The 1,153,433-nt window shown below is 44.5% G+C and overlaps 1 protein-coding gene and 2 pseudogenes across 3 annotated transcripts in view; all 3 read right to left on the bottom strand.

Annotated features, from left to right (window-relative positions):
* The window catches only part of LOC146798600 (solute carrier family 22 member 6-A-like), a 540,325-nt pseudogene extending 125,991 nt beyond the window's left edge, over positions 1–414,334 (bottom strand). Inside the window, exons 1-7 of the transcript XR_014969190.1 lie at positions 413,642–414,334; positions 348,505–348,608; positions 281,369–281,523; positions 136,210–136,378; positions 134,788–134,911; positions 100,329–100,444; positions 1,536–1,750 (exon numbers count right to left, since the gene is read on the bottom strand). The product of XR_014969190.1 is annotated as a solute carrier family 22 member 6-A-like (transcript). The remainder of the gene's footprint in view (positions 1–1,535; positions 1,751–100,328; positions 100,445–134,787; positions 134,912–136,209; positions 136,379–281,368; positions 281,524–348,504; positions 348,609–413,641) is intronic.
* Positions 414,335–554,083: 139,749 nt separating this feature from the next.
* Positions 554,084–1,090,946, bottom strand: LOC146798598 (solute carrier family 22 member 6-A-like). Of its 2 annotated transcripts, XM_085625904.1 has the most exons (10): positions 1,090,120–1,090,946; positions 992,721–992,824; positions 882,801–882,955; positions 831,723–831,891; positions 831,142–831,265; positions 780,404–780,519; positions 662,778–662,992; positions 661,548–661,656; positions 578,178–578,378; positions 554,084–554,980 (listed from the first exon to the last, which is right to left on the bottom strand). In XM_085625904.1, the coding sequence occupies exons 1-10, from the start codon at positions 1,090,519–1,090,521 to the stop codon at positions 554,896–554,898; spliced, it is 1,680 nt and encodes a 559-aa protein (XP_085482030.1). In that variant the 5' UTR covers positions 1,090,522–1,090,946; the 3' UTR covers positions 554,084–554,895. The 2 variants fall into 2 exon arrangements, with proteins under 2 accessions (XP_085482030.1, XP_085482031.1); XM_085625905.1 differs by lacking the exons at positions 661,548–661,656; positions 662,778–662,992.
* Positions 1,031,153–1,033,399, bottom strand: LOC146798599 (mini-chromosome maintenance complex-binding protein-like; annotated as a pseudogene).
* Positions 1,090,947–1,153,433: the final 62,487 nt, after the last annotated feature.

Genomic DNA, 1,153,433 nt, shown 5'->3' with positions numbered 1-1,153,433 from the left:
CCGCCATTTTGTGTTGCCCTCACTCAGGCAGCACGACAAACAAAGTCTTTTCTGCTTTTTCCTGTAATATTGTGTCAAAATAGCCTTGTGCCTCTGTTTACAAAGCTGGTGTTAGAAGACTGGCCGAGTACCCTAATCCCTGTCTGGTTCTTCTAATCCCTGTCTTAACTATCTGTTGGTTCACACTATTCTCTTCTGACTTTATCTCATCTTCTGGCCTTCGCTGTCCTCCGCTCGTATTCTCTCATTTCACAACTGTCCTCCAAAACACACGAACGTATCTCGCCACCTGCAAGCCAGTTACAGACATGTTAATACCTTAAACTGTGGGAGGGATGGCAAACAACGTTGGAGGAGAGGCTTCTTCGAGTTACTCGATATCTTTGTTTTTCAACCTTTTCTATTGGACATGATTTGTCTATAACCTTGCCTTATTGGTCCTCTATGTATGTTTTAGGTGTGTTCTTAGTTAATGTATATGTCACCAATGTACTATATAAGATTGTGCGCCACGGAGTGAAGTGGCAGTCTCCCGAGAACATACCGTGTGTACTTCTAGTACAACTGTACTAGCTGCAGCTAATAAAATCTGACCTTTTACGCCGACAGAGTGTCCCTGTGTCTCTGTTAGCTGAAGCAGGAGAACCTAGGAGATTAAGGCGTACCCTGCACCGCCAGGCCCAATTGGTTCTGGTTGTTCAACATTGCACAGACACAATCATACGTGTGCAAATCAGTGTATAGAAAACCTTACATCAGACAGGACTACAAGGTTTAGTGTAGGAGTGACATTTCATCGATACTGGTAGGCAATATAGTTTGAGTCCTTATTCTGGAAAAGCACAAATTCAAAATGTAAAACATACCACCATTGTTACGCCCCCACCCCAAGTCAGCGTCTGGGGCGGTGGCACCGATCGCACAGGCCCTATAGCCAGCCCTGATTATGTATACTTTTATATGTGTGCTTATTTAACAAGTGATGTGTCCATGGGAACACTGCAAGCTGTGCTGAAAACTCTCCGTTCAGAAGTCCTAAAATGTGTGGGAGATCAGAAATTCGACTGAGGAATTAATGGTTAAGGATATTGGGGAACAGATGGCAACAGTTTACAAGGATCTTTACCCATGCGGGGATTTTATGAAGATTTACCAGACGGAAGTAAAGCTGGTGTTGAGGTGAATTCTGACCTATAGAAAGAGGAAGACAGCCCTAAAGAAGTTGTAGGGAACTCCCTAGTCAGCGAAAAATGTGCTGGCTGGGCAAACAAAAGAAAATAAAGAATATGGAAGAGAAGACTTGTACATGTTATTATATTGAAAATGTAATAGTATTAAATATGTGCTCAGGGTTTTGTTTACCCTACTAGTGGTGCTGCAGTGATCGCGAAAGCGGAATTACTCCCTGAAAAATGAAGCAAGAATGATAATTTCTCTAAAGTATGCCTACTCTATCCAGTGTTGTAGTTAATAGTAAATCATGTACTGTGGAGGAGGTTTACTCGAGACAGATATGTACCAAAAATAAGACTCACCTGTAGGGACAAAGATGCTAGCCATAATGATTATCCCAGCCAAGGAAAGGCTGCATGCCTGGGCGGCGCGTCGACCAATAAAACTCATTGTAAGTACAGAGATGGCCTTACAAGGGATGTCAACAGATCCAAAGGTGACTTGGACTAGATAAATGCTGATTCCAAAGCTTTGAAGGTCAGTGGCCAGACCATAATAGGCGAAGGTGGTGGAGAACCTGGGATGGAAAAGCACACAGATGGTCACATGACCTGGATGCCCCATGATTTCCACTACAGACATTCCTGTGGACACAGTAGGGCAGTCATGAAAAGAGGATAGAGACAGTCATCATGAGTCCAGGGCACAATTTTGAATGAAATTAAGTTTGTAAAGCCTTGTAACTACTATATATGTATATATATATATATATATATTTATATATATATATGAAGTTGAGGTATATCAGTTTTCTGATGCTGCTTTCTCTTATATCATTGTTTATATATTTTTTTGTCACTGAATAATATCTTTGCACCATTTTGCACTTAGCACTTTTCACCTTCACGCTGTCAGTTTTATGCATTTTTCGAGTAACACCCACTAAAATGTTTTACATTGGTGTAGTTTAATTGAAATGCATTTTAGCATCGGTATGCTGCTCATCTATAGGAAGTATTTGCACTGATATTATTGTGTTACATTTATTTTCATTTGGGGGATCGTTGGGGACTCCCTCGACATGGCTAGGTGCTTGAGAGCTGTCTAAACAGCCCCTTTACATGTTTTTGCACTTTGTTTTTCAACCCCCTGTCAGAGTGCGAGAGAGAAAATGGCGGCCGCCGCTTCCTGGTTTCGACCGATTCGAATGTTTACTAAGATCTAACGGCCAATCAGAATTGCGCTCGCGCACGTCACCGTACGCGTACGGTAAGCGCACCGTAAGCGCACCGTAAGCTGGCTCAGATATATATATTGATTTAAAGGCTATTTTCTCAGAATCTACTGAAGAGATTTACACCAAACCTACAAAAGCCACTTCCTTGACCTGTAGACTACCTCTCTGCCAAATTTCAAGGAACTCTGTTCAGCCGTTCGGGCTGTAGCTGTGTCTAAAGGTCCTATGGAAAAATGCATGGGAAAAACGCGTTTTGGGACCCCCCTTTTATCTCAGCCCCCGCTTGAGCAATCCCCCCGAGACATTCAGGATAGGAGCGGAGCATAGCGCCCCACCTATTTTGAAAATTTCGCGAGGATTCGTAGACCGGCGCCAAAGTTATTCCAAATAGAATGTTGCGGATTTCCTATGGAAACGTGGTCCTAACTATAACTATCTACTGGCGACCGCCAGTAGATAATATATATATATATATATATATATATATATATATATATATATATATATATTACCTACTGGCGGTCACCAGTAGGTAGTTATAGTTAGGACCTATTATCCATAGGAAATCCGCAACATTCTTTTTGGAATAACTTTGGCGCCGGTTGATGAATCTTTGCGAACTTTTACGAACTGGTGGGGCGCTCCAGTCCGCTCCTATCCTGAAAGTCTCGGGGTGAGTCATCAAGCGGGGGCTGAGAAAAAAGAGGGGTCCCAAAACGTGTTTTCCCCATGCATTTTTCCATAGGAACCTTTAATCGCAGCTACAGCTCGAACTGCTGAACGGAATTACACCAAATTTGGCAAAGAGGTAGCCCTTGGTTCAGAGTCATGCCTTTTGGTTAAATGGTGTAAATCCGTTCAGTAGTTCCTGAGAAAATCAAAAGTAAAATCACATATATATCTGGGCGGAGCCTAACCACACATCTCATCGTGAGATCTGATTGGCTGTCAGCACTTCATCCAAGAAGTGTTGGAAGCCATCTTGGGACCAATATACATGATAGCACCTCATTAAAAAGCATTGCAGTTAATAGAAGGTTTTAAGACTTTAGTTACATTATAAATCATTTGTTGATGGTACATACTCATTTTAGGAATTGTGGTGTGTTCTAAGGTGATTTTACCATGTGAAAAAGCCTTCTGCTGGGATATCATGAATCATGTTTGAGAGAACTATTTTCTCATGCTTTTCCCACTGAGGTTTGGAAGGTGATCTATAAGCTAAACTGAGAGCATAGTTTCTGTAAATTCACATTATCTTTCTCAGTCATGTGAGAATGAAGTCTGACATTCTCAGTAAAACATGTACATCCAACAAAAGCAGAGACTGTCAGTTGATTCCTTTGTGTTCTACTGCAGCTTCCCAAAGTGTTCCAAAGAACAACGAGAGCGCTAACAGTCCTACTTATGACAAACGTATTGCACACCTGAAGCCATCTTGATTGGAATAAAGTGGTAACTCTTAAAACATTTCATTTAAAAAGGAACAAAATGAGGGGGTTCATTTTGCCATAGAAAGTATGAATGTTGCTGCAGAAAGAAAAATTAGGGCACATTTTGAGTGACTTCCCAAATCCTCTTCTATTTCATTAAAAAATTCTGACATGCAGACTGAAACATGCACTTTCAATACCAGCAGCAGACTTCCCTGGTGAGCAGTAGCTTTACTACAGTGATCTAATGAGCAACTAGAGTGCTAACATTCAGAATCTATGGCAAATGTGTGACATATCGGAATACCTTCTTGATGGAATCAAAGTAAAAAACTGAAAGCATTTCCTACTGAGGAGACTGCAGTAAATGAGGAAATTAGGAGACTTCATAACAAATAAGTCTCCCAAGATGGTCACCAGAAACAAAAGAGCCCAAATGTAGCACAAATTTCACCCAGATGTAGCCCAATTATAGCCCAATGACAGAATGTCCCAGAGTGTTCTAAAGAACAACTAGAGCGCTAACAGTTTTACTTATGACAAAAGTATGCACACCTGAAGCCATCTTGATTGGAATAAAGTGGTAACACTTAAAACATTTAATTTAAAAAGGAACACAATGAGGGTGTTTATTATGCCATAGAAATTATGATTAGTGCTGAAGAAAGAAAAATTAGGGCACATTTTGAGTGACTTCTCAAATCCTCTTCTATTTCATTAAAAATTCTGACATGCAGACTGAAACATGCACTTTTAATACCAGCAGCAGACTTCCGTGGTGAGCAGTAGCTTTACTACAGTGATCTAATGAGCAACTAGAGTGCTAACATTCAGAATCTATGGCAAATGTGTGACATATCGGAATACCTTCTTGATGGAATCAAAGTAAAAAACTGAAAGCATTTGCTACTGAGGAGACTGCAGTAAATGAGGAAATTAGGAAACTTCATAACAAATAAATCTCCCAAGATGGCCACCAGAGACAAAAGAGCCCAAATGCAGCACAAATATCACCCAGATGTAGCCCACATGTAGCCCAATGACAGAAGTGTGGAAAACAATTTTTATTTTTTGTAGTTTTGCAGTTTTATATAGTGCAGACTTGTCAGGTATTGGAGTGCTTTACATGAACATTGGTTACATCACACAAGAACAAATTCATTTTGGTTGTAGACATGGGGAGATTAAGTGATTTTACCAGAATCACAGAATGTCGATCTGAAGCAGAAACTCCAACCTGGTTCCCCATTTGCAAAGTTTGCAGCTCTGGAAGTGACACCACATCCTCTCCCCTAAGTGCAACATTTAATCAAGTAGTCAACTGGATAAAAAAACATAAAGATAACAAATAATGTAAAAGTGCTTTGTCACTATTTGAAAACTCAGAGAACATGTCCTCATTTTAGTTTTTTAGAGCACTAACCATAATTTTGATGCAAATAAGACCCTCTCATATATGTAATTTCTAAAGGAAATGCTCTAGGTATTACAGTTTTGATTACATCAAGGTGACGTCAGGCGTTCCACACTTTTGTAATAAATATAGAATGTTAGCAATCTAGTTGTTCATTAGGATACTGCTGAGAGGCAGAGGCCAGGGGCACGGACTCTGAAAATTGAAGGCAGGTAGGAGGGTGCAGAGGCAACAATTTGACCACACTGGGCATGCAGGCAGGGCAGTGGCAGCACAACAGACTATGGAGGGCAGTGGAAAGGGGGGCAGGGGCAACAAACCAACAATACAGGACTGGCAAGAGAGGCTGTGGCAATATAATAGACCATTGTGGGCAGAAGGAAGAGGCAGTGGTAGTACAACCATACATGCCAACAGACCCGATTCAGCCAGGAAACGTCCAATGTTTTTCAGCTAAAATGGGCTTTATTTGATCTGTCTCCTGTCTACAATCTCCTCTTTTTCAATGTAACTCAAAGGGGAAAATCAATACCCCAGTTTTTTTCAAAATCTCCCTCCTATCAAGTTCAAAATATTCGCAAGTATGGTACATTGGATCATGGAAGGCAGGAGGAATTGGGGTAGGGACATGGACTTGGATAACAGAGGACAGGAGGGACATGAAGAGGTGCCCCAAACTGACCCTACAGGGCAGGCATCAGGGTTTGCAGCAGTACAATACACCACACAGGGCATGCGGGATGGGAGTGCAGCACAACAATCCATACAAAGCAATAGGGAGGGGACAGAACCATGCACATGGATAACAGAGAACAGAGGGGAAAGAGGCAATGGTAGCTAGCTGACCATAATAGACAGACAGGAGAGAAAGCTGCAACATAACAGACCATAAAGGGCAGGAGGGACGGATCAGGGGAATTACAATGGAATAGACAAGCCAGGAGGGAGGGAATGGGGGTCTGCACATGGAAACAGAGGGCTGGGGGCAAGGGGGCAGGGCAGGAGCAGCAAGATGACCATGGAGGTCAGGCAGAATGGGCACTAGAAGCAAGACACACCATGGAGAGCAACAGTGAGACTATGATGGCATACACATACCATGGAGGGAAGGTGGGAGGGGGTCAAGGGCAACTAGCTGACCACACAGGGAAGGTGGGAGGGGCTGTGGCAGCACAGAAGACCATGCATGGCAAGCGGGAGGGTTAGTGGCAGCGCAATGGCTATGATGGGCAAGAAGGAGGGTGCAGGGGCATGCGCAAAGGACCATGGAGGATAGAAGGGAGGGTCAGGACCTGGGCACAGACAAGAGAGTTCAGGGGAAGGGGCATCACAACAGACCACGTGGGGCAAGCAGGAGAAGCAGTTGCAGCACAACAGACCAGGGAGAGCAGAAGGGTGTGGCAGCAAAATGGACCATGGAGGACAGGAGGAAGTGGTTAGGGGCATGGATTGTGGACAGGCAGGGTGAAGGTGCCAGGGACAGGTTACAGTCATCTGACAATGCTAGGCAGGTGAGAGGGGAGTGGCAGCTCAACAGAACACTCGGAGTAGATAGGAGTGGCAGGTCCATGGAACATGGTGGGCAAAAAGGATGGAGAAGGGGCTTGCTCAAAGACATCGGAGGACAGGGGGAAGGAGAATAGGGGCAGCAAGCTAAGCACAGAGGCTAAGCAGGAGGTCAATGATGGGGCATAGAATTTGGCAATGGAGGGCAGGAGGAGTGGACTGGTATATCATGCTAAATGGAGGGCAGTGGCAGCACATCAAACCATGCATGGCAGGAGGGAGGAGGCTAGTCCATGGATTCAGACAACAGAGGATAGGGAGGCGGTGAATGGGGCAGCAAGCTAACTGTTCAGAGAATGCGGGAAGGCCAGTGGCAGAACAACGGCCATACAGGGCTGTACTAAGGAAACAGGGACATGGACTTGGACAATGGATGGCTAGGAGTAGGGAAGGCAGGAGCAGCAAGCTTGGCTGGGGGCAGCACAATGCCAGGCCCTGCTTCCAACCCCCTACCATCCATTGTGATATGCATCTTACTTAACGTTAAAAAAAACCTAGAAATTTGCTGAAAAAAACAAAGATTACAGGGATGGTATAGTTAGACTCAGATTTCACTCATACACTACCAGTGAAATTCAGCAGTTATAGTTACCTGAGCTAACTATAACTTACGCCCCCGCAATGTACTGCTAATGACCTCAGACATTACATCATTCATGACATGGTCAGGTACATCACTCATGACATCACTCATGACATCTCTAATGAGCTGCGAATGGAATGGAACTATAATCGCTAGAACTTTATTTAGGGATAGTGTGTATATATTAACACCCCTTTTTTCCTTTTCTTTCGTGTAAGAATCATTATAATACGCAACGTGCCCAGATTAATATGGCCGATAGCCTTTCACTTTAAAGTAATGTGTAGTCCATTGTTTATGTTGATGTTTGCAATTCTAAGTATGTTTATTATGAATAAGTCACGTTGACGAACAGACAGGTATGGCGGTCACGGGGCAAGATATGTTGAAATGACATTGTGTGCATATTAACACTTGTTTTCTTTTCTTTATTGTATCAATTCCTGAATTTTCACATCGTGACCAGGCCAATATGGCCGCCAGCTTTTTGGATTTAAGTAATGCACTGCTGATTTCGTCACATATTACATCACTCATGACATGGTCAGTGAGATCACTGATGACATCACTGATGACACCTCAAATGATATCACTGATGACATCATCTACGTGATCATCTGATGCACCTCCTCACACCCTAAAATACAGACTACCATTCTCGAAACCATAGACACACCAATACTAGTACAGCTACAATATTCTGTGCACTGTGCATGCAGACCTCTAATTAGCTACATAGCTTTGATACAGTCTTTTAAATACTCAGTTAGTACCTATGCATTCTAGGAATCCTTCTGTGTGTCCCATGCACTTCTCCATTCAACTATCCAGCACTATCTACGTATCCTATCACTCTGCCAATACCTAAGCACTAATACATTTAGCATGCACTCTCTTTGCAGCACTGAAATTACTCCAGTTATTAGTCATATACTTAAGGAATGGCCTAGCCACTAACACAAGTGCAGGTACAATATTTTGTACACTATGCATGCAGACCTCTAACCAACTACATACTATTGATACGCTCTTCTAAATACCCAGTTAGTACCTATGCAGTCTAGGAATCCATCTGACTGTCCCATGCACTTCTCCATTCACCCATCCAGTACTATCTGCGTATCCTATCACTCCACCAATACCTAAGCACTTATAAATTCAGCACACACTTTATTTGCAACACTGAAATTACTCCAGTTATTAGTCGTATACTTAAGGAATAGCGTAGTCAAAAAGTTCAGGTACAATATTTTGTACACTATGCATGCACACCTCTAACCGGCTACAAACTATTGATACGCTCTTCTAAATACCCAGTTGGTACCTATGCAGTGTAGGAATCCTCCCGTCTGTCCCAGGCATTTCTCCAATCACCCATCCAGCACTATCTACTTATCCTATTACTCCACCAATACCTAAGCACTTATAAATTCACTATACACTCTGTTTGTTATACTGTAATTATTCTAGTTACTAGTCATGAACTTATGGAATGGCCTAGCTACTAACACAAGTACATCTATAATATTTTTTGCACTATCCAACCTCTAACTAGTAGCTACATACTATTGATACACTCTTCTAAATACCCAGTTAGTACTCATGCATTGTAGAAATTGTCCAGTCTGTCCCATGCACTTCTTTAATCACTTACCTACCACTATCTACTTATCCTATCACTCCACCAATACGTAAGCACTTATAAATTAAGTGTTCACTCTGTTTGCAGCACTGTCATCATTCCAGTTACCAGTGGTATTCTGATAAAATGACCTAGGCACCAAGACAAGTACACATAAAATAGTCTGCGCATAATCCCTACAAATCTCTAAGCTGATACATACTATTGGTCTACTCCATTAAATACTGAAGTAGTACCTAAGGGTGGGTGGAATTTGCGGAATCGCGTTACGCAAATCTCCGCGAAACGGTAAAAAATCTCCGCGAACATGCAGAAATTCCGCGAACACGCGGAATTGCTTGTTCGCGATACTTTTTTCCTGTTCACGATCGCTGCTTGCGTGCTCGGGGTGAAATATCTCGCGAACACGCATATTGAGAACGCGAACAAGCAAAAAATTTCGCGAAGTTGCGGAACGCAGATTTTTGGGCAATTTTGCATTCTACGCGGAACGCGAAATTACCCAAATTCCGCAAATTCCGCGAACGGAACGGAATTTACCGCCCAGGCCTAGTAGTACCCATGCAGCGTAGGATACCTCCTGTCAGTCTGATGCAATTCTTCAATCACCCATCCAGCACTATGTTCTTATTGTATCAGTCTGCTAATACCTAAGCACTTATGGGGCAGATTTATAAGCACCCTGCGCCACCAGTACTTCACTTTTTGTAACACAGTGATGGCGCCAGGCACTCCTTCATATTTACAAGGAGAGGAAAAGCCACCCTGCATGGTTTTTCCTCTCCTTGTATATACGACCCCTTCATACACAGAACTTTGCGTTGAAGGAGCGTCCCATAGGTGTTGCGGTGGGTGTTCCCACGCAACATCCATAGAACAAGATACATCTCCAGATTTATGAGAAATCGTAAATCTGGAGATGTGTGTGAATGCTGCACCATCCTAGAGTTGGTGTAGCAAGGCGCAACAAGGAGAATTGTTTTCATTTCTCCTAATCTTTTCCTCTTTCAATGCATGCTGCATTCCACAGCATACATTGAAAGAGGAAAATGCCTTTACTGATTGTTTTTGTGCAGGAAGGTGTCCCTTCCTGCACAAAAACAATCTCCACACGACACAGACATCCTTGCACCATGGTGCAAGGGTGCATGTGTCACCGCATGGCTGCAGTTTGTGCAGCAGTGCAGAGAGCAGCACAGAGTTGCAACATATTCATGTACATATGTCACATCACTGTGCTTCGGAAGTGCCACAGTGCAGTGCAGCTAAAGAGCTTGCTGTGTCACGCTGCAGCACTTCCTCATAAATCTTCACCTATGAATTCACCATACACTACTAATGCATTTTTTCAGTCAATCATGCTATATACATATATTCAACCAAACTTTCACACATTACCTTGCAATTATAGTTCTTTCTTTAACCAGATAAGGTAGTTCTGATAAGAACTTTTTTTTTCTTTTGTATTTTTTTGAACAATTTTGTATTTTGTTAGTTTTTTAAAAAAAATGAACAAAAAAAGAACGAATTAAACAGGAATCATTTGGAATTACTTATCATTCCAATAACAAAAAAAAACCAAAATTAACAACGATGGTTGCGTTGCGCAGCACAAACTTCATCCACCGACTGCTCACCGAAGCATATAAGTTTCTTACACTTCACGCAGTGTTCCTCGAGAAAGGCGAATTCTGGCCTAATGTCCATTGCAGGTGTTCCTGAGGACGCTCCAGATGTACTTGCCACAGCAGGTGAGGGGTTCAAAGCAGCTCGCCTCATTTCCTCCCGAACAAGATTGAGAGGATGTGTGGCCGGAGATGCTTGTACATAGAAGCAGTGCCACAAGGGTATTTTTTTCACTGCCTCTGGACAGGACTTGGTCACAAATTTTGCACGTCACCTTTCTCGCATTTACTTTCTTCTCTCCAGGTTGAAAAGTGAAGAATTTCCAAACTACAGATTCCGGCCTCTGTGGACGTGGTGCCTCCTGCAAGAATTCTTCTTCAGAAGATACTTCCTCCTGCTGCTGCTGCTGTCCAGATGCCATTTTGTTTGATATTTTTTGAAAAACACCCAAAAAAACAAGCAAAAAGGGTTCTTGTAGGAAAAGAGATGTCTCTCTAAAGATGCTCCAACAAGAATGATTAAAATGGGTGGGGTCCTTCAATAGTTACAGTGGGAAATGTTATGAACCAATGTAATCTTTTGTTTTGAGGTCACATGGGATCCCCGCACTCTGCGCTCACGAAGCACGCACCCGACGCGACTTCGCAAAAATATATTTAAAAATAATATAAGTTTATTATAGGTAAAGATATATTATTTTTATGAATATCTTAGATAGTCTCTTGCCGTAATATGTATATTAAACACACATACATTTAATTTTAGAACATAAAAAAATTTTGCGGGAGTCGCGCACCCAGCGCACCACAGCACGTATATGATGTCACGCGGGACCCGCCACCATGCATCGAATACCGTAATGCGCATGTGTCGCGAATGCGGGGAAGCAGGAGTCACTGACTGGTCGCATTCCAATCGCGCACATCACGTAATATTAAATGTATATGATGTAACTGAAAAACATGCAGCCGTCGCACACCATATGCGGATCCTTCATGACGTTTCTAAAATGGCAGCTAGAATCCACGCACCCACCGTGATGTGTACGTTTTGGGTGCGCGACTCCAAAAAGAAATTGGGAAAAAAAATTGACAAAACAAAATAATATTAATATATTAAAATAAAAAAAATAAAAACAAAATTAAACAATATTTCAGTTTTCATTTTTTGTGTGCAATTTTCATAAAAATATATAATGTTATTTAATGAATCAAATATTTATAATTAAACAGTTAAAAAACTGTAGAAAATCAGTGCAAAAAATAGGTATAACTACTATTACACTTAAAAATTAGCATTTAAAAAACCTGTGAAATTCACAGTAAAAACCATAGGTTTCAGGGGTGTTATAGTTAGCTGGACATTTCACTCATACAAAACCATAGAAATTCCTCCGTTATAGTTAGTTCTGCTAACTATAACTGGCGCGCCCACAATGTACTGCTGATGATGTCACATATTACATCATTCATGACATGGTCAGTGACATCACTGATGACATCACTGATGATATCTCAAATGACATCACTGATGACATCATCCATGTGACAATCTGGTACACCTCATGATACACTAGTATAACCTTTCATCACTCACTGCAAAATACAGAGTACCATATTTGAAACCATTGACACACCAATACCAGTTACTATGTACCCACTCACTGATTCCTAAGTATACACACACAACTACCCATTCAACAACAGATTCACTTATACATCCAGTCACTAATTAATAGAACACTATCAATTTGATAACTCCCTCTCCTTTCTTCCCCATACCAAAGCGGTCGCAGGAATGTGTTTTGGTTTAATTAAAACCCTAAAAAAATTCTTTAGGTTTCTTCCTTTGCCTGCTAGAAAGTCTGTAGCAGTGGCCCTGATACTCTCTCGTATTGACTATTGTAATGGGCTACTGGCTGGAGTTAATAGGTCAGTCTTAAAGAAGTTTCAGGTGGTACAACATGCTGCAGCCCGCCTGGTACCTAAACTCCCCAGAAAGTCCTCCGCTTCCGCCGCCTTGAGTAAACTCCATAGGCTCCCGGTACCCGAAAGAATTCTTTTTAAGATACTTCTTGTTACGTTTAGGGCAAAGATGAAGGTTGGTCCCAAATTTTTGTCGGCACGCTTTACTCCATATACCACTACTAGGCCGCTCAGATCTTCTTCGGCAAATCTTCTTAAACTGCCCAACTTTAGATATAAACTAAAAGGCGCAAGAACCCTAGCCTTCTAAGCTGCCAGCCCAGATCAAACTCTGCAATACTGAACCCTCATTCAGGAAAGATCTCAAAACCTGGATCTTTGGTATCTCGGATGACTTTTGTCTTGCCCTGATCTAATTACTTTCAGTAAGTCAATACCTTGTTTTCCTACTACTGTATGACGTTAGCGCCAAGATACTCCTCGCGGAATGATAGCTGCGCTTTATAAATACAATCTCAATTCAATTCAAATGCACTTATACACATATATGGACATTGACACATCAGCAGTCATCTTAGTCGGTTATACAGTCATCCTACTCACTCATGAAAAAAATTAATCACACTTACATTTACTCACTTACACAATTATACACACACCTCATTTATTCAAACACATAGTAACTCATAGTTATTATGTTAAAAAATCACCATTACAATTATACACTCATTCATATAGTTACTCTCACATTCATTGACTCTTATATATACTTATTTATATACACCGACACTCACATACAATGCCTTTTATTTTTTTACTTTGTTGAAGATGTACAACTAAAACATATATTCGCTCACCAACACACAAATAAATACGCTCAGAGACCCAACCAACTGTTCCAACATGCACTCTTAAACCTATACACCTAGTCAATCAACCATTCACACATCTATGCATAGAGTTACACACACCCCATCCAACCACACACAAACTCAGTGTCCCATACAAATACTCACCCAACTAATCAATAACTAATATATATACTCATGTAGTTAGTGACCAACTGATGCAGCATGTTATACAACAACAGAGACAGTGATGCACACATTCACATAGTTTAGTTACTAATCCATGTATTAAGTGAGACACTTTTAATTACTCACTTAAACAGACAGTCAGACAGCTACTAAATTCTCCATCCAGACAATTATATCCACTCAATCTTAAATACAGATTGGTATATATATAATACATATTTAAATTTCAAACTAAACCACATTCACTGGATGATGTCATCAGTGATGTCATTAGTGATGTTATTTGAGATGTCATCAGTGATGTCATCAGTGATGTCACTGACCATGTCATGAATTATGTAATATGTGACATGATCGGCAGTGCATTGTGGGCGCGCGAGTTATAGTTAGCAGAACTAACTATAACGGAGGATTTTCTATGGTTTTGTAAAAGTGAAATGTCCAGCTAACTATAACACCCCTGAAACCTTTTCTGTGAATTTCTAAGGTTTTTTAAATGCTAATTTCTAACTTTAATGTCTCTGAAACCTATGTTTTATTCAGTGAATTTCAAAGGTGTTTCAAATGCTAATTTTTAAGTGAATACACATATATATATATATATATATTACCTACTGGCGGTTGCCAGTAGGTAGTTATAGTTAGGACCTATTTTCCATAGGAAATCCGCAACATTCTATTCCCAATAAGTCTGGCGCCGGTTGACGAATCCTCGCAAAATTTTCCAAACTTTTGGCCAGCTCCGCTCCGCTCCTACCCTTAAAGTTTTGCGGTGATCTGTCAAGCGGGGGCCAAGAAAAAAGGGGGGTCCCAAAACGCGTTTTCCCCATGCAATTTCCCATAGGATCTGTTGTCGCAGCTACAGCCCGAACCGCTGAACGGACTGACACCAAATTTGGCAAAGAGGTAGTCCTCAGTTCGGACTCGTGCCTTTTGCATATATGGTGTGAATCTGTTCAGTAGTTCCTGAGAAAATTAGGGTAAAAAAGTTAGTGATATCTATGGCTGGGGAGGATCCGCGCACCCAACCCGCACCGTAAGCGCACCCTCCCCGAACCGAGCGCGCACCCTCCCGATTGTGCGCTGAATGCTAATTGGCTGTCGAGTGTCTCTCTACATTCGAAACCAGGAACTGTTGGCGGCCATTTTCTGCCTCGGTAGAAGCGAGGCTGAAGAAGCAAGGGGAAAAAGTGTGTAAAACATATAAAGGGGGCAGAGTGGAAATACTCTGACCCTCTAGAGGTGCTTAGGGGGTCCCAGAAGGACCCTCTGGGGCCCCCTTTTTAAAAAAAAAAAAAACCGCGACATGCAAGCACGGTGAACGCATCCTATCGCATTGGATGCACGGATCCTCTCGCGGTGGGTTCATGGATCCAAGGAAAAAAAAAATGAAATTGTTGGGAGATAAAGATTAACCTTGAGTGTTTTGTTCTTGAGTGACTCTAAAAAGAGCCGTTGTGTTGATTGAGAGTTTTTGGTACTTATAAGTAAGTACTTATACAGAGTCTAAAGTTGTTGAGGAAGACTCTGTTTCCTTCATCAGTAAAGTGTACTCCATCTCTCCTATACATCTCTTGCATATGAAAGCGCAGATTGTTATTGTAAATGGACCCCATTCTATAGTCTCTGAGAAAAGCAGAAACAGATTTAATCACATGTTTCCTAGCTTTCTCAATCTGTGGACAAAAATGATCGGACCAGTTCCATTTCTGCCTTTGGCATATGTTCGAGTACACAAAGGCAGTTTTAGGGAAAAGTGAAATCAATTCTGCAAAGGTGTCCTTCATAAGCATTTCCAGACGTACCCCAGTCAAAGTGCCTAGGTCATTGCCGCCACAGTGCACTATTATGAGGTCAGGGTGTTGGATTTGCATGAAGGATTTCACCAATGGCATCAATTGGTGCCACTTTAACCCTCTCTGTCCAATCCATTTAATGTCTACATTTGGCAAACCTAGGTCTTTGTGAATGCCTTTGTTTTCTGCATACCTTTGGCTCCAGAAAATGTAGCTGTGTCCCACAATCCACACTGTCAGCATCTTGTAATGAGGTCTGGATGCACTCAGATGGTCTCTCTAAATGAAATGGCAGTTTGGAAAGTAAGATGTTTCTAAAATGGTGGCTAAGATGCAATTTTGAAAAAAGACAAGAAATCATTGGTTGTTTGACAACCTTCTACACTGAAAGGTAGGGTGCATTTTTCTGTTTTTTAAACGCATGATTCTTATTGGTTAACAAAAACTGATTGTAAGGAACATTATATATGATAAGCTGATATGTTGAGAAGTCAAGCACACTTGCTGTCTTGATTAGCAACATTGTGTGTGCTGAACTTCTGACCTGTGTCCTCAGTACAGTGTTCCATGACCTGTTTCTATGGTAACGGGCAGAAGGCAGATTGGGGGAAGAGTTGAAGTTTATGTCATTTGGAAAGGGTTGAAATGTTTAACCAATAGAAATGTGTGTTTGCTTTTGAATTTATGTGGGAAGGAGTGTGATTTGATGTTTCCATGTATATGTGTGGAAAAAGAGAGGGAAACTTTGCCATTCTTTGGTTCTGCTGACAGGTGCACCGTGCAGAGATTCTGTATAAGAAAATCTGATGTGTGACTGATATCTGGTGTGTGACTGATATCCTTCTTAATCTACAAAACATCTTGAAAGGTGAGTTATTTAATTGTGAGGGGATGTATGTAGACTATTTTGATTTTAATCAGACTAATGTATTTGTCCTGCTAAAGTGTTGGGAGTACCTTTTTTTCTCTACAATCTTATTGACAGTGTGTGTGCATGTAGAAACCATTCTGTGATAAGCATTTGTGTTTTTCATGTGTTTGCAGACAGATAACAGTGCTGTTTTTATATTTTGGTAGAATTAGAAAGCAGACATTGTTTATGAATTTGTGAAAGGAGTTATGTTATGTTTCTATACTAAAATGTAGTACTTCTTCTAGATGAAGAAATGTGTTTTGGTATAGTGCAAGGGATAGTGTTGTTTGTGTAGAATCACACAGAGAGCCTGTGTGCATTTGGGAACCACTGTGAGAGAAGCATTTAGTAATATATTGTATTTTGTGACAGATAACTGTTTTAAAACCTGTGATGTTGTCAAGTTTTAGTAGCATTAGAAGGCAGTCTTTGCTTATGCGTTGATTAAATGAGTCAGGCATTGACACTAAAGTGCAGTTGTGAAATATGTAGATTGTGTGCAGTTCCCTTACCTCTTCCACTGTAGTGAATGAGTTTTGGTAAACTCCTAGGGATAGTGGTGCTTGTGCTTGCTAGAATCACACTGTGAGTCTGTGTACATTTGGGAATCACTGTGAGAGAAGTGTTTGGTAACATCGTGTATTTGCTGACAGATAAGTGTTTTAAAACATGTCATGTTGTCAAGTTTTAGTAGCATTAGAAGCCAGTCTTTGCTTATGCGTTGATTAAATTAGTCAGGCATTAGATGACAGTTATGGCTTATGCTTTCATTAAATGAGTTAGGTATTGACAGTAAAGTGTAGTCGAGAAATATGTAGATTGTGTGCAGTTCCTTTACCACTTACACTGTAGTGAATGAGTTTTGGTATATTCCTAGGGATAGTGGTGCTTGTCTAGAATCACACTGTGAGTCTGTGTGCATTTGGGAACCACTGTGAGAGAAGCGTTTGGTAACATCATGTATTTGCTGACAGATAAGTGGTTTAAAACATGTCATGTTGTGAAGTTTTAGTAGCATTAGAAGCCAGTCTTTGCTTATGCGTTGATTAAATTAGTCAGGCATTGACATTAAAGTGCAGTCGTGAAATATGTAGATTGCGTGCAGGACCTTTACCATTTCCAGTGTAGTGAATGAGTTTTGGTAAACTCCTAGGGATAGTGGTGCTTGTCTAGAATCACACGGTGAGTCTGTGTGCATTTAGGAACCACTGTGAGAGAAGCGTTTGGTAACATTGTGTATTTGCTGTCAGATAAATGTTTTAAAACCTGTCATGTTGTGAAATTTTAGTAGCATTAGAAGCCAGTCTTTGCTTATGCGTTGATTAAATTAGTCAGGCATTGACATTAAAGTGCAGACGTGAAATATGTAGATTGTGTGCAGCACGTTTACCACTTCCACTGTAGTGAATGAGTTTTGGTAAACTCATAGGGATGGTGGTGCTTGTCTAGAATCACACTGTGAGTCTGTGTGCATTTGGGAACCACTGTGAGAGAAGCGTTTGGTAACATTGTGTATTTGCTGACAGATAACTTTTTTTAAACTTGTCATGTTGTCAGGTTTTAGTAGCATTAGAAGCCAGTCTTTGCTTATGCGTTGATTAAATGAGTCAGGTATTGTCACTAAAGTGCAGTCGAGGAATATGTAGATTGTGTGCAGTTCCCTTACCACTTCCACTGTAGCGAATGAGGTTTGGTAAACTCCTAGGGATAGTGGTTGTTGTCTTGAATCACACTGTGAGTTTGTGTGCATTTGGCAACCACTGTGAGAGAAGCATTTGGTAACACTGTGTATTTGGTGGCAGATAAGTGTTTTTAAACCTGTCATGTTGTCAAGTTTTAGTAGCATTAGAAGCCAGTGTTTGCTTATGCATTGAAAAAATGAATCATGCTTTGACACTAAAGTGCAGTACCATGTAGTATTGTCTTCACTGCACCAGAACTGAAAATTTAAAATTTTTACCCAGGCACTGTCCTAGAAGTAGTCTGATGATTTAGTTAGTTTCTAAGTACTTATGTTGTGAACCATTCATTACCAAATAGACTGCTTCAAATGTCTATGCAGTATGCATGTAGTTCTCTAACCACCTATACAGTTGTTTTTCACACCTTCAATTCCCTAGTCAGTATGCATACACTTACAGGAAACACCCTGTCACTCCCTTTGCAGTCTTCTAGTGACCCATTCAGCACCATGTAGTAATCCATTCACTGTGCCAAAACCCAAACACTTATACATTCACCAAGACACTCTCTTTCCAGTACTCTAATGATTCAGTCACTGCCTAAGTATTCATGCACTGAGCCAGGCCTTAGCACATGGACTGCTTCAAACCCCTATCTACTATGCATGCAGTCTTCTAACCACCTAGACACTTGTCTTTCACACTTTCAATTCCCTAGTCAGTATCCATACAGACCAGCAAACATCCTGTCACTGCCTTTGCACTCCTCTAGTGACCCATTCAGCACCAAGTACTAATCCATTCCCTGTGCGAAAAGCCTACCACTTATACATTCATCCAGGCAGTCTCCTTGCTGTAGTCTAATCATTCAGTCAGTACCCAAGTACTCATGCAGTGAGCTAGGGCTTAGCACATGGACTGCTTTAAATGCCTATCCAGTATGCATTCAGTTCTCTTATCAGCTACACAGTTGTCTTTGGCACCTTCAATTCCCCAGTTGGTATTCATACACTACTAGGAAACACCCTGTTACTCACCCAGTGTGTCTCGTTTTAGTACTGTAATCATTCAGTCAGTTAGCATGTAGTCTTTTAGTGGGGTAGGCTTTAGGGCATGAACTGCTTCAAAGTAGTATGCACTATGTATGTAGTGTTTTAATCATCGTCACACTTGTGGTTCAGGGCTATAGTTTCTTAGTCAGTTTTTATATAAAATGTGTTTGTACAGTAATGGAATACTGTAAATTTGAAAGTTATTCATATACATTTATTTGTGATTCTTTTTTGCAGATACTGTTTTTCAACGTTAAAATTGAGAAATTATGCCAGAAAGAAAAAGAAAAAGAAAAGAGCAGAGACAGGAGGATTATTTGAACAAACATCAACCACAAGTATTGAATGTACAAGATAATGTGGCTAAAAGGAAAAAAATCTTCTGGTAAGATCACAAAGCAATTTATTAAAAATGTTTGTAGGAGCAAACAGAATGTAGAGAATGCTGCAGTTTCAGAGATTTTTTTAAGTAAGAAAAAAAATCAAATTAGGAGGAAAAGTAAAAAAGCAAATGTTCAGTCAAAGGAGATAAAGTATGGTAAAAGAAGACAAAATTAGTATAAGGAATTACGCAAAAAAATATTTTACAAGAGAGTAGTGCATAATTTGCTGAAAGATGTGAAGAAATATCAAAAGAGAGCTTTATTTTATAAAAAGAAGAAGCATATTGAAAGCATTGTGGAAAAGGCTTTTGAAGTAAAAAGGAAACTGTTTATTTTATTGTTAAACAGAATTCGATCACTAGATAAACCAATATATGTAATGAAGGCCAAAAGTAGGAGGAAAAGAGTTATTAATAAAAAAAAATTGTGATTTTTTTGGGGAGAATGGAAACACAGTTCTAGTTCAGAGCCTTTTTTTAATGAAGAGAGTTATTCACTAAGTGAAAAATTATTGTATGCAGTTGACACCAGTGGTAGAGGTTATGAAGTTAGTGATGGTTGTCCAATGGAGAAAGAGAAAATGGTTGAAAGAAATGCAGAAGAAGTGATAGCTGACGAAGTTTTAGGGAGACGTGCTAAAAAGCCTGTGTACACTTGGGATTGCAGTAGTGTTTGCAGTGTATGACAGGAATCTATTGAAAAATTATGTCGTTTTTTACGAACCTATACTAAAAAAAGTGTAAAACACAAGATTAAGCTGTTGCAAGGACTAGACCCTTGCAGAGTGAGAAAACATACTGGTTTGCAAGGTCATTCTCTGGCTTGTCTTTCTAGGAAAGTTTGTGAAAGTGTTTTTCACCATTTCAGAATGCTGGCAGTACATCATACTCAAATGCGGAAGTTAGTGAGAAGGTTGTATTATGCAAAAAGTCCAGCACTAAAGTTAAGTGAGTTGAACAGTGCTCTTTTGCGTGGGTCAGTATCAGATGTGAAGCAGGTCTGTGAGGATATTGAGTTTTGTTACTTTGGCCTCAGCAAGAGAGTGAAGAAACTGACACATTAGTAGAACAAAATGTTGAAGACAATGTACAACCCGTAATTACAGAAAAATATGCGGATTAAATCACAAAGTTTAAGGTAATTTCAGGTGAAAGACCAAATGTTTCTTGTATTTGTTATCGGCGAAGTCACTATAATAATCAGACTAGGGGTGTCAATCTGTATTTAAAAAGTGAAATAGAAGATAATGATAAGTGGATGGAATTTGCAACTTATTTGTTGGTAGAGGATTGTTTTGATTTGGGATGTGAGCAGCGTATTTGCAAATATTGTTATAATAAATTAGATGAGAATAAAATGCCTGCTAGAGCTGTTCATAATAATCTAGAGTTGGTTGCTATTCCTCCAGAGCTGATAGATTTAAATACGTATGAGTCTATTCTGATACAATGTGTTCACCCATTTCAGGCTATTGTTCGTATGGAGCCCAAATCAAGTAAATTACCTCCATCAGAGTTGCAAAGAGGATTGAAAGGAAGAGTTGTGTATTTACCATTAGATTTAAGGAAAAATGTTGAAACTATTGGTGTAGATCATGCAGAAAATGAGCCACTAGTCATTCTAGTTAATGGTGTTCCTACTAAGAATAAGAAAATCTGGCAAGAGTTAGTGGATGTTAGAAAAGTGCAAAAGGCATCATTGTATCTGTTACAAAATAATGAGTACTATAGAAAGGTGTTTGTTGGAGAAGAAGAAATAGATTTAGCAGAAGATAGTGAAACATTAAGTGGACAAATTGAAAAAGTGGACATGTCCAGATGTGAAGAGATCTATGAACATTACAGTGTACATCCACTTCATTCCAAAGAGGTGATGGGAAATACAATTGAGTTGTTTCAAATGAAAAAAGCAACTGGAAGTCCCATGAGTGTATGGGAAGAGAGCTTGGAAGCTCGTTGTTTCCCGCAGTTGTTTGCAACAGGAAAAGGTGGACGATATGATGAATGTCCTGTGCAGATTCCTGCATCTGAATATCGGACAACAAGATTATATGCAGAAGATCCAAGATTTCGACAATGTATCCCTTATATGTTTCATCTTCTGTTTGAAAGTGACTTGTCTGGACTTTCATATGCAGTAAATCACATTTTAAAAACTGGAATGCATCTTCAAAATGTAACTGCAAAGGATTTTATGGATAAAGTGCATCAGAGAGATGATCATTTAGAATCTCAGTTGATTAATCTGATGGCATGACAGCGTGGGACTAATGAATATTGGTACCATCGACATGGAGAACTGAAATGTATGTTACGGAACTTGGGAACTCCTACATGGTTTGTTACACTAAGCTGTGCTGGGTATGCTTGGGATGATTTACTTGAATTTCTTCGAGACGCAAATTGCAATATAAAAAATATTGAATACAAGACACCTGGAGAATTGTGCTCTTTGGATCCTGTCAATGTATGCAGATATTTCAATCATAGATTTGAAGCTATGATGTCTTTCATCAGCAATAAAAAGAATCCTCCTCTTGGAGAAGTTGTGGATTTCTTTTCGAGAAAGGAGTATCAAGCAAGAGGTGCTCCTCACATACATATGTTGTTATGGATCAAGGACGCCCCCAAATTTGGAACAGATTCAGATGAAACTGTTTTGTCTTTTATTGAAAATTATGCTACATGTGCTCTTCCAAATAGTAGAGAAGAGAAAAACTTAAAACAACAAGACTTACGATTTCAAAGCCATAGGTGTGGAAAATACTGTCGACGAAAGTACAAGTCAAAGGATAAGTTCTACACCAAATGTCGTTTTGAATTTCCACGTGCTGTATTAGCCAAAGGAAGAGTGAACAGTTTTATGTCAGCTGTACGACATACCATCACAAGAAAGTCTCCGAAAAACACCTACAACTTAAGAAGAAGCGAAGAATCAAAATACATAAATGACTACAATCCAGTTATTTTATCCATGTGGAACGCTAACATGGATATTCAGTATGTTGCGGACAATTCAATTGCTGTTGCTCGATATGTAACGTCTTACATTACTAAATCAGAAAAGACTGAATTGAAAGAAATGTGGGAGGAGATTTCTCACGAGAAGACTCTAAGTAAGAAATTATACAGTTTCAGTTTGAAGATGTTATCGCATCGTGAAATTGGAGCATATGAATGTTCAGATCGGTTATCATCTGCAAGTCTATATTCCAAAAGTAGAAGAATCATTTGGGTGAGTCTAGGTCTTACAGGAATGCGAAATTGGGTACTGAAATCTGTTCAAGAAATTGAATATTTAGCAGAAAATGACCCTGAAAGTACAGATATTTCGAAAACCAATATGTTGGACACATACAATCCAAAGAGAAGTCATCATCTTGAGAACATGTGTCTCTATGAAGTGCTGCAAAACTACACTTTTAAACGGAATATTACACAGAGAACATCAACGATGGAAAATATGGAGTGATTGGTTCCGAAGGATGTCTGGTGAAACAAAGGAAAGGAAATTTAATTAATCACAGAAAACTGAGTTGCGACACTGCTGACAAAAGGGAATTTTATTAGTTAGCCCTTTTGCAAATGTTCAAACCATGGCTTTCTGAACTGGAATTACTTGGAGATTTTCCCAGCTATGAAGATTCATTTAATGCTTGTAAAGATAGCATACAATGCAGTGCTTTTGCAAATTATGTGAAAATGTTGAATGATGAAATTGATCAAGAAGCTACAATTGCAGCTGAGATTGCTAGAGACAGTTCTCAAGACAGTCAAAGTTCTGCTGTACTGAGTCAAGATCCACTAGGACAACCAATTGTTGAAAATGAAGCAGCAATTGCAATGAATGAGGTGGAAACAGCAATGTATCAAGCACAAGAAGATGCAATACAGTTAGGAAATTTGGAAGAGCAACTACATGTTGAACAGAAAGAAATATATCAGCAAGTGAAAGAGCATATTGACCATGGGTTACTTAATGAAAAGAAAGGGTGCTCATGTACATCATTTCAACCTATCCGAATGTATGTGAGTGGTCAAGCTGGAACAGGAAAGAGTTTCTTAATTAAAGTAATTACAAGTTATCTGCAAAAAACAACTGAGTCACATTTGTCTAGTGTTGTCACTGCTCCAACTGGGTTGGCAGCACATAACATTAAAGGAATTACGTTACATCGTTTACTAATGCTGCCAGTAGAGCATGAGAACAAATTGGAATACCACAAGCTATCTGGAGAAGCTTGTTGTGAAATTTCAAGAGTGCTGAAGAAAATGAAACTTCTCATTATTGATGAGGTGAGCATGGTTTCAAACTTGATGCTTGCCTTTGTGCATTTAAGAATGCAGCAAATTCTTAAAACAGAGTATGACGTGTTATTTGGAGGAAAACACGTCATAGTTTTTGGAGATCTACTGCAACTGACACCGGTAAAAGGACAATCGGTATTTAAAACACTTGCCCATGAAGATACCAGAAAGTCTCTTGGCAGTGTTGGTAATGTGAACATTTGGAGTAATTTTGAATACAAAGAACTGACAACAAATATGTGACAGGCAAATGATGCTGAATATGGAACTATTCTTCAAGACATAAGAATTGGAATTCTATCAAAAAAATGGAAAGAAGCTTTGGAGAGTCGATTACTTTGCAATGTCTTTCCAAATGAAAATGCAGTTGCTGCAAAAGTGTACGTGGAAATTGCTAAAAATAAGTCAGTGATTTGCTTAATGCCGACATGAAGGAATCACTATTATTTTGACGGGTAAGTTGAAATCAAAAGTAGATTGTTTCGAAAAAAAAATATCTAAAACTGCTGGTTTGGAAAAGACACTGTATGTGTGTGTAAACTGTCGGGTAATTTTAAGGCGTAATTTGGATGTAGAGAAAGGTTTAGTTAATGGTGCAATGGGCAAAGTGGTGGATTTTGTGAATTATCAGAAAAAAGAAGGAATTGAATTTTTAAAAATTAAATTTGATCAGATTGATGAAGTTAAAGAAATTGGTCGTTGTTCAGTTCGTTTTTTGCTTGTTAAAGATTTATATGTCCGTAGAAACAATTTCAATTTTCTTTGGCATATGCAGTGACTATTCATAAATCTCAAGGATTAAGTGGAGACAGTGCATTGGGGAACATTGGATCTACTGTATTTAAAGAGGGTATGGCATATGTTGCTTTGTCGCGAGTCAGAACATTATCTGGTTTGTTTTTGATGAGACAAAGGTTACTGCAGATGCAAATTGTCTATAAGAGTATAATAGGTTAAGAAAGGTGTATGCTCCAAATTTAGGTCAATATCCTGTATTTGAAAAGCATATGGTTGGTCGAAAAAGAAGGTTAGAGAATATCTGTTCTGAAGGTCTCAAGAAAAGAAAAGAAGAAGATAATGTTGTGATTGCAGGTAAAAAGAAATTGGACACTGTTGAAGAGATTGTTGGTTATCAGTTTGAAAATAGTTCTGGTGTCAACTGCTATGCTAATGTAGTGGTCAATGTTGTTTTTTATCTGGAAGGTTTGCAAGCACAAATTATGCAGAATCGGGAAAAAAGATTTTGTTCTCTGTTGCATTCTGTTTATGAAAAATTGACAACAGATAGAAGTAAAATACAATCTGTTTCAGATGTTCGTAATCTTTTGGATGTGTGTTCTGGTTCTACACAATTTACACAAAATATCCATTAAGATGCTCATGAATTTTTAATGTATAAGCTTACAATTTTTGAAAATGAAGGTGTAGAAATAGAAAATATTTTTGGCCTTTCTTACAAATGGGAACATTATTGTGAAAATTGCATGTATACATGTAGCACCAATGTAGACACAGAGATTTCTGTATTTAACATTACCAGACTGTAAATCAGTGTCTTTCAATAAATTAGTCAAAGGTGCAATTCAAAACATGGAGTGTAGCCAATGTAAATCAGAAATGTTATCCACATTATTTTTAAGAAAATATGGAGAATACATAATTTTAATGATGCAACGTTGTACAGCTGACGGAAGAAAATTGGATACTTTAATAAAACAATTTGTAGCAGCACAACTATCAATATCAGGAAGGACTTTTGTAGCAATTGCAATAATTTTCCATGATGGTCCTTCCACCACATCTGGACATTTCACTGCCTATCTAAAATGTGACAAAGGCTGGACACTTTGTAATGATGCCCAGTTGGTTTTCAAACAACGTTTGCCTAGGGAATTACAAAATTCCTACCTAATATTTTTAAAGCCAAAGTTTTAGGAAGATAATTCACTCTCTGAGGAATTTATTATTATAATTTAATAGGACTACCATTGGACAATTTACATAAAGAAGAAGTGCTAAAATACCATTTGGCCTCAAGGAAAGGTATATTTTTGAATGAAGGACTTTTTGGTGGTCATTTGTTCGGTGATTATTTTAATGCGGCAACATTTACAGTTTTATAAGTTAAAGTTATAAAATGTTGTAATCTGTAAGCATTTCATATATGTATGATTTGTATTTTCTGGTATTTTACTGAGAATAGTATGTTGTTTTTTTTTTTAACAATCTTTTCGATTGTTTTTTTTTGCCCGCTGTTAAGTGATGGGTACTATTGAAATCACTATTTCTAGTGAAATTCAATATATTCTGAAAACAGCAAAAAAGGCAAATGAATTACTTTGTGGACATAATGGTGTCGATTCTGATCCGTTAAAACCCGGGTACGAACCGTCGGACGGAGCGTTTTCTCCGTCCGACCCGTACCCGGGAAAAACACCTTACAAACCCGCAAGTACGATTCGTACAGAAACACCATTTCCGTACGAATCGTAAAAAACACCGACCGGCAAAAAATTACATACAAATCGGATCTGGGACACCGCGGACGTGACGTCCGGACGGAGTCAGGCAGCGTTTCACGAACCAGCAAATACGATCCGTGCCCACGTCACTCCGCACGGATTATATTTTACGGCAGCCAAAAACTGCCGGGAAATCAGGACGACGCGCAGAAGGAGCACCTGTACGCGATGGACAGCCATGGACCACAACTTACGTGTCATCCTGGCCCTCATAGCAGTCCACCTGGTGTACAGGAACCGACGCAGACGCCGCAGAAGGTCAGAACAACATCCAGGGGCAAAGGGTGGGGCAGGGGCAGGAAACATAACCCCCACCCAAGTTGAAAATCATACATGCCCTGTACATACCTGACCCCCAGGGCATGGTCACTTCGGGGGGCGGGGGCGTCTCCACCAAGGCCTGCGTCCGCCACAGCGCAAGTCGACATGGCCGCGAACCGGCAACACAACAATTGTGGTACGCACTGTACCCACGCCTTAAGAGCGTGGGTACGGGTCATACCAAGCCCACCCCTACGTCACCCCAACAATGGCGGTATGGCCCGTACCCATGCCTTTGGGACGTGGGTACGGGCCGTACCGCCATTGTTGGGGTGACTTAGGGGTGGGTGTGGTACGACCCGTACCCACGCTCTTAAGGCGTGGGTACGGGCCGTACCCCTACGGCACCCCAACAATGGCAGTACGGCCCATACCCACGTCCCAAAGGCATGGGTACGGGTCGTACCACGCCCACCCCTACGTCACCCCAACAATGGCGGTACGGCCCCTACCCATGCCTTTGGGACGTGGGTACGGGCCGTACCGCCGTTGTTGGGGTGACGTAGGGGTGGGCGTGGTACGACCCGTACCCACGCTCTTAAGGCGTGGGTATGGGCCGTACCCCTACGGCACCCCAACAATGGCGGTACGGCCCGTACCCACGTCCCAAAGGCATGGGTACGGGTCGTACCACGCCCACCCCTACGTCACCCCAACAATGGTGGTACGGCCCGTACCCATGCCTTTGGGACGTGGGTATGGGCTGTACCGCCATTGTTGGGGTGACGTAGGGGTGGGCGTGGTACGACCCGTACCCACGCTCTTAAGGCGTGGGTACGGGCCATACCCCTACAGCACCCCAACAATGGCGGTACGGCCAGTACCCACGTCCCAAAGGCATGGGTACAGGTCGTACCATGCCCACCCCTACGTCACCCCAACAATGGCGGTACGGCCTGTACCCATGCCTTTGGGACGTGGGTACGGGCCGTACCGCCAGTGTTGGGGTGCCATAGGGGTACGGCCCATACCCACGCCTTAAGAGCGTGGGTACGGGTCGTACCATGCCAGTGGACAGACACATAGGGGTGTGTGGCCATCAGCCCCAGCAGTGCCCAGACATAGGAGGGGTGGGTGCCTATCACTCCCAGCAGTGCCCAGACACAGGAGGGGTGGGTGCAGAGTGCTCCCAGCAGTGCCCAGACATAGGAGGGGTGGGTGCCTATCACTCCCAGCAGTGCCCAGACATAGGAGGGGTGGGTGCAGAGTCCTCCCAGCAGTGCCCAGACATAGGAGGGGTGGGTGTTGAGTCCTCCCAGCAGTGCCCAGACATAGGAGGGGTGGGTGCCTATCACTCCCAGCAGTGCCCATACATAGGAGGGGTGGGTGCAGAGTCCTCCCAGCAGTGCCCAGACACAGGAGGGGTGGGTGCAGAGTCATCCCAGCAGTGCCCAGACACAGGAGGGGTGGGTGCAGAGTCCTCCCAGCAGTGCCCAGACACAGGAGGGGTGGGTGCAGAGTCCTCCCAGCAGTGCCCAGACACTGCCCAGACACAGGAGGGGTGGGTGCAGAGTCCTCCCAGCAGTGCCCAGACATAGGAGGGGTGGGTGCCTATCACTCCCAGCAGTGCCCAGACATAGGAGGGGTGGGTGCAGAGTCCTCACAGCAGTGCCCAGACACAGGAGGGGTGGGTGCAGAGTCCTCCCAGCAGTGCCCAGACACAGGAGGGGTGGGTGCCTATCACTCCCAGCAGTGCCCAGACACAGGAGGGGTGGGTGCAGAGTCCTCCCAGCAGTGCCCAGACACAGGGGGGGTGGGTGCAGAGTCCTCCCAGCAGTGCCCAGACACAGGAGGGGTGGGTGCTGAGTCCTCCCAGCAGTGCACAGACACAGGAGGGGTGGGTGCAGAGTCCTCCCAGCAGTGCACAGACACAGGAGGGGTGGGTGCAGAGTCCTCCCAGCAGTGCCCAGACATAGGAGGGGTGGGTGCAGAGTCCTCCCAGCAGTGCCCAGACACAGGAGGGGTGGGTGCGGAGTCCTCCCAGCAGTGCCCAGACACAGGAGGGGTGGGTGCAGAGTCCTCCCAGCAGTGCCCAGACACAGGAGGGGTGGGTGCAGAGTCCTCCCAGCAGTGCCCAGACACAGGAGGGGTGGGTGCAGAGTCCACCCAGCAGTGCCCAAACACAGGAGGGTTGGTGCAGAGTCCTCCAAGCAGTGCCCAGACACAGGAGGGGGGGTGGGTGCAGAGTCCTCCCAGCAGTGCCCAGACACAGGAGGGGTGGGTGCAGAGTCCTCCCAGCAGTGCTCAGAAACAGGAGGGGTGGGTGCAGAGTCCTCCCAGCAGTGCCCAGACATAGGAGAGGTGGGTGCCTATCACTCCCAGCAGTGCCCAGACACAGGAGGGGTGGGTGCAGAGTCCTCCCAGCAGTGCACAGACACAGGAGGGGTGGGTGCAGAGTCCTCACAGCAGTGCCCAGACATAGGAGGGGTAGGTGCAGAGTCCTCCCAGCAGTGCCCAGACACAGGAGGGGTGGGTGCGGAGTCCTCCCAGCAGTGCCCAGACACAGGAGGGGTGGGTGCAGAGTCCTCCCAGCAGTGCCCAGACACAGGAGGGGTGGGTGCAGAGTCCTCCCAGCAGTGCCCAGACACAGGAGGGGTGGGTGCAGAGTCCACCCAGCAGTGCCCAAACACAGGAGGGTTGGTGCAGAGTCCTCTAAGCAGTGCCCAGACACAGGAGGGGGGGGTGCAGAGTCCTCCCAGCAGTGCCCAGAAACAGGAGGGGTGGGTGCAGAGTCCTCCCAGCAGTGCCCAGACATAGGAGAGGTGGGTGCCTATCACTCCCAGCAGTGCCCAGACACAGGAGGGGTGGGTGCAGAGTCTTCCCAGCAGTGCCCAGACAAAGGAGGGGTGGGTGCAGAGTCCTCCCAGCAGTGCCCAGACACAGGAGGGGTGGGTGCAGAGTCCTCCCAGCAGTGCCCAGACACAGGAGGGGTGGGTGCAGAGTCCTCCCAGCAGTGCCCAGACACAGGAGGGGTGGGTGCAGAGTCCTCCCAGCAGTGTCCAGACACAGGAGGGGTGGGTGCAGAGTCCTCCCAGCAGTGCCCAGACATAGGAGGGGTGGGTGCCTATCACCCCCAGCAGTGCCCAGACACAGGAGGGGTGGGTGCAGAGTCATCCCAGCAGTGCCCAGACATAGGAGGGGTGGGTGCCTATCACTCCCAGCAGTGCCCAGACACAGGAGGGGTGGGTGCAGAGTCCTCCCAGCAGTGCCCAGACATAGGAGGGGTGGGTGCAGAGTCCTCCCAGCAGTGCCCAGACATAGGAGGGGTGGGTGCATATCACTCCCAGCAGTGCCCAGACACAGGAGGGGTGGGTGCAGAGTCCTCCCAGCAGTGGACAGACACAGTAGGGGTGGGTGCAGAGTCCTCCCAGCAGTGCACAGACACAGGAGGGGTGGGTGCAGACTCCTCCCAGCAGTGCACAGACACAGGAGGGGTGGGTGCAGAGTCCTCCCAGCAGTGCCCAGACATAGGAGGGGTGGGTGCAGAGTCCTCCCAGCAGTGCCCAGACACAGGAGGGGTGGGTGCAGAGTCCTCCCAGCAGTGCCCAGACATAGGAGGGGTGGGTGCCTATCACTCCCAGCAGTGCCCAGACACAGGAGGGGTGGGTGCAGACTCCTCCCAGCAGTGCACAGACACAGGAGGGGTGGGTGCAGAGTCCTCCCAGCAGTGCCCAGACATAGGAGGGGTGGGTGCAGAGTCCTCCCAGCAGTGCCCAGACACAGGAGGGGTGGGTGCAGAGTCCTCCCAGCAGTCCCCAGACATAGGAGGGATGGGTGCCTATCACTCCCAGCAGTGCCCAGACACAGGAGGGGTGGGTGCAGAGTCCTCCAAGCAGTGCCCAGACACAGGAGGGGTGGGTGCAGAGTCCTCCCAGCAGTGCCCAGACATAGGAGGGGTGGGTGCCTATCACTCCCAGCAGTGCCTAGACACAGGAGGGGTGGGTGCAGAGTCCTCCCAGCAGTGCCCAGACACAGGAGGGGTGGGTGCAGAGTCCTCTCAGCAGTGCCCAGACTCAGGAGGGGTGGGTGCAGACTCCTCCCAGCAGTGCCCAGACATAGGAGGGGGGTGCCTATCACTCCCAGCAGTGCCCAGACACAGGAGGGGTGGGTGCAGAGACCTCCCAGCAGTGCCCAGACACATGAGGGGTGGGTGCAGAGTCCTCCCAGCAGTGGACAGAGACATGGTGGTGTGTACACCATCCTACAATTAGCAAAACTCCATGGGTGCATGAAGGCATACACAAAGTGCAACTATATTCAGAGTGGCATGCCAACACATCACTGACAGCAGTGTCCTACTCCCATGAGGGTGGATGTCCATCCCCCACTGCATGACACACCACATGTGGGTGTGATGACAAATGACACATGCTTACCCACCCCTGGCGCTGGCAGCACAATACACACACTGAGAGCATGTAACAAGACTGTATATTCATGTGCCACCCTACTAAACTAAGAGACCCAAAGGGAACACAAACTGTCACGCACATTCCAGGACTGATAGGAATGTACAGGTGCTGGGGCAGCCAACAATTTGTTGCCTCCCATGGAAGGAAAAGGGTGGAGTACCCACAGATACAATGCCCACAATTGTCAGACAGGTGCCCAAAGACCCTGCAGAACAAGTAACACATGTGTGCGAGGCTGGGAGTACACACATGCATAGTGCGTACAAGGGAACATGTCCACATGAAGTCATGTCAATATACTCCACACACAAGTACAGTGACCACCAAGGATGCCACAAATGATGCAGGTGGAGACATTGCTGAGCATGCATGGCCAAAGTTGAAGGGATCCGTCACACACCCAGGAAATGTAGACAGAGCTCAGCACAACAATTGGGAAACACCCTGCAAGGAAGATGTCAGGGTCCATAGAGGAAGAAACACACCTTGGGACAATGTCACCATACAGTAAGAGCTTACATGACCAAAGATTATTTGCAGATACCTTGTTATGGCACACAGATATCAGGGTCCACCCCATGAGCAGCACACTACAACATTTCCCAGACACCTAACACATTATCACCACCCCAAATCATGGAGCAGCACCACCAATAGAAAGACCAGAAAAGCATTTGTGTGCAAATGAAAACCAAAATGCTTTATTCAGCATAAAAAATTATAGCAAAAGAAATGTCCACTATATACAGGGCCCATAGGCCAGGCCATGTGCGAAGTCCTGGTGGGGGACACTTTGGGACGCGTCTCCCCTAGCTTGCCTGCACAGTTCACTCTTCCATATCATCCACAGAAGGGGGGGCATCATGTGGGGGGAAAGGACCAGGCACCGCAGGGACAGGAGGGGCAAGGGTAGGTGTTGTGGGTGCAGGGATGGACGATTCCACCACAGGGGGTGGGGCAGCGCCAAAGGTGGTGGTTAGCAGGGTGCTGCACACGGTTGCATCTCCCCTGCACCCGAATGAACCACAGGCCCCAAGGAGGGGGGGGGTCGGAGGGATGGGTTGCAGCGCTACTGGGGGAGGGTGTGGACAGGGGGGACTCAACTCCCCTGCCTGGGGACTTCCTCGACCGCTTGCGGGTTGGTGTCACACTGGGGCTGAGGGACAGCCTGGCCATGAAGGACTCTTTGTCCGACTGTTGGACTTGGGAGCTAAGGGGAGTGGTTTTGGAGGAAGTGGGTCGTGCGGACTGCGGACTCCCACTGTGGCTGCGTGGCTGCCGTTTGCCCCCCGACCCAGTGGATGTGCCTATTTCCCCCTGTGTGTGCGTGACAGGAGGTGTGCGCTTGGCCTTTCCTGGTGGTGTGCTGCCTGTGTCTGGTGGGGTGCGTGCATGGGGATGTCTGGGTGTGCGTGGGACAGGCATGGGAGTGGGAAGTGTGGATGGTTCAGTGGTAGGGTGGGGACGGAGCGCTGCTGGAGATCCACTGCTGCAGTCAGTGACGAGTCTATGGACTTCAGCAACATCCGTTGGTCAGACATCGCTGCTGACATGCCCTCCATGTACGACACCATCTGTGTCAGCAGTCTGGTGTGGCCATGGAGGACAGTAAGCAGCGATGTCTGACCAACCTGCAACAGCCGCAGAATGTCCACAGACTCGGCATTGATGGCAGCAGGGGAGACAGGGGCAGGGGGTGCGGTGCCTGGCACGAAGTAGACATGTTGTCGCCTAGCACGGAGGGAAGGGACCCGAGCAAGTGGGAGGCCGGTGATGGGAATGGAGGGGGCGGCGAGAGATGGAGTGCTGCTTTCAGCTCTGGGAGCAGCCTCCACCCCCTCTGGGAGCTCAGCCTCGGACCCGTCAGCGTCATAGTCGGTGGTGGGACTGGGCAGGTCCTCCGCCTCACTCCCCTCGGCCTCCGTGCCACTCGCTGCACCAGACTCCCCAGCACTGGTGGCACCGGTGCTGGATCCCTCCTCAAGGTCCGTGCCAGTGTCTCCCTCGGTTTCCCCCGACGATGCTGTGGGCAAGGTGAAGAGACAGGAAAAATCAGACACCTGTATACATATGACACATGATTCAAAACTACATAGGTCACAGTGCATTGCATGAAAAACAACATGAGTAACATCTACAATACTACGCACATATGTAGGCCCTGCACCACACAGTTGGTTGACCCACCATGCCACTGAGAAAAAATGGAGAGCATGACACAACAGCAAATAACTTGATATCAAATGAGACAGTGGAGCTAGTGTCTGGGGACAGTCGAGCACAGCATCTGGACCACACACCGTTGCCAAAAAAGGGATGAGCAGGAACCATGTCTGTTAACTTTTGGCACATGCTTGCTTAGCAAATACATTAAACCATGCCCAACATGACTGGGTCACTCACTGCATGTTGAGTGTATGTCCAGACATTCATCACACACAGGCCAGACCTGGCAAGGAGACATACGGTTAGGACATGTAGGCCTTGCCCGCACAAACACCCCCCCTACCTGAGACAATGTGATTGAGACAGAGGAAGTACTTACACCTCGTACTCGGGGATTAAAAAAATGCCCTACAATAAATCCTGATTGTACACAAACTACCCCTTGTGTGCCTGACCACACATATAATTGACAAACAACCATTATCAGATAGTTGTACCAAGACACACAGGCACTGGCCACTGTGAGTATGCACAAGCCAAATTGGGTCACCCTGTCAAGTGGACACATGTAGCACACTTAACGTAAATACAAATGAGGCCAGGGTACAATGCCACAGAGCCCAACCTATGCTGAAGACACAGAGAATGTCCACATTGTTGGCTGACACACATGATACCTAGGAAAAGGTGCCCCAGGGGACTGTAGTGGACACACTCCTCCATGGTCCTGTATGGATATGACTGCAACAGAAGCGACCGTCCCTGCACTATGCATATCTCATACTCATGCACATCATGTCTGAGGGCACAACATTGGTCATGCATGCTGTAAGGCAGTACACTTTTAAGACACACTCCTATATTGGGACTCAGCAGCAGTGCCAACTAACATGGACCCCACAATGACTGAACTGGCCAGGGCACAGGCAAGCTCACAACACATGTAACACACTAACCCCACACATGATGTTGCAAGCATTGGGCACTTGGATTAACTGCCAGCCTAGATAACCTTGTGCAAGAGTGACTACCCACAGACCCGGGAACACATGTCAAGGAGGGGAAGGGAGGAAGAACAGCACGGGTTGACTTTGTGGAACAGGATATGCACTGCACATATAAACCCTGGCAGTGTATCCATGCGACTGCGCACCTCCAAAAGCTGGTGACACACAACAAACACACATGTACCTACCCCCTTCCTGCTGCTGCTTCTCCAGTAAGCGCCTATCCAAGTCAGGGAAGACCACCGCCAGCACACGGTTCTTCTTCCCTTCTGGTGAGTCCCCCAGCAGGACCTGGGCGATCCTCCTGGTCCAGCACCGGATATCCTGCCAGCGTTTCCTCACCTGGGCCAGGCGCCGCTTCCGACCCTCCACCGACCTCACGGCAATGACGGCTTGCCTCCAAATCTACCCCTTGGCATAGGCGCCTACCTGTGAGGATGACAAAGTGAGACTACTTAAATATACATGCTACATGTCACAGAGACACACATTAGAACAATTTGGCTTGTTTGAACAGGGCAAAGTATGCAGCAGACTCATTGCACCTTTGTCATAGGGACATTATCCTCTGGGGAAGGCAAAATGCACTATGTGGCATTGAAAGTACACCTGTGGAATGAGGGGTGCGACACAATCAATGATCATGGCTCACACTGTGCATCACAATCTACACCAGGATTATGTACAGCACCTCACAGCAGTCACATGCCCCCGGCCACTGACGAAACCTCAGAAGAGTACACAGACACACACAGGCACAGGACAATCACTTGCCATTGGCAACTGCGGGTACAAACCTCACTCTGCACATGTGCCACTTGACTGGGGGGTGTCACAGGTGTTGGGCTAGGCCAGCACGTCAGACACACAGCACTGCTCCCTGCTCACATCAGATGGGTAGGGTATATGCATCCCTCATGCATCTGGGCTGCAACACTCCACATAGACACTCACCCACTTGACAGGGGACTTACACACACACCAATGTCCAGGGGACGAACACATCATTTGGACACTCTCACCACAGGTACACTCAACTCACACACATCTGTGGGTACAGTCACCTGTCACACTGGGGGGGACACAGAATCACATCAGGGCTGTAGAAACAACATTCCCAAGAGGATTAGCCAGGCTGAATGTGGCATGCACCATGCAGTGATTGTCACAGTAAGCACTATGCAAGTGAGGAGTGCAGACATGCACTACAGCATGCTCTGCATGGGAGACATGAGGCATTCCCCCCCCGTCTGTCACACCTGGACACAATGCCAGAAGTGACAGTCACAAAAAAGGGGCACAGTCTAAGCTAGTGGAGTCAGCACTCACCTGCTCCCCTGGTCTCCCATACAGGCTGGGGTACTGTGGGAGGATGACATCCAGCAATGCCACATTCTCCTCCAGGGTGAATGGCTGGGCCCTCTCCACAGACCTGGACATGGTGCCAGAGGAATCACGAGCAGCAGCAGTGGTGTGGAATGAAAGGTTGTGCAGGCAAGTGCTCTCTCATGGGACCTGGCTGCCTTATATTTGCCTTGCTGGCCTGTTTCATCATACGCGTGTACGGACCGTATCCCTATGGCGTACGCCTACGGCAACACAACCATAGTGATACGGACCCTACACACGCGTGTACGGACCGTATCCCTATGGCATACGCCTACGGCAACACAACCATAGTGATACGACCCTACACACGCGTGTACGGACCGTATCCCTATGGCGTACGCCTACGGCAACACAACCATAGTGATACGGACCCTACACACGCGTGTACGGACCGTATCCCTATGGCGTACGCCTACGGCAACACAACCATAGGGATACGGACCCTACACAAGCGTGTACGGACCGTATCCCTATGGCGTACGCCTACGGCAACACAACCATAGTGATACGGACCCTACACACGCCCTCAGAGCGTGTGTACGGTGCGTTTCACACTTTACACTGGTGACAGGCGGCACACAGAAAGGAATTGAGCTGTCATACTTGGCCAAGTCTGGACATCAAGTCATTGTCAGTGCAGTCCTACATGTCTCGGGCCTAGGTGTGTCAGGCTGTGATGTGGCACAAATGTCCTCATGTTTGAACCCAATAGATGTGTGATGAGCTGTGTACACATGTCATGTGTGATGGTGCACTATGTGCCACACATCCCCTTCACACCTTTGACATGTGTGCATGTAGTACAGACTTGTTGAGCAATGCGTCACTGGCATGGCACAGTCGCCAACACCCGCAACTGTCCCCTGATGCCAGGTACACGGACAATTACACCTGACATGTGACTACCGGCGTTGCACGATGTGAGTATGTCATGTGTGTGTCATGTGTTCCCATAAGCTTGCTGTTGGTGTTCCGTCAAATGCATCTGCAGTTGCTGCATCCAACATGTGCATGTGTGTGGATGGGCATGGCACACTATTATGCACACCAGGACACATGTGGAATCAGACGTAACGTGTGTATGTATGCATCGAACATGGACTTGCGAGACAAGGACATATCTGCGTAGTATCAATGTATGTGTGATCAGTCTTGACATGTACCCCTTCATAGCAAGGTGTGTGGTCTGTCCTTTTTTCAGGGACATGTGACCTGTGCCTCTAGTATTCCGCAACCTGTCTGTATGATAAACATCCTTCTTCTGCACATATGTGGATGTCTGTCACTCCTGTAATGCGTCTGCCTGTTCACTTACACTGGCCCACAGCTAGTTTCATGCCATGTCATGTTGAGCTTGAGAATCCACGTTTGTAGCTGGCTCTTGGTAGGAGTGTCACCTGCCTGGCATACGTGTCCAGGATATATTGCACAGACCTGACTCTGTATGTAGCATATGTGTATTGGCTGTTTAACATGTGCTCATTACATTGACATTGTTGTTGTACTGTACTCACTCTTCGTTGTCCCTTCCAAATCACTGCAGGGCTCCGCCTTTCCCCCGACCAATGCCAGACTTGGCTGCCCTGAGGGAACGTGACTGTATACGCCGCTACCGCTTCACCCAACGGTTGATTGTGAACTTGACAGCAAGGCTGGCACCACACCTCCAACCACTACACAGGTATCCTACTACACTGACACTCATGATGAAGGTGATGGCAGCCCTACATTTCTTTGCCATGGGTACGTTTCAAGATACCATAGCTCATGTTGGTGGCATGTCCCAGACCATGTTCAGCCGTGTCCTGCATGATTTTTTAGAGGCCATGTTGGTTCACCTGGATGAGTTTATTCATTTCCCAACTCCTGAGCAGTTGACAGGTGTCAAGGGTGACTTCCATGCCCTGGGAGGGATGCCCCATGTCATTGGGTCTATTGATGGGACACATGTGGCTTTGGTACCACCACAGGCACAGGAGGTAGCCTTTCGCAACCGTAAACACTACCACTCCATTAATGCCCTTGTGGGGTGTCTTGCTAACATGGTGATTTCCCATGTCTGTGCTCGTTTTCCAGGATCAGCACACGATGCCTACATCATGAGGCGTAGCAGGGTGCCTGAAATGATGCTGTAGCTGCGCAACGAACGAGCATGTCTTGTTGGTGGGTATACTCTGTTACTCCTGTATTTAGCGTCATCTTTCTGTCTTACTGCTTCTCCTGACCCACTTCTGTCCATAATGTTTCCATGTAGGGGACTCTGGCTATCCCAACATGCCATGGCTGATCACGCCTCTCCGCAACCCCAGAACGGCTGGCGATCACCGGTACAACAACGCCCATGGGCAGACCAGGCGAGTGATAGAGAGGACCTTTGGCCTCCTGAAGAGCCAATTCCGGTGCCTCCACAAGACCGGCGGCGCACTCCCATATGCACCGGTGAAGGTCTGCAAAATCTTCCTTGTGTGCTGCATGCTGCACAACATGGCAGTGGAGAAAGCTGTGCCACTCATCATGGATCCGGATGAGCAGGAACATCCACCCGTGGAGGATGAGGGGCTTGGTGACGAGGCAAGTGATGTTGAGGAGGAGGAGGAAGAGGACATCCGGAGTCGGCTCATACGCAACTTCTTTGCTTAGTGGTGAGTTGCAGTGTCTGAGTGTGCACGCATTGAGCCTTGTGTGGCATGTGTTACAATGTGTGGGTCCATCTGCATGTATGGCAAGTGAGTCAGAGGTGTGTTTGGATGTGTCACTCGAGTGATTGTGTAATAAAAGAATGTCTTTCCTGAGACACTATTTTCACCTAGCATGTTGACAACCTTATACGTGTCGAGTACATGCCCATGCATGCGGATGTGCTTCTTGTGTCTCTCATCCCCAGGTATTTGTGCATGCTGTCTGCTGGTGGCATTGTTGTGCTCCTGCTATTCCTCATGAATACAGCAATGTGCTGAATCAGCGTAACATGCACGGACATGTCAAAAATTCTCCTTAGGGTAAGGGATGCAGCACGGCTTTTTGGGTGTGCTATTGGTTTGGAATGTGTGTGCACTGCTCCTGTTCATGTTTGGTTACTTTGCATACATGTAGAATCACCATGGGGCACATGACATGGATCTGGATTCACCTGAATTGATAGTCACTTGGTGACAGTCATCTGTAATGTGATTGTGGATTGGGATGAAGGCATCAATGTGTGTAACACTGCCCTCGGAAACATACAGGATGCACCGGGTTGACATAGTGTGGGACATCCCCATTAGAGGCTCAATGGTGAATAGCAGCCTCTCCGTGAGCAGCACGGGGTGTTTGCCTCAAACCCGTCACTTGTGTGCCAGTTCTATGGATTTCCTGCATCTGTGGTGCAAAGGGGGGTGCCAGTGTAGGTCCCACATGTTCATCCACATGACCTGTGCATCTGTTAATATAGATGCATTTGCCTTCCGGCAAACATGACTAATAAAGGTGTCCATCAGCCTCCAAGGTGCCTCATCTCTGTCAATGCAGGTCTCTTGCCGCTGTGCATGCGGCATGTCTGGCATAGTTATCACAGATTGTGCATATGAGTCTATGTGTAGAGTAGCAAGATGCAAGCTGTTTGTCAGGGATTATGATATGTATTGTGCATGATGTACATGGCTGTGTAGGTATTTTGGCATCTCAGTCCCCACAACGGCCACTTTGCTGCATGTGCATCCATTGTCTGTGTGTGTGCCATGTTGAACCAGATACTCCTTCCTTATTATACACCTTTTGCAGTAGTCCTTTCTGACATGCTTGTGTTTGTGTGCAACTTGTGGCATGGTTTTCAGGACATGGCGCCTGCTGCTGCTGGCCCTGCAGCTAGGGCACACAGAGTTTCTATATTTGCCCTCACACACACGCCGCTAAGACGCACCCCCCTTCCTCCCTCCACCCATTCATTTTGGTGTAATCTGCTTGTGTGTGACACAGTTGCGGTGGCAAAGGCTGGACCGTCTGCACATGCTACGTGCACATTGCACGTGCCTCATGTCCTTGCATGTGCCACATCATGCTACACCATGATGGTGAGGCCACCCACCAAGCAATGTCCATCCAATACATCTGTTGCATGCACTCAGGCATTCACTCATCGCCTACACAACACCTTTGCATAATGAGTGTGCAACTCCAACTGCCTACACAGCGCTGGCATGCCTTCCAGGCCCTGTCACACCAACCAGGTCATGTCCCTCCTACTCCCCACCGGCTCTGTACCCCACCAAGGCCATGGGAGTGGTACTTCAGGCCTCTGCATGTAGTATGGTGTCGTTGTGGGACACATGGCACAGGTATCATGTCTCAGCGCGTCAGTCTACAATGTGTCCAGGATCCCCCTCTACACCATGACATGCGCACTGCATCTCATCATCATCTGGTGTCCCATTGCCAGCCAGGTGCTCCTCACCCTCCCCAAAGACGCAGTCCTTGCCAGTTCTCATATAGAATAATGCATGGTATCCATTGGCAGATGGCTGAACATCGGCCACCTGATGCTGGACTTGTACACGACTAAGGTGTTCATCTGCGGATTGTCCCCTTACAGCTGGGTCAACTGCTTGTGTCCCACCCGCAAGGGCCCTGCACAGGCACACAGTATCCACGCACACGAGCTGGTGTGCATCATGGATTGCTTGCTCACATGTGCTATGCTGATCACCAGCATCTGTACCTCAGGCTTCAGCACACTCTGCATTATGCACAAGATCCACAGTTCGATCCACCTCAAGGCAAGACAGACCATCCCCCAGGTCAACTACAACATCCGTGTCTAATCCTACCCTGCGCTCTACGGAGAAGTACGTTACAACTCCCATGATACTTGTCCACATCCAGGGTGTATCTGCACAGCTCTGCTTCAACATCCGGCAACCCAGCCACATCACCGTCCAACAGAGATAGCTGCAATGGATCACTGTCAGCTGCAGGAGGACCTTCACAATCCACGCCCACACTCAGGATGCAGCCCACGATCATGACCCCAACACAACCTTGTGGCACTGTCATCCAAGACCCCATTGTGCCATCTCCATGCATCCAACCTTGGCCTGGCCACCATTCTCCACATCCACCTGACTCCAGCATGCAGGACATAGTTCCCCCACCTGGCTACACATACCTGGGACTCCCACCCCAGGACACTCCAGATGATCCCTGACCTCTGCGCATGACTGTTGCTCTCCGAAATAGGTCTGTCCGCACAGTTGTGCAGGCACCCCCTCAGCTGGTTGGGCCCATCACGGGTGAGTATGGTGCTCCATGTCTGTATTGGATGATACATTGTGACCCATGTGTGTCCTGTGCCAGACTCAGACCCCAGGGTATGCATGGTTGGAGTTACTTCAAAACTCAGGCATGGTTTGACTTTCCAAGACACACATGTTATGGAATAATGCAAAATGACGGCATCATCTCGTGATTTTTATGATTTTTATTAGTGGTGGGGTACGTGTTTGGGGGGATGTAAAGAGGTGCTCGCCGGGTGTCTGTAATCCAAAGTTCACAGGGGGAGTTGGGATCCTTGCCATTGGAAGTCATCAGAGTCCATGCCACAGTCTTTGTCAACATTGGTCAGACAGTGACCTGCAAGTCCATGTGGCAGAGAATGTCATTTGATGAGGTGCTGCTGTTGCGCCAGAGGGACAGGTGCCAGGCCAGGTAACCTGGGAGATGGTGATGGTCCGCTGACTCTCACGATCTTTTGCGTGGACGACCCACCTTCCTCCGGGGACCCTCAGAAGCAGGCCGTGACGATGTCTGTGATGCTCCGTCGGATGAATCCTCCTCCTCCTGATCCCTCCCTGTGGCTGGTGGTGATCTTCGCCTGGTGGCCCATGTTTTCGCCAATCCTACGGCTCATGTCTGTTAGCACCGCCTCGAGCTCAGCCTGTCTTGCCTCCATCCGTCCTTGGTGTTGCTGTTGACTGGCATATTGCTCGGCCTGCAGGTTCTTAATCTCATTGAGGGTCTCCACTACCTGGCTGATGCCCCTGGATGTTGTGGACGTATGACATAACGGGTTCCTCAGCTGTCTGGTCAGGTTCGCGCCTCCGCCATCCTCCACTCCCACCACTCCTGCCCACTTGAGCCTGGCCTGCCGTTGTGGGCACATCGGGTCTCCGGGACCCCTGAGGGATGGCATTTGCGGGGTCGCCTGCCTCCTCCTGGGTGCCCGGAGTACCTTGTCCCTCCTGGTCAGACTGGCTGCGTTGTTGTGTGCGAGCAGGGCTCCTGTGTGTATCCTGGGATGTGGCAGGAATGGGGGTGGTGGTTGGCACAGTTGTACCTGACGCAGGTGCTGCAGGTGCTTGGGCACCAGAGGGGCCAGGTTGGTCGGGGTCATCCACGCTGTGGTGAGAGTCGTCGCTGCCGGTGAGATCATCGTCACGCTGAGCCTGGTCCTGTGATTCTTCCCCCCCCAGTGTTGGGGGGAGATCGACGACGTTGCCCTGTGTGTGAGAGAGAGACAATGTTAATGGTGTTTCATGGGTCATCCATGTTTCATACATATTCAAGTTGGCACAGTTCCTCTGGGTAGTTGGATATGTCTAGCATTCCTCTTACAGTGCACTTGTGGATGGGTATGTTGCGGGGGACAGATTGATGTGTACTCCTGGTTATTTGGCCTGTCTAATGAGTGTTGGGATGCTTATTTGGCTATGGATTGGTCTTGTTGTGTCACATATCCATTGTGGGAGTGCCAATTTGCTTTGGCTGCCACGGGGGTGTGTGCTTGTGTAAGGGGGGGGTGTGTGACCGGGCATGCTGTTAGGTGTGGTGTGATTTGTCATTGGGTCTACCAGGTGATGTGTCTATCCCCTCATGGTGCATGCTGGCATGATAGTGAATGTGAGTTCCTGTGGTAGGTAGGTGGCATGTGGAGTTGGTGTTTGAGTGTACAGTGGTCACAGGATTGCCTTGTGCTGTCTACAGCAGGGCCAAGTGTCATCTACCTTGTCTGTACTTGGCAAGTCCCTGTGCATTCTGCATGGTGCATGGCCACAGCTTTCAACACTTTTCCTATGTGTGACACAGTCTTTGTTGTTGCATCATTTTTGAACGCAGTGAGCAGTGTAGCGAGCGTGCGTAGCGAGCGATGCAGAACCGGCTTACGTGTTGCACTGTACGTGGGCAAATGGTGCTTTTTCATAGCTTTTGGAGAATGCAGGTAGGTAACTTATGCATTTGTGACTGGGTTTTAACAAGCACAGTGAGTGGGTATACTGGGTGTAAGGTTAGGTTTGTGCCTGCAGCAAGGATCTACTTGTGCACAGTTTGACACATGGCCCAGTGATTTCCAAACGAAAAAGGGGTGTTTCATGCACTGCCAGACCTTGTCAACATGCACACAGTCCACCTGCTGACGAGCGGACATGCCCACACCACCCAAGGGTGATTTTGTCTCCCTCTGTCTCCCTCTCTCCCTCCCTCTGTCACCCTCCTCCCTCTGTCTGTCTCCCTCTGTCGCCCTCTGTCTCCATCCCTCTCTCTCCCTCTCCCTCCCTCTGTCTGTCTCCCTCTGTCGCCCCCTGTCGCCCTCCCTCTCTCTCCCTCTCCCTCCCTCTCCCTCTGTCTGTCTGTCACCCTCTGTCACCTCAGCCCAGCTTCCTGGGTACACACACTTTGCAGGTCTTTCAAAGGCCATTGGCTTGTTCATGTGGCTTTGTTTAGAATCTCCCGGCCCCCATTGGGCAGAGTGTCTCTGAGTCTGCGCTGCTGCGGCGGTGTGTGCTGACACTCTTTCACAGTGATGCCTCTTCATTAGCTGCTGTTATGTGCAAATTGGGCCTTCATACCCATGTCATCCTGCGACGCGGCCACCATTTGCAGGTGACACAGTACAGTGTCGGGGCACACTGTTTGTATAGCACTGCCCTAGGCCATATGGGATGAGGGCATTGGTGTCTGCTTCTGAGTTGCACAATGTTTTTTTGGAGGCCCACCCTCCCGGCATCACGGACATCCTATCTTGTGTTGGTGTTTTGTGTGGCCTGTGACTTGGCATGGCCTTGCTTGGTGCATGGGGCATGGAGCCGCTAGTGGCATGTGCGTGTTTTTGGAGTGTGGTTGTGTCCGGTGATGGCTTTGGGTTAGTTGCGTGCATTATTGTGAGTTGGGTTGTTGATGCGGTTCCCCCCATGTGAGGTGAGTTGTTTGTGTACTCACCAGGCTCGGCGACTCCTTCTACTCCGTGTACTCCCACCGGCGGCAGCTTGCGCATCACCTTCTCCTCCCAGGGATGGTAGTGTACCGGTCTGCGGGGCGGGTCACCTCCAGTGATGTTCCCCTGGTTATATTCGTCAGTCATTTTGCGGCGGACCGTCCTCCGCAGATCGTACCACCTGGCTTGGCATTCATGCCTGGTCCTTCTGATGGGCGCAACAGCATTCACCCTCTCGACGATCCTCTGCCACATGGCTGATTTTGCTGCTACGCTGGTCTGTCTGACCAATGTTCCAAAGAGCTGTGGCTCGACTCTGATGATTTCATTGACAAGGATCTCCAGCTCCGCTGTTGTGAACTTTGGATTCCTGTCTGTGGGCATGGTGTGGGTGTGGATGGTTGTGGGTGTGTGTGTGTAGTTGTGAAGGTGTGTGTGTGAATGTGATGAGGGGGTGTTTGTGAAGGTGGTTGTGTGAAGGTGTGCAAGTGTAAGGTGTAGTCAAGGTTCAAGTATGGTGCTGTGGGTTGTCTGTGGGGTCTGGCAGCAGTGGGTCTGTTGCAAAGGCTCATGGTTTGTGTGTGTGGGCCCTTTTTATTGGTCCATTTGTGGGTGTGGCTGTGTTTGAACTTTGGGTGGGTGTGTTATAAGGAGTGGTTGTGTTTTGGGCCTCTGTTTACCTGTTTGGCTGTTGCAGGTCAGTTTATTGGATGTATTTGGGCTTGTTGGACGTGTTTTGTGCGATTCAAATTTACTCTCCTTGTGGTGTTTTGCAGTGTCCTGGTTCAGTACGTGTGTTTTTCGCGTCTGTGAGGTGCGTACATCGGCCATGTTGTTGTACAGTGCTCACATTTGCTATGGCTTGGTACGACTCGTATATGCGCAAGGCTGGGTGAGGGTGCTGGTGTAGGGGCCTGGGGTAGGGTGCATACATACGTGAACCGAGGGTACGGCGCACACATACAGGGGGGGCTGGGGGTACGGCGCGTACATACGGGGTGCTGGGGGTATGGTGTGTACCCCCACCCCCGTATGGACGGTGCATACCCCCACCTCCGTATGGACGGTGCGTACTCCCAGCCCCGAATGTAAGCACCGTCCCCCAGCACATACCCTCTGCCCCCCATATGTACGCGCAGTACCCCCAGCCCCCATATGTACTTGCCGTACACCCAGCCCCACGTATGTACGCACCGTGGGGCTGGGGGTACGGCGCATACATGGGGGGGCTGGGGGTACGGCGCGTACTGGGGGGGTGGGCTGGGGGGGTGTTCGGCACGTATGCGGGCACATGTTTGGACGTCTCCATGCTTGCCATGGGAGTTTGCTCCGTACAGTGTTTTTTACATACGGTTGTGCATTCGGACGGATGGGAAGGATCGTACTTGCGCGCTCGGACTTCAGTTTCCCGATTCGTACGTAAAACTGTCCGGGGACGTGTCGGACACTTTTTCCGACCCGAGGACGTGTCGGGGAATTTTCCCAATGCGATTCGTATGGATTTTTTAACATACGGATCGTACTTGCCAGTTTGTACGGGACTTGTACGATTCGTACGTTAAAAAATCCGGATACGATTCGTACGGGGAATATTTTTAATGGATCGGAATCGGCACCTAAGTTGTGTTGTAAAAAATGTATTATTATATGTTATAATTTTTTTTTCTTTTCTCTTACAGATCCAAAATTTAAAATAAGCAATTTTTAACAATTTATATTAGATTGAAAAACAGCAAAAAATGAATACCATTTTTTATTCGTATTACTGTGAAGGTAAGTTTAACTAAGTCTCAATATGCAGAATGAAGAGGCCTGCAAGAAGCTACAAAGTTGAAACACGTTTCTAAAAACACTCTGTTTATGTATTTTTGAAATCTGACCATAATCTGATATCATGTGACCTGTAAAAAAAGAGATTTGAGGGGTTCATAATATTTCACCTTTTTAGCTATTGAAGCACTGCAATCATTTCAATCATTCTTCTTTGAACATCTTTGCAGACAAAACTATGTGCTTACTTTTATCATTCGCTAGGAATTTTAAAAACGGAAATATGACAGTTTTTGTAAAATAGTTATTGTGTAAGATACTGTTTCATATTTAGAAAGAGAGGAAAAGGCACTCTGTGCACTTTTTATACTCCATGTAAATACAACCTCATCATGCAGACCACTTTGCGTTGATAGGGTGTTCTATAAGTGTTGTTGTGCATGATTGCACTGAATCCTCATAGAACAAGACATATGTTTAGATTTATCAGAAATCATGAATCTCGATGTGTGTGTGAATGCTGTACCATTCTAAAATTGGTGTAGGAAAGTACAAAAAGAAGAATTGTTTTCATTTCTCCACATTTTTATATCTTCAATGCATGCTGAAATGTTCAGCATACATTGAAGGAGAAAAATGCATTTTCTCATTGTTTTTGTGCAGGAAGGTGTGTCTTCCTGCAGAAAAACAAACAGCACATGACACAGATATCCTTGCACTATGGTGCAAGGGTGCCTGTGTCACTACGTGGCTGCAGTTTAAGCAGCCGTGCAGAGAGAAGCATAGACTTGAAACATATTTATGTACAAATGTTGCATCCCTGTGCTTCGGAAGTACTACGTGTTATAGAGAACAGTGGTCCCAATTCAGAGGAATACAGTGTGATAGATAACCATACACTTAGAATAGAATGTATGTCTTTTGTCCAGCCGGACAAGAATTTATTTTCATAGTATTTTTCAAAAGTAGTATCAAATAAAACATTCAAATGACAAGTGGGCACAGCCGTGACCAACAGAACACAAGACAGAACAATGAACACAGAATTGGCCAAAAGGCAAGCCAAAATGGGTCTGTACAGTTGTTCTCAGTATAGACAGACACAAATTAATAATTTAACACCATTGCACAATGTGTTATAGCTTGAGTCTAGTGCATAGGGTGTTTGGGTGTCGACGACGTTTCGATGCAACATTAAATATAGGGCATCATCTTCAGGACAAACAAATAATGCACTGCTGTCTTGATAATATATCACACCTTTTTTACAATTCTTTACATACAAAAAAGGAGCAAGGGGAGAAAAAGGGGGATAAAAAATGGAAAGGAAGAATTTTAACCACATTTGACACAATACTAGGCATGTTTTCAGCATAACGTTTGTGACTTAAGTGCTTGGAGTTGCGTGAACAATGTGGATTGAATTTCATGCAGAGATGGTGACATTTCTCTAGTTTATGCTGAGTGAGGATTGAAATTCGTGTCGCAGTGACGACGTTAAAAAGGAGTTGGCTGAATTGATGCTGATTTATGGTGCCTAGTACAGCTTCGTCATGAAATGGTGAGTTATTGCAGTGATTCAACGGAGAAGAGACAAGTGAGTGTGATAAAAACCAGTCTGCATATTAAAGAACGACGAACCGGCACAGTGCCTGATCATGAGCAAGGTGTTTCCAGTGATTCAGGAGGAACAAAAAAACGGCGCGGTGCGAAGGTGAATGAAATATTTTTATGGGTGAACCCAGAAGGCAGTGGGGACTTTACCTAAGGTGGCAGAGAGTCGACGGTTCATTATAGGCGCAAAAGCGCTCAACATCTGGACTTTGGGGGTTGCTGACACCAGCGCGATCTAAATGAACAAAAGGCAGAGGTGAAGGTGTCTAAGTTTAAGAAGGGGTGGAGTTGGCGCGGAAATTGAGTGTAAAACAGAATAATTTAATTATCAATTCTGTTTGCTTTATGGCAGAAAGTCCTGTTGGGTGCTGTGTGCCAGCTGTTGGAGAATGTACTACAGCACACTGCAGTTAAAGAGGTTACTGTGTGATGCTGCAGCACTTCCTCATAGTTCTGCACTTATACATTCACCATATGCAACTAACGCATTCATTCAGTCAATTACGTACTACCCATACATTCATCTAAACTTTCACACACTAACAAAGAAATTAAGCTCTTTTTTTAAACCAGGAGAGTTAGTTCTTACAAGAACTTTTTTTTTCTTCTTTCTTCTTTTATATATTTTTTTGGGTTTTTCTACCAATTTTGTGATTTTTGTTTTTTTTTTTTCAAAAAAACAAAAAAAAACAGGAGAAACCAAACAATTAACTTCAGGGAACAATAAAAAAAAAAAAAAAAAAAAAACCTAGCAAATGTGACTTTCATGGCGGAGGCAGATCAGATCGATCGACTGCTCACCATAGCACAAAGTCGCATTGCACTTAGTGCAGAGCACTTTTAAAAATTGAAAATGAGGACGGATGTCCAAGGTTTGGGCTGATGGATGCACTCCTGATGTGCTCGGCTGCGATGAGGTGGATGGCGCAGGAGCAGGAGTGTTTCTCATCCGTCGGCACTCTTCTCGTGCAAGATTATTTGGATGAAGGGTTCCCATGTGCTTCATCATACTTGCCGTGCCGCAAGAGTATTTCTTGTTAGGATCTCCTCTTGATAGGACCCTTTTGCTGATCTTGCACGTGACCAAGGTGGCATTGGTCTTATTCTGGCCCTCGGGAAAAGTAAAAAATTTCCACACCACTGAAGAAAATCATTTTTTCAGTGGTTCCTCCGGCAAAAATTCATCCTCAGAAGTATGAGGTGATGCAGGTGAGGCCTGCTACCCTGAAGCCATTTTTGGTTGAAAAAACTTAGAGCTAAGTGTATAGTTAGTCTAAAAAATCTTCTTCTCTCCAAAGAGATGGTTCTCCAAAGAAGCTCAAAGAAGAATGATTGAAATGGGTGGGGTCTTTCAGTAGTTAGAACAGGAAGTGTAATGAACCAATCAAATCTCTTTTTTTGCAGGTCACATGGGATCCGCGCACCATGCGCTTACGCAGCACGCACCCAGCGTGCATCCGGGAAATTGATTTTAAAAGGAATATAGGCTAGATGTATAAATATATTACTTTTAAGAGTAGTTTAGAGTTTCTCTTCAATTAATATTCACATGAAATACATATATATGTTTTTTTAAATGTTAAATACTTTGCGGGATCCGTGCACCTACCGCGTCATAGACGCAGATGACGCATCGCGGAAGCGCGTAAATGTCGCGTTACGTACATCGAACGTGTCTCGTATAGGTTGGGAGTCGCGTACCGGTCGCATTGCTATCGCGCACTAAACACGTACCCAACGCATACCATGCCCGGATGCTATCGCGTAGGAATCGGGAATGGTGCGCTTAGGGTGCGCGGATCCAAAAACATTAAAAAAATATATATATAAAATAAAGTTTTGCACATATAGTTCAAAAAATATTTTGAAAAATATAAAAATATATGTATGAAAAAGCTATTAAGTTCAAATAATATTTAATTTTTAAAAGAATTAATTGAAAAAATAAGTAAAAATGTAATTAATGAAATTGACACAATGATTTTGAAAAATATAGAAATCCAATCAAAATCATTAAATATGATATCTTCAGAGATAAGTTATAGATAGGAATTAGCATTTAAAAAACCTTTGAAATTCACCGAAAAAAATCATAGGTTTAATGCACGTTATAATTTGAAATTGGCATTTAAAAAACCTTTGAAATTCACTGAAAAAAACAAAGGTTTCAGCTGCGTTATAGTTAGGAATTGGCATTTAAAAAACCTGAGAAATTCACTGAAAAAACCATAGGTTTCAGGGTGTTATAGTTAGCTGGACATTTCCCTCGTAAAAAACCCTAGAAATTCCCCTGTTGTAGTTAGTTCAGCTAACTATAACTCGCGCCCCCGCAATGCGCTGCTGATGACATCACATATTACATCACTCATGACATGGTCAGTGACATCACTGATGACATCACTGATATATATATATTATCTACTGGCGGTCGCCAGTAGATAGTTATAGTTAGGACGCGTCTGTCGGGTGTTTGTTTTGTTTGTGGCTAATAAATTAAGAAAATTACAATCCCCCAGTGTGCACCTCAATTGTGGTACGAGAGAAGGACTATCGAATGGGAATATATATACATATATATATCTATATATATATATATATTATCTACTGGCGGTCGCCAGTAGATAGTTATAGTTAGGACCGTGTTTTCATAGGAAATCTCAAAATTCTATTTTGAAACCCTTTGGCGCCGGTTGACGAATCTTCGCAAAATTTTCAAAACTAATGGGGCGCTCCTCTCAGCTCCTACCCTGAAAGTCTCGGGGGGATTCGTCAAGCGGGGGCCGAGAAAAAAGGGGGGTCCGAAAAGGCGTTTTCCCCATGCATTTTCCCATAGGACCTTTAGTCGAAGGTACAACCGGAACGGCTGAACAGAATTACTTGAAATTTGGCAGAGAGGTAGTCCTCAGGTCAGGGATGTGCCTTTTGCATATATGGAGTCAATCTGTTCAGTAGTTCCTGAGAAAATTGCAGTTAAAAGCACATACATATCTATAGCCGCGCACCGTGCGCGCACCGTGCGCGCACTTTAACGTGCGCGCACCCTAACGTGCGCGAGCGTAATTCTGATTGGTTGTTACATGTCAGTCAACGTTCGAATCGGTCGAAATCAGGAAGTGTCAGCCGCCATTTTGTTTGTTTTCAGTGCGAGAGTGGCAAAGGAAGGTGGCGAACGTGAAAAGGGGGCAGGGTAGAGAGTTCCTGACCCCCTAGCCTTTGTCAGGAAGTCCCTGAAGGACACCGAAGGCAGAATTTTTTTAAATTGCGGGGGTGTTCGCACGGTGAAAAACCATAAAAAAAATTAAAAAAATGTTTAATACGTAGTTTATTGAAAAACAATTATATAAAAGAAATAATAATACATACATAACTTAGCATTTAAAAAACCGTACAAATTCACTGAAAAAACCATAGGTTTCACACACGTTATAGTTAGGATTTAGCATTTAAAAAACCTTGCAAATTCACTTAAAAAACCATAGGTTTCACACATGTTATAGTTAGGTGGATATTTCACTCGTAAAAAACCAATGAAATTCCCCCGTTATAGTTAGTTCAGATAACTATAACTCGCGGGACCGCCACTCTATCACAAGGATGATGTCATCAGTGATGTCAAGAGTGATGCCACTGACCATGTCATGAGTGATGTAATATGTGACGTCATGAGCAGAGGATTGCGGGCGCGCGAGTTATAGTTATCTGAACTAACTATAACGGGGGAATTTCATTGTTTTTTTACGAGTGAAATATCCACCTAACTATAACATGTGTGAAACCTATGTTTTTTTAAGTGAAGCCGAAACGCGTTATGGCGACAGAGAAATAAAAACTATATGCACTACAAGTTGGGTCCGTGCCTCTCTCTTGTGGAGAATCGTAAGCGGGGAAAAGCTACGGAGGATTAAGCGTGATATATATATATATATATATATATATATTTGGCAGCTGGCCACCAAAATTGTTACATTGTGGACTTGAAAGCTTTAAAGACATTGCACAGGGACATAGCACCTGTCACCTTTGGGACTTCTTGGGTCAGAGAATGGTTATGTATGTGTATATATATATAGACCTGGAGCTTGAATATAATGTTATAGTTAGGTGTATGAAAAAATATTTGATTAAAAAAAACAGTGCTGCTAACTATATCTGGTGAATTTCTGTGTTTTTTAGTTCAAAACGTTAACGTGTTACTGAGAAACTCATCTAACTATAAATGAATATATATACATATGCACATAAATACACACCTAACTATAAGCGAATATATATATGTGCAATATGAAAATGGCGATAAATAAAGCTGCTGATCGAGTGCTACTCACCTGGTGGACAACCTTTGGAGCAGAATGTAATACGCGGCCGTCCTGCCGCGGATTGTGCCCCACCCCGTAATGTTATGGGGGCCACCCAACATGGTAACTATCATGTCGGCAATGTGGGCCAGCAGCGGCAAACAGGATTGAGTACGAGTCCTCTTGCAGGGTCTATACAGGACTAGATTTGTGTGCTTTCCGAACCATATTTCCCGCAATGCACAGTCTCATTTGAGCTTCCCATTGGTGGGTGTGCAATATGAAGATGGCGAAGTGGGTTCAGCATTTGCACACACCGTCTCCATTCAAGCGTCTGAAGAGAAGCATATGGAGCTTCAAAACGCGTCAGGCATATCCATTACGGAGCGGCTTCTACAAGCGGATCCTCGTCCCTGCCTATCATAAATAAAGCTGCTGATCGAATGCTACTCACCTGGTGGACAACCTTTGGAGCAGAATATAATACGCGGCCATCCTGCCGCAGAGTGTGCACCACCCCGTAATGTTATGGGGCCACCAGACATGGTAACTATCATGTCAGCAATGTGGGACAGCAGCGGCAAACAGGATTGAGGACAAGTCCTCATGCAGGGTCCATACAGGACCAGATTTGTGTGCTTTCTGGACCACATTTCCCACAATGCACAGTCTCATTTGAGCTTCCCATTTGTGGGTCTGCAATATGAAAATGGCGAAGTAGGTTCAGCATTTGCACACACCGTCTCCGTTCAAGCCTCTGAAGAGAAGCATATGGAGCTTCGAAACGCGTCAGGCAATTCCATTACGGAGCGGCTTCTACAAGCGGATCCTCGTCCCTGCCTATCATAAATAAAGCTGCTGATCGAGTGCTACTCACCTGGTGGACAACCTTTGGAGCAGAATATATATATATATATATATATATTCTTCAAAAAGCCTCCGAGCTTTAGAGATGCACTCCGCAAAGGTTTGTTCAGCTGAACTTTTATTCAATGGAAGCGGTTGCACAACCCAATCAATCACGTCCCTGACGCGTTTTAGTGCCTCCGGCACCTTAATCATAGGGTGGGCAAGTGGGAAACACAGTACTGGACTGCCACATATTTTACCGTTCAGGCACGTGTTCTCCAGTGAGCAGCATGCCGGGAGTAGCAGTCCCAATTCTTCCCCTCTGGTGTGGTCCGTTTTCCCACAACAATTCTTTTGCCAATGTTCAATTGTTTTCGCCCTCCAGTGGGCCTCAGGTCCGTGCCGCCGCTCCCCAATAGTGAGAACCCTTGCGCTGGAACAGGCCGTAACGAATTTACAGCCACACAGACCTTGCCTCCCACTAATTGTTGTGGGAAAACGGACCACACCAGAGGGGAAGAATTGGGACTGCTACTCCCGGCATGCTGCTCACTGGAGAACACGTGCCTGAACGGTAAAATATGTGGCAGTCCAGTACTGTGTTTCCCACTTGCCCACCCTATGATTAAGGTGCCGGAGGCACTGAAACGCGTCAGGGACTTGATTGATTGGGTTGTGCAACCGCTTCCATTTAATAAAAGTTCAGCTGAACAAACCTTTGCGGAGTGCATCTCTAAAGCTCGGAGGCTTTTTGAAGAATGTTGACGCACGGCGGCTCCGGCCGTGGGAGGTTGCACCGCTGCTGACACCGGAGGCAAGGTCTGTGTGGCTGTAAATTCGTTACGGCCTGTTCCAGCGCAAGGGTTCTCACTATTGGGGAGCGGCGGCACGGACCTGAGGCCCACTGGAGGGCGAAAACAATTGAACATTGGCAAAAGAATTGTTGTGGGAAAACGGACCACACCAGAGGGGAAGAATTGGGACTGCTACTCCCGGCATGCTGCTCACTGGAGAACACGTGCCTGAACGGTAAAATATGTGGCAGTCCAGTACTGTGTTTCCCACTTGCCCACCCTATGATTAAGGTGCCGGAGGCACTGAAACGCGTCAGGGACTTGATTGATTGGGTTGTGCAACCGCTTCCATTTAATAAAAGTTCAGCTGAACAAACCTTTGCGGAGTGCATCTCTAAAGCTCGGAGGCTTTTTGAAGAATGTGAGCCTCCGGTCCGTGCCGCCGCTCCCCAATAGTGAGAACCCTTGCGCTGGAACAGACCGTAACGAATTTACAGCCACACAGACCTTGCCTCCGGTGTCAGCAGCGGTGCAACCTCCCACGGCCGGAGCCGCCGTGCGTCAACATTCTTCAAAAAGCCTCCGAGCTTTAGAGATGCACTCCGCAAAGGTTTGTTCAGCTGAACTTTTATTAAATGGAAGCGGTTGCACAACCCAATCAATCAAGTCCCTGACGCGTTTCAGTGCCTCCGGCACCTTAATCATAGGGTGGGCAAGTGGGAAACACAGTACTGGACTGCCACATATTTTACCGTGCCTTGGTCACGTGGTCGGGATTGGTATCTATGTATATTTATATATGCAACAATAATTTTGTAATCATTATTTTATATTGTTAACACAAATGTGAAAATTAAAGCTAAACAATTGCTACAATTGTTATTCAAAATTGCTGGATGAATGCATTTTTGCTTGTGTGGTCAAACATGAATTTCATATTAAAAAAAGCCCTCACTTTCTTTGCTCAACTCTAGATACAATCTTTCAATCTCATTTAAAAATTCTGCCCATAGTGGGCTTATTTTGCAAAATCATACACATCAAGCTACCCATAGCACCATATCAAAAATCTTATATGCACCTTAAATATGAAAAGTTACTTCATCACATCACTTTGCTAATTCGAGCAATCATATCAAATCCCAAACAGGTATCTTCAGAGAAATGTAAACAAGTTGGTCCCAAATCTGTGACTGGGGGTAAGTGTCTGAAAGGTTTCAGCGCTCCGTCCATCATCTCCTTGTGTTTGCTTTGTTCGCTCTATGTTGGCAGGGTATGCCCAGAAGTGGGTCCCTGGCTCACTTTGCCACTGGATTCAAGCTAGCCTGGCTGATGAGGGCTGTTAGCACGAAAACGGTCCCAGGATGCTTGTTTCTGGTCCAGGGTTTGACATGGCGTGGCAGTTTGGGCTGGACTGTTCCCATGAGGCACATGGTCAAGACTGATTTGCATATAGCTGTGTCTGAACTGGGGTGGCGAAGTGAGCTAAAGAGCGATGATGTATTCAACCCAGATCTGTGACTGGGGGTGAGTGTCTGAAAAGTTTCAGTGCTCCGTCCATCATTTCCTTGTGTTTGCTTTGTTCGCCCTAAGTTGGCAGGGTATGACCAGCCTTGGGTCCCTTGCTCACTTTGCCACTGTATTCAAGCTAGCCTGGCTGATGAGGGCTGTTAGCCTGAAACCGGTCCCAGGATGCTTGTTTCTGGTCCAGGGTTAGGCATGGCTTGGCAGTTCGAGCTGGACTGTTCCCATGAGGCACAGGGTCAAGACTGATTTGCATATAGCTGTGTCTGAACTGGGGTGGCAAAGTGAGCTAAAGAACGATGATGGATTCAACCCAGATCTGAGACTGGGGGTGAGTATCTGAAAAGTTTCAGCGCTCCTTCCATTATTTCCTTATGTTTGCCCAGACCCTCTCCCACTACTGATATATAAAATCATAATGAACAAAAAAGGAGACATCAGCGCAACGAAAATGAACCATTTTCATTGTGTCTCAAAAATATTACCCTAATTATAACTAAATCATGAGATCATAAATATGTGTACAAGTCTTCTTTGAAATCTAACCATTAAGTGATTTAGAATCTATATTCAATATATAACATGTCTCCAATTGCGTAAGCACCCGTTTCCTGTTGCCCTTGTGTCAGCTTAGAAACTGCATCAATCACAAAATACTTAGGGCATTTGGGGTTGTTATTGTAGCAGTCAGTAAAATGCCTTGCAACTGGGTAGGATGAATCTATGTTGGTGAGTGCTCTTAAATGCTGCAATATTCTCTTGTGAACTTGCAGTTTAGTGCTGGCAACGTATCTTAATTTGCACTCACACTACAAGACATAAAATGCATATTCAGGTTTGCATTTGAATGAGCCAGCTATACTTTGTGGTCTGTCATGGAATGGCATTATTTTGGAGAGGATGTGGCCTAATGGCTAGGGCGGTCGATCTCGAAGATGGGGAACTGGGTTTGAGTCTCGGCAGGGATGCTCAACATCCTGTGATTCTGGATAAATCACTTAATATCCCTGTGCCTAACAAAAATGAATGTGTCCTTCTGTGACACAACTGACGCTCATTTAAGTGCTCTGATTCCTTTGGGTCTAGTTTGCGCTATATAACAAAAATGTGAAATGAAAAATAAAAAAATATAATTGATCCCAAATTTACAAGCAATACATAGTTGGAGCCAACTTTGCTTTTCAACTACTGCTGAGCTACTCTTAACCAAGCATCCCTCATTTAGAGAGCCTTTCTAAAGGTAATAGATGGTGATTTAGATATGGTAGGTCCTAGCACAGGACCCCCTGAATCAAAAACGAATGCTTCCTACGGCTGGACATTAACTGTTTTTCTTGTTTGCTATGTGTCAAAACTAATCTGACATTAAAATCTTTAACTTTGGGGCATTGACCAAATGAAACAATTTCTCTACTTTTCTGATTTGCCTTGGTTACCTCCTTATCTAGGGATCTCTTGTATATCCTCATTCTAGAAATCTAAATCTGATCTAGTTTTGGTCTAAAACTTAAGTTAAACTGAGACAAATCCTAACTTTACTACTCCTAAATGCCCTTTGTGAATACTAAAAGTCGTAAAGTTAAGATTTTGTCTCAGATTACTTTTGTGAATTGGGCCCCTAGCTTTTGCCTCCTCCTGACATTTCTCCAAATCATCAGTGCGACTACAATTTCTTCTTAGTCATATCATTTTCCCAAATGGGATTCTGGCCTTCAACTGCATGGCAAGAAAACTGCTTTCATGCAACATAGAGTTGCCTGCTGTTGCCTTTCTGAAAAGTCAAGTCTCAATTTTGTTATCTTAGATGAACACATGCAGGTCTAAAAATTCAACCTGTTTTTAACTCATATGTGCTGTAAAATGTAGATTGATCGAATTGTTGTTAATATTTTCAACAAATTACTCATCTGTGCCTGGTGTGCCCCTCCACACTAGGCCTGGGCTAAAATTCCGTTCCGCTCGTGGAAATTGCGATAATTTGACATTTTCGCGTTCCGCGGAGAGCGCGAAAATGTCAGAATTTCCGCATTACGCAGCTTAGCGATAATTTGTTTCTTGCTTGCGCTGTAAAATAATACATTCTTGCGCGCGCGCGATCGCCTTACCTGAATCCCCGAGTTCGCTGACAAGTTTTCCCGATCCGGTCGCGTTCTCCACGAGATGTTGGATTGTTGGTAGCCATTTGCGCTGTCTCGTGACAGATCGCGCCCGCAGTAATGTCATTGGTCGCGCGATCACGTCTTTCTTCTCGTGATCATGCACCGCGAGAAGAGTGAAAACAAGATGGGCGCGCCCGCGAGCATCCGCATGGGCAAGTTGGCGAGCCGCGACCACGCAGAAAATACCGCGAACAGGCGTGAAAAAAACGTCCGCATCTTTGCGATATTTCCACGTGTTTGCGGAGATTTTTAACATTTTCGCGATAATTCGCAAATTCCGCCCACCCCTACTCCACACTACAAATAAACCATCGATATATGGCAGCCAGCAAATTAAAAATTCCCCTCCCAAATTGCATCATGGTCTGTGATGAACACATGCTCCTCCCATCAGCCCATTTGAAGACATGCATAGTTGGGGGTGAAGCAGGTGCCCATTGCCGCTCCGTGCAACTAATGGAAGATTTCCTTTTTGAAATGGAAAAAATATATATTCTCAAGGCACCATTTAATCATAGATAGCAGCACCTTACAGTGATTATATAATTTCAATGGTCCACCCCTCAATTAATATTGTATGGCCCCTAGCCCATCCTGATTATTAATGCTTTTATATAGGGAAGTGACATCAAGTGTCATTAAAAAGTACCCATGATGCCAAGTGATATTGTTAGATTCTTTTGAGGAGTTATCCTGAACAAAAGATGGCAGATTGCGGACATGTTCATGTAAAAAGAAATCAATATAACGTGACGTATTTTCAAATACACCGTACCTTGCTGAGATTATTGGTCTCCCAGGTGGTTGTAATCTATTTTAATGGATCTTGTGTATCGGATACCTCATTGACATTTTCAGAAAATCATTTCTTAATAACAAATATTCCTCTTGACTGGACTATCTCTCATTCTTCCAAAATAGAAACTGAATTTTATACTGTGCATGGATATGTTTCCCATGCTCTGGACTACATCTCGCATGAGTGCCTCTCCCATGTAGTCGAGCAATGGCCACAGGACTATTTTCCACCTTTGTCAGAATTGCAGATAACAACTTGATTTTGCAATTGCTCTGGTAATTATATTTCCTTTGCATTGACAGCATGGTATAATTCAACTTTTTGACTTCCTCTATCAACTTTTCATTGAAAAGATCAATGGAATCATGTGGAGAACCCGGTATGAATGTAGATGTTGGTTTAAAAGAGATCTCAGTCCTATATGTACGTTCAGTGCAAACTTATCAATGATTTTTTGTGTGGATATTGGTTCTTGCGTTTCTGAAGCTTCATTTTGTAATTCATTTAGATCTTGCATGAGATGCAAATCAGCGATTTGTAATTGATCTTGACTAGAAGTTGCTTCTATTGAATTGTTTATTTTGCATTTCAGTTTCTGCAAGTGAAATGTCTTCAGCTTTAATTTGCAAATATATTTGAAAATGTCAGTTCTGGTTTGACAGTAACTAAATGAACTCTCAGGGAAGAATCTTAAACCTAAAGTCAATTGGGTTTCAGCTTTTTTCAATACTACTTCAGAAAGGTTGATAATCATGTTGCTATTATCTGGTCTCACTTGCATATCCATTTCATTTTTTGTTGCTGTTTTTTGTTGTTCCTCCTGGTGTGTATCCTGCATTCTCGCCATTTTTTGTTTCTCCTTTGTCTATTCTGAATTTTTGACCCCTCTGTATCAATGTTTGGTGGCGGTCTTCGCATAAAAAATCTGATTCCTCAATGAATGTCAGCTTAATTTCAATGCTGATGCTGTTCCACTCAACTTATTGTCCTGATTTGCCCTGTTACTATCCATCAGCATATGTCTTTTCATGGTATCAAACTGTCTTGCAAAAGTAAATATTTGACCCAGTTCATAGTCAGTCTTATTGCACTGATACTTCTGAGTCTTCTTTGCTGTAAGAATCTCTTCCTGTTTTCTCAAATGCTGTGTCATCACATCACAATATTTTTTTATCATATCTTGTTGATGTTCCATTGAATTCAAATCATTGTTGAGTGCTTCGATTTCACTCTGTAATGCCTCTCGATCAATTTCTGCGTATTTGACTAATGTTTAAATTAGGTGGGTTGACGCCCCAATGTTACTATCTGCCCATTCTTTGAGCATTGAGGGATTAGGATTTTCAAAGCTGGGGTCTATTAGAATCTGTAGCCCATGCGGAACTCGTCCTACCTCGAGGTATTTCTGTAATGACTTTCACTCCCACTATTTTGTCTGCTCACTTTTCATCCATTTTTCATGCATTAAAGAGTCCATAGTTTTACTTTCACAACAACAATACCCGAAGTGGCCTCCGCCATTCGAGATAGATTCATAAGCTCCTGATCAGGTAGGTTGTCAAACAATTCATCCGCTGCTGCTGTTATCTGCCTGGGTTAGGCCCATGTAGCAACGCTGCACATTTTTTTTAGGGGTGGGCGGAATTTGTTCAGTCGCCCTACGCAAATCTCCGCTAAATGGTAAAAAATCTCCGCGAGCACGCAGAGTTCCACGAACACGCGGAATTGCTTGTTCCGCCTCTAAGTGATGCTTTTTTCCTGTTCACGAATGCTGTTTGCGTGCTCGGGAGGAAATATCTTGCAAACACGCATTTTGAAAGTGCAAACAAGCAAAAGATTCCGCGAAGCCGCGGATTGTGGAATTTTTGGCAATTCTGCGTTCTCCGCGGAATGCGAAATTATGCAAATTCTGCAAATTCCACTAGCGGAACGGAATTTACCACCCAGGCCTAATTGTCTTCCATTATCCTGTTTCTGCACAATAACATTTTACTGTGACCTTTCGCACATATTTGGTTGCATGCGAGTGTTGGATACTTTCTCTGAAACCGCTTTGCTTACACATCTGGCTTTGCACAACAGTATCATGATGCCTCGAACACTGACTACAAGGCCTTTGCGCACATTGTGCAAATGTCATTCTATCTTCAGCCAAGGAGCGACAGGGCGATCTACATACTCATAACAACACTAATCTGAATATACATTGCAAGGAATTAGTTTTATTATAAATAAAGAAGCATTTCGGGGGTTAGTGGAGGAGACACTTCTGCTGACGCCGAGGGGTCCCTGTACGCTGAGGCTTCCCAAGCAGCTGCCTAACATCTACATGAGAGGTGTCCCGTTCGTGACAAAGACGGGGTCCTACATTCTTTCCTGCCAGGTCATGTGGTTGGATCATCCCCGTGGGGGGATTCTTGACTCTATACCTACATATACTCTAGACAGACATGGAGTAGGGGTTGCAGTAGGAATATGCCTGATTAACAATTTGTCTTATATGCCTGTATATATACACTGTTTTAGCACCATGGTGGAACTAAAACTGCTATTTACTGTTTTGGTGCTCATAATCACTTTCATATGGTTCTGTTAACTGATTATCACAGCTCATGTATTCTATACAAGAATAAAATTGGTTCAATAAATATATTGAAACCATCCCAATGTGTATTCTCTGTATATTTGCCATACAGGCACTCATACACCCACGGATTCACCAATACATCTTGGTATAAATATTAAACACTCATTAACTTTTACAAAAACACTCACAGTCACTGGATGATGTCATCAGTGAAGCCATCAGTGATGTCATTTGAGATATCATCAGTGATGTCATGAGTGATATCACTGACAATGTCATGAGTGATGTAATACGTGAGGTCATAAGTATGCATTTCGGGGGGTCGAGTTATAGTTAATCCAGCTAATGTTAACTGCTGAATCTCACTGGTTTTGTTCTCGTGAAACCTGAACCTAACTATAACATCCCTGTAACCTTTATTTTTTTAAGTGGATAAAGGGGGCATAATCTCCAACCACAGCTCAGCAATCCTGCTGTGCCAAACCTACTGGAGGAAACAGGAGGTCTTGTTGGTGCCACAGGACCATCAGCAGTCAAAGGGACTTCATTCCCCAACCAGCAGCACACCAGGAGGCGCGAGTGCAGAGTGGTGTAGGAAGGAGGTGGGGCCTCCGGCACTCTGCTGGTAGCATTTTCTTTTTTGTTTATTATACAGGAAGGGGGGCGTCCCCCTTCCTGGGCTGATTATGGCCCCGGGGACCCCATCCACCAGAGCCCAGCCCTTTCCTTTTTAAAATATTTCTTTTAGTAAAGGAAGCAGGCTGTGTGACCCCCCTTCCGGGCTGATTTTAGCCCCAATGACCCATTCCCCAGAGGCCTGCCCTTTCTTTCTTTATTTTAAAAAACATGGGAGGAGAGTGCGCGGCCCCACTCACAGGCTGATTTCAGCTCTAGGAACCCCATCCCCTGGGGCCAGGCCTCTACTGTGGGAGCTCTGGTCCCACCCACTCTCATCTGTTGGGAACTGCAGGGGAGCCTTGAGGCCCCTGCAATCTCTATCAGGTCCCCACCTCCTGCAGGAGGCAGCACTGCTCTTGGCCAGAGGGTGCTGCAAAACATGCAGCTCCTTCTGTCCAAAAGCAATTCTGCTCTCTTTTGAGTAAGCGAGAGTATTTTACATGCTCTCGCTTACACCAAGCAGAGCAGACTATATGGCTTGGTCGGAGCGGTGCACCCCGGGACATTACAGGAACCGGCCTGGGGTTGGCATTTCCAGGGCCATTATTCACTCCAGGAGAGGGGACATCTGGCCCCCCTCAAATTGATCAATTTGCCTTTTGTAGGTAGTGTTCCCAGGGGTCCGAAATGGCCCCTCTGCATTGTATCATTTGATTCCTGGGGAGTTGGCGGTCCCTAGGGATGTAGGGGCCACGCAGCCCCCCATTTATAAAAATATGAGCCTCGGAGGAGGTGGTCCCCAGGGCACCGGGGAAGACAATACGGGCCTCCACTGCATTCATCGTTAAAAAAAGCCCCAGGGAGGTGATGGTCTCCAGGGCAATATTAAGGCCTATGAGGCGGGGGCTGTGTACCTCCCTTCCTTATTGAAAGAATGAGTCAACCCAGGTGCCAATAATAAACGAAGTGCAGTAGCCTGCACTTAGTTTTATTTGATTTTATTTAACCGATCCGTGGATCCCGTATAAATTTATTTTCAAAAATACTTTTTTGGGCCATGTAGGATCCCAGTGGTACCCTCCTCAACAGGCCTAGGGGTCAGGGTGTTTCTACTGTGCATCCTTTTCTTTTCTATTTGCATGTTTTTGTGGGACTCAGTTCAACCAAGTCCCAAGATGGCTGCCAACATTTCCTGGTTGAAGTGATGTCAGCCAATCAAATTTCAGTGGGGCTTCGGTAGGATTTTGGCCTCCCAGATATCTATATTTTTAAAACTTTAATAACTCTGAAACTACTAAACCAAATCACAGAATCATGTGGTCTGGACCAACCTCTAGCTTTCTGCCAAATATGGTGTAATTCTGTTCAGCAGTTCTGGCTGTAGTTGTGTTCAAACAAATGTATTTGGCCCCTGCTTGACGTATCACCCCAAAACTTTCAACACAGCAGCTGAACAAAAAGGAGACGTATTTTGAACATTTTGGGAAGATTTATCAAGCTGCGTTATTAGCAAAACAAAAAAAAATGTGGTCCTAATTATAACTACCTAATGGCAACTGGCAGTAGGTTATATATATCATTTAAATACAACTTGGAAAGTGCTGATTCCTTTGCTTATTAGAGAGCTAAGCTTCCACATACTTAGCCACTCCACAAAGCATCCATAGCCTCCGTAGTCAAACGTGAAATCAAAGTCCTTGGTTTCACTCCCTTGCCCGCTATCACCGCCAAATTAAGCAGGTTGGAGCATTTCGGTACCTTTCATTTCTGGTGTAATGCGGGCGGGTCAAGCTCACTCCAATTACATCCATCACCTCTTGTCTCCGCAGGGAGCCTCGACCTCAGCAGGGTTGCCTCGGCATTTGGGACCAGAGCATCCTGACTTTATCCAAACAACCCTCCTTCCCAATTGACAGAAGAACGCTGCACACCAACTTCAGAGGGATTGGGGCTTTTTATTGAATGTGCAATGTGGTTGTTGCTTAAAATAATTGTTCTGACGCGTTTCAGCTCCTTGATAGCCTTGTTCACTGGTAAGCAAAAACAGTCCCATGATTGCAGCCAAATCACATCCTTTATATACACCAATCATGGACTACTAGGTGTCGCTGTAGTCCATGAACACTACAATATATATATATTAGGCCTGGGAGGGGAGCTCCGCTCCGTTTGTGGACTTTTCTGCACTTCGCACAGCTCATGGAGTTCAGAAAACTCCACTCCGCATAGTGCAGCACGCGCGTGGTGGAATTTCAGTAAGTTCATGAGCGTGAGGTGCTGCTCGAGTGGAATTTCTACCTGAGCAACAGGAAGACCAGCGTGAATGGCAGTTCGCACTGCCCTCCACCATTTGCGGAACTCCGTGGAGTTTTTTTGTCACTTTGCGGAGTTCCGTGCATCAAAACTCTGCGAACTAAGCCCAGGCCTGATATATATATATATATATATATATATATCCTTGAACTCGCTCACCACATCCACCTTTCCAGGAAAAACGAGCGTGGACCCGGGATTCTGTGCAAAATTTATTTATTTAATTGCCAGCTCTGCCATAACGCGTTTCGGGCGATCCAGCCCTTGATCACATGACCATATATATATATATACACTGAAAAAAACATAGGTTTCAGGGGCGTTATAGTTAGTTGGACATTTCACTCGTACAAATCCATAGAAATTCTCCCGTTATAGTTAGTTCAGCTAACTATAACTCGCGCGCCCGCAATGCACTTCTGATGACGTCACATATTACATCACTCATGACATGGTCAGTGACATCACCCATGACATCACTGATGACATCTGAAATTACATCACTCATGACATCATTAAGTGAATGTGCGTTTTTCTGAAAATTAAATATTTCTATGGTTTTGTACGAGTGAAATGTCCAACTAAGTATAACGCCCCTGAAACCTATGGTTTTTTCTGTGAATTTCTAAGGTTTTTTAAATGCTAATTTCTAAATATAACGTGCCTGAAACCTATGGTTTTTTCAGTGAATATATATATATTTATTATACTATGTATACATGTGAAAATGTCTCGGTCCGCCTGTTTGCCTCGGTAGCACAGAAAAAATGGGTGGAACTGACGTCAGCACGCCGACGAGGTCCTCTTATTGCTCCGATGACATCATACGATGTCGCGAGCGGAGCCGTGCTATTATGACGTCCTCGTCAACGTGGGAGAGCTAAGAAAGAATTTCCGTGGAATGCTGGTGCTGGGGATATTCACCTAAGTGTTCAGGCTAGTCCTTTGGGAGCAACTGTTTATATTGCCACTCCAGAAACCGAAACCAGTGATCCGAGCGAGGGCAGAGGCCCTGCAGATGGCACACGAGGTGGGGTGCCCAGTCGTGTGCACCGGCGGGGCAGCGAAGTGACAAGCACCACAACCCACAAAAAAGGTAGCGAGGGCACTGAATAACCCAGGATTTTCTCTTTGTATCTGGCAGGAACAACAAAGTTAAAATGCCCTAGTACCAAAATGTAGAATTAGTGCTACAACGGTCTTCAAGAGGCCCTGCGATGCCGCTTCTGCCTCCCGCACCCTGGAGGCGGCACATGGGTCACGCAGTACGGTCATACTGCGGTGGGACGCACACTCGTTGACCTCTCAAGGCACTGCTCCACACTTCAGGGAGGACGCTTTCCATTAGCTATATTTTCTGATGACGTGTCGCGCTGGCCCCGTCCAACAACAGAACTCCTTTAGATCCAAACAGACTCTTCCACTTTCTCACCGGAAGTGAAACCAGGCCACGCGGACACTTTCACAATACAACAGCTGGGAATGCACTTTTCGGTAAAAAAACAAATTTCTTCCTCCTAATTAATCAAATAAACGTCTCACTGAAGAACAGGGGCCAACTTCGATCGGTAAACAGCCATTACAATGACTTTTTTACTTCGCAATACCATTACAACGCATGCATTACCACGCATGCGTTGTACATCGCGAAGTCATTACTACACATTGTTTTAAGACGCATGGTCATTTACCATGAATGCCTTTATGTATGGTAAAAGACCATGCATTCTAAAAAACATGTAGACGATCGACGTTGTTGAAAGGAAACAGTGGCTCACAACGACGTGCACCGCCCCTCAGAGACGACATGAAGCAGGAACCATGAGGAGAGACGAACCACGAGGAGTGAGAGGTAAAGGGAATTGGGCATGGGGTGTTTTTTTCTCTAGGGTTTTGGGTAGTGCAATGGTGTTTGGGTAGTGTAGGGGGGCGTGCTGGGGTAGTGTTTTAGGGTTTAACCCCTTCAGTACCACGCCCTTTCCCCCTCCTGTGCCGGGCGTTGCACTAGTGGGTGGGGTTCATGACGAGATAGTCTCGTCATGGGCACAGCGCAACCGTGCTCCATGACGAGACTATCTCGTCATGGGCACTGAAGAGGTTAAGTTAGTGCAGTGGTTTTTGGGTAGTGTAGGGGGTTGTGCTGGGGTAGTGTTTTAGGGTTTAGGGTAGTGCAGTAGTGTAGGGGGTCGTGCTGGGGTAGTGTTTTAGGGTTTAGGGTAGTACAGTGGTGTATGGGTAGTGTATGGGGTCATGCTGGGGTAGTGTTTTAAGGTTTAGGGTAGTGCAGTGGTGTTTGAGTAGTGTAGGGCTTCATGCTGGTAGTAGGGTTTTAGGGTAGTGCAGTGGTGTTTGTGTAGTGTAGAGGGTCATGCTGGGGGTAGTGTTTTATGGTTTAGGATAGTGCAGTGGTGTTTGGGTAGTGTAGGGGGTCGTGCTGGGGTAGCGTTATAGGGTTTAGGGTAGTGCAGTGGTGATTGTGTAGTGTAGGGGGTTGTGCTGGGGGTAGTGTTTTTGGGTTTATGGTAGTGCAGTAGTGTTTGGGTAGTGTAGGGGGTAGTGCTGGGGTAGTGTTTTAGGGTTTAGGGTAGTGCAGTGGTGTTTGTGTAGTGTAGGGGGTAGTGCTGGGGGTAGTGTTTTAGGGTTTAGGGTAGTGCAGTGGTGTTTGTGTAGTGTAGGGGTAGTGTTTTAGGGTTTAGGGTAGTGCAGTATTGTTTGTGTACTGTAGGGGGTCATGCTGGGTTCAAGTGTTTTAGGGTTTAGGGTAGTGCAGTGGTGTTTGTGTAGTGTATGGGGTCATGTTTTAGGGTTTAGGGCCATGCAGTAGTGTTTGGGTTGTGAAGGGTGTTGGACAGGCCTCACAGACGGCTTGCTCCCTCCCCGCACGACAGGGCCCGAACTCCGGCCCACCTGGCATATCCCCGCGACAAGCACCCGTACTCCGTCTCCCGACGGACCCTCTGCCCTCGGACCCCTACTCATCACGGGGTCCAGCCCCACCGGCTTCCCCGGCCCGGTCAAGCCGCCCTCTTGGGCCCTGCACCACGCGGCCGCATGGCCTCACCTCGACCCTAACCCCGGGCCTGGCCGGCCCCGACATCCCGGCACCACCATCCACCCAGGAGGTGAGCGGACCACTTGGCAGGTCAATGGGAGAACGAAGTGTCAAGGGCTCTCCCCCGCCAGGTGCCGATCGCCCCCAGCTCCCCCAGGCACTGGCTCCACCCTCTGCTGGGTGTCTGGACACCTTCATCCCGGACCCTCCGACCTCCAAGTGCGAGGGTCCAGACATCAAAGGGCACCAGCCCTATAACTGAGGCAGCTCCGGAGCAGGAAGGCAGTTGTATCCTGGAGTCGAGAGACACCGAGTGAACTCAACCTTGACGGTCTACTGGCGCTGCCGTAGCCGCTCTTGTGAACCATCGTCCTGCCTGCTGGCGCTGCCGCGGCCTTCTGCAACATTCATCTTCCTGGGACCTGCTGGCGCTGCCGCGGCCCGTTGTAACGACCATCCTCGCCGGGACCTGCTGGCGCTGCCGCGGCCTTCTGCAACAGTCATCTTCCTGGGACCTGCTGGCGCTGCCGCGGCCCGTTGTAACGACCATCCTCACCGGGACCTGCTGGCGCTGCCGCGGACCGTACATCTTCCGGGGACCTGCTGGCGCTGCCGCGGCCCGTTGTATCGACCACCCGCACCGGGACCTGCTGGCGCTGCCGCGGCCCGTTGTATCGACCACCCGCACCGGGACCTGCTGGCGCTGCCGCGGTCCGTACCACCTAACCACCAAGCTCGAGGATTGTGAGCTCATCATCATCTCATCCGAACTACCTGATTGGTAAATAGACTGTCCCGCTACCCCCTTCCCTACCTTGCGAGACTCTAATCGAGGGGACCCCTGAGTCCAGACCTCCTTGTACCATTCAACCGTATCTTAAATAAGTGCTTATAAAGAACACTGAACCTTATCCGTGTGTGGTGTCTGTCTGTGGGGGGGAAGTTACTCGTCTGTACGATCGCTGGAGACGGCTCTCCCCGGAGACCTCTCCCCCTGACCCCGGCCGGCCCTCCCGGTCCGTCTACCTTTTCTAACATTGGTGGCCAGCGGCGCGATCCGAATCAACGCGTAATCGTACAGAGAGTAGCTCACCCCACGACATAAACACGATGTCGACCAAAGATAGCAGCTCCACCGAGAAATTCCAAATGGAAAAATTAGAAGAATACAACCACCGCGAACTGAGACAATTTTGCATAGAACTTGGCATTGCTACCACCGGCCTGAGTACCAAGGATGATCTAAAGCGCGCTCTTGAGTCATGGACAGAAACTGGGGTCACAGGACCCCCCGACCAAAGCAGCGTCACACCAGACCAAAACAGCACCACACCAGAGGGGAACGCCACGGCTCCCGAGGAGCGGGGAACGGGCCTCTCGCAAGAGGAGATCCGAGAAAGAGACAGAGTCAGATTACACGAGTTGGAGATGGCACGACTCAAGATGGATGGGGAACTCAAGTTAGCTGAACAGAAACTCAACCTCGAGCATATGCGGCTTCGAGAGGAACGAGAAGAAAAGCAGAGACAGAGAGAGCTGGAAGAGAAAAAAATAACGCTCGAGCACGAGCGCCGACTAGCGGAAATCGAACTGCGCAAACAGAATAAGGAACTGGGGGTGCCTGAGCGACCACACAACCCGGGGCCAAGTGAGAAAAAAGTTCACATCCCCAAGGATGTTGTCCGCGAATATGTCCGAGAAGACGACATACAACAGTGGTTTAAAGCCTATGAGATCGCAATGACCTCCCACCGGATCGACCGGAGTGATTGGGGAGCCGGACTTTGGGGGAGATTTATCAACGAGGGTCGCGATGCCCTGCTGCAGCTCCCCGATCACCAAATGTCGTCCTACGACCACATGAAGGCTGCCCTCCTCACCCGCTACGGCCTCACGCCCGAGATGTACCGCCAGAGGTTCAGAGATTGCACCCGGATCCCAGGTACAACTTGGGTAGAATACGTGAACTATTTCAGCCGGGCCTTCGAGGGTTGGATCAAGGGAAGTCAGGTCACCACCTACGAACAACTCTTCAACCTTATGGTATGGGAGCACCTGTCAAACAACTGTTTCGTCGAGCTCAGGCAGCACCTACTCGACAGTAAGCTGACTGACCCCCGGCAGCTCGCCGCCGAAGCTGACCGGTGGGAAAGCACCCGAGTGGGCCGGAGAGGGCCACACGACCAGAACAGAAGCAACCAAGGCCAGCACCGTCCTCGGGGAGGAGGATGGGGCCAGGGGCGAGGGAGAGACGCCTTACCAGCAACACCCGTGGCCAGCACCCCGCCTCCGGCCGGCCGGGGCAACCCCCCGTTGCGGCCTGGGTACCGAGCCAACGTCACGTGCCACCGGTGCCAGCGACTAGGCCACTACGCCAATGACCCGAACTGCCCGCTAAATCAAACACCCAAACCCCGCCAGGTAGCTGCCGCTGCCCTAGGGGAAGAGCAATCATCGGAGGGACCCGAAGAGTACGAGCCGGCCCAGCAAGGGTGGGAACCGGCCGCCATGGTCCTGGCGTGCTTAGGGGGAAGAGACATGGTTCCGCGGGCTCCCCTACCCGCCAACACCAGAAAATACGGTCAGTGGGTGACCATTAATGGACAGAGAGCCGAGGCCTTGCGTGACACCGGCGCCAGCGTGACGGCCGTCCGCTGTCATCTGGTGAAGCCCGAGCAGATCCTGCCGAACATTCTCTGCCCCGTCCGCTCGGCAGATAACTCTGAGAGTATGTGTAAGATGGCCTGCGTCCCGTTTGAATGGGGAGGGGTCTCCGGCCTACTGAAGGTGACGGTCCGGGACGATGCCCCCGTGGACTGCCTCCTGGGGAATGACCTCGAGAGTTCCCCGTGGGCCACCGTCGAGAAAAGAGAGCACCTGGGGATGCTGGGCCTCCCGGACTGGGCCTGCATAACCACCCGATCCATGGCCGCCCGTGCCGCCCCCCGATCAGAAGAAACCGAATGGCCAGCACCTCCGCCCCCGGTTGCCCCCGTAGAGGACAACGGCGAGTCCGACCTCCCGGACCCGACTACCGAAGAAGACGTGCAACACCAGGACCTTCCGGATCTGGCGCAGTGGCGTCAAGAAGGAGGGCCCACCCAAGAACAGTTCCGCCAGGAACAAAAGACCTGTCCCTCCCTCGAGGGACTCCGCCAACAAGCCAGTACCCAAAACGCCGGGGACACCACCGGAACCCACTGGGTCTACTGGGATAACGACCTGCTCTACAGCGAGCAAAGAATCGCCGAGCTGGGGGCCGGTCGAGTTCTGGTGGTACCGCTCCGCTTCCGAGACTTTCTGCTCAACCTGGCCCACGATGTCCCCCTGGCTGGACACCTGGGCCAGGACAAAACGTACAGTCGCCTGGTGACCCACTTTTTCTGGCCGAAAATGAGGAATGACGTCCTGAACCACTGCCGATCTTGCCCCACATGCCAAGCCAGCGGGAAGAGTGGTCGGAAGCTGAAGGCCCCTCTGCAACCCTTCCCTGTGGTCACCACCCCGTTCGAGAGGGTGGGGATAGACATTGTGGGGCCTCTGGACCCCCGCACGGCACAAGGACACAGGTTCATCTTGGTACTAGTGGACCATGCCACCCGCTACCCCGAGGCGGTGCCCCTACGGACAGTGACAGCTCCGGTGGTTGGCCGGGCCCTGATGGGGATCTTCTCCCGGGTAGGCTTCCCCCGAGAAGTCGTCAGCGACCGAGGTACGAATTTCATATCTAAATACATGAAGTCCCTCTGGCAACAATGCGGGGTCACCTACAGATTCACGACCCCCTATCACCCCCAAGGGAACGGACTAGTGGAGCGTTTTAACCGCACTCTCAAGGGGATGATTGGGGGATTGGAAGAGCCTCTCCGTCGCCAGTGGGATGTACTGCTCCCGTGCCTCCTCTTCGCCTACCGGGAAGTTCCCCAGAAGTCCCTCGGTTTTAGCCCCTTCGAACTCCTGTACGGGCACCCTGTGCGAGGGCCCCTCAGCCTAGTCAAGGAAGGTTGGGAGATGGCCCCCTTAACGACCCCTCCAGACGTCTTCAAATACATCCTGGCCTTACGAAACCAGACCCGGCGCTTCAGGGAAATGGCCAAGGCGAACCTCGAGGCCAGCCAGGAGGACATGAAGAGGTGGTATGATCACAATGCCTCCTCCGTTGAATTCGAGCCTGGGCAGCAAGTATGGGTGATGTCCCCCACCGAACCATGTGCCCTGCAAGATAAGTGGACGGGGCCCTTCAAAGTGGTCGAGCGTAAAAGCCCCGTCACTTACCTCATCGACATGGGGTCCTCCCGGAACCCCCTTCGGGTCCTCCACACCAACCGGCTCAAACCACACTTTGTGCGCTCCGAACTAAGCCTCTTGATGGCTACAGACAGTGGTACAGAAGAAGACTCCGAGCCCCTCCCGGATCTCCTGGAGACTCAGGAGAAGGACGGCTCCGTGGACGGGGTCCGGCTCTCTGACGCCCTCACTTCAGAGCAACGCCACGACTGCCGGGACCTCCTGCTGCAGTTCGCTGCCCTGTTCTCCCTCACCCCCGGGGTCACCCCTTGGTGTTTGCACGACGTAGACACCGGGGACAGTCCCCCTGTCCGGCACCGGGCCTACCGCGTACCAGATCGGGTACGGGCCTGCATACAGGAGGAAGTGGCCAAGATGCTCACGATCGGGGTCATCGAGCCCTCGGACAGTCCCTGGGCCAGTCCGGTTGTATTAGTTCCCAAGGCCGCCGCCCCCGGCACCGCACCTGAACTGAGATTCTGCGTCGACTACCGGGGCTTGAACGCTGTCACCCGGACCGACGCTCATCCCATCCCCCGAGCAGACGAGCTGATCGACCGGCTGGGGGCCGCCCGCTACCTTAGTATCTTCGACCTAACGGCGGGCTACTGGCAGATCGGCCTCACACCCAGGGCTCAGGAACGGTCAGCCTTCTCCACCCCCGATGGCCACTATCAATTTAAGGTCATGCCCTTTGGCATGAAGAATGCCCCCGCCACGTTCCAACGCCTTGTGAACCAGGTCTTGGCGGGGCTCGAAGAATTCAGCGCTGCCTACCTGGACGATATCGCTGTATACAGCCGCCACTGGTCCGACCACCTCCGTCACCTCCAAGAGGTCCTACAAGCCCTCCAGCGGGCCGGCCTCACCATTAAGGCCGGCAAGTGCCAAATTGGCCAAGGGTCTGTGACCTACCTTGGGCACCAAGTGGGAAGCGGGCTGGTGGCCCCACTACAACTTAAGATTGCGGCCATCCAGTCCGGGCAGCCCCCCGTCACCCAGACCGAGGTCCGAGCCTTCTTGGGGCTCACCGGCTACTACCGGCGGTTCGTGAAGGACTACGGCAGCATCGTGGGGCCCCTCACGGGTCTCACATCCAAGAACCAACCGAAGCGGGTCAACTGGACTCCTGATTGTCAAGCGGCCTTCGAGGAGCTGAAGGCCGCCCTGTGCACCGCCCCTGTGCTCCAGGCCCCCGATTACAGTCGGGAATTTGTGGTGCAGACCGACGCCTCCGACCACGGCATCGGAGCCGTCCTCTCTCAGTTGAACCCCGAAGGTCATGACCAGCCGGTGGCCTTCATCAGTCGACGTCTCCTGGCCCGAGAACAGCGTTGGAGCACCATCGAGAGGGAGGCATTTGCAGTAGTGTGGGCCCTCAAAAAGCTCCGACCCTATCTCTTCGGTACCCACTTCCGGGTACAAACCGACCATCGACCCCTGCAATGGCTGATGCAGATGCGGGGGGAGAACCCAAAACTCTTGCGCTGGTCCATTTCCCTGCAGGGAATGGACTTCACCGTGGAGCACCGACCAGGCCAAGACCACGCCAACGCGGATGGCCTGTCCCGCTTTTTCCGCCTCGACGAAGAGAGTCCCCAAGGAGATGGGTGACTCTCCCCGCCTTCAGCTGGGGGGGACGCATGTTGGACAGGCCTCACAGACGGCTTGCTCCCTCCCCGCACGACAGGGCCCGAACTCCGGCCCACCTGGCATATCCCCGCGACAAGCACCCGTACTCCGTCTCCCGACGGACCCTCTGCCCTCGGACCCCTACTCATCACGGGGTCCAGCCCCACCGGCTTCCCCGGCCCGGTCAAGCCGCCCTCTTGGGCCCTGCACCACGCGGCCGCATGGCCTCACCTCGACCCTAACCCCGGGCCTGGCCGGCCCCGACATCCCGGCACCACCATCCACCCAGGAGGTGAGCGGACCACTTGGCAGGTCAATGGGAGAACGAAGTGTCAAGGGCTCTCCCCCGCCAGGTGCCGATCGCCCCCAGCTCCCCCAGGCACTGGCTCCACCCCCTGCTGGGTGTCTGGACACCTTCATCCCGGACCCTCCGACCTCCAAGTGCGAGGGTCCGGACATCAAAGGGCACCAGCCCTATAACTGAGGCAGCTCCGGAGCAGGAAGGCAGTTGTATCCTGGAGTCGAGAGACACCGAGTGAACTCAACCTTGACGGTCTACTGGCGCTGCCGTAGCCGCTCTTGTGAACCATCGCCGGGACCTGCTGGCGCTGCCGCGGCCTTCTGCAACAGTCATCTTCCTGGGACCTGCTGGCGCTGCTGCGGCCCGTTGTAACGACCATCCTCACCGGGACCTGCTGGCGCTGCCGCGGACCGTACATCTTCCGGGGACCTGCTGGCGCTGCCGCGGCCCGTTGTATCGACCACCCGCACCGGGACCTGCTGGCGCTGCCGCGGCCCGTTGTATCGACCACCCGCACCGGGACCTGCTGGCGCTGCCGCGGTCCGTACCACCTAACCACCAAGCTCGAGGATTGTGAGCTCATCATCATCTCATCCGAACTACCTGATTGGTAAATAGACTGTCCCGCTACCCCCTTCCCTACCTTGCGAGACTCTAATCGAGGGGACCCCTGAGTCCAGACCTCCTTGTACCATTCAACCGTATCTTAAATAAGTGCTTATAAAGAACACTGAACCTTATCCGTGTGTGGTATCTGTCTGTGGGGGGGAAGTTACTCGTCTGTACGATCGCTGGAGACGGCTCTCCCCGGAGACCTCTCCCCCTGACCCCGGCCGGCCCTCCCGGTCCGTCTACCTTTTCTAACAAAGGGGGTCATGCTGGGGGTAATGTTTTAGGGTTTAGGATAGTGCAGTTGTGTTTAGGTAGTGAAGGGGGTCGTGCTGGGGGTAGTGTTTTAGGGTTTAGGGTAGTGCAGTGGTGTTTGTGTAGTGTAGGGGGTAATGCTGTGGGTAGATTTAGTGTTTAGGTTAGTGCAGTGGTGTTTGTGTAGTGTAGGTGGTCGTACTGGGGTAGTGTTTTAGGGTTTAAGGCAGTGCAGTGGTGTTTGTGTAGGGAAGGGGTTTGTGCTGGGGTAGTGTTTTAAGGTTTAGGGTAGTGCAGTGGTGTTTGTGTAGTGTAGCGGGTTGTGCTGGGGGTAGATTTAGGGTTTAGGGTAGTGCCGTGGTGTTTGGGTAGTGTAGGGAGTTGTGCTGGAGGTAGTGTTTTAGGGTTTAGGGTAGCACCGTTATGTTTGGGTAGTGCAGGGTGTCGTGCTGGGGTAGTGTTTTAGGGTTTAGGGTAGTGCAGTGGTGTTTGGGTAGTGTAGGGGGTCATGCTGGGGGCAGACTTAGGGTTTAGGGTAGTGTAGTGGTGTTTGAGTAGTGTGGGGAGTCATGCTGGGGGTAGTGTTTTAGGGTTTATGGTGGTGCAGTGGTGTTTGTGTAATGTAGGGGTAGTGCTGGGGTAGTGTTTTAGGGTTTAGGGTAGTGCAGTGGTGTTTGTGTAGTGTAGGGGCTAGTGTTTTAGGGTTTATGGTAGTGCAGTGGTGTTTGTGTAGCGTAGGGGGTAGTGTTTTAGGGTTTAGGGTAGTGCAGTGGTGTTTGTGTACTGTAGGGGCCGTGCTGGTTTCTAGTGTTTTAGGGTTTAGGGTAGTGCAGTGGTGTTTGTGTAGTGTAGGGGGTCGTGTTTTAGGGTTTAGGGTCGTGTAGTGGTGTTTGGGTAGTGAAGGGGTCGTGCTTGGGGTAGTGTTTTAGGGTTTAGGGTAGTGCAGTTGTGTTTAGGTAGTGAAGGGGTCGTGCTGGGGGTAGTGTTTTAGGGTTTAGGGTAGTGCAGTGTTGTTTGTGTAGTGTAGGGTGTAATGCTGGGGTAGATTTAGTGTTTAGGTTAGTGCAGTGGTGTTTGTGTAGTGTAAGGTGTTGTGCTGGGGTAGTGTTTTATGGTTTAAGGCAGTGCAGTGGTGTTTGTGTAGTGAAGGGGGTCGAGCTGGGATAATGTTTTAGGGTTTAGATTAGTGCAGTGGTGTTTGTGCAGTGTAGTGGGTTGTGCTGGGGTAGATTTAGGGTTTAGGGTAGTGCAGTGGTGTTTGGGTAGTGTAGGCAGTCATGCTGGTGGTAGTGTTTTAGGGTTTAGGGTAGTGCAGTTATGTTTGGGTAGTGCAGGGTATCGTGCTGGGGTAGTGTTTTAGGGTTTAGGGTAGTGCAGTGGTGTTTGGGTAGTGTAGGGGTAGTGTTTTAGGGTTTAGGGTAGTGCGCCCAACTAGCCACAATATCCATGGACAAAGGGGATCCTGACTCTTTTGAATGCTCCGCCAATTGAATAATTTGGGTCAAGGGCCCTACTACGTCCAAGACCTATCAATTCCTTTCTTGGGTTCCCTCATATACTTGGAGAAAACGGTACATAGTTTCTCATCAATTTCAGGCGTGTGAGCCACCTTGCCCTTCAGTGAGGGCATGGGGCATTCTCCCCTCATCCTATTCCTGACCTCCCTTTCAAGGGGTTGATGGATTTTCCCCACCACATACTCTGCCACTTTGGTGTCAGAGGTCCACTCCGCCGACCTAGGATGGTAAATTTGGGTAGGCTCGAATATTTCCGAGTGGACCCCGTCCCCAACTTGGGACTGAGAGGAGTGGGACTCTGGATGCCAGGGATGCCCCGAGTCCTTATCCTCATCGGAGAAGAAATCGTCCTCCGATACACCCTCTGCCTCTAAGGGAAACACGCAGTCGGGGTCTACAATAGTGGTGACAGCGTCGCAATTTTCTCTGGACACTTCCTCCTCCCGGCAGGGTGCATGATTTAGCGTTCGCGCATTCTTGAGGAAGGTCTCCATAAGTTTATCAAATCCTTCCAAGTGCACCGCGTTATGCTTAACGGCCCTTTTATTCCCCATCTGGGAGCTACTGGGACCCACGACCACCAGATCTGGGTCACTGAACACCCCAGGGATGCTTTCCGCCAGCTTATCAACCTGATCCCTAAGAGGAGCCAGCGCCCTAGAAATAGCCAGAGAGAGGGCTTGGTCCACTGCTGGAGGGAGAAGTTGGGGGACCATTCCTCCTCCACTTCCTGGTAGAAGGAGTAAAAATGGTCACCTGGAGAAGACATGATAGCAGAGGGTGTGAGCAGTGAGCACAGAACAAATGCCCTTAAAATCCTTAAGGCAGCCCCCTCGCCAGTGCTCCAACAGCTGAGCTTTCCCCGAAGCTGTTATAAGAATAGACTGAGGCGCAATACCAATTACCACCAACATGTGGCGTTGGTCACTAACGTGGCCGTGTGGGGAAATCACCACGTAGCGGTGTCAAAATTAGGCAAGGGTTGGTCGGGAATCAAGCGGACACTAAAGGAGTGACCGGATTCTCAAACACACGTAAACAGCAGTGGGAGCTCTCGACGGAGCTGCCTCGCTCGGACCAGACGTGCCTGACAGGATCTTACTGCACGCAGAGCGCACAGTGTTAGAAAATGCGAGGGGAGAACGCTCTCGGGCAAGAGCCTGCTGCGCAGGGAATATGAAACAATACCAAGGCAATAATGCTAATAACGTGCACAAGAAACCGCTATACAAACAGCAACAATGTCAGATTAAGCTAAGAATGTAAGGAATGCACTTAACTGAGAAGCAGTGAAGAAAGAGGAAGCGGAAGGGACGTCACAATATTATATAAGTTGGACTCTGATATGATTGGACTATAGTGGCATTGGAGACTACCCCCCTAATGGTTCATGAGTTGTGAAGTCTTTTGTTTAATAATTGGTGTGTTACGTTTTCTTTGAACTGCTATGTAAATAAAGTGAGGAAAGATATGCATAATCCTCGCCTCCGTCCTGCCATAGAATTCATTAAACTTTATTCGATCTGATTTAGAAACATAGATTATAAAAGTGTGCATAAAAACAGTAAATCCTCTTTCCTAATACAATACAGTGAGAATTAATTAAAACCAGTAGGTAAAAACAGGTGTTACAAAGCCCAGTTCAGAGCAACTTCAGGTTAACAGAATTGTAAAGTTCAATGTTTCACAAGATCAATCTCATGTACTTCGTGCAAAATACGCAATAAGGGGTCCAAGTAAGATGTAACGCTCCAATACCTGACCAGTCTGCACTTTATAAAACTGCAGAAAAACAAAAAATAAAAAGTGTTTTGCACACTTCTGTCATTGGGCTATATGTGGGCTACATCTGGGTGATATTTGTGTTACATTTGGGCTCTTTTTGCTCTGGTGGCCATCTTGGGAGACCTATTTGTTATGAAGTTTCCTAATTTCTACATTTACTGCAGTCTCCTCAGTAGGAAATGCTTTCAGTTTTTTACTTTGATTCCATCAAGAAGGCATTCAGATGTGTCACACATTTTCCATAAATTCAGAATGTTAGCACTCTAGTTGCTCAATAGATCACTGTAGTAAAGCTACTGGTCACCAGGGAAGTCAGCTGCTGGTATTGAAAGGGCATAGAAGAGGATTTGAGAAGTCACTCAAAATGTGCCCTAATTTTTCTTTCTGCAGCACTAATCATATTTAATATGGCAAAATGAACCCCCTCATTGTGTTCCTTTTTAGATTAAATGTTTTAAGAGTTACCACTTTATTCCAATCAAGATGGCTTCAGGTGTGCAATACTTTTGTCATACGTAAGACTGTTAGCGCTCTAGTTGTTCTTTAGAACACTCTGAGAAGTTGCAGTAGAACACAAAGGAATCAACTGACAGTCTCTGCCCTTGTCGGATGTACACATTTTACTGAGAATGTCAGACTTCATTCTCACATGACTGAGAAAGATAATCTGAATTTAAAGAAAATATGCTCTCATTTTAGCTTCTAGATCACCTTCCAAACCTCTGTGGGAAAAGTATGAGAAAATAGTTTTCTCTCAAACATGATTCATGATATCCCAGCAAAAGCCTTTTTCACATGGTAAAATCACCTTAGGACACACCACAATTCCCAAAATTAGTATGGTACCATCAACAAATGATTTGTAATGTAACTAAAGTCTTATCACTCTTTATACGTTCTCCTTTTGGTGACCCTCAAAACCTTCCATTCATTGCAATGCTTTTTAATGAGGTGCTATCATGTATATTGGTCCCAAGATGGTTGCCAACACTTCTTGGATAAAGTGCTGACAGCCAATCAGATCTCACGATTAGATGTGTGGTTAGGCTCTGCCCAGATATATAAAGTTCTTTTTCTTTTAATATTTAAAAAAAAACCTACTGAACAGATTTACACTATTTAACAGAAAGGTCGCTTTCTGAACCAAGAGCTACCTTTCTGCCAAATTTGGTGTAATTCCGTTGAGCAGTTTGGGCTGTAGCTTTGTCTAAAGTTTTCTATGGAAATTTATATGGGGAAAATGCATTTTGGGACCCCCCTTTTTTCTCGGCCCTCGCTTGACAAATCATCCCAAAACTTTCAAGACAGGAGCTGACTGGAGTGCCCCACTAGTTTTGGAAATTTCGCGAAGATTCGTCAAACGACGCCAAAGTTTTTGGGAAAACAAAAAACACTTTTCCTATGGAAATTAGGTCCTAACTATAACTACCTACTGGCGAATGCCAGTAGGTAATATATATATATATGATCCCACAGAGGCCAACGAAAGTGAGCCCAGTATCCAAGATATAGCCAACTCAGAGGAAATTATGATTTCTGCACCAGGTCGCAGCCCATTAAAGACACTGTATCGGAAATCTGCCAAACAAAGAAAAAATCGCAATCCAAAAACAACGCAATATTTTCAATTAATCACAAAACTTCAATGATATCAACTGTTATAAACAATCTAATGCTTCAGTGGTCAGAAAAGTAAGTAGAGAATACAAAGATGTACTAAATTTGTGGAAAAGGGAAGGCCTTATAACGAAAGATGAGTACAATTGCCTGCAGAATGAATTTCCCATGTTACCCACGTTTTATCTCATCCCTATGGTTCATAAAGGTTTAGATCCTGTGCCAGGAAGACCTATTATTTCTGCGAACAACAGCATCTTTGAATGCACATCAAGCTACGTAGATTATTATTTACAAGAACATGTGGTCAACTTACTTACGTATTTACGTGACACAACTGATTTTCTATCCAAGCTTAATACACTACAGTGGTCTGAAGAATATTTGCTCTCGACTTTGGAAATAACCGCCTTTTATACTAGCATCAGACACAGCGATGGTTTGAATTCAGTGGAATATTATTTGAAGCAAGGATGTATTTCAGTGTACAAGCATAACATCATGTTGTTAAAAATGATTCACTGGAGTCTTTACAATAATATTTTTATGTTTGATGGAAAGATGTTCAGGCAAAAACAGGGAGTGGCTATGGGGGCGTGCTTCTCTCCCAGTTATGCGTGTTTACACGTAGGCTGGTGGGAGGAGCATGTCCTCCAGGTTGAACACCGAGCTAAGTTTGGGAGACATGTGGTGAAAATGTGGAGAATAATATGAAAGAAGAGAGGGGGCCCACTCGCCGAGGGACAGGGCACTGTTAAAGTGAAAGAAAACAACTCCCACGGAGGAAATTCTATTAAACACACCTCAAACAAACACTCACACGTACTTCAATATACATACGGAGAGCATATGTTAAAACTCAAAAGAAGAAAATAAGAGGGTTCCTCTAAAGTCGGAGCCCATAGGTCAATAAACGTCTTTGATGAAGTCACCCCAAAAATTTTTTTTGCAATGATAGTAAAATTTAAAACAGTTTATTTCGCACAATATCACGAGAACACAATACTTTAAATAAAATACATTGCCTACTAATAAAAATAAACACAAAAAAAAGATACACAGTAAAAAAGAGGGGGGAAAAAGGGATTTTAGTCCTATATGACTTAAAAATATGCACACTCACTAATGTGCAAACCTTGGACAAAATATGGCTATAAAAAACACACACTCTAGTCCTACTCACGGGGCTACTCTAGACAGATTTTACAGAAGTCAATGACCTAGCTGTATGTCGATCTCTATACAAAAAGTTTTCTAATTTGAAGCTAAACAGACAATCGGTATTGTTACACAGTTCTGTTAGTTTCAATTCGAGATTCGTGTATTCTTGCGTCGACGCGTTTCGGTGAATAAAGATTGGTCTACTTCTCCACCTTCTTCAGGACAATAATGTGCTAGAGTCTTCCTCCTTCTAACCAATAACTCACTAGTGTAGGAGATAAAATCTCTCTCTCGTTTAAGCTTCTGTTGTAGTCGATTAAAATCTTCACCGCATCAAGGCGTCGCTTATCTAATGTAGACGTCCTTGTATAAACTCTTTCTTATTATGTGGATGATTGTGTGTCGATTATTGGATGGTGGCCCCGCTTGATCATCAGGGGCATACACCCATCTTTCCTGCGAGAAATAATTGGCCGATGTTGCGAGAACAAAGCTCTTCTTGTGGATCTTTAATTGTGATAAAAGAGTGGATCCTATTTTCACTCGAGAAGTTTTCAATGTCAAGGCGTTCAGTTGAAAATCTTAGTTATGTACTGGCATTCTCCTCTGTACCTCCGCCTGTGTATCTTTTTTTTGTGTTTATTTTTATTAGTAGGCAATGTATTGTATTTGAAGTATTGTGTTCTCGTGATATTGTGCGAAATAAACTGTTTAAAATTTTACTATCATTGCAAAAAAAAATTTTTGGGTGACTTCATCAAAGACGTTTATTGACCTATGGGCGCCGACTTTAGAGGAACCCTCTTATTTTCTTCTTTTGAGTTTTAACATATGCCCTCCGTATGTATATTGAAGTACGTGTGAGTGTTTGTTTGAGGTGTGTTTAATAGAATTTCCTCCACGTAAATGTGGAGATACATTGATGATGTTTTCATCATTTGGAAGGGAACTCAGGTCCAAGCACGTAGCTTTATTGAAGAAATAAATTGTAACAACCTGAATCTAAATTTCACGGCACACATTGATCCCACTTCGATTAACTTTCTTGACATCACAGTGTATATTGAAAATGGAGCCATAGAAACTTGCTTATACAGGAAACCTACTGCAGGCAATACACTACTGCATGCTACAAATTTCCATCCTCACCACACTATTTCCAGTCTTCCCTGTGGGAAGTTTTTGCACATTCGCAGAGCGTGTAGCACCAGTGACGCATTAGCAACAGCACAAAACGCTGCTAAACAAAGATTTATGGAGAGAGGCTATAATTCCAAGAAATTGGATATAGCCATGAATAAAGCTAACAACAAGGATAGACAGTCACTACTGAAACCCATCTGTAGGTCGGCCATCTCCCCTACCTCTCCACAAGATACCGCAGTGGAAGCTGTGTCTTCTAATATAACAGGACATGTCCCCTGCAGGTTCATATCTACTTACAGCAAACAGGCCAATTCTATTAAAAGTATCATCAATACGCAGTGGCCTATCGTGCTCACTGATGCCACGCTACAGCAGATACTGCCCAGCAAACCTAACTTTACTTATCGCAAGGCCTATTCCATGCACAGCGATTTAGTCAAAACTAGTCCAGAGTTATACAATAAATGCAGTTGGCTGTCCCTGAAAAGAGGTTTCTTTAAATGCAGCACTTGCCGTGCTTGCAAATTCAGGATTAATATCACCTCTTATTGCACTGCCTTCTCAGATACCTCAATCAATCTTAAAGGACACTATACATGTTGCACAGAATTCGCTGTATATGTTCTGCAGTGTATCTGCGGCTTGCGCTATGTTGGTAGTACTAAGCTGCAGGTATTTGCACGAATATTGCAGCATTTACACGCAACTGTCAATTCTGATCCTACGTATCCTGTCGCGCGACACATAAAACTGAAGCACAAAATTAATCTTAATGTGCTCCAATATTTTGTCATAGATAGTGTCCCAATTAACAAACGAGGAGGCAATCGAGAAAAGAAGCTCAGACAGTTGGAAACCAAATACATTGTTGAACTCGACACTAAGGCCCCTCGGGGATTGAATATCTGTGAGGATTTACATTATTATCTGTAGCTGCACTGTAGTTTTTTTATCACATCATCTGTTCTATAGGCAAATCTGATTTGGGTTTTTAGTCATTTATATCATTGTACTGTCTGACAATTATTGTTTTAGGATTGTAGATTATAGATACACGTGATAATTATTTATCGACTCGTTATTTATCTTTACGTTTCTCCATCGGTACTCGAATCAGATGTAATGCTCCATAGTTAGATTGCTCACTGTTGATAGGTCTGAATGGGTTCTATCTATGATCAAATGTATTATACCTTGCACAAAGTTCTGAATTTATTCAGTTCATAACATCTGCATTGCTTTTTCATATTAATCTGTATCTTTTTTAGCTCTCACCTATTGCACTTTTGCACTTTATCCTTGGCGTATTTGCACAGTTTTTTTTATAACATTGTCTGCATACAGCATTTTAGATTGAATTTCTTCCTTTTTATCATCAATGCACTGTGCAGTATTTGTATGTTTAATAACTTTCTCATGTTTGCACTCAATACGTTCTATATGAATAACTCGGATATATACTTATATAATTGGATTTTAACTCTCGTTTGATACACTGCTCAGTTTTTAGCTTAAACATACGTTATATCTGCATTGAAGCACTTTATAGTGTATGTTTTTATGGCAGGTCTCTCCAATATGAGTATATCAAACGTGTCACAATTTCCAACACATTTTTATGAATTTTCATTATTGTATTCCTTGTTTAAATCCATTCATGAATATACATTTTTCCTGATTTCCAATTTGCATTTTGTAACAACATTGCGCATGAATGTCAGTGCATTTTTGAGTTTATAACCCAGCAAGTATTTTTTCTATGTCTATGCTGTACACAGATGCAATGTCACATGGTTTGAGGGTTTCCTATATACTCTTCACTCATTCGCTACGCGCTTATGTGATCCAAAACGCATCTGACCGAATTGCACCGCTATTTGAAAAATAAAACGCTATCACGGCATTACAAACCAGCTAATTGCAGTTGTCCGTTTCTCTTCCCAGTGCTGGAAGCACCTTGAGTGGTAACTGATATAGTTAGGAATTAGCATTTAAAAAACCTTAGAAATTCACTGAAAAAACCATAGGTTTAGGGGTGTTATAGTTAGCTGGACATTTCACTGGTACAAATCCATTGAAATTCCTCCGATATAGTTAGTTGTACAAACTACATCTCGCGTGCCCGCAATCCACTGCTGATGATGTCACATATTACATCATTCATGACATGGTCAGTGACATCACTGATGACATCTCAAATGACATCACTGATGACATCACTAATGACATCATCCAGTGAATGTGGTTTGGTTTGTTATTTAAATATGTATTATATATATAGCAATTTGTATTGAAGAATGAGTGGATATATAAATATAAATATCTGGATGGAGGATTTAGTAGCAGTGTGATTGACTGTTTACTTGACTAATTTATAGTGTCTCACCAAATATATTGGATAGTGACTAAACTGTGTGAATATCTGTATCACTTTGTCAGTTGTTGTGTAAACTGCTGCACCAGTTTGTTACTAGCTATGTGAAAGTCTATATTAGTTATTGATTAGTTAACTGAGTATTTGTATGGGAGAGTGAATGTGTGTGTGGTTCGGTGGGGGGTGTGAGACTGCCCAAAGATGTATGAATAGTTGATTCAGTAGGTATATGAAGTTAAAAATACATGTTATAACAGTTGTTTGGGTGGGTGAATATATTTATGGGAGTGGTGATGAGCAAATAAATGTCTCAATGGTACATGTCCAACAAACTAGAAAAATCAAATCCAGTGTATGCGTCAGTTGTTGTATATAAATAAGTATACATAAGGCTCAGTGATTGTTTGGATAACTTTATACTTGTAATAGTGATTTTATAACATACTAAGTATGAGTTACTATCTATATGAATAGATGAAGTGGTGTTTGTAAAAGTGTGTAGCTAAGTAAATGTAAGTATGATCCATTGTTTGCATAAGTGAGTAGGAAGACTTCATAAGTGATTAGGATGTGTGCTGGTGTGTAATGTCGATATAGGTGTATAACTATTTTTGATAGTGATCTATTTATCATTGACAGCATCTATGAGTGAATCTATAGGTAAGTGATTAGATGTGTGTATAGATCGAGGAATCACTGAGTGGGTGTTTAGAAACTTGTATTGGTGTGTCAATGGATTCAAATATGGCACTCTGTATTTTACAGTGAGTGATGAAAGGTTATACTAGTGTATGATGAGGTGTATCTGATTGTCATGTGGATGATGTCATCAGTGATGTCAATTGAGATGTCATCAGTGATGTCACTGACCATGTCATGAATGATGTAATGTATGACATCATCAGCAGTGGATTGCGGACGCACGAGATGTAGTTAGTACAACTAACTATATCAGAGGAAGTTCAATGGTTTTGTATGAGTGAAATGTCCAGCTAACTATAACACCCCTAAAACCTATGTTTTTTTCAGTGAATTTCTAAGGTTTTGTAAATGCTAATTCCTAACTATATCAGGCCTGAAACCTATGGTTTTTTTCAGTGAATTTCAAAGGTTTTGTAAATGACAATTTTTAAATGTCTTAATTGTTATATTGATTTTTTTTTATACTGATTTCCTACATTTTTTTCAACTATTTTTAGATATTTTATTTTTTAAATTACATTATAAATACATTATACATTACATTACAAAATATACTTTCTCAGAATGAATTACTTTAGTTTAAATACTTTACATATAGGCAATATACGTTTAAGTACAGTAGTTACAGTTGTTGCAATGGGCAACACAGTTTCAAACACAATGCAACATTGAGCTCAATGGGAATTTCTAATTAAATGCAAATAGTTACTTTATGGATTACTTTTCTAACCACAGGACTGGATCCTAGATTCAGTCCTGCGACATCTCCTGTAAACAGTAGCGTAAAAGCATTTTGGTTACAGTAGTGATTTTTAAGGAATATTATTGTATTTTAAAAGTTGACAGAATTTTTTTCACATAGAATCACCAATGTTATCCTATGGCAGAAAATTCACTTAGCAGGTAAGTAGTGTTATCGTTACTTTTCCTTACTCAGTGGTGGATCCTGGATCCAGCACTGGTGCATCTCCTGTAAACAGTTGAAAGAATGCGTTTAAGTCATACAGGCGATTTTTTAGGAGTATTTTTAGTTTGTGAAAATAGACACTTAGAAACTTTTCAGGTGAAAACCAGACAATGGATTCCTATCGAAGGAAATACAAGTTACTGGTAAGTACGGTTAGAATTCAGTCAGTCAGTCATAAAATGCTTTATTTGACAATTTGTCATAAAAGCAAAATCCATTACACAATAAATGACCAAATATATAAGATTATTAAAAAATGGGAAATTTTCCCTCAAATATAAAAACCATAAAAAGAATAAAAACAACAATGATAAAATTCATAAACTCCTCTCGTGACTGTATACCAATGTACAAATAATAAAAAATGTAGCAAACAATTTTCATTCGTTACAATGCCGCAGTTACTTCTCATCTTAAATATATACCAATGTGCAAAGATTGAAAGGGGAAAGTAAACAATGCAATATTCATAAATTATAATGCCGCAATCGTTTTTGATCTTATTATTCATACCCATCCTAAAAAATTAGCTATAGCTATAAGGAGTAGTAACCATGTTTCGGTACAAATTAATCTGAGTGCAACCTCACATTTTCAAGTGCCCAAGGCACGGCAAGTAGGAGCCAGCCATATGCGCCGTGGCATTATGTAGGCAGGACACACAAATAGCAAATGGGCCAAAGACTCCGAGGGTACGTGGCAAATGGGACATGACGTGTCAACTATTGTCCCCCAACTTGCTGTGAAAGACTTAACAGGTAGTGTGCCCACTCTCAGTTGGAACAAAAGCTTTCTATCAAGAGGCTTTGTGATAGTGTCTCAATAAGCTTCTAGCCTTTGTGTTGGTTTAGCCATAAGAAATTGGCCTGTCAATGTCGATGGGTCACTATTCCTGAAAGAGTTGGCTTCCACCCATCCCCAGTATCTTTCCTTCAGTTGCACTTTCGATGGAAACCGCATATTTTCTGGATTCTCCCAAAGTGCGACCATGCCAATATTTCCTAGCATCGATCTGACGTTCTGTAACCATTTGATTTTCTTAAATTGGTCAGCTCTTATTAGGTCTTTAAAACACTCAGCATACGAAGACAATTCTGGGTTTGACCAAATTCTCCGCCAGTACAATAAGGGGCGTAGTCTGGCAATGTCAGTCAATGCCTTCCTACCTAAATCACTAAGTAATGGCAGCACTGGTGTACTTTGGGGAAGATTAGTAATTTTTCGTAAAAAACTATTTTCAGCTACAGTCAATTTAGAGAGGTTTTTATAACCCCATAACTCTGCCCCATAAAGGACTGCACTGACAACTTTCATATTGTAAATAGTCAGGACTGGGCAGACTGGTTTTGTGAAAGATGTGTTGAACTCGGCTATTAAGGTACCAGCTAACTGACGATGTTTCAATGTGGCCATATCCAGTTGCTTACCCCATTTCATGTCCCCCTGTATGAGGACCCTAAGGTATGTGTATTCTTTTACATGCTCCAGCGGACGCTTATTCAGCAGCATCGTTCTACTGAATGATCTATGGGGGTTAAATGTCATATATTTTGTTTTAGAGACCTTTATCTCTGATTCCCCGCAGTTGGCAAAATTCCTCAAAAACAGTTAAGGCTCGCTGTAAGCCGCTCTGTGTTTTTGCAATTAGCAGCGTATCATCGGCGAACATAAGAATTGGAATTCTTACATACGCCAATTTAGGAGCGTCCGTTGGAGTATCTTCCAGGAATTTTGCAACCCCATTAATAAAGATGGAAAACAAAGTTGGGGCCATCACACAGCCTTGTCTCACCCCTCTTTCCACTCTTAATGGGGGGGGGGTAACCTGGCCCTGGCTTCCCCACCTGATTTTTGCATAAGTATCCTGGTGGAGTCTGGCTATGAGAGATAATAGTGTATGGGGCATCTTCAGGTCTTGCAATGCTCTCCACTGTCTATTGCGGGAGACGAGGTCAAAAGCTGACTTTAGGTCTACAAAGGCAGCATACAAGCTGCCTTTTTCCAAGACAACCGTTTTCCAGTAAAGTAGTGTAAAACGAAAGGGTTGATCAATAGTGCTTGTGCATGCCCGGAAACCAGCCTGGAAGGATGATAAAATATCTTGTTCACTAATCCAATCCTGATTTTATTTAACACCAGGCGTCCCATGATCTTCTGAGATGAGTCAATTAGACTTATGGGTCTATAGTTCCCAGGTAATGACTTATCACCCTTTTTATATATTGGGATTATCTCAGCTCCTTTCCATGACTCTGGTACCGACAGACCTATAGCAATTTCGTTCATTAAAATCAGGATATATCAGTTCCATTTAGTTTTATTGGAAAGGAATATATCAGCTGGAATTCCGTCAGGACCTGACGCTTTACCACCCGACAGAGTACCCAGAGCAGTATTGACATCATCTTTATTAAAAGCAGGTCCATAATAATAGGTATATGAGAGCTCAGACGTCTCCCTATCATCAATCAATCAATCAATCAAAGTCATTTATAAAGCGCACTACTCACCCGGAGGGTCTCAAGGCGCTTGGGGGGGGGGGTGCCGCTACTGCTCGAACAGCCAGGTCTTGAGCTTCGTCCTGAAGGAGAGGTGGTCTTGGGTCAGGCGCAGGTCGGTCGGGAGGGAGTTCCAGGACTTGGCGGCCAGGTAGGAGAAGGACCTTCCTCCTGTTGTCGCTCTTCGGATGCGGGGGACGGCGGCGAGGGCGTGGCTGGTTGATCGGAGATGGCGTTTGGGGGCGTAGAAGTTGAGGTGGTTGTTGAGGTAGCTCGGGCCTTGGTCGTGTAGGGCTTTGTGTGCGTGGGTGAGGAGATGGAAGGTGATTCTCTTGTTGACGGGGAGCCAGTGTAGGTCTCTCAGATGTCCGGAGATGTGGCTGCTTCGGGGGATGTCGAGGATGAGTCTGGCTGAGGCGTTCTGTATCCGCTGGAGTCTCTTCTGGAGCTTGGCGGTGATTCCGGCATAGAGGGCGTTGCCGTAGTCCAGTCGGCTGGTGACAAGGGCCTGGGTGACCGTCTTCCTGGTCTCGGTGGGGATCCACCGGAAGATCTTCCGTAGCATGCGCAGGATGTTGAAGCAGGACGAGGAGACTTGTCTGGTCATGGAGAGGGAGGAGTCCAGGATGAAGCCCAGGTTTCGTGCGTGGTCTGTCGGTTTGGGTGCGGTGCCCAGGGCGGGGGGCCACCAGGAGTCATCCCAGGCGGAGGGCGAGGAGCCCAGGATGAGGACTTCCGTCTTGTCTGAGTTCAGTTTCAGGCGGCTGGTCATCATCCACTCGGCTACGTCTTTCATCCCTTCGTGGAGGTTGGCTCTGGCGGCGGCGGGGTCGTTGGTCAGGGAGAGGATCAGCTGGGTGTCGTCTGCGTAGGAGATGATGTTGAGGTTGTGTTGGCGTGCAATGGCCGCAAGGGGGCTCATGTAGACGTTGAAGAGGGTGAGGCTCAGTGATGATCCTTGGGGGACGCCGCAGATGACTTTGGTGGCCTCTGACTTGTACGGTGGTAGGCGGACTCTCTGTGTTCTTCCGTCGAGGAAGGAGATGATCCATTCCAGTGCCTTCTCCTGGATTCCGACGTTGCTGAGGTGCTGCACTAGGTTGCGGTGGCAGACAGTGTCGAATGCCGCGGAGAGGTCTAGGAGGATGAGGGCCGCTGTTTCTCCGTTGTCCAGCAGGGCTCGGATGTCATCGGTAGCAGCGATGAGGGCGGTTTCGGTGCTGTGGTTGGCTCGGAAGCCAGACTGTGAGGGGTCGAGGGATCCATTCGTCTCGATGAAGGCGGCCAGCTGCTTGTTGACGGTCTTCTCGATGACTTTTGCAGGAAACGGGAGCAGCGAGATGGGGCGGTAATTCTTGAGTTCGGTGGGGTCCGCTGTTGGTTTCTTTAGTAGAGCGCTGAGTTCGACGTGCTTCCAGCTCTCGGGGAAGGTGGCGGCGTCGAAGGAGGTGTTGATGATGTCCCGCAGGTGGGGTGCGATGACAGCGTCGGCCTTGTTGAATACGTGGTGAGGGCAGGGGTCGGTCGGAGATCCGGAGTGGATAGAGTTCATCGTGCGGATGGTGTCTTCTGTGTTGATCGGGGTCCAGGCGCTGAGGGTGGTTGTGGGGGGCGTTGTTGCGGTCGTGGGGGGCGTTGTTTGTGGGATGAAGCTGTTGTGTATGTCCGCGATCTTGTTGTGGAAGTAGGAGGCGAGGGAGTTGCAGAGGTCTTGCGACGGGGTGATGTCGTTGTTTCCGGCGTTGGGGTTGGAGAGCTCTTTCACGATGTTGAAGAGTTCCTTGCAGTTGTGTGCGTTGTTATCCAGCTGGTCCTTGAATGCAGTTTTCTTGGTGGCGTGGATCAGTTGATGGTGCTTCCGGGTGGCGAGCTTGAGGTTGGTCATGTTGTCCGGTGTTGGCTCCCTTCTCCAGGCTTTCTCGAGGGCTCGGCAGTTCTTCTTGGAGCTCTTGAGTTCATCGGTGAACCATGGGGCCTTCTTGCTGCCGGGTCTGCCGGGCGGGGTTCTCAGTGGGGCGAGTTCGTCCGCGCAGGTGCTGATCCACTTCGTGAGGTTGTCGGCGGCCTGGCTAGGGTTCGCTGAGCTGGCTGGAGGGTGCTGGCTCAGGGAAGCGGCGAGCTGGTCGGCTGTGATATTGTTCCAGCTTCTTCGAGCATCCTGTTGCTGGTGGTGGTGGATCGTGGTTCTTCTGAAGGTGAAGTGGACGCAGCTGTGGTCCGTCCAGTGGAGTCCAGTGGCGTGGCTGAAGGCGATGTCTTTGCTGGATGAGAAGACGGCGTCGAGTGTGTGTCCGGCGAGGTGGGTGGGGGTGGACACCAGCTGCTTGAGTCCGAGGTTGGCGAGGTTGTCAAGCAGGGTGGTGGTGTTGCGGTCGTTGTTGTTCTCCAGGTGGAAGTTGATGTCCCCCAGGAGGATGTAGTCAGCGGAGGGGAGGGCGTGTGGGCTGATGAAGTCGGCGATGTCTTCGCTGAATGGTGTGCGTGGTCCCGGGGGTCGGTAGATCAGGGTGCCTCTGAGGGTGGTCTTGGGGTCGGTGTGGATCTGGAAGTGTAGGTGTTCGGCGGTAGTCAGGGTGTCGTCGGTGTTGGTCGTGATGCGGATGGTGTTCTTGTGGACGATGGCGATGCCTCCTCCAGTCTGGTTGTCGCGATCCCTCCGGGCGATCTTGTATCCCTCTGGGATGGCGATGGCGATGTCGGGCGCTGAGGAGTCGTTCATCCAGGTTTCCGTGAGGAAGGCAACGTCTGGAGATGTGGTGTCGAGGAGGTTCCAGAGTTCGATGGCGTGTCTGTGGACGGAGCGGGTGTTGAGCAGGATGCACTTGAGGTGGTTGCTGCTGGTGTTCGGCTTGGCGGGCGCTGGTGTGGGGCGGGTCCGGATGCAGGTGAACTTGCAGGTGAGGCAGCTGAAGGGTCCGTGGGTGCGTCTCGGGGTGGCTTGGTGGCATCCCGGGGTTCGGCCGGTGTTGAGTGCGTTGAGGGTGGCGGCGTCGTACGTCTGGCGGGTGGGCTGGGGTCCTCGGGGGCCAGGGGTTCGGGCGCTGGGCGCGGGCCAGGCACGGACGGGCGCAGACGGGCTTACCTTTGGCGCACCTTCGGCGCGCCTGCTGCGCGTCAACGCTGCGCGTATGCACGGTCGCCATTTATGGCGAAGTGGGAGGGAGGGCGGAGCAGCTGGGAGGTGGGAGCGGGGAGGGCACAGAAGGAAGGGGGCGTGGCCGCACGCAGGCGGCGCGAAGCGGGGAGTGGGAAGCGGGTGGGGGGGCACAGAGAGCGGCGCTAAAATAATGCAGGCACAGAAAAAGTAGGATAAACAATCAGGGCACAGAAACAGAGGGCAAAACGATACAGGCAGCACAGAATGGAGAAGCACACACCAAATGTGACGGCGGGGGGCGGGGTCGCCGGGGTGGGCTCAGCGAGGCTGAGGACAGTAGCGAGGGGACACACACGCTACAGCTGGTGGCCGTGCGGCGCGGGGGTGTCCTGAGGACAGGTCACACTCACCTGCGCTGCACGGTCGCCTTTTATGGCCAAGTGGGAGGGCTGGGAGCAGCTGGGAGGTCGGAGCGGGGAGGGCACAGAAGGTAAGGGGGCGTGGCCGCACGCAGGCGGCGGGAAGCAGGGAGCGGGAAGCGGGTGGGGGGCACAGAGAGCGGCGCTAAAACAATGCAGGCACAGAAAAAGTATGGAAAAAGAATGGAGAAGCACACACCAAGCGGGTGGGGGGCACAGAGAGCGGCGCTAAAACAATGCAGGCACAGAAAAAGTATGGAAAAAGAATGGAGAAGCACACACCAAATGTGACGGCGGGGGGCGGGGTCGCCGGGGTGGGCTCAGCGAGGCTGAGGACAGTAGCGAGGGGACACACACGCTACAGCTGGTGGCCGTGCGGCGCGGGGGTGTCCTGAGGACAGGTCACACTCACCTGCGCTGCACGGTCGCCTTTTATGGCCAAGTGGGAGGGCTGGGAGCAGCTGGGAGGTCGGAGCGGGGAGGGCACAGAAGGTAAGGGGGCGTGGCCGCACGCAGGCGGCGGGAAGCAGGGAGCGGGAAGCGGGTGGGGGGCACAGAGAGCGGCGCTAAAACAATGCAGGCACAGAAAAAGTAAGATAAACAATCAGGGCACAGAAACAGAGGGCAAAACGATACAGGCAGCACAGAATGGAGAAGCACACACCAGCATATTGGGATTGGAAATGCATTACCCATTGTTCTTGGCTTACATGGTTTATCGGCTCTAAAGGACGACTCTCTCTGCCCCATTTTACCACATCCCAAAATACTTTTTGATTTTGATTTTCACATGCCCTTTTTAAATCCTGCCATCTATTATCGTCCCAGTGTTTCTTTGCCAAGTCCTGGGCTTTCTTATATTTCTGCCTGGCAAGCCGTATCTTAGGCATGTCACCTTCCTTGATGGCTATCCCCAGAGAACTACGAGCCTCCTTAAAATCCTTATTAAACCATTTACTTCCCCTCTTTTGATGGGTACCCTTATTTTTAGTAGTTTTATAGAAATAGGAACGAAGATGGATAAAAAACTCAGCATGAAATTCAATAACCATTTCTGGAGGTGTCAAATTGGCTAAAAGATCCTCCAGGTCTACTACTGCTTTGTCTACATCTAATGAAATCCTATCTAGGACTTCTGGCTTTGCTAGTAGATTTGCCCATTTCAGTCGTCTCATATCATTTGTGGGAACTAGATCTAGGGTTATCAATTCCCTACTAGACTGGAGAGCGCCTTTTTCAACCACTATCTCAAAAACTATGGAAAACGGGTTGTGATCACTCTCAACCCGTTTGACTACCTTCATGTCCTTTAGCGCATACCAGAACTGGCAATTAATTAATATATAATCAATACGGCTATGTCTGAAGCCATTATTAAAAGTACATGCGCCAACTCTATCTGACTGAGTTCTACCATTTATGGCCCTTAGTCCTTTCTCCATACAGAGAGAGTTCATCTGCACTACTACATCCGTCCATTTCTTTACTGGATTTAGATCTAGTTTCAGAATTCTCCAAAGATCATCTTCAGTATCATAGAAATTAGAGTTACCATTTAGAAGGGGTTCAAAGGTCATATTAAAATCACCTTCTAGTATTACATCAGTGCCCCTAGAATGTTGATCGAGGAGTGTACCCAGAGCTACTAGCACCTCGGATCTCCTTCCCTTAGTCCCACTTCCATAGATGTTATAAACATCAATTTTTTCGCCCACTCCCTACATCAGCCTAGTCACTAATATGTCCTTATTATTGGACTCAAGGACCTGAACCTTCAAGCCAATCTAATGGTGCACCGAAGTTGTCATGCCTCCTGAAGGTCTGCCCTTTCCACCAGTAATTGCGGGAACATAATAATTCAGAAATCCTGTGCAATGAATTGAATCCGTTGCCCAGGTTTCCTGAAACAGGCAAACATCATGTTGGTCAACAAATGATTGCCACTCTGGCGATATAATCTTGGAACTTAGTCCAGCTATATTCCATGATATCACAGATAATCTGGTCATTAGAATTCTAGCTGGGCACAAAGGTCTCGCATTGGTCGATGGGCTACCATGGGAATTAGCTAACTCAATAGCTCTCTTCGTTATCAATATGCTATTAGCAGGAGAAACAGTACAGGGTGAAATACCATGATGATTAGCTACCTCTATAACTCCCTTAAAAGTTGGTACACTAATATCAAGGGATGGAGAGCTCATTATACATTCCTCCTCATTAGAATAGTGAATACTATCAGAAGGGACCCTATGGGGATATATGAACTTCTGCGACACATTTGGCAGTCAGTCATTAGAATCTAAATTTGAGGGTCCATCTAGTGGGTGATCACCTAGCCCCACGGGACAGCCCTGGCCAGTTACACATGGGAAACGTCTAAATTGTATTGAGGAATGGTCTGGGGAAGATGTGCGAAGCTCCAGGGCTAACAAAATCTCAACCAGGGCATGGTCCCTTAATATTAGCTCTATGGAATCCCAAGGGTTTGTCCTGGAAGAAAGTCTACGGGCTCTCGAAATATCTTCCCTAATAATAGAGCGACCACCCCTGACATGGCGAATCCAATGGATTGCTTTATTTGTGAGGGAATCTGTGCTTTCTCTATGATTCCCAATATCGTGTTTAGGAACATTAATCATATACATTTTTGGCACCTGGTGCAAATCAATACCCGGTGATATAAAACCTTGTTTTCTGTGTTTATTTAGTGGGAACCCCACACCTAGATTAGCAGGACATCTAGTTTTCAACTGTGAGATCTGTGGTTTTAAAACACTTGCATAAGAGGGGCCGCCCAGTTCTACAGTAGGGCTATTTTCTTCTCCCATAATCTGACAGTGTAGAGTATTGGGCTCACTCTGTGCACCCTTAGATGTTATATCTGGACAACTTTCCTGTCTAGATGTCAACTCAGATTGTTCAGGCTGTTTTACCCTACAATTTGGACTTTTTGCGAGATGATGAATCCTTTGTGTCAAAAAATCAACCTTCACGGTCAATTCTACCAACTTTGTACGCATTAATGCTACCTCTACTTTTATTTCACTAATAAGAGAAGGCAGTCCCTGGAGATCATTAATATTATCTGGGAGAGGTAAGAGAGGAGGGCTACATGGCGACAACAGAGAATTATTCAAGTGAACATCCACCCTTTCTTGTTCATGTAGATCTAAAAGGGGTGCAAACCTATTTGTGCAAACAACCAAAATTTCCCCTGCCACAGGGCTACTAGCCTTACTCCCTCCTAGAGCTGGACTCTTGGCTATAAGTCCCTCTTTTTGTTGCTCTATGGTGTCTCCCCTATTAGTTTTATGAAACATTGCGGGGATTATTATCTGCTGGCATGTGGTAGATTTAGGCAAATATGGCGGTTCAATGCTAGGGGCTTGAATAGATGTATCGCTACTTAAAATATCCTCACATTCGCTGATCAACAAGTCTATTCTATCCAAGGTACAATTGTTAGCAGTTGCCTTCTGCTTCAGAGATTTCTTGACCCTTTTCCCCTTTGATTCTCTACCACTGTCCCCCCCCCCAACTCCACTGTTACCGTCCATTGATTTCCTTTTCCCCATAGTCAGCCCTGTGGGATAGATATTATTCAAGGTCCCGTACTATTGTCAGTCTCTGCCCCTATACGAAATGGAGTAAAGTCTTCTCGGAAGGTTTTTCCAAGTCCACCAAAAAAATAACAACACGATAATACTTCCTTCACTACGACTCTTCAGATAGTACAGGAATGAGGAAAAATGTTCCAGCTTCAGATACTGATGCAAATACAGAATATGGGCAAGCATACAACTCACCCAACTGCTGAACCACTGCTACCAGACGAAGAAAAGAGCAAGAGCCCTGGCCCAGCCCAGCCTCTTCTGGGCAATGACGGGCTAGGACGGGCCTGCCCTTGTCCCGGGCACGGCCCGCGCCGTGCTGAACACCCGCGCTTATGAGCGCTGTGGGCAAACTCCTCCCTCCTAGGGGGAGCGCTGGAGAAACAGGTGGCTTGTGGGACAAGCAGTCCCTGATGAAAGGCAGTGAAATTGGCGTCCGGTTAGAATTATTTTTCAGTGTCAGTACTGGGCTCAAAGCTGCAGCACTGACATCTCTCCTGATAACAGGTGAGGAAATCGGAATTCGTAGTTCTGCAGATTTTATAGGAATATTTTAAAGTTCCAAAACTCCACACACAGAAGAATTTCCAAGTGAAACCAGTCAATTTTACCCTATGGAAGGAAATTCACTTAGCAGGTAAGTAGTGTTATCGTCACTTTTTCTTACTCAATGGTAGATCCTGGATCCAGTACTTATGCATCTCCTGTAAACAGTTGAAAGAATGCGTAAAAGTCATACAGGCGATTTTTTAGGAATATTTTTAGTTTGCGAAAATAGACACTTTGAAACTTTTCTGGTGAAAACCAGACAATGGATTCCTATGGAAGGAAATACAAGTTACTGGTAAGTACAGTTAGAATGACTTTTCAGGATCAGTACTGGGCTCAAAGATGCAGCACTGAGTTCTCTCTGATAACAGGTGAGTAAATCGGAATTCGTAGTACATCCAGTAAGCGCCCCAGAGCTGCGTAGCAGAGAGATGTAAAAAGGGGAACAGCCTGCACCACCTCTCTGCAACGCAGCGCAGTGGTGCTACCTGGAAGCACCTGGTGGGCTACTTGGCCCCCATGGTCCCTCAGGTTTGAAGTGCAATTTTTTCCCCAACTTAAAACTCGCCACAGGGCGTGTTTGCACAAATCACGTCAAGCCCTGTCCCCTCCCTTCACCACTATGTAAACGCTCCCTGTCACCGTTCTAAGTTGAGAGAATAAGTCCCCTTCAATCCTAAGGGTCTCTAGGGTCAAACTAGCCCACTAGGTATCTCCAGTAAGCGCCACAGAGCTGAGTTGCAGAGAGGTGTAAAAAGGGGTGTGGCCCCTGAACACAACGCAGCTCCCTGGCGCATACTGGAGATACCTGTTGGGCTATTTGGCCCTCAGGGCCCCCTAGTATTGAAAGAGAATTAATTCCCCAACTTAAATTGCGCCACAGGGTGCGTTTGCACAGTGGTGAAGGAAGGGGGCGTGGTCTGAGGTGATATGTCTGCAAACACACCCTGTGGCGCATTTTAAGTTAGAGAATTAATTCCTCCTCAATCCTATGGGTCGCTGGGGGCCAAGTAGCCCACCAGGTACCTCCAGTATGTGCCAGGAGGCTGCGTTGCAAAGAGGTGTTCAGAGGCCACGCCCCTTTTTACAACACTCTGCAACGCAGCTCCGTGGGGCTTACTGGAGGTACCTGGTGGGCTAGTTGGCCCCCAGGGACCCTCAGTATTGACAAGGAATTAATTCCCCAACGTAAACCGCACCACAGGGCCCCGCCCCCTCCCTTCACCACTGTGCAAACGCGCCCCGTGGTGCGTTTTAAGCTGGGGGATTAACTCCCCTTGAATACTGAGGGTCCCTGGGGTGCAAGTAGCCCACCAGCTACCTCCAGTAAGCGCCACAGAGCTGCATTGCAGAGAGGTGTAAAAAGGGGCGTGGCCTCAGAACACCTCTCTGCAATGCAGCTCCCTGGTGCATACTGGAGGTACCTGGTGGGCTAGTTGGCCCCCTGGGACCCCCAGTATTCAAGGTGAATTTTTTCCCCCTCTGCAAACGCGCCAGGGGGGCGCGTTTGCAGAGTGATGCTGGTAGGGGGTGTGACCTCCAGCGCAATGCCGGTCTTTTTCTTTTTTTTTGTTTAAGAAGGGGGGCTGTGTGACCCCCCTTCTTTTCCTAATATTTTGGCCCTGGGGACCCCATCCCCCAGGGCCTGGCCCCTATTTTTTTTTTTTTTTATTAAAAATTCTGGAAGGGGGCCGCGTGGCCCCCTCCACAGGTCATAATCGCCCCAGGGACCCCATCTGCCGGGGCATGGCCCTTTAAAAAAAAAAAAGTTTACTTCTAGGAGGGGGGCTGCCTTGCCCCCCTCCTTAGGCCATTAATGGCCCCGGAGACCCCATCCCCCGGGGCCGACAATTTTTTTTTTTAATAGCATTTTGGGGAGGGGGCGTGTGGCCCCGCTCCCGGGCCATTTCTAGCCCCGGGGACCCCATCCCCCGGGGCTGGTCCTCTTCGTTGGGGACCATGGGGGTCCCCAATCCCCCCACGGTCTCAGCCGGCTCCCCGCATCCTGCGGGAGCCGGCATTGCTTTTCCACATGGAGAGCAGCTAACATGCTGCTCCCTATCTGGAAAAGCAATCTACTTTGCTATTTGGAAGAGAGAGCAGGTTTCCTGCTCCCTCTTCCAAATAGCAAAGCAGTTTGCTATGGCAGGGTGGAGCCGCAAGGCTCCCGCCCTCCCATAGCACACTACAGTGTCCCGGGGGTGGGCACCCCGGGACACTGCAGGAGCCAGCCCTGGGGGGTGGCGGTCCCCAGGGCCATCATAAGGCTCCAGGAGGGGGGCCGCGGGGCCCCCCTCCTATCATCAGCAAAGCCCTGGGGGTGGAGGTCCCCGGGGCTGGGGGGTCCATCACGGACCCCACAATTTAAATATTTAGTGCCCCAGGGAGGTGGCGGTCCCCGGGGCATGTGGGGGGGCTTGAGTCCCCCCACACAGGGTGCAAATATTTACAAAAAAAAGCCCCGGGGGTGGCGGTCCCCGGGGTTGCGGGGGGTAGTGTGCCCCCCGCAAATCAAAGTGAAGTCGAGCCCCAGGTGGTGGCGGTCCTCGGGGGGCCTTAGAGGCCCCCCCTACATTAAAGTATAAGCCCCGGGGGTGGCAGTCCCCAGGGCTGTGCGGGGGCCGTGAGCCCCCCGCCTATAATATGTAGAAGCCCTGTGGGGGTGGTGGTCCCCAGGGCAGTGTGGGGGGGATTGGGACCCCCCAAACTTTTTTTGATAAAGCCCCCGGGATTTGGCCCCCCAGGGGCAAATTAGCATATTTAGCACCGGAGACCGCGCTTCAATTTATTTTTTTATCGGCAGGATGCGCGCACCCAGTGCGCATCCTCCCCCTTTTTGCGTTTTTCACGATTTTTCAGGTTTCTTGTGCCTCAGTTCTACCGAGGCACAAGATGGCTGCTAACACTTCCTGATTTGGAGTGTTGACAGCAAATTAAAATACAGCTCGTGCATGGCAGGGTGCGCTTAGGCTGCACTTAGGGTACGCGGACCCTCCGAGGCCATAGATATATATGTACTTTTAAATGTCATTTTCTCAGGAACAACTGAAAGGATTTACACCATTTAAGCAAAAGGCACGAGTCTGAACTAAGGACTACCTCTTTGCCATATTTGGTACAATTCTGTTCAGCAGTTCGGGCTGTAGCTGTGGCTAAAGGTCCTATTGGAAATTGCATGGGGAAAACATGTTTTGGGACCCCCTTTTTTTCTCGGCCCCTGCTTGACGAATCACCGTGAAACTTTCAAGATAGGAGCGGACCGGAGCTGGCCAAAAGTTTTGAAAATTTAGCGAAGATTCGTCAATCGGCGCCAAAGTTATTCCAAATAGAATGTTGCGGATTTCCTATGGAAAATAGGTCCTAACTATATCTACCTACTGGCGACCGCCAGTAGGATATATATATATATCACTTGGGCACTTGCTTTGAATAGCCACGTTTTATCTGCAACAATAAATGAAAAACTTTGTTTCTTAAAGTGTGGTCCGTACCTGTTTCTTGCGCCCGTGACTGGGTTGGCTCAGGATTGTGGATTTCATATATATATATATATATATATATATACATATAGCTTTAAGATTTGCTTCTTTTAGGATTTATACAGAGATACACCTATTGTGCCACCTCTGGTAATTTGCTAACGCTCCACATCTTGTATTGTATAACCATTTTTTCCTGTGCCCAGTAACAGCTTTGGCCAAAAGTAACTTGCGTATGTGTCACCTGGAGACCTGGATGGGCTCATGACTTTGACACAGGGCCATAAAGCCCCATCACTTCTAGACCGCAACGTACTCATGGGTTTCAGTGTAGGACTACCAAGGCTTTCACCTCTAGGTATGGATGGATTAGGATTTTGATGCAGATATTTTTGCCTTTAGGACTAAGGAAGCAGGGTATACAGAATCTTTCATCTCTAGGGCTAAATGGCTTCAATAGAATGATGCAGGAATGAACTCTAGGACTGAAAATGCTTAAGGGATTGTTCGAGAGTAGAAAATAATCGGCTCATTCTATTTGTATCAGGGAATATAGTCTGTCATCCATAAAACTGTGTGGGCTTAGAAGATTTGGAATGGTTGGCTAAAGGGACAGGCTCGGGGTTAAAGAGCATGACAGTATTACACATCTCACCCAAAGGGAAGACCCGTCCAGTCCATCAATCACAAAACTATGCAATGAAGCACAAGTACTGCTACATTTCTCTTTCTACCACCAAGGTGCACCGGGCATTCTGTGGCAGGGCCGGCTTTAGGGCGGTGCGACCGGTGCTCCGCACCGGGTGCTGGCTTCCTGGGGGCGCCGTGCTTGAAAGTTTATTATGCTTTCGAAGCACCTGCTGCAGCGTTTCTTTCCGCCGGCAATTACCAGGGCTCACATAAATGTCACAATAACTCCTGTGATTAATTATCGTCCTGGAGAGAGATCAGCATTTTGTATAGTTGAGGTTTTGACTTAGGTGAAGTTAGTGCAGAGGGTTAATATGCCAGCTGCAAAGAACGTGTACCCAGTAGATTACAGAGTGCGTATGATGTAAACAGATCAGCAGGTTACTGCTTTCAAAAGAGACATCCTTTTGTTACTTGCAATTTATAACTTAAAGTCCTAATATAGGATAGTGAGCTATTAACATTCATCCTAGAACTGCATACACACTGCAAAGTATACATTATTAGAACATTGATTAATGTTGCAAAAGGGTTAATTTGGCTAGAAATCGATTCTTATTAAAGAAAACTCCCAACTATGCGGTTTCTTTTTCGACTCTGAGTTTGTGCTTCTCCACACCAAGCACTCCTAAACTATACTGCCTACCAGTATGGATGACATGTGACTCCTACACTTTCAGTCCTTTGGCCTATGTAACATTTCCTATACAGTGATTTACACACTTATGATTGATTGTCTCTGTGTAATGTGTGTGTGATGCAAAGTGCTCGAACACCCTACACTGGTGAGTGGCGCTATATGACTAATTCAATGCATCTGAGAGAGTGTGGTTATGGAGACTTGGTCACTGTTAAAGGGTGCTAGTGAGAGAATCCGTGGTGGAGGTGGTCATTGGGGGGCGTCAACAAACATTGTCGCACAGGGCACCACCAGCGCTAAAGCCGGCCCTGTTCTGTGGCACTAACAATGGTGTAACACACATTCTGCTATTATACTTCAGCTGTAGCGAACACCTTTTGTCTAACAATAGAAAAAGCAAAGGATTACAAAAATGTTTTGTTTTTAGAAGCCTTAACATTTCATAATTCTCATTTTTTTTGCAGAGTTTTATATAGCGCGAACTTGACCCGAATCCAATCAGGTGTCAGAGCGCTTTACATAGCACCAGTTACATTGCGACACACATTCATTATTTGTTAGGCACGGGGAGATTAAGTGATTTGCCCACAATCACTGGACGTTCAGCGTCGTTACCGAGACTCGAACCCAGTTCTGAGGTCGCGCGCCCTGGCCGTTAGGCCAACTCTTCTCCCCAAATTTACGTTTGTAAATACAATAGAGCATACATTGTGCGTTCATATATTATTATTATTCTTAAATGTGCACCCCAGAAGAACGCACATTTACAATTCGAACCATGGTCCCAAATATGTAAGACTGAATTTATGATATTTTTCAAATTACAATGGCTTCTTTTACCTACCACACAAGCCCGAGGCAGAAGGAAATGCGGCGTAGCATGGGTGTACGGACTATGTCTAGCACACTGTAGGATGTCTTTTGAGCTGCCAGTTCTTTCTGCATGCTGGATTTTAGCATCTGGAGAAAGAACAGGGGAAGAAAGCTTTAGGAGTTGTTTTCTAAGGGTGATTTCTGCTTAGATTTGTCAAGGGAGTGGGAGTGGCTGTTGATGGTTTTGTCATTAGAAAGGAAAGTGTCTGAAAGCGTGTCATTCTTGGTCCTGTGGTTGTTTTTTGTCATTAGACACAAGGTGTTTGGAAGCTGTGCAATTCTTGGTTTGTGTGGGTGTTTTTTGTCATTAGACATGAGATGCCTAGAAGCTATGCCATTCTTTGTCGTATGGAGGGTGTTTGTCATTAGACAGGAGGTGTTTAAAAGCTTTGCCATTCTTGGCCGTGTGGGTGGTTTTTGTCATTAGACAGGAGGTGTCTGGAAGCTGTGCCATCTGTATGACGGTGTTTTTTATTAGCCAGAAATGCTTTTGGAAAGTTAGATTATTGTTCTGAGATTAATACTCTTTGTTATTAGACACAAACATAATCTCGAAGCTGAGACATGTTTGGCAGTGGGTGTGATGGGGTTTGTTGCCTCTATGGAAACTGTGCCATTGTTGACAATGGTTGTAAGATGTTTTTATTATCCAGAAGCATAACGGGAGACTGTGCTATTCTTGGCTGTAAGGTTGATGGTGGTTGACATTACAGTGGGAGGACTTCGAGGAGCTGTGCCATTCTTGGCAGTGGATGTGTTGCGGTATGTAATGAGTCAGAAAGAAGTCTGGAAGCAGTGCCATTCCAGAAAGTGGGAGAGATGTTGTTTGCCATTATGAAGGTAGGTATCCCGAAAGCTTAGAAGTGGGTGTGATGTGTTTGCCATGAGATGTGGTTGTTTTTGGGAAGCTTTGCAGTTCTCGGCAGTGTATGTGATGGTAATTGCCATCGGACAAGAATGGTACTACAAGCTGTGACAATTCATAAAGTGAGGGTTATGGTGTTTTTTAAAAAAATTATTAGGAGGGCAGCCTGTTGAAGAAACATTCAAAATTATTCAATAATGCAAACTAAAAAAATGTAAAAAGAAAATGCCCTTTAAATCACTTCAAACTATCTTTGGTTCAAAATATGAAAAATCTACTCATTAAACTCTTTCAGTGGGGTGCATATATCCTAAATGTACTTGAACTTACCACTTCGTTTATAGTAGATTCTTTCATTGTCCAGTACAAATTTCATTGTCGTCTACCATACTGCAAGTGCTGGAAATTCTTGGGAGTGCTATTTCTCTGCCAGCAGCACTCTTGTTATTAGTGCAGCGAAAAATATAAGATTACTGCAGAAACCCACAGCTAACATGGCCTCATGGAAGTGACCCAGTAGTTAGTCAGTCAACAAATCTATTTATTTAGATCTTAGTCTTTAAAACATATGGACAGTAAAACATTTTACATAAAATTACATAGGTCAATAAAACAATTCAGCCTAAAACCATGTCTATATCCACAGTAAAAATTAAAAATTCAATTAGATATATACTCCAGAAAATACTCAAACTTTAGCTAAAACTTTGTTCACAGACAATAAAAATCTCTCCAAGGCACAGGCTATATCTAAAAACCGCATGTCCAATGAAAAATGTGCTGCTTGTCGCCTTTCTTTGATATCATACTTTAACAAGCTTGGCCGCAGAAAAAGTTTTCTGTTTTTACGAACTACAGACAGTCCAATAAAATGTGCATTAGATCCCCTTTCATATTAATACCACATTTCCATAATCTGTCCATGATCAAAAAGGAGCCCTGAGCTTGAGAGGTTAAAACCTGATTGGCACTAAACCTGAATTTCTGAAACGTAATCTTAGGTGTGCAATTGGTAACCTATCAAGGTGGGTGAAAGTTTCCACCTCCAGCCAAAAGGTCATCAGAAGGGGTACTGATTTATAGCTCCTTAAATATCTCATATCATCCACCCTGGCCAATGCTTTTGTTAGCTTTCGAAACTTGGCTTTACTAACTTTGTTAGATTTATCATCCCACCTTTTGTGGTCAGTTTCTTACATATTTCATCAATTTTGTTTTTGCGTAGGGTCAATATTTTTGGGACCTCATTCCTATCTATTCTAGACCAGAGGCTAAATAGTTCCATGTGATAAGGACTATTTTTATCCTAATGGCCTGGACCATAGTAGAGGGCAGTAAGGACAATAATCTTTTTAAGCACCTAAACTCTTTGGGATCCCAGTTTATTTTCATACTAATGAAAAGTACCTCTACACCATATTGGAACTGTGAGCTGGGCGATCATTCCTCTGAAACACCACCAATACTGGCCTTTTGCCTGCAAGGAATCAAGGTGCTGTTTCCAGGACAGGTTCTTTGCAAACAACATCCCTAAATGCTTCCATCTGTTAACAGTCTGTATTTTAACATTGTTTAGGAACCAATTAAACTTTACTTTCTAATTCCCGAATGGAAGTACTTTGGTTTTCTCCACGTTTATTATTAATTTTTTCTTATTACAATAATCCGTAAATTCATCTAGCGTCCTTTGTAGGCCAATTTCTGTAAGATCCATGATCTCTAAATCATCTGCATAAAGAAGACAATTTACATGTACACCATTAATTTTGGGGCTAAAACTATTGAGCCTGAAATTTTTGGTAGAACAGCCAAAAAATAGAGAACAATATTGGCACCAGAACACAACCTTGTCTGACGCCATTCCTAGTATCTATTCTCTGTGAGAGAGACCCATCAACATCTAATTCCACTTAAGCCTAGTTGTGTCTCTGCAATTCCTGCAAGCTCATGAGTAAACCATATGAGATGTCATAGTTTCATAGAGCTTCCCATTACAGGGCCTGATCAACAGAATCGAATGCAGAACAGATGTCCACAAAACAACAGCAAAACCCTCCGCGTTGCACTAGAGATTTTTTTGCTATAGCCCATAAACTAAAACAGTGGTATGCTGTTGTGTGTCCCCTCGCTTTATGGGGGTTATCAACTTCATTTCAGTTAATACATTCCAAAACCCCAGAAGGATTTTAGAGAAGACTTTTCCACCCATAACCAACAAGTTTATTTGCCTATAGCTTCCTGGGGAGGCAACATCGCCTTTTGTGTACAGGGGTTTAATCACTGTCCCTTTCCAGCAATCCAGGAATATTCCTGTTGGAATATTTTCTTGGAATAATAAATGAAGCGGGTTAGACTAGCAATCTATATATATTTTTTTATTATTACCGCTGGCAGATTATCCCCACCAGCTGCTCTAGTAAGCTTTACCTGTGAGCAGTTTCCATATTAGTTTCTCCTGAGAATAATTCTTTCATTTCATTGTTTATATTTGGCATAGCAGGATGAGGGATAGCTGTCGCTCCTTTGTTATATATTTCCTCCCAGTACATAACCCATGCTCCCTCTCCCACCTGACATTTCAGCTTTCCCCCGCTCTTTGGTAGCCCATGTTGTACAAATGCCCAGAGCTTTTTGATGTTATTTGTTTCAATCGTTTCTTGCATAGTTTTCAAACATTTTTCCTTATGGGCCCATGTCTTGCTAGCTATCAGGCTTTTAAGCTTTTTTCTTAAATACATAAGGAGGGTTTTACCACCTTTATGCTGTGATAACCTTGTGAACCTTTCTAATTTCCTTATCCGCCTTTTTAAGTTTCTTCATTCCTCATCATACCAGTAATTCTTTATATGTTTTTTAGGCATAGCCGGTGCAGGTAAGTGCGGGGGTGGGGGCGATGTGGTGAGCGCAAGGTGAGTGTTTTTCTTTTTTTTTATGCTATTTTCCCTCGTTGCCATCTGTTGACTACCCCCCACCCCGCTACACTTACCTGCACTGGCCACTCCTGATGTTTTTCAGACTTATCTCTATCTATTTATTTGGTAAATACCTTGAGCTCAACCTTTAGACATGTTACTACTTAGGTATTTCCTCATAGCAAGTAATGCAGTCAGAAGATATCTCCTCTACTTTAAACACATAGGGGCAGATTTATGAGCCCCTTGCGCCACTTTTGCGTCACTTTTAACATGGGAAAAGTGACGCAAAAGTGGCGCAAGCGGCTCATAAATCTGCCCCATAATACTTATATTGAAAGGCCTTTGACAAATTTAAATGTTTTCCTTATGTTCTTGTGTTTAAATGTCTCGGGAAACCAATTTTCACACGGAGCAACTTTTTTCTTTCAAAAATAGTGTGCACAATTAACGTTGTACTCAAGGGAAAATGATTGTTCCCTTCCATGTAAATTGCCTCAAATTTCTCAACATCACTGTAGGCCCAAGCTTGAACAAACACATAATCAATTGGACAATTTCAACTAAAGAAGGCATTTGAAGTAAGAAAATTGAACAGGGATATATCAATTGCTGTTACAACATTTCATGGAAAATTGGTAATTTTTATCTCAGTGTGAAAAGGAGGTCTTCATAAATTTGATCACTTGTCTCAGGGAATAATTTATGATTAAAATCATCCAACAATACAAGCAAATGTTGTGGGTACAATGAACATCTTAAAATTACTTGAACTTGTCACGTTGTTCATAGTAGAATCTCTTATTGTCCATTACAAAATTGAGCATTGTCTACCATACTGCAAGTGCTGGAAATTCTTGGGAGTACAATATCTGAGCCAGCAGCACTTATTAGTGACCCACAACATATAAGATTACTGCATTAACCCACAACCAATATGGCCTCAAGGAAGTGACCCAGTAGAGCTAGGCACAGGTCTAGAAGGATACTCATTGCACATATACTCATTTCCAGAAAAAATGGTTCACCAGAATTTTCAAGTTGAGGGCAAGGCCATAGCATATGGATCTAACTGCCTGAGCACTGTGACATCTAGTATATCTGTGTGAATATTTATTGGAAAAATGTTCATAACTGATCTGGTGCATATTATAGCTGATATATTAAAAAGTCTTGAATTGTTATATGATCAGAATATACTGGGAGCAAAGTCATTTTCCTATTAATTTGTTGCCAACCTATTAAGTCCACCAAAATCCTGCATTTTGAATGATGAAGCATCAGATGACAATAATTCAGAACTGGAAGGATTTATTCATGTTAAACAGTTCACGCGCAGCTTCCCTATCCCAGCTGCTGCCAGCATCCCTGTCTGTTATACCTGCTGCACCTTGTCACGTTGAACCCTTGTAGAAGCCGGTTCATGAGCCCAAAGGTTCCATATGAGAAGGACCGACACATCAACAAAGAGACAGACATAACACCCCCTCCACAACATTACCTTAAGCAATAACAGAATTTGTACATAAGACCTTATATAAACAAAAAGGAAACATTTGATTACACCAACTGGTAAAAAAGTAATGCACAATAACTGGCTTACAGTATAATAAAACATCAAAGGTAAGTGTGCTAATTGCATGTGAATTCAACAATATAATTCTTTTTAAAAGGCATGTGGAAATATTCTGTTAAAGAAAAATTTACACAACCACATGGTCCTTAAACTTGACTGGAATAGCGCACATCATTTTGCAATGTGGGGTCAACATCATTGGTAAACAAATCTTCCAAACACTTGTTACAGCGATACACTAAGCAAAAGGTGTTGAGGTCTGCAGAACTCTCATTAGAACAACTTCCAATCGCAGGATGACCATCAGCCGATATCTGCGCTAAATTATTTGGAACAGCCAAAACCTGCGTACAATTCCACCATTGACCTTTTGACCATTTTACAGCATAACCATCCTAAGAAATCTCTTCAATATAAGGCAAGCTGTACTTATCTTTTCCTTTTAGCACTTTCACCTTAGGCAACCTGACACAAACCCAGTTCCCTTTTTGATAAATGATGCTTTTAGTACTTTTCATTACATCAAATCTGCTTCCCGGTTTCTGGTGTCTAAAATGAATATTCTTCTTAGTCTTTTGAACAAGATCCTCCTGAAAACGAAAAGGGTTGCCCATTGAACCATCTTTCCATAAATGACTCCACCAAGCTCCTTTGGCATACATACAACAAATCATGAGAAACTCTTCCGCTCAGGGCTTGAAATTAAGAAAGACCAGTCACACCTTTAGGTGTAATATGGTAAGACCCCAAAATGTCACGTATGGCATCCCCTACATCTGTTTGTTCAATAGCTGCCCTTCTGACACATTCAGTGATGTTAGAACTGGGATTCTTGGTTGGCCGGGGTTTGCACCTAGGCCAGACAGGAACCACCACTCTAGTCAGAGTAAGCTAAGCACACACTAAAAGATATTTTGAGCTCCCACTCTGGCAGCTTGGCACAGAGCAGTCATGTTTATCTAAAGAGGCAATGTGTAAAGTATTTGTGCGACACACAGACACACACACCATAACACAATGAATATACCACAAAAAGACTCCACACAGCATTAAAAAAAAAGATTATTATATTCTGAACAAAACAAGACCAAAGCTACAAAAATCCAATGTAGAGAAGTTGAGATACGAATTTTTAAGGCTTAATGAAAAATAGCACTTAGAAGCAAATAGCGCTTTAGGGGTCACTTGAAGCAGCGCCGGACCGGGGCAAAGTCAAAGTTTGGGTCAGCCACATTTGAGTTCTGACCGGCTATTGGACCCACGCAGGCCCCGGTAAACAAATTACCTTACCTGGTTGCAACTGCAATATATGTCGGGAGATTCGTCGATGTCGATCCTGCAGGTCAGGTATGCGTTGATTCTTCTCCTCGCAGTGATGGGGATGCCTTGATTCTCAAGGCCAGATGTTGGACTGAAATGCATTGGTTTCATAGAGCAATGTACCTGGTTTCTCCACGCAGTCAAGTGATGGGCCTATCTTTCCGAGCTGCTTCAGTAAAGAGATTAAATAAGGGTCAAACCCAATATACCCTTGAGGGCTTGGGCAAATAAATGTGGAAAGGTACATATGCCAACAAGGGGTTTTGTTTTAGAGTGATCTATTATTTATAAATTTCAATGATCTAAATCAATAAACATGTTAAGATGAAATAACACCACTGTGAAATCAATCCACTGATTTGAACATCAAAAATATATAATGACAACAACGCACACGGGGGTTCTTTTTGTGATTTAAGCACAATGATTTTTATATTTTCATCCAAAGTAAAAAGAGTACAAAAGAGACATAAATTGGAGCAATATATCATGAAAACAGGGGACGAGATTAAGTCCTCATTTCATCAAACAAACACATCTATTCCTGATTAGTTTGAACAGAGACAAAACTCTTTTTGAGCATATGATCTACTGTACATAGCAAATAAACTGGAACTAGATGGTAAAGTCGACGTTTCGGTCTTAGGTGGTGTCAATCCGTCAGACCATCTTCAGGACAATAATTGCATAAAAAGACTCCATGAAGTACTTGGCACCTGCAACTGCCAATTCGTATTTATGCGGGAGTCAATCCTGGGGGCGGTTTCGATTCAGGCGGACCCCCATCTGCATTCTGGAGACTAACGTCAGAAATCTATAAAACTACGGCAGGATTGACTCCCGCATAAATACGAATTGGCAGTTGCAGGTGCCAAGTACTTCATGGAGTCTTTTTATGCAATTATTGTCCTGAAGATGGTCTGACGGATTGACACCACCTAAGACCGAAACGTCGACTTTACCATCTAGTTCCAGTTTATTTGCTATGTACAGTAGATCATATGCTCAAAAAGAGTTTTGTCTCTGTTCAAACTAATCAGGAATAGATGTGTTTGTTTGATGAAATGAGGACTTAATCTCGTCCCCTGTTTTCATGATATATTGCTCCAATTTATGTCTCTTTTGTACTCTTTTTACTTTGGATGAAAATATAAAAATCATTGTGCTTAAATCACAAAAATAACCCCCGTGTGCGTTGTTGTCATTATATATTTTTGATGTTCAAATCAGTGGATTGATTTCACAGTGGTGTTATTTCATCTTAACATGTTTATTGATTTAGATCATTGAAATTTATAAATAATAGATCACTCTAAAACAAAACCCCTTGTTGGCATATTTACCTTTCCACGCTTCAGTAAAGAAGCACAGTTCAGATGCATTGGTCTCTCGGGCGCTACTGTGGTTCTGATAGCGAAGCACATATTTTACTCATGCAACTGGGTCAATGTGCCAGTTCTGCTACACAAAGGTAGGAGATGCATTCATGTCTGTATTGCGAGTGGCTGGGCCCACTTCTAGTGAACCAGGCACAAGAGCAATGGTAGAGACTAGGGGTGAGGGGTAAACTCTACTCCGATGGCAGAGTTTGTGGAGTTTTGCCACTCCGCACTCTGTTTGGTGCATGGAGTTCAGCAAAATCTCCACCAACCCAGTGTGGTGGAGTTTGCCAGAGCTGTGGCACCCCCCCAATTTTCAGTCAAAGCCAGCGTTTGTCTGTTAACCATTCGGTTTATTTAAAGGGACTGGTGCCTTGAGTATAGTGATTTGCTGGCTTGTTACTGTAACATTGGCCCCATTTAACCTCATTTCCTTTTCTTCTAATGTTGCATTTGCATTACTGGCTGAAGTGCAGTTTGATAACCAAACAGGACCTTGCTTTCCACTACCTGTGAAAGTTCCCATTTTCAACGCCTTTGAGCTAATCTGTGGTATAATATTCATTAACCACTCCTGCATAATTTGTTATTATGTGGCTGTACCACCTCTGCTATTGAAAGGAGGGTCACCTGTATGAATTGTAGTTCAGGCAAAAGGTTCCGTTCAAAGAAAATGCATGTTTTTGCATTTGTAACACACAGCACAGAGGAGGGCATGATACCAGTATGTCTGACGCTCCAGTAGTTGTAAACTTGAAGACACCGATGGTCAGGAATGATGCAACTGTACATTCACAGCATGATATACATATATATATATATATATACATATATATATATATATACACTTACCTTAATCACTTTTACCAAGTGTATGCCTTTACCGTGCATGCCTTTGTGCTGTAATGGCATGCGTGGCAAAGGCATATACGTGGTAAACGTTTGCGTTGTAATGTCAATGCATTGTAACAACACTTGCGTTGTAACAACTGTGTTGTATTGCCATGCAGTGTAATGGCATGCCATGTATCATCATACATTCTTCTGGGAAGTAAGCTCAATCAAGGGGGCAACCATGGTGCCATAGCCCTTGACAAACCTCAGATAGTACCCAGTGAGACCCAAGAATACTCTGGCATCAGTCTGGATTTTGGCGGGCAGCCAGGCCATGATGATTTCTATCTTGGCTTGAATGGATTGCACCTTCCCCCTAGTCACCAGGTGTCCAAAGTACACCACTGACCCCTGCCATATCTGGCACTTACTGGCCTTAATAGTCAGTCCTGCCTGTTGCAGAGCCTGAAGCACTTCCTGGAAGTGAAAAAGGTGATACTTCCAGCTACTACTGAAGACAGCTATGTCATCCAGATATGCAGCACAGAAGGTATCAATACCAGCAAGGCCCTGATTCACCAACCTCTGGAACGTGGCTGGAGCATTGTTTAATCTGAAGGGCATCACCCTAAACTGATAGTGGCCCTCTAGAGTGGAGAAAGGCTAATCTCTCCTTTGCTCCTTGTGTTGGGGTGGTCTGCAGTACCCTGATGTAAGATGAAAGGTACTTAAGTACTGGGCAGCCCGTAACCTGTCCATCAGCTCATCAGCCCATGGTATGGGGTGAGCATCTGTTTTGTCGGTGAGCAGCCAAAATATCGAAACTAAAATATCTACCTACACAAATATCGAGTTTTAAATATCGAAAGGACAGAATATCGATGTCAATAATATCTATGGACAGAATATCGATCCTAAGGTAAGTATTTTAATATCGATGTTAGTAATATCGAAGTTAGTAATATCGACATCAAATATATCGATTTTACTAATATTGATGTTACTAATATCGATATTTATATTATTGTTACGTATTTTATAATGTATTTAATATGTTTGTGTTATATGTTTTTAGTTAAGTGTTCTACTGGTTTTAACATATATGTATACAATTTTTATATGTTAACAATGGTTTTTTAAGTCAATTTTGTGTTTTAGTACCGTAGCGGGTTGTGGGTTTATAGGGGAATAGGGTGGGAAGTAATTTAATTATATGGAATTAATTATACATTTTTAGGAATTATAAATTAATTTTAATTATTTTTTGCGTTTAAGTTCTGTAGCGGGTTGTGGGTTTATAGGGGAATAGGGTGGGAAGTAATTTCATTATATGAAATTAATTATACATTTTTAGGAATTATAAATTGATTTTAATAAATTTTTGCGTTTAAGTTCCGTAGCGGGTTGTGGGTTTATAGGGGAATAGGGTGGGAAGTAATTTAATTGTAATTAATTAATAATTTATTTTCATTTATTGGTATTGATAATTATATTATTGTTAATTAAGTATTAATTGGTAATTAATTTTTATTAATTGGCAATTAGTTTTAATTAGTTGATTAATTGATAATTATGTATAGGTGCCGATTACGAACCGGTAAAAACCGGGTACGAACCGTCGGTCGGAGCGTTTTCCCCGTCCGACTCGTACCCGGTCGTAAAACTTTACAAACATGGAATTACGATTCGCACGGAAACACCATTTCCGTACGAATCGTAAAAAACACCGACCGACGAAAATATACATACGAATGTGATCCGGGAATGCTGCGACGTGACGTCGGGACGCTTTCAGGCAGCGTTTCACGACCCAGGAATTACGATTCGAACCGACAGCAGTCCGGACGGCAATATTTTCACGGCACCCAAAAAGTGCCGGAAAAGCGAAGTACGGCGCGAATCGACCAGAGTAGGTGGCCCGGTACGCACCGTACCCCCCCCAGCCCCCGTGAGTACGCGCCGAACCCCCCTGTATGTACACCCGTGTACGTTCGAGTCGAACCCCCACCCGTGTATGTACACCCGTGTACGTTCGAGTCGAACCCCCCCGTGTATGTACACCCGTGTACGTTCGAGTCGAACCCCCCTGTGTATGTACACCCGTGTACGTTCGAGTCGAACCCCCCCGTGTATGTACACCCGTGTACGTTCGAGTCGAACCCCCCGTGTATGTACACCCGTGTACGTTCGAGTCGAACCCCCCGTGTATGTACACCCGTGTACGTTCGAGTCGAACCCCCCCGTGTATGTACACCCGTGTACGTGTCGAACCCCCCCGTGTATGTACACCCGTGTACGTTCGAGTCGAACCCCCCGTGTGTGTACACCCGTGTACGTTCGAGTCGAACCCCCCGTGTATGTACACCCGTGTACGTTCGAGTCGAACCCCCCGTGTATGTACACCCGTGTACGTGTCGAACCCCCCCGTGTATGTACACCCATGTACGTTCGAGTCGGGGGTATGCCCCGTACATACACGGGTGGGGGTACGACTCGAACGTACACGGGTGTACATACACGGGGGGTTCGACACGTACACGGGTGTACATACACGGGGGGTTCGACTCGAACGTACACGGGTGTACATACACGGGGGGTTCGACTCGAACGTACACGGGTGTACATACACGGGGGGGTTCGACTCGAACGTATATGGGTGTACATACACGGGGGGTTCGACTCGAACGTACACGGGTGTACATACACGGGGGGGTTCGACTCGAACGTACACGGGTGTACATACACGGGGGTTCGGCGCGTACTCACGGGGGCTGGGGGGGATTCGGCGCGTATGTACGGGGGCTGGGGGGAGGGTCGGCGCGTACTCACGGGGGCTGGGGGGGTTCGGGGCGTACGTACGGGGGCTGGGGGGAGGGTCGGCGCGTACGTACGGGGGCTTGGGGGTGGTCGCCGTGTACGTACGGGGGCTGGGGGGGGTCGGCGCATACGTACGGGGGATGGGGGGGTCGGCGCGTATGTACGGGGGCTGGGGGGGGGTCGGCGCGTACGTACGGGGGCTGGGGGGGGGTCGGCGCGTATGCGGGCACGTCTCCATGGTTGCTATGGGAGTTTGGTGCGGACAGTGTTTTTTCCATACGGTTGTCACATCGGACGCACGGGATGGATCGTGATTCCGCGGTCGGACTTCACTTTTCACATTTGTACGGTAAATCGTCCGAGGACGTGTCGGACACATTTTCCGACCCGAGGACGTGTGGGGAATGATTCCCAATGCGATTCGTATGGACTTTTTACCATGCGAATCGTGATTGCCAGTTTGTACGGCACTTGTACGATTCGTACGGTAAAAAGACCGGATACGAGTCGTACGGGGAAATTTTTTACCGGATCGTAATTGCCACCTAAGTGTATTGTTTTATTAGTGGAGTGTGTCGTGCGTTTATAGGGGAATAGTGTTGGAAGTAATTGAAATCTAATTAAGTAATTATTAAATTAGTTGTTGGGTATTGATAATTAATTAATTGGACAATAATTATTAATTGGTAAATATTTTAAATTATAATATTTTGGTTATGAAAAATAATTAATTGTTGATTAATCATTAATTGTGAATTAAATATAATTAAATATTATGCATTGATATTTCTAATTAATATATTAATAAGTAATTATTAATTGGTAATTAGTGTGTAATATTTATTATTTTGGCGTATGAAAAATATTTAATAGTTCAATATTTTTTAATTGGTAATTAATGTTTCATAATTATTATTTTGCGGTATATATTTTTTTAAATGGTTAAATATATTTTAATTGGTATTTACTTTTTAATAATTCATATGTTTTTGGTTATGAAAAATATGTTATCGTTTAATTTTTATTATTTGGTAATTCATATTTATTAATTATTATTTATTGGTATTTATTATTAATGTATTGTTAATTAATTATTCTTTGGTAGTTATGTTTGTAATAATTATTTATTGGTATTTGTAAATAATCTTGAGTTATTTAATAATTAAATCACTAATTATTTTAAATAATTATTTTATTTATAACTATGTTATTTTTAACTTCTACGCTATCCAACACTTTCCCTACTGTTGCACCCTCTGAAGTTGGAATAGTAATTTTTACCCCTACGCTATCCAACACTTTCCCTACTGTTGCACTCTGTGGAGTTGGAATAGTAATTTTTACCCTTACGCTATCCAACACTTTCCCTACTGTTGCACTCTCTGGAGTTGGAATAGTAATTTGTACCCCTACGCTATCCAACACTTTCCCTACTGTTGCACTCTCTGGAGTTGGAATAGTAATTTGTACCCCTACGCTATCCAACACTTTCCCTACTGTTGCACTCTCTGGAGTGGGAATAGTAATTTTTTCCCCTTCGCTATCCAACATTTTCCCTACTGTTGCACTCTCTGGAGTTGGAATAGTAATTTTTACCCCTACACTATCCAACACTTTCCCTACTGTTGCACTCTCTGGAGTGGGAATAGTAATTTTTACCCCTACGCTATCCAACACTTTCCCTACTGTTGCACTCTGTGGAGTTGGAATAGTAATTTTTACCCCTACGCTATCCAACACTTTCCCTACTGTTGCACTCTCTGGAGTGGGAATAGTAATTTTTACCCCTATGCTATCCAACACTTTCCCTACTGTTCCACTCTGTGGAGTTGGAATAGTAATTTTTACCCCTACGCTATCCAACACTTTCCCTACTGTTGCACTCTCTGGAGTGGGAATAGTAATTTTTACCCCTACGCTATCCAACACTTTCCCTACTGTTGCACTCTCTGGAGTGGGAATAGTAATTTTTACCCCTACGCTATCCAACACTTTCCCTACTGTTGCACTCTCTGGAGTTGGAATAGTAATTTTCACCCCTCCGCTATTCAACACTTTCCCTACTGTTGCACTCTCTGGAGTGGGAATAGTAATTTTTACCCCTACGCTATCCAACACTTTCCCTATTGTTACACTCCCTGGAGTGGAAATAGTCATTTTTAGCTCTACGCTATCCAACATTTTCTTTACTGTTTTTTTTTTGGAGCTGGAGTAGTAGTTTTATTGTCGGTGCTATTTCATATTTTTTGTATTATTTTAGCTAATGTAATATATAATTAATTTTAACTATATTCAAATTAAATGTAATTTTTTAAATGTGTTATATATAATTATTTAATTTTTATTCATGTTATTGTTTTATGTGTATGATGTATTTGTAATTTATAATACTTTTTAACAAGTTATAAGTTGTTAAAACAATTATTAAAATGTATTATTAAGTAAGTATATATATTATACATTATATGAATATGTTTAATTAATGTTTTATTCCATTATATATATTAATTATTAATTTTAAACATTATAACATATATTTAATTATGTTTATTTTATTTATAAGTATTATTTGGTTTATTTTACATATTTTTTAACTAAAAAATACTTTACATTTTTAATAACGATATTTTTGACATTCTATATTTTATTTTCGATATTTTTGTACTTACCATGTTGTAGATAGGATCTCGATATTCTTGTCATCGATATTTTTGTGTCGATATTTTTGTAGGTCGATTTTCTGTCCGTCGATATTCTGTCAGACATTCCTTTTGTCACTGAATTTAACCCTCTATAGTCATCAGTTCAGGGGTAATGATCGCTGGGGCAGCTTTTGGTACCAGAACCACAGAACTGGACCATGGGCTACTTGAGGGTTCTATCATCCCCAACTACAGCATTTTGGGAACTTCTTCCTTAATGCTGGACCTTAACTTATCTGTTAACCTGAAAGACAAATTCTTAACACAGTGATTGTATCCTGTGTCCACATCATGGGTACACAGGTGCATAGTCTCATGGGTAAGGGAGAACAGAGAGGAGCACTGTCCAATAATTTGGTGGCCCATCTTTTTCCTTGCAGGCTAAGAGGTCAGAGAGAGGTTCAATCTCCTCTTCTTCATCACCATCTATCACCAGCAGCATGGTGACCTCAGACCCTTAAAGTGGGGTTTGAGATGATTGACATGTAGCACTCAGTGGAGTTGCCTAGAGGTCTTGAGATACACAAGGTAGGTGGTCTCACCTTTTTCTCAATCACATCATATGGCCCAGTCTAGCAGTCCTGGAGGGCCCTAGGCTCCAAAGTCTCCCCCACTCAAACTGTCTGACTAGGCTGCAAATCCACAGTGGTTGAATTTTTGTCACACCACTCTTTCATGACAGCCTGGCTGGCTTCTTAGTTACTAGAAGATTGCTTCCATAACTTAGACATTTGGCTCCTAAAGGCCAGCATGCAGCTCACTACATCCTGAGGATTATACCTGGGACGTTGCACTCACTCTTCCTTGATCAAACTCAGAGGTCCTCTACTGGGATGCACAAACAGATGCTTGAAGGGGCTGAATGACACTTCCTTCTGTGGTACGCCCCTCTAGGCACACAACAGGCATGGTAAGAAGATGTCCCACTTACTCCTCAAGACTTCAGATAGGCCTCCAATCATGCCCTTCAGGGTCTTGTTGAACATTTCAACAACCCCATTGGTTTGTGGATGATAAGGGGTGGAGAACTTGTAGGTTACCCCAAACTCCTTCCATATTGACTGCATGTATGCAGACATGAAGTTTGTGCCCCTGTCAGACACAAATTCCCGGGGGAACCACACTCAGGAAAAATTCCCCATTAGGGACTTTGCCACTTCAGGTGAAGTCATTGTTCTCAGAGGGATTACCTCTATTTACTTAGTGGCATGAACCATCACTGCAATCAGGATGTACCTGTTGCCTGAAGCAGTCTGGGGATCCATAGGCCCTATGATGTTGATATCTACCCTCTCAAAGGATGTGCCAATAACAGGCAGAGGGTTAAGGGGGGATTAAAGCCTCTGTCCTGTCTTCCCACTAGCCTGGCAGGTCACACAAGCCCTATAGAACATATCTGAGTAACTCTTGTTCCTGGGCAAATAAACATGTGGGGCCAGCCTTGCAAAGATCTTGTCTTGGCCCAGATGTCCTGCCAGGGGAATTTCATGAGCCAACTCCAGTAGGAAGGTCCTGTAGCATTGGGGGACCATCAGGGCCCTTGTTGTCCCAGTTACAAGAACCTTAGGCTCATTGCAAAGGAGGCTGTCCTCCCAATAAATGTGGTGAGTCCCAGAGGCATCGCCTGCTGCTTAAGCTTCAGCCTGTTACCTCATTGCATCTAGGGCTGGACACGCTCTCTGTGCTCTACAGAACTCCTCCTTGGTGGGTCCTCCTTCTATATGCCACTCAGCAATGACAGGTAGGTCATCAAGGAGGGCAATGCCCTCCTCAGGGGCTTCAGGGTGACCACTGCAGGTACCCTATCCACCTCAGATAACCCTAACATCTTCACATGAACCTTGAGCTCCACTTCCTTCCAGGTAGTGTATTCAAGGTCATTACCCAACAAACAGTCCACATGCATGGCAGAGCTCACAGCAACTTTCAGAAGACCAGAACCCCCCCACTCAAATGGAACACCGGCCCTGGGATAGTGACCCTCCCTGTTGTCAGTCACCACAACCTGGTGGAATGCAGTGAGAATTGCCTGCTCTAGGGAAAACCAGCTGACTCCTTACCATAGTGATACTGGCTCCTGTATTCCTCAGAGCCACCTCACTTTGCCCATTGATGGGCACCCATTGCCTATGCTTTGTAGTATTTGAGGGTACATTGATCTTAGGAATCTTCTCACTGTCACTCAGGGGCACTAGGTAACCCCACTAAACATACCCCTATTAACTGGGACAAACTCCTCCCCCAGCACTTCACAAGCCACCCCTGGATTTGTCCCTCCAGTGGGAGATGGTAGTCTTTTTGTATACTTGGGATCCCCTTTGCAGTGTCTTTACTCTTAGCACTCATAGCACTTAGTGGGCTTGGGCTGCTGAGTCTTGTCAGGGTAGTTTTACTTCTGGTGGCCAGATTGGAAATGAGAACCAGGCCCTTTCCTCTGTAAGGTGTTTTGGATGCCTTTAGAGAACTCTGTATTTTTATGTCTGCCCTCCTTCTTCTGGTGTTAACCATGACCACCCTTTTGGGAGTACCCCCAGATGGTTTCCTGGACACTCTGGTGCAGACCTAGATATCTGCCTCCTCAGCAAGCTTCCTGGGGTCAGAAAGCTTACTATCAACCAGGTGTTGGCAGAGCTTTGCAAAACAAAGATCAAGCATGTGCCTCTTCAAAAACAAGCTGTACAGCTCTGAAAAATCATCTACTTTGCTACCCCTCACTCAGCCCTTTAGTGCCTTGCTAGCATAATCTAAACAGTCCACCCAACTCTGTGAAGTGATCTTGTGACTGGTCCTGAACCTTTGTCAGTATTTTTCAGATGTCAGCCCATACTTACAAATCAATATAGCCTTCATTGCAGTGTAGCGTGTCTGGTCCTCTACCTCTAGTGTGAGAAGTGTATCCCTCTCTACTGTGAGCATGTACCTCCAAAGACTACCCATATTCCCATTCTGTAGGGTGTTTGGGGGGCAAATCTCCCTCACCTGAGAATCATGTGCCCATATATTAACATGTTATGAGACCAAGCAGGGGTGTGCTCCTGGAAAGGGGGGTGTGGATCTATCCACTTCCAGATCAAGTACCCTTCAGTACCATAGTGTAAGTATTGCTGGATCCAACAGTAGGGCGGTCGTCAGTGTCACATAAAAATCCTGTTGCCCTGCAGTCAGGGCATATATCACCACAAATATTAAAGGTGTCCCACGTACCACCACATAACGACCCTCAGAGTCAATTTATAATTTGGTATGTGTTACTGCAAAGGGCACATTCAAGCCACCCACATCAACACCCCTCGTGCAACTAGAATATGTAGTGCCATATATACTTACCCGATACCTCCTACTCAATCCAGCAAGTTCCAGTGATGTAAGGTGCGTTTCCTGAAGACAGGTAAAGTGAGTCCCTTGTCTCTTCAGGTTTGCATAGATTTTATGTCGTTTAACATAGGAACCCATACCTCTCACATTTCATGTGATAAAATTGTATAGTGGTATTGTTATATGGAAAATATGGAAGAAACGAACATCAGTATCCCATGACGGGGCCAGCTACATTTCCCCATCAACCAAAGTCATATATACACATTTCTATACCCTAGCGTGAACACTAACTCCCTTCCCCAGGCAGCTGCACAATGGTGCAGCAACAGGCCAGTAATCCCACAATATGTAAAATAAAACAGTCAAGTAGTCCAGTTGACCAAAGGGGGTAATACATGGTTACCACAATACATTGCATCATGTATATCACTTGGCCCATCCAGCTACACAATAATCTCAATATAGTGTCCCCTGTCCCGCCACCCCAGTGGTATCAGGGCAACTCGAGCAAACATAGAACTCCCTTGACATCTGAATACTGCTCAATCCGAAAAAAGGGTATCGTTAGGAGGGCATCAGCTACAAAAAGATCATCAGTCTTTGGGTAACCACCTTGCCCCATTGCAGTGCGTCCAGCACAGCCGGGGCCGTGCAGGTAAGAGCGGTGGGGCCAGTGGGGGGATTTCAATTGAAGATGATGAGGGAAAATTAAAAAAATAATTAATTTTCTCTCATCATCATCCATCGAAATCGCCCCCCCCCATCCAGCAGTTCATCCAGTATAGACCTGCCTAAGGACTGAGTATCTGAAATGTCCGGTAGTCAGGTGCTGGATCAGATGCTGGGAGACCCCCTCCCCGGATAAGTGCAGTCACAACTTGTGCCCTTTCCTGTGCTGCCTGATATTGAGAAGGGCGTGAGCAAGTTTTGCGGTGCTGTCAGTGTCGATTCTTCGCCAGCATCCAACCTTCTTTCGCTCCATGTTGATCCCCCGGTGGGTGTTTTCCCTGAACTTCAACCAATCCCAGGCCTTGTTGGCAGTTTCAAATAGGAGCACCTTGTTGCCAGTAGTAACCTGGAGTTGGCCGTTAAAATCAACGCATATTTCATCTCCATTTTCTGAAGTTTGAGCTTCACAGTGTAGCAGTGTAGTACGAGGCCCTATGTTTCTGAATGTATGCCGTGTAGTCTAGGAATATAGTCCCCCATTGGTTCTCTACTTCCCATGTGCCTTTTGTGCGAGCAATTTATACTATATTGTCTCTGTTTCAGTAGTTGAATAGATGCGCCACCACTGGACGTGGTGACACACCAGACAGCAGTGGACGGGTTGGCACCCGATGAGCTTACTGAACCAAAAAGCAAGTGAACATCTTGTCCCCTAATACTGTTTGTGCCAGCCACTACTCCAGATATAGATCCATGCTCGAGCCCTCAATTTTCCCGAGTCACCCCACCACTCGTATGTTGCTTCATCACAATCTCCCTTCTGCGTCATCAGCCCTGGACTACAGGATATCCACTTCCCACCATAAGTCAACCAATACTGCCTGGGCATCAGAGACTACCAACTGTATCTCTTGTATGTTTGCCTCCTGTGCGGACACTTGTGCTTTAAACTTGTTGTGTTCTTCACATATGTGACCCATGTCCATGATCAAGGTGTCTAATTTCGGCTCTAGTGTCACATGCAGACCCTGACCAGCTGCAAGGAGTTCGGCCAATTTTGCATTAGTATCTTATGGCACAAGGTCCCTGCTTGGAGTCAATCCTGTCACATGTGTCTCTGTCCCAGTACCAACAGGGGCATGTAGAGCGTCCCCCGACTTAGAACCATCATGAATTGTAGAATGTCGGGGGTTACAGAGGAGGCCAACACACTCAATACCTCCATCTTATTACCACAGCAGAGCAATGAGTTTTGGGTCTCACAAGCCCAGTACAACTGAGTGCATGAACATCTCTGTACTCAATCAATGTAATCTTTATTCAGCCATATGTTGCCATGAAAGACAAGAACAATACAGAACAGTTAAATGATCATAAAATAAATTTAAAATGACTCCATCGCCCATGCACAGTGGAGCCTGATCAAGGACAAAAAGTATCCAAAAACAGAGTAATGATACTTTGAGGCAGACATTATTCTTCAGCCATACATTTCCTCTTACACTCAATATCACTGGAGTAAAAAGGGGGGGTGTCTTCACCTCGTGCTCAGGGGTCAGCCAGGAAGTCTCTTACCCGACCTTGTGCTGGGGGGTGCGGTCTCAATAGGTGTTCAAAAATGAGGAAGAAGGGTGAAACAGCGATCAACAGGCTGGTATGATTCACAATCTCACAATGTGGGTTCAGCAATGCCGAAAGTCACCCCGTCATCGCCTGGAAGAAAGGGGGTTTAGCAGCAGTAAATATAAAGGTAACTGCTAATCACTGAAAAGGGTGCTCAAAAATGTAATGTATCTCCCCAAAGCACAGGGCATTACAAAGGTAGCAAATCAGTTCCAAATGCTCAAATAGCTCCAGTCGATCGGGGCGAATCGGTACAGAAATAGCGTGCACGCCCCAGGCTTGTACCTCTGTAGGTCCCTTTCAGTCATATGGGGAAGAAGGACCGCTCACCTATTCCAGGCACTCATTCGTTCTGTGAGCGTGTGTTATAATTCATGCAGGAAGGGCCCCAGAGTAGGCCTGGGCGTAGTTCGCGAAGTAGCACTTCGCGAAGCTACGCAAAGTGAAGTTCGCACTACGCGAGCTACGCGTAGCACTTCGCGAACTGCGTAGTACCTTGTTCGCACTGTGCCAGATGTCGTTTTCAATGATTGCACAGTGCGGACAAGCAACAGGCACTGTGCAATCATTGAAAATGGCATCTTGCACAGCGCGAGCTGTAGTTTTCTGCTGCTCGAGTAGATTTTTAGTCGAGCTTCAGCTTTCTCAACGCGAACTGGTAGTTTCTCATCGCGAGCATACGCGACCACTCGCAATGAGAAACCTGACCTCCTCGCGTTGGGAATCTCGCCGGGATGTCATTTTGCTTGCTCGCGGTCGCCAACTTGAAGTTGAGGACCGCGAGCAAGCAAAAAATGACCGCAGCACTATGCAACACTACGCTACGCGTGTTCGCACTGTGCTACGTGCAGTTCGCGTAGTGCGAAGTAGCGCGAACTTCGCAAACTACGCGAGCGTAGCGTAGTGCTTTGCCCAGGCTTACCCCAGAGGCATATTGAGGGCCCTTCCAGTATTCCGTGGATCACCTAAACCTTTTGTACCTCACATGCCGATGAATGGGAGGTTGAGTGGCGGCTCAACATCCACGAGCAAAGCACCCTCCCGTACCACCAACTCACTGTTGCAGAGATTGCTGGTAGCGTCACCTGTCTATGATCTCTCTTCTGCATGTCCGTCAGGTCGTGGGTACACAGCCACTGAGGTGCTGCAGCCTTCGGAGTCCAGGCAAGTTTCGGAGTCCGCTGGCTTCACCCTCGATGCTGGGGCAGAAACATCACCCCTGTTGGGGCATAGCTCTCAGTCATGCGACCACTCATGCCGCCATCTTGGCCACACACCCTTTTAAAACAGTAATGTTGAGTCCAACTTCACTAGTAAGGGGGATTTATCATTACTATTCCAAAGATATAAAACATGAATTGGCCACTCCTCTCTGATCAGGAATTATAGCTTAAAAGTGTATTAAGGAAATCCCAATGTTATCCTATGAGAGGGGTAGGCATAACAGTAGTGGACATTCTTTTTAGTTTGTTGTCACTAGCCGGACACACAAAACATAAAAGTACATGCCCTGCCTTTTACTTACACAGCACCATGCCCTTAGAGCTGCCTAGGACCTATGTTATTGGTGGCATATTTGTAAGAATTTAAGGTTTGATAAGTAGTCTTAAATGGCAAGTCAAAGTGGCAGTAAACTGCACAAACAGGCACTGTAGTGGCAGACCTGAGACAGATTTGAGAGGCTACTCCTGTGGATGGCAAAAACAGTGCTGCAATCCCCCTAGTAGCATTTAACTTACAGGCCCTGGGTACAGGTCATAACACTTTACAAGGGACTTACAGGTAAATTAAATATGCCAATAATGTATACACCAATTGCACTCTTGTTTAGAGAAGAAGAACATGCACTTTAGCACTGGTCAACAATGGTAAAGTGCTCAGAGTTCTAATGCCAACGAAAAGATTCAGCAAAATGTGGAGGAAAAAAACAAAAATACTGGGGGAAGACCACCCTAAAGATGACAGGTCTAAAAAATGACCGTCTGGCTCACTCTCTCAACCGGTCCATTTGCTTGTGGGTGATAAAAACTGCATCTCTTCTGTTTAATTCCCAGCCCCTCTAGAAGTTCTTTAATCTCCCTTGAGGTGGACTGAATCCCATTGTCTAATACTAGTTCAAAAGGAAAACCTTTGCTGGAAAACACAAGTGAGAAATATATTTACCCTCCTTGTGTCTGGCACACATATGAATTTCACTTACATGCCATTTTGACAAATTGTCAAATAACATAATCAGAAAACGTTGAGCACCAGTAAGTATGTGAAAAGGACTGAGAAAGCCAATAGTCACTCTTTCCACGCTCTTTTGGGATTTGACATTGATAAGCCACATTGGTTGTGTGGAGACTTAGAGACCCATACCATTTGGAGCACATGTGACACATTTCCAATTCCATTCCAGAAATGATTGCTATCTGTGACCCTGAATCAGCCAAAAGATGTAAAACAGCGTTCCTTACTTGGAACTTTTCAATTGGATCTTTAAATTTAGGAACATTATTTTGATGCACACAGTCATGGACAAATGATCTAAACTGCTTGTCAAATCTTGTACAGTCTCATCCATCACTGTATTCACATATTTTTTCTTCATATCTGTTTTGCATAATCTACTAAAACTCCCAGAAACACCACATTTAGGACACTGCTTCCCCAAAGCTGGACATTGTTTAAATTTGACAACATGGAATTTTGGCCCACAGCGGTAACAGAAACTACAAACATTTGGTTTACGCTTTCCCTGCAGCACTCTACTATTGAAAGACTTGCTTGCTTTAGCATTGCATGCAGATTCTTCCAACCCTTTATTGAAAACTTTAGCTGATTCTTTTGATTCCTGTATAATACTATTCACTATCTCCATACCTTCCTCCAGAGATGGATTTTTACATATCAATAACCTCTCTTGTATCTTCTTGTTATAACATCTAGTGAAAAATTGGTCTCTGATGAGTTTGTCCGTAACTTTCTCAATATTACACTTTGCTGCTAAAACTTGTAATGATGCATCAGACATATCAACAGTTTCTGTGGCACTCTGCTATCTCGAAAGAAAAATGTTTGGGTTGTTTATAAAAGTACCTTTCCAACCTTTTTAAAGCTCATCATATTCATCTAACTCTTAATCATCTTCCTCAGGTGTAAAAAGAGGCACATGTGCAAACATCTCTTGCCATTCCATGCCCAACAAATGCGCTAGCAACTATCTTTTTCTGTCCGGTTTAAACATAAAACCATCAATGGCTCCATGGTAAGCAGTGAATGCGCTGAACCCCTCCCTCCAAGCAATAGGTGGTTCTCCAGGTGATTGCAGAAAAGGAGGTGGTGGATTTATCGATTGCATGGTCACATCCACAGGGGAAAAACAGACTTCTATATGCTTAATGGAGATACTAAAAACCAAGAGGCGTATTTACAAGCCCCTAGCGCCATCAGTACGTCACTTTTTCCCATGTTAAAAATGACGCATCGTTTGCACAAGGGGCTCGTAATAAGCCCCCAAACGTCTGGAATTTGCAGCTGACGCCCTCCTTTGACATAACAACAAGAAAGTGAGATGGGTCCGGCAAATACTTTTATTCAAACTGAGGGGCAGATTTACAAGCCCCTTGCGCCTCTTTTGCGTCACTTTTCCCATGTTAAAAGTGACGCAAAAGTGGCACAAGGGGCTTGTAAATCTGCCCCTGAGTGTGGCTGAGTAGACAAGTTAGTACCCACATACTTTCATGCACACGCGCACTGCATGGAAACATGAACAGGCTGAAACAATGGCATGCCAGTACAGTAGCTGCCCCTGAACACACCACAAACAGAAAACAATGAAGGCAGAAACAGATGGCAACTCCAGTAGTGGAGAATTTCCTCAACTCCTCGTCGCCAATATTAAGTCCACCAAAACCCCACCACTTAGCTAGTGAAGCATCAGACAGCAAGCAGTTCTGAACTGGACGGATATATTGATGTTTAACAGTTCATAGGCAGCTGCTTCCAGCATCCTCATCCATTGTAACTGCTGCATCTCCCCATTGCGAACTCTGGGAGAAGCAGGCTCATGAGCCCAAAGGTTCCATATGGGGAGCAACGACACATCAACAAAAAGACTGGAATAACACAATCCTGTTCCGTAAGGTCTACTCCAATATTCTCCACCCATATGGCCCGCATTTTGTCAGTATCGAGTTGCATATGTGTATTCAATAACCCATATGCTCGTCTTTAAGAACACTACAGGCTCACTTCCAGAAGGCCATGTCATACACAACCAGGGTAGTACATTTATCTTTTCAAATTCAAGAACAGCAAACATTGAATGAAATTCCTACAGAAAGGAAGCCCAAATTCCTCTTTCAGTTCCGCAAATAATTTACTCCCAATCATTCCTGCAGAGCCTCAGTAAGGGCCATTGGAAAATCAGGATTGGTCCACAGGTGAAGACATCCCCAGTCCCCCATTGGTTTAAGCTTCTTGAACCCCTTATCACAATACTGACTTAACACCTGTAAAATGTAAAATACAATTTTGCACAAAAGTGCAATCAGTGCATTTTTGAGGCATAGTTTTGTAGCTCTAGCCTTTCTGTCATCTGTGACAGAATTAAAGTATTCGATTGAGGACTCATCTCCGGAATCAATATTTGTACTAAGAATTGGAAAATCAGTGCCAAATAATAATTATACAATTGGCCTATCCCTTATCTTCTAGCTTAGCGCAGACTTTTAATATAGCAACTTTAGATGTTTTACCAGCCCATGTAATAATGGAAATCAATTCAATATCTGAATAAAACCTTTATACAAAGAGCACAGTAGTGTTTGAAACCAAAAGAGGCATTGAGGGGGAAAATCATTTTCAATATAGATATTGCAGCAGCACACATAGAAGGAGTAAAAGACCATACAATACTGTTTTTGGGCAAGTAGGTGCCCCTTCCTGCACACTAACAATTATTCCTGCAATGCAGGCATTGACATTAGGCAACCAATAGGCCAATAGTGTGCCAGTACAGAGGAAAGCACTGGGATATTTCATATTACTGTAAATGAGATGCATCCCTGAACTTTCTTAATGACTTAGCTTGATGCAGCAAGATGGTGTGCAGCGCCGCACTGCGTCATTATCTTGTAAATATGTCCCCTGGTGTCTGATTATTTGGGCGTTAGATAGCTGAAGAGTTTTTTCTTGTGGAGGTACTACAATCACTTTGTTTTCCCACTCTCCCCAAAGTTTGGTTCCCTGTAGTGTCTTTGGAATTGGATCACAGATCAGTCTTGAATTATATGCAACTTGCTAAGTTCTTATATCTTTTTGTAATTGTTCTTCTAACTTATTGCAAAGAAAAAGAAATAACAATCAGCAAGAGAACCACTGGTCTTTGCAGATTTTCTCCTTAATAGCTCTTGTGGATGGTGTGGACTGAATAAGTTGTCCGTTTGGTGCCACAGTCCTGGAAAACGCTGGCATCTTTGCTGCAGAATCCTTGCTCACTCGAAAATAGGTGAGTGATGTAGGAAGCTCAGTCTGGATATACTATGCCAAAGTAAGGTATAGTGTGCACAGAGTCCAGTGGAACCCCAAAGGTAGGCATGGGTAAAAGTAGATAATACCTTACTCTCTATTTGTGGTAGTGTGGGCGAGGAGTAAGGCTTTATCAGAGGAGAGTGTTAAGCATTTATTGTACACACTCAGGCATGAAATGATGTCACACACTCAAAGACTGAACTCAGATCAATCTTTTTTTGTATGAAGATATTAGTTAGTTATTTTATTTCTTGAACCAAGCAAGGCCTGGTGCAGGTAAGTGAAATAATACTTTGAAAGATTTATGCACTTAGTTACAGTTAAATGCAGGTTAAAATGCAGTTGGTTGATTTACAAGTAAATCAACAGTCAAAATTACTTTTCAGTTATTTTGTAGATTACTGTGCCCGTTAATTCTTGGATTACTTTTTAAGTTACTTTTTCTAAACAATGTGATATGCCTATATATCACACTGGGACATTTCCTAGACAAAAGGTAAGTAATTCAGTTGAAGTACAATTGGAGTTTTTCAAGGTTTCATACAAACCAACTCCAAACAAAGAATGTTCAAAGAAAAGCAGTCAATGCAATACTATGGGTGAAAATGAAGTTAACTGTTTGCAGGTAAGTACTTGACTGTGGGAGTAGGGTTCCCGGGGTAGAACCAGGATTCCCACAGGGTAAAGGATGCACTCTCAAAGCACCCTCAGTGGCTCTAGAGTGGATGGGTGCAGAGTGCTGGGGCCCAATGTTATCCAAAGTGGGATAGGGGGCCTCTGGTTGGTGACTGCTCATGAGCAGGCCACAAGGTTGTGGGAGCAAAACTCCTGGTGTTAGGCTCAGGGCGAAGGGGGATCAGATTTAGCACACAAAGTGCACCCACAGCAGCACAGCGGTGGCCAGGTGCAAGGTCCTGGTTTGGCTTTGGGTGCCCTGTGGATTTCAATGGGGATCTCCGGTTGCAACAAACACTGCAGGCTCGGGGACGAATATCCTCTGGAAGCGAATACCAGTTGGAGAGGTAAGTTGGGATTCTTGGGGATGCTGGGACACTGTCGGTTGGGCCACCCAAGGCCGTGGGATGTCGGGTGCAAGGGTGTCTTTAGACGTCTCTTTTTTCTTATCGGCTCCGGTCGGGGGGTATCCTCCAGAAAGGGTATGCAGGAGTTGATTAGAGACTCGAGGCAGGTCATCGAGCACCAGATCCTAGGTCAGGATTGCTGGGGAGACCTCCTCATGGTGGATTGGGCCACTCGGACTCGGGCCGTGGGCGTCAGGTGCAGAGTGGTGCAGACTAGCGGATTTGGCCAGACCCAGAGTCTGTGGATGAGCAAATCTGGTGCTCACAGGAGACAAAGTCTGGTTTCAGAAGGCAGAGCAGGTCCTCTGGGTTCTTGCTGGCTGCTGGCTGCAGGACACACTGGGATTTGGCTGGAGCAGGTTTGAGGTTGGGACAGGCCGGTAGGGCTGCGGCCAAGTCAGTTGGTGCCCTCCTCTTCTTCTTTTAGCATGGCTTCTTCAGTCCTTCTTCTCTCTTCTTTCTGAGGAGGCACGGTTTGGGGTTTGTCCCTAAATACTAGATTTAGGGGCGTTACAGGTAGGTACAGGTCTGGAACAATGGGTCCCTTCCTTGGGGTGGGTAATCCCCCTATCATGCCACCCTCCAGTGGGACGGGGGCATAAGCCTCATTCAGGTTGGCTGGGTCCCCCATCTGCAAGATGGCGGGGACTGAGAGTTGTGTTTCATCTTGCCTCCCCCACCTGAGTGGTGTGGTTGGCAAAGGTGGGCACACCTCTCCTCCTAACTTGGTTTTCCCGTCGATTCTCCCATCTAAAGTGGGGGTCAGAGCTGTGGGGGCCAGTTACTGGGAGCAGCTAATGGCTGGGTAAGCTCACAAAGGCAGCAAGCCTTTGAAGCATCCCCTTCGTAGACCCTGCCCATCCTGGGGAGAAGGCTTGGCACCTTGTCCCAGGATGTGCATTATTTCAGGACCCCCAAGAGCGGCAGGCTCTCGACAAAGGGGTCCAGAAACATGTCTGGTGGTGTTAGCTGGCAAGCAGTTGCCCAGTTAGGACACTAGAGTTAGACCGTTTTTCAGGGGGCATCTCTAAGATACCTTCTGAGTGTATTTTAAATCCCACACTGGCATCAGTGTGGGTTTAATGTGCTGAGAAGTTTGATACCAAACTTCCAAGTTTTCAGTAAAGCTATTATGGTGCTGGGGAGTTTGTAATAACAAACTCCCATCACCATATACTCTTTATGGCATTACTGCACTTACAGGGGCAGATTTACAAGCCCCTTGCGCCAACTTTACACCGCTGCTGCATCACTTCTGTGACGCAGCGGCATCGTAAACAATGCGCCACGATGCAACATATTTACAATGTGACGAATCTAGGGAGATGCGTCATGTTGTAAAGCCCTGTGATACATTATACCTGCGTCAGGTATAATGTTTGCAGGGTGGGCGTTCCTACGCAAGGGAGCCTCGTATAAGTGACCTAGCGAAATCTACAAGATTTCACTGAGTGACTTTTATGACGCCACTGCATCAAAACCTTGTGCCTGCTTGAAGCAGGCATAAGAAGTGATGCAGCATGACAGGAATAGGCATTCCTGACCATTGCTGGAGTTGCGTCGTGCTTATGACACGACTTCAACAATGTATTGGCTTTCCGACAAAACATGCGTCACACATCTGTTTGTCCTTGCGCTACAGTGTGCGGCATTGTAAATGCGGCACATCCATGGTGGCACATGCCTATTTTTCCATCATGCAAATGAACTGGTGCATCTCTGCAAATATGCAGAGAAGTGTCAGTTCTTGTAAATCTGCTCCACAAAGAATTGACTTAGACACTGTAGGGGTACACCGCTCATGCACCTGTACCCTCACCTGGTATAGTGCACCCAGCTATAGGGGCGGCTTACCTATGCCCGGGCAGTGGATTGTAGGCATGGCACACAGGGCTGGGTGCCATGTCGACTCTTGACTTTGTTCTGCACCAAAACACGCAACCTGCAATGGCAGTTTGTGTTTGTGTGAAGGTACAGGGCCTCAAAGGGTGGCACAATAGGTGCTGCAGCCCTTAGAGGTCTTCCCTGGTCACAGTGCCCTTGATACCCATGGTACCTTTTACAAGGGACTTGCATGTGGCCAGAGAGTGACAATTGGTTTTGTATCAGCACAGATTAGGGAAAGAACATTGGCCCTTGGTATCTGGTTGACAGGAAACCAGGACACACACAGTCAAAGTACATCAACAGTTTGGCAAAAAGTGGGGGCAACCATGCAAAAAGGGGCACTTTCCTACAAGTGCTCCCTATCTCCAGAATCTAGATTACCTAACAAGGTATGGTTGCTGAGGGTGGGATATTAATACCCCATCATTATACATTGACTGATGAGACTTCAAGATCTTGCTTGATCTGCGCTTGAGATTTCCAGAATCTTTTCCAAGCACAAGCCATAATGCCGCTGTAATTAACTTTCATAATGCGCTATTGCGCTCCTTGATCAAACTCATCAGTCTGTTTTAGGCAGCAGCCGAGTGGTTCATAAGATTGATTATATGTTAGAAACAGTATATCCTGACTGGGTATACCAAAGTTGAATATTAAAACGCATTTTGGGAAAAGGATGGTCTGCAAGGGTTAACAACCTTTCATCAACTGGTTCCAGTTGGTTAACCTATTGGGCAATGTTACCTTTTGCTTCAGCACAGCTGTTTGTTGTGAGTTCACTCTTTATTCATTTTGGAAAATTTGCTAACCAAAGGTTTTAAAACCTTTACCCAAATGTGAGTCTGTCAACAGGGAAACAAGAATGCTTCATTCTACTGTTGTACCAATATTCACTTTAGCACCGGAGGTTAGCTTAACAGTGAAATAAATTGGGAAGTGATCTGAGAGAATAGGTGGTAATATAACCAGCTGCACAGATCTGAACTCGTAAGAAGTTGATTATAGCTGAACTCTGATGTTTCTTGCTACAGTGAGTAAATCATTCTGATGCATTTGGTCATTGCTCGTGCAAGAAATCAATCAACCCATAGCTATGTTGTAATAACTCAGTAGTCACTCTCATTGTTGCAAGTACTTTACTAAGATCTTTATCTTGGGTTACTATGGGTAATCTATCTGAGGACAGATGGTTTCACATTGAAATTGTCATGTAAACTGCTTACGCAATTCCTCTGGAAGATGGGGTTCAATTGTAACTGGCCTATAGTAGTGTATAAGCTGGTAGCCTCCATTTTGGATTGGGATATGCATAAGTCTGACCAATCTATGTCGTGTGATCTTCTTCCCCACACACCCCTATTTTTCCTTACTGTACAGGCAGATTCCTTGGACTGGGCAAATGCATTACATGTTCTATTATTTGAGATTTTGATTCCACCATGTGTTCTTGCCGTATGACTACTGCTGAATTTAATTCTTCATGTGCACTTATGCAGCCCATTTACATTCACTGTACCATGCCCATTTTATTTGATAAAATACCACCTCAGTCTTTCTTATCATTATTTTGAACCTTTTGCTACCCTTCAACTTTCTGTTGTTGCCCTTGCCCAAGCCGCTTCCTATCTCTTCTTTCTCTCATACCATGCCCTGCCTGCCTCCTTGTTTACCGTATGAGAGTCAAGGTTTTTCAGTCCTAGTGACCTCGGGAAACCTGTGAAGAGGTTATGCCATCAGCATTCCCCCATGCGGAAAATAGTCTAACAGTACAGCTGGCCAAAAGTGTTTGAAATACAGCAACATTGGTTTAAATATTTCTCCATTACCCCATTTCGATTTTTATGTCTTTCCCCCCCTTCACCCTATAGCACTATTATATTCGATCGTTGATCGGGGCTATCTAAACCCCTGCTGGTAGGGGCATGCATGACCAGCTACATAGTGAACTGTTTACAGCTATATATATTTTAGTGTTGCCAATTTAGATGATGAAAGCAAGCCACCTTAAAGACTTAAGCAAGCCTGCTTAAAGACATAAGCTGCACTATATCGACAGCACTGGAACCCATAAGAAGACAAAAATCTAGTATAACAGCAATGCTGGAAAGTGAGGCGTCATATATTGCTAAAGGATGCCTGTGTTTGAATAGCAATTAAATATGTTGTGCATGTTATTAAAATTATTAAACAGTTTTCTTATTTTGTTAAAAACTTTACCTGCAGGGTTAACATTAATATAAATCAATATTGTTACACCCTAGACCTACTGGCATTTTCATAGTTTTACATTTTTTTCTCAGAAATTAAATCCCATAGTGGCAAACACAAGGAAATGACGGACGGAGCGCTGAAACTTTTCAGACACTCACACCCAGTCACAGATGGGTTGAATTCATCATCGTTCTTTATCTCACTTCGACACCCCAATTCAGACCAAGCTATATGCAAATCAGTTGACCCTGTGCCTCATGGAAACAGTCCAGCCCGAACTGCCAAGCCAGGTCTGGACCGGAAACAAGCATCCTGGGACCGGTTTCAGGGTAAATCCCATAATCCCATGAACCCCCAGCAGGAAATTGGGCTGGTTGATTCACTCGCTTAACTCGGGACTAGTATTTATCCTGAGTACTTTTAAATATTACCTGCTACCACTATGCCTATTTGTTTGGAAACTTTAGGGAAACCATACAAAACAAGGGTGATTCGGCACATTCAGGTGATGGGATTATTTATAGGGTGATTATATAGCTACTGCATTAATAGGTAGACAGATATAGTTCATTAACATTGTCAATTTCCGAAGCTCTTTATTACAACACTAACTAAATAGATATTTAACTTTTCAGAATGGTTATCATTCAAATATTGCACTAATATGGAACATACTTGTAGGTTTTCTAATGCAATATTACTCCAATCTGCAGTCTGGAAGCATGTGAACACTGCAAGAATCTGGTGCCTCAGTATCAGCTTGCATACAGATAGCATTTTGCAAAGCAGGGGTTTGTACTACTAGCAAGACCTGGTACATGTATGCAAGGTCACCGGTAGAACTCTAACAAGAGTGCATAGTGCATTAATCCTAGGCATAGTGTTAGATGTGGCATTTTTGGGGTGGTTTCCCCTGACTTTTTGCCGGCTTAGATGCTTTGGGCACTTTTCCACCGTTGATCAGTGTCAAAGTGCAAGTGCTAACTATGTAAATTGTTATTACAATTGGTTCTCCCTGATTGGCTTATTTGATTTACTGGTAAGACCCTAGTAAAGTGCACTGAGTGTGCCAGGGCTTGTAAATCGAATGCTATGAGTGGGCCTGCAGCACTGATTGTGCCACCCACATGAGTAGCCCTGAAAAGGAATCTCACACCTGCCACTGTAGTGTCTTTGGGCAGTTTGAAACTGCCATGTCAACCTGGCAAGTGCACCCACGTGCCAGGCTCTAAACTTCCCTTTTCTTACATGTAAGGCACCCCTATGGTAGGCCCAAGGCACCCCATGGGCAGGGTGCAGATTATGTAAAAGGCAGGACATTCAGTGGTGTGTGTGACATGTCCTAATAGTGAAATACTACAAATTTCTTTTTTCACTATTGAAAGCCTATCTGTCCCATAGGATAGAATGGGAGATGCTCTGTAACATCTTACATTGAGACAAGATAGAGAAATAAAGTTTAAGCTCTCTGAACTCAGAATTTAATAACACATCTTTTAGTAAAGATGGTTTTTAAATTGTGTGTTTGAAAATGCCACTTTTACAAAGTAGGGATGTTCTTGTTTAATCATTCTGTGTGCCTGTTTGTGTTTTGAATATCTGGTTGCTTGGCATCTGCATTCACTGTAGACAGCTACTGGGGGGGGGGTTTGAGGTTGGCCTGACCCTTCCTGGATGACTCGGAGATGAAAAGAATGGGGCTTGGCAGCATTTAAAGTAGTGGGAGGAGTATTCCTTGCACCTGAATAGAGCCTGTCTCCCTTGCACAATGATGTCTCCACCCCCTGTGATCATACTGCACCAGTGAGGAAAGAACTGTTTTGAACTGGGCTTAGAGACCATTGCATAAAAAGAACAAAGACAAATGGGGTATAAGTAGTAGACCTTAAACCCCAGAATTTTAGATCACTTCTGGACTCTAGCGGGACCTTTTGCCAAGGAGAAAAGCTGGAGAGCTGTGATGAGGAGTACTGCCCCTTTGCTGTGTGCGCTTGTCCTGCAGTTGCTGCTTCTGCCAAGGAAAGGTCAAAGACTGGAACTTTGCTGTGAACCTGCTTGAAGAAGAATCTCCAAGGGCCTGTGTATGCTGGCCTCCTGTTCTGAAGTCTCAGGGACACAAAGACTTCACCCCCAACTCCCCTGAACTCTATTGCTGAGAGTTCTGCCGTGCCAGGAGGTGCCTATTCCAGTGCTCTCTATGCCACTGGAGTCAAGTTATCCTGGCTGATGAGTGATGAAACCCTGAAACTGGTCCTAGGATGCTTGTTTCCAGTCCAGGGAGGACCTGACCTGGAAGTTCGGGCTAGACTGTTCCCATTAGGCACAGGGTCAAGACTGATTTGCATAAGGCTGGGTTCAAACTGGAATGGCATGGGGAGCAAAAAAAGGATGGGTTTAGGCCCAGATCTCTGTACTGGGGTGAATGTATGACATTGTTTTGCATTCTGTCCATCAATTTTCTTTTTTGAATTTATTCCAGTTTTGGGTCCCTGGCGGTGGTTCCTGCTGTTGGGAGCTGGAAGAGACCTAAGAGAAGTGAGAAAACGTGTGTCCGTCGCCATCAGCGATGCCGCTGTGATGCCGCAACCTGCACCGATACCGGGGCAACTCTCGTGAACCTCACAGCGCACCGCCCGACCTGAACCGCAGCTCCGATGCCCTTTGATGCCTGCCGACACCTGTAGTTATCGGCATTTCCGATGTCAGCCCTCGCACCAACTCCGTCATCGCCAGACCCTGCAGCCTGGTTTTGCGGCACCAATGATCGCAAAGGTGACTCCACAAACTTTCCGACTTTTCACTGTCACCGGAATTGATGCCTCACCATCAATGCAACCAACTTCCCCTGTCCTGGACTCGAAACATCGCCTCCTCGCGTTCACGACGCCTCATCACCCCCTCCCCTTGGCAGCCAGGGAGCCGGCCTTGACCTTGAATTCAACTACACCGTGCATAGTCACAGACTTCTTTTCCAAGGTACTGTTTGTTTGGAGGTCCATGTGGGTCCATTCCCGACGCCCCGCTCCTCGATGTCAGTACCATACATTGGATTTATTGCTGTCATGATGCCGCAATAGCCCCTGGTGGAGCTATTTGTTTTCTACAAGCTAAAGTTTTGCAATAACTGTTATAAAGTCATATCTTATTACCTGTATGTTGGATTATTGTCATTGTGGTCGTGTTGAGTTTAGATAAAGATACTTTATTTTTCTAAACTGGTGTGGTGTCCATTTGTGGTGTTATTACTGTATTACTGTGTGTTTTGAGTACAAATACTTTGCACATTGCCTTTGGGATAAGACTGTCTGCTCATGCCAAGCTACTAAGGGGGTGAGCAGGGGTTATCTAAAGTGTGTATCCCCCTTACTCTGACTAGAAGCAAGGATCCCTATTTGGACAAAGGTACCTACCTCTGCCGACTAGAGACCCCATCTCTAACACATAGCAATAAAGTTTGGCCAGAAAATTGCACTAACTTGCAAGGCTACTGTATGAGGCACCATGGTGGGTCATCATAGCTAGGTGCCTTAAGAGTATTATGGTGACATAGGACACGTCCTTACGGTTTACCTTGACTGCTTCACTATTGGCCCGATACGGTTGCTTACCATAGACTTGCTAACTCATACCCAAGCAAGTACCATATCAACATTGCTCTAATGAATACATGTTAATGCTATATGAACGCTTCCCAAATCTACACCAAATGTGTCTTTACCTCAATGTTGAGTTTTTGACACTCCTCCAATTTCCCGTTGATTCTTGCCACCTTCCTTAGTTCCTTCACTGCGTGCTCTGGTTTCCCTGACATGATGAGTCAGCGAGCAGATTCTGCATACCACCTGTAGGAAGAAACACAAAAAGTTCTGTAATCAGTAATGCGGGTTAGGCCACCATGTCATTAAACCGTATTTATGGCCTCATTACGAGTCACTGAGTAATTTTGGTGGTGCCTGTATTTAAATTTACAGTACCTCATCAGAATTATGAGCTCTGTGGTAACACCTAGATCCTGTGTGTTTCAGGTGATGAAAGCAGCTGACATTTTAGGATGAAATTCCAAGGAGATATGAAGAATTAGCGGGGTAGTAGGATCCAAAATATTGATTCCCTTGGTAATTTCTGATTTTGCTAAAGACCTCTTGAAATCCTCCTGTATCGGAAACTCAAGGGATGGAGCAAATACGCTTCAAAGCGAGCATAAAGAGGCCATTAGTGCAGTGCTTAATTTGAGCTGGTGGTTTCCAGGACTCGGCACCGGCAATTAATTGGTTTCCAGCACTTAATTGTCATTTCTACACTCATGCCACTCTGCCACATGGTGACGCTGCTCATCTAATTTAGAGATGATTTTAGAGATGAGCAGAACAACGGTTGTTTATGAATACAAAATACACTAAAAAATACTGATACCTGCCTTCTGAATCCCAGCCTTTTTTTTTAGCTTAGGGGACCTGGAATAATCTAAACTGTTGCATTCGAAAGTGAGAAAGATGGTTAGTAGTTGTTTTGGTACCATCATTGGCAGCGATGACAGGGAAATGGGTGGCACAAGCTGTAGTGCCCTCCTGGTCAGGGCCCTGGCACTTACTATTTTACAAATTAAGCACTGTGTTAGTGTCCACCTTCTCCAGCTAGATCAGGAGTAGGGCTTATTTCAAGCAACACATTTTCATGCGGTATATCAAACTGTTTCTTCCTTCAGCTTGTGGCCCTTCTAGTTAAAATACAGGACATTTACTTTTGCTGGCACTGGTGAACAGGGCCCATTCACAAAAATGTAAACAGAATTATTCACCACTAAGGTGTTTACCCGCAGTCTGCAAATCCCCTATAATCAGGGCCTTTTTTGCCTCTCAAGGAATGGATAGATTGCAAGTCTGGCTTACGGATTCCCAATTAGGAACATCTAAGTCTAGGAGAGAGTATGCAGCCAACTCAGAGCACAGTGCCCTACTGGACTCGTTGGCCCTGGCCTGAAGGGTATTGCACAGCTTCCTGTGAAGCTAGCCAAATAGAATGAGAATCCTGCAAAGAACTTTCTCTGATTGTGAGCAGTTATTGAGATGAGGAATACCCTCATGAATTGCAGCAATCAAAAAATATATAGAAAACGTTACTGAAAAGGATATCCGCTTACCAGGAGTAAAGAAAGAAGATGAAAAAGGGAAGAGAGACCGCAAGCTGAAGCCAGCGCCAATCCCGAATGGCGTACGCCAAACCCGCCAGCAGTATCTGTCCAAGAGTGGCTAGGTATCCTGTAAATGTACCAGTCAGCGTGCGGACTCTGGTGGGAACCCACTCGAGAACTAAATGAAGAAAAAACACAGAGATCAAAGTTACTACTACTGTGCAACCAGTGTACTTTGGAAAGTTCATATTTATCGACAGTCAAGTTGCGGAGAACTGACCAAGTTACAAAACTTTAACCTTTCATCCTTTCTCATCCTAGACCAGGGTTCTCCAAAGTCAGTCCTGAAGGGCAGGATCCATGCCAGATTTTTAAGATAACTACATTTATCTAAATGGGGATATTTTAAAAATCTGGCATGGATCCAATCCTCCAGGACCGACATTGGAGAACTCTGGCCTAGACAACCGGAGTCAGTGACATGTCAGTAGGAGGACAGGGCACCTTATGATGTGTCAATATCAATACACCAGGGCCCCTGGGCATGAGGTGCATTCTGTAAACCAATTATGGCCATCTTTTCCTACCCAGCTGAGGGTTGAGGGGCCCATTTCAGCTTCTTCCATCGACGAGTTGGGCTGTGTATTATTTAAGGGAAAAATAACTAGAAAGTAAAGCGCAGGGCACAACTACATGTTGAGAAAAGCCAGCTTACCAGTACTGGCTGCTTCTCCTCTGTATAGTCGGTATATGGGCAATTAATCTATAGTAGGATTCTACAAAGTCGGTCCTAGAGGCATTGGCGTAGCTAGCACTATGGGCGCCCGTGGTGGACTCAGCGTTTGCCGTCCCACAGCGGTTACAGTGAAGACCCGGGGGGGAGTGCTGACAAGCATTTTCTGTATTTGCTGCCCTGTGGCAAACGCATTGAGGAGGGGGGGTGCGGGTTTCCTGTAGCCACCCCGAGACTGCAGGTGATAGCGGGAAAGGCTGCCGCCTCAAAAGCTCATGCCGCCTGGGGCAGACCATCTTCGCTCCCCCTAGCTACGCCACTGCCTGGAGGGCTGGATCCATGCCAGATTTTTAGCACATCCCCATTTAGATAAATGTAGTTATCTTAAAAATCTGGCATGAATCCAGCCATTTAGGACCTAATAGAGAACCCTGATCTTTAGCACAGGTAAGAAGCTGGAAAGTAGCTATTGTATAGAGTAACTTGGGCTAACTATTAGTTCTGTTGGTCTTCTTGCCAATGCCAGCAGGCGAATCTATTAGGCCTAATGCCATAGTACTTTTATGATGGAGGAGAGTCTCATTAAGCCCATTGGTTGTAAAACCCTTGGGGTGTGGAGTCTGTGTTCAGTGTATGTCCATAGTGGAAGGTGATGACGGCACCTTACTTGCAGCAGTCAGTGTTAGGGTTAAGGGAGCTTGGTGGAGCACAGTCGGTTGATTAAGCCGTGCTCAGCATTCGACTTATTATTAAAGTGAGAAGCTAAGTTTCCTCAAAGCAGTAAATGGTGGTGCACAACATCACTTGGAGGCGTCGGCAAATGAATCTTCTTGGGACGTATAGAGTGGTGCTGGGTGGGTAATAATGGGACACTTTGGGTTTCAGCAAGTGGCACATGACTTGGTTGCAGGATAGGAAAAGGCTTCATGGAGAATTATTTTTTGATACTACTGAGGACCCTTGAAGGCTGAATAGTCTCAGTGAGGGGTAGCAGTCTGAGTCTAAGCGTGCTATGTCGCTTGACGATGGTATTTTGTTTTTGGGGGGTGTTTGTTTTATATAGCACATGCACGAGCCAAAGGTATTAGAGTGCTTTACATGTGCACCAGCTGCATTACAGATGGACACATCATTTTGTGAGGCACGGGAAGATTAAGTTATTTGTCCAGAATCTCAGGAAGTTGAGCGTCCCTGCCCAAACTCGGACCCGGTTCTACAGCTTCGAGGTCAACCGCTCCAGCCAATAGGCCACATAGTTGATACCTAATAGAATCTGTCATTTATAGACATGAGGATAGGTGCCTGGGCCCAGGTTTGAAACAGTATTCCAAATGGTATAAGGGACACCTAGGGCTATGCAAAGTATGTTAGAAAAGACTGCTAATGAAGGAATTAATAAAACACTAAAAAGCCTTGAAGAGAATGCCTCACGGTATCTGGAAGATCAGGAAAAGCATATTCCAGATTTGCATGCCATCGCTATGGTTGTATGATGACAAACGATAGGCTTAGAGACATATAATTAATTCAATAGCATGCCACTGCTAGATCGTGTTTCCTGCTCTACCAAGTACCTCTCTTTATCTCTGGTCATTGAGGTGTGTTCAGTAACTACATATTTATTTTATCATTGCAACCTTGTATTCTTTTCAGCTATGCTATGCTATGCTATGTGATTAGAACTCTTTATCTGGTATTCCATGTTGCTGAATTCATGAAGACTTGTGTTGGACACCGTCATTAGGTCAGGTGCAGCTTACTGTAGTGCAGTGGTGGCTCCTCTGCTAAGGGGGAGGAGCGTCACTGACTTCTAGCAGTGTAAAAAAAGGAAAAATAAAATGATAATAACTCAAGGTTATTATCATTTTAGTTTTACCCATTACGGCACCTTTGTGGGGCGCGGCTGCTTTCAGAGCAGAGGGAGGAGTGGTTTGCACTCCCTTTGTGAGGATGAGTGCTTGGCTGACCCTCTTGGGCCACCCAAAACAGTCTTGCACACATACCGTGTTCTTCATGAAAGCTGCATTATAGCCTGTGTGGAGAACATGCCCACGTTTCCAGCCCCTGGCTGAGCGCTGTGTCACTGTGTTCAGACCAATCACAATGCTGCATTGCAGTGTTGTGATTGGCTGCTGGGAGTCCTTGTGCTTTTTGCTTCCTGTCTCCCCCAAGAAGCTAGGAAGAGAACATAGGAGAGGTGGCAGCCGGCCAGCCAGCCGGCCCGGGAGGTAAGTGATTTATTTTAAGCCATCCACCCCCAAACCTTGTCGCCAAGGGGTAACCATGGTGGGTGAGGGTTACTTGAAAGGAAAACCTTTTCCTTCCCACAACGAGGTTGTTCTTCAAGTCTATTCTCCTAGGAGTGACTCTTTTTGGTTATTTGCAAATAGTTTGGAGGATGAGTCTTCTCCTTTTTCCTCTATCTCCCCCATTGTTTTTCTGATCCCAATGGAATTAGCCAGTGCTTAATTTGTAAACAAATAAGCGCCAGTGCCTACGTCAGTAGACAGCTGCAGCTTGCACCACCTATTGCACCTGCCATCCCTGACAAAGACTGTACCAACAAAACTGATAACCATCACAATCTTACAATTGTGACAATCCAGGCTATTGCAGGCTCCAAAAGCTATAAGAATTGCTTGAATGGCAGGTATTAGTCATGGTTAATGTATATTGAATTAATAAACAACTTTTATTTTGCTCATCCCTAAATTAGACAGACAGCACCACCATGTGGCACACTGTCATAGCAACGGAAACCATTGGCTCAAATTAGGCTTTGGAATGAGGAATTTCGGGATTCCGAAAGCCCCTTGTCGTTCATCTAAATCGTTTCTTGTGCTTTCTTTGTCTCTTGTTGAGCCTTCACAGCTACCCTAGGTATTTTAAATTCAGATGGATAGGTGCTTAAAGGTTTTACCTATTTATTTCAGAATTTTGTAGACTGCTAAATATTTTGCCACATTGCCACTTCACAGTGCTAGTTTAGTTTAATGTTACAGATAGGTATTGGCATCAGTGGATGGACACACACCAAAGTCAATATTAATCTTGGGATTTGATTCCAGAGCTATTATCATCTGATAATAGCTTCTAGAGGAAGAGATCCAATTGATTGATCTAATTTAATGCCATGTTGTGCTCAGTGCAGATGGGCAAATAGGATAATGTCGCCCAGCTCCCACAGAAAGGGTGAGCAGACTTGGTACGGTTGTTGTGGTCTAACAGTCAAAGGACCTTTCAAATAGGGGCTAAAATGTCTTATGCGAACATCTGGAGGCCAGGTTTTACATATTCTGCTGCAATTTGCGCTAAAACATAGGTGCCAGCAGCAAGACAGCGCAGTTGTTTTCTTCTGCGTTCTTCCATTTAAACTGGTCTAGCAGATCATAGAGATGCACTTGTATCATTGATTTCTGATAAGAATATTGGGAGGAGAATATTTTCTGTAAGTAGTCAGTGCCCTAGTCAGCTGCTGGTCTGTGGCGTATACCACATCTTGATTAAATGTCCATTTACCCCGTGAAATACGTCTGGTGGTGGGACACAGTGCAACAAATAGATATTGTCCTACTGCCTATTTATTGTGTATTTTACACTACTACTGAGAGCAGAATTATAGGAGTAGAGTTCACTAGATGTTGTATGTTGTAGATATAATTGAATGGATTATATCATATCTGATATACAGATATGGTCTAAGTACAGTTCTCAAAATGAAGAATTCATTTACTCTAACATTTGTGGCAGTAGATAGATCTTGTGATAAGTATATATTATGACCAGACCATGTTAGCTTCTTTTTGTCCTTGGCAACCTTTAGTACACATGAACATAACTAATACATGAAATTCAAAGCAAATACTCCATAACAAGTTCATGAACTTTCCTTGCAAGTACTCCAAAGGAGTCATGGTCTACCACCCCCCAGGCATCAATTGATCCATTTGACTTGGACCCAAGATGAAACCCTTCTGGTCCTTCAATAGGTTGTTCTTTAGAAGGCAAACTCACCTGCCCCCTCAAGACAGAAAGAGCTTGGGCCAGCATGACAGCTGGTCCCCCAACCAACCATGCTAGAGCCAACCCGATACAGGGATTCCCCTGGCATCCATTGGGAGATGGGCCTTGACAACCAGGCCTTATCTTGGTCCCTTGGGGTAGCCACTATCCCCCAGTATCCCCAGGGCCATGTAATGAAGTACGCTGGCTGGCTGTGGACAATCACAGCATTGGACGTCTTCAGTCTTCCAATAAAGACCGTAGTACACCTGCCCCAAGCTTGAGCTAAAAGCTTAAAAATGATTCCATCCTGAATTCGCCTGCACTTATCAATTCAATTCAATAAGCTTTATTCGGTTAGTATAAAAAAACCATAAAAGCACATAAAAACATAATTAAAAACGGTATGATACATTAAATTGATACAATTCTGACAATTAAAATATCTTTAAAATATCATGCTTTTCCTTGCCTCAATTGATCTCAGAATATAGGTCGCAGCATAAAAACATATATCTGGTGCCCGCATTGTAAACAGTAAACTCATAGCAGCATTTGTGGTTAAAGTGCAGTATTTTTTAAACAAAGGTTTAAGAAAGGCAATACGAAAATTTAAAAACAATTCACATATAAGAAGAAAGTGCAGAGTACTTTGTTTGGTACGTCCAACGCATGGGCAAGGGGAATCAGGATACTTTTTAACACAGGGAAATGCTACCAAGTGATGGACGATGCCTAATCTCATTCTTGTAAGGACAAATCGATGTGAAGATCTAGTTACCTGACTCAAATATGCTTGAAAACCCTCTGTGTCTGAGAGTGAGTAGTAGAAATGGCTAGTTGTTAAGTGCCCACTGGTTTTTTGTCTTACAAACTTTCTCTCCCTCAGAAATGTATTTTTCAGTTCATTTTTAGACATTTTACTTAGTTCATTGGGGTTTTCTAGGACGTTTAAATTAAATACATCCTTGAAAGTTTGTACTATATAATTGAGCCAAGGGATCTTTAAGCAATTATCTAGTTGGAAACAGTCATTAATAATTTTCCTGTTAAATGCAGTTTCTTCTTTCAACCATATAGATCTCCAGGTTAATAATGGTCTAAGCCCAATAAGGTCAGTCAGGTAGCTAATCCCCACTTCGCTATGTATTAAATCAGAGGACGCTCAAGTGGGTAGACAGAGCAACCTTTTAAGATACGAATTTTCCTCTATTTGCAGATCACCATGGGGGTGATGGCCCCAGACCCCGGCAACATAAAGTGCAATTGAGGTACATCTTGATTGATAGATCTGCATCATATCTTTAATGCGACGGTCCCCTATTTTTGCGGCAAACCTGAAGACTCCATGTACACTTTTTGCCATCTTGGACCTAACATTCACCATTTCCTGCGACCATTTACCATTACTTAAAAAAGTTATCCCTAGATAACAAAACTTGTCTACTGTTTGTATTCTCTACCCTTCTATAAAGAAAGATTTAGATTTCACAGGCCGTGGGCCAGAGACCATGGCATATGTTTTAGTCCTATTGATCTGCAACCTTCTGCCCTTAATAAAATCAACAAACTTGTCTATTAACCTCTGTAAGCCAATTGCTGTTCTTGCTAAAAGTACTGCATCGTCTGCATACAGCAGGACAGGCACAGCTAGTCCTTCCGCCTGGGGTGCATCAGACTTTACAAGTTTGAGTGCTGCATCCACTTCATTAATAAAAAGGGTAAAAAGTAGCGGGGCAAGGACGCATCCCTGCCGAATACCTAATTTGACCTTAAATTTAGGAGTGCACTCGCCCCTTTGGCCGTACCGTACTGATGTTACTAATTTTTCATAAAGCCTGGCCAAAAAAATAATAATAGATTCTGGGGCACCAAGTTCTAGTAGAATCGGCCATAGCATGGCATGATCCACTAGATCAAATGCACTACTTAGGTCAGCAAAACAAAGGAAGAGGGACCCTTGCTGGGCACGTGTATATTTTCCTATTAGTGAATCCAAATGTATACACTGTTCAAGGGTCCGCCGTCCCTTCCTAAAACCATACTGTGATTGGGTTAAAATCCCGTTGTCCTCCACCCATTCCTCTAATCTGATTAATAAAACACTAATCATAATTTTAATAGATGAGTCTAGGAAAGAGGTCGGCCGATAGTTTTTTGCCTCAGATCTGTCCCCTTTCTTAAATATGGGGATAATAATGGATTCGCCCCATGTGGGAGGTGCACCTTCAACAACAGCAGCATTGAAAACTCTATTTAATATGGGGCCCCAGAGAGCAGGTGGGGCTTTATAGACATCTATTGGGACACAATCAGGGCCCAGGGCTTTCCCTCCCTTACTACTGCTAATTCCTTGATCTACCTCTGCTAATGTAATATTAAGTGGTAGAATCGGCCAAGGACTAAATTCACCAACATCCATCATGGTTACATTCCCTGGATTGAATATACTAGAGAAATGCTCAACCCATGCCTCACTGCTGACATATGATGTCATTTCGGGAACACCCTCGTTTTTTAAAAAGGGTAAATTAACTGTTTCCCAAAAAAGCTGGCTATTTGAGCTCTCTCTTTCTGCGTTTTAGATGTAGTTTATAGGCCTGTCTTAAGGTCTTGACAAGCACCAGATCCCTACTCTTACTAGACAGTGCTTGTTTGAGCTGGTTCAGAGAGTGAGTACATGCGTGATTAAACCATCCTCTATCTTGTTTAGAATTCTTATTAGATGTTGTGGTCATGATACTATTAATAGTTCCATTGATTTTACAGAAATTCATTAAGATCGAAAATGGTTCGACTTTATCATCCAAATTCTCAAGTATCTCAGAATAACATGTGGTGACAATGGTTTTAATTACCTTGTCCGGATTAACCCCTTTCCATTTTATTCTGGTGCCATTAGGTCTACACGGAGTTATGTTGCCAATTGTGATTGGTATTACCGGGCATCTATTGCCCCATACAGCAACTATCATACTAATACAATTATGATCACTTAACAATAGATCTTCTATCCTCAGAATGGTACAGAATGGGACAATATTAACAGAAACCAATACGTGATCTATAATAGTATTAGCATTTCTACCTGTGAAGGTAGGAATCAAGTTACCAGAACCATCTTTTGCACACTGCAGGAGGTCCAGATCAAATTTGGCCAAAAGTAAATTTAAGATTTCACCATATGAATTATGTGGAAAATGCACGCAATCGTCTCCTGAATCATTCCTGAAGCCACAGACCTTTGTCGCAGATAGGGAGCATGTTTGTACGTTGAAATCGCCCACCCAGATGATATCAAAGTTTACACCTATCTTTTTACCCAGGCAATCGATTTTGTTTTCCAGTTCTATGACTACCTTGTGTCGAGTACAATCGAACAAATGATTATAAAAATTGATTAACAAAACATCGCGTCCTGTTTTTTGATGTAGCCAAAGTACCTGTGAGTGACATCCAACATTTATAGATGTTTTAACTTCAATGGGCAGATTATTAGACATAAGTATTAACAACCCTCCCTTCGCTCTACCAGCTGTAGACCTCAGTGCGGGTAAATTAAAAGAAACAAACCCATCAAAATTAACATAGTCTTGGCACCAGGTTTCCTGGAGACATATGATATCATGTTTACCAAGGAAATCCATCCATTCTAGCATCTCTCTTTTCTTTATCAATCCGGCTATATTCCAGGAGACTATATATAGACCACATACTATAGTGCTCTTGTTAGCTTCGGCTACCTTGGTAGTTGGATATTGGACAGCCCTTGGCACATTAATCGTAGGAATCACATTCTGGGAGATAACTACTTCCATGGGTTCACTCATATTGCCATCAGGGGACTCTACCAACGCTTCGCTCAATTCCGACATTTCATAGTACCTTTATCCCCCGAGGTAATTATCTTCAGTCTTAAAGGTACTTTTCCTATCAATCCCTCATCCCCTTGTGTGTTACTACTCCTAAATCCCGCCATTCCTTTAACGTGGAGGGTAGGGCTTTGTCAATCATTCTGCTCGAGACTACTGAGTGGTTGAAATCTATTGTGGGTCGGAAGAGCAAAAGATAGTAAAGGGGGCGAGGTCCAGTTAGCTCTACGGTGTACCGGGTCTGTGACCATAGATGTAACTTGTTTTAGATGGCTATAAAAAAAAACAAGTGGAAGGGCTAAAATTCTACCTTCAATATCAGTCACAGTGGAGCCTCTTTCCAGGGTGATCCTGGAATAATCAGGATTTTTGAAATTTACACAATCACCCTTCGTTGATTTCCTTAAAGGACCGATCCAATTTACTCGTCTTGTCGTAAGGATCTGGTCCACATGATTAACAGGATAGCCACAGTTACGATGTAGCAAATCCACCACTTTATTTTTGAGGAAAGCATGAGTTTCTGTAATACTCGGACTAAGATGGGGGATATTCACCAATACTACCACATACGGGCAGCATTCCGGGGGTAGGTTAATAGATCTAACCCTTTTATCCTCCTCTTGGACTTTTTCTGTCTGGTTTAGTAATACCTGTGGGGTTCTCGTATTCCTAGTAGCTTGATCATCTACCTCCCGGGGATTGCTGTTCCACAATAATTCCTTCCTATATCCCAGGGGGACTGAGTTAGCCATTGAATTCAATTCTATGAGGTTAGGGTTAACCTGTTCTCCAACTCTTCCACTCCTGGTGATATCTGGTGCATCCCCTACAACAGGTATAGCTCCTGTTCCTTGTGGTCCTTCCTGTTGCCCAATTGTGGTCTTTTTAGCCATATCTTCGAATATGTTAAGTGCCCCATTGAGTCTCACTACCTCATCATTAAGATGATCTAATTTGTCATATAATTGTTTGAGGTGGGATTCTAATGTATGGGTTAGGGCAGCTATGATCTTATTAACCTGTGAATCGCATATAGATTCCAAGTTAGATGTATGCTCCACTATAGGATTAGGTGCCATGGCCTTTACACCTTTATTGGCTCCCCCCTGTTTTTGCTGTAATTTCTTACAGCTCCTTTTCCTTTTGGAGAGTGGTGAACCATTGGGTAAGCTATGGGCTTCTCTAAAATCCGTGGAGTCTGCAACAAAGTCAGGACATAAAGTATTCGAATGAGGGGCGATAAGTAGATCTTTAGGTGTGTTACACTCAGCTTGAGATTCGATCATATTGCTAGAACCAGGTCCATTACCTAGTCATAGCGAAAGGCGCCGTTCCGCCTTGTCTATCTCAAAGCTAATGGCGCTAACCGCCTTAACAAGGTAACAGTCAATAGTAGACCCTGGGGTCTCAGCAGAATTAATCGGTCCCTTTTGTAATTTGCATTTCGACATGATCTATATTTCGAATTTACAAGGAATACACCTCTATAAAGGGGGTAAGATACAGGGGGAAGAATAAAACCCGCACCTAGTTATAAAAATCTAAGCATGTGAGTAGAAATAGCAATAAAAAGCTTATTGATCGTCTTATTTACTAAAATGGCAATAACTACATTGAAATAAAAATGATACCGCTCGGTTTAACCGAGGAAACCAATGATGAACAAGTAAATACTTTAGGGAATCAAGGCGTACCGAATGGTCAATAACTCAATTTCATGCTTTCGTGATGAGGCCAAGGGAAATGGCCCAGCCCAGCCCAGTCCAGCCCCGGACGGCCACAGACGGCCCGCCCTTTGCCCGGGCTTCGCCCGGCTCGTCCCGCGCGCGTCCTCGCAGGACGTGGGACCGAGCCCAACTTTGAGTGCCTCCTGGCGCGTTGTTCTGAGGCGTCCTGCCCCTAGGGATGATGGGAGTTGTGGTCCGGCGGAGCCAAGCCCGGCCGACCAAGTCCGGTATCCTGTAGAGCCCCGGTGAGTACTGTACAGCGGGAGTGGGGGGCGGAGCCAAACCCGGCCCCAGAGGAGCAGGGGACGTCGACCTCACACCGCCGACAGGGAACAGCAGCACGCCAAAGGACTCTGCCCCGAGCCCAACTTTAAGCGCCTCCTGGCGCGTTGTTCTGAGGCGTCCTGCCCCTAGGGATGATGGGAGTTGTGGTCCGGCGAAGCCAAGCCCGGCCGACCAATTCCGGTATCCTGTAGAGCCCCGGTGAGTACTAGAAAGTGGGAGTGGGGGCGGAGCCAAGCCCGGCCCCAGAAGAGCAGGGGACTGCAACCTCACACCTCCGACAGGGAACAGCAGCACGCCTGCACTTATCTTCTTGATGCCAAGGTTGTCTACCTGTTTTCTGGCCAAACACGACTCCTCCTCCACCTAAACTGATGATTGAAAAAGGCACATCACCCAGTGGCCTCAATATAGGGACTGGAGGATGGGGAACAGAAGAACTCTGGTGCCAAAAGAGTAGGGTGTGCGTCAGCAGTCATCAGGGCTCAGCGAGCAGAGAGAAAGACATTCAGAGGGCTTAGCCCATTATTTAACTTGTGCTGCTGCCCATGATGCTCACACAAGAGCCCCCACCAAACCCATAGCAACCAATCACTGTTGACTGTGGAAGACCGTCAAAAATTCAAAACACGGCCACCTTTGGTCACTGCCCCTGAATGGTCTGTTCCAGTCTGCACCTGTCTACTGAGCCTGTGAGCTTGTGCCTTGGCTCCTTGTCCATCATAGAAAAAATTTAATTAAGCTAAAAAAATTTGATGTTAAAGAATTTGTGACTCTAGATCCATCTTTGAGATTTCAGAAGTAAAATCCTGAAGCTCACTCATTCCTTGTTTCATTTTAACCAGGCTGTTCTCCATAGCTAAACACATACCTATAATTTGTTGTAGTTTTGTATTGGTAGTGATCATTAAAGTCTGTGGAGCCCTCAGCTCATTCAGAATTTTATCAAGATTTGGATAACTAGAAGAGAAATTAGATGAGGGTGGGCCATTCTTAATTGTTTAAGGTTTAGCACCATAAGAGGCAGGTGGAGATTTGAGGATCTGAGTTACTTTTATTTACAGTGATCTTCAAAAGTAGTCTGGCTCTGCCCATACATTAATGCATTTAAAGAAAAACACCAAAAAAAGGCATAAAATCATGCAGGTCTAATTGAGTAGAGAAAGAAATAACACCAGACTCCAACTAGAGAGACATTCAATACTGATCAAAGATCAGCAGAAGTTAAAAATTCACTTCTACCACAGAAGAAGGGATGAGGAAATGCATCAGGAGTCTTTTACATCTCAAAATACAATACATAGTTTATTTATGCATGTTCACTTAAAGATCCGAAGGATAATAATTCATGTGAAACACAGTGGAATAGGAGCCCTTACTATACAGTCAAGTTTGTCAGGGTGCCACTATACTTTACAAACAGGAGCGGATCTGACCTAAAAAATTCAAAGATAACATTGAGGATGCTACCGTAGACTACTTCACAAATTACAGGAGTCCATTTATAGCTAAGTATAGAGTGCCTTCCCAGTTTAGCCCCTTCTAACATTTGCCAAATTGGTACAGCGCCAAACGCACAACATTGTAACCAAAGCACTTGAAATACAAAGTTCCACAGGCTAGTACAGCAAAAGTCAAAGAACAGGGTGTAAAAGTGACAGATGAGGCGAACAAGAATCATGACATGGTACACAACAAAGAAACACAAGAAGAGTGTATGAATTACATTAGTGAATTCAGAGTCTTTTGATGAACTCAGATGTAGTCTATTGATGTTCACATTTTGCAGGCAGCAATTATGCAAAAAGAAGTTGATCCTGTAGAATGTTCTAGAAGTCATGTACCCAAATGTCAAATCGTCCAATACTCAGATGTCATTAAACGGATCATCTAGCCAAGCCATATGGTCGATTCAGCCATTAGAGGATGCAGATGCTTTGCACGATGATGATGTTGACAATGATTAAGAAACATAGATTAAGGTTTCTATATGACTTAAGGAAACTGTATCACAGAGAGTAATCAGGTGTCTCAACTCAGATGAACATGCAGCAGACTTAGCATAGGCTTCATTGGAGATCAGAAGCATATCGTTGATGTTACTTCTAGATTAATTTCTTCATGTGTCACTGACAAAGGAATGCACAATTTCTGATTAAGTTGGTTCTTATATCAGGGTGATACTTAAGATAAGGCAGAATCTGGTTTGCAGAGTGCCAGCAAATATAGGACTTCACAAATGTCCTGATTTGCCACCAGTGGGTGACTTGATATGGCTGTTTGTATGTGGACAACTGGCACATTGAAATTAACAGGCAACTATATTTGTTCCAGACAATGTTTACCTGTAAATATTGGTTCGATGTAGGAGCTGGGAGATGTTTGCAAAACTATAACATATGAAAAAATAGGCTTCTTTTGCAAACGTTTTGCCCAAAAATCGAGCCAGCTGAAATCTGCAATAACAGTTTGAAATATAATAGGTTGTCATCTTTGAGAAAAGGAAGAATATTACCAAGCCAGAAACAGTCAGCACAGGGGACATTTGTGAGAATATGGCGGTCATCACTGAACCAATCACATAAGTTATACTACCACATACATTTTCAAGGGTGATGGTCAGAAGGGAAGGCAAATCTGTAAATGGTGTTGTGACTGTTTTCAAACTCTTGCTCTGAAAGCTAAATCCAGATTGTCTGCTGATATAAAGGGTGATATTTCAGATGATGTGTTTGCACACTGGAATTTAACAATCTGAGGTTTAAATCAAAACGTGATTTTTCATTGGTAAGCCTTTCAATAACTTTGCAAACCTGTAATATAGACGTCATCTTACATGTAGTGCCTTAGCATTAGGCAGTCTTACTGTGGTGGCATCTCTAGTAGGCACCCCAGCCTGGGTACATGCAAGGGATCACACCACACACGGAGCTTGGAATTACAAGTCTTTAATCTTCAGTGTGTAACCATTAACCGAAAATTCTACATCAAGAATTCTATCACCAACACACTGACTTACATCACTGTTCTACAGAGTCTGTCAGGAACCAAAAGGGTCCTGTCATCTCTAACTCACAAGACACTACATCTCAACCATTGCCAAATAAAATGTACAAATAATACATATATACATCGTAACTCTTCAAAAAGTCATTTTGGTGCTCACATCAATCTCCCAGATCTGGTCATGTAAGGTTGAGGAGACACTGGAGAAGTGTCCATGACCGAGACATTGGTACAATAGTTGGGCTCTCTTGATTCTCAGGTGAATCAGTCTCACTTCTGACATCTGGAGTTCGCAAATGTCGAGGCAGGTGCTCAAACAAAGAATCTTGTGTAATGGACTTTCAAGGACTGTGAGCAGTCACCATGTGTCCTCTACTAGTCACAACCCTCAGTGAGTCAGCATCAAAAAGAGCATCAGACTTGCATTTTCATTTCTACGTGACAATAACTTGGTTTCCTCTTTTGTACACACTGCTCTGAGCACAGCAAAGTCTGTCCGCATAGGTCTTTATTTTGTGTTTGTGACCCAAATCAGTGGTGCGAAGTTTGTCATTGTCAATAGATCTCTCAGGGTCCATTGTGGCAATTTGGTGCCTGTGGCTCTCACTCACACATTAAGGTGCAGGGCTTTCACGTGGTAGAATGTGGAGTTAACCTGTATGCACGATTATAAACTGAAGAACTATCTTGAGTTCAAGCTTTTCCAGTGCAGCATGCTGGGCTGTCTTCTTGAGGGTGCTCATAAATCTCTCAACCACACCATTCACCTGTGTCGAGAGAGTTGTGTCTTTCTGATGCTTGACATTTAGATGAGTAAGAAAATATTTCAATTTCGACTATTGAAAGGCAGGCCATTGCCAAATTTCAAAATCAGAAAAGAACCCCAGTTGCAAAAAACAATTTCAAATCTCTCAATGACTCTGTCATAAGTAGTTGATAACAGATCTTCCGTAAGGGGAAAATGGGAATATTTATCAACATTTACAAGTGGACGGTATTCAGACAAAATATCGAGAGAAAAAAATATTGTGCTGCCAAAATATCGTGTCCTAAATATCGTGATATGGAAATATAATTTGCAAGAATACCGTTATCAAGAATATTGATTTAAGGTAAGTATTATTGATTCTGAAAATATCTAAGACATTAATATCGTTTACAAAAATAGAGTTGTTAATAATATAGTTTTAAAATTATTGTTATGGGTTTTATTATAACATTTAAATGTATATGTTTTGCATTTTTTGTATAATTATTGTTCATGTTTCTTAAAATAGTTGTGGGTTGTGAGTTTATAGGGGTACAGGGTAGGACGTAATTAAATTAAAATTAATTTGTTTTTAATTAATATTAATTATTTACTTGAAAATTAATTATGTTAATTGTACAATATGTTTTTTTATTTAAAGTTAGATGTAGGTTGTGGGTTTTGGAGGGGTATAGGTTGGGAAGTAATTTAATTTTAATTAACTAATATGTTAAATTGCTATTGATTATTTAAATGACAATTATGTTAATTGTGTAAATATATATTTTTTGTTATGTTATATTTTATGAGCAGGTTGTGGGTTTTGTAGGGGTATAGGGTGGGACGTAACTAAATTAGAATTATTTAACAATACTTTTTTTGTAAATAATACATTTTAATTAATATGAATTCTTTGAATGAAAAATAATAATGTAAATTGTGTAATATATATGGGGCCAAATTACGATTTTGAGCAGAATGCCGCTGACCAGCTTTCGGAGGCTTTCCACCCAACATCTTTGTTTTCACTCTGACCGCCATATTATGATGACGGCGGTCAGATTGAAACCTGCAGGGGGATTCCGCTGAGCTATGGAGCACAAATAATCTTCATCATAAATACTTTATTTCAACTTTGAGTAATGAAAGTTCAGTTAGAGTACAGAGGTATTAAAATGGTACACTAAAGTGCAGATCTTAAACCAAGCCTAATTAGGACATACAAAGTGCAAAAGTGGTGGAAAGGATTCTGCCATTAATAAATTGTCTCTTAGCAGTCGTACGATTGATGGGGCTATGTACGTCAACCTTAGAAACACCAGGGAGATGAATGGTAGGATATTAGGTTAATGTCATTAAATAAATAGGCAATCATAAAAATTGTATAATTACAGTTAAATATAATTGATAATGTAATTTGAGGACCATAATTATCCACGTCAAATCCTTTGATCCTCTATTGTGCAGTGGTAAACTGCCCTAACAAATATTTAAAAAAAATTGTAAAACTATAATAATCAAAATATAAAATGCATCAAGTACAATAAAACAGTGATGGACCCATAATAATGTCAGAATACCAGTGTGCAGAATACAACATAATCAACCCCAGGAGGACGCCATCTGCAAAGAATTTAACAGTACTATGGCGAAAGAAGTATAGTTAAAACTTCACTAATAAATCATCCTCTGAGCCCTACACCTGATGCCCCACAATTGACCCAAAAATGTTGCTACTGCACAAGAAAATAGTTGCCTAGCTTCAGACTTCAGGTCCCTCAGTACGATCCGATAATTATCTGTTCCTAAAATCTTGCAAATTGGGATAAGCCAATTTTTCCTAGGCATTTTAAAGAGTGGACAGGCGAACATTACATGGGTTAGGGTTTTGTGATGATTTCTACACCCCAGGCAACTAGGGGTAGCTCAATTCCCCCGATTCCTATTACTAGTAAAAACATTTAGGGGCAAAGTACTAGGCCTGAACTGGGTACATAATTTCCTATCCCCGGTATTCTATGAAATTTATATATCCTTCCAGGGAATGATTTCATTTGTGAGCCAAAAATCTAGAATAAGCTTCCCCTTGGCCCTGCTCAGTTCCTCCTGAAGCACCCACTCCTAATAAGTTTTCTTCAAGTCAGATTTCCGGGGGAGCAAGGTGAAATCATTAATTTCCAATACCTCGCCCATCCAAATAGCTCTAAGCAAATTATTGAACCCTCTCAGGCAGCTGATGTTATTGGCTGTAACCCTCAGCAATCCAACACATTACTTATTGTTGTGCTTAGTTGAGTGGGAATAGTACATTTTACCACTCCGCAATCCAAACCTATCCTTACTGTTGCAGTGACTGGAGTGGGAATTGTACATTTTACTCCTTCCCAAGCCGACACTTTCCCTTCTGTTACACTGACTGGAGTGGATATAGTAAATATTACCCCTCCGCAATCCAACACTTTCCCTACTGTTACAGTGACTGTAGAGGAAATAATAAAATGCACCCCTCTACAATTTAAGAATGAACCTACTGTTACACTCAAGGGAGTGGGAATAGTAAATTGTACCCCTATGTAATGTAACAGTTTTCCTACAGCTGCACGGTGTGAAGTGGAAGTAGTACATTTTATACCTCCTAAGTCCAAAACTTTGCCCACTTTTGTTGATATTGTAGGGGGAATAGCATATGTATTAAATGTAAAATGTTATACTTTATTTTATATTGTTACAATTTATATTATTATGTTTTGGTTTATTTCATATTATAATATTTATAATTAATGAGAATTAATGTTTTTAATGTGTTAAATATTTTTTGTTAATTGTAATTTTTAATTTTTTATCTTTTTTGTGTGTAATTAGAATATTAGAATGGCTTGTTTTTTAAATTTTGTAAGTTATTGTATATGTATATATATATTGTTTAAGCGCTATCGCTACTTCTTACCCATACGCGACATGAGGCACTTTAGTGTGCTCACAGACTGACCTGGACATCCCGCAGACACTGTGGTGCGTATTTCCGTGGACCGTCGCAGGGGTTCTTAATTTTCCCCGAGATGGATGCATCTCCCAGAGAGAAGGTGTAGTTACCTCTATCTGGGATGCCTCGCACTTTTAAGGTTATGATTATTTTTGTCTGTCTCTCGTTAAGCATCACGCATTTAGAACACACATCGCGGTTCATTAATAGGGCTGCCAATATATTTTTGAGTACTTGAGTATTTAGTCTGTCCTCTATGTTGTTTCCATACCATGCCATGTCAGCAAATATTGCTTTTCTACCTGCAGTAAAACAACACGCATGATGAATGAAGTAAACTGTAGTAAAAATGCCTTCTCGCAATAATTGACACAGTAACAAGACTACCACACTCACCTGTATATATTTCACACATATTTCCACAGCGCGCTATGTGATCAAGGCTGCATGTCTGGCAGCCGAAACGCATCATTTGGACTTCTTTTGATGTGTGAATAAACTGTTGCATACCAGCTTTCAGAGTCTGTGCCCTGGTGTTGTGCCATTGCGGCTGCTTATGCTCTAGGATTTTGTCGATATATATATATATATCTTTGCCAAATTTGGTGTAATTCCGTTCAGCAGTTCGGGCTGCAGCTGCGATTAAAGGTTCCTATGGAAAATTGCATGGGGAAAACATGTTTTGGGACCCCCCTTTTTTCTCGCCCCCCCCTTGACGAATCACCCCGAGACTTTCAGGATAGGAGCAGACCGGAGCGCCCCACCAGTTTTGAAAATTTCACAAAGATTTGTCAACCGGCGCCAAAGTTATACCAAATAGAATGTTGCTGATTTCCTATGGATAATAGGTCCTAACTATAACTACCTACTGGCGACCGCCAGTAAGTAAGATATATATATATATATATATATATATATTCACTGAAAAAACCATAGGTTTCAGGGGCGTTATAGTTAGCTGGACTTTTCACTCTTCCAAAACCATTGAAATTCCCCCTTTTAGTTAGTTCAGCTTACTATAACTCGCGCGCCCGCAATGCACTGCTGATGACGTCACATATTACATCACTCATGACATGGTCAGTGACATCACTCATGACATCACTCATGACATCTCAAATGACATCACTGATGACATCATCCAGTGAATATTGTGTTTTTCTGAAAATTATATATGTTTTATATATGTATATCTGAAGGTCAATGGAAGAATAAATGGGTATATAAGTGTCTAAATGGATGATTTGTTTTTGAAAAATTGATTGTATAACTGACTGATTAAGTGTATCTTAGTGAATACATGGCTTAGTGAGTAATGTTTAAATATGTAAATATCTGTATCAGTCTCTCACTTTGTGTATAAGTGGCTGCATGGGTTGGTGAGTAGCTGCATGAGTGTCTATATAGGTTATTAGTTGGTTTTTGAGTATCCGTATGAGTGTCTGAGTGTCTGTATGGTTCGGTGGGGGTATTACGTAGTGCATAGGTGCATGAATGAGTGACTCACTGTTTATATGTGTTGAAGACAGCATGTGTGCAGGACTGTATGGGTGGATGAGTGTGTGCATGGGTGGGTTAGTGAGTGAATGACTGTCTCAATAGTGTCTTTATGAGTAACTACATATGTCTTAAACTAGTATATGTGACTATTGGTATATATAAGCGAGTATATGTGAGAGTGAGAGATTGAAAGAGTTCATGTATGAATAAGTATGTGTTTCTATAAGTGATTGTTTAAAAGACTAAGTATGTGTAAGTTTCTGTAGAAGTAAGTGTGGTGGTGTATGTATAACTGTATATGCAAGTAAATGGATATTTGATTCTTTATTAACATGAGTGACTATGTGTGTGAGTAACTCTATGGATGAGTGGTGTTGTGTAACAGGATGTATAGGTGTATGAGTACATATGATGAGTGAGTACATGTATGAGTGACTGTATAGGACTGTTGGTGAATGAGTGGATGTGTATGTGGATCTTAGAATTACTGAATAGGTTGTTGTAACTGGTATTGGTATGTCCATTGTTTTGAAAAATTTTGTTTCTATTTTTGAATGTGTGTATCAAAGGTTCTATTAGGGGGAGAGGAGGTCTGCCACTCTATCACAAGGATGATGTCATCAGTGATGTCATCAGTAATGTCATTTGAGATGTCATGAGTGATGTCATGAGTGATGTCACTGACCATGTCATGAGTGATGTAATATGTGACGTCATCAGCAGTGCATTTCGGGCGCGCGAGTTATAGTTAGCTGAACTAACTATAACGGGGGAATTTCAATGGTTTTGTAAGAGTGAAAAGTCCAGATAACTATAACGCCCCTGAAACCTATGGTTTTTCCAGTGAATTTCTAAGGTTTTTTAAATGCTAATTCCTAACTATAACGTGCCTGAAACCTATGGTTTTTTCAGTGAATTTCAAAGGTTTTTTAAATGCTAATTTCTAACTATGCCTACAGAGATAGGACATGTGAAGAAAGAAGAAAAAACGCACAGAAAGAAAAAAAAGAAATGCAGAAAGAAGCAACAGAAGTCCTCAAAGACGAAGAAAAGTGCAGGAAGAAGGATAACGTGCAGAAAGAACAAACAGAAGGGCAGAAAGAAGCCTTGTTGCAAAATCATCCTGTACCCTCAACTTTTTCAGACGGATACTGGTGGTAACTGAGTCTGACTAACCAGTCCTAGTGCCAGTGCTATGTTAAAAGACACTCAGAATACAGTGAAAACACCTATATACACTAGGGAACACTATGCGTTGGGGTCACCCCTGTGATTAGCATGACCTCCTCTGTAAGCCCCTAGTATATAGTAGGGCAGGGGATTAAAACTACCTCTTAAAACGCGCCACAGGGCGTGTTTGCACACGTCACCTCAGGTCCCGACCCCTCCCTTCCCCACTGTGTAAACACGCCCTGTGGCCGTTTTAAGTTGGGAGATTAAGTCCCTTTGAATCCTGAGGGTCCCTAGGGTCCAACTAGACCACTAGGTACCTCCAGTAAGCGCCACAGAGCTGCGTTGCAGAGAGATGTGAAAAGGGGCACGGCCTAGACCACCTCTCTGCAACGCAGCGCAGTGGCGCTTACTGGAAGCACCTGGTGGGCTAGTTAGCCCCCAGGGGCCCTCAGGATTGAAGGGGAATTATTTCCCCAACTTAAAACGCGCCATAGGGCGTGTTTGCACACGTCACCTCAGGCCCCTTCCCCTCCCTTCCCCACTGTGTAAACACGCCCTGTGGCCGTTTTTTAAGTTGGGAGATTAAGTCCCCTTGAATCCTGAGGGTCCCTAGGGGCAAGATAGCCCACTAGGTAAGTCCAGTACGCGCCATTGCAGAGAGGTGTAAAAAGGGGCACGGCCTGCACCACCTCTCTGCAACGCAGAGCAGTGGTGCTTATTGGAAGCACCTGGTGGGCTAGTTGACCCCCAGGGTCCCTCAGGATTGAAAGGGAATTATTTCCCCAACTTAAAACACGCCGCAGGGCGTGATTGCACACGTCACCTCAGGCGCCGTCCCCTCCCTTCACCACTGTGTAAACGCGCCCTGTGGCCGTTCTAAGTTGAGAGATTAAGTCCCCTTGAATCCTAAGGGTCCCTAGGGTCAAACTAGCCCACTAGTTACCTCCAGTAAGCGCCACAGAGCTGCGTTGCTTAGAGGTGTAAAAAGGGGTGTGGCCTCAGAACACCTGTCTAAAACGTAGCTCCCTGGCGCATACTGGAGATACCTGTTGGGCTAGTTGGCCCTCAGGGACCCTCAGTATTGAAGGGGAATTAATTCCTCAACTTACAACTGGCCAGGGGGCGCGTTTGCAGAGTGCTGCAACGAGGGGGCGTGGCCTCCGGCGCGATGCCGGTCTTTTATTTATTTTATTTTTTTAAGAAGGAGGGCTGTGGGGCCCCCCTTCTTTTTCTAATTTATTGGCCCTGGGGACCTCATCCCCCAGGGCCTCCACCCTACTTTTTTTTGTTGAAAAAAATTAATTTGGCCCTCCCAAGGCCTTAATCGGCCCCAGGGACTCCAACCCCCAGGGCATGGCTTTTTTTTTTTTTTTTAAATTCTTTAGGAGAGGGGCTGCGTTGCCCCCCTCCTCAGGCCACTTATGGCCCTGGGGACCCCATTCCCCGAGGCCGGCCTTTGTTTTTTATTATTTTTAAAAAATATATATTTATAGAAACACCTAGGACATGCTGGACAAACCATATGTACCTATCACCATGACGATTTGCGTGATATTCATTAAAAGGCGACTATGCATACAATGAATCCACGTGGAATGTATTTACACCGCTAGTGAAGCTCTGACATGTATGACGCCCTACCGTGCCTAATCCCGGTGCCCCCGCCGGTGGGTACTCTCCAAGTAGACACCCTTGTCGTTCATTTATACAAACATGGGTAGCTATTGACGGGCACATTTAACACACACGCACACCAAGCCATTCAAAGGGGATTCGACAAAAATTCGACCAAACTATGCAAGAAACCTCCTCACGGTTAATAAAACACACATCCACCGCCGGATGTGTAATACTTTTTGTTTTACTCTCTGGAAAGGAGACGAACCTCACTTGAGAGTCACAGCATGCTCCTGGCTGAGCCCAATGCTGTGTTACACCCACCATTGCTCGCCGAGTGCCACACACCTCTGTGTTGTATTCCACCAGCTAGTGCGTATGCTATGACACTCTCTAGCCCATGTGCACTGTAACACCACCCCGTGAATATGTCATGCCACACTTGCCTTCGCACGGGTTATATTGCCCCATCTAACGTGCCTTGTTCGATGCCTATGTTATAACGCACAGCGCTATGCCATACATATTACAATCTGGGATCCATATCTTTGTCACAGTGCATATGCAATGTTACACTCCCCAGCACATACTTTATATTACAACTTTAGAGACTAGTTAGGTTACACAACACTGCCCTGTGCATATTACACTCCAAGGCGCATATCGCATAGCACGCGCTAGTGCCTGTGCTATCCCGCGCTCTCCAATGAATCTGTCATTGCACACAATGTATTGCATATTATATTTCACGCCCCGGTTCATCTTATATCACACTTTTTGGTGCATAGTTTATACCATATACTTTATCTAGTTTTCATTTTCAAACGTGGTCTCAGGACTATGTTCTATATAACACTGCGTCCACCTACCCTTTTCACGGGCATTACATTTTGCGATGGGGGGTGGAGGGTCAGGGGGTGTTTCTGCCAAGTGCGCCCGGAGTCACAGTCACAAACGTCCTCTTCTTCCCGAATAAAAGTGAGATTATGCAGCATACTTGTTCATATTTTAAGTAGTTCGCACAGACACACATTTTAAAAACAATAAAGTTCCTAATACCCACCTTCTATGAACAGTTAGCTTGCTGCCCCATCCACCTCCTCCCTATCCTCTGTTGTCTGAATCCATGGACTAGCCTCCTCCCTCCTGCCATGCATGGTCTGATGTGCTGCCACTGCCCTCCATTTAGCATGATGTACCAGTCCACTCCTCCTGCCCTCCATTGCCCAATTCTATGGCCCATCATTGACCTCCTGCTTAGCCTCTGTGCTTAGCTTGCTGCCCCTATTCTCCTTCCCCCTGCCCTCCGATGTCTTTGTACATGCCAATGCTCCATCCTTTTTGCACACCATGTTCCATGGACCTGCCTCTCCTATCTACTCTGAGTGTTCTGTTGAGCTGCCACTCCCCTTCCACCTGCCTAGCATTGTCAGATGACTGTAACCTGTCCCTGCCACCTCCACCCTGCCTGTCCACATGCCATGCCCCTATCCCCTTCCTCCTGTCCTCCATGGTCCATTTTACTGCCACACCCTTCTGCCCTCCCTGGTCTGTTGTGCTGCAACTGCTCCTCCTGCCTGCCCCACGCGGTCTGTTGTGAGGCCCCTTCCCCTGAACTCTCTTGTCTGTGCCCAGGTCCTGACCCTCCCTTCTATCCTCCATGGTCCTTTGTGCATGCCCCTGCACCCTCCTTCTTGCCCATCATAGCCATTGTGCTGCCACTAACCCTCCCACTTGCCATGCATGGTCTTCTCTGCTGCCATGGCCCCTCCCACCTTCCCTGTGTGGTCACCTAGCTGCCCCTGACCCCCTCCCAGTAGTTACTCATAAAGACACTATTGAGACAGTCATTCACTCACTAACACACCCATGCACACACTCATCCACCCATACAGTCCTGCACACATGCTGTCTTCAACACATACAAACAGTGAGTCACTCATTCATGCACCTATGCACTACGTAATACCCCCCACCGAACCATACAGACACTCAGACACTCATACTGATACTCAAAAAACCAACTAATAACCTATATAGACACTCATGTAGCTACTCACCAAACCATGCAGCCACTTATACACAAAGTGAGAGACTGATACAGATATTTATATATTTAAACATTACTCAATAAGCCATGTATTCACTAAGATACACTTAATCAGTCAGTTATACAATCAATTCTTCAAAAACAAATCATCCATTTAGACACTTATATTCCCATTTATTCTTCCATCTACCTTGAGATATACATATATAAAACATATGTAATTTTCAGAAAAACACACATTCACTGGATGATGTCATCAGTGATGTAATTTGAGATGTCATGAGTGATGTCATGAGTGATGTCACTGACCATGTCATGAGTGATGTAATATGTGACGTCATCAGCAGTGCATTGCGGACGCGCGAGTTATAGTTAGCTGAATTAACTATAACGGGGGAATTTCAATGGTTTTGTACGAGTGAAAAGTCCAGCTAACTATAACGACCCTGAAACCTATGGTTTTTTCAGTGAATATATATATATATATTTTTTTTCAGCTCGGTGGGGCATGTCCATCAAACAACCGCACTCGGACGCGGGTTAGCCTCCCCCAAAAAAGCACTTTATTCGGTATGGAAAGCAACATTCTTCAGTTAATGCAGCATCTGACTGCATCCGCCCACGCTTTTCGGGACACTCCCTTTTTCTCCAGTCTATGCAGTCAACATGAGCACTTAGTCTTACACCCTCCTTTTTAAAGCGATATCACATGCCGTCAATCGGCTGCTCCGTATTAGTCTATGCATGGCTTATGGGAGATGTAGTACACAGGAACTCGCACGTCTTAAAAACAGACTTGATCATTGGAAGGGACATCCCACCAGTTCCACAGATAACTTTCAGGAAAGCAAGATCAATAAAGGACAGATTGGTCCACAGCCATTTAGATGTGATTCCAACTAAGCAAGGAACATTGAGTGAAATGAGAGGGTTTTCTCCATGCGGAAAGTGCAAGGCTTGCGCTTTTAGCAGAAGAGTGCTAACGTATGAGATAAAGGGATTAAAGAATCGTATAACTATTAGTAAATTTATGACGTATCAAACTAGTCATGCTGTCTATTGCTTAGTGTGCCCTTTCGGCCTAAGATACATTGGCAGCACCATACATAGCGTCAAAGTAAGAGTGTTGGAACACATGCGCGCCATAGCAAACAAGGATTTAAGTAATCCTGTTGCTAAACATTTTGCTGTAAAACACCAGAGCAACAGAGATCTGCTACAGTATTTCAGCTTGGACCATGTGCCCCTTAACATTAGAGGAGGAGACAAGGTAGCAAGACTAAGGAGATTGGAGTCACGTTATATTATTGATCTACAAACGAAGACTCCAAATGGACTTAATAGTGGGGAGGAATTAATCTCACACCTAGGGATCTAGGAAAGGTACATAATGTCCCTTGAGTAACACCCACACTAATCTTGTTTATATGAATAACTGTTTGCCTGTATGACAATTATTTTGTGTCCTTTCCTTTTCTGTTTTCTTTCTTTTTGTAACATGGAATGGTTAGTTTTAATTAGCCGATACACGGCTTGAATGAGATGAACAATGGAGACTTAGTATAAAGACTCTTGGCAGACCCGAACACAGGGCCTGCCATTTGCCGATACACGGCGTAATTAAGACAAAAGGAGTAATCTTGGCTCTTATTTCCCATCGAAAGAGTAGTGGTGAGGGGGAAAACATGGCGCCCGCGTGCTGAGCGGTAGCGCGTGTCCTCAGTGAAGCTCTCCTCTCCCTCTCCTCTCCCTCTCTCGTTATTGTTTTTGATGCACGGTGTGTTGTGGTGCCTTTGAGCCTTTGAGTAGGAAAATATCGCCTCTCCTAAACTGACCAGCGGATGTGTTTGGGAGTTTTGGACCGGGTCCTCGCCCCCGCCCCGTTCCTGTTCTCAGGCTCTCCCTGCCGCAGCACTGGGAGGCTGCAGCCGAGGAGCTTAGGCGTGGCCGCAGCACAGCGGCTCGAGGTCTCCTTCGGGGGAGTGCAGTGCAGGCAGGCAGCAGTTGTAAAGATTGCGGTAAGGTGACGGAGGGTAAAGGGATTGGTGCTTTTTTTCCCCATGTGACCTCCTTGTCGGAGCCTTCTGCCCCTGCTTTGGAGCCCCCAAGAACTACGGCGGTTTTCGAAGGTGAATTGGCTATTGCTGGTGCGGGAAACGGACAAAGTGTTTAAAGGGGAGGCTCAGGTGGGGCTGAGTTTGTAAGTTCTGAGAGTCCTAACTCCCGCAAAAAGAAGAAAGGTGCCAAATGTAAATCACGAAAAGGCAGGGGCAGGGGTAGGGGAAGGGGGTCAAGGGATAGGCACGGTACCCAGGCACCTTTGTCTGATTGTGGCAGTGAGAGTGAATTGCAGGAGGGGAATGCTGCTGAACTGAGAGGGCTCCAGAGAGGGCTCGAGAGAGCTGCTGCTAAAGGGAGACAAGGAGAGCTTAAACCCTCTCGCATTACCCCCTCCTTGCGCTCATTCTTTAAGGTTTTGCCGTAAGTCTTGACCATTCCGAAACCCCACCTACCTGAGCAAGATTGCTATTCTGTCCGTATAGGCTTCCAAGAGAAAATGGCCTCTCATGTGGCAGGCTTTCTTCCAGCAGACACAATCTTACCGGTGGATGGGTCAGGCAGCGATGACCAGACGGCAGAAGAAGTCAGGAGAGTGGCGACAATGGAGGCTAACGGGTTTGTTAGTTCACAACTTGTCCAAATCACTCAAGATGGTCTACTGCTAAATAAATTAGTATCCTCTGAAGTAGCCACGAAACAGACATTGATTTCCGACCAACCCCCTGTGCCATTAGAAAGGTGAGAGTTTGGTGGTGGTGGTACGGATACAGCCTGTTCCTCGATAGAGTCTCTGCTAAACTCTTTAAAAGCAGACATAAAACAGGGATTCGCGATCTGTGCTGAGAATCAAACAGAGATTAGGGCTGCTTGTGACGTTTTGGAGCGAAAAGTAGATCGGCTGAATGAGAGGACAGAAACCCTTGAAGGCTCAGTAGAAGAACTTAAAGCCAACCTAGGTTCTGCCCAAGCTAAAATCCATAACCTGCAAAGAGAGGGGGATGCGATTCGTGAGAGGGTTGAGTCTTTGGAGAACTTTTCAAGAAGAAATAATCTCCGGCTTCTGAAGATTCCTGAGGGGAAAGAGGGGAGCGACATAAAAACCTTTGTCGTAAACCTGCTTAAAGTCTCACTCAACTTAGAAGAGTCATTAAACATCTTGGAGAGAGATATCCAAAGGATTCATAGGGACCCCTTCCGTCTGAAACCTGGCAGAGAAAAGCCTAGGAGAATTTTGGTCAATTTTCTTACTTATTCGATTAAAGAAAAAATCCCAAATTTGGCCTTAAAAAACAAGACTTTAAATGGTCCTGACTTTCCTTTTGAGATTCGTTCTGACCTGTCAAAGACCACTCTAGATCGGCAGTGGGAACTAGGTCATAGGATGGAAAAATTTCGTGCCCTAGGTGCAACAGTGCAGATGAGATTCCCTGCTTTTTTGCGTGTTATGTTTAATAACAAAATGCACAATATAAGAACTCCTCTTGGGGCGGACGAAATGCTGGAGTCATTAAGGGATCTTTCCCGGGGAGAAGCAGGAATCTCTTAAAGGAAGAAAAAAAAAAAAGAGAGGGAAGTAAAAGCGAAAGGGAAAAAAAAAAAAAAAGGGGAAGAGGATGATAGTGGAAGGAAAAAAAAACACAAAAAAAAACGAGTAATCTTACATGTGCTGTAAATATATGGTTCAATAGGACTAGCAAATTATTGCGATAAACCCAATGTTTATCTTTGTAAATATTGTAAATATGTATTTATAATGGAAAACCATATGAATGGAACATTTTTCAAATTGGCGCCTTCAATATTATGGCGATCATTGGATATCTGTTTTCTTTGAACCAAGGTGGCATGGAGAATCTTGTAAATATTGTATTAACGATTTTTACGGATGAATTCTTGTAATCATGTACACTCCAAGATGGCGCCCTACAATTTTGTGACGTGAATGTCTGTTTTTTCCATATTCGAAACACCAAGGTATTTAAAAATGGCGCCTCTCAGTGTGAAACGCAAACACTGATGAAGGGAAACCCCGAAACGCGTTTGTTTTGGAAGCGCTGTAAATTGAATTAAAACGAGGTTGTGAAATGAAACCTAAGCCTGTGAGTGCTAGTACTTTTTACAGACGGGGAGAGTGTTGAAGCGGATATATATATATATATATATATATATATATATATATATATATATATATAATTCACTGAAAAAACCATAGGTTTCACACAAGTTATAGTTAGCTGTACATTTCACTCGTAAAAAACCAATGAAATTCCCCCGTTATAGTTAGTGCAGGCAACTATAACTCACGCGACCGCAATCCTCTGCTGATGCTAATACTGTATTTAGACACTTATTTGCCCATGTCTTCTTCCATTAAATTTTAGCTATACATATATTACAAATATTTTTTTTTCATAAAGACACATATGTCATCAGCAGAGGATTGCGGTCGCGTGAGTTATAGTTGCCTGCACTAACAATAACGGGGGAATTTCATTGGTTTTTTACGAGTGAAATGTACAGCTAACTATAACTTGTGTGAAACCTATGGTTTTTCCAGTGAATTTGCAAGGTTTTTTAAATGCTAATTCCTAACTATAACGTGTGTGAAACCTATGGTTTTTTCAGTGAATTTGTACGGTTTTTTAAATGCTAAGTTACTTTACGCCATTCGTGGCGTGCGCGCCCAGTTAACGCAGTTCGTTCCGTGCGCGCACGGTGCGCTTCACGCACCGTGCGCGCACAGTGAGCACGCGGTGCACACATGGGGGACATATTATGCGCTTCGTTGTGAAAGGTATTCATTTGTAGTTTTCATTAATTGATTTGCCATGCGTAAATGGTGCCATTCAGGCACCATTTGCACACGGGGTGGGGTAAGTGTGGATAATTTTTTTTTTTATAATAATTTTAACCGTACGCGTACGGTAAGCGTAATCGGCGATTTTTTCAAAAAAATTAAAATTGTTTTTTTGGCCTTGGGGGTTGTTGGGGAACACCTATATCGATGCTGGGTGGTTAAGAACTGAATATACTGCCCCTTTAGATGTTTTTTGACTTTGTTTATGCTGCCCCCCTCAGAGTGCGAGAGAGAAAATGGCGGCCGCCGCTTCCTGGTTTCGACCGATTCGAATGTTTACTTAGATCGAACAGCCAATCAGAATCGAGCTCGCGCACGTCACCGTACGCGTACGGTAAGCGCACCGTAAGCGCACCGTAAGCTGGCTCAGATATATATATTGATTTAAAGGCTATTTTCTCAGAATCTACTGAACAGCTTTACACCAAACCTACAAAAGGCACTTCCTTGACCTGTAGACTACCTCTCTGCCAAATTTCAAGGAACTCTGTTCAGCCGTTCGGGCTGTAGCTGTGTCTAAAGGTCCTATGGAAAAATGCATGGGAAAAACGCGTTTTGGGACCCCCCTTTTATCTCAGCCCCCGCTTGACGAATCCCCCCGAGACTTTCAGGGTAGTAAGCTTACCGTACGCGTACCCCGCAATTTTTTTTTAAAATTATTAAATTTATTTTTCGTACTTTTGGGTCCTTCTTGGACCCCCTGACAAACACTAGGGGGTCTGCAACTCTCTTCGTTGCCCCCGTTTCACGTTCCCCACCTTTGTTTCTCAGTGCGAGAGACAGAAAATGGCAGCCGACACTTCCTGATTTCGACCGATTCGAATGTTTACAGTCATGTAACCACCAATCAGAATTGAGCTCGCGCACGGCGCCGTACGCGTACGGTAAGCTTACGGTAAGCGCACGGAGCGCGCTTACAGATATATATATATATTGATTTAAATGCTATTTTCTCAGGACCTACTGAACAGATTTACACCAGACCTACAAAAGGCACATCCTTGACCTGAGGACTACCTCTCTGCCAAATTTCAAGTAATTCTGTTCAGCCATTCGGGCTGTAGCTGTGTCTAAAGGTCCTATGGAAAAATGCATGGGGAAAACGCGTTTTGGGACCCCCATTTTTTCTCAGCCCCCGCTTGACGAATCCCCCCGAGACTTTCAGGGTAGGAGAGGAGCGTAGCGCCCCATTAGTTTTGAAAATTTCGCGAGGATTCGTCGACCGGCGCCAAAGTTATTCCAAATAGAATGTTGCGGATTTCCTATGGAAACACGGTCCTAACTATAACTATCTACTGGCGACCGCCAGTAGATAATATATATATATATTCATCAAATTGTAGCCCCCATGAAAGGAAACACACAGGCATATAAATGTTCCAAATCTTTACTGGAAACAGCTTGCCAGCAGGATGCAGCGTGGAACAAGGCATCAGCATACTCTTTCGCCAGACGCGTTTCCGGAACTCCGGTTCCCTTCCTCAATGGCTTAAATAACTGCAATCAGCCAGACAGCAATCTCCGCTCTTCATAACTTCCAGGTTCCTACCTCAGTGGGCGTGGCCAACAAGGCCTTCTGGTACCTGTAGTGCGGAGACAATGACCTCCAGTGAGTCCATCTTGACTGGCAGAAACAATAAAGTTAATGATAAAACCCTTGTGGGTCTATGCAAAGTCCCGCTTTACAAAGTAGCCTTGCTTTATAGTTGATTCCTTGGAAACTGCCTCCCGTGTGTGATAGCACCCACCTGACGCCATCACAGGCCCGCTTCTCAGCGGTGGGTTTCCTTTCGCGGCTGGACTCAGCCGCTAATAATCATCAACTTGTAGCCCCCATGAAAGGAAACACACAGGCAGATAAATGTTCCAAATCTTTACTCGAAACAGCTTGCCAGCAGGATGCAGCGTGGAACAAGGCATCAGCATACTCTTTCGCCAGACGCGTTTCGGAAACTCTGGTTCCCTTCCTCAATGGCTTAAATAACTGCAATCAGCCAGACAGCAATCTCCGCTCTTCATAACTTCCAGGTTCCCTCCTCAGTGGGCGTAGCCAACAAGGCCTTCTGGTACCTGTAGTGCGGAGACAATGACCTCCAGTGAGTCCATCTTGACTGGCAGAAACAATGAAGTTAATGATAAAACCCTTGTGGGTCTATGCAAAGTCCCGCTTTACAAACTAGCCTTGCTTTATAGTTGATTCCTTGGAAACTGCCTCCCGTGCGTGATAGCACCCACCTGACGCCATCACAGGCCCGCTTCTCAGTGGTGGGTTTCCTTTCGCGGCTGGACTCAGCCGCTAATATTCATCAAATTGTAGCCCCCATTAAAGGAAACACACAGGCGGATAAATGTTCCAAATCTTTACTGGAAACAGCTTGCCAGCAGGATGCAGCGTGGAACAAGGCATCAGCATACTCTTTCGCCAGACGCGTTTCGGAAACTCCGGTTCCCTTCCTCAATGGCTTAAATAACTGCAATCAGCCAGACAGCAATCTCCGCTCTTCATAACTTCCAGGTTCCTGCCTCAGTGGGCGTGGCCAACAAGGCCTTCTGGTACCTGTAGTGCGGAGACTATGACCTCCAGTGAGTCCATCTTGACTGGCAGAAACAATAAAGTTAATGATAAAACCCTTGTGGGTCTATGCAAAGTCCCGCTTTACAAACTAGCCTTGCTTTAGAGTTGATTCCTTGGAAACTGCCTCCCGTGCGTGATAGCACCCACCTGACGCCATCACAGGCCCGCTTCTCAGCGGTGGGTTTCCTTTTGCGGCTGGACTCAGCCGCTAATGCCTTGTTCCACGCTGCATCCTGCTGGCAAGCTGTTTCCAGTAAAGATTTGGAACATTTATCTGCCTGTGTGTTTCCTTTCATGGGGGCTACAATTTGATGGCCGTATTATTTTCCTTTTTTGAAAATAATACGGCCAGCCTCGGTCGTGGAGTTTGCACCGCCATATACATAATGGATTGCAGCGAAATACTTGCATCTCGCTAAAGCAGATAAACAAAGTCATGCTTTAAACTTAAACCGGATTTCATTTTCAAACCTACTGGAGGATGAATACTAATTGAAACTTTGGTTTTTTGTCAGGAACGCTCATTATCCTACAAGTCCCAGGATACCTTCAAGACCGAATATTTGAATCAAACCCACCTGGGGGTAGTCAACTACTATCTAAATGAGGGGCTTGCCGAGATGACGTTACTACTGCCTGCAACCAGCCGGTCCGTGAACAAGAAGCAGGAGCTTTGAAACGCGTTGGACCTCTTTGAACTACATTGAAATGAAACCCGGTTGCAATGAATTAAAGGACCCTCTTTGAAACTTGGGGGCCCGCTTTGTTTTTTGAGTGCATCTCCGCAAGTGGCAACTTCCTTTTTTGAAAATAATACGGCCAGCCTCGGTCGTGGAGTTTGCACCGCCATATACATAATGGATTGCAGCGAAATACTTGCATCTCGCTAAAGCAGATAAACAAAGTCATGCTTTAAACTTGAACCGGATTTCATTTTCAAACCTACTGGAGGATGAATACTAATTGAAACTTTGTTTTTTTGGCAGGAACGCTCATTATCCTATAAGTCCCAGGATACCTTCAAGACTGAATATTTGAATCAAACCCACCTGGGGGTAGTCAACTACTATCTAAATGAGGGGCTTGCCGAGATGACATTACTACTGCCTGCAACCAGCCGCTCCGTGAACAAGAAGCAGGAGCTTTGAAACGCGTTGGACCTCTTTGAACTACATTGAAATGAAACCCGGTTGCAATGAATTAAAGGACCCTCTTTGAAACTTGAGGGCCCGCTTTGTTTTTTGAGTGCATCTCCGCAAGTGGCAACTTCCTTTTTTGAAAATAATACGGCCAGCCTCGGTCGTGGAGTTTGCACGGCCATATACATAATGGATTGCAGCGAAATACTTGCATCTCGCTAAAGCAGATAAACAAAGTCATGCTTTAAACTTAAACCGGATTTCATTTTCAAACCTACTGGAGGATGAATACTAATTGAAACTTTGGTTTTTTGGCAGGAACGCTCAATATCCTACAAGTCCCAGGATACCTTCAAGACTGAATATTTGAATCAAACCCACCTGGGGGTAGTCAACTACTTTCTAAATGAGGGGCTTGCCGAGATGACGTTACTACTGCCTGCAACCAGCCGGTCCGTGAACAAGAAGCAGGAGCTCTGAAACGCGTTGGACCTCTTTGAACTACATTGAAATGAAACCCGGTTGCAATGAATTAAAGGACCCTCTTTGAAACTTGGGGGCCCGCTTTGTTTTTTGAGTGCATCTCCGCAAGTGGCAACTTCCTTTTTTGAAAATAATACGGCCAGCCTCGGTCGTGGAGTTTGCACCGCCATATACATAATGGATTGCAGCGAAATACTTGCATCTCGCTAAAGCAGATAAACAAAGTCATGCTTTAAACTTAAACCGGATTTCATTTTCAAACCTACTGGAGGATGAATACTAATTGAAACTTTGGTTTTTTGGCAGGAACGCTCATTATCCTACAAGTCCCAGGATACCTTCAAGACTGAATATTTGAATCAAACCCACCTGGGGGTAGTCAACTACTATCTGAATGAGGGGCTTGCCGAGATGACGTTACTACTGCCTGCAACCAGCCGGTCCGTGAACAAGAAGCAGGAGCTTTGAAACGTGTTGGACCTCTTTGAACTACATTGAAATGAAACCCGGTTGCAATGAATTAAAGGACCCTCTTTGAAACTTGGGGGCCCGCTTTGTTTTTTGAGTGCATCTCCGCAAGTGGCAACTTCCTTTTTCGAAAATAATACGGCCAGCCTCTGTCGTGGAGTTTGCACGGCCATATACATAATGGATTGCAGCGAAATACTTGCATCTCGCTAAAGCAGATAAACAAAGTCATGCTTTAAACTTAAACCGGATTTCCTTTTCAAACCTACTGGAGGATGAATACTAATTGAAACTTTGTTTTTTTAGCAGGAACGCTCATTATCCTACAAGTCCCAGGATACCTTCAAGACTGAATATTTGATTCAAACCCACCTGGGGGTAGTCAACTACTATCTAAATGAGGGGCTTGCCGAGATGACGTTACTACTGCCTGCAACCAGCCGGTCCGTGAACAAGAACAGGAGCTTTGAAACGCGTTGGACCTCTTTGAACTACATTGAAATGAAACCCGGTTGCAATGAATTAAAGGACCCTCTTTGAAACTTGGGGGCCCGCTTTGTTTTTTGAGTGCATCTCCGCAAGTGGCAACTTCCTTTTTTGAAAATAATACGGCCAGCCTTGGTCGTGGAGTTTGCACCGCCATATACATAATGGATTGCAGCGAAATACTTGCATTTCGCTAAAGCAGATAAACAAAGTCATGCTTTAAACTTAAACCGGATTTCATTTTCAAACCTATTGGAGGATGAATACTAATTGAAACTTTGGTTTTTTGGCAGGAACTCTCATTATCCTACAAGTCCCAGGATACCTTCAAGACTGAATATTTGAATCAAACCCACCTGGGGGTAGTCAACTACTGTCTAAATGAGGGGCTTGCCGAGATGACGTTACTACTTCCTGCAACCAGCCGGTCCGTGAACAAGAAGCAGGAGCTTTGAAACGCGTTGGACCTCTTTGAACTACATTGAAATGAAACCCGGTTGCAATGAATTAAAGGACCCTCTTTGAAACTTGGGGGCCCGCTTTGTTTTTTGAGTGCATCTCCGCAAGTGGCAACTTCCTTTTTTGAAAATAATACGGCCAGCCTCGGTCGTGGAGTTTGCACGGCCATATACATAATGGATTGCAGCGAAATACTTGCATCTCGCTAAAGCATATAAACAAAGTCATGCTTTAAACTTAAACCGGATTTCATTTTCAAACCTACTGGAGGATGAATACTAATTGAAACTTTGGTTTTTTGGCAGGAACGCTCATTATCCTACAAGTCCCAGGATACCTTCAAGACTGAATATTTGAATCAAACCCACCTGGGGGTAGTCAACTACTATCTAAATGAGGGGCTTGCCGAGATGACGTTACTACTGCCTGCAACCAGCCGGTCCGTGAACAAGAAGCAGGAGCTTTGAAACGCGTTAGACCTCTTTGAACTACATTGAAATGAAACCCGGTTGCAATGAATTAAAGGACCCTCTTTGAAACTTGGGGGCCCGCTTTGTTTTTTGAGTGCATCTCCGCAAGTGGCAACTTCCTTTTTTGAAAATAATACGGCCAGCCTTGGTCGTGGAGTTTGCACCGCCATATACATAATGGATTGCAGCGAAATACTTGCATCTCGCTAAAGCAGATAAACAAAGTCATGCTTTAAACTTAAACCGGATTTCATTTTCAAACCTACTGGAGGATGAATACTAATTGAAACTTTGGTTTTTTGGCAGGAACTCTCATTATCCTACAAGTCCCAGGATACCTTCAAGACTGAATATTTGAATCAAACCCACCTGGGGGTAGTCAACTACTATCTAAATGAGGGGCTTGCCGAGATGACGTTACTACTTCCTGCAACCAGCCGGTCTGTGAACAAGAAGCAGGAGCTTTGAAACGCGTTGGACCTCTTTGAACTACATTGAAATGAAACCCGGTTGCAATGAATTAAAGGACCCTCTTTGAAACTTGGGGGCCCACTTTGTTTTTTGAGTGCATCTCCGCAAGTGGCAACTTTCTTTTTTGAAAATATTACGGCCAGCCTCGGTCGTGGAGTTTGCACCGCCATATACATAATGGATTGCAGCGAAATACTTGCATCTCGCTAAAGCATATAAACAAAGTCATGCTTTAAACTTAAACCGGATTTCATTTTCAAACCTACTGGAGGATGAATACTAATTGAAACTTTGGTTTTTTGGCAGGAACGCTCATTATCCTACAAGTCCCAGGATACCTTCAACACTGAATATTTGAATCAAACCCACCTGGGGGTAGTCAACAACTATCTAAATGAGGGGCTTGCCGAGATGACGTTACTACTGCCTGCAACCAGCCGGTCCGTGAACAAGAAGCAGGAGCTTTGAAACGCGTTGGACCTCTTTGAACTACATTGAAATGAAACACGGTTGCAATGAATTAAAGGACCCTCTTTGAAACTTGGGGGCCCACTTTGTTTTTTGAGTGCATCTCCGCAAGTGGCAACTTCCTTTTTTGAAAATAATACGGCCAGCCTCGGTCGTGGAGTTTGCACCGCCATATACATAATGGATTGCAGCGAAATACTGTCATCTCGCTAAAGCAGATAAACAAAGTCATGCTTTAAACTTAAACCGGATTTCATTTTCAAACCTACTGGAGGATGAATACTAATTGAAACTTTGTTTTTTTGGCAGGAACGCTCATTATCCTACAAGTCCCAGGATACCTTCAAGACTGAATATTTGAATCAAACCCACCTGGGGGTAGTCAACTACTATCTAAATGAGGGGCTTGCCGAGATGACGTTACTACTGCCTGCAACCAGCCGGTCCGTGAACAAGAAGCAGGAGCTTTGAAACGCGTTGGACCTCTTTGAACTACATTGAAATGAAACCCGGTTGCAATGAATTAAAGGACCCTCTTTGAAACTTGGGGGCCCGCTTTGTTTTTTGAGTGCATCTCCGCAAGTGGCAACTTCCTTTTTTGAAAATAATACGGCCAGCCTCGGTCGTGGAGTTTGCACCGCCATATACATAATGGATTGCAGCGAAATACTTGCATCTCGCTAAAGCATATAAACAAAGTCATGCTTTAAACTTAAACCGGATTTCATTTTCAAACCTACTGGAGGATGAATACTAATTGAAACTTTGGTTTTTTGGCAGGAACGCTCATTATCCTACAAGTCCCAGGATACCTTCAACACTGAATATTTGAATCAAACCCACCTGGGGGTAGTCAACAACTATCTAAATGAGGGGCTTGCCGAGATGACGTTACTACTGCCTGCAACCAGCCGGTCCGTGAACAAGAAGCAGGAGCTTTGAAACGCGTTGGACCTCTTTGAACTACATTGAAATGAAACACGGTTGCAATGAATTAAAGGACCCTCTTTGAAACTTGGGGGCCCGCTTTGTTTTTTGAGTGCATCTCCGCAAGTGGCAACTTCCTTTTTTGAAAATAATACGGCCAGCCTCGGTCGTGGAGTTTGCACCGCCATATACATAATGGATTGCAGCGAAATACTGTCATCTCGCTAAAGCAGATAAACAAAGTCATGCTTTAAACTTAAACCGGATTTCATTTTCAAACCTACTGGAGGATGAATACTAATTGAAACTTTGGTTTTTTGGCAGGAACGCTCATTATCCTACAAGTCCCAGGATACCTTCAAGACTGAATATTTGAATCAAACCCACCTGGGGGTAGTCAACTACTATCTAAATGAGGGGCTTGCCGAGATGACGTTACTACTGCCTGCAACCAGCCGGTCCGTGAACAAGAAGCAGGAGCTTTGAAACGCGTTGGACCTCTTTGAACTACATTGAAATGAAACCCGGTTGCAATGAATTAAAGGACCCTCTTTGAAACTTGGGGGCCCGCTTTGTTTTTTGAGTGCATCTCCGCAAGTGGCAACTTCCTTTTTTGAAAATAATACGGCCAGCCTCGGTCGTGGAGTTTGCACCGCCATATACATAATGGATTGCAGCGAAATACTTGCATCTCGCTAAAGCAGATAAACAAAGTCATGCTTTAAACTTAAACCGGATTTCATTTTCAAACCTACTGGAGGATGAATACTAATTGAAACTTTGGTTTTTTGGCAGGAACGCTCATTATCCTACAAGTTCCAGGATACCTTCAAGACTGAATATTTGAATCAAACCCACCTGGGGGTAGTCAACTACTATCTAAATGAGGGGCTTGCCGAGATGACGTTACTACTGCCTGCAACCAGCCGGTCCGTGAACAAGAAGCAGGAGCTTTGAAACGCGTTGGACCTCTTTGAACTACATTGAAATGAAACCCGGTTGCAATGAATTAAAGGACCCTCTTTGAAACTTGGGGGCCCGCTTTGTTTTTTGAGTGCATCTCCGCAAGTGGCAACTTCCTTTTTTGAAAATAATACGGCCAGCCTCGGTCGTGGAGTTTGCACCGCCATATACATAATGGATTGCAGCGAAATACTTGCATCTCGCTAAAGCAGATAAACAAAGTCATGCTTTAAACTTAAACCGGATTTCATTTTCAAACCTACTGGAGGATGAATACTAATTGAAACTTTGGTTTTTTGGCAGGAACGCTCATTATCCTACAAGTCCCAGGATACCTTCAAGACTGAATATTTGAATCAAACCCACCTGGGGTAGTCAACTACTATCTAAATGAGGGGCTTGCCGAGATGACGTTACTACTGCCTGCAACCAGCCGGTCCGTGAACAAGAAGCATGAGCTTTGAAACGCGTTGGACCTCTTTGAACTACATTGAAATGAAACCCGGTTGCAATGAATTAAAGGACCCTCTTTGAAACTTGGGGGCCCGCTTTGTTTTTTGAGTGCATCTCCGCAAGTGGCAACTTCCTTTTTTGAAAATGATACGGCCAGCCTCGGTCGTGGAGTTTGCACCGCCATATACATAATGGACTGCAGCGAAATGCTTGCATCTCGCTAAAGCAGATAAACAAAGTCATGCTTTAAACTTAAACCGGATTTCATTTTCAAACCTACTGGAGGATGAATACTAATTGAAACTTTGGTTTTTTGGCAGGAACGCTCATTATCCTACAAGTCCCAGGATACCTTCAAGACTGAATATTTGAATCAAACCCACCTGGGGGTAGTCAACTACTATCTAAATGAGGGGCTTGCCGAGATGACGTTACTACTGCCTGCAACCAGCCGGTCCGTGAACAAGAAGCAGGAGCTTTGAAACGCGTTGGACCTCTTTGAACTACATTAAAATGAAACCCGGTTGCAATGAATTAAAGGACCCTCTTTGAAACTTGGGGGCCCGCTTTGTTTTTTGAGTGCATATCCGCAAGTGGCAACTTCCTTTTTCGAAAATAATACGGCCAGCCTCGGTCGTGGAGTTTGCACCGCCATATACATAATGGATTGCAGCGAAATACTTGCATCTCGCTAAAGCAGATAAACAAAGTCATGCTTTAAACTTAAACCGGATTTCATTTTCAAACCTACTGGAGGATGAATACTAATTGAAACTTTGGTTTTTTGGCAGGAACGCTCATTATCCTACAAGTCCCAGGATACCTTCAAGACTGAATATTTGAATCAAACCCACCTGGGGGTAGTCAACTACTATCTAAATGAGGGGCTTGCCGAGATGACGTTACTACTGCCTGCAACCAGCGGGTCCGTGAACAAGAAGCATGAGCTTTGAAACGCGTTGGACCTCTTTGAACTACATTGAAATGAAACCCGGTTGCAATGAAATAAAGGACCCTCTTTGAAACTTGGGGGCCCGCTTTGTTTTTTGAGTGCATCTCCGCAAGTGGCAACTTCCTTTTTTGAAAATGATACGGCCAGCCTCGGTCGTGGAGTTTGCACCGCCATATACATAATGGATTGCAGCGAAATGCTTGCATCTCGCTAAAGCAGATAAACAAAGTCATGCTTTAAACTTAAACCGGATTTCATTTTCAAACCTACTGGAGGATGAATACTAATTGAAACTTTGGTTTTTTGGCAGGAACGCTCATTATCCTACAAGTCCCATGATACCTTCAAGACTGAATATTTGAATCAAACCCACCTGGGGGTAGTCAACTACTATCTAAATGAGGGGCTTGCCGAGATGACGTTACTACTGCCTGCAACCAGCCGGTCCGTGAACAAGAAGCAGGAGCTTTGAAACGCGTTGGACCTCTTTGAACTACATTGAAATGAAACCCGGTTGCAATGAATTAAAGGACCCTCTTTGAAACTTGGGGGCCCGCTTTGTTTTTTGAGTGCATCTCCGCAAGTGGCAACTTCCTTTTTTGAAAATAATACGGCCGGCCTCGGTCGTGGAGTTTGCACCGCCATATACATAATGGATTGCAGCGAAATACTTGCATCTCGCTAAAGCAGATAAACAAAGTCATGCTTTAAACTTAAACCGGGTTTCATTTTCAAACCCACTGGAGGATGAATACTAATTGAAACTTTGGTTTTTTGGCAGGAACGCTCATTATCCTACAAGTCCCAGGATACCTTCAAGACTGAATATTTGAATCAAACCCACCTGGGGGTAGTCAACTACTATCTAAATGAGGGGCTTGCCGAGATGACGTTACTACTGCCTGCAACCAGCCGGTCCGTGAACAAGAAGCAGGAGGTTTGAAACGCGTTGGACCTCTTTGAACTACATTGAAATGAAACCCGGTTGCAATGAATTAAAGGACCCTCTTTGAAACTTGGGGGCCTGCTTTGTTTTTTGAGTGCTTCTTCGCAAGTGGCAACTTCCTTTTTTGAAAATAATACGGCCAGCCTCGGTCGTGGAGTTTGCACCACCATATACATAATGGATTGCAGCGAAATACTTGCATCTCGCTAAAGCAGATAAACAAAGTCATGCTTTAAACTTAAACCGGATTTCATTTTCAAACCTACTGGAGGATGAATACTAATTGAAACTTTGGTTTTTTGGCAGGAACGCTCATTATCCTACAAGTCCCAGGATACCTTCAAGACTGAATATTTGAATCAAACCCACCTGGGGGTAGTCAACTACTATCTAAATGAGGGGCTTGCCGAGATGACGTTACTACTGCCTGCAACCAGCCGGTCCGTGAACAAGAAGCAGGAGCTTTGAAACGCGTTGGACCTCTTTGAACTACATTGAAATGAAACCCGGTTGCAATGAATTAAAGGACCCTCTTTGAAACTTGGGGGCCCGCTTTGTTTTTTGAGTGCATCTCCGCAAGTGGCAACTTCCTTTTTTGAAAATAATACGGCCAGCCTCGGTCGTGGAGATTGCACCGCCATATACATAATGGATTGCAGCGAAATACTTGCATCTCGCTAAAGCAGATAAACAAAGTCATGCTTTAAACTTAAACCGGATTTCATTTTCAAACCTACTGGAGGATGAATACTAATTGAAACTTTGGTTTTTTGGCAGGAACGCTCATTATCCTACAAGTCCCAGGATACCTTCAAGACTGAATATTTGAATCAAACCCACCTGGGGGTAGTCAACTACTATCTAAATGAGGGGCTTGCCGAGATGACGTTACTACTGCCTGCAACCAGCCGTTCCGTGAACAAGAAGCAGGAGCTTTGAAACGCGTTGGACCTCTTTGAACTACATTGAAATGAAACCCGGTTGCAATGAATTAAAGGACCCTCTTTGAAACTTGGGGGCCCGCTTTGTTTTTTGAGTGGATCTCCGCAAGTGGCAACTTCCTTTTTTGAAAATAATACGGCCAGCCTCGGTCGTGGAGTTTGCACCGCCATATACATAATGGATTGCAGCGAAATACTTGCATCTCGCTAAAGCAGATAAACAAAGTCATGCTTTAAACTTAAACCGGATTTCATTTTCAAACCTACTGGAGGATGAATACTAATTGAAACTTTGGTTTTTTGGCAGGAACGCTCATTATCCTACAAGTCCCAGGATACCTTCAAGACTGAATATTTGAATCAAACCCACCTGGGGGTAGTCAACTACTATCTAAATGAGGGGCTTGCCGAGATGACGTTACTACTGCCTGCAACCAGCCGGTCCGTGAACAAGAAGCAGGAGCTTTGAAACGCGTTGAACCTCTTTGAACTACATTGAAATGAAACCCGGTTGCAATGAATTAAAGTACCCTCTTTGAAACTTGGGGGCCCGCTTTGTTTTTTGAGTGCATCTCCGCAAGTGGCAACTTCCTTTTTGAAAATATATATATATAAGCGGATCCTCATCCATGCCTATCATAAACAAAGCTGCTGATCGAGTGCTGCTCACTTGGTGGACAACCTTTGGAGCAGAATGTAACACGCGGTCGTCCTGCCGCGGAGCTTGCACCACCCCGCAATGTTACAGGGCCACCTGACATGGTAACCATCATGCCAGTAATGTGGGCCGGCAGTGGCAAACAGGATTGAGGACGAGTCCACTTGCAGGGTCCATACAGGACAAGATTTGTGTGCTATCCGGGCCATATTTCCCACAATGCACAGTCTCATTCGAGCTTCCCATTGGTGGGAGTGCAATATGAAAATGGCGAAGTAGGTTCAGCGCTTGCACACACCGTCTCCGTTAAAGCCTCTGAAGAGAAGCATATGGAGCTTCGAAACGCGTCAGGCAATTCCACTACGGAGCGGCTTCTACAAGCGGATCCTCGTCCATGCCTATCATAAACAAAGCTGCTGATCGAGTGCTGCTCACCTGGTGGAAAACCTTTGGAGCAGAATGTAACACGCGGCCGTCCTGCCGCGGAGCTTTCACCACCCCGCAATGTTACGGGGGCCACCTGACATGGTAACCATCATGCCAGTAATGTGGGCCAGCAGTGGCAAACAGGATTGAGGACGAGTCCACTTGCAGGGTCCATACAGGACAAGATTTGTGTGCTATCCGGACCATATTTCCCACAATGCACAGTCTCATTCGAGCTTCCCATTGGTGGGAGTGCAATATGAAAATGGCGAAGTAGGTTCAGCGCTTGCACACACCGTCTCCGTTAAAACCTCTGAAGAGAAGCATATGGAGCTTCGAAACGCGTCAGGCAATTCCACTACGGAGCGGCTTCTACAAGCGGATCCTCGTCCATGCCTATCATAAACAAAGCTGCTGATCGAGTGCTGCTCACCTGGTGGACAACCTTTGGAGCAGAATGTAACACGCGGCCGTCCTGCCGCGGAGCTTGCACCACCCCGCAATGTTACGGGGGCCACCTGACATGGTAACCATCATGCCAGTCATGTGGGCCAGCAGTGGCAAACAGGATTGAGGACGAGTCCACTTGCAGGGTCCATACAGGACAAGATTTGTGTGCTATCCGGACCATATTTCCCACAATGCACAGTCTCATTCGAGCTTCCCATTGGTGGGAGTGCAATATGAAAATGGCGAAGTAGGTTCAGCGCTTTCACACACCGTCTCCGTTAAAGCCTCTGAAGAGAAGCATATGGAGCTTCGAAACGCGTCAGGCAATTCCACTACGGAGCGGCTTCTACAAGCGGATCCTCGTCCATGCCTATCATAAACAAAGCTGCTGATCGAGTGCTGCTCACCTGGTGGACAACCTTTGGAGCAGAATGTAACACGCGGCCGTCCTGCCGTGGAGCTTGCACCACCCCGCAATGTTACGGGGGCCACCTGACATGGTAACCATCATGCCAGTAATGTGGGCCAGCAGTGGCAAACAGGATTGAGGACGAGTCCACTTGCAGGGTCCATACAGGACAAGATTTGTGTGCTATCCGGACCATATTTCCCACAATGCACAGTCTCATTCGAGCTTCCCATTGGTGGGAGTGCAATATGAAAATGGCGAAGTAGGTTCAGCGCTTGCACACACCGTCTCCGTTAAAGCCTCTGAAGAGAAGCATATGGAGCTTCGAAACGCGTCAGGCAATTCCACTACGGAGCGGCTTCTACAAGCGGATCCTCGTCCATGCCTATTATAAACAAAGCTGCTGATCGAGTGCTGCTCACTTGGTGGACAACCTTTGGAGCAGAATGTAACACGCGGCCGTCCTGCCGCGGAGCTTGCACCACCCCGCAATGTTACGGGGGCCACCTGACATGGTAACCATCATGCCAGTAATGTGGGCCAGCAGTGGCAAACAGGATTGAGGACGAGTCCACTTGCAGGGTCCATACAGGACAAGATTTGTGTGCTATCCGGACCATATTTCCCACAATGCACAGTCTCATTCGAGCTTCCCATTGGTGGGAGTGCAATATGAAAATGGTGAAGTAGGTTCAGCGCTTTCACACACCGTCTCCGTTAAAGCATCTGAAGAGAAGCATATGGAGCTTCGAAACGCGTCAGGCAATTCCACTACGGAGCGGCTTCTACAAGCGGATCCTCGTCCATGCCTATCATAAACAAAGCTGCTGATCGAGTGCTGCTCACCTGGTGGACAACCTTTGGAGCAGAATGTAACACGCGGCCATCCTGCCGCGGAGCTTGCACCACCCCGCAATGTTACGGGGGCCACCTGACATGGTAACCATCATGCCAGTAATGTGGGCCAGCAGTGGCAAACAGGATTGAGGACGAGTCCACTTGCAGGGTCCATACAGGACAAGATTTGTGTGCTATCCGGACCATATTTCCCACAATGCACAGTCTCATTCGAGCTTCCCATTGGTGGGAGTTCAATATGAAAATGGCGAAGTAGGTTCAGCGCTTGCACACACCGTCTCCGTTAAAGCCTCTGAAGAGAAGCATATGGAGCTTCGAAATGCGTCACGCAAATTCCACTATGGAGCGGCTTCTACAAGCGGATCCTCGTCCATGCCTATCATAAACAAAGCTGCTGATCGAGTGCTGCTCACCTGGTGGACAACCTTTGGAGCAGAATGTAACACGCGGCCGTCCTGCCGCGGAGCTTGCACCACCCCGCAATGTTACGGGGGCCACCTGACATGGTAACCATCATGCCAGTAATGTGGGCCAGCAGTGGCAAACAGGATTGAGGACGAGTCCACTTGCAGGGTCCATACAGGACAAGATTTGTGTGCTATCCGGACCATATTTCCCACAATGCACAGTCTCATTCGAGCTTCCCATTGGTGGGAGTGCAATATGAAAATGGCGAAGTAGGTTCAGCGCTTGCACACACCGTCTCCGTTAAAGCCTCTGAAGAGAAGCATATGGAGCTTCGAAACGCGTCAGGCAATTCCACTACGGAAAGGCTTCTACAAGCGGATCCTCGTCCATGCCTATCATAAACAAAGCTGCTGATCGAGTGCTGCTCACCTGGTGGACAACCTTTGGAGCAATATATATATATATATACATATATATATATATATATATATATATATATATATATATATATATATATATATATATATATATATATATATATATATATATATATATATATATGAGTCCAACGCCTCCTCCAACTCAGGAAAAAGCACAGCACACTCCGGAATTCGAGGCAAGGACTTTATTGAATTAAAATGCGCGTAGTGCAGCAGTCCCAACAAACGCTAAGGCAGACGCGTTTCAAGCCTCCAATGGCTCTCATCAGTGCCTGTTCCTGGGTCTTCGCGCTGTCTGTGGTGTTCAACGAGGTGCAGGTGAGTTGAAAACCGCTCCCCTTTGTGATGTCATTACCATCTTCTCCAATGGGTGACTCGCGCTTTCAGCCTGCCTGACTGAAGCATGCTGGTACATGCAGTCCTGAGGGGTGTTTGTTCAGTAACAGAAACACTCCACCATCAAGTGATGTCCCAAAATACTGGATCAGGGCCACACTCCAGATCAAGAGCCCTGCAGGATGACCAAAAGCCTTACACCCAACTCCTTCTTCAAGCAAAAATATCACCTCCTCTCTCCCCAAATGCAGTGTATCACACCAAGTAGGCAGTCCAAACTGCTCGGGGGGGCTCCGTGTTTTTGCAGTTCATGCAATAATTCTAAGAGAGTTGCTGGTCTTAACACGGTGCACCAGACCGAGAGGGTGTGCTGTTAGTCAGCGACCTGCTGCTGACAAAACATGAGTCCAACGCCTCCTCCAACTCAGGAAAAAGCACAGCACACTCCGGAATTCGAGGCAAGGACTTTATTGAATTAAAATGCGCGTAGTGCAGCAGTCCCAACAAACGCTAAGGCAGACGCGTTTCAAGCCTCCAATGGCTCTCATCAGTGCCTGTTCCTGGGTCTTCGCACTCTCTGTGGTGTTCAACGAGGTGCAGGTAAGTTGAAAACCGCTCCCCTTTGTGATGTCATTACCTTCTTCTCCAATGGGTGACTCGCGCTTTCAGCCTGCCTGACTGAAGCATGCTGGTATATGCAGTCCTGAGGGGTGTTTGTTCAGTAACAGAAACACTCCACCATCAAGTGATGTCCCAAAATACTGGATCAGGGCCACACTCCAGATCAAGAGCCCTGCAGGATGACCAAAAGCCTTACACCCAACTCCTTATTCAGGCGAAAATATCACCTCCTCTCTCCCCAAATGCAGTGTATCACACCAAGTAGGCAGTCCAAACTGCTCGGGGGGGGCTCCGTGTTTTTGCAGTTCATGCAAAATTCCAAGAGAGTTGCTGGTCTTAACACGGTGCACCAGACCGAGAGGGTGTGCTGTTAGTCAGCGATCTGCTGCTGACAAAACATGAGTCCAACGCCTCCTCCAACTCAGGAAAAAGCACAGCACACTCCGGAATTCGAGGCAAGGACTTTATTGAATTAAAATGCGCGTAGTGCAGCAGTCCCAACAAACGCTAAGGCAGACGCGTTTCAAGCCTCCAATGGCTCTCATCAGTGCCTGTTCCTGGGTCTTCGCGCTCTCTGTGGTGTTCAACGAGGTGCAGGTGAGTTGAAAACCGCTCCCCTTTGTGATGTCATTACCTTCTTCTCCAATGGGTGACACGCGCTTTCAGCCTGCCTGACTGAAGCATGCTGGTACATGCTGTCCTGAGGGGTGTTTGTTCAGTAACAGAAACACTCCACCATCAAGTGATGTCCCAAAATACTGGATCAGGGCCACACTCCAGATCAAGAGCCCTGCAGGATGACCAAAAGCCTTACACCCAACTCCTTATTCAGGCGAAAATATCACCTCCTCTCTCCCCAAATGCAGTGTATCACACCAAGTAGGCAGTCCAAACTGCTCGGGGGGGCTCCGTGTTTTTGAAGTTCATGCAATAATTCCAAGAGAGTTGCTGGTCTTAACACGGTGCACCAGACCGAGAGGGTGTGCTGTTAGTCAGCGACCTGCTGCTGACAAAACATGAGTCCAACGCCTCCTCCAACTCAGGAAAAAGCACAGCACACTCCGGAATTCGAGGCAAGGACTTTATTGAATTAAAATGCGCGTAGTGCAGCAGTCCCAACAAACGCTAAGGCAGACGCGTTTCAAGCCTCCAATGGCTCTCATCAGTGCCTGTTCCTGGGTCTTCGCGCTGTCTGTGGTGTTCAACGAGGTGCAGGTGAGTTGAAAACCGCTCCCCTTTGTGATGTCATTACCATCTTCTCCAATGGGTGACTCGCGCTTTCAGCCTGCCTGACTAAAGCATGCTGGTACATGCAGTCCTGAGGGGTGTTTGTTCAGTAACAGAAACACTCCACCATCAAGTGATGTCCCAAAATACTGGATCAGGGCCACACTCCAGATCAAGAGCCCTGCAGGATGACCAAAAGCCTTACACCCAACTCCTTATTCAAGCAAAAATATCACCTCCTCTCTCCCCAAATGCAGTGTATCACACCAAGTAGGCAGTCCAAACTGCTCGGGGGGGCTCCGTGTTTTTGCAGTTCATGCAATAATTCTAAGAGAGTTGCTGGTCTTAACACGGTGCACCAGACCGAGAGGGTGTGCTGTTAGTCAGCGACCTGCTGCTGACAAAACATGAGTCCAACGCCTCCTCCAACTCAGGAAAAAGCACAGCACACTCCGGAATTCGAGGCAAGGACTTTATTGAATTAAAATGCGCGTAGTGCAGCAGTCCCAACAAACGCTAAGGCAGACGCGTTTCAAGCCTCCAATGGCTCTCATCAGTGCCTGTTCCTGGGTCTTCGCACTCTCTGTGGTGTTCAATGAGGTGCAGGTGAGTTGAAAACCGCTCCCCTTTGTGATGTCATTACCTTCTTCTCCAATGGGTGACTCGCGCTTTCAGCCTGCCTGACTGAAGCATGCTGGTATATGCAGTCCTGAGGGGTGTTTGTTCAGTAACAGAAACACTCCACCATCAAGTGATGTCCCAAAATACTGGATCAGGGCCACACTCCAGATCAAGAGCCCTGCAGGATGACCAAAAGCCTTACACCTAACTCCTTATTCAGGCAAAAATATCACCTCCTCTCTCCCCAAATGCAGTGTATCACACCAAGTAGGCAGTCCAAACTGCTCGGGGGGGCTCCGTGTTTTTGCAGTTCATGCAATAATTCCAAGAGAGTTGCTGGTCTTAACACGGTGCACCAGACCGAGAGGGTGTGCTGTTAGTCAGCGACCTGCTGCTGACAAAACATGAGTCCAACGCCTCCTCCAACTCAGGAAAAAGCACAGCACACTCCGGAATTCGAGGCAAGGACTTTATTGAATTAAAATGCGCGTAGTGCAGCAGTCCCAACAAACGCTAAGGCAGACGCGTTTCAAGCCTCCAATGGCTCTCATCAGTGCCTGTTCCTGGGTCTTCGCGCTCTCTGTGGTGTTCAACGAGGTACAGGTGAGTTGAAAACCGCTCCCCTTTGTGATGTCATTACCTTCTTCTCCAATGGGTGACTCGCGCTTTCAGCCTGCCTGACTGAAGCATGCTGGTACATGCAGTCCTGAGGGGTGTTTATTCAGTAACAGAAACACTCCACCATCAAGTGATGTCCCAAAATACTGGATCAGGGCCACACTCCAGATCAAGAGCCCTGCAGGATGACCAAAAGCCTTACACCCAACTCCTTATTCAGGCGAAAATATCACCTCCTCTCTCCCCAAATGCAGTGTATCACACCAAGTAGGCAGTCCAAACTGCTCGGGGGGGCTCCGTGTTTTTGCAGTTCATGCAATAATTCCTGACAAATTGCAGTTAAGGCCGCTTTCAGCCAGAATGCTGGTGGTGCACGTGAAAGCGCCACCACATGCACTTGTAAATTTTTACCACTAACTTTCCCACTTCAAGGAAGAAATGCCACTTTAAGATGGAAGAGTATCACCAATATTTAATTCATTAGAGTACTTCAGACAGGACACATTTCAGTTGTACAGCAACCTGTGTTGTACAACCAAAACACATCCTGTGTGTGAAACATGTTTTTTTCAGGGAATATATAGTTAGAAAGGAGCATTTAAAAAAAACATTGGAATTCACAGAAAAAAACATAGGTTTCAGGGACGTTATAGTTAGTTGGAGATTTCACTGGTAGAAAACCAGAGAAATTCAGCCGTTATAGTTAGTTGAGCTAACCATAACTTGTGCACCCACAATGCACTGCTGATGACACCACATATTATATCACTCATGACATGGTCAGTGACAACACTGATGACATTTCAAATGACATCACTAATGACATAAATGATTGACTATTTTCTTGTGACTCAGTTCTACCGAGTCACAAGATGGCTGCCAACCAATTTTGGTTTGGAGTGTTGGCTACCAATCAGAATGATGCTAGTGCTTGGGATGTTTCGCGAATCCTCCTCGGCCCTCAGATGTTTTTAATTTCTCAGGAACTACTAAACGGATTTACACCATATAATAAAAAGGTCGCTTTCTGAACCAAGAAATACCCATTTGCCAAATTTGGTGTAATTCCGTTCAGCAGTTCGGATTGTAGCCGTGTCTAAAGTTCCTATGGAAATTAACATGGAGAAAATGCATTTGGGACCCCCCATTTATCTTAACTTTCAAGACAGGAGTTGACCTGAGTGAACCATTAGTTTTGAAATTTTCGCGAAGATTTGTCAAATGGCACCAAAGTTATTGGCAAAAGATAAAATGCGTTTTGAATAGAAACCTAACTATAACTATCTACTGGCGACCGCCAAAAGGTAATGCATATGTATATATATATATATATATATTCACTCAAAAAACCATAGGTTTCAAAGACGTTATAGTTAGAAATTAGCATTTAAAAACCCTAAAAATTCAACGAAAAAAACATGTTTCAGGGGTGTTATAGTTAGCTGGACATTTCACTTGTACAAAACCATTGAAATTCCTCCGTTATAGTTAGTTCTGCTAACTATAACTCGCGTGCCCGCAATGCACTGCTGATGATGTCCCATATTACATCATTCATGACATGGTCAGTGACATCACTGATGACATCACTGATGACATCTCAAATGACATCACTGATGACATCATCCAGTGAAGGTGGTTTAGTTTGAAATTTAAATATGTATTATATATATACCAATCTGTATTGAAGATTGAGTGGATATATAACTGTGTGAATGGAGGATTTAGTAGCTGTCTGACTGTCTGTTTAAGTGAGTAATTAAAAGTGTCTCACTTAATACATGGATTAGTAACTAAACTATGTGAATGTGTGCATCACTGTCTCTGTTGTTGTATAACATGCTGCATCAGTTGGTCACTAACTACATGAGTGTGTATATTAGTTATTGATTAGTTGGGTGAGTATTTGTATGGGACACTGAGTTTGTGTGTGGTTGGATGGGGTGAGTGTAACTCTATGCATAGATGTGTGAATGGTTGATTGACTAGGTGTATAGGTTTAAGAGTGCATGTGGAAACAGTTGTTTGGGTGACTGAGTGTATTTATTTGTGTGTTGGTGAGCGAATATATGTTTTAGTTGTACATCTTCAACAAAGTAAAAAAGATAAAAGGCATTGTATGTGAGGATTGGTGTATATAAATAAGTATATATAAGAGTCAGTGATTGTGAGAGTAACTATATGAATGAGTGTATAATTGTAATGGTGATTTTTTACCATATTAACTATGAGTTACTATGTGTTTGAATAAATGAGGTGTTGTGTGTATAATTGTGTAAGTGAGTAAATGTAAGTGTGATTAATTTTTTTCATGATTGATTAGGATGACTGCATAACCGACTAAGATGACTGCTGATGTGTCAATGTCTATATATGTGTATAAGTGCATTTGATAGTGTTCTATTAATTAGTGAATGCATGTATAAGTGATTCTGTTGTTGAATGGGTAGTTGTGTGTGTGTAGACTTAGGAATCAGTGAGTGGGTATGTAGTAACTGGTATTGGTGTGTCAATGGTTTCAAATATGGTACTCTGTATTTTACAGTGAGTGATGAAAGGTAATACTAGTGTATGATGAGGTGTATCAGATTGTCACGTGGATGATGTCATCAGTGATATCATTTGAGATGTCATCAGTGATCTCATCAGTGATGTCACTGACCATGTCATGAATGATGTAATATGTGACATCATCAGCAGTGCATTGCGGTCCCGCGAGTTATAGTTAGCAGAACTAACTATAACGGAGGAATTTCTATGGTTTTGTACGAGCGAAATGTCCAGCTAACTATAACACCCCTGAAACCTATGTTTTTTCTGTGAATTTCTAAGGTTTTTTAAATGCTAATTTCTAACTATAACATCTCTGAAACCTATGGTTTTTCAGTGAATTTCAAAGGTTTTGTAAATGCTAATTTCTACCTATAACGTCTCTGAAACCTATGCTTTTTTCAGTGAATTTCAAAGGTTTTTTAAATGCAAATTTGTAAGTGTAATAGTAGTTATACTTATTTTTTGTACTGATTTTCTACAGTTTTTTAACTGTTTATTTATAAATATTTTATTCATTAAATAACATTATATATTTTTCTGAAAATTGCAAAAAAAAGTTACAAAATTAAAAATGAAATATTGTTTAATTTTTGTATTTTACTTTTTTATTTTAATATATTTATATTATTTTCTTTAAAAAAAAAATTCTCAAATTTTTTCGGAGTCGCGCACCCAAAGCGTACACATCACGGTGGGTGCGCGGATTCCAGCTGCCATTTTATAAACGTTGTGAAGGATCCGTGTACGGTGTGCGATGGCTGCGTGTTTTTCAGTTACATCATATACATTTAATATTACGTGATGTACGCGATTGGTATGTGACCAGTCCACGACTCCTGCTCCCGAGCATACGCGACGCTTGTGCAGTGGCGGGTCCAGCGTGACGTAATATATGTGCTGGGGCGCGCTGGGTGTGCGACTCCCTCGAAATGTTTTTATGTTCTAAAATGATATGTATGTGTGTTTAATATACATATTAGGCCAAGAGACTATCTAAGATATTCATAAAAATAATATATTTGTACTTATAATAAACGTATATTATTTTAAAATATATTTTCGCGAAGTCGTGTCGGGTGCGTGCTTCGTGAGCGCAGAGAGCGCGGATCCCATGTGACCTCAAGAAGAAGATTTCATTGGTTCATAACATTTCCTACTGTAACTATTGAAGGACCCCACCCATTTTAATCATTCTTGTTGGAGCATCTTTAGAGAGATATCTCTTTTCCTACAAGAACCCTTTTTGCTTGTTTTTTTTGGCGTTTTTCAAAAAATATCAAACAAAATAGCATCTGGACAGCAGGAGGAAGTATCTTCTGAAGAAGAATTCTTGCAGGTGGCACCACATCCACAGAGGCCGGAATCTGTCATGTTGAAATTCTTCACTTTTCCACCTGGAGAGAAGAAAGTAAATGTGAGAAAGGTGACGTGCAAAATTTGTGACCGAGTTCTGTCAAGAGGCAGTGAAAAAAAATACTCTTGTGGCACTGTTTCTATGTACAAACATCTCCAGACCACACATCCTCTCAATCTTGCTCGGGAGGAAATGGGGCAAGCTGCTTTGAACCCCTCACCTGCTGTGGCAAGTACATCTGGAGCATCCTCAGGAACACCTGCAATGGACATTGGGCCAGAATTCGCCATTCTCGAGCAACACTGCGTGAAGTGTAAGAAACTTATATGCTTCGGTGAGCAGTCGGTGGATGCAGTTTGTGCTGCGCAACGCAACCATCGTTGTAAATTTTTTGGGTTTTTTGTAATGATAAGTAATTCCAAATGTTTCCTATTTTATTCGTTCTTTTTTTTGTTCATTTTTTGAAAAAACACCAAAAAAATACAAAATTGTTAAAACAAATTAAAAAAAATACAAAAGAAAACAGAAGAAAAAAAAGTTCTTATCAGAACTACCTTATCTGGTTAAAGAAATAACTGTCATTGCAAGGTAATGTGTGAAAGTTTGGTTGAATAAATGTATACAGCATGATTGACTGAAAGAATGCATTAGTAGTGTATGGTGAATTTATAGGTGAAGATTTATGAGGAAGTACTGCAGCGTGACAATGCAAGCTCTTTAGCTGCACTGCACTGTGGCACTTCCGAAGCACAGGAATGTGACATATGTACACGAATATGTTGCAACTCTGTGCTTCCCTCTGCACTGCTGCAAAAACTGCAGCCATGCTGTGACACAAGCACCCTTGCACCATGGTGCAAGGATGTCTGTGTTGTATGGAGATTGTTTTTCTGCAAGAAGGGAAACCTTCCTGCACAAAAACAATCAGTAAACACATTTTCCTCTTTCAATGTATGCTGTGGAATGCAGCATTCATTGAAAGAGGAAAAAATGAGGAGAAATGAAAACAATTCTCCTCGTTGCGCCTTGCTACACCAACTCTAGGATGGCGCAGCATTCACACACATCTCCAGATTTACGATTTCTCATAAATCTGGAGATGTGTCTTGTCCTATGGGTGTTGCGTGGTAACACCCACAGCAACACCTATGGGACGCCCCTTCAACACATAGTTCTGTATATGAAGTGGTCGTATTTACAAGGAGAGGAAAAACCACGCAGGGTGGCTTTTACTCTCCTTGTGTAAATATGAAGGAGTGCCTGGTGCCATCACTACGTTACAAAAAGTGACGTACTGGTGGCACAGGGTGCTTGTAAATCTGCCCCATAAGTGCTTAGGTATTGGCAGACTGATATAATAAGAACATAGTGCTGGATGGGTGATTGAAGAATTGCATAAGACTGACAGGAGGTTTACTACGCTGCATGGGTACTACTTCAGTGTATATAATGGAATGGACCAATAGTATGTATCTGCTTAGAGATTTGTAGGGATTATGCACAGAATATTTTATGTGTACTTGTGTTGGTGCCTAGGTCATTTTATAAAAATACCACTAGTAACTGGAATGATGACAGTGCTGCAAACAGAGTGAACACTTAATTTATAAGTGCTTACATTTTGGTGGAGTGATAGGATAAGTAGATAGTGGTAGATAAGTGATTAAAGAAGTGCATGGGACAGGCTGGACGACTCCTACACTGCATGAGTACTAACTGGGCATTTAGAAGAGTGTATCAATAGTATGTAGCTAGTTAGAGGTCTGCTTGGATAGTGCACAAAATATTATAGATGTACTTGTGTTAGTAGCTAGGCCATTCCATAAGTTCATGACAAGTAACTAGAATAATTACGGTATTACAAACAGAGTGTATAGTAAATATATAAGTGCTTAGGTATTGGTGGAGTAATAGGATAAGTAGATAGTGCTGGATGGGTGATTGGAGAAATGCGTGGGACAGACAGGAGGCTTCCTACACTGAATAGGTACTAACTGGGTATTTAGAAGAGCGTATCAATAGTTTGTAGCTTGTTAGAGTTGTGCATGCATAGTGTACAAAATAATGTACCTGCACTTGTATTTTTGACTACGCCATTCCTTAAGTATACGACTAATAGCTGGAGTAATTTCAGTGTTGCAAAGAACGTGCGTGCTGAATTTATAAGTGCTTAGGCAATGGTGGAGTGATAGGATACGTAGATAGTGCTGGATAGGTGAATGAAGAAGTGCATGGGACAGACAGATGGATACCTAGACTGCATAGGCACTAACTGGGTATTTAGAAGAGCGTATCAATAGTATGTAGCTGGTTAGAGGTCTGCATGCATAGTGTACAAAATATTGTACCTGCACTTGTGTTAGTGGCTAGGCCATTCCTTAAGTATATGACTAATAACTGGAGTAATTTCAGTGCTGCAAAGAGAGTGCATGCTAAATTTATTAGTGCTGAGGTATTGGCAGAGTGATAGAATACGTAGATAGTGCTGGATGGCTGAATGGAGAAGTGTATGGGACAGACAGAAGGATTCCTAGACTGCATAGGTACTAACTGAGTATTTAAAAGACTGTATCAAAGCTATGTAGCTTATTAGAGGTCTGCATGCATAGTGCACAGAATTTTGTAGCTGTACTAGTATTGGTGTGTCTATGGTTTCGAGAATGGTAGTCTGTATTTTAGGGTGTGAGGAGGTGCATCAGATGATCACGTAGATGATGTCATCAGTGATGTCATTTCAGATGTCATCAGTTATGTCATCAGTGATGTCACTGGTCATGTCATGAGTGATGTAATATGTGACGTCATCAGCAGTGCATTACTTTAATCCAAAAAGCTGGCTGCCATATTGGCCTGGTCACGAATTCAGGAATTGATACAATAAAGAAAAGAAAACAAGTGTTCATATGCACACAATGTCATTTCAGCATATCTTGCCCCGTGACCGCCATACCTGTATGTTCGTCAACGTGACTTATTCATAACAAACAGAATTGCAAACATCAACATAAACAATGGACTACACATTACTTTAAATTGAAAGGCTATCGGCCTTATTAATCTGGGCACGTTGCATATTATAATGGTTCTTACACAAATGAAAAGGAAAAAAAGGGGTGTTAATATACACACACTATCCCTAAATAAAGTTCTAGCAATTATAGTTCCATTCCATTCACAGCTCATTTGAGACGTCATGAGTGATGTCATGAGTGATGTTACTGACCATGTCATGAATGATGTAATGTCTGAGGTCATTAGCAGCACATTGCAGGGGCATAAGTTATAGTTAGCTCAGGTAACTATAACTGCTGAATTTCACTGGTTGTGCATGAGTGAAATCTGAGTCTAACTATACCGTCCCTGTAATCTTATTTTTTTATAGCAAATTTCTAGTTTTTTTTTTAACGTTAAGTAAAATGCATATCACAATGGATGGTGGGGGGTTGGAAGCAGGGCCTGGCATTGTGCTGCCCCCACCCAAGCTTGCTGATCCTGCCCTCCCTCCTCCTAGCCATCCATTGTCCAAGTCCATGTCCCTGCTCCCTTATTACAGCCCTCTGTGGCTGTTGTTCTGCCACTGGCATTCCTGCCTTCTCTGAACAGCTAGCTTGCTGCCCCACCCACCTCCTCCCTATTGTCTGTTGTCTGAATCCATGAACTAGCCTCCTCCCTCCTGCCATGCAGGGTCTGATGTGCTGCCACTGCCCTCCATTTAGCATGATGTACCAGTCCACTCCTCCTGCTCTCCATTGCCCAATTCTATGCCCCATCATTGACCTCCTGCTTAGCCTCTGTGCTTAGCTTGCTGCCCCAATTCTCCTTCCCCCTGCCCTCCAATGTCTTTCTGCATGCCCCTGCTCCATCCTTTTTGCCCACCATCTTCCATGGACCTGCCACTCCTATCTACTCTGAGTGTTCTGTTGAGCTGTCACTCCCCTCCCACCTGCCTAGCATTGTCAGATGACTGTAACCTGTCCCTGCCACCTCCACGCTGCCTGTCCACATTCCATGCCACTATCCCCTTCATCCTGTCCTCCATGGTCCATTTTACTGCTACACCCTTCTGCCCTCCCTGGTCTGTTGTGCTGCAACTGCTCCTCCTGCCTGCCCCTGCGTGGTCTGTTGTGAGGCCCCTTCCCCTGAACTCTCTTGTCTTTGCCCAGGTCCTGACCCTCCCTTCTATCCTCCATGGTCCTTTGTGCATGCCCCTGCACCCTCTTTCTTGCCCATCATTGCCATTCTGCTGCCACTAACCCTCCCGCTTGCCAGGCATGGTCTTCTTTGCTGCAATGGCCCCTCCCACCTTCCCTGTGTGGTCACCTAGCTGCCCCTGACCCCCTCCTACCTTCCCTCCATGGTCTGTGTGTATGCCATCATAGTCTCACTGTTGCTCTCCATGGTGTGTCTTGCTTCTAGTGCCCTTCCTGCCTAACCTCCATGGTCATCTTGCTGCTCCTGCCCTGCCCCTTTGCCCCCAGACCTCTGGTTCCATGTGCAGACCCCTATTCCCTTCTCCTGGCTTGTCTGTTCCATTGTAATGCCCCTGATCCGTCTCTCCTGCCCTTTATGGTCTGTTATGCTGCAGCTTTCTCTCCTGTCTGTCCATTATGGTCAGCTAGCTACCATTGCCTCTTTCCCCTCTGTTCTCTGTTGTCCATGTGCATGGTGCTGTCCCCTCCCTATTGCTTTCTATGGATTGTTTTGCTGCACTCCCGTCCCGCATGCCCTGTGTGGTGTATTGTGCTGCTGCAAACCCTGATGCATGCCCTGTAAAGTCAGTTTAGTGCACCTCTCTATGTCCCTCCTGTCCTCTGTTATCCAAGTCCATGTCCCTACCCCAATTCCTCCTGCCTTCCATGATCCATTGTACCATACTTGTGAACATTTTGAACTTGGTAAGAGGGAGATTTTGGAAAAAAAACTGTGGTATTGATTTTCCCCTTTGACTTACATTGAAAAAGAGGAGATTGTAGACAGAAGACAGATCAAATAAAGCCCATTTGGGCTAAAAAACATTGGACTTTTCCTGGCTGAATAGGGTCTGTTTGCATGTATGGTTGTATTACCACTGCCTCTTCCTTCTGCCCACAATGGTCTATTATATTGCCACAGCCTCTCTTGCCAGTCCTGTATTGTTGGTTTGTTGCCCCTGCCCCCCTTTCCACTGCCCTTCATAGTCTGTTGTGCTGCCACTGCCCTTCCTGCCTGTCCAGTGTGGTCAAATTGTTGCCTCTGCACCCTCCTACCTGCCTTCAATTTTCAGAGTCCGTGCCCTTGGCCTCTGCCTCTCAACAGTATCCTAATGAACAACTAGATTGCTAACATTCTAAATTTATTACAAAAGTGTGGAACGCCCGACGTCATCTTGATGTAATCCAAACTGTAATACCTAGAGCATTTCCTTTAGAAATTATATATATGAGAGGGTCTTATTTGCATCAAAATTATGGTTAGTGCTCTAAATTTTCTGAGTTTTTAAATAGCGACAAAGCACTTTTAAATTATTTGTTATCTTTATGTTTTTTTATCCAGTTGAACACTTGATTAAATGTTGCACTTAGGGGAGAGGATGTGGTGTTACTTCCAGAGCTGCAGACTTTGCAACTGGGGAACCAGTTTGGAGTTTCTGCTTCAGCTTGACATTTTGTGATTCTGGTCAAATCACTTAATCTCCCCTTGTCTACAACCAAAATGAATTTGTCCTTTTGTGATGTAACAAATGCTCATGTAAAGCACTCCAATACCTGACCAGTCTGCACTATATAAAACTGCAAAAACACAAAAAATAAAAAGTGTTTTGCACACTTCTGTCATTGGGCTACATGTGGGCAACATCTGGGGGATATTTGTGCTACATTTGGGCTCTTTTGTTTCTGGTGGCCATCTTGTGAGATTTATTTGTTATGAAATTTCCTAATTTCCTCATTTTCTGCAGTCTCCTCAGTAGGAAATGCTTTCAGTTTTTTACTTTGATTCCATCAAGAAGGTATTCAGATATGTCAGACATTTGCCATAAATTCTGAATGTTAGCACTCTAGTTGCTCATTAGATCACTGTAGTAAAGCTACTGCTCACCAAAGAAGGCTGATGCTGGTATTAAGAGTGCATGTTTCAGTCTGCATGTCAGGTATTAAAAGTGCATGTTTCAGTCTGCATGTCAGAATTTTTTAATGAAATAGAAAAGGATTTGAGAAGTCACTCAAAATGTGCACTATTTTTTCTTTCTTCAGCACTAATCATAATTTATATGGCAAAATGAACCCCCTCATTGTGTCCCTTTTTAAAATAAATGTTTTAAGTATTACCAGTTTATTCCAATCACGATGGCTTCAGGTGTGCCATACTTTGGTCATATGTAAGACAGTAAGCGCTCTAGTTGTTCTTAAGAACACTCTGGGACATTCTGTCATTGGGCTATACTTGGGCAACACTTGGGTGATATTTGTGCTACATTTGGGCGCTTTTGTCTCTGGTGGCCATCTTGGGGGAATTATTTTTTATGAAGTTTCCTAATTTCCTCATTTACTGCAGTCTCCTCAGTAGGAAATACTTTCAGTTTTTTTCTTTGGTTCCATCAAGAAGGCATTCAGATGTGTCACACATTTGACATAAATTCTAAATGTTAGCACTCTAATTGCTCATTAGATCACTGTAGTAAAGCTACTGTTCACCAGGGAAGTCTGCTGCTGGTATTCAAAGTGCATGTTTCAGTCTGCATGTCAGAATTTTTTAATGAAATAGAAGAGGATTTGAGAAGTCAAAATGTGCCCTAATTTTTCTTTCTGCAGCACTAATCATAATTTATATGGCAATATTAAGCCCCTCATTTTGTTCCTTTGCAAATTAAATGTTTTAAGTGTTACCACTTTATTCCAATCAAGATGGCTTCAGGTGTGCCATACTGATTTCTCTGATTTATGATATCCCACGGAGTCAGTGCCTGCTTTGTATTGGCGAAACCAGGATTGGATAGAATGTAACAATGGACACAAGAATTTCATCAAAAATTGAAAATGTGGAATGAAATCGACCTAATTGACTTCAATGAATATATGTACCTAAAAATAAACCACCCTGTTGTACCTACAATATACTTTCTACCGAAGGTACATAAATCCACTAGTAAACCACCAGGGATACCAATCGTGAGCTCAATAGGGTCACTCCTGGAAAATACATCAAAGGTTATCGATACATTCCTCATCCAATATGTAACCTCACTCCCTTCCTACATAAAAGACACAACAGATTTTTTTAAGACAATCCAGCATGTGCAATGGAATGAAAAAATAATAATGGCAACTGTTGATGTCTACTCCTTATATACCTCAATTTTACATCAAGATGGTATAGCAGCTGTCAGGGAATTCTTAAATACAAGATCATTAAGCTACTTGGAACATTCGAATATGCTTATTGAGATGTTAACATACTGCTTGACACACAACATCTTCCTTTTTACAAATTATCTTTTCCTTCAATGACAAGGAACGGCAATGGGGACATCTTTTGCCCCAACATATGCTAACATTCTGATGGGCATATGGGAACAAGACGTCTTATCGAAAAATGACAACATGAATATCATTAAATGGTGTCGGTTCATAGACGACTTGTTCATAATTTGGAATGGAGAACAAGAAGATCTAGAAACATTCATTGCTTCATTAGAAGAGAACAAATTCAATCTAAATTTTACATCCACTGTTAGCAGAGAACAAATTCTAATTTTGGATGTGGAAATTTTTTATCAAAAATCAAAAAATATGCAGTAAAATACATCGCAAACCTACTGCTTGTAATAGCATCCTACATGCTAACAGTGGACATCCTCAACACCTAAAATGCAGCATACCCTACGGACAAATGTTAAGGGTAAAAAGGAACTGCTCAGAAATTGAAGATATGAACCAACAACTAAATGAAATGAGCGCCCGCTTTCTAGAAAGAGGTTACCCCATCGAAGTGATAAAAACAGCTAGATCCAAAGTCAATGGGAAGTCAAGAGAATCTTTACTTAGATTCAACTTGGAAGATAAAACTGAACACATCGATGAGCGAGACACAATCAGATTAATTGTGGAGTTCAACAATGAAAATATTGAAATCAAAAAGATGATCAAAAAGAATTGGAATATCTTAATATTGGATGAAACTCTCAAGAAGAAGCTCCCAACCCACCCAAGTATGACCTACAGAAGAACTGCAAGCCTGGGGGATATTTTTACCCAGAGCCACTATGAAGAAAAAAACTTAAAAAGGAACAATAGCTGGCTGAACACTCCAGGATTCTGGAAATGCCAGAAATGTTAGGCATGTGAATATGGGCAGAATAAACAAAATTTTAAATTACAAAATGGTGAATCGGAACAAATTCAAGATCACATCACCTGTGAACCAAATCACGTAATTTATATCTTGGAATGTCCATGTAAGAAACAATATGTTGGAAGCACTATAAATACATTGAAATTAAGAATATTGCAACATCTAAGAGCGATTAAAAATAAAGACTTCAGCTACCCAATTGCAAAACACTTTTTTGAACATCATGAGGGTAATGATCGAGAGTTGAAATATTTCGGAATCAAAATTGCCACCTATAAGAACAGAGGGGGGGACAGAACTCTAGATCTTAGAAAAATGGAGTCAAGATATATTCTAAAAATTGGCACAGAGACCCCCTTTGGTCATAACTTAGATGCTGAACTGTATATACACTTGCAATAATAATACTATGAAGAGAGACATTATATCCAATTTTAATTCCTTTTCTGAATCATGCCATAGATATGTAATACCAATGTGGATATTACTAGAAAAAATATTTTCCTTGTTTATGTTGGAATTGTTTGTATGCCTATCAGTGCTAGCTGAATCTTGAGAAATAGAATTGGTCAAGTGGTTTTAAAACAGAGACAATATACATAAGGCGAAAATTGTTTTTATGGCAAAACATGATTTCAATTTTATGATTGTACTTTGGATTTTAAAGCTGTGTACTTTACATTGAACTTTTTTCTTCTTCTTTTTCTTCCCTTTTTTTTTTTTTCTTCTTTCTTCTTTCTTCTTTCCTCTTTTTTCTTTTTCCTTCTTTTATTAATTGGGAGAGTTTCTTTATAAATTATATACATATTTATAATTGCAGAATTTGCACAAATTGTTAATAACCATTAGTGGACCATAATAATCAGACATAGAAAATATTGAAAAGTATAAACAATTTCGATAGAATTGTACTTTACATAGAAATTGTTGAAATATGTCAAATGTGTCCCTAAGTTTACTAAAACAAATTTTTTTTAACTTGCACAAATTTAGAAAACTCCAAACCAATGGTATATTGATTTACACTACATAGAAGAAGTTAGGAAATGATATAAGATCCAAAATGAAAATGTATTGCCACAAGACTATCAAACCAACAAGTTGAAATATGGAAAATACTCCACTTATAATATTGTCAATGTAACCTGTTTTATCACTCTCATCAATCTTCTTTTTCTTAAAACGAAGCTTGAAATGAAGTTTATATTGTGACTTTGCACTGACCAGCGCCTATTTTGCACAGACCTCTAGCACAATCTCTAAGACTATGCAAATTCTTGCACAGACACTTATGCACTTTATAAATTATATGCAGTCTTTACACATGAATTGTTTTGAGTACTTTACAATTATGAACTTTAAATTAGCCAGTAATGATAAAATCTCATGTAGATTGTGATAGCGATACGTCTAAAGACAATAGTGAATGTCAAATAAAGTTTTGTATGTAAAAAAATCCCAAAAAATTGTGTAAAAATAGTAAAAATAGAAAATGGACTTATAATTGCACTTACCCCTTTAAAAAAGACATTCTAGACGAAGAAAACTCTATGGTCCAGTTGAAGGCTTATCGCCGAAGCGCGTAGACCGTCTGTATCCCCTACCATGATGATGAAATAAAACGCACAAATAATTCAAAACCTGCCTCGAGTCCTGATTGGGGTGCTGTGGATACCTGTTGCTGCCGGATGGGAAGTTTGGTGATGTCTTCAAAATATATATGGCGACCTCTTACACCGATTAAATTCTTTTGCACCTACTTGTGGTCCGTATCCGTTTGTTTGCCTGAAGGAGTATGCAGTACGAACAGAGCATCTGAATATATATATATATATATATATATATATATATATATATATATATAGATTATCTACTGGCGGTCGCCAGTAGATAGTTATAGTTAGGACCGTGTTTCCATAGGAAATCCGCAACATTCTATTTGGAATAACTTTGGCGCCGGTTGACGAATCATCGCAACATTTTCAAAATAGGTGGGGCGCTCCGCTCCGCTCCTACCCTGAAAGTCTCGGGGGGATTCTTCAGGCGGGGGCTGAGAAAAAGGGGGGTCCCAAAATGCATTTTCCCCATGCAATTTTCCATAGGGACCTTTAGTCCAAGGTACAGCCCGAACGGCTGAACAGAATTACTTGAAATTTGGCAGAGAGGTAGTCCTCAGCTCAGGGAAGTGCCTTTTGCAGGTCTGGTGTCAATCTGTTCAGTAGTTCCTAAGAAAATCAAAAGTAAAATCATATATATATGTGGGCGGAGCCTAACCACACATCTCATCCTGAGATCTGATTGGCTGTCAGCACTTCATCCAAGAAGTGTTGGCAGCCATCTTGGGACCAATATACATGATAGCACCTCATTAAAAAGCATTGCAGTTAATAGGAGGTTTTAAGACTTTAGTTACATTATAAATCATTTGTTGATGGTACCATACTCATTTTAGGAACTGTGGTATGTTCTTAGGTGATTTCACCATGTGAAAAAGCCTTCTGCTGGGATATCATGATTAAGAGAAAAATATTTTTTCATGCTTTTCCCACAGAGGTTTGGAAGGTGATCTATAAGCTAAACTGAGAGCTTATTTTCTGTAAATTCACATTATCTTTCTCAGTCATGTGAGAATGAAGTCTGACATTCTCAGTAAAACATGTACATCCAAAGAGGGCAGAGACTGTCAGTTGATTCCTTTGTGTTCTACTGCAGCTTCCCAGAGTGTTCCAAAGAACAACTAGAGCGCTAACAGTCCTACTTATGATAAACGTATGGCACACCTGAAGCCATCTTGCTTGGATTAAAGTGGTAACTCTTAAAACATTTAATTTAAAAAGGAACAAAATGAGGGGGTTCATTTTTCCATAACAAGTATGATTAGTGCTGCAGAAAGAAAAACTAGGGCACATTTTGACTTCTGAAATCCTCTTTTATTTCATTAAAAAATTCTGACATGCAGACTGAAACATGCACTTTCAATACCAGCAGCAGTTTTCCCTGGTGAGCAGTAGCTTTACTACAGTGATCTAATGAGCAAAAAGAGTGCTAACATTCTGAATTTATGGCAAATGTGTGACACATCTGAATGCCTTCTTGATGGAATCAAAGTAAAAAACTGAAAGTATTTCCTACTGAGGAGACTGCAGTAAATGAGGAAATTAGGAAACTTCATAACAAATAAGTCTCCCAAGATGGCCACCAGAGACAAAAGAGCCCAAATGTAGCCCAAATATCACCCAGATGTAGCCCAAGTATAGCCCAATGACAGAATGTCCCAGAGTGTTCTTAAAAACAACTAGAGCGCTTACTGTCTTCATTATGACAAAAGTATGGCACACCTGAAGCCATCTTGATTGGAATAAACTGGTAACACTTAAAACATTTAATTTAAAAAGGAACACAATGAGGGGGTTCATTTTGCCATAGAAATTATGATTAATGCTGAAGAAAGAAAATGAGGGCACATTTTGAGTGACTTCTCAAATCATCTTCTATTTCATTAAAAAATTCTGACATGCAGACTGAAACATGCAATTTTAATACCAGGAGCAGACTTCCATGGTGAACAGTAGTTTTACTACAGTGATCTAATGAGCAACTAGAGTGCTAACTTTCAGAATTTATGGCAAATGTGTGACATATCTGAATACCTTTATGATGGAATCAAAGTAAAAAACTGAAAGCATTTCCTACTGAGGAGACTGCAGTACATGAGGAAATTAGGAAACTTCATAACAAATAAATCTCCCAAGATGGCCACCGGAGACAAAAGAGCCCAAATGTAGCCCAAAATCACCCAGATGTAGCCCAAATATAGCCCAATGACAGAAGTGTGCAAAACACTTATTATTTTGTGTTTTTGCAGTGTTATATAGTGCAGACTTGTCAGGTATTGGAGTGCTTTGCATGAGCATTGGTTACATCACACAAGAACAAATTCATTTTGGTTGTAGATATGAGGAGACTAAGTGATTTGACCAAAATCACAGAATGTCGAGCTGAAGCAGAAACTCCAACCTGGTTCCCCAGTTGCAAAGTCTGCAGTTCTGGAAGTAACACCACATCCTCTCCCCTAAGTGCAACATTTAATCAAGTGGCCAACTGGATAAAAAAACATAAAGATAACAAATAATTTAAAAGTGCTTTGTCGCTATTTGAAACCTCAGAAAATATGTCCTTATTTTAGTCTTTTAGAGTACTAACCATAATTTTGATGCCAATAAGACCCTCTCATATATGTAATTTCTAAAGGAAATGCTCTAGGTATTACAGTTCTGATTACATCAAGATGACGTCAGGCGTTCCACACTTTTGTAATAAATATAGAATGTTAGCAATCTAGTTAATCATTAGGATACTGTTGAGAGGCAGAGGCCAGGGGCACGGACTCTGAAAATTGAAGGCAGGTAGGAGGGTGCAAAGGCAACAATTTAACCACACTGAGCAGGCAGTAAGGGCCGTGGCAGCACAACAGACTATGGGGGGCAGTGGAAAGGGGGGCAGGGGCAACAAACGAACAATACAGGACTTGCAAGAGAGGCTGTGGCAATGTGATAGACCATTGTGGGCAGAAGGAAGAGGCAATGGTAGTACAACCATACATGCCAACAGACCCGATTCAGCCAGGAAACGTCCAATGTTTTTAAGCTCAAATGGGCTTTATTTGATCTGTCTCCTGTCTACAATCTCCTCTTTTTCAATGTAACTCAAAGGGGAAAATCAATACCACAGTTTTTTTTCAAAATCTCCCTCTTACCAAGTTCAAAATGTTCGCAAGTATGGTACATTGGATCATGGAAGGAAATGGGGTAGGGACATGGACTTGGATAACAGAGGACAGGAGGGACATGGAGAGGTGCACCAAACTGACCCTGCAGGGCAGGCATCAGGGTTTGCAGCAGCACAATACACCACACAGGGCATGCGGGATGGGAGTGCAGCACAACAATCCATAGAAAGCAAGAGGGAGGGGACAGGACCATGCACATGGACAACAGAGAACAGAGGGGCAAGAGGCAATGGTAGCTAGCTGACCATAATGGACAGACAGGAGAGAAAGCTGCAGCATAACAGACCATAAAGGGCAGGAGGGACGGATCAGGGGCATTACAATGGAACAGACAAGCCAGGAGGGAGAGAGTAGGGGTCTGCACATGTAAACAGAGGGCTGGGGGCAAGGGGGCAGGGCAGGAGCAGCAAGATAGCCATGGAGGTCAGGCAGGATGGGCACTAGAAGCAAGACACACCATGAAGAGCAACAGTGAGACTGTGATGGCATACACACAGACCATGGAGGGAAGGTGGGAGGGGGTCAGGGGCAGCTAACTGACCACACAGGGAAGGTGGGAGGTGCTGTGGCAGCACAGAAGACCATGCATGGCAAGTGGGAGGGTTAGTGGCAGCACAATGGCTATGATGGGCAAGAAGGAGGGTGCAGGGGCATGCACAAAGGACGATGGAGGATAGAAGGGAGGGTCAGGACCTGTGCACAGACAAGAAAGTTCAGGGGCAGGGGCCTCACAACAGACCGCACGGGGCAGGCAGGAGGAGCAGTTGCAGCACAAAAGACCAGGGAGGGTAGAAGGGTGTGGCAGTACAATGGACCATGTAGGACAGGAGGAAGAGGATAGGGGCATGGCATGTGGACAGGCAGAGTGGAGGTGGCAGGGACAGGTTACAGTCATCTGACAATGCTAGGCAGGTGGGAGGGGAGTGGCAGCTCAACAGAACACTCAGAGTAGATAGTAGTGGCAGGTCCATGGAACATGGTGGGCAAAAAGGATGGAGCAGGGGCATGCACAAAGACATCGGAGGGCAGGGGGAAGGAGAATAGGGGCAGCAAGCTAAGCACAGAGTTTAAGCAGGAGGTCAATGATGGGGCATAGAATTGGGCAATGGAGGGCAGGAGGAGGGGACTGGTACATCATACTAAATTGAGGGCAGTGGCAGCACATCAGACCATGCATGGCAGAAGGGAGGAGGCTAGTCCATGGATTTACACAACAGAGGATAGGGAGGAGGGGGATGGGGCATCAAGCTAACTGTTCAGAGAAGGCGGGTATTAGGAACTTTATTGTTTTTAAAACGTGTGTCTGTGCGAACTACTTAAAATATGAACAAGTATGCAGCATAATCTCACTTTTATTCAGGAAGAAGAGGACGTTTGTGACTGTGACTCCGGGCTCACTTGGCAGAAACACCCCCTGACCCTCCACCCCCTATCGCAAAATGTATTGCCCGTGAAAAGGGTAGGTGAACACAGTGTTATATAGAACATAGTCCTGAGAGCACGATTGAAAATGAAAACTAGATATAGTGTATGGTATAAACTATGCACCAAAAAGTGTGATATAAGATGAACCGGGCGTGAAATATAATATGCAATACATTGTGCGCAATGACAGATTCATTGGAGAGCGCGAGATAGCACAGGCACTAGCGCGTGCTATGCGATGTGTGCCTTGGAGTGTAATATGCACAGGGCAGTGTTGTGTAACCTAACTAGTCTCTAAAGTTGTAATATAAAATATGTGCTGGGGAGTGTAACGTTGCATATGCACTGTGACAAAGATATGGATCCCAGATTGTAATATGTATGGCATAGCACTGTGCGTTATAACATAGGCATCGAGGAAGGCACGTTAGATGGGGCAATATAACCCGTGCGAAGACAAGTGTGGCATGACATATTCACGGGGTGGTGTTACAGTGCACATGGGCTAGAGAGTGTCATAGCATATGCACTAGCTGGTGGAATACAACACAGAGGTGTGTGGCACTCGGCAGGCAATGGTGGGTGTAACACAGCATTGGGCTCTGCCAGGAGCGCGCTGTGACACTCAAGTGATGTTCGTCCCCTTTCCAGAGAGTAAAATAAAAAGTATTACACATCCGGCAGTGGATGTGTGTTTTATTAACCGTGACGGGGGTTTCTTACATAGTTTTGGTCGAATTTTTGTCGAATCCCCTTTGAATGGCTTGGTGTGCATGTGTATTAAATGTGCCCGTCAATAGCTACCCATGTTTGTATAAATAAACGACAAGGGTGTCTACTGGGATTAGGCACGGTAGGGCATCAGACATGTCAGAGCTTCACTAGTGGTGTAAATACATTCCACGTGGATTCATTGTATGCATAGTCGCCTTTTAATGAATATCACTCAAATCGTCATGGTGATAGGTACGTACAGTTTGTCCAGCATGTCCTAGGTGTGTCTATAAATATGTATTTTTTTAAAATATTAAAAAACAGTGGCCGGCCCTGGGGATTGGGGTCAAAAAAATATAATTAGGAGACAGGCCCTGGGGGATGGGGTCATCAGGGCCAATAAATTAGAATAAGAAGGGGAACCACACAGCCCCCCTTCTTAAAAAAATTAAAATAAATAAAAGACTGGCATCGTGCCGGAGGCCACGCCCCCTCCTTGCAGCACTCTGCAAACGCGCCCCCTGGTGAGTTGTAAGTTGGGGAATTAATTCCTCTTCAATACTGAGGGTCCCTGAGGGCCAACTAGCCCAACAGGCATCTCCAGTATGCGCCAGGGAGCTGCGCTGCAGACAGGTGTTCTGAGGCCAAGCCCCTTTTTACACCTCTCTGCAACGCAGCTCTGTGGCGCTTACTGGAGGTACCTAGTGGTCTAGTTTGACCCTAGGGACCCTTAGGATTCAAGGGGACTTAATCTCTCAACTCAGAACAGCCACAGGGCGCGTTTACACAGTGGTGAAGGGAGGGGACGGGGCCTGAGGTGACGTGTGCAAACACGCACTATGGCACGTTTTAAATTGGGGATATAATTTCTCTTCAATACTGAGGGCCCCTGGGGGCTAACTAGCCCACCAAGTGCTTCCAGTAAGCGCCACTGAGCTGCATTGCAGAGAGATGGTCCAGGCTGTGCCACTTTTTACACCTCTCTGCAACGCAGCTCTGTGGCACTTACTGGAGGTACCTAGTGGGCTAGTTGGACCCTAGGGACCCTCAGGATTCAAATGAACTTAATCTCCCAACTAAAAACGGACACAGGGCGTGTTTACACAGTGGTGAAGGGAGGGGACGGGGCCTAAGTGAACGTGTGCAAAAACGCCCTGTGGCCTGTTTTAAGAGGTAGTTTTAATCCCCCTGCCCTATTATATACTAGGGGCTTACAGAGGAGGTCATGCTAATCACAGGGGGACCCCAACGCATAATGTTCCCTAGTGTATGTAGGTGGTTTCACTGTATTCTAAGTGTCTTTTAACATAGCACTGGCTCTAGGACTGGTTAGTCAGACTCAGTTACCACCAGTATCCGTCTGAAAAAGTTGATGGTACAGGATGATTTTGCAACAAGGCTTCTTTCTGCTCTTCTTTTTGTTCTTTCTGCACGTTATCCTTCTTCCTGCACTTTTCTTCGTCTTTGAGGACTTCTGTTGCTTCTTTCTGCACTTCTTTTTTTTCTTTCTGTGCATTTTTTCTTCTTTCTTCACATGTCCTATCTCTGTAGGCATAGTTAGAAATTAGCATTTAAAAAAACCTTTGAAATTCACAGAAAAAACCATAGATTTCAGGCACGTTATAGTTAGGAATTAGCATTTAAAAAACCTCAGAAATTCACTGAAAAAACCATAGGTTTCAGGGGTGTTATAGTTAGCTGGACTTTTCACTTGTACAAAACCATTGAAATTCCACCGTTATAGTTAGTTCAGCTAACTATAACTCGCGCGCCCGCAATGCACTGCTGATGACGTCACATATTACATCACTCATGACATGGTCAGTGACATCACTCATGACATCACTCATGACATCTCAAATGACATCACTGATGACATCATCCTTGTGATAGAGTGGCAGACCTCCTCTCACCCTAATATAACTTTTGATACACACATTCAAAAATAGAGACTACAATTTTCAAAACAATGGACATACCAATACCAGTTACAACAACCTCTTCAGTTATTCTAAGATCCACATACACATCCACTCATTCACCAACTGTCCTATACAGTCACTCATACATGTACTCACTCATCATATGTACTCATACACCTATACATCCTGTTACACAATGCCACTCATCCATAGAGTTACTCACACACATAGTCACTCATGCTAATAAAGAATCAAACATACATTTACTTGCATATACAGTTATACACACAGCACCACACTTACTTCTACGGAAACTTACACATACTTAGTCTTTTAAACAATCACTTATAGAAACACATACTTATTCATACAGGAACTCTTTCAATCTCTCACTCTCACATATACTCACTTATATACACCAATAGTCACATATACTAGTTTAAAACATATGTAGTTACTCATAAATACACTATTGAGACAGTCATTCACTCACTAACACACCCATACACACACTCATCCACACATACAGTCCTGCACACATGCTGTCTTCAACACATACAAACAGTGAGTCACTCATTCATGCACCTATGCACTACGTAATACCCCCCACCGAACCATGCAGACACTCAGACTGATACTCAAAAAACCAACTAATAACCTATATAGACACCCATGTAGCTACTCACCAACCCATGCAGCCACTTATACACAAAGTGAGAGACTGATATAGATATTTACATATTTAAACATTACTCACTAAGCCATGTATTCACTATGAAACACTTAAACAGTCAGTTACACAATTAATTTTTCAAAAACAAATCATCCATTTAGACACTTATATACCCATTTATTCTTCCATCGACCTTGAGATATACATATATAAAACATATTTAATTTTCAGAAAAACACACATTCACTGGATGATGTCATCAGTGATGTCATCAGTGATGTCATTTGAGATGTCATGAGTGATGTCATGAGTGATGTCACTGACCATGTCATGAGTGATGTAATATGTGACGTTATCAGCAGTGCATTGCAGGCGCGCGAGTTATAGTTAGCTGAACTAACTATAACGGGGGAATTTCAATGGTTTTGTACAAGTGAAAAGTCCAGCTAACTATAACACCCCTGAAACCTATGGTTTTTTCAGTGAATTTATATATATATATAGATATATCCTCTGGAAAAACCATATGTTTCGTGCACGTTATAGTTAGGAATTGGCATTTAAAAAAACCTTAGAAATTCACAAAAAAAAACATAGGTTTTCGGGGGCGTTATAGTTAGCTGGACATTTCCCTCGTACAAAACCCTAGAAATTCCCCCGTTATAGTTAGTTCAGCTAACTATAACTCGCGCCCCCGCAATGCACTGCTGATGACATCACATATTACATCACTTATGACATGGTCAGTGACATCACTGATGACGTCACTGATGACGTCATCCAGTGAGTCTGTGTTTCTGTAAAGTTTAAATATGTTTAATATATATAGGGAAAAGCCTATGGAAGAATGAGTGGGTGTATAAGTGTGTGAATGGATGATTTTGTAGGTGCGTGACTAACTCTATAAGTGAGTCATTAAACGTATCTTACTGCAGACTAGTGACTAAACTATGTGAATGTCTGTATCTGTCTGTCTGTTGGTGTATAAGTGGCTGCATGGTTTTGTGAATAGCTATATGAGTGTATGTATGGGTTATTGATTGGTTGTCTGAGTATCTGTATGGGTGCCTGAGTGTTTGTGTGGGTACGTGTGTGTGACTCTGTGCATAGATGTGTGAGTGGGTGATTCTATGGGTGCATGGTTTTAAGAGTGCATCTGTAATGGACTGTATTGTTGGGTGAGTGTATGTATGGGTTTGTTAGTGATTGAATGTCTATCTCAGTGGTACATGTGTGAGTAACTACATATGTGAAAGGCAATATATATATGTGTAAGAGTATATAACTAGCTATATGTGAGAGTGTGTGATTGTGAGAGTGGCTGTATGGATGAGTGTGTGCTTGTATCAGTAATTATATAAGAGCGTAAGAATGTGGTACTATTTTTATGAGTAAGTGAACTTGTGTGTGTATAATTGTATAGGTGAGTAAATGGGAGTGTGATTAATTATTTGCATGACTGACTAGGTGTGTGAGTACCTCTAGGGATGATTGGTGGTGTGTGAGTGTCTATATAGGTGTATAAATGCATATGATAGCACTGTACTGAGTGACTGTAAGTTTGAGTGACTGTACAGGTGAATGAGTGGATGTGTGTGTAGACCTAAGAGTCAATAAATGGGTATGTAGTTATTGGTATTGGAGTATCTATGGTTTTGAGAATGGCCGTCTGAAATTTTGAGTCGGTGTATCAAAGGTTATATTAGGGTGTGAGAAGATGCACTAATTTATCACATGGATGATGTCATCAGTGATGTCATCAGTGATGTCATTTGAGATGTCATCAGTGATGTTATCAGTGATGTCACTGACCATGTCATGAGTGATGTAATATGTGACGTCATCAGCAGTGCATTGCGGGGGCGCGAGTTATAGTTAGCTGAACTAACTGTAACGGGGGAATTTCTAGGGTTTTGTACGAGGGAAATGTCCAGCTAACTATAACGCCCCTGAATAGTGAATTTCTAAGGTTTTTTAAATGCCAATTCCTAACTATAACGTGTATGAAACCTATGGTTTTTTCAGTGAATTTCAAAGGTTTTTTGAATGCTAATTCCTATCTATACCTTTTCTCTAAAGCTAAAGCTAATGATTATCATTGGATTTCTAAATTTTTCTATTTCAGTGTGTCAATTCCTTTAATTATGTTTTTTTAAATGCTTTTTTATCACCATTTTTTTACCTTTTTTTTCAATTAATTCTTTTAAAAATTAAAATATATATATATATATATTTTTTGTTTAAATTTTAAAATGTTTTACAATATTTTTCTATATTTTTTAAAATATTTTTTAAACTATATTTTCAAAACTTTATTTTTTATTTTTATTTTTCCATTTTTTGGGGGATTCGCGCACCTTATGCGCACCATTCTCGATCCCTGCGCAAAAGCATCCACGTACGGTATGCGTTGGGTACGTGTTTGGTGCACGATTGCAATGTGACCGGTACGCGAATCCAAGCCTATACGCGACACATACGATGCACGTTACGCGACGCTTGCATGCTTCCACGATACGTCATATGCGTATATGACGCGGTGGGTGCGCGAATCCCGCAAAATATTTTACATTTACAAAAACATATATTTATGTATTTCATGTGAATATTAATTGAAGACAAACTCTAAACTACTCATAAAAGTAATATATTTTTACTTCTAATCCTATATTTTTTTTAAATTCAATTTCTCGGATGCGCGCTGGGTGCGTGCTGCGTATGCGCACGGTGTGCGGATCCCATGTGACCTGAAAAAATTAGATTTGATTGGTTCACTAGACTTCCTATTCTAACTATTGTAAGACCCCACCCATTTCAATCATTCTTCTTTGACCTTCTTTGGAGGAGCATCTCTGCAGAGAAAAACTTTTGGGGGGAGATTTCCACAGCCGCCATTCTTTTCATTCTGGACAGCAAGCACCATCTGATTCAGAACATTCTTCAGATGATGGGTTTCCTCCAGAAGCTCCTCGGTCTCAACGATATAGTTCAGTGGTATGGAAATTTTTTACCTTTCCTGATTGAGAAACAAAGACAAATGCACCTAAGGTGACGTGCAAAATTTGCCAGAGAGTCCTATCAAGAGGAGATCCAACTAAAAAATACTCTTGCGGGACCGCAAGCATGATGAAACACCTGAGGACTCTCCACCCCATCAACCTGGCAAGGGAAGAATGCAGAAGAATGCTTCACAACCCTCCGCCAGCAGTGAGAAGTACATCTACAGCACCACCAACTGTTGTTCACCCGGACATACGTCCCGAATTTGGACAACTTAAAATTAGTTGCATTAAATGCAACAAACTGCTGTGTTACGGTGAGCAGTCCGTTGAGCTTAACTGCAGGGCGCAAAGAAACCATCACTGTTAATTTCTTTTATTTTTTTTCCTAAAGTTCACTTTTTTGTTCCTCACGTTCCCTTTTTTTGTTTAAAAAAAAAAATAATCACAAAATCGTTGAAAAAAACAAAAAAAAAATATGAAAGAAAAAAGAAGTTCTTCTAAGAACTAACTTTCCTGGTTTAAAAAAAGAGCTATATTTGTTTGTTAGTGTGTGAAAATATAGATGAATGTATGTGTGGTACATAATTGACTGAACGAATGCATTAGTAGCGTATGGTGAATGTATACGTGCAGAACTATGAGGAAGTGCTGCAGCATCACACAGTAAGCTCTTGAACTGCAGTGTGCTGTGGTACTTCCGAAGCACAGGGATGCAACATATGTACGTAAATATGTTGCAAATCTATGCTTCTCTCTGCACGGCTGCTTAAACTGCAGCCATGTGGTGACACAGGCACCCTTGCACCATGGTGCAAGGATATCTGTGTCATGTGCTGTTTGTTTTTGTGCAGGAAGACACACCTTCCTGCACAAAAACAATCAGGAAACGCATTTTTCTCCTTCAATGTATGCTGAACATTTTGGCATGCATTGAAGATTAAAAAATGAGTAGAAATGAAAACAATTCTCCTTGTTGTGCTTTCCTACACCAATTGGAGAATGGTGCAGCATTCGCACACATATCGAGATTTATGATTTCTGATAAATCTGGAGATGTGTCTTGTTCTATGAGTATTCAGTGCAATCACGCACAACAACACTTATAGAACACCCTTTCAACGCAAAGTGGTGTGTATGATGAGGTTGTATTTACAGGGAGTAGACAAAGTACAGAGAGTGCCTTTTCCTCTCTTTGTAAATATGAAAGTGTGTCTTGTGCAATAACTATGTTAAAAAAAGTGACATATTTCAGTTTTTAAAATTGCTTGTTAATGATAGAAGGTAAGCATAGAGTTTTGTCTACAATGATGCTCAAAGAAGAATGATTGGAATGATTGCGGTCCTTCAATAGGTACAATGGGAAATATTATGAACCACTCAAATCTGTTTTTTTGGACGTCACATGATATCCGATAACAGAAAGATTTCAAAAGTACATATGTATAAACAGAGTGTTTTTAAAAACGTGTTGAAACTTTGTAGCGTCTTGCAGATCTGCCCATTCTGCATAATAATACTTAGTTAAACTTACCTTCACAGTAATAGAAATTAAAAATGGTACACATTTTTTTCAGATGTTTTTTTGTAATGTAATTTGAGGTAAATTGCTTATTTTAGAATTAGGATCTGTGAAAGAAAAGAAAAAACTAGTTATAACATGCAATAATACATTTTTTACAACACATCAGAATTTCAACAAAGTAATTTGTTTGCCTTTTTTGCTGTTCTCAGAATATATTGAATTTCACTAGAAATAGTGATTTCAATCGTACTCATCACTTAACAGCGGGCAAAAAAAAAACAATCAAAAAGATTGTTTAAAAAACCCAACATGCTATTCTCAGTAAAATACCAGAAAATACAAATCAAAATCACACATATATGAAATGCTTATGGCTAACAACATTTTATAACTTTAACTTATAAAAACTGTAAATGTTGTCGCTTTAAAATATTCACCGAGTCAATGAGCACAAAAAAGTCCATAATTCAAACATATACCTTTCCTTGAGGCCAAATGGTATTTTTGCACTCCTTTTTATGTAAATTGTCCAATGGTAGTCCTATTAAATTATAATAATAAATTCCTCAGAGAGTGAATTATCTTCCTAAAACTTTGACATTAAAAATATTAGGTAGGAATATGGTAATTCCCTAGGCAAAAGTTGTGTGAAAACCAACTGGGAATCATTACAAAGTGTCCAGCCTTTGTCACATTTTAGATAGGCAGTGTAATGTCCAGATGTTGTGGAAGGACTATCATGGAAAATGATTGCAATTGCTACAAAAGTCCTTCCTGATATTGATAGTTGTGTTGCTACAAATTGCTTTATTAAAGTATCAAATTTTCTTCCATCACCAGTACAACGTTGCATCATTAAAATTATGTATTGTCCATATTTTCTTAAAAATAATGTGGATAACATTTCTGATTTACATTGGCTACACTCCATGTTTTGATTTGCACCTTTAACTAATTTATTGAAAGACACTGATTTACAGTCTGGTAATGTTAAACACAGAAATCTTTCAGTGTCTACATTAGTGATACATGCAATTTTCACAATGATGTTCCCATTTGTAAGAAAGGCCAAAAATATTTTCTATTTCTACACCTTTATTTTAAAAAATGGTAAGCATATACATTACAAATTCCTGAGCATCTTGTTGGATATTTTGTGTAAATTGTGTAGAACCAGAACACACATCCAAAAGATTTCGAACATCTGAAACAGATTGTATTTTACTTGTATCTGTTGTCAATTTTTCATAAACAGAATGCAACAGAGAACAAAATCTTTTTTGCCGATTCTGCATAATTTGTTCTTGCAAACCTTCACAATAAAAAACAACATTGACCACTACATTAGTTGACACCTGAACTATTTTCAAACTGATAACCAACAATCTCTTCAATAGTGTCCTTTTTCTTTTTACTTGCAATCACATTATCTTGTTCTTTTCCCTTCTCCACCTTCAGAACAGATATTCTCAAACCTTCTTTTTCGACCAACCACACGCTTTTCAAATACAGGATATTGACCTAAATTTGGAGCATACACCCTTCTTAACCTATGATACTCTTTTACACAGTTTGCATCTGCAGTAACCTTTGTCTCATCAAAATCAATCAAAAAGAAACCAGATAATGTTCTGACTCGCGACAAAGCAACATATGCCATACCCTCTTTAAATACGGTAGATCCAATGTTCACCAATGCACTGTCTACACTTAATCCTTGCGATTTATGAATAGTCACTGCATATGCCAGAGAAAATGGAAATTGTTTCCTACGGACATATAAATCTTTAACAAGCAAAAAAACGAACTGAACAACGACCAATCTCTTTAACTTCTTCAATCTGATCAAATTAAATTTTTAATTCAATTCCTTCTTTATGCTGATAATTAACAAAATTCACCACTTTACCCATTGCTCCATTAACTAAACCTTTTTCTACATCCAAATTACGACTTAAAATTACCCGACAGTTTACGCATGCATATAGTGTCTTTTCTAAACCAGCTGTTTTAGATATTTTTTTTTCTAAAGAATCCAGTTTTTTTTCGCAACTTTCCCGTCAAAATAATAGTGATTCCTTCAAGCTCTATTTTATCGATGACTTCCATTTTCCAGTTTCAATAGTTCTTCGTTGAATATGGAACACTCGCGCAGTGTTGGCATTAAGCAGATTGCTGATTTATTTTCTGCCATTTTCATGTACACTTTCTCAGGAACTACATTTTCATTTGGAAACAAATTGCAAAGTAATCGACTCTCCAAAGCTTGTTTGCCATGTTCTGTCAGAATTCCAATTGTTATATCTTGAAGAATACCAGAATCATTTGCCTTGCAAACCTTCACAATAAAAAACAACATTGACCACTACATTAGTTGACACCTGAACTATTTTCAAACTGATAACCAACAATCTCTTCAATGGTGTCCTTTTTCTTTTTACTTGCAATCACATTATCTTGTTCTTTTCCCTTCTCCACCTTCAGAACAGATATTCTCAAACCTTCTTTTTCGACCAACCACATGCTTTTCAACTACAGGATATTGACCTAAATTTGGAGCATACACCCTTCTTAACCTATGATACTCTTTTACACAGTTTGCATCTGCAGTAACTTTTGTCTCATCAAAATCAATCAAAAAGAAACCAGATAATGTTCTGACTCGCGACAAAGCAACATATGCCATATCCTCTTTAAATACGGTAGATCCAATGTTCACCAATGCACTGTCTACACTTAATCCTTGCGATTTATGAATAGTCACTGCATATGCCAGAGAAAATGGAAATTGTTTCCTACGGACATATAAATCTTTAACAAGCAAAAAAACGAACTGAACAACGACCAATCTCTTTAACTTCTTCAATCTGATCAAATTTAATTTTTAATTCAATTCCTTCTTTTTGCTGCTAATTAACAAAATTCACTACTTTACCCATTGCTCCATTAACTAAACCTTTTTCTACATCCAAATTACGACTTAAAATTACCCGACAGTTTACGCATGCATATAGTGTCTTTTCTAAACCAGCTGTTTTAGATATTTTTTTTCTAAAGAATCCAGTTTTTTTTCGCAACTTTCCCGTCAAAATAATAGTGATTCCTTCAAGCTCTATTTTATCGATGGCTTCCATTTTCCAGTTTCAATAGTTCTTCGTTGAATATGGAACACTCGCGCAGTGTTGGCATTAAGCAGATTGCTGATTTATTTTCTGCCATTTTCATGTACACTTTCTCAGGAACTACATTTTCATTTGGAAACAAATTGCAAAGTAATCGACTCTCCAAAGCTTGTTTGCCATGTTCTGTCAGAATTCCAATTGTTATATCTTGAAGAATACCAGCATCATTTGCCTGTCGCATATTTGTTGTCAGTTCTTTGTATTCAAAATATGTCCAAATGTTCACGTTACCAACACTACCGAGAGACTTTCTGGTATCTTCATGTGCAAGTGTTTTAAATACCGGTTGTCCTTTTACCGGAGTCAGTTGCAGTAGATCTCCAAAAACTATGACGTGTTTTCCTCCAATTAACACGTCATACTCTGTTTTAAGAATTTGCTGCATTCTTAAATGCACAAAGGCAAGCATCAAGTATGAGACCATGCTTACCTCATCAATAATGAGAAGTTTCATTTTCTTCAGGACTCTTGAAACTTCACAACAAGCTTCTCCAGATAGCTTGTGGTATTCCAATTTGTTCTCATGCTCTACTGGTAGCATTAGTAAACGATGTAAAGTAATTCCTTTAATATTATGTGCTGCCAACCCAGTTGGAGCAGTGACAACACAAGACAAATGCGACTCAGTTGTTTTCTGCAGATAACTTGTAATTACTGTAATTAAGAAACTTTTTCCTGTTCCAGCTTGACCACACACATTCATTCGGATAGGTTGAAATGATGTACATGAGCACCCTTTCTTTTCATGAAGTAATCCATGGTCAATCTGCTCTTTCACTTGTTGATATATTTGTTTCTGTTCAACATTTAGTTGTTCTTCCAAGTTTCCTAACTGTATTACATCTTCTTGAGCTTGATACATTGCTGTTTCCACCTCATTCATGGCAGTCGCTGCTTCATTTTCAAAAATTGGTTGTCCTAGTGGATCTTGACTCAGTGCAGCAGAACTTTGACTGTCTTGAGAACTGTCTCTAGCAATCTCAGCTGCAATTGTAGCTTCTTGATCAATTTCATCATTCAACATTTTCACATAATTTGCAAAAGCACTGCATTGTATGGTATCTTTACAAGCATTAAATGAATCTTCATAGCTCTGAAAATCTCCAAGTAATTCCAGTTCTGAACGCAGTGGTTTGAACATTTGCAAAAGGGCTAAATAGTAAAATTCTCTTTTGTCAGCAGTGTCGCAACTCAGTTTCCTGTGATTAATTAAATTTCCTTTCCTTTGTTTCACCAGACATCCTTCGGAACCAATCACTGCATATTTTCCATCATTGATGTTCTCTGTAGTATTCCGTTTAAAACTGTAGTTTTGCAGCACGTCATAGAGACACATGTTCTCAAGGTGATGACTTCTGTTTGGGTAATATGTGTCCAATATATTTGTTTTCAAAATATCTGTACTTTCTGGTTCTTTTTCTGCTAAATATTCAATTTCTTGAACAGATTTCAGTACCCGATTTCGCGTTCCTGCAAGACCTAGACTCACCCAAATGATTCTTCTACTTTTGGAATGTAGACTTGCAGATGATAACCGATCTGAACATTCATATGCTCCAATTTCATGATGCAATAACATCTTCAAACTGAAACTGTATAATTTCTTACTTATAGTCTTCTCGTGAGAAATCTCTTCCCACATTTCTTTCAATTCCGTCTTTTCTGATTTAGTAATGTAGGACGTTACATATCGAGCAACAGCATTGAATTGTCCGCAAATACCGAATATCCATGTTAGCGTTCCACATGGATAAAATAACTGGATTGTAGTCATTTATGCATTTTGATTCTTCGCTTCTTCTTAAGTTGTAGGTATTTTTCGGAGACTTTCTTGTGATGGTATGTCGCATAGCTGACATAAAACTGTTCATTCTTCCTTTGGATAATACAGGACGTGGATATCCAAAACGACATTTGGTATAAAACTTATCCTTTGAATTGTACTTTCGTCGACAGTATTTTCCACACCTCTGGCTTTGGAATCGTAAGACTTGTTGTTTTAAGTTTTTATCTTCTCTGCTATTGGGTACTGCACATGTGGCATAATCTTCAATGAAAGACAAAACAGTTTCATCTGAATCTGTTCCAAATTTGGGGGTGTCCTTGATCCATAACAACATATGTATATGAGGAGCACCTCTTGCTTGATACTCCTTTCTCCAAAAGAAATCCACAACTTCTCCAACAGGAGGATTCTTTTTATTGCAGATGAAAGACATCATAGCTTCAAATCTATGATTGAAATATCTGCATACATTAACAGGATCCAAAGAGCACAATTCTCCAGGTGTCTTGTATTCAATATTTTTTATATTCGAATTTGCCTCTCAAAGAAACTCAAGTAAATCATCCCAAGCATACTCAGCACAGCTTAGTGTAACAAACCATGTAGCAGTTCCCAAGTTCTGTAGCATACATTTCAGTTCTCCATGACGACGGTACCAAAATTCATTAGTCCCACGCTGACATGTCATCAGATTAATCAACTGAGATTCTAAATGATCATCTCTATGATGCACTTTATCCATAAAATCATTTGCAGTTACATTTTGCAGATGCATTCCAGTTTTTAAAATGTGATTTACTGCATATGAAAGTCCAGACAAGTCATTTTCAAACAGAAGATGAAACAACTCAATCGTATTCCCCATCACCTCTTTGGAATGAAGTGGATGTACACTGTAATGTTCATAGATTTCATCACATCTGGACATGTCCACTTTTTCAATTTGTCCACTTAATGTTTCAGTGTCTTCTGCTAAATCTATTTCTTCTTCTCCTACAAACACATTTCTATAGTACTCATTATTTTTCTATCAGATACAATGATGCCTTTTGCACTTTTCTAACATTCACTAACTCTTGCCAGATTTTCTTATTCTTAGTAGGAACACCATTAACTAGAATGACTAGTGGTTCATTTTCTGCATGGTCTACACCAATAGTTTCAATATTTTTCTTTAAATCTAACGGTAAATACACAACTCTTCCTTTCAATTCTCTTTGTAACTCTGATGGAGGTAATTTACCTGTTTTAGGCTCCATACGAACAATAGCCTGAAACGGGTGCACACATTGAATGAGAATAGACTCATACGTATTTAAATCTATCAGCACTGGAGGAATAACAACCAACTCTAGATTATTATGAACAGCTCTAGCAGGCATTTTATTCTCATCTAATTTGTTATAACAATATTTGCAAATACGCTGCTTAGATCCCAAATAAAAAAAAGCCTCTACCAAAAAATAAGTTGCAAATTCCATCCACTTATCATTATCTTCTATTTCACTTTTTAAATACAGATTGACACCCCTAGTCTGATTTTTATAGTGACTTCGCTGACAACAAATGCAAGAAACATTTGGTCTTTCACCTGAAATTACCTTAAACTTTGTGATTTCATCCTCAAAATTTTTTGTAATTACGGGTTCTACTTTGTCTTCAACATTTTGTTCTACTAATGTGTCAGTTTCTGCCCTCTCCTGCTGAGGACCAAAGTAACAAAACTCAATATCATCACAAACCTTCTTCACATCTGATACTGACCCACGCAAAAGAGCACTGTTCAACTCATTTAACTTTAGTGCTGGACTTTTTGCATAATACAATCTTCTCACTAACTTCCGCATTTGAGTATGATGTACTGCCAGCATCCTGAAATGATGAAAAACACTTTGACAAACTTTCCTAGAAAGACAAGCCAGAGAATGACCTTGCAAACCAGTATTTTTTCTCACTCTGCAAGGTTCTAGTCCTTGCAACACCTTAATCTTTTGTTTAACACTTTTTTTACTATATGCTCGTAAAAAACTACATAATTTATCAATAGATTCTTGTCGTACACTACAAATACTACTGCAATCCCAAGTGTACACAGGGTGTTTAGGATGCCTCCCTTTAACTTCATCAGCTATCACTTCTTCTGCATTTCTTTCAACCATTTTCTCTTTCTCAATTGGACAACCATCTCTAACCTCATAACCTCTACCACTGGTGTCAACTGCATTCAATAATTTTTTGCTCTGTAAATAACTCTCTTCATTAAAGAAAGGCTCTGAACTGGAACTGTGTTTCCATTCTCCCAAAAAAAATCGCAATTTTTTCTTCTACTAATTACTCTTTTCCTCCTACTTTTGGCCTTCATTAAATGGATTGGTTTATCTAGTGATCGAATTCTGTTTAATACTAAAATGAATAGTTTCCTTTTTACTTCAAAAGCCTTTTCAACAATGTTTTCAATATGCTTCTTCTTTTTATAAAATAGAGCTCTCTTTTTATATTTCTTCATATCTTTCAGCAAATGATGTACTACTCTCTTGTAAAATATTTTTTTGTGTGATTCCTTATACAGATTTTGCCTTCTTTTACCATACTTTGTCTCTTTTGACTGTCCATTTGCTTTTTTGCTTTTCCTCTTATTTTGGTTTTTTTTTTCTCAGAAGTTTCAGCATTCTGTACATTCTGTTTGGTCCTACACACATTTTTAATAAATTACTTTGTGATCTTACCGGAAGATTTTTTCTTTTTAGCCACATTATCTTGTTCATTCAATACTTGTGGTTGATGTTTCTTCAAGTAATTCTCCTGTCTCTGTTCTTTTCTTTTTCTTTTTTTTTCTGGCATGATTTCTCTATTTTAACATTGAAAAACAGTATTTGTAAAAAAGAATCACAAATAAATGTATATTAATAACTTTCAAATTTATACTATTCTATTACTGTAGAAACACATTTTATAAAAATACTGACTAAGAAACTATAGCCCTGAAGCACAAGTGTGACGAGGGTTAAAACACTACATGCATAGTGCATGCTACTTTGAAGAAGTTCATGCCCTAAAGCCTACCTCACTAAAAGACTACATGCTAGCTGACTGAATGATTACAGTACTATAATGAGACACACTGGGTGAGTGACAGGGTGTTTGCTAGAAGTGTATGAATACTGACATGGATATTGATGGTGTGAAAGACAAGTGTGTAGGTGATTAGAGACCTACATGCATAGTGGATACGTGTTTGAATCCATCCATATGTTAAGGCCTGTCTCAGTCCAATAGTACTTGGATACTGACTGAATGTTTTCAGTATTGCAAGGAGAGTGCCAGGATGAATTTATAAGTATTTGTATTTTGGTGCAATAAATATATTACTACATGATGCTGAATAAGTCACTGGAGAAGTATAAGGGGAGTGACAGGGTGTTTGCGGAAACGGTATGAATTCTGTCTGGGATATTGAAGGTGTGAAAAATAAGTGTGTAGCTGGCTACAGACCTACATGCATAGTGGATAGACGTTTGAATCAATCCATGTGCCAAGGCGTGCCTCACTCCATTAGTACTTAGGTACTGACTGAATGATTAGACTATTGCAAGAAGCGTACCTGAGTGAATTTATAAGTGTTTCAGTTGTGGCACAGTAAATGCATTACTACATGGTACTGAATAAGTCACTGGAACAGTGCAAGGGGAGTGACACGGTGTTTGCTGGAAGTACATGTATACTGACTGGGGAATTGAAGCTATTAAAGACAAGTGTATAGTATGTTAGAAGACTGCATGCATACTGCATAGACATTTGAAGCAGTCCATGTGGTAATGCATGGTTCACTACATGAGTACCTGGAAACTGACTGAATCATTAGACTACTGCTAGGAGAGTGCCTGGGTAAAACTTTTACGTTTTTCAGTTTTGGCGCAGTGAAGAGATTAGTACATGGTACTGGATCAGTCACTGGATGAGTGCAATATGAGTGACAGGGTGTTTATTGAAGTATATAGATACTGACTAGTTAATTAAAGAAGTGAAATACAAGTGTGTAGGTGACTAGAGGCCTGTATGCATAGTGCATAGACGTTTAAACAGTCCATGAGCTAAAACCTCAGACACTGCATGATTACTTCGGTACTGACTGAATCATTACACTACTGCAAGGAGAGTGCCTGGGTTAATCTTTTTAAGTTTGTGTGTTTTGGTACAGTGAATAGATTACTACATAGTGCCAGATGAGTCAGTAGAGGTGTGGAAGTGGACTGAAAGAGTGTTTACTGGACTTTATAGATACTGAGTAGTTAATTGAACAAGTGAAAGACAAGTGTGTAGGTGACTAGAGGCCTGCATGCATACTGGACAGACGTTTGAATCAATCCATGTGCTAAGGCCTACCTCACTCCATTAGCACTTAGGTACTGACTGAATGATTAGACTATTGCAAGAAGAGTGCCTGGGAGAATTTATAAATGTTTCAGTTTTGGCGCAGTGAATGCATTACTACATGGTGCTGAATATGTCACTGGAAGAGTGCTAGAAGAGTGACAGGGTATTTGCTGGAAGTACATGCATACTGACTGGAGAATTCAAGCTGTTAAAGACAAGTGTATAGTAGGTTAGAAGCCTGCATGCATACTTGATAGACCTTTGAAGCAGTCCATGTGGTAATGCACAGTTCACTGCATGAGTACCTGCGTACTGACTGAATCATTAAACTACTGCTAGGAGACTGCCAGGATGAAACTTTTAAGTTTTTCGGTTGTGGCGCAGTGAATAGATTAGTACATGGTACTGGATCAGTCACTGGAGGTGTGCAAGATGAGTGACAGAGTGTTTATTGAAGTATATAGATACAGACTAGTTAATTAAAGAAATCAAAGACAAGTGTGTAGGTGACTAGAGGCCTGCATGCAAAGTGGATAGACGTTTAAACAGTCCGTGAGCTAAGACCTCAGACACTGCATGATTACCTGGGTACTGACTGAATCAGTACACTACTGCAAGGAGAGTGCCTGGGTTAATCTTTTTAAGTTTTTGTGTTTTGGTGCAGTGAATAGATTATTACATAGTGCCAGGTGAGTCAGTAGAGGTGTGGAAGTGGACTGAAAGAGTGTTTACTGGAGTTTATAGATACTGACTAGTTAATTGAAAAAGCGAAAGACAAATGTGTAGGTGACTAGAGGCCTGCATGCATACTGGACAGACGTTTGAAGCACTCCATGGGCTAAGGCATGGGTCACTGCATGAGTACCTGGGTACTGACTGAATCATTAGAGTACTGCAAGGAGAGTGTCTGGCTAAATCTTTTAAGTTTTTGGGTTTTGGCGCAGTGAATAGATTAGTACATGCTGCTGAATGAGTCACTGGAGGTGTGCAAGGGGAGTGACAGGGTGTTTATTGGAGTATATAGATACTGACTGGGCAAATGAAGGTGTGAAAGACAATTGTGTAGGTGGTTAGAGGCCTGCATGCATAATGGATAGTCATTTGAAGTAGTCCATGTGCTAAAACCGGGCTCACTACATAAGTACCTGGATACTGACTGAATCATTAGAGAAGTACAGGAGAGTGTCTCAGCGAATTTATAAGTGTTTGGCTTTTGGCGCAGTAAATGGATTAGTACATGGTGCTGAATGGGTCACTGGAGAAGTGTAAGGGGAGTAACAGGGTGTTTGCAGAAACTGTATAAATACTGACTGGGATATTGAAGGTGTGAAAGACAAGTGTGTAGGTGGTTAGAGACCTGTATGCATACTAGACAGACATTTGAAGCAGTCCATTATCAAATGCCTGGGTAATTGCATGAGCACCTGAGTACTGACTGAATCATTAGAGTATTGCAAGGAGAGTGCCTGCATGAATCTTTTAAGTTTCTGGATTTTGGCTCAGTGAATAGATTAGTACATGGTGCTGGATGAATCACTGGAGGTATGCAAGGGGAGTGACAGGATGTTTATTAGAGTATATAGATAATGACTGGGCAATTGAAGGTGTGAAAGACAATTGTATAGGTGATTTGAGGCAAGCATGCATAGTGGATAGACGTTTCAAGTAGTCCATGTGATAAGTCCGGGTTCACTACATAAGTACCTGGGTACTAACTGAATCATTAGAGTACTACAAGGAGAGTGCCTCGGTGAGTTTATAAGTGTTTGGGTATTGGCGCAGTGAATGGATTAGTACATGGTGCTGAATGGGTCACTAGAGGAGTACAAGGGGAGTGACAGGGTGTTTGCTGGAAGTGTATGGATTCTGACTGTTGAATTAAAGGTATGAAAGAGAACTGTGTAGATGGTTAGAGGACTGCATGCATAGTGGATAAGCATTTGAATCAATCCATGTGCTAAAGCCTGCCTCACTCCGTTACTACTTGGATGTTAACTGAATGTTTACAGTATTGCAAGGACAGTTCCTGGGTGAATACATAAGCAATGACTGCCTTCTAATTCTACCAAAACTTTAGAACAGGAAAGGTTTTTAAGCAGATATGAAGTACCCAAATGCTGCTCTCACAGTGGTTCCCAAATGCACATAGACTCACAGTGCGATTCTAGACAAGCAACACGATCCCTAGGAGTTTAACAAAACTCATTCACTACTGTGGAAGGGGTAAGGGGACTGCACACAATCTACATATTTCAGTACTGCACTTTAGTGTCAAAGCCTGACTCATTTTATCAATGCATAAGCAAAGACTGGCTTGTAATGCTACTAAAACTTGACAACATGACAGGTTTTAAAACAGTTATCTGTCAGCAAATACATGATGTTACCAAATGCTTCTCTCACAATGGTTACCCAAATGCACAAAGATTCACAGTGTGATTCTAGACAAGCAACACTATCCTTAGGAGTTTATCAAACCTAATTCACTACTGTGAAAGAGGTAAGAGGACTGCACACAATCTATATAGTTCAGTACTGCACTTTAGTGTCAAACCATGACTCATTTTATCAATGCATAAGCAAAGACTGGCTTCTGATGCTACTAAAACTTGACAACATGACAGGTTTTAAAACAGTTATCTGTCAGAAAATACACGATGTTACCAAATGCTTCTCTCACAATCCTTATCCAAATGCACACAGACTCACATTGTTACTTTAGACAAGCAACACTATCCTAGGAGTTTACCAAAACTCATTCACTACTCTGGAAAGGGTAAGGATACTGCAAACAATCTACATATTTCAGTACTGCACTTTAGTGTCAAAGCCTGACTCATTTTATCAATGCATAAGCAAAGACTGGCTTCTAATGCTACTAAAACTTGACAACATGACCGGTTTTAAAACAGTTATCTGTCAGCAAATACACAATGTTACCAAATACTTCTCTCACAATCCTTACCCAAATGCACACAGACTTACAGTGAGATTTTAGACAAGCAACACTATCCTAGGAGTTTACCAAAACTCATTCACTAGTCTGGAAGGGGTAAGGGTACTGCACACAATCTACATATTTCAGTACTGCACTTTAGTGTCAAAGCCTGACTCATTTTATCAATGCATAAGCAAAGACTGGCTTTTGATGCTACTAAAACTTGACAAGATGACAGGTTTTAAAACAGTTATCTCTCAGCAAATACATGATGTTACCAAATGCTTCTCTCACAGTGGTTCCCAAATGCACACAGGCTCACAGTGTGATTCTAGACAAGCAACACTATCACTAGGAGTTTACCAAAACTCATTCACTACTGTGGAAGGGGTAAGGGGACTGCACACGATCTACATATTTAAGTACTGCACTTTAGTGTCAAAGCCTGACTCATTTTATCAATGCATAAGCAAAGACTGGCTTTTAATGCTACTAAAACTTGACAACATGACAGGTTTTAAAACAGTTATCTGTCAGCAAATACAGGATGTTACCAAATGCTTCTCTCACAATGGTTACCCAAATGCACACAAACTCACAGTGTGATTCTAGACAAGCAACACTATCCCTAGGACTTTACCAAAAGTCATTCACTACTCTGATTCGGGTAAGGGTACTGCACACAATCTACATATTTAAGTACTACACTTTAGTGTCAAAGCCTGACTCATTTTATCAATGCACAAGCAAAGACTGGCTTTTAATGCTACTAAAACTTGACAACATGACAGGTTTTAAAACAATTATCTGCAAGCAAATACATGATTTTACCAAATGCTTCTCTCACAATGCTTACCCAAATACACACAGACTCACAGTGTGATTGTAGATAGCCAACTATCCCTTGTACAAAATACATTTACTAGTCTACAAGACCTAAGGTGACTGCACACATTGAAGAAAATCTTCTACTACAGATTAGTACCAACATGTTTCTCTCAAAATGATTCCTAACTGCACACAGACTCACTGTGTGATTCTAGATAAACAACACTATCCCTTGCACTATACCAAAACATATTTCTTAATCTATGAATACTACATTTTAGTGTAGAAACATGACTCATTATCCAAATTCATAAACAATGACTGGTTTCTAATTCTACCAAAATATAAAAACAGCACAGTTATCTGTCTGCAAACACATCAAAAACACAAATGATTATCACAGAATGATTTCTAAATGCACACACACTGTCAATACGATTGTAGACAAAAAAAGTGCTCCCTGCACTTTAGCAGGAGAAACACATTAGTTTGATTAAAATCAAAATAGACCACATACATCCCCTCACAATTAAATAACTCACCTTTCAAGTTGTTTTGTAGATTAATAAGTATATCAGTCACACACCAGATTTTCTTATACAGAATCTCTGCACTGTGCACCTGTCAGCAAAACCAAAGAATGGCAAAGTTTCCCTCTCATTTTCCACACATATACATGTAAACATCAAATCATATTCCTTCCCACATAAATTCAAAAGCTAACACACATTTCTATTGGTTAAACATTTCAACCCTTTCAAAATGACATAAATTTGAACCCTACCTCCAATCTGCCTTCTGCCTGTTACCATAGAAACAGGTCATGCAACACTGAACTGAGCACACAGGTCACAAGTTCATCACACAATGTTGCTAATCAAAACAGCATGTGTGCTTGACTTTTCAACATATCAGCTTATCATATATAATGTTCCTTTCAATCAGTTTTTGTTAACCAATAAGAATCGTGCGTTTAAAAAACAGAAACATGCACCCTACCTTTCAGTGTCAAACAACCAATGATTTTATGTCTTTTTTCAAAACTGCATCTTAGCCACCATTTTAGAAAAATCTTACTTTTCAAACCATTTCATTTACAGAAACCATCTGAGTGCATCCAGACCTCCCTTCAAGATGCTTAGAGTGTAGATTGTGGGACACAGCTATATTTTCTGGAGCCAAAGGTATGCAGACAACAAAGGAATTCACAAAGACCTAGGTTTGCCAAATGTAGACATTAAATGGATTGGACAGAGAGGGTTAAAGTGGCACCAATTGATGCCATTGGTAAAATCCTTTATGCATATCCAACACCCTGACCTCATAATAGTGCTCTGTGACCTAGGCACTTTGACTGGGGTAGGTCTGGAAATGCTTATGAAGGACACCTTTGCAGAATTGATTTCACTTTTTCCCAAAACTGCCTTTGTATATTCTAACATATGCCAACAGCAGAAATGGAACTGGTCCAATCATTTTTGTCCACAAATTGAGAAAGCTAGGAAACATGTGAATAAATCTGTTTCTGCTTTTCTCCGAGACTATAGAATGGGGTCCATTTACAATAACAATCTGCGCTTTCATATGCAAGAGATGTATAGGAGAGATGGAGTACACTTTACTGATGAAGGAAACAGAGTCTTTCTCAACAACTTTAGGCTCTGTATAGGTACTTACTTATAAGTACAAAAAACTCTCAATGAACACAACGGCTCTTTTTAGAGCCACTCAAGAACAAAACACTTAAGCTTGATATTTATCTCCCGAAAATTTCAGGTTTTTTTCCTTGGATCTACGCACCCAACGTGTTAGGAACCGCGCACCCAACGCGAGAGAAACCGTGCACCCAACGCGCTAGGATGCGCAACTCCTAATTTTACCGTAAAAAAAAATAGCCCCTATCACTAATTTTTATTATCCCCGGGGACCCCATCCCCCGGGGTTTATTAAAAAACGTTGGGGACCATGGGGAGAGCCCCAACGCCCCCACGGTCCCAGCCGGCTCCCCGCGTCCTTCGGGAGCCAGCATTGCTTTTCCACATGGGGAGCTGCTAACATGCAGCTCCCCGTGTGGAAACGCAATATCGTTTGGATTTTAAAAGAGAGAGGAGGTTTTCCTGCTCTCTCTTTCAAAATCCAAACGAAGTTTGCTATGGGAGGGCGGGAGACTCCCGCCCTCTCATAGCAAACAACAGTGTCCTGGGGTGTGCACCCCAGGACACTGTAGGAGCCGGCCCTGGGGGTGGCGGTCCCCAGGGCCCTCAAGGGCTCCAGGAGGGGGGCCACGCAGCCCCCTCCCGCATTCATTTGTAAAGATTTTGCCCCCGGGGGCTAATTATTAACGAAACGCGGATGCCCATGCTTTGTTTTTTTTTTTTTTTCGGCCGGATCAGTGAACCCTGTGCGCATCTCGCCATTTAAAAAAAAAAAAGGGGGCCCCAGGGGGTCCTTCTGGGACCCCCTAAGCAACACTAGAGGGTCAGAGTATTTATATCCTGCCCCCTTTACATCTTTCACACACTTATTTCCCTTACTTAATTAGCCTCGCTTCTACCGAGGCACACAATGACTGCCAACAGTTCCTGGTTTTGAATGTAGACAAACACTTGACAGCCAATTAGCATTCAGAGTGTGATCGGGAGGGTGCGTGCACGGTTCGCAGAGGGTGCGCTTTGGGTGCGCATAGGGTGCGCGGATCCTCGGAGGCCATAGATATATCTATCTTTTTTTGTCTAATTTTCTCAGGAACTACTGAACGGATTAACACCATTTATGCAAAAGGCATGAGTCTGAACTGAGGACTACCTCTTTGCCAAATTTGGTGTAATTCCGTTCAGCAGTTCGGGCTGTAGCTGCGTCAACAGGTCCTATGGGAAATTGCATGAGGAAAATGCGTTTTGGGACCCCCCTTTTTTCTCAGCCCCCGCTTGATGAATCACCACGAATCTTTCAGGATAGGAGCAGACCAGAGCTGGCCAAAAGTTTGGAAAATTTCGCGAAGATTCGTCAACCAGCGCCAGACTTATTGAGATTAGAATGTTGCGGATTTCCTATGGAAAATAGGTCTTAACTATAACTACCTACTGGCGACCGCCAGTAGGTAATATATATATATATATATATATATATATATATATATATATATAATATATTTATTTATTTATATATGTGTGTATATTTCACGTTCAAAATCCTCTGTCTCCAGACAATAATGCAGCAATCCAAGGGGGTTCGTTCTTACTCTATTTTATTTAACTGGTAATGGCATCTATGCTTTTCAGAGCTGACGCTCCTTGTTCAAGATGCAGACAAGTCGTTTTACACATCTAAGCCAGCAAACTGTGTTAAATAAGATGCCATTTTGGAACATGTTTGATAACATTAGTCATTATATTCTTTAGATGCAAGTGCATATTATATGTATACATATATGTATATTTAAAAAAGTATTCAATTATACTATAAATTTAAATTATTAGTTTAATAATACTTTTTAAATTAGATATATGTAAATATATATATAGATATATTCACAGAAAAAAACATAGGTTTCAGGCAAGTTATAGTTAGAAATTAGAATTTTAAAAACCCTTAGAAATTCACTGAAAAAACATAGGTTTCAGGCACGTTATAGTTAGTTCGCATTTCTCTCGTACAAAACCAGAGAAATTCCCCATTATAGTTAGTTCAGCTAACTATAACTTGCGCATCAGCAATGCACTGCTTATGACGTGACATATTACATCATTCATGACACGATCAGTGACATCACCGATGACATCACTGATTACATCTCAAATGACATCACTGATGACATCACTGATGACATCATCCAATGACTGTGTTTTTCTTTAAAGTTTAAATATGTATTATATATATATATATATATATATATATGCCAAGGTGTATTGAAGAATGAGTGGGTGTATAAGTGTCTGAATGGAGGATTTAGTAGGTGCGTGACTGACTGTTTAAGTGAGTGATTACATGTGTCTTACTGAATGAATGGGTTAGTGACTAAATTGTGTGAATGTCTGTATCAGTCTGTCTGTTGTTGTATAAGATGCTGCATGGGTTGGTCAGTAGCTACATGAGTGTCTATATGGGTTATCAATAGGTTGCCTGAGTATTTGTATGGGTGCCTGAGTGTGTGTGTGGGTGGGTGGGAAATGTGTGACTCTGTGCATAGATGTGTGAGTGGTTGATACACTGTGTGTTTGGGTTCAAGAGTGCATGTGGAAACAGCTGCGTCGGTGTGTAGTGGAGACAGGGTTTTATCTGCACACATTGCTATGTTAGCATAAGCGCTTTAGAAGTAAAACGCCATCTTGCCACTTTGCTGCTTTTGCACATGACACTACAGGTAGCTGTTATTACAAGTAAAACTGCTTGCTTGCTTTTTCTTCACATGAGAATGGTCTGTTGTTCACATCCCTAGACGTGCACCGCGACCTTACTTTGAACACTGTGTGCAGAAGCCGTCAAGGTCAAATAACAATGTATTCTGTTGAATTCAGGTTGATCGGCCCACGCTCTAGACACAACATGCACACAGCTGCAAATATCTGAAACTCGGGTGCCTTTAATATTGCATTTGCATGCATGATTCAGACACTTGGAGAAAACCTTTCCAGACAAAGAGAGCAGTGCTGATCCTGTGATGTGATTCACCTAAGCTGATCTTTGAGGTATGGGTTTCCCCATTCAAACCTAGAGACCTTCTATTAGTTTATAAAACTAGCTTACTAGCCAAGGGAGGGTGGTTCACAAAGTATTATAGGACTTGTTTTCCACTATCATTTTTAATATGATTTCTCCCTTCATTTTCTATGGTATTGTAACAATGCTGATGGTTTTGTTTTTAATCATTTGCCTGCTTATATTAGCCAAAGTACTGCATCTTAGAGCATGAAGTTAAAAATAATTTTTTTTTAACTTTTCCGTGTCTCTGATTACTCTTGTTGTGGACTGATATGAGAATAATAATGAAAAGGTGTTTCTGATTCCCACCATTCCTGAGAGTACTCTAAGTCGCTTGTTCTGGGTTGTCTAATCATTGGTAGCTTCGAGATGATACGGAGAACGAATGAGACACTGATGCTAGTCGGATAGGGGTTCAGGGTGCTGAGGTGAGTTTTTTGGCACACCACAGTTCACTGAGGTCCTGGTTTCCTGTGCATAGTTCTGTGCATGAGCAGAATCCCCGCAACATGGCGCACCTAACATTTTGGTCTTATGATTGAGACGCCTTAGTAGTGCTTATATTTGTCCACAACACCCTCACTCTTCTTTCCAGTTGACGGGAGTGACGGTTTAAACCTACCTAAATAGTTAATATATATGTTCTCTCAAGCTTGACAATTAAAAAGGTTTCATTTTATCTTATACCTTTTTTGTGCTACGGTTTAAAATAGATTGTTTTTCCTCTCTGCGTCCTTATGACTGAGGTTGCTATTGCAGCGCATAGTCGGGCACCTCTCAGGCGTCACTTGACGCAGTTCGAGGTGTCTGACGATGGGATGTCTATTATCTTTGTAGTGAGTGCCGATGCGTCATTTCCCTATGAGCTGTTTTACTCTTGGGTTACTTTGCCGGAGGTGAATGCGGATGATAAGACGTTTTACACATACACTCCTACGGCAGTCCCTGCTAATTACACGCCAAATAGGACACAGGAATTTCCATTTCTGCTTGGCAGCATCGTATTTGGTTCAATAGCGCCCTCCCCCACACCGTTATCCCGGTTCGTTTGGGTCCCTTGTCTATTCCAGGGGCCACTTGGCCAGTCTTGGCCGGGTTTACACCACATCCACGTTATTTGCAGGCCCCGCTGGATGACTTACGTCAACCGCATACCGCTTTGATTACGGTACATAGGGCTTTAGTGCAATACGTCTCTCGCAATGTTCAGGTGGGGGCACCTGGAGTTGTGGCAAAACCAGCTGGCCCACTCGGGATTACTATTAGTCCCGTCATGGTTAATTCGGTAATGAGCAAGCGCCCCCAGAATAAGGATGATATGCCTTATTGGCTTGCTGAGAAATTTGACCAGCTGGAAGCAGTTTTTCCGAATTCTACTCCTGTGGAAAAACACAGGATCCTTACCATTAGTTTGCAGAAAGACTTGGTCCCTGAGGTTAATGATTGTCAAAACTGGGGTAAAGTATTTGCAGCAGTCTACTCGAAGTGCTTTGGCACACCGTCTATGAATGTACTGCCCTCCGTGATCAAACGTGTTCAAGATCAACACGGTCCGGAGGCGGTGGTCGAGTTAGGAATGAGGCTTGTCGTGTGTTCAACGTAGTTGCTGATCTCATCCTTGCTAACGTCAAGGGAGATGCGGTTAACTTTCAAGAGTTGCATAAACTGTGCCTCATCGCCGATGTCAATAAACCCCGACAGTTACCGAAAATTATTGCGGAGGCTTATAAGACCATTGGCTGCATAGATTAGGGCTTAAGCCTTTTGTTAAGACAACAGTGCAGCTGCAAACTCAGACGGTTACGTCAACTAAAGATGACCGTCCAGCTTTTTCTAAACAAAATTGGAAAACAAAGAAACAGGGGAAACAGCACCAGAAACAGGGGTCTCGGCTCGCGTCACCTGTACAAGTGACTACTGAACGCACTAGAATTAGGTCTCCTAATAGATTTCAGGTTCCTGAATAACGTTTTCCTCATTCTTCATAGGAAAAATCGGTCTCTCACAGTCCGGTGGAGGAGAACGTGGCAAAGGTTGGGGTGCCCAACAAGGACGTGAGCAGCCCCACCCGGCTGACGGTAAAGGCAAGCAGGAAGAGTTTGCACGTCAGCGAACCCCGTTTCAGAAAAAGAAGGTTGCTGCACTAACAGCGAGGTATGCCACAAATAGTGAGAACGCAGCTTCGGAACCTGACATGGGCACTAACGCTGCTAGACAGCGCGGCGGAGGTTACAGTAGTGCGACAAGCACTGCGTCCATATCTGAAGGTGACAGCAACTGATACATTCATTACTTTAGAAACTGCTGACACTAGAGTGGCTCTCCCTGACAGACTATATGACATAGTCCTTTTAATAGAAGGTGACATACAACATACCATAAAAGGGATATTTGGGGCAAATCTGACCTCTACATATGACATTCTGTTAGCTGAGGTGGACTGACCCCCAGTTTTCGTTTTGGCAGCTCCCAGAGGGGAGGAGGTAATCCTCCCATCTTTCGCGCACACTGTGCCGAAGGAGCAGGCTCAGAACTTTGCAGAAGAGTGGGCACAGGTGCTTGCACCGGCGTTGTACTGTACTCAGGTTGGATGGGATAAATTGTCACCTAGGCATAAGATTCCATTACGGTCTATGCCACAGCCAAACCCCAATATCCCATGTGCCGCAAAGCTAGACCTCACGTTGCAGCAATCCTTGAACAATTGGAATATCAAGGTGTAATTGAAACATGTGTGTCACCAATGAATAATCCTCTTTTCACTGTAAACAAACCTGATGGGTCGTACCGCCTAGTTTTGAATTACCGGCATTTGAACTCTCATTGTCGGACCTGTGCGGTCCAGAATACCCACAGTTCTGCCCTCGTTGATAGTCTCATGAGAAAAAGGTTTAAGACCACACTTGACATCTCCAATGATTTTTATAGCCATAACCTGTCCTCTATTAGTAGTCAATAGACAGCCTTTAGACGATTAGCCATGGGCTGCAAAAACAGTCCAGGTGTCTTTGCCGCACGTGTAGTCTCTCTGTTTGAGAGCATTGACCCTGATGCCTCCTCGTATGTTGATGATATCTATCTCAAAGATGACGAATTATGGCCGCATCTGTGCCGCAATGACCGCATCATTGTTATGTTTGCGGACTTCGGTTACAAATTCAACTTCAAAGTCACACATTGCAGAGTACACAGTGTTGTTTTTGGGCTATGAACTCATCAACGAAGGTCGAGGTATAGCACCTCACTTCCTGGAGAAATGCGCATGTTTGCGTGCTCCCGCAACCCTGAAAAAACTACAATCTTTACTGTTTTTTTTAAATTTTGGGCGTACTTACATTCCCGATTATGCCCAGCGTATCAAGCCGCTATATGCCTTGGTACAACCAACTTTTTTCAAATCGAGCTGGCTGCCAGAACATTCAACTATCCTGCAATCTTTGCAGGCTGATCTTCTTGCTTCTAAATACTTACTGACGCGTGATAACCACACTAACCTGGTAATAAGAATTATGCCTGGCGCAGTGGGTTTCACATACTTGACGTTCAATGAGGGTGACACAGTCCCTATTGCTTACAAGTCACACCCGTACACTTCGGTTGAAATGCACTTTTCCACTGTCGAAAAAGTTTTGACTGCAGTGCAGATGGCGATTCTGAAAGAGAGAGCGCTGTCGGAAGGGAAACGCATGTTGGTCGTCACACCGTATCCTGCCCTAGAGGCTGTGACGAGAGCCAGTGTACCGAATTCTAAAGCTTTACATCCACGTTGAATACAATGGGCCACTTCTTTGACGTCTCCGGATGTCACTTACATCTTTGATGCCTCATTACAGACTCAGGAGTATTTGCAGTATGAATTTGTTCATCCAGCTCCTCTGTCCTTGCTCCCGCTTGAGGATCTCCATTGTGTCATTTACACTGACGGTTCGGCGCAACTGGCGACGAATTCTAAGCATGCTTATTCGGCGCCCTACGCAATAGTGGCTGGTACTTTCGTGAATGGTGAATTCAAATCTGATGTCGTGCACACGCAGACATTAGGTGATTGTACCGCCCAGTTGGCTCTGGTGTTTGCACTCGAGTTTGCAGTTCCTCGTGTGACTACTCTTATAGTGAGTGACTCTTTTTACTGTGTTCAGTCTTACAACGACAATTTATTCTTTTGGTCTCAAAATGAGTATCGTGATTCCAAAGGTAGCACAATCAAGCATAAAATGCTTTGGGTTCGAGTCGCAGAACTTAACCAACGTCTGCCGCTCGTGAATGTAATTGATACTCTTGGGCACCAGCGTGTAGGTATCCATGCTGTTGGCAACAGTTTAGCTGACGAAGCAGCGAGAACGGCAGTGGCAACATATCTAGTAGCAGCAGTTACAAGATCCAAAAGTAAGATCGATGATGACATCTTGGCAGCAATTGCTGCAACAGAGAAGAGTGATAATTACCCTCTGGGTTTCCCTTCTAAATACTCTTATCATTTAAGTCCTGATAAAGTTCCATATGTGAGAATTACCAACGTTGGTGACAGATTGATTCCCAACACGGACTGCAGACTTTCCTTGATAACAGCCGCTCACGAAGGTATGGCTTCTGCCCATGCCGGCGTTTCTGCGACTGTTACTATCTTACAACAACGTTATTGGTGGCGCGAATTATATAAACAAACTCGTGCTTATGTCCTTAGTTGTGACATTTGCCAGCAGATTAAACCTTCGACGGCTGCACTTCCACCTCAAACACAGTTGTACATATCTAATAAACCACTTGGGTGTGTTTATTTGGATCACTGCGGTTCTTTCTCCTCTGATACTGCATATAATTACACTTAGTTGGAGTGTATTCGTGCACACGTTTTTTATGGGTCTGGCCACAACGGAGTGCTGATGCTCGAACTGTCATCAGGGATTTGCGTGTTTTTGTGGGAATTTATGCATGTGGCACCCTTCATTCAGACCAGGGTCCAGCATTTGCCTCTAAGGTGTACAAGGATGCCATGAGATCTTTGGGGGTCCAAGTCAAATTTTCATCTCCACACCGGCCTGAGGGCAACAGTGTTGTGGAGCGAATGAACCGTGATTTAAAGCAATCCCAGACAGCTAGGGTTTTAGGTACTGGCAGGAACTGGTTGGCCCATTTATATAGCATTCAACGTGCACTTAATAATCTCCCTAGAAGGTCTCTGGGTGGACGGACCCCATACGAAATGCTCTTTGGCATAAAGATGTTTGTCCCAGACCTTGATGAATCTACAAGAGACCCAAGACAGTCTTGCAAAGGAACACTTGCCCTCCACAACTGAGGCTGCACTTCAGATTCCGGTAGTCGGCTGGCTACCTCGAGTTGGTGACCTGGTCCGTGAGAAGGTAGAGAACAAGAAGGAGTTTGGCCGCTCTTACCGTGCGCCGGTTCCAGTGCTTGGCGTGCAGGGTACCAGAACAGTAATTTTACCTCCACTTCCTGGTCGCAAGGATAACAGGTACATCTCCATTGACAATGTCAAACTACAACGAGTGGCCGATTCTTCTTAGTATGACTCCAGCGGTCTCTTTTTCCAGAAATGCTGAGAAATTCTGTTTTGGCTCTGGCAAATATCATCCGGCCTGACGTTGCCATCGAGATGCATTCAGTTACTAATCCTTTATTGACTCCACCGGCTAGTGGTCCGGTTGAAGATACTGAGTATGCTTATCCCACAGACGTGTTGTTGCCTGGTTTACAATCAAGTGCAGTTGACCAGTCACGTTTTTCATTTGACACTAACTCTATAACTTCGAATGCCCCATCGAACATTTCTATTTTTGCTGTTTGGTTTAAAAAACATTTTTGAATTCCCTCTTGGACTTACATTTGGCTGGTGCTCATAACTATTTTTTTATTTATGTCAGTTGGATTTGTGGTCGTATTTTTTCGTCTAGTAAACGGACACTATCTCACTGAAAGATCTGCAATTAGATTAATTGATGGAACTTTGGCTCCCCACTCCTCATCACACATCATGAAGAGGGACCAGACTTTTGTGAATATTACTGCCTGGCCTGTGTTGGATGGGATTGGATGGGATGCTGTCAATTTTCAAATTCATGGTCCCACAGAGATGATAAATGTCCCCGATGTACTTCGCGTTTCTATGGGGGATGTTGTGAAACAAAACATATGCTCTGATGATTGGGATGTCCAAGCCGTAGAGGCTCTTTTTTCTGATTTGAAATATTATGCTGCTTTTGATGCTGAAGATTTGTATTTAGACACAGCAAATTATGGAGAGTTGTTTTGCTACCAACACTATGGGAATCATTTCCTGCATAAAGCAAATACATTTAGAAATATCGTCAATTACACACAATGGGAACATTGTCCAGCACCAATTGAGGGCAGCTCCAAAACTCTAGTGAAAAAATTGATATATTCGACTGATTTTAGTGTATCTGAACCTGAAGCCTTTTATTTTAAAATGGCTTCTGAGTCAGCATCCAAGGTTAGACTGACCCACACTAAATTATTGTATTCCAAGTCCTTTATGGATGAATTATCTGTGGGGGGCTATGAGCTGTGGAAAGATACCATTGATCTTAAATCAGTTTGGGGTTCTAAAGCTTGGCAGGTACAAAGTACAGAAGCTCTGCATCGTGCGTGCCTTATCCCAAACCACATGTTGTTTTTGAATTCTACCATTTTCAAACCACCTGCTTTGGATTGGCTACTTCTAAAAAAATGAATTCACCTACTATTCCTGATCTGGGCGCTAATCCTGAATGGGATAATCACACAGAGCTGTCCCTTGATGAATTACAGTCATTCATCACTAATAAATCCTTCAACATTTCCAACTTAGATCCTGAAGGATGGTTAATATGGCAGAAAAGTTCAGATTCCTGTCAACATTGTTTTCAGGGTCTGTACCCCGGCTATACACAGGTTAGGGTGGACCCCCGATTTGAATCTTCCCATTCTGTCACTACCTATTCTGTAGGAAAGGTATGTCAAACCTGGCTGCAACATTCCACCTTGACATCTGTTAAACTTCATTTATCCAAATTGAATGACAAGGTAGATTTCAATGATTTTGTTAAAGGCTACGTGGGTGGCAGGTCCAAAAGAAGGGTGTATGCTGTTTACACCGAAGTTTGGAAATTATCTCAAATTGAAGCTGCTTCTAGATTAAGGGCTATTGATCAAGCCAATTTAGAAAAAGTACTAGCTGTCATCGATAATAGCATTAACACCCTTTCTTTCAGAATTTGCACTTTAGATAATATCGTTTCATCTGTTGTGGATATTGTACAGGATGATATGTCTGTTTTATACCATGGTCAATATCAATTGCGTTCTATGATGCAGTTTGCATGGACTTTCCAAACATTGAAGGCTGGGAAAGTTCCCTGGGAAAACATGAACACTTCATCTTTATTCCTGCCGTTCAATTTGACTGATAAACATGTCCATGAAGGATGCGACATATTCACTATTGTATATTGAAAAGTTGGAACCTTTACCATTCTCTTTGGCCGAATCGAACTCGGCTGTGTGGCTTATCCATGGGTTGATTACTTTACCATTTCCATTGTTTAAGTTCAGCTCATGTATGAAACACTATACTTTAGGCAGGTACGAACTATTGGGTACCGCTTTCCTGTATGAAGTTTGGTCACTCCCATTTACATACAGGTGCCTGAGAGGGAGTAAAGAGGTTTATTTAAAAGGAGAGGAATGCACTTCCACACCTGATCACTAGGTAGTCTGAAAGAACATCCAATTGCATGGCGCATGCAACGTTCACACACCGAATTTAGCTTGCATTCTGAAGGGAAATCCTGTACCAGCGATTACACCCACTTTCACATTATTAACTAATGGTAGTTATTTGCTTTTAAATAATGAACCATGCTGCGGGATGCTAGTGGGGATTCCGCACATTGCAACTGTCTCACAACGAGTAGTCTGTTGTAAGAATGTCCTTTTCCCACCCCCGCATGGGAGACTAGATATATCCATCTGGCCTGCCATACCAACCTTGAAAGCAGAGTTCAACAAGATGAGCAGAATAAGGGCTCTATTGTCTCAAAAAGAAGTCGCCCTGACTTCCTCCCGTGAAACATTTGTCCTTCACGTAGCAAACACCCGCACCGAGGTGCATGCGCTTTTAAATACTGATCTCCCCCTTCATTTCGGTGCTCTGATTCATAATATATTCAATGCCTCGTCAACAACTGGCTTGGTGCATTTTTTCAAAGTTGTGGGCTCCTGCCTTGTGACCTCCTTCCAAACAATATTTGGTGTGATACCGGCATTTTTTCATTCTATTTTTTCCAGTATCTTCGGCAGGCTTCCGTTGATTCTCGCCTTGACTGCTGGTGTGCTCCTGTTGGATTGCTTGCTCCGCAATGGCTGCACGATCTGTTTCACACTACTGCCTGTCCCGGCTGCTTTAACTGCACAACCGAATGCTTGATTACTATGGAACATTACCACTGGCCACTTTGAGCATAGCCTATGGATTATCCTTCCGGTTCTCATAGTTTACTTGCGTGCAATCTGTTTTCCATTGCCTAGATTGTCCATTTGAATGGGCTCTGGATTTGTGCCTGTCGAACACGGCGTCTCCTGCCCCGGATTATGATCAACTAATAAGTCCCTTGGTAGGCTCATGAGTGGGACTGTTCTGGTATCGGGATTATGGCCTGTGGAGCGGCGCATGGAGTCCTAGGGAATTGGGATATATATGCGGCAGCATATGACTTCTTGGCGAGAAGTTATCTTGAAGTACACGCAAGTTGTCCTCTGATGGTGCTAGAGGCTCCGGTTATCGAAGAACATGTATGTTCCTTTACTTTACTTGACTGGATGGCTGACTCTTTTACAGAACATTATAATGACTTCCTCTTGGAGGCAGTTGCAACTTGTTGTGTCTACACGTTGATGGATTAAATTGGCAGTTGTCCATCTTCCGCACGTCCTAGTCCAGATTTTTGCTTTTTCTTTTTACTCTACATTGGGCTGTATACCGCCCCTGAGAGATGTTTTAATTTTTCTTTTCCCAACAAATTTTTCGAACTTTCACTACCAATTATATGGCTTGGCAATACATGAACTTGGTTCTGTCTCGCTCGAACTTGAACTCTGCATTCCTACATTGCTTCCCTATTCTGTTTGTGGTCCAATCAAGGGAGGGTGTAGTGGAGACGGGATTTTATGTGCACACATTACTATGTTAGCATAAGCGCTTTAGAAGTAAAATGCTATCTTGCCACTTTGCTGCTTTTGCACACGACATTACAGGTAGCTGTTATTACAAGTAAAACTGCTTGCTTGCTTTTTCTTTACATGAGAATGGTCTGTTGTTCACATCCCTAGACGTGCCCTGCGACCTTAGTCTGAACACTGTGTGCAGAAGCCATCAAGGTCAAATAACAATGTATGCATTTCAATTCAGGTTGATCGGCCCACGCTCTAGACACAACACGCACACAGCTGCAAATATCTGAAACTTGGGTGCCTTTAATACTGCATTTGCATGCATGATTCAGACCCTTGGAGAAAACCTTTTCAGACACAGAGAGCAATGCTGATCCTGTGATGTGATTCACCTATGCTGATCTTTGAGGTATGGGGTTACCCATTCAAACCTAGAGACCTTCTATTAAGTTATAAAACTAGCATACTAGCCAAGGGAGGGTGGTTCACAAAGTATTATAGGACTTGTTTTCCACTATCATTTTTAATATGAATTCTCCCTTCATTTTCTATGGTATTGTAACAATGCTGATGGTTTTGTTTTTAATCATTTGCCTGCTTATATTAGCCAAAGTACTGTATCTTAGAGCACGTAGTTAAAAATAAACATTTTTAAACTTTTCCATGTCTCTGATTACTCTTGTTGTGGACTGATATGAGAATAATAACGAAAAGGTGTTTCTGATTCCCACCATTCCTGAGAGTACTCTAAGCCGCTTGTTCTGGGTTGTCTAATCATTGGTAGCTTCGAGATGATACGGAGAATGAGTGAGACACTGATGCTAGTCGGATAGGGGTTCTGGGTGCTTAGGTGAGTTTTTTGGTACACGACAATTCACTGAGGTCCTGGTTTCCTGTGCATAGTTCTGTGCATGAGCAGAAGCCCCGCAACAGGTGGGTGAGTGTGTGTATGGATGTGTTGGTGAGTGAATGGATGTCTCAATGGTACATATCCAAGTAACTATATATGTGAAAGGCAGTGTATGTGAAAGTTGAAGTATATAAATGACTATATGTGAGAGTCAGTGATCGTGAGAGTAGCTATATGGATGAGTGTGTACTTGTATCAGTGATTGCATAAGAGAGTAATTATGCATTTGTTTCTGTTTGAATAAGTGATGTGGTGTGTGTATAAATGTACAGGTCAGTAAATGGAAGTGTGATTGATTCTTTGCATGACTGACTAGGTGTGTGAGTAACTCTAGATAAGTGGGAGTGTGTGAGTGTCTGTATAGGTGTATGACTGCTTATGATAGTGTTGTATTGATGAGTGACTGCATGTATGAGTGATTGTATGGGTGAATGAGTGGATGGGTGTGTAGACCTAGGAATCAGTGAGTGCGTATGTAGTAACTGGTATTGGTGTGTCGATGATTTCGAAAATGGTAGTCTGTATTTTACAGTGGGTGTATCAAAGGTTATATTAGAGTGTGAGGAGGTGCATCAGATTTTCACGTGGATGATGTCATCAGTGATGTCATTTGAGATGACATCAGTGATGTCACTGACCATGTCATGAATGATGTAATATGTCATGTCATCAGCAGTACATTGCGGGTGCGCGAGTTACAGTTAGCTGAACTAACTATAACGGGGAATTTCTATGGTTTTGTTTGAGAGAAATGTCCAACTAACTATAACGTGCCTGAAACCTATGGTTTTTTCAGTGAATTACTAAGGGTTTTTAAAATGCAAATATCTAACTATAACGTGCCTGAAACCTATGGTTTTTTCTGTGAATTTCAAAGGTTTTTTAAATGCTAATTTCGAATTGTAATGTTCATTAAACCTTTGGTTTTTTCAGTAATTTTGAAAAAAATGTTAGTGATATTTTGTAACTTTAACATATAAATTTTCTTTAGTTGAGAAAAAAGTGGAGTCGCGCACCCATCGTGCACCTATCTTGGTGGGTGTGCGGATTCAAACCGCCATATTGGTAAAGTTGTGACTGATGTGCGTTTCAGCCAGGCCACTCCGCTTACGCTTACAGGGAGAGAACTACAATGCTACATATCCCAGGTCTTCCCTGTAGTGATCTCCTGATCACAGGTCTATTTTTCAGCATGCCACAGCCACTTCCTCATGGCTGCTTTACACCAACACCACACCCATGCAGCACAGGCATCACAGGACATGTGACCCAGTCAATAAATAGGGCCGTGCGCACGTGCTCGACACCATTTCCACTCTCTATCTGGGTGCATCCGTGTGCTTATTATGTTGGTGGCAGCCGAGGCACTTTGACCGACATGGGCCTTCCGCAACGTCACGATGACTTGAGGTACACAGAGTTGGTGGCAGCTGAAGCACTTTGCCGGACACTGACCTCCTGCCACGTGATGATAACTTGAGGTGCACAGAGTTGGTGGCAGCCGAGGCATTTTGGCCGTCACGGGCTTTCCGCCACATGGCGATGACTTGAGCTGCACTGAGTTAGTGCCACCAGAGCGGAGCGGGTGTACAGCCTGCGATGATGCATGGCCTCGATACGCTATCCTGGCATTCAAGAGCTGATTTGAATAGTGAGCTCGGCTGGACTGCATATATGCCAATGGCAGCTGGCTGTACAGACATGACTCCTCGGTGCAGTGCAGCAGGATGAGCTGAGGGCATGTGCTGCGGAATCCAGCGACGGCTGAGGAGGTTGCTCCAGCACGTGGTGGGCCCTCTTGGAGACACGCCAGTGGCAGCAGGTGAGCATTGAGGTCTAGGTGCGCAGGGTCAGGCAGTCATCGCTGAGAAGCGGACTGGTCTGGGGACCAGGGCTGGTATGCTTCCAAACGATGTAGGAATCTTGCACACTAACTGAGAAGTTTGCAACAACATTAGTGTACAGGCCCCGGTGGTTCAGTTTTGCCTGCACATTGTTGGAATGCGTGTGGTTTCTGTTGTGGTGACTGTGTGCAGTGCCGTCAGGGGGCACAAGTAGTACATGTGCGCAGTCAGTTGCCCCCAACACATGCAGGAAGGCTGCTGTGGCGTGGTTCCCTTGCTTGGTCTCCAGCTAAAGTGAAGATGCAGGTGTATCAAGCTGAAATGAACCCTGGTGGTTACAGGTATGATAAATCCTGCATAATGAGACCATAACAGAAGTTCGTGTGGTTGTAACGTTCCTTTTCTTTCCTACGAATGTTACGACCACACAAACTTCTGTTACAGTCATTTTGTACAGGATTGATCATACCTGTAAGTATTCTGGTTTGTCCAAGCACAATACATTGTACCATATTACGTTTGTGACCATACTAATGCTTGACCATTGTCTTCATTTATCCAAAAGGTTTCTGAATACGGAGTTTTGGGATTTCCAGGACAATCTAAAGTTATTTTGATCCACAAGTTGATGTTCCCTTTGGCAATGTCACTCGGTGTTTGATGTTTTTGCGTTGTTAATTTATGTTTTGTTTTTCTAATAAAGTACTGTTTTTCCACTACTGTTGACTACTAGAATTCATGACCAGGCACACCCCCATTTCAGTGACTACAATCTTGGATCGGGAGCACAGAGGCGTCAAACAACGGCTGGGGTTGGGTTTGGTTGTGCAGGAATACTACGAATTGGGACGAGCGGGTGGTGCGAATGCAGGGGCCCTACGTTGCTTTTGCAGACATGCATCCAAGACGTGCGAGGAAGTTTAATAGGGCTGGCTGTGAGACTCCTCTGAACCTCGAAGTTGTTAGTTGGTAGATACCAGAGACCAACAAGTGCAGCACAGCCAGCAGCTTTGTCTGCGTAATGATGTTGATTGTCCCCTGTGTTGTTACTGTCAGCCTGTGGGCAATGTGGCAGTGTGCAACAACTTGAGAATGGGGCGAAAATTCTTTCGCCACTTTTGCTGTGTTAAACTGCAGATAACTTGGCGATAAGTCCCAATTGTTGGGTTATAGAGTGACTCTAAAACGAGCCCTTGTGTTTGTTACGACTCTTTTTGTAGCTACATGCGAATCACAAGAAAAAAGATGAAAAAACAAGAAAAGAAAGTGGGCAGGGTACAAACACCCTGACCCCCTAGACCTGCTCAGGGGATCCCACAAAAAGCCCAAGGGCAAAAAATTATTACTTTTTTTTAAAAAAAGCGGTTGGGTGCACAAATCTGGACAAAACCCCCCAAAAAAACAATGGGGTGTATTCTCAAGAACTTATCGCTGAGTTATCGGCACCTTACCGCAGCAAATGAACTACCATCCCATTCTCAACATGGTAAGAACTGCTGATATAGCTGGTTTTCCAGCGATAGCTCCTGCAAAAAAACATTGTCACCAATGAGAGCGACAACTAACGCTAATGATATGCAGAGTAGGCATTCCTGTGCAAAAAAAAACATGAAAACACCACTTCCCGATATTTTCAATGACCAGCAAAATCTGCGATGTGATCCAAAAACAGGCGATAAGCTGTGTTAGCAGTAGGAATTTAACATCTGCCTCTTACTGGGGTTAAGCAGAATGACTACCTACAGTAGGAAAGAGAGCCCAACCCAGAACCACATCTGAAGACCAACACATGTCATAGAGCTACTGATCATGCAGCTCCGACACCCAAGAAGGCCACAACACCCACCGCCACCTCCCCCTCGGACCCCCCTACTACCACCAAGGCAGTACAAAACAGAACAGCGGACCTTCCCAAAACGGCATGGCCCCTCAGTCACACAACAGTTGAATGTTGGGAGACGTGGGAACCAAGTATGTGTGAAGGAGGCAAGTCATCCATCAGTAACAATGCACACAATGCCAAGTGTAGCGGTAATCTGCCCGACGGACCTCACTATGCAGAGCACAGACCTCTCCATGTGTACATATACTGCTGGTGTTTGTACTGTTGTGGACAGTGGATGCAACCATGTTACCTCACGCAGTGGGGAAGATCTCAATTATGTAGCTGTGTCGTCCCCCACGGTAAGCTGAACCGGAAGCGGAGTGGGCTGGTCCAACGTACATCACTCCAGCGTAGGAGTGTGAATAAATAGGCCGTTGCTCTGGACAGGGTTCACTTCTGTGAAGGCCAATGCGTCTGCCAGACCGGTGGCCCTCACCCTGCCACGAGGCTACCGCCGTGACCGCTGCACTCCTCGACACAGGCCCCCTGCGAACCCCGTGGCACAGCAGTGCAGAGTTATGTTTGTACAGACTACTGCCTTCGATGTACACTGCGGACAGCAGGGCTCACAATTCAGATCGAGTCTCGATTGCAGATAACACAGTCCAGTAGGCAAGAGACATTGCTCCCAGTGTGGCCTGCCGGACCACGCATCATCGTAGGCTGCGCACACGCTGAGTGCTTCAGGTGCCACTAACTCAGTGCACCACAAGTCATTGCCACGCAGCCTTATTAAGGCAGAATTCATTAGACAAAAGACATTGCTATCAGTGCGGCCTGCCCGGACCACGCATCATCGCAGGCTGAGCACACGCTGAATGCTTCTGGTGCCACTAACAGTGCACCTGAACTCAACGCCAAGAGGCTGTGGACCCTTGCTGATCTCTGCCTCTGGCCTACACTACAGTTAGCAGGGCTGACAATTCAGATTGAGTAGCGATTGCAGATGACGCAGTCCAGTAGGCAGTTGACATTGCTAACAGTGCGGCTCGCCCGGACCACGCATCATTGCTGGCTGTGCACACGCTGAGTGCTTCCGATGCCACTAACTCAGTGCACCACAGGTCTCCGCCATGTGGCCTTATTAGTGCAGAATTCATTAGGCAAAAGACATTGCTCCCAGTGCGGCCCGGCCGGACCACGCATCATCGATGGCTATGTACACGCTGAGTGCTTAAGGTGCCACTAACTGCAGCTCAACTCTATGCCACGTGCCTGTGGGCTCTTGCTGATTACTGCCTCCAGCCTACACTGCGATCAGCATGGCTCACAATTCAAATTCAGTCGTGATTCATTCATTTCAGAGTCCAGTAGGCAACTAACTATAACGTTCCTGAAGCCTAAATATTTCGACAATGTATTCCATACATATTTCATCTTTTGTTCCATACGCCTACAGTGCAGTCAGCAGGGCTCACAATTTAAATTGAGTCTTGATTTATTAATTGCAGAGAGAATTGTACTCTATGTCCTCGGATTTTGTCAAGAGGAAGTGACAAAAAGCATTCCTGAATGTCTTCACTGACTACTGCCTTTCATCTACACTGCAGACAGCAGGGCTCAAAATTCAGATTGAGTCGCGATTGCAGATGACTCAGTCCAATAGGCAACAGATATTGCTCCCAGTGTGGCCCGGCTGGACCACGCATAATCACTGGCTGTGCACACGCTGAGTGCTTCAGGTACCACTAACTCAGTGCACCACAAGTCACCGCCACGTGGCCTTATTGATGCAGAATTCATTAGGCAAAAGACATTGCTCCCAGTGCGGCCCTCCCGCACCACGCATCATCGCTGGCTGCGCACAAGCTGAGTGCTTCAGGTGCCACTAACTCTGTGCACCACAAGTCAACGCCACGTGGCCTTATTGATGCAGAATTCAGTAGGCAAAAGACATTGCTCCCAATGCGGCCCGCCCGAACCACGTATCATCGCTGGCTGCGCTCATTCTAAGCGCCGCTGTTGCCACTAAATCAGTGCACCACAAGTCAACACCATGTGGTTGTGGGCCCTTGCTGACCACTGCCTCTGGCCTACACTGTGGTCAGCAGGTCTTACACATATCCAATCCAATCCTGTCCTGCAAGGACACGCCCTCATCACTGGCTTCGCACAAGCTGAGCTCTTCAGGTGCCACTTACTCTGTGCATCACAACTCATGGACCCTTTATGATTGACTTTCATACTGTGCACACCGGACGCAACAATGTCACCTCAGGCAGCATGAATATCCCGAAGGGACATTAACAATTTCTTCACATCAGCACGCTCATCTCTGGTACCCCTACCTCAGTGCACCACCAGTCATGGACCCTTTACGATACAATCTTTTGTGTGTGATTTAAGATCTGGTGCCCCTACTTTCGTGCACCACAAGTCATGGACCCTTTATGATTAAATCTCTGTGTGTAATCCGGTAATCACTGTTGTAGTTGTTGCCAGCACCAAGTATTCCCTGAGGGCTGGCTTACACTCACCCCACACGCATCCAGCACAGACGTCACTGGACATGTGACCCTGGTAATAAAAAGGTGCCGAGCACAGGTGCCCATAGCCAGTTCCACTATCTATCTAACTGTGTCCGTGTGTTCATTATATGTGCATTATGGCTCTGGCCCCTACCACATTACATTTTGCTGTTGACTGCACACACAACCATGTTACCTCTGGCAGTGGGGAAGACCTCGGTTATGTAACTTTGTCTGGGTCATTCTATGAGTACATGGGTAGAGACTGGATGATTAGAGTACTGCAAGGAGAGTGTATATTGAATTTATAAGTGCTTGGGGATTTGCAGAATGATTGGATAAGTACATATATTGTCGGAGACCATCCCCCGAGCATGAGCTTGCCTCTAATTGGCTGCCAACCAGTGGCAACCCCGGCGGAGCATCAGCATTGCAAACCATGCCTCGGGAAAGGCCCAGAATCCTGTCTGCAAGATATTCCCAGCCCCACAGCTGGATCATTGACATACGGCAGATAGAATCTACGGAATTCTGTAAGCGTAAGCGGAGTGGGCAGAGCCGACGAACACCAGTCAGAAGCGGAACTAGAGCCAAATTTTGGGGGAGGCTGATAAAAATTTCGGGGGGGGGGCTAATTCTTCCAGTCATAGGCAGAGTGGAGATGCAGGGGCTCTTAGAAGAGGTGAAATCACAACAAAACCTAATTTACAGGTAAATGGTCTTTTAAAGACCTGTGAATTACTCGGGTGCCGCACTGAGAGCCGCGCACCCAGCGCGTTCCCCTTAGGGGGCCGTGCTGAGAGCCACACAGCAAAAGAACTACCATCCCATTCTCAACATGGTAAGAACTGCTGATATAGCTGGTTTTCCAGCGATAGCTCCTGCAAAAAAAATCGTCACCAATGAGAGCGACAACTAACGCTAATGATATGCAGAGTAGGCATTCCTGTGCAAAAAAAAACATGAAAACACCACTTCCCGATATTTTCAATGACCAGCAAAATCTGCGATGTGATCCAAAAACAGGCGATAAGCTGTGTTAGCAGTAGGAATTTAACATCTGCCTCTTACTGGGGTTAAGCAGAATGACTACCTACAGTAGGAAAGAGAGCCCAACCCAGAACCACATCTGAAGACCAACACATGTCATAGAGCTACTGATCATGCAGCTCCGACACCCAAGAAGGCCACAACACCCACCGCCACCTCCCCCTCGGACCCCCCTACTACCACCAAGGCAGTACAAAACAGAACAGCGGACCTTCCCAAAACGGCATGGCCCCTCAGCCACACAACAGCTGAATGTTGGGAGATGTGGGAACCAAGTATGTGTGAAGGAGGCAAGTCATCCATCAGTAACAATGCACACAATGCCAAGTGTAGCGGTAATCTGCCCGACGGACCTCACTATGCAGAGCACAGACCTCTCCATGTGTACATATACTGCTGGTGTTTGTACTGTTGTGGACAGTGGATGCAACCATGTTACCTCACGCAGTGGGGAAGATCTCAATTATGTAGCTGTGTCGTCCCCCACGGTAAGCTGAACCGGAAGCGGAGTGGGCTGGTCCAACGTACATCACTCCAGCGTAGGAGTGTGAATAAATAGGCCGTTGCTCTGGACAGGGTTCACTTCTGTGAAGGCCAATGCGTCTGCCAGACCGGTGGCCCTCACCCTGCCACGAGGCTACCGCCGTGACCGCTGCACTCCTCGACACAGGCCCCCTGCGAACCCCGTGGCACAGCAGCGCAGAGTTATGTTTGTACAGACTACTGCCTTCGATGTACACTGCGGACAGCAGGGCTCACAATTCAGATCGAGTCTCGATTGCAGATAACACAGTCCAGTAGGCAAGAGACATTGCTCCCAGTGTGGCCTGCCGGACCACGCATCATCGTAGGCTGCGCACACGCTGAGTGCTTCAGGTGCCACTAACTCAGTGCACCACAAGTCATTGCCACGCAGCCTTATTAAGGCAGAATTCATTAGACAAAAGACATTGCTATCAGTGCGGCCTGCCCGGACCACGCATCATCGCAGGCTGAGCACACGCTGAATGCTTCTGGTGCCACTAACAGTGCACCTGAACTCAACGCCACGAGGCTGTGGACCCTTGCTGATCTCTGCCTCTGGCCTACACTACAGTTAGCAGGGCTGACAATTCAGATTGAGTAGCGATTGCAGATGACGCAGTCCAGTAGGCAGTTGACATTGCTAACAGTGCGGCTCGCCCGGACCACGCATCATTGCTGGCTGTGCACACGCTGAGTGCTTCCGATGCCACTAACTCAGTGCACCACAGGTCTCCGCCATGTGGCCTTATTAGTGCAGAATTCATTAGGCAAAAGACATTGCTCCCAGTGCGGCCCGGCCGGACCACGCATCATCGATGGCTATGTACACGCTGAGTGCTTAAGGTGCCACTAACTGCAGCTCAACTCTATGCCACGTGCCTGTGGGCTCTTGCTGATTACTGCCTCCAGCCTACACTGCGATCAGCATGGCTCACAATTCAAATTCAGTCGTGATTCATTCATTTCAGAGTCCAGTAGGCAACTAACTATAACGTTCCTGAAGCCTAAATATTTCGACAATGTATTCCATACATATTTCATCTTTTGTTCCATACGCCTACAGTGCAGTCAGCAGGGCTCACAATTTAAATTGAGTCTTGATTTATTAATTGCAGAGAGAATTGTACTCTATGTCCTCGGATTTTGTCAAGAGGAAGTGACAAAAAGCATTCCTGAATGTCTTCACTGACTACTGCCTTTCATCTACACTGCAGACAGCAGGGCTCAAAATTCAGATTGAGTCGCGATTGCAGATGACTCAGTCCAATAGGCAACAGATATTGCTCCCAGTGTGGCCCGGCCGGACCACGCATAATCACTGGCTGTGCACACGCTGAGTGCTTCAGGTACCACTAACTCAGTGCACCACAAGTCACCGCCACGTGGCCTTATTGATGCAGAATTCATTAGGCAAAAGACATTGCTCCCAGTGCGGCCCTCCCGCACCACGCATCATCGCTGGCTGAGCACAAGCTGAGTGCTTCAGGTGCCACTAACTCTGTGCACCACAAGTCAACACCACGTGGCCTTATTGATGCAGAATTCAGTAGGCAAAAGACATTGCTCCCAATGCGGCCCGCCCGAACCACGTATCATCGCTGGCTGCGCTCATTCTAAGCGCCGCTGTTGCCACTAAATCAGTGCACCACAAGTCAACACCATGTGGTTGTGGGCCCTTGCTGACCACTGCCTCTGGCCTACACTGTGGTCAGCAGGTCTTACACATATCCAATCCAATCCTGTCCTGCAAGGACACGCCCTCATCACTGGCTTCGCACAAGCTGAGCTCTTCAGGTGCCACTTACTCTGTGCATCACAACTCATGGACCCTTTATGATTGACTTTCATACTGTGCACACCGGACGCAACAATGTCACCTCAGGCAGCAGGAATATCCCGAAGGGACATTAACAATTTCTTCACATCAGCACGCTCATCTCTGGTACCCCTACCTCAGTGCACCACCAGTCATGGACCCTTTACGATACAATCTTTTGTGTGTGATTTAAGATCTGGTGCCCCTACTTTCGTGCACCACAAGTCATGGACCCTTTATGATTAAATCTCTGTGTGTAATCCGGTAATCACTGTTGTAGTTGTTGCCAGCACCAAGTATTCCCTGAGGGCTGGCTTACACTCACCCCACACGCATCCAGCACAGACGTCACTGGACATGTGACCCTGGTAATAAAAAGGTGCCGAGCACAGGTGCCCATAGCCAGTTCCACTATCTATCTAACTGTGTCCGTGTGTTCATTATATGTGCATTATGGCTCTGGCCCCTACCACATTACATTTTGCTGTTGACTGCACACACAACCATGTTACCTCTGGCAGTGGGGAAGACCTCGGTTATGTAACTTTGTCTGGGTCATTCTATGAGTACATGGGTAGAGACTGGATGATTAGAGTACTGCAAGGAGAGTGTATATTGAATTTATAAGTGCTTGGGGATTTGCAGAATGATTGGATAAGTACATATATTGTCGGAGACCATCCCCCGAGCATGAGCTTGCCTCTAATTGGCTGCCAACCAGTGGCAACCCCGGCGGAGCATCAGCATTGCAAACCATGCCTCGGGAAAGGCCCAGAATCCTGTCTGCAAGATATTCCCAGCCCCACAGCTGGATCATTGACATACGGCAGATAGAATCTACGGAATTCTGTAAGCGTAAGCGGAGTGGGCAGAGCCGACGAACACCAGTCAGAAGCGGAACTAGAGCCAAATTTTGGGGGAGGCTGATAAAAATTTCGGGGGGGGGGCTAATTCTTCCAGTCATAGGCAGAGTGGAGATGCAGGGGCTCTTAGAAGAGGTGAAATCACAACAAAACCTAATTTACAGGTAAATGGTCTTTTAAAGACCTGTGAATTACTCGGGTGCCGCACTGAGAGTCGCGCACCCAGCGCGTTCCCCTTAGGGGGCCGTGCTGAGAGCCACGCACCCAGCGCGTTCACACTAGGGGGTCGAGCTGAGAGCCGCGCACCCAAGGGCCCTGCTGAGCACCGCATTAGAATCGCCACTCCAAACTTTTCTAAAAAAAAACGGCCCACTTCCCTTAATGTATATTCACCCCGAGGACCCCATCCCTGGGGCATGCCCAATTCTTGAATGTTTTTATTAATCATTAGGAATGGGGGCCGCGTGGTCCCTCTTCCCTTGTCCACTACTGGCCCCAGGGATGCCATACCCCGGGACCTGGCCTCTTCGTTGGGGACCGTGGGGGGAGCCCCAATGCCCACATGCTCCTGCCGGCTCCCCGCCTCCTGCAGGAACCGGCATTGCTTTTGGGCAAGGGGAGCTGCTAACATACAGCTCCCCTTGCCCAAAAGCAATTCTGCTTTGCTTCATTGAAGTGAGCGCAGGTTATCCTCCTCTCGCTTCAACGAAGCAAACCAGGGTTTGCTATGACAGTGTGTGAGACGTTCTTCCACCCTGTCATAGTAAACAAAAATGTCACTGGGGTGGGCTCCCCTGGACATTGCAGGAGCCGGCCCTGGGGGGTGGTGGTCCCCAGGGACATCAAGGGCTCCAGGAGGGGTGCCACGTGGCCCCCCACACTCTATTTTCACAGCCCCAGGGAGGTGGTGGTCCCCGGGACTTCAGGGGGCCCGCAAGACCCCCCTGCATATTTAATTAAAGCCCCAGGGGTGGCGATCGCGGGCCTTGGGGGACCTCGGAAGCCCCCAATAATTACAAAACAAGCCCTGGGGAGGTGGCAGTTCCCTGGGATACAGGAGGGACGTGTGCCCTCCCGCACCTAATTTACATGGGAGGTAGCGGTCCCCGGGGCTGCTGAGACCCCACAGGCCCCCGCAATTTAATTCTTTTTTTTTCATCCAGACCACATGCATTTGGACGTTTTAAAAAAAAATAAGAAGAATGTTTGGGCCTGGGTGCTTGTGGGAACACCCTGAGCAGGACTAGGGGGTCAGGGTGTTTCTACCCTTCCAAACTGTTTTCTTGTGACTCGGTTCTACCGAGGCACAAGATGGCTGCCAACACTTCCTGGTTTGGAGTGTTGGCAGCCAATCACAGTGAAGCTTGTGGTTGTGGCAGCCAATCACAGTGAAGCGTGTGGTTGGGAGGGTGCGCAGACCCACCGTTGCCCCAGATATCTAAACTTTTATTTTTTTAATTTCTCAGCAACTACTGAACAGGTTTACACCATTTGAAAAAATACGCTTTCTGAATCAAGCACTATCTTTTTGCCAAATTTGGTGTAATTCCGTTCAGCAGTTTGGGCTGTAGCCTTGGCTAAAGTTTCCTATGGGAAATTGATATTTTCACTTTTATTTTTTTTTATTTCTCAGCAGCTACTGGAGAGATTTACACCATTTAAAAAAAAGGGTTGCTTTCTGAACCAAGCACTACCTTTTTGCCAAATTTGGTGTAATCCCTGTAATAAAATTTCCTATGGAAATTAACATGGAGAAAACACTTTATGGGACCCCCTTTTTTCTCAGCCCCCACTTCACAAATCACCCCCAAACTTTCAGGATAGAAGCTGACTTGGAAAGACCTTTTTTTGGAGAATTTCGCAAACATTCGTCAAACGACGCCAAAGTTATTAGCAAATCAAAAAAATATTTTCCTATGGAAACTAGTTCCTAACTATAACTACTAACTGGCAACCGCCAGTAGATTATATATATTTTCACTGACAAGACCATAGGTTTCAGGGACGTTATAGTTAGAAATTAACATTTAAAAAAACCTTTGAAATTCACTGAAAAAACCATAGGTTTCAGGGAGATTATAGTTAGTTGGTCATTTCACTCGTACAAAAACAGAGAAATTCGAATGTTATAGTTAGTAGAGCTAACTATAACTCGCGCTCCAGCAATGCACTTCTGATGATGTCATATATTACATCACTCATGACATGGTCAGTGACATCACTGATGATATCTCAAATGACATCACTGATGACATCATCCAGTGAATGTGTGTTTCTGTAAAGTTTAAATATATTTTATATATGTTAATGCCAAAGTGTATTGAAGAATAAGTTTGTGCATAAGTGTGTGGGTGCAGCATTTAATAGGTGTGTGACTGACTGTATAAGTTAGCGATTAAATGTGTCTTTCTGAATGCATGGGTCAGTGACTAAACTGTATTAATGTCTGTATCAGTCTCTCAGTTGTTGTGTAAGCTGCTGCATGGGTTGATTATTAGGCACATGACTGTCTATATGGGTTACTTATTAGTTGCATGAGTATCTGTATGGCTGCCTCAGTGTTTGTGTGTGTCGGTAGGTGGGCGGTGTGTGCCTTTCTGCCTGCATGTGAGAGTGGATAATTTACTGGGTGTATGGGTGCAATAGTCCGTGTGGAAATAGCTGTCTAGGTGAGTGAGTGTGTGTATCAGTGTTTTGGTGAGTGAATGTATGTCTCATTGGTATATGTGTTAGTAACTACACATGTGAAAGGCAGTATATGTGAGTGTTGGAGTATATAAATGACTATATCTGAGAGTGAGTAATTGTGAGAGTGGCTGTATAAATGAGTGTGTGCTTGTGTCTGTGATTGCATAACAGAGTAAGTATATGTTAGCATCTGTACGAATAGGTTAGATGGTGAATGTATAACTGTATAGATGAGTAAATGGCAGTGTTATTGATTCTTTAAGTAACTAGCTAGGTGTGTCAATAACTCTATGGATGAGTGACGGTGTATGAGTGTTTGTAAAGGTGTATGAGTACATATAATAGTGCTATATTGATGAGTGACTGCATGTATGAGTAACTGAATGGGTGAATGAATGAATGTGTGTGTGTTTAGCTAGGAATTAATCAGTGGGTATACAGTAACTGCTATTGATTTGTGTATGGTTTCGAAAATTGTAGTATGTATTTTTGACTGGGTATATTTCTCTGTTTTTGTATGAGTAAAATGACCAACTAACTATAACGTCCCTGAAACCTATGGTTTTTTCCAGTGAATTTCAAAGGTTTTTTAAATGCTAATTTCTAACTATAACGTCCCTGAAGCCTATGTTTTTTTCAGTAAATTTTAATGGTTTTGTAAATGCTAATTTCTAACTGTAACATCTGTAAAACCTATGTTTTTTTCTGTGAATTTCAAAGGTTTTTTAAATGTTCATTTCTAATTATAATGTTCATTAAACCTATAGTTTTTCAGTGATTTTAAATTATCACTCCATTCTCAACCTGGTTAAAACAGCCGATATCGCCAGTTTTCCAGCAATAGCTCACGCCCAAAAAAACTTGCCACAAATGAGAGCAACAACTAACGTAAATAATATGCAGAGTAGGCGTTCCTGTACAAAAATAACACAAAAACACCACTTCCCGATATTTTCAACGAGCAGCCAAATCTGCGGTGCGTTCCAAAAACAGGCGATAAGCTGCGTTAGCAGTAGGAATGTAACATCTGCCTTTTACTGGTGTAAATTAGGACGACTACCTACAGTGTGAAAGGGAGCCCAGCCCTGAATCACATCTGAAGACCAATACATGTAATAGAGCTACTGTTCATGCACCTCCGGCACCCAAGTAGGCCACATAACCCACTGCCACTCCCTCAGGACCTCCCCCAGACCCCCCTACTACCACTGAGGCAGCACACAACAGGACAGTGGATCTTCCAAAAACGGCATGGCCCCTCAGCCACACAATAGCTGAATGTAGCGGGATGTGGCAACCAAACATGTGTGAAGAATGCAAGTCACCCACCAATAATAATGCACACAATACCAAGAGTACAGGGTGACACATTGGCACTTGAGGCCGGGTGGCGGCACCACTACAACAGGGACACCCGCATCAATTGATTCCTCATATAGCCCAGGACAGAACCACGCCCAGAGCTCCAGAGTCATTGTTCATAGCCTCACGCAGAACTGGCATACGCCAGGCCAGCCCAATCCGTTTACACATACAGGGAGGGACAACAACGCTACATGGCCCAGCTTTTCATTGTAGTGATCTGCTGCTCACAGGTCTAGTTCTCAGTACGCCATAGCCACTCCCTGACGGCTGGTTTACACCCACACCACACCCATCAAGCACAGGCTTCACAGGACATGTGACCCTGCCAATAAAAATGACCGGACGCACGTGCTCCATGCTATTTCCATTTCAGACTTGGTGCACCGGATGCACTGAGGCCAGCACAGGCACACCACCACGGAACGGTGAATTTCGGCCCACTGAGGTAGTGCAGCCTGCAATGATCCCCCATCCCGGTGGTCCAGACAGCTCATGTTTTGTGTGCCATGCTGGACCACAGTGTAGGCCTTAGCCATCCAACAGTGGTGGCCTCACTGGTCACTGAGTTAGTGCAACCTGCGATTATGGTGGGTGCACTGGTATGTCCTCTGCCATGGTAAAATCAAGACGCAGCACCAAATGTGAGACCTGGTGGCCTGCAGAGCAGTGCTGCATGATGTGGAGGGTGCCCTGTCTGCGAAAAGGTGAGCAGTGAGGCCTGGGTGCGCAGGGGCGGGCAGACACCTCTGGACGGCAGGAGTGGATGGGGTGCAGCAGCCTGGGTGCGCAGCGTCGGGCAGACACCTGTGGGCAGTGGAAGTGGATGATGTGCAGCAGCCTGGATGCACAAAGACGGGACAGCGATTTAGGCATGTACAGTCGTGTATATACTCTGCCAATCCTGATTCTGTTCTATGTTTCAGATGTAGGAGCTTGAGGGCTCCACTAGGTCTCGGCACGTGGTTGGAGACACAGAGGTGGTGTAAAGGTGAGCTGTGTGGGTTTTGTCCACAGTGTGGGCACTCACTGTCCCTCCTCATCTCTTCTTTTCTCTCCCTCACACTCTTTCTCTCTCTCTTCCTCTCTCTCACACTGTTTCTCGTTCTCTCTCTTCCTCTCTCTCTCACTCTTTCTCTCTCTCTTTCTCTCTCTCTCTCTCTCACTCTTCCTCTGTTTCTCACTTCCTCTTTCTCACACTCTTTCTCTCTTTCTCTCTCGCACTGTTTATCTCTCTCTTCATCTCTCTCACTCTTTCTCTCTGTCTTTCTCTCACTCCTTCTTTCTTTCTCTCTCTTCCTCTCTCTCACCCTTTCTCTCTCTCTCTCTTTCTCCTTTGATGGATGCATGACACACAATCTTATCTTGCTTTTTGTCTAGCAGGCCGCAATGATGCATGGCCATCCTGCAATCAACACTCACCCTGAATTGTGATCTCGGCTTCATCGTGTGTACACAATGGGTGAGGAGGTTGCTTCAGCATGTGGTGGACCCTCTTCGATGCACACCGGTGGTTGAAGGTGTGCAGAGAGGCTTGTTTGCACAGAGGCTGACAGTCACCTCCAGGCAGTGGGAGTGGATGGGGTGCAGCAGCCTGGGTGCGCAGAAGACGGGCAGACACCTCTGGGCGGCAGGAGTCTATGGTGTGCAGCAGCCTGAGTGCTCAGGCCGAACAGACACCTCTGGGTGATGGGAGTCGATGTTGTGCAGCAGCCTGAGTGCGCAGGGGCACAACTGAGAATTACACATGTGCAGTTGTATGTACTCTGCCATTACTGTTTCTATACTATGTTTCAGATGACTAAACTTGAGGGCTGCATTATATCCCGGCATGTGGTTGGAGACACACTGGTGGCAGAAAGGTAAGCTGTGAAGATTTTCTCCACAGTGTCAACACTTACTCTCCCTCTCCATCTCTTTCTTTCTGTCACTCACATTCTTTCTCTCTATTATTCTCTATCTCTTCCTTTCTCTCTCTCACACTGTCTCTCTGTCTCTTCCTCTCTCTCTCATTCTTTCTTTCTCTCTCTACCTCTCTCACTCTTTCTCTCTCTCTTCTTCTCTCTCACACTGCTTCTCTCTTTCTCTCTTACTTGTATCTCACTCTTGCTCTCTTTCTCTCTCTCACTCTTTCTCTCTTTCTCTGTCTTCCTCTCTCTCTCACTCTTTCTTTCTTTCTCTCTCTCTTCCTCTCTCTGACTCTTTCTCTCTACTCTCTCTCTCTCCTTTGCTGGACGCATGATGCATCATCTTATCTTTCATTTTGTCTTGCAGGCTGTGATTCACAAATTATCGAGGGATGACACGCCATGCATGTACCTACTTTTATTTTGTTCATTTGTTTAAATAAAATGTTTTCTATGTAAATCCATACATGACTAAGATTCTTATTTGTCCAACCTCACAAGCATCTTCTTATTAATAATTGTACGACATTAGCCAATTTTTTATGTTCCAGATTCCCTAACGTGACTGTCACATTTGTTTGTGGTGGTTGGGGGTGAGGAGGGATGGCAGACAAGGAGCTGCTGCTGGGTGGTGTCGGAGCAGTGTTGGGCGTCCGACCTGCATGATCGTTGGCTCCATTGCATCTGTTCTCAGAGACTTGCGAGCCGGAGGGCTGGCTCGTAGATGAAGAGCAGCGAGACGACTGGCTGGCTCATAGAGGGAGACCAGACTGCAGTGGCTGGTGGGGTTTTAGGTGCACGGTGTTTCCCTAATTATGGAATCAACACTAAAAATTAGTGCTCTCTCACCCTGGCCTCGAATCCAGCACAACCCATGAGGGTTGTGTTCTTTTACCCACGGTACCACACATTTTTAGGGTGCTGTATGTGTGTCCAACAGTGATACCTCTTAGAGGTTGTGGCCACCACCAAAAAGGTGTAGGTAGCCGTATCTTTTCCCTGGTCCTGAAGAATTGCCATTTTAATACATTACAAGGCAAGAAACATGTTGACCCTTTGATCCCCTTAGCACATTTACTCACACACTTAAAGGTGAGAGATGTGCGGATTATTTTTGGTTTTAATCAGGATGGTGACCATGCTTTATTAAAATTGTTTGAAGTGGATCACCTACCCCTGTTTTAGTACACTTTCTTTCACCTCATTTGCACCTACACTCACTATTATAATTAACCCTTTTTTCCCCCACACACACCTCACTCATCGGCGTTGGAAATAAAGATCTCCGATAGGAAGGCCCCATTGGGTGCCTGATCGGGCATTGCACCTGCCGGCCCGATAAGGAGCAAAGACCCGGTGATGAAGCAAGACACCCGCTTGTTGGGTGTGTGAGGGTCTTCTTTTACAAAAAGGAGTAACCTTTACTCCTGTCCTTCACATCATTTTTTCACAGTATCTCCCTGGTACCCTGTAGTGATTCTAACACACCTTGCGTTAATTTCAGGAACTGCATACCTTTTGTTTTCACTCATAGAGGGAGAGCCATGGCCTGTCAGTTTGCAGAGGGAGAGCTGCGGGCCAGCTATCAGTGGAACAGCTGCGGGTCGATAGGTATAGGGAAAGGTGCGGGCCGTAGGCTTCCAAAGGGATAGCTGAGGAACAGTGATGTGGGGAGAGGGAGCGTGTAAGATCTTTATCAGTGTGTAGAACTGGCTAAAATTTGTTTAGACTTTTACGTACTTCCAGAGCGATAAACAGTACCCTATAGCTCGACACTTTTGTACCCATCATAGTCAGAATAGTGATCTGCTCAGTTTTTGTGTTCTTGATGCAGTTAAAAACAACGAAAGAGGTGTAAATAGGGTTAAAGATCTTAGACGTCTTGAGTCCAAACTCATAATCCAATATAGAACCCTAGCCCCAATAGGACATAACTGTGACGAAGAATTGACAGTGCATTTGGGGTAAAGTGCATGTATATATATTTGTCTCCGTTGTTTTAGGGCTTATCTGCATTACTTTGTCAGTTTGAGAGTAAGTAGCCACTGCCATATTTTAGATAAAATTAGTGCAACTTTTTTAAGGTTTTGTGTATTTTGTCAGGATTTTTTACTAAGATGTAGTATCCATAGGTCAGTGTATGATTTGTTGTTTTTCTCTTTCAGATGAAGGTGTTGGTTGACTGAGAAGAAATGCAGAAGAACTAGAGTATCTTTTTGGGCCCACTGGGGCTTTGATTATTTTGTGCATTTTAGGCTCATTCACACACGTTGATAATGATTAGCACTCCAACAGAATGCCCACACGGGCAGCACTGTCAATGCATATTGCATTGTTCAGGTTGAAGTGTAAATATCATACAGCTGTTTGCTGCACACATTGTCATTTCACCCAGATTATGTCACATCGGAATGTGTAGTGGGTAAAATGTTTCAAGCGCAAAAAACCGCAATGCGAAGAACATAAATTATTAAGTGCGCATAAGATCATCATGTCTAGTCCTTTCACAAGTCTGACCAATTGAATGTGTATGCAGACTAAGGAACATTTTCCATTGTGTAAATCTTTATTGATAGAACACAGCGGCTTTGTGAAGTAACGGAGAACCGCATAGTCTGTCTTTACTTTTCACTGTTTGTTATGGTCACATGATTATTTAAACGCTTCTTGGCAAAAAAACACTATACTCGTGAGAAAGGGAATCTATCCCGAAACGCGTCAAGTTGGTCGTTGTCTGTGTTCCGAATAAAAGATTGTCTGGGAAGCAGAAAGTTGTCCGCGGTCGCTGTTTTTTCAAGAAAGGAATGATACAGCGTTGTGTTTATATATATATATATATATATATATATATATATATATATATATATATATATTCCAAATGAAAGCACGTATACAGCAGGACACGTGCGACAGGCCACACCAACGCTGCTTAGTAAATTCTTTTATTGCAGGCAGAGAAAGTGACAGCAGGCCGATGTTAAAAGGCCCGCTTCTATTTAAAGGTGAACACTTTGAACAGCCAGGGTTTGCGAGGGATTTTCCTAAGCACTTCGTCTGCTGATATTAAAGACTGGAATGCAGGGCAAGTACTAAATCTTTTAAGTTTGAAAAGCGGAATGCTTGCTTTCTGCAGTGACCTTATGACTCTGCCATACGTGGAACTTTCCTTTGAAAGGCTGATTTGAGGTACTGGGTACACAACGATAGCAAGCCCAAAGATGATTACAAAAAAGGAACACTGAAAGACGGATGAAGATTGAGAGAGCAGCAGTGAGGCATTATGGATATTGTGGTCCTGGTGATTACACAAATGTACTGATGAAGTGCGAAGGTGAGAGGAATACAGTGGGAAATATTTTATTTCCGAAGGATTTATCCTTGTAAGAATGATGTACACTCACCAGCAAGCTCAGAAAATTGTCTTTGAACTTTAAAACAGCGTAATTCACTGCCTCCGTGAATGAATGTGGACAATGAGTCCTTTGTCAGTGTTCATGCCATGTCTGTTTTAATAGAGCTAAATGACTCCGCCCAAAAACTTTGCATTTGATAAAGAATCATTCAGATTCGAAACGCGTCATGCCCTTTCTCTGCCTGCAATAAAAGAATTTACTAAGCAGCGTTGGTGTGGCCTGTCGCACGTGTCCTGCTGTATACGTGCTTTCATTTGGAATATGACTTGATGACTGACGCATCATTGATGGCCCCGACCCGAGAGGCTGAGGCACTCCTCAACGTCAGAAGTCGTTTGGAATATATATATATATATATATATATATATATATATATATATATATATATATATATATATATATATATATATATATATATATATATATATATATATATATATATATATATATATATATATATATATATATATATATATATATATAGATATAGATATATATATATATATATATTATCTACTGGCGGTCGCCAATAGATAGTTATACTTAGGACCTATTTTCCATAGGAAATCCGCAACATTCTATTCCCAATAGGTCTGGCACTGGTTGATGAATCCTCGAGAAATTTTCCAAACTTTTGGCCAGCTCCGCTCCTACCCTGAAAGTTTCGCGGTGATCCGTCAAGCGGGGGCCGAGAAAAAAGGGGGGTCCCAAAACGCGTTTTCCCCATGCAATTTCCCATAGGATCTGTTGTCGCAGCTACAGGCCGAACCGCTGAACGGAATGACACCAAATTTGGCAAAGAGGTAGTCTTCAGTTCAGACTCGTGCTTTTTGCATAAATGGTGTGAATCTGTTCAGTAGTTCCTGAGAAAATTAGGGTAAAAAAGTTAGTGATATCTATGGCCAGGGAGGATCCGCGGACCCTACACGCACCGTAAGCGCACCCTCCCCGAATCGAGCGCGCACCCTCCCGATCACGCGCTGAATGCTAATTGGCTGTCGAGTGTCTGTCTACATTCGAAACCAGGAACTGTTGGTGGCCATTTTCTGCATCGGTAGAAGCGAGGCTGAAGAAGCAAGGGGTATAAGTGTGTAAAATATATATAGGGGGCAGAGTGGAAATACTCTGACCCTTTAGAGGTTCTTAGGGGTCCCAGAAGGACCCCCTGGGGACCCTTTTAAAAAAAAAAAAAACGGCGAAATGTGCGCACGGTGCGCCCATCCTATCGCGTTGGGTGCCCGGATTCTCTCGCGTTGGGTGCGCGGATCGAAGGAATTTTTTTTTGAAAAAAGACAAGAAATCATTGGTTGTATGACAACTTTCTACACTGAAAGGTAGGGTGTATATTTCTGTTTTTTAAAGGCATGATTCTTATTGGTTAACAAAAACTGATTGTAAGGAACATTATATATGATAAGCTGATATGTTGAAAAGTCAAGCACACTTGCTGTCTTGTTTAGCAACATTGTGTGCTGAACTTGTGACCTGTGTGCTCAGTGCAGTGTTCCATGTCCTGTTTCTATGGTAACAGGCAGAAGGCAGATTGGGGGAAGGGTTGAAATGTATTTCATTTGGAAAGGGTTGAAAAGTTTAACCAATAGAAATGTGTGTTTGCTTTTGAATTTATGTGTGAAGGATTGTGATTTGATGTTTACATGTATATGTGTGGAAAATGAAAGGGAAACTTTTCCATTCTTTGTTTTTGCTGAGAGGTGCACAGTGCAGAGATTCTGTAAAATAAAATCTGGTGTGTGACTGATATACTTCTTAATCTACAAAACAACTTGAAAGGTGAGTTATTTAATTGTGAGGGGATGTATGTAGACTATTTTGATTTTAATCAGACTAATGTATTTCTCCTGCTAAAGTGTAGGGATTACTTTTTTTCTCTACAATCTTAGTGACAGTGTGTGTGCATGTAGAAACCATTCTGTGATAAGCATTTGTGTTTTTCATGTGTTTGCAGACAGATAACTGTGCTGTTTTTATATTTTGGTAGAATTAGAAACCAGTCATTGTTTATGAATTTGTGAAATGAGTTATGTTTCTATACTAAAATGTAGTACTCCTTCTAGATGAAGAAATGTGTTTTGGTACAGTGCAAGTGATAGTGCTGTTTGTCTAGAATCACACAGTGAGTATATGTGCATTTGGGAACCACTGTGAGAGAAGCATTTGGGAACATCGTGTATTTGCTGACAGATAACTGTTTTAAAACCTGTCATGTTGTCAAGTTTTAGTAGCATTAGAAGCCAGTCTTTGCTAATGCATTGATAAAATGAGTCATGCTTTGACACTAATGTGCTGTACTTTAATATGCAGATTGTGTGTAGTCTCCTTACCCCTTGCACAGTAGTGAATGAGTTTTTGTAAGCTGCTAGGGATAGTGTTGCTTGTCTAGAATCCCACTGTGAGTCTGTGTGCATTTGGGAACCACTGTGAGAGAAGTATTTGGTAACATTGTGTATTTGCTGACAGATAACTGTTTTAAAACCTGTCTTGTTGTCAAGTTTTAGTAGCATTGGAAGGCAGTTTTTGCTTATGCTTTGATTAAATGAGTCAGGCTTTGACACAAAAGTGCAGTCCTGAAATATGTAGATTGTGTGCAGTTCCCTTACCACTTCCACTGTAGAGAATGAGTTTTGGTAAACTCCTATGGATAGTGGTGCTTGTCGAGAATCACACTGTGAGTCTATGTGTGCATTTGGGAACCACTGTGAGAGAAACATTTGGTAACATCGTGCATTTTCTGACAGATAACTTTTTTAAAACCTGTCATGTTGTCAAGTTTTAGTAGCATTAGCAGCCAGTCTTTGCTTATGTGTTGATTAAATGAGTTAGGCTTTGACACAAATGTGCAGTCCTGAAATATGTAGATTGTGTGCAATTCCCTTACCACTTCCACAGTAGTGAATAATTTTTGGTAAACTCCTAGGTATAGTGGTTGTTGTCTAGAATCACACTGTGAGTCTGTGTGCATTTGGGAACCACTGTGTGAGAAGCATTTGGTAACATTGTGTATTTGGTGACAGATAACTGTTTTAAAACCTGTCATGTTGTCAAGTTTTAGTAGCATTAGAAGCCATTCTTTGCTTATGCATTGATAAAAGGATTCATACTTTGGCACTAATGTGCTGTACTTTAATATGTAGATTGTGTGTAGTCTCCTTACCCCTTGCACAGTAGTAGACACTAATGTGCTGTACTTAAATATGTAGATTGTGTGCAGTACCCTTACCTCTTCTAGACTAGTGAATGAGTTTTAGTAAACTCCTAGGATAGTGTTGCTTGTCTAAAATCACACTGTGAGTCTGTGTGCATTTGGGTAAGGATTGTTGTGATAGAGGCATTTGGTAACATCGTGTATTTGCTGACAGATAACTGTTTTAAAACCGGTCATGTTGTCAAGTTTTAGTAGCTTTAGAAGCCAGTCTTTGCTTATGCATTAATAAAATGAGTCATGCTTTGACACTAATGTGCTGTACTTAAATATGTAGATTGTGTGCAATACCGTTATCTCTTCTAGACTAGTGAATGAGTTTTGGTAAACTCCTAGGATAGTGTTGCTTGTCTAAAATCACATTGTGAGTCTGTGTACATTTGGGTAAGGATTGTGATAGAAGCATTTGGTAACATCGTGTATTTGCTGACGGATAACTGTTTTAAAACCGGTCATGTTGTCAAGTTTAGGAGCTTTAGAAGCTATTCTTTGCTTATGCATTGATAAAATGAGTCAGGGTTTGACACTAAAGTGCAGTACCATGTACTATTCTTTTCACTGTGCCAGAACTGAAAATTTAAAAGTTTTACCCAGGCAGTGTCCTAGCAGTAGTCTGATGATTTAGTCAGTTTCCAAGTACTCATGTTGTGAACCATACATTACCACATAGACTGCTTCAAATGTCTATGCAGTATGCATGCAGTCTTCTAACATACTATACACTTGTCTTTCACATCTTCAATTCCCTAGTCAGTATCCATACAGTCCAGCAAACATCCTGTCACTCCCGTTGCACTCCTCTAGTGACCCATTCAGTACCAAGTACTAATCCATTCACTGTGTCAAAAGCCAACCACTTATAAACTCACCCAGGCACTCTCTTTGCTGTACTCTAATCATTCCGTCAGTTCCCAAGTACTCATGCAGTGAGCCAGGCCTTAGCACATAGACTGCTTCAAATGCCTATTCACTATGCATGCAGGCCTCTAACCACCTACACAGTTGTCTTTCACACCTTCAATTCCCCAGTCAGTATTCATACACTTCTAGCAAACACCCTGTTACTCACCCAGTGTGTCTCCTTATAGCACTGTAATCATTCAGTCAGTTAGCATGTATTCTTTTAGTGAGGGAGGCTTTTAGTGAGGGAGGCTTTAGGGCATGAACTGCTTCAAAGTAGTATCCACTATGCATGTAGTGGTTTAACCATCGTCACACTTGTGGTTCAGGGCTATAGTTTCATAGTCAGTTTTTATATAAAATGTGTTTGTACAGTAATGGAATAGTATAAATTTGAAAGTTATTAATATACATTTATTTGTGATTCTTTTTTACAGATACAGAACAGGAGTGTTTCTCATCCGTTTGCACTCTTCTCGTGCAAGATTGTTTGGATGAAGGGTACTTAGGTGTTTCATCATACTTGCCGTGGTGTAGGAGTATTTCTTGATAGGATCCCCTCGCAACAGAACTCTTTTGCAAATCTTGCACGTGACCAAGGTGGCATTGATCTTTGTTTGCCCCTCGGGAAAAGTAAAAAATTTCCACAGCACTGAAGAAAAACGTTGTGGGCGTGGTGCCTCCACCAAAAATTCATCCTTAGATTCGGTGAATATTTTAAAGCGACAACATTTACAGTTTTTGTCAGTTACACGTATAAAATTTTGTTAGCTGTAAGCATTTTATATATCTGTGATTTGTATCTTGTTGTATTTTGACGAGAATAGCATGTTGTTTTTTTTTTAACAATCTTTCTGATTGTTTGTTTTTTTGCCCGCTGTTAAGTGATGAGTACGATTGAAATAACTATTTTTAGTGAAATTCAATATATTCTGAGAACAGCAAAAATGGCAAACAAATTACTTTGTGGAAATTATGCTGTGTTGTAAAAAATGTATTATTACATGTTATAATTTTTTTTCCTTTTCTTTCACAGATCCAAATTTAAAAATAAGCAATTTATATGAATTTAGGTTGCAATGAAAATCTGAAAAAAATGTATACCATTTTTTATTGCTATTACTGTGAAGGTAAGTTTAACTAAGTCTCAATATGCAGAATGAGGAGGTCTGAAAGAAGCTACAAAGTTGAAACACGTTTCTAAAAACACTCTGTTTATACCTATGTAGTTTTGAAATCTGACCATAATCAGATATCATGTGACCTGCAAAAAAAGAGATTTGAGGGGTTCATAATATTTTCCATTGTAGCTATTGAAGGACCGCAATCATTTCAATCATTCTTCTTTGAACATCTTTGCAGACAAAGCTCTGTGCTTACCTTCTATCATTCACAAGGAATTTTAAAACTGGAAATATGTCACTTTTTGTAACATAGTTATTGCGCAAGACACTCTTTTATATTTACAAAGAGAGGAAAAGTGCACTTTTTATACTCCATGTAAATACAACCTCATTATGCACACCAGTTTGCGTTGAAAGAGTGTTCTATAAGTGTTGTTGTGCATGATTAGACTGAATACTCATAGAACAAGACACATGTCTAGATTTGTCAGAAATCATAAATCTCGATATGTGTGTGAATGCTGCACCATTCTAAAATTGGTGTAGGAAAGCACAACAAGGAGAATTGTTTTCATTTCTCCACATTTTTATATCTTCATTGCATGCTACAATGCTCAGCATACATTGAAGGAGAAAAATGCCTTTACTGATAGTTTTTGTGCAGGAAGATGTGTCTTGCTGCACAAAAACAAACAGCACATGACACAGATATCCTTGCACTATGGTGCAAGGGTGCCTGTGTCACCACATGGCTGCAGTTTAAGCAGCCGTGCAGAGAGAAGCATAGATTTGCAACATATTTAAGTACATATGTTGCATCCTTGTGCTTCGGAAGTACTACAGCACACTGCAGTTAAAGAGGTTACTGTGTGATGCTGCAGCACTTCCTCATAGTTCTGCACTTATACATTCACCATACGCTACTAATGCATTAATTCAGTCAATTACGTACTACACATACATTCATCTAAACTTTCACACACTAACAAAGAAATTTAGCTCTTTTTTTAAACCAGGAAAGTTAGTTCTTACAAGAACTTTTTTTTTCTTCTTTCTTCGTTTATATTTTTTGGGGGGTTTTCTGAACAATTTTAATTTTTTTTTGGTTTTTCTGCAAAAAAAAAACAAAACACAAAACAGGAGGAACCAAACAATGAACTTCAGGGACCAATAAAAAAAACTAGCAAATGTGATGTTCTTGCCGGCGGCAGATCAGATCGATCAACTGCTCATCGTAGCACAAAGTCGCATTGCACTTAGTGCAGAGCACTTTTAAATATTGAAATTGAGGACGGATGTCCACATTTTAGGCTGATGGATACACTCTTGAAGTGCTCGGCTGCGATGAGGTGGAAGGCGCAGGAGCAGGAGTGTTTCTCATCCGTCGGCATTCTTCTCGTGCAAGATTGTTTGGATGAAGGGTACTTAGATGCTTCATCATACTAGCCGTGCCGCACGAGTATTTCTTGTTAGGATCCCCTTGTGACAGCACTCTTTTGCAAATCTTGCATGTGACCAAGGTGGCATTGGTCTTATTCTGCCCCTCGGGAAAAGTAAAAAATGTCCACACCACTGAAGAAAAACGTTCTTTGCGTGGTGCCTCCTCCAAAAATTCATCCTCAGATGTATGAGGAGATGCAGGTGATGCCTGCTGCCCTGAAGCCATTTTTAGTTGAAAAAAGTTAGAGCTAAGTGTAAACTTAGTCTAAAAAAATCTTCTTCTCTGCAAAGAGATGCTCCTCCAAAGAAGGTCAAAGAAGAATGATTGAATTGGGTGGGGTCTTTCAATAAAATCTCCTTTTTTGGAGGTCACATGGGATCCGCGCACCCTGCGCATAGGCAGCACGCACCCAGCGCGCATCCGCGAAATTGAATTAAAAAAAATTATAGGATTAGATGTAAAAATATATTAGTTTTAAGACTTGTTTAGAGTTAGGCTTCAATTAATATTCACATGAAAATAGATATATATATGTTTTTTAAAATGTTAAATATTTTGCGGGATCCGCGCACCTACCGCGTCATAGACGCAGATGACGCATCGCAGAAGCGCGTAAACGTCGTGTTACGTACATCGAACGTGTCTCGTATGGACTGGGAGTCGCGTACCGGTCGCATTGTGATCGCGCACTAAACACGTACCCAACGCATACCATGTGCGGATGCTAACGCGTAGGGATCGAGAACGGTGCGCATAGGGTGTGCGGATCCAAAAACATTGCAAAAAAATATATAAAATAAAGTTTTGAACATATAGTTAAAAAACATTTTTTTAAATATAAAAAAATATGTTTGAAAAACCCAATAAAAACAAATAATATTTTTGAATTTTTAAAAGAATTAATTAAAAAAATTAATTAAAAAAATGGTGATAAAAAGAATTTAAAAAAAACATAATTAATGAAATTGACACACTGAATTTGAAAAATATAGAATTCCAATGAAAATCATTAAACATGATATCTTTAGAGATAAGTTATAGATAGGAATAAGCATTTAAAAAACCTTTTAAATTCACTGAAAAAACCATAGGTTTCATGCACGTTATAGTTAGGAATTGGCATTTAAAAAACCTTTGAAATACACTGAAAAAACCAAAGGTTTCAGGGGTGTTATAGTTAGGAATTGGCATTTAAAAAACCTTAGAAATTCACAAAAAAAACCATAGATTTCAGGGGCGTTATAGTTAGCTGGACATTTCCCTTGTACAAAACCCTAGAAATTCCCCTGTTATAGTTAGTTCAGCTAACTATAACTCGTACCCCCGCAATGCACTGCTGATGATGTCACATATTACATCACTCATGACATGGTCAGTGACATCACTGATGACATCACTGATCACATTCAAATTACATCACTGATGACATCACTGATGACGTCATCCATGTGATAAATTAGTGCACCCGAGACACTGCAGGAGCCAGCCCTGGGGGGTGGCGGTCCCTAGGGCCTATTCAAGGCTCCAGGAGGGGAGCCACGTGGCCCCCCTCCCACACGGACAAGTTGCCCCGGGGGGTGGCGTTCCCCGGGGCTGGGGGGGCCTGAGAGCCTGCCATCCCAAATAATTTTAAGCCCCGGGGGGTGGCGAACCTCGGGGTTGGGGGGGCTGTGAGCCCCCCCACCCATTTTCTATAACCCCTTGGGGGGTGGTGGTCCCCAGGGCTGCAGGGGGGCTGTGAGCCCCCCGCATATTGTACCTCTGAGCCCCGGGGGTGGCGGTCCCCGGGGCAGTGTGGGGGACCCCCCACAGTTTTTTTATTACTGCCCCCGGGATTTGGCCCCCCCGGGGGCCAATTATCAAAGAAGCGCAGGAGCCCCGCACTTCTTTTTTTTATTTTTGGGCAAAATTCGTGCTGGGTGCGCGAATCTCGCCAATTTCGTTTTTAAAAAACATGCTTTTTTTGGCCCTGGGGTTCCTTGTGGGACCCCCTGAGCAGGCCTAGGGGTCAGGGTGTTTCTACCCTGCCCCCTTGTCGCGTTTTTCGCGTATGTTTTATAGGTTTCTTGTGCCTCGGTTCTGACGAGGCACAAGATGGCTGCCAACACTTCCTGATCTGGAGTGTTGACAGCCAATTAGAATACAGCTCGTGCACAGCACGAGTCGGAACTGAGGACTAGCTCTTTGCCAAATTTGGTGTAATTCTGTTCAGCAGTTCGGGCTGTAGCTGCGTCAACAGGTCCTATGGAAAATGCATGGGGAAAATGGGTTTTGAGACCCCCCTTTTTCCTCGGCCCCCGCTTGACGAATCCCCGTGAAATTTTCAGGATATGAGCGGACCGGAGCTGGCCAAATATCTGGAAAATTTCGCGAAGATTCGTCAATCGGAGCCAACGTCATTCCAAATAGAATGTTGCGGATTTCCTATGGAAAATAGGTCCTAACTATATCTACCTACTGGCGAGTCCAGCTCGTCATGGGCACTGAAGAGGTTAAGGTAAGTGAAACACTAATGGTTGACTCACGTAAAAAACAGACATAAAATAAAAAATTAGATACACATTACTAACATGTGTTAAACACGGTCAACTGTGAATAATTGTTGCATTGTTTTCAAGAAAATAATTAAATTTGGTGTATTACCTTCAAAACATTTCTAACCGTTGAGCCCAAGTGGGCAGTGATCAATAGAATTAATTGGAACAAAATATTACCAGTAATAAAATGAGAACAGTTGGCCTGATTACGTGAATCTAACAAACGAAAAAATTACAGAAAACTGAAACTAGACTCAAAAGCTCTAGTCAGCGGAATAAAGAAAAAGGGGGGGAGGTTTGGAACAAATGAAACTCATTACATTTCCTGAGAATTCTCACAGGGGTTTCAAAGCGAACAGCAACTTTACATCATAAAGCGATTAATAAGACAAGTATATATTTGTGCTGCACTAGGGGATTACAAATGTGTACTCAATGCTTCATCTGCGTTCATGCCATTTGGAATTTTACAATCCAATGAAATTATGTATCTGGATTCTAATTTCCGCAACAACATCTGCCTGTTTCCTCCCCTGACGTTCTTTTTCACACTGTCAATGACAAAGTATTTAAGATCTTCTGATCTACCCCCGTGTATTGTATTTATATGTCGGGCCACTGGATATGACGGGTCATCGTTATTAATTGCCCTCAGGTGTTGTAGTATCCTTACATTCACGGGGTGAATTGTGCTACCCACGTACATTTTGTTGCATGTACATCGTAGCACATACACCGCAAACTCTGTCTTGCAAGTGTAGTGCTCACGAATTACAAACGGAGATTTCCTAAGGGGGGTGGGGACTGATGTAGTGTTTTCCCCGTGTTTACAGGCTTTGCATTTTGTACACTTAAAAAATCCCTTTTGTGCTTTTAGCCAACTGCTACCTTTGTCACTTACAGGGGCATTGACAACCAATTCACTTTTCATAGACTTAGCCCGCCTGAATGTTAATTGAGGGAGCTTGGTACATGAGGAGCCTATGACGGGGTCACATTGAACTAACGGCCAGTGTCTATACAAGATTCTTCTTAGATTGTTATGATACATGTTGTACCCTGTGACTAATCTAGGGGTTTGAACTTCCTGAACCATCTTTGCTTCTGACTTTTTGAAGATCAAATTTTCTCTAGTGGTATTTGTACACTTTTGTTTGGCTTTGTTCAAGGTTTGTGCTTTGTAGCCTCTCTTACTGAGTCGCGTGCATAAGTTATGTGTAGAAACGTGTAGGCTCTCTGTCGTACTACAATTTCGTTTCATTCGTAGACATTCAGCATATGGAATGCTTTCTATTAGTTTAGTTGGATGAAAACTCTGGGCGTGTAAAATCGCATTCCCCGAAGTAGCTTTTCTGAATGTGCGAGACTGAACTTTGTTTGCACTGATGTAGAGCTCTAGATCAAGGAATACTATGGATGTAGTACTAGTAGTACACGTAAATTTCAAGTTCAAATCATTTACATTAAGTCTAGTGGCAAAATCAATAGCTTCCTGTTCAGCACCTCTCCATAAAATAAAAATGTCATCTATGTAGCGCTGGTATAGCACTACATTTTGTGACATTACTGTAGAAAATTCTTGCATGAGTACTTGCTCCTCCCACCAGCCCATATGCAAATTAGCATAGCTGGGGGCGAAGCAAGTACCCATCGCAGTGCCTTGTAGTTGTTTGTACAGAAGTCTGTCAAACAAAAAAATGTTATTTTCTAGACACTATTCAATCATATTTAACAACATGTAAGTGTGTTGATGGAGACCGATGTTTCTCGTGCTAAGGTAGTATTTCACTGCATTCAAGCCGTCTCTGTGTCTAATGCTTGTATAAAGACTTTGAACGTCTAATGTCATGAACACAAACTCATTTTGCCAATTGCAATCGAAAATCTTCCTCAAAAAGTCCCCAGTGTCCTTTAAATATGCAGGTAATGTTTGCACAAACGGTTGAAGAAAATAATCTATGTATTTGCTGGTGTTTTCGAAAAGGCTTCCAATGGCAGAAATGATGGGCCTGCCCGGTGGGCATTCTGCATTCTTGTGGACTTTGGGAAGTAGGTAAAGTTGCGGAGTGATGGGATAATCATTCTTTAAGTAATCAAGTTCTGATTTTGAAATTAGACCTTTGCCTCTCCAGTCATATAAACAGCCATGGTATCTTTCCTTGATACTGATTATATTTGTGGCTGTTATTCGAGTATAACAATTTTTGTCCAAGAGTTGTGACAAAGCTTCTCGATTGTACATTTCAATGGGCCACAGCACCACGTTCCCTCCTTTGTCTGACCAACGTATGACAATGTCAGTCCGTTCTTTAATTTTTTGCATAACCGTTGTATATTGTATAGCCTGTTTGTTTAAGTTCTGTTGGAATTCATTACTACTACTGATTGCCAGTTTCTTTAAATCAGTAATCACTTTATCAGAGAAAATGTCAATATTGTCTCTTGGCATTATGGGGTTAAAAACCGATTTAGGTTTGAATGGCGTTCGGAGAGTTGTAGAAATGTCTAACTCCGCTCTGTCTGCCGCTTGGCTCACGCTCACTTGATCAATTCCTTCATTATATTCCAACTCTACCATATCTCTCAAGGTTGTCATGTCAGCCACGTCTAATGCCATTGGAAATAGATTGTCTTCTACTTGTGCATCCTTTTTGTTCTTCATAGTGAAGAAATGTTTCCGTAATTTCAAATTTCTCGTGAAATGGTAAAGGTCTATCCTGGTCTCTGTGTAGTCAAAGTTCGTGGGTTTGCAGAAAGATAGGCCAAGACTTAAAACTTTTTCTTCCGTTGTTGATAACGCCATCGTTGAAAGATTTATTACTGTGTTATCAGCCTCTGTAATATCGTTTATCTTCGTCTGTTCCGTCTGTATATCGGTTTTGCAAACTGTTGAGCGTTTTCGCCATCTCCTGTCTTTTCTCCGTCTGCTCTTTGATTTAAAGTTCTGTTTGTTGTGAATTCGCGTTGTTGTGGCCTTGGGCGTAGGCTCATTAAACGTTCTACACGTAAAAAACCCAACTCTTGTGCGGGTGTAGGTGCTTTGCTTGCTTGGGGTCCACTCCCGGTGCCTTCTGGATCAGACTCAATTTCTGAACTTAGTTCAGATTCACTGGGTACAGGGTGTCCACTAATGCCGCTACTTGTAGTTGTTGACAGTTGTTGGCGCCGAATATTATCAAATTTCCTCGAAAAGGTGTAAATGCGACCAAAAAGATAATCATTCCTGTCTCGCTGGAATTTGATGGCTTTTCTTTCCTTGATGGTTTGTTCATACTTTAGGACCCGATTCTTAATGTCCAACAGACCTTTACTCACTTCATCTTGGTTGGACGCTTTGTCTAGTTCTTTGCATATTTCATCAATACATAACAAGATCTTTTCTCTGTCCGTCGTAGCAAACTTTATTAGTATTTCCAACATATTTCTGGACGATTGGGCACTATTCTCAGCCCATTCCTGGAGCATAGCGGGATCTGGGTTTTCATAGGTCGGTGCGACTAAAATCCTCAGACCCCTCGGTATCCGCCCCACCTCAAGATATCTTTTAAGAGATGTGCACTCCCACCACTTGGCCACCTCATGTCTCCGTAATTTCTCCAATTCACCCAATAGCTGTTTCACGCTGTTTCCTGCTACTGTTGTTTGCGTGTTCCCTCTCGGGGTAGCTGTGCTTTCTTGCTGATCGCTAAATATGTCAATCGCTGCCGCTTCTCTCTCCCTGATCCAATCCTCTGCCATTGTTGTGGAATAACGTATATTTCAAACACCCACTGTCTGTAAGTGACGAACCTTACAGAACTCACTCTCCCATAAGCCACCTGGTCGGAAAACACAAATGATGGGTCACACTGTGAGCTTACCTGGATCCCGGTCTGCCCTCCGGCAATCACGAGAGACAGGATACTCACGTACGCGTAATCACATCCTGTGTACCACCGAAGTCACGGCTTGGGGGGCTCTCCGCTTTCCTTGTACGACAAAGACAGTCCACACGATTCACCGGCAGCGGAGTGCACCAGAACGAGGAGGGTCAGTGTCGGAGGCTCCGGAATGCCTCTAATATTAAGTCCAATCCCGCTTAACACATTACGAACAGGCACTGACACCGTGGGATGATTCCAAAGATGTTTATTCCATCAACAACGATCCAAAACCAAGACGCGTTTCGGCAGACGAGTCCGCCTTGCTCACTATCCCAATTTTTTCTCTCAATTACAGTCCTATCTCAGTTTTCAACATTTATATCAAACTCAAGTGGTTGCCTTGGTGACATAAGGTTAGTAAAGGACATAGAAGAGGTTTTAAGGTAAGTGAAACACTAATGGTTGACTCACGTAAAAAACAGACATAAAATAAAAAATTAGATACACATTACCAACATGTGTTAAACACGGTCAACTGTGAATAATTGTTGCATTGTTTTCAAGAAAATAATTAAATTTGGTGTATTACCTTCAAAACATTTCTAACATATATATATATATATATATATATATATATATATATATATATATATATATATATATATATATGTATATATATGTATATATATTCCCATTCGATAGTCCTTGTCTCGGACCACAATTGAGGTGCACACTGGAGGACTGCAATCGTCTTAATTTATTAGCCACGAACAAAACAAACACCCGACAGACGCGTTTCGGCTACACGCCTTTGTCAATGTCGGTAGAGTCAACGTTTACGCTAATTTTTAAACAAACAAATAATTCATCAACATAGAAAGGTGAAGGCAGTTCATTCTTGTTGTGTTATGGAAAGCAAGGAAGGATTAACAATGTTCAATGCTTTGACTCTTGATGGCAGCCATCTTACGATGTATTATTTAATCATACATTTCATTGCCACCTGCACATTATAGCCGCATGTGTACACATTTGACATCTTCCTCATTTTATATATGTACAACTATTTACATATTGTATCAACGATTGTCTTCTGTATAAATATACAAATATACAAATATACACACTGTCTCACCCTGTATAGGCAAAAGGTGACATTAGTTTGGAGCAAATTTATTCTGCCCTGAATGGGCTATTTTTAACATATTGGTTAAGGGAATCTCCTACCAACATTATATTCTACTCCCACCTATCATTCTTCTCTGTATATTGTAGATGGTACAATCGTTTAGAATGTCAAGCATACCCACTAATGTTATGCCTCGTTATCCTTCTTTCATTTTCTACAAGTCTAAATAATTACAAATTAACAAATTTCATTCTTCCACAGACATATTTTAGCCACCCCATTTGGTATTCTCATGGAATGTGTACCCAAAGTTCCTCCTCATTGTTCAGGCCAGAAGAGCTTTTAGTTTGCATCTCAATTATATATTTTGATTCTGACTTCCTCAGTTTTCTTACTCTGTCCCCACCCCTCTCATCTTTGGGGATCTGATCCATGCAAAAAAACTTAAGGAGGTTCTGGTTGGATTTATGATGCTCTTGGAAGTGGCGGGCCACAGGGTATGTCACATCTCGGTTCTTAATATCACGCATGTGCTCGAGAACTCTTTTTTTAGTGGGATGGATAGTGCTCCCTATATAGTTGAGTTCACATGGACAGGACAAGCAGTATACAGTGATATCTGTATTGCAATTCATCAGTTTGGTAATTTTTCTTTTTGTCGTTCTGCCCGGAATAGTGAATTCTTTTACCTTTTTGCAATTTTTGCATGCCTTGCAGTTCATGCATGGGTAAAATCCTGTTACAACTTCCTTCCTTTTCGGATTTTTGGATAAGTGACTCCTTATGAGTTGGTCTTTTAGGACCGGACCTCTCCTGTAAGTTATCAGGGGGTTCTTTGGCATGTGCGGTCCTATGACTAGGTCTGATTTGAGTATCTTCCAATTTCTTCAGAAGATTTGAACAATCTCGGTGGATTTGACTGAATAATCTGTTAAAATCCTTACTTCATTCTTGTTATCTGTTCTTTCTCTGAGGTTTCCCTATCTCCCAATATCAGGTTCTGTCTTAGCAGATTTTCTGCTTTTCTTTCTGCCCCTTTTAACACTCTTTCTTTGTATCCCCTCTCCCTGAGTCTGTTAAATGATTCATCTTTGGATTTACGAAATCCCTTGTCTGTTGTGCATTTTCTTTTAATTCTCACAAGTTCCCCATAAGAGACCCCCTTGATCACGCTATCGGATGGAAACTTCCAGCATGCAACGTACTGTTTCCAGCTGATGACTTCTGATGTAATGTTGTCTGTATGTTGTTATCTTCTAAATAGACAAGTAGGTCTAGATAGGGTACTTGTGTTTTGCTGATGCATTCGGTGAAAGTCAGATTGCAATCATTATTGTTAAGGGTGGCAACATAAATTTCCACCTCTTCTCATGTACCTTTCCAAATAATGAAGGGGTCGTCTATGTAGCGAGCCCACAACACAATTTTGTCTAACCACTTCTCGTTGTTCCCTGCCCAGGCCACGTGCTTCTCCCACCAGCCAACGAATACATTTGCGTAACTGGGGGCGAAGCACGTGCCCATAGTAGTTCCCTGCTCCTGATGTTACAGTTCCCCTGCGAAGAGAAAAATGTTATTCTTTATTCTTCAAACAGAAAGATGTCAATTCCATGATCATTAAATTGTGCTCATAAAATTTCGCATTTCATTTTTTCAAGAAGAACTCTATTGCTCTCAAACCCTTGTCATATGTATGCTTGTATAAAGACTTGTCACGTCTAAAGTTACAAGCAGCATGTTCGATTCCCATTGAATGTCTGAGATAATGCGCAAAATGTCCTTCGTATCTTTTATGTAGGAGCTCAGATCTCTAACTAGTGGGTTCAAAAAACAATCTATGTATATAGAAGCAGACTATTTAGTGAGGACACAATCGGTCTGCCTGGTGGATTTTTGTTGCATTTATGCACTTTTGGCAGGTGATAGAATGTAGGGTTTTCTGGTGCTTCACAATGAATACATCTGAAGTCCACATCTTTCAGTATTCCTTTATCACGCCATTTCACTAGAATTTCATAAAATTCACTTATGCTATTCTCATATGTAGATTGGGTGACTATCTTGTAACATTCTTTATCGGATAGTTGTCTCCACGCTTCTCTTTGATATTGTTTTCTGTCCATCAATATGACATTACCTCCCTTGTCCGAGGGTTTTATAAATAGGTCATCATAATTTTTTAGGTCCATAATTGGCTTCCACTTGTTTTTTTACATATTTTCTTTTCTCAAATCTGGGCCTCTGGCTTGTAATTTTTTCAGATTGCTTACGACCAGATTGTGGAACATATATATGTGTCTTTCACTTTTTAAAATAAGTTTCATTGTTAGATTTGTTTAAATAAACATTTAAGGCCTGATTATGATGTCGGTCGGAGTTGCCTCCGACCGACATCTCTGCAGTTTTGGAACCGACCAACCTCGGTTTGTTGGTCTGAAACCTCAATTACGATGCGACCGCACATGATGCAGTTGCAAACTCCCATTTCTCTATGGGAGCTTGTGGTGCTGGCGGAACTGTCTGCAGCACAAGCTCCCATAGAAAAATGGGAGTTTGTGTAAATTTCTGCCACGTGCTGTAAGGCTTCTGCCACACAGTGCAGGGATTTTCAGGGCCATCAACCGGAGGCGGTAGAGGGAAGGGGGCCCTGCTAGGGGCTTCCAATGTTGCTTTCCGACAGGCTTCCCATGTCAAAAAGCCCAGCATGTCTGAAACCAACATCAGAATCCTGACAGCGGAAAAGCAATCAGTTCAGGATTATGTGCGGCTTACGACTGGCTAACGGAATCCTTGAGCCCGTCGATTTTCCCAGCCGGGTAAACTCCGACCGCCTTCTTTGTAAGAAGGCGGTCGGAGTTTAAACCCTGGATGTTGGCCGGAAACCCTGTGACCTTTGGTCTGAGGCTTTCCGACTGACATCCAATTAAGGCCCTAAATATGTTTTATTTTTATTATATACATTTTATTATGTAATATATTTAAAAAGCAATATTTTATACATCAACAGTGACAATCATATCTTTTTTTTCAAATTTTGGCACTTACCATTATAAGTATAGGATGACGATATTTTTGACTTCGTTTTTTTTATGTCCCGATACTTTTGTGGCATGATATTTTAGGTGGCAGTATTTTGTCAGTGAACAATAGTAGATTATGTCTATTGTCAAGGGGTCCAGAGAAATCTATGGCAATCTTCTCTCATGCATGCTTTGGAAGATCAGACATGTTTAGCGGATGCAGGGTTGTTTTGAAAGACAAGCCGCTGCACAAGTGACATGCCCTTAATTCTTTTTCAACTCTTTCATCAAGATGAGGGAACAACATTTGGTCCTGTAGAACTCGTTTAGTAGCAACAATCCAAAATGTCCCTCATGGGCCAATTCAATAAATTGCTGTCTCAGACTCTCTGGTATGAAAATTCTCAACCCTCGTAAGATGATGCCTTCAGGAGTAACAGAAAGTTCTTTTTGCACATTTGTGAATTTCTGGTATTCCAGGTCATTATGAAGAGTTCAAGTATGCTTTTGCCTTGATTGATGTATAATCATGTCTTTGACTATGAGCAAGTCTCTATCATTGTTCGTGGCAGCAATGATTCGTTTCAACAATATGGTAGCAGGGATACTGGATTTCACAATGAAATTAACATAAGCATCAGCTGCTTTAAAAGAATTGCCATGACACTGTATTTGCACACTTGAGAAGTAGTCAGCAGAATTGTAATCTTTTCCTGGATGATGCACAATCGTATAATTATGGTCCTGCAATACACCCCCATTTCTAAATGCGATGGGGCTTCTTGGCTTTAGGATTAGCAAACATGGTGAGGAATGCTTGGTGGCAGTTGACAACTGTGAAATACTTTCCATATAGGAACACATGAAAATACTCACAAGCGCACACCACAGTGAGGCTTTTTTCCAGGTTGTGAATAGGCACGTTCCATCAATGACAAAGTTCAGCTAACATAAGCCACAATGTGTGTTGGGGCATTGGGATGTCCAGTGTGCTTGGAAAAGATGGCACCCAACCCCACTAGGCTTGCATCAGCAACAACATCCGTCTGCAATTCAATTTCAGATCAAAGTAAGCCATTTCAGTAGCATTCTCAATTGCATGCTTGATTTTCTTGAAGCTTTGTTTACATTCACATGTACATCGAATTGGAACATTCAGTTTTGGCAAACACAGGTCTATACATTGAACAGTAACTTGGCCATACCAAGGAAGGATCGCAGCATAGCTACATTTTGTAAGGGGAGAAATGAATAACAAGGCTTGTGCTTTATATGGATCAGTAGTCATTCCCCAATCAAAAAAGATATGACCAAAGAACTTGAGTTTGGTTTTAGGAAACTCACTCATTGCCGCATTTAAAGTGAGACCTGCATTGGCAAGTATACAACATACTTGTGCAAGTTCTTTATCATGTTCCTTCCATGTGGCCAAAAGAGCTAGTATGTCATCACTGTAATTCACAGCCTCTGTGACTGACTGTGTTATGCGATGAATGACATTCAAAAAGAGTTTTGCAGCTGACGACACTCTGAAACGTAGCCTTTTATATCTAAGAAAGTAGTCTATTCTTGATTCAAGGCTTATAACGGTTGAGCAGTGGGTTAGTGAAGCAAAAGATGCTGCTGCCCAAGTGAATTTTCTGACCAAGGGATTAACACAATTGAAAAAACTGTCTGAAGATTTAGAAAATCTCAACTGATGCAATAATTTTCATATTAATGGTATTTCAGAGGACTCCGAGGGGCAGGACATGATTAAATGCCTAAAGCTTCATCACCCAAAGAATGTTGGCTTAAAGTCTTTGGTCAAGTTGAATATCCAAAGAGCTCATCGGATGGGCCCCACACAGTCCTTAAATTCTAATAGACCTTAAGGGATTATTGCTTTATTTTTACAATACTCAGACCTAATGGATGTCTTCACAATGGCCAAACAACAGAAACAGATGCTCTGGTCAGGGCAGAAGGTTTTGTTTAGTCTAGATGGGTCTAGAGCCACCGCCAAGAGACAGAAAGATACCGGCTTATTCTAACCTGTTTTTAAGGTCACATACAAGGATAAAACAACCACATTCGAGGAGCTAAAGGACCTTAAGCTGTTCATACATTCACACAAGGGAGAAGAGATGGAACTTAGAAAAACCTGACTTGCTCTCTCCATAATTTTGTAACTCTTGTTTTATTGTTTCCCTAAAAGATCCCATACTACCCCCTAATCCAAAGTAATTTGTTGTAGTGCCTTTCGGGGCCTACCTGCTTTTGGTTTACATGGTATGTTGGAGATGTATTGTCATTTTTAGTATGGTAAGTTTGAGTGTATTTTCTAGTTCATCTGGATGTTGTATTGTATTCTTTTTTCTTTGTTCTAGTTACTTCATTTTTCATGACATTACTTGTTCTATATTAATCTTAATCCTTGATTTTTCCCTGTTCAGGCTGGGCATCTATTTGTCCTGTTTCCTGTTCCCCCTCTCACCATTAATAACCTATTTTTTCTTCATTGATAACCATGACTAAAGTCTTTTGTCATCTTTTATTTTTTTTTCTGCACTAGCTATTTTAACTCCCTCACACTATTTGTCTTTTTTCCCTTTTCTTTATCTCTTTTTCAATGTTCTTATCTCTCTCTACATTTATTTCCAGCTGCTTTATTTTTTCTCTATATGCAACCATGTTTACTTGTTATTCCACCATTCCACATCACGTCCTATTTATTTTGTTTTCTATTATTTGGTATTAAGTTTATATATGTCTTCTTGGTTAATCGTTATTGTTCATATTTTCAATGGCTAATTTACATATTAATTCTTGGAATTTAAAGGGTCTTCAAAACCCTGTTAAAAAGCAGAGGGTGCTTACTCACCTTTCAAAATTGAATTGCCAAATTGCTTTCCTACAGGAGACGCATCTTAAGGAACAATATACTGACTGTTTGCACAGACGAGGGTTAGGTATATTTTAGTTCTCCTGCTATTAATAACAAGAATGGTAATTTAACTTTGGTACATAAATCTTTGCTTGTTCAATTGTTAAATGAAACACAAGATGATGCTGGTAGATGGCTATTATTGAATATTAAGATGAATGATATCATTTTCTTGCTAGGCAATGTTTATGGCCCTAGCGGTGGATTCACAATTTTAAGATTGTTTTTCATCCCTTTTACCTGCTTGTCTCTTGGACAACTTTATAGTAGGGGACAATTACAATCAATTAATGGATCCCTTCTTAGATCGTCAATCTCAGCTTAGATATATTTCTAATAAAATGCAAAAAACTTTCCAGACGGGTATATCTTCCAAATGGTTAATTTACTTGTGAAGAACTTCTCATCCAGTTGTTTTAGAACTCCCCTATTTGCCCCTGTTCACTTTTCACGCTCCAGAATAGATCATTTATTTGTCACCAAAGAATTTCTTCAATCTGTACCAAATGTTGTGATAGGTTCTATTCTCATCTCTGACCCTGTATATTAGATTTGGATACTGCTAGCGACATCTCTCCTCCCCATAGGTGGACATTTAATAATGCCTTATTGCAATATAAAGAATTTATTGAGGAATTCACAGGCGTTTTGTTTAATGATTTCTTTGCAGTTAATTTAATTTCCGACTCTCAGATTAATTTTATACGTGTTCATTTTAAAGGGTTTTGTTATAGACTATGTTGCCACCAAAAAAAAAAAATACTTAAAGAATATTCACAATTATTATTAAAAAAATCACAATGTTAGAACATGAACATTTTTTCTCTATTAAAACAGATACTTTGTCCAGATTAATACAAGCTAAATTAAAATATAATGAACAAACAAACAATCTTAGGATAACGCTTACGGTTCTTTACTCAAAGTTAACGCTAAAATGTTTGGTGGTCGCAACAAGGCTGGAAAACTGCTGGAAAATTATTTAAAAGTGAAGAAGCAAAAGTCCAAAATACACGTTATGACAGATACTCTTAGGGTTAATCACACTAGTGATGTCAAAATATTAGGGTGTTTTACACAATACTGTACTAATCTAGTCCTTGTCTACTGACGAACAATTAGACAACTTCTTTCATTCTATCATCAAACCTTCAGATCTCAAAAAAGACCTTTTCATAATGGACACTGAGATAACTGAGCTGGAACTTAAAAATGCTGTACTTCAACTTCCTTAGGATAAAGCACTAGGTCCAAATGGTTTTTCGGTCCAGTTTTATTCTTAATTTGCACATCTTCTGATCCCAAAATTACTAAATATAATCATTCACTTTTTAACTAAAGAGCAAAGGCAATGCTCTACCTACTTCCTAAAAAAGGTAAAGATTTATCCAAATGTGGGAATTACAGATGTCTCCTTTATTAGTACGGATTGTAAGAGTCGCTAAAGTCCTTTTACGTATTAAACAAGTCAGTCCTGACTTAATTTGTATACACCAATCAGGATTTGTGAAGCTGAGTTTGATTTGGGATAATTCCAGGACTTTTCTCAATATCATTCACTATAATGCTTCAAATTAGAGAAAATAAGCATACATAGAACAGTGGAATTTTAATTTTATAAAACTAAAAGAACAAAAATTAAAGAGAAAAGAAGAAGATTAGTCAAAATGAATAACAGGAGCATGCCTTAACAGCCATCTCTAAATACCTATAGCATTCAAACAGACTTATAGTTACCTCATGGGGGATCAAACGTGTTATTAACAGGTCTAGAACGAGTAATAGTCCTGGATAAGTAGGAAGTGAGCAGAAGACATAGTAAATCTCTTCAAATCATTAGGGCATAAGCTCTATCTAATCCCTGATGATGGCAAAGTAAATTCCACCAACCAATGGCATCTAAATTTAATATCCCTTAAGCTGCAATAACCTTAGGAGCTGAAAAAGCTTGTGATCGAGTTCAATGGGATTTTATGTTTGGTGCTCACAAATGACATGGTTTTAGCCCGCATTTTCTCAGATACATTCATCTTCTGTACTCTCAACCCTCCGCTTCAATGTTTGTAAACGGCAAATAATCCTAATATTTTCCTGTCCTGTTTTTACCGACTACAGCGTATGCAATAGACATGCCCTGGGTATAGTGAGATTTAATTATCATGAGACCCCCACTAAGCATTAGGATCCTCATAATCTCTCAGTAGATTTCTTTTCCATAATTTTACTATAGCCACTCAGAAGGAAAAAGGAGGACTGCCTGGGCATAACATGAATTAACAATAAATTAACTAAACTATTTTTGCATACCCGTCACCACCCGTCATCAATTGCCGGTGCATTAATTAAGACATACAAAACAATCCAATATTATTCCACATTCACAATCATAAACTAATCTTTAGTAATCCTATGCAGTGGTATTTAGATTTCCACAGTTCTCTCTCTGGATAGCTCTTCCATACCCAGCGTGTCAATGTTTCAGCTCCTTAGGCTAAATTCTGCCCAGAGCCATTGTGAGAGCAACAGTGGCTGAAAGCCACTGTGATGATAGAAAACAAATTATCTCAAAGGGTGTAAACATATAACATCTTATTTATGCTACAGCTCACTTACTCCATGCATGTGGCAAGTGACATACATTTAGGCAGACACCTATCTTCTTAATGGGAGATACCTATGAGAAACGTATATTTACTGTATGCTGATTAAATAATTGGTGGTATTACTTAATTAAGATATACCAAATATATATACCAGTATATGTACCAAGTGACTAGTAGTTGGGTCATATATTTTTAAAATGTATAAAGAACATCCAGCAAAGAGTGGAGAGCAGTCTTCAAATGAATATATGTCATTGTTCCAGGGCATACCTATAAGCAACTGTTTGACCTGTAAAAGTGAATAAAGATTTCCAATTGGAATTCATTTTGTGTCATTCTCTCCAGTAACATGGCTATATGTTGTTGGCTGTAGAGTGTGACATCTGAAGAAGAACCACATTTCCAGAGGGCTAGAATGTCAATGCTAAGCAAGGGAGTTTTTGTCAAACATGCAAGCAGCTTGGAGAAGATCGGTAATGATATAAAAGGATACACTTCTTTTACCCAGTGACACTGTGTTCAGGACAATTCCTGAGTTGGCCATCCCAACCAGGAAGCGGAAAACACAAAATGAAATAAAGTTAGGTGAAAAAGCTGTACATGTCCCGGAGACTGCCAGTTGCAAGTAGGACCACATTATCAGCCGTCTTCGTCCAAATCTAAATAAGAAAGAGAACCAAGTTAAGTCATTTCTCCTATGATAAATCACAAGTGATCGAAGAAAAGTCAAATGTGATACCAATAATGTTTCCATAAACTAAGATTAGTTGTCAGTTATTGCTCAATCTGTTAAAGTAAACAAGCGAGGGAGACCCTGAATTTGAGTTAACCAGAATTGATTAAGCTTTCAAGAGAGATTAGGAAGTAGCAAAGCTTGAGGTGAATTCTAAAATGTGTTGTCTAACAATGTTAGTTTTCTTTTAAATGAACTGCAATTAGTGTGCCATCTTCCTTTTCTTTTTTTAAAGTATTTATTTGTCTAAATGTTTACATCTTGTGGGACAAATGGCGATACAACAAATCACAAAAGATATATTGAACCCTATCCTTTACTGATGCACACTGTTACTAGAAGCATTTAGAAGTCGAATAAGTTTTCCCGTTTTCTGTCTGTGTAAAAATGTGGCCTTATTATACTAAAGGGACAAGGTGACGGAGAACATGTACACAGGAAAGAGAGTTAATTGAGGGACAGGGCTAGGGAATGGAGATCAAAACATACAGGTATATTTCCTTTCAGTGACAGGGGCCAATCTGTGTCTCTATGGCACATTGTTCAGTATAGCGATGGCTTGTGCATCTTTTCTTTTGCCTTCCCTATGAGATTGTGTCAAATATGAGATTATGTGACTCACTCAGCACAGTGATAAAGGCATTAGACACAATACGGTTTTCATGATACATCACATCTGTCTTTTACCCTGTGGTGCAACAGAGGTAAAAATAACTAAAGGTCATTAGCTTGTCCACGTTACAGAGTAAGATAAAACAGAGCCAAAGTGTCCATAAAAACCAACATCCAACAGTTGACATAATAAAAAATCAGCTCATGAAATGAGTTAAAATCTACTTACAAGGATGCATCGTGGCTTTCTCCTCATTAATTCTGAATGACAGTCTTAACACATTGTGCATTATAAAACTCATTTGAATGACTACCTTTAGAAAATGTAGCATAACAATGGAAGCATTAAACATACCAAAGTTCCCATAATCCTTCATGTCTGTCCTTTAGCCCAGCGGTTTGTGACCTACTGACTTCTGTGGGACCCCACTTAATCATCACTGGAACACGGTGACCCCCCACTGAAATATTTTTGGAATCCGGGCCTCTCCCCTGGAGTCTTTACTAGAAGCCTGGGACCCCAGCCTAAGAATTTTAGATCATTTGAACCACAAAAAAATACTCAAAAATATAGATACAAACATTCATTCAACAAATTCACAAATCTTTAAATATTTTATTTAATTCACAAACAAATATAAAACAATTCTACATTTTAATCTTAATGTGAAGAATGGAGTATTACTTAAATTCAGTTGAGGCCATTCATTATCCAAGCTGTATTCTGTATGATGCATTTTCACTGCTCCAATGGATCTATCTGATGATACTAACTGGGAGGCGTGGTTTAGTAAAAGGATTGCATTGCATCATGCAAGATAATGCAAAGGCAACGCAATCCTTAAGTCAGAATTATCAAGCCATGCAAAGCCACCTTGCATTGCTTGGTATATTCAGAGTAACGCAAGGCAGCGCAGGTCGCTTCCTTTCATTACTCTGAGCCAGGAAGACGGTACATGTGTGGTGCGTGGTTGTTCCCACCACATCCATGTTTTTGGAGCATTCCTAGATTTACCAGAACACGTCAACCTGGGAATGCATCAAAATTGTACTCATTCCTAATAGAGACACAACTAGGAGAAATATCCTTATTTCTCTTTGTTGTTTCCTCTTTCTAAGTGTTCTGCATTCTGATACACACTTAGAAAGAGGAAACGCCTGTAAGGATTGCTTTTGTGCAGGAAGGTGTCCTTCGTGCGCAAAAACAATCCTGTCTGCAACCCAGGCACCCGTGCACAATCGGGCAAGGATCTCTGCATAGGCGTTCGTCGTCAGCACCTCCGGGTCACCAGGCGCTATACAGTGCACCAGTGCATGGAGAGAGAGCAAAAATATGATATATCTTGTTAGATATGGTGCATTTCTGCCCTCTCCATTTGACACAGCGGAGCAAGAAGTCTTGCTGCATTGCGCTGCATCAAATATTGATAAATATGCCCCTTCATTTTTAGTCTCCAATTTAAAATTCCTTCACATTTACAGACTTTAAAAATTTTCAATTTGTCTTCATTCATATACACTTTACTAATATGTTAAAAATATTTGCATTTCTAAGCAGTCAGGGCCTACTCTGTAGGCTTGAAGTAAACCCAGATGTCCCAGACCACATGTTAAGAACCGCTGCTTAAGCCCATCATGCAAAAGAGGCAAAAATAACTGTAGGTACAATGTGCCCACCTCACCAAGTAAGATAAAACAGAGTAGAAATATCCATGTAATCCAGTTTACAGAGCCAGTTTAAAAAGTGTCAAAATTTACTTCTGAGAAAGCATCGTGGTTACATCCTAATTATTTCTGGGGAACATTTTTAACATTTGGTACATATTAAAACACATTCGACAAGTAACATAAGTAGAAACTGTTAAGATTTAAAAATATTTCTACAGCAGATTTAAGGACTGTCCCCTTACTGCGTTTGGGAAAGTTAATATCAAATGGTGCATTTTAAAGCAGTTTAGGAGATTACAATTGATTAAACCCTGATACGATTTAAATGCATTTTGCAGTGAGGTTGAGATACTCTCACACAAAATGTTTGGTGAGTATGGTATACGAATGAAGTGTTTTAAACACATTGGAGCTATATCAGTGTTTAATTTGAAGCAGTGGATTCTGGTGCTTTGCACTGGCACTTAATTGTTAACACCGGCACTTATGACAGTCTGCTACAGGTTGGTGTTGTCTGTTTAATTTAGAAGTGAGCAGAACAACAATCATTTATTAATTCAATATACTTTAAAAAAGAACAATATCTGCTGCCACAGTCATTCTTATAGCATCGGGTGCCTTGAATAATCTGAATTTTCACACTTGTAGGAGTGTGATGGTTAGTAGTTGTGTTGATACTGTCATTAATATGGCTATTAGGGACAATGAGAGGTGCAAGACACAGTGGGCTCCCGACGGGGACCCTAGCACTTATTCTTTTTTATAAATTGAGCACTGGCCTCTATTCATATTGGTTAAAACCTAATCAAATTGAAATATAATTGTATAGGGAGCTATTAGGGTTTTTGAAAAGATTGTTTTGGGGAAAAAAAACGTATTGCAGTTTAAAATATTGTGTTGTAATAGAACCTGAATAATAATTTTCAGTGCTATTATTAAAAAATTGGCATCATTTGGAGACCAGTTTGCAAACGCGTTTGGGGCTCTAAACTTTGCTATAATTTTTGGGGGATAGATGCAATATGTTTTTAGACAGTTAAACAAAACACACAAAAGGTGACGGAGAAATGCTTGCAATAAGTGTAGCCACTTGCAATCACAAGGGGTCACATTCCAACGCATTGTTCTTTTACCCACCATGCCACCTCAGTTTGGACAAGTCATATGCAAATCATCCTCGACCCTTCTCCAGTAGCAACAGTCCAGCCAGCAAATGTCTGGTGAGGTCCTCCCTGAAATGGAACGTAAGCAAGCCAAGACTGGTTTTGCCCTGATTGGGGTTCTTCAGTTGGGTATTGGTAGCTTCTATTGGTATAGTGAGCACTGGACACACATCTGATCAGACCACTGGCCACTTGGTGTGAGACTTCAAATACACAAAAGGTGATGAGAGAAATTCTTGCAATAGGTCTAACCACTGGCAATTTCTCAGGTTAGCATTCAAACTCATTGTCCTTTTTCCCACCATGCCACCTCAGTTTGGACCTTGTCACTTGCAAGTCAGTGTTGACCCTGCTTCAATAGGAACACTCAGCCCAACTGCCATGATGGATCCTCCTTCAACCAGAACACAAGCAAACCAAGGCTGGTTTTGTGCTGATTGGGGCTTTTCAGTTGTGCGTAGCTTGGTTCCAGTGACACACCGAGCATGAGACCCATGTCTGTGCACACCATTGGCCCCTTTTTTCAAGACATCTAGTCACTAGCAATTGCAAGAGGTAGCATTCCAACCACTTGTTCTTTTGTCCATCATGCCACCTCCATTTGGAAACAGCCATATGCAGATCAGTCTCAATACTGTGCCAATAGGAACAGTGCAGCTCAAGCTGCCAGGCCAGGTCCTTCCGCAACTGAACACAAGCTACTCAAGACCTGTTTTGCTCTGATTGGGGATTTGTGGTCAGGTGTAGCTTGGTTCCAGTGCATAGTGAACACGGTATTCATATTTGGCATACCCTTGGCCACTTGGGGTGTGACATCAAACTCAAAAGAGGTGAAGAGAGGAAGGCTTACAATAAGTCCAACCACTGGCAATCACTCTGAGTAGCATTCCAGCCCATCGTTTTTTTGCCTATGATGCCACCTCAGTTTGGACACATCCATATGCAGATCAGTCTTGACCCTGCTTCAATGGGAACGTCTCGGTATACCCTTGGCCATTAGGAGCATGAAAACATTCACCCCATATTCCTTGCTACTGCATATGTTAAATCTCATTACTATTTCTGCCAGAACCTGGACTGTGGTTGTGAGCGAGAGCCCAACTATAATGTTTGGTAACAGGGTCTTAAAACAAGATTTTTTAGTATAAAGTTTGGAGCAAAGGGAAATTTCCATACAGTTCTGTATCTCAGCGAGTCTGGTAGAACTGAGACGGGGTGAGTAACATCAAGATTCTCTGAACCCAGTCTTCAGAGATGCTCAACTGTTCATAGCTACCAAATGCCATGATGTCATGTGCGACACCTTCATCAGTCTTTCTTTATACCCCAGACAATTTTTTATTGTGGAACGTCGGTTTTGATATAATTAGTTAGTATGGGCATAATGTACCAAGACCTAAAGGGTTGATTGTTGAAAGTGTAAATTGGCTAATGGTGACACACATGTCAAAGAGGCACTTGACAGATTTTCAGGACTCTCCTCTAGGCACAACAATCTGCTTGTTTGTCATGGATAGTCTGCCTTTCCAACAACAAGTTATACATTATTCATATATGATGAATGTGATGCATGCTGCAGGTACCAAATAGAAAGTTCACCTCTTCCATATACAAGCAAGAAAAATAAGAGTTAATATTATAATTGGAGTCCCTTCCACATTAGGGCTGATTGAAAGTGTCACACATGACTTGGGAGCCACTTTACACCCAGTCTATATATTTAAATGCATTTCTTTCAATGTTTAGCAAGACAATAGAAACCAAGGAGCAGTTTTGAAGTTGATTGTGGTACCTTTATGGACCAGACTCACTGTTATTTTCAAGGATTCCTAGAGAAATTTTAAACACAGACACTTCATTCTCTTACAGGTCAACGGTTGTAGCACATACACTAACTTGACTTTGGACACTAAAAGTATCTTTCTTAAATTAGGACTACAAATTTCAGTGGATATTTTAATGGAAAAAATGAGCAGTAGCTCCAGTGGGAGAATTTGAAGTTGCTGTCTGAAAACAACTCAAGGTTTGTTAGAGTCCTAGAAAAAACTAAAATGAAACATATCAATTAGGGGTTTATTTAGTGGTTAGAAAGCTGAGTGCGTCACCCAAATCAGCAGATCTCCTACTCTACCAAACTCACAATTCCCCTTCCTCATTTCGAGGTGGAGGAAGAGCTGATTTACTGCAGGTGGAGCCTTCGTTGGTAGAGTTGGCAATCAATTAATGGCAGCCACCTATCCACTACAGAGTCACTGTATTTCATAACATTGTTTAATAAAAGAATGAAACAAGTGAATGAGCCACGGATTATTTTTGGACACCCCCCACAGGTGCAGCGAATTGCTGTCATGCTATCTCCCAAGCCTTCCTAGTCTGATTCTACCTCATGGCTCTTTCTTCCACCATCTAAGCTTCCTGTTTCATTGGGTCACTCTAGGATATTACTTTTCATTCCTGTTTCCTCCCATTGTCAGTGTTTACCTATCCTTCTCTTCTGCCTTCTTTCTTGCTCTTGTGCCTTTATCTTGATTCTTGTCAAAAAATCATGATAACAAATGAGCCCCAGTCACTCAAAACAATTACCAGTGCCTTCCACCTGCAACCACCAGCACAAATTAAGGACTACCGTTATAAAGCAAGATATCTGCCCTATTAGAGTACTCATCCTGATGTTTATTTTCCCTGTCCAGTAACATCATTTGGGCCACAGTGGTCCCAGACAATGAAAACAAATTATTACTCCCACGTGCAAGGAAAACAACTGGTGGTCTAGGCCACTGTCTTTTTACACATTGAATGCAGAACAGTCATGTCAGAAATATGGCTCCTACTTTACATTAAACTCTAATGACAGTGTCCCTCCGTGTCAAAGGAACATTGTTTACATAAAAGTGCTGTCACACAGTGGTCAGCTTCAAATAGACCAGGTGTTCTGCCATGGAGTGTGAAGTAAAAAAGCCTCACCACCCATATTACCTTGCCAGATTACCCACCAAGACCTAAAAGACCACCTTAGTTCCGAGGTTGGTCAAGATATGAACAAGATTCTAGGCCTAAGAGTTCATCCACATTAAAAGAAACAACCAAAAAAGTGATCTTTAACTTAAAGGTTGAGAATGCTCTACAGGCAAAATAATTTTAGATCTGCAGCATTGAAAATCCTTGCATCATTCATACTTTCTCTGTTCCTGTTGAATAGTCAAACTCAAAGCAATCTATTTCCTTCATAAAACCAACGGTTACAGGGATGTTATAGTTATGCTGACATGTCACTTGGACAAAACCAGAGACATTATGCAGTTATAGTTAGCTGAGCTAACCATAACTCGCCCCCGCAATGCATTGCTTATTACATAACTCATGACATGGTCAGTGACATCACTGATAACATCACTCATGACATCTCAAATGACATCACTGATGACACTGTCCAGTGACTCTGGGTGGTTATAAAATATTTACGAGTGTACAATATATATGAAGATGTATTGGTAAATCAGTGGGTGTATAAGTGCCTGTATGGATGATTCAGTGGGCGTGTGACTGACTGTATAAGTGAGTGATTACGTATCTCAGTGAATGTATGGGTGAGTGACTAGATTGTGTGAATGTCTGTATCAGTCTGTCAGTTGGTTTCTAAGTGGCTGTATGAGTTGATGGGTGGGTATGTGAGTGGCTGTATGTGTGATTGATTGGCTGTCTAGGTACCTGTATGGGTGTATTAGTGTCTATGAGGGTGGGCAAGAGGGTGTGTAATTACCTACCTGCATGGATGAGTGAATGGGTGAGTCAGTGGCTGTATGGGTTAGTGAATATATCTGTGAGAGGTTGTATGTGTGACTAAGTCCATGTAAGGCTGTGTAAGTGAGTGGGTGGATGTGTCATTGGTATATGGGTAAGAAACTGCATATGTGAAAGGCAGTATAGGTGAGTATTGGAGTATTTGAGTGATTGTATGTATGAATGAGTGATTGTGAGTGACAGTATGGCTGAGCGTGTGCTTTTGTCAGACTGTATATGTGAGTGAGTACATTTTTATATCTGTATGAGTAAGTGAGTGGGTGTGTGTGTATCTGTATGGGTGAGTGAGTGGCTATATCTTTCACCTAATGGGTCTATGAGTAGGTGGTGAGTAACACTGTGGGTGACTGACAGAGCATGTGAGTGGCTGTATGGGTGTATGAGTGGATATCAGTGGCTCTATTAGTGAGTGAATTGGATTATGAGTGGTTGTATAGGTGACTGAGTGGATGTGTATGCAGACCTATGAATCAGAGAGTGGGTGTATAAGTACTGGTATGGGTGTGTGAATGGTTTTGAAATTGGTAGTATGGAAGTTGAAGTGGGTGTATGAAAGGTTATATTGGGTGTGAGTGGGTGCATCAGAGACTCTGGGGATGATGTCATCAGTGATATCATCAGTGATGTCATTTAAGATGCCATCAGTGATTTCACTGTCCATGTCATCAGTGATGTAATACGTGAGGTCATTCGCAGTGCAGTGTGGGGGTGCAAGTTATAGCCAGCTCTGCTAACTTTTTCCGCTGAATATCTCTGGTTTTATATGAGTGAAAGGTAAGCCTAACTATAACGTCCTTTTAATCTTTGTTTTCTGTCAGTAAATTTCTTAGTTTTTTTAAATTCTAATTCCTAACTATATTGTCCCTATAACCTATGGTTTTTTTCAGTGACTTTCTAAGGTTTTTTTGATCCTATTTCCTAACTATAATGTCCCTGTAACTTTTGTTTTTTAAAATCTGTTTCATAACTATAACGGCAGCTGTATTTTTTTCTATGATTAGATATTAAACATTACATCTTCTCGGTGAACCACTTACTGTTGTATTTGCCATCTGTGTATTCAAAAAGTTACCTAATCATCTTATTTCAAGATATTTTAGGTTTTTACAATAATGTTGTGATTGCCAAGGACATACTGCAAATACCGTGTTTTTGAGAAAGTGTAAAACGCATACATAGACGTATTTTAGATAAAGTTTCAGTGTAGCTGTTTAGTAAGATACTTATTTAACTTTTCCCTTTGTATTCATTTGGCAATGAACTACATAAAAAATGCATTTTCCTTCTTCACAACAACACCGGCGGTCACAATGACGTCAGTAGTCATGAATACAAATGTCAAAGAGTAAAACATATATGTAGACATTTTACACAAAGTCTGAGGCTGCCTGTTTTGTAACATGTTGGTTCAACTTTATTTTAACAACACATTTGTAAAAAACAACAGTTTCAAAAAATATATTTCAACATCGGAACTCCTGAATAGAACATAACTGCCAAGCACCCATCAAACTACCCATTCTCACCCAAACTCATTTCGAAAATGTTAATGGTTTTTAACTTTTATGACAAGAAAGCAAAAGACAGACAATTGATGGACAGAATGCAGAGCAAATCAACATATTCGCCCCCAGTCAAGAGATATGGGTTACATCCATCACTATTTTGCTCACCATGCCTTCCCAGTTGAGACCTGGCCATATGCAAATCAATCTTGACCCTGTGCATCATGGGAACAGTCCAGCTCGAACTGGCAAGCCAGTTCCTTCCAGGACCGGAAACAAGCATCCTAGGACCAGTTTTAGGTTTCACCCCTCATCTGCCAGGATAGCTTTAATCCAGTGGCACAGGGAGCCTGGGACCCACGTCTGGGCATACCCGGTGCACTTAGGGCAAGAAAGCAAAAGACACACAATTGATGAACGGAATGCAGAGAAAATCAACACATTGACCCCCAGTCAAGAGATCTGGATTAAATCCATCATTCTTTTTCTCACCATGCCACCCCAGTTTATACATGGCCATATGCAAATCAGTCTTGACCCAATGCTTCATGGGAACAGTCCAGCCCAAACTGCCAAGCCAGGTCCTCCCGCAACTCAAAACAAGCATCCTAAGACTGATTTCGGGGTTTCACCCCTCATCAGCCAGGATAACTTGAATCCAGTGGCACAGTGAGCCCGGGACCCACATCTGGACATACCCGGCGCACTTAGGGCGAGAAAGCAAAAGACACACAATTGATGGACGGAATGCAAGGCAAATCAACACATTTACCCCCAGTCAAGTGATCTGGGTTAAATCCATCATTCTTTTGCTCACCATTCCACCCCAGTTTAGACCTGGCCATATGCAAATCAGTCTTGACCGTGTGCCTTATGGGAGCAGTCCAGCTCGAACTGCCAAGCCAGGTCCTCTCTGGACCATGATCTCCATGCCACTGGAGACAAGCTATCCTGGCTGATGAGGGGTGAAACCCTGAATCTGGTCCTAGGATGCGTGTTTGTGGTCCAGGGAGAAACTGGCCTGGCATTTCAGGCTGGACTGTTCCCATTAGGCGCAGGGTCTAGAATGATGTGCATATGGCTTCGTTCAAACTGGAATGGCATGGTGAACAAACAAGCAATGGATTTAGGCCCAGATCTCTGTACTAGGGTGAATGTATGATATTGTTCTGCATTCTGTCCATCAATTGTTCTTTTTGCATTTCTCAACCCGAGTGGGACGTGAATGCCCAGACGTGAGTCCCGTGTTCTCCATGTTACTGGAGTCAAGCTATCCTAGGTGATGAGGTGTGAAACCCCCAAACCGGTCCTAGGATGCTTGTTTCTAGTCCAGGGAGGACCTGGCCTGGCAGTTCCGGCTGGACTGTTCCCTTTGGGTGAAGGGTCACAACTGATTTGCATATGGGTTTGTTAAAACTGGAATGGTATGCTGAGAAAAAAATCAATGGATTTAGGCCCAGATCTCTGTACTGGGGTAAATATATGATATAGTTCTGCATTCTGTCCATCAATTGTTCTTTTTGCATTTGTCACCCAGAGTGGGACGGGTATGCCTAGATGTGGGTCCCGTGCTCGCCATGCCACTGGAGTCAAGGTATCCTGGCTGATGAGGCGTGAAACCCCGAAACAGGTCCTAGGATGCTTGTTTCCAGTCCAGGGAGTACATGGCCTGGCAGTTCAGGCTGGACTGTTCCCATTGGGCGCAGGGTCAAGACTGATTTTCATATGGCTCGGTTCCAACTGGAATAGCATGGTGAGAAAAAAAAACGGTGGATTTAGGCCCAGATCTCTGTATTGGGGTGAATGTAAGATATTGTTCTGCATTCTGTCCATCAATTGTTCTTATTGGTTTTAAACCTTTATGCTGTTTTTCTTTTACTTTTTTCACTATTTCTACAAAAATAAAATGGAATTAGAAGAACCAAATGAAGACCTATAACTGGTTAAAGTTGTTGAATTGCAGCAGGACTCAGCTGCATGTGAACAGTCTTCTGATGAAGAACCAGCAATGAACAAACAAATTACATATTGGGATAGTAGGCCTGGGCAAAATTTCCGTTCCGCTCGCGGAAATTGCGATAATTTGACATTTTAGCGTTCCGCGGAGAGCGCGAAAATGTCAAAATTTCCGCATTCCGCAGCTTAGCGATAATTTGGTTCTTGCTCGCGCTGTAAAATAATACATTCTTGCGCGATCGCCTTACCTGAATCCCCGCGTTCGCCGACAACTTTTCCCGATCCGGTCGCGTTCTCCACGAGATGTTGGATTGTTGGTAGCCATTTGCGCTGTCTCGCGACAGTTCGCGCCCGCAGTAACGTCATGCGTCGCGCGATCACGTCTTTCTTCTCGCGATCATGCACCGCGAGAAGAGTGAAAACAAGATGGCCGCGCCCGCAAGCAACCGCATGGGTAAGTTGGCGAGCCGCGAACACGCAGAAAATACCGCGAACGGGCGGGAAAAAAACTTCTGCATCTTCGTGATATTTCCGCGTGTTTGCGGAGAATTTAAACATTTTCGCGATAATTTGCGAAAGTCGCTTTCGCAAATTCCGCCCACCCCTACGCAAGACGCCCCAAAACTTTTTTATACGACTACCGGCTCATGAAACGGAGCTGGCAGAAGACACGATCAGCAACCAAGGTGAACCACAATGAGAGTACCTCAACAGCGGGAGGAGGAAGAGGAAGAGGAAGAACAAGGGGTACCAGAGCAAGAGGCACAAGAGGTGCCGGCAGAGGAGAGAGAAAAGAGAAGGAAACAGAGCAAGTGGGATACAAACAAACATGCTCCAGGAAACAAAAATGATGGATGATGCCACGGTAAAGCAAACCATCATTAATCTCTCCCACAGACCCATAAGTACTAAAGACAAAAGAACACTATGCCTAGGGTTATCGTTCTGCCCCACAGTACCCATGAACAATGTAGATAGCAGAATAGATATTTTCAAATTCTGTAGAAAACTCAAATTAAAGAAGTGGCACAAGTTGAAACCCACCAAATGCAAAGATCACCACTATGTAGAACGCACTACATATGAATCGTTGACAATAGGAAATATTGACACTCTGGTGGCATTGCTTGAATTACAAGATCAAGAAGGGGCGAGGAGGGGCGAGGAGGAGCTCGGAGGTCCACAATACTCTAGATGAAATAGAAATTGGGCATGAAAAGCGTCCTGCACCGGTTTCAAACCCAAATCGGCATTTTTACCGACCATGAATCATGACAATATAGACACCTTCCAAAATCAGGTTGGCAGAGAACTACTCAACTACAGACAAAAGATATGGCCTAAGAAAATGAAGAAATTCAATAACAACCTAACATTAGGACAGAGAAAGGCTATGCAAGAACTGGCAGAGGACAATAGTATTATCATCAGGCCCGCAGAGAAAGGGGGAAATATTGTGATCCTCACCAGAGATATGTATATAAAGGAAGCCATGCGACAATTACACGACATAGGAACTTACACCATCACCACCAGGGCAGAGTACAATAACAGTATTACCTGCATTTGGGAGAAGCTGGGAAAATGGAAGGACAAGGAGCTCATTAAATGGGAAGAATTTTGCTTTCTCAAAAAGGATTACCCTGTCCTTCCAGTCCTGTACCTTCTGCCCAAAATACATAAAGACAGGGAGAACCCCCCAATATTATCATCACGGGGTAGCGCTACAGAGAATGTATCACATTACGTCAACCACTTCCTTAGGAAGTTTGTTAACACACTGCCCTCGTAAGTGAAGGACACCAAAGATTTTCTCCGTAAAATCAGAAATCTGACGTGGCAGGCAGATTATCTCCTGATAACCCTAGACATCAACTCATTGTACACAGTGATTGACCATGAGCAGGGTATGGAAGCATGTGCTAGATTCCTCAAACATAGACACATCAGATACAGGGAACACATACAAATGTTACTAGACATGATTAGATTTTGTTGATCGAACAACTATTTCATGTTTAATGAAGAGATCTTCGAACAGACCCACGGTACCACGATTGGGACATGTTTCGCACCCAGTTTTGCGAACCTGTTCATGGGGGCATGGGAGGGGGATATCAGACTAGACAGTAACCTCCACGCTGAGCTTTCCAGAGTGATCCGATGGCTTAGGTACATAGACGACCTGTTCATGGTATGGCAAAGTAGCGAACGAAAAGCCCAGAAGTTTGTCAAGAAACTAAATCACAACACCAGAAACCTTAGATTGACGAGTACCGATAGTGGAAAGGAGGTAGAGTACCTAGACACCAAAGTGCAGGTGAAATACAACTTTATACAAACCACTCTTTTCAGAAAATGCACGGCAGGGAATACCTTATTGCATGCCATGAGTAGCCAACCAGATAACCTCAAATGGAGCATCACCTATGGGAAAATGCTTGGGCCAAAATAAACTGCAGCTCGAAAGAGAGTAACCTGAGAGAACAAACTAACATGTTGAAAAGATTTCAGGAAAGGGGCTACCCAGCATGGGTCCTTAAGAAAGCGGTAGAGAAAACAGAAAAAGTAGAGAGAGATGCCATCCTGTGCGAGACCTTTAAGGTTACCGAGGACAACAAAGAAGACACTGACACACGCATTATCCTCACATACAGCGGGGATGCCAATCACATACGCAAGTCTATTGTACAAAAAAGGGATATCCTTAAAGGTGACCCCGTTATTGGAAGTACCATACCCGCACGACCCATGATTACGTACAGGAGGAGCCGTAACCTCAGGGATCTCTTGGTGCACAGTGACCTGAAAGACACATCCACAACCAGAGGCATAGATTTGCAGGGCTTCGTCCCATGCGGCCACTGCAAGGTGTACAGTAATAGCCATTTTAGAAAAAAGTTCTGGAATACTAGCACCAATAGCATGATTAGCATTAAACAATTCCTGACATGCAGCACCACCTTTGTGGTATATGTTTTGGAGTGTCCCTGCGGTTTAAGAGACGTAGGCAGTACCACACATATGGAAAGAAAAGAATCCTAGAGCATATGAGGGCAATAAATAACAGGGACAAACAGTACCCCATCGCACGACATTTCGAATCACATCACTTCTCAGGCAGTGCCAAACTCGCATACTGTGCAATAGAACTGGTAGCAGGTAACAAAAGAGGTGGCAACCACACACTCAAGCTGAGACAACGTGAATCCACACATATCATAGGGATGGCCACGCGCTACCCTTAACACAACCTTGATGAGGAAATGGCTATACACCTACAAGAACAGTAGATATTGACAGTACTCGTGACAATCAGTAACCCACATAACTGAGACAGCATTCTGCTGTGATCACGTCCACAGTTAAGACCTTTGCACTGTTATTTATTAATTATTTGTTTGTTTACTATTTTGTAGACTATGTGCACTATATAGGTGGCATACGCGGCACACATTGCAACATACAGCAGCAGTTTCATAAGTACACTAGCTGATACTTACATCACAGGTGGCAAAGATACGGCAACACACCCCCAGGGGAAAACATACACACATTTCTCACACTATGCAAGGAATTATACACTGGAACTGACACACGCACAGCTCATCCTTTGTGCGTTTCTAGCTTGTGAGCTCTTAAGATACGTTAGATGCGCTAAGTAATGACAAGGCCACGATCGGCAGCACCACCCTACCCAGATGTATTTTGTCTCTAACACCAGGCGTTTTTTGCCGTGTTTACTCCCACGGTGAAAAACACAGACATCGACACCCTCTTTGCATCCGAGCAAACACTGCACTGTGTGTTGTCACTGAGGAATTTATTGCTCACTACCTCGAATATGTAGACCTTTATGAGCTACGTTTCCAACGCCAATACAGCAACTTGATACTACATATACCAGCATGCACCACCACTGACCCCGCAGTGGATAGCATGCGCTACGCATACCAGCCAGTAATCGTGCAGAGTTTAAGTAGATAGTGGTTATCACACTATGTGGGGACAGCAATGTTTAGATATTCTTTAAGCACTTTGCTACAGAACTGCTCGTTAACCACTCTACGATGGCGGCCATGGCATTTCATGTACACTGTTTCAAACTGCAATGTGTCCATTTTCTATGTTAATTACTTACAGGAAGTGTATGGAAGTAACCACTTTTATGTTGTCCCATTGTGTGATCAAGACTTTGTGAAGTCGAAACGCGTCACGGCGGGTTTATGAAGCTAATAAACCCTCAACTCTAACTTTGGGGTTCTGTCTGGATTATTGTGACAACCTGAGAGGGCAATTGGTAACCCCGTGTTGGATGTATATATATATATATCTATATATATGTAACCAATATTGCCGAAGCAAAACGCCCAGAAGCTTGAGGCCGCACAACACTGCAGGTGAGTAAAAAACTCGATTTAAACCAAGCAGGCAGCTTAACATCCCTTTGAAGTCCACGCCCTGACGCGTTTCGATGCCGCTGTTTGCATCTCGTTAGAGGCTGTGTCAGCGGAGGTGATTTATGGATACCGCATTTCCCCTGCGTGTTTCCGTAATTGGTGGGCTTTCAGTGCTTTTCCCTTGGTATATATATACCAATATTACCCAGCAATGGACAACTCTGGGAGATGTAGTTCTCATCGGACTGCATCAGGTGTGCGAGCACATGACCTGGGGTGATGAGTGCCCCCACCAAAGGGAGAGTTGCAGGACAATTTTAAAGGCGGGATTGGGACCGCAACCTGGAAGCAGCGGCATCTGAGGAAGGCAGAGTATGCCGAAATGCATTATGCCAAGCTGTCCATTAAAGTGCTTCCTGACAGATTCCCCGTGTGGCCTTCTCTTCTTCCTGCATGGAGGGGTTTTTGGTGAATGTTCAGCGCATCTGCCAGACACGCGCAAGGAGGCCCAGTTCTGCAAGTTGGCCAGAGCGCACCTGGTGTCTGCATCTGCAGTTGTTTTCTTGTCCGAGGTATCGGTATCGCTCTGGCCCGCCCTACAGTGCAAGCCAAGCAGAGGCTGCTGCCAGCGGCAGCTCGTGACTTCACGAGAGGGGAGATTCACTATAATCAAACCTGCGGCCCGGCGGACACTTGAATTGGGGGCTGGAACATTGAGGGGACTCGAGGGGGCACCAGGACATTTTAACAACCGGGACTTGTGGTTACAGGTAACTCCGCACCTTGCTCTGCACAGCACCAATCCATTTTGGCGTTTACTATCTAATTTCCCCCACGCAACACTTACCCAGCAATGGAGAACTCTGGGAGATGTAGTTCTCATCGGACTGCATCAGGTGTGCGAGCATATGACCTGGGGTGATGAGTGCCCCCACCAATGGGAGAGTTGCAGGACAATTTTAAAGGCGGGATTGGGACCGCAACCTGGAAGCAGCGGCATCTGAGGAAGGCAGAGTATGCCGAAATGCATTATGCCAAGCTGTCCATTAAAGTGCTTCCTGACAGATTCCCCGTGTGGCCTTCTCTTCTTCCTGCATGGAGGGGTTTTGGTGAATGTTCAGCGCGTCTGCCAGACACGCGCAAGGAGGCCCAGTTCTGCAAGTTGGCCAGAGCGCACCTGGTGTCTGCATCTGCAGTTGTTTTCTTGTCCGAGGTATCGGTATCGCTCTGGCCCGCCCTACAGTGCAAGCCAAGCCACCATATATATATATATATTACCTACTGGCGGTCGCCAGTAGGTAGTTATAGTTAGGACTTATTATCCATAGGAAATCTGCAACATTCTATTTGGAATAACTTTGGCGCCGGTTGATGAATCTTCGCAAATTTTCAAAACTGGTGGGGCGCTCCAGTCCGCTCCTATCCTGAATGTCTCGGGGGGATTTGTCAAACGGGGACCAAGAAAAAAGGGGGGTCCAAAAACGTGTTTTCCCTATGCAATTTCCCATAGGAAACTTTAATCGCAGCTACAGCCCGAACTGCTGAATGGATTTACACCAAATTTGGCAAAGATGTAGCCCTTGGTTCAGACTCGTGCCTTTTTGTTAAATGGTGTAAATCCGTTCAGTAGTTCCTGAGAAAATCAAAATCACATATATATCTATGGCAGCGGTGGATCCACACACCCTGCCGAGCACGAGCTGTATGCTAATTGGCTGTCAACACTCCAAACCAGGAAGTGTTGGCAGCCATCTTGTGCCTCGGTAGAACCGAGACACAAGAAAGTAGAAACAAAACCTTGCAAAACTCAAAAAGGGGGCAGGCTAGAAACACCCTGACCCCCTAGGCCTGCTCAGGGGGTCCCACAAGGACCCCAGGGCAAAAAAAAACATGTTTTGTTTTTTATAAAATCGGCGAGATTTGCGCACACAGCGTGAATTTCGGCCGAAATTTTTAAAAAACGAAGCACAGGCTCCCACGCTTTGCTGTTAATTAGCCCCCAGGTGGGCCAAATCTCGGGGGCAATACTTATTATGTTTAGGAGGGCCCAGAGGGGACTACCACCCCCTGGGGCTTCTGTGAATTAGGTGCGGGGCTCTCAGGCCCCCACAGCCCCGGGGACCGCCAGCCCCTGGGGCTTCTTTAGTTTAGGTGGGGGATCTCTGGCTCCCCAGCCCTGGGGACCACCACCCCCGGGGCTTCTTTAAATTAGTTGTGGGGGGGCTCTCAGGCCCCCCCGTCCCAGGGATCGCTACCCAAAAAATACCCTGTGTGGGGGGGCTCAAGCCCCCCCACGTGCCCCGGGGACCACCACCTCCCTGGGGTTCTAAATATTTAGATAGGGGTCCGTGACAGACCCCCAGCCCCGGGGAACACCACCCCCGGGGCTTTGAAATTGTGAGGAGGGGGGCCGCGCGGCCCCCCTCCTGGAGCCATTGATGGCCCTGGGGACCGCTACCACCCAGGGCCGGCTCCTGCAGTGTCCCGTGGTGCCCACCCCGGGACACTGTAGTTTGCTATGGCAGGGGCGGGAGCCGTGCCATAGCAAACTTGGTTTGAATTTTGAAATAGAGAGCAGGAAACTTGCTCTCTCTTTCAATATTCAAACCAAATTGCTTTTGCACATGGGGAGCTGCATCTTAGCAGCTCCCCATGTGGAAAAGCAATGCCGGCTCCCGAAGGACGCGGGGAGCCGGCTGGGACCATGGGGGGATTGGGGACCCCCCCACGGTCCCAAACAGAGAGGGCCAGCCCCAGGGGATGGGGTCTCCAGGGCTACAAGTGGCCCCGGGAGAGGCGCCACGCGGCCCCCCTCCCCAAAATTTAAGTAAAAAATAAAAAAAAACAAAGGCCGGCCCCGGGCCTTAAGTGGCCTAAGGAGGGGGACAATGCAGCCCCCCTCCAAAAGAATTTTATTTTAAAAAAAAGTCCATGCCCTTGGGGATGAGGTCCCTGAGGCCGATTAAGGCCTCGGGAGGGGGCCACGCAACCCCCTTCCCAATTCTTGATTTAAAAGAAAAATTGGGGGGTAGGCCCTGGGGGATGGGGTCCCCAGGGCCAAAATATTAGGAAAAGAAGGGGGGCCACACAGCCCCCCTTCCTATAAAATAAAATAAAAAAGACCGGCATTGCGCCGGAGGCCACGCCCCCTTCTTGCAGCACTCTGCAAACGCACCCCTTAGCTCGTTTGTAGAGCTGCATTGCAGAGTGTTGTAAAAAGGGGCGTGGCCTCTGAACACCTCTCTGCAACACAGCCCCCTGGCGCATACTGGAGGTACCTGGTGGGCTAGTTAGCCCCCAGGGACCCACAGGATTGAGGAGGAATTAATTCTCTAACTTAAAACACGCCACAGGGTGTGTTTGCAGACATGTCACCTCAGGCCACGCCCCCTTCCTTCACCACTGTGCAAACGAGCCCCGTGGCGTGTTTTAAGTTGGGGAATTAATTCTCTTTCAATACTGAGGGTCCCTGAGGGCCAAATGGCCCAACAGGTATCTCCTGTATGTGCCAGGGAGCTGCGTTGCAGACAGGTGTTCAGAGGCCCCTCCCCTTCTTACACCTCTCTGCAACACAGCTCTGTGGCACTTATTGGAGGTACCTAGTGGGCTAGTTTGACCCTAGGGACCCTCGGGATTCAAGGTGACTTAATCTCCCAACTAGGAACAGCCACAGGGCGCGTTTACACAGTGGTGAAGGGAGGGGACGGGCCTGAGGTGACATGTGCAAACATGTCCTATGCGCATTTTAAGTTGGGGAAAAAATTCCCCTTCAATCCTGAGGGACCCTAGGTGCCAACTAGTCCACCAGGTGCTTCCAGTAAGCGCCACTGCGCTGCGTTGCAGAGAGGTGGTGCAGGCCGTGCCCCTTTTCACACCTCTCTGCAATGGCGCTTACTGGAGATACCTCGTGGGCTAATTTGCCCCTAAGGACCCTCAGGATTCAAGGGGACTTAATCTCCCTACTTAAAATGGCCACAGGGTGTGTTTACACAGTGGGGAAGGGAGAGGACGGGGCCTGAGGTGACATGTGCAAACACGCCCTATGGCGCGTTTTAAGTTGGGGAAATCATTCCCCTTCTATCCTGAGGGCCCCTGGGGGCTAACTAGCCCACCAGGTGCTTCCAGTAAGTGCCACTGTGCTGCGTTGCAGAGAGGTGGTCCAGGCCGTGCCACTTTTTACACCTCTCTGCAACGCAGCTCTGTGGTGCTTACTGGAGATACCTAGTGGACTAGTTGGACCCTTGGGACCCTCAGGATTCAAATGAACTTAATCTTCCAAATTAAAACGGCCACAGGGCGTGTTTACACAGTGGTGAAGGGACAGAACGGAGCTGAGGTGACGTGTGCAAACACACCCTGTGGCGCGTTTTAAGTTGGGGAAAAAATTCCCCTTCAATCCTGAGGGCCCCTGGGGGCTAACTAGCCCACACGGTGCTTCCAGTAAGCACCACTCCACTGCGTTGCAGAGAGGTGTTCTAGGCCGTGCCCCTTTTTACACGTCTCAGCAACACAGCAATGTGGCACTTCCTGGAGGTACCTGGTGGGCTAGTTGGACCCTAGGGATCCTCAGGATTCAAGGGGACTTAATCAGACAACTTAAAACGGCCACAGGGAGCGTTTACACAGTGGTGAAGGGAGGGGACGGGGCCTGATGTGATGTGTGCAAACACGCCCTGTGGCGCGTTTTAAGTTGGGGAAATAATTCCCCTTCAATCCTGAGGGACCCTGGGGGCCAACTAGCCCACCAGGTGCTTCCAGTAAGCGCCACTGCGCTGCGTTCCAGAGAGGTGGTCTAGGCCGTGCCCCTTTTTATATCTCTCTGCTACGCAGCTCTATAGCACGTACTGGAGGTACCTAGAGGGCTAGTTGGACCCTTGGGACCCTCAGGATTGAAGGGGAATTATTTCCCCAACGTAAAACACGCCACAGGGCATGTTTGCACAGTGGTGAATGGAGGGGATGGTGTAGGAAAGTGGCTCTATATATATTGGACCAAAGTAAAATCAGCCGAACTATGAATTCCGATTTACTCACCTGTTATCTGGAGAGACCTCAGTGCTGCATCTTTGAGCCCAGTACTGATCCTGAAAAGTAATTCTAACCGTACTTACCAGTAACTTGAATTTCCTTCTATAGGCTAACATTGACTGTTTTCACTTGGAAATTCTTCTAATTGTGGAGTTTTGGAACTTTAAACTATTCCTCCAAAATCAGCCGAACTACAAATTCCGATTTACTCACCTGTTATCAGGAGAGACCTCAGTGCTGCATCTTTGAGCCTAGTAGTGATCCTGAAAAGTAATTCTAACCGTACTTACCAGCAACTTGAATTTCCTTCCATAGGCTAACATTGACTGGTTTCACTTGGAAATTCTTCTAAGTGTGGAGTTTTGGAACTTTAAAATATTCCTCTAAAATCAGCCGAACTACGAATTCCGATTTACTCACCTGTTATCAGGAGAGACCTCAGTGCCGCATCTTTGAGCCCAGTACTGATTCTGAAAAGTAATTCTAACCATACTTACCAATAACTTGAATTTCCTTCCATAGGATATCACTGCCTGCTTTTTGCTGAAAAAGGTTCTAAGTGTCGATTTTTGAAACTTACAAATATTCTCTAAAAATCGTGCCAACGATAAAAACGTGATTACTTGCCTGTTTTAGATAGAGGTCCCAGTGCTGAACCTAGGAGTCCAGCACTGGATTCAAAAAGTAACGTGAACATACTTTACCTGCAAATTGAATTTCCTTCCATAGGTAATTCCAACTGAAAAAGTTTCGAAGTGTCATCTTTTAAAATACAATAATATTCCTTAAAAATCACTACTGTAACCAAAACGCTTTTACTTAACTGTTTACAGCTCATGTCCCAGGACTGAATCTAGGATCCAGTCCTTTGGTTAGAAAAATAATCTACAAAGTAACTAATTGCATTTAACCAGAAATTCCAATTGAGCTCAATGTTGCATTGTGCTTGAAATTGTGTTGCCTATTGAAACAAACTGTAACTATTGCATTCAAAAAGTCTATTGCCTATTTGAAAAGTATTTAACTAAAGTAACTCATCCTGAGAAAGTATATTTTGATACCTTGTTGGTTCTAAAATAATAAAACAACTATATATTTTGATACAAAACAATTGGCCTAGAGTTCAGTTCTTGAGAGTGTGAGACCATTTGCTGACTGAGTGTGTACAACAAATGCTTTACACTGTCCTCTGATACTGCCTTAATGCTCAACCAAGCTACCACTTTAGAGAGTAAGGTTATATCTAACTTTAACCTCTGCCAAACCTCTGGGGACTGGGGACTCTATACACACTGTACCTTACTTTGGTCCAGTATATATAGAGCCACTTTCCTACACCATCCCCTCCCTTCACCACTGTGTAAACGCACCCTGTGTCCGTTTTAATTTGAGAGATTAAGTCCCCTTGAATCCTAAGTGTCCCTAGGGTCCACGTAGCCCACTAGGTACCTCCAGTAAGCGCCACAGAGCTGCGTTGCACAGAGGTATAAAAAGGGGCACAGTCTGGGCCACCTGTCTGAAACACAGCGCAGTGGCACTTACTGGAAGCACCTGGTGGGCTAGTTAGCCCCCTGGGGCTCTCAGGATTGAAGGGGAATTATTTCCCCAATTTAAAACGCGCCACAGGACGTGTTTTCACACGTCACCTCAGTCCCCATCCCCTCCCTTCACCACTGTGTAACTATTCATGCAGTGAGCCAGGCCTTAGCACATGGACTGCTTCAAATGCCTAACCACTATGCATGCAGTCCTCTAACCACCTACACACTTGTCTGTCACACCTTCAATTCCCCAGTCAGTAATCATACACTTCCAGCAAACACCCTGTCACTCCCCTTGCACTCCTCTAGTGACCCATTCAGCATCATGTACTAATCCATTCAATGCACCAAAACCCAAACACTTATAAATTCATCCAGGCACTCTCCTTGCAGCACTCTAGTCATTCAATCAGTACCCAAGTATACATGTAGTGAGCCAGGCCTTAGCACATGGACTGCTTGAAACCCCTATCCACTATACATGCAGTCCTCTAACCACCTACACACTTGTCTTTCACACCTTCAATTCCCAAGTCAGTATCCATACACTTCCAGGAAACACCAAGTCACTCCCCTTGCACTCTTCTAGTGACCCATTCAGCACCATGTAGTAATCCATTCACTGCGCCAAAACCCAACCACTTATACATTCACCCAGGCACTCTCCTTGCAGTTCTCTAATCATTCAGTCAGTACCCAAGTACTCATGCACTGAGCCAGGCCTTAGCACATGGACTGCTTCAAACCCCCATACACTATGCATGCAGTCCCCTAACTAACCAACACACTTATAGTTCTGCACTTATACATTCAACCCCAAAATAATATTTCAGTTTCAATATTTTAAAAAACATTTTTATTTCCATTTATATTAAAAATATATAATGTAATTTAAAAAATAAAATATGTAAAAATAAACAGTTAAAAAACGGTAGAAAATCAGCACCAATCCATTTTGGCGTTTACTGTCTAATTTCCCCCACGCAACACTTACCCAGCAATGGAGAACTCTGGGAGATGTAGTTCTCATCGGACTGCATCAGGTGTGCGAGCATATGACCTGGGGTGATGAGTGCCCCCACCAATGGGAGAGTTGCAGGACAATTTTAAAGGCGGGATTGGGACCGCAACCTGGAAGCAGCGGCATCTGAGGAAGGCAGAGTATGCCGAAATGCATTATGCCAAGCTGTCCATTAAAGTGCTTCCTGACAGATTCCCCGTGTGGCCTTCTCTTCTTCCTGCATGGAGGGGTTTTGGTGAATGTTCAGCGCGTCTGCCAGACACGCGCAAGGAGGCCCAGTTCTGCAAGTTGGCCAGAGCGCACCTGGTGTCTGCATCTGCAGTTGTTTTCTTGTCCGAGGTATCGGTATCGCTCTGGCCCGCCCTACAGTGCAAGCCAAGCCACCATATATATATATATATTACCTACTGGCGGTCGCCAGTAGGTAGTTATAGTTAGGACTTATTATCCATAGGAAATCTGCAACATTCTATTTGGAATAACTTTGGCGCCGGTTGATGAATCTTCGCAAATTTTCAAAACTGGTGGGGCGCTCCAGTCCGCCCCTATCCTGAAAGTCTCGGGGGGATTTGTCAAACGGGGACCAAGAAAAAAGGGGGGTCCCAAAACGTGTTTTCCCTATGCAATTTCCCATAGGAAACTTTAATCGCAGCTACAGCCCGAACTGCTGAATGGATTTACACCAAATTTGGCAAAGATGTAGCCCTTGGTTCAGACTCGTGCCTTTTTGTTAAATGGTGTAAATCCGTTCAGTAGTTCCTGAGAAAATCAAAATCACATATATATCTATGGCAGCGGTGGATCCACACACCCTGCCGAGCACGAGCTGTATGCTAATTGGCTGTCAACACTCCAAACCAGGAAGTGTTGGCAGCCATCTTGTGCCTCGGTAGAACCGAGACACAAGAAAGTAGAAACAAAACCTTGCAAAACTCAAAAAGGGGGCAGGCTAGAAACACCCTGACCCCCTAGGCCTGCTCAGGGGGTCCCACAAGGACCCCAGGGCAAAAAAAAACATGTTTTGTTTTTTATAAAATCGGCGAGATTTGCGCACACAGCGTGAATTTCGGCCGAAATTTTTAAAAAACGAAGCACAGGCTCCCACGCTTTGCTGTTAATTAGCCCCCAGGTGGGCCAAATCTCGGGGGCAATACTTATTATGTTTAGGAGGGCCTAGAGGGAACTACGACCCCCTGGGGGTTCTTTGAATTAGGTGCGGGGCTCTCAGGCCCCCACAGCCCCGGGGACCGCCACCCCGGGGATTCTTTACATTAGGTGGGGGGCTCGCAGGCCCCCCCACTCCCAGGGACCGCCAGCCCCTGGGGCTTCTTTAGTTTAGGTGGGGGATCTCTGGCCCCCCAGCCCTGGGGACCACCACCCCCGGGGCTTCTTTAAATTAGTTGTGGGGGGGCTCTCAGGCCCCCCCGTCCCAGGGATCGCTACCCAAAAAATACCCTGTGTGGGGGGGCTCAAGCCCCCCCACGTGCCCCGGGGACCACCACCTCCCTGGGGTTCTAAATATTTAGATAGGGGTCCGTGACAGACCCCCAGCCCCGGGGACCACCACCCCCGGGGCTTTGAAATTGTGAGGAGGGGGGCCGCGCGGCCCCCCTCCTGGAGCCATTGATGGCCCTGGGGACCGCTACCACCCAGGGCCGGCTCCTGCAGTGTCCCGTGGTGCCCACCCCGGGACACTGTAGTTTGCTATGGCAGGGGCGGGAGCCGTGCCATAACAAACTTGGTTTGAATTTTGAAAGAGAGAGCAGGAAACTTGCTCTCTCTTTCAATATTCAAACCAAATTGCTTTTGCACATGGGGAGCTGCATCTTAGCAGCTCCCCATGTGGAAAAGCAATGCCGGCTCCCGAAGGACGCGGGGAGCCGGCTGGGACCATGGGGGGATTGGGGACCCCCCCACGGTCCCAAACAGAGAGGGCCAGCCCCAGGGGATGGGGTCTCCAGGGCTACAAGTGGCCCGGGAGAGGCGCCACGCGGCCCCCCTCCCCAAAATGTAAGTAAAAAATAAAAAAAAACAAAGGCCGGCCCGGGGGGATGTGGTCCCCGGGCCTTAAGTGGCCTAAGGAGGGGGACAATGCAGCCCCCCTCCAAAAGAATTTTATTTTTAAAAAAAGTCCATGCCCTTGGGGATGAGGTCCCTGAGGCCGATTAAGGCCTCGGGAGGGGGCCACGCAACCCCCTTCCCAATTCTTGATTTAAAAAAAAAATTGGGGGGTAGGCCCTGGGGGATGGGGTCCCCAGGGCCAAAATATTAGGAAAAGAAGGGGGGCCACACAGCCCCCCTTCCTATAAAATAAAATAAAAAAGACCGGCATTGCGCCGGAGGCCACGCCCCCTTCTTGCAGCACTCTGCAAACGCACCCCTTAGCTCGTTTGTAGAGCTGCATTGCAGAGTGTTGTAAAAAGGGGCGTGGCCTCTGAGCACCTCTCTGCAACACAGCCCCCTGGCGCATACTGGAGGTACCTGGTGGGCTAGTTAGCCCCCAGGGACCCACAGGATTGAGGAGGAATTAATTCTCTAACTTAAAACACGCCACAGGGTGTGTTTGCAGACATGTCACCTCAGGCCACGCCCCCTTCCTTCACCACTGTGCAAACGAGCCCCGTGGCGTGTTTTAAGTTGGGGAATTAATTCTCTTTCAATACTGAGGGTCCCTGAGGGCCAAATGGCCCAACAGGTATCTCCTGTATGTGCCAGGGAGCTGCGTTGCAGACAGGTGTTCAGAGGCCCCTCCCCTTCTTACACCTCTCTGCAACACAGCTCTGTGGCACTTATTGGAGGTACCTAGTGGGCTAGTTTGACCCTAGGGACCCTCGGGATTCAAGGTGACTTAATCTCCCAACTAGGAACAGCCACAGGGCGCGTTTACACAGTGGTGAAGGGAGGGGACGGGCCTGAGGTGACATGTGCAAACATGTCCTATGCGCATTTTAAGTTGGGGAAAAAATTCCCCTTCAATCCTGAGGGACCCTAGGTGCCAACTAGTCCACCAGGTGCTTCCAGTAAGCGCCACTGCGCTGCGTTGCAGAGAGGTGGTGCAGGCCGTGCCCCTTTTCACACCTCTCTGCAATGGCGCTTACTGGAGATACCTCGTGGGCTAATTTGCCCCTAAGGACCCTCAGGATTCAATGGGACTTAATCTCCCTACTTAAAATGGCCACAGGGTGTGTTTACACAGTGGGGAAGGGAGAGGACGGGGCCTGAGGTGACATGTGCAAACACGCCCTATGGCGCGTTTTAAGTTGGGGAAATCATTCCCCTTCTATCCTGAGGGCCCCTGGGGGCTAACTAGCCCACCAGGTGCTTCCAGTAAGTGCCACTGTGCTGCGTTGCAGAGAGGTGGTCCAGGCCGTGCCACTTTTTACACCTCTCTGCAACGCAGCTCTGTGGTGCTTACTGGAGATACCTAGTGGACTAGTTGGACCCTTGGGACCCTCAGGATTCAAATGAACTTAATCTTCCAAATTAAAACGGCCACAGGGCGTGTTTACACAGTGGTGAAGGGACGGAACGGAGCTGAGGTGACGTGTGCAAACACACCCTGTGGCGCGTTTTAAGTTGGGGAAAAAATTCCCCTTCAATCCTGAGGGCCCCTGGGGGCTAACTAGCCCACACGGTGCTTCCAGTAAGCACCACTCCACTGCGTTGCAGAGAGGTGTTCTAGGCCGTGCCCCTTTTTACACGTCTCTGCAACACAGCAATGTGGCACTTCCTGGAGGTACCTGGTGGGCTAGTTGGACCCTAGGGATCCTCAGGATTCAAGGGGACTTAATCAGACAACTTAAAACGGCCACAGGGAGCGTTTACACAGTGGTGAAGGGAGGGGACGGGGCCTGATGTGATGTGTGCAAACACGCCCTGTGGCGCGTTTTAAGTTGGGGAAATAATTCCCCTTCAATCCTGAGGGACCCTGGGGGCCAACTAGCCCACCAGGTGCTTCCAGTAAGCGCCACTGCGCTGCGTTCCAGAGAGGTGGTCTAGGCCGTGCCCCTTTTTATATCTCTCTGCTACGCAGCTCTATAGCACGTACTGGAGGTACCTAGAGGGCTAGTTGGACCCTTGGGACCCTCAGGATTGAAGGGGAATTATTTCCCCAACGTAAAACACGCCACAGGGCATGTTTGCACAGTGGTGAAGGGAGGGGATGGTGTAGGAAAGTGGCTCTATATATATTGGACCAAAGTAAAATCAGCCGAACTATGAATTCCGATTTACTCACCTGTTATCTGGAGAGACCTCAGTGCTGCATCTTTGAGCCCAGTACTGATCCTGAAAAGTAATTCTAACCGTACTTACCAGTAACTTGAATTTCCTTCTATAGGCTAACATTGACTGTTTTCACTTGGAAATTCTTCTAATTGTGGAGTTTTGGAACTTTAAACTATTCCTCCAAAATCAGCCGAACTACAAATTCCGATTTACTCACCTGTTATCAGGAGAGACCTCAGTGCTGCATCTTTGAGCCTAGTAGTGATCCTGAAAAGTAATTCTAACCGTACTTACCAGCAACTTGAATTTCCTTCCATAGGCTAACATTGACTGGTTTCACTTGGAAATTCTTCTAAGTGTGGAGTTTTGGAACTTTAAAATATTCCTCTAAAATCAGCCGAACTACGAATTCCGATTTACTCACCTGTTATCAGGAGAGACCTCAGTGCCGCATCTTTGAGCCCAGTACTGATTCTGAAAAGTAATTCTAACCATACTTACCAATAACTTGAATTTCCTTCCATAGGATATCACTGCCTGCTTTTTGCTGAAAAAGGTTCTAAGTGTCGATTTTTGAAACTTACAAATATTCTCTAAAAATCGTGCCAACGATAAAAACGTGATTACTTGCCTGTTTTAGATAGAGGTCCCAGTGCTGAACCTAGGAGTCCAGCACTGGATTCAAAAAGTAACGTGAACATACTTTACCTGCAAATTGAATTTCCTTCCATAGGTAATTCCAACTGAAAAAGTTTCGAAGTGTCATCTTTTAAAATACAATAATATTCCTTAAAAATCACTACTGTAACCAAAACGCTTTTACTTAACTGTTTACAGCTCATGTCCCAGGACTGAATCTAGGATCCAGTCCTTTGGTTAGAAAAATAATCTACAAAGTAACTAATTGCATTTAACCAGAAATTCCAATTGAGCTCAATGTTGCATTGTGCTTGAAATTGTGTTGCCTATTGAAACAAACTGTAACTATTGCATTCAAAAAGTCTATTGCCTATTTGAAAAGTATTTAACTAAAGTAACTCATCCTGAGAAAGTATATTTTGATACCTTGTTGGTTCTAAAATAATAAAACAACTATATATTTTGATACAAAACAATTGGCCTAGAGTTCAGTTCTTGAGAGTGTGAGACCATTTGCTGACTGAGTGTGTACAACAAATGCTTTACACTGTCCTCTGATACTGCCTTAATGCTCAACCAAGCTACCACTTTAGAGAGTAAGGTTATATCTAACTTTAACCTCTGCCAAACCTCTGGGGACTGGGGACTCTATACACACTGTACCTTACTTTGGTCCAGTATATATAGAGCCACTTTCCTACACCATCCCCTCCCTTCACCACTGTGTAAATGCACCCTGTGTCCGTTTTAATTTGAGAGATTAAGTCCCCTTGAATCCTAAGTGTCCCTAGGGTCCACGTAGCCCACTAGGTACCTCCAGTAAGCGCCACAGAGCTGCGTTGCACAGAGGTAATAAAAGGGGCACAGCCTGGGCCACCTGTCTGAAACACAGCGCAGTGGCACTTACTGGAAGCACCTGGTGGGCTAGTTAGCCCCCTGGGGCTCTCAGGATTGAAGGGGAATTATTTCCCCAATTTAAAACGCGCCACAGGACGTGTTTTCACACGTCACCTCAGTCCCCATCCCCTCCCTTCACCACTGTGTAACTATTCATGCAGTGAGCCAGGCCTTAGCACATGGACTGCTTCAAATGCCTAACCACTATGCATGCAGTCCTCTAACCACCTACACACTTGTCTGTCACACCTTCAATTCCCCAGTCAGTAATCATACACTTCCAGCAAACACCCTGTCACTCCCCTTGCACTCCTCTAGTGACCCATTCAGCATCATGTACTAATCCATTCAATGCACCAAAACCCAAACACTTATAAATTCATCCAGGCACTCTCCTTGCAGCACTCTAGTCATTCAATCAGTACCCAAGTATACATGTAGTGAGCCAGGCCTTAGCACATGGACTGCTTGAAACCCCTATCCACTATACATGCAGTCCTCTAACCACCTACACACTTGTCTTTCACACCTTCAATTCCCAAGTCAGTATCCATACACTTCCAGGAAACACCAAGTCACTCCCCTTGCACTCTTCTAGTGACCCATTCAGCACCATGTAGTAATCCATTCACTGCGCCAAAACCCAACCACTTATACATTCACCCAGGCACTCTCCTTGCAGTTCTCTAATCATTCAGTCAGTACCCAAGTACTCATGCACTGAGCCAGGCCTTAGCACATGGACTGCTTCAAACCCCTATACACTATGCATGCAGTCCCCTAACTAACCAACACACTTATAGTTCTGCACTTATACATTCAACCCCAAAATAATATTTCAGTTTCAATATTTTAAAAAACATTTGTATTTCCATTTATATTAAAAATATATAATGTAATTTAAAAAATAAAATATGTAAAAATAAACAGTTAAAAAACGGTAGAAAATCAGCATCAAAAAAATACATATAACTATTATTACATTTAAAAATTATCATTTAAAAAACCTTCGAAATTCACTGAAAAAACCATAGGTTTCAGACATGTTATAGTTAGGAATTAGCATTTAAAAAACCTTAGAAATTCACTGAAAAAACCATAGGTTTCAGGTCTGTTATAGTTAGCTGGACATTTCACTCGTATAAAACCATGGAAATTCCCCCGTTATAGTTAGTTCTGCTAACTACAACTCGCACGTCCGCAACCCACTGCTGATGATGTCACATATTACCTCATTCATGACATGGTCAGTGACATCACTGATGACATCTCAAATGACATCACTGATGACATCACTGATGACATCATACATGTGACAATCAGATACACCTCATCATACACTAGTATAACCTTTCATCACTCACTGTAAAATACAGAGTACCATATTTGAATCCATTGACACACCAATACAAGTTTCTAAAAACCCACTCAGTGATTCTACATACACATCTAATCACTTACCTATAGATTCACTCATACATGCTGTCAATGATCAATAGAACACTATCAAAAATAATTATACACCTATATCAACATTACACACCAGCACACATCCTATTCACTTATGCAGTCATCCTACTCACTTATCCAAACAATGGATCATACTTATTCAGCTACACACTTATACAAACACCACTTCATTTATTCATATAGATAGTTACTCATACTTAGTGTGTTATAAAATCACTATTACAAGTATACAGTTATCCATACAGTCACTCATACAATCACTGAGTCTTATGTATACTTACTTATATACAACTGTCACATACACTGCCTTTTATTTTTCTAGTTTTTTGGACATGTACCATTGAGAGATATATTTGATCATCACCACACTCATAAAGATATTCACTCACCCAAACAACTGTTATAACATGTAGTCTTAACCTCATATACCTACTGAATCAACTATTCACACATCTTTGGCCAGTCACACACCCCCCACCGAACCACACACATTCACTTTCCCCTACAAATACTCAGTTAACTAATCAATAACTAATGTAGACTTTCACAAAGCTAGTAACCAACTGGTGCTGCAGTTTACACAACAACTGACAAAGTGATACAGATATTCACACAGTTTATTCACTATCCAATATATTTAGTGAGACACTGTAAATTAGCCAAGTAAACAGTCAATCACACTGATACTAAAACCTCCATCCAGATATTTATATTTATATATCCACTCATTCTTCAATGCAGATTGCTATATATATAATACATATTTAAATATCGAACCAAACCACATTCACTGGATGATGTCATCAGTGATGTCATTTGAGATGTCATCAGTAATGTCATCAGTGATGTCACTGACCATGTCATGAATGATGTAATATGTGACATCATCAAAAGTGGATTGCGGGCACGTGAGTTATAGTTAGCACAACTAACTATAACGGAGGAATTTCAATGGTTGTGTACGAGTGAAATGTCCAGCTAACTATAACAGCCCTGAAACCTATGTTTTTTTCAGTGAAAAAAATAATAATATATATATATATATATATTCACTGAAAAAACCATAGGTTTCACACATGTTATAGTTAGTGGAAATTTTACTGATAAAAAACCAATGAAATTGCCCCGTTATAGTTAGCGCAGGCAACTATAACTCACGCGACCACAATCCTCTGCTGATGCTAATACTGTATTTAGACACTTATTTGCCCATGTCTTCTTCCATACATTTTTAGCTATACATATATTACAAATATTTTTTTTTCATAAAGACACATATGTCATCAGCAGAGGATTGCGGTCGCGTGAGTTATAGTTGCCTGCGCTAACTATAACGGGGCAATTTCATTGGTTTTTTATCAGTAAAATTTCCACTAACTATAACATGTGTGAAACCTATGGTTTTTTCAGTGAATTTGCAAGGTTTTTTAAATGCTAATTCCTAACTATAACGTGTGTGAAACCTATGGTTTTTTCAGTGAATTAGTACGGTTTTTTAAATGCTAAGTTTTTTTCCCTTATAATAAGCCCTGTACATTTGGTGGCCTACGGCCACCAAAAGCACAGGGGGTGGGGTAAGTGTGGATAGTGTTTTTTTCCATTGTAATAAGCCCAGCACATTTGGTGGCCTTCGGCCACCAAAAGCACAGGGGGTGGGGTAAGTGTGGATAGTGTTTTTTTTATTTTTATTTTTTTACCGTACGCTTACCGTAAGCGTACGGTAAGCGTACCCCGCGAAATTGCCGAAAAAAAAATAAAACCGTTTTTGCACTTGGGGGATGTTTGGGGACTCCCTCCACATGACTATGTGGGAGGGAGTTGTCAAAACAGCCCCTTTACATGTTTTTGGGCTTCCGATTTTAAAAATCTCTCTCAGTGCGAGAGACAAAATGGCGGCCGCCGCTTCCTGGTTTCGGCCGATTCGAATGTTTACTAAGATCTAAGAGCCAATCAGAATCGCGCTCGCGCACGCCACCGTACGCTTACCGTAAGCGTACGGTAAGCGTACCGTAAGCTGGCTCAGATATATATATTGATTTAAAGGCTATTTTCTCAGAATCTACTGAACAGATTTACACCAAACCTACAAAAGGCACTTCCTTGACCTAGGGACTACCTCTCTGCCAAATTTTGAGTAATTCTGTTCAGCCATTCGGGCTGTAGCTCGTTCTAAAGGTCCTATGGAAAAATGCATGGGAAAAACGCGTTTTGGGACCCCCCTTTTATCTCAGCCCCCGCTTGACGAATCCCCCCGAGACTTTCAGGGTAGGAGCGGAGCGTAGCGCCTCACCTATTTTGAGAAATTCGCGAGGATTCGTCGACCGGCGCCAAAGTTATTCAAAATAGAATGTTGAGGTTTTCCTATGGAAACGTGGTCCTAACTATAACTACCTACTGGCTATCGCCAGTAGGTAATATATATATATATATATATATATATATATATATATATATATATATATCACCATAATTCTCCTCCAAAAGAAAGAGCAGAGGCCGCACTGGGGAAACCAAGGAAACATCATTTATTCAGCAGTAACATCGGCGAATGCATTTCGGCTCCATCAGCCTTCATCAGCGCCAGGGGTGTTTGGGAGGCATTTTCAAAAAACATCACTGTATGAACGTCCCGCCTCATGCTGATTGGCTTGGCACCGCTCCACCCCAATTACGTTGGATCACCTGTTGCAGGTCGTGGGTTTCTTGTGGCCTGCAAGTCCCAGGATGCATTGCACAACCAGGTAGGTAGTGCGGGGGTGTTGATAAAACCTTGTGGCTATGCGGGCTTTAGCGGGACAGTCTGTGATGCTGAAAGTTGCTATACTCCTGCTTTTCTGTTGTTGAATGAATGCGCCTCCTCATCTCCCCAAACTGCACCAACCCACAGGTTCAAAAGTCCAATCGGCGGGGACAGAAATGGAAATCCACCTCGCCCAGCGTGAGGTTAATAACCTCAACACCGCCCCTTCTCCTTCCGAACACTGGGGTGGATTCAAGTCGCTCCAATACCTCGGAGAACACAGGGAACGCTGCCGTAGCAGCAACCAGTGAAGACAAGGACATCTTGTGATGCAGGGACCTCTGGAAAGCGTCTCTGGCTGACGCTTGAAAATCACCATAATTCTCCTCCAAAGGAAAGAGCAGAGGCCGCACTGGGGAAACCAAGGAAACATCATTTTTTCAGCAGTAACATCGGCGAATGCATTTCGGCTCCATCAGCCTTCATCAGCGCCAGGGGGTGTTTGGGAGGCATTTTCAAAAAACATCACTGTATGAACGTCCCGCCTCATGCTGATTGGCTTGGCACCGCTCCACCCCAATTACGTTGGATCACCTGTTGCAGGTCGCGGGTTTCTTGTGGCCTGCAAGTCCCAGGATGCATTGCACAACCAGGTAGGTAGTGCGGGGGTGTTGATAAAACCTTGTGGCTATGCGGGCTTTAGCGGGACAGTCTGTGATGCTGAAAGTTGCTATACTCCTGTTTTTCTGTTGTTGAATTAATGCGCCTCCTCATCTCCCCAAACTGCACCAACCCACGGGTTCAAAAGTCCAATCGCGGGGACAGAAATGGAAATCCACCTCGCCCAGCGTGAGGTTAATAACCTCAACACCGCCCCTTCTCCTTCCGAACACTGGGGTGGATTCAAGTCGCTCCAATACCTCGGAGAACACAGGGAACGCTGCCGTAGCAGCAGCCAGTGAAGACAAGGACATCTTGTGATGCAGGGACCTCTGGAAAGCGTCTCTGGCTGACGCTTGAAAATCACCATAATTCTCCTCCAAAAGAAAGAGCAGAGGCCGCACTGGGGAAACCAAGGAAACATCATTTATTCAGCAGTAACATCGGCGAATGCATTTCGGCTCCATCAGCCTTCATCAGCGCCAGGGGTGTTTGGGAGGCATTTTCAAAAAACATCACTGTATGAACGTCCCGCCTCATGCTGATTGGCTTGGCACCGCTCCACCCCAATTATGTTGGATCACCTGTTGCAGGTCGCGGGTTTCTTGTGGCCTGCAAGTCCCAGGATGCATTGCACAACCAGGTAGGTAGTGCGGGGGTGTTGATAAAACCTTGTGGCTATGCGGGCTTTAGCGGGACAGTCTGTGATGCTGAAAGTTGCTATACTCCTGTTTTTCTGTTGTTGAATGAATGCGCCTCCTCATCTCCCCAAACTGCACCAACCCACGGGTTCAAAAGTCCAATCGGCGGGGACAGAAATGGAAATCCACCTCGCCCAGCGTGAGGTTAATAACCTCAACACCGCCCCTTCTCCTTCCGAACACTGGGGTGGGTTCAAGTCGCTCCAATACCTCGGAGAACACAGGGAACGCTGCCGTAGCAGCAGCCAGTGAAGACAAGGACATCTTGTGATGCAGAGACCTCTGGAAAGCGTCTCTGGCTGACGCTTGAAAATCACCATAATTCTCCTCCAAAAGAAAGAGCAGAGGCCGCACTGGGGAAACCAAGGAAACATCATTTATTCAGCAGTAACATCGGCGAATGCATTTCGGCTCCATCAGCCTTCATCAGCGCCAGGGGTGTTTGGGAGGCATTTTCAAAAAACATCACTGTATGAACGTCCCGCCTCATGCTGATTGGCTTGGCACCGCTCCACCCCAATTACGTTGGATCACCTGTTGCAGGTCGCGGGTTTCTTGTGGCCTGCAAGTATATATATATATATATATATATATATATATATATATATATATATATATATATATATATATATATATATATTATCTACTGGCGGTCGCCAGTAGATAGTTATAGTTAGGACTGTGTTTCCATGGGAAATCAGAAAATTCTATTTTGAATAACTTTGGCGCCAGTTGACGAATCCTCGCGAAATTTTCAAAAGTAATGAGGCGCTCCGCTCAGCTCCTACCCTGAAAGTCTCGGGTGATTCGTCAAGCAGGGGCCGAGAAAAAAGGGGGGTCCCAAAACGCGTTTTCCCCATGCATTTTCCCATAGGACCTTTAGTCGAAGGTACAGCCCGAACGGCGGAACAGAATTACTTGAAATTTGGCAGAGAGGTAGTCCTCAGGTCAGGCATGTGCCTTTTGCATGTATGGAGTCAATCTGTTCAGTATTTCCTGAGAAAATTGCATTTAAAAGCATATAAATATCTATAGGCGCGCACGGTGGCGTGTGCGAGCGTAATTCTGATTGGTGTTTAGATGTCAGTCAACGTTCAAATCGGTCGAAATCAGGAAGTGTCGGCCACCATTTTGTTTGTTTTGGGTGCGAGAGTGAAAAAGAGAGGTGGCGAACGTGAAAAGGGGGCAGGGTAGAGAGTTCCTGACCCCCTAGCCTTTGTCAGGGGGTCCCTAAAGCACCCCGAAGGGTGAAAAAACCTTTTTTTTGTATTTATTTTTTTAATCGCGGGGTGCGCGCACGGTGCGCACACGGTAAAAAACCTTAAAATAATTAAAAAAATAATACATAACTTAGCATTTAAAAAAACGTACAAATTCACTGAAAAAACCATAGGTTTCACACGTTATAGTTAGGAATTAGCATTTAAAAAACCTTGCAAATTCACTTAAAAAACCATAGGTTTCACACATGTTATAGTTAGGTGGACATTTCACTCGTAAAAAACCAATGAAATTCCCCCGTTATAGTTAGTTCAGATAACTATAACTCGCGCGACCGCCACTCTATCACAAGGATGATGTCATCAGTGATGCCATGAGTGATGCCACTGACCATGTCATGAGTGATGTAATATGTGACGTCATCAGCAGTGGATTGCGGGTGCGCGAGTTATAGTTATCTGCACTAACTATAACGGGGGAATTTCATTGGTTTTTTACGAGCGAAATGTCCACCTAACTATAACATGTGTGAAACCTATGGTTTTTTAGGTGAATATATAAATATATATATATATATATATATATATATAAGCAAAACAAAGTCTCCAAGCCCAAGGAGCCCCCGACCCTTCAGGGTGGCCTCGCGGAACAGTGCGAGGCCCATCACGGAGATAAAAGCATTTATTTCGAAGACAGCAGCACTAATCTTCCATCACCTTACGCGTTTCGGCTGTCGCCTTGCTCACAGGTAAGAAGTTAACAAATGCAAAGTGCGTTGTGCTTGCTTTTTTTAAACAAAATGTCACATGACCAGGCATTCGAAATACTAGCCCCATAATGCATTGTACAGTTCGTAAGTTCATTGCACATGGAATCATGATTGATCCTCAAACAGCGTTATTTCAGCATTTTTTTCTTTGGTACCTGCATCATTTTAGTGGAAATAAAGTCTCGCAGCCATGTGTTTTTTCCGATTATATGCAAGTGCTCACATTCAGCATAGGTCTTCGAATTTGCATGTCTCTCCGAGCGGTCAGAGCACGGGATGTTCTCCCATCCGACTCCCTTCCACGCAGTCTGCTCTTTTTGCTTTTGTAGCGTTTCCTGATTAGGTAGGGCGACTGCAGTGGGTCATGCTCCCGATTTGAATGCAAAACAAAGTCTCCAAGCCCAAGGAGCCCCCGACCCTTCAGGGTGGCCTCGCGGAACAGTGAGCATGGAGCAGCTCACCAACACACGCCGTGACCAAACAAAGATGCGAGGCCCATCACGGAGATAAAAGCATTTATTTCGAAGACAGCAGCACTAATCTTCCATCACCTTACGCGTTTCGGCTGTCGCCTTGCTCACAGGTAAGAAGTTAACAAATGCAAAGTGCGTTGTGCTTGCTTTTTTTAAACAAAATGTCACATGACCAGGCATTCGAAATACTAGCCCCATAATGCATTGTACAGTTCGTAAGTTCATTGCACATGGAATCATGATTGATCCTCAAACAGCGTTATTTCAGCATTTTTTTCTTTGGTACCTGCATCATTTTAGTGGAAATAAAGTCTCGCAGCCATGTGTTTTTCCCGATTATATGCAAGTGCTCACATTCAGCATAGGTCTTCGAATTTGCATGTCTCTCCGAGCGGTCAGAGCACGGGATGTTCTCCCATCCGACTCCCTTCCACGCAGTCTGCTCTTTTTGCTTTTGTAGCGTTTCCTGATTAGGTAGGGCGACTGCAGTGGGTCATGCTCCCGATTTGAATGCAAAACAAAGTCTCCAAGCCCAAGGAGCCCCCGACCCTTCAGGGTGGCCTCGCGGAACAGTGAGCATGGAGCAGCTCACCAACACACGCCGTGACCAAACAAAGATGCGAGGCCCATCACGGAGATAAAAGCATTTATTTCGAAGACAGCAGCACTAATCTTCCATCACCTTACGCGTTTCGGCTGTCGCCTTGCTCACAGGTAAGAAGTTAACAAATGCAAAGTGCGTTGTGCTTGCTTTTTTTAAACAAAATGTCACATGACCAGGCATTCGAAATACTAGCCCCATAATGCATTGTACAGTTCGTAAGTTCATTGCACATGGAATCATGATTGATCCTCAAACAGCGTTATTTCAGCATTTTTTTCTTTGGTACCTGCATCATTTTAGTGGAAATAAAGTCTCGCAGCCATGTGTTTTTTCCGATTATATGCAAGTGCTCACATTCAGCATAGGTCTTCGAATTTGCATGTCTCTCCGAGCGGTCAGAGCACGGGATGTTCTCCCATCCGACTCCCTTCCACGCAGTCTGCTCTTTTTGCTTTTGTAGCGTTTCCTGATTAGGTAGGGCGACTGCAGTGGGTCATGCTCCCGATTTGAATGCAAAACAAAGTCTCCAAGCCCAAGGAGCCCCCGACCCTTCAGGGTGGCCTCGCGGAACAGTGAGCATGGAGCAGCTCACCAACACATGCCGTGACCAAACAAAGATGCGAGGCCCATCACGGAGATAAAAGCATTTATTTCGAAGACAGCAGCACTAATCTTCCATCACCTTACGCGTTTCGGCTGTCGCCTTGCTCACAGGTAAGAAGTTAACAAATGCAAAGTGCGTTGTGCTTGCTTTTTTTAAACAAAATGTCACATGACCAGGCATTCGAAATACTAGCCCCATAATGCATTGTACAGTTCGTAAGTTCATTGCACATGGAATCATGATTGATCCTCAAACAGCGTTATTTCAGCATTTTTTTCTTTGGTACCTGCATCATTTTAGTGGAAATAAAGTCTCGCAGCCATGTGTTTTTTCCGATTATATGCAAGTGCTCACATTCAGCATAGGTCTTCGAATTTGCATGTCTCTCCGAGCGGTCAGAGCACGGGATGTTCTCCCATCCGACTCCCTTCCACGCAGTCTGCTCTTTTTGCTTTTGTAGCGTTTCCTGATTAGGTAGGGCGACTGCAGTGGGTCATGCTCCCGATTTGAATGCAAAACAAAGTCTCCAAGCCCAAGGAGCCCCCGACCCTTCAGGGTGGCCTCGCGGAACAGTGAGCATGGAGCAGCTCACCAACACACGCCGTGACCAAACAAAGATGCGAGGCCCATCACGGAGATAAAAGCATTTATTTCGAAGACAGCAGCACTAATCTTCCATCACCTTACGCGTTTCGGCTGTCGCCTTGCTCACAGGTAAGAAGTTAACAAATGCAAAGTGCGTTGTGCTTGCTTTTTTTAAACAAAATGTCACATGACCAGGCATTCGAAATACTAGCCCCATAATGCATTGTACAGTTCGTAAGTTCATTGCACATGGAATCATGATTGATCCTCAAACAGCGTTATTTCAGCATTTTTTTCTTTGGTACCTGCATCATTTTAGTGGAAATAAAGTCTCGCAGCCATGTGTTTTTTCCGATTATATGCAAGTGCTCACATTCAGCATAGGTCTTCGAATTTGCATGTCTCTCCGAGCGGTCAGAGCACGGGATGTTCTCCCATCCGACTCCCTTCCACGCAGTCTGCTCTTTTTGCTTTTGTAGCGTTTCCTGATTAGGTAGGGCGACTGCAGTGGGTCATGCTCCCGATTTGAATGCAAAACAAAGTCTCCAAGCCCAAGGAGCCCCCGACCCTTCAGGGTGGCCTCGCGGAACAGTGAGCATGGAGCAGCTCACCAACACACGCCATGACCAAACAAAGATGCGAGGCCCATCACGGAGATAAAAGCATTTATTTCGAAGACAGCAGCACTAATCTTCCATCACCTTACGCGTTTCGGCTGTCGCCTTGCTCACAGGTAAGAAGTTAACAAATGCAAAGTGCGTTGTGCTTGCTTTTTTTAAACAAAATGTCACATGACCAGGCATTCGAAATACTAGCCCCATAATGCATTGTACAGTTCGTAAGTTCATTGCACATGGAATCATGATTGATCCTCAAACAGCGTTATTTCAGCATTTTTTTCTTTGGTACCTGCATCATTTTAGTGGAAATAAAGTCTCGCAGCCATGTGTTTTTTCCGATTATATGCAAGTGCTCACATTCAGCATAGGTCTTCGAATTTGCATGTCTCTCCGAGCGGTCAGAGCACGGGATGTTCTCCCATCCGACTCCCTTCCACGCAGTCTGCTCTTTTTGCTTTTGTAGCGTTTCCTGATTAGGTAGGGCGACTGCAGTGGGTCATGCTCCCGATTTGAATGCAAAACAAAGTCTCCAAGCCCAAGGAGCCCCCGACCCTTCAGGGTGGCCTCGCGGAACAGTGAGCATGGAGCAGCTCACCAACACACGCCGTGACCAAACAAAGATGCGAGGCCCATCACGGAGATAAAAGCATTTATTTCGAAGACAGCAGCACTAATCTTCCATCACCTTACGCGTTTCGGCTGTCGCCTTGCTCACAGGTAAGAAGTTAACAAATGCAAAGTGCGTTGTGCTTGCTTTTTTTAAACAAAATGTCACATGACCAGGCATTCGAAATACTAGCCCCATAATGCATTGTACAGTTCGTAAGTTCATTGCACATGGAATCATGATTGATCCTCAAACAGCGTTATTTCAGCATTTTTTTCTTTGGTACCTGCATCATTTTAGTGGAAATAAAGTCTCGCAGCCATGTGTTTTTTCCGATTATATGCAAGTGCTCACATTCAGCATAGGTCTTCGAATTTGCATGTCTCTCCGAGCGGTCAGAGCACGGGATGTTCTCCCATCCGACTCCCTTCCACGCAGTCTGCTCTTTTTGCTTTTGTAGCGTTTCCTGATTAGGTAGGGCGACTGCAGTGGGTCATGCTCCCGATTTGAATGCAAAACAAAGTCTCCAAGCCCAAGGAGCCCCCGACCCTTCAGGGTGGCCTCGCGGAACAGTGAGCATGGAGCAGCTCACCAACACACGCCGTGACCAAACAAAGATGCGAGGCCCATCACGGAGATAAAAGCATTTATTTCGAAGACAGCAGCACTAATCTTCCATCACCTTACGCGTTTCGGCTGTCGCCTTGCTCACAGGTAAGAAGTTAACAAATGCAAAGTGCGTTGTGCTTGCTTTTTTTAAACAAAATGTCACATGACCAGGCATTCGAAATACTAGCCCCATAATGCATTGTACAGCTCGTAAGTTCATTGCACATGGAATCATGATTGATCCTCAAACAGCGTTATTTCAGCATTTTTTTCTTTGGTACCTGCATCATTTTAGTGGAAATAAAGTCTCGCAGCCATGTGTTTTTTCCGATTATATGCAAGTGCTCACATTCAGCATAGGTCTTCGAATTTGCATGTCTCTCCGAGCGGTCAGAGCACGGGATGTTCTCCCATCCGACTCCCTTCCACGCAGTCTGCTCTTTTTGCTTTTGTAGCGTTTCCTGATTAGGTAGGGCGACTGCAGTGGGTCATGCTCCCGATTTGAATGCAAAACAAAGTCTCCAAGCCCAAGGAGCCCCCGACCCTTCAGGGTGGCCTCGCGGAACAGTGAGCATGGAGCAGCTCACCAACACACGCCGTGACCAAACAAAGATGCGAGGCCCATCACGGAGATAAAAGCATTTATTTCGAAGACAGCAGCACTAATCTTCCATCACCTTACGCGTTTCGGCTGTCGCCTTGCTCACAGGTAAGAAGTTAACAAATGCAAAGTGCGTTGTGCTTGCTTTTTTTAAACAAAATGTCACATGACCAGGCATTCGAAATACTAGCCCCATAATGCATTGTACAGTTCGTAAGTTCATTGCACATGGAATCATGATTGATCCTCAAACAGCGTTATTTCAGCATTTTTTTCTTTGGTACCTGCATCATTTTAGTGGAAATAAAGTCTCGCAGCCATGTGTTTTTTCCGATTATATGCAAGTGCTCACATTCAGCATAGGTCTTCGAATTTGCATGTCTCTCCGAGCGGTCAGAGCACGGGATGTTCTCCCATCCGACTCCCTTCCACGCAGTCTGCTCTTTTTGCTTTTGTAGCGTTTCCTGATTAGGTAGGGCGACTGCAGTGGGTCATGCTCCCGATTTGAATGCAAAACAAAGTCTCCAAGCCCAAGGAGCCCCCGACCCTTCAGGGTGGCCTCGCGGAACAGTGAGCATGGAGCAGCTCACCAACACACGCCGTGACCAAACAAAGATGCGAGGCCCATCACGGAGATAAAAGCATTTATTTCGAAGACAGCAGCACTAATCTTCCATCACCTTACGCGTTTCGGCTGTCGCCTTGCTCACAGGTAAGAAGTTAACAAATGCAAAGTGCGTTGTGCTTGCTTTTTTTAAACAAAATGTCACATGACCAGGCATTCGAAATACTAGCCCCATAATGCATTGTACAGTTCGTAAGTTCATTGCACATGGAATCATGATTGATCCTCAAACAGCGTTATTTCAGCATTTTTTTCTTTGGTACCTGCATCATTTTAGTGGAAATAAAGTCTCGCAGCCATGTGTTTTTTCCGATTATATGCAAGTGCTCACATTCAGCATAGGTCTTCGAATTTGCATGTCTCTCCGAGCGGTCAGAGCACGGGATGTTCTCCCATCCGACTCCCTTCCACGCAGTCTGCTCTTTTTGCTTTTGTAGCGTTTCCTGATTAGGTAGGGCGACTGCAGTGGGTCATGCTCCCGATTTGAATGCAAAACAAAGTCTCCAAGCCCAAGGAGCCCCCGACCCTTCAGGGTGGCCTCGCGGAACAGTGAGCATGGAGCAGCTCACCAACACACGCCGTGACCAAACAAAGATGCGAGGCCCATCACGGAGATAAAAGCATTTATTTCGAAGACAGCAGCACTAATCTTCCATCACCTTACGCGTTTCGGCTGTCGCCTTGCTCACAGGTAAGAAGTTAACAAATGCAAAGTGCGTTGTGCTTGCTTTTTTTAAACAAAATGTCACATGACCAGGCATTCGAAATACTAGCCCCATAATGCATTGTACAGTTCGTAAGTTCATTGCACATGGAATCATGATTGATCCTCAAACAGCGTTATTTCAGCATTTTTTTCTTTGGTACCTGCATCATTTTAGTGGAAATAAAGTCTCGCAGCCATGTGTTTTTCCCGATTATATGCAAGTGCTCACATTCAGCATAGGTCTTCGAATTTGCATGTCTCTCCGAGCGGTCAGAGCACGGGATGTTCTCCCATCCGACTCCCTTCCACGCAGTCTGCTCTGTTTGCTTTTGTAGCGTTTCCTGATTAGGTAGGGCGACTGCAGTGGGTCATGCTCCCGATTTGAATGCAAAACAAAGTCTCCAAGCCCAAGGAGCCCCCGACCCTTCAGGGTGGCCTCGCGGAACAGTGAGCATGGAGCAGCTCACCAACACACGCCGTGACCAAACAAAGATGCGAGGCCCATCACGGAGATAAAAGCATTTATTTCGAAGACAGCAGCACTAATCTTCCATCACCTTACGCGTTTCGGCTGTCGCCTTGCTCACAGGTAAGAAGTTAACAAATGCAAAGTGCGTTGTGCTTGCTTTTTTTAAACAAAATGTCACATGACCAGGCATTCGAAATACTAGCCCCATAATGCATTGTACAGTTCGTAAGTTCATTGCACATGGAATCATGATTGATCCTCAAACAGCGTTATTTCAGCATTTTTTTCTTTGGTACCTGCATCATTTTAGTGGAAATAAAGTCTCGCAGCCATGTGTTTTTTCCGATTATATGCAAGTGCTCACATTCAGCATAGGTCTTCGAATTTGCATGTCTCTCCGAGCGGTCAGAGCACGGGATGTTCTCCCATCCGACTCCCTTCCACGCAGTCTGCTCTTTTTGCTTTTGTAGCGTTTCCTGATTAGGTAGGGCGACTGCAGTGGGTCATGCTCCCGATTTGAATGCAAAACAAAGTCTCCAAGCCCAAGGAGCCCCCGACCCTTCAGGGTGGCCTCGCGGAACAGTGAGCATGGAGCAGCTCACCAACACATGCCGTGACCAAACAAAGATGCGAGGCCCATCACGGAGATAAAAGCATTTATTTCGAAGACAGCAGCACTAATCTTCCATCACCTTACGCGTTTCGGCTGTCGCCTTGCTCACAGGTAAGAAGTTAACAAATGCAAAGTGCGTTGTGCTTGCTTTTTTTAAACAAAATGTCACATGACCAGGCATTCGAAATACTAGCCCCATAATGCATTGTACAGTTCGTAAGTTCATTGCACATGGAATCATGATTGATCCTCAAACAGCGTTATTTCAGCATTTTTTTCTTTGGTACCTGCATCATTTTAGTGGAAATAAAGTCTCGCAGCCATGTGTTTTTTCCGATTATATGCAAGTGCTCACATTCAGCATAGGTCTTCGAATTTGCATGTCTCTCCGAGCGGTCAGAGCACGGGATGTTCTCCCATCCGACTCCCTTCCACGCAGTCTGCTCTTTTTGCTTTTGTAGCGTTTCCTGATTAGGTAGGGCGACTGCAGTGGGTCATGCTCCCGATTTGAATGCAAAACAAAGTCTCCAAGCCCAAGGAGCCCCCGACCCTTCAGGGTGGCCTCGCGGAACAGTGAGCATGGAGCAGCTCACCAACACACGCCGTGACCAAACAAAGATGCGAGGCCCATCACGGAGATGAAAGCATTTATTTCGAAGACAGCAGCACTAATCTTCCATCACCTTACGCGTTTCGGCTGTCGCCTTGCTCACAGGTAAGAAGTTAACAAATGCAAAGTGCGTTGTGCTTGCTTTTTTTAAACAAAATGTCACATGACCAGGCATTCGAAATACTAGCCCCATAATGCATTGTACAGTTCGTAAGTTCATTGCACATGGAATCATGATTGATCCTCAAACAGCGTTATTTCAGCATTTTTTTCTTTGGTACCTGCATCATTTTAGTGGAAATAAAGTCTCGCAGCCATGTGTTTTTTCCGATTATATGCAAGTGCTCACATTCAGCATAGGTCTTCGAATTTGCATGTCTCTCCGAGCGGTCAGAGCACGGGATGTTCTCCCATCCGACTCCCTTCCACGCAGTCTGCTCTTTTTGCTTTTGTAGCGTTTCCTGATTAGGTAGGGCGACTGCAGTGGGTCATGCTCCCGATTTGAATGCAAAACAAAGTCTCCAAGCCCAAGGAGCCCCCGACCCTTCAGGGTGGCCTCGCGGAACAGTGAGCATGGAGCAGCTCACCAACACACGCCATGACCAAACAAAGATGCGAGGCCCATCACGGAGATAAAAGCATTTATTTCGAAGACAGCAGCACTAATCTTCCATCACCTTACGCGTTTCGGCTGTCGCCTTGCTCACAGGTAAGAAGTTAACAAATGCAAAGTGCGTTGTGCTTGCTTTTTTTAAACAAAATGTCACATGACCAGGCATTCGAAATACTAGCCCCATAATGCATTGTACAGTTCGTAAGTTCATTGCACATGGAATCATGATTGATCCTCAAACAGCGTTATTTCAGCATTTTTTTCTTTGGTACCTGCATCATTTTAGTGGAAATAAAGTCTCGCAGCCATGTGTTTTTTCCGATTATATGCAAGTGCTCACATTCAGCATAGGTCTTCGAATTTGCATGTCTCTCCGAGCGGTCAGAGCACGGGATGTTCTCCCATCCGACTCCCTTCCACGCAGTCTGCTCTTTTTGCTTTTGTAGCGTTTCCTGATTAGGTAGGGCGACTGCAGTGGGTCATGCTCCCGATTTGAATGCAAAACAAAGTCTCCAAGCCCAAGGAGCCCCCGACCCTTCAGGGTGGCCTCGCGGAACAGTGAGCATGGAGCAGCTCACCAACACACGCCGTGACCAAACAAAGATGCGAGGCCCATCACGGAGATAAAAGCATTTATTTCGAAGACAGCAGCACTAATCTTCCATCACCTTACGCGTTTCGGCTGTCGCCTTGCTCACAGGTAAGAAGTTAACAAATGCAAAGTGCGTTGTGCTTGCTTTTTTTAAACAAAATGTCACATGACCAGGCATTCGAAATACTAGCCCCATAATGCATTGTACAGTTCGTAAGTTCATTGCACATGGAATCATGATTGATCCTCAAACAGCGTTATTTCAGCATTTTTTTCTTTGGTACCTGCATCATTTTAGTGGAAATAAAGTCTCGCAGCCATGTGTTTTTTCCGATTATATGCAAGTGCTCACATTCAGCATAGGTCTTCGAATTTGCATGTCTCTCCGAGCGGTCAGAGCACGGGATGTTCTCCCATCCGACTCCCTTCCACGCAGTCTGCTCTTTTTGCTTTTGTAGCGTTTCCTGATTAGGTAGGGCGACTGCAGTGGGTCATGCTCCCGATTTGAATGCAAAACAAAGTCTCCAAGCCCAAGGAGCCCCCGACCCTTCAGGGTGGCCTCGCGGAACAGTGAGCATGGAGCAGCTCACCAACACACGCCGTGACCAAACAAAGATGCGAGGCCCATCACGGAGATAAAAGCATTTATTTCGAAGACAGCAGCACTAATCTTCCATCACCTTACGCGTTTCGGCTGTCGCCTTGCTCACAGGTAAGAAGTTAACAAATGCAAAGTGCGTTGTGCTTGCTTTTTTTAAACAAAATGTCACATGACCAGGCATTCGAAATACTAGCCCCATAATGCATTGTACAGTTCGTAAGTTCATTGCACATGGAATCATGATTGATCCTCAAACAGCGTTATTTCAGCATTTTTTTCTTTGGTACCTGCATCATTTTAGTGGAAATAAAGTCTCGCAGCCATGTGTTTTTTCCGATTATATGCAAGTGCTCACATTCAGCATAGGTCTTCGAATTTGCATGTCTCTCCGAGCGGTCAGAGCACGGGATGTTCTCCCATCCGACTCCCTTCCACGCAGTCTGCTCTTTTTGCTTTTGTAGCGTTTCCTGATTAGGTAGGGCGACTGCAGTGGGTCATGCTCCCGATTTGAATGCAAAACAAAGTCTCCAAGCCCAAGGAGCCCCCGACCCTTCAGGGTGGCCTCGCGGAACAGTGAGCATGGAGCAGCTCACCAACACACGCCGTGACCAAACAAAGATGCGAGGCCCATCACGGAGATAAAAGCATTTATTTCGAAGACAGCAGCACTAATCTTCCATCACCTTACGCGTTTCGGCTGTCGCCTTGCCTGGTCATGTGACATTTTGTTTAAAAAAAGCAAGCACAACGCACTTTGCATTTGTTAACTTCTTACCTGTGAGCAAGGCGACAGCCGAAACGCGTAAGGTGATGGAAGATTAGTGCTGCTGTCTTCGAAATAAATGCTTTTATCTCCGTGATGGGCCATATATATATATATATATATATATATATACTGAACAAACCTAAGGTAACAGGGTTGTTATATTAAGGCTCAAATTTCACTCATACAAAACCACACAATTTCAGCAGTTACAGTTACATGGGCTAACTCTACCCTACGCAAGCACTGCTTATATCCTGACATTTTACATCACTCAGGACATGGTCAGGGATATCACTGATGATATCACTGATGACATATCTAATGACATCACTGATGATATCATCCAGTGAGTGTAATTATTTTTTAAGAGTTTATGATTGTTATACATAGATACTAAGCTACTGCAAAAGTCAAATTGGTAAACTAGGTGTACTACTAATGACTGATACTACTCACATATATTATGTGAGTGGCTGTGTGACTATGTGTATCTGTGTGTGAGTGGGTATCTGAATGGCTGCATAGGTGTGTGAGTGGCTGTATTGGTGAGTGAGTGGGTGTGTCAATGGCTCTGTCGGTGACTGAGTAGGAGTGTGAGTGGATGTATGGATAGGTGAGTTGGTTTGTTAATGGCGGTATGGGTTAGTGAGTGGGTGTCTGAGGGGCAATACGAATGAGTGACTGGGTGTGTGTTAGAACTGATCCTTTCCGTAGGGTCATTCCCAAACATTTTGCCTTTTGCCGCTTATTTTTCTAACCCTGTTTTTGTTTGCTATAGGATTCTGAGAACTATGCCACTGCTGATTAGTGCTAAAGTGCATATGCTCTCTGTATAAATTGTGACAATGACTGGCTATCCTTGATTGGCATATTTGGTTTACTGGTAAGCCCCTAGTAAAGTGCACATTGTGTGCCAGGGCCTGTACAACAAATGCTACTAGTGGGCTTGCAGCACTGGATTTGCCACCCACATGAGTAGCACTGTAAATGTGTCTCAGACCTACCTCTGTAGTGTCTGCGCAAGCAGTTGTAAACTGCCACGTTGTCCTGGCAAGTGCACCCACTTGCCAGGCCCAAACCTTTTCTTTCCTTACATGTAAGGCACCCCTAAGGTAGGCTCAAGGAAACTCCATGGGAAGGGTGAGTTTAGGCTCTCTGGATTCAGAATTTATTAACGCACCTTTTTGTGAAAGTGGTTTTTAAATTCTGTGTTTGAATATGTCACTTTTAGAAGGGGGGGATTTTCTTATTTTACCATTCTGTGTAATTTTGGCTGTTTGTATATTCAGCATCTGGTGTTTGAGTTACAAGAGCTGGAATGTGCCTTCACTCTAAACAGTCCCTGGGGGGGTGAGGTGTGTCCTGCCTTGCCAGGGTGACTCATCGCTGGACTGAATAGACCTGGTCTGCATTTAGAGTGGTGGGACTTGCACTTGAATAGGCTGTGTCTCCTTTTTCACAATGTTGTCTCTGCCCCCTGTGGTCATGCTGCCCCTGGGAGGACAGGACTGGTTTGGACTGGGTTCATAGACCCTTACAGCAAAGAGAGCAATGACAAAATGGGGTTTAAGTATTGCACCTAAAACCACAGGACTTTAGATTACTTCCAGGAATAAGAGGACCCTGAAAAGTAGAAGAGTGGAAGGACTGTGTGAGGAGCGCTGCCTTTTCTGAGTGAGGGTTGGTTGACCTGCAGTTGCTGCTTCTCTCTCTGATGGAGGAAAAGGACTGACTCTTTTTACCCAGTTGTGGCATTCTGCTTGGGAAGAATCTTCAAGGGCTTGTGTGTGCTAAACTCCTGTTGGAAGTCACAGGGATACAAAAAACTTCAGGAATGATCCCTGCTGAATCTAAAAATAACCTGCCTGGAAGGTTAAATAGAATCTCTGTGAGGAGCGCTGCCCTTGATTTGTGTGGGGTATGATTGCCTGCAGTTGCTGCTCCTGGCTGGGGCAGTGGACTGTTCTTCTGCATTTCAAGCACAGAAAGTACACACTGAGCGTTTTTTGTGCTCTCTCATAAAGCGCTGAGGAGTGCTTGATTTTACAGTCCAGTGTGTGGAGAGCGTTGATGGAGGGCCCCTTGTGTGTGGAGCTCAAGGAGGGGAGAGCTCGCTATTGAGGAAGTTTTCTCCCCTTCCCACCTGGCAGACAGTGTGTGAATCTGTGCAATATGAAGAAGTGGTGTGCCTACACAGCAAAAGCGTGTGGTGAGCGCTTTGAATTTTGCTGTCTGAGCCCAAAGTGTGGGCTCACTCTCCACATGCCATTATAGAAAAATGAGGTAACCCAATCGAAGTCCTTGGACCTGGGTATTGCTTAGTACAGAAAACAATTGGTCCTGGACATTTCTTTTTACAAAACAAACACTTTCCTGGAAAGGTTATTGCTTAGAAGGGACTTAATGCATGTATATAGTCTGCACAAGCTTTAGTAAATCCAAACAAATAATTTTTCTTTGATGTGCAACATGTGCAACATAGTAACTCAATCCCTACATACTGATGTACTATGGTTCCAAGAATAATTCTGTTCCAGAGCAGAATCCCTGCAACATGGTACCACCAACTTTTGGTATCGTACTTACTTATGGGAACGCCGAGTAGTGCTTGTGCTTGTCTGCAATACCCTAGCACCTTTTCCCGAATATGTTGGTGGTGTTAGGGATTTCTCCTCCACAGTTATTAGATGGTATCTAGTTCCCCTTGGTATTTGAAGCTTGAATATTGAATGGCTTATGCCTTGTTTTGCTACACTTTGAATTATGTTCTTGTTAGCTATGGCTCAGCCAGTAGGCATTGATGTTAATTGCTGCCCAGCAGTTACTCCACATTTTCTTCAACATGGAGTCCCTGTGATTTTTGTGTAGTTGAGGCAGATGCCGCAGTCTGCTTTGAGTTTTCTTATTCATGGGTCACCTTGCTGGCTGTGGATGCTAATTGTAATACTTTTCATGACTATAGAGTGTTGCAGGCACCTGCTGCATATCATACTTATGCACTTCTTGTGATTCAACTTACAGTTTGGGAACATCAAAGTTGTTTTAAAGGTGCCCTTCACCATGTCCTTGGAAATGTTCAAATGGGCTCCATAAGTAATGATGCGGTCACATGGCCTACATTAGCGGGCTATACCCCGTATTCAGATTTAAATGCACTCAATTTAGTTCAGACATGTGCTTTATATAATATTCTAGTCAGCCTTTATAGATGTCTTACAAAATTCATTAATTCTACTTTGTTAGCTGGTCCAGCCAGGATTGGCACGCAGGCACAGCAGCCTGCCGGGCCCATAATCAGTACTGTAGTTGTTAATTCAGTTATGGGCAAATGGCCCACAAATTGTGAAGAAATCCCCCTTTAGATTACCCCAAAAATAGATGAACTCGAAGCTGTGTTTCCCTTTACTGGACCACAAGACAAGCACATGATTCTTGCTATGTGCTTACCCAATGGTTTGGTTACCACTATGGCTGACCATGGGGTACCATTTTTGCCACTATTTACACTCTTTGTCATGGCACTTCCTCGGCAACCATTCTATAGAACGTCCTGAAAAAGATACAGAATGAGCAATGGGCAAGTCCTGCACGCAATTTGGTGATGGAACTTGTGGGAAATGTCCTTGTTGTCTCTGAAATTATTATTTCTAATATTAAAGGTGAAGCAGCATCTTTGGCCATATGCCAGCAACTTGCCCTGGGGGCAGTAGCTGACCGAGAATTGCCTCTCATTATTGCTAATGTGTATACGTCTTTAGGATGCAGTAGTTTGGGAACCAGAACTGCAGTTCCACCTCTTGGCAAGCCTAGTTCCGACAAGGATGACAGACCAGCTTGTGAGTTTCAAAAGAAACTATGAGATGAATCTAAACAACAACAGAGGTTCTCCTGCACCAGACTCATCTGAAAGACGATATCATTTTCATGATCACACAAAAATGATCCAGATAGGTATCAAATCCCCAACACATGTTCTTCTCGTTTGCTTCAGGAATCATCTACACATCAGTACAATAGAGGAGGGTGATCTGAACGCAGACAACCAGAGTACGTGCAACTGAGAAGGGAGACACCACGCTTGTCTGATGTGAAGATAAAATAGGAGGACAGACCTCCTCCATTTTAAAAGTTCTTTTCAAAAGAAAAAAGTTGCAGCATCAGCAGCTAAATATGCCACAGACGGTGAGACCCCGTCCCTTGGACACTAGTTTGACGGTGACTCTCCTCGACAACGGAGGTCACCATAGTGCACCAGACTCTCCACCAGTTTCTGGTGGTTAAAAGAACTGACACATTCATTACAGTAGAGATCGCGGACATCTGTGTGGCCCTTCTAGATAGATTATATCTCTTAGATGTTCAAATTGAAGGTGACATTAAACACAGCATGTAAGCCATCTTCTGCGACAATTTAACTATGTCTTATGACATTCTTTTGGCGTAGGTCAACTGGTCCCACCATTTCTTCTTGCATGCCCTCGGGATGAGGATATTATTCTCCCTTCTTTCTTGCACCATGTGCCTGATGAAGTCAAACAACGTTTTGCCTCTGAATGGGCCCTTGCATTGGCCCCTGCATAGTATTGTACCCATACAGGTGGGAATAGGGATTCCTCTAATCACGTTATTCTCATACGGTCCACCCCTCAGGTACAACTGCAGTATCCTAATAAACGAGATGCTAAAGCACCAAGCAAGGAAATTCTTTCCAAATAGAGTACCAGGAAGTTATTGAACCCTGTCTATCTCAAATGAATAACCCTCTTTTTCTTGTTCTGAGACCAGACCATTCTTATCACATTGTCTTGGATTACAGACACTTGAATAGCCATACACGCACCTTTGCGGTACAAAACACACACAGTACAGCACTCATTAACAGGTGGTAGGGTGGAGTGCCATAGAATGGAGTGAGGTTCAGTGTAATAGCATACAGTAGTTTGTCCTCCAGTGGAGTGGCATAGAGTGGAATAGCATAGAATGCAGTGTCGTAGAGTGGAGTTGTGTGTAATGGAATAGCGTACAGTGGAGTAGCATAGAGCGAAGGGGTGTACAGGGAAGTGGCGTACATTAGAGTGGCATAGAGTGGACTAGCGTAGATTGCAGTGTCAGAGAGTGGAGTTGTGAATAGTGGAAGAGCATACAGGTTGAGGAGCATAGAGTGGAAGTGCATACAGTGGATTGGCATATATGCTGGAGTGTCATAGAGTGGAGTGGCATACAGTCCATTAGCATGGAGTGGTGTGGCATATAGTACAGTGACAAAGAGTGGAGTGACGTATAATGTTTGTGAGAAATTGGCCTGGTATATGCTGTCCATTATTTAAAGTGGGCACCTTGTACCAGTCCAAACAACCCTTATGGTGATTTAAGAGGTCAAAGATAACCTTAGAAAGCTATCCAAGTGGTAGCTGTGGAAAGCAGCCTTCAGGCTAAGTCTTAAAGAATTTTAAGCAGCTTGTTGTACCAGAATGCAGCCTTATAGTATTGGTTAAATGAAAGGAGAACCACAAGTAGTTATACAAATATGTATTTATTAATATAACATTCTCTAGTACGACACAGTATCTGCTACATGCAGATACTCACAAAGCACACAATACTGTAGCACAGAAACAATTGTAAATATCACTACTACACAGTGGGCTCCAGGGGGAGACCAAAACATATACCAAAAACCATGACTCGAGTCAAGTGTCTAGAGGATGTAGATTCACTGGGACCCCAACGAACCACCCAAGGTAAGTAAGTAGGGACCCCATAGAGGACAGGTGCAGCGTGGGGACACAACTGCGTGCTCTGTACAATTCTATGGGGAAGTCGCGCTTGAAGTATTAAAGTTTAAGGACCCTTCCCAGTGGGCTTCAGAGAAACTCTGTGGAATGTAGGAGGTTGGAGAGCCACACCACCCATGGATACCGTAGTACCAGAGTTACCTATCCCAGGGAAGTCGGGTGCATAGGTCTGAAGTGGCGTCGGAAATTGTTGTTGAACCCAATGGAGGACTTCAAAGAAGAGCCGCTGCTGGAAGGAAGAAAAGTGTCAGTTGGAATCAAAAGGTGGATTATTATTGAAGAGTACCTAAAAGCAGAGGGGACAGAGTCTGGGTCACTCAGGAATGACCAGGGGCTCGGCAGAGGAATGCCCAACGATGTTGGGTGCTTCAGGTGCGTTCAGGGAGTTCTTGACTCTGCAGCCACAGGGACTAGGAGATGTTGAGGATGACCAGGAGCAGGATGCAAGCAATCCCACAAATGATGTCGACTGCTGAGGGGTCATGTCCAGTGGGAGCACCAACAAGCCTTGGCAACGGCAAACCATGGAGAAGGTCAAGGAAGATTACGGTTCGGACAAGCAAGGTCCAGGAGACTCACCAAACACAGGGGAGTCAGGGAAAGCCTAGAGCAACCAGGGGAGCCCAAGAAAAGCAAAGTTAATCCTCAAGTGGACTCACAGACCGGAGGCACAGGAGTCGCGAGAGGACCTCAAGTGATTTCACCAAACAGCATCCCACGGAGCATTCGGTGCAAGGAGGTGGGAGTTCTTGATAGGAAATGGTACCAGAGATTGGGGCTACTTGGAGCCCAGTGCCCTTGTTGGGAAATGCCAAGAAGCATATGCACTTGCAAATTAACGTGGTGCACAGGGGTATGGGTATTTCAGCCCCCACAAGAGATTCTAGCCTCAAACTTGGGAAGAGAGCAGCTCGGACCTTGAGGGATGTAGAAACCCACCCCCTGTGTTTCTGGGGTCTTCGGAGTCTATAGGAGCTAAGGAACAGCAGACCAGTCAGTCGTGATGTGGTGCCTGCGGTTGCAGGGGAGTGACTCCTTCACTCCAAGGGAGATATCTTCAGTTGTCCTTGATGCTCCACAGGTCTGAGAGGGAAACGAAGTTGGACCCAAATGAAGCCCAGCGAAGTCCTGAGTGTCCAGATGGTCGAAGCTCAGTGGTTTCTGATTCAGAATCTTGTCTATGTCAAATCTAGGGTCCTACAGCCAGGTAATCCCTTTTGTACCCACGGGAGAGGGTTGGACAGTTTCAGGGGACCCTCCCATGGTGGTTCTGAACAGTGGGGAGGTTACTCCCATGTTCTTTGTCCAGTTTCACTCCAGAACAGGAGCCAATGGCTCCCAGGACTGGTTTGAACTGGACTATGCACAGGGACACCTAATGTGCCACTCGTGCAGACTTTTGGTCACTCGCAAGCTCACCCACCCAGCCCTAATACACTAAATCCTGTCTGGGAGGTGGTCACACCTCTCTGTGACAGGATGCCTATTTTTCTGCCTTCCCCTGCTCAAGCTTGGCTCAGAAGCAGGAGGGTATACATGTGTCTCTGGTTGGCAGCAACCATTTTGTGCTACCCGGGACTAGAAGGCTGTTACACAGAACACCAGGGACTCAACGACGCTCGCTTCCGGGTTCCACACTGGTTACCCGTGTGGGCGTTTGATTCCGCAATGTTTGACACCAAACACTATAGGTTTACTCGGTCGCCTAATTCCACTCTATATGTCGTAAATGGCTACTGCACTAACAACCCTAGAGAATGTACTCCATAGGCTGCAGGGGTGTCCTGCTCATGCAGTGGCACCCTCTCACTTAGAACCAAGCACCCTTCCTTCAGGATTGTTAAGGCCTGCTATGGGGTGACTTATAGGTTGTAAGTGTGGTGACCCATAGATATAGTAAACCTATATCTGAAATAATAGTGCATGCACCAACTTACACAGACTGAAATGGTAGGCCTATATTCTATTTTGCATAGCCTCTCATGGGTGGCATAATACATGTTTAAGCCCATGGGAGACCTCTGGGGTACCTATGCCCTCGGTACATGGGTACCATATACTAGAGACTGACAAGGGTACCCCTGTATCCAATCTGGAGTGTACCTAGGTACATAACATAACAACTTAGAGGGAAAGACGATAGATTGGGGTCCTGATTAGCCGGATCCCAGTCAGACTAGTCATAAACAGTATCAAATTTGTCAAAAGGTGGGGATAACCATAAGAAGCAGGTTGTACATTCCTACAGTGTTGTAGTGTACAGTGAAGTTGTGTAGAGTAGAGTGCTATAGAGTGGAATAGCGTAGATTGGAATGTGGTAATTAAAACAGGCTTAGCATGAAAGTGTGTTATTGAATGTATATGTAATGTGGAAGGAAAATACAATATGTGCAAATGTTAATTTTTGTTAGTATGCATGAATAGTGTAAGTAGTGTTAAAGTTATAAGTTTTAAAATACTTATCTGTATATTGTGCAGTGTCATACCACAGGAAGTTTGCAGTATACCATGGTACATGCGCATGATAAGACAATATGGAATAAGCTAAAGGCAGTTTTTACCAAACCTAAAAGGCAGCCATGTCATTTTCAGCACAGTTTGGCTGCTCTTTGAATTTCGCTGTGTTCTTGTTTAAGATCCTAGATTTAGGTAACTAATAGGTTTTATTGTTGTTCCATAACTGTTACTACCTTTATTAAAGTGTTAATAGGTAGAGAAATGTATTAACAGTTTTCTATATATTTTCAGTGCAGTTTAGGGAGAATTGGGCTTTTAAAAAAAGATTAGAGCGCTAATTTTTTGGTATTCCAGCTGTACTCTGAAGACTTTTTTTGTGAAGATTTAAATATGCTAAAAATAGAAAATACACGGCAGTGCATTATAGTTGTATAATATAGGGTAGTAAAATTTATTTTCAAATTTTTAAACATATATATATATTTTTTATTTATTCACGGTACTGCCGTACTTTTGAGACAGTACCTCGGTACTCGTACATTTTTAAAACAATATATAGAAACATGTTAATATTTTTCCTTACCTATTGTCACTTTAATAGTTAATTGTTAGGGGAAATATATCAAACCTGATACTTACCTTATCTAAGGGCAAAACTCAGAAAACAGCCAAAGTGTACCTGAAAACAGCATGGCTGCTTTGAACTTCGTAACGGCCGTCATTAGCTAATGACAACATGTCTTATTGTTGCTATATACTAGTGCACTTTCATGAAATACCGTGAACATTTGCAAAAATACACCAGCAACTGATATGACCAAGTTAAAAAGCCTTATAACTTAAAAAAAACGTACCCTGCTTACTAGTACTCAAAAGGGTCATCTGTGTGTAATTCTGCCACATTTCATTTAAATTCATTCGCCCATTTTCTTGCTATGTGAGATGCAAAAGTTCATGGAAAATGCATTGGTGGAAAAACTCCTTTTTGGGACCCCCTTTTATGTTTGACCCCCTTGACCAATCATCGCAAAACTTTACATCCTCTGCTTATGTAGAGAATCTAATGGTCTGGAAAGTTTTGTGGGGATTCGTCAACTGGGTCTGATGGCTTAGTGGACTAATGTATCCACTGCAAGGGCCTGTGTTTGACCTCATGGTCACAGATTAAAATCCCGGTAGGTTAGCTCAGCCATTCATCTTTCTGAGCTTGATGAAATGAGTGCCACTGGTTTGGGTAACAATAAACATCTGTTATTCAGTGCAAAGATACTCTCCTGTTTGAATGTGTGCTTTTCTAAATAGACATGTTATGTCAAACGAGTTCAACGTTATTAGCAACCGACATTTTGAGGAATTCCTATACCTGAGAATCCAAACTATAGTAACTATAGAGTGGTTACCACCACCGATAAAAACACAGGTTCTAGTTAAGTGAAAATGCCAGTAAACCATAACATATTCAAATCAAAGCACACTAAAATTCACCAGTTATAGTTAACTGAAGTGACTATAAATTGCCCCATGAAGTATTTATAACTCACACCCATGTGGCACACTGCTTATACCCTCAAATATCAAATCACTCTTCACATGTTCAATGACAGCATTGATAATCTCACTAATGACATCTGAAATCACATAATTTATAGCAAAACTGTGCATGGTAGGACGCAAGTTATACTTACTTCTTGGGGAGATTTCTAATTACTTAAGTTGCTTTTTTGAGGTTAGTGAATTTCTGAGGTTTTTTTTAAAGTAAAGTAAGATATTATTACCAGACCTAACAGTAGCATCACTTTAACTTTTGTTGTTTTCAGTGAATTTCTTAGGTTTTTTTAACATGAATTTACAATATAAAGAGATGTCATATTAAGTAAGGCAGCCCTACTGGCTTTGTCAAAGAATCAGATCACCAAAATATAAATACTTGCCCATTTGCTTTAGTAAGGGGGCAGTATATCAACTTATATAAAACAGACCTAATGGCTCTGTCAAAAAATCACCAGAAGAATTTATCAAGAGCTATATTCCAAAGTAATCCTCATAAATACGCAGACTGAAAATGCACAATAATTATTTTCTCAAAAATATTTTAAAAAAGCAATTATATTCAAAACATATATAAAGGTGTGCATGTGTCTTTTCTTAAAACTCATCATGCCACAAAATGCAGCCATAAAACCAACCAACTGAAAAGCATTCAGCTACAGATTGGAATGCTTTAAAAAGACATGGTAAGCTCCCCTGGGGGTCATGCATTTAATATCCAAAGAAACTCATAGTTGCAGAGATGCTGTGCTTGTTGCAAACCCTGAAAATACTTTTGTAACATGTTGTCGGTGCCCCTGGGTGGATTGGGGCACCAGAAAATAGAGACAACTATATAAATAAGCCCTTAAATGGCATTATGGGGTGCTCTTGGCAGGGAACAGTAAATATTAAATGTGCAGCTCCTACTGCTCATTTATTATTCATTTTTTTTATTGTTTTGTACCTTTTTTTGGGTTTCAGTGTCACCCGGGACACCCACAGTTTATTTAATATTGAAGACCGCTGGTACAGAACCGAGCTCGCCACGGCCCTTGCCAGTTCCCCAGCCACCACTAATCCTGGGTGACAGTGGTAGTCAGCTTTTTGCTTTGTTTTTTTCCCAGTGATTTTTTTTTTTAAACAGATTTTATTGGTCAATTTGCATATATATCGCAGGGCTCTGCACTCCAGAGTAATCTGCCAAAGCAAACAAGAGACAAGCATTGCAGCAAACAACTTTTTTCCCCCTCCCCCAAGAAGAACGATGCAAAACATAGTAGCATTTGACGATATTGCCCTATCCCCCAAACTCCCTCCACCCACTCCCCCCCAAAGGTCACACTAGTCCATACCCCCCCCCTACTGCAGCATAAAAGGAATGCTCCACAGGTCCCAACCCAAGCCCGCCACCTCCCCTGCTCCTGCCCTCTCCTCCCCGTATGCCAACCTCCGGACTTAAACCGTTGGCGAAGGCTCCTCCATTACTGGAGGTTCCAGCTAGAGGCCCCGGTACTCCACCCATCTCTTCCATATTTTATAATGTTTGCGCGGGCAACCCCTGGCCACGAAGATGGGCTGTTCCAGACCCATGCAGAAGTCTGGACCATTTTTCCAGGCTGCCACAGAGGGAGCCCTCGTCGCCTTCCATGCCCTGGCAATATCTTGTTTCGCCAAGGTTAGGCCTAGGAGCAGGAGATGACGTTTATATATATTTCCCCCCACCCCCTCCATAACATGCAGCAGCGCCAGCTTTGGTGCTCGGATAAGCTCCCATCCCAGAACCTCTGAAAGACAGGTGAAGACTCCCCTCCAGAAGCGATCCAATGCCATGCAGTGCCAAACTGTGTGTTTAAATGTACCCTCCGCCCGCCCACAACGAAGACAGTCCGGAGAGGCGATCATCCCTGCCCGCCACAATCGTGTCCTGGTGAAATACCCCCTGTGTAGGTATTTGAATTGGACTAGGCGTAAGCAAATTGCTATGGCCGCCCCTAGTGGGGCTGCCAGGGCCTCCGTCCAATCCTCCTCCACCAGTCCATCTACATCTGCTTCCCAGTCCCCCCGAAGTTTCCGTAGTGTAGGGGAGCAGTGTATGACCAGGGACCTATAGATGCGCGAAATCTTTTTGTCATGCAGGTCCCCCATAAAAACTTTCGCCTCGACTGGACTAAATTCGGGTATGGACTCCAGGCCCTGCATGCTAAGGGATAGCGCATGGCGCAGCTGCAGATAACGATAAAATTGCGCCTGGGGCATATGGAACTCCTCCTGAAGGTCCCGAAAGGATTTCAGAGTCATGCCCCTCAGGACATCACCCAGGGTGGAAATGCCAATGGCGTCCCATCCCCGAAACCCCTGAAGGGCCGCCATTTGGGGCAACCACCCATTATCCCACAAAGGAGTCTCCTGGGTCAGGACGTTCCACCAGCTCATGTGCCGCAGCGCCTGCCTCCAAACTGTGAACACCACTCGAGTGGCCAGTGGCAGCTTGCACCCCAGCCTTACCGAGTATAATATTGTATGTAGGGTGTGGTTCCCCATGAGATAACGTTCCAGGGCGTAAGCCGGGTCCTCCCTTTCCCCATACCACCACTCGTTGAGGACCAGCAGGTGCGAGGCCTGATAATACGAGAGGAGGTCCGGGGAAGCCAGTCCCCCGCCATAAGTAGAAAAGAAGCATGTTCGTATAGCCACTCGCACCATCCCCCACCCACAGAAACGGTCCCAATACGGAATTTACCACCCGGAACCATTTAGGCGGAATCGGATAAGGGTGATTCTGTAGCTGATAAAGAAGCCGGGGAAGCGCGACCATCTTGAAGATGGCTGATCGACCAAATAGTGTCAGGGGCATGCGGGACCAGGTCTTAATGTCCGCCCGAACACGATCCCACACAGGTATCAAGTTACGCTCCCAGGCCACTGCCAGTACATCCGAGAGCACCACCCCCAGGTATTTCAAGCCACCTGCCGCCGACTGGACCTCGGTCGCCCACGAGCCCACCTCCGTCCGGCCTCCCAACACCCACAGTGTGGATTTGCAGGGATTCATATATAGACCCGACGATTCTCCAAAGATTCGCATTATCTGCAGAAGCCATGGACCCGTCCTGTCAAGTGCCGTCAGAAAAAAGATGACGTCGTCTGCGTATAATGCTATTCTATCAGAAAGGCCCGTGGCCCATTCGAATCCCCTCACCTGGGCGTCTACCCGCACCCAGGCCGCCAGAGGCTCCATGGCGAGAGCAAACAGATAGGGCAAAAGGGGGCACCCTTGCCGCGTTCCCCTCTGAATAGCAAAGGTAGAGGAGGTGGCACCCGCCACCCGCACCGACGCCGTTAACCCCGTATACAAAAGTTTCACGTGGGAAAGGAAGCTTGGCCCCAGATTGAGTCTAGGAAGCAGAGCAAATAGGTAGACCCAGCTCAGGGAGTCAAACGCCCTGTCCATGTCTGCCAAGAGTATTGCCGCCGGTTCCCCAAACCACTGGATCGCCGCAATAGCTGCCTGCGCCCTTCTAATATTATGCCGGGTGGCCCGCTGAGGCATGAACCCCGCCTGATCAGGATGCACGAGTGATGTGATATGGGGCAGTAAGGGATTGGCCAACGCTTTCGCCAGAACTTTGGCCTCCACATTTAAAAGAGATATGGGGTGGTATGAGGCATGATGCTCCGGGGGACGGCCAGGCTTATGGAATATCACCACCTCTGCATGTCTCCAATCCGGAGGGAGACAACTAGGCCTGGGCCAAAATTCCATTCCGTTCGTGGAAATGCCATAATTTGGCATTTTCGCGTTCCGCGGAAAGCGCGAAAATGTCAAACTTTCCGCATTCCGCAGCTTAGCGATAATTTGTTTCTTGCTCGCGCTGCAAAATAATACATTCTTGCGTGCGCGCGATCGCCTTACCTGAATCCCCGCGTTCGCCGACAAGTTTTCCCGATCCGGTCGCGTTCTCCACTAGATGTTGGATTGTGTTGGTAGCCATTTGCGCTGTCTCGCGACAGTTCGCGCCCGCAGTAACGTCATGCGTCGCGCGATCACGTCTTTCTTCTCGCGATCATGCACCGCGAGACAAGTGAAAACAAGATGGATGCGCCCGCAAGCAACCGCATGGGTTAGTTGGCAAGCCGCGACCAAGCAGAAAATACAGCGAGCGGGCGGGAAAAAAACTTCCATCTTCGCGATATTTCCGCGTGTTTGCGAAGATTTTTAACATTTTCGCGATGATTTGCGAAAGTGAATTTCGCAAATTCCGCCCACCCCTAGAGACAACCCCTGTCCCGAGCCTCCTCCACTACCGAGCGGTAATGTTGAGCCAACTGCACATGGTACCGACGGAAAAATTCACTCGGAAACCCGTTAGGTCCGGGAGCCTTCCCAGTGTTAAGTTCCCCCAGGGCCGTCCCCAGTTCTTCATCTGTCAAAGGGGCCTCCAACCCATCCCGCAACTCGTCGGATGTCGCCCTGGGGAGCAGATCTATAATAAATTTCTCCACCATATCTGCCGACAGACATTCCCTGGGGGCATAGAGGTCCGCAAAGTATATAGCAAAACTCTCTGCAATTGATGCAGGATCAGTAATCGGGTTCCCCTCAGTGTCTAAGATGCCCGGTAAGGCTTGAGCGTGAAAAGTGCCCTGGCACAAGTGATGCAACATCTTGCTCGATTTGTCCCCCCATTGGTACACTCTACTGCGTGTTGCCAGCCATACCTGCCATGCCTCATCCATCAGCAGGGCTGCACACTCCTATTGGGCCCACAATAACCGGCGCACTTCCAGTGCACTCCCGGATTCTCGGCTTCAACGCTCTAGGATCTCTATGTTCACCTCAGCACAGGTCAACTTCTCCCTATGCTGCCTGCGAGCCGCTGCGCACCACGAGATATCCACCCCTCTCAGCGTGGGCTTCAACGCCTCCCACAAAGTAGCCGCACTAGACACGGATCCCACATTTACCATCAAATACTGAGCTATGGCCTCTTCCATATGCGCTGCATATTCAGCTTTCTGAAGATTCCACACTGCCAGGCGCCAACGAAACGGCTGCCGTCCCCTGCCTGCCTCCAATTGTATGAGCACTGGGGAGTGATCTGAGAGCCCCCGTGGCAGAATCGTTGCCGCCGCCACCCTCCCAGCCATTGTCCGGGGAACAAAGATGTAATCCAATCTAGAGAAGGAATGGTGGACTGCCGATATATACGTATACACCCGAGCTGCGCCATGGGCCCGCCGCCATGTGTCCACCCAGTTCAGTCCTGTCACAAGAGAATGTAATTTGGTTGGGAGATCTCTACCACGACCCTCCACCCCCCTGTCCTGTCCACACTTGTGTTCATAAAGTCATTCCAGTCCCACCCACCACAGACATGACATCCGGCATATCGGCCCACAACGTTTGTAGCCGCTCAATTAAGTTCCACTGCAACGGGGGAGAGGCATATACACTACCTAAGATCAAAGGTTCCCCACCGACTGTACCCCGGAGAAATAGGTAACGACCCTGCCCATCAATCCACTGCTGTTCGTGTGTGTAAGTGACCCTGCAAAGTATTAGGATAGTCACACCACAAGACCCTCCCACAAAGCCTGCATGAAAGACCTGTTGGAACCCATACCGCTGCAAGCAGAGGGCCTTTGTGCCCAGGAGATGAGTCTCTTGCAAAAGCAGAATATCTGCCTTCGCCGCTTCGCATGACAGAGTATGGCCCCCCGCTTTACCTTACCCAAGACCCCTCGCACGTTCCAGCTCAGGTTACAGAGACCTCCCTGCGTCCCCAGCCCCCCACCAGACATGTCAGCCATGGGGGATTGTATCACTGTCCCTCAGTATAATGGAGCCTCGGGGCGTGTGTACAACCTGCATTGGACCTGTAGTGGACGTGCGACCTGAAACCAACAACAACCCTTCCCCAACAAACCCCCCACCCCATTTCCCAGTGATTTTTTAAGTTTTTTTATTACCTAACTATAACTGTCACTTTAACCTTTTTTCAGTAAATTTCTTATTATCAATATATAAAAGATAGGCCTATTGGTTTTGTCAAGAAGTCATTGCAATGTCTGTCAATAAACATTTACATAAAGCATTTATAATCAAAACACTATTAAACAAGTGTGTGACTCTTTCAGCAGTAAGAACAACCACAAGAAGTACCTTCATTCCCAAGCTAAAGAGCAAAAGCTCCAGCTTGAGAATGCTCAAACAATAATAAACTTGTGCTCATGTTATATGGACCCCAGGAAAAACTGGGTTGTTTTTTCAGTATTTCATGGGACTGCTGTACTCCCTGCAGCTCCCACAACACTTACAAAAATGCTGGTGGTACCCTTGCCCAGATAAGGGCACTACCAGGTATGAAACTATATTTTAAGTAGCCCACTAAGGTTATTATTGGGTGCTTCTTTGCGGAACAGAGAATAATGAAAGAGTGACTCTGGCCACTCATTTATTATTCTTTATCCTCTATTAAATATTTCTTTAATAATTTCTATAGGTATCCTGGTCCCAGCACAGCTTTTTTGGCGAAGCGGGCACAGGAAAAGCTTCAGGGCCCCTGCAGTTCCTCCATCTCTCCAGACAGCACCCATTGTTTGCTGGCCAGAGCAAGCAACATGTATGTTCAAATTGCAACTCCTTCAGAGAGGGCAAAAATATTTTCCTTGCAATACTCATAGGCAGGGAAAAAACATGTTCGCTCCCTCCAGAGGCAGGAGCCATTCATCGAGCCCCAGGGCTGAAATAGGAGAGGGATACCAAAAGAAAAACAAAAAATGAATACAGCCCCAGGAACCGGTATCCCCGGTGTCCTACCAAGGCATGGGAAATGGGGCCTCACATCCCTCGCTAATAATTTTGAATATGCCTCAGGGTTTGTGGCTCCTGGGGCCTGACCAAGGCTCATGGAAGGGGTAGCACACCTGCTTCCCCAAAAATAAATCATGGCCTAAGGGATTTTGGTCCCCATGGCCTTTCCAAGGCTCTGGAGGGCAACATGCCCTGCCCCCCAAAAATTAATATTTAATCAACCCCCCTGGCCCTCCTGGGGGATTACTACCTTAAGGGGAAGGACCACTCCCATTGTTTTTAGGGGATCACAGATTCTTTGTGGATCTGTGATCCCATAAAAAAAACATTTTGTGGCCCAGAGTAAGGGCCCCACAGGGATCTACCTTCATGGACCAAGGTGGCAGAGTATCCCTACCTTGGCCCCACTGTATATTTTTTATTACTTATTTTCCGGACAGGGGACTGAGTTCCCGAGTCCTAAAATGGCTGACATCACATCTTTGTTGATGTGGTGGTAGCCAATCAGATATTATCTCTAGATCTGATTGCTCTGTGGATCCTTTGCAACATGACATATACATACATTTTAAACTGTCATTTCTCAAAAACTATTGAATAGATTAACAGCAAATCACTGCAAGTATGGTTTTTGAACAAAAACCTAACTTTCTGCCAAATTTGGTGTAATTCCGTTCAGCTGTTTTGGCTGTGGCTGTGGCTGTGCCTAATTCTGATATGGAAAACTGTTTGAAGAAAACTTGTTTGGGACATCCCCCACTTTTCCTCAGCCGCTGCTTGATGGACCACCCCATACCTTTCCAGTAAGGAGCTGAGGTTGATAATCTTTTTTTGAAAGGTTTTGTGAAGATTTGTGAAATGGTGACAAAGGGCCTGATTGAGATTTCGGCGGACAGGTTACTCAGTCACAATGGTGATGGATATTCCATCCGCTGAAATATAAATCCCATAATATCATATAAGATTTATATTTCAGCGGATGGGAAAACAGTCACCACTGTGACGGAGTAATCCATCTACTGAAATTTAAATCAGGCCCAAAGGTATTTGCAAACAAAAAATTATTTTCCTATGGAACCATGGTCCTAACTATACTACCCGCTACTGGGTAATTAAATATATCTCTCTCTACATATAAAACCTATTTTACCCATGCAATTTCAAATAGGAAATTTAGACAGCGATATAGAAAAATATGGCTGAACAGAATTACACTAAATTTACTATTGACTGGCCACAACATGGACATGTTGTGGCATGCATTACAGAACTTTGGGACATGGTCCTCATTAAAATGCATTGTAGTCAAAGCCAATTTATGAGGATCTCAAAAAAGAGCATTTATAATGAGGTATAACAGGTTTTATTCAGAATATAAATCATTTGTTGGTAGTACAATACTAAGTTTAGGAATTGTGATATATTCTAAAGTAATTTTTACCCTGTGTAAAATGCTGATCGTCCTCTGGAATTTGATTTACCATGTTTGAGAGAAAACAGTTTTCTCTTACGAGTTTCTCATAGAGGATAAGGAAGGTCCCCTCTGAAGCTTAAATCAGACCATATTGTATGTAAATTCACACTATCTTCCTCAGCCATGTAAGAATCAAGTCGGACATACTGTGCACTTCCAACAGCAACAGCATGCCAGTTGATTCCCTAATGTTCCACTGCAGTGTCCCACAGTGTTTTAATAAATAAGTAGAGTAGTAACAATCCTATTTATGACAAACGTATGTGACATCTAATGCCATTTTGATTGAATTGAAGCTGTAAACATTAAAACATTTCCTTTAGAAATTAACAAAATCAGGGGGTTAATTTGTCATGGAAATTATGATTACTGCTGTAGAAAGCAAAATTAGGACATATTTTGTATGAAATCTCAAATATCTTCCTTATCTATTTCAGTACAACATTCAGACATGCAGACTTAAACATGTACTTTCAACAGCAGCAGACTACCACTTAACTCCCTTTTTATCAACTGCAAGATTACTATGGTGTTCTGATGATCAACTAGAATGCTAACATTCTATATTTATGACAAAAGTGTGACACGCTTGTTTCATAAAGACAGAATTTTAGCACTCTTGTTGTTTATTAGAAAGAGGCGACCGAGTCGAGGGGGCAGTGGCAGCAACAGAGGGCAGCGGCAAGACGGACAGTGTCAGCACAAGAGACCGAGGAGGGAGGGGGTAGGGGCACACACACAGAAAACAGGGGGCAAGGGCAGCAACAAAGGGCAGGTAAGAGAGGTGATAGTAAAATGTACCAGGAAAGGAGGGGACATGGGTACGGACTCTGCCAATCGAGGGCATGGGGAAGGAGCAGAGACAGAAAAGCAAGATTACCATGTGGGGTAGAAGAGAAAGGCGGTGGTAACATAACATACCACACAGGTCAGGCTGGAGGGAAGAGGAAGTACAATGGACCATAGTGGACAGGAGAAAAACATTTGATTTATCATCAGTAATGCCTTCAATGATGGCATTTAACATGTCTTAAGTGAAGTTATAAGGAGTGCATGTCTGGGGTGCAAGTTATAGTAGCTTCACTAAGCTATAACAGGTGATTTTCAGTGTTATTAGATAGCCTTACATTAAACTTTGGGTTTGAATTAATTTTTAGGCATGTAAGCTAAAGTCATTTACTATACTTAACTATAATGTCATATTAGCCATTGTTTTTTTTCAATGCATTTCTGGGGATTTTAATGTAAGGGAAGATGATATTACCATACCTAACTATAGCATCTCTGTAACCTTTGTTGTTTCAGTGAATTTCAGTTTTTTTAATCATTTTCAGCCAACACCCCTGCTGCAGCCAGAGGTTGGCCAAACCCGATCCCAAAAAGTGGCCATCCCACTGCATCCTTCCCACTGTGGTCAGATTGTTGCCACTGCCTCATTCCACCTGCCTTCCGTTCTTTGTCTGCATGCCCCTGCCTCCTTCCTCCTGCCCTTGGTTGTCAGTTTTCTACCCAGTTACCATTCATGCTGCCCTCTGTCTTCCATCTGCATGACTCTGCCCCCTCCAGCCTGAATTCTCTTGTCCGTTGTTCTGCCACTCTCCTCCATTCCTTAGCCCCACTGTTCTGCATGTGTATGGCCCTGCTCCCTCCATTTTTATGCTGCCACTGTCCCTATGCTGTCACAGTTTATAGAATAGCACTAAGTGCAGTTCAATTGTAAAATTCAAAATGTATGTTTTGAACCCAGCTTTGAGTAATATCCAGAAGTGAAATATGTGCACTGAAAGGGAAAAAAACGTACAGTTGTTAGGAGGCACCATTTCTCGGATGGAAAGGTCAGTCTGGAGGCTTAACGCACTGGTGTAATGAAATGTGAGGGGGCCTCCCTGCAAGGTACGTGGCGGGGCCCCCTCTGGGCTCAATAAGGAGCTCTCTGGCCAGAGTGCTGTGCTGACGGGGCCTCCTGGAGCTTGGGGGCCCCCGCAGCGCGGGGCTGCGGCGGCCTGTGTTACGCCCCTGGCTTAACGATATCTGTTGTCCCCGCACTGAAGCTTGGAGGCACCTTGCAGTCTTCTGCTTCCTATGGTACCTGTTATCTCTGCGAAGGACTGAGGCTGTGAGCACAAAAGGGGACCCACTGAGCCCTGCTTCCTTCTTCAGGTTCAGCTGAGCTTGGGCCCTGATTTCTTTGAATACACTATTTGCTGATCAGTATAAAATGATTAATTCTCAGTATGGTGTATGTTGCTGATCAATATGTGCTGACCCTTCCTTTTGGGTTGGGGTAAACAGGGATTATCACATGATCGGTCGACTTGCAGGGAACACATAATCATGAACACATACTAACAAAACAACAATGCTATGAAATGTAACTAAAGTAACTACATGTTGCTCAGATTATTTCAAGCATTTCCATCTGTCTCTATGTTGTTGTCTAAGCTTAAGCACATGCTGCATCAGAGAAACATTACATACAAGAAAGAGCATTAATTCAAAAAGAGGTCTACGAGAACTCACCTGTCTGAAAGAAGTCCCAGCACGGCACCTCCCACAAGCACGCCTGTCATGTATATTGACAGGGCTAGCTGCTTCAGTGGGTGCTTCTCACACACCAGATTCCACTGTGAAGGAGAAACACTTTGTTGAAATTATCCTCCAGAGGTCAGTTGTTCATCATCCTACTCGTGATACAAGTAAAAAACTTTTCTTTAATAGTTGATTAACCATTTTGCTGCATTTACTAATTGTATCTTAATATTTCATAATAATCATTATTACTTGACTGTACTTGTCTCAGCCTTTGAAGCAAAGGTGGAGTGAAACATGCTGCCATTTGAGCCTGCACTTGTACCCTACACATAGATTTCGACAATGAATTCTTGCCCTAATAATCATAGTTACCTTTTGACTTAGACTTCTGGTTTGATTGCATGTTGTGATCTATATGAAAACTTTGACTTGACATGCATATTACTATGTTATTAACTCACCTGCCAGTTATGGATTCATCTATATACTCCAGATTTTGTATACTGAAAGCTATTAGCAAATTCCCAGTATAGAGAAAATATTCCATCAGAATATTTGAAAAAACAGTCGCTGTGATGCTACCGGATAAAATAAATCTGCATAAGTTGTACTCCACATTTTAAATGCTCAAAACATCCAAGAAAATATATTTAAATGGGTTGGTTGATCAAACTACCTGTGCACAGTTCTGTCCCACTTGAAGAACTCCATAACATATTCCTCCATTCTCTTCTACACCATTTAGCATTAAAGAAAGAGCCCCTCAAGGCTTAATCATGTCACCCATGCTTTTTAAAATCTACATGAAATCATTAACAGATCTGATCAATGGTTTAGACTTCGCCTCCTATACCTACACAGATGACACACTGATACCTCTGAAATTGGAAGGCCCAAAGGACATTGAAACATCAACAATCTTCAGCTGTCTCAAAGCCATTGACCAATGGATGACAAAGAACCACTTCAAATTGAATGCCTCCAAAACCAAAATACTCACCTGGTGTGACTGGTAATCATATGACCCTCTCTGCGCCTGGCCTGATGATCTAGGACCACCACCAAAAATATCTAAGCTAGTAAGAAACCATGGAATTACCATGGATGCCAAGGTGCTACTGAATGCACAAGTGTGTAGTAAAATCAAACTTTCTTACAATGAAAACACTGCAACATACCTCTCTGCACCTAGAATTCCCCCTCAAGGTACAAGCTACCATCTCTCTAATGGTCTGTCTCACGGCTCAACTTTGTCAACTATAAGAAGAACAGACAATTGAGAACGGTGCCACTAGACTCCTACATGCAAAGTGACCAGCACACATCTCCCCAGCCTTAAAGATAACATAACAGGTGTATTTGTAAAGCGCACGATTACCCGTAGGTGTCCTGGCGCTGAAGAACAGATGTTTATTGTTACCCAACTCAATGGTTCTCATTTTATCGACCTCAGATGGATGAAAGGCTGAGTGGACCTGCCGGGATTTGAACCTGTGACCATGAGGTCGAACACAGGCCCCTGCAGTGGCTGCTTTAAGCCACCAGACCCGGCTTAAGGGCTCTATACTGGTTACCAGTTGCCATAGGATACACCTTCAAACTGCTTTGTATCACACACAAAGCGATACATGGCAAAGGACCACTCTACATTTGGAACAAAATCAATAAATACATAAACAAAGAAACCTACTCTCAAGAATGGCTCCCTGATTCAAAATTCCTCCATTCCTATTGCCTCGGTAAGAAGGAAGTCTGGGGAAAGCACCCTTCACAGGTACTGGCAGTCCTTGCACCCCTACTTTCTACCATTTCCTCTAATCCTCCCAATCCAGGAGGGCTCCCTGCCCTTGCTGCTGTTGCATATGGCTCGCTTCTCAATATGGCCAAGCCCTTGTCAATTGTGTCTTGGAATGTCAGTGGTATGTTGCATTATGTGAAGCAAAAACGGTTTTCCACTATCTTCACACAAAGTATGCAGAAATAAAGAAATCTTCAAGAAACACACCTCTCTCTGACTGAGTCTCTTAAACCTAAATGGGAGTGCGTGGGCATGGTGGTGAGAAGCAGTAGGAGGGTGAATAAGAATGGGGGCCTAACCCCAACCACTGTTGCCTCCAAGAAATGCAGAGTAGTCATACTTATAGAATGGAAATGTCATTGTTGGGTTCTCCAGACCTCATCTGATGAGAAGAGGAGATGGGTTTTTGCAAAGGTGCGAGTGATGGGCAAGTCAGTGATTCTGTTATCCATCTCTGTCCTGAACTTAGACAGGGCTCACTTCCTGGCCCAACTGCCCAGAGTGATTGCGGCCTTTGGGTGCACACCTCTGATCTTGGGAGGGGATTAGAATCTACCCCTGATCCTGTCTTAGATGGCTTTGTCCATCCCAACTGCCATAACCAATATGAGTGGGCACTCCTTTGTGACATTTTAGAGGATCATGCTCTTGTTGAGGTTTGTGCCTCCTCCACCCGACGGACTAGGAATATAATTTATTTTTGTGCCGGAATAGGACTCAGCAGTGTATTGGCTATTTCCTACCTTCAGGGTGCAATTTCCTAGCTGCTGGCCTCTCGGAACACAGCCCAATAGGGTTGGATCTACATATGGAATCTGTATCTCCCCATCAGCTTGCTGGTAGATGAAAGCCTTTGAGTAGACACAACGTAAGCAGAAGGTCCAACTCCGATCCCACGTTGGTTCATATCTTGCAGATAATGAGGGAACCGTGGGGTCATGCAGGATCATATGGCCTGCCAGGAAGGTGACTTTGCAGGGTAGCCTGATGCAAGATTCTGCTGTAAACCTCAAACTGCTATCCAACATGTGGAACAGGAGGTAAATGATTTCTGGTGTAAATATGCTCAGACAACCATGCTGCAGCTTCGGAGGGATCTTGAGGTTTCCAAGTCCCTCCTTAATAAATATTCTATGGTAGCAGTGGAAAAGGCACTGGTAAAGCTGCAGTGGTGAAGGTACGACCATGGTGAGAATGTGAGCAGCCTCTTGGTGGCCCAACTGCGGCAGTGTAAATGTCAACTGTCCACACCGGCTGTTTAGGACGCATCTTGGACAGTCCTAACCAACCTCCTTGCCATTACTGACTGCTTTGCATTCTTCTACGCTCCCCTCTACTCCTCTAAGTTCCAGTCTTCAACAGAGCAAGCCGATACCTTTCTTGTGCCCTTGCACCTGCACATCCTTAACAATGAGGAATGGGGGTATTTCGAGGGGATTTGACAGAAGAAAAAGTGGCTGAGGCCATATCAGCCTTGCTTACTTGCAAATCTCCTGAGAGGGTAGCTTCCAGAGAATTTAATAAAACTGGCAAGCTTCAACGGATACCTTTATTGAAAAAGATGTACCAGGTGGTTACGGTGATGGCTCCTTGGGGATGATCTCTAATAAAGCCCCCATTACCCTCCTTCTGAAGGAGGACAAGAACCCTTTGGACTACGCCAGCTACCGATCTATCTTGCCTATTAATGTTGACCTGAAAATTGTGCCTAAAATAATCTGAACTAGATTAAGTAAGGTGATTCTGAGGTTCATCTACAAATCCCAGGTGGTCTTTGTCCCTGATGGATGTTCATGTAATCATCTTAAGAGGCTAGCATATCTGCTCTGGCACACGAGGAATGGTGTTGACAGCTGATTGACACTCTCCTTGGACACCAAAAAGGCGTTCAACTGAGTGGAATGGCCTTATCTCTTCCAGAAATTGTCCAGCAAGGGGCTGGGTACAGGCTTTGTAGGCAAGGTTTGTCTTTATGATTCCTCCTCGGCGAAGGTCATCTGTGGATGTTTCCTGTCGTGCTTTATTTTGGTCTTCTGGGGAACCCAACAGAGTTGCCTCCTCTACACTTCTTACTGGACTTGAGCCACTCTCTATTGTCATCCAATGGGAGTTGTAAGTGGTAGAGGTGAATGGGTGACAGCTAAATCAATAGGTTACTTCATGCCGATGACATCCTCCTTCTTCTATCGCACCTGAGGCATCGTTCTGAGCTGCCATGTCCATTATTGACCAGTTACCTCATTTGTCTTGCTACAAGATAAATTGGGCGGTGTGAAACTCTCCCTATTCTTCATGGGGACTACCAAAACATGTATACAGGCATATGACATGCGGGGGTCCTCCAGGGCCTTAAATATCCAGTTGTTTGCATAAGCAGGGCAGTGGTAGGTATGGTTGAAGACAATCTCTTGCCCCTTATCAAAAAAACTAAACATGACTAACTAAGTGAACATACCTCAAACTCTTGCTTTGGGTGAGTGTACAGGTAATTACGGTGATGGCTGCACCCGATAACATTATATGCTCAGGATGCCACCTCTCCAAATACCTCCTGCTATGTTGTTGGGCAACAAGGAGGATATCCATTCATATATGTATGTATTTATATATATATATATATTACCTACTGGCGGTCGCCAGTAGGTAGTTATAGTTAGAACCTATTTTCCATAGGAAATCCGCAACATTCTATTCCCAATAAGTCTGGCACCGGTTGACGAATCTTCACAAAATGTTCAAAACTTTTGGCCAGCTCCGGTCCGCTCCTATCCTGAAAGTTTCGTGGTGATTCATCAAGCGGGGGCTGAGAAAAAAGGGGACTCCCAAAACGCTTTTTCCCCATGCAATTTCCCATAGGACCTGTTGACGCAGCTACAGCCCGAACTGCTGAACGTAATTACACCAAATTTGGCAGAAAGGTAGACCTTGGTTCACAGTCGTGCCTTTTGCTTAAATGGTGTAAATTCGTTCAGTAGTTCCTGAGAAAATCAAAAGTAAAATCACATATATATCTGGGCGGAGCCTAACCACAAATCTCATCGTGAGATCTGATTGGCTGTCAGCACTTCATCCAAGAAGTGTTGGCAGCCATCTTGGGACCAATATGCATGATAGCACCTCATTAAAAAGCATTGCAGTTAATAGAAGGTTTTAAGACTTTAGTTACATTATAAATCATTTGTTGATGGTACCATACTCATTTTAGGAATTGTGGTATGTTCTAAGGTGATTTTACCATGTGAAAAAGCCTTCTGCTGGGATATCATAATACATGTTTGAGAGAAAACTATTTTTACATGCTTTTCCCCAGAGGTTTGGAAGGTGATTTATAAGCTAAACTGAGAGCATATTTTCTGTATATTCACATTATCTTTCTTAGTCATGTGAGAATGAAGTCTGACATTCTCAGTAAAACATGTACATCCAACAAGGGCAGAGGCTGTCAGTTGATTCCTTTGTGTTCTACTGCAGCTTCCCAGAGTGTTCCAAAGAACAACTAGAGCGCTAACACTCCTACTTATGATAAACGCATGGCACACCTGAAGCCATCTTGATTGGAATAAAGTGGTAACTCTTAAAACATTTAATTTAAAAAAGAACAAAATGAGGGGGTTCATTTTGCCATAGAATGTATGATTAGTGCTGCAGAAAGAAAAATTAGGGCACATTTTGAGAGACTTCTCAAATCCTCTTCTATTTCATTAAAGAATTCTGACATGCAGACTGAAACATTCACTTTCAATACCAGCAGCAGACTTCCCTGGTGAGCAGTAGCTTTACTACAGTGATCTAATGAGCAACAAGAGTGCTAACATTCTGAATTCATGGCAAATGTGTGACACATCTGAATGCCTTCTTCATTGAATCAAAGTAAAAAACTGACAGTATGCCTACTGAGGAGACTGTAGTAAATGAGGAAATTAGGAAACTTCATAACAAGTCTCCCAAGATGGCCACCAGAGACAAAAGAGCCCAAACGTAGCACAATTATCACCGGGATGTAGCCCAAGTATTGCCCAATGACAGAAATCCCAGAGTGTTCTAAAGAACAACTAGAGCGCTAACAGTCTTACTTATGACACAAGTATGGCACACCTGAAGCCATCTTGATTGGAATAAAGTGGTAACACTTAAAACATTTAATTTGCAAAGGAACAAAATGAGGGGGTTCATTTGGCCATAGAAATTATGATTAGTGCTGCAGAAAGAAAAATTAGGGCACATTTTGACTTCTCAAATCCTCTTCTATTTCATTAAAAAGTTCTGACATGCAGACTGAAACATGCACTTTGAATACCAGCAGCAGACTTCCCTGGTGAGCAGTAGCTTTACTACAGTGATCTAATGAGGAACTAGAGTGATACCATTCAGAATTTATGGCACTTGTGTCACATCTGAATGCCTTCTTGATGGAACCAAAGTAAACAAGCATTGAAAATGCAATAGGTCTCGCCCTCGTTTAAGTTAAAGCAATTCTGTTTGTAATTAGGTGGCTTTTTAGCTTTGCTTTTATTGGTGTTTTTCAAAATTTCATGTACATAACATGCATATATGTATATGTATGCATGCATTTATATTTGTATTTATATAGATATACAGATTATATATATGTTTATATATGTATGTATATATATACACATACATATATATAAAAGTTCCACAAGTTGCCCAAAGACGAAGCGCACTCGCACCAGAACAAATAACTCTGCAGCACACCAACAGACAGCGTGTCAGTTCCTTTTGATAATATTGCCCAATGCGTTTCAGATTCATACATCCTTGTTCACGGGCAGCAGCATTAGAAACCACAATGATCTCAGGGGACTCTCAATAAATACCCATTTTAATGTTGATTCTCATCAGGTGAGTCCATGGTGAATACCAAGCATTGTGGGATAGGTAGTCCCGATTATGATAATACTTCACAATGCCGCTAAATACATCTTGCCATTTTAGTAAACCATGATAAGTTTGGAAAACACACGGTGCTGTGATGCGCTAAATACCGCAATCTGGTGCTCTGCCAGGCTCCACTGTAATGAGGCCCCAGATCCGCTTTTCAGATATCAACAGTGGTGCAGCTTCCACGGCAGGGCTGCCGTGCATATGAAAGTTCCACAAGTTGCCCAAAGACGAAGCGCACTCGCACCAGAACAAATAACTCTGCAGCACACCAACAGACAGCGTGTCAGTTCCTTTTGATAATATTGCCCAACGCGTTTCAGATTCATACATCCTTGTTCACGGGCAGCAGCATTAGAAACCACAATGATCTCAGGGGACTCTCAATAAATACCCATTTTAATGTTGATTCTCATCAGGTGAGTCCATGGTGAATACCAAGCATTGTGGGATAGGTAGTCCCGATTATGATAATACTTCACAATGCCGCTAAATACATCTTGCCATTTTAGTAAACCATGATAAGTTTGGAAAACACACGGTGCTGTGATGCGCTAAATACCGCAATCTGGTGCTCTGCCAGGCTCCACTGTAATGAGGCCCCAGATCCGCTTTTCAGATATCAACGGTGGTGCAGCTTCCACGGCAGGGCTGCCGTGCATATGAAAGTTCCACAAGTTGCCCAAAGACGAAGCGCACTCGCACCAGAACAAATAACTCTGCAGCACACCAACAGACAGCGTGTCAGTTCCTTTTGATAATATTGCCCAACGCGTTTCAGATTCATACATCCTTGTTCACGGGCAGCAGCATTAGAAACCACAATGATCTCAGGGGACTCTCAATAAATACCCATTTTAATGTTGATTCTCATCAGGTGAGTCTATGGTGAATACCAAGCATTGTGGGATAGGTAGTCCCGATTATGATAATACTTCACAATGCCGCTAAATACATCTTGCCATTTTAGTAAACCATGATAAGTTTGGAAAACACACGGTGCTGTGATGCGCTAAATACCGCAATCTGGTGCTCTGCCAGGCTCCACTGTAATGAGGCCCCAGATCCGCTTTTCAGATATCAACGGTGGTGCAGCTTCCACGGCAGGGCTGCCGTGCATATGAAAGTTCCACAAGTTGCCCAAAGACGAAGCGCACTCGCACCAGAACAAATAACTCTGCAGCACACCAACAGACAGCGTGTCAGTTCCTTTTGATAATATTGCCCAACGCGTTTCAGATTCATACATCCTTGTTCACGGGCAGCAGCATTAGAAACCACAATGATCTCAGGGGACTCTCAATAAATACCCATTTTAATGTTGATTCTAATCAGGTGAGTCCATGGTGAATACCAAGCATTGTGGGATAGGTAGTCCCGATTATGATAATACTTCACAATGCCGCTAAATACATCTTGCCATTTTAGTAAACCATGATAAGTTTGGAAAACACACGGTGCTGTGATGCGCTAAATACCGCAATCTGGTGCTCTGCCAGGCTCCACTGTAATGAGGCCCCAGATCCGCTTTTCAGATATCAACGGTGGTGCAGCTTCCACGGCAGGGCTGCCGTGCATATGAAAGTTCCACAAGTTGCCCAAAGACGAAGCGCACTCGCACCAGAACAAATAACTCTGCAGCACACCAACAGACAGCGTGTCAGTTCCTTTTGATAATATTGCCCAACGCGTTTCAGATTCATACATCCTTGTTCACGGGCAGCAGCATTAGAAACCACAATGATCTCAGGGGACTCTCAATAAATACCCATTTTAATGTTGATTCTCATCAGGTGAGTCCATGGTGAATACCAAGCATTGTGGGATAGGTAGTCCCGATTATGATAATACTTCACAATGCCGCTAAATACATCTTGCCATTTTAGTAAACCATGATAAGTTTGGAAAACACACGGTGCTGTGATGCGCTAAATACCGCAATCTGGTGCTCTGCCAGGCTCCACTGTAATGAGGCCCCAGATCCGCTTTTCAGATATCAACGGTGGTGCAGCTTCCACGGCAGGGCTGCCGTGCATATGAAAGTTCCACAAGTTGCCCAAAGACGAAGCACACTCGCACCAGAACAAATAACTCTGCAGCACACCAACAGACAGCGTGTCAGTTCCTTTTGATAATATTGCCCAACGCGTTTCAGATTCATACATCCTTGTTCACGGGCAGCAGCATTAGAAACCACAATGATCTCAGGGGACTCTCAATAAATACCCATTTTAATGTTGATTCTCATCAGGTGAGTCCATGGTGAATACCAAGCATTGTGGGATAGGTAGTCCCGATTATGATAATACTTCACAATGCCGCTAAATACATCTTGCCATTTTAGTAAACCATGATAAGTTTGGAAAACACACGGTGCTGTGATGCGCTAAATACCGCAATCTGGTGCTCTGCCAGGCTCCACTGTAATGAGGCCCCAGATCCGCTTTTCAGATATCAACGGTGGTGCAGCTTCCACGGCAGGGCTGCCGTGCATATGAAAGTTCCACAAGTTGCCCAAAGACGAAGCGCACTCGCACCAGAACAAATAACTCTGCAGCACACCAACAGACAGCGTGTCAGTTCCTTTTGATAATATTGCCCAACGCGTTTCAGATTCATACATCCTTGTTCACGGGCAGCAGCATTAGAAACCACAATGATCTCAGGGGACTCTCAATAAATACCCATTTTAATGTTGATTCTCATCAGGTGAGTCCATGGTGAATACCAAGCATTGTGGGATAGGTAGTCCCGATTATGATAATACTTCACAATGCCGCTAAATACATCTTGCCATTTTAGTAAACCATGATAAGTTTGGAAAACACACGGTGCTGTGATGCGCTAAATACCGCAATCTGGTGCTCTGCCAGGCTCCACTGTAATGAGGCCCCAGATCCGCTTTTCAGATATCAACGGTGGTGCAGCTTCCACGGCAGGGCTGCCATGCATATGAAAGTTCCACAAGTTGCCCAAAGACGAAGCGCACTCGCACCAGAACAAATAACTCTGCAGCACACCAACAGACAGCGTGTCAGTTCCTTTTGATAATATTGCCCAACGCGTTTCAGATTCATACATCCTTGTTCACGGGCAGCAGCATTAGAAACCACAATGATCTCAGGGGACTCTCAATAAATACCCATTTTAATGTTGATTCTCATCAGGTGAGTCCATGGTGAATACCAAGCATTGTGGGATAGGTAGTCCCGATTATGATAATACTTCACAATGCCGCTAAATACATCTTGCCATTTTAGTAAACCATGATAAGTTTGGAAAACACACGGTGCTGTGATGCGCTAAATACCGCAATCTGGTGCTCTGCCAGGCTCCACTGTAATGAGGCCCCAGATCCGCTTTTCAGATATCAACGGTGGTGCAGCTTCCACGGCAGGGCTGCCGTGCATATGAAAGTTCCACAAGTTGCCCAAAGACGAAGCGCACTCGCACCAGAACAAATAACTCTGCAGCACACCAACAGACAGCGTGTCAGTTCCTTTTGATAATATTGCCCAACGCGTTTCAGATTCATACATCCTTGTTCACGGGCAGCAGCATTAGAAACCACAATGATCTCAGGGGACTCTCAATAAATACCCATTTTAATGTTGATTCTCATCAGGTGAGTCCATGGTGAATACCAAGCATTGTGGGATAGGTAGTCCCATATATATAAATGCATATGCATATATGTGCATATGTGTGCGTGTAGAGAGAGGTAGAGGTGTAGAGGTAAAGACGTAGAGGTAGAGAGGTAGAGGTAGAGAGGTAGAGAGTAGTAGAGAGAGAGGTAGAGAGAGGTAGAGTGGTAGAGAGTAGAGGATGAGTAATAGAGAGTAGAGAGAGAGTAGTAGAGAGTAGTAGAGAGAGTAGCAGAGAGTGAGTAGGAGAGAGTAGTAGAGAGTGAGAAGTAGAGAGTAGTAGAGAGTAGTAAAGAGTGAGTAGTAGAGTAGTAGAGATTAGTAGAGAGTGAGTAGTAGAGAGTAGTAGAGAGTAAGTATTAGAGAGTGAGTAGTAGATAGTGAGTAGTGGAGACTGAGTAGCAGAGAATGAGTAGTAGAGAATGAGTAGTAGAGTGAGCAGTAGAGAGTAGTAGAGAGAGAGTAGTAGAGAGTGAGTAGTAGAGAGTAGTAGAGAGTAGTAGAGAGAGTAGTAGAAAGTGAGTAGCAGAGAGTAGTAGAGAGTGAGTAGTAGAGAGTGAGTAGTAGAGAGAGTAGTAGAGAGAGAGTAGTAGAGAGTGAGTAGTATAGAGTAGTAGAGAGTGAGTAGTAGAGAGTAGTACAGAGTGAGTAGTAGAGAGTGATTAGTAGAGAGTAGTGGAGTAGTAGAGAGTGAGTAGTAGAGAGTAGTAGAGAGTGAGTAGTAGGGAGTAGTAGAGAGTGAGTAGTAGAGTGAGTAGTAGAGTGAGTAGTAGAAAGCAAGTAGTAGAAAGTGTGTAGTAGAGAGAGAGTAGTAGAGAGTAGTAGAGAGTGAGTAGTAGAGAGTGAGTAGTAGAGAGAGTAGTAGAGAGTAGTAGAGTAGTAGAGAGTGAGTAGTAGAGAGTGAGTAGTAGAGAGTAGTAGAGAGTGAGTAGCAGAGAGAGTAGTAGAGAGTAGTAGAATAGTAGAGAGTGAGTAGTAGAGTGAGTAGTAGAGAGTAGTAGAGAGTGAGTAGTAGAGAGTGAGTAGTGGAGAGTGAGTAGTAGAGTAGTAGAGAGTGAGTAGTAGAGAGTGAGTAGTAGAGAGAGAGTAGTAGAGAGTAGTAGAGTGAGTAGTAGAGAGTGAGTAGTAGAGAGAGAGTAGTAGAGAGTGAGTAGTAGAGTAGTAGAGAGTGAGTGGTAGAGAGTAGTAGAGAGTAGTAGAGTGAGTAGTAGAGAGTAGTAGAGAGTGGGTAGTAGAGATAGTAGTAGAGAGTAGGTAGTTGAGAGTGAGTAGTAGAGAGTGAGTAGTAGAGAGTAGTAGAGAGTAGTAGAGTAGTAGAGAGTGAGTAGTAGAGAGTGAGTAGTAGAGATTAGTAGAGTGAGTAGTAAAGAGGGAGTATTAGAGAGAGAGTAGTTGAGAGTAGTAGAGAATGAGTAGTAGAGTAGTAGAGAGTGAGTGGTAGAGAGTAGTAGAGAGCAGTAGAGTGAGTAGTAGAGAGTAGTAGAGAGTGAGTAGTAGAGAGTGAGTAGTAGAGAGTAGTAGTAGAGAGTAGTAGAATAGTAGAGAGTGAGTAGTAGAGTGAGTAGTAGAGAGTAGTAGAGAGTGAGTAGTAGAGAGTGAGTAGTGGAGAGTGAGTAGTAGAGTAGTAGAGAGTGAGTAGTAGAGAGTGAGTAGTAGAGAGAGAGTAGTAGAGAGTAGTAGAGTGAGTAGTAGAGAGTGAGTAGTAGAGAGAGAGTAGTAGAGAGTGAGTAGTAGAGTAGTAGAGAGTGAGTGGTAGAGAGTAGTAGAGAGTAGTAGAGTGAGTAGTAGAGAGTAGTAGAGAGTGGGTAGTAGAGATAGTAGTAGAGAGTAGGTAGTTGAGAGTGAGTAGTAGAGAGTGAGTAGTAGAGAGTAGTAGAGAGTAGTAGAGTAGTAGAGAGTGAGTAGTAGAGAGTGAGTAGTAGAGATTAGTAGAGTGAGTAGTAAAGAGGGAGTATTAGAGAGAGAGTAGTTGAGAGTAGTAGAGAATGAGTAGTAGAGTAGTAGAGAGTGAGTGGTAGAGAGTAGTAGAGAGCAGTAGAGTGAGTAGTAGAGAGTAGTAGAGAGTGAGTAGTAGAGAGTGAGTAGTAGAGAGTAGTAGTAGAGAGTAGTAGAGAGAGAGTAGTAGAGAGTGAGTAGTAGAAAGTAGTATTGAGTGATTAGTAGAGAGTGAGTAGTTTAATTTCAAAGAAACACAATGAGGAGGTTCATTTTGCCATAGAAATTATGATTAGTGCGGAAAAAAGAAAATTAGGGCACATTTTGAGTGACTTCTCAAATCCTCTTCTATTTCATTAAAAAAATTTGACATGCAGACTGAAACAGAACAACTAGAGCGCTAACAGTCTTACTTATGACAAAAGTATGGCACACCTGAAGCCATCTTGATTGGAATAAAGTGGTAACACTTAAAACATTTAATTTGCAAAGGAACAAAATGAGGGGGTTCATTTTGCCATAGAAATTATGATTAGTGCTGCAGAAAGAAAGATTAGGGCACATTTTGACTTCTCAAATCCTCTTCCATTTCATTAAAAAATTCTGACATGCAGACTGAAACATGCACTTTGAATACCAGCAGCAGACTTTCCTGGTGAGCAGTAGCTTTACTACAGTGATCTAATGAGCAACTAGAGTGCTACCATTCAGAATTTATGGAAAATGTGTGACACATCTGAATGCCTTCTTGATGGAATCAAAGTAAATAAGCATTGAAAATGCAATAGGTCTCGCCCTCGTTTAAGTGAAAGCAATTCTGTTTGTAATTAGGTGGCTTTTTAGCTTTGCTTGTATTAGAGTTTTTCAAACTTTCATGTACATACCATGCATATGTATGCACATCTGTATATGTATATGTTTGCATGCATTTATATTTATATAGATATGCAGATTATATTTATATGTTTATATATGTATATATATACACATACATATATATAAATGCATATGCATATATATGCATATATATATGTGCATATGTGTGCATGTACAGAGAGGTAGAGGTGTATAGGTAGAGGTGTATAGGTAGAGAGGTAGAGGTAGAGAGGTAGAGAGTAGTATAGAGAGAGGTAGAGAGAGGTAGAGAGGTAGAGAGTAGAGAGCGAGTAATAGAGAGTAGAGAGTGAGTAGTAGAGAGTAGTAGAGAAAGTATCAGATAGTGAGTAGTAGAGAGTAGTAGAGTGAGTAGTAGAGAGTGAGTAGTAGAGAGTGAGTATTAGAGAGTGAGTAGTAGAGAGTAGTAGAGAGTGAGTAGTAGAGTGAGTAGTAGAGAGTAGTAGAGAGTGAGTAGTAGAGAGTAGTAGAGATTGAGTAGTAGAGAGTGAGTAGTAGAGAGTAGTAGAGAGTGAGTAGCAGAGAGAGAGTATTAGAGAGTAGTAGAGAGTGAGTAGCAGAGTGAGTAGTAGAGAGTAGTAGAGAGTAGCAGAGAGTGAGTAGTAGAGAGTAGTAGAGAGAGAGTAGTAGAGGGTGAGTAGTAGAGAGTAGTAGAGAGTAGTAGAGAGTGAGTAGTAGAGAGTGAGTATTAGAGAGAGAGTAGTAGAGTAGTAGAGAGTGAGTAGTAAAGAGTGAGTAGTAGAGAGTAGTGGAGTAGTATAGAATGAGTAGTAGAGAGTAGTAGAGTGAGTAGTAAAGTTAGTACTAGAGAGTAGTAGAGAGCGAGTAGCAGAGAGCAAGTAGTAGAGAGAGTGTAGTAGAGAGTGAGTAGTAGAGAGTAGTACAGAGTGAGTAGTAGAGAGAGAGTAGTAGAGAGTGAGAAGTAGAGAGAGTAGTAGAGTAGTAGAGAGTGATTAGTAGAGTGAGTAGTAGACAGTAGTTGAGAGCGAGTAGTAGAGAATGAGTAGTGGAGAGTGAGCAGTAGAGAGTAGTAGAGAGTGAAAAGTACAGAGTGAGTAGTACAGAGTGAGTAGTAGAGAGTGAGTAGTAGAGAGTAGTAGAGTGAGTAGTAGAGAGTGAGTAGTAGAGAGAGAGTAGTAGAGAGTGAGTAGTAGAGTAGTAGAGAGAGAGTAGTAGAGAGTGAGTAGTAGAGAGAGAGTAGTAGAGAGTGAGTGGTAGAGAGTAGGAGAGAGTAGTAGAGAGTGAGTAGTAGAGCGAGTAGTAGAGAGTAGTAGAGCAGTAGAGAGTGAGTAGCAGAGAGAGTAGTAGAGAGTAGTAGAGAGTGAGTAGTGGAGAGTGAGTAGTAGAGAGTAGTAGAGAGCGAGTAGTAGAGAGTGAGTAGTGGAGAGTGAGTAGTAGAGAGCGAGTAGTAGAGAGTGAGTAGTAGAGAGTGAATAGTAGAGAGTGAGAATAAAGAGAGAGTAGTTGAGAGTGAGTAGTAGAGAGTAGTAGAGTGAGTAGTAGAGAGTAGTAGAGAGAGAGTAGTAGAGAGTGAGTAGTAGAGAGAGAGTAATAGAGTAGTAGAGAGTGAGTGGTAGAGAGCAGCAGAGAGTAGTAGAGAGTAAGTGGTAGAGAGCAGCAGAGAGTAGTAGAGTGAGTAGTAGAGAGTAGTAGTGAGTAAGTAGTAGAAAGTGAATAGTAGAGAGTAATAGTAGTGAGTAGTAGAGAGAGAGTAGTAGAGAATGTAGTAGAGAGTGAGTAGTAGAGAGTAGTAGCGAGTGAGTAGTAGAGAGTAGTAGAGAGTGAGTAGTAGAGTAGTAGAGAGTGAGTGGTAGAGAGTAGTAGAAAGTAGTATAGTGAGTAGTAGAGAGTGAGTTGTAGAGAGTGAATAGTAGAGAGTAGTAGAGAGTGAGTAGTAGAGAGAGTAGTAGTAGACAGTGAGTAGTAGAAAGTAGTAGAGCGGGAGTAGTAGAGAGTGTGTAGTCGAGAGTGATTAGTAGAGAATAGTAGCGAGTGAGTAGTAGAGAGTGAGTAGTAGAGTAGTAGAGTGAGTAGTTGAGAGTGAGTAGTAGAGAGTGAGTAGTAGAGAGTAGTAGAGTAGTAGAGAGTGAGTAATAGAGAGTAGTAGAGAGTGAGTAGTAGAGAGTGAGTAGTAGAGAGAGAGTAGTAGAGAGTCAGTAGTAGAGTAGTAGAGAGTAGTCAGTCAGTGTCAGTCAGTGTCAGTCAGTCAGTGTCAGTCAGTCAGTCAGTGTCAGTCAATCAGTGTCAGTCAGTCAGTGTCAGTCAATCAGTGTCAGTCAGTGTCAATCAGTGTCAGTCAGTGTCAGTCAGTCAGTCAGTGTCAGTCAGTCAGTGTCAGTCAATCAGTGTCAGTCAGTGTCAGTCAATCTGTGTCAGTCAGTGTCAATCAGTCAGTGTCAGTCAGTCAGTGTCAGTCAGTCAGTGTCAGCTAGAGCAGCTCTGCTGACCTGGTTCTCTGTCTCTAAAGCAGCTCTGCTGACCTGGTTTCTCTGGCTCTACAGCAGGTCTGCTGACCTGGTTCTCTGGCTCTAGAGCAGCTCTGCTGACCTGGTTCTAATGCTACAGAGCAGCTCTGCTGATCTAGTTCTCTGGCTCTACAACAGCTCTGCTGACCTGGTTCTCTGGCTCTAAAGCAGCTCCGCTGACCCAGTTCTATGGCTCTGAAGCAGTTCTGCTGACATGGTTCTCTGGGTCTAGAGCAGCTCTACTGACCTGGTTCTCTCCCTCTAAAGCAGCTCTACTGACCTGGTTTCTCTGGCTCTGCGGCAGCTCTGCAGACCTGGTTCTCTGGCTCTAGAGCAGCTCTGTTGACCTGGTTCTTAGGCTCTAGAGCAGCTCTACTGACCTGGTTCTCTGGCTCTAAAGCAGCTCTGCTGACCTGGTTCTATGGCTCTAAAGCAGCTCTGCTGATTTGGTTCTCTGGCTCTAGAGTAGCTCTTCTGACCTGGTTCTCTGGCTCTAAAGCAGCTCTGCTAACCTGGTTCTCTGGCTCTAAAGTAGCTCTGCTGGCCTGGTTCTCTGGCTCTAAAGCAGCTCTGCTGACCTGGTTCTCTCCCTCTAAAGCAGCTCTGCTGACCTGGTTTCTCTGGCTCTACAGCAGCTCTGCTGACCTGGTTCTCTGGCTCTAGAGCAGCTCTGCTGACCTAGTTCTTAGGCTCTAGAGCAGCTCTGCTGACCTTGTTCTCTGGCTCTACAGCACCTCTGCTGACCTGGTTTTCTGCACTCACGATGCACGCACCCGACTTCGCGAAAATATATTTAAAAATAATATAAGTTTATCATAAGTACAAATATAATATTTTGATGAATATCTTACATAATCTCTTGCCTTAATATGTATTTTAAAGACACATACATATCATTTTGGAACATACATTTGTTTTGCGGGAGTCGCGCACCCAGCGCGCCCCAGCACGTATATGATGTCACGTGGGACCCGCAACTGCGCAAACATCTCGTACCGTATTGCACATGTGTCGCAAATACACGGGAGCAGGAGTCGCAGACTGGTCGCATACCAATCGCGCATATCACGTGATATTAAATGTATACGATGTAACTGAAAAACACGCAGCCATCGCACACCATACGCGGATCCTTCATGACTTTTCTAAAATGGCGGCTAGAATGCGCGCACCCACCGTGATGTGTACACTTTGAGTGCGCGACTCCGAAAAAAATTGGATTTTATTAAAGAAAATAATATAAATATATTAAAATAAAAAATGAAAACAAGAAAATTAATCAATATTTCAGTTTTAATTAAAAAAAAACAATTTTGTGCAATTTTCAGAAAAATATATAATGTTATTTAATGAATAAAATATTTATAAATAAACAGTTAAAAAACGGTAGAAAATCAGTACAAAAAAATAGATATAACAACTATCACACTTAAAAGTTAGCATTTAAAAAACCTTTGAAATTCACTGAAAAAAAACATAGGTTTCAGAGACGTTATAGTTAGAAATTAGCATTTAAAAAAACCTTACAAATTCACAGAAAAAACCATACGTTTCAGGGGTGTTATAGTTAGCTGCCCATTTCACTCATACAAAACAATAGAAATTCCTCCGTTATAGTTAGTTATGCTAACTATAACTCACGTGCCCGCAATGCACTGCTGATGATGTCACATATTGCATCATTCATGACATGGTCAGTGACATCACTGATGACATCACTGATGACATCTCAAATGACATCACTGATGACATCATCCACTTGACAATCTGATACACCTCATCATGCACTAGTATAACCTTTCAACACTCACTGTAAAATACAGAGTACCATATTTGAAACCATTAACACACCAATAGCAGTTACTACATACCCTCTCACTGATTCCTAAGACTACACACACAACTACCCAATCAACAACAGAATCATCTATACATGCAGTCATTAATTAATAGAACACTGTCAAATGCACTTATACACATATATAGACATTGAAACATCAGCAGTCATCTTAGTCGGTTATGCAGTCATCCTACTCACTCATGAAAAAAATGTATCGCACTTAAATTTACTCACTTACACAATTATCCAACAACACCTCATTTATTCAAACATATAGTAACTCATTGTTAATATGTTAAAAAAGCACCATTACAATTATACACTCATTCATATAGTTACTCTCACAATCACTGACTCTTATACATACTTATTTATATACACCAACTCTCACATACAATGCCTTTTATTTTCTTACTTTGTTGAAGATGTACAACTAAAACATATATTCGCTCACCAACACACAAATAAATACACTCAGTCACCCAAACAACTGTTTCCACATGCACTCTTAAACCCATACACCTAGTCAATCAACCATTCACACATCTATGCATAGAGTTACACACACCCCATCCAACCACACACAAACTCAGTGTCCCATACAAATACTCACCCAACGAATCAATAACTAATATACACACTCATGTAGTTAGTCACCAACTGATGCAGCATGTTATACAACAACAGAGACAGTGCTGCACACATTTACATAGTTTAGTTACTAATCCATGTATTAAGTGAGACACTTTTAATTACTCACTTAAAAAGACAGTCAGACAGCTACTAAATCCTCCATCTAGACAGTTATATATCCACTCAATCTTCAATACAGATTGGTATATATATAATACATATTTAAATTTCAAACTAAACCACATTCAGTGGATGATGTCATCAGTGGTGTCATTTGAGATGTCATCAGTGATGTCATCAGTGATGTCACTGACCATGTCAGGAATGATGCAATATGTGACATCATCAGCAGTGCATTGCGGGCGCGTGAGTTATAGTTAGCATAACTAACTATAACGGAGGAATTTCTATGGTTTTGTATGAGTAAAATGGGCAGCTACCTATAACACCCCTGAAACCTATGGTTTTTTCTGTGAATATATATATATTCACTTAAAAAACCATAGGTTTCACACACGTTATAGTTAGGAATTAGCATTTAAAAAACCTTGCAAATTCACTTAAAAAACCATAGGTTTCACACAGGTTATAGTTAGGTGGACATTTCCCTCGTAAAAAACCAATGAAATTCCCCCGTTATAGTTAGTTCAGCTAACTATAACTCGCACGCCCGCAATCCACTGCTCATGACGTCACATATTACATCACTCATGACATGGTCAGTGGCATCACTCATGACATCACTGATGACATCATCCTTGTGATAGAGTGGCGGTCGCGTGAGTTATAGTTATCTGAACTAACTATAACGGGGGAATTTCATTGGTTTTTTACGAGGGAAATGTCCACCTAACTATAACCTGTGTGAAACCTATGGTTTTTTAAGTGAATTTGCAAGGTTTTTTAAATGCTAATTCCTAACTATAACGTGTGTTAAACCTATGGTTTTTTAAGTGAATTTGTACGGTTTTTTAAATGCTAAATTATGTATTTATTAATATTTCTTTTTTTAAGGTTTTTTAAGGTTTTTCACCGTGCGTGCTCCTCCCAACACATAACTTTGTACAGTCTGGCATTCCATTTGTTGCAGCTAGCTTGCCACCTGCTAGAGCCCAAGGATGCCCCAACATTGGTTTACATGGAGAGTCATATTGTGGGATGCCCCGCCACGCTGCTGCCGGTATACCCTGGTTACCACACACTGCCTTATGGTGTAGAACCTGATATTCAATGCCATTCTTTTGGCACACACACTCTTGACAGTATCCCTCCACTTTGGAGCTATACTGTGATATGATGCAGGAATCTGCTTTGCCGGCAAGCCGTTTGACTGGCTGTCATGGTGTATTAAGGGGGTGAGAACAGTTGATCAACTACTCCATGAGGGATGTGAATTCCTTCGAGGTCAGATTGGCCTTTCAGGTAGTGACTGCTGGAAGTACAGACAACTGGCACACTTCCTCGGAAACTCTCTGGGGCCCTCACCAGTTGTTCTTCCTGTGTCCCACATCTGCCACTTTAAAGGAGTATTGTCAGGGCTATACGGGGTCTTGACCAAAGCCTTACACTCTAATCCCTCCCTCATGGTGACCAGGTTATGATTGCAGACGTTCGTGGCTAGGGAATACTCGCCTGATGATTGGGTAACTTTGCTACTTGATCATGACAGGGTATTGAGAATCTCACTGCTCAAATTTCATTATTTCAACGTTTGCTATGACTGGTATTGGTCCCCGTGTAAATTACATAGGGCACATTTGTTGCTACATGACAGGAGTTGGACCTGTGGAGAACCACGCTGTGACCTTTGCCATATTTTGTGGTCCTGCAGAGATATTAGCAGAAATCCTGAAAAACCCTGTGGACATTGTGGAGCACTTTTATCAAGCTTTCATGCGGCGCAATGCAGCAAGCCACCTTGCTGCGATATGCTGTGCTGCATGAAAAGGAAAGGCAGCAATGCGTTGTATTTAACATTATATGGCACACTCCTGTCCTTTCTTTGCACTGGTGCACAATCTGATGCCTAGCACAGGAACCTTTGAGCCATAGTGAAAGGGTGCCTGTGTTGCAGGCTGGATTGTTTTTGTGAGGAAGGGGCACCTGCACAATGCAGCACTCATGGAAAGATGAAAAAAGAGGAGAATAAAGATATTTATCTTGATAAATCTGATTTTGCTGTTGCATCGGCCTTGTGCCCCCTTGCATGGGCGATGCAAGTCAGTAATAAATATGCCCCTATGTGCTGAAACAGTGAGGTACCCACCATGTGGGTAGCTCAGGGACCCACAGATGCTCAAGTCATTAATCCTCAAACTATTAATTTGATAATGGGGAATTGCACAATGTAATGGAATGAAGCGCCAGATGTACAAAATCCCGTATTTGCGTTTTCCTAATAGTGAATTTTAGCAATTCGTTATCAGGATATCACAAACTGCGATGCACAACAGTGTGTTTGACAATGTTAGCGATTCGCAGTAGGTTGCAAATTCACCTGCCTTATCAATATTGATGAGGCAGGTCACATGAGCTGCAAATGTTTTGCAACCGCATTCCCGGTCGAGAAACATTCATACATACCTATGCTATTCGGTATTGGGATGGGATGCCCTAAACATACCCTTTCTAGTACCGAATCACAAATGCAAAATGCCATTCAGTAGCAAGTTACAAGTCGCATTTTGCCTTCTGTACATGGCAAAATGCATTTTTACTGGTTTGTGACCGGTAAAATGCTTCGTACATCTGGCCCGAAATACCACTTTGAATTGTAAGCAATATTTACCTGTCTGAGACAGTGTACTGTCATTCTACCAAACAAGAAAATAATCTTAGAAAAATGAATATGTGTTCCTAGGTGCATAATATCAAGCCTACCCCATATCCTGCTGCTCCCTACTGCACTTGTGCCCCAGACAGGAATGTGCACCTTCTCCCAGTTTCACTTTCCAGTAACACTCAAGATGCTGTACTGCTGATCTCGCTGCTTGTCCCAGCTGTTGGTACCTCCCTTTGCTACTTTCTGGTGGTTTGAGTCACACTCTCAGCCATTTTCATCGGATGCTGTCACTGATCAAGGGGCTACCCACCCGGTTCTATCTCCCACGTTCCAGCGCTGATGTGGGAAATTGCTGCCGCCACTTCACTCACCTCTCTCGGGGAGCCAGATGATGCAGAACGCAGGGCATTGCTCTCCTACTAGAGGTGTGCGAGCCAGTAAATTATCAGGGAGAGTGAGCTAGAGCCCAGAAACGTGTCTGGCTCGGATCTTAGAGCCTGTGCAGGAGCCAAGCCCTGAAAATAATTTACTATGTAAATCATACACAAACATCACATAAAATATGATAAAGTCTCTTCAAATTTTAAAAACGTGGATTTCTTTGACATATGTGTAGACTTGGCATCTGTTGGCGTGTTTCTCCTGACTATTTGCTGGCTGACCTTCCGGGTTTGACACTGTTTTTGCTGGTTTTTTGTCTCTGGTAACTTTTCCACTGCTGTTCAGTGTTAAAGTGCAAGTTCTCCTGTTGTAAATTGTTACTATGGTTTGGCGTTTCCATGATTGGCTGATTTGATTTACTACTCAGTCCCTAGTCCAGTGCACCGTGTGTGTCCCAGGCCTGTAAATCAAATGCTTCTAGTGGGCTTTCAGCACAGATTGTGCCACTAACCCAAGCAGCCTGTAAATGTAACTCTGACCTGCCATTGCAGAGCCTGTGTGCAGTCTGATACTGCCATGTCGACATGGCAAGTGCACCCACTTGCCAGGCCCCACCCTTCCCTTTTTTAATGTCAGTCATCCCTAAGGTAGGCCCAAGTTACCCCTGTTGGCAGGATTCAGTGTATGTGAAAGGTAGAACATGCCCTGGTGTGTGTGGCCGGTCCTGATAGTGAATTACTGCCAAGTTAGTTTTTCACTATTGCAAGGCTACCTGTTCCCATAGGACAACATTTTGAGTTTGTTTATCACATCTTATAAACGTAACTGGCCCTGGGAAAAAGGTAGAGAAATAAAGTTTAGTATGTCTGAACTCAGAATCTAAAAATTCATCTTTTAGTGAAGGTGATTTTTACATTCTGTGTTAGAAAATACCACTTTTAGTAAGTAGGCATTTTCTTACTCAGCCATCCAGTGTGCCTCTGTTTGGTTTGTGGATTGACTGTCTGGCTTTGGGATAACAGGGACTGGGGAGGAGCATTGGCTCCAGAGAGTCTAAGTGGGTCAGGGATGGGTTGAATAGACCTGGGCTGAATTTAGAGTAGGGGGAGGAGATTTCCTTTCACCTGAATGGGTCTGGTCTGCCACTGAAAATGCTGTCTCCACCTCCTTCCAGGAAGCTGCACCATAGAGGACAGAACTGGTTCTGGTTGGGCACAGACACTCTCTGACTGAGAGGACAAAGGATTTTGGGCTATAAACAGTGGAGCCCAAACCCCTAAACTTTAGAACACTTTTGGACTAAGAAGATTGCAAAGAAGAGGGCTGGAGAAGCTGTGAGGAGGAACTACCACTTTGCTGAGTGCTTTGCTGTGTTGGCCTGCAGTGGCTGCTTCTGTCTTGGGCTGTGAAAGGACTGGACTTGAACTTTCTACAACTTTTTTATTGAATTCTCCAAGGGCTTGAGGCAGAGTTTGCCCCCTGTTCAAGAAGTCTCAGGAACAGCAAGACTTCAAACTCTTCTGCCTTCAGCACTGGGGACTGTGTGTTTTTGTGCTGCAAGAGAAGAAAAGTAACTTGACGGCATCTATGACGCCACTGCTGACTCCGTGTCCTGAAGGCACCGCAGAGGGCACCGCCGCAACACCGCACCGCAACCCTGGTCTCACCGACAATACCACCTGACGCCGCTGCTTGCACCGGGATCTGTGGTCACGGCACTCTGCACCGCCTCACTTCACGCCGTGGCCCTGGTGTCCCTGACAACGACGCTTCATGCCGACATCTACACCACTGCTTGCACTGTGGTTCGAGGGCACCGCTCGTAAGTTACATGACGCACCATCCTCATCCCGCACCGCAGCCGTGGCCTACAGACGCCGGCGCCATCGACTCCAGTTCATCAGCCGATGACAGCGCTTCCGCAAGGACGAATCTGCTGTTTGCACCGTGACCTGCTAGCACGGCGACGAGCACCGCATCACTACGCACCGCAGCCCTGGTCTTACCGACGCTGTTGGACGACCGTCACTTAACTGCTGCCTGCACCGCGACCTGAGGGCACCGCACGCCACATTGCTGCAATTCAAACCGCAGCACCCGACGCATGCCACTGCCCCTCAATTCAACCGCGAGGAGTTCAATTTGCACCATGTGCGACTTCAAGGGCCCGTTGATTCCTGCACCGACCTCCGGAACGGACGCCTGCGGAGGATGTGCTTTCAGAGCTCAACAAGAGGTCACCAACGCCCTGCATTTCTAAAGGTACTGTTCTGCGGGTGTTCCCGACACCGTAGCTGATCCGGGACGTTTAATATTTGTTGTTCATGACGCCGGGATAGCCCCTGATGGAGCTATCAACTTCAAGGAACTTTATTTCAAGTTTGTTTTTATAACTGAAGATTTCTGAAGTACTGTAGTGGGGATTTTTTTTATCGTTTTTGGTATTGTGTTAGGTATATAAAAATATTGGATATTTTTCTAAACTGGTGTTGTGTCCTTTTGTAGTGCTTTCACGGTGTTACTGTTGGTTATGTGCAAATGCTTTACACACTGCTTCTAAGATGAGCCTGACTGCTCGTGCCAAGCTACCAAGGGGGTGAACAGAGGTTATCTTAAGAGTGTAACTCCCTTATCCTGACTAGAAGAAAGGGTCCCTACTTGGGCAAGGTGCAAACCATTGCCAACTAGAGACCCCATTTCTAACAATATGACACTGAGAAGTAGAGATAGTTTGTACAACTGGCAGTCTGAAATCACATATTTGGAAGTGCTTTCAGACGTGATAATGAAGAAAACAGAGTTTTAGTGAAATAAAATGTTTGCCTAAGATCCCACAATTTAGAAATGGAAGCAGGGTTTATCTAGGTTTTCCGGTTTCACTTTGTACAAATCAGCCAGTAAATGGCTATCTAATTTGTCTTTCGATAAGGTTTAGTTTTTACCTTTTAGTGTAGGTTTTAAATATAGCACAAACTCGACCCAAGGCCCACAGCTTTACAGGAGACCCAGTTGCATTACACAAGATCACATGCATTGTTTATAGGCACAGGCAGATTACATGATTTGTCCAAAATCACAGGATGTTGAGCCGATGCGAAGATCCCCAGTCTGTAGCGCAGACCGTAACGCCACATCCTGGATAGAGGGAGGGAAGCAGGCAACCAGCGATGGCCTTTTGCATGGGCAAGCTGGGCCCAGGCCCAGGGTGCCAATCTTCAGAGAGGCACAAGGAGCTGTGTATATTGAAGTCTTGCTGACAGCAGCATCCCTCTTGACACCAAAGATGCAGACTAAGCTGCTTTTAATCCTTTTTACTTTTCTCTGGTGCCGTTTACATCCAATAAACCCCCTTTCAACCTCTCCTATCTCCCTCTCACCACCCACTGCAACACAGCAGCACCGCCATTCACACCACCAACAACTTGGCCCTAGCGTGATCAAGCTACCACTGTGACTGAATCGGAATATTTGGGGGAGGTGCTGAGAAGTTTGTGTACAAAGGCCAGTCTCTGCTTTGATGTGTGACTGAATTGGAACACAAAATGGGCCTCATGCTGCCTCGTTTTATTCACAAGCCCCAGCCAGATGGCCACATTTCTTTCCTCCCAGGGCGCTATCTGAGCAAAGGCAGGTTCTTCAGGCAACCCGAGTCACAGTATATCCATGTATCTGTGCGTTGTACTACCCGTGAAATTTGCTCTGCATCACACTGCAAACTGAATTATTCTGAAAACTTCCAAGGTTCTACTTTGAGCTTTAGAAGCTACTAATGCTAAATTGTTTAATCATTCACTTCAAGGAGGAGCAAGTAGGGGCCAGTGTTAAGGTAGCACAACAAGTTTTTTCACAAGAAGCCTGTTTCTGTATGTTGTGTACATTAGTGTCAAGAGGAGGTTGCCTGGGTTGGGCCAGTACAATAGGATGGGTATGTGCTAACCACAGGCAACACTACCTTAATTACTGTCATTACTACCAAGAGTACTACCATCATATGTTTTTTGGAAAAGACTGTAGAGGGGATATCTTAGGAGAATGAATCAATAGTGTACTAGGGCTCTTTACCTGTCCACCCTGAACTCTGCTGTCCACCCTGAACTCTGCTTATCTACCGAACTCTGGGGCATATTATCAAAAAAGAGCGATAAACATCGCTAAGCGCACTTAGTGCTTTACTGTTGATCGCCGTCTATCGCTAAATTACATCGCCGTGTTAGCTGCGTATTATCAACGCTTTGCAAACAGGCGATGTAATTCCAGCGATAGACGGCGAGAAACAGAAATATCGCCTTAAATCCAGCGATGATTATGGAGATGCTTGCTGATAGGGGAGTGTGGTCATAACATTGCGATCCACCTCCCATTATCAGCATAGCTAAAAGAAAAAGCAGACGTTAACTTCATGCGATAACCGCGCTTAGCGCGTTTTTTTTATCGCTGGGGCCGCATTGTTAATAGTGCGAAGTTGTGTTTGCCACGTTAATCATGCAGACATTGTGAGGAACGCCCACTTTGTATGTCATTAGCAAAAATAATCGCTGACATGAAAAGTGGACCAAAAAGGTGGGCTATTGCCACTAAACTGTCGCTAACAGCGGTTAGCAACAGCTTGATAATAGGGCGATAAAAATATCGCTGCTTTAGCGGCAAAAAGTGCCGCTAAAGCGGCGATATTGCCCTAGATAATATGCCCCTCTGTCTCTACTTTTACTAGTCCTCCCATTGAGACAGGCCCTATTGCGCAGCATAAAAGAAAGGCAGCTATGCCTAGCTTTTCTGTCAAAAAGAACTTTTATTTAAACTTCAGTGCAATGGTGGTAAAGATTATTCCCCCCCTTGCTGAATGGCTTAAAAACATCGAGAAACGCCTTAACAAAGTTCTAAGTCTCGCAAGTTTGCATCCTCCCCATCATTTCATTGGTGTTTTTTCCTCTGAACACACGGAACAAGCAGTTGCCCAATGCATTCAGAGTCTCTTTACCACTCCTGGTTTTTCTGGTTCCAGCTTTTGTCCCTTATCGTTTCCCTCCTGACATGCAACTGAGTTGGGGACTCTTTCTACTGTCCCTGAGGCTGGACAGACCACTAACATTTCATCCTCAATTGCCCCTACACCCTCTGAGTCACGTCAGTCTCTTAACGCTGCCACTTCACCCACTCAACAGACTTGCCACAACCATAAGCCACCCAGGGGTTTAATATTGAATTTGGGCAAGAATACTTCATGGATCCTTAATTTGCCACCTAATGCTTGTCCCTTGTGGTTATTATAGCAAATGTGCCAACTCTTAGTTTTACGATGCCTGAGGATTCAGAGCAACTTAAGAAAAAGGTTGTTCATTGGCTATACACTCCTCTAAGTTGTTAATTTTGATCAAATTGGCTTGTGTGGAAGAGTGGCTCGGGTTAGCCCTTCCATCATGTTTTTACCTGGTGACTCTATCATTATCTATTTTAAGAAGAAGATTTATCCGAGGAATTCGTTGTCTCAATAGATGAATGTGGCAGGTGACTCTGACACAATAAAGTTATTGACATCTGGATTTTTTTTATCACCTTGCCATAATGTTCAGTGACCACCTGTAAGAAACTGGGTTTTTGGCTGTCTGGGTCAGAAGCCCCATTTAGGCATCAACCACAACAACCATGATCCCTATCAGGATTAACCACTAGTAGTCACTAAATTAACCTGTGCTAACCCTCTGTTAGCTTGGCAACAAACACAATCAGGCATAACTTAAAGGCAATGTGTAAAGTATTTATGTAGCACAGAAACAGTATTAAAGTAAAACCAAAACACAAGAAAAATCCCAAACAAATTTCGAAAAAGAAATTTCAATAAATAAAATATCAGAACAAAAAATAGGACTGAAGATATTAACTTTTAAAGTGTTTCGTTTAGATTGCACCAAAAAGCACTAAGCACCAACTGTGGTTATCTGGTTGCGCCGGATCAGGGTAAAGTCACAAGTTCAGCCCAACCGCAATGGAGCATGGGCTAGATACAGGGACAAGGTCTGTCCTGCTTGAGAGTTCTACCTTATGTCCTTGATGTGAGGCTTCATGTTGCTCAGCATTGGTTCCAAGCAGGAGCTGCACTGGGCTGCAATGCAAAGTCATTTGTAGAATTGCCCCACACTGCATCACTTCCAATAAGTCCTCCAACCAGGGGCTGCAATGTGAGGTTTTGCATTGAGCTATGTTGTGATGCTTCGTACTTGATGGAGCCCACAATTAGGCAATTAGTTCATTCTTAAGCTAGCCAAGAGGATCCAGGACCAGGTGGGGGCACCCCTTGGGAATCAGGACTCACTCCAGGTAGAGTCCAGCAGCGGTGCTCAGACTGCTGCAGCTGTAGGCCCAGGTAGGTCCAGCACAGCAGGTCAGCAGGGCAGTTGCTGGGACTACTCTGAAGCTTGTCATGTCCTTGTAGCTCACACAGGAGGTTAGCCAACTGAGTCACTCTGGTTAACTTGGGATACACCCAAGCAAGCTCATTCTCAGACAGCAATGCAGTCCTTCAAGCTGCAGGGTAGTCCTCTGGCAGCAGAGCGGTGATTCTTCTGTAAGTTCCACAGGTCCAGGAGTGTCCCAATGAGTGGCTCTGTAGGTCCAATATCCTACCTAGTTCTAGCTTGTATGTGGGGTTATTCCCTGGTCTATCCCCAAATCTGGTTCTGGAACATTCTTCCCTATCTCCTGTCAAGGCTCCAAACTGTCTAAGAGTGACAAAAAGCCAGCAGGTCTGGTGTCAGATTCCTTTGTGGGTGAGGGAGGCAAAGCCCCTTGAAGTGTAAGTGAGGCTAGATACAGCTCCTCCTGCAAGGTTGGCTTTTCCTGTCCACACCTAAGCCCCCTGTATGTCACTGTCTGTAAGGAATACACATTCCCCAACCACAGAACCATTCACAGTCATACGACCCTGTACACTGGCTGAAGGCACAAATGGTTGGGGCAAGCAAATGCCAACTTTCAAGTTGCATTTTCCGTACAATCCAACATCACCATTAAAGAGGATTTTATACTACAATTAATTTGAGTCTAAACAGCATATCTCTATATGCTCCCAATCTACTATTTATTAAATGTAATAGGGTCAACCAGTGTTAACCAATGGGACAGACAGGCCTTACAACAGTGAAAAAACATGACTTTAGGAGTTTTTCACTGCCATATGTGAAACTTAAGTACACGCATCCTACTTTTTAAATATAATGTCCGCTGCCTTATTAGCCTTTAGTGCCTATCTTAGGGGTGACTTAAAAGTATTAAAAAGGAAGATTTGGACATGGCAAAAGGTTTGTTTTGCAAGGTCGAAATGGCAGTTTAAAACTGCCCCACAAGGTTACAGTGTCAGGCCTGAGACATTTTTCTATAAGGCTGTTTTAGTGGGTGTCACAATGAGTGGTGGTGCCTACTAGCAGCATTTAATTTACTGGCCCTGTACTGTATGTACCATATACTAGGGACTTACAAGTGAATTAAATGTGCTAATCAGGTGTAGGCCTATTTTACTATGTTTTAGGGAGAGATCACAAGCACTAAAGAATTTATGAATCAATTTGATACTTTATTATTCCAGGAAACTTGAGCTGTTCAGGAGACGCTCTGCGACGGGTTTACATGTTACTCTAAACCTGCCACCCATTCTAACTCAGGTCCAGCAAAATTGACACTACTTTCACGTTTCTCAAATTAATGTTGACCATAGCAGAATGTGCAATTTAAATCTTATGGACATGTTTTTCAATTTGTTTTTATAATAATGATCTTAATCAGATAGATGTTTACAATTTCAACTATTTATTATCCCTTGGTGATAGCTTGTGCTCGCAGGTTTAGCCTGATTTCTCTGCTATCAATATACAGTTCTGTGGCGATTGTAATGCCAAATTACTCACCAGTATTATTAAGTGACAGTTCTAGCTGTAATTTTGTTTCTGAGCCATCATTTGACCCTCGGGGACAAACTCTTTCAACATATATTCTTGAGAGAGATAGTAATCGCTCTTGAATCTGAGGAATGTGCTGACTTTGCTGTTCCCACTTTCTTTGGCCAGGGCTGTAACACAGTCAGGGATTGCATATATGTGCTGCTTACCTTCTGGTCTGGGAGTTATTGTGGAATCATAAACATCTGGGTGCTTTAGTTTCAGTACCTTTGCCCTCAGTTACTGTGTCCTCTGGAGATATTGTTGGGCTTTCAGTAAAAAATAATGGTCTTAGATTGGCTTGGAAATCAGCCTAATCCAGCACATTGTTGGATAATTTGAAAGAAATCATCTTTCATTATTTTTATATTGTCTCTGTCTTGATGCAACTGTTTTCTTAGAATCCTCTAGAAAGCAACATTAAAACAGAGAACGGATGAACTGAAAAGGAGCACCTAGGAGTCTTAAATGAGAGCATGTGAGTTTAAAGACATTAAAGCTTTCTGGCAAACTATTAATATTTTCAGGCAAAAACAGGGTCATGTGGCAAGGATGGGTTCCCAGATATCTGCAGAATAGTGGCTCCAGTGCTGATCCCATCGTGTTTGAACTTCATGAGATAGAGATGGCTATTTTCCATAGCCCTTCTGGCAAAGCACCTGAGCTGGATGTACCAGTTGATCTTTATAAATCTAACACCGATCTCTGGGCTCTGCTTCTCACCGGGTGTTTTAAACCATGCCACGAGGTCCACAATACCAAGATCATGTGGTGCGTCTATCATAGTCCCTATTTTTTTTAAAAGACTAATAGTTTCTACTCCGAGTGCTAAAGGCCCATTTCTCTATGGTTTGGGGTGTAGGTAGGCTCGTTTACAAAAGGATTTCCGATTGGTTCACAGATAAAAGCATATTCAGCAAAGCACAGTATGGTGTCCATGAGTAACTAGGTATAATAGAGAAATGCCTCAATTTACATCTAATCATTAGCACGTACACCATTGGCAAGGGCTGCCCATTGTACGCGGAGTTCATTAATCTATCCAGTGCCTTTGACCTTGTTAATAGATTTAAATAGTACCGTGAACTAAGAAATATTAGGCTTGATGTAGCATTTGTAGATTTTGTAGTTACACTACACTCTGATCTCACAGCCAAGGTCAAATTTTGGCCCAACAGAGAATGCACAAAATTGTTTAAATTAGAATGGGGGTAAAGCAAGGCTGCATCTCGCCCCCATTTTTTTAATTTATACATTATCAATCTGATCTTCATTTTTGATCGAGTTTGTGCAGGACGTCCCGATATTGTGCTCAAGGCCAATCCCAGCCACCCCTTCTCGATGACCCATGCACCTAATGGGTTGAAAGAAATCAGTGAATGCATTCAAGAATATCATGGTTGACCTTGATCTCGTGACTTATTTGATTTAATTACAAGTAATGTCTTGTGGCCAGAAGAGCTCCAGGCCACAAACAATATCTGTGCAGGGCAAGATACTTGAGAAGGGGTTTTAGTACCCTTATTTAGGAGTTACATTTGACAGCTCAAACTCATAGTCTGCATGTTAGGCTGCTAGACACCTACCATTTTCATAGTCAGTAGGTACATTTTACAATGTGTCTAATCAGGGTGGCATTAAACCTATAGTTCTCTTAGTGGAGATTTGTAACAGCCAATGTATCCCTATGCCTACATATGGTGCCCAGATGTGGGGATTTGCTAATATTAAGACAGTGGAGCAACAAAAGCTCCTGCAGCCCCCGGCTGCTGGAGTTCTAGCGGGCCCCCTCAGAAAAAGTGATGGGTGGTGGGCTGGGGAGGGGGACCCCTCGTGTATTTTGCAAAGGGAGCCCCTCATGTTTCGTTACGGAATTGTATTAAGAGTGTGCAGTATGAGGAGAATCACTTCTGTGAGTGCCTCCTCTCCCTCCCGCCCAGTGCTCTGCACTATTTCGGCCATGAGGATCTGGAAATGATTTATGTTGAAGACGCTTTTAAGTTGGCACATTTACTCATATGAATCTCCATCTGGAATACCCTTCCCTCCTCATTAAATAACGGTGTTTATTATCAAATGTTTAAACTGTGATAATAGTTTTTTAATTCCCTGGAATTCCTATGTTAAATTTTTCCTGAGTGAGCTTGATAGACCACAGTCATTCCTAAACCTTGCATTCATTTATAAGGCTGATAAATTCTGGATCAAGCAACTTTTTATGTTCAGAAGATATGTTTTACATGAGGAATTAAAACTACAAAACTCTTTTCTTAGGAGCTATTGTAGGAGAGTAGGATCTGCTTCTTATGGTTACCCCCACTTGTTGCTAATGTTTCACTGTTTTTCGACTTTTGTCTGACTGGGGCCCTGTTATTCAGGACCCCAGCCTAGCTGGTTCCTCTCTAAATTGACTCCATGTACCTTAGGTACACCACAGATTGGATTCTGGGGTGCCCTTATAAGTCCCTAGTGTGCAAACAAAGAAATATAACTCATTCACCAACCAACTCATAGGCTCAAAAAATGAGGCACCTTGTATGAATACCTTTATCCATCATACAACATCATTGTATATACCCTAGTACTTCCAGTCCACCCTGGATAATGGCAGCAGTGATATCACGACTAATTACTTAACGTCTCTGGTAGTAGATCTACACTCCCGGTTCATCACGGTGAGTGTAAGCGTAGTTATTTTGACTACCCACGCAACGAAATATATACCCTGTCAATGTGTATCCGTTTTTTATCTATTTACACTTTTAATGAACCTCCACTCACGTAAATATTACTAATGGGAACTCAGCATAGATTTTCAATTTTTCGACCCACATCTCTAGACTTCCGGTTCCGGGTCACCGGAAGCAGAGTTAGCGCAAATCCCTTCGACTCAGGCGACGACATACACAGGTGCAGCCCCTTTCTTTTCGCGCCACCGCAATTAAGGCGGAAACTCTAATTGGGGACTATACTTAAACTGGACCTCATACCTGACTCAGTTAACCAGCGGAGCCGATCGGAGAGGTTGTACTAAGCGGGGCAGTGCACCTGGGAGTCGTAAGTACGGCATAGCCGATTGAAGTCTCACTTGTTACCAGGTTGATTGCATGGACTACCAATCAACCTTCTCTGGTAAAAACTTGTCTTTTCCTCCTCTAGATAGCCTATTAGGCACTCCCTCCACCCGTTCAAAGGCTCATGATGCTTTAACCTTACAAACTTCAAGTAGGTTGATTTCCGATGTCCTACCACAAACTAAACGCTACAATATAGATTCATGGATTCTATGGACTTACCAACTGAGGTCCGTTTTACATAGAGTGTGTGCTTTATGTTTTGTGTATGTTTTGTCTTTTTTTAGTGTCCTTAACTTACTTTCCTCACGCCAGGACACGTTATTGCATAAAATTAATGGTAATGGAACTTTATAGTATCACTTTTTTACAGGTCACCGTATGCTCACGATGGATTAAGCATCTAGCAACAAATATACGTTCTTTTTCTCCCCCCGTTTTTTACAGGTGTATTGACTACAAAGACCTATTGAGGCATTATAATTTCATGCAGCCATTTCTCCTGCATAACATTTTTTCTTCTACACCATAAATTTGTCACAATACAAACATATCACTGTGAGTATAGGAAGGGATCCTTAAGGTCCTGAAGAAGAAGCCTGGGGAGCTTCGAAACATGTCGGCAGACATAGGAGGCGCAGTTCATTGAGGCATACACACCCCCTCCCCCCACCTTTTACTAATACCAGCTCAAAGGTATATTAACATTTTTTAGACCAACGAGCCAGGTGTTTTTTATCTCACTCTCCCATTCACCCCTGACCCTTCCTCTTACACCCCTACACAACACATAGTTGTCTCACAACAATAGTGCTCCCTCGCAAACGTAGGTCGCAGCACGCCCTGTCCCGTAGAGGGGCGGGAAGACCCCTATGATGAAGGGCCCTTTTGGTGTGTGAGGGGTATTTAAACAACTAGTGTGTACTTTCCACCATTGTGGGGATACATAATTATTCTGGGAGGACCTGACATACATACATACTTGTGGGTGGATCACTATGTTTATTGACTTAATCTTGGGAGGATGTATCCACCTCCACTACTCATGTTGAGTGGTACCTCTCTACTCCCCATTTTGTCCCTTTTTTGTGTTTGTTAGACTGCAGCTTTTACGATTACATATTGTAATCAAATAAAGTATTTTGATTGACTGACTGACTGGATCAAGACCTCAAAAGTGCGAAACATGAGAAGGCAAATTTTGAGGCGGCATTTCTGCTGTCTTATATACATCTATGCATGATACCCTTTCAACAACAGTGTTGTCTAATATATTGAAACACATTTAAGAGGAATATGGATCATTACTAGTTGCAGTATTAATTGGCAATATTGATACTTTAGCAGAGTTTTACTTGGCAATACAGAGTGATGGGCTAACGTGCGTAAGATAAAAAAGAAATAGAACTAAATAAAAAAGTTCAGTTTTATGTTTCAATGTGAATAGATACTCTTAGGACTAGGCCACAAAGACCGCCATTAAAATCTTAACATAAAAATGATATAATTCTAGAGAGAAAAAACATACAGTCTAGAGCTATCAGTATTATTATATAGAGAAGTACTGGAGTTATGATCTGAAAGACGGGAAATATTTTAAAGCCCAGAAAGGTAACAATCCTCTGATAAGAGTTACTCTGATTATCCATAGAATCATGCAGATATGAGATTTAAGCCATACATGAAAGGCCAGTCAGTGTTTTGAAGGAAGCCCTTAGCACAATAAAAGCCTCTCGGGGTAAAGGCTGGTCCAGAAATCAAAAGCAGCCTTGGCAAAAAAGTTGAGACCAGACCCTCACTCTATCTGTCCCTCTTTCCATCCATCCATCCATCACGTCTCTGTCTCTTTACTAATTTCCCCCCTCTCTCCCTCTCCTTCTCCTGAAGCCCCTGCTCTAATTTACCTCAGGTAGCTTTAGAACGTGACTGAGACACCAGCAGCAGCTCCCTTAACCTTACAAAATTTTTAGACAATGACTTTAGCCCCCTGGAAAAATGCTTGATGGGAAAAACTGGCAGCATGGCTCTGCCTAGGCTAACCCATACTGACTAACCCAGAAATCGTTTTATTGGAGAGGAGCCTTTTCAGAGAACATTCACTTTCTAAAAATGTCATTGATAAAAGCAATTTAAAAAAAATGATAGAATGTTGATTGCAAATGTCCGTGGGCGGTTAAGGCACTATTGTCATCAACTTGAGAAAAGAAGATCCTCCAACTATGGCACAATGGTTCTTGAGAATGTGAGGAATATTGGCAACAGAAAGGTTGATTAATAACATGAGAAGAGAACCCCTGCTCCCTGAGGGCATTTGGAGACTTTCTTTAATTATTTCTTGGTAGGAGTCCCTGAATAGGCATGTGCCCCTTGGCTGGTCCTTAAATGTGTTTGGTTGGAAGGAAGGGACATGAATCTAGCTGCATGCTGAGAGTAGGGGCAGAGAAAGACTATTGTTTGAATACCAGCAGTTATTTGGATTGTTTTGCTTATCCCTTTAAGATACCGTTTCCCCTCTGGGAGTTCATTTTCTGTTGTGGGGATGTTTTTCTTTCGAGTGTTGTCTCAAGAGAAAATGTAATACTTGCGAGCACAATGTCGTATGATGATGACTCTGGGGCATATTCACAAGGAGCTATCGCCGGATTAACGGCACTTTATCGCAGCCAAAGTCATGATAAATGTACCTCTCCATTCACAAGCTGGTGCTACCAGCCCACAGCACCAGTAAATCCGCGATAGCAGTCACAAATAACATCGCCACAGACGACCCGCGCAACTATCGCTAATGAGATGCAGAGTGGGCGTTCCTGTGTCAAAAGCCGTGACAACATCACACCTCAACATTCACAACAACCAGCCAGATCTGTGATAAAAACACAAAACAGGTGATAAGGCATGTTAGCACCAGGAAATTTAAATCTGCTCTGACTTGGTGTAAAGTCGGACGGCAGCCTGCACCACAAAAGAGAGCACAGCCCAGGGCCACATCGGAAGGGCAACAGATGCCATGGAGCCACCCATCATGCGGCCCAGACACCTAAGAGGGCCACAACACCCACCAACACCAACCCAGTACCACAACCCACACCCGGAACCCCCCCCGGACCACCACAGACACAGCGCAGACAAAGACAGCGGATCCCCAGGAAGCGTACCAGCTGCACAGACCCAACCTCTGACAATGTCACCGTCCACCACAGGCTGAAAGGGACAACCATCCCACGCATCCCGACCATCATCGCCCAACAGGCCTATGGCACAAACACAGCGGACAATCAACATCCCAGCCCACACCAAGCTGCTGGCTTGGCTGCACCTGTTGGCCCCTGGCACCCCCCAACACACACCCGCCAGAGTCGGAGGAGTCCCACTGCCAGCCACATCCAAGTCCCTCACACCTGTCCTGGACAGCACCATCAGCCTGGTACCCCAGTCCCCATACGTCCAACACAATGCGCAGGTCATGCTGGAGACCAAGCAAGGACCAAACGCCATAGCAAGATGCACGCATGTTTTGGGGGCAACCCGCACCACACATGTCCTACCTGTGGCCCCTGGTGACACAGCACAAAATCACTGCAACAGAAAGAACACATCCCAACCCAATGTGCAGGCAACAACATAACACCGTGGAACCTCCAACAATGTCGCCTTCAAATACACAGCCTGTGTGCATGATTCCTTTATCCTCTGACTGTCCATCATCAACCAGCGTACACAGGATGGCAACAAGGGAAATGCACAGCCCCTTGGCAAGTTCCAAATGAACACCCCACTCACCTCAACTCCACATCCATGCAAATCACAACTCTGGCAATGCACATGTCGCAAAATCACAACCAACATGCACAACAACATGCCCACCCACCAGACACGACGTGAACATGAGCCATCAACGGCATGGCACCTCAGCCACACAACAGCCGAATGTGGGGAGAGGTGGCAAACAGGCATGTGTGAAGGATGCAGTAGTACCATGATTGGGAAAGTACACAATACCAAGAGTGGCGGAGATGTGCTGGACAGACCACAGTATGCAGCACACGCCCATATCCATGGCGACATACACCTCTGGTGTATGGAGTGTAGAGGACAGGGGATGCAACCATGTCACCACAGCCAGTGGGGGACCTTGCAGAAATCTTACCTGTTATGGCCCCCCTAAGCATGACCGGAGTGGGATTGCCCGGTGTATGCCACACAAGCATAGGGGTGTGAATAAGAAGCACGTGGCCCTGGGTGTGGTCCTCTTCCGTAAAGCCCAATGTCTCTGCTAGGGCAGCGCCTCTCACCCTGCCATGACGCCAACGCTGTCCTCTTGAGCAGAGTTGCCTGCAATGCTGTCCGTCTGCCGGACCCCCGCACCCTGGACCACGAACCCGTCAGGCCCGCCCCTGGGCAGCCAGGCCTCACTGATCACCTACCGACACCGGCGTGTGTCAAGGAGGGCCCACCACGTTGACATACTCTACTGCCACCTCAGGCCTACTCTTTGGCACAGTAGGTCCCATATGTGAAACTGTGTCCTGAGTCATGAATAGCAGTGACCCGAAATCCAGGCCAGTGGCAACAGCACCAGGCCCCACCCAATCATTGAGGCATAGTTCCATATGGGCTTCTTGTGACACATGGTGTCACTAATCCTGTTCAATGCCAGCCGGCGATACGTGGATGAGGGACCAGGACTACCCTGCGGACCAGTAGGTCCCACATCCAGCACCTGGGCGCAAATCACAAATGCCAAAGTCCACACCAGTGGTTGCACAGAGAGGTGTAAGAGGAAGATGCGGCTCAGCCTGGACGAAACCTGGGTCACATACACGGAGGTGTCCGAACACGTGGTGCCACTGAACCTGAACTACGCAGGCCGGTGGGGCCATCCAACCTATGCCGGCGATACTCGGCGAATGGTCCATGCTGACCGCTGCCTCAGGCCTACACCACGGTCAGGTAGGTCACACATTTGGAACTGAGTCTTGATTACACCATGGCAGTGAACACCACTTACGGCATAGGACAAGTCACTATACCCCCTTCGATGTGGTGCCAACAAGTTTGTGCATGGCATCACAACCACACGTGTCTGTGTGCCTACGTGGACTACTACCCTTGGCCTACGCTACGCACGAGTGAGTCACAGATTTGGAACTGAACATTGGTTATTTATTCAAAAGGCAGAATACCTGTTAACGCACGCACGGAGAGGCGTAAGAGGATGATGCGTTGCAGTCCGGAGGGAACAGGATCATCGTTATGGGGTGATCGAACACTACCAAAAACAGCCCTTGTGTCACTAACTCTGTGCCTCGCCAGCCAACGACAAGTGGCTGTGGGCCACTGCTGACCACTGCCTCCTGCCTACACTGCGGTCCAGTAGGTCACAGTCTTGATTTGGCAATGGCGGAGTTCATGTCAGTGTACCGGCATCATCGCAGACTGCATCCCCGCTCGGCACCTGTGCCACTAAGTCTGTTCCCCGACATTCATGGACACTCCCCGGTCGTACATTGGTTGCGTTTGAGTCTATGGACTAGGGGCTAGTTTTCATCCTCATGTAGCTGATACTGAATAGTGGGTGAAAATGAGGGTTGCACTTTCAACTCCCCCATTTGCTGCTTCCGGATAACATCAAAGCTCTGCATCATGCCCTGGAGTACACCTTCCACTGTCCCACGCAACCCTCTTCAACACACACCTGGAACATTGATGGGGACCTGCCAAGGTCGCATGGCCCATCTGACTGCACCGCAAGTCACCGTCCCATGGCTGGGTGCCTGTGCCGGCCGCAGTGCAACTGGGGCCACTAACTCTGTGCTGCTCAGGTCTGGGACCCCTGCTTCTGATATATTGGATGACCTCTGTGATGGTGGTCTTTGGGTCATCAACGCCATGTGTCTGTGGCCCTGCGCTGTCCGCAGCCTCCGGCCTCAACAGCGGGCCACCAGGGTCCACACATAGATTTGGGTCCTGCCCGGCCCAGACGTCGCATCACCGCAGGAGGCACACGCCACCACCGCAAGGACCACCTCCAACCGCCATCTGCCAGAGTTGATACAGTGGTCCTGACAGACCTACAGACTTGCTCAGTCCTGTCGTGGATGCCATCATCTGCCTGATACCCTGCTCAGCACTCCAGGTGCCTGTGACTCAGTGCACCGCAAGCCATTGTCCGTTAGTCATTGAGTTTTGTGCTGTGGAGATGTTGCGCAGCTATGTCACCAGTGGGAAGACCTGGGACTATGATGGGGAAGATGTGTCAAGTGTGCGTACAGGAGATGGCACAGACAATGGGAGGGCAGGAGGCAACATCCCCAAGGCAGGAATGCAGACTGGAGGTGGTAGTCAAGCTACACACCCAGAACCATTACTGGGTATTGCGCTGTGGACTGCGGATGCAACTGTCACCTCAGGCAGTGTGGGAGACCTGGGACGTTGATGAGGAAGTTGATGCAGGTGTAACACACCCCACTGCATCTGCATCAGGACTAACCAGAAGGGACACAATCCTAGCAATTCCTTTACATGAGCGCGCTCATCTCTAGTGCCCCTACCTTAGTGCACTGCAACTCCCAGTACCTCCTGACTGAATATTGGGTGACCTCTGTCCTTGCTCCGGGTCCATCCATGTTGCTGTGCAGTTGACTCTGTTATGCATGTGTTTTCTGTTTCCGTTGCACTGGAGTCCAATGTTCAAGTTGTTGCCAGCACCAAGCATTCCATGCGGACTGGCTTACACTCACCCCACACACATCCAGCACAGGCACCACTGTACATGTGGCCCTGCCAATAAAGGGTCCAGACGCACGTGCCCGTAGCCAGTTTGACATGATATCTATGTGGTCTTGTTGTATGCATGAGTGCCCTGGGCCCTAAGACATTACAGTGTGCTGTGTACATCGGATGCAAACATGCCACCGCAGGCAGCGGGTTGGAGCTTGGACATGTAGCTTTGTCGTCACCCACTCAATTCATAAGGGGAGTGGCCAGGGCCATCGTACGCCGTGCCAACGTGGGTGTGTGACTGCTATTTGCGTGCCCCTGGGCGTGGTTCTGTACTGTGAATGTGCATCTGCATGTGTCTCTATGGCAGTGTGGGTCTCCTTTGTGGGGTGTGGGTGGTCCCTTAGGGTGATAGACACCAACGTATGTGTTCTAGCTCGCCTTCCATGGGTTCGGCACCCACCCCCACTTGTTGGGCCACCTCCTTTTGGAGTGATGACACATGGCATTGGGGGGCCATGTGTGGGTGGGTGAAGTGTTGCGTGTCAGCTGTGCTTGCGTGTGCTTCCTTTGTGTGGTCTGTTGCAGGGGCTGTGTTCTCCTTTGAGTAGCTTGTCTGCCCTGGTCCTGGTGGTGGTTTGCGTCGGATATCCATGGGCTGTTTTAGGGCGTCGGTGTCGTTGGTGTGGTGGTCCTCTCCGGAATCACAGATGTGTTGTCTTCTGTGCTCTGCTGGAGGAGTTGTGTGCCCCTCTGCAATGTGAAGGGGAGATGCATGTTGACATTGTGTTGACATGTATGTTGACGCATTGTTCTAGTTTATATGCAGACTGTTTGGCAATGTACATTGTGACTGTTTGTGAGGTGCTGGATTCTCCTGCGGGACAGTGTAGATTTGGACTACATGACGCATGTGAGGTCGTACGCGTACATTTCCATTTCACAGTTTCCTGCTCTGTCAGATGTGGTAGGCATGTTTCTGTGCATGTGCGGAGCCAATTGTGTCCTCTTTTCTGCAGTGTGGGCTATTCGCATTGTACCGCGTTGTCGTCGATGTGGGTGTGCTGTTCTTGCTGTGTGTGTGTGCTGCAGTGTGCCTAGGGGATGAGGGACATGATCCTGGGTAATTGTGGGTGTGCAGTGTGCTACGCCTCGTTGTGCATGTGTGTAATGTGCCCATCTACCCCCGTCCACCCAGGCCCTGTCCGTTACTTTCCCTGTTGATGTTGTCAGGTCCTCTCGAGCTGTGTCCGTACTCCCTACTCCTTGCACCATCTCCACACTGATGAATGTGGCCTGGGTTTCCTCCAGCTCCTCCTGTGGCGCTGGACTGCCACCTCCTGTCGCTGTTGCTGCCTTCCTGTGGGCAGCGGGCTTGTACCTGGTTTAGGTTGTCACACCATGCCGGCGCCTCATCGCCTCCTCCGTTGGCCTCCTCGACACTCCGGCTGCATTCACAGTAGTCTGCTTGTGGGTCAGTTGCTGGTAGTGTTCTGTCACCTCTATAACGCTGGTTTTGTTTTCCTGCGGTCTGCACCACGTCTTCCTCTCCCTTTTCTCCTTGGCCTTCCCCGAGCCTGTTGCTCCTTGCTGGTGGTCTGTGGGGGTTGTGGGGTTCGCGTTGTACTCTGCGCTGGGTCAGGGTGCATCCATGTTGCTCCGTGCTCAGGCTTGTTTCTGGTGTGTTGTTTCTGTGGTTTTTATGGTGCATTTTCCCATAAGACGCGTGGGATTTGCAGGCCTGTGGCTGTTTTTCACAACTTTTTGTACCGCGATTGGCCTCATCTCATGAATTTTCGCGTTTCGCTGATTTTGACGCTGACATTTGACGTATTTTCTGGTGTCTATCGCATGCTACCATCTTGTTGTGAATTCCACGTTGACACAGGGTAATTTGCCCGTGATGGGCTGCGATATTGAAAGTTGCGTTACGCTACTCTTGCGGTAGTTATCACACGTTCTTGTGAATATACCCCTCTGTTTTATGTTTTGGTAAGAAAATGTCAAGGTAAATAAAAATTGCCTTAAAAAGCAAAAGGAACGGCACACTAAGTTTTTAATTTGGAAGTCTCAACCATCTTCCTACATTATCGAGTTTAAGATGACCAGATCTCATTTGCATTACTGATAGAGTCTGAAAAGCAATTACAGATTTCAACATAGTGACCCATATTCTCAAGCAGACAATAGAGTGTGAATAGTATTAATGCCACAGCTTTTAAATCCCCTTGTGTCAACTAAATTGTAATCAATTTTATCAATCTATTGATAGCAGATTTAAGCACAATGTCTCTATTTAATGTGAAATAGAGCAATATATTAAGCTTTAAATGTCTGTAATTATTTTATTTTGACCAAAAAAGAATAATCACAATTGGGGGTGAAGATTCAACTTGGATATTTCCTTGCCAATGAATCACCCATAGTTGTGGAGACTTTGCCCAATGTGATGCTAGGTTTAATTCCATTTTGAAGACCACAAAAAGTGTTCTTTGTTGCAGAAGTTGACACCACAGTGTCCCTTCTATCACATTTTATATTAGGAGAAGGAAATAAAACTTGATACATATAAATCCGACTCAGCAAGGTGGCCTAAAAACCCACCACCAAATTTGTTATTGAATTCTCATTAGCAAGCAAACCTAGTGATGAACTAATAGTGTTGGATACCTGCATAAGAGAGATTGGTAATCCAAGTGAAACCTAGGAACATAGGGGCTTATTTATGAGAGGCTTGCACCACTGGAGCGTTACTTTTTCTGATGCTCTCGTGGCCAAACCTTTCAACAATATCTATGAGGCCACGCAAAGCCACATTGAGTGGTTTTGTATGGCCTCATAGATATGGAGTAAGGCAAGGCAGCGCAAGTTGCTATGTTTCCTTACTCTGCGTCATGGAGACGTTCCATGGTCGTGTCAATGGGTTTTCCCATTCAAACACCCATGGATTTTGACCCTCCCCCCGATTTACTGAAACACGTAAATCTGGTGCTGCTGTAAACCCCTACACCTCCCCAGAGCAGGCATAATTAGGTTAAATATTTGTCTTTCTCCTCGTTTTTTCCTTTTTCAATGTGTGCTGCTGCAGCACACTTAGAGAGGAAAACACCTTTCTGGATTGTTTTTGTGCAAGAAGGTGCCCCTTCCTGTACAAAAACAATCATGCATGCAATGCAGAGAACCTTGCATGCGTTTCAGCGGAATGCCTTGGTCAGAATCAGTATTTAAACACCTGGATTTGACTGTGTTCTTACCTATTTGTGGACAAGGCATTCTGCCGAAATGCTCCAGTGTGAACAACAAGGACTGCAGCCTGTGTTAATTTACAGATAAATGGTGCTATCTCCGGATCTGGGAAGTGGCACTTTCTTTCTTTGGATTTTATTATAGGAATTTCTGTTTCCCACAACCACGGCTGCCCTGCAGGGTTTGAGGCCCCTGACAACAGAGGAGTTGTTGGAGTGTTTAATGAGGGGGCCTGATCCACTTGCCTCCTTGTGGACCTATGGATGATTGATTAGTTCCTCCTTGGAGGTGAGAAAGGGCATCAAGATAGGATATTTCCTTGGCTTGGTAGGATCTGCATTTAGAAACCTTTTGGTATCAGCAAAAAATTAATTTAAACATGCGAGTTCCTTTTTTTATGACATTATACAATAAATGCCTGTGTATGAATGAATGAATGAGGGGATTTAGTATAGCGCACAGCTACTCAGACTAGAGTGTCCTGTCGCTGAAAAATGGACAGTTAGCAGGTCATTAAAAGAGTTAGTTCTTAAAAAGCCATGTTTTAATGGGTTTCCTGAAGGCTGAAAGATCTGTAGTGTCTCTCGACGGAGCCGGTAGACTGTTCCATGCTTTTGCACTGAGGAACCCAAAAGATCTGCCCCCCCATACGAGCCAGGCAAATTTTGGGGTGTGAACAAAGTCAGCATTGGAGGATCCTAAGGTCCTTGTCGGTTTGTAGCGTTTAACACGCTTGCTTAGGTAGTTAGGTCTTTGTGGTCGGCGGTCGTCTTTTTAAAAAGAGGTAGGATTTTAGCCTGCTTACAGATATGCAGTATTTTACCGGATGAGAGGGATAGGTTAAGTACCTTGTTGACTGTAGAGTTGATGATAGATGCTAGAGGTGCTAATAGTTTAGCTAATAGTTTAGCAGGGCCAGAATCCACTGGGGATTCAGGCTTCAGGCCTTTAAGATAGTTGAGCGACTCATCAATTTGTAATTCAGGAAACAATAATAGTGTTGGGGGCTGTGGGGGGCAAAGTATTTCATTCTGAAATTGGTAAGAGATCAGATCCTCCACTGGTATTTTTTCAAAGGAATGTTGGATTACATTGATCTTATTGTGGAAAGATAGTGCTACCATCTTGGTCCTCTCAGCTGAAAGCGGGGCTTCTTTCTTAGCAGGCTTCGGGAAGTAAAGAATTTTACTTTATTAAAAATCTCTTTTCCCTTGTTTTGGTCTAGTTCAATCTTAACCTGGGGACATTTTTCCTGGCCTCTCTCACTTGCTTGTAGTGAGTTTTTAGAGCTGCTTTATAAATATTCTTGTCTTCAGGAGTGTAGTGTATCCGCCATTTCCCTTTGAGGTTTCTACAAGTATATTCTTGAGAGATTCATTAAACCAGGGTAAAGGGGTGTGAGACCTCCTTTAGGGACGGGAGATCATGGGAGCAACGGCATCAATGTCGGATCCAGGTCAGGATTCAAGAGAGAGGGCGTCTGCCTCAGGGTTGTCGGTTGATGTCGGGACAGATAGTTCGAGAGCCTCCGTCAGCGCCGGGATGGAAGTTTTGTGTAAGGCTATGTAACTGTGTTCCGTCCTTATCATTTTTAGTGGAGAGTCCTTGTTTAGTTTAGGGATGTTAAAGTTAATGAGAAAGTGGTCTGACCATGTTACAGGAAGTGGAGGGTTTGCCACGAGTTCTAAATTACAGATGCTCTCGTCAAGAGTATGTCCCCTGTTGTTTGTGGGAGCGGATATCAATGGGACCAGGCTACATGCCTGCATAATGTCTGGCAGAGTGATTGTTGAAAGGTCCTGAGTTTTGTCCATATGTATATTAAAGTCCCCCAAGAGGAGGAACTGGTTATATCTTAGGGCTAGCGGGGTAGCAACTACATTTAGTGATGGAATAAAGTTGCTAAGCACCCCGGGGCCCTATAAAACAAGATTCCAACTGTGCACTGGTGGGGGACTAACATGCAACGGGAGCCCAAACTTGCTGCCCCATTAATGTTATGTAACATGTTAGGTATGCAATCTAACTTTTGATTACAAATAACAGCAATACCACCTCCCTTTCTGAATGGCCGGTGTTTCCTGAGGATTTTGTAACCCATAGGGATGGCCGAGGCAATAGTGGGATTTGAGGCCTTGGACAACCAGGTCTCTGTGAGAAATAAGAGATTGCGTTGTTCATCTGACAAGAGGTCATAAATATGTTCTTCCTGCTTATGCAGAGAAAGTGTATTCAATAATGCAGCATTGAGGTTCCCTACTTTATTAGAATAATGTGTCCTATTGTTAGTGAGAGAGGTCTTAGATGGCTTCTCGGTGGACCGGGGAAAGATCCAGTTACAGCCCTGACATTGAAACTTATCTCTCGTCTTTAAGTTAGCAACTGAGCAGTGGCCCATTTAAGGACTTTTAGGTTGAGCAGATCAATGAACTTCAATGAAAGAGTATTGCAGTATGAAAAGACGCTATTATGCTATTGCAAATATTATACTACTATACGAACGGGATCATGGGAAGTGTAGTACATGAGCAAACACAAATGACTCAGTGATTTTTCAAGATTGCACCAATTGGGTCGGTTGCGCCTAGTGAACTTTGATTACCTTCTAATCACGATTGATACGGTGATTTGCTTAGGGCTTTCATCCCCTACTCCCCCACACTTGTCCTGATGAAGACCCGCCTTGACTTCTTAACTAAGCACTGATTGGGTTGAAATGTCAACGCTCCTATATGGTCCAGATGTATCAAGTGTCTGGGTGCAAATGATTGAATAATTTGTATAAGCTCCAGAGTCATTGTATCTGTCCCATTATTCTGGCCTTCATCATTTTCTTTTCCTTGTATATACTATATTTGTAATCACCTTGTACATATTATATGCACTATGTCCTACCACTGAGCACAAATGTCACTTTAGTACACATCACTGTTGACTTCACCTTGTTTTGACAGCCTTGTTTATAAACTTGCGAGTATATATAAATGCATTAATTTAGATAAAAATACCAGAATACTCACTAATTTGCGTCAGTGTTCCTTGCTATGTGTTCCATTGTTCCTAAACATTGCGGATAACATTAATGAAGTGTGCATAACAATACTCAAAGTAATAGTTCTTCTAAAAGAAATAGTACATACACCCGACAGAACCATTGTTTTTGTTTATATATCCACACCCCGGTTCTGAGGGACACAGGGTCACCCCATTGTTTCACTATACAAACACACCACCAAGATTTGGGACCTCATCTCCACCCTCACACCTCATGTCCTCTTCCTCACTTAAACCTGGCTCAACCCCACTTCGGCGCTCGACATCGCCAAGCAATAACCAAAGGATACAATATCACCCACATGACTGCATCAACAAACCTGGAAGAAGGAACACAATTATACATCCTATGTACCACCACAAATGATGACATCACCTAAGCCCTAGAACACCTCAACTTCCAACTACAAACAGACAGCAAAAACACTATCAAGGGCACACTCATCTAGCATCCTCTAGGACCATGTCCAGCCTTCCGCAAATTTATTGCTGACTCCATCACCCCCTTCACCATAATCTCCAACAGCTACATTTTCCTCTGCGACCTCAACTTTCATCTCGACAACCACAATTACATGAACACTACCATCCTCCGCAACAGCATGAACAACACTGGACTCACCCATCCCATCCACGACCCCTAGTCATTCTCCAGGCCATACAAGCATTGACCCTATCTTCACCTCTAGTAACCACATCAGGTACAGCCAAACCAACAAAGTCATTTGAACTGACCACTCCATCATCTACTTCAACATTACTAGCTCATGGACCAACATCCCCCATCTGCCCAACACCCTCCACTGCAGCTGGGGCATAGTCTTATAGGACACATGGATCAACGCCCTCAATATCACCAATCCCATCAACTCTAACAACCTAGACCAGAACTTAAGAAACTTCACAAAATTGGATCACCAACTGCAACAACAGCACTGCTCCCATTGGCAACAACACCTGCATAAGGTCCACCAAGCAGGCTAGCTAGTACACTGAAGACCTAAGACCTGCTAAATGACACTGTAACCAGCTGCAAAGGAGATGGTGCACCAGCAAGGAAACAACTGAGAAGACTACCTTCAAGACAGCCCTCAAATTCTACCACAGATAGTTGAGAGAATCAAATACATACATACAATACATTAAATCAATCTCCAATAACAGCATTGAACTCTTCAACATCGTCAGAGTGTTCTGCAACCCTCACAGGAACACTGAGACAACCTTGCAAACTTCTTCCACAACAAGATTGCCAACATCTACAGAAACTTCAAACCCCTACCCGAGTCCACTGACTTTTTCAAGCACCACAGACATCTCCACAGAAATCCGACTGAACAAATGGAGCTAGCGGGCCCCAGCGGAAACCACCTCCATCATGAACTAGGTTCACTCAAGGGCCCCAAATGACCCATGCACTCACCATATTTTCAACCTAGGAGAATCCAGAACCAGCAATGTACCCCATACCTTGTTCAATACCTCAATTGCCACAGCTACCTTCCTGAGGACTACAAACACGCAGCAGTCATCGCCCCACTAAAGAAACCATTGTCAGACCCCAGTGAACTCAACAACCACTGACCAATCTCCCTGCTTCTGCCCAAAGTATTTGAAAAAGCCATCAACCAACATCTCTTCACAAATCTGGAATGGAACTCCCTACTCGACTTCTTCCAATCTGAATTCCGCAGCAACCACAGCACCGAGACAGCGCTCATCGCAGCTATCGACGACATCCAAGTCCTACTCAACCGAGGAGAGACTGCCGCTCTGATCCTCCTAGATCTCTTGGCAGCCTTCAATACAGTCTCCCACCACAGACTCATAATGAGTCTGCACAACATAGGCATCCAAGGAGCCACCCTCAGATGGATCACCTCTTTCCTCTCTGGGAGAATGAAAAAAGCTCACCTTCTCCCTTCAGCTCAAAACCTAAGGAATCATCTGTGGAGTACCCCAATGATCCTCACTCAGCCTCACTCTCTTCAACACTTATATGACACCTCTGTCCAGCATAGCCAAAACCCACTGACTCAACATCACATCCTACGCTAACAACATACAGCTAATCCTCTCCGAAGCCACCACCAAGACCAAATTCCACAACTGCATGAAAGGCGTCGCCAACTGGATGAAGGACTACTGCCTGAAGATCTACTTGGACTAGAAAGAGGTACTGATTTTCAGAAACAAAAGCTCCTTGTGGGACATCCTGGTGGCCCAGTGAACTCAGACCTACTTCCACCCCCACTGACCACGCTAGGAACCTAGGCATAATTCTAGACAACAAGGTCAACTCCTTCTCCTCCTCCTGCTTCTTTTTCCTCCTCATGCTTTGAAATATATTTAAATGCCTACCTCAAAGCTCAAGACACACCATCACATCTCCAGCGACTGGACTGCGATAACGCTTTGTGCGCACGTATCGCAGCTCCCCTCCTCCGATGACTACAGGCTATACAGAACGCCGCAGCCAGCCTTGTCTTGGATCTCGCTGGATGAACTCACATCACCCCCTATCTCAGGGAACTTCAATGGCTCCCTGTACAGCAAAGATGCCAGTTGCAGCTCCTGACCCATACATACAAGGCCCTACACAATTGCGGACCTACCTACTTGCACCAATGCTTGAACTTACATCAGCCCACCACACACCTCTGCTCTGCATCCCTTTCTATAAACCCTCACCCTCAGCATCTGACGTAGCAGATGTCGAAGTTACTTCTTCTCCTACCTAGTAGTGAAGACAAAGAATAAGCTGCCATTTCATCTACAGACCTCCACATCTCATTCAGTGTTTTTGCCAGCTCCTGAATACCCTTATGGGGAACAAAAAGAGCTCTACAAATCTACTGCTTGAGTGACTGATTGATTTATACATAATAACAGTTTGAAAATATGAACATAAAATTTAAAAAAATCGATTCAAATGTTAAAATATACATATACTATATAAAGAGCCAAATATGATGCAAAATATAGACATAAAAATCAAATTGACAAACTCTTGTTACAAAATTATTAAAAAAATTAAGAATAAAATTATTAATTGAAAAAATCTGTAAAATATATGGAAAATTTCATCTATATATATAAACACATACATATCTTTAAAAATCTCCCTACCATGTTGCTCTATAAACCGTACACCGCACTACTAAAAAAAAAAATTTTTATTTATGAAAATATTTTATTTAAAATATATTAGTAAAATCCATAAAATACTAAAATTTAAACAACAATACAATGCAAATAAAATGACACTAAGACAAACACAAACGTTACAAAAAACCCCAAACACTATATTATGTCAGTTTTAACAAATATGTTTTTACAACGATATTAAAAACTACACTAAAAATTATACTCTTACCTATGATATTCTTGTTGACAATATTTTTCACACCATGGTATTCTTGTGACAATATTCTGGTATCACAATATTAAAAATGCTATATTTTGCCCAAACATCAACACATAGGGCTTGATTATTACTTTGATAGTCTTCCTGTAGGACCTTCGCCGCAGTGGTCCCAGGAAGACCTACAAGCAGTTGGCACTCCCGCCCATCAGATTACAATAGTAATCCAGGGCTGGAGGTGGGGGCGCAGCGGCAGTGGGAATGGTTGGCTCATAGGAGAGCCTAAACAGCACACTGTCGCTGTAACAGCACCTACAGTACATTTGTGCACAGTGTGGCATGCACCATGCCATGCATGCCACACAGTGCACACATGACTGTGTAACTTTGGGAAGCACATCATATGCCCCCGCATGCACTGCCATGTGCAGTTGTGACCAGGGGGCCCTGTTGTCTTGAATACAATTTATATCTTTACATGATCACATTTACCTTCTTGGAATATCGTTGATATAATTGTCTCACCCCATATTAAAACACATCACTCTGCCCCTGATTTTCAAGGGGTGGTGGATTTAAAAATGTCTTCAGACTAACACCACGTGCACAATGTTTAAGTAAAGATAATTTCCTTTATGGAGGACATTGTTCTCCTTACAAAACCTCTGTGTATGGAAAAGCACACCCAATTTTTTTTTTTTTGTCAAACCATTTTTATTGCAGGACCAAGTATATTGTACAGCAACCAGAACGCATGTCAGTGATGCGGGTTTCCCGTCCCCCCTTAACCATTTATCCGTGCAGCATACACAGCCGTACTGCCCACATCCCGGAGGCCGGGCGGCATCACTTATTCATATGGCATGGAAAAGCACACCCAATGCCAGAATTCCCAGGCCCAAGATGTTCTCCAACAACATGAAGTGAAGATGGTGAAGTAGCTCTACTTGCTATTATAACCCCCCCCCAAAAAAAAAAGTTATTCATAAATAATATTTTTCAGTGTGTTCCCAACAATACTAAGAATATGCCCAGAAAGACATGTCCCAATATATTTACTTCACACCATTCTTTCACAATGTCTGGATCTTCCAAAAACTGTATGCAAAACACGTATAATGTCCACCCAAAAAAAGTCAGAAATGAGGTAAGCTTGAGCTTTTCAAATTGCAAATATGTATCCACCATGTTTGTACCTGCTGCAATGCACTGGCAAAGTAAAACTGCTAAGAAATATACATCATGTCCTGTAGAAACGGATCAATATACATGTGTAGATGCTCACCACACAAGGAAGCTACCCACTAGACGATACATGGTATGATAAGCATACCAGCCAATTGCGGTCATGTTCTCTCACTTCCTTGCTTCTTGTCAGTTGGCTGCTCTTGCAAGACAACCCTTAATCAGCACCGCCACGTTCTCTTACACAATTCTGAATATAGAACAAATACTTGTGTTTACTTCTGCCCCTGCTCGACCTGCAGCTGCACCCAGGATTTGTCTCCTTTCTACAAAGTCTGTCCTCAATTGAGGCCAGGCTACTCCCAATGTCCTTGTTCGCAAACCAGCATCTGTACACTTTATGCGTGGGTCAGTCTACCCCTGCTCTACCACTTATTGCCAATGCTCCAGATAGAAAGATGAGTGACAGTCAACACCTTCAATTAAGCAGGAGCAGACAACGGTCTTCAAATAATGAAGAATGCTCATTACTAACAGATCCTACTGGAACACTCAGAAGTTTTGCATTCCATAGAACAAGATAATAGAATGCAACAAAAACCAAGAGTAGGGAGGGCATTTCCAGGTAAAACAAAGTTCAATTAAGGTGTTGTAGGTTCTCCTACCTGATCCTCATTAGTGTGCCTGAGAGCATCTTCCTAGTCTAAATCTTGAATTCTCTCTCCAGAGAAACACACTCTTCCTTAATATTGTTAATGCCTCACTTTCACAAGGTAGCTTTCCTGATACCAACAAAACAAGACTTACTATTTTGCGAATACGAAAAGCTAAGCTCCATCTTAACACCTTTTCATTTACGCTTGCATCACTAACGAAAAATTCTTTCACTGTCTTGCTACCAGAATAAATTAACATCAGCTCCATTCAACCTTTTTATCAACCAGGCTTGAGTCCCTCCCGCAACAGAGAGACAGCAGCAATTCACATTGTGTATGACACTCTGCTCACTATAGACAATGGTGACTTCTCTCACCTGGTCTTCATTGATTTACCAGCAACCTGTGATACACTGTACCTTCTAGGTGCATCATACATGCCTAAAGGAGAACAATGTGGTAAAGGAGAAAGGAAAGCAATTTTCAGATTTCTAAAACAGAGAGGTCAAAACCAGCCCCACACTCACACATAACTTTAGAGATGGCATCTCAGCAACAAGCCATGCTACCCAAGGGGGATTTCAAGTCCTCTTTGGCAGATATAAAAGTAGACATAGAGAGAATTAAAACGGGCAGCCTCTGTACTCTGAAAGACGAAGTGGAGAAGGACATTACTGAGATCACGTCAGGAATGCAATCTCTGAACCAAAGGTTGGAATCTGCAGAGTGTTAACAAGAAATGAATGAAGCAGTGGCCCGCCTCCTTCCTAGCAGATCTGGAAATGTAGAACCAAATAATAACTAGTCAAGAGCAAGGTCCATGTGAACAGATCATATAAAGGGAATGTATAATTTTGAACCTTAAAAGAAGGATATGAGGGAGAAAATATCTGCAAGTTCTTGCAGATATTTTTTTTAGTACATCCTCCAGAGCTCTCAAGAAGAGAAGGTAGATATTATCCGAGCTGAAAGAGCAGGAGGGAAAACTGACATTGCTGCAAACCACTCAAGGACCATTGTCACAAACGTAGCTGATTATAGTGTGAAGGAGGAACTTATCAAGAAAGCCTGGCAGATAGAACAATCCCAGTTCAAAAGGTCAAAAATGTTCATTACCAAGGCTTGTCCTTTACCACTCTCAAAAAAGAAAATAATTGAAAGAAATAATGCTACTTATTGAAAACAAAGTAAAGTACAGAGGGACCTTCCCAACTGCAGTTTACTTGGAAGGGTTCTGAATAACCATCGAAGATTTAGAGAAAATACTCAAATGTTTGAAACCTGTGAATTTATCAGCAGGAGAAAGAAAAAGTAGATCCCTGAGGTGGTGGGGAGGAAAGGACAACCCTAATGAAGAAGAAAATGACACATGCAAAAATTCAAATCTGCATAGATGAGAAATCTTTGTGGTTAAGAAAATGATGATTACTCTCTGACTATAAACTAAAATAGGGATGGGGAAGAGAGAATTTGTGTGTAACAAAAGAAACAGAAAAAAGAGTTGTGAAATGAAAAATATGTTGAAAAACTTAGATTGGATGAGTATTGCAAGAGAGGTGAAAAATATTTGGGGCGGGCAAACAAACCATACATTTGGACCCAGGATTCATTGAGACAGTTTGATGCTTTGATGAATTAATAGTTTTAGTTATTTCTTGTTTGTTACCTTGCTCTGGTTTCTTAAGGGCATACAAGGAACTCCTAATTTACGTAAGCAGCTTCTCAATACTAGACACTTCATGGAGATCATAGACAATGGTATATAATTAGTCAAGCACTTTAAAAATAATATCACTTCACATATTTTTTGAGGAGACCCACCTCACCATAATGGTCAATTTAGGATGAAGCATATGGCTTACCCAACGCAGAGCTAGGCAGTGGGATCCTCCATAATAGCGGGGGTTGGCAACACAATATGGGAGGAGAGAAGATAGAAGTAGCTAAGGATCCAGGGGGACTTTACTAAGAGTACACGGAGGGCCCACTTATCCATCACATACACAAACAGTTTACACCCCAAACACAGATCAAGACCGGTTTTTAAAGAGGACCATTAATAAACTCATGAAAAGACCACATATAAGGTGATCTGGGGACAAGACTTTAATCTAACCTGGGATCCCAATCTTAGCAAACTATGGGAGTAGCCTTGAAAAAGTTGAAAATGTCAATGGTGGAATGGGGCCTGGAAGATGCCTGGTGAACTTTGATAGCTGATGCAAATGTTTTTTTCTCCCATGTTCACAGGGCATATTCAAATGTTGACTTTAGTCCCTGAATAATATGTGCAGACTAATCTCTGCAAGTATCTCAGATACTTCCCTATCTTATCATGGGTATATAATAGCCATATTGGGCCACAGACCATATGGTCCAACAGTGAGTTATCAGCATATGCCCCCTGACTTACTTATGGTTTCAGTCTTGAGGCAGGAACTAACCCACAAAATAACAGAAGTTAATTGAAAGTGCTATGTCTCTGTAGGGACCAGATGGGATGCCTTCAAGCAACACAGAAATGGAAGCAAATGCAAAGATGGATTCTAAAAAAGGAATACAGACTGTTGGAGGGCAAACTGGTTGAAGAGTTAAAAATGTTAGAAACATAATATAAACGAAAGTCCTCCCTCTTCTGCTGTAGACAAATAACAATCTTACAAGGCCAATTTAATGTTTTAAGAACAGAAAGAACCCTATTAAAGCTACGACTTAATTTCTTTGACATAAGGTAATAAAACAGGCACTCTTTTGGCCAGACAGCTTGGTTCACAAAAGGCAAAAAGATACATGAAAATGAATCATATTATATGGAGATTATTTACCCAGGAAGAGGAAGAAGAGAGGGAAGCATTTAGGTAATTCTAACAACAGCTTTACTCACCATACTGACAAGAAGAATATCTTATAGAACATTATGTACAAAATTGTGGAATCATGAGGCTCCCTCCCTAATTAAAAGAGGAGTTAAACAATCCCATCAAAGCATTGTAAATTAAAAAAATCAGCAAAAGAGATGAGCTGGTCCGGATGGATTTACCGTTCTATTTTACTTCCTTCCTTGTTTGGCAAAACATATAGCCTCCCTTTTTAACTCCTATGACAGGGCATCTGAAGTTGCTCCTTCAATGTGAGAAGCAGATATTACCTTTATCCACAAACTTGATAAAGAAACTGAGCAGTGTTCAGCATACAGACCAGTTAAATGTAACTTTAGGATTTTTATTGAAGAGAAATCCATTTGTAAGAAAATACCTGCAGTCTTATAGAAATATATGGAAATGTTAAATGTACCTAATTTTGGTTCCTGGATGAAGGGGTGAATATGGTTCAATGCTGAAGGATGCCTGAATGGTTGAAATATTGCTAGTTGTCTCTCCAGAGGACAGTGAGGATCTTGATATACTGATCTCAATGAGCAAAATAGCAGATCATGTTTGACTGGTAATACCTATGGGACAGATGGCACCGTGTCTGAATTTTATAAGAATTATGAACAACTACAAGCTCCTGACCTTCTTGAGGTATGTACCTCTTAGCTTGAAAGGGGTCAATTCCCCCTAAATCCTCTAAGACTGTCCCTGCCTTGGTCCTGAATCCGGACAGGGCCTAACTGGATAGGACTTCATATTGACCTCTGTCACTGTTAGATGGCAATTATAAGATGCTGACTGAGATTATTGTGAACAGCATCCAGGTGGTTTTCAGAATCTTGTTTACGTAGATGAAGTGTATGTATTATTCCTGGAAGCAGTACTTCCCTAAATTTTAAATAAGCTGTTCTGCATCATTAGCAAGCTTCCACAGGACTGGCTGAATGCTGCAGTGGCCATGCTTGGAATCAATACGAACGCAGATATAATGGAGTAGAGTAACTTCCACTGTGTGTTACGAACCTTGTGTTTTGGCCAAATATATGAGGTGGATACATCTACTGTATACACACCAGATGACCAGGTACTCATTGGGAAGGTGATTTTGGGCAGCTGGAAAATACGAAGAAGCACCACAAGGATGCCCACTGTCACTGCTTCTTTAATGCCCTGGCATGGAGCGGTTGGATTGTCAGGTTAGATGGGAGAGAGCCTCAAGTTGGGTGCAGATATGTAGTACTTTCCACATTATATCTCTTTATGCTGATGATGTCCTACTCTATCTTGCTGACTTCTTTTGGGATGCACGCAAATTTGATGCCCTACTGCATACATTTACAAAGCTATCTGTGCTTACATCAAATTGGGGTAAATCATGCCTTTTCTCATTGCATAGAGATGGCCAATCACAGTCATGCATTCGACTGAATGTGTAATTAAGATGATCCCTGAACAAGTTGAGGTTTCTCTCCGTAAATATATACCATACTGATCAGGACATACATGAGGGGAACTTACCGAGAGTCACTGCAGCATTACTGGTTTGTGTAATGTTTTAGAGATGTCTCCTGTTATCCATTGTGAGTTGTATGGCTCTAACCAGGATGGTAATGTTCCCTGTTATTAAACAGCTTTGCATATTTGATCACAGTACCCCTGTGAGCAGCTTGTAGATTTCACATGTTGCAGTCCTTGCTGTTAGATCTATTGTGGAATAGGGAAGAAAACTAGTGGCCCTGAGCAAACACATAATTCCTATCGTGGAGGAGACTTGATAGACCCACACTTTGAATAATACTTCGTTCTAACCCATCTACAGTGGCTGGCATCCTTGCTAGTCCTGACACAACCAGAAGGGCTGAAATATCTGAACAAGAGCTGTGCAACCACTGTTCACAGATTCTATTCTTTAGGATAAGAGGTCCACCAAGAGATAACTCCAAAAACTGCTGCATTCTGTATGCACTTGGTAGCATTCAGGCCTGCAAAGCCCATTGGGCTCAAAGGGCTTCAGCCTCCCCCCCGTTGTTTGCGTTAGCCCAGGCTGAGACAGCTTCCTGGGCACTCACACAGCTGCGCCCGAGTACTTCACAGGTCTTTAAAAGACCATTTACTTGTAAATGAGGCTTTTGTTGTGTTTCACCCCTTCTTAGAGCCCCTACATCTCTAGTCTGCCTATTGCTGGAAGAATCAGCCCCCCCCCCAAAATATTTAGTAGCCCACCCCTAAATTTGTCTCTAGTTGCACCTCTGGTAGAATTGCAGCTTAGCCCTTATTGTGGGTTCCAAGTACTGATGTACCGGGCTCATAAACCATTGCAGCTGAGACAGAGATTCCTGTTGTTGGGAACCTGTTTCAGGGTGGAACTTTGCATAATACATGCTTTCAACTCGTTTAATTAATTCAATTACATCCACTAGATCAGCATAACGCCTAAGATAATTGGGAAAATATAAGACCCATCACACATGCACTGTTCCAGATGCAGCGAGGAGGATGCTGATTTTATCATGTTGTATTCACTAGTCTGGCTTGGAGAGAGCTAATTGCCTTTCTGCTAACAGTGACAAGTAGAATGAACCTTTAATATTTTTTTTTAGAGTTTTATATAGCGCGAACTAGACTCGAGACATTGGGTATCAGAGCGCTTTACATGAGCACCAGCTTCCTTACAGATGGACACATTCATTTTTGTTAGGCACGGGGAGATTAAGTGATTTGCCCAGAATCACAGGATGTTGAACGTCGTTGTAGAGACTCGAACCCAGTTCCCCAGCTTCGAGGTCGCCCACTCTAGCCTTAAGGCTACATACTCTCCCGAATTCACTTCGCATATGTCTCCTTGGTATTGTGTTGCGGCCTCAAAAGTGCAAGACATTAAACCGATTAATTTGGCCATAATACAAGCCAAGCACAAAATCACAATGTACTGGTAATCAAGTTCAGCTCCATCTGTGTCGTACTGGAAGCATGAGGTCAGTAGATGGGCTGAGGGTGAGGAGAACCACCCCCAGCCCTCACCCTGTGATAGATCCTGAACTCTGTGTGTTTGAACCTGGATTACCACTGGAGGAGTTTAAAACGCTGCTGGCATGTGGATTGAAAAATGATGTATGCAGTAATACCAAAAGGACACAGCAGGACCCTGATAGAGTTAGCAGTAGTTTTCTTTTTTGTACATATTAATGATATGTTTGTGTCCTGCATAGTCAGAGCCTGTACACTAGACCTACACATCTGTACTGGATGAGACTACAACACACCGCAACAATGGTTTTTTCCTTGTTCTAATGTCACAATGGGGCATATTTACAAGCCCCTTGCACCACCATAACATCACTTTTCTCGACGTTGTGGTGGCGATAAAGGCTTTGCTTTATTCACAAGGTGGCATTAAGTCACGTAATGTGGCTTAACACCGCCTTGTGATGGCTTAATGCCGCCTTGTGAATAAGGCACCCTTTCACGCTATCTTTAGTGTGAAAGGGGCGGGCAATGGGTGTTGTGGTGGGTGTTCCACTGCAAAACCGACTGATTTTAACACTGCCCCATATTTACAAGGGTGACATAAATACGGGCCAGCGCACAAATTAAGACCAGGGAAAACCTGGTCTTACCCTGGCGTGATGAGGAGTTATGTTTAATATCTCCTCGTTTTGCTGTTTCCATGGCTGGATTTGTTTGCCGAAATCCAATAAAAAATTTAAAGAAAGATGTAATTCTTTATGCATGACAAATGTAGTAAGCATTCCACTGAGAAAAGTATTGCCTGCATGCTTTATCAGGGCTACTTGGCGCTATATAAACAACATTCTATCCTCCAATATTGTGTAGTCGACCTATGGAGAATCTGTCCTCTCCCTCACCAAAGGCAAAGGGAGGAGATGTGGCCTAACTGAAGACTTTAGAACTGAGGAACCAGGTTCAAGCGCAAGATGGCTCAACATCCTGCGATTCTGGGGAAATCACTCAGGGCCAGATTTATTATTGAAAAGTCATGTAGCCCAACACAGCAAGACAACGTGCTGCTCAGCGTGGTGTGACAGAGAAAGGGGAGGAACATGCCATATCTACTTTGATATGACGCATTCCTGCTCTCGCCCTGTGCTGGCGTACTGAGTGCAGCCTCGCGGCAACATAGACCCGCTCGTGCTATGTTGTAAGGGTGCCTGTGTTACACCTAGGATTGTTTTTGTTCAAGAAGGGACACCTTTCTGCACAAAATGTGCTGCAGATTGCAGCACCCTTAGAAAGAAGAAAACACAATGAGAATTACTATTATTTCTCCTTGTAACGCCTCCCCTGGGAAGGAGTACCTATTTGACTCGTTCCCAGGTTCACTAGTGTTAGTGGATCTGAGAATGTGCTGAAAACCATGATCCACCCATTGATCATCGTCCCAGGGCAGAGTAACACAAGGCAGCGACTGGCACTGCCTTGCTTTACTTCAGATTTACTATGCAACGCAGAGCCACGCAAGGTGGTTCTGCAGGGCATAGTAAATCTCACTTAAGGGCTTGCGTTGACATTGCATCACCTTGTGTAGTGCAAGGTTAACACAAACCCTTGATAAAACTGGCCCTTAATTTTTATGTGCCTAAAATCAAAACAAAAAAAGTACCTGACCATGTGTAATGTAAACTGGTGCTCATGCAAAGTGCTCGAATGCCTTTGGGCAGAGTTTGCAGTATATAAAAACTTTTCAGAAAACATCATTACCCTCTCATCTAGTCCTCCTCATCCCAGTCCCTACCTTTTAGCGATATGGACTGGACTAGTAGGGCTAGGATTTGTGGTAATGAAGATTACTGGTAAATAACTGAAACCTTACCCCCTCATCTAGCCCTCCTAGTCCCAGCCCACATCCCCAAAAGGTAAGGGCCGGGACAAGGTTGGCTATGCAGCGGGGTAATGAAGATTACCAGTAAGTAATTGAAACATTCCCAACTGGCTTAAAACTGGAGGACTCTTAACATTCGAGAAGAAACCAAATATGGACCCTGATGACATCCCCACTCACAAAGCAAGCATGCATTCGCTAAGCACCAGACAGAAATTAGACAAAGATATCTCCCACAATCTGCACTCCTGAATCAATGGGAATCACTTCCTGAATGAATACAATTTCCATTTCAGTCATGATGCACCTTTATTTTATTTTTAGTAGAGTTTTATCTAGCGCGAACTTGACCCGAATCCAATCAGGTATCAGAGCGCTTTACATAGCACCAGTTGCATTACATGAGAACACGCATTCATGTTTTTGTTAGGCACGGGGAGATTAAGTTATTTGCCCAGAATCACAAGATGATCAGCGTCATTACCGAGACTCGAACCCAGTTCCCCAGGTCCGAGGTCGAGCGCTCTAGCCGTTAGGCCAACTCCTCTCCCTTTATGATCACAAACACCCAAGTGGTAGGTGAAACTTTTTACACCTCTTGATCAGGTCATCCATGCTTCTTGGCACTTCCAGGCCCTGGAACCCACAATGCAAAGTCACATGGGATTCGCAGATATGGTACTTCAATGGTGCACCTCATATCAATCAAACTGCCACCATTTTGTCCAGATGGTCATCCGCAAAGGTTCCAGTCATTCTCTAACTGGCACAAGATCTCACCTCAGTCTTTATATTAAGCCCATTTCGAATTGCTCCCACAGATTCAGATGCCACACAATGCACCTGAAAATTGTAAGGTCACAAGTTGATTTTATGTATTTATTTATTTAATAGTTTTATATAGCACGATGTCACCAACAGCTATTTAAGCACTTTACATAGAACAATGGGCTGAATGCAGCAAATACATTTTTTTTAAACAAGGGAACTTGCAGAGGGCTGAGAAGAAAAAGGGAAGCGAGGATAGAGTACTTTGAAGGAGAGAGAGAGAGAAAAAGAGAGACAGTAACCTCCTAACTCAGACTTCAAACTCTTAATCTCAAGGTCTGGTTTCAGCAATGGGCGTGGCATCTTCTTTAACGCTCATTAAGAGCTCGAGATCATAAGGTTGAAGGTCTCTGAAGTAGGTTCTGCAGAGGTGAGTTTTTAGATCTTTTCTGAACGATACCATGTCCTCAGTCACAGGGGCAGAGAGTTTCAAGCAATTAGAGCTGCAGCTGATAAGGATTGTTTTAGGGCTGCAGAGAATCAAACTTTTGGTGTATCCAAACTAGAGAGAATTTCTGCACCTGAATTGTCTTATTCCTCCTGAGACAAGCATTACATATGCTTGATTAATGGGTTTATATTGCTGGAGTGCTGTGTATGCGAGGTAGGATCTTTTGAAATTTACCCTGGCTTCAAGAGTGAGCCAGTGACGATCTCTTAGAATTAGGGACATGTGTTTGAATCTTTTTTTCCTCAGTGATGAGTGGCACTGTGGCACGAAGAACGGCATGGAAAAGGGATAGTTTGGATGCTGGCAACCAGTCACGTTTGAGTGAGTGAATTCTGGGTACAACCAGAGCGTGAACAGCAATTCTCAATTGTTTGTGAGACAGTAAGTGAGCTATTTACTTTGATTGGTGTAGATAGAAATGTGCATAGTTTGCCAATATGTTAACATTAGGATTCATAAGGAACAGTCATAACTGAAACCTAGTGTTGGGACAGTAGTGTTGATAGATAGAACGTATCCTAGATTTGTTAGTTGTGTAATTAATGATGGTTCCATGTTGTTGTCTTTTCTAGATATAAAAAAAATCCGGTTTGGGGGAATTAGTTAATAGCAGACTTACTCCATCCAATGGTGTATTTTTTAAGAGTGATCTGTAATTTGAGTAGATCATTGGTCTGTGTCACTTTTGGGTATGACTGCAAATCGTCTAAATATTGGTGGGGGCACATGGTGGCCGGCGACTGAGTGGGTTGGGAACTGTCCTACCTTTTCAGTGGTCCGGCAGTGGTGCGCAGCGATGCACAGAGCAGTGAGGGGATCCGTTTGGGTGGAGGGAGCGACAAGGGGCTGAAGATCTTTGCAGGTCCGGTTGAAAACCTCCTGTCCAATGCGCATGAAGCGTCCGGCACAGCGTGAAGAAATCTGGGCGGCTGCGGCTGTTTGTCTCCAACGCGGAGGTGAAGTGTGGGCGGAGGAAGCTGCACAGCTATCCTGTGATCGGCGTGCTTTGACCGGGATTTGCTACCGGGGGTTCCAGGCAGTGCCCTTCAACCAGAGGGTATATCAAGAGGTGGTAGGGAAAAACAGCTAAATAAAACAACTCTGGATGCACCAAAGGAAAGTCAGGAAGGTTCACATAAAGACTGAAACCTAGCGTTGTGACAGTAGTGTTGGGAGGTAGAACGTATCCCAGATGAATAGCACTCGTTACAATGCAGGCGTTTACAGCGCAAGCCATTACAACGCAAATCATTACAACGACGCGTTGTTACATCGCATGCCACTATAACACAAGATGTTACAACGGCTTGCTGTGGGGGGGCACAGGAGTTTGGAATAGTATAATAGTGTGTGCAACAGTAGGGAAGGTATTGGATTGAAAATCCAACACCTTCTGCCCCCTACAGTAAGTCATTGTAACGACTTGCGTAGTAATGGCATGCGATGTAACAGCGCGTTGTTGTAATGACTTGCATTGTAATGGCATGCGTTGTAAACGATGCGTTGTAAACGATGCGTTGTAAACGTTGTTTACTATCCTAGGTTTGTTAGTTGTGTAATTAATGATGGTTCGATGTTGTTGTCTTTTCTGGATATAAGATAATCTGGTTTGGGGGGTTTAGTTAAAAGCAGACTTACTCCATCCAATGGTGTATTTTTCTTAGAGTGATCTGTAATTTGAGCTGATCATTGGTCAATGTCACGTTTGGGTATAACTGCATATCATCTGCATATTGGTGGATCATAACACTAGTGTTGTTGAGCAATGCTCCTAAGGATTCGATATACAAATTGAATAAAAAGGGCATATTCCTGTTGAAATCCACATTTTATTTTGTTAGGAGCGAATGAATCGTTTCCTGGTTTTATTAATTGTGTTCTGCCTTTCAAGATAATGAACTGAATAGCTGTGTTGCTTTCCTTCATGGTGGGATGACAAGCACTTAACAAAAACTAATTTCTGGCCTGCACAAACAGCAACACACAAGCACAGATCCCATACTTGCTATTACGTATAATACTAGATTGGTTCGCTTTTTAGCGCTCCTCTACTGACAAATCATTTGGATTCAGAAAATGTACATATTTTGAGACGTACACTTATTTCAGACCCAAGACTGCACTGCACCAGCTTGCACCGTTGAAGACATTGAAGGACAAATTCAGAATACTAATTCAAGCCCAGGTTGTGACCCACCTGAATTTGGGATATGGCTTCCCACCTATATTCCTGTTTCGACGCTGACCCCACTGAAGAGGGAACTTACTACCTGCTGTCCTTATATCGGTGGGCTAACGGTATCTATTGGTCAAAATAATGCAACGAGCCATAACATTGTCTCAAAACCTAGAACATTTGAAGGTGCACTTTCTCCTTTTACAAATGAATGACCTGTGATAGCATTTCCCATCACCTCAGACGTGTACCCTCGCTCCTGCAAATCAAAAAGGATTTAAAGCCCACCTCTTTAAGAAGCACCACATTACTCTTGAGCATAACCCTCAGTTTTCCCTGGACTAGGACTTTTACTCCCCACTTTTCTCTCCTTCATTTTGAATGCAATACCGAGTTATTTCTCCTTTTGTTTTTTCCTTTCCTCCTACTCTTTTGTAGTACAGTCCTTTTTTGCTTTCTTGCTATCTTTGCACCATGTTAACCCCATTGCATTCGCTTATACATAAACCCATACATGCATTCCTCACTTCATGACCTCTGGGGAGAGGTGAGATGTCAAGAGCGACTGTATTGATATTCTGATTTTGTTTTATCTTAATAGATGTTCATTTCAGTTACCAGATCTTCAGTCTTGACTTCTTTTACTAGTAGAATCTGGAAAATAATGATCCAGTATCTTTCTGTTTAAAGGTCTATTTTTCTGGTTTGGCGAGTAAGCGAAGTAGAGTAAAGCTGAAGGTACTGAAACTGCCCTGGCTTGCCGGATGTAGAAATGGGTGAGGTATGGCATATAATAGTGGTGCGGTTGCTCAAGAGATTCCTGTTTGCAGTAGACACCCACTTCTGGATATTGAGACTGTTCAAGATCACACAGAGAGACGTCCTTTCGTGACTGGAAAGGGGGGTTGTAACTATAGGGACTTGCATTTGATGGGCAGATTTCTCTCTCCGTCCAATTTCAGGAATGGTTTTGTGTGGGTCCCGGGCAGGTCCTGCATTATACACCTATAGTACATACCGTAAAAGGTATTTGGCCTACCTTCCCTGAGGCTGCGTCAGAGCATTAGTTCATCAAACAGCGGTTAGGATTAGGGGAATGTAAAAGGTTGATCACACATACTAAGCCCCGGTGAAGGATAGAAAGGGAAATATGGGCAGGGCCTACCATAGATTGGCAGATGACTGCCCCAAGCCTCTGAGGGCCGGTGTCTGTAGAGGAGCTTGCATACAGGTAAAAGGTGTCTCCCCGAACACCAGATTTAAGCAAATCCACTTCCACTTCCTACATCAAACGTATCTCCAATCCCTCGCCCCCCCCCCCCCCCCCCAGATTGGTCCAGATGAATCCTCATGGATATGCTGTGTGTGGGAGATGCGGGGAACACAGGGCCTCTTTTTGGGATGTTGTCTGGAGCTTCCCGTGAATAGTGATTTTGGGACCAGATGGGATTTTGGTCGCACCGGGGGCACACGTCAAAAAATGTCTGTATTTCCTTTCAAGAAAGGATATAAACTGAGGGTTTGCACATGTTAGCGCTGGCAGCCCGTGCTGGCAAGACAAGACAAGACAAGACGTCACAGACCGATTCATTCGGTGGCGTGGCAGCCGACTGAGTTTGGGAAGTGGCACAGACATTTACAGAAGTAGGCGTTGGCAGACGAACAACATATTAAGTTGATAAAACGTGACGAGAAATTGACGGAAGGTCTGGTGGAATGGACTGAAATGGTGACTAAAAGACTGGGGACCAGATGTATCAAAGGGTTTTGCCATTTCTGTGTCTATGGGGAAATGTATTGATACATATGGCCCTAGATCTTCTGAATAACAGACCTCCTTGATCAAGGAGGAGAAGCCGATTGGTGTGTTGGCTACGGTGCCATCTTGTAATGCCCTAGGATCTGCTCAGTAGTATGCTGGGCTGCATACAAGCAGCATCCTGTTCTTTATTTGGGGGTGTTCATTTTGCGGACGCATCTCATTACTGTGCAATATATTTGATTGGGAGTCCTGGGAGGTGGGGGGGTTCACTGCCTTTGCTTGCATAAGAACTGTTACTGTCATTATAGAAATTAATAAAAATAGAATTAAAAAAGAAATATTTATTTTTGCGCCCTTCCCAAATCTCTGCAAGCCACTCGTGTACATTTCTTCTCTTACATTCTCCTGTTTGTCTCCATTTCCACCCTGATCCTCGAGATCCCCACACCTGTTGTCACGCTTTTTGATTCATGCAATTTTTGCTTATAACTAAGTTATGTGAAACAGCAGCTAAAGTTGGGGTTACCAATCGTCCCTATGGCCTGATAAACTGTGTCTTGCCAAAATGTTAATTCATTCTATTGGCCGCTCCTAATTGCATGTATACAGGAAAATCCCCCTACAGCGCTCTAAGGGAATATCAGGGCAGTGCTGAGGAGTGGGTTGTATGGGCTGCTAGGAGAACCAGGAGACCAAAAAAGAAATTATGAAAATATCGAAAAAGGGCGGAGAGCAAAACATAAAATGAGTGCAAGAGAGAAAAGAAAGGAAGATGAACGACAGAAACTGGAAAGAAGAACGTGGATAAAGAAAGTAGGAAGAAATGTTGGAAGGAAAGAAAGGTGGAAGGAAACATGGAAAAAAAGAAGGGTGGTAAAAAGGGAGGTTGAAAAGAACAAATGTAGGAATGAATGATGGCAAAAGAAAGCATGGATGGACGGAAGGGCCCAAGGATGCTTGAAAGGATGGATGGATAGGAGAAAGGAAATATGGATGAAAGAGTGAAAGGATGGATATGGGCGGATGAATGGAGTGATGTGTGAATAGAATGGTGAAAGATTGGATAAATGGAATAATGAAGCATTGAAGGATGCAAGCAAATGGTTGTGTGGGTGAAAACAGATGAATGCGTGAAAAGATGAATGGATGGATGGAATGGTGACTGAGGAATGAAAGAATGAGAATATAGATGAATGGATGGGTGTAGGTCATGGTGTGAGGGAGAATGGACAGATAGATGGACACAAGGGTGAACAAAGCTGTTTTTGGTGGGACTTACTTGTAGCACCCACTCAGGGTCATTAGAGGTTTGGTTCTAAGTTGTTGCCATTTTAATTTTCTGACTACTCATTTGATCTGAAACTTCGGAGGTCTGGAGCAACAGAACGCTTCATAAAACACTGAATATGTAAACAGAAATATCAAAGTGGTCTCTCGTCATCACTCTTCCGTTCCCTGTCTACTGTGATCCTATCACTTCCTGTCACAAGCTGTGTCCCGATCTGAGTGTGCCTGATCAAGACACTCGCATAAAACTTTCACAAGCCATAATCCTCACGCTGTGCAGCAGCTTGCAAATAGTGATTTTTTAAATTCCAATATATTTCAGCAAACACCACAGGCAACAACCAGGTAAGAGAGTTTTATGTGCACACGTGAGCATGAGCTGCTGCTGCGAGTATCTAGTTCCTTACCTGACTGACTATGGTGGAGCTAAACTCTGACGTGTCAAACGTCCACCCATCATTGCAGGGCTCCACACTCATCCCAGTCTTATTGGTGGTCGTGGCATTGGGGGCCAAGAGATCCCACTGCAGCAAACTGAACCGCAGGCACTGCTCTGGTGCACCATTGCTGTCCTGTGGGATGGACACCTTCAGAAGGTCCTCATTGCTCAGGCTCTGGGTGAAGTTGAGGTCCTGGGATGCATTATAAGCCTGGTAGATGTGGCAGTGGTGCTGAGGGACTGCAGCCAAGAAGTTCTGTATAAGGTTGTGGATTGGACTCAACATAATGGGAAAGGAAAGCAGTGCAACGTGGATGATCTGGAAACGTCCCATTCCGCCAATGTGGTCCAGAAGGTCCCCAAAAGCCATGGCTGCAAATTAAATGATTGGTGGCTCTTTGAGCAGGAAAACCTTGCTAGATGACTCAGATGAAAAAACCACGAAAACTCCAAAGACTGATGAGGAGTTGTGCAGCCCAATTACATCAAGGTATGATAGTAACTCAGGATGGCCTCAGGGCTCCAAGCAGGAGGTTTTGCACAGCACCATGCCAACTTACTACTCCATCTTCAAGTACACTTGTATCGGTAAGACTATAGGGGAAGTATTGTCTCATGGTTTTCAGTAGATTTGATGGTTCTCATGCAGCGCAACTGAAAGAGCTCTTGAACCCCTGGACACTGATTAGGGCTGAGACCGCGTCCTCTGCTAGAATCACTTGCCGCCCACAGCCAAATATCCTCTACTTCATCAGATCAAACCTCTTAGAGGAGGCAGAGCATCTACAGTGTGCATAACCCACTAGGCACAGGTTTCAGCAGTGAACCTAACTTTCTGTGTCACAAAGCATGCACCTTGACCACCACATCATAAAATCTGATTACAAGCTAACCCTTGCTCTCCATGGGCACTTAGAATGATCAGTGACGGTGTTATTAATTGTTATCACAGGTAAAGGTTATGTTGGACATTGCTAAACCACTAAATAACCACATTTTAACAGCCTCCCCCCAAGAGAGTCTGAAGGCTGAGTCACATCAGGAGTTAATGTTTTACTCCTCCCAAGGGCCCTGATGCTACTGCAGAGATTCGAGTTAGGCATTAGCTTTCTTAATATAGAGTAAAGTACAACAGGCAAAGGAGCATTTTCGTTTCCACAAACAGAGACAAAGACTGGGGAAGAGGTGAACTGAGTGGTAAACATCATGATGTTCAGAGTGATGAGTCGTTCACAGGTTAGTCTTGAAATATTTTGGGACCTTAGGCTTGGTACGTATTTTGAGATCTGCGTTCATTTGTGAATGCTGTTGACCGACAACAACATTAGCGGTAGGAAAAGCTTCTATTACACAGTGAAAATGAAATATCTCATTCCAATTAATAATTCGTTTATTAAGATTTAGATCTCCAATGAGGTCCACATAGAGAATAGGACGGAGTATATAGAAAATAATCACAATTATTACAAAATAGTCAGATTACAGTTGCATATTCAGTTCTTTATCGCAGTGAATAAGTTAAGTTAAATACATAGACAATTTGTCATTATAAAACTTCAATATAAAAGCAATTCATATAAGTTACGGTTTCGTTTAAGAACAAAAATCATAACTACATAGCAGGAGAGGTTTATATGCCAAATATTCTATAAAAGAGAGATCAATGTCCTTTATGACCAGTGCTTTAAATGGGCCGGTACTGTCCTGTATGGAGTACCAGCACTTTCTTATTTTGAGAGGGAGAGTACTGGCACTTCTCAAGAGAGGCGAAATACTTTTAATTGTAGAGTACCAGCACTTCTCAGAAACAAACAAATACTCTGGTACAGAGTACCTGCACTTCTATTTTTCCATTTCAAGCACTGTTTATGTCCAAGTATAGTTTTTCTCTTTAGCAGCAAAGAGTTATGTACAAGAATATACCGGAGGGAGTTAAGGACACTTGATAAAACAGGATATTAATAGGGATTATCACCATTATAACGGAATAGTCAAATTGCGATTACATAATTAAAACCTTTACCGCAAAATAAATTTTGTTGAGTACATATGCAATTTGGTAATATTAAGCTTCTATACAGTAACAACTTCACAGAAAATCCAATTTTGTGCCAAGAGCAGTCGTGTAGCAGCAGAGATTTATGTGCAAAATATTTTAAGAAAGAAAGATCGAAAGCATTTATAACAAAAAATTGACTTTGCCCTAGACGCAATGGTTGAGTGCAAAATGTATTCCAATTTGTGCAAAGAGCAACCAAGAAGTAGTAGTGATTTATGTGCACATTTTTAAAAGAGAAAGATCGGAGCATTTATAGCTAAAACCTCACTCCCCCCCCCCCTAGCAGCAATAGTTGAGTGCAAAATTTATCCCAGAGAGTATAAAACACCAGTAGCCTTTATAAGAATCTACAAAAGGCCCAGTACTTAAGTTCGTGGTCATGAGAGTTGCCATAGGTCCCAAGATGTAACAGTAGTTAAGTTTGAGTTTCCTAACTTCTGTAGCGGGGCCTCCTTTCTATCTATAAGCAAAAAGATATGGTATACACTACTGAAGGAAGGTCCTACAGAAATAAACTGCTTCCTCTCGAGTGGTAGTACAGTAAGGACTAAAATAGGTTCAAAAACTCCTTAAAAAATTGAATAATTTTGTACATACTATTTCATTCGTTGGATAGAAGAAAAACTCGTGAGCTGATGCTATGCTTTTGATGTTATTCTGTATAAATATCAGCCAAAGCCACCGAAGACGATACTGTAACAAGGCTTGGCAAACAGAGTATGATTACGGTTCTGAATGCCCAAGTTATACATATTACAGTATTTCCCTATTTTCATAGAAGGAGACCAATTTGCTGTTAAATCATTTAGGGCCCAATGTAGGTAAAACCGAAATACCGAGTCCTTAATAGCGATTTTAATCGAATCGCTATTAAGAACTAGGTATTTCAGATGTAGATTAAAAATCGCTAAAAGTTAGCGAATCGGTATAAATTGCTAATAAAAATACCGAATTCCCATTACCGAATCGGTATTACTGATTCCATAATACCGATTCGGTAATTAGCGAATTCGGTAATTAAACAAATCGTAAATTTGTGCTCCAGCCAATCCTGTGCTTCCTGATGACCTCACAACCAGGAAGTGGCCACACGCATGCAGCTGCACTGATTGTGAAGCTGTTGGAGAGGCAGGGAGCTGGAGCAAAAGCACAGGAGCTGCACAGCTACCACCCGGCTGATACACAACAACAGAACCATGGACTCACAGTAGAAGGGGAAGGATGCTGAAGAAAGAAAGCGCAAGCACAAGTTCAGTGAGAGGGAGTTGGAGGTCCTTATAGAGGAGGTGGTGAAGAATCACGACCAGCTCTTTGGCAAGAAATCACTGCTTGTCCCTGAGGCACAGAAAAGGAGGATTTGGCTGGTTATCCAGCAGAAAATCAATGCAATTGGTGTCACCCATTGCTCAACAGAGGACCTCAAGAAGCAATGGTATGATCTCCGGAAATGTGCCAAGGTGGCTGACCGGATGAAACAATCCACGAAGACAGGTGGGGGGACCTCAACAGGGCCTGCACCCACTGCATTAGAACAAATGGTGGAGTCCACCCTCCAGCCGGAGAGAGTCAGTGGCATCGGAGACGTGGACAGCTCAGCCACAGGGTCCAACAGACAAGGTAAGATGCATGCACAGCATGCTGTGCCCCCTCCCTAACCCCAATCCCTCGGCAAGAATCCCACTCCAGACCATGTTTTGCCTAAAATCAGCAATGCATCATGGGAAATGTAGTCCCTATAAACTAATAGCACATCAGTCAGCCCACAAAAAGCATATGCATGTCACACAAATCAAAAATTAGCAAGCGGGGGACAGACAGCTAGATTGGCAGTCATGAAATTTATTTGAAGGCAAATGCTGCCAGACAAGTGAGTAATAGTACATTCTGTATCAACAGGCAAAACATCGTGCAAGGCTGCAGAAGGGGAGACAGGAGAGGCTTCCAGGGTGCAAATCACAATGGAAGAGGATGTGCTATCACCTGCTGACGCCGCAACACCATCACCACCACCACCACCATCACCACCACCACGTGCAAGGAGGTATACTGTGGGTAGCCTCCAGGTGATGGAGGGCGCAGATGATGAGAGCCAGAGAGCACAACAGACCCCGCAGGATGATGGACAGGCATCTGTAACAAAGTCCCCCATGGAGGTTGGCAACACAGGTGCACGTAGACACCGACAAAGGGCATACAGTCCTGAGGCAGAGGAGTCCAGTGTCTTCTCCGGTCTGGAGGGGCAGATGTTTAAAGTGCAGGGCCTGCAAGGAAAAACAATGAGGGCAATGCAACGCCAGATGGTGGCAAACAATAGACACATCAATGACATGAAGGAGGCCATATACTGCCTCAACAACAGCGTGGCAGAGTGCATGAGGGAGGTGTCTGATGCCGTGAGGCTGTTATGCAGCAAGATTGATAGCGACCGTGGTGCAAGGCGCAGGGTCAGACAGAGACTGGAAGGGCACACTAAGGCGGTTAACAGGCTTTGCAATGCCACCCATGCCACCCATGTCCTCAGGAAGATGCTCAGTGGCCATGCAATTGGAGATGGCCAAGTGCAGCCGTGATATCACCCAGGGGTTGGTAACAGTCACCAGTGCTTTGGAGGTGATTCAGACCAACCAAATTGCTGCCACAGGGTCGGGGGATGGGGCTGAGAGTGACGAGGCAACAAGCCGTAGCAGCATCACCCCCCCCATTATAGGAGAACAGGAGGCGCAGTGGTAGGCACGGTTCAGCCAAAGGACACAGCACTGGCGACGACAGTGTGCCTGCTGAACGCAGCAGTGCTGCGCGTGGGCACAGGAGATGAGCACTGCCATCACATTCCATTGTGTGGTGGGTGACGTAACCCATTGGACACAATGATGGGACTAGGGATGTTGCATGGTGGAGTGACTATGCCATGTTTGGCTTGACCAGGCACTGTGAGGCCATCATAGTGTTGCGGTGTGCTATACAATTGCCTGACAGAAGGTCAATTAAACGCCGTCACACAATTGCAGTTAGTAGCTTTGTTTCATTACTTACTCAGAAATAGTTGTGTGTGATCTCTGCCCGTCTCTGTCTCCCATCTGGTGCAGCTGCGATGCCTGCAGCGCTGTGCTGTGGCTGGGGATATTCCCCATCCTCATCCTCTGAATCACTGATTTCCACGGGTGTCCCCCTCTTTGTGGCAAGGTTGTGCAGCATGGCACATGCAGCTATCATTTTGCAGCAGATCAGGGGCCGGTACTGCCGTGCACCTCCACTCTTGTGGAGACAGCGGAACCTGCTTTTGAGGAGTCCAAAAGTACGCTTCACCACATTGTGCGTAGATTTATGTGCCACATTATATCTCCTTTCACTTGGGGTGGATGGGTTGAGGTACGGCGTCAGGATGAAAGCACGCACCGCATATGCGCTATCACCTAAGTGTAAAAGAAAGGAAAATTATTCACAGTCAGAAATCGTTGCATCAAATGTATACTTCAGGGTGTGTCACATGGATTTACCTAGCAGGTAGCCTTCTCCAAATTCACCCGCAGCAAGACCGGTATAGATCCCACTATTCCTGAATGTGTAGGAATCATGCGTGCTCCCTGGGAATTTTGCAACTATGTCGGTGATGATGTGAGAAGCATCACATATAACCTGTACATTTATAGAATGTGTGGATTTGTGGTTGCAGTAGATGTACTCAGTCGCAGCGGGGGGGCAGATTGGTATATGTGTTCCGTCAATGCACCCTATGACGTGTGGGAACTGGGCCTTCTGATAAAAGTCCATCTTGGTCTTATGCAGTTCTGCCTGTGTGCTGGGGAATTGGATGAAGTGTGGCATCCTTTGCAACATGGCGTCCAGGAATTTTTTGAAGAAACGTTACAGGCAACTCTGTGAGACTCCACCTGCCACAGCTATTATCCCCTGGTAACTGCCGGATGCCAGTAGGTGCAGGCAACAGAGTACCTGTACATGTGGAGGTATTGCGTGCGCCCTTGGTGTTTGGTGCTCCAGGATTGGGTGCAGGTCCCGTATCAGGTCCAGGATGGTTTCTGGGTGAAGCCTGTACCTCTCATGGATTTCAGCCTCTGTGAGTTGGAATAAGGTGATGCGTAACCTGTATACGCGTTCCTGTCGCCTCCAGATCCTTTGTGCTGCAGCTCGTGTCCTTAACCGCCTTGCTATGACGTAGAGGGCCGCCATTGTGTTCAGGCTGATGCATTCTGGGGCTGTTTTTATGCTGTGCACCTGGTTACCACCTGCTTTGAATTCGTGGTAATTTGCGACTCTTAATTAGCGTTTTTTTAAGAATTCTGTAATTTTGCTAATCGCTAAATAGTGAGTCGGTGTGCCATTTTCAGTAAATAATGAATCGCTAGTTGTTTTCCATTGTTTTTAGCGATTCCTTATTTAGCGATTCAGTGTTTCTGCCTCTACATCTCACATGGGTTAATAGCGATCGTAACGCTGAAATTCTGCGATTTTCAGCGTTACCGATAGCTATTTGGCCACCTATATCTGGCCCTTAGTGGTAAAAGATTCTTGCGAAATAGAGTTAGCCAATGGCGGATACCATGGACTAAATTCCAGGATAAATATTTCTGAGTCACTCTCTGGGTACTTGACATGGCTAGTATCTCAAATATTTCCTTCAATCTACAATACTTGACATCTCTCTGAAAACTAACAATACAACTAGTGGGTTTTAAAAAAGATTTAAATTCCAAGAGTGGGAGGGGGATCACAGACTCCTCCTGTGTGTCAAAAGAATTCAGCGCCATAGTTAAGTCACGGGAGAAGGAAAATGTATCTGCTTTTTCTCCAAAGATTTTTTGACATAGGAAACCCCTTATGGTGTACAAACAACTATTCTTCAACTGTTATCCCCACCCAATTACCCTGGCTAAGCCTTGAACAAATGAGATTACCAGACCAAATACCAATCTAATAGCGGGTGTCTGAACCAGTGTATTAAAATTACAGAGTTTAGATAAAATCTGGCCTTCTATCTTATCCAGGAAACTCCAGTCTTCTGCTGGAAGGCTTTCAATAGCATATAATAGTGTTGGGGGATTTTTGCTTTAAAAACAGATAACAGGTGTAGGAGGTGTCTTCCACCCATTACGCTATAAAATATATGTAGGACCATTTGCATGTAAAACAGCTTTACAGGAGCTGTGTCAATGTTGGGCTTATTCTTTGTATTACCCGCTATTCATTTCCTCAAATTGAGATAAGAATCTACTGTCTCGAGGTTTTCGGAGCCAATTGCCCATTGAAATTAAAAAAAGTTTCAGCTCCTTCTACATTTCAAAATAAAGACTTTACTTTTAGAGACGTTTATCTTCAAATACTGCGCCATCGTATATTTCTGCAGTGACGTCAACTTCTTATTCAGCCCAATGGGAGTCAAATCCATAATTGCAATATCGTCTGCGTATATAAGACATAAAAAAGATGGCCGCCTATCTTCAGCGCATCTCCCTCTATGGGAGAGAAGCATTCAGGTAAATCTGCTACATACAAAGAGAATAGTGGTGAGTCTAACAGACAGCCTTGCTTCAGACTATTTTTGTGGGTATTACGGCCGATAGGCCTTGATCTCCCCCTAAAAGCACCTGGCACCACATGTGGGAGTGCAAGGCAATGATTAGTGATACCAGGGGGGGAAGGCACTGCCACTTTTTGTAGTTTTTTCCAAAGTATTGACTTGTCTACCTTATCAAAAGCCGTTGAAAAATCTATAAATGCCACGTGTACATTAGACACACAAGATAAAGTATACCACTCCTCTATTAATTTCAGCATACAAATATTATCCATGGTGGAATGTTCTTTCCTAAATCCTGCTTGTTCTATGGCGAGAATTTGCTCTTCCACCACCCCAGTCAGTGAGATGGTGCAAAATACTATGTGCAAATATTTCCCTACTGCATCTAGTAGAGCTGTTTGCCGGTAGTTACCTGGAAGTAGAATACTGCCAGACCAGGAAGGGGGAGTCTTCCCCTGCAGTTAACAGTAATTAAAAAGAGGAGTAAGAAATATAGGCCACAGCAGAGGCTCTTTTTTGATTATTGTCATAGGAATTTCGTCACGACCCATTGCTCCTGAAGCTCTCATTCTTTTAATGAGTCCTACAACCTTGCTCCTTGAAGGGGCATAGCTGGATTCAAAGATATTATGAGAATTAGTTAAAATAGTGGAAGACCGAGGCGGATTTGAATTAGCAGAATAAAGTTCTGTGAGATAGAGATTCCAGTCTTCTTCTTTTATAGGAATTAGGAGGGATTTTACTTTTGTGCCACAGCAATCTGAGATTATTTCCCAATACCTTTTGGCATCGTTTTTTTAAGCCGCCTCTTTTAGCAGGACTCACTCGTAGGCTTTCTTTCCTTGCCTTAGGGAGTGTTTTTTCCTGAGTCTTTTCCTCCTGAGCAGGTTAATTAATTTACTTCGTTCAAGGGAGAAGTTCATGAATTGGGCCCTCACTAATTTATTTATGTGCCTATTTCTATGTAGTTACAGATTAGAATGCGGACTCTGTTTATTTGGTAAATGATTTATTTTACATGTGGTAACCAGGGTGCTTATACTGTGAACATAAGATACCAGTTGATCTGGCTGAGGAGATTGTTGATCTCCTAATACTGTGTGCTGCTGATCTACTATCAAAATTGTTAGTGTCTCTTTTAGTTTAGAGGCAGCTTTGATATTCCAATATATTCTGCTATTTGTTTTTTAAAACCTACAGATTTCTCCTTAAAATTCCATGAGCCTATTTCAGATGGGGTCATCTCAAATTTACAGGAGATCACCATATGCTCACTATAAGAATTTCCCAGTACTTCCATTTAAGAGAGCTTACTGAAATTATCTGCTGAAACGATTAAGTAATCGATTATGGTCCCACCAGAACACACTTGGGGATCGATTACAATGTCGGTCGGAAAGCATTCCGACCGAATCGGTCTCGAATGGTTTCTGACCGAATCGGATCCAGGGAGTCCGACCAACTGATTACATTGCATCCGGATGCTTCCAGGTACAATCCGGTTGGAATCCCATTGACTTCAATGGGAGCCTGTGTTCAGATCTGAATGAACAGGCTCCCTTTGAAGATAGGGGTGGCTAGGAAAAATCATGCACCCTGTGGCGGGTACCCCTTGGTGCCTGCCACACTGTGCATGGTTGGAAAGGGGGGTTCTTTGGGTACTCCTATGGGACTGATTCAGAAGGCCCTGGGTGAAGTGGGCCTGCTACAGGCCCTCAAAGTAAGGTTCCAACTGCCAATGAGAAAGGGCTGTCCAAATCTGTCATCGTAATCGCTCGGTCAGAAAGCTTCTGAGTCGTTTGGAATCGCGGCCCATAGACACACACGATCTGGTTCCAAACGACTTTAACTTTCCGAATGTTGTTCGGTTCGGATTCTGAACCAATTCGGAACATCCAAACATCGTAATTGCTAATTTGGAAAGGTTTCCGATTTGGTCGGAAACAAGGCTTCCGAATCCGATTCGGAAGATCCGGATCCGATTCGAAGTATTTCCCAACGACATCGTAATCAACCCCTTTATGTGTAATTTTTGCTGAAATATAATTTCCTTATCTCCCATTGGCAATTAATAGGTCTAAATTTCTCTAGCCTTCCAGTAGAGTGATGCCGGGAGTGACTGCGACCTAATAACCCAAGTCCATCCCAAGAACTTGGCTAGTGCAATAACAATGGGGGTTAATGTCTCCATATGCAAAAGTCTTTGCGCGACACTGTTGCTTCTGGTGCCCAATGATCTACAAATAGGCGTCAGCCATGCTCGACGAAGGGCAGCATATGCAGGACCAAAAAACAACACGTGGGACAATGACTCCAGATGGGCCTGACAAGCGGGATAAGATTTGTCACCCAAGTTAACCCATCTTGTTGTGTAAGAACCTATTGGTAGTGAGCCCACCCTAAATTGGAAGTATAACTTCCAGTCTTGTGGCTTAGTTATTATGTCCCAATACTACTCCAGACTTGGTGTTTGTTTAGCTTCTAGGAAACCACCTGTAAGTGAGGACGAGTCACTATTTCTGTATGTGTTGTGTGTCAGCCAATCCCCGTATTTTGCTTTTAGGGTCTCCTTAGAGGGGAACGGATACATATTGGATTTTCCCACAATGTTGGCATGCCTATACTTATTAGGGAGGCTCTAACTTCCCGCAACCATTTAATTTTGTTAAAGCGATTTGTTCTAATTAGGTCCTTAAGGCCTGCAGCGTATGTTGCCAATTCTGGTGTACATCAGATTCTACGCCAATAAAGCAGAGGGCGTAATCTCGCTGTATCAGCCAGTGCTTTTCTCCCTAAGTCATAAAGCAGTGGACACACTGGGGTACTTTGCGGGAGGCTGATGATCTTACTTAGAAACCTGTTTTCTGCTACAGTTAATTTGGACAGATTCTCATACCCCCAAAGCTCTGAGCCGTATAGGGCAGAGCTGATTACTTTCATATTGTATATTTGAAGCACCCGTCTCACTGATTTTGCACGAGAGGTGTTGAACTCTGTTTGTAGAACACCAGATAGTTGTCTGTGCTTCAACGTGGCCATATCAAGGCATTAACTTGCTCTAAGAGACTGTTATTTAACAATATGCCTCCTTTGAATGCTCAATGGGGTTAAAAGACATACATTTTGTTTTTGACACGTTATTTTCCAGGCCCCTTACAAAACAGAACTCCTCAAAAAGTAGCAGTGCTCACTGGAGACCGCTGGGCGTTTTTGAGATAACTAACGTGTCATCCGCAAACATTAAAATAGGAGTTTTTATACCTGCTAGGACTGGGGCGTCCGTGGGAGTAAGCTCCAAGAGTTTTGCAATCCCATCAATAAACAGGGAAAACAGAGTGGGTGCCATCATGCACCCTTGGCGTACACCTTTCTCGATGGGAAAGGGATTTGCAATGTTACCCTGTGAACCCCAACTAATTTGTCCTCATGGAGTCTACTAATAAGAGTTATCAATTTCGAAGATCTCTTGCAATACTGCCCATAATGTGCTACGGGGAACGAGATCAATTGCTGACTTAAGGTCCACAAAGGCAGCGTACAAGCTGCCCTTGCCCAGGACCACCGTCTTCCAGTATAGTAAGATGAATCGAAACACCTGGTCAATAGTGCTGATGTGCGCCCGGAAGTCAGCCTGTAATGGGGATACAATACATCGCTCATCTATCCAATCTTGGACCTTATTTAGGACTAGCCGCCCCATTATCTTTTGCAGGGAATCTATTAGGCTAATGGGCCTGTAGTTGCCGGGGTGAGATTTATTCCCTTTATTAAAAACGGAGATAATCTCACATACTTTCCAGGAGTCAGGGACCAATGCACCCTGGGCAATTGCATTAGCCAGCAGAACTATATACCAGCACCATTTGGTTTTATCATAAAGAAATATATCAGCCGGGATGCCGTCTAGTCCCGGAGTTCTCCCACCAGATACCGCTCCCAGAGCGATGTTGACATCCGCCCTGTGAAAGACCGTGTCTTGGTAGAACGAATATGAAGGCTCAACCAATTCACCCTCGGATAGGCTACAGGCATATTGGGGTTTAAAGTGGTTGACCCATTGGTCCTGGGTAACATGATTTTGTGGTGGTAATGGCTGGCCACCCCTACCTCATTTTACTATGTTTCAAAACTGTTTGGAACTCTTGCTGGTACATGCCCGTTCTTTTGGTCTCACAATGCCTGATGAAGTGAGTACGAAGATGGGCAAATAATTTATTATGGATGGTAGTTATGTGCTCCGGAACCAGGGAAATGGCTGTACAAGGATCTAGCTCAACTATGGCACAATCAATATCCATAGTGATAGTGTCTAAAAGGTCAGACTTCTCTAATATCTTCACCCATTTTAATTGTCTCATGTTTGTGGGGATCACATCAAGAGTGAGCAGTTTGCTGCCTGGGTGTGTAAATACCGTCTGTGGCAATAGATGAAATGTAGCACACAGAGGATTATGACAGCTCTCTAGCCGGTCCCGCATGATCATATCCCCAAGGGCGTGCCATAGATGCAGATTAATTATTAGATAGTCAATGCGGTTAGCACTTAGACCGTTATTAAATGTGTTTGCCCCATGTCTGTCTGATGAACTTCTTCCATTTACTGCCCGTAAACATTTCTCTAGGACAAATGGAATTGATTTGGATTGCCACATCCGACAATTGTTTTTTTTTTAAATATGTTTATTGGCATTTTCTTAATTACAGTACAGAAACAATACTTCTCTTTGGAGCACATTAGCTCTTTCTTTAGTAAATCAACCACATATTCCATTAGCAGTGGTAAACGGGAAAAATAGCAGTCCCATGTTTCTAGAATTCACCATGCGCCTCTTACCCTCCCCCCACCCATTACCCCACCCTGGGAGATCATTGTGAGTCAGTGAGCGTGAGTCCATAGTGTGTGAGCCATGGCTTCCATATTCTCCAGAACTTTTTGGGACAGCCCCGTGCTCTATAGGTCATTTTCTCCCCAAGCATGTACATATCCATACTCTTTCTCCATTCGGCCAGTGATGGACTCGGTACAGCCCCCCACGCCTTAGCCAGGTCGCGCTTTGCCACCACCAATTCTACCAATCCTAGCTGAAGTAGGGTTAACTTTGTTCTGGGGAGGCAGATCTCCGTGGATTTTCCCAACAGAACAAACAAGGGACTCAAGGGACTCAAGGGAATCGTATCTTCTAAGATAGCTCCTAACTCTTCCAGCAGGGTTGCCCAGTACAGTTGAATCTGTGAACACTCCCAAACCGTGTGGAATAATGTACCCTCTGGCACGTGACATCACAGACAGTTGGGCGTTTCCGCCCTCCTTATGCGGTGCAGTCGAGCTCTGTCATAATATGGTCTATGTAGGTATTTGTATTGAATCAATCTAAGTTGTGACTTGATGGCCACCTCCCGGGGTTGCATCAGCATCATATCCCAATCCAGATCCTCTATCTCTCCTAGATCTAACTCCCATTTCGCCCTCAACTTCTGCAAGGAATCCGGCTTATTATTGATTATGGTTCTGTATGTCCATGAGACTACCTTTTCCCCGATCTCTCCCATCAGGAGTCGACCTTCTAAAGGTGCGTATTCCGGGATGTCACTGGTGTCTAAGTGTTGTGCCCGCCACACATGCACAAGCTGTAAGTATTTATAGCGTTGGGTCTGATTCATGTCATACTCAGTCTGGAGATACGAGAAGGTTAACAGCTCCTTACGATAGAGTATGTCCTTAAGTTGTGAAATGCCCAGCAAATCCCATTTCCGGAAACCTCTCAGTTTCACGATTTCTTTAACCAAAGCGGGGTTTCTATGGTCACCTGGCCATCCCCTTTCATCTGCCTTTCTGCCTTCTTCCATGCCGCTATAACCAATTTGCGTAGCTGTTAGGAGTTGTGCGGAGCCCCTCCCCCATAGATGTAGTGCGTGTATGAGCGCCCAACAAATTGTGTGCGTTCAAGTGCGTATGTGGGGTGGTCCCTCTCCACATGTTCCCATTCGTTCACCACAATTAGATGAGTCGCCCAATAGTATGCCCGAAGGTCGGGTAGGGAGATACCACCATTATATTGGTTGTGTTGCAGTGTCGCTAGCGCTATCGTCGGCGGTCTCCCGTCCCAAAGAAACGTCCGCAGTTTATCGTCAATTTTAGTGAATACTTCATCTGGTATCAGCTAATAAGTGTTTTGCAGAACATACAAGAATTTCGGGACCACTATCATTTTATGAAGCGCTGCCCTGCCTAGCAGTGTCAGCGGGGAGGACCTCTATCTCTCCACATCCGTGCGAAACTCCCCAAGCACCCTGTAAAGGTTGTGCTCCAGCTCCATTGCTGTGCTCGTTGTGACATAAATCCCTAAGTACCTTATACCCTCTGGGGCTAGCTGAAGGCAGCTTGGGCCGGCATTGTACCCACCTCTCATGCCAACCGGATAAAGACACAATTTTTCCCAATTAATTTTATATCCCACATGTGCACCTTAGGTTTCGCAACTTTCCATAATATTAGGGAGCGTTGTTTCCGTGTTTGTGACATACATCAGTATGTTGTCGGCATATAGAGAGATGCGTTCGTCCGAATCTTCCTTCCCCGGAATCATGCTATATCCGGGTGCTCACGGATGACACATGCGAGGGCTCCAGAACCAGAGTGAAGAGCAGAGGGGACAGGGGGCATCCCTTCTCAGTGCCCCTACCTATTGAGAATTCCCGCGACACCACACCGTTAACCCTGGTTCTGGCCAGGGGTTTCTCATAAAGAACCGCAATCCATCGCCTGAAAACTGGGCCAAATCCAAATTCCTCCCACGCGGACATAAGAAAGGGCCAATGAATAGTGTTGAATGTCTTTTTGGCATCAAGGGACAGGATAAGGTGTGGGTCTATCCATGTGGTCACAACCTCTAGCCAATTGTGTAGCTTCCGAAGGTTGAGCCTCGTCGACCTCTTTGGCATAAAGCCGGACTGGTCCCGATGGATGAGACCAGTAATTACCACGGTGAGCCTGTTGGCTAGTAATCTGGCCAGTATTTTGGTCTCCATGTTAATAAGAGAGATAGGTCAGTACGAGCTACACTTCTGTGGAGGTCTGTCCTTCTTGGGAATTACCACAATCATGGCCGTCTGCAAATCTCTGGGGAGACTACCCTTCTCATGCGCCTTTAAGTATAGTTGGAGGAGGTGGGGGCTAAATGATAGGCCTGGGCGAAAATTTCGTTCCGTTTGCGGAAATTGTGATAATTTGACATTTTCGCGTTCCGCGGAGAGCGCGAAAATGTCAAAATTTCCGCTTTCCGCAGCTTGGCGATAATTTGTTTCTTGCTTGCGCTGTAAAATAATACATTCTCGCGCGCGCGCGTTCGCCTTACCTGAATCCCTGCGTTCGCCGACAAGTTTTCTTGATCCAGTCGCGTTCTCCATGAGATGTTGGATTGTTTTTAGCCATTTGCGCTGTCTCGCGACAGTTCGCGCCCGCAGTGACGTCATGCGTTGCGCGATCACGTCTTTCTTCTCGTGATCATGCACCGCGAGACAACTCAAAACAAGATGGCCGCGCTCGCGAACAACCACATGGGTAAGTTGGCGACCCGCAACCATGCAGAAAATCTCGCGAACATGCGGCAAAAAAAATTCTGCATCTTCGCGATATTTCCGCTTGTTTGCGATCATTTTAAACATTTTCGCGATAATTTGCGAAAGTGGATTTCGCAAATTCCGCCCACCCATCACGTTCTCCTTAAAAAATTCAGGGGGGAGCCCATTAGGGCCCGCGACCTTTCCAGTTTTCAGCTGGCCGATGGCTGCTGTAATATCCTCCTTTGTATTCTTTTCGTCCAGCGTCTGCGACTCGCTAGCAGTTAACTTAGGGAACTCTATTGTCTGGAGATAAGCCTGAATTTGAGTCGGCTCTGCCAGAGCATGTTGCGTATAGAAGTTTTCGTAATACTACGCAAAAGCGATGGCTGTTGCAATGGGAGTTACATGAGTCTAGACGTCCTCTGTCTGTATCTGAGCCACCCACCTACTATCTAGTTCTTTTTTGCTAAGCCATGCAAGTAGTCTACCGGTCTTGTCGCCTGTGTCGTACAGACGTCGATGCATGGCTTGTATCGCATGTTGCGCGTCTTTCTTAGCTAACGCAAAGTATTCCCGTCGGAGAAGTTGTAATCTGCGCAACAAGGAGGGATCGTCATTTGTAATGGCGCGTGTTTCTATCTGCAATAGTCGGGATTCAATCCCCACAATCTCTTCATCTTCCTTTCGCTTTTTATGGGCTATAATATGGGCCCTATCCCGCAATACGGGTTTGTATGCCTCCCATTATGTGAAGGCAGAGTCCACTGACCCCACGTTCTCTTGAAAGTAGAGTTCTGTGTCCACCCTGATTTCCCTTTCGACTTGAGGTTCCCTTAACTCCCATGGATTCAGCTTCCATTCCCCGGCCGGACGTTGTGTACGGGCGCCCGCTGTAAGCCACAGGGTCCCTCGCCAGGTATTCTATCTTGAGTATCTCTCCTAGTTCTCCCACTGAGGCCAGTAGGTAGTCTAACCATGAAAAGGCTTTCTGGGCACTTGAATAAAAAGAATAGGCTCTGGTTTGGGAATTTTGCATACGCCATATGTCCGTAAGTGTCAATGTTTCTGCAAACCGCTTAAGTGGTGTCTCTTTGGGGCCTCACGTTGGGACAGTTGTATGGTCTAGTGTGGGGTCCATTACATCATTAAAGTTTCCCCAAATAATGTGCGTGTTGGATTCTGCTTTCGGCAGGACCACTGCGAGCTTCTCCAGCGTTTGTCTTTGTAATCTGGGGGTGCATAGACACTGATGAAGGTGATGTTTTTTCTGTCCCACACACCCTTAACCACGACATACGTACCATTGGGATCTGTCTATGTGTGTTCAAGTCTGAAGGGCGGGCTTTTCCTGATTAGTATTGCAACACCCCCCGCCCCGGTGGAGAACCCGTCGTGGGCCAGTGTCTTGTATACCCCTCGACCTAAGAACCCGTAATGTGTGCCATTTAAAAGTTACTCCTGCAGAAGGAGGACGTCTGGTTTTAGTCATTTGAAATATGCCGCCACCAGTCTTCTTTTAACCTAATTTCCCAACCTGTTCACATTGCAGGAGAGGACCGAGTACGTCCCTGGATTAGGTGCAGCCATCCCGGTGATGTGTTTTGGCCATCCCGCTGTCAGGACTGCCTCCCCGTCCCACTGCTGCTGTTTCTGTAGTCTCATAATGCCTATCTTCCTACCATTTTGCCACATAACCACGTAAGAACCGCAACCCCAACCTCCCCATCCCACCCCCCACGCTCCCCCATTATCCACCTGACTGTCCCTTGGGTCGATAGGACCAACTGTGTTGTGTTCGTACTGGAGAGGTCTATCGCCCACCCCCCAAAACCTGCCTCCTCAAGCAGCCCCCTTTCCCTCCAGGTCCCTCCCACTCAGATCTGCTGGCCTTAACTAGGCTGTCTGCGGGTTAGGCCCTCAAGCCGCTAATGTTTATTTATTTATTTATTTATATATTTATAGAGCGCGACAGCTACTTCCAACGGAAGTGTCCCGGCGCTAGCGTCCTACAGGTACAAGGGATAGAGCGAGGAGAGGATAGCAGCGGTCTCTAAGGCATTCTGAACAACCAAGTCTTGAGGGCCTTTCTGAATGGCAGTTCCCTATCCAGCTGTCTAAGATCATTGGGTAGGGTATTCCATAAGATTGCAGTTTTCACTGAGAACGCACGTCCTCCTGTCCTAGCCTTTCTAAACCGCGGAATGATTAAAAGATTTTGATTGCAGGATCTGAGAGTTCTTGGGGGAAGATATTTCTGAAGTCTCTGTCTCAGATAGCGGGGGCCAACCCCTCTCGTTGCTTTATGAGCCAAGGCAAGGGCCTTAAACTGCACTCTTTTCCTTACCGGTAACCAATGCAAGCTTTGCAGATGAGGCGAGATATGATACCGTAAAGGCACATTCCTCAACAGCCTGGCTGCAGCGTTTTGGATACGCTGCAGTCTACCCATCAAGTAATCCGGAAGGCCAATATACAAACTGTTGGCGTAGTCGAGTTGGGAAGTGATAAGGGCATGCACCATTGCCTTCCTACAGTTCATAGGAAGGAAGCGTAAGAATCTTCTAAGTGTCTTCAATCTCCAAAAGCATTGGGAGGAGATATGCATGACTTGAGCCTTGCCAGACAGTTGCGAGTCAAACCGGACCCCTAGGTTCCTAGCCGCTGTTACCGGTGTCGGTGTCGGGTTCAGTTCTGCTGGCCACCACAGCTCCGTCCGAGGAGGAGAAGGTTGATTAAAGAATAGGACCTCCGTCTTATCAGCATTTAACTTAAGACAATTTTCAGTCATCCAGGAGGAGATATTTAATAGGCATTGCTTAAAGTTGGTGAAAGCTGTGTCACTATTTTCCTTAAAGGAGAAAATCAGCTGCGTGTCGTCTGCATACGAGACAACTCGCACACCCCATTTCTCAATGATGGCAGCAAGGGGTGCGAGATAGACATTAAAGAGCGTCGGACTCAATGCCGAGCCCTGTGGCACCCCCTGCGCCAAGGATCTAGAACTAGAAACATGGGGGTGTAGAGTAACCTGTTGTGACCTCCCTTCCAAGAAAGACTGAAACCAATTCAACACGGTCCCCGTCACTCCTATCCGGAATAATCTGTATAGGAGGATCTCGTGGGAGACCGTGTCAAACGCTGCAGATAGATCCAACAATACCAGCATTGCACATCTGCCTTGATCCAGGGTTTCACGGATCAACTCATTGACTTCCAGTAGAGCAGTTTCCGTGCTATATCCAGCCCTAAATCCTGATTGTGAATCATGGAGGTGATTATTGGATTCAAGGAAGTCCGAGAGTTGTCTCTGGACTTCTTTTTCAAGGATTTTTGCAGGGGCTGGCAGTAATGATATAGGCCTGAAATGTTTAAGTTCCGAAGGGTCAGCACCTTTTTTTTAAGAATTGGTCGGACCAATGCCTTTTTCCATTCCGAGGAGGAGCTAGGGGTTTAAACACTCTGGCCACTCTGGCCAGGCAGGGGTCCAGAGGGGAGCCAGACTTAATTTCCAGAAGTTCCTTCAGAGAGGCTGCCTTCTCAAATCTGCGAAAGGATGTCCAGTTGACTGCGGTGCTGGTCAGAGGTAGATCACGAATACCGGTTGAAGGAAAGGTGGAATAGATAGTCAAAATTTTGTCCTGAAAAAAAGTGGCCAATTGCTCACATAGATCCAGGGAAGGTGCGATAGTACTCTTCATGGCTGTAGGTTTCAGAAAGCCCTCCACTATCCTGAAACTCTCTCTGGAAGGATTGTCTGTGTTCAGAATTTGTTTAGCCATGTAATCTCTCATCACCTTACGTTTTAGTGCATGGAATTTTTTTAGGGCTGTCTTATAAACTTCTTTTGCAGTGGATTCATAATTCTTTCTCCAGATACGCTCAAGTCTCTTACATTGGCTCTTTTCTCAACGAAGCTCCGTATTGAACCAGGGTGCAGATGGTTTATTCCTCACCACCTTGCAAGGTTTAATCGGAGCCGATATGTCTAAGGCTTCCCTAATCCATGTACTAACAAGGGAGGTATCCAAATTAGGATTCCCAGACAGAGTAGGGGAGGTCTTATCAAGTTCTTCTCTCATGGATTGCAGCGTAACTTTCTTCCAGTTCCTCCTGTTTTCTATCATAGGTTTGCTGAGATTGTTCTCACACTTATAACTCAGCCTAAACAGGACCATCATATGGTCAGACCATGTAACCGGAAACAACTCTTCCACTGTAAGAAGGGGATCATTGGTGAAGAGAAGGTCTAAGGTATGGCCAGCTGCGTGAGTAGGAGAAGATATTTTTTGCGCTAAGTTAAGACTACTTAGGGATTCTTCTAATTGGTTGGCTAGCGGGCAGCTAGCATTGTCCATATGGACATTAAAATCACCAAGAACGGTGAAGTTAGAATAGCGTAAAGACAGGTTGGCAATGCAGTCAAATAACACTGGCCAATAGGTGGCCAATGTATTAGGGGGTCTGTAAACCAGTAATCCCGCCATCGAGGATTTGTTGGAGAATTTAATGTGAAAGGCCATGGCTTCAATAGGTCCCAGGCCTTCAGTTTCCATGTAGTTCATATCCCAATCTTCCCTTAAGATTATAGCGAGCCCTCCTCCCAACCTATTGTCCCTCCTGTTTACATTGCACAGCTTATAGCCCGTAGGGACCGCTAAGCTAATATCAGGGTTGGAACACTCTCTCAGCCACGTTTCTGTCACAAACAGTATGTCCCAATCATGGGTCTTCAATAATAGCCAGATGTCTGCAGCGTGTTTAGGGAGGGATCTGCAGTTAATCAGACCGGCCCTAATCTGCTGATCGTCCTTCCGATTGTGTGGAAAAACAACACGAGGCAGTTCCATATCCCTTTCACGTGTCCTAGCCTCCTTCCTGACACATCTATCAAACTCGAAATTGCAAGACTCACAATGAAACTCTACATGTCCTCTGCCTGCAAATGATATGGTGTCTGGAGCGCAACGCATAGGCGCGGAACATTGAGGTAGTGACAAGGCGAGCAGCTGGTCTCGAGTCCAGGGCCTAATCGGTTGGGAGGGTTGTCGAGCAGCATGACTGGCACTGAGCACGGGTCGAGCGTGGACGGGCGCAGACGGGCTTGCCTTAGGCGCGCCTTCAGCGCGCCCGCTGCGCGCGTCCGCTGCGCGACCGCTTCAGTGCCATAGAAATAGTCTTCAGCCCAAATAGACCGCCCAACCGACTTCCCACCAGAAAATGGCCGCCGCGACCCAGAAAGCCCGGTCCACAGGAAAAACGCCTGTTCGGGACTGGGACGGCTGCAGGCAGGTTAGTAGGAGACTAAATTGTCTGTAAATGACCCAACGGCTAAAAAAATTGGCAGTCTTAAAACTGGTGTGCAAATACAGCAGGAGTGCAAAATACGCGTGTGAGCAGTTAAAAAGTTAAAATAGCACAGAAATGCAGACAGTCACCACATAACATGCAATTCAGTAATTAATAGAAAAGCGCTATCCTGCTCTCGGCTCAAGCCTCAAGAGCGAGCGGACGCTGCGCGACCGCTTCAGTGCCATAGAAATAGTCTTCAGCCCAAATAGACCGCCCAATGTTGAGAACTAGCTAGTGGGCAGGGTGTCCCCACACCAAAATAAACAATTCAAAAAGTCCAACCTGGAATAAAAAGAAGAAGAGGGTGGGCGAGGGGGGGTCAGGGAAGGAAATTCAAGGGAGATGGATGCAGGAAAGCCAAATACAACATGGGGAACACAACACGTGGGGTGGCGTGCAAGTTCCTCTGGCGGTCCACTGTCCTTGTGACTCTCCAGGCCAGTTATTGCTCATCATTCTTCTTTATCTGCGTGCTGGGTCCGAGTGTCCGTGTCATTCTCTGTGCCTGCCTCTTCCTGATTTTCCAGGAGATTGATATTTTGCAACAAGGGATAATCTTCCTCTGAGTCCGTTATGTCCTGATCAGTGCAGTCTGCCGAGCGCTGCATAGCAAGGTCCGTGCGGTGTATGCTTTCGGGGTCTGAGGCTCGTGGTGTGGATCCTGCCACCCTCCTAATCCGGTATGGCATCGCCCTAAGGTTCGCGCTCGGGGCAGCCTCAGTGGTCCTCCATTTGAGATGCTGTGATCTGGGTCTGTTACTGCATGTTGACGGAGCTCTCCCCGAGAGCGCTGTTATGCCTCTGATTGCTGTCATCAGAGGACGCTCCTCCAGCCAATGCCAGGCCTCTTCCGGGGTGCTGAAAAACAATGTCTTGGCTTGATAGATCACCTTGAGTTTGGCAGGGAAAAAGAGCATGTACGTGATTTGCAACTGTCGTAGTTTGTCTTTCACGGAATCAAACATTTTGCGTTACTTCTGTACCTCTCTGGAATTGTCCGGAAACACCATGATCTTTGTATTTTCCATCCGGATTTCCCGCTTTTGCCTGAATTCTCTAAGGATGAGGTCTCTGTCTTGATAGTTAAGGAACCTCATGATCAGCGGACGTGGCGTGGCTCCCATTGGGGGCCGGGTCCCCGGTATTCTATGTGCTCTCTCGAATATGAAGCATGGTGAAAAACTGGCATCCGGGAATGAGTCCAGCAGCCATTTGCACAGGTAGGCACCCACGTCTGTCCCTTCAATGGCCTCCGGAAAGCCAAGAAAGCAAAGATTATTCCTTCGGGCTCGATTTTCCTCATCATCAACCCTCCAGAGCACATCTTTCATGGCTGCGGTGAGGTCCATGACCTCATGCCAGAGCATATGAGTGGTGTCCTCAACCTCCGATATACGGTGTTCTGCTAGTGTGACTGGCGGAGCAGGTTAACATCAATTTTGATCTCATCAATTTTACCTTCCAACACCTCTCTGGAGGACTGGATCACTTGAAGGATGAGATCATTATCGGGTGCGTCTGCTGAGGTGGAGGCAGGGAGGTCTGTCATTGTCAATGTTTTAGTAAATTTGTCCATCTTCCCCTGTCTCTGTGGTTTGGGGTCTTTGTCCCGCGCCATCTGTGGCTGCCACCCGTGCGGGTAGCACGGATGTCGTAGCCAGAGCACCACGGGGCTCCCCGTGTCCGTAGGCTGTTCGCCCTCAGCGGCTGTCCCTCTGTGTGGCCAATTCAGTGACGGTATACCTCACGAGTCCCACCTATGTCTTTGGCGGCGGGGGGCTCCAACCACCGCTAGTCCATCGTGGAGCCTACACACCACTTTGTCGGATGTCGACCCCACATTGTGGTCACCTTTGTTGGGTCAGAGTTCTCCTTTCCATTCGCCGGTTCGCCTACCACTCCCCTGTGACACAGGTTTTGTGTGTCGTGCCCCGGTGTCTCAATGCTCCGCCTCGTGGTTTGACGGGGGTCTTCCCACAGTGTCCCCATCTGTGTTGACCCCCTCGAGAGCTTCCTTGTACCACACTTCTCTACACCACGGGTGTCCCCAGGCGCGTGTGCAGACCACAGCTCCAATCACTGAGTCTGCGGGCTAGCAGGGAGCATGGGGGGCGCTCCATCGCCTGCTCCCCGAACCCCACACCGGCTCACCTTACCATTCTTGTGGCCTCCAGTCTGCAGTCCCAAAGTGATCACTGATCCGTCTCTGCTCCACAGGGCTGTTCGGTGTCTCCTCTCTTTGCTCTGTCAGCTGCTGGGCTCAGCACAAGTCGAGGCCCCTTCCCACGGTCGCTCCAGACACGGTGTAGCCAGGCATCTCACCTTTTGCAGGCCAATCTACCGCCCCGAGGACAGTCAGAAGCTGCAGGTCCTCGCTGGTAATCCTATCGTTGGAGTCAGAGGCTCCCCCAGGTTATGGCCTCTACAACACTACAGCCGGGCCCTCGGGCACACAGGGGCGTACTGGCCACCGCTTCAGTTGTTCCTCTGTCACTCCCTCGCGCCGGCAGGCAGGAACACCACCACCGGTGCCAATGTCACACTGCAGGCCCCTTGCCGATCTCCGGCGCGCCGTCTCTCACTCCACCTCTGTTGTCATTTTTGCAGCTCGGCAGTCGAGCCACAGCAGTCTCCGGAGTTCATCGAAGTTGAAGGAAGGGGGCAGGAAGTGGAAGGAACCGACAGGGCCCCACCAACGCTCGCTCCTCACCACTCCTGTCCCTCCCGGCTCAAAGGCAATCCTCAGCCTCCCGGCGATGCCCTCTTCACCGCTCGGATCTCAGGCCGCCGCCATTTTGTCCGTGACCGGGTTTCCAATCTGTTCTGTGTTTCTTGCCGCTACACGTCAGTTTTCAGCATTACAGACCATTTTGGGCACAGGTACAGTCTTCTGGCGCTCAGCCTGTGAGTTTCGAAGCAGGATCAGACAGGTGAGCGAAGCATTAAGGCAGGATCAGTTGACGGTCATCGGAGCTCCGATTGGATACGTCTAGTCTGCCATGCCACTGGCCACGTGCCACATCTGTCCAATTTTTATGGGGCTAATTCTAGTTTAGGAATACCCCACTGGGCGTCTTCCTCACCTGCAAGATCATACTCCTTGTTTCCAAGGGGTTCAAAGGATGCATTAGAGTCTCCCACAATTAGGAATTGAGAATCCCGGGAATGCAGATCTAATAAATCATTGAAAGACACTAAAACTTCAGACTTCTCCCCCTTTGTTCCTCTCACGTAAATATTATAAATGTCAACAATACTTTGTGAACCCAACTTCAGCCTGATTACAAGGATGTCCTTACACTGAGTCTGGAGAGCTTGGATACTTAAGCCAATCCCTTGGCGAATCCAGATTGTCAAGCCCCCTGATGGTCGGTCTTTTCCCCCCGTTAATGGCCGGGATATGGTAATTTAAATATCCCAAACAATAGAGGGGATCCACCAACCAAGTTTCCTGAAAAAGACAAATGTGATAATGCTCAATGAAGGTGTGCCAGACCGGAGATGTGACCTTTTACCTCAGCCCTGTGATGTTCCAAGATAACACAGGTAGCCTTGATAAAGTATGGGAAGATATAATTTGCCCATTGGACGAGTTTGATGATATACCTCTAGTGTCCCGCAATCCCTCAGGTGAGCGAGGTGTTGTCGGTATATTCCTAAGCACCCTATCAGAAGGGATACGTGGGGTCTGAGTACCAGATGAAGTAAGCCTACAAGTAGGAGAGGTGGTATGAGATACTAAATACGATTGAGGCTCGCTTTGTAGTCAGTCGTTGGCCTCCAATAGGGAAAATCCTACTAGATGTGTAGGTATTTGCCTGATGGATTGCCTACCCGGACTACCAAGTAAGAATCGCCTAAACTGGATGGAAGAAGTTCCTGGAGGACAAGTGCAAAATTCTAAGGCAAGATGATTTTCTGCAAGATCACCGCCAGACAAGGTAAGTTCAATATAGTCTAACGGTTGAACCGGAGGTAAGCCTACGAGCTCTGACAATGTCTTCCCCTATAACTGAATGACAACCCCTAACATGGCGAAACCAATGGATGACTTTATTGGTCAGCGAGTCAGCGTTTTCAATACCATTTCTGGAGTCATAATTGGGTACGTTAGCCATGTACATTTTGGGGGCTTGGGTCAGGTTAGAAGTGTTCGAATCAGCCAGCCAATGTTGAATGCTATGCAGGGGGTGTTAAGCCAAGGATGAGGTAAAAGAGGTCTTGTGCAGGTTAGGTGGTCCTGTGTTATTGCTTTACTGCGGCAGTTATTTTGATGGCTAGTACTAGGATAGATTGGGCACTTAGCCATCGGAAGGACTGGCGCTGGCTTATCGATCGGGACAACATGGGTGAGCGGTGTGGTACCACTGGGGCAGAGGCCCTAAACTTGGGTAATTGTCTCACATGCAATATGATTAGTCTGGCTAGATTGAAGGAGGTACCCTATTTTAGGATTAAAGCTCCCTGTCCTGAAGGAATCCTTTTGCAGTAAAAGATTAACCATGAAAGTAAGGCCCTCAATCATTGTTCTCATGGTCCCTATTTCTAATCTAAGGGTGTTGATAAGTCAGTACGTTTCTTGGGTTTCTATATTGGGACTAGGGCCCATCCCTATGTCAGGGGTCAAAGAGGGCTGTGGTGACGGGGGCCTTGCTTCCCAATCCCCCTCAGATGGTTCCACCAAAAGAGAAAACCTGTTTGTACAAATGACAGCAGGACTCGGCTGTCCGCAACTAGTGTTAGGAGACTTGATGGGAAGTTTGCAGACCCTCCCTGTGTCTAGTTTTCCCTCTGTAATTTCATTTGGGGGAAGGGGCTTTCTAGGTGGTTTATGAAAAATTACTGGAATGACTGGGTGGTTGCTAGGGCTTAAATTGGTAGGTTGGGTGGATCTGTGAGGATATTTGTCAGTACTAGACAGCGTAACTGATTCACTCTCTAAGATGTCCTCACACTCGCTAATTCAATCTATAACACAGTTACTGCCTGCATGACTCTGTGACTTCCTGACCTTTTTTCCTTTAGCACCCCAACCACTACCACCTACTCCACCACCCCCACCTCCACTTCCCTGAATAGATTTTCTTTTACCCATCCTTCTGAGCTACAAACTATTCTCAAGAGGGGGCAGGAAGCAAGCCAGACCTTCCTTCCAAAATGTATTCTCAGGTCTAAGTTATAGCCAGATAACAATCAGGCTGCAAAGCACAAACTGGATACAAACAATATGGTTTGAATCAAGATTAAACTTGGGGGTACCAAATCACAGGGCAGCAGCAAGAATGCAGACTTAAACAGTACCTCAGCGGGAAGACTTTGGCGCTAAAGAGCGTGTTGGTAGCTCCTCCCTCCCCCCTGGAAGTCAGGTGTCTTGTGTGGGTTAGAGTCCCCTTGGTGTGATGGCAGGCACAGAGCGGCGTCCTGCGCTGCGGGAAGACTTTGGTGTTAAAGAGCAGGTTGTCATAACTGTTTTGAAAACAATCAAAAATGTTTCTCAAACCAAATGCGATAATGCACGGCTGGCTGTTGGCCAAGGATGAAAAAAAGCGGTGACCCTTATATAGAGCAATTATGCCGTGCCTAAGGACATGTCTATGTACGTCAGGTACAGGGATTCGGATAGAATACTAAGAGCCTGGTGTCGAAGAGAAAGGGGCAAGCTACTAGGTAAAAAGTACGCTGTTTCAGAACCGTTATTGTCGTTTGGGTGGGACAATGTATGTAAAAAGGGGTATACATGACAGGTCTAGCCTAAAGGACATGACAAGATCCTTACTAGGAATAATTCCCGTACCTTAGCCCTAAAAAGTTATTTGTATTAGAAGCCCCCACCACCCAACTCCATTTCTTATTTTCCTCATCAATGGTCAATATTTGATTATTCTCTCTCTCTCAGCAAGCAGGGACACTCTCCTTCCACCTTTTCTGAGGGAGACCGCATTGTACTTTCTCTCTGTAAATAAGGGACTTCTAGTGGAGAGAGATCTGAATGGGGGTTGAACTGGCCGTTATGTATAACTTTTTTAAAAGCCCTCTCCTTTTGTAGAACAAGAACATCAATAAAGCGGCATCCAATTTTTCGCTATTTAAGATAATTAGATTGGAAATCACCTTAGAGCAGAAGGTCACTCTAGCCTCCCCATAGTTGCCATGTTTTAGGACCTGAACCAAGGCAAGGTCACTGCTCTGAACCATTTGGAGGTCAGGAATATCAGCGAAACAGCTCAATAGGAAAGACCTATTCATACACAACTCATGATCAAAAATTAGATGAAATTCTAAAGAGAGAGGTGCTGACAGAAGGTGACTAGCCTGGCTGTCTCCAACAGGAGTATTCCCAATAGGATTGTAAATGACATTACTGCCTAAAGAAGAGGAAAATAATGCATCATTAGGGTTCAAATTGCTCTATGACACCGATGCTGGATTGGAATCTGATGGATTGTCTCCTTGTGTAATCGAAGTTGAATCATGTAAGTTCCTTTGTGACGACAAAGAACTTCTTGAGATGGCTTCAACTTGACCTTCTTCCCTCTTTGAAGCAGTCGAGAGGGAATTCCCGATCAAATTAGGGTCAAAGCGTAGTCATTTTGTTCTATTTGTCTTTAATTTTTCTTTTCTTGACACAGAGAGGCTGATGGTGTTAGTAAAGGTAAAGCGTCCTCAAGTCCAAAGAACTGCTGTAGCAAGAGGGGCTGGTTTTCTTTAAATAGGGCTGCAATTTTCTTGCTCTTGTTTTTCCTACTACTAAAGGGGGCACCTCCCTGAGTACCAAATTCCCTGCGACTATGGTGGGGTGTAGCATATGTTTCGGTGGATTTGGCTGGATTAGAGCTGTGACAAAGGTATATGGGAAGAAAATCCCCATTGGAAAGAATGTTCTTATATGAGGGAAGAGGGGTAGTTTTAACATGTAGAGGTCTTTGGTCTGAGATGACAGTTTTGGTCAAGGACAAAGGAGAATCCAAGATGTGATTTTAGTTAGTTACATATTTCTCCATTAGAGCCAGTATGGCTGACAGAACTCTTTCCAGGCAAAGCAATGATTCATACATCAGTATTTTATTCTCTGGGTGGCTGTTTAGGAGATGTGGATTCAGAGACAAATCAGGGGTGACTAACGCCCTTGAATTTATTAGAGATATTCTACTGGGTGTACTACTAAAAAGCTGCATCTTGATAGTAGGGCCAGAGGGAGGTTCCCTTGTACTGTCTCTTAGGTTTAAGAGAGAGGGAATATTAGTATGTGGTTTAGATGTCTGAGGGTCCTTTTGGACAAGATTCAGATGAAATCTGTAAGAGTAAAGTCTTCCAGTGGTAGGCCTTTTTCTCTGGATTTGGGGCTTGATACAGCCATGGACTGGGTCGCTCTCCTTCCTGGTGGATAAACGTTAAGATTTGGCTCGAGAAACTTTCTTTATTCCTGCCTCGATCTTTCCGGGGAGTGATTAATACTTATTCTCCTGAGCAGCCCCTTTGTTTAACCCTGTCTCTCTTTTAGAGAAGAAGGTGGAAATGGCATTAAAAATGTTTGGCGTATTTATCTGTATCGACATGTTCCTTAGAGGGTTGGCTTTGGGTTTTTTGCAAGCTCTTATGAAAACCAATTTTCCTGAACGCAGTTTTTTGGCAGTCATGTCTCCATCCTTGGCTGCCCTCTGTCACTAGTCCTTTGCTGTTTCTTTAATTTCCACCTAGAATAGGATAACAAGAATCCAATTTCAACAAGGCAATAGTACTCTATTGCCCGGGACAAGGAGAAATTGGTCTAGGGGATTGAATTCTAGTGCTCCCACTCAACTCTTCAGCTCTTCTTGATGATTAATGTTCAACTCTAGCAGATGGTCGCCTCCTAGTCCTGAAAGTCAGAGATAGGAACTAAGAGCAAGAGAAGGAGAACATGTCCACTGCTGGGGCAAGCCACACCAACCTAAACCCGGCAGCTTCTGCTCCTGCAGAAAAGGCAGAATTTTGATTATTTAGCCAATGGAAATTACATTTAGTAGTGAAGATTATTTTACAAAGTACACACTGCTCAGCTCTGCTCTGTAAATAGAAGTAAATAGAAATAATATATGTTGGAGGGCTGATCTTAATGGCAGTGGTTCTACTATTCCACTAGACAATCCAACCAACCAAATTGAACATGCTGTATGAAGGAAAAGAAGGGGAGCAAGCATAAAATAATGGACAGAGTGAGTGTGGACAGGGTTGTTAAACAGATTTTGTAGCTCTTACATTCCCAGGCTCCTTCCTTTTTGGTGCCTTGGTCAAATACTATTTGCCAATTTAAAGCTCAACTCAGTTTGGGGTCAGGTTTGACCTCAAGTTCTTATACTTTGCACTTTAATGTCCCTTCTCGCATTACCCCCATCCACCTCTCCTCTCTTCCCAAACCCCCCTCCACATTGCCCTCCTTAGCCTCAGACTTGCAGGTTCCTTCTTGACTGGGGGCCAGGGGAGCTAAGGGATTAGACCTTTCTTGGTCTTGAGAAGAGGTGAATGGACCCAGAGCGGGAGCACACCAGGCCAACTGCAAACCACGCCTAGACCTAGCTGTCCCACTTCTGTCACAGGCCCGGGCTCTCTCTCACCACTGGTAGCTACTACCACATCGCTCAGGGTTCACCTTACTTCTCGTTCACTAATATACAGGGGGAAACAGCCATTACATCATATGCGTTACTGGTTTCACTGTTCCCACTGGACTCCATCACCGAGCCGCTGCCTGCACCATGACCTGAGGGCACTGCACTCTGCACCGCTGCACTTTGCCCCACAGCACCGACACCAGCGCTCACGACTTCACCCCTACAGAGTTCGATCTGCAATGTGTGTGACTTCCAGGGCTCTACGACAACTTCACTGACCTCCGGAACTGATGCTGGCTCCTAGGAGTTCATTCCAAGGTCCCCGATGCCCCGCATTTTTTAAGGTACTGTTTACGGGTCTTCCCAACACCGTAGCTGGCCCGTGACACCACAGTCGGCCATAACTGTTGATTTGTTTGTTCATGATGTTGTGAACTGTTTCTAAAGTCTATTTTTGCTGTATTGGTATTTTGAATAACCATATGGCGGAGTCTTATTATTTTGGTCTTGTTTTGTACAGATACATATTGGCTATTTTTCTAAAACTGGTGGGATGTATTTTTGCAGTGTTTTCACTGTATTACTGTGTGTTATGCGCAAATGCTTTAGACATTGCTTCTGAGATAAGCTTGACTGCTCATGCCAAGCTACCAAGGGGGTGAGTAGTGGTTATTTTAGAAGTGTATCCCCCTGATTAGAAGGAAGGGTCCCTACTTGGTCAAGGTGCATACCTCTGCCAACTAGAAACCCCCATTTCTAACAGACTGTAAACAAAGTGGGCGGCTTTTTCTAAGTGAACTATGTCACAATCTTGCTGGGGTATGGAACATTTAAAAGCTAAGCTTGTAAAATGTGATTATTTTCGTAGCGCACAGCAAAATTTTAATACATGTAAATGAACTGCGCATTATATATGAACAGTCAGGAAAGCACAAATAAAGTGAATTTTTGTAATTGTGAAGTATGATGAAAACAAAGATTTAAATTTGATCAAAACCACATCAAGGCACTTTACTTGGTAACGCACAAATGATAAATATTGTGAAACCTGATTTCCAAACTCTTTAAATGTAGTGGCCATTTCAATAGAAAATGTGATGTACATAAACAACAGTGTGCTACCACACAATACATTCGGAATATATGTGCAATAGTTTGCTGCAAAATGCATCACTGGCAATATAACAACTCCTCACTACTCTTTTGCTGAAGGAGTGCAGCTCATTTGTTACACTTTTTCTCTTAGCATTAAGCTCGAATTTTTCACGGTTGCTATGACTTTAGTGATGTAAAACTGAAGTCAGCTTCCCTGCACTCTGAAAATTGCTCCACCACCGCTGCTTTAGTACAAATGAAGGGAATGAACCCAAGCATTTCCATAATTCACCAGGGTGTTGAATTACTGCCGTGGACTAGTTCAAGTGCTCACATATTTGATAAAGTAGAAAACATTTGAAATTAATTAGTAGCCTAGCATCACACAATTTTGTGAAGCAGGGAAATTGTGATTGATCTAAAGTTTTCTAGTTACATCCTGTGCTAAATAGGAACTAGATGGGTATCTCTTTATCATATTAAACATTAAAGCTTTGTTTTTAAATCTTGGCGTAAGATGTGACAGCATGCCACTTTTTTCCAGAAGTTTTTCATAGCACCAACTTGCTCCAAGGTCATAAAAGAGCTTCAGAGTAGTTGTACATTTAATTTTCAAAGGGCGTTAAGTGATTTCCCCTGGATTCCAAGGATGCGGAGCCACAACTGGGTTTTGAGCCTGGTTCCCAGGTTTTGGAGTTGGTAGCTCTAGCAACTAGGCCACATACCCTCATATGAAAGTTTACCTCACTGTGCAAAAGATCCCAAGACGAGGAACTTGAGATGAGCCAGTGGCTCTTGTCAGTGGTTCTATGGCTCAGGGGAAACTTAATAATTAGTCTGAGTTAGAAAGTAACAGAACAAATTTAGTCTGGACACATGCCTGGCACCACTTTTCTGCCAACTGGCAGCTTGATTTCATTGCAGTTTACAGACACTATACTAACGTACAGCAAGCCATAGAATCTTTGGCTCACAAAACAGGATGCCAGCACACCTAGTATATCAGGGCTAGTATTTTGTCATAGTTGCTTCTATCCGATATGCATATCTTAATCTCCCATATGCCAAGAAATACCTCTAATGTGCTATCACAAGCATTTTCCAACAGGTGCACTTTATACCAAGAATTCTGTCCGATAGGTCAGCGCAATCATTATTCCACAGGTGAAGCACATGCCAAGAAATACCTCTGCTTTGCCACTGTCAGTATTTTGCCATGGGTTTCAGTATTGTGCCAGTTATGCCATGCAACCGTTATGCTATGCTGCATCCCAAACTACATCTACTATGCCTGTGTCAGTTTATTGCTATGGGTGTCCCACAGGGAGTAGTCAGAAAATTAAAATGCCCCTACTTGGAACAAAAGCTCTGATGGCACCAAGCATACAAAGAAAGTAAGCTTGAATCTCCCCAGAACAGCTCCCTTTTGTCTTCCATGCAAACTCCTATCAACCCATACTGTCGATATCAACTATTTCACCTTTACATTCTGTCATCCATTCATTCTTTAATCCATGATTCAATCTTTCACCATTCCATCCATTCATTGGCCATTTCATCTATCCACCCTTTCTCACATTCATTACCTGTGCTTGCATACATCATCCATTCATCCACCCATACATCCATTATTCGACTTACCCATGCATTAATAGTGTTTCATTAATCAAGTGATCCTTTTGTCCATCCATTCATCCTCTCGGATTTCCATTTACTATGCAATCCATCCACCCATCCTCTTATATTTCCATTTACTCTGCCATCCTTTCACCCACGCACCCATCCTTTCAGATTTGTATTTGTTCTGCTATACTTTCAGTCTTCAATCCCTCCATCCATCCTTTTTTCCAATTTACTCTGCCCCACCCATTAAGCTATCCTCTCAGATGTCTATTTACTCTACCATCCTTTCACCAACCTATCCACCCTCTCAAATTTCCATTTACTCTGCTATCCTTTCACCCTCAGATCTATTCATCTATACACTTCAATTTCCTTTTACATTGCCATTATTTTACCCACTTAACTGGAATTTACTAAACCACACAAAGCCACGTGGTGTGGCTTTGTGTGGTTTAGTAAATCTAAAGTAACGTGAGGTAGCGCATAGCGCTGCTTTGAGTTACCTTGTGTTTAGAAGTCGTGCGGTGGGTAGAGCTAGGGCATTCCCACACATTCGTCCATGGAATTTGATGCATTCCCACAATTACTATGGCCAGTAAACCTAGGATTGTGTCCACGTGGTGCAACCCCCGGACCTAGGCATAATGAGGAGAAATATCTTTATTTATTCTTGTTAATTTATTTTTCCATGTGTGCTGCAATCAGATATCCCTTCCTTTCCCCAAACAAATCCTGCTCATAACGCAGGCACAGTTGCACTATGGTGTCTGCATTGGCACTATGCAGCACTCAGGGCGCCAGTTGAGGGATACAGCAGAAATGTGTCATATTTTTGTAAATATGGCACATTTCTGCTTCCGTTGTGGTGCAAAAACGTTTAGTAAATCTGGGTCTAAGTATTTTTGAGGCCAGTTTGTTCATTTAGTGATAGACATGCATATATTGAATTCCAAAGGGCAGAAGTCTTTGTGTCGAACATTGGAAACTCTAATCTTCTAATTATATACCCAGATGGTTTTGCATGATTGTTTGGGGCTGATTTGCATTGGACATTTTAATATTATAATAAATTCCTGCCATTTGCTTTAGATATCTGGAAAGTGTATGGCATGTTAATTGTATAGAAAATCAGGGTACTTCTAGCTTACTTCTTTAAATAGCTTTGGGTCATTTAGAGAGGTACTGGGTGTTTAACTTGTATTTCTAGGCTTTTTTTGTTGCTTTATTGGAGAAAAGTACAGTATTCTATTTTCCCCCCAATGTTTTTGTAATGATGGAGTAATTGACCTGATGACTTTTGTATTTTTTCGTAATAATCAATAATAATTTTATTTGATTCAGACCTCAACTGAGGTCAACAAATACGATTACATAAAAAAGAAGATGTTTGATAATATTTTTAAAAGCGATTTTAGAAAACTCATTATAAGTAAAACAGGTTCAAATAGTTAGTGGTCCGCACAAACTACATAAAATAGTTAACTATTAGATTTGTGCACCTTTTTTAAAATAGCTTTAAGAAACTCTTTAAAAACTCAAACAAGTTATAGCAAACAAATTAATTGGGGGAAGACTTACACACCGTGATTAGATCTTAAGCTAAAATAGCGTTGTGTCTTAAACGGATTGGCTTTATGAATCAGCGCTGAGCCTCTACCAATATCGGATTAGGACAAGTTAGTAATACGTGATAGAGATCTTGTGATCCGCCGTTGCACAAGTCAAATCTGCCTAAAGAATTTTTTGAGGGGTCCCATCTGGCAGAATATGCTTTTAAAGGAAGAATACCTAATTACAGAAGAAGGATACAGCGCCTTATACTGTGCTCTAACGGGAACTGTAGATAGAGTTCAGGGCCTTTATATTTGCGTCACTTTTAACATGGGAAAAGTGACGCAAAAGTGGCGCAAGGGGCTCATAAATCTGCCCCATAGTATATAAAGGCCCTGAACTCTATCTACAGTTCCCGTTAGAGCACAGTATAAGGCGCTGACATCTTCTGGCTATACTCCAGAAGAACATTTAGCATTGCTTGATTCTGGGTCTGTGGCACATACAACCAATGGCTTACCCACAGCTACTATTCCATGTTTGAACAGTCAGAGTTAATACAGCTTAGGTATAGGAGAAAATCTAGATGTCTCAAGACTTTTGTAAGATGTGTATACTCTTTATCCATAAAGAAGTGGGAAGAGGTTCTCATCAATCAATCAATCAATCAAATATAGCTGTATTAGATTTTAGTCATTTAAAATCACAAAAGCTTACATCTCCATAAAAACAAGGTAAGTAGTAAATATTTAATAAAAATACATTAAAATAGAAAAATATATCATAAAGTGCAAAAGTGCTTTCAAGTAGATTAACTAACTTTCAGTGCGCTACAGTCCTGCTATTAAACGTTTTTTATACTTTTCCTAGCTCTCAATGAATTTTTCAAAAAGCCAGTCATGACACATACAAGTAATGCACTATCTAAAAATTGTAAGAATAAAAAAGCTGGTTTACATTGTCGCCAGCCTGCTTGTTTTAATAAGGGGAGAATCCATCTTTTCCTTTCTAGTGCATAAAATTTACAGAACAGGGTCACATGAATTGTAGATTGTGGTGACACATTATCACAGGGACAGGGAGGAAGCTCTCTGCTCCAATCATTTATGCCTGGGTAGCTAACCAGATGATGAAAAATGTTAAACCTAAAACGAGTTAAAAGATATCTATCATATCCCCCAGTACAGCATGTGAGATATGGTTGAACATCAAATGTTGTCAAGGTCAAATGATGTTGTACTGCGAATAAAACACCCAGGTAGGAACAAGTATTTGTAGTAGCTACCCTTTTATCCCCCATTTGGAGGCTATTACATTTACTTCTCCATCTCCCACAGGTCATAATAAATTTTCACATTTAATTTCAGACCTAGCCTGTCCATAAAACCTGTATATAAAGTAAGTGCTTTCCGCAGGCCCAATTGCGTACGGGCCATAAATACTGCATCGTCTGCGTAAAGGAGGGAGACTATTGGCCTTTTGCTGACATACGGGGGATCCTGCGCCACTCCTTTAAGCTCTTGCTCAAGAGCGTTGGTATATAGAGGAAAAGGAACGGTGCAAGCACACAGCCTTGTCGCACTCCCCTATCCACAGTGAATGGTGCGGTACATTCTCCATTGGAACCGTAGCGTACCTTAGCGGTAGCCCCAGAGTATAGTTCTTTTAAAAACTGAATCAAAACCGGGTCTACCTTAAGATTTGATAAAATGCTCCACAGTTTATTATGTTCCACACAGTCAAATGCGGCAGTTAGATCTACAAACGCCACATAGTGTTTGCCGCCCTTTGCATGAGTATTTTTCCCAATTAAAATGTTTACATTTAAAACTTGTTCCATTGTCCCCAGTAGGGGTGGGCGGAATTTGCGAAATTAACGTTCGCAAATTATCGCGAAAATGTTTAAAATTATCGCAAACAAGCGGAAATATCGCGAAGATGCGGACGTTTTTTTCCGGCATGTTCGCGAGATTTTCTGCATGGTTGCAGGTCGCCAACTTACCCATGTGGTTGCTTGCGGGCGCGGCCATCTTGTTTTGAGTTGTCTCGCGGTGCATGATCGCGAGAAGAATGACGTGATCGCGCGACGCATGACGTCACTGCGGGCGCGAACTGTCGCGAGACTGCGCAAATGGCTAAAAACAATACAACATCTCATGGAGAACGGGACCGGATCAAGAAAACTTGTCGGCGAACGCAGGGATTCAGGTAAGGCGATCGCGCGCGCGCGAGAATGTATTATTTTACAGCGCAAGCAAGAAACAAATTATTGCCAAGCTGCGGAAACCGGAATTTTTGACATTTTCGCGCTCTCCGCGGAACGCGAAAATGTCAAATTATCGCAATTTCCGCGAACGGAACGAAATTTTCGCCCAGGCCTAGTCCCCAGTCCTTGTCTAAAACCGTATTGGACATCGCTAATTATATTATTTTCATCAGCCCAAGATTGTAGTTTATTCAGCGCGACTCTTCCCATAATCTTCATTAGGGAATCGAGAAGAGATATTGGGCGATAACTTGCCGGGTTTTCACGGTCTCCCTTTTTAAAAATTGGAACAATTGCCGACTCTGACCATGTTTTTAAAAAGCACCTTGCGCAACTTGCTTGCAAAATCCTAGTTATCAGGGGTATCCAGAGTAATGGGGTTGACTTAAATAAGTCAATGGGAAGCCCGTCAGGCCCAGGAGCCTTACCACCTCTACTTGCGTTTAATGCCTCCGTCACTTCGTCGAGGGAGATTTGCAGTTCGATTGGCAAAAAAGTGTTCAGGTTTTCTGGCAAGCGAGCTATGAAGCCAAGATTCGACTCCTCTTGTCCCACGGTGCTATAAACCTTAGAGAAAAAATCTATCCATGTTCTTTCATCTATTGCGACCGCTATTGTCGCAACATCCTTAGTTTTTAAAAATGGTGCGTTTACTGCCCGCCAGAACATGGAACAATCTTTACACAGTGAAGCGTCATGAAGTGCCCCCCAGGCTAGATTTTTTAGCTCCTTCTTGCGGGTTTTACGTGCCTTATTATACAACTTTCTACACTCCCTAATTTCATCTAAATCTCTCTCAATCCTATGTAGAGCCTCTTTTAAGCGAACCACTCATTTTTCCGATCTTGATTACACCTACGTTGGATTTTAAGCGTATTTTGAACAATTAAGATGATCTGGATGAAAGCATTCAAGATGGTATCATGCGAGGAATCTTCCTGCAGGCAGGCTAAAATTAAGTCATAGGCCTTAAAAATGATTTGCTTATTTAGCTCGACCTGGTTACAGCTCTCCCAGCGTAAAGTATATCCATTTTGAGTAGCAAGATGGATACCCTGGGTCCCAACCAAATTGTTGCTCAGTCGCCTACTTTGAGCATTTGGCAATACTAAGTCAATACTTAGAGGCAGATGGTCACTCAGGGCATTTAAGTGTATTTTAAAATTAGCTAACCAGTTTGCATAGCAGTTTGGGACAATGATAAAATCAATAGTAGATCTACTGCCTCTACATACGAAGGTATAATCAAAATCCACTCTAGGGGAGCACAGTCGGTTTGCGAAGCCGAAATCACGAGAAAACAAAAGTTCATTCATTTTTTCTCCACGCTCCGTATGTTCAAAATTTATTAATGGATCATCCTCCTCAATTATTAAACCACATGCCCCTGACTCTGATTTAGAGCATAGGTTAATATTAAAATCACCCCCCCAAATTGTGATCATATCTGTATCTTTAGGAGCTCTCAAATTACCAATATCGTCACTAAGCTGACTCAGAATATCCCCTAAATAATCCTTCTCTATAGTATTGTAAAAATTTATCAGAGTTAGGAGACAATTCGAGCCAACATGAATCAAGCCTATCAGATAATAATTAGTCGTGTTTATCATAGTAATTTTATGCACCTCCAATAAATTTGAGATGTAGATACAGAGCCCCCCCTTGTGCCTGCCATGATTTGATTGAATTGCTGGCGTATGGAATGTCCTATACCCCTCAATATGAAATTCCTCTGTTAGCCAAGCTTCTGGAAAACATAAGATGTCAAAGCGGTCAACAAATTCAAGCCAAGCTTGGTTATTCTCTTTACTCCGGAGGCCAGCCACATTCCAAAATAACACGCTAATAACCTTCTGGATATTTAATTCATTAATACAGATTTCTTCTATGACAGTTTCGATCTGGCATATTAATTCCGTCCCCCTGCGCTCACCACTGTTTAGTACATTGGGGTAGCCAGACTTTAATGGGCCACTAGAACTAGATCTTGGCCTGTCGTCCTTTTCCTTAGTGACCATACATTCCATGCTGCCAGAGTTCAAACTTGTGTTTATATATATATATATTTTTTTTTAATTACAATTTTTATTGAAATGAAAACAAAATTACATACCGTAATCAACAAAACAAGCCAGTTAGTGTTACAGCCTCTTTACAATTGTGGTGCATGCCAAATCATTCGTGTGCATACATCCTTATCTGTGGGGTTTCCTGTCACCATGATAGACACACACACATAATATACCCCTCTGTTTATGTTCAGGCCAGTCCGACTGATATGCCTACTTATTAACATATGTAATCATGACTGGGTCCTTCAGATACACCTGGAGTGACGACACAAAAAGTATCCGCCCATGCTCTCCCCCGGCTAACATTAATCAAACATACTAACCGCTCCTTCCCCCATGTCGCCAGAGCCCATATCTTTACCTTCCCAGCCTCACTCATCCAATACATCCCCCTCACCTTCCATCCCTCTTCTCTCTTGAGCCCATTGCACAAATGGTTCCCAGATGTCCCGCGGGCGAGAGGCCGGCGGCATCAATTCCCAAAATGTGTTCAGCTGCGCATGGCCATAAGTCACGTCTGCCAACCATCCCTTCACCGAGGGCACCCGGTTCCTACCCCAATATAGTGCCACCTGCCTTTTAGCAAAGAGAAGGAGTAAAGCATGTAGTTTTCGTGATTTAGGTGGAGTGTTCTTCACATAGCCCAATACTCCCAACTCAGGGGATGGGGCATCAGTTTGCCCTACTATCTGATTAACCAGAGTAAACACCTGGGACCAAAATTCCACAAGGCTGGGGCAAGACCACGCCACGTGCAAGAAAGAGGCAGGTTCACCCGCGCATCTCCAACACCCGGCATCCTCCCTGATTCTCATCCTGTGTAGAGTAATCGGTGTCCTGTACAGTCTATACAAATACTTAAAATGTATGAGCCGCAGTTTATAATTTGGAGAGAGCTCCGCTAGCTGTCCACAGCAAAAGGTCCACTGTTCTTCTGATAGTGGTGAGCCGAGCGCCTCATTCCAGTGTTGAAGGGATTGAGTTTGGACCGCCGGCGCCGCGTTTTGCATCGCTTTGTAAAGTCTAGTGACCAATTTCCGGGGAGATGGGGAACTCACCAAGCTTTCCAGTGCTGGGAGGATCGGGGGGGGGGGGCGCCGGGAAGTTCTCACTCAGCGCACGGCAGGTTTCCCGCAGCCTGTGGTATAAAAATAATTCAGAAAAATGCAGCGCCTGCCCCTCCGCTGCCACCGGCGGCTGCACGAAGGTATTGTCCGGAAATAGGTCTGCGAATGTATGGAGGTGCATCTTCTGCATCAAGGGCGGACTAATTCCGTCCCCGATGCAGGGCAACAGCGGGTTACGCGTCAGGGACAGAGACGGGCATACAAAAGCGGCACCCCTGCCCTTCGTCGCAGTTCCTCCCAGACCCAGCGTAGCATCTCAGCAGAGTCTACATCTCCTCGAGGGCGGTGCCCCTTCACACAAATGGCCACTCTTAGTGGAACTGGCACCACAATGTCCTGTTCAACAGCCACATGCGGTTGGAAGGGCATCGGATGCACCCAGAAGTGCACAAATTGGGCTTGTGCACACAGGGCATATAAGCACATGTCTGGCGCTCCCAACCCCCCTTGTTTTAAAGGCAAGGTCAGCATATCCCAGGATGCCCGTGCCTGACCGCCGGCCCATACCAGCGTGAGCAGATGCGACCGTAGTGTTGCAAAAAATTGTGATGTCAAAGGAACTGGGATATTCGCAAATAAATATACAAATTTAGGCAGAATAACCATTTTAACTAGTGCAATCCTGCCCGCTAGAGAAATAGGTAATCTCACCCATATCTTTACCTTCTCCTCCAGCCACACAACAGCCCTCCCGTAGTTCAGATTCCAAATTTCCTGGGGGACACAACTCAACCAGATTCCTAGATATTTAACAGCTTCTGTTTCCCACCTTAGGGGGTATTCTGACAGTATCCTCGGGGTACTCTCCGTCAACGGAAAGACCACCGATTTGGACCAATTCACCGATATCCCAGCCAGACCTTCAATTCGGATGAATTCGCGTAGGACTATGTCCAGGTTTTCTTCTGGTTTTGTGAGATAAAGTGTCACGTCATCTGCGTATAGTGATATCAGCAGACTTCGGGAGCTGAACCCTATTCCTCGCGCCGTGTGGTGCTGCCTAATGCGAGCTGCTAGCGGCTCCATCGCAATGGCGAACAATAGCGGGGATAGCGGGCATCCCTGACGCGTACCTCATGAGATAGGGAATGGGTCCGAAACCATATCGTTTACCCTGACCATGGCGCTTGGCATCGTATAAAACAGGCGGATCTTTTTAATTAATAGCTGGCTAAAGCTTATTCGACTCAGTATTGCAAATAAATATGGCCATTCAAGAGTGTCAAATGCTTTGGTAGCATCCAAGAATACCACCGCAGCATGCACGTCCGGATGTAAGTAGTGCAGGATAGAAAAAATCGTATGGAGATTGTGGGAAGTGGAACGCCCCGGAATAAACCCTGACTGGTCTATCAGGGGTAGCCTTGGTTGTATTCTAATGGCGAGCAGTTTGGCAAGTATTTTCATATCCATATTTATTAAAGAGAGAGGCCTGTATGAGTCCATCTCCTCCATTGGTTTGTCTGGTTTAAGCAGTGTAATAATCAATGCTTCGCGCATCGTTGCAGGAAGTATCCCCACCTCCAAAGCCTCCTCATACACTGCCAATAGACGGGGAGCTAGTTCCTCAGCGTACGCCTTATAGAAGGCAGTAGTCAGGCCATCCGGGCCAGGGGCTTTATCTAGGGGCAAACTCTTGATAACTTGGGCCACATCTTCCGCCGTTATTGGGAGATCCATATATTCCCTATGGGTGTTATTAAACCAGACCAGCGCTATAGATTCTAAGAATGAGTCCATCCCTTCCGGGCACACCTCCTGAGTGGCAGTGTACAGACCAGAGTAGAAGCCCGAGAAGGCATTCAGGATGTCATCTTGCCCCCTAGTTGTGACCCCCGATTTCAAGCATAGTTCATGGATGTATGTCGCGGATCTGGACGGTCTTATCATATTCGCCAATGTATGACCCGGTCTATCCCCTTCCCCATACCTCCTGGCCTCGGCATATTTGCCTAGAAACTTAACTTCGCGTTGTGCCTCTGCAGAATAATCTAAAAGCTTAGTTTTTAGTAGACCCATGGTGTCAGGAGTGCTGGTTTCATAAAAGCTTTTTTCCAGATCTTTTATGTTCGCTTCTAGGGATGCAAGTGTGCCTCGTATCGCTTTCAGCACCCCGGCCTGGCGAGCAATGCATTAGCCCCGTATAACCACTTTGAATGCTTCCCACGGGGAGGACTCAGTATCCACTGACCCTATGTTCAGCGCAAAGTATTCGGTAATGTCCCCCCTGATCTCTTCCTTAAATGCTTCGTCAAGCAAAGCATGCGGTGGGAGGCGCCAAGAGAAGGCAGACTGGGCAACGACAGTCGCAGCAGGGATGGTCAGATAGCGAGCGCGGCATATGCTCAACCTCTGCTGCCCACAGAGCCGCATCGAGAGAGAGTAACCAATAATCCAGGCGGGACCAAGCGCAGCGGTGATCAGAGATACAAGTACCCTCCCGCAGCCCACCATGCCTGACCCTCCACACATCAACCAGACCCTCCTCTGCAACAATCGCCCCCAGGGCAGCGCCAGCCAGTGGGTGCAGGCAACGGGCAGCACCTTGTCTGTCAAGAGTATCATCTAAAACGGCTTTAAAGTCACCACCCCAGAGAATGGTACTACACCCAGCTGCCCGTACCTTCGCGCAGATGCCATGAAAGATCTCAGGGGAGTCCACATTCGGGCCGTAAACAGCCACGATGGTCACCAATATGCCGCATAAAAGCCCCCGGACTAATACATATCGTCCCTCAGGATCACTTTGTGCCAGCTCTTCCTTCCAATCCAACCCACGCTTAAACAAAACAGCCACTCCCCGAGCGTAGGTTGAATACGTGGCAGAGTATACATGCCCCCACCTGGCATGACGAAGCCGGGGAGACGGGGAGGCACCCAGATGTGTTTCCTGAAGGAGACATATATCTATATTGTGGCGGACTAAGTAAGCGTGTACTAATCTAGCCTTTCTGTAGTCATTCAGACCCCGCACATTCCATGTTAAACAGTTTAAAACATTAGTTGATTTGTGTGTCATGTCTATAACAGAACGATATACCAATTAGCCTCCACATTTCCTAAGTTCGACTGCGACCACATAGAGGATTGCATTAATACTGGCAATAATTACCAAACCAAAACTTCCAACTACCTGCCCTCCACCCACTCCAACCCCCAATCAGGTTGTGAATTACCCATCCCAAAACAAACAACATCCAACAAGTTCGGTAACCTTCCCATGGGGACGTGCCTATGCCAGCGTCTACCCCGTATAGAACAGGGTGGCCAGAAGATCTGCAGACAGCATGGCTCGCCCAAGACCACATTAACAAAGGTAGGTACATGTCAGCGTGGCTAGGAGAAAGGGAGCAAACAGTTGCAAATGTTCGGCACAAATTTACCAAGTGGCAAAGGGCAGCCGAGGCAATGTACATTAATACGATACCCATGTTAGTCATTGTCACTCAAATTCCCGTCTGCCGCCGCTGCACCTTCAGTGGGTCTTTTGGGCTTCCTTCCACCTACGTGTTTAGCAAATTTCATCGCCGACATTGCATCCGTGAAGAAGTGTGTGGTGCCCTTAAATGCCACCTTTAGTTTCTCCGGATACAGCAATGAGTATGGGACTTGCGCTTGAAGGAGAAGTCTCTTGGCTGGTAGGATCTCCCTCCTCGCCTCCTGTACAGCCGGAGTAAAGTCCGGATAGAAAGAAATGGTGTTTCCCTGATGCGTGATCTTGCCCTTCTCTCTAGCGAGCCTGAGGATAACGTCTCTATCTTGGTAGTTGAGAAGCCTGGCAATGATAGGCCTCGGAGGCGCCCCGACCGGTGGTTTCTGGCCCAACGATCTATGCGCCCTTTCCACCACAAAGACCGCGGAGAGATGCAGGTCAAATAGTTCATGAAGCAACTCCGTAATGTAGGTCTCCATTTTGGATATAGCGGTTGTCTCCGGGATCCCCGTAACTCGGAGGTTGTTGCGCCGCGATCTGGCTTCCAAGTCATCATTCTTCGCTCTGATGACTCCTAGCAGTTTATCCATATGCAGGAGTTGCTCCTTAGCCTCAACCTGAAACTCATGAAAGTCCGTGGTGCGATTATCCAGCGAGTCTAGACGCGACTCATGCATGGTAACCTGCGACTTAACCGATTCGATCTGCGATGTGAGGGTGTCTAGTTTAGTGTCAATGTTACGGAGAATGGATCTCATCTCTAGCATGAGGGTCCTCAGATCCTCCCCTTGATCCTCCTTAGCATGCTCACGCCTGCTCTCTGTCAGCGCGTCGGCCTCGGACTCCGCTTGTCTCGTTGCACGCTTATTGTTGAAGGTGAGTTTCGGCTGCTTTGCGTCATGCTTCCCCATCTCAGCAGCCACAGAACCCTCCTCCGAGTCACGAGACAGAGAAAAGCCGTCATTTCCCAAAGAGCTCACCCTCCTTCACTCCGCCAATCAGCCGCAATGGTTCGTCTGGCAGATCCAGTGCGCAAAAAGGGTAAGGTGGTCTTCCAGCTGCGCGCCGGGACCGGGCCAGCAGCTTTCTCTCAGACACAGGCGCTCCACAGGCGCTGCACCGTGTCGGCACCCACACCCCGGGCATTCCGGTGTAGGCTCCTCAGCAGCGCAGCTTACCGTGGCCAGAGGAGTATCCACGGGTCACAACCACTGTAGCTGAAGGTCAGACGCGCCTCCTCACCTGCCCAATGTCGGTGCCTTCAGCGGCACAACGCTAGAAGCCGCGCGGGCAGACGGGTCCCCATTTACCTCCTGCCAGCACCATGGGCGTGCACTTCACTCACGGGGGGTCCGGCAACCCAGCAACACAGCCCAGCACCGCCTCAGCTCGTTACAGTTTCAAGCTCCTTATCAGTTTGTAGGTGACCGCACTTCAGGCATAACCACACAGTCCCGCTATTTGCCTCCGTCTTGCCACCTAATATGATGCACACAGTGGATTCCCCCGGTGTGACCAATAAATCAATAGTGCCTGAATGGCCTTACGTAGGCTCCGCAGCGCCACTGGATCAGCAGTTTGTATGAATGGGTCCGCATCAGGTTCGCGCCTCCGCCACAGCCGCTCCGCGGTCGGAGATCCGCCGCACGTTAAGGAAGCGCGGCTCTCACCTCGTAACTCCACCTGGGCTTCGATCGGCTCTCCAATCGTTCCCGTCAGTCATCTCAGCAGGCCCGTGGGGCAGCGGCAGTCACGGCAGCTGTGTTCTGCGGGTTCCACCTGAACCTCCAGCCAAGCCCACAATGAGTCGCGGGCGAAAGAGGCTCCCTCCAGCAGCTGGGCCCTCGGCCGGTGGGCGCCCCGGGCTCTGTTTTCGCAGTGCCGCGCACGGGTCAGTATGGCGTCCGGTCCACGTACCGCCCAACATTCCAGTGGGCTGTATCTCCGCTCCGCGGTAGTCTGTGTCTTCAGGATTGTACCATTCTGCGCAGCGCATCACACGCTATCTCCACAACGGGTCTGGGCGGGCTCAGCCAGTCCAAAAGTGCAGGATTTTATAAGGATATGATTCCGGCCGGCGGAGCTCGCTTAGATGGCGGCCATTTCGCTGCTTAGCAAGCCATGCCCCCCAAACTTGTATTCATATTTAGTCTTTCGTGCTCGCAGACCTTCGGGTTATCATTCTCATTATAACTGGTCCTCTGGCCTTTCTTAGCTGTCAGTCAATCATTCTCATCTAGTGTTTGCAAAATTTCAAATCTATTAGACAAATCCAGGTTATAATTCCTTTGATAGTTTGACAGTGATCTACGGAGGGATTCCGGTTGGATCTTGGGCCAACTGGGTCGGTAAAAGAAGCCTAATGGGAGGATATTTATGCCTACTTCTGAAGTATCTACTTCCATTGCTCGGTTCAGCACTTCCCTAACCAAGGAGGGTAATCCAAGGGAGAGAACAACACAATCATCTCTAGCGGCTTTATGACTTTTACCTACCCAAGGAACCCGCCTCAACATTTTAAATGCCCCAAACATTTCAGCAGTTAGTCCCACTCTCTTCCCCAAGCAGTAGATGGTTTTATTTCTCAATGTGTCCCATGTTTCAATTTCTCCTGGTTTAAGTACAGGAACATTTGCCAGTATTAATGTATATGGGGCCACTGCCGGCAAAAGATCGAGAATATGTACCTGACGTGGGCTTACTTGAGGCAAGAACAAAGATTGGCTTGATCCGGATTGTAGGTCATTTGGTATTATACCCCCTGTAGACTCACTGATGTTCTCTTCTCTACTGTGCGTAGGTCTCCATCGTTAATTATAATCCTTTTATCTGTAACTACCGCAATTTTCTTCTGTGCATTATCACTATCCACAGGTTTACTCACCTTTTCTAGGGGTTTGTTAAATAAATTTTGACTTTGGCAACCAGTTAAGGTGGCTGAGTAACTAGGGGTGCTCTGTCTAAATGGATTCTTGTTAGATATGATTAGATTCAGATTTATCGTAATTTTCTCTTGACCTTTTTCAACTTGCCCATATATGATATAACATAGCTTGTTAACTCTAGAAGTAACGTTTCTGATTTAGTACTGTCGCCTAGTAATTGTGGACTATTTCTAACTTTTGGGCCTGAGGTAATGGCTTTGTCCTTTTGTTTCAGCATATGACATTTTTTCCCTGTTTTTTAATCAAGGTACTCTTGGTGAGGCTGTTATCAGTCAAAGCCTTATGGGGATCTACCTGGGCATTAGCGGAAGGCTTTGGTAGCTTTGGATTACATTGCCTTTTTTTGGGGGGGGGGGAGGGGTAAGGGTCCAAATCCTTATCACTGACTGAAACCTCCTCAATGACATTACTTATTGTCTGGATGCAACCGTTTCCATTTAGTGTTATTCCCGAGGTTTCTAATGAGCGACTCTCCTTACCTCCTTACCTAATGTGTCCTTTTCCCGGCTATTCCCAGCTAATCCCTGCGCTTCTACACTTAGTGACTCCTCGACTGAGGAGATCTGTTTTTCTATAACACCTACAGCACCCGTAAGCTAATTTAGCAAAGTCATTTTCACATCCTTAGGATTGCTAGAAAGTTTGTCAGATTTGGCACAATGTAGTTTCCTTTTCCCCATTTCAAACTCCGAGTTTATAGAATATATATGTGCACCTCCACTAGTGGTGTTCCCCAAACCTCAGGGTACAAAATGAAATGTCATGGAACAAATCTTAAACAAAGACACAGTACCTTCTGATGGTAAGGTTGGATACCTCAGTGAATTCCGGAATTGAATAAAAAAAGGGGGGGTGGCCCAGCCCAGCCTCGCCCAGTCTTGGACGGGCGCAGACGGGCCCGCCCTTAGAGATGGAGCAGGAAAAGCCGTTCCCCTCACAGCTGAATCGTCAAAGTACAGAGCGCGTCTCATCAAGCTGTGGAGAAATTTGGGTGTTTTTCTTTTTTGTGAAGGGTTGAAACTCTAAGTGATTTTTATTCTCATGCTTCCTCCATGTATCACAAAGAGTATGACAGCAGCAGTTAACTTCTCATCTGATTTCGAAGGGAAGTCTGTTGCTGTTACAACTATGATCAAGAGCAACCGGAAGAAAACAATTTTGGAAAAGAGAAAACGACTTTTGCCAATAGTGGAATCAATGCTGCATTGTGCCAAACAAGGTATAGCGCTTTGGGGACTCTGAGACAGTGGACAACCCATTACATCAAAGGAACCTGAAGAGAATGGTGGCAATTTCCGTGCTGCTCTTCGTCTACGACTTCCAGCTGGTGATTAAGTTTTGGCAAAGCATCTGGCAACATTTTCTTCCAATTCAACCTACACAAGTTGGAAGATTCAGAATGATATTATCTCTTTTTGCAACATTCTTATGAGAAATAGAGTGGTGGAAGGCGCAAAAAAAATGCCAGATTTTTTGCCATTTTAGCAAACAGTGCCACTGTAGAGCTAATTGTTCTAGTAATTCTTTTTATAGAAGTTACATCTGTGTATGAAGAATTCTTTAGCTTTCAAGAGCTTCAGAATTGGAACAGGTGTTGGAATTGGAAAGAAAATTCACACTTCTTTAGAAACATATGGCCTGAATGTTGATCATATGTGTGAGCAAACATATAATGGCATATAATGTGCTGCTATGAAAAGTGCTCTTAAAGTTGCACAGGTACTAGTTTCAGGGCATGTGCCAAAGGCATTTTATGTACATTGTGTCAGTCATTTATTGAACCTTGTGATTGGACATTCATGTGATATATCTGAAATCCGTAATTGTACTTCAACACTTAAAGAAGTGTCAAATTTTGCAAGATGCTCTGCAAAAAGGATGGGCATCCTAAACGCAATATTTGCTACTTTGTCAGAGAGAAAAAAGAAACTGTTAAGTGTTTTATGTGAGACACAGTAGAGTTGAAAGGAATGCATCTTTTTTTTAAATTTTTTTATGTACCCATCTGTGGTTGACTCGTCGCTTGAGATCTCAGACTGGCAAGATCACAACACCTCTTACAAGGCTGAGCAGTTTCTTGCATCTGTTCAATGCCACAACTTCATTGTTGCTTTTGAGATCCTGGCATGATTTTCTGGGTTACTGCTTTCTGTTTCAGCTGCCCTCCAAAATCCCAATGCCGATATTTTGGAGTGCATAGGACAGAGTGAAAACGTTAAACAGGTGATTCAAGAAAGCAGAGACAAAGCTGAAGAAGCATTCCATAAAATTTTTGTGAAAACCCAGCCACTGCAGGAGAAAATCTGACCATGCCTCGCCTTACTATTTGGCAAACATAACAGACTAACTACAAGACTAGCTATCCTGAGGCTCACTGTAGGACTTCAATATTTTTACCATTTCTAGGCAATTTATTGAATGAATTGTGAGAGAGATCCAGCTTGCATGTGGAAAAAAGGCATACAGGATGCAATATCTGGTACCATGGTTTGTCAACCAGGAGTCTTTTAAAAACTTGAAGGATGCTCTCGACTTATAGGAGGACAGTTTACTTTGTACACGCAAGGATCTCAAAAATGAACATGAAATATTGGTAATGACATTTCTAAAGGTAACTATTGAAGAAAGGCCAGGTAATATAATGGATATATTTTTGACATCTATCTCAGCATATACTGCCTGCTAAAATTATTTGCCACTTTGCCTTTGCGAATACAACTAAAGCACCGTTCTGGGGATGCAGTTCTCAGACTGAAAACCTATTTTTGGTCAACAATGGGGCAAGAACGACTCTCTGGACTTGCAATTATTAACAAGTCACCAGCAAATTGTCCTCCTATAGAAGCAATTGTTAGTGAAATGGCAAAAAGGGGTTGTCACCTTGAAATGGCATTGTGAAAATTGGTTTCTTTGTGTTTCTAAAGTGCTTTGTAAAAAAATATATAGAAGTGGACTTTTTATCCAATTTTCTGTACACTCTGCTCCTTTTTTATTGAATAGCATATAAATGCGACAAATTACCAAAAATGTGTGCACTAATTGTTGTCCAGCTTCAAATGCAGAATCTGTCACAACTTTTTTTCAGCTTGGCCTGAGCATTACCCAATCTTCATTGTCTGCAATGTTAGCTCTGCATCCATTGATTAGCATTGATTAGCATGTTAGCCACACTCTTTCATTTACCATGTTAGCCCCAACCGACGCTAATGCCTAGTTTCACCTCTGATGCACACATATCTGATATATAGATATGTGTATATACAACCATACAAAAAAAACAGTCTGCAAATATTTAATTTTTTGTAATAGAAGGAATGATAATACTAGTACTGACAGACCTAATGTAAGGTTGTCAGGTCTTGTGGAAATAATTTTGGGCCTTATGTCCAAAGATTCAAAATAAGAAAAGTGGTTGCAATTTGTGCAACAACTTCTAACAAATGCATTGTTTTTTTGCTAACCAAACTATGTACTAATAGGTCAGTTCTCAAAATATTGAATCGTAATAGGTTGCACTTCAACTTACCTCATTAATATGCATGAGGAAGGACGTAAATTGCAACCCACTATGATTGGCCACAATCACAGGGATGGGGGCCTGCTGGGGTCAACAGATCTTCATATCTGTGATCGCTTTTAAATAAAACAATGTGTTTATTCAAAGCAGCCTGCTTTCCAAAAAAGAAAATGGGATGCGTTTAATCAAATAAATATGTTGCACTAAAAGATAATTGTGTCAACATTCACAAAGGCGAAGCAGTCCCCTGGAAACCCCCTGCCTTGTGTGAAAGGCTGGTGGTAAAATGTTACTGTTTTGTGACCAGATTTCAGTCATTTAACATTTATACATACCATAAGGATTCGGTATTTGGAAAGGACACCCTAAACATGCCTTTTCCAAATACCAGTTTCTTACTGTTTGCTTAACTCATTTAACATTTTGGAAAACTTTTTTAGGTATTCTTTTATTCGGGAGACTTAGGGGAATGCAGTGTGGTAGGACATTTGTGCCGGCATGGTGATCCCACACAGAAATATGCAGAAAATGCGATTGTTTTCAGCTAAATTTGAGGTTTGCAGTGGATTATGGTTAGGAAAACGTTGGGGGGGCACGCAAGCCATACCTCCCTGGACTCCCCGTGTGTCTAGTTTTCAGAAATGTGTGTGTTAGGTAGGTTTCCCTAGATGGCCGCCAAACCCGGGGGCAGAAACCCAGGGGACTCCCCTGCAAAACCAAGTTGTTTTGTGAGAGGTATTGTGATGTCTCCACAATACGTTTTGGGCCCTTGCCTGTCACAGGCACTTCATCCACCCACACAAGCGAGGTATCATTTTTATCGGGAGACTTTGGAGAATGCAGGGTGGGTGGAATTTTGTGGATCCACGCAGATTCCAGACTTTCTGTCACAGAAATGTGAGGAAAATGTGCTTTCTTTTAGAAAATGTGAGGTTTGCAAGGGATTCTAGGTAACAGAACCCAGTGAGAGCCACACATGTCACCCCATCCTGGGTTCCCCTGGGTGTCTAGTTTTCCAAAATGCATAGGTCTGCTAGGTTCCCCTGGGTGTCTAGTTTTCCAAAATGCATAGGTCTGCTAGGTTCCCTTGGGTGTCGGGTGAGCTATGGTTCAAAATCCACAACTAGACATTTTGCAAAAAAATGGTCAGTTTTCACTTAAAAATGTCATGTGTCCACGTTGCGTTGTGGGCTATTTTCTGTCACGGGCACTAGGTCTACCCACACAAGTCAGCTATCTTTTTACTGGGAGATTTTGGGGAATGCAGGGAGGGTGGAAGTTTGTGGATCCACGCAGATTCCGGAATTTTCCATCACAGAAATGTTAGGAAAATGTGTTTTTTTCTAGAAAGTTTGGGGTTTGCAAGGGATTCTGGGTAACATAACCTGGTGAGAGCCATACAAGTCACGCCATCCTGGATTCCCCTGGGTGTCTAGTTTTATAAAATGTATAGATTTGCTAGGTTTCCTTAGGTGCTGGCTGAGCTATGGTTCAAATTCCACAGCTAGATAATTTGCAAACAAAAATTAAGGTAAGTTTTGCCTGGAAAAATGTGGTGTGTCCACTTTGCGTTGTGGGCTGTGTCCTGTCATGGGCACTAGGCCTGCCCACACAAGTGAGGTACCATTTTCATTGGGAGACTTTGGGGAATGTGGAGTGGGTGGAAGTTTGTGGATCCACGCAGATTCCAGAACATTCCATCACAGAAATGTGAGGAAAATGTTTTTTTTAGAAAGTTTGAGGTTCGCAAGGGATTCTGGGTAACATATTCTGGTGAGAGCCACACAAGTCACCCTAATTGATTCCTCTGGGTGTCTAGTTTACATTTTTTTATAGGTTTGCTAGGTTTTCCTAGGCGCCAGCTGAGATAGAGTTCAAAATCCACAGCTAGACAATTTGAAAAAAACCGTCAGTTTTCACTGGACAAATGTGATGTGTCCATGTTGTGTTTTGGGCTGTGTCCCGTCACGGACACTATGCCTACCCACACAAGTGAGGTATCATTTTTATTGGGAGACTTAGGGGAATACAGAATAGTAGAACAAGTTTTAGTCCCAATTGACTTTCTATGCATTTATCCCTTGCAAATGTAAGATAGTGTGTAAAAATAATTCATTTTCAAAAATGCCCTCTAATTCACATGCTGGTATAGTTAACCACATATTAAGAGTTGTGCAAATAATCTCTGCTTCTAAACTCCATATGGTGTTTCCATTTCAGAAAAACATAGTTTTCCTTGATACATACCTTTCACTCTTTATATTTTACCAAGTGAATTGCTGTATACCCGATGCACAATAAAAAACCATAGCAAGGCGCAGCTCAGTTATTGGCTCTGGGTACCTCGGGTTCTAGGTGAAACTACAAGTCCTATATACCCCTGCAACCATAGGGCTCCAGTGGACATAACAGTATATTGCTTGTAAAAATCTGCCATACTTGGAAGAAGTTACTGGTGAAAATGCAGACCCAAATGGTTGTTCTTTTCGACTCCTTTTCAATATGTTTTAATTTGAACTGTTACTTTCTATAAGGAAACCTTGAAGGATCTACACAAATTCCCGCTTGCTGAATTCAGAATTCTGTCTACTTTTCAGAAATCTATAGTTTTCTGGGATCCATTATTGGTTTTAAATCAATTTATAGCACTAACTGAAAGGAGATTGGAAGCACAAAAATTAGAAAAAATAGTTTAAGCTATGTCCCATTAAAATGACAAAACTGTGTAAAAATGTTTGGTTTTCTAACAAAAGTCTGCCTTTTCCTGAAAGCTGGGAAAATGGTGATTTTATCACCACAAACACTTTATTGATACCATTTGCAGGGAAAAAAACAGACGCTTTCTTCTTCAGCACTTTTTTCTATTTTTTCACCAAAAGCCAATAATTTTGCTGTATTTTGGATAATTACTGGGTCCCCTCCATGTGAATCCACAAACCCTGGGTACCTTTAGAATTCTCAGGATGTTGTAAGAGAAGGACACAGATTTGACGTGGATACCTCATGTGGTCAAAAAGTTACGAGGTCCTAAGCACAAACTACCAAAATAGCCAAAAATATGCTCAGCACTGGGGTGGGGGGGAGGCCCAGCATTTAAGGGGTTAAGTCCAGCACCTACCCGTGCTGAATTACCATGAAGCGATGGCTCTCATTTCTTCCTTGATCAAATTGAGGCTGAACTCCTACCTAGTTATCTGCAACCAGTATGAACTGGGAGTGACTGGGAGTTGACCCTTTACAACAAAACTCTTCCTATTCTATAAAGTTGCTTGAGGAGTTTTACACTATTGTTGGCAATGCGATGCTGTTATTTTAAACTTCACCATCACTCTGCACATCACGCCTCTTTCACTTTGGAAATAAATGTTTCACATGAACTGACTTATGTCCCTATGTACATTATTAATTTTTTTGCTCCTTTAAAATAATTAATCAACAGTAGTGTAAAACGCCTCAAGCAACTTTATAGAATAAGAAGAGTTTTTTTGTAAAGGGTCAACGGCGTTTCGATCTCAACTGTTCGAGATCATCATCAGGACATATAATGGGTGAGCAAGCTGAATTGATGCAATTATTCGTAGCGCAAGGAAGAGCAATTGAGGGCTTCAGAAAACAGCTGAGGGTAGACGAGTTCACCCAGATTAATTCGCTGAAGGTACGAGCGTGAGAATATCACGTGTGTGTAAACTTGAAAGGCAGGGTCAGCTGTATAAATTGCGCTTAATGATTTGCTGCCAATAAGTTTAGTTAAAGTCACTCCCAGTTCATATTTGGAAAGTCTTGGGAGAGGAGCTCAGCGCGTCATGCTGCTTGGGCTGTTCACGTTTCCTCACTACATGTTTACATTCACGTGATATTCTCAAGCTCGTACCTTCAGCTCTGCACATCACGCCTCTTTAACTTATTGTGTGAGCACCTGAATTCTATTGTTGTGGAAATAAATGTTTCACATGAACTGACTTATGTCCCTATGTACATTATTAATCTTTTTGCTCCTTTAAAATAATTAATCTTCAACTCTCTAACCATAAGTGCTCTCCTTAGGATCACTTTATTATTGGACCTTTTGGCCACACCTGAACCATTGTGTTTTTTACCGCATGTGAGCCGACTGAAGTCATGTGTTGGTACCAGGAGTTATGTAAAAGGGCGCTATGTAGTGCATGCAGGATGCTAGTGTCCAGCTTAGTGTAATTATAGGTGACATTTGAAAGGTCCCGATGAGGGCGCTGCATTTTCCCATCAGTGGCTCTCTTAGGACTTGGCAATTCTTCACTGGTAAGTGTGGGATTAACCATAGCAGACAGAGGGTTCATATGCACAAAAATATATATATTCTTTTGTTGAGATATGGTTGTTCGAGAAGCCATGCTCTTCTGGTGGCTGTGTTTCTTCTGGCCAATTTGAAAATATTTGCTAAGTTTAGTTCATCATTGTCATTGTGTGGTCGAGCCCTTCCATGACAAAGGGCTGGTGCACCCACTTGGGTGTTAAGCAGGCTATGGGTTTTTCCTCCTTCCATTGGAGTAAGTGCAGAAACTGTCCTTCTTCTCTTTCTTGCTTAGAGAAAGTTGACGGCACATCACGTTGGTGCACTTTGTTGTCTTCTCTGTTATCTGGTCTTGAAAGAACTTTGTTGGTTGTTAACGTAGAAACATTGCATATGCTCTTTAATTAATAGTTTTCAGAATCCCCGTATTTTTACCCTAGGGGTAGGATTTCCACTTCACTGGTGATAATCTAGTGGTACACCGGAAGGTGACCCCCTGTTGGGTATAGTTTAGTCCTTTCAGAGAGTATGGGTGATTATTAGTTATTTATAAGGTTCATATCTTTTATAAGCCATTGAGCTCCCCTGCTCTGCCTCAAATACTAATTAGATGCTTAGATTTGTGCTAAATATGTTTGTGGGGTGGTCCCATGAACATAGAGACAGATAGAATTGTATTTTTGAGTCATAGTCCTATGGTGGTTGCTGTACCTTTCCTTTCAATAGTTATTTTCTTGCATGGGGCTACATCTTTTGAAGCTACCCTCAGTTGCGTTTGGTATGCCCTGAGTAACTTAGTATCAATATAGGTGAGTTAAACATGTGAGAAGAGGGCCTGCATTGCAGCTGGAGTTGCTAATGTCTGCCTCATACCGTGAGCATGTTTTGGTGTGTGTGCACCTCATAATTCCTGGCACATTGTGCCTAACGTGGCATGGCCCTCCGTCAGGTCTTCCAGGTACCTGGCTTTGTCTGATCTTGACACAGCCTATGTATATGGAACCTTCTTTTGAGCTAGCTAGGTGCGTTTTTTCTTTAGTCTTGGGAGTTTCCCTAAATGTCACGTGATCTATTACTTCACTAGTCATACGGGCGTGCGGGTCGCAGCCTATTACATGGCACAATTTTCTCCTATCCATGCCATCTTGTGATGTACGAAGTCGAGGCCACCTGTTTTCCCTGCATGGAACCTTCAAAGTTGGAGCCATGTTCCATATGCTTAGTAAGGAGGTGAGCACACCCGGTGCCCTACGCTCACCTGGAACCGGAGTGGAGATTTGGGATCCCTGCTCCTGGGCACCCCCTTCTAACTCCAAGCATACTTGTGGGCCCGCTTTCCCTAGCTTTTGGCTAGAGTCTCTACAGTTCTGTCTTGCCTAATGCACTGGTGCATCTCTTGTCGAATTTTTGAAGGGTGTGACAAGGTGGCTGGACTTCGGAAATCAAAGAATGGGACAGTTCACAGAACAAAGAAAAAAACTGGCACAGCTAGTTACCTTGTAACAACAAAAACGTAAACCCCAAGTCTTTTAACCCAAAAATTGCCAAAGGTCCGCCAGGTGAAGATGAATAACCGGGACTGCCTCCGTAAATCTTGGATGCCGGGTCACCCTGGTGAACATCCCCCAACTGGAGACTTGGGCTCAACATCATACTGAGGCCTCAAGCTTATTGGCTCCTTGTGTGTATGCTGTGGAGTCTGTTGGTGTTTTACTGTCCCAGGCGCACAAGAATCTTGGGTACCGCCACTGAGAACAGATTCATTTTAGAAATGAAAGGGGGTCTCAACTGGTGTGGGAGCTTCTAGCTTTTAGAGAAGCTGTTGGGATTACATGCCATAAAGGAAACATTGGCCCCAGACATGGTGGCTTAGAATGTGGACCTTTTGACTTGATCATCAGAAAGTGCCCCTTTCGACTTTGGATGCGAACCTGGGTGGCACTTTTTAAACAGTTCTTGGCCATTCCCCCTCATCAGTTCTTGGCCAGCCACCACCACCCTGGTGGAGCAGCAGCAGAGTGGGGCCCATTGAGACCACCCCCTGATGACGGACATGGTGCAGGCCCCCGGTTGACACAAACCTCAGCCACTCTGGATTTCTGGATGCAAGTAAAAAATGTTGAAATCCCATTGTTGTCTTATTGTCTTTTTTGATCTGGTAGTAGTTGGGGGAAGAGGGTGAGTCGCTGTCAGATATAACCCACTGGGTTTTGAGTTGTATGAGTAATTCCTACTTGTACTGGGGGATTTAAATTTTTACTGAAAAGTTTGGTTCTGTGTTTGAGTGAAGTCGCTACCTCCCCACAGTGTCACCCATCCCTGCAGGTGTTGTGGTTCCCGCCCCTGTTGCTTTGGATTTCCTGTCTGTGGCTGCTTTTACCACATGCTTGCCCAATGGCTGAGTGCCTGTTGTGGTGGTGCTTCGACCAGCAAGCCTCGCTGTGACTGGGCGTAGGGTACATTCTGATTCCCATGTGGTTGATGCTGAGAAGGAACATTCATGGGGTTTTGTGGTGGCTGGCCCTGGTTCATTGGTCTCTACTGCTGTTGCTGCTTGCAACATTCCTTTAACCAGCATCTCTCCGCCAGATGCCCGGCCTATGGCAATTGTAGCACTTTCTAGGCTCTGGTTGCTGCCAACCTCCCTGGTCTCTATAACCATAGCCTGTTTGGAACCATCTGGGGTTTTGCAGTGGAACCTCCTTTGAGACTGGTGCCATCTGCACTGTTGCAGCCATCATTGCCCCCTTGAGGGCAGTCTTTTTCAATTTGTGTTGAACCAGTTTTGCAGAGTCTCTTTAGGCCTGCTCCTGTTTTTCTCTATCCTTTTCTTGATTCTTTTTGTGCTGTGAACCTGTATATCCCACCAGGGTTTGGTATCTAAACCCACTATGTTGTCTAGCCCACTCTGTTTCTCGGTGGGAAGCCCCTTTTTAAGTAAGTTATATAGGAATGTGACTTGTGGGCCCGTATCGGTCCATGGCTGTCCTGTTTCTTGACCCCACTGTTCTCTCATTATAGTCAGAGACTAACTTATGCTTTCTTCCAACTTCATGGTCTCTGCTATTAGCTCCCCTACATCTGGGCGGTCAGGGAACAATTATCTTAGAGTCGTCCATATCCTGTGCTGGTATGAGTTAAATGCGGCCCATCATGCTGGGTATCTGCTACCGTTATTGCAGAAATGCGGGCTTGGGCGAACACCGTCTTTGTCAGTTTCCCAATTAGGCTGCTCAACAGACGTTTATTGACACCTATCGCTAGGTTAATACCTGCGGTGTTCTTCTCGAATCACGTAACACATTTCACTGCCCCATTCAGCAACGACAGTAACTTCGTTCTTTGTCCCTCTTTGTCCATCTAGACCCATTGCATGTATATGACTCCTGCCGTACCCTTCTTTAGAAGGATGCACATTCTCAACCTGGGTGGCCCTGCTGGTTTTTCTTCAGCATAATGTTCCCAACTTGGGAGGTATTGCTGCATGTAGGAGAAGTTCCAGTTAGGATTTCTCCCTCATGTCTGATGCAATCCTCCACTCTGTCATGTCCTCAGCCTCAAACGATCTTTCTCTAGGCTAGGGTCATACTGGTCCCTTTTCTCGAACTAGTTGGTTAAAAGGTCACAAAACAGGTCCACAAAATGTTTGCCTTCCTCTTTTGCTCTTTTTTCCTTGGGGGTAGGTCTATCTTTGCCAAGCACCCGTGTGTAGCAGCGCGTATCCTTGTCACTGCTCTCCTCATATGCACGTAAAGGTGTTTTTTCTGAGTCGTGGGTATGTGAGCACCAGATAGCCTTGATCCTTAATTTCTTGGTCAGCCCTTCTTCTTTGATGAGTAGAAAGTGCGACCTGGAGCTCTTCATCTACCTCCATTTCATCCCAACTCTGCCCTCTATACCTATCTCCGTTTCCCTTGTGAGGGGAGTGCGACATTCTGAGCTCTTGTTTTACTTACCGGTTTCATACCCTTTTTCTATCAAGCAGAAGCTTGCGCCTCTCTTCCTCATGCCATCTGGCCTGTCTCTTTTGCTCTGAACTATGTGCTGCTTTCGTTGACCTGGCATCGCTTTCGAGTTCAACTTCCATTTCCTCCTCAGCTACCTGGGCAAATCCTGTAGCTCCACCCTCTTCATCAGTTCCTGGTAGACTGGGATTCCCTCCCTCACCTGACCTTGCTGAATCACTGTCAAGAACCACCAGCAACTTCCCGGACACCCTGACCCAGTGGGAAAATATATCCTCCCTGCTCTTGAGGTGTCCCATGTCGTGAGTGGTGGACGGTGAGTTGAGCTTTTGAGGACCCTACCTTCGAACTTGAGATGTGCTGGAGGTGTCTGGGCATGCTTAGTTTTACTTGTTTCGGACTTAAAAGCCGGCAACCCCCCCACCAAAAGAAGGTCAGTCAGATCTCTCACTGATGGGTTTGAGTATCCTAATGCAGGAGGAGCGGGTGTGAGCACATCCATCCTTGCATATGGTGGGGGAGGTGCTGAAGGTTTATTTGCTAGCGGCATTGTATGTCTATCGCTCTTCGAGGATGGCTCATATTTCTAATAATGCCTCTCTCTTGTATCTCTCATTGACCTGCGTTTTGAAGTGTGTTTTAGTGTGCTCAATTAAGTTTGGGTCAAATGTACCTCCACCTCAAGCCAAGTGAAATAAGTGTGCACTTGTGTGTGTGTGTGCCACATTTGGCAAAACATGTTGAATCTTTTTATCTGCTTGAAGAACCTAGTTTCCATGTGTTTTAGTGGGGAATCCATTGCAATTTAGTATTTGGATAATAGAATTCAGATGACTTTTTCCTAGTTTGTTTTGTTGAATCAGAGGCATACTATTAACAAATGCATTACACAGTTTAACGCAAGCATTTAAAAAAACAAAAGATAATGCATATGAAGTTCTGAAACATAGAGCGAAGATGCAATTTTGGAACAGTATCAGTACGATATCAACTTTTGCACATAATACAGTTTGCAATAAATGACAGCAACAAAACATCAATTACACCCTATACCAACTCAACAAAGGTTGACAGAAATAAAGGTAATTGCTTTGACACTGGCGTGTCGAAGTGAGCTAAAGAACGATGATGGATTCACCCCAGATCTGGGACTAGAGATGAGTGTCGGAAGAGTTTCAGTGCCCCGTCTATCATCTCCTTGTGTTTGATTGTTTACCTTAAGTTGGCAGGGTATACCAAGGTGTGGGTTCCTTGCTCAGTTTGCCACTGGATTCAAGCTAGCCTGGCTGATAAGGGGTGTTATCCCCAAAAAGGTCCCAGGATGCTGGTTTCCGGTCCAAAGAAGACTTGGCTTGAGAGTTTGGGTTGGACTGTTCCCATGTGGAACAGGGTCAAGACTGATTTGCATATGGCTGGGTCTGAACTGAGGTGGTTAAGTGAGCTAAAGAATGATGATAGATTAGACCTAGATCTGTGACTGGAGATGAGTGTCTGGAAAGTTTCAGCCCTCCGTCAATCATCTCCTTGTGTTTGCTTTAATTGCCCTAAATTGGCAGCGTATGCTCAGATGTGGGTTTCTTGCTCAGTTTACCACTGGATTCAAGCTAGTCTGGCTGATGAGGGGTGTTACCCCAAAACAGGTGAAATGATCCAAATGGGATATGGACCATCCAATTCCTTGTTGAATTGTGGTAAAACAGTAAGCAGGTTCATCAATTTTGTTGGTGCCGATGTGTAAATACTCCTGAGTATGAGGATGTGGTACAATGAGAACAAGCGCTGTCCCCAGTTGGGGAGACGTCTCCCAATCACACTCAAATATAAAATGTTCAATGTTAGAGCTTTTTTTTAAAATGATTTCTTTATTTATATATTCATTTTGATTATACTGTTTTTGAATTCATTGGAATTTACTTTCCTCAGTAACATTCATTCAATACATGAATTTCTGCCCAATGCATTTCGTGCATTACCCTTCGTCAGGGTCCTTATTCTACAAACATAGAATTGACAGTGGCTTAGTACATATCTACTTCACTATGTCCAAAACATTGTAACATGCGAACGCTGTATCTGATTATTTTTCTTGTGATAAACGGTGGAATCTGGTTATCTATGGATAATAACATGCTAACCATGAACTCACTCAATGGAGCATGTGAGTTAATAAATAAGCGAGAAAAAAAACATGGAAAATAAAATAAAATGCGAGTGAATAAGATGGTGAGCAATCGAGTTATAAACGAGCTGATGTGAATTGGAACGACTTATAAAGGTGAATAGTTTTTGTGTCTAATGGTGAAAAAACGACAAGAAATTTCTCGTGGTCAAGCACCAAACATGCTTGCATGCTGTATGTGTATTAGTCGAGAAAAAAACATTCTCACAGTGAAAGAACACAACTTACGAGGTCTTCGAAAACATTCAATATTCCGGCCCCGTGTGACTCTTTTAAGTAAATAGTAACCTATTGGAATATACAAACGTTTAGTACAGAACCAATTTTTCTGTATGAACAATAGCTACGACTCTCGTATAGAGAGTTCCACTTACATTGACGATCAAAAAAAATGAAATAATAATGTTTTCCACGATTTTGTCCTGCGTGTTATTGGACGAGAATTTGAGCTCCATATTTGACCCTGATTTCCCGAAAGTTATTCGCCTCGTGTGTTTGTTGTGGTAATAGAAGTGAAAACCAGACTACATATGAGTGAACACGATTGTCATGGTGAAATGAAAAAAGACTGTTGGAATCTTTTTTAACGTAATGTGAAGAAATACGATGATTCTATATAAATTCAGAGTGACGAATGTGAATTTGACAGATGAACAAAATGTGTTAATAAAATCAAAGATTGTTCATCATGTGTATATGTAAAAAGAAAACAGACTGCATTAGAGTAAACTTGATCGCTGTGAGGATATAGAAAAAAGACTATTAAAGTTATTTTTAAACATGGTTTGTAAAGATACATTCATACGGTGTAAAATTGGAATGAGCAGTGTGAATGTAGAGGATAAACGAAGTGTGCTAATGAAATCCAAACTGAGTATTGATAGAAATCAAGTTTCTATACTAATGAGTTGGCCTGATCTCTCAATTCTACTATTGAAAACTTTAAACATTTGTTGGTAAACATAAATGGTACACTTGTGTGTATTGTATTATACATAAGTATTTGTTTGAGTGACCCATTGATGACATTTAATATACTAATGGAAAATTCAATAAAAAAATTGTAATAGAAAAAATATATGAATAAAACTCGAAAAAATATTATAACTGAAAAAATACATGAATAAAATTGTGATGATGACGTCGAATAAGGTTCATTTATAAAAAAAACAACTAAAGTCCAACCGTTCATTTAGTCCTTTTGGGTTGACTATGTTCAAATGATGAACCCAAAATGTCTCTCTTTGAAGTAAGAATTGTGTATTGTGTCCCGCTGGGAGAATCCGTACTTGTTCCAACACCAAAAATCTTAAATGACTTGTATTGTGCCTGGTTGACCTTTTTGGTGGTGAGTAATTTGTACCATGTCTCCTTGTGTACCTTGCTAATTGCTTCCTGTAAAAGCGTTTCTGGGTATCCTTGTTGTCGAAATTTCTTAACTGTTGTGTTCATGCTTTCAATGTATAGTTCCTCTGTTGATGAAATTCTCTTTAACCCCTTCGCTGCCAGGCCTTTTCCCCTCCTGTGCCACGCCCTTTTTTGGCTATCTGGGGTAGTGCGCGCTTAGACCCCTGTAACTTTTTGACCACAAAAGGTATCCACGCCAAATTTGCGCCCTTTTCTTCCAACATCATGGGGATTCTAAAGGTACTCGGCGTTTGTGGATTCTCCCAGAGGGGTCACAGAAATTAGCCAAAATACAGCAAAATTTTGGTTTTTTTCGGAAAAATTGGAAAAACGGGCTGCAAATGAAAGCATCTGGGTTTTTCCCTGCAAATGTTATCAAAAAAGGGTTTGTGGGGTTGGAATCACCATTTTCCCAGCTTTACGGGGATACCAGACTTTTGTCAGAAACCCAACATTTTTTACACAGTTTTGGCATTTTTCTGGGACATAGCCTAATTTTGCTATTTTTTGTGCTTTTGACCTCCTTCCAGTTAATGGCAGAAATGGGTACAAAAGCAATAATGTATCCTGGAAAGCTATACATTTGCGAGAAGAAGACAAAATTCTGAATTCAGCAAGGGGTCATTTGTGTAGATCCATCAAGGCTTTTTTATAGAAACTAACAGTTAAATATAGGATAAATTAAAAATTAGTTGAAAAAAAAAGCCTTTTGTGTCAACGTTTTCACCTGTAACTTCTTCTAATTATGACAGTTCTTTGAAAGCAATATACCATTACATCCGCTGGACATTACTGGTTGTGAGGCTATATAGGACTTGTAGGTTCACCAAGAACCCGACGAACCCAGAGCCAAAAACTGAGCAGCAACTTGCAACGGTTTTTTATTATGTACCGGGTATATAGTAATTATTCTGTAAAAATGTGTACATGGAAAAATCGGTATGAAAGACACCTATGTATTTCTGAAATGGGAACAAAATATAGAGTTTAGAAACAGTAGATATTTGCACATTTCTGAAATTGGGGATACTCATACTAGCATGAGAATTATCAGTCATTTTTTAGAATGACTTCTTTTTTACACAATATCTTTCATTTGGAAGGCAGAAATGCATCGAAAGTCAATAGATAATAACAGTTCCTTTACAAAACTGGATTACCCTAAGTCTCCCGATAAAATTGGTACCTCACTTGTGTGGGTAGGCATAGTGCCCGCGACAGGAAACGGCGCAAAACGCAACGTGGTCACAACTCAATATCGCAGTGAAAATTTACCCTTTTTTGGCAAAGTGCCTAGCTCTAGTTTTTGAACCCTAGCTCTGCGGGCACTATGGGAAACCTAGCAAACCTATACATTTGTGAAAACTAGACACCCAGGGGAATCCAGGATGGGGTGACTTGACTGCCTCCCACCAGGGTCTGTTACCCAGAATCCCTTGCAAACCTAAAACATTGTCAAAAAACCCACATTTTCCACATATTTCTGTGGTGGAAAGTTTCGGAATCTGCATGGATCCACAAATTTCCACCCACCCCGCGTTTCCCAAAGTCTTACGAGAAAAATGGTACCTCACTTGTGTGGGTCGGCCTAGTGCCCGTGACAGGAAACGGCGCAAAACGCAACGTGGTCACAACTCAATATCGCAGTGAAAATTTACCCTTTTTTGGCAAAGTGCCTAGCTCTAGTTTTTGAACCCTAGCTCTACGGGCACCTTGGGAAACCTAGCAAACCTATACATTTTTGAAAACTAGACACCCAGGGGAATCCAGGATGGGGTGACTTGACGGCCTCCCACCAGGGTCTGTTACCCAGAATCCCTTGCAAACCTAAACAATTGACAAAAAAAACACATTTTCCCCACATTTCTGTGGTGGAAAGTTCCGGAATCTGCGTGGATCCACAAATTTCCACCCACCCCACGTTCCCCAAAGTCTTACGAGAAAAACGGTACCTCACTTGTGTGGGTCGGCCTAGTGCCCGCGACAGGAAACGGCGCAAAACGCAACGTGGTCACACCTCAATTTCGCAGTGAAAAATGACCCTATTTTGGCAAAATGTCTAGCTGTAGTTTTTGATCCCTAGCTCTGCGGGCACCTTGGGAAACCTAGCAAACCTATACATTTTTGAAAACTAGACACCCAGGGGAATCCAGGATGGGGTGACTTGACTGCCTCCCACCAGGGTCTGTTACCCAGAATCCCTTGCAAACCTAAAAAATTGACAAAAAGAACACATTTTCCACACATTTCTGTGGTGGAAAGTTCCGGAATCTGCATGGATCCACAAATTTCCACCCCCCCGCGTTCCCCAAAGTCTTACGAGAAAAACAATACCTCACTTGTGTGGGTCGGCCTAGTGCCCGCGACAGGAAACGGTGCAAAACGCAACGTGGTCACACCTCAATTTCGCAGTGAAAAATGACCCTTTTTTGGCAAAATGTCTAGCTGTAGTTTTTGAACCCTAGCTCTGCGGGCACCTTGGGAAACCTAGCAAACCTATACATTTTTGAAAACTAGACACCCAGGGGAATCCAGGATGGGGTGACTTGACTGCCTCCCACCCGGGTCTGTTACCCAGAATCCCTTGCAAACCTAAAAAATTGACAAAAAAACCACATTTTCCACACATTTCTGTGGTGGAAGGTCCGGAATCTGCCTGGATCCACAAATTTCCACCCACCCCGCGTTCCCCAAAGTCTTACGAGAAAAACGGTACCTTACTTGTGTGGGTCAGCCTAGTGCCCGCGACAGGAAACGGCGCAAAACGCAACGTGGTCACACCTCAATTTCGCAGTGAAAAATGACCCTTTTTTGACAAAATGTCTAGCTGTAGTTTTTGAACCCTAGCTCTGCGGGCACCTTGGGAAACCTGGCAAACCTATACATTTTTGAAAACTAGACACCCAGGGGAATCCAGGATGGGGTGACTTGACTGCCTCCAACCAGGGTCTGTTACCCAGAATCCCTTGCAAACCAAAAAAATTGACAAAAAAAACACATTTTCCACACATTTCTGTGGTAGAAAGTTCCGGAATCTGCGTGGATCCTCAAATTTCCACCCACCCCGCGTTCCCCAAAGTCTTACAAGAAAAACGGTACCTCACTTGTGTGGGTCGGCCTAGTGCCCGTGACAGGAAACGGTGCAAAACGCAACGTGGTCACACCTCAATCTCGCAGTGAAAAATGACCTTTTTTGGCAAAATGTCTAGCTGTAGTTTTTGAACCCTAGCTCTGCGGGCACCTTGGGAAACCTAGCAAACCTATACATTTTTGAAAACTAGACACCCGTGTGCTTCCAGGGAGGCATGGCTTGCGTGGATCCCCCAACGTTTTCTTACCCAGAATCCCCTGCAAACCTCAATTTTAGCTGAAAAAATCAAATTTTTCACACATTTTTGTGTGGGAAAGTTGAGGCATCACCGGGCTGACACAAATTTCCTACCACCCAGCGTTCCCCCGGGTCTCCCGATAAAAACGGTGCATCACTCGTGTGGGAGGCCCAAGTACTCGCGACTGGCAAGGCCCCAAAAACGTATTGAGGCGACATGAAAATTGCCTACCTCAAAACGACCTGGTTTCGCAAGGGGGTCACCTGGGTTTTTGGCCCGGTGTTCGGCGGCCACCTAGGGGAACCTACCAAACCCACACATTTCTGAAAACTAGACACCCGGGGGATTCCAGGGAGGTATGGCTTGCGTGGATCCCCAAAAGTTTCCTTACCCAGAATGCCCTGCAAACCACAAATTTAGCTGAAAAAAATCACCTTTTTCACACATTTTTGTGTGGGAAAGTTGAGGCATCACCAGGCTGACACAAATTTCCTACCACCCAGCGTTCCCCCGGGTCTCCCGATAAAAACGGTGCCTCACTCGTGTGGGAGGCCCAAGTACCCGCGGCAGGCAAGGGCTCACAACGTATTGAGGCGACATGAAAATTGCATACCTCAAAACGACCTGGTTTTGCAAGGGGGGTCACCTGGGTTTTTGGCCCGGTGCTCAGCGGCCACCTAGGGGAACCTACCAAGCCCACACATTTCTGAAAACTAGACATCCGGGGGATTCCAGGGAGGTATGGTTTGCGTGGATCCCCCAACGTTTCCTTACCCAGAATGCCCAGCAAACCTCAAATTTAGCTGAAAAAATCACCTTTTTCACACATTTTTGTGTGGGAAAGTTGTGGCATCACCGGGCTGACACAAATTTCCTACCACCCAGTGTTTCCCCGGGTCTCCCGATAAAAACAGTGCCTCACTCGTGTGGGAGGCCCAAGTACCCGCGACAGGCAAGGCCCCAAAACGTATTGAGGCGACATGAAAATTGCCTACCTCAAAACGACCTGGTTTTGCAAGGGGGGTCACCTGGGTTTTTGGCCCCATGCTCGGCGGCGACCTAGGGGAACCTACCAAACCCACACATTTCTAAAAACTAGACACCCGGGGGATTCCAGGGAGGTATGGCTTGCGTGGATCCCCCAAAGTTTCCTTACCCAGAATGCCCTGCAAACCTCAAATTTAGCTGACAAAATCACCATTTTCACACATTTTTGTGTGGGAAAGTTGTGGCATCACCGGGCTGACACAAATTTCCTACCACCCAGCCTTCCCCCGGGTCTCCCGATAAAAACGGTGCCTCACTCGTGTGGGAGGCCCAAGTACCCGCGACAGGCAAGGCCCCAAAACGTATTGAGGCGACATGAAAATTGCCTACCTCAAAACGACCTGGTTTTGCGAGGGGGGTCACCTGGGTTTTTGGCCCCATGCTCGGCGGCTACCTAGGGGAACCAACCAAACCCACACATTTTTGAAAACTAGACACCCGGGGGATTCCAGGGAGGTATGGCTTGCGTGGATCCCCCCACGTTTCCTTACCCAGAATGCCCTGCAAACCTCAAATTTAGCTGAAAAAATCACCTATTTCACACATTTTTGTGTGGGAAAGTTGAGGCATCACCGGGCTGACACAAATTTCCTACCACCCAGTGTTCCCCCGGGTCTCCCGATAAAAACGGTGCCTCACTCGTGTGGGAGACCCAAGTACCCGCGACAGGCAAGGGCCCAAAACGTATTTAGGCGACATGAAAATTGCCTACCTCAAAACGACCTGGTTTTGCAAGGGGGGTCACCTGGGTTTTTGGCCCGTTGCTCAGCGGCCACCTAGGGGAACCTACCAAACCCACACATTTCTGAAAACTAGACACCCGGGGGATTCCAGGGAGGTATGGCTTGCGTGGATCCCCCCACGTTTCCTTACCCAGAACGCCCTGCAAACCTCAAATTTAGCTGAAAAAATCACCTTTTTCGCACATTTTTGTGTGGGAAAGTTGAGGCCTCACTGGGCTGACACAAATTTCCTACCACCCAGCGTTCCCCCGGGTCTCCTGATAAAAACGGTGCCTCACTCGTGTGGGAGGCCCAAGTACCCGCGACAGGCAAGGGCCCAAAACGTATTGAGGCGACATGAAAATTGCCTACCTCAAAACGACCTGGTTTTGCAAGGGGGGTCACCTGGGTTTTTGGCCCGGTGCTCGGCGGCCACCTAGGGGAACCTACCAAACCCACACATTTCTGAAAACTAGACACCCAGGGACACAAATTTCCTACCACCCAGCGTTCCCCCGGGTCTCCTGATAAAAACGGTGCCTCACTCGTGTGGGAGGCCCAAGTACCCGCAACAGGCAAGGGCCCAAAACGTAGTGAGGCGCACTACGTTTAGGACCCTTGCCTGTTGAGGCGCACTACGTTTTGGGGCCTTGCCTGTCCTGGGTACTTGGGCCTCCCACACGAGTGAGGCACCGTTTTTATCGGGAGACCCGGGGGAATGCTGGGTGGTAGGAAATTTGTGTCAGCCCGGTGATGCCTCAACTTTCCCACACAAAAATGTGTGAAAAAGGTGATTTTTTCAGCTAAATTTGAGGTTTGCAGGGCATTCTGGGTAAGGAAACGTTGGGGGATCCACGCAAGCCATACCTCCCTGGAATTCCCTGGGTGTCTAGTTTTCAGAAATGTGTGGATTTGGTAGGCTCCCCTAGGTGGCCGCCGAGCACCGGGCCAAAAACCCAGGTGACCCCCCTTGCAAAACCAGGTCGTTTTGAGGTAGGCAATTTTCATGTCGCCTCAATACGTTTTGGGGCCTTGCCTGTCGCGGGTACTTGAGCCTCCCACACGAGTGAGGCACCGTTTTTATCGGGAGACCCGGGGGAACGCTGGGTGGTAGGAAATTTGTGTCAGCCCGGTGATGCCTCAACTTTCCCACACAAAAATGTGTGAAAAGGGTGATTTTTTCAGCTAAATTTGAGGTTTGCAGGGCATTCTGGGTAAGGAAACGTGGGGGGATCCACGCAATCCTTACCTCCCTGGAATCCCCCGGGTGTCTAGTTTTCAGAAATCTGTGGGTTTGGTAGGTTCCCCTAGGTGGCCGCTGAGCACCGGGCCAAAAACCCAGGTGACCCCCCTTGCAAAACCAGGTCGTTTTGAGGTAGGCAATTTTCATGTTGCCTCAATACGTTTTGGGCCCTTGCCAGTCGCGGGTACTTGGGCCTCCCACACGAGTGAGGCACTGTTTTTATCGGGAGACCCGGGGGAACGCTGGGTGGTAGGAAATTTGTGTCAGCCCAGTGATGCCTCAACTTTCCCACACAAAAATGTGTGAAAAAGGTGATGTTTTCAGCTAAATATGAGGTTTGCAGGGCATTCTGGGTAAGGAAACGTTGGGGGATCCACGCAAGCCATACCTCCCTGGAATCCCCTGGGTGTCTAGTTTTCAGAAATGTGTGGGTTTGGTAGGTTCCCCTAGGTGGCTGCTGAGCACCAGGCCAAAAACCCAGGTGACCCCCCTTGCAAAACCAGGTCATTTTAAGGTAGGCAATTTTCATGTCGCCTCAATACGTTTTGGGGCCTTGCCTGTCGCGGGTTCTTGGGCCTCCCACACGAGTGAGGCACCGTTTTTATCAGGAGACCCAGGGGAACGCTGGGTGGTAGGAAATTTGTGTCAGCCCGGTGATACCTCAACTTTCCCACACAAAAATGTGTGAAAAAGGTGATTTTTTCAGCTAAATTTGAGGTTTGCAGGGCATTCTGGGTAAGGAAACGTGGGGGGATCCACGCAATCCTTACCTCCCTGGAATCCCCCGGGTGTCTAGTTTTCAGAAATGTGTGGGTTTGGTAGGTTTCCCTAGGTGGCCGCCAAGCCCGGGGCCAAAAACTCATAGGACCCCCTTTGCAAAACCAGGTTGTTTTGTGATAGGTAATTTTGATGTCTCCTCAATAGGTTTTGGGCCCTTGCCTGATGCGGGCACTATGCCTACCCACGCAGGTGAGGTACCATTTTTCTCTGAAGACTTTGGGGAACGCAGGGTGGGTGGAATTTTGCGGTCCCACGCAGATTCCAGAACTTTCCGACAAAGAAATGTGAGGAAAAAGTGTTATTTTGAACACATTTTTAGGTTTGCAATGGATTCTGGGTAACAGAACCTGGTGAGAGCCAGTGAAGTCACCCCATCCAGGATTCCCCTCGGTGTCTAGTTTTAAAGAATGTACAGTTTTGCAAGGTTTGCCTACGTGCCAACGGCGCTAGGGCCCAAAATCCACAGGTATGCACATTGCTAAAAAAAAAATCGGAGCCCAGTGGGCTTTCTGCCGCCCTGGGGGGGAATCAGGGAAGGGGGTTTCATCCTGATATGCCCCTAAAGGGGCAGAAAGACTGTGGCTATTTTTTGTGGGGGTGGGGGCATTGGTATAACCATTTTGGCTAGCCCCCACGCATAAAAAAAGCCTGCATACTCGCTGGTGCCTACTGGGCTTTCTGCCCCCCCAGGGGGCAGATCAGGGGCCACTGCCACCATCTGCCCTCCCAGGGGGGCAGAAAGACTGGAATTTCTCTGGGGGTGGGTTGGGGTATTGTCATGCCCATTTTGGGGAGCCCCTACCCCTACACTAATAAAACAAAAAAATCCATGGTTTCTAGTCGGCATTCTGCCTGCGCCTGGGGGCTACAGCTCCCATCTGCCTCCTGGGGGGCAGAAAGACTGACATTTTTTTGGGGGGGAGAGTGGGGGCATTGACGTGCCCGTTTCAGGCAGCCCACACCCTAAAAACAATTGCGCCAAAAAAATCCCTGGTGTTTAGTGGGCTTTCTGCCCCCCCCAAGGAGCAGATTAGGGGCCAATGCCCCATCTGCCACCCAGGGGTGGGGCAGAAAGACTGTAATAATTGGGGGGGGGGTGGGGTGGGGGTATGGGCCTGCCCGTTTTGGGCAGCCCCCACCCCATTTTTTTTTAACAATTCCCTGGTGTCTAGTGGGTTTTTTGCCCCCCCCGGGGGGGCAGATTGGGGGCTGATGCCCCATCTGCCCCCAGGGGGGGCAGAAAGGCTGTAATGGTGGCGGGTGGGTGGGGGCATTTGCATGCCCGTTGCGGGCAGCCCCCACCCTAAAAATAAAACTACAAACTAATCCCTGGTGTTTAGTGGGCTTTCTGCCCCCCCCGGAGGGGCAGATTAGGGGCCAATGCCCCATCTGCCCCCTGGGGGGGGCAGAAAGACTGTAGTAATTGGGGAGGGGGGTTGGGGGCATGGGCCTGCCCGTTTTGGGCAGTCCCCACCCCTATTTATTTATTTATGTAACTTCCCTGGTGTCTAGTGGGCTTTTTACCCCCCGGGGGGGCAGATGGGGGCTTATGCCCCCATCTGCCCCCCAGGGGGGGCAAAAAGACTAAAATGGCCAAAATATACAGGGGGGAGCAAAGGCCCTTGCCCAAGGGGCCGCTCCCCACTCCCTGGTGTCTAGTGGAGGGATCCCTGCTTGGGGATTGCCCTCCTGTGGCGATCCCCAAGCCGAGATCCACTGGGGAGGGGTACCATTGGAAAGGGGAGATTCTCCCCTTTCCAATGATACCTCTCCCGTGTTTGTATGTGCTCAGGGGGCTGAGATAGCCCCCTGAGCACGTACAAAGTGAAACCTGAAATGAGCCTCTTGGCTCATTTCAGTTTCACTTTCACTGTAATGACGTCGGCGCGACGTGCGCGACGATCGTCATTGCAGTGAAAGGTGGGGGGGGGGCCTCGGGTGCTGGGGAAGCTCTTCCCCAGCTCCCGAGGCTATTTTGCACGAAAGGGAATCCCTCTGGTGCCCGCACCAGAGGGATTCCCTAGGGTATGCCTCATGACGAGCTGGACTCGTCATGGGCACAGCGCGACTGTGCTCCATGACGAGTCCAGCTCGTCATGGGCATGCAAGGGGTTAATCTCGACAGTTGTGAAGAAGGTAAATGTTTCTTTAAAGATGGTTGATGAAAGCTTGTGAAATAAAAGATTGTTACGATCAGTGCGCGGCGTAGACAACAAAAATCAAATACTAGGAGGTTCACAGACACTGATGCATCTTCTTTGGATGATTCACAACATCAAAACAAATCACGAATGGCAAGGGAAGATAGGGATAAAGAAATTCCATCAACTTCAACAATGATTACGACATAAATTGACACACCAAAAACCGTTCCTTTTTTAGAGAAAGGCCAAGGACCGCAAGGAGAACCAGGAGGGGGAGGTCTAAAAACAAAAGGGCCAATCGACATAATAGCGAAAAATACCAGAAGCCAGAGGTCTTACTCATCAATATATCCAAAGAAAAATTGACGGAATTTCAAATTAATACATGCAAAAAGGAACATTCTTCGTTCCCACTTATAATCCCAACTATTTGGAGACCCAAATCAGTATTTACAAATTCACATGCACATTGAAACTCAGAAACGCTTTTGGCAACATAGTAGAAAAACAAGAAGAATCAATAACCGATACATTGTTGGGATTATGCAACAAGAGTAAGTTTCTAGCACCCACCAGTCACACGGTTTTGGATGCTTTTGAAGCAGTGATATTGAAGGACATGGACACCATTTTAAAACATTCAAGATCCAAATCATCGAATATCACACAAAAAGAAAGACAAGCATTAATACAAATAGCTTCAAATTCACGAATAACCATTCGTCAAGCAGACAAAGGTGGTCATGGACACAAGTTTTTACCTTGAAAATGTTAACGTTCATGTACATGATGACAACACATATACCCAAATATCATTGACCCAACCAAAGAATTTCAAAAAATTATTTCAGGCATTATCAATAAAGCCATGGAGAATGGCACCATCGGAAACAACGAAAAAACTTATCTAACCCAGCCTTATCGTATATATGCATGATCCCAAAAATTCACAAACATCCCACGATACCGCCATTCAGACTGATAGTATCTACTTTCAATTCTATCCATGAACCCATAGGAAAGTATTTGGACAAACATCTCCAGCCCATCGTTCTAAATATGTCTACACACGTAAAGGAAACAACTCATTTTCTAAACATATTGGAGAGAGTGAAATCAGATTGTACCGTTAATACAATTCTGTGTACCATAGATGTAAAATCACTTTACACCTCAATCCCACACAATTTGGGATTACAGTCAGTGGAATCTTTCCTAATGGAGACTGAGAAAGAAGAAGACCTGCAAATATTTCTTATGGAACTATTACATTTCACATTATTTCACAGTTACTTTGCATAGCAGGGACGTTTTTTTTATTCAATCATCAGGAACATCTATGGGAAACTTCACAACCCCAGTGATCTGTGACTGGTGATGAGTGTCTGAAAAGTTACAGCGCTCCGTCCATCATCTCCTTGTGTTTGCTTTGTTCGCCTTCACTTGGCAGGGTATGCCCAGACGTGAGTCCCTTGTTTACTGTGCCCCTAGATTCAAGGTAACCTGGCAGATGAGGGTTTTTATGCCAAACCAGTCCCAGGATGCTTGTTTCCGGTCGAGGGAACGCCTGGCTTGGCAGTTCAGCCTGGACTGTTCCCATCAGGGTCAAGACGAATTTGCATATGGCTGGGTCTAAACTGGGGTAGCGAAGTGAGCTAAAGAATGATGATAGATTTAACCCAGATCTGTGACTGGAGATGAGTGTCTGAAAAGTTTTAGTGCTCTGTCCAACATCTACTGGTGTAAGTTTTGCCCTTTCTCCTTGTTGATGAACCACCATTAAACCAGGACATTTATTATGTATTTTTGTTTACTTTGTTCATTAGCACCACTCTACCACAAAGGTCTTACTGTGCTTTACAATTTAACATACAGCGGCGACAGGAGTCTCGATATAAAGAAATCCAATAGAAGCAACAGTAAGACATGCAATGAATATATACTCGAAAGAGGCAGTGAGATATCCAAAACAAATGAGAAAATAGTTGGGCAAGATGGGAAACAGCAATGAGAAGGGAGAGGAGTTAAGAGACTGCAGCAAAGCATTTTTGGCACGCAGCAGAATAATATAGTTAAAATATATGCAAAATATCAACGTGCAGACTTAAATGAACAAAATGCAGTTAGAAATGTGCACAAATGTAGTAGGTAGCTATACTTACTGGTACTAAGCCCTAGAACTGTTTAAAGTAGCATTGCTCAGCAAGTAGTTTGACTAAAATGTGCTGAATCACACATAAAATGTTTCATTCTTCATTTTCTAATGATCATGTTTTATTAAATAAATGTTTTGCATAACTCTGCAAAATGTTTCTACTTATACAAAGATGGTTTGAATACTTGTGTGGAATTTATTGTTTAGTAGAATTTTGAAGAGTAATCACACAAAGAATGCAGCACATAAACTGAATTTGACCTCTTTTTAACATCATCGATTTATTTCCATAGGATGAGGTCAAGCAAATAATGTTCCCTCGTTACTGTAGATGTTTCAATTTCTACAGTCAATTGTCAAGCTAACATACCATTTGCTTTATAAGAAGGTTAGAGATGTAGTCTCATTTGTTGGAAAAGATGTCCTGATCATAAAAAGCCTCATATAGTTTAGACTAATATAACAAAGTTCCATACACAAAGATTACTGCCTGTGACCCATTATATTTGTGTGAAAAGAAGAGGAGTGAACCTGTTCCATGGAAGAGCCACGAAAGATGACTGGATGAGAGGAGGAGAAGATGCAACATGAACTGCAACCTAATTTTCAACTGTTTATAGTAGTATGTGATCTTATAGTATGTTACTGCCATTCTCCTACTATCCCACTACGACTTTATCCCACTACTCTCATTCCTTTTTGGGTTTCGCCTGCACAGAGCTTGGGCTGTGCTTGTTAAATCTCTTGTATTTAGTAATTCGGCAACAGGAACTGCTAGGAGCCCCCTTTTAAGATATATTGTGTCCATTCACTGTAATGTGGCTCTTTTTTTGGTTTACTTTCCTTGGCTGAATGAATTGAAACAGCTGTGTTACATTCTTGATCTTTTCATCGTGACGGCACCAGGGATGTGTTCATTTGATCTCACTCTACATTTTATCTGTGCTTAAGTGCTAGAATTCCATTTTATGACTTTGTTTTGGGCAGTTATATTACTGTGCCTGCACAAGCCCGTTTGACAATCTCACTTACTCTCTCCCCATATTGGTGTAACTGAACAACACTGCCATCTACTCTTTATTTTTTTTGATTGAATATAGAAAATTGCTCTGCATACATTTTCTCTTAAGTTTTTTTGTTGCTCGGGTACTGAACTGAGTACTGGTAGTCAACTCAGATATGAAGTCGGAAATCTTTGTTTTTAGGTTTCGCCTGCACAAACAGCTTATTATGAATCACATAGGCGAAACATAATACATTTATCAATGCTTATTCATTTTGGTGTGAACTGATCTCTGAAATCGGGTGGATGGTGCCTGTGCGGTTGGCTACGCATATAGGCCTAGCATTAGCTCTGACTCATGAAAAGATGGGTAAAGTTTGGAGCTGGTAAAACTTCCTTTATTAGTTGTAATCAGAAGATAGATATGTTGCATTTTTAAAAAGGCAGAAAAGGGCAAAGCCAGGCATTTGCTTCATTAGGCTCGCATCACGCCTGCTGCAGCAGGAGACAGGATGGAGTGGCTGGCCTGGCACTGGAACTTTAAACACCCAGTCTCCGTCAGTAGCAATCAATCCCTTGAATGTCCAGGTTCTGTATAGAAGATGACTGCAGGTAATTTGATACCCTGCTAAATGTGGATGGTGCCCCCATGGGGGGGCGTGGCCTGAGGGGGTAAGATGGTGGGCATCTTTTAGCTCCACACCGATACATATCCCTCTTATCCAGCCAATTATCAGACCACAGAGCGGCATCCTGTGACACATAGTGTGAGGGCGGCTTGCCTGTTCTCACTGTAGTGTATCAGTGTAAGAAAAACAGAAAATCGGCACCCAGATCAATGCAGATATAGATGGAGGACCTGGAGCTGGTGGGCTAGTGGAGTCCGGAACTGCGGACGAGAGGCCCGAACGGCACACCACATAACTGCTGTGGGATGCGGGGCTGAGGTGAGGTGCAGCCGCAGTGTGTACCAAGAGACTGTCTGAGCCTTAACTATGGAAAGAGACCCTGCAGGCCCCTGGGGGAGCGGGGACTAACACTTTCTGGAGGAGGCCGAAGCTGGGGCTTAGTGCAGTGGCATAACGAAACTTGATGGGGCCCCCCTGCAAAGTACATGGAGGGGGCCCCCCATTCTCCTTGCCAGTAAAAAGCTCTCAGGCCAGCGACCCACCATACTGCCGGGGCTCACCCCAGCCATAAAAAAAGGATTCTGGTTCCTCTATTGGTCACATCCGCCCTCTCATCGGGCAATTTACATACATCAATAAATACTGCTGCTGCGCCCTCCAACAAAGTTACATAACACTGTCTCCAGCCGGCCCACCAAAAACATCCTCCTACTTGATGACCCACCTTCAAGCGAAGCCCGCTCAGTTAACCACCTCCACACGCAGATCACTTCCATCGTGCCTGCTACTAACGCATCCATTACACTCTACCCTCACCCCTATGAAACCCGCAATTATGCTTTTCTGCCCGCCTTTAAAACCACCCCTCGGATGTCACTGCAAACCTGTGACCGCCGCCTACTGCTCCCCTGTCCATCACCCACAGAAAGACTGATGACCGGTCACCATCTAACCACTGCCTACCAGTAAAGACAGAGCCTTTCAGCTGCTGGCCTCCCCAATGCCACTATGGAAGTTTAAAAAATGTTAAACAATCTCTTCAACTGACCACCTCAACACACTTCTTCCTGCTAGCCTATACGGCATAAAAGCCGTTCCTGCTACTTTCCATCCTCTGCATGATGCACACAATAATATCAAATGTACAAAGGGTCCGATTTTTGTTTCCTCACGCCAACATTAATTTACACTATGTACCCCACTAAACCATACCTGCTGTCAAAGGCAAACCAGATCCCATATGTAGCACCAGTCAACAAGTACCCCAAGGACAAACACCAGAGAGAATATGCGTTTCATGAATTAAACCTACAATGACAACGTAGCATTTCCCCACCAACTGTCAGTCCAGCAAAGTCTGCAACCGCACAGTAGCCATCAATACCAGCAACGTCTAAAGCGCATTTCCACTTCCTTTCATTGGCAGCTCCTGATACATATACTTATGCCTTCTGGGCGCCATCTACCACAGACCACAGCATTCTTTGTCTCCCTAAGACTAACCGAATGCTGTCGGTGAATGCTTCTCTTCCCCCTTCCTTACTAATAACTAATGGAGGATAACGAAAAAAATATAAAGTATTTTCTTATGCAAATAGCATATCAAGCACTTGCTGCCCCCAGTCCTCACCAGATACACACAAATCAATATTCTGCTATCGCACCATCCTGTCACCCCTATTATTATCTGGAGGTATTTTTTATCCCTTTCTTGAACTGGGAAAAGCAATACTTTGCACAAAAACAAGTCCCTTTAAAAGCTTTGCTACTTACACAGGCTCGCAAAGCACTTACTTGTTTTACTAACTGTTGTTGTAAAGCAAATGGGTAACTCATTCTAGGATTGGGATTACTGCTTAGCGATGTGGAAGTTAATACTGAGTCATAGGATGATTTTTTGCATACACTCGTTCTTCCCTGCATGTGCACACAAAGCAACATTACAATTTAGCTTAACAAATTGTTCAGAAATGTACCGGAAGGTAAAGAAACAGCCCAAATTATTTTTACAAAGAAAAATAGACAATCGTCAACTTTATACCCCATGACATAAAAGCCTTAGTGTGCACAGCTTACTCAAATCCATGCTACCTAATTCTACCACACACAGCACATTTGAAGATCTCATAATTCCATGCCACACAATTCAACTATAAATAATTTAACCCTACATTCCATACCACATAATTACAATCCTAAAAACGAAAAAACACATATTTCTACTTCACTCCATACCACATAATTCCACATCACATAATAACATTCCACACAACTTAATAGCACTCCAAACCACATAATTACACTCCACATAACACAATTCAACTACACATAATTCCACTGCAACCTATATAATTATACGTCACACAACATATTTACACTCAACTCCAAAACACAGAAGTACCGTCCACAAAATATAACTCTGCAACATGCTGCATAATTCCACTCTGCACAATTATACACCACACCATGCCACATAATTCCACACGTCACACAATTCCACAATTCATCCCCACTCAATTCATCACACATAATTACTCCACATAATACCACTCAGGACCACATAATTAACCTCCACATAATTATGCTCTCATCCATTTTGCATAAATACACTCCACATAAGTCCAGTCTACGCCACGTAGCAACATTTCACATACACTTGTTCTTTCCTGCATGCGCAAACAAAGCAACATTACAATTTAGCTTCACAAATTGTTCAGAATTGTACCGGAAGGTAAAGAAACAGCCCAAATTATTTTTACAAAGAAAAATAGACAATTGTCAACTTTATACCCCATGACATAAAAGCCTTAGCGTGCACAGCTTGCTCAAATCCACGCTGCCTAATTCTACCAAACTCAGCACATTTGAACATCTCATAGTTCCATGTCACACTATTCAACTATAAATAATTTAACCCTACATTCCATACCACATAATTACAATCCTAAAAATGAAAAACATATATTTCTACTTCACTCCAAACCACATAATTACACTCCACACAACACAATTCAAGTACACATAATTCCACTTCAACCTATATAATTAAACGTCACACAACATATTTACACTCAACTCCAAAACACAGAATTACCCTCCACAAAATACAACTCTGCAACATGTTACCTAATTCCACTCCACACAATTATATACCGCACCATGCCACATAATTCCACACATCACACAATTCCACAATTCATCCCCACAATTCATCACACATAATTACTCCACATAATCCCACTCAGCACCACATAATTAACCTCCACATAATTATGCTCTCATTCATATTGCATAAATACACTCCACATAAATCCAGTCTATGCCACGTAGCAACATTCCACATAACTACACTTCACACCATGACTCAGAATACCACTCAACATAATTTTCACACAGCAGCGCACACTTCCACGTCACACATTTCAACGCTACACATTTCCATTCCACACCACATAATTCAACAACAAATTACATAATTCAAACCAACAACAGAATTACATAACACACCACATACATCCAATCTACATCACAAAATTCCACATCATGCTATAATATTTAACAGCACATCACATAAGTAAAATCCACTACATACCACTCCACAATGCAAAATACCATTCCAGATAATCTCACTCCAAGACACACAATCCCACTCCATGACACACAATCCCAGTCCACATAATTCCAGTACACTCAATACCACATAATTACTATCCACATAATTACATTATTTCGCTACACAGATCCAATCCACACAACACAATTCCACAACTAACAATTCCAATCCAAACCACATATCTCCACTTGACACCACACACATTCACTCCACTCCAAGCAGAAAACACATAGGTAAAATACACTGTCCTTTACAATGTCAATAGCTCTAACTCTCACAAATGCGAGACCAATTGCATTGCAAATGCTTGTTTACCTTCCAATGCGACCGAGCAGATCCTGTTCATTTTTAATTTTTTTATTTATTTTATGGAGTTTTATATAGCGCAAACTTGACCCGTATCGGGTATCATAGCGCTTTACATGAGCACCAGTTGCGTTACATGAGGACACATTCATATTTGTTAGGCACGGGGAGATTAAGTGGTTTGCCCAGAATCACGGGATGTTCAGCGTCATTGCTGAGACTCAAACCCAGTTCCCCAGATTCGAGGTCGACCGCCCTAGCCGCTAGGCCAACTCCTCTCCCAAGTATGAGTAAGAATAGGCATACGAAGGGCTAAGCAGAAGAGCTGAAGTATGTAGATGTAAAAGTAGTGGAAGGTAGGTTCAAGTAGGAGTTTGCAGGAGTAAGAGTGCAAGTAGGAGTAGGTAGGACTAAGTTAATGGTAATAAGGGCATTGGCAAATACGGTAGCAAAAGTAAGAATAGCAGTTAGAAGACGTAATAGGAGTAAGAGGAGAAATGAGTAGGAGCAGGAGGAAATAGGCATAATAAGTTGTAAGTGGAAGCAAGAGTATGTTGGAATAATAAAACGTAAGAATGGGAACAAATATGAGGTGTAAGAGAAAGGTAAAATTAAGAGGTTACGTAGCACAGTAAGAGGAAGTATGAAACCTATGAGTAGAAACAAAAATCAGCAGTAGGCATTAGTAGGAAAAGTTGGTGCTAGTAAATTAAGTGCAAGAGTAATGAAAGTAAGATTGAAAGAGACCAAGATGAGAAGAGAAAGACGAAGACAGCAAATCCTTCCATATTCTTCTACGACTCCAGTGCTAACAAAGCGTGGCATGCTTTTCATTTTATGCACACATCAGATGAAGAGCAAGGACCTTCCATTAAGCACTATTGTAACACGCTTCAGTTGGTAACTTGCGTGCAGCTGAAATAGGTACAATTTATGTGTTTTATAGCGCTCACAAACAGCATAAGTGTGTTTCTTGGCACTATTTCAACAAAAGTTATCGCTATGCCACTGGCAGAGGTACAATTTGTTTTATTAATGCGTTGCACACAGACCGGTCTGTGTGACGTGCTGTTCGACGAAAAGGTGCAAAAAAAGACTTCTTAATACCACGTGAGCAGCACTTCAGAACAGTTTGGATAAAGCTTAGCCGATTCCCGGGAGCCGAATAGTGATTTTTGTGTGTCTCTGGCACCCAGGACCAGTGCGTTTAGCCCGAAGTCCACATTTGGCATGTTCTGACTTGAACTCACCATTATAGAGAGAATGTAATACTAGGTAATTTATTGTCACATGCTCCCCTTTCTCTGTAGTCCCTGGCACATGTTTAGGGGTGGACAGGAAGGAGCCCTCTCTGCTTCCAGCACAGCAAGCAATACCACAGAAGAGCGCAAAACCAACACAAACGGCTCCCGGTAGCTCAGCTCATGTGCCCCTGTTGATGTGAGGCTGTGAGCTGATGAGTAAGAGGTTTAGGGGCAGAGTGAGGAGCTGGCAGCCTACACCAGGGTGGAGCAACAGCACCGAGGCGTCTACAGCAACAGGGGATGGGTCTCCTCAGCTCCGAAGTGCGAGGCCAGCACGTGGGAGCCATACAGTGGCAGCCAATGCTTGTGAAGCAAGTAATCAAGCACTGGCAAAGGTCAAATAAAACCAAGCTAGTGCCAACTAACACGAAGGGTGGGACGGGGAATGGTAAAATTGGGGGCAGGAGGTAAAATATCTTGCACTTGTTAGTGTTGTGAGACAGAGAAAAGGGTCAGCGACAGGAGGATATTTACAGCTGGGACTAATTAAAGTCCTAGATAACCTAACTATATGTAGAAATGTAAATGCTGTATTTTAAAACATATTAGGCATTTGTTATCAACCCACAACATAGCATGTTTTTTGAAGGCGCACACAATTAAAACTCACAATTAAAACTGCTAGACTTACCGACAAAGCTGCAGAATGTTATCTGTCCTGCTCTTTACATGTCTAACCTCTCTCCCTGAAAGCGTGTTTCTGAAGAGTACAGGGCCCCCATCCTTTTTCCGTCCGGGCTCTGACTGAAGAGAAACAATCTAACTTGTTACTTTGTTTCTCTTCAGTTCAGTCCTGCCCTGGTTCAGCACGAGGAGCTCAGAGCAGGCTGCAGACTGCACCTGCTTTCTAGAGCAAGCCTTTCACTCACATCTCTTTACTGAAGAGCTGAGGGGGCCCCCTTCACCTACCGAAGACTGGGCCCCCCCCACACCGCGGGGGCTGCGGGGGTGTTTGTTACGCCCCTGGCTTAGTGGTGGGGAACTGAGAAGCGGCGACCGATATTTTCCCCCTCCTGCTCACCACTCTGAAATCACAGGACTGGGAGTAGTACGCTTGCTGAAACTGAGCTTGGAAGGCACCATTGAAGCATCACAAGGGCTGGCTGAGGGGAAGCCGGCCGTGAGGTGCTGCTGAAACCCGTAGGCACGGCCTGAGGAAGGCTGATCGAGGGTACACAGCTGGAGAAGGGGCACCCATAGCCGACCACCGGGGGGGCTGCAGATCGTGTTGTTAATTACTGAAGGTGCTTGCTGCCACATGAGAAACACCCTGAGTGGTGTTAAATCAAAGAAGGCAGCCTCTCACTGGGAAATCGAGGCTTTGTGAGCAGAGGCCTTTGTGCTTATATCTATTGGGGGTAACATATGAAACTGCATTGAAGAAAGACAGCCTCCATCTGCGGTGAAGCAGCTCTCCTTTCCCTGCTGAGTTGCTGGGCCTTGCTTCCAGGGTGGTGCCAGGAGACACCTTGAGATATCACTCATAACTGGCACAGATTGCCCTAGAGGTAACTCAAGTTTACTAGGGCAAGATGGAAACCCTCCTTGGGGCACACTACGACGTTGTAGCACAATGGGCTGGCGCACGTCATCCTTCTATTCTCCTAACGGTCACTCGCTGGTTAACTTGGTCAGTCAACTGGAGCCGAAGAGACACCACTCATGGCAGCTGGCACACACCAGGAGTCACTGGAATGGGACGTACACACGGAGGTGGATCTAGAACCTCCTCACACTCCTTGTCCCCAATGGAGTCAGAACATCTGGACTCCCAAGATCCGCCCCTCTTCCTGGGGAGACTGGAAGCTATACTGATTGATATAGAGCAGTGTTTCCCAAACTGGGGTCCGAGGACCCCCAGGGGTCCGTGGCACATTCCCAGGGGGTCCGCAGGCAGCAGTTTTAAAAGCACTGCAAAGTTCCTTGTAAAATTAGCAGTTTTAGTGCAACTATAAAAGTGTCAAGAAAATGCCAGTGATTAATGTACCTGCTGGAGAGCGAGGAAAGTTTTGTCTAGTGGCAGCTTTGACTTATCTAATGTGACACAGAGGGTTAATATGCCTACTGCAAAGAACGTGTACAATGCATTTTAAAAACAGTATTTTATGTGCATAGGTCAGTGGGCTACTGATTTTGTCACAGATTCTTTTGTCACTGTGCAATTCATAAGGGAAAATCGTAATCTAGCACAGTGTCCTATAAACTGTCAAAGAGCTGCTTGCAAACTGCATGGTAAAAGTTAGCAACATATGTTAATTCCCAGTCTATCATTATCCTGATGCTGCTATGTTCCCACTTCCTGCACATGAACAATTTTGTAATGCCTTTTTGTCACTTCTATGTGTGCTGCCTAATGCAGCACACATGGAAGTTACAAAACGTCATTTTTATTTAAGATTGTTTATGTGCAGGAAGGGTCACCATCCTGAACACAAACAATCAAAGGTGTTTTGCTTTTTCTGTTGGAAAAAGCAAAAACGAGGAGAAATAAGGCACTTCTCCTCATTTCGCCAAATTAAGATCAGGTTTTTCATGGTCTTAATTTTGGTGCTGTCTCCTATTTAAGCTGACCTTGTAAATAGAGGGCAGCGTCAAAATCAATGGGTGTTGGAGTGAAACGCCCACTGCAACTCCCACTGCCCACCTTTTTCACGCTAAGCATTGCGTGAAAGGGGACCTTATTTACAAGGCAGCGTTAAGCCACAATAAGTGGCTTAACGCTGCCTTGTAAATAAGGCAAAGCCCCTATTTCCACAGGAACATCGCAAAAAGTGACGTTCCCATGGCGATAGGGACTTGTAAATATGCCCCTAAAATCCTTAGTAATTTGAGTATTTGTTTTGAGTGCACATGTTTGTTTATTTTTTTCGAATTACTGATTTAATGTTTGAAATTTAAATCCTACAAATTGCTTGGGGGTCCCCGGCTTCCAGTGGTGACTCAATAGGGGTCCTCAGGAGTCAAAAGTTTGGGAACCACTGATATAGAGCAATCCCGTGTCTTGATGGAATCTAAAATTGATAGAGTAGCAGCGGACCTCACACTACTTCGTGCAGAAAGCTGTCGGACCACTACAACCTGTATCATAGATGGTGGAAAAATAATGCAGAGATTGTGAGGCCAGAGTTCAACATCTGGAAGAAAGGATGGAAGACGTGGAGGGCCGCTCGAGGTGCCATACTGTTTGCCTAATTGGACTACCGGAGGGGCCAGAGGGGCAAGATGCAGTGTCCTTTGTGGAGAGGTGGATTATGGAGCTAATACCTGCTTCTTTCCTGTCTTCATACTTCACGATTGACTGAGCACACTGCATCCCTTCCAGGAGGCTGACACCTGGATCGGGACCCTGCCCATTCATTTTCAAGGTACTACGTTTTCAAGACAGGGACATACTATTATGAGAGATGCGGAAATTACAGGAGATACACCTAGAGAATGCCTGTGTGATGTTCCTTCCGGACTACACCCTAGGGGTACATTGCCAATGTGGCTCTTTCTTGCAAGTGAATCAGAACCTCTGGCAGTCGGACATTCAATACTCCCTGCTATTCCCTGTGCTGCTCCGTGTGGTGTCTGGCGGCAAGGCAAGATTCTTTGATGTGCTGCAGGATACATGGGACTGATTAGAAACCACCGGACAGTTCTCAGGTCCTCGCCCAGGTGGCAGAGGTGGAGTCGGGAACCCCACGAAGGGGGCCCCTGGACTGCGCCGGCAGCAGAGCAGAAGACGCTCACCCAAACTGACTGCAGTTGCAGACCTGGAACATTTATTAGAGAATGGCAGCAGGCAGTTCATGAGGCAGAATGCATAGTGAGCACTTCCAGTGGCTCTGAGAAGGACATAGCATCCGCCCGATCATCCAGAGATTAGGAGTCATCGCTGATTTGCCCGTCAGACACCAACTTGCTAAACCTATTAGACAGTACACCACAGACATCCAATGCTATTATTTGATGTGCAATCTGCTACAATATATTTTCTGCCCTCCTTCTTTGTCACTCCACTTTTTCCTCTACATGTATAATAAATCTAATATGTTGTCGCTACACTGAGTGGGGTGAATTAAGTCGGGAGCAGTTGTGTGCCACAATGGCCCTTGAACGGGGGTGAACTGGGGGGAGCCGCCTTTCTGCGATTTTGACTCAAAGATGCACTCTTCCCAAGGCCCTTTATCTGCTGGTAATGTTAGGGGATGTCACCCATGAGTCCTCTGCGAGGCTCCACATCCTCTCACCCACAATACTTGGGGGTTTAGTTGCCCTTACAAAGTTTGAGTAATAGTTAGGGCAGCCCCTACCATTTGTAAGGACCGCTCATTTGGTATTGCTGCATCAGCATGTTGGCACTTAGGTTTCAGACCCGGTTATATAGGTTACGCTGTAGATGTTCCTTGTGGGTTTTCACCATGGTTTACCTAGATATTCACGTATATGCCCTGACCCAGGGTGTGTTGCAATTCATTACGTAGTTGTATCATGACAAACCAATGAATCTTTACTTGGAATGTGTGGGCCTTACACACATCCTCCCGACGCAATTAGGTATACTACTACCTTAAAAGGCATATTGCCCAAATTGCCCTCCTACAAGAAATGCACTTGATGCACGCTGTAGTGTCCAAACTACAGAGTATGTGGAGGGGCCGAGTATTTGCCACAAATTTCTCTTCATATGCCTGAGGAGCATTGATTGGGATTTGCCCTGGCACTCCCTTTTCAGTGGAGGAGGTGGAGAAAGACACAGAGAGTAGATATATCTTCATAAAGGGAAGATCGGATGGCCGGCACCTCCTGTTGGGTAACATCTACATTCTGAATGTAGAGCAGGGCCCCTTTGTGCGATCTTTATCATCAGTGCTCTCTAGATGGTGTGGTTTGCCATTGCTGACCGGTGGGGATTTTAACAGTGTCATGGACAAGGGCTTGGATAGATCTTCCCCCTCTTCACTGCACAGCTGATTCCACCAATGGGTCCACACTAAGAGATTTTGCACAGCAGTGGGGACTTGTAGACATATGGAGACACTGCAACCCTGTGACGCAAATGTATTCCTTTTACTCATCACCCCATGCATTTCATGTCCGGTTAGATAGAATATTAGGCACATCCAACTTGCTTCCCTCTTTTTGGAAAGTGATTATTTAGGACGAACCCACTCCGATCACAATCCACAATATATAACAATTGCATGTGAGTGTTCCCCAATTCCCCACCCGGCATTCACAGCTGGCCATGCTGGAAGACGACCCCTTCCGGGAGTCCCTTAATACCACCCTCACACACTATTTTGTACATAACACAGCCACAGCTACGTCGACCTTGGTGGAATGGGATTCCTTACAGATTACACTGGGGGGGCACTGTCTGGGGACGGGGAGTGGTATGAGGAAGCAAGTGGAGGCAGACCTAATGGACATGGAGCGTACCCTAATAACAGTTGAGACATGCGCCGCCGCCAAGTATTCCTGTGCCCTGACACTAACAGATGCAAGTAAAACTCAAGCGACACTGACTGAACGATTGAGATGCTTGAATTATATGGCACACTCAGCAAGAACATACGTGACAGCCAATTGTTCAGGTACCCTTCTTGCCGGTCTGATCAGTCAGGAACAGCCAGCTGGACCCATCACAGCACTGTCATCTCCTGACGTTGCGATGTGATACATGCAGCATGAAAAACATGGAGAGATGATCCTCCTTTTTATGAAATTATATCAATTGACGCTAGAAGCGTTGGACTTGGACATAGGCTCTTTTCTAGACAATCTTACTTTCCCCATGCTAACTCTAGATCAGCGTATGGAATTAGAATTTAGAAACCCCCCTCACACTTACCAAGATACAAGGCAGGATGCACACTTTAGCTCCCAGGAAAGTACCCGCCCCGGATGGCTTACCATCTGAAGTCTGCAAAGCATACGCAGACATCTTAGCTCCCCAACTACATTTGGTGTATGAAGAGGCACTATAATCCATACATTTACACGACTCTCTCAATGAAGCTACACTGGTCACTTTACCGAAACCTGACTGAAATCCCACACAACTAGGATCATATAGCTCACTGGCGTTACTAAATACAAATGATAAGATATTGGATGGAGTACTAGCAGGGAGATTGGCTTTATTGACACCCCAACTGATACACTGGGATGAAAATGGGGTTGTTCCAGCACGCGACACCTGTCTTAATTTACGTAGGCTATTTTGCGCAATGAGATGCGGTCCTCATGCTTGGCCCAGATCGGCGTGCTTAGTACTTGACTTGGAAAAAGCTTTTGACACCCTTGAGTGGTCGTTCCTTTTCAAGGTATTGCTGAGATATGGGATTGACCCATACTTTCTCCAACTGGTTAAACTTTTATATGACGAACCAAGCATACAGGTTTGGACTGGAAAAATAATTTGGACGCACATAAGAGTGCGCAGGGGCACCAGATAAGACTGCCCCATCTCCACTTATCTTTTCATTGGCCATTGACCCATTAGGGATGGTTATACACTGGCCAGTGGGGTATTTCATTGAGAGCAGACCTAAACGCCTGTATGAGGATGTCATCTTATTATATATCACGGATATTGGATTGGTCCCAGATGACATACCCAACATTCTTAATATCTTCGCCAACCTGTCCGGGTTGTGTATTAATTGGTGAAAATCATGTTTGTTTCCACTTGCCTCCCATACACCAGACCCGGCCCTCACTATCTTCAATACATCAGTAACTTGGCAGACGATCATGTCCCAATACTTAAAAATTCAGATCTATCATACCATTCAAAATCTAATGGATGGCAATCTTACCAGAGTGCTCACCTCCTTGAGGTCACAGATAGCATTTTGTAAAATGCGTAATCTTTCAGTTGCAGGTAGAGTGGCACTTATTAAAATAGTGGTGCTCCCGCATCCTAACGAAACTCAAACCCTCCTCCCACACTAAAGACCCTCTCCCCTCCGCACTCATCCAAGATCTCAAACATGTCATCGTTCCCTACTGGACCAACATCATTAACACCTCCTTCTCTACAGGAAATGTCCCCATCTCCCTCCAACTCGGACAAATCACCCCATCCACAAAAATCCCAAAGCCGACCCCAATGACCCTACCAATCTCCGCCCCATCTCCAACCTACCCCTCCTCTCCAAAGCCCTCGAAAAATGGGCCCTCCGCCAACTGGACAAACACGTTGACACATTTAACCTGCTAGACCCCCTTCAATCAGGCTTCCGCAAAGGTTGCAGCACTGAAACCGCACTGCTCAACATAGTCGATGATATTCACGTAGCCCTGGACAAGGGCGAGAGCTACCTACTCATCCTCCTCAACCTCACAGCGGCATTCAACACAGTCTACCACCCAACCCTACTCAATATACTCAAAGTACGTTTTGGCATTAATGGCACGGTCCTTTCCTGGTTCACATCCTACTTCCAACATAGAACCCAAATTCAAAACAGCCTCTCTAGGCCAACCGCTGTCTCCCTCGGTGTTCCTCAAGGATCCATCCTCTCCCCCGCCCTTTTCAACCTCTTTATGGAACCCTTGACCCTCATACTCAAACAAGCACACATCAACTATCACCTCTACGCTGACGACACACAACTGTACTATAAAATAAAGTCTCATGCCGATATCCTACATCTTAACACTACACTTGCCAAGATCCAATCCTGGTTCCATAATAACCGTCTTAAACTAAATCCTAACAAAACTGAGATCATCCTCTTTTCTCCCAAAAACAACCCTCTCCCCATCCAAACTTGTATTGCTGACCTTAATGCCCTAAACTGTTCTCTCTCCCTCGCCGAATCTGTCAAATCACTCGGCATCACCATCACCAATAAACTCACGCTCAACTCCCATATAAAGAACTCAGCTAAAAGTTCACTTTTCACACTCTGACATCTCAAAAAAATCAAACCCTTCATACCAGCTGATGACTTCAAACTAATTATCCAATCTCTGGTCCTATCCAAAATTGATTACGGGAATGCCCTTCTCTCTGGTACTCCCAAAATCTACCTTGCCCCCATCAACCTTGCAGCAAGACTGACAACCAACTGCAACCGCCTCGACCGCATCTCCCCTGCCCTCAAGGCCCTCAAATGGCTCCCCATCGAAGGCAGATCCTCCTACAAAATTGCATGTATCATGCACAAAGCCCTCTATCAGAATGCTCCAACATACCTCTCAACCAAACTCAAAAGAGCTGGCAGTGTCCGTACGCTGAGAAGCTCCAACACTCTTCTTCTCATACCCCCTCTACTAAAATAAAAAGCCTCGAAATTCCGCTCCTTCTCCGGCAAGGCCCCAACCATCTGGAACGTCCTTCCCAAAGACCTACGCTGCAACCCCTCATACGACAGCTTCAAAAGAAACCTTAAAATTCACCTTCTCAATAAATTATTGGGATAATCACCCCCCTGATCTCCGCTCACCATTTCCTCCCCCCTTACTATGTCAATAAGTCCTCCCTGGCATACTGTTATATCACTACTTATAACTTCATTCTGGTCCTCTCATTTTGGTTTCTGTTTACATTTTACGCAATCTGCCAAATATGTAAACTTAATTTTTCCTTTTATTTTTATATAACCTTGTGTTTAATTTACTTTATCTATTGCTATTGTTGTGTCCAAGTTTATTTCTCATTGTCGTTGTAAAGCTCTCTGATACCCTCGGGTGTAGCTAGCGCTATATAAAACCTTTCAAATAAATAAAGTAAAATAAAAATCTACTGTATCACTTTGCCAACCAACCACTCTATCTACCTCCATCCTTTTTTCGTCCACTAGAACGTATGCACCGTGATCTAATATGGAACGCATCGTGCTGTAGAGTGGACCTAGCGAAATTATATTTACCCTCGGCTCAGGGTGGACTTTCGGTACCCAACCTAGAGCACTATTATTTAGAGACCCAGATATAGTGGGTGGCCAGATTGGTAGCGGAATTAAACCCGTCAGACATGGCAGAGGATGGTCCTCCATACACCTTAGACACAATACTTTAGCTTTTCCACCCATGCGTCAGTCCATCAAGTAGCTTCCGTTACTAGTACAGGTGTCACACCGCTCCTTCTGTCGCTGTCTGTTTCTTACCAAGCACATCACACCATATGCACCAGCACTTACATTACTGGGAATGCCTAAGGGTAGCAGGAGGCCGATGCCGGCCAAACACGTGAACTGGCACGAGCTGCGTATTTACAACAAAGGTGACCTCTACCCCAGCTGTATGCATATGACATACGATTCCTTAGTGGAGGAAGACAGAATATCTCTGGGCCTTTTTATTAGTCATGCATCCTGGATAAACACATTGCAACGGCACTGGGCAGACATTACATAAGAGTTACAAACACATCTCATAATGCAATATGTACATGTCTTGGGAGAAGGGAGACATCTTACTAGATGGTTCCCTGAAGCACCCCATACACAGGTGGCAGTAGACTTGGCACCCCCGCAGACCCGCTGGGAAACAGATTTGGCCCACCCAAGCACACCCTAGGAATGGGGCACAATACTAACGAGTCCCACATTCATCCCTCGCAACGCAAGGTTCTGGTTGATCCAGTATTACATATTGCACAGGGCATATCTCACACCAGACAGAATTATTCAGTATTTTCATAGACCAGATGCATGTTGTCCCCGATGCAGTCTTTGTGATGCTGATATCCTACATATGCTATGGTTGTGCCCGTACTGCACTGCACTGCTGCTGGGTGGGGGTGACATGGTACCTGTCCGAGTGCACTGATAGAGTACTCTCAAACTCATGGGAGGTCTGTGTACTGGAATCAAACAACAAGAGAGAGAGGGTCAAAACACACTCTTGGTCCCCCTAGGAGAATACTATTAAACAACAAAAGAGTATGGGAAAAATACTACAAAGAAGGGAGTGAAGCCAATACAAAAAAAACTATCAGATTTGTAAAAAGAGCTCTCACTCACCAACCTGGTTGGTGACATGCTTCATCATTGGGCTCCCACCAGGGAGATCTAATACCTCCCCAGTGTGCTACTACGCCTGTTTACAGCGGAGCTGGCGATTGAATGTGATGTGTGAGTGCAAAAGAATGTGCAAAGTGAGATAAAAAATGTCAAGGTTTTAAACCAAAATTCTTTATTGGGGTAAACACAGCATTAATTAAAAAAGGGGGTTGTAATAACTAAATACCAGATCTGGTTAGTTATCCCTTATAGTGAAAAAATATATAAAAAATGGTCAACATGTTTCTGCCTTTTTAGCGTGTTCACCAGGCATTCGTCAGGACCCTACTGCCCCGGTGGTATGCACACGCTAAGGTGCACCCAAACGTTGGCAGTAATACTTGAAAAACTCATGGTTTTTGTTACCGGAAAACTTCAGGATTTCTGAAGACAATGTAGCTGCAAAGATAAACAGAAACACAAAAAAAAAATATAGATATACTGTTTGTAAAAGACACAACACATAATTTCATGTAATTGAGATTGGCGAATAACTCCCTTCACCATTTCAAAAAATCAGGAGTTGATATTTGATGAAATTTGTTAAATTCCAACTATTGAATTCAGCAAAACCATGATACTTGAAAAGCCCGTTGGTCAAGTACCTAGCATCAGTGAGTGGCTACCAAACCTTTGTTGTGCCCAAAGTGCTTGAAACATAGAAAATTCTGAATCATAGACAGCATGCGTTTTATTAAATTGCGCAACTGCCTCACAACCTTCTATTCCAGGTTGCACTTTATGGTAATTATGCTATAAGTCAAGGAAAAAGAACTCAGTTTAAAAAGTCACATAACTTAAAAGTCCCCAAAGGTGCCGTCAGGAGAAATCAAAGACTCCAAAGTGATCGTTAGTGATAGATCATGGTGGGGAAATATAAGAACAACTTACTTAAAGCTATAATCAGCCTCACATCATAGATCCAGGAGGGGGTGCGCACTTGTAGTCACACTCTGAAAAAGTAAGTCTTGATCGTTACCTTCAGGTAACCGAAAAACGAAACAACGCTAGCTGTAGGATCGCGCAAATCCATTTACTTCATCAAAGCGCTGCACCCGCCGGAACACCTAGAGTTCCCTCTATCTTGGATCCCGTAGATGCCAGTATTGGTCAGTTTTTTGGTTTAAGTATCGGAAACAATCAATGGGTGCCCGCACAATCGCATATCACCTGTTTTATGTGAGGTGCGGAAGTAAGGATGTAACGGGTGACGTCATTCGTCACGTGACCTCTTAATAGCCAATCGGAAGGAATGGAAGAGAAAGACTGGCTTAGAAGTACTAGAGCGCTAACCCCACCTTTGTTGTCACAATCACTACGAGTTTTAAAATATATGCGAACAACAGAATAGCAAATAAAGGGGGAAAAGGGGAACTATTGGAATGGACAGAATTCGTGTTGAAAAAAATCAAAGTGTTAGTGATACGTCAGTATGACGACAACGTTATTATTGTGAAGAGGAAGAAAGAAGTCAGAGAGGAAATACTGGATCACTGACTTCTTTCTTGTAAATAGCACAAAAAACTTAATTAAGCCAAGCATGTACAAAGGCTAGCCATACTGATAAAGACGAGGCTGCCAGTAAAATAAAGCCTTTTTCACTCTCACAAAAGACCCCAACAGAGGGCTCCTATAAAAGATTATAAAACCCACAGGGAAATGCTGTTTCAGTGCTGCATTACACTATTCCAAGGTATATTATCGTTTAAACCAGAGATGTGAGTGGTTAACCGATAAACCCATCGTTGTTCCTTCTCAAAAAGTCTTTGGGCTATATTATTGTCTCCTTGTAGATGTTCAATGATTGTCCACGTCAGATCTTCAATCGAATGATTGAACCGGAGAAAGTGTTCGGTGAGTTTGGTGGTGTTACGCCTACATCTTATATTACTCCGGTGTTCACACATTCGTTGTTTGATTTTCCTGGTTGTCATCCCAATATACCGTAAGCCACATGGACAGGTAATAAGGTAGACAACGTTATTGGTGTTACAATTCGTGTGTTGCCTTTGTGTCCAGACTTTTTCTGTCTCTAAATTCAAGGTTTTGCTCGCTTTAGTTAAATGACATACACTGCATGAACCGCACGGGTAATGTCCTGTTATTTTGGGGAGACCCCATGCATTACAAAGGGTTTGTTCGCCCTGCGTTTTGATCTTCATTGGGCGTGTATGTACTAAAGCATATTTTATGCTTCTGGCTTTTTTAAAGAGAACAAAGGTTTTTCCCATTTCCTATTATTGCTCTCTAGGATGCGCCAATTCTTGCATATAGAGTTGGTGAATGCATTAGAGGCCGTACTATAGGTGGTTACACATGTAAGGGGAATACTCGTGTCAGTTTTTTCTATATCTTCTAAAAGAGCTTCCCTGGGTTGATTACGAGCTCTCTTACGACTCTTTGCAAGAATTCTTTTAGGATAACCTCGATTCTGTAGTTTCTCAGTCAGGTCCTCTGATTGTTTGCGAAAGACCGCAACCTCACTACAATTACGTCTCAGGTGTAAATACTGTCCATAAGGTAAATTTTCACGTAAAGTTTGAGGGTGAAAACTAGAGAAGGACAGTAGATTGTTCTTAGCTGTAGGTTTGTAGTGGGTGCGTGTTGTTAAAGTCCTATTGGTTTTGGTAATGAACAGATCAAGAAAAATCATCTCTTTGTGATGATAAGTGTGTGTAAACTTGAGATGTCTATCACAGGTATTAATCCAATTGAAGAAGTCTAATAATAGACTCTCAGGACCCTGCCAAATGATAAACACATCATCAATGTATCTGCGCCACAGAGACAGGTGTTTTCCATAGGGGTTATTGATGTTTAGAATGAATTTGCATTCGAAATCAAAGACATATAAACCCGCTACACTGGGGCAAAAACACTGCCCATAGATGTACCTGTGGTTTGCAGAAACAGGTCGCCTTGGTATTCCAAAAAAATATTTTTTAATGCCAATGTAGGACATTCAATCACAAAAGATCTGGGAGTGGTATAATCCCATTCTGCTGCATCAAGTACCTCAGTCAGGACCCTGATGGTTTCATCCTGAAGTATACTCGTGTAGAGGCTCTCAATGTCCAATGATACCAAAAAAGTGGTGTCATTGTCCACGTTCATTGTCTGTATAAGAGCCAAAAGGTTTTTAGTATCCTTCAGGTAAGTAGAAGTCTTTTGAACCAAAGGTTTCAAAAATTCATCACAATACCGGGACAGAGGCTCCAAAAGAGAGCCAATTCCGGAAACTATAGGACGCCCAGGGGGTGGGGTCCTATTTTTATGTGTTTTTGGAAGAGTGTAGAAATAAGGTATAATTCCTGCACTGGTAGTTAAAAATTGTGCCTCTTGTTTAGAAATGTGTTCATTCAATTCTGCCATATGGACCAAGGTGTATATCACTTCTCTTAGGTCCATCGAAGGGTCTTTAGACAAAGGGGTGTAACTCACAGGATCATTAAGGAGATGTCTGCATTCCTTGTCATAGTCACCAATATCCTGGATCACCACCCCACCGCCTTTATCTGCTGGTTTATCAACGACTCCAAAGTGATCGTTAGTGATAGATAATGGTGGGGAAACATAAGAACAACTTACTTAAAGCTATAATCAGTCTCACATCATAGATCCAGGAGTGGGGTGCGGACTTGTAGTCACACTCTGAAAAAGTAAGTCTTGATCGTTACCTTCAGGTAACCGAAAGACGAAACAAAGCTAGCTGTAGGATCGCGCAAATCCACTTACTTCATCAAAGCGCTGCACCCGCTGGAACACCTAGAGTTCCCTCTATCTTAGATCCCGTGGATGCCGGTATTGGTATTGGTATGTTCGCAAGAGACAAGAAACAGACAGCCACCACTAGATTTTTGGACCTTGGCCTAGTGGTAGCCAAGCATCTCAACCTAAGACGCTGAAAATCTGGTGAACACCCATCTCTACAGGCCGGCTCCTACTCAATACTCAACTGGGCTAGGGTGGAAGGAGTATCTCTACACAGGGAGGACACTTTGGGCTTGCGGAAATTCCCTACCTCATCCAACTGGGATGCAAAATTGATGGCCCTACAATAGGCATTGAGTTTTGAAGAAGATACTCATAATAGTGGGGAAATGTAATTTGCGAATAAATCGGAGCGCACCCACATTCCAGGGACCCTATAGGCATGTTGATCCTGAAGGTGTACAATACATTACAAAAGGAGAGGCACACTAGAAAAACAAGACAATACTAGTATTCATTATATAGCGACTGGGAACTGCATGGAGCAACAGTGAACCTTTCCCTCTTTCCTTTTTGTTGGTTGCCCTTTTGTTATTAACCTTGGACTACATTGTTTGATCTTGACTACATGATGTATAATCATTCGCTACTGTTTAATATGGAAACCCGTGGCTCCACAATTCACAAGTGGGCTGGAGGGTGTCTGTGTGGGGTGCGGCAAAATTATAGCGATTATCACGGTTTACCTTACATATATGTAGAATATCTATACTTGCTATGCGTTGCATACACCATTCAGAACATGTATCAAAGGGAAGAATAACTGATTAGTAAAAGTTAGCATTAACGGATGCTGATAATGTTCAACGATTCAAGAACACTCCTGTACTGAGCCAATGTGAACTTACTGAATGTAAATGTTTTATGAAAATCCACTAATAAACAGTTCAAACAATAAAAAGAGGGTGGTTCTCCCATGTATGGCCTTCAAGTGGTAAAAGTCTTAGCCTAAGACAGGTTGGCAGTCTTAGAATTCTGCTAAGGATCATATCTTAGTGGCCAGATCAAGGTGGGAACCTGTGACTGTCTCAGACCAAAGTAAGCATGGGAGGAAATTATTTGCATAGCAGTGCCCTCTTCTCAAGCCCACTATTATGCTGCAGTTGCCAAGTAGCACTAACAGAGGGAAGCAGTATGACCATAAGGGTAGAGGGAGGCTTTAAATCTGCTTGCTAACATACTTCTTGATCATGTTGGTTTTTGACAGGCCTATGGCGTGGAGGACTACAGTAAGCGAGTGAGTGAATAATGAGGAATGTTTAGCCTGAGTTTGTGGTGAAGGGGGGACATTGGGAAGGAAAACAGCAAGATTAAAGGGTCAAATCATAGATGTTTGCAGAACGATTGAATGAGTATGCCTTCTGTCTCTTTGAAGAGATATGTACGAGAGGAGCAGCATCTCCACTGATCTCAGATGGGAGAAGAAGCACAGAAGACTATTTACCCAAAATATAAACACTTACACCATCTCAAAGCTTCCAATGCATTATGATCCTTTGCAGGTTGAAGGATTTGCCATTTTTGGTGCATAAATATGCACAATTAGTGAGGCTCTTCCTAGAATATAAGTAGCACACTCTTTGGGAGTATTCTTAGGCCAGAAATGTCAGGGAATATTATGCCAAGAGAAACGTAGGGAAGCTTGCACTAATCATCTGAAGGATAGAAAGACACTGGAGAAATGAATACAGAGGGAACCAGGCTGCACAAAAAATGGTCATGGTGGTACATTAAACACTAGCCGGGATATCTGATCTCCCACACCTCTGTGCCTGTAACATAGTTTGTGACCTCTTTTTTGACCTCCTGATACCCCCTTCTCACAGCCCCTCATATCTTACACACTAGTATTCCACCTTTAGAAGAAGTGTCCCTACCCATTTTTCCAACCTTTGAATGACCATAAACATCCTTTCTCTTGGCATACCATTCACATTCTCCCAGTAACCAGGTGCTTTTGCCACTGTTCAGCCTCCATTGACCGGTTGGATGCACATTGCTTGGCCTGCCATATCCACTTACCACTCCGCAGTGCCCCTCTCCAGCACACCCAGACTGCACTTCTTTAAATCAAATATACATGATCTGCATCCATATAGCTTGACCTTCCCTCTGTGGATCATGTACCCAATATAAGGAGGACAAATTACTTGGCAAGCACCCCAAACTATCTGCAGACTCTGCAAATCCATACACTGCTGCCAATTTTACATGCCATAATTATTCTCTACCCCAATCCAACCAATTGTCACAGGGGCCGTCTCCTTGCCTACCCCCTATTCAGCAAATTTTAATGCTCTCAGATGTCATAGCACACATCTCTACTTGCTCTCCAAATACTTTTCCCTCTCATTGTGAGGAGCTAAATAATCTCAGATGGCCATTCCTCCAAGTGTCACTCTAGCTTATAGAGCCCCTTCCAGTACTAGCACACCAATTGTTACTTTCTGGGTGCCCGCTTGTGGTAGGCAGAAAAAGAAGAGGGTACCAAACAAGAAATTGGCCCCACGTGACCAGTCCTTTAAACAACCCTAGGGGCCCCTTTCAAAATCATAAGATTCCCTCGGCAGAGCGGGTGTACTTTGCCGCACGCTGAACTTACGGAAATCCTTTGTGAAACCTGTACCTGGGGCCGGTGGGCGCAGAGTGAGGGCTGCAGTACGCGCGCGGAGGGTGGACGCTCCCTACCGCGTCGCTGTCTCTGGTGACGGTCGCAGGAGGGCTAGAACTACAAAGCCCAGCATTCCCGCCAGTAGCTCCGCCCCCACCCACGACGACTTCCGCGCCTGGAGGCGCTAAATTGGAAAGATTCCCTCCGCGTCGCGGGACGCGCGCGGGCGGCGCCGGGCTGAGCCCGGGCAGAGGGCGGGCCATCTGTGGCTGTCCGGGGCAGGAGGAGGCAGGGCTGGGCCACATCTCTTTCATCCGGCTCTACACACTTCCAACAAGGGACTTAAGGTACTGTTGTGTTTTGATATTGTGCTGTACAAGCGAGCCGGGGGTTACTGATTTGATAAGTCTGCCATCAGGTTCACTATGCCTAAACCTACCCTTCCTAAGCGTATCCAAGGGGCTCGTGCTTGTGCAACCAAACAATAAGCGAAACCAAGACCATCGGAGGGCAAACTCCCGACTGCAATTGACTTAATGCTCCAAAAAGCTATTGGTGTGGTTACCTCGGAAATTGAACTGACTGAGCGCCGCCTTTCCATAACCCCTGATTTTCCATCCTTGGGGTCATCTGTCCTCCCTATCGAGTTAGATTCCAACGAAATGCATACTAGCCTGACTTGTTCTCCCCCGGTTGTAATCTCCCAAGATCCAATATCAGCACCCATGGTTATTTAGGGTTTTATTCCTATGGCCCTCAAAACTAAGGGAAAAAGGAAAGTTACAAGGGCTACTAAAAAGAGTAGGAAGACTAAGGGGAGTCCGGCAAAGGGAATTATACATTCTAGCACTCAAACATCAGACAGTACTCCAGCACCAACATTCTCCCAGGACACACCATACCCCGCTTGGGTGCATACAGCAGTGACTAATATTGTTGACCAATGTAGGTCGATTATAAAAGAGGAGGTAGCCCCTATTCTAAAATTAGTCCAAAGCTTCTTCAAAGCACCTACTGACCCTCCCTGTAATTTTATATCCAGTATATCTAATGCTCAAAACGATGGGTTGCTTACACCCCAGACCACATCGCTAGCCCCAGTGCCTGCCCAATGTAAAGCTGGGCAAACTAAACCAACCAAGCCCTGTACATCGACAGAGGGACCCCTTACAAATAATGGCACTAGAAGGTCCCCTTCCTATGTTCCCCATGCACAAGATCCATGTCCCAATAATCAAATGCCTTCAGCGCCGAATATTAACATCTGTGAGTCTTTAGCTACTTCTACTCTGGTTCGTAGATATCCCTTGGAAAACCCTACTGAGACAACTGTTACAAATTTACCAACGATCAATCTTCCCCCAGCTGTATCCCCGTATGTCACCATATTGACTGGTGTCCCTGAACTTAAGGAAGGTATTAAAGAAAATCACCTTGACCTGCGAAATAAAGTTCTTTTTTGGTTGGCAAGACACAAACAATTCCCTTATGAGATGGCCAATGAGATCCTCATGGTGAGAAGGGTTGCATGGATAGGACCAATGGGAAAAAGTTCTAGGGGGGACTGTGTGGTTATTAATTTTAGATACTCGCAGACTAATCAAAAAATCCTTGCTCATCCCACACTACCTTTAGGTCATCAAACTTCAATCAAAGCGTCCCCCCTCGAATTCTTTTATCCTCAGCCACCTTGGGTTCCTGTTCCCCATCGAACTGGTTATATCCCTACAGATATTGGTCTATTTAAAATATTCCACAGAGACCTAACTTGAACATCCCACCCTTCGGAATTCCCGTGTACAATCGATTTGCTCCGTTAGAGGACGTTGATTGACTGGAAGATTCGACCAACTTAATATTGGATAAAAGGGTTTTGACGTGCCCGCCGCTAATTGACGCCAACATATTGCCCACCCCCATCATTAATCCCATCCCCTCCCCTGTACACACCGTTCCCCAAAACATTTCTACCCCCATTGATCCCTTCCCTTCCAGACCCATACCCATTAAGGTAACTTGTTGTTCTTCTTCTCCCTCGCCTTCTGCCTTGCGATCAGTAAGAAAGGATATTCGCCCAAATAACCAATTAAAAATAGTATCCTGGAATGTCGCGGGCATTGCAAATAAATTTCTCTGCCCGGACTGGGATTTTTTCATTAATCAGCATGACATCTGTCTGCTTCAGGAGACTTGGGCAAAGGAAGAATACACAAAAAAGGGTTTCTTCATAGTTAATAGTTTAGCCCTTGTGGGTCCTAGGGGAAGGCCATTTGGTGGGCTGTCTATTTTCATAGGGTCACATTTGGGATGTGTAATTTCTGAAATTACCACGCAAAGTATTGATCTGCAATGTTTACAACTTACATTCTCCTCTGGGTCCACCCTTGTTTTGGTTAATGTTTATTCCCGTCCTACCAAGTCAGGTGGGATTCACCCACATTAGAAATTCTGGATAAACTTATACAAATTGTAGCAGACAAGGGTATTTTGATTGTTGCTGGTGATTTTAATTGCCAGTTTGAGCCCTTACCGGGGCTCACTGATCCCATTACCAGAGAGGAGGATGAACAGTGGTCCATACCGGCCCTTCAAATCCCACCCATCAAGGCCTGGACACCTCTAGCCTTGCAAATTAATTCCTTAACGCTCGCTAATTCACTTAGAGCCTGCAATGGGCGTTCTTTGTCGGATCTTGAGGGGAACCACACATTTAATCGACCTGGACAGACCTCACGTATTGATTATATCATGGTAGAGGCCAAAACATGGTCCAGGATTACGGATTTTGTGATTCACCCTCGACACGATAGCGACCAGAATGCCTTGATACTTGATCTGACTCTAGTGATGGAGAATGGTCTAACACAAAATAGTGGGAACCCTAGACCCTTATTCCTTTCTGGTGACAGAAGACGACTCAAGTGGCCAATGATCCTTAAATCACCAGAAAAAATGTGTTCCATCTACTCGGTCACATGTAAAGCCGTCGCACAAATGTGTTATATCTTAGACCAGGACAGTGATAACAGGGAAAATCATGTGCCACAAATCCATATAGAGTTAGTTACAACATTGGGTAATCTTTTAAACCCAATGGTATCTAGGAAAAAGAAAACCCTGAAAGTCCTTTCCTGGTTTAATACCGAATGTAGGAGGGCTAAACTAGCTTTACTGGCTTCAGGCGATAGGACAAGGGTGGCTACGAGGAGAACTGAATATAAGCAGGTTGTAAAAACGGCTAAGCAGAATTGGGAAAATGACAAATGGGACGATATTAAAAGAGCTCTTACCAAAAAAGATATGAGGGAATTTTGGGCAATAATTCGATCAGATACGAAGGAGGGCCTAGTGGCCGACGACCCTAATATCGCACCGTGCCAATGGATTGACCACTACCAGAGCTTATACGCTCCCTTGGCTTCGGTCACTGAGTCCTTATCTTTCCCTGATTTGAATGATGAAGCCATTGACATCATAACCCTCGAGGAAGTAGAAAAGGCGGTAAATAGACTCCCAGTAGGAAAGGCGCCAGGCCTGGACAAAATCCCTGGAGACCTATACAAACACAAACCTGAGGTGTGGATCCCCTATCTTTGTTTACTTTATAATGCTGTACTCCGTGGTGCCCCTATCCCCAACACCTGGGCAGGTGCCGAAATAGTCCCGGTCTTCAAGAAGGGCTCCCCACTCTTGCCAAATAACTACCGCCCGATTAGTCTAATCGATGTTAGTCAGAAGCTCTTTGCACGTATCATCCTAGATCGAGTGCAAGCCTGGATGGAGGAAAAAACCATACTAACCCCATACCAGGCTGGCTTTAGAGAGAAGACATCCACGGTAGACCAACTTTTTCGCTTACAACTTCTTTATTGGAAAACCGTGAGGGTAGAGGGTGGCAGCCTCTACCTAATCTTCGTCGATCTCAAAGCAGCTTTTGACTTAGTTCCACGGCAAACTCTTTGGGCGGTTTTGGCTGAGATGGGGATACCTGCCTGTCTACTCGGGATTATAAAACGGCTTCACAAAGATAATTTTGCCCAAGTTAGGTGTGGTAAGAGGGACAATTTGACATCAAAGTTCCCTGTTAATCGTGGAGTCAGACAGGGATGTGTTCTGGCCCCAACCCTATTCTCCCTTTACACCAATGCATTAGTGGCCCACCTGAGGGGGGTTAAGGACATCGATGCCCCCAAACTTAACAACGAGCAGGTGGTGGCACTAATGTTTGCTGATGACACTCTTTTGGTGTCAATATCCCCCATGGGGATACAGCGTGCCCTCGATAGTTTCTCCGAATTTTGTTCCCATAGAGGGCTCGAGGTCAATTCCTCGAAAACTAAATTTATGGTATGTAACCCACCCCAAAAAAATGGGCCTAACCCTTCTCTTAACGGTGTTACATTGGACAGGGTTACAGTGTTTGAATATCTAGGAGTCACACTTTCGGACAGGATGGAATGGGGTCCTCAGTTAGCAAAAGCCAAATTACGACTCACGCAGACCTGCGGCGGGATCTTCAAAATGCATAGAACATCTACCTCTAAACCTATAGCACCCATTATCGAGATATACAAAGCGCAAGCACGGGGTGCTACTTTTTACGGGGTTGAACTTTGGGGACACTGCCCAACCGGAGATATTGGCAGATTTGAGAACTCGTTTTTAAGGTCCTTATTGACCCTACCACCCAGTACACCCCTTAACCCACTCAGAATGGACTTGGGAGTTAGGTCTATACAAGAAGAAATTGCATTAAGGCCACTATTGTATTGGCGGAGGCTGTGGGCAACTCCGGAGCTAGTGAATTATCAAAACGATCTTAAGTCACTAATGACCCTTTCTGGTTTAGCCCATATACCGTGGTTAGTATACATTAAAAAGGAACTTACTAGATTGGGAATTTCTGCTCTATGGCACCACCCCGAGATAACTGTCCTTAAATTTTCTAGAGCTGAGTTGGTTAATGTTTTTTGGTTAAATAGCAAAAATATGATGCTAACCAATAACAAATTAGGCCCACTGACTACGGATTTTTTTTAAATCAAGGAGGAGTTTAAAATAGAACCCGTTTTAGATTTCATTGAGCCAAGTGTTTCTAGAAAGCTGTACATGCAATTCAGATATGGTACACTGCCCTTGAGAGCTTTCTCGGTAAAATGGTCGATAGATAACCCTTCTGATTGCCCAACTTGTGGATCTACAAGCGAAACTGATTTACATGTTCTTTTTTTCTGTCCCACATATAAATTAATCAGAAAACGTTGGCTCCTCCAACTCTGTAGGAATTTGGGGACTTCACAATGTAAGGTTGCCTACAGAATCCTGAAGACTGATACGTCATTACCTATAGTCTTCTCGGTATAACGCTATTGGCATGCCGTGTGGCGAAGGAGATATTCCCTTCTTTTGTCTAATTCCTAGGCTTATTTAAACAGTTACTGATTTTATGTGTCACTGTTTTTACGATTTTTTTAACCTTTTACTGTCTTATTGTTCTAATGAATTGCTTATGAACTCATGTAATCTTTATTGTACATACTTTTTAGCAATTGTAATATTTATTTTTAAATATGTATGTTTGTAAGGATTGATTATCTTTTATGGTCTATGACCGAAATAAAGATTACCTTGATTAAAAAAATCATAACCACAGTAGGTCTGCATGGCGCCCCCCTGTGGTTGGTAATAGGAACTGTCACAAATCAATTCCCCAAGTCCCTCTACCCTTTTGGGTCCCCCATGGAAGAAAGGGAGCATTATAAAAAACTATGGGCAGCCCCCCAAATGCCTCACAAGCCACATCATTCTGTGCCTCCTATCACCCTTTCATAGTGCAACACAACACCTCTTTTAATACTGCACCCCCAAATTTGCGCACCCCACAAATGTCAAAAGTGGGGTGGGACAGTAAAACAAAAATTGGGGTTCCTTACCATAATGCCCACCCTATTTGATCACCCCACCTGTGTGCTGAAGGGTGCAGGGAACTGCTTGTTTATCTGCAATCGGCATCACTCCCCTATACTCCCCCTCTGACCCGTAATCTCCACCCATGCTTGCTCTGTGTCGCAGACTCCGCCTAATCTATGACCCCTTCTTCCTCTCTGGTGCTGCCTTTCCTCAGTGATCCCACCCCCCCCAACTCCACCTACACCTATGCCCCCCTTTCTCCTCTAAGTTCCATGTCTCCCTTTGCCTCTGTGACACAACCCACTCACGCTCTTAGGCTCCTCCCATGGCTGTACCACCTCTCTTCCACTGCCCCACTCAGTTTGCTATTCTTACTGTACCCCCACTACTTGTGCCTCCTCCTCCTCATCACTATTCCTCGACACACCCTTGCTTTTGACACTCATACACACACACACTTGCACTGACGGATGCATTTCCTCTCACCGATACTGTTGAGACTGGACTATGCCTGATTGGCTTTACAAGTGTGCACCCTGCTCTGACTTTCTGAACTACAGAGTGCCCACAAAATGTATGATATTTACCTATGCAGAATGCATGACAATCATGCATGTGCACTGAGGTTTTATATACATTAAGACCCAGAAGATCCAGAGCGTGGCACTGTGGTCTGAAGGAATGTACCTAACATGATTTCCTTTCGATATAGCAAGATTGTTCATACATGGTTACTTAACACGTAGAGAAGTGGTGGCAGCATACGCTTTTTGAATCTCGAGTAGTAGTCCTATAGTTGGTCTATTTTAGTCCAATATGTATATTATAGAAATGTAAAACTCAATACATGATTATGCAGTTATACATAATACAATAATATATAAAATATTATATAAACAATATACAACCTAGACAATTGTCGGCACTTCCTGCTGGAGGTCCATCACCCAAAGGCAATGACTGTGTCTGCTCTGGACAGGAGGGAATACATGAACTGAGCAAACTGACTCAAATTGGTCCAGAACAGTGTTAGTGGAATCAACATTCCCTGTCTGGAAAAGAAGTATAAGACAAAGCCTGATACCTACTCAGGTGGTGCCAAGTGTTTTCAAGGTGAATGAAGCTCAACAGAGTGTCAAGGAATTTCTACAGGCACACAGTTGGTGCTGCTGAATGCCAGTCTCCTGGAGGCGAGGGGACACCACCTAAAAGTCTTCAACCACATTAACCCTGGGTGTAGTACTACGCTACGCTCGTGGAGCATGCGTAGTTTGCGCTGCTATGCACTAAGCGAATTGCACGTAGCACAGTGCAAAAACGTATTTTTTGCATGCTCACAGTCCTCAACATCAAGTTGGCGACCGCGAACGAGCAAAATCAACATCCCGGCGAGACTTTTTCCTCGTTCGCGATCAGCAACATCAAGTTGCCGATCGCGAGCGTGGAAATAAACTTCCCGGTGAGATTCTCAATGCGGGGAGGTCAGGTTCCTCATTGCGAGTGGTCGCTTATTTTTTTTTTTTTATTTAAACAAACTTTATTGGTGTCCACAAGATTACAACTTCCCTCATCATCAATACACTGCATAGCATAGTAATATCGACAGATGCTCCAAAGAGGCTTCGACATAGGAAGCCGTAAGACAGGTATCTACAGATTACCAATGGACCAATCTAGCACGCGGCACCTGGAAGTGGACCAATTGTTGCAACATCCACAATCCTGTTATGTGGTCTTCAGCAATCTTGCCACACCCCTCTCAGCCAGCAGTTCCTCAGTTAGTCCACCTCCGCGGAGGCGAGGAACCGCACCGTACTAGTCTCTAAGAGCCACAATGGAGCGTCCATTCTCTTCAGTATTTACAATCGATGTCTCAGTGAATTCGTTTTCTCCAAACCAATTTGAAAAACAATTCCCCCCTCCCACTTCCCAACCGCGTCCCCCAACCCAACCGCCCCCCCTATCCCTCCCTATCCCTCCCTATCCCCCCCCCCTCTGTCGGGTCACTGCAACTCAAGGTTCGCTTATCTACGCACTCACATGGGGTCATCTACAATCTCCCTCTCTCGACTTGGGGTCTCCCCCACTCCGATGGACATGCCAGCCGTACTGGATATAGTGATCTGGGAGGCCTGTCCCGCTATTTCCTGCATCATTACCCCCCACGCTAGTAGCACCTCAGGCAACTTGGGGTCTCTCCTGGTGCTCCGTATGTGCCCCTCCTCGGCTAGGGCCCATTCCCGTAAATCTGACCTCCACTTTGCCAATATAGGTCCCTGCTGCGTCAACCAGTGGATTGCTATATGCCTTTTGGCTATCACTAACCCCAGGACCAGGAACCGCCTGCTTATCTTGCGTTTCGGGTCTCGCGGAATCAGGCCCAGCAGACATACACGTGGATCCGATGCAATCGCCCAACCGGTTATACGGGTCAGCTCTGCAATAACCGCCCCCCAGTACGTCTGGATTGTTGGGCACGTCCATACCATATGCAGAAAATCTGCTGGGGCACCGCGACACCTTGGACAGTGGGGGTCTCTGGAGCCATCAATGGCGTGCAACCTTCTAGGGGATAAATATGTCATGTGTATTATGTTGTACTGGATTTGCTTAAAGCGATTGCTCACTGCCACCTTCCGCACACCTTCGTGGATTCGCACCCAGTCACGCGTTGCAAGCTCCTGCGGGTACACCTGCTGCCATTTGTCTTCTATTTTGAGGGGGCCGGTTTTTTTATCGTCCCGCAACGCCTTATAGAGGTGAGAAACACAGTTTCGCCCTCCCGCCATGGCTATCATAGTGACCAAAGTCTGAGTGTGCCCCGGGGCCTCCGGAAACGTAGGCCACAATTGTCGTGCTGTTGCTGCTATTTTTGCATAATGCAGAAACTGCCCTGCTCCCAACTCAAAGGCGGTCATTGCCTCCTGATACGTAATAAATTTATCATCTGGGTACAGGTCGGCCAACATCAGGCAGCCCCCTGACTTCCACGCCTCCGTTGACATTACGTGTTCAATCTGCGCAAAGGGTGGCATCTGCCAGAGATCCGCCTCCGGGGCAAAAGGTCTATCTTGAATAACTTTACGTATCACTCGGTTCCAAATTGCAGCCCCAAGCTGCACCAGAGGCGGGTCCAGCCCCCCAGCCCACCACAGCAAAGCCCAGAGCTGTCGGTCCCCATACGTACCCGCCAGCAGGGACCTCTCCCAAGAGGGATCCGCGTCCAACCAGGCTATGGCATGTTGCAATTGCGATGCAAAATAGTAAAGCTCTAGATCCGGAATCTCCAAACCCCCCCAACCCCAGCTACGTTTCAGGACCTCCAAGCTGACCCTGCATCGCTTCCCATTCCATAGCAGTTGGACCAGGAGCGAGTCGAGTTCCCGAAAAACCCGGTGTGGGATCTCGAAAAAAGACCCTTGCATGGTATAGAGGCACCGGGGCAGGACTACCATCTTTATGAGTGCGATCTTTCCCATCAGGGAAAGGTTAAGGGTGTTCCAAAAGGTAATACTACCCTGTAACCCCCGGACGATCCTCCCCATATTACGCTGATAGAACCCTTCCGCGGACCTATCAAGCCATATCCCTAAGTAGCGGATCGTGTCCTCCGCCCAAGGAAGTTCCAACTCTGGTCGCTGGTCCGCCTCCCAATCGATCTTAGATTCAATCGAGTAGAGCTGTGACTTTGCTCTCTTAATATAGAGTCCGGAGGCGTCAGCGAATTTGGCCAGCGCTGCTAACAATATCGGCAGTGATTGGGTCGGTCGACTTAGGTATATTAACGCATTGTCGGCGTACAGTGACACCACATGCTCTGTGTTCCCCACCCGTATGCCCTGTCCCTCGAGTATCCTGCGCAAATGGCATGCCAACGGCTCCATTGTCAGGGCAAACAGCAATGGGGAAAGCGGGCAGCCCTGCCGCGTTCCCCTCTCTATGGTAAATGCCTCCGACACGTATCGACCCATGCGGACCCGTGCCATCGGCCGAGCATACAATAACTTGATCCAGTTGACGAATCCTGCCCCCAGACCCATCTTGAGCAGAACCTGCCAAAGATAAATCCATCCGATTGAGTCGAACGCCTGTTCATTATCAAGGAACACTAAAGTGTTCTGCTGAGCTCGTCCCTCCACGGATTGCAAAATGTGCACCAGGCGTTGGATATTCCTCAGAGTATTTCTACCCGGTATAAAGCCGGACTGATCATCATGGATCAGCCGCCAAAGATATGGGAGGAGCCTGGACGCCAAAACCTGACTGATGATTTTAAGATCCACATTCAGCATGGAAATGGGCCTGTAAGAGCCGGGAAGGAGGGGATCCTTCCCCGGTTTGGGGATCATTACAATCAATGCTTCCCGCATGGAGTCCAGGAGCACACCGCGTGTCCCAGCCTCCAACGTGGTTTCCAGCAATTTTGGGGACCAGCAATCCACCGAACTCTTTATAAAGCTCGGCGGGTATGCCGTCCATTCCCGGGGATTTAGCAGTTTTTAGGCGTAGTTCTTCCCCCCTGAGGGGGCCTCCCAGTGCGTCCCGGTCTTCTACGTCTATGCTGGGCAGGTCCATCCCAACCAAAAAGGCCTCCACCGCCTCAGGGGCCGAGGGAGACTGCGTCTCGGAGTATACTTTACGTAGGTGGGCCACGAATACGCTATTTATTTCATGTTGGGTATTCACCATCCGTCCCTGATCGTTTTTAAGGGCCAAAATCGGGCGCGGCTGAGTCTCTGTTCGAATCAGGCGTGCCAGCAACCGCCCTGCCTTATCTCCTTCCGTGTACCAGCGACGCCTACTCTCCGTTCTAACATATTTGCCCAACGAGTCCTATAGGTCTCCTATCCGCCGCCGCACTTCGTCCCTTTCAGCTGACCTCTCCGCATGCATGGGGAGTTCCGTTTCCAACTCCTCCAACCGTACCTCCTGCCGCCGCAAGTCACGCTCCAGCACAGTTTTGACCCCTACCTCCGTGGACCGACATATCCCCCTAACCACCACTTTCATTGCGTCCCATTCAGTCGATCTGGTGCTGGCGGAGCCCCAGTTGATCTCCATATAGTCATTCAACCCCGTCCGAATAGCGTCGTTATAAATCGGGTCACCCAAGGCTTCAGTTTTGAGCCTCCAAAGTGGTATCTTCGATCGCGGTCGGGCCAGCGAGTAGGTGATCAGGAGCGGGGAGTGGTCCGACAAATATCGGGCTAGATATTGCATCTCCGTTACCCGGTAGATCGCCCTCTGTTGAAGTAAGAAGTAGTCCAATCTGCTAAAAGTGTTGGCAGCAGGTGTGTGGCACGAGTACACTCTGCGACTAGGGCTGCGGTGGCGCCACACATCCAGTAGGCCAAAATTAAGTAACATGCGGCTCATCGCCTCTCTGACATGGGGCTTGGCATCCAGCTTGGGGGGGAATCTGTCGAGCTCCCCATCTAGGGCACAATTGAAATCCCCCCCCACCACCAATTCCGTATCCGGGTCTAGATCCAGCACTCCCAATACACGGCCCAGAAACCCCCCGTCGTCGCTATTCGGGGAGTAAACGTTCACCAGGCAGATATTGCGTCCATCAAGGGTCCCCTTCACTGCCACAAATCTACCCTCTGGATCCTGTTTAACATGTAGAGCCTGGAAGGGGACTCCCGGTGCCACCCATATTAGCGCACCCCGGGCAAACCCTGAGTAAGATGTGGCAAAGAGCTGGCCCCTCCACCTGCGTTGGACAAATTTAAGACAGTCTCCCCATAAGTGGGTTTCCTGGAGCAGAGCTACACTGACCCCATATCGCCTCAGATAAGATGCCACCTGGATCCGTTTCACCCTATTATTGAGCCCCCGCACGTTCCACGTTATTAGTTTGTAACTCTGAGTACCCCCTGTCATAAGTAAACATTTGTCGGCATCCTAGCTCCCCGCCTGTGGTGCGTGGACCCCCCATCAATGCCGTACCTTGCCCCCGCCCGAGACCCAAAACTTCGATCCCCTATGTGCCAATATGAACCTGACCCGGCAGCAACCCCAACAAACTCCCAACTGTAAATCCCAACTCCCCCCACCCACAGGCGGTAGCCCGTCATTCTCACAACCCACCCCTCAAGATCCCTCTCTCAGTTTAACAAAACAAAAGCAGTTACAACTTCACGTGGTCAACCAAATCCTCTTGACCGTCTCACCCTTCAATAACTCCGTGAAACAGCCGACTGCCTGGCACCGAGCAACCCCGCCCGACCAAGGTCTAGCCAGGGCACCTCGGCACTCCACAGCCGGCACACCTAACCAGGTCAGGTCAAAAGCTTTTATTTCGGTAAAATACCATAAAAAGACATAAATAGTTATTTACCATAAAATTGATTAAAATTTAAAATGCATAGAGTACAATCCATCAAAAACATTATTTTAGAAATAAAATTACAGAACACAATTGAAGCATTATTAGTAGAGACGGAATAAAACAATATCCCTGTCCCTAAATAATCTCACATCTCAACTTGCTTTTACTATAGCGCTGAAATCATCTCTAGGGACAGAAAATTATCTGACAATTTGTATTTTTTTAGACCTCGAAAACCACATGGAAAGGAGGAATCTGGCCGTCGTAAACACTATCATTGGAGTAGTATCGTACTTGAGGATTCTAAACACCTCCTGGTAGTCCCTAAGGCCCCTGGACTTACAGAGTTGGATGATCCACTTCTTCCTTGCCTTAGTGTAGAGTGGGCAAAAAAGGACAACATGCAACTCTGACTCACAGGTATCAGTACATTCAGGACACGAGCTCGTAGAGTAGGACACATTAGACCACCTATGTGTAAAAGCCCTCAGTGGTAACGAGCCGTATCTAAACTGAATGTATAGTTTCTTTGCCAATGGGGGTTGGATAACATCCAGGAAAGCTTCAAAATGGGGACTGGTCTTAATGTCCATGAAGGTGTTGGTGAGCCTACCCAAGGTAGAATGTAATAGAATTTCCTTCTGGTACAACTGTAGAGCCTCAATCAATGATTTCTTAGTTAACGAACAGCTTGTCTCTTCCGGTACAGACCACAGGTCCCCCATTCCTATGAGATAACAGAGGTTCTTAACATATGTGAGCCATGGTATTTTCCCCAAATTCCCCCTTGACAAGAGATTACCGAGATCCTGCCTATAGCTCAAAAGCTTGGGTGTTGACCAGAGTCGTCTCCAATACAGGAGAGGGCGGTTCAGGGCGATCTCTTCATTAGGAACTAAGCCTAGATCCCATCTCAGGGGAATTAAGGGGGTACTCATAGGTAATTTCAGGAGTCGTCTAATAAAAGAATTCTCAGTTGAAGTTAAAGGGGCAATACTACAATGTCCCCAAAGCTCAGCGCCATAGAGCGCGCCCCCTCTAGCTTGGGATTTGTACATTTCCATAGGGGGGCCCAAGGGTTTAGAAGAGGTATTATTAAAGACCTTCAGGATACCCCCCACGGATTGTGTTAACTTCAAATTGGCCTTCGCCATATGGGACCCCCATTTCATTTTATCATTGAGAGTTACCCCCAAATAATCAAAAGTAGATACCCTATCCAGCTCTACGCCTTCCATCTGATGAGGACAGTTAGCTGAACTAGAGCTGAAAACCATGAATTTTGTTTTAGATAAATTCAATTCCAGACCCCTTTTTTTACAAAAGGAGCAAAAGGCCTCTAAGGAACGCTGGATGCCCATAAATGATTTAGACAACAGGAGCGTATCATCCGCGAACATTAGGGCAGGTATCTTATGCCCCGCTAACATTGGGGAATCCAGATTAGTGGCACACAAAAGGTGCTCAATCAGCCCGTTAATAAAAAGGGAAAAGAATGTTGGGGCCAAAACGCATCCCTGCCTCACACCCTTTTCAACCGGAAATGGACCTGAGATTTCCCCACATCTCCCATATCTCACCCTTGCATAAGTGCCTTCATGCATACGTTTAAATAGGTGGCAGAGATAAGGGGGAGCACCCATCTCCATTAATAAGACCCATAGTTTCTCCCTTTGGACCATGTCAAACGTTGAACACCTAACCAGCGTGTTGGCGGAATACTGTACCTCGCTCCAGCAAGTCTCAGACCCCCCCCCTCCCTCTAGTTCAGAGGGCTCAATGTTCGTGCTGCAATGTCTCCCAGGAAAGCCAAGTGCCCGGCGGGCCAAGCCCAGTCCTTACAGTGTCCATGTCGGTCTCTCAGAGTCCCAGCGTCCGGGCTCTCCCTCACCTGTGTTCGGAGCCTACCATGTCCGGGCCGGTGGCACCCTCCAGGTCCGACTGTGTTTCCTGAACCAGACAGAGTGGGGAGAACTGGTTCTGCGTCGGGATACCCACTCCCTCCGCGAGGAGCGTGCCATCCGGTCCCACCACAATACGCCCCTCATCCGCACAATCGTGGTCGCACCTCTGTCGTCCGTCCCCGCAACGTTGCCGGCTCCGCTGTCGATTACTCCGACGTCCCTGCTCCTGCCATCCCTGATTTTGGTCCGGACTGGCCAAACCCAGCGAATCCATCCAGTCGGCCGCTCCCGTCGGAGTACCAAAGAAGTGGACTTTATCAGCATGTTGTACTCGGAGCCTGGCTGGGAACATCAGGCTGTATTTGATACTATGGCTGCGAATCCGTCGCTTGACACTCATGAAATCGGTCCTTAAGTCTTGCACTTTTTTAGTGTAATCGGGATAGATGTGAATGTTGCGGCCTTCGAAACGAGGAGGGCCTTTAGCCCGAATATACTGTAAGATTATGTCCCGGTCCCTGAAGTTGAACAGCCGGGCGATCAGGGTTCTAGGCGGGGATCCCGGCTTTGGGGGCGGCCCCAGCGACCTATGCGCCCTCTCCACCGCAAACATTTTGGATAGTCTCAGCTGGGGGAACACTCTACCAATCCAGTCCTCCAGAAAGAGGTCCGCCGCCGGTCCCTCCGCCTTCTCAGGAAATCTAAAAAAAACGGAGATTGTTTCGTCGCGAGCGCCCTTCGGCATCGTCGGCCCTGTCCTCCAGCCGGGCAGTATGGTCCCGGAGGGCCGTTACCGTCTCCCGCAGCTGCCTGACTTCCGACTGCAGCGTGTTCAGGTCTCCCTCTGTAGTGGTAACCCTGTCCGCCACCTTCCTGAGGTCCAGGCGTAGATGATTGATATCCATGGCCATCCCATCCATTTTGGTTTCTAACGCCACCCTGGAGTCTCGGATGGCTGCCAGTATATCCGCTTTATCCTGTGCAGCTGCCTCCAGGTGGGCTCCCCGGTCCAGATCCGCCCGCGGGCGATCCGTCGCCGCCTGCCCCGGGACCCTGTATTGGTCAATATTGTTTGTCTGGGCGCCTCGCAAGGCCCGGTCCTTCCCCATCTTCCGCAGGGCCGTCCTCCGGGACACTGTCGCTGCCCCTCCGTCCAACCAATCTAGGGACAGGATTACCCGAAGCAGGTCACTTTCGCAGCGGGGGGTTCCGAGTCGTCTGTACCACCAACCCCCAGGCACTCTGGGCTGGTCCAGTGGGGGGTATCCCTGCGAGGTCGACCCCGTCACCCAACACTCGAAGGAGGGGGACCTCTCACCTCATCCCCCAGGGGCACCACCTCCGGGTGCACAGCGCACCGCCGCCCAGCCGTCATCAAGCCACGGTGCAGGGGCCCCCGCGGGCGTGGGGAGCGGCCGCACCACTCCTCCCGGCGTCTCCAGGAAGGCCCTGCCCCGCCGCCGTCTCAAGGAGCAAAGCTCCGGCTTCCCTGTAAGGGGGGCCCCCAGTGGGCAATCAGGCTTTACTGTGCCAGAGTCCGCCCTCGCGGGTCACGCCACGTTGTTCCCAGACCTCGCAGTAAGGAGTTCAGACTAGGCGGGCCTACCTCGGCCCTCCCCAAGCCCCGAGGCCGCGTAGAAAGCGCCCCCGGGCACACCAGTAAGCAGCGGCAGGCAGGCGTCCACTGAACCGCACCCCCGGGTCAGAGTCCACCCAGGGGCCCTTGTCAATGCGGCAGGAGTTCCGGACCCCCAGCGGTGGTCTCCGCAGCAGGGCCGACCTTGAACAGGCGTCCGGAGGCTGTCAATTAGGCAGTCGCGGTCCGCGCCGCCATTTTGCGCGTATGAAAGCTGCCGCCACTCCGGGGGAGAAAAGTGGGTTTCCTCATCCGCCGGCAAGCGGAACCGCACTTGGCCCGGATTCTCGGGACCAGGGGGGGTTCCGACCCCCGTTTGTAGGAGAATGGGCACGATTCCGCCAGGATACAGGTAGGATTCTTCCTTACGGGGCAGGAGCTGCATCGATCAGCGACTAGCCCGCCATGCGTCCAAGCCAAGTCCCCCGCGAGTGGTCGCTTATGCTCATGACCGCTCGCAATGAGAAACTACCAGTCCGCGTTGAAAAAGCTGCAGCTCGAGTACAAATCTACTCGAGCGGCAGAAAACGACCGCTTGCACTGTGCAAGATGCCGTTTGCAATGATTGCATAATGCGGACAAGCATCCGGCACTGTGCAATCAGTGCAAACAGCATTTCCCTACCGCACTACGCAGTTTGCTTAGCTACGCGTAGCGTGCATAGTGCGAGGTGCACTTCGCGTAGCTACGCATAGCGCTACTACGCAAACTACGCCCAGGGTTAAACCACATGCTGGAGACTAGCTGTGGTTACGTCTTGGAAAGGATTCTGCTTGGCCTGGTTACAGATGGGAATAGAGAGTACCTATGCAGGAGGACATCTGCCCAGAGAAACCCAGCTGCACAGACTTAGATGAGAAAACTGCTCAGAATAATAGGCTTGTCAGCAAGGATATTGCAGGAGGCAATCTGAGTGCTGGAGCGGTTCTCTCTTCATCCTCTAGTTCTAGCCTTTCATGCTATGCTGAAGATTCCAAGCATGATTATAGCCTGTAGTCATGCTCGAACTGAAGTGATCTTGCAGGAACTAACTTGAGTCCTGGAGTGTATCTCCCTGCATCCCACTTTTGAGTCTGGATCGGTGCACCAAGAATCCCATACATGACTATTGGCTTGCTCTGCCAGTAATCCTAAGCATTACTACTGCCCTTGGTCACCTTGACCCAGACGGGCATGGCATGAAATGACCCAAGTGCTGAATGTGGTCCTCCTTGCTTCCTCCTGCAAATCTGATGCTCTGCGCTGACAAAGTGAAGCACAACCGCTTCCTGCAATCTTCTTCAGGGCATGTTTCTGAGAAGTGTGACCTATGCCACCTTTATCATAACCCACTGTAGTAGGCATTCTCTAAGAAAGAAAGATGACAAACTTCTGTGTAGAATTAAACAGGTCTAGTTCATTTCAGTACCTGAATCCGCAACTGAATCCAGGAACACAGCAATCCAGAGTGAGCAAAACCGCCCTATGGAGAACTGAGTGGGGACTCTTGAATCCTTGATGTGCCTGGTGGTGCAATATTATGACATAGAGCAGACGTCTATTTATATAAAAGAACATAAAAAGTTACATACCAAATCCATCTGTGCCCCTAAATGACTCACCACAAACATGTGGGTGGGCTCTCATCATGCTTTGTGTGGTGGGTTTGTGTTTTGGATGGTATTGCACCACCAGAGATTGCAGCTGCCCTGCTGAATACCCATGGAATCTGCAGCTCCACCTGCAGTTCTGAGAGAAAGTGGGGTCCCAAACATTCAGCACACATAGTGAGGATGTTGCTTTGGGATCCTGCTGCACCAGTGACAGTAAAAGCTAAAAACATGAGAGAAAGGTGTGACTTAGAACTAAAAATGTGGGCCTAATTTCTAACAATTACGAAAAGGGGTACGATTAAGTGACTTATCTGTGTTTCATGGACAAAGGTACTGTTAGAACTGGGGGTTGGCAGAGGTAGGTACTTTTGACCAAATAGGGACCCTTGCTTCTAAGTCAGGGAAAGGGATTACACTACTGGATAACCCCTACTCTCCCCCTTGGTAGCTTGGCACGAGCAGACAGGCTTATCTCAGAGGCAGTGTGTTAAGCACTTGTGAACACATACAGTAATACAGTGAAAACACTACTGATGGACACCACACAGGTTTTATAAAAATAAGTATTCTTTATATAGACTTAACACAAGACCACAAATGACAAAAATCCACAAAACTGTACTCAAAATTGACTTAAAGATGGTAGAATTAGCTTAGTTCAAGTTGTTGGTAAATGCGACACAGTTCTCACAAAAGTACCTGGATGCGTAATGCAAAATAAACAAAAGGCGCGCAGCGTTGGAGATGTGTCGGTTCCTTGCTTCAGGGGAGACGATGCGTCGCGCCTCAATGCTTGCGCAGAGTAGGGGATGCGTCTTGATCTTTACCGTAGAGGAAGTGATGCGTAGATTCTCGTGCTGCAGCACGGTTGCGATGCGGCAAGATGGTGCCTCGATGCGATTCGACAATCTGGTGCGATGCGATAAGATGGCGCCGTAGATGTGACGACGTTGGGACGATGCGACACGCCCTGGCAGCCTTGCGGCGACTCTGTACTTTGGAGCCTCAACAAGCCCTGCGACACACTTTTCCGATGATGTGACGGTAACCCTCACGGTTGCGACGCTCTTCTCCGGTGATGCGACAGTAGACAGCTGCGACAAAGGCACGCTTCGGGGAGATGCAGCATGCTTCTCTGGCGATGCGATGACTGCAGCTACGGCGGCGACACGCTTCTTCTCGTTGCGTCGCGCTTCCAGCTCCCAGCGGCAAGCAGGCTTCTGCAGATAGAATTCTCAGCAAGGAAATTCAGAGGGGAGCTGGTGGTGAAGTCTGTTGTCCCTGAGACTTCAGCAGGAGGCAAGCACAAGTTCAAGCCCTTGGAGTAATATTCTGCAAGATGATGAAAGTTCTGTAAAAGTTCCTTCTCCACTCCTTGGCAATTAAGACACCACTGCAGGCCAACCCAACAACACAGCACACTGGCAGAGTGGCAGTCCAACTCATACAGCTTCCTTTGGTTCTTCTCCTTGGCAGAGGTTTCTTGTTGTTGTTCCAGAAGTGATCAAAAGTCTTGGGGTTTGGCTCCCCCTATTTATACTACTTTTCTCTTTGTTCTCTGAAGGCAGAGAGGCCTTTGCCTAGCCCAAACCAGTTCTGGTCAGTTCTGGAGCACTTTGTTTACCTGACTCCATCTTTCCTTTCAGAGTGCAGGGCAGGGACATCAGACCCACCACAGGCGGTGGAGCCAGCATTGTGGAGGGAAGGCACATCCCTATTCAGGTCCCAAGTGCAACTCCTCCCACCCATCTACATGCAGATCTTCCTATTCAGCCCTTTGCTGACTCACCCTCTCCCCTGCAATCCCCAGCCCCTGTCACTCACAGAACCAGACACACAATACACAACCTAGCAGAGGCAGGCTTGGACAGTTAAGCAAGAAAATACCAACTTTCTAAAAGTGGTATTTTCAAACATAGAATGTTAAAACCAACTTTACTAAAATATGTATTTTATCATTCTGAGTTCAGGCATACTAAATTCAAATTTCTACCATGTTGCCTGAGTCAGTTAGGATTATTAGATGTAATAATCAAACTGCCTAATATGGCCTACGGAGAACAGGGAGCCTTGCAACAGTGAAAAACGAAAATGGCTGTAATTCACTATTAGGACATGTCACACAAACCAGGGCATGTCCTACCTTATACTTACAATGCGCCCTGCCCTTGGGCCTACCATAGGGGTGTCTGATATGAAGATAAGGGAAGGTTTAGGGACTGGCAAGTGGGTGCACTTGGTCAGTCAGCATGGCAGTACTAGACTGCACATAGGCTCTGCAATGGCAGGCCTGAGACACACTTTACAAGATGCTTCTGTGGGTGGCACAACCAGTGTTGCACGCCCACCAGCAGCATTTGATTTACAAGCCCTGGGCACACATGATGCACTGTACTAGGGTCTGACAAGTAAATCAAATAACCCAATCATGGATTCACTAATTAATACATCAATTTAACATAGGGAGCACTTGCACTGTGGCACTGAATGGCGGTGGCACAGTGCCCAAAGCAACTAAACCAGCAAAACATATCAAAAACAGAGGAGGCAATCAGAAAAAAATAGAAGGGAGACTCACGCCAATGGTACCAGGTCTAACACGTGTCCCCTCCAGCTGAAATGTGGGGAGAACTACCCTTCCCCTTGGGAGTTCTCGACCATCAGCATTGGCGTGTTCTGTACCAGCCAGGGCGATGTTCCACCGTAAAGTCCATCCCCTGTAGGGAAATGGACCACCTCAACAACTTTGGGTTCTCCCCCTTCATCTGCATCAACCACATGAGGGGCCTGTGGTCTGTCTAAACCCGGAAGTGAGTCCCAAACAGGTATGGTCTTAACTTCTTCAGCTCTCAGACCACAGCAAATGCCTCGCGCTCAATTGCACTCCACCTCTGTTCTTGGGGAAGTAACCTCTTAATGATGAAGGCTACAGGTTGGTCCAGGCCCTCTTCATTAATCTGTGATAGAACAGCCCCCACACCATGCTCAGGAAGCATCTGTTTGAACAATGAATTATTTTGAGAAGTTGGGCGCCTGAAGCACGGGTGCTGTATACGTGGCAGTCTTCAGGGCATCAAAAGCCTTCTGACAGGTGTCAGTCCAGTTCACTCTCTTGGACTGCTTCCTGGAAGTCAGCTCAGTCAAGGGTGCAACAATGTTGCCATACCCCTTGAAAAACTCCTGTAGTACCCCGTGAGTCCTAAAAAGGCTCTCACCTGTGTCTGAGTCTTTGGGGGTTCCCATGCCAGGATGGTATCAATCTTGGGTTGCAGGGGCGCCACCTGGCCGCTCCCTACCCGGTGCCCCAAGTACACCATGGAACCCTGCCCGATCTGGCACTTACTCGCCTTGATCATGAGGCCTGTCTTGCGCAGTGCCATCAACACTTCCCAGAGGTGGTGCAGATGTTCTTCCCAACTGGCGCTGAACACTGCAATGTCATCCAGGTAGGCGGCACTGAAATCTCCCAGTCCAGCCAACACCTGGTTGACCAACCTCTGAACGGTGGCAGGGGCATTCTTCATCCCAAAGGGCATAACCCGGGTATTGGTAGCGCTCATCTGGTGTGGAGAATGCTGACCTCTCTTTGGCCCCATCAGTTAAGGCGATCTGCCAGTACCCAGACGTCAAATTAAACGTGCTGAGGTACCGGGCAGCCCCTAACCGATCAATGAGCTCATCAGCTCTGGGGATGGGGTGCGCGTCAGTCCTGGTGACTGAATTGAGTCCTCGGTAGTCCACACAGAACCTGAGTTCAGGTGTGGCACCTGGCAAGGCAGCCTTTGGGACCAAGACCACTGGGCTGGCCCAAGGACTGTAGGAGGACTCAATCACCCCTAAGGCAAAAATCTTGGAGACTTCCTCCTTGATGTAAGTCCTGACCTTGTCAGTCACTCTGTAAGCCTTGTGCTTCACAGGAGGACTGTCCCCAATGTCCACATCATGGACACACCACTCAGTGACACCAGGAACCAAGGAAAACAAATCAGAGAATTGTCCCAACAGTTGGCGACAATCTTGCTGCTGATCAGGGGTCAGTGTGGCATACAGGCTGACACCATCCACTGACCCATCTTGCTCTGTTGCAGACAGGAGGTCAGGAAGAGGCTCTGTCTCCTCCTCCATTCCATCATCCGTTTCTAGGTGCATGCCCACTTTGGACCTTTCTAAGTGGGGTTTCAGGTGGTTAACATGTAGACCCGCAAAGGGTTCCTTGGACACCGCAAATTCACCAAGTAGGTGACATCACTTTTGCGCTCCACCACCTCAAATGGACCTGTCCACCTGTCCTGGAGTGCACAAGGCTCTAAAGGGGCCATGACCCAAACTTTCTGTCCAGGTTGAAGCTCAATCAGAGTGGCATTCTGATCGTACCACCGCTTCATCTCTTCCTGGCTGGCTTCCAGATTTGCCTGAGCGTGCTGTCTGAATCGCCGAGTCTGGTTCCTGAAGGCCAGCATGTAACTATATACATCCTGGGGAGGTTTCCTGGGAGATTGCTCCCAGCCTTCCTTGACCAGACTCAAAGGTCCTCTTACTGGGTGTCCATACAACAATTCAAAGGGACTGAACCCTAGGGACCTTTGTGGCACCTCACGGTAAGCAAACAGAAGGCATGGCAAGAGGACGTCCCACTAATGCCTCATTGGTTCTTCAAGACCCATGATCATGCCTTTAAGGGTCCGGTTGAATCTTTCAACCAGCCCATTACCTTCGGGGTGGTAAGGAGTGGTAAACTTGTAGGTAACACCACACTCCTTCCACAGGGACTTCATATAAATAGATATGAAATTGGTATCACGGTCTGACACCACCTCTCTGGGGAACCCCACACGGGAGAAAATTCCCATCAGTGTACGTCCTACCACGGAGGCCGTCACTGTCCTGTACGGGATGGTGTGAGAAAGTGGCTCTGTATATACTGTTCCCAAATAGGTACAGTGTGTACAGAGTCCACAGACCCCAGAGGTTTGGCAGAGGCTAAAGTTAGATATAACCTTACTCTCTATAGTGGTAGCTTGGTCGAGCAGTAAGGCAGTATCAGAGGACAGTGTAAAGCATTTGTTGCACACACTCAGTCAGCAAATGGTCTCACACACTCAATAACTGAACTCTAGGCCAATTGTTTATATATAAAAAATATATGCTTGTTTTATTTTACAACCAACAATAGGTATCAAAATATACTTTCTCAGAATGAGATGCTAAAGATAAATACTTTTGCAATATGCAATTGACTTTTGTAGAAAGTTACAGATTGTTGCAATAGGCAACACAAGTTCAAACACAATAATGCATTGAGTTCAATGGAAGTTTTAAGTTATTTGCAATAGATTACTTTCGGGATTACTTTTCTAATTCCATGACTGGATCCTAGATTCAGTCCTGGTTCAGTTCCCAGAAACAAGTGATAAAAGTTGACTTAGTTGCTGTTATGATTTTTAGACAATATTTTACTATTTTAAAAGTTGAAACTTAGAAAATATTTCATAGAAGACAGTCAATGTTTGCCTATGGAAGAAAATTCAAGTTACAGGTATAGTATGTTCTTGTTACTTTTGTAATCCAGTACTGGGTGCCTAGACTCAGTACTGGGACCTGATTTTGATGAATATTTTAAGTTTTGAAAACTCCACACCTAGAAGAAATTTCAGAGGAAACCAGTCAATGTTACCCTATGGAGAAAATTGAGTTATCGGCTTTCAGGTAAGTAATCGACTGGCAAAGTTAAGGTTCTGGGCTCAGACTCAGGGGTCTCCCAGGGTCAGGTAGGTACAGTTGTTACACCCTCAGCGGCACAGGGGCAGCCGGGTACAGAGTGAGTTAGGCCCAATGTTATCCTATGGAAGGCAGGGGGGCCTTGGTTGGTGGCTGCTGACTAGCAGGCCACGCGGCTGTGGGAGCTGGGCTCCTGGTCACTTGCTCAGGGCAAATGGGGAAGTAGTTAGGTGCAAAGGTTACACTGCCAGGGCCACTCAGGCGGCTGGGTGCAGGGTGCTTTTGAGCCTTTGGGCGCTCAATTGGTTTCAATGGGAAAGCTCCGGTTTAGAAATAGACTGCAAGCTCGGGGACGAAGATTTTTCAGGTGTCACCACCAGTTCGAGAGGTAAGTTGGGTAGTTGGAGAATAGGTAGGTACCCAGGAGTTGGGCACAGGGGGCCGCAGGGCTCTGGGTGCAGGGCTGCCTTTTGGTGTTAGGAAATCTTACCCTCTGTTGATCGCGGTTGGGGGGGTACCTGGTTCTGAGGCTGCAGGCGTGGTCAGGAGCGTCGAGGGAAGTTCTTGGGTGCTGGACTCAGGGTCACAGTGGCCGGGGGGTCATCCTCATGGTCTTTGTTCACTCCGGCATAGGCCGGGCTTGACGGGTGCAGGGTTCGCGGTTCCGGGCTGATGCCAGGGATTAGAAACTGATTTTGAGTAGAGCCTCTACTCATGGGAGTCCCAGGTGCTTAGAGCCAAAAGGTAGCCAGGTCCTCCGGGGCTTGTGAGTTTGCTGGCCACAGGAGATGCCGGGTTGTAGCAGGAGCAGGTTCGAGGGTCGGCAGGCCGGTAGGGCTGGGGCCAAAGCAGTTGGTGTCTTCCTCTTCTTAGCAGCTGCAGGGCAGGTCTTCTTTCTTCTTGCTCTTCTTTGTATTTCGGAATCTGGAATCTGGGGAAGGAAGGTTCAGGGTGCCCCTAAATTCTAGATTTAGGGGTTACAGGTAGGTGAAGGGCAGGGACCAATGGGTCCCTGTCCTTGGGTGGGTACACCCCCTATCTTGCCTCTCTCCTGTGGGAGGGGGGCAGTAGCCTAGTCCTGATTGGGTAGGGCCTCCCGTCTTCAAGATGGCGAGTGCCCAGAGATGTGCTTCACCTCGCCACCCCCACCTGAGGGGTGGGGTTGGTAGGCTGGCACATCCCCTGTCCTTATTTGGGGTTTCCGGCCAGGTTTCCCACCAGAGTGGGGGCTGCCAGTGGCCTGGGAAGCTCACAGAGGTGACATGCCTTTGAAGCTTCCCCCTGCCCATCCTGGGGGAGGAGATCTAGAACCTTGCCCAGGATGTGCATTGTTGCAGGCCCAGGAGAGCAGGGGCTCTCCTACCCAGGGGTCCAGCAACATGTCTGCTGTGTGGCAGCCTAGGCAGCCTCTCAGACCAGACGTGGATTGTAGGTTAGGTTTCAGGGGGCATCTCTAAGATGCTGTCTGGGGTGCTTGGTACATTAAATCCCACACTGGCATCAGTCGGGTTTAATGTGCTGAGAAGTTTGATACCAAACGTTGCAGTCTTCAGTGTTGCCATTATTGTGCTGTGGAGTTTGGGATTGACGAGCTCTCAGCACCATGTACTCTTAAATGGCAGCACTGCACTTACAGTGCCCAGGAATGGACCTGGGTACTGTAGGGGCACAGGGCTCATTCTCCTGTGCTCACACCACTGGCATAGGGCACCCAGCTAGAGGGGTGGCTGATGTATGCCAGGTCAGTGTAGGTGGTGGGCATGGCACACAGGGATGTGTGCCATGTCGACTCTCTGTTTTGTCTTGTACCCAGACACTCAGCCTACAAGGGCAGTGTGTGTGTGTTAGGGTACAGGGCCTCTAAGGGTGGCACAAAAAGTGCTGCAGCCCTTAGAGGCCTTCCCTGGTCACAAGGCCCAGGGTACCTAGGGTACCATTTACCAGGGGCTGACATGTGGCCAGGATTTGCCAATTTGGGTTTTTAGGGTTTTAGGGAAGGACATAGGCCCTGGGCAACTGATTGGCAGGAGTCCATGGCACACTCAGTCAAAGTACATTCAGCAATTCAGCAAAAAGTGGGGGCATACCATGGAAGAAAGATGGCACTTTCTCACACAACACCCCCCCCCCCCACCCTAAATGAAAGGTGATGAGGCTAACCTTGCCCTATGGAGTCTTCATTGTCTAAGTGGAAGAACCTGGAAAGTCCATCTGCATTGGCATGGGCAGTCCCTGGTCTGTGTTCCACTTCAAAGTCCATTCCCTGTAGGGAGATGGACCACCTTAGTAGTTTTGGATTTTCCCCTTTCATATGCATTAGCCATCTGAGAGGTCTGTGGTCAGTTTGAACCAGGAAGTGAGTACCAAACAAGTATGGCCTCAACTTCTTCAGGGACCAAACCACAGCAAAGGCCTCCCTCTCAATAGCACTCCAACCCTGCTCTCTGGGGAGTAGCCTCCTGCTTATAAAAGCAACAGGTTGGTCTTGGCCTTCATCATTGGTCTGAGATAGGACCACTCCTATCCCTAGCTCAGAGGCATCAGTCTGCACTATGAACTGCTTGGCATAATCTGGAGCTTTTAGAATTGGTGCTGAGCACATTGCTTATTTCAGGGTGTCAAAAGCCTTTTGGTAACTAACTGTCCAGTTAACCTTCTTGGATATTTTCTTGGAGGTGAGTTCTGTGTGGGGGGTCACAATGGACCCATATCCCTTCACAAACCTCCTGTAGTACCCAGTCAAGCCAAGGAATGTCCTGACTTAAGTCTGGGTTGTTGGACCTACCCAGTCCAGGATGGCCTGGATCTTGGGTTGTAAGGGTTGTACCTGGCCTCCACCTACAAGGTGGACCAAGTACACCACAGTGCCCTGCCCTATATGGCATTTGGATGCCTTGATAGTGAGACCTGCATTTTGCAGAGCCTCTAAAACCTTCCCAAGGTGGATCAGGTGATCCTGCCAGGTGGAGCTAAAGACAGCAATATCATCAAGATAAGCTGCACTATAGGACTCCAGCCCAGCCAGGACATGGTTCACCAACCTCTGGAAGGTGGCAGGGGCATTCTTTAACCCAAAGGGCATCACAGTAAACTGATAATGCTCATCAGGGGTGGAGAATGCTGTCTTTTATTTTGCTCCTGGGACCATTCCAATCTGCCAGTACCCTGCAGTTAAGTCATAGGTATTGAGGAATTGGGCTGCCTCTAATTTATCTATCAGCTCATCCGCTCTTGGAATAGGGTGAGCATTTGTCTTGGTGACAGAGTTGGGCCCTCCATAGTCCACATAGAACCTCATCTCCCTCTTTTCACTTTGTTGATGAGGTTTGGGGACCAGAACCACTGGGCTAGTCCAGGGGCTCTCAGAGGGTTCAATGACCCCTAACTCCAGCATCTTGCTGACCTCAGCTTTGATGCTTTCCTTGACTTGGTCTGACTGGCGAAAGATTTTGTTCTTGACATGTGCACTGTCACCAGTGTCCACATCATGGGTACACCAGTGTGTCAGACCAGGGGTCAGGGAAAAGAGGCTAGCATACTGTTGCAAGACTTTCTTGCAGTCAGTCTGCTTTTGGGCAGAGAGGGTGTCTTAAAAGACCACACCATCTACTGACCCATCTTGTGGGCTGTAGGAAAGGAGGTCAGGGAGAGGTTCACTCTCTGGTTCCTGTTCCTCATCAGTCACCATCAGCATGGTGATGTCAGCCCTGTCATTGTAGAGCTTAAGGCGGTTCACATGGATAACCCTTTTGGGTGTCCTGCTAGTGCCCAGGTCAACCAGATAGGTGACCTCACTCTTTCTTTCTAGGATAGGGTAAGGGCCACTCCATTTATCTTGGAGGGCCCTTGGTGTCACTGGCTCCAAAACCCATACCTGTTACCCAGGTTGAAATTCAACCAGTGCAGCTTTTTGGTCATACCAGTGCATCTTGAGATCCTGGCTGGCCTCACGGTTCTTGGATGCTTTTTCCATGTACTCAGCCATTCTGGACCTTAGGCAAAGCACATTGTCCACTATGTCTTGTTTGGGCTCTTGAAGAGGCCTGTCCCAGCCCTCTTTTACAAGACAAAGTGGTCCCCTCACAGGATGACCAAACAGAAGTTCAAAGGGTGAGAACCCTACTCCCTTCTGTGGTACTTCCCTGTAAGCAAAGAGCACTCCACACTCCTTCCACATGTGTGTTAGGTAAGCAGACATGAAGTTGGAACCTCTGTCTGAAACCACCTCCTTAGGAAACCCTACCCTGGTGAAGACAACCAGGAGGGCCTCGGCTACTTCAGGAGCTGTAGTAGTCTTAAGTGGAATTGCTTCAGGGTACCTAGTAGCATGATCCACTTCTACTAGAATACATTTGTTCCCTGAGGCTGTGGGAGGTTCAAGTGGACCCACAATGTCCACTCCTACCCTTTCAAAGGGTACCCCCACCACTGGTAGTGGGATGAGGGGGGCCTTTGGGTGGCCACCTGTTTTGCCACTGGCTTGACAGGTAACACAGGAGCTGACAAACTCCTTCACCTTTTGGTGCATCTGGGGCCAGTAAAAGTGACTAACTAGCCTTTCCCAAGTTTTGAATTGACCCAGATTTCCAGCTAGGGGGATGTCACGAGCCAAAGTTAGGAGGAACTCCCTGTACTTCTGTGGCACTACCGCCCTCCTGGTAGTTCCAGGAGTGGGGTTTCTTGCCTCAGCATACAGTAATCCCTCTTCCCAATAAGCTCTGTGGGTACCACTGACATCTCCCTTTGCTTCTGAAACAGCTTTCTGCCTCAGGCTTTCAAGAGTGGGACAGTCTCGCTGACCCTGGCACAGCTCTTCCCTAGAGGGTCCCCCTGGGCCCAAGAGTTCAACCTGGTAAGGGTCGAGTTCCATGGGCTCAATTCCCTCAGGGGCATCCAAATCCTCTCCCTGTGGAGAGGGGTCCTGAATGTCCTGCTGTACAGAAGCTGGCTCTCCAGTCTTCTTACTTTTTCTCTTGGTTGGCTGGGCCATTATTTTAGGCTCCAGACCTACCTTTTCACCCTTCCTCTTGCTCTGTGCTCTGGTTTGCACACACACCAATTCAGGGATGCCCAGCATGGCTGCATGGGCTTTTAGCTCAACCTCAACCCAGGCTGAGGTTTCCAGATCATTCCCAAGCAGAGACGCAGCTGGCAACTTTGGAGACCACTACCTGTTTCAGGCCAGTAACCCCCACCCCCACAGCCTAATGTCACCATGGCCATGGGATGACTAGTAGTGACACTGCCAGCATTGGTGACTGGGTAAGACTTCCCAATCAAATATTGCTCAGTGGAAACCAGTGTGTCTTTCACGATAGTGAAACTGGCACCTGTATCCCTCAGAGCTTCTACCCTAGTCCCATTCACCCAGGGGTACTGCAAATATTTCTTCAAGTTGTGTGGCCACACAGCTACAGTGGCAAACTCCACTTCTCCCAGTGAGACCAGACTTGCCTCAGTGTGTCCCCAGATTTGCTCAGGGTACACTTCTGATCCCATCTGTATACTTGCTGCCCCAGGAGTAATTGTGCTGGGTGCCTTAGGGGCTTGGTTGTGGGGGCAAGATTTATCTACAGTCAGGTGTCCTGACTTCTTACAGTTGTTACACCAGGCCTTTAAGGGATCAACGTTCTTCCCCATAAAGGGTTGAGGCACATAGGAAGTAGGTTGGGTCCCACCCCCCTGAACAGGTTTTTGGGGCCCCTTGGAAGACTCAGACTTTTTGTCTTGGGGATTCTCACCACCTTTCCCCTGGGGAGGTTTTGTGACCACCTTCTTCTGGTCACCCCAGTGGTTGTCCTTGTCACCCTAGCCTTGACCCAGTAGTCTGCCTTCTTTCCCAATTCTTGGGGAGAAATCAGACCTAGGTCTACCAAATGCTGATGTAACTTTTCATTTGTGCAGTTACTCAATATAAGCTCCTTCATGAATAAATTGTACAATCCAGTAAAATCCTGCACACCATGTCCAGCTAACCAACCATCCAGTGTCTTCACTGAGAAGTCTACAAAGTCAATTCAGGACTGGGTCTGGGTTTTGTGAGCCCCCCTGAATCTAATTCTATACTCCTCAGTGGTGAATCTAAATCCCTCAATCAGAGTCTTCCTCGTGAGGTCATAAGATCCTGCCTCTGGCCCAGAGAGGGTCAGAAGCCTGTCTCTGCAGTTACCAGAGAACAGTTCCCACAGGAGTGCCCCCCAGAGAGGTTTCTTTACTCTTCTTATTTCACAAGCCCTCTCAAAGGCTGTGAACCATTTGGTGATGTCATCACCTTCCTCAAATTTAGGGACAATCCCTTTGGGGATTTTAGGATCAGAAGCTTCCTCCCTATCCTTGTTTTTATTATTGCTGCCACCATTGATGGGTGCGAAACCCATCTCTCTCCTTTCTTGTTCTAGAGCCAGGAGCCTGGACTCTAGCTCTAATCTTTTGGCCAACCTTTCTAAAAGGCTATCCTCTTCACTGGTGGGTCCCCCAGTGATCTCTCTGGTACCAGAGTCACCTGTGTGATCTCTAGGTCCCCAGATGCTAATTCTTGGATGTGAGGGTATGGGGGCCCTCACTTCCCTAGGAAATAGTGTGTGGGGGTCATTCTCCTCCTCCTCTTCTTCCCTTTCCTCATCTGACTGGCCATCACCATGTTCAGATGGGTGGTCCTCTAGCAAACTCAGCCAAGAGCTCCTGGAGCCCCAGTTTGGTTGGATGCAGGCCCATTGGTATATTTTTAAGTTTGCATAGGGACCTCAATTCCTTGAAAGACAAGTGTAAGTAAGGTGTGAGGTCGAACTCCTCCACCAGGTCCATGTTAATATTTTCACTAATGGCTGGGTTTGTTTGAGTCATTCTAACCTGACAGTTCTAATCCTCTACCCTTATTATAGTGACTTTTATTTTTCTACTGGGACTTAAGCAAGGCCCTGACAAGACTTTTAGTATTTTGGAAAAGACCAATCAGAATTCTAAAGACAATTTTAAGAGTTCTGTCGTGTGATCAGATGGTAACTAAGTAGTCCAACAAATGCAAGTTTGTATCCCACTGCTGATCCACCAATGTGAGAAAGTGGCTCTGTATATACTCTTCCCAAATAGGCACAGAGTGTACAGAGTCCACAGTCCCCAGAGGTTTGGCAGAGGCTAAAGTTAGATATAACCTTACTCTCTATTGGGGTTAGCTTGGTCGAACATAAGGCAGTATCAGAGGACAGTGTAAAGCATTTGTTGCACACACTCAGTCAGCAAATGGTCTCACACGCTCAATAACGGAACTCTAGGCCAATGGTTTATATATAAAAAATATATGCTTGTTTTATTTTAGAGCCAACAATAGGTATCAAAATATACTTTCTCAGAATGAGATGCTTTAGATAAATACTTTTGCAATATGCAATTGGCTTTTGTAGAAAGTTACAGATTGTTGCAATAGGCAACACAAGTTCAAACACAATAATGCATTGAGTTCAATGGAAGTTTTAAGTTATTTGCAATAGATTACTTTCAGGATTACTTTTGTAATTCCAGGACTGGATCCTAGATTCAGTCCTGGGTCAGTTCTCAGAAACAAGTGATAAAAGTCGACTTATTTGCTGTTATGATTTTTAGACAATATTTTGCTATTTTAAAAGTTGACACTTAGAAAATATTTCATAGAAAACAGTCAATGATTCCCTTTGGAAGAAAATTCAAGTTGCAGGTATAGCATGTTCTCGTTACTTTTGTAATCCAGTACTGGGTGCCTAGACTCAGTACTGGGACCTCTATGTAAAGGAGGTAAGTAATTACGTTTTCACAGTTTGTACGATTTTTAAAGAATATTTGAAGTTTGCAAAAATTGACACCAGAAATTTCACAGAAAAACAGATAATGATTCCCTATGGAAGAAAATTGGGTTACTGGTAAGTACGGTTGTGAATATTTTTCAGGGTCAGTGCCGGGCACCAAGATCCAGCACTGGGAGCTAACCTAATAGCAGGTGAGTATTTTCGTTTTCGTTACTCAGCTGATTTTTTGTGAATATTTTAAGTTTTGAAAACTCCACTCCTAGAAGAAATTTCAGAGGAAACCAGTCAATGTTAGCCTATGGAGAAAATTGAGTTATCGGCTTTCAGGTAAGTACTCGACTGGCAAATTTAAGGTTCTGGGCACAGACTCAGGGTCTCCCAGGGTCAGGTAGGTACAGTTGTTACACCCTCAGCGGCACAGGGGCAGCCGGGTGCAGAGTGAGTTAGGCCCAATGTTCTCCTAAGGGAGGCAGGGGGGCCTTGGTTGGTGGCTGCTGACTAGCAGGCCACACGGCTGTGGGAGCTGGGCTCCTTGTCACTTGCTCAGGGCAAATGGGGAAGTAGATAGGTGCAAAGGTTACACTGCCAGGGCCACTCGTGCAGCTGGGTGCAGGGTGCTTTTGAGCCTTCGGGCGCTCAATTGGTTTCAATGGGAAAGCTCCGGTTTAGAAAAAGACTGCAAGCTCGGGGACGAAGATTCTGCAGGTGCCACCACCACTTTGAGAGGTAAGTTGGGTAGTTGGAGGATAGGTAGGTACCCAGGAGTTGGGCACAGAGGGCCGCAGCGTGCCGGGTGCAGGGGTGCCTTTTGGTGTCCGTAAATCTTACCCTCTGTTGATCGCGGTTGGGGGGGTACCTGGTTCTCAGGCTGCAGGCGTCGTCAGGAGCATCGAGGGAAGTTATTGGGTGCCGGACTCGGGGTCACAGTCACCGGGGGATCGTCCTTGTGGTCTTTTTTCACTCCGGCACAGGCCAGGCTTGGTGGGTGCAGAGTGTGCAGGGTTCGCGGTTCCGGGCTGATGCCAGGGATTAGAAGCTGATTTTGAGTAGAGCCTCTACTCATGGGAGTCCCAGGGGCTTAGAGCCAAAAGGTAGCCAGGTCCTCCGGGGTTTGTGAGGTTGCTGGCCACAAGAGATGCCGGGTTGCAGCAGGAGCAGGTTCGAGGGTCGACAGGCTGGTAGGGCTGGGGACAAAGCAGTTGGTGTCTTCCTCTTCTTAGCAGCTGCAGGGCAGGTCTTCTTTCTTCTTGCTCTTCTTTGTATTTCGGAATCTGGAATCTGGGGAAGGAAGATTCAGGGTGACCCTAAATACTAGATTTAGGGGTGTTACAGGTAGGTGAAGGGCAGGACCAATGAGTCCCTGTCCTGGGGTGGGTACACCCCCATCCTACCTCTCTCCTGTGGGAGGGGGGCAGTAGCCTAGCCCTGATTGGGTAGGGCCTCCCATCTTCAAGATGGCGAGTGCCCGGAGATGTGCTTCACCTCGCCTCCCCCACCTGAGGGGTGGTGTTGGCAGGCTGGCACATCCCCTGTCCTTATTTGGGGTTTCCGTCCAGGCTTCCCACCAGAGTGGGGGCTGCCAGTGGCCTGGGGAAGCTCACAGAGGCGGCATGCCTTTGAAGCTTCCCCCTGCCCATCCTGGGGGAGGAGATCTAGCACCTCGCCCAGGATGTGCATTGTTGCAGGCCCAGGAGAGCAGGGGCTCTCCTACCCAGGGGTCCAGCAACATGTCTGCTGTGTGGCAGCCTAGGCAGCCTCCCAGACCAGACGTGGATTGTAGGTTAGGTTTCACGGGGCATCTCTAAGATGCTCTCTGGGGTGCTTGGTAGATTAAATCCCACACTGGCATCAGTGCGGGTCTAATGTGCTGAGAAGTTTGATACCAAACTTCTCAGTCTTCAGTGTTGCCATTATGGTGCTGTGGAGTTCGTGTTTGACGAGCTCTCAGCACCATGGACTCTTAAATGGCAGCACTGCACTTACAGTGCCCAGGAATGGACCTGGGTACTGTAGGGGCACAGGGCTCATGCTCCTGTGCCCACACCACTGGCATAGGGCACCCAGCTAGAGGGGTGGCTGATGTATGCCAGGGCAGTGTAGGTGGTGGGCATGGCACACAGGGATGTGTGCCATGTCGACTCTCTGTTTTGTTTTGTACCCAGACAATCAGCCTGCAAGGGCAGTGTGTGTGTGTTAGGGGTACAGGACCTCTAAGAGAGGCACAACAAGTGCTGCAGCCCTTAGAGGCCTTCCCTGGTCACAAGGCCCTGGGTACCTAGGATACCTTTTACCAGGGGCTGACATGTGGCCAGGGTTTGCCAATTTGGGTTTTTAGGGTTTTAGGGTAGGAACATAGGCCCTGGACACCTGATTGGCAGGAGTCCAGGGCACACTCAGTCAATGTACATTCAGCAATTCAGCAAAAAGTGGGGGCATACCATGTAAGAAGGATGGCACTTTCTCACAGATGGCTTCTGGTACCGGGTAGCATGGTCCACCAAGACCAGGTTAAACCTGTTGCCCATGGCTGTCTTGGGGTCCAGTGGCCCCACAATGTCAATTCCCACCCATTCAAAGGGGGTACTGACTACAGGGAAAGGTTAGAGAGGAGCCTCGTGCTTCCTTCCACTTTTCCCACTGGCCTGGCAAGTTTGACAGGTCCTACAATGAGTATCTGAACACTTCCGCATCTGGGGCCAATAAAAGTGGGTGACAAGCCTCTCAAAGGTCTGCTCTGAAGTGCTGGGGTACCACCAGCACACAGGCTGACCCAGGCTCAGCAACCTTAGGCTCTGTATACAGGAGATCGTTCTCCCAGTAGATCCAATGTGATCCAGACTGATCACCTGCTGCCTGGTCTGTGGCCTGTTGCCGCAAACCCACAAGAGAAGGGCACTTCTTCAGTTCTGCACAAAATTCCTCCCTGGAGGGTCCTCCTTTTTGCTGCCAATGGGCCAGGTCAGGCAAGCCCCCCAGTTCAGCAACCTGTTCCCCTGCAGGTTCCAGGGCATCCTCCTCAAAGTCTGTCTCCTCCTGGACCATGGGAACAATGGGGGCTGGTTTCCCATGCCCCCTACCTCTTCTCTTCAAGGCAGGTTCCTGGGCCATACTTTCAGGCTCCAGGACCTCTTCAACACCCTTACTGGCTGCCATAGACCGAGTGGTAACACATTCCCACTCAGGCAGACCCAACATCTCCAAATGAGCCTTCTTTTCCACCTTAGCCCAAGGGGAGCTCTCCAAATCAATACCCAACAGACAATCCACAGGCATGGCTGGCCTCACAGCTACCTGAAGAGTACCAGAGACCCCACCCCACTCAAAGGGAACCTGAGCCACCTTGCAGTGGCTCTCTGTGTTGTCAGCAGCAACAACTGGGTAAAAGGCATTGGGGACAACCTGCTCTTGAGACACCAGGTGACACTTGACAGCTGTCACACTGGCTTCTGCGTCTCTAAGAGCCTCCACTCTATGGCCATTGATGGTCACCCACTGCCTGTTTTTTTTAGTGTTATCAGACAGCGGAGCTTGAGGGACCATCTCAAAGTCTCCTAATTAGACAAGGGACATTTCTGCGGGACCCCACCCACCTTGGGCACACTTCTCCTCCACTCCCAGGGCTACACTGGCCATCTGACTGGGGGTGCATGGGATGACACATACTGACCCTTTTGGGGACACTGGGGATCATACTAATGGTGTCCCACTTGCTTACGCTGAAAGCAGGCAACTGGCCCCCTATTAACAGGTTTACCTGTCGGGGGCTCTGACTTCTTCTCACGGGAGGCGCTGGGAACCCTTCCCTTGGGAATTACTTTGGGGCCCTTTCTGGAACTCCCTCTGTTTACCCTTGCCCCCCCCCCACTCTTCTGCTGGGGACCCTGCCCACCTTTGGCTGAGTCTCCCACATGACCCTTGTGGACCCTGGTACTGACCCAGCTGTCCGCCTCCTCAGCAAGTTTCCTAGGGTTGGTTAACTTGCTATCCATAAGGTGATGGCGTAGCTCTGGAAAACAATTAGCAGACAAGTGCTCCCTTGCAAACAAATCATAGAGCGCTTCAAAAGTATCCACTTTGCTACCCTTTTCCCAACCATCCATTACTCTGCAAAAGAAAGACACACATTTTACCCAAGTGGTTCCCTCCAGTTTCTTGCAATTCCTCAATCTCTGTCTATAGAGTTCTGGGGTCAAACCATACCTTGTCATCAGGGCTTCCTTCATGTGGACATAAGACATCCTATGTTCACTGGGCAGGTCTAACATAGCATCCCTCCCCTTACTCACAAAGCGGCCCCACAACCCAGCTCCCCAATACTTCTCAGGGACCCGGTGGGCCAACATTGCTCTCTCATAGGCTGCAAACCACTGCCCAATATCCTCATGCTTGTGGAAATCTTTGATGACATCCTTAGGAATATACACTCTACTTTCTAAAGGCACAGATGGTGCGCTGCCACCAGAGGGATTGATCTCTAAGCCCTTTGCCTTGATCTCTAACTCCCTCAACATCCTCTCATGCTTCATTCTCATTCTCTCTCTCCTAGGACAACTTGTTATTCTCCATTTCCCTCTGACCCTCCATCTTAAGCTTAGCCATTTCCAACTTGTGTGCCCTATTTCTTTACCTGTCTTCCAACTCTCTGGGGGACAGGTCTTTGGAAGAGACACTACTGCCAGGTGGGGACGGCACCCCTCCCCTGGCTGGAAACATTGGCCTATCCAGTTGCCCAACTGCATCCCCAACTGGCTCCACCACTGACTCAGGGGCATTTCTTGCTTCAACCCAGGCCCTCAGCGCCTTTCGGTAGTCATCCTTTTTAGAAATGCATGGTGTAGCAACTTTCAATTTCTTGCAGAGATGCTTGAGCTGTTTCAAAGTACAGGTTTCCAATCTATCTTCCTCAAAATCTAGATCCATAGATGCAACATATGCTGGTCTACTCATGGCAATAAGAATTGGCAGTTCTCAGAAAAAAATGACAGTCCAAGGAAAACAAATTCTACCAGAAAAGTATGTGGTCGTGTTTGGTCTGCACTCACTATTAGTGTACACCAATCACTGTATATGAGTCACAAAGGCAGGTTCAAATCCTCCCCGCTGACCACCAATGTTAGAACTGGGGGTCTCTAGTTTGCAGAGGTAGGTACATTTGACCAAATAGGGACCCTTGCTTCTAAGTCAGGGAAAGGGGATTACACTACTGGATAACCCCTGCTCACCCCCTTGGTAGCTTTGCACGAGCAGACAGGCTTATCTCAGGGGCAGTTTGTTAAGTATTTGTGAACACATACAGTAATACAGTGAAAACACTACAGATGGACACCACAGAGGTTTTATAAAAATAAGTATTCTTTATATAGACTTAACACAAGACCACAAATGACAAAAATCCACAATACTGTACTCAAAATTGACTTAAAGATGGTAGAATTAGCTTAGTTCAAGTTGTTGGTAAATGCGACACAGTTCTCACAAAAGTACCTGGATGCGTAACGCAAAATAAACAAAAGGCTCGCAGTGTTGGAGATGCGTCGGTTCATTGCTTCGGGGGAGACGATGCGTCGCGCCTCAATGCTTGTGCAGAGTAGGGGATGCGTCTTGATCCTTACCGGAGAGGAGGTGATGCGTAGATTCTCGTGCTGCAGCCCGTTTGCGATGCAGCAAGTTGGCACCTCGATGCGATGCGACAATCCAGTGCGATGCGATAAGATGGTGCCCTTAATGCGACAACATTGGGACGATGTGACACAGCCTGGCAGCCTTGTGGCGACTCTTTACTTTGGAGCCACGACAGGCCCTGCGACACGCTTCTCCGATGATGCGACGACGACCCTCACGGTTGCGACGCGCTTTTCCGGTGATGCGACAGCAGACAGCTGCGACAAAGGCACGCTTCTGGGAGATGTGGCGGCGGCACGCTTCTCCGGCGATGCGATGACTACAGCTGCGGCGGTGACACACCTCTTCTCATTGCGTCATGCTTCCAGCTCCCAGCGACATGCAGGCTTCTGCAGATAGAATTCCCAGCAAGGAAATTCAGAGGGGAGCTGGTGGTGAAGTCTGTTGTCCCTGAAACTTCAGCAGGAGGCAAGCACAAGTTCAAGCCCTTGGAGTAATATTCTGCAAGATGATGAAAGTTCTGTAAAAGTTCCTTCTCTCCTTGGCAATGAAGACACCACTGCAGGCCAACCCAACAACACAGCCCACTAGCAGGGGGGCAGTCCAACTCCTACAGCTTCCTTTGGTTCTTTTCCTTGGCAGAGGTTTCTTCTTGTTGTTCCAGAAGTGATCTAAAGTCTTGGGGTTTGGGTCCCCATATTTATTCTCTTTGTTCTCTGAAGGCAGAGAGGCCTTTGCCTAGTCCAATCCAGTTCTGGTCAGTCCTGGAGCACTTTGTTTACCTGACACCTTCTTTCCTTTCAGAGTGCAGGGCAGGGACATCAGGCACACCACGGGAGGTGGAGCCAGCATTGTGGAGGGAAGGCGCAGCCCTATTCAGGTCCCAGGTGCAACTCCTCAAACCCATCAACATGCAGATCTTCCTATTCAGCCCTGTGCTGACTCACCCTCTCCCCTGGAATCCCCAGCCCCTGTCACTCACAGAACCAGACACACAATACACAACCTAGCAGAGGCAGGGTTGGACAGGTAAGCAAGAAAATACCTACTTTCTAAAAGTGGTATTTTCAAACACAGAATGTTAAAACCAACTTTACTAAAAGATATATTTTATCATTCTGAGTTCAGGCATACTAAATTCGAATTTCTACCATGTTCCCTGAGTCAGTTAGGATTATAAGATGTAATAATCAAACTGCCCATTCTGGCCTATGGAGAACAGGTAGCCTTGCAATAGTGAAAAACGAAAATGGCTATAATTCACTAATAGGACATGTGACACACACCAGGGCATGTCCTACCTTATACATAAAATGCACCCTGCCCTTGGGCCTACCATAGGGGTGTCTGATATGAAGATAAGTGAAGGTTTAGGGACTGGCAAGTGGGTGCACTTGGTCAGTAATCATGGCAGTACAAGACTGCACATAGGCTCTGCAATGGCAGGCCTGAGACACTCTTTACAAGGTGCTTCTGTGGTTGGCACAACCAGTGCTGCAAGCCCACCAGCAGCATTTGATTTACAAGCCCTGGGCACACATGGTGCACTGTACTAGGGTCTGACACGTAAATCAAATAACCCAATCATGGAGTCACTAATTAATACATCAATTTAACATAGGGAGCACTTGCACTGTGGCACTGAATGGCAATGGCACAGTGCCCAAAGCATCTAAACATACAAAACATATCAAAAACAGAGGAGGCAATCAGACAAAATGGAAGGGAGACTCACGCCCATGGTACCAGGTCTAACAGGTACCTTCATGCACTACCCACTGTGATCATGCTCATGCACTCTGCCTACATAGATCACTATTGCCTGAATAGGACACATTACAAGGCAAACATTCACAGCGCATGTTTTTTCAATGCAGTTTTAACATCGCAACATCCATTACAACGCATGATTTTACAACGCATGCCATCACAAAGCATTTTTAGAAACTACATTTACAACGCGTACCATTACAATGCATACTATTACTACGCATACCATTACAACGCATAACACTTTTAGAACAACAGTAGGGTAAGTGTTGGATAGTGTAGGGGTAAAAATTACTATTCCCACTCCAGTGAGTGCAACAGTAGGATAAGTGTGGGATAGTGTAGGGGTAAAACCTTTGATTTCCACTCCAGTGAGTGCAACAATAGGGTAAGTGTTGGATAGTGTATGGGTATTCCTCATTTCTTACCTTATAATACATTGTAATGTCATGCGTTGTAGTTACATGCATTGTAATGGCATGCGTTGTAGTGACATGCGTTGTAATGGCATGCGATGTAAAGGCAGTTGCGTTGTAATGACTGCATTGTAAATGTAGTGCGTTGTAATGAAGGCGTTGTAATGGTTATTCCCCTATTGCCTTACCTGTAGCACCTTGATAGAACCCAGTGCACAGTTGAATACAATATTTGTGATCTGTTGGGTACTAAGGGCCTGATTTATATTTCAGCGGATGGGTTACTCCCAACCGTAGAAATGTAAATCCCATAGGATTAATGGAATTTATATTTTGCCAAATGGGATATCCATCACGTTGTGAAGGAGGAACCAGTCAGGGACTGATTTATATTTTGGCTAAGTGTAATAAATAACTTCTCCTTTTTCATAAAGCTAAAATACTAAGCTGGAGAGTTACCATTGAGCTCTCCTATGGGATTGATAGGTTCTCAGTTTATACCCCCACAATACCGCTCTGAGAAGTGGTGCTTTCCTTGCCTCTCTATCAGTAGAGTCAAGAGGTGATGAAAGGCATGTTCTTGGTGCTCAGTTTTCCGTAACCAGAGTAGTTTACATCCCAGGACAATATTTGTAAAAGTCTCAACCACCTTGGTTGCAGGCTAATAACCCCTGCTTGCACCGAGGCCCACAGAACAGTTTTGACTGACTTGATGAGCCTCCAAAAGCTCAGTCGGGTGTCAGCAGCAATAAGCTTCACTGTCACACATCCATCTGTGATCAAGGATTTCAATCCTGTCTGCCCAGAAAGAGAAACGTCCTGATCTTAAATCTTACTCTTCTCTGTGTTGAGGCATCATCAAACTCACGCTCACACGGAGACGTGACTTGTTTCTGCCCGAGACGGGCTGCCTTCACCGGAGCTCCATGACGATGCAGTGGAGAATCAAACCGCGTTCTTGTCCAACAGGCTGCTTTCATGCCGAACCATCATATTTTGATGTCAGAACTTCTGTGCCTCCACCAGTTATGGTCACCAGTTTCCTGCCTTCTTCTCCACATATTTTGGAAACGTGCGGCAGGCGTGCCAAGCAGTAAGTCACACCCGCTATTTTGTTGCTTGCTCAGTGCCAGCATTGAGTTTCCTCATAATGCTGGCACTCTCAATAACCATCTGTTTTCATGCTAGTTTCTGTATTCCGGTTTGAGAGCTTTCAAAGTTACAGTAAGTCAGGCTAGCAGCTTTACCCTTTTGCTCCTCCTCCATTTCATTTTAAATGCATTTTTACAGGTATTTCTACTATTAGACGAGGGTTGCACTGAGCAGAAAGTTGCTCATACCATTTTATCTCTCCTCTCCTCATAACGCGCATCTTATGATATTCTCACTGCTCTACCTTGATGTGTTAATGCCCTGTGGAGCTAATATTTATTAACAAAATTGCAAACAGAGAATTTTTCATCATATGACATTCCTTCCGTGGCTGCCTTTTAATTTGAACCACTGACCCTTATTTGCCCCATTGTCTAAAATGTAGGCAGGGCAAGGAATTTGCAGTTGAGCTTGAATAAATCCATTATTACTAATCTTTTTTCTGTTTTGGAAAATATGGAAGATACTGGGAAAGTTTGCCAGAATTCTCCTTCAAATATGACAGAGACCCACCCCACCCCCAACACTAAAATATCTTCCAAGCTACCTACAACATCAAATGTTTCAACCAATAAACAAGTAAGAAAAGAGTCTTTCTTCTCCCAAAAAATCTAATCATGCAATTTCAATGGAATTATTATTGGAAGAAATTCAAGAGCTTAAACCTTACATGAAGGACACCAATAGGAAACTACAAAATTTGCATACAAAATGGTTACATGTGAATGATCGGGTCCCTCAGATAGAACACAGGGTTGAGATACTTGAGGATACAGCACAAACAGTAAAATCTTTACATTCTAAAATCTTATCCGTAAGAAAGCATGCCAAAGATAGGGAAATGAGAGGAACAATTTGCGCATCTATGATCTTGCTATATGATGGGAGGGTCCTGATGGGGGAACATCCTTTACATCGCATGAGATACTTCGCATGCCATTACAACGTGGTTGTTACAATGACCTCGCTGTTACATCGCAAACCATTATAACTCAAGTCGTTATAACGACTTGCTGTAGGGGGCAGAAGGTGTTGGATTTAAAATCCAACACCTTCCCCACTGTTGCACAGACTGGAGTTGGAATAGTAAATTATACTATTCCAACATCCAGCGCCCCTTACATCAAGTCATTGTAATGACTTGCATTGTAATGGTATGCGATGTAACAACGCGGTCGTTATAACAACCGCGTTGTAATGGCATGCGATGTATGACATGCAATGTAACATCGCATATTCTCCTGATCACACCACTTTCTTTCACACTTTTCTTCCCCAGGTTTTGGATTTGCCACCTTCCCCTTTATTAAATATTCAAAGATTCTCCCCGGTCAGCCTCATCTTCTAAGAAACCTCGATGAGTAATTCTTTATTCTTTGGAATATCTGGATCTTGTTAAAGTCATCAAAGTGGTTTTAGCCAAGGGTCACATTTCATGGTCTGATTCAACCCTAATTTGGGCGCAGTACTTTGCCAAGGCCACAGCAGACAGAAGGAAAACGTTTCTGGAAATGAGACCAGCGCTTTGCACTCTCAATGCCAGATTTGGTTTATTCCATCCATGTTTAATTAAAGTAACTTGTAATAAAAAGACTACAACTTATGAGGATACCTCTCTATTGCTGAATTGTTTTGTCTACTGCAGAGGAGAGGACATGAACACACCTAAACTAACTAATTTTTAATTTCTGCTTTCAGTAGCCCTATTTAATTTCTCTTAAAATATATTTAAGTATAAAAACTGATAATCAATGGTTTCCTACATATTGTCCTATTTGTATTATCATTCATATTTGTGTGCCTTTTCTTTAAGGTATACCCCATGTCTAATTGAGATTTCATAACTATAGTGTTTCATGTGCTTTGATCTTCTTTCGTTTGCTGATCGTGTGGAGTTTCAGTTGTCATCCCTTTTCATTGGTTCCACCACCCTCAACTTTTTGTTTGTTTTGTAACCATGTTCTTTTTATCTCTTTTTGTGTGTTACATCTTTATTCTCTACTCTCTATTTTTATTATTCAATTTTTCCATCTATTCATATACCTATATTTTTGTATTATCTTCTCTAGTTTATTGTATTATTACCTCCTTTTGTTTACCTCTTTTTTATTCTACCTTCTAAACTTATAAGACAATAGATTGGCCGCAATTTTGCTTCTCCAGGTACAGGAAAACGTAATGGTGTGGCTTTTATAGTCCTAAATGCTTAGGTATGTCATTCTCAGGATTCTGATACTATGGGTAGGTAGGTTTCTGTCTCTCTGTATGTTAATAAAATACTGACTGGTTAATAAAATACCTATGACTATTTTTATTCTTTATGCATCCATTACTCGAGACAAATCTCTCTGGCCCGGGATATTGTCTAAATTGATGTCTTACACTGATGACTATTTAATAGTAGTTAGAAATTGTAATATGGTTTTTAACCCCGTTATTGATCAGCACTCTAAATCTAGATTTATTCCCTCACATACATTCCCAATTTGCATCCAGTAGACAACAAAGATCCCTTGTCAAAGAGTGGAGATCATGTAATCCTACACTTCAAAAATATCCTTTTTTCTCTCCTGTACACTCTTCCCAACCCCCAATTGACTTTTTGTTTGCCAATTATATTTTCTTAAGTCCAGTGCCAAATATTATGGAGGTCAAAATAAGGCTGGGAAACTTCTTGCTAACTACCTTGTAACTTAAAAAGAACATACCAAAATCGACTTTCTCTTGACCTCTGCTAACTGCAATGTTCATGGAATGAAGATATCTTTTTGCAATTTATTAATTTCTTTCAGACCCTATACACTCCAGAATTCCATACCAATCAAGACTATATCTTTAAATACTTATCTTCTATGAAACCTCGCAGTTTCACTATGTAGCTTTTGTCACATTTTTCCAAACTTCTCATTCCTAAATGACATCAATTGCTTCTTTATTTTATATCTTTCGATGATTCTGGGGGCTCATTTCAAGATGCTTTAATATAATGTTCTCTCTAAGGAAAACAAAGATCAAACATTATGTAAAAATTATAAACCAATTTCCCTTATTAATTTAGATTATAAAATATTTGCAAAAATCCTTGCTCTTCGTCTGGATATCCTGTTACTTCAGTTGATTGGAAAGGAACAATGTGGTTTTATTAAAGGTATATTACAGACAACACTAGATTATTTTTAAATGTCCTAAGCAAATCCAACTCATGCAAGCATTATCTAGCAGCTATTACTGTGGATGCCGAAAAAGCGTTTAAGTTGGCATTTTATTTTTTCTACTTTTTTCTGGTTTGGCTTCGGTACTAAAATATTATTTTATCTTTCGAATATCCCTATTCTCATTTTAAAAAGTATATTCTATTTTGTCAAAGTTTTTATGGAATACCAAAAATTTCAGGGGTGTTAATTTCCCTGATTTTCACACAAATCATACAGCTTTCTTTCTTAAACAAACATCTTCTTTACTTGAGTATGATTCTCTAATTTCTCCCTTCTGTGTTGACCATGAAAAATCCTTTTTTCTAACCTTTTCTTTTAAAGAATTTTTATCTTTTTCACAAAATCTCTATCAACCCTCAACATATACAAAAATAGATGTAAAATCCTAGAAACTATTCTTATTTCTCATCAGAACACTAAAGAACAATCTCTACAGTCATCAATTTGGTTTGATAAATGCATTAAAATAAACAACAAAACTCTCTTTTGGAAAGCTTGGCATGCAAAAGGACTCAAATGGATTTGTCAACTCTTTCACAATGATGTTTGTATTCCTTTCACATTAACTGAATCATGCTTCTCCTTTCCGTCTTCATATCAACCTAAAATCATAACTTTAATCTTTATGGTTCAATTTTCCTATAATGAACTCCTACATAAGCATACACCTACTTCTCAAGAACCTAGTGTAACCTCATTTCTATAAAATTCCCCCTCTGCATTCCAAATATATAAGAATCTACCTTCTTTACCGAATGGCCGAGATAAAATGGAGGTAGAACTCCAATGGGAACCTGACCTATAAACCTCTTTTTCAATTCCCCTTGGAACAAAATTGGGACTAAAATGAGGAAATCATCTAGAGCAGCTAACATCATTACAACTCTATTTTTTATCTATAATAGACTATTGATTACTGCTTCTACACTACATAAGATTGACCCAACTCTCCCCTCTTCTTGTTGGTCATGCACATCTACTTTAGCTGACCTCAAACATATGTTATTTGAGTATCCTTATATTCACCAATTTTGCATACAAATTTGGCAACAGATCAATGATATTATTCACATGCAAGGTCCAATTATTATTGCTAATACTTTTTTGGGGAGTTTTTCAAATAATTGGTCATCTCGCTCTGACGATATTCACATAATTGATTTACTACTTGCAGCTGCATTCCAACAGAAGAAAAAGTAATGGAAGGATTCTACTGCCATAACTTTCCTAGCTTGGTGGTATTGAGTCTGTTATAATCATAGGCTTGACAAAGCATATGTCCACCCAGTTACCCTTGCCATCAAAATAGACCTTCTTTGGTTATCTGTAACACATTTTCTAGATTTTTCTGCAAGCAATACACGTTTACGTAACACTTGAATTGAAGAAGTGCCTAAACCTCTATGATTTTTTGAATATCATTATCACTAATTGTTACATATGCTTGCCATTTTTTTGCTCTTTGATTCTATTAATGTTATTATATAGTTGTTATTCTATTCTCGATAGAGAGATAGAGTAACACATTAATATACTTTTTCTTTTGCTATCTTTCTAATTTCCAGATCTTACAAATATTTTCTAAAAATGTAAAGTTTTTTTATAACTTTCTATCTTAATTATATGCTTAATGAATATGCCTGTATTTTATCTTATTGTATTTGTGTAATAACTTAATACACTTTATCCCTTTAAAACTTAAAAAAAACCTTATGCTTACGCAATCGGTGAGGGATTCTGAAAGTTTTAGGCAGATACCCTTCGGCCACAGAAATTGCTGTTCATCTTACATCAGCCATCACTCCAGGAATTGCCTTATGCTCCCATGGAAAATTAGAATGAACACTGCCAGTCATTCTAGACAAGCACAGATCATTAGAGAAACAGAATCACAGTCTGGTAACTGTGAATAAAGGAACATTTTTCACTGAGCTGGTCTGACTGTTATCAGATAGACATCTGGAGCTGCAGTCTCTTTATTTATGATGTTACTAAGAAATCCAAACACATTTGTAACACATGCTTTGCAAAAAGATTTTCCTTGCTGAAATGCCTAAAACACACATGCATATTTGTTACACTCAATGATAATCAACAAGGAACCCTGCCACAGCAAGCACTTATACATTAAATAGAATGGAACAGGTAAAATGCCAGCTTAGAAAATTTATTTATTACTTTACATCTGTAGCTTAGATGCAAGGGCATTTCTAATAAAGTGGTTTGGATATTCCAGCACCTAAGTAGGTGTGAAGAAATTGAAGAGGGGCTTTTAATAGTTGTTGTCAAATAGGTTTGTTGGGTGCCCTTCTGTCACAGAACTTGTACAGTATCATAAGTATGTGAAAACCTATACCATGTCCCTCTATTTTCGCTTCCAGATAAATAATTTCCCTCTTGAAGGGATCTCCTCAATTACTTTCCTAACTGGAGGTATAGGCTTATGGGTGGCCAGAAAGGCTTTATACCATTAAGATTACACAGTTAACAATGTATCCAGGCTCAGAAAACACAGCAAACTTCAGGGTCATCTGTAGGTTGATTGAAAGAAGTGAGAAAGTAGCACACATTGTACATAATATGTTGGCAAAATATGGTAGGGGAACTTTTGAGTGACTGATGGGGAAAGTGAATACCAATAGTGGGGAATTAAAAAGTGCCTCTGAATACTATTCTGTAGACACATCAGCCCTATTCTGTGTCTAGAGAATTGTCAACTCATAAACATTATATCTGACTGATCACACATGTAAATCTGGTTCTTTTGCATACACTTGAATTTAGGAATCAGAGGCCAGCCATTTTAAAATAGAGCGAATTTCCATGAAGACATCGTGTGGACTGTAAATATATTGGACATCATCGCAATTCGCTGGCATTGAACTGTTGCAGGCAACCTCTCTGAGGCCTGTCCCCTTCTTAATATATCCTCCTCATTCGAAGAATCTTTTTTTTCATTCTGGTTATCCGGCTGGCTTTGTCTTCTCCATGTCTGTGCTCTTCAGAAGTATTGTTTCTTTTTGTTCCTCATCACTCAATTTGGTTTTACTGTGTATTTAAAAATGATGAAAATGAGAAGAAGGCAAAGATGCAAATGAAATCATATGCAAATGAAATCAAATGATTTGTGATGTAATAAACAACCTCAGCTTAGAGGAACTAAAATATCATGAATATTAAATGGGCAAACATATTTTGTTGCATGTCAGACATCCTAATTTGCCCTATGCTAATTTATTCACGCTTGTCTTTGCTATTTTCTCATAAAATATGGGTGTATGTAAGTATGGATGCTCTTTGTGGACATGTAGCAGTGATCTACAACATTACTGAAAAAATAGCTTAAATAGAGCTTTCATGCGTGGGCATATGGAGGACTTGGCTAGGATGTTTCAATTTTCAGAAGTGTGAATCCCTAGTAAGCAATTTTTAATCTTCATCTAGAGATATGAAGTTCAAAGTGACATTACTTGACATCATAAAAATTACATTAGTAGTAAACGTGATATTCCCTTTATTTGTTACAAATTTTTGATTGTGGATTGATATTTAAGTTTGTGGGATTTGTTCTAATCTCTTAGAGCATAAACCTAGCATAAACCTAGCATAAAAAGTAAGGAGTCATAAAAGGGGCCAACAAGTTGAAAAAATGGGTTTGTGAGGAATCCCTCATTATTAAACACCTGAGCAGTCAAAATCAGTTCCCTTGTTCTGAGTAGGGATATCAGTGTTAATTGTGCATTAACCAATAAGAGATAGGTTTCTTAATGTTGATTTAGCAATGTTTTATGTGTCCTATTTGCTAAATGATAGTCAACTATTTCGTGCTTGCATGCATTCTGTTTCTCTGCTTTGTAATCAAAATGTGTATGTCTTGATGGTCAGTGGAATGACCCTCTGTTGCCTTAGTAGTGTCCATGTCTTCACTTCTGAGGATAACTGTGATCTGATTATTCAGAAAATGTATCAGTTTCCATAACCCTAAACTCATCATATCTGATTATATTACAATACATTGTGCCATTAATGAGATTAGGGGAACATTTACAACACCCCTGTGGGACAATAATGCAGCCAAGTAACTTATATGATGCTCTGAAGGTGCAGTGTGCCTGCCCATATTTTTGATATCTGCGGCTCCTTCGCTATTGTGGAGGAGTGTCTCCCCCTGTCCACAGAGGACAACAAAAAATAAACTGATATTAAAACAGTTTTATTATCATTTTATTTTTCTTCATGGTGGGCGCCGAGCCCTGGGGCCAGGGCCATGATGATGACAGCAGCAGGGAGGCAACAAAAATAATGTCTCAACTGGAGTTTATTAAGAGTAGGACAATTCGAAAAGATAAAAGAGATCACAATTGGGAGGGGAAATAAAGGAAGGGAGCCCACAACGTAAGGGTAAGGTAGAGTGAAATAAATTATAATTGCATAAGTAGTTAAGAAGCACTACAGTATATAATTATACAATGACCATGACACACAAAGTGAGCACTGGGCGTGCTAGTGAAAAGTGGATGGTGCAGTGACATAAAGGTGTGAAAAACAGCGTGAACGGCGATAATAGGTAGGTTTAAGGTGGTCAAAAATGCAAGTTATATACCGTGTTATATGTACAAATTAGTCAGATAAATAGATTGACCACAGTAGCGCCTGAGTTTTAGGCTGGATAGTCGACGGCATTTCAATCTGAATGATTACAGATCATCATCAGGACAATGGTCATTGGTTTGAGGGTAGTGCTCTAGTAAATAGAGTTCAGGGAGGATGTAGGGGATTCAGAGGTAATCAGGATCTGTGAGGCGTCAGTGAAGCTTTGTAAAGTCCAGATTGGACTGTCCAAGAACGAGGTCAGCATAAATAAAGGGACCGGAGAGGGGTCTTGGCTGTGTATCCAGAGACATCCCGGTTAATGGGCGGAAACGATGAATAAAGTCAGGAAGGGATCCGTGAGTCACACTGTGCGAGGGCAAGCGAAAAAGTAAATTGCTGTAGTAGAGGAACGAATCCTCCATGCTGCAGATGGGGCTTGGACGAGTGAAGCGTCCTATGCAACTTGAAGGAGTCACTCAGTTTGTGGCTCCTCTTCAGCCCATTTTAGACACTGAAGTATTTCAGGTGCAAGAGAGCTGGTTCACTGCCAGGGGTCTGGACTCTTTGCCAGCATCAGGATTACTCTCTCCCCCTGGTCTTGCCATGGAGACAGAGTCATAGTCATGCATTTATTTAACTGTGTTCTTTGCTTGTCCCTAGGTGGGGATTATGTTTTGTTAGGCAAAGTGTAGCCTTGTTGCTGTACATGTTCGGGTTTTGGTGACACTACTACCTTGTGCACTCCTGTGATAAGTGATGGTTATAATTTCAGTTCCATTTTTTCTTTTACTTTTGTAAAAATTGTATTTACTCAGGGAGGTTCCCTTGGTTTACTGGCCTTTGAGGATGAGCTTTCTGCTCAAGAGGTTATCTTTAAGAGAGGTGATTTCCTGTTTGGAAGCGCATCTGTTACATGCTTCTTCAAGGCAGTTCAGTATGCAAGTTGCATGAACTATGCCAGGTGTAGGCTCGTGTGTAGTGCCTCTTTGGTCTACTCTTAGGGTTCAGTGCATCAAAAAGTGAAGTATTGCTCTAGCTAAGAGCATAAGCTTACAGTATTTGAATTTTATTTGCTTGCGAGTTCTTCCTTTATTCAAAGGAACAGTGCCTAGTGAAGGCATAAATGTTATCTGAACTGCAGACGTTTCCTATTCCTACTCCAGTTCGTGGAGCTGTGTTTTGGTGGACAAAGGATTTGTATGCAAGGGTTGGGCCATCTTGTCCCAAGGCCGATGTTAATTTGATGTTGTTGTCCCGAATCTTAGGCAATATATCCTGCAGTGTCCGGCTGTATTTGATCTCAAACCAGGGCGCCAATCATCTGTAAAGGTCTGGGAGACACTTTTTTAATATAAGTTTTTCCTTCTTCTCTTGCTATTCTTGATCTGATCGCATTGCCTGTCTTCTGGAAGAATATTTTTATTATTCACTAAATGCCTTAATTTGTGAGGAATCATAACTGTTGTGGACTCCTGTTTCTTCAAGTCCCCCATCTGTGAGACTTATGAAACTAAAGTGGCATATTCTAAGGCACAGGTCATAGCTGGATGAGTACCCATCTTTAAACTAGACCCACCTTTTATGCACTAAGGGCATTGAGCACAGTTTTGCAGTGTACATTGCACAGAGATTGTGGATCCTTAAAAGTTATCAACTTATTTGAGATTTCATTAATTTAACATGATGTGCTCTTTTTCCTATGTCTCTCCTTTTAAATAGCTTTTCTAGTTTTTTCTATTTTCTGTATATATGATTTACCTGTTGATTGTTAAAATGTAGTGCTTGCTGCTACATGTGAGGATATGCCCTTTTTGCAGGTTCTAACCACCACATTTTGCCTTACTGTTACCGAATTTTATGCTGGCTAAATGACTTTGTGATGCACTTGACTACGCTGACCTGGCAAAGTACCAAAAAAGGGAGTAGAGAGGTATCTGGATAGAATCTACCTCCTGAATAACTTTTTATAAACAATGTGATTCTACTCTAAACAAAATAAAGAGTATTTAGGTGCCGATTACGATCCTGGAAAAACCGGGTACGAACCGTCGGTCGGAGCGTTTTCTCCGTCCGACTCGTACCCGGTTGTAAAACTTTACAAACATGGAAGTACGATTCGCACGGAAACACCATTTCCGTACGAATCGTAAAAAACACCGACCGACGAAAATATACATACGAATGTGATCCGGGAATGCTGCGACGTGACGTCAGGACGCATTCAGGCAGCGTTTCACGACCCAGGAAGTACGATTCGGACCCACAGCAGTCCGGACGTCAATATTTTCACGGCACCCAAAAAGTGCCGGATAAGCAAAGTACGGCGCGAAACGACCAGGGTAGGGGGCCCGGTACGCGCCGACCCCCAGCCCCCGTATGTACACGGCGACCCCCCACCCCCGTATGTACGCGGCGAACCCCCCATGTATGTACACCCGTGTACGTTCGTGTCGTACCCCCCCGTGTATGTACACCCGTGAACGTTCGTGTCGTACCCCCGTGTATGTACACCCGTGTACGTTTTGTACCCCCCGTGTATGTACACCCGTGTACGTTCGTGTCGTACCCCCACCCGTTGGGGTACGCACCATACATACACGGGTGGGGGTACGACTCGAACGTACACGGGTGTACATACACGGGGGTATGACACGTACACGGGTGTACATACATGGGGGGTTCGCCGCGTACATACGGGGGCGGGGGGGTTGGCACGTATGTGGGCACATGTCTCCATGGTTGCTATGGGAGTTCGGTGCGGACGGTGTTTTTTCCATACGGTTGTGACTTCGGACGCACGGGATGGATCGTACTTGCGCGGTCGGACTTCACTTTTCACGTTTGTATGGTAAATCATCCGGGGAAGTGTCGGACACATTTTCCGACCCGAGGACGTGTGGGGAATAATTGCCAATGCGATTCGTATGGACTTTTTCCCATGTGAATCGTAGTTGGCAGTTTGTACCGCACTTGTACGATTCGTACGGTAAAAAGACCGGATTCGAGTCATACGGGGAATATTTTTACAGGATCGTAATCGGCACCTTAGTATTTTTTGTTGCTTTGTTTATAGTGATGTGGAATAAGGCGTGTTTAGTGATCCATGAGATGCCATGGAAAGACACTAAGTGTTTTTAAAATACCCCTCACACACTATGAATCCCATAGTGTCATGCTTCATCATAGGGGTCTTCCCGTCCCTCTACGGGGCGGGGCGTGCTACAATCTGCGAATACGGGGAGCACTGTTGTTATGAAAGAATAGGCTATGTGTGGTGAGGGAGTGAGAGGTAGGGTTAGTGAAGATTACAAAAAAATAAATACAGAAATTCCCTTGCTGGTAGAAAAACTACTTTATTTATTTCTCCGGCTAGGAACATTAAAAAAAGGGGATAAAGTGTAGGGGGTGTGTCGTAATGCGATACCCCCTACTGGGTCAACATGTTTCGTAAGCAGTCCCCACTGCTTTACTCATCAGGACCGAATGTGATCCCTACTACACTCAGATTATCAAACTGGTTTATATGTATGTATGTCTATTATTAAAAAAACCAGACCACAAAAAATGTGTTGGTCTGGAGAAAGTTTCTTAGGGGTACATTGATCCCTGTATGCAATAACCGACTTGGTATCTGAAAAGATAAGAAAAGATAATACAGACCACCTTTGGATTGTTTCATTAACACATCACCATACTGTGGAATGTTCTGATTGGATTAAATCTTGTGATATATTTTTCTTGATATATTTTTCTCCATGGCAGCATAGGTTTTAAACCCAGTGAACTACTGCCCATTGATTGCGTGGTGTAATGGCAGATGCCTTTATATATACAACATTAGACAAGAAACAACAAACACACACTTTCATCAAGAGCACTCTGGTTTTGTTGATAAATGTAATCATTCATTCATCCGTATATAGACATACCGGTATATATAAGATCATTATTGGCCGTTAATAGTTGTACACAAAGCATCATTGCGTGAAATCGATTTTGTACATACACTATTTGGTGTGATACACGGGCTTCATGAGCTAGCACTGGAGGGAACGATGCCTCGAATAAACACTGTGGGTAAAGTAGGAAAGCACATAGTGTTAGCTTTAAGCGATCACGCCGTGTCTATTCGGTGGGATCGCTAACAAGTTAGTGCATGGGGTAGGCGTGCCTGGTTTAAAGACTTGGCATAGTCTTACTCACATGATTCAGGATTCTTTCCTTGCCTTTATGTACCTCCATGCTGCTCCGTGGATGGCAATACGCGAGTGAGCGCTGAGTATTTAACTCGTTTGTAAACAGGATGCAACAGGAAAAGGGTTCCTCTCTAATAGACTAGAGCGTGAAGCTCCTTCAAAATGGCTACCTGTTTTGCACCAAAATTGTAGATCTGAAAGACATCACTTACTGATGGAGCGATGTCGGTGAAACTAAAGAAGTGGGGGGGGGACATTGTTATGTATCAATATGTTCGGAACCTGAAAAGATTTTTTCGGTATTTGAAAAAATATATTTCGTGGTATTTGAAAAAATAAATATATTTCCCGGTATTGAGCATAAGATCAAGAAGTCTGAAGACAACGCATTTCCTTAAAGGTGCGGGCGAAACAAAGTGCGAGAAAGACTGTTAACAAAAAATGTTAACAAAAAATGTCTTGGATTATTGAAAGATCGTTCTCTCACTGCCAAGTATAGGACTGGTGACTTGCTGTTTTTATATATATATATATATATATATATATATATATATATATATATATATATATATATATATATATAGATATATGTAAGGGAGAGATGATCATTGTCCCCGTTGAAATATTCAAGAAAGAATTGAATGAAAAAATGGAAAAATGCCTTAGATTATTGAAAGATCGTTCTCTCACTGCCAAATATAGGACCGGTGACTCGCTGGTTTTTTATATTCAAGGGAGAGATGATCATTGTCTCTGGTGAAATATTCAAACATGAGATGAATGAAAGGAAGGTCTTGAAATCATAAAAAATATAAAAAATTAGACATATGTCTTTTGTTTCTCTCGCACCTTTAAGGAAATGCGTTGTCTTCAGATTTCTGGATCTTATGCTCAATACCGGGAAATAAATATATTTATTTTTTCAAATACCGGGAAATAAATTTTTTGAAATACCGAAAAAATCTTTTCAGGTCCCGAACATATTGATACATAACAATGTCCCCCACCCACTTCCTTAGTTTCACCGACATCGCTACATCAGGAATTGATGTCTTTCAGATCTACAATTTTGGCACAAAACAGGTAGCCATTTGAAGGAGCTTCACGCTCTAGTCTATTAGAGAGGAGCCCTTTTCCTGCTGCATCCTGTTTACAAACGAGTTAAATACTCAGCACTCACTCGCGTATTGCCATCCACGGAGCAGCACGGTGGTACATAAAGGCAAGGAAAGAATCCTGAATCATGTGAGTAAGACTATGCCAAGTCTTTAAACCAGGCACGCTTACCCCATGCACTGACTTGTTAGCGATCCCACCGAATAGACACGGCGTGATCGCTTAAAGCTAACACTATGTGCTTTCCTACTTTACCCACAGTGTTTATTTGAGGCATCCTTTGTGTACAACTATTAACGGGCAATAATGATCTGATATATACCGGTATGTCTCTATACGGATGAATGAATGATTACATTTATCAACAAAACCAGAGTGCTCTTGATGAAAGTGTGTGTTTATTGTTTCTTGTCTAATGGTGTATATTTAAAGGCATCTGCCATTATACCACGCAATCAATGGGCAGTAGTTTACTGGGTTTAAAACCTACGCTGCCATGGAGAAAAATATATCAAGAAAAATATATCACGAGATTTAATCCAATCAGAACATTCCACAGTATGGTGATGTGTTAATGAAACAATCCAAAGGTGGTCTGTATTATCTTTTCTTATCTTTTCAGATACCAAGTCGGTTATTGAATACAGGGATCAATGTACCCCTAAGAAACTTTCTCCAGGCCAACACATTTTTTGTGGTCTAGTTTTTTTAATAATAGGCATACATACATATAAACCAGTTTGATAATCTGAGTGTAGTAGGGATCACATTCGGTCCTGATGAGTAAAGCAGTGGGGACTGCTTACGAAACATGTTGACCCAGTAGGGGGTATCGCATTACGACACACCCCCTACACTTTATCCCCTTTTTTAATGTTCCCAGCCGGAGAAATAAATAAAGTAGTTTTTTCTACCAGCCAGGGAATTTTTTTAGTTATTTTTTTGTAATCTTCACTAACCCTACCACTCTCACTCCCTCACCACACATAGCCTATTCTTTCATAACAATGCTCCCCCGTATTCGCAGGTTGTAGCACGCCCCGCCCCGTAGAGGGACTGGAAGACCTCTACGATGAAGCATGATACTATGGGATTCATAGTGTGTGAGGGGTATTTTAAAAAACACTTAATGTCTTTCCATGGCATCTCATGGATCACTAAACACGCCTTATTCCACATCACTATAAGCAAAGCAACAAAAATTCTAAATAATCTTTATGCTGACCTGGCCTCAGTGCATATGCTCTAACCCATAAAAGGTGTATGTTTAATTGGCTTATCCCCAATTGGCATAAGTTAACATATAAGCATGTAGCACTGGGGGTCCCTAGGGCCTGTAAATTAGCAATCCGTCGTATGTAAAACATGGGAGTACATTATCTATTTTTTAACTTTCGTGAACTTCTTTTGATGATGTTTGACAGGCTGCGCTCTTTTTGGGCTGCTTATGGAAGCCTTGCGCTAGATTTTGGCTTCTTTTTAAGGAGGTTTGTGCTTGATTGGTATTTCAGATGGGCAATACAACAGCAGTTGACAGGCAGGAGCACACATGAGAGATGCAGAATGCAGAGAGATTGGTGGCTTCTGAGACACTGAGGAAGAGACTCGTTCATTAGCAAATTGTTGCTTGGTGGCACAGTGCTTTTGGACACTTGAGAGAGTAAATAATACATCAGGGTAATATACAGGAGTTTGCTTAGCTACCTGTGAATAAACACACTTTATAATCATATTTACCAAGCAGAGTGGGTTTCAGAAATAGATGCTTATTGGTCCCCAATCATGAGTGGGCCTTTCAGCCATACTGACATTTAAGTCACCCACCAAGTGTATCTTGGGAATGGTTCTTTTGTTTTTAACATGCTAAGCAGTATTGTAAGTGGGCAAGGTCCTATCTTTATCAAGACATCATTTCTATCCTTGACAGTGCTGTTTAAACAAAAGAAATAAAAAGTGATCTGAGTTACAGGCTTGGAGGCTGTGCCTGACTAAAGTCATTGTGAAGGTGTGCTGAGGAAGGAAGGAGTAGGACCAGTAGGAGAAGAATGATGTCAAGTAGAAGAATAAGGGCTAGAAGGTAGACCACCTGAGTGCTACAATGACCAGAGCAACAAGGAGAAAGTCTAGAAGAACCAGGCCCAGACCGACCTAATCTACAAGAACCCCAGTTACCAATGATAGCGGGGACCAGGAACAAATAGAAGAGGAGCAACAGGGCAAGGAAAGACTGGACTAGAGGTACTAGGAGTTCCAGAGAGAGGGTGAGAAGGATCAGGAGGGCCAGGGGGATGTGGAAAAGAGGGATGTAGAACCACTGGACAAAGCTACAAAGGAACAGAATGACTAGCGGTAGAAAGAACAGAAGGCCATGGACTATAATGATGAGGAGGCCTGAGCGCTGCAACCATGACCAGAGGGAAAAGGACAACCAGGGCAAGAAATAGCATACCCCAATAGGGAGAGCAAAGAGGACCAGCACCATTACCAGGAGACCAATGGAAAGAAGAACCAAAGATAGGAGGTCCAAATCCACAGTAATCAGATAAAGGAGGATCAAGGGGCCAGAAGCAAATTTACCAGGAAGACTAGCAGAACCTGGAGTCCCTAGATTAGAATGATCAGGAGGGATAAAAAGGACCAGGAAATCCTAGGAGGTCCATGAGGGTCAGACTCAGGGGTATCCTAAACCAGGGTGACAAGTACTAAATGAACCAGGGTGAGCTGCAACATGAGTGCTAGAAGGACCAGTGCCAGAAGGATGAGGAAGACAAGGCCCAGGAGTACCATTACAAAGAAGACCATGATAGGGAGGACCAGGAACATATGGACAAGAACAAGATAGAACAGCAAACAAGGACATCAGTAGGATGTGTATGACTACGATGAGGCATGAATATTTGGGAAACCAGAAGGACTAGGGAAACCAAGGCTAGTAGTATCAGCACTAATAGACCCAATACATGAGGACCAGACAAAGGGGAAACAGAACCAAGACTACCAATAATAGGACTATATGGACCAGGAGCAGAAGGATTAGTAACAGGCAAACCAAGAGAGTACATAAACCAGGGGAGGTCATATGAACAAGAATTAGGGTGAGGGGGGGAGGGGGGGAGGGGGGGGGAGATCGTATCTCCCTCCATGCCGATGATGTCCTTATATACATAGCCTCGCCCACGTGGTCCCTTCACGCACTACTAACATTTGCGAGGTGTTCAGGTCGGTGTCGGGGTATGCAATCAATTGGGACAAGTCCGTACTTTATATACTATGTGGCCTGCCTCCAAGACTGCCTAGGGATGTACGCTCCAGATAGTAATGGATAGTTTTAAACACATCGGGATCCACGTGACATCCGACCCGGACGAATTCCTAGCACTTAGCCTGCAGGCACCGCTGCAAAGGCTGAAGCGAGATAGTAAGCATTGGAGAGCGTTGCCACTCACCCTACTGGGTAGAGCAGCACTTTTTAAAATGATGGGCCTACCCAAATTCTTATACACCCTACACAACACGCCCTATCGAGTTCCCGAGTCGTACTTCAGTACAGTAAACTCAGAGGTTGCTACTCTCCTTTGGGATGGCAAACCGGCAAGAGTGGCTACTTGTAAATTAATTAGAAGTTGGTACGATGGGGGAATTGCTCTACCCGACATCCGGGTATTTTACTGGGCCTCACAACTTACAGTTCTCAATCAATGGGTTCACATACCAGACGCTGACCCTGTATACCGCCTGGACAGAGTGGCTCTGGGGACGGGAGGAGTTAATAGGGCACTTTATAACACACGGAAAGCATCTGACCTCATGGAACCGACAACACACACGATTCATGTCTGGCATACAGTAACACGATACCTGGGATGGACAGACAGGCTAACGCAACACACTCAACTATGGGACACAGGCAGACTGGGCACCCTGGGAAAGAGTAAGGGATTCCAAAAATGGGACTTGATGGGGATCTCCCAACTGGGAGACCTCTGGAAAGACGGGAAAGTCATTAGCTTTGCCCACCTGCAGGAGCACTATAAAATGGCTCCTGGTGAACAGTTTCGGTATATGCAGATTAAACATGCGATAGACGCATCCCTTCCAGCAGCGGAAACACTCCCTGAATCATCCCGCTTAGAGGACCGACTGTTAACTGACTATTTAGACAAAAAAGCAACTTCAGTTACCTACAGGAAAATTATTAATAATCAGACAGACCCCCTCGTCCGACTCAGGATGGTATGGCAGGCAGAGATCAGAGATATGGACGACACTGACTGGCAGGATGTGACTGCTTTGCCTAAAGAGGTGGCAGTCTCCACTAGACTGCGGTTGGTACAGCTTAAATTACTACACAGGACCTATTACACACGGACGACATTGCATAAGATAAGAAGAATCCCTGACCCGCACTGTCTGCACCAATGTGGCGAAATAGGTACATTTTATTACACTCTGTGGGAATGCTCACTACTTACACCTTACTGGATGGCAGTGATGGATACTATTACAGAGGTCAGCGAGAAACGAGTCCTGCTCGATCCTAAATGTTGCCTTTTGAATGTATGGGAGCCGACAGACCTTAACCATGCTGAACGTCAGTGGGCAATGACGGGAATGATGATTGCTAAGCGAAATCTAGCACAGAAATAGAGGGCGGCACATGCTCCAACTCTACTCGAGTGGTGTAGGGATATGGATATGGTCATGGCGGTCAAGAAAGCTACATACATTCACCGAGGGTGTCCAAATAAACGGGGAAGAGTATGGGGCAAATGGAATGCCTACAGAGGGAACATATGTACACGTTCTGTATTGGATCATGATTCGGATGATGAGGTATAACACTACTAAGGTTACTGAAGGTATTCTATCTTTGTGTGTAGTATTTTCCGATTGACTGTGTACAACCGTCATGTCGATTGTAAGAAATGTATCTGCAGATTTTGTTTGCTATCTAATAAAAACGTTAAAAAACAAAAAGAATTAGGTTGAGGGGGATGAAAAGGTGAAACAAGAGACCCAGGATCTAAAGCACCAGGCGCAAGAGTACATGGGAATGACAACCAGAATGACCTGGACGTTCTGGACCAGGACGTTCTAAGCCTAGCATGAACCAGAGGTCAAGGAACATCGGAACTAGGCAAGACTAGGATAATCTGTGGTGGGCCAGGACACGTTTTTGCAGAAACATGAGGTCAAGGAGCAGGAGGACTAGGGACAGAAGGATCAGGACCAGAGTGATGAGGACTATGAATATCAAGACCTGGAGTATACTTGCTGGTATTACCCAACGGACCAGTACCAAGGACATCCAGAAGAAAAGAGCATGGAGGATATTGGTAAAATAAGAGGACGATGACCAGGAGGACCGGAAACAAGGCTAAGAGGGGCAAGAAGATCAGGCCCTAGGGAACCAGGACTCAGATTACCAAGTGATGCAGAGCAATCATTACAGGTACCACAGCCGGAGTGAGGAGAATCAGATGTTAGATGGCCAATCAGAATCTGGAAGACCAAGTTGATTGGCCAGTGGTGGCCAGGAGGACCAGGGTTAAAATGTCCAGGCTCAGGAGGACCAGAACAAGGGTAACCTTTATCAAGAGGACCATGATTAACAGCTGCAGTACCAGTAAGACTAAGAAGACAAGGACCAGATCCAAGAGGACCAGGACAACCCAAACCAGAAGGGCAAAAAATAAGAGTGCCAGGAAAGAATAGGCCAGCTGAACCAGGACTTGCGGTACCAGGACTATTATGTTCAGGATGAGGAGAACCAGGAGAAGGTGTCTAGCGCCAAGAGGGCAAGAAAGGAAGATAGCCAGGTGAACAAATACTGGGGCAACTAAGATGGGCCAGGATGGTCCAAAGACAAGGTTTGTGTTAACAAGGACAACAGGACAAGAAAGACCAGGACGACCAGGTCCAAGGAGATCAAGATTAGGATGGCTGGTGGACCACTTCCATGGGAACTAGGCTGAGGAGAATCCAAATTATAACAACCAGAACCAAGAGAATAAGGGGAAATGGGCACATAATATCAAGAAGGACCAGGATTCTGAAAATCAAAAATATGTCAACTGTGGCCAGGAGTGCCAGGGAGGTGAGACCAGGGACACTGAACATTTTCTTTTGCCTAAGACAACCAAGAAACAGTTGACTAGTTTGTAGGTACTAAGCCTGGGTGGAGCTCACAGAGTTACCAAAAAACTCCACCAAAGTCCGCGGAGTTCCACGAGCAGGCAGAGTATTACATTCCCAAAAAAACCTGTCAGAGAACATAACTTTACATGACTTTTGACAACAAAAATCAACCCAATGCACCTTTATACCAAAAGGCGCCGCAAACGGGCAAGAAATCGCAGAATGAAGGTAACGTTGAAAATAATACGCGTGTATATCAGGCTGCGAGAAAGCATTTGGCAGACGATACCCTTAGACGCATAAATGCCTATAACTGTTAAGACACGGAACGTAAAGGCAAAATGTACCTTGGCAAATGCTGCCACGTCTACAACTCCCTGTGTAGTCAAAGATGAGGGCTTAGAGAAATGCGTTGAGTTGTTCTCAGCATTAGTGGGATGGTAGTACAGGAGAGACGAAAACGGATCTGACTCTCTCGCATGCGAATCAAACTACATTTCCCACAAAACTTAGTGTTTGGGTAGGCGTTGTGTCAAGGGATGATGTTGACACTTCCTGTGTCCAGGAAGGAATAAAGTGGAGGAAATCTGCAGGACTGGTACAGATTATTCCTTTGACTATGCCGCAATGAGGAAACGCTAAGCACATTGTGGATTGGTGCGGTAAGGGTGTCGATGACACCACAAAGTGTTTTGTTCGTTTTATTTGTTTTTCTTTGTTGTTTTGTTTTTTTTCTTCAATTTTGTGAAGCACACCAATTGTGTAAGTGGTGTATGGAGAAATACACCTTGATAAAGATATACTGCTGTTGATTTCCCACGGAGGGAATCACAAATTATTTTTTCATGGTTAGGAACCTTTGTATACCACAAAAACCTGCACGGAGGTCATTTTGAAAGACTTACCTATTGTTTATCAAGCACTTATTGCTGATTTAGTAATTTTGTATGCCCAATGCTAACCCACGAAGCTCATGGAATAGAGTATGCTTATGGACATACAAGTTATTATTTTCAAAGACTGCTTTGTGTATTAGTGCACTATGTAAAATAATGTGCATTATTGAATCACTGCTTATAGAATGTTTTCTTTGGACATATTTTAACAGGGGTACCTAGAGATCTGTTGTTTGGGTTCTTCCCCCTTGTAAAGTTAGGCTTGCAGGATTATAGGTGGGTAATTATTATGTCTGAAAATAATCAAGGTTAATGGCAAGTAAATGCTTAGGTGGAAATTTTCTTGTTCTATTTTCAGAACATATGTTTGGAACACACACTCTGAGTCAGGAGAGGTTGTAAAGAAGGGCATGAGGAATTCTAATTGTTTTTCTTAAACCAGCAAAGTCAAGTTGTTATTTTCTTTACAGGTAGTAATGAGTATCCACATACATAATTCCACAAGAAAGAAGTGTTTACCTTAAAAGGTTGATTTATGTCTATCTTCTCCTTCCTTTCAGAACTTCTTCCACTCTGTCACCTTCCTTCCCTTCCCTCACTTGACCACATCAATCTTCTGTGCTATCATAGCATTCAGAATTGAGGGTGTTGAGAAGTGGATCCCATCTGAGCAACAAACCAATCCTGAGAGGTTACCAATCAAGTGCTTGATAATAACCATATATGATTTAAAATATGCAAGTAGATTTCCCCGTATAAAAATCACAATACTTTAGCAATCTCTGCACAAGAATGCCGCCCTGGGTTTTGCATTGAGAGCTGGCACACGCTGCTCTTCTGTTTGCTAAATGGCACCATGTGTGTTTGTACACCGGAAGCTCCCACTCAATATTTGTGCACGGGAGGATTTCATTTTGTTAACCAAGCCTGCTGCAAGAAACCGCCGTTCATAAACTGGCATACGAATCCTGTTTCATTCATAAAGTACAATAGCCAGGAAGGTCTAGCAAACCATATTCTTCTATTTGCTATGCTGCCGTGTACTATGCACAAATCCATCAAAACCCAACTTTTGCAGTAAGTTACTATCTTTTAGCCCCAACCGCACTCCCGCTCACCCTTCCCTCAATACAATCAAAGCTATTTGCCAAGGCACCCAGTGATGGGGAGCAAAGTACCACATAAAAATTCGACTTGACCACTGTGTGCATTGATCTATGAGTTGATTCAGAATAAAACAAGTTGCTGCCTTGTTTTGAGTGACTACAGTGCATAACGCAAAGGTCCCCAGCTGTATTAAGTAAACTGTATGATTATGGTTGTCACCGGAGCTTACATTTTGGCAGCGGTGCAGGAGGCCGGCTCGCGAAGTTGTACTGGATTGTTGCAAGGGCAAGCATTATGTTTCAGACCACTATGGAGTTGTATTGCAAAAACATAACAAACGGACCTAAGTGGAATAATTAATTCAACTGTGGGGTCTTTCTTTAAAAGGAAATCTGGCATCCCGCAATTATTTAGAATAAATCATATTTAAAAAGGAAATCTGACTGCAGTACCTATTGTGCAAGGCTAAACTTTGCACTCTTCAAAGAGCAGTGAGAGCGACATGTCTGAGATTGGAAACTAATTGAGCATTACTAAGCGGTAGATGCAATGAGATCTGCTTATATTTGCAGGATAAAAATACATTTCCTTGCAGTCGGTTGAATTCCTTGTGTTTGTCAGAATATACCCGAGATTGCTTACGCAGTGCCCTATATAAGTTGGCATTTGCAGCCCCATTTTCTGTTCAGGCGCCATTTTGAATCATGATCGAAACTCATTCTTTGTTGTTTCTGAGAAAAGCTTCTGTTCAGTTTCGTGTTTGAAATATTAGGTTTTGCTTCGGTAATGAATAGACTGTTCATATTAGTGAATACGTTTCTCACTAGATAGAGGCCCTCTCCCACTTGTCTGGTGGCAGGCGCACCAATGACCTTTGACTGTGCTAGGTTGCGTGAGATACAAGGACTGAAACCTATTTTTTTGTAGTTTGCTGTCCAGCTGCATCTGCCTGGAAAATTCCACGGTGGGCGTGCCTTCGCCTGGGTATGAAATGCACATAATGTATCTCTATGCTTGTGGAATTCAGTTCCCTCAGTACCACTCTTCGAGACTGTTCAGACGGGGCTCCACTCTGAGAGCATCTGAATAAAAGAATTATTGGTACGTTCCCCACTGTTCTTCCGACTCTTCATTTGGTACGGAAGGCTGAGAGGTGGTCTGAAGAGACCCGGGTAGCCCCGAGCGGGTCACTTCCTAATGTTCAAGGAAGCATATGGAAGCCTGCGTGAAAGCATGAGTGTCAGGCATTATTGTGAGTGTGACCGAATGGAAAAGGAAGATTCAATAGCCAACTTTGGGGGATAAAATGTACTTTTGAGTTGAATACAAAAAGACTTTGCTGTTGATAGTCATTTTGATGTTGTATTGCTATTATTTCTTTCTGTGAAGATCATAACGTAGACTGTACAGCGCTCCATAAATACAATAGAATTGATTTTTAAATGGTGATTTGTGAATATATAAAACACTGCCAACATTACATATTTAAGTCAGTGCTGGCTGCAGTTGAATGCCCTACCTGCGGTGGCCGCTGCCATGGTGCTGCTTGGGTCCCTTCGCCTTGGATCCTGGGCTCTGCTCAAAAGACAAGCTCTGCCTCTTCAGACCAAAGAGAGTCAAATGAAATATCCAAAAGAAAGTATGAAATCAGTTCTATGTTGGCCGGAATTGGAGAATGATCAAACCCCAGGGCAAGAGCGCTGACACCTGCAGCCTCCTGTGGCCTGCTTTCCAGTGCCAAGAATGCTTTCCACCCGAGATGTAGCACATGAATGGGGAGCGCATTGGAAAATGTCCCTGCGCGCCGATCCACAACTCTTAGAAGAATGAAAGCGGAGTCTACGCCTGTAGGATTTGGTCATGTTAATTGTATATTGAATACAGATTCCTACAGCACACGCATTAACCTCCTGGTCTACCACATGTGTTTCCTCTGCCGACAGTTGTTTCAGCCTGGTCTATTGAGGTGGAATCAACAAACAAACAGTAAAGTGGACTGCAGTGCACACTAGCTTGATAATCAGCACCGAGCAGCGCTGAACTGACTAACTGAGGCAAGAAAAACACCAATAACGTGACAAAGCAAGCTCAGACAAGCACCACCCATAAAATAATGTGTTTCAATATTAAATGTAGGGATGGTAAACTATGCTCCACTGGTGGATATTTCCCTGATCTTTGGGATCCAAGCAAAGCATGGCGTGGCAAAACTTCACAAACTCTACAGGTGGAGAGAAGTTCACCACCCAGGCCTAGTCAGGAGGACCTTGAGTACCAGGAACAGGTAGACCATTTTGAAGAGGAAAAGAAGGGTCCGGGATATCAGGACCGGACAGGTTTGTCAGGCCCAGGAGGACCAGATCAAGGGAGACCATGATCAGTTGGTGTAGATAGAAGCATGGGGTCGAGGAGGAGAAGGATCAGCAGCAGATCCTGTAAAATTAGAAAGATTAGGAGGAGGAGGATTACAGTCAACAGGACCAGGAGACCAGAAGAGGTGGAAGAAGGAAGACGATGGGGTCAGTACTGAGGATACCAGGAGGAACAGAGCCATGAGGACCAGGACCAGAGCAATGAGGATTAGAAGGATCAGCATCAATAGGACCAGGAACATGCTTAGGAGTGCCAGGGGGATCTAGACCATAGGACCTGGGTTTAGAGTACCACATTGAGTAGAAAGACCAGGACCTTGAGGGTAGCAGGACCATGGTGTGGAAGATCAGAAGGACCAGAACAGCAAGAGCCAGGAAGATTAAGGGACCTGGGCCTGGATGTCCATGAGGACCAGCACCAAAATAACAGGGCTCAGAAGGATGCAGATAAAGCTTACCTGGACTAACAGGGCTTAGACCATATGGTTCAATTCCAGAAGGATCATAAGAAAAGGCACTTGGCCTGGAGGACCAGGATTATCTAAACCTAGAAGTCAAGGGCTAAGAATGAAAAGCTTAAAAGGACTAGCTCATGAGAAGCCAGGTGGACGGAAGGGAACAGCAGGACCATGAACTAATATATAAGGAATAGATTGAGCAGTGTGAGAAAGATCAGAATGACCAAGTCGAGAGCACAAGAGTCAAGAGGATCAGAAAAAAAGCACTAAGAGAATGGGGCCTTGAAGGACCAGGAGGACCATAATCAAGAGGATTAGTCATGCCAAGAGCCACAAAAGGAGGACCAGAAACAAAAGCATCAAACCTAGTGGGAACGAAATTATGGAAAGAACAAAGATTGTTAGGATCAAGAATAGAAAGAACAATTAGGCAAAACAGAATCCATAGGGACATCGTTTTTCGTTCCTCCATCATGAGATTGGAATAAATCAATGATACTGTGTTGGTGACTTTATGGGGTCCTATACAATTGTTTCTATTTTGATAGTGTCATCTGATATTTAGGGTGACATTATGTCACTGGGATACAATATTTGCAGTTCTGGTCTTTACTTTTACAAATCATTGTTTTCAGGTTTTGAATTCTGATATATTTAATTGAGCTGAAGCAGAATTAATAATTGCATAATACACCAATCCGCTGCAGAAAAGATGGGTTCTGATGACACAGAGCCGATTGGTAATTCTATTTCAGGCCCTGGTATATACCCATGACTTTGTGAGTAAGAGCGAGTACTTAGCTGTACAAGAGGAAACAGCTTCAACTAGTTTTGTAAAGTTTATAATCAACTTTATCACTAGTTATCACTGCAGATAAACTAAAAGGATTAGGATGATGTGTTAGGCAAACCAGTATGAGCTTAAGGAAGACCAGCAGAATAGGACCTGTAGAATCAGAAGGAGATGGCCTGGCAACCAGAGCCAATAGGACAAGAGCAAAGAGTACCAGGGCAAGGAGGACCAGATGGACCACAGCCAGAGGGAAAAAGAAGGTCAAGTCACAGAGGCAGAGGAGTACAGGGCCTGGCAGACCAGGTCAAGGAGGAACAGAACAAGAAGGAAAAGGAGAACAAGGACTAGAAGGGCCATGATTACAAGAGCAAGGGAGAATAAGCCAGGTGGCTAAGAAAAGGAAGGCCAGAACAAGGAGGATCAAGACTGAGTGGACAAGTTAGTGCAGAAACAGATGACAATGAGCAAGAGACCAGGGCCAAGAATATTCAGAAAAAGCTTGAGGCGGGCCAAGAGAACTGTTCAAGTCAGGAGCAGGTGGTCTATGGCCATTGAGGCCAGGGAACAGATGAGGAGGATTTAGTTGGGCTAGAAGGATCAGAATTAGCAGTGCCCGTAACAGGGCTAGGAGGACCATTGAGGTCACAACCAAAGTGGCCTGGACAAGACGTATCAAGTAGAGGAGGAGAATTAGGTAGTAGGGTATCAGGAACAGGCTGATGAAGATCAGGGGAACTAGGACGACCTGAGCCAAAATAAACAGGCCCAGCCCAAGAGGACCTAGTAGTGAGAACCAGGCCCTGTGGACATACCTAGAAGACAGTGGTACTGGTGAACCTCACCCTGATCCTGCTGGTTGGCTGGATTCTTGTCTACCTAAACTGGTTGTTCTGACACAAGACTCAAACTTGACATAGGGGTCTAAATTTGGATGAGTGAAAAGGAGTATGGTCTGTGAACAATAGTAGAAAGGGTTTGAGAAACAAATGGCTGAAGTCAGCAAAAATGGTTAACCGCTAACAAATGGGGTTAAAGGGCTATGGAACTCAGCAAAGGGGAGCTCAGGATCATAAGAAGGCTCAGATGAGCAGAAGAGGTGGTAAGGGAGTTTCTAGATAGATCATTTCAGATGCCTCAAGGAGGGATTCTAAGTAACAAAGAGATCTGATTGCCAGCTGTGATAGCACTGGGAACAAAGACCAGCAGTGATAAATTCGGCACCAGACCGGTGGTCTGTGAAACTCCAGGGGCTAGATTAAGAGTGGTGGAGATACATATGTAGTGGAAGTGTTTGGACGGCCAGCAGTGAGGAAATGAGTGTTAAACCAGTCAAGTAGTCTCTGTGACGCCCAGATCTTTCAGTTGCCATTCCATGTGTGTGTATGTGCAATGGATATGTAGCAAGTGTGTAGACTGTGTGGACGATGAAAGTCTAAGTACATGGACAAGTGGGATGCACTTTGAATGATGCGATGGAGAGGACATACAGCTTCCGTAGACAGTGGAAGTGGCTTGACTGCACCCCTGTGGCTGGTGGATAGCGACTCAGACATTGAAGTGAGGGAAGATGGATAAAATGCTTCCAACAGAAATTCTGTGAGGCCTTGTTAGCATTGGTTCTTCTTGAGTGACGATGTAGGGCTGATGTTAGGAATAAAGGGCAGGTCAGAGATTTCTATTGTTAAAAGAGACAACATTTCTATGCAGGGATGCCCTTTAATCTATGCCTTATGACTGTTCAGGAAGGCTGATGACAGTAAAGGGTTGATATCTCACGCTTTATTGTGTGCTTGTTTTAGATACCTCTGCTTGGTACCAGCACGTTTGCTACTCCTGTGAGAACGATCACCTAGCACACAGCCTATGTATGAGCCACAGCCAGAAAATTACATTTAAAAGAGAATCACCCCAAATCACTTCTGAAACCTCATTAGTGGATTACCATCTTTTGTCTGGAAAATTAGTATAATAGTGGAAATTTGAAATGATCGATCCGTATGCCACAAGAATGGACGTAACAAAATGTCTTTGCTTATTCAGTGTCTATCACTAATATTGTAAGAAATAAAAGTCAATGATTACAAAAACTCTGTGAGTTTCTTTTCTTCTGTGTCTTTGATTCCTATAATTCTTTCCCTGATTTACTGTATAATATTCATTCATATTTCATTGACATTCACTTCAATTAATTATAGTCCTATTCCTTTTCTCGTGGCACCTTGATGGATTACTTTCTTTGGTGGCCCAACAGATATGGGTTCGTCGGAGAACTGACTTTACACAGTCCACCATATTTTGTGTAAAACCTGCCTGTAAGGCACAGGGGGAAAAAACTGTTGACCTCAACATCCTGGGAGAAAACTCACAGCATTAGAGGTATTTAGTTTTGTTTGTCTTTCAAAAGCAAACTCCCACTTTGGGAGTTCGTTTTTTTAAACAAAAATACATTTGAAAGGTTTGCTGGCTAGCCACCATGTTTGTCAAACTTTTACTGTATAGACAGACAGTTCCTTCAATGTAGAGATTTGTCCACAGTCCAGGCAGAATTAACTCCACCCCCCAAACTCTAAATCAGGGCCATAGTTTTTCATCCTTCCAAAATGAGATTAGAATGAAGTCTCTCAATTATTCTCTGTTGGTGACTTCCTAAGTGGACTTATACAATTGCTTGTATTTTGATAATGTAAGCTTAAATATCAGATGTAAGTATGTCACTGGGATACAACAACATTTCCAGCTCTGGCCTTTGCTTTTACAAATCATTGTTTTCAGGTGTTTTAGGCTGATGTATGTAATTGAACTGCACCAGAAATAATAACTCCATAATACAATGATTTACTTCACAAAAGATCTGATTTAACAGCATGGACCCTTTTGGTGATTTTGTTTCTGGGCCAGGGACATTCCCATGACTTTGTGAGCAAGAGAAAGCACATAGCTGTGGAAGAGAAGTGGCTTCAAATATTTTTGTAAAGTTTCTAATCATTTGTATCACTAGCAACCTCTGCAGGCAAAACTAAAAGGATTAGGATCATGTGTTAATCATTTATTTATTTGTAGAGCGCAACTAATAGCCAAAGGCCCATAGGCGTCATGAGACAGCGTCATAAAGAGACCCCCAAGTCGATGAGTGTCGGCTAATGGTGTAATCACATTGCATTCTGTGCCATGTCTGTCAAAATAACTTGGAAACATTCAAACATTTGGAACCTTTAGATTTCTATGTATGGATGGGAGTAATTTGCTGTAGTGTAGTTATGTGAAATTCCCTCAAAATTAATTGGGTTTACTACAGCAGCATAACCCAGCATTTAGATCCTAGGATGCATTTTGCGATAAGAATCAGCAACAGAACAGGAATAGCACCAGGCAGTAGCCACTCACGCTCATTAAGTTTGTTGTTCCCGTGCATCTGCTGGAGGGTTTTTAAATCAAATTACTCTTAATTTCATGAGCAGGCGTGGTTGCCTAATTTTTGTTTATAATTTTGCATCACAAGAGTAATTCAGAGTTACCAAAATTACTCCAGCATAAAATATTTGCACAGGATTACCTAGAAGTTAGTGCTTGCATCTAATCCAGCTTTAGCAACAATGTTCTCATATCACAAAATCACAGGGTTGTTGCCCACAGAAGCGCTCATCATTGTGTACTTGTTTTTTGGATGGCTGACGGACAAACAATTTGGAATTTACACAATTTACCTGGCATCTGGCTAAATAGTAAAGTTTTTCTGCTATTTTCAAGGCAAGGCCACCGGCCAAATAATAAATATTTCTACGGTTTAGCCAGAGGCCAAGTAAATAGCAGAAATTAGTCACTAAATACCCAGCGACTGGCTAAATAGCCACTATCTAAATTTAAACCCGGATCTTATGGGAAGAGGGTTTTATCTGGTGATATTCTGAGTAGGTCTTCCAAATCTGTCTAAATATTCTGCATCCTATTTCAGGTGGTCAGGCTTACTAAATAGCTAAGCCCAGCTGTGTGAAAAATTCCTATTCAACATAGTTTAAATACAAGACTTTCTCAGAATAGTAAATATTGGAGTATCTCTCTCTGTTTTAATATGTGAGAGGTACTCATCTTTCTCTCAGTGATTGTGTTTCAAGGTCAGCGTGATCCCCTCCATCTCAATGTAAGTGTACGCCTCTCTAGTCAGTGAACAGCTAATTTTCTACTCTGTATATTTATATGTTTGCGTGAGATAGCTATGTTTCTCTAACTATGAATGTTTCTGTGATTTGTAAGTGATGTATTTCTTGTCTCTGTTATTAGTGGCTTGTTTTGGCAATCTTCCATATTACTCACCATTTATTACCCAGATATAAACTTCTGTTGCCTCTGAGTTAAGGTTGGGGCCTTTGTTTTGCAGTTTAGCTCTCTGGAGACAAGTGTTAAACTATCAATTAAAAAATCTTTCATCTGACTATATATTAAATGGTTTATGATGTTTTCAGTGTTTTTGTAATACCCAGTGTAAATGAAAGGAAAATGCAAAAAATAAATAATCAGAACTCAGCATATGTAGCACAGTTTAACTCAAAAAGAAAGCAAACATCACCATCCTACATACCTCTCCATGTCTTCTATTGTGTCTGGCAGCGGAAGGTTGAGTGTTTCCGGCAGGAAGTAAGCTCCAATCCCAGAAAGAAAAGCAGCACCCCCATAGATCATCAAAGGCAGGAACCGGAAGTAATCACTGGTCATCTGCACAAGAGGAGCCACAATGCTGCCCACACGGGCAACGGTGCTACTGAATCCCATCCCAGTTTGCCTGAAATGGGATATAAAGAAAAAAGATCTGAGAGAAGAGCTGCAGTCATCCAGATGGTGTGTCTGTATAGTTTTACCTGTAATCACTCAATAAACAAGCATTGGCACAATCAATAGGTTTTGAATTTGCATAATCTATTGGCTTTGTCAATACTGCCACGTCATAGTGCTTTTTTTGTCTGAGCTGTGAACATGAAAAAAAATATATTGACAAAGCAAATAGATTTCACATAGGTGCATTCTATTGGCTTTGCCAATGCTTGTTTCTAACTCTACCGAGTGGCCTCTGTGTAGAGGACCCACTGTCAGAGTGCATGCCACGTCATATAAGCAGGCTTTTAACTCCCCTGTCTGTGTATACAACAGTCCAGAGCCCATCTGCTTCCTGCAGAGGCCATGTATGATGGGTTGGCTTAAAGTGGATGAGACAACATTGTGCAGAGTAAGCTAGAGCCATAAAACAGAAACAATCTCCAAATAATGCTTATGGCTACAAGCTGACTCAATTTTCAACTATTAACCCTGGTAACTCCATTTACGGCGAAGTGCAAATCGGTCAGCAAGAATGTAAACATGTGGGTAGCTTTGAATCGGGCAAGGACCGCACCTAGAGGACTTTGCTGGATCCGGAACTTCCTCGAAACAATGCAAGATTACAGGTAAAAAACGTAAATGTTTTTAAATTAATCACTACCTAGTTTGTTTTTGGTGACTAATGCATTTCCTTAGAAATGTAAGCGAAAATAAAAAAATAAGATTTTCCTTTTTTATTTTTACACACGATTTGGAGCCCTAGGAAATCTTTAACGTTCCACACATGCGATGCAATGACTTCTTTTTTTATTTCCCTTTTTATTTATTGATGGTTCTTATGTGGGTGGTTTAAAAATTCAAAGAGATTGCCCTTCAGGCTCCCTGTAGTAATCACTGTCACGTGATGGGCTTGGGTTTGGAGCCGAGGGAGATGGGGTAGAGCAGGCTCAGAGCTCTTCTTTCGCCTTCAACAGAAAGTTCCATGCATTTGAGAAGCGCATTCCTTTATTTGTATTTTCTGTTAGGGAGTAACACCAGGGAGGAACAGCATGTGGTGTATATGTTGGCAGTTGCAGGATCCACAGCCTGGCGTCAACAGAGGATGTTGTGCCAGCAGCTGCCATATTGTCTGGCCCCTTGCCCCAAAGCTCCCTGACATGCTTTCCTATACTTGAGCTACAGATACACATGAATTTATGTGAAATAGTCATTAGAAATGTAAGCATGTGGGTTGTGTGGAATCCTGCGAAGAGCGTGTTTATAGGAATTTGGGGGCAGGTGACGGGGTTAGGGGAGAGTTGTTGGGCACTACAGAGGGGCAAGGGAAGCAATGGCAAAGCAGGATGGGGTAGGAGGGACATTAAAGAAACTACAAAGCTGGAGGGAGTGGGAGAGGCAGGGCAAGCAACAAGGATGTGCCAGGGTGGAAGTCTCAGAGAGGTGTTGCAAACAAATGCACTCCCATTGAGTACTAGCGTAAAATGAAAAACAAAAGTATATCTGCAAGAGGGCAGCCAGTGGAAGGATACTGGCCACTGGAAGCATTACTTGGTCCAGGCTCCACGGCAAGAAGAATACTCTATGACTGAAAGCCCAGGAGGAAGACAGAGGTTAAGAGGAGGGTGTTGACCAATAGTAAGAAAGTAAGCAAGGGTGATGTAGGAGCCACGTGGGAGCCAGTCAATGGTAAGTAATGGGTGGGTTCTGAGCCAATTTCAAGATTTTTTAATGCAAGAGATTTTGCAAGACAGCTCAAGCTCTGTGCAGGCGTAACCTGAAAATGAGCACCAGCCTGCATAATTATTTTCTGCTCTTGTGATCCCCATAATACCTCTGATGTCCTGCTGCAGTACTCTGCTTCTGTTAGAATCTTTTTCCAAAAGCCTCTTTCTAGGTATAGCCTGAGGGACCCAGTGTATTGAAAATGAATATTCACTCCAGTGAACCAACTGTGGGCGCCTCAGGGCTTTTGGCTAAAGAATGGTGATGGCTTTGAGTGGGAAAGGGTCATTCAGGACTGAAGCCTGCCAAAGCACAAAAAAAGACACAACATATTGAACCAGGGCCATATTAATCACTCTGCTTTCAACTTTCACTGGCTAAAGAAGTAGAAAACCAGTACCTGATTGTTACGTTCCGGAGTTTCATTGCATAGTCACCACATGTCCCTTTTATGACACAGTGACAAATCAACATGATGGATCCTGTTGTCTGGAGTTGATTTTACTTGGGCCCAAGATACTATTTCATTCCAGTTCAGCATCCAAATTATCCCCTTTGAGCATCTTTCTGTACAAGAGCAGCAATAACAAGCAGATAAGGTGCCTCTTACTTTTAATTTTTTCTGCCAATTGCTTTATTGTAAATAGCTTAGGAAATTGGTGCAATATGAAATGGTAAATATCTTGGTGCATGCTTATTTGAGCAATTTTTTGTCCAATAAGTCTATATTTATAAATTTGTCATGCACATGTTTATATTTTAAATGTATGAGCTGTGATCCTAGTTACACAGGCCATGCTTCTTTTGGATTTTTTTAAATGTATGCTATCAGGCCTTTTAGACCCTCCTCACTTTTTCTTCCACTTAAAGCAGTGTCTGAGTACTTGCATGAGTGAACAAAAGACATCATAAAGTTATTTATATCAATCACATCTTGTGAAACTGCCTGTATGTCAGTAAAAAACAGCCTATGCACTTCCTACTTTAGTCCCCAGTTTTCATACTAATTGCATTTCTACGTCTCAGAGTGTAGACATGTCAAGGGTGTCAATCAGGTACGTTACCTTCAAAAGGCTCTAAACTTACCTCTCTTTCATCGCATGCCATTACCTTTTCACGCTTTTTCAAGTTATGACATTATTGCTATGGACTACATTACAGAGACTGAACTGGATTGGTGAAAACATTTTTCTAAAACTCTGACAAAAAAAAATGTATCTCCACTTTTTGGAATGCTGTGTGCCTTAGGGAGACAGCTTAAAAGAAACTAATAAGTGTAGTGAGCTACCGTCCCACTTGGAACGACCTTTGACCATCATGGTGATGTGCACGTATACCCTATAGCCAGACGTGCCCAGGGGTATAAATAAAGGGAAGCCCACCTAGTTCTTACTACCAATGTGAGGATCCATAATTTCAATGTTACCTGCTAGACCCCTATGCACCAGCACAACTGCCTGCACTGGTGACGAGAATCCCGATGGCCACGCGCTCCTTCTCCTCTGGCTCCAGCAGCCCCAGGGGCATAACACAAGCCCCTGCATCCCCCGTGGTGCAGGGGGGCAAGCTGCAGAGGGCCCCCTCAGTACAGTAATCTGGCCTGAGAGCTCCTGATAAAATCCGGTGGGGGGCCCCCTTGTACATTGCAGAGGGGGGGCCTCAAACTTTCATTACGCCTCTGGCAGCCCCAACTGGAGTTGACTTCACTGTGAGTCTGCAACACACAGAAATGCACAGCTCACAGCACGTGCAGAAGGCCTCTGCAGATGGGCCACACGGCCAAGGCCACGTCCAGCTACCACGCACTGCACGAGGCAGACACTCAGCAGAACACAACGCCGTACTCAGCAGCTGGACCCAGCACGAGGGCTGAGCACTATACACCCTGGATACAGCAGCACCCATGCAGCACTGAAGGATAGGGGGAGTCAGAGTCTTCTAATTCCCCTTGTGCAGCTTAGGGGAAGGAGCACCACAAGCCTACTTCAGGAAAGTGGGCCCAAAGAGCAGGAAGATAAAACTACTCCTCATGACAGTAACCTCCCCCAGTTGCTCATTACTTTCAAGCACAGTGCGTCCAGCCTACCTGAGAGCCTTACACACTGGGGTAGCTCAAAGACAAATTCAGATCACCGCTCAGCCATAAGACCGAGACACAGCACTGTAAGCCAAGCTGCACATTAATGCCAGTTACAGCGCCTTGCCGTCGGGAGTATCCACTTCCTTGACGGTCACAGCAGAATAATTGAATTACTGCACCTGTGCATCCAAGTGATTAAAGAAGCATTGCCTTCATTTTTGGCTGGTACTCACAACTAAGAAATGTTTCCTGAAGGTCACCGCTCAATATATTGGTTACTGCTACCTTGCCTCAATTGGTTAATGAAGCACTATCCTCAATTATTGGATACTACTCCAATCTATGAATTGAACCTACGGTAACCTAGTTACTGCGAACAACGCCAGAAGCCAAGCTGTGGCTTTCGTGTTAAGGGCACTACATATCCAGATCATCATTGAGAAGTACCCCAAAATTAATTAAGAAGGACTTCTGCATTCAGGCACCCTGTGTTGCTCGTTCCCAGAATTTCTGTTATGAAGAGATCCCGTACCGCGAGAGGGCCGAAATGTCGTCGACTATTGAAAAGGGAGAGCCCCAATGAGTTATTTTTGAAAAATTGATTGTACTATATCTCCAACTGGCCCCTCTTTTAAATTACCAAAAACCACAGTCTCCAATAGCACTACATTTATTTCCCTGGTTTGGTTTGCTTATGGTCACTTCACTGGGGTTCACAAATCACTTTCAAATGTGAAAATGTATATAATGCAAATATACAAATACAAAATATTTTTATGCTCTTTTGTATCTCAAAGACTGTTAGGCAAATGAAGTTACACACACTTCGGCTGAAGTGAGAACTATGTAATTTCTGTTCTGTGGGTTTTCACGAAAAAATATTGGTATGCCTTATGGATTTAGGGTTTTGTTCTGTATCAAATCAAATCAAACAAAGCTTTATTCGATTTCTATAAGAAAAAATCATAAACAGTACATTAAATCACATTTCATTTTAACATTTGAGGTTGATTTTCCTTACCCCACCTTTACGTGATTACTTTGTTGTAAGATTAAAAATGTCCAAGTTACATATTCATTTTTGTGAAACTGTAGCGCTAGAAAAGCTGGGCGACATTGTCTCATACCAAACTTTTAAAAGAGGTATAATCAATTTTTTTCTTTGAGCATTATAATATTTGCAGAATAAAACCACATGGAGTGTTGTTTGCTCTGAGCGAACATCACAGGGGCACAATTGCATGACTTTTGTCCAGTCGTTCATGTTTGGGAAACTGGTTATTCTATGTAATATCCCAGGTCTAAATTTTGTCAATAGGAATCTATCGTATGAACCACAGACACATAAAAGATAGGGTTGCATACTATAAGTAATTATGATTGTTTGATTATACAATACTGTGGGCTTTGGTATTTCTTCAGATAGTCTAAGAGTTTCCAGTAAGTTCAAGCCTTTTGCTTTCAACATTTTTCTTGTCCAACTGCTCATTGCGTTCAGCTCTGTAAAAAACTCTGGGTGACCTAAGTCGAGCATTCTGTATCTTCTTGTTTTGTTTAAATCTAGGAGGATATACTAATTCTTGCAAAAACAAATTAATTTTGAAAATGAGTTCCTTGTGAACACTGTTTCTGCTTCTTAGCAATACCCAGTTTGCAAGGACATATGGCTCGCTCTTGCTTTTTGAGAATATGGCAACGCCAACGCAGCACAAGGCCATGCACAAGCCCAGAACTGCAACAGCCAACCTACAGAGCTCGTTCAACACGCTACAGCCATTTAGCAAGCTTGCAGACTTTGCCACAGTGGCGCTGAGGTGAAAAACATCTCAACAACTACCCAGCTACCAAAAAGACGGTTGCTGCAGCTACACTATGTGGAAGAGGAAATCTACAAGCTATTGGACTACCTCCTAGGGACGGGCAAGGAAGACGACTATGATATGGCAGTCAGCCCTGAACAGCAATTTTTGACACCCAACTCAACCCAGACTTTGAGTACTCTAAGGTACAGCAAGCATGCAAAGGAGAGCCCATCAACAACTTCTACACCTGCCTGCAGACGCTAGCCAGCATCTGCATGGCTGGTGAAGAATCCAAAGAAGTACGGTTGAAACTTACAGAAAAATGCAGGATAGTCACCCTCCAAGGCCTCATCCTTTGTCAAACAGGTATCAGCCTCAGAGACATCTTAATTCTCGCCAGGTCACGGTACGTGTCTCTGAAATGGACGTAGCAAAAAACACTGGCCATGGCAGCTTGAGGTTCAACAAACCATCAATGATCAAGACCGTGTAAGTTGATGCCATCATGACATGTCAGAGAGACGGAAAGACAAAACCACCTGCTTGGACACCAGACACACGCTGCCAAAAGTGCAAAAAGAACATCCCATTGACAACTGGCCCACCCAAGGGGAAACATGCTCCAGCTAAGGTAAACCAAATCACTTTGCAAGGGTCTGCAGAAGTGAACCAAGAACCTGAGTGGCCAGGGGAAGAGCCACCCACTCAACACCAATTAGGCATCTCAGGATCAATGATTCTGAACAGCAAACCTCATGCTATTCAGAATAAGGATAAACAATATCTGGTGAAGCGATATTTCGAAGAGTTACATGAAAGCAATAGAAACCTGCTTCGTTTTTATGTAATAGATTGTGTTCCCCAGACGATTAGAGGGGGAGACAGAATATGCAAACTGAGGCAATTGAAATATACTTGATCTTGAAACAAAAATACCCAAAGGTTTGAAATCTGATGAAGAGTTAGCCTGCTTTTTAGGAGAATGAAGTATTGTAAAGGGCTGTTATCCATTTGAGAACTATCTGTTGTATGTACAACATATGAAATATTAGCTGTGTAGCTTCTGATACTGTTGTTTTAAATTCACTTCTTATTCTTAGGCACCAGGCATTTTAGATTTTAATTTTAGTATATCTTTTCTTTGTGCTTTTTGTATTTATACAGGTGGAACCATGACACGCTCCTTTTGACAAGAATATCTGTAACTAATCAAGGATTCAATGATGCAAGATCACAGGCAGATAAAGGACCGCTTGATTGTATGCTATATTCAATTATGGATAATATGAATGGATGTAAACTAAATCTCGAATATTGATAATTTACCCATTGTGGTTAAAAAATGATTGTGGAATTCATTGTACAATTTGTCAATTATGAGTAAGAGATATAGTAGGGGATTGTTAACAATCGATTTGTGTCGTGATATCACTGAATTGCAGCCATTCATGAGTAAAAGAAGGTAATAGTGACTCATGTACGTGATGTGTATACAAACATGAATTTTGGAGATTTCATGCATATTAAGTGTACCGTTATAACGTGCTTATGAGATTTATCATATTAATGAATTGTCAACATGGTATGTCGGATTGCACGTTATAAGATGGCCGTTACACATATATAGTTATAATGTTTATTGGTAAATGTGTACTGATAATTTACAAAATTATGTAAGCCTCCTAATGAGATGAAAATGTTCCGTGAATGTTGGCGCCTTCATTGTGATATGATGCTTCAAAGGTGCATACTGTTTCCCTACTTAGGAACTGGAAGATGTAAAAACATATGTTAAGATGGATGCCATATGTTATGATGGATGCCACCGTGGGTGTTTTAACAAAAAGCTTTTAAGAGCCGTCTTTTATGTTAACATTTGTATTTGCACTTAAGTTTGGCCGAAATTTTCTGTCACCCGTGATCAAGGCGTGTAAATGCCGAAACACATTGGGCTAGTTTGGCCATGGAATAAACCCCACTAAAGAAACTTCGTTGTGGTTTGGAATTCCTTTCAGTATGGATTGCGTGTTGCGCAGGGCTCTGTGCTGTGGTGATATATATATAAAGAGAACTCCCATATATTTAAACAGTCCCCCAGGTGTATTTTCACTGTTGGTTGGAACTGGCACTGAGGAAGGTCGAAAGACTGAAACGCGTATGCCGAGCGTTTCACAACATTGAACTTGGTTCCTGCTTTGCGCTTTGAATTTTGACAATAAATCTACCAGTTGTCACTGAGCATGTGTCGGCCCGTTTCTGAGTTGGAATGGGGTTGGACTTGATGTGTCACCGGTAAGGCAAGCACCGGTTACCGACAGGCCCTCTCGGTTTGGAGCTACGCGCACTGCTTGCTACTCCTGGTCTGTGTATAAAAGTACAGCCCCTCACCCCCCCACTTGGAAAGGAAACTTACCTGGATATTGCCAAAGGATGGGGAGAGAGGATGCGGCAGTTTGCTGCATTAAGGTGCCAACAGTAATTCCATTGCCATCATTGTCTCCCGTGATAGACGCTGGGGTGATTGTGCATTCCGTGGCCAGCAGGACTGGGACGCCACTTGACGTACGAGTATAGAAATCACTGTATTTTAACTCGCAGCAGGGGCACATGAAATCCCGGCATTGGATCACGATGAGCAGCGCAGCCAGAGGCCGTGGAGATTGGTTAATTAACACACTCCAATCAGAAGAGAACTCCCATATATTTAAACAGGCCCCCAGGTGTATATTTTCACTGTTGGTTGGAACTGGCACTGAGGAAGGTTGAAAGACTGAAACGCGTATGCCGAGCGTTTCACAACAGTGAACTTGGTTCCTGCTTTGCGCTTTGAATTTTGACAATAAATCTACCAGTTGTCACTGAGCATGTGTCGGCCCGTTTCTGAGTTGGAATGGGGTTGGACTTGATGTGTCACCGGTAAGGCAAGCACCGGTTACCGACACGCCCTCTCGGTTTGGAGCTACGCGCACTGCTTGCTACTCCTGGTCTGTGTATAAAAGTACAGCGCGTCGCCCCCCCCACTTGGAAAGGAAACTTACCTGGATATTGCCAAAGGATGGGGAGAGAGGATGCGGCAGTTTGCTGCATTAAGGTGCCAACAGTAATTCCATTGCCATCATTGTCTCCCGTGATAGAGGCTGGGGTGATTGTGCATTCCGTGGCCAGCAGGACTGGGACGCCACTTGACGTACGAGTATAGAAATCACTGTATTTTAACTCGCAGCGGGGGCACATGAAATCCCGGCATGGATCACGACGAGCAGCGCAGCCAGAGGCCGTGGAGATTGGTTAATTAACACACTCCAATCAGAAGAGAACTCCCATATATTTAAACAGGCCCCCAGGTGTATTTTCACTGTTGGTTGGAACTGGCACTGAGGAAGGTCGAAAGACTGAAACGCGTATGCCGAGCGTTTCACAACATTGAAAATGGTTCCTGCTTTGCGCATTGAATTTTGACAATAAATCTACCAGTTGTCACTGAGCATGTGTCGGCCCGTTTCTGAGTTGGAATGGGGTTGGACTTGAGATATATATATATATATATATATATATATATTCACTGAAAAAACCATAGGTTTCACACATGTTATAGTTAGCGGAAATTTTACTGATAAAAAACCAATGAAATTCCCCCGTTATAGTTAGTGCAGGCAACTATAACTCACGCGACCGCAATCCTCTGCTGATGCTAATACTGTATTTAGACACTTATTTGCCCATGTCTTCTTCCATACATTTTTAGCTATACATATATTACAAATATTTTTTTTTCATAAAGACACATATGTCATCAGCAGAAGATTGCGGTCGCGTGAGTTATAGTTGCCTGCACTAACTATAACGGGGGAATTTCATTGGTTTTTTATCAGTAAAATTTCCGCTAACTATAACATGTGTGAAACCTATGGTTTTTTCAGTGAATTTGCAAGGTTTTTTAAATGCTAATTCCTAACTATAACGTGTGTGAAACCTATGGTTTTTTCAGTGAATTTGTACGGTTTTTTAAATGCTAAGTTACTTTACGCCATTCGTGGCGTGCGCGCCCACTTAACGCAGTTCGTTCCGTGCGCGCACGGTGCGCTTCGCGCACCGTGCGCGCACAGTGAGCACGCGGCGCGCTTCGCGCACCGCGCGCCCACTTTACGCAGTTAGTGCCGTGCACGCACGGTGGGCACGCGGTGCGATGACAAAGCAAGAAAGCACGTCAACAAATCTGTTTCTGCTTTCCTCCGTGACTATGGTATGGGTGCCATTTACCACAACAACTTGCGTTATGACATGCAAGACATTTATAGAGGAGATGGTGTGCACTTCAATGATGAAGTCTTCCTCTTGAACCTTAGACTCTGCATCGGTACTTACTTGTAGGTACCACTAAAAAATCATTTCATAAACACAACGGCTCTTTTTAGAGCCCCCTAATATCTAAACACTTAAATCTGATTTTCATTTTTTTTTTTTTTTTTTCCTACCGTACGCTTACCGTAAGCTTACCGTACGCGTACCCCGTGATTTTTTTTAAAATCAATAAATGTTTTCTTTGTACTTTTCTGTCCTTCTTTGACCCCCTTACAAATGTTAGGGGGTCTGTAACTCTCCTCATTGCCCCCTTTCCTTGTTTTCACTCTTTTTTTTCAGAGTGAAATACACAAAATGGCGGCCGCCGCTTCCTGGTTTCGGCCGATTCGAATGTTTACTAAGATCTAAGAGCCAATCAGAATCGCGCTCGCGCACGCCACCGTACGCTTACCGTAAGCGTACGGTAAGCGTACCGTAAGCGGGCTCAGATATATATATTGATTTAAAGGCTATTTTCTCAGAATCTACTGAACAGATTTACACCAAACCTACAAAAGGCACTTCCTTGACCTAGGGACTACCTCTCTGCCAAATTTTGAGTAATTCTGTTCAGCCGTTCGGGCTGTAGCTCGTTCTAAAGGTCCTATGGAAAAATGCATGGGAAAAACGCGTTTTGGGACCCCCCTTTTATCTCAGCCCCCGCTTCACGGATCCCCCCGAGACTTTCAGGGTAGGAGCGGAGCGTAGCGCCCCACCTATTTTGAGAAATTCGCGAGGATTCGTCGACCGGCGCCAAAGTTATTCAAAATAGAATGTTGAGGTTTTCCTATGGAAACGTGGTCCTAACTATAACTACCTACTGGCGACCGCCAGTAGGTAATATATATATATATATATATATATATATATATATATATATATATATTATCTACTGGCGGTCGCCAGTAGATAGTTATAGTTAGGACCGCGTTTCCATAGGAAGTCTGAAAATTCTATTTTGAATAACTTTGGCGCCCGTTGACGGATCCTCGCGAAATTTTCAAAACTAATGAGGCGCTCTGCTCAGCTCCTACAATGGAAGTCTCGGGGTGATTCGTCAAGCGGGGGCTGAGAAAAAAGGGGGGTCCCAAAATGCATAGGACCTTTAGTCGAAGGTACAGCCCGAACGGCTGAACAGAATTACTTGAAATTTGGCAAAGAGGTAGTCCTCAGGTCAGGGATGTGCCTTTTGCATATATGATGTCAATCTGTTCAGTAGTTCCTGAGAAAATTGCCGTTAAAAGTACATAAATATCTATATGCGCGCACCGTGCACGCACCGTGCGCGCAGCTTAACGTGCGCGAGCGTAATTGTGATTGGTGGTTACATGTCAGTCAACATTCGAATCGGTCGAAATCAGGAAGTGTTGTCCACCATTTTGTGTGTGACAGTGAAAAAGAAAGGTGGAGAACGTGAAAAGGGGGCAGGGTACAGAGTTCCTGACCCCCTATCTTTTGTCAGGTGGTCCCTGAAGGACCCTGAAGGGTGAAAAAAACATTATTTTTTTTTTTAAATCGCGGGGTGCGCGCACGGTGCGCACACCGTCGCGAGGTGTGCGCACGCGCACGGCGGAAAAAAAATCATTAAAAAAATAGAATTAAAAATCAAATTTAAGTGTTTAGATGTTAGGTGGCTCTAAAAAGAGCCGTTGTGTTAATTGAGGAACAGAGGAACAAAAAAATGAAAATAATTATGGGGTGCCGCATGTGTGCTGCTGTATCTTGCTCTCTATTAGGGGAATGCTGGTGTCCCCATAAGAGAGAAGAGCATTGCACGCATTGCACCGTATATGCACCCTCTTGAACAGAGGGTGTATATCCAGAGGAACAGAAGCAGGTGAAGCTGCTGCCGCAGATGAAGTGCTCAGCTGAGCTGCCGATGATGTGCTCAGCTGAGCTGTTGCGGATGTGCTCGGCTGAGCTGCTGGAGGGTTGTCTCTAGCAGCTCGAGCAAAAGCCACAGGGTGTACTCCTTTAACGTGCCTGATTATAGTGAAAATACTAAAAGAGTATTTCTTTTTAGAATCTCCTCTTGATAAGACAACACCACAAATAGTGCAGGTGACTTTTGGAGCATTCACCTTCTTCTGCCCCTCTGGAAATCTAAAAAATTGCCAGATAAAAGAGTCTTTCTGTTTCCAGAAGATGACTGCTGCTCTGCCATTCTCAAGTACTGGAAAAGCTGCTCAGCTTCTTCTCCCAGGGAATCAGAAGAAATAATGAGGGGAGTGGGTGTGGTGTTGGAAGTTTCTGGAACTGAAACTACTATAAACCAATGAAAAGTGTTGTTTCTTAAACACATGACCTGAAACTACTATAAACCAATGAAAAGTGTTGTTTCTAAATCACATGACTTGCCGTGCGCAGGGTGCGCGCACGGAGCACGCAAGCATGCGCGCACGGAGCACGCACGCATGCGCGTATGGAGCACACGCGTACGGAGCACGCACGACGTACGCATGCGCACGTAGAGCACGTACGCATGCGCACACGGAGCACGTACGCATGCGTGCACCGTGAATTAAAAAAAAAAAGAGCTGAGCCATTCCATATTACAGAATAAAGTCAATCTATAACTATAACCATAGGTTTCACACATGTTATAGACGGAATTAGCATTTAAAAAACCTTGCAAATTCACTGAAAAAACCATAGGTTTCACACACGTTATAGTTAGGAATTAGCATTTAAAAAGCCTTGCAAATTCACTGAAAAAAACATAGGTTTCACACACGTTATAGTTAGGAATTAGCATTTAAAAAACCTTGCAAATTCACTGAAAAAACCATAGGTTTCACACATGTTATAGTTAGCTGGACATTTCACTCGTACAAAACCATTGAAATTCCCCGTTATAGTTAGTTCAGCTAACTATAACTCGCGCGCCCGCAATCCACTGCTGATGACGTCACATATTACATCACTCATGACATGGTCAGTGACATCACTCATGACATCACTGATGACATCTCAAATGACATCACTGATGACATCACTGATGACGTCATCCATGTGATAAATTACCACATCTTCTCACACCCTAATATAACCTTTGATACACCGACTCAAAATTTCAGAGTTCCATTCTCAAAACCATACATACTGCAATACCAATAACTACATACCCACTAATTAACTCTTAGGTCTACATACACCTCCACTCATTCACCTGTACAGTCACTCATACTTACAGTCAATCCATACAAGACTATCATATGCATTTATACACCTATATAGACACTCACACACCACCAATAATCCATAGAGGTACTCTCACACCTAGTCAGTCATGCAAATAATCACACTCCCATTTACTCACCTATGCGGTTATACACACTCAAGTTCACTTATTCATAAAAATAGTACCACATTCTTACGCTCTTATAGAATCATTGATACAAGCACACACTCATCCATACAGTCACTCTCACAATCACACACTCTCACATCTACCCACTTATATACTCTTAGACGCATATATACTGCCTTTCACATATGTAGTTAGTCACAAATGTACCACTGAGATATACATTCAATCCCTAACACACCCATACATACACTCACTCAACCATACAGTCCATCACAGATGCACTCTTAAAACCATGCACCCATAGAATCACCCACTCACACATCTATGCATAGAGTCACACACACCCTACCCACACAAACACTCAGGAACCCATACAGATACTGAGACAAGCAATCAATAACTCATATAGACACTCATATAGCTATTCATAAAACCATGCAGCCACTTATACACCAACATACAGACACATACAAACATTTACACAGTTTAGTCACTAGTCTGCAGTAAGATACATTTAATGACTCACTTATAAAGTCAGTTACGCACCACAGAAAATCATCCATTTACACACTTGTACACCCACTTATTCTTCAACAGGCCTTTCCCTATATATATTAAACATATTAAAATTGTTCAGAAACACATACTCAATGGATGATGTCATCAGTGATGTCATCAGTGATGTCATTTGAGATGTCATCAGTGATGTCATGAGTGATGTCACTGACCATGTCATGAGTGATGTAATATGTGACGTCATCAGCAGTGGATTGCGGGCGCGCGAGTTATAGTTAGCTGAATTAACTATAACGGGGGAATTTCAATGGTTTTGTATCAGTGAAATGTCCAGCTAACTATAACATGTGTGAAACCTATGGTTTTTTCAGTGAATATATATGACCTGAGTTGCTGGCTATCAGACCGTCACAAAATATTGGGTGACCTAGAGAAATTTTCATACCCTAGGAACGGCCATACAGGAAAGAACCATATACACGATACTGATGAGCCCTGAAGAAGTCTCATGGGAGACGAAACGCGTTGGCTATGGCTATGTGAACATGAAATGTGAAATACAAGAAATCTTCATTCAAAAACAATAAAGAAGAAAAACTCTATATCTTGTGTCACAAGCTTTATCAAACGGCTGTTGTTACTTGGAGATCATACAAAAGTATATAGTGCTGAACCTCTTGTGTATTTGTATGTCAATGTAGGACTTTGTCCCACATTTTTGAGAGTAAAGAGGGTAGTACTCTCTGGTTTCGTGCAATATCCTTGATTAATTACGGTAACCACTGATATTTGTTTGTTGCGGATCCAATCAGCCTCCACCCTCTTCTTTGTGTTTATAAAATATATAGTTATAGTTAGGACATATTATCCATAGGAAATCCGCAACATTCTATATGGAATAACTTTGGCGCCGGTTGACGAATCTTTGCGTAATTTTCAAAACTGTTGGGGCACTCCGGTCTGCTCCTATCCTGAAAGTCTTGGTGTGATTCGTCAAGCGGGGGCCGAGAAAAAAGGGGAATCCCAAAACATGTTTTCTCCATGCAATTTTCCATAGGAACCTTTAGTCGCAGCTACCGCCCGAACTGCTGAACGGAATTACACCAAATTTGGCAAAATGGTAGCCCTTGGTTCAGAGTTGTGCCTTTTGGTTAAATGGTGTAAATCCGTTCCGTAGTTCCTGAGAAAATCAAAAGTAAAATCACATATATATCTGGGCAGAGCCTAACCACACATCTCATCGTGAGATCTGATTGGCTGTCAGCACTTCATCCAAGAAGTGTTGGCAGCCATCTTGGGACCAATATACATGATAGCACCTCATTAAAAAGCATTGCAGTTAATAGAAGGTTTTAAGACTTTAGTTACATTATAACTCATTTGTTGATGGTATCATACTCATTTTAGGAATTGTGGTGTGTTCTAAGGTGATTTTACCATGTGAAAAAGCCTTCTGCTGGGATATCATGAATCATGTTTGAGAGAAAACTATTTTCTCATGCTTTTCCCACAGAGGTTTGGAAGGTGATATATAAGCTAAACTGAGAGCATATTTTCTGTAAATTCACATTATCTTTCTCAGTCATGTGAGAATGAAGTCTGACATTCTCAGTAAAACATGTACATCCAACAAGGACAGAGACTGTCAGTTGATTCCATTGTGTACTACTGTAACTTCCCAGAGTGTTCTAAAGAACAACTAGAGCGCTAACAGTCCTACTTATGACAAACGTATTGCACACCTGAAGCCATCTTGATTGGAATAAAGTGGTAACTCTTAAAACATTTCATTTAAAAAGGAACAAAATGAGGGGGATCATTTTGCCATGGAAAGTATGATTAACACTGCAGAAAGAAAAATTAGGGCACATTTTGAGTGGCTTCTCAAATCCTCTTCTATTTCATTAAAACATTCTGACATGCAGACTGAAACATGCACTTTCAATACCAGAAGCAGACTTCCCTGGTGAGCAGTACATTTACTACAGTGATCTAATGAGCAACTAGAGTGCTAACATTCTGAATTTATGGCAAATGTGTGACACATCTGAATGCCTTCTTGATGGAATTAAAGTAAAAAACTGAAAGTATTTCCTACTTAGGAGACTGTAGTAAATGAGGAAATTAGGAAACTTCATAACAAATAAGTCTCCCAAGATGGCCACCAGAGACATAAGAGCCCAAATGTAGCACAAATATCACCTAGATGTAGCCCAAGTATAGCCCAATGACAGAATGTCCCAGAGTGTTCTAAAGAAAAATGAGAGCGGTAACAGTCTTACTTATGACAAAAGTATGGCACACCTGAAGCCATCTTGATTGAAATAAAGTGGTAACTCTTAAAACATTCAATTTAAAAAGGAACAAAATGAGGGGGTTCATTTTGCCATAGAAAGTATGATTAGCGCAGCAGAAAGAAACATTTGGGCACATTTTGAGTGACTTCTCAAATCCTCTTCTATTTCATTAAACAATTCTGACATGCAGACTGAAACATGCACTTTGAATACCAGCAGCAGACTTCCCTGGTGAGCAGTAGCTTTACTACAGTGATCTAATGAGCAATTAAAGTGCTAACATTCAGAATTTATGGCAAATGTGTGACACATCTGAATGCCTTCTTGATGGAACCAAAGTAAAAAACTGAAAGTATTTTCTACTGGGGAGACTGCAGTAACTGAGAACATTAGGAAACTTCATAACAAATAAGTCTCCCAAGATGGCCACCAGAGACAAAAGATCCAAAATATAGCACAAATATCACCCAGATGAAGCCCAAGTATAGCCCATCGACAGAATGTCCCAGAGTGTTCTTAAGAACAACTAGAGCGCTTACTGTCTTACTTATGACAAAAGTATGGCACACCTGAAGCCATCTTGATTGGAATAAACTGGTAACACTTAAAACATTTAATTTAAAAAAGAACACAATGAGGGGGTTCATTTTGCCATAGAAATTATGATTAGTGCTGAACAAAGAAAAATGAGGGCACATTTTGAGTGACTTCTCAAATCCTCTTCTATTTCATTAAAAAAGTCTGACATGCAGACTGAAACATGCACTTTTAATACCAGCAGCAGACTTTCGTGGTGAGCAGTAGCTTTACTACAGTGATCTAATGAGCAACTAGAGTGCTAACATTCAGTATTTATGGCAAATGTGTGACATATCTGAATACCTTCTTGATGGAATCAAAGTAAAAAACTGAAAGCATTTCCTACTGAGGAGACTGCAGTAAATGAGGAAATTAGGAAACTTCATAACAAATAAATCTCCCAAGATGGCCACCAGAGACAAAAGAGCCCAAATGCAGCACAAATATCACCCAGATGTAGCCCACATGCAGCCCAATGACAGAAGTGTGCAAAACACTTTTTATTTTTTGTGTTTTTGCAGTTTTATATAGTGCAGACTTGTCAGGTATTGGAGTGCTTTACATGAGCATTGGTTACATCACACAAGAACAAATTCATTTTAGTTGTAGACATGGGGAGATTAAGTGATTTGACCAGAAACACAGAATGTCGTGCTGAAGCAGAAACTCCAACCTGGTTCCCCAGTTGCAAAGTCTGCAGCTCTGGAAGTAACACCATATCCTCTCCCCTATATGCAACATTTAATCAAGTGGTTAACTGGATAAAAAAACATAAAGATAACAAATAATTTAAAAGTGCTTTGTCGCTATTTGAAAACTCAGAAAATATGTCCTCATTTTAGTTTTTTAGAGCACTAACCATAATTTTGATGCAAATAAGACCCTCTCATATATGTAATTTCTAAAGGAAATGCTCTAGGTATTACAGTTTTGATTACATCAAGATGACGTCAGGCGTTCCACACTTTTGTAATAAATATAGAATGTTAGCAATCTAGTTGTTTATTAGGATACTGTTGAGAGGCAGAGGCCAGGGGCACGGACTCTGAAAATTGAAGGCAGGTAGGAGGGTGCAGAGGCAACAATTTGACCACACTGGGAAGGCAGGAAGGGCAGTGGCAGCATGACAGACTATGGAGGGCAGTGGAAAGGGGGGCTGGGGCAACACACCAACAATACAGGACTGGCAAGAGAGGCTGTGGCAATATAATAGACCATTGTGGGCAGAAGGAAGAGGCAGTGGTAGTACAACCATACATGCCAGCAGACCCGATTCAGCCAGGAAACGTTCAATGTTTTTAAGCTCAAATGGGCTTTATTTGATCTGCCTCATGTCTACAATCTCCTATTGTTCAATGTAACTCAAAGGGGAAAATTAATATCCCAGTTTTTTTCTCAAAATCTCCCTCTTACCAAGTTCAACATGTTCGCAAGTATGGTACATTGGATCATGGAAGGCAGGAGGAATTAGGGTAGGGACATGGACACGGATAACAGAGGACAGGGGAGATATGGAGAGGTGCACCAAACTGACCCTACAGGGCAGACATCAGGGTTTGCAGCAGCAATATACACCACACAGGGCATGCGGGACGGGTGTGCAGCACCACAATCCATAGGAAGCAATAGGGAGGGGACAGGACCATGCACATTGACAACAGAGAACAGAGGGGAAAGAGGCAATGGTAGCGAGCTGACCATAATGGAAAGACAGGAGAGAAAGCTGCAGCATAACAGACTATAAAGGGCAGGAGGGACGGATCAGGGCCATTACAATGGAACAGACAAGCCAGGAGGGAGCGAATAGGGGTCTGCACATGGAAACAGAGGGCTGGGGGCAAGGGGGCAGGGCAGGAGCAGCAAGATGACCATGGAAGTTAGGCAGGATGGGCACTAGAAGCAAGACACACCATGAAGACCAACAGTGAGACTATGATGGCATACACACAGACCATGGAGGGAAGGTGGGAGGGGGTCAGGGGCAGCTAGCTGACCACATAGGGAAGGCGAGAGGGGCCGTGGCAGCACAGAAGACCATGCATGGCAAGCGGGAGGGCTAGTGGCAGTACAATGGCTATGATGGGCAAGAAGTAGGGTGTAGGGGCATGCACAAAGGACCATGGAGGATAGAACGGAGGGTCAGGACCTGGGCACAGACAAAAGAGTTCAGGGGAAGGGGCCTCACAACAGACCACGTGGGGCAGGCAGGAAGAGTAGTTGCAGCACAACAGACCAGGGAGGGCAGAAGGGTGTGGCAGTAAAATTGACCACGGGGGACAGGAGGAAGGGGATAGGGGCATGGAATGTGGACAGGCAGGGTGGAGGTGGCAGGGACAGGTTACAGTCATCTGACAATGCTAGGCAGGTGGGAGGGGAGTGGCAGCTCAACAGAACACTCAGAGTAGATAGGAGTGGCAGGTCCATGAAACATGGTGGGCAAAAAGGATGGAGCAGGGGCATGCACAAAGACATTGGAGGGCAGGGGGAAGGGGAATAGGGCAGCAAGCTAAGCACAGAGGCTAAGCAGGAGGTCAATGATGGGGCATAGAATTGGGCAATGGATGTCAGGACGAGGGGACTGGTACATCATGCTAAATGGAGGGCAGTGGCAGCACATCAGACCAAGCATGGCAGGAGGGAGGAGGCTAGTCCATGGATTCAGACAACAGAGGATAGGGAGGAGGTGGATGGGGCAGCAAGCTAACTGTTCAGAGAAGGCAGGTATTAGGAACTTTATTGTTTTTAAAATGTGTGTCTGTGTGAACTACTTAAAATATGAACAAGTATGCAGCATAATCTCACTTTTATTGAGGAAGAAGAGGATGTTTGTGACTATGACTCCGGGCTCACTTGGCAGAAATACCCCCTGACTCTCCACCCCCCATAGCAAAATGTAATACCTGTGAAAAGGGCAGGTGAACGCAGTGTTATATAGAATATAGTCCTGAGAGCACGATTGAAAATGAAAACTAGATATAGTGTATGGTATAAACTATGCACCAAAAAGTGTGATATAAGATGAACCGGGGCGTGAAATATAATATGCAATACATTGTGCGCAATGACAGATACATTGGAGAGCGGGAGATAGCACAGGCACTAGTGCGTGCTATGCGATATGCACCTTGGAGTGTAATATGCACAGGGCAGTGTTGTGTGACCTAACTAGTCTCTAAAGTTGTAATATAAAATATGTGCTGGGGAGTGTAACGTTGCATATGCACTGTGACAAAGATATGGATCCCAGATTGTAATATGTATGGCATAGCGCTGTGCGTTATAACATAGGCATCGAGGAAGCCACATTAGATGAGGCAATATAACCCGTGCGAAGGCAAGTGTGGCATGACATATTCACGGGGTGGTGTTACAGTGCACATGAGCTAGAGAGTGTCATAGCATATGCACTAGCTGGTGGAATACAACACAGAGGTGTGTGGCACTCGGCGGGCACTGGTGGGTGTAACACAGCATTGGGCTCAACCAGGAGCGCACCGTGACTCTCAAGTGAGGTTTGTCTCCTTTGCAGAGAGTAAAATAAAAAGTGTTACACATCCGGCGGTGGATGTGTGTTTTATTAACCGTGAGGGGGGTTTCTTGCATAGTTTTGGTCGAATTTTTGTCGAATCCCCTTTGAATGGCTTGGTGTGCGTGTGTATTAAATGTGCCCGTCAATAGCTACCCATGTTTGTATAAATAAACAACAAGGGTGTCTACTTGGAGAGTACCCAACGGCGGGGGCGCCGGGATAAAGCACGGTAGGGCGTCAGACACGTCAGAGCTTCACTAGCGATGTAAATACATTCCATGTGGATTCATTGTATGCATAGTCGCCTTTTAATGAATATCACGCAACTCGTCATGGTGATAGGTACGTAAGGTTTGTCCAGCATGTCCTAGGTGTTTCTATAAATATATTTAAAAAAAATAATAAAAAACAAAGGCCGGTTCCGGGGGATGGGGTCCCCGGGGCCATAAGTGGCCTGAGGAGGGGGGCAATGCAGCCCCCTCCTAATGAATAAAAAAATCCTCCGGGGCTGATTAAGGCCTCGGGAGGGGGGCCACGCGGCCACTGTCTAAAAAAGTTTTTTGCTATAAAAAAAAATTAGGTGGCAGGCCCTGGGGGATGGGGTCCCCAGGGCCAATAAATTAGAAAAAGAAGGGGGGCCACACAGCCCCCTTCTTAAAAAATAAAAATAAAATAAAAGACCGGCATCGCGCCGGAGGCCACGCCCCCTCCTTGCAGCACTCTGCAAACGCGGCCCCTGGCGAGTTGTAAGTTGGGGAATTAATTCCCCTTCAATACTGAGGGTCCCTGAGGGCCAACTAACCCAACAGGTATCTCCAGTTTGCGCCAGGGAGCTGCGTTTCAGACAGGTGTCCTGAGGTCTCACCCCTTTTTACACCTCTCTGCAACGCAGCTCTGTGGTGCTTACTGGAGGTACCTAGTGGGCTAGTTTGACCCTAGGGACCCACAGGATTCAAGGGGACTTAATCTCCCAACTTAAAACGGCCACAGGGCGTGTTTACACAGTGGGGAAGGGGCCTGAGGTGACGTGTGCAAACACGCCACGTGGCGCGTTTTAAGAGGTAGTTTTAATCCCCCTGCCCTATTATATACTAGGGGCTTACAGAGGAGGTCATGCTAATCACAGGGTTCCCAACGCATAGTGTTCCCTAGTGTATGTAGGTGTTTTCACTGTATTCTAAATGTCTTTTAACATAGCACTGGCTCTAGGCCACACCCCTTTTTACACCTTTCTGGAGCACAGCTCTGTGGCACTTACTGGAGGTACCTAGTGGGCTAGTTTGACCCTAGGTACCCTAAAGATTCAAGGGGACTTAAACTCTCTACACAATGGTGAAGGGAGGGGATGGGGCCTGAGGTGACGTGTGCAAACACGCCCTAGGGCGCGTTTTAGCTTGGGGAAATAATTCCCCTTCAATCCTGAGGGACCCTAGGGGCCAACTAGCCCACCAGGTGCTTCCAGTAAGCGCACTGCTGCGTTGAAGAGAGGTGGTGCAGGCTGTGCCCCTTTTTACACCTCTCTGCAATGGTGCTTACTGGATGTACCTAGTGGGTTAATTTGCTCCGAGGGATCCTCAGGATTCAAGGGGAGTTAATCTCCCAACTTAAAACGGCCACAGGGCGTGTTTACACAGTGGGGAAGGGAGGGGACGGGGCCTGAGGTGACGTGTGCAAACACACCCTATGGCGCGTTTTAAGTTGGGAAAATAATTCCCATTCAATACTGAGGGCCCATGGGTGCCAACTAGTCCACCAGGTGCTTCCAGTAAGCGCTACTGCGCTGCGTTGCAGAGAGGTGGTCCAGGCCGTGCCCATTTTTTCAGCAACACAGATCTGTGGTGATAACTAGATATACCTGATGGGCTAGTTGTACCCAAGGGACCCTCAGGATTCAAGGGGACTTTATCCTCCAAATTAAAACATCCACAGGGCGTGTTTGCACACGCCAGCTCAGCTCCCCCCTCCCTTCACCAGTGTGCAAACGCGCCCTGTGGTGCGTTTTAAGAGGTAGTTTTAATCCCCCTGCCCTATTATATACTAGGGGCTTACAGAGGAGGTCATGCTATTAACAGGGGTACCCCAACGCATAGTGTTCCCTAGTGTATGTAGGTGTTTTAACTGTATTCTAAGTGTCTTTTAGCTTAGCACTGGCTCTAGGACTGGTTAGTCAGAGTCAGTTACCACCAGTACCCATCTGAAAATGTTGAGGGTACAGGATGATTTTGCAACAAAGGCCTCTTTCTGCTCCTCTGTTTGTTTTTTCTGCACGTCTTCCTTCTTCCTGCACCTTTCTTCGTCTTTGAGGACTTCTGTTGCTTCTTTCTGCATTACTTTTTCTTCTTTCTGTGTGTTTTTTCTTCTTTCTTCACATGTCCTACCTCTGTAGGCATAGTTATAAAACAGCATTTAAAAAAGCTTTGAAATTCACTTAAAAAACCATAGGTTTCAATTACGTTAAAGTTAGAAATTAGCATTTAAAAAACCTTTGAAATTCAATGAAAAAACCATAGGTTTCAGGCACGTTATAGTTAGGAATTAGCATTTAGAAAACCTTAGAAATTTACTGAAAAAAACTTAGGTTTCAGTGGCGTTATAGTTAGCTGGACATTTCATTTGTACAAAACGCTCAGCTAACTATAACTCGCGCTCCCACAATGCACTGCTGATGACGTCACATATTATATCACTCATGACATGGTCAGTGACATCACTCATGACATCACTGATGACATCTCAAATGACATCACTGATGACATCACTGATGACATTATCCTTGTGATAGAGTGGCAGACATCCTCTCACCCTAATATAACCTTTGATACACACATTCAAAAATAGAAACTAAAATGTTGAAAAAAATGGACATACCAGTTACAACAACCTATTCAGTAATTCCAAGATCTACATACACATCCACTCATTCACCAACAGTCCTATATAGTCACTCATACATGTACTCACTGATCATATATACTCATACACCTATACATCCTGTTACACACCGTCACTCATTCATAGAGTTACTCACACACATAGTCACTCATGCTAATAAAGAATCAAACATCCATTTACTTGCAAATACTGTTATACACACACCACTACACTTACTTCTACAGAAACGTACACATACTTACTCTCTTAAACAATCACTTATAGAAACACATACTTATTTATACAGGAACTCTTCCAATCTCTCACACTCACATATACTCACTTATATACACCAATACTCACATATACTAGTTTAAAACAATTGTAGTTACTCATAAAGACACTATTGAGACAGTCATTCACTCACTAACACACCCATACACACACTCATCCACCTATACAGTCCTGCACACATGCTGTCTTCTACACATACAAACAGTGAGTCACTCATTCATGTATCTATGCACTAAGTAATACCCCTCACCGAACCATACAGACACTCGTACTGATACTCAAAAAGCCAACTAAAAACTCATATAGACACTCATGTAGCTACTCACCAACCCACGCAGCAAATTATACACAAAGTGAGAGACTGATACAGATATTTACATATTTAAACATTACTCGTTAGCCCATGTATTCACTAAGATACACTTAATCAGTCCGTTATACAATCAATTTTACAAAACAAATCATCCATTTACACACTTATTTACCCATTTATTCTTCCATCGAGCTTGAGACATACATATATAAAACATATTTAATTTTCAGAAAAACACACATTCACTGGATGATGTCATTAGTGATGTCATCAGTGATGTCATTTGAGATGTCATCAGTGATGTCATTAGTGATGTCACTGACCATGTCATGAGTGATGTAATATGTGACGTCATCAGCAGTGCATTGCGGGCGCGCGAGTTATAGTTAGCTGAACTAACTTTAACAGGGGAATTTCAATGGTTTTGTACGAGTGAAATGTCCAGCTAACTATAACACCCCTGAAACCTGTGGTTTTTTCAGTGAATATATATATATATATATATATATTTCTTCCAAAAATAAAAACAAGAGGCACTGTAGAAATTCCAAACATCTAAGCCTTCATTTAATTTACAAACTGCCATCTCTTAGCCCACCACCGATGCGCTTCAACTACAAGTCTTGCTCATGGTATATGTGTCTGTTGTCAATTCTTTATTCAATTAATACATTTTTGTACCAACCTATTTAATCTTAAGTTTGGTGAAAGTGAATCATTGTGACTTACTACATATCCCACAATGCCACTTAATGGCCAGATTAGGCTTATGTGTATATAAATTGCAATTGACAATGGAGTCGCATACCGTAAGCAAAACTTGCCGTCTAAATGCTTTGGGCTGGGATGCTGTCTATTTGTGAAATAAAGGCCTAGATATTCGGAATTTCCGGAGTGCCTCTTGTTATTTTGGGAAGAAAATACATAAAGGAGTCCGTCTCTGACAGAGGCACTGGCTGTACTGCGCGTGCTGCATGAGACCCCCTTGTTAGCTTGTTAGATATATGCGGCAGCACCCGACATTGACCAGATGGATGCCACGAGGCAATGCGAGGATAACTGTTGAAAGCAATGTTTTTGAAACAGAAGAATTGCATTTCTGGTGCCATTGACAGAAGAGGAGAACTTGTTTGAAAAACAGAGGCACCAGATAAACACGCTGTGTCTGCAGCGCAAAAAGTCTCATGGTGAATGAGAAATAGCGCCGAATGAGTGGGGCAGGAGGACGCCACCCAGACAGGAGTCTTCCTCAGGTAAGGAGTGTGATTGTGCAAAAACAGGGTCAGAGTTGCAGCAGTTCCAACGCAGGTGGGCAGTGGACTGTGTGAGTGAACCAGGGTTTTTGTGGCTAAAACCTGCATAATGATATAGAGCAAACTACTGCTGGCTCCTCACTGTAAGTGTTGGCAGTGGGAACTTGCAAGAACAACATCAGTAATCACAGTTGGCAACACTATTTGAAAAATTGTGAAGTATGGAAGACAGGGCATCCAAATATGTGCAGAAATCAGAGTTACTTTTCACTAAAAGGCAAAAACATCACACAGAAGCAAAAGGTAAAAACTATGTGATGGTGGAAGGTGAATGCTCACTGAAGTAATGCTTTTATCAACTTGAGAGAGTTCTCAAAAAGGAAATAACAAAGAGCTGAGAGATATTTACATTAGAGAGATACGTGGAGGTGGGAAGAGTTGATATAGGACTAAGGATTTTAACCCTACTCAATCACACAGATACTAATCCAGAGATATTAGTGTAATTGGAAGTCATTTTCATGTAATGCTCTAAGAATATGATTCTCATTTTAATAGAATACACCAAAAAGGATATGAAGGAATATGAAGGAAATACGCAAATTAGTCAAAGGGGTGGAAACACAGATTCAGTCTCTAAAGCAGGAAGTGGAGGGCAATACAATGAGGAAAGACATGGAGACAAGGCTGGACAAATATGAAACAGAAGTGGAAGAATGCAAAAGGAGGAAGTTCATAAGGGATGAAGAAGATTACAATAATGGAAGCATTCCAACCTTCACCAAAAGATTTGATCTTCTCAAAATACAACTACAGACCAGACAAATATCAATGAATGATTCTCCAGGTGCAACAGTGAGTGGATCAGATACAGATCTGAGTGAAGGAGAGGGAATCTCAACAGCACAAAGAAAAAATACTTTCTAAATGAGATGAAACTGTTATGCATGGACCACTGGGTGCCCAAAACAAGAGGAAGAGGATGGGGATGGGGATGGGGACAAGGAAGAGGACAACAATCAGGGCAAACAGACAGAGGAAGACAAGAGGGGGATCCAGAAAAAAGAAGTTACCAACTTTGGGAACCGGCAGAAAACTCATTAATGGCAGAGGAAAAGGAAGAAGATAGCAATTTGGTAATAAGTCTATCCAATTACCAACTAGATGCAGATGAGGAAACAGTACTTAACAAAAGGTTAACATTCTGCCCTGAAATACATTTTGATTATGTTGAGATGAAAATTGATGTATATAAGTTTGTGCGAAAGGTCAAATTATCCAAGTATTTTTCCAAAATTGATATCAAACATAAACAAACCCCATAATCGTCAGGACACCAAACAAATATAACAATTGAGCAGAAATCAGACATTAAAACTGGCTATGAGCTCCTGCACAATGTGGAGGTTGAGGGTCTAACTGAAACACAAGTACTGGAATGCCTATGGATTGTACTGGATAGGCACTTACACACTGACTTCAAAGCAACATCCATATTTAGTCCATCCCTAACCCTAGGAAAAAAATAGACTCATTCCACAATCTAGTAATGATAGAGTTGGAAAAATTGGAGAACATAAAACATAATAGCAGGAAAGAAAATATAACCAAAAAGGCCCTAAAATGACAGATAGGCAATAACACCTTTGAAATAAAACCTGCTGAGAAGGTCTGAAATATAGTTATCCAGGATAAACTTGATTATATGCAGGAGGCATGTCTTCAATTAAATGATAATGCAAGCTATCAGAAACTATCAATCAATCCCATCAATGATCTGACCATGGAACTCAACAAGAAACTGAGACAATGGTATGAAGCGGGCTTGCTGGATGACGATGAATTATCTTTCCTCAATGTTGAAAGTCCGGTCATCCCAGCAATTTACTTCCACCCAAATACATAGGACTCTTACTAAGCCACAAGGAAGACTCATCATTTCAATGTGTGCATCACTATACAAAAGAACTTTCACCTATGTTGGCCAATTCCTGGTCCCGATTGTAACAACTTTCAATTCCTGTATTAAATACTCCAGAGATTTTCTCAGGATTTTGGCAGATAAGGGGTGGCAGGAAGATTATCTAATAGTGATGATTGATGAAGTGTCACTGTATACATCCATAAGTCATGATGTGGGCATAGGAGCTGTCAACTACTTCCTCAAGATGAGAAATATCAAGGAACTCAACCACTCTACCATGCTGTTGGAAATGATCAATATGTGTCTTAGAAACAACATATTCATCTTTAACCCTTAGATGTACCTACAGGTGTGCGGAACTGCAATGGGAGTTTCCTTCTCTCCAAGCTACGCTAACCTTACCATGGGGTATGCCCACACAGAGAAGATCGCCTTCCAGTTAAGATTTATTGACACCCTTTTTCTTATCAGGAACAACACAGAAACATAATTCTGCTTGTATTTTGACATTCTGAATGACAACCTGTTGGGTTTAAAATTCACTTGCATTGTGAGCACTATTCAAATTGAATACCTGGATGTGAAGTTTTAAATTGGAGGACAACAAGATACAAACAACCTTGTTTAGGAAACAGACAGCCTCAAACAGTACTCTACATGGCTCTAGTTTCCACTTGAAGACTGAGAGAGCTGAAATAAATCCTTAGGAGAGGTTATCTAATGATAGATGTGTGATCAGGATAGGAATAAGCAAAGGCCCTTACTTGGGAAGAAACATTGGTAAGGAATAAAAGTAAAAAAAGAGGGAATGCGGAATCTAACGGAGAGGACAACATCAGAGTGACCCTGCCATTTAGTGAAGAAAATCAGAAGATCTACAACATTCTTCATAAATATTTGCACCTACTAATTAAAGACCTAGATGTTGGACACAAAGTGCGTACCAAACCTAGTGTGACGCACAAAAAAACACCACTGAAAGACAAATTTGGGAGGATTCACTTTTCAATAGAGAAACCACCAAATTGGCTTGATAAGGAAAGGAAGGGCTTTGTTGGATATGATAAGTGCAAGGTCTGCCAGATAGGTAAAAACAAGAAGGATTTCAAAATCTATAAAGACAGCAACATTACTATAAATGAAAGGATCACATGTGATACAAGCTATGCAGTATATGGTGTTGAGTGCCAATACGGACTGAGAAACACAGTGATGTCATCAGTGATGTCATTTGAGATGTCATCAGTGATGTCACTGACCATGTCATGAGTGATGTAATATGTGACATCATCAGCAGTGCATTGCGGGCCACGAGTTATAGTTAGCTCAATTAACTATAACAGGTGACTTTCTCTGGTTTTATATGAGTCAAATGTTTAACTAACTATAACGTCCCTGAAACCCATGTTTTTTTTTGTGAATTTCTAAGGTTTTTTAAATGCTAATTCCTAACTATAACGTCTGTAAAACCTATGTTTTTTTCAGTGAATTTCGAAGGTCTTTTAAATGTTAATTTCATATTTTAATGTTTATAAAACCTATATTTTTTCTATTATATTTTTAAATATTTTGGAACTCTATTATACTTCTTGTTTTTAACTTTAAAAATCATGTAATGTTTTATATCTTCCCCCAAAAATATGTATATATTTTTTGGGGGGGGAGAAAACTGCTCTCCCATACTGGTAGCATACCAAGCTCCATCACCACACAAATCCGATCCACCATATTGCTAAACTCGTTAAGGATGCGCATTTCGTATCCGACGAGTTCATGGCACCACGTCCCGCATAACATCATATATGCATGAAGTCACCACAGGTACTACTTTGGTATCCGACAGGTACGCAGTACCAAGCCACGCGTTACGTCATGTACGTATGGGGTCGCGCCTGCTGTGCGTTGCGTATTCGACGAGTACATGCTGCCAGGCCCTGTGTTACATCACAGACGTATAGTATCGCACCGGGTACGCCATTCCCTTTTTTTTTGTCTCAAAAGTATATCTAAATAACTTTAAACAGTATATGAGAGCAAGCGAAAATCTAAATTATTTTAAACATTTATATGTTTCTAACTGTAATATACTTATATTATGATAAATATATTTTGTCAAAATCGCGTTGGGTGCGGCCTCCTTGCGCACTTGGTGCGCGATTGCCATGTGACCTTAAAAAAAGCATTTGATTGGTTCATAACATTTCCCATTGTAACAATTGTACGACCCCACCCATTTTACTCATTCTCTCTACAGCGTTTGATGAGAGACACCTCTTCTGCTTAGAAAGCTTTTTTGAAAAGTGTTTTCCTGTATACACATATCTTATACCACACACAACATGCAACGATCATCTTGATCAATATTCATGCTCTGTACATTAGCCTTCCACGTGTGATTGCCATGCATCTCAAATGTTCCATCAAAAAACAAATATGTGTTACACGATGCCCCTGGTGTGTGTGTCTGCACATTATTGTGCTGCCTTTCGGCCTGGGTATTGCTGGCTCTAAGGAGCATCATCAGCCACGGGCAGACTGCACATCCAAGATCACATGCCATCTCATTAACAATAGTTTCCGCCCTCCCGACACATGCTACACTAATCTAAATTGCACACTCTGCGAGGTCAAAATACAAAAGAAACACACATAAGTACACTTCCTGGCCAGGCAGGAACTGAACAACGCCCAAGTCTCCGGAATAATTATTCACACCCCTACGCTGGCCTGGCGTACGCAAGCCCAGCCCACTTTGCGTACGTATAAATAAGATAACCACGATGCCACACGTCCCTCTTCTTCCACACTACCTTAAATGATTTGCCGCATCCGCCTTGCATATCACAATGCGCAATAAAAAAAAGAAATGGATCCATGAGGTGTACTCCATCCTGGCAATCAACACAGGCTCTAAATTGTGAGCCCTACTGCCCGCCATCTACGAAAGGGATCCATGAGGTGTACACTCTCTTGCAATCAACACTCCATCTGAATTGTGAGCACTGCTGCCCGTAGTGTTTGCTCACACAACAATGACAGCAGGTAAGCAGAGCGGCCTGGGTGCACAGGGCCTCCAATTGAGCGTGCTGCGGCGAGAGGGGTGGGGGCTTCAGCCTAGCTGCGCAGGTCCAAACAAATGATATTGTCATGTGTTATGATGTGATCTTTGACCTCATTCAGTCACATCTCTGTCTCATTTTAAAGACCTGCTAGACTGTACTGTAGGCCTGAGCCAGCGGGCAGCGCTGCCCTACAGACACCTCTTCAGCACGGTGCTGCGGGAGGGATGGGATGCATCGTGCGAATAAGCGATATTGCCATGTGTTATGATGTGATCTTTGACCTCATTCAGTCACATCTCTGTCTCATTTTAAAGACCTGTTATACCATAAGGTAGGCCTGAACCTACGGGCAGCGCTGCCCTAGAGACACCTGTTGAGGGCAGTTCTGCGGGAGGGGTGGGGTGCATCACCCTGAGTGCGCACATGCGAAAAAAAGCGATGTTGCTGTGCATAATGATGTGATCTCTGACCTCATTCAGTCACATCGGTCTAATTTTAAGGACCTGCTAGACCGTACTGTAGGCCTGAGCCAGCGGGCAGCGCTGCCCTACAGACACATGGCGTTGGAACTTAGGCCACGTAGTGAGCTCCTTACTAAGTGTACATGCACACAGGCTCCCGTCACTGCATTACACGCGCACATTATGCTTCTAGCATGCGCTCTGTTCCTTTGTATGTGAACGCTGGCATAACATATTATTATTTAACCTTGTGTATTCTTGTGCACTACAACTCCTCTTTGAACCACGATTACCACTAACAGTTGGTCGATCGTACTTCAAAAACAAAGAATGCACTCAACTCCTATTTTCTATCAAGCTTGAAATAAACCTTCCTTTACCTCCAGACGTTTCCACCATTATATTATTTCTCCCTTTTCAGACACTGAGTTAGTTGCACGAAAAAGCACGCAGCTGGTGCTCAACTGGTGCTGATGCCCTGGCATTCTGACACCTTCCATTGTGGTATCAAGACACCGTCCTCGACCAGAGACCTGGTCTATTGTACAAACATACTAGGAGCTTGCACCAACACGTCGTGGGACACACCAGTGTTGGCAGGTGAACAGTGAAGCTTCGGTGTGCAAGACCTACAATTGAGCACGGTGTGGGGGAAGGGGTTGGGGTGTAGCACCCTGGGTGCACAGGTGCATACAAGCGATTTTCCCGTAGCTAATAATGTAGGACTATATTATCAAACAACTGTGATAACATTATCATCACTTTAGCCCAGGTTCACACCAGAACCTGGGCTTCTAAGGGAATTCACAAGGGCATATTATCAACCCCTTATCGCTGCTTTAGCTGCAGTTTCCTGCCGCTAAAGCGGAGATAATGTTATCGCCCTTCGTTCATAATATGGCCCATAATCTCTGGCCTCATGTACTTAATTTTATGGACTTGCTGATCCACACTCTTTCTCGCAGACCCCAGCGTCCTAGACAAACGGGTGACAGAGGGTAAACACTAAGGGCTGGGTGCAATACGCCAACGCTCTGTCTCCTCCTCCCTCTCTTCTTTTGACTCTCCCTCCCCTTCTCCCTTCCACCCACTCCCCCTCCCTTCCATTCTCACTATGGTCCTTTCATTCAGACTCCCTTTCTCTACCTCTTCCACATGGCACACATACTTATGTTTCATTTTTGTCTTGCAGGTTTCCTACCCTGCTTCCACTGGAGTCCAACCCACGTTTTTTTATTATACTGTTCTATTAAAGTTACATTTCAATTTATTTCTGTTTTAATAAAGGTTACTTATTTTTCCAAATAAATAACTGAGTGTATACGTCTTATTTTTCTGATGACACTTGTCTATTGTTTATTGTGAGAATCATCTGTTTATAGGAGATTTTAAGGACAACATTATTTAATATTAGAGTGCACCTACCAAACATAATCTAACTGACTATTAGACAAATGAAGCCTGGGTAATTGTACAACTGCAAGAGTTCTATGAGTGTATCACTTTATAACACCATAAGTACTGCCCGTGTGATTACAGAACAAATAAGGCACTGCCTAAGACCACCGAGGCTTCAGGGACTGCCGAGGCCCACCCTGCATATTTAAATAAAGACCCGGAGTGTGGCGATCCCTGGACTTCAGTTGGCCTCGAACCCCCGAACAATTAGTAAAGAATACCCGGGAAGGTGGCGCTCCTCTAGGCTGCAAAATGTCTCTGTGCCCTTCCGCGCCTAATTTACATGTGACATTAAGATCTCCAGTCCTACAGAGACCCCGCAATATAATAATTGGATTGGCCATGGAACATTACCCACCCACCAGGCCCTCATTTAAAAGAACGGGTGAGACCCCACTTTTTTTTCTTTTTTTTTTCTTTTTCTCTCCATTTTTACCATCCGCATCCCCTCTATTACAGTGATACGAGGTTTTCCTCCTCTCGCTTCAAGTAGTCAAACAAGTATTTGCTATCACAGGGTGGAAGCCATGCACCACCCTCTAATAGCAAACACAAATGTCCAGTGAATGCACACCCCAGGACATTGGATGAGCTGCGCCTGAGGGGTCGCCCTCCCTACTACCATGATGCATTTGTTAGTATAAACGCATACTAACACTACTTACACACATGTAGTACAGCGACCAGAATGGAGTGAAGAAGCAGAGGAAGCACAAAATCTAAAAATATAAATCCTACAGAAGTCGGATGACATAGTTCAATGAGCCGACAACCCTGACATGAGTAGAAACAGCTACACTAACAAAACGGCTCTTCAGCACAACGCAAGCAATTTTGAAATATTGCTGAATGGTGCCTTCTTTTTGCCTTCTCCCACTCGTCGCCAAATTTATGTAGTGAAGAGGCAGACAGCAGTGTATCCAATAAGTAGATTTATTACACGAAAACAAGACACCTGAAACAACCACCAACAGGAGCAGACAGCAAAGCAACCGTCTAATCCCGCACAGTGTGCAAACTCCACAAGGTTCCCCTCATGACAGCCCTACATTCTAATATTACATACTGAGGGGCATATTTTCAAGGAACAGCATTAAAATTATCGCCGCTTTAGTGGCAGGAAACTGCTGCTAAAACGGCGATAATGGGCTTGATAATATGCTGTAGAGAGTTCCAATAGAAGTCCATGTTCTCGTGTTAACATGGCTGTCAAGCCTATTATCGCCATTTTAACGGCAGTTTCCTGCCACTACTAAAGCAGCGATAATTTTAACGCCGTTCCTTGATGATATGCTCCTTAGATTCTAGTAGAATTACATACTAACATTCTACTATGACTCATTATGGAATAATACACAGAGCACATGACTTTACAGCAATGAGCTCATAGTTTCATCCACGAGTCTTGACACCGGTAGGGTAAGACTTTCGCTTCCCACTCCCTATATTGTATAAACATAAACTAACACTTCTTCCACAAGTATGCTACAGCGCCCAGAGCACATCACTTTACAGCAATGAGCTCACAATTTAGGCTCACGGTTTGATCCCCAAGTCTTCACACCAGTAGGGATGAGTAGTTTGCTTCCCAGTCCCTATATACTATAAACGCATGCTAACACTACTTACACACTTATACTACAGCGGTTAGTATCCTACACCGCCCAGACCCCATCACTTTACAGCAATCAGCTCGGTTTCATCCCCAAGTCTTCACACCGGTAGGCGTAACTACTTCACTTCCTGCTTCCGGTATACCTTCAACACACAGTAGCAGTCAGTAGTTCGCTTCCCACTCCCTGTATAGTATAAACGCCTACTAATACTACTTGCACACGTATGCTACAAACACCAGACCACATCACTTTACAGCAATGAACTCACGGTTTAGACTCTCGGTTTCATACCCGAGTGTAGCACCATATCATATCACAACCATGCCACTTTGAGCAACACCGCACTTTCAGACCGTTAACAGTGATAACTACCTACTGGCGACTGCCAGTAGGTAATCAAGAACAAATTACAATAGTTCCTTGATTCTTTTAGCTTTCAAAAATTCTCTTAATTACTGTCTCTCTACTTTTCCATATAAATAGTTTTTTTAATATTCAAGTACACATCAAAGTCAGAAATGCAACGTATTCTATCAACACACTTTCTAGAACATTCTACAATATGTGGAGGTTAAAAGTTCATCAATTTTTTTAAACCTAACAATATTTTTTTGCAACATTTTCTCAAACATTTAACGGCAAGTGCAGGTTAAAAGTTCACGATTGTTTTAAGTTTGAACAGTGCCTTCCAAATGCAAGTAGCAGGTGTGGTTGAGTTGTGCAAACGTTATCCTATAATATGCACTATAATATGTACGTGCAAACTGCTTTTTAACCAATCACAAACATACTTTTCCACAAAACAAATATGCACCCTACTTTTAAAAAACAATGCTTTTCATCTCCCAATCAGGTACTGTTTTGTATGCGGAAAGAAACTAGTTCCCCATCTTTAAACATATCTCTTATTCTACGAAGGAACTACATGAGCTACAGACATCTTTCCATACCTTACAGCCATACCTTCAAAATGCTAGTGTGGATCGTAGGACATAGCTATGTTTTCTGGTGCAGGAGGTATGCAGAACAGAGAAATATTGATTTAGACCTAGGTTTACAAAATGTGGACATTAAATGGTTTGGACAGAGAGGATTGAAGTTGCACCAATTGCTGCCTTTGGTTAAAACCTGTTTGCATCTCCAACACCCTGACCTTATGATTGTGGTGGAAACGACCTAGGCACATTGACTGGGGTAGATTTGGAAATGCTTATGAAGGACACCTTTGGACAATTGATGTTACTTTTGCCTCAAACTGTCTTTGTATATTTCAATATATGCCAAAGACAGAAGTGCAAATGGTCCAAACAATTTTGTCCTCAGATTGAAAAATCTCAGAAAAAAGTCAACAAAGCTGTCTCTGCAAACCTCAGAGACCACAAAATGGGGTCCATATACAACAACAACATACATTTTGATATGGCGGATATATACAGAAGTGATGGAGTACACTTCACAGATCAGGGAAATCAAGTTTTCCTGAATAACTTGAAGCTGTGCATCCGCACTTATATGTAGCTCCAACTAATGAACACAAGGGCTCTTTTTAGAGTCACCCTATAACTTACAACTTAGGCCCCCTATTTTAGGGCCATATATTGCCAACTCCCACACACTCGCCAAAATGTATTCTCCACACAGCTGTGGCACAGCAGCCAGACCATCTCACTTTGCAGCACAGACCTCTCGCTTTGATCCCCAGCTCTACTCACCAATAGGGGTGAGTAGTTTGCGCTCTACAAATACCATATTGATTTACCTTCGCACTAGCTATACAACACCACCCAAGCACCATACACAAGCTACAATGTTCTAAACAAAAGTTCATCCAAGTATCTATAACTACATGCTGACACTACTAGCACAGATATGGCACAGCAGCCAGAGCACATGACTTCATAGCATATGACACACAGTTTGGGCTCACGCTTTAATCCCCGACTCCGGCAGCAGCTCAGCTTAGCAACATGAGACTCTAGACAATACCTCAAATATATTCCGTACCCCAGGACTTTCATACCAGTACGGGTCAGTTGTTTGTCCTAGTAGTTATAGACACATCCGGATACTACTTCCACAACTGTAGTGCAGCGGCCACGGCACATGACTTCACAGCATAAGACACACAATTTGGGCTCACGCTTTAATCCCTGAGTCCTACAGCAGCTCACCTTAGCCACATCAGACTCTACCCAATACCTCACTTAATTTCCATAGCCCACCACTTACACACCGGTAGGGGTAAATACTTCGCTTTGCACCCTCACTATAGCACACCCTAAACACCCCACAGAGGTTACAGTGCTCCTACCCTCCGATTTCCCACTTTTTTCTCCCTTTTTTTACCTTACTCGCTTCAACAGAATCACAAAATGGCGGCCAACACTTCCTAGTTGCAACCGCTCGCACTGCTTGCAGCCAATCAGCAACAAGCTCATGCTCATAACGCCTCAGCCAATCAGATGGCAGAATTCCCAAATATCGATATCTGTAAATTTCAACATTTCTCCAAAACTACTGAACGAATTTACACCAAATTAACAAAAGCGTGCTTGGTAGACCGAGACCCTTCTCCCTGCCAAATTTGGGGTAATTCCGTTCACCCGTTCGACCTGTAGCCTTGTCTAAAGTTTCCTATGGAAATTAAAATAGAGAAACCCCGTTTTGGGACCCCCTTCTTTTCTTGGCCCCCCTTGACGAATCACCCCTAAACTTTCAACATAGGAGCTGACCTCAACAAAGAATTATTTTGAAAATTTTGGGAAGATTCGTCAATCGGCGCCAAAGTTATTGGGAATAGAATGTTGCTATTTTCCTATGGTAACTAGGTCCTAACTATAACTACCTACTGGCGACCACCAGTAGGTAATATATATATATATATATATATATATATATATTCACTTAAAAAACCATAGGTTTCACACATGTTATAGTTAGCTGGACATTTCCCTCGTAAAAAAACAATGAAATTCCCCCGTTATAGTTAGTGCAGGCAACTATAACTCACGCGACCGCAATCCTCTGCTGATGACGTCAGATATTACATCACTGTATTTAGACACCTATTTACCCATGTCTTCTTCCATTAATCTTTAGCTATACATATATTACAAATATTTATTTTTCAGAAAGACACATATGTAAGCAGTGATGTAATATCTGACGTCATCAGCAGAGGATTGCGGTCGCGTGAGTTATAGTTGCCTGCACTAACTATAACGGGGGAATTTCATTGGTTTTTTACGAGGGAAATGTCCAGCTAACTATAACATGTGTGAAACCTATGGTTTTTTAAGTGAATTTGCAAGGTTTTTTAAATGCTAATTCTTAACTATAACGTGTGTGAAACCTATGGTTTTTTAAGTGAATTTGTACGGTTTTTTAAATGCTAAGTTATGTATTTATTAATATATTTTTTTTCAGGTTTTTCACCGTGTGCGCACCGTGCGCGTGCTGTGGGCACTCCGTACGCTCCGCGCACCGAGCGCCCACGATGCGTTGTGCATGGTGTACGCGCACGGTGCGCACACACCGCGCTTTTTTGTCAAAACAATAAATGTTTTTTTCACCCTTGGGGGTCCTTCAGTGACCCCCTGACAAAGGCTAGGGGGTCAGGATCTGTCCACCCTGCCCCCTTTTCACGTTCTCCACCGTTGTTTTTCACTGGCTCAGACTGCGAGAGACAAAATGGCGGCCGACACTTCCTGATTTCGACCGATTCGAATGTTTACTGACATCTAACAACCAATCAGAATTGCGCTCGCGCACGTCACCGTGCGTGCACCGTGCGCGCACGGTGCGCGCTTATAGATATATATGTACCTTTAACTGTACCTTGGACTAAAGGTCCCTATGGAAAAATGCATGGGGAAAACGTGTTTTGGGACCCCCCTTTTTTCTCGGCCCCCGCTTGACTAATCACCCCGAGACTTTCAGGGTAGGAGCGGAGTGCCCCACCTATTTTGAAAAATTCGCGAGGATTCGTCAACCCGCGCCAAAGTTATTCAAAATAGAATTTTCAGATTTCCTATGGAAACACGGTCCTAACTATAACTATCTACTGGTGACCGCCAGTAGATAATATATTCACTGAATTAAACAGGTTTCAGGGACATTGTAGTTAGTTGGACATTTCACTCGTGCAAAACCAGAAAAATTTGGCCGCTGTAGTTAGTTGAGCTAACTATAACTCACGCCCCGGCAATGCACTGCTGATGACATCAGATGTTACACCACTCATGACATGGTCATTGATATCACTGATGACATCACTGATGACATCTCAAATGATATCACTGATGACATCACTGATGACATCATCCAGTGACTGAGTGTTTCTAAAAAGTTTAAATATGTTTTATTTATATATATATATATATATATATATATGTATATATATATATATATATCTATATTACCTACTGGCGGTCGCCAGTAGGTAGTTATAGTTAGGACCCTGTTTCCATAGGAAAACCGCAACATTCTATTTGGAATAACTTTGGCGCCGGTCGACGAATCCTCGTGAAATTTTCAAAACTAATGGGGCGCTACGCTCCGCTCCTACCCTGAAAGTCTCGGGGAGATTCGTCGAGCGGGGGCTGAGATAAAAGGGGGGTCCCAAAACGCGTTTTTCCCATGCATTTTTCCATAGGACCTTTAGACACAGCTACAGCCCGAACGGCTGAACAGAGTTCCTTGAAATTTGGCAGAGAGGTAGTCTACAGGTCAAGGAAGTGCCTTAAAAAATCAAACATTACCTTTCACAAGGAAGCGCATAATATGTCCTCCATGTGCGCACGGTGCGCGAAGCGCATCGTGCGTACATGGCCCATCCAGCGTAACGTGGGCACGCGGTGCGCGTAGCTACGCGCACCGCGTGCCCACCGTGCGTGCACGGCACTAACTGCGTAAAGTGGGCACGCGGTGCGCGAAGCGCACCGTGCGCGCACGGAACGAACTGCGTTAAGTGGGCGCGCACGCCACGAATGGTGTAAAGTAACTTAGCATTTAAAAAACCGTACAAATTCACTGAAAAAACCATAGGTTTCACACACGTTATAGTTAGGAATTAACATTTAAAAAACCTTGCAAATTCAGTGAAAAAACCATAGGTTTCACACATGTTATAGTTAGCTGGACATTTTACTGATAAAAAACCAATGAAATTCCCCCGTTATAGTTAGTGCAGGCAACTATAACTCACGCGACCGCAATCCTCTGCTGATGACATATGTGTCTTTATGAAAAAAATATATTTGTAATATATGTATAGCTAAAATTTAATGGAAGAAGACATGGGCAAATAAGTGTCTAAATACAGTATTAGCATCAGCAGAGGATTGCGGTCGCGTGAGTTATAGTTGCCTGCACTAACTATAACGGGGGAATTTCATTGGTTTTTTATCAGTAAAATGTCCAGCTAACTATAACATGTGTGAAACCTATGGTTTTTTCACTGAATTTGCAAGGTTTTTTAAATGCTAATTCCTAACTATAACGTGTGTGAAACCTATGGTTTTTTCAGTGAATATATATATATATACATACCCCAAGGTGTATTGAAGAATGAGTGGGTGTATGAGTGTCTGAATGGATGATTCAATAGGTGTATGACTGACTGTATAAGTGAGTGATTAAACATGTCTTACTACTACATGGGTGACTGACTAATCTGTATGAATGTCTGTATCAGTCTGTCAGTTGGTGTGTAAGTGGCTGCTTGGGTTGGTGAGTAGTTCCTGAGAAATTTTAAAATAAAAAATATCTATATCTGGTGACCAAGGATGATTTGCAAACCCTCCCATTCTCGAGCTTCATTCTGATTGGCTGGCAACACTCCAAACCAGGAAGTGTTGGCAGCCATCTTGTGACGCGGTAAAACCGAGTCACAAGAAAACAGTAAAAAAAAGATAAAAACAAGAAAAGGGGGCAGGGTAGAAACACCCTGACCCCCTAGGCATGCTCAGGGGGTCCCATGGGGACCTCAAGGCCCAAATAATAGCAAATCAAAAAATGCTTTTCCTATTGAAACTAGATCCTAACTATAACTACCTATAACTACCTACTAGATAAAACAAGCTAACAAATATATATATATATATTGAATTTTTGTTTTGTTTTTTCACTGAAAAAAAAGGTTAAAGTAAGGTTAGGTGAATATGCCAGTAACAACATTAACTGATGAAACTCTGTGTCGTTTTTACTTCGAAAGGTTAGAGTTCACAGAGGTAACTATAACTTGTGCTCCCGCCATGCACTGCTTATAAAATCACATATTACATCACTCGTACACCTGTTCTAGTTTTTTTTAACAGATTTTTATCGTCCTTTAACACACAGCAGTACTTGGAGGTGCCTAAATATATGAAACAATAACAGGGCAAGTGTCATTGTAGTCAAAAACCTTAGTTATACCACAGCATAATACTGAAAATATCAAAAGCCAGTGATTATGGGTATATGGCACACCAATATGCATAGTAATTGCTCTCAGGCAGTACAGCTTGCATGTCTGTGGACTCAGAGCCACCAGATAAGGTTTCACATGGTGCCATCAAACATCCCATTCAGCCAGACAGACTACAATCCCCTCCCTTCCCTCCCCACTGCAGTGTGGATCAGGACTTGGTCAAGCCGATGGGTGCCCTCCAAAGCAAGGCAAGTAGACGGGGTGATAGGGCAAAATCATGCCATCTAGGATTCCTTAATAAAGGCATCATTGCAGCGAGTCAGGTCTGTTCCACAGTGAGCTCTCTAGTCAGCGCCATCCTCATCACTCTCAGACTCACCCCCAGTATATCAACAAGTATGACGTTGCATGCTTGTGCACATGTTATGGGCCTCCTGCACTGGTGCACCCCCCAAAGTTTTGCCACTCCTTACCATGTAGCCCAAGATATCACATTTCTTTTCCATCCGTCAGCCCGGGGTCCATCAGTACATTTCCAGTACATTTATAATCCAGCGTTTGTCAAGCATCAGGGTCAGGTTGAAAAACAAATTAGTGACTTTGTGCTTGGCAGGTCGGGATATAGTGCTGATAGATAGAGCCTGGGTGAGGGGGTCAATGACCAATCCGTAATCTCTGCCAATAGACAAACCAAAACAGACCAAGAGCAGGCCAAGCAAGGTGCAGCCCCAAAGCATAAGGAGGATATGGCCATTAGCGTCATGGCAGCGCAGACAATCTGGCGGGGTCGGTGGGAAATAGATGCTGACTGTTAGAGGGAAAAGGTATGCCCAATGCACTACATAAAAATGTATGAGGCTGAACCTGGCATTTCTTTTAGATTTGGAGCGCAACCTCCCACATCATAGTACAGTCCCCGTCTGTCAGAGGGAAGGCCAGGTCAGTGTCCCAGCATTCGTGCAACAATGTAAGGGAAGAGTAAAGGTCCTCACACAGCATGCTGTACACTCCCAAAAACAGCTGGCATGATTCAGTGTACAGCACAAAGGAATTGACATTTGCGAAGTCCAAATCATATGTACCTCCACAGTCAGGGTGCCATGAAGTAGAAACATCCCTGCCATAAGGCCAAAGTCTGTACACAAGTCCTCATACAACCACAACACTCCCTGTCCAATTCCACTGCCTCCTAATCCTGAAGGCGTCCTTCCTCCACCTCATCTAGCTGTGCAACTAGGACCCAAAGCAGGAGGTCCAGAATGTACAGAGCCTGTAACCATACCCATCTGAGCATCCACAGCTAACAAACTCTGAGTACAGAGAAGCCATGACGCCCTGTACAGGTTCCCACCATAGCTGAAGCCAAAGAGTACACAGCTGTGCCATGTGGGTGGTCCAGAAGCCTCAATATCCCAGGCACATCCTGCCCCGGAAACCATCCCACACACTACTGCGTGTGAACTGATTCAGGACCAGCCTGAGGCTTCCCCAAAATCCATGAGAAAACATGACGCTCTCTCAGGCTCAGAGCACAGGTCAAGCGTAGAGTTCCTTATCATCTGCATTAAATGAAATAAAGTGGAAAACCCCACAAATCTGTATGCCAGCATAGGACACCCAGCTGAGAGCCCTACACACTAAGGGTTCCACTGCATGGGTAAAGAGTTGGGGGATAGCGCACACACCTGATGGGTGCATTGCTCCACACTGCACTGCTCTGATATCTTGCAGTTTTTGAAGATCCTCGCCACCAGGTTCACATAGAGCAGAGAGCTCCAGTCAACAAAGCGATGGCATAGGCCCATCCAAATCATACCAGGCTGCAGGATGCCCAATCGTAGACTATCAAAAGCCTTTTTGATATCCACAAACATGAAGGCTTTCCATTCCTATTATATTGGGCCATCTCGCAAGATTGCCAACAAACGACGGACATTCAGAACCATGCAGCAGCCGGGGATAAATCCTGACTGGTCAGCATGGATCAACCAGGTCTTGTGCAGTATTCGCTGTGCCAGGATCCCACTTTACATTTTTTAGTCAACATTCAGCATTGACAGTGGCCTGAATGCTGCCACATCCATAGCCGGCTTCCCCGGTTTGAGCAGGGGTCAGGAGCCCTACATCGACCCGCTGGCACCTCAATGTGGGCCTTCATGTAGAAGGGAGACCCAGGACATGAACTGCCATCTGGCCTCATGCTGCCGATTGTGACCAGTCAGAATTTGCTCCGCTGTCCAGCAGAGCGTCCCCTCTAGACATCTCAGAAAACCAGCTGGAAGGAAAGCTGCAGCCTGCGGGGTGCAGACTTTGTGGTTGTTCTTGCATGTTGGGAGATTCAAAAATGCTCCCACCAGTGGGAACAAACCAAGACATGTGGGCAGGGAAACAGCTGGGTCCTGGGTGGGCTCCCAGGGACACAACATATGAGCCAGCTTTGGGGGTGGGCTCCCGGGGCCATAGAAGGGTTAGGAAGGGGGGTTGTGTGGCCCCCCTCCTGTAATAAAAGTAATCGGCCACGGGGGTGGGCTCCCTGGGGACTTTGTATGTTTGAGGAGGGGGACATTGTAGCCTCTCCTTCTCTTAACATTTTAGCCACAGGGTGGGATCACTGGCTCAGGAAGGTGTGCAGGATGGACCGCCGTCCCTCTGGGTATCCCTACCCTCTTATTTATTTTTTCATTTAACACTTCAGGAGAGGGGATTAAGTCCCAGAGTCCTGTAATGGTTGCTAGCAACATTTGTCTAGTGTTGCTAGCAGCAAATGACTCCCTCAGGAGCGCCTTGGCCCAAGGGAAAAAAAGGTCCCTGGGCCACTAAGAATACTCCATTTTTAAACTGATGCTCCTTTGATAGTCTCCCGAGCCTCTCGCTGAACCAGCGATCCAGATATCTATATATTTTTTATAAACTTAATTTCTTAAATACTACTAAATGGATTTAAACCAAATCATAAAAAGCACAATCTGCGTACCAAGATCTAGCTACCTGCCAAATTTGGTCTAATTCCATTCAGCTGTTTTTGCTGTACCCCTGTCCAAAGAAGTAAATGGGAAATGCATGGGATTTTGCATTTTGGGACACCTCTTGGTGCTCGGCCCCTGCATGATGATGACTCCAAAACTTTACATGGGCAAACTAGTAAAAAAATATAACACCTTTTTTGAAATTTTAGGGGAGATTCATCAAATGGGGCAGAAGTAATTAGCAACACAAAACGTTTTTTTTCCCCCGCAATGGAACAGCTGACCTAACTTTGACTATCTAGTGGTGACTGCCACTGGGTAATATACACACACACATATATACTGTGTGTGTGTGTATATGTGTGTGTGTATACATAGATATCTGATAGAGACATCTGGCCACAGATTCGTTAACTTTTGAATTCACTCCATCATCAGACTGGATCTGGAAACATTTCAGCAGTGCCTCTGCGTGCCAGGGGATGGCGCCTTACAACTCTGTGATGACGTCGACTCCAGTTGTGATGTCAGTGGAACCAAATAAGTCCCATCTGGAAAATGGATTTCAGTTTCTTCTTTTCTGTGCTGCAACACACATCCGGAGAAGTGATTCTTCTGGCCTTGTTTCTGGCCTACTTCAACAGTTTTTGTTAGTTGGGAACAGTGTGCCTTTTTACCCATGTCATCAGGCTTTAAGCCTTGTGGGCTCTGTACTCGACAAATGTCGGCTACAGACCTGCATTCAGTTTGTATGTGGTGTTTGGAAGAACACCATGACTCCGCGGACTGCGGCTCCTGCCAGAGGCTGAAGCCTAAGGCACTCAAGGAATGGCATATGAAGTTACTCGTGGCGCGTATGTCACGGTCTTCTGTGACTTCACGGCCTCAGTCTTCTTTCCATCTGGAGGTCTATTCACGGGGCTACTCTAGGAGCCTGAGCCGATCTTGAGGACGTCACTCCACAGAGGCATCCAAAGGTAAGCACAGGCACTTGAAGACATGGCACCGCCAAGTTCACTGCAAGGAGACTCCGTCTCCCACGGCTTCTACCGCTTGCCGGTTTAGGAGGCCGTTCATAAGTCTGCCCTGTGTCTCCCCATCTTTCCGGGAGCCGGGGCATCATTGGCCCAGATGAGGGAGTACTATAACTCTCTACATCTCATCTGTGGGCCCCCACCTTCATTTGCAGCGTCCCCAGGCCCCAAGGAGGTGAGTGGAGCAACGCAGTTGGGTTCGCCCTGGGTGTCGGTTGGGCCATCTGGGTCTTTGGGTTGGCACCAGTCGGCATCCTCCGGCTACGCTTTGGCACCGGTGCACAGCCCTTTGGGGACTCCACCTTCAGCGTCTGTTCTTGATCAGCCAGCTCCGACATTGACGTCAGCGGCGCCGATCAAATTCACCTCTCCCCCTCCTATAGATGTCGAAGAGTTGCCTTCTCAGCGTCGATCAGCGTCTCATGGTGAGACTTCTGGCAGTCACCTTGTGGCTGGTGATACAAGGGAGTCTGGGCTTTTTCAGCTCATTTCTGATATTATTCTATCTTATGTGGAGGAAAGATGGATATCTGCTCTTGATGAGGCTAGTGAGCTCTAATCTTTCCCTTTCTCTGGGATACTTTCCCCTCATAGTCTCGCTCCTGAAGTAAGCTCTGCCTTTGCAGATATTTTGAGAGTGGCTGCAGTTTTGGAGTTGTTACTGCCTACTGAGGAGAAGCACTGATCCTCTGATTGATGTCTTTTACCAAGGTCAGACAGTGGAAGATGCAAAAAGAACAATTGATGGACAGAATGCTGCACAATGTCAAACATTCACCCAAGTACAGAGATCTGGGCCTAAAACCATCAATTTATTTTGCTCCCCATGCCATTTCAGTTCAGAACCAGCCATATGCAAATCGGTCTTGACCCTGTTCCCCATCAGCCTGTTCTGCCATACAGTGAGGCCCTATTTGACATATTATTGGGAACTTGGACCAAGCCTGATACAGGGGTCTTGGTGGACTGTGCTATATCTCACAGGCACCTGCCTGCTCCTGGAGACCCAGTTTGCCTCCTCAGGCATCCTGCCACTCGTAGTCCGGTAGTTCAGGTTGCTACAGCCTCATAGGATGTAGATTATTCACCTATGACTCCATTGAATAGAGAGTCTAGAAATCAAGAAGCATGTGCCAAACACATCTTTTCTTAGGCTAGTCCTGCTTTCAGGTTCACCAACACGTCTTGTGTTCTTGGACATTTTTCACATGCTTTGTGGCCCTCTTTGCTGACTATGGTGCCATCCTTTCCAGGTGACCTCAGTTCAGAAGTTAAACAGCTGATTAGAGAAGGTCAACAGGCAGCTAAGCTGATAATTAAATGTGGCATGGATACTACTGGTTCAGTAGATCACACCATGGAATCACGTGTGGCACTCTGGCCTTGTGCATGGTTCTGAACCTAGGACTTTTCAGAGGCACTCCAAGCTTTGGTTGATATGCCATTTGACGGCACCCATCTTTTTGGTGCTCAGGCTGACTTGACTTCTGTAATAGATGGAGTGAAACAGAGTCTTAATCTCTCTTTCTGGTATAGGTGATACAGGATCATTATTTGTTTGAGGGACTAGCCTTGTTTGGGCATTGACATGTCCACCTTTTGGTTGCACAATATTGCTGCTCCTGCAAGGAGCAGATGTTATTCTTTCAATATTGTCTTTAACAGTTTTTCCATTGTCTTTTTTCCTTTGAAAATAGGTTTCATGTTCAAGAGGTCATTGCAGGTGATGTGTCAGCCGGTTAGGAAGTTTACCTTTTAGCATGCTTCTTTGAAGCAGTTCGGTATTCTGGTATGCATTGCTGTTTACTTACTGTATTTCTTATAGAGCCATATTACTTATGCCAATTATTAGACCTTATATGCAGAGTGTATACTTGTTTTTGTGAGTATTCTGATTTTCCACTTCACTGTAATTGTGTCCTCTGGATTTTCCAATGCAGTCCTTTTCGCTACTTTAGCGGAGTGAACTTTTCATTGAATCCAAGTGGTGAACAGATAGCTTTTGCATTCGATAATTTTTAGGTATGCTACCCGGTGAGGGCCCATGCTATCTTTAATATGTGATATGTTGCTTACTTGCACATAGGAATTTGTTCAAAGGAAGTGTATCCCTTTTTGCTGGAGGCATTATGTTTGGCAATTCAAGGTATCAGACTTGTATTCTTCAGTCTTAGTTTCATCCATTTTTGGAGGTGATATTTATTCTTATGTTCAATTTTGGAACATGGCTGTCCCGTGAGCTCTGCTTCTAAGGTTGTCTGAGCTGCCGTGTTTGAATATTTACCTTAGAGCTGTTTAAGGCCATGTCTTATATGGTTGAAAAGATTTCTATTTTATGTGATGAGAAGGTTCGCTTTTTGACCCTTCTTTACTTTAAGAACATGCTGGATTTTTTCATATTCTTTGGCATTGGTACTATTGATAGTCATACATTTCCTGTCAGGATGTTGGATGCTCTCTGTCTTTATGAGGACATTTCTCTTTCTCTATTAAGCATTTGCAAGTTTCTGTACCTTACAGCCCTTTTAGGGATCATAGTGGGAACGTATGATCTGGTACTTTGTGTGTTCTTACAGAACTAAATTTGTATATTTGGGCCTTGTCTGCCTTAGCATCAGATTGGATTTTGGCTCAGATGCCAAGTGGACAAATTCTCCAGCTAGGTTTACTTTTTGAGTATTTTCCAGGAGCTTGGATTATTATATTAATCTTGTCCTTCTAGGACAAGTGTGGTCGTAAGAGCTTTCTGCTGACAAGGGTTAATTTTCAAGTAGGTTTCCCTTAGGTAGGACCAGCCTGTTAAGATACTTTTGCCAGCGGTATTATCTTAATGCTAGGTCACCCTAGGTGTTTCATTGAGGGTGCAATATCTCTTTTGATATTATATTAATATGGTACATTGGGGCTGTTTTTTCAGTTCTGCTTATCCATGTGTGTTTACAGAGTATACATAGGTGTATTGCATATGTGTTTACCCATGCTGAGATATAGTTCTGCTATATGTAATATAAAGGATATTCATGCTAATATATAAAATAAATATTTTGAGATGTGATTTGCTTCTCTTTTCTCTTTAAATTATGGGTTTGGATCCATGTGTATGCGTGGAATGTGATTATATAGATCAGGGCATAATAATCAATATTTATAGCAGACTCATACCTGTATAATTGCCATCTCTCTGTCTCTGTGGGCACTGTGTGAACCCTATGGTGGCTATTTTGTCTAAAAAAATGTATTTGGTTTCAGGGATAGATATGACGTTCATCTATCTTGATACGAATGAGTAATGCGAATGGATTCTCGAAGTCTTCACTCTACCCCACTTCAGAGTACACTATTCAACTGTATACCAGCCCAGTGTATGCCACTCCACTTTACTCTATTCCACTGTATGCCACTATATTGTGCTTCACTCCACTCTACTTCAGTCAACTCTAGAACACTTTGCTGTACACCACTCCACTCCATGCCACTCTACTGTACGCCACTCCACTCAATGCTATTCCGCTGTACACCACTCTAACGCACTTCACTGTATGCCACTGCACAGTACACCAATACACTGCAGGCTATTCAACTGTATGCTGCTCGACTGTACAACACTCCAGTCTATGGCACTGCACTGTACCTAATCTAGTCTAAACTATTCCACTGTATCCAACTCCATTGAGCAGATTTCCACTCTATTCTGTTCCAGTATATGCCACTCCACTGCACACCACTGCTCTCTCCTCTCCTCTTCTCTACCCCACTCCACTCTATGCACTCCACTCAATGCCACTTCACTCAGTGCCGCTCCACTATGTGCCACTCCAGTCTTTGCCACTGCGCTCTATGCTCTTCCACTGTACGCAACACCACTCCACATTAAGCTATTAAACTCTTCTACCTTCCTCTGTAGGACACTTAACTATACATCACTCCACTCTATGCCACTCCACTTTATGCTATTGTACTGTATGCCACTACACTATACCTCACTCCACTATATGCATCTCTACTCTACGACACTGCCCTTTACACCACTCCACTGTACACTAGTACACTCTAGCATCCTACACTCCATACTACTCCACTCTCTGTCACTCCACTGTACGCAATTCTACTCTAAACAACTCAACTCTATGCCACTCCATTCTACAACTCTCCACTCTATGCTATTTAACTCTACGCACTCCACTGTACTGCCCTCTAGGCTACTTCACTATATGCTATTCGACTATAGGCAACTACACTCTACGCCACTCTACTCTACCCTATATGACTCTGTGCCTCTCCACTATACACTATTCCACTGTACGCAATTACACTATACGCTATTCCATTGCACCTTACCCCACTCTATTCTCTACGATACATTATTCCAATCGATTCAACTCCTCCACTGTACAACACTCCACTCTATTCTACTTTACTGTACCTTATTTCAGTGTATGCTACTACAGTGTACACTATTCCACTGTACACACTCCACTTTACCTCCCTCCATTCTACAGTACTCCACTGTATGCTATTCCCCTGTACGCCGCTACACTCTACACCACTGCAATCAAAGACACTCTGCTACACACCACTCCACTCTAACACTGTACCCTATGATATTACACTGTATGTAACTCCACCGTACCCCACTCCACGCCATTCCACTCATTGCCACTCCACTGTATGCTATTGAACTCCATGCCACTTTACTGTACACTGCTGTATTGTATGTCACTCCACTCTACCCAACACCAGTCCATGGCACTCCACTATGCTCTACCCAACAACATTATGCTCCACTCAATAACAGTCTATGGCCCTCCACTGTATCACACTATACTCCACTGTACAGCACTATAATGTACAGCAATATACTTCTCTCAATGGTACTGCACAACACTCTACTCCACTCTATGCCATTTCCCCCAAGTTAATATATGCTATTCTGTCAGTCACAACTTCACTGTACTCCACTACTGCACTCTATGGCACTTCTCTGTATACTACTCTATGTCACTCAACTCTACGACAGTCTATCCCACTCCACTCTACCGTACTGTATGCCATGCTACTCCACTGTACAACACTTTAATCCACTCTACTTCACACTTCAACACTTTCCAATGCTACAACCCAGCAGTCCAGTACATTGGACTACACACCACTCTACAACTCTTTACGCCACTGTATACTACACAACTTCACTGTACTCTATTTCACACCACTGTACTGTAGAACCTCCTACTCTACTCTATGCTGCACCCCTCCACTGTACTACACTACACTACACTCTACTCCACTGCACAACACTTTATCCCACTCAATCGTCCTGTATAACACTCAATCTCTACAGCGCCCCACTATACCACTCCATGCAACTCCACTCTACAAGACTCTATCAAACTCTGTGCCACTATAAAACACTGTATGCCACTCTATACCTCTACACCTAAATGTACAACACTCTACTCCACTCTATGACACTTGTGAACACTCTACAACACAGCAGTTCCTTGTACTGTAGAAGATGACACTCCAATTTATAACAATTTACTCAATTCTACACTACGCCTGTCCACTCTGGTGCACTCCATTCTGCTGTACTATACAGCATGCCACTACACTATATAACAATTTTCTCCACTGTATGCTAAACCACTCTAATTCACCCACTCCGCTCTACTCGATGATACTCTACCACTCTGCTCTACTTCACTCTACTCTACACCACTCCACTCTACTCTACTCCACTCTATTTTACACCACTCCACTGTACCCTACTCCACTTTACCCTACTTCACTATTCAATACCCAGTCTACTCTACTCCACTCCTCAACACAATACTCTACGACAGTACACTTTACAACACTCTCTTCCACTCTAGTGTACCACACTCCACGTAATGACACTTCACTTGATTGCAATTTTGTTTTTATTAGAAATAAAACAAAACATTGAAATTCAATGAAAAAAGCAAAGGTTAACACTTTGTTATAGTTAGGAAAACTTTACTCGTTCTAGAGAAGAAAACTTGAAAATACACTAACATTAGACATCCTTAAGTTATACCTTGAAGCAGGGTCCCATTTTACCATATAAATACCTTAGGCCAATTCTGCCCCACACCTGAAGCATGAGACCCTCATATGGCTCCACCAGCCAGCATATAGGAATTTGTTAACATGACCATTGTGTCTTAACTATTTTCTAAACACAGTAGACCCATAAAATCACAACACATTTCCTTTGCAAAAGTCACAAGCCCCAGCTCTGTCTTCTTGGTAAACAAACTCACCAAGCCCCCACTTCTTTGTTGTTCTCGGAGTGCAGTCCTCTTCTCAAACACTTAAATATAGCAATACCACAAAAATATGGAACATCTTGAGCTACGAGGAACACATGGGGTGCATTGAGGTGGGGGCCAGTTGCAACCGATCAATTTCCTCAATATTATTGTATTTTTTGCTAGCTTCATGTAACTAAAGACAAGCAACATGGCATGAGAAAATTACCTATAATGTTTGTAATCTTCCGCTTTCCTTACAAAAATTCCGTGATGTGACGTGCATCAGTTCTGATAAATGTACAAATTGTGGTATGATTGACGTTCAAACACCTGTCATGTGACGGACTTGTGGTAAGGCTCTTACTCATTAAATCAATATAAAAGAGCTGCCCACAGTCCATTCGATGGACCACCTTGCCCCGTGAAACTTCTTGAGTCACGTGCTGTATGATCCACGGTTAACTGTTGCTGTCACTTTAAAAGTCTTGTTTAAGGTTGCACATTCTTTATTGTATTTTGAAATGTATTTCTTTCTTTTTCTATTATTATGATTTTAAGCCTCATTGCAATTGCATGGTTTTGCTCACCATTTCAAAATTGTCTTTGCTGAAACTGCCTGTTTAATTATATAACTAAGTATATCTTAACATTATGGTTCAAAATTGTGCCTTCAAATAAATTGTAACCATTCTGATTCAGTTCCTGCTTCTCACACGTGCATCTTCTCATTTTAAATTGAGCACCCCTGCACAAATTAAGCTGGTACAGTGCCCCCAGAGAAAACCACCCTTTAACAACCTTAAAATTATAATTTATGCACCACCTTTCAATTAATATAACTTAATTTTTTCTTTACCTACAAACAAAAGTTACAGTACACAAAGATTTGCATTTCTGAACCTATACTTAAACCTTTGATTAATAATTTACGCGACACCTTCAAATTATTATAAATTGGACACCTCGGTACACAGTGGATTTCTCTAGAGAGCTACATTAGATTAACTATAACTCATGCCTTCTCCATGCAGTACTTATATAATTGTTTATTTTCTCTCTTATATCATGCAAATCAATAGCATTTATAAGAACAGTTATGACATTTCAAATCAAATCTTTTGTGAAAACAAGGTGCAAGGTAGAGTGACGAGTTGTAGTTAATGTAGTGTGGCTACCGAGTTGAAAGCACTGTGTATGGAAGTGTGCAAGTTATACAAATTTGAAGGTATTTTTTTCTGGATTATTTTTTGTAGGCTACATATGAGAAGCCCAGTTTGTTAATGGATTCCAACCTTTTGTGCAGTTTAGCACTGTTTGATCATACCTTATGTATTGATTTTTTCAGCGGCAAGAAAGGGTCTTTCATATAATATACATTTATTAGTTGACTTATTTATTTGTTTATGAACCATTTTCTGTAGTGCAGACTAGACCCAAAGGATTACAGGAGCGCTTTGCATAAGGCCAAGTTTATGAGTTACAAGTGAAATATTAGATACTTCAAAATAAAATAAAACAAAACAAAAGTAGGGATAAACAAATAATATACACTTAAAACAGGTTACAGGGTTCATATGTGTGTTTGAATACTTTGGATAAATAGGCATTAAAGACAGTAGTTGCATACTGTGAGCAAATTGTAAAATGATATAAAAAGATATAGGTGGCATACTCCTACCAAAATAGAAAAACGTATAAATCTGTAGAAATTGGGTGGCACACAAAAACAATATATAACCAGTCAGAATAATACAGATTTTTATCAGACTAGCTTACAGAGTTTAGACTTTAAATTTGAAGGCAATAGCCAGTTGGAGGGAACCCTAATGGTGTGAAGCGACATTGAAACTACAATCCTAAGAATTATTTTTTAAACATAAGAGGATGATATCCTGGGGGAGGGGGTTGTCGGCCGATTTGAATTCCAGCCCATAAGGTGCCTTGCCAAATTGAGTTGATATAAAGTCTTCTGACTAATGTTTTGTTTTTCATGTTTGATGCTGGCAATTACTGTTGCATGGCATTTTCTGTTTGGTTTGAGCACAGTGATGAGTGCTGCTCTCAGCACTTGTTTATGTTTATTAGGTAAAAATGTCTTTTCAGTTACCTAGTAGTTGTAGGTTGCTATAGCTGTACACAAAGGGCTAGAATTTTATTTTAGCATTTGCTGGTTTTCAGTATTATTTTGTGATGTTTGTATTACTTTCATAGTGTGTGCAGATCAAATACTTGAATAGTTTACAATGTACTGTACCTGTATATGATGCACTTAATTGTGATGAGTGAGAATAGTTAAGATAAACGTGATCCTGCATAGTGCGATTATTGATGTTGGTGTCAATGTGTGTTGACATGGGAAGTTGTTACGGGACGTTGTAACAGTGAGTTTGTCAGTGAGCTGGATATACATTGAACAACGGATAATATCATAGCTCCTGTGGGGTGTGCCTTTTTATTTTAGGAACTTACTGAGTCAATTAACTGTACTTTTATATACCTAATTCATCTTTTCAAATGTACCTGCCTGCATGTGGACATTGAACTTCAGCAACGATGTAAACATGGCTATTACCAGATTGAATTAGTGCTCTTCTTACCTCTACTCAACTCCTACAGAGCACTCCAATTGTATCCTGATGGAAGAATCTCTCTCCTTAACCATTCTCACATACACTACATTCCATCACTCATCACATAACCTCATAAATTAAAAGGGGTTAAAGCATTCACAGTACGTCCAGCCATTACACACCTCCCTTCCTACAGAAAACATACATACAAAGTAGTGTCACAGCATGACACTACCTTCACATCTCCCTACTTACTAAAGGACAGACCAGAGAATTTGTGAAAGAGTGGGGTTCTGTTTCAGGTTGAAATCATTTTTCACACTTAGGTTTCCAAATCTGTAAATATCTCTGTTGAATGTCTTAATCTGACAAGAAACTTCTCCACGGTAAATAATATTAAGTGATTTTGTCCACAGAGCTTGCCAAGAAAAAGGACCACTATACCTGCAAGTTAAATTCATGCAATACAAAGCAAAAAGAACACTACACTCCAGGCTTGCACCACTTATCATCATACCACCTTACCACAACAAATCCGTAGGAGCCACTGCTTTTCAGTAAAAGCTGAAAAGCTCTGGAATTCCCCACCAGCCAACTTTAGACGCACTCAGAAGCATATACACTTCCGAAGACAGCTAAAACCATTACCTACATAACTGCACGACCCACATCCTGGCAACAGAGCCCAGAAAATGGTCACATCCCCAAGAACAATCCTCAGTATGCAACCCACGAAGGGCAAACAACCCAACCAACAAACTGCTTTCGTTAAACAGGTAACCTATGAAGGGATGGAAAACGGTTTGCCGTGGCAATATATAGTTATGAACTTGCATATGCATCACTTATGGATCACAAAAACACAAAAACCATAATATGTAGCGGTCAGCAGCAAATTATAACTTTACACCTCTAAAATTCACATAAAACATATGTTATGAGGTTTTTCAAAAAAGGAGGGCAACAACATATCCCTGTTTTGTTACACACATCCCTCAATTTTTAGTAGCTGTAATCGCTCTTATTTTCAGTCTTTGTAAACAAGGTCTTATTTTCCTTTTCTTTTTATAAATAATTAATAGAACATTGAAATTTATATACAAGTCCTTTATTCAGTTCCAAACATCTTAACAGATCCAAATAACACGTTTTATCCCTGAAAGGGACTTCATCAGGGCAATTATCTGTGTTTTCAATCCCTACAACGTAATTTTTCCATCTTGATCAATCTCTCTCTTTATTCTCACATCTTATTCAAGGTGCTGTTGGTTCCCATAATGGCATCTCTTATGAGGGTTGTCCATCACTAGCAATATACAGCCAAAACACCAGCCATCACCAAATAAACAGCCATGGAGTAACTGTTCAGAAGTGTGAGATAGATCTCTTCAATTTGGAGGACTTTAATATAGTACACCACTACAGGTCCCAAATATCTATACAATTTGAACGCCTCATTACATTTAACAAAGACTCTCAGACATGGGATGTTAAAAAATAGGCCCATCCCAACAGATCTCTCCACTTCTCTCTCCTTCCAACCATGCAAGTTCAGGAACACAGCTGTACACACAATCTCAGTTTGGACAACCCAGTGCAATAACCAGCTAAGCAGACTATATCACGTGAAATATCATAAAGGAACCTGCATAGCTATAGAAAGATACTAGTATATTGAAAACCATAAAACTGCATGTCTGTCTCTCACACTTTCATCATCCAACACATTTCTAAGCGCTGGTCCCATAACACAATAACTGCACCTCAGTGGTCATCACATATGACATGAAAACACTTACCACATAGGAAAGAAACAAAGACAACATTGTTCCAACCAAACACCCTACACGGTGTAGCATGCTGCTCATATAGGCAAGTGGTTCCGAGCCCCACATAGGGGTAGTATGCACTATATAAATGCTGCACTACAATACAATATGATTTTATGACCACCATGGGTTGCAAGGACTTTAGGGACAGAAAATCTACCCTCCAGCTTTATAACTCGGCTGTCAAACTGGTACAGAAGTGAACATTCTAACCTAATAGATTTTTCTCACAGTGAGATGTAAAATGTAGCCAATGCTCTGCTGAAGAGAGTGTTGATTGGTTGTTTCCAGATCATGAAGTAGAGGCATGTGAAATGGCATGAGAATGGGTCATGAGAGTCCTAATCACTTTGAAAATGAACACGACTCCTGGGACAAAAGGGACTTAATTGCCCCCTTCGAGATGATACATTTTTATGTGTTTGATGCTGAGTACTGTGGAATTTGGGCTAACCATTCAGGAAGAGAATGTTTTGATCATTCATAGATCAATAGGCGCTCTACTAGCCTGATGATTTGGCTGAAGTACTGCATTTGCATGGCTACTTCCAACATTAGAGATTGCCACCGCTTTGATAAGGACTTATAGACAAATGTGCTCTTACCAACGTGACAGGAGCACTTTGGGCAAATATGTACTGCCTACTAATTGGCATGCCATGGTGGCAGGTCGGTTTTTTATGTTTTATTTCAGAAACATAGCCCGCATTTGTAAAAATTTGTGAGTTTTAATTTCCAAAAATACAAGAAAATTAATGGCCCCATGAGCAAGACGTTTCTCCTGGGCACACAGAGAGGAGAATATTGATGCATTTTTTTGTCTGGTCCCACTCTGCAATTGCAGACCCAGGGGAAACAAAAATGCATAGGAGGGTCCATATTAAACAGGATGGGCCTTACAGCACAGTGGGGCTGGCAGCCCCATTGAGGACAGGCCACCTATCAAAGGTTTTCAGTAGTGCAGCCTCAGGCTTTAGGAATCCCAGTGGCTGTCTCCCCTTTGACTGCTGTAGGGAAGACACACTTTTGAATAGGGCTCTGACACAGGCTAACCTACCCCACCAGAGGGCCACAGGGCAAGCAGAAACTACTGGGCTCAACCATGGGAGCTGATATTCCAGGGCCCAACCCACTATGGATCATGAGCAACGGGGCCAAGTACCCCTTCAGCACTTGACTGTCAATGGAAGTGCAGGTTGAGCTGTTCAAGGCTTCCCAGGGGGAGGACGACACAGGAGGTCGAGCACAGGCTCACAACTCAAAATATGCTCAAAAGCAGGAATAAATGATTGGCCAATCAAAAACTTGCTTATATGAAAAAAACCATAATTCATAAATAGGCTATCTGGTTTTAGGTTTAAACCTATAATAACTGATAAAACCCCACCGAAAGGAAAATGGCCATCACCAGTGAGAACATATAAACACTGAAAAAACACCTTCGCAACCACAAACTAAGTGCCATTCAAAGAAAGGAAAAGATGAGTGAAAGAGTCATTTTTATTTCTTCCTGAAGGTCCCAGTACAATGTAACTTTGTTATACAAGGTAGCATCAAGAAAGACTAGGCTAACATTACTCTGCTTGGGTTTTGTTGTTTAGGGATGTCACTAAAACATTGTCTCTTCTTCCTTCTGCTTTTTCAGTTTTGTGGTCTTTGGTCTAAAGATGCAGTGTTTAGATGCATGGTTTAGGTCTTATTTAGTTATTTTATAAACTGTAGAGAATCGGAAATATCAAAATAATTTTTGATATTTTGGCTACATTTGATTTCTCTGATAGGTAAAATGGCTGGTTTCATAAGAATCTTTCCTAATATGTATCATCACATTTACCCACAGACAGACAATAGGTGAAATCCTTTGATACGTCAGCCCCCTTTTCTAGTGAGTGAATTGCCAAACACCCCAGGCCTTAAACATTCAATGCAAGATGTAGTGAAAGGTATATGTGAAAATTTTTTTGTCACCAAGCATTTGAGATAGTGGTGAAAACATGACACCAGATGGTTGGTAAACATGGAACGCAGTGTCACATGGAATGCTACTGAAAAAAGTGCCTACCAAGTTCAAGATTGGAGTGATATTGTTTGTATTTGCAGTAATTCAGCTACGTATATGAAAATTTGTATGATGGCCTGTCAAAATCGATACCTTAGCTGAAGTGCTTCCCTGAAAGAGATCTTTGTCACTTGCCAGATGGTATGCTGAAAGCATCTTTACAATATTCAGAGATAATGAAGAATGCTATTGACTTTGTAATATATTCTGGTGCAGTAAAATGTATTTGGACCTCATATACCCTTTGCACACGCTATGCTATCTATGCACTATCAGTGTAGAAGGCAAGCAATAATTAAAATTAAATTAAAATTCCATAAACACCGGAAAAACACTGTTTCTGTTGTTTTTAACAGTGCGAAAATGAGTAACCACCGATAGCCGCTGAGTTTTTTAAGGTATTGAAAACTGAAAAAACCCCACCAGAATTTACCAAAAATAGAAACTGAAAACAGGTAAGCCTATTCATAAACAATACACAGTACACTGAGGTCAGGGCTCTAGTGTTCCGGATTCCCACTCCCCTCTCGCTAGCAATAGCGGTTATTGCCTACGCACTATACTAGTGTGACTTAACCTGAACGTCGCGTAGTCAGAATCTCAGGAGCTCAACTCTGACTCCAATTAAAGTCAAAAGTATTTTGGCTCAGAAGTGCAATATACCAGGTAAATTGCCCCGGTGCCTTCTAGCCCATCAATCAGTCTAACTTCGGTCTTTCAGGTGCTGCTGATGTCGTTCTCTGTGAGTGCCCCAACCCTTTCAGGCACGAGTCTGCAGTGGCTGTGTCGAGTGAGTATCGCACACACAGCCCTGCAGGGGCAGTGATCAGGTGTTCCTGAGTTCCTCACATGGGTCATGCAGGGACATCAGCCAGGTGTCCTCGACACTACTCCGATGCCTGCAAGTTTCCTTGGGTCGTCCACACAAGTGGGGAGGGGGGAATTTAATGCTCCTGGGGATACCACTGCTGCCTCTTCCTCTTAATGAAGGTCTTGACCAGACTACGCTCCTGGCCTTTTACCCGGTAGCCCCACCTGGCATACGAGAGTCACTGTTGTGAGAAAATGCCTCTTTTTGCATGATCACCCCCAAAGTTTTAGAATGATACTGATGGTTTTTCAACACAGAGTGTGTTGAGGCCTGCTAACCAGATGTTGATGCCAGTGTTCTAACGAATTTCAAAAGGTATGTTGAATTGGCTAGTCCCAATTGGCATAAGCTGACTTACATATAAGTCCCTAATATATGGTGCCAAGGATGCCTAGGACATGTAAGCCAGTGACACCCTAGGCCTGCAGCACTGATTGTGCCACTCTGTTTGTGACACATTAGAAAATGGCTCTCAGCCTGCCAGTGCAGCCTGAAATAGCAGTTTTAAAAGGAAACAGCCATGACAACACAGCTGTTTCCACGCATCGGCTTAACCACTCATGAGTTACAACACATATGCCTTTACCGCGCATGTGTTTACAACTAATTTACTTTAAACTTTATTTCAGCTTATAATCCATACAGGCATATAGTATAAAACATACATAAAATATTTGCAGTATAAATGTACAAAATTCAATACGATAATATTACCAGTGAACAGCATAAGAATTTAATGCAATTTGTTTGGGGGTGCTTAATACCTCCTTAGGCTTAAATTAATTGTTAACTAATTAACGCTGTAAAGGCATGCATGGTAAAGGAATATGTGTGGTACTTGTGTTAAGGGCATATGCATGGTAAATGTGCCTGCGTGGTAAAGGCTATCTGCATCGTTAGAGGAAACAAAAAGAACCTTCCGCTTCCTCTTGAAGACCTGTGCTGCACTGCAGAAGAGTTGCATGTCGTTCAATTCAGTTAAGGGGGTTGGGCCTGAAGTGGGAGGGTATGGATTAGGAGTTTAGACAGGTGGTGGGGTTTAATTTAGGGACTGGGGGCCAGGGGGAGGTCCCGCAGGGGTACGGCTTTAGCACAGGGTATGGTTTTAGGGCAGGGACCGGGTACATTTAACAAGGGCTGGACAAGGGGGAGGGGAGTCATGCAGATGTCTACTATTAGGTCTCAGCGCAGGAGGAGGGTATTTTTTAGAAAGGCTAGGGGCCGGGGACCAGCTTGAGGGCTGAGGGCAGGGGTCAGGGATAACCTTTACCATGCATAGCTCTTCACCATACATGCCTTTACAACACAATTTGTATTAAAGGCATGCATGGCAAAGCGATACTTGTTATAAAAAAAAATTATGGTAAGGGTTATGCTTGGTAAAGGCATTTGCATTGTAACACATGCTTGGTAAAGGCATGTGTTGCAGCGGAATGCGTTGTTCCATCATACAACCATTTTAAACTGCTAGTTTGACTTTGCAATGTAAATTAAGAATATATATCAGTCTCCCTTACGAAAGGCCTATGGAGCCCTAAGGAAGGGAGCTGTATATTATTAAATAGGACATATACTTTCGATATGACCTAACAACAAAGCATCCAAATTGTCATATTTGCTGCAGAAGTTGGTAGCCCCATTGGCTAACTCAGAGTTACCGTCTGAGCCCTCAGCCGAGCCAACTTCTAAATGGGGCTACTAAAATAGGCACTTCAAGATATGAAATTAATCATGAAATTAATCCCCAAGTCGAATGTAATGTCACTTTTAAGGAAAGGCAACTTTTAGAAAGTTACCACTCTGTTGCTTAGTTTGTCCAGTGGCCTAGCACAATCATACAGTCTTCTGTCCGCCTCGGGAGTAGTGTGAGTGACTCCAAGGCTCAGGGACATTAGAAGCCTGCTATAGGGAGAGGGGTTACCTCCCCCTTGTGGTAAGCCACTCAGCAAATTGGCTCAAAAGGTGAGCTTCAAAGGTGAAGCCCTTTGGTGGGAAAATGGCGTTCACACTCCTGAGGGGTTGTCTCCTTGTTCAGGTAGACAGGCTGGTGGCGGTAACAGAGAGGGAAGACCAGTGTCCAAACTGGTTTTCCCATGGGCGTGTAGCCCACAGGTAGCCGCGCCTCTAGGGTGGGCTACCGTGCTCCTAACATCCAAGGAAGGGTTCATCTTGGGAGGGGGTGGAATAGTGCACCCTGGGAGTCCTAGATACCACACATAGCTGAAAGTCATCACAGAGTAGGTGGGATCCTGGTAGCCCACCTGCTAGTGACCACATCATTTCCCCAGGGGGCTTTCTGAGCATAAATATGGCACCCCTGGCACCCTGAACTTCAGATCATGCCAGAACTGGAAAAGGAACTGAAGAAGGACTGCCCTACTGACCCCTGGACTTGACAAGACATGGCAGCACTGTCTGCTGGACTCCACCTAATGCACTTTGGGCTAGCGAGAAAGAGAGGACTGTGACTGTGGCTCTTTTCTTGTGGATAAGCTGCTCCAGAGCCAAACACAAGAGCACCAGCACCAGAGCCATCAAAGCTGAATATGCCAATTCCGGCAAGTTGTAGTCACTTTTTACGAATCAGCGCTGACAGCCACTGGGCACCCCAAGATACCAATCCTTGACAGCCAGAGGTTGCACCCAAGTCTACTGACTTGGGAGTGTCATCTGAGTCCTGATTAGTTGCCCAAGGGGGATGCCAGATTTCACCAAAGGATACTGCTGGACCCACTGTGTATGAAGATCAGTAGCTCAACCCCAGCTGGCCTTCTACTGTCTCTAATAAGACTTCAAGGGAATCCAACTTTGTGGCCAAGTCACCCTAGATTGCCTGTGGACCAAGGAATAAGCACAAGGACACCCCCAACGACCTCACAGCACCAAGAGCACCATTCAGCATCGTCATTATACTGCATCTTCAGCATCAGGACCAGTCAACTGAAGTCTATGGCCGGCATGATGTAAAGTGTGGAACTGGAGATCGCTTTGGTGACCTGAAAACTGTCCAAAAACTCCTTTTTAGTACCATGACGTCCCTTCTCCCTGTTGGTTTTGCTCGCCCAGCTTGGGGTGAAATCTTTCAAACTTTTCAAAAGTTTCAAAACTTTACGGTTGGACTAAAAAGCTGAGATTTATGCATTACTTAAATCTCTATGGGCCACATGCATCAAGATAAGTAATTGAAATTCCTTAATAGCGATTTTTAAGGAATCGCTATTTAGGAGTTGCAATTCCTTATGCATGTAGGAATCGGAAAAAAATAGCGATTCCTACAGATTCCCTAACAGCGAATCACAAATTGCGATTCGCTATTAGGGAATGCATTCCCATTCATTCCTATGGGCCTAGAGGCCCATAGGAATGAATGGGAAAGTATTCACAATTTGCGATTACCAAATAGGTAATTGCAAATTGCCAATGCAATTTCAAGGGTGGTAGGGGACCTAAGGCCCCCCTGATGCACCCCAAAACACGTAAGTGTGCACATGTAGCGCACACACATGCCCTAAGGGCATGTGTGTGCGCCACATGGCACTTTGAAAAATAAAATTTTGTGTGTTTTTCTAAGGATTTGCAAGTTACCATCAACTTGAAGTTGATGGTAATTTGCAAATCCTTAATGCAAAGTCACATATTTTTTAAATGCTTCATGCATTGCATTTAGGGAATCACAAATTGTGATTCCCTAAATGCATTCACAGAATAGGTAATCGCAAAAATTGCATTTTGGATTTGATGTTTCGGAAATGCCTTTTTACAGGTCGCGAACGGGCCGATTCTGCTAATTGACCCGTTTGCAACCGGTAACAAGCTTGAAGCATGTGCCCCATTATCTCTTGAACCCTCTGGCTGATTTTGCTCATCTTGCTGTCTAAAAATTCAATAAAATTTAATCTAGGTTTATAAATTGGTGTTAGATTTCTTTCATGCTGTGTGACTTCCTTATTTCATTGTTTGGCACTTCTAGTTCCTACCCAGGGTTGAGTGAAGGTTTTACAAACAAGTCTGACTGGAACCAAGACAGTTTTGCGAGTGTATTACATGGTACAGTTGCACAGCCATACGATATAATGTTGCAGGGACTCTGTAGAATCACAGAACTATGCTTGGGATTATGCAACCTTAGTAGGCAAGGACTGAGTCATCCTCCTACCTGTGTACCAAAGGCCGGGACTGACTAGCTATAGTGTCTCACTTCCCCTCCTACTCACTCACAGAGGAGCAAGTGATTAGACACCCCAGAAGACAACAGTCTCGACCCTATAAGGAATCACGGTTACAGGACACACCCTTTGACTCTCATACTCGTACTAGTCCACAATGAGTTCTGACAGAGACATGAGTAAAGTTTTAAATGTTTATCTTAACTATCATGCTTTAGTATGTAGTATACGTGCCACAACAAGTATGAAAATACCTAAGACAAAATTGGTTAGCAGAGCAAGCAGTCCATGAATCATAAATGGTGCCGTCATTATATACAACAGTGTAGCCTAACCTCCCTCCCCATCTACAGAAACAAAATTATTGTATATCAGAAGATCTCTAGGTATTAGCAGCAGACCCCATACCTTAGTATATACAGATAAATGTACTATATCTCAGATGCTGAGACGATCTTTTCCCTGGAAAGGTCCCTTGCCAATTGTGTGTTAACTATCTGCGCATACCTATATGACAAAAGTGTGTGTTCCCAAACAACAGCTGCATTTGCAAGTTTTGGTTAGGTGTGAGGGCCTGACCAGAACCTAATACCAAGGCGCATTGTTGTTCGACCTAGTCTACATGTTCAGACTAAATTTCAGGAAAGAGCAGAACACAAAATAGCCTGTTCTGTGTGAAAGTACAATGTGGCACAAAGCAAAATATGTCTGTAGAGTAACGTGCACAAAGCAGAGGACAGTCTGCAATGTACTAACAAAGGGAAAATGACAAAGGGCTTGCACGGGAGATGTGACAGTGATATATCACAATCCTCACAACTGTACTCACTCCAGACAGGCTACAGCCCAAGCGGCACATGAGCAAGGTTCATGGTGGCCCCAACTGACATATTGAGTCACTGACTTAACTCCACACATGGGCTACGGCCTTTTTGTTATGACAGCAAGCTTCACGGCAGATCCACCTGACTTACGGGGTGACCAACTTCACTCCACGGAAGGGGTACGGCTTGATCGGCATGGCTGTAATCTTCGTCAGGATTACCTGGCATATGAGGTCATTGACTTCATTCTGCACGTCAACCTTCTGAATAAACCCTGTTGCACTTAGTTTATACGATAGGATTGTGGAGGCCAATTATTTATAGGTCTCCCCATGATCCAGATATGAAGAGTGGTTGTTATTGGGCGATGTATGAATGTGTTTGATTGTGAGTGAGTGAGTTTATGAACTGATGCAAAGAAATTGGTTGTTGATTATATATTTTTGCAGGGGTCTGGAGATATGTATCATATTTATTCCTCATGTGTTATGAGAGTGTAATTATGTATAAAAAATATTGCATATAAATGTAAATGAATATTTTTATGGCTTTATATTTATTTTAAAAAACGAATGAAAAACATTACATGTACTTTTGAATGAAAAAAATGATGACAAACAAATCATATTGTCAAAGTGTTAAATTGTATAAATTATAAGTATAGCCCGCATTTGATGTTGCTCTTATAAGTTAATAAAATAGAGGTCGTGAGGGAGTCTGTTATAGATTTTTTGGTTGTGTTCCCCTCTTCTTCCTGACCATAGTTTCCCTTAGAGGGGGTCCCCCCTACTAGTTATAGCAATAGAGTTCTCTCTACTCCAACATAGAAATTAGTGCTGCAGCAACAAATTATGGACGGAATGCAGAATGAATCAAACATTCACCCACAGTCAACAGATCGGAGCTAAATCCATCATTCTTTTGCTCACTACACCACCCCAGTTTAGACCCAGCCATATGCAAATCAGTTTTGACCCTATTCCTCATGGGAACATTCCAGCCTGAACTGCCAAGCCGGGTACTCCCTGGACCAGACACAAGCATCCTGGGACCGGTTTCAGTGTAACACCCCTCTTCAGCCAGGCTAGCTTGAATCCAGTGGCACAGTGAGCAACGGATCCATGTCTGGGCATACCCATCCAACTTAGGCTGAAAAGTGCTGCGACAACAAATGGTGGACGGTATGCTGAATAAATCAAATATTCACTGCTAGTCAAGAGATCTGGGTTAAATCCATCATTCATTTGCTCACTACGCCACCCCAGTTTGCACCTAGCTATATGCAAATCAATCTTGACCCTGTTCCTCATGGGAACAGTCTAGCCCAAACTGCCAAGCCGGGTCCTCCCTGGACCACTCAGGGCAGGGGTACACGTCCATCACCATGCAAGGAACTTTTCTGTCCCAACAGGCACCCCTTCAGATCAGAACACCTCAAACTGACTCCTATTTATCAAATCCCCAGCACACGTAAATATCCGAAATTTTAACGTTATTAGTCTGTGAGTAAAATACAGTATAAGAATAAATCAATTAATCATATGTGAAATCTTCTTATTTTCCTCTTTATTTCAAGAAGTTTTTCGAGCGGAACATCACAGTCACAGCCAACAGGCTGTGCAAATAAAGCAATAATAAATACCAACTGGTATCAAGAACTTTAAACATAGGGGGGTTTCTTATCATTGATATGCAACAATTACAATCCGAAATGAGAAAGGGAAAAGAAAAAAGGGATTCAGAAAGTGCAGATTGTAAATTACAGATCTTTACAGAATTGTGATAAGAATCGAGCCAAAGCGTTATGGTGGAATCTAGTAAGATTAGGACCCAAAAGATGTAGAGAGAAGGAAAACTAAAAGTGAAACTCACACGTGACATATTCTCGCAAATTGTAGGAGAATAAGCTAAAAACTATTCCTTAAAACCGTAGTGACACAGTGAACCTCAAACCAGCATGCCAACCGGTGGTATTCAACACAAAACTCAAGGCCCTATGGCCAAACATATTTACCTATTTTCTTTTTTTCGATAATATTCTGTTATAAAGAAAACACACCAAAGCAAACCATTAGAGCTCGGACCACTAGGTATTTTTAGAACCGACCGTCCCATTCGTGAGTAAAGCAAAACCTACTTTGAATGTGGTTCTAATTCCGGACCACATGGGGGTCTATTCTTGGACGAGGAAAACGGAGTGTCACAATCTTGTTTCCAATGTTGCGCATATATCGCAATTGTCTGTGAATAATGAAAACAGGCCCATGAGTACTTATCCAGAGTGTGGGTGCCCTCAGAACGGGCTAAACATAAGCCAATGGCTCAATTATTCGGCGGCGTACATAAGGTCAAGCATGCCCCAAATTGTGCCTAATTCCACGCACAGTACGTGACTCAGATCAAAAGCGGCTCATACTCGCTAAGGAAGCTACTATCTCAACCCATATCACTCAGAATCGGGCTAAAACACAAAACAAAGACTCAATTTCCGACGGCGTACATGAGGTCAAGCACGCCCACATTGTACCAATTCCATGCACAATACGTGACTTAAATCCAAAGCGACTCATACTCGCTAAGGTAGCCACTATCCAGTCTGTATCACTCCCAACGTCAATACGTCTCCTTACCTGAATATTAGTCAATATCCCTTGCCCTCGTCTTCACATTTGTAACCGGTGGGTCCGCCGATTGCAACAGCCCATAGCTCGAGTATTTCCTAAGCGCATATGAAGCTTGTAAGTAACTAAACTTCCGGGTGGCGTGCAACGTCTCGCGTCATATTCATAGATATAGAAGTAAGACTCCACGGAGTTTTCCCTTTATCGTAATCACTTTATATACCTTATAATGTGCACCACTCATAAATTCAAATTTTAGAATCACGGAACCAAATAATTATGAAAAAAAATTCGACACCTTAAAGGATAAAAAATCTCATGTTATTGTTCCAAGCGCGCAAACACGTGTACGTGTCCCACATCCGCCGAACCCGTATTGGTGACACCCTGTGTCCATTTGAAATTCAGTCAATCCTAACTTAAGCATTATTATAACTATGCAAGCCAACGACTATAAGGTCAATTTGCGAAAACTATAGGATAATGCGAAACTCCTCAGTTGGGCGCGCAAGACACGTGTGCGTGTGCCAGATTCGCCATGCCCGTTATTATGTTAATATCAAGCCTTTTGCCACTGGCGAATTACATAATTCAAGATCAAAGTGTACGAAGTGAGAATACTTGGTGCAATTATAACGTTCGCCTCACATCTTTTTTATTTTTATCGTGCCCTTTGTGTACCCTTGAGTCTCTCCATTAGTTAAGGTCATTAAGTCAAAGACCAAAACAAATATCATTAATGAGTGTATAGATGCTACTAAGATCTATAAAAAGAGCTATACATACAGCTAGACATAGACAGCAAATCATGTATGATGTATAAGGTACATTTGCTCTCTTACATCAAAGTCGTGGTCATTGCGTCCATCAGTATATACAATGATTCACTTATAATTTTAGTTCGTTGTTTGAAAAACAGATACACTCATCATACTTCAAGTCAAACTGACTCCTAACCTAGGGAGGATGGGTGGCCAAATCGGTAAAACCAGCAGGAAAGTCAATTAGCAGTCCCATGGCTGAATCTGCCTCTGTGCTTCACTACAAAGCCTAGCACTTGCAGAAATATACCATCTCATCAATGTAGGATCCCCTTCCTTCATAGCCATTAATCGTTTCAGTGGCTTATGATTGTTGCACCTCCGACGTAGTACCAAACAAGTAAGGGTGAAATTTACACAAGGCCCGCACTATGGCAAAGCATTCTGTCTCAATAACCACCCAGTTCTGTTCTCCTGGGTAGAAACCTCCTACTAATATAGGCTACCGGACGCTCTAAGTTTGTCATCCAGTTGAGCTAATATAGCTCCAAAGCCCTTGTCAGAGACATCTGTCTGTACAAGGAAAGGCCAATTGTATTCAGTAGTTTTCTGTACAGGTGCAGTGCATAGTGCCTTCTTTAGGACCTTAAATGCTTTCTTACACTCCTCAGTCCTTATCACTTCCCTGGGCTGCTTCTTGGAGACCAAAGCAGTCAACGATGCAACAAAATGTCTATAGTTCCCCTCAAAGTTACTGTAATACCCATTGACTCCAAAAAAGGCCCTCACCTTAGTCTGGGTAGTAAGCATTTCTCACTCCATCACAGACTGAATCTTGGCATCCTATAGGCAAATCTTCCATCCACACCTCATGCCCAAGGTTGACCACAGCTTTGCCTCCTTTATGCAGCCAATACCTGCTCTAGGTGTCTTGGTTGGTCCTGCCATGTATTGCTCAACATTGCAATTTCATGTAGGTAGGCCACACTGAAATCCTCCAGCCTTGCAAGTACATGGTTCACCAGGTGCTGAAAAGTAAAATGAGTATTCTTCGACCCAAAGCACCTAGCATATGGATATAACACGCACGCACTCCACAACACTACATCTTACATGTATTGTACCATTCACAGGCACACATACACTCAGCACATGCATGTTACACACATGCACTGCACAGCACTACATACTAATCTGATGTAGGCCAAGGCTGTGTTAATCATACATCAGTGGAACTTCACATGAGTGGTCCTGTAGGCCTCACTCCAGTGATGCAGGTAAAAAATCAGTGTTCATTTCTATTGATCTCCACATGGTATGCTGCTGCCAGCACACTTGTGCTCCTTAACTCCTGACAAATGCAGCAGTGTTTCACCACTATGAGGGTACCACTTTGGGCACATCTCCTGGTCCAAACAGATCACAATCTGTGAGACCAACCTATGTGATGGCACACACATGATCTGTGTTCAGCCATGGCAGCAAACGTCAGCACCAGGGATCCAGAAATCATTGAAGTTGGGGGCATCCAGAGCAGGGGCACACATCCATCACAATATGAGGGATTTTTCAGTCCCAACACCCGGTAAATGTTTTCTGGATGCTCAAATGAAGTGGGTTACAAAATGTTTGAGACAATACTGTTGTCATCTAGGAAGACAGACTCAATGTAAGTATTTAGGTAGATTTATTTCCGGTTATGCTGCAGCAAACTGCTGGTGGCACACAGCGAACTCCAACTGACTACGTTCTCGAGACATGGCTCTGCACATGGAACCATGATATAATAATAGCAAGGCTCCACGAGCTAATGCCTGGAAGACATTCCACTCAGGACACTCATTGCTCTTTCCTTTACAACACAATAAAAATAAAGAGCAAGAATCATATAAATACATAAAAAAATAATGTAATTTCCATATTATGGATATACATAATAGAACTGCCAATGGAGAGATACAATATACCAACTTATTCATAAAACCCCCCAAAAAATAATATGTACTCTAAGACTAAAAAAGCAGTAGATACATAAGAACATCCTTCATTCCTAAAACATATTATTAAACAATAAGAACATTAGCAAATACTTCAGTCTCAGAAATGCAATGATACATTTTTCACTCTGCCACTGCTCCTGACACTGGATTATTGGTACTTACCCTGAGGTTTCAAACTTGGAAAAGAATCATGGCTATTTTTGCCATTCCTGGCCATTTCCTTCTCAATTTCTTTCACTCACACCACATTTTTCCCATTCTATTGAATAACCACTTTGCACCTTCACACTACCTCCTTTCACATCTAACACTTTGACAGGAATCCCAAATGTGCTCCTAGCTTTGGCCACATGTACTGGTTTCCACACACAAACCATGTTTCCCACCTTGACATCTAAAACTTTGACCCTGTTTCTTTCATCAAAGTTCTTTTTCTGTTTTTGCTGCATTTTTTTACTCTGGCCCTGACCGTATCATCCAATTCTTTACCTTGACTCACTTTCACCCATTTATTCATCCATGCAGGACGAAAACAAGTGGCAGCCTTTCTGCTAAGCAATAATACGAAAGGTGAAACTCTAGTCGTAACATGAGGAGTAGTGCATTAGAACTACAACATACTTCTCACTGCATTTGTAACAACACACTCATTGGTGATGACCCACTAAATACATTCCCCTAACACTTTATTTATTGTTTCAAAGAGTCCATTTGTTTGGGGGAAGATATAGCAAATTCTTGAGATGCTTCACACCACTAGCTTCCAAAAATGCTTTAACCTTAAACTAAAGAGGAAGCATGGAATGACCTACTAGCAGTTGCGGTCCTTAGGGATAGTGCCAGATTCTGGGCAATAGTAAATAAACCCTTCTTTTCTGGAACTGACAATTCTCCCCAAGAATGCAATATCATGGAGGATCAATGGTACTCTCATTTCAAACTCATATATGAGGTCCCGCATGAGCTGGCATCCCCCGCTCCCCTAGATCAAGATATTGGCCCCTCTGTTTTGATTTTTAATGAAGGAGAAGTAGAGCTAGCAATTAAGCAAATGACTAGCAATACGGCTCCTGTCCCGGATGTTGTCCCGGCCGATTTGTACAAACAGAATCCAACAATTTTAAGTAAATTTTTCAATGTGGCTAGTCAGCAGGGATTTTGGAGGTCCTGGTCCCACTCCACCATTATTCCGGTTTTCAAAAAAGGCCAGAGAGGTGACCCATGCTGCTATAGGCCTATATCCCTGATTGACTCTGCCGTAAAAGTGCTAGGGAGAGTGATTCTCAGCAAACGTTCAAATTGGCTAGATGATAGTGGTGTATTAACAAACCTCCAATATGGTTTTAGAAAGGGTAGGAACACACCAGACCAGTGTCTAAATATGGACTTATCAGTTTGGAAGTACACTGTGGCCAAGGCTGGGACATTACAGTTGGCCTTAATTAATCTACCCTCGGCTTTCGCTATAGTTAATAGATCAAAGCTATGGGCTCTATTGGTTGATATGGGAGTGGATCACTGCTTAGTCAACTTCCTGGCCGACTTACACAGGGATCTTTTTGCGAGGATGAGAGTTAGCCAAGATGGCAAATGCACACAGCACTTTAGCATTGGTAGCGGTGTCCGACAGGGCTGCATTTCAGCTCCCCTGCTCTGTATCTTATGTATAAACAATCTGGGCACTTCCCTATGTTCTGCCAGCCACGATATTCCCAGGGTAGGGGATAGGGCTATCCCTGCCCTCCTATCCGCAGATGACGCTGTATTGTTGGCTCGCACATCTGTAGGGCTCCAGAGGATTTTGGATTCTTTTGGGGGCCTTTATGTGATCTCTGGATTTAATTGTCAATATAGCCAAATTGCACTTGATGATTATGGGCCAGAGACAAAAAACGTTTTAAATCTTTTATTGCGAAGGTACAGAGCTGTCTAGGGAGACCTTGTTTACCTATCTCGGGGTATTGTTTGATGAGGGGGGTTCGTGAGTTCCTCAACAGAAAGCTAAAAAACATGCAAGATCTACAGCAGCCGTTCATGGTTTTGCTCAGCGACTTGGAGCCAAGCCAATCGAAGCTATGCCTAATATCTACAGATCCAAATGTATTGCCATTGCGAAATATGGGTCTGCAATCTGGGGATATAAATAGGTGGAGGCGTTATAGATAGTCGAACATAAGTTTTTAAGGTCCCTCAATCCTACCCCACCTATGTCATACATCAAGAATTAGGCATTGGCTTCACAGATACTTGGTAGCTTTCAGACTTTCACTGGTACAGTTGAAGAGCAACTGTTGGCTTCTCTACACTGAGCGATATACGTGTGAGGAACAGCGTTCACCTCTATGCGACACTAGAAAATTTCTTGAAACATTTGGAGACCAATGAGCTAGAGCGCTAACCTTTTGATCAATTGTGCTTTTTCATATTTCAAAATGGCCACCAAGTGGCAAAGTGACGGATTTAGCCTCTGAACATATTTGACTTCACTACGTGTGCAAGGAGTTCACGCTGCGTTCCACAGCATCACGTCATAGTACAGGTTTCGGCCACAAATATAATTTTTATCTGCACTTTGGGGCCGATTCACAAAGGTAAACTGAGACGAAAGTCTAACTTTACCACTTTTGGTATTCACAGAAAGCATTTACGAGTAGTAAATGCCCTTTGTGAATACTGAAAATCGTAAAATTTGACTTTCCTCTCATTTTAGCTGTGTGAATCGGGCCCAATATCTTTAGCTTTTAAAGAGCATGAACAAATGTCACTGTGTGCCGAATCACAAACTAACGCCTCTACACACTGCGTACATCCAACCGTGACCCACTGCTGCTTTGAAGATTAGTATCTTCATCCAGGACGTGTCGTTCATGTCAGCAGATAGTCAAACGCTCGTCACCAATAAATAAGTCTGTTGTGAACCAGGAAGACAGACACAAGATAAGGATTTAAGTAGATTTATTTCCAGTTATGCTACAGCAAACTGCTGGTGGTTCACAGCAAACTTCAACTGACAACGTTTTCGAAACACGATTGTGCATGTAGATCGTTGACATAATAATGCCAAAGCTCCACGAGCTAATGCTGGGGAGACATTCCACTCAGGACACCACAAATACCTGTCTAGTTAGTGGAACCACAGTGCTGTTGGGAATTAGCCCAGGTATGCCAACAGATACAGGGTCTCACTGCTACCCACAGTAATTTGCCACATAAATGGCTCAGTATAAAGCCTGCTCTAGACCTGACATATAACCTAACAGGTTGATTTGTTCGGTGTTGGCCTCCACTTGGTCCTGAGAAGCCAGAAAATAAAACTGTGGTGTAGTTAAAGTCCTTAATATTCATTAACAAAAAGTATAAAAAGTGAATATCAGTGCTAGCAATGATAATTAACATGCTAGCATAAGTGGATGCAAAGAATATACCTCAAGCCTTAAGAAATTGATCACAGAAACCTCTATTTTGTGTGCTACCAATTTGTAGGAACGTACCTAAATCCAACAATACTTTTCATTTAATGACTCTGAATAAGCACATTCCTCACGTTGTCAGACATTAAAATTAAAGTCAGTCGACTTTTGGCTCCATTGACATTTACGGTACCTTTCAGCATAGAACAGTCCTTTGTAGCCTGCAGCTGCATCATGGGGTAGTTTAAGGCCTTTGGCTGAATACAAAAAAGTGTAAACAGTCTCTGCATCCTGCAGAGGACCTTCTGAATAAGGGAGTGAGATTGTGCAAATGAAACAGGTGATGTTAAAATAGTGTGTGAACTGTGTAAGTGTAAGTCTAAAAACATAACTAGACTTATAGCTACACACAAGCACATACACACCATCTATGCAAGGGTATAACAAACATCACAAAACAATAAATTTAACAAAAATATAGAAATCATGATAAAACACATTTTGGTGCCGATTACGATCCGGTAAAAAAATTCCCCGTACGACTCGTATCCGGTCTTTTTACCGTACGAATCGTACAAGTGCCGTACAAACTGCCAATTACGATTCGCATGGGAAAAAGACCATACGAATCGCATTGGGAAGAATTCCCCACACGTCCTCGGGTCGGAAAATGTGTCCGACACGTCCACAGACGATTTACCGTACAAACGTGAAAAGTGAAGTCCGACCGCGGAATCACGATCCATCCCGTGCGTCCGATGTTACAACCGTATGGAAAAAACACCGTCCGCACCGAACTCCCATAGCAACCATGGAGACATGTGCCCGCATACGCGCTGACCCCCCCCCCCGCCCCTGTATGTATGCGCCGACCCCCCCCAGCCCCCGTACATTCGAGTCGTACCCCCACCCGTGTATGTACACCCCTGTACGTGTCGTACTCCCCCGTGTATGTACACCCCTGTACGTTCGAGTCGTACCCCCACCCGTGTATGTACACCCCTGTACGTGTCGTACTCCCCCGTGTATGTACACCCCTGTACGTTCGAGTCGTACCCCCACCCGTGTATGTATGGGGGTACGCACCGTACATACACGGGTGGGGGTACGACTCGAACGTACAGGGGTGTACATACACGGGGGAGTACGACACGTACAGGGGTGTACATACACGGGTGGGGGTACGACTCGAACGTACAGGGGTGTACATACACGGGGGGTTCGACACGTACAGGGGTGTACATACACGGGTGGGGGTATGACTCGAAAATATGGGGGCTGGGGGGGTCGGCGCGTACATACAGGGGCTGGGGGGGTACGGCGCGTACCGGGCCACCTACTTTGGTCGTTTCGCACCGTACTTCGCTTTACCGGCACTTTTTGCCGTCCGGACTGCTGTCGGTTCGAATCGTACTTCCTGGGTCGTGAAACGCTGCCTGAAAACGTCCCGACGTCACGTCGCAGCATTCCCGGATCACATTCGTATGTATATTTTCGTCGGTCGGTGTTTTTTACGATTCGTACGGAAATGGTGTTTCCGTGCGAATCGTAATTCCATGTTTGTAAAGTTTTACGACCGGGTACGAGTCGGACGGAGAAAACGCTCCGACCGACGGTTCGTACCCGGTTTTTACCGGATCATAATCGGCACCTTTATGTCACCCTCATGGGAAAAAGAGGCATAAGTCATAAACCAAACCTAATAGAGGTAGATCCGTAATGATGTTTCTGTCCAGGAGCATAGCCAAACTGAAGGACAATAATGGCTCAGTGGGCATGCAGGCACCTGTGTTTAGCTATACTAAGAAGTGTGCAAATGTATGGTGCAACAGTATAATGGTTAAAACGTAATTTAACGATGACTGCTGTCTTTCTCTATAGTAGTGTTTTTGGGTGAGTAGTCCTAGATTATATCTATTTTAATATTATAGCTTCATCAACTATCTAACTACATTTTCTATGTGTGACTGGTGTAGTGAGCAGCAAGCTTGTGGTAAGTAGGTGTCACCCCAATGGTGAGTACCTTGTCTGGAAACCTTCTGTGAAACACATAGAAGGCGAAGGGAGGAATACTTGCATTAAGTATAACCACTGGCAATTGCTTGAGGTAGCATTCAAACCCATTGTTTTTTTGCTCACCAAGCCACCTCAGTTTGAACCCAGTCATATACAAATCAGTCTTGACCCTGTTCCAGTAATTACATTCCAGCCTTCTGTCTCAGGGTCTCTTAGGGATACTGGATCAAGAAGCCAAGCAGGCATAACAGAATATAACACAGATTGTTTAGAGAAGATGTCATGGGTCATCCTGTTCTTTATGCAAGACAAATAGCAGGAATTCAGAGCCAGCCTGAAGGATTCACCATATGTGCAGTGGAGAAGTGTTGAGGCAGCAAGCATGGTTAAAGTACTCAGGATTATGTTCAGCATGAACATCAAATTTTGATTATGAAGAATTGTTTGGACCTTTTGGCTGCTTGGGTTGGTGGCACCCTCTAATCGAAAAAACAAACAATGCCGCACAAGATGAGGAAGCCCAGCCTAATAGAAGAACATTAACTTAACAGGGTTCCAAAGGAAGGAATACTGAAGTTTAGAAAGCTTTACATCTATTCTAAAAGCCAAGGTAATACCTTAAAATGGAAATCTGCACATATCTGGGGGTCCGTACACCTTCAGTCCTTTCCATATACTAAACACAAAGGGACCTGAGTCACGGGCCCTACAGCATAAGCAGGCATGACTGCTGCCATTCCCACCCCTCCTTGGCGACTTCAGGGAACAGAGAATAGCACGGTGAAAGAACAAATAGGCAAATATCATATCAGACAAATGTGTTCTCAAGAATATAAAATTAAAGAAGTTTGTGAAATTAGTAAAATATTCCCCACGATTTTCCTCTACCACTAAAAAATCTATACTAAGATCACCTCAATGTAAGATGACAGAAAATATACTAGCTCAAGTACCAGAGTTTCCTTTTTTGTGCACAGGTGGAATACCACACTTGCACATACGCTATAAGCAGTGCTTAATCTGTGATAGCGACATGCATTTTTAAAAGTCGGCACACCCAAAACTAAGGGCCCGAATACGATGTCGGTCGGAAGGGCTCCTGACGGCATCTGTCAGGAACGACTCTGCGTTTTAAGCGCGATTTCTGGATGACTCGTACCGCTGTATGAGCGATCAAGTACATTTCGAAGATAGCCTTGTGCGCCGAGCAACTCATACCCATCAGTGACGCCGTCTGGACGATTCCGACATGACCAACGTGCTCAGCACAATGGGGCTGATTTCCAAGCGACCAAGTACAATGCGCACGTTGAGAGGCAGGATCGAGTCGGAGCCTCTGACTCAAGACAGCGTCGAGAAGTGGACTTCAGGGGGCCGTTGCGTGCCCCCCTTCACCCAGAGCCCTACGACTCGGTCACCGGGGGGACCCAAGAGTCCCCATTACACATGGATGTACGGGCGGCCGGGGATGAGGTGTCCCGGCGACAGGGGGTGCCCTTTTCCACAACCTATCTTTTTTCGCAATGGAAGCCTATGTACGCGAAAAACAACAGGCTCCCATGGACTTCAATGGGACTCCGAGCGACCCGACTTGGTCAGCGCTCAACGGCATCCTACTCGGTCGCTCGGAGCACGAGTCCCTCGGAACTCTCTACGGGGCGGAGTCGGCCATAGGGCTTTCCGACCGACATCGTAATCAGGCCCCAAGACTGTACACTCTTGAATCGACCTCATGGCTCTTCCATCCACTATCAGACACTGATAGGTCATTGATGAACAACAGCTATGGGAAGGAATCAGACCGGAGTGAGTTGATATTCACTGGCACTTCAATATAGGTAGAGGGGATTCTTTGCTCCAGACTTTGAATTGTACTTTCTGCAGCACATGTCTACTTTGCATTGTTCTGGTATTGGGCCCCCACCCTCTCACCTTTCCAGTTATGAAGGTGGCATCACACAGTTTGCTAACTACCTTTTTTGTACACTGTGGGTCTGCTGATGTGGTTGATTAGATGGCTATTCCCCCATACTCCCAGTGGCTAATATTTATCTACCCCCATCCTTCCACATCAGAAATCAAAGGGCCCGATTCACAACAGTAAACTTGCACATTTGTGTAAGTTTTTGATTTTTCAGTATTCACAAAACTGCCTTTTATTAGTAGGTTTACAAGTGCAGAGATTCCGCAGTTAGGGCAGAGAACTCTGCACATAATAGGATAGGCCTGTCCAAGGAACACCATTCTCCAATCTTGGCCAACTTGTCTGGTACAGGTTCCTCATACCATGTTCATGAACTTATCATAAAGGCAATAAATGGGTTGTGAAGTCCAACAATCATAATCCATTGACATGAAATGTGACCACAGTGGTTGTGAAACAACAATCGGTTCACTGATAGAATATAGAGGTCCAACATGTCCCCATGCACAAATATTGAGTCATAAATATTGATGCAAAAAATATTGACATCCTATATATATAATGGTAAGTGTAAAAAATATTGATGTATAAAAAAATCGATTTTTTTATATGTGTAAAAAGTAATGTTAAATATATTAAATAATAACATTAACTTAAACAAAATATTTGGATTTATTTTACATTTTAACAAATATAAGAAATACATTTAATTTAAAAAAATGTAAACATACATATAAAAAATGCAATATATATATATATATATATTAACTTTAAAACAAATATTAAACTATTCATTTTAATTTTTTTTAATTTTATATATATAGATATAAAACTGTACAAATAAATATATATATATACAATCAATCAATCAATCAATAAATCTTTATTTCGATTAAAAATCATAAAAAACATTTACATTTAAAACATAATAGTAAATTTCATTATCATGAATTTAAACAAATTGGAGCATTAAAATGATGGTATTCAGGAAAAAGGTAGATCCACAGTGATGAAATACATAAATATATAATAAATAATTAAAGCTACTAAAATCTTAGGCAGTACTACCTCCATAGTCAATAAAAGTAATCACAGATTCTACATGAGAGGTAATCATATTTGATACAATATAATCTAATACAACACAGTACATAATGTGCTTCACCCTTATCAAAAGAACAAAAAATTAATTATCATTTCCTCCTCTCCTTTGCACGTATGACCCACATCCAACTTACAAATGTGGCAACAGCAATCACTATGGGTTCATTAGTAGCTGTTTTTAGGATCCTTAGTGCTTCGCTGCTTAACCTAGTGCCTAAATTTGAGCAAATAGGTTTGATCCATCTATGCCTAGGAGTTTTATAAGCCGGGCAAGCGAATAAAATGTGTGCCAATGATTCATTCTGTGTGGGCAGAATGGGCAATTACTGTGGTTCTGAGCGTGCCATTTACTAACAAACGAACTGATAGGAAGTGAACCCACCCTGAATTGATGGTAGGATTTCCTATCTTTAGAAGAGGTAATAAGATCCCAATAGTTTTCATACTCCAATTTGTGCTTATGCTCTAAATAATCCCTAGATAATGATGGTCTTGTTAGGGCAGAGAAACGCTCCATTTTGATCATGTTCCAATACACTGCCTTATATTCATTCTTTGCCGGAAAGGGGTTTTTGACGGGATTTACCCACAATCTACTCATTCCCATCTCGCACAGGGTCATTTTTACCCGTCTCAACCTAAGGATTTTACACATACAATCTGCCTGCCTGACTTCCAAGAGAGCCTGTGCGTACCGGGACAACTCTGGTGTGACCCAGAGCCTTCTCCAGTACGCCACTCGTCTAATTTGCGCTGTATCCTCAATAGAGTAAACCCAGATCTAAAAATAGGGGCAATAATGGTGTTGACTGTGGAAGGCTTGTTAGGGCCCTCAAAAATGTATGGGAGCTAGGTTGTCAAAGCCCCACAATTCGGCTCCATATAAGACAGAGGCACTAATTTTGGAATTATATATTTTTAGGGCTGGGTCAACGGGTTTAGTATGTGAAAGACGCTGCTCCTTCAGCAGGGCACCTGACAATTGGGCGTGTTTAAGGACCAGTAGGTCAATCTGCGGTTTCCAACTGAGTTTACTGCCAATAGTGATCCCCAAATATGTAAAGATCTGAGTCTGTTCCAAAAAAATATATATGTATACATACACCTATAACATAATAACTAATATTAAAAAATATATTATAAAGTAATAGATTAAAATATTTAATAGTCTTTATGCTTAAATTTTGCACATTGAGTACAACAGTAGGGAAAGTGTTGAATAGTGAAGGAGTAAAAATAACTATTCCCACTCAAGTGAGTGCAACAGTAGGGAAAATGTTGGGCAGCGAAGGGGTAAAAAATACTATTCCTACTCCAGTGAGTGCAACAGTGCGGAAAGTGTGGGATAGCGAAAGGGCAAAAATGAATATTCACACTCCAGTAATTCAACAGTAGGGAAATTGTAGGGGAGGATTAAAAATTATTATTCCCACTCCAGTGAGTGCAAAAGTACAGAAAGTGTTGGATAGCAGAGGGGTAAAAATTACTTTTTTTCACTTCAGTGGGTGTAACAGTTGGGAAAGTGTTGGATAGCGGAGGGGTAACAATTACTATTCCCACTCCAGTGAGTGCAACAGTAGAGATAGTGCTGGATAGCAGAGGGGTAAAAATTGCTATTTCCAATCCAGTGAGTGAAACAGTAAGGAAAGTGTTGGATAGCGGAGGAGTAAAAATTACTATTTCCACTCCAGTGAGTGCAACAGTAGGGAGAGTGTTGGATAGCAGATGAATACAAATTAATAATCCCATTGGAGCCAGTTCAAAATTAAAAACAAACAAAATATCACCTACAACACAAAAGATTTGAACAAACAAAAAAAGAAAAGAAAACATACAAATATTAAACATTTACAAAAGATACAAATATATTATAATGTTACAAATATCTAACAAACACCTAGAAAGATTTTTTTTAAAGATATAAAATTAATTTGCAAACTAAGAACTATTTTAAATACAAATTATTTATACTCAAAAACATTAATTATTACATAAATCTAATCTTTTTTATTTCCCACCCTGTAACACCACACAATTCAACAACACACACTTATTTTTTTTTTAATGTACCTCCATAATTAACATAATTAATTATCGAATAAAGAAATATCATTAATTAAAAAACAAATTAAAGCAGATCAATAAGCTCCCCAAACGTTATCCACTCCCACACACAAAATAAAAATAAACAATTACCATAAATATTTATGAATTGATTAATTAATATTAATGATCAAATAATTATTAATTGATTGAACATAAATAACTTTTCACCCTCTATCCAATAAACATCACAACCCTCACCTAAAAATCATTACACAATTTCCATAACTAATTTAATATTAATAAATTAATATCAATTAACAACAGTTTAATAATTAATTTAAAAGATATTACTTCCCACCATTTACCACTATGAACCCCACAAATCACATCTAAAATTAATCACGCAATTGCCATATTTAAATTTTAATTGATTCATTAGCATTAATTACAAATATTTATTAATTAAGTATAATTAAATTACTTTCAACCTTATTCCCCGATAAACCCACAAACCGCTCCTAAAAGAAGACACAATTAACATAATTGCCAATTAATTAATAATAATTAACAAGCAAATAATAAATAATTAATAATACATTAGTTCCCACAATTAACATGATAAAATGTAAATTAAATAGATATTAATAAATAAAAAATATTAAATAATGTTATTATAATTTAAGTACTTTCCACCATATTCCCCTATAAACCCACAACCCGCTACAGAACTAAAAAAAGCAAATTGTAATTGAAATAAAATTAGTAAATACTAAAAATGACAAATTTATATAAAAATCAAAAGTAATACTTCTACAAAAAAATAGTTCACATACTTTTAAAATACATACTAAAATACATAACACTAATTAGAACATCATTATTTTAAACAACTATATTTTTGCAAACGATATTAATGACTTCCAGTGGCGGCTCCTCCATAGGGGTGTTTGGGCGCCGCCCCCCTGCTTTCTCGCAGTGCGAGAAGGCAGAAACATAAATGGTAATAACTACCATTTATGTTTCTGCCTTCTCGCACTGCGAGAAAGCAGAAGTGCCTGGTTGGGGGTGGGCGGTCCTGCTTGAGGGTAGGGGGGGAGTGGCTTGCCCACTGTTGTGCATAGGGACTGTTTGACCGGCCCTGGGGCCGATCAAACAGTCCGTATGCACAACACTGGGCAAGCCACTCCCCCCTACCCTTGAGCAGGACCGCCCACTCTCCATTTTCTCTATGCACGCTGCTACATGCAGCAGCCTACATAGAGAAAATGGCCCAGGTGGGGCGCGCTCAGATTCGCCTGGAGAGTTCTGATTGGTGGAGGGGAGGGAGGGAGGCTGCGTGTCCCGATGACGCGAGGAGAGCTGCAGCCGGCCGGAATTGAAGAACGCAGGGCGGGAGTCCTGTGACGCTGCTGCTCCTGTTCACAAACTGAAGAGCGCCAATGCGGGACCCCGGCCCAGGAGCAGAGGCTGGTCAGGTAAGTTTTTATTTTATTTTAATTTAAAACTCCCCCTGTCCCCACCCGAGTCCACCCCCATCGAGTATTGCGAGCCGCGACTGAAGGAGGCGGCTTTCACCACTTGTACTAATGGCACTTTAAGCGTTCACACTGATGGCGATCTGTAAAGGCTCTGAAGTGTGTGATGTTCACAAACAAACCTTGGGAGATGCACACGAAAGATAGTCAATGGTGCACGTGGGGGTGGGGTTTCAGCTCAGCTCTTCTTTTTACATTTAGAACTTTTTTTGCAAATGGCACAGCAACTGCTACCTGTTTGTCTTAGACGCAGCTGTGGTGGGTGGGAGGACGGAGCACAGAGATGAAGAGACAGCAGGTGAATAAATCCATTAATCGGATTTATGGTGGTTATTTGTGCGGCACTGGAATGTGTTTATGGCAGCACCGGTATGCATGGGAAGACGAAGACGGCGGGATCGTGACATTTCACAAGACTGGCCTCAGTGTGTCAGGAGTGTGTTTGAAGGGACAGGTGTGTTTATGATTTCACACGCGCTGCTTGTGATGGGGCAATTAGGCTCAATCTGGGGCTTTATCTCACGGGGTGGGTTGTGATAGGGGACCTATGCACTGGTACGTTTATGTGTGTGTGTGTATTCATTCCATTGTATAAACTGGGTGTCGTAGCACAAGCGATGTAGTGTGATTGCACAAGTGCATTTACGTATGTCTGAATTCACTGTATATTTATAGTGCCAGAAGTGTTTACAGGATAGCGCCTACCATCACTACAGTGCATAGAAAGGGAAATATGTACATCAGTTTGTGCATGACATCACTTATAGATTACCCCCACCCCTCCTGTTTTGCCAGCCGCGACTGCATAAGCCCTCCGATGCCCCTTGACCAAGTTTGCGCTGTATAAAAACTACAAAAAAGGCCGTTGACCTGCCTTTCAGGTTAGTACATTCTGTTCAAAAAGATCATTATATGCAAAGGGCTGCAAAGAGTTTGAAAATGATACCAATTTGTCACCCTTGAGTTTAATTTCACTTTTCATAGATCTTCACTCGTTTATTTCTTTTGCATGTTTGTTGTCAGTTTTTGTCTCAGTCAAGGTTTGCTAACTAACATACATCGACACAAAATTTGCCTGGATTTCCGCCCTACCACTTTCAAATGTCACCAGCCGCCACTGATGACTTCAATATTTAAAAGAATGATATTTCTTACCTCCAAGTCGATATTCTTGACCACGATAATCTTGCTGTCGATATTTCTGCATCACGATATTTCCAACTCAATATTTGTGTATGTCGACATTTACAACTCGATATTCTGTCTGTGCACAACAACAATTACTTGTTTCCTCCTTGATTATCATTGAGGAGCAAGATCTATGTATATATCCTTGTTCAAATGCTGTGTTCTTATAGGAAGCCTAGAGAGCATGCGCTTCATTAATATGGAAATAAACACAGTATAACTAGTCCACATTTCTTATTGAAGAGCATGTTATCTTGCGAACCAAGGACACACATATATGAAAAAAGCTTTCAGCCGTCATGAGGCACACTTTTGAATTTAAAATATAATATTGCATTGAAATCAGTGTCAATCACACCCAGTATTAACATTTCCACCTCTCATTTTCAGGACCAATTACGCCAGAACCACAGACAGAAAGGATTCTATCAGGTCGAAACTGAGTGCCTAGAATTTCTCAGTGTGTTTGCAAACATGGCATTAGCGGAGGTGAGGTGCAATGCGTTAGAGGTCATGAAGTGAACTCTGTCCTGTCTTCCACCATAACCATTTTCGGTCACTCTTTTTTTATGCGTTGTTAACCACAAGGTTCTAGCAAAAACCCAACCCATAAGTTATCCCATAACTCACCACAGTTCTCTGGTGTTTCGTATCTCATAGCGTACCTCCAAAGGGATGTCAAACATTTTCCTCTAATCTGTCGTGCCCACTTCCCCCACCTAGATTTCCAAGGTTCCCTGAGTCTGATACAAACTGAGGTACTCCAACTTAACAATGGCATTATAGCATAGGCAAAGAATAGCCTTTATATCCTTGTATAGTGAAATGTTTGGTTATATTCTCCTTTGGTCATAGCAGCACAGAATCATAAGATTTTGGAATACATTATACATTTGGCCGTAATGTTGTGGGGAAAACAGTCAGTTAAACTGTAGGCAAATATTTTACCAATCAACTAAATATGACAGAAATAGTGGGCCAGATGTACAAAGAAGTCAATTTGTGATTTCCTAATTACGAATTTTTGCAATTCGCAATTTGGAAATCGCAAACACCCATGCAAATAGTCCAACCTCATTAATATTCATGAAGTGGACCTCGGTTTGCGACCCATTGGGAATGGCCTGCACTCAGAGGGATGGTGGCCTGCTGGGGTCAGCAGACTGCCATGTTTGTGATTGCTTTTTGAATACAGCAACTTGTTTTTGTCATGCAGTCTGTTTTCCTTCAAGGAAAATGGGATGCATTTCAAAAATAAAAATTGAAAGCTACCTTTTCATTTTGAAGAGTAAGCATTGGTTTCTAGGGCCTCTGCCTGCCCTTAAAAACTGTTGACGCCCACATTCACAAAGGGGTAGGGGTCCCTTTGTGAGTCCTTCCCATTTGCGAATGGGTTACCACTAGCTTGAAGTTGGTGGTAACTGCAAATGTTTTGTGATCGCATCCCCAGTCGGAAACTATTCGTACAGACCAGTGCAACTTGCTATTAGGGAAGGATGCTCTTAAGACGCCCCTTCCTAATAGTGACTCACAAACCCTATTTTGCGAGTTGATAATAGGTTACCAACTCGCAAAATAGGGTTGGTACATGACAAAAAGCATTTTACCGGTCACAAACTGCCCGATGGGATGTTTGCGACCAGTGAAATGCTTCGTACATCTGGCCCAGTGTCTTTGGCAAATGTAATACTAGTGCATACATGTAAAGCAGTATTCAAACATTGTACTATGAATATAGATACAATTAAAAAGAAAGTTAAAAGATGACACTCTACCCCTCCTTCTCTCTCTGTGTGTATCATATCAGTGATATGATCATGTCTGTTCTCCATCAAGCCAATGCCCATTGCAATTGAAATCCAGCCCAGAGTCCCTAAACATGGAAGATCTAAAGGAGGCAGAACCTACCCTATCTTCCTCAAGTATAGGTTCACCCTCTGTACATCCCCCATATACCACGGCGATGACATCTGAAGGTTGTATAACAGCGAACATTTCATGGCAGCACTGAAATGCAAGGCTATTGGCCTTTTTACAGATCATTGCTGAGTGATGAAAATAAAAAGGCAGAAAAGGAATTGCCTGCTTGGCTCCAACCTACCTCATCACCGTGGGGTACAGCTCTCCGGTGTACAAGAAGGCACAGTTGAAGGAGGCTGCGAGGCAACCTTTACCTATTACAGCCAGTGATGTACGCAGAGTCTGCAGTTCTTGAAAAAAAAGACAGATGTCATTCATTCTAGTTAGGATTCAGACTTGTGATCATGCAGGATAACAGCATAAATGTAACTTAATAGTAATTGCCGTCCTCATGCCAAAGCAAATTTTGTCTTTTGATGTGGCCGCTGCTCTCTCCCCATGTGTCTTTTTTTTGTAAACACATTTTTATTAGCATTCATAATAAGACATGCATAACAATATTAAACAACTTACCCCCCCCCCTACCACCACCCTCCCTTAGGTCCAGTCCCCATTACAGTATGTATACAACACATATTTATTTAGCAAATTACACTTTTACCGATATTCTTCCCCAGAATAATCACTCTTTTCAAAATCTTTAAGGGAATCTAATAAATGATCCCATGCACGAACCTTTTCAATTGATCCTCTTCCTTTCCTCATATCACTATACAATACTGCATTCTCATTACCCGTCAAAAAACCATCTCCACTTTTCATTTTGCTACCCTAGGGGCATGGGCGCCTTCCAGTTCATAGGTATTTCACGTCTTGCAGGTACCAAAGCTAAATAAATAAATCCTGTAGTATTTTTACACTTTGTCTATATTGGATATCTTCTCTCTCCCATGTGTAATGAGGGATCTGCCTAAGGGTACACTACAGTTGTAGCAAAGAACAAACTAGGACCCCTCTCGAAGGCTTAGCTAATGGAATTTAGGATTTACAACAGTGCAGCATTCTTCTGTGCAGTATTATGCAGAAACGAGATCATTTGCTGACGCATTACATGGTTACATTCAGTAAATGTGTCTTGCATAAATATAGAGGTCCTGAATTAATGTGCCTGTAGGGCTGAACAGGATGCGTTGCTAAACTCTCTTGAAAGGCACAACATTCAGTCTTGAAGAAAACTCCTTCCGCTCACTGAGAATAACCAACACCACTAGCAGAATTTCTACTTTAAAATGGATCAGGGGAGGCTAGTTTGGGAATATGCCATCTTCTTGAACAGAGGTTGGAACTAATCAACCATGTTAGGCAGAACAGAGTCATATCTTCCTCAGGTCTCACTTAGGATTTTTATCTGACATTCATCCATTTTTTGCAATACTTTCTGTTCGTGCCCAGAATTGGTGGTCTCTCCTACCTGGAGGCACAAAGATGTTGGCGAGGATAGCAAGTCCAGCTAAGCAGAGGGATCCACCCTGGGTCACTCTTCGACCAATGTAGCTCATGGCCAGAACACCAAAGAACTTGGCAGGGATGTCAACTACCCCAAAGACGACTTGTATGAGGTAGATGCTGACACCAAAGTTCTGCAGGTCCATGCTCAGGCCATAGTAGGAAAAACTTGTTGAGAACCTAGAGTATGAGGATGTGAGAGATGACAGTGTGTTAGGATGACTATGGCTTCAGAGTCAGAGTGACCTTTTAGAAAATAGAGTGATTACGCCGAGGTTCTTCTAAAACCGTTCGTGAATACAGCTCCCTGGATTTCCAAAATCCTAATGGACCTATTGAAGGAAAGGGGATCACTCAAATTTACAAATACCTCCTACTCAACTCCCCCACTTGTTCAAACCCTTATGGACTTGATGGAGGGTGGGCCCTTTATATGAGCCAGACTGGAGAGATACTTACATGCCAACCAGGGTGCAAGACATATCCTCAAGGCTCAGACTCATTCAACTTAACTTTCTACATATGACCCACTTGACCCCGAAGGGGCTCTGGCATGGCAGCTCTCTGGTGTCTCCAATATGTTGGAAATGCTCAGAGCCACAAACTCATCTCTATCACCTAGTGTGGGAGTGCCATTAAATTTCCTATGAATGTCAAACAATCTTCACCAAACTATAGAGTAAATGGGAGGCCAATAGACCTCTCCACCGTACACCACACTATTGGGAGTCCTAGATAAGATCAGCGACACAGTTGGGGATAGAACCCTGATGGGGATCTGGGCTGCACTAGCCAAATTGGTAAGATTCTTGAGGGCGGCTTCCACTGTCCCCTTGGCTCCTTGGAAGAGGGCGATGAATTGGGGTGCCATGCTGGAAAAGCTACCTATATATCCCAGGGCTGCACCAGGAAACATGAATAATACTGGGGAAGTGGATAACATATTGCGGAATGTTTTAAATCGCACTGACCCAGCAATGTTTGTACTGTGAAACTCCAAGATCACTACCACATCAAACTGCGTGGTTATGTTACACTGGTTGTTTGCTCAAAATATTAACATTCAGTTTATAATTAAAAAAAAGAAACTGGAGTGATTATGGTATAGGTCGGTGAATCCAAAAGATCAGTATGACAGGAGCAGAGACAGATAACCAGAAAAGTGCTGTCAAGAAAATAAGAGTGCAGGCACACCTAGGCTTTTATTCCTTAATTGATTTTTCTTTAAAAAAAATTAACTAATTGAAAATTCCTTCTAGGCAGCAAATCAAAAGCTACCAACAATTTTCAATTGTAATGCCATTATATTAAAAGCAAAACTAGCAGAATTAGTAATTCCAATTAATTAAGAATATTTTAGCTGTAAAATAATAATAAAATTGTTTTTAATTTAGATAATTCTTGAATCCATAATTTTGCCATTTCATAGCACTGCACGTATAAGGTACTACTTTTGTCTGAATCATTCATACTTAATTGATTGTGTGATTTCAAGCTGCCAGCTGTGAATTGGTCGAATTAAATGCAGAAACGTAGAGCAAGAAGACAAAACAACAGCGGATTTACTTATTGTATTACAATCCACATTTAGTCGGAGGGATAATATCAAAATTGATCACTCTACCCTGGGGTCATATTATTGAACATCAATCTAAAAAGCAGAACATATGCACTCTGAGCAAATATCATACTTTTACAGCTCATCTTGACTTTTAAATTCCGTGCTTTCTAATTGATGAGAAATCCCAATTCATGCCAAGATTCTCAAATGTAATATCTTTTGATGTCTCAATAACACAGAAAGATTTCCTTCAACTACCTGCTTAGAGTGTTGACCAGAAACCTCTGTTTTCTGGAGGTACTGCTAAATCCAGAAGAGATTTGAAAGGTGGTATTTCTACACAATAAGGAAAGTGCTGTAAAGTAAGTATATCATCCCTGGCCTCTCCACTCCAGAGTTAGTGCTTTTTCCTGAAATCACAGGATTTTATGCTGACACACACCCCTTTGTTGGATTATAAGGGGGTCTTTGAGAGTTTGGTGAAAGCAGAACATCTGCAGTAAACCGTAGTTTATGACCGTGGAGCCTTAACTGACTCTACTGTAACAAACCTGTTGCAGGCGCACCATCCACAAGAGGGCTGCCAGCTATAATGCATCAGAGAGCATACATATTTAAAACAGGACTTTCTACACTGATTGTTTTGTTGTTTGAGGAACAGGATGGTCACAGTTATTAAATATAATGTAATGGTGCTCCTATAATTACATTTCTACCAAAGATTCCCCATTCGTGTTGACAGGTGCATTTTTCAGTGAAAATGCCCCACCAGTATGACAGAGGTCTTGTAATATGGCAGGTGGGCTGGGGAAGCCGGTACTTCAACCTCCCCAGAAGTTTGGCAGTCTGGGTTGGAGTACTTGTTGGTCTTTTTAGTTTGATACTGATATTTTTAATAGAGAGCCTGACCGTCCTCCCAAAAATTGATTGGTTCACATTCCCACCACATGTATATGTAGGAGCCTTTCATCAAGTATTGGACACCGCCAATAACACTCGATGACGTATGAGGGTCAGGTGCTATCACAACATTATTTTTTAATTATTTGCTTTGTGTTTGGTACACTTGGCTGTTTTTGAGGCTAGTCACGAAAGCATGAACCAGACAGCAGGAAAGTTGATTTTTTATGTGGTGTGTGATTGTAATACTTCTCCATATAATAATGCCACAATCTCTATGAGGTCCAGTTAGGTTTCTTAAACAATATCTCCAGTTTATTCCTGGGTAGCTGTGACACAGAGCAGTCTTAGTCAAAGGAACAAGTAATAAGCATTTAGAAGTCTCAAACAACAGGTAAGCAAGATATAAGACAAAATAAAAATCCAACATCAATTTATAAAAATAAAGTGTATTTTATCTTAAATTAGGTACCAACATGGCAATAATCTATTGAGGGGAACTGAAGATATGATTTTTTTTCAAAGGTAAGTACATTATTTTAAGTTCTAATAAATCTTTGTAATTGGCATCTAGATTCCTGAGCAAGCAGCTGGCACAACCACAAATCCTCTCTTGGACTGGTAAAACAGATTGGAAGCCAATCACAGGGACCATTTAGATCCAGGGAGACAGTTATTTGTCGTGTCCAGCAGTCTTAGAGTTCTCAGAGAAGATTTAAGTGGATTTCCGGTTCCAGCCAAGAAGTCCTGATGCGGTGGATGCAGGATGCTGAGAAGAAGCCATGGAATCTAAAGATGCTGGAGCATAGGAAAAGATGCAGTGAGTGTACCTAAATGTCCCTGAACTTCAGGGGTCCACTGGGGCAGAGTGGAAGATCATATCCTGAGGTCAGAGAGAAGTCCATTTGAGGTCCAGTTGCCACTAGCTGACTAGTCTCTAATTACAGCGGTCTTCAGTGGTCATCCACAGGTGAACGTCTTTGTCTTTCAGAAGGACCAAGTTCCATTTTGGCGATGGGCAAGTGTTTCAGGGATACTCCTCGGGCAGGTCAGGACTTGATCTCCCAACAGGCAGTTTTGCCGCCAGGGGCAGTGAAGGAAATCTGGGGAAGTTGGGCTGTCACAAGTGCAGCCTTTCATCAGCTTTTGTCGCCCAGTAGTATAAACAGGGAGTCTGCCAACTGATTCTTGGAGTTCCTTGTTCTGGTCTGGCATACGTGAGCAACTTTTCCACAAGTGGGCACCATAGGCTCAGTCCTCTTGATTTATGGTCCTCTGGTTCAGCAGGTATAGTCCAGTTTTTGGTGCAACTTCTCTTTGCTGAGTTCAGGAAGAAGCAGAGAAGTCCTTCTTCGGTCTTCTTTCCAGTCCAGTAGTGGTCTGAGGACTGTGGGTCCGGGATGAGACTTTCATGCCACCTTCTCGTTTGTGAGAGGGGAGGACTTGCTACCAAAGCGGGAAGAGTTCACACAAGGCAACCCAGCTGACATTTCATCACTTCCTAGGGTTTGGTCCTTAAACAATCCCAGGATACCCCTCTCTACTCTAAACCGAGATGGCACAAGCCTTCTTCCCCTGTGAGTAACCCTGGACACATCCCAGAGGGGGGTACCCAGTATAATGAGCAACTCCTCCTGGAAAACCAGTTCTGCAGCAGGTTTCCCCCCCTCTGGAGTTGATGCAAGCCTGTCTACCTACACAAAACTCTGGGCAGGTGAAGGTATGATTTCAATTTGAACCCTCATCTTAAGATCAGGGGGTATCTATATCCCCTTTGATCAATTGGGATAGCTGTCATTGCTTTTTTGTCCGCCTTGTGTGGCCTCACACTTCTGGGCTTCTGTCTTCCCCAATCTGGGCACTCTTCCTGATTGGCTTCTGGCTTTTTTTCAATGCCTCTGAATATCCTGTCAAGTTGTGCATCTCCATTGCTTCTTCTCTGGTGGGCACAGACACTGGCTCGATTTTGGGTCAAAAATGTAGTCTGAATAGGTATCCCCACCTATATAGTATCTGTCGAGCTCTCAAAACATCTGCCACAATGAACAGGGATTTTCTCTTTGCAAGTCGCAAGGCAGAAACATCCTCTAAAGGGACAAACATAGATCCTCTGAACACTATCAGGTCTTGTTGTCTAGCCATTTTCATTAATGCTTCCTTTGTCTTAAAGTGGAAACAACACAATTATGTAGCATTGGTATCAAATATTCACACATCCACAAAGTACTATATAGTTAGGTGCTGATGGATACATCCGCATCTGGATTCTTCATAGTTCTCTCACGTTGACAAGGACGTCACAATGCATCTGCTCTGCACGTTACTCTGGGTGACATCATCAGGGCCATTAGAGGACCTCATCGGCGTGCTGACGTAATTACCCTTTTTTCTGCGGCATCGGCACGTAACGTTTTTTGCCAGGCTCTCCGTTTCTGGGAGATTTTTTTGGTATCTCTTGCTGCAACTTTGTAGATGTCTAAAGCTGTCTCCTCCAAGGAACTTATGTTTTAAGCCATATAGGGAATGCAGTGGTCAAATGTCTATTACAGACCCGCATAAGGATTGCCTCTGGTGTTTGTCATCTGACCACGACATCAAGGCTTGTTCGTGGTGTACACAGATGAAACCTAAGGCTTTGAAGGAAATGGAGGCTAGGCTGTTTATGGCTAGGGCTAATAAGAAGAGGAGTCTTGGGAGATCTCAACCTCGTTTGAAGTCACACTTCAAGATCTTCCAAGAGGAAGTATAAGAATAATCAGCACAATGGGTCTCTGCGTCACTCATCTAAAGACAATTCTCCAAAGTCATTATCCCTGAAGCCAGGACCTCGGCGTAAAGATGAAATATCTCAGTCTCCAAGGATGTGTCCTGCTTCGTCTCCCTATACGAGATCTAACACTCCTCCTCTGGCTCTGAAGCCTGTCACTCAACCTCCAGCACCCAAGCCTGTGTCTCCACTTTCGGCACCAGGGCCAAGGACTCTGACTTCACAGCCGGAGACCGATCTGTTAGTCCTTCTTACGGCGCCAGAGCCCTCGAACCAAGATCTGGTATATCTATCCCTCCTGACCATGGGTTTGAATCCATCCAACTTTCTCAATGCTACGTTTAGCCTTTTTGCAAGGGCCATTACTCCATATGGTGTTCCACCGGACCCCATGGGTCTGCTTGCCTATTCACTTGGAGGTTTTCTACCTCACTTCCACCAGGCTCCTTTCTTGCTGTTCATGCCTACGTCTCCTTTTGCCTGGTCTCCACCGGTGCTGAGACTGCTGTTGCCATTGCAGGAAGGGTGTGAACCTTTGTTAAATGAGCCATCTCCGGCACCACCTGGATCCAAACCGGCACCAGTTCATCCCCCTACCGGCTCCACCAACTCTCAATCAATCAATCAGGGGATTGTGAAGCATGCTACTCACCTGCGAGGGTCTCAAGGCGCTGGGGGGGAATTGTGCAGCTACGTCTTACCCAAAGAGCCAGGTCTTGAGGCTCCTCCTGAAGGCATGCAATGTGGGGGAACATCTGATGCTGAGCGGGAGTTCGTTTCAGGTCTTAGCCTTCGATGTAGGAGTAGGCTCTTCCACCCATTCTGGCTCTGTGGATGCAAGGGTTTTGGCAAGTGCGAGTTTGGCAGAGCGGAGGCTTCTCTAGGGAGTGTAGAAGGAGACTCTTTCGTTGAAGTACTGGAGTGCGGTGTTGTGGAGAGATTTGTAGGCATGAGTAAGTAGCTTGAGGGTTACTCTCTTTTAGATGGGGAGCCAGTGGAGGTCTCGTAGGTGCTGGCTGATGTGGTCTTGTCGTGGGATGCCGTGGACGAGTCTGGTGGCGGTGTTCTGGTGTTTTCTGAGCAGGGTTTTGTTGATTCCAACACAGAGGGTGTTTCCGTAGTCCAGTGTGCTGGTTATGAGTGCGTGGGTGATGGTCTTTCTGGATTCGGGGGATCCATTAGAAGGTCTTGCGGAGGATGCAGAGGGTGTTGAAGCATACAGAGGAGATGGCGTTGACCTGTCCGGTAATGGTGAGGGATGAGTCGACAATGATGCTAAGATCGCGGGCATGGTCCGTGGGTCTGGGGGAGTTGCCGAGGGTGGTGGACCACCAGGTATTGTCCCATTGGGAAGGAGGTGGGTCCAAGGACGAGGACTTCTGTCTTCTCTGACTTGATCTTCAGGCAGCTGCTGCTCATCCAGAAAGTCTGCGGAATCTGGATTGGGAGGAGTCGAGGATGGAGTTAGCTTAGATAACGCTCGGGAGCTGGATTTTGATGATCTTCTCAGTTACTTTAGCTGTGAAGGGGAGGAGAGAGATGGGGCTGTAGTTTTTTAGGCCCATCGGGTCAGTGGAGTGTTTCTTGAGGAGAGGCTTAACTTCTGCATGTTTCCAGTCTTTAGGGAGCATGCCGGTTTCGAAGGTGGAGTTGATGGTGTGTCATAGTTCGGGTGCTATGGCGCCGGTGGCTCTGTAGAAGTTGTGCTGAAGGCAGGTCTGCGTGGAAGCTCCTGAGTGAATGTGGCAGTGTCTTCTGTATTGACCGTGGTCCAGGCGGAGATGGTAGGTTGGCTGCCATTGCTGGAGAGAGGTGAGGTTTCTGAGTCTGGTATTTTTTCATTGAAATTGTCGGAGAGGGACTTGATCTTGAGATGGAAGTAGGAGCTGAGTTTGTTGCAGAGGCCCTGGAAGGGCGTGATGTCTGAGGCTTTGCTGGGGGTTGGTGAATTCCTGTATGATGCCGAAGAGTTCTTTGGCATTGCTGAAGTTGGCGACGATCTTATCCTGGATGAAGTTCTTTTTGGTTTATCTGATGCATTGGTGGTATTCTGTCATGGCGTTCTTGTAGCTGGCCCATGCTTCCGGGGTTTCGCTGTTCCTCCAGACTTTCTTGAGACGTCGGTATGTGCGTCTGGATTCTTGGAGGTTGGTGATGAACCAGGTGGCTTTCATGGAGCGCTGTTTGTCGGAGTTCCGGAGGGGGGCGAGCTTGTCTGTGCATTCGGTGATCCATCTCTGGAGTTTGTGGACTGCAGAGATGACGTCGGTAGTGGCGGGACATGGCTGAGGGTGGAGTTGAGGTGCTCTTCGTTGACCTTGCTCCAATTCCTGCGCTGGGGCATAGTTTAGGTTTGTGTGTTGTGGGTTTAGGGAAGGAGAAGTGTACAGAGTGGGGGTCCATCCAGAGGGGTTGCATAGTGTGGCTGAAGTGGATGTTGTTCCCTCCTGCGAAGATGGGGTCAAGGGTGTGTCCTGCCTTATGGGTGGGGGTGGTGAAGTCCGATGTTGCTGAGGTTGTCCAGGAGGGCTGTGAAGTTGGGGTCATAGAGGTTGTCAAGGTGGAAGTTCAGGTCTCTAAGCAGCACGTAGTCGATGGAGGTTTTGGAGTGGGGGGCAATGAGGTGGGTGATTGTTGCAGCGAATGTAGTTCATGGTTCCTGAGGTCTGAGGTGAGCATGCGACGTAGGGTTGTTCTGGATCTGAAAATGGAGATATTCCGTGGGGCCAAGGAGTTCTTGTGTGCGATGGCGAGTCCTCCTCCCAGGTGGTTGTTGCGGTCCTTCCTGTGGATCTTGTATCAGTTGGGGATGGTGGTGGCGACGTCAGGGTGGCGGTGGAGGTGGCATTGGTCCAGATTTATGTGAGGAAGATGACGTCTGGCAACAGGGTGTCGATGAGGTCCCAGATTGTTACTGCATGTCTGTGCAGGGAGCATACGTTGAGGAGGATTCAGCTCAAGGGTTTGGACATGCTGGTATCCGGTGTGTGAGCAGTAGCCATGGGGGTCTGGAGGTGGGTGAAGGTTTGGCGGCAGTGTCGGCAGGCGAAGTGGTAATGGGTGGTGTGTAGCGTCGACAGCTGGCAATTGATGTTTTTTCCGGGGTTCAGTGCATGGAGGGCGGTTGAGCCATAGTGGTGGGAGGTCAGGGAACCAGGGTCCCTGGTGCTGGTCGCGGATAGGTCATGGAGGGCGCAGACGGGCTTCCCTGTGGTGTACTTTTGCGCGCCAGCAGCACAGCCACACAGCGGCCACCATAAAGTAGGTAAGGGGGAGGGAGAGCAGCTGGGAGGCGGGAGCGGCAACCAGCAGTGGAGGAGGGGCCACAGGGGCAGAAGCAGCAGGAAAACAGCAAGAGGAGAGAGAAAAGACGGCACAATATGAGCCGTAAAAGAAATGGACACAAACAGACAAAAAGGCAAAGTGCAAGGACAAAAAAGGCAGAAGCACAAGGCACAAATAGACAAAAAGGCAAAACGGACCAGCAGAAGAGCAAGGCTCTCTCACTGGACCACCAGGGATGAGGCGCAGGCAGGAGGATGAGGGCCTCGAACACCTACCTGAGACCAGAGAGGTGCTGGGGCAGTGGTGCAACAACGGAGCTGCACGACGGGAGATTAGAGTCCCTGACCCGGCTACCAAGCCTGCAAATACATAGAGTCCAAAAGGATGGAGCAGTAGGTCAAAAATAATTTTTTCTTCTGGAAGTATGGCCCTTAAGTCTACTAATACTACTTGTCTATTGGGGCGTTATTTTCATACCTTGCAGGAGTCCACGAAAGAGTTGTCTCAAAGCTGCCAACGGATCTTCAGGGTCTTTCTTCTGAACTGTTCTCGGATGCACAGGCGGTTTCCCGCCAGGTTGTACAATGAGGGCTGGACACTGCAGACTCAGTGGCAATAGCCTTGGGTTTTTCTGTGGCTACTGGACATCATGCCTGGTTGAGGGGTTCGGGCTTTTTCACTGGATGTCAGGGCTACTCTTTTGGACTTACCATTCAATGGGTCTCGTTTGTTTGAGGCCAAGGCTGATTCTGCGCTTCAGCCTAGGGACTATAGACAATCTCACAAGTGTCGAGGATTTTCGAGGAACCTATCCTTCTGGGGAAGAAGTTGACAGGAATAACAGCAGCAGGGCACAAATCCTCTTTATAAGACCTACAAGGAAAGGAGAAGAGTTTGTCCGTGGTTTTCTGCCAGTCAGCATGTCTCCTCCTCCTCCTCTTCCTCTACAGCAATTGTTGCAGGAAAGCAGCTCTAGCTCTGCCATGTTAGGTCTATTTTCTGCCTCACTTTGGATCTCTGGGTTTTAGGCATTGTGGAGAAAGGGTATGCCCTACCCTTCCAGTAGTTTCCCCCTCCTTTTCCTCCCCGACAAGGCCTTTGTTCGAAGGAGCATCTTCTGCTTCTCCAGCAGGAGATGCAATTGCTGCTTCAAAAGGGTACAATAGAGTTGGTTCCAGAGCAGGAAAGGGGTCAGGGGTGTTATTCCTGATACTGCCTAATTCCCAAAAAGGAAGGTTGTTTATAGCTGATCCTCGACCTTAGAATTTTGAATTCCTACCTCAAACAAGAAATATTCAAAATGTTGACCCTGACACAGGTTCTCCTTGCCTGGAGAAGGAAAACTGAACTGTACTGATCGATTTACAGGATACGTATTTTCACATTCCCATTCTGAAGTCGCATCAGAAGTATCTTCGTTTTATTGTGGGGTCTCAACATTATCAGTTTGGGGTCCTCCGTTCGGCTTTACTTTCGCAGCTCGGGTCTTCACAAAGGTGATGGCGGAGGTGGCAGCACATCTCAGTAGGTTGGCAATGCCAGTCTTCCCATATCTAGATGACTGGCTGATGAAAGCGAAGTTGCCAGAGATGGTTTTGCACCATTTGCAGCTGACAACGTAGCCCTCTCCTCAGTACAACCTGCTCATAGGGGCAGTACTGGACACTACAGTGAGTCATACCTTCCTGCCTCCACGGAAGATTCAGGACATTTAGGCTATGATTCCACTGTTTCAGGAAGGAGTGTTTGTTCCAGTCCTGAAGGTCTTGTGCTTGCTAGGCCTGTTTGCGTCCTGCATTCTGTAGGTCAACCATGCATGCTCACATATGAGGACTCTTCAGTGAAGCCTTTGCAGGCAGTGGTTTCAACACAATGTAGATCACAAGGAGTTGGTTAAAATCTCCGGTGGAATGTTTCATGCAACCTGTCTCAAGGGAAGCTGTTTCATCCACCTTCCCCTGTGCCACAAGGATAATGGATGCCTCCACTCTAGGGTGGGGAGCTCATCTGGGGGATCTGGAAGTCAAAGGTCTTTGGTCTCCAGAGGAAAGGTTGTTGCACATCAATCTTTTGAAGTCGCCGGTGATACATCTTGCTCTCAAGGCCTTCCTCCCTTCCCTTTGTGATCAGTCAGTTCAGGTCTTAACAGACAACAGTAGTGATGTGGTATATCAATAAACAGGGAGGAATAGGGTTGGATCTCCTCTGCAGAGAAGCTGTGCGACTTTAGTCCTGGGCTCAGAACCATCAGAGTTGCGTCATTGCAAATCACTTGGCTGGAGTTTTGAATGTACGTACAGACAGTCTCAGTCAGCAGTATTTAGCAGTGGCATCTCCTTATGGATGTGGCACATCACATTTTTTAGATGTGGGGGTTTCCTTGGTTGGACCTGTTTGCTACTCTCGAGAACGTGCACTGCCAGTTGTTCTGCAGTCTCCAGTATCCTATGCAGGGGGCATTGGGTGGCGCGTTGAAGTTAGATTGGGGCTCCCAGCTTCTTTATGCATTACCCCCATACCCTTGATTGCTCAAGTTCATAGGAAGATTTGCCAAGACCGGGTCCAAGTCTCAATGATAGCCCCAGATTGGCATAGAAGGGTGTGATACACAGACCTTCTGCTCCATCTCCCTCTCAGGGCAGACCTCCTCTTGCAATCACAAGACAGGTTCTACACCCCCACCTCCAGAGCTTGCACCTTCATGCCTGGATTTTGAATGAGGCAACCTGAGTTCTTTTTCTCTCCCTCCTGATGTGGTGGGTGTTATTTTATCAGCCAGAAGACACTCCAACAAGACTGTCTATGCTGGTAGGTGGGCGAAATTCATTAAACGGTGTGGAGAGAAGTCAATTGACCCTTTGAAAGCCCATTTGTCTAAAGTTTTAAGTTTTGCGCTATTCTTGGCACAGCAAGGTTGTACGGTTGCAACAGTTAAAGGTTACCTGTATGCCTTGTTGGCATTTCTTTGTTTGCCGAACTAGCCTTCACTTTTTAAATCCCCTATAGTTATGAGATTTATTAAGGGATTCACTAATAGGTTTCCTCTCACTCCGTTTATTACGCCTTAGTGGGATCTTGATCTTGTTCTTACGTTTCTTATGGGTTCACCTTCTGAATCCTTGCATAGTTGCCAGTTAAGGTGTCTCATTTTCAAAACTATATTTTTTGTTGCAATTGCATCTGCTAGAAGGGGGAGTGAATTTCAGGCTTTTAGCTCCAAGCCTCCTTTTACATCACCCTCCCACACATCCATCTAAGGAGGAGGAGAGACTTCATCATTTGGACCCCAAGAGGGCAGTGAGCTTTTACTTGGATAGAACAAGAGAGTTCAGACTAGATGACCAGCTGTTCATCTGATATGTGAGCAAGATGAAGGGCAAGCTGTCCACATAATAGCTTTATCCAAGTGGATAATCCTGTGCATCAAGATTTGCTACTTTATGGCTAAGAAGGAGCCACCTGAAGGTATTCGTGATCATTCTATCAGAGCTGAATCCTCATCTTCTGCTTTGGCTTGAGGTGTCCCAGTGATTGATATCTGCAAAGCAGCAACTTGGGCCTCCCTCCACACTTTTGTTAAGCATTATTGCTTGGATTCGGAAGTGAGAAGGGATGGCCATTTTGTTCGTTCTGTGTTACAGGATACAGGATGTTGCGGTATAGGGAGGCAGGCACCCACTTCTGAGTGCAGGACTGCTTGGGGACTCTATTGAAAAGGTAAGGAATCCTCAGGCAGATGTATCCATGACAAGAATGTTAGCTACTTTCGGGAACTTTTTTTCTAGTGGATAAAGTATCTGCCTATGGATTCCTCAATGACCCACCCACCCACCTTGCCATTGCCTGTCTGCTTATATCAAAAATATAATTGTATATATCTTTCATATGAATGTTTTCTATTTAAATCATGAGGATGGTTTGATTTGGAAATTCTATTGCATGTTATAATTTCCTTACTATGTTTTGTACTGTGTACCATGTATACTTGTGGAAATATTGCTGGTTCACCCGTTCGCCTCGAAGGCATGGAAAAAATAGGTGGAACTACTGTCAGCATGCCGACGAAGTCCTCGTATGGATCAGATGACATCAAGCGGAGTAGCTTGCAGAGCCGATATATTGTGATGTCCTCGTTGACGTGGGAGAGCTATGGAGAAATGTTTCTGTGGAATGCTGCACATTAGGGTCATTCAAAAGGTGAGGAATCCACAGGCAGATACCTTATCTACCAGAAAAGGCATTTACGAAGGTAAGTAACTTGTTCATTCTGCATATTAACACAATTATATGAGTCAGTGCAAACGCCTTTGTTTCTCCTAACAATGTTGTACACCCTGCTAGAAAAAGGTTGTACAATTCATTGCAACCCAGAAAGAGTTATAATCAAACCGATAAGCAGATCACGACACAGGAGCCCAAATTCATCAGTAAATGGGGGGCACAAGTTGGGGGTACACACAGGTGGACGACGTCCACCCACTATTTTCACTGGGTGGACTCCGCCCCCCTTCAAGAAGTTGGTCCTCATATAATACGCTGAACATGTCACAGTGTAATATTCCAACACAAGAGCAAATTCAGCAGCACCGGCACCTTATCTGCTTTCCCTTCTGAGCAGCAACATGCAGGCAGTAGAGGGGCTTTCTTACTTTCAACCCCAGCTGGGCCACAGACAAAAGCCTCATATAAAAGGCTATCAAGCCCTCCTTTGGTTCCAGTAGCATCCTGACTGGGAGCCAGCTTGAGCCTATCACCTACATGCCAGAGCTAGGGATGGCAAACAAAGGCGCACAGCTTCATAGGCCTCAATTAAGTCTTAAACAGAAACTAGAATTAGGAAGCAAGCTATTGACTTTGTTCAATCATACATAAAACAGATATGTATGCACTGGAAATTAAGATGCATTGATATGTATGACTATTTACATGAATAAAAAAAGTGGCAATTAAATACTTAAATTGAATTATTTTATGGTAGTACTCCTGGTGTAGGGTGTCAAAGCGATTTACATCACAAGCACACATTTTTCATTGACAATAAATCATACAAGTGTATACATCAATATACAGTATGTGTTTCATAAAACAATGTTGACAGGGCCACTGGAATTATGCGGCAGGGACAGTTCAAATTGTGCAGCAGGGTTGACTAAATTATGTGGCAAGAAAAGACAAATTATGTGGCAAGAAAAGGCAGATTATGCAGCATAATGCAGTACACCTAGTACTTGTATTACCTCATTATTTTGGAATTTATACACATTTTGACATTATCTGGGCAAAGGTTTCAACTCATTAGTACCACTTTGACAGTCAAACACAGAAATAAGCAACAGAAAGGTGACCAGTCAACCTTTGCAAATGGCCTTCCACTGTGTGGCTTTATGTGTCACTATGCTTTTATTAACTTTTTAATCAGTTTGAGCTAGAAATAAATTTTGCTGTTGAAATCTGCAGATTTTGCTGCAAACAATGGATTATGTGGCAAACAAGGCAAATCTATAATTATGAGTAAAATACAGAAAGTGTAGCATCACATAATTTCAGCAGACCTGAATAAGGGTTCAATTGTGAAGGAGACACACGTCATCCTTCATAGCTCACTGTGCTAGATTAAAAGGATTATAATTTGTGAACTGCAATTAACAAAAGGATCTCTGTGTTAAAATCAGTAACCCACTTTCCCTTCTACATACAATGAAAATATGTAATTTACATGTTGCATGATATGCTTGCAGGAGACATATTAATCCTTTATGCTATTTTGAGCCAAACCTGTGACCAGACAAAACACAGATATCTCCAGCACGTGCATTAATCACCTTAGTTATCTTACCATTATTATTATTATTTGAAGTTCACTCGGCACACAAAGATCTCTGCAGTAGGTGCTTTAACCCCATAAGATATTTTAAAATGTGGCCTTTGTAACCAGTTAAACCAGAATAGCTTTACTGTCACATTTCTCCTTGTTGCCAATTTCTTTGTGACAGAGTTGTTTTTTAAAGATTTAAAGTTGACTATCAGACTGCTTTCCATGACTCTGCCTCTCATGACCCCTTCAACATGTGTTGCCCATGGACATAGGTAAGCCAACAGGTAGATCCAAGCCAGAGTCGAGCAAAGAGTCTGGCTTGGCTGTAAGAGCCTGTGCATGAGCCAAGTCCTGGAAAGATTTGGCAAGTAAATCATGCAACAAACATCATGTTAGAATATGTTATGGTGTCTTCAACATTCAATGAAGTGAATTTAGCATGCGGAAGCGTTTCACCTTATTACATCAGATTAGATCCCTGCATTGATTAAAAGTGATGTTTTTTTTAAATGAACTTGTAAACAGTACTGCCCACACCTGCCCTGGCTACAATGGCATTAGTAATCTAGGAACCAAGTTAGTTGTCATGTATACCCTAAAAATGGCCCAGATTCTTATTATAAATGGAGCAACATTGTAGGCTACTATGTCAAACACAAGTGGCTCTTAAACAGTGCACATCCTGCACTCACCTGTGTGAAGGTACTCTCATATGTGGTGATAAAGAAAATGATAGGTCAGTAAAATAAAACACTTGCCTAGGATCACATAATTGTTGAGCATGGCAATCGTGATGGAACATTGGTTTTCTTGCTACACATTGTGCATTTCAGGCAATAACTGGGCATCTTTTTGTGTTAGCTGTTAATACTTTGGTGCCAATTACGATCCGGTAAAAAATTTCCCCGTGCGACTCGTATCCGGTCTTTTTACCGTACGAATCGTACAAGTGCCGTACGAACTGGCAATCACGATTCGCATGGTAAAAAGTCCATACGAACCGCATTGGGAATATTTCCCCACACGTCCTCGGGTCGGAAAATGTGTTCGACACGTCCTCGTACGATTTACCGTACAAATGTGAAAGGTGAAGTCCGACCGAGGAATCACGATCCATCCCGTGCGTCCGAGGCAACAACCGTATGGAAAAAACACCGTCCGCACCGAACTCCCATAGCAACCATGGAGACATGTGCCCGCATATGCGCCCAACACTCCCCCAGCCCCCGTACGTCCGACATGTACCCCCCGTGTATGTACACCCCCACCCGTGTATGTACACCCCTGTACGTTCGAGACGTACCCCCACCCCTGTACGTGTCGTACCACCGTCTATGTACACCCCCCACCCATGTACGTGTCGTACCACCATCTATGTACACCCCCCACCCCTGTACGTGTCGTACCACCGTCTATGTACACCCCCCACCCCTGTACGTGTCGTACCACCGTCTATGTACACCCCCCCACCCCTGTACGTGTCGTACCACCGTCTATGTACACCCCCCACTCCTGTACGTGTCGTACCACCGTCTATGTACACACCCCACCCATGTACGTGTCGTACCACCGTCTATGTACACCCCCCACCCCTGTACGTGTCGTACCACCGTCTATGTACACCCCCCACCCCTGTACGTGTCGTACCACCGTCAATGTACACCCCAGTACGTTCGAGTCGTACCCCCACCCCTGTACGTGTCGTACCACTGTCTATGTACACCCCAGTACGTTCGAGTCATACCCCCACCCCTGTACGTGTCGTACCACCGTCTATGTACACCCCCCACCCCTGTACGTGTCGTACCACCGTCTATGTACACCCCCCCACCCCTGTACGTGTCGTACCACCGTCTATGTACACCCCCCCACCCCTGTACGTGTCGTACCACCGTCAATGTACACCCCAGTACGTTCGAGTCGTAGCCCCACCCCTGTACGTGTCGTACCACCGTTTATGTACACCCCAGTACGTTCGAGTCGTACCCCCACCCCTGTACGTGTCGTACCACCGTCTATGTACACCCCCCACCCCTGTACGTGTCGTACCACCGTCTATGTACACCCCCCCACCCCTGTACGTGTCGTACCACCGTCAATGTACACCCCAGTACGTTCGAGTCATACCCCCACCCCTGTACGTGTCGTACCACCGTCTATGTACACCCCCCACCCCTGTACGTGTCGTACCACCGTCTATGTACACCCCCCACCCCTGTACGTGTCGTACCACCGTCAATGTACACCCCAGTACGTTCGAGTCGTACCCCCACCCCTGTACGTGTCGTACCACCGTCTATGTACACCCCCCACCCCTGTATGTGTCGTACCACCGTCTATGTATACCCCCCACCCCTGTACGTGTCGTACCACCGTCTATGTACACCCCCCCACCCCTGTACGTGTCGTACCACCGTCTATGTACACCCCCCCACCCCTGTATGTGTCGTACCAACGTCAATTTACACCCCAGTACGTTTGAGTCGTACCCCCACCCCTGTACGTGTCGTACCACCGTCTATGTACACCCCAGTACGTTCGAGTCGTACCCCCACCCCTGTACGTGTCGTACCACCTCTATGTACACCCCCCACCCCTGTACGTGTCGTACCACCGTCTATGTACAGCCCCCCACCCCTGTACGTGTCGTACCACCGTCAATGTACACCCCAGTACGTTCGAGTCGTACCCCCACCCCTGTACGTGTCGTACCACCGTCTATGTACACCCCCCACCCCTGTACGTGTCGTACCACCGTCTATGTACACCCCCCACCCCTGTACGTGTCGTACCACCGTCTATGTACACCCCCCCACCCCTGTACGTGTCGTACCACCGTCAATGTACACCCCAGTACGTTCGAGTCGTACCCCCACCCCTGTACGTGTCGTACCACCGTCTATGTACACCCCCCACCCCTGTACGTGTCGTACCACCGTCTATGTACACCCCCACCCCTGTACGTGTCGTACCACCGTCTATGTACACCCCAGTACGTTCCAGTCGCACCCCCAGCACAACCTCCTAAGTACGGAGCGCACCCCAGGCCCCAACATCCCAACCGCATGTACGAGTCGTACCAAGCCACACACAAGGACAGCCCCGTACAACCAAATGGCCCATGTACACACCGTACACACGCTCAAAAAGCACAGACACAACCAGGACAAAACAAAACAACACAAGAATACACTATTAGAATGGCACAAAGCCACTAAACATGGCCAACAAACACTAAAAAAAACACATCCACTGACCTGCAACTGCCAAAAACAAACAGAGGCCCAAAACACCACCACTCCTTATAACACACCCACCCAAACTTCAAACACAGCCACACCCACCCATGGACCAATAAAAAGGGCCCACACACACAAACCATGAGCCTTTGCAACAGACTCACTGCTGCCAGACACCACAGAACCATACTACAAGCTACACCACACCTTACACTTGCACACCTTCACACAACCACCTTCACAAACACCCCCTCATCACATTCACACACACACACACCTGCACAACCACACCCACACACCCACAACCATCCACACCCCCCCCCACCATCCACACCCCTCACCATGCCCACTACCAAGAATCCAAAGTTCAGTAACCGAGAGTTGGAGGTTCTAGTCGATGAAATCCTCAGAGTCGAGCCACAGCTCTTTGGAACATTGGTCAGAAACACCAGCATGTCAGCAAAAACAGCCATGTGGCAGACCATCATCGATGCTGTGAATGCTGTTGGGGACACCAGAAGGACCAGGCAGGAATGCCAAGCCAGGTGGTACGATCTGCGGAGGAGGGTCCGAGCCAAGATGCTGGAGGAACACAACCAGGCCAACGCCACTGGAGGAGGGCCCTCCCGCAGACCCGTACACTACCAGCCCTGGGAGGAGAGGGTGATGGCCATATAGCCGGTGGAGGCAGTCGAAGGATTAGGAGGACTCAGAGACCCGGATGAGTACACAAACAACGCACCTCACATGGGGGGAACGTCATCCACAACCAAAATCACTAACAGGCACGCAACCACCCCAACCTATCGCATGACTCAACCACACTCCATGAACACGCACATGCCACTGCCGCCACCATGCCCCATGCACCCAGCAGGACAATGTCAAGTCACAGGCCACAGAAGACACCAACACATGACACGGTAACCCGGATGGCGGGAGGGTGGGCCCCAAAAATCACATAGCGCAACTCAGAAGCAGACAACAATGCCCTCTGCCCATATGGCCCAGGTCACAGCCAGACAAACAGTGTGTCCCCACACAGGAAAGACTCGCCAGCAAATGGCGGAGGCCTTGCATCAACACATGGGGGTGAAGGCACTGTTTTGCACATGACAGCAGCTAATGAACAGCCAACACTGTGAAAGAGTGGCAGCACACACAACCACCGCAGCAGCGCACACACAGACACTACACCCAATGGGTGCCTGGAGATCAGAAACAAACTCACAGCAACAAGCCAAGGGCCATTCAAAGGACTGGAAAAAGTGTGTGTCTAGGAAGCTGGGCTGAGGTGACAGAGGGTGACACACAGAGGGAGGGAGAGGGGGACAGAGAGGGAGGGAGAGGAGGACAGAGAGGGAGGGAGAGGGGGACAGAGAGGGAGGGAGAGGGGGACAGAGAGGGAGGGAGACACAGGGACACGGACAGAGGGAGGAGGCTGACACACGGAGGGAGGGAGAGGGGGACAGAGAGGGAGGGAGACACAGGGAGAGCAAATCAGCCGTGTGGTGTGTGGGAATGTCTGCTCGTCAGCAGGTAGACTGCATGCATGTAGCCAAGGGTGGCCAGTGCCAGAACCCCCCCTCTTCACCATGGCAAAACACAGGGCCATGTGACAACCTGTTCACGAGCACAACGACAGCTACCTGCATTATATAAGTGTGTGGATCCACTCCATGTGCACATGTACAGTGCTACACGGAAGGCACCAATGCATGGCTTGCCACACCTGCCCACTCCACTGCTGACTGCAGTCACACTTGACGCAGCAAGTAAGACTGTGCCACACATAGTTAAAGGGGCCAAAGTGGTGCCCAAGGGACACACCCATGCACAAGTGCACTGTGAGTGGAATGCAAGACAGATCCTAATTCCAAGAGGAAATGTGCCAACGTTGAAACAGATGAAACATGGATGTTGCATGGACCAAAATTAACATTGTCTCTCTCACACACAGGTCAACGTCGTGGTTCACCCCCCAACACTGGGGGGGAAGACTCACAGGACCCGGATCTGCGGGAGCCCGATCCCACCGGCAGCGACGACTCTCACCACTCTGTGGACGAGCCTGACCGACCTGGCCCCTCTGGTGTCCAACCACCTGCAGCACCTGCGTCAGGTACAACTGTGCCAACCACCACCCCCACTCCTGCCACATCCCAGGAGACACCCAGGATCCCTGCCCCACCACCACAATGCAGCCAGGCTGGCCAGGAGGGACACGGTGTCCCGGGCACCCAGGAGGAGGCAGGCGACAACGCCAATGCCACCCCTCAGGGGTCCCGGAGACCCGATGTACCCACAAGGGCAGGCCAGGTGCAAGTGGGCAGGGGTGGTGGGAGTGGAGGACGGCGGAGGCGCGAGCCTGACCAGTTGGCTGGGGAACCGGTATTTTCCCATGTCCGTAACATCCTGGACACATACCGGCAGGACACCACGGGCCTGGCCCAGGTTGTGTCTGTCCTCGAGGGGATCAAGACCCAGCAGGCCCAGCAACATGCGGAGCTACATGCCTGTCTACTGCAACACCAACGGAGGATGGAGGACGGACAGGCTGAGCTCGTGACGGCGTACACGGGAATTCACGATACACTCCGCCGGATGGCCGACAACATGGCCGACCCTCCCTGTGCTAGAAGGCGGAGAACATCACCACCCACAGGGAGGGAGCAGGAGGAGGAGGAGGAAACATCCGATGGAGCATCCCAGACGTCGTCACGGCCTGCTTCTGAGGGTCCCCGTAGGAGGGCGGGTCGTCCACGGAAAAGACCGTGAGGGTCGGCGCAACATCACCATCTCCCAGGACACCTGGCCTGGCACCTGGCCCACTGGAGCAACAGCATCACAGCATCAAGAGACATTCCCTGCCACATGGCCCTGCTGGTCACTGTCTGACCAATGTTGACAAAGACTGTGGCATGGACTCTGAGGATTTCAAATGGCAAGGACACCAACTCCCCTACTGAACTTTGGATTCCAAACTCCCGGAAAGCCCCTCACTTCATCCCCCCCCCCCCCCACCAAATAAAATATCACACCATGAAGAGAATATGCCTGCTGGTTGCATTATTACCTTACATGTGTGTTGTAAAGTCTAAACATGCCTGAGTTCTCTTTTGACTACAACCATCCACACCCTGGGCCCTGAGTCTGGCACAGGACACACGGGTCACAGTGTATTAGGCAAGACAGACATGGAGCACCATACACACCCGTGATGGGCCCAACCAGCTGAGGGGGTGGCCGCACAACTGTGCTGACAGACACATTGAGTACAGAAACAGTCATGCGCAGAGGTCAGGGATCATGTGGAGTGTCCTGGGGGGCACCCAGGTATGTGTAGACAGGTGGCAGAACCATGTCCTGCAAGCTTGAGTCCGGTGGATGCAGAGAATGGGGGCCTGCCCAACGGTGGATGCATGGGGATGGCACATATCACAATACCCACACAGTCATGGACATCATGCCCAATACACAGTCTCAGCCCACACACACAGCTTGCATCATGCTACTCGACACATCGACACATAGCCACTATCCGGGAAAACCATGCCAGACATGCTGGATGCACCGTGGCAACACACCAGCATTGACTGAGAAGAGGCACCTTGGAGGCATAGGGACACCTTTATTAGTCATGTTTTCGGGATTGCAGAGGCAACTTGAAGTACACATGAACACATCTTGTGGAGTAACATGTGGGTCCAACACTGGCACCCCCCTTCTGCAGCACAAATGCGTGATAGCCATGGAACTGGCACACAATTGTCGGCTAACAGCTAAACACCCACAGCTGCTCACGGAGAGACTGCCATACACCATTGATCCGCTGATGTGGAAGTCACACACCATGTCAAGCCAATGCTAACCGTATGTGTCCGAGGGCAGTGTCACACACATTGATGCCATCATCACAATCCACTATCCCATCACTGATGACTGTCAACCAGGCAGACCATCTATTCAGGTGTACACAGCTGCATGTCGTGTCCCATGGGGATGCTACATGGCTGCAAAGGAACCAAACATCGACTGGGGCAGTGTGCATACATCGTGAACAACTGCCACACCCAATACACCCCTGATGCATCCCTTACCCTATGGAGACTTCCAAACGTGTCCGTGCCTGTAACGCTGAGTCAGCCCACGATGACGTGTCCATGAGGAATAGCAGTGCCACAACAATGCAAGCAGCAGACGGCATGCGCAAGTACCTGGGGAAGAGAGACACACAAGAAGTCAGCCACAAAAAGCACAGCCACTTGCATGTGCATTTACTCGACACATGTATGGATGACAACATGCTAGGTCACAATTATGACTGGGGAAATACAACCATCACTGCCAACATCACTCCAGTGACACACCCACACACACCTCTGACTCACGTGCCATACATGCAGGTGGAGACACACATCACAAGACATGACACACGGGGACCAATGCGTGCACACTCAGAAACTGGTACTCACCACTAAGCAAAGAAGTCGCGTATGAGCCGAGTCCGGATGTCCTCTTGCGGCTCCACATCCTCCACATCACTAGCCCCATTGCCAAGCCCTTCGTCCTTCACGGGTGGATGGTCCTCGTCATGTTGATCCAGGATGAGTGGCACAGCTCTCTCAACTGCCATGTTGTGCAGCATGCAGCAGACCATGAAGATTTTGCAGACCTTCGCAGGGGCATATGGGAGCGCGCCGCCGGTCTTGTGGAGGCACCTAAATCGGCTCTTCAGCAGGCCAAACGTCCTCTCTATCACTCGCCTTGTCCGGCCATGGGCGGTGTTGTAGCGGAGCTGGGCCGGCGTGATGGGGTTGCGGAGAGGTGTGAGCAGCCATGGCATGTTGGGATAGCCAGCGTCCCCTACATGGGAAGCACAAGGACATCGTTAGAACTGGTGAAGCGGTCGTGCTGGTAGGCTATGCAAATTACAGGACAGACAGACTGTACCCACCAACCACACATGCTCTTTCGTTGCGCAGCTGCATCATCATTTCAGGCATCCTGCTACGCCTCATGATGTAGGCATCGTGTGCTGGTCCTGGAAAACGAGCACAGACATGTGAAATCACCATGTTGGACTGACACACCACAAGGGCATTGATGGAGTGGTAGTGCTTCCGATTGCGGTACGCCACCTCCCGTGCGTGTGGTGGTACCAAAGCTACATGTGTCCCATCTATGGACCCAATGACATGGGGCATCCCTCCCAGGGCATAGAATCCACGCTTGACCGCAGTCAACTGTTCAGGGGTTGGGAACTTGATGAAGTCATCCAGGTGAATCAACATGGCCTCTAAGAAATCGTGCAGCACACGGCAGAACATGCTCTGGGACATGCCACCAACATGAGCTATGGTATTTTGAAAGGTACCCGTGGCAAGAAAATGTAGGGCAGCCATTAACTTCAGCTGGGGTGTCAGTGCCGTAGGATATCTGTGCTGCGGTTGCAGGTGTGGTGCCAGTCTCGCCGTCAACTCCAGAATCAACGGTTGGGGGAAGCGGTAGAGCCGGATGCTGTCATTCTCCCGCATGGCAGCCAAGTCCGGAATTGGTCGGGCAAGAGGCGGCGCTCTGCAGTAATTTGGAAGTGACAAGGAAGAGTGAGTGCACTACGACAACAATTCACATGTACTGAGCACATGTTAATCAGTCAATACACATATGCTACATAGGGAGTCAGGTATGTGCTACATGCCCAGGACACGTATGGATGCAAGGTGACACTCCTACCAAGACCCAGCTACACACGGAGATTGAGAACCTCCCCATGCCATGCCATGGAAATAGCTGTGTCCCAGTGCAAGTGAACAGCCAGACGCAAGACAGGAGTGACATACGCCCACACATCAGCAGAAGTAGGATGCCGATTGCAGAGACTGGTAGCGGAACACTAGAGCCACAGGTCACATGATATTACACTAGGACAGCCCACACACCTTGCCATGAAGGTGCACATGTCATGACTCACCACACATTCATTGTGAGGATGCAGACATGTCCTTGTCACGCTACTCCGTGTCCCATGCATACATGTGCACCTCACATCCGATACCACATGTGGCATGGTGTGCGGAACAGTGTGCAATGACAATCTACACACAGACACATGTTGGTTGCTGCAACGGCTGCAGCTTTTGAGGGTGCTCCAACATCAACCTTATGGGAAGCCCCCACACATACATGACATAGTCACATTGTGCACCGTGGGTAGTGACAGGTCAGGTGTGATAACCCCTGTACCGGGCATCAGGGGACACTTCCGTGTGTTGGTGTCCGTGCCATGCCAGTGACGCTCACCCCAAGTGTGCAGTACGACATGCACACATGTCAAAGGAGTCAAGGGCATGCCTGGCACACATTGCACCATCACACAGTACATCTGTAGACATCTCATCATACATCTGGTGCCTTCTCCACTCAGGAGTAATGTTCCACATCACAGGCCGTCACACCTGTGCCCCACACATGTAATGCACAGACGATGCCTTGATGTCAATTAATGGACAAGTATGTCCATTCATGGACAAGTATGTCCATCCATGGACAAGTATGTCCATCCATGGACAAGTATGTCCGCCCTATCCCTACCTGTGTGCCGCCTGCCACCACTGTGATGTGTGAAAACCGCTGTACTGCTGCGAAGAGGGCCTGTGTACGTTCCCATATCACTATGGGAGTGCTGCCGTATGTGTACCCATCGTGATGGCGAGCGTACAGGCATTTGTACGGTCCGTACCACTACGAGTACGCATACGCGGGGAGACCCATAGTGATAGTGAGCGTACATGCATGTGTACGGCCCGTACCACTACGAGTACGCATACGCAAGAACACCCATAGTGGTAGGTCCGTACGCACGCATGTACGCTCACTATCACTATGGGTGTCCTGGCGTATGCGTACTCGTAGTGGTACGGGCCGTACACACGCATGTACGCTCACTATCACTACAAGTACGCATAAGCGGGGAGACCCATAGTGATAGTGAGCGTACATGCGTGCGTACGGACCTACCACTATGGGTGTTCTTGCGTATGCGTACTCGTAGTGGTACGGGCCGTACACACGCATGTACGCTCACTATCACTATGGGTCTCCCCGCGTATGCGTACTCGTAGTGATAGTGAGCGTACATGCGTGTGTACGGCCCGTACCACTACGAGTACGCATACGCAAGAACACCCATAGTGGTAGGTCCGTACGCACGCATGTATGCTCACTATCACTAAGGGTCTCCCCGCGTATGCGTACTCATAGTGATAGTGAGCGTACATGCGTGTGTATGGCCCGTACCACTACAAGTACGCATACGCCAGGACACCCATAGTGATAGTGAACGTAGGCACGCGTGTACGGGCCGTTGCAATGCATTTGGGGTGCCCTAGGGCCCCGAAACGCACCGTACCTGTGTGTGACGCTCCAAATTACATTGGGGACACATGAGGGACAAGTATTAAGGCCTACATGCATGCTGGTTGTCATAGAGACCAAGTTCAAAATTCGAAATTGTTCTGGAAGGTGCACAGCAGAAGTCAGTTGGTATTCTTCTACTTTGTTGCAATGTGTTTGTGGGGCTGACATCATGCAGGAGAATGAAACCGATAGAGAACCCACAGACTGCTAGGTTTGAAGGGATTGGAGGAAACATAGGATGCAAATGTGAGTGACCAATCACTCTGTACCCCTGTGCATGAGATGGGCCAGCAAGGCAGATATAAGGCAGCCAGGTCCCATGAGGGAGCACTTGCCTGTACATCTCTGTATTCCACGACCCAGCTGCTGCTACTGATTCCCTGGAACCATGTCAAGGGCTGTGGAGAGGTCACAGCCATTCACCCTAGAGGAGAACATGGCTTTGGTGGATGTGATCCTCCCACGGTACCCCATGCTGTATGGGCGACCAGGTTATCAGGTGAGTGCAGTGTCCACTGCCACAGACTGTGTCCCTTTGTTGTGACTGTGACTTCTGCAATTGTGTCCAGGTGTGACACACATGCTATGTACTGTAGGGGGGGTCCCAAGGGGGGGGAATGCCTGATGTCTCCCAGCAGTGCCCTGAGACAGGAGGGGTGGGTGCCTATCACTCCCAGCAGTGCCCTGAGACAGGAGGGGTGGGGGCCTATCACTCCCAGCAGTGCCCTGAGACAGGAGGGGTGGGGGCCTATCACTCCCAGCAGTGCCCTGAGACAGGAGGGGTGGGTGCCTATCACTCCCAGCAGTGCCCTGAGACAGGGGGGTGGGTGCCTATCACTCCCAGCAGTGCCCTGAGACAGGAGGGGTGGGTGCCAGGAGGGGTGGGTGCCTATCACTCTCAGCAGTGCCCTGAGACAGGAGGGGTGGGTGCCTATCACTCCCAGCAGTGCCCTGAGACAGGAGGGGTGGGTGTGATGCACAGTGTGAGCCTGGATCATTGATTGTGTAGTTGCCCTCATTCCACCTGTGTCCTTTCAATGGCACGTACTGCTTTTGGCCTTCCCCCAGAGGATCATGTCCCTATGACAAAGTTGCAATGCGTTGGATGCACACTATGCCTTGTTGTAAACAGCAAATGTGTTCTAATCTGTGTCCCCGTGACATGTGCAAGGTGTATTGATGTAGTGTCACTTGTTCATCCTCACAGGTAGACGCCTCTGCCAAGGAGCAGATATGGCTGGACGCCGTCAGCGCCGTGAGGAGTGCGGATGGTCGGAGGCGGCACCTGTCCCAGGTGAGGAAACGCTGGCAGGATATCCGGTGCTGGACGCGGAGGATCGCACGGGTCCTGCTGGGGGACTCACCTGAGAGCCACAAGAACCGCGGGCGCCGCCGTCTCTCCCACATCCAGAAACGTGTGCTGGCGGTGGTCTTTCCTGACTTGGACAGGCGTCTACAGGAGATGCAGCAGCCGGAAGGGGGTAGGTACATGTGTGTGTTTGTTGTGTTTCACCAGCATTTGTAAGTGCACTGTTCCATGGATACACTTCCAGGGTTTATGGTGCTGTGCAGATCATGTTCCCCACAGTATTGCAGTGTTCTCCTGCCTCCCTTCCCCTCCTTGCAATGTGTTCCCTGGTCTGTGTGTAGTCACTCCATCACAAGGTTATGTAGCCTGACACCTTCTCCAAGTGTACAATGCCTGCAGCATCATGTGTGGGGGTGGTGTGTAACAGGTTGTGTGACCTTGCCTGTGCCCTGTCCAGTTCTGGACTTGTGGGTTCCATGTCAGTTGGCACTAATGCTGAGTCCAGACATGGGAGTTATTCTCTCGAGTGCCAGGCCTTCCAGCAGGCATGTCCCATGTGGTGGCCTGTGACATGATGTGCATGATTGTGCGTTAGGCATAGTGCAGGGATGTTAGCGTGTGTCGCAGTCATTCCCATTCAGGAGCATGGAGTTGTGTGGCCACTACTGTCCCCAGGGGCATTTTTTCCTAGGTATCATGTGTGTAATCCGAGAATGTCGACAATCTCTGTGTCTACAGCATAGGTTGTGCTCTGTGCCATTGTCCCCTGCAAACATGTATATTGACGTGAGATGTATTACAAGTGTCCACTGTACAGCCTGACCTGATTTTCCTATCACATACTCACGGTGGCCATTGCCTTTGTGTCTTGTTGCAATCATCTGATGCTGCCCATTTGTACATGATAATTTGCACTGCCGCACCTTGGGTAGTTTGTGTGCAATATAGAAGTTTAGCATCCCATGTGTATTTCACCCTGACTAAGAGATGTACGTGCTTCCTGTGTCTCCATTGATTTGTCTCATGTAGGGGGTGGGTGGTGCGGGCATGTCCGACATGTCAAGACCTGATATCTCCTTGCTAGGACTGGCCAGTGTGTGATGGTTGCCTGGACATACACTCAAGGTGCAGTGTGCCAGTCAGGGTGGGCATGTTATCAGTATTACCTATGCTGCATGTGCCTCTAGTTCCTGGATTTGGTCCCTGCTCATCCCAATTTCCTGCCACGCTGTGTGGTGCAGATGCAGTGCTGGATTGTCCCCAGGGCCATGCTCCTCAGTCAAAATTCCATATCATCTCATTTGCTATTGTGTCATGCTCTCCATGGATTTTCAATGGCATGGTGGGTCAAAAAACTGTGTCTTGCATGCCCTACATATGTACCTTGTTATGTAGATGTAACTCTTCCTTTGTTTCAGGCTATGCACTGTAACCTACGTAGATTTGACTCATGTGACATATGTATACAGGTGTATGATAACTTTCTGTCTCTTCACCCTGCCCACAGCATCGTCGGGGGACACGGAGGGAGACATGGAAACAGACGGCGTGGAGGGACCGAGCACCAGTGCCAGGGGTGACATCAGGGCTGGCACTTCGAGTGGGACAGAGGCGGTGGAGAGTGACCCCGGGGACCTGTCGACTGGCACAACAGACTATGAAGCTGACGGGTCCGAGGATGATCACTCCGAGTGGGCGGTGGCTGCACCACCATCTGACAGCAGCCCTACATCTGGCACCGCCCCCTCCATTGGCATCAGCCGCCTCCCACTTGCTCGTGTCCCTTCCCAACGTGCCCGGTCACCACATGTCTCCTTCCTGCCAGGCACCGCACCCCCTGCCCCTGTCTCCACTGCTGCCGCCAATGCTGAGTCTGTGGACATCCAGCGGCAGTTGCAGATTGGTCAGACTGCGATCCTTAATGTCCTCCATGGCCACAGCCAGGTCCTCAACAACATGGAGGCATACTTGGAGGGCATTCATTCATCGCAGGCGGACCAACGCAACTTGCTGAGGTCCATAGACTCCACACTGACTGCAGCAGTGGGTCTCCTGCAGCGCTATGTCCCACCCCCTACCCCTGCTCCTTCCACACTTCCCACTCCCTTGCCTGTCCCACATACACCCAGACGTAAGCATGCACCCACCACAACAGACACAGGCACCACACCAGCAGGGAAGGTCCGCCGCACACCTCCTGACACGCACACACAGGGTGCAGTAGGCACACCCACTGGGTCGGGGGGCAAACGTGTGACACGCAGCCAGAGTGGGAGTCCGCATTCCACCCAATCCACTCCCTCCAAATCCCCTCCCCTCAGCTCTCCTGGCCACATCTCCCCCAAAGACTCCTTCATGGCCGCTCTGTCCCTGAGCCCCACAGTGACACCACCCCGCAAGCGGTCAAGGACGTCCACGGTCAGGGTGCTTGAGTCCCCCCCTGTCCACACCCTCCCCCAGTGGCGCTGCGGGCCATCCCTCTGACCCCCCTCTCCTTGGGGCCTGTGGTTCCTTCGGGTGCAGGGGAGTCCCTGGAGGACCTTGCTAAGGTGTGCAGCGAGATCCTGGCCTCCGCCTTTGGCCCTGCCCCACCCCCTGTGGTGGAATCCTCCATCCCTGCACCCACGACGCCTACCCTACACCCTCCTGTCCCTGCGGTGCCTGTTTCTTCCCCCCCACATGATGCCCTCACCCCTGTGGAAGACAACGGATTGTAACTGTGCAGGCAAGCTAGGGGACACGCATCCCACTGTGTCCCCCATCCAGCTGGGACTCCTGGACTGCCCTATGGCCTTTGTTGAAATTGGACTCACGTCATACTAGTTTTTTTCTCATGCTGAATAAAGCTATTTATTTTTGCCCTTGGAACACTCCTGCATTGCTGGCATTGCTGTTGGTGGGGCTGCTACATGGTTGTGGGTGTTGGTCAGGTGTTCGGTGTGTGGGAAATGTAGTAGTGTGCTGCTCATAGGGGGGACCCTGGGATCTGTGTGCCATCACACGGTGTTAGCTACCTTTGTCCATTCATGTAAGCAGTTGCTGCATGTTGCAATTGTCCCAAGGTGTATTCCTTCCTCTGTGTACCCTGACTTCTTCCCTGCAGGGTGTCCCCTGACTTTGGCACAGAGCTGTGTGTCCATTAGCTGGGTGTGTGACGTAGTCCTTCACCTTTGCACATGCATGCTGAGCGATGTCTCCACCTGCATCATTCGTGGCATCCTTGGTAGTCATTGTACTTGTGTATGTGGCCTATTGACATGACTTCATGTGGACATGTTTTCTTTTCTGCGCTATGCATGCGTATACTCCCAGCCTCGAACACATGTGGTACATGTACTGCAGGGTCTTTGTGCACCTGACTGACATTTGTGGGCATGGTATCTGTGACTACTCCACCCTTTGCGTTCCATGGGCACTGCTGGGAGTTATGGGCCCCCACCCCTCCTGTCTCAGGGCACTGCTGGGAGGACTCTGCACACACCCCTCCTGTCTCTGGGCACTGCTGGGAGGACTCTGCACCCACCCCTCCTGTCTTTGGGCGCTGCTGGGAGGACTCTGCACCCACCCCTCCTGTCTCTGGGCACTGCTGGGAGGACTCGTCACACACCCCTCCTGTCTCTGGGCACTGCTGGGAGGACTCTGCACCCACCCCTCCTGTCTCTGGGCACTGCTGGGAGTGATAGGCACACACCCCTCCTGTCTCTGGGCACTGCTGGGAGTGATAGGCACCCACCCCTCCTGTCTCTGGGCACTGCTGGGAGGACTCTGCACCCACCCCTCCTGTCTCTGGGCACTGCTGGGAGGACTCTGCACACACCCCTCCTGTCTCTGGGCACTGCTGGGAGTGATAGGCACACACCCCTCCTGTCTCTGGGCACTGCTGGGAGGACTCTGCACACACCCCTCCTGTCTCTGGGCACTGCTGGGAGTGATAGGCACACACTCCTCCTGTCTCTGGGCACTGCTGGGAGTGATAGGCACACACCCCTCCTGTCTCTGGGCACTGCTGGGAGGACTCTGCACCCACCCCTCCTGTCTTTGGGCACTGCTGGGAGGACTCTGCACCCACCCCTCCTGTCTCTGGGCACTGCTGGGAGGACTCTGCACACACCCCTCCTGTCTCTGGGCACTGCTGGGAGTGATAGGCACACACCACTCCTGTCTCTGGGCACTGCTGGGAGTGAAAGGCACACACCCCTCCTGTCTCTGGGCACTGCTGGGAGTGATAGGCACACACTCCTCCTGTCTCTGGGCACTGCTGGGAGTGATAGGCACACACCCCTCCTGTCTCTGGGCACTGCTGGGAGGATTCTGCACCCACCCCTCCTGTCTTTGGGCGCTGCTGGGAGGACTCTGCACCCACCCCTCCTGTCTCTGGGCACTGCTGGGAGGACTCTGCACACACCCCTCCTGTCTCTGGGCACTGTTGGGAGTGATAGGCACACACCCCTCCTGTCTCTGGGCACTGCTGGGAGTGAAAGGCACACACCCCTCCTGTCTCTGGGCACTGCTGGGAGTGAAAGGCACACACCCCTCCTATTTAACAATATGTACGCTTATAACATACACGTGTGTGGGTTTGCTACATGCATACGAGGTGGGGGTACGGGTCGTACTTACACTGTTGGGGTGGGGGTACGCTCCATACGTCTGCGGGTGAGGGTACGGGCCATACTTACACTGTTGGGGTGGGGGTACGCTCCATATGTCCGCGGGTGAGGGTACGGGTCGTACTTACACTGTTGGGGTGGGGGGTACGCTCCATTCGTCTGCGGGTGAGGGTACGGGTCATACTTACACTGTTGGGGTGGGGGTACGCTCCATACGTCCGCGGGTGAGGGTACGGGTCGTACTTACACTGTTGGGGTGGGGGTACGCTCCATACGTACGCGGGTGTGGGTGCGGGACGTACTTACACTGTTGGGGTGGGGGTACGCTCCATACGTACGCGGGTGAGGGTACGGGTCGTACTTACACTGTTGGGGTGGGGGTACGCTCCATACGCACGCGGGTGGGTACGGGTCGTACTTACACTGTTGGGGTGGGGCTACGCTCCATACGTACGCGGGTGGGTACGGGTCGTACTTACACTGTTGGGGTGGGGCTACGCTCCATACGTACGCGGGTGGGGGTACGAGTCGTACTTACACTGTTGGGGTGGGGCTACGCTCCATACGTACGCGGGTGGGTACGGGTCGTACTTACACTGTTGGGGTGGGGCTATGCTCCATACGTACACGGGTGGGGGTACGAGTCGTACTTACACTGTTGGGGTGGGGGTACGCTCCATACGTACGCGGGTGGGTACGGGTCGTACTTACACTGTTGGGGTGGGGCTAGGCTCCATACGTACGCGGGTGGGGGTACGAGTCGTACTTACACTGTTGGTGTGGGGGTACGCTCCATGCATACGGGGTGGGGGTAGGGTGCGTACATATCCGTCCCCACGCTATGTGATGCTTGTGCGGGCCGTACCCAGGCCTTTGCCACGTGGGTACGAGCCGTCCCGCCATTGTTGGGGTGACGTGGGTGTGGGCGTGGTTCGACTCGTACCCACGCTCTTCAGGCGTGGGTACGGGACGTACCTGTCTGGTTGTGTTGCCTGTTCGCGTCGTGACGGACTTCCGTTGTGGCGGTCGCTGGCTTATCTGGACACGCCCCCACCCCCCTCGTAGTGACCAGGGCATGGGAGTCAGGTATGTCCAGGGCATGTGTGCTGTGTGACTTTGGTGGGGGGTTTGTGGCCTGCCCTGGTCCTGCCACCCCACCCCACCCCACTTTCCCCCCTCCCTTAGTTGTTCTGACCTTCTGCGGCGTCTGCGTCCGAACCTGTAGAGGAGGTCGACTGCTATGAGGGCCGGGATGACTCGTAGGTTCGGGTCCATGTCTGTCCATCGCGTACTGGTCCTCCTTGTTCGCGTCGTCCTGTCGCGTACTGGTCCTCCTTGTTCACCCCATCCCATTGCAAAATAAATACTGCATCTTATCTTTGGACAAAAGGTTGCCCCTGCTGCCTGGACCTGCAACTGGAACTGCTTGAGCCCTGCTGGCCTCTGCAAGAGTGAGTCCCTGATCCCTAAGAGGTGCCTCACTACGTTCTGGACACTTGGCTGGCATTCAGAGTGCACTCCTCTGACTCATAAAAGAGAACTCCTAAAGGTTTGGGCTCTTTATGACTCCGCCCATTCGCAACAAGATCTCTCCAGCCCGTGACGACTGCCAACACGAAGCTCCAGTGAATGCAACTCTTTGCTTTATTGAGACCACCAGCAACGTGAAATCTGCACTTCAAGCTACAGCATTGAGAATGTGCAGTGACCACCAACATGAATCTCCAGCAACCGTCCCAGATGGATCTATATGGTACATCTGTGACCTTCCGAAATGCCTAGCCTGCTCTTCGTGCTACAGAGATAACCATCCATGATGCTCTCCTTATTCCTCGTGACCTCCACCGCAAACGGAACTCTTGTGCTGGACAGTAGAAGGTAACTTTTTCCAGCTTGACAAATCTGGTCTCTGTATCCGCCCCTGCTCCTTCGTGGCCAGCTTGAACTTATGACTTTCACCGAGTCTTGCAAGACAGGATATCCACAAGTGGCACTTTGTGCTTTTAGGTAACATACTTACCTGAAATGTTTGAAATTGCCTATCTTGTGTTCCACTGATTGAATGTCTTTTTTTTGGAGTAATTTTATTTATTAAATCTTATTCTATTTTTTAAAATTGGTGTGAGATGTTCCTTGTATGTGCTTTTACTTTATTACTGTTTTTGTGCTGCATAAATACTTTATACATTGCCTCTAAGTTAAGCATGACACCTTATTGTTAGGGGTGGGTGGAATTTGCGAAAGTGACTTTCGCAAATTATCGCGAAAATGTTAAAAATCTCCGCAAACATGCAGAAATATCGCAAAGATGCAGAAGTTTTTTTCCCGCCCGCTCGCGGTATTTTCTGCGTGGTCGCGGCTCGCCAACTTACCCATGCGGTTGCTCGCAGGCGCGGCCAACTTGTTTTCACTCTTCTCGCGGTGCATGATCGCGAGAAGAAAGACGTGATCGCACGACCAATGACATTACTGCGGGCGCGAACTGTCGCGAGACAGCGCAAATGGCTACCAACAATCCAACATCTCGTGGAGAACGCGACCGGATCGGGAAAACTTGTCGCCGAACGCGGGGATTCAGGTAAGGCGATCGCGCGCGCACTCGCAAGAATGTATTATTTTACAGTGCGAGCAAGAAACAAATTATCGCTAAGCTGCGGAATGCGGAAATTTTGACATTTTCGCGCTCTCCGCGGAACACGAAAATGTCAAATTATCGCAATTTCCGCGAGCGGAACGGAAATTTAGCCCAGGCCTACTTATTGTGCCAAGCTACCAGAGGGTAGTGCACAGGTTGATTTAGTGACTTTTGCAAAGGATTATGGCTGTTGTGTGAGAAGGACTACCACCCCCCTCATTCAACCAACAACTCAATTTCTCACAGTCTCTGTTGTCTGAATTAATATACGTAGAGAATATCCAGTTATAACCTTATCTTTTTTATGGAATATCATTTTATATGCTCAGAATACCAAATGCAGTGGGCCAGTGTATATAATGGTGGTATGTTTGGTAGGTTAATAGATTTTACAGTTCTGATATTCACAGTTGCAGATTCTAGCATTGCCATGCAATTCATAAAATGTTTGTTGCTCTTGGTACCAAGATTTGTATGTCTAGCTTGTAGAACTTAGTGGCTTGTCTACTGTCGTTAGTCAGATACCAAACTTCATCCATATTTCAGCTGTTAATTTCTTCAGACGGGGAACTCAAGTCTCAGGCTTAAGCAGTATTTAGTTTTCATTTGTTAAATCTTAGAATGCACTCAAATGTTCTCAAATTAGATCTACAAAACATATGTGTGAGGCCTTGAGATCTGATGTCACTTCTTGTGAGGTTGTGATGTCACTTCCTGTGATGCCACATGAAATGTCATGAACTGCGATGCCACTTGCATACTACTTCTTGGTTAGTCCCCCCACTTTTTTAGGACTCGTGCCATGAGTAAATGTAGTACATGTTTGATATTATACCAAACAAGGAGAATGGGGTTAAAGAATTACAGGCCTGGCGCAAATACCTCCAACACCGTACCCCGCGGTCTTAGTTCCCAAAAACTTGTATCAACCTATTTGGAGGTGCATGTATTTCTAAGTGATTTTCACACTCCTTAATTTTTTTTTATTATAACAAAATCACTTACATTCAGATCCAAATTAGTAAAATCAGTCTTTATCAGAGCTTCAGATAACAGCCAACACAAGTCTTGAGGTATTATTCTCTTTGTCAGAAGGTGGAGTATTTATGTACTTAGATTTGGGTGATCCCTCATGGGCCTGGTGGCCAGCAATTCTTTGGAGCTGGAGCGCTGTTTTAGCTGCAGTTTGCATTGACAAGTACCACTAGTCCATGGGATGCTGAGGGTGCTTCAGGCTTCCACAGGGGTCTCTCTGTCTGGGAGAACTGAGAGATAGCCTAGGACAAGTCTCGATCAGGAAGTTTCAGGAGTGTTGCCACAAGGACAGAGAACCCCTCTTTTGCTTTTGTGCAAGTCCTGTTGTCACCTCCATGGGTCCCTTCTATGTACTCTTCCATGTAGGAAGTTCAGAACTGGGGTTCTGGTGTCAGGTTAGCCCTTATACCCTAGATTGAGGGGTGTTGATGCAAGTGGGCAATGGACTACTAGCCCCAGTAGCTAAACCGGCCCTGAAGTGACCACATCTGGGGTGTAGATCAACTTTTCTACCCAGAACCCACTATTTCCACCACTTTTAAAAATTTCAGAAGTCTTCCTTGTCTGCAGAGACCAGGTAGCCCACCCTGGAGGTGAGGCTATCCTTCTGGAGGTATACGCTTTCTGACTCTCTAATTTCCCACCTGTGTGGGTGAACATGTGGATGGGGGCAGGAGAGTGGCTGTTCCTTCCATGAGGAGGCAGCCTGGATGCATATCATTGGCAGTGTAGCCTTTGAAGCCCACCGCCTTGATGTCCCACTTCACTAGCCAGCCTGAGAGGGATGAGGAGTGACCTCCTACCTGCCCAAGCCTTTGTTCCTGACTTCTGGGAGTGTTCACACTGCCTGACAGGAGATTAGAATTCTGTCTTGGGAGCAGCTAGCTGGGGCTGTCAGCCAGAGCATGGGAAACTGGGGGCAACCACTAAGGTAGCCACCTGGGTGCAAGCCACATTGCTACTGGCATGAGATTCATGTCAGGGCTGAGAAGGCACTTTGTTCAAAAATAAACATGACATATTTAGGCGATACCATAATGAAGCCGAGAACCTCAGGTTTGAACGCGTGCCAGTCCCTGCTATCCTATAGACCATCTATCACTTGTGGTGTCCTTTAATGGTTAAGGGCACTATAGGGTCATATAATCTTGCACTTACATGTCCACACCTTTAACATAATGCACTCTACCTCCTGGGCTTTAGGAGGCCTTCCTGAGGAGTGACTCGTATATATTAAAGATAGTCCATTGACTTTGCCACACATGGTGAGGGCAAAGTTGAGTTTGAGCAGTTTGCACTGCTCCTGCAGTGTGCAATGGCGGGCCTTCTGTCAGTAGTTTATTTGTGTCACTCAGGGTGGCACAAACAGTAGTGCAAGCCAGAGGTACCACTTTATTGCCCATTCCTTTTGTACCACTAGAACCATATATTACAGACTTATTATAAGGGGGATAAATTCCTTGTCAATTGGGATTGCCCATTCATACATAACAGTTTTAAGGAGAAAGCACTGGGGCCTGGGCAGCAGGCTCTAGTGCACTATTAGAGTCATTAGCATTGGAGCAAAAAGCAGGGGCAGGGGCTGACCATTGAAAATGGGCACTTTTCTACATCTACACTCTATTTCTGGGCTGTAAAACTAGTTATGCAAAGGTCAAAGATTAAAACCACATAACTAGAGAAAAAACAGAAAGACAACAACAAAATCAAAACGGAAATTATATACAAATTGTCAACAAAGGCGGGTCATACAAAATCTTCTTAACAACATTAACTGAAACGAGAAGCGACATATGATATACCATAATAGAAGTCGCAACCTATCCCAAATGAATTCAACAACATATCAATTATTTTAAGAATGCTGATTCAAAGACATCATAAACTTTAGAAAATGATGGTGACACCCAAAGGACTTTTCTAATGATAAAATTGCCACATATTCCAAACATATATTATACATGTTTTAATAAAACACTTGTTCTTTTACAAGATGTTTCTGCTTTGAGACTTACAAAGAGGAAATCCCTGAAAATCATGACAGATGTTTTGAGAGCTCGACAGATACCATATAGGTGGAGATACCCATTCAGACTTCATTTTTTACTCAACAACAAGTGAGTGTCTGTCTTCACCATAGAAGTAGCAATGGAGACGCACATATTGACAGGATATCTGGAGACATTGGAAAAAGCCAGAAGCCAGTGAGGAAGAGTGCCAGGACTTGGGGAAGACAGAAGTCTAGGAGCACGAGGCTGCACATAGCAGCCGCAAAAGCTATGACAGCTATCACAATGGATCAAGGGGGATATAGATACCCCATGATCTAAAGATGAGGATCCAATGTCAATCACACCTCCACCTGTCTGGTCGTTTGTGTAGGTAGAGAGACTTGCATTACCTGTAACAAGAGACTAATCAACCAGTGGCAACATGTTGGCTATTGTTAGTAGCTCTAAGAAAGACTGGTTTTACTAAAGTTATCATGTGAATGATTCTGGCAGAGGCGGATACAGATGTCCCACTGACTGCTAATATGAGTAATCCAGTCCAAGAAGAGAAAGATGGCACAGGGCATCATCTCAGGATTTAGATTTTGATGGGTTATCTTTTGGTGGGTGACATCTTTAACGCAGTATCTGTGCAGTCTGTTTCACTGACAATCTAGTGGCTTTTCATAATCTTGTGAACAGAGCTGATAGAATGTTCATCTGCACCTCAGTTATTTTTTATATGAGCCAAACAAGACCATCCTTCAGTTTTTCTTGTTCCTAGGCTTGAACTGTTGAGGGTTCATGATGGATAGCTTTGTAAATTCTTTTCTAGTCATGCTATAAAATGCTGTCTGGAGAAGACGTTTAGATCAGTTGACTTCGATCCCAAGTTTACCTTTGTGAATCTGACTCTTTATCTAGTATAGTGTAAGCAGTCATGTCTTCTGCACTTTTGAGCTGCTATGACTGCTCCCTGTGTGACTCAGTGTAACAATTCCTGGATTGTCTTCCAAGAGGAAACAAATTGACAATATTTTGGGAATAGTGAAAGAAGGAATTTTGACTTTAGGCCACTGGATGCGTTTAGCACAAAACACAGGTGGCCTAGCTGGCAACTAGACACAATATCGAAAAAAATATATAGAATGGACAGAATATTGAATTCAAAATATAGAATGGACTTAATATCGAATGGACATAATATAGTGGTTAATAATATCGAGATGCAGGTAAATAATATCGACAGTCAAAATATCGAAGTACATAATATCATAATATAGGCATTAAAATATATCGAATTTTTAATAATATCGAATTTTTTTAAGTGTTTTGTATGTTAGTATATGTGTTAAAAGTGTATATTATTTTTGTAATGTATGTTTAATTATTTTTTAAAGTTAAGAAATTTATGTAAAACAATTTTTGTTTATTTTACTTCCATAGCAGGCTGTGGGTTTATAGGGGATTAGGGTGGGAAGTAATTTAATTATAATAAATTAAATATTAATTTTTAGGAATTATTAATTATTTTTAATTTAATTTTGCATTTTAGTTCTGTAGCGGGTTGTGGGTTTATAGGGGATTAGGGTGGGAAGTAATTTAATTGTAATTGAGTAAATATTTATTTTTATTTATTGGTATTGATAATTAATTTATTGTTAATTACTAATTGGTAATTAATTTGTATTAATTGGTGATTTTTTTTATTAATTGATTTATTGATAATTATGTTAATTGTATTAATGTATTATTCGGAGTGGGTTGTGAGTTTATAGGGGAATAGGGTGGGAAGTAATTTAATTATAATTAAGTAAATATTTATTTTTATTTATTGGTATTGATAATTAATGTATTGTTAATTAATTATTAATTGGTAATAATTTTTTAATATTTGGTAAGTAATTGTTATTAATTGATTAATAGATCATTATGTTAATTGTATTAATTTATTATTCCGAGCAGGTTGTGGGTTTATGGGGGAATAGGGTGGGAAGTAATTTAAATGTAATTAAGTCAATATTTAGTTTTATTGATTGGTATTAATAATTAATTTATTGTTAATTAATTATTTATTGATAATTAATTTGTATTAATTGGCAATTAATTTTTATTAATTAATTATTTGATAATTATGTTAATTCTATTAATGTATTATTCAGAGCAGGTTGTGGTTTTAAAGGGGAATAGGGTGGAAGTAATTTAATTGTAATTAAGTAATTATTGAAATTATTTTTGTGTATTGATAATTAATTGGTAATTAATTATTAATTGGTAATTTGTTTATTACTTATTACATTTATGGTATTGAAAATATTTGGTTGTTAATTAATTATTGATAGGTTAATGTTTAATATATAATATTTTTGGGTATTTATAATTAATTAATTATTAAATATTTTGTAATTGGTAATTAATTTTAAATAATTTTTTATTGGTATTGATAATGTATTTTTATTTAAATATTAAATAATTACTTTCTCTACTATTGCACTCACTCAAGTAGGAATAGTAATTTTTACTCCTACACTATCCAACGCTTTCCTTACTGTTGCACTCACTGGAGTGGGAATAATAATTTTTACCCCTACGCTATCCAACGCTTTCCCTGCTGTTACACTCTCTGGAGTAGGAATAGTAAGTTTTACCCCATGCTATCCAACGCTTTCCCTACTATTGCTTTCACTGGAGTGGGAATAGTAATTTTTACCCCTACGCTATCCAAGATAATCAGCCCAAGATTTTTACCAATAGCTATCCAACGCCTACCTTACTGTTGCACTCTCTGGAGTGGGAATAGTAATTTTTACCCCTACGCTATCCAACGCTTTCCCTACTGTTGCACTCTCTGGAGTGGGAATAGTAATTTTTACCCCTACGCTATCCAAGATAATCAGCCCAAGATGTGTATGCCAGTCAGACACACACAATACCTGCCATCTCATAGTGATTGGGGACTGTGTCATGACATGCACCAACCTACAAACAAATAGAGCAAGCCAGTGGCACTAAGCCAAATAGACCCTGCCAGACAGTTTGACACCACAAACACACCACCTCACAGTGCAGCTGACTGTCAGGAAGGAATAGTGGGGATGCAGGTGAAGTGAGTGTAGCCAAAAGCATGATGGGGCCTGTAGTCACAGATAATGCACACCCTCCTGATTGGCCCATCAAGACCTCTCTGCAACATGCCCACATCACAGGGAGTGGAAAATGACTGACAAGATGGCTGACACTGGGTCCTGCTGTGGGGAGCACAAGGCCCTGCTAGGGCTTGTGTGCAAATCAGAAGCAGGATACCACTGACTGACACCCTGAAAGACAACTTGCATGCCCTACAATGGAAGCATGTTTCATGATGGGAAGGAGGACTGACAGCCCTGACCATACTACTCAGCATGGGGAGACACCCCCCCCTCAACACAAACTCCACACAACTCATCGGGTACAATGCATTGACACACACCTCATTGAAATATCAGCAAAAGATACCCGTACTGGGTGCTGCTGTGTGAAGCACAGGGGCTCACTTGGGACTTGTAGCCAAACAAACACCAGGATTTCAGTCAGCCATCTTGCCATTGCTGTCACACCCCATCACAGGGAAGCAGAGTCAAGAGCGAGGAAGTATGGGCATGCTGGGAAGGGGGGTGTAGCCAAGAGTATGATGGAGTCGCAGTCACAGACAACCTACACCCACCCCCATGGCCAAGCAAGATCAAACTGAACCATACTCGCCTCACAGGGAGTGGGAAGGGACTGGCAAGAGGTCTGACACTGGGCTCTGTTGTGGGGAGCACAAGGCCATGCTGGGACTTGTAGCCAAACAAACACCATGATTTCACATTCAGCCATCTTGCCATTGCTGTCACGCCCCCTCACAGGGAAGCAGAGTCAAGAGGGAGGAAGTATGGGCATGCTGGGAAGGGGGGTGTAGCCAAGAGTACGATGGGAGTCGCAGTCACAGACAACCTACACCCACCCACATGGCCCAGCAAGATCAAACTGAACCATACTCGCCTCACAGGGAGTGGGAAGGGACTGACAAGATGTCTGACCCTGGGCTCTGTCGTGGGGAGCACAAGGCCATGCTGGGAAATGGCCAACATCATACATCAGGACTACACAGTCAGCCATCTTGCCATTGCTGTCACACCCCCTCACAGGGAAGCAGAGTCAAGAGGGAGGAAGTATGGGCATGCTGGGAAGGGGGGTGTAGCCAAGAGTATGATGGGAGTCGCAGTCATAGACAACCTACACCCACCCACATGGCCCAGCAAGATCAAACTGAACCATACTCGCCTCACAGGGAGTGGGAAGGGACTGACAAGATGTCTGATACTGGGCTCTGTTGTGGGGAGCACAAGGCCATGCTGGGAATTGCCCAACAACAATATCAAACTCTGTCTGTGACAAGCTGGGAAAAAGCAGTGTACAGGCAGGCATCTGTTTGAAAAGTAGAAAATGTCGTGTTTGTGAACCAACGACGCATGTAGAAACATGAATCACATTGTGTGTCTCTTCCAAACACAGGTGGTGCTGGGCACCCAGCACTAAATGACGAGGATACCCAGTCCCAGACTCTGGTGGACACTGAGCTCTCTGGTCTGACTCTCTCACTGTCCTCCTCAGATGACGACGACCAACCTGGCCCCTCCGGTTTGAGCCATCATGCAGCACCAGCAGCATCAACATCTGCACCTCCTGTACCCACGCCTCCACCATATGGACACCGACAGGGCACCCCCGCCAACACGGACAGACCAAGGACAATCAACACCCACAGCACAGTGACACAGGACCCCCCGGAAGCTACAGCCAACACCACCAGCAACACCGACCAAGGGGTCCCAGTGTCACCTGTGCGTACTGCCGCTGGTCCTGCCCGTGTGGAGAGGGGTGCTGGGAGGGTGGGAGGCACACGGCACACCTTGCAGAGGGGTCTGGACTGTATGATGACCCCCAACTGGCACGCATCTTAGATGCGTACCAGGATAGCACTGGAGGATTTGGCCAGGTAGTGGGGATCCTCAAGGACATGCAACACGAGCAGGTCGCCCACCATGCCTGCATAGAGACCAAGTGGGATGACATCACTGCGGTGCATCGGGACATACTACAATGCCTCCACCAGATCAACACCAACCTGTCCACACCCCCCTGTGTGCCCACAACATCTGTCGCAACACCATCTGGCAGCGCCACAGGGAGGGAGGAGGACTCTGGCGGAGAGTCCCCTGCACCGCAGAGGCCTGCACATGAGGATCCCCCCCCCGGAAGAAGAGGGGTCGTCCGAAGAAGGACATGTGAGAGGCAGATGTCCCAGCACATCCCCCAGGGCCTCAAAACCTATTCTGGACAATGTTCTTTGTGCGCAACCTGTTCACCTTGTCCAATCGCACACAACTCGCCCACATGACATGGAAGATTCATGTTGGGCCAATGTATCAGATGACTGTGGACTTTACTCTGGACATTTCATCTACCAGCACTTCCAACTCCAATGTGGACTTTGGATTCCCAAACCACTGTACAGCAACCACCATCCTGTGCACTTCCCTCACACATGTTTGTAAATAAACTCACCAGTACACCATACTTGCCTCTGTTGTGATTCCAACTTGTCATGTTCAGGGAGATGTCGATCTGCTACACTACACAGTGCATGCCAAATACTGCAACAATGTGACCAACATAAGGGGAGTCATGGGGATGTGACACATGTGAGGGACACAAACCACTATGGCAACACAAAACATACTCTCCATGACCATGTTACTCATCACACACAATGATGTTGACCTGAAACACATTGACATGCACAGACACAACACCAAGCCCAGTCAGTGGTAACAAGTCCACAGGTGAGGTAAGCAGATGTCACTCAGATGTGGGAAGACAGACAACGCACATAACAAAGCATAGCACAGGTTCATTACGCATCAGCAACACGTTTATTCCACAATAGTTGCACGGTAATTCTACGTAACAGTGGACACACGCTCACAATGTGTTGGAGAATGGAAGTCCAGGGTTGTGTGGTACATCAGTTGATGGGAATTGTCAACTTCCACACTGGTGTTGGCTTCTGGGTGTTGGGGGTCAGTGTTGACCACACAACAGGCAAAGTACCCTGGGAAGGACAGACAAGATACAGTCAAAAGCACAGAAGAACAGGAGAGAAATGCAATACACATGCACAAAACATGTTGCAAAACACCTACACAAACACTAGTTAGCAGTACTACCCTATTGTGGAGTACACACCACCTGAATGGACACATCACAGCACGCATCCAGTCAAGTGGCACACAGACACACTCAGACAGCAACAGAGCTGGCTCAACACATTTCAGGCTACCTCCATACATTGACATAACAACCCTGGAAAGTCACATTCAGGTGAAGAAGTTGTTGATGAGCTGGGAGCGAACATCACCATCATCTTCATCATCACTGGCATCTTGGCCCAGGCCGGGATCCTCCACAGGTGCCGGAGGTTGGTCGTCGTCATCCTGGGTGAGAGGCACCTCCTTCCGCACCGCCATGTTGTGTAGCATGCAGCAGACAAGGATCATTTTGCACACCTTTGCAGGCTCATGTGGGAGGGCCCCTCCGGTCTTGTCCAGGCAGCGAAAGCGGCTTTTCAGGAGGCTGAATGTCCGCTCAATCACCCTCCTGTTCCGACCATGTGCCTCATTGTAGCACATCTCGGCTGGTGTGATAGGGTTCCTGAGGGGTGTCAGCAACCACGGCATGTTGGGGTATCCGGAGTCACCTACACACACAAAAATTAACAAGTAGCTGAGTTTTGCAGGAGTGTGGAATACAACAGTGACAAACACACACAATGAGAAACAGTCAGTACACACCGACAAGCCAGGCACGCTGAGCTGGCATCTGTGACATCAGCGTTGCAATGTGACTACTCCTCATAATGTAGGCATTGTGCGCCGAACCAGGGAACCAGGGAACCGTGCACACACATGTGTTATCGACATGTCAGCAAGACAGACCACCAGAGCATTGATCGAATGGTAGAGCTTCCTGTTCCGGTATGCCTGCTCATGTGCCTGTGGTGGTATCAGGGCAACATGTGTCCCATCAATAGATCCGATGACGTTCGGCATCCTCCCCAGTGTATAAAAGGCATTCTTAATTCCAGGGAGTTCATCTGGGCTCGGGAACTTGACTTACAGGTCGAGGAATTTCAACATCCCCTCCAAGACATCGCGTAGCACCCGACTAAACATCGTTTGTGACATAACACCAGCAGTACCCACAGTGTACTGGAAAGTACCGGTAGCAAAGAAGTGCAGGGCTGCCATGACCTTCACCTCTGGGGTCAGTGCTGTAGGGTATGTCCGGCCAGGTAGCAGATGTGGCACCAACTGCTCCGCCAACTCCGCAATCAGTGGCCTGGTGAAGCGGTACCGTCTGATGCAGTTGCGTTCCTGCATGGTTGCAAGGTCTGGGAACGGACGATGGACAGCTGGTGCCCTGCAGTACAGAGATGCACAAAGGAAGATTGTCAGTACATCCACCCATGTGGCAATGACCACGATCACTATCACATGCTAGTTCATGACATTACACAATGTACTGAGGTGTGTGCTGTTGGGCACCTACAAGACTACCACCTCACATCTCAATTCCACATGTCCACATGAGTCTCATGTAGTGCAAAGGGCCAATCATCTGGCTGTGTCACCCAACCTATGTGCTGCTGCAACATTAAAAAAACACACCCCAGTGACAATTGAGGCCTCATGTCTCCTAGGCATCACAGATCTTTGCCATGCAGAAACCCAGGCTCCCTGTATTGCCACATCAACACAGCAATGGACATGGCGTAGCACGTACACACCACAAGGCAAGCGTAAGTCCCACAGGTAGTGGCCACTGTTGTTCCTGCCGGCCCTATATGTACGTCTCTTAGACACACCCCATCAAGGTTGATGCATATACCACATGGATGTGGAGACTGTCACCCATTGGTAACATGTGATCAGACACATCTGAGACACAAGATGCACACAGACTGTGGGTGCACATCAGTATTGTGGCTACAGGTCTCACTGTGATGTACATACCATCACCCCCAGGACTCAGGGTGTATGTGACATGTCCTAAACATATCCAACCTGACACTGTGGCCTTGACTCATGCCCATTACTGTACAATTGCACATCACAGTGGTAATGTGCACAACAATACAAAGGATTCTGCCCCCATGTACACATGCACAGCCTGGGAGTGGCTGCACAAAGTGCCAGCCCAAAAAACTGCTGTGGCCCCCCCAAACACACAGGGAATGCAGCCTTACATGCCATGGGACACTGTGTGGCCAATGCTATAGTGTGGCAGATGTGCGCAGGTGTCCATGGCCAGTATATGTGTGTTGCATCCGTATAATAGTCACACCAATGAGGTCCGACGCGGGTGACAATGCGTACGCATTGCATGGGTCATGTCCGAGCCGTGCGTACGCTTTGTCATTGAATGCAATGAGGTCTGACGCGGGTGACAATGCGTACGCATTGCACGGGTCATGTCTGAGCTGTGCGTACGTTTTGTCATTGAATGCAATGAGGTCCGACGCGGGTGACAATGCGTACGCATTGCACAGGTCATGTCCGAGCTGTGCGTACGCTTTGTCATTGAATGCAATGAGGTCCGACGTGGGTGACAATGCATACGCATTGCACAGGTCATGTCCGAGCCGTGCGTACGCTTTGTCATTGAATGCAATGAGGTCCGACGTGGGTGACAATGCGTATGCATTGCACAGGTCATGTCCGAACCATGCGTAAGCTTTGATATTGAATGCAATGAGGTCCGACGTGGGCTACTATTATGCATACACGTCAGACAGGCATGGTCTGAGACAGGCGTACGCCTTGGCCATTGAATCGTATGGAGACGGGTGCATGTGTACATTCAAATTACGTGTTGTACAGTCAGTTGAACGAGCCATGCACACCCATTGGCTCTGGACTGTCATGGAGACGGATGCAGATTCAAAAGTTGTACGAGTTGTGCGCTGGAAATTCATTTGGATGCCTACAACAATGTTGCAATTTCAAGTGTTCCATGAAGGTGAAGATTTGAACGATGCGGGAGGCGTGTACTAGTCGTACTTTTAAATGGATTGGCCAGATTCATAGAATGCAACCGTGTTGGACCTATCACTTGGGACTAGGGGTGGGCGGAATTTGTGTAATCGTGTTACGCAAATCTCCGCGAAACGGTAAAAAATCTCCGCGAACACGCAGAAATTCCGCGAACACGCGGAATTGCTTGTTCGCGATACTTTTTTCCTGTTCGCGATCGCTGTTTGCGTGCTCGGGGTGAAATATCTCGCGAACACGCATATTGAGAACGCGAACAAGCAAAAAATTTCGCGAAGTCGCGGAACGTAGATTTTTGGGCAATTTCGCGTTCTCCGCGGAACGCGAAATTACCCAAATTCCGCAAATTCCGCGAACGGAACGAAATTTGCCGCCCAGGCCTACTTGGGACACATGGCACAGAGTATGCCTCTGCAGCACAGATATAAGGCTGGCTAGCCCCCAGGGAGCTCACTTCCCTGCACTACATGCTACTGGAAAACATCCCTGCTACCACTGCTGCTTTCTCTGCATCCTCTGGCTCCTGCTATGGCACGTACTCTGGAGAGGGCCCCAGCCTTCACTGAGGAGGAGAACCAGGCCCTGCTGGATGGGCTCCTTCCAGAGTACGGAAAGCTCTATGGGAAACCAGGGGAGCAGGTGAGTGTGCAGTCCACTGCCTTCCTAATTATGCATGTTGTCTGACTAGCCGTACTAGCAGTGTGTACACCAGTGGCAAGCAGTCTCAATGACTGCTTTCATCCCCCAAAGTGTGTAGGTGCATGCAATGAATAGTTTTCCTGCTGCTAAAGTGCATTATTGCAAGCTCAAACTATCCAGGCATTGTTAACATGTCAGACATGCATGTGCTTTTGCAATTCCAATGGTTGCACTACCTGTGTAATGTATTTGCCTTTGTGATGATGACATGTCTATCCAAATGTGTGCTGCAGCAATCTGGCCCATGTGTGTTAATGTACTTTTCACTTTGTCCTCCTCACAGGTTGATGCCCACCAGAAGCAGGAGATCTGGCTGACCATCGCCTGGGCTGTTCGTTCTGTGGGGGTCTACAAGCGGCGGATTCACAACTGCCAGAAGAGGTGGCAGGACCTTCGGGCTGGAACCGGAGGATAGCTAGAGTCCAGCTGAAGCTGTCACCTCCACGCAGGAGGTGTGGACACCGGACCCTGACTCCCAACATTGTACGGATCCTGGCGGTGGTCTTCCCGGACCTGGATAGGCAGCTGAAGGCCAGACAGCAGCAGGAAGGGTGTGAGTCCATGTCTGATCTGTGTACTATGTCTGACATGCAAATAGCAGTCTTTTGTCCTGCTCACACTTCCACGTTACATAGCTCTTGTAGTCTCAAACTCAGGTCCCTCATTTGTGTTCCACAGGTGTGGCCCCTCCAATCTGTTGCTTGTGTCACTAGGGCACTGTTTCCCTGCAGTCAGCAATGCGTCAGGTACCGGTCAGCATCAGTTCCCGTGAATTTGTTGTGTGTTTCATGGGTGGGTCAATTGTTTAAACAATGCCTGAGATCTGACATGTGATCTGTGTGTGCCCTTGAGATGTGTACCAATTGCTGGTCTGACTCACAACATGTGGCTGGGGTATTCCAAACAAACCCATGCAGCAGGGGACTCCAATTTAGGGGACTCAGGAGTATGTATAGCAAGTATGTCCCACTTGCTTAGCCACCTGACTACTGTCCAGGGCCAAACACTGTTTCACTCAGTCCTGGCCAGTCATGCCCCCTCAAGGGCATTTACAAACACTCTGTAATCCCACTCCTGTGTATGAAATTGCACGTTGTGCTCAGTGACATGTGCCCTCAGGTGTCTGCCTCTGTGTCATCAGGGTGTGGCTTGTTGCTACGTACAACTGGGGTGTCCATGATTCAGAGGGTCAGCATGACATCTGCGATGTGACTGCGAGAGACAATACCTGTATGACATATAGGTGTGTGATCATCTGACAGCGCACAATGGTGTATGCAACTGTGTCCTTCATGCAGCTGGGTTACATGCATGGCAGACTGTGATGTGTTAATGTACAGGGATTAGTGTTTGCTGAGACTCATATGTCTGACTTGCATGATGTGGGGTCTTCTGGGTCCTGGATATTTTGTTTGCATGGGATGGGCAAGTGCGCCAGTCATCTGCTGAGTTTGCTTTACCCCAGAGCTAGGATTGTGAGTCAGTGCATATTGTTGTTGTCTGGATGCCCTGCCCCTGTGACAGGAGACAGTGTTGACTGACTTTCAGGGCATACCAGTGCCATGGCATTTAACTTGCTATGAGTGAGCCTGCATTGTGTTCAAGTGTGCACCATGCACCACATTGTGGCATTGACCATCAGGACAGGAGTACATCATAGTGTGTGTTGCTGGTATGCATCACAAGCATGTGGAATGAGTCTCTGCCCATCCCTTCATCCGAACACCTGTACTGAGTCAGTAGCAAGAGATGTGCTGTGTGTATAGTGACATACTCCTACATGTTCACTTGCATGTACAACTGATGTGTGGGTGGTGCATGTTGGCACATTGGGGTGTTAGCATCCAACATGCAACGGACATATGTGTGAAAGTCAAGGAGGGATATGTGTGCCATGGTTGATTTTGAGAATGAAAATTGTCTTATCCTAAACAGTGTTGGCACTTTGATCTGTGTTCAGCTGATGATGCCAGGGCTTGCCCTGTGATGTGATGTTCTCACTGTGGTGTGTGCAGTCGGTGTAGGTGACTGATGTAGTTCTGTTACTTCCTATTCCTATCCAGATACATCCACGGCTACAGGAGGGGACAGCTCCACGGACCAGGAGGAGCCACAGAGCCTTACAGAGACAGAAGGAGAGGAGTCGGGTGGACCCAGTGGCACGGAGGGCGAGTTGAGCCACACAGAGGAGTCGTCAGCACCATCCCCCCCAGCTGAGGGCCACAGCAGCTCTGAGGATGACTCCCTTGTGGAGGCGGGTGTCAGCAGCCACCAAACCCCAGCTAGTGAGGCTGTCTCTGCCCCCGCCACCACCACCACCCCCCTCCCATCGGCTCCCATCCCAGAGGTCCCTGTGGGCTCCCGTGTTCGTGAGCATATCTCCTTTATGCCAGGCACCGCACCCCCTGCCCCTGTGTCCCCTGCTGCCCTGTGTGAGGAGTCTGTGGACTTACTTCGACAGATCCATGTAGGGCAGACGTCGATGCTGAAGGTTCTCCATGCACACACAGGTCTGTTGACACAACTGGTGTCATTCATGGAGGGCATGGAGGGCATTTCCTTGGGCATGTCTGCCCTACAAAGGACCAATCAGTCCATGGCCTCCTCCCTGACAGCAGCAGTGTCCCTCCTCCAACAGTCCCGCACCCCTCCTACCCTTGCACCGCCCACGATTCCTAGCACCCTACCTGTCCCAACCACAGAAACCCCCAAACCAATGTCTAGACGTGCACACAAGCAAGCGCAGGGGACAGATTCCACACTCACAGGGGCTGGTTTGCTGACACACACACAGTCATCCACAACCACTCCACAGTCCTCCGAGACATCTCCCTCCCAGCCCCCTTCCCTTGCCTCACCTGCAACCCCATCCCCTCAGAAGCTCTTCCTCTGTGACCTTGGCCTCTTCCCCACTGACCCTGCAGATCCTGATTTCAAGGGGAAGAGGAAGTCCCCACACACAGAAGGGAGTGCCCCTCACACCCAGACACCCTCCCCCATGCACAGTCAGACCGAGACGCCCACCCGCAAGTCCCCCCGGCACCAGAAGAGCAAGACCCCCCAACCACCACGCAGCTCCAAGGCAAAGTCTCCGTCCTCTATCCCCCAGACCACCACTCCAGAGGTTCCCCCGCCACTCCCTTCCCCGGGGTTCCCCCACACACAGATACACCATCCCCAAAATGCTAAGGCCATCCCCCCTAGCACTTGCTCCTCCACACCTGGTCAGACAGTTGGTGCCACTGATGTGGGGAACGTGTCCCTCCCCCGCCCTGCCGACCTCACCTGTCCCCCATTCCGCTCCCATGGATGTAGGCACTGCTTTGGAGTCCACGACCACCCCGTCTGACTTGGGCACTGCAGTGGTGAGCCAATCCACTCCATCTGACCTGACCACTGGAGTTGTGCCGGCACCCACCCCATCTGACTTGTGCCTCACAGTTGTGACAGGACCCACCACTTCAGTCAGCTCCACTGCAGTTGCAAGTGTCTCACCTGCATCCACCACCTCTTCACTGCCTCCGTCTGCTGCACCCTGAACCTGTCCCTGCGGTGCCTGGGCTGCCCCCATGTATGCCCCTCCGAGGGGATGACGCCGGGGCCTTAGCAGTGCAGGCAAGCAAGGTTGTCACTCTAGTTCACTCCTTGGCATTTGGACAAGGACTGGCCATTGGCCTTTTGTTTGCACAGACGTTTAGATTTTCATATAGTGCACTCCTTGGCATTTGGACATGGACTGGCCATTGGCCTTTTGTTAGAACAGACGTTTCACTTTTAATATGCTGAATAAAGCTTTTTTCTTTACCCCTGTGAACTTGATTTAGCTGTACATTATGTTGATGTTGTTTTACATGCCCTTGCACCTGTAATGCTTGGTTTACAAAGTTGAATACTGATGTGTTGATGTGAGGAACGCGTAGTTTGTGAAGTTCGCGCTACTTCGCACTACGCGAATTGCACGTAGCACAGTGCGAACACGCGTAGCGTAGTGTTGCGTAGTGCTGCGGTCATTTTTTGCTTGCTCGCGGTCCTCAACGTCAAGTTGGCGACCGCGAGCAAGCAAAATGACATCCCGGCGAGACTTTTTCCTTGTTCGCGATCAGCAACATCAAGTTGGCGATCGAGAGCATGGAAAATAAACCTCCCGGCGAGATTCCCAACGCGAGGAGGTCAGGTTTCTCATTGCGAGTGGTCGTGTATGCTTGCGACCGCTCGCCATGAGAAACTACCAGTTCGCGTTGAGAAAGCTGCCGCTCGAGTAAAAATCTAGTCGAGCAGCAGAAAACTACAGCTCGCACTGTGCAAGATGCCATTTTCAATGATTGCACAGTGCCGGTTGCTTGTCCGCACTGTGCAATCATTGAAAACGACATCTGGCACAGTGCGAACAAGGTACTACGCAGTTCGCGAAGTGCTACGCGTAGCTCGCGTACTGCGAAGTGCACTTTGCGTAGCTTCGCGAAGTGCTACTTCGCGAACTACGCCCAGGGTTAGTATCCATGTCATCCTTTGCAGCTACCTGGTTGTGTCAGGATCAACTATTTGTGTACATCTCTCTGTGAGCATTTCATTGGCATGGTCACATCTGTGGCTTGCACCCCTGCACATATGATGTGCTTCCCATTGTCCAATTTGTCACTTCCACATACTTTGTGCTCATCAACACTGGACCTACAGGTGTGGGCATCATTGTAATAGGAGCAACTGGGGCCTCTGTGCAACTTGCTAGACATATGTTTTGGGTATGTGCAGATGACTTAGGGGAGACTCACGTACCCAGGCTGTTGTGACCAGAGCCTTCATTGTATGGTAACTGATGGCTGACTGACCAAGTGTTCTGCAGACATGAGTGGGACTTGCGGTGAATATGTTTGGCACAGCTGGGCTCCCACAGGAGTTGCGTCCCCTCAAGTAAGTGTGTTGTCCAGTGACATGGCCTGGGCCCATGGTGTGTGTTGTATGAGCATGTGTGTGTGTCCACATCCCTGTTCATACACAGACAGTGTTCCCTTGATTTGTTCCTGTTGTTGATGCTTGCTGAGTGGTACTGGGTTCATCCCACTACTTTTCCAATGGGCTACCAGATGTGTGGGTGCATGACACACTACTGTTAATTGGTGTATCATCATTGGGATTTGTCAGTTCTGAGTGGTGATGATGTTGTCAGACACAGATGGGACACAGTCAGGGTTCCTCAAGGCACTTGTTTGTTCGCAATATCATGTAGTTGTCCCTAGGTGGTAGTTGTCAGTGATTGAGACATTTGAATGTGTGTGTGACTGCTCCCACTTGTCGGCTTCACGGCTGCGATGCTGGCAGGTGTCAGCATGTGTGCCTTGTGTTTCTCCTGGCATCTGCATTGTCCTGGGACTGTGGCAGGGATTCTGAAGGTTACATGAGCTTTGAGGTCATGGCCATGTACCGCATACTGTGCAGTATGTCTGTCATTCCCCAGGGTTGTAAACTGTCCTTGTGTGATGTGTCTGTGCACCTTAGTTCATCCCAACATTCCTGTGTTTGTCATGGGTGCATGTGCAATGTCACCTGTCCTTGTGGGCTTCACAGATACACATTGTTGCAGTTAAAGGTGTGTGGTGTTGAGGGTGGACTGATGTGAATGTTTGCATGGATGGTCCCCTAGCTCCCGTTTGTCCATGGATGAGGGGCCATGCTGAGTGATTTGTGTTTGTGTTTGTGTGAAGTACGTTTGTGGCACAGGACACATGTCAGGGTTTCCCAGGTTGTATGACATCTGCCTTTGTCATCACAGTGGAGGTGTCATGCATGCTTGTGTCACCCCACTGTCTGGTCCCTGGGGGTAGTGGTGTTGTGTGTCAGTCTCTTGCTGTGTTAGTTGGTGTTCACTCCAGCTTGTGTCACATGTGTTTGTTGTGCTCCCTCTCATCTCCCAATGCCTGATTGCCCACTGAGGGTGTCCCAATGATAGTTTACTTTTGTATGGCACTGTGTCCACATCTGTGTCACTGTGGTTCAGCCCCCCTCATGTGTTGTGTAGTTGCCTGGGGATACTGTGACACACACACACATGTTGTGTCCAATGTGCAGTGTGAGTTTGCCTGTTAGTGTTTGTGCATCTGCACCAGTGCATTGGTATTGTTGTTGTGGGCCTTTGTTTGGATGCTGTTTCTGTGATTTTGCATGCTGTCCCCGTGAGTCATTTCACATCATTGTGCACATTCATCCTGGTTGTTGGGTGCCATTGCTGGCATGGGATGTGAGTTTGTGAACTGAAACGTACAGTCTACACATGTTGTTTTGATTGGTGTGTCTATTTTCGAGATGTGTGCATGCTTGGTGATGGTCACTTCTGCTCTTGTGTCATTGTACGCTGTATGCATTGTCAGCCCCCATGTGTGGTGCTTGTCTGCACATGGCCGAGAGTGTGTTATGTTTTCACAGCACTGTTAGCCTCACCTAATCTGTGTGTGTATGGGACACAACCACTAGTTTGCCCCAGAAGTGTTTGATGTGTTGGGAGCAGGGATCATACATGCTGTTTGTTATTTGCAGCTTTGACCATGATGACACTTACCTTTTGGTCACTGTGATGAGGGGGGTTTGGTCCCCATCACCACAATGCTACATATCTGCTGCATTTTGTGAGCCCCCACTTAACTTCTGTTACACACAGTGAGGGGGTGTTCTTTTTACATTACCACAGTGCTATGGCGATGCTTGCCTTGTATATGTCATACTCATGTGTTGGTCACACATGTGCTGTTACTTACATTGTATGCTCGTAGCCATAATCACTGTTGTGGGCATTTGTCACAGACTACACACTGTTGTCATGATGTTATGGGGGATGTATTTTGCGGACATAACTGATGTTGGAGTATGCTGGATGTGTTGCGCATCACCCATCCTATGGCTGGGGGTGGCAGGGGTGATGGGCAACATCAGCCCTATGGCTGGGGGTGGCAGGGGTGATAGGCAACAGGTCCCCTGTGAGTGGGGGTGGCAGTAGTGATGGGCAACCGATCCACTATGGGTGGGGGTGTTTGTGGTGCTGGCCATGCAACCCCTATGGTGGGCTGTTGTTAGTGGCCAGGATGTGGATCCCCTGTGTGTGTGTGCCATTTTGCGGGTACATGTCATTTGTTTGTGTTGTAGGTGTCTGACTTACCGCCTGCGCCGTCGGCGTCGGTCCCTGATCCGGTCATAGATGTAGAGTACTGGTATGACCTGCGCGATGGGATTCATGATGTGTTCATGTCGTACACGCTGCCTGTTGCTCTGTCTCGTACCTGCTGCAAGCTGGTCCGTCTCGTAGCCGTGTATTGATTGTGGCGCGAATCGTAGCTGATATGCTTGTTTTCCGGATGCTGTGACGTCCCGTGCGTCATTCTCATCGCTCTGGATTGGCCTTGTCAGTGGTGGTATCAGTATCTTCTTCAGATGTTCTTACTGCAGTACATAAGGGTGACTTTCAGACTGGAACTGCTCCCTTGGATGTCGTGTGGCATCTTCTATCCCAGCCTTTCATCTATGAACTTGACTGCCTAGTTCCTGATATCTTGCATTTATGACATCTGAAGTTAGCCCATGACAGCATGACCAACCCGAGGAAGGGTGAAGCCTCCATTAATGAGATCTTCATATGCATACAAGTGGAATAGGTTCTGCTTCCGGTGTCTCAAGAGAACTTGGACTCTAGAACATGTCAGAAGAAGATGCCATCACCTTGTCTTCTTGATGTTTTGCAAAATTTGGTTTGCAATACTCTTCTATTAGTATGCTCTTGGCTGCTGTCATGATTAAGGATTTCTGGAGGGTTTTGAAATTTTTTTCTTCCAGATACAAGGGTTACTCTTCCCTTTGAATTCAATGCAATGTGTCTGATTTGATAGGATATGACACCCCTTTGAAGCCAATGTAAAAGGGACATTCCCAGAAACTTTCATGGCATATTGCTTTGTTAGTTGCTATTACACATGCCAGGAGGGTGAGTGAACATCAGGCTATGTTTACTGATCAACTGTGCACAGTATTCTTCGAAGTGTCATTAAAAACTGACATAAGTTGTTTTCAATTTTCGCACTAATCGCTCTATTTTCTTGCTTACTTTTTTCTGAAATTCAACATACCTTGGTAGAGAGGGCTTTACTTACCCTTGATGTGTAGAGGACTCTACATCATTATTTAGATGGCACTAAAGAAATATTTAAACTGAAACAGCTCCTTATCAATTATGATGCTGTGTGGAAAGGTTTAGTCTCCTCTAAACATACCATGGCTGAGTGGATAGCTTTTTTTTTGTTACTTTTTATACAAATAGCTCATAAGTGTTCACCTAGTAAGCCTAGGATCCATTACAGAAGAAGGATAGGTGGCTACTGCAGCTCTGATGAGAAGCGCCCCTATTCCTGACATTGTAAGGCTGCCACTCTGAGTTCAGTTCATACTTTAGCTAAATGTTTTTGTCCGAACTCAGATTTCAAGACAGATTTATTTTTAAAGTTTTTATTTTAAAGGTTTTATATAGCGCTGGCTAGACACTGAGGTATCAGAGCGCTTTACAGGATCAAGAGCATGGCAAATATCAATGGAACAAAAAGATACATGCAAAATATAATCAAGGACGTGGGAATATCCAACATCGAATCAGGAGGAAGGCAAAATAGTTTGTGATCAAAGGATTACATACAGTTCGAAATAAATAAGGGTGGTGTGACGGAGGCACAATCATAATTAAAATCTAACAAGAGCCAGTGTTAACAGAACGCACAAAAATTACAGAAATATAGTTAGAACATAAAATACATGAGTCGAGACCATAGAGAGCAAGGCAGGTGTAAACAATATGGAAAACACAAGTAAAATGAAAGACCTGCAGATTAGCAGAGAGATGACCTGAAATAGGAGTCACAAGATATCAGGTTCTGAAAGGATCATGAACTCCAGTATGTATTGAGGAGATGGCTTTTCTCTTTTGACGCCATGGTAAGAGGGGTTGCAACGAAGGTCCCTTGGAAGGGCATTCCAGATGAGAGGCGCATTTCCTGAGAAGGAGCAAGACTGGGTAGATTTCTTTTTTAGTTACAGGGGAACGAGGAGAAGAGCATTAGAGCTTCTCATCGGTCTGGCAATTCCCGCTCTTGTGAGTTTATTTGATAAGTAATCCGGAGATTGAAAGTGAAGAACTTTGTGGGTGATGCAGGCGGTCTTATAGAAGCATCTTCCTTTGATGGGAAGCCCATTAAGGGACTTGAGGGCAGGCATGATGTGATCAAACCGTTTGCAGTCTCTTATAAGCCGGGCAGCCATGTTGAGCACGGATCTGAGGGTGGCTAGGTAAGCTTTTGGGGTTCCAGTGAGAATAGCGTTGCGTAGTCAAGTGTAGAGAGGACTAGCGATTGAACGACCCATTTGTAGTCGTCTTGAGCGATGAAGGGTGTGAGTTATTGATAGGGGTGGGCGGAATTTGCGGAATTAACCTTCGCAAATTATCGCGAGAATGTTTAAAATTATCGCAAACAAGCAGAAATATCGCAAAGATGCGGAAGTTTTTTTCCGGCATGTTCGCGAGATTTTCTGCATGGTTGCGGGTCGCCAACTTACCCATGTGGTTGCTTGCGGGCGCGGCCATCTTGTTTTGAGTTGTTCTCGCGGTGCATGATCGCGAGAAGAAAGACGTGATCGCGCGACGCATGACGTCACTGCGGGCGCGAACTGTCGCGAGACAGCGCAAATGGCTAAAAACAATACAACATCTCATGGAGAACGCGACCGGATCAAGAAAACTTGTCGGCGAACGCAGGGATTCAGGTAAGGCGATCGCGCGCGCGCGAGAATGTATCATTTTACAGCGCGAGCAAGAAACAAATTATCGCCAAGCTGCGGAAACCGGAATTTTTGACATTTTCGCGCTCTCCGCGGAACGCAAAAATGTCAAATTATCGCAATTTCCGCGAACGGAACGAAATTTTTGCCCAGGCCTAGTTATTGATATGGTCCTTAAGTGTCAAATTTTTGTCTAGGATGAAACCTAAGGATTTAGCCGAGTTGGATAGAGCGAGCGGACAGTAAAGGGCTGTGAGGTCGGAGATCCAGCCATGGATATGAAGGTGGTTGATTTTGGGGGAGAATAGAATGATTTCCGTTTTATTGGGGTTCAATTTTAGATGGTAGGAGTAAAACCAGGATTGAATCTTGCTCAAAGTGTTGTTTAGATGATTGATATTACTGTGAGAATTGATTTTGTAGTAGACTTGCGTGTCGTCAGCGTACAAGTGATATTTAATCCCGGCTTGATTAAAAATGATAGTAAGGGGTTCCATGAAGAGGTTGAAGAGCGAGGGGGAGAGAATTGAGCCTTGGGGGACACCCAGAGAGACAGGAGTAGGACTGGAGAGGCAGGAGTTAACTTTAATTTGGTGTTTGAGGTAGGAGGTGAACCAGTTAAGGACAGTGCCATTGATCCCAGAATGATTCTTTAGAGATTCCAGTAAGGATGAATGATTGACTGTATTGATCGCTGCTGAGAGGTCCAGAAGGATAAGAAGGCAAGCCTTTACCTTCTTTAAGGAATTATGAATGTTGTCAACAATGTTAAGCATGGCGGTTTCTGTACGGCAGCCTTTCCTGAAACTAGATTGGAAGGAGTCAAGGGGGTTGTATTGCCTATGTGACTGTCAAGTTGTTGTAAGACACATTTCTCTATGGTTTTGGTTAAGAGTGGGAGGTTAGAGATAGGACAGAGGTTGTTGGGATCATTAGGGTCAGCCTTGTGGTTTTTAAGAATGGGAGTGATTTTCCCAAGTTGAAGGGAATCAGGAACACACCCAGCGGCGAGGGAGGTGTTAATAATTTTTGTCAAGCATGGGGCAATGATCTGGTTAAGGTTATGCACTAGCTTAGTTGGGAGGGGGTCTTTGGTATGAGAGGTCGGCTTTAGTTTCGCAATGATATTAAAGACTGCAAGCTCAGACATGGGTTTGAAGTTAGTCCAAGAGGCGTAGTTTTTCGGTTGTGTGTTAGAAAGAATGCCTCCTGAACCAGTTGGAGTAGGGTGATTGAGGAAAGGATCAGGAGGATGGGTAGGTGTGGAGAGATGGGAGATGTGAAGAGAGGTTCGGTGATTGTAAGAGGCCATGATTTGAGGGAAGGATTGATCAATTTTATCAATTTTATCAGTGAAGAAGCTGACAATTTCCTCACATCTTTTGTTAGAGGCCCTCAAATCAGGAGGGGCAGAGGAGGTTTGTCTTCTGACAAAGTTAAAGAGTTCTCTGGGCCTATTTTTAGCATTATCCAGTTGTGAAGAGAAAAAAGATGCTTTTTCACAGAAAATGCGCTTCTTATAAGCTGATCTAGCAGATCTAAGGAGAGCTAAATAAGAAGGCGAAGGGTGTTGTCTCCATATTCTTTCTGCTAGTCTAAGTTGTCTTCTTTCATTATTGAGCTCAGGCTTGAACCAGGATTTAGATTGGGTTGCTCTTTTTTGTTTAAGTTTAAGCGGTGCAACCTGGTCAAGGACATCGGTAATTGCCATGTTGAAGTGGTCCGTAAGCTCGTTTGCGTTTTGGGAATTCTGGAGAAGTTGCAGTTGAGCTTGAATTTTTTACTCGAGTTAGGGAGGAAGGACTTGTTTGAGGTTTCTGGTCCACATCTTGGGTTTGTTATTTGGGACTGGGGGAGGAGAGACACTTGACAAGATATTGAACAGAATGAGGTGGTGGTCAGACCAGTCGATAGGGATGATGTCAGTAAGGGAGACCAGATCGGTGCTAGAAATGATGGCGTCAAGTGTAGCACCTTTGATGTGGGTAGGTTTGTTGCAGAGTTGCTTTAGGTCATTCAATTCAAGAAGGGTAGTGAGTCGCCTGACAATGGGATCATCGGCATTGATCCAATGAATGTTGTAATCTCCTAAAATCACATTCTTAGAGTCAGAAAGGGGGAAATTGATAAGAAGGTCGTATAGCTCTTCTGCAAAGGGTGGGTGCTCACCAAAAGGGTGGTAGATATTATGCAGTCTGAGAGGTGGGGAGCTTTTGACATTGAGTTTCGCACCAAGGTATTCAAAGGTCGAGTATTCAGCATGCTTAAAAAGGGAGATCTGGAATTCAGTTTTGTGGATTATGACTAGACCTCCACCTATTCTATCAGGTCTGTCCTGTCTAATGATGGAGTAGCCTGGCGGAGTGAGTAGGTCAAGGATGGCCATCGAGTGGTCATTGAGCCAGGTTTCTGTGAGGAAAGCAATGTCAATAGCCTCGTTGAGGATGGTTTCGGCAATCTCCGTAGCATATAGTGCTGCAGATTTGCAGTTAACGAGCATGCAGGAAAGAGGGTTAGAAGTATCCTTAGCTACTTTGAGGGTGTGGATGGTGGTATATTGCGCAGGAGGTCTGGGTGAGTTTTGCGTTGCAGGGACTCGGTTTACACCCACTATTACTGGGATGTTGGAGGAAGTGAGATGGTCAATTGCCTGGAGCGTGGGAAGATAGGATTTACAAAGGGCATCTAGTTCAGCAGTGGAGAAGGAGCAGAGAGCGCGGTAAGGTCTGTGAGCCCGTCTGCAAAGGGGGATGGTCAGCCAGGAGGAGAGTTGGGAGAAGTTGGGAGAAATAGAGGGAGAAGTATCATAAGTGTAGGGGAGGGCCCTATAGTTAAGATTAGAGAGATCCCACCGAAGATAAGTTAATTCTGTAACAAGAAAGTTGAGTTTAAGTTCCATTCTGTTCAGAATCTGTACAAGAGAATTTGAGAGGAATCCCACAGTGAGGGTGGGGAGAGATGCAGTATGGTCAGTGTAGACTGGGGAGGGTAACCCATGGTGGGGGGAGATGCGATAGGGTCAGTGTAGACTGGGGAGGGTAACCCCAAGATAGGAGGTGGTCAATTACAAGGGAGGGAAATATCACATTAGGAAGGTGGTCAATGACTTTAGGAGTAGGATTTAATCATCTGTGTGTGATGAGCTTTGGGTCTGCCATTAGATAAGGGTGAGAGTTGGAAGAGAGATAGTAAGAAGGTGTTCTCAAGGAATAAACATCATCATGCTTATTGGAATGGACTTTGTTAGTTGCCATGTCTCTGAACATAGAGGATAGATTAGTAGGAGAACAAAAAGAGGGCAATTGTATAGGGTGCGTATTCAAAGGAGAAATTGGGAAGTTGGTTGGGACAGGGGGTGCTTGAGAGTTGGTGAGAATAGGAGTGAGAGCGGTCATTCTGGGAACAGACGGGTCAGGGGACAATCACTGGCAGGTGAGTCCATGGTGGAGTTTTTAAGGATAGCCATCAACAACAAGGGTAAAGAAGGAGTACCAATAGAAGGGGAGGTATCAGCTCCAGAATTAGCTGAAGTAGGTCTAACCTAGGCAGGGCAAGAGAATTATCAGGGTTAGTGTAGGAGAGGTTGCCTATTGATGAGGGCAAGGAAGTTGGTAAGGAGAGCAAGGCACAGCAGTGAGATTCAGAAGGGGTGATTGGGTTTATGGAACAATTCTGGCGTGATGGATTGCAGGGTTGGAGGAGGAAGGAGGGACTGTTTGGGGAGAGTGAGTTGATTTAGGGAGGAGAAAGTCAATTGGGGTGTTTGTTTTTTTTTTGGCCCAGTTGAGAGGTCAGACTGGCCAAAGTACTGAAATGTCTGTCAAAGATGTTGAGGCGAAGGTCAGATGCTTGAATGAGAATGTTCCCAGTCCTGTACATGGATATATCAATGTTCCCATTGAAGGAAAGGGAGGGGGTAGTTGTCAGCTTAATTCCATACAGAATTTTGATTGTTTTGTGGTAGGAAGATGGAGAAGGAAGATGTTTTTCCATTTAGCCGGACGTTTTTGGAGTAGAATATTAAGTCAGTTTTCTTCATGGTACTATACAGGCTGTGGTAGGTATAAGCGTTTCAGGGTAAAGTTTCAATAATTTATGTTTGAAATTTTTCTTGGCATTCTTATAGATATTAGTTGGATAAATGATGCTCCATGAGTTTGGGCCATGACTAGCAAAAGCAGGGTCAGGGGTATTGTGGGGGGGAGTTTGTAGGAGACATGCTTCGATACGCAGATAAAATAATTGCAGTCAGAGACTGGTAGGTTTCAGATTTGAAGGACGCTAGACAGGGTGATAACTGATTAGAAAAGGTTGCACAAGGACAGCTACCACAAATTAGCAACAGACACACAGGTAATATCAAAGCACAAGATAGGGTCAATATTGCATACCATGCTGTTGAGGTAAGGAGTGGTTCTGTAGGCAGGCCCCTCAGAGAACACTGGAGTCAAATGGGAAGAGGAAAGTTTTTTTATTTTTTATTTTGTTTGGATGATGTGGACAATTTGTTCAGCAGAAGTGTGAGATAGGGAAGTGAAGGCTTAAGGAAACATCAAAAGTTAGTTAGTGGAGTACTTGCTAATGCATAGGATGGAAAGACGTAGTTCGAGTTCAGTGCATTATGTACAGTTATACCTCAGTTTGGTGGAAATCGGTGCTTTTTTCTTTCACAAAGAATTCAGAGTCGCCATTTTGGGAAGCCCAAAGGTAGAGAGGCGGGAGGCTCATAAAATGGAGGGTAGGGTGGGGCACAAACAACAAACCACCCCCTTTCATAAGCCAAAAAACACTTGAAACACAAAGTTCATAAAGATGAACCGAACGGCCCTAATCGGCGGATCCTAGCACTCGTTATGCAGAGCCGAACACATGCCTTCAACAACCTCCTACGAGAGCAAGGGTACAGGCAGAGGGCCCGTGCTGCAAAGAGAGACCTCGAAAACCTCGGGCACCAGACAGATGCACCCAGTAGCTCACCTCCCACACAGACAAGGGAGTTAACCGGCAAATATTGTGGACTTGCAGCAAAAGGGAAGCAGGACAGCTACAGCCCGCACCCCCAGCAGGAGCCGGAATCATCACATAAACAAAAAAACAAAAAACGGAAAGGGCGGCCGCACCAATGGAGTCCGAACCAGGCGACCCGGGGTTGGCGGCAAAGTAGGATCCCTCTGTACAAATCAGGGTCAAACAGGCAGATCCGGTCCAAAAGGTTGAAGGCGAGGACAAAGGCCAGCCGTGACCAACTGAGAGCGATGTGATAAAGACCAGCTAACAAAACAGATGAGACACCGGCAGATTCAAAGTCTGGAGCCCCAAACTGCGGCAGACGTCCCAAGCCGAGTCAGAGTCTCCGAAGACAAGAAGCAAAAAGAGAAAGAAAAACCCACCGCGTCAATGGTCCCAGGCACCAGAGCATCAACAGTGAACGGCGCCCATATGGCACCCGTCCAAGGCACGACCTCACGTCGAGAGCTCTGGAAATTGGTCTCTTCATCCAGCAGGGGCCATGAGTCCTGGGGACACTAACAAGCCATGGGGACACTCACCATGATCTAGGAGTCATCTCCATCCCTCACGTCAATGCCAGAGTGGAATGCGGGGCGAATGGGGTCAGAGATGCAGCATAAATTTGCTGCCGATAGCCGTCCCCACAATCAGCGGCGGCGTGGACTGTGAGGCAGAATTGGATCTGGAGATGCATCAGACAACTGCTGCTGGCAGCTGATGGGGGCCTACCACAACTGTGTTGTTGTCCGGTCCAGACTTTCTCGAAGAGGCGGCATAAGCATGAAGTGATTATTCAATCCGGTAGGTTTGCACCCTAAGTTTTGCATTTAGTTAGCTTTCTCTCTCTGGTATTCACTCGTAGACCGTCCAGTATACCAAATCGTACAAAAGTTGTACATTATAGGCAGAACAGGATGGTGGATGGCTAGGCTAAAACAAGGATTTGCCACCGATGAGTATCCCTAGCCTGGAGCTTCCTAGGAGAGCTCCGCTCCGTTGGCCATCTTGGGACATAAAGATACCTTAGTGGACCAGGCTTCTCTTCGTAATTCATTTGCCTAAGAATTCAGTTCTGTGGCCCTGATCCCATTTGGAGTTGAAGCCTAACCCAAATATTTTCTTCCTTTTTTGAATATCAGAGAGAATCTCACAGTTAAAAAGGAAAGGTGAGAGGAGTTGGCCTAACAGCTAAGGCAGTCGACATCGAATCTGGAGAACTGGGTTCAAGTCTTGGCAACCACGACGCTGAACATCCTGTGATTCTGGGCAAATCACTTAATCTCCCCATGCGTAACAATAAAATGAATGTGTCCTCATGTAACGCAACTGGTGCTATGTAAAGTGCTCTGATACCTGATTCGGGTTTAGTTTGCGCTATATAAAACTCTGTAGCTTTTAGGGCCACAGACTCTGAACTGGTGCCTGTACATTTATATCTTTCCTTTGCTCCAGAAAACAAGCTGCCTAACTGACACCCAGCAGTGCATCATGGGATATTTCAGTTTTTCTTTATTCTTAAAGGAGCAGGGTTTTTATTCATTATGGGCCTGATTCACAAAGGTAAACTGAAAAACGTTTGTGTAAGTTTACATTTGTTTGGGAGTTCACAAAACCGTATTTTAATAGTAAGTTTACGAGCCCGCACATAAAAATATAAGACATGCCTATCTATCTCTTCATGCGTGGAGTGCTCTGTCTCAAACTTGAAGTCTCTGCACTCGTAAACTTACTATTAAAAAGCAGTTTTGTGAGCTCCCAAACAAACGTAAACTTACACAAAAGTGTCTGGTTACGTTTGTGAAACAGGCCCAATGTGTACCTGTTTTCTTTTTTTGCTCAAATTACACTGCCCGGAGTGGTATTTCAGCTAAATGCACATGTTGCCCATATTTTGACTAATTGGTAGAAAAAAGACAAACTCTAAGTTCTGGGATATCGCACATGTGCGAAGATGTTACCTTTATTAATTCAGAATTGAGAATGCCAATAGTGAAGAGCTATGATTTTAAGAAAGTCACCTTTCCTTCTGGTATTGCACTTCTCAACAATTTGTACCACAATTTTGGATGAGCAACACAGTCAAAGACCTCGGAAAAGTCCACGTTCACTTCACAGATCGTGAGGGTTGTTGGGCACAGTATTTTTCAACTCATTCGTGAAAAGTAAGATGTACCAAATGTAGAATGAGTTGAATTAAAATCTTGGTTCTCAACTGGAATTGTATTGTTCATGCATCCTATTTTCAGTCCCAACTACACTGGCATTTGAGTATAATGTCTGAGTCACACCATTCTTTATATTTGCATTGGTGTACTCTAATAGATCACATACCGTTGCTACGTTGTGTATATTCATGTATATTCATGTGTGCAACAAGGCATCATAGCAATCTACCCCACTCTACCCCAATCTACCCTATTTCACCCCACTCCAGTCTATCCCCTCCATTCCAATCTACCCTATTCTAATCCACCCAATCTACCCACTCCAATCCACCCAATCAACTCCATTCCACTCTACCTAATCTACCCAACCCCACCACTCCAATCTACTACATCCGGCTAGAATCTATCACACTGAATTCCAATCTAACCCATTCCACCCTAATCCACCCAACTCAACTCAACTTAATTCCAATCTAACCTACCCCACCCCAAACTACCCTACTCCAATCTGCCCCATCCAATTTGTCCCACTCCAATCTGCCCCACGTACATGTACCCCACTCCAATCTACTCCACTCCAATCTATACCACTACAATATACACAACTCCAATCTACCCCACCCCATCCCAATCTACCCCAGTACTCAAACTAACTCCACTCTAACCAACTCTACTCCAATCTACCTCACTCTACTCTACCCCAATCTACCCACTCCAAACTACCCACTTGTATCTATCGCATTCCAATCTACCCCACCCCACTCCACTCTACCCCATGGCCGTACAATCTACCCCACTCCACCCCAATCTAATCCACTCATCCTGAATCTACCCCAATTCAATTTACCACACTCCTCCACACCAGTCTACCCCACTTCAATCTACCCAAATCTACTCTATTCAATTCTACTCCACTCCAATCTACTTCACTCTACCCCACTTCAGTCCATCCCACCTCATCCAAATTGCCCCACATCAATCCAATCTATGCCACTCCCTCCAGTCTATCCTACAGCATTCCAATCTACCACCTCTCCACTCTACCCAATTCCACTTGCCTACTCCATTCCACTCCAATCTACCTCAATCCACCCCACTCTACTCCACTCCACTCTTCCTCAATCTACCCCACTCCACTCCAATCTATCCCAATATATCCCACTTCACTTGACCTCAATCTACAGAGATCTACCCCCACTCCTATCTACCCCACTCCACTCTACCACACTCCAATCTACCACACTCCAATCTATCCCTAATGACTCAACTCCAATCCAGTGCATAATTTATATAATATGAAATCCAGGTGCTCGAATGTTTGTCAGAGGCTACAACCACTTTCCCAGCTCCATCCACTTCCACCACTAGCTCCACCCACTTACTCTATTGGCTTCAACCACATCCTCAACTGGTACTGCTGAAAGTCAGATGTAATACCCGATCGGAATTTCAGCAAGGGAGCCTTCTTCAAGTAAGGTTTTAAAAGTAGGTTCCCCTGCCATAAGCCCTGGAAATGTCACACATAAGCCCTCAGGCCAGAAGCATGGAAATGTCACACATAAGCACCCAGGCCAGAAAGCACGGATATGTCACACATAAGCACCCAGGCCAGACCAGAAAAACAAGGGTCTGGCACTTCTGGAAGCAGTTACAAGAAAACCAGTAAAACAAGGGTCTTGCACTACTGGAAGCAGTCACGAAAACACCAGCAAAACAGGACAGGCATTATGGGGAGCGCCAACAATAATAACACTGATAAAACGAGCTGTGATCATTAATAACAACAATAATAAGAATGGCAGCACTGGAGCACTGGCACCACTGACTATAATGGTGATCTTGACTATAGTGATAGTAGTGATCAGAACAAGGCACTAGAACAACAATGCTGTTGAAACAATCATAGTAATGATGATAGCATCTTCAAAAGTTGTCATCTAACGGATTTTTCAAAACAGTTGTAATTAAAGCATTTTGCTAAAATAAGCAGCAAATACAAAACAATGAAACCAACAACGTGACTTCAGAGGCTGCAATTTACTAATCTCAGTGGGTGCTATTTGTTTAACTCGGAAGAGGAAATTAAATAATAAACGTGCTAATATTAGTGTTTTAAACAGAGCTAGTGTTGTTTGGCTTCTTAGGCTTATAATTTACAGCAGTTGCTATTACCACAATTGGAGCTACTCAGTTTAGTAAACCAAACCAATATATTTGCAGCAGATGCAGTAACCCACTAGCCCAACCCAGTGGAGCACAAAGCACAGGTTGATGACAGAAAATATGGAAGTACTTAAGAGGGGTAAGTCAATTTACACGGTTGACTTGAGACATCAAACTTCTGCAGTGAAACCTGAAATCTCATGCACTGATTAGAGAATGCGTTAGCGAGTGATAATAACTGGCATCTTGGAGGTGCACTGTATCGCGCTGACTCTTGCTTACTTACTTCCAGATTGGGGGGGCTCTGTTGTCCCACGCTGTTTAAGGCATTCTTGAGACAGACATCTGAATGCCCTTGGACCTATGGCCAGTGCAGGACAGTCCCCCAGCTGAATACACTCAGCCCAAACTACTACTGCGACCTCACTCAAGAAAAAGCAGCATTGGTTACTTACTGGGTAGTTATATTACTGCCTTTATTAAGAAGAGGCCTGCTGCTGCACACTGCACAACACGCTGGCTGCTTCAAACACTGCTGTCGACGTTGTGCTTAACTGCCGGTGCATCGTGACTCAAGTGTGTGTGCCGGGGGACAGGCGTGGAATTTTGAAAAAGTTATGCACGCTGCCACAGCACCACAAATCCAGCCCAATCAGTGGCCTGCCCATCAGCAACAATGACTGAAGACATATTCACAATGATTTATCATCAGTATTCTGCTCAAAGTCTCAGCAACATTCTTCACCAGGGACTTGGGAGACAGAATGAGAGTGAACATTATAGCCGATTATTGTTGTGTGACACACGACAGGACATCCAGCCGTTGATGTGAGTTGACACTCAGGTTTCGACCTGCCGTGATAAATAAGTGCAAGTGCTAGGCACCAGAAACCACAGGCACAAATTAAGCACTGCTCCAATCTACCCAACGCCACCCCAATCTACCCCAATTAAATCTACCCCACTCCAATCTACCATTCTAATCTGCCCAACCCCCATTCTAACCTAATCTACTCCACTCCAATCTATCCTAGTCGATCCCACTTCATTCTTCCCCACTCTACTCCACCCCAATTTACTCTACTCCACTCTAACCCAATCTACCCCATCTACCCTATCCCAATCTACCCCATCCCACTCCACACCACTAACTTTTAGCCATGCTGAACAGCAGCCACACTGGTGTAAAACATAGCAAAAACTCATTGCTAAAGCCAATAGCTCTCGCATAGGTGAGACCTTTTGGCTTTCCCAGTGCTGGTTTAGGTTAGCCTTTTACCAACCTGACTCTCTTTCTATGACACTACACTGCCTTGACCGCTCACTTCGCTCACTCACTGCTCACTGCTCGAGTAGGCCCTGCACGTCACTTAACATCCGAACGCTCAAACGCCATTAATGCTGTGCAGACGGCTGCTTGAGATACTGATACTGTTACACCACAAAGAAGGATAAAGGATCGAGCCTCTTGGAGATTGTTTAAAGCTTTGCCTAAATTGGATTGTATTACTTTTGCTATTGTCACTGCCCTATAGCCATTCTTGCATTTGTAACTGTGGCGGCATGCAGGCACTTGAAGGCACTTCTTTTTCCACGCTTGGCTAGGAGTATCTGTTCTTTCACCACGGCACTGCACCACAGGGTGCTGGGGTGCAAGTGATGGGCAAGGTGTAGGGGCACTGTGTCTTCTCACCCTTAGGTTCCGGTCAAATTAAAAGGAAATCTTAATACTTGATCCTGTCGGAAAAGGGAAGTGGTAGGTTTTGCTAATTCTTGAGATTGAGTAGATAAAGGGTGGAGGTTCAGAAGGAGCAGGTGTCCAAGATGAGCTAAGTGTTTCACAGTGCATACTTTTGTATGATTGTGATTTTGTAACAAATTGACTTTGCTAGATAGATAAGGGAACTAAGGAGTTCAGTATTGTGTTGTGCTGGTGGAGAAGCCGTCCATAGATGCCTGCTAAAAAAAAGACCCAGAAAGCTTCAAGGGCCCAGAGGAAATGAAAATTAGATACCAATGAGTCGAACAGCATGTTTATCCAAAGAGCCCAGAAAAGATGAGACTACGCAGAACTTGGAGAGCTCCCGCAGTGGCACTGATCTTCATCAGAATGAAGTTCCCCCCACTCTCGCACCCAATCTCACATAGCAGTTGTATCCTTAGCATCCTCAATAAAGGATTTAATGGGCAAACACTTTAAAAATAAAAATGTGTGTGAGTCACTTACTTGCTCTATGTGGCAGGGCCCTGATGTGTCTTCATCACCACAGTTGGTTATGCTAGTGAAAGGGCATCTGGGACAAGATTATGATGATTTGGAGATATTGTTTTGGGGGCTCCTCGACTATCTTCCTTGCTGTGGGTTTCTCAGTCTGCACAAATAGTAAGGCGGGGTCGGCATCGGACCTGCCGATGATATGGTGGTCCTGCTGGCCCCGACGACACTAGAGGCGGGCCTGCCGTGCACCATGTGATGCGACAGGCTCGCCTTCCAATCAGCAACCAATTAGACATAGCCCGGAAGTGAAAGTTCACTTCTGGGTAAGGGAAGTTGGCCAGTGCCCGCCCCTCTTGAGGGGCGAGCACTCGCCACTAATAAAAGGCTGAGGAGCAGAGGAATCTTCCTCTTTTGCCTTCCCCGCTCCCCAGCTTATTGTGCGACCTCATTAGGAGGTCGTTGGATAATATTTGCCCACCCACCATCCCCTAGAGCAAAGGTTGTGTTATGTGCATGTAATTGTCTTTGTGTTTTTCCAGGTTGTAAGGTGTACAATATTTTGTGTTCCCCTTTTTTAGGTAAAATTGTTGTATTTTAGTGCATTTCCGTGGTCAGGCGGTAAGGTCATGATTGGTGAGCAGTAAATTTAAGGTCCTTAGGGGGCGGCGCCATTTCTTGAATGGGGTTGCCCAAGGGGGAGTCCCCTCCTAGAACTCTCCAGGAGCAGTTACAGCCGTTGTGGCTGTATGGGTGCGGGGGAGGGGGGAGTTACGCTTTTCCTAGGCTGTTGGCCATCCCGCATGTGCACAATTGCGCCAGTAAAGGGCGCAGAACTGCAAGGGCCCGCGATGGAGGGAGTATACAGGGCATACGGGGGTAAGTGTGGGGGGGAGTACCCTCATGGTGAATGGGCCCCCTGCGCATGCGCACTCAGGCGGAGGGTGGGGTTTAAGGGACAAAGATCTGACGCCAGTTATTGACCTTGCCGTAGGCTCAAACATGGATACGCAGAAAATGATTGCCATTATGATTATGAATGATGTATGCTTAGATTTGGATAGGAATAACTTGTATTAGAGTGATGTTAAGGTTAGCCCTCTGATATCTGTACATATCAAATGTAATCAAATGTCAATAATATGATTGTCTGCGTAAAGATTTGTTTTGAAAAAATTAATATTTAATGTTTGATTAATTTTGTTAATAAATACGGCCGGGGGTTATCTACGACCTCCTTTTCCAACTAAACTCTTGCTCCTGATATTCTGTGGGTCTGAACAAGGGAGGAGGGGGTATAGGTACCAGGCCAAATGAGCTTTATTCAACCGCAGCGGGATAGTGCTCACACCCTTGGAAGTCAGGGTGCATCTGCCTTGCTGAATGACTCTTTCCTTAAGCTAAAGGGTAATATTAGCAGGTTGCTGTTCAACAAGAGAGCATCCTCTGATCTTCTAATTTGGAGACTTTAGCTTCTGGTCTGCCACCTATTCTGGCTGGCCTCCTTTTAAATCAAAATACTCTGCACAAATTCCTTGACGCAACACCACTGACAAATGACAGTATGAAAAATCTGCCTAGCTTTCTAAAATAAATAGCTCAGGAATTGAAATCGATCAGCCAGTGCATGCCCACCTTAGTCAGGCCTATACAGAACCCAGAGGGAGAGATTGTTATGGAACAAATGTAAAAGAGAGCGAAGAGGTGTTGTCCTCATCCGTTTATGTTTCAAGGTGGACAACGCTGGTAATAAAAAGGTATAATTCATATGCTTACAATGGGCACTGGTGTTACCGCAGGTAAGGAAAGCTTGTGAAAAGATGGAAGAGTGTGAAAGCCCCTTCGCGGAACACCGCTCATATGATAAAACCAGTGGGTCAAGTCCTGCAGGTGGCAGAACGAAAGCAAGGAGTCAAATTAACAGAAGGATACAAGCACTGGGGACAAAAGGGCCTAGAATGTAAGAAGGGAGCGAAGCTCAAAGGGAATGTAAAAATGGAGAGGATATTTAATCAAGGACTCTAACTTTGGCAGAGGAGCTTCTAATGTAGTTAGACACCAGAATGTGGCTTCAGCGAGGAGCCCCGTAAATGGAATGCATCCCGAAGAAGCTCCAAATGGGTTGACCAAATCTCATTGGTTAGAAGAAGCAATTAAACAAATGGAATCTCTTGAATAGGTCAAAGCTGTTGAAGGTTCTGGAAATTAACCCTCCCTAAGTGTATCTCAACAAAGGATATAAAGCAAGTGGCCTTTCAGAAAAGTAAGAGTGGCAGGGAAGTTACCAAAGTCTGTATTTATTCCCGTATGGTTGTAAGCAAAATTCAGAATGAAGTGTAGCAGTTTACTAGAATAGATTTATGACTCCCTCTAGAAGAGGAGGCTGAAGAGCCAGTGATAAATACCATCCTAAATAATCATGCCGGGCTGAGGGAACAATTCATATGATCAGAAACTAAGTAATGAGTCTAAATTACCTCGAAAGAGGTTTGTGAGATATAATATATATAACTGAGGATGTTTAGAAATAACTATATTCAGCAAAAAACATATTAGACAAACAAGAGAAACCCCAATATGCCATTTACCATTTTGCATGCCTACACTCTGTCAAAGAGGGCAATTGCTCATGGCTGTCTTCTGTGGACTAGGTTTTAGGTGCACCAGGAAATGTGGATGCTTTTTCCTGGAACGTACATGGAGTAAAATGGTTGGTAAAGATCTCACTAAGGTGTTGGACAAAAATGAAAGCAAGCAAAAAGAAACTTTCCTCTCGGTGAGTCGGAGGCGGGTTCTGCAGCCGCGGGTGTCGTCTCGGATCGGCTTCGTTCATATTTAGCGGGTTTCAGTGGGATTCGGTTTGAGCCGTGGATTGAGAAGACGGTTGTGGTCTTTTTTTCCAGACCGGGCGCTGCTCAGGTCGGCTCTCCTGGCTTCTCCGCTCTTTATTTTTTCGGTGTTTTCGAGGTCTTGCCCCTCCTTGAACGCGGAGGAGCTGGTGGGGGTCGCTGTTTACTCTCCCGATGCAGCTCTGACTTCGGAGGTGCAGATGGGAGAGTCTTGGGAGGGCCAGATTGCGCTTTGGTCGAGGGCAGCTTGGGGAGTGTCCCGCGGGCGGAGGGCTGCGTTGTGGCTGTCCGCTACCGGCAGAGGTAAAGGAGGCAGAGGGGACACGACTGGGTGTTTTGCATCTTCAAACTCCAAAACTCAACAGAAGTGGAGATCAAGCAGAGTTCAAGCTGATTCACCAGACGCCACGGAAGCCACTTCAAAGTCACGGGATGAAATAAGTGATACAGTTGTAAATAAGGGTGGGACAGGCTTGTTAGATACGGGTGTGTCAAGAAAAAAAGGAGAAATTACACCTATTAAGACATCATCTCGATACCCTTTATGAAGCATAAAAAGGAAGCCAATCCTTGAGCCTGTGGAGGATTTGAGTGCCCTAAATTGTAAGGTCATCACATCTCAGGGCCCAAAAAGTTCAGCAAAAGCTAAATCTAAGGGGAAAAGGAAAACAAAGGTACCAATTCAAGATCAAAAGAGAAAAGTTAATTTGATACCCTCCGTAAAAAATTATTTCAAGACAGTTCTCCTGCCACATTGATATTGAAACCATCTGATAACATGTCTACTAACAGTGCTAACAGTCTTAGCAATTCTAATGTTTTGAATACATCTGCTGAACAGTTTCAATATTCTGAGGGCATATTGACCCCTAATAAATTTCAACTACTAGCAGACCTCTCAACAGAGAAGGAGCAAGGAGGGCATATAATGTCGGATGCACATAATCCTGATTTTGAATCAAACCTGCTAACAGCTGAGCCTTCTTCTCCTGACTTCCAAGCAGCTTCAGAGCAAAATCACCCTGAACTATTAAGTGAACATGCAAAGAGCTCGTCCCCTCACCGATCAGCCTTGGACCTTTTACAGGCCCTAACCAATGAAATGAGAAATAGGTTCCAGATATCTGAAAAGAATCAAGCTGAAATAAAAGTCTTTTGCGAAAAAATGGAAGATATGTTTGATATGTTAACAGCGAGAGCTGCAGCATTAGAGACAACAGTGGCTGAGTTAACATCAAGAGTGGATGAAAATGCAAAAGATCTTACCAAAATAAGGGAGCGAGAAACTGGCATTCAGGATAAATTGGAATCTATTGAGAATGCTCAATGGAGGAATAATCTCCGCTTGCTTAAAATAACTGAGGGGGTCGAAGGAGACAACATTAAAGACTATGTTGTGAAACTAATTAAGCAAACCATAAATATTGACTGTTCAGAGCAAGCTTTGTTCGCAGATTTTCAAAGGGAACATAGGGACCCCTACAGACTAAGCCCGAATAAGTCTAGACCTAGGAAAATTCTGATTCATTTCTTGACATATAACTTAAAAGAAGAAATATTGAATAAAGCTCTAAAATTAAACATGCTGAGTGCAGAAGGCTTCACGTTTCAGATTTGGTCTGATGTCTCTTCCATAACTGCATCTAAACAATGGGAGTTGGGAAAACTATTAGATCCTTTTAAACAACAAGGTGCGAGAGTACAACTCAAATTTCCAGCTACATTAAAAGTAATGTTTAATAATAGAATGCATGTTTTTAGACGGGTGGAGGAGGCGGAAACTTTTCTGCAGAATATTACTATGCAAAGAAGCGGAGCTAAAGTTTAAAACGGAAAAGAACAACTCAGTTTTTTTTTTTTTTGTACTCCGACTTTCGAATTTCAGGGGTAATAGGGTATCTCTATGTTTTCACTTCTTACTTTTCATTTTATGGAGTTAATAGGATACCCTTAAAACCAAAATAACAGCCGAAATTAGAGAAGGCAGTTAAATAAAAAGTTATATATTAGCTACAGTCACTATTTTTCATTCCGACCGAAGAGAGGTGAGCCTCAAAGGCCTGGGTAGGGCCATAAGGGAATTAGTTAGGGTTCTCCAGGGGAGCACTTTGGTGGAGGGTGGAAGGGAATGGGGAAGGACACTAGGTGGGGAGCATAGGGAAAAAACAATGTCCAAAACGCCAAATAGAGTTTAATAAGAAGCACACTATACATTTACATAAGCCCACAGTTGATCATGTGTCATATTTGAGGGTTTTGTCATGGAACCTAAATGGGCTAAGGGTAAAGCATAGGAGGGAGAGGATATTTCAATATTTAAGAGATAGTCCCGAACAAATTTTCATTCTTCAAGAAACACACCTAAATGAACAAGAGATGAGAAGTTTGTGTAAAGCCAAAAGCTGGATTAAAGAGGTTATTTGTACCACTCAACAAATCACAATGAAGGGGATAGCAATACTTATAAAAAAAAATCCGGCGTTATTAATTGAAGGCTTCAAAACTGACAAGATGGGAAGATGGGCTGTAGTAAGTTTAAGGTTTCACACTTACAAATTCACGGTAGCAGGCTATTATGGACCTAACTTAGACGATCCAACCCCCTTAAAGGCTTTATGTGCTGAGCTCCTAGTATTTCGAGATCCTTTAATTCTGGCAGGGGACTTCAATCTAATTCTTGATCCTGTGATGGATAGATCCTTGAACAGTAGAACATCGTTAAATTGTAAAATGAGATCTTTATTAAAAAATACGTGAAACAGTTAGGGTGGTCGGACATTTGGAGGGAAAGAAAAGGAAATAGGAGAGGGTACACCTTCCATAATAAGAAGTATGTTCACAGATCAAGGTTAGATTTCTTTTTAATTAGTTCGGAACTCAGGGGTTTAGTAGCAGAAATAAACCACCTACCGGGTCACCTATCTGATCATGCGGCAGTAACATTAACACTGAAACTCCAAAATAATCCAAAAACAAAAGATGGACTTTGGATAGATCTATATTATCAGAGGAAGAAATTATTGCAAGGTTGTTGGAAGAAACAAAGAACTATTTTTCAGCTAACATTGCAAGTACTTCCATAGAAATTGTATGGGACGCCTATAAGGCGTTTCTGAGAGGATGTATTACCTCTATTCAATTTTCCAGACAAAAGAAACATAAAATGGAGGTAAAAGATATTGAGGAGAATATTCAGAAACTAGAGCTTGAAATGATAGCTCAAGGGGATAGAACAGAAGGGAACATTGCTGATAAAATACTATTTCTCAGAATGGAACTGGCAGCGGCTTTGGATGTTAGGTTACAGAAGAGGTGGGAGGCTAGTAAAATGGCCCACTTTGAATATGGGGAAGGCTTTGGCAAGCTCCTAGCCTGGAAAACAAAACAGGATCTAGCTGTAGTTTGAAGTATAACTGGTAAACTGTGTCAAACTCCGGTAGAAATCGATAGAGCTTTCCAAAAACATTTTGATAAGGTTTATAGAGAAGATCTAAATCCACAGGAAGAAACAATACAATCCTGGCTTGATTGTTTTCCATCTAAAAAAATCAGTGAAGAGACCTCTAACAATTTAAATAAACCCATTAGTCAGTTTGAAATCAATAAAGCAATAGAAGCAGGGAAGAAAGGTAAAGCTCCAGGACCAGATGGTCTACCGGCCGAGCTATATAAATCATTAGCTGAGGTCCTGACTCTAGTCTTGGATAAACTTTTTTCTCACATTTTTGATAAGGGTGGGAATATGCCTCCCTCATGGGATGAAGCTACCTTGGCCTTGATTTTAAAACCATCTAAACCACCAAACCAATGTGATTCATTAAGACCAATCTCTCTGCTCAATCTTTTTTTTTTTTTTTTTTTTTTTTTTTGAAACCGTTTATTGCAATCTCAAATATATACAGGTATGGGCCTACAACCTTCCGGCCGGCCGCTAAAGTGACAGAAGCAAATGACATACATACAATGAGGCACTTGGCTTTGCAGAGACGATAAAGCAGGAGGTATCAACAACGTGGGCCACATGACTCTGAGCCCACAATACGGTTTCGTTTTATACAACACAACAACATAAAACCACACCCGCAAGGCAACCCGCGATCGAGAATGACGACACGTGCTCCTCAAGTGCGGGACCCCAACCATCCAAAGAAATCCAGAGAGGGGAAGGGAAACAGATCCGGGACTGGGAGAACAATGTGCCCGGGGCTGAGGGAGGGGGTCAACTAGGGGGATGGAGCTGGTGAAGCGGGAGGCAACAACGGCGGCTCGCAAATACCCCCGCGGTAGGCGTTCCAGGGGCCCCATATCTTCACCCAAGCCCCAGGCTTACCCCGCGCCACATACACCACCTTTTCTCGGAACATGCACCAATCCATGTGTTCTTTCCAGGCCGACACCGCCGGGGGCCTCTGGGATCCCCACAGTTGAGCAATGTCACGTTTAGCTATCATATATCCCAGAGTCACCCATCGCGTCTGCGGAACCGAGTAATCGGTCGGTTCCCACACATTCAGCAAGCATCTCCTCGCTTCAGGCAACAGCGCGACATGCGTAACCGCTCGCAGGACCTCATGCACACCACGCCAGAATCGCTCCACCCTCGGACATTCCCACAGAATGTGCAAAAAAGTCGCCAAAGCACCACACCCACGCTTACACAATCCATCCTCGGCATAGCCCATACGCAGAAGCCTTGGCCCCGTCATATACACCCGGTGGAGTATCTTAAGCTGGACGAAGCGAAGGCGAGCCGGGATGGCCACGTCCTTCGGAGAGGCCACCGCGGAAATCCAGTCCTCGTCGTCCAACTCCAGCCCATCGGCAACCCAAGCCTCGCGGAGGCCAGTCAGTAAGCCCGAGCGGTCATTTATCAATTTCTTGTAAATGAGGGAGATCGTGCTGTCCGGAACGTGGCCATCTAGCACTCTATCCTCCAGGGGGGAGGACTCCGGGATGGAGGCCACGTCTGGGAAGACGGAACCCAGTGCGTGACGGACCTGCAGGTAACGAAAGTATTCACTGCCCTGCAGCTGAAACTCCGCCTGCAGCGTCTCGAATGTTTTGAATCCTCCCCTCGTCCAGAGATCTCCCACTGTACTGATGCCTATCATGTCCCACCTCTCGAAGCCCTTCGAGGTCCACAAAGAGCCCAGCCTCTCCGACGCATACAACGGTGACGCCCGGGTCAAACGGGCCTTCCATCCCATAGCTGCACTAGCCGCGTGCCATACTCGCACCATGACACGCGTGGGTCCCGTCAAGCGGGAATCGGGCACGCTAGTGTAGAGCGCTCGATTGTAGTCGCCACCGGGCAGGAGCATTTTGTCCATTTCAAATGCCGGGTTTAGGGCGGGCCCATAGAAGCCGTGATTAATTGCAGCTAACTGGGAGGCCCAGTAATACCGCTTAATATCCGGGAGGGCAATCCCTCCGTCGTACCACGGGAGCGTCAGTTTTGCCAGGGCTATACGCGGCCTCCCGTCCCAAAACAAACAGCGCTGTAAGCTTTCCACCTCACGGAAGTAGCGCGCCGGGACCAAGTCCATAGTGTTCTGGAGAGCGTACAGAAAGCGCGGCAATGACATCATCTTGAACAATGCCGCCCGGCCGAGCGGCGAAAGCGGCAAGCGCCGCCAGCGCGCGACGTCCTCCTTCAAGCGCTGGAGGGGGGGAAGCAAATTTCGCTCGTAGCGGGCCACCGGGTCCAGCGTAATATAGACCCCCAGGTATCGAAATCCCTGCGAGGCAATCTGGATCGGACAGCCCCGAGGGAGGACAGGAGCCTCCCCGGAAAGCACATAGACACAGGATTTAGCCCAGTTGATGACAAGGCCTGAATTACGGCCAAAGGAGCGCAGAACATCGACCAGGACAATCAGTGATTTGCGCGGGGAGGCTAAGTACAAAAGGATATCGTCAGCGTAGAGGGACACGCGGTCCTCATACTCGGGGGTCCAACGGAGACCACGGATAGAAGGGTGCCACCGCAGCCACTCCGCCAGGGGTTCCAAGGCCAGTGCAAAAAGGAGCGGCGACAGGGGACAACCCTGTCGCGTGCCCCGTCCCAGCACGAATGGGGCCGAGACTCGACCATTCACCACCACCTGTGCCAATGGGTCCGAGTACAACAATTTGACCCAACTGATGAATCCCGGGCCAAATCCAAATTTCGCCAGCATCGCCCAGATGTAGGGCCATTCGAGCGTGCCGAACGCCATGGTGGCGTCCAAGGACGCCAAGATGGCCGGCTCCCGCACGAACGGAACACGCGCGAGCACCCCGTGCAAGCGCCGCAGATTAAGGGCCGTATTGCGATGGGGAATAAAGCCGGACTGGTCTTGGTGGACCAAATCGCCCACCACGCCGACCAGTCGGTTGGCGAGCACCTTGGCGAGGATTTTAGGCTCGGCGTTCAAGAGCGAGATAGGCCGGTAGGATGTAACCCGGTCTCGCGGTCTCCCCTCCTTGTGGATAACCACGATGGTAGCCAGACGCTGGTCCGGCGGGAGGGAGCCCCGCGAGTGGGCCGCAAGGAACATTGCGCGGAGGTGGGGTGCCAGTACATCCGGTCGCAGTTTATACAACTCGATAGGAATGCCGTTCGGGCCCATGGCCTTGCCAGAAGCGACCGAGCGGATGGCGAGGGCAATTTCGTCCGAGGTGGGGGCGGCATCCATCAACTCCCTGTCCTCCATTGAGAGGGAGGGCAGCGCGATGTCACGCAGCAGGGCATGGGAATCCTCCTCCGGGCAGGGAGAAACAGGGGAATATACCTCGCGGAAATAATCCGCAAAGCAAGAGACAATGCCTTCCGGCTCAGTAACACGTACACCATCCATTCTCTCAATCAGCGGGACCACACGACTAGCTCTCTCCTTCTTATCCAACCACGCAATCAACTTGCCAGCCTTATCACCCACATCATACAATCGCCCCTGTTGCTCTCTGCTGAGGCCCCTGGCCGCCTCCGTGACGAGGGACCTATAGGCCGCCTGCTTAAGGTGTAGAACGTGCAGCGCAGCGTCAGTCACCCCACTCCCCAGATCACCCTCCAGTTCAGTAATTTCGGCCTCCACCCGGGTCACCTCCTCCTGTGCGCGCCTCCGGGCATGGGAAATAAAGGAGAGGGCCTGCCCTCTAAGCACTGTCTTGAAAGCCTCCCACAGGGAGATGGCCGACGGGACAGACCCCACATTCTCCTCAAAATACCGTTGCAAGGATTTAATCAAGTCAGCACGAATAGTGGGGTCGCGCAGGTACCAGGCATTGATTGGAGCTACCCTGCCCTCCCCCCTCGGGAAGACATCAAAGTGCAACAGGAGTGGGGAATGATCTGAAATACCCCGCGCCAGATGGCGCACCTCCCCCACTCTCCTGGCATAGGCCGCAGGGACAAGGACATGATCAAGCCGCGAAAGGCTACCATGGGCCCCCGAATGGAAGGTGTATTGCAGCTGAGTGGGATGCTTTAGACGCCAACAGTCCACCAATCCCAGTGTGTCCAAAAGGCCAGACAGCCACGCTTGTGCCCGGGGGAGGTCCCTAGGGGGATAGCGATCCATAGTCCCAGAGGCCACCGCATTGAAGTCCCCCCAACCACCAGAAGCCCCCCCGGAAGGTCAAGCAGGAGGCGTCCCAGGTCCGCAAAGGTGGTGGACTGTAACCCCGGTGGGATGTACACTGAGACAAAGACGACTACTTTGCCCTCCATTCTCCCCACCAAGACAGTGTAGCGTCCCCTCTCATCATGGCGCACCTCGTCTATTTCTAGCGGGAGCGAGGTCTTGACCATAATGCCCACCCCTCGTGAGCCTGATGTGAAGCCCGAGTGGGCCACCAAACGATAGCCACGTCGATTCATGGCACAAAAGGAGTTACCAATGAGGTGTGTCTCCTGCAAAAAGACAACATCAGGCGAAATCCGTTTCAGATATTGCAGGACCACACCCCGCTTAATCCTATCACCCAGTCCGTTAACGTTCCAGGACAACAAAGTCAGGTCCCTACCCCCCATCACATACAGAAGCCATCATTTGTCCCCCCGAGAGCATCTCAAAAACACCAATACAATGAAGGGTTTGCCCTGCGGTAGAAACGAACCACACCCCACCCCAACCCACCCATCCCAACAGAACTCCCCCCACCCTGCACCCCTGCATGAGCCCAAACAGCCCCCCCAAAGTGCAGTGTGCCTGTCGCCCCATAGAAAGAAAACTAACTAGTCCCCCAGAGGAGGAGGGAGATCCCCCAAGAGACCCCACACGACCTCCACAGGAGGGGAACTTACCCTAACAGTCAATAGTGACAATAACACAGTCCAGAGCAAGGCCTACCATTAGTCCCTCAGTCCTGATCCGGCGGGCCCTCCCCACCAACCGCACCCCCCCCACCCCCCCGGCCCCGATCTCCGGGCAAAGTGTCCAGCCAGTCCCCGGCCGCCTCGGGACGATCAAAAAAGTGCGTGCGGCCATCCACCTCCACCCTCAGCTTAGCCGGAAAAAGCATCGCATATTTGAGATTCAGGTCCCGTAGGCGACGTTTGACACCGAGAAAGCTCAGTCTCTGCTTTTGGACCGCCGGAGTAAAGTCAGGATAGAAATTTATATCCATATTGTCAAGTCTGACCGGCCCTTGTAGCCTGGAAGTCTGCAGGATAGCGTCCCTGTCCCGAAAATTGAAAATCCGGGCGATGAGAGGCCTCGGAGGGGCTCCGGCCTTAGGCCTACCCCCGGGGACCCTGTGGGCACGTTCCACTGCAAAGAATTTACTCAGCCCCCGAGGCTGGAGATGGGTGAGGACCAAGTCCTCCACAAACAGATCTGCTGCCTCTGCCTCTCTCTGCTCAATCTTGACTATAAGATCTTTGTCAAGATTTTGGCAGAGAGATTAAATGGTATTATGAACGGTCTGTTACATCAGGATCAAAATGGTTTTGTTAAAGGGAGAGGCATTCAAGACCTAACTTATAACCTGATAGGCGCTATAGATCTTGCGACATTACATAAATCACCCCTGGCTATTATTACATTGGACGCAACTAAAGCGTTTGATCGGGTTAATTGGGCTTACCTAATTCAAGTATTGGGCAAATGTAATTTAGGGGAGACATTTTGTAGGGTAATTTCATCAATTTATCAAGCCCCCACAGTTAGAATACTCATAAATGGTAATCTCTCCCCTTCTATTACAGTCCAAAGAGGAACTTGGCAAGGATGCCCCCTTTCGCCAATGCTTTTTAATCTCTATATAGAGCCTTTTGCTGAAAGAATCAGGAGACATCAAGATATTCTCCCTTTTAGGTGTGGTAACTGGGAAAAAAAAGTGTCACTTTATGCTAATGATATCATGGTATACACTTCAAACCTTGCGAAAGCCATCCTTTTTATATATAATCTTTCACACCAATTTGGCAATATCTCAGGGTATGAGATCAATCAATCCAAAACAGAGTGTATGGCCTGGAACTTAAATGCTGGTTCTCATTTATTGAAAAAAGAAATAAGATATTTAGGTATTAAAATCACACAGGATATTAACGATATACATGACACTAATTTACATAAAATAGATAAAGAAATATCTGAGTCTCTGAAAAGCTGGTCATACATACCTCTATCATTAATTGGAAGAATTAATTTAGCTAAAATGATGCTCTTAACAAAATTGATATTCATATTTCAAAATATACCATTAGCCTTCAATGAAAAAACTTTGAGGAAAATCCAGGCAAAAATTAATTCTTTTATATGGGCCTCTAGGGGCATAAGGATCTCCTGGAAAAAACTTCGGAGAAAAAAAAACAAGGGAGGATTGTGTGTACCAGACATAATTTTATGTGCATGGATTTTTTTGATCAGAGCAGGTAAAATGCTTATGAGTGAGCCTAACACTTCAGATATAGGAAAAATGTACAGGGAAATGCTGCAAAGTCTAAAAGGAGCCGAAAACGCTTATATATATAAATTTGGAGATCCACGCTTCTTCATGAAAGTTCGACTGAAATCTTTAAAAGATCTAGCACACACTTGGTTCAAAATTAGAAAGCTCCTAAAAATCAGCTACTATAGTGCCATGGCGCCTATCTGGGACACACCAGGTTCACCTGAATGGACCTAGGATGCATTAGTAACACCGTTAAAAGCTGCCGGGTTAGACAGCTGGGTCAAACTCATTCCTGACGGCTGTTTGTTATTCTGGGAGCATCTTAAGTCAATTACGGACAGCCAGATATCTACATTTAAATACCTACAAATAAAAAGTTGGTTACAAGCAACTGGCATGAAGGTGGGCCACACAAACGACCTAGAGACTGCTTTAAGAATAAGACAACAAAATAAGAGAGAAGTGGCAAATCTCTACTGGCTTTTGATCGAATTGTCTGATGGCGATTTCTTCCTTCCATCACAGCAGTGGGGCGAGTGCTTGCCGGGCTCCAACACAGAATCAATATGGCAAGTATATTATGATTTATTATACTCCACAGTTCAAGCTGCCAATTTAAGAAGAAATCATCTCTTCTCTCTTCACAGAGTATACTGGTCTCCCCTTAAGCTTTCAAAGTTTGCTAAGGGGGCTATTCTGTGCTGTCCTAAGTGCCGGCAAGAAAAAGCTAATGATGAGCACATGTTTTTAAGCTGCCCAAGATTACATCAATTTTGGGATCCGGTAATAAGAGGTATGGAAGGTATATTTGGGTTTGACATCCAGGTGAGCATTTCTCTAATATGTTTTGGCATCTTTGAGAATTATGAAAAGTTATCTTTAGACAATAATAAATTATGATTTTTTCTTATCTTACTTGCTCGTCGAGAAATATGTAAATGTTGGATTAAATGTAACACCCCAACATTTCCAGATTGGCTAAATTCTATGAAGTACGTAATGAAACTAGATATAGCATCAAGGAAAAATAGCAAGAAGATACCTTTCTGGTTACCATGCAATGAGTGGTTGGACAACCTTTAAATCAGGAGAATATATGTCCAATGATTATGCCCTTACATAGAATTACTTCACCACTCGGGTCAGTTTGTGGGAATAACCAGATAGGAGAAAGGAACTGACCAATTACGAGAGGTTCTGTGTAAAGAGCAAACCATTAAGATCTGAGCTCTCTTGCCGGTGCCAATGAACTGGGGGGCCGCAGAGTTTAAATAAAGTAGCTCCGGATACTTATAATGGCGTATAAGGACAAAAAAAAAAATGAAATTATTTGTCTCCAGGATACCTGGTTGGATGGTGAAAACCTGAAGCTATATGGTTATATACTATTCAAAAAAGATGCAATTAAAATTGGTTCAGGTCGATTATCAGGTGGCCTCCTAACACTAATTTCAACAAAGTGTGGCAAAGATGCCAAGGTAATAAGGACTAGTTGTGATTGGATGCTGGTGGCATGGCGCCTATCTGGGACACACCAGGTTCACCTGAATGGACCAAGGATGCATTAGTAACACCGTTAAAAGCTGCCGGGTTAGACAGCTGGGTCAAACTCATTCCTGACGGCTGTTTGTTATCCTGGGAGCATCTTAAGTCAATTACGGACAGCCAGATATCTACATTTAAATACCTACAAATAAAAAGTTGGTTACAAGCAACTGGCATGAAGGTGGGCCACACAAACGACCTAGAGACTGCTTTAAGAACAAGACAACAAAATAAGAGAGAAGTGGCAAATCTCTACTGGCTTTTGATCGAATTATCTGATGGCGATTTCTCCCTTCCATCACAGCAGTGGGGCGAGTGCTTGCCGGGCTCCAACACAGAATCAATATGGCAAGTATCTTATGATTTATTATACTCCACAGTTCAAGCTGCCAATTTAAGAAGAAATCATCTCTTCTCTCTTCACAGAGTATACTGGTCTCCCCTTAAGCTTTCAAAGTTTGCTAAGGGAGCTATTCTGTGCTGTCCTAAGTGCCGGCAAGAAAAAGCTAATGATGAGCACATGTTTTTAAGCTGCCCAAGATTACATCAATTTTGGGATCCGGTAATAAGAGGTATGGAAGGTATATTTGGGTTTGACATCCAGGTGAGCATTTCTCTAATATGTTTTGGCATCTTTGAGAATTATGAAAAGTTATCTTTAGACAATAATAAATTATGCTTTTTTCTTATCTTACTTGCTCGTCGAGAAATATGTAAATGTTGGATTAAATGTAACACCCCGATATTTCTAGATTGGCTAAATTCTATGAAGTACGTAATGAAACTAGATATAGCATCAAGGAAAAATAGCAAGAAGATAGCTTTCTGGTTACCATGCAATGAGTGGTTGGACAACCTTTAAATCAGGAGTATATATGTCCAATGATTATGCCCTTACATAGAATTACTTCACCACTCGGGTCAGTTTGTGGGAATAACCAGATAGGAGAAAGGAATTGACCAATTACGAGAGGTTCTGTGTAAAGAGCAAACCATTAAGATCTGAGCTCTCTTGGCGGTGCCAATGAACTGGGGGGCCGCAGAGTTTAAATAAAGTAGCTCCGGATACTTATAATGGCGTATGAGGACAAAAAAAAATGAAATTATTTGTCTCCAGGATACCTGGTTGGATGGTGAAAACCTGAAGCTATATGGTTATATACTATTCAAAAAAGATGCAATTAAAATTGGTTCAGGTCGATTATCAGGTGGCCTCCTAACACTAATTTCAACAAAGTCTGGCAAAGATGCCAAGGTAATAAGGACTAGTTGTGATTGGGTGCTGGTGTGCCTGGTAAATTTGTATAAAGGTACGTCAGCCATTAATGCATTAATTGTGATAAATGTGTATGTGTCCCTCGGTTTGGATAGTTATAGCGCTAAGCAAATGAAGTTTCTTAGCAAAGATTTGCCAAATTTGGGAGGTCTGTTCCAAACCTCTCCCGTAGTAATTTTGGGTTATTTTAATTTGAGGCTTTCCACGGCTTCATTTGATAATAATTTGTTGGAAATCCTTGAGGTATATAAGATCCCACAAGCAATATTCCCAGATTGTCCAGTATAGGGAAAGGCACAGTCACTGTTGAAGTGTTTAGCTGAAGCTAGTTTGTATGTTTTGTATGGTCATTTTAGTGGAGAGACTCTGGCGGCAGAAAACATTTATACATTTTCATCAGAAGTGTGCAATAGACTATATATTTATTCGAACATGGTTCTTTGAACTATGTAGCAGTTTTTTAGTGAGGAACATAGTGTGAGTGTCCATTGTGTGTTAAGGGCAGTACCTTGCTTTGACATCTTTCAATATCAAACTGTGATCCTTATAGGAATGTATTTTCCGAAACATAGGACAACCAAGATTGATTAAAACAATGTTGGAGTATTGACCCAGTATCAAGACACCGAGGTATCCACTAATAGAGTGCTAGATTATGAGGATGTTCGGATGTGGAACAGTCAGATTTAACAGAGATGGTAAACTGTTTCACACCGCTAGTTAAGAAGTGCAATGTAATTATTCAGCGAATAGAGCCTCCATCTGCGAAAAGTCAGCCTTGACATGATTCACAGAGGCATGTTCTTTAAAAGAACATACACTAATTAGGACAGAACACTGGAGTTTTAAATTGCCCAGAGGTGGAAGAAATCTCATGTTAGACCAAAAAGGAATATACAGTATTGATAAAGGAAAAGAAATGGAGTAATCAGTTGCATGGTCCCAGAGGAAGAGTTGGTAGTCTATCTAACCAATACTTATAAGTTAGATGATAGCCCATGTAGAGGTGCTTGGGTTCACTCCAATAAAATCTTGATAAGGCATTTGGAGGAAAATTTGCTGAAAAGGATGATATCTACCCTCAATTTGACGAGGGTATCAGCCTCAAATAATCTGCCCAAATTTCGTCCTGGTGAGCAAGCTTCTTCTCAAGGATTTTCAATGCATCAGCCAAAGCCAGAACATTTCCGTACAACTGGAATGGAGCAGTAGTAAATCCTCTTGATAAGAAGAATTAGCCATCAGACCCCAGGAATTACCGTCAGATAAGTTTGATAGAAGTCGAGGCCAAACTGTATGCTAAAGCTATTTTTCTGTATGTGAAGGACCTGCTATATCAAAATGACCTTGTCCCTATTGAACAGGGAGGCCTTAAAGAGAGTCATTCTACTTCAGATTGTAGGCGATGGCTCAGAAAACCATAGAAACCACAGGGAACCAGTTCTGCTGTTTTGTAGCCTTTTGCTCTGCCTATGATTTAGTTAAACAAAATCCCTCTGGGTATAATTTAAGAATAAGGGAAATCCTGGCTGTTACCTGGCTATCCTAAAAGAACTCCACAGGGAAAATTGGGCAGTGGTGGAATTGTATATGAATGGGTCTCTAGGATCTCAATAAAGAATGTCCTTAGACAAAGGTGCATGTTATTTTCCTTATATCTTACGGATCTTCCAACTAGTCTGAGGGAGGACCATGCATTCCCCCCAGAAATGGGGGGAAGGCATGTACTGTGTCTCCTATATGCAGATGGTTGGGCAATTGTTGATTTGACACAGGTGGGTTTAGAAAGGAAACTTTACATTTTTAGCATTGATTGTGTGGCTAATGATTTAAATATCAGTATGGAAAAAACAAAATTGTGAATTTTGTGCGGAAGACCAAGACCTTCACCTGGTTATTTGTGGAAGTAGCTTCCTCATGTAAATATTTGGGCATGACATTTAAAAATCTAACCTGGAATGAGCGGCTGGAAGCTACTGAATCTTGGGCTCTAACAACAATAGGAGGTCTAACAATGTTCAGAAAATAGTTTAGAGGGCCTTCCCTGTCTCCGTTATATACAGCCTGTGGGCCAATGGTCCCTCCGCAATGTCTATTTCTGGCACAATACTTATGCCTGGGTGCAAACCATGAGTGGGAAAAGATCTTCATAAAGGGGTAATGGTTCAGACAGTAAGAATTAAATCCATTCTGCAATCCTGTAATTTTGTGGCACACAAACTAACATTGCATTACTAGTATAAACTGCTATGTGCTTCTAATCTAAATCTAAATTTCTACCCTGTGCACTATGGAAATCTGCAATAGTGAGATGCAATGAGCAAAAAAGTAAAAAGCCCAATTGTTGGGTATTGCAGAACTTTTGAATTTGTGGATTTTAAGGGAGGGAGCCCCTATTCTTTTTGAAAAAGAAACAAAATTAAATCAGCGCGAGGGACAAGGCTCACTAATTTACACTATTTGCAACAAAGAAATCTACTCGCTAGTTAAGTGAATGATGGCAGGCTAAGTCAGTTTACCCATAGCGATCAGAGTTACTCAATCAACTCATGTGGATGTGAAAATTCGCACTGCTTTTAGTCTTTTGTATATTTGCGCTAGTACACTGTGTAGTTTATTGGATGAGGATGATCAATGTACAAGTGGACTAATTAGTGGAAATGTTAATATTTATTTAGTGTTCAATTGGTTATCATTTTTATCAATGAGACACTTGATTTTAAAAGACGATCTGCATGAAGTGTGGCACTAAGCATAGAAGAGAAGCAATTAGGCTGCTGTATGATATGGAATATTTTTTAAGTTATGTATTCGCTGGGTAGATTCCTATAGGAAGTAATTTGTTGATGGGATTTATGTTTCATATGGTTCTAATATTATGGAAATATAAGTATATTGTTTTATAGATGTTGGTTTAAATAAAAGATTTTTATCTCTTGTCTTTTTAAGTTAGAATGATGATTCTTCCCCTAGCAAACAGGAAACACCTGTTTTCTGAATACAGCCTGAAAATAGTGCAGTAAAACTGGTGCCCAAATCTCTTAATTAAATTGGTGGACCTAAACAGAGATGCCCTTTGGGCCTTGATCTTCAGAAAAATTGGGATTCATGTAACTAAAATGTTAATTCATGTTGTGGCTAAGTTTGTCCTTTAGGATTTGGAAGAATTATGCACTTCCTATACAATGACTGATGCCTCTTCCATTAAGCTCACTTTCCTCTGCTCTATTTAGTGGTGGAAGAACGCCAGGGCTTTTGAAAGCAGAGCCCCTGCTGGCTTTCCAGTTGGAAACCTTTGACCTAACTGCTGATCTAGCTCAAGGGGGTCAGACCACAGCAATGGTTACCCACCCTAATTAGGGTTGAGCAAACATTAGTAATTTTGTCTCCCTGAGACTGCCTTTCGAGACATGACAGACTTGATTAGAATCATGCAATTGCCCCTGTGCAGTGGGAGAAAGTTCCCGGCAAGTCTAGCTTATTATAATTTTGCTCTTTGAGTACAATCTCCAGCGTTAGGAGTTTGTTCTTGCCAAATACTTTTCAGAGCCTGAGTGTCAAATATGGGCCCCACTCGACAAAGGATTGGTGCCCTCTATAGAGTTGCTGCACCTGTTGCTTCTCTGAATGTTGGCCTCCTTCCAGTCTTTAAAATGAGTCTTCAATTCTGACTCCGCAAAGGTCTTTAGATTTGTACCTATGACACACATGGTTATATGAATTACGTTGAAGGAACGGAAGTCCAAGCCTTCAAAATAGTGACACCAATGGTCAAATGCTTCTTTGATTGCCAGCAACTTCATAAGCCCATATTGCATAGTTATTTTGTGATGAATTATAAGGTATGAGTAAAATAGGAAACTGGATGCAGATCATCAGCCATTGGATGTTGCTGAGAAAGGATGGCTCCATGGCTGACTCCTCAGAAGCTAAGAAAAATGGCTTTGTACAATTTGAATGAGGAAGAATTGGGCAGGCATGTGACGGGTGCCTTGAAGTTTTAAAATGCATCTTCTTGTTCTCTCTCTCCATAAAAGAAATGTTGACTTTTCCTGGTGAGTTCTATGGTCAGTTTGACACTCTTGGAGCCATCTTTGATACAATGCCGACTGAAATGAGCAAATCCCAAGATTGTCGGAATTTTCTTTAATTGAAGTAGGTTGCACCCATTCTAAAGCTTGTTTGATCTTGCCAGGATCCATCTGAATTCCCCGATTTGAGAAGCCCAGGAAAGATAATTGATTGGTGTCAAAAATAAATTGTTCTCCCTTCTTGCACAATAAGTGTTGTCTAAGCCTGCTTAGAACTTCCTTTGCATGCTGATGATGTTGTTCTAAAGTCTCTAAAAAGACCAAGATTGCATTTAGGTAAATCACTATAAATGTAGCAAAGATATTGTTCAAGGTATTATTGGCAAGGTGCTAGAAAGCAGCTGGGGCATTATGCAGTCTCCAAGACAGAAATAAATATTTGGAACAACCATACTTGTTATTAAAAGCTGTATTCCATTCATTGGCTTCTTTTATATGAACTAAGTGACATGCAGCTTTCTGATCCCACTTCAAACTACATATGCTGTTTCAACTTGATCTACTAGTACCAATATTATGATTAACGGGTGCCTATTGTGAATGGTGATAGCACACAACTCTATAATCCATGAAAAGTCTGTACTCTCCATCAGATTATAGAATTAACAACATAGGTGTGCAAGCAGGAAAAAGACAAGGCTGTATTAAAACCCTTTCCGAAACTGTCCTCTAAATAGTTTTTCAATACTAGCTCTTCTTTGGGTGTATGAGAACTGTTCAGCCAAGTTAAATCTTTGCATTTGGGATAGGATCGATTGCGCAGCCATAAATATAATGGGTGGTAGTTCATTAGCTGATTTCTTACTGAAGATGTCTTGGAAGAATGTGTAAACCTCTGATATGCAGGTTTCCTCTTGTTTGCTTTGTGTTGTAGTCCACAATATAGTTTGGTGTTTCTTCATGTCGTTCCTCAACCAGTTTTCAGTGGAGAATTTCAGTTTTACTTCATGCAAGTTATACTCTGGGTTATGTATGCAAATCCATTTAATGCCCAGCATGATCAGGAACCGATACAATAACTTCAAAGGATAAGAACTCAACATACCCATTCTCAAAATCTATTATTATCGAATAAGTTTCCCAACACACATACACCTTGAATTTAGGAGGGTTCCATCTACTCCTAAAATGAATTCTACCAGTATTGTGTTTCTAGTAATGGCAAAAAAGTCAATCATGTTGGTAGTCCTTTGGGGCCTCTTGACATGGATTGAAGGACTTGCAGGGGAAAATGGCTTCTCTTATTGTCATACACTGAATATGAGGGAAGGCTTGCAGGATATTTGTTGATGAAAGAAAAGCCTTTTAGTTTTCTTGTTATAAAGGGCCTTAAAATGCAAAATGCCCATTTTTTCAGCAATACAGGCAAGCCCGTATACTACTCCAGTTCTCTTTTGTCATGTTTCTTCTCATATATCATATTTACACCGCTTCGTTTGTGCCAATCATGGTTTTAAATGACTCATTTTTGTTGGCTTTCTGTTATTCTTTTAATTCCAATACACGATCAGTGAAGGGATCAGATACTGTTAGTTTACTGGCTACTATTAATAAAGCATCCTTTATTTCCTCCTTAAAACGATTAAAAAAGGCTGCTGCTTATGATGCATCCGTCCAAGTGGCTTCAGACGTGAGTTTAATGCTGATATATTTCATAAGGTCTTCTCTTCATTGTTTTTAGAATGGTAATACCATATGAGCTGATTGTGACATTCACATTGGGTTAAACACACTTGAAGCTCTTTAGTAAATCTTACGGATGAGATATTATAGGGCTTTCACTGCTAATTAATAGTATAGCTCACACGTGAGCTTCCCTGGTGACATAGGATAATAAAAACATTGTTTTTTTGATGTTGTTTTGAAAAACCTGTGGGGGAATAAAAATGTAACAATATTGACCTATAAAAGCCTGAAATTTCAGCAGATCCCTTGGATATTTATCTGAGGAAGCCAAACCTTTAACAGTAATCGAATTTGATGTTACCACGTTATTTACAGTAGAAGTGGGTGAAGTGGTTGTCTCTCCAAAAGCAATACTTGTTGAGGGAGTGGTAATCATTGATCCCATTATAAAGGTATCTTGGTTATTTTCTAATTGAGATATCTTTAACAGAAAGGTAAACTATTGGTTTGCTATCATTTGTTTATTGAGTCATATATAGTCACAGAGGTTTACACGTACATAAGGCATTTTAACATGTGACATCTGCTGTACTTCTAAACTGGTAGGCACATTTTATAGTATACAATTATTATATTTAACTGGTCAAATCACAAGAACAAAAAAGATGCGACCCTGGTACAACAGACTCATTCTTTGCTGATTCATGTAGGAGAAGTAAGAATGGAAAGGTTTCTGCCAAGTTGCATGGTTATGGTAAAGGGTAGAAAATGAAAAGAGAATAGATTTGGGAGTACCTAATGTCCTGAATGGAGATATGATTATATAGCAGAAAAATTATCTAAGGCTTAAAAGTTTTAAAAGAATAGTTTGATTAACAGTAAGATCTTTTCATCTAGAATTTTCATAACCAGACTGTCACATTGGTGTCAGTGAGGGATAGAGTTATGTACAAGATGTGAGTTAGAATAGTAAATCTAACTCTCCCATCTCAAGTAGGCACTTTCCCCAGTGTTTGTTAGATTGCAGTTTGAATACTAAATGTGACCCCACTAACATATGCACTGTCACCAGTGTTTGTTCGATTGCAGTTTGAATAATTAATCTGACTGTCCCCAATGTATGCTCTTGACTTACATTCACTATTCTAACTCCAGTATAATTGAAAACATTGGGGAAGGACTATACTGGGGGTAGGTTTACTATTTTAACTCCAGTCTAACAAACATCACTGAAAGTGCACACTTTGGGGGTGGGGGGCAGCTATATGATTCTAACTCCAATCTAAGCAACGCTGCAGAAAATGTTTACTTTTAGAGAGTCAGATTCACTATTCTAACTTCTGTCTACCAAACACTAGCGAAAGTACATACATTAGGGATGGGCTGTGTGGGTCACTGTTTCCATTCTATCTTAAGTATTCATTTGTCCCTCTGCTTGTTAGCTTTGAGTTAAAATAGTAAATCTCACCCTCTCAGTGTATGCACTTTCCTCAGTGTACATTAGTTTGCTCTTTGAATCATATTTTTGAAACCCCCCAATATATGCATTTTCTGCAATACAGTCTAGAAAATCAAAAACAAGCTGCCTGTTGGACAATCTCAATCCTAGAAACAAGTAAGAAGTTCATTGAATTTTTTGTCTCTCCTTTCAAGACACACAACAGTGGAAGTAAAAAACTTTGATGCACTTTTTGATGGACAGTTAATGATGTGTATTCAATCTTCATCAGGATGTTGGTGGGGGTTTTAAGAGATATATGATGTATTTTTCTGTCCAATTAATTGCATGCTGTACTGTGAATGAATTATATTGATTAAAATGATTTTCTTAGAATGATCAATTAGCAGGTATTGTTTTATCATCTTTTGAATGCATGTATGAGGTCAAACAAATGTAAATGAATTGCCTCAAGTATGATGCATTACCTTGGGGGCAGGGAAGAGTTAATGTTCTGTGTGATACATTACGGATGGAGAATCATTACAATTAATAAACTGGTGCCTTGATATATGGCTCAAACAGTGAGGAGATTAAGACTCTCATTATGGGTGGCTTGGCACTACTGTTAAGGCCAAAAACTAGAGTTTTCTGCTGAAACTCAAATACAAGTTGCAGTAGTTTTTTCACACCTGATATTCCCAGATGCATCATATACACATTCTTTTCTTGTGACAAACCTTCCAGGTCATATTGGAGAACATTGCCCTTAATACATTTCTTGAATTATGGGCTCACGAGCAAAAATCAGTACAGTGGTGTCAATGTTTGCATTTCATTTCCAATTCCATAGGGCCATATAGAGATCTCATTCTGAACGAGTAGTAATATAGGACCTGGTTTTACTGACACCCTGGCATCAGTAATGCCAGGGTGTCAAATTACTACCTAAGGGGAGAGGATATGGCTTGACAGCTAGGGCGGTCGATCTCAAATCTGGGGAACTGGGTTCGAGTCTTGGCAAGGACGCGCAACATCATGTGATTCTGGGCAAATCACTTAATCTCCCAATGACTAACAAAAATGAATGTGTCCTTATGAAAGCAACTGGTGGTCATTTAAAGCGCTCTGATACCTGACATCTACGTGTCAAGTTAGCGCTATATAAAACTCCGTAAAAAGAACAAAAAGAATACCAGGTTGCTTGTAAAGAGTCTTTGTGTGACTGGATGAACAGTTCAAATCTCTGGTTTCCTTCCCTAACCTGTTGTAAAAACCGGTAATATCAATGGGATACTGACCATTGAACTTGATAGCCTCTTCAAATTCAATTTTGAGGCCATAAAATGTCTGTATAACAAATAAACATTGCTAGCTAGAGTTTAATTAAGTTGATATATGGAGAATTAGGCATACTAGTTATTGAGGCTTCTCTGATTTAGGAAATTACTGTCATCACTCTAAGATTGATAGTTAACTAGCATTTAAGGCCTCAGTTGAGGGAATAGAGCAATCAGAGCTTGCACCCAATGCACTTTTCTTATCATGAGGAGTTATGCTGACTTTACATCTACCATACTCTGGGTCCCAGAGAAAAAGGTGGATATATCTTAGGAAATTATTCTTCAATCCTTTAGTAATAGAGAATTTAAGAGCTGGAGCATCAACTTATATATGCTGATCTAAAATCCCCAAGAGAACAGCTGGCAAAGGACTTGCTGAAATTAACTCAACTTCAAGGCATAGAAGACAAGAAAAAAGCTAGAAGTCCAGAATGTATTTATTTATTTTTTTGTAAAATAGGAGATGCAGTGAAAGCTAATCAAACCAAAGCCGTCATGCTAGTAATTAAACATTCATTTTTTTAATGATCTTTATTGCAATTTTTTTAAACAATTATGACATTACATCACTGCTTTCTACTGAAGCAGTTATACATTTTGTGCAATATAACAACTATTAAATCATCTCTACTTGCATTATGGTACACATCTCGCTGTTAATACATGCTGCCAATATGTTCTGTGGGATAACAATTCTCACAATTAAGCATTCTACATCTGTCATTTCTTCAAGTCAGCACCTAGGAAAAAGGGCTACTTTTTCAGACCTCCTTCATGAACTTTTATAACGCTGACTGTTTGAAGACAGAGGACAAACGTGAGTCTTTTTTGATGAAATAACCTTTCCAAGTATTACTAGGGAGTAGATCAAAGTACTGGAGGCTGATATGAGTGAAAATGAGGTTAGAGAAGTGTTGACAGAGTTAATCATCCGTAAAGTTACAGGTCTTAGAGGTCTCCCATGAGGCATTTTTAAAGGAAATGGAGAGCTTGGCTGAAGTTACGCACTTCTTTTAGCACTGATAAATATGGCTCCACCATCATGAGATGAAGCAGTGTTTTCTAATCCCTGAAACTAATTTCACTCTTAGTTTTATTAAACAACTGGACAATGTCAGGGTTCTGAGGATAAATATGTTTCTAGGTGACCTGCTATATAAAGGTGAGAGGAGGTTTACTAGAGCCAAGCGCCATTTTGAAGTCAAATGAGTTAATAGATTTCGTTGACAAAGCAAAATCAATTGAGCTCCCGCTCTCCCATTTTAAGACTGATGTGCTAAACCTTCGATAAGGTAAATATGAATTGCTTATGATTGATTTTAGAGAGGTATGGATTCATCACAAGAAGGCTTATTAATTTAATTCTGTTAAAAAAATGAGGGCATTTAACAATGACATAATCATAACTCTCATGCAGCGTTTCATACATTTTAATGAAGAACAGATGTAAACTTTTACTTCATATGTCATTCACTATGTCGACTTTAGGATTTCAAAACATAAAATATGACAGCATAGGAATACTTAGCATCTTATATGATGCTCTGCATTCCTTTCTTCATTTTTAATTGCTTAGCAGGTATGTTCATATGTTCAATTTGGCATATTATTGACATGATTAAACTATTTATAACTATATATATTATTGTTCACATGTAGTCTTGTGTTCACCCTAAAACGGTCAATTGTTGGAACAAAGGCCATGTTTGCAAGAAAGTGGCTGAGCGCGAGTTAGCTACCAAGTTGCTAACTCTGGGTTCTGTCACATTAGAAATGCAGGGATGTGCCATATTTACAATAATACGGCACACTCCAGCATTTTCCCTGTGCTGGTGCTAAATTCAGCTGCCTAGCGCCAAGGCAGGCACCCTTGCACCATAGTCGGTGCTTGCTTTGTGCACAGATTGTGCATAAAGTCTACTCCCTCCAGACATTGAAGATCAATTAGGTGGGCCAGCCATTACTACACAAAGCCTGACCTCTCGACACAGCTCAAAAAGCCCACTCTCGAGATATTCTAAAATTGGCTTACATAGCCTAGGAAATACCAACCTATGGTAGAGCTGCACAGCTATGGTAGAGTTATTGTATTTTATAAGTAAAAAAATACTTGAAATTTACTTAAACAAAAAGTTAAAGTGACATTATAGTTATAGGTGGTAATAATTTAATACCTACTTTAAAAAAAAGAAACTCACTGAAAAATTAAAGTTTATTTTCACATTATACTTAGGTAAGGTAATCAGATCTTACTGTATGTTACAAAAAAAACTGAAATTTGCCCAAAGAAAAGAAAGGTTAAAGTGACTTTATAGTTAGATCTGGTAAGTATATCTTCCTTTATGTTAAAAAAAATTGAAATTCACTGAAAAAAGTAAATTTTAAACGGATGATTGACGTTATAGTAAAGTGTGGTAATAGAATTTTACTTAACATTAAAAAAAAACCTGGAAATTCACTGAAAACAACAAAGGTTAAAGTGACATTATAGTTATGTCTGGTAATAATATCTTACTTTACGCTACAAAATCCTCAGACATTCACTGAAAGTAAACAAAGGTTAAAATGATGTTATAGGCAGGTCAAAATATCAGTTGAAAAGTAATATTTAAAACTAAAAAACACTGAGATTCATCAGGCTATAATTAAGTGAAATAACTATAACTTGCACCCTTACCATGCACTGCTTATGTCCTCACATATTACATCACTCAATACATGTTCAATGACATCAGGATGACTTCACTGATGGCATCTCATATTACATAATTGATGACATCATCCACCTTCCAACACATGGAGCCTTTCAAATATGTAAATAAGTACTAAATCACACATAATCATGTAAAGTATAAATTATATGAACACATGAGCATATAAACAAATTAATATATAAAACATTATACTCTGTCACTCTCTCTATATATCCTAGCCCCCTTACATGAGCAAACACCTACTGCATACAGCCTTCACAGTTGACACAACTTTCCACTGAGACCTCTCTCCCTCAAGAGAGTCAAGCCCCATTATATGGACAAGCCCCTAGTATGCACAGCCTTCACTCTGTGCACAACTCTTCACACAGAGCCACTCCATCCAGACACACAAGCATGAAACTAGGTGTCATAGCCCATACCCCGCATATCTTTTGGCATGTGTACAGTTCTTTACAAATACCCCAGTCCCTTCAGACACAAAAGCTCCATTAGTTGGCCAAGCCCCTACTTCACACAGTTTTCACCTTCTACCAAATTCTCTGCAAGCACTCAGCCTCTTGTGACCAACCTACCACACACGGGTAGGCTAGTGGCAGCTGTGCACAGTGTTTATCCTGTGTACAGCCCTTATTGGAGAGCTCACTCACTCAAGACACCTAGGGCCTCATGTAGGTAGCCAAATACCGGTCGGTAACGGCCGATTTTCGGTAAATATGCCGTTACCGACCGGTATTCAGACAAGTGAGATGTAGGAGTCCAAAAACCACTTTTCGGTAAATATGAGGCGGTAAATACCGATTCATATTTACCGAATTCCAAAATACCGAATCAGATTTACCGAATACACAATTAACGAATCGGTAAATATGAAGTGGTAAATATGAAGTGGTAAAAATTAAAATGACATGTAGGAGCACTCGGTAATTAAGAAATCCAAGAAAATCGGTAAATAAGAGTCGGTAATTAACACGGATTGAAAGCAGGTGGTAACCATCAACAGTGCAGATAAGCAATCCCAAAATGCAACAGCGTGGACAACATGGCCGCTATGTACGTCATTGCAAGGCGCCTACGTCTACAGGCAGCAGGACTGAGGGTTTGGCGACGGGAGGAACGCATCTACAGACAGCGCATCACACTATTCCAGCTGACTGATGCAGAGATACATGAGAGGTACAGGCTACACCCCGAAACCATCATGGACTTAATCAGGGACCTTCACCCACTCCTGGACCAGCCAATAAGAAGGGCGCACGCCATACCCCCACATGTGCAGGTGCTCTGCAGCCTACATCTGCTGGCATCCGGCAGTTATCAGGTGGTGACAGCTGCGGTGGGTGGGGTATCCCAGAGTTGCCTGTCACGTTTCTTCATGAAGTTCCTGGATGCCATGATGCAGAGAATGCACCACTACATAAGCTTCCCAAACACACAGGCTGCACTGCAGAAAACAAAAACAGACTTTTATCACATGGCACAGTTCCCCCATGTCATCGGCTGTATTGATGGTACACACATCCCAATCTGTCCACCAGCTGACACAGAGCACATCTACAGGAACAGGAAGTCCACCCACTCCATCAATGTGCAGGTGATCTGTGATGCAGGGAACATCATCACAGATATTGTTGCAAAGTTTCCTGGGAGCACCCACGACTCTTACATCTTCCAGAATAGTGGGATCTACACACGACTGAGTGCCGGAGAATTCGGAGAGGGATACCTGCTAGGTAAGTAACAGTGACGCCCCTTGAAACCTGCAAATCATAGTGTATAGAGGCATGTTACTGATGGTTCCCTTTTACTCATCTAGGCGACAGTGCATATGCATGCCGGTCATTCATCCTCACTCCCTACCTACACCCAGCAACCCAGAGTGAGAGACGATACAACGTGGCACACAAAACAACACGCAATGTGGTGGAGCGCACGTTTGGACTACTGAAGAGCAGGTTTCGCTGCCTGCACAAGAGCGGAGGCGCACGCCAGTACAAACCCATCACCTGCTGCAAGATTATTGCCACTTGTGCAATGCTGCACAACCTTGCCACGAAAAAAGGTACAGATGTGGAACTAACATATTTTGAGCACAACGAGGATGAGTCAGGCCAGCCAGAGGGCAACGCAGCTAGAGTGCCAACTGCAATCGATGGGAGAGAGAGATGGGCAGAGATCACATGCAACTATTTCTGAGTAAGTGAGGGGACACAGCGAGTTGTGAGAAGTCATGACGTAGTTTTAATGTGGCACCACGCCATGAACACATGAACAAGCCAATCTGGCAATATCCCATCTATACAAGGAGTAAGTCCAGGGTTACGTCACCCAATGGGAAGTGGCTAAGCAGGGCTACATCAATGTTTGCGCATACGCGCTGCAGTGGTGGATTGCACGGCCTGTGCATCCTCACTAGAGCCAACCCCAAGCCGCCTGCTGCTCCTGCGTGCTTCTGGGACGGGGGGTGTGATGCTGCTCCTGCTGCTGGTGTCGATGCTCTCCGCAGCATCCCCTGCAGCAGTTGTCGACGCCTGACTAGTCAATAGCACCCCTAGTGCACTTGTCACCTGCACCATCCCCCGAGACAGGTCGCTGCAGCACTGTGTTAGGCCCTCCTGCATCGTCACAGAGCGCCGGCACAGTAGAGAAGTCGCAGTTGCCAGACGGTTGAGTGCCCTGCTGGTAGTGTCCCTTCTCTGGCGTTCCCGGCGCCGTGCTTCGATGTCAGCATCTAATTTGCTGCACAACTGCTGGATTGACTGGGACATGTCCCGAATGCCCGCAGCCATGCCGCTAATTTTATTGTCCATGTTGACTAATGTTGTCTTCATCACCCGCATGTGCCTCTGGACTGACATGACTGCCTTTGATTGCAGGCGCTGTTGCTTCAACATTTGGCCCTCGAGACCCAAGAAGACACCATGGCCGTCAATGGGTGCTGGTGGACTCTGGACACGCGACCTGCGGCGCCCTCTTGCTCCCGTCTGTGCTGCCTGTGAGGTGTGGGGCACAGTGGCATGGCTCCCTTCCTGGGGCCTGGTGCGGTCTTCTGGGCCCATGCTGTCGTCTGACGAGGTGTCTAAGGCTCGTAGCCTGGCTGCTGGACGCCTCCTCATTCTCACACCTGCAAGCGGAGATGTGGCCGGTGAATCGAACATGAGTGGCGATGCTGGCTCTGGTTGAGGTGATGCTGGCTCTCGGTGAGGTGATGCTGGCTCTGGGTGCGGCGAGGCTGGCTGTGTTGGTGGTGCGGCTGCCAGTGGGCCTGCTCCCTGGTCTGAACTTGTGCTGGCTAGAGGTGATATTTGTGGCCGGTGTGCCGTCTCTCCTGCAGCATGCCCTGTCCTGCATGATGTCACATCTGTGGACAGAAATACAACATTGGCTCAGTGTCCCCGAAGGGCTGCATTGCAAGCGTCACAATAAATCATTTCACATTCCAAAATGTCCTCTGTCTCCTTGTGCCTCGAGTGCGTGACATGCCTTGTTGCCCTGTAACATTTTCGTCATGGTTAGTGTTACCCTGACTACATCTCCCGGAATGCATTGCCTGTCTGCACTGACACGTGTGGACTGCAGTGTGATTCTCGTTTCACAATGGGGGATGTGGGATAGGGGTGGGGGGGCTACATTGCTGTGCTTTCGTCTTACCTTGGTGTGTTGCGGCTCTGGCAGAGCTGTCGGCGTCCCCGAGGCCCACGACGCTCTCTTGCTCGATTGTGGCCGCCACCAGCTCCTCCAGTTCGGTGAGGGCAGGTGCCCTGTTGGTTCCACCTCCGGTCTGGCTGGCCTCCTTCTGGATGTCGCTCATCTTCCTCTTGGTTACAATCCTCAGGTCATACCAGCGCTTTTTGAGGACCTCAATGTCCCTGTGGGTCACTCCCACAGCATTGACCTGAGTTTGGATGGCCAGCCATATGTTGCGCTTTTCAGCCTCAGGCACTTGCAGGGACAGCCTTCCAAACAGCTTATGGTGCTGCTTCACCACCTCCTCCACCAGCACCTGGAGTTCCTTGGGGCTAAATTTCAGCTTCCTCCTCCTTTCCCCTCCGTCTCTCTGTGTTCTCTGGCTGGACATGCTGTTCGTTTTCCCGCTCGCACAGGCAACGGCTCCCTGCCTCTCCTCTGCACTCAAAGCCTCTCCAGGGTCGGCTAATTATGTACACCTGCCTGGGTGTGGCCACCTCCTGGTTGGGTGGGCTGTCGTTGCACAGGATTAGCTGTTTCGTCAAGTCATGTGATTTTATTTACCGAATCCGTACATACCGATTCGGTATTTTCCGATTCGGTAAATACCACCTCGGTATTTTCCGAATCGGTAAATACCACCTCGGTATTTTCCGAATCGGTAAATACCACCTCGGTATTTACCGATTCGGTGAATTCCGATTCGTGATTACCGAATGTTACCGAATCGGTAACTGTTACCGAATTTTTACCTACATATAACTTACCGATTCTAATTTACCGATTCGGTACGGCTCGGTATTTAAGAACCGGTAAAATTTATTTACCTACATGAGGCCCCTAGACACCAATAAGTAGATAAGCCCCAACTACACAGCAGAGGTACCAAACCGCTTATGGCAATCAACAAGAAACAGGTTGGCAACTTTCTGCTGAACCACAGTGTTCACCTGTACACAACTATTTACAGAGAACTCACTCCCTTCAGGCACTCGAGACCCATTATGTGGCCAAGTTTTTCTTCGGAAGAGGGGAGAAAGGCCCCTATCCCTTACTCGCCAGGTAATAAGCGTTAGTCGAGAGGTACTGGTTCTTGCCCAATGACAGGGGGAAACCCCTATCCCCCTAGTTTTAGCAAAAGTTCTGATGGGTTGTCAAGGCAAGATTAGTGTATTCTGATTCTTGGAGGAAAAAATTCCAATTCAAAGCAAGTTGATTTAAACGTGAGCTAGTCCTTTATTTGCACTCATACATAGGGGTGGGTATGAGAAAAAACCAAGGGGTGGCACAGCCAACACGTGTTTCGCCCCCTACATGGCCTATAGGCCTGGGGCTTCTTCAGGGCTGTTCATTTTAAGGGTAGGTAAAAAACATTTGGGATATGCGAATGCATATGACATGTTAAGCACAAGAGTTAAAGAGAAAACAGGCCAGTGAGTCAAAATGTAAGAACGTTAATGGGAGAAGAAAACAGAAAGAACAATAAGATACACATTTAGGAGTAATGTTTAACAGCGGAGAATTAGTAGGGAAAAGGATAGTGCGTTTTATAGAAGAAAGCCAAAGGAAAAAAGAAGGGGGGTTTGTTTTAATTATTTGGAGAGGTCACGTGAGGGTTAGTGTGGACGGTACAGTAGGTATCAAGAATAAGTAAGTTAAAGGTACAGTGTGTGACATATTATAGGATACAATACAATATTGTGCATGTCCATATTAGAGAAAGAAGAATCACAGGACGTAATGGAGGTCATCAAGACCAAAGAAGTCAAAGGTTCCATATGCCACAGATCATTCGAGTGTATAAACAGAAACATTGTCATATATCGAGAAAAATACGTTATTTGTATCAATTTACAGGGTAAATGTAATGTGATCCACATACGCGTAACGGTATGAAATTTTCGACAAGTCATAGAGTATGGAACACGAGAGTGAATAAATAACAGTGCCAAAAAAGTATACATTGGTGAAGAACGGCAATGACGAAACGTATATATGACACATTGTGGGCCAACAAAACATTAAAGTTTGGTGTGTAAATAAGTAAAAGTTATATATTTACAGGTTTGTACCGGGTCATGGGCATCAGGGTGATGAGTTGATATTGCGTCGGTAGGGTTTGTCACGAGAGAGAGGATTTAAATTAGTCTTTATAATGGAACTGGTCGTAGCGCATGCAAGGCGAGTATGGTGATATCTCAATTATAGACGAGAAAAGTGAGAAGGCTTAAAGCCAAGTGGTCGTGATTCAGTGATCAGGTAAAATCAGGTGGCGTGGTTGTTGTGTAATAAAATGCTCGAGGTGAGTATCTTGGTTGGTTGTACGCGAGATCGTGAATAGGGTAATCAAGGAGGGAATTTACAGGCGTCTGAATCATTCGAAAGAGTTCATTAACGTGCACTAGGTATTTCATGCGTGAACTTATAAATCGGCCGTCAAAAAGTCGAGGTCGGCAGCACGGCAAATTGTGGTCCCAAACGGGATAGACGTATTTATATTTACGTGGCGCGGTATTGTGAGGGCATATGTAAAAGGTTTAGCGTGCTCTTGAATGATGAAGTTAAGTAGAAACTGATAATACAGTGGTGACAAGACTTGACGTGATTACAGCAAGACGTGATCAGAGAGGCGTTTTCACTGTGCGTGTTTAATTTTAAATTTAAAAGTATAACAAAATACGAGTATTGTGGTCGTGCAGATTTATATTTTACAGTGATGGTATTCGTGACGAGTGAGGTATTTAAGCGTTAGAGGCAAGGAAGGGCAGAGTAGAGCTTACCGGGTATTACTGAAAATGGACGTTTCCACGATGTGCTAGAAAGATATAGTCGGATTCTAAGGGGAGGGGATCAAAAAGGAGAAAAGAAATCCTTAGTTCAAAGAAGGAGGTAAAGCCGATGGGAGTAACTGCTTCGTTGCAATGCTTACCTCAAATCTTGGCTAATGCCCGGTACGAGTGTTCTGTTTCATTCAGTTCTGTTTGTGCGCTTAGCGGAGGCAGCGTAAATAGCGGGGCTCATGGAAGGACATCCGGGTCGGGACCCGGAAGTGGCCTGGTTCGTGCGGGAGCGCCATTTTGGATAGGGAAGGGGACGGGGGAGGTAGATTGGCCGTTTAGATGTCATGTTAGTAGTCAAGGACAAATAAAGTTTCTAGTAAGAAAAATTATAAGGATTTAGTTGAGTTGAAAGGGGCCAATGGATCATTGGCCATTCAAGAAGGTGCGTAGAAATATAAAGCGAAATTCTAGGGGATACCAAGGGTCGGACTGTGGAATGGTTCTGGATATATAGTGTAGATTTTGTACAAAATACTATTCAGACACATTTCCAGGGGAATGAGAGGAAATTCTAGGTTTTAAGATAGGGATGTTAATCATAATGGTTTCACACCCTAGGGAGAAAAAACAATCAGAAAAGGTGGACATTCAGTTAATACAATTAGTCATCTCCCAGCCATACATGCATTTCTGCATCTTTGTTGAGTCCTAGTTCAGTTGTTTTGAAGTTCATGATCAGCTCGCTTTCGCGTCTGCGAAGTCTCAGTTCTCGGTTTCCTCCTCTTTTGGTCTGGTGTACAATTTCCAGTCCATAGAAGATGAAATCCTTTTTGTGTTGATGTTTGTCTGCAAAATGTGGCCAAGCATGTTATAAAAGCTTATAAACATTAGCAGTTCGTGAAGTACATCAAAGTATGATAAATGTACTTGAAAACTGTCATATTCATTGGATGATGTCATCAATGATTTCATTGAACATGTCATGAGTGATGTAATATGTGAGGTCATAAGAAGTGCTTGGCCTGGAAGCAAGTTACTTTTCAACTGATATTTTCACTTAACTCTAATTCCTGGTTTTCAATAATATAGATATACATATATGCATATGCATATAACTATATATGCAGACATATAAATATACATTTTTTTCACTGAACAAACAAAGATTGCAGGGTCTTTATAACGTTATACTTAGCCTGAGATTTCACTTGTACAAAACCAGTGATATTCAGCAGTTATAGTTACCTGAGCTAACTATAACTTTTGTCCACACAATTCACTGCTTTTTACCTTGATATATTATAACACTCATGACATGATCAGTGACATCACTCATGAAATCTCAAATGACATCACACATGACATCATCAAGTAAGAGTCAGTGATTTCAAGAGTTTATGGGTGTTAAATCTATATACTAACCTACTGCAAAAGTTAAAATAGTATACTAGGTGCACTACTACTAAGTGATACTACTTCTAATGTATATTATGTGAGTGGTTGTGTGACTGGATGTATCCTTGTGTGTATGGGTATGTAAGTGGCAGCATTGGTGTATAAGTGGGTGTGTGAGTAGCTGTATGGATGAGTGACATGCTTGTGATTGGTGCTATTTGTAAGTGGGTGTGTCAGTGGCTGTATGAGTGAGCAAGTTGTGGCGAGAGTGGCTCTATGGGTGGGAAAGTGGCATGTAGTGACTGTATGGGTGAGTGAGTGGGTGTCTGAATGGCTGTATGTGTGAGTGACTTGGTGTGTAAGTGGCTGTGTGGGTGAGTGAGTGGCTGTTTGACTGGGTGTTTGGTTAAGTAAGTTGGTGTATGAGTGGCTGTGTTGGAGTTATGTTTGGATGGCTGTATGGGTGAGTGAGCAGATCTGTGAGTACTTGTATGGATGTGTGCATGGGTATGTGTGGGGATGTGTGAGTGTTTGCATGGGTGAGCGAGTAGCTGTGTTGGGAGGCTTTATAGGTGAGTGAGTGGGTGTGTGAGTAACTGTATAGGTAAATAAGTAGGTGTGTCAGTAGCTGTATGAGTGAGTGTGTGGCTATGTGAGTGGCTGTATGTATTAGTGACTGGTTCTTTGAGTGGCTATATGGGTGAATAAATGGTTGTATGAGTGGCTGTGTGAGTGAGTCGGTTTGTAACTACCTCTATGGAATTGTAAGTGGGTATTTGAGTACTAGTATGGGTCTGTGAATGGGTATGTGAGTGGTTGTGTGGGTGTGTCAGTGGGCATACGAGAGGTTCTTTCAGGGTATGAGTGGGTGTGTGAGTGGGTCTGTGGATGATATCATCAGTGATGTAATTTGAGATGTTATCAGTGGTATCATCAGTGGTGTCACTGACCATGTTATGAGTGATGTTATATGTGAGATCATAAGCAGTGCATTGCAGGGGCATATGTTTTAGTTAGCTCAGGTAACTATAACTGGTGAATTTCACTGGTTTTGTACAAGTGAATTCTCAGTTTAACTATACCATCCCTGTGACATTTGGTTTTTTAAACAAATTTTTATGGTTGTTTAACTAGTAGTTACGTTTGCAGAGTGGTGGAGAAAGGCGGCGGGACTTGCGACCAGCTCTCATTAATCCCGCAGTAAGGTACTTACTGGAGGTAACAAGAGGACTTCTTGGTCCCCAAGGTCCCTCAACAGCCAAGGGGAATTCATACCCCAAGCAGCAGTGCACCAGGAGGAGCCTTTGCAGAGTGGTGGAGATAGGGGGTATGGCCTCAGAAGTCCTTACAGCAATATGCTCTGTGGGACTTACTGGAAGTAACAAGAGGGCTTGTTGGCCCCCAAGGACCCACTGGAACCAAGAGGACTTCATCAGTGTGGCAGGAGGTGCATTTGCAGAGTGCTGGAGAAAGGGGACGTGGCCTCCTAAGTCCTCTCAGCTATCAGGCTGTGTGGGACTTACTGGAGGTAACAGGAGGGCTTGTTGGCCCCCAAGATCCCTCTGCATCCAAGGGGACTTTCTCTCCGAGCAAGCAGTATGCCAAGAAGTGCGTTTGCAGCGTGGTGGAGAAAGGGGGCGTGACCTCAGAAGTTCTCTCAGCAGTCAGGCTGTGTAGGACTTACTGAAGGTAACAAGATGGCTTGTTGGCCCCTAAGGATCCTCTGGACCCAAGGGTACTTAATCCCCCAGCTGGCAGTGCGCTGGTGGTGAAGTGGCGTGACCTCCGGGAACTTCCCAGAGTTTTTTTTTCTTTTTTAAGAGAGGTGGGCTGCGGCCCCCCTCCCCGAGCCAATTATGAACCCAGGGACCCATTCCCCTGGGCCCGGTCTTTTCTTTTTCTTTCACCATTTAAAGGAAGGGGGGTTGTGCGCCCCCCTCCCAGGCATGCCTCTTTTTTCCTCTAGTCTGTGTGCCTGCACCGAGACACTTTGTTGGGGACTGCGGGGGAGGCTGTAGGCCCCAGGGGTCCCTGCTGGCTCTCCAGGTCCTGTGGGAGCTGGCATTGCTTTTGAACAGTGGAAGCTGCTGAACATGCAGCTCCCCCTGTCCAAAAGCAATTCTGCTCCGCTTCAAGTAAGCAAGAGCATTTTGTCTGCTCTTGGTTACTAGAAGTGGAGCAGAGTTTTCTATGGCTTGGCCGGAATGGTAAAGCTCCCGCCAAACAATGAGAAACAGCTATGTCCAGGGGGTGGGCACCCCAGGACTTAGTAGGAGCTGGCCATTGAGGGTGGTGGTCCCCAGGGCCATCTTTGGTTCCAGGAGGGAGGCCACGTGGCCCCCCTTCTGTGTTTCATTTAGCCCTGGGGAGGTGATCCCTGGACCAGGGGTCTGCAACAGACCCCCTCCATTATATCATTTGGTCCCCGAGATCACATAAAAATTGCGCGGGAGTCCGCATGCCTTTTTTTTTATTTGGCCCTATTTTCCCGGGTGCGCCCACAAATTTGTGACAACATTTTTTAAAATTGTTTTTAAACCCATGCGGGGTCCCGGTGGGACCACCCCTTCACCATATCTGGGGGTCAGGGTATTCCTACCTTGCCCCCTTTACTTTATTTTCTACTTTTTTGTGGGACTCAAGCAGAGTCCTAAGATGGCTGCCAGCAATTCCTGGTTCAAGTGTTGGCAGCCAATGAAATTTTAGTTGGATCCACAAGTTCACTGTAAGGACTTGCGTCCCAGATATCTACATTTTTTAAGTGAAATATCTCAAAACTACAGAATGGATTAACACCAACTCACAAAAAGCACACTTTCTGGACCTACATCTAGCTTTCTTCCAAATTTGGTGTAATTCCATTCAGCAGGTCAGGTTGTAGTCGTGTTAAAAAATAAAACAATTCCCATAGACGTAACATGGCTAAAATTTGTTTTGGGACCCCCTTTTTTCTCAGCCCCCACTTAACAGATCACCCGAAACTTTCAACACAGCAACTGAATCATAAGGAGGAAACGTTGTGGAAAGTGTGTGAAGATTTGTCAAGCGGTGCCAAAGTTATTGGAAAAAAATACAAATTTCCTATGGAAACTTTGGTCCTAACTACAAAAACCTACTGGCTACTGCCAAAAATAGGATATATATTTGTGTATATATTTTTCCCTGAAAAAAAGGGTTTGAGGGACGTTATAGTTAGGCTCAGGTTTCACTAGTACAAAACCATAGAAATTCAGCAGTTATAGTTACTTAATGTAGCTCTAACTTATGCCCCCATGATGCACTGCTTATGAGTATAACCTCACATATTGCGTCACTCATGACATGCTCAGTGACATCACTGATGATATCTCAAATGACATCACTGATGACATCATCTAGTGAGTGTGTTTCGTAAAAGTTTCTGAGACTTAAAGATATATACTAAACTACACCATAAGTTAAATTACTATTCTTTCTGTACTACTGAGGGATACTTTTTCTAGCATACATATATCATCTGAGTGACTTTGTGACTGAATCAGTGTGTGATTGGCTGTATGGTTGTGTGAGTGAGTTTGTGAGTAGTTGTATGGGTGAATAAGTGGGTTGTGAGAAGTTGTATGGGTGAGTGAGTGGCTGTATGGAGGGGTGAGTGGGTATGTAAGTGGCTGTATGGTTAAGTAGATGTGTGAGTGGCTGTATGGGTACAGGAGTGGCTGTTTGAGTGGGTGATTGGTTAACTGAGTGGGTGTGTGAGTGGCTGTGTTGGGGAGTGAGTGTGTGCGTGGTTGTATGGATGAGTGGGTGGTTATTTGAGTTCTTGTAGGTATGAGTGAATGGGTATGTAAGTGGTTGTGAGAGTGTGTGAGTGGGTCTCTGAGTAGCACTGTATCAAGAAGTACTCCGATGAAAAGGAGCTTCTGAGAGGGAATCAGATGTGACTTCGGCATGTTGATAGTGAACCCCAGCGAGTGCAGGAGATCCACCGTAGTCTGGAGGTGCAAGACAGCTTGGGGCGAGCCCACCTTCAACAGCCAATTGTCGAGATAGGGAAAGACTGGGACTCCAGATCTGCGTAGATAAGCTGCGACAACCGCCATCACTTTCGTGAACACCTGAGGGGCACTGGTATAGACAAAGGGGAGCACGGTAAACTGAAAGAGCTCGTGGCCTACCGTGAACTGTAGGTAATGCCTGTGGGCTGGCAGGAAGGAGATGTAGAAGTATGCATCCTGCAAGTCCAATGTTACCATCCAGTCTCCAGGGTCGAGGGCAGACAGGACCTGTGCTAATGGCAACATTTAGAACTTCTCCTTCCAGAGGAAGCAGTTGATGTCCCTGAGATCTGATGGAGCAAGGTTTCACGTCAAAAGAAACTTGCTTGTATGCAATCCTCTCGAATAACATGTAATACTGTAACCAACCTGTCCGTGAGTACTAAAATTGTACCACATTTTACATAATCATATCTAGGGGAAGCTTTTCTATGTGCTCTCTTAACCTCTTCAGTGCCCATGACGAGATGGTCTCGTCATGGAGCACGGTTGCGCTGTGCCCATGACGAGACTATCTCGTCATGAACCCCGCCCGCTAATTTAACGCCCGGCACAGGGCGGGGAAAGGGCGTGGCACTGAAGGGGTTAACAAGTAACTCGAGTGTCCTAAAAATGGCCGCTAAAACACGGGAACTCTTCTGCGCATGCGTCTACCACATCACGTGGTGTGACATTCTTCTGTCGCTTGGGGGGAAATCTTTGCAGCTGTGCAGTAGCTTCTAATATGGCCGCTTTAAAATAACATACTAATGCACATGCCGAGCCGAAACTAACCTATGCATGTATAACTAAGCTATTAATGCAAAAGATTTATTAAGTAAAAGGGGTTAGAGTAGAAGTAAGTGGAATACAGTGAATTCATTTAATTTTGTATTCTAACATGTTTCTCTCTGACTTTATTAATAGTTTGCATTTGGGCCTTGGAGGGTGACTGATGTCCTCGTCATTTGTGGCAACCACGCAGGCGTCTTACCTCTCTGCTCTCAAGTCCATGAAGTCATGGGACGACTGCCAAACCCTAAGCCTAGCAAGGACATGGGAACTCAACTTTCTGAACTGTACGTGAGGACACTAAAAGAAACATTGTACCATAAATTTATCGATCAGAATATGAAATGCTTGTGGGAATAAAGCTTGTGGGTATTAAAATTAAGGGGAGGGGAATTAGACAATAGACTAAAGAAAAGTATGGCACTTGGCATGGTGTGATGTCCTCACCCCACTGCTTGGCCCAATCAAATTGTGGGTGAACATGGAATTGAAACGTTTGGGGGTGGATCATACACTTGAATTTGGTATAACAGAGGTAAGTTATAGATAATTAGACACACTTGATGCTGAGATGCTGATGCTATGCTGAGATGCTGCCCGATTTTGCTGCAATCTGACTGAAGAATCCTACACTAGGGAAATTCGCGGAACAACCGAGGAGGCACATCTAGGGAAGGGTCCGGACGCGCCGAAGAGAGTAGCACCAGAGAGGGGTGTTACGCTGGCGTTGCACTAGAAGAGGTCACCTTTCCCTGTCCCGAACCTGTCCTGAATCCTTGACTCTCTGATGTCGGGGTCCTCACACCATTTTAGGTAAATATATCTGTAGGGTAAATGCTCCGTACTTGTTCTCTGTCCATTCTCTCCTCAGGTGCTGTCATTGCAAGAACTTATTAATGCAAACTGATTATAAGCTAATTGTACTATTGTCCTGATGGAGATTTCTGGTCAATTCATGTGTATTTGATTTGACTCACAAATTTATTAATTCAGATAAACTTGTAAAACTCCTTCTGAGTCTGTGGTTCTTTAGAATAAAAGTTAAATGTATTGTTGTATTTTCCTCCCTATTCTGATCTACTACTATATCCTTCGACAGTACATTTACTCAGGAGACAGGATTGGTGAGAATACTGGTGTAAAGGTTTCCTAGGGTAAACAAATTGATGTCCAGTGGATATTTGCCAGCTCATTTGAGTGTATGAATGTATATGGGCCCAAATGAGTGTTATGTGTATGAATGCGTTGAGCTGGTAAACTCCGCTGCATCAGATCCAGGATAGGGTGCAAGCCTCTGTCCTTCTTGGGTATCAGGAAGTAGTGGGAGTAACAACCACAACCTACTTCTGGGACAGGGACTCGCTCTATTGTTCCCTTGGCCAAGAGAGCCGTAACTTCCTGATGGAGAAGGGCCAAGTGATCCTCCGACATGCGATGGAGTGATGGTGGCATGGAGTGAGGGGTAGTCTCAAAGGGGAGGGAGTAGCCCCTTCGGACTATCTGCAAAATCCACCTGTCAGACGGATGTTGTGCCAGTGGGGGAGGTAATGACAGATCCTGCCGCCCACAGGCAACTGGTGGCCCTGAAAGTTCATACGAGGAAGGTTTGTAGGCTGCTGCAGAGGGGCACTGGTGGAGTGGCCCACGGGGCTGGGTCCCACGTCCCCAGCCACGTAGAGGCTGGGTAGCTTGCGCTGAGCTGTGGCCCTGGGTGGAACATGGTGGGGCACCCCATCGGTAGCCACGAAAGGCAGACTAAACGGAGCGAGAGGTGGCAGCGAGGCCCCACGGATCTGGCCGCAGTTCTAGAGTCCTTGAAGCGCTCAAGCACATTGTTTGCCTTGTCGCCAAACAGACGACAGCCATAAAAGGGCATGTCCAAAAGGGTCGATTGGACATCCCCGGAGAAGTCATTGGACCTCAGCCAGGCATAGCGCCTCAAGGCTACTGATGTAGAAACCGTTCTACCCAGCGAGTCGGCGGTATCCAGACCACATCGAATTGCAAACTTTGCTGCATCTCTGCCTTCTCTGACCGCACTGGAAGGTACGGCCCGGGCCTCTTCCCGGCACTGTGGCAGAACTTGCGCAACTGTGTCCCACACAGAGTGGGTGTACCGGCCCAAGAGATATGAGGTGTTCACCCACCGCAGTCCCTATCTGGCGAAAGAAAACATCTTCTTCATAAGAAGGTCCAGCTTCTTGGATTCCCTATCTGGGGGAGGAGTAGGGAACGCGCCTTTGGATGTTGAGGCTTGGACCACCAAGATCTCAGGGAAAGGGTGTTGGGAGAGGAAAATTGGGTCGCCCAGGGCCGTATGGTGGCATCGGGCAATCATCCTATCCACAGGAGCCCCTGTGCTGGCCTTGAACCAAGTGCCCGGAAGGATGTCTGTGAGGGCTTCATTGAATGGCAGCAGGGGGTCCGAAGAGGCCGCTGCCTGCTGAAGCACCTCAGTCAGGAGGTTAGTCCTGACTGCCACCATAGGAAGCCCAAGGCCCAAGGCCTCAGCCACCCTACGCAATACCACAGCATAGGAGGCTCCCTTCCCTGTGGCCACGGTAGGGGGAGAAAGCACACCAAGGTCTGGGGAAGAATCCAGACCACTGGCCTCACCCAACTCCTCTCTCCAGTCCGGCTCTTCAAGCTGGTCTGCCAGAGGGTCAACAGACCCCTCCCAGTCCTCTTCACCCTCCTCTGGCTACCACTCAGGGTGATAAGGAATGCCAGGGTAGAATAATGATACAAAAGTACCGATCGGCGCCGGTACCGGCGTCGGACGACACCAGTCTGGCTCTGTGTCCAAGTCAAAGGGGAGGCCAAGGTTAACACCGCCCAAGGACAGAACGAGCGTTACAGGTGGCGGAGGCGTCATCAGAGGAATTGGTGCCGGGGGAGGTGTTCTGAGGTCAACCGGCACCGATCCGGATCCAGGCCTGGATCCCAGGGGGCCTTGCAGCTCCGAGGCCGGAGTCGCCGACCAAGTCCTTAGGGCCCAAAGGTGCGCCAGCGGAGTCAGGCTTCCCAAAGATGGAGTGGAGGTCTTCGTAAAATGCATAAAGCTGGGCAGGGGGCGCCCTGGCTCCAGGGAAGGGAGGGAAACTCTGAGTCATCCCAGTAGGCTCAGCGGGTGGAGCCGAAGGACGATGACCTTCTGCATCCCGCGTTGCATTAGGCCAACGTATGGGGAGAAGGCGAAGAGCAACGGTGCTTCTTCACCTTCTTCTTGTGCTTCAACTTACCCAATGACAAAGACTTCAAGGAGGAATGATGGTGTTGACTCCACGACATGTACCGGGACCTCCCTCTTGACCGGGACCTCGAGTGGCACTCAGCTGACTGCTGGGCCTCCAGAAGCTTTCGGGACCGCTCCCGCAAAGACTTTGGGTTTATGGCCCGACAGTCGGAGCATTACTTCAGTCATGGTCGCGGTCCAGATACAAGAGGCAAACGAGGTGCAGGTCCGTGACTGATATCAACTTGTGACAGGAGTCACAAGGCTTGAACCCGGTCCAACGATGGGACATCCCTATGTGCACCAAGAGTCGAACGACTCGAAAAAGATGTTGACAAAAGTCAAAAAAGTGTTAGTCAAAAAATGACTAAGGGTACCACTCTCTCTGGATCTGCGCTGGCTGGCGTGGAAAAAGAAAGAACTGACATCAGTGCGCTGGGGCGGCGTCTAAGTAGACACCGCAACGTCATTTCAGCGACCATGACGCCAACCACGGATGCGGAGTCGACCGACACCACCCACTGATGCGCAGGGGTACTACTAAAGATAACATCTCTGCATCGAGTCTGACGCCTGGGGGTAATTCTAAGATAAGGACTCTATAACTAATAGTCTCTTTCAGATAGTCACAAACAAACCTTTACTCTGCCCATAGTTCTACTCTCTAACTCATCTTAAACCACTTTCTAACTATGCTCCTACCTTCACTCTCTGACTCAACCCAAACCACTCCTACCAGTATGGACTCCCAAATACCTTTCCAAACTCCTCTCTTTTATTCGTCTTTTATCTTATTCAATAATCCACCAAAACCAATCTATCCCTTCAAAACTATACACTTAAGGCACGAAATCTCAAGCAATTGCTCAACGAAATTTCCACCACTAATCCTCAAGAAGAAGAAAAAAAAAATAATCTACTAAATAAATAACTCTAATTTGTGTTCTGGAATTGCATGCTACTCACCAAATATCGCTTAAACGCCCCAACAGGGATGGTAAGCTGTATATAAATACAATTACAATATATGTTCTTCAACCTTTATCTCCACGCAGTCAACGTGATAGCAGTTTCTTGGTGGCCATGTGCACTTCTGTCTCCAAAATACTATGAACTATAGTGCCATCACTTGTGCCCAATTTTTCCTTTTAGCTCCTGTATTTTACTATGGTTTGATTGTACAGCCTACAAATTTGCAGTTAATTTTTTGGGGGTTTTTGGAGTTTGCCCCCCCCTTACTACCATGCCGCTCTCTTCCCCCACTGCCCTTCAACTGTGAGCTGCCATTTTAATATCATTTTTCTCATACTCTATTATTACTTTAACACCTCAAATTGGTCTCTGGCCATCTTACAAAAATATAGCCAAACAACATCTTATTATGGCCATCCGTGCATATACATGCATGCAATGCTATCAGTCAATTCTTTTTTCCCAATATTGTTTTACCATATTGCTGCCTGAGTGTGCACAAGCTTTGGCAAAGCCAATAGATGTTTGAACGACCATCAAAAGCAAGATCTGCTGGCATTGCCACTGCTTGTTTAGGGTGTGTGCCAAGCTATGGGACATTATGCACAAGGTTTACTAGTAACATGCATGTTCAGTATCATATTGCAGTGGGCGGGGAAGCCTTAACCTAGACCACCCATGCCAAGAGGATGCAATCAGAAGCACCAGAGTGTCACCCGACGCAGAACAAGCAGATTTAAAGGACAGCAAACAATAGGAGGAGAGAGCCAGTCCCATTCCAACTAGGTCACCAATAGGAAAGAGAATAGGCAACAACTAACGGAGTGAGGCAGCAACGGAGTGAAAATGTATTGAAAGGTAGTGAAACAGGAAAGGGAGCATACAGAGAAAGGGAACAGTGTTGGGCCCCAACACCAAGACAATGGATCTACAAAAGAGCACACTAACCCAGGCACATCCTGTAAGGTGGCAGGTAACCAACCTCCAGAAGGACCCAGCCTCCAAATTCTGAGACCAAAGGCGAAGGAACAAGCTCCCTCCCAAGGGACATGACATCAGCATGAGGAGTGACAAGCACAACACCGTGATGAGCTGGAGCTGCCCAACTATTGATGGAGAACTCCTAGCCAGGGCATAGAGAAGAACTGAAGCACACAACCAAGGACAGGACCACAGTTATGCATAGGACATCTCCAGCAGTGTGAAAAAGGAGAAAGGTGAGCCCATGAAGAGCAGGCGTTCCATGTCGAAAAATGGGGCGAAAACAGAATCAGGTACAATAGTAGTTTGGACCAGGGAAAGATGGGAATCCACTGTTATACCTGGAACACTAAAATGCAGTTCCCAAGGGGAAAGTCCTGCAAAAGCATTACACTACAAGACTCAAAGGAAGTATGAGACCACAACCACAGAGGGGCGGGCACAAGAAAACACAGTACCATGTCTGCAGCACAACGCTCAAAGGAAGAAAGTGACCCAGGTAAAAGAAAATCCATGCAAGGAATCCCAAAAACACATAATGTGCCAAACAACTCAAGTATCAAGATCCCATATTGCTAATTTCATATCAGATAATCATGGTTGTAGCGAGGGGCTCTATCAGCATACCAACACCACAGCAATCAGTCACAAACTAAGCAAGGTAATACAGCCTGACAGGCAATAAAGCAGAAAAAGAGGGATAGGTCAGCAGGGCCATGAGCACACAAGACATGCAAGTGGATGGCTGAAACTCCAAAACTGATACACCTCCCCCCCCCCTAGCAACAATGATGCTCTAGAAGCAACAGAGACAAGTAGATGAGAAACAGAAGCAGCTGTATAACAACCAATAATCAGATGGAATCGAAGTCATCATCAAGTCTTGCACAAGATGGAGGAAGAGTTTAAACATAAGAAACATGGAAAATGTATGTATAAGACATGTTGGACTAATTGAGGTGTGAACAGAGCCACAAGCTGAAACATCACACTGGGGATAGTGGAAGTGGAAACAAACTTGCAATGTCCTCCAGATAGAGCGGCCAGAGTCGGAACCAGAAGGCCACACCAGAAACAGTAGAGCACGATGGCCTAGATAACATGACTGAGAGCAAGTGTCTGAGAGTCAATAAGAGAAAGAATGAATCACAATCAACAGACAAATGACCTACACATCCCTAGGAAAACCAATGGGAATTATGAGCAAGGCTGCAGAGTCTGAGCTTCCAGAAGGCCACCTATAGCACGAACAGAAAGAGACAGCACCTCTATAGGAACCTGCAGTGGTCAAGAACTTTATGAAAACAGCTGACACAAAACAAATGACCCGACATGCAGCATAGAACCAAGTCAAGAGTTCATCAGTGCTGTATGGCAAGAAAGCTAAATGAGCCCCATATGGTCTCATGGCTATGCAACATTAAATGAAACTGTAGAAGGTAGATGGAAGTTTGAAATGCGAGAAACAAACAGCTGCACTGAAGTATAAAAAGATGTTGGAGACTAGCCACACTAAGCCACTTGTATACATACTGGCTACAGCACGGTATTAGAACAACCTTTCTCCTCTACCTATATTTTGTGGAGCAAAAATAATGATCTATAGAGAAAGACATCTACCATCTGTCAAACAAGGGTCCCCTGGAAAACAATTACACGTGGAAGGCCTGCACACCTTCAGCAAGGCAACAACGAGAATGACTCTACACGTCCAAGGGCCTCCAGAAACTATACAGTCGTCCTTTGACTCCTAGTTTCAGGCAGTGACAGGCAGAGAAAATTGAGTGCCGAGGCCTAAGAACTTACAGAGATAACCCTCCCACACCAATTTGCAAAGAAGGGAGGCTGGCCCTCTATCTCTGAAGGAAACAACGGTCATCCAAATCAATACAGAGGAACACACAATCAAAGACAAGAAGCAGATGCTTAACAGAACTTAGCTGCCAGAATGGTGCAGGACTAGAGAGAGGCAGAAGGAGGGAGGTGGCAAAGAGGAAGTGAAGGAGCAACTCAAATGATTGCCCCACTCACACAGCGGAAGACTGATACACATCCTGTAGTTCACAAAGCTGCATTATGAGGGAGGTGTTTGCACAGCAACATTCCCATGCCAAGTGTGGTCTGGACAGAAACAAACCCCACGTGACACGCTCCATCAAGAAAAGGGAGAGATGCATAAAGTGTTATAAATCACCTGCCCACAAACCCAGAAATGGGCGCGAAGGGCAGCAGCTTCAACATAACACATATGGCTCTTCTGAAAGACATGCAAGACAAAGATTGGCTCTATCATATTCCCACTTACAGAGCTAAAATTAAAACAAAATCATTTTAAATGCATAGGGCTGTTCAGTGGCTGTATTTAGCGACAAGCCCCTCTCACAGGTAAGTGACAATGTGTTGCATCTTCAATATTGATATTACAAATGGAGCAAACGGTGGGACATCCTTGGACCCATCCACCTATAAAATTATGCAAAAGGAAAATCTTATAAATATAGTTCTCTTAAAGCATAAGTTATAGGTCCAGGTAAAGGTTGCACCAATGGACCACTTTCATATACATATATGTAGGTCCAACAGCATATCTGTAGATGACATCTGTAGATAAATGTATCCCATTATCTGGAATTTACCAAGATACAAATAAGATCCATATCTATTGAAATGACTGGATATAAATTATTTAAGTACGCTGTCTAGAAAGGACTCTCTTATGTGTGTGAACCCAGAAATATGGGCTGAATTATCATGAGCCATCAAATCTCAAAGTGTCAATTGAAATACTGCAGCAATGTGAACCACTGCTTGGGCTGAACTGCTTTTCTATAAGAATCAAAAAGCTCATTTCTCAAAGACATTTTGCAGAATGTTGTCCTGAGGGCTAAAAATGCCTTGATGCTAGTACATCCTCACAGTTCTGCTCTATGAAGAGCTTTAAAAAAGAAAAATTGCTTGAAAGGCCTTCATGAAGGCTGACAACATTCCCATCTTCATATGAAAAGCAGTGATAATCTTTGTCAAGGGTTGTAGCACAGTGACGCCCTCAGACATCTAAGACGCCCATCGTCCTTGGTTAGTCAGTCAAAATCACGTTATTTGGTTATTTAAAACCATTAAAGCATGTTAAGAAATCCATCACATAAAAGCCAAATATTAAACAATCATGAAACGAAAATCAATCATAGTTAATATACAATCCCGGTTAACAATACACATGATTAAAAGAACTCTCTAAAAAGTTCACACAATGTAATGTAAAGTGCATATTATAAGAGAGCAAACAATTTCACATTAAAAAAAAGGATATATATTTAATAGGTCAGATCACATGGGCCCTCTGTTCTTTTTCTTGCTCTGACTGACGCTATACTAAAAAAAAGCTAGCAATGTTATACATTTCCCAGGGATTATTCAGCATTTGCAAGTATGTTAGGGCTGGCCTAGCCTGCAAGAAGCCTTTGTCCTTTAAAATTGGAAAAAAAATGTTTACGAATGTGCAAATAGAGCTCACAAAACAGGACAAAGTATCCTGACTCACACAATTATCCCAGGAACAGGGTATAACCATGTTTCTTGAAACCCCACTACATCATATTCCCTTACTAGGCCAAGCCACCTGGGATCATCGCTCTTGTTCTTTAAATCCGCTATATTCCAAGTACTTTTGAAGTTTCTGTCAGTCTTTCTTCTTCCCTTGTTGGTATACTCATGATAGAAATGGCCTGATTTGGCTGATTTAAACCAGGTGTAGGGGGGTGATTTGATAGTCAGTCATTGGAATCTAACTGACTCAGAGGGAAAAATCTGCTATCCAATTCTAAGGTGTTCCCTACTGCTCTCTCACCAGTAACAACCTCTGGTGTTGACAGACTTAAGGATTGTGGGTTTGGGTTCAGAGTAAAAAGATGACTCTCCCTGTTAATACGTCTAAGGCCGGACCCTTTACATGCACTTTCTGCGGGGTAACCAAACAGAGATGTAGAATTACTAGCCTGGTTTCTCACAGGTGGGCGGTAAAAAAAAAACAGGGGGGACCCTTTAATGTCACCGGACCATGATTACAGCCCTCTTTAAAAAGGAGACCAGCTACATTGGCCTGATTAAAGTTGATAACGACACAATTGCCGTCATCCATCTTCATGCCCTGACCAACCCATCCCACTCGCCTAGCCATAATAATGTGTGATGCTGCTTTGGCCCCACCATCAGACAGCTTTGTGCACCAAAATTTGACTTTTTGGATCAATTCATCAGGGGTCTCATTTATGTTATCTTTGAGGTGGGGAACCCCTACTAACACTCCTGTTAGAGGGGTGGCCTCCGGGGGGAAGTGGAGCCTGCATTTATTTCCAGACCCATAGAAAGAAGGATTACTCCTGCTCTCTGCGAACAGAGGTTTCTAACTGTTCATCGTCCTTGGTTGTTTTGACCTATTCTCAGAAATGTACATACTTTCATTTCTTTTACAAAGTATCTCACACTGAAATGTTTTGTGCTAATGCTCTCATAAGAGAGATCTTTCAATTGCAGCCATATAGGTGTCTCTTCACCAGCCTTTAATTATGCTTATCAACTTATTTAACACCACAACTAGTTATTTCAGAAGCCAAGTGACGTTCCAATATTGCATGAAAACTTGAAATAAAAATGTTCATTTTTTTTGCTTTGCAGATTTATATAGTGTAAACTCGATCCGAAGGTATTGGAGCGCATTACATGAGCACCAGTTACGTTACACAAGGACACATTCATTTTTTTGGTAGGCATGGGGAGATTAAGTGATTTGCCCAGAATCCCAGGATTTGGAGTCAACCCCGAGGCTCGAGCTTTGGTGTCCCAGCTCCAAGGTCCGCAGTCTAGCAGTGAGACCACATCCTCTCCCTATTCATGTTCACTGTATCGACATTATCCTCCCCGTTCCCTCCTCTCCTCCTTTCATTCAAGAGATATTCCTCACCTCTCCTGAAGCCATACCAGATAAAGATTAATGAGGCTCCAGCAAGAAATAGAATCTAAGTATATGGCCCAGGCACAAACAATATTTTCTCAACTCTAGACAGGCAATTGATATTAGACCCTCTACACTGTCCTGGGTAGCTCCTAAGTCCAACAATGGTACTAGTGCAAAGGTTCCTCTTGATTGTCTGGCTATCCAGCTTCACTCTTTCTGCCCACCCCACAACTACCTAGATTGATATAGGTTAAATTCTTACCAAACCATGGCGAGACAGACAGTGATTCTGCGGATCGTGGGCGTGCGGACTAGATCGGTGACTGTGAATGTAGATTTGGTAGAAGTCCCATCCCTCTGCATGTTGCATGTTATGATCTAAATTGGAGGCAAATAGCACAATACATCATTGTGAGCATTCATTCTACAGTAGAGTTGATGGGATGGCATCGGCCCATATTAAGCCCCATTTTATCAGCACACAATGTTTTATGTTCTGCGTTTTCATTTGACAACCTAATGTTTTTCTGTGCATCGCAGTCATGGGTTGTTTTCATTGAACCTATTTGACTGATATTTCTCTCAATAATGAAAAAAGCCAGAACTGGAAAAATGGGGCCCAATTCTTCTATGTAAAGTAGTGCTAGATTAGTACTATTTTCTTGCTACAAAATGCTATTCATAAACCTACTGGTGGACATCTCTACCTCCTCCTCTCCTTTTTTTTGTACGAAGATCTCCACCATGGTGGTAGAGATGTCTTCACACATAGGTTTACATTTTTGCAGTAAATACTGGAGTGACCGGTGAAATGGTGGGAACATGAGAAGTAATTACTGCAAAATGGGTGAGGTTAACATCAAATTAACAAATGAATGGAGGAGGTCTGCTTGATTGAAAAGGGGGGTAGGCAGATTAAGCAAACATCAAACTCCTGTTGTTGATAGGGCTATGCAGACGTAGATACAAAACACAAAAACCTTAAAGAGAATACCATGATAATTAACTTATGCTTGATGCCATTCTTGCAACCTGTCATCTTATAAAACTCAGTGAGAAAACAACTGCGTAGCTCCCCATTGCAATCACAAGTTAATGCAACCAGCTTACACACCCCCAGCTCAGTTGATAATTTACAAAAAGCAAGTGACTGGGACAAGGAGAAAAGCAGTTAACATAATGAAAAATTCGAAGCGACATGAAAGAGAGTGGAGCACTTACATCATTTTTAAATGTACCCCTAATGATACCCCAATCAAAGAAAATATAATTTTCTCACAAAACTATGCCAACAGAGAATCAAACTGCCACATTAAAGTGGCTGTAGACACGATTACGCACAAGTGGAATGTATTGTACCCATTAGGCACCCAATTGGAAGTGGGTCCTCAGAGAAAGAACCATTGAAATAGTATGCCCTTATGCCACTGTGAGAAATTGTGTTGTTGGTTGACTAGGGTGTGAGACCTGGTCAAGCAACAGCCACAAGCCCGTGCAGAGTAAACCACAAAAGTAACTAAATTAACCTGTGCTTAACCCTGGGTAGCTTAGCACAAAAAGTAGTCAGGCTTAACTTTGAGGTAATGTGTAAAGTATTTTTGCAGCACAGAAACAGTAATAATGTGAAAACACAACACAAGAAAAATCCCAAACCAATTTAGAAAAATAGAGTAGATTTTAATGAGTTATTGATACCAAAACAACACAACAAATCCAATCAGTGGAACTAGAGTTATTAGTTTTTAAAGTTTTGAGTGAAATCTAGTGTCCAAAAGCTCAAAGCTCCAAATGCGACCATCTGGTTGCGCAAGACCAGGTCAAAGTCAAAAGTTAAGGCTGACAGTGATGGTGCATGGTTTGGGTACAGAAGTAGTTCGTGCCCGTCAGCACTTACCTGTGACCTAAACATTTCTCTAAAAAGGTAGAAGTTCAGCAGGGAAAGGCTGCAGGCTTGTCCGAGGAGGAAGCATATTCGTCAGATGGCCTTGAAGCGAAGCCATGCTGAAGATTTTTACCTTCAAACTCAGTCACCGATGGAATGGAATTCGAAAATCTCCAGTGGGACAAAGCATAGGGCTGTAGCCGAAGACAGGTCCACAAGGTCAGATACCCCTTTAGCAAAGGACAACTGAGACTGATTTGCTGCTGCGTAGAAGAATGTAGCGTGAGAAGCCGTGAATTCAATCTGACCGGCATTGCACCTCGGGCAGATAGGTGAGTACGTTGGTCCCAGTCTCCACCTGGTTGTCAGAGCACAGTTTGGCCAAAAATTCTGTCATCAGTTTTGAAAATTGGCCATCTGGCACTTTTATCACCACTGCCAAGGGTCCAAGAGTGGATGGAGACTTTGTGGGGGTTCATGAGTCACTCAGGAAGGGTCCAGGTGCATGTTCATGATGGTTTGTCCCTGTGGCTCTGAACAGGAGGCCAGCAAACTAGCTCTTGGGGTCACTTGTGGTAGTCCTTGGTGCAGGTGCATATGCAGGGCTCATCAGCAGGGCAGGCCTCTGAGGGTTCAAGGCAGACTCCAGGTAGCAAAGGAGTCTTTCCAGGTACAGCTGCAGTCTGGTAGAGTGCACAGAAGGTGACAGCGGCAGGCAGTCCTCTGACAGTCCTTCCACAGGTCCAGTAGCGAACTGAAGAGTGGGTGTGAAGGTCATATTTATATACCCTGGTTACCTTCTTCTAGAATGTGAGAGCAGTTTATAGAAAGGCACTTTGAAGTGAATGGAATTTCCTGACCTCCCCCTATCATGGCTCCAAGCAGGCTGAGGTGACAATACAGGGTTGTTAAGCCTATTGTGAGGAGACAGGCTACGGCCTATTCAGCTGCAGAGGAGCTGTGCTTGCTCTGCCCCCCATCCTGTCAGTCAATGCCCATTTGAGGCCCACCTAATCCCACTATTGTGCGATTGTCTAGGAGGAATTCACAAAGCCTGTCAGCTACACCCTGACATGTCATAACAGACAGGATACTGGCACAAAGGGCAGGAAAATGCCAACTTTCTAAAAGTGGCATTTTTTTTTTTTTGAATTCTAATGAAAAAAAAAAATCACCATTAAAGAAAGTTTATCATAACAATTCTATAGGTATCAGACATGACATATTACCTCCTCTCAGCTAGGAATTACATCATATTTAATGTAATAAGGAGTACTCAATGTTATCCTAATGGAGTGGTTGGCCTCACAGTAGTGAAAAACATATTTGAGAGTTTTTCACTACCAGAGCATGTAAAGCTTAAAAGTACATGCCCTACATTTTAATTACACAGCATCCTGTCCTGTGGGCTACCTTGGGCATAACTTAGGAGTGACTTATATGTAATACAAGGGGAGTTTAAGGCTTGGCAAGAGGGATTTAAATGCCAAGTCGACATGGCAGTGTGACACTGAATTCAGGCTGCAATGGCAGGCCTCAGACAAGTATTAGATGGCTACATAGGATGGCACAATAAGTGCTGCAGGCCCACTGGTAGCATTTAACTTACAAGCCCTGGGTATATTGAATACCACTCTGCAAGGGACTTACATGTAAACTAAATACGTCAATGAGGTACATGCCAATCAGACCATGTTTTGGGGAGTGAGCACAAGCACTTTTTGCACTTTACCACTGCTAACCAGTGCTTGAGTCCTAAGGTTAACAAAAATGAATTCAGCAAAGGTAAAAGGAAAAAGGAAAAATGTTTGGGGAGTGACCCTGCAGAGAGGGCCAGGTCCAACAGCCACTAAGAAATTTGTCATCTCTTGAGGTACCAGAGCAAGCAAATAGCGGAAAGGCTGAGGGGCATTCAGATACCTTACTTTCCACAACTCTGCCACTTGCAGCAAGAATGTCCAATTAAATAATCTAAGGCAATGAAAATCAGGGCAATTTATCATTGCTCCTGAAGTTGAACTGAATATCTTTTATACACCCTTATAACAGTTAACCATTGTGTCAGGAAATAGTTAGTCTTGAGGATCTGACAGAGACTATTAGTTGTAGATTCCTTACCTTAGAATTTCCCCCAGGCGTCAGTCTGGATCTAGAGAATGTTCAAAAGCAATACCTCTGCGCATCAGTATGTGTGATCGGTCGGCTCCACGTCCATCATCGGCGTTCTGGGCAACCGGATGATGTCGCGGGACCTATATACATGCGGCCGATGGGCTCTGACGTAAGTTCCTTTTTTTACCACACCAACCTAAACGCAGATCGTTGTCTAAGCCTCATCTTCAAGGGGCGCATTCCCTTCTGCACCCCCAGATTGGAATCCAAGAAGCTTGACCATCTTGGCAAGAGTATGTTTTGTTCCTCCAGCTTGATACTGAAGTCGGAGAATACCACATGCCTCCCATACCATCTGGTATATGGTTGCGCAGGTGCTTCCTCAGTGACCAAGGGAAGCCCTGGCTGTTCTCTCCCACGCAGTGGCGGATGGGAGAAACGCAGCTAAATTCACCATACATTGTGAACTGTACACCACCAATTCACTGCACAGAATGATTGCCTCGTCAGTAGCACTCAGACGCTACGCCTGGTTGAGGATTTCTGGCTTCTCAGGGGATTGTCCAATCTACTTTGATGGACATGATCTTCGAAGGCACTCACCTTTTTGGCAACAAGGCAGACTCAGCGCTTGAGTGTATCAAGGATTCTAGAGCTACGGCCAGATCTTTGGGCCTCACGGCTGCCTTCGTCCACCTCAGTCTGCCTTTCATTCCTTTTGTGGTTATGGAAGGGGCATTCAGCCACGTCCTGTCCAGCCAAGCCACTGAGTCATGCAAGCTGTCCAGCCTCTTCATGGCCATCTACGTGGTACCGAGTGTTCTTGTGGGTGAGGGAGCCAGCAGGCTAGCCAGTCCACCCTTTCCCCCAGACACCGCCTCCAAACCTTTGTAGTCTGATGTTTCAGGCCCATCAACAGACAGTCAGAGGCAGGATTCTCCATCTCCTCCTCTTCTGGCAATCCACCACGTTGAACAGGTGGGTTTTGCAGATCATCCGAAGGTGCTACCCCCTCCCCTTTGAGACTACCCTTCCTGCCATGCCACCCTCCCACGACCAAATGTCAGAGGATCATTTGGCGCTTCTCAGCAAGGAAGTTGCATCTCTCTTAGCCAAGAGGGATATAGACAGGGTTCCTGTGCCAGAAGTTGGACGTGTTGTTATTCCTGCTACTTTCTGGTGCCCAAGAAGGACAAAGGCCTACGTCCTATCTTAGACCTCTGAACCCTCAGCTTCTTCCTCCGAAAGGAGAAGTTCAAGATCCTCACTTTGGCCCAGGCCCGTTCTGCCCTTGACCCAGGAGACTGGATGGTAGCATTGGACTTGCAGGATGTGTATTTCCATATCCCTGTCCATCCTGCCCACAGATGTTACTTTTGGTTTATGAGCACTTTAGGTTTACTGTGCTCCACATTGGCCTTACCAGTGCCCCTTGGGTGTTCACGAAAGCATAGTGGCAGTTGCAGCTTAGTGCAGATTAGAGGTACCAGTCTTCCCCTAGCTCAACAACTGGCTGTTAAAGGCGAACTCGCCCCAGGCTGTCGTCTCCCACCTCTAGACTATGGCGAACCTCCTACACTTGCTGGGTTTCACTATCAGCATGCCGAAGTCACATCTAACTCCCTCTCAAACGCTCCCTTTCATTGGACAGTTTCGGGCCTATCCTCCTGAGCAGCGAGTCCGGGCTATTTGGATTATGATACTGATGTGTCAGGCTCTGCCCTGGATTTCGGTGAGAATGACTCTGAGGCTGCTGGGTCTCATGGCTTCCTGTATCATGCTGTTGAATCATGCCAGGTGGCAAATGCAGGCTCTGCAGTGGGACCTGAAGTTCCAGTGTGTGCAGCGTCAGGGGAATCTTTCTGACTATATCCAGATCTTGGAGGGAACTGCGCAACAACTGCAGTGGTGGCTAACAAACCAAGATTGGGTCAGAAGTAGATCACTCTTCTTTCCCCAACCACATCTAACAGTGTTGACAGATGCATCGCTCCTGGGATGGGGCGGCAACCTGGGCGAGGTGAAGATCAAAGGTGTCTGTCCTCTGGCAGAGTCCGGTCTCCATATCAACCTTCTGGAGCTCCAGGTGATCAGACGGGCACTGAAGGCATTCCTTTCCTCTCTAAAATGGAAAGCAATGCATGTGTTCACGGACAACACCACCACCATGTGGTACTACAACAACACAGGGTGGAGTCATGGACCCTTTGTCAGGAGGCTCTCTCCCTCTGGGCATGGCTGAAACATAAGGGCATAACCATGGTGGTTCAACACCTGGTGGGTTCTCTGAACGCCGGAACTGACGAACTCAGCCATCGGTTCCTGATCGATCACAAATGGTGTCTCCATCCGTAGGTGGTGCAAGGTCTCTTTCAGTGATGGAGAGAGCTTTGGTTAGATCTGTTCGCCTCTGAAGAGAATACGCAATATCAGCAATATTGTTTGTTGGAGTTTCCAAGGTGGTGCTCGCTCAGAGATGCTTTTCATCGCAAGTGGAGCTACAGCCTCCTCTACGCCTTTCCACCTATACCACTTCTGCCCAGAGTGCTTAAAAAGATCAAACATTAACGTGCTCAAGTCATTCTTGTGGCTCCAGATTGGGCACGAAGAATCCGGTATTCCAACCTTCCGAGCATGCCCATCGTTCCTCCGATCAGACTGCCACTTCGGGAGGATCTTCTGTCACTGCAGCAGGGGAAGGTTCTTCACCCGAACTTGTCCAGGCTCCAGCTCCTTGCGTGGAGATGGAGTGGTGGCAGATGGCAGCTTTTAACCTGCCACCCGACATTTGTGATGCCATCTTGGCAGCCAGGCGTCCCTCCACTAAATCGGTATACACCTGTAGATGGAACACGTTTGTGGTATGGTGCACAGCAAAGCCTGTTGATCCCCTTTCCACTCCTCTTTCAGAGGTTCTCTTGTACACACTTTCTTTGGCCTAGCAGGGCTCTGCCTTGGGCACCCTTAAATGCTATCTTGCAGCTATTGCTGCCTTTTTGAGACTTCCAGATAAGCCTTCCTTGTTGAAGTCTCCCATTGTAAATAGGTTCTTTAAGGGCCTTACTCCTTTGTTTCCCCCATTTCCTTTCATAATGCCCCAATGGGATTTAAACTTGGTTTTGACCTTTCTTATGTGTGCTCACTTTGAGCCTCTTCATAATTGCCCTATCGGGCTTCTTACTCTTAAAACTGTTTCCTTGTTGCTATAACATCTGCTCGCAGGACTTCATTTATCTCTCCATCCGGATAAAGTGGTGCTAAGAACGAAAGCTTTGATACTCCCTAAAGTGGTCACACCCTTTCATGTGGGACACTCCATCACTCTGCCCACCTTTTACCCTCCCCCGCATCCCTCCAAGAACGAGGAGAGACTTCACTGTCTGGACCCAAAACATGCATTGTCTTTTTATCTTGATCATACTAAAGACATCTGTGTTGATGATCAACTCTTCATTGGCTGTGTGGACACCCAAAAAGGTTGGGCTGTGCAAAAACTGACCCTCTCTCAATGGGTTGTCCTCTGCATTAAAATATGCAATGCATTGACAAAGAAGGAGCCTCATGTGGGGTTGCGTGCTCACTCCAGTAGAGCAACAGCTGCAACAACTGGGTTATCTGTCAGGCAGCGACATGGGCATCCATGCACATGTTTACCAGATACTACTGCCTGGACAGCCAAGTTGGAAGGGGTGGGTACTTTGCCCGCTCGGTCCTCCATGACTTCCTGGGGTAATCTTGGTTTAAAGACCCTCTCCTGGGGTTGGTATTACTGGGGTATCTATTCTAAATAGAGGAATCTATAACTAATAATCTCTGTCGGATGAACACGTTGCTTACCTTCTGTAAAGATATATCTGGTAGAGACATATATTAGTTGCAGATTCCTTACCACTGCACCCATCCTACCCGCTCTGCGAACTGATTTATAGGGCTAGGGGGCTCGTCTAAAAAGCCCTAGTTTTGACACACCAGTGGACAGTATCTTTCATTGCTCTGCACTTCTGGTGTGGAAAGTTGTGTTAAGAACTGACATCAGCGCACATAGGCCTTATGGCGCCCATGACCCCGTCGACGGATGCGGAGTGGACAGACGCCACCTACTGACATGCAGGGCTACTGCTGCTAATAATTATCTGGATCCAGACTGACACCTTTTCAGAAACAAACTCATGCTTTACGAGTTTGTTTCTGAAAAATAATAAAATGTGAAAAGTTGGTGGATGGTCATCAAAACCGTAGGGAAGGCAGAGGCCCAGTGCTTTTTCATGACTATCTATAAATTGTGCCCATTCCTTGTGAGACAGCAAATTCCGAGTTGAGTCACTCAAGGTAGCATTGGAGAGTGCTTGGAAAAATGAGTGAAAATGAGTGAAACCCTACACAAACAGGCTGCAGCGTTAATTTTGGGGATGTCACAGTGGCTCATGAGGTCAACCCAAAGCCCTTTCAGGCATGAGCACAAACTCGAAGGCATTTGATGACTCCTTTGTGCTGACTGCTAAATGAGGTTACCTCAGTACAGATCCCAGTAAATACTTGTCATAGTTTCTTCATGTTATTTTCATCCTGTGCCTCTTCTCTGTGTGGGGGAGTCATCCAGTACTTTCCGGTTCCTTGTATGAAGCTCACGCTGATGCAGATTTGGGTGGAATTCTGCAGAATTCTGTGGAGGTTTTATGTTACTCCACGGAATTCCATGGAGTACAACTCCACAAGTTCTGCCCTTCCCTACATGACACACAATCAGACTTTCGATTAGGCTACAGCACAGAATCAGCTCTCTTGGAGGTGTCTGAATTCATATGGGGCAATCTTGATCAAAACGCGGCAGCTATGGTTGTCCTTTTAGATCTGTCGGTGTCTTTTGACATGATCTTCCACTCTATTATGCTGAAAAGGTTGTGGAGTGAAATTTTTAATAGGCAGGCCTGGCTCAATTTCAATCTTGAAGACAGATCACAAATGGAATTTCTCCCCGTTCAAGTCATCTGCCAAACCACTTGATTGAGGAGTTACTCAGTGCTCTGCTCTGAGTTTGACCCTTTTCTATGTCTATCTTGCCCCCTTGGGTAGTCTCTTTGATCCGTGGGGTATGAAGATGATTTTGTATACCAATGACACTCAGTTTATGCTTTCCTTTCAGGAGATGGCTGTGGGAGCCTTGAATGTGTTCAAGGACTGTCTAAAGGTTGATGGTAAATGATTGAAGGTTAATTGCCTCAAACTGAATTATGCCAAAACGCAAATATTGTTCTTTGGCATTAAAAATTATCCCAACGCTTATAACTAGTGGTCTTCATAGTTGGGGAGCCCCTCCGCTCCCTCGTCAGTGGTAAGAATCCTAGGCTCCAAATTTTACTCTAATCTGTCTTTTGGACCGCAGGTCAGAGCTGTTTCGGATATGCGATTTTTTACTTTAAAATCTCTCAGGAAGAGGCTCCATCTGGTTCCTGAGAATAATTGTAAGACCCTCATTCTTGCCTTAGTTATTTCCAAGCTTAAACAAACAAATAGCTTGTACTTGGGCTCACCATGTTACTTGCTACATCACTGGCAGATCATTCAAAATGCAGCAGCACATCTAATTTTGAAGATCCCGATTTGTTAATTTGTGTGAGACTCCTTACGCAGTCTACTTTGGCAAACCATTGCCACCACATTAAATTCAAGGCATTAATCTTTGCCTGTATATCCTTCAAACAAAAAGGCCCTTTATATTGAAGAAGAAGATTGGCAGCCTATAATCAGGGCAGACCGCTGCAATTCAATGCTCTAAAGCTCCTGCGCGTTCCCAGTTTTTGCACGGCAAGCAGAGGTGGCCATTCTTTCTCATTTCTGATTGCCAGCCTCTGGAACTCCCTGCCGACTGCCCTGCATTTTGCTCCTCTTGAACCTGTTCTTCGCAAACGATTGAAGACTTCTTTGTGATGCGTAGTCTTTTTGTATTTGAGTTCTGTTCCTTCTTGATCGTTTCACACTCATTCTGCTCAAGTCGGGACGCTTCTTCAGAAGCTACAGCGCACTTTAAAAATTCTATTGTATTGTATTGGATTGCACTTATAATGTAATGTAATGAGCATTTATAGAGCGCACTGTGACCCTATGGGTATCCTGGCGCTTGAACATGTGAGACCAGCTAAACTTTGAGAATATTGGAGGGCACGGGATCAATAGAGCTAAAAAAAACACGACCAAAAACGTATGCCCTAGGAAAGAGCCAAATCTTCAACTTCTTTCTAAACGGCAGCAGGTTTTCCATCTGCCTGAGTTCGGCTGGGAGTTTGTTCCAAGCCGAAGCTGCTGCAATCCTGAAGGCCCTTCCTGCTGATCTGACTCTTCTAAACCTGGGCACTCTCCCCAGTTTAGCTGAGGAGGAACAAAGGTTACGCGAGGGGGCATACCATTCAAATCTGCTCTGTAATTGCTTGGGCCCAAGGCCATGCAGAGCCTTAAAAACTATGCATAGCGACTTGAACTGTACCCTCTGCATAACTGGCAGCCAATGGAGCTCAGAGAGAGCCTGAGATGCCAATGATTGATGTGGTCTCATTAGAGCTAGCTTGGCCGCCATCGACTGGATTCTCTGGAGTCTCCCTATCAGATGTTTAGGAGACTCCAGCAACAATGCGTTGCAGTAATCCAATCGACTCAGAATGATACTCCCTACTACTAATGATCTGGTCTGTGTGGGGAGCAGTGGGAGGATCCTTCGGAGCACTCTAATCAGAGCGAAACAGCTACCAACTGTTTTATTTACTTGAGACTCTGAACTCAGATTACAATCAAAGCTGACTCCTAAATTGCGTACTGCCTTTGCGGTATTCAGTGGAACTGTCACCAGGAGTGGCCAGAACTTAGTAGGTAGTAGGAGGGGAACCTTCCCAGCTGAGCAACACAGGATCTCGTTTTTTCCCCATTAAATTGTAGATAGGTATTTCGTAACCATATTGCGGTATCTTGCAGACAGTCATGAAATTTTTCCGGCGAAAGTGACTGGTGGCCTTCCAGTGACAAAATCAGTTGAGTGTCATCAGCATAATTCACAAGACTGATGTTATGTGATTTGATGACAGCAACCAGAGGCCTCATATAGATATTGAATAGGATTGGACTGATGGCAGACGCCTGTGGCACACCATGCTGGACATTCATGAACTGTGACTGGTACAGGGGAAGAGCAATCACCTGTTGCCTATCAGAAAGGTAGGATTGAAGCCACTCCAGTGCCAGCCCTCCTACTCCTGCTCCTGCGAGCCTGGCCAGTAGTACCCCGTGATTGACCGTATCAAATGCGACGGACAGGTCCAGCACAATCAAAATTGCTGATTGTCCCCTGTCCGCCCACATTCGAAGATCGTCCAATACGGTCACTAAGGCAGTCTCTGTCCCATGTCCTGGGCGAAAGCCAAATTGCACATCCTCCAGTTTTCCGTTGGCTTCAAGAAACTGGGTGCTCTACTGACCAGTCGCTCTGTGATCTTCACTGGATAGGGCAGCAAGGAGATGGGCCTATAGTTCTTTGGACATGCTGGATCTAGCATAGCTTTTTTCAAAAGAGTGTAATTATCGCTTTTTTCCACTCTCCAGAGATTGCTTGCAGATCAACCTCGGAAAGAGCTCTGTTCCTAAGGCTTTCCATATTTTGTGAGGTAGCGGATCCAACGGAGAACCTGAGGAAACACTAGGGGCTAATTTGGTAAAGTCTTCCTCTGATGGTATATTAAAATGATCGAGGCTACCAGAGGTCTCTGCCATTTCCTGTAAATCTAGGCATGAAAAGGCTTAAAGGTAATTGACACAAAAGAGAAAAGATTTGCTCAGGAATAGCCAGTTTAAGATTTGTGGGTCTTTCTGAAGATTCTGAAGGCCAAAAATACCTGGGTCAGGCACTGAATTATTTGTTAAAACATTTACTGCTGAGGAATGGGTCTGTCCATTATGTCACTCATGTTATATTTCATAAAGCCAAATTGAGTCTACAGCCACCAACTTGTTTTTTAATTGAAGGTGAAAGATTGGATGTATGGCTACAGCAGGAAGCAAGCAGCTATTCAAATCAATTTCTGGCTTCTCTTTCGGAATTTCCTGACGTTTGTTTTTGAGTCCGCACAGCGCAGTCGGAAACTAAGGAGCCTGATCCCAGAGATGAAAGCCCTTGATGGACAGGCATAAATCGCCCAGCAATCCAATCTGAGAGTCTTATTGAAAGGAGAATTTAAAATAATGCAAAAGGTCGAGGAGGCACAGGCATTTATACAGTCTATGAAAGATATCACCAGATGAGATACATTAGTCCACTTGTAAAAATTCAAATTGATGTGCAACATTTAAAGGCACAGTGATCTCTCTGACCTTTAGGAGCGTTGTACCTGTTGTATGCATAATAGCATATCCTGCAAGGAGAGAGTAAACCTTCCACTGCTAACCCACAAGGGGTAGGGTATAAGTCAGAAGGGCGTCCTTTGGAAGGGAGGTTCGGGGGAGCTGATACAGCCTACCATGAAAATACCTCTGTGTACAGAACAAGCCAGTGCTTTAACAGGAGTTGCAATCTGAACGAGGTGTAGGATCATATAAGTAGATCTTACACTAGCGGACATCCAATGGCAATCTTCGATTGCGCGCATAAAATATAATTTAGATAATTTTGTTATAAGTTCGGTATATGGCTCCAACAGAAATTATTCAAAAATCTACAACTCAGTAGCAGTAGAATGCAACTGGGATGAGCCATACATGCTGTTTAAAGATTTTAATTGTACTTTGAACAGAGCAACTGATGGTACCAATTCTCAAAGCAGTTAAGACTGGAGCTCATTTGTGTTTGGCTTGGTGCAAGATGTTTCAAGTTTCTAAAATTCATCGGTATATGCCACTGGTCATAAGATATCACATGCCATATATTTTATGACAGATGTGGCCTTATCCGGGCATGACATAGCTATACTAGCTTGGGTCTGTTGTTTCAGGGTAGGGCACTGAGCACTTTGAATATATATCCATGATAAATTTGCTTTGCCAATGGATCAGTGTTTAAGTATTTGGAGATCAGAGATTCCTACTGATGGTTAACAACACTGACATAAATGTTGAAAATATTCCACTGGTGCACATATTAGGAAGAGGGCTAAGTTGTGTGAGTATAAAAAAACATATGCTCTGTTTTTTTAATATGAGGTTGATATGAATGTGGATCTGGCTCGCACCTGGTCAAATAAACTACCAAGCATTGGCATAGTCAATAGGTCTTTCCTTTGGGATCTTATAAGTATTTAGCTAGAGCTTTCGGCTTTGCCAATGTCTTTATGGTATGATGTAGAGCAGTGTGGCTGCTGTGCAGCATGTTGAAAAGTTATAATAAACTGCTATAAGCATTTGTTTTACCTTATATATAACCAAGTAGACATTATGTACAAATGAACACACTTATTAAAAAGTAAATTAACATATGCAATGTCTTCTAGTTTTTCTGTCCTTGCAATGCTGGCAACGTCTTCCTGCTGTCCTAACGCTTGTTTGTTACAGTTTTTTTGCTTGTAATGGGAGGACCTAAACAGCCCTAGGGTGGAGGTTGGGAAATAGTACCTGAAAAACAACATGAGCTGATGCTGAGCTGGTGCTGTTGCAGTGCTGATGACGAGGTGGTGCTGTGGTGGTGCTCAGGTGATGCTGAGTGCTGAGTTATACTGATGTGGTGCGGAAGTGGTGGTGTGCTTCTGCGGAGGTGGTGCTCGGGTGGTGCTGAGTGATGCTGGGGCAGTGCTGAGTGATGCTGAGGTGGTGCTTGAGTGATGCTGTGCTGGTGCTTAGGTGGTCTGAGTTGGTGCTAAGGTGATGCTGCACTCATGCTGAGGTGTGCTAATGCTGAAGTGATGCTGCATTGCTGCTGAGGTGGTGCAGTGCTGATTCTGCGCTGGTACTTCGCTCATGTTGGTGCACTGATGCGTAGATGGTGCTGTGCTAAAACTTAGCTGGTGCTGTGGTGGTGTTGAGTGATGCTGTGGAGATGTGCTGGTGCTGAGTGATGCTGTGATGGCACTTAGAGATGCTGTGGTGGTGCTGCACTGATGCTAAGGTGGTGATGCTGCACTGATGCTGAGGTAGTGTTGCACAGGTAGTGAGATGGTGCTGCACTGGTGCTGAGGTGGTGCTGTGCTGGTGCTGAGGTGGTGCTGTGCTGGTGCTGAAGTGGTGCTGTGCTGGGGCTGAGTAATGCTGAGGTGGTGTTGCAGTGATGCTGTGGTAGTGCTGCACTGATGCTGATGTGGTGCTGTGCTGATGCTGCGGTGGTGCTAAAGTGGTGATGTGCTGGTGCTGAGTGATGCTGAGGTGGTGCTGAGTCATGCTAAGGTGGTGCTGAGTCATGCTGAGGTAGTTGTGTTGTGCTGGTGCGTAGGTGGTGCTGAGCTGGTGCTCAGGTAGTGTTGAGGGATGCTGAGTTGGTGCTGTGCTGATGTGATGCTGTGCTGATGCTGAGATGGTGCTGTGCTCATGTTGAAGTAGTGCTGTGTTGGTGCTAAGTTGCTTCTGAGGTGGGACTGCGCTGGTCCTGAGGTGGGGCTGCGCTGGTTGTGGTATACTGATGTGAAGGTGGTGTTGTGCTGATGCAGAGATAGTTCACTATATGCATTTTATAATCTATGACATTTCTTTTCTAAAATTCCGACTGCTTACACTGTCTCAAACCCCCCAAAGAGAATGAAGTGCAACATGTTGGCAGCCAAAATATCTAAATAAACATATATATGAATCAGCTCAACACAACAGAACCATCATTAATTCATATTAAATACGATTTTAAAGCTTCAAATAACCACGAGGAGGGGAGCGAAGAGAAAGAGCTGCAATAAAAACATGGCTTTTTAACACTCAGACAAAAAGACAAGTGCCATGTTTAAAGTCAACAGCACTATAACATTCTGTGTGCAACTGCAAGAGTCTGAGCAACAGCCCTATGAAAACAAGAAAAAAATTCAGACTGTTGAAAATTTGGTTATATTGATATGCCTATCATGGAGTGTATGCAGAACACCGAGCTGGCTGGAAAGTTTATTCTGCCTCAGAGCGCTTACATTCTATTTATCTTCCAGAAAGCTGATTTATGAGGGAGGTAATAAACAGGATGTAACTTAGTCTGCTGGTAGGAGCTGAGCAGCAGCTCTGTGTGGAGGAGGGGACAGACATCTGGCACAAACCTGTGGCAGCTTTGGATCTCTGATCCTTGCCCTGTATCCCCTTATAATATTAAAATCTATCACTGGCCAGACTCGACTTAAAAAATGAACAAGCTATGCTTTCTGGGAGAGAGGCTTCTGAGGTGGGCAGGCAAGCATAAATATGTAAAGGTGAACAGCGTGGTCTGCCTTAGCAGCTTGTAACCGTTGTAACGGACAAGCCATTATAGTGCAAATGAACCGTGGCAGCATAAGAAAATGAAGGGGAATGGAGGGGTGCCTCGTGAGCAGGGGCAAATGGCCCCCTCTCTGTTGCAAAAACAACAATTGATGGACAGAATGCAGAACAATATCATACATTCACCCTAGTACAGAGGTCTGGGCCTAAATCCATCGTTTTTTTGCTCACCATGCCATTCCAGTTTGAACCCAGCCATATGCAAATCAGTCTTGACCCTGTGCCCCATGGGAACAGTCCAGCCCGAACTGCCAAGCCAGGTCCTCCCTGGACTGGAAACAAGCATCCTAGGACCGGTTTCGGGCTTTCAGCCCTCGTCAGCCAGGATAGCTTGATTCCAGTGGCATGGAGAGCACGGGACTCACGTCTGAGCATACCCTTCCCACTAGGGGGGACAAATGCAAAAACAACAATTGATGGACAGAATGCAGAACAATATCATACATTCACCACAGTACAGAGATCTGGGCCTAAATCCATCGTTTTTTTGCTCACCATGCCATTCCAGTTTGAACCCAGCCATATGCAAATCAGTCTTTACCCTGTGCCCCATGGGAACAGTCCAGCCCGAACTGCCAAGCCAGGTCCTCCCTGGACTGGAAACAAGCATCCTAGGACCGGTTTCGGGCTTTCAGCCCTCGTCAGCCAGGATGGCTTGATTCCAGTGGCATGGAGAGCACGGGACTCACGTCTGAGCATACCCTTCCCACTCGGGGTGACAAATGCAAAAACAACAATTGATGGACAGAATGCAGAACAATATCATACATTCACCCCAGTACAGAGATCTGGGCCTAAATCCATCGTTTTTTTACTCACCATGCCATTCCAGTTTGAACCCAGCCATATGCAAATCAGTCTTGACCCTGTGCCCCATGGGAACAGTCCAGCCCGAACTGCCAAGCCAGGTCCTCCCTGGACTGGAAACAAGCATCCTAGGACCGGTTTCGGGCTTTCAGCCCTCGTCAGCCAGGATAGCTTGATTCCAGTGGCATGGAGAGCACGGGACTCACGTCTGAGCATACCCTTCCCACTCGGGGTGACAAATGCAAAAACAACAATTGATGGACAGAATGCAGAACAATATCATACATTCACCCCAGTACAGAGATCTGGGCCTGAATCCATCGTTTTTTTGCTCACCATGCCATTCCAGTTTGAACCCAGCCATATGCAAATCAGTCTTGACCCTGTGCCCCATGGGAACAGTCCAGCCCGAACTGCCAAGCCAGGTCCTCCCTGGACTGGAAACAAGCATCCTAGGACCGGTTTCGGGCTTTCAGCCCTCGTCAGCCAGGATAGCTTGATTCCAGTGGCATGGAGAGCACGGGACTCACGTCTGAGCATACCCTTCCCACTCGGGGTGACAAATGCAATAACAACAATTGATGGACAGAATGCAGAACAATATCATACATTCACCCCAGTACAGAGATCTGGGCCTAAATCCATCGTTTTTTTGCTCACCATGCCATTCCAGTTTGAACCCAGCCATATGCAAATCAGTCTTGACCCTGTGCCCCATGGGAACAGTCCAGCCCGAACTGCCAAGCCAGGTCCTCCCTGGACTGGAAACAAGCATCCTAGGACCGGTTTCGGGCTTTCAGCCCTCGTCAGCCAGGATAGCTTGATTCCAGTGGCATGGAGAGCACGGGACTCACGTCTGAGCATACCCTTCCCACTCGGGGTGACAAATGCAAAAACAACAATTGATGGACAGAATGCAGAACAATATCATACATTCACCCCAGTACAGAGATCTGGGCCTGAATCCATCGTTTTTTTGCTCACCATGCCATTCCAGTTTGAACCCAGCCATATGCAAATCAGTCTTGACCCTGTGCCCCATGGGAACAGTCCAGCCCGAACTGCCAAGCCAGGTCCTCCCTGGACTGGAAACAAGCATCCTAGGACCGGTTGCGGGCTTTCAGCCCTCGTCAGCCAGGATAGCTTGATTCCAGTGGCATGGAGAGCACGGGACTCACGTCTGAGCATACCCTTCCCACTCGGGGTGACAAATGCAAAAACAACAATTGATGGACAGAATGCAGAACAATATCATACATTCACCCCAGTACAGAGATCTGGGCCTAAATCCATCGTTTTTTTGCTCACCATGCCATTCCAGTTTGAACCCAGCCATATGCAAATCAGTCTTGACCCTGTGCACCATGGGAACAGTCCAGCCCGAACTGCCAAGCCAGGTCCTCCCTGGACTGGAAACAAGCATCCTAGGACCGGTTTCGGGCTTTCAGCCCTCGTCAGCCAGGATAGCTTGATTCCAGTGGCATGGAGAGCACGGGACTCACGTCTGAGCATACCCTTCCCACTCGGGGTGACACATGCAAAAACCACAATTGATGGACAGAATGCAGAACAATATCATACATTCACCCCAGTACAGAGATCTGGGCCTGAATCCATCGTTTTTTTGCTCACCATGCCATTCCAGTTTGAACCCAGCTATATGCAAATCAGTCTTGACCCTGTGCCCCATGGGAACAGTCCAGCCCGAACTGCCAAGCCAGGTCCTCCCTGGACTGGAAACAAGCATCCTAGGACCGATTTCGGGCTTTCAGCCCTCGTCAGCCAGGATAGCTTGATTCCAGTGGCATGGAGAGCACGGGACTCACGTCTGAGCCTACCCTTCCCACTCGGGGTGACAAATGCAAAAACAACAATTGATGGACAGAATGCAGAACAATATCATACATTCACCCCAGTACAGAGATCTGGGACCCGTGCTCACTACGCCACTGGAGTCAAGTTATCCTGGCTGATGACGGCTGATAGCCAGAAACCGGTCCTAGGATGCTTGATTCCGGTCCAGGGAAGACATGGCTTGGCAGTTCAGGCTGGACTGTTCCCATGAGGCACAGGGTCAAGACTGATTTGCATATGGCCATGTCTAAACTGGGGTGGTGTAGTGGGCAAAAGAACAATGGATTTAACCCAGATCTCTTGACTGGGGGAGAATGTATGCATTGTCAACATTCCGTCCATCATTTGTTTGTTGTAACGCCCCTCTCTGTTGCGTCAGGGGCTACGGAAGTTCGACTTCCAGTCTACAATAACCAAATACGTCTGCTCGTTACCTCACTCTAACCTGGCCGGGACTGTCAGACATCGAAGTAAGGATAAAACAGGCACCCCTCTGTCCATTTACAAAAGATATTCTCATTCATTTATGTGCATTACACATGCGGTGCGATAGCGCCTAGATTAAGGCACATAAAGCATAAGTAACGATAATCATAAGAGCAGCGAGGTGAGCATGGTTCTCGGTGCTATCAACATTATGGATGGGTAGCATAACTCAAATGATATTTTTACTTACACGCGTGTGTGTGATCGATTGCACCAATATACCAACTTCCATTTGGAATTATCAGCACTGTGTCTCACGCACACTGTGCTTTCCGTGTGCCGCAAACATGCTGTGCATTTTAAAGATGAGTTGGCGTGCCTCGCTGATGAAGGGAAACGCACAAACTTGCGTGAAGAACTGTTCAGAATTAGAAACAAGGAAACAGAAAAAGAAGTCCAACAAAACATAATGAAATAAAACCAAAGAGCAATACTACATGTAACAGGGCCATTCACCAGGCATGGGAACCACCCACCAAAAGACGGGACAAACGATAAAATTAGCCACTGAAAGGAAGGGAGTTTCTAAAAGCACACAAATCAACCAATGGGAAGCCAGGGGCGTGATTAATGTCCAGAGCAGTGCATGCGCGCTGACTCTAGGCTCGACCTAAAAATTACTGTGATCGTGTATTAGAAAGCTTCTGTAGAGTTCAAAAAATGCAATAGCTGCTAATTTACAGCTCCAGTACTACAGAAGTGCGCAGACACACTCCATGCTATAAAATTGGAAATGCAAAAACTATTCCAACTACCCAAGGTGCGGCAACTCAAAGCTGATAAGCTGCACATATTTGCTCTTTGTAAATAAACTCAATACTTTCTGGGCTGCTGTAACCTGTTCATTGAATTGTGTATTACAAATGGATTTTCAATGTAATCTTCTTATCACAATGGCTGGTTCAGATGCTCATACTTAACTGTCAGGTATTGTATTATGCTTTGCGGCAACAGTGGCCACTCGCCTTAGCATTGCTAAGCCCGGAAAGGAGACTGAACCTCCTAGTTTTGAATACAGGTGGGCTGGCAGTGGGAACATACATGAAATGTAAGTTGCCATTAATAATGGCAATTGTTGTAGTGGGGAGTGCAAATGATTATCAATGTTATCTGGGGTTCATTCACCAACCGGTTAAATATGAAGAAGGTTATCATATCAACTCAGATATATATTCATGGGATATAGTGCACGTCACATTTACAAGACATATAAGTTGTGAGGAATTCAATTTTTATTTCTGTTTTTTGGGGCGCATCATTGGAATATAACAAGTAAGGTAAGTTAAAAAAAAAAGCCAAGGAGCTGTACCAGAGTCTGATTTTCTAATTTCTTAGGCAGCCCCAGAGAGAGTTTTTTTTTGCTTTTATAAAGTGTTCCAGGAGCCTGCTCATATGCAGAGTAATTCTATGTTCACTAATGTAAGTGATGATCCTATGGTGGAGAAAGGTGCTTACACACACATAGCAGAGCAGAGGAAACATCAGACAGAAGCAAACAGGGTTGAACTCGTAAATAGTGCAATATGGCAATACTAGAGGGGTTGATCAGATAGGCCCTCAAATAGGCAAAAATCAGCACACACAGAGACCTGTTTTATGTTTTGATGGGCCTGTTTTTTATTATTGTTTTTAGATGCAGATGGTGTTACATCCTGCTTTTCCTTCTTCTCTGTCCTTCTTCTGTGTTTGTTCTAGCCCCTCAGCCTGTATCTGTGATGTCACCTAGGAGTTCCTTTTGTGTATGTTTGATTCTACTGCCAGTTAGATCTGAGGATGAGCAGCAGGGCAGCTGCTCCCGGTAGGGCTTAACTGGGTTTTAACTGGACCTTAACTGGGGCCTGTATCCTGTACATTGATTCCTGATTAATGGAAATAAACTTACATCTGGATGCAGCAACCCAAGGACTCATCTTTATTTTTATGAATATTACACTGGCGACGATTTGAAGGAAGAAACCACGCGTGATCAAAGAATTTTACAAGAGAAACTACAAGAAATTAAATGAACTGCATGTCCAACCCCTTGATTTCCCCACCGGTGTCTACAACAACTGACAGCCTGAAGTAAGTTGAAATTGGGACATGTTAAAGTATGCCTGAACGTTAGATGTCACCTGCTTTTGAAATCTACTTTTACATGGAATTTGCACCTTGATTTTGAGACTCTCCGCCTTATTCACACCTTTGAAAATGAGTTGATTTCACTGTATCAGCTTTGAATCTTACTGCAACGTGTTTGAAAGAGTATGTGATTACCTGAACTCTGTGCGCTCTACTTAAAGTACTTTAATCTACCAACTCTTCAAATTTTACAAACTTTTACTTATCTGAGAACGAGATCGCTCATTTTTTATTAAGTGTTCGCAGACGGCATGAAAGGAAGCTATGTCTGGTTTTGAGAACTGTTGGTTGATCTGCTTTTCGCTGCGTACCACTGAAGGGAGCCGGTGAGCTCCCCATTCTAGCTGAACTTTCTCAGCACATTTTGGGCGGATTTTGCAACATTTAAAATAACAACAAAAGAGCATCGCTTACTGTATATTGAATAAACGATGCTTTTACCTCATCTAGTGACGGTTGTTACATCCGGAGAGAGGATGCATTTTTTGAGTGGTTCCAGCGTTCTGAAAGGTGTTCTGCTTGAGCTCCTCCATGGCATCCTTATTCTTCCTGGAATGCAATTACGTGACTGCACCGCAAGGACTCGTCATCGCGCAAGGTCACGCAGCGTGAACTTGCGTAGCAGCCATCTTCTTTTCACTTTTTGTAGTGTTGTTGCCTGGTACCATAGCAACATGATAATTTCGCCTATATTTACTCAAAGAGTGTCTGCCATTCTCCCGACATTGGAGGTATTCAATTTAATTTCGCCAAAGCGAACAGAGCTGTGCACACCATTATGACTTCTTCAAGTATGACTTTACTTTTTGTCTTCCTGGTGCCACGTATCAGAGGAGTAGCTCTCTCCAAAATTCAGACTACGGTGACTACCTTTATTATTTTAATTTGTAATGTTTTAAATGATGTGTATTTCATTATGCATATTTGTTAAGTTATGCAGTGTGATGTTTGCGCTGTAATTTATGCTTGCGTACATTTTCCAATTATTTTGTGTGATGGGTTCTGAAGAAATTGATTCTATTATTGCGTACTTTTTGGAGCCACAATTGTGCTCAACCTTCGTTGAGGTACTCATTTGTTTTCATGGTTATGGAGATTGGTTGCTCCAGTGTTTGGATATGTATTGTCGGAGCCACATCGGTGCTCATTTTTGAGGCGTTCCATTTTTTCAAAGTGTTTTTGAGGTGTTCATGGTTATGGAGATTGGTTGCTCCAGTGTTTGGATATGTATTGTCGGAGCCACATCGGTGCTCATTTTTGAGGCGCTCCATTTTTTCAAAGTGTTTTTGAGGTGTTCATGGTTATGGAGATTGGTTGCTCCAGTGTTTGGATATGTATTGTTGGAGCCACATTGGTGCTCATTTTTGAGGCGCTCCATTTTTTTTTCAAGTTTAAAGGTAAAGAGCCATAGTGTGCTCAGTTATATTCTTGCTTGCTTTCATGTGAGGAATATTAGTGCTTCTTTGTTATATGAACCACGTATGTGCTCTAGTATTTTAGAGGAGTTCATATTTCATTTATTTATTGATGAGGAGGTTTTGGGAGCAGTGTTCTCCAATTCTATTTAAGAAGTTTTGGGACTTGAGTGTCCCAGTTCAGAAATGCTTAAATGGATTTTCCCAAGGGAGGGGGATGGTGATCATTTCATCTAAATGGCGTTATATTTGAAAATGCTAATCCATTGTGCTATGGTGATCAATTCATCTAAATGGCGTTATATTTGAAAATGTTGTTGTACTTATGAATATATTGTAAATGTTTTCTATTTGATCTTTATCTTTTTCTATTTACCTTGCGAAGAGCGTTTACTTTGTATGTGCTATATGTTCTATCACTTGCTTTCCTTATTTCCGTTGTTTCCGTACGTCTCTTATTTCTATTAAAGGGGAAGTTGTGTTATATTCAGTTGTGCTGTATGTTCTATTTCACATCTGTCTCTTATTTCTGTCAAGGAGGGAGATGTGTTACATCCTGCTTTTCCCTCTTCTCTGTCCTTCTTCTGTGTTTGTTCTAGCCCCTCAGCCTGTATCTGTGATGTCACCTAAGAGTTCCTTTTGTGTATGTTTGATTCTACTGCCAGTTAGATCTGAGGCTGAGCAGCAGGGCAGCTGCTCCCGGTGGGGCTTAACTGGGTTTTAACTGGACCTTAACTGGGGCCTGTATCCTGTACATTGATTCCTGATTAATGGAAATAAACTTACATCTGGATGCAGCAACCCAAGGACTCATCTTTATTTTTATGAATATTACAGATGGTGAATCTCACTGGACTGGGGGGGTAGTTGCCCTGACTTTGAGTTTTCTGGAATCTAAATACACCTATTGCCTGGACTAGTATATGGATACAATTGAGCTCCCGGCTGCAAGAGCTATTTATATTAAGTTCGCTCGTAGGCTTGGTGTTATCTTTAAATCTACAGACACTCTGGGATTCCCTCCGTGGAGCAGACCGGCAAGCACACAGAAGGGAGTGTTATTTTAAATTGTAAAATCTTTGTTGGGACTGCGAGGTCCACTGCGCTTTGCGCAACCATCATTGGCTGCACCTGGGACACTCTTCCCGACCCCTCCTTCGAAAGTACAAAACGCCTCGCGGCCCCCGCTTCGCGGGAGCCACTCGTAGGCTTGGTGTTATCTTTTAATCTACAGACACTCTGGGATTCCCTCCGTGGAGCAGACCGGCAAGCACACAGAAAGGAGTGCTATTTCAAATTGTTAAATCTTTGTTGGGACTGCGAGGTCCAGTGCGCTTTGCGCAACCCTCATTGGCTGCACCTGGGACACTCTTCCCGACCCCTCCTTCGAAAGTACAAAACGCCTCGCGGCCCCCGCTTCGTGGGTGCCGCTCGTAGGCTTGGTGTTATCTTTTAATCTACAGACACTCTGGGATTCCCTCCGTGAGCAGACCGGCAAGCACATAGAAAGGAGTGTTATTTTAAATTGTAAAATCTTTGTTGGGACTGCGAGGTCCAGTGCGCTTTGCGCAACCATCATTGGCTGCACCTGGGACACTCTTCCTGACCCCTCCTCCTGCCTACTTAAGACACGCCCACTCTCGCGCGAGCGGGACGCGAGCGGGGCGCAGACCGGGGAGAAGCCCGGGCAAAGGGCGGGCCCGTTTAAGCCCGTTCAAGCACGGACAAGACCGGACCGGGCCCCCCCTTTCGGACAGGCGCTGCATCTCGCTCGTCGATGATGCCAATGACATCAAAGGACACCCGAAGCAAAACTATGCCAGGACATCCTCTGGTTGCGGGTACTTTGGATAGCTTCCTTACTAGGGCCAATTCCGTCGTTACCAATGAATTAATTATGCTAGAAAGACGCCTATCAGACAGGATTACAAGCACTAGAAGATCCTCTCTGGGCTTACTTGCATCTGCTAGATCCCCTGACAAATTGAATGACTCACACACTGCTCTCATGGACAGTATTGACCATACTATCGAATCTGTCCTGCAAGATCTTAGGTCTAGCACATCCTCGCGCAGAGATTCACTACAGCCTATTCTTGAGAGTGTACTGGTCCCTGGAACGGAAGAGGTTCCTGACTCCGTGACTGATCCTATGTTGTCTCGTCTACGAGGGCCTCGGGAGGGTGCTGTACCTAAAAGGAAAGGAGAGAGGAAGATTAAGGGGGGAAAAAAGCTAAATTAGATCACCCTTCTGCTGGTTCATTAAGCGCATCACCTGCCGGGAATGCTCGGCCGATCGCAGGTTCTAATGATAGATCTATTCTTGTACAAACCCCGCTGCAAACAAAGCCCCCTTCTTCTTCAATTCTGGGAACGGGGCCTATAGGGGGTGAGGATTGTGTACTAAATGCTCTTATAAATGTTATGAAAGGATTCTTCACCCCCCTGATGGCGAGACTTGATACCATCGATGTGAGATTGAAAGAACTAGAATCGGCTACAGGGGTAATTGTAAACTGTGTAACAACTAATGGTATGATCAGAAGTGTGGCTTCAAAGAACATGGCTGATCCCCAGCTGCCTACTTCTGTTACTTTGGCTGGTATGACAATATCTACACTAGCAACCCAACCTACCCCAGCGCAAATTCCATTACCTTTGTCTAATATGCCACCTCCCACTACGGTTACTTCCCCGTGCCCCCAGGACCAATTACCCTTCCCTGTAAGGAATCCTAATTTGTCGGCCAAATTAAATTTGACCAAAATAGGGAAGTCCTCCAATGTGACTGATGGCCGTACCACCCCAAAGGCGGTCAGTCTAAGTAGGAAAAATGTAGTGAATCTTCCCCCCGAGGCAGCACCCTATGTAATAATCTTGGGCGGTGTGCCAGAGCTTACTAACTCTGTCATAGAAAGTGGTGACTCTCTAAAAAACAAAGTGACCAGCTGGCTGAACATAAATAGGCCTTTGCCCCCAAATATGAGAGGTGATGTTTTGATGGCCAGGAGGGTCACCTGGCTGGGAAACACTATAAAGAAAATTAAGGGTGATTGCATTTTGGTGAACTTCAGAAATCCACAGATTGTCTCATATATCTGTAATTGGGTGGGTAATACGGGAGGTACTTCTATACAACCCCTCCCATTGTCTTTTTTCTACCCCCCCCGAAATACTCATACCCACTTAGGGATAGACGAAGAATGGACCAAGGTGGGCCCTAGCCCTCAAGGCAGAAGGTACAGACGCACCTGTTTTGATGTGCCCACTTTAAGCGACTACTCCTGTACCAATAGGTTTAGCTGCCTCGAGGAGGTCGATTGACTGTCTCGGGAGGATGCTAACTGTGGGGATGCTGATGGGTCTCTGTATCCCCCACAGCTACAGCCCCTCCTTACCATCCCTGAGACTGGCAACTCTATAAGATTGGCGAATCTAAGTCATGAGGATCTCTGCATTAAATCAAATGCTACTCCCAATGTCCCAGCTCTTCTCAAAATTCTTTCCTGGAATGTAGCTGGTCTTTCTAATAAGCTTATTTGTCCTGTATGGGGCTCATTTTTAGACCTACATGATATATGTTGCTTCCAGGAAACCTGGGCAAGGGAAGAGCAACTTCGTTTGGGGTTTGCTTCATTCTCAGTCCGGCAAGGTGGGGAGGAAGGGGCCGACCGTCAGGGGGTCTAACAATCTGGGTTGCTACCCATTTGGGTTGCAGTGCCAGTGTCCTTGATACAGGATCTGATGATGTCCAATGTGTCCTACTGGATTGGAGGTTTGGTTCTAGACTAGCTGTGATCAATGTCTATTCTAGACCCGTGAGTCTTTCTGCAGAATCAGGGACGATTGCTGTGCTTTCCACTGTTTTAACTAAAATTCCTGAGGGTACTATGTTTGTGGTCGGTGGAGATTTTAATTCACATTTTGAACCTCTTGTGGGGTTGCTGGATGCTGTAAACCAGGAGGAGGACGACCTATGGAAAATCCCACATGTGTCTAGTCCTATGGTAAGGTCGTGGGCTCCCTTGGCACTTCAAATTACATCCCTGACAATGACCCATTCGATCAGGGCGTGTAATGGCAGAACAATATCTGACAACCCGCCTAGGCCTACTTTTAACAAACCAGGGAGAGAGGCTCGATTAGACTATATCTTTGTTCAGTGCAAGGAGTGGAATAGGGTACTGGACTTCAAGGTGTTACCTAGGGGAGAGAGTGATCATAACCCCTTGATACTGGATTTCTCCTTACCAGGTTTGTGCATCGGTGAACACCCATTGCCATTCCAACCTGTTGCTTCTAATAGGGCCATTTTGTCCAACAATAGACGTAGGGTGAGATGGGACAAATTGGTTAGTAACCCAGAGGAATTATCTCAATTATATGCCAGGGCTATCCCAGTCCTGGTGGAAGTGGCCACTCTGGTTGATCAGCAATCTCTCCCAGATTTCCGCGAAAAGCTGAGTGATCTTAATAAAGCCTTATTCGCCAGCCTCATAGATATCTTAAATCCCCCGGCCCATCGTGGGAACAGGGCACGCAGAAAGCAGCCATGGTATAACAGGGCATGTAGATTGGCGAAGAGCGAATTGTTGGAGGCACTAAAAGCTAATGCAAATAGGGATGTTATCCAACACAGGAGACAAACATATCAACAGCTAATCCACCATGCCAAGCTTGAGTGGGGCAATGAAAACTGGGCAAAGTTAACATCTGCCTTAGCGGGTAGGGATGCGCGGAGTTTCTGGAAAATTGTGACAACTGGCTCAGTTGAATCTGATCCAGCAGTAAATCCGAATATCGCTGCAGAAGTATGGGAAGATCACTTTAGTACCCTGTATAAGGGGGATTATCCCTCTACGGACGTCCCATTGAATGAACCTTCATTGAGTGATTCTCCCGGCTCAGCGGCTGTTAGTTTTGCTCTGGGCGAGGTCCAAGCAGTTATATCCATGCTTCCTGCGGGTAAAGCACCAGGGCTGGACAGGGTCCCCGGCGATCTTTACAAACACGAGCCTAGAGTCTGGGCACCTTATCTCTTAGCAGTATTTAACGCAATTGCCGGGGGAATGGCGGTCCCTTCTACTTGGCTGGGAGCAGAGATAGTCCCTATCTTTAAAAAGGGGTCTCCTCTGCTCCCAGCTAACTACAGACCAATCAGCCTAATAGACGTTGCCCAGAAACATTTTGCGAGGCTGATTCTCAACCGCCTCTTGGAATGGATGGAGGAATTTGAGATTTTGAGTCAGTACCAGGCAGGGTTCAGAAAGTGCATATCAACAACTGACCAGATTTTCAGACTGAGCATGCTCTTCTGGAAGATAGTCAAGGTTGAGGGCGGCTCCCTATACACTGTCTTTGTAGACCTGCACGCGGCCTTCGACCTGGTCCCGCGCAGAAAACTTTGGACTGTGCTACGGTAGTTAGGAATGCCTGCCCCCCTTTTGCATATCATAATACTTCTCCACGCTCAAAATTTCGCAAGGGTCAGATGTGGGAGTGATGGCAATTTGACATCTAGTTTTTCCGTGGACAGGGGGGTCAGGCAGGGTTGTGTCCTGGCTCCAACCCTGTTTTGCCTCTATGTAAACGGCCTCATCTCCCACTTGAATGCGGTCCCCAATAGAGATGCTCCAAGATTGGGTGGCACTGGGATATCAGCTATTATGTATGCTGATGACACCCTGTTACTCGCTAAGACGCCAATGGGCGTCCAGCGAGTATTGGATGGCTTTGTCTCTTTTTGTTATGACCGGGGGCTAGAAATAAACACGGGCAAAACGAAATTTATGATCTTTAATCCTCCAAAGACAACTCGCCCTAATCCCGTTATACATGGTGTTGCCCTGGAGAGAGTACATACATTTGAGTATTTGGGATTGACCCTAAATGAAAATCTGACTTGGGCCAATCACCAGACCAAATCGAACTTAAAATTAACCCAAAAGGCGGGGGCTATTATTAAACTATGGAACAAATCCATGTTAAAACCCGTAGGAGCGCCGCTCGAAATTTACAAAATGCAGGCCCGTGGGGCAATAATATATGGCTGTGAACTCTGGGGACACAACTGTGCCCCCGAAGTCATTGCCACGGAAAATAAGTTTCTTAGGAACTTGGCTGCCCTACCTATTAGCTCACCCCTTCTTCCTCTTAGGCTTGACTTGGGTTTAAGATCTGTTAAGGAGGAATTAGGTTTAAAGCCCTTAACATTTTGGAGGCGACTTTGAGTAACTCCTGAACTCTCCACCTATAGACAGGAATTTATGGAACTTTTTCAATATTCTGTTGTACGGAAAATTCCATGGCTAAAATATATTAAGGATGAATTTGAGAGGCTGGGTTGTTCGGCTTTGTGGATAAACCCGGAGGAGGGCTGTAGAAAAATTTCTAGAAAAGATTTTATCAGATTGTACCATGATTGCAAACTGTCTGCTTCCCTTTTGAGTGATAAAATTGGGATAATGTCCAGTTCATTTTTAGCAATCAAAGATTATTATAAAATGGAGTCCGTTTTGGATGACATCAACCCCATTGGCCTTAGGAAATTATTTCTCCAATGGAGACATAATTCTTTACCAATAAGAGCTCTTACTAGTAGATGGCACCCACCTACTTCTAAAAATTGTCCAGCCTGTACTGTGGAGTTGGAGAACGACATCCACGTTATGTTTTTTTGCCCTTTTTATTCGAAGCCTAGGAAAAAGTGGATTATTCCCATCTGCAGAAACTGGGGGTTTAGGCATTATTTGTCTGCATATGGATTATTAAAATCTGACCTATCCCCATTCACTGTTTTTGCTGTCAGCAAATATTTAGCTGCTATGTGGAATATTCGAAGAATTTACGTGGAAAGATGAGATTTTGTCCACTCTACATGACTTTTCTTCACTGTTAAATGAGACTCCTAGATGATGTATCATATAGGCAATGAAGAGGTTTTCACTGTTCTGGATAATTATTTTAGCTAAAAGATGCATTTTTTTTACTGTTTATATAGTTAGATTGTATTGTATTATGATTTGTTTTATATTTCATTGTGTTTTCTTTTATGACATTTTAAGGTCGAAATAAAGATATTGAATTGAATTAAGTTCGGCACCGGGACCTTACTGTTTCGTTCATTTACATGCGAAGTGGCAACATCTCCTTGCTGAAGCTCAACCTGACCTAAGCTGTCTTTTTTGTCCTGTGGTTAAGGAAACTGTAGACCATGTCCTGTATTTCTGCCGGCAATATTATGTGCCTAGAAGGAAATGGATTTTGTCTTTGTGATGCAATCTGGGCATCAGGGACTACAAAAATGCAACTAAGATACTTAAGGCAGACACCACTCAACCAATTGTATTTGCTGTTTCTCCCTTTCACACATACATGTGGAGACACATACAGAAAAGGGTGCCCCTTTTGCTGCTTAGTGCCTAGTACCCAGAACTTGTGTGTTCTTATGTTGTATCCTGCAGTTTTCCACATTTTTATAAATTGTGTGCTGCTTTTTTAGGGTCGGACTGGTCTGTAGGCAGTGGCAGCTGGCAACATTAAAATATGGTGGATCGTGTTGCCCAAAAAACTCACCACATATGTTGCACGGGGCCACGCCCGATGTCTCTCTCCTCGGCCATGACTCCAGCAGGCAGCAGGAAATGGAAGGACTTCCTCCCTTGTGCAACATATTCCAACCAATCCTGGAGCTTCAGAGCAGCTTCAGGATTGGTTGAGAAGCAAGCTAACCCAGCGCTCATTTTGCGACTGGGGCCCTGTGGCTGCAATCCCTCTGCTGTTTCTCAGCCCTGGGGTTTTTGCAGGCTGAAGTGCGCATGTCAGGTTGGCCGTCTGAAGGCAACCAGTCAATCTGACATGCGCACTCTCTGCAGTAATAGTGCTATTACACAAATCAGCCCCACCCTTTGCACTTGCGATGTAACAGCATGAGTCTGCGTCCAAAATAAAATGGTATTTATTACCATTTGATTATTGTGTGTGCCTGCTGTCCTCACAGTAGGTGGAGCGACGCTCCTCTGCCATAACAGAGGAGCAGACACTGCCTGTAGGGCAATCTGGCAGTGGCAGAATGGCTGGACTGCCAGGACAGTGTGTGTGACACTAGTTTGGCTGTTTGTGGGCCGCTTTATGGTCTGGTGGGCTGGTGTTTACTGTTTATTTCCCTGAAATCACCACAAACATTGCCTGCAGCAAACACTAATGCATGCAGTGTCCTATACCTTGGAAAACATCTTTACAGTGTGTCTTTACAAGTTCAAAACAGTCCCAATTCGTAAATGTGGTACACTTTTTTTAGCATTTTATTCGCTAATGAAGACCCATTTTATTTTGGTGTACATGTCTATTTTCTGTCCCAGTTCGACCCTGAACACTAGAAATAATTGTCTCATAAGAATGATCAACCATTCTAATTCTATCAGTGTGAAATATTTTGTAAATGTATTTTGATAGCTATACATTTTGGCTGTTTAATTTCTGAGAGTAGCAGTGCAAGCCTTCCTAAACACAAACAGGTATTGCACAGGGCAGCAGCATATCGAGCTTTCTTCACACACAGAATGAGTTCTGCATAAGTAGTGTAGTGTATTGAGATTATATGCAATGACCCATGTGGTTCTTGGAGGACTCTAAACAGGAATTACGTAGGCTGTTTGAAGGTGCTAAGGTGTGGATATAAAAGTTTTAATGCAATACGTGCAGTGTGTGATTGTATGCTGAAGAATAAAGATGTCTGTTGCAGAGCTCCATGTGTGGCGTGTTCATTTGCGTGCTCCTGGTCTGGGGAAGACACTACAACTGGCAACAAGTAGGGGTACGTGCCCCGAAGAAACCAGGCTGTTCTCCCTGAGAGTTTGCAACGTTACAGCAAATTTCTCATGCATGCCAAGTACGCCCGAATCTATGCAAAGCAGCCTGTGGGTGGTGCGTGTCAAGTCAAAGCAGCGCTCTAGGCATACCCAGCAGAAACATGCTTATTGGCCCAGGCATTAAAGCTCTGCACGACCTCTAATCAGACAAGACAACCGGGCTCAAGCATGGGGGTGGGGCGTGGAGAGGCTGCCAGGCCCACTTCGCACGAAGGGCGCTGTTTGAACAGCACATGTGCTCAATGGTGACAGAAGGGAGCTTAAAGTACAATGCCGCTGTGTTTCTGAAACCACCACCGCCATTCAACACAGCGAAGAAACTGAACATTGGTGCCAGATGGGCAGCATGGATCAAAATGTTAGATAATTTCTTAGATATGCTGGAAGGAGATAAGAAAATCATTATGTATTTGAAAGACGTTGCTGGTGATGAAGTGAAAGAAGTGCTAAAGAGTCTCACAAACTGACTCAACGCTGTACCAAAAGATAAAAGAAGCATTGGAAGCCAAGTTTAATCCAATACAAAATGTTGACTATGAAAGGCACATTTTTAACTGACTTGCGAAAAGATGGATGAATTTGTTGAGAGACTTGATACACTTATCAACCACTGTAATGTCTGTGAGTTCAATGATGAAGCAGCCTTGCGCCTTAGATTCATCGATGGCTGTCTTTTAGACTCTTTCAGAAGACACATGCTGAGAGAGACACTTAGTTTAAGAGATGATGCTAATGGCAGCAAGAGCAGGGGAACAAGTTGATCAACAAGCTGCTAATATGGAAGCAGGAACAGTGCACAATGAGTCAGCATTGACTATGAAAAACTAGCATAAGCACAAAATAGATGCACACAGGTCGACGTCTCTGAAGAACAAAAAATGATGTCTCCGATGTGGGTTTTCATTTCCCTAAGAAGCAAAATGTCCAGCCATAAGACAGATATGCAAAGGCTGCAGGAGAGCAAAACAATTCAAAACAGTCTGCAGAGCGAAAGAAAAACCAACTGCATGACTGCGAGAAGAGAAAATGGATGCTAGAAGGTTCCAGCGGCATTCTCACCATGCCTGCATGGCAAAAAGGCAACATGAGTTACGACAAGTAGAAACCAAGCAAAGTCGATCGTCGTCAAGTTCATCATATAAAGGGTATTCAACGTCATTATCTAGTGCCAGTGAAGAAAACAGATATACGTTGATGACATTTACTAAGGAACGACATGCACATTTAGGATTAGTCGCTTCAAAAGAAGATCAAAAGTCAAAGGAGAATCACTTAACAGAGCGACAAAATTAATTTGGCCACTGCCCCAAAATTACATTAAACATGAATGATTACCCCATAGCCTTTAATATAGACAGTGGTGCATCGTTTAATATCATACCAGTAGAAAAGTTTCAAACTTATCTCCTGTGCCACGCTTTACCCCGTCAAACATGAAAGTATGCATGTGGGCTTCTTCGAAACCATTACAGAGTCAAGGTTAACTTACATCAACCATGAGACATAAAACTACATCAGTGCAAAGGCCGATTCATGTTCTTCAAGGAACTTCATTGTGTGCATGCCTACTTAGCTTTGCCAGTACTGCTGCTAACAATGGACTGATATCTCTCAACTACAACATTAATGCTCAGTCTGAAATTGTGAGTCAGTTCCCCTTGTGGTTTCTTGGCCTAGGAAGACTCAAGAAAATTAAAGTGTAACTTCATATTAATGACGACATTCGCCTAGTTGTCCAACCATACTGCAGAGTCACTTTTCACTGATAAGAAGCAGTTGAGGAAAAACTAGAAGCACTGTTAAAGCATTACATCAATGAGCACTCCACCTGTCCTGCACCGTGAGTTTCGCCCATAGTTGTGTTGCCAAAAAAGGACAGTGGAGGTAGAGTGCACATTTGTGTTGATATGTGCCAGGTCAGCAAAGCAATCGAGAGAGCAAGACATCCTGTTCCCCACAAATTGGAGATAATCATGCAGCTGATCTTGACATGAACAAAGGATACCATCAACTTGAGCTGGAAGAGAACTGTGGGTACATTACTACTTTTTCAACTCATGTTGGTTTGTTCAGATAAAAAAGACTGCGTTTTGGAGTATCTTTGACTGTGGAGATATTTCAGGATGTTATTAACCAAGTAATTGAACCCATTACGTATGCTTTTAATTACAGTGATGACATAATGGTATTTGGGACAACACACAAGGAGCATGACAAGGCTCTTAGACAAGTGTGCCAGTTACTTACTGATGCAGATCTCTCTCTGAATGCAGCAAAGTGTGAACTTCACAATACCAAACTCATATTTTTTGGGCACATATTCTCTGATGGGGGAATGACTCCTGACCAGATCAAGTGTAAGCACTGTCATCTACTTGCCTCTATTAAGATGGAACCACGCTGCAATCCTTCTCAGCATGGCCATTCATTGCTTAAGGTACATATGTAAAAAGAACAATTGATCGACAGAATGCAAAACAATGTCATACATTCACCCCAGTACAGGAGATCTGGGCCTAAATCCATCATTTGTTTGCTCACCATGCCATGCCATTTCATTTTAAAGCCAGCCTTATGAAATTCAGTCTTCACCCTGCCCCCAATGGAAACAGTCCAGCCCGAACTGCCAAGCCAGGTCCGCCCTGGACTGGGAACAAGCATTCTGAGACCGGTTTTGGGGTTTCACCCCTCATCAGCCAGAATAGCTCGACTCCAGTGGCATGGAGAGCACGGTACCCACGTATGGGCATACCCGTCCCACTCGGGGTGACAAATGCAAAAAGAACAATTGATGGAAAGAATGCAGAACAATGTCATACATTCACTACAGTACAGAGATCTGGGCCCAAATCCATCGTTTTGTTGCTCACCATGACATTCTAGTTTGAACCCAGCCATATGCAAATCAGTCTTGACCCTACCCCCTATGGGAACAGTCCAGCCCGAACTGCCAGGCCAGGTCCTCCCTGAACTGGAAACAAGCATCCTAGGACCGGTTTCGGGGTTTCACCCCTCATCAGCCAGAATAGCTTGACTCCAGTGGCATGGAGAGCACGGGACCCACGTCTTGGGCATACCCGTCCCACTTGGGGTGACTAATGCAAAAAGAACAATTGATGGGCAGAATGCAGAACAATGTCATACATTCACCACAGTACAGAGATCTGGGCCTAAATCCATCATTTTAAAGCCAGCCTTATGCAATTCAGTCTTCACCCTGCCCCCAATGGGAACAGTCCAGCCCGAACTGCCAAGCCAGGTCCTCCCTGGACTGGGAACAAGCATCCTGAGACAGGTTTCGGGGTTTCACCCCTCATCAGCCAGAATAGCTTGACTCCAGTGGCATGGAGAGCACGGTACCCATGTATGGGCATTCCCGTCCCACTCAGGGTGACAAATGCAAAAATAACAATTGATGGACAGAATGCAGAACAATGTCATACATTCACTACAGTACAGAGATCTGGGCCCAAATCCATCGTTTTTTTGCTCACCATGCCATTCCATTTTGAACCCAGCCATTTGCAAATCAGTCTTCACCCTGCCCCCAATGGGATCAGTCCAGCCCGAACTGCCAGGCCAGGTCCTCCCTGGACTGGAAACAAGCATCCTAAGACCGGTTTCGGGGTTTCACCCCTCATCAGCCAGAATAGCTTGACTCCAGTGGCATGGAGAGCACAGGACCCACGTCTGGGCAAAACCGTCCCACTCGGGGTGACAAATGCAAAAAGAACAATTGATGGACAGAATGCAGAACAATGTCATACATTCACCACAGTACAGAGATCCGGGCCTAAATCCATCATTTTTTTGCTCACCATGCCATTCCATTTTAAAGCCAGCCATATGCCATTAAGTCTTCACCCTGCCCCCAATGGGAACAGTCCAGCCCGAACTGCCAAGCCAGGTCCTCCCTGGATTGGGAACAAGCATCCTGAGACCGGTTTCCAGGTTTCACCCCTCATCAGCCAGAATAGCTTGACTCCAGTGGCATGGAGAGTACGGGACCCACGTCTAGGCATACCCGTCCCACTCGGGGGGACAAATGCAAAAAGAACAATTGAAGGACAGAATGCAGAACAATGTCATACATTCACCCCAGTACAGATAACTGGGCCCAAATACATCGTTTTTTTGCTCACCATGCCATTCAGGTTTCAACCCAGCCATATGCAAATCAGTCTTGACCCTGCCCCCAATGGGAACAGGCCAGGTCCCCCCTGGACTGGAAACAAGAATCCTAGGACCGGTTTCGGGGTTTCACCCCTCATCAGCCAGAATAGCTTGTCTCCAGTGGCATGGAGAGCACAAGACACACTGATGTTCATTCGTTCAGAGGAAAGAGTTGAGAAAGAGCTGAAAGCATGCCACCTTTGTAACTGTTTAGCCCTCAAGGTGATGCAACATCCACTAACAATGCCTGACCTTCGTGTGTATGCCTGAGAGAGTTGCAGTTGATTTCTTTAGGCCGCTTGCAAATAGACATCATCTCATGGCAGTCATTGATTAATATTTGGGTTTTCTGTTAGTGGAAGACGTATCATCGACTACTCATGACAAAGTCACCAAGTGGCTTGATGACATCTTTGCACCATGAGGCATCCCCTCTATTCTCAAATCTGATAATGGCTCGCCTTTCAAAAGCAAAGAATTCAAGAGGTTTCTTGTCTAACTCAAGACCAGGCATTAAAAGAGTACACCTCTCTGGTTATAAGTCAATGCTGTTGAACGATTCATGGGCACCCTCAAGAGGATAATTCATTGAGCATTGATGGAAGAAATTGATTTAAACCAAGACCTGTGTCAAGCCCTTCGTGCCCAGAGATTAACTCCTCACTCCACAAATGGTGAGAGTCCTACCATCCTGCTATTTGGGAGCATTATAAAGTATTTTCCACTGGATCCTACAATTTGGTCAAGCAAGGAAGCTGTGATTGTATGGATGTCATTAAGGGGTCACAATTGCGACCCCCAGAATTCCCATTGGGACCCCTGGTACTGTGTGTGTGACTTCTTTCGAAAAGCTCTTCTTTTTCTATTCACAGAAGGTCTACTACATGGCTTGTTTTTTAAACCAAATGTTGTAACAGTTTATTAGACTGGGGCCTTCCTTTCAGGACGAGGGGATGCCTCCCTCCAAGGGGCTAAAAAGATACGTTTTACGAGAATGCAACTTGGAATGTAAAACCCATGTTCCAATCAAGATACAGAGCCCACATGGAGAGTGAGGACTATCTCCTTCCCCAAACCTCATGCAGGCGATCAGCAAGAATTATGCAGTACGAGTGGTGCCTGCACTTTCTTTTTCTAGTTAGTTTTTGTTGGAAACAGCCCACTCCCACTCCGCAGGGTGGTGGTGGACCTTCCCAACACACAATGTGGTAGCTTGGCTCGAGTGGTCAGGAAACAGGCGCAGTGCTAAGCATACAATATACCCATACAATAACCATGCGTGCATCCGTTCCAAAAACGACTCTACACCGTAAAAATTATGAAAATATGCTTTCTTTATCTTTCTTCTCTTAGTTGCTGATTGGGAAAATAAATAACAATCACAATATACAAATTCTTAAATAGAGCAGGTCAAATAAATAATTGCTGTTTGCTGAAATAAATAGGGGTGATCATAAATAACAGGGCATAAATACAAGTGCAATATATACAGACAATTAAATACTTTGAGGTAATAAATACTGTACCAATAAATACTGTACCAATAAATACTGTACACCAACAAGTCCTGTGGACCTATAAATTCAGTGCAGCAATAAATAGACAAGAATTCAGTAAATACAGTACCCCCAATAAATAATTAGCAGTATACAGTAACACTCCTGTAATCAGATGACACTTCACTTCTGAAGGGCTGAATTGGCCCAGGCACAGCTTGTAGGGTGTGAAGTAGGCTTGAGGGGGGGCTACTCCCTGACTGAGGCAAAGGCTGAGGCCTAAACTGAGGTAGATCAAAAAGGGGGGAAATTCCAATGCCCTGGCTTCCCTCTCCACACAACCTCTCTAGGTTAGTCCCAGTTCACCCCAGGCACAGTCAGGTGGGTTTCAGCACCTCCCTAGCCCCTTAGAGTAGTCTCTCAGGTCTCCACAGGGCCTTAGGCGCCCTCTACTCCACTTACTGCCCTTTTTCTGCTGTTCCGACGCCGCTGGAGTCGTGTTGACGCCGTGAGGCGGTTCCGGTTCGGTCTCGGCGGCCTCAGCACAATGTCAGTTCTTTGACGACGCCGGCAGGCGGTTCCGGTCCGATGTCGGCGGCCTCGGTTCGAACTCGACCTCCGATTCGACGGCGTCGGGCAGTCTCTTCACGATGTCGACTTCGGGCGGCTCCGGTCCGATGGCGCACTCGGCTCCGATGACGTCGGCCGGCCTGGCCTCGCTGTCGACTTCCGGCGACTCCGGGGTGCGATCCTCACCCCCGACCTCCGGTGCTCCTCCTCACAGGTTCCGGGCGACTCCGGAGTGCGATCCTCACTCCCGACCTCCGGTGCTCCTCTACCTCGGTCTCCGACGACTCCGGAGGGCGGACTTCACTCCTCCGATGACGCCGCTCGCTCGACCTCGGTTCACCTCCTTCTCGACCCTTGGTATTCCTCTCGACCTCCGCCGGCGCCCTCTTACGACCTCAGGCGGCACCGGGTACGACGTCTGCTACCTCAGTCAGCGCCGCTTCTCCACCTCGGGCTCCAGGTCTTCGGCTACTCGACGCCAGGCTCCAGGGAAACCAGTTCTCAGGTCAGAATCTTGCTGCTTTCTTGGTTCTAAGGCCTGTTCCTGCTGTCCAGGTCCTTAGGATGGTTTTCTTCTGACTTCTTCCCACACAGGGCTATAGGCTGGGATCCATCAGTAGGGACCAGTATCAAGGGTGGGTTTATGGACCCCACTCCAGGCACAAGTTTCCACCCCTGCTGCTTCACTCCTTCCTCCTTCACTCTTGTGCTCCTCTCTCTTCACCAGTCAGGTGCCAACTGCCAGCTCCAACTGCCAACTGCCTCTCTTATCCTCCCAACATTCTAAACGGTTTCCAACTGTCACACAGTTCTGGAATCTCCTGGAAGGTTCTGGAAGGTGCTGGTAGGTTCCAGTGGATGCTGGTGATGTCACAGGAGGCCACCATTTTGTGCTTCAGGCCCTCAGACACAAGCTCTCAGGGGTAATTAAAGTGGCTCCCTGAATCTGCATCAATATGAAAAATGAAAACAACTGAGGGAAAAAGGGCCAAGTCCTACACAACCCCCTTCCAGCCAAAAGCCAGGGTAGACCGATCAATGCCTTGATGGTCTTCCCTGCTTGGGGCGAGAAAAGGTGGACGCAGGCCCGCAACGGCAGGAGCACCCGCAAGTTCTCCTCCGCTCTGGAACCCAATGGTTCCCTAACAAACCTCCCTGGACCAACAAAACCACCCCACGGGGGCTCCCTAGCTAGTTGTGGCCAGGATCGGCCCCTGGGCCATCCAGATGTCTCTGGCCCGGGTGATCTCGCGGAGTGGGGGGCAGTAGCCCCAGGCCTGTAGTGCCCGTTGACCACTCCGGTCCTCCTCCTGGGTTTCGCACCCTTAGGCTGACCAGCCTTCAGGGGCGAGGCTCTCCTCCCCCTAACTCTCCTTCTGGGGTTCCTCACCCTACCCTGCAAGGCACCCTCAGACCAACACTTCCTCCTCAGTCTAGGGCCTTGACCCCTCAACTGATCCTTCAACCTTGGATCTAAACCCTTAGGCTGAGTCGGTGCCCGAGGCGAGACCTTCCTCCCTCTGCACCCCCTTCCAGATTTCAGCACCCTCCTAACGGGAAAAGTACCCCTGGAAGTCAATTTCGGGGGGACCCGGTTAACCGAGGCCCCACCCGCCAGGTCAGGCAACCCCTGAGCCTGGCATCCCAGCCCAGAACCTAAACCCTGAAACTGGGCCAACCCCAGAACCTCAGGCGCGCTGGTTACAGTCGCCCTGGGTCCTCCTGACACTAGGGGCTCCCCTGCACTGGAGGGCACATCGGGACAGCCTAGGCTCCCAACCTGGGGCTCCCTTGCGGAACTCTCCAGGCCCTGAGACTTCGGTTGGGGCACCTCGGGACACCTCCCCGTCTCACGCCTTCCTGCAGATAGGTCGTGAGGCCCTACAACCCTCTCTCCCTGGGACCTAGCTGGGCTATCTGCCACTTCTCTCACCTCGCTGGGTTGGGAGATCCCTGTACTACCCCCTTCAGGTTCACACCCCAATGCCTCCTCAGACACCCTGGTGATGTCTTCCTGGGGTAAATAAACTTCTAGCTCCTGTGAAGCTTCTGGTATGCTGCCACCAGTGTCCTCGCTGGACACACTCATCTGGAGGGCACGCAGCTTCATCTCCTTCATCCAAAGCTCGTGCGCCATCCTTTTCTCCTCCATCTCTTTCTCCAGCCTTGCTAAGTCCCCTGTGAGCTGTCTTTCCTCCCTCCGGTCTGTTAACTTCCTGACTTGGGCCACAGTGTACGTTTTTTGATTTTCTAGTACAAACTCCATCTTGCCCACTCAGGTTAGAGTACAGGTTTTGTGCAGTAACAATGTAGGGTGGTACCTTTAGTAATACCTCCTCCCACCACCAGAGTAAATTTGGAAAAAACAAAAACCCACAATTAGGAAGGCCGCTGTGAGAAAACTCCCGGTGTAGGCCTATGGACTACCCACAGTTATTGTTGAGTATATGTAGGCACAGCTCTATCCCACCACTGAACACCAATTTATGTTGGAAACAGCCCACTCCCACTCCGCAGGGTGGTGGTGGACCTTCCCAACACACAATGTGGTAGCTTGGCTCGAGTGGTCAGGAAACAGGCGCAGTGCTAAGCATACAATATACCCATACAATAACCATGCGTGCATCCGTTCCAAAAACGACTCTACACCGTAAAAATTATGAAAATATGCTTTCTTTATCTTTCTTCTCTTAGTTGCTGATTGGGAAAATAAATAACAATCACAATATACAAATTCTTAAATAGAGCAGGTCAAATAAATAATTGCTGTTTGCTGAAATAAATAGGGGTGATCATAAATAACAGGGCATAAATACAAGTGCAATATATACAGACAATTAAATACTTTGAGGTAATAAATACTGTACCAATAAATACTGTACCAATAAATACTGTACACCAACAAGTCCTGTGGACCTATAAATTCAGTGCAGCAATAAATAGACAAGAATTCAGTAAATACAGTACCCCCAATAAATAATTAGCAGTATACAGTAACACTCCTGTAATCAGATGACACTTCACTTCTGAAGGGCTGAATTGGCCCAGGCACAGCTTGTAGGGTGTGAAGTAGGCTTGAGGGGGGGCTACTCCCTGACTGAGGCAAAGGCTGAGGCCTAAACTGAGGTAGATCAAAAAGGGGGGAAATTCCAATGCCCTGGCTTCCCTCTCCACACAACCTCTCTAGGTTAGTCCCAGTTCACCCCAGGCACAGTCAGGTGGGTTTCAGCACCTCCCTAGCCCCTTAGAGTAGTCTCTCAGGTCTCCACAGGGCCTTAGGCGCCCTCTACTCCACTTACTGCCCTTTTTCTGCTGTTCCGACGCCGCTGGAGTCGTGTTGACGCCGTGAGGCGGTTCCGGTTCGGTCTCGGCGGCCTCGGCACAATGTCAGTTCTTTGACGACGCCGGCAGGCGGTTCCGGTCCGATGTCGGCGGCCTCGGTTCGAACTCGACCTCCGATTCGACGGCGTCGGGCAGTCTCTTCACGATGTCGACTTCGGGCGGCTCCGGTCCGATGGCGCACTCGGCTCCGATGACGTCGGCCGGCCTGGCCTCGCTGTCGACTTCCGGCGACTCCGGGGTGCGATCCTCACCCCCGACCTCCGGTGCTCCTCCTCACAGGTTCCGGGCGACTCCGGAGTGCGATCCTCACTCCCGACCTCCGGTGCTCCTCTACCTCGGTCTCCGACGACTCCGGAGGGCGGACTTCACTCCTCCGATGACGCCGCTCGCTCGACCTCGGTTCACCTCCTTCTCGACCCTTGGTATTCCTCTCGACCTCCGCCGGCGCCCTCTTACGACCTCAGGCGGCACCGGGTACGACGTCTGCTACCTCAGTCAGCGCCGCTTCTCCACCTCGGGCTCCAGGTCTTCGGCTACTCGACGCCAGGCTCCAGGGAAACCAGTTCTCAGGTCAGAATCTTGCTGCTTTCTTGGTTCTAAGGCCTGTTCCTGCTGTCCAGGTCCTTAGGATGGTTTTCTTCTGACTTCTTCCCACACAGGGCTATAGGCTGGGATCCATCAGTAGGGACCAGTATCAAGGGTGGGTTTATGGACCCCACTCCAGGCACAAGTTTCCACCCCTGCTGCTTCACTCCTTCCTCCTTCACTCTTGTGCTCCTCTCTCTTCACCAGTCAGGTGCCAACTGCCAGCTCCAACTGCCAACTGCCTCTCTTATCCTCCCAACATTCTAAACGGTTTCCAACTGTCACACAGTTCTGGAATCTCCTGGAAGGTTCTGGAAGGTGCTGGTAGGTTCCAGTGGATGCTGGTGATGTCACAGGAGGCCACCATTTTGTGCTTCAGGCCCTCAGACACAAGCTCTCAGGGGTAATTAAAGTGGCTCCCTGAATCTGCATCAATATGAAAAATGAAAACAACTGAGGGAAAAAGGGCCAAGTCCTACAGTTTTGTATTCAATTCCCACAGGATATTGTTATCCCAGTAAGACCTCCACAGGGCTCTAGAAATGCATTTTTATCCTGACTTGCAGCATGCACCGCTGTCCCATTATGAAGACTTCCAGCGATTGCTTACAGACTGACAACTCGGCTGATCATGCCACCCTACGGGAAGAAGCTTAAATGTATACCACCTTGCCTCTGTGCAACTCGCACAATTATGAAACTCACTCCTATTTGATATGAAATATTTTAGATCATTTGGAACTCACGAAAATTGTGTAGCTTTTCCATGATTTACATTAGGTCTTAATTTGAAATATCAGAAATCACTCCTTTTATAGACTGTTATTGTCTAGAAACGACCTTAAAACAAATGCAATGCCCTTAAACAGCTTATGCAAGGTTACTAACTATGTCACTTTCAAAACAAGACACTAGCGCCTGGTATCTCAATGTTCTTCCCGCTATGTACCTCTGGGCCCTCTGTTGCTTGAAGATTTTGGACCAGAACAATGTGCGGTCATATCCTGTCCAAAATAAACACACACATCAGGAGACATGTGCAGATGTGCACCATGGGGAACACGGACTGCAGTGTTTCACTGCCCTTGTGTTGAGAGCACCTTAAACACCACACAGTTTCCAAGGCGACCCAGGCGAGTGAAAAAGCTTTGTTTTACTTCTGGCAGTGGACAGGCTTAGGGCCTGATTTGGAGTTGACCCATCATGTAAAAACTCCCACCCCTGGAAAAAGTGGCAAAAAAAGAGGAGAATCAAATCCGCCCAATGGCGCCCTTGCCCACCATACTATCCCTAATTTGAATGAAATTAAAACTGAGGACCAAAGTAATCTCTCAGCACTATATAAAACTCTGTAAAACAAAAGTGCGCAGCTTGTGAGGCCCTAGTCATATTTCTCTTGTAGTTAAAAGCCAGAAAACATCTAACACCTTCTATCCCACCTATTCCCTTTACATCCATCACTTTGCCATACATTGTTCCCTCACTTCCTTTGTTGTTCTCTCTCTCCCCTCTCTCTCCAAATTTCTCTTCACACATTCCTCAGTTCACTCTCTCTTTATATCTTTAGGTCTCTCCCTCATTTCACTCATTTCATCTTTCTTCTTGCCACCATCTTCCCTTTCAGTCTTTCCTCAGTCAGCCACTTTGTTCTTTCTATCCTCTCTGCACATGTTTCGCTAGCTCTCTTTCCTCCCTCCTCTGACTCTTCTCCCCCCCCTCCTATTGGGTCTGCCTTTCTCCCCCACCCATTTGTCTTTCTTCTGCCCTGTTCCATCTCTCCTTCCTCCTTTTCTCTCGCTCCCAATTCATCCCCTCAAAATCTGCTTTTATATTTCTTTCTCTTCCCCTAAACCACAGGGCTCCACATTTTGGACCAAATTTTAGTCTGCCGGACAGGCTATCCCATTGCAAACACTACAGAGTATCCTGTCCCCCAAACCTTAGACTGCCCACCTCATCTGGACTGAGACGGGTGAACCTTAAGTTTTCTGTCCACTGAGTCAATTGTGTGGAGGCCGTCAGAGGAACAGCATTTCACTGGCCGTCCTATTTAGGGTGAAATGTTTTTTTTTCTTGTCGGTTACCACAAGGACAGTTTATTTTTGTTTTCCAGAAATAAACTCCTACTGAAAAAAACAAAACGTTAAAGGATTGGTGGATGGCCATGAAAACTGTTGGCGGCCACCCACCAAACGTTTTGAACACTGAAATGAACATCTGTGATAGCAGTTCCTCACAATGTACGGAGATGGCAGATGAGTGACGTCATTTCTAAATTTAAGGGATTTTGGTTCATAAGGAAGGCAGAGGTAATGTCTTTTGCGTCTGTCAAGTTCTAAATCGGATCAGTTGTCTTTTTCGCTCCATCCTCCATCTTTCTATTCAAACTTCCAAGTCAGCCTACTGTCCTCCTTTTGTTTTTTTGTATCCCTTGTTTTTGCTCTTTTCTCAAATCTCAGTCTTCTCCCTTTGTCTCTCTCCTCTCCTCTCCAGTCTCTTTTATTTCTCATCTCTTTCTCATCTGTTTGTCTCTCCCTCTTTCCATTCCATCTCCATCACTGTCCCTTCCTCCCAGTCATTCCCTCCTTTTTACCCTCGCCCCTCTTCCTTTAGTGTGTCCCTCTGCCTCATTTAATATCTTTCTCCTCTGTCACTGTTGATAATACTTAACAAAAAAAAATATTTTGCCCAGTGTGGGACCCATTTGGACTAGTTTAATGGGTTAATTCAATAAAATAATTTAACTCATTAGTCCTCGTGATGTCATTTATTTGAGAAAAGAACATGTTCATGGATTGTCAATTTTAGTATTCGTCTCTCATGCTAGTTATTGAAGCTTTAAAAAGAACTATGCACAGGTGAGAGCAAGGTGCATATAGGTGAGGGATTTCTATGTGCACACAGGTGAGTGATGAAAGTTGGGGGTGTGAGGAGCTTCGCACAGTTAATAGAGGCAAGGTTTACACACCTGTGAGATGTACATAAAGATCTACAGGCACACACATAAAGCTAGCACATGTACACAAGGGAAATGTGATTTAGTAAACATAAGTGCCAGGAAGGAAGGTGCACACAAGTGAGGTCTGTCTAGGTGCACACAGTACGAGAGAGCAAGAGTTGGGTGTGCAGGTGTATAAAACATGAGGCGTGGTTAAGTGCAACATATGCGGCTAAAATAATTACAGTACAGTGTCCATGAAAGATCCATGCATGCTAGACCCATACCAAATTTTTATGATAGTGACATAAAATATGTTTACGTGGAATGAATCTAAATGCAACTTACTTAGACAGTCACTAGTTATTCTGAAAATCTGCCATAGATCAAACACTCATGGGCTTACATTGGCCACACAAATCTATTAGTAAAAGAAACATGCTCCTTCGAGAATAAGCATCCTGGTTTTATGTGCAGGCAGGTAGTTGTGGCGGACGAAGGTCAAAGAACTGGAAATTGTATGTGAAAAGAGCATGTGCATTTTTACTGCGCAATGTTTACCTGGGACTGAATCTGTGGAGTCTGTGTATATGCTTGCTGTCATAGGTGGGGCTGCCTTTGTGTGTGACCCAGGCCACACTCTTTTTAATGAATATGTTCTTACGAGACACCATTGGGTATATGAGATTATGCCTGAGCATATATTGGATTTGCTTTTGCAAGTAGACATTCTGCCTAGGCTTTTGAGTCTGTATTTGAGTATTCAAGTCTTTTGCTAAGTGTATTCTAGTTGTGCCTAGGAACATGAAGGTGGTGGTTACCAAATGATGGCTGTGCCTGGGTATTTGTAGCAATGTTTTAAAAAAGTTATTTTTATCTTATGGAATGCAGATTTGTATAGCCAATGGCTACCCTAATGCTTCCCAGCGCTGAGTGGGCCAAGTACTCATCGTTAATCATCTATATCTGAGACTTGATTAATACTAATGCGGATAAAGCCATGTTTTTATACTTTTCTAAACGTAGTCTCATTAGGTTCTGTTCTTGATTCCCTTGGCAGAGAATTCCATTATTTGGGTGACAGATTGGAGAATGATCTGCCACCCCATCTGGATTTGTGAACATACGGCACCCTTAGGAGACCTACATTAGAAGATCGTAAGCGAGTCGGAAATTCCAAGGCGCTTAATGAAATGTACAACAGTGTTATTACACTGTTTTGCGATTCCCAATGGGGTCGCAAATAGTGAGGCTCATTAATATTAATGAGCCTCTCGCAAATTGCGAGCCCATCCGGAATGCTGGCCTTCCCAGGGATTGTGGCCTGCTGGTTTCAGCAGACCACCATGTCTGGAACTGCTTTTTAATAAAGCAGCTTTTTTTTAAAATGCAGCCCGTTATCCTTAAAGGAAAACGGGATGCATTTTTTTTTTTTTTTTTAAATGAAATGTTTCCGTTCCATCTTTTAAGGGCTGACAGTGGTCCCTAAGACCACTGCCTGCCCTTAAATAATATTTTTAGAGAGAGTCACAAAGTGGAAGGGGTTCCCTGGGGAAACCTCCCAAATTGCGACTGCATTACCACCCTTTTGAAGAGGGTGGCAATTTGCGAGTGTTTTGCGACCGCAATTGCGGTCACAAAACATTCACACATAGCCTTGCGGACGCAATTAGGAAGGGAAAGCCCCTTCCCAATTGCGACTCACAATTCCTAAATAACGAGCTGCAAATGAATTGTGACTCGGTATTTAGGAATTGTGCATGGCCAAACAGTGATTTTACATGTGCAAACGGGTTCGCAAACCTGTTTGCGCATGCAGAATCACATCGTACATCTGGCCCTAAATTCCTGAATAATGGCTGCTAGTGGTCGTACATATATATTGAAGAGTGTGGAGCTTAGTGAGAATCTCTGTGGGACTCCACACTTCAAAGGAACAGTCTCCTAGTAGCAGAGAGGTTACCAAATCTGAAAGGACCTTTCTTTTAAAAAATAAGAGAGCCAGTTGAGCCCATCCATTCTTATTCCTATTTCCCTATACCTGAGTGCTAGTTCTCATGCTAAACCGTGTCCTATTGCTTTTTTGTAGTTGGCTGTAAATTCCAGATGATTGAAGCTGACCTATTATGTCTCTTCTCTTTGCCTATGATGGCTGTGCTCTTGGATTTTTGTGGGTACACCACTGAGATATCACAACCGCGGTCTAGTCAGTATTTCGATGGGATCCAAAATGCCCGTTTAGCTAATTTAGTAAACATTTTCATTATCACTTATTGTAGGTTTTAGTGATGTTACGTCATGTAATGCTAACTAATTTGAAGATCACATGATGTGACTTCCTATGTTGTCACCATGGCCAAAGTTTGCATGAAATCACTTCCTGTGATGTCATCTGGGTAGACAAAGGACATTTGATGTCACTTCCACTACCCCTAGCATTTTGATGATTTGATTTCCATGTGGGATTGAGCCCAGATTTTCCAATTTCACACTATGGTATATGGCCAAAAGATCGGTATCTCTTCTCAGCATCAAATCCTAACAATTTGCTTTAGGAGGATAAGATTAGAGAGCAGATAACCAGTAGAATCTGATCTACTGTAATATCGCGTCAAGAGGCAATATTTTACCATGACAGTTTTACATAGCCCAAATCTTGTCCGAGGACATAAGAGCAAGCCCTTCACACCAGACAGATTACAGTTCATCTTTTTTGAGTACACAGAAGAAAGTTCTTTATGACAAGATAATAAATCTTATCATACTGTTACTGAAATTGCTGGTCACACAGGGACTCTCACTTGCACAACAGAAGCAGCTAACCAGTCCTTCTCTTGACTCTCCTCTACTCCTCCTCCCTCAAAGTCCACAGCACTGCAGACCGTGCGATGCAATTGCAATGGTGATTCAAAATGTTTACAAAATGATGACAGGCCTGCCCCTTGTAGCAACAGCAACATTGGTCCATTCAGTCTGGGGTAGGCCAGAAACATAAAGCAGGACCTTCATAGGTAGTGCTTTCAAGCTATGAATGATTGACGCCCCTGATTTGAAACAGTGGGCTGCACAGAGCCTAAGGATCCTGCATGGAAACTGCAGAGCATCTGACGGCATTGCAGATTCTCCAAATATTGTGCACACAGGGGCAAATGGCGCCCAATCTACACAACCTGCCAGGGTTTTTTCCCCCATACAAATGGAAAAAATATCTTCCTTTTGTGCTGGAAATAGCCCAATCTGGCAACGTACAGCTCATACAAATTCCCCGTTAATAGGCATGTGCATTACTTTGAAATGGAAATTAAGGGTAATCGACAGGAAGTGAGTATTACATTAATTCCTTCTCTAACCATACCCACTTCCCAATCTTGTCACTGGTTTGGTGTGGTTCCTGAGTTTTGCTAATTCCACCCCATCCGGTGACGTAATGGAAAAGAGTGCATTAGAAGAGGAGCTGTAGGGATCTGTCATGGCTTCTCATTTTACCCTGGGCTGTTGAGTCCTGTGCCCAAGGAAGGAAGAAAAGTGGCAGCAATGGGGGCTGCTGCAGTGAAATGGACAACTCCGAGGGAAGCCACTTCTCTCTACAATAGACCATGGATGGAGTAGTGCGCATCCCTGCACATGTGTATAGGTGCCTAAACTGATGTGTGATTGACATTTACCCAATTGGTATACCTTTGCTTACTTATGAGTACCTAGTATTTGGTACCAGTGGTACCCAGGGCCTGTAAGTTAAAGTCTCCCACTATGACTACAGCACTTATTGTGGCACCCTGGATGTGACAACGTGAAAACATGTATTCTAGCCTGCCATTGCAGACAGGCTGAGAAGTTTTAAACTGCTAATTCAACTTTGCCATTCATCCTAATGGCAAATCCCAAACCTCCCTTATTAATATATATGTCCCCTCTACAGCATGTCAATCAAGTCCTAAGACAGGGTGCAGTATAATAAAAAGTATGATGTCTTTTTTATATGTTATAATAGTAAAACCCCCAAATTGCCATTTTTACTGCAGAAAAGTTAGTAGACCCATTGACGAGTATGGGGTTACATGCTGAGAACTCAGCTGTGCTAACTTCTGAATGGTACCAGTAAAATTGATTCTTCAATTTATCAAAACATGTGTTACATTAAACCTGACTTGATGCCCAAGTTGAAGGTATTGCAATTTTTTAAAGAAATGCAACTTTTTAGAAAGTTGCCGAACTGTTGCCCAAGTTTTCCAGCGGCCATCTACAGATGCTGGCCACAAGAAAGCCTTCTGTCCTCCTAAGGAGAAGTGTGCATGACTCCAGGAGCGGGAACAATAGAGGCCTGCAGTTGGCAGCACTGTCATCTCTTCCTGGCAGGAAGCTACACAGGTTGAGCTCAAAAGACAACCTACAAAGAGGAAGTTGCTTTGAAGGGAAAATGGTGGACACATACAAATGGGGCTGCTCTTTCTTGAGTTAGACTGGTTGGCGTCTGGAACTGAGAGGGAAAACCAGTTGCCAAGCAAGTTTTTCCGTGTGCAAGCAGCCCCAGGTAGCCACACCGCTAGGGTGGGCTTCAAGCTCCACACATCAAGAGAGGGGTCTACCATCTTGGGAGTGGGAAGAATAGTGCACACTGAGATAGCTAGATGCCACACATTGCAGGAAGTTGTCATCAGGCTAGGAGGGTCCTAGTAGTCTATCGGCTAGTAATTGCTTCGCCCCCAAGGGCTCTTTCCGGGTATAAATGTGGCACCTGTGACACCCTGACCTCAGATCACATCTGGACAGGAGAGAGGACCAAAGAGGGACTTCTCTCCTGTTCCCTGGACTTGGCAAGAGAGGCTGTACCAAGCGCTGGACTGCACCTGCTGATCCTTGAGCTAGCAAAGAGAGGACTGTGGTGCCTGGCTTGTGAAAAAATCACTCCTGAGCCTTGGGCTGAAGCGGTGTACTCTAAAAGTTAGTTGGCTGACTTCCTGTTACAGCATCAAGGCCACAAAAGCTGAAGAAGCCCGTCCTGGCTAGTCAGAAGCCACAATCGCCTTATGACCACTAACCACCGCCAGACAGTCCAATTTTTCAAAAGTTGCACTCAAGTCTGCCAGACCTAAGAGAGTTGTTGGAGTTCAATTGTATAGCACAAGACAGACACTAGCCTTTACCAAAGGGAACCACTGGCTTTGCTGTGACTGGAGACCAGTAGTCCAGTGCCAACTGGACTTTTGCCAGACCAAAGAGGCCTTAGAGGGACATCAGCGCTTGTGGCCAAAGTCCCCTCACCTTCGACTGACAAACAAGGAGTAGCTCCAGGAAGACCCACGTCGACCGCACTGCATCCTCTACATCTTCAGGATCCCATATCCCCTGCATCAGGACCACTCTTATTAAAAGCCTATGGCAGTGCATCCAACTGCAGATGGCTTTGGTGACAAGGTAGCTATCCTACAACTCCTTTCTGACTGTCTTGCCATTCCCCCTGCTGGAATTGGTCAAATTCAAAGCGGGCCGGAGTAAGCAAACACAGGGCCTTATTTATGAGGCCTTGCAACACTTTTGCGCTGCCCTTGCGCCACTTTCTGTGACAAACCAGCGGTGTAAAAAATGCGCCATTGTGTGCCCTATTTAAAAAGTGACGCATCTAAGCAGATGCGTCACTTTGTGAAGCCCTGAACTACATTATACCTGCGTCACGTATAATGTATGCAAGGTGGGCATTCACCCGTAAAAAGCCTTGTGGAAGTGGTGCAGGGACGCCATTGTGTCAAAATCTTACGCCTGCCTAACAGCAGGCGTGAGACTGATGCAGGCATATTTACAATGGACTTGCCCATGTGTAATGACACAATTGCTGGAGTCGGGTTACTTGTGTGACACACTCCAACAATGCTCCATTACTGGGCCTACAGATACGTCAGAAATACTGACGTATCTGTAACTCCTTGCGACATGGAGTGGCGTACATTAAATATTGTGCATCCATCGTGTCGCAAGGAGGCTGCAGTGGAAACTGTTGCATCGCTGTTTTCATGCAGCGATGCAACAGGTTGCATAAATGAGGCACACAATGCTTTAAAAGTTTACTATGTTTTCGATCTACTTAAAAATCTATATCGCTGGAACCTTCTAGTCATTTTGTTCGTTTAGGTGCCTAAATGTTATAAAAATAAGATCTATTTTTATAAATTGTTGTCAGATTTCTTTTGTGTTGTGTGAATTTCTTATTTCATGTGTATGGTACTTCTGAATGTTTTACACTTGTTCCTTTGTTTAAGCCTAACTGCTCGACGCCATAGCTACCCAGGGATGAGTTAAGGTTTATAAAACAAGCCTGACGGAGCCCAAGTTGGTATCATGAGTGTGTTGCACAGTGAGATCCCACAACCACACCATATTATACACCACTTTCCTCACCGAAATGACTAGAGAAGGAAAAAGTGGAGAAAAGAAGAGAGAGTATGGGAAAATGAGACATGAATGGAGTTGAAGAAAGTGAGAAAAGGGGACGTGGAAGATGCAATAAATTGGGAAGAATGATAGAAAAAGGTAGGAACGAGAGGAAAGGGAATGTAAGAGGAAGAAAAAGGAATGACAAAGTATTCATAGAAGTCAGATGGGCGCAACTGATAGAAAAACACTCATACAGCTATCACAAAAACCAGGTGTGATAGGACTTGACTATAGCACTACACTAGAAACCAGCCATCTTGGCAGTTCGAATTGGGATGCTGATCTGTCTGTAAAAGCCATCTCATTTTATGCAAAGTATTTGAAGAACAGGCTTTGAGATCCTTGAACGTTCTAACTTCTTCCCTGTATTCAGAGACCACCAGCTTCTCAGATTCATAAAACAAATTGCGGTATGGATGATGGAGCTGAACTGTAGTTTGCAATAAATTGCTCATTTTGAAACAGGAGGAACATCTTATATTTTCCTATACCTCTTGCCCCTCCATACCTCCAATGTAATCTTTTCCACTTCTTCCTTTTTGCCATTTATTTTTGCCACTCGCTTCAGTGCCTGGACAGCGGCTTCTGGTCTTCCTGCTAGAATCTGCCAGCGGGCTGACTCTGCAAACCACCTGCAATAGCACAAGCAAACAGCATCTCAAAAGAGTATCCAAGTCATACATTTGTTTGATCTTCTGACTGATTGTTAGAGGACCTCAGTTTTTGATATATTCTTAGTGTGATTGTACTCCAGCATCAGAGTTACTTATTTTAAAGCAGTGAGAATGATTGCATTCAAGATATATTATTCACCATATGGCAGTGAGAGCAACCCAGTTTTAGATGTATTGATTGTGTGACAAGGTGAGTACCTCAAAGTCAGAAATTCTCATTGTGTGACAATGAGATTGGTTCAATGACAGACATGCCCCTCATGTGGAAGGAGAATTTATCACTGTCAAATATAATAACTTTGAGATACTTAAGGACAGATCTACTGACTGTGATACATTAGCCATGCTTAAGGGGCAATATACGAGTTGGAGAGAAATTAACTATTGTTTTGTAGTTAAAGCCATGGAAACGTACCAGGAGTAGAGGAAGAATATAAAAAAAGGCAGTGAGACAGCAAGTTGCAGCCAGCGCCAGTCTCTGATTCCATAGGCCACAGCCACGAGGATCAGCTGTCCAATGGAGTAGCAGTACCCGTTCATGGTTCCTACGATGGTGCGGACATTAGTGGGGATCCATTCCAAAGCTGAGGTAGTCACCCAAGAAAAGAAAACGATAAAGGGTAAATTAGCAAATCCCCTCTCATTAGGCATCTCACTTTCACTAAAATTGGTCAAAAAGTTTCCCAAATGGTATGAACTTTTTGCCTTGAAGTTCTTCATTACCATCTCACCTGACTTGTTCCTCCCAGTCCTTACCTTTGAGGGGTGAACCTCACACAATGACAGACTTCTCAAACTGCTCCAAATAGACTTTCTTCTATTTTAATACCTAGGCCCTCCTCCTCAACCCCTCCAGCTTCAAACACTTCTCAGTCTGTTTGTTTTCAAGGTCTTTTTCCAGTACAGCTTGAGGATGAATTGGCAGTTGGACACTTTCTATCAACTTAGGTAACATGAGTTTGAGGGTGCTGTAATGGGTGCAGATTGTAGTTATGTTATTGCAGATGCCTCCTGGATGTTGTGCTGCAGCGGATGCGGTGCAAGGCGTTGGCCCTCCAGGTATGGTTTATGGAGGCAGACCATGAGATGGCCTCTGTTGGAATCAAGGGATTACCGGGGAATTTTGGAGCGGGGAACCAAGTACCCAGCTCCTGATGTATAAACTTGGTAACAGTTTCAGATAATCATGCTATGAAAGACATGACTTGCGTATTAGGGTTGATAGATGTCCGAGGACATCTCTCTCGAGATAACTGGCTAAGTTTTTCCGATAAAGTCGCCTGTCAAATGTTACCAAAGAAATCGATTGCTCCAGTTCGTCTCAGGGAAAATTGGTTTGAGAGAGAAGTGAAGTTGTATGCCAAGGTCAGATGTGAACTAACCATTAAAGGAGGATCTGTTTTAGAGGTAATTTGCTCATTTCCCCAGTGGATAAAGTTTGCACACATTGGGCATGTTGGTTTGACAGAAAGCTCCTCATGTACCATTGGTGGACTGGTATGGACGCAAATGTGGAGTTATTTATGGATGGGTGTATATAATGCAGAGAGGATAATAAATATTTACTCACTTTAAATTCCCCTTTTGTCTCTGGTTGATACATTGAGAGAAAATGAGAGGTATGCTCTAATTATAGTTGATTACCATTCCAAGTGGGTTGAATGCACGTTTTATGAGAGAATACAACACCAGTGTTGTAATTTGTTTGTTCAAATAACTATTTCAGAGGGAAGCAGTCTTGACATTTTTAGTGACATAAAAAGACACAGTTCATGGAGACCTTTTTGTCTTCTTCTGGCATTAATCATTGTTGTGTGTCTTTGTATTACTTCAAGGGAATGGAACAGTGTAGAGAGTGAATTGCATGTTGAAGGAAACCATTCGATTGGGACTCCCATCTGGTTTAAATATCACTGAGGTGGGCTAAGACAGATTGTGGGGTTACAATAACATTCCTCATTCCACCATAAGAGTGGCTCCTTTCGTGTTATTGGCACTCGTCCAACAAGTTATTGCCAAATGGGATCCTGGAGGAGGAGTGGTTGCTATAGGATTCTTGGCGTAAATGATGTATGCCGAAGAGTGAAGGAAACGCAAACCAGACACAAACAGAGATATGATCATTTAAAATGAGTAAAAGAAGTGAATTTTAAATTTGTGGATGCTATTCTTCCATCAAAACACTTAACTACAATCTGATCCCTTAAGTAATTATCCAGTGTCCTATTAAACTCACACGTGGAATTAGGGATTTTTAACTCTGCTAAGAACCCATCAATCGACTCATGGTAATGTTGCTGTGGAGTACAAAATGTGTGACACTCCACTACTATACTTGTACAGTCAGTATTTTTCCATTCTATTCCCTGCTTCCACAAACTCACCTAAACATCTTGGGGTGGAGGTCCCAAAACAGGTAAATGATTGAAGATTATCTGACACTCTATTCCTAAGCAATTTTACAGCATTACTTTTTTCCTCAAAGGGTCAAATCTAGTACCATTAATGGCAGTCAAATAACTCTCAAAAGTGTTGTACTACTTTAATCTCTGCATGCCTGGTTCAGCTACGAACATGGTTGGAAGATCTGCATTTTGCATAATAATGATGATGTTGTATCTAAAAAATTGTGTTCATGCAAAGTGTTTTCAACACGTTCAACTTAATGATCAAAAGCTGATGCAAACTGTTCCAAAGCAAACCAGTTCAGCAGTATATTAATAACATACACTTACAGACAAATGCTACTCAAGACAAGAGGGAGCTGTCCTCCAATCAGGCACTAGTTTGCTTTCAGAATCAGCCAATATTATCTTTACTCTAATATTTCCAAAGGCTCAGGAGTATTGGCCATCACAATTCAAAGTCCAGAAAAGATCAAACAATGAGGAATGAGGAGCCTCTCATGAAATCAAAGGATATGTCTGAAAGTAGCTACACCTGGTTCTCAATTTCCTCCTGCCATACTGACACATCATGGTTTTCTTGAATCAATCAATCAATCAAAGCATTTGTATAGCGCACTACTCACCCGGAGGGTCTCAAGGCGCTAGGGGAGGGGGTCGCTACTGCTCGAACAGCCAGGTCTTGAGCTGCTTCCTGAAGGCGAGGTGGTCCTGGGTAAGGCGGAGGTGGGTCGGAAGGGAGTTCCAGGTCTTGGCGGCGAGGTAGGAGAAGGACCTTCCTCCTGTGGTGGCTCTTTGGATGCGGGGGACGGCGGCGAGGGCGTGGCTGGTCGACCGAAGCTGGCGTTTGGGAGCGTAGAAGTTGAGGCGGCTGTTGAGGTATCCTGGGCCTTGGTTGTGTAGGGCTTTGTGTGCGTGGGTGAGGAGACGGAAGGTGATTCTCTTGTTGACCGGGAGCCAGTGCAGGTCTCTCAGGTGTCCGGAGATGAGGTTGCGGCGGGGGATGTCCAGAGGCGTTCTGGATCCGCTGGAGTCTCTTCTGGAGTTTGGCGGTGGTTCCGGCATAGAGGGAGTTGCCGTAGTCCAGACGGCTGGTGACGAGGGCCTGGGTGACCGTTTTCCTGGTCTCGGTGGGGATCCACCGGAAGATCTTACGTAGCATGCGCAGGATGTTGAAGCACGCCGAGGAGACGGCGTTGACTTGTCTGGTCATGGAGAGGGAGGCGTCCAGGATGAAGCCCAGGTTGCGAGCATGGTCTGTTGGTTTGGGTGCGTTGCCTAGGGCGGGGGGCCACCAGGAGTCGTCCCAGGCGGAGGGTGAGGAACCCAGGATGAGGACTTCCGTCTTGTCCGAGTTCAGTTTCAGGCGGCTGTTATTCATCCATTCGGCTACCTCTTTCATCCCTTCGTGTAGGTTGGCTCTGGCGGTGTCGGGGTCGTTGGTGAGGGAGAGGATCAGCTGGGTGTCGTCGGCGTAGGAGATGATGTTGAGGTTGTGCTGGCGTGCGATGGCTGCGAGGGGGCTCATGTAGACGTTGAAGAGGGTTGGGCTAAGCGAGGAGCCTTGAGGAACGCCGCAGATGACTTCGGTGGCTTCTGATCTGAAAGGTGGGAGGCGGACTCTCTGTGTCCTTCCGGTGAGGAAGGAGATGATCCACTCCAGTGCCTTCTCCTGGATTCCGACGTTGTTGAGGCGCTGCACTAGGGTACGGTGGCAGACTGTGTCGAAGGCTGCGGAGAGGTCTAGGAGGATGAGGGCCGCTGTTTGCTGGTGGTGGTGGATCGTGGTCCTTCTGAAGCTGAAGTGGACGCAGCTGTGGTCCATCCAGTGGAGTCCGGTGGCGTGGCTGAAGGAGATGTCCTTGCTGGATGAGAAGATGGCGTTGAGTGTGTGTCCCGCGTAGTGGGTGGGGGTGGTCACCAGTTGCTTGAGTCCAAGGTTTGCGAGATTGTCCAGCAGGGTGGTGGTGTTGCGGTCGTTGTTGTTCTCCAGGTGGGAGTTGAGGTCCCCGAGGAGGAGGTGGTCAGCGGAGGCTGACCACCTCCTCCTCCTCCTCCTCCTCCTCCTCCTCCTCCATTTCACCCTGGTAAAGTAAACCTTTTTCCAGGCCTGAACCTTCCTTTTTAATACATATACGTCTCAATGGGAGAAGGGTGCCATATATTTAAATAGTGGGGCATGTACTTTTAAGTTTTACATATTCCTGTCTTGATTTAGGAGGCTTAAAAGTTAAAACCTCAATCGTGATGACTGGGACGAGGAGGAGGGACCTAGAGGTAGTGGACACAAAGATAAGCTGCACCAAAATGCTTGATGGCTTCACCTGAACTGATCACTGGAGCAGTACGTGTTATCACACGACCGTTTGGTATGTGTTGTCGCACTCTAGCACATTCACTGTGTGCTCAGGTCATACTCAACATCATGAGCAGGTAAGTCAAAGCACATGGACACGTCATTTGGTAGTGCCTCTAAAGTTGTGGGTCCTAGGCCTACATGCTAGATCAATAATGGACACAGACACAAGAGCATTGGCGGCCCGTGGATGGTAGGGCGGTAGGCTGGGGGGTATTCGACAGATGACCACAAGGGAAATTTAAATTGTCTGTCAAAATGCCCCCCCACCCGGCCGCACCCCCCACCGCTCTTACCTGCACGGGCCGCTACTGCATCAGAGTAACAGTACTAGAACTGGCCATGAGCACGTGCACTTGGGACCTTTTATTGACAGGGTCACCTGACGGGTGATGCCTGTGTTTGATGGGTGTGTGTGAAAGCCGGCCCTCAGGAAGTGTATGGGAAACAGTTATGTGCTAGAATACACGTTTGTGTCCAGAAGGAAACTACATTCCTCTAAAACTAAATTGAAAATGAAATCAAGTCCAACCTTTGGGAATAAATAAAGCACACTAGACACCACTGAGCCTCTAAACCTCGAGAGGCAGTCCGCAGGACAAGACTGGGCAGATGGACAGACGCAGCCGGGAGCACCCAGATGACTCTGGCCACAAACAGGGTGTAGATTAAGTCCGGGTCCTTCAACAGCATGTCAGTTGGGTCAAAGTCCTCACACACGATGTTAGCCTGTCCCACGGGCCCTTGCGGTGGTGTGGTTAATGTCAAAAGTTCAAACTGGGGTGCATCAGGAACATTGGAGGAAGTGCACTGCAGAGTTTTCTTTGGGAGCGTCCTCACTCCATGAAGTTCTTCTGAAGACCCAGTACCTCCTGGTACCTGTCGGTTGAGCAGCTTCCAGACCATCTCTGCTACGGGGATTCCCTTGAGGCCCTTTCCGATGGGTTGCCATGGGACCATGTGGACTGTGCAGGGCTGCACGTGGGCTGCATGATCACTGACAGAAACCATGGCCAAGCCATTCGTGCAAACGCAAGGGTGGGTGACACATGGTCGGGTGTGCTTGCCAACAGGACCCAGGTGCAGATGGGGCTAGCAGATTGTCACTGAACAATTGGTCCCTCACAGTGCCAGGAGTGCCCCTTTTGTCTCTTGGTGGTTCGTGAGTGTAAGGCTCCATCCCAGTGTTCTTGCCATTAGATGACTTGTACAGCAGTTGATTAGAACTTAAAGGAGTGAAGATGATTGGAGGGACCCAGCATACCTGTAGCTCGGTGTGAATGCTGGTGCTGTTCTTCTCATTCAGCATGCACAGTTGCTAGAAGGAATGCCATCTACATCCAGCAGCCACTGGTGGTGGCTGGATGGTTGCTCTGGGAAGCGTGGGGCGAACACCTGGTTATTGCCTGCGAATGGCTTACTTTCGGTTCTCCCACTGGGTTGTCACCAGTGACATCGCTGCCCCTCGGTGGCTTACTTGTGTCAGTGGGTGCACTCTCCAGTAGTGACACGAGTCCTCGGTCTTGTCACATTTGATCACTTCTGTACATCTGAAGTCTGCAGGTTCTTCAGTGTGACAAGTCTGGTAACACACTCTGCTTCAGTATGACAGGCCTGGTGGCACACTTCTCTCCTTTCTCAGTTCCTGCTTGTGCCACACGTTGCACGTGTTCTCTTTTTTTTCTTGTGCGAGGTGGTGCCAGCCCACATGTCTGTGGATCTCTTCACATGGCTCTCTTGCGGTCCCGTCCTGTTCATAGCACTGTGCATCTTCTCTCATCATGGACCTCTTGCAGTCCAGTCCTGTCTGTAGGACTGGTTATCTTCTCGTCTTCTTGTTGCAGTGGTGGCAGTTTTCAACTAGGGGCATGTGATTCCCCTCGAGCCTGTAATTGGTCAGTGGGCGAGTCAGTCTTTAGGCAATGTGGTGGGCACCCCCTGAATAGTCTCTGTCCCACTGCAGGACATTGCTACTTGCAGTTGGGGTGTAAATGATCTCCTTCCTGTATTCGGGCCACACTGGGCCTTTCCTCCCCTCTTGTCTCTACCTTATGATATGTCTATCTTTTTATTACTTCTTTTTTTAAATATACTTTTGTATCATCTACAACCCGGTTGCTGCAATTTATTTACTAATTTAATTGAAAGTACATTTTTGATCTGTTCCTTTTAGTCTTATTAGGTATCAATAGTTAGTAATACATTTTGAAAAACTATTTCACTTTTGTTTTCTAATAAATCCCTTGTATGCATCTTTACCTTACAACTAGTGGACTTGCAGCACTGATTGTGCCACTCACTTAAGTAGCACTTTAAACACATCCCAGGCCTGCCATTACAGCCTGTCTATGTGCAGTTTTAAACTGCCATTTCACCCTGGTAAAGTAAACCTTTTGCCAGACCTGAACCTTCCTTTTTAATACATATACGTCTCAATGGGAGAAGGGTGCCATATATTTAAATAGTGGGGCATGTACTTTTAAGTTTTACATATTCTGGTATTGAAAAACTCTTAAGATAGTTTTTGACTACTTCAAGGCCAACCTCTGTCACATATATACTAGTTTTGTGAATGTTATGATATGTGTATCTTTTTATGACTTCTTTTTTTAAATATACTTTTGTATCAACTACAAACCGGTTGCTGCAATTTATTTGCTAATTTAATTGAAAGTAATTCTTTGATCTGTTCCTTTTAGTGTTCTTAATAATTAGTATTACTTTTTGAAAAACTATTAAAATTTTCTTTTCCAATAAATCCATTGTAGGTATCTTTACCTTGCAGCTTCTCTACCCAAGCCCAGAAGGGTTGATTGGATTGCCCAATTACCTATCGCAGGTCCACTAGGAGCATTACATTTACATGCCCAGGGGACATGGAGTGCCACTTTATTAGGGACTTATATGTAACTTAAATATGCCAATTGGGTGTAAACCAATCTCACATGTTTTAAGGAGAGAGCAGAAACACTTTGGCAATGGTTAGCAGTGGTAAACGAGTTCAGCAGAAATGGAGGAGTGAAGGCAAAAGGATTGAGTATGACCCTCCAGAAAGAGCAAAGTCCTACAATATGCTTAAGCTATCTTGAAATATACATTCTCAATACATTTCTGTGCATATGTTAATGTTGATATTGATGTAAAACATTTTAATTCTGGAAAATCTCCTGAAGGACCGACAGCATGCCAGTGCAATGGGAGGCTAAATGTAGGATTCCATTGCCCATAGCCCCCCTCTCATCTGAGTCTGCCAGTTCCCCCTCACCACCACCTCTGTGGCAGCCAGACATTCCTCTAAGGAAATTCTGCCTTATTTTCAATTAAGGCCTAACTGCTCACTTGCCTAGACCTTTTACTACCATAGCTTTTTATGAGGAAAATGATAACTCCTTGGAAGCCATGGTGTGTTGAGCTGATTGGTGTTAGAGGGACTGGCTCAGAAGGTAGAGTGTGTTGATCTAAGCATGCCCCTTAAGCAATTAGGAATTCTGCTTACCAGTTCTTTTCTTTCTTTGTTTCTTCATGTTGAGATGGGAATGTCCCCTGTTTGGTGGACAACATGGAGCCCTTCCCTTAGTTAACCAACTAGAAGTGAATCTGGTATTCTGACTTTGTTTTGGCCCCTACACATAAAATTCTGTAGGTGTAATAATGCCTAGGGCCAAAATTGACAAGAGTTCGGCTCTGAAGCCAGGTGTGAATGCCAAAAGAGTACCCTTAACTGACATAAGAACACTACCTGTGTCCCTGGGACATGTGGAGACAGCATACTGTTTTTCAATAAATATTGGTTGGACCAGCCTTTTTTCCTGTTCTAAGAAAGAGCGAAATGCCTACTGGCTTGTTCATTTGAATTTCTGCTTGTGTGTCATGCCCAGAATCTATGCTGACATCCTCATGTGTATTGCGACTGCATGTTGTTTGTACCAAGTCTGCTAGAAGTACTTCTGTTGTTTGTGAGAGCATGTATGTTGTAGCCAGTGGAATCCATTTTAGAGTGACTCTGGTTTTGACATGGCACAAGGAGGAGCTGTTGATACTGCCTCACCACACGTTAGAAGTGTATTTCCTGCATTCCTGAGCTGAAGACTGTAGCTTCAGACACTAAATTGTGGAATAGGAGGAGAAAGGGCTATCTTTAGACATTTCTTGTGACCTATTTAGGAGAGGATTTCTGATTAGTCCTCTCTGAGCACTGCCATATGGGAGACGGTAGGGCAAACTTGTACCTGCACTTTACACAGTGTATCCTTATCCTCAAAAGGGAACTAAAGATAAAAGTGGTACCCAGTCCGTTCCACTTCGTTCCAAGTCCAAGCTGCTCAACTTACAAAGGACCGAGGCACTCCACAGAGCCCTCAAAGTGCTGCTGTAATCCAGCCGTGGTATTGAAAATAGCTGGTCAGTCTGAGATGAGGGGGCATCACCTGTAATCTTCACATCTTGCTGGAAAACCTGTGGCTCTGTCTGAGTCTTCGAAGTCTACCTGACTGTTGAGAGGAGAGAAGGGGACACCTTGTCCCAAATGAGTAGTCAGCTCGAGGAGGTGAAACCCAGCTGCCTACTTAGGCATGAGGCTGATTTCTATGGGTGTGTGTCTGGAGCCAACCTACGTGAACCCGAGGGTCTCTCAATCTCTTTGCCTGACCAAGAAACGAAGGTCCAGATGTACTAATCTATACTGTGGTTCCAAATGCTCTGCTTCTCTCAATAGGAACATTTTGTAACAGTAGAACAGGTTCTCCTCTGTACCAATGCCTTTTTAGGAGTTGGTAAATTTTTACCAACTGCTAAAATCGGATTGCGAACATTTTGCAATTTGGAAGGGGAATATTGAGGGAATTTTTTCCAAATTGTGAATTGATACCATAGGTGTCAATGGTAGTGACCAGGTTTGAGGGCCAACACCATTAAACGGTAGTGACTTCCAAGTTGGAGCAGTAACACAGTCACAAAAGTGAAGGGGTCACCTGTGGATCCTTTGGCCTTTCAGGAATTGTGAAACACATTTTTAGGGGACTATGCAGTGTGCATGGCCCATGACAAACCCTGAGAGACCCTCTTTTAAAAAGCTATTATTTTTCCTTAAACAGTTTTGTTTCCTTAAAGCAAAAGAAGCTGCTTTTGAAAAAAATATTTTCTTTAGAAACTATCATAGGCATGGAGGTTTGTTGAGCCTTGATGTCCCATATCCCTATGATTGTGGGCAATAAAATTGAGTCACAATTTGAAACCTACTTAATGAATAATAATTAGGTAGGTTGGAGTGCGACTCAGTCAGAATCTGAATTTTGCAAACCGATCTATTAGTAAAGAGCTCAGCTCACAAAAAAAACTGGTCGCAAATTGAAACTAATTGTTGCAACCATTGTAAAAGTACGTCCCACCCCAATTTCATAAGTGACAATCCACTCCATTGACAGTCATAGTGAAGACAGAGGACCTATGCTCTCTCTCCCTTTGTGGACCTAAGGATCTTGCTCCAGGACCAAGGGTTAGAGGAAAAGGATTCCCCACCATGATAGTTGGAACTAATGTCTGATGTGTTGTCAACAAAACAAAGGAGTCATCAAATGTTGACATGAAGGTAAAGAGGCAGGCCTCCAGAATGAGCTCTGGTGACCATTGAGGATAACAGCTGCACAATAACTCTAGCTGCCATACACAAGCTGCCCTGTGAAGGATTACAGCATACACAACAAGATGATGGATGGAGTGCTGAAACTTTTCAACCACTCACGCCCCACCACAGATCTGAGTTTAATCCATTGTTCTTTTGCTCACAATGCCACCCCAGTTTGACCCAGCGATATGCAAATCAGTCTTGGCCCTGTTCCTCATGGGAACAGTCCATCCCGAACTGCCAGGCCAGTTCCTCCCCGTACCAGAAACAAGCATCCAGGGACCAGTTTTGTGGTATTACCCCTCATCAGAAGGCTAGCTTGAATCCAGTGGCACAGCGAGCAAGGGACCCACGTCTGGGCATACCCTTGGCCACTTAGGGAGAACATAGCAAACACAACAAGATGATGGATGGAGTGCTGAAAATGTTTCAACCACTCACCCCGTAACAGATCTAGGTTTAGTCCATTGTTCTTTGGCTCACTATGCCACCCCAGTTTGGACCCAAGCACATGCAAAGAAGTCTTGACCCTGTTTTTTATGGGAACAGTCCAGCCCGAACAGCCAGGCCAGGTCCTCCCTGGATGGAAAACAATCATCCTGGGACTGGTTTCAGGGTATTACCCTTCATCAGCCAGGCTAGCTTGAATCCAGTAGCACAGCGAGCAAGGGGCTCATGTTTTGGCCTACCCTTGGTCACTGTCAAGCATTACAGACTGACCTTTGGTCACAGATTACAGGATTACAGGAAAGCTGCTCTACCCTGCCATAGTCAGTCTGTATGTGTGCCTTTGTCTCAGATTTTCTGTTTCCCTGCGTATATACCCGTAGGATCTGTAGAGTGCTTAGCAGAAGTGCAACTTTTTATGTACCATTTTATGGTTTGGTTAAGATAAAGCACTACTTTTTCACTAAAAGAAAAGGGCTGAGATGCATATTTCGCATATGGCCCATATTGTTTGTTTGCTTGATTTCTTAAACTATACCCCCGCACCCACTACTTTCCTGAGACATGCGGGCTGCTCTTCCTCACTACCACTACAGTAGGGATGCACTTTGTCCAGTTTGCATCGCCATAGTGTGGACTCCAGAAGACCAGTGGCAAATAACCCCAACCACAAGATTGAGGCCCTTTAACCCATATTTACAGTGATGCCCCCAATTGGGTTCTGACCATTCCCTCTTTCATTTATATGCCTACTATTGTTATTGATAGTGTAGGCTATCTGTGGCATCATCAGTGCCACATGTTTGAACTTTCACACAACACGCAGTCATAGAAATGGCACAGAAGAAAGCAAGTCCCACACTGAAAGGGATTTTGAACAATAAAAAACAGTAGAGGAAGCTTTGACTGAAAGCAGTTGGGGTTCCCTGCAAGACAACTGCAGGCACTGAACTTTCTATACAGACTTCTTAAACTCCACTGGCTGTAGAATCCACAGGCTGACAGCACTTCGTGTTCCCAAAGATACACTAGTGACCCTGGGTGCCAAGCAAGGCAAATACAAAATGTGAGATATTCGGGTACATGATGGTACCTGGTTGGACCCTCAGATGTATCTATTAGAACTATCCTCTTTGACTATTGTGATTGTTGGGTCAGAGTCACATCTGATTACCATACTTGGCGAGCTTGTTGCATCGGGGAGGAGATTAGCTGTGTATAATACATCAATTCCTCTAGTGCTTCTTAATAGTATTTGCAATTTACTTTACAAACATCACCGATTTAGAAATTCAAACTCGGGGTCGGGGGCTCAGTGATGGGAAGAAGTTTATCCAGATTCGAAAAGTACTGATCTATTGCTCATACCCCAGGCAACTCCATTTGCTGCTGTCCTAACAAGTGTGCTGTGCCCAGCTCTAAGCCCAAAAATAAGATACAACATTGCATTGGCTGTGACATTATACCTGTGCCAAGGGCATCAATGTGAGGGCATAAGACGATGCATCATGTTGCTTGTGGAGGTTATGGACACTGGAGACAAAGGTGCAGATTTACAATAAACTAATGAAGCACGGTGCAGCAAGTCATTTTGCTGTACTGCGTTAGTTTGGAAGGTACAGCGTTGCAACACATTTACAACAATATATCGCATCTCTGTGCTCCCCCCGGCTTGCGCACAAATTGCTGCCATGTGCCGACGCAGGCACCCTTGCACCATGGTGCAAGGATGCCTGCGTCGTAGGGAGATTGTTTTTGTTCAGGAAGGGTTCCCTTCCTGGACAAAAACAATCTGAAATGCCGTTTTTCAACTTATATGTGTGCTGCATTAGCACGGATAGAAAGAGGAAACAAAAACGAGGGGAAATTAATGCATTTCTCCTCTTTGCGCCTCCCTACGCCTCCCGCCTCCCCTGGGTAGGCGTAGCAGTCACACGCAATTTCAGATTTACGATTCCTCATAAATATGGAAATGTGTCTTGTTCCATGGGTGTTGCGTGGTAACACCCACAGCAACACCCATGGAATGCCCCTTTCTCGCAAAGTGCTGCGTGTAAATGGGTCATATTTACAAGGACAGGAAAATCCACACAGGGTGGCTTTTCCTGTCCTTGTCAATATGGGGCAGTGTTTTGTGCTGCCAGTGTGTCACTAAAAGTGACGTACTGGCAGCACAGGGGACTTGTAAATCTGCCCCAATGTTGTCATTACTATGTGAACGCCAACGTTAGTGGGTAAATGTTTAAAACAAGTAGACAATAGCCCCACAAGAAGCTACATGAGAGTAGTCCCTTTGGGCCTTTTTTTTTATAATCCTCATCTCTGGTTGTTTTAGCCCATGTTTGATAATCTTGCACATCAATGTTCGACCGCATGGCATGTGGACAGCATAAGACCTCACTGATTGGAAGCCTGGCCTCTGATTTTATCCGGCCTGACTGAACTGCTAAGCAACAACTTTTCAGCCAGTAGGTGTTTCACGTGTGAGGGATAGGGGACAAGAAATTCATGGCTTCAATTCTCTGAATACGTTTGTTGCCCTTTCATCCCTCAAAAAACAATGACTCACTTCTGGCTGGTGGTATGGTGCCACTAACCATAGATTTCAATATAGTGGGGTGTGTCAGTTGTATGAGTGACTATTCACAGTGTAATTAAAGTCGACGAGGTATAGCATCCCGTTCTGATCCTTCCATCTTTAGAAACTTCACTTTGAATATCGGTGATTTGAAGGACAAGGTGTATTATAGTGATTGGTTCCGATTTATCATGTCATTTGTGGTGATTTTCTTGCAAGAATCCTGGTTAGTTGAGCCCTGTGACCTAAATGGCTATAAGCCTTGTTTTTTCCTTCTCTCTAAAGGCTAGAGGTCATGCTTCGGGGAGTGCACTGCCCTAGTTTCCCTCAACCTGTTTTGTCCGTTTACTTCTATCAAAAAGTCATTCTAGAAATTTCACGGCAATCAAACTGAGATTTGATCTAAGGGTTTCTTTCTAATTAGATAATTATTAGTGCAACCATTTGGCATTGGCATTGCACCACATTTAGAAGTGCTCTCTCAGTAGCTTGGAGAGACGCTTGCCACAAGAGATGCAGTTGATATATTCTGATTGGGTGTTTTTGGTCTTGCCCATTTTCAGTAATAAATTGGCCACTCTCCTGACCAAACTTGGTCTTCATGGGGGTTTGTGTTATGAGCGATGCCCAGGGAAGATTCCTACAGGACATTATCGACACCTATGGATTTGTAAGTACTTCATTATGTAGTGCAAGTCACCTTCTGATGTGATGTACTTCAATAGTATTATCGATCATGTGTTGGGCTCCGGCCACCTAAAATAATATTTAAAGTCACATGAAGAGATCAAACAACATGAGAGCAATCATATTCCCTTTGAGTTAGTTCTACATCTTCCAGTAAGATATTTTTCTGCACCCATTAATTCATCACACCCTGGTGCAGAGGAAGCCTCCAATAATGGGAAGAAGCTGCTTTTTAAGTCATGCTGGTTACAGACAAGCTATTCGGTCTTGTTGATTAACAGAATATTTCATTTATTCCTAGGTGTATAAAAATCTATTCTTAGGTATAGTAACAATCTAATAACATGCTACCTCTCCTATCACCCATTGAAAGTATGCTTGCCTTTGACACTGTTCAGCAATCAAAGATTCTTACTATACAAACACCACATACATATATACATACAAACAGATGCTTCAACTGATTTCATGGAATTGAATGTGTTCAAGAACGGAAACAAATGGACCACTAGTCAATTTATGGTCCATAAATGGTATTCCCAGATATAGGAACACAGCTACCAGGTTTGAAGCTAATTGCAGAAGAGCTTGTAGGGAGATTTAGGCTACTATTGAAACCTCCTCAAGGGGTGAATGGGATGTCGCTAATAAGAGGGTAATTTATAGGTTATTCAAGGAGCCAATCTTCAAGCTGGGAAGAAAGCATATGTAGAATTAGCTGATGCATGTAGGGATAGTGAGTATAGACCCTCCTGGAGGTTAGTGGCAGGGAAGAGGGTGGAACATGAATTAGATATTGTAATTCCTGAAGAAGACTTACACACCTACTATACTATATTGTATGGTATTCTGGAGATGGCTAGCCCTCTAATTATAGCCACCCAAAGGCTTTAGTGTGTCCAGAACTCCCTATGAGAGTTCTTGATGTGAATTGATGCCAGCATCATGGCATCCATCTCTAAGACCTCCCAGTACCATTAACCTCATTCCCCTACATTCAAGGCCCTCCTGTGCAGATATTTAATCTTAAACCAGCTGCTGCTCAGGCCAGTCTTCCTCAATGTTCTGGGATCACAATTTGTGAACCTTTTCTCCTTCAATGTCATTCTTCTACTCTTTCTCAGAGACAGTGCCACCAGTAACAACACAAACACCTACTTTAATCCAGACATTGTTATCTGGATACTCATCACCTTCACAATCCACTGCAATAAGCCTGGATACTGGGAATGTATTAGACATGGAAAGTATACTCTTTGAACTGCATGACCCATTTCCTTACTTTAACTGACACCATGTCAAAACATTTTCTGAGAAAAATCTCCTACAAGTGATTTGATCCCACAGGGAAAATACTAGCCCGTAGTATATTTCTAAACTTCTTTATAGCACAGTTAATTGTAATCCCTTTCAGTACCTGGTACTACAAGAAATGCTCTTTTCCACTCTATCCACAACTTGGAGCCAAACAGCTCCAAGCCCCTTCCTACTAGCATCAGCCAACATGATTGTCTCCCTCACAGAACCAATGCCTGCAAATCAGAATCATCTTCAAGTTCAGATTTTACAAGTTTAAATTCCTCACTGCATGCATCACTTCAGAGAAATTTCACACCACTTTTTACATAAAACACTAAGACCTTTGGTTTTATTGGTCAGATTAAAGATGAACCCACTGTAAAATTCCACCATCCCAAGAAAAGAGACAATCTCCTCCTTGGATTCTAGCACCTTCAACTTGCAAATGGTCTCCACTAATTCACTCTTCGAATTCACCCCTTCACTGAACACTGCACGTCTTAACTACAATATATCCTCTTTTCCAAAAACACATTCATCCCCATTCAGGGTCATTCTCTTGTCCCGCATCCTCAACAGTGCTTAAGGAACTCGAAGATTCGGTTCTTCAAAGGTCAAACCAGAAATAAGTGCATTGTCTTGGAAATACCATATCCCTTTTCAACTGGCGCCAACCTCATCCTCTGAAAAACTGTGGCAGCTAATTCCAGCCAAACAGGATTCTTAAGAATTTGAATACTCCCTTTAGTGTCACAAATTACGTTATTGCGTGTGATTCAGGATTTAGATGGATCTGAAAATGGGCTGACTCTTCACTCGTCAAGAAATGCATTAGCCAGACAAGGTTGACGTCATATCCACAATGCAGGGATGAGGAGATTTGTCCACAATTACCTCCTTATTGAGCCCCTTTATACTTTAGGAAGTGCTTATGCTGCTGAAAGCAGCTGGGTAAGAAGATTTGTTGGCAGTCAGGTCGGGGGCTGGCCTTGTATATGCAGGAAGGACAAGGCCTGCACACAAGGCCTTAGAGGACCTGGCAGTGCTTGACTGCTTGTCTCCCTGTGAACAAATATCACGGATCTGTGAGTGTGTGGGGACAGGAGCAGTGCAGGGGTTAATAAAGCCCTTCAGCAGGCTGTAGAGTCAGCATCCCGATGATTGACTGTTAGAAAGTCATCCTTTTTCCCTGTTCACCCCCATTGTTTGCTGAATTATACTAATGTTAACTGACTGTACCCTGGGCTCTGCTAGCCTGGCCCAGGGCCAGTGTTATGTGTAAAAAAGTGCATGTAATAGGGTAAACTTACAATTGACAATGACAGAACCTATAAGTCCCTAGTAAATAATAGGGCCAGGGGTTACATTCTACATATAAGTCCCTAGTATATAATGGGGCATGGAGGTTTAGACGCCCAACAGATTTCCTGCACTTGCATGTGTGTGCTGCTGTTTGCCTGCTGCCTTTGAAAGGTAGCCCTGCCTTGCACCCTGTCTTTAAAAGTAAATTCCCACAATTGGTATTGAAAGAGCCTATAAGTCCCTAGTAAATAATAGGGCTGGGCGTTCAAGCTATCAAACGTCCCTAATATGTAATAGGGCATGGAAGTTTAGAGGACAGCAGATTTTCTGCACTTGCGTGTGTGCACTGCTGAGTGACTCCTGTTGTTTTAAAGGCAGCCTGGCCTTGCAGACTCTCTTTAAAAGTAAATTGTGCGCAAACTCGACTTTGATGGTTTGGGAACTTTAAAAGTAGTAATCTATCTTATATGTATATATCCGGTACCGACAGGGTCTCCTCTGGGTGTCCCCGGGGTGGGGGAGTTCATTGAAGAATAAGCAAGGCCCTTATAGAAGATGTTTCATATCCCCAGGTGAGGGAAAAACTGTCCATTTCATTTTCCCCATTGCAGATACTTAGCTCCATAGTCTAACAATACAATCTTTTATTTAGTTATAAAAAGTGCTTGGAAAGCAGTATAAAATATAATTCAATGACTTAAAAGATTTGTGTTGATAAATGCAACAACTTGTCACTGTTGAATTTATCATAACTAGTACAGAAGAGAAGTTAAGGAAATGTGTCTTCTGTGAGCCAAAATCTAGCTTTCTAGTGGCCTCTGCTAACTGGTCAGCCTTAACAGGCTTAGCCAGGCTGCTTTAATTTGGTGATAAGTGGCCTGGCCGGGGCAGAGGTTATCTGACGGAGAGATCTCTGAAGCTGAGATAGATGGGTTCTGCAAAGGGGGCTGGGTAAATCAAGCTAAGCTCAAAGAGAGAGCAGATCATTAAGGAATGCCAGGCGTACCCAACCCCACATCCTGTGCCCCAACCAGAGGATACGTTTAGGAGATGAAAGTGCAGAGATTAAGGGGAGGAGAGCTAATGGAAATGAGCCACACTTTGGGTTGGTTTATCTAGCTCTTACTCCTCTGGAGAGAATTCATCCATGTTGGATTGTGGAAGTGCAGTAATTTGTGGGACAAGAAGATGCCACACTTTAAAGGACGTTGTCATGCTTTTGGGTGGCACCCATCATCTCATTGGACAGAGGTGCCCACCTGCTTGTCGCCACAGAACACTGAATAAATATCTGAGAGCTGCATAGTTTCTCAGATCTGCTGCCTGAAACTACAAGGAAAAGAAGGACTGCCCTGCTGGAATCTGGATTTGCACCTAAAGGCCTGCTCGCTTAAGGGGTGCGCCCGCAGCACAATCTGATACTACAGCCCTGGGGACTGTGCCTTGCTTCAAGAAGGATTAATGAGTGGACTCCCTGCAAGCTACAGGTTAACAGAGCCCACCTGCATCATCTCCACCAAGAGTCCCCATCCTGGAGTGCGTACGGTGGACTTTTAAGGATTTGGCCAGGTGCATTGTGGGAACTGTGGTCCAGACATCCAAGAGACCATCTAGGAGATTCCAGACCTTTTAATTGTTGATTGTAACACTTTGAACCTATGAGGAGACCTTCAGGAAGCACCTCCTGAAGTTTGGAGAACTTTGAAGAACTTTTAGAAAAAGCTCCATAAGGTAACCGGCCAGACCCCGAAAGTCAAGACAACTAACTCCCACCACGACCCAGCCAGGATTTCAGTTTCCGATCCGGAGCTCTGGACTTCTATGATTTGACCTGCGCCTTCGTGGAAAGTCAAGTCGATGAATCCAGCCTGCTGTGGAAAGTCGAGTGCTGATGGAAGAAAAAGCTCCAGAAAAATGAAAAGTGTGAAGGTAATATTTTGACTGGGGCATTCCAATTAGTGTATTCAACAAGAGATTCATTGCGGTTGGCCTAAAACTTTTAGGGGCATATCATTAAGAAACGGCGTTAAAATTATCGCCGCTTTGGCGGCAGAAAACTGCCGCTAAAGCGGCGATAATGGGCTTGATAATATGTCCTTGAGAATTCCAATAGAAGCCCATGTTCTGGTGTCAACATGGGCTTCTATTGGAATTCTCTGCGGCATATTATTAAGCCCATTATCAGCGCTTTAGCTGCAGTTTTCTGCCGCTAAAGCGGTGATAATTTTAACGCTGTGCTTGATAATATGGCCCTAAATTTGTCCCAGTCAAGAGTGACCAGATGTCCCAGAGTGGTGCTATATGTTTTTAAGCACTATAAAGTGGTTAATCTTTAAAAATTCATATTTCCGGTTCACTACATTGAATTTTTGTCATTTTGATGTCTATTGTTCATAAAAAATATTTCCTGTTTCTATAAATTGGTGTGGGATTTTTATTGTGTGCTGTGTCTTACTTATGTGATGTATTGGTATTTTTAAATGCTTTGTACTCCTGTCTCCTAAGTTAGGACTGACTTCTCATTGTCGGCTAGCAAGGGTTGAGCAAGGGGCTAATTTACTGAGGCCTTTACTGGATCCTATATCGTGTTGGTGATCTTATTACTATTGGTAGGTGCATACTTACACCTACCAATAACCCACTTTCCAACAGCAGTGGCTTATGGGGCAGCAGGGGATCCTAGCACCAGGGAGAGGGGAGGTGGCTAAGGACACTTCGGTAGATGCCGTGTTCATCAGCTGGAAGGAAACTTGGGCATTGGAGCCCAGGGTGGAGGCTCCTGAGGACATGTCAGTGAGCAGGGGTTGGGTGGGGCTAAGGCATTGTGGGTGATATTGGAGGTGAGGGATAGACATGGCCTCCTTTTTGTCAGCTCAGGACAAAAAGCAAGAGGGGAGGGGGCAGCGGGCTATGCCTCAGTCAGGAGCCTCAGTGATGCCGGGGGTGCATCAGCGTTAGTCCAAGCCAAGTTGGATTGGAGTGACGAGGCAGAGTACGAAGGGGAGGTGAGGGAGCATAGGAGGGGGCTGATATTTTTGAGGAATCGTTTCCCCCCCCTAGATCTGAGGGTCTAACCGTTAAACGTTTAACCCAGAAGAGGCGGGGTACAGTGGCGGCCAAGAGGGGGAGCATTCCCACAGGGGTTTGGACGTAGATGGTTCAGTGGGCTGGGGTGCAGACAACATGAGTGATCAAAGGAGCAGTCTGGGGGTGTTCGGTGTAGTGGGGAGGATGAGGACGAGTGAAGCAGGTGGTTGCAGCCTCCTGCGTGGCAGCAGGTGAGAACAATAAATGGAAGGACGATAGGTGGGTTAGCGTAGTGGCTGGGAGGAGAGGTGGACCAGGACGAAGGGGGCAGGGCAGCTTCCAGAACACTGGGCCTTGTTAATCGTTTCATTGTAGGTTATAGGTTGGCAACAGATCTGGGAGCATCTAGTGTGGCTCCACCACCATCGGAGGAAGTTAGAGTATGGTCTAGTGTGGCTGTCCGGATGACAGCAAGAGACAACAGCAGCATGACGGTAATGGGAAGATCTGAGTGGCCTTCTAATAAGCAGTGGGGGAAGATCCGGTGTGGCTTCCAAGTAGATGTTGGAACAGCGAGCGCTGCAGGAGAGTTGGGACTTACCTTACTTGAATGGCAAAATGCAGAGTACGAGTGGCTATTGTGAAAGCGGGTGAGGAGAGCTTGGTTTTAGATTATGAGAAGCAGGAGGTTGAAGAAAGTAAATTGGTGGATTGAGGAAGAGCTGGTGAGAAAGTCATGGGGTGGGGGGCAGGTTTAAACAGGTCTCAGTTAGTTTTTTGCAGGACAATGAGAGATGAAAGCACTGAAAGCCACACAGAAGGAGATTGTGGAGCATGGCAGGCTGGTGGAAAAGCAAGCTTTGGTGCAGGTGCCAATCCTGAAGCCAAGTAAGCAGGTCACAGTGGTGGTGCTGCCCATCATGGTGTCTACGGATGTGGATACAGGGTGGGGGAAGTACTTGGGGGTGGGGTCCAACTACAGGTAGGGATGTATATGGTGGACTGAGATGTTGGGGCAGATGACAATAAGGACACCATGGGAAAAAGCAGAAGGGCAACCCACATATAACATGGAGAAAAGTGGTCAGGATCAACATGGGAAGGACAGTCAAGACAAAGACAAACAGGGAGACAATCACAAGGTAGGACAGCAAGAGAACGATGATGATAAGAAGAAGAGCAAAGAGCTCAGGATAAAGAAGTTGCCTTATATGGGAATATCAAAACCGTTGGGGGCACACTTAATGGCTTCAAGAAAGTTGAGGATTTGGAAGGGGGAATACATGGAGTTCTTTAAACTGCTGCATAGAGAAGTAAAGGCTAAGGAAGGATCAAACGAGGAGGAATGCAAATTGGCAAAGCGCTCAAGGGTGCCTTTTACTAGAGAAAACTGGACGTCTGCTTTTCTTATATATGTCAGTGTTTACTGTGAGAGGTGTGTAGCTTTGTTCAAATATATGGACGTTATCAGAAAAGCTCTCATTAATTTTGGCTGGTGTGCTTGGGTGCGTTATGATGAAGAATTTTAAGCAAAGCTGGCTGAAGATGCAGAAGGAAAGTGGGGGGAACTAGACAGTGACATATGGTTACACATGATGCAACCAGCACAACCGGCACCAACACTTTTCACGGAAACCAGCTTGCCACTGATTTCTTGGCCCTTTCATGGACACCCCACCCAAGGAGAGATGGATCTGCGGGTAGGGGTCAGTCAGAGGAAGGAGGTATGTGCTGGGCCTTCAACAGGGGTTTTTGCAAAAGAGAATATTGTACATTTTGACCTGAATGCTTGCAATGTGTTGGAAGGGGTTCTGCTTACCCAGTGCGGACGACAGGCCAGGGGTACACCGCAGTTTTCAGGGGTACAGTGGAAGCAGCCAAGGGGTGGGAGAAGGGGCCCAAAGGGATCAATGGGAAAAGGCTCTTACACCAGTTAAGGTATACCGCTTGGCTCATTGGTTACAATGGTATGGGGAGAAACATGACAGCCAGTCGCTACTAGAAATATTCACAGAAGCTTTTGTTTGGACTATCAGGGATTGTGACATCAGCGGTGGGTGGAAAATTTAAAATCAGCAAAGGAAATCTCCATGTCATGAAGGAAAAGTTGGATAAAGATGCGCAGGAGGAAGTATGGCAGGTCCATTTAGGGATTGGCCATTGGACAAACTGATCGTGTCACCAATCGGGTGGTCCAAAACAAAGAGAAAGGGCAGTTTTGCCTTATACAGCATTTGTCATGGCAGGAAGGACATTCAGTGAACATTTCATATCACATGACTTGGCAGCAGTATCCGACTCCTCGGTGGATGTGTCCATTGACATGGTCAACAAGGTGGCCAGGGGGGCATACAAGGCAAAGAGTGACATAAAATCAGCATTTCGCCTACCTCCTGTCCATCCTGCGGATTTTGAGTTCTTGGGGATCCAGTTTGAGGGTAATTGGTATGTTGACAAAGCCTTGCCCATACGTTGTTCCATTTCATGCTCCCTTTTTTTTAAAATCAGTTATTTTCTACAACGGCTGTTCATCTTTGTTACAGATTGTGTGACAGTGATACACTACCTAGATGACTTCTTTGTGGGGCAAATTGGCTCTGCGGATTGCCAGAGGATGCTGAACATTTTTTAGGAGCTCATGGGTGATAGGGGTTCAATTGACGCACAAGAAGACAGTAGGCACAATTACGGTTCTGACATTTTTGGGGACTGAAATTAATGCACAGAAAATGGAGGCACATGTTCCATAGGAGAATAAAAGGGCTATGATTGAGTTGATTGACATGGTGTTGGAAAATAACAAATTCATGGTGAGAGATGCAAGTGTTGGTGTGGCATTTGAACTTTGCATGTCACGTGGTGCGGGCAGGAAGGATGTTTTGCAGGTGACTGGGCCTGGTTTTGTCGTGCCTGACTCTGCCTCACCACATGGTTTGGTGAAGGAGAATCTGAGAATGTGCAGGAGTTTCCTAGAGCAGTTCAATGGTATATCCTTGTTAGGACTGGGGAGGAGCTGGAGTGGAAGATTCAAATGTACTCAGATGCAGCAGGAGGTATGGCGGTTGGACTCTACTGGTAGGGACATTTGTGTGCAGAGTGGTGACCAGAGGGGTGGCAACATGGAGAGAGGAGCATTACATTCTTGGAGTTTTTTCCATTGGTAGTGGCAATACATTTTCGGAGTGCTGAATTATATAGAGAAGAAGGGTGGATGAGATAGAATATGATCTTAATACACAGCAAAGCAGTTCACTTAATGTTAAGATGTCTCTTAAATTAGATCTGGGAGAAATCCTAGAATCAAGGCTAAAAAAGAAATGGCAAGCCAGTAAAATAGCTCATTTTGAGTATGGAGAGAATTGCGAGAAGCTTTTGGCATGGAAGACAAAACAGGACCTAGCAAGAAGCAATATTAATGAGATTAAGTCAGATTCCCAAGATGTAATATATAACTCTCCAGATGATATTGAGAAAATCTTCCAGGCGCACTTTGAAAAGGTGTATCATGAGGACGTAAATGTTCAAGAATCAGGGATAAGGAACTGGTTGGGTAAAACACTTTTAAACAAAATTACAGATGAGGCATGTAGAAAAATAGATAGGGCGATCTCAACAGGGGAAATTGGAGAGGCTATAACAGCAGGCAAATCCGGGAAAGCTACAGGTCCGGATGGTCTATAGGCAGAACTATATAAAGTTTTAAAGGATGTTCTCAGTCCGATTATACTGATATTATTTACTCATATTTTTGAACAAGACGGAGACATACCACAGTCATGGAATGAGGTAACTGTTGCACTAATCCTTAAACCCACTAAACCATCTCGTTCATGCGACTCATATCAGCCTATCTCTCTGCTCAATATAGACTATAAAATCTTTTTAAAAATATTGGCAGAGAGATTAAACGGGGTGGCAGGGAATTTATTACATCACAATCAGAAAGGATTTGTTAAAGGTAGGGGGATAAAAGAACTTATTTATAACTTGGTCGGAGCGATAGATATAGCGACCCTACACAAGATTCCCCTGGCAGTAATAACAATAGACGCTAAGAAGCGTTCGATAGAGTTAATTGGATATATTTAAAATTCATAGTAAAAGAAAATAATATAGGGAAAAATATTTGTAGGGCAATTTCATTGATATATAAGTCACCGTCGGCCAGAATTTTGATAAATGGTAACCTATCTGACTTAGTTAAAATTAAAAGAGGCACTCGGCAGGGCTGTCCCCTCTACCCTATGTTTTTAATTTATACATAGAACCGTTAGCTGAAAAGTTTAGAACACATGACAAAATACCCGCTTTCATATTTAGAGAGTGGGGTAAAAAGGTGGCATTATATGCGGACGATCTTATGATATATACGACAAATTTAAATACCACCCTCCCGTTAATATATCAGGAAGCACAACATTTTGGAAAGATTTCAAGCTATGAAATAAACTAAGCCAAAACTGAATGCATGACTTGGAATTTGGGAGACTCCACCCCTCCAACAAAAAAATCAATAAGGTATTTAGGAATATTAATTACACAAGAAATTGAAAAAATTACAGAAATGAACATACAAAAAATTGGAAAAGAATTACAAAACTCTATAACTGGATGGACATATCTCCCGTTAACACTGATCGGGAGAATAAACCTAATAAAAATGATGTTGCTGCCAAAAATATTTTTTTTATTACAAAATATACCGTTAGCATTTAAGGAGAAATCTTTAAAGTCTCTACAGGCAAAATTGAACACATTCATTTGGGCTCCAAAAGGAGCACGTATTACATGGAAGAAATTAAGAAGGAAAAAGAACAAAGGAGGCTTGTGTCTCCCAGATTTAGTTATGTATGCAAGAACTTTTTCCCTAAAAACATGAAAAATGCTAATGAATACACCAGATGGGTCGGACATTGGCATAATGTTTAAAGAGATGCTCCTTGATGTGGAGAATAGAAACCAAGGTTTTCTATATAAATTTGGAGACCCAAGATTTTACAAAAAAGTCTGTTTAAAGATACTACATGGTCTAGCTACTACCTGGGCTAAAGTTTAAAAAAAACTCTAAGAATCACCTACTTCAGTGCCCTCGCCATATGGAATACACCAGGTTCACCAGAATGGACTAAAGATGTCCTCGCAACCCCTCTAATTAAAGCAAGAATTCATCAATGGGGACAGTTAGCTCCGAATGGGATTTTACTATCCTGGAAAGAGATTAATTTATTGGCGAGCAGTGAACTATCTAAATTTAAATACGTGTTGCATGTTGTTTTGGCCTTTTTGAGCATCCAAATTACTGGTACAGAAGGTGGGGGATGCTCTGGTGTGAAATGGATGTGAATAGGGCAGGTTTGGACATATATAGCGGTAACTCTAAGACAGATGAAAGGGGGAAGGGTAGTGTGGTGCGGTTGGGAGCATAACCCGGCAACCTGATTTGCCCGGTATATAGTGCAAGCAATGGTGGAGCCGGGGGGACTGGGGAGGTGTTTTGGCACAAAACAGTTCCAAAGTGACAGCTTTTCAGTTGCTGGTGGTTCTGCACAGAGCCTTGCAGATTAGGCTTGCCGGCAAAGGAGTGCCAAAACATTCATTTCGAATAGGGTCTGCCACTGAGGCGGGTAGATTGGGGTGGGAGAAGGACAAGATAAAGCAATTGGGGAGATGGTCACTAGAGTGTTACAAGAGGTATATTAGAAGCAGGGAGGAGCACAGCATATACAGGCACATGCATCAAGACAAGCTTTTGTGAGTCCTTAATTGCGAATATTAAGAAATCGCAATTTAGGACTCGCAAAAGCCTATGCATGTAGGAATCGCTATTAAAATAGCGATTCCTTAACATTCATTAATTGCGACTCACAAATTGCGAGTCGCAATTAATGAATGGCTTCCCATTAATTCCTATGGGCCTCCAGGCCCATAGGAATGCATTTGAGTTTGCGGGAGCAATTTGCGAGTACCAGTAGGTACTCGCAAATTGCTCCCGCAATTTCTAGGGTGCAAGGGTGTCAAAATGACACCCTATTGCACCCATGTATTTGAACTCTGCACACATGTTGCATACATACATGCTCTAAGGGCATGTGTGTGCGCAACATGAAACTTAGAAGAATGCAAATAAGTGCATTTTTCTAAGTTTTGGCAAATTACCATGAAGTCCAGCTTCATGGTAATTTGCTCCCGCTAATAGCAAAATCGCTATTTTTTAAACTTTAATGCATTCCATTTAAGGAATCTCAATTAGGGATTCCTTAAATGCAATTGCTATTTAAGGAATCGCTATTTTGAGATTCCTTAAAGTGCGATTTTTGCATTTGGGATGATGCATCCCAAATGCAAAAACACCGGTCTCAAAGGGGCACATTCTGAGAATCTGCCCGTTTGCGACCGGTTTTGTGGTTGATGCATGTGCCTGATAATGACTAATTGTGCTATTGTTTAATCATAGGTTACTTTTGTGGACTAGAAGTGGAGGGTTTGACTGTAGGGATTGTGGAACACTCCTTCGTCAATTGGATGGAGAGGCAAGCAAGTTTGCGTCAACATGGGAAACATGGGAAAAACATGGGAAAAAATTGGTTTTAAAGGAACATGGGGTAAGAGTGAGTTGGTGTGAAAAAGGGGGAATGATATGGTAAACATTTTTGCCCAGTTGAATGTTATGGTGGGGGGAGAGCTGTCCAGACATCTTGGCAATCCACTTGGGGAAAAATTACCTGGGGGAAGAGAAGGGGCTGGTGTTGATTAAGGCAATGAAGGAGGATTTCAGGGAGATAAAACATTTGTGATCAAGTACTCACATATTGTAGATGGAGCTTATCCCTAGAAGAGTGTGCAGGGGAGACGGAAGTTGAATAGGGAAATGTGGAAGTTTTGAGGAGCAGAGGGGTTGGGTAGACCCAGACTTCAAGTATGACGTGGAGATGGTGACAATCTGGTGGTCGAAGTAATTGATCCATACTTGATGCAATTGAAAGAGGCTTCGTTGGTGACTCTAAGCATTAAATTATGATATTTAAGGAGCTGAGCTGGTGAGGGCATTGTCATTGGTTTAGTGGAAAGGTTCTGGGCCTACGGAAGCGGTTGAAGGACATGTTTTTGCATGGTTTCAATCGGTTTTTATTGTTATGGGGTGGGTGAGGCAGTTTGTAAGGAGGGGGGCAGTAGGCGCTTGCTGCAGGGAGGAAGTTGTAGGTTAGCAATTTTAGGATATAAGAAGTTCAGGATGTTGAGCAGAGTTGTTAGGACGGGCAGTTGAAATAGGAGGATATTGAGGGAAGGATAGTTAGGAGTGTGGGTAGGTTAGTGTGACCATGATCCTCATTAGACAGATACTGTTGCTCCAGACGTATCTGTATCTGTTTTTACTGAGCCTGTGATCTGGTTTTTCTTTTGTAGCTTTTCGGAACGCATGTGCATTCCACTGTCCAGCTCAGCCTTGTTCACCCGAACAAGGCTGAAAATTTAAAAAAACTTTAGGAAGTCATGCTATTTCCTTTTCAAGCTTTGCGGCAAGCCAAAATTACTTCACACACCTTCACACTAGTTGCTGCAATACTGCTTTCCTGTTACCAGTATTCAGGACACATGCATGTAGAATTGTGAGGCACATTGTGTTGAGGAGATAGTGTTTCACCAAACACAGCTTGTCTCCAACTTAATGAAACAGTGGAATCCACGAGAAGGTAAGAGTTTTACTATAGCCTTATAGCATGCTGTAGCGGGCTATACTAGCCATTAGAACATTGGAATGTGGAGCACTCCATTGTAGACAATGGAGTGCTCCATGCTTCTACGGGCCGGTAAAGGCCCGCAGAGCAACATTCCAATGTTTTACAAAAGCCTCTCGAAGCTCGAGGGGATTTAAATCCCCTCGAGCTTCGAGAAGCCTTTGTTTAATTTATTAGAACATTCTGCCCTCTAGTGGCAGAATGTTCTAATAGCCTTATAGCCCTTCGTAGCAGGGCTATACCGCTATTAAAGTCCTTGCAGCTTTTGTTAAAGTCCCTCGCCTTCGGCTCGGGCCTTTAACGCTGCAGCGGGCCTTTAATAGCCGGTATAGCCCGCTACGGCGGGCTATAAGGTTATATTAAAGGCCCGCTCCAGTGTTAAAGACCTGAGCTGAAGGCGAGGGCCTTTAACAAGAGAGCAGGCCATTAATGACCGGTATAGCCCAGCTACGCCGGGCTATAAGGCTATTAGAACAATCCGCCACTGGAGGGCAGAATGGTTTAACAAATAAAACAAAAGGCCTCAGGGAGCCTGTGGGGATTTAAATCCCCTCGGGCTCCATGAGACCTTTCTTCACAGCAACAGCTGTGAACGACAAACATTGGAATGTTGGAGTGCCAGGCTTTTACCAGCCATTAAAAGCCCGGAGCACTCCATTGTCTAATGTTTTAAAATAATTGCATAATCCACTAACTGTCCCAAGAGTAATTGTCATCTCCTAGAGCTCTACTTCCTTGATGTTCTAGAATGCAGTGACATATAAAGTAGTCACAGGCAAGAGCTCACCCTCAAGAACTCAGAATAATGGAAAAGTAGAATACCACACCTCGCCATTATTATACTCATATTTTAGAAGGGGTCCGGTTAGTCTGAGTTGTTATTGTCTGATCTCCATTCTGGATTCTTCTTTTAAAACAGTAGAAAGTATTTTGTTGAGAGATTGCAGAAATGGGCAAACATTAGAAAGACTGTTGAGAGTTCAGTTGGGGTTTTGTGAGGAGTTTGACACCAGAGATTAAATGCTTTAATCTATACATCTTAAATGTTAACTATGTCAACTTCCAAAACATAGTAGATCCATTTAACTGTTAGCTATCCATTCACAACTTTTGATCTTGTTGATAGGTTCAAATTGTGTCAGGCATTAAAAATTATTGGGGTGGAACTTGACCTATTGAATTTGCATAAAAAATTAAAATTTTCCCATTGGTCCTCGGGTACATCATAAGAGCAAAAGCGAATCTGGTCTAGTGGCACAGTGGACTAGTGCGTCCATTGCAGGAGCCTGTGTTCAACCTCATGGTCACAGGTTCAAATTCCGGCAGGTCCACTCAGCCTTTCATCCATCTGAGGTAGATAAAATGAGTACTATTGAGTTGGGTAACAATAAACATCTGTTATTCAGCGCCAAGATACCTCTGACTGAACGTGCGCTTTTCAAATACACGTTATGTTATATTATTTACTTCAGCCTGAAGAGTAAGGCTGGAGTGTGCATTTCTGCTTTTTTCTCATTATACTTAAATGACCTATAAAAGGAGCTGGTTGGTGTCCCAATACACCCATGACTGTGAGGACCGGATGCCACCCCCTTGTTTTACGTGAATGCTGCTCTCCTAATGCTGAGAAACACAGTAGGGCTCCAGGTTTTGGCAGCTAAGTGCATTCAATTTATGGAAGTGCTGGGCAGAAAATCAAATGTCATAAAATTAAAATATCCATGAGCACCTAAAATTGGAAAATAAAATATATTGATGTGAAAGACAATTTCCTTCGAAGAGTTTCATCCTTTTTATTGAGAATCTAATTGGAGCCCCCTGACACTTTGGGCCTGATTATGATTTTGGCAGACAGGTTTACTCCATCACAAACGCGACGGATATCACGTCCACCCTATTACAAGTTTCATTATGTTCCATTGGATATAATGGAGATCGTAATAGCCCAGACATGATATCCATCATGCGTGTGCTGGAGTGACCCGTCTGCCAAACTCGTAATCAGGCCCATAGTAGGTCAGCCACCGCGGGAAAAATAAATGATGGTCCTGAGTTTTGCAAAAAGAAGATGGGTCTGCATGTTCCATTTTTTCTGAACATTTATGAAACAAAAAGTGTGACAAGGACTCTGGGTGGGCCTTTGGTTTATAGTGATAGCAGCCACATCTTTTATAAGAAAACAGGTTCCTGTGCCAAGTGTTAGGTTCTCACTAGTCCTCCTCTATATTTTCAGTATATGAGGAGCTTGCAGTACACTACCTGGAGGATAAAATCAAATGTGTCTTGTTAGATATACTTCATATAGATCCTATCAATGCCATGCTATGGTTTGCTACATTAAAGCTGAGCTGGAAAAGATTAGCTGCTCGGACTCTCCAGGTATCTCGAAAAAATAGTGGGTTTCTTTTAAGGAGAAAGTTGCTGCCCTGTTTTACCATGTAGCCATCTCAGAGACAGACTTAGTTAACTGGCTGAGAATTTGGTGAAGACCCAATTTCTACTTAAAATATGTTTGTGGCCTCGACCAATACTTCAGCAGGTTTTCAATCCCTGTTAGAGAAGCCTTTTATATGTGTTTCTAAGTTTTGTTCCATTTTAACAGGTTCCTGTCAAGGAACTCCATTGCCGAAGTGTGTGTCCATGGTAGGGGTGGGCGGAATTTGCGTAATCTCGTTACGCAAATCTCCGCGAAACGGTAAAAAATCTCCGCGAACACGCAGAAATTCCTCGAACACGCGGAATTGCTTGTTCGCGATACTTTTTGCCTGTTCGCGATCGCTGTTTGCGTGCTCGGGGTGAAATATCTCGCGAACACGCATATTGAGAACGCGAACAAGTAAAAAATTTCGCGAAGTCGCGGAACGCAGATTTTTGAGCAATTTCGCGTTCTCCGCGGAACGCGAAATTACCCAAATTCCGCAAATTCCGCGAACGGAACGGAATTTACCGCCCAGGCCTAGTCCATGGTGGCCATTGTGTGAACAGGATTTATTAAAATGAACCAAAATGTATATAAAGATGGACGGAGCAGATGTGCACTCATCCACAACAGCATCTTTTAATGCAATTTGTATTGTTTTAAAACCTTTTTGATTGCTGCTACGGATGCCCACGGCTAACTAAGCCAAAATTTGTTAGTGTGACGGCAGGTACTGTTATGGGTGGGTGATAAGTTCCATTCTGCTGGCGGAATTCGCAGATTTTTGCCCACTCCGCATTACGCTTGTAAAGGGGAGTCCTGACAAAACCACTGCGTGGCAGACTTTTTTCTCTTGCACAGCTGCCCAATGGCAAATTGGCAAGTAAGAATTTGCACCCTCTACCATGATTTTGGGGTGCTAGGATGGCACCATGGGAGATTTTCTCACATCAGACGGTTTTTACCGTTTGAGGTGAGAAAGCTGTCACTCGAGTAGAAAATCTACTCAAGAGGCAGCAAAGAAACAGTGCCCTCTGGCGCGTCGAGTGGTGCTGTTTGCACTGATTTTGCACTGTGGAACAAGCTAAAAATCAGCATGAGCAGTGCAAAGTGCTGATTCCACCCACTTGTGGAACTATGCAGTATCTCGCTGAGTTTTTATGTAACTCTGCATGTTCCACCCACCCCTAGTCGCTATCTTCGTGGTATTAATTGGGAGCTGTAAAGTAACCGGCTAGTCTGGAGAGTATGGAGACATCAATGATAATTTTGATCACTGGCAGCTACTTGATACTAGGGGGTATCAGGCTCGTGAGTAAGCAACCTCAGAATATAAACATATCCATGCTCCATTCCATACTCTTCAAGTTTAAGAATCTGCATCTCCTCATGGGGCCTACACAGTAGTGCTGCTCTTAAGCCAGACTAGTACATGCTCACTCTTGCCTAGCGTTCTTGTAGGTAAGGCTTCCTTTCTAAATTATAGCACTGCTGTAACAGGAGTCAAGACAGTATCACATTTTCTGAAATTTGGGCTTTCGTATTTGGGAAACAATACTCTCTAGTGTAAGACTTTTCTCAGTAGCACAGCACTGATTTTTTTTTTTTTTTTAAAACAGTGTTTCAGTGCATGACTTCTGCTCAGAAGGCATGTGCACCTTGTTCTTAAATGACTTTACTTACACTCCCTCAGTCCACTGTGCTTTATATATGTCATAGTGTTGGACAGCCTGCAAAGGTCATCCACAATATTTTCGCCTTGTCTAAGAGTGAATATATTCCTTGGACTGCTGGTTTCACCTTTGTTTGCTTATTTGCCACTACTTTTTAATATGTTTAAAATAAACACAATAGGAAAAAAAATTCTTAGCTTGCTTGACAGGTATTTAATAAGAAGACTGGGGCTTATTTACAAGCCCTGTGCTCCGCTGGAACGTTACTTTTTGTGATGCTCCGGTGGCGCACAGGGCTTAGCCATATCTACAAGGCCACGTAAAGCCACCCTGCATGGCTTTTTATGGCCTTGTATACGTGGAGTGAGGCAACGCAGTGCAAGTCACTGTGATGCCTCACACTACAATGTGGCGGCATGCCTTGGGAATTACAGTGGGTATTCCCATGTAATACTCATGGCATTTGCCAAATTCTCAGATTTACAACAAGCTGTAAACCTGGAAATGCGTCAAAAGCCTACCCCTACATAGGGGAGGCACAATGAGGAGAAATACCATTATTTCCCCTAATTTCTTCCTCTTTCTATGTGTGCTGCATTTAGCAACCCACATAGAAAGAGTATATTGCCTCTATTGATTGTTTCTGTGCAGGAATGTGCCCCTTCCTGCACGGAAATCTTCAACCCTAAAATTCAGACACCCTTCCATCATGGTTCAAAGGTCCCTGCATTGGCGCATGGCAGCCATTTGAGTGCCAGCGCAGTAACAGAGGACAGGAATGCACCGTATCTCAGATATACAGCACATTCCTGCACTTTTCTTTTGACGTAGAGCAGTGCAGCAGGTAGGCTTGTGGCGCTGCCCCACAACAAAAGTTTGTAAATGTGTTCTACTGTTTTGTGTTCACATAATTTATAATTATAACTCACAAAAGCCCTTTTCTATGTTGGATGCAGCTCTCCAGTGCCAATCAAAAACGCATTGTCAAAGCCAGTACCTCGAGAGGCCTGTTGTTTTTTGCCAATATGTGTTTATGTTTGCTGTAACACTCTTAACCACGAGCCAAAGAGCAGCTTAATGTAGCCATGGCAAACTTTACCCTTCTTCCTTTCACTAAATTTGTGTATATTAAGGTGATTTATCAAGGTTTTGCGCCGCCCTTGCACCACGCATGTGGGTGCAAGGGCAATGCAAAAACCTTAGTGAGATTGATCAAGCCGAGCAAGGCCACCTTGCATGGCGCTGCATGGCTTAATAAATCTAGAGTAATGCATGGCTGCTGCCCTCCTCTGCCCCAGGGAGACATTCAATGGGTGCAGTGTTGGGTGTTTCCACACATCCACCCATGGAACTTGCTGCATTCCCAGATTTACCATTAGTGGTAGATCTGGAAATACATCAAAATGCTACGCCTCCTCAGGTCTTTGTTTCTCGTTGCTTTTTCTCTTTCTACACAGTTCGCACAGCACATAAAAAAAGAGGAAAATACCTCTCAGGATTGTTTTTGTGAAGGAAGGTGTCCCTTCATGCACTAAAACAATCCTGCCTACAATGCAGACACCCTTGCAATATGAAGCAAGGGTGCCTGTGTTGGCGCTAGGCAGCCAAAAGTGCAGAAGTGCTAGGAAAGGACAGGAATGATCCGTAAAATGTTAACCACAGCACATCCCTGCCCTTTTACTTTCACGCAGCGCAGCAACATGACTTGTTGCTTTGTGCTGCATGAAAGTATGATAAATATGCCCTTTAGTATTTGGTTGGTATAGAGGTCAAACCTCTCAATTATATTTCTCTTCTCCCAGTATTGTAGTGCTTGTCATTTTAGATAAATGGATGTTCTAGGAAAGCTACCTTTAGGGATTTAAGTCATTCCTTGACAACAGACCCTATATAGTCTCCCTTAAAAAATATAGTCTTTGTCATCAAGGTGTTATTCAAAGGATCACAGTGGGGCCACATTTCTCCTGTACAGAATGCCTTCCATAGGATAACGCTTTGAAGAGTTAAACTCAAGGTCTTACGTCTTCTGCATACATGGACCTCCTTTCTTAGCACATGCATTCTGTTCGGAACGACCTGCAAGACACCTCCTCTTTATTTTATTTTTGTAACTTTATCTAGCGCAGACATAGCCCGAAGGCGTTAGATCGCTTTACAACAGTAGAATGATCCAAGAGTACAGCAAGTTACAATTAAAATATTATGTACAGACATTTACATCGGTAGTTGCGGACAAGACAAATGCAGCCATTGGACAAGGGACAAACACAGTTCAAGCCTCGATTGGGATGGTGGGGACACAAACTGAAAGTACCTTGTCTCTTTTATAGAGTACTTGGGTATGGTGGACGGTGATTAACCCAGGTGTCTGTGAAACAGGAAGAGCTTGAGGCCCTTTTTGAAGGTTGTCAGGTGAAGGGAGGGAGGTAAGTAATTCCAGATTCTACCAGAGAATGACTGGCTCATGTACCATTCTTGACTGAAGGTGGGGGTTTCAGGAGCAGGTATTGGGCATTTCTGGAACTCCTATTTGCTCCCGAGATTTTCAGTTTCTCACTTAAATTGGAGGGTGAAGAGGGGTGCAGTGCTCTGTGGATAATACAGGCGGTTTTTAACTGGTCCCAAGCTTCAAAGATACACCACTGGAGGGTTAGCAGGGATTGGAAATGTGGTCACATTTCTTGAGACCTAACACAAAGCGTGCTGCTGCCTTTAGTGTTGCTCTCAGTGGGCCTAGGGGAACTTTGGGAATCCCTGAGAGAAGAGCTATTCCTTAATCTAGTCTGGAGATTACGAGAGACTGCACCACTGTTTTGAGTTCTTATTCTAGGATTAATTGTCTGACACACAGCTGCCTGAGTTGGTGTTGTGCACATTTGGCCATGGCTGTGATTAGGCTGTGGGGGGATTAGATGATTGTCAAGGGTGATACCAACGGATCTAGCGCTCTGGACAATAGCAGGGCAGCCATCCAAGGAGGGAAAGCTGGCCCTGTACTGGGGATTTTGCTCTCGGAGGTGAGATCAAAAGAAATTCTGTTTGTTGGGTTCAGTTTTAGATGATGGTTAGACATCCAGTTTTGAATCTTTAGGAGCCTAATTGAAAAGAGGGTAAGGTCTTCAGGGCTCGAAATTTTCATGTTTATTTGAGTGTCGTTAGAGTAGAGTTGGAAGAGAATCCCAGCATTCTGAGAATCCCACATAGTGGTTTTAGGTGCAGGGTGAAGACGGTTGGGAAGAAGATCGAGCGTTGAGGGACCCCTTGATTAACATTGACTGGTGTCGAGAATGAGCTGACCATTTTCACAATATGGGAGCAGTTGGGTAGGTAAGAGAACCAATTGAGGACTGTGCCTCCACAGCCCATGTGTGTTGTTCAAGAGTGTGAAGGAGGTCCAGATGGTTGACAGTGTCCAATGCAGTGGACAATTCCAGGAGGACCAGGACGCAGGATTTTTCCGGAGTCGAGGATTCTAAGGAAGTCGTCAACTATTTGTAGGATCATAGTTTCTGTACTGTGGCTCTGGTGCAAACCTGATTAGTGATAGTGTATGAGGTTGTTTGTTGGCATGAGCGAAGTGAGCTGGGATGCACCGCAACTTTCAATGACTTTGCCTAAAAATGGAAGTGTGGAGACTGGGTGGTAGTTATTCATGATCTCTGGTTCGAGAGATTGTTTTTTCAAGAGATGAGGGACTTGACCCACTTTTAGTCATTCTGGCAATAGGCAATATAGAAGAGAGGAGTTGACCATGTTGGTCCATAGGGGGATTAGGTGTGTGGCAAGAGATTTGCTGATAGACCCTGAAAGGGCATCCTGAAGGTGGTTTGAGTGTTTCACTTTGGCGATTGTTCTCTGTAGTTCTTGTTCAGAAATGGGGGAGAAAGAGGATCATAAATGAATCACCTTCCAAGGTAGAATCTCAGTTTATAGAGGTTTACTGGTGTGTTGCGAGATATAGATGTCTCCAACTTTAATTATCAAATAAATCCACAAAGTTGTCACAGCGGGCCACTGATGGCTCAAGAGCTGAAGTGGTGGAGGGGTTTGTAGCTTATGCGAGAACCTCGAACAGGCACTTTGGTCTGTTCTTTTCAGAATTTACGAGTGCTCTGAAGTGAGAAGATTTGGCTCTAAGGATTCGGTCTTTGTATTGTTTTTGTGCTATGAGAAAGTTATTTATACTCAGGTGAGAGGGTGCTAATCTCCATTTTTTCTCACACTTTCTGATAAGCTTTTTCTTCGTAAAGTTTTTTAGAGAACCAAGGATTTGAGGCTTTTGGTCTAGATAATTTGCACTTCAGGGGTGCAAATTTGTTGATAAAGGATTCTATGCAGGAGTTTAATTTGTCGGTGGCCTCATTAATATTCCATCAAAAAGAGGGGGGGGGACCAAGGAGCCGGTTAATGGTCCAGTGTCCATGCTCCCAAAGGTTATATTACCACAAACAAAGGTTGGACACTGTTCCAAGGATAGGGTCCAGAGGTTGACCCATATGTCTTGTAAAAAAGACAAAAAGAAAAGAGGGGAAGTCCTGGGTTAGGCAGACCCACCACAAGGGGGAAAGCACATATGTTGCCTCTTGTTGCCCTCACACACCCCGAAGGGTGTCATGCTTCATCATCGGGCTATGCTCCTCGTCGGGCCGGCGCTTGCAGCGCCGGCCCGACGAGGAGCATAGCCCGATGATGAAGCATGACACCCTTCGGGGTGTGTGAGGGCAACAAGAGGCAACATATGTGCTTTCCCCCTTGTGGTGGGTCTGTCTAACCCAGGACTTCCCCTCTTTTCTTTTTGTCTTTTTTACAAGACATATGGGTCAACCTCTGGACCCTATCCTTGGAACAGTGTCCAACCTTTGTTTGTGGTAATATAACCTTTGGGAGCATGGACACTGGACCATTAACCGGCTCCTTGGTCCCCCCCCCCCCTCTTTTCTATGGAATATTTGCACGGCAGTTCTGCCGAGGGACCGTTTATCTTTTCTTTCCCTTCTGTTTTCCATTTCCTTTCATACACGAGACCTACATATTCTCAAGATGGGGCGCTCCAAGGCTCATACTTGAGTGATACTTCCTCCCTGTAATGTGGCTGTTCACTACCCACCCATTTCCTTTGCTACAACATACAATATGAAGTAACTGCATTATCCCAGACAAATAAGTGGTATGGGCTATTCTCCTTGTGTTTTCATCACTAGCCATTATTATTATGCCTCTTGTGATTTATGTTTAGAGTCCAGTAGACGCTGTCATTAGGAGGATTCTACCTACCACGATTGTGACAAGACCGCTTCACCCTGGCGTTGACCGGTACACGTTTCATGAGCTTTGTTTTGACTGTATATAGAGTGCCAGTAAGAATTAGCCTCCACTCGGGACGCCCATGCTCAGGGGATCACTAGTCCCGGTCTGCGCATGCACAGTAAGGGTGCAGCTGCACGCATGCGCTTCTTCAATTTACAGCTAGGCACGCCCCGGAAGGAGGATTCACCTAGGAACCTACGAGTTTAAAAAACCTCCGTCCCGCTGCCTCCAATGCATCACTGGCTTGGCGGTCGGACGCGTAGGTTCAAGAGTGCAGGCACCTGCCATCTACAGTGAGTACCCGATAATGATAGGGGGTCAGGTCACGCAACCGATGCCTCTGGATGTGATGGTTGCACCTCGTGTCCATTTGTGCTTATTTTTTCATTATGCCTCTGTCCTAGCAACCCGATACGGTGCGGGCGACTTAACGCCAACAGCCATTGAAGTGAGCCCTGTTCTTTGGGATGAAAGAATACCTCAAGGGAGGATGGTTATGTATGTCCAGTTAGACTTGTTTAGGGTCTCAAGAAGTGGAGATGCCCCGCTTACAATGGAACGTATATTATTACGAACAGGGAGTGTCTCCGCTCGTCATATAAAGGGATTTCCTTATAAATTTGACACGCCATGATACACCTGCCTTGGTATCCTCCTTATCTTGAGCAAAAACAGATGAGGGAGTTATGTTTCCCCACTTGGTCCCGCCTTTTTCCTTTTTATCTGTCTGACACTGGCATGTTGTGCACATGATTGTGGCACACTACGTTGCATTAAGCTAGTCTAATGCACGTCCTTTGTAACTATTTCTTCTTTTGTTTCTGTGTCCTAGGTCATGTTCAGGAGCAGTACAAATGGCCAGCCCTGACATATATTGTGGGTATTTATTTATATATTTTTATATTCACGTACACACTCACGTGCATTTCACTACTCTTTGCACTTCTTTGGTCCTGATGAAGCGCCAACGACTCTAGCAGCGACAGAGGCGCGAAACATGTTTACCGTTTTAATGACACCGAGGCACAATGTGTCCTTGGGGACCATACTCAAAATGAGAGTTTTTTGTTGACAGGAGGGTAACTAAACCAACATAACCCCCAGTCATTTTTAATTCACATTGCACACATTTTAGCTACCCTCTTTAGAACCCACACACCCTCATACACCTTCCGGCTTGCCTCAAAAAGATCTCCGAGAAAGTGACCCTTCGGGGGCCCGTTGGGAATTGCAGCGCCGGCCCGACGAGGAGCATAGCCCGATGATGAAGCATGACACCCTTCAGGGTGTGTGAGGGCAACAAGAGGCAACATATGTGCTTTCCCCCTTGTGGTGGGTCTGCCTAACCCAGGACTTCCCCTCTTTTCTTTTTGTCTTTTTTACAAGACATATGGGTCAACCTCTGGATCCTATCCTTGGAACAGTGTCCAACCTTTGTTTGTGGCCTCATTAATATCACAGAGGGGTACAATCAAGATTAGGGTAAGAAGGGCCATGATGGCCATGGCGTCTCTGTGAAAGTTGGATGTGTTTGAACCATATTTTCTCTTTCTTGGGTTGCCTGGAAGATTTGGTATAAGAGCCACAGAGGGAGAATGGGATCTGCATGTGGTCAGACCAGTCAACTAAAATGGGGTCGTATGACTGTCGATTGGGAGAATTGGAGATTATAAGGTCAAGGATGGTGCCTTTGTGGTTTGTGGGTTTGAGTCAGTGTTGTTGGAGATGATTGTCTTAGAGAAAGGCTGTAAAGGTGTCCACCAGGCTATTTCCCTCGAAGGAATTGTTATGACCTGATGGATGGTAAATCACATTCAGTCTGATATTGGAGGTAGCGGATGTGGGCATTTCCACCGACGGTTGGAGCACCCTGCATCTCAGTGAGTTTATATGAAGGAGTGCAAGACCTCCACCTAGTTTATCTTCACGGTCTCTACGTAAGATGGAGTAGTTGGGGGGAAGTAGAAGGTCTAGAGCGTGGTTGGATGAGTCATTGAGCCAAATTTCAGTGAGGATCAGAATATCAAGATTATAGTCCAGGTCAAGGCTGATAACTCTAGACAGTGTTTGAATGCACACCAACAATTGTGTAGCATGCAGTTCAGGGAGAAGCTGTTGACTTTCTGGCTAGGCTGTTCAAGGAGGGAGTTTGGGATTTGTGTCAAATTAAGAGGGGGTAAATGTGCATTGGGATGGTGTGTGTTAGTTTGACTGCAGTCTGAGATAAAGATGGGGATCCGGTAGCACACTGCAGGACTAGAGGGTGAGGGGTGGAACTTGAAGTTGCATCACTCTCTAGGAAATAGGATAGTTCTGAGATGTCTATGGAAGATTGTGCTCATTTGGGTCTGGGTATATGGCTGTCTCTTGGTATGTAGGAGGGTATATGATTGACGGTCGGTGGGAAGTGTAAGGAGGAGCAGCAACAGGAGGATAGAGAGACGCTTCTATGGGAAAGAGCCAAAGAGAGGATGTCAATTCTTTGGGAGAGGTGAGAGAACGAGGAAAGGAGCTTGTTGAGCAGAGGCCAGTTATGTTCATCAGTTATAATTGGGGGAGATGTGGGTTGTTGGTATCCTGTGTTAAGAGAAGTTAGGATAGTGGGTGATGAAGGAGGGGAGGGGCAGGGAGGCATATGAGTCGGCTGTGGAGCGGAGAAGAGGATGGGGAGGGCAACCAAAGTGGGAGATACTGCTGTGAGGGAGGTTGGAGAAGGGCGGTGCGGAGATGGTCTGTGGCGGAGAGTTCACGGTATGGTGGTGGCTGTGAGCAGTGGGTTGCAGGGGAGTCCAGGGAGAAATGGGTTGTCTGGGTGGACCATAAGGAGTGGGGGTTGGGTGAGGGCTGTTAGGGATGAATGGAGAGGGAGTGCGTGGAGAATCATCAGAGTGCTTGAGGGTGGGATAAATAAGGTTGACTGTGGCCACGATTGTGTCATTGGCTTGATACATGATTTTCCTGTTGTTGTAGATGGAGATATCAAGGTTGCCCGAGTGGCCAAAGGTAGATAGGCATTTGAGTTTGCAACCAAAGGGAATGTTAAAGAGAGAGGAGGATGGGAGATAATTGCATAGGGACCTGATCCGTAGGTCAGTGTTGTGTATTAAGAGGAGGAGGTCGGTTCTGAGGGTGCCTTTGCGATGGCAATGGTATTGGTCTGCAAAGAGGGTTTCCGAGTGGTCTCTCAGGGTCCTATGTTTGAGGTTTTTCTTTGCATATTTTTAAATATTTTGGGGTATTTGATCTTGAAAGCATTGGTGCCACACATGGACAGGAGCAATGGTGGGGAGCTGTCATGTTAGAGGGTGGTGCGAGATGGAAGGTAATAGGTATGATTTGGATAAGCTTTGCTAGGGTAAAGATCGGTGTTGTGCAATCGTCGGCATCCTTGTGAGGCGCACTGTTCTTGGAGTTTGAGGGACACAATCTCAATGTCATCTGTATGTTGATCAGAAGGGACTGTATAGATATTTGGAATTTGGCTGGGGTGGTTATGTTGGGTCAGAGGGACTGATGATTAAAGGACAAACATGTCCGTATGTTTTCCTGTAGTTTGTAACTCTCCAGAGGATGAGATCAAATCTAATTCAAGCTGGCCGCTGTTTAGTTACAGAATGAAGTCTTCTTTCTATTGCAGTGAATTTCAGAAGGGAAGTTACTGGCAAACAGAACGTTCATAAGGAAGCCGTCTGGCCTCAACATAAATCAGGTCAGTCCGTGGGCATACTCAAGTAATATTAATTGATTGCAAGTGGTTTTAGGCTTAAAAGCCCCAGTACTGGCGGTTAACATAGTAGCGAGTTCGATGTCTTTTAGTCACCATGTTAGGGTCAGGCAGAGAGGCACTATCTATCTGTGTGAGATTTCCCATGAAACTACCTGTGATGCAGGAGATTGCGTGCAAGAATCCGGTGCTGGTAGGGATTAAATTAAAATATATTGCAGTGGAGTCAGCGGGGGGCATACACCGTGCACCATCGCTGAAGGATTGCTGGAAAATGTTGAGGCCTGATGTCCCACGCACCCCACTATCACGCTAGCTATTGAGTTGTAGCTTCTTGTTTCCTCTTAGAACCTCCTCATTATCAACAGTCTAGAGCAGACTGTAGGTATTTTGATTGAGACAGGCAACACCACTTGTAAATACCCCCTTTTAAAGCTAACAACTCTGTCCAACTGCTTCACTTCTTTTTTACCCTTATATTTCGCTATTCAGCAGCAGGAAGCTGAGAGATCGGGATCGTTGTGGTGTAAAAATTAACATAACACAACACACCATAACATAGCTTCCAACTTTTAAAATGGGAACTCACAACTTCTAATTGGTAGCTAGGTTCACATTTACTGCGGATCGTGAACTCGTTTCATTTCCTTGCACTTTAGCATGCACAAGTAGGTACCTTGGGGCAGATTTACAAGCTCCTTGCACCACTTTTGTGTCACTTTTCCCATGTTAAAAGTGACGCAAAGGCCTGAGGCGTCAAGATGGCGGTCGCACTCTAAGAGTGCTCTGGACCCCCTCCGTCATCCGCCTCTAATCACCCCGTCTGCTGCAGTCGTCTGTGGCTCTCTACTGCCCGTCAGGGTTCCCGGCCCCCTTGGCCACTGTTTGGAACTTCTGGTGGGGGCGGTGGGGTCTCTGCCGTCCCGTTAGGTGCTGTACCTGCTGTTGCCTGGAGCTCTCAACATGGCGGCCTCCTGAAGCGGTGCTTGTATGCTGGGGCCTGCGCCTGGTTGGACCGCGGCCGGGCCTCCTTAGCTGCTGCGGGAGCCCTGCGGAGCTGAGCTGGACTGCTCCCCCCCGTCGTCGTCCTTACTTGTGCCCCACTGTTCGGCCTGTGGTGTGTTGCGGCCGCGCACGCCTCCCGCGTGGTCGGACCCGCGGGCGGCGGGGCTGGGCTGGCTCCTTCTCACCTTGTGGACTGGTCCGGTGCTTCGTGAGGCCCAGGCGGTGCAGATTCCTCTGACGTCGGCCCGGTGAGTGTGGGGCTGCGGTGCTCGGCTGCTGGGAGTGGGCAGCAGCGTGGGGGGTGTGTGCGCCCCCTCCTGCAGTGGCAGCTTTCCCTCTTGTCAGGGCTCAGACTTGCTCGGCGGGAGGAGGGCACTGGCGCTCCGGGGCATCGGCTGTCTGTCTCCGCCCCCGGACCTTCTGCTTGGGCTTGGGCCGCCCCAACTGTGCACTCGAGGAGGCTTTTAGAGGTGCGGTGGGGCTCGGCTGCCGCAGTCGGGCAGCGGCGTAGAGGGGCAGTATCCTTCCCTCATCCTGCTCGGGGCCTCGGCAGTGGGGCCGGCGGGTGGCCTTGTGTGTGGGGACATGGATGCTCCTGCACTGCGTCCCTGATCGGCTGCTATTGTCGGGCAGCGGGGGAGGAGCGCTGCGGCTGGCCAGGCACTCCTTCCCTTTCCTTCCAGCACAATATATTTCATCAACTACCCTGCCTACCTGAGGACGCTTTGTCCGCGGGGACTTGTAGGGGCATAACTGCATTGTCGCCTCCCTCAGGGGTCCCCTGGGGTCATCTAGGGTGGCATTGGCTCCTGCGCCCCCTGCCCGCCCCGCTCGGTGGTGACGCGGAGGCTGGGTCTTCCTCCCGGGGTTGCCGGGGCAGTTGGGATCTTGGTGTACTCACCCCTCTTTAGCTCTTGCTGGTCTTTCCCCTGCTGCAAACTACGACCTGCTACGGGGGGTCGGCGTCTACGGGTGCCGGCCTGGAGCTGGGCGGTGAAGGTTGGCCCTCCCTAATCCGACCGGCTGGGTTGGTTCCGGAGCTCCTCTGCGGGGTGCGGGTCCATCGGGGCCTCCACTGGTCCATAGGTACTTGCTTGGAGACGGGGCTGGTCCCACTGGGCGTGGAGCTTGTGCTGCTGACCTGTCGGGGCCACTGCCGCAGGACTTGATCTGGCCGCCTTTCCTTGGAGTGTTCCCCTCTCTGCAGTGCTACCGGGGGGTGGAACGGAGCACCCGGGTCTGAGTATCGACGATCTGGGTGTACGGCCTCCCTCCCCCTTTTCTTTTTGGGACTGCTGTCCGGCCTCCTGCCCGGGCGGTGACTAGGCCCCGTCTTTGGTGGTGATGGGCAGGACTCGCGCCTCTGGACTGCCAACCCAGATGAAAATGGACCAGTTTACTACGTCGGGCCGTGATCCCGGGGGTGGGACTCCTGATGTGCCGGCCCTTGCAGGGGGCGAACTTTCCACGATCCTTCAGGCGATAGGCGCGTCTCAGGAATCAGTTGAGAACAAGATCGGCGAGGTGAGGGTGGAGATGGCCCTCATTCGCCAGGATCTGCGCAACGCTACGGAACGCATTAAGGAGGCTGAATCCCGTATCTTCTCGGCTGAAGACGACATTGGCCAGCTTAAGTCCCAGATGGCCTGCCTCCAGACGCAGACCTCGGAGCTCCACCGACGGGCCGAAGATGCTGAAAATTGATTGAGAAGAAACAACTTACGCTTGATCGGCTTTCCTGAAGGGGCGGAGCAGGGCCATGCAGATACATTCGTGGAAAGCTGGGTGCACTCATAGATGCCTCGTGAGTCCCTTTCGCCCTGGTTCACTGTAGAGCGCGCTCATCGCTCCTTGGCCCCAAGGCCTCCCCCCGGGGCGGCCGCCTCCCCTAATATTCTGAGGATCCTCAACTTCCGGGACAGAGATGCCATTCTCAGGGCAGCCAGGGCGCAGGGCCCACTGTTGTTCCAAAACCATAGGATTATGGTCTTCCCGGATTACACCAGGGAGGTGCAGGCCCTGCGTCGGACATATGCAGACGTCAAACAGAAGCTTCGCACCTTGGGCCTGCGCTACGGTCTCCTATTCCCGGCACGGCTCAGGGTTGTCTTCCAAGACAAGACATTCTTCTTCGAAGATCCGCAGGCGGCATGGACCTGGCTCACGGAGGAGCGGCACCTCTTGAGTCGACCGGCCCCCTCCCAGGCGGGGCATGCCCCTGCGCAGTCCCACCCGCCCAGGCCGCGGCCCCAGAGACGCCAGACCAGGTCCCGCAGGAAGAGTGGCCATTGGGGGGCATCCACTCAGAGGTCAGCTTCTCCCAGCCCGACTACCTCCCAGATTGATTTGAGCCCGCTCCCAGATCTCTCCGTGGCTCTGCGGCCGGCCATATCTGACTCTGACCTGTCTAAGAGCCCCGTGCTCCGTGGCATCGGGGACGATGACGGGCCTTGAACTCTGGCCAGCAGTGGGGGTTGCTATTCAGCCTCTTACAGGGCTCCTGTACCCATGACTGTTATTCTGTTTCTGTATTGGGAGAGATTTATCCTTGATATACTCCTGTTATGCAATCTGCTTCCTACTTCAGAGTTGGGTTCCACTGGAGCTGCCCTGTTGCTGGAATGTTCTCAGGATGATTGCAGCTGATGTCGTTTCTTCATCCGACTCAATGGAGGGGGGTCCATCTCCGCTTTGTCCATGTTCAGCTAACCATTTTAGCTTAGCAGTTAGACTCTTTGGTGGGTTGTTGTTGCATGTTGTTTTCCTTCTAGGGCGACAGATGCTTCCTCATCAGAAGAGTAGGGTGGGGGGTGTTAGGGGGCATGGGAGGGGGGTTGACCGTTGTCTCCCGCTTATTTGTTGTTTTCCGCCGCAGTTTTTTGTTTTTCCTGGCAGAGATCAAGGCACGTTCACTTACGATGAAGACCTGGGCTTTACTGAATTGCACTACTTTCACCCACTGACTAGGGGTGGGCGGAATTTGCGGAATTAACCTTCGCAAATTATCGCGAGAATGTTTAAAATTATCGCAAACAAGCAGAAATATCGCAAAGATGCGGAAGTTTTTTTCCGGCATGTTCGCGAGATTTTCTGCATGGTTGCGGGTCGCCAACTTACCCATGTGGTTGCTTGCGGGCGCGGCCATCTTGTTTTGAGTTGTTCTCGCGGTGCATGATCGCGAGAAGAAAGACGTGATCGCGCGACGCATGACGTCACTGCGGGCGCGAACTGTCGCGAGACAGCGCAAATGGCTAAAAACAATACAACATCTCATGGAGAACGCGACCGGATCAAGAAAACTTGTCGGCGAACGCAGGGATTCAGGTAAGGCGATCGCGCGCGCGCGAGAATGTATCATTTTACAGCGCGAGCAAGAAACAAATTATCGCCAAGCTGCGGAAACCGGAATTTTTGACATTTTCGCGCTCTCCGCGGAACGCAAAAATGTCAAATTATCGCAATTTCCGCGAACGGAACGAAATTTTTGCCCAGGCCTACCACTGACCCCGATTATGGTCCGCTGCCTCCCCTGGCATCCGGGTCAACGCGCGCTTGCGGTCCCCGCCTCACATACTTTCCGCTCAGATGGTATCCACCCTCAATAGACCCCTCCATGTTCTGTCATGGAATGTCAACGACCTCCTGGAACGCATAAAGCGCACTGCCGTCCTTCGTAGCGCTCAGCATCATGCGCCTGATATCCTGTTCCTCCAAGAGACACACCTTCTGGGTTCCCAATGCAATTTCCTTGCCCGGTATGGGTTTGATGGGGTCTGGCATTCTGGTTTCACATGGGGTCCTGGGGTTGGCCATCCTACTCCGGAGGGGTCTTCCATTCACACTGGCGCAGGCGGAGATAGACGCCCACTGCCGGTATGTGGCCCTGACAGGTAAGGTCGAGGGACAACCCTTGAACCTTCTTAGTGTATATGTCCCTCCTGTCGCCATGGCCTCTGCCCTTCGCCATCTCACACTCGTCATTTCCTCGTTTCCCCAAGGTCTGACGGTCATTGGAGGCGACTTCAACGCTGTTCTGCAGCCCTCCCGTGACGCGTCAGGTGCTCCTTCAGCACCGCGCACTGCCTCTGCTAGGCGATTGTCTGATTGGTCGTCTGCCCTGGGTCTCTGTGATGCTTGGAGGGTGTGGAACCCCCATCGTGAACAATACACTCACACTTTGGCAGCCCATCACAACCACTCCCAAATTGATTTATTTTTGTTACCAGCCCCTGACTGCCAATTGATGGCCGAGGCTACTATCCTTCCCCGAGGCATTTCAGATCACTCCCCCGTCTCCCTCCGTCTCGGCAACTCTCCTGATAGCCCCCGTATGGTGTGGCGGATGAGTGCCTGGTTCTTGTAACATCCTGACTTTGTCGAGGCCCTCAGGCAGGAACTGGGGCGCTATTTCTCGACTAATACAGGCTCGGTCCCTTCGCCGGGTACGCCATGGGAGGCAGATAAGGCTACTATACGGGGAGTGGCTAGAGGTCTGGTTCATGCGAAACGTGCAGAGTGGACCGCCCGGCTGGTGCAGCTTGAGGCTCACGCAGCACAGCTGGAAGGTGCCCAGGCTGGCTCCGACAGCACGGTGTCTGCTCGGCAACTTGCACTGATCCGAGATGAGATTCATCAGATCTCACTGGACTCAGCTCAAATGCTTTGGTGGTCTTCCGTGGCACGCGTATACGGGTGGGGCGATAAAAACTATAAATTGCTCCATAATTTGGTGTCCTACCCCAAAGCTAACCGCATCATCCCCTAGATCTGTGATGTGGCCAGTCGTCATCACGCCACCTCTAGGGGCGATCGCCCAAACCTTCGCAGACTACTACCCTGCTCTTTATGCGGCCCGACCCCCTGGTGCCTCTCTCGCTGCCCTGTTGTCTGAGACCGGGACTCGGTTGCCCCGCCTCACACAGGCGGTCGCGGAGACGTTAGATCTTCCCTTCACTTCGGAGGAGATACAAGGGGCTATTTCACTTTTACACCCAGGCAAGACGCCAGGGCCGGTCGGCTATCCCCAAGAATATTATGCCACCTACCGTGACACTTTGGTCCCCCCCTACTGGACTTGTTCAACCATGTGGTGGACACAGGGTCCTTCCCCTCCGAGACGGATGTGGCCACCATTGTGGTCCTCCCGAAGACACAGCCACCCTCTCTGGCATGTGCGGATTACCACCCCATTTCCCTCATCAACACCGAGATAAAAATCTCTGCCACAGCCGTCGCCCATAGACTCCCCCCTCACTTGCATGATCTGGTCCATCCAGACCAGTGTGGCTTTATGCCGGCCCGGGGTACCAGGCACTGCATACGACGACTGCATCTCGTCCTGGCACACCGCCACCAGCTCACCCCGTATCTATCCCTGCTTTTCATCGACTTTGAAAAAGCCTTTGACACGGTCGATTGGAGCTATCTGGGGGACGTGTTGGAGGTGATGGGTTTTGGGCTCCTGTTCTGGCGCCTTGTCCGGGTGCTGTACTCCAGCCCCAGGGCGAGGGTCCTGATTAATAGCGTGCTTTCTGAGAAATGTTCTATTCATAGGGGTACCCGCCAGGGCTGTCCGCTTTCGCCACTCTTATTTGTGCTAGCAATGGAGCCGCTGGCCTCCCTTATCTGTCAGGACCCCGGTATCCGTGGCTGGGCTTGGGACCCCTGCCAGATCAATAAGATTGCCTTATATGCAGACGATGTCCTCCTTTTTCTGGCAGACCCCGTGAGCTCGGGCCCACGTTGCCTGGCCGCCCTTTCGGCCTTCGAACGAGTCTCTGGGCTCCGCCTCAACCCGGCGAAATCTACATTGGTTCCTCTGCACCCCTCCCGAGACTGTTTCAATTGGCAGACGTCCATTCCCCTGCGCATTCAGTCATTCAAATATTTGGGGGTGTGGGTCGCTCTCCTTCCAGAACTTGAATGGGCCCTAAATATTACACCTCTGGAATCTAAAGCCAAGGCAGATCTCCGGAAATGGCAATCCCTTCCCCTCAAACCCCTTGGCAGGAGTGCTCTATACAAAATGATGGTCTTTCCCCGTTTTTTGTATATTTTGCAGAACATTTCCCTTTATCTCCCAGGGAGTTAGTTCTGGGAGTTAGACAGTACCCTCTCCCGGTTTTTGTGGGGGGGCTGACGGCCGCGACTCTCTTTGGCACATTGTCGCATACCTTCATACGACGGGGGCATGGGGGTCACTAATCTCCATTTATACTACCTGGCCACGAGGCTCCTTGTGATCCATGACTGGTTTGCGGGTGGCTGGTCCGACCCAGCATATCGGGTGGAACTTCGGTCAATGGATTTTCCACAGCTCCAAGCCTACCTGTACGATGTCCCCTTACCGCACACCCTCCCCTCCATCACTCGAACGGTGTTCATGGCATGGCGTGCGGCCCTACGCCACACACGCTGGGGTGGGACACTTACTAGGCAGACGCCCTTGTGGACGGGCGCTTGGCTGAAAGAAACTTCATCCCTTCAAGGCTTCAGCCACTGGGATCGCCTCGGGATTTCGCTCCTCGGAGATGTTTGGGTAGGGGACCACATTCGATCGTTTGCCTATCTCCAGCAGAGGTACTCACTCCACTCCTCTCAATTTTATAAATATCTACAATTAAGGCATGCCCTACGGCTGCACATTCCGTCCCCCACCTCCTTCCCGGAATTCAGCCCTCTCGAAGCCCAGGTGATGATGGGGAACCTGGGCAGAGGGGGAGTATCGCGGATTTACTGTTCCGTCAACAATGGCCCCGCATCCCTAGCCTTGCTGCGCACCCAGTGGGAGGGGTGGCTGGGTCCCCTAGAAGACGCTGATTGGAGGGATGCCCTTATAGCTCCCAAGACCTTGACAACCTCATCCAAGCTGCGTCTGATCCAACTCTATTACCTCCATGTGGCATACCTCACCACAGCACGCCTCTACAGGGCTCGTTTGCGGCCCTCTCCACCCTTTACACGTTGCAGTCAGGCCCCGGAGTATTTCTACCATATGATCTGGCAGTGCCCGGTCCTGGAGCCCTTTTGGGTGGGGTGGAACTGGAACTCACGCAGACCCTGGGATGGGAGGTTCCTCATGACCCGCTGCGCCTGATCCTGGGGGTGTTCGATGGTCTTGATGGCTCCCGGGCCGATAAGCGCTTCCTGGGCACTGCATTGGCGGTGGCGAAAAGGGATATTGCGATGCTCTGGTCCCAGGCCAAGCCACCGACTAGGCGGAAGTGGAGAAGGGGGGTGGATTGGTGCGGTACCCAAGAGGAAGTCCTTTTTGAAGCTCGGGGTTGTTCTGAGCTTTTTGATAAGGTATGGGGCAAGTGGTTCAACCTGCGGCCTTAGGGGGTGCAGCCTTTTTTTGTCACAATTGTAAGTGGGTGCATGGGTTGTTCTTTTCCTTGCGGATATTTTGCAGGGCTTTGCCCTTTTTCTTGCCAATGGGTCTCTTCAATCATGTACATGGTCTTACTGCCAGAATTGTTTTTTGTGATCTGTTATTGAAACCAATAAACATGATTATCAAAAAAAAAGTGACGCAAAAGTGGCGCAAGGGCCTTTTAAATCTGCCCCCTTATACCTCAGTAGCACTGCCACCTTCAAGTATGTACCTCTGGTACACTCTCTTCTGCTTGTATCGACAGTATTTCCTTCGATAAACTTGAAAGCTCGCTTAATTTAGAAGAGTATAGAAACCAATCGCTTTGGAGTGCAGTTGGAAAGGATGCGATCATATCAAGCAAAATATATTTTTGTGCTGGAATTCAGATTTTTTGGAGGCACAACGTGTATTGTCATACACTGGGAACACAGTACACATGATTAATCTGCAACATGAATTCAGGAAATTGTAAAGAAAATGCTGCCTATCTTGTAGGGGCGCACTGTGGGCTGTGTCAATAGGTACCGTCGTGCACTGAATGATACTCCACGGTGATTCCATATTATATGGCAGTGGCACCAATTGTATGATGAGGTTATGGGGTTCAAAATTGTATCGCACCAATTGTATGATGAGGTTATGGGGTTCAGCCCAGGGCCTGCTTTAGCACTGGTGGTGCCCTGTGTGACAATGTTTGTTGGCGCCACACCAATGACCACCTCCGCCACAGATTCCCTCACTACCACCATTTAACAGTGCCCCTCAACACTCCATAACCAGTCTCTCAGATTCATTTAGTTTTATAGTGCCACTCATACCAGTGTGAGGCGTCAGTGCACTTTACATCATACACACACTTAACAGAGACAATCACACGTGTAAATCAGTGTGTAAGAAATGTTACGTAAGACAAAGGATTACGAGATGCAGGAGTCACATGTCATCTATACTGGTAGGCAGTATTGTTTGAGTACTTGGCACTGGAAAACCACAAACTCAGAAATTAAAACATAACACTAATTGTCAGGGGTTCACTTTAATAATAGTAGTTAATTTCTAGAAATGAGCCCTTTTTACATGATTAGGTTAAGGAAAGACCGGGAAAAAAAACCATGTAGGTCTAATATACACCTTGCAGTTTGCATGCAGCTCTTTGATGACAGTTAATAGCTCATTGCTCTATATTAGGATTTTAACTTGTATACTGTAAGTAACACAAAGTTCTCTCTGACGAAAGCAGTAACCCATTGAACTATTAACATTATTTGCACTTTGTGATCTGCATGGCACACCTTCTTAGCAGCAGGCATATTAACCCTCTGAGCTACCTTACGAGGAGTCAAACTTCCACTAGACAAAATCTGTCTAGCTTCTCCAGGAAGAACATTAATCACCAGAGTTATCTCAACATTTTTATTTAAGTCTAAAAATTGCTGAAGGCAAGGAACGTGGTAGCAGGTTGTTTTAAAGCTATAATACATTTGCAAACAGGGCGCCCCCACCCCAAGTCAACGCCCGGTGTGGCGTCACCGATCGCACCACGCTAGAGCCGGCCCTGGTTCAGCCTCGTTGAAAAGAGTGGGCTTGTGGGTTTTTGCCCTGTGGCAAAAACATCCTATTTCCTGAATGCCCACCTCTAGATTCCCCCACCTCTAATAAAAGTGGGGGGAATATGATTTTTTGAATGGTGGAGAAACAAACATCTTAAATATCATGAAAGTATTTTTTTACAATGCATCCATAGGTGTACATGGTGGATTAAGAGCAGCTCAGTTTAGGGGGCGCCATTATAATTCCATTCCCACTGGCACATTTCCTGTCTGGTTTCACTATGAAAAATGTGCAGCCCTCTATAAAAATTGCAAAAATGTATATAATGATCTGGGGAAGAAGCTCTCAACATTAATATAATTTTTCCTCACGAGAGACAGATCCTTCCTTTGAGGGTCTGTCTGTACGAATAGGTTCACCATGGCATGGTGGACACACCGTCACCTGTTTTCTTTTGCCCAAAACACTTCTGCCAATGGGGTGAGAGCCCCCTTGGGGGAATAGCCTGTTGACACAGTGACCGAGTTTAGAATTAGATAGGGCAGGCCACACAAGCCGTAATTCACCTTACATCACGCAAACTGGAGCCCTGTGTAATGCACACAATTTTTTAAAAATGCATTCCAATTTTTCTTCACAAAGAATATGGAAAGTTCTTCTCTTTAACTACATAGAGCTGCTGTAGACTACCCAAACAAACATTATCCTTCCCACATCCCAAGGAAAACCCCTCAATATGACCAGAATGTATACGAAAGTGGTAGATTTGTTGTATATTTGTCCTCAATTACTAAAGTTACATTATCAATCATATTGTACTTGTGACTATTAATCTACTATTTAAGAACTTTAAAATGTTTGTGACCGACGACGTTAAATCAAAGGAATCCTACTGTAGAAGATGTTGGTAGTTAAACACCTCTCCCGTTTAGCTCCTTACCTTTAATTCATTTTACTCCAACACATCACTGTTACTTACTCAGACTTACGCAGTTCAGAACTATCCCAGACAGTGCCATCCCGGTTAAAAAGCGGAAGATGCAATAGGAGATGTAATTTGGTGAGAAAGCAGCAGATGACCCAGCCACCGCCATTTGCAAGTAGGACCAGATGAGAAGAGCTCGCCGACCATATCTGTTGAGTCAAGGAACACACACAAAAAAATCAGTGTTTGTGGACTGTGGAGCATGATGTGCTAGGCCTTTTGAGATCATACCGTATCTATAGGTACAATCAGTGCTCTTCTGGTTTAGATATGAGTGATCCTGTCTCTGCTCGCGTGCTTATCAACTTCTGCAGCCACCTTTTATAATCATCCAGTGCACCACATTCAGATATTGCCTCTCTGTAGGAGGAGATGTGATCTAGAGGCTACTTTGTTGACTATGGACCTAGAAATCCTGTATTTTCATCCCTGCTTCTCTGCTTTACAACATTGAGTGAGAATGAGAACATATTTTATCTAGGTGTACCACAATTCTCTTATCCGATAAAATAAGAAGCAACAATCAAGCATTAAGTGCTACACATAAACTGGAAATGCTTCTACTAAACATTTGCATTGAGGTCAATTATGTGGGAAACAGCGTTTACAACGCTGTTTTCACAACGCACGGCCTTACAATGCGGTCATTACAGCGATCGCGTTGTTACCACGCATGCCATTACATCGCAAGTCGTATCAACGCCCTGCTGTTGGGGGCGTGCAACACCAGGGAATGTGTTGGATTTTAAATCCAACACCTTCCCTGCTGTTGCACAGACTGGAGTAGGAATAGTAATTAATATTATTCCTAAGTCCAGCGCGGACCCTACAGCAAGTCGTTGTTATGACTTGCAATTATAGTGGCACGCGTGGTAACAACGCGGTTGTTGTAAAGACCGCGTTGTAAAGCCAATGCGTGAAGAATGTGTGCGTAGTAACGTCATACATTTAAATTATGTAGCCCTGCTTTCCCTACACATGCAATAAATGCCCTTCCTGGTATCTCTGTCTGTATTGGCATTGGTCAGCACAGGACTGACTTACAGGTCGAGGAAGTGCAACATGTACTTTATGGACATGCTTTATCATCATACCTACACATATATGGTGCCTCTATTCTTGTCACCAGGTCCTGGGAACACTCAGTGTGAGTCTTACACTAGCTGAATGACCAGTAGCGGCCCGTGGAGGGAGTGCCGTGGGGCGGTGGGAGGTGCGGGGGAGGGGCAGGGGCAAGGTGGGAGGTAGTAAAAACTCTGGCTCATGGCCGACCGGAGTAATGTAAGCAAAGAAATAAATAAATAAAACAAATTTCATTGCGCGTGCTGAAACGGATTTGAACTCTCAAATCTTTTTTTTACAAGGGCCCACTTGCAGCAAGGCAAAACATAAATATAACAGAATTACGTATTAAATCTCACACAAAGTTTTTGTGGCTCTACGGTTTGGGTACTCCAAGAGCAGGCATTTTCAAGGGTTACTGCACTTATTTAAAGAGAGAAAGTTCAGGTACCCTAGCAGCCAGTGCTCAAGATACCAATGCCCGGATTTAACAACATTTGGCGCAACGCAGCAAGACAACTTGCTGCACTGCATCAAATGGAGAGAGCAGGAACGCTCCATATTCCCTAGGATGTGGGGTATTCCTTCTCTCTCTATGCACTGGTGTGCTGAGTGCTGCTTCGTCCCAGTGCATGCACACTTGCGTCATGTTGCAAGGGTGCCTGCATTTGTGAAGAAAGGAACACCTTCCTGCAGAAAAACAATCTCCAGAGGCATTTTCCTCTTTCTATGTGTGCTGCAGAATGTAGAAAGAGGAAATAACAAGGAGAAATAAACATATTTCTCTTCATTACGCCTTTCCTGGGATAGCCTAGCATTTTTACTCATTCACAGGTTTACTATTTTTAGTATATATGGGAATTTACCCAAACCCCCGGGTGGATTAATGGGAACACCCCTACTCCACCCATTGAGCAGCTTTTCCAATGCAGAGTAACGCAAGGCAGTGATTTGTGATGTCTTGTGTTACGCAATATCTATTAAGCCACACAGAGTATTGCAAGGTGGCTTTGCGTGGCTTAGTCAATCTGACTTAATTAACGCAAGGGAAGCAAGGGCAAAACACACCCTTAGCAAACCTGATTCCAAGTCAAAAGCTGAACTTGTCCTCACCAAAGCCAGCTTGACTCTCTGGGTGAGTGCAGCCAAGCACTGCAAGGCTTAGCTCGCAGGGTAATGGCAACACTAGCAACAGTGTCATACTGTTATCAAATTGTGCTTTAATATTATTTCATAAGGATAAAACATATTTACAGCACAAATAATAATCAAATTAATGGAAAGCACAACTCACAACACAACACACGATACACCATGAACACAATAAAGGTGGAATGAAGCTGTAATTTCTATAAGAGAATGTCATTTCATGTGGATTCCAACTAAGAGTTAAAGCTCATGTTAAACATTGTACATTAATGAAATCAGTGTCTGTGTCTAAACACTATACAATATTCGTAATCAGCTTACGTTTGCAATGCTTAGATCTTAACCAATGCAATGCTGCAGGGGGTTTGCAGTATGGCGTAATGCTCACAAATGGCTACGTTTTTTGTGAACACTTAGCAGGCACTGTAACAAGTAGGGAATTGCAAAGGTATGTAGCCTCTTGAGATACAGTTCACCACCATTTTTAGGTCTGGCAAGGCCATTGCCAGGACTATTGAATTCAATGAACCAAGACTGGGCTTTGGTCTCTTTTAAAATATTGGCTTGCTCACTTCAGCCCCTTCTCCATTCGCTTGACACATTGTTATGCACGTTGGCTCAGTACATAAATGTGTTTCAACATCTTGCTGCTTGATATTAGGAAGTATTCTTCATCTTCCAGTGCTTCTGCTGGAATGTATGAAATGCTATTTTACTTGTCGAGAGTACACTCAATCATCACACTTTTCGTCACAATCAGTAACTTATTTCACACATGCATTTTATACATTCACAAATTGTTTTCAGTTTTTTTTACTATTACGACCATTTATTCTCACCCTTTATCCAGTACTTAAATGTTAGCCTGAATTCATGGCGGCTACCCAGCTGGTATGTGTTTGTTCATATTGACTCATATTGAGTGAGCCTGACTTCAGGATGGCTGAAGTCTTCCAAGATCCTCAACAAAATGCATGATCTTGCAATACGTTGTAAGTACTTCATGAGATCAGGCCATTCGATCTCCAGCATGGCCACTGCTGCCTTTTAGTGCACCCACTGGCTTATGCAGCAGTTTTTAAGCGAGCTTCTGCTACTGTTAAGTGTACCCAACAGATCCTGATACAGGGTACCTGCAAACAAGCAATGGCAAAGAAAAAGTGTCTGACTTATTACTCAAAACGAAAGTTAGGCCTGTTAGCTTTGCCTGTGCTTGTTTTGAACTATATGTAGATACAATTAGTATCCAGTTAAAAATAATGATTAGGACCACTCAGGGGCATGGCGGGGGGACTGAATTACTAGCACCTTGTCGCTGCTGTTTATCCCTTGCCAATTTGGAGGCTCAGAATCGGTGGTCCCAGGGGTCCCCTGCCCTAAACCTGCACATTGCTCCCAGGAAATCTGCTACATCATGCCTGCCCACCCCCATTGCCAGCAGGGTGCAGCAACCCACTCCTGAAGTAGCCACCTCTCATCCTCCCCAACATCACCATGACTGCTCTCCAAGGTACCTGTCAGCAATTGCGGAACCTGTATATTTCCATTTCCTGCTCCAGGATTGCTCGCCGAACGATTTACAGGAGCCGGAAATGGAAAGGGTTTTTTAACATGCATGTGCAAGCAGCAGAATTGGACACACATTTGGATACTTATACAGCCTTATGGCACACACAATTATGTAAAAACTCAGGGGCAGATTTACAAGCCCCTTGCGCCACTTTTGCATCACTTTTCTAATGTTAAAAGTGACGCAAAAGTGGCGCAAGGGGCTTGTATATCTGCCCCTTTGTCTTCAGTCTTCAGTTGTTGTGTTCAATCTTGCCCTTTACTGGTGCTTTATTCCATTGTGCATTAACCAGCATGTGTTTCGTCGTAATCACAACTTCATCAGGGATCAATATCAATGCAGGCTGCACATAACCATAGTTATGTAGATAGAAGCTCCCATAGTACAATATTCTCCTGGGTCTGTTTACACGCTATTCCAGTGTAATATGCCATGAAACTGTTGCGTGCATGCAGTGGGACACAATTTTTTGTGCGTGGGAACAATATGGATATGCCGTGGGAGACCATTGTTTGAGAATGGGAATGATACGGACTAACCCTGGGCGTAGTTCGCGTAGTAGAGCTACGCGTAGCTACGCGAAGTGCACTTCGCACTACGCGAGCTACGCTTAGCACTACACAAACTGCGTAGTGTGGTACGGAAATGCTGTTCGCAATGATTGCACAGTGCCGGATGCTTGTCCGCACTGTGCAATCATTGCAAACGGCATCATGCACAGTGCAAGCTGTCGTTTTCTGCCGCTCGAGTAGATTTTTTTCTCGAGCCGCAGCTTTCTCAACGCGGACTGGTAGTTTCTCATCGCGAGCGGTCGCGAGCATATGCGACCACTCGCAATGAGAAACCTGACCTCCCCGCGTTAAGAATCTCTTCGGGTGGTTTATTTTCCATGCTTGCGATAGACAACTTGATGTTGTTGATCGCGAACGAGGAAAAAGTCTCGCCGGTATGTCATTTTGCTCGTTTGCGGTCGCCAACTTGACGTTGAGGTCCGCGAGTGAGCAAAAAAGGCCAATTACGCTACGCTACGCGTTTTTGCACTGTGCTACGTGCAGTTTGCGTAGCACGTAGTTGCGCAAACTACGCATACTACGCGAGCGTAGCGTAGTTTTCCGCCCAGGCCTAATACGGATCCGTAATCGTGAAATTGAAGACAAGGGTATATCAAACAGGTATACTGAAGAGTAAACTGATGTTGCAGGCCTACTAATTTGTGTGGTATCTGCAGGGAAAAAAGGGGTTTAGGTAATTAATTTAATTGCGGAAAGCCAGGGGAGGTGGTGTGGGGGAAGTGATTGAAAGGAGTAATTTTACGTACACCAAACATAAGAATAAGTAAATCATGCTGAGTAGAGTGGTGATTATGCATAAGAAATAAACAGAAAGATGGCGTCAGAAGGACAAAATGCAGAGTGAGAGGGACCAATGCGCCTGACCTGCTCAGTATTAGCAAAATAAATGTCTCTAAAGCTGCATGCCTTCTTTGCTCAAATTTGTTAAAAAATCAAAGTAAAGACAGTGAATTTATACATTTGTATTGTGCAATGTAACCGGTAAATAGATGAATGTGAGACAATAACTGGTCAACTGTTCAGATTTAACATTACATTTTTACTGTATAGCAAAATGTCCCCAGTACAGAGAAGGTGGTGGGACAAAAAGCTTAGAGACCTTGCATCTTATTTTTCCCATCTCAATACAAACCACCAAGCTCTAATAATATTAAATGGTATTGTGTTAAAAATAAAACATGCTACACTCACATGTAGAAGAATAGTGTAGTGGTTCTATATAGGAATAATGAAAGAGAAGGTAAAGAGGCCAGGTGGTAGAGGTAAAGCTACAAATTATGGGCCAAAAATCGTAAAATCTGAAAAATATATGTAGTTGGCATGTATGATATCTGCAAGGTCAAAACAATGAGAGGGCACAGGCAAACAGCCTAGTATGGAGTCAAACTATGGTAGCCAGAATCCAATATGTTGCTAGGTTGCAAAGATTTCTACTCAATAGTTTGAACGATATAGATAAGTGTTCCAATAAAAGTAAAAACTGGAATAACTTACCAGACGCTGACTTCACCAAGGTGGCACAGAATGACAAAAAAGCAGTACTAGGGACCATGTGCAAAGGAGGTGTGACATAATCATTTTGTGAAACATTGCGAGATCATGTGGCAATGCATAGGTAGCATCAGTATAGGTCTGCTAGACTCTGTCAAGTAGTATCCTGCAGCTGCAGCATGTACTGGCTGTGTAGTGTAAGTGGCCCAATTTGAAGGAATAACTCTACCGGGTCTGATGCACAGAATACCACAGGGTTTAAAATTAAAAATGTTCAACATTAAGGGGCCGATTACAATCTCGCTCGGAAGGGCTCCGAACGCAATCTGGCCGGAAAAGGTACAAGCCGCAAGCGTGTTTTCCGAACGACTCATACAGCTGTACGAGCGAGCAAGTACGATGCGAAAAACGTGAAATTGCTGACCAAATCGTTTCCGGGTCCGAACTCGGGAGCTCGGAGCCCAGGAGCACTAGTTGGTCGGAAGCCCTCCGGATCCGAGTCGGACGGAGCCTTCTCCCAGCAAGATCGGAATCGGCTCCTAAGTATGTTCCAATTTATGTTGTGTTAAATAATTTCAATCAATATAATAGCAACAGTGGGGGCAGTTACTATTGTATAATACCTCTGGCATGACGTATCTGTGTGCAATAAATAATTATATATCATATTAAAAACAAAGGTTTGACAATTATTATTTTGGATTGGGGCAGAATATTTCATGTAATAGCCCCTTCATGATTTATGGTGGAGTCAATAGGCACAGAAATTATTTTGTAATAGTTCAAACTTGTTGTATGGTCCAATGGTGGACAATTATTTAAGAAAAATCAGAATAGTAGGTGCAGGAGTGGCCGCAGGCAGGTTTGAAGTGTGTGAAAATAATTCCAAGAAGGATTTATACGATAGGTACATATGTAAAATTGCATAATTGTACAATTGTATAAACTGGGGCTCAGGCACTCACTCTAGTAAAGGCCAAACTGGTAAGTCCAGTTGCAGGCCCAGTCAGGTTCAGTTGGAGGTCCAGGAGGGGCCAGTTACAGCAGGTTAACTAGACAGTTGCAGGAAGGCCTCTGGAACTTGTTGTGACCCTGTAGCTTAGAACAGGAGGCCATCCACTGGCTTTTGGGGTCACAATGGTAGTCCTAGGTTCAAGGAGATGGTCCTAACTCCCTCTAGCAGCAAGGAAGGCCTCAAGCAGCAGGGCAGAGTTCTGGGGAACAAGGCAGGCCTTAAGCAATAGGGCAGTCCTCTGAAGAACATGGCAGACCTCAAGCAGTAGGACACTCCTCTGGTAGCAGCAAGGCAGTCCTCTGAGACTCCAGGCATGCCTCAAGCAGCAGGGCAGTCCTCTGAGGAACAAGGCAGACCTCAAGCAGCAGGACAGTCTTCTGAGAACAAAGGCAGACCGACAGCAGCAGGGCTGACCTCCGTATTATAAGGCAGTCCTTCTGTAGTCTTCCGTAGGTCCAGGAGTGTACTAAACAGTTGGTCTGAGAGTCCAATACATATATCTGGTGGCAGTTTTAAAGTGGGGGAAACTTCTAGACTTCGACCCACATCTGATTCTGGAATTTCCTTCTTTCAGCTGACCGAGTTCCAAGGTGCCTGGGGTCACAAAGGGCCAGTGTGAAGTTCTTTGTGTGTGTGCTAAGTCAGCTTCTTTAATGTACAAGTGTTGTAGGTGACAGTTCTGCCCCTCCTATCAGATCAGGATTGCACATCCTACCAACACCCAGTCCTCCTTTGTGATACTGTCTGGGAGGAATACACAAAAGACATCTAGGGCCATATGTAGGAAGCCTAATACCGGTCGGTAACGGACGATTTTCGGTAAATATCCCGTTACCGACCGGTATTTAGGCTTTTGGTATGTAGGGGTCACATTTCAGGATTCGGTAATTTACCGAATCGGTAAAATTACCGAATCGGTAATTTTGCCGATTCGGTAAATACCGAATCCTGAAATGCGATGTAGGGGGAGTGTGTCGTTGGTGTGGGGATTCGTTATTTACCACCAACTAAAAGTTGGTGGTAAATGACGAATAGCTGTGAAAAAGCATTTTTGTGCACTTTGAAGTGTGCAATGTGGCAGACATACACATGTATGTGCACCACATGTGCACACATGCAGGAATCAGGGGTGCAACAGGGTGTCACTGTGACACCCTGCCACCCTTGATTGTGCTCCCCCCATTACCAAATCGGTATTTACCGATTCGGCAATGGTAACTGGCTTCCCATTAGGAGGCCCATAGGAATCAATGGGTAGCCAGTTACCATTACCGAATCGGTAAATACCGATTCTAAATTACCGACCCATTCCGAATCGGTAATATTTACCGACTGATTACCTACATACAAGTTACCACTTCTTAAATACCGAATCGGTAAAGTTCAGTATTTAAGAAGTGGTAAATTGTATGCTACCTACATATGGCCCCTAGTCATGTGACCCGGAGCACAGGATGCAGGTACCTTATGGTTAAAGAACACAAATGGGAACTTTCTAATAGTGGCGTTTTCAGAATTGTAACTTAAACAACTTTACTATTAAAGAAGTTTTAAATTACAGTTCATTAGAGACCAAACATGATATTTCTACCTATTCCCAAACAAACTTGATCACTTATTAAATGTGATAAGGTAACCCAATATTATCCTATAGAAGAGGTAGGGCTTGCAGTATTGAAAACACTAATGTAAGATTTGTTCACTACCAGGACAAGTAAATCTTATAAGTACACAACTAACTTTTTAAATACATTGCACCCTTCTTATGGGCTGTTTAGGTCCTACCCTAGGGCCGACTGATAGGCATTAAAAAGAAATGCTTAAGGCAGGTAACAGGTTTTTTTTGCTACGTAGAATTGGCAGTTTAAAACTGCACATAGGTTGCAACGGCAGACCTGAGGAATGTTTAAAAGGCTACTTAAGTGTGTGGCACAATACGTATTGCAGCCCCACTAGTAACATTTAATTAACAGGCCCTGGGTACAAGTAGTACCACTTTACATGGACATTGAGGAAAATTAAATGTGCTGATTGATGTAAGATAATTTTACCATGTTTAAAGGAGAGAGCACAAGCAGTTTTGCACTGGTTAGCAGTGGTAAAGTGCATAGAGTCCTGAAAGCAAGCAAAAACAGGTTCAGAAAACTGGAAGAGTAAAGGCAAAATGTTTGGGGGCGACCCTGCAGAGAGGGCCAAGTCCAACACCTTTTTTTCATAGTGTCAATCACTTGCCAATGGATATAGGTTTCACTGTGATTAGAAGAGGTTTAATGTTCTACAAGGGAGTATTCTGAACTCTACATGTAATCCTACCCCCATGTTGGCTGATGCATGCTCACACTTTCAGTGATACCTGTCCAATATACAGCAGATAGCATGAGCCCCTAATGCAGTATAAAACATTGTTAGAGTTGTAGTTATTGAAAAAGAAATGGAGATCCTGTCCTATTTTGGCAATAGAACACATTGGTAATGGAGGTTAATTTACTGGCCACACAGTCTCCACATTTGTGATGACCAGTAACAGATGGCATACCCCACATTGAGGGACAGTAGAATCATTCCACCCACTAACTATAGAGGTCAAAACACCATCGGCTTTATGCAAGCACATAGACTTACTTTTTGCCGAACCGTGTGATCACTGTTCAGAACACTTAAATCTTCAGCTACACTGTATTATATAAAGTAAATATATTTAATAACTCAACTATTTGGTTGTATTTAAAATACTATAATTATTGATCTTCGTTTCTGGGTGGTTTATAAATCTGTATGTGTTTGAATGTTATTTTGACATGAATTACCAGTAAAATGTCGTTCTTTTTATATGTTACAAATGCCCTTGGCACTTGATCAGATTATTGGACCAACCACTGTGTTGAATTACCTCAAGTGAATTGAAGATATTGACTCTCTATATATTAAGTCCATCTCTTCAGCTAGCCATCTTCTGTAGCCAGCATGGGCCCAGAAGTTGACCCCACCTTAATGTTCTTCACCAGAGCCTTGATGGTGAAAACATTGTGTTGGAGTCTTCTAGTTTCTTAAGGAAGAGTTCTCCAGTATCTGTACAGCACCAGTGTTCAATTCCACTGTACTTCATTAGTAAAAGGGACATAATGTGCTAAGGTTACAATAAGACAAATATGTGTGTAGCATCTTTTTTTCATTAAAGAAACTGTGACAGTGTTGAAGGATTACCATTGGTGCTATAATAGTATCAAAAGTACGATCAGCTTGTCATGTCTTATGGCCAAGGTATTCCATATCCCAAATTTGTAGGCCATGCAACAATGCACTGTAGGAAAATAGAGTCAAGAGCAGTCTGTAAAATCTCAAGTAACGCAGCTGACTATATACAAAGACCCCAACTAGGCCTCGATGGAACTTAGAAAAACGTATGCAGGTTGTTATATGAGTGCAAATTCATTATAGACTGTAATAGTAATGCCTGTATAAAATTTGGACAGCCTATCAAAGGGCATATGTGTTTCCTATCCTGAGGCAAATCCATCACACGACATGCCTAATATGCTTCACATTTGGTGTCTTATACCTTGTGTGGAGTCCAGGGTACACGTGTACCAATACAGGTGCCTGACCTGCTCCGTATTAACCATATAAACGCCTCTAAAGCTGCATGCATTCTTTGCTCAAATTTGTTAAAAAATCCAAGTAAAGACAGTGAATTTACGCATTTGCATTGTGCAATGTAACGGGTATATAAATGTGAGAGAATAACTGGCCAACTGTTCATATTTAACATGACATTTTGGTTGTATAGCAAAATATCCCCAGTACAGAGAAGGCGGTGGGACAAAAAGCTTCGAGACCCTGCATGCTATTTTGCCCATCTCAAATACAAACCACTAAGCTCTAATTATATTAAATGGTAATATATTTCACGTGTTGCACAAATTAGCAAACTTACCAGTACTGTGTGTTATGCAGCGCCTCGGTCTGATGGCATGTCTAGCGAGAGTCATCTTGGAGCGTCCTGGAAGCAGCAACACCTAATGCGGAAATGAAAGATACTTGATAGGCCGATGAATATCTTCAGCACAATTGTAGAACGGTCATAAATAAGCAATGCAGTGGGGTCATGGGCCATGGCCAATATGGCGGACTTGCTGGGTGCTTTTCGTCTCAGCTCTGGACTTGGCCTCTTCTTTCGGAGTTTGCCCTGATGTCCCAGTGGCCTTTTACCGGTGATGGTGGGCCAGTCCCTGCCATGGAAGATCTGCACACGTAATGAATGATGTGGCAATTCCGTTCCCCCCTGACGCCCTACGTGTGAGTTTGAGTGACTGGATGCTGTGATTCGTCGACACAAGGCTAGATGCCGAGAGGCCCACCTAATGATTGCCATACCCGAGACTTCGATCTGGCCGGATGTCCGCAGTGGCAGTGCACGGAGGTGGAAGGCACTCCGTGGGGTCGAGAAAAGCGGTGGCTGCCACAAGGCATGGCAGCGCTGAACCGGGGTCTGGCGGCCTGTGCTGAGAACCTGGTCACCTCGGTGGGTGGGGCCCACGGTCTCCTACTCCTGGCCTGTCCCACACTGGCTCCATGTGTTGGGGCCCTTCACCGAAGAAGCATTTGCTGGCGCAGAGCTCAATGGATGTTTCTGGAGAGTGCTTCGGTTTCTTTACACCTCTCATTTGGGTAATAATTGGCTGTCCATACTTTAATTTTTTGATGTTGAGCTTGGTTGTGCTTTTGGGGAGCCTCCTAGATGTTGCAGGGCTTGCTCGAAAGACTCTCTAGAGTTGCCGCCATCATAAAGACTGGGAATGAGTTCTAAATATTCAGGTATCACCAAAACAGTGGGAACAAACAGGCAGGGATATCTAATATTCCTCCAAATCTATGACACGGAATGAGATTCATTACAAAATGTGTTTTGGCTGGCATTATACCCTTCCCATGTGCATAGAATGTTTCCACATTCCAACCTTAACTGTTGGGGTGGCTGTAGACCTCGAGGCGATGCTCTGCACATTTGATGGGCTTGTCATTTGGTACACCCCTTTTTGGAGCTTTATCACATGCGCTTCAAAGACCTGGAACGATCTACCATTCCACCTCAGAAACTCAACCGAGCTCCTCTCTTTCAGGAAGGGGCTGAAAACGTGGCTTTTTTCCACATAGTCACCTTACACCTCAGAAACCGAATAGGCAGTGCTCAGCACCAGGACACCCTAGGGTAACCGGTGCGCTTAAGAAGTTAAATTAACATAACAGTGTGCTGATGAGGCCTCCCAAATACTATGCTCCTTCCTCGATGGCGCACATTCAATTTATTAGCGTAACTGCTGGAGAGAAGGCCTTCTGTCCCGGGGCAAATATGGTCATTTGTCACCTTTGTTGTGACCTTGTGAGCTGAAATACTGTATAAACTAATTAATTGTAGTACAACCTGGAGGGTGGGTGCTTGATATACCCGATTCCCTGGGGGGAGGAGGGGGGGAGATGAGGGGTTTTACTTGTTTTGTTTCACTGTTTTACAGTATTCTCTCTAACACATTATGTGCTCTTTGGTGATTCATGTTACTGGTCAGGGACGCCTCGATGTTGGATACTGAACCTTCAATGGGATTATCATCTAACTTACTTGTTACTATATCATCACTGGGCATGATAAAAATCATTCTCTATGTAAACTCAAAATGCATAATACAAAGAGTTACAATACATTTTTAAAAAAGCAATTTACTGCTTGTAAGTCTATTTTAAATGAACCCCATCATCTCCATGATCTAACTAACATCTGTTGATTGATTATCAAAAGTATGGTAGGGAAGCAGGACATACACACATTGTACCAATGGATTGCGATTAAGTAGGCTTGATATTGAAATCACTTCGTCATATATTCATAGGTCACAATTCTGTAGTGAGAATCACTAGGAAACCAATAATGACATGAGCTCAATTTTGGAATGCGCACATTTAGAGATGTCCGCCAGCCTTGGGACATCTCTAGTTGTTGTCAGGAACTGCTGTTACAGTGGCTTCTGTCAACGCATTAAAAGTTTGGCAGATGGTACCATCAAACTGATGGACGTTCACTAAACGTTTAACATGTTTTTCGATTTTAAAATCAAACTCCCAAAAATTGGAGATTTTTTTTTAAATCAAAAGCTAATGACCCTCACACCATAAGAGTTGTGTGTGGTGGGAGCCTTTTAAAAATTTTTACAGTTGCTTGCTGCCAGGTTTGACCCAGCAGGGAAGGACAGTGAAAACTGGCCATTCTACCACCTATTCTAAATTGGACAGGCAGTCGAATCACGGAAACCCTGACAGCCTTTACATCATCAAAATCATCTCTTGAAAGGAGCTAGAATAGACTCCATTTTTGAGATACCAAAGGTCTACCCAACTGTCAATCAAGTAGGTAGAACAAGAGTATGGTGTATTGGGTACTCTGTCGCAGTAGTGACAGAGTACCCTCTCCGCCAAACTATAAATAAGTCCTTTTGGGCCAGATGTACTACCATTCCATTTTGCGAGTCACAAAGAATGAAAGAATGCTTGCCACAGGCTTATTATGCATGCACTGAGTCATCAGCGTGTTGGCGTGCATGTTGCAGGGAATTCATTGGTTGCTAGGATAACTCGTTCAAGTAGAATAAACAGAGACATCATGGTGGCTGTCAATGCTACACGCAATGAACCACACCTGTCGACTGGCTTTCAACTCAAGTACTCCTACAAATTAGATGCACACAACATACCGTATGTTAAGAATCCAGGAGTGGGGCATAGAGTAATACCAAACAGTGATCGCAGACTAGGACTACTACTGGCTACACATGAGGGTCTGGCGTCGGCACATGCAGGGGTGGCTGCTTTCATTTCTCTATTGCAGCAATACTATTGGTGGTGGGGTCTTTACAGACAGACCAAGGACTTTGTCCCGAGATGTGCCATCTGTCAGTAGATGAAAGTTTCCACAATAGTGTACCCACCCCAGACACCTCTTTTGAATTCAAACAAGAGTTTGGCTTGTGTATTTCTGGACCACTGCAGTCTCTTGTCATTTGACGGGGCTCACAAGTACACCTTGCTGACAATGGTTTCTTGCTCTCAATTCCTGTGGGTATGGCCACAGCGATCAGCTGACGCTCAATCTGTTATAAAGGATCTGCAAGTCTTTATCGAGACATATGCAGTCAACACATAACATTACGATTAGGGTCTGGCATTTAATTCTCTGGCTTACTAAGAGGCCATGGAAAGTTTGAGTGTGACCCTTGAGTTTTTCATCTCCGTACCAACCCAAGGGAAATGTGGTCATGGAGAGTAAAAAACAAGACTTAAAGAAGTCTTTAACAACAAGGGTACTAGGCTCTGGTCACAGTTGGGTCCATCACCTATATGGGGTTCAGAGGTCTTTGAATAACATGGCAAGAAGGTCCCTGGGTGGTCGCACTCCTTACGAGATCCTGTTTGGGGTTAAGATGTAGGTCCCGGACCTCGATGATGCCAGCACAGTGGCGGCAGAAACACCATTTGTTATCAATGAATGTTTGGCTGTTTTACAGGAATTGAATGACTATCTGGATGAACAAAGTAATGTCCAAGTAAAATGCACGGCCACTGGAGAAGTGAAGGTTGTTCCAGCAAGGACTGGCTGGATCCCAAATGATCCTGAATCTGGTCAGGGAAAAGATTGTAGACAAAAAAGTGTTTGGGTCATCCTACAGAGTGCCTGTGCCTGTCCTGGCTGTTAAAGGTACACAGACGGTACTTCTTTCGTCCCTTGCCGGATGCAGAGACAAGAGATTTGTCTTCATCGATCTGATCAAACCCCACTCTGTGGCCGATTCTCAACAGTAAGCTGTGTGGGATCCTGGGTAGCTACCAATCTCCTCTCACTGCTGTTCAGCAAGTTCAGATGGAAGCTTTAATTACAAACAAAGCCTGTTCTCTTCAACATGAGACAAGTACGAACAACAATAATGTATGCCTTATACCTGTTTCAAAAACAACAACTACTGTGCAGTCTACAATTGAAGAAGCACAGTTTTCAATTCGGAATCCAGAGATGAACAAGACCTAACTCAACAGACCACAGATAGGGTCTTCTTCGAAGTCGAATCTGCATGCAGTGCTGCTCAAGACAGACTGTACAGTGTCTGGATATTTAATCAACTTTGATGACTTCTCCTCTGAAGCATCGGAGGTTCCATTGCCACCACCATCCCTGCCTTTTGATCTAAAGGTGTGAGTCTTCTATCGTTGTCTAAAAATAACATACCTTGTTTCACCGTGGTTACACCTTCGGATTACAATTGCATTTCTTCTCCTAGTACTTTGGATTGGATTTGGTTGTGTTCTTTCTTAAATGGACACTTTATCTCAGAACGGTCTGCAGTACACACTGTTGATTTGGTTCTAAAACCACACTCATCATCACACTGTGAATAAAGAGACTTTTCACTGATGAACATTAAGCTGTTGCAGTTCCGGATGGGATTGTATAGGACAAGGTATCATTTGATGTGTATACTCCTAATGAGTTATTACAAATTCCACATTTGTGGGATACGATAGAGGTAAAACCTATCTGGGGAACTATAGATTGGCAGGTTCGGGGAACTGAGGCTTTATTCACGGACTGTTTATTACCATAGCAGATGATTTTCCTGAAAAAAACTGTGCAACAGAACACTTGTCTTGGCCTCGCCAAGTTAAAAGACTTGAATACACCATGGGTTCCCACTCTTAAATGATTTGACAACTGGTAGGAAATAACACCAAACGATGAGCACACTATTGATACTATGCTGCGTAAGAGCAGACATAACTCATCAGATCCCAACTGGAAGGGATTGTTAGTATGGCTACTAGACACTAACAAATGTCAAGACAGAATCTGTTAATAAGAGGAAGGTGCACCAGGGATGAAGTCAAAGACATCAAGTTAGTCCAGTAGTTTCCTTTATTGTAGAAAAATTCTTAAAAATTGGACATCAGCCTACAGATTTTATTCCCTTGGGGGAACTTCATCAGGGCTTAAAGTATGTAGTGAAAAATGTTGCCTTTTCCCATAAGTGTTCTTTTTGAGAAAATAGTCTCTCTGATGTAAGTCCACAGTAAGCTGATACAACCCCCTGACAAAACAGTTTTCAAACTTGGATCTGGGGGGAACATATACCTTCCTTATCAAGGGGATCAACCGGGACACTATTTACCCTGACTGTGGGGGATCTCTTTATACTTATATTCATCACTTTTGCAATTGGAGAAATAGATTTCCACCTGTTTTGTCAGGGGGTTGAATCAGCTTACTGTGGACTTACATCAGAGAGACTATTTTCTCAAAAGGAACACTTCAGTGAAAAGGCAACATTTTTCACTACATCCTTTAAGCCCTGATGAAGTTCCCCCAAGGGAACGAAACGCATTGGCTGATGTCCAATTTTTAGGAATTTTTCTACAATAAAGGACACTGCTGGACTAACTTGATATCTCTGACTCCATCCCTGGTGCACCTTCCTCTTATCAACATATTTTGTCTCGCTGGATGCTAGTTGAGCTTAACTGCGGCAAGCTCATGAACTGGATGCACAGGACACCTATTGCTTTGATATAAGGATTAAGGTGCTGAACCTTTGGTCAGCCGCTGTTGAGAGTTTTCTGTATACAAATGTCAAGACAGATTCCTAGGTAACATTGAGGGATTTACAGCACATAGGCCTAACATAGGATATCTGCTGAGTGAACCTTTAGGTGTGGTGACTATTTACAGTTTTAGGAAGTTGTGCCTTGATTGACTTAAAACCATGACACTGTCCTAGGTAAAACAGCACTTAGCCCTGTAATCTGATGACCTGGTTTTATGAGACGTTTTTACTGGGTCTTCATAAACCATGTCAAAAGTACTCCCTTTTTGCTGTGCATAATGAGATATGGAAATTATCTCAAAAAGATGCTGCTAAAAGGCTATGTGAGAGTGACAGGGTTAATTTAGAACAATCTCTGGCATATGTGGACTACGGGTTGACTACATTATCTTCTAGAATCTATTCCCTAGGTAACATTGTTTCATCCACAATAGATGTGCTTCAGCCAGACTTGTTTGATGGACATTACAAATATTATGTTCTGGCCACATGCAATGGAGACACTTTAACATCACAAACCTGTTTTCACCTTACCATCTTTCAGGAAAACAGACAACTATGGCATGAAAAGATGCTAAATACACAGTGTTACACATAGAAAAGCTAGACAGATTACCTTTTACCGTTGCAGAGGTAGCACCCTCGGATTGGATAATCCATGGGTACTTTACACTCCCGTTCTCCACTTTTCACTTTCAGTACTGTCTACAATGCTATCAAGTGGGCAGGTATGAAGTGTTAGGTGAAGAGTTCATACATGAACATTGGGAACAACATTTAAATTTTCGGTGTAGGAATAAGGACACTGAAGTTTTTCTCAGCGATTTGGACTGCGGGAATACTTTAAGTTGGTCCCTAGTGTGCAAGGACGTTTTGTTGCACAGGGCGTGCAATGCATCTGTGATGAATCTTTCTTGTGACTTAAAAAAGGTTCTCTGGCAGCTGTGGTACATCCGACTTTCAGACTGCTCTCGAATGAGAGTTACCTGATGGGTTGCTGTGGAATGAAGCCAGGGGCTGCCTATGTGGTGACCGCATCTTCTATTGTAACATGTTGCACACAAGTCCTGTTCCCTCCTACCCATGTAGTTTGGGTAGGACACGCTGTGGCACTCAATTAATCTTATCACCATGCATTTTGATGCCCTGACCACAATTAAAGCTTTATTGTTTCAGAAAAATGTGGCATTAACTTGCCAGGTAGGTCGCTCCCCCCACTGCAGCTCCACCTGCACTCTTCTGTGCCTGTCGCTCCTGTGCCCCCGCTGCCCTTCTTGCCTTGTTCCTCGTTCCCTGTGTGCCCCGGTCCTGCTGTGCCCCACTGCCCTTGGTCCCTCTGTGCCCCCGCTGCCCTTGTTACCTTGCTCCCCGCTCCCTGTGTGCCCTTCGTCCCTCTGTGCCACCGCTGCCTTGATTCCCTTCTGTGTGTGCCCTTGGTTCCCCCTTGTACCCTGCTACCCATCTTGCCTTCTGTGCCTCCCTGTTGAGCCAGCTCACCTCCTGGCTCGCCCCCCTTGCCGCTCCCGTTCCCGCCGCTGCCTCCCCTGCCGCCCCGCCCCCCTGCGCCCATTCGCTGCCCTCTGCCACCCACCTCCCACCTTCCAGCTGCTCCTCCCTCCCACCTCCTCTTAAAATGGCAGCCGCTGCGCGGCTGCGCTGCTGGCTCGCCGAAGGCGTGCCTCAGGCAAGCCCGTCTGCGCCTGTCCGCGCCGGGACCGTGCCCAGCGCCAGAACCCCTGGCCCCTGCACCAGCCATGAAGACCACCTCCGATACGACGCCAGCGCCCTCACCACTCTCAACCCAGGACGGACCCACGCCTGCTGTAGGGCCACCCCGAAATGCACTCACGGTCCCTTCGCATGCCAGAACTGCGGCTTCTCCTGCATTGAAGACACAGAGACACCTGCCATGACTAAACACAACCAGCATCGATGCATCCTGATCAACACTCTCTCCGCAGTCAAACACGCCGTCGAGCTCTGGAACCTACTCGACCCTACATCACCAGACGTAGCCTTCCTGACCGAGACCTGGATGAATGTAGCCTCTTCTCCAAACATCGCCATAGCCATCTCCAACGGATACAATATCGCCCGCAGAGACCGCACCAACGGAGTCGGAGGAGGAATCGCCATTGTCCACAAGAAAATCATCAGGGTCTCAACAAACACTGACAATACTCTCAGCACCACCGAACACATGCACTTCCAAATCCACACTGACCCCAAGACCACCCTAAGAGGCACCCTCGTCTACAGACCACCCGGACCCCGACCGAAATTATGCGACGCCATCGCTGATTTCATCAGCACGCACGCTCTGACCTCCACCGATTACATCCTCCTTGGAGACAGCAACTCCTCCACCCTGATAGACAACCTCGCCAACCGCGGACTGGAACAGATCGTCACAACACCGACCCACATCGCCGGACACACCCTCGATGCCGTCTTCTCCTCAAGCCCCCACGTCTCCTTCAGCCACGTCTCCAAACCCACCTGGACCGACCACCACTGCATCCTCTTCACCTTCCGGAAACCCGTCACACATCACCGCACCCTGCAGATCCCCCGCTGCCACTGGGGCAAAATCACCGAAGTGCAACTACAGACAAACCTCGCTCTCCACCCACCGACCAACCCCTCCAACCCTGATGATGGTGCATGCACCCTCAGACGATGGATGGACGACTGCGCCAACACCCTAGCCCTGCTGAAAAAGCAAACCCTCAAAGACACCAGCAAGAGAGCCAATTGGTTCACCCCAGAACTCCTAGCGTCAAATCGCACCTGCCGGAAGTTGGAGAACATATGGCACAGCGTACAGTCACTGGGCAACCGTGCAGCCCACAAAGAAGCCTACCGCAACCACCACCACCTCATCAGGACCGCCAAGAGGACCTCCTTCAAAGACCGTCTCGACAACAATGCACACAACAGCAAAGAGCTCTTCAATGTCGTGAAGGAACTCTCCAACCCCAGCTCCAACGCCAACGGCATCCCGCCATCACAAGCCCTGTGCGACTCCCTCGCCACCTTCTTCCACAGCAAGATTGCCAACATCCATGACAGCTTCAACCCCCGGACAGCCCTAACAATCCCCAACACGCCAGACCCACGACACCCCACCGACGACAACCCCCTGACAACCTGGGCCAATGTGAGCAACGAAGAAACAATCAAGACCATGGGCACAATACACTCCGGCTCGCCGTCTGACCCGTTTCCATACCACATCTTCAACAAAGCCGGCAGCTCCATCGCACCCCACCTGCGCAACATCATCAGCCTCTCCTTCGAGACCGCGGCCTTACCTGAGAGCTGGAAACACGCCGAGATCAACGACCTACTGAAGAAACCCTAGGCGGATCCGAGCAAACCCAAAAACGTCTGGCCCATCTCCCTACTTCCGTTCCCAGCTAAGGACATCGAGAAGATAGTCAACAGCCAGCTCACCCGCTACCTCAAAGACAACAGCATCCTGGGCCCCTCCCAGTCAGGGTTCCGCAGCAACCACAGCACTGAGACCGCCCTCCCTTTGCCGCCACAGACGACATCAGGACCTTACTGGACAACGGCGAGACAGCGGCCCTCATCCTTCTGGACCTCTCCGCCGCCTACGACACCGTCTGCCACTGCACACTACTCACACAACTACACGATGCAGGGATCCGAGACAAGGCCCTGGACTGGATCTCCTCCTTCCTCTCCGGCAGAACACAGAGAGTCCGCCTCCCCCCGTTCCGATCCGAAGCCTCCAAGATCATCTGCGGCGTCCCGCAGGGATCCTCCCTCAGCCCAACGCTGTTCAACGTCTACATGGCACGCATCGCCTGACATCACAACCTCAACATAATATCCTACGCTGACAACACGCAACTGATCCTCTCCCTCACCAAGGACCCCATCACCACCAAATCCAACCTCCACCAGGGAATGAAGGCCGTCGCCGAATGGATGAAGGATAGCCGCCTTAAGCTGAAGACAGACAAGATGGAGATCCTCATCCTCGGGCCCAACCACTCAGCATGGGACGACTCCTGGTGGCATGCGTCGCTGGGGACTCCCCACACACCCACCAACCACGCAGGCAACCTGGGAGTCATCCTCGACTCTAAACTCACCATGGCCAAAAAAGTCAATGCTGTCTCCTCCACCTGCCTCAACACCCTCCGTATGCTCCGCAAGATCTACAGATGGATCCCGACAGACACAAGGAAAACAGTCACCCAGGCCCTAGTCAGCAGCAGACTCGATTACGGAAACGCCCTCTACGCCGGAACCCCAACCAAGCTCATCAACAGACTGCAAAGAATCCAGAATGCCTCTGCACGCCTGATCCTCGACGTCTCGCGTCGCGACCACATCACTCCCCACCTGAGGAACCTGCACTGGCTCCCTGTTATCAAAAGAATCTCCTTCAAGCTCCTAATCCACGCACACAAGGCACTCCACAAGACCGGCCCAGCCTTCCTCAACAGCCAACTCTCTTTCTTCGTACCCAACAGGAAACTCCGCCCCGCAGACCTCTCCCTGGCTAGCGTCCCACGCATCCGCAGAACCACAGCCGAAGGCAGATCCTTTTCTCACCGCGCTGCTAAGACCTGGAACACCCTCCCCCTCATCCTATGACAAACCGAAGACCTTCTAACCTTCAGGAGACAACTCAAGACATGGCTGTTCGACCAATAGCTGCAGCTCCCCCCCCTCCCTCAGCGCCTTGGAACCCTTGCGGGTATGTAGTGCGCTTTACAAATTGCATGATTGATTGATTGATTGAACTTCAGGTGGCACGTTCCTCTTCGGAGATATAGGCGCTTCTCTGTGCTAACTTCCCACAACATTTTGGGGAGCTGGTTTATTGTATTTTAATATGTCTAATATGACTGAAATTGTAGAGTTTTTCAAGAGAATAGGCTCTGGGTCGGTCAGCACCTTCCAGACGGTGTTCGGAATGATTCCATCCTTCATCTACTCTTCGGAAACCTTTTTGGAGGTCTTCTGCTGGTCCTGATCCTAGTTGCAGGGCTGCTGGTTTTATTCTTTTTTCTTACTGGTTTTATTCTTTTTTCTCCGCAATGGATGTCCCAGTTCGGCAACAACCGGAGCTGGCACTGCCTCACATCCTGTTGTACTGTGAACGCAGGTGCATTTCTTTGGCATACCTATGCTTCAATAACTAGATGATATATAAACAATGGGGTGACCCTGTGTCCCTCAGAACCTGGGTAAGATTATTATAGGAAAACAATGGTTCTGTCGGGTATGAGTAAAACAATTACTTTGTTGAAAAAATGAATCAAGGAAAAGAAGGGAATCAATCAAGTTGACCACACAATCTCAAAGTACAAATCACGATCAGGCTTGATTTGAAGGATGTGATGTCATTCTTTATATATAAATTGCATCATTTATATAAAAGAGCACAAATGACATTTGTAATGCAGGGTTACCAAAGTAGTAAACTGTAGAGTGAGTCAGTGAATTTGTGACAAGGTGACATAAGTGACCGAATTGTGCATAGTATATACAGTGAACAAATGCAGAAAAAACTTTTTATGTACACAATATACATGAGGAGGGCCAGTATCGAGGAAAATCACAATGACACTGTTTCACGAATAAATCAAAACATATATGGAAAACAGGTCTTGGACTGGTCCTAACAATTATCGTCGACGTTTCAACCCATCTCTTCCTTCACCCATAACAACAGAACATATAACTCATCAACTTTCACGAATTGCAACAGCTCCAATCTAATATATGTGATAAGATGTCCTTGTGATTTCCTATATGTGGGACAAACAACACAAAAACTAAAAGTGAGGATACTACAACACATGAGCCGCATCAGATGCAAAACACAAGGGGCCCCCATGGTGGATCATTTTCTGGCACTAAGCCATCAACCTGAAGAATTGAAATGGTGGGTGCTAGAAAAGGTCAGTCTTGCGCCCAGAGGGGGGTCAATGGCTGTGAATCTGAAGAGAAAGGAATGTAGATGGATTCATTTCCTCAATACTGTCCAGCAAGGTCTTAACAGCCTCGAGGAAACATCCAGGGAGATGGGGCAACTATGATACTTCTCCATGAACCCCGTATTGCATAACCTTAGGCTCATCTGTAGTCTGTATATACGAGTCATTCACAATTTCATCTTGACAAACTTTGTTATAAACAGGCACTCTCACATGGGGTTCTGAGACGGACCTCAAACTGCATTCAATTTATGTCTTTGAGCTTGTTGTTCCTAATAGTTGTCCTATTGAACACATGTGATGTAAACAATGACTTATGTTTTTTCCGCGATATCATTGTCATCATGTACCAATTGTATCTCGATGAATATGAATATATACAACTGTACACATTTTCTGACACTGCCCGAATAACTTTCGTTTTAACTCCGTACGAACACCGGCTGTTTTTAGTAGTGATCACAGTTGCCGGATAACCCCCTCGGCACATCGCTTCACATTCACTTCCTACGTGCGAGAGTAGCCCACACGTCCTAGCATTACTGCACATCTCCACATGTCCGTTCGCAGATTAATTAAGTTAACTCTGCTGATTGACATATTGCCTGTCAGTTTACGTCAGCATAGCGCGCGCTCTGCCCCAGCTGCCTCAGTTCCCCGAAGCTACCGTGGTTGCTAGGCAACCCTCCTGACACGTCACTCCGTCTACGTCAGACAGGACTGCCCCGCTCACCTTCATGTAGCAGCCTGTCTGTCAGTTGCGGCTTCCTCCGACTGAGACAGGAGGTGCTGCAGCGTGAGTCGTGATCGCTTTGCTCCTTCTCTTCCCAAGTAAGCAATCATTCCCCAATCCAGTGCTCTCGGCTCTACCCGGTCGTGAACAATTCCTCATTGAATGTTTATCCTTCCAGATAATAATAGGAATTATATCTCGGATCGGTTCCGACGTATTTGATTCACCGGAGTCGGCCTTACTTAAAAGAACAACGCCGGTTAAGGTGAGCGTCTCTTTGAGCACTGAAGTTGTTTTCCGTAAACCGATGATTGCAGCGCTTAATTTCCCGAATCGGTTTAAATAGAGGTTATTTCTTGTAGTCTATTAACCCTTATTCGTAACCTCACATTTTAAAGACGCAGTCTCTGTGTTGGTTATTGACGGCATCACGCGCTTTACTTTGACTTACAGAGATTACATCGGATGAGGCGCTCTGTATTTCTACGCGTGAACGTTTGTCTGCCAGGCCATCCTAGACCACTGGCTAGGTGAGTGATGGCATTTATTATTCGGGACCACACATTAAAATAGTCACACATCACAGTATTGATACGTACTTTACTTGCTCTTGCAGGTTGCCATCGTTTATTTTAATGTCCTGATGAAGACCCTACATGACGATTCAAAGTCGCTAACATTGGGTTGAAACGTCGACGATAATTGTTAGGACCAGTCCAAGACCTGTTTTCCATATATGCTTTGATTTATTCGTGAAACAGTGTCATTGTGATTTTCCTCGATACTGGCCCTCCTCATGTATATTGTGTACATAAAAAGTTTTTTCTGCATTTGTTCACTGTATATACTATGCACAATTCGGTCACTTATGTCACCTTGTCACAAATTCACTGACTCACTCTACAGTTTACTACTTTGGTAACCCTGCATTACAAATGTCATTTGTGCTCTTTCATATAAATGATGCAATTTATATATAAAGAATGACATCACATCCTTCAAATCAAGCCTGATCGTGATTTGTACTTTGAGATTGTGTGGTCAACTTGATTGATTCCCTTCTTTTCCTTGATTCATTTTTTCAACAAAGTAATTGTTTTACTCATACCCGACAGAACCATTGTTTTCAATAACTAGATGAGCACTGGTTTCTGTCTTTCCGAACTGTATGGCTTAATTGTTTACAGCCTGTGCTCCACTGTCTCTTGTGCACTTACGAGTATGCCCTGGACCTGTACTTGGGATAGCAGTTGGTTGAACGATGGAACATACATGTGCCTTTGGATGTGCTGAAGGCCCATCTGTCCCGCGGTCCCCTGAACATTTCTCTGCTCCCGGTCATGATCTTTTAGATTCCCTGGGTTGCCTCCGCACCTAGTGGTTTGGATCCAAGCTCACTTTCAGTGGAACATCAGGTGGCTGTGTTTCCTCTCTCAGCAGTTGCTGTGGGGGCTGGATGGGAACATATTTGCTCTATGGATTAGCTCAGAGGTTTGCCTTTGGGAACATTGTCTGTGGATGCTGGAAACAGCTATGTTTCGTCTACCACTTGGAACATGTAAACATTTGACTTACCGTGTGCTGGGAACATCTTATATGGGCTGTTTTTACTTCCAAATTTGTTTTTAAATTGCCTTTGTCTATCTATCTATCTATCTATCTATCTATCTATCTATCTATCTATCTATCTATCTATCTATCTATCTATCTATCTATCTATCTATCTATCTATCTATCTATCTATCTATCTATCTATCTATCTATCTATCTATCTATCTATCTATCTATCTATCTATCTATCTATCTATCTATCTATCTATCTATCTATCTATCTATTTATATATCTATCTATCTGTCTGTCTGTCTATCTATCTATCTATCTATCTATCTATCTATCTATCTATCTATCTATCTATCTATCTATCTATCTATCTATCTATCTATCTATCTATCTATCTATCTATCTATCTATCTATCTATCTATCTATCTATCTATCTATCTATTTATATATCTATCTATCTGTCTGTCTGTCTATCTATCTATCTATCTATCTATCTATCTATCTATCTATCTATCTATCTATCTATCTATCTATCTATCTATCTATCTATCTATCTATCTATCTATCTATCTATCTATCTATCTATCTATCTATCTATCTATCTATCTATCTATCTATCTATCTATCTATCTATCTATTTATATATCTATCTATCTGTCTGTCTGTCTATCTATCTATCTATCTATCTATCTATCTATCTATCTATCTATCTATCTATCTATCTATCTATCTATCTATCTATCTATCTATCTATCTATCTATCTATCTATCTATCTATCTATCTATCTATCTATCTATCTATCTATCTATCTCTCTCTCTCTCTATATATATATACATATATATATATTTTCACTAAAAAAACCATAGATTTGAGGAACGTTATAGTTAGGAATTAGCATTTAAAAAACCTTAGAAATTCACTGAAAAAAATATAGGTTTCAGGGGCGTTATAGCGGGACATTTCACTCGTACAAAACCATTGAAAAACCTCCATTATAGTTAGTTCAGCTAACTGTAACTCGCGCGCCCGCAATGCACTGCTGATGACGTCAATTATTACATCATTCATGACATGGTCAGTGACATCACTCATGACATCACTGATGACATCTCAAATGACATCACTGATGACATCACTGATGACATCATTCAGTGAATGTGTGTTTTTCTGAATATTAAATATGTTTAAATATGTATATCTCAAGGTCAATGGAAGAATAAATGGGTATATAAGTGTCTAAATGGATGATTTTTTTAATGAAAAATGGATTGTATAACTGACTGATTAAGTGTATCTTAGTGAATACATGGGTTAGTGAGTAATGTTTAAATATATAAATATCTGTATCAGTCTCACACTTTGTGTATAAGTGGCTGCATGGGTTGGTGAGTAGCTACATAAGTGTCTATATAGGTTATTACTTGGTTTTTCGAGTATCAGTATGAGTGTCTGAGTGTCTGTATGGTTCAGTGCGGGGTATTACTTAGTGCATGAATGAGTGTGTCACTATTTGTATGTGTTGAAAACAGTATGTGTGCAGGACTGTTTGGGTGGATGAGTGTGTGTATGGGTGTGCTAGTGAGTGAATGACTGTCTCAATAGTCAATATTGACTTTATAAGTAACTACATATATTTTAAAATAGTATATGTGAGTATTGGTGTATATAAGTGAGTATATGTGAGAGTGAGAAATTGGAAGAGTTCTTGTATGAATAAGTATGTGTTTCTATAAGTGATTGTTCAAAAGAGTAAGTATGTGTAAGTTTCTGTAGAAGTAAGTGTGGTGGTGTGTGTATAACTGTATATGCAAGTAAATGGATGTTTGATTCTTTATTAGCATGAGCGACTATGTGTGTGAGAAACTCTATGTATGAGTGGCCAGGTGTAACAGGATGCATGGGTGTATGAGTACATATGATGAGTGAGTACATGTATGAGTGACTATAAAGGACTGTTGGTGAATGAGTGGATGTGCATATAGATCTTAGAATTACTGAATAGGTTGTTGTAACTGGTATTGGTATGTCCATTGTTTTGAAAATGTTAGTTTCTATTTTTGTATGTGTGTATGAAAGGTTATATTAGGGTGAGAGGAGGTCTGCCACACTATCACAAGGATGATGTCATCAGTGATGTCATCATTGATGTCATTTGAGATGTCATGAGGGATGTCACTGACCATGTCATGAGTGATGTAAAATGTGACGTCATCAGCAGTGCATTGCGGGCGCGTGAGTTATAGTTAGCTGCACTAACTATAACGGGAATTTCAATGGTTTTGTACAAGTGAAATGTCCCACTAACTATAACGCCCCTGAAACCTATGTTTTTTCAGTGAATTACAAAGGTTTTTTAAATGCTAATTACTAACAATGCCTACAGAGATAGGACATGTGAAGAAAGAAGAAAAAACGAACAGAAAGAAAAAAAAGAAATGCAGAAAGAAGCAACAGAAGTCGTCAAAGACAAAGAGAAGTGCTGGAAGAAGGAAAACGTGCAGAAAGAACAAACAGAAGAGCAGAAAGAAGCCTTGTTGCAAAATCACCCTGTACCCTATTTCAGACGGATACTGGTGGTAACTGAGTCTGACTAACCAGTCCTAGAGCCAGTGCTATGTTAAAAGACACTCAGAATACAGTGAAAACACCTACATACACTAGGGAACACTATGCATTGGGGTCCCCCTGTGATTAGCATGACATCCTCTGTAAGCCCCTAGTATATAATAGGGCAGGGGGATTAAAACTACCTCTTAAAACGCGCCACAGGGCGTGTTTGCACACGTCACCTCAGGCCCCGTCCCCTCCCTTCCCCACTGTGTAAACACACCCTGTGGCTGTTTTAAGTTGGGAGATTAAGTCCTATTGAATCCTGAGGGTTCCTAGGGTCCAACTAGACCACAAGGTACCTCCAGTAAGTGCCACAGAGCTGCGTTGCAGAGAGATGTAAAAAGGGGCACAGCCTAGACCATCTCTCTGCAACGCAGCGCAGTGGCGCTTACTGGAAGCACCTGGTGGGCTAGTTGGCCCCCAGGGTCCCTCAGGATTGAAGGTGAATCATTTCCCCAACTTAAAACGAAGCACGTGGCGTGTTTGCACACGTTAACTCAGGCCCCGGCCCCTCCCTTCACCACTGTGTATACACGCCCTGTGGCCATTTTTAGTTGGGAGATTAAGTCCCCTTGAATCCTGAGGGTCCCTAGGGTCCAATTAGCCACTAGGTACCTTCAGTAAGCACCACAGAGCTGCGTTGCAGAGAGGTGTAAAAAAGGGCACGGCCTAGTCCACCTCTCTGCGGCAGTCCGCAGGGCCCCACATCCCAAACCAAATATTACCCCCGGGTTTTGGCCCACCCGGGGGCTGAATATATTTTTTACTTTCTCGGCTGGATCCACGCACCCTGCATGGATTTTACCATTTAAAAAAAAAATGTTGTGCCCTGGCGGTCCTTGTGGGACCCCCTAAGCAGGCCTAGGGGGTCAGGGTATTTCTACCCTGCCCCCTTTTTGCATTTTGCGCACTTGTTCCACTGATTTCTTGTGCCTCGGGCACAAGATGGCTGCCAACACTTCCTGGTTTGGAGTGTTGACAGCCAATTAGCATAAAGGTCGTGATCGGGAGGTTACGCGGATTCTGCGCGGCCATAGATATATATGTGTTATTACTTTTGATTTTCTCAGCAACTACTGAACGGATTTATACCATTTAACAAAAAGGGTTCTTTCTGAACCAAGAACTACCTCTTTGCCAAATTTGGTGCAATTCCGTTCAGCAGTTCGGGCTGTAGCCGTGTCTAAAGTTTCCTATGGGAAATTGCATCGGGAAAACACGTTTTGGGACCCCCCTATTTTCTTGGCCCCTGCTTGACGAATCAACCCGAAACTTTCAAGATAGGAGCAGACCGGAGCGCCCCACGTGTTTTGAAAATTTCGCAAAGATTCGTCAATCGGCGCCAAAGTTATTGGGAATAGAATGTTGCGAATCTCCTATATATATTATCTACTGGCGGTCGCCAGTAGATAGTTATAGTTAGGACCGTGTTTCCATAGGAAATCCGCAACATTCTATTTGGAATAACTTTGGCGCCGGTTGACGAATCCTCGCGAATTTTTCAAAATAGGTGGGGCGCTCCGCTCTGCTTCTACCCTGAAAGTCTCGGGGTGATTCGTCAAGCGGGGGCCGAGAAAAAAGGGGGTCCCAAAACGCGTTTTCCCCATGCATTTTTCCATAGGGACCTTTAGTCCAAGGTACAGCCCGAACGGCTGAACAGAATTACTTGAAATTTGGCAGAGAGGTAGTCCTCAGGTCAGGGATGTGCCTTTTGAATATCTGGAGTCAATCTGTTCAGTAGTTCCTGAGAACACTTTTGTTAAAAGTATATATATATCTATAGGTGCGCACGGTGCGTGTACGGTAAGCATACCGTACGCGCACGCTGCCGGGCGCGACCGTAATTCTGATTGGTGGTTACATGACAGTAAACATTCCAGTCGGTCGAAATCAGGAAGTGTCGGCTGCCATTTTGTGTGTCTCACACTGAAAAACAAATGTGGAGAACGTGAAAAGGGGGCAAGGTAGAGAGTTGAAGACCCCCTAGCCTTTGTCAGGGGGTCCAAGAAGGACCCAGAAGTGTGAAAAATACATTTTAATTTTTTTTTAAAAAATCGCGTACTGTGCGCGTACTGTGCGCGTACGGTTCGTGTACGGCGGTAAAAAAAAATTAAAAAAATAGAATTAAAAATCAAAATTAAAAGTTTAGATGTTAGGTGGCTCTAAAAAGAGCCATTGTGTTTATGAAGTGTTTTTTGGTACCTACAAGTAAGTACCGATGCAGAGTCTAAAGTTCAAGAGGAAGACTCTGTTCCCTTCATCATTGAAATGTACACCGTCTCCTCTATAAATGTCTTACATGTTGTAACGCAAGTTGTTGTGGTATATAGAACCCATACCATAGTCTCTGAGGAAAGCAGAAACAGACTTATTGACGTGCTTTCTTGCTTTGTCAATCTGCGGACAAAATTGGTTGGACCAGTTCCACTTTTGCCTTTGGCATATATTAGAATATACAAAGGCAGTTTGTGGAAAAAGTGACATCAATTGCACAAAGGTGTCCTTAATAAGCATTTCCAGACCTACCCCAGTTAAAGTGCCTAGGTCATTTCCACCACAGTGCACAATAATAAGGTTAGGCTGTGGGAGATGTAGAAAGGTTTTCACCAAAGGCATTAATTGGTGCCACTTTAACCCTCTCTGACCAATCCATTTAATGTCTACATTTGGCAATGCAAGGTCTTTCGCAATACCTCTTTTTTCTGCAAACTTTTCACTCCAGAAGACATAGCTGTGACCTACAATCCACACTGTGAACATCTTTCAAGGAGAGCTGGATGCACTCAGAAGGTGTCTTTCAGTAGAATGGCAATATGAAAAGAAAGATAGTTGTAAAATGGAGGCTAACATACTTTAAAAAAAAAAAAAGAGAAATGATTGGCTGATTCAAACCATTTTACGGTTAAAACTAGGCTGTATGTTTAGATTTTTACAAGCATGTTTTGTATTGGCTGAGAAAAATGTGTACCCACAGAACATTACTTTGGATTTGCTGTTAGGTTTGAAAAGTCAAGCACTCTTGCTCTAAGGATTATAAACATTGTGTGCTGAACTTCTGACCTCTCTGCTCACACCAGTGTTCCATGACCTGTTGCTATGGTAGGAGACAGAAGTCATGTTGGGGGAAGGGATCATTTGGAAAGGGTTGAAATTTGTAACCAATAGAAATGTGTGTTTCCATTTGAAAAAATTGTGGGAAGCACTGTGATTTGGAGTTAACATGTATATGTGTGGAAAAAGGGAGCCCCGGAGACGCCGCGCTGCAGGTAAGGCAATATATCTAATTTTTTTATCATAGTTTACATTATTTTAAAGGAGGGCGGGCGGTAGGCGGGCGGCACGTAGTGGGGCTACGCAGAGCGCACGAGTGTGTGTAGATTTGGGCACACTACGCACTGCTCCACGTAGCCCCACTATGCCCACTACCCCCAGGGTTATATATATATATATATATATATATATATATATATATATATATATTCACTGAAAAAACCATAGGTTTCACACATGTTATAGTTAGCGGAAATTTTACTGATAAAAAACCAATGAAATTGCCCCGTTATAGTTAGTGCTGGCAACTATAACTCACGCGACCGCAATCCTCTGCTGATGCTAATACTGTATTTAGACACTTATTTGCCCATGTCTTCTTCCATACATTTTTAGCTATACATATATTACAAATATTTTTTTTTCATAAAGACACATATGTCATCAGCAGAAGATTGCGGTCGCGTGAGTTATAGTTGCCAGCACTAACTATAACGGGGCAATTTCATTGGTTTTTTATCAGTAAAATTTCCGCTAACTATAACATGTGTGAAACCTATGGTTTTTTCAGTGAATTTGCAAGGTTTTTTAAATGCTAATTCCTAACTATAACGTGTGTGAAACCTATGGTTTTTTCAGTGAATTTGTACGGTTTTTTAAATGCTAAGTTACTTTACGCCATTCGTGGCGTGCGCGCCCACTTAACGCAGTTCGTTCCGTGCGCGCATGGTGCGCTTCGCGCACCGTGCGCGCACAGTGAGCACGCGGTGCGCTTCGCGCACCGCGCACCCACTTTACGCAGTTAGTGCCGTGCCCACGTTACGCTAGATGGGCCATGTACGCACGATGCGCTTCGCGCACCGTGCGCACATGGAGGACATATTATGCGCTTCCTTGTGATAGGTAATCTGTTGAAATTTTTTGGGGAATTTCTGTGCTCTGATAAGCCATGCACAAATGGTGGCCTTCGGCCACCATTTGCACACGGGGTGGAGAAAGTGTGGATTTTTTTTTTTTTATAATTTTTTACCGTACGCTTACGGTAAGCGTACGGTAAGCGTACCCCGCGAAATTGCCGAAAAAAAAATAATGCCGTTTTTGCTCTTGGGGGATGTTTGGGGACTCCCTCAACATGACTATGTGAGAGGGAGTTGTCAAAACATCCCCGTAACATGTTTTTGGCCATCATGTTTGATAAACAACACTCAGTGCGAGAGACAAAATGGCGGCCGCCGCTTCCTGGTTTCGGCCGATTCGAATGTTTACTAAGATCTAAGAGCCAATCAGAATCGCGCTCGCGCACGCCACCGTACGCTTACCGTAAGCGTACGGTAAGCGTACCGTAAGCGGGCTCAGATATATATATTGATTTAAAGGCTATTTTCTCAGAATCTACTGAACAGATTTACACCAAACCTACAAAAGGCACTTCCTTGACCTAGGGACTACCTCTCTGCCAAATTTCTAGTAATTCTGTTCAGCCGTTCGGGCTGTAGCTCGTTCTAAAGGTCCTATGGAAAAATGCATGGGAAAAACGCGTTTTGGGACCCCCCTTTTATCTCAGCCCCCGCTTGACGAATCCCCCCGAGACTTTCAGGGTAGGAGCGGAGCGTAGCGCCCCACCTATTTTGAGAAATTCGCGAGGATTCGTCGACCGGCGCCAAAGTTATTCAAAATAGAATGTTGAGGTTTTCCTATGGAAACGTGGTCCTAACTATAACTACCTACTGGCGACCGCCAGTAGGTAATATATATATATATATACATATATATATATATATATATTCACAGAAAAAACCATAGGTTTCAGGGGTGTTACAGTTAGCTGGCCATTTCACTCGTACAAAACCATAGAAATTCCTCCGTTATAGCTAGTTCTGCTAACTATAACTCGCTCGCCCGCAATGCACTGCTGATGATGTCACATATTGCATCATTCATGACATGGTCAGTGACATCACTGATGACATCACTGATGACATCTCAAATGATATCACTGATGACATCATCCAGTGAATGTGGTTTAGTTTGAAATTTAAATATGTATTATATATATACCAATCTGTATTGAAGATTGAGTGGATATATAACTGTCTGGATGGAGGATTTAGTAGCTGTCTGACTGTCTTTTTAAGTGAGTAATTAAAAGTGTCTCACTTAATACATGGATTAGTAACTAAACTATGTGAATGTGTGCATCACTGTCTCTGTTGTTGTATAACATGCTGCATCAGTTTGTCACTAACTACATGAGTGTGTATATTAGTTATTAATTAGTTGTGTGAGTATTTGTATGGGACACTGAGTTTGTGTGTGGTTGGATGGGGTGTGTGTAACTCTATGCATAGATGTGTGAATGGTTGATTGACTAGGTGTATAGGTTTAAGAGTGCATGTGGAAACAGTTGTTTGGGTGACTGAGTGTATTTATTTGTGTGTTGGTGAGCGAATATATGTTTTAGTTGTACATCTTGAACAAAATGAAAAAATAAAAGGCATTGTATGTGAGAGTTGGTGTATATAAATAAGTATGTGTTAGAGTCAGTGATTGTGAGAGTAACTATATGAATGAGTGTATAATTGTAACGGTGCTTTTTTAACATATTAACTATGAGTTACTATGTGTTTGAATAAATGAGGTGTCGTTGGATAATTGTGTAAGTGAGTAAATGTAAGTGCAATTAATTTTTTTCATGAGTGAGTAGGATGACTGCATAACCGACTAAGATGACTGCTGATGTGTCAATGTCTATATATGTGTATTAGTGCATTTGATAGTGTTCTATTAATTAGTGACTGCATGTATAAATGATTCTGTTGTTGAATGGGTAGTTGTGTGTGTAAACTTAGGAATCAGTGAGTGTGTATGTAGTAACTGGTATTGGTGTGTCATTGGTTTCAAATATGTTGCTCTGTATTTTACAGTGAGTGATGAAAGGTTATACTAGTGTGTGTATGATGAGGTGTATCAGATTGTCACGTGAATGATGTCATCAGTGATGTCATTTGAGATGTCATCAGTGATGTCACTGACCATGTCATGAATGATGAAATATGTGACATCATCAGCAGTGCATTGCGGGCGCGCGAGTTATAGTTAGCAGAACTAACTATAACAGAGGAATTTCCATGGTTTTGTATGAGTGAAATGGCCAGCTAACTATAACACCCCTGAAACCTATGGTTTATTCTGTGAATTTATAAGGTTTTTTAAATGCTAATTTCTAACTATAATGTCTCTGAAACCTATGTTTTTTTCAGTGAATTTCAAAGCTTTTTTAAATGCTAATTTCTAACTATAATATCTCTGAAAACTATGTTTTTTTCAGTGAATTTCAAAGGTTTTTTAAATGCTAATTTTTAAGTATGATAGTTGCTATACCTATTTTTTGTACTGATTTTCTACAGTTTTTTAACTTTAATTTATAAATATTTAATTCAATTAATAACATTATGTATTTTTCTGAAAATTGAAAAAAAAAAATTAAAACTAAAATATTGATAAATTTTCTTCTTTTCATTTTTTATTTTAATATATTTATATTATTTTCTCTTTTTTTTAAAAATCCAATTTTTTTCAGAGTCGCGCACTCAAAGCATACACATCACGGTGGGTGCGCGCATTCTAGCTGCCATTTTAGAAAAGTCATGAAGGATCCGCGTATGGTGTGCGACGGCTGCGTGTTTTTCAGTTACATCATATACATTTAATATCACGTGATGTGCGTGATTGATATGCGACCAGTCCGTGACTGCTGCTCCCGCACATTTGCGACACATGAGCATTACGGTACGAGATGTTTGCACGGTTGCGGGTCCCGCGTGACATCATACGTGCTGGGGCGCGCTGGGTGCGTGAGTCCCGCAAAAAAAAATTATGTTCCAAAATGATATGTATGTGTCTTAACATACATCTTAGGGCAAGAGATTATGTAAGATATTCATAAAAATAATATATTTGTACTTCTAATAAACTTATATTATTTTTAAAGATATTTTCGCAAAGTCGGGTGCGTGCATCGTGAGTGCAGAAAACCAGGTCAGCAGAGCTGCTGTAGAGCCAGAGAACCAAGCCAGCAGAGCTGCTCTAGAGCCTAAGATCTAGGTCAGCAGAGCTGCTCTAGAGCCAGAGAACCAGGTCAGCATAGCTGCTCTAGAGCCAGAGAACCAAGTCAGCAGAGCTGCTTTAGAGCCAGAGAACCAGGTCAGCAGAGCTACTGTAGAGCCAGAGAAACCAGGTCAGTAGAGCTGCTTTAGAGGGAGAGAACCAGGTCAGCAGAGCTGCTCTAGAGGGAGAGAACCAGGTCAGCAGAGCTGCTCTAGAGCCAGAGAACCATGTCAGCAGAACTGCTTTAGAGCCATAGAACCAGGTCAGCAGAGCTGCTTTAGAAAGAGAGATACAGGTCAGCAGAGCTGCTTTAGAGCCAGAGAACCAGGTCAGCAGAGCTGCTCTATCTGACACTCAATGACTGACACTGACTGACAGACACTGACTGACTGACATTGACTGATTGGCACTGACTGACACTGATTGACTGACACTGACTGACACTGATTGACTGACACTGACTGACTCTGACTGACACTGATTGACTGACACTGACTGACTGACACTGACTGACTGACACTGACTGACACTGACTGACTACTCTCTACTACTCTACTACTCATTCTCTACTACTCTCTACTACTCTCTCTCTACTACTCACTCTCTACTGCTCAGTCTCTACTATTCTCTACTACTCACTCTGTACTACTCACTCTCTACTACAATCTACTACTCATTCTCTACTACTCTCTACTACTCTCTCTTTACTACTCACTCTCTACTACTCACTCGCTACTACTCTCTACTACGCACTCTCTACTACTCACTCTCTACTACTCACGCTCTACTACTCTCTACTACTCACTATCTACTGCTACTCTCTACTGTTCACTCTCTACTACTCTTTACTGTTCACTCTCTACTACTCACTCTCTACTACTCTCTACTACTCACTCTACTACTTTCTACTACTCTCGACCACTCACTCTCTACTACTCTACTACTCACTCTCTACTACTCTCTACTACTCACTCTACTACTCTCTACTACTCCCTCTCTACTACTCTCTCTCTACTACCCACTCTCTACTACTCTACTACTCACTCTCCACTACTCACTCTCTACTACTCGCTCTCTACTGCTCTCTACTACTCACTCTACTACTCACTCTCTACTCTACTACTCTCTACTACTCTCTCTACTACTCACTCTCTACTACTCTCTCTACTACTCACTCTCTACTACTCTACTACTCACTCTCTACTGCACACTCTCTAATACTCAATCTCTACTACTCTACCACTCTCTACTACTGTCTCTCCTACTCACTCTCTACTACTCTCTCTACCACTCTACTACTCACTCTCCACTACACACTCTCTACTACTTGCTCTCTACTACTCACTCTACTACTCACTCTACCACGCACTCTCTACTACTCCCTACTACTCACTCTACTACCCACTCTCTACTTCTCTCTACTACTCACTCTCTACTACTCCACTTCTCTCTACTACTCACTCTCTACTACTCACTCACTACTACTCTACTACTCGCTACTACTCTCTCTCTACTACTCACTCTCTACTACTCACTCTCTTCTACTCACTCTCTACTACTCTCTCTCTACTACTCACTCTCTACTACTTACTCTCTGCTACTCTCTTTACCTCTCTCTACTATTCTCTACTACTCACTCTACTACTCACTCTCTACTACTCACTCTCTACTACTCTCTCTACTACTCTCTACTACTCACTCTACTACTCATTCTTTACTACTCTCTACTACTCTCTCTCTGCTACTCACTCTAAACTACTCACTCTCTACTACTCTCTGCTACTCACTCTCTACTACTCACTCTCTACTACTCTCTACTACTCACTCTACTACTCACTCTCTACTACTCTCTACTACTCACTCTCTATTACCCACTCTCTACTACTCTCTATCACTCACTCTCTACTACTCACTCTCTGCTACTCACTCTACTACTCTTTCCTACTCACTCTCTGCTACTCTCTCTACTACTCTCTACTACTCTCTACTACTCACTCTCTACTCTCTATTAATCATCCTCTACTTTCTACCTCTCCACCTCTCTCTACCTCTCTCTCTACTACTCTCTACCTCTCTAGCTCTCTCTCTCTCTACCTCTACCTCTCTACCTCTACCTCCCTACCTCTACCTCTCTACCTCTCTCTACCTCTCTCTACATGCACAGATATGCACATATATATGCGTATGTATTTATATATATGTGTGTGTATATATTATCTACTGGCGGTCGCCAGTAGATAGTTATAGTTAGGACCGTGTTTCCATAGGAAATCTCAAAATTCTATTTTGAATAACTTTGGCGCCGGTTGACGAATCCTCGCGAAATTTTCAAAACTAATGGGGCGCTCCGTTCAGCTCCTACCCTGAAAGTCTCGGGGTGATTCGTCAAGCGGGGGCCGAGAAAAAAGGGGGGTCCCAAAACGCGTTTTCCCCATGCATTTTTCCATAGGACCTTTAGACACAGCTACAGCCCGAACGGCTGAACAGAATTACTTGAAATTTGACAGAGAGGTAGCCATAAGGTCAAGGAAGTGCCTTTTGTAGGTTTGGTGTAAATTTGTTCAGTAGTTCCTGAGAAAAAAGCATTTAAAGCAATATATATATCTGTAAGCGCGCTCCGTGCGCTTACGGTAAGCTTACCGTACGCGTACGGTGCCGTGCGCGAGCTCAAATCTGATTGGTTGTCACATGACTGTAAACATTTGAATCGGACGAAATCAGAAAGTGTTGGCCGCCATTTTGTGTGTTTCACACAGAAAAAAAAAGGGAGATAACGTGAAAAGGGGGCAAGGAAGAGAGTTATAGACCCCATAACATTTGAAAGGGGGTCAAAGAAGGACACAAAAATACGAAAAATACATTTATTAATTAAAAAAAAAAATCGCCGAGTGCGGGTACGGTAAGCTTACCGTACGCGCACGGCAAAAAAAAAAAGAAAAAAAAAAAAGAAATAACAATCACATTTATTAAATAAATTGAAGGAGCCGCAAGGGATGAAATTCCACGTTATAGTTAGATCAGGTAACTATAACTTGCGAGACCGCAATCCACAATGTGTCATTTCAGATGTCATCATTGATGTGAAGAGTGATGTCACTGACCATGTCATGAGTGATGTAATATGTGACATCATCAGCAGTTTATTGTGGGCGCGCAAGTTATAGTTACCTGATCTAACTATAACGTGGAATTTCATTGGTTTTTTACGAGTGAAATGTACAGCTAACTATAACATGTGTGAAACCTATGGTTTTTTAAGTGAATTTGCAAGGTTTTTTAAATGCTAATTCCTAACTATAACGTGTGTGAAACCTATGGTTTTTTCAGTGAATATATATATACATACATATATAAACATATATATAATCTGCATATCTATATAAATCCAAATATAAATGCATGCATACATATACATATACCTATATGCATGTTATGTACATGAAAGTTTGAAAACACAAATAAAAGCAAAGCTAAAAAGCCACCTAATTGCAAACAGAATTGCTTTAACTTAAACGAGGGCGAGACCTATTGCACTTTCAATGCTTGTTTACTTTGGTTCCATCAAGAAGGCATTCAGATGTGTCACACATTTGCCTTAAATTCAGAATGTTAGCACTCTAGTTGCTCATTAGATCACTGTAGTAAAGCTGCTGCTCACCAGGGAAGTCTACTGCTGGTATTGAAAGTGCATGTTTCAGTCTGCATGTCAGAATCTTTTAATGAAATAGAAGAGGATTTGAGAAGTCACTCAAAATGTGCCCTCATTTTTCTTTCTGCAGCACTAATCATACTTTCTATGGCAAAATGAACCCCCTCATTTTGTTCCTTTTTAAATTAAATGTTTTAAGAGTTACCACTTTATTCCAATCAAGATGGCTTCAGGTGTGCCATACGTTTATCATAAGTAGGACTGTTAGCGCTCTAGTTGTTCTTTGGAACACTCTGGGAAGCTGCAGTAGAACACAAAGGAATCAACTGATAGTCTCTGCCCTTGTTGGATGTACATGTTTTACTGAGAATTTCAGACTTCATTCTCACATGACTGAGAAAGATAATGTGAATTTACAGAAAATATGCTCTTAGTTTAGCTTATAGATCACCTTCCAAACCTCTGTGGGAAAAGCATGAGAAAATAGTTTTCTCTCAAAAATGGTTCATGATATCACAGCAGAAGGCTTTTTCACATGGTAAAATCACCTTAGAACACACCACAATTCCTAAAATGAGTATGGTACCATCAACAAATGATTTATAATGTAACTAAAGTCTTAAAACCTTCTATTAACTGCAATGCTTTTTAATGAGGTGCTATCATGTATATTGGTCCCAAGATTGCTGCCAACGCTTCTTGTATGAAGTGCTGACAGCCAATCAGATCTCACGATGAGATGTGTGGTTAGGCTCCGCCCAGATATATATGTGATTTTACTTTTGATTTTCTCAGGAACTACTGAACGGATTTACACCATTTAAGCAAAAGGCACATGCCTGACCTGAGGACTACCTCTTTTGCCAAATTTCAAGTAATTCTGTTCAGCCGTTCGGGCTGTACCTTCGACTAAAGGTCCTATGAGAAAATGCATGGGGAAAACGCGTTTTGGGACCCCCCTTTTTTCTCAGCCCCCGCTTAACAAATCACCCCAAGACTTTCAGGGTAGAAGCTGAGCGGAGCGCCCCATTAGTTTTGAAAATTTCACGAAGATAAGTCAACCGGCGCCAAAGTTATTCAAAATAGAATTTTCAGATTTCCTATGGGAACTCGGTCCTAACTATAACTATCTACCGGCGACCGCCAGTAGATAATATATATATATATATCTATATATCAAAGCTCTTGAGGTTTGCCACACAAGTAGGAATCACTCGAACAACAGGTAAGGTTCACCTCACAACCTTTAATCTTCGGTACAGACGAACTTTGCAGGCGAGCAAACAAACAGTCTCAACGCTTTGCCTGACGCGTTTCGAGTATCATCTCTTCTTCAGAGGCTGGACGTTGAAGTTTGCAGTTACGGACACTCTCCCTCCATGATATCGGCATTATGACACGCCCCTCGATGGGCCGCCCAGATGGGTTCAATGCTTGCTGCCTTATGGGAAAGAGAGTCCACTTATTTTGCCGTGAATCGGTGCTACTTATCTGTTGTTCTTAGAGGCTCTGAATGCGCCCCTCGCTTGCCAGTTCATCCTTATCCACAGCCTGTTGCCCCACACGAGGACGGGTGAAGCCAGGTCCCCAGCGGCCCCTAATCTTCGTAGGGTGGTGCATTCCCAGCGGCTGGGCTGCCGCTTGTAAATCAAAGCTCTTGAGGTTTGCCACACAAGTAGGAATCACTCGAACAACAGGTAAGGTTCACCTCACAACCTTTAATCTTCGGTACAGACGAACTTTGCAGGCGAGCAAACAAACAGTCTCAACGCTTTGCCTGACGCGTTTCGAGTATCATCTCTTCTTCAGAGGCTGGACATTGAAGTTTGCAGTTACGGACACTCTCCCTCCATGATATCGGCATTATGACACGCCCCTCGATTGTTTGCTCGCCTGCAAAGTTCGTCTGTACCGAAGGTTAAAGGTTGTGAGGTGAACCTTACCTGTTGTTCGAGTGATTCCTACTTGTGTGGCAAACCTCAAGAGCTTTGATATATCTATATATATATATATATCACAGCCAACTTTTCTTGCTCGGTTACAATCACCGCACCACCTGAACAAAGGGCGCGTCGTCCGTCCGAATCATCCGGGCTCGATCCGTATGAAATGCTCCAAATTACCAATACTTGAAAGTAAAGGATGACGACGCCGTGTCTTGCATAAATTCAAAATGTAATGCTCAGCTGTTGGACGCGTTTCGCCTGTCCCGCAGGCTTGCTCACCAAGCCTGCGGGATAGGCGAAACGCGTCCAACAGCTGAGCATTAAATTTTGAATTTATGCAAGACACGGCGTCGTCATCCTTTACTTTCAAGTATTGGTAATTTGGAGCATATATATATATATATATATATATAAACACCACAGGTTGCCCCAAGTGAGGATATCACGCACGAAGAGGTAGCGCACACAGCTACCGGCGGCAGGGTTCTCAGCCAGCCCTCTAGTTCTCACAAAGTGACTGCCATACGCGTTTCGAGGATACTCTCCTCTTGATCACTGGCTCATTCCAATTAGGCAAGGCAAAACGGATTTGAGTAGAAACACCTTTTATTTGAATGTATAGACCTGCCCATGTGGGCGTAAGCAAAACAGGGCATCATGGTCTTTGTAGTGCAGCCCATCGTCGCAGTGTCAAAGTTCCATACACAACCCGGTTGGGTACCGTTCTCCCACAAGGAATGTTCACTGAAATGATGTCTACCCCAGTGGGCATGAGGACCGAAAGGGCCACTTCCAACTCTGCCAATATCAATCCGGCAGCTAAGCCCCCTTCATTCCAGACAGCGCTCCTCAAATGCGAGCGTCATGGAGCTGCACAGCAGCGGCAGGACATCCTCGCGGCCGGACCAACCGCTAAATACAAACACCACAGGTTGCCCCAAGTGAGGATATCACGCACGAAGAGGTAGCGCACACAGCTATCGGCAGCAGGGTTCTCAGCCAGCCCTCTAGTTCTCACAAAGTGACTGCCATACGCGTTTCGAGGATACTCTCCTCTTGATCACTGGCTCATTCCAATTAGGCAAGGCAAAACGGATTTGAGTGGAAACACCTTTTATTTGAATGTATAGACCTGCTCATGTGGGCGTAAGCAAAACAGGGCATCATGGTCTTTGTAATGCAGCCCATCGTCGCAGTGTCAAAGTTCCATACACAACCCGGTTGGGTACCGTTCTCCCACAAGGAATGTTCACTGAAATAATGTCTACCCCAGTGGGCATGAGGACCGAAAGGGCCGCTTCCAACTCTACCAATATCAATCCGGCAGCTAGGCCCCCTTCATTCCAGACAGCGCTCGTCAAATCCGAGAGTCATGGAGCCGCACAGCAGCGGCAGGACATCCTCGTGGCCAGACCAGCCACTAAATACAAACACCACAGGTTGCCCCAAGTGAGGATATCACGCACGAAGAGGTAGCGCACACAGCTACCGGCAGCAGGGTTCTCAGCCAGCCCTCTAGTTCCCACAAAGTGACTGCCATATGCGTTTCGAGGATACTCTCCTCTTGATCACTGGCTCATTCCAATTAGGCAAGGCAAAACGGATTTGAGTGGAAACACCTTTTATTTGAATGTATAGACCTGCCCATGTGGGCGTAAGCAAAACAGGGCATCATGGTCTTTGTAGTGCAGCCCATCGTCGCAGTGTCAAAGTTCCATACACAACCCGGTTGGGTACCATTCTCCCACAAGGAATGTTCACTGAAATAATGTCTACCCCAGTGGGCATGAGGACCGAAAGGGCCGCTTCCAACTCTACCAATATCAATCCGGCAGCTAGGCCCCCTTCATTCCAGTCAGCGCTCGTCATATATATATATATATATATATATATATATATATATATATATATATATATATATTATCTACTGGCGGTCGCCAGTAGATAGTTATAGTTAGGACCGTGTTTCCATAGGAAATCCGCAACATTCTATTTGGAATAACTTTGGCGCCGGTTGATGAATCCTCGCAAAATTTTAAAATAGGTGGGGCGCTCCGCTCCGCTCCTACCCTGAAAGTCTCGGGGGGATTCGTCAAGCGGGGGTTGAGGAAAAAGGGGGGTCCCAAAACGCATTTTTCCCATGCAATTTTCCATAGGGACCTTTAGTCCAAGGTACAGCCCGAACGGCTGAACAGAATTACTTGAAATTTGGCAGAGAGGTAGTCCTCAGCTCAGGGATGTGACGTTTGCATATATGGTGTCAATCTGTTCAGTAGTTCCTGAGAAAATCAAAAGTAAAATCACATATATATCTGGGCGGAGCCTAACGACACATCTCATCGTAAGATCTGATGGCTGTCAGTACTTCATCCAAGAAGTGTTGGCAGCCATCTTGGGACCAATATACATGATAGCACCTCATTAAAAAGCATTGCAGTTAATAGAAGGTTTTAAGACTTTAGTTATATTATAAATCATTTGTTGATGGTACCATACTCATTTTAGGAATTGTGGTGTGTTCTAAGGTGATTTTACCATGTGAAAAAGCCTTCTGCTGTGATATCATGAACCATGTTTGAGAGAAAACTATTTTCTCATGCATTTCCCACAGAGGTTTGGAAGGTGATCTATAAGCTAAACTGAGAGCATATTTTCTGTAAATTCACATTATCTTTCTCAGTCATGTAAGAATGAAGTCTGACATTCTCAGTAAAACATGTACATCCAACAAGGGCAGAGACTGTCAGTTGATTCCTTTGTGTTCTACTGCAGCTTCCCAGAGTGCTCCAAAGAACAACTAGAGCGCTAACAGTCTTACTTATGACAAAAGTATGGCACACCTGAAGCCATCTTGATTGAAATAAAGTGGTAACACTTAAAACATTTAAATTACAAAGGAACAAAATGAGGGGGTTCATTTTGCCATATAAATTATGATTAGTGCTGCAGAAAGAAAAACTAGGGCACATTTTGACTTCTGAACTCCTCTTTTATTTCATAAAAAAATTCTGACATGCAGACTGAAACATGCACTTAGAATACCAGCAGCAGACTTGCCTGGTGAGCAGTAGCTTTACTACAGTTATCTAATGAGCAACTAGAGTGCTAACATTCAGAATTCATGGAAAATGTGTGACACATCTGAATGTCTTCTTGATGGAATCAAAGTAAAAAACTGAAAGTATTTCCTACTGAGGAGACTGTAGTAAATGAGGAAATTAGGAAACGTCATAACAAATAAATCTCCCAAGATGGCCACCAGAGACAAAAGAGCCCAAATGTAGCCCAAATATCACCCAGATGTAGCCCAAGTATAGCCCAATGACAGAATGTCCCAGAGTGTTCTTAAGAACAACTAGAGCGTTTACTGTCTTACTTATGACAAAAGTGTGGAACACCTGAAGCCATCTTGATTGGAATAAACTGGTAACACTTAAAACATTTAATTTAAAGAGGAACACAATGAGGGGGTTCATTTTGCCATAGAAATTATGATTAGTGCTGAAGAAAGAAAAATTAGGGCACATTTTGAGTGACTTCTCAAATCCTCTTCTATTTCATTAAAAGATTCTGACATGCAGACTGAAACATGCACTTCTAATACTAGCAGTAAAATTCCGTGGTGAGCAGTAGCATTACTACAGTGATCTAATGAGCAACTAGAGTGCTAACATTCAGAATTTTGCCCGTGAAAAGGGTAGGTGGACGCAGTGTTATATAGAACATAGTCCTGAGAGCACAATTGAAAATGAAAACTAGATATAGTATATGGTATAAACTATGCACCAAAAAGTGTGATATAAGATGAACTGGGCCTTGAAATATAATATGCAATACATTGTGCGCAATGACAGATTCATTGGAGAGCGCGAGATAGCAAGGCACTAGCGCTTGCTATGTGATATGCGCCTTGGAGTGTAATATGCACAGGGCAGTGTTGTGTAACCTAAGTAGTCTCCAAAGTTGTAATATAAAATATGTGCTGGGTAGTGTAACATTGCATATGCACTGTGACAAAGATATGGATCCCAGATTATAATATGTATGGCATAGCGCTGTGCTTTTAACATAGGCATCAAGGAAGGCACGTTAGATGGGGCAATATAACCCGTGCGAAGGCAAGTGTGGCATGACATATTCACGGGGTGGTGTTACAGTGCACATGGGCTAGAGAGTGTCATAGCATACGCACTAGCTGGTGGAATACAACACAGAGGTGTGTGGCACTCGGCGGGCACTGGTGGGTGTAACACAGCATTGGGCTCAGCCAGGAGCACGCTGTGACTCTCAAGTGAGGTTTGTCTCCTTTCCAGAGAGTAAAATAAAAAGTATTACACATCCGGCGGTGGATGTGTGTTTTATTAACCGTGAGGGGGTTTCTTGCCTAGTTTGGTCGAATTTTTGTCGAATCCCCTTTGAATGGCTTGGTGTGCATGTGTATTAAATGTGCCCGTCAATAGCTACCCATGTTTGTATAAATAAACGACAAGAGTACCCACCAGCGGGGGCGCCGGGATTAGGCACGGTAGGGTGTCAGACATGTCAGAGCTTCACTAGCGGTGTGAATACATTCTACGTGGATTCATTGTATGCATAGTCGCCTTTTAATGAATATCACGCAAATTGTCATGGTGATAGGTACATACGGTTTGTCCAGCATGTCCTAGGTGTTTCTATAAATATATATATTTTTAAAATAATAAAAATCAAAGGCCGGCCCCGGGGGATGGCGTCCCCGGGGCCATAAGTGGCCTGAGGAGGGGTGCAACACAGCCCCCCTCCTAAAGAATAAAAAAAAAAAATAGGCCATGACCCGGGGGTTGGGGTCCCTGGGGCCGATTAAGGCCTTGGGAGGGCCAAATTAATTTTTTTCAACAAAAAATATTAGGGTGCAGGTCCTGGGGGATGGGGTCCCCAGGGCTAATAAATTAGAAAAAGAAAGGGGGCCACACAGCCCTCCTTCTAAAAAAGAAATAAATAAAAGACCGGCATCGCGCTGGAGGCCACGCCCCCTCCTTGCAGCACTCTGCAAAACGCGCCCCCTGGCCAGTTGTAAGTTGAGGAATTAATTCCCCTTCAATACTGAGGGTCCCTGAGGCCAACTAGCCCAACAGGTATCTCCAGTATGCGCCAGGGAGCTGCGTTGCAGACAGGTGTTCTGAGGCCACGCAGCTCTGTGGTGCTTACTGGAGGTACCTAGTGGGCTAGTTTGACCCTAGGGACCCTTAGGATTCAAAGGGACTTAATCTCTCAACTCAGAATGGCCACAGAGCGCGTTTACACAGTGGTGAAGGGAGGGGACCGGGCCTGAGGTGACGAGTGCAAACACGCCCTGTGGCGCGTTTTTAAGTTGGGGAAATAATTCCCTTTCAATCCTGAGGGACCTTGGGGTCCAACTAGCCCACCAGGTGCTTCCAGTAAGCACCACTGCTCTGCGTTGCAGAGAGGTGGTGCAGGCCGTGCCACTTTTTACACCTCTCTGCAACACAGCTCTGTGGCGCTTACTGGAGGTTCCTAGTGGTCTAGTTGGACCCTAGGGACCCTCAGGATTCAAGGGGACTTAATCTCCCAACTTAAAACGGCTACAGGGCGTGTTTACACAGTGGGAAGGGAGGGGACGGGGCATGAGGTGACGTGTTCAATCACGCCCTGTGGTGCGTTTTAAGAGGTAGTTTTAATCCCCTGCCCTATTATATACTAGGGGCTTACAGAGGAGGTCATGTTAATCACAGGGGGACCCCAACGCATAGTGTGCCCTAGTGTATGTAGGTGTGTTCGCTGTATTCTGAGTGTCTTTTAACATAGCACTGGCTCTAGGACTGGTTAGTCAGACTCAATTACCACCAGTATCCGTCTGAAAAAGTTGAGAGTACAGGATGATTTTGCAACAAGGCTTGTTTCTGCTCTCCTGTTTGTTCTTTCTGCACGTTATACTTCTTCCTGCACTTTTCTTCGTCTTTGAGGACTTATGTTGCTTCTTTCTGCATTTCTTTTTTTTTCTTTCTGTGCGTTTTTCCTTCTTTCTTCACATGTCCTATCTCCGTAGGCATAGCTAGAAATTAGCATTTAACAAACCGTTGAAATTCACTGAAAAAACCATAGGTTTCAGGCACGTTATAGCTAGGAATTAGCATTTAAAAAACATTAGAAATTCACTGAAAAAACCATAGGTTTCAGGGGCGTTATAGTTAGCTGGACTTTTCACTCGTACAAAACCATAGAAATTCCCCCGTTATAGTTAGTTCAGCTAACTATAACTCGCGTGCCCGCAATGCACTGCTGATGACGTCACATATTACATCACTCATGACATGGTCAGTGACATCACTCATGACATCACTGATGACATCATCCTTGTGATAGAGTGGCAGACCTCCTCTCCCCCTAATATAACCTTTGATACACACATTCAAAAATAGAAATTAACATTTTCAAAACAATGGACATACCAATACCAGTTACAACAACCTACTCAGTAATTGTAAGATCCACATCCACATCCACTCATTCACCAACAGTCCTATACAGTCACTAATGCATGTACTCACTCATCATATGTACTCATACACCTATACATCCTGTTACACAACGCCACTCATCCATATAGTTACTCACACACATAGTTATTCATGCTAATAAAGAATCAAACATCCGTTTACCTGCATATACAGTTATACACACACCACCACACTTACTTCTACAGAAACTTACACATACTTAGACTTTTAAACAATCACTTATAGAAACACATACTTATTCATACAGGAACTCTTTCAATCTCTCACTCTCACATATACTCACTTATATACACCAATAGTCACATATACTAGTTTAAAACATATGTAGTTACTCATAGGGACACTATTGAGACAGTCATTCACTCACTAACACATCCATGCACACACTCATCCACCCATACAGTCCTGCACACATGCTGTCTTCAACACATACAAGCAGTGAGTCACTCATTCTTGTACCTATGCACTACGTAATACCCCCCACCGAACCATACAGACATCAGACACTTATACTGATACTCAAAAACCAACTAATAACCTATATAGACACTCATGTAGCTACTCACCAACCCATGCAGCCACTTATACACAAAGTGAGAGACTGATACAGATATTTACATATTTAAACATTACTCACTAAGCCATGTATTCACTAAGATATACTTAATCAGTCAGTTATACAATCAATTTTTCAAAAATAAATCATCCATTTCGACACTTATATACCCATTTATTCTTCCATCGACCTTGAGATATACATATATAAAACATATGTAACTTTCAGAAAAACACACATTCACTGGATGATGACATCAGTGATGTCATCAGTGATGTCATTTGAGATGTCATCAGTGATGTCATGAGTGATGTCACTGACCATGTCATGAGTGATGTAATATGTGACATCATCAGCAGTGTATTGCGGGCGTGTGAGTTATAGTTAGCTGAACTAACTATAACGGGGGAATTTCTATGGTTTTGTTCGAGTGAAAAGTCCAGCTAACTATAACGCCCCTGAAACCTATGGTTTTTTCAGTGAATTTCTAAGGTTTTTTAAATGCTAATTCCAAGCTATAACGTTCCTGAAACCTATGGTTTTTTCAGTGAATATATATATATATATATCACCTACTGGCGGTCGCCAGTAGGTAGTTATAGTTAGGACCTATTATCCATAGGAAAATCGTAACATTCTTTTCCCAATAACTTTGGCGTCGGTTGACGAATCTTCGCGAATTTTTCAAAACTCGTGGGGCGCTCCGGTCAGCTCCTATCTTAAAGTTTTGGGTAATTAGGAAAGTGGGGGCCGAGAAAAAAGGGGGGTCTCAAACGTGTTTTCTCCATGTTAATTCCCATAGGAAACTTTAGACACGGCTACAGCCCGAACTGCTGAACAGAATTACACCAAATTTGGCAAAAAGGTAGCCCTTGGTTCAGAAAGATCCCTTTTTGTTAAATGGTGTAAATCTGTTCAGTAGTTCATAAGAAATTTGAAAAAGAATAAGTTTCAATCTCTGGGCGGAGCCTAACGACACGTCTGATTGTGAGATCTGATTGGCTGTCAGCACTTCATCTTGGAATTGCTGTCAGCCATCTTGGGACCAATATACATGATAGTGCCCCATTGAAATGCATTGTGAATCGAAGATTTTTAGGGTTTCCAAAAGGAGAACTATAAAGGGTGATAACAGACTTTAGTTACATTAGAATTCATTTGTTGATGGTACCATACTAATTTCAGGAATTGTGGTGTGTTCTAAGGTGATTTTACCCTGTGAAAAACTTTCTGCTGGGATATCATGAATCATGTTTGAGAGAAAACTGAAGCTAAAATGAGAGCATATTTTCTGTAAATTCACATTATCTTTCTCATTCATGTGAGAATGAAGTCTGTCATTCTCAGTAAATCATGTACATCCAACAAGGGCAGAGACTGTCAGTTGATTCCTTTGTGTTCTACTGCAGCTTCCCAGAGTGTTCTAAAGAACAACTATAGCGCTAACAGCCTTACTTATCACAAAAGCATGGCACACCTGAAGCCATCTTGATTGGAATAAACTGGTAACACTTAAAATATTTAATTTAAAAAGGAACAAAATGATGGGGTTCATTTTGTCATAGAAATTATGGTTAGTGCTGTAGAAAGAAAAATAAGGACATGTTTCAAGTGTGATCTCAAATATCTTCCTGTTATATTTCAACAGGAGCAGCCTGTCAGTTGATGCCTTTGTGTTCTACTGCAGCTTCCCAGAGTGTTCTAAAGAACAACTAGAGCGCTAACAGTCTTACTTATGACACAATTATGGCACACCTGAAGCCATCTTGATTGGAATAAACTGGTAACTCTTAAAACATTTAATTTAAAAAAGAACAAAATGAGGGGGTTCTTTTTGTCATAGAAATTATGGTTAGTGCTGTAGAAAGAAACATTAGGATATGTTTTAAGTGAGATCTCAAATATCTTCCAGTTATATTTCAACAGGAGCAGCCTGCCAGTTAATGCCTTTGTGTTCTACTGCAGCTTCCCAGAGTGTTCTAAAGAATAACTAGAGAGCTAACAGTCTTACTTATGACAAAATTATGGCACAACCAAAGCCATCCTGATTGCAATAAACTGGTAACACTTAAAACATTTAATTTAAAAAGGAACAAAATGAGGGGGTTCATTTTGCCGTAGAAATTATGGTTAGTGCTGTAGAAAGAAAAAATAGGACATGTTTTAAGTGAGATCTCAAATATCTTCCTGTTATATTTCAACAGGAGCAGCCTGTCAGTTGATGCCTTTGTGTTCTACTGCAGCTTCCCAGAGTGTTCTAAAGAACAACTAGAGAGCAAACAGTCTTACTTATGACAAAATTATGGCACACCTGAAGCCATCTTGATTGGAATAGACTGGTAACACTTAAATCATTTAATTTAAAAAGGAACAAAAGGAGGGGTTTCAATTTGCCATAGAAATTATGGTTAGTGCTGCAGAAAGAACATTTAGGGCAAGTGAGATCTCAAATCCTCTTCTATTTCATTAGAAAATTCTGACATGCAGACTGAAACTATCACTTTCAATGCCAGCAGTAGACTTCCAGTTAACTCCCTGGTGAACAGTAGCTTTACTACAGTGATCTAATGAACAACTAGAGTGCTAACATTCTGATTTTATGGCAAATGTGTGACACATCTGAATGCCTTCTTGATGGAATCAAAGTAAAAAACTGAAAGCATTTCCTACTGAGTAGACTGAAGAAAATGAGGAAATTAGGAAACTTCATAACAAATAAGTCTCCCAAGATGGCCACCAGAGAAAAAAGAGCCCAATTGTAGCACAAATATCACTCAGATGTAGCCCACATATAGCCCAATGACAGAAGTGTGCAAAACACTTTTTATTTTTAGTTTTTCTGCAATTTTATATAGTGCAGACTGGTCAGCTATTGCAGCGTTACATCTTACTTGGACCACTTATTGCATATTTTGCACAAAGTACATGAGATTGATCTTGCGAAACATTGAACTTTATGATTCTGTTAACCTGAAGTTGCTCTGAACCGGGCTTTGTAACACCCGTTTTTACCTACTGGTTTTAATTAATTCTCACTGTATTGTATTAGGAAAGAGGATTTACTGTTTTCATGTACACTTTTAAGATCTATGTTTCTAAATCATATTGAATAAAGTTTAATTAATTCTATGGCAGGACAGAGGCGAGGATTATGCATATCTTTCCTCACTTTATTTGCATATACAGTTATACACACACCACCACACTTACTTCTACAGAAACTTACACATACTTAGTCTTTTAAACAATCACTTATAGAAACACATACTTATTCATACAGGAACTCTTTCAATCTCTCACTCTCACATATACTCACTTATATACACCAATAGTCACATATACTAATTTAAAACATATGTAGTTACTCATAAAGACACTATTGAGACAGTCTATCACTCACTAACACACCCATGCACACATTCATCCACCCATACAGTTTTGCACACATGCTGTCTTCAACACATACAAACAGTGAGTCACTCATTCATGCACCTATGCACTACGTAATACCCCCCACCGAACCATACAGACACTCAGACACTCATACTGATACTCAAAAAAAAAACTAATAACCTATATAGACACTCATGTAGCTACTCACCAACCCATGCAGCCACTTATACACAAAGTGAGAGACTGATACAGATATTTACACATTTAAACATTACTCACTAAGCCATGTATTCACTAAGATACACTTAATCAGTCAGTTATACAATCAATTTTTCAAAAACAAATCATCCATTTAGACACTTATATACCCATTTATTCTTCCATTGACCTTGAGATATACATATATAAAACATATGTAATTTTCAGAAAAACACACATTCATTGGATGATGTCATCAGTGATGTCATTTGAGATGTCATCAGTGATGTCATGAGTGATGTCACTGACCATGTCATGAGTGATGTAATATGTGACGTCATCAGCAGTGCATTGCGGGCGCGCGAGTTATAGTTAGCTGAACTAACTATAACGGGGGAATTTCAATGGTTTTGTACGAGTGAAAAGTCCAGCTAACTATAACGCCCCTGAAACCTATGGTTTTTTCAGTGAATATATATATGTATATATATGTATATATATATATATATATATATATATACACACTGAAAAAAATCACAGGTTTCAGGGACATCATAGTTAGGAATTAGCATTTAAAATACCTTAGAAATTCACTGAAAAAAACACGGGCTACAGGAACGTTATAGTTAGGCTGACCTTTCACTTGTACAAAACCTGGGAAATTCATCCGTTACAGTTAGCTGAGCTAACTATAACTCGCTCCCCAGCAATGCACTGCTGATGACGTCACATAAAACATCACTCATGACATGGTCAGTGACATCACTGATGACATCACTGATGACATCTCAAATGACAGCACTGATGAGAACACTGATGGTATTCGGATAATGAATTAATGATTATTTTGTATTTATTAATATTTATTTAATCAAGATTTTATATTGTTAACTGTGGGAAGTAATTTTGTATTAATTTATTTATAAATTTTTTGTTAATTAATATCAATTAATTAACTGGTAATTAATTATGGTTATTGTGAATTTTTTTAGGTGCGGGTTATGGGGTTTATAGAGGTTAAGGGTGTGGAAGTAATTTATATTTCACAAATTAATAATTACTTGATCATATATGTCAATTTATTAATTGATAATTAAATAGGGTAATTGTTTATTTTTTTGTGTGTGGGTTTTTGTTTCATAATGTAAAAGGTTGGGAAGTAAATCCATTTTACGTACTTGATCATTAGGGGCCGATTCCGATCAGGGTCGGAAGGGCAACGAACGCGATCCGGCTGGAAAAACTACGATGCGGACACGTGTTTGCCACTCGACTCGTACAGCTGTATGAGTGAGCAAGTACGATGCGAGCTATGTGAAATTTACCGACCGAGTCGTTCCCAGGTCCGAACCGCTCAGTACATCTCGGTCGGAAGCTAACCGTGGTATGCAATGGATGCGATTTACGACAGAGCCAGTACGATATACGAATCGGACAGCCTGTGCGAGCCGCAGTGTCCGGCTCGCAAAACGTCCGGGTGGTTGTCTATGGGGGTCCGCATCGGACCCCCTGTCACCCGCAGCCCTACGACTCGGACACAGGGGCAGAACCAATGGTCCCCCCAGCACAGGCATGTACGGTGTGGATGGCACCGACGCGTACCCACTGTAGGGGTGCCCTTGCACGAGACATGCCCATTCAGTCAGTGGGAGCCCATGCACGCATCGTACGACCGGCTCCCATTGGCTTCTATGGGAGTCTGACCGAACCGAGTCTGGCAGTATACGTACGCATCGTACTTGCTCGGTCGGACTGCAGGACTCCGGCTCAGTCAGAAAACACTCCGTATACGGCTCGGTCGGAGTGCTTTACGACCCGGATCGGAATCGGCACCTTAGTTGTTAAATACTATTAGTTTTTCAATTGAAAATACATTTTAATTGTGTAATTAATTATTTTACAGTTTAATTTTAGCTGTGGGTTGTGGGGATTATCGGGCTAAAAGGTGAGAAGGTCATTAATTTGTTATGTGTTTTAATCAATAATATTTCTTTAACTGTTAAATAATGATTTGAATTATGGCAGTACATTTCTTTAAAAATGTAAATGTGGATTGTGAATTGTGTTGTGTTATAGAGTACGAAATAAAAAACCTAAATTTATGTAATAATTATTGTTTTTATTTCTAAACAATTGGTTGAACATTATTTTTTATTTTATTTAAAATAATATTTATAGCTATGTGTCCTATGTATTTAACATTATGATGCATTTTTATTTTTTTATGTTTAATATGAAATATACTTGTATTAAAATCTTAACATATTTATATTTTTGTATTTATTTTGTTGTTGTTGATATTTTATTTGTTTTTAATTTTGAACTGACTGGAGTGGGAATACTAATTTGTACCCATCCGCAATTCAACACTTCCCCTACTGTTGCACTGGCGGGAGTAGGAATAGTACATTTTATCCCTACACTATGTTACACTTTCTCTACTGTTGCACTCACTAGAGTGGGAATAGTGATTTTTACCCCTCTGCTATCCAAAAGTTTCCCTCCTGTTGCACTCATTGGAGTGGGAATAGTAATTTTTACCCCTCCACTGTCCAACACTTTCCCTATTGTTGCACTAACTGGAGTGCAAATAGTAGTTTATACCCCACCACTATCTAAAACTTTCCTTACTGTTGCACTCACTGGAGTGGGAATAGTAATTTTATCCCTCCGCTATCCAACCCTTTCCCTACTGTTGCACTCACTGGAGTGGGAATAGTAATTTTTACCCCTCCACTATCTAATACTTTCCCTACTGTTGCACTCATTGGAGTGGGAATAGTAAATTTTACCACTCCACTATCCTACACTTTCCCTACTGTTGCACTGACTGGAGTGGGAAATTAAAGTTTAAAGATTTGTAAATAGTTTAAAGTTTTAATTTATACAATAGTGTTTTTAATGGATTTTATGTTATTGGTATATATATATATATTCACTGAAAAAAACCATAGGTTTCAGATATGTTATAGTTAGGAATTAACATTTAAAAAACCTTGAAAATTCACTGAAAAAACCATAGGTTTCAGGGCTGTTATAGTTAGCTGGACATTTCACTCGTACAAAACCATTGAAATTCCTCCGTTATAGTTAGTTCTGCTAACTATAACTTGCGCGCCCGCAATCCACTGCTGATGATGTCACATATTACATCCCTCATAACATAGTCAGTGACATCACTGATGACATCACTGATGACATCTCAAATGACATCACTGATGACATCACTGATGACATCATCCAGTGAATGTGGTTTGGTTCGTTATTTAAATATGTATTATATATATAGCAATCTGCATTGAAGAATGAGTGGGCATATAAATATCTTGATAGAGGATTTAGTAGCAGTGTGATTGACTGTTTACTTGACTAATTTATAGTGTCTCACTAAATATATTGGATATTTACTAAACTGTGTTAATATCTGTATCACTTTGTCAGTAGTTGTGTAAACTGCTGTACCAGTTGGTTACTAAGTATGTGAAAGTCTATATTAGTTATTGATTAGTTAACTGAGTATTTGTATGGGAGAGTGAATGTGTGTGTGGTTCGGTGGGGGTGTGTGACTGCCCAAAGATATGTGAATAGTTGATTCAGTAGGTATATGAGGTTAAGACTACATGTTATACAGTTGTTTGGGGGAGTGAATATCTTTATGGGTGTGGTGATGAGCAAATATATCTCTCAATGGTGCATGTCCAACAAACTAGAAAAATAAAAGGCAGTGTATGTGAAAGTTGTATATAAAAAGTATACATAAGACTCAGTGATTGTATGAGTGACTGTATGGATAACTATACTTGTAATAGTGATTTTATAACACACTAAGTATGAGTTACTATCTATATGAATAAATGAAGTGGTGTTTGTATAAGTGTGTAGCTGAGTAAATGTAAGTATGATTCATTGTTTGCATAAGTGCGTAGGATGACTGCATAAGTGAATAGGATGTGTGCTGGTGTGTAATGTCAATATAGGTGTATAAGTATATTTGATAGTGTTGTATTGATCATTGACAGCATGTATGAGTGAATCTATAGGTAAGTGATTAGATGTGTGTGTAGATCTAGGAATCACTGAGTGGGTGTTTAGAAACTTGTATTGGTGTGTCAATGGATTCAAATATGGTACTCTGTATTTTACAGTGAGTGATGAAAGGTTATACTGCTGTATGATGAGGTGTATCTGATTGTCACGTGGATGATGTCATCAGTGATGTCATCAGAGATGTAATTTGAGATGCCATCAGTGATGTCATCAGTGATGTCACTGACCATGTCATGCATGATGTAATATGTGACATCATCAGCAGTGGATTGCGGGCGCACAAGTTATAGTTAGCAGAACTAACTATAACGGTGGAATTTCAATGGTTTTGTATGAGTGAAATGTCCAGCTAACTATAACAGCCCTGAAACCTATGGTCTTTTCAGTGAATTTCTAAGGTTTTTTAAATTCTAATTTCTAACTATAACATGTCTGAAACCTATGGTTTTTTCAGTAAATTTCACAGGGTTTTTAAATGATAATTTTTAAATGTAATAATAGTTATATGTATTTTTATTCATTCTTATTTTCTACAGTTTTTTTAACTGTTTATTTTTACAGATTTTTTTTCAAAATGACATTATCTATTTTTAATATAAATGGAAATAAAAATGTTTTTTTAAAATATTGAAACTGAAATATTGTTTTTTTTGTTGAATGTATAAGTGCAGAACTATAAGTGTGTTGGTTAGTTAGTGGACTGCATGCATAGTGGATAGGGGTTTGAGGCAGTCCATGTGCTAAGGCCTGGCTCAGTGCATGATTACTTGGGTACTGACTGAATGATTAGAGTACTGCAAGGAGAGTGCCTGGGTGAATTTATAAGTGGTTGGGTTTTGGCGCAGTGAATGGATTAGTACATGGTGATGAATGGGTCACTAGAGGAGTGCAAGGGGAGTGACAGGGTGTTTGCTGCAAGTGTATGGATACTGACTGGGGAATTGAAGGTGTAAAAGAGAAGTGTGTAGGTGGTTAGAGGACTGCATGCATAGTGGATAGACGTTTGAGGCAGTCCATGTGCTAATGCCTGGCTCGCTGCATGAGTACTTGGATACTGACTGAATGATTAGAGTACTGTAAGGAGAGTGCCTGGGTGAATTTATAAGTGTTAGAATTACTTTTCAGGATCAGTACTGGGCTCAAAGATGCAGCACTGAGGTCTCTCCTGATAACAGGTGAGCAAATCGGAATTTGTAGTACGGCTAATTTTAGAGGAATATTTTAAAGTTCCAAAACTCCACACAGAAGAATTTCCAAGTAAAACTGGTCAATGTTAGCCTATGGAAGGAAATTCAAGTTACTGGTAAATACGGTTAGATTTACTTTTCAGGATCAGTACAGGGCTCAAAGATGCAGCACTGAGGTCTGTCCTGATAACAGGTGATTAAATCTGAATTCGTAGTTTGGCTGATTTTAGAGGAATATTTGTAAGTTCCAAAACTCCACACTTAGAAGAATTTCCACGTGAAACCAGTCAATGTTAACCCATGGAAGGAAATTCAAGTTACTGGTAAGTACAGTTAGAATTGCTTTTCAGGATCAGTACTGGGCTCAAAGATGCAGCACTGAGGTCTCTCCTGATAACAGGTGAGTACATCGGAATTTCGTAGTTCGGCTGATTTTAGAGGAATATTTGTAAATTCCAAAACTCCACACTTAGAAGAATTTCCAAGTGAAACCAGTCAATGAGCGACCCTTGACCCCACCAGGTAGGTCGCTTCCCCTCCGCACAGCACCGCCTGTGTGTCCCTGCCCCAGCTGCCGCTGCGGCTGCTGCTGAGGCAGTTCGAGGCCCTCCACCACCCGCAGGCTACCACCTGCGCCTAATCTCTGGTGGCCAGTCGTAGGCCGTAGGTTTGTTCATCTTCCGCTCTATTGTTTTATTGTATTGCCTGTATTTTATTGTTGTGTCTGTGACTGCTGTTGTTCTGTCTTCCCCCGCTGCCCATTCGTGGTCCGTGCCCTTTTCTTCTCTCCGTTCCCCTCGCTGTCCCCGTGTCTCTCTTCCCAGTTTTTCCTTCTGTACCCCTCGCTGCCCCGTGTCCCTGCCCGGTTTTTCCTTCTGTACCCCTTGCTGCCCCCGTGCCTCTCCGCCCGTTTTTGCCTTCTGTTTCTCAGCTGCCCCTGTATTCTTGTGCCCTGTTTGCCTTCTGTGACACTCGTTTTTCCTGTATTTCTGTGCCCTTTTTGCCTTCTATGCCACTTGTTTTTTCCCTGTATTTCTGTGCCCTCTAGCCTTCTGTGCCACTCGTTTTTCCTGTATTTCTATGCCCTTTTTGCCTTCTGTGCCACTCGTTTTTTCCCTTTATTTCTGTGCCCTTTTTGCCTTCTGTGCCACTTGTTTTTTCCCTGTATTTCTGTGCCCTTTTTGCCTTCTGTGCCACTCGTTTTTTCCCTGTATTTCTGTACCCTCTTGCCTTCTGTGACACTCATTTTACCTCGATTTTGTGTCTTTTTAGCCTTCTGTGCCACTCGTTTTCCCTAGTTTTTTGTGCCCTTTTGCCTTCTGTTCCCTTCATCGTCCCTCACCGCCCCCGCCACTGCGTCCCCTGCGGCCCTGTTCCCCTGACTGCCCACTGCCCATACACTGCTCCCGCCTCCCAGCTGCTTATCCCTCCCACCTCCCCATATATGCCGGCCGCTGCGCTCTGAGGAGAGCGACCTTTGACCCCACCAGGTAGGTAGCTCCCCCTCTGCACAGCACCGCCTGTGTGTCCCTGCCCCAACTGCCGCTGCCACTGCTGCTGAGGAAGTTCGAGGCCCTCCACCACCCGCAGGCTACCACCTGCGCCTCATCCCTGGTGGGCAGTGGTAGGCTGTAGGTTTGTTCATCTTCCGCTCTATTGTTTTATTGTATTGCCTGTATTTTATTGTTGTGTCTGTGACTGCTGTTGTTCTGTCTTCCCCCGCTGCCTGTTCGTGGTCCGTGCTCGTTTTTTTCCCTCTGTTCCCCTCGCTGTCCCCGTGTCTCTCTGCCCGGTTTTTCCTTCTGTACCCCTCGCTGCCCCCGTGTCTCTGTCCGTTTTTTCCTTCTGTACCCCTCGCTGCCCCCGTGCCTCTCCGCCCGTTTTTGCCTTCTGTTTCTCAACTGCCCCTGTATTCTTGTGCCCTGTTTGCCTTTTGTGACACTCGTTTTTCCTGTATTTCGGCGCCCTTTTTGCCGTCTGTGCCACTCGTTTTTTCCCTGTATTTCTGTGCCCTCTTGCCTTCTGTGACACTCGTTTTTCCTGTATTTCTGTGCCCTTTGTGCCTTCTGTGCCACTTGTTTTTTCCCTGCATTTCTGTGCCCTTTTTGCCTTCTGTGCCACTTGTTTTTTCTCTGTATTTCTGTGCCCTCTTCCCTTCTGTGACACTCATTTTCCCTCGTTTTTTGTGCCCTTTTGCCTTCTGTTCCCTTCATCGTCCCTCACCGCCCCTGCCACTGCGTCCCCTGCGGCCCCGCCCCCCTGACTGCCCACTGCCCATTCGCTGCCCCCGCCTCCCACCTCCTAGCTGCTCCTCCCTCCCACCTCCCCATATATGCCGGCCGCTGCGCAGCCGCGCTGCTGGCTTGCCAAAGGCATGCCTAAGGCAAGCCCGTCCGCGCCTGGACCGCATCCAGCACCAGAACCCCTGGCCCCCGCACCCGCCATGACGACCGCCGCCACTACGACGACAGCACTCTGCACGCTCTCAACTCTGGACGGACCCACACCTGCTTCAAGGCCGCCCCGAAACGCACACACGGTCCCTTCACCTGCCGGAACTGCTGCTACACCAGCCTCAGAGCCGATGATTCACCCGCCAAGAAAGACCCCAACCACCTCGATGCATACTACTGAACACCCTCTCGGCACGCAAACATGCCGTCGAGCTCTGGGACCTGCTCAACACAACATCCCCGGATGTCGCCTTCCTGACAGAGACCTGGCTGAACGACTCCTCCGCACCCGACATCGCCATAGCCATCCCAGACGGCTACAAGGTCACCCGCAGAGACTGCACCAACGGAGTCAGAGGAGGAATCGCCATCAACCACAAGAACGCATCAGGGTCTCGAATAGCACCGACGACGCGCTCAGCACTGCCGAACACATGCACTTTCAGATCCACACAGACCCTAACTCCACCCTCAGAAGCACCCTCGTCTACTGACCCCCTGGACCCCGTCCCCAGTTCAGCCACTCCGTCGCCGACTTCATCAGCACGCACGCCTTGACCTCCACCACCTACATCCTCCTCGGAGACCTGAACTTTCACCTTGAGAACAACAATGACAACAACTCCACAACCCTGATCGATAACCTCGCCAAACTCGGACTGAAGCAACTCGTCACAACGCCCACCCACTCCGCCGGCCACACGCTCGACCCCGTCTTCTCCTCAAGCCCGTACGTCTCTGTCAGCCACACCACCAAACTCCTCTGGACTGACCACCGCTGCATCCACTTTGCCTTCCAGAAACCCACCACACACCACCGCACCCAACAGATCCCCCGCCGTTGCTGGAGCAAAATCACCGAAGACCAACTACATGCAAACCTCGCTCTCAGCCCACCCACCGAACCCTCCAACAACAACGACGCTGCCCACAGCCTCTGACCCTGGATCGAGGATTGTGCCAACACCCTCGCCCCGCTGAAGAAACCTTCCCACAGAGACACCAGCAAGAGGGCCAGCTGGTTCACCCCAGAACTCCTTGCCTCCAAGCAAGCCTGCCGGAAATTAGAGAAGGAATGGCACAGTGAAAAAACTCCAGACAGCCACGCAGCACACAAGGACGCCATCCACTACCTCCACCACCTCATCAGGGCGGCCAAGAGGACCTCCTTCAAAGACCGCCTCGACAACAACGCACACAATAGCAAGGAGCTCTTCAAAAGCATGAAGGAACTCTCCAACCCCAGCTCCAACACCAACGACATCCCACCGTCGCAAGCCCAGTGCGACTCCCTCACCACCTTCTTCCACTGCAAGATAGCAGACATCCATGACAGCTTCAACACCCAGACAGCCCTGACAGACAGCAACACAACAGACCCTCCGCACACCATCGACCACGACCCCCTGCTAGCCTGGGCCAGCGTGAGCGTCGATGACACCATCAAGACCATGAACACAATCCACTCCGGCTCTCCGTCAGACCCATTCCCGCACCACGTCTTCAACAAAGCAAGCAGCTCCATCGCACCCCACCTGCGCAACGTCATCAACCTCTCCCTCGAGACCGCAACCTTCCCAGAGAGCTGGAAACATGGCAAGATAAACGCCCTACTCAAAAGACCTAAGGCAGACCCAAGAGACCTCAAGAACTTTCGGCCCATCTCTCTGCTCTCCTTCCTGGCCAAGGTCATCGAGAAAATTGTCAACAGACAGCTAACCCGATACCTCGAAGATAACGGAATCCTGGACCCTTACCAGTCAGGGTTCCACAGCAACCACAGCACCGAGACTGCCCTCATCGCCGCCACTGACGACATCAGGACCCTGCTGGACAACGGTGAGACCGCAGCTCTCATCCTCCTAGATGTCTCCGCCACCTTCGACACCGCCTGCCACCGCACACTACACGCACGCCTCCACGCTGCAGGGTTCCGAGACAAGGCTCTAAAATGGACCACCTCCTTCCTCTTCGGCAGAACCCAGAGCGTCCGCCTCCCCCCATTCCATTCCAAAGCCTCCGAGATCATCTCCGGCGTACCCCAGGAATCCTCCCTCAGCCCGACACTGTTCAACATTTATATGGCCCTGCTCGCACACGTCGCCCGACAGCACGACCTCAACATAATCTCCTACGCCGACGACACTCAACTGATCCTCTCCCTCACTAAGCACCCCACCACCGCCAAAGCCAACTTCCACAAAGGAATGAAGGCCGTCGCAGACTGGATGAAGATCAGCCATCTGAAGCTGAACTCGGACAAGATGGAGGTCCTCATCCTCAGCTCCAACCCTTCAGCCTGGGACGACTCCTGGTGGCCGACGGCACTGGGGCAGCCCCGACACCCACCGACCACGCTCGCAACCTGGGAATCATCCTCGAATCAACGCTCTCAATGACCAAGCAAGTCAACGCTGTCTCCTCCTCCTGCTTCAACACCCTCCGCATGCTCCGCAAGATCTACAGATGGATCCCGACAGATAAAAGAAAGACAGTTACCCAGGCCCTTGTCAGCAGCAGACTCGACTACGGAAACGCCCTCTGCGCCAGAGCCCCGACCAAGCTCATCAAACGACTACAACGCATCCAAAACTCCTCAGCACGACTGATCCTCGACGTACCATGACATGGCCACATCACCCCCACTTAAGAAACCTACACTGGCTCCCCATCAACAAGAGGATATCCTTCAAGCTCCTCATCCACGCACACAAAGCACTCCACAAGACCGGCCCAGCCTACCTCAACAGACACCTCTCCTTCTACATCTCCAACCGCCAGCTCCGCTCCGCCGACCTCTCACTCGCCACCGTCCCGTGCATCCGAAGAACAACCACCGGAGGGAGATCCTTCTCCCATCTCACCGCCAAGACATGTAACACCCTCCCACTAAGCCTACCACAGACCCAAGACCTGTTGACCTTCAGGAGGATACTCAAGACCTGGCAGTCCGAACAGTAGTGGCCCCCCCAGCGCCTTGAGACCCTCGCGGGTATGTAGTGCGCTTTACAAATGATTAATTGATTGAATGTTCGCCTATGGAGGGAAATTCAAGTTGCTGGTAAGCACGGTTAGAATTTTCAGGATCAGTACTGGGCTCAAAGATGCAGCACTGAGGTATGTGCTGATAACAGGTGAGTAAATTGGAATTCGTAGTTTGGCTGATTTTAGAGGAATATTTGTAAGTTCCAAAACTCCACACAGAAGAATTTCCAAGTGAAACCAGTCAATCTTAGCCTATGGAAGGAAATTCAAGTTATTGGTAAGTACGGTTAGAATTACTCTTCAGGGTCAGTACTGGGCTCAAAGATGCAGCACTGAGGTCTGTCCTGATAACAGGTGAGTAAATCGGAATTCGTAGTTCGGCTGATTTTAGAGGAATATTTGTAAGTTCCAAAACTCCACACTTAGAAGAATTTCCAAGTGAAACCAGTCAATGTTAGCCTATGGAAGGAAATTCAAGTTATTGGTAAGTACGGTTAGAATTACTTTTCAGGATCAGTACTGGGCTCAAAGATACAGCACTGAGGTCTGTCCTGATAACAGGTGAGTAAATCGGAATTCATAGTCCGGCTGATTTTAGAGGAATATTTGTAAGTTTCAAAACCCCACACATAGGGGCCGATTCCGATCTGGGTTGGAAAGGCACCGAACGCGATCCGGACGGAAAAACTACAAGCCGTACGCGTGTTTTCCGCCCGACTCGTACAACTGTACGAGTGGGCAAGTACGATGCCAGCTACGTGAAATTCACCGACCGAGTTGTTTCCGGGTCCGAACCACTCCGTACGTCTCGGTCAGAAGCTAACCGTGGCGTGCAATGGATGCGATTTACGACCGAGCCAGTACGATGCACGTGTCGGACAGCTTGTGCGAGCCGGATTGTCCGGCTCGCAAAACGTCCGGGTGTTTGCCTTTGGGGGTCTGCGTCGGACCCCCTGTCACCCGCAGCCCTACGACTCGGACACACGGGGAGACCCAAGGGTCCCCCCAACACAGGCATGTATGGTACGGATGGCACCGATGCGTACCCACTGTAGGGGGCACCCTTGCACGAGATGTACCCATTCAGTCAATGGGAGCCCATGTACGCGTCGTACGACTGGCTCCCATTGACCTCTATTGGAGTCCCACCGAACCGAGTCTGGCAGTATACAGCCGCATTGTGCTCGCTCGGTCAGACTGCAGATCTCTGGCTTGGTCGAAAAACACTCCAGATCCGGCTTGGCTGGAGTGCTTTCCGACCCAGATCGGAATCGGCACCTTAGAAGAATTTCCAAGTGAAACCAGTCAATGTTAGCCTACAGATGGAAATTCAAGTTACTGGTAAGTACGGTTAGAATTACTTTTCAGGATCAGTACTGGGCTCAAAGATGCAGCACTGAGGTCTGTCATGATAACAGGTGAGTAAATCGGAATTCGTAGTTCGACTGATTTTAGAGGAATATTTGTAAGTTCCAAAACTCCACACACAGAAGAATTTCCAAGTGAAACCAGTCAATGTTAGCCTATGGAAGGAAATTCAAGTTACTGGTAAGTACGGTGAGAATTACTTTTCAGGATCAGTACTGGGCTCAAAGAGGCAGCACTGAGGCCTGTCCTGATGACAGGTGAGTAAATTGGAATTCGTAGTTCGGCTGATTTTAGAGGAATATTTGTAAGTTCCAAAACTCCACACAGAAGAATTTCCAAGTGAAACCAGTCAATGTTATCCTATGGAAGGAAATTCAAGTTAATGCTAAGTACGGTTAGAATTACTTTTCAGGATCAGTACTGGGCTCAAAGATGTAGCACTGAGGTCTGTCCTGATAACAGGTGAGTAAATCGTAATTCGCAGTTTGGCTGATTTTAGAGGACTAGTTCCAAAACTCCACACAGAAGAATTTCCAAGTGAAGTAAACGCGCCCTGTGTCCATTTTAATTTGGGAGATTAAGTCCCCTTGAATCCTTAGTGTCCCTAGGTGCAAATTAGCCCACTAGGTACATCCAGTAAGCACCATTGCAGAGAGGTGTAAAAAGGGGCACGGCCTGCACCACCTCTCTGCAACACAGCTCAGTGGCGCTTCCTGTAAGCACCTGGTGGGCTAGTTCGTCCCCAGGGTCCCTCAGGATTGAAGGGGAATTATTTCCCCAACTTAAAACGCACCACATGGCGTGTTTGCACACGTCACCTCAGGCCCCGTCCCCTCCCTTCCCCACTGTGTAAACGTGCCCTGTGACCGTTCTAAATTGAGAGATTGAGTCCCCTTGAATCCTAAGGGTCCCTAGGGTCAAACTAGACCACTAGGTACCTTCAGTAAGCATCACAGAGCTGCATTCCAGAGAGGTGTAAAAAGTAGGGGTGGGCGGAATTTGCAAAATTAACTTTCGCAAATTATCGCGAAAATGTTTAAAATTATCGCAAACAAGCGGAAATATCGCTATGATGCAGAAGTTTTTTTCCGGCATGTTCGCAAGATTTTCTGCATGGTTGCGGGTCGCCAACTTACCCATGTGGTTACTTGCGGGCGCAGCCATCTTGTTTTGAGTTGTCTCGCGGTGCATGATCGCGAGAAGAAAGACATGATCGCGCGACGCATGACGTCACTGCGGGCGCGAACTGTCACGAGACAGCGCAAATGGCTAAAAACAATACAACATCTCATGGAGAACGCGACCGGATCAAGAAAACTTGTCGGCGAACGCAGGGATTCAGGTAAGGCGATCGCACGCGCGCGAGAATGTATTATTTTACAGCGAGAGCAAGAAACAAATTATCGCCAAGCTGCGTAAACCGGAATTTTTTACATTTTCGCGCTCTCCGCGGAACGTGAAAATGTCAAATTATCGCAATTTCCGCGAACGGAACGAAATTTTCGCCCAGGCCTAGTAAAAAGGGGCATGGCCTCTGAACACCTGTCTGCAACGCAGCTCCCTGGCGCATACTGCAGATACCTGTTTGGCTAGTTGGCCCTCAGGGACCCTCAGTATTCAAAGAGAATTAATTCCCCAACTTAAAAAGCGCCACGGGGCCAGTTTGCACAGTGGTGAAGGAAGGGGGCGTGGCCTGAGGTTACTTGTCTACAAACACGCCCTGTGACGTGTTTTAAGTTAGCAAATTAATTCCTCCTCAATCCCGTGGGTCCCTGGGGCCAACTAGCCCACCAGGTACCTCCAGTATGCGCCAGGGGGCTGCGTTGTAGAGAGGTGTTCAGAGGCCATGCCCCTTTTTACAACACTCTGCAACACAGCTCTGTGGCGCTTACTGGAGGTACCTGGTGGGCTTGTTGGCCCCCAGGGACCCTCAGGATTGACGAGGAATTAATTCCCCAACGTAAACTGCTCCACAGGGTGTGTTTGCACACATGTGAACTCAGGCCCTGCCCCCTCCCTTCACCACTGTGCAAACGCACCGCATGGCGCGTTTTAAGTTGGGAAATTAACTCCCCTTGAATCCTGAGGGTCCCTGGGGTGCAACTAGCCCACCAGGTACCTCCACTAAGCGCCACAGAGCTGCGTTGCAGAGAGGTGTAAAAAGGGGCATGGCCTCAGAACACCTCTCTGCAACACAGACCCCTGGCGCATACTGGAGGTTCCTGGTGGGCTAGTTGGCCCCAGGGACCCCCAGTATTCAAGGGGAATACGTTCCCCATCTGCAAACGCGCCAGGTGGTGCATTTGCAGAGTGATGAAAGGAGGGGGCGTGGCCTCTGGCGCGATACCGGTCTTTTTTTTTTTTTTTTTTTTTAAGAAGGGGGGCTGTGTAGCCCCCCTTCTTTTTCAATTTTTTTGGCCCTGGGAACCCCATCCCCCAGGGCCTGCCCCCTAATTTTTTAATAAAAATGTGGAAGGGGGCCTTGTTGCCCCCTTCCCGAGGCCTTAATCGGCCCCGGGGTCCCATCCCCAGGGACATGGCCTTTTTTCTTTTTTCTTTCTTTTATTTTTTAAACTGTTGGGGAGGGGGGCTACATGGCCTCCCTCCCGGGCCACTTATGGCCCTGGGGACACCATACGCCGGGCCGGCCTTTCTAATTTTTTTTATTGTTTTTTTTACTTTTGGGGAGGGGGCCACGTGGCTGCCCTCCCGGGCCACTTGTAGCCCCGGGGACCCCATCCCCTGGGGCTGGCCCTCTCTGTTGGGGGCCGTGGGGGTGTCCCCAATCCCCCCACGGTCCCAGCCTGCTCCTCGCATCCTGCGGGAGCCGGCATTGCTTTTCCACATAGGGAGCCGCTAGCATGCTGCTCCCCATGTGGAAAAGCAATCTGCTTTGATTCATTGAAGCGAGAGCAGGTTTCCCTGCTCTTGCTTCAATGAAGCAAAGCAGTTTGCACTGACAGGGTGGGAGCAGCGAGGCTCCCGCCCTGTCATTGCAAACAACAGTGTCCCGGGGTAGGCACTCCGGGACACTGCAGGAGCCGGCCCTGGGGGGTGGCGATCCCCAGGACCATCAATGGCTCCAGGAGGGGGGCTGCGCAGCCCCTCCTCACATTTTTTAAGCACCGGGGGGGTGGTGGCAGTCTCCGGGGTGTGTGGGGGGACTTGAGCCCACCCACACAAGGTATTTTTTTTTTTAAAAGCTCCCGGGTGGCGGTCCCTGATGCTGTGGGGGGCCGGAGCCCCCGCCATTATTTTCTGAAAGCCCCGGGGCCTGAGAGCCCCCCACATACTTTAAAGAAGCCCCGGGGGTGGCGGTCTGAGAGGCTTCGGGGGCCCTTTGCGCCCCCCACCCACTTATATTGAAGCCCCGGGGTGGGGGTCCCCAGGGCTGGGGGGGCCTGAGAGCCCCCACCTAATTCCAAGAAGCCCCAGGGGGTGGCAGTCCCTGGGGCTGGGGGTTACATAATAAGTATTGCCCCCAGGATTTGGCCCCCCGGGGCTAATTAACAACATAGCGCGGGAGTCTGCGCTTTGTTTTTTTTTACATTTCAGCCGAAATTCGCGCTGGGTGCGCGAATCTCGCCGTTTAAAAAATAATATTCTTTGGGCCCTGGGGGTCCTTGTGGGACCCCCTGAGCAGTTTCTACCCTGCCCCCTTTTTGCGTTCTGCGCATTTGTTTTTCTGCTTTCTTGTGCCTCAGTTCTACAGAGGCACAAGATGGCTGCCAACACTTCCTGGTGTGAAGTGTTGACAGCCAATTAGCATAAAGCTCGTGCTCGGGAGGATCCGCGGCCCTAGATATATATAAGTTTTTATTTTTCAATTTCTCAGGAACTACTGAACGGATTTACACCAGGCACAAGTGTGAATCAAGGGCTATCTCTTTGCCGAATTTGGTGTAATTCCATTCAGCAGTTCGGGCTGTAGCTGTGATTAAAGGTTACTATGGAAAATCGCAATGGGGAAATCACATTTTGGGACCCCGCTTTTTTCTCGGCCCCCGCTTGACGAATCACCCTGAGACTTTCAGAATAGGAGCTGACCTGAGCGCTCCACTAGTTTTGAAAAATTCGCGAAGAGTCATCAACCGGCGCCAAAGTTATTCCAAATAGAATGTTGCGGATTTCCTATGGATAATAGGACCTAACTATAACTACCTACTGGCGACCACCAATAGGTAATATATATATAATTATATATATATATATATATATATATATATATATATATACACACACTAAAGTGCCCTTTCTAGAATCCTTGGCCCATATGCAGGTGGTGCACAATGCCAGCAGAGCCAGCCTGCTGTAATCTGCCACACAAAGAATCCAAATGATGTGTACACTCGGGAATTGCCAACAACAGGTTTGATGGTCACAGGTAACGAGTTTTGACAGAGAAGCTGTCTTGATCACACAGTGAATAGAAAGTGATGGTGCAATACATAGCCACGTGTAGACATGAAAGAGGGACTCCACATACATGTGGCAGTCTATGACAAACATGGGAGCCAGTGTAAAAAGTGAAACAATACACATGGCCTGTCTACTTCAAATCAGGAGGTAATGCAAAAATATACATTTGCCAAATCAAAAGTTATCAAAGCACCAAATGGTATAATTACTACATCACCAAGTGGTTAATAGAACAGTCCAGTAGCAATGGAAAAACCAAAGATAGACCTCCCTTGATTTGCCACGAAGAAACCTCAACCAATATGGTGGCCATATTGTAACAAATATTTAATCTCATGATAAACAAACAGTGAATTCAAAAGCATAATTCAAGATGACAATATGTCAGGTAAATCAAATGTTGCGATAAAAGTAATGCATAATATTGAGTATACAGCCATATATGTATTTATACGCCCAGTGGCTTGTAGGGGTCCAGGTAATGTGTGCACAGGGCAAAGTCAAAGCAACCAAATAATGGCTGGATCCAAAATACTATAGCTGCTGAATTTCTCTAGCTTTGTAAGAGTGACATGTCAGCCTAACTATAACGTCCCTGAAACCTGTGTTTTTTTCAGTGAATTTCTAAGGTTTTTTAAAATGCTAATTCCTAACTTTAACGTCCCTGAAACCTGTGTTTTTGTAGTAAATTTATAAGGTTTTGTATACCATTTTATTTATGATAAGATGTTTGTTACTATTTTTTTTCTTTTTTTTCTATGATTTGTTATGTATTTTTATTAACTTTTTAAAATAACGATATACATTTTTTTCAAATATATATAACATAGCTGATAAAAGATTTATAGTGTTATTTATTTGAATTAACATTGTTTTCTTGTTTGTAATTTTGTACAGTGTGATATTATATAACACAATTTTGAATTCAAAAAGAAAATTTATATATAATTCTTTTGCATGTTTTTTCACTATTTTTCGCTAACTTGAATTTTGTATGATTGCTTTTAATTGTATGAAAGATGTTATGTTTTTTCTTATGATAATTATTTTTTTAAATACATACATATATATATATATAGTTTTTTTAAAAATGTACAAAAAAGGTTTGCGCACCATACGTTAACCTACGCGATGGGTGCACAGATCCATTATCGGAATATCACTCTAAAATGCATATTTAGAACAAATTGATATTTTTTTTTGATGTAGAGGTCTATTACTGAGTACATAAAATAGTAATAAAGAAGTTATACATTTGTTTTAAAATGTTGTTATCAGATTTTTTGGGTCAGAATGGTATCGCATACCGGTAGCGGATCTACGCGTTGGGTGCGCGAATCCATTACATGAATATAACCCTAAAGTACATACTTACACTGAAATAATATATTTTTTTAACAAAGAGGTTTATTAATCAATCCCAAAATTTACTATTAGTGTTCTTGTGCAATATTTTAAGATGATTAAAGCACGTTTTTATGTACAAGGAACCATCGCACACCTGAGGTGTAGGGGTCGCGAATCCTGCCGGCACGTATTTCTGGGATCGCGTAGGGGTCGGCGACTCCGGCGTAAATTTAAAAAGTATGAAATATGAATGTTTGAAGTTTAAATATCCATTTTCCATAAACAGTTTCCATTGAAATACTTGAAACACAATATCCTAATAGTAATTTACAGTTTTACATTTAGTACATTTTACGTGTGTGCGACGCATCCGCAATGGGTGCGCGCCCATATGCAACTCCATGTGACATAAAATAAAGCTTCTCATTGGTTGAAGAGCTTTTCATTCTCTTGGAGGGTGGAACCAACACCTGTTTCAGTCCTTTCATTTTGGGTGTGTCTTCTTCTAAGACTACCTTTTTTGTAAGGCTCTGTTAATTATTTATTTTCTTTGCTGTTGCTCATTTTTTAATATACAACATGGCATCAGCTTTTCCAGAAGAGAAGTAGCAGGAGGCGATGGAAGAGGTGGAGGAGTCACTAAAGAAAAGAAAGGAAAGCATACTGTGGGCTTTTTTTTACTGTCCCTGAAGGTGAAAATAAAGTCAATTCTCCCAAGGTGCCCTACACGAGCTGCAAAAAAGTCCTCTCCAGACGTTCCAAGAAGAAGTACTCATGTGTTCCATCTGTCGCTGCCTGCAGTCCTGGGCTCTGTTGTGGGGCTATCTCCTTTTTGTGCAACTCATCTCGCTCTACCCTGGTGGTACCTTAGTCCCAGGGTAATCGTAGAACTGTGCCGGCATTTCTGTCATCTTTCACTGCTTATACACCCTGGTGGGAACTCCAAGATCCAGGGTGCAACGTGACCAACACAGGTGCTGCTGACGAGGGGAGGCACCGAACCACCTTCGCGCATAAAGTGCAGCCTCTAAACCCGCAGCGCGGGACACATGCGAGTCGCGCCTGGGCGAAGCCCAGGCCAAGGGCGGGCCCATCTGAGCCTGTCAGAGGCCGAAGGAGGCCGGGCTGGGCTATTGTACCAACGTCTGGACCGTAATCTGTTATTGTTGCAAATATTGACTTTGTTTTTGTAACAGTCATTGGGGCTTGTTATAATGAGCTAAAAGAAGGTGGGAGCAGGCACTGGGGTCGTGGGGACACTCAATGCATTCCTTTCTAGGGCAGAATCAGTGTTAATTCATCAGATCCAATTAACTGAACGCAGCTATCACTAGAACCACAGCCATCATACAGCAGTGTTGCATCGCCACCCATTGCAAGTCCATATTGATGAAATAACTTCTCAACCCAGCAAGACTCTCCCTGTATTCTTAGACTCAGAGCCAGCTATTCTTTCCATCCCGGAAAGCATCCCTTGTAATTCTAAGGTTACAACTAGAGGGCAGAAGTCTATCCAGGTTGATACTTGTGAACCTCCATCGAAAAAAAGAAAAGCACAAGGTCCATCTAAGCCCAAACATCCGGCATCTATAGTAGTCAAACGTAAGGTTGATATTAACGGGAGCGATGGTAGCCAGAAGTCCAATACTATGCCATTAAATCTGCACACTCCTACTGGCATGATTGACCTATTATTATGACCTAAAGAGGAAGAGCTTTGTGTACGGTTAGAACTGAAACTCTCAGCCTTGATAGATCCCTTACTACAAAAATTGATTTTAATTGAAGAAAGACTTAACAAAATAGAGCAGGGTATCCATAGCATTCCCCTAACTAATTTTAGTGCGTGTAAAGGAGGTGGGAATGATACGCAACCGACGAGTGGAGCAGAAACAATACTTAGGGGAGCCTTAAATAAAGTATACAGTTCTATATCCTCAGCTGGGACAGCTACTGAGGCTACTCGGCCTATTTATTTACCTCAAGGAGGCATACCCCCGCAACCTGTATTGCTGGAAGGGATGAGAGATACTTGCACACGGCCTTCTCAGACAAAGGTTGGTAGTATTTCGAACGCCCACACGTTTTTACACCTCCCTCCTGAATCTACCTCATATACGGTTGTTTAGGCTAACGTCCAGGTGCTTCCACCTAACGCACGGGAACATTGGTCAATGCTAAGAAACAAGTCCTTACACTTATTGAGTGCTAGAACAGGTATAAAAGACCACCTTTTCTCCAAATTTAATATGGCCCGTAAAGTACCCTGGGTTGGAAAAACATCTACGTCTTTACCCGGAGACTGTGTGGTTAAGCTTCAGGTCTCCAAGTTTGGTTCAGCATATCCTGGAGAGGGCAGGTAATTGTTATATTAAGATGGATGGTATTAATATCTTCCAACTGGGGTTTTTCTACCAACCAAATAGAGATACTTGGTGTAGTCTGAGGAGTGGGGTACCTCAATCCTATGGGCAACCCAACCACTCGGTCCCTTTAAGCAACCGTTTTGAAATATTTGCCTCATTAGAGGATATAGATTGACTGGGAAGAACAGCTTGTCCCTCTTTAATTGAAACTCAAGAACACAAAGGGCACGAGGAGCTGAGTCAGTAATAAACGCATTCAACCACGTTGAATCTTCCCAAAAAAAGGGATGCTACAAAGTTAGGTGGAGTTTACGCTTGTAGTAATAGTGTTTTAGGGGGTGATTGCCAAAGTGGGATGGAAAAGAGTCTTGAGGTGAGGGAGAAAGGCCCCACAAAAACCCCTTTAGTAAGGTTTTCTACGCCCACCTGTATCTCTAGTTCGGAAGTTTTGGTTAGTGTTCACGCATCAATTCCCAGATAACACCAAATACCATGATTCAAGGGTATCCAAAGTCAAGCTTGTCTATTGTTTCCTGGAATAGCGGGACTATCTTCAAAAACTGCCTCAACTGAATGGTCAACATTTATTGAAAACCATGACATTTGGGCATTCCAGGAAACATGGTCATTGGAGCAAATTTATCATCCTGGGTTTTTTAACTTTTCAAAAGCAGCGATGGGGGGACAGAGAGGCAGACCTATAGGTGGACTTGCTCTCTGGGTTAGACAGCAAGCAGGTTATAAGGTGGAGGAAGTGTTTATCGGCATTCTGGATATTATGGCCATACGGCTCCGCCTGGCAAATGTACCTGATACATTGATCATCAATGTTTATGCAAGAAGAATGCCAGGTGGTAAAGGATCCAATACAGTCACCCTTCTTGATAGGGTTTTAGGAGATAATAGGGGAAGTAGCAATTTGATAATAGCAGGGGATTTCAATTGTTATTTTGAGCCCTTAGACCAAGACGATGGTAATCTCAATGTAGAGGAGGATGCTCAGTGGAATATTACCCCTTAAGACTTATATCCAATAAAAAATGGGCTGAGGCAGTTTTACAATTAAAAGGCTTGTGTCTGGAACGGAGTGTGAGGGCAGTGAATGGGAGGTCCAATTCCGACAGAATGGGTTCTCATACTTTCAACAATGGTTTGAGAAGTAGTCGTATAAACTATATATTTCTCAATATAGAACTTTGGTCCTCCCTTTTAGATATGGCAGTACAGGATCGGAATGAAAGTGACTATAATCCGTTGATACTATCTCTGCAGGCACAGGGTTTATTAAATCCCAATAACCAGACAGCTGACATGGTTACAGCAGATGTTATGCATACAAACGATACAAGGAGAGTTCAATGGGCTTCGATTATTGACAATGATGGGGTTTTAGAACAGAAGAAGGTTGTGGTTGTACGTTCGATAGATACCCTTCAAAATTGTGGTACACAGAAGGATATTAATTCTATTGTTTTGAAGGTTCATAATGACATGTTCATCGAACTTAAAAACTTTTTGATCAAAACCAAAAATATGAAGCCAAAATCTTGTTTCAGGGCAGCTTCCTGGTATAATAAATCATGTAGAGAGGCCTACAAGTCTCTATCAAGAGCCATTAGATCAAAAGTAATGGGTGACATTAAAGAAGCAAGGGCTAGGTACAAGAAAATCCAACAACAAGCAAAGAAGGATTGGGATGAGAAACGCTGGCAAGATCTACTTCTAGCCAGCAAAGGAAAAAACATGGTAAAATGTTGGCAGCTTGTAAAATGGGGTAGCGTCGATTTAATTCAAATACCAGTTAACCATGTAGCCCCTGAGCTGTGGTCTTCGCATTATGAGGCCCAGTTTGCAGCCACTAGCAGTAGTAAAGATCAATTTCAAATGCCAACCCGACACTAATTTATATTTTGCTAGCACAGAGGTTAAATCTATACTAAAATTGATCCCGAGAGGCAGGGCCCCAGGCCCTGTTTGTATTCCGGCAGACCTGTTTTTGTATGATAAAGATAATTGGGTAACCTACATACAGATACTTGCTAACACAATAGTTAGTGTCGCCCCCCATCCCAGATACATGGTGTGGTGCGTAAATCCTCCCGATATATAAAAAGGGGGACAGTTCCCTACCAGGTAATTATAGGCCGATAAGCCTTATTGACTCCATTCAAAAGATCATTGCCAGGTTAGTGTTATGTAGAATCCAGATCTGGATAGAAGAAGCTGACATCTTGATTCCACTCCAGGCAGGGTTCCGCCCACACACTGGCACTATAGATCAGGTCTGTAAGTTTATGTTAATTTACTGGTGGGTTGTTATTATCGGAGGGTGTACAATTTAAGCTGCTTTTTCAGATATGGGGATGCCTCTGGAATTACTGGCAATTACTGGCAATCCTAGTTAAATTACATGATTCTAACTATGCACAGGTTCGTTGGGGCACGCAGGGGAAAGTTACGGATTGGTTTCCCATTTCTAAGGAGGTACGTCAAGGTTGTGTTTTGGCACCCACTTTGTTTTCTTTATTTATCAATAGGGTTGTTGATTATTTTTCTACTTACCCTACAGACGCCCCCACACTAGCTGGCATGAAGATACCCCTGCTCATGTTCGCAGACGATACCTTGATAATCTCAAAGACCCAAAAAGGGTTGCTGTCTGCCTTGTCTAGATTTGAGGAATTCTGCTGTGATCATGAGCTAGTGATAAATGTGGAGAAAACCAAGTTTATGGTTCTCCATAAACGCCAAGCTATTACAGGGAGTATTGATGAATGATGTACTCTTAGAACAGACCGATGTATTCACATATCTGGGGATAATATTGGGTAGGAAGGTAAACTGGAAACCCCAGATTGATATATTGGCCCTTAAACATGCTCAATTAGCCGATGCACTTATAAAATAACAGAGGCTCTCACAGACAAAGCCCATAGGCCCTGCCCTAAAGATTTACAACTTTAAAATCACCACCTCAATTTTGTATGGTGCTGAGCTCTGGGGCTTTGCGGACTTATCGTCCTTGACTACAGCTCAAAACAAATTTGTGAGAACTTTAATAGGCCTCTCGCAATCAACACTGCTTATGCCCCTTTATTTAGACCTGGGCTGCTACATCATAGAGGACATAGCGTGTTATAGACCCATAGCATTCTGGAGAAGGCTTTGGACTACTCCCAAGTTGTCTTTGTATGCCAAAGCACTTTTAGAAGTTCGGGGGGCTGATCGTTCATGTAAGATCTCCTGGTTAAGTAAGATAAAGAGTACATTGACTAATATGGGGATGAGCAATTTGTGGGGGGACCCAGCAGGTAACCCATTTCCGTCGAAAAAGGAGTTTAAGGCAGTATATTGCAATATGGTTAAGATCAATCGGTTCTTATCAATCACAAGGCCTACACTGTCCAGGGCATTTTTGGAGCTGAAACAAGATACCGAGTATGAAGTCTATTGGGACCTTATTAATAAACCAAATGACAGAAAGCTGTACCACCAGTTTAGGGTGGGTTCCCTCCCAATAAAATCATTTACAAGCAGATGGCATTTACCGATGGACGACAAGTGTATTACATGTGCAGTTGAGAGTAAAACACAAGCACACATTTTATTTGTATATCCAACTTATAAGTTCCCAAGAAACAAATGCTTAAACCAATTTGCTTAAATCTGGGCATAAGATCTGGTTTGGAGGTGTTAAGGATTTTGAAGACCATTACTGACCATGAGTGAATAGTTATTGCTGTTGCTAAATTCTTGAGCTGGATGTGGGTCATTCGAGCTATTAAGATGAGGGTACATTAATCCTTGTTAGACCCTATTGAAAGCCTTAGCCTCAGCAGTACAGTGTTGTAGTCCCATTTTTGTCTAGGCAGACGTAACTGTTACTAAAATAACGTGCTTGTTTTGCCCTCTTGCCTCAATGAGGGGACAAATTGTATATGCTAAAAGACTGAAAGTATTTGTTTGATGTACACTTGTCCATGTTTTTAAGACATATTTTTAATAATTTTTTTAATTGTTTTTAACTGAAGGTGTATTTTTATATTAATGTTAATCTATTCTGTTAAATGTTTTACTGGTCATGGAATCGTCAGATAAATTTGGATAATAGGACTTTTATAGCCATCATTTCAAATAGATGTATTCAGTCTTTAATGATTATGACAATCGAAATAAAGACTAAATTGACTTGACTTGACTCATGTGGTATTTCTTCATTGAAGAACCACCTGGAAACCATCCACCCTGTTCATCTTGCACGAGAGATGATGGAGTGCCAAAAGAGAGCGTGAGCAGCCACTGATGATGGAAGTCAACCATCCACATCTGCAGGGGTTGTATTGACCACACCGCAATCTCTAATCGTTCCTGAGTTGGCTGATGCAGGAAATCATTGTCGGAAATGCTTGACAACTCTTTGTGTCGGAGAGCTCTCCATTGATGCCATCAAGGCTCACCTGAGAGCACATAAGTGCTAATTTTCTTTTTCTTTTAGTTTTGTTGTTTTTGTTTCTTCGTTTAAAAGAAATACCACAGTTGGACTCTTAAACATTTATTTTTAAAAATTGAAAAACACCCATTTTTGAAAAAAATCTGAAAATACAAAAAATATATAACATTGTTTAAAAAAAAATAACGATTCTCATGGAACCACCTATACTGGTTAAAAATAGAAACATTGTATGTAGTGAATGTGAGTGCTTGTATGAATGTGTGTATGATCAATGTTAGAGTTGTGCATATATAGTGTCTCAGTGAGTGGATGAGCGCGCGCATAATACATAAGTGAATGAATGACTGAAAGAATAGTGCTGGGTGATTTGATATGTGCATAATTGGTGGCAGAGTGAATTGATGACTGTATGCATAATACCTGAGTGAATGGTTGAGTGTAAGAGTAGTGTTTGAATGATTGCATGAGTGCATTCGTAGTGCCTGGGTCCTTGAATGAGTATATGTCTAGCGTATTGGTGATTGCATGAATGCATGGGTACTGTCAGAGTGAAATAATGAGCGCAACAGTACTTCCTGAGTCTTTCTATGAGTGCAGGTATATTGCCTGGATGATTGGATGAATGTTTGGGTAGTGCCTGAGTGTATGGATGAGTGCATGGGTAGTGCTAGAGGGATTTGATGAGTGCATGGGTAGTGCCTAAGTGAATGGTTGAGTGCAAGAGTAGTGCCTGAGTGATTGCATCACTGCATAGGTAATGCCTGATTGGATGTGAGTATAGGTAGTGCTTCCTTGATTGCAGGCATACTTGGGTACTGCCTGAGTGAATGGTTGAGAGCAAGAGTAGTGACTGAGTGATTGAATGAGTGCATGGGTAGTGCCTGGGTGATTGATGAGTGCAGGGGTATTGCTTGGGTGATTTGATATGTGCATAATTGGTGGCAGAGTGAATGGATACTGTATGCATAATACCCGAGTGAATGGTTGAGTGTAAGAGTAGTGTTTGAAGGATTGCATGAGTACATTCGTAGTGCTTGTGTCATAGTATGAGTATATATGTAGTGTCTGGGTGAATGTATGAATGCATAGGTCCTGCCAGAGTGAAAGAATGAGTGCAACAGTACTGCCTGTCTTTCTATGAGTGCAGGTGTATTGCCTGGATGATTGCTTGGGTAATGCCTGAGTGCATGGATGAGTGCATGGGTAGTGCTCGAGGGAATTGATGAGTGCACGGGTAGTGCCTAAGTGAATGGTTGAGTGCAAGAGTAGTGCCTGGGTGATTGCATCACTGCCAAGGTAATTCCTGATTGATTGGATGTGTGTATAGGTAGTGCTTCCTGGATTGCAGGCCTGCATGGGTAGTGCCTGAGGGAATGGATAAGTGCATGGGTACTGCCTAAGTGAATAGTTGAGTGCAAGAGTAGTGCCTGGGTGATTGCATGAGTGCTGGGATAGTGCCTGGGTGATTGGATGAGTGCTTAGGTAGTACCTGAGTGGAAGGATGAGTGCAAGGGTAATGCCTCTATCATTTGACTAGTGCAAGGGTAGTGCCTGAGTGAATGGATGACTGCATGGGTAGTGCCTGAGTGAACACTTGAGTGCAAGAGTAGTGCCTGACTGATTGCATGAGTGCATTGGTAGTGCCTGGATGAATGCATACGTGCAGTGGTACTGTCTGGGTGATTGGATGAGTGCATGAGTAGTGCCTAAGTAACTTCATGAGTGCAAGGATAATGTCTGGGGGCTTAGATCAGTACATGGGGAGTGTCTGAGTAAAAGGATGACTGCAAGAGTAATGCCTGGGTCATTGGATGAGTACATGGGTAGTAACTGAGAGAACAGATAAGTGCATGGGCAGTGCCTGTGTGAATGGTTGAGTGCAAGAGTAGTACCTGACTGATTGCATGAGTGCATGGGTAGTGCCTGGGTAACAGGGGTTGTGCCTGGGTGATTGTATGAGTGCATGGAAGTACCCGAGTAAAAGTATGAGTGCAAGGCTAATGCCTGGGTCATTGGATGAATGCATGGGTAGTGTCTGAGCGAATGGTTGAGTGCAAGAGTAGTGCCTGATTGATTGCATGAATATATTGGTAGTGCCTGGGTGAATGCAGAAGCACAGAGGTACTGTCTGGGAGATTAGATGAGTGTATAAGTAGCGCCTGAGTAAAAGGATGACTGCAAGAGTAATGTCTGGGTCATTGGAGGAGTGCATGGGTCGTGCCTGAGAGAATGGATGAGTGCATGGATAGTGACTGAGTGAATAGTTGAGTGCAAGAGTAATGCCTGAGCAATTGCATGAGTACATGGGTAGTGCCTGGGTGATTGCATGAGTGCAGGGGTAGTGCCTGGGTGATTGTATGAGTGCATGGGAAGTACCTGAGAAAAGGATGGGTGCAAGGCTATTGCCTGGGTCATTGCATGAATACATGGGTAGTGCTTGAGGTAATGGATGAGGGCATGGGTAGTGCCTGAGTGAATGGATTAGTGCAACTGTAGTGCCTGGGTCATTGGATGAGTGCATGGGTACTGCCTGAGTGAATGGATGAGCGCAAAGTTTTTGAATGGGTTACTGAATTAGTGCATGGGTAGTGTCTGAGCAAAAGGATGACTGCAAGAGTAATCCCAGTGTCATTGGTTGAGTGTATGGTGTTATTTTCCTAAAGGTACCATAATATAGGCCTCAGTAACTTAATTTCCCTTCACCTATATTCTTCCCTACATTACACTTGTCACGGTTTACAGGGACTGACCTTTTACCTAGATACGACACTGCATTCAGAACACGGGTTTTCCTTAGTTCAAGATCTCATACATTATGCATGAGGATTCTTGGAAGCACAGCAGGACGACCATCTCCTGTATAATATCTATGTGTAAAGTTCATGCCTGACGTCATCCTTAGGCCAACACAGTAATAGAGTGAGGTGGGACCCCTGGGGAGACCTATGGGTATATATACATCACATCTTGCTAAGATAGAGGGGAGGAGACTGAGATTTTCCGGCTGACACACTGACCAGAGATGCTAAGGTTCCTGCATGCAGACACTCCAGCTTGTAGTGGTCTAACATCCCTCATGGGGTGTCCAACTCAAGACCAGGACGGGGTTCCACAGTCTCTCACTTCAGGTAATGGGGTTGACTAAATCCTAGAGGGATTTTTTTAGCTTGACCCCAAACTCACATGCTAGGTACATTTAGGTACATCTAGATAGGAAAGCATTGTAGGAGCACACATCTTTTATCGTGTGTTTTACATACTCAAATGTATTCATGATTATTGTATGATGGTAGAGCTATGCCATCCATTTACCTTTATAGTACTGCTAATCATTTATATCTTATACTGTATAACGGTTGTTGCCGCTCATCTATCCTAAACCAGAATGACAACTGTTCAATAAATACTTATTGAAAATGCCCAGCCTGTTTATTATGGTAACACTCTGAGACAGACTAAGTAAGTAAGCACGAAAGACTCAGCGAAAAGTAGCATTTTGTTTCCACGGTCCTGAAGGATCAGGGTTGTCATGTTCGATGGTTGCCAAGAACTATTCTCTCCTTGGTAAGAGGAGATTCTAGTGGCACTGTGAGCTAGTTTGTACAAAAGCCATGATACCCTGTGGGGATGTGTGGAATCAGTCAGACACCAATCCTACAGTGCATGCTGACTAAACGCGTAGATCCTGTATACTTTTTATAGGAGCTACACAACACAACCTATCATTGCCTGCCTTCGCAGTCAACGGTCCCTGTAACACCTCACAGATTATGTCGATTGAGCACAGATGATCTTTCGTACTATCCACAATCGATGCTGGGGCAGCCTGTGCGCCATTCAAGGCCTGGGTGTCAGAGGAGGAGCCAATGTCCATTCCAACAGGAGCTGATGGCTCTAGGAATGCTGCCATCAAAGACAGAATTCGCTGGGTACACTGCAGAATGTGGGCAGTTATTGGGTCCAGTAAAGCATCAACGTCCAGTTGTGCATATGATGGGAGTGTCAGACAGAGATCTAGAACGCATTCTTCTCCTCAAAACAGTCATCGGAGGACAGGTAAGATGCAGTCCATCCAGACTGGTCTAAATGACAAGAACCAAGATGCACTTAGTTCCCTTAGGAGAGGTATGCCTAAATGTTGTACCATGCGATCACAGTATTTTCGCTCCAGGAGTACCGTTTCCATCTCCTTGGTGACTGGAATTTCCATTGCTTAGCAGAAAAAAGGATACCTGCTATTAGAAACAGGATCAGCAGCAGCCCTCCAAATATGCTTCCAAATACGGAATGCAAAAAGTTTGGTATAACTCCGAGTAGAACCTGAAAAAATGGATGAGTGCATGGTAGTACCTGAGTGAATAGTTGAGTACAGGAGTAGTGCCTGAGTGATTGCATAAGTACATTTGTAGTGCCTGGGTGATTGCATGAGTGCAGGGGTAGTGCCTGGGTGATTGGATGAATGTATGAGGAGTACCTGAGTGAAAGTATGAGTGCAAGGGTAATGCCTGGGTCATTGCATTAGTGTATGGGTAGTGCCGGAGTGAATGGATGAGTGCATGGGTACTGCCTAAGTGAATCGTTGAGTGGAAGAGTAGTGTCAGGGTAATTGTATGAGTGCATGAGCAATGCCTGAGCTATTAGATATGTGCCTATGTAGTGCCTCCTTGATTGCATGAGTGCATCAGTAGTGCCTGAGTGAATGGTTGAGTGCAAGAATAGTGCATGCGTGATTGCATGAGTACATGGGCAGTGCCTGGGTGATTGCATAAGTGCACAGGTACTGACTGTGTGATTCAATAGGTGCATGGGCAGTGCCTGAGTGACTTCATGAGTGCAAGAGTAATGTCTGGGTGCTTAGATCAGTGCATGGGTAGTGCAAGGATGACTGCAAGAGTAATCCCTGGGTCATTGGATGAGTGCATGGGTAGTACCTGAGAGAATAGATGAATGCATGGGTAGTACCTGAGTGAATGGTTGAGTGTTAGAGTAGTGCATGAGTGATTGTATGAGTACATGGGTAGTGTGTGGGTGATTGCATGAGTGCAGGGGTAGTGACTGGGAGATTGCATAAGTGCATGGGTTGTGCCTGTGTGAAAGGAAGAATACAAGAATAATGCCTGGGTTATCCTATTAGTACAAGAGTTGTGCTAGAGAGAATAGATAAGAGGATGGGTAGTGTTTCTGTGAAGGGATGACTGCCTGGCTGATTACCACAGCAACATGATAATATTTTTCAAATAGTATAAATGATCAAAATTATTTATATGAGAAACAATTAACAGATAAATAAATGTTAAAAGTTTTTTCACATTGTCATGCATATTGTAATATGTATTCTTACCTTTTAAGTCATTTAGATACATTACTCATTAGAGGTATTTTAGAGTAGCATTGTCCTAAACAGCATTACAACTATTTTCAAACTTGACGAGTAGCTGCTATAAAGAAGAAGAAAAACTGTTATTTAATGTAATATATTACAGAAATTATAATATTATATTTTTAAGAACAGAACATAGATTTAGAATTACATAACATTTCAGTTTCCCTTTTTTGCTGTTCTCAGATTCCACTTAACTTCACTATACACAGTGATTTCAATGTAGTATCATCATTGAACTGCAGGGGAAAAAAACAATCAACTCGATTGTAGAAAAAGAACAAATCAGTGTTAAGCATCCTTTTCAATATGAGTAGCTATGGGTTTTCCTATCTACACTTTGTTAATTACTTACTTCATCTACATTAACTCTATTATTTATCTCAAATACATTTGCCAAAATGTAGACTCTCATTTATATCTGGTACAATATAGACAACAAATATATAAACAATTTCCTTTTAAGCACAGTTTTCCAAATGCAATATCAATTAGTGCAAATAATATTCCAAATATTAATTATAAATACTAATAGTTTGTACTCCTGTCTACTTTCTGTTCACATCTTCCCAATAGGCCGAATGATGTACTCAAAACTTTGGCTGCAGAAATAGCAAATATGAATTTGGTAATTCATTAGGCAATCTCGGTTTGAATTCCACGTGGGCATCATTGCAATCTGTCCATCCTTTATTACACTTTAAATACACAGTATAGTGTCCAGATGTTGTAGTAGGTCCATTATGGAAAATAATAGCCACTGCTATAGAAGCTCTTCCTAAAATAGATATTTGACTTGTAATACATTTTTTAGTTTTGGTTTCCAATTTTCTTCCATTTGCTCTACAATGTTGTAGCATTAAAATAAGATATTTTCCAAATCTTTCTATATGTAATATAGACAACATCTCTGATGTTCAATGCGAACATTTCAAATCTGATTGACTGTTTTTATCGATTTGTTAAAAGGTGCTGATTTACAGTCTGATATCGTCCGGTATATGAATCGTTCTATTTGTATTTCAGTGGTAGAAGTAAATGAACACTCTTCACATTTATGATCCCATCTGTAACTTAGTGCAAATAAGTTTTCAATCTGTATTCCTTCATCTTCTAATACTCCAAGCATAAGGATTAGAAATTCTTGTGCATCTTGTTGTATTATTAATATAAATGTCAAAGAACAAGTACCTAGATCCAAAAGATGCCGAATGCTAGAAGCAGTATGGATTTTACTTCTGTCAGTTACCAACTGTTGAAATACATGATGTAGTAAAAAACAGAATCTTTTTTCACAATTTCACATGATTTCATGATGAAGATCTTGTAGATAAAGCAAAACATTCAGAATCATTTTAGCATAAATGTTGATACCTGATCTATTTTCCAGCTGGTATCCTACAATGTCAACAACAGTTTCCATTTTCTTTTTCTTTACACCTTCAAGTTTCTCTTCAATTGTTTTCTTTTTTTGAACCTCAGTTGAATGTTTGACATATTTCCGTTTTGGACACACTACACGTTTCTCATATATGGGATATTCACCTAAATAAGGTGTATAAAGTCTTCTTAAACGATTATACTCTCTTACACAATTTGTATCAGCACTAACCTGTTTCTCATCGAAATCTATCAAATACAAACCAGACAATGTTCTTACTCGAGACAATGCTACGTATGCCATTCTGTCATTGAACACTGTACTTTCAATATTTACAAAAGCACTGTCTATACTTAAACCTTCAGATTTATGAATAGTTACTGCATATGCTAAAGACAGAGGAAACTGTTTTCTGTGAGCATGCAAATCTTTTACAAGAAAAAAACTTACAACACAGCACCCAATCTGTCTTACCTCTTTAATCTGATCAAATTTTATAATCAAAAATTCTATTCTATTTCTGTTCTGAAATTTTAGATCAACAACTTTTCCCATTGCTTCATTTTCTAAACCTTCTTCTACATTCAAATTACGCTGTAAATTTACCCAACAGTTTATACATACATGTAAAGTCTTTTCTAAGCCTGCAGTTTTAGATACATACTTTTCCAAAGAATGCAATTTAGCCTGTAGTGTCTCTGTAAGAATAGTCACTCCCTGCTGTTCAATTTTATCAATTGCTTCATTTTCCACTATTTGTTGTTTTTCCAGTTTCAAAAGTCCTTGATTAAATGTAGAACACTCTTGCAGTGTAGGCATTAGGCAAACTATAAACTTCTTTTGTCCAAGCTTATTGTACATTACTTCAGCCACTGTGTTTCCAGTTGTGATTTCCTTAGTAGCTGACTTTTTAAAGCTTGTTTAACATGTTTTGTCACCACACCAATTGTTATGTCTCAAAGAATATTTCCATAATCTTTTATCACTTGCTTGTCGCATATTCTTAATAAATTCTTTATTCAAAATATAACCAATTGTTCACATTTCCAATACTTTCCTTACAGTTTCATTGTGTCTTCATGGACAAGTGTTTTAAAAACAGGTTGTCCTTTTACAGGAGTTAGTTGTAGTAGATCTCGGAATACAATTAAATATTTTCCTCCAAACACAACATCATATTCTGTTTTTAAAATCTATTGTATTCTCAAGTGTACAAAGGCAAGCATTAAGTTTGTGAACATGCTCACCTCATCAATGATCAAAAGATTAATTTTCTTCAGTACTCTTGACACTTCATAACAAGCTTCTACAGATTGCTTCTGATATCCAATTTATTATCATGTTCAACTGGTAGCATAAATAATCGGTGTAAAGTAATCCCTTTAATGTTGTGTGCTGCTAATCCAGTTGGAAATGTTACAACACAAGATAAATGTTTCTGTAGTTTTGTGTAGATAACTGGTCAAAACTTTAATTAAGATACTTTTTCCTGTCCCAGCTTGACCACTGATGTACATTAGAATAGGTTTAAATTACGAACATTGGCATTCATTTTTTTCCATGCAGCAACCATGTTGTGTCACTTGTAGATATGTTTCTTTTTATTCAATATTTCGTTGTTCTTCTAACTTTTCCAATTGAATAATATCCTGTTGTGGTTGGTGCATTGCAGTTTCTACCTCATTCATGGCTATTGCTGCTTTATTTTTGATAATTGGTTGTCCCAGTGGATCTTGACTTAGTGGACCAGAACTTTGACTATCTTGAGACCTTTCTCTAACTATTTCAGTAGTAGTTTCTTGTTCAATCTCATCATTTAACATTTGTAGATATGTGGGAAAATTGGGCACTGAAAACTATCTTTACTTGCATTAAAAGAATCTTCATAGCAGTCAAAATCTCCAAGTAAGTCTGTTTCACTACGCCAAGGCTTGAACAGTTGCAGAAATGCTAAATAGAAAAATTCCCTCTTATCTGGACTTTTGCAATTCAGTTTTCTGTGGTTAATAGGATTTCCTTTGGCACGTTTTACCAAACATCCGTCACATCCAATTACCACAGATTTTTCTTCATTTATATTTTCTGTAACTTTACTTTTAAAGTTGTAATGTTGAAGTATTTCATACAGAGATAGGTTTTCGAGATGTGGACTGCCTTTGGGATAGTATGTATCCAACATATTACTTTTAGCAATATCTGTACTTTCTGGCTCATTCTGTGCTAAGTATTCAATTTCTTGTAAACATTTCAATACTCTATTTCATGTCGAAGCAAGACCTAAACTTACCCAAATGATTCCTCTTGACTCTGATTGTAAACTGGCAGAGCGCAAGCGATCTGAACATTAATTAATATCTCGATGGGAAATAATTTTCAAGCTAAAGCTATACAATTTCTTACTAAGACACTTCTCTTGTGAAATTTCTTCCCATATTTCTTTCATCTTTGTCTTTTCAGATTTGGTTATATATGATATAACATAGCGAGCAACAGCAACTGAATTATCTGCAACATATTGAATATCCATGTTTGCATTCCGCATTTTCAAAATAACTGGATTGTAGTCATTAATGTACTTTGAATCCTCGGTTCTTTTTAAGTTATATGTATTCTTCCGAGTTATTGTATGCCTTACTGCTGACAAAAAACGATTTACTCTTCCTTTAGAAATTATTGGATGTGGGAATATAAAACGACATTTTGTATAAAATTTCCCTTTACACTTGCATTTTTGTCAACAGTATTTCCCACATCGATGACTTTGAAACCATAAAACTTGTTGTCTCAAGCTCTTTTCTCCTCCTTGTCTTGGAATGGCACATGTAACATACTGTTTGATGAAAGACAAAACAGTTTCATCAGTATCATCAGTATAAGCTCCACATTTTGGAGCATTCTTTATCCATAATAGCATGTGTATATGAGGAGCACCTCTGACTTGGTACTCTTTTCACCAAAAGAAATCAGTAACTTCTACAAGAAGAGGAATGTTTTTATTGCAGATAAATTACATCATACTTTGAAACCTATGGTTAAAATACCTGCAGACATTTACAGGATCCAAGGAACAGAGTTCTCCAGATGTCTTCAATGCAATATTTTTAACATTTGAATTTGCTTCTCATGGAAATTCATTTAAATCGTCCCCCGCATATTCAGCACAGCTACAGGTACAAACCATGTAGGGGTACCTAAGTTTCTTAACATACATTTAAGTTCACCGTGACGACGAAACCAATATTCATTAGTACCACGTTGACAACCATCAAATTAACTAATTGTGATTCTAAATTTTCATCTCTTTGTAGAACTTTGTCCTTGAATTGTTTTACAGCAACATGTGGAAGATGAACCCCTGTTTTTAATATGTGGTTCACTGCATATGAAAGTGCAGACAAATCACTTTCAAACAGAAGATGAAATATATATGGAATATACTATTGAAACCTTGGATCTTCAGAGTACAATCTTGTCGAGCGGAATTCTAAAGCTGGAATCTGTACAGCTCGCTTATCAAACCGTCCACATTCTCCAGTGGGAAACAGTTGTGTAAAACAATGAGCTTCTAAACTTTTTTCCCATATACTCATGGGAGTTCCCGTTGCTTCCTTCATTTGAAATAATTCAATACTGTTTCCTATCACTTCTCTTGAATGTAGAGGATATATAGTGTAATGTTCATAAATCTCTTCACTCCTGGACTTGTACATGTTTTCTATTTGGCCACGTGAATTTTTTGTTTCATCTTCTAAGCATATTACCCATCATCAACATTTACATTCTTATAATAAACATTATTTTGTACCATATATAATATAGCCTTTTGAAGTTTATTAACATCTACAAACTCTTGCCATATGTTTAGACTCTTTGTTGGTACATTATTTACTAGAATAACTACTGGCTCATTTTCTTTCCTGTCTACACCAACAGTTTCCATTTTTCTTTTTTAAAATCTAAAGGTAAGTGCACAATTCTTCTTTTCAGACCTCTTTGTACATCTATTGGTGGCAGCTTACCTGTTCTAGGCTCCATACGAATTATGGCTTGAAATAGGTGTACAGATTGAATAAGAATGGACTCATATGCATTCAATTCTGCCAGTTCCTGAGGAATAGCTACCAACTCTAAGTTGTTATGTAGTACTCTAGCTGGAATTTTGTTTTCTTTTTATTTGTTGTAACACTATTTACAAATAACTTGATCAGCAGCCAACTCAAACGGACCTTCTACCAACAAATAAACACCAAATTGCTATCATTATTTGCCTTTTCACTTTTTAAATATAAATCAACATTCCTAGTTTGACTTCTACAGTGAGTACGTCGAAACAAACACAAACAAAGGGGGTTATTAGGATGGACTTGAGTCAGTCCGCCATCCTGTGGTAAACCGGGACTGTCTGCAATACAAGCGGCGGTCCCGCATACCAAATCAGGATGGCGGTCGCATTTTGGTTTTTAACATTGAGGAGGATGCTGCTCACAGCAGCACCCGCTGCAAAGTGAAAAACCATTTTGTGCATTTCATTGCACTATGTGGCAGGAACCACACGGTGCCTGCCAAGTAGTGCTGTGAAATGTAGGAGGTACAATGGGTACCCCCCAAGTGCACCCTCACCTCCCCCAACACATGGGGGCCCGCAACAGGCCCCCCTAAGTAATCCCCATGTGCCTTTCCATGGCAACATCGCCGCCATGCAAAGGCCTGAAATTTCCCTCATCATAATTTGGTGGACGGTGCCTGCTAGGCACCACCACTATTTTATGGTCCCTGGACCGTCTGCCAGGCAATCTGCATGATTGCTTCTGGTGGACACGTGGCGGATGGTCTTTTGGTCCACCCCAGTCAGGAAACGAGCGGTGGTGGTCCTTCCACCATCCCACCATCCCAATCGACCCCAAAGTTTGGTTTTTCACATGAAACAATTTCTTCTGCAAACTCATCAATACTAATTTCTCTTCCGTGTTCATCAACACCTACACTTATCAAGCTCTCACTTTCTCCACACTGCTCTTGTGAACCAAAAAAAAGAAACTGTATATCATCACAAAAGGAGTTTTTATATAGTAGAGTCTCCTTACTAACTTCTGCATTCTGAAGGACAATGCAACTTAGTATATTTTCTTATTTTACATGAATCTAGTCTAATCTTCTGTTTAAAACTTTTTGTGCATACTCTTGTAAAATGAATTTGCAATATGTCAATAGATTCCTGTTGAATTCTGCAAATACTTAATACTACTACAATCCCACTTATGTACAGTAGCTTGTGTACGCTTCCCTTGTTATTACTTCTTCCACACTCCTAACAACCATTTTTATTTTAGAATAGGACAACCATCTTTCATCTCTCCACTTGTATCAACTGCATGTACTAATGTGTTCTGTTGAAAGTAGCTTTCTTCATTAAAGAAAGGCTCAGTACCAAAATTGTGCTTCTATTCACCAGTAAATGTTGTACAAAAGTTACTTCTAATAATACGTTTTTTTCTTTTTCTTTTCTCTTTCATAAACACCATTGTTTTATCCATTTTCTCATTCTCTTTAATATTAATATAAATAATGTTCTTTTCAATTAAAAAGCAGTATCTTCACTTTCAATGTCTGCTTCTTCTTATACACTGCTGATCTTCATTTACACTTTTTACAATGGTTTAATATATTTTGAATTAGTCTGCTTCAAAAACATTCGTATCTGTCTCTCTCTAAATTGTTTTTGTCTTCCTATAACATGTGTTGTTTATCCAAAACCAATGTTTTTTTTACCATTAAAAATCTTCTTCTCCTTCTGCTTTGTTGTTAAATGTTTTTTCCTTTCATTATTATTGCCTTTCTTTAACCTCTCTGTAACTGTTTTAAGAAACTGTTTAGTGCTCTTACCAGAACAGACTTTGACCTTAGTAACATTTTGGTCTTTTTCTAATGCACTCTTTTTACTTTTCTTTAAGTAGTTCTGTTTTTTTTTGTTGTCTTCTCTTTTCTTGCTTTCTAGCCAGCTTCAATTTGTGATCCAAACAAAATAATTTTCTAAAAAACAAAGAACAGTTTCAATAGTTTGTTACATGATTTAAATTTTAAAATAATTACATATCAATATTCAAATTAACTATTAAGCAATTACATTGATAGTCTCTTTATTACAAATAAAAAAACAAAAGTGTAGAAACAAGCAAGAGAACTGCAGAACGAGGGACAAAGGTGCTGAAAGAGAAAGAAAGGGACAGAAAGAAAAAAAGATTTAGAAACAACGAGAAGGAATACACAAAGAACAACACAGCTACTAATAAATGTGAGAAATACAGAAAGAGGCAACACAGGTGCACAAAGAGACAATAGGGGTGCACAAAGAACCAACACAGGTGCACAAAAAGCAAGAGAAGTACACAAAGAGGCAAGAGAGATGCAGAAAGAGGCAAGAGAAGTGCAAAACAGGGATGATTTTTGTACAAAAAGGCAAGAGGGGTGCAAAAAGAAGCAAGCCAGGTGCAGAAAGAGGCAAGAGAAATGTGTGAAGAGGCAAGAGAGGTGCAGAAAGAGAGAAGAGGGGTACAGTAAGAGGCAATATGGTGCAAAAAGATACAAGATGATTGCCAAAAGAACCAAGAGAGGTGCAGATAGAGGCAAGACAAGTGCAGAAAGAAGCAACAGACGTGCACAAAGAAGTAAGAGGAGTGCATAAAGAATCAAGAGATGCACAGAAAGGAAAGTTAGGTGCGGAAAGACAGAAAAGAAGTACAGAAACACACAAGAGAGGTGTAGAAAGAGGCAAGAGAGCTATAGAAAGGAGAAAGAGGGCTGCAGAAAGAAGCAAAAGAGGTACAGAAAGAAACAAGAGAAATACAGAAAGAAGCAACAGAGTTGCAGAAAAAGACAAGAAGGATGCAGAAAGAGACAAGAGAAGTGCAGAAAGAGACAATAGAAGCGCAGAAAGAAGCAAGAAAACTCTAGAAATTTAAAACAGCAATCTTTGCAATGTTACTATTGTAAGTCTCACCATATTCCTGAAAACATGCATGCATGCGTCTCTACATTTTACTAGAAACATCATACATAAAAGAAACATACAAATAGTTGTGTACCTGTGTTACACACGTGTAGCATCTTCAGATGCATATCACATATGAGAACACGTCTGCAAGTAGAGACATACCTCAGTCACAAGACCATGCAGACCTTTAAATTTGACAAACTGCACTTCCCATTCCAAGCAAACACCACAACTTATACGGCATACTCCAATAAGAACTTTTCACAGACTCATACAAAATAGTCTAATCGCTAATCTGTCTACCAACATGTCTTGGTCAACACTTTTCTACTGCAGCTTCACTATTCAGCTACTACTCATAATCTTGAGCCTAGCCAAATATAAACGAGCAACCCTTTGCATGTCACTTAAGAAAATCTCACCATATTCCTGAAAGCATGCATGCATGCATCTCTGGCTTTTGCTAGTGGCATCATACATAACAGAAACATACAAATAGATGTAACACATAAAGATCCAATACAGAGAGGCAACACTCCAAATTATGAGAATTATATGTAACGTCTTAGAGTCCACGTTTTTTTCAATATAAAATGAATTCTTGTATTGTTGCAAGTTGAACCTATATCCTTAGCTACGTGATTAATATGTCAAGACACAAGAATGTAAGTTTATAACCCCAGAATATGGACAAAACCAAAAGCAGAATCTCACCAAGATTCGAAAATAATCCAATTTAGTTCATGTCCTTTAGATTGTCACAGTCCCAGCTTGAAATGCTGTATAGAAAGATAAACATAGCAATACATGTGTCATGTCAATAGTTTGGCCTTATTTCTTTGAGCACAGGTATCACGTAGCTAAGGATATAGGTGTGGTGAGCATTTTAACTAGTTTTACTAATCAGCAGTGTTATTTCGGCAACCAATCGTTTGGAGCCTTTGGTTTGATTTCTGGGTGTCTTTCATTTTTCCTTTCTTTTCTTCTTTTCTCTAGTGGTCACGAGGTGTTCTCTTATCTTTGAACTCTCTAATCGTTTGATTGAACTCTTTTCCTTTGGTCTTCCATTGGTGTTTTCTTTTCTTTCTTGCTCCTTTTTCTGCTGTTATTCACAGCAGAAGATAGTATTAATTGTCTATTGTTTACAAATGACAATTATTTTTTGTATTGTGGTCTTTGAAACTTTGGCCAAAGCTATGTCACATGACATCACAAGATATTGTTGCTGATATGTGTATGTTGTTTTTTGCAGCCCTGAGGAAGCCCGCTGTCGGGCGAAACGCGTTGGCTGTACTTTTGATGCTGTTAAACTTGCAACAATTAAAGAATTCATTTTATATTGAAAAAAACTTGGACTCTAAGACGTTACATATAATTCTCATAATTTGGAGTGTTGCCTCTCTGTATTGGATCTTTATGTGTTAAATGTGTATGGTCCTAAGGCAGTGGACCAAAGAGGTGGGCAACCTGAATCTAATAAACCACTCACAACCTGTGTATAGGAGGGTAGTGCAGCTGTTGCTTTCCCCAACTGTCTATTTTGCTGTATATTATACAAATAGATGTATACTTGTGTTTTATAGGTCTAGCATCTTCTGATGCATAACGTGTGAAAATACAAGTACAAGCAGAGACATTCCTCAGTCACAAGACCATGCAGTCCTTTCAACTTGACAGACTGCACTTCTCATTTGAAGCAGACACCTACATTTATACGGCGTACGTCAACTATACCTCTCCAGAGACTCATACAAAGTACCATAATCACTAATCGATCTACCAAACCACACATATTACTATGCACCACATATTTTAATCTTCATTTGAGTACAATAAAACACACAACAATATACATTTGTACATTTTGTAACACTTTTCTTTTTTTTATTTTTTTTTATTAGAAACCGTTGGTACACAATAAAATACAGACAAGGGCCTACAACCACCAGGGCCGGCTGCTATAGAGCCCGAGGGCCCGCAGTGCAACGCCACACATTCAAATGAACCAAAGGCAAAGCTCCCGGCAGTTCGTGAGCCCATGTAATAGGCCGTGGCCATAGGCCAGGAGCAATCGGAAAAAACAGTTTCATTTTTTATTAAATATAAAACACACTCAAGGCAATGAGAGTCCGAAATAGCAGCGTGCTCTTCCCAGGACGGGGAACAACGTACAGTATTCAAAGCAGTGCTTGTCTGGAAGCGGTAGAGGGGGGCAACGGGAGAACAAAGCATGGAACACACCTCACACCATCCCGCAGAATGCGCGGCTAGGGGGACAAAGCAATATCGACCTCCAATGGCAGGGGCGGGGTGCAGATACGTCCACGATATAAATTCCATGGACCCCATACCTTAGTCCATTTCCCTGGCTTGCCTCTCGCCACATACACCGTCTTTTCCCTAAACATACACCAGTCCATATTCTCCTTCCATACCTCGATCGTGGGCGGCCTCGGGGAGCCCCATAGCTGTGCAATGTTACGCTTAGCCACCATGTACCCCAAGGTCACCCACTGCGTCTGTGCCGCGTTACAATCATTCGGTTCCCAGACATTTAACAAACACCTCCTAGCCTCCGGCAACAGAGCAACGTGCGTGACCTCCTCCATTACGGTGTGGATACCGTTCCACAATCGCACAACCTCCGAACATTCCCATAAGATATGAAGAAAGGTACCCGGCAGGCCACATCCACGCTTACACAGTCCATCCATCGAGTAACCCATACGCAGCAAACCGGGCCCCGTGACATACACTCTATGAAGGATCTTCAGCTGTACGAATCGTAAGCGGGCCGGGATCGCCACCTCTTTCGGGGAGGCCACCGCCGATACCCAGTCCTCATCGTCCAGTTCCAAGCCATCGCCCGTCCATGCCTCCCGCAGACGGAGCAGCAAGTCCGCGCGATCATTAATGAGTTTCTTATAAATCAGAGAAATAGTGCTGTCGGGCATGTAGCCATCTAACACTCTATCCTCTAGGGGGGAATACTCGGGGATAGCAGCAGCGTCCGGAAAAAACGAACACAGCGCATGGTAGACTTGAGCATACCGGAAGTACTCTCTATCATTTAATTTATATTCAGTTTTAAGCATTTCAAACGTTTTGAAAGACCCCTTCGCCCAAAGATCACCCACCTTACATATACCAATCATATCCCATTTCTCAAAGCCTTTCGATCTCCACAAACAGCCCAACCGCCTAGAGGCATACAACGGCGTCGCCCGAGTCAAGCGATCCCTCCACCCCATCGCAGCATTCGCCGCGTGCCACACACGTACCGCAACCTGCGTGGGTCCTGTCAACCGCGCGTCCGGGGTCACCGAGTACAGCGCCCTATTATAGTCCCCACCCGGGAGCAGAAATTTATCCATCTCGAAGGCCGGATTCAAGGCAGGACCGTATATCCCGTGGTTCACCGCCGCCAACTGAGACGCCCAATAGTATTGTTTAATATCGGGGAGGGCGACCCCCCCAAGTAACACTTTTCTAATAATTTATAAACGTTAAAAAAAATGCTTTTCAAAGTTAAAAATATCACTACAGAGACTGAAGCACTACTACACAATACATAACACACCTTAAAATGTTGTAACTCACCTCTGTAATTGTATTGCAGAATATGAAATATCAGAAACTCATAAAAGATTTTTTTCTCACACAATAAATGTAATGCACCACTCTCAAATAGGTAAAACCAGTAATGGCAAGCTTTCCCTCTCTTTCGGCACACAAATAAATGTAAGTAACAAATCAAAATGCTTCATTCATTATTTCGAATTCTGAAACACATTTCTATTGGTTAGACATATTAACCCTTTCTTAGTGTAAAAGTGCCCAAACTGGTTCTGTAATTTTCTGGAGTCGCAACTACACCATGGTGCCGCAGTGTAGCATCGCGATGGAGCCGCAAACCCTTACCGGAGTTCACTAACGTATTTCCAATAATACTAGTATTATGTTTTAACAACACACTACTTCTAAATATCCTACTGATTTGGTGAAACTAACTTCAATAGCACATCACTTAAATTTAAATTAGCATTTCATATTTTAATACTACAGTTAGGTTTCAACCTTTCCCTCACTCTGCTTAATGCCAGTTTCCATAGTAACAGTTTCTGCAACATTCAACTGTACTGGCAGGTCACAGGTTCACCATATTTCATCTCAACACAGTGGCTTCCACATGCAAATAGCAAGTGTGCTTGACCTTTGCAAAATATTACCTTATCCTATCTACTGTACTTCAAAAAAAATGTATTACCAATCAGAAACATGCTTCTTCAGGAAAGTAACATGCATCCTATTTTGAGTGCACAATGTTGATGATCAGCCAATCAGTTATCGGTTTTATAAAAAACAGCATGTTCTCCACCATTTTAGATACATTGCATTCTACCAACTGACTACCTCAGCAACAGACATCTTTTGATTCCTTCCAGACATCCTTTCAAAATGCTTACAGTATGGATTGTAGGGCACAGCTATGTTTTCTGGTGCAAAAGGTATGCTGAACACAGAGGTATTTACAAAGACTTAGGTTTGCAAAATGTGGATATTAAATGGTTTTCACAGAGAGAATTAAAGTGGTACCAATTGATGCTTTTGGTTGCATCTCCAACCCCCTGACCTCATGATTGTGCACTGTGGTGGCAATGCCCTAGGCATATTGACTGGGGTTGGGCTAGAAATGCTAATGAAGGATACCTTCGCATGATTGATGTTTCTTTTGCCTCAAACTGTCTTTGTATACTCTAATATATGGCAAAGACAAACATGGAAGTAACAGAGTTTTTCTCAACAGCCTCATGCTGTGCATCCCCACTTACATGTGGCTGCAACAAAGTTATATTGAAACCAACGGCTCTTTATAGAGCCACTCTATAACCCAACAGTGAATATTATTTATTTTTTAACATACATACTGTTAAATATTTTCCGGATTCGCTAGCCGGTCGCAACTCCCCAAAAAAAGCACGAATTCAATGTACTACAACACATTACACTTTTCAAATTTAACTTTTAATTTTCATGCCTAAATGTTTGTGTGTAGAAACTACTGTTCCCTCAATGCCTCATAACGGGCTGAGTGGGATACCAGTATAAAAATGCAAATAGTGGAAAGGGACTACACAATTTACCATGATCAAGATCATGATGGTCGAAATGCGTAGGAGGAGATTAAAGGTGGATTAAATAAATGAGTTGAATCCCAAGGAGAGTGCTGCGATATCTTCATTCTGTTGAGAAATTGATTTACGAGGCTCATCCGACCTTGTCGCATGCACCAGCTGTAATCGCGCCCCCCGCCAGAGGACTGCTTGTTGGAATATATATATATATATATATATAATATATATATATATATATATATATATATATATTACGTCGCCAGTAGGTAGTTATAGTTAGGACCTATTATCCATAGGAAATCTGCAACATTCTATTTTGAATTACTTTGGCGCTGGTTGACGAATCTTCATGAAATTTTCAAAACTGGTGAGGCGCTCCGGTCCGCTCCTATCCTGAAAGTCTCGGGGTGATTCGTCAAGCGGGGTCCGAGAAAAAAGGGGGTCCTAAAACGTGTTTCCCCCATGCAATTTTCCATAGGAAACTTTAATCGCAGCTACAGCCCGAACTGCTGAACGGAATTACTCTAAATTTGGCAAAAAGGTAGCCCTTGGTTCAGAGTCATGCCTTTTGGTTAAATGATGTAAATCCATTCAGCAGTTCCTGTGAAAATCAAAAGTAAAATCACATATATGTCTGGGCGGAGCCTAACCACACATCTCATCTTGAGATCTGATTGGCTGTCAGCACTTCATCCAAGAAGTGTTGGCAGCCATCTTGGGACCAATATACATGATAGCACCTCATTAAAAAGCATTGCAGTTAATAGAAGGTTTTAAGACTTTAGTTACATTATAAATCATTTGTTTATTGTACCATACTCATTTTAGGAATTGTGGTGTATTCTAAGGTAATTTTACCATGTGAAAAAGCATTCTGCTGGGATATCATGAATCATGTTTGAGAGAAAACTATTTTCTCATGCTTTTCACACAGAGGTTTGGAAGGTGTTCTATAAGCTAAACTGAGAGCATATTTTCTGTAAATTCACATTATCTTTCTCAGTCATGTGAGAATGAAGTCTGACATTCTCAGTAAGACTGGGCAAAGCACTACGCTACGCTCGCGTAGTTTGCGAAGTTCGCGCTACTTCGCACTACGCGAATTGCACGTAGCACAGTGCGAACACGCGTAGCGTAGTGTTGCGTAGTGCTGCGGTCATTTTTTGCTTGCTCGCGGTCCTCAACGTCAAGTTGGCGACCGCGAGCAAGCAAAATGACATCCCGGCGAGATTCCCAACGCGAGGAGGTCAGGTTTCTCATTGCGAGTGGTCGCGTATGCTCGCAACCGCTCACGAAAAGAAACTACCAGTTTGCGTCGAGAAAGCTGCCGCTCGAGTAAAAATCTACTCGAGCAGCAGAAAACTACAGCTCGCACTGTGCAAGATGCCATTTTCAATGATTGCACAGTGCCGGTTGCTTGTCTGCACTGTGCAATCATTGAAAACGACATCTGGCACTGTGCGAACAAGGTACTACGCAGTTCGCGAAGTGCTATGCGTAGCACGCGTAGTGCGAAGTGCACTTTGCGTAGCTTCACGAAGTGCTACTTCGCGAACTACACCCAGGGTTAATTCTCAGTAAAGCATGTACATCCAACAAGGACAGAGACTGTCAGTTGATTCCTTCGTGTTCTACTGTAGCTTCCCAGAGTGTTCTAAGGAACAACTAGAGCTCTAACAGTCCTACTTATGACAAACTTATTGCACACCTGAAGGCGTCTTGATTGGAATAAACTGGTAACTCTTAAAACATTTAATTTAAAAAGGAACAAAATGAGGGAGTTCATTTTGCCATAGAAAGTATGATTAGTGCTGCAGAAAGAAAAATTAGGGCACATTTTGAGTGACTTCTCAAATCCTCTTCTATTTCATTAAAAAATTCTGACATGCAGACTGAACCATGCACTTTCAATACCAGCAGCAGACTTTCCTGGTGAGCAGTAGCTTTACTACAGTGATCTAATGAGCAACTAGAGTGCTAACATTCAGAATTTATGGCAAATGTGTGACATATCTGTATACCTTTTGATGGAATCAAAGTAAAAATCTGAAAGTATTTCCTACTGAGGAGACTGCAGTAAATAAGGAAATTAGGAAACTTCATAACAAATAAATCTCCCAAGATGGCCACCAGAGACAAAAGAGCCCAAATGCAGCACCAATATCATCCAGATGTAGCCCACATGCTGCCCAATGACAGAAATGTGCAAAACACTTTTTATTTTTTTTGTTTTTGCAGTTTTATATAGTGCAGACTTGTCAGGCATTGGAGTGCTTTACATGAGTATTGGTTACATCACACAAGAGCAAATTCATTTTGGTTGTAGACATGGGGAGATTAAGGGCCTCATGTAGGTAAATAAATTTTACCGGTTCTTAAATACCGAGCCGTACCGAATCGGTAAATTAGAATCGGTAAGTTATATGTAGGTAAAAATTCGGTAACAGTTACCGATTCGGTAACATTCGGTAATCACGAATCGGAATTCACCGAATCGGTAAATACCGAGGTGGTATTTACCGAATCGGAAAATACCGAGGTGGTATTTACCGATTCGGAAAATACCGAGGTGGTATTTACCGAATCGGAAAATACCGAATCGGTATGTACGGATTCGGTAAATAAAATCACATGACTTGACGAAACAGCTAATCCTGTGCAACGACAGCCCACCCAACCAGGAAGTGCCCACACCCAGGCAGGTGTACATAATTAGCCGAAGTGGCCACACCCAGGCAGGTGTACATAATTAGCCGACCCTGGAGAGTCTTGGAGTGCAGAGGAGAGGCAGGGAGCCGTTGCATGTGCGAGCGGGTAAACGAACAGCATGTCCAGCCAGAGAACACAGAAAGACGGAGGGGAAAGGAGGAGGAAGCTGAAATTTAGCCCCAAGGAACTCCAGGTGCTGGTGGAGGAGGTGGTGAAGCAGCACCAGAAGCTGTTTGGAAGGCAATCCCTGCAAGTGCCTGAGGCGGAAAAGCGCAACATATGGCTGGCCATCCAGGCGCAGGTCAATGCTGTGGGAGTGACCCACAGGGACATTGAGGTCCTCAAAAAGCGCTGGTATGACCTGAGGATTGTAACCAAGAGGAAGATGGGCGACATCCAGAAGGAGGCCAGCCAGACCGGAGGTGGAACCAACAGGGCACCTGCCCTCACCGAACTGGAGGAGCTGGTGGCGGCCACAATCCAGCAGGAGAGCGTCGTGGGTCTTGGGGACGCCGACAGCTCTGCCAGAGCCGCAACACACCAAGGTAAGACGAAAGCACAGCAATGTAGCCCCCCCTACCCCTATCCCACATCCCCCATTGTGAAACGAGAATCACACTGCAGTCCACACGTGTCAGTGCAGACAGGCAATGCATTCCGGGAGATGTAGTCAGGGCAACACTAACCATGACGTAAATGTTACAGGGCAACAAGGCATGTCACGCACTCGAGGCACAAGGAGACAGAGGACATATTGGAATGTGAAATGTTTTATTGTGACGCTTGCAATGCAGCCCTTCGGGGACACTGAGCCAATGTTGTATTTCTGTCCACAGATGTGACATCATGCAGGACAGGGCATGCTGCAGGAGAGACGGCACACCGGCCACAAGTATCACCTCTAGCCAGCACCAGTTCAGACCAGGGAGCAGGCCCACTGGCAGCCGCACCACCAACACAGCCAGCCTCGCCGCACCCAGAGCCAGCATCACCTCACCGAGAGCCAGCATCACCACAACCAGAGCCAGCATCACCACAACCAGAGCCAGCATCGCCACTCATGTTCGAATCACCGGCCACATCTCCGCTTGCAGGTGTGAGAATGAGGAGGCGTCCAGCAGCCAGGCTACGAGCCTTAGACACCTCGTCAGACGACAGCATGGACCCAGAAGACCGCACCGGGCCCCAGGAAGGGAGCCATGCCACTGTGCCCCACACCTCACAGGCAGCACAGACGGGAGCAAGAGGGCGCCGCAGGTCGCGTGTCCAGAGTCCATCAGCACCCACTGACGGCCATGGTGTCTTCTTGGGTCTCGAGGGCCAAATGTTGAAGCAACAGCGCCTGCAATCAAAGGCAGTCATGTCAGTCCAGAGGCACATGCGGGTGATGAGGACAACATTAGTCAACATGGACAGTAACATTAGCGGCATGGCTGCGGGCATTCGGGACATGTCCCAGTCAATCCAGCAGTTGTGCAGCAAATTAGATGCTGACATCGAAGCACGGTGCCGGGAACGCCAGAGAAGGGACACTACCAGCAGGGCACTCAACCGTCTGGCAACTGCGACTTCTCTACTGTGCCGGCGCTCTGTGACGATGCAGGAGGGCCTAACACAGTGCTGCAGCGACCTGTCTCGGGGGATGGTGCAGGTGACAAGTGCACTAGGGGTGCTATTGACTAGTCAGGCGTCGACAACTGCTGCAGGGGATGCTGCGGAGAGCATCGACACCAGCAGCAGCATCACACCCCCCGTCCCAGAAGCACGCAGGAGCAGCAGGCGGCTTGGGGTTGGCTCTAGTGAGGATGCACAGGCCGTGCAATCCACCACTGCAGCGCGTATGCGCAAACATTGATGTAGCCCTGCTAAGCCACTTCCCATTGGGTGACGTAACCCTGGACATACTCCTTGTATAGATGGTATATTGCCTGATTGGCCTGTTCATGTGTTCATGGCGTGGTGCCACATTAAAACTACGTCAGTATTTCTCACAACTCGCTGTGTCCCCTCACTTACTCAGAAATAGTTGCATGTGATCTCTGCCCGTCTCTCTCTCCCATCGATTGCAGTTGGCACTCTAGCTGCGTTGCCCTCTGGCTGGCCTGACTCATCCTCGTTGTCCTCAAAATATGTTAGTTCCACATCTGTACCTTTTTTCGTGGCAAGGTTGTGCAGCATTGCACAAGTGGCAATAATCTTGCAGCAGGTGATGGGTTTGTACTGGCGTGCGCCTCCGCTCTTGTGCAGGCAGCGGAACCTGCTCTTCAGTAGTCCAAACGTGCGCTCCACCACATTGCGTGTTGTTTTATGTGCCACGTTGTATCGTCTCTCACTCTGGGTTGCTGGGTGTAGGTAGGGAGTGAGGATGAATGACCGGCATGCATATGCACTGTCGCCTGGATGAGTAAAAGGGAACCATCAGTAACATGCCTCTATAAACTATGATTTGCAGGTTTCAAGGGGCGTCACTGTTACTTACCTAGCAGGTATCCCTCTCCGAATTCTCCGGCACTCAGTCGTGTGTAGATCCCACTATTCTGGAAGATGTAAGAGTCGTGGGTGCTCCCAGGAAACTTTGCAACAATATCTGTGATGATGTTCCCTGCATCACAGATCACCTGCACATTGATGGAGTGGGTGGACTTCCTGTTCCTGTAGATGTGCTCTGTATCAGCTGGTGGACAGATTGGGATGTGTGTACCATCAATACAGCCGATGACATGGGGGAACTGTGCCATGTGATAAAAGTCTGTTTTTGTTTTCTGCAGTGCAGCCTGTGTGTTTGGGAAGCTTATGTAGTGGTGCATTCTCTGCATCATGGCATCCAGGAACTTCCTGAAGAAACGTGACAGGCAACTCTGGGATACCCCACCCACCGCAGCTATCACCACCTGATAACTGCCGGATGCCAACAGATGTAGGCTGCAGAGCACCTGCACATGTGGGGGTATGGCGTGCGCCCTTCTTATTGGCTGGTCCAGGAGTGGGTGAAGGTCCCTGATTAAGTCCATGATGGTTTCGGGGTGTAGCCTGTACCTCTCATGTATCTCTGCATCAGTCAGCTGGAATAGTGTGATGCGCTGTCTGTAGATTTGTTCCTCCCGTCGCCACACCCTCAGTCCTGCTGCCTGTAGACGTAGGCGCCTTGCAATGACGTACATGGCGGCCATGTTGTCCACGCTGTTGCATTTTGGGTTTGCCTATATGCATTGTTGATGGTTACCACCTGCTTTCAATCCGTGTTAATTACCGACTCTTATTTACCGATTTTCCTGGATTTCTTAATTACCGAGTGCTCCTACATGTCATTTTAAATTTTACCACTTCATATTTACCACTTCATGTTTACCGAATCGTTAATTATGTATTCGGTAAATCTGATTCGGTATTTTGGAATTCGGTAAATATGAATCGGTATTTACCGCCTCATATTTACCGAAAAGTGGTTTTTGGACTCCTACATCTCACTTGTCTGAATACCGGTCGGTAACGGCATATTTACCGAAAATCGGCCGTTACCGACCGGTATTTGGCTACCTACATGAGGCCCTAAGTGATTTGACCAGAATCACAGAATGTCTAAGTGAAGCAGAAACTCCAACCTGGTTCCCCAGTTGCAAAGTCTGCAGCTCTGGAAGTGACATCACATCCTCTCCCCTAAGTGCAACATTTAATCAAGAGGTCAACTGGATAAAAAAACATAAAGATAACAAATAATTTAAAAGTGCTTTGTCGGTATTTGAAAACTCAGAAAATATGTCCTCATTTGAGTTTTTTAGAGCACTAACCATTATTTTGATGCAAATAAGACCCTCTCATATATGTAATTTCTAAAGGAAATGCACTAGGTATTTACAGTTTTGATTACATCAAGATGACGTCAGGCGTTCCAAAATTTTCTAATAATTATAGAATGTTAGCAATCTAGTTGTTCATTAGGATACTGTTGAGTGGCAGAGGCCAGGGGCACGGACTCTGAAAATTGAAGGCAGGTAGGAGGGTGCAGAGGCAACAATTTGACCACACTGGGCAGGCAGGAAGGGCAGTGGCAGCACAGCAGACTATGGAGCGCAGTGGAAAGGGGGGCAGGGGCAACAAACCAACAATACAGGACTGGCAAGAGAGGCTGTTGCAATATAATAGACCATTGTGGGCAGAAGGAAGAGGCAGTGGTAGTACAACCATACATGCCAACAGACCCGATTCAGCCAGGAAACGTCCAATGTTTTTAAGCTTAAATGGGCTTTATTTGATCTGTCTCCTGTCTACAATCTCCTATTTTTCAATGTAACTCAAAAGGGAAAATCAATACCCCAGTTTTTTTCAAAATCTCCCTCTTACCAAGTTCAAAATGTTCGCAAGTATGGTACATTGGATCATGGAAGGCAGGAGGAATTGGGGTAGGGGCATGGACTTGGATAACAGAGGACAGGAGGGCCATGGAGAGGTGCACCAAACTGACCCTACAGGGCAGGCATCAGGGTTTGCAGCAGCACAATACACCACACAGGGCATGCGGGACAGGAGTGCAGCACAACAATCCATAGAAAGCAATTGGGAGGGGACAGAACCATGCATGTGGACAACAGAGAACAGAGGGGAAAGGGGCAATAGTAGCTAGCTGACCATAATGGACAGGCAGGAGAGAAAGCTGCAGTATAACAGACCATAAAGGCAGGAGGGACGGATCAGGGGCATTACAATGTTACAGACAAGCCAGGAGGGAGGGAATAGGGGTCTACACATGGAAACAGAGGGCTGGAGGCAAGGGGGCAGGGCAGGAGCAGCAAGATGACCATGGAGGTCAGGCAGGATGGGCACTAGAAGCAAGACACACCATGGAGAGCAACAGTGAGACTACGATGGCATACAGTCCTTGGAGGGAAGGTGGGAGGGGGTCAGGGGCAGCTAGCTGACCACACAGGGAAGGTGGGAGGGGCCGTGGCAGCAGAGAAGACCATGAATGGCAAGCGGGAGGGTTAGTGGCAGCACAATGGCAATAATGGGCAAGAAGGAGGGTGCAGGGGCATGCACAAAGGATCATGGTGGATAGAAGGGAGGGTCAGGACCTGGGCACAGACCAGAGAGTTCAGGGGAAGGGGCCTTACAACAGACCGCGCGGGGCAGGCAGGAGGAGCAGTTGAAGCACAACAGACCAGGGAGGACAGAAGGGTGTGGCAGTAAAATGGACCATGGAGGACAGGGGGAAGGGGATAGGGGCATGGAATGTGGACAGGTAGGGTGGAGGTGGCAGGGACAGGTTACAGTCATCTGGCAATGCTAGGGAGGTGGGAGGGGAGTGGCAGCTCAACAGAACACTCAGAGTAGATAGGAGTGGCAGGTCCATGGAACATGGTGGGCAAAAAGGATGGAGCAGGGGCATGCACAAAGACATCGGAGGGCAGGGGGAAGGAGAATAGGGGCAGCAAGCTAAGCACAGAGTCTAAGCAGGAGGTCAATGATGGGCCATAGAATTGAGCAATGGAGGGCAGGAGGAGTGGACTGGTACATCATGCTAAATGGAGGGCAGTGGCAGCACATCAGACCATGCATGGCAGGAGGGAGGAGGCTAGTTCATGGATTCAGACAACAGAGGATAGGGAGGAGGTGGATGGGGCAGCAAACTAACTGTTCAGAGAAGGCAGGTATTAGGACCTTTATTGTTTGTAAAATGTGTGTGTGCGAACTACTTAAAATATGAACAAGTATGCAGCATAATCTCACTTTCATTCAGGAAGAAGAGGACGTTTGTGACTGTGACTCCGGGCTCACTTGGCAGAAACACCCCCTGACCCTCCCCCTTTCATCGCAAAATGTAATGCCCATGAAAAGGGTAGGTGAACGCAGTGTTATATAGAATATAGTCCTGAGAGCACGATTGAAAATGAAAACTAGGTATAATGTATGGTATAAACTATGCACCAAAAAGTGTGATATAAGATGAACCGGGGCGTGAAATATAATGTGCAATACATTGTGCGCAATGACAGATTCATTGGAGAGCGCGAGATAGCACAGGCACTAGCGCGTGCTATGCAATATGCACCTTGGAGTGTAATATGCACAGGGCAGTGTTGTGTAACCTAACTGGTCTCTAAAGTTGTAATATAAAATATGTGCTGGGGAGTGTAACGTTGCATATGCACTATGACAAAGATATGGATCCCAGATTGTAATATGTATGGCATAGCGCTGTGCGTTATAACATAGGCATCGAGGATGGCACGTTAGATAGGGCAATATAACCCGTGCGAAGGCAAGTGTGGCATGACATATTCACGGGGTAGTGTTACTTTTCACATGGGCTAGAGAGTGTCATGGCATACGCACTAGCTGGTGGAATACAACACAGAGGTGTGTGGCACTCGGCGGGCACTGGTGCGTGTAACACAGCATTGGGCTCAGCCAGGAGCACGCTGTGACTCTCCAGTGAGGTTTGTCTCCTTTCCAGAGAGTAAAATAAAAAGTATTACACATCCGGTGGTGGATGTGTGTTTTATTAACCGTGAGGGGAGTTTCTTGCATAGTTTTGGTTGAATTTTTGTCGAATCCCCTTTGAATGGCTTGGTGTGCGTGTGTATTAAATGTGCTCGTCAATAGCTACCCATGTTTGTATAAATAAACAACAAGGGTGTCTATTTGGAGAGTACCCACCGGTGGGGGCGCCGGGATTAGGCACGGTAGGGCGTCACACACGTCAGAGCTTCACTAGCGGTGTAAATACATTCCACGTGGATTCATTGTATGCATAGTCGCCTTTTAATGAATATCTGTCAAATCTTCATGGTGATAGGTATGTACGGTATGTCCAGCATGTCCTAGGTGTTTCTATAAAATATAGAATGTTATTGGAGATTTCATCAGTGATGTCATGAGTGATGTCACTGACCATGTCATGAGTGATGTAATATGTGACGTCATCAGCAGTGCATTGCGGGCGGGAAAATTATAGTTAGCTGATCTAACTATAACAGGGGAATTTCAATGGTTTTGTACAAGTGAAAAGTCCAGCTAACTATAGCGCCCCTGAAACCTATGGTTTTTTCAGTGAATTATAAATATATATATATATGAACGCTCCAGGTTTGCCCTCCAGATTGAAAACGCACTCCAACAACCATCATTTGCATGGGTAGAGGCAGGGTCAGCATGCCGCACGTAGCAGCGGCATTGTGTACTTCTTCTCTGCTTCAGTTCTTAACGCCTGACGCGTTTCAGTGCTTCCGCACTTCCTCAGAGGCATGGCAATTGCAGTTAACATGTCCATCCATTTAAATATTCATCCTCCAATGAGCGGCGCGAATGAGCCCAAATGAAATTATGGGACATGTAGTTGCTGCTACGACATTCCAAGCCCTCCAATGGGCACACTGATCCTGCTCACTGATCCCTATGGAAGTCCCCACAATGAAGCTCCATTGTATATGGAGCCCCGTGGCCCCCCCTATATCCACGGGGTGGTGCATTTGCTGCGGCTGGGCATGGATCCAAGCCTATGATTAAGAAGTAATTTCGAAACGCGTCAGGCTGCATCCCGTGTTTTCACAGTCTATTGGTGAATTGCTGCTGCCAGAGTGCGTCTTCACCAGTGGGTAACTTTGGAGCTTTAATGTAACGCGGCTGGAAGATGCACCACCGCGAGGATTGGAAGTGGGTCGGTGAGCTGGAAAATATGTCCAGTTCTTTACGAAGGGAGCAGCGCTGTGATGAGAGACTGTGTTCTTCACGGGGCCCATTGGAGGGCCATGAATCAGGGACCCAGGACACGGCACCTATTTAGGTGAAATCCGCCACACTACGAATCCCACAATTCTGTGGGGGACTGCTTCAATGTGCTCATTAGAGTAAGCCTATCAGAAGGCAGCAGATTTAAATAAAAGGTGTGGTGAAAAACGCTGTGTTACACATGGAACCAAGCCTATGATTAAGAAGTAATTTCGAAACGCGTCAGGCTGCATACCGTGTTTTCGCAGTCTATTGGTTAATTGCTGCTGCCAGAGTGCGTCTTCACCAGTGTGTTACTTTGGAGCTTTTATATATATATATATATATATATATATTAAGTCCAATCCCGCTTAACTCATTACGAACAGGCACTGACACCGTGGGATGATTCCAAAGATATTTATTCCATCAACAACGGTCCAAAACCAAGACGCGTTTCGGCGGACGAGTCCGCCTTGCTCACTTTCCCAATTTTTTCACTCAATTACAGTCCTATCTCAGTTTTCAACATTTATGTCAAACGTAAGTGGTTGCCTTGGTGACATAAGGTTAGTTAAGGACATAGAAGAGTTCTTAAGGTAAGTGAAACACTAATGGTTGACTCACGTAAAAAACAATAAAACATTAGATACACATTAACAACATGTGTTAAACACGGTCAACTGTGAATAATTGTTGCATTATTTTTAAGAAGAGTAATTAAATTTGGTGTATTACCTTCAAAACATTTTTAACATTTATAACATTTTTGACATTTTTAACATTTTTAAAATTTTTGACCGTTAAGCCCAAGTGGGCAGTGATCAATAGAGTTAATTAGAACAAAATATTGCCAATAATGAAATTAGAACAGTTGGCCTGATTACGTGAATCCGATATTCTAACAAATGCAAAAATTACAGAAAACTGAAACTAGACTCAAAGGCTATAGTCAGCGGAATAAAAGAAAAAAGGGGGGGGAGGTTTGGAACAAATGAAACTCATTAAATTTCCTGAGAAATCTCACAGGGGTTTCAAAGCGAACAGCAACTTTACATCATAAAGCGATTAATAAGACAAGTCTATATTTTTGCAGCACTAGGGGATTACAAATGTGTACTCAATGCTTCATCTGCGTTCATGCCATTTGGAATTTTACAATCCAATGAGATTATATACCTGGATTCTAATTTCCGCAGCAGCATCTGCCTGTTACCTCCCCTGACGTTCTTTTTTACACTGTCAATGACAAAGTATTTAAGATCTTCTGATCTTCCTCCGTGTATTGTATTTATATGTCGGGCCACTGGATATGCTGGGTCATCGTTATTAATTGCCCTCAGGTGTTGTAGTATCCTTACATTTACGGGGTGAATTGTGCTACCCACGTACATTTTGTTGCATGTACATCGTAGCACATACACCGCAAACTCTGTCTTGCAAGTGTAGTGCTCACGAATTACAAACTGAGTTTTCCTAAGGGGGGTAGGGACTGATGTAGTATTTTCCCCGTGTTTACAGGCTTTGCATTTTGTACACTTAACGAATCCCTTTTGTGCCTTTAGCCAACTGCTACCTTTCTCACTTACAGGGGCATTGACAACCAATTCACTTTTCATAGACTTAGCCCGCCTGAATGTTAATTGCGGGAGCTTGGTACATGAGGAGCCTATGACGGGGTCACATTGAACTAACGGCCAGTGTCTATACAAGATTCTTCTTAGATTGTTATGATACAGGTTGTACCCTGTAACTAATCTAGGGGTTTGAACTTCCTGAACCGTCTTTGCTTCTGACTTTTTGAAGATCAAATGTTCTCTGGTGGTATTTGTACACTTCTGTTTAGCTTTGTTCAAGGTTTGTGCTTTGTAGCCTCTCTTACTGAGTCTCGTGAATAAATTATGTGTAGAAACGTGTAGGCTCTCTGTGGTACTACAATTCAGTTTCATTCGTAGACATTCAGCATAGGGAATGCTATATATATATATATTATTTTCATAGAAGCAGCTCCTCCTGGGAATCTCGCCCGTAGTAAGGTGGTGCGTTAAGCCGGTAAAGCCACCGCCGGCAAAGTTTTACTTTTATAAAAGTCCACAATAAACAACGCACTCTCAGATGCAGTTAAGAGATTTAATTCTCATCATAAAAAGTGACAAAGTGCTTTACATAAAGCACTTTGTCACTTTTTACTCATTGTGTGATCAAGAGAGTAAGACACTCTCGAAACGCGTTACGATGAGAATTAAATCTCTTAACTGCATCTGAGAGTGCATTGTTTATTGCGGACTTTTATAAAAGTATATATATATATAGGAAGCACCATTCACCCAGCACATGTCCGTATCCTGCAACATCTTAGAGCCATCACAAATAATGATCAATCATACCCTGTGGCCCGACACATAAATTCAAAACACAATGGGAGATCTCAGGAACTATCCTATTTTGTTATCGACAGTGTCCAAAAAAACCCACGTGGTGGAAACAGACAATTGGCTCTAAGGAGACTTGAGTCAAGATACATTATTCTCCTCAACTCTAAAATCCCACATGGGATGAATGCTGATGAAGCGCTTAATGTCCATCTATAAAAACACCTCTACTGTCTGCTGCCTCTCCGCTCCTCCCTGTGTCCCCCCTCAGGAGCGTTCAGTTCACACATGACACATCTTCTCTGTTTTTAAAAATATAATTTTTTGTCACTGCCCACTCTCTACCTCATACCGTCAAGTTTTGACTCTTCTTGTTCCAAAAATAATCGCTTCTTAATCTTGGCCCACTTGGGCTCTATTACCACTAAAAACAGTCGTTGGAATGATACCTGATATACGCACACACCTAGGATACATACTCCTTGCCTTACGCACAAAGGTTTAATTATTTTCGTTTTGGTTATTTATTATGTATACCATTGCATTAAGTAGACTGTTTTTTCTACAAGCGTATCCATGTGTTTCAATAACAAATAAGTCAAAACTTTAGTGGATTTTAAACGTATATATTTCTCCGTGAGGAATCCCGTTGAGTAGGCTTATACCAACAACCGACATTTGCATGTACAATATAGATTATTTTTCTACACTGTCTGTTTTTCTCACCATTTTGGTTTTATTAATTTCACTGTTATCATGCAATTATAAAATAATGGTACAGTGTTTTCCTTATCCGTAATATTTCGTTTTCAATTTGGTTTTGACACTAAAAACCCGATAGGTCGGTTTCTTGTGGTTGCCATAACAACAACTCTAACATGACCTTCACTATGTCTATGATTTTTTGTTTGGTTGCTGTGACAACCGCAGTTGAGTGACGAGACAATTATGTATAAATAATTATGTTTGACCACTTGTGAATTGGATGCAGTGAACAAGGCGGCTGTTCCCGCCGAAACGCGTCTGTGCCACATTTGGAAATAAATCCTTCTTTGCTGAATCTACTCACGGTGTCGGTGCCTGTTTGTTGGACGCTGTCAGGATCGGAAACATATATATATATATATGTATATATATATATATATACATATTAATTGAAAACAAAATGTAACAGACAGGGGTGGGGTAGCAACAGAGGAGCAGATGAGGATTAAGGAGAGCAGGTTGTTTAGTGGTTTGAGTATAGGAAGGTGGAGGAACAGCAGAAGAGTGGAAGTGTAAATATTTTGTGAAAAATATTTTTTGTACAAAAAAGATAAAAAGCAATGAAATAGCTGTTGTGGTATTGGTACCAAAATGGTGAGTGGGAGGTATTAGAGGAGCAAAGCAGTACAAGAGAAAGAGAACAGAAAAACACAGGCACTCCCACGGAGTGCTAAAACAGAAGATAATTTCCTAAATGCTAGTTGTGGAAGGACAAAGCTCATCTAATTAGAACACTTTAAAGAAATTCACCAGAGCAGAGGTGGGACGAAAAATAAATAGGGAAGAAAGCCACTGAATAAGAAGCAGGGACGTGAGACAGACAACATCAGGCATTGAATCTAGAACATAGTGATAACTTGAAGCCCACTAGATTATATATTTTAATGTATTAGAGACAATAGGTCACCCACAAAACATAGCTAAAGCTGTTTGTAGACCGGACCTTATTTTTTTATAGGTGTTTATAGATCAAACTGGTACAGCACTGAAACACTGCAAAAAGCAAGAGCTACATGGTCAACTTTTCAGCATACAGTGGCAAGCTGTTAGGTTCACAATGTGAATGCAGGGCAATAGGTGCCAAAATACAAAGTGCTTCGGAAAGATAACATTTGGAATGTTGGGGGAGGGATGATTGTGAAGAGGTGGGTTTGAAGGTCTTTGCTGAACTGCAGGAAGGAAGTCATCAATTTACCATATGGATCAAAAGAGATCATCAGGTACTAGAAAAGCAAAATTCTATAGCTTTGTCTAAACAACTCTACTCCATGATGTACTTGTTCAAATTCTGCCAGTGTTCCTGAAAAGCTATTCTGTAGCTGTTTAGTAAGCCGACTACTGGACATTTTTTTTCGCAAATTTTCTTTTCTGGTTTTTATGAAGCCTAGATCAATGCAATGATTATTTATGAATTAGTATCCTGTCCCCCTTTCGCATGCCATGTTTATTCCTGATGTGCTGCTGTTTTGAGTTGTGCATGCAAATAGGGGACAGGATCCTAATTCGTATGTTTTTGCCACAACCATAATTGTATAGAAAACACCTCTCGCAAATAATTCCTGGTTACCCTGACTTGGCGATGCCTCTTTTAAAGATCCTCCTCCCTCCTTTTTCATTCCACTTAAAGTACTACTTCATGATTACTCATAAAGAAAAGAGAAAGGCACTGTGGCGGAAACACAAGACTAGTTCTATTTTGACTGATAATTGCCTATATCAGTTGACACTTGATTATGAAAGTGTAGGGACGAGCCTTTCTGGCTACGCTTGGATAATGAAAAGACAATTACTTAGAGTTTTTTAAATTTATCGTAGTAAAATTAAATATACCTGTCTGACAATCCTCCAAACACCACTGCTCCCAACAGCACTCCCGCCATATATACCGATTGTGCCATTTGTTGCATCCGGCGGGAATCACACACCAAGTTCCACTGTGGGAAGAGAGAACATAGTAGTCAAGAGAGTCAACATCAGTATACAGGGACATGATCAAGCAGCAAAAACACCAAGGAGATTTTTCTTCCTGGTTTGGAAGCACTCCGCTCAAGCTTTGCCAGGTGATTACTTCGTGTTTACCTCTGTTTATTCTATTGTATTTTATGTAGCTTCTTTTGGAAACCAATAGCATCTTGGTATATATGTTATTGTCTTAAGGCCAGGTTGATATGCCTGTACCCTTTTGGGGCCCTATTCCGAGAGGGCTAGTAGTCGCAGTTTTAGCTAAAAATCCCTGCTTTTTCCACTTATAGCACTATAGGTAGCCTGGTATTTCCAGGCATATATCCATCGACAAGGACGTCAAAACATGATTAAAAACTAGACCGGTATTTGTGGTTGAAAATGTCACTTCTTGGTAAGGAAAACTTCAGTGTTCTCTAAGGACAATCAGCAACAGAGAATCCTAATAAATGCTGAGCTAAATGCTAAATGATCACAGTTCACGCTCTTCTTAAACGCACTACTTTTTTGTTTCATCTCTTTAATCCCAGTCATATCGGTTCACTCTTCACCTTTTTGTCCACTAAGCCCCATAGTAGTTTTTAATTAACATCCTGAAAAGGAGGAAGGGTTATGTTCGTTTTGCCTAAACTTGGAATTTGCAGCATGCATAGCACAGCAGATGGTAGCAGTGAAGATTAAATTCACTGAGACATCTTTCTAAGTTCTTTTGCGATGCCACCCTTTTTTACACATCTCCACTATTTCACTATCAAATTTAGGTCTCCACTATAAATAGCTTTAGCTGTGCATTGACAAGATCTAAGGTTTTCAATAACAGACTTAGAGTGCATGAGGGCCTGCCCTCTTGCTTATGACTGAATCATTTTGCTATCTTTCTCAGTTGTCTGTTCTTGATTTTACAGCTTTTCTCCATATTTTTGTGTTTGTCCCACCCCGGAGCGTTTTGGTCTCCTGATTGGATGAAGTGTATGCTTTCATTGTATGCTTAAAGTGATTCTTTTTTTAAATTTGCTAATGAACACTACCTGGGAGTGCATGTGTTTTTTTGCTTTCTCCTGCTGCTTTTGGCCCGCCCTAAATTGTCTTTTTTAACTTCCCTCTGCCCGAAGATACTCATCTCTGTCCCCATCCCTCTCCCCATGTTACATCATATTTATTTATTTATTTGTTTGTTTTTGCAGGCCTGGATGCTGCAAAGTAATACTGGGGCACACATTTCAGTTTTTTGCCTGCATCTGTTTTCACTTTTTAAACTTTTTAATTTGCTGTTTGAACATGGCTGTCCACCATTTTAAAATGGTAAATGAAAAAAGGCTGCCATGTGCTATGACGCATGCATACGCACACATCACAACACTTGTGTGCTTTGGCAGTAATATTAAAATGAGTTAACTTATAGTTAAGGTTAAGGTTGCCATTGTGCAGGTGCTTGCCTCTTGACCCATACGTTTACATGCCAATGGTGAAAAGCATTGGCAAACATCAATAGACCATCCTTTTGGAGCTTAGCCGTATTAGCTTTGTCAATGATTGTCCTAATATCCCCTTTCTTTGATATTCTTTGATTTCAAATTATCTTTATTGAATTTTATGAAAAAGAAGGTAAAAAAGAAGAAAATAAGAGTCTAAAACATTTACCTTTGTGGAGCCTGCCCCTCTTGCGTTCTTTTCTACAACCATTGAAGTTTTCCCAATCCTACTTCTTAACTGGGCGTACTATTTATTGCTAACCTCATGTTTGGCATCACTTTGGCAAAAGTGTTATCAGGAACACCTTAACATACAAAAAATAATGTTAATACTAATATTAATAATAATTGCAGGGTTTAAAAAATGTCCTTATGTGTCAGACTCCAGCACTGTCGAACGCCATTGTTGCTGAATGTCAAGACTGTCTAATCTTGATTGCGCTGAATTTATCTATACATTTTCTACACTTTTTACCAGATAGCCAAACATTTTTGGGTGGTGCTATTACATGTCTTTGTTGCAAATAAATGTTACCACTTTATTATAAAAGCAGTTTTGCGGGGGTGAAAGTTTGTGACAAGAATATTTGTGTAAACTAAAGCAGAAAGACGTCAGATGGCGTACAACGACACAGCACCATATTACAATAATATATGATAATAACTACAATATAGCAAATGTACCAAAACAATAATGCAACCGTAAACCACACCAAATAAATAGCATGCCAGCACAATACAACGCACCAACAAAATGGAACAGAACAAAACATAGCAACGTACAATGTTCCCTCTAATTTCTTTTTCTTGTGCTTCAATGGAAAGCTTTGAGTGCACTTTTCTGAGCTGGTTGTGGAATCGAGAATTGAAAGGAGCCACTATACAGACAATCATAGTAAGCGAGACATAATTTTAGATGGGGCAGGAGGAGAAAGGTGAGGGAGAAAACAAAATCAGCATTATTACCTGAAGAATATTGGAAGTGTGAAATAGGGAATGGTTGAAATTCAGATCACATTGGATATTCAACCATGGATGCAACACAACCTACAACCCACCGCCCGTGCACCTTAGCTCATCCCCCAGCCTTCTATGCTGATCATTTCTCCCTTCTCATCAGCCATGTCTCTTTCTCTTCATTGTATTCTGAAGTTGCAGACATGGCCTTGACTTAAAACATTAAAACTAATTAAAGTGTAATCAAAGTTCATTTGCAGAACAAGTGGCAATATACTTCAGTGGCGGCTCGCAGAGGTAACACTGTGGGGCCGTGAGGCGGGGCGGGGCCGGGTGGGGGAGTAGTGGAGTCTGATCTACGACAGCAAAGGTGAATCTAAATAAATAAATAAATATCTGCCGTCGTATGTTGGGCTCCACTACCCCTCACCCAGCCCCGCCCCTTCCCCGCCTCACTGCCACACAGCATTACCTCTGCGTGCCGCCACTGATATATGTATAAACCATACCGCATATTGTGAAAACTGGACTACCGGCCTTGGGAAAGGATTTTTGTTTTTCAAAATGTTATAATTGAGCTGTTGGGTGGCAGCTGTTGTTCTTAAGTCCAGGAAGGCAGTGATAGTAGCATAAATCACTGATGCATATATTACACAGTTTCAGTCTCATTTTTCTAGTTATAGATAGATCGGAGTTTCCATATGAAGAGGGCTTTTTGTTCTGCTAATGCCTTTTGCTCTGTTTGATGAATCTTTAGAAATTTTCATGAAATTAAAAAAAAATATATATAATCCACTTAAGCGCTTTCCTGGAATGTTTTTAGGGGGTGATCCTTCAAGTGGGATTCAAGAAAGAGGGGGCAAGGTCCCAAAACATTGATTTCTGATATTAATTCTCATAAGCAATTTTAGAAAGCGATACAGGAAAAATGGCATCCTGAAAATGAATTAAAAAATATAAAAGGGAACAGATTTAACACACCCTGAACCCTAGGGGTATTTTGGGGGGCATCCCAAAGGGACCTCCCTTGATTGGCTCGCCACACATGGACAATATATAGTGGCAGCTATTACAGGCCTCTGGTCATGGTCCCCATTGAAATGCATTGTAGTTAATAGTGGGTTTTGAGGGTCACAGGAATGGGCACATATAAGGGGTGGTAGCAGATTTTAGTCACTATTTTTTAATTAGATTTTCGTAACTGTGGTGATAAATGTTAATTCTCTACAGAGATTTGACTAGCCATGTTTTAGAGAAAACAGTTTTGTCTCATGGTTTTCTCATAGATGTTATGGACTGTGCTCTAGAAGCTGAAAAGAGAGCACATTTTCCATAAATTCACACTATCTTCCTCACCAATGTGAGTTTGATATTCAGAGTAAAATACTCTTCCAACAGAAACAGCAGCCTTTCAGTTGATTCCCCAGTGTTTTGCTGCCTTCCGCTTTGATCTAATAAACAAATAGAGCGCTTAAATTTGTATTTATGCCAAAATTGTGGTACACCTTGTACAGTTGCGGGACGGTCTAGTGGTTGGAGGGGCGGAGTAGGGAGGTGGAGAGGAAAGGGAAGCGGCAGTTCGAGTAGGGACAGGGACGGGTAAAGAAGGTGAATAAAGACCCCTGTACCAAGACCACGGTGTCTGTCGTCATTGTTGCTTGGAGACACGACAGCTGGCGACGAGGGTGGGATGCATGGTGTGCTCCCCTGAACCCTAAAGAAAGCCGTGGTCTGCGCCCGGGACGAGGCGCAAGAGAAGGAGCCTGAAGCCAGCCCTGTCCGAGTTGAGACCGGGACCTGCGCCGGATCAAAGGCCCCGTGAGCGCGAGACGGAGAGAGTGTGGCGCTGACCTGAGGCGAAAACGTTCCGCCGGGCAGAATGTGAACTCCCCCCTCCCTCAGTGTGAAGCTCGAACCTCGGGAGTGTCAGGTGAAGTGACGGCCGCTGCGCGCGCTGACCTTGTAGTGGAGGAGGCCCCAGAGAGCAGACGAGTGAGGCCGCCGACAGCGCGACCCAGGTGGGGAGAAATGCAAAACTGACTGAGCCTCGTGTCAAGCCCCACGTGCAGAGACGACCCGGTGGCCATCTTTAAATCAGGCGGCTGCTTCCAGGACACCCCCTGTAAAGCAAGCAAGCGGCCATTTTGGAGTCAGGCACCGAACAAGCACTGGCAAAAGGCAAGAAACCAAATAAACAAACACGAGCAAAAGCAAGAAGGAAAATAAACAAGCACAGGCAAAGGCAGGAGAAGAACTTAACAAACCCAAGCCAAGGCATGAAACGAAGTAAACAAACACGAGCAAAAGCAAGAAGAAAAGTAAACAAGCACAGGCAAAGGCAAGAGAAGAACTTAACAAACCCAAGCCAAGGCAAGAAACCAAGTAAACAAACACGAGCAAAAGCAAGAAGAAAAGTAAACAAGCACAGGCAAAGGCAAGAGAAGAATCAAACAAACCCAAGACAAGGCAAAAAAAAAAATCAAACAAGCACAAGCAAAGGCAAATTACAAGAGAACGATCGCAAGAGAAGCACGATGTCAAACCACGGCTCGCCCGCACGCCAAGAGGTGAAATCCGTTGTGATGGGGATGTCGCACCTGCGCCCTCCGGAGCCTCTGGCGCTCGTGGTCGGAAGTAGCATGGGGCCTCGATGGGAGGAATGGATCGAGGATTTTGAAGACTACATCAAAGGCTCCAAAGTGCTTGGTGACGAAGACCAACTCATAGCGCTCCGTAACCTTGTGGGCAAAGACATCAGCAAAATGATCAAGGAAATTCCAGCCGTGGAGGCAGGGACTTACGCCAAAGTACGTGAGGCGTTGAATAAGAAATTTCTACACAAAAAGAATGTGGACTACGAGAGGTATGTGTTCCAGTGGGCACAACAGGGAAAAGATGAGATGATGGGCACCTACATAACTCGACTACGCCGGCTTGCACACCACTGCGACTTCGACGCGTTCTCAACGGACGACGCCATCCGGCTGCGCGTTATCGATGGGTGCCAGTCCGAGACGCTCAGGAGAAAACTGTTGAAGAAAAGTCACACCCTTTGTGGTAAATATTTAAATTACCTGTACTATTTTTTATGCGGTAAAGTCTAGTAAGAATAACTCAGTCAAAATAAGAGGCAGAATCCGTGGTATTAGAGGTTCTGAAAAGGGCTTTATTCCTTACAAAGGAATTATGGTTCGAACCAGGCAATCTTATTCCATCACCACGAAGGTTCAGGAAGGGATAGGCAATACATTATTGACAAGTAATAATATATATATGAAAAGCATTGCATTAAGACAGATGCAGGAGGCGTAACAGCTGATAATACAGATAAGAATACACATACGTAATGAAAATAGGCGTAATAATAGGCGTATACTAGAAACGTCATTAAGAATGATGTCACAAGTGGGTGGATCCATAAGAGAATCCTGCAGTGTCAGCAGAAATATTTGGCAGAGATGCGCGCGCAGCCGCATGACGTGTGATTGACGTGCAACTAGAGGGTGAAGGGGAATTGACATTTAGCTCTACATGTGGAGACAGAAGTCTGGGGGGTCAGGTCAACCTAATCCCAAATCGTATCTAATATCTTTGTTTAAGGAACTGTTTTATCCAAAAGGAAAGGTCTCTCGGACGGAATCTATTCTATACTGACTGTTAGTGCATGTACAAGCGTCTATGTGTCTACATGGGATGCGAGGGGGCAGGAATCTTCCATGGTAACAGGGGCTATGAATTACTTGCATAAAGACAGCGAGGCCGAGCCCTTTGCTCGGTAGCTGGAAGGATGTTTACCTAAACTACTAGACAGGAATGCATTGGATGAGGAGCGGAGCAGATAACTTGAAGGCTGAATACAGTTTTTGGCAGGCAACAGGCCGCGTCAGGCACCGTTAGCCGCGCAGGGAGTAGGACAAAGTTCATGGATACGGATGCAGGTCCAGGCTGGAGCATTTCAGAGGCAGAAGCAGGAAAAGACTTGATGGCAGAATTCAGGGCCTACTCGCCTGAACTGTAAAACTAGAAAAGTGAACCATATAAAGTCGGTGGCCAATCATACTTAGGAATGGAATATTCGACCCATTCATGGCGGATCTGAAAGAGGACATATTGACGTTGGACGCACATGTATTTGCGTCTTCATAGCTGGAACTGGAGGGAACATACATGTACTTGTAGCATGTACATGGAGCCGTTGGGGTCTAAGATAGGGGACATAACTGATCATAAAATTCATATTTCCTCATTCCCTCCTTGTCCCCTACGGACCCTTCATGAAATATCCATCTTCATTAATCCATCAATCTGTTCATATAGCATCATTTGTTCTTCTTTCTTCTTCCGGGATCTTGAATGAAAATTTGAAGGCGGGATACACGATGTGGCACACAGACCACAGATCGCTGGCCCACATTGTAGACACAAGCAGCAACTGAATAGAATGAGAAAGCCAATACCTAGGAAGGATAGGATCCTCCATCCCCAGGCTGACAACACGCTCCAGAACCAACCGGACCAAGTCCAGGTGCCTGGATTCTGGTGTATCTGGCTTACAATCTTATGAAGGCGAGTTATGGCTTTATATACTGACGGCGTGTTTTCTGGTATGAAAACACAGCAACTTGATCCGATGACCCTACAAGCTCCGCCCCTATCGGCCAGAATGACGTCAAGGACAAGACGATTTTGAAGAACAACAATCCGCATCGCAGACTGCTCCTCTGTTAAGTTGCCTAAGGCGGAAGTAGTTTCATTCACTACTGCTTCAAGGGTTCTAGTTAATCTACGTATCAGCTTACTATTAGTGACTGTACCTATGTAGGGAAAGAAACCTTTATTGAAATCTGTGTATTGCTCCCATGCTGTTTCGGTGTAGTCGACAATCGGGAGATCTCTCTGCTGTCTATTGTGTACTAAATGGGTATTCCTATGGTAATCAGGCGGGGCTAGGAAAACAGGTGGCAGAAGGAATGCAATGTAACAGGTACCATCCCAATCTAGGGGTAGGCGTATGTATGCGGTGTGACCACAGATGAAGTAGGAGTGACGAAAAGCCCTAAATGTAGACTTGCCTATATCACTGAATTCTATTACAGTGGTACATTTACTATGGCCCATGTGTATTGAACCATTCTTTCTTACACATAATTCGCCTCTAACTGGAAATACTGACATAGCGGGCAAGATTGGTGTAGCTTCGGATTCAACATTCAGGATCATGAGGTTAAGTGTAAAGTTACCTAATCCATATACTTCATTTTCTAGATCAGTTCCTGTTCTTTTGGGAAGTCCCTCCTTGTTAGGGTAGCAGACTTTAAGTAAAACTAGGTTCAGGTTTCCCCATACCCAGTTGTCTTGATAAACTACTGAATTTGAATCTAGGGAATTAATCAAACTAAACCATGCTCCACAGGAGCCATTGTGTGTGAATGGATACGGAAAGAGGGGCAGAACTCCCTTGTATTTCTGATAGGGAGGGAGTCGGCCACATATCCAACAATTTGTAGCATTGCTGGTCTGATGAGAATGATGTAACATACTAATGAATGTGTTGTTGCGCAGCGCAAATCTATAGGACAACTCATGCGGGGGTAATTCGCTAAAAGAATGTTCGGCAGTAGCATTGAAAGCACGCTTGGAAATAGGGTAATACATGTGTAATAATATACTGCCAATAATAATCAGAAGACTTAGAAAAAACATAATTAACAATGTCACTATGCAGTGACTACGAAGTGATTTATAGTACGCATGTTTCTTGAGCTGTTTCTGTCTATTTCTCTCTCTATTTCGGTCTAGAGGATACATGTCAGAGACAAATTCAACCGATTCACCTTGGAGAGGACTTAAACAATCAAATTGTCTGACTTGCTAGACCTTAGTTTCAGTTTATAGTTTTCTTTTTCTGGCTTATCAACCAGGGGGAGTTTTGAGTCAGTCTGTGAGGGAATGCAGGGCTGAAAATTCAAGTCAGATGATAGTCCATGAAATTTTTTGATATGGCTCGAGTGCAACCACCCTTTACGTCCCTCAATCTTCACAGCTGTCCTTGTGGTCAATAAGACGAGCTTGGGCGACTGCCAGCGAGGCTCCAGCGGGTTCCTTCTGTCGAAGTTCCTTACAAGCACAAGGTCCCCCGGAACCACGTCATGGGGCTTCACCTCAGTGTTATCGGGAAAAGCTGCAGCTACCTGTGAACGACAAGATTGTAGTGCAGACATCAAGGAAGCCAGGTAATCTGTCAGCATATTACAATCAACATCAGTGATTTTACGAGGTATAGGCGTCCCCCACATGTTTGGTGGTCTACCGAAGATCACCTCATACGGGGATAGCCCTGTTCGAGAGTGTGCTACCATTCTCATGTAAAAGAGCGCAACTGGTAAAGCTACTATCCAGTCGACACCTTTTTCTCTACATACTTTAGACAGTCTAATTTTCAAAGTTTGATTATGCCGCTCCACGAGACCTGCTGCCTCGGGATGTCGGACACAGTGGAATTTCCATTGATAGCCTAACAGAAGTGAAACATGTTTCATTAGCTCGGATGAGAATGGCTGGCCATTATCTGAGTACACGACACGGGGCAAACCATACAGTGGGAAGAATTCTCGAACTAACTGTTTGGCAGTAGTCGGGGCAGTGTAATCTGAGACGGGATACGCCTCTGTCCACCGGGAAAGAGCGCATACAACTATGAGGACATATTTGAATCCTCGACAACGTTCCATCTGGATATAATCCATCTGGAGGACTTCAAAAGGGTGATCGGGGGGTTGAAATCCACCCTGTTCTACAGGTACGCCTTTTCCTGGATTGAACTGACAACAAATCATGCAGGTACGTACTTTCTGTTTAGCTGCTGCTCGCAAGTGTTTATTGAACCAAATGTGTTGAATACTGTCTAGCATAGCTTTCTCTCCTAGGTGCGCTGGACTATGTAGTGTGTTAATGATGACTTGAACCATGGAGTCAGGAAGAAACCATATAGATTTTCCCTTCGTCATCCATCCTTGATCCGTTTGGATCCCTCCTAATTCAGTCCATCTCTTTATTTCTTCTGGTGTGGCATGTGTCTGTATGTCAATTACATCAAGGGCGGGATCCTTAACTGTCATGCAGTGTGTTGGTGTCGGAACTATTGTCTTTGTCGTGTCAGTCATATGAGTCTGATTCTGAGCAGTCTGTTTAGCTGTTCTGTCAGCTAGGTCGTTACCCTGAGAAATAATGTCAATCACTTTTGTATGGGCTTTACACTTCATAATCGATATTGCAGTCGGCAGATGTATTGCATCTAAAAGAGCTTGAATAAGGGGACCGTGCTGGATGTGGGCACCGTGAGAAGTTAAATAACCTCTCTCTCGCCAAAGCACGCCGAAGTCATGGACGACTCCGAATGCATAACGTGAATCTGTGTATATGTTGACTTTCTTATTTTTGGCTTGAATACAGGCGTGTGTCAGAGCGATGAGCTCTGCTGCTTGAGCTGACAAGGTATCGATACAATTTGTTTCAATAACTTCAGTGTCTGTTGTGACTGCATAGCGGCCACTAACTCTCCTGTATTTGTTCTCATGCATGAACCATCTACATACAATGTCAGGTCTGGATCTGGTAATGGAATATCTGTCAGGTCTTGTCTGGGTTTCGTCGTAATAGTAATGACTTCAATACAATCATGTGCCAATGGGTCTGTTCCACTTAATGGCAAAATTGTGGCAGGATTTAATGTACTACAACGTCTGATTTCTATGTGTGGCTGGAACAATGTCAATTCATAACCCGTCAGTCTTGCTATAGTCAAGTGTTGTGTTTGGGTCCGGTTCAAGAGAACCTCTACTGCGTGTGGTACTTGTACTGTCAATTGATGTCCTAACACTATGGCATCGCTTTGTCTGATTGCTAAAGCTGTTGCTGCGACTGATTTCAGGCACGCAGGAAGAGCCTGAGCTACGGGATCTAATGTACTAGAAAAATAAGCACATGGCTTGTGTGATCCTGCTTGTTCCTGCGTGAGTACTGACAAAGCAGTACCTTCACGTTCTGTGACAAAGAGTGTAAAACGTTTGCTGTAACATGGTGTTGCTAAAACAGGTGCTTGGCATAAAGCTTTCTTTAGGCTTTCAAAAGCTTGCGTATGTTCCTGAGTCCAATGGAGGACAGTCGATGTCGCTGCCTCCTGTGTTGTCAACTGAATGAGTGGTTTCGCTAGAAATGCATATTGAGGGATCCACTGCCTACAGTACGAAGTGAGGCCTATGAATGCCCGTACCTCCTTTTGTGTCTTGGGTGGCGGCATGTTAACAATTAACTGGATACGGTCGGGTGTAAGCTGTCTTCCCCCCTTGGACAGCAAGTGCCCAAGGTACACAACTTGCTGGACACAGAATTGCAGCTTCGAAGGGGACACTTTGTGCCCCTTGTCGGCTAAGAAATGTAAAACCGTCAGTGATGCTTTTTCACATTCAGGTTCGCTTCGGGCGGTGATCAGCAGATCATCGACGTATTGAAGCAGGGCAGTGTTAGCTGGCATGTGGATACTGTCCAGTTCTCTTTTCAGTGCTTGGCTATAGATGCTGGGGCTTTCTGTGAATCCTTGAGGTGCGCGTGCGAATTTAAAACTTCGTCCATTTAAACTGAATCCGAACAAATATTGGCTTTCCGGATCGATTGGGACGCTAAAGAAAGCGTTCTTGAGATCAATTACAGTAAAGAACGTTGCTTCTGAATCTATGGCTGTTAGCAATGAAGAGATATCTGGGACCACGGGGTATTGTGGTACAATGCATTTATTTAATTCTCGCAGATCAATAACTAATCGATATACTGGTGGTGCTTTTGGATCAGTTCGTTTAAGAATCGGAATTATCGGGGAATTACATACATTGGAGTCCGTTTCTACAACCACTCCTTGTGCAATGAGCTCGTCAATGATTTGCAGTAAAGCCACTACAGCATCTGGTGGTAATTTGTATTGTCGCATTCGTGGTAGTACTACTCCTGTTTTGAGTGTGACTCGATATGGTGTAATGTGCATACAACCTACATCAGTGGGGCCTTGTGCCCATAAATGTGCGGGTAGATTCTGTAACCGGTTATCCATGTCTCTAGACACGTAGTGACCTTTAAAGTCACGCAAAAATAGTCGTACTCCTTCCGGAGAACAACATATTATAGCTCCTAGAGTCTTCAATGTTTTTATACCTAACAAGTTTTCTGGACATGATTTAGTAAGTAATAGATCTGTAGTCCGTGTTAATGGACCGACTGTAAATGCAAGTGGTTGCGATACTTCGTTAATAGTGGGCTTTCCTGAAAAACCAAGGGAAATATTTTGTGAGCCTGAGAGGGGTGCCCCTGGGACTTCGCTGTGACTGATAGTTGTTCTGCTTGCCCCTGTATCGAGTAGAAACTTTCTGTCTTTCCCTAATACTTGACTCTGTACATAAGGACCCTCTTGGTCCACAGGAACCTCAATAAGGGGTAAGCCAACTTCCCTCTCTAGGCTATTTCATGTGTAGCGCTGATATTCTGGATAGTCATTTTGTGCATACTGGTACATCTGTTGTGTCGTGTTTTGTGTTGCAGCAATAGGCTGTGGCTGTTGTTGTGGTTGTTGTTGTGGTTGTGGTGCAGTCTGTTGTACAGCTGGCATAGGCTGTATATTCTGAGGTACTTGTTGTTGGATCTGATCCTGTCTAGGCGGACGTGGTCTCTCCTTCGTTATACCCGTAGAGATATTATGTTTCAGAACTGCGCAATCGTGTATATAATGACCTGGCTGTTTACAATAGTTGCATGTCCCTCTAACAGGACCCGCTGAATCATTGGACTGCGTCGTACCCTTTTTATGACCGTCAGCTGGAACTTACTGAGCAACGAGCATTTTCATTTTCGTGTCTTTCATACGTCTTTGTTCATGTTCTTGTTCTTCTCTAATTCTATTGTGATGATATTGTAACATTTGTAACATCTGTGACGGTGTGTTACCTTGCCAGGTACTCTCGAATTTTAATACTCTATTCTTAACTTGGGGCAGGGAATTCTCAACTAATTTTGTCACAAACAGATGTGGATACGACTCACTACTTGCTTTTATACCACTATTAATACCAAAACATTTTTCAAATCGGGAATAGAAATCACTAGTGTCTTCATCTTGTTTTTGTTTACAGGCTGAAATTGCACCCCAGTCTTCCTTTTTCGTAGTCAATAAACGTGGTAGTACCTGCAGTAATAATCCTGGTAATGCTGTAGTCTTTTCCCCAAGCCCTGCACCTGCAGCTCGGGCCTTTTCTTCGTTTTCTAATGCTGTCCAATCTATCTTTTGGTCTCCCACCTCCCATTCCTTTTCTTTGAGTTTCTCGTAAATACCGGCAGGTAATAAGACTTTTAATATTTTCATAATGTCAGGGTAAGTATGCTCTCCCATGAGTAACATGTCTTTTATCTCACGGTGGAAACCTGCTGGGTCTTTGTCATGGCTAGGTACTACTTTCTTCATTTCTAATAATTCAATTTTAGTTATGGGCGTGTACACAAACACGCGTTTAAAAGTATTGTCATCACCTCTGATTGGGTGCACTTCGCGTAAGGGATTCTGTCTGTCTATGTGATACGTTTTTCTTTCCTTGGGGGGAACTGAAACATGTTCTGGGCATACAAAGACAATGTACTGGTGCCGATATTCTAGAATTTCTTTAATTAAATCAGTACCTGAACCTCTCCATTTGTTCGTGAGTAATTCTATCAGTATATCAGGTAGGGGACCAGGATCGGAGTGTTGGCTTCTATATAATATAAGGAGGTGCTGTATCATGTATATACCAGCTAAACGCTGTTCGTCTGGGGTAAGATTCAAAAACGTGTGTGCTAGCGCATCATCACTGTATTTTTCAGAACTGTCAGCCCATTGTACTGCTGACCTGGCTAATTCTTGTTCATCCATAGAATCGAGCATGTGATACCCCCTTCGGTCTCGGAGTAATTTATCAGCAGCCTGGAATAAGTGTTCAGGGGACTTCGTATTTAGCATAGGGGCTTGAAAATGTCTGTTACATTCTGGACGTATCGGACGTATCGGATCATTAAAGTATCTGGTATTGTTACAAGGTCTTCCCCTACCTACATAAGCTATCGTTTCTAATTGTCCTGTGGGCATTTCTGATTCTTCCTCCTCCTCTCCCTCTGATTCAGTTTTGTCTGCCTCCAATCTGGCTTTATGTATTCGTTCTACTTCTTTGCGGATCTTTCGGCACATAGCTACTATACACGTCTGTTTATCATGTTTTCCCTCTGATATATTCTGACCCCATCTGGTAAGTACTTGCATTTCATCCTGATCTACCTCGGACCTATCTCTGTCTCTGATCAAGCAGTTTATGAAGAAGCGTAACAGTAGTCTCTGTATATCCACTTTCTGGTATTCCATGGCTTCGTCAATACTTTCAGGGCCTTGCCCTGTTTGGACAAAGCGATATATATTGTCTAAATGTTTAACCATTCCTGGTAGTGTCGTTAAATATATTGAAGCTCGTCGTATACGTAGTGATGATAGCAGCATTCTGTCATTTTTACCGGGCACTGGATCATATCTACAATCCACAAGATGTTCCTTGAACATGTCGGACGTTGCTATTTGGGGTGTACGTTGGTTTGCTAAATCTCTAAGAGACGATTTACTTCGTGATGGTGGCGTGGCAAAAATTGCTGTCGCACCTCCTGTCGCACCTTCTGAGGTGCTAGGCACGAAAGGATTTGTGGGATGTAAGGTAGAAACTGTGGATGCAGGAAAAGCGGTGGAAACAGATGGACCTATTGGAATGTGCGGAGGAGTTTGTGGTTGCGGAGTTGGGGGCGGATGATCTCGGGGTTGAGCACCATCGACAGGTGGCGTGTGTGGTGGAACATTAACATATTCGGGAGCTCCATCGTCTAAATAGGAAGAAAGGAAAATATCTTTTGCGGTCTTGGGATGTGCTTTAATCGGGAGTAATGGGGGTGGCAAATCTTTCGGTATTTCCGGGGTGGCCTTAGGTAAACCTTCGGCCAAAAGAGGATACATACCATTCATAAGAGTATTTCGTTGTCTGTCTACTTGTTCTGTTTTTACTCGGATACCTTCCTCAATTAATATATTTTCTCGGGCTTTATTTGAGTTCTCCCTACTTTTCTCTTCCTGTCTGAGCGCTTTCTCTGTGCGCCTATGCGATTCTTTACGCCATAGTTAAAGGGCATCTTTCTGTGACTGTCTGGTTTTCTTTTTCCATAATTCTTCTTCTACTCTCATGATGCAATCTGCATCCCATGTCCCAGCTGCGGGCCACCTCTGACTTTCTGCTAGATCCTTGGTGTAGTGTGGAAATATGGATTTTTTATGATCAGTTATGTCCCCTATCTTGGACCCCAACGGTTTCATGTATAAATCACAAGTACATGTATGTTCCCTCCAGTTCCAGTTATGAAGACGCAAACACATGTGCGTCCACCGTCAACATGTCCTCTTTCAGATCCGCCATGAATGGGCCGGATATTCTATTCCTAAGTATGAAAGGCCACCGGCTTTATATGGTTCATTTATCCCATTTTACAGTCCAGGCGAGTAGGCCCTGATTCTGCCATTAAGCCTTTTCCTGCCTTCTGCCTCTGAGAGCTCCAGTCTGAGCTCGCATCTGTATCCATGAACTTTGTCCTACTCCCTGCGCGGCTAACGGTGCCTGACTCGACCTGTCTGCTTGCCAAAAACTGTATTTCACCTTCGAGATTATCTGCTCCGCTCCCCATCCAATGCATTCCTGTCTAGTAGTTTAAGTAAACATTCTTCCAGCTACCGAGCAAAGGGCCCGGCTTCTCTGTCTTTATGCAAGTAATTCATAGCCCTGTTACTATGGAAGATTTCTGCCCTTCGCATCCAATGTAGACACTTAGACGCTTGTACACGCACTCACAGTCAGTATAGAATAGATTTTATTCGAGAGACCTTTCCTTTTGGATAACATAGTTCTTTAAACATAGGATGTTAGATATGATTTGGGATTAGGTTGACTTGACCCCCCAGACTTCTGTCTCCACATGTAGAGCTAAATGTCAAGTCCCCTTCACCCCCTAGTTGCACGTCAATCACACGTCATGCTGCTGCGTGCGCATCTCTGCCAAGTATTTCTGCTGACATTGCGAAATTCTTTCATGAAACCACCCATTTATGACATCATACCTGATGACGTTCTTTAAGTTACGCCTAGTTACACCCATTTTAAGTTACGCATGTATGTTTTTATCTTTGTTATCAACTGTTACGCCTCCTGCATCTGTTTCACTATAATGCCTCTGTATAAAAATGATTACCTGTCAATAAAGTTGCCCTTCACTTCCTGAACCTTCGTGGTGATGGAATATGGAGTCCATCAATTCGAATTGATTTCGGAATAAAGCCCGTTCCGAACCTCTAATACCACGGATTCTGCCTCTTATTTTACTGAGCTATTATTATTAATTTTCCGCATCAAATTAAGTTCCGGTAATTAAATTATTTACCACATATATGGCGCCCGAACAGGGACACTTTCTCATCTCACGCGCCGGAGGTGCGTTGCAGGCCCGGTCTCCTGTCACAGCTGGACGGACAACAACGCGTATCCACAGGATTTCCTGTATCTCCCTCCTGCAGAGCGGGGGTAACTGAGGCTGCGATCAACACCCAGACGAGGCGGTGAGAAGTGCGAAGTATCCCGACCAGAGCCTAGCTGAGAGAGCAAGATCCGAGGTATACAGAGGCCCACCAGTTTCCGAGGTTCCGAAGTTCCGAGTCGAGTTCAGTCCGGTTCAAGTCCAGTTCAGTTCAGTTCCGAGGCCTTCCGTTCCGAGCTACCCGGTGAGTACCATTGTCGGGGAGGCGTTCTGACGTGCACATAGGTTGTGCCGGTCAAGACGGGTTTGGGTACACAAATCCGGTCTGCACTGTTTCAGCAGTGTATCTGTACTGTTCAGCAGTATATCAAGTATGTCTAGTATATAGTTCAGAATTACCTAGTTAGTGCCGAGTATTATGCTTAGTGACTAGTTCCCTAAATGGCCATCATTGTTGTTCATTAAATGTTAAATGTTAAAATATTTTTAAATACGTTCTGCATATTGTGGTGTGAATGACTGTTCATTATTGTGTTTTGTTGTATTAAACGTGTATCAGATCAGTTCTCAATATGCCGCTCTTTTCGAAATTAAGACAGATCAAAACTAGAAAAGGGGTACTCGAAGAAGCTATTCCCATTCCTCCTAGGGACACTCCGGGGTACTTCATGTATCATAAACATGGCCTAGACGCCATATTATTTCTTGATTTATGGGTAGACTACACCAAGGAATTACCAGAAAGTCAGAGGTGGCCCGCAGCTGGGACCTGGGATGCAGATTGCATCATGAAAGTAGAGGAAGAGTTATGGAAAAAGAAAGCTAGACAGTCACAGAAAGATGCCATTGAATTATGGCGTAAAGAATCATATAGACGTACAGAAAAAGCGCTCAGACAGGAAGAGAAAAGTAAGGAGACTTCAAATAAAGTCCGAGAAAATCTTTTAATTGAAGAAGGTACTCGAGTAAAATCAGAACAAGTAGACAGACAAAGAAATGCCCTTATGAATGGTATGTATCCTCTTCTGGCCGAAGGGTTACCTAAGGCTACTCCGGAGATACCAAAAGACTTGCCACCCCCATTGTTCCCGATAAGAGCACATCCCAAAGGGCATCCCAGAACCGCAGAAGATGTTTTCCTTTCCTCTTATTTAGACGACGCGGCTCCCGAGTATGCTAATACTGCGCCACATAGACCGCCTGCCGAGGGGGTTCAACGCCAAGACCCTCCTCCGTCTGTACCTCCGCAACAGCAAACTCCGACACAAGTTCCGGCAAGCACATCTGTTTCTACAGCTGTATCCACACCTATGGTTGCTATATCACGTTCAACGAATCCTTTCACATCCAGCACCCCAGGTGGTGCTACAGGAGGTACATCAAACATTTTTTCCACGCCACCCAGAGTAAATAAACTTTCCTTTCAAGATTTAGCCCACCAACGTACGCCCAAACTAGTAACTCCCGACATGCTTAAGGAACTTCTAATAGATTGTAGATATGACCCTGTGCCCGGCAAAGGGGACGAAATGCTGCTGGCATCATTACGTATCCGACGAGCTGCGATATATTTAGGGAGACTACCAGGAATGACTACACATTTAGAAAATATATATCACTTTGTCCAGTCAGGACGAGATTCTGAAAGTATTAATAGAGCCATGGAGTACCAGAAAGTGGAGATACAGGGGGAACTGTTACGTTTCCTCATAAATTGTGTGATCAGAAATCAAGACCGACCAGGGGTAAATCCGGAAGAAATGCAAATTCTTACCACATGGAGTCGGAATATATCAGTGGGGAGACATGATAAACGATTAAGTATAGTAGCTATGTGCCGAAAGATCCGCAAAGAAATAGAACGAATACACGAAGAAAGATTAGCAGTAGACCAGCCTGAACAAACCGAGGAGGAGGAAGAATTAGAACTGCCCACAGGACAGTTAGAAACCATGGCCTATGTAGGTAGAGGAAGATCTTGCAATAATACTAGATGCTTTACTGATCCGATACGTCCGATACGTCCAGATAATAGCAGAAATTTCCAAACCCCTATAATAAATATAAGGTCCCCCGAACATTCGTTCCAAGCCGCTGACAAATTACTCCGAGAACGAAGGGGTTATCATATACTCGATTCTATGGACGAACAAGAATTAGCCAGGTCAGCCTTTCATTGGGTTGATAGTCCCGGAAAATATAGTGATGATACATTAGCGCACACGTTTTTGAACCTCACCCCAGATGAACAGCGTTTAGCTGGTATCTATATGATTCAACAACTCCTTATATTATATAAAAGCCAACACTCCGATCCTGGTCCCTTACCTGATATATTGACTGAATTACTCACGAATAAATGGAGAGGTTCAAGTACTGAGTTAATTAGAGAAATACTAGAATCCAGAAAGCAGTACATTCTTTTTGTATGTCCCGAACATGTCTCACTGCCCATCAAGGAAAGAACGACGTATTATATGGATAGACAGAATCCCTTACGCGAAGTCCACCCGATAAAAGGTGAGGACAATCAGTTTAAACGTGTGTTTGTATACACACCCATATCTAAAATAGAACTATTAGAAATGAAGAAAGTGGTACCCAGTCATGACAAAGACCCAGCGGGTTTCCACCGTGAAATTAAAGACATGTTGCTCATGGGAGAGTATACCTATCCCGACATTATGACAATATTGAAGGTACTAATGCCTGCGGGCATTTACAAAAAACTCAAGGAAAAGGATTGGGAGGTGGGAGACCAAAAGATAGATTGGACAGCATTAGAAAACGAAGAAAAAGCTCGAGGTCCAGGTTCAGGGCTTGGGGAAAAGACCAAAACACTACCAGGTTTACTAGTACAGGTACTGCCACGTTTATTAACTACGAAAAAGGAAGACTGGGGTGCAATCTCAGCCTGTAAACAAAAGCACGATGAGGACACTAGTGATTTCTATGCCCGATTCGAAAAATGTTTTGGTATAAATAGTGGAATAAAAGCAAGTAGCGAATCGTATCCACATCTGTTTGTGACAAAATTAGTTGAAAATTCCTTGCCCCAAGTTAAGAATAGAGTATTGAAATTCGAGAGTACATGGCAAGGTAACACTCCGTCACAAATGTTACAAATGCTACAGTACCATCACAATAGAATTAGAGAGGAACAAGAACATGAACAAAGACGCATGAAAGACACGAAAATGAAAATGCTAGTTTCCCAGACAGTTCCAGCTGACGGTCATAAAAAGGGTATGACACAGTCCAGTGTTTCAGCAGGTCCTGTAAAAGGGACATGCAACTATTGTAAACAGCCAGGTCATTATGTACACGATTGTCCAGTTTTAAAACATAATATCGCCATAGGTAATACAAAAGAAAGACCACGGCCACTTAGACAGGATCAGAACCAACAAGGAACTCCGCAGCATGCACAGTCCATGCCAGCTCCGCAACAGTCTATGCCAGCTCCACCACCGCAGCCTATTGCTGCCACACAAACAACGACACAACAGATGTACCAGACCGCACAGTATGACTATCCTGATTATCAACGATACTCATGAAACAGCCTAGAGAGGGAAGTTGGCTTACCCCTTATCGAGGTCCCTGTAGATCAAGAAGGACCTTATGTACACAGTGAACTATTAGGCCAAGATAGAAAATTTCTACTTGATACAGGGGCAAGCCGAACAACCATAAAACGTAGTGAAGTTCCAGGGGCACCCCTCTCAGGCTCACAGAATATTTCCCTTGGCTTTTCAGGAAAACCTATCATTAACGAAGTATCACAGCCTCTTCCCCTTACGATTGGTCCCTTGACACGAACTACAGATTTATTGCTTACTAAATCATGTCCAGAAAACCTGTTAGGCATAAAAACATTGAAAGCTCTAGGAGCTATAATATGTTGTTCTCCGGAAGGAGTAAGATTGTTTTTACATGATTTCAAAGGGCACTACGTGTCCCGAGACATGGATCACCGACTGCAGACTTTACCCACACATTTATGGGCACAAGGCCCTACAGATGTTGGTTGCATGAACATTACACCATATCGAGTCACACTAAAGGCAGGAGTGGTACTACCACGAATGCGACAATACAAGTTACCCCCAGATGCTGTAGTGGCTTTACTGCAAATCATTGACGAGCTTATTACCCAAGGAGTGGTTGTGGAAACCGACTCCAATGTATGTAATTCACCGATAATTCCGATTCTTAAACGAACTGATCCAAAAGCCCCGCCAGTAAATCGATTGGTTATTGATCTGCGCGAATTAAATAAATGTATTGTACCACAATACCCCGTAGTCCCAGACATTTCTTCATTACTGACAGCCATTGATTCCAAAGCAACATTCTTTACTGTAATTGATCTCAAGAATGCCTTTTTCAGCGTCCCAATAGATCCGGAAAGCCAATACTTGTTCGGATTTAGTTTAAATGGACGAAGCTTTAAATTCACACGCGCACCTCAAGGATTCACAGAAAGCACCAGCATCTATAGCCAAGCACTGAAACGAGAACTTGACAGTATCCACATTCCAGTCAACACTGCCCTGCTTCAATATGTCGATGATCTGCTGATCACCGCTAGAAGCGAACCTGAATGTGAAAAAGCCTCACTGACGGTTTTACAATTTTTGGCCGAAAAGGGGCACAAGGTGTCCCCTTCTAAGCTACAATTCTGTGTCCAGCGAGTTGTTTACCTTGGGCACTCGCTGTCCAAGGAGGGAAGGCAGCTTACACCAGATCGCATCCAGTTAATTGCTAACATGCCAATACCCAAGACACAAAAGGAGGTGCGGGCTTTCATAGGCCTCACTTCATATTGTAGGCAGTGGATCCCTCAGTATGCATTTCTAGCAAAACCACTCATTCAGTTGACAACGCAGGAGGCAGCCACATCGACTGTCCTCCCTTGGACTCAGGAACATACACAAGCTTTTGAAAGCCTAAAGAAAGCTTTATGTCAAGCACCTGTTTTAGCAACACCATGTTACAATAAACAGTTTACACTCTTCGTTACAGAACGCGAAGGTACTGCCTTGTCAGTACTCACACAGGAACAAGCAGGATCACACAAACCATGTGCTTATTTTTCTAGTACATTAGATCCCGTAGCTCAGGCTCTGCCTGTGTGCCTGAAATCAGTGGCAGCAACAGCTTTAGCAATCCGACAAAGCGATGCCATAGTGTTAGGACACCAATTGACAGTACAAGTACCACATGCAGTAGAGGTTCTCTTGAACCGCACACAAACACAACACTTGACTATAGCAAGACTCACCGGTTACGAATTAACATTGTTTCAGCCACACATAGAAATCAGACGTTGTAGTACATTGAATCCTGCCACACTGTTACCAGTAAACGGAACAGACCCACTAGCACATGATTGTATTGAAGTTATCACTATCACGACGAAACCTAGACAAGACTTGACAGACGTCCCATTGTCAGACCCAGACCTGACGTTGTATGTAGATGGTTCATGTATGAGAACAAATACAGGAGAGCTAGTGGCCGCTTACGCAGTCACAACAGACACTGAAGTCATTGAAACAAATTGCATAAATACCTTGTCAGCCCAAGCAGCAGAGCTTATCGCTCTGACACAAGCCTGTATTCAAGCCACAAATAAAAAAGTCAACATATACACTGATTCACGTTATGCATTCGGAGTTGTACATGACTTCGGCGTGCTGTGGCGAGAGAGAGGTTATTTAACTTCTCACGGTGCCCACATTCAGCACGGACCCCTCATTCATGCCTTATTAGATGCAATACATCTACCCACTGCAATATCAATTATGAAATGTAAAGCTCATACGAAAGTTACTGATATCATTTCCCAAGGCAATGATCTAGCTGACAGAACAGCTAAACAGACTGCTCAAACTCAAACATCTGACATGACAAAGACAATAGTTCCGACACCAACATATTGCATGACGGTTAAGGATCCCGCTCTTGACGTAATTGACATACAGACACATGCTACACCAGAGGAAATAAAGAAATGGACTGAATTAGGAGGGATCCAAACGGATCAAGGATGGATGACGAAGGAAAAATCTGTATGGTTCCTTCCTGATTCAATGGTCCAAGTTATCATTAATACTGTACATAGTCCAGCGCACCTAGGAGAAAAAGCTATGCTAGACAGCATTCAACACATTTGGTTCAACAAACATTTACGAGCAGCAGCTAAACAAAAAGTTCGTACCTGTATGATCTGTTGTCAGTTTAACCCAGGTAAAAGCATTCCCATAGAACAAGGAGGATTTCAGCCTCCTGATCACCCTTTTGAAGTCCTCCAGATGGATTATATCCAGATGGAACGATGTCGAGGATTCAAATATGTTCTCGTAGTTGTCTGTGCTCTTTCCCGTTGGACAGAGGCATACCCGGTTTCAGATTACACTGCCCCGACTACTGCCAAACAGTTGGTTCGAGAATTCTTCCCACGGTACGGTTTACCACGTGTTGTCTACTCAGATAACGGCCAGCCGTTCTCATCCGAACTAATGAAACACGTTTCACTTTTGTTAGGCTATCAGTGGAGATTTCACTGTGTCCGACACCCCGAGGCAGCAGGTCTCGTGGAACGACATAATCAAACTCTGAAAATTAGATTGTCCAAAATATGTAGAGAGAAAGGTGTCGACTGGGTAGTAGCCTTACCAGTTGCACTCTTTTACATGAGAATGGTAGCGCACTCTCGAACAGGGCTATCCCCTTATGAGGTGATCTTCGGTAGACCACCAAATATGTGGGGGACGCCTATACCACGCAAAAAAACTGATGTTGACTGTAATATGCTGACAGATTACTTGGCTTCCTTGATGTCTGCACTACAATCTTGTCGTTCACAGGTAGCTGCAGCTTTTCCCGACAACACCGAGGTGAAACCCCATGACGTAATTCCCGGGGACCTGGTGTTAGTGAGGAACTTTGACCGGAAGTCTCAGCTGGATCCTAGGTGGAAATCGCCTCAACTCGTACTGTTAACCACGAGGACAGCCGTGAAGATCGAAGGTCACAAAGGCTGGATACATTCAAGTCATATCAAGAAATTTCATGGACTTCCGTCTGATGTAAACGATACACCTCGCGTGTCTTCACCGATTGACTCAAAGCTTCCTTTGGTTGAACAGAATAATAAGGAACTATACAAACTAAAACTACGGTCTAACAAGTCAGACAATTTGATTGTTTAAGTCCTCTCCAAGGTGAATCGGTCGAATTTGTCTCTGACATGTATCCCTTAGACCTGAATAGAGAAAGAAACCGAAGGATGCAGTTGAAACAACATGCGTACTGTAAATCACTGCGTAGTCATTGCACAGTGACGTTATTAATTTTGTTTTTCTTAAGTCTTTTAATAATCGCTGCAAGTATATTGTTGCACATATATTATCCTATTTCTAAACATGTCTACAATGTTACTGCTGAACATTCTTTTAGTGAATTACCCCCGCATGAGTTGTCCTATAGATTTGCGCTGCGCAATAACACTTTTATTAGTATGTTACATCATTCCCATCAGGCTAGCAATGCTACAAATTGTTGGATATGTGGCCGACTCCCTCCCTATCAGAACTATAAGGGAATTCTGCCTCTCTTTCCATATCCGTTCACACACAATGGCTCCTGTGGAGCATGGTTTAGTTTAATTAATTCCCTCGATTCAAACTCAGTAACTTATCAAGACAACTGGGTATGGGGAAACGTGAACTTAGCTTTGCTTAAAGTCTGCTACCCTAACAAGGAGGGACTTCCCAAAAGAACAGGAACTGATCTAGAAAATGAAGTATATGGATTAGGGAATTTCACGCTTAATCTCATGATCCTGAATGTTGAATCTGAAGCTGCACCAATTTTGCCCGCTATGTCAGTATTTCCAGTTAAAGGTGAATTATGTGTAAGAAAGAATGGTTCCATACATATGGGCCATAGTAGATGCACCACTGTAATAGAATTCAGTGATCAAGGCAAGTCTACATTTAGAGCTTCTCGCCATTCCTACTTCATATGTGGTCAGACTGCATATATACGTTTGCCTCTAGATTGGGATGGTACCTGCTACATCGGATTCCTTTTGCCACCTGTTTTCCTAGCTCCTCCTGATTATCACAGAAATACTCATTTAGTACACAATAGAGAACGGAGAGATCTCCCAATCGTCGATTACACTGAAACAGCATGGGAAAAATACACAGATTTCAATAAAGGTCTCTTTCCCTATATAGGTACAGTTACCAATAGTAAGCTGATACGTAGATTAACCAGAACCCTTGAAGCAGTAGTGAATGAAACTATTTCCGCCTTAGGCAATTTAACAGAAGAGCAGTCTGCTATGCGGATTGTTGTGCTTCAAAATCGTCTTGTCCTTGACGTCATCCTGGCCGATAGGGGCGGAGCTTGTAGGGTCATCGGATCAAGTTGTTGCATTTTCATACCAGAAAATTCGCCATCTGTATATAAAGCCATAACTCGCCTTCATAAGATTGTAAGCCAGATACACCAGAATCCAGGCACCTGGACTTGGTCCGGTTGGTTTTGGAGTGTATTGTCAACCTTTGGATGGAGGGTCCTATCCTTCCTAGGTATTGGCTTTCTCATACTATTCAGTTGCTGCTTATGCCTACAATGTGGACCAGCGATTTGTGGTCTGTGTGCCACATCGTGTATTCCACCACCAAGATTTCATTCATCCCGGAAGAAGAAAGAAGAACAAATGATGCTATATGAACAGATCAACGGATTGATGAAGATTGATATCTCTTAAGGGCAAGTAGGGGACAAGGAGGGAATGTGGAAATATGGATTTTTTATGATCAGTTATGTCCCCTATCTTGGACCCCAACGGTTTCATGTATAAATCACAAGTACATGTATGTTCCCTCCAGTTCCAGTTATGAAGACGCAAACACATGTGCGTCCACCGTCAACATGTCCTCTTTCAGATCCGCCATGAATGGGCCGGATATTCTATTCCTAAGTATGAAAGGCCACCGGCTTTATATGGTTCATTTATCCCATTTTACAGTCCAGGCGAGTAGGCCCTGATTCTGCCATTAAGCCTTTTCCTGCCTTCTGCCTCTGAAAGCTCCAGTCTGAGCTCGCATCTGTATCCATGAACTTTGTCCTACTCCCTGCGCGGCTAACGGTGCCTGACTCGACCTGTCTGCTTGCCAAAAACTGTATTTCACCTTCGAGATTATCTGCTCCGCTCCCCATCCAATGCATTCCTGTCTAGTAGTTTAAGTAAACATTCTTCCAGCTACCGAGCAAAGGGCCCGGCTTCTCTGTCTTTATGTAAGTAATTCATAGCCCTGTTACTATGGAAGATTTCTGCCCTTCGCATCCAATGTAGACACTTAGACGCTTGTACACGCACTCACAGTCAGTATAGAATAGATTTTATTCGAGAGACCTTTCCTTTTGGATAACATAGTTCTTTAAACATAGGATGTTAGATATGATTTGGGATTAGGTTGACTTGACCCCCCAGACTTCTGTCTCCACATGTAGAGCTAAATGTCAAGTCCCCTTCACCCCCTAGTTGCACGTCAATCACACGTCATGCTGCTGCGTGCGCATCTCTGCCAAGTATTTCTGCTGACATTGCGAAATTCTTTCATGAAACCACCCATTTATGACATCATACCTGATGACGTTCTTTAAGTTACGCCTAGTTACACCCATTTTAAGTTACGCATGTATGTTTTTATCTTTGTTATCAACTGTTACGCCTCCTGCATCTGTTTCACTATAATGCCTCTGTATAAAAATGATTACCTGTCAATAAAGTTGCCCTTCACTTCCTGAACCTTCGTGGTGATGGAATATGGAGTCCATCAATTCGAATTGATTTCGGAATAAAGCCCGTTCCGAACCTCTAATACCACGGATTCTGCCTCTTATTTTACTGAGCTATTATTATTAATTTTCCGCATCAAATTAAGTTCCGGTAATTAAATTATTTACCACAGTAGTCCACCCATAAGTCAAGATATAATACGGCATCTAGGCCATGTTTATGGTACATAAAATACCCTGGAGTGTCCCTAGGTGGAATGGGAACAGCTTCTTCGAGTACTCCTTTTCTAGTTTTGATCTGTCTTAATTTTGAAAAGAACGGCATCTTTAAACCTTGCTACTTGATTCTTACTCAAACTGGACTTGAACACAATTAATACAATAAACACAATAAGGAACACTCATTCATACCACAATTTTTAACCCATTAAAACATTTAACATTTAACATTTAACATTTAACACTTAACGAACAATGATAATTAGAAGAAAACTAGTCACTGACATAATACTAATACTAGATAATACTGAATTATATACAAAACATACTGGATATGCTGCTAAACAGTACAGATACACTGCTAAAACAGTGCAGACCGGATCTGTGTACCCAAACCCGTCATGACCGGCACAAACCAATGTGCACGTCTAAATGCCTCCCCAGCAACGGTACTCACCGGGTAGCACGGAACGGAAGGCCTCGGAACTGAACTGGACTGGACCGGACTGGACTCGACTGGACTCGACTCGACTCGGAACTTCGGAACCTGGTGGGCCTCTGTATACCTCGGATCTTGTTCTCTCAGCTAGGCTCTGGTCGGGATACTTCGCACTTCTCACCGCCTCGTCTGGGTGTTGATCGCAGCCTCAGTCACCCCCGCTGGGCCGGAGGGAGATACAGGAAATCCTGCGGGTACGCGTTTTTGTCCGTCCAGCTGTGGCAGGAGACCGGGCCTGCAACGCACCTCCGGCGCGTGAGATGAGAAAGTGTCCCTATTCGGGCGCCAATTTATGTGGTAAATATTTAAATTACCTGTACTATTTTTTATGCGGTAAAGTCTAGTAAGAATAACTCAGTCAAAATAAGAGGCAGAATCCGTGGTATTAGAGGTTCTGAAAAGGGCTTTATTCCTTACAAAGGAATTATGGTTCGAACCAGGCAATCTTATTCCATCACCACGAAGGTTCAGGAAGGGATAGGCAATACATTATTGACAAGTAATAATATATATATGAAAAGCATTGCATTAAGACAGATGCAGGAGGCGTAACAGCTGATAATACAGATAAGAATACACATACGTAATGAAAATAGGCGTAATAATAGGCGTATACTAGAAACGTCATTAAGAATGATGTCACAAGTGGGTGGATCCATAAGAGAATCCTGCAGTGTCAGCAGAAATATTTGGCAGAGATGCGCGCGCAGCCGCATGACGTGTGATTGACGTGCAACTAGAGGGTGAAGGGGAATTGACATTTAGCTCTACATGTGGAGACAGAAGTCTGGGGGGTCAGGTCAACCTAATCCCAAATCGTATCTAATATCTTTGTTTAAGGAACTGTTTTATCCAAAAGGAAAGGTCTCTCGGACGGAATCTATTCTATACTGACTGTTAGTGCATGTACAAGCGTCTATGTGTCTACATGGGATGCGAGGGGGCAGGAATCTTCCATGGTAACAGGGGCTATGAATTACTTGCATAAAGACAGCGAGGCCGAGCCCTTTGCTCGGTAGCTGGAAGGATGTTTACCTAAACTATTAGACAGGAATGCATTGGATGAGGAGCGGAGCAGATAACTTGAAGGCTGAATACAGTTTTTGGCAGGCAACAGGCCGCGTCAGGCACCGTTAGCCGCGCAGGGAGTAGGACAAAGTTCATGGATACGGATGCAGGTCCAGGCTGGAGCATTTCAGAGGCAGAAGCAGGAAAAGGCTTGATGGCAGAATTCAGGGCCTACTCGCCTGAACTGTAAAACTAGAAAAGTGAACCATATAAAGTCGGTGGCCAATCATACTTAGGAATGGAATATTCGACCCATTCATGGCGGATCTGAAAGAGGACATATTGACGTTGGACGCACATGTATTTGCGTCTTCATAGCTGGAACTGGAGGGAACATACATGTACTTGTAGCATGTACATGGAGCCGTTGGGGTCTAAGATAGGGGACATAACTGATCATAAAATTCATATTTCCTCACCTTGACGAAATAGAAGAAATGACGAGGGTGCACGATCAGGCTGAGGAGCACGCTAGAACCATGGAAGCAGGACGAACGGAACGCAGGGAACAAGTATGCCATGTGCGGACCAGTTGCCCCCGCCGAGGGTCCAAGGAGCGAGGGCGGCACTCCCGGCAGTCATCGCGCCGCCGTTATTCTGGACATCATCAGCCGGAAGCGAGGCGGAGAAACGAGCGTCAGGTTCATGTAAGAAGAGCACCAGCACGGAAATGCTACAGATGCGGGTATGATTTCCCGCACACCGGAGCCTGCCCAGCCATGGGACAGCAGTGCCACAAGTGCGGGAGGAGCAACCATTTTGAAGCCATGTGCAGCAAGTACCGCCGGGAGAAGGACAAGAACACGCACAGGATGTCGCGCGGCGACACTCGCCAACACCACGCACGAGCGGTGCGCGACCGCCCGAAGTCGTCTTCAAGATCCTCTCAGTCCAGCCGGGAGTCGCGGACATCGCGGTGGTCAAGGAGATCACCATCTCGAGACTCCAGATCACCATCGGACGAATGAGAATACTCGGTCGAATATGCCAACATGATCGCTGACCCAGATCAGCTCAAGAAGTATCCCCGACTGGACATCAGCGTCGGCGAACATAACACAAAATTCGTAATGGACAGTGGTGCGTCACTGAACTACATCCCTGTGACAGAGTATAACAAAATGAAGCCTCGCCCTCGACTAAGTCCAGCACATGTCCGAGTCTACACCTGGATGTCCAGGAAACCACTTCCTTGTCTCTGAAAGTTTTCAACTGTACTTAGACACCAAACGATATCAGTTCCTGCCGTGATACACGTCATAGAAGGGCCAGAGGCTGACTGCCTTCTTAGTTTGCCGACGGCTGAACGACTGCGGTTGGTAGAGATCTTGTATCGTGTCAGCAATGACTGCAACATTGTCCACAAATTCCCAAAGCTGTTCATGGGACTCGGAAAAATGAACAGGGGCCAGATCCGTCTACACATTGATGACCAAGTCCGGCCGGTTGCCCAGCATCCTCGGAAGGTGCCATTCCATCTCCAGCAGGCCGTGGAAGATGAATTGCAAGATCTGCTAACAGCCGACATCATCGAACGGACGGAGGGCCCCACACCGTGGGTGTCGCCAGTGGTCATTGTTCCGAAGAAAGGGACTCCGGGAAAGGTGCCGTTGTGTGTGGACATGCGGATGCCCAACACCGCCATTGAGAGAGAGCGTCACCCAGGCCCCCACCTGAGTGACATGATAGCCGCACTGAATGGTGCTCGAGTGTTTTCCAAACTCGACCTCAACAAAGGGTACCATCAATTAGAACTTCACAAGAGCTCTCGCTACATCACAACCTTCGCAACGCACCTGGGGCTGTACCGTTATAAAAGACTGAACTTCGGAATCTCCTCAGCCGCCGAAATATTTCAAGAGGCCATTCGTCAGACCATCCACCACATCCCCAACACACTGAACTATAGTGACGACATCCTGGTGTATGGGGCGACTGTCCAGGACCACGACACCGCCCTGGACCAAGTCTGCCATGCTCTTCTGGAAGCAAACTTAACGCTCAACAAGGACAAATGCGAGTTTCACCAATCGAAGCTGAAGTTCTTTGGGCACATCTTCTCGGGGGCCGGGATGATAAAGTGAGCACTCTGAATGACACCGAGAGTCCACGAGATGTTAGTGACGTGCGGTCCTTCCTGGGAATGGCAAGCTACTGCTCGAGGTACATCAAAGACTATGCCACCCTCAGCCACCCACTCCGAACACTGACCAAGCAGGGGCAGCCATTCGAGTGGACTCGTGAGTGCGAGCACGCCTTCCAGGAGATTAAGCAAGCGGTGGGAGCAGCTGGGAGTCTGGCATACTTCAGTCCTGACCGCAAGAATGAAATAACGGTGGATGCCAGCCCTGTCGACCTAGGGGCCATCCTAGCGCAATACGACAACGACACAGATCAACGTCACATAGTGGCTCATGCCAGCCGGAGTCTCTCCGACACGGAAAAGGCTTATTCCCAACCTGAAAAGGAGAGTCTGGCGGTAGTGTGGGCCTGTGAACACTTTCACGTGTTCATCTATGGGAAACACTTCACCATGGTGACGGATCACCAAGCGCTCGTTACCATCTTCGGGAATCCACGCTCCAAAATGCCGCCCCGCATTGAACGCTGGGGACTGCGCTTGCAGGAATATACTTACACCATCGTCCATAAGCCGGGAAAGTCAGCTAACCCGGCAGATTACATGTCTCGCCATCCTAAGTCATCCCAACTCCACAGACCGTCTGTGGCCGAGGAGTATATCCACTTCGTGGTGGATCAAGCGCGACCGCCTGCTGTTCCTCTGGAGGTCATCCAACAAGCTACGTCACAAGATGAGATGTTGCAAGGGGTGATCCGCAGGGTGCAGACACATCGGTGGAGGCACGAAGAGCCCCAGGAAGGGAGTAATCTGATGATGCGTCAGGAACTGCAGGCGTTCAGAAATGTGAGCGAGGAGCTATCTGTCACCGCAGAGGGTCTGCTACTACGAGATCACCGCATCGTCATTCCCAGTCAACTGCGCCAAGGAGTCATCAACTTGGTGCACGAAAGCCATCGAGGCGTGGTTGCGACCAAGAGAGCTCTCCGTGAGCGCGTCTGGTTCCCCTCCCTTGACAAAATGGTGGAACTCACCCTGAAGGACTGTCCGCAGTGCCAGGTGGTAGGACAAGGAGACCCTCCAGCCCCACTTCAGATGACGCCACTACCGTCTGGCGTGTGGCACGAGCTAGCCATGGACTTCTACGGCCCCATGCAGTCGGGCAAATATGTTTTAGTGGTGATTGATGAATACTCGCGTTTTCCAATTGCCCAGTTCGTGTCATCTACCAGCGCAGCTGCGACCATCCCGGTGCTGGACGAAGTCTTTGCAGCCTGGGGTGTACCCAAGGAACTGAAAACGGACAACGGCCCACCCTTCAACGGGCAGGAATTTAGTGATTTTATGAGGCTAATGGACATTCGACACCGGCGGATAACACCGTTATGGCCACAAGCTAACGGCACCGTCGAGAGGTTTATGGCCACCCTCAAGAAGATGTTCCAGCAAGCCACGCTGGACAACAGAGACCTGCAAACAGCCCTCAATGATGTGCTCCGATCGTACCGAACAACGCCTCATGCCACCACAGACAAATGTCCAGCTACACTCATGTTGGGACGCCCCGTTCGAACACGAATACCTACTTGGGAAGGAGCCCTTCGACCAATATCTCCCAGTCGCATACATCAGGAAGTGAGGGTTGCTGATAGAGCCCGCAAAGACAATATGAAAGCGTATGCCGACGGCAGGAGACGTGCATGGTCACTCTCCTTTCGAGAAGGGGACTGTGTGGTTGTCAAGCAGGAGCAGAGCAGGAAGACTGAGAGCAGGTTTAGAGCGGAACCCCTGACCGTCACCCGACAAAAGGGCACCATGCTGACTGCAGAATCAGACAGCCGGCGCATCACTCGGAATGTGTCGCACTTTCAAAAATGCAGTCCTGCCCTACAGGAAGCTCTTGAGTCGCGGGCAGCGATGCCGAGAACTGAACAGACTGAGGAACGAGCTGAGGGTACCGCGAATCAGGAGTGCGAAGATGGGGGCACTCCCAGAGGAGAGGTAGAAAGCCGGTCTCTCAGACCACGACAGACGATTTTGTTTTGTTAACAAAGGGGGAGATGTACAGTTGCGGGACGGTCTAGTGGTTGGAGGGGCGGAGTAGGGAGGTGGAGAGGAAAGGGAGGAGCTAGGCGGGAAGCGGCAGTTCGAGTAGGGACAGGGACGGGTAAAGAAGGTGAATAAAGACCCCTGTACCAAGACCACGGTGTCTGTCGTCATTGGTGCTTGGAGACACGACACACCTGGTGCTATCTCAATGGAATCAAAAATGTAAAACCTAAAGCATTTGCTCTATAAATGAACAAAATGAGGGGGGTTGTTTGCTCATAGAATTTATGGTTAGTGCTATGGTAAGCTAAAATGAGGACACATTTTCTATAAGTTCTCTAATGTATATCTTATCCATTACAGTAAAACATTCTACAGGCAGACTGAAATATTGTACTTTAAACAACAGCAGCAGTATATCAATTGATTCCACAGTGTTCTAATAAACAAGTAGAGAGCTAAAAGTGTTATTTATGATAATAGCATGGCATAACTGTAGCCATCTCAATGGAATCACCGCTGTAAAACTTAAAGCATTGTCATCATAATTATGGTTTGTGCTCTGGAAAGCTAACATGAGGACAAACAGATGCCAGGGCCAATGGTGTTACTACAGACTGTAGAGGGCAGGAATGGAGGGAGCGAGACGCGCACACACACACACACACACACACGCACACACACGCACACACACACACACACACACTCTCTCTCTCTCTCTCTCTCTCTCTCTCTCTCTCTCTTTCTCTCTATAGAGGGCAGATGGAAGAGTAAAGGGCAGAAAACTGACCAGGGAGGGTAGACAGCAGGGCACTGAAGGCACAATGGACAACCGAGGGCAGGAAGAAAGGGGGCAGAGGCCCACACAGGGACAACAGGGAAGGTACAGGGAGGGGCAGGGCAGTAAGTTCACCAGGCAGGGCAGGTGGTAGGGCAGTGGCAGCACAAAAGATTGCAGGGGGCAGGGGCAATCACACAGACAATAGAGGGCAGTGGGGAGACGGGAAGGCAGCAAGCTAATCAGGCAGGTCAGGCAGCAGGGACAATCTCAGCACAGCGGACCATAGGGTGCAGTGGGAAGGGGAAGTGCACACATATGGACAAAGTACAGAAGGGGGCAGGGGCAGCTAACTTTCCAAGGAAAGCAAGCAGCAGAGGCAGTGGCACCTTAAAGGATCACGGAAGGCAGGTGACAAAGGCAAGCACATGAACAACGGAGGGCTTGCGAGGGAGTGTGTAGTAAGCTGCCCATAAAGGGCATTCAGCAGGGGCAATGGCTGCCCAACAGATGAAGGAGGACATGAGGGGGGCATGGAGAGGCACACTATCATTGGAAGGCAAAGAGGCCGGGGCTAGCAAGTTGAAAAGGCAGGACAAGCGGCAGGGACAGTGGTAGCACAGAGGACTGCTGAGGCCTGCAGGAAGGGGACACGAGCTCACACATGGGCAACTGAGTGCCTGGGCGAGGAGGGTGGGTGCCACAGCTTTAGAAGGCAGGGCATGTGGCAGGGGCAGTTACAGCACAACAGCCAGTGGATGGCCCGAAGATAGGGCTAGGGGTATGAAAATGGATAACAGCTGGCATGGTGGCAGGGCAGAAAGTAAAACAGACCAGGCAGGGGCAGTAGCAGTACAACCGACCATGGATGTTGGGAGAGAGTGAACAGTGGCATGCACACAGGCAACAGAGAGGATGGATGCACGGAAAACCAGGTTACCCGGCAGTGCAGGCTGAAAGGGCAGTGCAGCACTAAGACAGTAGAGGGTAGGAGTGGAGGGCAGAGGCACGTACACGAAAAAATGGACAGCAAGGTGGAGTAGGGCAGGGAAACCAAGCTACCACCCACAACAGGCATATGGTGCAGTGGCAGAACAGTGGACCACAGAGGACAAACGAGAGGAGGCATGGCCACACAAAAGGAGAATGGAGAGCAAGGGAAGAGGGCAGGGATGGGGGAGCAAGCTGACCACAGCGGGAAGGTTGGATTGGGTAGGGGCAGCAAGCTGACCGCGAAGGGCAGGGAGGAGAGGCCAGAAGCATGCAAATGAGAGAACAGAGTGCAGGGACACGGTCAGCAAGCTTACCACAGAGGGCAGGACTGGTGGGCAGTGGCAGTACAATGGACCCACAAAGGGCAGGAGGGAGGGAGTAGGGACATGCACACAGAAAATGGAGTGCAGGGTATAGGTCAGGGGCAGCAAGGTGACTACGGAGAGCAGACCAGCAGGGGAAGCTAGCTAACCATGAAGGGCTGGCATTTGGCACATAGATGGCAAACAGAGGGCAGGTGAGGAGGTCAGTGAGGCAGCCATCAAGAGCAGGCTAGCACCGGCAAGGGCAGCAAGCTGACCAAGGAAGGGCTGGCAGGAGGGGTTAGAGGCACACAGATAGAGAATGGGTGGCAGGTGGGAGGGGTCGGGGGAAGGAAACTGACCACAGAGAGCAGGACAGCATGATCAGGGGCAGATAGCTGACCATAGAAGGTAGAAGGGAGGTGGCATGAGCAGCAGGCCAACAGAATAGTCAGGGCAAACGTGGAAGGGCATTGGTAGCATAATGGACAATGGAGGGAAAATGGGAGGGGCAGGATCACTCACATTGATTATGTAGGGCAGTGAGAGGGGCGGTAGTGGCAGCATGCTAACCATGGAGGGGAAGCAGGCACAGGAAGGGGCAGCAAGATGATCACAGAGAGTATGCTGTAAAGGTCAGAGACACATAAATGGACAACGGAGGGCAGACAGGAGAGCGGGAGGGGCAGCAAGCTAAACATGAAGGTTTGGTGTCATAGTCAGGGGAAGCACAAAGGACCAAGCAGGTCAGAAAGAAGTGGGCAGGGGCACACCTACAGAGAAATGAGAGCTGGGGGAAGGGTAGCAAATTCACCATAGAGGATATTCCAACACTTTACAGTGCCTCACTTTCCCCCGGTGACCACTTTGAGAGCATTATAAAGATATTTAGATCAGAAAATATAAAATGAGACTCCTTTCTGGGCAATAATGTTGTTTCACAGATAAGAACAGCAGTTTGCACATGCATATGGTACATGACAAAACAATACTCTTGTTGGTTGACTAATGGCAAGATTGTCATGGCATAAAGATATTCTCTAATGTGTCTAACTTTATGTTTAGAAACTATTACTTTCAATCAATGTCACACTAGTGATCTAATCTAATGTGTTATAGTGATGAACTAACCTTTTTTTATTTTTTATTTTAAAGATCGTTGTCCTATTTTTCATGTTTGAATGCCAAATATTTCAATAATTTGATTCATGCCTTGGCTCTTATAGCTCTGGCCTATGAATATGCAGGTCTGGTCACCTCTAAAGAAGTCACATCCTGCACCATGCAGTGGGGCATTGTGCTATCTAAAGCTCCAGCTCAAACTGTAACAAAGCAAAATTGAGCAGCTTAAGTTCATTGTGGATAAACAAGAGGTTGGGCCTATGCATGGTACGATAAGATTCAGCAACCTTAATTAGCCTTACACAATTGAACATGTTCAAATGTTCGCTGTGTTCATCAAACTGTGCTAAACTCCAGCAAGGAAGAGGTAGACTCTTGAATTCGCTCCGTGTTTATTTTTCTGCAGCTAGAGTGCAGCCACACATCCCACATTGTTAGACTTGTGTATGTCTTTAGCTTTGCATTGGGCTACTTTTAGGTATGGATTTGTAGTTGTAAAGCAGAACTATTAGACCTGGAGGAGACACTCTAATCTGTCTTGAGAACTCCCTATTCTCTTGATATGGAAAAAGAATTGTTTATCTTGCAATGACGTCATCAGGACTGGCTTTAACTCTCCTTGAGAACCGAAATAGCAGGGGCTTCTGCAAATATAAATAGGACTGGTACAAAATCTGCAGTGTGGCTAACTCCACCCAGCTTTAGAGGCTTTCCAGAGGTAAACATGTTCTGAACTTGTCAACCGCTCCTAGGTTCTCCATTTCTAATCTGCAGACAGTGTAGTTCAGTAGTTCCATACTTTTGACTCCTGACGACCCCCATTGAGTCATCACTGGAAGCCAGGGACCCCCAAGCAATTTGTAGGATATAAATTTCAAACATTAAAACAGTAATTCGAAAAAAATAAACACATGTGTGCAGACAAAACAAATACTTGAATTACTAAGGATTTTAGGGGTATATTTACAAGCCTTATCGCCATGGTAATGTCACTTTTAGCGACGTTTCTGTGGCGATAGGGGCTTCGCCTTATTAACAAGGCAGCATTAAGCCACTTAACGTGGCTTAACTCTGCCTTGTAAATAAGGCCTCCTTTCACACAATGCTTAGTGTGAAAGGGGTGGGCAGTGGGTGTTGCTGAGGGGGTCCACCGCAGCACCCATTGATTTTGACGCTGCCCCCTATTTACAAGGGCAGTGTAAATAGGAGGCAACGCAACAATTAAGACCAGGGAAAACCTGGTCTTAACGTGACAAAACCAAGAGAAATGCTTTATTTCTCCTCGATTTTGCTTTTTCCATGTGTGATGCATTGTGCCGCTCACATGGAAAAAGCAAAATGCCTTGGATTATTTATGTTCAGGAAGGTGACCCTTCCTACACATAATCTTTAAAAAAAATGACATATTGTAGCTTACATGTGTGCTGCATTAAGCCGCACACAAAGAAGTGACAAAATAGCATTTCATTATTGTTTATGTGCAGGAAGCGGGACTTTCCTGTACATAAACAATCTTCCCCTGCATGCAGACACCCTTGCACTATGGTGCGAAGGTTCCTGCTCTGGCGCTACACTGCTAAGTGTAGCACCAGCGCTGGGGGAAATGCAGGGCTGCACCATATTCTTGTAAACATGGTGCAGCCCTGCGTTTCTGAAGTGGCAAAGTGTGTCTTTAAACCAAGGAGGCTAACAACACGCCCGCCACTTCTGTTGTAATTATCCCCCTTATTATTTTATATTGAAAGAATTTTCAAAAAACGTAACATTTGAATGGGAAGGTTGGTGCTGCATCTCTCTGACTAACTTTGAAATGGTTGGTTTTATTCCGCAGTATGAGGCTCCTGCTCCTGCCAGGACCAGACTGGAAACCCAAAGCAGCCCTGGCAAATGTTTTCAGAACAGTACCCATACAATGCACACCAAGTGCAGTGAATGAGCCTAACCACTACAAAGGGATCTTTGGGAGGTTCTCCCCATAAAATAATTTAGGAAACAATGGTGCAGTTTACAACACATTTATCATTATATATTGAATTGTATTAGCTTTTAAAGAATAGTAAATGAAGACCTTACTATGCACCAGGATACGACAATCTTTGTTGGGGTTCTTCAATGATTCCCTTATTATCACCCTCCAACAGTGCCTCTCATATCTCCATAGCCCCTCTGTCACATGTATTTCATTTGTTTTATAGCATCTCTCATACCATAGTAGGAAGTCAGAGCATTTCACATCACACACATATAGAGACAATGAATCATGCATGTAAATCAGTGTATAGAAAATATTACGTAAGGCAAAGGGGACTACAAAGTGTAGGATTCACGTCATTCATGCTGGTAGGCATTTTTAAAGTGTGATTGGTCTGGAGAGGCACAAACTCAGGATTCAAAACATAACACATTGGTTAGCATTGACTTTAACAATGAAAATGTATTTCTTCCCAAATAAACATTTTTAGCAGCATCAGGATAATGAAAGACTGGGAAAAAACATAAGTTACTAACTTGTACCATGCAGTTTGCAAGTAGCTCTTTGATGACAGTTTATAGTTCACTGTGCTAGATTACAATTGTCACTTATGAACTGCACAGTAACAAAAGAATCTCTGTGACTAAAGCAGTAACCCACTGACCTATGCACATAAAATACTGTTTTTTAAAATGCATGGTACAAGTTCTTTGCAGTAGGCATATTAACCCTCTGTGCTACATTAGATAAGTTAAAGCTGCCACTGGACAAAACTCTCATCTCTTTCCAGCAGGTACATTAATAACTGGTTTTATCGTGACACTTTTATTGTTGCTCGAAAACTGCTAATTATGCAAGGAACTTTTCAGTGCTATTTGTTTTCCTATAACTAGAAGTGCCGTCTGTTAAGACACCCTATCAGGTTGCACAATGGAAAGGAATCAGCTCCTCATGCAGCCTTGTTAATGTTTGGAAGGTAGCTCAAGCCAAGTACACCATTGAAGTGTGTGTAGCCTACTAAGCTCAGATATCATATCTGAATCCTGGTAAGTCTGGCCTGGCCTTTCACACTTTGGAAAGTGATAACATATCTAGCATTCAAAGTGATGGATAGTATTAAACTTTTAATATCAAATCAGGACATTTCGCAGGAGAAAACTACAAAAAAGCACTTAAAAGTTTCATAAAATCATCAGGTTTTTAGAGTTTAGAGAAAGGTTGGAAATTTGATGCAGATACCTTTTGAAACCAGGGGTTTCCTGATAAGGCCTCTGTAAAAAAAAAAGATATTTTGGCATAAAGGGCTCTAGAAATCCAGGCGATATGAATCTTGCGCTTTCTCAAAGTCTTTAAGTTGCCCAAGCAGCACAGTCTCTTTAGGGAGAGAATGATGTGGCGAACGCCGCTTCTTCCTCATGGCTCGTTCCCATTTACACTTCTCTGCTGGTCCAGCCGGCCTTTCCGTAGCATCTCCATCTGCTTGGCCCTGAGCCACCTCTCTTGCGACAGCGTAGTCTGACCTGCACTCAGGGACAGCAGCCTGGCAACAACAGCATTCTGTGGAGGTCATCAGCTGTGATACTCTGGGGGTCGTACTTTCGCATTTCTACAAAATCATCCTCCACAGCCTTAGTCACCTCATCTTCCATCAACCGCTATAAGCTGACATACATGCAGAACTTATTCAGCGTGGACGGCAGCACAGCAGCCAGAAGACTGACCATGTACTCTTCCATGTTGGGTGGGATAATCTGTGGCTGGAGATGCACCTGGCAGTCAGACGGCAGAAGAGATTTGCCCTCAGACGTGATCAGCACATTCACGTTACTCTGGAATTCCATCTGGTGGAAGCTGAAGTCATAGTCCACTTTTTGCCACGTGATGAGGTTTCCCAGTGCTGTCAAGTTGTGCACCCCTAATGTGTCTAGCTGTCCTTGCTCCAGAGAAGTTTCATCCACCATGAGGGATGTGTTCCCAGCCAGCTGCAAGAGGCCGCTTACCAGGCGGTTGTCAGTGTAGTCTTTGTGCGCGATAAACTTCAACTCATTCATGTTCTGTATGGTTATTCGCAAATGGTAGGACGCTGGTACGAGCTGCTGAAGGACCCGGTACATAAGCTCTGTAAAGGCACTGTTTCTGGGACAGTCGCTCAGGTTCAGGGTAAACTTTCCTAATGGCAGAACATCCCTGCGTGAGTACACAGTGGATATTAGGTGGAGAATGAGGTACTCTGCTGCCAGGCCATCCCCCAGAAGGGCATGAATCAGGAATCCCAGGAGTTCTGCTCTCACCGAAGAGAGCTCAGACATGAAATTGGAAACCAAGGGTTTACTCTCCGGATCATGAATGCTGTTTGGCAACAGAGGATTAAAGTGCTGCACTCTGCACACCTGGATGGCGTGGATCCGGGGAACGAGCAAAGCAAGGGGGCTGTGTACACGTTGCTCCTCAGCAGTATCCATGCACTCTGCAGAGGGCGGAGGTGCTATCCCTATCTTCACTGAGCCCACTCATAACCGGATCCAGTGAAAGAATGTCACACACCTCCAGTACATCGTTCAGCTTTAAGCCATCCCAGCTATCATACACCTTTACCAGGCAGGCTGGACCCTTCTCCCCTGGAAGTTGAGGTTAAGTGGAGCAGAACAGTTTGGGGTGACTTGTGGCTGTTGCTGTGTGGGAGCCTCCTTTTCCAGCCGCTTTGTCTCTCCATACCCATTGCTATCATTCAGGTTCCCTGCTGAATGCTCTTTCTGTTTAGTAGGATGCAGTTCCATGTTCTCATCATCTTCATAAGTCCTCTTCTGGCGATTGGGAGTGTATGAGGTTGAAGGTCAGACTCTGGCTTGGCAGGAACTTGCATAGATTTCTTTCACCCACAGTGATTCTCCCGGTACCGGAACACAGTAGAAGGTCTGTCTCTCCAACGTGACAGTCCGGTTAGAGTTCACATCCACTTCCTGGTGAGGCCCACAATCTGCCACATCTCTGTATTTACCAAAATGCAGAACCCTGGTCTGTGTGAGAGAGTCCACCATTTCATAGATACCCACATAAAACTCTGGATCAAACCGGTCGTAGGAGGCTTGTTTCCGGTCCAGGGAGGACCTGGCTTGGCAGTTCGGGCTGGACTGTTCCCATGAGGCACAGGGTCAAGACTGATTTGCATATGGCCAGGTCTAAACTGGGGTGGCATGGTGAGCAAAAGAATGATGGATTCAACCCAGATCTCTTGACTGGGGGAGAATGTTTTGATTTGTTCTGCATTCCGTCCATCAAATGTGTATCTTTTGCTTTCTCGTCCTAAGTGCGCCGGGTATGCCTAGACGCATGTCTCGGGCTCACTGTCTTTTGCTCAAACATTTCCTGCACCATGCAGCGGAATTTCACCAAGCTATTAGGCTTCAGGTAATGTAGTGGGACATCATTCAGTGACGGCACCCAGTTGACTGCGTCATTCTCCTTCAACTTCTCTTTGAAGTATTCCGTCACCTTCGCCTGCCAGTCCAAATTTGACCCATTCTGAGCAAAGAGCCCTTGCACCAAGCTCAGCGGTGAACTGAGCCAGTCCCCAGCAACAGGCATGGTGTACAGAGAAGGCAGGACGGCCACTATAGTAGTATAGTGAGCATTGGATAGTAGCAATGCTCACTAGGCCTAACATTTGACAAAAGCAAGTTCTATCCCATTTCTTCCTGTACCTGCAGGCAGGGTTATCTGTATTCTTGACTGTAACTTGCCATATTATCTGAGATAGCAAACTAGTTCAGAGAGTCAGCATCACATGCTAGACATGTTTCAATTTACACTCCACTTTTCATCCTCATCAGCTTTGAAATAGAAGTACCAGATAGTAAAGGACATTGTTGTCCTGCTTTGATAGCTCATACCAACATTTCAAATGTGTAAAAGATGTTTTAGAAGCAAGCATGGCCAGAGAATTCCAAATTAAGGTTACTCTAGTGGAAATAATTAGCTTAGAACAACAACAGAAGGTCAGAAATTGGATTATTATTTGGGATGGGTGACCACTCAATGTCACTAAATTAACTCATGCTCAATTCCCTGGTAGCTATGTTATAGAGCAGACAGGCTACATTAGGGAAACATGTAAAGTATTTATGCAGTAGTAAAACATTAATAACGTCAAAACATCAAACAATAAAAAACCAACACCAAACTAGAAAATGAAAGTCAAATTTAATTAGTAAAATTAAACTAAAACTGGGTACATTAGACCTGGATCCAACCATGATTTGAGACCGACTGCAATGGAGAGCAGGTTGGTAACACAAACCAGATTCAAGCCGGTCAGATGTTGTATTTTGAGACATACGGCCTGATTTATATCTTGTTGAATGTATGCCCTTTTCGCAGACCACTAATGCTGTGGTTAGCACACCAAATGTATTTGCGGGCAGGCCCTATGTTTAATCACAGCGAAGACTACCCCGTCACGTTTTAGACTTAACCCCTCCGATGGTCCTGTGGAGTACGGGCTATCAGAGACACACCTCTAATTCTTCCAACCTAATTTAGATAGTCTGTTTTCTCTCTCCTCGCCATGGCAGAAGACGCACATGGTGGTGGGGCAATTTTCTTTTTTATTTAAAAAAACAATCCCGCTTCGGGATTTTAAAAAACCAAAAACTGTTGTTATGTTGAGAGAGACCTGCAGTCAAAATCTTTCAGCGGGCCAATGCCACATGCTATATCTGTGATGGGCTCTACAATGTCAGATAGCGAGTGAAAAATGGCCCAGTGAAGCTGTTTGTTTAGGTGGAAAATCACCAAGTAGGAAAATTCATGCTCAGGGAAGATCTAGCTCCAGTTGCATACCACTGGCACAATTGCATAAGCTCCCAAGGGTCAGACTTCTACTTTCGGACTGTGAGGGATTGTGTTGTTGGTTGAGGAGGGTGAAACTCTACTAAAGAAACATCCGCAATGCTTGCCAGAGTGAACCACAAAACGTAACTATATTAACCTGTGTTTAACCGTCTGGTAATTTGGCAAAAAAGCAGTCATACATAACTTAGAAGGAATTTGTAACTGATTTATCCAGCACAGAAACAGTAATAAAGTGAAAAGACAACACATGAAAGATTCCACACCAATTTAGAAAAATGGAGTAAACTTTACTAAATTATTTGAAATCATAACAACACAAATCCAATTAGTAGAGCCAGTGTTATGCAATTTTAATGGTTTAGGACTCACAACAGGTAGAGTCCAGGTGCAGGGTTCAGTGGTGTTTGAGCTTGTTGTGTCCCTGTAGCTCAGAACAGGAGGCCAGCCAATTAGCCCTTGGAGCCCCTCTATTGGTCCTGGGTCCAAGGTGCAGGTCCAGTCCTTCTTCCTCAGGTAGCAGGGCATCACGGCAATCCTTCTTGCAGGCAGGGAAGAAGGGCTGCAGAGCAACTGTACAGTTCTACATGCAGCAGGGCAGCAGAGCAGTCCTTCTTCTGAGTCTTCCCCAGGACCAGAAGTAAACTGAAAAATGGGTCTCAGGATCTCCTTTTTATGCTTGGTGCCCATTTTGAAGTGGGAAAACTTCTGGAGTTTTCACCTACCGAGGTGTCTGGATTGTCCTGCCTCACTGCTCTGGTTCCAGTCTGTCTGGGGGCACAATGTGAGGTGTGAGGTCCATTGCATGCGTGCTGGGCCAGTGCCTTTTAAGTGTAAGTGTGGTAGGTGACAGCTCTGCCCCCAATTAAGTCAAGGTAGCCCACCCTCTCAACACACAGACTTCCTATTGTTCTACTATCTGAGAGGAATACACAAAGGCCAACTGCCAACTACACCTAGGACCAGATTTATCAAGGGTTTGCATGGTGCATGCAAGGGGGCGCAAGGATGACGCAAAACGTAAGTTTTATCAAGCCATGCAAGGTCACCTTGCATGGCCCTGTATGGCTTGACAAATCTAGAGTAACACAAGACAGTGCAAATCGCTGCCTTGTCTTACTCTGCAGTAGGAAGGCATTCCATGGGCGGAGCGTGGGTGTTCCCACGCATCCACCCATGGATTGTACCATTAGTAGTAGACAAGGGAATGCTTAAAAATGCTGTGCCTTCTCAGGTGAGGCGTGATACATAGACATATCTTTATTTTGCAGCACACATAAAAAGAAGAACATGCCTATCAGGATTGTTATTGTGCAAGAAAGAGCCCCTCCCTGCACAAAAACAACCCTGCCTGCAACGGGAAACAACCTTTACAATGCAGTCATTACATCGCACTACCTTTACATAGCAGTCCAACATCGCAACATCATTTACATCGCATGTCATTACAATGCAGCCATTACATCGCATGTCACTACAACGCATGTCATTACAATGCATGTCACTACAACGTAGGCATTACAGCTCAAGTCATTACAAGGCATACCATTACAACGTATAGTACCCTTACACTATCCAACACTTACCCTACAGTTGCACTCATTGGAGTTAGAATAGTAATTTTTGCCCCTACACTATCCAACACTTACCCTACTGTTGCACTCACTGGAGTTAGAATAGTAATTATTACCCCTATACTATCCAACACTTACCTTAAATGAGATGTAATGGTATGCATTGTAAAGATAGTTTCTGAAAGTGTAATGTAATGGCATGCGATGTAAAAGAATGCATTGTAAAGGATGTTGTGATGTAAAAACTGTGTTGTAAAGGCATGCATTGTAAATGTATGAGTTATAACGTCATACTTTCTCCTACAACGCATTCACCCTAGCACTATGGAGTATTGGTGCCTGCGTTGGTGCTAGGCAGCCAAAAGTGTGCCAGCACAAGTAAAGGACACGACTATGCTGTATAATGGTAAATATGGTGCATTCCTGCCCTTTCCCTTTCTAGCAGTGCAGCAAGGTGGCTTGCTGAGTTGTGTGAAAGAATGATAAATCTGCCCCTTAGTCTTTTGAATCAGGAACAGGCTGCGGGCACTAAATGGTTGGGACAAGAAAATGCCAACTCTATGAACGTGTGGACAATGTATATAATAATTGGTATTCTATAGCACAATGGCAATACACATGGGTAAAATGATGTCAGAGAGGGACACAACCATATACAACAAGACACTGCTGAATGGAAGTCATTTTGTTTCACAGCCTTATTGTACAATTTGAGTTGAGTAACCCACAATTAGTGAACACATTCTTTATGAACGTGTTTCGCATCTTGTGGGTAGATGAACACAATCCTGTGTTCGGTTCCATGATCAGGAACCAATGTCAGCCTCGTAAGAGAACTTGCGGCCACTAGGGTGTGTATTCTCACCATAAATACACCGCAGCTACCCGTGCCGTGTCATTTCCAAGCTGAGACAGACTTCGGTTTCAATCCTCTTACTGAAGATCAGATGCGAGGAAGACTACGGCGGCCTCACGCATGCTATTATTCACGAAGATCGGTAAGACAGCGCAAGCTATCTAAACAATCAGCTATTTTTCCTTGTATTCTTTTTTTTTGGTATGCTCAATTGTGTATCTCAACTGTTTTTCTCCTAGGGTTACCTCTAATCAACACGGTTTGCCCTGTTCCTACTCCATGGATACTGTGATTTAACCATGAGTATGCCAATACACTTTCAGCTCTCCCCTCTCTGGGGTAAGTGTTTTATAGTTTCAAAACTATATCACTGCTCCTCGCAGCATCAGGATGTAGCTCACATGTTATTCTTTATTTTGTCCTACCCGAACTAGTGCCCGGGAGGGCCCCATGTGAGTACCTCTTCTTTATTTACACGTCCCTGTGGTGGAAACCCTACAACTTGACAATGGATTCTTAAACCCAGGTACCACTACCAACCCATACCGCCACCTTGCTGTGCTCTCTCCCTCGGCCTTTTACTGATCTATTAATTATCATTTTCAAGTGTCCCTTTATGTTAGGTCCTGAAGAGACCCCCTATTGACAAAGGAGTCAAAATGCTGTCGACAAAATTCAAAAGCGAACCATTTGTCAGCCACTACCATTGTACTAGAAGGCTGCTACCAATCATTGAATATCCCTGTTTTTGGGCGTTTTGTAAATATTTGAAAACTATTTGTATGTCACAATTGTCACCAATGTGTTTGTAGGTTCTATTTTCACTTGGGACAACATGCACTATTGTTAATCAATTTAAAAAGCACATTTATATAAATGACTTACATTCAGCAGTGTCTTGTTGTATATGGTTGTTGTGTCCCTCACTGACATCTCTTTACCCATGTGTATTGCCGTTGTGCTATAGATTACTATATATTATATCCATTGTCCACAGGAACCACTGTTCCTTGTTACACAATAGATACCCTCGTTCCATGTGAGTAGGGTGGCCCTGTCTCCTCAATTGCAACTTTATGAAAGTGACATTTTCAAGCTTGTGACTTAAAATCTGACGTTACCATTAAAGAGCATTTACAATTACAGACACCAAACATGACTTTCCTACTTGCTCCCAATCAAACTGTATTACTTAATAAATGTAATAGGGTAATCCAATGTTATCCTATGGGACAGGTAGGGCTCACAGTAGTGAAAAATGAATTTGTGATTTTTCCCTTCAGGACAAGTGCATATCTAACTTTTTTATAACATTGCCCCTGTCCTAGAGGCTGTCTAGGGCCTACCTTAGGGGTGACATAAATGTAATAATAATAAAAGGGAGGTTTAGATTTGTCAGGGGGTTATTCTGCCAAGTCAAACTGACAATTTAAAATTTACAGCAGGCTGCAATGGTAGATTTGAGACGTATTTAAAAAGGCTAAGTGGGTGATACAATAAGGCTGCAGGCCCTCCAGTAGCATTCATTTAAGAGTCCCTGGGTACCCGTAGTAACACTTTACTAGGGATTTACAAGTAAAGTAAATTTGCCAATTGTGTGTAGGCCAGTTTTACCATGTTTAAAGAAGAGGGAAAAAGCACTTTAGCACTGGTTAGCAGTGGTAAAGTACACAGAGTCCTAAAGCCAACAAAAGCGAATTCAGAAAAATAGGTGGAGCGAAGGCAAAATGTTTGGGGTTGACCCTAGAGATAGGGTCAAGTCCAATACTTCCTTAATCTCATTTTTAAAATCGAAATCCTCCAGTGGGGCAAAGCTGTGTGCTACATCCAGCATGAGTTCCACAAAGTTGGATACTCTTTCACCAAAAGCCTGCTGAATCAGATATGCTGCTGTGGAGAAGCTCCAAGTGGTAGAAAAATGTTTCTTCAAAACAGCAGGAAAGCATTTTGGGTGGATTGGCATGGCAGGTTGGTTCTAAGTTAACCCTCTGTGAAGTCCAAAAGGTTTATAAATTCCAGGTTTTTAGGGGTGGTAAAAAAAAGTCCAGCGAAGGACAGCCAAGGGCTCCATAAATTCAGGAACAGCACTTGGTGGTCAGGACTCACTCCAGCAGAAGCCACGGGGTTCCAGGTAAGGCCCAGTTGGTTCTGGTCAGCTGGGATTTGCATAAAAAGGCTTTTGTGGCCTGCAGCTAGACAAGAATCCAGCCAAATGACTTCATTGACCTGGGTACAATAGAGAGCAGGACAATTACTTCAGAGCTCCTCTCAGGTCAGAGACAGCAGTTCCAGCCCTCTTCTTTTCTTCCTCCGGTCCAGCAGTTCTTAAGGGGGTGTTTTGAGGTGCCACAATTATGCTCTGCACTAGCTTGTGGTTGGGGCGATTTCTGACCCATCCCTGACAAATTAGGTACATTTTCCCAAGGGTAGCACTACCCTTTTTTGCAGCAGTTCATGTCTGCCCTACTGCAAACAATCTCACAGTGTTCCTCACTCCTAAAATCCAAAATGGTGAAACCCTTTCCTCCTTGTGCAGAGCCTGTGTGTCCACCTAGAGGTGTGCACAGGGAAATGAGTAGTCCCTCATTTGTGATCCCACTAAGGCAGTTCATGGGACAGGTCTCCCTTTACTGGGTTTGCTGCCTGAAAAGAAGTGGTCTGCCCTGGTGTCGTATAGCATCTGCTTGTGAAATGGGAGGCCTCTTTCGAAAAAATTAAGCAGCTGGGCCTCAGTCAGTGCCATTCACTAGCTGTGTGACATGTTGAAGGCCCGTGTATATTAGCCTCCAGGAGGTTCAGGCAGGGGAAAAGTAACTTTCTAAAGGTAACTATGCCTTAACATTTAATAAAAATCCAACCTCATCATTAAGTTGCTTTTTTATTAAATATTAAGAAAAGTGTCTCAATAATTTCACTAGTTGGCCCCTGCCCTGAGATAAGATCATTTTTATTTAATGTTTCTCTCCAGTGTATCTCTAACTACGAGCCAGTTTTCGTACTGTGCAAATAACTTTTGGGTGCTCCTCATTGTAAGGACATGTAACTTTAAATTCCTACATGACCTACTTTTAAATACCACACACCTCACCATGTGGGCTACATGGCCTGCATAGGGGTGACATATTTTACCTGTCAAAAAGGGTTTATTATGACAGTTCGCAGTGCATGTTTTGTACTGATAGTCAGGTTACGTAGTATGCCTGAAGACATGTTTGCACTGATGATACTGTGCATGGCACAATAGGTACTGCTGTCAAAAAAGGGCATTTATCTTTTAGGACTGGGTGCATTTCATACCATGTACTAGGGACTTATAAGCAAGTTAAATATACTAATTAGGAATAGGCTACTTAAACCATAAATAAACGGGTGAGCACAGGCCCTTTACTTCTGGTTAGTCGGGGTAAAGTGCACAGAGTTCTAAAGCCAGCTAAACTGATAGGGCAAACATCTGGGGGTACATCACACAACGATGGTCATTTCCAACATGAGTTAATTCATGTCAAAGTTGATTTTCTGATATAATGCAGAGAGATGTTAACTATCTATGATAGGCACAAGCAGAGGTACTAGCAAATATGGCTTCAAACTGTGGAGATATGCATTCTTTGGGGCACATTCTTTCCCAGCATTTTCTGGCCTATCAGAAACCATGAAGACAGCAGTATGCCTTTTCTTCTTTCTTATGGAGAAGCTTATGTCCAGGTCAACAGCACCATTCTCGGGCAGGCAGAAAAGCTCGCTATTAAACCTAGAGCTGAAGACTTGTAAACTGGAGTCTTGTTTGCACAGCTTTTGAAACATGCCATTTTGCTATCAATTTCCTGACTTAGTCTCTCAATTTAAATGTTGTGCTTCAAACCAAAGGGAACAGGCTGAGAGAGAATTTATGTCACGCATACAAAAGGGGGATAATGTCACTACTTTCATCATTATGTTTAATGACTTGTAAACATGAGAGTGCGTTGATAATGTCTTTTAGCACAGAATGAAGGGGGAAGCAGGATGACCACACATATGTGCAGCCTAGATGGAACTGTGGTAACAATACAGCCCACCACTACACCAAAACACCTGTAACACAGCCTCCTAATACATAGTAATAAAAGACAACAACAAAACAAAAAAGTTCAGTTGTGTTGTAAGAAAATGCTCCTTTTGGCAAGATCACCCCAATTTTATTGGACTGATGCTATTGTTTTTTTTTACTCTTCACACTGGGACTCTGCCTCCCTAGCCCAGTGCATGTGCTCTGAATTTAAAACATGTTGGAATTGTCAATACTTCTAATTGCCACATTTAACTTACCTATGTGTCTCTAGTATGTGGTATAAAGTGTACCCAGTGCGGGTAAGTTAAATGTCATGAGTGGACTGCAGCACATATTGTGCCACCATTAAAGTGGCAATGCAAAGCATGACTGCAGGGTTTGCACCAGTACCCTTGTGCAGATTTAGATTTGCAAATTTGACTTGTCAAATTAACCTATTTTTGACAAGCCTAAACTCTCCATTTAAATATTATTATGTTACCCCTAAGTGGGCCTTAGTGCCCAATAAGATAAGGTGCATGGTATTTAAAAGCAGTATGTGTAAAGTTAATCTACAACATGTCCTTATAAGGCCCCAATAGCTATTTTCATATTATCAGGTTTAGCTGTTCCAATGAATAACATAGTTAGTTAATATTGAACCTAAATGATCTCTACCTAGGGACCAGATAAAAAAAGTTAATTCTTGGACTTTTTAAAATATTTATTACAAATCTAAATAATTGGTAAAGTTGTATTTGTAGTAAATATTTTGCCAAAGGTACTTTGAAAAAATCTTCTTTAACCTGAGGATGTGGCGTTACTGCCAGAGCTGCAGAGTTTGGAACGTGAAAGCCAGGTTTCAGTCTCAGCGTTGACTCATCATTGTGTGATTCTAGGCAAATTGCTTAATCTCTATGCGCCTAAAAAAATTAATGTGACCTTGTGTAATGTAACTAGCGCACATGTAAAGTGCCCCATTTACTTGAGGTTGAATTTACGCTATAAAGAACTGCAAAAACAAGTCTGCCTAAATATTCTTGATGTCTTTTGGCATGAGCTTCCAACTGTCCCCCAGTAGCCCAACAGCTCCTTGACGTGGTGTGAAGTGGCTTTCAGAGCTGAGACAGAGGCTTTGGGTGTAGAGAGGTGTTTTGCTCCTCTGACAAGATGATCATCTGCCCTGTGTCTAGGAATGCAATTAACTTCTTCAATGCATGTATACCCTGCTACTGGTAGATGTAGCTCAGACCTGAGCCTGCCTCTCGTTTGTCTTCGTAGTCAGCCAAGCTCCAATCCCGGTGAGAGAGGAGCTGCACCCCGAACCCATTTTGAGTGACCACAAAGTTGTGTTTGCTCATTTCCTTGGTCACACCTCTAGTGTGGGCACATGAGCTCTGCACAGGGGAGGAAAGGGTCTGTCATGTTGGATTTATGTAGAAACAGGCACTCTGGGACTGTTTGCAGTAGGGTAGAAAGGAGCTGCTGCAAAAGTAGGTATGGTTACCCCTGATAAAGTTTTCCCTCTCGGTTAAGGAAGGGCCAGGGGTCACCTTTACCCATAGGATAGTGCCAGGCACAAATATGGAATGCCTGGGAACCCTCTTTAGAAGGCCCATGGACTGGTGAGAGACAGAAGAAGGACTGCACCTGCTTTTGAGACATGCGATAACCACAAGGGCTGCTTCCATATTTACCCAGGACAAAGAAAAGGATTTCAGGGTGAGTTTTTCCTGGAAGAGCCCCGCTGACCAGTTTCTACTGGACCTGCTCTTGACCCTGCTGGTGGTTTCTGTAGTCCTAACCCCTATGTGGTGTCTCACCTTGTCTTGGACTCTTGACTGGTGTTATAGTGTACTCACCCGTCCTCAAAGTGCAAGAAGTGGAACTTTAAAACGTTTACCAGCTTTCTGCCTGGAGAACCAATGAAGGCCAGGGTTGCCTTCAAAGCCGCACCCATCAATTCACAAGGCAAAACCTTCAACTTGGCAGCATGTCCACTAGAGGAGATCAGACCTTTCTAATTTTGAACATTGAGGGCTTCACCAGGACCAACACTGAGCAGCATCTGATTGGCATTGAGGTCTTCCTGCGCACACACTTTGGACCCACTCAAAGCTTTCCAGTCTTCATCAATGACACACCAGGACCCCGTCCTTCAGCAACCTGTCATCATCACACCCTGCTTCAGATCCAGCTTGCAGCTTCCCTTGCCTATGACTTGTCGACAACAATTATTTCTTATCAATTTTTTCAAGGTCAGAAGGTAAAGTGTTCACCAGGATGAACTTGGTTCCTGTATTCAACTGGCAATCCATCGCGATCTGCCTTAACTTTTGACTGTAACTCGGATAGGGGCGACTAGTTGCCCGCACTTTGCACTTTGTAATTTTTTGTGTTATTTTTATTGAAAACTTTAAAGATTGAAATCTCTGGTTCCCCGTATTGGACTTTTGTCATTTTGGTGTCATTTGGCAATTAATATATTCTCAATTTTTGCAAATTGGAGTGTGAGTTTATCATGTTGTGTTTTTTTACATTTTTCTGTTTTGGTACTTCTAAATGCTTTACCTATTTTCTTAAGTTAAGCCTATCTGCCCTGTTTCACATCTACCAGGTGTGGAGCTCAGTTTTAAGTTATTGAAAACGTTACTAGATGCAACAGGAATAGGAATATATACCTTTGCATCGCATGCTTTACACCGCATGCCTTTTCAACGCAGTCTTTACAACAATAGCATTGTTACAATACGAACTATTACATCACAGGTTGTTTCAACGACTTGCTGTAGGGGGCGTGCTGGAGATTAGGAATAGTATAATTTACTATTCCTACTGCAGTTTGTGCAACAGCAGGGAAGGTGTTGGATTGTAAATCTAACACCAGTGCACCCCCTACAGCAAGTCATTGAAACAACTTACGATGTAACAGCTTGCGTTGTGACCACGCGGTCATTGTAACGACCACGTTGTAAAAGCATGCGATGTAACGTATGCGATGTTATGGCTGTTTTCTCAGGAAAAGTGGCATTATTAGTTGTAGTGCACCACCATGCAGCCCAACTAATTATCCACTTTCCTACATTAGTGTAAGATTATGTTGTGATTCTGGTGTCAAGCTTTTGTTTTATTGTGTTGTGGTTTTCAGTTTTTTTGTGTTATGTTGTTTTGTGGCCCACTGTTGTGCTTCTGTAAAAAAAAGTGTTTGAGCATTTCTTGTGTCGCTGTTTTCTGTTCTGTCTTTTTCTGTTCTTCAAGTGTGCTATTGTGTTATTTTATGATTCAGTAAAAGTCAAATCTCCCCTAGGGAAACACCAAACCACATGTACATTCTGCATCCACTTTCAACCCAGCGATGCACCAGTTTCTTGTAAATCAGGCCACAAGTGTCCAGACTTGGAAATAAAATGTTAATCCTGGTATCGAAGGAAGACTGGTCCACAAGGAAATCGGATAACTCTCAACAGGCCAGTACCTCCAAAAGGTAAAAAAATAAGACTTTGGAAAAGTCCATTGCATGTTATGCAGGTTGATGTAGCTGAATCAGCTTGTGTGCGAACCACAGCCCTCTGCACTATCGTCTGCTGGTACTGCACTTGGACCCATCAAGAAATGCCTTTTTTTGTCCACAGATGCACCCACGTACAAGGATGTGTTGTGCAGCTGGAACACCAGAGGGACACCCTCTAACGGCTTGTTTTAAAGTTAAACGGGCAGATTATAGCCTTGAGGTAACCACTCTAGCCACAGCCGCTTCCACAGCACTGCATGCAATGCCAGCAAAGAAGTCAATCTGCTGCCACCTCTGATGGTCACTCCTACATTCTCGCTGACACCTGTGAGACGTGCTAAAAGAGATCAGCACAATTTCAGTCGTAACTTATTCCAAGCCAATTTCAAGGCAATACTCAGTTATAGTATTGCTGTGCTAAATGTGAGAAGGATAATTCAAACACACACACACACATATATATGTATATGTGTATCCAAAAACCAAGTTGCCCTGATGCAAGAACACCTCCAACAGCAAAGTGCTTGCATAAGTCTTTTATTGTCAAAACGGCAATTTCAGCTTCAAAGGAAATGTTCTCCTTATGCGTTTCAGAGCTCAGGGGCTGGTACATGTAGTTTCAACATTGGGTAAGTATTTCCCCAGTGGGCTCAGTTTATTTCAGTTCCTTTTAAAAAATAAAAATTACATTAGCCCCAGTGGGCTTTGGCAAGAGTCTCCGGTTTTATAATATGACCTTTGCTGTGCCTAAGGGTCCGAGCCTTCGAAACTTGTAAGGCCCCCTTCTCAGCTCCACGGGTGTGGCGTCCTTCACGGCCAGGCTGCCATGCTTCAACCCAAAACCAAGTTGCCCTGATGCAAGAACGCCTCCAACAGCAAAGTGCTTGCAAAAGCCTTTTATTGTGAAACCGGCAATTTCAGCTCCAAAAGAAATGTTCTCCTTACGCTTTTCAGAGCTCAGACGCTCCTTCGTCAGAGGATGACAGCTAATGAAACTGAATAACTCAAAAGCACCATTGATTGCATGCATTCTTTTATGGCCCCTCCTGGGTCTCTCCCATGAGTTCCGGTTTCAGCATGCTGGTACATGTAGTTTCAACATCGAGTAAGTATTTCCCGAGTGGGCTCAGTTTATTGTCAATGTCCTTTTAAAAAAAAAAGCCCCTGAGCTCTGAAACGCGTAAGGAGAACATTTCTTTTGGAGCTGAAATTGCTGGTTTGACAATAAAAGGCTTTTGCAAGTTCTTTGCTGTTGGAGGCGTTCTTGCATCAGGGCAACTTGGTTTTTGGACTTAAGCACGGCAGCCTGGCCGTGAAGGATGCCACACCCTTGGAGCTGAGAAGGGGGGCCATAAAAGAATGCATGCAATGAATGGTGCTTTCGAGTTATTCAGTTTCATCAGCTGTCAACCTCTGATAAAGGAGCCCCTGAGCTCTGAAACGCGTAAGGAGAACATTTCTTTTGGAGCTGATATTGCCGGTTTGACAATAAAAGGCTTTTGCAAGCACTTTGCTGTTGGAGGCATTCTTGCATCAGAGCAAATTGGTTTTTGGATGTATATGTGTATATATATATATATTCACTGAAAAAACCATAGGTTTCACACATGTTATAGTTAGCTGGACATTTTACTGATAAAAAACCAATGAAATTCCCCCGTTATAGTTAGTGCAGGCAACTATAACTCACGCGACCGCAATCCTCTGCTGATGCTAATACTGTATTTAGACACTTATTTGCCTATGTCTTCTTCCATTAAATTTTAGCTATACATATATTACAAATATTTTTTTTTCATAAAGACACATATGTCATCAGCAGAGGATTGCGGTTTTCCTATGGAAACAGGGTCCTAACTATAACTACCTACTGGCGACCGCCAGTAGGTAATATATATATATATATATTACCTACTGGCGGTCGCCAGTAGGTAGTTATAGTTAGGACCCCTTTTCCATAGGAAATCCGCAACATTCTATTTTGAATAACTTTGGCGCCGGTCGATGAATCCTCGCGAATTTCTCAAAATAGGTGGGGCGCTACGCTCCGCTCCTACCCTGAAAGTCTCGGGGGGATTCGTCAAGCGGGGGCTGAGATAAAAGGGGGGTCCCAAAACGCGTTTTTCCCATGCATTTTTCCATAGGACCTTTTGAACGAGCTACAGCCCGAACGGCTGAACAGAATTACTAGAAATTTGGCAGAGAGGTAGTCCCTATGTCAAGGAAGTGCCTTTTGTAGGTTTGGTGTAAATCTGTTCAGTAGATTCTGAGAAAATAGCCTTTAAATCAATATATATATCTGAGCCCGCTTACGGTACGCTTACCGTACGCTTACCGTACGCGTACGGAGGCGTGCGCGAGCGCGATTCTGATTGGCTCTTAGATCTTAGTAAACATTCGAATCGGCCGAAACCAGGAAGCGGCGTCCGCCATTTTGTCTCTCGCACTGAGTGTTATTTATCAAACATGATGCCCAAAAACATGTTACGGGGCTGTTTTGACAACTCCCTCCCACATAGTCATGTTGAGGGAGTCCCCAAACATCCCCCAAGAGCAAAAACGGTTTTATTTTTTTTTCAGCAATTTCGCCGAGTACGCTTACCGTACGCTTACCGTAAGCGTACGGTAAAAAATAGAAACAAAAAAAACACTATCCACACTTACCCCACCCCCTGTGCTATTGGTGGCCGTAGGCCACCAAATGTACAGGGCTTATTACATCAGTAAAAAAACTATATTTTGGCAACATGAAATTATAAAATCGAAATAATAAAAACACTATCCACATTGACCCCACCCCCTGTGCTTTTAGTGGCCGAAGGCCACCAAATGTACAGGGCTTATTAAAGTTGATAAAAACCGTGCACGGAACGCACTGCGTTAAGTGGGCGCGCACGCCTCGAATGGCGTAAAGTAACTTAGCATTTAAAAAAACGTACAAATTCACTGAAAAAACCATAGGTTTCACACACGTTATAGTTAGGAATTAGCATTTAAAAAACCTTGCAAATTCACTGAAAAAACCATAGGTTTCACACATGTTATAGTTAGCAGAAATTTTACTGATAAAAAACCAATGAAATTGCCCCGTTATAGTTAGTGCTGGCAACTATAACTCACGCGACCGCAATCTTCTGCTGATGACATATGTGTCTTTATAAAAAAAAATATTTGTAATATATGTATAGCTAAAAATGTATGGAAGAAGACATGGGCAAATAAGTGTGTAAATACAGTATTAGCATCAGCAGAGGATTGCGGTCGCGTGAGTTATAGTTGCCAGCACTAACTATAACGGGGCAATTTCATTGGTTTTTTATCAGTAAAATTTCTGCTAACTATAACATGTGTGAAACCTATGGTTTTTTCAGTGTATATATATATATATTACCTACTGGCGGTCGCCAGTAGGTAGTTATAGTTAGGACCCCTTTTCCATAGCAAAACCTCAACATTCTATTTTGAATAACTTTGGCGCCGGTCGACGAATCCTCGCGAATTTTTCAAAATAGGTGGGGCGCTACGCTCCGCTCCTACCCTGAAAGTCTCGGGGGGATTCGTCAAGCGGGGGCTGAGATAAAAGGGGGGTCCCAAAACGCGTTTTTCCCATGCATTTTTCTATAGGACCTTTAGACAGGGCTACAGCCCGAACGGCTGAACAGAATTACTAGAAATTTGGCAGAGAGGTAGTCCTCACGTCAAGGAAGTGCCTTTTGTAGGTTTGGTGTAAATCTGTTCAGTAGATTCTGAGAAAATAGCCGTTAAATCAATATATATATCTGAGCCAGCTTACGGTGCGCTTACGGTACGCTTACCGTACGCGTACGGTGGCGTGCGCGAGCGCGATTCTGATTGGCTCTTAGGTCTTAGTAAACATTCGAATCGGTCGAAACCAGGAAGCGGCGGCCGCCATTTTCTCTCTCGCACTCTGAGGGGGGAGCTGATAAACAAATGGCAAAAACATATAAAGGGGCTGTTTAGACAGCGCCCATGCACATAACCATGTTAGTTGAGTCTTAAAAGATCCCCCAAGGCAAAAAACGGTAAATTTTAATTTTTCGAAAATTTCGCCGATTACGCTTACCGTACGCTTACCGTACGCGTACGTTAAAAAATTATAAAAAAAAAAAATCCACACTTTCACCACCCCGTGTGCAAATGATGGCCGAAGGCCACCATTTGAGCATGGCTTATCTGTATACAGCATTTCCCAAAAAAATTTCAACAGATTACCTATCACAAGGAAGCGCATAATATGTCCTCCATGTGCGCACGGTGCGCGAAGCGCATCGTGCGTACATGGCCCATCTAGCGTAACGTGGGCACGGCACTAACTGCGTAAAGTGGGTGCGCGGTGCGCACCGCGTGCTCACTGTGCGCGCACGGTGCACGAAGCGCACCGTGCGCGCACGGAACGAACTGCGTTAAGTGGGCGCGCACGCCACGAATGGCGTAAAGTAACTTAGCATTTAAAAAACCGTACAAATTCACTGAAAAAACCATAGGTTTCACACACGTTATAGTTAGGAATTAGCATTTAAAAAACCTTGCAAATTCACAGAAAAAACCATAGGTTTCACACATGTTATAGTTAGCGGAAATTTTACTGATAAAAAACCAATGAAATTCCCCCGTTATAGTTAGTGCAGGCAACTATAACTCACGCGACCGCAATCTTCTGCTGATGACATATGTGTCTTTATGAAAAAAAAATATTTGTAATATATGTATAGCTAAAAATGTATGGAAGAAGACATGGGCAAATAAGTGTCTAAATACAGTATTAGCATCAGCAGAGGATTGCGGTCGCGTGAGTTATAGTTGCCTGCACTAACTATAACGGGGGAATTTCATTGGTTTTTTATCAGTAAAATTTCCGCTAACTATAACATGTGTGAAACCTATGGTTTTTTCTGTGAATATATATATATATATATATATATATATATATATATATATATATATATTTTCACTGAAAAAACCATAGGTTTCAGGGGTGTTATAGTTAGCTGGACTTTTCACTTGTACAAAACCATTGAAATTCCCCCGTTATAGTTAGTTCAGCTAACTATAACTCGCGCGCCCGCAATGCACTGCTGATGACGTCACATATTACATCACTCATGACATGGTCAGTGACATCACTCATGACATCACTGATGACATCTCAAATGACATCACTGATGACATCATCCTTGTGATAGAGTGGCAGACCTCCTCTCACCCTAATATAACCTTTGATACACACATTCAAAAATAGAGACTAAACTTTTCAAAACAATGGACATACTGACCATGTCATGAGTGATGTAATATGTGACGTCATCAGCAGTGCATTGCGGGCGCGCGAGTTATAGTTAGCTGAACTAACTATAACGGGGGAATTTCAATGGTTTTGTACAAGTGAAAAGTCCAGCTAACTATAACACCCCTGAAACCTATGGTTTTTTCAGTGAATTTCTGAGGTTTTTTAAATGCTAATTCCTAACTATAACGTGCCTGAAACCTATGTTTTTTTCTGTGAATTTCAAAGGTTTTTTAAATGCTAATTTCTAACTATGCCTACAGAGATAGGACATGTGAAGAAAGAAGAAAAAATGCACAGAAAGAAAAAAAGAAGTGCAGAAAGAAGCAACAGAAGTCCTCAAAGACGAAGAAAAGTGCAGGAAGAAGGATAACGTGCAGAAAGAACAAAAAGAAGAGCAGAAAGAAGCCTGGTGCAAAATCATCCGGTACCCTCAACTTTTTCAGACGGATACTGGTGGTAACTCAGTCTGACTAACCAGTCCTAGAGCCAGTGCTATGTTAAAAGACACTTAGAATACAGTGAAAACACCTACATACACTAGGGAACATTATGCGTTGGGGTCCCCCTGTGATTAGCATGACCTCCTCTGTAAGCCCCTAGTATATAATAGGGCAGGGGGATTAAAACTACCTCTTAAAACAGGCCACAGGGCATTTTTGCACATGTTAACTCAGGCCCCGTTCCCTCCCTTCACCACTGTGTAAACACGCCATGTGTCCGTTTTTAGTTGGGAGATTAAGTTCATTTGAATCCTGAGGGTCCCTAGGGTCCAACTAGCCCACTAGGTACCTCCAGTAAGTGCCACAGAGCTGCGTTGCTGAGAGGTGTAAAAAGTGGCACGGCCTGGACCACCTCTCTGCAATGCAGCTCAGTGGCGCTTACTGGAAGCACTTGGTGGGGTAGTTAGCCCCCAGGGGCCCTCAGTATTGAAGGGAAATTATATCCCCAATTTAAAACGTGCCATAGTGCGTGTTTGCACACGTCACCTCAGGCACCGTCCCCTCCCTTCACCACTGTGTAAATGCGCCCTGTGGCTGTTCTAAGTTGAGAGATTAAGTCCCCTTGAATCCTAAGGGTCCCTAGGGTCAAACTAGACCACTAGGTACCTCCAGTAAGCGCCACAGAGCTGCGTTGCAGAGAGGTGTAAAAAGGGGCTTGGCCTCAGAACACCTGTCTGCAGTAAGGGTGGGCGTAGTTCGCGAAGTAGCACTTCGCGAAGCTACGCAAAGTGAAGTTCGCACTACGCAAGCTACGCGTAGCACTTCGCGAACTGCGTAGTAACATGTTCGCACTGTGCAAGATGTTGTTTTCAATGATTGCACAGTGCGGACAAGCAACCGGCACTGTGCAATCATTGAAAATGGCATCTTGCACAGTGCGAGCTGTAGTTTTCTGCTGCTCGAGTAGATTTTTACTCGAGCGGCAGCTTTCTCAACGCGAACTGGTAGTTTCTCATCGCGAGCGGTCGCGAGCATACGCGACCCCTCGCAATGAGAAACCTGACCTCCTCGCGTTGGGAATCTCGCCGGGAGGTTTATTTTCCATGCTCGCGATCGCGAACAAGGAAAAAGTCTCGCGGGGATGTCATTTTGCTTGCTCGCGGTCGCCAACTTGACGTTGAGGACCGCGAGCAAGCAAAAAATGACCGCAGCACTACGCAACACTACGCTACGTGTGTTCGCACTGTGCTATGTGCAGTTCGCGTAGTGCGAAGTAGCGGGAACTTCGCAAACTACGCGAGCGTAGCGTAGTGCTTCGCACAGGCCTAGTCTGCAGCACAGCTCCCTGGTGCATACTGGAGATGCCTGTTGGGCTAGATGGCCCTCAGGGACCCTTAGTATTGAAGAGGAATTAATTCCCCAACTTACAACTCGCCAGGGGGCGCGGCCTCCGGCACGATGCCAGTCTTTTATTTATTTAAATTTTTTAAGAAGGGGGCTGTGTGGTTCCCCTTCTTATTCTAATTTATTGGCCCTGATGACCCCATCCCCCAGGGCCTGTCTCCTAATTATATTTTTTTGACCCCAATCCCCAGGGCCGGCCACTGTTTTTTATTATTTTTAAAAAATATATATTTATAGACACACCTAGGACATGCTGGACAAACCGTACGTACCTATCACCATGACGATTTGCGTGATATTCATTAAAAGGCGACTATGCATACAATGAATCCACGTGGAATGTATTTACACCACTAGTGAAGCTCTGACATGTCTGATGCCCTACCGTGCCTGATCCCGGTAGACACCCTTGTCATTTATTTATACAAACATGGGTAGCTATTGACGGGCACATTTAATACACATGCACACCGAGCCATTCAAAGGGGATTCGACAAAAATTCGACCAAAACTATGCAAGAAACCCCCCTCACGGTTAATAAAACACACATCCACTGCCGGATGTGTAATACTTTTTATTTTACTCTCTGGAAAGGGGACGAACATCACTTGAGAGTCACAGCGTGCTCCTGGCAGAGCCCAATGCAGTATTACACCCACCATTGCCTGCTGAGTGCCACACACCTCTGTGTTGTATTCCACTAGCTAGTGCATATGCTATGACACTCTCTAGCCCATGTGCACTGTAACACCACCCCGTGAATATGTCATGCCACACTTGTCTTCGCACGGGTTATATTGCCCCATCTAACGTGCCTTCCTCGATGCCTATGTTATAACGCACAGTGCTATGCCATATATATTACAATCTGGGATCCATATCTTTGTCACAGTGCATATGCAACGTTACACTCCTCAGCACATATTTTATATTACAACTTTAGAGACTAGTTAGGTTACACAACACTGCCCTGTGCATATTACACTCCAAGGCGCATATCGCATAGCACGCGCTAGTGCCTGTGCTATCTCGCGCTCTCCAATGAATCTGTCATTGCACACAATGTATTGCATATTATATTTCACGCCCGGTTCATCTTATATCACACTTTTTGGTGCATAGTTTATACCATACTCTATATCTAGTTTTCATTTTCAATCGTGCTCTCAGGACTATGTTCTATATAACACTGTGTTCACCTACCCTTTTCACGGGCATTACATTTTGCGATAGGGGGTGAAGGGTCAGGGGGTGTTTCTGCCAAGTGAGCCCGGAGTCACAGTCACAAACGTCCTCTTCTTCCTGAATAAAAGTGAGAGTATGCGGCATACTTGTTCATATTTTAAGTAGTTCGCACAGACACACGTTTTAAAAACAATAAAGTTCCTAATACCCGCCTTCTCTGAACAGTTAGCTTGCTGCCCCATCCCCCTCCTCCCTATCCTCTGTTGTGTGAATCCATGGACTAGCCTCCTCTCTCCTGCCATGCATGGTCTGATGTGCTGCACTGCCGTCAATTTAGTATGATGTACCAGTCCACTCCTCCTGCCCTCCATTGCCCAATTCTATGCCCCATCATTGACCTCCTGCTTAAACTCTGTGTTTAGCTTGCTGCCCCTATTCTCCTTCTCCCTGCCCTCCGATGTCTTTGTGTATGCCTCTGCTCCATCCTTCTTGCCCACCATGTTCCATGGACCTGCCACTCCTATCTACTCTGAGTGTTCTGTTGAGCTGCCACTCCCCTCCCACCTGCCTAGCATTGTCAGATGACTGTAACCTGTCCCTGCCACCGCCACCCTGCCTGTCCACATGCCATGCCCCTATCCTCTTCCTCCTGTTCTACATGGTCCATTGTACTACCACACCCTTCTGCCCTCCCTGGTCTGTTGTGCTGCAACTGCTCCTCCTGCCTGCCCCGTGCGGTCTGTTGTGAGACCCCTTCCCCTGAACTTTCTTGTCTGTGCACAGGTCCTGACCCTCCCTTCTATCCTCCATCGTCCTTTGTGCATGCCCCTGCACCCTCCTTCTTGCCCATCATAGCCATTGTCCTACCACTAACCCTCCCACTTGCCATGCATGGTCTTCTGTGCTGCCATGGCCCCTCCCACCTTCCCTGTGTGGTCAGTTAGCTGCCCCTGAACCCCTCCCACCTTCCCTCCATGGTCTGTGTGTATGCCACCACAGTCTCACTGTTGCTCTTCATGGTGTGTCTTGCTTCTAGTGCCCATCCTGCCTGACCTCCATGGCTATCCTGCTGCTCCTGCCCTGCCCCCTTGCCCCCAGCCCTCTGTTTACATGTGCAGACCCCTACTCCCTCCCTCCTGGCTTGTCTGTTCCATTGTAATGTTCCTGATCCATCCCTCCTGCCCTTTATGGTCTGTTATGCTGCAGCTTTCTCTCCTGTCTGTCCATTATGGTCCTGCCTCTTGCCCCTCTGTTCTCTGTTGTCCATGTGCATGGTCCTGTCCCCTCCCTCTTGCTTTCTATGGATTGTTGTGCTGCACTCCCGTCCCGCATGCCCTGTGTGGTGTATTGTGCTGCTGCAAACCCTGATGCCTGCCCTGCAGGGTCAGTTTGGTGCACCTCTCCATGTCCCTCCTGTCCTCTGTTATCCAAGTCCATGTCCCTACCCCATTTCCTTCCATGATCCAATGTACCATACTTGCGAACATTTTGAACTTGGTAAGAGGGAGATTTTGAAAAAAAACTGGGGTATTGATTTTCCCCTTTGAGTTATATTGAAAAAGAGGAGATTGTAGACAGGAGACAGATAAAATAAAGCCCATTTGAGCTTAAAAACATTGGACGTTTCCTGGTTGAATCGGGTCTGTTGGCATGTATGGTTGTACTACCATTGCCTCTTCCTTCTGCCCACAATGGTCTATTACATTGCCACAGCCTCTCTTGCAAGTCCTGTATTGTTGGTTTGTTGCCCCTGCCCCCCTTTCCTCTGCCCTCCATAGTCTGTTGTGCTGCCACGGCCCTTCCTGCCTGCTCAGTGTGGTTAAATTGTTGCCTTTGCACCCTCCTACCTGCCTTCAATTTTCAGAGTCCGTGCCCCTGGCCTCTGCTTCTCAACAGTATCCTAATGAACAACTAGATTGCTAACATTCTATATTTGTTAGCAATCTAGCCTGACGTCATCTTGATGTAATCAAAACTGTAATACCTAGAGCCTTTCCTTTAAAAATTACATATATGAGAGGGTCTTATTGGCATCAAAATTATGGTTAGTGCTCTAAAAGACTAAAATAAGGACATATTTTCTGAGTTTTCAAATAGCGAGAAAGCACTTTTAAATTATTTGTTACCTTTATGTTTTTTTATCCAGTTGACCACTTGATTAAATGTTGCACTTGGGGGAGAGGGTGTGGTGTTACTTCCAGAACTGCAGACTTTGCAACTGGGGAACCAGGTTGGAGTTTCTGCTTCAGCTCGACATTCTGTGATTCTGGTCAAATCACTTAGTCTCCCCATGTCTACAACCAAAATGAATTTGTTCTTGTGTGATGTAACCAATGCTCATGTAAAACACTCCAATACCTGACAAGTCTGCACTATATAACACTGCAAAAACACAAAATAATAAGTGTTTTGCACACTTCTGTCATTGGGCTATATTTGGGCTACATCTGGGTGATTTTGGGCTACACTTGGGCTCTTTTGTCTCCGGTGGCCATCGTGGGAGATTTATTTGTTATGAAGTTTCCTAATTTCCTCATGTACTGCAGTCTCCTCAGTAGGAAATGCTTTCAGTTTTTTACTTTGATTCCATCATGAAGGTATTCAGATATGTCACACATTTGCCATGAATTCTGAATGTTAGCACTCTAGTTGCTCATTAGATCACTGTAGTAAAACTACTGTTCACCATGGAAGTCTGCTCCTGGTGTTAAAAGTGCATGTTTCAGTCTGCATGTCAGAATATTTTAATGAAATAGAAGAGGATTGGAGAAGTCACTCAAAATGTGCCCTCATTTTCTTTCTTCAGCATTAATCATAATTTCTATGGCAAAATGAACCCCCTCATTGTGTTCCTTTTTAAATTAAATGTTTTAAGTGTTACCAGTTTATTCCAATCAAGATGGCTTCAGGTGTGCCATACTTTTGTCTTAATGAAGACAGTAAGCGCTCTAGTTGTTTTTAAGAACACTCTGGGACATTCTGTCATTGGGCTATACTTGGGCTACATCTGGGTGATATTTGGGCTACATTTGGGCTCTTTTGTCTCTGGTGGCCATCTTGGCAGACTTATTTGTTATGAAGTTTCCTAATTTCCTCATTTACTGCAGTCTCCTCAGTAGGAAATACTTTCAGTTTTTTACATTGATTCCAAAGGCATTCAGATGTGTCACACGTTTGCCATAAATTCAGAATGTTAGCACTCTTTTTGCTCATTAGATCACTGTAGTAAAGCTACTGCTCACCAGGGAAAACTGCTGCTGGTATTGAAAGTGCATGTTTCAGTTTGCATGTCAGAATTTTTTAATGAAATAGAAGAGGATTTGAGAAGTCACTCAAATTATGCTCTAATTTTTCTTTCTGCAGCACTAATCATACTTTTTATGGAAAAAAGAACCCCCTCATTTTGTTCCTTTTTAAATTAAATGTTTTAAGAGTTACTACTTTAATCCAAGCAAGATGGCTTCAGGTGTGCCATACGTTTATCATAAGTAGGACTGTTAGCGCTCTAGTTGTTCTTTGGAACACTCTGGGAAGCTGCAGTAGAACACAAAGGAATCAACTGACAGTCTCTGCCCTTGTTGGATGTACATGTTTTACTGAGAATGTCAGACTTCATTCTCACATGACTGAGAAAGATAATGTGAATTTACAGAAAATAAGCTCTCAGTTTAGCTTATAGATCACCTTCCAAACCTCTGTGGGAAAAGCATGAGAAAATATTTTTCTCTCAATCATGATATCCCAGCAGAAGGCTTTTTCACATGGTGAAATCACCTTAGAACATACCACAATTCCTAAAATGAGTATGGTACCATCAACAAATGATTTATAATGTAACTAAAGTTTTAAAACCTTCTATTAACTGCAATGCTTTTTAATGAGGTGCTATCATGTATATTGGTCCCAAGATGGCTGCCAACACTTCTTGGATGAAGTGCTGACAGCCAATCAGATCTCAGGATGAGATGTGTGGTTAGGCTCCGCCCACATATATATATGATTTTACTTTTGATTTTCTCAGGAACTACTGAACAGATTGACACCAGACCTGCAAAAGGCACATCCCTGACCTGAGAACTACCTCTCTGCCAAATTTCAAGTAATTCTGTTCAGCCGTTCGGGCTGTACCTTGGACTAAAGGTCCCTATGGAAAATTGCATGGGGAAAACGTGTTTTGGGACCCCCCTTTTTTCTCAGCCCCCGCTTGACGAATCCCCCCGAGACTTTCAGGGTAGGAGCGGAGCGGAGCGCCCCACCTATTTTGAAAATTTCGCAAGGATTCGTCAACCGGCGCCAAAGTTATTCCAAATAGAATGTTGCGGATTTCCTATGGAAACACGGTCCCAACTATAACTATCTACTGGCGACCGCCAGTAGATAATATATATATTCACTGAAAATACCATAGGTTTCAGGGGCGTTATAGTTAGCTGGACTTTTCACTCGTACAAAACCATTGAAATTCCCCCATTATAGTTAGTTCAGCTAACTATAACTCGCGCGCCCGCAATGCACTGCTGATGACGTCACATATTACATTACTTATGACATGGTCAGTGACATCACTGATGACATAACTGATGACATCTCAGATGACATCACTGATGACATCATCCAGTGAATGTGTGTTTTTCTGAAAACTAAATATGTTTTATATATGTATATCTTAAGGTCGATGGAAGAATAAATAGGTATATACGTGTCTAAATGGAGGATTTGTTTTTGAAAAATTGATTGTATAACTGACTGATTAAGTGTATCTTAGTGAATACATGGCTTAGTGAGTAATGTTTAAATATGTAAATATCTGTATCAGTCTCTCACTTTGTTTATAAGTGGCTGCATGGGTTGGTGAGTACCTACATGAGTGTCTATATAGGTTATTAGTTGGTTTTTTGAGTATCAGTATGAGTGTCTGAGTGTCTGTATGGTTCGGTGGGGGTATTACGTAGTGCATAGGTGCATGAATGAGTGACTCACTGTTTGTATGTGTTGAAGACAGCATATGTGCAGGACTGTATGGGTGGATGATTGTGTGCATGGATGTGTTAGTGAGTGAATGAATGACTGTCTCAATAGTGTCTTTATGAGTAACTACATATGTTTTAAACTAGTATATGTGACTATTGGTGTATATAATTGAGTATATGTGAGAGTGAGAGATTGGAAGAGTTCCTATATGAATAAGTATGTGTTTCTATAAGTGACTGTTTAAAAGACTAAGTATGTGTATGTTTCTGTAGAAGTAAGTGTGGTGGTGTGTGTATAACTGCATATGCAAGTAAATGGATGTTTGATTCTTTATTAGCATGAGTGACTGTGTGTGAGTAACTCTATGGATGAGTGGCGTTGTGTAACAGGATGTATAGGTGTATGAGTACATATGATGAGTGAGTACATGTATGAGTTACTGAATAGGACTGTTGGTGAATGAGTGGATGTGTATGTGGATCTTAGAATTACTGAATAGGTTGTTGTAACTGGTATTGGTATGTCCATTGTTTTGAAAAATGTTGTTTCTATTTTTGAATGTGTGTATCAAAGATTATATTAGGGTGAAAGGAGGTCTGCCACTCTATCACAAGGATGATGTCATCAGTGATGTCATCAGTGATGTCATTTGAGATGTCAGCAGTGATGTCATGAGTGATGTCACTGAGCATGTCATGAGTGATATAATATGTGACGTCATCAGCAGTGCATTGCGGGCGCGCGAGTTATAGTTAGCTGAACTAACTATAACTGGGGAATTTCAATGGTTTTGTACGAGTGAAAAGCCCAGCTAACTATAACGCCCCTCAAAACCTATGGTTTTTTCAGTGAATTTCTAAGGTTTTTTAAATGCTAATTCCTAATTATAATGTAACTGAATCCTATGGTTTTTTCAGTGAATTTCAAATGTTTTTAAAATGCTAATGTCTAACTATGCCTACAGAGATAGGACATGTGAAGAAAGAAGAAAAAACACACAGAAAGAAAAAAAAGAAATGCAGAAAGAAGCAACAGAAGCCCTCAAACACGTCGAAAAGTGCGGGAAGAAGGATAACGTGCAGAAAGAACAAACAGAAGAGCAGAAAGAAGCCTTGTTGCAAAATAATCCTGTACCCTCAACTTTTTCAGACAGATACTGGTGGTAACTGAGTCTGACTAATCAGTCCTAGAGCCAGTGCTATGTTAAAAGACACTCAGAATACAGTGAAAACACCTACATACACTAGGGAACACTATGCGTTGGGGTCCCCCTGTGATTAGCATGACCTCCTCTGTAAGCCCGTAGTAGATAATAGGGCAGGGGGATTAAAACTACCTCTTAAAACGCGCCACTGGGCGTGTTTGCACACGTCACCTCAGGCCCCGTCCCCTCCCTTCCCCACTGTGTAAACACACCCTGTGGCCATTGTAAGTTGGGAGATTAAGTCCCTTGAATCCTGAGGGTCCCTAGGGTCCAACTAGACCACTAGTTACCTCCAGTAAGCGCCACAGAGCTGCGTTGCAGAGAGATGTAAAAAGGGGCACGTCCTAGACCACCTCTCTGCAACGCAGCGGCGCTTACTGGAAGCACCTGGTGGGCTAGTTGGACCCCAGGGTCCCTCCGGATTGAAGGTGAATTATTTCCCCAGCTTAAAACCTGCCACAAGGCGTGTTTGCACACGTTAACTCAGGCCCTGTCCCCTCCCTTCACCACTGTGTAAACACGCCCTGTGGCCGTTTTTAGTTGGGAGATTAAGTTCATTTGAATCCTGAGGGTCCCTAGGGTCCAACTAGCCCACTAGGTACCTCCAGTAAGCGCCACAGAGCTGTGTTGCAGAGAGGTGTAAAAAGTGGCATGGCCTGGACCACCTCTCTGCAACACAGCTCAGTGGCTCTTACTGGAAGCACCTGGTGGGCTAGTTAGACCCCAGGAGCCCTCAGGATTGAAGGGGAATTATTTCTCCAACTTAAAATGCACCATGGGGCGTGTTTGCACACGTCACCTCAGGCCCCGTCCCCTCCCTTCCCCACTGTGTAAACACGCCCTGTGACCGTTTTAAGTTGGGAGATTAAGTCCTCTTGGATCCTGAGGGTCCGTAGGGGCAAAATAGTCCACTAGGTGCGTCCAGTAAGCGCCATACAGAAAGGTGTAAAAAGGGGCACGGCCTGCACCACCTCTCTGCGGTCGCCAGTAGGTAGTTATAGTTAGGACTTATTTTCCATGGGAAATCCACAACATTCTATTTGGAATAACTTTGGCGCCCGTTGACGAATCTTTGCGAAATTTTCAAAACTTTTGGCCAGCTCCGATCCGCTCCTATCCTGAAAGTCTTGGGATGATTCGTGTAGCGGGGGCTGAGAAAAAAGGGGTGACCCTAAACCTGTTTTCCCTATGCAATTTCCCATAAGACCTTTAGCCACAGCTACAGCCCGAACTACTGAACAGAATTACACCAAATTTGGCAGAAAGGTAGACCTTGGTTCAGAGTCATGCCGTTTGCTTAAATGGTGTAAATCCGTTCAGTAGTTCCTAGAAAAATCAAAATCAAAATCACATATATATCTGGGCAGAGCCTAACCACACATCTCATCGTGAGATCTGATTGGCTGTCAGTACTTCATCCAAGAAGTGTTGGCAGCCATCTTGGGACCAATATACATGATAGAACCTCAATAAAATGCATTGCAGGTAATAGAAGGTTTTAAGACTTTAGTTACATCATAAATCATTTGTTGATGGTACCATACTCATTTTAGGAATTGTGGTGTGTTCTAAGGTGATTTTACCATGTGAAAAAGCCTTCTGCTGTGATATCATGAATCATGTTTGAGAGAAAACTATTTTCTCATGCTTTTCCCACAGAGGTTTGGAAGGTGATCTTTAAGCTAAACTGAGAGCATATTTTCAGTAAATTCACATTATCTTCCTCAGTCATGTGAGAATGAAGTCTGACATTCTCAGTAAAACATGTACATCCAACAAGGGCAGAGACTGTCAGTTGATTCCTTTGTGTTCTACTGCAGCTTCCCAGAGTGTTCTAAAGAACAACTAGAGCGCTAACAGTCCTACTTATGACAAACGTATTGCACACCTGAAGCCATCTTGATTGGAATAAAGTGGTAACTCTTAAAACATTTAATTTAAAAAGGAACAAAATGAGGGGGTTCATTTTGCCATAAAAAGTATTAGTGCTGCAGAAAGAAAAATTAGGGCACATTTTGAGTGACTTCTCAAATCCTCTTCTATTTCATTAAAAAATTCTGACATGCAGACTGAAACATGCACTTTCAATACCAGCAGCAGACTTCCCTGGCGAGCAGTAGCTTTAGTACAGTGATCTAATGAGAAACTAGAGTGCTAACATTCTGAATTTATGGCAAATGTGTGACACATCTGAATGCCTTCTTGGTGGAATCAAAGTAAAAAACTGAAAGTATTTCCTACTGAGGAGACTGTAGTAAATGAGGAAATTCGGAAACTTCATAACAAATAAGTCTCCCAAGATGGCCACCAGAGACAAAAGAGCCCAAATGTAGCACAAATATCACCCAGATGTAGCCCAAGTATAGCCCAATGACAAAATGTCCCAGAGTGTTCTAACGAACAACTAGAGCGCTAAAAGTCTTACTTATGACAAAAGTATGGCACACCTGAAGCCATCTTGATTGGAATAAAGTGGTAACACTTAAAACATTTAATTTGCAAAGAAACAAAATGAGGGGGTTCATTTTGACATAGAAATTATGATTAGTGCTGAAGAAAGAAAAATTAGGGCACATTTTGACTTCTCAAATCCTCTTCTATTTCATTAAAAAATTCTGACATGCAGACTGAAACGTGGACTTTTAAGACCAGCAGCAGACTTCAGTGGTGAGCAGGAGCTTTACTACAGTGATCTAATGAGCATCTAGAGTGCTAACATTCAGAATTTATGGCAAATGTGTGACATATCTGAATACCTAATTGATGGAATCAAAGTATAAAACTGAAAGCATTTCCTACTGAGGAGACTGCAGTAAATGAGGAAATTAGGATACTTCATAACAAATAAATCTCCCAAGATGGCCACCAGAGACAAAAGAGCCCAAATGCAGCACAAATTTCACCCAGATGTAGCCCACATGTAGCTCAATGACAGAAGTGTGCAAAACACTTATTTTTTGTGTTTTTGCAGTTTTATATAGTGCAGACTTGTCAGGTATTGGAGTGCTTTACATGAGCATTGGTTACATCACACAAGATCAAATTCATTTTGGTTGTAGACATGGGGCGATTAAGTGATTTGACCAGAATCACAGAATGTTGAGCTGAAGCAGAAACTCCAACCTGGTTCCCCAGTTGCAAAGTCTGCAGCTCTGGAAGTAACATCACATCCTCTCCCCGAAGTGTAACATTTAATCAAGTGGTCAACTAGATAAAAAAACATAAAGATAACAAATAATTTAAAAGTGCTTTGTCGCTATTTCAAAACTCCGAAAATATGTCCTCATTTTAGTTTTTAGAGCACTACCCATCATTTTGATGCAAATAAGACCCTCTCATATATGTAATTTCTAAAGGAAATGCTCTAGGTATTACAGTTTTGATGACGTCAGGCGTTCCACACTTATGTAATAAATATAGAATGTTAGCAATCTAGTTGTTCATTAGGATACTGTTGAGAGGCAGAGGCCAGGGGCACGGACTCTGAAAATTGAAGGCAGGTAGGAGGGTGCAGAGGCAACAGTTTAACCACACTGGGCAGGCAGGAAGGGCAATGGCAGCACAACAGACTATGAAGGGCAGTGGAAAGGGGGGCAGTGGCAACAAACCAACAATACAGGACTGGCAAGAGAGGCTGTGGCAATATAATAGACCATTGTGGGCAGAAGGAAGAGGCAGTGGTAGTACAACCATACATGCCAACAGACCCGATTCAGCCAGGAAACGTCCAATGTTTTTAAGCTCAAATGGGTTTTATTTGATCTGTCTCCTGTCTATAATCTCCTCTTTTTCAATGTAACTCAAAGGGGAAAATCAATACCCCAGTTTTTTTTCAAAATCTCCCTCTTACCAAGTTCAAAATGCTCGCAAGTATGGTACATTGGATCATGGAAGGCAGGAGGAATTGGGGTAGGGACATGGAGTCGGACAATAGAGGACAGGAGGGACATGGAGAGGTGCACCAAACAGACCCTACAGGGCAGGCATCAGGTTTTTCAGCAGCACAATACACCACACAGGGCATGCGGGACAGGAGTGCAGCACAGCAATCCATAGAAAGCAATAGGGAGGGGACAGGACCATGCACATGGACAACAGAGACCAGAGGGGAAAGAGGCAATGGTAGCTAGCTGACCATAATGGACAGACAGGAGAGAAAGCTGCAGCATAACAGACCATAAAGGGCAGGAGGGACGGATCAGGGGCATTACAATGGAACAGACAAGCCAGGAGGGAGGGAATAGGGGTCTGCACATGGAAACAGAGGGCTGGGGGCAAAGGGGCAGGAGCAGCAAGATGACCATGGAGGTCAGGCAGGATGGGCACTAGAAACAAGACACACCATGGAGAGCAACAGTGAGACTATGATGGCATACACACAGACCATGGAGGGAATGTGGGAGGGGTCAGGGGCAGGTAGCTGACCACACAGGGAAGGTGGGAGGGGCCATGGCAGCACAGAAGACAATGAATGGCAAGCGAAAGGGTTAGTGGCAGCACAATGGCAATGATGGGCAAGAAGGAGGGTGCAGGGGCATGCACAAAGGACCATGGAGGATAGAAGGGTGGGTCAGGACCTGGGCACAGACAAGAGAGTTCAGGGGAAGGGGCCTCACAACAGACTGCGCGGGGCAGGCAGGAGGAGCAGTTGCAGCACAACAGGCCAGGGAGGGCAGAAGGGTGTGGCAGTAAAATGGACCATGGAGGACAGGAGGAAGGGGATAGGGGCATGGCATGTGGACAGGCAGGGTGGAGATGGCAGGGACAGGTTACAGTCATCTGACAATGCTAGGCAGGTGGGAGGGGAGTGGCAGCTCAACAGAACACTCAGAGTAGATAGGAGTGGCAGGTCCATGGAACATGGTGGGCAAAACGGATGGAGCAGGGGCATGCACAAAGACATCAGAGGGCAGGGGGAAGGAGAATAGGGGCAGCAAGCTAAGCACAGAGGCTAAGCTGGAGGTCAATGATGGGGCATGGAATTGGTAAATGGAGGGCAGGAGGAGTGGACTGGTACATCATGCTAAATGGAGGGCAGTGGCAGCACATCAGACCATGCATGGCAGGAGGGAGGAGGCTAGTCCATGGATTCAGACAACAGAGGATAGGGAGGAGGTGGATGGGGCAGCAAGCTAACCGTTCAGAGAAGGTGGGTATTAGGAACTTTATTGTTTTTAAAACGTGTGTCTGTGCGAACTACTTAAAATATGAACAAGTATGCAGCATAATCTCACTTTTATTCAGGAAGAAGAGGACTTTTGTGACTGTGACTCCGGGCTCACTTGGCAGAAACACCCCCTGACCCTCCACCCCCCATCGCAAAATGTAAAGCCCGTGAAAAGGGTAGGTGAATGCAGTATTATATAGAACATAGTCCTGAGAGCACGATTGAAAATGAAAACTAGATATAATGTATGGTATAAACTATGCACCAAAAAGTGTGATATAAGATGAACCGGGCGTGAAATATAATATGCAATACATTGTGCGCAAAGACAGATTCATTGGAGAGCGCGAGATAGCACAGGAACTAGCGCGTGCTATGCGATATGCACCTTGGAGTGTAATATGCACAGGGCAGTGTTGTGTAACCTAACTAGTCTCTAAAGTCGTAATATAAAATATATGCTGGGGAGTGTAACGTTGCATATGCACTGTGACAAAGATATGGATCCCAGATTGTAATATGTATGGCATAGCGCTGTGCGTTATAACATATGCATCGAGGAAGGCACGATAGATGGGGCAAGATAACCCGTGCGAAGGCAAGTGTGGCATGACATATTCATGGGGTGGTGTTACAGTGCACATGGGCTAGAGAGTGTCATAGCACATGCAGTAGCTGGTGGAATACAACACAGAGGTGTGTGGTACTCGGCGGGCACTAGTGGGTGTAACACAGCATTGGGCTCAGCCAGGAGCACGCTGTGACTCTCAAGTGAGGTTCGTCTCCTTTCCAGAGAGTAAAATAAAAAGTATAACACATCCGGTGGTGGATGTGTGTTTTATTAACCGTGAGGGAGGTTTCTTGCATAGTTTTGGTCGAATTTTTGTTGAATCTCCTTTGAATGGCTTGGTGTGCGTGTGTATTAAATGTGCCCATCAATAGCTACCCATGTTTGTATAAATAAACGACAAGGGTGTCTACTTGGAGAGTATCCACCGGCGGGGGCGCTGGGATTAGGCACGATAGGGCGTCAGACACGTCAGAGCTTCACTAGCGGTGTAAATACATTCCACGTGGATTCATTGCATGCATAGTCGCCTTTTAATGAATATCACGCATGATGATAGGTACATACGGTTTGTCCAGCATGTCCTAGGTGTTTCTATAAATATATATATTTTTTTAAATAATAAAAAACAAAGGCCGGCCCTGGGGGATGGGGTCCCCGGCGCCATATGTGGCCTGAGGAGGGGGGCAATGCAGCCCCCCTCCTAAAGATTTTTTTTTAAAAAGGTCCCCGGTGCCGATTAAGGCCTTGGGAGGGTGGCCACGTGGCCCCCTTCCAAATTTCTTTTTTCCCCAAAAAATTATTATGGGGCAGGCCCTGGGGGATGGGGTCCCCAGGGCCAATAAAACAGCACAATCATGTCATTTGAGATGTCATCAGTGATGTCATGAGTGATGTCACTGACCATGTCATGAGTGATGTAATATGTGACGTCATCAGCAGTGCATTGCGGGCGCGTGAGTTATAGTTAGCTGAACTAACTATAACGGGGGAATTTCAATGGTGTTGTACGAGTGAAAAGTCCAGCTAACTATAACGCCCCTGAAACCTATGGTTTTTTCAGTGAATTTCTAAGGTTTTTTAAATGCTAATGCCTAACTATACTTGCCTGAAACCTATGTTTTTTTCAGTGAATATATATATAGATATAATGTATCTATATCTATATCTATCTATCTATCTATCTATCTATCTATCTATCTATCTATCTATCTATCTATCTATCTATCTATCTATCTATCTATCTATCTATCTATCTATCTATCTATCTATCTATCTATCTATCTATATCGATGGGAACTACCCCTGGTGCCCTGAGCTCTCCATACTGTGTGTATTTTCTAAACTGACCAGGCAGTGTTGCTTAACATACTGGGGGAAGTGTGGATGCTGGCTTGTCCATAGTGCTTTTATTTTTACTGCGGAATTGTGTAAAAACTGGTACAACAATATGTACTTTGTATGGTTGAACAATTTTGCTTTGGGTAGCAGGACAGTGTGGTCTGTAATATCTATCACGGCGATACATGTAATCTAATAGACATCTACTGCTTTGGAACTGAGCCTGTAATGTCCTTTTTCTGGAGGTAATAAGTAACATGACCGATTCCTAGCACATCGAGCTGCAGCCCTGGCACCCTGAAGAGCTCCTTGGCACAGTGAAACAATCTGTGCCCTGGTAAGCAGCTCACTTGCACAGTGGGCTGCCCTGATCTATTTGTGCCCCAGTAGTCACCCTTGTCTGACTGGTGTATTGAGCAGTGCTGTGGCATATTCGAGAGGCATCCCAGAGCAGCTGGTAATTTCAAATAACATTATAGGCAGCACATTAAATTACTACAGTAGTACTACAATATAAATGCCTCCATCTTATTTGAGCAATATTCACTTTTATATGGGGAGTGCCCAGGCACTAGATAGCGGCTCTCAAATGATGGCATCACGCCTGGTGGTATTTTAGATTGTGGTGCATGTATATGTTTGGGTTATTAACTGACACAAGGTCAGGGATGGACATTAGGTCATGACACATTATTTAACACTCGGTTCAAGTTACATTTTCTTGTGGACACTTATTTGTGGGCACACTTGGCCAATGTGCTTCGGATGTATTTTGTGCTAGGCATGCCATTTCCACCTAGACTCGTACATGAATCAACTCTTTTGAAACATATTGGGCACTATGACAGACTGTGATGTTGTGGAAATGATCTGGAATATTCTACAAGTTCCATTTGTCATTAAAGGTTGTGGACCAGATCGAAACAAAATTGCTTGATGTTGTGGTATATACTCAGTGGCAACTAAGACAGTGCTTAGAACAAACATCTATTTATTACCACCTTATTATGAAAACAGAATTGTGGTGGTGGTAATGTGTTACAATAAACCAATCAATAAACTTTTTTTCGGCAACCAGCGCCAGAATATAGCCTTATAGCCCGCCGTAGCGGGCTATACCGGCTGTTAATGGCCCGCTGCAGCGTTAAAGGCCCGAGCCGAAGGCGAGGGACTTTAACAACAGCAGCGGGCCATTAACAGCGGTATAGCCCTGCTACGAATGGCTATAAGGCTATTAGAACATTCTGCCACTAGAGGGCAGAATGTTCTACCAAAACAAAGCCCTTCAGGGAGCGCGAGGGGATTGAAATCCCCTCAGGCTCCCTGAAGTCTTTGTTCACAGCCAGAGCTGTGAACAAAGACAATCATTGGAATGTTGGAGCTCCGGGCTTATACCGGCCAGTATTAGCCCGGAGCGCTCCATTGTCTTCAATGGAGCTGCCAACGTTCCAATGTTCTAAAAGCAGATACAATGCTACAATAAAACACTCATGTTAAAATAATCAAATATTAAAACTACATGATAGGTGCAAGAAAGAGGCAAATCTTTTAATTGCCTCCCTGATCTCTTCTTGTGTAATTGGGGCTTCCATCATTTCCTTCCCTTCCTCATTCATTACCGGAAGGCCAAGCGAGCTAAGCCAGCTTCTTAACTTCGGAGGATCAGGAATTATATTTTCTTTATAGAGCTGCGAAAACAGTGCTACTATATGTTCCTGCATAGTTTCCCAGCTGTCCAACTTCACCCCTAAATCACTTCTCAACTCCTTGATATCATTTCTTGATCTTTCAACCCTGGCTTTCCAAGCTAGCAAGGCTCCAGCTTTCTCGCCATACTCAAATTCCTTCATATTCGCTGCTTGCCATCTTGCCTTGCACTTTCGTTCCAGCCTGATTTTAAATTCTAATTGGACCTCTTCTAGCCTCCTTTCGGTCTTCTCCCTTTTCTCTCCCGCGCTTATGGTGTGCAAAACCTCCTCTAAAATCCGAACCTCTTTTTCCAAATTCACTAGTTCTTCCCGATTTTTTGCACAGGTGAGGCTTTTCAGGATCCTCCTCATATATGCCTTAAAGGCATCCCATACAATTCCTGGGGAAGCAGTATCTTTGTTGTTGACAAAATACTCTGTTGCTGCTTTCTTCAGAGCTGTCTCCACCCCCTCTTCTAGAAGCGGGGCACGCTTTAGCGTCCATCTCTTTGGTGGCTGCGGTCCAAGTGCTTGCAAGGTTACTATTGCGGCTGAATGATCTGAAATGTGATCTGGGAGGTGTTCCATCTTTTTAATATTCGTTGCAAAACATCTATCAACCAAAAAATATAATCTAGAAAAGTGATGGTGCTTTTTACTATGATACGTGTACCCCCTCATCCTCCCTTTCAGATATCTCCACAAATCCAATAGATCGAGATCCTGTATCATACTTTTCAAGGCGTTCCTCATTCTAGGGACATATGCACTTTCCCCTCTTGTTTAGCGGTCCAATACAGGATCCATCAATACATTAAAAGCCCCCACCCACAATTGCAGGAGCTATGGATTATACTCGTTGGGCCCGTAAAACCCAACACATAGGAAATCCCTATCCGCCCACTTTAAATGAGCTAGAGCCCATCTGCCCGAGCTGTCCGTACTCGACTCCTTAAATTCTATCCCACATTCACTCCTAACTAGGATTGCTACTCCCTTACAGCACTGTGGTTGATCGGAGGCGATGAAATTTTGGACCCACCCACACCTACCAAACAGCTCCTTACTACTTACAGCTCCTTACTTTCTTTTGCAACTAAGTGCGTCTCCTGTAAAATCATAATTTGTGCTTGTCTGTTCTTTAAATATTCCATCACTTTCCTCTGTCTGGGTTTAGACCTAAGACTATTCACATTCCATGTAAGAATGTCGATACTCGGAATGTTAGCCATAATGATTCCCAAGATGTTCCGTTCCTTGCTTCTTTACTACGTTATTAAAATTCTTCTGCATAAAAGGTTCTGAGGACTTTTTTGTTTTTTTATCCCACTGCACCCCACCCGTGCTCCCCCACCACCTTCCCACCCCACCCACCTACACCTACCCTGGGGAACCCTCCCTATCTTTTTAGGCATAGCAATGCTAATGGGCGTACCATTGGGGGAGTTCTGCTAATACATTGATACTTTCAAATGATCTATCCTGTAGCCCTATCGGTCATTTAGCAGTATCTCCCTTTCTGATCCTATCAATTAATGATTCCACTGCCTCAACTGTCTGAAGGTTATACATTTGTTTATTCCGCATGATGCGCTGCATTGTGGGGAATTTTAACTGGACTTTTGCTCCCATTTTCCGGAGCTCCTCCATCTTGCCGCCTAACTCCAACTGCCTCTGCTCCGTAGCCTTACACACATTGGATCTAACAAGCAGAGAATATCCATTTACTGAATAGGGTCCATTTTTTAGTGCTCTACTGAGTATCTCTTCCTTGATGGTATAGGAGAGGAAGTTTACCAAGATCTTCCTAGGTTTAGTTCTTTGCAAGTTACGCCGGAACGGCTCTCTATGCGCCCTCTGAATTTCATGCTCTAGATTTATCTCTTCCTTATCTTTCAGGATTTTTTTCCGTAAGGGGGAATTATAAAGACCTTCATATCCGATCATTCCTCGGTTTCAGGAATATTCAGAAACCTTAGGTTATTTCTGCGAGATTGGTTCTCCACCCTCTCCAAATCTTCTCTTAAGGCTTGATTTTGCCTTCCGAGTTTAGAAATCTCAGATGCGTTCTTCTCGACATCCTGCTTCACTGTGCCTACTTCTTCCTCCAACTTCTTAGTAGGCAGGATTACTTCATCCAGCTTCAGCGTTAGCTCAGAACATGAAGCTTGTATACCCAGTTGATTTGCCTCTGATACCTCAAAGCGCTTTTTATATTACTCTTCAGATCCAATATTATGCTTGCCAGAGTGATTTCTACATCTTTGATCGCTTCGTGCATTCCCATATCCGAGCAACTCTGTCTGTCCCCATTTGCTTCTAGAAGCAGAACTTCCTGGCCTTCAGGTGATGCTAGTACTGCAAGCCTGTTACTCAAGGGGACAGTTATACTGACTCCCTGGGGTGCCCCAGTCTCATCCCTTGACGTGCTCAATTCCATCAAACTACCAGTACTATTTGCACTTTTTTCTGCATTGATGGTAGTATCTGATACATTAGCCCTACTCCTAGGCATATCTGAGGTGCACTCTAGGGTAGGCCCTTCTGAACTGGGGCTTGAACTCCCTGCGCCATTTTTCTGCATACTTGGAAGCACCCGGAAAAAGGATTTAAGTGAGGGAGTAATTTTAACCCTGGAGGGTAATGCGCCAGATTTTTTTATGCTTTTCCCCGGTTAGTTTTCCCGACTGGAGACTTTCCTAACCCTCTACCTTGGGAGCTCCCTCCTTGTCGCCCCCACTTTGCCTTAATAATAGTTTAAACTCCTTGTGGCAAATCTGCCAATGCGTCTGGTGAAATAGGCGGATTTGCCTTACCTCCGATGTTCCTGGTCCTCAATGTGTACCTGGAGGGAGCCTCACCTTCCTTGTTATTTCCTGTCTTCACATGCAGATGCCGTCCCCCACTCCTACTCAGCTCTCCATGCTTCAGCTGCTTTTGCTGTTTTGCCACTCTGCTCAGGCCCCTCTCCTCATCCCCCACCTCCTTGACATACTGCAGGCAAGCTTGACTTGTTCTGCCTCTGCCTCTGCCTCTGCCTCTGTCTCCAGCTCTGATCCCAGCCTGCCAGACTCACTGAAGACTTCCTGCTCCCTGGCTCCAGCACATCCCTGGGAGCCCTCGCTTCAACCTCTGGTCTCCTCCCAGCAGAGAAGCACCGCGTTCCGAGATCATCCCTAGTGCCAGGAGCCCTGTAAGTGCAAGCTCCTTTTTTCTGCTTGATTTATGCCCTATTTCAGCTTTCGTGCAGCCGCGTATCTGCCGCTCTCCCGAGAACACTTCCTCCATAATGGTGCCCGCGGCTGCTAGCGTCTAGCTAGTAGCCACCATGTTCCCTAAAAAATCCATATCCTGAAGGAGGTACACAATACAATACTATATTTATATAGGGTAGTCAGGGTAGTTAACTGGTTCCCTATACATCTTGTATAATAGGGTTGGAAAACAATCAACCCACACCCTCATCAAGTCTTAGAATTGGCAGCCCTTCTTTTTATTTTCCACATATAGCCCAAGAATTTGGCAATAGAGCTATATAATGGACGAGGGTCAGATCTCAGAATTCTAAGAGCCATACAGCAACGTGTGCCCAGACGCTTACAAATAGGCTTGATCCATCATCTTCGTGATTTATCATATATAAACAATGGGCTAGATATGTAACAGTAGCATTGCAAATAGGGCACAATCATCTATCATTTAAGGCCCATTTTATGAGTAAACGTACCCACCCTGATTTGAAAGTATAGTTCCCTATGCAGAGAAAGGGTGATCATGTATTAATAGGGCTCCAGATAACTAGAGCTTTCAAAATCTAAGGTGTAAGAAAAATTATTGTACATATTTGTTGTGTTGCGTTTTGTTATAGTGATTTTGTTGTGCTGTGTACTGCTTTGCATTTGTTGAGGTGCTATTCTGCTTTGTGTTTTAATATGATGTTTTCTGCTGTGCTCTGTAATTACTTTGAAGATGTCAACAAAAACTGTTACATCTACAGCCCAAAAAATTATATTCTTTTAAAGTTCTGGTGGCAGACAACCATATATCACTGTCTAGTGTGGTAAAATGCAGCTGCTGCAGCTCCTCTACTAATTTAAGACAACTTTCAGATCGAAACAGTGGCAGAGGCAAAGCCTTAAATTAGCACTTCCAGTTCTTACTTTATGTGGTATGACCCTACAGTGTTTTAAGTCAATGTATATGAAATAGTATGTCTTAAATACATGATTTGGTACCATTTTTAGGTCTTCATTAAAGACTCCCGTTACCTATCTTGTTTGTGAAGGAACCTACTATGGATCATACCACTTACAGTTGAATTAGAGACCGCCCATTGCCTACCATTCGTTGGCCTAGTTGTCACTTTCATTTGCTTGCTTCCTATTTGATGGGTTGCCTTCCTCTTCTTGTGTCTGTCCCTCATTTGGAGCATAGCCTCGTTACCATCCAAGGCCTGACACACAACATAGGATACACCCTCAACCCTATCTTCACAGCTGCTAAAAAGGTTACCTTCAGCCATCTCACCCCACTCACCTAGATGGACCACTCCATTGTACACTTACACATCAATACAACCCACTCCAGAATACCAAGGCCAGCCAGCAACTTCAGATGCAAGTTTTGCAAGAAGCAGAAGTGAACTGGACTCACACCTTCAGATCATACCAACCTGACCTCACTGGCAACTGGCAGAACAACATACAGGATTTTCGGCAACATAATCCCAGGCTGCTCTAACACACTAGCCCCCCTGAAGGAAGTCAGTCAAACAAGAACCAACACTCAAGCCTGCAGACTGAAGACCCGAGAGACTTCAAACATTACCACAAACAGCTGGAGAGAAGATGGAGAACCTACCAAGACGCCAATTAACGGAGCACCTACAAATCCACACTTGAAAGATACCACAGCCAGATCAGAGCAGCCAGGAAAGCAGCCCTTACACTAAGAGTGGAGACTAGCTCCAATAACTGCATAGAAATCTTCAACATCATCAGATAATTCTCAAACCCCTCAGCAGCCACCACCACCATCACCCCATCACAGTACCTCTGCAACAAACGTTCCTACTTTTATCACAACAAAATACTCAAGACATCTAGTAACTTTGAATCCCGACACACTGCAGAAGACCCCATCGGACTACTGCCCAGCACCACCATGAACAACCATCAAGTAATGAACTGGGGCCCCCTCACCACATAAGTCAACACTGAAATTATGAAATCTATCTCTCAGGATCCCTCATCTACCCCTGCTCACACCATATCGACTACTTGGGAGCAACCTTGATCCGTGTGTACTTTGCCACCATCATCAACACCTTCATCGACAGCACAACATTTTCAGACAACTGGAAACACTCCAAAGTCAAAACCTTCCAAAAAAAACCCTTGTCAGACCCGAAACAACTCAGTAACTACAGACCAATCTCACTCCTACCCTTCCCTTCCAAAGCCATGGAGAAAATAATCAACTGGCAACAATCCAACCATCTAGAATGGCACCACCTCCTGGACATCACTCAGTCAGGATTCCCCAGACGGATCATCATAAAGGGGAAACTGCAGCTCTCATCCTTCTCGACATTTCCATAGCTTTCAATACCATATCCCACAGTACCCTCATCTCATGAGTCCAAGCCGCCCATAGATGGATAATCTTCTCACACTCCATTAGAACTCTGCGAGTCAGATTCCCACCTTACACCTCTGAACCCAAAAACCTGTGAAGTCCCACAAGTATCTTTCCTCAGCTCAACCCTTTTTAACCTAGATATATGCCTCTCACCCTGGTCAGAGGTGCTCAGAGATTCAACATTGTCTTATCTGATGATGACACAAAGCTCATTCTTTCCCTCGCCGATGAAAACAACACCACTAGGACCAGATTCACAACCTGCATGACCAATTTGGCTAACTGGATGAAAGAGAACTGCTTAAAACTCAACATGGACAAAGCAGAAGTCCTGAACTTTGGGAACAAGAGCTCTCCATGGGACTCCGTTTGGTGGCCTGACAAATTGTGACCCACGCCCAACCCTACAGACCACGGCAGAAAACTCTGATTCATCCTGGACAAAAAACACATGATGACCAAGCAAGTGAACACGGTTACCTCTTTCTGCTTCCTCCTACTAAGAATGCTATGCAAGATCTTCAAGAGGCTTTCATCAACATGAGATGCACAGTCACCCAGGCCCTCATAACCAGCAGACTGGACTACGGCAATGCACTCTATGCCGGCATCTCCAACAAACCTACCAAAAGACTCCAGGCCATACATAACACTGCCACAAGACTCATCCTAGACATCCCACACACATCACTCCCACCTCAAAAAACTACACTGCAAAAGCTGCAAATTCAGGATACTCATCCACGCCTACAAAGCCCTTGAAAATGCTGAACCTGCCTATTTCAACCACCGCCTTTACTTCTATCACCCATCAGACAAAATGCTCAGCCTCTCTCTCATTCACATGCATCCCTCTCATTCACAGAAGCAAAAGAGAAGGCCAATCCTATTCTACATTGCCTCCACGACCTGGAATATCCTTCCCCAACACATCCAGATCCCCCTCTCTTCTCGACTTCCTCTAAAAACTGAATACCTGGCTGTTTAAGTAGGAGCTCTGCTCGGCCTACACTCCTGCTCCAGTCCCTGTATACCCTTACGGGTGATATGTTGTGCTCTACACTTTGACTTAACATAAAATGCCACAACATAACATCCTTTTGAATGACTGAGTTGTATAATCTCACTGCTCACATTTTATTAACTACTATTTTATTTTTCATTAAATGCTAAATTAAAGTGCATGTGTTTTCTTGCTCTATCTCATGTGCTGCTTCTCCTTCAAATACCTCCATTGCTGCTCTTTCATCCGCCGCATTAAGTCTTCTGTTGCTCCGCTACTGCTCACAGTCAAAGCAAATGATTTATTTAATAATTATTTTTTTTCCAGGCCTGGCAGCTGCTCTCCATACCACTGGAGTCAAGCTAACCTGGCTGATGAAGGATGAAACCCCGACACCGGTCTTAGCAGGCTTGTTTTACAGTCCAGGGAAAACCTGGCCTGGCAGTTCGGGCTGGACTGTTCCCATAGGGAACAGTGTCAAAACTGATTTGCATATGGCTGGGTTTAAACTGGAATGGATTGGGGAGCAAAAAAACGATGGATGTAGGCCCAGATCTCTGCACTCGGGTGAATGTTTGACATTGTTCAAACATTCTGTCCATCACATGTTCTTTATTCATTTGTCACCCCAAGTGGGATGGGTATGCCCAGATGTGGGTCTTGTGCTCCCCATGCCACTGGAGTCAAGCTGACTGGGCTGATGAGGGGTTAAACCCTGAAACCGGTCCTAGGATGCTTGTTTTACAGTCCAGGGTAAATTTGGCCTGGCACTTCGGTCTGGACTGTTCCCATGGGGAACAGGGTTAAGACTGACTTGAATATGGCTGGGTTTAAACTGCAATGGCATGGTGAGCAAAAAACGATGGATTTGGGTCCAGATCTCTGTACTGCGGTGAATGTTTGACATTGTTCAACATTCTGTCCATCACATGTTCTTTTTGAATTTTTCACCTCTAGTGGGACAGGTGTACCCAGATATAGGTCCTGTGCACTCTATGCCACTGGAGTCAAGCTAGCTTGGCTGATGAGGGGTGTAACCTCAAAACTGGTCCTATGCTACTTGTTCTCCAGTCCAGGGAAAACCTGGCCAGGAACAGTGTCAAAACTGATTTGCATATGGCTGGGTTTAAACTGTAATGGATTATGGAGCAAAAAAACGATGGCTGTAGGCCCAGATCTCTGTAATGGGGTGAATGTTTGACATTGTTCAACATTATGTACAGCACATGTTAGTTTTGCTATTTACTGCCAGGCTGCTCCACGGTGCAATAAAAAGTGTTTTTCGCATGTATGTTGCTCTTTGCCCCTGCCAATTTCCGGTTGCTTCTCACCGGCTCCTCCATTGCTCCCTCATCCTTTCAGTCCATTAAATATATTGGGTTTTTTGGAAGACTTTGCAACTGCCATTTGCTGCCAGATCGCTCTGAATTCCCTAAAACACCATTTTACACTAAAAAATATATTGTTTTTAATTTACTGATCCCAGTAGTGTTTGGTATCCTGGTTTGGCAAATTGAAAAAAAACAATGCCTGTGTCATTCCACTGGTGCGCATATGAGGATGAGATATGAGCGTACATATTTAATGGCACTTTTTTTCTTCTTATTTGGCCGATGCTGCAGAGCATTGGCAGAAAACATTGTCAAACCCAATAGGTCAACAATACGACAGTGCAATGCTTGTTTTCTAAAGGTATTCATGTGGAAGAAAGAACATCCTGAACACCTCTGGTAAGGGCAAGGTCGCTCATTTAGTGTAATATTAGAATGGGGTCTGGTATGATTTTTTTTTTATTCCGGGTGGTTTACCGACCAAATTTGTTTCCTTTGACACTAGAGAATTGTAGATACGTTTGCACTTGCTTCTGCATTTACAAAATCCTCATGACTGAGGACAGAAACTCTGTTCTACTAAAAATGTGGTGAGGCAGCAAAGTGTTGAACGGTCATGCATTTTGCAGCATTTGCTTTCTTGCATTACAACCTTGACATACTTTGTAAAACTATTAGAAAACCACTGAGAAAGATAGAAATCCGGAAAACAAGTTTTAAATATATATCATAGCAACAGCCTGATCTCAATGACATATGTGCAATTTCTCTGCCATCTGGACGTCTGTGGTGTTGCCTTTTAGAGCTTGGCTACCCCAGATCTTTATCGTTCTCATGTCACGTGGTTCTTTCATGTCAACATGGTTGCATTCTGGCATTATTTGTCCCGCACCAAGAAGATGAAATGATTTGCATCTTGGCAACTCAGGGGCATATTAGTAAGGAGATGATATAAAATTATCACCGCTTTTGCGTCCGTTTTCAGACGAAAAGCGGCGATAATTTTATCGCCTTATCAGCAAGGTCACGCAATCGCGTGAATCCTTGCATTAGCTCCCTTTCTCGTAACGCCCACCTTTGCATCTCTAATGAGATGCAAAGTGGGCGTTCCGTCCCAAAATAACTGGAGAAATGTCGCTAACCGACATTTCTCCAATTATCAATGAGCACGCTAACAAGTATAGCAATAAGAAAAGTAGCGCTAACATTGGTTATCGCTACTTTCCTTACGCCTGCTTTTAGTTTGACTTAGCCATTATATCCAATGTAAGGTGGATATCATGGCTAAGTCTGCCCTGCTCTATCAACAAGTTATCGGTCAACTTTGTGAGATTATCACTGGATTTCCAGCGATAATCTCACATTTGGCAGTTAGCACTTGGAATTTTATCACTTTTGAGATAAGCGTTGCTGATAGCACGCTATCTCAGAGATAAAATTCCACATTACCCGGCGATAATTATCCTAGCGCTAAGTGCGCTTAGCGATAATTATCGCCGGTCCTTCATGATATGCCCCTCAGTTTTTATTACTGGGTGGGCATTGGCGCCGGTGACAAGTGAGGGAAAGTTCAAATTATGAAATATGTTGTCTCTTCAGAAGCATACGCAGGGCTGATGCTTTTGGTGAAGTAAGTTAATCACAAAGAATGCAAATTCCCACATTCAAATCAAAAGACTCAAATGTATCTCCGTTATTACCATTCATGCATTTATTGTCCATTTGTTTATTCATTTAATGTTTTATATTATTATGGTACCACCCACCAGAGGGTTTACAATGATTGCATTAATGCGTAAGGGCAACAACACAAAAGTACATTAATTGCTCTGCTACCTGTACAAATTTGCATTGACAGTGGGACCGGGCGACCTTACAAAATGCAGTTCTTACATTAATAATCGTAAAATTGTCAAATTTGTTTATAAGTAGTGGTCTAAATGTCAGTTCAATGTAGGCCGCACTAATCTAGGTAATTCGTAAATGATGCACGACTGTATGCACACAGGTGCAATCTGTAATTGCACCTTTTTTCTGCCACCATCCCGCACAGTCATAGGGGGATAGAGACATTTTGTTATAGTGATTTTGTTGTGCTGTGTACTGCTTTGCATTTGTTGAGGTGCTATTCTGCTTTGTGTTTTAATATAATGTTTTCTGCTGTGCTCTGTAATTACGTTGAAGATGTCAACAAAAGCTGTTACATCTACAGCCAAAAAAATTATATTCTTTTAAAGTTCTGGTGGCAGACATCCATATATCACTGTCTAGTGTGGTAAAATGCTGCTGCAGCTCCTCTACTAATTTAAGACAACTTTCAGATCGAAACAGTGGCAGAGGCAAAGCCTTAAATTAGCACTTCCAGTTCTTACTTTATGTGGTATGACCCTACAGTGTTTTAAGTCAATGTATATGAAATAGTATGTCTTAAATACATGATTTGTTACCATTTTTAGGTCTTCCCTAAAGACTGCCCTTACCTATCTTGTTTGTGAAAGACCTACTATGGATCATACCACTTACAGTTGAATTAGAGACCGCCCGTTGCCTACCATTCGTTGGCCTAGTTGTCACTTTCATTTGCTTGCTTCCTATTTGATGGGTTGCCTTCCTCTTCTTGTGTCTATCCCTCATTTGGAGCATAGCCTTGTTACCATCCAAGGCCTGACACACAACATAGGATACACCCTCGACCCTATCTTCACAGCTGCTAAAAAGGTTACCTTCAGCCATCTCACCCCACTCACCTAGATGGACCACTCCATTGTACACTTACACATCAATACAACCCACTCCAGAATACCAAGGCCAGCCAGCAACTTCAGATGCAAGTGGAGCAAGAAGTGGAAGTGAACTGGACTCACACCTTCAGATGAAACCAACCTGACCTCACTGGCAAATGGCAGAACAACATAAGGATTTTCATCAACATAATCACAGGCTGCTCTAACACACTAGGCCCCCTGAAGGAAGTCAGTCAAACAAGAACCAACACTCAAGCCTGCAGGTATACAGAAGACCAGAGAGACTTCCAACGTTACCACAAACAGCTGGAGAGAAGATGGAGAACCTACAGAGACGCCAATGAACGGAGCACCTACAAATCCACACTTGAAAGATACCACAGCCAGATCAGAGCAGCCAGGAAAGCAGCCCTCACACTAAGAGTGGAGACTAGCTCCAGTAACTACATAGAAATCTTCAACATCATCAGATAATTCTCGAACCCCTCAGCAGCCACCACCACCATCACCCCATCACAGTACCTCTGCAACAAACGTTCTTACTTTTATCACAACAAAATACTCAAGGCATCTAGTAACTTTGATTCCCGACACACTTCAGAAGACCCCATCGGACTACTGCCCAGCACCACCATGAACAACCATCAAGTAATGAACTGGGGCCCCCTCACCACATAAGTCAACACTGAAATTATGAAATCTATCTTCTCAGGATCCCTCATCTACTCCTGCTCACACCATATCTACTACTTGGGAGCAACCTAGATCCGTGTGTACTTTACCACCATCATCAACACCTCCATCGACAGCACAACATTTTCAGACAACTGGAAACACTCCAAAGTCAAAACCTTCCAAAAAAAACCCTTGTCTGACCCGAAACAACTCAGTAACTACAGACCAATCTCACTCCTACCCTTCCCTTCCCTTCCAAAGCCATGGAGAAAATAATCAACTGGCAACAATCCAACCATCTAGAATGGCACCACCTCCTGGACATCACTCAGTCAGGATTTCCCAGACGGATCATCATAGAGGGGAAACTGCAGCTCTCATCCTTCTCGACATTTCCATAGCTTTCAATACCATATCCCACAGTACCCTCATCTCATGAGTCCAAGCCGCCCATAGATGGATTACCTTCTCACACTCCATTAGAACTCTGCGAGTCAGATTCCCACCTTACACCTCTGAACCCAAAAACCCTGTCTGTGGAGTCCCACAAGGACCTTTCCTCAGCTCAACCCTTTTTAACCTATATATACGCCTCTCACCCTGGTCAGAGGTGCTCAGAGATTCAACATTGTCTCATCTGATGATGGCATTTAGCTCATTCTTTCCCTCGCTGATCAAAACAACACCACTAGGACCAGATTCACAACCTGCATGACCAATTTGGCAAACTGGATGAAAGAGAACTGCCTAAAACTCAACATGGACAAAGCAGAAGTCCTGAACTTTGGGAACAAGAGCTCTCCATGGGACTCCCCTTGGTGGCCAGACAAATTGTGACCCACGCCCAACCCTACAGACCACGTCAGAAAACTCTGATTCATCCTGGACAAAAAACACATGATGACCAAGCAAGTGAACACAGTTACCTCTTTCTGCTTCCTCCTACTAAGAATGCTATGCAAGATCTTCAAGAGGCTTTCATCAACATGAGATGCACAGTCACCCAGGCCCTCATAAACAGCAGACTGGACTACGGCAATGCACTCTATGCCGGCATCTCCAACAAACCTACCAAAAGACTCCAGGCCATACATAACACTGCCACAAGACTCATCCTAGACATCCCACACACATCACTCCCACCTCAAAAAACTACACTGCAAAAGCTGCAAATTCAGGATACTCATCCACGCCTACAAAGCCCTTGAAAATGCTGAACCTGCCTATTTCAACCACCGCCTTTACTTCTATCACCCATCAGACACATATGCTCGGCCTCTTTCTCATTCACATGCATCCCTCTCATTCACAGAAGCAAAAGAGAAGGCCAATCCTATTCTACATTGCCTCCAAGACCTGGAATGTCCTTCCCTAACACATCCAGATCCCCTCTCTTCTCGACTTCCTCTAAAAACTGAATACCTGGCTGTTTAAGTAGGAGCTCTGCTCGGCCTACACTCCTGCTCCAGTCCCTGTATACCCTTACGGGTGATATGTTGTGCTCTACACTTTGACTTAACATAACATGCCACAACATAACATCCTTTTGATTGACTGAGTTGTATAATCTCACTGCTCACATTTTATTAACTACTATTTTATTTTTCATTAAATGCTAAATTAAAGTGCATGTGTTTTCTTGCTCTATCTCATGTGCTGCTTCTCCTTCAAATACCTCCATTGCTGCTCTGTCATCCGCCCCATTAAGTCTTCTGTTGCTCCGCTACTGCTCACAGTCAAACGCAAATGTTTTATTAATTAATTATTTGTTTTGCAGGCCTGGCAGCTGCTCTCCATACCATTGGAGTCAAGCTAACCTGGCTGATGAAGGATAAAACCCCGAAACCGGTCTTAGCATGCTTGTTTTACAGTCCAGGGAAAACCTGGCCTGGCAGTTCGGGCTGGACTGTTCCCATAGGGAACAGTGTCAAAACTGATTTGCATATGGCTGGGTTTAAACTGGAATGGATTGGGGAGCAAAAAAACGATGGATGTAGGCCCAGATCTCTGCACTCGTGTGAATGTTTGACATTGTTCAACATTCTGTCCATCACATGTTCTTTATTCATTTGTCACCACAAGTGGGATGGGTATGCCCAGATGTGGGTCTTGTGCTCCCCATGCCACTGGAGTCAAGCTGACCGGGCTGATGAGGGGTTAAACCCTGAAACCGGTCCTAGGATGCTTGTTTTACAGTCCAAGGTAAATTTGGCTTGGCAGTTCGGTCTGGACTGTTCCCATGGGGAACAGGGTCAAGACTGACTTCAATATGGCTGGGTTTAAACTGCAATGGCATGGGGAGCAAAAAACGATGGATTTGGGGCCAGATCTCTGTACTGCGGTGAATGCTTGACATTGTCCAACATTCTGCCCAATACGTGTTCTTTTTGAATTTTTCACCTCTAGTGGCACAGGTGTACCCAAATATGGGTCCTGTGCACTCTATGCCACTGGAGTCAAGCTAGCTTGGCTGATGAGGGGTGTAACCTCAAAACTGGACCTATGCTACTTGTTTTCCAGTCCAGGGAAAACCTGGCCAGGAACAGTGTCAAAACTGATTTGCATATGGCTGGGTTTAAAATGTAATGGATTATGTAGCAAAAACACGATGGCTGTAGGCCCAGATCTCTGTAATGGGGTCAATGTTTGACATTGTTCAACATTATGTACAGCACGTGTTATTTTTGCTATTTACTGCCAGGCTGCTCCACGGTGCAATAAAAAGTATTTTTCGCATGTATGTTGCTTTTTGCCCCTGCCAATTTCCGGTTGTTTCTCACCGGTTCCTCCATTGCTCCCCCATCCTTGCAGTCCATTAAATATATTGGTTTTTTTGGAAGACTTTGCAACTGCCATTTGCTGCCAGATCGCTCTGAATTCCCTAAAACACCATTTTACACTAAAAAATATATTGTTTTTAATTTACTGATCCCAGTAGTGTTTGGTATCCTGGTTTGGCAAATTGAAAAAAAACGATGCCTGTGTCATTCCACTGGTGCGCAAATGAGGGTGAGATATGAGCGTACATATTTAATGGCACTTTTTTTTCTTATTTGGCCGATGCTGCAGAGCATTGGCAGAAAACATTGTCAAACCCAATAGGTCAACAATACGACAGTGCAATGCTTGTTTTCTAAAGGTATTCATGTGGAAGAAAGAACATCCTGAACACCTCTGGTAAGGGCAAGGTCGCTCATTTAGTGTAATATTAGAATGTGGTCTGGTATGATTTTTATTTTATTTCGGGTGGTTTACCGACCAAATTTGTTTCCTGTGACACTAGAGAATTGTAGATATGTTTGCACTTGCTTCTGCATTTACAAAATCCTCATGACTGAGGACAGAAACTCTGTTCTACTAAACATGTGGTGAGGCAGCAAAGTGTTGAACGGTCATGCATTTTGCAGCATTTGCTTTCTTGCAATTACAACCTTGTCATACTTTGTAAAACTATTAGCAAACCACTGAGAAGGATAGAAATCCGGAAAACACGTTTTAAATATATATTATAGCAACACCTGATCTCAATGACATATTTGCAGTTTCTCTGCCATCTGGACGTCGGTGGTGTTGCCTTTTAGAGCTTGGCTACCCCAGATCTTTATCGTTCTCATGTCACGTGGTTCTTTCATGTCAACATGGTTGCATTCTAGCATTATTTTTCCCGCACCAAGAAGATGAAATGATTTGCATCTTGGCAACTGAGAGGCAGATTTACAAGCCCCGTACGCCACATTTGCGCCGCTGTTGCATCACTTATGTGATGCAGCGGTGGCGCAAAGCCAGCGCCATGCTGCGGGGTATTTACAACGTAACGCATCTAGGGAGATGCGTCACGTTGTAAAGCCCTGCGCCACATGTGGGCGTTCCGGCACGGGGGGGGGCGTTCCGGCGCAGGAACGTCTCCTAAAAGTGGCTGAGTGAAATCACTCAGTCCCTTTTACGGCCATGCTGAGTCAAAACCCTGCGCCTGCTTGAAGCAGGCGTAAGGATTGACGCAGCATGTTAGGCAAAGGGGCACTCCGAGCCTTGCTGGAGCGGTGTCGCGCTTGAGACGCGACTCCAGCAATGTGTCACCTTTACGGCAGCAGATGCATCACGCATTTGTCTATTCTTGCCCCATGGTGCGCCGCATTGTAAATGTGGCGCATCCATGGTGGCGCAAGAGTTGTCTGCTGTGACGCAAAATAACTGGCGCATCCCTGCTGATATGCAGGGATGAGCCACTTATTGTAAATCTGCCCCTCAGATTTTATTACTGGGTGGGCATTGGCGCCGGTGACAAGTGAGGGAAAGTTCAAATCATGAAATATGTTGTTTCTTCAGAAGCATACGCAGGGCTGATGCTTTTGGTGAAGTAAGTTAATCACAAAGAATGCAAATTCACACATTCAAAACAAAAGACTCAAATGTATCCCAGTTATTACCATTCATGCATTTATTGTCCATTTGTTTATTCATTTAATGTTTTATATTATCATGGTACCACCCACCAGAGGGTTTACAATGATTGCATTAATGCGTAAGGGCAACAACACAAAAGTACATTAATTGATCTGCCACCTGTACAAATTTGCATTGACAGTGGGACCAGGCAACCTTACAAAATTCAGTTCTTACACTGATAATCGTAAAATTGTCGAATTTGTTTATAAGTAGTGGTCTAAATGTCAGTTCAATGTAGGCCGCACTAATCTAGGTAATTCGTAAATGATGCACGACTGTATGCACACAGGTGCAATCTGTAATTGCACCTTTTTGCTGCCACCATCCCGCACAGTCATAGGGGGATAGAGACATTTTGTTATAGTTATTTTGCTGTGCTGTGTACTACTTTGCATTTGTTGAGGTGCTATTCTGCTTTGTGTTTAAATATAATGTTTTTTGCTGTGCTCTGTAATTACGTTGAAGATGTCAACAAAAGCTGTTACATCTACAGCCAAAAAAATTATATTCTTTTAAAGTTCTGGTGGCAGACAACCATATATCACTGTCTAGTGTGGTAAAATGCTGCTGCTGCTGCAGCTCCTCCACTAATTTAAGACAACTTTCAGATCGAAACAGTGGCAGAGGCAAGGCCTTAAATTAGCACTTCCAATTCTTACTTTATGTGGTATGACCCTACAGTGTTTTAAGTCAATGTACATGAAATAGTATGTCTTAAATACATGATTTGGTACCATTTTTAGGTCTTCCCTAAAGAGTGCCCTTACCTATCTTGTTTGTGAAAGACCTACTATGGATCATACCACTTACAGTTGAATTAGAGACCGCCCGTTGCCTTCCATTTGTTGGCCTAGTTGTCACTTTCATTTGCTTGCTTCCTAATTGATGGGTTGCCTTCCTCTTCTTGTGTCTGTCCCTCATTTGGAGCATAGCCTCGTTACCTTCCAAGGCCTGACACACAACATAGGATACACCCTCAACCCTATCTTCACAGCTGCTAAAAAGGTTACCTTCAGCCATCTCACCCCACTCACCTAGATGGACCACTCCATTGTGCACTTCCACATCAATGCAACCCACTCCAGAATACCAAGGCCAGCCAGCAACTTCAGATGCAAGTGGAGCAAGAAGCGGAAGTGAACTGGACTCACACCTTCAGATCAAACCAACCTGACCTCACTGGCAACTGGCAGAACAACATAAGGATTTTCAGCAACATAATCACAGGCTGCTCTAACACACTAGGCCCCCTGAAGGAAGTCAGTCAAACAAGAACCAACACTCAAGCCTGCAGGTATACAGAAGACCAGGGAGACTTCAAACGTTACCACAAACAGCTGGAGAGAAGATGGAGAACCTACCGAGATGCCAATGAACGGAGAACCTACAAATCCACACTTGAAAGATACCACAGCCAGATCAGAGCAGCCAGGAAAGCAGCCCTTACACTAAGAGTGGAGACTAGCTCCAATAACTGCATAGAAATCTTCAACATCATCAGATAATTCTAGAACCCCTCAGCAGCCACCACCACCATCACCCCATCACAGTACCTCTGCAACTAACGTTCCTACTTTTATCACGACAAAATACTCAAGACATCTAGTAACTTTGAATCCCGACACATTTCAGAAGACCCCATCGGACTACAGCCCAGCACCACCATGAACAACCATCAAGTAATGAACTGGGGCCCCCTCACCACATGAGTCAACACTGAAATTATGAAATCTATCTTCTCAGGATGCCTCATCTACTCCTGCTCACACCATATCTACTACTTTGGAGCAACCTAGATCTGTGTGTACGTTACCACCATCATCAACACCTCCATCGACAGCACAACATTTTCAGACAACTGGAAACACTCCAAAGTCAAAACCTTCCAAAAAAAACCCTTGTCTGACCTGAAACAACTCAGTAACTACAGACCAATCTCACTCCTACCCTTCCCTTCCAAAGCCATGGAGAAAATAATCAACTGGCAACAATCCAACCATCTAGAATGGCACCACCTCCTCGACATCACTCAGTCAGGATTCCCCAGACGGGTCATCATAGAGGGAAAACTGCAGCTCTCATCCTTCTCGACATTTCCATAGCTTTCAATACCATATCCCACAGTACCCTCATCTCATGAGTCCAAGCCGCCCATAGATGGATAACCTTCTCACACTCCATTAGAACTCTGCGAGTCAGATTCCCACCTTACACCTCTGAACCCAAAAACCCTGTCTGTGGAGTCCCACAAGGATCTTTCCTCAGCTCAACCCTTTTTAACCTATATATACGCCTCTCACCCGGGTCAGAGGTGCTCAGAGATTCAACATTGTCTCATCTGATGATGACACTAAGCTCATTGTTTCCCTCGCCGATGAAAACAACACCACTAGGACCAGATTCACAACCTGCAAGACCAATTTGGCAAACTTGATGAAAGAAAACTGCCTAAAACTCAACATGGACAAAGCAGAAGTCCTGAACTTTGGGAACAAGTGCTCTCCATGGGACTTCGTTTGATGGCCAGACAAATTGTGACCCACGCCCAACCCTACAGACCACGCCAGAAAACTCTGATTCATCCTGGACAAAAAACACATGATGACCAAGCAAGTGAACACAGTTACCTCTTTCTGCTTCCTCCTACTAAGAATGCTATGCAAGATCTTCAAGAGGCTTTCATCAACATGAGATGCACAGTCACCCAGGCCCTCATAAACAGCAGACTGGACTACGGCAATGCACTCTATGCCGGCATCTCCAACAAACCTACCAAAAGACTCCAGGACATACATAACACTGCTACAAGGCTCATCCTAGACATCCCACACACATCACTCCCACCTCAGAAAACTACACTGCAAAAGCTGCAAATTCAGGATACTCATCCACACCTACAAAGCCCTTGAAAATGCTGAACCTGCCTATTTCAACCACCGCCTTTACTTCTATCATCCATCAGTGAAATATGTTCAGCCTCTCTCTCATTCACATGCATCCCTCTCATTCACAGAAGCAAAAGAGAAGGCCAATCCTATTCTACATTGCCTCCAAGACCTGGAATGTCCTTCCCCAACACATCCAGATCCCCCTCTCTTCTCGACTTCCTCTAAAAACTGAATACCTGGCTGTTTAAGTAGGAGCTCTGCTCGGCCTACACTCCTGCTCCAGTCCCTGTATACCCTTACGGGTGATATGTTGTGCTCTACACTTTGACTTAACATAACATGCCACAACATAACATCCTTGTGATTGACTGAGTTGTATAATCTCACTGCTCACATTTTATTAACTACTATTTTATTTTTCATTAAATGCTAAATTAAAGTGCATGTGTTTTCTTGCTCTATATCATGTGCTGCTTCTCCTTCAAATACCTCCATTGCTGCTCTGTCATCCGCCCCATTAAGTCATCTGTTGCTCCGCTACTGCTCACAGTCAAACGCAAACTTTTTATTTGCTAATTATTTTTTTTCCAGGCCTGGCAGCTGCTCTCCATACCACTGGAGTCAAGCTAACCTGGCTGATGAAGGATAACACCCCGAAACCGGTCTTAGCAGGCTTGTTTTACAGTCCAGGGAAAACATGGCCTGGCAGTTCGGGCTGGACTGTTCCCATAGGGAACAGTGTCAAAACTGATTTGCATATGGCTGGGTTTAAACTGGAATGGATTGGGGAGCAAAAAAACGATGGATGTAGGCCTGGATCTCTGCACTCGGGTGAATGTTTGACATTGTTCAACATTCTGTCCATCACATGTTCTTTATTCATTTGTCACCCCAAGTGGGATGGGTGTGCCCAGATGTGGGTCTTGTGTGAGTCAAGCTGACCGGGCTGATGAGGGGTTAAACCCTGAAACCTGTCCTAGGATGCTTGTTTTACAGTCCAGGGTAAATTTGGCCTGGCAGTTTGGTCGGGACTGTTCCCATGGGGAACAGGGTCAAGACTGACTTGAATATGGCTGTGTTTAAACTGCAATGGCATGGGGAGCAAAAAACAATGGATTTGGGTCCAGATCTGGTCCTGTGCACTCTATGCCACTGGAGTCAAGCTAGCTTGGCTGATGAGGGGTGTAACCTCAAAACTGGTCCTATGCTAGTTGTTTTCCAGTCCAGGGAAAACCTGGCCAGGAACAGTGTCAGAACTGATTTGCATATGGCTGGGTTTAAACTGTAATGGATTATGGAGCAAAAAAACGATAGCTGTAGGCCCAGATCTCTGTAATGGGGTGAATGTTTGACATTGTTCAACATTATGTACAGCACATGTTAGTTTTTGCTATTTACTGCCAGGCTGCTCCACGGTGCAATAAAAAGTGTTTTTCGCATGTATGTTGCTCTTTGCCCCTGCCAATTTCCGGTTGCTTCTCACCGTCTCCTCCATTGCTCCCTCATCCTTGCAGTCCATTAAATATATTGGTTTTTTGGGAAGACTTTGCAACTGCCATTTGCTGCCAGATCGCTCTGAATTCCCTAAAACACCATTTTACACAAAAAAATATATTGTTTTTAATTTACTGATCCCAGTAGTGTTTGGTATCCTGGTTTGGCAAATTGAAAAAAAAACGATGCCTGTGTCATTCCACTGCTGCGCGTATGAGGGTGAGATATGAGCGGACATATTTAATGGCACTTTTTATCTTATTTGGCCGATGCTGCAGAGCATTGGCAGAAAACATTGTCAAACCCAATAGGTCAACAATACGACAGCCACTGGCCTGGGTGACCTTGCAAAATGCAGTTCTTACACTAATAATCGTAAAATTGTCGAATTTGTTTATAAGTAGTGGTCTAAATGTCAGTTCAATGTAGGCCGCACTAATCTAGGTAATTCGTAAATGATGCACGACTGTATGCACACAGGTGCAATCTGTAATTGCACCTTTTTGCTGCCACCATCCCGCACAGTCATAGGGGGATAGAGACAAAACAAGGAACATGATATAATTTCCCTTTTTCCATAGTTTTGCCTGAAACATCTTTAGACGCTAGAGTATTACATATCGAAGTTCTAGCAATGACGACTTAATTCCATGTGAACAACACGTACAAACCATTAAAAGTCAAAGGGTCCTTTATCGTCCCAAGACTTGGCAATTGATTTATTGGGATTTAGCAACTGCTGGTCATTGCATGGGTACTTGCAGACATTTCCCCAGGGGCAACAAAGTTTGGTCTGTGATGTGTCTGAGGGCTCCAATGAAGCCAACAGGGTATATAGCGGTCGAGCGAGGGAGTTGGGAAGTTTGGTGGTAAGGTGGGTGTAGGCAAAAGAGAACAATATTCATCTAGGGGCATATGTACCAACATCTCCATTTGCGATTCTCAAATAGAGATTTTTTGAGAATCGCTATTTGAGAATTGCAAAACGGGATGTATTTAAAAAATCGCACAAATTTTGCGATTTCTTAAATGCTTACGCAAACTTAAGAAATCGCGAATTTAGCGATTCCTTAAGATTGCGAGGCTGAAATGCCTCATACATCTCCTTTTGCGATTTTGTATTCGCAAACGCTGTTTTTTTGCGATTCGCAGCGTTTGCGAATACAAAATCGTTTGATACATATGCCCCCTAGTGTCTGAATTAAACAATGTCAAACCAGAAAACCTGTGATAAATCCCAGCTTCCCCACTTTACCAAATTGTGTGATCCTAGGCAATTGTTTAATTTGACTTTCCCTCCTTTATTTTCATAATCACATATAAGAGGACCTCGAAATACATTATTTCTGTGTGTGCTCTGTACAAAACCTGCTCCTGTGTTTGATTTAGAAAACTATGGTGTTGTTCCTGTATAATAGGAACCAACGCCACCGAAAGAGTGCACATAACATCTGACTAGCCTCTTTAGTTCACTATTCGAGTAGTTGTCATGTTAAGGAGAAGAATTTATGTTTCTCAGCTCATGTTTGAAAACTATCACTGTTAAAAATACGCTTCTCAATGTACCGATATAATCAATTGCACTAAGGGGAAATGATCTGCATGTTAATTAAATAGACTTTTAGAATTTTAAAGAGACTGTCATATGTTTAAGCTGCAAGATGCCTTTAAAAATGAAGGTGTTTCCTGTCTATGTAACATCTTTGTATTGTTAGTGCTGAGTCGAGCAAACAGCAGCCCAGTGCTGCTGTCGACAGGTGACCTCATGTAAAGGTCAAGGGGGGCTGTCTTTGAATATCAATAAATGATTTACCTAGAGGACAGGTAAGGGCTCCTCTTGAAAGCAACGGTGCTGTTGCTTTTGCAAAGGTTTGGGCAGGAGATAAACTGAAAATGACAGCATAAGTAGAGAAAATCTTCAAAACAGAGACCATGGACAAACTCAATACATGCTATTGTCTCAGGATTGCAATGGCTTGATCTCTTACCTCCGTGATGATTGTGGAAGCAAATTCACTCCGGTCATAAATCCATCCATCCAAGCAGGGCTCCATGTCTGCTCTTGTAGAGTTGTCACGTGTGATGTTGGGGTTCACAAACCTCCACTGGGCTTTGGTGAACCGCAGGCATTTCTCAGGTCTCTGATTCTCATCCAATGGGATGAAAGCTCTCAGGGCCTCTGTAGAGCCCAACTTCTCCGTCACGTTGGCCCAGGTTGTGTCATTTTCTGTGGCATGGATTTGGCAGTGATGTTCTGATAAGGCGGCCGTGAAGTTCTGGAGAATGTTGTGGCTGGCCATCATCAGGATGGGGATGGCTAGCAAAGTAACCTGAATAAACTGAAAGCGGCCCATGCCGCCGACCTGGTCGAGGAGATCTCCAAACGACATGGTGGCGCACACAGGAACACAGCAAGCTAATTTAATCTGAGGTAGGAAATTATGCTCCTCCCAAATCAACTTGTAGTGGATAACAGAATACTTATGTATGCCTTTAATGTACAGAAGTACAGATATACAGAAACCAGGAGTGTCTTTATTACTAGCAGATGGTGCTTGTCTCAAGTCTGTTGAAGGCTAGAGTTGCTCCTAGTTACAGACAGGCTGGGGCTTTGATTTAACCTTGCTCCCCGAGCTGGCTTGGAATGGTTGGAATTCGCCCTGCTTCTACTTTTCTACTTCTGCCTTCGGATGCCCAGTGCGGTCCAAGCCAACGGTGCTCCTGTCCGGGCCTTCTATAGAGGAATGGCCGCGCTTACTCTCCGGACTGGGGAGATGTTCGGTTGAGAAAGAGGGAGGCAGCGGTTTCCAGTCCCAAGTTGCGGCAGGTCGTCGAAATGATTCTTTCCTAGATTATATAAGATTTCGCTGCCTTGCCAAGTTAAAGTTTTACTTTTATTAAGTAGGATTAACTGCGACAGAAGGATCAAGTAACAGAGGGTATTTCGTTTATGTGGGGTAAAGTGCATGCACACGATAAAATTGTGCCTTGGCTGTGTTAGCAGAGGGATTTTGCAAGTACCGTTACCAGGCAATGGGTTTAAAGGGATTTACAATTGCCACCGTAAAGCAAGTTCAACACGTGCAGCACCTTAGATGTGACAACATCAGAGTCGGAGTAGGAAATAAAATAAGCCTCGACAGCAAAATAAAAGTTGCTTCCATGAGCCAATCAAAGAACTAACACTGTGGCCCATATTTACAAATCGGGCCCGTTTGGGAATTTTTCGAGGAGCTGTACCTGTGCTTTGCACGTTATGGAAGACTGCATGCATTTGTGCTTGCTTCATGCAACGTTTGTGGTAATATCTTGGAAATCAACATTAAAAAGCGACCGACCAAGACCATAAAAAGTCCAAAAGCAACCCAAAAAACTGGTCTGCACTTTGATCTGCCAAAGCAGCCATTTTGCACTCCCTGATTGCCAGTGTGCGTGCGCATGTGTGTAAATGCATGGTTGTGAGTGTTATGTGCATGTGTGCGTGTGTGTCCCGTCCACCACCCCTCCCTCCCTCCCTAACTTACCGGCCGCCCCTGCAGTATAGAACAGAACGAACCTGGACATAATGGAGATTATTGGACGCTCATTGGTCGAATATTGGTTGACAAGTAAAATTGATACTTGTATAGCACACTACTCACCCGCAAGGGTCTCAAGGTGCTTGTACGAATACCGCTGTGGAACCCATCCTGGCTTTCCCTGTGAGGCGTCCACTCCTGGGCACCCCCAAGGTGGAGGCCAGGCATCCTTAGCGTTGTGGGGGCTGTTGTGGAGATTAAGCAAGCTATTGCCCAGAGTGGGACTCCATGATTGGAATGGCACCGAGGAAAGAATTATCAGGTCCGTGGAATGTTTGAGCCCAAGACCCGCCGAGGCGGGGAATTGAACCCTGGTCCTGGGCTAGACATCTGCATCAGGGTCTGCTGCTCTAATCATTGAGCCACACTTCTCCACAAGTAAGTTTGACATTGGAAGTTATCTTTCATCCTTTTTTGTTCCATCACACACACACACACACACACACGCACGCACACCCCCACCCCCTAATTTGATTGAGGAACTCAGGGTCAGCTGAAAGAAGAGTCAAGGATCAGAGAGTTACACTTAGTTTAGTGACTGTCACCCATCAAGGCTGGACTCTGATGCAAAAGCAGCTCTGAACATATTTCACAGCAGCTCCATAATATGCTGAGTGAATGACCTCAGCGAGCAGGGGGGCTTGGAAGAGTCCTCTTCTCATAAAAGTAGTTTAAAACACAGCCCACTTTTCGGCTGACTTTTCCAATTGTATTGGCTAAGATGCTACAGATCTGCAGAATAACCTATGAAAAGCCCCAATGACCTAGGGGCTGGCATAGTACTCATCAAGACTATTTCTCTGCAACAGCAATGCATGTGTCAGGGCTGCCCCTTGGGTTGGATGGGTTCAGGATCCCACAGCCCACCCACTCTTGGGAGCAGCACACTGCCCTCTAGCCTACAGTGGTTTCCCTTTAGCTTCTTGCCGCATGGGAATTCATCTTTCCCCACTAGTTTTTCACTTGGCTGAAATGTCAAACTACGTTTCTGCTTTTTTGGGCACCTATAAAGAACAAAGGCGAGCAAAAAAGTAATTGACAAGCTCAGTGGACAGTTGCGCACACGGAAGGAACTTTTAGGGGCACATTTATGAGCTTGTGAGACAGCTCACTACTCTGCGAGACGGGGAAAGGGCACGAATGCGCCCCATTTAAGTCAATACAGTGCATTCCTGTCCTTTTCCTTGCGCTGGCCCCCTTTTGGCAGCTTAGCACCAACATATGCACCCTTGCACCATGGTGCAAGGGTGCCTGTGTTGCATGCAGGTTTGTTTTTGTGCAGGAAGGGGCACCTTCCCGTTCAAAAACAATCCTGGGAGGTATATTCCTCTTTCTAAGTGTGCTACAGAATGCAGCACACATAGAAACAGGAGAAAACAAGGAGAGATTCAGATATTTCTCCTCTTTATGCTTCCCCTTGGAAGGTGTGGGATTTTGGAACATCCCTAAGTTTACAAGTTCTTGTAAATCTGGGGAATCATCAAAATCGATCGGAGCTGCATGGCAACACCCACACAATGCCCTTGAAAAGCCTTCCCAGGGCAGAGTAATGCAACACAGTGATGAGCGCTGCGCTGCGCTGCGCTGGGCTGTGTTACTCCAGATTTTTGAAGCCATTCAGAGCCATGCAAAGTGGCTTTGCGTGGCTTCAAAAATCTGACTTAAAGGTTTGCTTCATTCATGTACCACATTGTGTGGTGCAAACGTGAGGCAACTCTCTCATAAATATGCCCCCTAGTGTCTGATGTACAAAGCCTCTTTTGTCGTTGCAACGCCTGCAATTTGCAAAATCACAAGCTTTGTGACAGCAAAAAAGGCATATTGCAATGTTCGAAGAGTTGATTGCGAGTAGTAAAGCACAAATGGCTTTCAGACTCATAGTGTACATATTCCGACTGTGACGATACTGTAGGAAAAAAGAAGTAAAATGGGTGTCCCCTGCTCTTTCCAAATCCCAATCGAGTGAATTCATATTTTGATACCAAAGCTGTGGAAACAAAAAATGGATGTCAGCACCCAAAAGGGGGAGCTATCCATTTCTCAAAGTGAAACTGTTCCCTTGTACTGTGTAGAGGGTGTGCCCTGGGGGGACAAGGATGCTGTAAAACACAATAGAGTTTCTCCTTCATAAATATGACACCCCTGATAAAGATTCCACTCGGAAGTCCTGGAGCCTGCCTTATAAAGGTTAGGGAATCTGCATTTATTTCCTGTCAACCCAGAAAATGGCTTCAGAATAGACACCTTTCATCTAGTTTGACCGCTTGAGTACCTCTGTCGGCACAACTGCTTAATATCAAGCTATCCCTGCTTCCAGTACTTGGCTTATCACTTTCAAAACGCACCTCCCTGAAGCCTTGTGTAAATACTATTGAAGACAATGGGGTAGCTCCAGGCTTCAAATGGCTGGTATAAGCTTGTAGCTCCAGCATTCCAATATTTGTCTTCATGTTTCACCCTTTTTAATTTAGAACATTCTACCCGAGGGTAGGTGGAATATTCTTATAGCCTTTTAGCCCTTCTGCCTCAGGCTATACCGGTTGTTAAAGGCCCTCTCCTTCGTTATAAGCCCTCACCGCAACTCAGGTTCAGGGCCTTTAACAACCGTTATAGCCCTTGGCAGCAGGGCTATAAGGCTATAATAGGACACTAGAGTTGTTGTTCCAGTCTCCTCCCATCTCCGAGGCTAGGACTAGGCAGATACCACTTAGAAGTGGTTCTACCCTACTGCTTTGCTCCATTAGGGTGATTGGAGGTGTAGTGCTTGAGAGAGGAGAGGAGAGAATCAGCCTGACACTGAAAAATAATAGTAAGGGAGAAGTATATGGATCTGCATGGAAATGAGCTATACGCTCTAAGCTTGCCTCTGACAGATAAGAGATGACACAATCACTGAGCTGAAGGTTGAAAATTTCAGCTCAAGATAGTAGTGTCTCGAGTCCAGATTAGACTAGACTGGATTTTGTTGTCCTACTAGAGCAGAATCCACTCAGTACCCAATAACTGGGATCTTTCACTTCCCCATGTGTGTGGTTAATGGCTGTACTTATTTTTGTTATCTTTGACACTGCGTGATATTTGAATTGCGTTCTTTGTAAGGGCACGTTTTTTTGAAAGACATGTCATTGAGCAAAGAACAAAATACATTAGAATACATTGCTTATGTAAAGATGGGAAATTGTAATTTCTTAGAGTTAAGTAAAATACCATTTATACCCACATTTGAGAGAGAAAAAAATTAGTTGAACAAGGAGGAAAATGCGAGGTGAACCCATAAGTTTTAATTAGAGAAAAAGAAGAAAGAGAGAAAAAAGGAGAATAGAAGAAGAAAGAAAGAAAAACTACAATAAATAAATACATCTAGTGATAGCCTTATAGATAAAGAAAAAGAACACGGATTTCAGCATGCATAACACAAACATAAAGATATTCCATAATGAGTTAAGCAGGTGATACAATATACAGTTAAGAGGGAGGGGAGAATCCATTTCCTTTGCAGTGCTTGACAGATAATTACTGAGTGGCATCCAAATCTGATGGCGCTTGAAGGAAACTTTCATCGAATCAGGTTTGTAACTGTCTAGTCTATGTTGGTAACAAACTGAATTCCACCACCTTAGAAGAGTAATATTGTCGCAAGATTTACAATTGGATGTAATAATAAAGAGTGCCATAGAAAGCAGGATATATGTGAGTTTTCCAAGAAATGTCTGTGAATTCCAGATTTTGTGCAAGCCACCCAAAAACAGTAAATCATATGAAAGAGGAGGAGAAATCTTGGTGATAGCTCCAATGCACGACCATATCAAGGACCAAAAAGTGGATAGAGTTGGGCAAGAAACAACATGTGAAAAACAGTACCATGTTGCTTATGGCAACACCAGCAAGTGTCATGTTGTATAAGTGTAAGCTTAAAGAGACAAACAAGAGTGTAAAACAGTCTATTATAAAATAATAGAAGGTTTGAGTGAGACTGGCTGTACCAGGCAGTGGAATGTATCTTATTCCTAAGTCTATCCCATAAAAAGGTTGGCCATACAACACCAAGTGTTACAGCAAACAAATGATGGACCGAATGCTGAAAATGCAAACATTCTCCCCCAGTCAAAAGATCTGGGTTAAATTCATCGTTCTTTAGCCCACTAAGCCACCCCAGTTTGGACACAGCCATATGCAAATCGGTCTTGACCCTGTGCCCCATGGGAACAGTCCAGACTGAACTGCCAGGCCAGGTCCTCCCTGGACCAGAGACAAGCATCCTGGGACCGGTTTCAGGGTATGTCACCCTTCTTCGGCCAGGCTAGCTTGAATCCAGTGGCATAATTGTGTGTCTTTTGCATACAACACCAAGAACAGATTCCCACTTTGTCTTAGTAGATGTTCTGACCCTAGTTAAACCGGACATTCTTAGAGGTTTATATATGCATGCTGCTTTAGGATGGTTGAAAGTTGCAATTGGATGGGGAGAGGAGGTAGGAAGTGGGGTAACAGGGTATGTATACTGTTTAGGAGCATCTTGAACCAAAGTGGAAAGTACCTGATATTGGGGTAGCATACTAAGAAGTAGACTATATGTTTATGAAAGATTAGAGAAAGAGTTGAAGGAGTCTAAATAATATAATTCCAAAATGAGTAGTATACCTTTATTCATTCATGTCTTCCAACATAAAGCCCTACCATGTTTCTTAAATAAACTGTTATGCCAGCTAGGACTATTAAAGAAGTGGTTAATGGGGTGAGGTGCGAGGTAACCCTTGATTTCAGGATATCACAAGCATGAGAGCCTATACTGGGTAACCAAAGTTTTTCGGGGATTAGACATAAAAGTAATGTGTTAATGGAAAAAAGGAGAAACAAATGCTATTTCCATGGAGAACCACAACCTGTGGGGAACATCAGTCAGTGGAAACAGATAGGAAAGACATTGCTTAATGCCACAAGCCTTATGGTAGTTTAAACAGTCAGGAAAGTTATCTCAGCAATTTGGGAAATTTTAATTTCAAGAGTGAGATTCAAGTGGGTTTACCCTGCAATAAAAATCTGGACAAGATCTTCTCCATTGAACTAAAGAAGGACTTATGTAGCCTAATAGGAAGCATCATAAGAAAAAAAGTTAATAATAGAAAGAAGCATCAACTTGATGGTGTCTAAGCAACCACACCAGGAAAGATATAGTGGAGACCATTTCTGCGAAAGATTTAAATTATTTTCCGATTAAACATGTGAGTTGGTCTTAAGTGTATATTCTTGAGAGTATTACAATACCATATACCCAGGCATTTGATTTAAAAAGAATTCCAGGACAATGCTGCGTCTGCAAAGACCAACCCAGGACAGTGTGTTTTAAGTGGGAGAATTTCAGTCTATCTACATTGAGCTTATAGCCTGTGTAGGAAGCTGGCTCTGTATAAGCTATACCAAAGTAAGATGTAGCGTGCACAGAGTCCGTGGAGTCCCCATAGGTATAGCAGAGGCTAAATTAGATAAGTACTAAAAGTTCTCTTTGTGACAGTGTGGGTGAGCAGTTAGGCTTATCTAGAGGGTGTGTTAAGCATTTATTGTATTCACTCAATCAATAACTAATGCACACACTCAGAGACAGAATCTAGACCAATTAGGTAAGTATAAAAAAAGATATACTTGGTTTGTATTTTAAAACCAAGCAGGACTTGGTGCAGGGGAGTAAAATATACTTTCAAATGCACAACTGTTCAAGAAATGCAGATGTGCTTGAATTACAATGCTTACAAGTTTGTATCACTTTTAAATGAAGTTTGCATCATACAGGAAATACTTTTAGATTACTTTGAGTACTGGGGGTTGTATGCCTAGATACCACACCCTGAAAATTCTAAATACAAGGTAAGTACGACTTTTTTACTTGGCATTTGAATTAACTTTTTCCCATACATTAGCAAGTCCACACTTAAAGCAAGTTTAGTCCAAAAACCTTATAATATGGGTTCCTACTGGAGAAAAATGGTTATTGGTTTTGGAGGTAAGTACTCGACTCACAAGGGTGAGTTTGGGGGGTTAGGACCAAGGATCCCCAAAGTCTAGGAGGGCACTCAAGTTGCATCACCATCGGCACTGGGTGGCCGGGTGCAGAGTGCAGTGGCCCAATGCCTACGAAGCTGAGGGGGCCTTCAGTTAGGGTCTGCTTACGAGGAGGTCTCTCGGTTGGGGGAGCCAAGCTCCTGGAGATAAGGTCAGCACTGCAACGGCCACTGACCAGTACAGGAGCTGCATCACCAGCAGCACTGGGGCGGCCGGGTGCAGGGTGCATATCGGACAGCGGGAACCCGGTGGTTTCAAATGGGGACCTTTGGTTCCAGAAAGTTGCTGCAGTCTCGGACAGGGAGACTTCCTGAAGGCGACCACTGGCTGGGTCTATTGGGATCTTGAGGGATGCCTGGATACTGTTGGTTGGGCCACCCAAGGCCGTGGGGCATCGGGTGCCGAGTTGTCTTCTGGCATCAGGTTTTTCCTACCAGCTTCTGTCGCGGTCGGGGAGGGACCCTTCAGGTTGTGGCAAAAGGCGTCATCGGGAATCTTGAGGGAGGTCCAGGATCATCAGATCCCAGGTCACGATTGCTGCGGAGACCTCTTGGGGTGTTGGGCCTCGAGAGCTGGGACGTGGGGTCGGGTGCAGAGTGGTGCACAATCACGGAGTCAATGGAATCTGGATTCTGGAGGTGAGTCTTTGGTTGAGCAAATCCGGTTCTCGCAGGAGACAGAGTCTGTGGGAAGATAGCAGGGAAGGCCCTCAGGCTCTGGGGGTTGCTGGCTGCTGGACTCGCAGGGGTTCTTGCTGTGCTCAGGCTGTAGACAGGACAGGCCGGGAGGGCTGGGGCCAAAGCAGTTGGTGTCCTCTTCTTCGTGCTAGGTTAGCACGGCTTTCCGGCCCTTCTTTTTTCTTTCTCAAATCTAAAGTGGTTTGACTGCCTGATTGAAGAAAAAAAGGAGAGCAAATACTGTTTGTTATAACCAAGGAACATGGTGAGGAGTAAAGTAAGGATATAAGATGACGAAAATTAGAGCGGAGACCATGCCATTCCAAAATATTTGATAATAAACACCACTTGACCCTATTGAAGGACTTTTCCACATGCATTGATAACACCACCAAGAGGACCTTAATCTTAGATGGTTTGTTTTGGATGTTTAAAAAAGTACGAGAGTTTTCAGCAACATTTCTGTTGGGGATGAATCCAAACATGATGTATTTCTACAAGATTGGGCATATAAGGGAGCAGACGTAAAGCTCAGACTTTGGCAAACATTTTACAATCTGTGTTGATAAAGAAATGAGTCTGTAGTTTTTGCATTGGGTGAGGTCCTTATTCTTTTTTTTTTAAACCTTCATTTAAAGTTTATTCCACCAACAAAGACAATCAATACATCTTAAGATCCACAGTGATACACATCAGCCATAACGTAACAATTTGTTTCATCTTGTTTCCCTGATTACATACATTTTAGAGCATAAGCAGTACCACAAGTACAAAATTACAGCACCGGGGTGGTCTCCGGGTCAGTTTGCAAGCTCACTTATGATTTGGCCAACTGGTAAGATTTGAAAGGCTGCCAAATATCAAGAGGGCGAGACGCTGGGGGCTGTAACTGAGCTTTATAGTTCTGAATTAGTGTTGCAATGAGTCATGCTATACATCCAACCCTTCAATAACGGGGGGGGTGTTTATTCCCCCCAAAAATAGCGACCTCCCTTTTAGCCAAGAGCAGTGCGAGAGCGCAAAAACACCTACATGACTTGGGGAGATCTCTGAAGTATCCCCGTAAGGTCATGAGGGGGGATGGAGGGAGGGGTTGGTCCAACATTAAAGATAACGCCTCAAACACTTTACCCCAAAATGAGGCAAATTTGGTACAAGACCATGTCATGTGTGCGAAATCTGCAATGGGGGTCTTGCACCGGGGACATGTGTGGGGTCTGGAGGAGTCCATATGGTGGACCATGCATGGCGTAACATATGGCCGCTGCAGGTATTTGAAATGCAACAATTTATGCTGGTTTGTTTACAGCAATAGTGCCACTAGACATCCGAGAGGGGCTGACCCAGGTCGCGATCCCACGCCTGTCTCAGTTTCAAATCCCTAGGTGGGAGAAGTGCGATAGCAGTTTTATACATTTTGGTCATTAAGTGGTCTCCACTGGTATCCTTGATGAGTAGTGACAGTGGAGGAAAATCGAGCGGCTCTATAGTATAAGTCGGGACAATGGACCTCAGTGTGGTCAATAACCGGCGTAGTACAAAGTGGTCGAGAAAAGTGGCTACTGAGAAACGGGTTTCCTCACAGCGAGAGAAGACATGATTGTTCAGGAATAGATCCTCAAAGGTTCCCAGGTTAAATTTAGGAAGGGTACGTTGCACTACAGCCTGCTTGGTGATTGGAATCCAGAGGTTTCCTGCCACAGGGAGGGATGGAGAATAAAGCAGTGGCGCCCCGGTTGCTCGGGACAGCTGTTTTCATGCCCAACTAGTTGTGGAAAGTGTTTGTAGATCTTGGGGATCACGAGGCAACCCACCGGTAGTAGCGCCGACAGGGGAGTGCGAGGTCTGCTTCAGGCCTGAGATTTGGGATTTGAGCGTCTGGGCGGAACCAGTGGCGCAAGAAGCTACACTGCGCAGTCAGATAAGAAATACGGAAGTTAGGAACTCCGAATCCCCCACGCTCAAAGGGCAGAGTAAGAGCATCCCAGCTGACCCTAGGCTGACCACCCCCCCACACCAGCCACAGAAGCTGAGAACGAAGAGTCGCAAAGAAGCTACCGTACAAAGGTATAGGAATATTCTGAAACAAGTATAAGAATTGCGGGGAACGACCATTTTGATGAGAGCCATTCTACCGGCCATTGACAAGGGGAGTTTCAACCAGCGATCAATGCTATCAGATAGTTTATCCAAGGCCGGGCCGTAGTTGAGTTGAAGGATTTGTGATTGATCCCTATGAATGTGTATGCTAAGATATTCGACTTAATCGTCACACTCCTAAGTGGGAACGCGGAAGTGCAGTTGCATTGGGCCTCTGTCAAAGGGAAAACCTCGGACTTCCCCCAGTTAATTTGCAACCCGATATGGCACCAAAGCAGGTACATTCACAAAGGATCGGCTCTAAGTTGTCGTCTGGGTTCCTAACATAGAGAATAACATCATCTGTGTAAAGTGTAAGTAGTAGAGGGCCAGTATTAAATTGAATGCCCCTGTGGGAGTGTTTGTCGAGAAGGTGCCGGACAAGCGGGTCCATTAGGTCCCTATTCTATTAAAGAATTAAACATATCATGGCTTCTGCAAAGGAGCCAGAAGCAGAGTTTGAAATGGTGAAGCAATTAGGTACTTTAAAAAGTCTGGGGAAGAGGAGTATAGCAAAGTGAAGATAACATTTGACAGTGAAGCATCAGGACCTGGTGCTTTGCCCTTGGGGAGTGACTGTAAGGCCGTAAAAGGTTCTGCGAGTTGAAGCGGTTGGTCTAATGTTGAGAGAATAACCAGTGATAAATCTCTGGGTTTAAGGTTGGAGAAATAGCTTCTGATGGTATTTGTTCTGAAGTATATAAATCCTTACAGCCGGAGACAAAACATGCTGCAGTATAGGCATCTCTGAAATGTTTTACGGTATTGTTATCAGTCATGGATTTTAGAGTTGTTCTTTCCCTCCTATGTTTTTAAATATTGAGCTAAAATATATCCCTCTTATTGTTACCTTTGTACTATCTAGTGTTGACTTTCATGAGCATGCAACAGGCTTGCTCATTTACATATTTGTTAAATTCAAACTTAGCTGTACCAGGGCCTCATGGTGCTATTTGCTAGTTTTATGAGTGTAATAATCATGTTCAAGAGATTCTATACATGTGAGAATGCAATCATACTGTTGTTGGGCAGATTTCCTTTTAGAATGAACATAACCTATAATTAATACCCTTGAGGCTGCCTTAAAGGCATCTCAAACAGAATAAACAATACTTGTCCAGTATTGTTAATGTGGAAATGTTTCTCAATGAAAGCAGTATAGGAGGGAAGGAAATGGGCATCTGAAAGTAAAGAATTGTTAAACCTCCAGGAGGACATTTTAGGTCTATTAGCAAGGATGTCTAAGTCCTTGATAACTGGTGCGTGGTCAGATATCAAGATAGAGTCAATCTCTGAGTTAGCCATGTGTTGAAGTAAATCATTACTAAGAAAGACGTAATCAAGTTTTGATTGATAGTGGTGAGTGGGTGAATAAAAGGAATATTCCAAAAGGTTAGGATTGTAAAGCCCCCAGGGATCTGAGGGAGAATGTTGGGAAATTAAATTTTTGAAGGCGTTATAAGAGGCACGGGGAACAAATCATGAGGTAGAATGTCTGTCCAAAAAAGGGTCAAAAATGTGATTGCAGTCACCTCCTAATATTAAATTGTCTGTGGTAATGCTCAGAGACAATGTGTGATAGATTTCACCAAAAACCTGGATCTGGATTGCTTGAGACAAAAAGATTTAGGAAACTGAGAGCAGACTTATCAATTGTGAGTGTGACAAGTACCCAGCACCCCTCTGTATCTTGATGTTGGGAAGGTGTAGTGATTTTGAGAGATTTATGGCTAAGAACAGTAACCCCATTATTGTTTGCGGCAGGAGAGAGAAAAATGTCACCCACCCATTGCTTCTTGAGCTTACCAGCCTACAAATCACTAAGATGCGTATCTTGCAACAGAGCTATGTGACATTTCAATTGAGCTAGATGAGATAAAACACACTGACAATTAATGAGATTTGTAAGCCCTTTGACGGTCCATGTAACTGTTGCATCAGAATAAAAATGAATGTACAACTGCTGAAACAGAGATGACACAAGGCATATCAAGATAGTGAGAATGAAGAAAAAAGGAAAGGAAGAAGAACAAGAGTGACAGAAGAGAAGTGGAGGACGATGACCTCCGAAAATTTCATAGTTGGTAAGTTGGCAGTACAAGACCGGAGTCCATGAATGCTGAGAGTAAGAGAAGAAAGAAAACCCCCAAAAGGAGAAGGGACAATGGAGCACCTGAGGCAGACAGGCAAGAGCAGCTGCAGTGCAATAATAGATAATTAATCTTAGAACACAGAGCAACAAGATCCAGTGAGGGAAAAAAAAATATGCTGAACGTGCAAATAAACAAGTTAAACCAAGCAATGTACAAGCAACACTGATCACATATATGTAAAAGGCATTAGGTTTAAGGTTTTAAAAGAAAAAACATGAATCCGACTTACCAGTGGAAGACATGTTGGGAGACAAATTACGTGATGTGGAGGGAACATAGCGAGGGAAGGTACACAAGGATTCCACAAAAGATATTTTATCTACCGGAAAAAAAAGAAAGAAGAGGAAAACAGTCAATATATAAAACTTGAAAAATCGATAAATGTTTAAGCTTAGAATAAGAAAGATTAACATTACAGCGACATAAAACTAGGTCTTCAAGTGATTGAGGAGGCTCCAAGTTCCATTGCCTCAGTCTTTATTAGTTGATGAAAGTGTGTAGATCTTCAGGTTCTTCAAAGGAATAGAATTTATCCTTGAATGGAATTGTAAAGGGGCATGGATGGAGTAGACCATATCTAATATTCAAGGATTTGAGTCGTGGCCTTAGGTTAAGAAATTGTTTCCGACAGGCTGCTGTAGCTGAAGAAACATCGTCTGTTAAAACACCTTATGATCAGACCATTGAATAGGCCCTGCCTTTTTAGCCTCAGATAATATGTACGTAAAATCAGTGAATTAAAAAAAAGAATAAAAATTCCTCTGGACCAAGAGTGAGGGCCATTAGAAGTCCGTGGACCAAGCCGATGAGCATCGGGAAGAGAGAGAGAAGGAGCAGAAGGCAAATGAAGGATTGAAGGTAATGCCGTTTGCAAGAACCCTCTGATCCCTCTGGAATCCCAAAAACATGAATGTTGTTTCGCCTGGTCTCTACATTTTCAGTGAGTCTTTTCAGTTCTGGCATATCTGTGATGATTTAAGGATTAACAGGAGGGCAATCTTCAAGGTTGCTAACACTTTGTTCCAGATTAGAGATATATTGGTCATGCACAGACCATTTCTCCTCAATATGTTGCAATGAAGCATTAGTATCCATCATAAAGGGTTTTAATGCTCATAGTTCCTCCATGCCATCAATCAGCGGCAGTTTGGAAGGTGATTTTGAGGGGGAGTCAAGGGCTTTTTGCGGCCGCTTGACCGAGGAAGTGGTTTTTTTTTCGGAATTGCTGCAGCAACATTAGAGGGAAAGGAGCAGTCTTTTAAAAAATCTGAGTTTTTTTCCATTATGACTGTTGAGGGCAAAAAGGGATTTGTTGAATGAGTGCTTAGAACACGGAGAAGAGTAGCAGATTTTGAGGAAGAAGATGACTGACTTCTATTTTGCCGCTGTGTGCTCTCCCCATATAAAGCAGAAGGCAGACTGATATAAGGAGAAACAATGCTTTTACAACTGTTGAATATAAGCTGTGGTAAGTCTCCAGACACTTAAACACAGTAAAGGATATTTAAAACCAGTGCGGTCTCACCTTAAAAGGTGCATGCCTTGAAGAAAAACTCAAGCCAGGAGTTAACCATTAGGAGAAAATTGAAGAAACATGCAGAGTATTGTTTTTCCCCATGTAAAATGTCCTTTTACATGTGAAAAACAGCATATGCTTTTAAGTGCTGTTAATTGAAAGTCTGAAGCTTTGCAACATGGAAGTTGCCTGATGCACAGTAAAGGCAATATACTTCAGGTACGTCGCTCAGAATGGTGGGCTCATGACGGGCTGAAGAACCCCACGGTATAGGAAATCCGCTGCCACTGGAAAAAGCCAAATTCTGGTATATTCAAAATGCTGCAGTATTCCTAAATGCAGAATCTCCTTTAAAGATGGGTAAACGAAGCCAGGACCTCGTAACTCCACCCCTAACTGCCAAAGCAGCACAGACATCTACGAAACTGTGGCCATATTCTGTGGCATCCAGCCATGCCCCCTAGGGCAAATCTTTTCTGGCACATTATGGTGGTTAAAGCAAAAACCAAAGGAAATGATGGACGGAGTGTTGAACATTGCAAGCACTCACCCCCAGTCAACTGATCTGGGTTTAATCCATCACCGTTCTTTAGCCCACTCTGCCACCCCAGTTCAGACATGGCCATATGCAAATCAGTCTGACCCTGTGCCTCATGGGAACAGTCCAGCCCGAACTGCCAAGCCATGTCTTCAATGGACCGGAAACAAGCATCCCGGGACCGGTTTCTGGCATTACAGCCGTCTTCAGCCAGGCTTGCTTGAATCCAGTGCTTGAAATGTTCAACACTCCGTCCATCATTTCCTTTGGTCTTTACATTATGGTGGTTCCCTTCCTCATAACAAAGAACGTTGTATATCCATCCTATCAACAGTATTCATGGTCGTATCTCAGTGCTGGAAAGTTCAAGAAACTTCAGGGCCTCATTTATGAGGTTTTGATGTAGGGCAGCACTACAAAGAATCTTTCTGCGCTGCCCAATGTCAAAACAAAAGAGCAGGAAAGCACTATATCTATGTGATACTGCACATTCCTGTCCTTTTTCCCAGGGCCGGCGCACAATGGGCTGCCGTGCACCAATGCAGGTACCCTTGCACCATGGTGCAAGGGTGTCTGGTTGTGGGGCTGAATGAGTTTGTGCAGGAAGGGAGACCTTCCTGCTCAAAATCAATCAATTCAGATGATTTCCTTTTTCTATGTGTGCTGCAGAATGCTGCACACATAGAAAACGGAAAGCAAAAGGAGAAATTAAAACATTTCTCCTTGTTGCTCCTCTTTAACACCACCCCTAGCGTGGCGTTAGGTTCTGACACATTCCCAGGTTTACGATTTTTTCATAAATCTTGGAATGTGTCCAGTTCCATGGGTGTTGTGGAGGAGCACCCACAGCAACACCCATGGAACGCCCCGTTCATACAGTTTTCTGCGTGAAAGGGGCACATATTCATAAGGCCATGAGAAATATGCCATGGCACATTGCGCCATCAGAAAGTCAGAAAGTGACGTTCTGGTGGCGCAAAAGTGCCGGTAGGCCTCAGTGTTTTAGTGCATCCTTTTTTGCTACCTATTTGTAAAGACCTTTTTTAATCTAAAGTATAACTCTTATTGCATATTAATTTGTGCGTAATTGCAGTCTCACACTTCTACATTATATAATGTTCACTGAATGTGTTTACCATTAGAAATAGGGAACTTTGGCTAAGGCCCGACAAAGACAGCTGGTTAAAGTAGAGTTCATTGCCCAGTCATGCCATGAATAACATATTTTTCCTTTATTTCCCAGCCACTACAACTGATGTAAGGCTGGGCCTTCCTGTGTATCTGTTTTATTAGCAGAACCCGCTCTGAGCTGGAGCATTTGGTGCATGGGTTGCTGGTCAAGGGTGGCCTACATATGGCTGCTGGTAGTGGAACTGTAGCCTCAGAGGCCCTATTGCAAACGCGCCAGCCTCTGAGCCTGAAGCACAATCTGTGATCAGGTTTCAAGTCTTCCACGAGGCTCTGCAAGTGTCTCCACCACCCCATCCTCTACAGAGCAGAGGCGCAGAGGGTGTTTGGCTGCTCATCAAGTGGTTAGCCCTAGTGAACTGCTATGGGAGCTGAGGCAAGAGGCAGGTGGCCAGACATTTATTGAGGAGGTGGCTGGGCGGTTGGTTCCTGGGATAGAGGTGCAACACCTGAAAACAAAATCAAGGTACCCCTAAAGCTATCAGGCTGGGAGTTTGCAGTGTGTGTGAGAGGAAGCACAGTCCTGGGCCGGGTGTTTAAGATGAGCAAGGTTGCTGCACCTGTTCCTGCATATAGATTACATGTGCATAGCACCTGGCATCAGCACTATTTTTCATTCAGAGGAATATGGACAGTTGACGTTAATGTGAGACAACTGAGTGGATCTTGTCCCTGCAACATGAACTAGTGAGAACCTGAAGAGCCCACTGTAAGAAGTCGACTCCTTGGTATTTTTTTCAGCACTGCAGTCTGTATTATTACTGGACAAGATCCCCACTGTCAGAGTGGATCCTAAAGCTTAATTGGGGTAAGGTGTCTTTGGTGCCTTAGAGTAGCTTTTGCCTCCATAAGGTTCTGCTAAATACTCTACACACTTTTCCTTATGTTAAGCCTGTCTGTTCTGTGCCTTAGGTACCAGTGGTTGACCCCAGGTTTATTTTTTAACTTGTATGTTGGACCTGACAGGATGTCAGACTTTTACTAGGAAAGGACTCACATTCTCTCCAAATAATAATACGTTTTTGACAGCAACATATTCTTTACCTGCTGCCCCTGAACTATGCGTAAAAACATAGCTATCATGAAGAAAAATGCAGTTAGATACTTATCAGTCTGTCTAACAGGGCTTAAAAGAGACACAGTTCTTTTAAGAATCCAGCAGCCTTCCCTATCTTATTATGCCCTGTTCTGGCAGTTGCTTGAGAGTTCCTCTGTTTTCCAGCTCATGCTGACATCAAAGACCATTGGGCTCCCCACCGGCTTGCTGTCGAGGATCAGATCAACCTTAATCTCCACATCAATGTTGAAACAGACCATGATATTGCTGTTGTAAATGTGCTAAGGACCCCATCGACATTTAGACATGGTCATTTAATATCACTACACAACGAGACATTCAAAAACATTAAGACATCCACCATCTAGGGCACTTGAGGTGTACACACAATTTTCCAAAATCGAAGAGGGAATCTGCTACAGCCAGAAGGATGTGATCCTCTCTGCTTCACCATCATGATCTCAAGTACATGGCCATCAGAAAGTCATTGTAACCCCTGTGGAGAGTCTGGTACAAACTCCTTTACAGCTTCTAGTTCCATTCTCAGACATTAGGATGCTAATTATTCTATCTGAAAAAACTCCAGCAAAAGTGGATACTCCTTCAAAAGCTGTAATTCTACTAGCTGTTAATATTATACCTGAGCAGCAGCCATCCAGTGAACCAGTAGTACCTTCTACCCATGAATGAAGAAGGAGAACATCGCTTCTTTGAAAGGTGTAGTGACATTGTCTTACTCAAGCTCATATCCTGAATTTTCCTCCATTGCTTACAGGCAGAATGTCCCCTATACTTAATATCACCACATTCCATTACATTCTCCTGAGAAGTCACTGAAACTAATCATCATCATCATCATAAGAACTTTATTTCGTTCAAAAGTTCATAAAAGTAAAGGCATAAAATCAACAACACTCTATTTGTAAACCACATAACCCGAATCATTTTAAAAAAGTAACACCACACAAACAAAATAATCATAAAAGTGGGATCTCACTTTCCAGGCACAAATGTGTCAGTGCAAATTTAGCAAAAAACATATTACCTTCATGTATTAAACAGCAGGCGAGGCTCTCTATACATAAAATACATAAAAACAACCACAAATTAAAATCACCATAGAAGGTCATTCGGGAAGGTCCAAAGGTCCTGGCTAATTAACTGATGAATTAGCTATTTTCTATTGTGAAGATAATGTTTTACTAGACCATACAATTTAAATGCCATTGAACATAAAAATGCAGCATATCCTAAAATGTTTATAAAAACTTAATTAAAATGCATTCATGCAGAGTCAAAACTGTAATGCAATAAAGATAAAACAAATAAGAGTTGTTTTACTAACAAGTCAGACAGGATAAAAATGGCACATCATCCAAGCACTGCCACATAGATATACAAACTTTGTGACATTTCCTATTCTCTAGCTTGGATACATTTAGAACGCCAAATCCAGGCAGACATGAGATATCTTGCAACAGAATATAACCCCAACCTAGAGCTATCAATCCTGAGGATTTTAAAATCCCGCAGATTCCTCTTAGTATCCAACTCCCCTACACAGGGGCAGTATCCATGTTGTTCTCTGGTAACCATATGCTGGAGAGAAGAATAAAACTTAAGGCAAGGACTCTGAGGCAAGCTGGACACTTATCTCTGACAGAATGTTCATTTGACCATTTGTTACAAAAAACTCTAGTGGGAAAATGCAAGTACTAAAATTGTAAAAACTATTTCAGAGCCAGAGGGGGCCTAATTTCATCAACTAATCATCCGGTTAGAAATGCCAGTTTTTCGGCTTGGTAAATATTGAGACACTAAAACAGAGATCACAATCAAGACCTTTATTTCCCGTGGTGCAGTGATTTGTAGAAGTTGTAAAAGTAAGGTTTGAAATATATGCAACTTCAAAAGTATATCCATGGCTTCCTAAGGAGTTTAGACCATTAAAGTAAGACTCTGATACAAAATTGGACTCAGTAACTAATACTTGTACCCTTGCCATGCAAGGTGTTGTCATCAATGATGTCATTGCAAATGTCACGTTGATGTTAACAAAGATGTCACAGAACATGTCATGAGTGATATAATATTTGAGGTCATAAGCAGTGCATGATGAGGGCGCGAGATATAGTTACTTCAGTTAACTTTAACTGGTAAATATCAGTGTTTTTTTAGTTTAAAATGTAACGTTATAACTGATATTTTCACCTAAATATAATGTAATGTAAGCTTTTTTTCAGTGAATTTCTCAGGTATTTAAATGCAAATTAAAATGTTAGAACCATATGTAACAATACCAGGCCCAGCAGCCAACACCTGCTGTGGCCATCAAGTACAGTAGTAAAATATTACTTTACGTAAAAATAAACAGAAATTTACAGAAAAAACAAAGGTTAAAGTGGCATGATTGGTGACAATGACAGTCCTGGTGTGACATTGTAAACCTGAAAAACGACTGAAATTTGCCACTTATAGTTCAGCAAGTGAACAATAATTTGTGCCCGTGTTATGCACTGCTTACATCCTCACATATTACAGCATTCATGGCATGTTCAATGACATGCTTGATGACATCACTGTAAGAAATTGGGTTATTGGTGGAGGGGGGGTGAAAGCCCCACTTAGGCATCAACCACAATCCTTGTCAGTTTGAACCACAACAGTTAATAAATTAACCTGTGCGTAACTCTCTGGTAGCCTGGCACAAAAGCAGTCAGGCTTAACTTTGAGGCAATGTGTAAAGTATTTATGCAGAACAAAAACAGTAATTTGAAAAATCCAATCATTAGAAACGTTGATATGCAATTTTAAGTAGATATAGTGCCTAAGACCACAGAGCGCCACTTGCAATCATCTGGTTGTGCTAGGCTGGGGAAAAGTCACAAGTTCAGGCTGACTGCAATGGCATGCATGGTGGATATGAAGAACAGGTTAGTCCAGCTGAAAAAGTTACCTTCTCAAAGTCTGGCGCAAAGGGTTTTATTCATGGTCAGTGAGGCTGTTAGGAGAATGAAGAGCATCACGGATGGTTGCTGCTGTAGCACCAAGAGTAGGCTGGACGTAGTGGGCTGTTGTCACTGGAGCTTCACGTTGGAGGTCATTGTGGGCTGTTGCTGTAACGCGAAGTGCAGATCTTCAGGTTCACAGGAACTTTATTTTGGTGGTCGCCACAGGCGGCAGAGTCTTAGTGCAAACGGGCCAGTTTGTGCCAGCAAATATCCCAAAACGTCTGTATTTCACCTTTTTTCACAAGAGGAGCTAACCAATGCCAGCCGAGGGTCTAGGACCTGGGGACGCACCTCCTGGGGATTAGAAACCCACTCCAGCAGAGGTCAGCAGGGCTCAGCAGGTCCAGTTGGAGGTCTAGGCAGGTCCAGTGCAGCAGATCAGCTGAGCAGTTGTGAAGAGGCTTCTGGAGCTTGTGTCCTTGTACATCAGAGAGGAGGTCAGCCAACTGGTCACGATTGAGTCACTCAGGTTAGCTTGAGATGAAGAAAGCAGGCCCAGTCTTCCTTTACAGAGAGCAAGGCATTCCTCGAGCAGCAGGGCAGTGCTCTAGTAGTAGCAGGGCAGTCCTCTAGGGGCAAGTTCGTCTTTCTTCTGTAATGTTCACAGGATCCATAAGTGCACTGATGACTGGATCAGAAAGTCCAATGTTTATATATGGTCTTTGAAGGGGTGGGATGTCCAATACTCCCCCCACATCTGGTTCTGAAAAGTATTTCCCTTACCCTGTTAAGGCTTCAAAACGGCTGGGTTGACAAAAGACAGAACAAGCCTAGTGTCAAACTCCTTTGTGTGTGCAGGAGGCAAATCCCTTTGAAAAGTAAGAGGGACAAGGCATAGTTCTTCTCCCAAAATGTGTAAATAAGGACCTCCTGGTACTAAAAGACATTCCTAGGACAAGGAAAACACAATTGTGACTATGGAAAATCTCTGGCAGCATGTTGGTCAATTAAAAATTATTAGACCATAAATTAATAATAGTAATGCTAAACCCAATGCACCAATATTAAATATAAAATACTCAATTTTATTAATACAAAATATTCAAATGAAGACTCAATTTTTTTAAATCATTATATCAAAGATAGATACATTAGGTGACAAAACAATATATTACAATATAGACAAAAATAATAATAAAAGACAGTGTTACAGTGAAGTTCATGTAACTGTGGAAACTTCAAAATTGCTTTCACTCTGTGAAGCATGAATTTAACAACATACTATATATCAAGCTACAATAACAACACATATGACTATACATAAAACAAGCCAAATAGAATTATAAAGCACAAGAAAAACAGTTAATTGATAAAATAATACAATATTGGTTCTTCGGAAAACTGACGAGCGTTTCGGCGAACATGGCGCCTTCATCAGGAAACCCACATTGAAGGGAAAAACCTAAAAGTTAATGGTATATTGGGTAACGATATCTTTCAAGTATATAGGATAGTATATAATGTGCCCATCGCACCATCCGTGAACAGGAACCTCACATGCAAAGGTGTATATTAGAAGGGAGAATAATGGTGCTCGAAATGGGATAAGAGTGAAATAGAATCTAAAAACTGAGAGATCAGTATCCAGATTAGGCTCTACATATCTTATACATAGTGGGGTAGGGAAGAATAATAAGTGCAAAACAGATTTTGTTGATTAGAAAAGAAGAAGAGGAAATTGAGAAGTTTATTATGCTCACCGGAACCAAGCGAAATCAGGTATCTTTAATTCTATATGTACTTCGGAAGAAGGCCACTTAGGGGCATCAAGGAATTCAGGAGGAATAGATTCTTAAATTAATATAAACAAATTGTCTTTTAGAGTGATGCATTGAGCTGCAAGTACCAATTACAGATGACTAAAATCATTTGGGAAAAAGGCTATACCTTGTGAAATGACGATAAATTGATAAGTATGATATAAATTAATCCGATGTGAAGTCGAGGGTGTTGATGCTGAATAAAACAATGTCTACAAAACAAATTATGAGATAATAGTAAAAGCGGAAATGGCAAAATAAGCTAACATGATAGTATGAGTCTTATGGGCAAGAAAATACAGGATGAAATATATATACCTTTAATCGGTAGCAAAGCCCACTCAAATAATATAATGCTCACAAGGAAATAATCCTAGGATAAAGGCACAATCTTGATTCTTAATCTTAAGAGACACAAGGTCTTCAACAAGGGGTCTTCATTGGGGAATGACTCCGAGCTCGCGGCTCCTACTAGACAAAGGTCAGCGAGACATTACTAACCCATATACTTAACTAATAACAAAAAATTTAGGATATGAAGGAAAAACAGAATGATCTCAACAACGATCAATTGGCGGTAAATATAAAAATATTGCCAATCAAGCAAAAATGAGTGCCCAAGCAGCATCGTAACTCTTTGGAAGCCTACAGCCTAGTACATGGTCTCTGACATATGCTTGCACTTCATTTACCTCGCGTTACAGTCTACTAAGGATATTTCGCTAGACTTGAATGCCATAGGAACCGCATATTTTTAAATGGTGCGTCGCTATCGTGTGGACATCATATTCTCGCGAATCTATTAGGGAACGTCAGAATGATGTCTTAGGTGAAGGATATGGACATAGAAAATGGACTGGAATTCACAATGAAATCAGACATATGGACATTGGTCGAGGCTATGTTAATATCAACCAATTGATAAAAGGGGGAAAATTGTGCAGTGCGAGCGCACCACGCTGGGTTATGATAACAAATCACCTCTTGGTATGTGATAAGGATTATAATATACCTTAATGGATACTAGAAATAGATGAGACAACGCCTATCTCAGCTAAAAATCTTGGTGTCAAAAGTTAAGATGCCATCATTCTCAAAAATGTAAAATAAAATACAGAAAATAATGGGGAAAGAAAAATATCTTATACATGGATTCTATGTTAGGGATAACATCATAAAACGTGATGGCACAGGTATATTCATAACGCCCTCAAAAAAGCTGAGTTCAATCAGAGACGAGAAACAAAACTAGCAACTTGAAGTAATTCTCAGGAATCTAGGTATTGTATCTCATAGCGTTCTTCCAACGGATTTCATTGTTGAGTCCTCTTTTGTGTGCGTCAAGGACAAAAATCCAAAAGACCTCTCACCTTTTATGGATTTCACTGCTTTTAGGTTCTTTCGTTATTTTGATTTTCTCTAAAATGTGCCATTTGATGTCATTGGCAGTGTGGACTTTATCCAGATAATGTTTGACATGGGTAACTGTTACTTTCGAAGTCCTGATCGCCGATCGATGTCCCGATAATTGCGTTGACAGTGCGCATGCCGCCCCACCTACATAGCCTAAATTGCAGGGACATAAAAGGAGGTAGATCAATTTTTAATTAATTAATGGTCTAATCATTTTTATTTGACCAACATGTTGCCTAGAAATGTTCCATATTCTTAATTACAGCTCCGCCCCCAGCCATCCTGGCAGGATTGCGCATCCTTCCTGAATCTAGTTTCCTTTGTGTCACTGTCTTGGAGGAAAACAAAAAAAATACAATAGCAGAGCCATTCATAGTTATGTGACCCACAGCATTTGCAGAAAGCACAAATGGTTAGGACAAGACAAATGCCAACTTTATAAAAGTGAAAATAGAGGATGCACTCCTTCCTTTCTATATATTCATCGATTTTAGAATTAATTTCTTGTAATGCGTGCGGTCAGATACTGTGATCCGTCCCAGTCACAGTGCTTGATACAAGTATTGACAACAAGGCACTCCTCTCGCGCCATCTCTGCCGCACTGCTAGATGGGGAACATTTCCCAGTCATAAATTCAAGTATTCTGGGTCACAGACGAGGTCAAGTACTTGGGTATACACATAAGCCGCTCTATTCAAGAACTGTGGCTGGCAAACTTTGGTGTGGCTATGGAGTGGTTCGAGGGTAAAGTGAAGAGGTGGAAAACGCTGCCATTGTCATTGACGGGCCGCATCGCGATACTCAAAATGGTTGTAGTGCCCAAATTCCTCTATCTGTTTGTCAACATCCCCCTTCCGATGACTAAGGCGTTCTTCAACCGGCTGCGTTCTGCTATGATAGAGCTGGTTTGGGCTGGCAGGCAGCCCAGAGTGGCATGGAACCTCCTCACCCTCCCTTTCCGCCAGGGGGGCCTGGCTGCCCCGGACATAGAGCTGTATGCATACAGCGCTCAAGCTCAATATTTACATTTCTGGCATCATCCGATTCCCTATCAACCCCACGTTGCCATAGAAACGGATGTGGCGGCGCCATGCCCCCTCAGGACGGCGGCATACCAGCGATATCGACGGTCCCAGGACGACATTAATACAGTGGAGATGGTGCGTTGGGCCTGGTCGAACATTGCGAAGCGCGCGGGCGTCACTGAGCTCTATGCCCCGAGTATGCCGTTGGAGGGCAACCCACTGCTAGGACCGCTCACTGATGCAGCGGTGGCACGGAGGGCTAGTAGCTGTGGCCTGAAACTAGCAGACGACCTCTACCCTGACGACACGTTCCTCAATGTGCAGGACATGGCCGTGGCACCGGACCCGTCGGCTTCTGAACTTCTCCTATATTATCAGCTGAGGGCGGCGTGTAGGCATCGGTATCCTACGTTTCCGAAGGCCCCACCGTCGGTGGCAGCGCTGGAAGACATACTATCAAATAGATCCCCGCGCAAGCTGATAACGCGTATATATAGAGCTACGCAAAATGCTTCGCCTGTGGCCCATGCAGACTCACGGTCCCTGTGGGAGATGGAGGCGAGTATTCAGATTACAGAGAAGCAGTGGGAGTTCTGCTGCACCCAGCTTGAAAACTTGTCGCCTAACTATAGATTGAGACTTATTCACTTTAACTTCCTTCACAGGACGTATCGAACACCCGTGCAACTCTTTAAAATGGGATTACAGGTGGATGCGAATTGCTGGCGATGTGGCGAACGGGAGGCCACATTCTACCACTTAGTTTGGGTGTGCGGTCCGATTTATGGGTTTTGGGAGGCAGTTTTTGCCGCCGTAGGGAAGATGGTGGGTCTGACTATCGCGCCGGACCCTCTTGTGGCCCTTCTGGGTTTTGTGCTGAGCGTGCCATGTGCCTCGCGCAAGCTGGTTGCCCTTCTCCTACTGCTTGCTAAGCGCCAAATAGCGTTGCATTGGAAGAAAAGGTCACCGCCGGGGGTCTCGGGGTGGGTGGCGTCAGCAATTTACTGCAAGGAGCAATTGACCGCCTACTGGGATCAGATGCCGCTGCGGTCCAGACCCGCGGACATTTGGCAGCCGCTTGTGGACTGGCTGGCAGCAACTGGGGCAACTGACGATGACTGAAAGAGACTGCTGGATGTGTGGCATTGTTGCGGGATTGGCGTGAAACTGCGACGAGGGGTAGTCTGTGCAGGGTCTCATGTAGCAGCGTATGAATATGGCCGCATTATCGCTGGGTGTTCACTGCAAGGAAAGTTTGTGCAGGTGCTAGGGGGCTCTCCTCCGTTTTCAGATTGCAGCCGCTGTTGTAGTTTATACAGTTTCTATTTTTGTATGGTAAAATGTGGAAAGCCGAGACACCGCTGCTGTCGAGATTTTGCTCAAGTGTATGACTTTGATCCGAGCTTGCGGCGCGATGCCGAGAATACAAGCTGCCTGCCTCCGGGTTGTTGGCTAAACAGCAGTGTACACTTTCAATGGTTCAATAAAGGTTTTTCAAACAAAAAAATAAATAAATAAATAAATAAATAAATTCAAGTATTCCATTTTAATCCATTTTTTTCAAATGTAAACCAGCATTAATCCGAAGTTTCTGTCCAAACTTAATCAATCACTTCAGAGACAGCGTTATGTCACTCCTTGGATTTTTATTTTCAATTTTCAATTTTTCACATTGATACTGCGCGCCCATCCAGGCTTTTCACAGTACCACGTCATCCAAACAATGATATATACGTCTACGTGGACTCATCGCTCTTTACCCAATGCATTTCGAGTCTAATATAACTCTTCGTCAGGGGTCACTGAAATAGATTAAAAAACAGCTCAAATGACAATAAACAGGCCTAAATGGATTTCAAAATATATTTCATCACACTAAATAAACTCACCCCAACCTGTCCTTAACACATGTATGTCTAGATAAACCCTCCATCTCCCCAACTCAGCACTACTACCATTGAATCATTCACATTCCCCTCGATAACCTAACCTTTTATCTAAGCGCTCCAACCCCTCTTCATCACACATTTTTAAAGAAACACACCCACCCCTCATAAATCACATCGAACATAACCCTGTGCATTACCTCAAAAAGGTGGTGTCAACAATCTAACTTCCTCATGCTCCTCTCTCGTAGACTGCAAAAATAATAATCTCACAATGCCCTGTGCTCCCGTTATTTAAACCAACGTCACACGCCTCCAAGCACCAATCATTTAAATTCTCGCCCCCCGTGACCTAACAACCCTCAGCTGTGCCTGAATAACCTGTGCAACAATCCCAAAACTATAGTTCCCACAATGCGCTTTCCCACATTAATCAGTGTAGCAGCGAAACCCAACACCATCCTACCAACTCCTTCCAACCCAAATGTGCGTTAACAAAAAACGTGCTGTAACAAACATTTTACATTGCTTGACATTAAACGTAAAAAAGCGGTGGCCAGTACAAAAAGTCCATCCAATCCACTGCTAACTTGTCAGCACTTTCTCGAACTGTTCCTTAAAATATCTTCTACAATGAAAAGAACTCCATAGGGTCCACTCCAACTTTTCGCTGTCTCTGTTGCGATCTGCATGCTTTGACTCAAATTCCAACAATTGTACATTTTGGGGTGCAAATCTCTGTGGGGCGGAAATTTTGCGAAGCATATAAGTGAAAATAGAGGATGCACTCCTTCCTTTCTATATATTCATCGATTTTAGAATTAATTTCTTGTAATGCGTGCGGTCAGATACTGTGATCCGTCCCAGTCACAGTGCTTGATACAAGTATTGACAACAAGGCACTCCTCTCGCGCCATCTCTGCCGCACTGCTAGATGGGGAACATTTCCCAGTCATAAATTCAAGTATTCCATTTTAATCCATTTTTTTCAAATGTAAACCAGCATTACAAGAAATACCCCAGCCTAGTACAAACTATCAACTCTTCAAGGTTGTCTGGCCTATCGTCCCCTCCAGACAGGAGGGGAAAAGGCCTTGATCGAAGAGGAAAGGCATGCGCTGCCGCTAACGAGCTAACATAGGCATTGAAGAAATGAAACTTACCAAGGACAATTTCTCGTAAATGAGCAAAATACAGTTTCGAGAATGCAAGTAACAGTTTTGATTGCATCAGAATATGGCATTCTTCTAACTAAAATGGTGGCACAGATGTCAACCTAACTGACGTGACATCTGTATCAACTGATTACGTCTTACATTTACTATGGAAATATAATGTATTAGCCATATGAATGCTAACATATTGTAGAATAAAACACACGTGAAATATTAAAACTGCATTTCAATTCTATCACCCTGATGACTGGAAACACACCAAGATAAACCCTCTGCTCAAAAAAACATCCACCGAGCTGACAAAGCTCAAGAACTTCAAACCCATCTCCATGCTCTCCTTCCCAGCTAAGGCCATCGAGAAGGCAATGAATGCCCAACTCTCCGAGTTTATTGAAGCAAACCACGTCCGTCCTGGACATCCCCCAATCCAGCCTCTGAAGCAACCACAGCACCAAGACTGCAGTTCTTGCAGCCACTGACAACATGCGCTCCCTCCTCGACCAGGACAAATCCCCAGCCCTCATCCTACTGGACCTCTTGGCTGCCTTCAATACCATCTCCCACTGTACACTAATCACATGGCTCCACAACGCCGGCATCCACAACAAGGTCCTGGACATGATCCACTCCTTCCTCATCCAGTGAACAAAGCCCGTCAGACTACCTCTGTTCCTCTGTGTTAGACCTGTCAGCCCTTTGGGTGGTCCCTCCTCATCATTATTTATTTTGTCCCACTTTTGCCTCAAACCCTGTTTGAATTTTTCCTTTTTGGGAACCACCAGACTTTTTCGTGTTGCTGCAGATTCAGGGAGCCATTTTAGCTACCCCTGAAACTTCTGTCTGAGGGCCTGAAGCACAAAATGGTGGCCACCTGTGACATCACCAGCATCCACTGGAACCTACCAGCACCTTCCAGAACATTCCAGGAGATTCCAGAACTCTGTGACAGTTGGAGACCGTTTAGAATGTTGGGAGGATAAGAGAGGCAGTTGGCAGTTGGAGCTGGCAGTTGGCACCTGACTGGTGAAGAGAGAGGAGCACAACAGTGAAGGAGGAAGGAGTGAAGCAGCAGGGGTGGAAACTTGTGCCTGGAGTGGGGTCCATAAACCCACCCTTGATACTTGTCCCTACTGATGGATCCCAGCCTATAGCCCTGTGTGGGAAGAAGACAGAAGAAACTTATCCTAAGGACCTGGACAGCAGGAACAGGCCTTAGAACCAAGAAAGCAGCAAGATCCTGACCTGGAAACTGGTTTCCCTGGAGTCCGGCGTCGAGTAGCCTAAGACCTGGAGCCCGAGGTGGAGAAGCGGCGCTGACTGAAGTAGCAGACGTCGTACCCGGAGCCGCCTGAGGTCGTGAGAGGGCGCCGACGGAGGTCGTGAGGAATACCAGAGGTCGAGGAGGAAGTGAACCGAGGTCGAGCGAGCGGCGTCATCGGAGGAGTGAAGTCCGCCCTCCGGAGTCGTCGGAGACCGAGGTAGAGGAGCACCGGAGGTCGGGAGTGAGGATCGCACTCCGGAGTCGCCCGGAGCCTGTGAGGAGGAGCACCGGAGGTCGGGGGTGAGGATCGCACCCCGGAGTCGCCGGAAGTCGACATCGAGGCCAGGCCGGCCGACGTCATCGGAGCCGAGAGCGCCATCGGACCGGAGCCGCCCGAAGTCGACATCGTGAAGAGACTGCCCGACGCCGTCGAATCGGAGGTCGAGATCGAACCGAGGCCACCGACATCGGACCGGAACCGCCTGCCGGCGTCGTCAAAGAACTGACATTGTGCCGAGGCCGCCGAGACCGAACCGGAACCGCCTCACGGCGTCGACACGACTCCAGCGGCGTCGGAACATCAGAAAAAGGGCAGTAAGTGGAGTAGAGGGCGCCTAAGGCCCTGTGGAGACCCGAGAGACTACTCTAAGGGGCTAGGGAGGTGCTGAAACCAACCTGACTGTGCCTGGGGTGAACTGGGACTAACCTAGAGAGGTTGTGTGGAGAGAGAAAGCCAGGGCACTGGTATTCCCCCCTTTGATCTACCTCAGTTTAGGCCTCAGCCTTGTCCCAGCCAGGGAGTAGCCCCCCTCAAGCCTTCCACAACCCTACAAGCTGTGCCTGGGCCAAATCAGCCCATAAGAATTGAAGTGTCATCTGATTACATGAGTGTGGCTGTATACTTTTAATTATTTATTGGGGATACTGTATTTATTGAGTTTTTACCTATTTATTGCTGCACTATATTTATAGGTCCACAGGACTTGTTGGTGTACAATATTTATTGGTACAGTATTTATTGCCTCAAAGTATTTAATTGTCTGTATATATTGCACTTGTATTTATGCCCTGTTATTTATGATCACCCCTATTTATTTCATCAAACAGCCAATATTTATTTGACCTGCACTAATTGAAACTTGTATATTGTGATTGACCTATTTATTTTTCCAATCAGCAACTAAGAGAAAAAGATAAAGAAAGAATATTTTCATAATTTTTACGGTGTAGAGTCGTTTTTGGAACGGATGCACGCATGGTTATTGTATGGGTATATTGTATGCTTAGCACTGCGCCTGTTTCCTGACCACTCGAGCCAAGCTACCCCATTGTGTTGGGAAGGTCCACCGCCACCCTGCGGAGTGGGAGTGGGGCTGTTTCCAACATAAATTGGTGTTCAGTGGTGGGATAGAGCTGTGCCTACATATACTCAACAATAACTGTGGGTAGTCCATAGGCCTACACCGGGAGTTTTCTCACAGCGGCCTTCCTAATTGTGGGTTTTTGTTTTTTCCAAATTTACTCTGGTGGTGGGAGGAGGTATTACTAAAGGTACCCCCCTACATTGTTACTGCACAAAACCTGTCCTCTAACCTGAGTGGGCAAGATGGAGTTTGTACTAGAAAATCTAGAAACGTACACTGTGGCCCAACTCAGGGAGTTTTGCCAGCGGGAGGGGGTGTACTGTCCCCCAGGAGCAAAGAAGGGTGCACTCCAAACCAGCTTAAGGGCTTGGGGGGAGGCACGCCGAGAAAGCAAGGCTGAGGAGGAAGACAGGGATGGAGAGCCTGACCCCGAGGGGGCTGAGATGTACCAACCTGAGGTGGGGAACCTGTCAGCAGGGCCCAGGACACTTTCTAGGAAGGGCAGCACTGTCTCTAGCGGGGGCTTATCCAGAGTGGAGTTAGCAGATCGGAGAGAGAAAAGACAGCTCACATGGGATTTAGCAAAGCTGGAGAAGGAGAAGGAGGAACAGAGGTTGGCTCATGAGACAGAGAAAGAGAGGATGGCTCATGAGATAAGACTGAAAGAGATAGAGCTTCAGATCCTAAGAATTGGGGCACCAACTGTTCCTAATGGTGGCAGCAAAGACCAAGAAATCACCAGGGAATCCAAACCTTACCTGCCAAAGGACATAGTAGCTAGCTATGGGGCGGGTGACGACATCGCCAAGTGGCTAGCAGCCTATGAGGTCTCGTTGAGGGCCCATGGGGTTCCAGTGAAGTATTGGGGAGGAGGATTGTATAGGTACATGCCTCCAGCTGGTAGGGATGCTTTATTGGCCCTCGAAGAGGATGAGCAGACCCACTACCCCACCATGAAACTGGCGCTCATCAGAAAGTTTGGACTAACACCTGAAAAGTACAGACAGAAGTTCAGGGGTAGTCACAAACTGGGCACACAGAATTGGGTGGACTTCCTGGACTATGCAAAGAAGGCAATGGAAGGTTGGATTCAGGGCAGTGAAGTGAGGAACTACGAGGAGTTGTTTGACCTAGTACTGAAGGAACACCTGCTCGAGAAATGTTTCCCTGAACTGCGGCAACACCTGGTGGATAGCAAGCTGACCAGTCCCCGGAAGCTTGCTGAGGAGGCGGACATTTGGGCTAGTACCCGGGTGTCCACAAGGGGGACTGGAGGGGATACTCAAAAGGCCGGACAGGGCGCCCCCCAGAAGAAAGAGGGAGGGGAAAAGAAAAAGGAGTTCTCCAAAGGCCCCCAAAATAACTTCCAAGGGAAGGGAACAGGATTCACCTCTAAGGCTAACCCACCCAGAAACCCTAATCCTGGCCAGAGTCAGCAGCCAAGGGTTGTCCATTGCTACGAGTGTGGTGGCGTTGGACACTATAAAGGAGACCCGAAGTGTCAGAAACGATCACCCCCTCCCACTGGAGGAAAGACCCCCGGAGTAGCTAGTGTAGTGCTCGGGGAGGAGATGCCCTTAACTAAGGGAAGGGAGTGGGCGGGTGTCACTTTAGTGTCCCTGGGAGAACGGGAGATGGTTCCTAAGATCCAGGTGCCCGCAAATACCGCAAAGTATGGGCAGTGGATCACCATCAACGGCCAAAGAGGGGAGGCTCTGAGAGACACAGGGGCCAGTATGACTATGGTGCGTAGCCAGCTGGTGTCTCCAGAGCAGGTAATTCCCGATGTACTCCACCCAGCCGCGATGGCTGACGGCAGAACAGGCCACTATCCCGTGGCCGAGGTTCCCTTTGAATGGGGGGGGGTTGCAGGTTCACTTCGAGTTGCCGTAGGCCCTGCCGTGCCAGTCGATTGTCTGCTGGGCAATGACATGGAGCACAACGCTTGGAAGGAGGTGGAATACCGGACTCACACCGAGATGCTGGGTACACCCGACTGGGCCTGTGTTAGCACAAGGTCCGAGACTACCCGAAGAGGGAGTTCATTTCGGCTGGAGCCTGGAACAAAGGCCCAGCCAGCTGCCAGTCAAGGGAAGAACCGAGGACAGGAGGAGCCTGCCTCGGCGTCTCCACCCCGTAGGACGGATAGGCCACCGGAGGTGGTGGGCCAGGAGTCTGCGGAGGGGGACGTTACCAACCTGGAGGACTTACCCATCCCGGCCGAGTGGCACGTGGAGGGAGGGCCGTCCAGGGAGGAATTCTGCCAGGGCCAGAGGGAGTGCCCTACCCTTGAGGGGCTGAGGCGACAGGCCGAAGCCCAGGCAGCAGGGAACGTTGAGGGGAACTACAGTGTTTACTGGGAGGATGGCCTCCTCTACAGTGAACCCAAGGCACCCCTACATGGATCGTCACGAGCCTTGGTAGTTCCTCAACGTTATCGAGCCTTCCTTTTGGAGTTGGCTCACGAGATACCATTGGCAGGACACCTGGGGCAAGACAAGACCTTCGCCCGTCTTGTCCCACACTTTTATTGGCCTCAGATGAAAGTGTCGTCCGATACCTACTGCCGGACATGTGTGTCTTGCCAAGCCAGTGGGAAAACAGGGGTGAAGCTGAAAGCTCCCCTGGAACCACTTCCTGTCGTTAGCACCCCCTTTGAAAGGGTGGGCATCGACATTGTGGGTCCATTAGATCCACCAACTACAGCTGGTCACAGGTTTATCCTGGTTCTGGTGGATCATGCCACACGGTACCCAGAGGCAATACCTCTGAGGACCATAACAGCACCTGTTGTGGCTAGGGCCCTGATGGGAATCTTTACCCGAGTGGGTTTTCCCAAGGAAGTTGTGTCTGACAGGGGGACCAACTTCATGTCAGCATATATGCGGGCAATGTGGAAGGAGTGTGGAGTGACCTACCGGTTCACAACTCCTTACCACCCCCAGACCAATGGTCTGGTGGAAAGGTTTAACAAAACCTTAAAAGGCATGATCAGAAGTCTGCCTGAAGGCCTGCGGAGGAAATGGGACGTCCTCCTACCCTGTCTACTCTTTTCTTACAGGGAAGTGCCACAGAAGGGAGTGGGCTTCAGCCCCTTCGAGCTTCTGTATGGGCACCCTGTACGTGGACCTCTTAACCTGGTGAGAGACGGATGGGAAAGAACTCCCAGAAAGCTCCCCCAGGATGTGGTGAGCTACATGCTGGCCTTCCGGAGCCAAATGGCTAAGTTGTGGAAGCAAGCTTCTGACAACTTGGAAGCCAGCCAAGCAGTGATGAAGGCGTGGTATGACCACAACGCTCACCCGGTGGAGTTGGAGCCTGGCCAGAAGGTGTGGGTGATCGAACCAGGAGAGCTTAGTGCCCTCCAGGATCGCTGGTCAGGACCCTTTGAGGTGTTGGAGAAGAAGGGTAAGGCTACCTACTTGGTGGACCTGAAGACCCCTCGTCAGCCCCTGCGGGTGCTGCATGCCAACCGCCTCAAACCCCACCACGAGAGGCCCGAAGTCATCTTGATGATGGTGACTGACGGAGGAGAGGACGTGGAAAGCGAGCCTCTCCCTGATCTGTTTGCGTCTCAGGAAAAGGATGGGTCGGTGGAGGGAGTGATTCTCTCCCCATCTCTAACTCCTGAACAGCAGGAGGACTGTCGCCAGGCCCTGGGGCAGTACTCTGCGTTGTTCTCCCTTGTCCCGGGTAGGACTCACCTGTGCGTCCATGACGTGGACACAGGAGACAGCCCACCTGTGAAGTCCAAGATCTACCGGATGTCAGACAAGGTGAAGGCCAGCATTCATAGTGAGGTCACTAAGATGCTGGAGCTAGGAGTGATTGAACCTTCTAGCAGCCCCTGGTCCAGTCCGGTGGTGTTAGTACCAAAAGCTGCACCACCGGGTGCCCAAACAGAACTGAGGTTCTGTGTGGACTACCGGGGACTGAATTCAGTGACAAAAACTGATGCTCATCCGATCCCTAGGGCGGATGAATTGATTGACCGGCTGGGAGCTGCCCAATATCTAAGTACCTTTGACCTTACTTCGGGGTACTGGCAGATCTCTTTGACTGATGGAGCAAGGGAAAGGTCAGCCTTCTCCACGCCCAATGGCCACTACCAGTTCTGTGTGATGCCCTTTGGGCTCAAGAACGCACCTGCCACGTTTCAGCGCCTGGTAAACCAGATCCTCACCGGAATGGAGAGTTTCTCTGCTGCTTATCTGGATGACATAGCCGTCTTCAGTAACAGCTGGGAGGATCACTTGCATCACCTGCAAGCCGTTCTCCAGGCCCTGAGACAAGCTGGATTGACGATCAAGGCCAGCAAGTGCCAGATCGGGCAGGGGTCGGTAGTGTACCTTGGACACTTGGTGGGTAGGGGAACGGTGCAACCCCTCCAGGCGAAGATCGAGGCCATCATGGCCTGGGAACCCCCCAAGACACAGACTGAGGTCCGAGCATTTTTGGGCCTCACGGGATATTATCGCCGCTTCGTGAAGGGGTACGGTACCATCGTAGCCCCTCTCACGGAGCTCACGTCCAAGAAACAACCTCGACGGGTAGTCTGGACGGAGGCTTGTCAGCAAGCCTTTGAGAAATTGAAGAAAGCCATGTGCGAGGCCCCGGTCTTAAGGGCCCCAGACTTTTCCAAGAAGTTCATTGTCCAGACAGATGCATCAGAACATGGCATTGGGGCAGTGTTATCGCAACTCAACGAAGAGGGTCTGGATCAACCCGTGGTCTTCCTATCCCGGAGACTACTTCCCAGGGAACAGAAGTGGAGTGCAATAGAGCGTGAAGCCTTTGCAGTGGTATGGGCTCTGAAGAAGTTGCGGCCATACCTGTTTGGCTCGCACTTCCTAGTTCAGACCGACCACAGACCCCTTCGTTGGCTGATGCAAATGAAGGGGGAGAATCCCAAGTTGTTGAGGTGGTCTATTTCCCTACAGGGGATGGACTTTCAGGTGGAACATCGGCCTGGAGTGGACCACGCCAATGCAGACGGTCTCTCAAGGTATTTCCGCCTTAGTGATGAGAACTCCCAAGGGGTTGGGTAGCTCTCCCCACTTTCAGCTGGGGGGGACGCGTGTTAGACCTGTCAGCCCTTTGGGTGGTCCCTCCTCATCATTATTTATTTTGTCCCACTTTTGCCTCAAACCCTGTTTGAATTTTTCCTTTTTGGGAACCACCAGACTTTTTCGTGTTGCTGCAGATTCAGGGAGCCATTTTAGCTACCCCTGAAACTTCTGTCTGAGGGCCTGAAGCACAAAATGGTGGCCACCTGTGACATCACCAGCATCCACTGGAACCTACCAGCACCTTCCAGAACATTCCAGGAGATTCCAGAACTCTGTGACAGTTGGAGACCGTTTAGAATGTTGGGAGGATAAGAGAGGCAGTTGGCAGTTGGAGCTGGCAGTTGGCACCTGACTGGTGAAGAGAGAGGAGCACAACAGTGAAGGAGGAAGGAGTGAAGCAGCAGGGGTGGAAACTTGTGCCTGGAGTGGGGTCCATAAACCCACCCTTGATACTTGTCCCTACTGATGGATCCCAGCCTATAGCCCTGTGTGGGAAGAAGACAGAAGAAACTTATCCTAAGGACCTGGACAGCAGGAACAGGCCTTAGAACCAAGAAAGCAGCAAGATCCTGACCTGGAAACTGGTTTCCCTGGAGTCCGGCGTCGAGTAGCCTAAGACCTGGAGCCCGAGGTGGAGAAGCGGCGCTGACTGAAGTAGCAGACGTCGTACCCGGAGCCGCCTGAGGTCGTGAGAGGGCGCCGACGGAGGTCGTGAGGAATACCAGAGGTCGAGGAGGAAGTGAACCGAGGTCGAGCGAGCGGCGTCATCGGAAGAGTGAAGTCCGCCCTCTGGAGTCGTCGGAGACCGAGGTAGAGGAGCACCGGAGGTCGGGAGTGAGGATCGCACTCCGGAGTCGCCCGGAGCCTGTGAGGAGGAGCACCGGAGGTCGGGGGTGAGGATCGCACCCCGGAGTCGCCGGAAGTCGACATCGAGGCCAGGCCGGCCGACGTCATCGGAGCCGAGAGCGCCATCGGACCGGAGCCGCCCGAAGTCGACATCGTGAAGAGACTGCCCGACGCCGTCGAATCGGAGGTCGAGATCGAACCGAGGCCACCGACATCGGACCGGAACCGCCTGCCGGCGTCGTCAAAGAACTGACATTGTGCCGAGGCCGCCGAGACCGAACCGGAACCGCCTCACGGCGTCGACACGACTCCAGCGGCGTCGGAACATCAGAAAAAGGGCAGTAAGTGGAGTAGAGGGCGCCTAAGGCCCTGTGGAGACCCGAGAGACTACTCTAAGGGGCTAGGGAGGTGCTGAAACCAACCTGACTGTGCCTGGGGTGAACTGGGACTAACCTAGAGAGGTTGTGTGGAGAGAGAAAGCCAGGGCACTGGTATTCCCCCCTTTGATCTACCTCAGTTTAGGCCTCAGCCTTGTCCCAGCCAGGGAGTAGCCCCCCTCAAGCCTTCCACAACCCTACAAGCTGTGCCTGGGCCAAATCAGCCCATAAGAATTGAAGTGTCATCTGATTACATGAGTGTGGCTGTATACTTTTAATTATTTATTGGGGATACTGTATTTATTGAGTTTTTACCTATTTATTGCTGCACTATATTTATAGGTCCACAGGACTTGTTGGTGTACAATATTTATTGGTACAGTATTTATTGCCTCAAAGTATTTAATTGTCTGTATATATTGCACTTGTATTTATGCCCTGTTATTTATGATCACCCCTATTTATTTCATCAAACAGCCAATATTTATTTGACCTGCACTAATTGAAACTTGTATATTGTGATTGACCTATTTATTTTTCCAATCAGCAACTAAGAGAAAAAGATAAAGAAAGAATATTTTCATAATTTTTACGGTGTAGAGTCGTTTTTGGAACGGATGCACGCATGGTTATTGTATGGGTATATTGTATGCTTAGCACTGCGCCTGTTTCCTGACCACTCGAGCCAAGCTACCACAGTGTGTTCGGGGAGTCCACCACCACCCCTTCTAGTGTGGGAGTGGGCGTTTCCAACACTCTGCGAACCAAAAGAGATCAGCTTGGGGGTCCCCCAGGGCTCCTCCATGAACCCCACCCTGTTCAACATCTACATGACCCCTCTTGCGGCCATCGTCTCCTTCTCTGATGACACCCAACTGATCCTCTCCCTTACCAACGAACCCACAACTGCCAGAAACAACTTCCACAGCAGGAAGAAGGCCGTTGCCACCTGGAGGAAAACCAGTTGCCTCAATCTCAACTCGGACAAGACTGAAGTCCTCGTCTTGGGATCTGCTCCCTCAGCTTTGGACGACTCCTGGTGGCCCTCCGCTTTGGGAACCCCACTCAACCCCACAGACCATGTGCGAAACCTCTGCATCATACTGGACTCCTCACTGACAAGGAACCGCCAGATCAACGCTGTCTCTTCATCATGATTCCACACGCTTCACCTGCTTCGAAAGACATTCAGATGGATCCCAACCGAATCCCAATTGACGACTGACCACGCGCTCATCAGCAGCAGACTAGAGTATGGCAACACACTCTATGTTGGCGCTACCTCCTCATGAAACTACTGAATATCCAAAATGTTGCAGCCAGATTGTTCCTCAACATCCCCCACTGCAGCCATATCACCAAACACCTCTGAGAACTCCACTGGCTCGAAGTCCACAAAAGAATCACTTTCAAGATCCTCATGCCTGCCTACAAAGCCCTCCACGACATCGGACCAGCATACCTGAACCACTGCCTCTCATTCCATGTACCAACCTGACACCTCCACTCCACCCAGCTGGCCCTTGCCACCATCCCTTGAATCTACAAGACCAGAACTGGAGGACTATACTTCTCCCACCTCGCCGCCAAGACCTGGAACACCCTGCCTCGCCACCTCAGACAATCTCCGTCTCTTACCCAATTCAGGAAGGACCCTGGCTCTTCGACTGAACCCAAGCACTCAGACGAATCAGAAGCCTCCCCCCTCCTCTCAACGCCCTGAGATGCTCACTGGTGCGTAGCCGCACTTTAAAAATCCTGATTGATTGATTGAACTAATTGTGTTCCCTTACACAGCTTGCATCCTTACTCGCTTTCTTCTCATCTACCCCATTCAAGAAAAAAACTGACAATTTTCTAATTCACGATAATGCTACATATGACATTCCTTCTTTAAATAGAGTAGTTCCATTATTACCAAAAGCTGCATTTACTCCTAAACCTTGCGATTTGTGGATGGTTACAGCATTCGCTAGGGACTGCGGGAATTTCATCTCTGTTTGGGTAATTAATGAAATTTATAACATTACCCATTTGCACCATTTGCTAACTCTTCTTCAACTTTAATTTCCGATGCAAAATTATACAACAGGTTTTGCAGACACGTAACTGATTCTCTAACCCTGCAGTTTTTGATACAGACTTCTCCAAATAATCCGATTTTGCTTGTATTTGTCTGTGAGTAGTATTGTTACTCCCTGATGTTCCATTTTACCAGAAGCTGTAATTTCCAAAATATGTTCTGTCTCCAGTTGCAGTAACTCTTCATTGAATTTGGAGCACTCTTGAAGGGTCAGCATTAAACACACTATAGACTTCTCTTCTTTTATGAAATTAGACATTAGTTCTGCTGCTGTAATATAAGATGGAACTAGTTTCCTAATAAGGTGAGTTTCCAAAGCATGTTGCCCTTCTTTCGAGAGAACCCTTCTCTAATGTTTTTTATTATATATCCATATTCAATATCTGATGCCTGATGCATATTTCCCACTAGTTCTTTGTATTCAAAATTTTGTCAAATATTTACGTTCCCAATACTTCCTAGAGAATTTCTTGTTTCATTATCTGGAAGTGTTTTGAAAACAGGTTGTCCTTTTACAGGTGTTAGTTGTGAGTAGGTCACCAAATACAATTACATGTTTCCCACCAAACAGTACATCATAGTTTCTTCTTAATATCTGCTGCATTCTTAAATGTATGAAACCAAGCATTAGGTTCGAAACCATACTCACTTCATCAATAATTAGAAGTTTCAGTTCTTTCAATACTCTTGCTACCTTATCATAGGTATCACCAGATAATTTCTCTTATTCTAGTTTATTGTCATGTTCCACAGGCAGCATTATTAGTTGATGAAGAGTAACCTTTAATGTTATTGGCAGCTAATCTTGTTAGTGCAGTAACTACACGTGACTGTTAGACCTGGCACTTTTGACAGGTTTATCCCCAAACTTTTTGCCTTTTGCCTCCTCTTTTTCTGACCCTGTTTTCGTTGGCTATAGGATTCTGGGCACCTTACCACTGCTGATCAGTGCTAAAGTGCATATGCGCTCTGTTTAAATTATGGTATGATTGGTTATCCATGATTGCCATAGTTGATTTACTGGTAAGTCCCAAGTAAAATACATGGTGTGTACCAGGGCCTGTCAATCAAATGCTACTGGTGGGCTTACAGCAATGGTTGTGCCACCTGCATGAGTAGCCCTGTAAATGTGTCTCATACCTACCACTGTAGTGTCTGCACGCGCAGGTCCAAACTGCCATGTTGTCATGGCAAGTGCACCCACTTGCCAGGCCTAAATATTCCCTTTTCTTACATGGAAGGCACCCCTAAGGTAGGCCCAAGGTGCCCCTATGGACATATTGCAATGTCTGTGAGAGGTAGGCCATGTACTGGTGTATGCGACATGTTCTGATAGTGAAATACTGTCTATTTCATTTTTCACTATTGAACGGCTATCCGTCCCATAGGCTCATCATTGGGGTTGTACTGTAACATTTTTACATATGTATCTTAAAATTGGGACAAGATAGGAAAAAGGAGTTTAGGCGCTCTGAACTTACAATTTATTAGCGCACCTTTTTGTGAAGATGGTTTTTAAATTCTGTGTTTTAAAATGCCACGTTTAGAAAGTGGGCATTTTCTTACTTTACCATTCTGTGTAGCTATGGCTGTTGTTGTAATCAGCGTCTGGTGTTTGAGTGTCAGGAGCTGGGATGTGCATTCACTGTAGACAGTCACTGGGGGGGGTTGAGGTGTGCCCGGCGTTGCCTGGGTGACTCATCGCTGTCCTGAATAGACTTGGTCTGCATTTAGGGTGGTGGGAGGAGGGTGGTGGGAGGTGTTTTTGGTTGCACCTGAATAGGCTGTGTGTCCTTTTTCACAATGTTGTCTCCAACCCATGTGGTCATGCTGCACCCAGGAAGACAAGACTGGTTTGGACTGGGTTTAGAGACCCTTGCCACAAAGAGAACATTGAAAAAATTGGGTTATAAGTATTACACCTAAAACTCCAGGACTTTAGGTTACTGTAAGAAACAAGATGACCTTACCTAGAAGAAGAGTGGAAGAACTGTGTGAGGAGCACTGCCTTTCATGTGTGAGGGGTGGGATGGCCTGCAGTTGCTTCTTCTTCTGTCTGTGGTGCAGGAGAAGGACTGACTCGTTTTGTTCTGCTATGGTATCCTGCTTGTGAAGTACTCTCCATGGGCCTGTGTGTGCTGGCCTTCTGTTCTGGGAAACTCAGGGACAACAACGTTTCTGTGTGCTTTGCTCTGCAACCTTCACCTTCACAGAGCCTTGTGTGCTTTGCACTGCAAGCTCTTTGTGTGCTTTATTGTTGCAGGAGCAAGGTGGGTTCTGGTGAACTACAGAGCTGTGTTTTTCCCCTTTGGTTCTAAACGTGAAAGTGCAAGAGGAGAGCTTTGTTGGGCAGCCAGTGTGGAGAGTGATGTTAAATGGATCTTTTTTTTCACCACCTATGTGAGCACTGCCCTGGCACTGGCATGTCACTGAGGGATAAAAAGGTAGATTTCCCGTATATAAGGAGTATCGGACCTATATTATGTTAGCATGATGCATATATACATACGCTCTTTGTTTGATATATATGCTTTTGTTGGAGGAAACTCGTTTATTTCCTCCTTGTATACCTATTGCTAAAAGAGCAGGCCGAGAATCATACAGACGCCATCTCCTTTTCATTTGCTCGAGCACAGGACGTGATCACGTGTTGATCACGTACAGTTGTCAGGTCCCAGCTCATTTGAATTACTGGTAGCAGCTGAAGGCAGGCTGATCACTCCTCTGTTTTAAGACTCAAGGGCTTTGGGGGTGATAAGCACATTCCTGGATGCGCCGTGTCCACACTCCCAGGCACCAAGACGAAAGGGAGTCACCCCTCCTGACCTCATCAGTAATAGACAGTCAAGCCTTTGTACTGGTCTGATGTGTGCCATATATGGTCCTTCCCTGGAGCTCAAGGGCCAACTGGAGATTTTCCATTTACAGTGGTTGTATGTGTTGAACCGAAAAGTATATAACCTCATGTTTGAATAGGAGCCAACCGTCTTCTCGGCGCACCTGATGGGTGAGGTTCGGAGAGGCTCCTCTATAGAGTATTCTGTTTAATAAACGATTGAACCTTCTTCACTGCCAACTGACTGATTATTGGGTAATAGTATCGGGACTATTGGTAGGTATAGTCCTTTAGTTTATTTTTGGTACGTCATCATGCAGAAGGGATAGGAGAGCTTGTTCTGGGGAAAGTGCTCTCCCTTTCCCTGACAGCCGCTGTGTGAAGGAACCCAGCTTGAGACTGCCGGTTGGCACCGAGCAAAGCAGGCCTCTGTCCACAGCCATCCTGCTGCCTGATGTCTCTCTTCAGCGTGGTGTCCTCAGCCCTCTCGTTGCTGTAGCAACCAGGGCTCCAGCAGGAGGTGCTGCCTATTGCGCTGCGTATGTTTGCTTCAGTCGCAACAGGGCCAGCCCCTCCTCTCAAGCAAGAGACAGCCGGCAGCAGACAACGAAGGCTGCAACCCATGAAAGGAGGATCCGGCCAAATCCCGAGGATGGCAAGCAAAGCCTACTTCTGGGACCTGAAAGAGGATTGAGTGCTGTGAGGCGCGCCCCCACCACGAGTCCCTCTGCCGGGGCAAGGCAACGTGAGGCAGGTCAAGATAACTGACGTGCTTTCTGAAGGGGGCAGGACACAGGCAATTGCACTGCACCTCCGTGGGGAACTGTACCAGCTGCACGACTAATGGGAGACCCAGTGAGGTCTCTCTACCACCCTCAGCAAAGTGAGGGGTTCTACGTGGGGACTCATGTTAGGGGATTGAGTCCCTTCCCTCACTCACAGCTGCGCTGCACTATCACAGGCAGCTGCTATATTATACTCCTTGGGGGCACTTGACAGGAAACTGGATGCGCTGTGCCCTAGGTTTCATGGGGGACGTGGTGAAGGATGTGTTTATGGGGCAGTACCCCATCAAGTTTGTAGAAGTGTAGGAAAGCTGCACCTGGTAGAGACATAAGGATATCTGGTGATTCATGGGTCATTGGGCTGCTGCAGTTCATACCCTGAAGTTATAATGAGTGTCGCTTTATGCCTTGTGGCACAATAAAGAGTACCATTTGCAGGGACTATATGTTCTACACTGTGATGATGTAAGGTGTTCTTTTCATAATGTTTTCATGATGTGTGGCCCCTAAAATGTTTACTTCAGTGCACTACATATGTTTATGACAATTACCTTATGGCACAGTAGTTTATGATCTAAGTGATGTCATGAAAATTGCCTGGTTTGCGATGTGATTATGTGGTTTATGGTCTAATGTGTTTTACCTATAATACAAAGGATATTTTTATAGACCATTGTGTGAAGTCTCTTTTGGGGTGTGCCTAGAGTGTCACTGGTGTGTGTGTTACAAAAATGCTTTACACATTGCCGCTGGAATAAGCCTACCTGTCCTGGCAAGCTACCAAGGGGGTGACCTGGGGTTATCTTGGGTGTGTAACTCCCTTACCCAGACTAGAATGGTGTGTTCTGCATGGCTTAGGTGTATACCTTAGCCAACCAGAAATCCCATTTCTAACAATGAAAAATGTGAATCTCAAGTCTTCTGCTGACAAACCGGTGAATACTTTAATTAAGAAACTTTTTTCAGTGCCAGCTTGACCACTTATATACAGTAGAACTGGTTTAAATGAGGAACATTTACACTTTTTTCTTATGCAGTAATACATGCTCTATTTTATCTTTAACTTTGGTAAACAGTTCTTTCTGTTCATTATTCAGTTGTTGTACTAACTGTTCAAAATCTACAGTTTCATCTTTTGCTTGCTGTATCATGTTCTCCACCTCATTCACAGCTATTGCTGCTTCATTTTGAATTATTGGCTCTCCAAGAGAATTTTGACTTGCTGGTACAGTATTCTGGCTGCTTAAAGAACACTCCTTGGCTATCTCAGCAGTGATGGTTTCGTCCTGCTTATCTTTCAACATTTGGAAGGGTTAAAAATCCAGAACATTAAATGGTGTCCTTCACTGCACTGAAAGAGTCTTCATAACAGTCATAGTGTCCAAGTAATTCTGAATCTGCATGTCATTTGGTTGAACAACTACAAATGTGCCAAGTAGAAAATACTCTTTTCTCTGGAGTTCGACTACTATGTGTTCTATAGATAATTAGATTTCCTTTGCTGTGTCTCACTAAACAACCATCACATCCAAGGACTGCATATCTTTCTTGTCTATATATTCAGTTAGATTACATTTATATGTGGTAAACTGTTTTATAGAGACTCATGCTTTCAAGATGAGGACTCCTTTATTTTGTGCAGGTTTATATGGCGCGAACTCGACCCGAAGGTATTGGAGTGAATTAAACTTGGAGAATAATAAAATAGCTGAGCTTAACCTGTCCGAGCAATCATGCATACCTATTTCTCTGTGGGAAAGCATTTTCAAGATGAAATTGTAAAATGTCTTGGTAAGACACTATTCTGCAGAAATCTCTTCCCACATCTTTCATCTCTGTCTTCTCTGACTTTTTTGTATATGAAGTCATGTAGCGAGCAACAGCGATGGAGTTGTCTGCAACACATAGCATATATGTATTTACATTTCACATCTTCAGAATAACATTGGCAGGGTTCTGTTCATTGATATTGTTTGAAGCTTCTGTTATTATCAGGTTGCGTGTATTTCAATGTGATTTCTGTATAATGGTGTGTCTGACTGTAGACAAAAAACTATTCACTCTTCCTTCTGAGATAACAGGTTGTGGGAATCCAAAACGACACATTGTGTAAATGTTTCCTTTGGATTTGTACTTTCAACAACAGTATTTTCCACACCTATTGTTTTGAAAATTGTGAAACTTGTCTCAAACATTTGTCAGCAGTATCTTTTGGGGTGGCACAGGTCACATTCTGTTGTATGAAAGACAAAACAGACTCACCAGTGTCTCTTCCAAACTTTGGGACATCTTTTACCCATAGCAGCATGTGAATATATGGAGCACCTCTAGCTTGGTACTCTTTGCGCCAGAAGATATAAGTAACTTCAAAGAGAGGAGGATTTGTTTTGTTGCAGATGAAACCCGTCATCGCTTGAAACCTGTGGTTAAAATATCTGCAAACATTTGCAGGGTCCTGTGAACAGAGTTCTCCTGGTGTCTTTAGAATGATGTCTTTTATGTTTGAGTTTGCTTCTCACAGGAATTCAAGCAGGTCATCCCATGCATACTCAGCACAACTGAGTGTTGCAAAACAAGTCAGTGCTCCTAGGTTTCTCAACATGCATTTCAGCTCTCCATTACGACGATACCAATATTCATTGGTGCCACGTTGGCATGCCATTTAATTAATCAAGTTGTATTCCAGATTTATATATTTTTTTAACTTTGTCAGCAAATTCCCTTGCTGTCATATTTTGCAGATTCACTCATGTCTTGAGAATGTGGTTTACTGCATATGATAGGCCTGACATATCCCCCTCAAATAAAAGATGAAATATATAGGGAATACACTGGTGAAATCTAGGATCCACTGATTATAGGCTAGTTGATCTGTATTCAGCTACTGGCATTCGTACAGCTAGGTCATCATATCTACGACCTACTCCAGTAGGAAACAGATGCAGAAAATACTGAGATTCTAAATTTCTCACCAACACACTCAAGGGAGCTCCTCTTGCTTTTTTCATTTGAAAGAGATCAATAGCATTTCCAATGATCTCTTCAGAATGGAGAGGGTGAATACTGTAGTGTTAACAAATTTCTTCTGATCTGGATCGATCTACTTTCTCAATCTGACCTCTTAATGATGATGGATCATCTTCCATATGTGCTACATTTGAAAGAACATCTGTATCTTTATAATAAATATTATTTTGTACCAAATATAATGTTGCACTTTTTACTTTAGTAACACCTACTACCTCTTGCCATACTTTTAGCTCTTAGTAGGAACACCATTCGCTAGAAGTGCAAGTGTTTCTTCCAAATCTCTCTGTAGCCCTGCACTTTCAATATTCTGCTTGAAATCTAGTGGCAAGTACACAACTCTACCTTTAAGACATTTGAGGCGCTCAGTTGCAGGTAACTTCCCTGTCTTTGGCTATATTCGGACTATAACTGGAATGGATGTATCCATTGGATCAGAATTGTTTCATACATATTTAGATCTTGAAGGTCTATTGAATTGAAACTAGTTCTAACTTGTTATGGACTGCCCTAGCTGACATTTTATTTTCCTCTAACTTACTATAACAGTGCTTACATATAATTTGTCTTTCAAAGTGTTGCACTACAAATAAGTAAGTTACAAATCCTCACCAATCATCATTGTTCTCTATTTCACTTTTCACATACAAATAGAACTTTCAAGATTGACTTTTGTAGTGAATGCAAATACAGAGTTTGGGATCTCTGAAAAAAAACTGTTAAGATTTCTCATCTCTTCTTGGAAGTTATCAACAGTAATTACTGTCTCCTGTTCTGGTACTTTTGGACATACCAAGTACTCAAGTAAGTAAGTAAGTAAGTAAATTTTATTATTTGGTCAATTAAAACCTTAACAATATAAACACGTATATAAAAAAAAATTTAAAAAGAAAACTCACTGTACATCAATTTAAAAAAAAAAACGAAAAAGGAATTTGAAAAGATCATAAAATAACATTATTTCACAGATAATTTACCACATTACTAGCCTTTTTCTGATGTTAGACCTGGTGACTTTTGTGTGCCTGATCAAAAACTTTCATAAATTTGATCAGCTTACAGTTTAATTGTGTGTCGGATGGATTTAAGCTTGCTATTACAGCAGCTCTACAGGATCTGACACCTCTATCATTAAAAATGTGTCTAAGAAGAGCGACTCGAGCATTATGAAGTTGATTACATATGCAAATAATGTGAATAAAATCTTCTTTATGGTAGCCGCAAAGTCTACATGATTTTGACCCTTTATATAACCAAGTGGGCTGATCCGCAACTGATGGTAATTTTCCGAATCGTATATCCATAAGTTGCTTTTTCAAATAAATGGAAAATGTCACATTCAGATAATGGGCTGGTGCAAGTGCCTTGTAGTTGTTAATCACCATCCAAGCATGCGACCTTGTCCTGAAGATGTTTTTATCAATTAGTAATGAATGAATTTTTGCTACTTTATTTAGTGTTTGTTTGAAGCTTAAATAAGACAAGTTTTTATTCCATAAATCTTTTGTACAGGTTATTGTCAGGGAATTGTTTAGGTATTGGTTGTAAGGTGATTTCCTGTTATGTTCAACTTCGGTCCAAAGTGCTTTATTAATTGGTGATGCTCCCACGTTCAATTTCAGTCTATACCAGAGCTTTATGGTCGCGTATATTCTTCCTATTGATTCGTTTAATAGGCCAAATTCAAGACGCACCTGGGCTGGCGAAGCTAACCGATCTACCTGAAAAAAAAATTTATACGTAGAAACGATTAGTTGGTTTAAAAGTTCTACATCTCTGCCATGAAAGGTTGCACTAGCATATGTTATTGTAGGGAGAATTTTCGCCGTCATTACCGCTAGCAATGGTTTATATGAAGGACCTTGCAACTTCTTTGCCAATTGGCTAAAGGCGAATATAAGTGCGCAAGTTCTCAGAGTCATATATTTTTTCTGTTCTGTATGATTTTGGAGGTTGTCTATGTAAAATCCCAAATATTTGTAGTTCTTAACTTCCTCTAATTGACTGCCGTTAAGCCAGATGATTTGTTTGCTTCTCTGGCGACTTCCAATGACCATTGTTTTTGTTTTCTATGTATTTATCTCTTGGTTGTTCTCTGAGATATAGTCTGATGTTTCGTTTAGAAGTCTTTGTAGACCAACTTTTGTTAGACTCATTAACACCACATCGTCAGCATACGAGAGGTGTGTGAGTGCTAGCTTACCTAATTTCGGTGGGTGAGAGTTAATACAATCGAGCCTCTGTGCAAGTTCGGATAGGAACAAATTAAAAAGATGTGCGCCAATACACATCCCTGTTTAAGGCCTTTTGTTGTGGTCAGCTTTCTTGATAATCTGCTGCCATCACCAATTTTAATCCTTATCCATGTGTTCGAATAAAATAATTGTATTCCCCGCATTATCCTTTCGGGAATGTTCCAAGTTCGCAGTTTTTTCCAGAGGAGGTGGCGGTCTACACTGTCAAATGCAGCCTTTAGGTCTATGTAGCAGAGGTAAAGTACTCATTTTCCCTACATTGCTCTTCAGGACCGAAGAAACATAACTGAACATCATCACAAACATTTTGTACCTCTGCTACTGTACCACGCAAAAGAGCTATATTCATTTCTCCTAAACAAAGGGCAGGATATTTAACATAGTAAAGCCTCCTAAGTAGTATTCACATTTTAGAGTGTGAATAGCTAACATTCTAAAGTGATGAAACATGCTTCTGCACACTTTATTTGATCGACATGCTAGCGAATGACCTTGTAAATTAGTATAGTTCCTAAATTTGCATGGGTCTAATCATTGCCAAGTAGCTATTTTCTGCTTCAGACTTCTGCTGAGAAACATACATTGGAAATTCCTCAACATATCAAAAGATTCCTGCTGAAAACTACAAACACTGCTACTGTTCCATTTATGTACAGGGGCCTCCCTACGCCTTCCCTGTACCTCTTCAGCTTTGACTTCCTCTACATTACTAGGTACCATTACCTCTTTCGGAACAGGATAACCGTCTTTCACCTCATAACATCGTCCACATTAGTCAACCACATGCACTAATTTGTTTTCTTGCAAGTAGCTTTCTTCATTACAGAAAGGCTCAGTACTGGAAGTAGGTAACCATTCACCACTAAAAAAGTTGCCAAAGTTAAACAATGAACAAAGCAGTGGTGGCTATGCCACAAGAACCCCACACATCAAAAACTGCACAGATAAGTTAGGGAATGTCAATCCAAATAGCAAAAACAATATTCATATGGTGCTTTATTAGTATACAAACCCTGCCACCTAGGGTGTAGTAGCCAGAACACAGGATCGGCAATAAGCAATTAACAAAATACGAGCCACGTAAAGAAGTCCACTGCTAAAGTATACAATCCAAAATAATGATCTTCTTGTTCCAGACTTGAGGTTTATCTACTAGTTGTTTTATTCTTTGCACATCTGGTAGTGATGTCTTCGGTACAAACAGGCAGCTGAAACATGTTTCACCCAAAGGCTTACTCAAGGCTGCAAAAAGATATATATAATAACTTAGACAAATGAATAGATGACGTATTAAAATAGTTTGTAATGATGTGACAGCTGTTAATCTTTCTGATATAAGTCTTGATGAGCACTAAATAAAAATCTTAAGCAGAGGTCTCGGCTTTGTCCCTACTTCATTACCCAAATATATAGTTATACAAAGCAATCTTCTCTAATTTGTGCGGACGTTAACACTTCATAAATTCTTTAAAGTATAAGCGATATCTGAGGTTCTGGTACAGTCAGTTACCAGAGACTGTGACATGACTATCAAGGATTTCCAGGATATACAGATGCTATTATCCCTGGAACACACATCTGGCAATACTCCCTCACTTTCACACATCTTAGAGGATCTGGGCATTATTCCTAATCTAGATACAGATAGCATCTTTAAGACCAACTCCAAATTCTTGCTGTCTTTTCCTTCAGATGGTCTTATAGACATCATTTACAGAGAGATAACTAAAGTACTATATAAAATGGAGGATGATTACACCTCAGAACATAAACACATACAAACCCAGCAAAGAGGGTGATAAAGGTGGGAACTTTGTTGGTATGAATACATGTGACTATATGGCAGAGACTGATTGACAGTTAATAGATGACATGGCATACCAAAAACTTCCCTTGCCTGTTTCAATGACACTTACATCAAAATTGCAGAGAGGTTAAAGTATTGGAAGGAACAGTGTCTCTTAGCTGACATGGAATGTAGGTATATATTAAATACACTTTGTGAATACCAAAACTCGTAAAGTTTGACTTTTACTATTCACAAAGAGCATTTATGAGAAGTAAAAGCCCTTTGTGAATACCAAAACGCATAAAGTTAGACTTTTGTCTCAGTTTACTTTTGTGAATTGGGCCCAATGACTATAACATCAGGTTTACTCACCAGCATAGTTCTACTAGCATTGATTACCTGGATGTCACCTTGTACATAGTGGGTAACCAGATATGCTCTAAACCATTAAGGAAACCAATGCCATACTGATTGCCACCAGTTCACATCCTCCGTCTCAAATAAAGGCAATTCCCTATGGTGAAATGATGAGGGCAAGACAGAACTGCAGCTCTGATTCCACTTTCAGGACTGAATTGCAGAAGATGGAACACAGATTTGTAACTAGAGGCTACTCTGTGAGTACATTCAAGGAGGAAAGAAATAAGACTGGTAGGTCAAGATGAGACAAGTAAACACAGAAAACTATCCCTCATCACTCCTTGCAGTGTACTTGCACCACAAATTTACAGGCTCACAAAGAAACATTTGCATTGTTTGCATCATGACCCCACCTTAAAAGAGGCCATCACTCGTAGACCTGCCATAACGTATATCAAGGGATGTACATTAAGGGACACATTATGCCACAGTTATGTCAAACGCAACCCACTACATACTTGGTTACCAGAACTTCTGAGGGCTTTCATAAGTGTGGTCACTGTAATATCTGTTGTTATGCTATGAACACGACAACCACCTTCCAATATAATACAAAGAGGACACACCAGATCACTAATATTATCAATTGTAATACCAGATATGTTGTATACTGCATTATCTGTGATTGGGGCCTAATAAAACTGTTCACAATGGATGTACATTTAAATTGTCCTGTGATGTGCTTGCTTCTATGTATAGGATATGGGTCAGGTAGATTGTCTACTTCTCTCACTATGCCCCTAGCTAATAGTTACCACTAAGTAACATGACACGAGTTGTGTTTGTATGCACATACTTGTTTCACCCCACTCCTATAATATATTTTCTTCTCTTTCTGCTCTGAATTAGGAAGAGACTCCTCCTTCATCTAATACATCTTGGGGTTCTCGCACAAATTCAGAAAATTGTAAGTATCTTTACACATGTGTGCTTTCTTTCAGCTAACTATGGCTCTCCTCTAAACTTATTTTTTCTTGTGCTCCAATTTGTGTGGTTTGCTACTCTTGCAATATATACTTAGAAGGCCTGCAATAGAGAATGACATATTCTACAAAAGCTGACCTTCCAAGATGGTGACCTTCATCTCGCGCCCAACTCCTGGGACCTGTTTTTAGTCAATTTTCACTATCTGTGACTCTATCAGAGTCATAAAGCTGGGCCAGCATCACTTCTCACATCTGGCACAAACATCGAGGGGGCTTCCTCAAGTTGCAAAGTATTCTCTTTTCCGTGCTCTCAAAAATAATTTATTGCAGGCAACCGCATTGCCGGTTTACACAGAGGTTTCTTTGTAACTATGTTCCTTTGTTGTGATCTAGGCTTATCAAGGTCCTGCGCTGCCATATTCAATTCCCATTTGATGTTTGGTAACATATTTTCTTTGGATATTATTGAGGTATATTCTTGAGCCTTTTGTGAGAATTTAATACATCCCTAAGTATACAGACCCTTTTTGCCTCCTCTGAAGCATATTTGGTAGAATGTTACAATTTGTAACTCACTCACCTACCCTGTGGTTTTATTTTTGCCCGAGTCTCCTACCAGTCACTCTGAGGTGTGTGTGTTTTTACTGTCATGTTTATGAGGTACACTTACCTCATGTAACGTTTCATTTCTAGGCTAATCAAGGTCCTGCAATTCTCGACCCTGCTTGTCATCTGCTACATGTGGCACGGGTCTTTCCAAGATACACGCATGCTATCTTCACATTTTGTATTTTTTCCCTGACTATATGTGTCATACATTCATGGCTTGCCTATTTCTTAATGAATGAGTATTTTGTAATGTACTTGACATGATGACCACTTTTGAACCCATCCTAGTGGTCAATGCTCTCTGGTTTGGTAATTTTTCTAGTGATTTAGGGTTGATTGATATTAGTCTCTTCTTTTGGCCTGGTGTGCTGCGCAATGCTACCTTAGATGCAACACATCATTTGCACTATGCTGTAAATTTAATAGCTCATGTCTCTCTAATAGTGCATAGCATTCCTTACCGTCCTGAATTAGTATATGGGTCTACTCTTTTGAGATGATTTATAGTATGCTTCTATATTACAGTGAAACCTTTCTTTGCTCATGAACTGGACACCATCAATTTTGCCTGTGAATATTTTTTAACGGGTATTTTTTTATAATAGCCCTACTATAAACTTGTATTGACTAAATCTAAACATCGCATTGCCAGAATCACCACGTGTTCTATTTTCCTCACACTGGCTGATGGACATAGGTGCTGTGACACCTCTCATTATTATTTTTTTCGGACTCTCCATTTCTTTTTCCTTGATTACACTTCGGTGTGGCTTGCAATTCCTGTTGGGGATGGTCACCGCATTGATATTTTATTACACTCTATGTCATCTATTCATTTGTATAGGTTATTATAAATATCATTTTGCAGCCTTGAGAAAGTCTTTGGACAATACACGTGTTGGCTGCCTGTTGTACTGAAGACAACGCCACGACAAAACACAACCAGCTCCGATGTATCCTGATCAACACCCGCTCCGCACGCAAACACGCCGTCGAGCTTTGGGACCTACTCGACACCACATCTCCAGACATCGCCTTCCTGACCGAGACCTGGATGAATGAAGCCTTCTCCCCAGACATCGCAATAGCCATCCCCGACAGATACAAGATCGCCCGCAGAGACCGCACCAACGGAGTCGGAGGAGGAATCGCCACAAGAAGACCATCAGAGTCTCAACAAACACCGACGACACTCTCAGCACCGCCGAACACATGCATTTCCAGATCCACATGGACCCCAAGACCACCCTTAGAGGCACCCTCGTCTACAGACCACCCGGACCCCGACCACAATTCTTCGACACCATCGCTGACTTCATCAGCATGCACGCACTGACCTCCACCGACTACATCCTCCTCGGAGACCTGAACTTCCATCTGGAGAACAACAACGACAGCAACTCCTCCACCCTGATAGACAGCCTCGCCAACCTCGGACTGGAACAGCTCGTCACGACGCCGACCCACATCGCCGGACACACACTCAACGCCATCTTCTCCTCAAGCCAACACGTCTCCTTCAGCCACGTCTCCGAACACACCTGGACCGACCACCACTGCATCCACTTCACCTTCCGGAAACCAGTCGCACATCACTGCACCCTACAGATCCCCCATTGCTGCTGGGGCAAAATCACCGAAGTACAACTACAGACAAACCTCGCACTCAACCCACCGACCAACCCCTCAATCCCGATGATGGTGCGCGTACCCTCAGACAATGGATGGACGACTGCGCCAAAACCTTAGCCCCACTGAAAAAACAAACCCTCAAAGACACCAGCAAGAGAGCCAACTGGTTCACCCCGGAACTCCTAGCGTCAAAGCACACCTGCCGGAAGTTGGAGAACATGTGGCACAGCGAGAAGTTGCTTGGCAGCCGCCTAGCCCACTAAGACACCATCCGCAACCACCACCACCTCATCAGGACCGCCAAGAGGACCTCCTTCAAAGACCGCCTCAACAACAACACACACAACAGCAAGGAGCTCTACAACGTCGTGATGGAACTCTCCAACCCCAGCTCCAACGCCAACAACATCCCGCCGTCCCAAGCCCTGTGCGACTCCCTCGCCACCATCTTCCACGGCAAGATCGCCGACATCCACGATAGCTTCAACCCCTGGATGACCCTAACAGGCCCCAACATGCAGGAACCACCACACCCCACCGACTACGATCCCCTGACAACCTAGGCCAATGTGAGCATCGAAGACACAATCTAGACCATGGGCACAATCCACTCCGGCTCACCATCTGACCCTTTTCCACATCACATCTTCAACAAAGCCGGCAGCTCCATCGCACCCCACCTATGCAACATCATCAACCTCTCCTTCGAGACCGCAACCTTCCCTGGCAGCTGGAAACACGCCGAGATCAACGCCCCACAGAAGAAAGGCGGACCTGAGCGAACTGAAAAACTTCCGGGCCATCTCCCTGCTTCCGTTCCCAGCTAAGGTAATCGAGAAGATAGTCAACATCCAGCTCACCCGCTACCTCGAAGACAACAGCATCCTGGACCCCTCCCAGTCAGGTTTTCGCAGCAACCACAGCACCGAGACCGCCCTCATCGCCGCCACAGACGACATCAGGATCCTGCTGGACAACGGCGAGACGGTGGCCCTCATCCTTCTGGACCTCTCCGCCACCTTCAACACCTTCTGCCACCGCACACTACGCACGCGACTCCACGATGCAGGGATCCGAGACAAGGCCCTGGACTGGACCTCTTCCTTCCTCTCTGGTAGAACCCAGAGAGTCCGCCTCCCTGTTCCGATCCGAAGCCTCCGAGATCATCTGCAGCGTCCCGCAGGGATCCTCCCTCAGCCCGACGCTGTTCAACGTCTACATGGCGCCTCTCGCACGCATCGCGTGACATCACGACCTCAACATAATCTACTATGCCGACGACAAGCAACTGATCCTCTCCCTCACCAAGGACCCCCTCACCGCCAAATCCAATCTCCATCAGGGAATGAAGGCCGTCGCCGACTGGATGGAGCATAGCTGCCTTAAACTGAACACAGACAAGATGGAGATCCTTATCCTCGGGCCGAACCTCTCAGCATGGGATGACTCCTGGTGGCCCGTGTCACTGGGGACACCCCCCGCACCTACCAACCACGCACGCAACCTGGGAGTCAACCTCGACTCAAAACTCACCATGACCAAACAAGTCAACGCTGTGTCCTCCACCTGCTGCAACACCCTCCGTACCTTCTGCAAAATCTACAGATGGATCCCGACAGAAACAAGGAAAACAGTCACCCAGGCCCTAGTCAGCAGCAGACTCGACTACGGAAAAGCCCTCTACGCCAGAGCCTCGACCAAGCTCATCAACAGACTGCAAAGAATCCAGAATGCCTCTGCACGCCTGATCCTCGACATCCCGCGCCGCGACCACATCACCCCCCCACCTGAGGAACCTGCACTGGCTCTCTGTCGACAAAAGAATCTCCTTCAAGCTCCTGATCCACGCACACAAGGCACTCCACAAGACTGGCCCAGTCTATCTCAACAGCCGACTCTCCTTCTACGTACCCACCAGGAAACTCTGCTCCACAGACCTCTCCCTGGCTACCGTCCCATGCATCCGTAGAACCACAGCTGGAGGCAAATCCTTCTCCCACCGCGCCGCCAAGACCTGGAACACCCTCCCCCTCATCCTACGACAAACCGAAGACCTTCTAACCTTCAGGAGACAACTCAAGACCTGGCTGTTCGACCAGTAGCAACAGCACCCCCTTCCTCCCCACCCTTCAGCGCCTTGAAACCCTTGCGGGTATGTAGTGCGCTTTACAAATTATCTGATTGATTGATTGTTTGATTGGGCCTGTAAAAGTGCATTGAGCTCAATGAAACTTCAGACTATGTGTTACCTTTTAAGCACATAGCACCCTGCCTTATGACCTAGCTACAGGCTACCTTAGTGCATTAATACATATGGAACAAGAGCAGTTTATATGTTCTATAGGACTATTAAATGTGAAGGTTGGCCTAGAAGTAAAACTAAATGCATGGACTCGAGTATGGCAGGCACAAGTCATAATCCAACCATGACTTTTCTGCATGGTAGATTTCAAAGTGTCAGTTCTTTAACAGATATCTGACTGAGTGTCTCAGTCACTATGAGGGGCTCTGATCGATGTGTATGTAAGTTTCTTAGTAAATCATTACCTATCTTTGTGTCATGTATGCTTCTCTGAATGTCTCTACTATGGCCTGAAAATATTGCTGCCTGGGTGTATTAGTGAGTATTGGGATGTTTGTCTATGTGTGCAATTGCCTCCATTAGCCTAGATACATATGAGCTCTCTATTTCTGTCTGACAATGTTTACATGCTTTTCTTAGTATCTCACTGGGTATTTTACTGTCTGTCTGCTTTTCTACTTAGGTATGTGAGATTGAACTCTGGGTGGCAGAGTGAATGTCCAATGGCACATGTGTCTCTGGGAGTGCATTTAACTCTCTCTATCTTTTGAATACATATGTTACCTTTAAAACACATAGCACCCTCCCTAGGACCAAGGTACAACTCTCATAAGATATGTAAGTAAATGAGCCAGTATGTGAATCTTTGTTTTGAATCCTCAATAGGCATTCAATCTGTACATATATAAATGTCAATGAATATATCACTGTCTGTATTAGGAACTGCAAAGTTATACAGGCATCTGAAGAACTGCCTTGCCGACTGTTAGAACTATAACTAGTTTCTAAGTAATGTTAGTGAATGTATAACTCCATCTGTTGGTCTAGCAGCGGGTCAGAGAGACCATATACGGTTTAGGAACATCTATTTCACCTGCTTGAGGGGTACTGTAGCATATGTACTGCTTCCAATAAGAGCCTGTGCATGCATGACTAAGTCAATAAAAGTCAAATCAATCACTTTTACTTTTTTAAGCACAAATTACCATGGTTTATGGCATAGCTACAGCATATCTCACATTTCAGTTATTAGTTGAAAATGAAGCTTTCAGCACTTCACAAAGAGATGTTACATCCAAAGTCAAAGTAGCAGGCAGATTTCCCAGGGGCAGTGTGTACTAGTAAATCTGAGGTATTCTCAAACACTTTGAGACCGAATCACAAAGGCAATCTGAGACAAAAGTCTAAGTTACAACATTTGGTTTTCACAAAGGTCATTTACGAGTCGCATCTTAAAGTCCGCAGATGGACCGGAATCTCTGGCTCAAGCCGTACTCTCTGGCTCGGGCCGGATGAAGTGTAATCAATGGGCCGGAATGCAATTTCTACAAAAAAGAACAGTTGGAATGTGAGATAAATGGTAGAGGAGGTCATGGAAATCAATTTGGGCAGGGACAATGGTGTGGCCAGACACTACATCTCATCCCAGAAAAGTTTGCTGCTTTGCATCATGGTACATGCAGTCCACAATTTGCACTCCCCTCAGTGTTGACTGTAGTAATATACCAAAGTTTAGTGTAACACTACAGTCAACACTGAGGGGAGCGCACATTTTGGACTGCATATACCATGATGCAAACGAGCAAACTTTTCTAGGATGGGATGCAGTGTCTGGCCACAGCCTTTTCCCTGCCCAAATGGATTTTAAGACCTCCTCTACCATTTATCTCAGGTTCCTAATGTTCCTTTTTGAAAAAATTTAGTTCTGTCCCATTGATCACACTTCATCCGGTCCAAGCCGGAGAGTTTGGCCAAAGACGGGGAGCACAGCTTGAGCCGAAGAGTATGGCTTGAGACAGAGATTCTGGCCCGACTGCCGATGTAAAGATATGACTCTTAAATGACCTCTGTGAATACCAAAAGTTGTAAAGTTAGACTATTATCTCAGATTGCCTTTGTGAATCGGGCCCTGCATGTTTAACTATACCTAGCAACCTCATGCTACACATGTGACTTAGTACAAGCTTAAAGAACATATCTCACTATCTAATCATATACAAACTTGCATTATAATTTAGAAAGATGTACGCTAAAGACTATCTAATCGATACAACATGTTTCACAATTTCATAATTCATATATACCTATAGTGCATCTTTTCCTATTTCCTTTCCGAGTGTTCTTTTCCTCCTTTACAATGGAGTAAATAGGATTACATTTCCCACAATGCAAAGAAACTTATTCTCTGTCACCAGCAAATCATGTAAGCTTTCACATCTTCAGATACACTATTACATGTAATTTTAACTATTACAGTAAAGTGCTTTTCTCTACCATTTTCAGAATAGACAAACAGTACAGGGAATATAAACCTCTATGAGAACACATTGTCAACTAAGGTCACAAACACCTAGTGCGCACCTAACACAAACTGTCTTTCTGTCCTGTTAATAAATATGTAAAAGCACTCATACTATCAGTCACAGACCATCTTATACATTTCAGACTCTCTTTTTGCAATCTCACATACACATTTATCTTCTAAATCCATTTCTTAGGATAAAAAGAAATGTAATTCAGAGTTTGTTGATAAAATGCTATTTTGATCTTATTAGATAGATGCAATAGTCTCAGGGTTTGTAAAAACTAAGCACAAGAATGGCACATCACTTTCATACAAAGCTACCAAAAATGGCAACCTTTTCAACTTTGCACTGTCTGATACTGCTGAAGGCAGCACATGAAAACATTCCTTTCATATTTTAGTGTTGTAACTGCACTTCTCAATGGTTAGTATGTGTTAACCCTTTCACTCACTGTTACAAAAACCACCAAAATGGATGCCTATTACTTAATATCTACATTTGTAAAGCGCAAGCACTCACCCGTAAGGGTCTCTAGGCGCTGGGGGCCGTTGAGAAGATTAAGCAAGCTATTGCCCAGAGTCACATGGTGCTGGGCTAATCTGCCGCCGGGGATCGAGCCGTGATCCCCAGATTCCGGAGTCAGTCGCCCTGGCAGCGGCGCCACACCTCTACCTATCACTGTATAGTTGCAACTTCACCACGATCATCCTGGTGAATTTGTGAAAACAAATTGGAGTCCAAAAACATATTTACCTTCATAGGGGCATATCAGCAAGGAATGGCGATGAATAATGCAAAGCACGCTTAGCGCTTTGTTATTTATCGGCGTCTATCTCTGGAATTAATCACCCTGGTAGCACGTTATCAACAACGCGTTGCTCCAGGGAGATAAAAATTCCAGAGATAGCGGGGGAAATCACAGTTTTGCAGGGAACATCGCTGGTTTTCCAGCGATGTTACCTGCAAAAGGGCGATAACCTTGCTGATATGACCATGTGGTCGTAGCAGCATAATCCACCCCCTATGTTAGGGATGGGTAAGTCAGGATTTTGGCAGACGTTAGTTTTTGGAGAAAACAGCGGTTTTCTCCAAAAACGAACGTCTGATAAAATGCTGGGGCAGCCTTGTAAATATCGCGATGTGCATATCAGCGATATTTGCAAGGCTGTACTGCCCAGTGACGCCCACTTTGCATCTCATTAGAGATGCAAAGGGAGGCGTCGGAAAAAGGGTGCTAACATGCAATTATGCATGTTAGCACCCTCTTGTAAATAGGGCGATAGTTTTATCTCCGCTTTTTTGGCTTTTAAAGCTAAAGACCTTGTTTATATGCCACAAAGTTTTTTTTACTTTATTAGTACGCTACACTTTCTTAGCAAGCCCCCACTCGGAAATGAAACCCTTTATATAGTAAAAGTACCCAAAACACCACAAATTTATAAAATATAGTGACCTGTGTCTTTAACACTCTTCCCCAATACACACTTAGAACAGTCTCCATACTCACCAACTAGAACCAGCAAATCACAAGGTCACACCACATTCTAAAAGGACCATAATTGTTAGAAAATCAACTGCAGCAGATGTAGTTTACTTTACACATTACAAAGCATATCTATGTCTCTATTAGATTTTTCTTTTTTACCACAGCCATTCACAGATGTACTTACTACTCCTCTAAACACACTACCTAAATCTATTCACCTCCATGTTCACAACATCCAATCAAATATGTTTTTTAGAAAACCTCAATTTTAACTGCCTCATTGAGCTCTGGCCTTCTCCTGTCTGCTAATGCTGGCTCACTTTAAAATGCTTAGAGTGTGGATTGTGAGCCACAGCCATGTCTTCTGGGCTGGAGAAACTGCTAGAAAGAGTGGTATTGACAGATACTTGGATTTGCCTAATGTGCCTAATGTAGACATTAAATGGATTAGCCAGAGAGGGTTAAAGTGTCATCAATTACTGCCTTTGTTTAAAAGCCGTGTAGATTTCCAACGCTCTAAATTCATGTTTTTACACTTTAGTGGCAATGAACTAGGCACACTGACTGGAGTAGTACTGAAATGAAAGATACCTTTGAAGAATTAATGTATCTTTCCCCTCACACTGTCTTGTTATACTCCAACATATGCTAAAGGCAGAAATGGAAGTGGTCTAAGCGATTCTGTCCACAGATTGACAAAGCCAGGAAACATGTTAATAAAACTGTTTCTGCATTTCTCAGAGACCATAACCTGGTCTCTATCTACCACAGCCATTCACAGATGTACTTACTACTCCTCTAAACACACTACCTAAATCTATTCACCTCCATGTTCACAACATCCAATCAAATATGTTTTTTAGAAAACCTCAATTTTAACTGCCTCATTGAGCTCTGGCCTTCTCCTGTCTGCTAATGCTGTTTCACTTTAAAATGCTTAGAGTGTGGATTGTGAGCCACAGCCATGTCTTCTGGGCTGGAGAAACTGCTAGAAAGAGTGGTATTGACAGATACTTGGATTTGCCTAATGTGCCTAATGTAGACATTACATGGATTAGCCAGAGAGGGTTAAAGTGTCATCAATTACTGCCTTTGTTTAAAAGCCTTGTAGATTTCCAATGCTCTAAATTCATGTTTGTGCACTTTAGTGGCAATGAACTAGGCACACTGACTGGAGTAGTACTGAAATGAAAGATACATTTGAAGAATTAATGTATCTTTCCCCTCACACTGTCTTGGTGTACTCCAATATATGCTAAAGGCAGAAATGGAAGTGGTCTAAGCGATTCTGTCCACAGATTGACAAAGCCAGGAAACATGTTAATAAAACTGTTTCTGCATTTCTCAGAGACCATAACCTGGTCTCTATCTACAACAATAACCTCTGTTGTTTTGACATGCATGGAATCTATAGAAGTGATGGAGTGATCTTTACAAATGAATGCAACAGAGTGTTTCTAAGGAACTTGAAACTCTGCATCCTATCTTATGTGTAGCTGTCATATACACACAATCAACACAGAGGCTGTTGTCAGAGCCACACTTGTGACCAACATAGTGTTACTTTTCTTTATACATTTCTTTTCAATGTTTGTAATTATTAACAATGATGTCGCGATGATTGTGAAAACATCGCAAAAACACAAAACAAAAGTAGCCATTTAATAGCCAACAACACATTCAAAGTTTTTATGTAAAAAGATTGATTTTAAGTTAACCATCACACTACATACATTACTATGTAAATAAGTCTAAGAAACCACTTATAACTCTCTCAATGTGTCTCTTACAGTGTGTATGACTTTTTCAGTGGTTACTGTGACTAGGTGCATGAGTGTATCAGTTGGTCTCTGACTGGTTGTATGAGTGTCTGCATGCATCTATGAGGGGATGTCTCAGTCTCTGAATGGATCTGTGAGTGTGTGTGTGTGTTACTATCTGAGTGGGTATCTAATTAGGTGTCTGAGTCTCATATTGGCTCTGTGAGTGGGTGCATCAGTTTCCGCATTCATCTGTAAGTCGGTATCTCAATCTCTGAATGAATCTGTGAGTCTATGCATCAGTCTCTGAGTGGGTCTGTGACTGGGTGTCTGAGTCTCTGAATGGGCCTCTCAGTGGATATATCTGTGTCTGTGAATGTGTGTCTGAGTTCCGTAGTGGGTCTGTCAGTGGGGACATCAGGGTCTGACTGGGTCTGCCGATGGGAATCCCAGTTTCTAAAAAGATTTGCGACTGGGTGGATTAGTGTCTGAGTAGGTGACTGAGTGAGCATGAGTCTCTGAGTGGATATGCGAGTTGGTGTCTGAGTCTTTGGGTCTGCCAGTGGATGTGTCAGTGTGTGAGTGGGTCTGAGAGTCAGTGTCTAAGAACAAGATGTATGACCCTTCTAATTTTCAAGTTGCAAAATGAGTCGTTTTGTGACTTGCAATTTGTGACACGCAAATTGTAATTTACAACTGTCTCTCAGACACTGTTTGCAATTCATAATGGGGTCGCAAATTGCCTGCCTCATTAATATTCATGAGGCCGGTGCAATTTGCAACCCCATTGGGAATGGCTAGCACCCCCAGGATGGTGGCCTACTGGGCGAGAAAGCAAAAGAGACACAATTGATGAACGGAATGCAGAAAAAATCAAAACATTCACCCCAGTCAAGAGATCTCGGTTAAATCCATCATTCTTTTCCCACCATGCCACCCCAGTTTAGACCTGGCTATATGCAAATCAGTCTTGACCCTGTGCCTCATGGGAACAGTCCAGCCCGAACTGCCAAGCCAGGTCCTCCCTGGACCTGAAACAAGCATCCTAGGACCGGTTTTGGGGTTTCACCCCTCTTTAGCCAGGATAGCTTGATTCCAGTGGCACAGTGAGCCCAGGACTCACGTCTGAGCATACCTGGCGCACTTAGGGCGAGAAAGCAAAAGAGACACAATTGATGAACGGAATGCAGAACAAATCAAAACATTCACCCCCAGTCAAGAGATCTGGGTTAAATCCATCATTCTTTTGCTCACCATGCCACCCCAGGTTAGACCTGGCTATATGCAAATCAGTCTTGACCCTGTGCCTCATGGGAACAGTCCAGCCCGAACTGCCAAACCAGGTCCTCCCTGGACCGGAAACAAGCATCCTAGGACCGGTTTCGGGGTTTCACCCCTCTTCAGCCAGGATAGCTTGATTCCAGTGGCACAGTGAGCCCAGGACTCACGTCTGAGCATACCTGGCGCACTTAGGGCGAGAAAGCAAAAGAGACACAATTGATGAATGGAATGCAGAACAAATCAAAACATTCACCCCCAGTTAAGAGATCTGGGTTAAATCCATCATTCTTTTGCTCACCATGCCACCCCAGTTTAGACCTGGCTATATGCAAATCAATCTTGACCCTGTGCCTTATGGGAACAGACCAGCCCGAACTACCAAGCCAGGTCCTCCCTGGACTGGAAACAAGCATCCTAGGACCGGTTTCGAGGTTTCACCCCTCTTCAGCCAGGATAGCTTGATTCCAGTGGCACAGTGAGCCCAGGACTCACGTCTGAGCATACCTGGCGCACTTAGGGCGAGAAAGCAAAAGAGACACAATTGATGAACGGAATGCAGAACAAATCAAAACATTCACCCACAGTCAAGAGATCTGGGTTAAATCCATCATTCTTTTGCTCACCATTCCACCCCAGTTTAGACCTGGCTATATGCAAATAAGTCTTCACCCTGTGCCTCATGGGAACAGTCCAGCCCAAACTGCCAAGCCAGATCCTCCCTGGACCGGAAACAAGCATCCTAGAACCGGTTTCGGGGTTTCACCTCACTTCAGACAGGATAGCTTGATTCCAGTGGCACAGTGAGCCCAGGACTCACGTCTGAGCATACCTGGCGCACTTAGGGTGAGAAAGCAAAAGAACCACAATTGATGAACGGAATGCAGAACAAATCAAAACATTTACCCCCAGTCAAGAGATCTGGGTGAAACCCCGAAACCGATCCTAGGATGCTTGTTTGCAGTCCAGGGAGGACCTGGCTTGGCAGTTCGGGCTGGACTGTTCCCATGAGGCACAGGGTCAAGACTGATTTGCATATGGCTGGGTTCAAACTGGAATGGCATGATGAGCAAAACAACGATGGATTTAGGGCCAGATCTCTGTACTGGGGTGAATGTATGACATTGCTCTGTATTCTGTCCATCAACTGTTGGTTTTACTGGGGTCAGCAGGCCACCATGTCTGTGGCTGCTTTTTCAGTAAAGCAGTTTTTTTTAATGCAACCCATTTTCCTTAAAGGAAACCAGAAGTATTTAAAAAAGAAAAATGAAACATTACTTTTTTATTTTTTAAGAGTAGGCAGTGGCCCCTGGGGACCCCTTCCTATTTGCGAATGTCTTACCATCTTTTAGAAAATGGGTGGCAAACTGTGAGTGTTTTGCGACCCCAATTGCGGTTGCAAAACAATCATACATTGAAGTGCGACTGGAATTAGGAAGGAACACCCTTGGCACACCCCATTCTCTGGATGATATCATCAGTGATGTCATCACTGAAGTCATTTGAGATGTCATCAGTGATGTCACTGACCATGTCATGAGTGATGTAATATGTGACGTCATCAGCAGTGCATTGCAGGGGCGCGAGTTATTGTTAGCTCAAATAACTATAACAGCCGAATTTCTCTGGTTTTGTACGAGTGAAATATCCAACTAACTATAACTTCCCTAAAACCTGTGGATTTTTCAGTGAATTTCTAAGGTTTTTTAAATGGTAA

The sequence above is a fragment of the Triturus cristatus genome, chromosome 9, assembly GCF_964204655.1.
Source record: "Triturus cristatus chromosome 9, aTriCri1.1, whole genome shotgun sequence".
Taxonomy (NCBI): domain Eukaryota; kingdom Metazoa; phylum Chordata; class Amphibia; order Caudata; family Salamandridae; genus Triturus; species Triturus cristatus.
This window is presented reverse-complemented; position numbering and strand designations above follow the sequence as displayed.

Coding starts and splice junctions, on each gene's coding strand:
- LOC146798598 (XM_085625904.1), bottom strand. CDS start 1,090,521: ATGTCGTTTGGAGATCTCCTCGACCAGGTCGGCGGCATGGGCCGCTTT. Junction 831,266..831,722: donor ATATTCTTCCTCTACTCCTG/GTACGTTTCCAT, acceptor GTGCTATTGCAG/GTGGTTTGCAGAGTCAGCCC. Junction 662,993..780,403: donor GTCTGTCTCGCCATGGTTTG/GTAAGAATTTAA, acceptor CTCATACTCTAG/GTTCTCAACAAGTTTTTCCT.